Source organism: Mustela lutreola, chromosome 1 (assembly GCF_030435805.1).
Source record: "Mustela lutreola isolate mMusLut2 chromosome 1, mMusLut2.pri, whole genome shotgun sequence".
In the NCBI taxonomy this organism is placed as follows: Eukaryota; Metazoa; Chordata; class Mammalia; order Carnivora; family Mustelidae; genus Mustela; species Mustela lutreola.
The window spans coordinates 55,612,248-56,615,856 of record NC_081290.1 but is presented as its reverse complement, the minus strand read 5'-3'; the positions used below and the strand labels follow the sequence as shown (position 1 = coordinate 56,615,856).

At 40.2% G+C, this 1,003,609-nt stretch overlaps 2 protein-coding genes, 2 long non-coding RNA genes and 1 other non-coding gene across 16 annotated transcripts; 2 read left to right on the top strand and 3 right to left on the bottom strand.

The window, feature by feature from the left end:
* Positions 1-20,177: 20,177 nt before the first annotated feature.
* On the bottom strand, positions 20,178-85,659 carry TAPT1 (transmembrane anterior posterior transformation 1). The gene is made up of 14 exons (XM_059165064.1): positions 84,843-85,659; positions 65,985-66,115; positions 51,396-51,514; positions 40,559-40,721; positions 37,699-37,834; positions 36,275-36,372; positions 36,027-36,096; positions 34,750-34,830; positions 33,041-33,150; positions 30,923-30,982; positions 30,476-30,544; positions 27,598-27,674; positions 24,088-24,248; positions 20,178-22,334 (listed from the first exon to the last, which is right to left on the bottom strand). Exons 1-14 carry the CDS (start codon positions 85,642-85,644, stop codon positions 22,117-22,119), a joined length of 2,295 nt encoding a protein of 764 aa, XP_059021047.1. The 5' UTR covers positions 85,645-85,659; the 3' UTR covers positions 20,178-22,116.
* A 140,617-nt stretch (positions 85,660-226,276) lies between these two features.
* On the top strand, positions 226,277-252,179 carry LOC131819332 (uncharacterized). The gene is made up of 2 exons (XR_009349152.1): positions 226,277-226,519; positions 251,972-252,179. It is a non-coding gene; the product is annotated as an uncharacterized LOC131819332 (long non-coding RNA).
* Positions 252,180-341,027: 88,848 nt separating this feature from the next.
* On the bottom strand, positions 341,028-713,974 carry LDB2 (LIM domain binding 2). 11 transcript variants are annotated; one of them, XM_059165046.1, is made up of 9 exons: positions 713,512-713,973; positions 578,644-578,746; positions 428,311-428,483; positions 420,735-420,857; positions 417,894-417,977; positions 351,107-351,230; positions 348,031-348,182; positions 345,318-345,460; positions 342,281-342,417 (listed from the first exon to the last, which is right to left on the bottom strand). In XM_059165046.1, the coding sequence occupies exons 1-8, from the start codon at positions 713,641-713,643 to the stop codon at positions 345,356-345,358; spliced, it is 996 nt and encodes a 331-aa protein (XP_059021029.1). In that variant the 5' UTR covers positions 713,644-713,973; the 3' UTR covers positions 342,281-342,417; positions 345,318-345,355. The 11 variants fall into 11 exon arrangements, with proteins under 11 accessions (XP_059021018.1, XP_059021015.1, XP_059021011.1 ...); XM_059165042.1 differs by lacking the exon at positions 342,281-342,417 and adding an exon at positions 342,424-342,674 and having other exon boundaries at positions 713,512-713,974; XM_059165051.1 differs by lacking the exon at positions 342,281-342,417 and adding an exon at positions 342,424-342,674 and having other exon boundaries at positions 348,037-348,182; positions 713,512-713,974.
* On the top strand, positions 710,256-837,008 carry LOC131825607 (uncharacterized). Of its 2 annotated transcripts, XR_009351287.1 has the most exons (4): positions 710,261-710,576; positions 776,481-776,608; positions 778,945-779,066; positions 836,372-837,008. It is a non-coding gene; the product is annotated as an uncharacterized LOC131825607 (long non-coding RNA). The 2 variants fall into 2 exon arrangements; XR_009351286.1 differs by lacking the exons at positions 776,481-776,608; positions 778,945-779,066; positions 836,372-837,008 and adding an exon at positions 723,488-725,193 and having other exon boundaries at positions 710,256-710,576.
* Positions 837,009-841,144: 4,136 nt separating this feature from the next.
* On the bottom strand, positions 841,145-841,251 carry LOC131822847 (U6 spliceosomal RNA). The gene has a single exon (XR_009350334.1). It is a non-coding gene; the product is annotated as a U6 spliceosomal RNA (small nuclear RNA).
* Positions 841,252-1,003,609: the final 162,358 nt, after the last annotated feature.

Sequence of the window (1,003,609 nt, the reverse complement as noted above, 5' to 3'; positions counted from 1 at the left end):
AGAGGCAGAGGGAGAAGCAGGCTCCCTGCTGAGCAGGGAGCCCAATGTGGGACTTGATCCCAGGACGCTGGGATCATGACCTGAGCCGAAGGCAGCGGCTTAACCCACTGAGCCACCCAGGCGTCCCTGTTCTTAGACTAAATTCTTAATGACAATAAAATAGTGAGTATTTTGGGGCGCCTGGGTGGCTCAGTGGGTTAAGCCGCTGCCTTCTGCTCTGGTCATGATCTCGGGGTCCTGGGATTGAGTCCTGCATCGGGCTCTCTGCTCAGCGGGGAGCCTGCTTCCTCCTCTCTCTCTGCCTCTCTGCCTATTTGTGATTTCTCTCTGCCAAATAAATGAATAAAATCTTTAAAAAAAAATAGTGAGTATTTGTTGAATGCTTAGTAAAAGCCAGTGACTGAGCTGAGTGTTTCACCAATGTTTGGATTAATGAACTCTCAGAGAACCTTAAGAAGCAGGTATTTTAATTAACCTCATTTTACAGATAAAGTAACTGATGTTTGGAGATAGTAAATGACTTGCTTATGGATAAACAGCTAGTAAATCATCGAGGCAACACACATAGGTTTATCTGATTCTAGAACTTGAATAGTTAGTCATTTCTGATGCCTAAACATACCAAATTAGTTTTTGTATCTTTTAATTTTTTGATGCCTTTTGTTAAATAGCCCTCAAGAAAGTTCATGCTAACAGTCCTCACCAAAAATGCGGGAAAATGCTCATGACCTTATCCATACTGTATTAACAGTTCTTTGTAGCTAAAAATGGCCTCATATTATTGCTTCAATTTGTAATTTTTAAGTTACTTGAGAGATTGTATATTTTTATATTTATTGGCTATATGTATTTATTTGCTCAAGAATCAATTTTTCATGTGTCTTTTCTTTTTCTTTCAATGGGCCATTTATCTTTTTTCTTATTGATTTGCTTAGCAATATCCTAGCTGTCATACATTTTTCAAGTATTTTTCACACTTCATGCTTTTTTCTTGTAACTCGACAATTTCCATTATTTCCTCATTGACTTTTAGGCTTAGACTGTAAAAGTGTTCCCTTCCTAACTCCTCTAGGCACAAGTACAGAGTCAGTAGGTATGTAGACCAGAAAGCTGACATGGCCAGCCAGCCAGCGAGCCCCCTCCTGAAATGCTTTAAAATCGGCCTCTGCTCTTACTTTCTCTCTGATCAAACCCAGAGTAAATATTTCACAATCTTGGATCTCTGTCACGAAAGGTCAGAAGACATGTCAGATACAGAAGGCCAGTATCCAAAATGCAATGTGGAGCTGAAATTTGGTGTAAAATACAGCACAAATCATAGCAGTGTCCTCCTTGGACATTTGCAAATTGGTTACATTTTCTTTTATTAAGTTTTTTCACATATCATAGGAGTCACTATTTAGAAGTGTAAAGTTCAGTGGTTTTTTTATTCCAGTTCCAACATAGTACAACCCTCCCCACTATCTAATTCCAGAAATGTTTCATCACTCCAGAAAAAACTCCATATCCATTAGCAGCTACTCCCTGTTCCCCCTCAGTCCAACCCTGGCAACCAGTCATTGATTTTCTGTCTCTCTGGTTAGCCCATTCTGGACACTTCCTAGAAATGGAATCCTACATAATGTGGTCCTTGGGTCTGACTTCTTTCCCTTAGCATTGTATTTTTAAGGCTCACCATCTAAGCCATGGGCTTCATTCCTTCTGTAGCTGAATAACTTCCATTGAATGGGACTTTGCTTGTCCATTTCATGTGGATGGATGTTGGGTTGTTTCCAAATTTTGGCTATTATGAAAATGCTGCTGTGAAGATCCATGTCCAGGTTTTTAGGCAGACGTGTTTATGTTTTTCTCTTGGGTGGAAGGCCCGGAGAGTGGCCGCATCATTTGGGAGCTCTGTGTTTAATGTTTGGGGGATGTGCTAGACTGTTTCCGCCTAGCGCCCGTGCTATTTTTTCATTCCCACCAGCAATGTATGACAGGTCTGATTTTCTCCACATCTCTGCCAACACTTATTTATTTTTATTATGGCCAGCCTAGTGGGACAGACTTTTATACTGGGTAGACTCTGAGTCCATTTAAATAAGGACAAGCCTTTTGGGGTGCCTGGGTGGCTCAGTTGGCTGAGTGACTCTTGATTGCCTCAGATCTTGATCTCAGGGTTATGAGTTTAAGCCCTATGTTGGATTTTCCACACCCAACATGGAGCCCACTTCAAAAAAAAAAAAAAAAAAAAAAAGCCTTTTGAGTGGGTGGGTCTTCTAGGGAGCCCACACTCAGGTCAAAGAATGGCAAGTCTTTGCGAATGATGTTTTGGGAGAATTCCAGCTTCCTTCTGCTCCATCCAGTACTGAGAATGTGGGTTCATTTTTTAAGAGGATTGCTGAGCAGGAGCATGGAGGATGGGACCAGAGTAAGTAAAAAATCAGAAATGGTATTTTTATTGAAAATTTTCAGATTTTTTTTTTTTAATTTTTTATTTTTTATAAACATATATTTTTATCCCCAGGGGTACAGGTCTGTGAATCACCAGGTTTACACACTTCACAGCACTCACCAAATCACATACCCTCCCCAATGTCCATAATCCCACCCCCTTCTCCCAAACCCCCTCCCCCCGGCAACCCTCAGTTTGTTTTGTGAGATTAAGAGTCACTTATGGTTTGTCTCCCTCCCAATCCCATCTTGTTTCATTTATTCTTCTTCTACCCACTTAAGCCTCCATGTTGTATCACCACTTCCTCATATCAGGGAGATCATATGATAGTTGTCTTTCTCTGCTTGACTTATTTCGCTAAGCATGATACGCTCTAGTTCCATCCATGTTGTTGCAAATGGCAAGATTTCATTTCTTTTGATGGCTGCATAGTATTCCATTGTGTATATATACCACATCTTCTTGATCCATTCATCTGTTGATGGACATCTAGGTTCTTTCCATAGTTTGGCTATTGTGGACATTGCTGCTATAAACATTCGGGTGCATGTGCCCCTTTGGATCACTACATTTGTATCTTTAGGGTAAATACCCAATAGTGCAATTGCTGGGTCATAGGGCAGTTCTATTTTCAACATTTTGAGGAACCTCCATGCTGTTTTCCAGAGTGGCTGCACCAGCTTGCATTCCCACCAACAGTGTAGGAGGGTTCCCCTTTCTCCGCATCCTCGCCAGCATCTGTCATTTCCTGACTTGTTGATTTTAGCCATTCTGACTGGTGTGAGGTGATATCTCATTGTGGTTTTGATTTGTATTTCCCTGATGCCGAGTGATATGGAGCACTTTTTCATGTGTCTGTTCGCCATCTGGATTGGACCATTCCCTTACACCACACACAAAAATAGACTCAAAATGGATGAAGGACCTCAATGTACGAAAGGAATCCATCAAAATCCTTGAGGAGAACACGGGCAGCAACCTCTTCGAGCTCTGCCGCAGCAACATCTTCCTAGGAACAACGCAAAAGGCAAGGGAAGCAAGGGAAAAAATGAACTACTGGGATTTCATCAAGATCAAAAGCTTTTGCACAGCAAAGGAAACAGTTAACAAAATCAAAAGACAACTGACAGAATGGGAGAAGATATTTGCAAACGACATATCAGATAAAGGACTAGTGTCCAGAATCTATAAAGAACTTAGCAAACTCAACACCCAAAGAACAAATAATCCAATCAAGAAATGGGCAGAGGACATGAACAGACATTTCTGCAAAGAAAATTTTCAGATTTTTAAAACACCTTTTGATGGCCCCCACTGAAACTACTTTTGAGTCAAAATCATCTGTGAGCCCCAGTTAGAACCTTGGGCATAGAAAGAAGTGGTTCGTATGATTTTCAATTGTTTTAAAGCAGGAGAACCTTTTTGTCAGAGAGAGTTCCACTCCCTACCAAGGATGGGACGTAAACTATTTCACCATCCAAAGGCAGGGGCTCCTGCCCTTCAGAATAGACTTGGGCCTTAGCTGTGCTGGGTGCTCCTCTGAGAGGGGCTGAGTTGTGGCGAGACTGTGGGCTAGCCAGGAGGGGGTCCCTCTGGGAGCAATCCCCCGGGGCAGAGGTGCTGGACAGTCACAGAAGTGGAACTACTCTTTTTAAGTGGTGCTGGGAGAGGAGAACCTGGCTGGTGAGACCTGCTGGGCCGCAGACCCTCCAGCCTGATGCTCTGGGCCCTGGACTCCCCTGACCACCCTCTGCACCTCTCGACCCCCTGAGCCTCCCTTGTGCCCCAAACTCCCTGTGACCCCACCCCCCTATGCCTGGATCCCCAGCCATCTCCCTCCCTCATGCCTGAGCATCCTGCGCCACCCCTGCCTCCTACCTTGAGGGCACCAGAGCTCTGGAGAGGAGTCTAAAGAATTGTGGCCAGATCCTGGGCCTCCCTGGTTTGATCTTTTGTGTGGGTGCCTCTCACCCCTGGGAAGGTGGGAAGGGAAGTACTAGGGTGGCATGGGGCATGTGGACTCCACTCTGGCACAGAGGTGGGGACTCTCTGGGATCCCCCTGTTCTCCACATGGGTGGCCATCCCTTCCCAGGGATCCACAGGGGTGCTACTCCCATTGCTCCCCCGGGAAGGTGATGGGGTCCACTGGGTGGGGGGACTGCTGGGGCTGCAGTGGGACTTCTGTCTTCATTCCTGTAGCCCTACCACTACCATGCCTCATGCAGAAGGGCTTCCTGGAGGGCTCCCATCTGTCCCCAGGCTCTCTTCTCGTCACTTTTTCCAGCGCTCCAGCCCCACGAACAATTCTGTCCTCCTAATGGATGACATGCTTTCTTCCCCCTCCCCCACCCTGACATGTAGTCTGGCTTTGCTGGGCATCCCTGTCTCCTGGGTGGGTCCCTCTGAACCAGGTTCAGTCTCCCTGCTGGATGGAACTAGCCAACTTCCATGCTCCTGCCCTAGAAGGAAGCACCCCAGTCAAAGGTTGAGTATTGATTTTTCTTGGAAACAAGCACGTCGCATCTCCCATAAAGAAGGCATATTCACCTGTTGTGTGTCTTGGACCCCGAGACTTGAGAAACAAAGGCCTTGGCATTATTGGGGTTTTCGCTCAGGAACCTCTGACTCCTGTCTGAGCCCAGTTTCTACTGGGAGTCTCATCAGCTGACAACAGGCTTCTGGACTGGTCTTTCATGATTGGCACCCATCCTGCTGGGATTGTTTCCTGCCACTGTTCTTCATTCGGCTTCAAGGGCACGGTCTTTGGTAGCAGGAAACGGGGTTGGATTCTGTTTCCATGGCTGCTGAGTGATCTCAGGCATTCACCTGGCTTCTGTGGATCACAGGTTCGTCGATTATGAGCCCAGGAGAAGACTGGGAGGTCTTTTGCTGGGAGGGTCAAGACAGTGTGTGGCAAGTTTCCCGTCCTCTTGCGGGCATCCAGCAGGCCAGCAACAGAAATGGGTTGTATTCTGTGCCCAGCAGGCTCCCTGTGCCCAAGCAGCTGATGTCCATGCCCTCTGGAAGGGCCCACCGAAGAGTACAATGCTCAGCCCCTGAATGGCTCGCTGGCCCCGTCTGCACTAGGGACAGCACCAGCCAGCACACATGATCCTCGGGCTAGGAAGGCTACAGATGGATTGAGGCAGCCTCGTGGCTCCCAGCAGCACTGAAGGTCAGACTGCCCAGGTTTGAATCCTGCTTCTGCCCTTACTGTGTTCCTCGGCACTCGCTGCTTTTCTGTGAGTCTGCGTCTTATCTGCCAAGAGGAGAGGAGGCCGCAGGATCTAGCTCAAAAACGATCTTTGCGGCATGACTGACCTCTAGCACCTACAGGACTTCAGTAGAGTCTGGGAAGGTCAGAAACACCTGTAAACACAAATCATAGCCCCTGGGGCCCACGGGAACTGCTCACCGGAGCAGGGCATGAGCACTCTCGAGAGTTGTAAATGGCTCCTTAAACCTAGAAGCTTGTCATTTGATCAAAACAGCGGAGAGGGAAAATGGCCCTACTCCAGATGAAACCCAGGGCTCAGGAGGCTGCCTTTGCGAGTCTAGATGGAGTTCGTGGAGAGAAGATTCTAACTCCCAGTTGGGACCCTATTTCCACACCAAGATACAGCCTCGGCTTTTCAAATCAGGTCAGCAGCTTGCTAGGGGGGATTATCTGATGCCTAATTAAATAGTTGGAAGTAAAAGGACTTCTGCGAAGTGGAGGAAAGACGACAGCACTATCGGGTCATCTGTGTTAAAGTGACAGCTAATTAATGTCATTTTAATTAGGACATGACAGTGATTTAATTTGCAGGGACAGCAGGGTGCTCTCCTTAGGGGTGTGGTAGGACACCCCCAAAGCTGCAGGTCAGAGACCTGCACTTGGGTGCCTCCCGTCTCCATCACCTGCCACAGGTGTCACCCAGGGCATATTACCTAACCTTCCCAGGCCATGTTTTCCTTTGCTGAGAGATGAGTATTATTAAACCTACTTCAACCATTAAACACGGTAATTGATGAGAACACAGTCTAGAAAATATTAAGTCCATCACAGCACGATCATTTCTCTTGGGTACCAGGCCTGGGGAGCCCAGCTTTATCAGAGAAGGGAGATTTTTGTCTCTGTGTTCCTTAACCCTTTACAGACCATTGTTTTCCAACCAGGACTCAAAGTAGCGCATAGAAGCAGAGAGAAGGCAGCGTCATTCCAATAAATGCCTCAGTGAGTTTTGGGAGGCCTTTTCTTTTTTCTTTTTTTGATATAAAATCAACATTTACTTAGAATAACAAAAATTGTAACAAATTACAAATTAAAGAAAGCTGCCAAATAATACAAACATTACAAAATTCAGAAAAAGTCATAATATTTTTATTAAATAACTCCCTGTCAAGCTTCTGTATTTTTTCTATGTTTTTTTGCTTGCCTACACTTTGATAGCTTTTTTTTTTGTTTTGCACATTTTTAAAAATAAACATATAATATATTTTTATCCCCAGGGGTACAGGTTTGTGAATCACCAGGTTTACACACTTCACAGCACTCACCATAGCACATACCCTCCTCAATGTACATAACCCCATCCCCCTTCCCCCAACCCCCCTCCCCCCAGCAACCCTCAGTTTGTTTTGTGAGATTAAGAGTTACTTATGGTTTGTCTCCCTCCCAATCCCATCTTGTATCCTTTATTCTTCTCCTACCCACTTAAGCCCCCATGTTGCATCACCACTTCCTCATATCAGGGAGATCATATGATAGTTGTCTATTTCGCTAAGCATGATACCCTCTACTTCCATCCACGTCATCGCAAATGGCAAGATTTGATTTCTTTTGATGGCTGCATAGTATTCCATTGTGTATATATACCACATCTTCTTTATCCATTCATCTGTTGATGGACATCTAGGTTCTTTCCATAGTTTGGCTATTGTGGACATTGCTGCTATAAACATTCAGGAGCACGTGCCCCTTCGGATCACTATGTTTGTATCTTTAGGGTAAATACCCAGTAGTGCAATTGCTGGGTCATAGGGTAGTTCTACTTTCAATGTTTTGAGGAACCTCCATGCTGTTTTCCAGAGTGGTTGCACCAGCTTGCATTCCCACCAACAGTGTAGGAGGGTTCCCCTTTCTCCACAACCTTGCCAGCATCTGTCATTTCCTGACTTGTTAATTTTAGCCATTCTGACTGGTGTGAGATGATATCTCATTGTGGTTTTGATTTGTATTTCCCTGATGCCGAGTGATATGGAGCACTTTTTCATGTGTCTGTTGGCCATCTGGATGTCTTCTTTGCAGAAATGTCTGTTCATGTCTTCTGCCCATTTCTTGATTGGATTATTTGTTTTTTGTGTGTTGAGTTTGCTAAGTTCTTTATAGATTTTGGACACCAGCCCTTTATCTGATATGTCGTTTGCAAATATCTTCTCCCATTCTGTCAGTTGTCTTTTGGTTTTGTTAACTGTTTCCTTTGCTATGCAAAAGCTTCTGATCTTGATAAAATCCCAATAATTCATTTTTGCCCTTGCTTCCCTTGCCTTTGGCGATGTTCCTAGGAAGAAGTTGCTGCGGCTGAGGTCGAAGAGGTTGCTGCCTGTGTTCTGCTCAAGGATTTGGATGGATTCCTTTCTCACATTGAGGTCCTTCACCCATTTTGAGTCTATTTTTGTGTGTGGTATAAGGAAATGGTCCAATTTCATTTTTCTGCATGTGGCCGTCCAATTATCCCAACACCATTTGTTGAAGAGGCTGTCTTTTTTCCATTGGACATTCTTTCCTGCTTTGTGGAAGATTAGTTGACCATAGAGTTGAGGGTCTATTTCTGGGCTCTCTATTCTGTTCCATTGATCTATGGGTCTGTTTTTGTGCCAGTACCATGCTGTCTTGATGATGACAGCTTTGTAATAGAGCTTGAAGTCTGGAATTGTGATGCCACCAACTTTGGCTTTCTTTTTCAATATTCCTTTGACTATTTGAGGTCTTTTCTGGTTTCTCAGGAGACCTTTTCATACAGGCAATGCAAGGCGGTGAAAGTGATTCTTTGGGACTCTTCTTCCCACTTGACTTGTTGAATGAATGAATGAGTGAGTGAATGGAGGTTAAAGAGTTGAGATTAGCTTTCAGGAAGATTCCTTTGCAGGGATTCATTCCAAACCACTGCAGTAAAGGGAGTATCACAATAAAGCAAGTCAAATGATTTTTGTTTGTTTCCCAGTGCATATAAAAGTGATATTTATATTATGTTGTAGTCTATTAAGTGTGCAACAGCATTATGTCTAAAAAATGTGTACACCTTAATTAAAAACATTTTATTGCCAAAAAGTGCTAACCATCATCTGAGCTTTCAGTAAGTCGTAATTACATAACTATAACAAACATAATGAAGACATCTGAGGAGGGCCTAGGTGGCTCAGTTGGTCAAGCGTGTGCCTTCAGCTCAGGTCATGATCCCAGGGTCCTGGGACAAGCCCCTCATTAGGATTTCTGCTCAGCAGGAGGTCTGCTTTCTTCTCTCCTGCTTGTGTTCGCTGTCTCTCTCTCTCTCTCTCTCTGTCAAATAAATAAATAAAATCTTTAAAAAAAGAAAAGAAAACTTCTGAAATATTGTGAGGATTACCAAAATGTGACACGGACACACAAAGTGAGCAAATGTTTTGGAAAATGGTGTTGATAAGCTTGGTAGAGGCAGGGTCACCACAAACCTTTAATTTGTAAAAAAATAAAAAACACAGGGGTGCCCGGGTGATTTAGTTAGTTAAACGTCTGCCTTCCGCTCAGGTCACTGTCCCAGGGCCCTGGGATGGAGTCTGCATGGCCAGGCTCCGTGCTCAGCAGGGAGGCTGCTGCTTCTCTCTCTGCCCCTCCCCTTGTTTGTGCTCACTTTCTCTCAAATAAATAAATAAAATCTTAAAAAAAAATAAAAAAAAACCACAGTATCTATGAAACACAATAAAGCAAAGTGCAATAAAGAGAGCTATGTCTGTTCCTACTTTTGCGGGTCTGTGATAACCAGTTGGATAATCTCTGTTCTACAAGTGTAGGCCAGTCAGGAGGGTGTCACAGGACTGCGATCCCTCCTGTCCGATGTCACCTTTATGACAAAGAGGCTGGCCTGCCCATCTGACAGGAGCGGGGACGTTCACAAACGTCAGTATCAGGAGACTTGGGCATGCACAACTCCGACTGGATGGGGAAGAATCCTTGGTGAAAACGAAGATGCTTTATTTCTGAACACCAAAAAAACACGAACAGATCCCTTTTGGCAGGAGGGAAATCTGTGTCCAGTGTAGACAGCACGGGGGTCACTTCATACCCAGTTGCTGGGTTGTCAGCTTGTTGGGGCAACAGTGGTGGAGAGAAGGGCTGAGTGCTGTGTCCCAGAGGCCAGTAACATTCATCAAATGCTCTGTGCACTGCAGGCCCATCACAGATGTCTCCTGTTCTGCAGGACACAGTTGTCCCAAGCCACTTAGCGAGACCTCTAGGTGATAAGTTTAGAGAGAGCCTGGGCAGCGGGGGGAGCTTTAGTAATGATGGTACACTTGAAAAGACATTAGGAAAATGTAGTCCATTGGAGGAAAATAATGCAAACTCTTGAAATCCGAGTGTGTCTGGGGAGGAGCCCTGAGTAGGGTCAGCCTGTTGCTGAAGAAATGAATCCTAGTAGGAAAGGCTGCTAGGCATCTGAGCACTCCAGCCCATGGATAACCTCCCCCAGATTCACCTGTCAAAATCCTACCCCCAAGGTAGGGCCTATGGGAGGTGATTAGGTGATGGGGATGGAGCCTCATGAATGGGATTAGTACCTGGACTGGTCAGGGTTCTCCAGAAAGAGCCCCACAGGAGATGAACGATTACGGGTAAGAGCAGGTCTCCTGGGAGATTTGGCGTACGTGGTAATGGAGGGCTGAAAGCCCACAGTCTGCTCTCCCAGCTGGAAAGCGAGGAGAGCCGAGGCTCTAATTCAGTCTGAGGATGAGCCTGGAGGACAGAGAATCTGCTTGATTTTAAGTCTCAGAGGCACCAAGAGGTCTGGGGTATGACACAGAAGCTCTAGGACGGAGAGAACTCCCCCTTCCTTTACCTTTTTGCTGTGTGTGGCTGATGCAGGGATTTGGTGATGTCTGTCCACAAGTCTACTCAGCCTCCCGAATCGACACTAATGTCTTCCAGGAACACTCTCGCAGACACACTCAGAAGCAATGCTTTTCCAGCTGCCTAGGTCCCAGAGCCCAGTCCAGGTGCACGCGAAATGAACCATCACGGTTCCCTTAAGGGCAGAGGCCACAGCGAGGTTGCTTACTCTCCCTCTGCTCTCTACCAGGCCAGGATACCTGAACCCCATCATCTGCAAGCCAGGAAAGGGGCACTCATCAGATACCAGAGGTGCCAACACACTGACTTGGGACTTCCAGCCTCCTGAACTCCAGTCTGCACTCATTTTATTATAGTAGCCCACACTAAGATACTAAGACACTCCCTGAAGAGGTTCTTCTGGAGCCTGACCACCAAGGCCCTCCATGATAGGCCGGGCTCAGCCAGCTTTTCCAGTCGACTTCCTTCCACACATCCCTGGGCCCAGCCGACATGGTGCTGGGTGCAGGCACGCTTATCCTGCCCTTACCTTCACTCTCACCAGGGCTCTCCTGGTCTTCACCTGTCTATACCTGGCCCACCCTGTAAGGTCTGATGGTGACTGTTAGGTGTCTGCCTGATGTCTACCTCCCTTGTACTCTTTGCTAATAAAACCCTGACTCTGTTCAGGGCCAGTATATTCAGGCAGCTGATGATGATGATTCAGGTGACGTTGGGTCTAAGCCAGTGTTTTCCAATCTTTGGGACACCATCCATCATAAGATGGAATCAATTTAGTATGGTATGACTAACATTTAAAAAATATAAGTTTTCGGGGCACCTCGATGGCTCAGTGGGTTAAACCTCTGCCTTTGGCTCAGGTCATGATCCCAGGGTCCTAGGCATTGTTTGGTTAAAGTTTACTCTTCAAAATGTTGTAAAACACTGGTGTAGGGCAATCAGGAGCCTTGCAGGTCCCCATACCCCTGCCCTGTTTCTAGCTAACACCAGAAAGAAAAACTAAGGAAATGGATATGCATGTCACCAAAATGAAAAATATCTAATAAATATATTAAAAATATTTAATCACGTGCTTAAAACTAGGTACCCTTTTAAAAACACTTATAAAGTTGGCAAGGATTAGGACAGTCATCCACTCCAGGGCTGGTGAAAATATTCATACAATGTATGCCTCTGGAAGGTAATTTTGTGACAACACATCATAAGTGATTTGCAGCCTTTGCCCAAGTAATTCCAGCTCTAGGAATTTATCCTAAAGAAGTAGTCAGACAAGTGTGTAACAAAAAGGAGTTGATTAAAGGAACGATGATATGGCTATATATGGAATTCTATGCATGCATTGAAAATATTTTAAATTGTTTTATGGAAGAATTCCCACTACATGTGAAGGAAATGAAGCATGTTTCAAATCAGCTTGTGGAGTGTATTTGAAATATATTTACACGTGGAAATCTATCTCTGTGTGTCTCTTTGCAGAAACAGTTTGAAAGAACGTGCACCAAGTTAAATGGTAAAATTACAGGTATTCCTCTCTCTCCCTGTCTTTTTCTTAATAGTCTTCTGATTTTCCAGTAAAGAACGCATATTACTTGAGGATCAAAAATAAAAAAACTTCTAAAGTGAGTGGTATTTGCCATTGCTGGACCCAGGAAGGAGATCCTTTCTCCACCCTCCCTTCTTAGCAGGGGTCCCACCGTCCTGGGCACCTATGACCATATGTTTTGCAAGCACGTGCCTGGTACGTGGTGGGGAGCTCTCCCCTTTGATCCAGGCATAGATGGCCTCCAAGCGCCTGGAAAATCAGGGTTATCTGGTTTCCTGGTTGGCACATGGACATCTCAATCCCTATTGTACACACGTTGCAGGGGCGAATGGGAAGCCAAGGAAAGACCATTTGAAGTGTCAGTCGTCACAGAAGTTCTCATTGTTATGCTTTGTCATGATTCAGTAGGGAGGAAAAAAAGGTGATGTAGCAATAAGCGGAACCAGAACAACCCATTCATAATCCAAATTCTAAAAATAGAACTCAGCAACACCAATCTAGGGAGGATTAGAATCATTTGAGAGTCTGGAAAATGTAAACCAAAGGAGGTCAGAAGGAATAGAAAATCGGTTTCGCGTACTTTTGTTCGGAAACTCTTTTTTTAACATTTAAATTCAATTAATTAACATATAGTGTATTATTAGTCTCAGAGGTAGAGCTCAGTGATTCATCAGTCTTATTAAAAATTTTTTTTAGAAAAGATTTTATTTATTTATTTGGGAGAGAGAGCACAAGAGTGGGGTGACGGGTAGAGGGAGAAGCAGACTCTCCGCTGGGCAGGGACCCTGATTCAGGGTTCTATCCGGGACTCTGGGATCATAGCCTGAGCAGAAGGCAGATACTTAACCAACTGAGCCACTCGGGGCCCCAACTCATCAGTCTTAAGTAACACCCAGTGCTCATTACATCATGTGCCCTCCTTAATGCCCATCACCCAGTTACACCATCCCCCTACTCACCTCCCCTCCAGAAACTCTGTTTGTTTCCTATGATTTAGAGTCTCTTATGGTTTATCTCCCTCTCTGATTTCGTCTTGTCTTATTTTTCCTTCCCTTTCCCTATAATCCTCTCTTATGTTTCTTAAATTCCACACGTGAGTGAGATCATATGACAATTATTTCTCTCTGATCGACTTATTTAGCTTAGCATAATACTTTCTAGTTCCATTCACGTCGTTGCAAATGGCAAGTTTCAGTTTTTGATGGCTGCATAGTATTCCATTGTGTGTATATACCACATCTTCTTTATCCATTCCTCTGTCGATGGACATCTGGGCTCTTTCCACAGTCTGGCTATTGTGGACATTGCTGCTCTAAACATGCCCCTTCAGATCAGTATGTTTGTATCTTTGGGGTAAATACCCAGTAGTGCAGTTGCTGGGTTGTAGGGTAGCTCTATTTTCAAATTTTTGAGAAATCTCCATACGGTTTTCCAGAGTGGCTGCACCACTTGCATTCTTAATAGTATAAGAGGGTTCCCCTTTCTGTGCATTAAAACCAGGCAAAGACCCCACCAGAAAGGAGAATTACAGACCAATATCCCTGATGAACAGGGATGCAAAAATTCTCACCAAAATACTAGCCAATAGAATGCAACAGCACATTAAAAGGATTATTCACCACAACCAAGTGGAATTTATTCCTGGGCTGCAAGGGTGGTTTAACATCTGCAAATCAATCACTGTGATGCACTACATTAATAAAAGAAAGGACAAGAGGCATATGATCCTTTCAAAGAAGGAAAAAAAAAAGCATTTGACAAAGTACAGCATCCTTTCCTGATTATAACTCTCCATAGCATAGGGGCGCTGATGTGGCTCTGTCGTCTGTGTCTGCCTTTGGCTCAGGTCATGATCCTGGGGTCCTGGGATCAAGCCCCACACTGGGCTTCTTGCTCAGCGGGAGACCTGCTTCTCCCTCTCTCATTCCCCCTGCTTGTGTTTCCTCTCTCACTGTCTCTCTGTCAAATAAATAAATAAAATCTTAAAAAACCCCACAAAACTCTCCACATATCTCAATATCATAAGAGCCATATACGAAAAACCCACAGCAAATATTATTCTTAATGAGGGAAAACTGAGAGCTATACCCCTGAGGTCAGAAACACGACAGGGATGTCCACTATCACCACTGCTATTCAACATAGTACTAGAAGTCCTGGCTTCAGCAATCAGACAACAAAAAGAAATAAAATGCATTCGAATCGGCAAAGAAGAAGTTAAACTCTCACTTTTTGCAGGTAACATGATACTCTATGTGGAAAACCCCAAAGAAAACTCTTCGCTGTAAGAAATAAATCTTGTGTGTGTTGCTAAGAGCTGTCATGTAGGGCTGTGCTGAGGTCTGTGCTCCACGGACTGGGGAAGGGCCAACGATTCTGCCACCACGGGATCTGGTAAATCTTGGCTCTGTTCCTCTCTAGCCGGGCGACTTGAAAAAAGAGCCTGCTAGCCTTGGTTTCCACATCTGTAAAATGGGGAATTTTCAGGGACATTGTGCAAATTAAAGGAGATATGGATTAATAGGCTTTGTTTGATGGTTTACTGTAGATGTCTAATAGGTGCTGCTTTTAAAATTACTACTGTTACTATACTATTACTACCATTCTTATCATTGTCTTTCATGTCCCAGTGAGATGACAACCTATCAGGGGTGCAGGAGAAGGCAGCTTGCCCCTGGGGGAGAGTTTGGGTGCCCTGTGAGACCCCTTCCAGGCAAAACTGCCATCAGTCTGGGACCTAGGCCACCTCTTAACATGGTATGTTTGAGGGAAAATGAACAGTGCACGTACCTCCATTATATTCACAAGGGAAAGTCATGCTCTTTCCGGCTGTATTTACAATTAAAGGCGGACAGAATCTGAAAGCGCGTGGCTTTCCTTCACCTGCCAACAGCTCCTTCCCTTCCCAGGTCCAACGCAGGAGAGCTGAGCCCAGTTTCCTCCTCCTTAGCTTGAGGCCCTCCGTGCTCCCTTCTATGTCCCCTAAAGGAAATATGGTTTCTATCACAGGCCAGTGAGCCGTCCAGGCTGCCCCAGGGAGTCAGTTCTGCAGGGAAGCGTGTCTGAAGGCCGCTCATCACAGCAATACCCAAAGAGAAGCAGAATCAGACGAAGAAGGGCTTGCTCTGCTTGGCAGTGTCAGCATGGAAAAACTGAGGGGCTCGCGTCTAGGCTGAATCCTCTGTTCTGTGCCTGTATCGCCAGGGGAGGTTTAGAGGTTCCTGCAGACTTGCTGCTGCTTTGCCCTTCCCAGGGGGAAGACCAAGAGAGGTCAGTCTGAGGGGCTCCTGGCCCAGCCCTGGGATGACGCTAGGCCTGCCAGAGCCCAGGGTACTCCATTCAAAACAGCCCCCTCTCCGGTCTCCCTGATTCCATGTTGGCCATGCTGCAACCCAAATCAGAAAAAAAAGCAATATCCTAACTGCTCATCTGTTCCTTGGACCAGCACTACCCTAGCTCCTGTCCCTGGACTTGGATGACCTGGACACCAGCCTCGTGTCCTCCAACTCTGCCGAAGTCCCTCCTGTTGATAGAGTTCAGCCTGCTCACTCTCGTGGCAGCAGCTTTGAACTTGCTGCTCTCTGCCTAAAGGATGTTCCTTCTAGCTTTGACTGCAGCTGACACAGAGGGACCTTCTTGTGTGGGCCATCAGATTTCAAGACGGCATCCTGCCCCTTGCTCATTACCTTTTTTCTTTATGATCCCCGTTCTTTTCTGCAAATCCTCAGCTGTCCTCGTGTTTATTGTCTGGTTTCTTCACTGGAATATTGGAATGGAAGCTTCCAAAGGAGGGACCCTGTGTACACTGTCCACCGTGTGGCCAGCTCCTCGGAAAGCGGGGGTGCTCCGTCGAGTGAGTCTGCCACGAAGAGTTTGGAGCTCAGGGGCACCACTTAGTGGACTGTGTGTTCTCTCTTCCTCAGCTTTGGTGATTCAACTTTTGGAGTCTCCTGTGATATGTTAGTCCAGTGCTTTGTGATTTCTGCATGACTCATCTGGAAGATTCTAGTGCCAGGGGGTGGGGGCTGAACCTTGAGGGTGTAGTCAGCAGAAGAATGCCAAGCAAGGTTTGAGGAAGATCTAGAAGCCCCTGCTTCTACCCCGCTCGGTCTTATCAGACCACTTGGCCTTGATTGGGCAATAGCAGTAAAATACACATTTTCAATAAATTGGAGGTATCTGCTTAAGACCAAAATTCTGTTTTAGTCTCTTCAATCTTTACCTTGGAATGTGCAGATAGGGTTGTTCTGGGCCCCCTAATTCTGAGATCTAGATCTTAGAAAGTGATGGCTCTAGGACTGGGTTTTCAAGCTTTAACAAGCTTGTGAATCACCAGCAGAGCTGTAAAAACAGATTGTCGGGCCCCAGTCCCAGAGTTTCTGTTCGGCAGGCCTGGGTGAGGGCAGAGAATAGTCTGCATTTCTAACATGTCTGCAGGAGATAGGATGCTGCTTGTTGGGACCACAATTTGAGGACCACTTATCTAGGCTGTGAGGCCTCGGGCGAGATTTGCACAGTGCTGTATCATTTACAACTGGAGAGTCAGATGCACTCTTTTGTAGGGGAGGGGCAGAGGGAGAGAGAATCTCCAGCAGGCTCCACACCTGATGAGGGGCTCGATCTCACCACCCTGAGAGCATGACCTGAGCTGAGATCAAGAGTTGGATGCTTGACCAACTGAGCCACCCTGACACCGTGTCAGACACCCTCTTACTTGTCCCAATAATCCCAGGAAGTGGGTATCATCAAGCCTGATCTACAGATAAGCAGGTTTGCAGTGCACAAGTCCCTGCTTCCAACCCCACACAGCTAGCTGGCCCTCCCCCAGCTTCCCAGAGGGGCAAACATCTTAAGACACCCAACAACCGAAAGGTCACCAGGCCCTACATCCGGTATGTCCTGTTCCTATAGCGGGAATGGCCATGGTCGCAGGGTCTCCTGATCTGTTTCTATCTCCTCCCAAAAGCAGCAATGACCTCAGGCTACTCAGTTAGAGAAGGGGTTTAACTTTCTGCTCTGATATGAGCTACCTGTGCGACCTCAGACAAGTTACCTAATCCTTTATAGTTTACAAGTAGCCTTTTCCCTTTTTTCCCCCCATTTATCCTCTCATTTGAGCGCCAATGATCCAACTGAAGAGTGCATGTAAGTTCTCCCCATTGCCTGGAGGATCAAGCCCAAGATTCTTGGTAAGGCATTCAAAACTCTCCAGATCTAGCCCCTCCCTCCTTCTCCACTGTCCCCCACCGTGGACTGAAGCTCCTGCTGTATTCTCAGCATGATGGCTGGCACTCGACACTCTCAGGCATGTCAGGCCATGCTGTGCTTTCCTCCTTCATCCCTGCCTGGCTCGCCCTTCCTTTACCTCTTACTGCATCGCATTTTTATTCGTTTGCAGGCAGTCCAAGGGCACGTTCTCCACAATGGTTCCCATGTTTAATCATCCAATAAATATTTACTGGTCACCTGCACATGCTAGGAACCATACAAGACAGATGCTGGGAACCAGTCTGAGTTAGATGTTCTCCTGCAACCAGTACCCATGTTTTTGCAGCACGTAGCTCGCGGGACTAGAATTGCCAAGCCAGTTCAACCATCAGTCTGCCCACTGGACCTTAGAGCAGAGCAGAGCTTATTTACGTCTGTGCTTTCCAAAGTGACTGTGCAATTAATATGTGTTAAATCAAGCCCTACAAGATATTTATGCATTTTTCTTGTATTTCACTCTATCTGGTTAACCTTGATGTTATAGCGATTTCCCAGTGTTTGCATTCTTACGCAGACATATCTAAAATGAAGTAGAATATGCTTACTAAAAACAATTACAGGCAATTCACCCTTCAAGAGCTTGTACATTCTACAATTCCTGATCCAGTCTTTTTTAAAAAGTGCCCCCTGTACCCCAAGACTCCCCTCCCCCCACTGCCCTTCCTCATCTGCCAAAAAGAAAATTGCCAAGTTGAGAGCAAAACACACTGTGCAGATACTTACCCTTCTTTTTCATTAAGTATCAAACAACTTCCAATACACCTTTACTGCACCAGGCCAAAACGGCCCTTTAACTAAGCTGCCAGTATGTGTTATCTTTTCTTATTGAAATTTAGAACAAGCAAACACTGCTGAACACGAACTGAGCTGCTTCCTGTAAGCCAACTTTGCAGATCACTAAAACTCTCTTGAAATGCTAATTTTCTTAACAACTTCCTCCTCAATTGTAGACGGGTCTCAAGCAGATTCAACATGACCCAAACCATCCTCAACGTCTCAGGCACTCACGAATGCCACATATCACACTGAACCTAACACAGGAATATTTCAAGCAATCTCTTAGAACCATTTGCCTCAAACTGGTCCCAGATGACTGTATTTTTGCTGCTTTTTGGATATATTCACTCCTTTGCTTTCATTTCTCTGTGCTGTTACACTAGATCCATTGTTCACCCTTCCTGTACAATCTTCCGAGTGATGAGGAGCAAGGCATTATCTGACCAGTAGTATATGAACAAATAGGAGTTTACCATTTATGAGCAAATTTTAAGGTTCAGTTCAAGATGGCCAAGGGTGCTGGGAGTCTGACCTCTGAATGAGTGGGACACAGCCACCTTTAGCTTTCCCCTACAGAGTACGAATGAGAATCCAGAGTGTTTTCAGGAGAACGTGTTTTAGAGGTCAAACACCTCATTCCATTGTGTGAAGATCTTTAAATAGACCCTTCCAGATTCCTGAGTGTAGTGTATTAATTTAGACTATGATACAGACCTTCTGGATTCAGTAGTTTAGAAACAAGGGCGTTTTTTCCTCTCTCATGTATAGTCAAAGCTGAGTGCTCCTAGTGGACAGGGTACTCTGTCCCACAGAGGCATTCAGGGACCCAGGATCCATCCTCTTGCAGCTCTGCCATCCTAAGGACACAGAGCATGGTTGGGGCAAAGCCATACCTTCTTTGGGTTCCAGTTGGTGGGAAGGGGAGAGAAGGTGGAAGGGTGTCCATGATGGCATAGAGCCCTTTGACTTCTTTCCCTTGGTGGGAATGTCTCTAGGCCGTGAGCAACAGCAAGGACTCAGGGATGTGATCCCCAACTGCTGCACTGAAACTCTGTCTATGGAACAGAACAGATTCTGATGGACGATTGGCAGTCTTTAGTTTAAAAGAAAAAAAAAAAAAAATATATATATATATGTGTATATATACACACACACACACACACATATATATATATATATATATAATTTCTATCTTATAGAAGTCCTGTGAAACTGCTACATAATATTTTATTTTACAAAAATACAATAGGAAAAAAACCAGACTTCTATAAAATGTTAAAGAACCATACTTATTTTAGATCTGACATAAACCTAAAAGGTCTTCTGGTCATTAGGCAATGTATCTCCAGGAGATGTTGTCTTACTGACTTGTTTACTACTGGTCTTCTCCGGAAGAGCTGGAGCTGGGTTCACTGCTAATCCCAGCATCTTAGAAAAGCCTCCTGACACATATAAGGTGATTCATAAATCCCTGTTGGAAGAATAGATAAATGAAAAATATCGAAATGCAGTGATTTTAAATGACTTTGTGAACTAATACTCTCCTCGGCTGAGTTAGCAGCAGTGGCAGAAATGTTTTGGGGATCTAATTACAACACGTTTCTTCCATGTATACATATAATGAGTACAGTTTCAACAGCAGCCGAAGTACAGAAGTACAAAGTACTAAAAAATTTGGACAAGATCCTGAATGATCCTTGAGGTTTATGGTTCTGTTCCAAAGGAAAAGCTAATTAGAGTCTGACCAATGTTGTGCTTAAATTTTTTTTTTTTAAAAGCAAAGCTCTGTCTTGAACTTGACTCTCAGATGTCAAAAACACATTGTGTGACACTCAAAACACTTGTCAAATCCAAGTGTCTCCATTGGCTGAGAGATAGGAAATGGTCTTTGATCAAGTACCAGCCTTCCCCTCACCAGGACAAAAATCCAACATTTTGCCATCATTAAGACTGAGAGAAGAATTCAAATTAGACAGACTTGTCAGTTGTAAATTAGAAGTAAATTCTTATTACAGAGTGGGAAATTTACTTTAGCAAATATAACATTACTAAAATAAATTCAGTGACCTTTTTAAAAAAGATTACAAAATTGAATTTATTGAGTTTCACACAAGATGCACTTATAAAATTAGTACTGAATGCCATTTTAACAGAAGAAATGAACATCATTCCAAACTCCCAACAGATTCTGCAAAGGAAATGAAATCTTCCGAAAATGACAGCACAATAGTAACAGGATAATTCAAGCTGAATTGACAGATATACCCAAATCATATTCTTGCTCTGATCAGGGCTATATTTGGCAAAGTTTCCCCCAAACTAGTCCATAAAGGTGGACACTGTTCCTTTTGGTGGTGAAGAGGAGATGGATGCAAGAATTCTAAAATGGGACTTTGTTGAAACATACACAAAACACGAGTCTTCATTTTTAACTCAAAATACTTCCTGGTTTCACAAAAGCATTTCGGTATGATATCCTCTTTTACCCTACGTGAACATTAATCTTCCTATTTCGTTAGTTAATGCAAAACATTAAGATTCACTTCTGTATTTATACAGAAGCCAAAGAAGCCAAAACATTCAAGCGTGCTTTGTATTTCACCCAGGAAAGAGATGGAACCCCTAAAATTTACCTTCTGCATATCATATGCCTGAAGTGTCAGCACAAGAGCTGAACTTCAACATGAAAGCATCAAAGGAAATGACAGTTAACAGTAACATCTGCACATTTTGAAATGAGATGCTATAACATTTTTATGAAAATGCAGAAAGGTTTCCCAAGATAAAACTGTGGTGGGAAATGACTTGGCCCATGATGTGGGCCACAAACTAGTAATTAAGCAGAAACGGAAATCTCGATCTCAAACAAAACCAAAAAGCACCTTTTGGTTGCTGTTCCCAGCGTCCAAACACACACACCTCATTCCCCCCAACCCCAACAGCTGCGCTTGCAGCCCAAACACGCAGCCCCCAGCACAGGCACCCCCACGGATGCTCCAATCAGCAGGACTCCCGTGTTTTATTAAGTCTAAGCAAGACGCTGCCCAAACCATTTAGAGTATTCACTTTAAAGCTGTCACTTTAAAAAACTCTGTTAAAGTTGACACCTTTGGATTTTGTACACTGACAGTTCTTCAGCCCATTCAACACCAAATTCTTTTAACCAAAACAATTTATGAAGCAATTAGTTTTAAAGCGAAACCAGTTAACTATACATTAAAGTTAACACTGCTCTGCTTTTACAGTATAAAAAAGTGCCTTTTTGTAAGGGTATTTCTATTTTATCCATTGCAATGGAACAATACACAGCTCACATTTTGCTTTAAAGAGTAAACTGAAAAATTATGAAACATTTTTCTCCGTGATGCAACCTTCAGTAATGAATATTTTTTAAATAAACTGGCTTAGGGTTTTTTTCCTATAAAATGCTACTATTCATCATGAATTATTTTAGGTAGCTTTTTATTCTGATTAATTCAGATACATCTTCAAGGATTATTCTGGTGGTAAGAACATTTATCTTGACTTAAGTTTAATTACTTTTTTTTAATGCTTTGGCAGATGAAATACAGTTTGAAAACTGTTTGTGAAAATAGTACGGGACTAGAAAGGTAATGTCATGGGAAAAGCTTCACAGTTTTCCAGGTATATCCTTATACTGAAGAGGCCTTGAGGCAAAATTCGATGTTCTGGAAGCGCGGACTGACGAAGCAGAGTGATTCTGACGTTTCGCCCGTGAGGCCCGGGGGTGACTGCTCCCTGCCGAGCAGGAGGGGCTCCTCCAACCAGTCAGACTTCCAGAGTCCAGGCTGGAGGTCGCTACTTTTCTGTGGCGTGAGTGGCAGCCAAACCTCATTACTGGAAGAAAGATATTAAGATTCGCTTTCCATTAATAATTTAAGTTTTTAAATAAATATTTAAGTGCCATTTTTTGCATCTGTCCATCCTGGGAGCAGAGCATCTCCTGCCCCGGGACTCTGCATCTTGGGCACAAGAGGCCGCAGAGTTCAGTCGATTCGGTTTCCACAGATTGTGAACCTGTCTACCTCTAACAAATCTTTCTTTGAGGATCTGTGCTTTAATTCAGAGCTTTCCTGCGTTATGTCCTTCTCATCGCCATCTGGAGTGGTCAGAAACTGATCAGAACTGCTTGCCACAAGTAATGGGATGACATTTTCCTTTGGATGAACAGGCTGGCTCGTGACTGAAGCGGACAGGTTTTCTTCTGTGGAAAAACAGATCCAACTAATTAGAAAAGGATTTTTCCCCCAACTTATACACAAACTTACCAAGAGAGTGGTAATGGAAAGAAGTGTCCATCATCCATACTTTTAGGTAAAGCAAGTGATCACCAAATAGCCTGGGGCATATAAAGCAGTCATAGTTTATAATGAAACTCTGAGGCTACGCCATTTGTTTGATTAAACTTTTACAGAAAGGCTATTACGTGGATCCTATCACACAACTAACACCACTACCTGATTTTGGGAAGATGAGAACTCCCATACAACAAACTCCCTCCTACATGACCAAGTCCTAATATGACTGTAGCCCGAAAAGTCAGCACTGGCTGCTACAATCAGGACGTCAAGGTGAGGCAGACCCTAGGACATCCAACCTCTTCTGTGTAGATGCCTTAGCAGACCCTGAGCATTCTACCTACGGGAAGTCCAAAGCAGAGGTCCTTTCACCTGGACCCAATTCTTCTACCCCTTGAGATTTAGTTCAGGCATCACCACCTCCAGGAAGGGAGCCTCTCCTGGCCTGTCGATGCCTGTCAACAACCCGCTCCCCTCTGCATTATTCACTTTTGCCATCTCCCTGGTCAGTCTGTGAGGCCCTGCAGGCACGATTTCTTATCTCTGTATCTCCAGTATTGTGTCTATTACCTGGCACACAGAGGCTCCACGTACTTAAAAATAAGCCATTTAAATGAAAAGTCACAAGAACAGATATGGAACAGACAAGGAACTGCCACCAAATGACAAAAACTACATCAGTGTCCCACTTCTTCCTCCAAATCTTCCAGGCCAGCAGCCCTAGAATCACCCCTCACTCTGTTTCTCCCGTTGTGAAACCTCATCAGCAAATCCTGTGTTCTTCCAGATCTATCTGGAATCTGGCCAGCTCTCCCTGCTCACACCACTAAGCCCCATTCTGAGCCAGGCAACCTCCCGGCTGGTCTCTGTCTCTGAGCTCACTCTCCTTGAGTCTCCTTTCCACAAAGCTGGAGAGTGATCCTTTTAAAACATCAGCTGGTTCAAGTTACTCGTTCTGCAACACCTTCCTGAATGGTGTCTGGACTGTGGTCTGATCTCCAAAACACCCTATACGGACACTGAGACCCTTGTCTCAAATGCACTTCCCACCCGTGAAACAGATCCTTCCCACACAGTAAAAGTCACAGTCTGCATGGCAGTAAGGGGGCCTCTCTGACTCCTTCTCTAGTCCCTCTCCCATGGGGTGGGTCCACACCAGCCACCTGGCCTTTGTGGTCCTTCGGCATGCCCAGCACATGCTGGTTTCCACCCTGGGCCTTGGCACATGCTGCTGGTGGTCTGCCTGGGAAGGTGCCCTTTCCTTGGCCAGGGGAGCTCCAGACTCCCAGTCACGTTCCCTTTCCAGACCTGGCTTTAGTTTTCTCTACAGCATGACTGCCCCCTCACTTCCTCCCTGTCTCCCCAACAAGTCAGAATCAGTGCTGCCTGCCTTTCCAGCTGCTGTATCGCCTGGGCCTGCTGTGTAGCAGGCGCTCAAGGATCAACTCCTAGACAAAGAACAAATGTAAAAACTCAGAGCACTGCATTAGGTGTATCTGTGAGGAGATCTAAAATATAAACATTAAAAACAACTCAGCAAAGTGAAATCAATTCTTGAAAGCATTGTGAAACTGACCAAATGATGATTTACTAAGAGAATTCAGATCATTAACTCTTTGGAAAATGATTCATACAAGTGATGGAAGGAACCAAATGTACCTTGAGAGGGTTTGCATTTGTTCTGTGATTTATTAGGTGGTTTGCCTGGTGCGCTGGCTGGAGGGGGATTAAACAACTTTTCTTCCATCTTGGCCTCCTTCACATACTGGCATGATTTCCCCAACAGCACGATGCTGTTAAGTACTTTCAGGGATATCAACCTAAAACCAGAAAAAAACAAACCACAGTTGGAATTCATCTCAATCACCGTGAACGCCATCTCCTACCACTGCTAACGAGAGGACACTGGGCCAGGTGAGGAGCATGGGCCTGGAAGCCGGAGGCCAAAGTCTGGGATGGGCTAGTTTTCAGTGAGGATTCTTTACATCAAGGGAAAGTGCCTGATCAATTCCTTTGTTCTCATTACAACAAGAAATTGTACCACTCAGAAGTTTTACCTGGTACCAAGTTATTTAACATTTATTCTTTCACTGCAAAACAAATGTATTTTGTAAATGCAGATGAATAAAAAATAACTTCTAATCCCAGAGTCCAGCGTTACTCACTGTGACATTTGATATACTATGTTTTGGTCATTTTTATGATGAGTTTATACTAATCTGTACTTTTTCCACTATTTAGGAATGGGGTCTATTTTACAAGTCAGTAGGGGCTGGAGTTTGGGGCCAGGGCAGATTCTGGATGCCCAAGTGTTCGAACTCAAATCCTGACTCACTGCTTAGACCCTGTGTGGACCTGGGTGCACTTCTTGGCCACAAATCCAGAGATGATTCCAGTCAGTGCTCAGAATAGTACCTGGCATACAGCAATGTCAACCAATTTTGCTAATTTATTAAATGTTATTGTTTTACATAACAATATATTATTATGAATATTTTCCCTACCAGTTAATGTTCCTCAGGGACATTATTTTAATATAATATTTCACTGTTTGAGTTATCATATAACAAAGCCCACTAATGCCCTAAATTTCTGCATATTTGGGTTATTTCCAGTATTTTGTTTCTATTTAAAAGTTTCTAATCAGGAAAACTTAGGTTGAATCTGTATTTCCTTAAGATAACTGTGTAGATAGCTATGACAGAATTGGAATTTCTGGGGCCAAAATGTATATGACATTTTAAGGTATCTGATACAAATCTGGCAAAAAAATTCTGAAAAAGTATCCTTCAATCCTTCACGTTGGTACCTTCCTATGTATGGGGGATCTTAAATGACACCCCAGACCCCACTAACAGTATTACTGTGAATGATGAAGCGGCTGCTATCTCTATGGCTGAGGTGAGATCCTGGCAATGACAGGAAACTGCGAATCAGTGGGGGGCGAGGCTAAGGAGGGGCCTGGCAGGGAGGTCAAAGAAAGAAGCAAAGAGGTTCCTTCACTGCCCCTAGATTCTCCCCTCCAGGAGAGAAGAAAGCAAATATCCAGGGAGGACCTCACATGGATCCATGACCCTAAGGATTTTCACGTGCAAAACACTCCCCAATTTACCCTCAGACCCAACTATGCTCGGAACTCCTTTCTTATACCTTCCTTGCTTTCCTCATCCTACCTTGGGGATATCTAAAAGGATTTCAAACTTACTAAAGCCAAGCCTGAACTCTTGATTCCAACCGAACCTTCCAAAACAAGGAAGAAAACCCCACAAAACCACACCTGCCTGTATATCTCACAGGCTTCCCTATCGCAGAATGGTAATTCCGTTACCCTCATTCCCTGGGCTCCAAACCCTGCAATCACACTTGATTCCTTTGGTTCCCTTACACCTCACATCCCATCATTCACCCGCAAGTCCTGTCTGGCTCTACTTTCAGCATATGCACCAGCTGACAAAGTGTTAGCACTCCAAGTGCTACCACTGGAGTGGCTGCCATAGTCCCCTGTCCCCAGGAGACCCGTAACCGCTTCCTGACTTGGCCTGAGGTCTGCTTCTTCTCTTGCCACACTCCAGGCCATTCTCCACACAACCGCCAGAGTGGTCCTGGCCGGAAGCCAGCTGGACCTAGCCCTCTTCTGCTTGGAAGCCTCCAGGGTTTCCTCCTTCCCTCAGCCAGAACCTGAGCCCTTCTGAGGGCTGCCGAGTCCCTTCTGTAACGGTTGCTGGAAGGCAAGTATTTTAGCTATTCTCCATCTCCTTACACTACCCTATTTTTCTTCCTGATAATTACTACAAACTGTCACCTTACAGAGATTTGCTTTTCTAGTTGTTGCCTATTTTTCCACTAGAATTTCAGTGCCACAAAGGCATGGCCTTGGGACCAGTACCTGGTGCCTAGCAAGTGCTCACTGAGGCATGTTGGCCGCAGGAGGGCAGAGGCCGCTGGCCTTCCTCCTGCAGGTCGGCCATGGCAAGTCTGAGGGGAAAAAAGTGGAACCTGGAGCAGTGGGGAGACAGTCCAGCACTGTGTGCCAGAAGGCGCAACTGAAATCTGACTTGCCCACACTCAGGAGAGAGTCCTGGGATGGTGAGGTCAGAGAGTAAAGGAGGTTTCAGGGAAAAGGCAGTCTGGGAAAGATTTTGAAGGAGGGGAAGATAATTTGGGCACTACCTTGATATAAAGTATTAAGGAGAAATGAGTGGAGTAGAAAGGTCGGTGAGCCGCTGGGCCTCCGTGGACTATCAAGGGGAACAGTGATGAGGTGTGCGGGGAAGGGAGGGATGTAAATTTTCAGTCATTCAGATTAAAGCATGTCCACTTTGGTGAATTACACACACACAACTGTAACTAAAAAAAAGTTTTTCAATGTTGCATACACATGCTTTACTTCCTAGTTTAGGTCAAAAGAAAAACACAAGAATATTTTGTTAAGTAAAGATGAGAGCAATTATGGCAACAGCCCTTGATGAGCAAGGCACAAAGCCAAGAACTTTGGAGCGCTATGTGAGCATCTGCACCAGAGAAGCAGGATCTCATGGTTTTAAATGTCGAACTGAGAGAGGTGTGTGGTTCCTTGAGCTTTAGAATCTGTGAGTCAGTCCCTGTAGTATGAAGAAGGGGCAGGCTCTAGGAGAAATCAAGGCCCTGGACTTCCTGCCTCAACACAGTTTCCCAAGTGCTCAGTGTCAAACCACAGCCACCAATCAAGGGACTGATGACGTGGCTTGGGAGACAATGCAGGGACAGAGGCCTGATGGCAAGGGGGGCAACCTGACTCCTAGAACCTGAGCAAAACCTTGTTGGGGAGAGCCCCATGGATTCACTGAGTTAAAGATGTTTTTAAACACAGGAAAATGTCTGGTTGTAATGGCAGATTTTATTGTGAAAGGAAATAGGAGTGCAACTGAAATCCTAAGCAGAAAGAGCTTTAACTGATTTTGCTGAAAATTAAAATAAAATCTAAAGTGCTATTAATACTATTACCAAACAGCAGCATATTTCTTTGACTCTCACCAAGTCATGAACAAATCTGGAGGTATGTGCTGTTAAGGGAGCCCTGGGTCAGTGAGAATAGGTGGAGGGTGATTTGGTTGCAATTAACTTCCACTATATCTTGCATATATACTTTATTGTACAACCAAAACCATATTCCAGAATAGTTAATCTTACCCCAAATAGAAGAGTATGACACAGGCATAAGACAGGATTCCTTGCACTTTAATTGAGCTTGTTACAACTCTGATGAGCTAGACAGAAACAAATCAAAACAAACAAAAAATACACAAACAAAACATACAACCACAGAGTTATTAGTTAATATTTAAATAAAGACTTCTCCATGCTGATTTCAACATTTTAGTTATACTCCTGTGGACTTTGTCTAAATCCAAGCAGGTAGTCCTAGGTTTTTCAATTGTATGAACATGTGGCTGCTTATGAAAACATCTGAGGTAGACTTGTTCAGGCAAATCTAGGATTCCTGTGGTGAATGTCACATTCAGCTGCTTGCTGATTCTCTGAAGTCAAGCACTATATCTAGGTTCATGAATGACACATTTAGTTGTACCCCACAGAGATGCAAATCAGCTGATTTTTTAAAATGAAAATCACTCTGGAAAATACAAATAAATCCATCTTGCTGCATATGTGCCCATCAGAGCTAAAACCACATAGTGAGCACTTTCTTTATTCTTGCTTTGTCTTTCCTGGACTCTTTTTAGGAACTCACAGTGACTTACGGGAGAGAGAGAGAAAAGGGAGCCTTAGGAGCTTTGTATTGTTAAAAAATGAGTAATATCACAGCATTGTCCTTGGAAGTGTGTTGAATAAATCTTGTGGGTCTGTCACTGGAAAATATTTATACATTACAGGTTCGGCTCAATAATGTGTCTGCATTTCAGGGTCTACGGAGGCTGCCGCATGGAAATGGAAAGTCTGGGAAAATAATGGGCCTTATCCAGCAATGTTGCTATTATCAAGTGGAACTCCACTAGAATGTCTTAAATATCATAAGACACATTTTAAACCATATTTTACAAATGCTTTTAGTAAAAGAACAACTGGGTAGAGATCAAGGAAACTGTCACATGTTCACTACAGGTCCACTACAAGAAGACTGATATGGAAGTCCTTGTCTCTGTCACAGGCTCTAATGCAGAGAAGACCTGCTGTACAAGTATTTGTGATGGAAGTTAATGTGGCTCTAGGATTTTACTGATGAATACGAAAGGCAAGCCAACTGCTGCATTCAAGGCTTAAATGATTTCATTTTTATCTAATATGTTATTAAGTAATTTTAAGGTACATAAGTGCAAAGCTTAATTTCCATGAGACCTTAATATATCATTTCTTTTACTCTTCCTGGATATGATTTCATTGAAGGGAGAAATACTGCCACTTGTGGGCCTTAAAAAGGCCTCGGAGTATTCTTTAAGGTTTCCAGATGGCTGCCAAAGCTACGGGGTCACTTTGGAGCTCTGTGAGAAAAGTGCAACAGAAGCAGACCTGCTGGATCACTGCCTAACTGCATGATCCCCTCTGAAAATGCGGTAGGTTCTCCAAAAGCATTTCACTAATCAATTATTAGCTAAACTCAAATCTTTTGGTACATCAATTATAAAAACTCATTTAAGGAATAAAACAAAGGCCAGAGAAAAATTTAAAAAATACTAAATTAGAAAATCCATACTAATTATGAATAGAGTTTTCTGGCAAATAAATTACTACTACTTGGCAAAGCAGGGCCACATTTAAATCCAATCATTTAACCAATCCTTTAAAAATAAAAACTCAGTCAGGCAACCTAGGTTTATCCTTATAGTATATGTATCATGTTTCCAGTTGTAGGTAACAAATGTAGAAAGATTTAACATTTTATCAATTGTTTTAACAATTTTACTCTTTAAAATATTCTATTTTTCCAAAATTCTAGAAGCTCCTTTTACCAGAAAAAGAAAGCTATATTATTATATAACAAATAAGTTATTAATAGAATTGAAAACATTTAGGATGTGGTTTTCTGGAGAGTCACAATGAAATTTTCATAACATTAAATCTACTAATCTCCCAGCCTTTAAAAAAGGTCAGGCAAGCTGGGCTAAATACAGTTGGTATCACTTACAACTTCTTTATACATGTTAGTTAGCTTCCATGACACTGCATCTACATGAGAACTCTAGATGTCCTTTGGCAAAAAGACGATTGCATTTGTTTTGATGTGAGACTAGGTAGCCAATGAGGAACATAATCAAATACAGGTATGGCCAGCAAATCTTAATTAACAAACATTATTATGGCCTGATGTGGCTAGTAACTTTTTGCAAGGCTGTTCTGAGCAATTCATTTAAATATTCAAAGTTGGTGACTATTTTTTGGATTGATTTAATACATTTCAGTGCTAATATTTAATATGTATACATATTTTTTCTGAGTATAACAGGAAAAATTTTCATTGAAAAACCTCTGCAAAAATTGTAAAAAGTGACTATAATGGATAGAAACTATGTCTTCATTTGAGTATACCAAAATTTATTTAACCTATTTCATGACTTTCAAATTTCTATTATTATAAATGCCACTGTGATGCATAATCTTGCCTATAAATCATCATGTGCTTTTTATAACTATTTTCTTAGGATAAATCCCTAGAACTCCAAGTACTGCATCAAAGCATAATACTGTCAAACTGCCTTTTAGAAATGTTGGATAGACTTCTTATACTTCCGCTAACACATGCTACAGTGGTCGCACCAATGCCTACACTAGACATTTCCATTCAAAAAGAAAAATCTCTGCCAAATGAATAAGCAAAAATGAGTACTCTCATTACTAGGAAAGCCATTACATAAAATATCTGTTAAAATTACTCATCTGTTGCACAGCTCAAAATCCAAAAGAATAATACCATAACTTATAATTTCCTTCCAAGTCATTTACCTTTAGTTTTTGTATCAGGTCCGTCTGAAATAAACTTCTCAATAATCCATTTGTTAATACTTTATCATAACAGCTATCTCACTGTAGAAAAGCAAAAAAAGTATGAACTTACTAGAACAGCCAATGGGAGAGGGATGAACCCCATCCTCCGTGCCACAGAGTCACTGTAATCAGTATATGCCTGCACAGAGAAAGCAAAGAAGGATTTATGGCATCGCAAAAGTTCACTTCCACTTACCACCAGCAGATGTTCTCAATGGGTGAGGCTATGCACAAAAAGAGATCCCGACAACTATTATATAATTGAGTAAAATGTGGGAATCTAAATGTTCATTAAGAAGTTCTAAATCCAAAGTTGTATAACAGTTAATATGCTACAGAAATCACACCTTATTTAATATTAAGTACTGTCATTATTTTACTAAGTTACAAACATAGTGTCGAGAATAGAGATAAGTAGGAAGTTGCAGTTTATACAACTTTCCCTTAACCAATATTCCACGCTAAATTAAACCATTGTTCAGGTAATTTTGGACTCTGTATTCAATATAATGCTCACATTTTTCTGTCGACTGCTAACAAGGTCAAAAGCAAGGCTGGCTCTGTATTCACTGTAGACCTAAAGACAAATAAAAGTGAAATATTAAGTGATATAATGCAATGTATAATGTACAAAGACTTAATTGACTTTGTAGATGAAAACATTTAATAATTAACCAGGGAAAAAGTGCTTATGGCCAAACAGACATCTGGATAGTGCTTCTCTGTTTTCCTACAGTAAAGGTAAAACAGCCTCAGCCCCACCTGAGGCTGAGATTTTTTTTCAAAGAGGGATAAATAGTCAATGATTATGATCCTGAGAGTTTAGAATCTAGGGAAGAGTGGTTATTTAAGTAGTATAATACATATAAAATAATTTTTAAATTTTAAATGCACAGTTTAAAAAATTATTATTACGAAAATGATATATCATTCAAACAATGGGTACTAAGCAAGATGTAAAACTGAGTTCGAAGAGGTAACATTTACAAAGGCACTGGAAACTGTCATTTCACTAAAACTGCACTAAGTGCTTGAATCAAGTTTATTAATTTTGCCTTCAGATAATGAGAAAATGATCCTATGGAAAGCCAACTATTTTGTACTGAGGAAACCAAGAGAGTCAACAGTGAAATTACTTGATCAGTGCTTTACAAAAGAATACAAAATCTTATTTAAGTTTATTAAAGCATTCAGAAACTCTTAATCAAATCATATTCTAGCAATTGCAACCACATTAGATTTTAAATCTCTGCTTTTTGAAATAGTACCACAGTAAGACAAAGTACAACCCAAATAAAAACTAGGAAACTGTCCAAATGAATATTCATTTTGGGGCTGAGGTAGGAATAGGGAAGGCACTGAGAGCTTCCATGCTTTGTGTACAATGGGCCTACAGCACACATCTATTTGTGGAAACTCCACAGAACGCTGGTTGAAACATAAAGCAAATCTCCTAACTGCTTTCACCAAAAAATATAAGGCTCTTGTATTCTATAACTACACAGAAATTTATAATCACAGAAAAAGAATCAATTTTTAAATACAAAATACTTAAAAAAAATCTAGCCAGAGAGAAAAGGTTTGATAGTCTATGCTTAAAAAGAAACAAGGTGATTTTTATAAGTTTTTAAAGTACACAGACTATGATAATATTAACAATTTATCATGATTCTGAGTTAGTGACACTCTACTCCGACCTGATCTATTACCCAAATTATACTTCCACAAAACAGTATGGAACCAGGACCGTTCAGTATTTAAATAACATACTTTCTGTAGTATAACAATTTTTCAAAATTTAAAAATATAATTCTAACTTCAAAGTAGTACTCTTGTGTTAATAAATGGAATAAACCTAGCTTTATTTTACATCTTTATAATATTTTATAATATTTATATCTTTATAATATTAAGAACATTACTTAATATTAATATTGCTTTTTACATGAATATTACTTTTCATAATTACTATTTTTTGTTTTCTTTTAATTTAAATTCAAGTTAGTTAACACATACTCTTGTATTAGTTTCAGGAGCAGAATTTTGTGATTCGTCACTTACATATAACACCCATTGCTCATCCCAACAGTGCCCTCTTTAATACCCATCACTCACTTATCCCATCCTCCACCGACCTCCCCTCTAGCAACCCTCAGTTTACCTTCCTCTCGGTTTCTATCTTATTTTTCCTTCCCTTTCCCTATGTTCAACTGCTTTGTTTCTTAAATTCCACATATGGGTGAAATCATATGGTATTTGTCTTCCTCTGACTTGTCTTGCTTAGCATAACACACTCTAGTTCCATCCATTGTCACTGAAAGATTTCATTTTTTTTGATGTGTGCATGTGTGTGCGCATCTTCTTTATCCATTTATCAGTCGATGGACATTTGTGGCTCTTTCCCTAATCTGGCTATTAATGATAAAGCTGCTGTGAACATTGGGATGCATGTGCCCCTTCAAATCAGTATTTTTGTATCCTCTGGATAAATACCTAGTAGTGCAATTGCTGGGTCATACGGTAGTTCTATTTTTAACCTTTTGAGGAAACTCCACACTGTTTTCTAGGGTGGCTGTAACAATTTTCACTGAAGTCAACATTAAACACTGAATTGCTTGCTTATTAAAATACATACATCTGCGGTAATGTCATTGAATTTGGTGATAAAGGCATGTTTTACAATATCCACAGCAGTTTCTGATGCAATCACCATACAGACATCTGGAAACAACACCCAGAGGTGATCTAGAAAGGACAGGGAAAAAGAGACAATTAAATCTCTTAATATGAATAGAACATCTTAAACCATAATATCACAGGCTGCCATAGAAATCTGAAATCTCCAGAACTTAACTATAATGTTGTTAATAAATGATAAGAGACAAAACTAGCATTCAATTATCACAAGAGCTGTATTTTATCAAATTAAAGGATAATTCAATCAACAGCTCTTTATTCTGTATTTCCTCTGTGCTAAACCCTTGAGGGGCAGGACAAAGAGGTAAACGGAGCCGGCACACTGGTAGGACGGCTAATTAACCAGGCTTGTCATAAAATCCTTTAATTTGATAGCTGCCTATTGTGACAGTAAATAGCTAGTAGGGACATGTGCTGAAGTCAACTGAATAATCTCCTCCCCTCTTTATCACTATGAATTAAAGATACTGGGAAAAAACTTCTAGAAATATATTTCCAAGATCACATATCTCATTTAACATCTGCTTCTGGTTTTTCACAGGTATCTGAAAACTAGCAATGAATCAAAATAAATGAAGAAGAAGTTATTAAAAGCCTGGGATGTGCACGGCATTGAGGGTAATAAATAAAATGCAAAGTATAATCTCGGTCCTAAAGAATGAGGTTGCATAAAAATGACAGACATGAAAAAACTCTCAATTACACAAGACATGGCCATCCATTTCCCACCAACTTCACTCAGCACTGCCAGACTGTTATAATTACCTGCAGATTTCTACTATCAGCCTGGGAGTCCTATGTCTATCTTAGGACTCTGTATGTGTGCTACAGTGCCTGGCTTTATGGAAATGCCTATTATGTGATTGGATAATGAAAATTCATAGAATCTTAACAACTTCCTATCAGCCTTGATTTAAAAATGTGTAAGTAACAAAATGTACTGTCTTGTATCTTTTTTTTTTTTTTTTTTCAATTTATCCTTATTCAAAATGCTAAATAAGAGGCAGTGAATGAGTAAAAGACAAATGTTAAGAAAGAACAAAAGTTCTTCTGGCGAACCATGAAAATGAAAAAAAGCCAACTGCATTTAGATAACCCCAGGGCACCACAGTTAAGAAAAGAAACAAAGAGGCTGCAGTGCCCAGCAGCATCCACTCACCCATGGAATACACAGCTCTAGAGACACTGTGAGGTTTACAGGAAATGATGGGCCAAAGACTACTTCACATAGTGACGCATTCCACCCACCACCCCCCACCTACCACACCACGGGGAACATGCTCAATCCCTTCTACCCAAACAGATATCTCCAACACCCTAGGAGCGGGGCAGCTCAAGTTTTTGAAGTTCTCTGCAATATTCACTTTAGTCATGTAAAAGAATGATTTTTGGTTCAAGAGTAAAATTAGGGGCACCTGGGTGGCTCAGTTGGTTAAAGCCTCTGCCTTCGGCTCAGGTCATGATCCTAGGGTCCTGGGATCGAGCCCCGCATCGGGCTCTCTACTCAGCAGGGAACCTGCTTCCTCCTCTCTCTCTGCCTGCCTCTCTGCCTACTTGTGATCTCTGTCTGTCAAATAAATAAATAAAATCTTAAAAAAAAAAAAAGAGTAAAATTAGAAGGCACCGTATCTACTAACAGTTACATACCTGGATTCCAAGAAAACTGCTCCATGTTTCTTAGACATACTATTAGCAAAAGCACATAATTTGTGAATCGTTCCTTAATATCTGAAAAAAAATTAAAATATACTGTACTATATATAAATAATATAATATAGCTCACGTACAACTTATAGAACGTGACGAAAGTCTAATTATATATAAATGTCTGCAAAATAAATATACTATTTTATATATAAGATGGTGTTACATTGGTAAGGCATTTATGTCTCAATTCAGGTATGGAAATTCCAGTTTTGTATATGGTTGAACATATCAGTGTTTTTTTCTGTTTAAATAGCTGAATAGTGTTTCACAGCATGGCTATACCATTCGTTTATCTGCTTTCTTACTGAAAGACACTGGGTTATTTCCAGTTTTTGGCTGCTATGAATAAAGCTCCCGTATTTCTTGTACAAGTCTTTTGTGAAAATGTGTTCTCACTGCTAAGTTACAGAACAGGCAAACATTTAACTGTATAAGAACCTACCAGGGCAAATGCAGTATTTCCCATCAAAGTATGAGAACACCAGTCAGTTGGTACCCCTGCTAGTGTTTATCAGTGGTAGACTACGGGAGCAGCCACTCGCCACTCTGGGGGGTGGGTACTGGTATCTCATCAGGACTCTTTCACCCCCATGTCAACATGGTGAGAGATAAATTATGTCTTCATATTCTCATGAAATGTTCTTGACTTTGTGAACTTCACTGCAGGGTCTCAGGGATGCCCTTCCAGGGTTCCACAGGCTATACTTTGAAAACAAAGACATTATGCTGCTTTGATTTTTGTAACTATGATACAAAAGATAATGTTTCCAGGGACAGATTTGCTTTCACTCTTCTTAGGGTTAGTAAGGAGCCAGTAAGGCATAAATGAAAAAGGTGAGCACAGAGAGACAATCTGAGGTTTACAGTCATAACTCGGTTCTTGACATTTGTGTGGGTGACCTTGGGGAAGTCAAACTATGTTCTCTGTGTGTTAGTTTCTACATCTACGAAATGGAATATCATCTGCTATGAAGAAATTTTTGGGTTAATAACAAGCTCTGGAAGAATGGTATGGTGCTATACAACTATCACATTGAAATATTTGGAGATTATAATAACTATGATAATAAGAAAACCTGGTAAAGATGTTAAGGGAGTAAGAGAAAGCACAGCTAAGTCAAAGAAGCAGTAGCCCAGAGGAAATGTGACACAGAGATTCAAAATAAATTGCAAAATCATACTGCATAAAGCTGCATGTAGAAGCTAAGTGTACGTACCACTATTCGACATCTGAAAAAGATTGTTCTTTTCAAACTTCTTGAAAACACTTCCTTTAATTTCAACAAACTGAAATAGTAAACAAAAATATCACGTTTATCACTGTAACAGTTTAAAAAATGGACAAGATACATATAAAATTTCCTGGACAGTAAATAACATTTAAAAAATAATTTTATTCATCCACAATATTGCCATTAAAGTGCCCATATAACCTCAAAAATATAAAATAAAATCTCATACTTACATTATTAGACATCATGATGGTAAGCAGTGACTTGTTGTGCGAGTTAAAAGCCACATTGAGAGTTGTTGCTTGAACCATGATAAGAATTGCATGCAAAACTAGCAGTGAATGATGTCAAGGAAAAAGCTTGTCTGTTTTCATATTAGTATATGAAACTATACAATTTAGAAAGTGAACAATGGAAGGGATCATTATGCTTTCTAAATCCAGTCTTGCGTTAGTGTTTTATTACCTTGTTAGCTATAGTTGATACAAATCTGCCAGCTAAGATGTACAGGACCCACCTGAAACAAAAGCAGAAATGAGCCTCTGGGCATCTATTCACTTAGACTGTGAGTCCTGGAAGATGGTTATCTTGTTCTTTCTGGACTTCTGGCATTTGGCAAAAGATGTGGGAAACAGGCCCTCAAAAAAGTTTCTAATAAGTGGAATAAACTATGGTAAATACTGAAAAAAGAGACTTAGCTGATTTACATTCTAGAATAGAAAAGAACACAAAGTAGAAGTCTGGAAGCAACTGGCTTCTACAGTTCTGCAGGGCGTTGGCGTGGGGATGTAAGATGACAAGAAATGTCTGATAATTGAGATTCTTCTTTAGATGTCATTTTTGAAGATATTCACAAGTTGCAGAATTATATTCATATTGCACATAGAATAGTTTATTTAAATGAGAACACTGTTTTACTCCACATACTTAGAACAAACTTTTATGCTTATAGAAATCTTCCCACTGAGCCCCTTAACTTTCCAAGTATTAATCCAATATTTTCAGGCATGACAAATTCAGGGACAGTACACATTCCTGTGAATGAATCTGGACCCCATATGGAACTTAAGTGTAACTATGCATGTGTGTGTACAAATACACAGATGGCTACATACATGCACACAAACAGTTTATATAGTAAAGCCTTTAACTTTTCAAAAGAAAAGTTTTAAGAAGCGGTGTGGGGAGCAGAGGAGATAAAAATTCCAAAATTCCTCCCCAAACAATTTCAAATTTTACCTCTAGATGAACCACATACATTTTAAATCCTAGATTTTAACAAAACATTCATAGGCTTAAAGATAACTTCCAAACAATTTCAGTATGGGCATGAAAGTTATGTGGATCTCTATAAAGTATGTATAAATACAAACCTAGCTTCTCAAGTTCTTCCATATAATCAGTCACATTGAGACTAGAACTGTTTTCTACCAGTTAAAGGGATCAAACATACATGAGGCTTTTTAATTCACAGTAACTACTATAACCAATTTATTAAAAGAAAGCAGACATTTCACATTAATCTTCAGGACACACACACACACACACACACACACACACACGTTCACATACACCTTTAAATTTGAGAAATAGCTAGTCGAATAAAATAATGTAGAATATGTACTGACTTGAAATTTCCAGTAATTCTAAAGGATACAGACATAGAGAACAGCCATGAAAAAGTGAGGAATCACTCCGATATGGGCTCTTTTTCTTTCTTTAGGTTCTGTTGCTGTCCAATAGAGAGCATCTAATATATCTTGTCCAAATGATGAAAACAGACGATCTGCTACCTAAAGAGAAAAATTATTGGAAAAATTTTTTTCTTTTTCTGAAAAGTGTTTTTTAACATTCCACCTAAATATGTTACTCAAACTCAGATGCAACTCAAAAATACTGGAGCTCTGACTTTTTAAATCTCACTGTAAGGCAAGCCACAAAAGAGCAGGGATCTCTTTACTCTCTGACACAAAGTGAGTGCTTGAAATCTTGCATTATTTGAATTAGACTTTGTCTAATTAGCTATATATTTATAACAAGAAGAGTATTACATAGTGGCAAAAATAAAAGGGAGAAGCACATCAAAATCATAGTCTTTCTGATTTTAATTCTTTAAATTCAGATTCAGGATTCGAACTTAAGTCTTTTAAGACCCACTGTATTTGCACCTAATATTTGTAGACAGCTGTAACTCTAATTTGTTTTAGATTAATCACAGAGTATATAATATGCAGATTTACTTCCAAAAGACATTTTTAGGTATCGATCTCCATGAATAGAGTATGATGAAAAAAAGCAGCACATAAAAAAGAAAGGAGAGTATATATTATACAGGCTTTGGCTAGAATGTTACAATCACACCCAGGCCGTCGATCTCTGGCTCCCTCAGTCTCTAATCCATCACCCTGTTCTTTTGCATTATGGTATTTATCACTTCCAAATACCTCCTGGTTTACAGTCTCTTTTCCACCTGCAAAACATAAGCTCCTTAAGAACAGGCTTTGCTCACCTCTGGATCTTCAGGGCCTAAGGCAGTGCTTGGCACACAGTAAATTTCGATTCAATTCAATTCAATTAAATTGTCAAATGCAGGCATAATAGTGACCCACTGTTTAGGGGGCACCCAACACATGTCTGGTACTGTGCTAAGCCCTGCCTATACACTGCTTTACCACACACTCACAATTCCCCTAGCACTTGCATTCACAGATGAAACAGGAAGAGTTAGAGACACTCAGCAACTAGTACCCATGTCCAGGGCAGTGAGTCAGTAAGTGGAAGAAGTGGGGTTGGGTCAGAGATGGTTTATCTCCACTATGCCAAAACTACATCAACGAGTATAGTCTGCAAAGCGAATATGCATTTCAGCCATTCTGATCAGCAATTTGTGGACCCTTTTCCTTGAGGCCTATTCTCTAATAACAGTGTTGAGGCCACCCTGTAGAGGGTTTTGTAAACTAGGGGCACATGCATTACGTGTGGGGGTAGGGAGAAGCTTGCATCACCTGCAATACCTTAAAAGGAAAGGCAGTGAAGGAGACTGGTAGGCTACAGAAGGAGCGAGATGAGCCCAGGCTTTTCTGTGAGAGGATGACTACTCCGCCTTTCACACTTCACCCACACTGTCTGCATCCTATGTGGTGCATCCTACTTGGGGGGGTGGAGGGGGCAGAGCAGGAGCAAAGGCAATGAGTGTAGAATCAGGAAGCTGGGGTGTGGTTTTAAAACATGTTGGTCAATGAATTGAGGAGTAACTGGGATGGCCAGAGTTCTATGGCTTCTGTGAAGAAAGCCCTCATCTACCATAGCAATATAGCCTCAGAGCAGAAAGGCCAGCAGCCCCCTACATCCCTCCTTCTGCCCACTCATTAGGAAAAATCCTTTCCCAGCTAAATTAAAAGATAAGTAGACCTTATTTGTATCCCTAAAGAGTAATAGAGAAAAATGCATGTGAATCTCAAAAGTTTTATTATATAACCTAGAGTTACTATTTTTTTTTTTTTTAAAGATTTACTTATTTATTTATTTGACAGATAGAGATCATAAGTAGGCAGAGAGGCAGGCAGAGAGACAGGAAGGGAAAGCAGGCTCCCTGCTGAGTAGAGAGCCCGAGGCGGGGCTTGATCCCAGGACCCCGGGATCATAACCTGAGCCAAAGGCAGAGGCCCCAACCCACTGAGCCACCCAGGTGCCCCTAGAGTAACTATTTTAAGAACTGATTAAAATTCTGCCTATATAGCAAAGCATGTTTTTTTTTTTCTTTGTGTAGCTGCTTATTTTTTGCATGACAGCAGGTTCTCACATGTTGACTGCTTTAAAGTGAAATATACTGCATTAAAAATACTGGGGTACCTGGGTGGCTCAATTGGTTAAGCATCTGCCTTTGGCTCAGGTCATAATCCTAGGGTCCTGGGATTGAGCCTGCTTCTTCTACTCCTCCTCCCCACTCATGCTCTCTCTTGTTATCGCTGTCTCTCTCTCAAATAAATAAAATCATTAAAAAAAAAATACTAAGTACTTGGAGAAACTGAGAAACTTATGTTTACTCGCTCTATGTAAAAATTCCAAAGCATTTTAAATGTAAATCTATTACAGCAAATGTATATACAATCCTAACATTTTTTTCATAATTTTTAAAGTTTTAGTAAGATGTATACATGGGTTTCCAATGAATATTCCAATGAATATGCAAACAAATCACCCCACCATATGATAACTTACATTCTCAAGGGGGTACTAACTAAAAAGTCTCTAGACAGCAGGTACCTTTCTCTCCTACTTGAGGATGCATCATGCCCTGGGGACCAAGGACCAGCAGTAGGTACCATCTTGTGAGAACGAGATTGTCCAGTCTCAGCCCAGAACTACCTAATCAGAATCTGCATTAGATTTTGTCCCAATACTAGAGTCGTCGGGTGAATATTCTGTATCATTGGGTTCAAAGTCTGCACCTTGACCAAGCCTGTGTGGTTGGGAGGCTAGGCTGACTGTGCGGGTACAGGAGGGCCTTCACTCACCTCGAGCATATTGTAGATGATGTAGAGCTTGATGACTGACTGCCCCCTTATCAGGTGATACATCATGGAGTAGTCAACGTAGTGCATCATAAAATAGCAGATCACCAAAATGACACCCTTCAGAATGTCACACACCTGAGCAGGCTGAAGCAAACGTCTGTCCCTGAAATACATAAGATGTAATAAAAGCATGAGTTTTACTTTACATGCTCTTGAAATCATCTTTACTGGACATATACGAGCATACAGAGATAATAATGAGAATTCAGTCACTCTTCTAGGAACTAACAAGATATACTGACTACTCAACCACGTGAAGTTTTCTGCCCAAAAACAACAACAAAAATGTTAAACCAGAATTACTAGCAGAAGTGGGTCCTCTTAACAAGGAAACACAGAGGGCGGGCATCTGCCGACAACGTGCTTTGAAGCAATGGAGTTCCTTCTAACCTCATCTTGAAGCCCGGCAGCCCACTGGCTCAGCCCTTTCCACACACAGGTAGCACTCTGCACTTTTTATTTACTAGCGGAGCAGGTTTCTCCATGTCACTGCACGAGGAGTACCTATTTCTATGATGGCATCGGGGTCCACTGTGTGGATGTGCGGTAATTCATGGAACGCCCTGGCAGATGGCCAGTATTCTGCAACTATGAACCATGATGTCATGTGCATGTCATGCCTTGTATGTGAAAATGTACCTGTAGAATAAATTCCTATAGTCGGAGGGTATGTTCCCTCAAGAGAAGCAGTGAACTGCCCTCTGCAATGGCTGTGCCAATGTCCACATCCACTAGCAGCTCCTGGGGAAGGCTGCAGTGGACATGCTGCAATCCAGGTTGATTGGCTGCTGGCTATCTGCCAATTCCACTGTTGAAATGGCATCTAGCATAGTTTCAGTTAATTCTTCCCTTTAGGAAAGTACATTTCTCTATATATTTAAGTTATTTATATTTCCTGTGAATTCTCCCCTCCTATCTTTTTCTTGCTTGACAGGAGCTGAAACTAGTTTTTTCCTAATTACTACTAGGAGAACCACTGCTTACTTCAGGATAGGGTTCAAGGCAGTCCACCTCAAAATATGCTACTATGGCATCTTATTTTGAATTAAAATTATGTAAGAAACAGCTGGTGTAAGAAGGACACTCTGACCTCTTCTGTCCCCTTCAAAGTGGGAGCTAAATTCCCTAGGGAATGGCACCCTCCCCTGGGCAGAGAAGGCATCCTTACTACCAGAGAGAAGAAATTCAGGGCTGAGAAGGCTGTACAAACAACACTTGTCACTTCTTTATTAATTTGCTATCCCAACCCTAAACTTCTCCATCTTGTTAATTCTTCATAAATTTATTATCTCTTTGTTTTAAAGGTATAAAAGTGTCCTGCCTACTCACTTCAGTTGCCTATTTTTATGAGTTCCTGTATGTATGAAATTGTATTTTTCCCCTGTGAATCTGTTTTATGACAATCTAATTATTGGACCAGCAGAAGAAACTAGATGGGAAAAAGGAGAAGTTTCCATCCTTACACTTCAAGGTCAGAGTGTGAAGAGCAAAACCTAAATTGTGCATGGAAACATCTGACTAAGACACAGAAAAACTACAAAGAAGAGCAGAAATTTATGATTTCTTTCAGTAGATATGAAACTCCTGTGGCTGGAATGGAAAGCAGCTTGCTCTACTGCAGGCGAATTCCTCAAGACAGGAAATGCTCCATCTCCTGTTTGGGAAGCTTTTATGTAATCAATAAAAAGCCTCCAGCACTTTCTTCAGGAGTTACAGAATCTCTTCATTCTCACCATCGTGACAATGTTCTAGCAACTACCTAAGGGGGTGAGTTCATTTTCCAGCTGAATCTCAACATTCTGAGGTCTTCACATCTTCTCTATTCCCTAACCACTGTCCACATTCAGATCAAGGCTCTTCTCTTCGAGAGAGCCTTGCAGGGTTCAACAAGGATAGGTCTTCCAAACTGTTACCTGAAACACTGTTTTACAAAAACAGTGAAACGTTAGTTATAAACGAGGCTTGCAATAGCAGCTCTGTGAGCAGGTGATACAGAACCTCATTCTTGTTTTCCACAGTGCACACCACACATGGTTTTTAGTCAGACATGAAATTGATCTGTTCACAGAAAAAATACAGGATACTGCAAAAATCCTGAAAAGAGGTAAGTTCTGTGAGAACTAAGTCCACAAAGGTTTATAAGTAGATGGGAAGACACTGGGCTGATCCAGTGAGTTCATATGGGAAGACAGGTCAGAATTTGTCTATGTCAGACCCTGTGTCTTGACACCAGCAATATAAACTGATAAACCAAGTTAAATTTTTCTTAGCAGCTGAAATTTTGGGGAAAATTGCATCAAGGACAAAGTTGATCAATCTCCAGCACCATTTGCCTGTCCCCCTGACTCTTCTCCAGTGCTGTTCCTCTCTCCCAACCCAAGTGGATGCTGGGCCGTTTCTCCTCATGGAACCAGAGGGATCTTCACCTATGTCTCCCAAACACCCAGCCCAGAACACAGATCTCTGCCTAGGGTTATTCCCTCATCAAGGCAATTCTCTGCTCCCACCCTACAAAATTAAAAACAGAAGAGGTAGTACATTTGTTGAGTGGGGGGAAGCATGTTTTTCATTCAAACAATGAGAGGAGGAGGCATTCTGAACACTCTGGGCTGCTGGCCTGTGTGACTCTGTCCCGAGACAGCAGAGGGACAAGCTGACATCAGTATGGACTACAGCAGCCCACTCTTCCTCTGAAGTGCAGGTGCAGCTCTGCAAATGCCAAATACCACAAATCACCAAGAGGCGTGGGCCTTTGTAGTTAGGAACTATAGGTCACACTTTATGAATTAAAGAAAATGATAGGTACCCAAAGTAGGGCAGTATTAATTAATCTGCATTAATTACTAAGGTGACTTTGATAACTAATTAAAGAAAACTATACTTAGAGCTTTTGGTAGCAGACTGGCATCTATTTAGTTAAGTGATCTCAGCCAAAATAATTTTATTTAAGAGACAAAGGGCTTTTATATATATCATATCCAATTGTGTGTCTTCATAAACATATACAACAAAGGGTCAATGTGATAATGTGTGTCTATGAAGGAAGGGTGTATCAATTACAAGACATCGCTGCAAATTAGAGCTAACAAACATTGGAAATAGATATACCCAAATAACACAGTATGACACATTTTGAACTAAGATGATAAAAATTTAAAATCAAGCAAGCAGAAACAACTTTAATTTAGCTTTATCTTGCCTAGGATCAAACCAGGTTGTAAAACCACAATAAAGTTTTACAAACACCTTATGCTACAATTTTCAGTTACTATGTGGCAGGCACTGGTTCTAGGCACTTGGAATATACTCATTTCAGTTTTCACAATAATCCTGTGGGCAAGGTACTATATAGATCATCTCAGTTTTACAGATGAGGCAAGGTGCAATCAGGAATGTACCCACAGCTGGACAGTTATTAAATCAAGGGGTGGAGGAGCAGGGATCTGAACCTTGGCAGTCTGGCTCTAGAAGGCATGTTCATTACTACCATCTACCATTTGAGACTTTCCTTTTTTGTTTTTTTGTTTGTTTGTTTGTTTTTGTTTTTTGAGACTTTTCTTTAAAAGAACTTTTAAATAAACAACTCAGTACCCTTTCTCTTTCAGTATAATTTAATATGATATAACATCACTGTGCTGACAGCTCATTTTTATTCTTCATTTCTAAAAAGAGAAAAAAAAACAGGACCATATTTCACTGGATCCATGGCTCTCTGTGTGCTCCCTGCTCTGGCAAAAATCTCCTTTGCTAACATCCGAAGTGGTTGCTCCAGAGATGACTCTGATTTTAAGGAATATTATTCAAATAAAGAATAAAAGCAGCAGAACTCCTAAGAAACAGACTCTTGTTTTCCTATAAACGTCCCTGTAAAAAAAGGTTGCAAAAATAAAAACTATTTCCAAGATGGCACCTTAGTAGACATCTATATCTCTCGTAGCATCTGTGAGTAAGAAAAGACCTGACCTCAAAATAAATTCGCAGGATTAAAAGAACTTGAACCAGTCCCAGTATTTGTTTTCTCTGTCAGGATATTTTTAGATGACTATCTGATAAGCATTTCCAACTCCATAAGAAGCTTATTTACAGCCTTGCCAATCAACTTGGAATTGGCTGTCAAACAACAGTTTCACATTCAAGTTCTTCCTTATAAACGTCTGTTAAACGGTAGTTACTAGCAATTCATTTTGCAAATGCTGGACATCTCACATGAACACATAAATAAGTGGAATAAACTACTGGACAAAGTGAAAAACCCACTAACCTAATTCACAGGTTTGGCTGTGAGTTATGGCAAGACAAGTTAACATTAAACAAGATATTCAGCGGAACTTAAAATATTTTTTAAGTTCTCATGTTAAGCCACTCAGACAGAAACTACATTTTCTCATTTCTAAGTTTCATCTCTTAGTCATTCAAATACTTCCACTGGATATGCGCAATTGTCAATTAAAGCACTGCTCCTTTCAAAGGGCTTGGAGATTCATGGGAACAGAACAATGCAGTGGGCAAAGATGATCTACTAGGTTTCCTCCTCCTGCTCAGTGGCAGAAGGTAACATGCTAAGATTAAAGTAAAAACTGGCAGCATAGAAAAAGATCAAGAAAAAAGAAAAGGCAACATAGATGTGTAAGAAAAATGGGATAATCCCTGCCTGGTTGATTTTCAAATTGGTGTAGAAATGTGTCAAGCTATCGGCATGAGATATTTCATTATAAAATACACAGACTGAATCTTTTTTTCTTTCTCTTTTAACACTTTTAGCTATTTGTTGTATACATGAAAGAATGTAAAGTAAGAAAAAGTAAAATATTCAATATGGTTCCCATTTTAAAAAAAGAAGTCCTTTTATAATCTTGAAGTAAATTCAAATAAAGTATTGAGATTAAGATGTTTTCCTTAATTAGAAAATGGTATTTTTGGGGTGTCTGGGTGGCTCTGTTGGTTAAGCATCTGTCTTCGGATTGGGTCATGAGCCCAAGGTCCTGTGATTGAACCCTGCATCTGGCTCCCTACTCAGCGGGGAGCCTGCTTCTCCCTCTCCTCTATCTGCCCACTCCCCTTGCTTGTGCTGTCAAATGAATAAATAAAATCTTTAAAAGAAAGAAAGAAAGAAAGAAAACAGTATTTTAAATCTTAAATTTCCCCAACATATAGTAGAAAAATTACTAAGTCCTGAGGCTGAATGATTAAAGTCTTTCTTTGGGCTTTAAAATAATTTCAGACTATACTAGGAAAAAACCCAACTGGTTTAATAAAGCTATGGAGTAATGCAAAATAAAAACTGCTTACATGGAAGGAACTTATTATAAGCTCAGTTGACTGCTACAGCATTAGAGAAAAAGTACTTGCTCTCAAGGTCTAGAGCAGCAAGAGTAATTGAAGATCATTTGATTGAGTGATTTTTCTGTATTAGGTAAGATCATGGTCAAATTTTGCAAAAATGTGGACAAAGCTTTAGGACTAAGTAAGGATAGAGACCACGTTTTCCTCAGGTGTCCGTTCTCATTTAAATGGTTATGTCTGCCTACGCTGTTTTTGTTGTTTCCATTATATTATCTGTTTGCATGGATGTCAATTTGGCCAAGAGTAGAGAAGGAAAAATCAGGGTTTACTCACCACAAGGAGTCCCTGTGACACCACATTCCATTCTATAAAGGAAGTGAAAGTGCTCCTCCCTTCGGTCTGATTCACGAGAGAGAAAGAAAGAGAGAAGGTTGTAATGTTGCTACGCTACTTAGAGTGCCATGGTGAGGAAACAGGGGACAACAAAACCTGATTTATGAAGACTCTCTAATAAAACAAATATACTGCTCTCTACATATCTCCCACGCAGATCAACCCTGGTAAGAGGAAATTGCAAACATATTTGTTTCCCCAAAGAAAGCCACCAAGGGCTCTCCCTTCACGTGTTATAGGGTGATATTAAACCATTTAGGGCACAATTGAGGTTTATGTTGAAGAGAAAAATCGTGTGTGTGTGTGAAGTGAATTTTGGGTGAAAATCTTGAAGGAAGTAAGGCATACAGAGGAAGTCTAACAGGTTAAGAAACTCTCAAGCATTTGAAATTCACTATTCTTCTGAGAGATAAAAGTCTTTCTGTGGGGTAAACTCTCAGAGGAAAAAGACACTATTGCCTCTTTAACACAAATAAGTCCACAAAACCTCAAGTAAGCATTCTAAAGCCTAAAACCAAAGTACGATCAGAAAATTTGTTTGTACAGATTTTATTTGCTCTGATAGTAAAAGAAAAACATTGAATCTATTACCTAAGCCTACTCTACACTTATTACCATCTAAAATATCTGAGCAAAGTTTTCAAAAGTAACTCAGTTCTTGGCACCAGATAGCACTGTTTTCTCTACAATCTCCCTCAACTTTTAACTCACATGTTATGGAGAATTCTAAAACACAAAGTGAAGTCACAGGTTTGAGCAGAGAAGATTCATAAAAATGCCAGGTAAATAAAAAATACTTCCACAATTAGTTATTTTATTTATTCTATAAGCAAACTTGGAAAAATGAGGTCTGATACCTCTTTAACATAATACAGAGCAGTCTACTCTTCTAAACAATGAAATATTTTCATTCTTCCAAGAAACACTCGTACCTCATACAATGAATCAACTGAATCAAAATTTAATTCCGATTTCCATGTCATTGAAAATATTCAAGTTTCTTGGATATCTTTCCAAGATAATGATACTACCTTAAATGCAAAAGAGGGAAGAAACACACGGATCTGTTTTTAAACAATCTGGATATATTTTTCTATTTACTTTAGTCTCCAACAAAATAGCTGGGAGCGAAGACTTTTCAAGATTGTTAATTCATTAGTAAAAGGTTTTCAAATAAGTATTCCTGAGATTATTAAATTTTTTATGGAAGCAGTGACTCTTTGTAGGCAACACAAACACACCTACCAAGTCAAAACAATCACCCTCCCAACTTCTTAAATGAACAATATTTTAACAGGATCAAAGCTGGCCAAGTGCCAGCCAGTGGGGTAGTCACAATGAATGCTGGGTTCTCATAAGGGCCAGCAGGATTCCTCTGGCACTTAACTTTAGTGAAAGGCCGAGTTCTTGTGTACTAAGTTGTCAAAAGTGGCCAAACCCAAAAACCATGGCAAGTTTACAGGATATTTAGAAATAGGTCCAAAGAATAAATTCTAAAGCAGAAATTCTGGGAGGCTGTCAGTTTTCCAAAGCCACTCATGCATGCTGTACCAGACACAACTCTGCAAGCAGAAGAGGCAAGCACTCTACAAATATGGAAAGAAGGCTACAACTTGACACAACTATTGATGTCATAAGAAAACGGACAGTACTAGACACTGCAAGATCATGGTTTTAATGTCAGCATCTTGATTACTCTGATAAATATCCTTTGCCCCCTTTTCGAGGGGATAATTATAAAGAACTAAGAGAGTAGGAGCATAGTGACTTTCTTATAAAAAGACATATAGGAATGTAACGATAAGAAAAAAAAGAAGAAAAAAAAAACCCACAATCGACTTCTTTATTTTTCTTTTAATTTCTTTCTATCCCTTTGAAAAAATAAAAGTCAGACTGAAGGAAAGAGCACTTTTTGCTTGCTGAAAAAGATGGAACATAGCACAGCTACAGGTGAGACAAATCAACCTTTAATGGAAGTAGAGAATGTTGAAAGAAAAGGTATAAGAAGGCAGATTTTGGCTATTTCTAAATAATAATTTTGTTAAAATAAATGTATTTTTATATTCCTAAAATATTGAAAAGGTCTTAGACATAATATTAGTAATAGCTTTATTACTATAATATTTCTCATTATAGTTCAAGTTTTAAGCACTTCAAATTTGGTAGTTTTAAAAATAATGCTCAAAAAGACACCATTTTCTAAACTGCTCTCTAGGAAACTATAAATTGCAATGCACACTACTCTAAGCACAGATTACTCAGTTTTGATAAAGCATACTTAATACTAAGACAGTAAGGCAGTATTTTCACATTCTGTGTATTCTGGCCTACACTTGCACAGAATATAGAAAGTTCCTAAAGTTCTATTATGCAATTTTAACTGCATTCCACATTATATATACACATCATATATTTATCAGTGACTGCCTAAAATGTAATTGTTCAGTTGGTCCAAACTGCAGAAATAGCACGAATGGTTTTCATAGGACAAGGGAACCGTCTTACATGTGGGGTGACACACTGCCCTCTGGTGTCATTTTAGCTCTAAAACCTTGACAATAGAACACATTTTAATTTTGTTTTGAAACGCTACTCAATTTAGACTGAAAGTATTTTAAAGTAATATACAAAAGCAACCACCTCTACTTTATAGCTAAAAAAAAAAAAAAAAAAAAAAAACTTAAAATATCTAGAAAAGGTTGGCTCCAGGATCCATCGGACACTCACAACAAAGCAAATGGGAGGCGAGGCCTGAAGTGTGGCAGTTCTGTGCAGCATCCCTTTTAGTTTTCAGAACAAACACTGAAAGACTTCTCTCATGCGATTTGGGTGCCCTGCTTCTCCCCAGTGACAAGGAACACTCAAAATGACACAGTTCTAACATGTCTTGTACAATAACCAGATGGGTCTTCAAACAGAGCCTAAAAAGGAACTTCGGAAACACTGACAAATCACCGCTGTCCCTCATTCAATGAGCAGCCACTGTGTACTAACATACCCAGGGAAGGACCCACTTTAGAAGAGAGTTCTTAGGATATATTTCCCTATAATGTTTTATCTCATCATGCCAACAGCCATATGTAATACCCTCTGTCTTTGAAAGCCATTCACTTAGAGATAGGCTGGAGCACACTGTTGATCCAAGAATAACTAAAAAGTTAATTTAGCTCACAGTGCAGATGTGAACACCTCTATGTGGCATTAGTTATTTTATGTCTGGTAGCTTCACATGGCTCTATCCAAATTTCTATGTGTCCATCTAGGCTATGCAGTCCACATGAAGATTTATAGTTAGTGATGTCTTATTAGATACTTTCTCTGGTTTTCTCAAAACTAAAATAACCATAATTTTATTGAGCTCCCAGTGATAAAAGAAAAAATATATGAGATTTGGCTTTGTTAATGTTAAAAGTATCATGCTACAGATGTCTTAAAAAAAAAAAAAAAAAAAAGGTTTGCTACTAAGAATACAGCATTAAAAATTCTCCCAAAGGTATATATACTTGACTATCCTAAAGCTGATGATTATATCCCTAAAAGTCTTCCACTTGACTAACATGTAATTAATAAAATATGCCACATAATTCTCTCATTCTGGTAGGCAGGGCTACAGCATGTCAAGTATCACAAAGAACAGTGATGTGATCATGGTTGATGACCATTGTTTTACTCCACGTAATCCAGCAAAGAATTTTTCTCTTTTCATAATATGATCATCACGACCATAAATTCTTCCAATTTATATTGCAAGGATTTCTTCCCTATTGAAACTGTTTAAGGTTTACTTCTAAAGGGACTGTATGTTATTCACTGCTTAGTAAGTATTAAGTATATGCCATTTACCACTTTAAAAGAGAATCTTCTAAGACTTTAGTCATTTAAAAAACTCAACACATAATTTTGTATATTGACCATCAATATTTTACCTCAGTTTCCATGGTTAAGTCATTGATAATTACATTAATTATATTTTCATATACCAAAAAATAATCACCTACTTTATAGTTAAATGAGGTTACTTATTATTGTGCACTTCAGCATTTTAAAACTTTTTCAGAATGAAATGCGTCTAGAAAAGTGATCCATGTGAGAAATGTCATTTGGGCAACTATCCTAAGAACTGTAAAATAATATACTAGAGAATGACTCCACAGAGTGGAGACATGTTGACATGTCTGTACAAAAAAAGAAAACTGTAAAACCCAAACTTCTAACCTCAAGACCAATAAAGCATTAAGATTCATGTAAGCTTAACATTTTCATCTTCCTGTTCCTAGTTTTGATAAAAAAAAGGAAGGAAACTAATATTTGTTCTGGTCTACTGTGAATAGGCACCCTGCTGGGTATTCTTTTTACACCTCCCATCTTTGTGGTAGACTAGGCTAGGCTCTCAACATCCCCTTTTTACTGTGATGTGGAAACAGGCTTAGAGAATAGAGAAGTTAAACAGCTGCCCACACCTCACCAGCTAATCAATGTGAGGCTGGGCTATCTTAGCCTTCCCACCAGGCCAATGGTTTTCTTGAGTGTTCTGCATTCACAAATCAGAAGGAGTCTCATCGGAAGTCTTTAACTAAGGCTCCCCAGGCCACTAAGACAGTGATTCTTAAATGAGAAGAAGAGGAGCTCCTCAAGTAAGAGCTCCTTAGGAGATTCTGAACTCCCAGCCCAGAACCCAAGACGATGCCTCAGAGGTCAAGGGACTTCACGAACACAAATATACTAGGTGAGTAGCATAGTAGCTACCGGGTCCTTGGCTCTTAGTCCCCATGCCTTCCCACTCTTCTACGTGGCCGCCTGCATGATTAATATTACTGTACTGGTCAAAGCAAAGTTCTAGTTCAAAACCATTTGGAAAAAACATATGCATGGAAAAAGTACAAATATTATATAAGTACATTATATAATATTCATTAAAAAGATAAACAGCATTAGTTCATGCATTAAGGCCAAAGTATGAATGAAACTGTATAAATTACCCCTATTCTGCAAAATCTATCCAAGTGACTATTTACTTTAACAACTACAAGTAGTAAAATACTACTTTTATGAGTAGCAAAAATAATTTAAACATTTGAAATGCTCACGATCTTAAACTTACCTTAAGCCATAGCAAGGCAGAGTGAAGAGCCTGAATAGTGCCAGGAAAACTCTTAAAGGAAGCAGGGTGAACACATACAGAAATGCATCCAGGCACAGAAAGATTCCAAAAACCATGAGCTGGATTTTAAAAAAAGAGAAGAAAACAAAAAAACAAAACGTAAAATAAATATTCTCTAAATAACTGTTGATGAAGATTTCAAAAGAGGAATTTCTAAACAATGTTGGGGATTCTTTCCTCGTAACTTAGCTATGTGAATAACAAGTTAGTCAGTCACTGGACGGGGTACATGTGCCACATTTAATGAAAAGTCCTCTTCAAAGTGCAAGTTTGTAGTTCTTCTCCCAGAGCCTTTGGTTTACCACCCAGAAAAGTCAATTACTCAAGAGATAATCTGCCCTCAACCACAGCTCTGAAACACCTCATATGGACTTCCTCAAACTGTAAAGATACTGTAGAAAATCTTTCAGCTAGAACCTTTCACGACTCTCAAGGACTTTGCTGTCTCTATGTATCAGAGTGCTTCATGGACAGGAAAGACTGAGAAAGATGCTTCAAATAGTGTCTTTATGCCACAGATGTATAAAATGATTACTAATTTTAACGTAATTTCATGTGCACTTAAATTTGCTGTACTCAGAAGGCATTATTAATTGGAGGAATAGCTGCTAGCGTTTGTACCTCTTCCCCTTTTTTGTGCACTTGTCCCGTCCTTCCTATTTTCCTGTAAAATTATACCTTTGTCCCATTAAATGCAGGACTGTATTTCACAGGAGGATGGAGTCTTTTGATGGCTTGGTCAAGTTGCCACACCCATGCTACCACACTCTGCTACTGGAGGAGCAATGACTTTCTCTATGTCTGATACACAAACATGGTGAGTTCTACGTGCCCTCCCACAAAACACTCCATGTAACCTCAGGCAATGCAGTGTCCTACACAAATTTATTAAGTAGTTAAAATCCACAATGTTATGGACAGAATTATGTCCACCCAAAATTCCTATGTTGAAGTCCTAACCACCAGTACCTCAGAATGTGGACCATGTTTGGATACAGGTTCTTGAAAGAGGTAATTAAATTAAAATGAAGTCATTAGAGTGAGTCCTAACTGAATGTGATTTGTGTCCTTATTAGATGAGGAAATCTGGACACAGATAGGGACAGAGGAAAGATGATACAAAGACACAGGGAGAAGACACCTTCTATAAGCCCAAGGAAAGAGGCCTCGAAGGAAATCAACACTGTTGGCATCATGATCTGGATTCCCAGCCTCCAGAACTGTGAGAAAATTTTCTGTGGTTTAAGCTGCCTGGTCTGCAGCACTTTGTGACATGTACATGTACATGTATGGGCCAGATTTCTCAATCAGAATATAGAGAACCTAAGAGCTTTTTTTAAGAAGATTTATTTATTTATTTATTTGACCTAGAGAAATCACAAGTAGACAGAGAGGCAGGCAGAGAGAGAGAGAGAGAGGGAAGCAGGCTCCCTGCTGAGCAGAGAGCCCAACGCGGGACTCGATCCCAAGACCCTGAGATCATGACCCGAAGCGAAGGCAGTGGCTTAACCCACTGAGCTACCCAGGCGCCCTGAACCTAAGAGGTTTTTTTAAAAAACAATTTGGATTCACTACAAAGACCAACAAAAGTACCAAGTCATATGCTACAAACCACTTTAGTCTTCCCTCCAAGGCTGCTGGCCAGTCAGGCATCCTGTCTGTCACCAGCATAGCTAAAGTCCTGTATCTGATTCCTTGTTCTACATACAAAGGAGTGTTGCAGAAGACAGCATGGTCCACAGAAAGCTGGTGGCCCATATTTGTTACTCCCCTGTCACCAAGAAGCCTTTCCCTGTTTCTGGTGGACTGTTGGCTGCACTACTAAGGCAGAAACTAATAGAACCCTGCACATCCCAGAAGGTATCTCAGAGTGTATGCAATAAGGGATCACATACTGGGAAGGAGAGTAAGTGGTTTTGTCTTTCTCCTGACCTTCCCCTGGGGATGAGCACATTACTCATTCACCCAACATCTACAAAGCTGCTAAGATGGGCCAAGTAACATGCTCAGCCCAGCAGGCAAAAAGCCAGGCAGGACACCAGGATGGGGTTTCCGCACTCACTAAGCTCATTCACATTTTAGCACAGAGCCACCCACACAGAGACTGCTGCTATGACAGAACTAAGTTTTCAATGAACAGGGGAGCCCTAGAGAGAGAATGGCCAAACCAAAATGGGGAGATCTAGAAAAAGCTCCAGAGGAGACCCATAAAGACATCTGGGAAGATGAGGGCGACTGCCACATGGAGAGAGGGCAGACTGGGCAGGAGAAGGAAGAGGCTTCCAGAGGAAGAAGCAGAGCAAGAGCAGAGGAAAGAAATTATGGAAACTAAATCTCTCCCTTAAAGAAGAATAATACAGCTATCTTTCTTTGGCTTAGAATCCATATTCTCATTGTTCATGGTGCACAGTGGTAACAGAAGTCTACCGGGCCCTCCTCTTCACACACTTTAAAGTAGCCCAGCAAACTAAGTGGGCAAGCAATAATCTCACATGGGATGCTGACCGTGGATGGTGTGGAGCCATCAGTGTAATAGACTGGCACATAAAACTGGAGGGAAAGCAAGTGGCTGTGGTTTGTGGACACTGCAGCTGGGTAGAGAGAAAGCACTCGTGTAGTGAGAACACACAACACACAAGAAAAGCAACAGAAATGTCTTTCAGGGTTTGGAAATGTGGGAGCGTGGACTTGACTGAGTGCCTGCTGCTCAGAATGGTGTCCTTCCTCATAAGGCACCAGATCCTGTAAATCCGTTACAGATGAGAGTAAGAAAATCTCTAATAAAGTGAACAAGATGGATCCATAAAAACATTCATTCTTGAAAAAGGTAAAGATACCATGCCAGGTGCAGGATGAGCCGGACAGCCTGCAGGACACCGCATGTGCATCTCTCAGTTAATTCATGTGAACCCCACGCCACCCCCAAACCGCCCAAGTTTGGAGGGGCTGGACAGCAGTGGCTTCTGTGCTCCATCTTCCCAACATGGTGGAAGAGCCTGCTACTTAACCTTCCTGATAGCTCTTTGAGGCAGTTATTACTATCCCTAGTTGACACCTGAGGAAACCACAGCTCTGAAGCTGAATGCCTGCCTGCCCAAGGCTGGGGGTCAGAGTAAAGGAACTGGCTGGCGTTCAAGCCCGAGTCGGCCTGACCCCAGGCCCTGCACTCTCTCTCTAAAGCAGTTTCCCCAGAGCAAAGAGACTTACCCCTACTTTTACCAGGCATGGGGGTTAACACAATTATCTTTGTGCTAACGCTTGCTAATTTGCCTAGTGTCATAAAAAATGCAAACAGATATTTAATGAATCAAACTTATAAAAGGCAAATAAATTTCACATATTTAGATTTATTGCTAACTTTGAAAATAAGCTACTAAGAACTAAAAGCTTTGGGTGTATATTATGGGCATAATATGTACTTTCACACCTTCAGTTACTATGCATGACAAAGCATGATGAAAATATTTCAAGAAAAATCAAACACTGGAATTTATGGCTTTTGCTCCTCCAGTCTGTGCATTCTCGCAGGGTGGAAGAAGACACAATGCTGTACACCCTTCTGTGGGAAACCTTCCTAGGGCTAACACTTGTCTTTGAGTTCTTCCTCCTTTTCTTTTAAATATTGTGCAGCTCTCATGTGGCAGACTATGATAGCTGAGTAAAATGTCTGACCACTATTTTAAGAAAACCAGAGTCTTAGAAAAGAAAAAAAAAGTCAAAGTCTTGTAAAGAAGCAAACTACCCAATTAGGAGGATTCAAGCTCTAACCAGGATTCACCAAGAGAAAAACACTCTATGTTTTCAAAAAACTCAAAGCATTTATATACAGGCAAAAACCCAAAAGAAAGATTTCACCAAAGTAAGATTAACTTTTAGTCTGTGGAATACAGGTTGATTATTTTCTACTTCCCCTTTATAAAACAATGCCGGTCTCACTAAATTCTCAACCCAATGTAGGGTGGTAACTCACTGTCTGAAAAAACAGGTTCCTTCATGGGCAGCCACATGGGCAGTGAAGACAGTTCAAAATGGCTACAGGGAGCTTTGCGGAGAATTTCAGAGTAAGAGCACACTAGGAAGCTCTTTGTACAAAAATGAACGAAAAACACTGAGACACAAACTGCAGATATTCAATTTGAGAATACTTCTCTTAAAATTCATTCTCAGAGTAGGGATTTCTTAAAATTTACATGGGCAAATAATTATTTCAAAATAATCTGCTTAATTAATAAGATAGCTCTTGTGACTCTTTAGAATTAAAAAAACCTGTAATTAGAAACACCAAAAGGACAGAAATGTCAGCTGGCCTTTCTGTCTTGCAGGAGCTCTCGTCCGGAAGGACTTCGCAAGTTGTACAGGTACTGCGCAGTGCACCTGGGCACTGTGCCCACGGTCTCAGTCTATCCTCCCCTCCACTCTGAGAGGCAAGAAGCACCCTCTCACCCCTGCTCTGCAGTGAGATTCAAGAGCCTGCCTGGTTTGTGAGCAGCAGAGGCAGGGTCAGACTTCAGCCTGCAGAAGACACAACTCTGAAAATGGAAGCACTGTTTCTATTATGACACCTGTTACTCATCCTTCCAGCCTCAACCCTGCTACTGGATTTGGCCTTATACATATATATTTTTAAAGATTTTATTTATTTATTTGACAGAGTGAGAGATCACAAATAGGCAAGAGAGGGAGACAGAGGAGGGGGAAGCAGACTCCCCTCTGAGCAGAGAGCCCAATGTGGGGCTCGTTCCCAGGATCCTGAGATCATGACCTGAGCCGAAGGCAGAGGCTTAATCCACTGAGTCACCAGATGCCCCTTATACATATTTAAAAAAAAAAAAAAGAAAGAAAGAAAAGAAAAAAAAAAGATTTAACATAGGTTTAAACATCTGAACTTCAATGTTAAGAAAACTACAAAATGGCACTGATTCTATTAGGTGCTCCACGAAACATCACAGGCTAGTGAACATTTCCACAACCAACACTTCCCACATTCATTTTGGATCTAGTACTATGACTCTTCATCATTTGAAAGTGACTCACCTCAAAAGAAATAAATAAAAACACCAACCTCTCTCCCTGGAGAATGAAGCAGGGTTTCTTAACCTTTTAAAAATCTGTCCATTTTTAACAAAATACCCTGTCTTCCTTTTGAGATTTCAAAATGAATAAAATTTTATGGCTAAAGTTAAAATAGCACAATTGTGGAATATGCCTCTATGAATTACACAAACCATCTCTTGGCAATTCTGAATACCATCTCCTCCACCATGACCATCACACAGCACCCACTGGTGGGGGCTGGCTGACCTAGAGCAAAGCAGGAAGCAGTGTTTCCCTTTTTTAATCTGGTCTCACAATTTACAAAGCTCAGGTCTCCTGAAAGAGCAGAGACCACATCTGGCTCAATTCTATACTGGGGATTAAAGGTCATTAGGAAGGATATCTTCCCCCAAGAATTTATAATCTAGTAAGCTGGACAGACTGTGCAGTAAGTGCTGGTGAATGATGTGTTCCAGAGACACTGGAGAAGAAATGAAGTCTGGGCAGGGTGGGCAGGAACAGGGGTGAAACTGGGGACCGTGCACCCAGGGGAGGAGGAACAGAGTTAGCAAAGTACTCCCACAGAGGAGATAAGAGGGCACTAGATTTTGGCAGGCAGTAAGAAGGAACAGAAATTCAAACAAAGAGAAGAGCATGCTCAGGTGCAGCGTGAGCGGGAGGCTGTGTGGCCAGAATGTGATCATTACATAGAAGAGGGACAAAAACCATCTTCAGTAATTACTAAGAAACATATACCTTTATCCCGTGTTCCAGGAGTTCTTAACAAACCCACATGCAGAGATCCATTATTAGAAGAAAGGATTAACATTCTTAGGAGAATACTTTATAAATTTAAAGTTTACAAATGACTGACTTTGAAAGCAATTACTGCTTCAAGGTCATCCCTATAATAAGTTTTATTCACCTGAATTCAAAAATTCATACCCTCAAGAAGTCTGTACTCCAGGAAGAGGCAAACAATGATTACCGGGACGCAGGGGCCTTTATAACAAGCAACAATGCGTATAAGTATGTAACCGCAGAAAACAAAGTAATATGGATGAAAGCCTTCATAATAATCACAATCTACACCTGACATGTATTTTAACATAAGGAATAAATTTCTTAAGAGGCAAATAAAGAAATAAATTAAAGATTTTAATTTGTAGAAAGACTATATACATGGAAAGGTCCTTGGATTTTTCTTGCTTCTTTTACAGTCATGTCAAATACCGTTATACTGTAAGCACTTGGCCAACATTAATTTCTTGAATACTCCCACCAAACCTTGAGGCAGGGACCATGACTTGACATTTGCAAAAAGCAAACAGCGCTGCAGTGGGCTGGGCATGCCCTGAGGACCTAAGGCACATCTGCGAGTCATGCTGAGGAACAGAGGTGTGGCAGCTGCTGCCGGCCATGATCACACCACCACACCACTTCTCAGCTCAAACCTCCTTTTTTAGGGAGTGATCAGCACACTACAGCAGGCTGAGTAAGCAGCGAGACAGAGAAGAAGGATAATGGTCTGCTACAGCACAACGGAAAGAGGGAAGAAAAGAGATTTAAAACTCTTTCCAACGCTAACACAAGAGAAGTAAGTTACTGATTCAAAAAGATAAACACAAGCCCATGGTGCCAAGTTCACAAGCTATGTTTTAACTACATCAGTGAATGGGGTAGAGCCTAAAGTCTTCGGCTGGTTGTCCTAGAACCTCCGCATGGGTCCTATATGTCCAACAGGTAGCGGGGTCCCAGGCCATGAGGCCCTGGATGCCGGGCTGCTCCCCCATCACCTCCAAGTCCCACTTCTGGAGAGGGCTGCTGGTGCTGTTGTTAAACGGGCCCTGTCCTCCAAGAGAGTTAAGAAAGGCTAAGACTGTTGCAGAGTCAGGCCTCTGACTCCAAGCAGGGGGTAATAAACCTCAGAACCGGAGGAATATCAGCCTAGGCTGCCCAGATGCTAGATTCTGAGAAATGCAGATCCCCATGATTTTCTGACTTCTGAGCAGGCTTGTGGTAGGACTTTTGAGTCAGGGATTGTCACAGACAAGAGTTGCATCATAAGAAGAACTGAGGGGAATGATTCCCCAAACTCACTTCCTTGAAATTAGCAACTTAGCAGGATGCCCAAGAAATTGCTGCCATACACGTGGGTCTGGGTAAGTTCTCAATACAGTTTCACCATGAAATCCCAGGACTGTTTTTCCTGAAATAAAGGTGAAATGATGGCTGTGACTATCTTTTGTTTATACACACTCACACAGAAACAATGAAAAGCCTTTCTGTGATATTTTGAATAAATTCATTGTTTTGAAAATGACTTGTGAATTATTTTTTCCAAATACTGCCTCCCCTACCCCCGACCCTGAACCCTCAAGAAAGCAACTCTAAGTTCCTCCCCTAGGTAAGTACAATTTCCCTTTTTGTGAAGCTTCCCATTTGCTCCTGTTTCCTCTGCTCCTCACATGCAAACTCATTCAGAGTCATGGACTATCAGCTCTCTCAAGATGTCCCAGTCCAACCACATAGTCTCTGACAAAGAAAGTCAAAGCCTAGGGAAGTTCAATGCCTTGATCAGGCCACTAGCCTATCACCTGCAGAGCTGAGAAGAAAAGTTAACATTACTGAATCTTGAACCCCAATTTCCTGTATCATGGTAAACTTTGTCCATTTCAATAACAGCAATAGTCTATGTGGAAAAATAACAACAGTCTATACCCACAGCAATACTTAACACCCAACAAATTTAAAGCTTAGGAAAATTTACTAGATTTTTTAAGATTTTATTCATTTTATTTGTCAGAGAGAGAGAGAGAGCAAGCGTGTACGTGCACACAAACAGGAGGAACAGCACGCAGAAGGAGAAGCAGGTCCCTGCCAAGCAGGGAGTCCGATGTGGGACTTGATCCCAGAACCCTGGGATCATGACCTGAGCTGAAGGCAGATGCCCAACCAACTGAACCACCCAGGCGTCCCCAAATTTACTAGATTCTTAAGACAACAAAGCAGTTCCACTGAAGACTAAGAGGTTGAGTTTCATTTTTGAAAAAAAAGTATTAAATAACTATGGTAAGAACGAAATGAAAAAAATGCCAAAAAGCAGAAAATTACAAGGTAAGGAGAAGTTAAAAATATATTTTTGTTTTGGGGTGCCTGGGTAGCTCAGTGGGTTAAGGCCTCTGCCTTCGGCTTGGGTCATGATCCCAGGGCCCTCGGCTCGAGCCCCGCATCGGGCTCTCTGCTCAGCAGGGAGCCTGTTCCCCCCCCCCACGCCTACTTGTGATCTGTCTGTCAAATAAATAAAATCTTTAAAAAAATATATATATGTATATATTTTCGTTTTAGTTCTACCTTTTATGACAAGCAGTTACATAAACATATGGAAGTAATGGAAAGGAAGGAATTTTTATAAAAGTCTTCTTAATAATCACAACCTACCCCTGACATGTATCTAACACACTTTTTCCTTAAGAGGTAAAATAGATAAATCAATTTATTTTAATCCAAAGAAAGATTAGGCACATGGAAAGATCTTGAGCCTTTTTTGCTTCTCTTATTGCTAATCTATGTTGATCATCGCTATTTGAATTTTTCAGAAGCAGAGCTGTGAGGGGTGACTAACCCAATCACCATTCTCGATCTGTCATTTCCTTTATTGGAGAAGTATTACATCCACTGTCCTTAGTCTCCTAGGCAGCTGGGGATGTCTGTGGAACTCACTCTGGCCAATAAGACACACACAAAAGGAAGTGTGCAGGAGCACATCTGGGAAAGCTTCTAATTCTTTATAAAAGGGACATTCAAGTGGTGGCACTGTCTCCTCTTCTTTTGGGTGATAATGCAGAGGCATCGCCTGAGGTCGCAGCTGTCATCTTTCTATTAAAAGGCAACAAGCAAGAGGACTGAAAGCCAATTTACCAATGATGGCAAAATGGAAACATAAAAAGGATTCTGAGTCCAGACTGGCTTCATTAATCAGCTGGAACAAAAGTGATCTCCCTTCTCTAGACTTGTCAAAAAACTTTTCAAACCTGTTTAAGCCACTGTTAGGTAGTCTGTCACAGATGCAGGTAAAAGCATTCCTAAGAAATCCTCCCAAAGCTAGTTTGCACTGCTTAGTCTGACCACTCACAGTTACCTGGACTCGGCCTCTCCTCCCAGTGTACCTGTCCTTTCCTGTCCCTAACAGTTTCCCATCTCTGGATCTTCCTAGCACATCCCCAAGCCCTAAAAATGCGGGTGCAAAATCAACCTCCTTTACTTGTTACCTTGCAATGCATTACCTTCGCAAGTCTGGAGGTAAGTTCTGCACTTGTATACTGCCGAAGTGCCTGGAGTACTCAAAACTGGTACTCAAAACTGACTGAGAAAAATAAAAAATAAGTGAGTAAGTGATGTGTAGTTCTCCAAATTGGTGTTTGAGTGTATTCGGGAATTTTAAAGACTACTTTGGCAAGCATTTCCTTCCTATTTACTGCAGTTTGGGATTCACACAGATGACAAAATTAGCTCTTGACAAGGGTATTGTTCCCATGGGGTCAAAATGCAGCACAAACATCAACATGACTGCCATGTCGGGGCAGATGGCAAAAATGGGCCTTAACGAGAACAGGTATCGCATGAGGCTTGGAGGGAAATGGAATGCTAACTCATTAAAAGTGCCTGTGATGTAAATAAATATTTAAGTAGCTTGGATAAAATGGACGAGTCAAATCAGGCTAGGGGCCAGTGAGCACTTACCAGGAATTTTCTAAGAAACTGGTGATCCTGTCCTGAGTTCACAAAGTTTCTAAACTGTTGTTGTCTGACCTAATCATATGTTCCAAGTCATGTGCCTGCTGAGACCAGACTCTAGAGGGCCTGACAGAAAATGTCAGGGTGATAGGCTGTACTCTCTTTTGACCATCAGCGAATCCTTCATGAAACACACACATAGTTTACTTACTTAGTTTACTCTAAGACAGCATGGTTACAAAGACAGAGGGAAGACAAGAGTTCTCCCCCAAAATGCCTGTGGTCAACAACCCAAGAAGGCAGAGAGTCAGAAAAGCACATCCATTGCTGGGTTAGAAAAGTCAAATTTAGCAGCAAGTGAAGCAGGAAAATTACAAGTCTAACATTAGATCAAAGTGGGACATGGAGGAGCCATGGGAACCAGACCCCTCCCAGTCATCCCTTGCTGTACAGGGATGCCTCAGATGACAGCTACCCCTCTTGTGAGGAGACACCCTCTGGAATGCAACCTGGAGACAAGAAACCTTTCCAAATTTCTCTTGTTCTCCTAGGGCAGGGCATTCCCCAAATTGCTGAGGTGATGACTATAAAATATTTTAAAACATTTATAAAGGGCTCACCCCATAATTAACATACAGATGAAAAAACTAAGGCAAATGGAAAGAAGTGAACGGCTCAAGGCCTTGCAGCTAATAAATGGTGGAGTGGAGGTGCAAATCTGGGCAGAATGGCTTTAGAGTTCATGCCCTTGACCACTGCACTATCCTGTGTCTCTGTTTAGACTGCAGAGAAAGTGTAGTTCAGAATCCTCTGCTGTACAAAGAAAACAATACAGCCCCCACACAGATCACACACAGTGAGTAACAGATCCAGGAAGAGAACCCAAGGGGGATGTGGGTGCAGGCAGAAAGGGATTTGTGACGGAAAAAAAGAAATGCTCCCCAAGGTCAAAAAAACACTCCAAAATTTTATCCCTTCACATCAGAATGAGAAGTTCAAATGTGAAAAAAGTGGCAGAGGAAATACTATTATTTTCTCCAAATAACAGTATTTCCTCTAAATAATGGTATTTCCTCTGGCACTAGTAGTACTGGAAATACTATTTTGAATATATAAGCAATTTACCTGTTTTGAATGCCAAGTATATGTTTTACCACTGAGAAAATTACACAAAAATTCTGGAATTTTTTTTACATTAAAAGATACTCAGATGACCACTTTCTTGACCTGAAAGTATAAACACTAATTATGTGTTTTATAGCTTGTGCAACCTTTGTAGAAGCAAAGTGCTCTTTAATCGTCAAGTTTCTCCTCCTGAAAAGGCTACATGAAAATATCATAGCATTTACCAAAAAACAAGAAAAAAAAAAGAATACAGCATTTTACATTAAAAGTATGTTATATTCTACATCAGGGAAAGGTATTAATATATTAGGTATTATCAATCAGACAGCAAATTTACTGACATGAACATCTAGATAGCCCCCCAACTCTTATAATAAAAGCCTAGTGAAACCCTACTCACCACATAAAGGTCTGGGAGACACCAGGGGGAACTCACCCTGTTAGGAGATATTTACACCTGTAATTAAACTGAAATCGAACTCTGCTTTCCTTTACATTTCACTTACTCTGAGACAGTAAGAAGAAATCACTCTAAACTGAAAAATGCGCCACCTTTCTGTACATTTTAAGCAATAAAGCTTCTGAAGTGTTGTTCTAAGAGAATAAATTAAATTTCCCTAAACAGGCCCAAAGCAAAAGCCTCTGTAATAGGAAACAGGATTAGAAAATTATTACAATTATGCATGAGCACTGTTAATTCAACTTTTCTGACGTTATACCTCTTAAATACAAACAAATAAAACCAAAGCTTTATGACTAAAAGCTTCCTCTTGTACATGCAATGCACTCTGATAATTTTCCATTTTTTTCTTTGGAAAAAAAAAAAATCCTAATTGACAGCAACCTACCTCATTGGTTACTCATCCCATCAGTGGTCCCTTAATACAGCATTTTTTTTTTTTAAGATTTTATTAATTTATTTGACACAGAAAGAGAGATCACAAGTAGGCAGAGAGAGAGAGAGAGAGAGAGAGGCAGAAGCAGGCTCCCTGCCGAGTAGAGAGCCCGATGCGGCTCGATCCCAGGACCCTGAGATCATGACCTGGGCTGAAGGCAGAGGCTTAACCCACTAAGCCATCAAGGTGCCCCGGTTTTTTTTTTTTTTTAAAGATTTTTTTTTATTTGACAGACAGCAATCACAAGTAGGCAGAGAGGCAGGCAGAGAGAGAGGAGGAAGCAGGCTCCCCACTGAGCAGAGAACCCAGTGCGGAGCTCGATCCCAGAACCCTGGGATCATGACCTGAGCCAAAGGTAGAGGCTTCAACCCACTGAGCCACCCAGGCACCCAATACAGCATGGTTTGAAAAACAGTTTGGTTTATACTGACGTCTTATCAAGACTTGCAGGCATCTTCCCTAGAAGAGAACACTCACAATAACAAACTTGAAATGCTCACAAGTTTCTGTGAAAAATCTACTAAGGAACTGCTTAGCATGTCAGTGTGGTTGGTACAGACAAGAGAAGGATGTGTGTATTGACCCAGCCTCTGACGAGCTCACCATCATGAGGGCTGTGGCTGCTGTTCATCATTTCTGCCACATAAGGGGTAGTAAAAGGGGCCAGACACACACCTCTTGCTTTGAAAAAATCCCCTGGGTGCATCCACAGTTTGGCTGAGGACTGAAGGCAAATCTCTGTGCACTCTCCAGAGGAAAATGGGAATCCACAACTGTCCAGAGAGGTGAGAGAAAAATCTTCCCTCAAAGAGACCAGGTGGGTAAAAGCTGACTGTGGCTGGCACTGTCCTGTACAAAGATACAGGCCCCAGCCAACCTCCCTCCAATTCCTTCTGCAGTGTATCCTCACACTTCTCTACTTGGCTTATCACTGGAAAGAAAAAGTGAGCTCAGAAAATAAGTTAATGTGTTTAAGAAAGACATAAGAATTAATAATACTATTATTATTACTGGCAAGCAAAAGAAACATTACCCCCCATCCCTGGCCAAATTCTCAAATAAATTCCAACATAGAAAATTGAGGTGCTGCTGCACTGGGGGAGCAGTGGTGCTGAGAGCACTCCCACACTCCTCCCTCTCACCAACCAGGCCTTGACTCTTCATTGGAACCAGAGCCTCCCTAGAGAAGCAGCCACACAATCATAACTAAGCACCGGTAATGATCCCGACCACAGGCAACCGTTGTCTCACGGCCATGACGGCTCTCTCTCCAGTCCGTGTTTGCTCTCATCCCTCCCTCCCTTAACACAGAACGCCCTAAAACTGCAGCAGGTAACCTGCCGTCAAGAACCCATGTGAAGCAACACTTTTCAAACTGTCCCTCTATAGCTGCCTCCCTCCCCTGTACCACACAGATGGACTGTTGGAAGTAAAAGACCATGAGCCCGACCCACTGGGTCCTCACTCCTCAATGTCTCCCGCCCCTCTTGTTACCATAGAACACTCTGACTGAGCTAAACAGCAACTCCTCTGACAGCCACTCCAACAGAAAGTAAGATTTTAAGGAACTGATCAAACTATTAAAAGTTTTATGTTACTATAAAAGTACAAAACCGTGTTCTGATACTGATTTTGATACTGATAATTCAGCCAAAGCTGAATTATTTCTTAATAATATTTCTTCCTTTCTAGTGAGAAATCTTGGAATTGCTCAGATGTACCAACTTCAGCAATGCAGAGGGAAAAGAGTGGCCTCCTGCCCTATCTGACTGGTCTTGCCAGACTGAGACAACCATGGGAAGTGTGCTTAGATCCAGTGCTGCTGTGGATACGCTGTCCCTAGGATGTGAGGTTTTCTGTGGCAAAGATGCAATGAATCGTCTTTTTCTTTGAATAGACTGTCATTTGTGTTTTTAAATAGGAGGGCTTTCTGAGAAATTAAAAGCTTTAAAAGGGTTGAAATTAAATAATTTGTCATGCTGAATGGAAAATATACTGCTCCTAGTACAATAAAACTGATGAGAACTAAAGGAGTAGGTAGAGATTAATTCCTTGAAAAAACTGACCTGGCTGGCACACAAGTGGAAATATGGTAAGTTTAACAAAGAGCAAAGTTAAGAAACACTGGATCTTACTTACACTTAAAATACAAGTTTTAAAGCCTCTTCCTGGATAGGAATTCCTACTCCCAATATATTTAATTACATATGATCATATTATTTCCAATATTTTTTTTGAATTTTGTTTTAAAGATTTATTTATTTGACAGAGAGACAGGCAGAGAGAGAGAGAGAGAGAGAGAGAGAGAGAGGGAAGCAGGCTCCCTGCTGAGCAGAGAGCCAGATGTGGGACTCGATCCCAAGACCCTGAGATCATGAGCTGAGCCGAAGGTAGCGGCTTAACCCACTGAGCCACCCAGGCGCCCTTTTGAATTTTTTTTAAAAGATTTTATTTATTTGACAGAGACAGAGATCACAAGTGGGCAGAGAGGCAGGCAGAGAGAGAGAGAGGAAGCAGGCTCCCTGCTGAGCAGAGAGCCCGACGCAGGGCTCAATCCCAGGACCCTGAGATCAAGACCCGAGCCGAAGGCAGAGGCTTTAACCGATGAGCTACCCAGGCGCCCCTATTTCCAATATTTTAAAAACTCAACTCAAGCTGTTGACAATTTACTTTCATATAATTAACATGTTAACATAACTTTCAAAATAATGTCTGGTAATAGAAAAAAAAATAGTACCTTTTCCAATTCTCTTGGTATTCGCATACAAGTGTATACTCTTTCTCTTCTTTCTGTATACTTGGCCTCATTATGTTCAAGGAAGTACCCTCTTGTTAGTTCAGCACTGAGGAACCTCAACAATGAAAGCTCTACAGGAAAAGAAAATGACACAAAACAAAAAGAACAGTATTTATCAAGAAACTTACATGCTAGCTGGGGCTGTAGATAACACATATATAAAACAAAAAGAGAATAAAACAAAGCAATCTATAATTCTGTGCCGAGCACTAAACAGCTACATACAAATGATCAGCAAATGTTATTGACAAAATTGCTACTCTGTGTGGTATAAAGGGAAAATGCCACAGGAATATAAAAGGAATGATTACCATGAGCCAGAATAGTTACAAAACTGTACAAGAGCCCAGTCTTGGGTCTTATAGGTGATATAGGACCTGGACTGGTAGATATGAGAGAATAAAGATCAGGTATATATAAAATGGATAAATGTGTATGTCTGTACCCATATATATGATTCTACATATGCTAAAAGAGAGACAAGTCACCTGAACAGGCATTGCTCAGGTCCAAAAACCAACCTGGGTGAACTGTATTGATATACTTCTTTCTTCAGCCTCAGAGATCCTGCATAAGTATCTAAATAATGACAGTTCCCTAGGTGAAGGCTTACCAACAGGATAATCATCATACTAAATCATACAAAGTAGAACCTCAACAAGATCTGAAAGACTTCCCTTTCCTTGGGTTTATCCCCCTCTTTTCTCTGTTTCTCCAAAACAAATTCACCCAGAATCATCTTGTCTCAAATGAAAATAAGGCCAAAGAAGGTTAAGTACTTTCCCCTGGGCTATAACGGGGAGTCTTAGGGATAAGAAGCTGAAGCTCCAACCCCTTCGAAAATGTCACACTTCCCTGAGAGCCCATCACCTAACTGACTTTTCTGGAGCCCTGATTCCCATTACCTTCCTATTTTTACTCCCCAGGAGGCCAAGCCCTCTTCCAGAAGTCAGGATACCAAAGGTCTCAATTTGTCCTCAGCTCTGCTGGCCCTTGTAGTCCTTTTACTAAATACAGTGTTGGTGTTCCCTCCAAAAAATGACCAAGAGGGAAAGTGGACTTCATTTATGAGTACTGACTCATGGAGAGCATCTTAGGTGAGTACCAGGATTTAAAGTCTGCAGGTATGGGGAAGAGTCTAGTGTCAGAAACACCCTTGAAAAGCCCTCAGGGAGACCTGGAAGGAGACTTACTACCTCCTGGTGGGCCTAAAACAGCTTACTTCCTCCAGCACTGAACAGATGGCTAGTTCTCTGAGCATCAGGCCAAATGGTCTACTCATGTAGAGAAGTTATATTACACAAAAAAACACACACATGCGTGCATACATTTCTTTAAATTCCAGATTTGTCATCTCTCTGGAGAGTTAGTGATACCATGAGAGTTATCTAGGGATTGAAACAAACGGAGAGAAAAGCAGACTTCCACCCACTCCAGCCTCATGCTGGGCAGGCCGAATTATCAAATGCACTGAAAGCATCATGCTCTCGGTGCATTTATATGAGACTGACGTGCTACCTACTGCGCTAACGAGGCACCTTCTCGGTGCATTTATAGTTGAAGCCATGGACACCAGAGGTAAACTGTATTGTTTACATATTAACAGATATTCCGATTAGAAGGCCTCAGTATCACCAAATCCATACAGAGTACAATTTTTGATTGGGAAATTTCTAATATATTATAGTTGACTAGATCCAGAACATGATCTGCTGTATGAAGGGAAGAAAAAGAAAGCCTTCTGAGCTGCAAACAAGAAGAGCCAAACCAATGAAAGACAAAAATCATACTCTTGGGGCACCTGGGTGGCTCAGTTGGTTGTGTCTGACCTCGGGTCAGGTCATGATCTCGGGGTCCTGGGATGGAGTTCCACACAGAGCTCCCTGCTCAGCACGGAGTCCACTTGTCCCTCTTCCTCCCCCTCTGCCCATGTCCCTGCTTGTGTTCTCTCTTTCGCAAATAAAATTTTTTTAAAAAATGTGTGTATATATATATATACACACACACACACACACACTCTTACTCAGTTTAGTCTTCTAATTAGAAAGCAAAGGGTGTGTGTATGTGTGTGTGTGTGTGTGTTTAAGATTTTGTTTATTTACACAAGCCAGAGGATGAGTGCGTGAGCACAGAGGCAAAGGGAGAAGCAGACTCCCCGCTGAGCAGGGAGGCCAGTATGGGGGGGCTCCATCCCAGGACCCTGGGATCATGACCAGAGTCAAAGGCAGAAGCTTAACTGACTGAGCCACTTAGGTACCCCGGAAAGCAAAGAAGTTCTGATTAATATATATATATATATATATATATATATATATATATATATATATATATATATAAAATAAATATCAATCCTTTCATGTAAAAATTAAGAAGTAGCAGGTGCCTCTGAGGGCAGGAGAGACTTCTTACTTACATGCTCACACTACTTTTCACTGACTGACTTACACTACTTCTCACCGACACCAGCGAGCCCCAAAGGTCACTTCACCATGATTCCTGTTCCACCCTCCAGCACAGGCGCTCCTCTCTCTAACTGCCCGACTTGTCAGACCTGGGTGTCTTTGGCAGCTCCTCCACCTCCACTCGACCTGTAAGTGTTTGCTGGTTTGGTGTTCCAGTCACTGTGTCCTAACAAAGCACCAGTTACAGTGAAACCCTGGCCATCCTTGAAAGCTGTTATCTACTGGTGTGTCCTCTTCTTTTTCCTATTCTTCTTAAACAGTCTAAGGTTAAAGCCATCATCTGAACCCTGAAGTTACCATATCTGATCCCAGGAACCTGGACCCGTATTTCCAGCTGCCTCCTGGGCAACTCCACCTGGCCCCCTACCCCTACCTTGAATTGGCAAATGGAGCTCAGGATCTTCACCCACAATCTACCCCCTGCAGCCCTGAATTTAGCTTGTGCACCACCAGTGACAGAGCTCTATTTTAGAAGCTTGGGGCTACTCTCCTCTCACGAAGCCCCACTGCCTTGTCATCTGCGACATTTATTCACTTACCCCCTCTCTATATGTCACTCTAGTTTGGTCCTCCTCATCCCCCTCTAGTTCCCACCTAAGCTTCCTGACTCATGCCCTTTTTTCCAGTCTTTCCTCCCTTCAGTCCTAACCCTGCCAGGCAGCCAGAACCAACATGCTCACAGAACAGCTGCGGGCCCCCTTCAATGCTCTCTGCCACCTGCAGGCCAGGCCCTACACCTTCCTGGTGGTGACACCAGATCCCTTACAACTTGGCCCCTGGCTATGTTTTCAGTCATGCCTCACACCTGCCTCCGCTGAATCTTTAGGTCACAATTCTCTAGTTATACTACTTTATATTTCTTGTAAACAGGACAGTTGGTTGACACGGTTCAATGGCCCAAGAATTTCCTTCCAGTTTCCCTTAGGAGACCACACACAGATGCCTGCTCTGTGAAGCCATCCCAAGGTCTTCCGGACAGAAGGCAGCCTCTCCCCAACTCGGTTGGCATAGTGCCTGCCTGTTCTGGCACTTCTACCCACCACACTTTTTTGGGCCTGGTTTTGTCCTTTACTTTGCATCCTCAGGGTACAGCACGTCATATGTGTTCAACAAACGCTTGCTAAAAGACTATATGCATCAGAGAAGGAGGAAAAAGTCACAGAGAGGAGAGCGGCAGAGAGAACAAAAACAGGATCAGAAATCAGAAGTGGCAAAAGCAGAGAGAACATCAGATTCTTGAGAAAACAGCCTGCGACCGAGACTGGGAGTGAGTAGCAAACGAGTGACAAACTATGGTGCCTCAACGGACGCAGCCCCTCCCGAAGAAAAGGAGCCTCTGGGCTGTGTGCATGTCTAAGTGACGGTAAAGGGTCACGCAACAGGTATCCGAACGTCCACACTAAAAGCACGGGGTGGGGGCGTGCCAGGCTGACAGGCACAGCCAGTGAGTGCCCTGGGGTACGGTACAAGGATGCCGGTGTGATCCACAGGAAGGGCAGGGAGGACGGACACTGGGCAGCCTGCTAGTATGTCAGCTGTGTTAAGGAAATACAGAAACAGGTTTTTATAGAATTTTAAACTTAAAGCAGCAAATTAAATCAAAAGATTGAGACAGCTATACCCTGTTTATTTAGAAAATTATCCTTCACATTGGCATCTTCCCTGATGATGCAGTTGACTGAGTTTTACCATAATAAGAGTTTTGTTATGATCTATCAGAAAAGCAGGGATTAGTAATCAGAAGAATGGGGTTCTGGCATCCTCTCTATCACACATGAGTCCTGTGATCCTGCTCAAGTCATAGATCTCAGTTTCACGGGAGAGAAAACGAGGGTTTGAAGCAGTTTTAAAAAGCTGCCCAGGGTCCATGAAGGATGGCCAAGGGAGAGGATTTGTATGAAAGCACAAGACAACTGCAAAGCAGGACACAAGGTCTTAACTCCTTACTAGTAATTTCAGAGGCTCTGAGGTACTAATTCTACTTTGGGGGTTCCCTAGGGTTTACTGATGTTGCTTCTGCAATTCTGTTTTCAAAAATAAACAGTAATGTTGCAAATAAGTATAATCAACAAACTAACCTAATAACTAATTTTCTGTAAACAAGTCATATAATACAAACCTACAAAAGGTTCTTAACTATAATACAAATATAGAACGTGGTATGTGAGGATTCCACTTCTAGAAATGCAAGATTTTTAGTAATAAACACCCATTTAAATTCTGCAATGGAAAATTTAGAAGTATGCACTTAAAAAATCAAAATGATAAAGACATGTTTTTTGTGCACATGAGGCATATTCTACTGTTAGGTCTACTTTGCAGATGAAAAAACCAAGGGACAGAGAGGATAAGGAGGTTGCCAAGGTCACACAGGAAGAAAGCAGTAGAGCCATGATTCAAAATCAAGCAGTCTATCCTCAAGGCACTGGATCTGGCACTGGATTATTTTTTCAATTAAATTCAAGTTAGTTAACATACATTGTATTATTAGTCTCAGGGCCAGAATTCAGTGATTCATCAGTTGCATATAAAACCCAGTGCTCATTACATCACTTGTCCTCCTTACTGCCCCATCACCCAATTACCCATCCTCCCACCCACCTCCCCTCCAGCAACCCTGTTTGTTTCCTAGAGTTAAGAGTCTCTTATGGTTGGGGCGCCTGGGTGGCTCAGTGGGTTAAGCCGCTGCCTTCGGCTCAGGTCATGATCTCGGGGTCCTGGGATCGAGTCCCGCATCGGGCTCTCTGCTCAGCAGGAGCCTGCTTCCTCCTCTCTCTCTCTCTGCCTGCCTCTCTGCCTACTTGTGATCTCTCTCTGTCAAATAAATAAATAAAATCTTTAAAAAAAAAAAAAAAAAAAAAAGAGTCTCTTATGGTTTGCCTCTCTCTCTTGTTTTTATCTTGTTTTATTTTTTCCTTCCCTTCCCCTGTGTTCACCTGTTTGTTTCTTAAGTTCCACATATGAGTGAAATCATATGGTATTTGTCTATCTCTGATTTATTTCAATTAGCATAATACCCTCTTAGTTTCATCTACATCATGGCAAATGGCAAGATTTTGCCCTTTTTGGTGGCTGAGCAATATTCCATCTCTCTCTCTCTTTCACACACACACACACACACACACACATCTCTTTATCTATTCACCTGTCAATGGACATCTGGGCTCCTTCCATACTTTGGCTACTGTGGACACTGCTGCTATCAACACTGGGTTATACGTGGCACTAGATTATTTTGCCTATCATTGTCTCAGCTGCTTTTGTAAACAGGTCACTATGTACTTTCTAGAAAACTGGGATCACCACCCCCCATCCTCCTCTTTCTCTGTGTTTCACATATAGCACCCTGGGTTTACTTCTATGAAGTTAACATTGTTAACTGGTTGGCTCCCGTACCAGCTCGTGAGCTGTTTGAAAGCAGGCACCACAAATCCTGATCTTCACAATGTCCAGCCCTCAGTGAGGCCTGAATCTGAGAGAAGTGCCTGCATACAATTAATACCACACTGATGGGCAAGGGAATGGGTTTTTTTTTAAAGATACATTAAAGCAATATTTACAAAAGAACCAAGCTTCAGGGGACAAAGTATTTTGAAAACTTTATCTTACCTTCTCCCCACTCCTGTAAAACTGGCCCTGCTTAAAGGATTAGGATACTTCCACTTTATTCCAAGAGGCAACTTAAAAAGGTCTTGCACATAGTAGCTCATAAAATTCTCACAACAATTCTGAGAGCTAAAGAAAGCAGATAATGGCGTTCATGTTTTACAAATGAAGAAACTGAGGATCGTGGAGGTTAAGACACTTGTCCAAAGTCACTGAAAGGTCAAGATGCAAATTGGGAACAGAATCTGGATCTCTGACCTCCAAGTCCAGCGTTCTTTCTCCCCTACACCATAATTAGTATGCATCTATCCAACAATCACACAAGAGGAGATAACCTAGCCCTAATCTGACTTCAGCAGACCAGAAAGAACCCTTTGACTCAGACTAAAGGTGAAGGGGCTTATATTGCCCTGAAACCTGAGCTAGTAAGTTAGCCTTGCTGCTCTGTCGGCTGCTCCCACCTTCCCTAGCCATAGATACACTTTGTAGGATGCTACTTAATCTTCTGTTCCAAAGTATAGCTGTGGTTCACGGTTTTTGTTCTTGTTGTTTTAGACATTGTTCTCTAACATTCTACAGGTTTGTATGAACTTACTTGTCCTGTGATATTTGGGTATAGCTGCCTGGCTAATTACCTAAGAAGGATATATTGTTCTTTTACCTGTGGATGCCACCCCTCAAGCATTCTGCTAAGTCCACTTCAACTTCTTCCATACTGTGGTGGCATTTTATTCCTTCTTTGTAAAAGTGGCTCTATGTTTGTTATGCCAAACATCTGTCCTTATATTTTAAAAGCAAGCTATTTTCCAAATAAAATAATCCAAATGTTTATTTTCCAAACACTGACTTAACTTTTCAGATGTCAACCAATTTTAGCTCATTTATCTAGTTCTTACCAAGAAGAAATGTCAGCATATTTTTAAAAAATACTTATAACACAAACAAGTGCTTCTACATTAGAAGAACTAAGTTTTGCTACTTGTGAATATTTCACATAAGGAAAATAATACCAATCATACATCCAAATCAGTTCCTCTAGAGTTTTTTTTTTTTTTTAAGATTTTATTTATTTATTTGACAGACAGAGATCACAAGCAGGCAGAGGGCCGGCAGACAGAAAGGAGAAAGCAGGCTCCCCTTGGAGCAGAGAGCCCGATGTGGGGCTTGATCCCAGGACCCTGAGATCACGACCAGAGCCGAAGGCAGAGGCTTTAACCCACTGAGCCACCCAGGCGCTCCTCCTCCAGAGTATTTTTAATCAATATTCATCTTTTACTGCAGAAATGCTCTGTGTTCAGTATCTTAAATTGAGAAAAGTACAGTATAAATTGCTTCCTTCTCAACCCTAAAAGGGGATTATGTTTAATTATCTTCTGGGATAGCTTGGTTTAGAAATAAGAAGCCAGGATATAAAAGCATTAATTAAAAGTAATGAGTAACCATAAATATGTTTAAATGTTAAGTAATATGTCTAAATATATCTTTCTTAAGATAGCACTGATCAGGAAAATCCATCGGCAGATCGAAGAGAAGAACAGCAATTCTGGAAACAGAAAAACAACCACTTTCTGAAAGGTAGGACCGGCGGAGAAGTGAATCCAAAGCGACGGGAAGATAGACCCCGGGGGGAGGGGCCGGCTCCCGGCAAGCGGCGGAGCAACCGCGCACAAAATCAGGACTTTTAAAAGTCTGTTCCGCTGAGGGACATCGCTCCAGAGGCTAAACCGGGGCGAAGCCCACGCGGGGTCAGCGTGGCCTCAGGTCCCGCAGGGTCACAGAAGGATCGGGGGTGTCTGAGTGTCGCAGAGCTTGCAGGTATTGGAACGGGAAAGCCGGCTACAGAGACAGAGCCGACAGTAAGCTCGCAGCTCCGTGTTACCTTGAACCGGTCGCAGGCTCGGTGAGCTCGGAGCGCGGCCGGAGGTCAGGCAGACAGGAGTAACTGGGCGCTGTTCTCTGAGGGCGCACTGAGGAGTGGGGCCCTGGGCTCTCGGCTCCTCCGGGCCGGAGACCAGGAGGCCGCCATTTGTATTCCCGTCCTCTGGAACTCTACGGAAAGCGCTCAGGGAACAAAAGCGCCTGAAAGCAAACCCGAGCGGATTACTCACCCCGGCCCCGGGTAAGGGCGGTGTAATTCCGCCTGGGGCAAAGACACTTGAGAATCACTACAACAGGCCCCTCCCCCAGAAGATCAACAAGAAATCCAGCCGAGACCAAGTTCACCTACCAAGGAGTGCGGTTTCAATACCAAGGAGAGCAGCAGAATTCCAGAGGAGGAGAAAGCCAAGCACGGAACTCATGGCTTTTTTCCTGTGATTTTTTTTAGTCTTGCAGTTAATTTAATTTTTTCTTTTTCATTTTTTTTTTTCTCGCCTTCGGGTAAAATTTTTTTTTTAACTGTTACCTTTTTCTTTTTTAACGATTTTTTACTAGTTTATCTAATATATATATATATATATATATTTTTTACATTTTTCTTAGGTGTTTTCTTTCTTTAAAAATATTCTTTTCTTTTCTTTTCTTTTTTTTTTTCTTTTTTCTTTCTTCCTTTTTGAACCTCTTTTTATCCCCTTTCTCCCCACTCACGATTTTGGATCTCTTCTAATTTGGCTAAAGCATATTTTCCTGGGGTTGTTGCCACCCTTTTAGTATTTTACTTGCCCCTTCATTTACTCTTATCTGGACAAAATGACAAGACGTAAAAATTCACCACAAAAAAAAGAACAAGAGGCAGTACCGAAGGCTAGGGACCTAATCAATACAGACATCGGTAATATGTCAGATCTAGAGTTCAGAATGACAATTCTCAAGGTTCTAGCCGGGCTCGAAAAAGGCATGGAAGATATTAGAGAAACCCTCTCGAGAGATATAAAAGCCCTTTCTGGAGAAATAAAAGAACTAAAATCTAACCAAGTTGAAATCAAAAAAGCTATTAATGAGGTACAATCAAAAATGGAGGCTCTCACTGCTAGGATAAATGAGGCAGAAGAAAGAATTAGTGATATAGAAGACCAAATGACAGAGAATAAAGAAGCTGATCAAAAGAGGGACAAACAGCTACTGGACCACGAGGGGAGAATTCGAGAAATAAGTGACACCATAAGACGAAACAACATTAGAATAATTGGGATTCCAGAAGAAGAAGAAAGTGAGAGGGGAGCAGAAGGTATACTGGAGAGAATTATTGGGGAGAATTTCCCCAATATGGCAAAGGGAACGAGCATCAAAATTCAGGAGGTTCAGAGAACGCCCCTCAAAATCAATAAGAATAGGCCCACACCCCGTCACCTAATAGTAAAATTTACAAGTCTCAATGACAAAGAGAAAATCCTGAAAGCAGCCCGGGAAAAGAAGTCTGTAACATACAATGGTAAAAATATTAGATTGGCAGCTGACTTATCCACAGAGACCTGGCAGGCCAGAAAGAGCTGGCATGATATTTTCAGAGCACTAAACGAGAAAAACATGCAGCCAAGAATACTATATCCAGCTAGGCTATCATTGAAAATAGAAGGAGAGATTAAAAGCTTCCAGGACAAACAACAACTGAAAGAATTTGCAAATACCAAACCAGCTCTACAGGAAATATTGAAAGGGGTCCTCTAAGCAAAGAGAGAGCCTACAAGTGGTAGATCAGAAAGGAACAGAGACCATATACAGTAACAGTCACCTTACAGGCAATACAATGGCACTAAATTCATATCTCTCAATAGTTACCCTGAATGTGAATGGGCTAAATGCCCCTGTCAAAAGACACAGGGTATCAGAATGGATAAAAAAACAAAACCCATCTATATGTTGCCTCCAAGAAACACATTTTAAGCCCGAAGACACCTCCAGATTTAAAGTGAGGGGGTGGAAAAGAATTTACCATGCTAATGGACATCAGAAGAAAGCAGGAGTGGCAATCCTTATATCAGATCAATTAGATTTTAAGCCAAAGACTGTAATAAGAGATGAGGAAGGACACTATATCATACTCAAAGGGTCTGTCCAACAAGAAGATTTAACAATTTTAAATATCTATGCCCCCAACGTGGGAGCAGCCAACTATATAAACCAATTAATAACAAAATCAAAGAAACACATCAACAACAATACAATAATAGTAGGGGACTTTAACACTCCCCTCACTGAAATGGACAGGTCATCCAAGCAAAAGATCAGTAAGGAAATAAAGGCCTTAAATGACACACTGGACCAGATGGACATCACAGATATATTCAGAATATTTCATCCCAAAGCAACAGAATACACATTCTTCTCTAGTGCACATGGAACATTCTCCAGAATAGATCACATCCTCGGTCCTAAATCAGGACTCAACCGGTATCAAAAGATTGGGATCATTCCCTGCATATTTTCAGACCACAATGCTCTAAAGCTAGAACTCAACCACAAAAGGAAGTTTGGAAAGAACCCAAATACATGGAGACTAAACAGTATCCTTCTAAAGAATGAATGGGTCAACCGGGAAATTAAAGAAGAATTGAAAAAAATCATGGAAACAAATGATAATGAAAATACAACGGTTCAAAATCTGTGGGACACAACAAAGGCAGTCCTGAGAGGAAAATATATAGCGGTACAAGCCTTTCTCAAGAAACAAGAAAGGTCTCAGGTACACAACCTAACCCTACACCTAAAGGAGCTGGAGAAAGAACAAGAAAGAAACCCTAAGCCCAGCAGGAGAAGAGAAATCATAAAGATCAGAGCAGAAATCAATGAAATAGAAACCAAAAAAACAATAGAACAAATCAACGAAACTAGGAGCTGGTTCTTTGAAAGAATTAATAAAATTGATAAACCCCTGGCCCGACTTATCAAAAAGAAAAGAGAAAGGACCCAAATAAATAAAATCATGAATGAAAGAGGAGAGATCACAACTAACACCAAGGAAATACAAACTATTATAAGAACATACTATGAGCAACTCTACGGCAATAAATTTGACAATCTGGAAGAAATGGATGCATTCCTAGAAACATATAAACTACCACAACTGAACCATGAAGAAATAGAAAGCCTGAACAGACCCATAACCAATAAGGAGATTGAAACAGTCATTAAAAATCTCCAAACAAACAAAAGCCCAGGGCCAGACGGCTTCCCGGGGGAATTCTACCAAACATTTAAAGAAGAACTAATTCCTATTCTCCTGAAACTGTTCCAAAAAATAGAAATGGAAGGAAAACTTCCAAACTCATTTTATGAGGCCAGCATCACCTTGATCCCAAAACCAGACAAGGATCCCACCAAAAAAGAGAGCTATAGACCGATATCCTTGATGAACACAGATGCGAAAATACTCAACAAAATACTAGCCAATCGGATTCAACAGTACATTAAAAAGATTATTCACCACGACCAAGTGGGATTTATTCCAGGGCTGCAAGGTTGGTTCAACATCCGCAAATCAGTCAATGTGATACAACACATCAATAAAAGTAAGAACAAGAACCATATGATACTCTCAATAGATGCTGAAAAAGCATTTGACAAAGTACAACATCCCTTCCTGATCAAAACTCTTCAAAGTGTAGGGATAGAGGGCACATACCTCAATATCATCAAAGCCATCTATGAAAAACCCACCGCAAATATCATTCTCAATGGAGAAAAACTGAAAGCTTTTCCGCTAAGGTCAGGAACACGGCAGGGATGTCCATTATCACCACTGCTATTCAACATCGTACTAGAGGTCCTAGCCTCAGCAATCAGACAACAAAAGGAAATTAAAGGCATCCAAATCGGCAAAGAAGAAGTCAAATTATCACTCTTCGCAGATGATATGATACTATATGTGGAAAACCCAAAAGACTCCACTCCAAAACTGCTAGAACTTATACAGGAATTCAGTAAAGTGTCAGGATATAAAATCAATGCACAGAAATCAGTTGCATTTCTCTACACCAACAGCAAGACAGAAGAAAGAGATATTAAGGAGTCAATCCCATTTACAATTGCACCCAAAACCATAAGATACCTAGGAATAAACCTAACCAAAGAGACACAGAATCTATACTCAGAAAACTATAAAGTACTCATGAAAGAAATTGAGGAAGACACAAAGAAATGGAAAAATGTTCCATGCTCCTGGATTGGAAGAATAAATATTGTGAAAATGTCTATGCTACCTAAAGCAATCTACACATTTAATGCAATTCCTATCAAAGTACCATCCATCTTTTTCAAAGAAATGGAACAAATAATTCTAAAATTTATATGGAACCAGAAAAGACCTCGAATAGCCAAAGGGATATTGAAAAAGAAAGCCAACGTTGGTGGCATCACAATTCCGGACTTCAAGCTCTATTACAAAGCTGTCATCATCAAGACAGCATGGTACTGGCACAAAAACAGACACATAGATCAATGGAACAGAATAGAGAGCCCAGAAATAGACCCTCAACTCTATGGTCAACTAATCTTCGACAAAGCAGGAAAGAATGTCCAATGGAAAAAAGACAGCCTTTTCAATAAATGGTGCTGGGAAAATTGGACAGCCACATGCAGAAAAATGAAATTGGACCATTTCCTTACACCACACACAAAAATAGACTCAAAATGGATGAAGGACCTCAATGTACGAAAGGAATCCATCAAAATCCTTGAGGAGAACACGGGCAGCAACCTCTTCGACCTCTGCCGCAGCAACATCTTCCTAGGAACAACGCAAAAGGCAAGGGAAGCAAGGGAAAAAATGAACTACTGGGATTTCATCAAGATCAAAAGCTTTTGCACAGCAAAGGAAACAGTTAACAAAATCAAAAGACAACTGACAGAATGGGAGAAGATATTTGCAAACGACATATCAGATAAAGGACTAGTGTCCAGAATCTATAAAGAACTTAGCAAACTCAACACCCAAAGAACAAATAATCCAATCAAGAAATGGGCAGAGGACATGAACAGACATTTCTGCAAAGAAGACATCCAGATGGCCAACAGACACATGAAAAAGTGCTCCATATCACTCGGCATCAGGGAAATACAAATCAAAACCACAATGAGATATCACCTCACACCAGTCAGAATGGCTAAAATCAACAAGTCAGGAAATGACAGATGCTGGCGAGGATGCGGAGAAAGGGGAACCCTCCTACACTGTTGGTGGGAATGCAAGCTGGTGCAGCCACTCTGGAAAACAGCATGGAGGTTCCTCAAAATGTTGAAAATAGAACTGCCCTATGACCCAGCAATTGCACTATTGGGTATTTACCCTAAAGATACAAATGTCGTGATCCAAAGGGGCACATGCACCCGAATGTTTATAGCAGCAATGTCCACAATAGCCAAACTATGGAAAGAACCTAGATGTCCATCAACAGATGAATGGATCAAGAAGATGTGGTATATATACACAATGGAATACTATGCAGCCATCAAAAGAAATGAAATCTTGCCATTTGCAACAACGTGGATGGAACTAGAGCGTATCATGCTTAGCGAAATAAGTCAAGCAGAGAAAGACAACTATCATATGATCTCCCTGATATGAGGAAGTGGTGATGCAACATGGGGGCTTAAGTGGGTACGAGAAGAATAAATGAAAGAAGATGGGATTGGGAGGGAGACAAACCATAAGTGACTCTTAATCTCACAAAACAAACTGAGGGTTGCCGGGGGGAGGGGGTTGGGGAGAAGGGGGTGGGATTATGGACATTGGGGAGGGTATGTGATTTGGTGAGTGCTGTGAAGTGTGTAAACCCGGTGATTCACAGACCTGGGGATAAAAATATATGTATATAAAAAATATATGTTTATAAAAAATAAAAAATTAAAAAAAAAAAAAAAAAAAAAAAGATAGCACTGATCATTAAAAAATTGGAAAGTAATACTGGTTAACTGTTAGGAAAATATTATAAAACATGTAAATCTCCAGTCTTAAATAATGTAAAATGGTAATAAACTTTACTAACATTATGTAAAAATATGTAAGTTTGTTACACAAACACAGAGGTACATCTCTGTACAAGGCAAATTAGAAATCAATACAATAGTGATTCTATCCTCCTAAGTCAAATAATGGTAAAGGTACCACTCAAGGTTTTAACACCCTCAAAATGCTTCTAAATAGTCTCATGTAGGTAGGTATAATATTCACGGATTTATACATTTATAGATGGAAAACAGGGACACAAGGAGTAGCGACTCTTTCCAAGGTTGCAGGGTTACAGGGTTAAGGATTAAAAATGGGATCAGAATGTCAATAATCTGACAGTCACTGCTATAGCCTTTCCAAAGACCTGTTTCACCCAAGCATTCTTCAAACTGGGCAGCAAAAGAGCAGCAAGGGATGAATTTTGGAGGGTAAACTAGGATGAAGTTCAACATTTTAAAAAGCCAGAATACTGCCTGGTCAAAGACCAAAATGAATAATTCACCGCTTGTTTAATTTACACCTGCAAGTGAGAGTTTTAAGAGTAGAGTAATAGTGTGTCAAAGAATAAGTGGTTTTACCTTACCTATCTCAGGGTTGTGGTTACTCCATGTAACTTCCCAGTCAGTTTTACAGTTGTTACTTCCCACTGTAAGTGAGAAATTAATTGACTAAAGTATAATTTCAGAATAGCAGCCTTTAATCATCCATAGGATAAGTTTGGGGCCACAGGGCTAACCAGGTAACATATTCTATGGAGGATAAGGACCACTTAAATGAAAAAGTATTCTAATAAAAATAAATTAATTGTACTAAGAACTTAAAATTTCAATTACACAAAAAATAGGGTGTAGACAATATGAACAGTTAAAACCTTTGTCCCGCTCAAAGTCTTTTGTGGGAACTATAAAAAGGAGCTCAGTTGGCTTTTGGGGGTTTAGGCTTTCCTCCTGCCTCTGCTCATTTCCTCACAGAGGTAAAGCAAGGCGTCTAAAATGGGTAAAGAAAGAGAAAAGCAGCAAAAGAGATGGATAACAGGTGTAAGCTCTAGAAGTGGAGAGTCACCATTTAAACAAAAGGAAAAGCACAGGCCCCACAGCACTGGTGAAATCAGACACAATACTGTTTACCCACAACCTCACTTTAAGCTCTTTTGTTTCACAAGCAACACCTATCCCTATGCATATTCCAACACCTACATATAGGTATTGTTTTATCCTCACTGGTAGGTACGATGCTTATTTTACACCAATTCTTCTACTGTTAAGTCTTCACGGGTACTAGAGTCAACTTAGGTACTCAGATACTGAACCATTTAGTAGTGGAGTCACAACAGAGCCAAAGGAATTAGGCAAGTGGTCTAAGCAGTGGTCTAAGAGCAATTTAACAACCAAACCAAGCCAAGAACAGATTGCCTAATTCTTAGTTCAAAGTTGACCTGCTAGATGTAGATTCCTAAATGGGAACACAGTTATAGAGGAACTCTCCCCCTTAGAACTTTTACAGATAAGTAAAGTGGGGAACGAGTACAAAACTATGGTAATACATACTTGTGATCTGAGCTTACGTTAAAAAAGACAATAGAAGTTGGTAGTATTTTTTTTTAAAGATTTTATTTACTTATTTGAGAGAGAGAAAGAAAGAGTGAGAGAGAGTGCATGAGAGGGGAAAAGGTCAGAGGGAGAAGCAGACTCCCCGTGGAGCTGGTAGCCCGATGCGGGACTTGATCCTGGGACTCCGGGATCATGACCTGAGCCAAAAGCAGTTGCTTAACCAACTGAGCCACTCAGGCACCCTATTTTTTTTTTTTTAAGATTTTATGGTAGTATATTTAAAAGTAGTAACAAAAAAAGATAGAAGAGATGGATCTGTAGTTCTGTACTCTACCCAAAGTCCAAGAACACTGACCACATAAGGCAACAGTGGAATATACAACGAACGCTCTGAGGAAGAAAAGAGGTATGATGAGTGGTGTATCCAGTTCGCACTATGTTAAGGTGTAAGTACTAGTACCACAGTTTCAACCCACCGCCAGGCTACATGTAAGTCAAAGTCAGAGTTTAGAGAAGCAAGTGATTTAAAGAGTTTGAAATGAGAAACAAAACGAAAGCTTACACTTGATGTAGATACATGTACATGGTATACGTAATGGCTCATACACAAATGAATATTTATATGTATCTTCTAAACATATAAAGGGGCAAAAATAAGTATAAAACAAAAATATTAACCTCAAATACTATGTTTTGAATTATTTTACTTAGATGGGGAAGGTGTGGAGAAGCACCTGGTTTGTATATTCATTCATGGAATCCTAGGTTGTCGGGACAGGCCAACAAACATCTATAAGACCCTAAATTCCTCAGGAGAAAGGATAACAGGACTTTTGAACTAACTGATGGTTAAGTCACCAAGATGCTAAGATTATGACTTTCAAAGGGAAAAACAAAGGTTACCCTAAACTGGAGAGGAGGACTAAAGTATCAGAGGCAGCACGAGAATTTAAAAAAATGTACAGGTATGTATGGTGATGATGGTAGCCACACTTTGGTGAGCACAGCATAACCTAGAGATGTTGAATCACTCTGCTGTACACCTGAAACTAATGCAACACTGTGTGTCAACTACACACACAAAGAATTTTTTTAATGGACAATTAATACCTTAAGTATAAGCACAGAGCCTTGGAAGACATTTGATTCAGGGAGAAATGCTTCCCACATGACACTAGGTGGTGCCACTCAAAGGCCCTCCTGCCCAGGCCAGCCCCTAGGGAACAGTTTTCTAAACCCTGCTCTAGGGAGGAGGAAAAGGTTACAGAGCAGTATAAAGGGGAAATGCTAGAACAGCAAGGTGAAGCACAGCCGCTTAGCAGTTTGTGTGTTTAAGAATGGCTGAAAGAGTTCTAATCTCCAACCAATGTGGCATCAGAGTTAGAGGGTGGATACCAGCAGGGGCAAGAGCTATGTGACTAGCAGAGCAGACACACCTGGGGCCCACATGGTACAACACTGGCTGGTAACCCCAGCTGAAATATTCCTGGGATTCTTACCTAAGTCTTGATACCCAAGAGCTGCCACGGTCATCTCTCCTCACACAAGACTGATGGAATCAGGGAAACAATGAGAGCCACCCCAACAACTAAAGCTAGAAGTGTCTCCCGGATACAAACTTTCTGCAACTAGAATAAAAGTCCAACTTCCAACAGCTTAGGTAAACCACGCTCACAAACTCATGTTGATGAAGAATGCATGCATGGTGTGAAGTCTGAGGAGGTCCATGGTACCAGATACTCAGACCCATCTCGGGAAGGGCCGCGCAAGGGGTGCTGGGGTTATTCCAAAATCCTAACATTTGTGCTCATCAAAAGGCTCCTGACTATTTCATTTTCTGTGTATGCAAACAACAACCAAAAAGGCTTTTATAATATCAGCTTTCCTGAAACTCAAAAATATTTTAAAGCCATTGTAATGAAACCGGGCCACCCTTGTTTCCATTTGCATCAGAGTGTCTTTAAGGTTGAAGTCTAAGTCAGTAAACAGTCGGCTGAGAGATTTAATACTGTCTTACTTAGATCCTGCCAGTTAAGAAAGTAAATACTCTTGAAAGCAAGTATTTAACTGACAAGTAAACCAAAGAGAGTTGAGCATTTTTAAGTGGTTAACTGAAACAGACAACAAGACACAGTCCGTACTTAATTTTTCAAAGATACAGACCTCTTCAAAATCTAACCTGTATCTATTTCTGAGAATTAGCAAGTCACAGGATCTCACATGATCAACCTTCTGGTGTTTAGGTACTCCTACATTTTCAATATTCAAGTACAATCAATGATACCGTAAGCCTTAGGAGTTAACATTCATTTGCAGGAACTGAAGGAAATAACAGCTAATGGAGCCCCTACTGCCCACCAGAAGCAATTTTGGGGGAAGAAATTTAATGGAGTTATAGCTCAGCTGCCGTTTAAAACAAAATTACATAAAAATGTAAATTACATAAAAATGTATACTCAATGAAACATGTATCTCAAAATCTTTTTAAGCCTAATATACAACTACAGGACGAATACAAATGCAACTTAAATTTTAAAAAGAGGATCCCACATGTAAAAAAAATAATATTCTACCAACAGGCTTAAAATTGGTCGTTGAGAGTAGGATTCACAAAGGCATCTTTTCCTAGACAACCGTTATTAATTAATTAATTAATTAATTTTCTTTTTTTAAGAGGCTTACGTTTCCGTTTAGGAAAAGTTCACAGGTAATGTTTTGAAGTGATGTTTCTACGTGTTTCTGTTCTGGGCAAAGTACTGAACTTCACGGTCATTAGCACATTGATAGCTGCGGCTGAGGAACACATATTTGGAGGGCAAGTTAACAGGTTTCTATGGCTCAAGTTCGCTTAAAACACACAATGAAAAAGTCACCTTGGCACAAAAGTAATTAAGAAATCAGCCTTGAGCTTCTCAGTCTGGGGCTCCCTGCGACGTAGGAGGTGCTCGCCAACGACACCGGGCGTGAGCAGAGCGCGGGGGTCTTTCTGAAGGACCTTTCAAGAGCGGTCAGCCGACCCGGGACGAACTTCCCGGACCGCCGCGCGGGCCCTCGGACACACCTGGCCCGGCGTGTGCCGCGGGGACCCGGGTGCCGCGCGCCGACCCCGCCCGACGAGCTGTCAGCGGCTGCCGAGCCACGGAGGTCCAGGAGCCGCCGCGGCTCGCGCCCCCACAGCCCGGGTTGGCCCCGGAGGCAGCTGCGGCCGCGGGGCAGGGGCACGGGATCGCACGACGCTCCCCACCGCCCTCGGCGCCCTCTGCGCGGCCTAGCGCCGCCCGCCCGCTCGCCTCACCTGCGCGGCTGCGGCGCCGCTCCCGCCGCCGGTCGCTCTCATAAAAGCCCAGCGTCTCCGTGTGCTGAGGCGCCGGCGGGGGCCCGTGGCCGCCGCCGCCGCCTCCCGGCTGCTCCGCCTCACCGCGGCCGTCCCGCTCCGGGCCGTCCGCGCCGCCGCCACCGCTGCCTTCTCCCGGGGCGGCCGTATCGCCAACGCCCGCCATGTTCCGAGCACAACAAACTGTCCCCGCCGCCTCCCTCCAGCCTCCGACCCGGCCTCCGCCTCCGGCCGGCCCCCTCCCAGCCTCGCCCCGCCCCTCGCCGGAGCCCGGGCCGCTGCCGCTACCGCCGCCGCCGCCATCCGCGGCTCGCCGGCCGGCGCGCACCATTGGCGTCAGCGGCGCGTGGGAGGCCGCCGCCGCCGCCGTCGCCACGGCCGCCGCCATCTTCTTCCTGCCCTCAGCGTGGCGCGCGGTAACTTCCCGCGCCGCGGCGGGCTCTGCTGTCCGGGACACCGCGCCAGGCTCCATGCAGCCAGGCCGCGCGTCCGGGAACAGCGGCCGCCTCCGGGGCTGGGGTCGGGAGCCGGGAGGTAGCGGGCTGGGCGCGGAGGCGGACAGAGGGTCGGCAGAGGAGCCCCGGGGCGGCGGTCGCTCTATCCGCTGCCCGCCGTCTGCGAGGTGTCCGGCCGCACGCCCGGGGCCTCTTTTGCAGGCTCGGTGCCCGAAGTGCGCCGGCGCCGCCTGCCTGGTCTTGGCACCGCCCGCGCGGCAGCGAGAGCCCGGCTCCAGATCCCCGACCCCCGCGAGCCCTGGTTCCATGCGTCCGCTATTTGGGCTCCATCTCTTCTGCATATTTATGATCGCCCGTCACATTCCCTGGCCTCTGAGTTTCCGTTGACAGTTTCCAAAACACTCGGGCAAGAAGGAGCTTTGGGGATGCCGCCCTACAGGTGGGGGCGCGGAGGGGAAGTGCCTCGTGCGCTTCAGGCACCCCCGGGCGTAGTGGGCTGTTTTTCGGAATTAGGGTTGGGGTACGGCCCTTGGCCGCCCCGGTGTCCCTGCTCCATCACCTGGGCGGCCGCTTTACTGGGCGGTCCTTTGCGGCTCTCTGGGGAGTTAACTGCGCACGAAGCGCGGTGTCAAGACCACCCGCGACAGGAATGGTGCAAGTGAAGATGCTGAGTGAAGGGGCCAAGGGCCTTTGCCACCTGCTTCCCACGTGGTTGCTGCATGCTTTATTTAGGGTGACTGTGGCAGGCCGATTTGCCAACTTCAGAACCAACCTGTACCTGTTACCCTCTTGATTAGCAAAAGGGGAGTTGTAATTCTTCCTCTAACATTAAACCCTCCGAATTTCCCCTAGACCTAAACTTGACAGCCAGGTATAAACAGGTATGAATACAGCAAAATCGAGCCCTTGTTGATTCATCAGAGAACTTTGAGGGTTCTACTGTCACTAGTTGAGTACCTAAATTTGAAGAATCAGCAAATTTTTAATTTTTTATTTTTTATAAACATATATTTTTATTCCCAGGGGTACAGGTCTGTGAATCACCAGGTTTACACACTTCACAGCACTCACCAAAGCACATACCCTCCCCAATGTCCATAATCCCACCCCCTTCTCCCAAACCCCCTCCCCCCAGCAACCCTCAGTTTGTTTTGTGAGATTAAGAGTCACTTATGGTTTGTCTCCCTCCCAATCCCATCTTGTTTCATTTAGAAGAATCAGCAAATTTAACAGTAGGGCCGTTGTGGGCAGCATGCGGAAAGCAGCCACCTGGTCAGTCTGACAGCAGGGTAAGAGCCCAGATAAGGGACCAAGATGGAATAAAAGGCCCCAGAGGTGGGATCTGACCCCTCACCCGCCCTGGAAAAGGAGGAATCAATCTTTGGAACATCTTTACTTCCCTTCATAAAAGCAGTTCACAGGAACACAATTCCAAACATTTCCTGTGACCGTGGTCCCTGTAATGCTGTTGTGTTATAGTAAAAACTGAGCCTTAATCTATCAAAAACAAATGCTCTGGACAAATCTTCAGAATCATTTTGAAAATCGAAAGGTACTGAAAATTTTATGGCCTTTAAGATTCCTTATAGCTCAAATTCTGTTAGTCTCTGATTTTTTATAGTATAATACCATCTCCATTCCATTGCTTACTGATTTCAAGAAGAAAAGAGACTTTTATTGCTTGTTTATGGTCAGTTGTCATTTACTGCCTCCCTGTATTGATTGACTTATTGCCCCTGCATTTAACTCAATAGGAGCTGGAAAGGAAGGAATCTGAAATTCTGTTTCCTAAGGCAGCCAGTTGTAGGGATGGATTTTCTATATCAGGCCAAAGGAAAAACCGTCCAAAGGCTGCCTGTCTTTTTTAAGTAGTCAGCAAAGAGGAAGGGAGCCTCTGTGTACGGTCTAGGTGTGAAGGTGTCACATACTGAGGAGCAAAATGAAGATGGGAAGACTGAGGGACTTGAGGCTCTGATCAGTTGGATCTTTCTGCTGGAGCTGTATTGTTTGATCTAATACTTTGTGATTCAGCATAATTTCAAACCCATTATGAAGTCAACATTGTACAAAGCATTTTGAAAACAATATTAAAATTTTTTTCACTTAACACTATTCTTCCCTTGTATCGGTTTTGATGATTAGATAAGTCTCTCACTGTACTACAAAAATTTATTTTCTTTGGGTTAATTCAACATTCTGCAACTTAATTCAGTATTCAGGAAAGGGTGTTTTCATATGTGTATTCTAAATCTTCAAAGTACTAACTTAAAATAATCTCACATAAGAGACGGTTACACAGCACAGAAGAACCAGTTCTCCAGGGAAAGTAAATAGGAGTTGAGCTATCGTGTTTTTTTTACATCAGTTGTAAAAAGGCCTAGATTTATAATACCACCTTTAGAAAGCAATTGGAATATTTTTAAAACCTGACAACTCACCCTTAAAGAGACATCCAATTACATTCTGAATCAAGGTACAAGGGAAAAACAGAATTTGGATTTGGATAACAATGAGGTACAGTAATTTAAACCATTCAGCAAACAGCTGGTGTGCTGTTCACATGTCAGTGTCCCAGCTAATGCTCAAATAAATAACTTTACTCGTGGGAAATACTTTGAATGGAGGAAAGTGAGGAGCAAGAACAAGAAGTTAGGAAGAATCTTAACATGTAAAAGAGAAGGGAAAAATTCAATAAGCTAAGATAACTTTCTTAAGAAAGGAATTTATGTATTTGAAGTTACATTTTAGGGGCGCCTGGGTGGCTCAGTGGGTTAAAGCCTCTGCTTTCAGCTCAAGTCATGATCTCAGGGTGCTGGGATCGAGTCCCGCATCGGGCTCTCTGCTCAGCGGGGAGCCTGCTTCCTCCTCTCTCTCTCTGCCTGCCTCTCTGCCTACTTGTGATTTCTGTCTGTCAAATAAATGAATAAAATCTTAAAAAAAAATAAAGTTACATTTTAATATGTATACATAATTGATAATATAAAGTTAATTAAGAGCTTGTAAAATTGCTGCACATTTTTATTTAAGTGTGTATTCTTGTACTTTCTGGGTGTAATATCTATCATGTGGCTATTGTGTTTTAAAGATAGCCAAGCACAAAATACCATTTTTAAAAAGAATGGAAATTTGGTGAGGAGTATGCACAATTTTATTCTATTTTTTTTTTTAAGATTTTATTTATTTATTTGACAGACAGAGATCACAAGTAGGCAGAGAGGCAGGCAGAGAGAGAGAGGGAAGCAGACTTCCTGCGGAGCAGAGAGCCTGATGAGGGGCTCCATCCCAGGACCCTGAGATCATGACCCGAGCCGAAGGCAGCAGCCCAAACCACTGAGCCACCCAGGCGCCCCAATTTTATTCTATTTTTTAAAGATTTATTTACGAGATGGGAGGGGCAGAGGGAGAGGAAGGCAGAAACTCAGGCAGAGTTCCTGAGTGTGCATGTGGAAGGGGGTGTGGGGGGTGTCGGCTCAATCCCACAACCCATGAGATCATGACCTGAGCAGAGACCAAGAGTCAGAGGCTCAAGCAACTAAGCCACCCAGGTGCCCCAGTATACACAGGGTTTTTTTTTTTTTTTTTTTTAAAGATTTTATTTATTTATTTGACAAACAGAGATCACAAGTAGGCAGAGAGGAAGGCAGAGGGAAAGGAGGAAGCAGGCTCCCTGCTGAGCAGAGAGTCCTGTGTGGGGCTAGATCCCAGGACCCTGAGATCATGACCTGAGCTGAAAGCAGAGGCTTTAACCCACTGAGCCACCCAGGTCCCCCAATATGCACAGTTTAAAAAAATAAATTGCATTACTCCATATTTTAGTACTTAAAGAGAATAATTTTGATTTTGTGACTAAACAAAGTAAATTGAACCCATTGTTCACGAGCCATGGGATTCCAGCTCCAGAAAACTATCTTATGAAGTCTATAAACTGGTTCTCAGTGCCTTTTATTGGTAAATGGGGCAATACCTACCTGTTCTATAGTAAGAGAAAATCAAACAAACAAGCAATTTTCCCTTTTCTTTCTCCTTAGTGCTAACTTTGAATGTTTCCTTTCATTTAAACTTAGTAGGCTTTACTTTTCAACTATAAAGCATTTCATTTCAATAGCACATTCCATATATCCCCATGAATATGCTTGAAATTAGTTCTATATACTTTTTCTGAGTACCAAAAACATCACGTATTTTGACGACTTACAAGGATCCTGAATCAAGAGAAGGCCTATACTCTCTCTGACTCTCCAGTTAAAGAGTCTTTTGACCTAAGGTAACACAAATGACCTCTCTATACTTCATTTTCCCCACTACAGCGTACTGAACTAGAATACCTTGATGGCCTCTTCCAAAATGTTGGAATAACATCCTTGCAAACCCTTTTTCAGACTCTTGGACTCTTGGGTTAAAAATAGCTTGATATACCTATATTATGAAGATTTATAGGGAAGTATGAAACCCTTATTTACAGAATGACTTTATATTTTGGCCTAAAATCTGAATGCAGGGAATTAAAAATGCGATAATTTTACTGATAACACATCAAAGACATATAAGTCTTTCATGTACCTTCTTTATGATCCATGCATTAGTTCTGCATACATTTATGAGAACCCATAGTCTCTCACTGACCTTTCCAGTCCTCACTACAGGCCTCAGAGTAGAAACCCACAAGTTTCCCATATTGTACCCATGCATACCTCAGTCTAAGAACACTGCTTTAAGGTGGCACTTAACAGCAACCAAAATGGTATTTGAGATGATTACTGTCATAGTTAATTTTGATAGTATAGATTTAACTATTGGATAGATAACAGTTTAAATTAATTTTGTATTTCTCAGTCAAAAATGTATTTCAGTAGTACATGACTTTTTCTAAATCATAAATGTCTCGTGTCAAATTTGCAAAATGTCTTGCTGGATTTAATTCAACATTTTTTATTCAAAGAGAAAAGAAAGAGTTGTTGTTTTTGTTTTTTGTTTTTATTTTAAATCAGAACAGCTTTACAACTGATATTCTAAAGAAATAAAATGGAGTGCTGGGCCCAGAGCAAGGCTTGCAACAAATTTATGTCAGTTTATTGAATCTCTGAGTTTGAGTACTAAGATTTCCTATCTTCAGCAGTCACTTTTGGACTACTATTCATTAAGTTTTATCCTGTCTGGGATTTATTCCATGCATTTCTAAAGGATACCAATGCGGTTTGTTTCTGGAAGATGTAGCACAAATTAAATAATATACCTTTGATTCTAATGTACCTGTTAGAAGATAACTAAAACAGTCATGAGCAAAACCTTATTTCTGAAAGCATTTATGTGGCAGGAGAATACAGGACTGAAACCATTTGAAATAGACCCTCTTCAAAAGTGTTATTTTGGTAAGAGGCATGTTTTATAAAAAATATTCTGTCCTGGAGACCTAAAAGTAGATTATATTTATGTAATAAAATTGTGTGAACACAAATCCATACTATATTGGCTAATGGGATTTATTTTATTTATTCATGATCAGATAAAAGGATTAGATTTTAAATTTCTGGAAAATCCCAAAATACTGCTGAAAGGACCATAGTGATGACTTAGCAAACTTTCCATTTCATATTTTTCTCTTTGAAGAGAAAGCACATTGTTCATTTTTCATTATACCCATAAAAAAGTAGACATGCTGTGTTTAGAATTTTTTAAATCATTAGTTAGTTAATTGACAAAATCTATTTGTAGAGTGAACTTGGACTTTCCAGAAATTTTTTTGATAACTGTTAAAATCCTTCTTTATAATTCTGGCTGGCAAAGCCTTTATTTTTAGAATTCACCCAGTAAAGGTGATTTTATTTATCACTGAGTTCATGTTGGATTTTCCCTTTCAGAATTTTTATTGTCCTGTTTTCATTGTTCCCTAGTGGTGAGTTATTAATTGCTTCTTTTGGCCACTTATCAAATAGTTTTTGGTAATCAGAAGATTTTACAAAATATTTAGGATACGTTTTTACTTTTTTATAGTGTTTCTGGTTGAATTCTCATGGATCAAGATAAGGGTAAGTTTTTCTCTTTACTTGGATGTCCATTAAGTTCCTTTGGGCTGTGATCATTCATTCCTGCTCTTGCAATGTGCTTTCGTTCTGCTTATTCATCAGTGTTTCCATCCTAATATTTTGTCTACTCCTTTCTCCTTTCTGTTTCTAAGATATTTAAAAGTAAATGGACTCTCTGAGTCTCATAAACATATATATATCTTTTTTAAGGTTGATTGATGTGGGGGGTGGTGGGCAGGGAGGACAAGCAAGGAGAGAGGCAAAAGGAGAGGGAGAAGGAGACTCCCCCCCCCCCCCCCCCCGGAGCAAGTAGCCCAAGAAGGGACTCAATCTCAGAATCCTGGGATCATGACCTGAGCTGAAAGCAGATGCTTAACTGACTGAGCCATCCAGGCACCACTAAACATCTGTTTTTTTTAAATTTTATTGTTTCTTATGCAAACCTAAGTATTTCTCTCTGTTTCATCTTTGTTACCAAAATGTATTACAAATGCATAATAGATTTTCAGGTTCTCAAAATTATCCTCAAGGGTTTCTGGTTTCTAGGTTTTTGAAATGTGTTTATCTGAGTTCAGAGCCTTGGGTTTTCAGATTGCTCTTTCATATATATCTACTATAACCTTTTCAATATTCTAAGTTTATGTTTATATGCAAAATCCTTCTGTTGTTTCTGACATTTTCTAATTTAGTATCAATTTCAAATAATGAACAACTTGTACCTCTTACCTTCAATATGGTTGCTATAACTTAGGTGTACAGTTTTGTGAAGGCAAACAATAATATGGCTAATTTTTCAAAATAGCAATAAAAAGAAAACATATATTTTGGCTTTAGCAAACATTATTTTCTTGGGACAGTTCTGTCCTCCTAATTATGCTTTGTCGAGGCTGGTACTAACATTAATTCACATTCCCCTGAGCATGTGTCCACTGATGACAGATATATTCTGCAGTTAAAAATCTGACATGTATAATTCATACAGAAATATTTGATTGCTAAGAAAAGTGAGACTAATTCAGGCACTGATCATTATTTATCATTTCTTTATTTTCTTTTTTAAAGATTTTTTAATAAGATTTTGTTTATTTATTCGACAGAGAGAGAGACAGACAGACAGCGGGAACACAAGCAGGGGGAGTGGGAGAGGGAAAAGCAGTCTTCCCACCAACCAGGGCTCGATCCTAGGACCCCAGGATCATGACCAGGCAGACGCCCAACGACTGAGCCACCAAGGTGCCCCAAATCATCTCTTTATTTTCACTCTGATCTTTCATCCATATACTTAAATATGTCAACACATCGATTGTATAAAAATTCTTCTCTAGTGCTATGAACGATTTTTAAATATTCAATTTTATTGTTCATTATGCTGGAACTTATGGTCTGACATGGTTAGATATCCTTTTTCTAAACAATACGAAGTTTCATGCAATTTTATTTTATTTTATTTTTACAAGCTTTATATGCTATTTCACAGTTTCTAGTTTATCAACATGGACAATAAAATCAATCTCATATTAAGTAATTAAAGGTACAAAAATAAATTGATGTCATTGACTTTGGGAAACTTAATGTCCATTCTAAATCTTCTGCTATTTGTTTACTTCTAACATTCTAATCATGTTTTACAGAGAAAGCCTAATTGGTGTGATGCAGTCTCTTCACGGATATTTTATAGACAGTGTTCTGTTTTATGGAGAGTATAAATGGGTTCTTTCTTGAAAGCTAATAATCTTCTTTGTATTAAAAGTATATATTTTTTAAATAACGTATCAACAAGGAGTTTTCTTCTGAGTCTATAATTTTTTAAACCAAATATCCAGATAGGCAGTGTCTGTTAATCCTTCAGGGACCTATAGAAACACACAGGTGGATTCACCCATGCAAACATTTGTTTCTAGCTAACGGATGGTTTTCTCAAAATAATCTGTTTTTGCGTGTCTGCATCAAAGTAGGTAAAATTTTCGTCTGGGTCTAGACCTTAGAATTTAGTCTCAAATGATGCCAATAGACTAGCAAAAGTCTTCGGTAGAAAGACGGCAGAGTAAAATGGAGAAAGCTGTAAATTTGGAGCCCAGAGGCTGGAGTTAGGATTCTGTACTGCTGCTCAAGAGTGTGAAACCTGAGATGAGATCCAGGTCTTAGTTTCTTGATCCATACAGCAGACAGCGGGCTAGACTGTCTCAAAGTTTCCTTTCACTTCTAAGATGATGAGATTTTAGGTACTTCATTATTTTAGGCTAAAGTTGAATGTGGACTTGGCTTTAAGTTTGTAATATTTTTCTTTGGATGAATCCCAGCATCCTGTTCTAAATTGCAATGTTTACCCTAAGTCGCTTACCTTTCATCAACATACTTTCTTACTGCTTATTCAACAAATATTTGTTGATTTTTTTTTTTTTTTTTTTTTATGAGCCAGGTACCGTGCAAAGCCCTAGAGCAACGAAGATAAATGAGATGTGTTTCCCCGTCCACAAGTAACAATACTGCAGTGTGGGAAAGACCGCAGTAAACAAATGAATGAGGTGCCATAGTCATTCAAAGAAGAGACTGGGCAATCCTGCTTTGGGGGCAACCAGGAGAGCTTAGAAAGAAGTGGTATTGAATGGGTCTCGGAAGATGTGTTTGCCGAGTGAGAAATGGGGCTGAGGGAGGTAACGAAAGGGCCTCACAGACAGATGGAGGAGCATATATAGAGTGAAGCGGGAGGAGGATCCATAGTGTTTGAGTGGAACTTCCAGACGGATTCAGATTCCAGGGCTGTATCATAGGGAACAAATGGGGGAGGCAGGGCGTTGAATAGATGGAAGAATGTGCAAGAATGGTTGAAGTGGAATGAGGAATTAGGGGATGAAAAAGTTGATATCAGTACCTCTGGGCCATGTTCACAAGTTGAAGAATAACCCCCCCCAATTTTTTTTTGAGCCTCATATATAGTGAGATTTGCTTGCACTACTATTTGTAATTATTGAGTAGAACAATAAGAACGTTAGTCTGTATCTATTGGGCATGTATTATGTATTGTCTTTTTCCCAATGTCCAATTACAATATCTAGTTAAGAAGTATTATCGACATTGTTTTTTTTCTGAAAATATATCTTAAATATAACATTTGCAGAACATTTTTTTTAAAGATTTTATTTATTTATTTGAGAGAGAGAGAGAGCGCGAGCGCACATGAGCAGGGGTGGGAGGGGCAGAAAGAGAGGGAGAGAGAGAAACTCAAGCAAACTCCCCTTAAGCAGGGAGCTGTCATGGGGCTCAGTCTCATGACCCTGAGATTAGAACCTGAGCCAAAACCGAGCCCTGGATGCTTAACTGACTGAGCCACCCAGGCACCCCGCAGAACAAGCATTTGTGTGTGTGTGTGTGTGTGTGTGTGTGTGTGTGTGTGTTTTAATTTGTTTGGTTTGGCTATAAGGCAAAGAAATCTTTTTTTTTTTTTTTTTTTTTTTGACAGGGAATTACAGATATATTGTAATGATACTCAAGGTATTCTCCACCATGTACAATATCCCATTTCACCTCAAAATTCCAGATTAAGTCATTTCAGTATATTGAAGGCATAAACTGGGATGATGAGTTGGAAGCTGCTTCTCAGAAACTTTACACGGTAGGTTGTTTGAATAATTATAAATGTCAGAAAGAAAGCACTATTTATTAAATCTTATGTCTGAGTCTCATCCCTCTCCCCCCACAATTACGGGGTGGGGTAAGAACTGTGTGTCAACTTGGAATCAGACTGTGTTTTGAGCCATTTAATTTAGACACTTATTATTTTAATGTAAGCGCTTTTGCTTTGGCAGAAAGCATACAATTTTAATTAGCACTTGGAACACGGCGGAATAGGTTGGTGAGGTACAAGACATGGAGAAGTACGTTCCTAAGTACTCTGGCAGAGCCCAGGAGAGACGCAGCATCATGCTCCCACTTCTGAGAAATCATCTCACTGGCACTTAAACTTTTATATATTTAATCACTTCAGTGTTTTGAAATGTTGAAAAATTGACATTGGCAGCTTTGCCATCTATACTACACGCAAAGAGAATATTAATTTCTTAAGCTTATTCGATGCAGCAACTGATGTATAAGAAAACTGAACTCATTTTCTGCATCTGCCCAGAATTCACTTCCCAGATTTGCTAGTCAAGCTCTGACTCATCCTTTAAACCCCAGTTCTAATACCCCCTCTACTCCTCCATTTCCCCCATGGCTGTTCTCTTTTTCTTTATATACCCATAGTCCAACACTCTGTTCCAATGATTTTTTAACACATTATTCTCACCTGTTGGCTATCAATGCCATATTTGTAGGAACTGTTTCCCCATATCTGCATTTTGGTTGCAAGCAATTAAAAAGCAATTCATTGTGGAATAAAAAGAACACATACTTTAGAGTTAAATTCATGGGTTAAATCTTGACTGCTTCGTACTTGCTGTAGGAACTTAGACAAGTTATTTAACTTCTTGGAGCTTCTTTAAATAAGGGTAGCAATACCCGCTGTGCAGGATTGTTGTGCAGCTTAAATAAGATCCATTCATCAGTTTAGCAGATAGAGAGATTCTATTACATGTCAGCCACTGTACTTGGTACTAAGAATATAATAATGAATGAGACATGACCCTGCCCTGACAACTTCATAATTTAGTGGAAGAGACAGATGAGAAAACAGACAATTGCAGTTTAATTCTTGAGGGATGAACAGAAATTCATTAGCACAGGGCTTCTAGGGGTTGGGGGTGAAGGTAGCAGGATCTGGTATGGAAGGGAAGGGATATACATTGTGTTTAAGCCAGAGAAAGTCTGGCAAGTCAAGACACAGAGAGGCTGAATATAGTAGCAGCTATGGGGTTGAGGCAGGAAATTTATATACTACGAGGAGGCTTGCTAGCCAGGCACGGGGTGGAGGGAGCCTATAAAGAACATAGGATCAGATTTGCCTTTCTGAAAGACCTTCTTCCTAGGCAGCCTGTGGAGTGGTTTGAGATAGTCAAGGCAATCAGTATGACCATTAAGAGGCTGTTGCTTAGCGGTGATGATGGCCTCCACAGCAGGAATTAAGAGTGGGAATGGGGAGATAGAATACATTGAGAGATCCTTAGAAGCAAGAAAAGGCAGGATGTGGTCAGATGTGTTAGATCAAAGGCGGTAAGAGGGAGAGGAGTCAGGGAGAGGAAACAGAGGAGAGGTGTGTGGTATATGAGGAAGGAAAAGTGAGTCCAGTTTGGAAACGAGTTTTAAAGACCCATGGGGAGTATGGGACGTTTTGACTTCATCATTTGGGGCTCTTATATATTTTTGCCCCTGCTGGTATTTTATTCTTGAACATAAACATTTCTGTTAGGATGATACCAATACGGATGAATTTTGTGGCAAAGATTTATTCCAGGGTGAATTCCATTAAGGCAATTTAATTCCTTGGTTCATGTTCTAAATAGCATATTTAAACTGTTTCCAGTTGTTTCCGCTCTGATGTTTATTTTATCAACATTAATTTCATCAGGATAAAATCTTTCTTGTGTACAATTTACAAGGAAGTGTGTTGATTTTTCAACTTCTTTTTCATAATCATTGTGAAATTTGTACTGATTATAGCTTTTCCATGGTATGTTTTTCTTTTATCTCTACTGTTTTTACCATGTCAGATTGTACACATACATGTAAAACTTTTATCAATTCTTTTTAAATTTTTCATTAATTTGTGAGCAATAATTTCTACAATTTTTTTGGTTTTGCTCTTGTCAGCTATAATTTATGTTTCTTTTTATCAGGGTAAAATTTTCCTGAAGTAAATTTTGCCGTTTTTAAGTTTACCAATAATGTGTGATTCTCAAGTCAGCTTTTCATCTGTAACAAATTTTACTGTGTATCAGTTTGGCCCTTGTCAGTTTCATTTTGATCCTTAAGATTGAGTTGCCTCAAAATGACAGGATCAAAATGGCATACTTCAGCCCATCAACAGCCAAGTAGAGATGTCTGGGAAATGGGATATACCCATACAGCTTTGGTAATATGGAGAGAAATCAGGGGTCAAATATAAATTTGAGAGTTATTTTCATCTGGATGTTGAGGCCAAGGGAATAGGTAACATCTCACCAGAGGGTTGTAGAGCATGAAAGAAGAGCACTCAGGAAAATTCGGTGGAACACCAACATTTGGGAAAGAAATGGCCAGAGGGGGAGTCCGCGAAGGAGAAGTAGGAGGTAGGAAGAAGCTTGCAGGAGGCATTGTCCTGGAAGTCAAGTCAGGCAATAAGAGTAGTTGATGATGAATGCAGCAGAGGGCATGTAGGATACATACTGAAGCATATTCTTTGGATTTAGCATCAACAACATCATCACTGTCCTCAGTGATAGCCACCTCATGAGTGGAGAAATACCCAGCTAGATGTACTCACAGAGGAGTGAGAGGAGATGAAGAAGTGGAGACAATTGTCAGCCAACATTGGCTGTAGGAAGGGAAGTTTGTTTGCTTATTCATTGACCGGTTTATTTACTTCCTTTTAATAGAAAAGAGCTTCAAGCATGGTTAAGCACTGATTTTTGAAGGAAGAGGATGAACATACATGAGAATGGGAATGGGATCCCCAAAGAACATCTTAGCACCTGTCATGCCCTCTGGGGATAGGATCTGATATCCAGTGAGTCATCAGCCATGTGCCCCACAAGACGTAGCCATCATAAATCGGTCCATCCAACTGGGCTTCTACTTTGGTGTCCTAATTAATCCTGATTTCTGACTGGATTCGGAGCTCTACCATGAACTATTTTAAATACTTATTTACCACTTATAGTTCTTAGTCAGGAGGATCTTAAGTATTGTTTCTAAATCCACAATAAGATCACCTGCCCTGACTCTTGAATACTACTACTTTTGAGAATGTTCTGCTGCTGCATATGGCCCACGACATAAGAGATGTTGTGATACCCTTGCTCTACAGTTATGAGGTGGCGGTTTTTACCACATCTACTTACATCTGTAAGTAGATTAGGGCAGATAAAACAAAAAACGACGCTCTACAATGACCCCACCCATTCCCTGCTCCTTTCATTTGTCAGCACATATTATGGCAAAACTTGGGTTACCTCTCAAATAATGGAGCAGTAGCCAATGCACACACCCTCTTTCCATCTATTGAGCTCCCATCTAGCCATTCATCCACCTCTTCCCTTTGAATTTGTTGGGCACTTATTAGCACCAGGCACTATGGTAAGCAGTAAGGTTACAATATGAAAAGACAATGTCCCAGCACCTTCAGAGCTCACAATCCAGCAGGTGAGTTAGTTGTTGTTGCAATACTGTGTGAAAGGTGGGCAAGGTAAAGAACCAGTTCATCTAGGTAAGCAGGGACTGGTAGAGTGCCTTAATTAATCAATTAATTAATTATTTTTTAGAATCTATAGCAATCTTATGAGGTATTCAACATATGAAAAGTGCACTTCTTATCCCAGTGCAGTTGTTTTGCCTGCCAAGTCACACAGCTCTGAAGGTTAACTTTGTTTATGAAGGTGGTTAGGTTCCAAGTCTGTGATTACCATAAAACAAAACCGTCTCCTTATATAGCAACCAAGACCAGCTCCTTAATTTGCAGGACATTAAAGAAAGCGCATTCTCTTGGAATCTTTTTCTATTTTTAGTTAATATCCCCTTCCACCCTGTCCCCATCTTCCTGTGCTGACCCCTACTTTATTGTTTGCCTTCAGGACAAAGTGCAGGACAATTTTGTTGGCCGTTCTTGAGTAGAGTGTATTTGTCTGACCTCTGTGGAAATTAGTTCTGAGTACGTGAATTAAATAAAGGTGGACTGAGTGGTCATGGTCTGCATTCCTCCCTGACAAGTTCTCCAAGCTTCTGACTTGGCTTGCTTTGCTGTTTTCTGACCTACTGACAGGCTGCTTGCTGCCTTTGGGTCCCAGCACCGGCACTCTGGTTGTGATGGGACACTGAAGTGGGTCAGCCAGGGTCTGCGGGAGCCCTGGGAAAGCCAGAGATACCCTGCTTTTGTTTCTGTGCACCAAGCGGCTATTCCCATGGGGGTCTAAGCATGTCTAATTAGGTGGAGAAAGAATCAGAGGTACTGGGTATACATTTCATCTCCCAAACTGAAGTGTGAAGTAAACAGTACAGTAAAATGATCTGTAAGGCAATATAAGACTAGTTTACATCACATAATGGCAGAGTGTTGGAAAAAGAAAAGGGGAGGAATCCCTTACTCTGCCTACTCCCCTCACCCCCCACCCCATCGCCACCGTTCTCTTTCTCTCTGTGATGTGTGTTATAGACCTGGATCTTGTCCTGTACCAAAGAATGTGTGGGCGCTCATTTAATCTTTGTTCACTGCCCCTGAAGCTCCTTCTGCACAGTGCTTACACATAGTAGGTCACACTCTGTTTCTGTATCTTGCCTGGAGCACAGGACTCGGGCTGGGCTGCTCCTGTCCCCCCTTCCCAGAGGGTCCCAGCCATTTAACCATTCCTGGCACAAGTCTTTCTGTCCCTGCCTGGAAGGATAGCTGGATTCTTCTCATTCTCAGGACCCCAGATGTCATTTCCTTCTTCTTCTTCACCCTTTCCTAGGGTGGGGTGGGTGTGGGGTGGTGAACGTTAGCTAGACAGGCTCTTATCATCTACCCCTCCACATCTGCTCCCCAGTGAACAAACAGCTGCCTCCTGTTCCAGTGGGGGCGGGGAGTGGGGTGAGAGGGAGGAGCACACCCACACCCAGAGGGAAAAGACACCGTTCAGTGTGATAAAACAGCATCCTGCCACAGAAGCAAAACTGCTAAATAGCCTCTTCCACATATTTAGAAAAAATATTTTTAACTGAAGAAAGTAGCAGTGAATAACAAAGGTTTCAGGCAAGACTGAGGGAGAAGATTTTGCAGGTTGGGGGAGGGGTGGTTTGGGGAAGCAGTGTCTTGTCTACAGGGTTCCTCCCTTCCTGTCCTCGTGGGCCTTCCTCTTGGCCATTCTCACCCTGAGTCAAACTGTGTCTCCTTCTCTGTGCATTCTCCATCTTTTCCCTGCTGCTGTCCTTCCCTCCCATCTGACGCCCATCTTGTGGGAAAGCCAGTTAGAGGCTTGACCAGGCACTCATAGGATCCCCAACTTTGGGAGTTTATTCAGAGGGCCAAACACTGTGGTTTGATTTCTCCTGGGGGATTGCTTCTGGAAAATAGCTCCTCCTAATTTCTGTATGAAATATTTTCATTGCTTTTTTTTTTTAACATGTAATTTTATGCTTTGAATATGTATAACATTTATGTGATTCTAAAGTCAGAATTATAGTGTTATACGCAGGACACTCTCGTGTCCACCCTGCTCGCCTCAGCTGTCTACACGGAATTAATTTTGTTTCTGGTTTACTCTTCTAGCACTTCTTTTTGTAAATATAAGAATACATATATGAAAGGTGGCATATGACTTCGCAGTTTGTACCTCGCTTTTTCAAATAACAATTCATCTTTGTAGATAGGTGCATAGGAAACTTCCTCATGTCTTCAAAGCTGAATATACAGAATCATGGGAACATATCATAGTTCATAAGTCTCCTATTGATAAACATTTGGATTGTTTCTATCCTGCTGTTATAAATAATGGCACAATGAATAGTCTTCTTTATCTGTTGCTGACTTTGTTTTAATAAAAACAAATAGTGCAGGCAGAAGGGCAGGGAGAGAGGGTAAAAGGGAGAGATGAAAAGAGAGAGAGAGAGATGCTTGACAGTCAACTGACTGAGCCACCTGACTCCTTTTGGGTTTTTATGGCTGCTTCATTACATAGGAGTAGTTGATTAATTCATTGGCCATTGGTGACTGACTCACCTTTAGCCCCTCTCCCTTCCCTGGCAGTCAGGGGTGGGGAGTAGGACTGAAAGTCCCAACCCTCTAATCATATTTTTTCCCCCTCCCAACCAGCCCCCATCCTTAGACACTTTCCAAAAGACACCTAATTCATATATAAAAAGACACCTTTAATATTCTCATCACTTAGGACATTCCAACAGTTTTAAGAACTCTGTGCCAAGAACCAGGATGAAGACCACATATCTATTTTCTTTTTAATGGAATCACAATGTTGCACATCTTCCTGGAGAAGACACCTCGATAGAACAGAGGACAGTGCAAGAGTGATGATACCCAGTTGCAGAAGATGGAGAGGGTATCTTAATGTGGGAGGGAGGAAAGAGAGACTGAGAGTTTGTCACACATTTCCCAGTGGTTCACCGGATGTCTTCCAAGCTCTCTAAACAAATGTGGCATACCTTCACCCCTGAAGCTGTTGCACCTTCTCCTTGGTTCACTGACACTACAAACCATGGTTAGTTGTCCTTATCTCTTTGCCTCACCTGGACTGACCCTGAAGACATCCTTTGTTTTGTACCCCAGCTATCCCAACTACCATCACCCTAGGAGAGTCCTTCCATGTGTCCCTTCTGGAAGATTTCAGCAGAGGGGGGTGGAAAGGCCTGTGGACTCTGGAGTCAGACTCCCTGGGTTTTTTCCCTCACTCTGTACTTACTAGCTTTGACCCCCTGGCAAGTGCCTTAACCCCCTGAGCTTCCGTCTCCTCCTGCCACTTGAGATGTACAATAGCATTTGTGACCTTTAGTCATAGTGAGGATTAAGTGAAATCAAACATGGAAAATGCTTGGAACAGTGCCTAGTGTGTCACAAATACACAATAAGCCTTAGAGAAATTTCAAAAGCCTCCTAACTGGTTTCACTACCTTCTCATTTCTCTCTCTTTCCCTTTCTCTCTCAATTTCACTATTCTCCACATGCTGGGCAGATTGCTCTCTATAATACATACGAACAAGGCACTTGCCCCCAGAACACTCTTCATGATGTTTTGGACCTCCTCAAGACTCTATGTTATCTGCCCAGTGTCACCTTCTGCCATGTCTCTGCAGCATTCTGCTCACCTGGTCCTTGCATGGCCATCTAGGTCCCAATCTCTGTGTCTTGGGGGCTCTTCCCTGGGATTTCATTCTTTCTCTTTTCCTCCTTGGTAACCCATCTGCCATCCTTCCAGACACAGGTATGACGTCATATACACTGTGAAAACTTTCCCGACCTCCCCCTCCTCAGCACCAAGTCATGTTGGTTGCTTCACCTTCTGTAGTCCCATGGCAATTTGCACATCCCTCCAACTTAGCCCAGCTGCACTCCCAGTGTGAATGTGCACCCCATGCCACCTGTGCCCCATGAAGGAGAAGTCATCCCATCCTGCATACCTTGGTTTCCACAGGATTTCCACAGGATTTCATGATGGGATATCTGTTATCCTGTTAGAGAAAAAGAGACAATAGGCCAAAAATGAAGTTACTTGATATTTGCCAATGTCAGCAAATCAAGGCTTAGTACCTACCCTAACTGCAATTTCAGCTTCTCCCAGGAATGTGATCCTTAGTCAACCTGGAATTACCTGGTCAGCCTTAGTGAGGTGATCCACATGATAGACCCCTGCCCTTCCCCCAAAGGAAGCTTGCCCCAAATGGTCCAATCCATTAATGTCTTCCATTTTGGACACTTTATCGGAGCTCCTTTTGCTCCCTGCATGGGATGCCGCATGATACATGAATTGCTGAATAATGCCAATTTGATCTTCAAATTTACTCCGTTGCACTTTGTTTTTTAAAATGCCTTCCCTCATGGCATCACACATTCCTGTGTGCAGCACTTGTTCTGGTCCCTAAAAGAATTGAGGGAAAAGTTCTTTGTTTAAGAGGTGGCTCAGTTGGTTAAGTCACTGGCTTTCGCTCAGGTCATGATCCCTGAGTCCTGGGATCGAGTCCCGCATTGGGCTTCTGGCTCCACGGGGAGTCTGCTTCTCCCTCTGATCTTCTCCACTCTCATTCTCTCTCTCACTGTCTCTCTCTCTCAAATAAATAAAACTAAAATCTTTAAAAACAAAAGTGCTTACAAAAGAAAATGAAAGAAATGAGTCTGGAGAAGGGCAGATTTTCAAGAGTTGAATTATCTGGTTCCTGTGCTTTGTCTTTGCTTTAAGAGTTTTCAGAAACATTTTAAATAATCCAACTGTCAAACTCTAGTAGGTTCCTGCACCCAGGATTTGCTGTCTTTTTCCTTCAGTGTTTATTTCCTTCCCTGGGAAGCAGTGAAGAGAGGACAGGATGAAATATTATAAAACCACTAAATAGATATATTTTTATTCTGTCCTGTATAGAGAAGAGGGCAACATGTCCTGCAGTTGTCCACTCTGATGCTGCTTGTTTTAGCTGCTTGTTTTAGCACTGAATTCAAATCTAAATCACTGCTGTTCTATCTTGGGTCATCATTCTCCTTCAGGAGGAAATCTACTAAACTGAACTGTGTCAGGTTGGGTTCTCCAGAAACAGAGTCTCAGACAGGGATTGCTGGAAATGTGATATATTGAAGGAGTGCCCTCAGAAGAGGGGAGTGAGAGAAGAAAGCCCTGTGTGGAGATGGCCTTGCCAGGGACTAATTTGGGACTGATTCCCTGGGGAGATCGGAGCCTGAATTGCCCTATAGAGCTGGTCCCCTTTTGAGACAAGGATTGTGGTTTTCTAAGCCCTTGTGTCTGTGAGTCATTGCCTTCTGTCTTCTCTGAAGGAGGGATGGTAGAAGCTTAATCTCCTGGATGAAGTAGTTCCCTTTTGGTTGAGCACCAACAGCATCCATGATGCCAACAATTTTGGACAGAGGACAGCTCAGAGGATGTGCTGAGCACCAGAAATGACTTCACTGGAGTACCCTGGAGAGAGTGACACAAGGATGAGGAAAGTGTGTGTGCGTGTTGTGTCTGTCTAAGTACGCCTGTGTCAGGGGAGGGTGGCCACAGAGTTTCCCAAAGTATATGGTATTGGGGCCCAGACAGTGTTATAAGGGTATTTAAGGGATGGTGACCTCAGAAGACACAAGGGCTTAGCAGAAATGAAGCAGAAGATACTTATTTTTGATAATGTAGGGGACTATTTAAAGGCCTATATTCATATCTGGATCAAGCAGTAATTGGCTGTGGCTGCATATTATGCTTTCTACCTAACTTAATTATTTTATTTGGAATTTACACCCTGATTTTATTAAGTTTAACACATATAAATTAGGCTATTCCCAAACGGAAGAGGGGGATTACTGCAGGAAGCTCTGAATTGGGTGCTGTCTTCCCTGTGAGCTAGACAAAAATGGGGTGAGTGTTGGGCTAGAAAGTTCATATTCTTTTTTGAAAAAGAAAAAAGAGAACTACAATTTGAAGAATGACACAAAGTTTTAATAATCTCTTCCATTAATCTCAAGCTACGTGCATGGGACTTCTTGCATAACTTGAGTGGTGTACTTAACTAGAAATCTCCAAACATGACTCCTTGGCCCTTCCAGAGATTCTAGAGCTCCTTAAGTAAGTTCCTTTTAAGAACAGATGGCCCCAGAAAGCTGGAGGACTTCATATGGCCAACTTTGTATTTTTATGTATTTAAGGGTTTTTAAAAGACCATGGCTTGTTAGTTGACTGGATATTTATGGGTCCTGTAGATATTTTTATTGCCACCGGAGGGCCCAGTATTATGTTTCTAAAGTGTTCTCCTATCTGGGCATCAGTGGAAATTCCTATCTCTGCGGTCATCATTTTCTGAATGTCTGAGTAAGATCTTCCAAGAATAGCGTTATACATGGTGAAAGGGCTTGCATGGGCCAAGCTTGAACACTTTTCACTCTAAAGAGTCTTTAGTTCTTAAGAACAAGGTATTATATTTTATGTGTGCATGTATGATTGAAATCTATAGATTCAGACTATTTTAAAATAGTCTTTGACAAATCTGTAATTATTAGCTTCTCTTAGAAGTCTGGTGCAGAAGAAAGAATAAACAGTTAATTGAGAAGGTTCGTTAATTTGGGTTCCGGTTAAAGTCAGAAGGTTCTAATCTTAATGTTATGGACCCCAGGAAATGATCTTCTAGACCATTTACAATACAAGAATAGTATTATTTAAAAGTATCATCAGAGAAGTAATTTTTAAAGCAGATATAATGATGTAATATACATATGTATGCACTTATAACTACAGTGAGCTGAACTTTATATAAATCAGTTATATATGTGTGATAGGGTACCTGGTGTGGTGGAATTCTTTATTTAAAAGTGAACATTGAAAGTCAATTTGGAGCTTCATCTTTCACACAAATGTAAGAATTGAGGCATGTCTTGACTTTGGAAAATGATATTTTTAAAAAAAAATATGTTGCAAAAGACTTCTTGGTTTAAAGAGGTTTAGGAAAGAAATAGATATCTGTGCATAGGATCCTAAAAGTGTAGAAAGGAAGTCAACCACCCATTCGACCAAATGTTAAAATTAGAAAAACCTGCCACAGTGGACTGTGGTCATCCTGACTAAGCTGTGGTGACAAAAGAGAATGGAATTACCCCAAAGGGAAATGTACCACAAGAAAAGTGGGGTCTGGCAATGAAGTGAGCTCCACATGGCACCCCCAAGTCATGGGGGAGAGCTCCATCTGGCATATTAAGAAAGTGAGTTCAGAAGATTCACAGGTAAGAGCCAGCAAACCAGAGAACTTGCATGCCATGACAAAGAGTTTAAACATTCCATGTTGTGCCAAGGCCACCGAAGAGTTTTAAGCAAGACAGTGGCTTAATTTTTGCAGTAGAGAGCTCATTTCAGAGATCGATGTGGAGGCTGTATTTAAGAAAAGCAGGAGTAGAATCTGGGAGGCTGTTGACATGCATGGTTCAAAGGAAAAGAAGAGGGTCTGGATTAGCCAGTGATAAAAGGAAAAGATTCAAGTAGGAGGATGTAAATCTGTCTTGACTTGGTAATTGATTGGCTCAGGGGGAGCAGTGCTTAATTTGTTTGCTATTTGTGCTCTTTATTACTATTAGAAAAAGCGGGGATTGGAATAAATGGCCAATTATTCCCTTCCTGATCATTTGTTTCAGTTGTTGGTCTCTAAAAAGAAAATTATGAAGATGGGGCTTTGATTAGTTCCACTTACTTTCATAATGACTATGGTTATCATTTCCAGCTTATTGAATGGAGTCATTGTTTTAATTTGCACAAGTGGCCTTTGGATATGCAAAAATCCAATTACATTAAAAGCCAGGTATCAATTGATGTAAGAGAACAATTATCTAGATATGGCCATGACATTAAAGGGAACGAATGTCTGACTCGGGAGTCTGCCAACATTTCCACTGAGTTCATCTCGGCTGCCAAAGATTGATGGAAGGGAGACACAAAGAAAAGTATAGAGGGTCTTAGCCAAATGCTACCTATACAGATTAGAAGAAAGGGTATATCTTTTTTGTTGTTGTTGTTTTGTTTTTTAACAAAGTGCTTAAAATTAGATAACCAACAAGTTTTTTTTTTTTTGTTATAAAACAATAACAACAACAATAAGCTAAAACATTAAAATGATGTATATTGTAAAAACTAAAAGGTATCCTTCAACACAACCAGCCAGGACCTGGGTGGATAACTACTGTCAACAGGTAGGTGGGTATTCTTCCTAACAAGGAAGTGTTCTTAAAGAGATTCTGGAGCCAAGAGTATACAACAGGGAAAGGACTATCTCTTTAATAAATGGTGTTGGGAAAACTGGACAGCCACATGCAAAAGAATGAAATTAGGCTACTACCTTATACGACACATAAAATCTCAAAGTGGATTAAAGATGAAAATGAAGACCTGAATCCATAAAACTCTTAGAAGATCACACAGGGGGTAAGCTCTTGACCATCAGTCTTGGCGATGATTTTTTGGGTCTGACTTCAAAGACAAAGGAAACAAAGGCAAAAATAAACATCCAGCTAAAAACCTTCTGTGCAGCAAAGGAGGTCACCAACACAATGAAAAGGTAACCTACTGAATGGGAGAAAATATGTGCAAATATCATATATATGATAGAGGTCAATATCCAAAATGTATTTTTTTTAAAAAACTCATACAATTCAATAGCAAAAGCCCAAACAATTCAATTAAAAAATGGGCAGAGGATCTGAATAGGCATTTTTCCAAAGAGGACATATAGATGGCCAACAGGTACATGAAAATTTGCTCAGCATCACTCATCATCAGGGAAATACAGATTAAAAACAATGAGATGTCACCTCACACCTGTGAAAATTGTTATCAAGAAGATAAGAGATAATAAGAGCTGATAAGAACATGGAGATGGGAAACTCATGCACTGCCAGTGGGAATGTAAATTGGTGCAGCCACTTACTTATGGAAAACAGTATAGAGGTTTCTCAAAGAACTAAAAATAGAACTATCATATGATCCAACAATTCCACTTCTGAGTATTTCTTCAAAGAAAATTAAAACACTAATTTGAAAAGATATCTGCACTTCATGTTCATATTAGCATTATTTACAATAGCCAAGTTATGGAAGCAACCTAAGTGTCTGTCAATGGATGAATGGATAAAAAAAGATGTGATGCACATGCACACGTGTGTGTGACACACACACACACAGACACACACACTGGAATACTATTCAGCTATAAAAAAGATTGAAATCATGACATTTGCAACAGCATGAATGGACCTTAAGGTCTTCACCCTCAGTGAAATAAGTCAGAAGGAGAAAGACAAACACCATACAGTCTCATTTATATGTGGAATTAAACAACAACAACAAAACCCCAACCTCATAGATACAGAGAAAAGATTGGTGGTTGCCAGAGGGTGGGAGCAGGGGGTGGACAAAAAGGATGAAAATGGTCAAAGTTAAAGATTTACCATTATAAAATAAGTTCTAGGGATGAATGTACAGCATGGTGACTATAGTTAATAATGTTGTATTACATGTTTGAAAGTTGCTAAAAGAATAGGTCTTAAAAGACCCCATCCCAAGAAAAAAATTTTGATAACTATATACAGTGATGAATGTTAACTAAACTTATTATACTCATTTCACAATATACAGAAATACAGAATCATTATGTTGTACACCTGGCATTAATATAATGTTATAGGTCAATTACATTTCAATTTAAAAACATTTTAAATAAATAAAAACCAAACATTTAAATTGACAAAATTAAGGAAAACACACACAGTGATTTCAATGGGTTCAGAAAAAAATCAGTGGGTAAAATCTTTTACTAATTCTGCATTCAGAATATGTGAACAGGCAAAGCAAAATGAGATGAGAGATTCTGTTCATTTCACAGAATCTAAGACAGCAGCACATCTTTCATCAAGGTAAATCTTGACCTATTTCCTTTTCTGATAAGTGTCCTTGATGATTCAGGTCCTAGCTTACTCCAGGGCTGAATGCTAGAATAGCCGTTGGCAAGAGAAGCCATCACATTGGGACAGTTGTCAGTGAGAATAAAGGAGACATGACAGAGAGCCAGGAGAAAAGGGTCACGTGAAGGTTGAGTACAAAAGGCAGACGCCAGGCATGAAAATAGGACAGGCTTTGGAAGGGAGGCTTGGAAGTCCACTTGTTCAGCCTTCACTCTTGCGGGACTCCTTGTCACCCTCACCCCAGCTGCTGAGTTTACCCCCTGCCTTTTATTTATTCACCCAAAGGTTGCCAAGGGATCCTTTGGTCACCACGTTTGATGACCTTTCCTCCACTTTCACCCTCCTCAACCTCGCTCAGTGTTTGACACTGCCAACCACAGTGGCCTTCACAAATCATCCCCTTTCCTTGGCAACAGTGACAATGTATTCTTCCAGTTCTTAAATGTCCCTGACGTCCTCGTCTTCTAGTTCTGATGCCTCCTCTTCTAGTTCTTAAACTGTGGGCTCCCCCTACAACTCTGTTATTTTCCTGCTTTTCCTTTCTCTGTAATTTCTCTGTCATGAATCATGAATCTGCATCCGTGGCTTCAATGATCACCCTTATGAGGCACACTCTGAGATATTATAGATATAGGGAGATATAAGAATATGAATCTGGTCTTGACCTTCCTTGGAGTTCTGATCTGTTTTCTGTCACCTTCTAGACATGTGCCATTTATATCTCAAACTCGTGTCTCCAAAATGGAACTTGTCGTCTTCTCACCCCACCCCCACACCCTTAGTGTGGTTCAAAGGGTCCTTCATGGTCTGTCCCTGCTTACCTTTCCAATTCCATCTCCTGCTGCTCCCGCACAAGCCCACCCCTTCCCAGTCCTACCTACAGAACTGCCATTGCTCAGATGTCATGCTACCAAATGCCTTTATGCTGATAACTATGCTCCCTCCACCTGAAATGCCCTTTCCCTGGGCCTGAATTTTTCTCCCAAACAACCCTTCTTTAATCCTCCAAACTTCTCTCAGCTGTCACCTTCTTTAGGAAGACTTGCTTGAATTCTTGGATCCAGTGCCTCATTTCTGTCTCCCATAATCCACCCCAGAATCTGTTGCTATAGTCCTTATCCCACTACACTGTATTTCATTTTCTCCTTGCTTCTAAACAGTGAGACCTTTGAGCTCTGCACCCATAGGACTTAAAAAAGTGTTTCACAGATACTGCATACTAATTAAATAGTGGATATATAGAAGAACTAGTTTCTCTTGCCTGGCTTTTCTATTTTTGATGATGGTAAAGCCTTCTCAAATTTATGTCTCTAATGTTGACTCCTCTCCCAAAGTACAGGATCATATCTCTCCTTTGCAACATCTCCAGGTTTATCAAAGACAACAAGCTCTAAGCAAAGTTCTTGTTTCCTTTGTCTACCATTCCCCATCTCAGTAAGGACACCGCTATTTACCCAAATGCTCAGGGCACAGACCTTGGAAGCATCCTTAATTTTTTTTTTCCCACTCCACATCAAATCCAATGAAAAGTCCTCTAAGGTTTATCTTACCATAAACAGATTCTGGCTATTTTTTATCTTCTCTAACAATATTACATTAGTTCAAGTGACTATCATCTCATGCCTGGACTCCTGCAAGTTCATGCTTGCTCCTCTACAAGTTCACGCTTGCTCCTTTGTCTAAATGATTCTCGACAAAGACCAGAGGCCCTTAGCTTGGCTTACAAAATCCTTTGAAATTTGGCCTTTGGCTCTCTCTCTCTCTACTCATTTCCTACCACTCCTACCTTGTGGTCTCTGCTTTGCCTGCACAGGCCTCCTTGCTGCTTCTTGAACACCTCAAAGTAGGTGTCTGCTTTGAGGATTTTCCTGTACCATACTTTCTGCCTCAAATACTCTTCTTCCAGAACTTTGTGTGGGTCTCCTATTCACTCCTGTCTGATCTTTGCTGAGAAGTCACTTTCAGAGAAAGGACTTCTCTGATAGCATTATCTATAAAAACACCTGCCTGACCCTCTATCCTCTTAACCTGATTTTTTCCCTTTCCTCCCTGAAACTTTATGTTTCTTCAAATATCTATTGATGATTTCTTTTCCTTACTATATATGCTCCCTGAGGATAAACTATTTATTAGATTCTGTGCTACAGCTCAGCATCTGGAACAATTCCTGACATTATAGAAGAACCTCAGTAAATATTTATTGAATAAATTAATCATCGTTGTTCTTGAGGACTTCAAGTCATCTTTAACTGTCCACTTGCCTTCCTTCCTGTTTGTAGTCACCAAGGCCTTTAGAGTTTTCCTTGAACTTATTCAATTAATATTTATTGATGATGTGAAGTGTCTCTCTTAGAGTATGCCTATCATTGAGCTACTTATTTTTCACAGTTGCTGGATCACATGAGGTAATTAATGCACTAAGAACGTTGTAAACTCTAAAGCATGACACAAGCCATTTGCCTTCCAGTCGCACTGCCATGATACTAATTAATGTTACTTCCATTTCCAACCCGTACAGGAGCATCTGACTGATCTTCCTTCTTCCAAACACTCCCTAGATAATATATTCTGAACCCTCCTGCCCACTTAATCTTCTTAAAGCATTGCTATAATTATGTTCTTCTCTTACTCAAAAACTTTGACTGCTTTCCAATTCCTGACCAAATAAAAGAGAAACTCTTTGGCTTGTAATCAAGATCCTCCACAACCTGGCACCAGACGGCCTCTTCACTGTCTGCCTCCAGTCCCCAGTGAAGCTTTGGTTTTCAAGTCCCTCTAGACCACTCACTTTTCCTCGGCTTACTTGGCTTTCTTCTCTTCTCCACTCACACTCTCCTTCCATTGGAAAGGAAAGCTGCCTGCATACCTTCCCCTGAAAAATTCACTCGTTGCAGCCCCAGAGCAAAAGAACATCATGATGCTGCCCTCCTTGGGATTTTCCACTTTCAGGGTAATCTTTCTCCACTATCTGCATGTTCAAAGCATTTACCTTTTTCATTTACTTCTGAAGGGGCCATTCTTATCCTTCTTCCTACTTTACCTTAAAGGAGGAAGGAAGGAAAATGATGTAAGGAACACTTGTGGCATCTCTCTCCTCTTTTACCAGCCTGATTTGGAAGGCAGGGAGGGTCTGATCTCCATTTGTCTAAGCTTTTCTGACTGTTTGTTCCTTCCTTCAAAAACAGGCCATATGATTCCTTCCTTGGGAATCTGCCTGCCAGGAGCTCATGGCTCCTGTTGCATATGGTAGGGTTCTGAAGACAGGTTGTCATCTTGCCTTTCTGAGTTGGCAGGGGTGAGGAGAGGCTTGGAAAGCCTACATTTGCTACAGGATAAATGACATTCTCCAATCTAGCCTTTCTGAATCATAAGGCTTATGTTTTGGTCTCCGTGTATCTGACTGTACTTCTTAATGAGCTCTGAACTCTGAGGAGAAGAAGCAATTAATTATCACCCTCCCTTAAATTCAAAAATCACCCACATGACCCTTTTTAGTACAGGTATTTATGAACTCCTTTATAGTACAGATATTTATGTCTTATTCAGATTTGTTACCCAATACCATAAGCATATGGAAAGAAAGATAATATCATATACTGTTATTCTTCCTAAATCTCTTTTGACTTCAGATTCATAGGCCAGAATTTATTTGCAAGGAGGTCGTAATGAGGTAATAAATTTGATACTAAAAAAATAAAGTATAAATGATGAGAAATGGGCAGTTTGCTGTTGGAATTTTGGCTGATGATGAAAGCTAGCTGTAATGACAAATTATATTTTATGACAAATTCCTTCCACTGTAAAGAGCAACACTGGACACATTACTGGGGGACTTACTTTGAGATGAACAAAACTGACTATCAATTCCATTGACCACCTTCAACTATATAAGGAAGATGCTTAAAATGGGATTCACAGGTATAAGAGCATCATGGCATTTTCCTGCTCTTCCCAACTCTGGAGAAAGGGGGAAGGGCTTCCTCCCTGAAGCCCAGTTAGGATGGTCCTCAAAGCAAACCTCGTGAGGGGTAATGTCTGCCAGGAGGGTATTGACTTCTCGCCCCTGAGACTGGTGTCTTCTTCTTACCTAAAGAATTGTGAACATGTGAGGGTGGCCAAAGCTGCCTGAGATGGCAGATGAGATGAGGACTTAGGGTAATAGGGGGACTGGCCAGGACTTCTAGAATTTGATAGAGCAAGCAAATCCAAGTGACCCCAATGAAGGCACTCAGACTTGAGTGGTCTTAATACAATCATACTTAGAGTGGATGTGAAGGCACTTGTGGGAGAAAAATTACATTAATACTCATGGAGTGAGTATTACATTAATTACATTAATACTCATGGAGTGCTTGTCCAGGACCAGGGAGGGTACATGGATTATTTTACTCATCTTCCCAATGATTCTAAAAGTGGTACTTTCATTCCCATTTTACAGATGAGAAAATAGAGGCATGAAGAAGCTGTTTATTTGCCCAAGATCATAGGATTAGCACTGTTTATAACTGGTGTTTAAGGAGGCAAATCCTTGTATATACTTCTTTGGCTTCAACACCATGTACCTATTGGCAATACACAAATTTATTACTTTCAGCTCTGCTCTCCCCACACTCTCTTGGACTCAAGTCTTGTATATACAGCTCCTTACTTGATATCCACATCTGGGTCTTTAAAAGACAATGAAAAGCTAATATATAGGAATTGAAAGTTCTTGATATTAAACTATTCCCATTTCTGTCCTCCCTGTACTTAATCCAGATTGTCACTATCCCATACACCCAGTTCATGTAGGCCTTGAACCCACTGACTTCTTTGAATTTCTACTGCTAACTTCTTTGTTCATGGCATCTTTACCTCCTTGCTTTTATTCTTCCCTCTTTAGTCCTCTCTGCAGTAGATATAAAATTCTTTTCATCCCCCTCCATTTGTCTTACATTTCTCTGAGAATAAAAGGCAAACTCCATACCATGAAGCTTTGCAAGGTCTGCTTTCTCCTCCCCTCTCATGTCTCCCCCCATTTCTCACTGGTCGTGAGCAGTGCCAGCCTCCTTTCTGTTCCTCAGGAGCCCTAGCACTTACTTTTCTCTCTGCCTAGAATTCTCTTTCCCACCATTTTGCATGGAGACATCATCCTCATCCTTTAGATCTCTGCTCAAGGTCACCTTCTCATTGCTACTCTTAGTTTCTTCATCTCTTCCCTTGTTGCCTTTTTTTCATAGCCCTTCAAACAATTGTAAATATCTTGTATATTATTTTTTGAGTTGTTTTTTTTTTTTGGATGCATTCATTTCCACTTCCTTCCCCCAACTAGAACATAAGTTGACTGAGAAAGGGACCTTACTTACCTTCTTGTGCATCACTGTATTCCCAGAATCGAGCACATTGCCTAGTATATAAAAGGTGCTCAGCAAATATTTGTTAAATAAATGAATTAATATTTCAGTAAATGGTTGTTATATGAAAGACTAAAGAGAGAACCAGGTGTCAGATGTCATATCCTGGATATAGTGACTTTTTAACCAGAGAAGTTTGGAAAGTATACTGTGAAAAGTATGATAGTTATCATAACTAAGTGGACTACCACTTTTGGAGATACCTAAAAGGTACCCATCCTTGTTCCTATATTCAAGAAATGTTTCCTATTTTCTCATGTTTTAGGCACTAGGTTAGTGGCTGGGGATAAAATGAAATAGGCCTGTTCCAAAACTGGTGAAGCATTCCTCTCTGGACAGGAGTAAAGATAATTGGGGTGGGGGTAGGAATTGGAGCAAATATTCAGTAACCTCTCTGCTCTACAATATCTACAAGATGCCCTGTTTTTTTTTTTTTTTTTCATCTTCAATAAAATGCATAAGAAAAGCATAAAAAGAGTCTTTGAGGAATAGCAAAATTCCCATTCTTTAAAGATAAGAATTAACAATGAGAAATTGGAGCAGAGTTTCAGCTAGAGATCACGTAGCTGTTGGGATGCTAACTTTCCTCACGTGAAATGTCTAAGTTGCCAGTGTTAAGGCTAAATGTTAGAGCTTAATACACTTAGCCATCTAGAAATGATAACAGCCCTGTTACGCAATACTTCTGCCAATATCAACTTGTAAAGCGAGGGGACATTCAAGAATGGAGAGCACAGTGTGGTTGGAAAACCTTGATGAGTGCCCTTATTCTGTTCCTACCAACTCATTAGCCTTGTGGATGTTACTTAACCTTTTCAGTGCCAGTTGACTCATCTAGATATTGGGGATTTAAAAAAAGTGTATATCTCATGACATTGTTGTAGAGTAAATTAGCTAATCCATATAAAATGTTTAGCATAGTGCCTGCCATCTAGCACACAGAATAATGTTAGCTAATGTTGAAATGACTGGGGGGAAATTACAGTACCATCGACATCACAAGGTTGTCATGAGGAGTGATTAATGTTTGTCTGTGTATATGTGTGAATATCTACTATGGTGTTTGGAACAGTAAGAGTCTGTCAAGAATTGTGGATAAGCTAATGTATTGGAAAAGCTACAAAGTGTGGATTGCTGTAAAAATACTTTTGATTCTTACTTTATTATTTTTCAACAAAAATAAATTAGTTAAAATATTTGTATGAAAAAATAAAAAGGATGCTCAAAACTTTCCCTACCAACCAGGTATGATATTTAGCATATTTACTAATCAGTAGGGTCCAGGTTTGCTCAGAACCAGGTATGGCCAGAAGTCATCTGTTCCTGATGTTTCAGATCAGTCTTGAGGCAAAATTTGTCTCCTCTGAGAGTCCTGGCTCTGCCCCCTACCTTTCCCAGGACAGGCATTGAGTGTTTTGAAAATATGTATTTTACACACACATTATATATCCACACGTGGTGAGAACACAGAGTTGTTACTATCTTTGTGTTACTATTTGTTGCTAAGTCTTCTCCTTTCTAGTTTAACATCTCAACCTACAGTTACTCCTCAGCTGGCAGTCATTTTGCCACCTTTGAAGGTTTTCCTTGGAAATAGATAACAAGAACTGGTACTCTTTCATGTTACCATATATGATGGTTAATTTTATGTGTCAACCTTGCTGGGCCACAGTGCCCAGATATTTGGTCAAACATTATTCTCAATGTTTCTAGGAGGTATTTTTCTTGGAAAAGATTAACATGGAAATAGTGGACTCTGGGTAAAGCAGATTGCTTTCTTTAATGTGGGTGGCCCACATCCAATCAGTTGATGGCTTTAATAGAAAAAGATTGACCTTACCCATGCAAGAAGGGATTCTGCCAACAGATCTTCTTTGGCTTTGAGCTGTAACTCTTCCCTAGGTTTCCAGACTGTTGGCCTTCCCATCAAATTTTGGGCTCACCAAGCCTCCACCATTATATGAGTCAACTCCTTAAAATACAGCAATAGATGGATGAGTAGATAAGTAGATTTAAAGATAGATTATGATGATTAGAGAGAGACAGATAATAGAGTCAGAGATAGAGACTGAGACAGAGACAGAGATGGCCTATTGGTTCTATTTCTCCAGAAAGCTTTGGCTAACATATTTTATGAAAAGCACTTTCATATAGGCTATGCAGTAGGTGGATTATAAAAATCTTTTGTGCCAATCAACTCATACATGCTTTCCAAACTTCTTTCACCTGGAAAGGAAATAAACATTTGTGATCCCTCCTCCACTTCTCTTCATTAATTTCCAAACTCCAAACCCCACAGCAGCCACTGATTTTCCTGATATCTGGTATGTCAATACAGATCTTAAAAGAGTTACACAAAGATATGCTAAGCCTTAATTCATTAATAGCACCTATAAAAAAAATAATTAGTGACCAGGAACTTATTTATTCCCCAACTTTCTCTCTGATTTTCAAATAAGTTGCTTTGTTCAAATAATGCAGGCTTTCTAACCTACCAGTTATAAATATTATTACTAAAGTGGATTTGAGATTCAGCATCAAATCTGCCGAGAACGGTGAGGATTCTGTTGGAATAAAGATGACTAATAATGTATTATCAAGAGCAGCAACAGCTAAGGCTGATGCAATTGGCAAGTCACCCACGTATTTCCAAAAACAGACTGCCTTGTTTAGATCTGTGATGTAATACTATCACCCTCCTGATGTGGAACTCTCTGGGTCTTCTCTTTGACCCAGTTCACAGAGAGCATTACTCTCAGGCAAACAACCCTTGGTTAGGATGAGAAGTGAATAGGAGAACAGTACATGTTAGCAGTATTCTTTCTCTCCTTTCAAGTCTAGTTTATGTAGGGCTTAGTTTGGGGACAGAGCTGCTTCAGATCATGGGCACCTGTCAACCCAGATTTTAAAATAGCAAAATTGCTTTGGGCTTGCTGGAAAACACCTGTTACCTGATGAGAATCCTGCCACCCCATACCATCTCTTCCTCTTCTCTAGTCCCTACTTGGGGCTGCTCTGAGGCCTTCCCACAATAATGTTTCAGTAGAGTGGAGGTCCTCAGAGCCCTATTTTGGAGTTAGTGCTGGCCTCTCTTCTGATTGGTCAGCATCTCTAGTGAGCTTGCTTTCAGCTCCTCACAGCACCCATTGTAAGCTTTTTCTTGGAGCCACAATCCAGCCCCGTCCACCTTACCTGGCTATGCAGAGACAAAAGACCACTAACTCTGTAACACCCCCTCAAAACACCTCTAGGTTCAGACCTTTTTCTTCCCTCTTTTCTATGAATTAGTTTCCTGGATTTTTCCCTAGGCCAGTTTCCCTGCTTAGATGCCCGATCCTAAGTTTGCTACCTTCTCCAGGTCCTTGCTCATTTGGTGAAAATAAATACATGATGTTTTCTGCATTTACTATTTTATGGCAATTAGGCTTTTTGGTCCCAGGGTCTGCTCTGCTAAGTTTATGGCTGACAGGACTTTTATGTAATTCGGATGATTGATATCTATGTATTTATGAAAGCTACATTGGTATGTTCGGACTAGGGCAGCTATTAGAATGACAGAAAGAAAAACAGATGAACAAAGCTGAGAACAAAAGATTAAAATGTGAAGCATTTATAGGTGGAGAGACTGAGAATTCTTTGCTATTTGTATTGAATCTATATAGATCATAGGTATTTTATCATATATTCATATATATATTCTGTTTCTTTTTCTCTGGCCGAACCCTCACTAATATTTCTCCACCCTCTGGATTTTCAGCTCTTCCATCAACTCTGTAATTGGTTCCCTGTATTCAATTCCTTCTTATGGAAGAGTGGGTTTTCTTCCCCTGCTGAGCCCTCAGTGGTACAGCATATTTGAAAGAAAATTTTTGAAGGACATTGGTTAGAGTCTATGCTGATATTGCTTTAAAAAATTGAGGGGGGTGGAGCACCTGGGTAGCTCCGTTGGTTAAGCCTTCAATTCTGGTCATATCTCCGGGTGCTGGGCCCCAAGTCCGGCTCCCTGCTCAGTGGGGAATCTGCTTCTCGCTCTTCCTTTGCCTCTCCCTCTTCACTCGTGCTAGCTCTCTCTCTTTCAAATAAATAAATAAAACCTTTGGGCGGGGAAAAAAACTTGATGTGGGTATATAATTTATGCTTGAAGAGAGTTTTACAATTTGCAAAGTGCTAGTACAAATTATATCATGTAATAATCTCTCCCTATTTATCTGAGGGAGCTGTATATTAGAGTGCTGCCCTTCACTGAAGACAATGAGCCACAGAGAAGTTCAGTAATTTAACCCATGTCATGTATCCGGGAGGTAGAGGACTTGTAGTTTGAGCCCTGCTTCCTGACACCAAATTGGGTATGATTTCTAACACTCCTTGTGACCACAGGAATGGCTGCTGAGTGTGGGATTTGAGAACACAGACTATTTGTGTGAATGTGGGCAAGTTTTTTGCATTATCTGTGCCTCGTTTGCATACCTATAACAGAATCCATTTAATGAGTAGATTTTGGGGACTAAGGGATCATGCGTATAAAGTACTAGAAAATTAATTGATAGCAGCACCTAATAATTCCACAAAAAAGTTAGCTATTATAGCCATAGTAATAGATGTCATTTCATACCACATAAGATTTGCACTGAAAATTTGTTTGATGAATGGTCATTGTTAGCGTTGTGTGGTCAGTGGAATGGTGGCTGTCCATGATGTTGGTCACCAGTCTTGAACAAGATAAAATTTTGAAACATTTTTATCAATTTAATATTGCTCCAACATCCAACAACATAATCAGGGAGCTCATTTTATTTCAATTGTATCATTTTGATTTACAGAAGTATCAGCCTGTGGTAGACTGGGGAAAGAAATTTCCTCTACCACAGGATAGTCTGGGAAACACTGGTATAGGAAAACTCTTTCATCTTAGGGGATCCCTAAGATTTAAGCTACCAAAGTCAAGAGAAAAGGGAGAAGTAGGAGTGAAGAGCCAAGAGGAGCATGGGATGAATTTTGAAAGGGCCTCAGAGGTTTTCAATGGAGGTAGATGTCAGGAGATGCTTTAAATCCCAGGTCACAGACTAAAACCCTCTAAGCAGCCAGATGGGTAACAAAAATGCATAAATGTGTCTAAAAATAGTCCTCTTTATTTTCATTTGAAATGTGTAGGAATATTTTTCTTGTTTTTCTCCAACTATGTGGCCTTTCCTCCAATTGTTTTCTCAATTTTTAATGGAAATAATTACATAGAAATAGTTCAATTTCCTTTAAACTCTCTTCTGAAAAAGTAGGGTGTTATGCTTGATAATAAATGACAAACTGACTCTCAGCCAAGTGCACTGGACAGGATTCTGGTTTCTGCCTTGTATTACGCCATCTGGATCATCTCTGGGACTGTGATTGTGATGGGTCATCACTCTCATGATTAGGTTATGTCATATAGCACACTTGACTTTAAGGAAGGGAAAGTAACCTGGGTGGGGATGAACTAACGAGGTGAGTTCTTAAAGGGGACTGAACTGCTTTGGAGGGAGATCAGAGGCATGAGTGGGATTTAGTGTGCGATAAGTTCTCCTTTTCTGGCTTTGAAGAGGTAGGAGATCACGTGGTGAGAGGTTCAGAAAGCCAGTAAGAACTGAGAGAAACCCTGCTCAGAACAAGGAAGAAAATGTAGAGCTCAGGCCCAAAACCACAAAGAAATGATTCGGCCACATATGCTTGGAAGAGGATTCTAAGTTCCAAGTGGGAATGCAGCCTGGCTGATATATTGATGTTGGCTTTGTAAGACCCTGAGCAGAAAATGCAGTCATGCCCGGACTGGCCTTCTGACCCACAGAACTGTGAGCTAACATGTGGGTGTTGTTTTAAGCTTCTAAATTTGTGGTGATTTGTTTCATGACAATAGAAATCAAATGTAGCTAGGAAATCTAGACAGCAGAGTCAGAGGAAAGGAGAAACACTGAAGGGCTCTTGCTTGGTCCAAAAAGAGTAGCCACCATTTGATCCCAATCCCACGTTGTATGTGAAAATATGGACTCCATGTTGGCAGACTTTCTGTATGCTCCAGATAACCCAGGGATCTGGATTCTTGTAGGGAAAGGCATGAATGTGAATACAGGCAGTTCTGAAAGCGCGCGCGCACACACACACACACACACACACACACACACAGCCACACACACTGAGGCCAAGCAAAACACATGCATGCCCTGAATTTGCAGAACGACAGTTTGCTAGGTAAATTTCTCAGTGGTGTGTGAGTATGTTTCCCTAAAGTTTCGAATTTCTTTTCTAGATTGTTAATTCTTTTCTAGATTGTTAATAAAATTCAAGGTCTGACATGGGAGAGACTTTATTATAACTGGTTCTTAATATCTGTTGAACACTTTCTTGGCTGGGAAGTTGGTTTTCCTTTCCTTCGGTTTAAATGTATATGAAGAAACGATGTCTCAGAGAATCCTAAACTTCTACCCGAATTATCCTGCAGTCTCAAGAATTTGTGCTTAAAATAGAATGTGTGCATGTGTGGAGTAAAATAATGCCTCTAATATATCCATGACTCTTTAAAGTTAAGCTGAAAATCTCTTAAGTTCTTTATGTTTCAGAGTCTTTGTGAGGTTGACATTTGTTATTAAAATAGCTTTTTACTTACCTTGTACTACTATTATTTCTTATTATATGCTGCCCTCTAGTGAAAGAGCAGAACGGCTGTGCTGGGGATTTCAGATTTTGTGCTTTTTGCATCTGAATTTCGGTTAAGTATTATGATTCTCCCAAATTACAGAAAACTTCAGTCTATAAACATTGGTATAGGAAAGATTTCCTATAAATAGAGAGTCTATATAATAGACATTTTAAAGTCTTTTTTTTTTTTAACAGACAATAGGTTACTTTGTTAGATTTTTGGAGGACTAAAATAAAATTCAAAGCATGTTATATATTTTTAAAAGTCTTATAATTACACATAGCTTGCTTTGTCTTGGAAACTGTTATGTTTCATTTGTTAGAGATGTGGAAGTTCTGAAAAAAAAAGAGGACGTTTTTGGAAAAAAAAGTCTTCATTAGTTTGAGTATTTATTTGAAGAAAAGTGTTCCAGTTCCACCAGGCTCCACCCTAGAATTTTCTAATATTCATACCCTTGCCATCATTCCTGTGCTCAGTTCTGGGGATTTTTTTGTTTAATTTCTCAGCAAAGTACTTAGGATTTGAAGTTCCCAACATGAAAAGCAGGTCACCTATGCAATAAGATCATAGACTCCTAGCATTTCCCTCAGTTAGAAGAAATGACCTCAGACTTTTACAAAATGTACCTCTCTCGGGTTATAGGATAAACATACACCCAAATGGGCCATGTGGTTTCCCCTGGTCCTCCAGGCTTCTTCACAGCTGAGCTGAGCTAAGCTGAAATATCTTGATGGCCACTGAGCCTCCTAGACACTAGGATGTATTCCTTGTTCTGGAGAAGAGAGCTTGATAAGGCTGGGCTGGGATGAGAAAGAGATGCAGTGTAGTAGCAGGAGCGAGATGACGCTGGTCAGAGAGGAGACCTCAGCACTGCAGCATCTGGGATAGTCTGTGGCCTATGAAGAAGTGTGTATTAGCAGCATCTTATTCACTTAGCCTTGCGGGTCCCCATCCTCATCTCCACCCAGGGCATGTAAAACAAAGAGAGAAATGACTGAAATTATAGGGCATGCATCTGCTATCGCTCACAAGTAGGGTTGGCCTCAGCAGGGATGTTGAGCTCACAGACTGACAGCTTGCTTGAATGGGGTTGGGCCCAAACTACCCTCATTGACTCCTGAAAAGCCCTTTTCTATACAAATCAAAAACTTTTAAAGAGTAGTTAAAAGCAATTTAATATTAGCCTAATCATTACTAGTAATTATGGATAGTTAATATATGCTTAAAATAGATTAATAATTGATATTAGCCTTTTCACAGCAGTAAAATCACAGAAGGTCATCACAGACCAACAAATCAAGCAATTCACTGGGAACCTAAAATAGTTCTGAAATCATTTGCAACAACCAGCACCATTTTCAATATATTTAAACCAACATTGAAAGAATTTCAGGGCAAAATGGCAATATTCTTACTAATCATGGAAGAGTTTGACATATCTCTTTTTAGAATCTGATAAATAAGGCAGATAGATTTTTTTTTTAATATAATTTTTTATTTTTTATAAACATATATTTTTATCCCCAGGGGTACAGGTCTGTGAATCACCAGGTTTACTCACTTCACAGCACTCACCAAAACACATACCCTCCCCAATGTCCATAATCCCACCCCCTTCTCCCAAACCCCCTCCCCCCAGCAACCCTCAGTTTGTTTTGTGAGATTAAGAGTCACTTATGGTTTGTCTCCCCCCCAATCCCATCTTCTTTCATTTATTCTTCTCCTACCCACTTAAGCCCCCATGTTGCATCACCACTTCCTCATATCAGGGAGATCATATGATAGTTGTCTTTCTCTGCTTGACTTATTTCGCTAAGCATGATACGCTCTAGTTCCATCCATGTTGTCGCAAATGGCAAGATTTCATTTCTTTTGATGGCTTCATAGTATTCCATTGTGTATATATACCACATCTTCTTGATCCATTCATCTGTTGATGGACATCTAGGTTCTTTCCATAGTTTGGCTATTGTGGACATTGCTGCTATAAACATTCGAGTACACGTGCCCCTTTGGATCACTACGTTTGTATCTTTAGGGTAAATACCCAGTAGTGCAATTGCTGGGTCATAGGGCAGTTCTATTTTCAACATTTTGAGGAACCTCCATGCTGTTTTCCAGAGAGGTTGCACCAGCTTGCATTCCCACCAACAGTGTAGGAGGGTTCCCCTTTCTCCGCATCCTCGCCAGCATCTGTCATTTCCTGACTTGTTGATTTTAGCCATTCTGACTGGTGTGACGTGATATCTCATTGTGGTTTTGATTTGTATTTCCCTGATGCCGAGTGATATGGAGCACTTTTTCATGTGTCTGTTGGCCATCTGGATGTCTTCTTTGCAGAAATGTCTGTTCATGTCCTCTGCCCATTTCTTGATTGGATTATTTGTTCTTTGGGTGTTGAGTTTGCTAAGTTCTTTATAGATTCTGGACACTAGTCCTTTATCTGATATGTCATTTGCAAATATCTTCTCCCATTCTGTCAGTTGTCTTTTGATTTTGTTAACTGTTTCCTTTGCTGTGCAAAAGCTTTTGATCTTGATGAAATCCCAATAGTTCATTTTTGCCCTTGCTTCCCTTGCCGTTGGCGTTGTTCCTAGGAAGATGTGGCTGCGGCTGAGGTCGAAGAGGTTGCTGCCTGTGTTCTCCTCAAGGATTTTGATGGATTCCTTTCGCACATTGAGGTCCTTCATCCATTTTGAGTCTATTTTTGTGTGTGGTGTAAGGAAGTGGTCCAATTTCATTTTTCTGCATGTGGCTGTCCAATTTTCCCAGCACCATTTATTGAAGAGGCTGTCTTTTTTCCATTGGACATTCTTTCCTGCTTTGTCGAAGATGAGTTGACCATAGAGTTGAGAGTCTATTTCTGGGCTCTCTATTCTGTTCCATTGATCTATGGGTCTGTTTTTGTGCCAGTACCATGCTGTCTTGATGATGACAGCTTTGTAATAGAGCTTGAAGTCCGGGATTGTGATGCCACCAACGTTGGCTTTCTTTTTCAATATCCCTTTAGCTATTCGAGGTCTTTTCTGGTTCCATATAAATTTTAGAATTATTTGTTCCATTTCTTTGAAAAAGATGGATGGTACTTTGATAGGAATTGCATTAAATGTGTAGATTGCTTTAAGTAGCATAGACATTTTCACAATATTTATTCTTCCAATCCAGGAGCATGGAACATTTTTCCATTTCTTTGTGACTTCCTCAATTTCTTTCATGAGTACTTTATAGTTTTCTGAGTATAGATTCTGTGTCTCTTTGGTTAGGTTTATTCCTAGGTATCTTATGGTTTTGGGTGCAATTGTAAATGGGATTGACTCCTTAATTTCCCTTTCTTCTGTCTTGCTGTTGGTGTAGAGAAATGCAACTGATTTCTGTGCATTGATTTTCTATATCATACTCAAAGGGTCTGTCCAACAAGAAGATTTAACAATTTTAAATATCTATGCCCCCAACGTGGGAGCAGCCAACTATATAAACCAATTAATAACAAAATCAAAGAAACACATCAACAATAATACAATAATAGTAGGGGACTTTAACACTCCCCTCACTGAAATGGGCAGATCATCCAAGCAAAAGATCAGCAAGGAAATAAAGGCCTTAAACGACACACTGGACCAGATGGACATCACAGATATATTCAGAACATTTCATCCCAAAGCAACAGAATACACATTCTTCTCTAGTGCACATGGAACATTCTCCAGAATAGATCACATCCTCGGTCCTAAATCAGGACTCAACTGGTATCAAAAGATTGGGATCATTCCCTGCATATTTTCAGACCACAATGCTCTAAAGCTAGAACTCAACCACAAAAGGAAGTTTGAAAGGAACCAAAATACATGGAGACTAAACAGCATCCTTCTAAAGAATGAATGGGTCAACCGGGAAATTAAAGAAGAATTTAAAAAAATCATGGAAACAAATGATAATGAAAATCCAAGGGTTCAAAATCTGTGGGACACAACAAAGGCAGTCCTGAGAGGAAAATATATAGCGGTACAAGCCTTTCTCAAGAAACAAGAAAGGTCTCAGGTACACAATCTAACCCTACACCTAAAGGAGCTGGAGAAAGAACAAGAAAGAACCCCTAAGCCTAGCAGGAGAAGAGAAATCATAAAAATCAGAGCAGAAATCAATGAAATAGAAACCAAAAAATCAATAGAACAAATCAACAAAACTAGGAGCTGGTTCTTTGAAAGAATTAATAAAATTGATAAACCCCTGCCCCGACTTATCAAAAAGAAAAGAGAAAGGACCCAAATAAATAAAATCATGAATGAAAGAGGAGAGATCACTACTAACACCAAAGAAATACAAACTATTGTAAGAACATACTATGAGCAACTCTACGGCAATAAATTTGACAATCTGGAAGAAATGGATGCATTCCTAGAAACATATAAACTACCACAACTGAACCAGGAAGAAATAGAAAGCCTGAACAGACCCATAACCAGTAAGGAGATTGAAACAGTCATTAAAAATCTCCAAACAAACAAAAGCCCAGGGCCAGATGGCTTCCCGGGGGAATTCTACCAAACATTTAAAGGAGAACTAATTCCTATTCTCCTAAAACTGTTCCAAAAAATAGAAATGGAAGGAAAACTTCCAAACTCATTTTATGAGGCCAGCATCACCTTGATCCCCAAACCAGACAAGGATCCCACCAAAAAAGAGAGCTATAGACCAATATCCTTGATGAACACAGATGCGAAAATACTCAACAAAATACTAGCCAATAGGATTCAACAGAACATTAAAAAGATTATTCACCACGACCAAGTGGGATTTATTCCAGGGCTGCAAGGTTGGTTCAACATCCGCAAATCAGTCAATGTGATACAACACATCAATAAAAGTAAGAACAAGAAACATATGATACTCTCAATAGATGCTGAAAAAGCATTTGACAAAGTACAGCATCCCTTCCTGATCAAAACTCTTCAAAGTGTAGGGATAGAGGGCACATACCTCAATATCATCAAAGCCATCTATGAAAAACCCACCGCAAATATCATTCTCAATGGAGAAAAACTGAAAGCTTTTCCGCTAAGGTTAGGAACACGGCAGGGATGTCCATTATCACCACTGCTATTCAACATAGTACTAGAGGTCCTAGCCTCAGCAATCAGACAACAAAAGGAAATTAAAGGCATCCAAATCGGCAAAGAAGTCAAATTATCACTCTTCGCAGATGATATGATACTATATGTGGAAAACCCAAAAGACTCCACTCCAAAACTGCTAGAACTTATACAGGAATTCAGTAAAGTGTCAGGATATAAAATCAATGCACAGATAGATTTTTTTTTAAGGATTAAGGAGATTTGGAGAATACAATAAGTAGGCATTAAAAAAACCCTTATACTATCAGTTAAAGAATAAATATATACAAAGCCACAAATACCTGGTCTCAGCAAATACCTGAAACAAATACATTATAGACTTTGTTGTTCCACTAAATGCAGTCATGTTAGCAATCAATACTATAATAATCTCTATAGTTTTAAAAATGAAAAAAATAATAATTAATGATATGTACCTCAAGAACAAATTACAGTAAAATTACAAAATATTTAGGGTTGAATAACAATAAAAACGCTACAAATAAAAGATAATAGGGTTTAGTGATTGTAATATTTTAATTTATGTAATTAATACATTTATTAAACAGAGGAAGAAAGGAAAATTACAAATAAAGCTATTTAATTCAACAAGCTAGAAAAAGAGTGGCAGAATAAACCCAAAGCAAGAGAGGAGGGTAGTGCCAAAGATAAGAAGAGCTGCCCACCACTTAAGATGACTTATTGTAGAAGATGATTCCACCCCTTGTGTCCTACACAGGACTAGGTGACTGGACCACCTTTTGGGATTAGAACATGACCCGGCAAGCTTCTCTTCAACCACCACTGTTTCTCTGAATCAGACATGCATTTAAATATGCCAGTGCCTTGACTATATCTACCATTGCCACACCTGACCCAAGACATCTGAGGACACTGGGGAGTCTTTAATGCAAAACACAGTGTGTGTTGGAGCCTGGAAGGGAGACCCGTGGACTCATTTCCTACTGTAATTGCCAGCTGGGAGCTCAAATGTCTCACTCAGAATACTGAGAGTGGCATTATCTTCAAATCCAGGACTGTGTAGAGGATTAAATTTACTAAGACACCAGTGGGCTCTCAAACATCCCACGGATCTGGCTCTTGGAATGTGGTTCAAGGTAATAACGCATCAAACTCTGGCCACCTTTTGAGAGCCTAATAAGGACTCTGGACAGGGCTGGGAGTGAAAGACCAAGAGGCAGCAGCAGCAGAAGCAGGTCCTGATCGATTCCTTCTAGGAAGGGGGAAGGCAGGAATGTGTCCCAGGGCTGGGCTTCCTTGGAGGTCATCTGAAACCCTGTAAGGGGCTGAGGGCACTTATGGTCATGGATTGGAGACTTTGCTGTCAGACAAGCAAGCACCTGCAGTTTTGCCATAGGGCTTGGGTTTCCTGTGCCACTGGGACCTATGGGAGCAAAGACCCATATGACCTCCCTTCTGCAATTTTATTTTTTTGGCAAGGTTTGGGTGACCTTGAGAACAGTGGTCCCACATTGTCTTCCAACTCTGATAGTCACTTACCTTTGGTATTTTTGTAACTGAATTCCTTTCCAACTGGAAAAAGAATGCTACAACCTATGTACAGTAGGCTTCAAATAAAATTCTAAAGGAACAATTCTGGAACAAACAAATAAAACAAAACCAAAAATAAACAAAAAAAATCCCACCAAACTTGAATAATGGCAATATCATGGGGATATTTGTAGACCCAGGGGAACTACTTTGGATGCTACATAAAACCTTGTACACAGATGCCAAGAAAGTGTATTAAGTTATTATGTTTTAAATCTTATTTAAAATAGCCTACCCACATAGGCTATTTTTTCAGAAATCTTAATAATCACATTTTACCTACTTACAACACTTGCTGATATCAGGATCTGCTCTAAGACATCCACACATACAACACATTCATTCTCCTAGCAATCCTAGGAGGAATGTATTCTTGCTCTCTCCATTTCCCTTGTAAGCAACTTGCCCAATGCCATATAGCTATCCAAGTGGAGAAAGTAAGGTTCAAACCCACATGGTCTGTTTTGGGAGCTTGGTTCTGAACCAACTACTTACACTGCTTCTGATGATGTCATGTACTCACAGGATAGTTCCAAATTCAAACTGATACAAGCAATCTTTAGAAACAGCTCCAATTTAGGTGAGGACCATGAGCTTCTCTTCACCCCGCCTCCACTGAATGCCATGTAGATCTTCCATTTCTCAGGAGAAGTGTATCAGTTAGGGTTCCTTTTCAGAAAGCCACAGAAACAAATGCTGGTGATGATCATCTAGAAGGGGATTTCGTTGGAGGGATTCCAACAGACAGATATCCTGTCTACTGGGGGAAAGGGATGGGGAAGCTGCTGGCATGGCTCAAAATTCAGGCACGGGTTGCTGGGATAACAGGCTCCATTCTGTATGAGTCTTGGGAGCATAAATCTGATTTTCCAAGTTCAAGTCCTGTGTCCTCCCAGTGGCTGTACAGAAAGGGGAGTGAAAGGTTTGCTGAAGGAGGCTTTGGGTCTTCCACTGGAGAGAAAAAGTGTGGAACTTGCAGGGGAAGGGAAGGACCTCATGAGCTACCACAGCACAGAATGGGAGAGAGGTGAGCGTGAATGGGGAAGAAGAGGGAGTCAGAAGAAACTGACTTGAAAATAATCACAAGAGAACAAGTAGGTGGTAGTATAGACTTAAACTTGGTTAATGGAAGAGAGCCTGGAAGAGAGGCAAGGTTTAGGAGGATGACATAACAGGAGTTTTCTTTTTCTTTGTTCTTCCCTGTTCTTCAGGTTCTGAGCATCACCTCCTGCCCCAGGTCCATCTGGGCAACTCTGAGAGTTAAGGCTTGTCTACTTCCACGTGGATTTTCTGGCCGGAAGACTCTCAACTGCTGACCCCTCCTCTCAAATCCTAAATCTCATCTCAGTATCATTTCGTTCCCAGTGTTTTCAATCCAAAATCATTTTACATTTGATAGAGACCACAGCAAGTATCGTTTATCTTTTTTTATGTAAATGTAATTTCCGAAGCAAACCATGCCCCTTGATTATAGGCAAAATCAAACCTAATATTAGTTTGGATTTATTTTACTGTTAATATTATTTACCTTCTAAAAAGAGACTAACCCCAATTAGCATTGTGAATTGTCTGCCCTGTAATGACCAGATATCCCATTCTATTGCATTACTGAAATCATTTGCATAGTAATTATGGTTTAGCTTTATGCGTAATTGGAATTGTTTCCCTCCTGGTAATGTTGTGCAATGGTCTCTCATTAATCACATGGAAAACCTTGCCAGATGGCAGAATTAAGGAAGTACAGTCATACACTCCCACTTAAACTCGTGGTCATTGTAAGTTATAAACCAATGATTCAGTTTGCTCCATTGTCTTCCCTCTGTTTTTTAGTTTTTAAACCACTCATGCAATGGAAAAACAATTTAAATTGCAAATGTGATAAGTCCATAGAAATTTTATTTGAAAATTCGAGTGTGAATTGCCTATCTTGTTCCTCCCCTCTTCTAGATTTCTCCCTCCTCCAATAGGACAAATGAAGCTTGAAAACAAATATCATAGGCTATTAAGGCAATTGAGACATACTTATCTATTCGTGTGTGTGTGTGTGTGTGTGTGTATACTCTGTGTTAAGTAAACTAAATGTAGTATAGGAAAACCTGGACTTGCATAACAAAACAAAACAAAACAAAACTGGAGATGTAAACTTCACCTTATAAAAGGATTCTTTAAAAAAGATCTTCAAAAAATATTTTCAGGGGCACCTGGGTGGCTCAGGCATTAAGTGTCTGCCAGATGGCTCAGGTCATGATCCCAGGGTCCAGGGAGGGAGCCCCACATCAGGCTCCCTGCAGAGTGGGAAGCCTGCTTCTCCCTCTCCCCCTTCCCCTGCTTGTGTCCCCTCTCTCACTGTGTCTTTGTCAAATAAAAAAAAAAACTTAAACAAATATTTTCAAATCCTAAGTGCTCCCGTACAATTAAAATATCATTTAATTTGTAATTTAAAAAATTTTTTTTTCAGAAAGATTAAGTCAGTGAAACAATCTAAATTCATGTACACCCATATACATGTGTGTGCTCCCAGGTGCACACACACCCATATGCATATATCTCACTTAAACATTGGAGGAAGATGGTCTAATGGAAAGAACGCAGGTGTGGAACCAGGCAGAGCTGGTCCACCTGCAGTTGCGACTCCATGTAAGTCATTCTCTTTATTTGAGCTTTAGTTTCCTTATCTGTGCAATGACATTAAGGATAATCTATCAGTATTAGCTGGGATACAGCTTGACACTTGTAGCAGAGACCTCAAAGCAGAATGCAAGACAGAGGGATGTCATGCACCTCATAAACAGCTGAAGTCAGAAACTCATGCTCCCTCTATCTTGTTGTTCCTCATCTCTGAGTGGTGGAAGGAAGGAAGGAAAGATGGAAGGAAGGCAGGGAGGGAGGGAAGGTAAAAGCACCCCTAGTTTTGAACAGCCTGCCTGGAAGTTGCACAGACCACTTCTGTTTACACCCACTGGAGAGAACCTGGTGATGTAGAACCTGGTGATCAGCCTAGCTGCAAGGGAAATTGAGCATCAACAGCTTTCCTTTGTTGTTTTTGGTTTACTTTGCCCTCGTTCACTTGATGCTCATTTAAAACTAGGGATGGCTCTATTACTAAGGAATAAGGGAGAATGGATGTTGCAGGATGCTTAGGAGTCTGTCATCCCATGCCGTGTGGTAGTTTGGAGAATTCAATGAGATAACGATGCCTGATGCAGTCCATATTCAAAATAAATCCCTTTGCATACCCATATTCATCACAGCACTATTTGCAATGGCCAAGAGGTGGAAGCAGCCCTAATGTCCATCAGTGGGTGATGGGCAAACAGAACCTGGTATATATATATATAAAAGACTTATTCAGCCCTGAAAAGGAAGGATATGTTGACACATGTTACAATGCGAAGGAATGTCATGGACATTATGCTAAGTGAAGTCAGCCAGTCACAAAAAGAAAAATAGTATATGATTCTGCTTCTACGAGGTATGTGGAGTAGTCAAAATAGAGACGGAAAGTAGGATGGTGGTTGCTGAGTGCTGGAGGAAGGGGAGTGGGGAGCTGTTGCTTCATGGGGACAGAATTGTCATTTTGCAGGAGGAAAACAGTACTGTGGGTGGATGGTGGTGATGCCTGCACGTCAGTGTAAAGGTACTTAAAACCACTGAGTGGTATACTTCCCAATGGTTATGAAATAACCACTGGGCCTCATCTCAGCTTTGAATTGCACCTTAGAATTCTCAGGCCCTTGTCACTTCCATATTCAGCTCTTTGCCACAGGGGACCCATAGCAGACAATTAGCTCTCAACACAGCTCCCTCCTGCATCCCTCTTTGAGGATGCGTGGGGACTCTTGTGTCCCATTCTTACTGAAACTGAAGACATTTCCATCTTGGCTTTTCAAATTTATCCCCTTTGCTCCTCCTTGATATCGCGACTAACTAAACATTTCAGACCTTACCTGGACACCTGATCTTCTCTACTCCCGTCTTTCCTAGCTCAGATACCATCAGCTTCACTTTCCAGTTGCCTATAGCCAAGCACACTGGCGTCATCTATGACTCTTCTGTTTTTCTCCCACTTCCACATCCAGTGGGACAGAAACTTAGGCTAGCTCTGTCTTCAAATGTTTCCCAAGTTCAATGACTTCTCCCCACATTATGGCAATACTCTGTTGGAGCTACTGGTATCTTTTGCCTGGATTACCAAATAGCTGACAACACTTAGACTGCCTTAGAGTCTATTCTTCCCATAGTGGCCAGCGTCATATTTTAAAAAACCCAACTGAAGACCATTCTATATAATTTACTTAGGTATCACACTTATATCTGTCTCTCTCAACTAGAAAATAAGCCTATGAGAGGAGGGAATGTGGTTTTATTCCTGATATATTGGATCAGTGTCTGTCTGATGTGCTGAAAGGCACTCAGGGATTATTTTTTTCAGTGGTGTTTCTGGGGCATCATGGAAGGACATTTCTTCCTAGAGCCCCACATTTAAGTGTGGCAATGCACCCTGCTTTTTTACTATCTCCTCATTTCTTGGATGCACCTTCCCCTCTCCCAGCCAGAGCCCAGAGAGGAGAAATGAAGATACATCTGTCTCTTGGACAGCTATTTCCTGAATGGGACCAAAATAGGAGGTGGTGGATGTTTTATTCTCCTCCGTTCTTGTCTCTTAAGACACCATTTGTTATGTCCAATCCAGAGATGGCCGGTATTGGTCTTTTAAATTTCCTACATCTCATTCTCTTTTTTTAAAATCTAGCTCCATGGCTAGATTTAATGATGAGCAGAGTGAGTCACAAGGATTCAGGCTTATGAAATTTAGGCTGTTTAGCCTGAAATGGCAATGTTTTAAACTGGAAGAAATGTAGAAAACTCAACTTCATGCTACTACTCATTAGCTGCACTTTTGTGTCCATTTGGATGCAGAAGACGGACATTAGACAAAACGAAGTTACTTTTCCCGCACATCTGAGTCCACACATCACACCTGTGATGAACATAAATGAGCAAAACAAGCAGAATGTAAAAGAAAAGGCAGTGATGACAGTATTTGGGAACTGGAGAACTCATTCCCTCTCCACACCTAAGGCAAGAACTACTGCTCAAAAGATTCATCCAACAAGTACTAATTTTCCACAACTTGCTGGGAACAGTCTAAGGTACAGGAAAAATAACCCCACAGGATCAAGACCTGTATTGGGCTCTGTGCTCAGGGAGGAGTCTATTTGAGATTTTCTCTCTCTCCTTCTGGCCCTTCCCCTGCTCTCGCTCTCTAAAATAAATAAATAAATAAATAAATGAATGAATAAATAAATAAAACAAACCTTAAAAAAAGAAAAGCAGTCCTACTTTAGTTCTGTATTTCCTAGTTACTTAAAGAAGTCTTCAGCTACCTGGGGCTTAAACTCCTTCTAAGTGATACAGCAATTTTGTCACAGGACTTTACCAGGGAAACCTTCACCTTGATGATTTACTGGAAGAAGCAGGGGATGGATGTCATGGAGGTAAAAAGTTAGACTATCCCCAGGACACAGTTAGTAAAGAGTAAGAGAATTCTGATTCTAAATCTTCCTGTTTTCTTTGGCCCATTATTCAGTAATAATGTTGAAGATGGTATTTACGTATTGGGAAACCATTACACCAAAAGTATGGAATCTTAGCTTCCTGTCCTGGATTTCTGACAATTTGCCTGTGTGAGATCTTAGACAAATCTTGTCACCATTCAGGACCTCAGTTTCCTTACCTGCAAACTGAATGAATTGTAAGAGGAGACCTTGGATACTCTTTGTGATTTCTAGTACTTGTATTTACGCCCTTTTTTGTTGTTAGACAGTAAGGGCAGAGGTCACATCTGTCTTGTTCACCACTTTATCCCAACCACTGAACAACAGTGGAACATAGTATGTCCTCAACTAATTCTTGTGGGATGCTTCAATTCCAGGTCTATCTGCTTCAACTGTCATGTTGTCCTCAATCACTTGTCTCTAAATTCCCTTCATTCTTTGGTTTTCTTGGGACAGCTATCAAATAATAATGGAGTAAGTTCCAATAATGCTGTCAGATTGATTCTTTCTACTTTAATCTTGGATAACTGCTCTGAGCCTCAGTTTCCTTACCTTCAAAACCATTCCTACCGCAAAGAGATGTATTGCTGAGTAAATTTGATAATGAATGTGAAAATGTTTTGGTAACCCCCCAAAATTATACAAATAAGAGTTATGAGGACGGTGGCCATGGAAGTTGGAATCCGCTAAGGAGTGTGTAACAACTCACCTGCCAAATCAACTAGCCCTGAAAATGGAAAAAAAAAATTAAAAAAAAAAAGAGTTATGATTATGACAATTCTGACTATTGAAAAGTTCTTGGCGTAAACCGTGAGTTCTAGGTCAAATTTAATTTTATACCCCTTAATAACAAGCATCTTGAATTATTACTAAGAGGTAATGATGACAGCGGTCTTTCTTCCTTAAATAAAAAATGGTTACTCCTTCAGGCAAAATGTGAGCACTAAAGACCATAAATAAATTATTTCTTCTTAGTATCCTAAAATATTAATGAGGATCACTAATATGATTTTTCATTCAGAACAATTGAAAGACAGTGAAAAATTCTAGGCTGGGTCCTGGAAAATGAAAGAGAAAGAAAAATCAGTCATGTTAGAACAAGTAGAAGATTATAGAAATATGTAGAAAATTAAGCATTATAAAAGACAGTACATTGTAAAAGCCATTGGCAATAATTCAGCTCAAATAAATAAAGAACAATGATGTTAGTGATAGGTCATATCACCCTTCATATCCTGGTAACATTTCAGATATAGAAAATCTACAAAAAAAAAAAACTGAAGAGGGATTAGAATATATTATTAACAAATGAAAAGACAGAAGGAAATAATAGTGAATCTGAAAAATCTTTTATATAGGATCATGAACTTCAAAAAATACAGAGATATTACCAAATGGGAAAATCCAAGTTTTTTAACATAGGTCTAAAAATTAAGGCTGTATCACAGAAATATTTGTGTAAGACAAAGTGGATGAGAAAATGTCACGTGACATTAAGATGACTTTTACTATTGGTTGTCTTAATTGTAAGAAATAATTGATATATAAGAATCTTATATATATATGATTTTCAAAAGGAAGGGGCATCAGAGTTGAATATATCCAAATTAATGAAATAGGTTAACCTCTAAGAAGTCCATAAAATAAATTTTCTTACATTGAATATCATCTTTTAGTGTTTTCTATTATTTGAGTGGAGACTCATCTTGACTAAAGGCCAAAAATTCACCCAATAAATACTGTTATTCCAGTATTTGCTGGGAACAGTTTTAGATAAGGGATACAACTGCAAACAAGATGAATGAGACTTACTTTCCAGAAGCATCTGGCCTCATTCGAATGAGGCAATTTTGCATTCGGCCAATTTGTATTGGGTACTTAGTTTTTGCCAGGCCCTGGAATCGAAGGAAAAATGTCAGACATGGTGCTAGTCCTCTAGGCACTTATAGATTAGTGAGAACAGCAATTGCTATCAACAGCCTTTACTGTTTACCATGTGCCAGACACTATACTCAACAAATAACTTTTTATAATAATCATCACAGCACTTTGATAGTAATATTACTTGATAGATGAGGAAACCAAGACTCAGAAATAAGTAAACAACATGCCCAGGTACTATAGCTAATAAGGCGCCAACCTGCGAGTTGAACCCACATCTCATTGACTCAAATCTACCCCCCTTAACCACTCCACTGAACCATTTCCTGCTGCTGGAACTGTTTCTAGGAAACACGGAGAAGTGAGGAGAACTATCGTAGTGGATACAATTATTGGCTAAGAAGCACTTCACTAAATCCACAGGGGAAGAAGAGAGAGGAAAGTCAAGGGATGGGTCTCTGGGGGTCTAACATTTGTTGGACATCTTTTAGCTTCAAACTGATTTACATACAGTTTCTCATTTAATTCTTTCGGTATCCTTTTGAATCAGGTAATCTCCTTTGATTGATATAGACTTGATTATTTCAGGTAGAAAGGTTTTTGACTAAAAAAATTCTGAGAAACTATCAAGGGTGAATACAATGAATAGGAGTTTGTTTGCCTCACACTGGTTGGATGTTGACTCAGGAGTTCAACAATGGCAGGGTTGACATCTGAGTAATTCTTTTAGGCTTTTCTTCACAGTTGCACGATGGCTGCCACAGCGTCAACCATTATGTCTGCAACCAAGACAAGAGGAAGAAAAAAGGGATGGTACTAGATTATTATTATGTTTTTAATTGGAAGAGCAAAACATTCCCCAGAAGCCCCCTCAAACCCCAGAAGACTTCATTTACATGCCAGAACGTTGTCACATGACCACATCAAGCTGCAAAGAAAGTTAAGAGAGTGAGTATTTAGCCTTCCAACCATACTGTGGAAGACAAAAAAGGAGATAGGGGATGAAAGTAAATACTGGATTGGCCAAATAAGAGTGTCTGCCAGAGTGTACCAGGGCTGAAGTAACTTGTACAATATCATTTAGCTATTCACATGCACACCTGCTGGCTTCCAAAGTGTGTGATTTCACTAAGTCACCAGTCCTGGTCAGACTCTCCTCCCAATCCATGGGGAAATTAATAGACCAGATAAGCCCTAATACCCATTCATTCCCTGGCTGTGGAGTCACAGTGATGGAGTTGTCCATGAAGGGTCTACAAGAGCAGGTGTGGGAACTGCTTTAGACAAAGGAAGTATCCGAGGTGGGAGTGTTCACCTCTTCGAGGTGTATGCCCCTCATGCAGGTCTCTGTTATCAGCAACCAACTTTGCAATCCAAGATGATAATTGTCAGAATAGGAGAGAGAAGGAGACAATTAGGGAGAAGATAACAGCTAACACTTATTGAACACTTAGCATTAGACCTCATTTTTGTCCTATTGTCACTGTCATTATTCCATTTCCTTTTCATTTCATTTCATTTCATTTCTTTCTTTCTTTTTTTAATATAGAAAAAAAGAGACACAGAATTCCAAGGGTCAGATAGCTGGTACAGAGTGAAAATGAAATTCTAACCCACCATCCTAACTACTATGAATTGCTCAGTGTTGTCCAAATGGGGGAATGCCGGAGGTTCTGAGAGACCTTACCCATCAGGGAGAATATCTCCTCTAACCTCTCACCAGATCCTGAATCTACTTCAACTGCAGGTAAATCCTGCCATGTCTTAATAATTAGGGTTTATACTGCCTTGTAATTTCATGGTTTTATTTGATTCTTAAAGCAACGTTGGAAGTGTTTTAACAGAAGTGATATGCTGAGTGAAATTAAGTCAATGTAGCAGGATCACACAGGAAATAAGTACTGGAGGTAGAACTGAAACTCAGGCCATTAGATTGTAGGTTCAGTGCACTTTCTACTCTACCAGAGCACCCAATGAACTTAAAGATTAAATACAAATACCCACGAGAAGGTCAGAACAATACAGACACGTGTTGTTTGAAGTAAAGTGTTTGAAGTAAAGTGTTGATTGAAGTAAAAGTGATCCATGACAAAATGGGAGTGGGGGAAAGACCAGACACTGGGCCTAAGAAAGAGGAGGGTAAGAAGGTGGTAGAAGGAGGTAATACTGGAAACGCCAGAGATAGATTTTGCCAGCTTCCAACTTTTGCTAGAAAAGGTATGAATGAATGCTTGGATCAAGGATGGCATGTGTGTGTCCCACCACTTGCCCCTTACATCTGATGGCAGGCATAACTATTCAGTCTCAATCCCAGTATTTTCATCAACACGGAGCTGCGGGCAACCGCTATCATTCAAGTATTATTGTGTGAAATTATATCCAGTTGCCATCCCTACCCTGAAGGGTCAAAAAATAAAATTTGAGGGTTTCAGTCAAGAAAAGAAGATCAATGTGTTCAAGAAAAGAAGCTCAGTGAGAGAAATCTTGAATATATCCTGAGAATACTCTGGCTTTTGTACTAAAGTAGCTAAGCCTTGGTTTCCTCATCTGTAAAATGGAGATAACAGTACTCACTTCAAAGGGCTGTTGCAGGTATTAAAACTATAATCCCTACATAGCATTTGGTGTGTGTTTTTTTAATATTATTGTTACTAGTACTCTTATTATTATTACTAGCTATATTTATTATTACTAGTTATATAGTTACCGGATGGCTACTGATTCTCAGCAATATCTCTAAGTACACATATGAGGAGAAAACAGAATCTATTCTCTTATTTGGTTCCCAACATAGAAACAAATTCATCCATCCTTGCGTCCATTCGTTCATCACTCATTCATTCATTCAAGTCAGTGGGTACCTGCCATGTCACAGATACCTTGTTCGACATGGGAAATACGGTGATGAATAGACTGGTTGGAGTTCATCAGGGGAATACGACTGTGTAACAGACTGCCGGATAGGATTTTTCCTTACCCTCTGCTGTTGGTAACTAGGACCTGAGACTGAAAACAAAAAAATATGGAGCATGTCCCATTCTAAAAAGAGCTGCCAATCATTGATTTGGATCTGATGTTTCCAATCAGGGATGATGTAGGGGTGGGCAAAAACCCATTGGCCAAGCTTTATCCTTTCACCCAAGTGAAGGGCTGTTGGCTTTGCTCCGAGAAAGCCATTTGTAGGGATCAGAGGTATCTGCATGAACTGCCATGTGCCTTCCTTGCCCAAGCTTGTTGAAGTGCAGCAGACTCTCCAGGCCCCCCAGTACAGCCATCAGAGTGGAGTGGACAGTAGTAAGGAGTTCTTGGGACAGCATGCCAGGTCCTCTGAAGGATGTTAAGTTTTTTTGCTTCTATATTCCTGAAGGCAGGAGACTTGCTAGAGCGCACCATATCAGCAGGACAAGTACCTGGGAGGAAAAAAGAATGAGAGGGATACCTACTCCGGTTTCCTCAGATGATGACCCTGAGAAGAGGGACCCATAGCCCTTTAGGCTCCACGTGAGGGAAACAGATGTCAGAGAATAAGGCAGAGCAGAGGGACTCCCTGGGTGGTCAGTAAGAAGACCCTCACTCAGAAAGGGGGCTGGGAATCTCTTCCCACAGTAAGTGTGTCTCTTCTCTGCTTTCCACCAGCCTCAGGAGAGCAAGTCAAAACAAGGGAGCCAAAGGGAGCGTGTGTTTCAGCCACAGCTCTCCTTCTGCTTTAAGGGCTCTTAGATTGAGGAGAAAAGAGTGGCTCATGCCCCAAACTTCTATCCTAATCCCTTATGTCACCAATCTAGGCTGAGCTGCTTGGTGGTGAGGAGATGAGATTTTAAATTGTGTTTATGTCTGAAGTTTTAAACTACTCTGGACTTTTAATAACCAAATATATTTGGAAAGTTATGGATTCTGCCCAAGATGACCCTGAATATTTCAAAAGTGTTGAAATATTCAGTTATAAGAGTTATAAATTCTAAAGAGTATGATTTAAGCAATAATTGTAGAAAAATAAATGTTTTATCTTTTTATTTTTATATCCCACCTAGAGGATACTTCTGGTTAACTGGTATATTGAGCTGTATATTGAATTTCTGTAATACCAAGGATCACCTGTAGATGGAACTGCACACCTTTCCCAGAACCACATCCTTTTGCTTGGGAGAAAACTTGGAACAGAGGTTGCCAAATCTGTTTGCTTTTTGGGGGAATTTCCTGAGAGACTGTAAAAGTATGGATTGCTGAGTACCAGAATCTCAGAGATCCCATTTCAGGAGCTCTGCAGTGGGTCCCAGCGATAGAGATACAGTTTGTCATAGGCTATGTTTGAGAATCCCTTACATCAGAGGGCTTCTAGCTTCTAACCTTGGGGCTGCTTTTGGGAGACAGATCACTATTCTGCCTGATGAGTTTACTTTTCATTCTCCATGAGCAAAGGATTTGTTATTTATGTTTCTTCACGAGACCAAACGCTGTCCTCAAAAATCTTTTGTGCTTGATTTTAGGTTTCCATAAATTGGGACCGCTGCTTCTTTTTTGGTTAAACCATAACTTTGGTTGTTTTGGATGATAAAAGAAAGTGTAAGACCCCAGAGACTGAGAACAGCCAAGGAGTTTTATTCTTCTTTTAGTTCTTGTTAAATAAAACTTCCAAATCTGTACTGTTCCTGCTTTCTACCAGAAGGTGGTTTGCGACAGTAGAAAAGATATTTTTATGTTTCTACATGGTTAGGACTTTCTGAGTAAAGAAATGAGACTTGGGGTGCCTGGGTGGCTCAGTGGGTTAAAGCCTCTGCCTTTGGCTCGGGTCATAATCCCAGGGTCCTGGGATCGAGCCCTACATCGGGCTCTCTGCTCAGCAGGGAGCCTGCTTCCTCCTCTCTGCCTCTCTGCCTACTTGTGATCTCTGTCTGTCAAATAAATAAATAATATCTTAAAAAAAAAAAAAAAAGAAATGAGACTTGGTTTAAGGACTGGCCTGGGAAGTTTGATTGAGTAGCCAACAGACCAACAGAGCTCAGGAAGGATTTAGAAACTTGTCTTTCTCTGCGTTTATGCCTCAAAGGGGAATAAAACCTTGGTTATAAACTCCAATTGTCTAACTTACTCTGAGGAAATATTTATTTATATTTTGAAGGGTACAAACTCAGGAACTTTCCCCTTCTCTTCCCAAAGGGAATACTTAGACATTAAGGAGATTGGGTTTCTCTTCTCTCTGGAGTAGAGGGGGCAATATGTATATAAGCTCTCAGCTTCCTATTTTCAGTGCTTCTCCCCTGCTGGCGAGGGTCTCATTGTTCCACCTCAGAAGAGGGAAGTATTGGGGCGTGAGGAATGGAAACAGCTATTGCTGCAAGTCATAATGATTGTCTTGATCCAGAAAAGTCATGTTTGCATTCAGGAAAATATAAATAAATATAAATATTATATGTTTATCATATTTAAATATGTATACTTATAAATAAATATAAATATTAAAAGCTGATCAGCTGGTAATCTGAAGTGTTAGGGCTCCTGAGATGACTTATTTTACTCATTGAAGGAAACAATGAGCAGATGGGTTGCTCAGACTTATGGCTGAGCCTCTGTACACAATGGTGTAATATCTAGTGTAGGAGTGAGATGGCAGAAGAGGGACATGTTCTCACTTTTTTTTTTCTTTCTGTCTCAATCAGCAAAGAAATAAAGAGCCCACTGTGATATCAAATCACTAATCTAATCTTTTTTTTTTTTTTTTTTTTTTTGCATTTTATGTTTATTTGGCATGTAGGCATATAGGAGTGTGCTGGTAACTGTTTAACAACTAGCTCTCTGGGGAAAGGGGTGGGTGGGGAAGCCCCGGTTTATAGTGTTTGCCAGTATCTGTGGTGTAAATACTCCTACCATGGTTGATTTCAGGCTGCCAAGATGTGTCAACCAGCTTGCAAAATTCCTGAAAATTTAACAATAGGCTCTCCCAAGCTGATGGGAACCAACTGTTTCACACCACTGACATATGGTAAAAACAAACAAAATAAAATGGAACATATACATAAAAGAGCAAGTAATAAAAGAGAATTCCAGATAATATATGTGGATGGTCCCCCTTCAAGACCTGAAGTTTAATTGATACTCCTCTTCCTTGCTATCTATCCAACATGGGCTACACTCAGTGATTCTTTCATAGGAATAGCATAAGGAAAGGGAAAAATAGTGTCTTAACAGTAGAGAAACCTGGCGAACACTAGTGTAACCAGGTGGTGAAAGTTAATATCACCATGTCATGTGTTAAGTGCCATGCAAATACGTACCCCCTAATTAGATGTAATTAGAAGGATAATTCACATCTTTACTTTCCAAAATAAACCCCTCCTTTAAAAAAAAATATAATCCCTATAATCCCAGACTAATCGTGAAAAAACGTGAGACAAAGTCAAATTATGGGACATTTCTTAGGCTATCTGATGATCCTCCTCAAGACTTTCAAGGTCATGGCCATCAATGAAAGACTGAGAAACTGTCACAGACCAGAGGAGACTTGGAAGATATGACAGGTAAATGCACTGTGGTTTTCTGGATTGGATGGTGGGACAGATAAAAGATATTAATGAAAGAAATGATGAAATCAAAATTAAGTCTGGAGTTCAGTTAATAGCAATGTACCCCCGTCAACCTCTTGGTTTTGACAAATACACACTGAAAATGTAGCATGTTCACAATGAGAGAAACGGGCTGAGGGGTATACAGGAATTCTATGTACTATTTTTGTAACCTTTCTGAAAATCTTAAGTTATTGCAAAATAAAAAGCTATGCTAAGTTTTTTGGTTTGTTTGTTTTTAAAGCAACACGACGGGAGAGATGGATGAACAGGTGGAGCACAGAATTTTTAAGACAGTGAAACCATTTTGTATGAAACAGTGATGGTGGATACATGTCGTTCTATGTTCAAACCCATGGAATATAAATGACACCCAGAGTGATCCTTCATGTAAACTGTGGACTTTGGGTAGTTGAGACGTGTCAGTGTAGGTTCATCGATTGTAACAAATGCACCATCTGTGGGGGATGTTGACAATTGGAAGTAGGTGCTTTGTGTACAATGAGAGACAGGATATGTATAGAAACTACTTTCTGCTCAATTTTGCTATGAACCTAAAACTGCTCTAAGAAATCGTCTATTAAATAAAAACAACAATAGCCAAGCAAGCATGATTTCTGAACAGAAAGCATTTCTAATGGCATTATATATATTTTCCCTCACTGTAGGTATATATGATCTGAGTGGTAGATCATATATACCTACAGCGAGGGAACATATAGCTCCTTTAAGTTCTCTGAGAAACTAACAGAGATACCATGCACACTCATCTTCACACCGTGATAAGCAGACACTACTTCATGTTAAATCTGGTGAGAACAGAACTGTATAGGAGTCTGAACCCTAGTTGACAGAGGAAAACCGAGGCTTGGTGACCTGCTCAAGGTGAGTCAGTTTGTGATAAAGGCCGGGCCTTGGGAATCTTGTCTCCCACCCCAGGGATCCTGTCATTACATGCAGCTGTTCAGAGTGCATCACAACACAACAAGCTGTCAACTGAATAATGCTGAAAAGAAAAATGATTATCTCCATGGCACGTTAACAAGCATCTTTTTGTTTTCAACAATAGCAATGTTTGGGAAGCCATCATTTATCAATATTCTGACTCTTCTATAGCTGCTTAGTCTTTCTTGAGCAAAAATCTTTCAAATATACTTTAAAACTTTGTTTTTAGCTTCAATTACCTACCCACCTGCCTCTGTTGGGGTGGACTGTAAAATCTCCCTTTATTTCCCTTTCCTAATTCAGAAATGGCTGGTGAACTAAGGGTTGGCTTGCATGCTGAGGTTCTAGAAAACAATTTCAGGCAGAGGATGACTGTGTAGATATCAAATTAGCACAGACTATGTTTCCTCCACTGAATGCATCCTTTGAAATGGATGAAGCAACAGAGAAGGTGGTGGCTCTAGGAATGTGAATAAAAACTATACTAAACTCCCAGAGAGAAAATAGTGGTTAGGCCACAATATGGGGGGAAAAATGGCAGTTCACATGGACAGGATAAACCCTGCAGATGAAGGGGGTTCTTTTGTCTTTATTTTCTGCCAGTGTAGATCAGAAACCCAATAGCATAAGCCCAGCCCTGGCTAAAGACTAAAGAGAAAAGACACTTCTATGCAGTTGGGGTGGGAAGCAAATCACAGGAGAGAGCAGGCCTATCAAGGAGTACATGATTTGATTATAATATTGTAGCACTCAGGGCACAGGTTCTGACAGGTTCTTTGAAGGCCGTGATGGGTTCTGGGTGTCTCAAAATTCATATGTAGAAGTCGTAACCCTCACTACTTCCAGAATGCAACATTATTTGGAAATAGGATTATTGCAGATGTAAATAGATATGATAAGTAATACTGGAGTATAATAAGCCCCTCATCCAGCCTCCCCGGTGTCCTCATAAAAAGGGGGAATTTGGGCACAGGCGCACAAAGAGGGAGAACACCATGTGAAGATGAAGGCAGCTATTGAAGGTGGGGTACTTCTATAAGCCAAGGAATGCCAAAGATTGCCAGGAAACTACCAGAAACTAGAGGAGAGGTACAGAAGAGATTCTTCCTCGTGGGACATAGAGTCCTGTCCATGTCTTGATCTTGGATTTCTAGCTTCTGGAACCATGAGACAATAAATTTCTGTTGTTTAATCCACCCAATTCGTGGTACTTTGTTAAAGCAACCCTAGGAAACCAATACAGAGGACAGTGTTGCCTGGTGAGGGTGGCAAATAGGAGAGATTGAGAACAATGTGTGATTCCAAAGATTCAGCATTCCAAGGTCTGGTCCCCTCTCCTCATTAAACTCACCAGGAGAGCAGCTAAGACTGGACTTTAGCCTCTCCTCCTGGTACCAATTACCCAGGAAAGTTATAACAATCCACATAACAGGTCGAACAGTGTCATAAACTATTAGAACTAATAAGAGATATCAGTAATATTAGCAAAGACCATTCAAGCTTTAGTGTCCCTCTATTATCAGTAATTAAAAAAAAACTAGAAAATATAATGGAAAATAACATGATAGCAATAAATTCGTAGCACATCTAGGAATTCACTTGACAAAGAATGCATGACACTTATAGTGAGTAAAGTAGAAGACAGAGACTATACATATTAATTGGATCAACATTCTAAGGAATGATTTGGCAAGTGATATGGCAGAACTCAGCAAGATATTATGCTTTTAGTTATAAAATAAACAGAATTTTAATTAAAAAAATAAAATTCTGAATAGGATTTTTTTGCACAAATACAACCCTACAGGACATCAACGAATTTATATCAACAGTAGTGACCACCTCCATGAATGGGGGAAGTCCAAACTCATTCTTCTCTGGGTATGTGGTGTGGAAGAGAGGATATGTCCTTTGGAATTAGACCTACTCCAACTTCAGTACACTTTCTACTGCACCATGGACAACTTGCCAGTGCTGTTAAAACCACAATTGTCATGAGACTGAAACCAGCCACAGCAGATTACTCTTGCTAACTGTTGGCTCAGACTGAAAACCCATTCATAGGCCTAAACAAAATAATGCTTTAAAAAATTACTTTGATAAATATTGTTAATGCAATAATGTCTCTTGGGTAGGGGCATCTCAGTATCAACCGAGAAATGTCAAAGATTAGACTTATTAGAACAAAACACTGATTCATCTTTGTGTCTCTAGTACCTAGCTCCGTTCTTAAAATTTAGGGACTTCTTAATCATTTTTTAAATTGAAAGACAGGAAAAGCCACTTGCTTCCAAAAATCACAGGAAGACACTTTTTGGATAGAGTGACCTCAACTCTTTTCCTCTTCTGAGGGTCTTTTTATTTAAAAAACAAAACAAAACAAACAAACAAACAAACAAAAAACCCCAGCAAACATATTTGGACCCCCAACTGTGAGCCAGGAACTGGACCAAGTGAATTACATACATGACCTTACTGAATTCTTCCAAGGATTCACATGTAAGATCTATCAGATTAGTGGGTACAGATGAAGAAACAAGACTTGGAAACTTTAACTTTGCTCATAGTCATATTGCAAGGCATAGAGTAAAAAATTAAACCAAGTCTTTCAACTTCACAGATATTAAAGGAACAGCTACAAGGTAGAACCCTCCCTCTAGTAAGATAGATGCTGAAAAGATAAATAGAACATGGTGTCTTTTCTCAAGAGCTTACTCTCTACTTAGTCATTTGTAAACTGTGGAAAGTCTGAAATATTTTATGCAAAGAACTTGAAAAAAGTTCTGAGAGATAAGAAAAGGAAAAGTTTAATTCTCTTTGATTAGGAAATGGCTTCCCAAAGATGGTGGCAAATGAGCCAGGCATTAAATGGTTCTGAATTTGAATGTATCCAGAGGCATTTTTTGAGAGGCATTTAGTCAAGCTAAAGGGCAAAACATTTAGATCAGGGATACCAAAGGAGGCTGGGAATGAAGGAAGGAAGATGGAAGAGGACATGGATATCTGAGATGCATCTTCATCGATGTGATAGCTCCAAGTCTGGGACTCCATCACGTCACTGAAGGTAATGCTGCAAAGCCAATGTTCCAAATGTGGAGTCAGGAACTTTGTGAATCCCCTGAATTGGGGGGCAAAATGTATATGCGTGAGTATGTGTGTGTGTGTGTGTAACAGAAAGAGAGTGGAGAGGGAAGATGTGTGGGGAGGAATGGTGATATGAGTGCTATTTTCTGAAGAGAAAGTCCACAGTCCGTAGGTGATCATTATGGCTCATTATTTGTCTATGGATTAATAATCTACAAAAAGGTGAAGAATATTGGCACATAGAAGGAGAAGGCAAAGATAAGATCTTTGGAGTTATGTAAAGATTGTGAATTCAGTGAAGGAGGCTAGAAGGAAATTGTCAGAACCATGAACATCTGCTATTACAGAGGGCCAAGAGAAAAAAATAACTTGAAGCATGGGATGACTGGTCAACCACTCCTAGCGAGGATAAGAGATCAACAAACATATTGGTTCTCCTAGGTGTGATCATCTGTGCTTTCCTGGGTTACCAGGAAATGTTTGCTGCTTTTAATGGGTGCTTTACATGATTAGGAATAATCAAGCTAATGCAAGCACAGCTGAAAACCAAACTCTATTTAAAAATGCTCCACAAGATGGCACTATGGGCCAATAAGAATATTCACTGGGCCTCCTCAAATAAAGTCTGTTTACCTTCCTCTCCTTTTTTCTTTATCCTTTGCTAATATACTGCAGCCTGATCCCCTGCATTATTTGTCTATTAAAAATACTGGCATTTGGAAATAATATCCCTAATTTTCACGATTCCCACTTACTCTTTATGTAATCATCAGTAGACTTTGGAAAGCCTTAATTTGAATCTCAGTTCTAATACAGGAAGTTGGATCTAATCTCTAATTTACTAAAAACCCTCAGAAGGCTGTGTGCAGTCATTGCTGGCATTTATTGGTCCCTGGGGAGCCTTGAGATTGGGAAAGACAGGAGGGAAATAGGAGTAAAAGGAGAGAAAGGGCTCTCAGTTTGATCAGAAAAGCAAAGAACACAACACAAGCTTCAGCCATGATTGGCCTGGCAAGGGAGTAAAGCAGTCAGGAAATCCACGAAGCTACAATGTCGCTTTCAAGAAAAAGAATTTCATTATCTTCATGTACATAGTTGTTGGGACTTTCACTTAAAACCCATGTTTTAAAAGTTGTTATTATTGTGCAAAAAGAACAAATGGCTTGAATTAGACACCAAGAAGAAGTATTAAAATTTATCGTTTGACCATAGGAAATCATAATACGATTTTACATTGAATGGCACCACCGGTTTATGAAGTGCTAGTATACCTCCATCATCTTGTATAATTCTCAGAACCACCTAGTGGGTGGGCATGTAACTAACCCCACTTCACACATCTGGATGCTGTGACTCAGAGAGTTTCAGAGACTTGCTCAAGGATACTCAGCCACCAAGTGGGAAGGTGGCATGAAAATCTAGGTCTTTAATTTCCTTATCTGTGAAAGTGTCATTGGAATGATACTTACTGTTACAAAGATGTATTAAACATAAGACATAGTAAAGGTCTAGTCAGAAAGTCAGTATACGTTAGCTAGTTTCAATATTTAGAATTAGTTAAAATGCCTATTTCTAGTGATATATACATTAAGGATATTTGGTTGCAACAACAGCAACCAATTAACTTGCTAATAATCTGCTAAATTACCTCTCGTTAAACCATGCCCCCTCCCTCATTGTGCAAAAACAGAATTTATTGGAAGAACACAGAATAGCTGCAGAATCAGAGGAAAAGGAGATGAGCCTGGCTTTGCAAGTATGGGAGGCAGGAGATAACGGGATTGACCCACTTTGGAACCTGTGTGCACTCCATAACAAGTGGAAGCAAGGCTGACACACAGCCCTGCCAGGTGAAGGCAAGGTACCTGAAGGGGAAATTGGGGTGCTGTCATAGAAGAAGAAATAAATACCCAGCAGGGGGAAAAAAAAAGCATCTGATGTCATTGCATAGAATATTTCTATAACGAAGACCTTAAACACCACTTTATGTAGAGCTAATGCTAATTGCCTATATTTACTGAACACTTACATGCCAGGCACTATTACATTTACTTACTTGTTTAATCCTCTGATAATCCTACAAGGCAAGTGGTAGTATTAGTACCATTTTACAGGGAAGGAAACTAAGGACCAGAAACTATTTGGCCAGAGTGGCAGAGGTAAGTTTCAAACTCAGCTAGAGCTCATCACATCAGAAAACAACAGACTTGAGAGGATGGTGGTCAAAATAAAATATGTTGTTATTAGATGGAAACATGAATTGCTGGTATTTAGTATATTTAGTAGCTATTTTGTTCCTGGAAATACAGTGGTTTCCTATGACTTCGTCTTATACACGTATAGCACTTATAACAGTGCCTGGAATATAATCACTGTGCAAGGAAACTTCCCATTATTATTAGATGATCCTGCCCATCTACAGTTTTTAGCTTTAAAAACCAAAATTGAGCAGGGACAATATTATTGAAACTGGACTGGGAGTAAAAGCCCAGGAGGGCATCCTTTGACTGGTGTCACACTGAAGTTCCCCAAGAAGAGAGCTAAACATTGTGCTTATTCTTTTCTACTTAATGATCTCTGTGCATCTGTACTGTTTGCTTCTTGTCTTTCTTCTCAGATGTCAGTTTATAGCATATGCCTTGGGACTGGGATCAACACAGCAGCCCATGCAGAAGGTTGGGCGTCATCCTTTGGGGCTTGATCCGCTCTCCCTCTCCCCTCCCTCCCTCCCTTCTTGCCCTCCCAGCTCTGCTACTGAAACTACCCTGAAGAAATCTTCTGTGTGACCCAGAGCTGGAATTGTCTCTGGGAGCTGCTTCGCTGAACCTTTGAGCTGTTTATCAACAAGGAGGAGGGGCAGCTAATCATACTGTTGTGAAAAAAGTGGCAGGAGATGGCCCATGCCCAGGAGGAGTGACTGCCCCAGGCAACCCCCAGGGAGCACTCGGTTCTCAGATAAGGTGGGACAATCAATGACTCTACAATTCACTACAGATCCACACACTACCTCTGCAAGAAAAAATAATTCCTGAGCACAATTTCATGCTTCTCCTTCAAACACAAGCATCACTGCAATCTGCCTGAAGAAGCAAGGTCACGCATAAGCCAAGGGTTACTTATTTTCTGGAAGGATAAATGAGGACTTGTTTTCAGTGAAACTGATTTCCAAGAAGCATGTGTCTTCTTGACTGCTGACCCACTTCCAGATTCAATCCTGGCAGCTGCGCTTTCGAGAATTTCATCAGGGTACCTTCCTGCTGTGAGTCCATGTTGGAACTTACATGGTCTTTAAAAGGCACAAATAGCTGCGTTGCATAATGTAACCTGAAGTTCTGACAACCCCACTTATACTCAGGCTAAATTTAAAGGTCACCATTGCGGGGAAATAGTGGCAAGAGAATGAAAGTGCCTTAAACACGAATTTCACAGATGGTTTCTCATTTTGAGAGTCTTGCACTGTAAAATAGAGACCAAATTGCCAGTGGGCTTAACAAAATATACAAGCGTAGAATCCATTTCTTGGGAACAAGGTAGCTTTAGGAAAAATTGTAAAATATGTAGACACAAGTGTGAAATGGTCCGAGTTTGTCTTAGATGTCCTCTGGAAGATCATTTGTTCTTTCCCCTTACATTCATCAAGACTTGGCTAAGCCCTGTGAATTGAATGGTACACAAGACAAATATAAATCCCTGCCTTCACAGAGCTCTCAGCTTATCGGGAAAAAAACATACAGAAACATGTGACCACAATAAAGGGAGAGAAGGTTATAAAAGAAGAAATTGGGAACATTTGAGAAGCAGAGTGGGGACAAAGGTATGGACAGCATTTTCCCCAGGGAAGTGATGCTTTAGTTGGGAAATAAAGGATGAGCAGGAGAAAAGCAATTTAGAAAAGAAAGGATAAGGCAGATACAGGGAATAGCATATCTTGAAGCTCAGAGAGGAGAAAGAGCAGTGTAGCTGACACTAAAGATAATCTAGGGCAGGCTCAGCAAATTATGGCCCACAGGTCCATAGTCCAGCCTGCTGCCCATTTTTGTAAACAGAGTTTAATTGGAATGTAGCCACATTTACCTCTTTCCTTATTATTTATGGTAGCTGTTATTCTACAGTGGTTCAGCTGAGTAGTTATGACTGAGAAAGTATGGCAACCAGCTCATAGTAGGCACTTAATAGTTTCTGTTCTATTACTGCATTCTTCTCATTTTGCCAATGAGAACAATGATGTGAAATATGTTAAGGGGGAATAGAAAATTCCTATATTCCAAGGAAGGGGCTCATTGTTCTTTGGCCAGACCCAGTTTTTTTTTTTTTTTTAAAGATTTTATTTATTTATTCGACAGAAAGAGATAACAAGTAGGCAGAGAGAGAGGCAGAAAGAGTGGGGGTGGGGGAAGCGGGCTCCCTGTTGAGCAGAGAGCCCGATGCGGGGCTCGATCCCAGGACCCTGGGGTCATGACCTGAGCTGAAGGCAGAGGCTTTAACCCACTGAGCCACCCAGGTGCCCCGGCCAGGCCCAGTTTTAAACCCAAACTAATTGATCAATAACCACTTTGCATTAGCACCCACAGTGCTGAAAGTCATTAAGTCAGCAACACTGTCACACAGGCATCCATAGCAAAAGGTCAAACAATCTGTGAACACCCATCTGAAAAATCCATCGATCTCTGAATTCTAATCTTTCCAAATATCTCTATATATCTCCAGCTCTCAGCTTTACTTAGAGAGATCAGACCTTACAAGTTGTTACTTTTGGAGATGCCCAAAGTGAGAAATGTGCCTGAATTTCGAGGATTTGAATCTACACATGCACATATCTTACTGCAATTACATGCTCTCTTGTCCGCCCTACTCTCTTGTCTCTTGTATTTCTCAAGTTTGGAATGCATACCCCTGGTGTTAACTGGGATGATGGTAGGTGGTATGTAACCTTGGCATTAAATAACATCACGTCATATAGGGAGAAAGTCATTTTCTTTTCCATCTTTCATTGTTCCACATAGCAATGAAGAAAACAGGCTGTGGAGGAAGACCATTTTACTGTATTAGTTATCTTTTGCTGTGAAACAAATTAGCCCCAAACCTAGACTCTTAAAACACCATTTAAAATTTGTTATATTACATGGATCATGTGGGTCAGACACTCATGAACAGGAAAGCTAGGTGGTTCTGACCTGGGGTCTTTCATGAAGTAAAAGTCAAGGTGTCAGCCAGGGCTACAGTCACCTGAAGTATCCTCTTTCAAGATGGCACACTCACATGGCTGGCAAATTGGCGCTGGCTGCTGGCAGGAGGCATCAGTTCCTTTCCATTGGCCCTCTCAATAGGGCTGCTTGAGTGTCCTCATGATATAGAAGCAGACTTTCCCAGAACAAGTAATCTCAGAGGATAAGGTGGAGATAAAAGTATCTTTTCTGACCTAGACTTGTGTTTTAATCAGTTTGGGATGCTATAGTAGAACATCAGAAACCAGGGGGCTTATAAACAAAACTTATTTCTTACAGTTCTGGAGGACTTAAGTCCAAGGCCAGGATGTCAATAAGGTCTTTGGTAAGAGCCCTCTTCTTGTTTGCAGATGGCTATCTTCCTATTGTATCCTCACATCACAGGAAGAGAGCCAGCCAGCTCTCTGGCCAGACCAGACACACAAAGGATTGGTGTCCTTTATAAAAGACACCATTCATAAGGGGTCCACCTTTATGATTTAACTATCTCCAAAAGGTCTCACACCTTAATACCATCGTAAGATTTCAACATGAATTTTGGGGGAATACAAATGTTCAGTCCATAACATCTTGAAAATCACACATTATCATTACTTCTGTATTCTTTGGTCACACATGCTAACGTTGATACAAAAAGGGAGCCAACTCCACAAAGGTATGAATACCAAGTGGCCAGCATCACTGAGGATCACTTTGGAGGCCATTTTGGCATCTGCTATTACCACTTATTAACTGGGTAATGCTGGATAAATTATTGAACTTCACTGTGCCTCAGTTTCCTTATCTATAAAATGAGAATAATATTACCAACCTTTTTTGAGAACTAAATAGTAGATCATACCAGTAAGCCCACAGAACACACTGAGAAATGTCCACTATTAGTACTTTTATACCTCTTTAATTCAGTGCTACTTAAAAAGCCAGTCTTATCAGGAGGTAAGGAGTTAACACAAGAATGTAAATCAATGCATTGATTCCTTCGTCTAGAGAGTTAGGTTACAAAAAAAAAAGTCAGTTATAAGTTAAAAATAATTTTTAATTAATAAAAAAAAGCCAACTGAACACAATATAGCATGTAGTGATATAGTTGACTTACATTCTGGAGCAAGCTATTAACTATTTGCAGATTGAGAAAGCAATTTGCAGACCAGCAGCCAAGTCCACAAACCATACTTCGAGTAGTGCTTTTCTAACTTTTGATCATCTCTCTTTTTAACCACAAGAGTGTGAGCAACAGGGATTAATGCTGTTGAGTTCTTTTTTCTTTTCTTCTCTTTTCTCCTTAGTTTCTCAAAATATAGAAGGAGGATTGGTGAACTACAGAGGAAGGAAGGAGAGATGCAGCTAAAAGGAGTGGGTGTTGATGGGTGGGAGAGCACAGAAAACAATGGAAAGGCAGTTACCATCTGTTTAATGGCAAATGGTTGTTTTTCTCCATTTACAGATTCATTGCAGAATCTCTTTTTAAATAAATTTGTGTCTTAGCCTGGGTTCCCTAAAAACAGAGTTGGAGATGAAGACTTGCCTGTAGGCTATTCATCTGGAAAGCAATTCCAGGGAGTAGACACTGGGGAGAAGATAGGGAAGCAGATACTAGAACAAAATGTTGAATTGACCATTGCTGCAGGCTCTGGTGTTTTGTCTTACCAGGATCTTCTGAGAGCTTTTTGATATTCCTGTCTCCCTGGGATGTAAAGGGAAAAACATTTATCTACAGGCTTCTTTCCTCTATTGGTCTTAACTCTCCTTTACTCCAGGGCTGCATGCTGCATTAAGTGTTGCATGGGCTTTGGAAGGGAGTTGAGGGATGCGTCAGAAGAGCTCCAGGCTAGGCAACAGGAAGTGTGTGGTATAGCTGGAGGCCAAGTGCTCTGTGCTTATTCCTTTGCAGACCTCCTTGAAATCTACTACTTGTAATATTCACAGTAGCAGGTATAGCAAAATATAGGCCCCAGAAGGTTTCTGTGGATCATAAGAGAAGTCCAGTAGAATGCACTGAAATAATGAAGTGTGTTTTGAAAAACAAAGTAATAGTAAGTAGGGACTTTAAGTTGCAGCTTAAACATTTAAAGAGCTTAGAAGTCATCACTCTCATCCTAATAAAGAAAGACTGGATAAATTGAAAATCAATGACTTATCACAGACCCATCAGAAAATTCAGGTTGGACCTATCAGAAAAGTATAAATGTGGGGTAAATTGCCAGCTCAAAGTGAAGACAAACAGAAAGCTGCTTACCTAGAAAGAAGCTGCTAGAGCCATGCCATGGTAGGAATATCAAAATGGCAATTTTAGCAAATTACTAGATATGGGATATGGACTAGTGTGACCATGAGAAACTGCTGAGGATCATCAGTCTTAGGGGTCCCCCAAACTTTCCTGGGCTTTCTCTCTAGGAGTCCTGTCAGGTTCTCATGGGGGGATCTGACTCTGGCAACAATTGTGGAAGAAGTCCAGAGCCTTCTTCATGACAAGGGACTCCTCCCCTATGAAAAGACACTGTTAGAGCCCTGTTCCAGATGGAAGAAAGAGTTCCTTCTCCTTTCACTCTTCCTGTCCCAACAAAGGGAACAAACATACAAACTAATTTCATCAGGGAATGACAGCAGTGTCACAAGGGACAGAAGGGAGGGATTGTTAATACTCTGTTATAGATACCTACACTGCCCATGAAGTGGTAAAGTGTCCTGGGGGCTTAGGTTAGTGTTGTGTGCTAAGCGTTTATCACTAAGAGAGACTACTAAGAGAGCAAGTAATGTGATGTCATACTTTTAAGATCATGAGGTCATAGATTACTATGTGTAAAATGCAGAACTATAAAACTCCTAGAAGATAATGCAGGAGGAAATCCAGGTGACCTTGGCTTTGGTCTCCTAGATAATTGAGAAGGTGATAATTGATAAACTGATAAGTTGGGCATCATTAAAATTAAACACTTCTGCTCTTTGAAGGACCCTGTTAAGAGAACAGAAGGGCAAGTCATAAACTGGGTGAAAATCTTTGCAAAACACATACCTAATAAAGAACTGGTAATCAAACTTTATAAACAACTTTTAAAATTCAACAATAAGAAAACAACTAAATTAAAAAATCAGTAAAATCCCTGAACAGACATCTGAAAAGATGCTGACCCCCATATCTCATTAGGAAAATGCAAATCAGAATGACAATATGACACCACTACATGCCTATTAAAATGGATAAAATCCAAAACTCTGGCAGCACCAAATTCGGGTAATGACATAGTGCAACTCCCATTTTTTGCTGGTGGGAAATGGCACGTCTATTTTGGAAGATAATTTGACAATTTCTTGAAAAACTAAACATACTCACCACCTGATCCAGCAATCATTGTCCTTTGTATTTATTCAAATGAGTTGAAAACTTACATCCATACAAAAACTTGTACATGAATGTTTACAGCCACTTCATTTGTAATGCCAGAACTGGGAAGCAACTAAGATGTCCTTTGATAAGGTGAATGGTAAAACAAACTGTGATACCCATACAATGAAATATTATACGATAATGAAAAGAAAGGAGCTATCAGGTCACAAAAAGATATGGAAGAGACTTAAATGTTTATTGCTAAGTGAAAGAAACCAATCTGAAAAGGTTATGTACTAGATTAACCCAATATATTACATTCTGAAAAAGCACAAAACTATGACATCAGTAAAAGGATCAGTTGTTGTCAGAAGTTTGTGAGAGGGAGAGGACAGGATGAATAAGTGGAGCACAAAGAATATGCCCATAGTGAAACTGCTCTGTGTGATACAGTAAGGGTGGATGCATGTCACTATACATTTGTTGAAACTCACAAAAGGTACAACACAGAGTGACTCTTAATGTGAAGTATGGACTTCAGTTAATAATAATGTATCAATGTTGGCTAATCAATGCAAAAAATATACCACAGTAATGCAAGATGATGGGGGTGAGAGGAAGTCTATGGAAACTACTTTCTGTCCAATCTTCCTGTAAACCTGGAACTGTCTTAAATCAATAAAATTTTTAATTAAAAATGTTATCATATCAAATGTTCAATTAAAAGCAGAGAAGGCAAAAAGAGAGGGAAAAGAAACAGAGAACAAATGAAGGGAGTAGAAAACAGTTGCAAACAGGAAAGATACTAACCCAACAATACCAATAATCACTTTGAATGTGACTAGTCAAATATAGCCATTAAAAAATACAGATGGTATGACTGGCTATGTAGAAAATCCCAAAGAATCTACAAAATAATCCAAGAACTCTTGAAACTAATAAGCAAGTACAACAAGCTAAGTGGATATAAGGTCAATGTACAAAAGTGAAAGGCCTTTCTATATATCAACAAGGAACAACTAAAATATGAAAAGAAAATACCATTTAAAACTGCATAAAAATGTAATAGGTATAAATCTAACAAAATATCTTGCCATTTGCAACAAGCAAGACAGTATATTCCACTAAGCAAAATAAATCAGAGAAAGACAAATGCCATATGATTTCACTCATATGTGGAATTTAAGAAACAAAACAGACAAAGGAAAAAGAGAGAGACAAATCAAGAAACATACTCTTAACTATAGAGAACAAACAGATGGCTACCAGAGGGAAGGTGGGTAGGGAATGCGTTAAATAGATGATGAGAATTAAGGAGAGCACTGGCTATTGCATAGAAGTGTTGAATCACTAAATTGTATACCTGAAATTAATATTACACAGTATGTTAAGTACTAGAATTTAAATAAAAACTTGGAGGAAAAGAAAATAACAAAATATGGGGCATCTGGGTAGCTATTGAGTGTCTAATTCTTTTTTTTTTTTTTTTTTTTTTTTTTTTTTTTTTTTTTAAAGATTTTATTTATTTATTTGACAGAGAGAAATTACAAGTACACTGAGAGGCAGGCAGAGAGAGAGAGAAGGAAGCAGGCTCCCTGCTGAGCAGAGAGCCCGATGCGGAACTCGATCCCAGGACCCTGAGATCATGACCTGAGCCGAAGGCAGCGGCTTAACCCACTGAGCCACCCAGGCGCCCCTGAGTGTCTAATTCTTGATTTAGGCTCAGCATGATCTCGGGTTCATACATTTGGGCCCTGCTTGGGGCTCCATGGTGAACATGGAGCCTGCTTAAGAGTCCCTCTCTCCTTCTGTCCTTCCCCCAGTTTCCTGCTTACCCACTCTGTCTCTCTAAAATATATATATTATATGTATATATTTATGCAGGATATGTATATGGAAAAGAGTAAAAGACCGATGAAAGAAATAAAAGGAAATTATATAGGTGAAACGGTATTGTGTGCTTATAGGTTGGAAGAGATAATATTGCTCAGATGTCAATTATTCCCAGCTTGATCTATCAACTCAATGCAATTCCAATCAGAATCCAGCATGCTTTTTTGTAGATATCAACCATCTGACTCTAAAAAATTCAGACTTTGCATTTTTACATGGACAAGCAAAGATGTAAAATAGCTAGCACAATACTGAAGAACAAAACTGAGGGATTTGCATTACCAAATTCAAGATTTACATTAAAGCTAAAGTGTATGGGAAAAAGAATGGACACATTGATCAATAGAACAGAATAGGGAGCACAGAACCTCCTTAAATATAGTCAACTGATTTTTGACAAAGGAAAAAGGACAGTTTTTTCAACAAATGGTGTTGGAACAATTAGGTGTCCATACGTAACACATAAACCTAGACATAGACCTTACACCTTACCAAAAATTTACTCAAAATGGATCATAAATTTTAATGTAAAATGCAAAACTACAAAACTTCTAGAAGAAAATGTAGGAAAAGCCTCTGTGATTCTGGATTTGGCACTGAGGTTTTAGATACAACACCAAAAGCATGATTCATGATTCATGAAAGAAAAAATAGGTAAGCTGGGCTTTGTTAAATTAACAACTTTTTTTCACTGAAAAAAAGACACTTTAAAGAATATGAAAAGGCAGCCACAGTCTAGGAGGAAATACTGGCAAACATAATTTTAAAGGACTTGTATTCAAAATAGGCAAAGGAGTCTTAGAACTCAACAATAAGAAATGAGAAACTCAATTTAAAAAATTGGCAAAACATTTGAAAAGACATTATCGAAGAAGGTAGATGGAAAATAAACATATGAAAGTATGCTCAATATCTTTATGTGGTAGGCAGCATGATGACCCTCCAAATATGTACACATTCTAATCTTCACAACATGTGTATATATTACTTTTCATGGCAAAGGGACTGCACATATGTTTAAAGAACTTGAGAAGGGAGATTATCCTAATTATTCTGCTGGATCCAATCATGTGAGTCCTTAAAACTAGAAAAATGTCCTGGTGCACTCAGGAGATGCATGACAGGAGAAGGATCACAGTGATGCTCTGCTGTTGGGTTTGACAAGATAGGAAGAGGCCAGGAGCCAAGGAATTTTAGCATCTTCTAGAAGCTGTGGGAGTCAGGGGAACAGATTGTCCCCTAGAACCTCCAGAAGGAGTGTAGCCCTGCTGACACCTTGATTTTAGCTCAGAGAGACCAGCGTTGGACTTCTAACCTATTCTATTAAAATTTAACACTTTTGTGTTCTTTTATTTTTTTATTTTAAAGATTTTTATTTATTTATTTGACACAAGTAGGCAGAGAGGCAGGCAGAGAGAAAGAGGAGGAAGCAGGCTCCCTGCTGAGCAGAGAGCCTGATGCGGGACTCGATCCCAGGACCCTGAGATCATGACCTGAGCCGAAGGCAGCGGCCCAACCCACTGAGCCACCCAGGCACCCAACACTTTTGTGTTCTTAAATTCACTTGGTGTGTGGCAACTTGCTGCAGCAGTAAATAAAGATATTTTGTCATTGAAGAAATGTAAATCAAAACTACAATGAGATATTGCTGCATAGCTATCGAGAGCCAAAATTTAAAAAAAAATGGCAATGCTAATTGCTGGTTAGCATGCACACTAATAGGAACTCTTATTCTGATTAGAATGTAAAATGCTACAGCCACTTTGGAAGACAATTGAAGTTTCTTACAAGCAGTCATATCCTAGGTATTTACCCAAATGACTTGAAAATTGATATTAACAGAAAAATTATATGTCAATGTGTATAGCAGCCTTATTCATAATTGCCAAAAACTGGAAGCAAACTGGTATGTCCTAAAAGAGGTGAATGAATAAACAAACCATGGCACATCCATACAACGAAATAATGTATATTCAACAACAAAAAGGAATGTGTTATCAAGTCATATGGATACATGGATGAACCTTAAATGCAAACTTTAAGTGACAGAAGCCAGCCTGAGATGCCTAAATACTTTATGATTCCATTTATATAACATTCTGAAAAAGAGAAAACTATAGAGTCTACAGAAAAAGAGAAAAACCTAAAACAAAAACAAAACAAACAAAACAAAACAAAATGATGGCTTCAAGATTAGGGAAAGGGATGGCTGAATAGGTGAAGCACCTGTGATTTGTTTATAAATGAAACTATTCTGAATAATACTGTTATTGTACCATGTATTTGCAAAACCCATAAAACATTAAAGCATGATCATTAAAGAGTGAACATTAACCTCATAACCTCATAACATGAGGTTATTTGGGGGGCACCTGGGTGGCTCAGTTGGTTAAGCATATTACATTTGATTTTGGCTCAGGTCATAGTCTGGGGTTGTGAGATTGAGCCCTGCATCAGGCTCTGTACTGGGCATGGAACCTTTTGGAATTCTGTCTTTCAGCCTCTCTCTCTTCCTCTCTCTCTCTCCCTACCTCTCTCTCAAAAGAAAAAATCATGTAAGAGATTGGGATATGGGACATGCCAGGGTGGGATGGAGAATATTATAAAACAATCTAACTGTATTGCAAGTGTTTGAAATAACCACATTGAAGGAGGTGGAGGGAAAGGTGCTGATCATAGTACCTGGAAAAAAATGGAGTCTATAAGCCTACAGGCAGAAGAACCTGCACATAAGTGCTGTACTTTAGTTGATAAAGTTATCTCCTACAGGGGTAGTTAACGATTCTGATACTGCTAACATGTATATGGGAATCGAATAATGAAGTAAACAGGTGGTGGGTGGTGGGAGCCAGGCTTCTCATAGTTGGAGTGGCAAGATATAGACAGGCGAGGGAAAAGGCTAGAATGGTTTCTATGGTAACAAATTAGAATTGAAAACATCAGTATAAACTCACATTAAGCTTAAAATTGATACCAACGGTTATATATAGAAATGTTTGTGGATATCTGTTTATCTCAGGTTTACATACACACTTACATTTCCTTCCTCTGTCAGTTGAAAGGGACTACAAACAATACCCAATAACAATGAGCATATCTAGAACAGAGATCTTATTTCCTAATATTCTCAAAAAAGGAGCCAAGGCTCATTAGAAAAATGACTTATTCTATGAATGGGACAGGATATACATGAGATGAGACTGGAGTCTTCTACAGTGTCAGAAAGTAAGGAAGTGTTTAAAAAAATAAGACAACCTGGTGATTCACAGACCTGTACCCCTGGGGATAAAAATATATGTTTATAAAAAATAAAAAATTAAAAAAAAAAAAAAGAAGTAAAAAAATAAGACAGAGAGAGAGAGAAAAAACTCACAAAAATGGGGCCATATCAAAGGAACACAGGAGCCAGCTGAAAGAACTCCTAATGACCCAAGCTGCAATAATTTGAGCAGAAAAAGCCAATTAGTAATATTGGGTCATAAGAATAGACTATGTATCCGTGTGCCCATACTGAAATAAATGAATAAATAAATAGGACAGAATAGATAAATCTCTCATACAGAAGAATTACAAATAATTTATGTAGATGGCTACCCAGTCCTCAAATGAGTGAAAGATAACTCCCACTCCTTAAGTGTGGGCTGTGCATAGTGACTTCCTTCCAAAGGGTGTAGTACAGAAAGGGAGGAAAAAGAGTAACTTTGCCATGGATGATCCTGACACACATTCCCACCAGTTGATCAAGGTCAGTATCAGTAGTCAAAAATCATGTTGGCAGCATGTACCCTCAATATGATATGATAAGAATGATCCTTTGTCTCTTTGATCTTTCTCCTTCAAACCCATAATCCCATTTTAATCATAAAACCATCAAACGAGTCTAAATTCAGGGATATTCTACAAAATATTTGACCAGTACTCCTCACAACTGTCAAGATCATCAAAGACAAGAAAGGTCTGAAAAACTACCACGGCCATGAGGAACTTTATGGAGACAGGATGACTAACTGTAATGTGGTATTCTGGATGGGATCCTGAATGAGAAGACAAAGCATTAAATAAAAAGATTAGGAAAATCTGATTACATTTATGGCATTTGGTTAGTAATAATATACCAATATTGGTTCATTAATAGTGACAAAGATACCATACTTATATAAATGTTAATAATGGGGAAAACCAGATGTGGGAAATATGGGGACGCTCTGTACTAGCTTCACAAATGTTCTGTAGATCTAAAGCAGTCCTAAAATAAACAAATAAAAGAACAAAGTGAAAAGTAACATAGTCATGACTATATAAGAGTCATAAAATCAACACTCAAATGGCTAAAGTTTGGGACATCTTGCTTTTTATGATGCTGTTTCTTCATCCCCGCAAAGCTCTAAATATAGAGGAAAAAAGATGAAGACAAAAAGCTGGATGCAAACAGCAAACACACCTGGGAGTGTCTATGTAAAGTGGATAGAAGGGCTATAAGCATTAGATTTCATAGCTTGGGAAGTCAAGGAAGAGTATGGAAGGATATTCCAAATAAAAGGGAAAAGGCTAAACAGAGTTATGGAGTTGAAATTTTTCCTGTTTATGGCAAGGAGCTGAGCTAACCAGAAGCTTGGGAACTATCTTGGTGTTTCTCCTGTGTCACTCATTTCTGATGCTGTTGATTTGTTCCTCTATGATGTCTCTTGAATTTAAATTGTTTTCTGTACCTCTTCTAAGATTATTTTTGTTTGGTCTACTGTCCTCTCTCACCTGGCAATACTAGTTAGGTACTCATTCAAGTACTGGACCTGAAAGTGATTCAGTTCTTTGTGCCTTGATTTCCTCATCCTTTAAAATGGGGATAATAATACTTTTAACCTCATAGGGTTTTGTGAGGATTAAATTAGTTAATATAAGAAAAAAGCTTAGGATAGTGCCTGGCACATAGCACTATATAAGCGTTAGCTATTATGTTAATATTCCCTTTGTTTTCAATTTCAACCAAGAATTATTTAGAACACAAAACATTAAGACACAAAAGCAATATATATGTATATATACATATACAAATATATGTATTTACCTTGGCCTCATTTCTTTTTGATTTGATAACACCTAGGCAATTCAACTGACACCAAATCTTTTATTCTTTAGCTTTGAGTGTATTGGTGGCAGATGCTGTATGTGTTGGGGAGAGGTATATTTGAAAAATAAGATAATGGAAAGGCCTACTATCAAACCAAAGGGTAACCTTGAGTTTTTTTTTTTGCAGCCTAGTAGGGAGGGAAGGGGATCTTGCGATTACAAAATTGACACCAAAGGAGTTCTGATGCGTCAGTGGAACAAGCTCCAGTAAGGAAGGCAGATACAGCGGACAGTGGTGGTCCTGGTACTGTTTATCAGTGAGCCTGCAGAGGTGATTCTGGGCCAGAAGAGTTTAGAGATTAAAAGAGCAAACTCTGGGGAATGACAGTCAGGATTTCCTCCTCTGTCATTTGCTTGCTTTGTGACCTTGGACAAATTACTTAACCTCTGAACCCTAGTTTCCTATATGTAAAGTAGGAATGACAACAGTACCTGCTTCCTGAGGGTTGCTATGCAGTTTAAATGAGTTAATGAAGTAACTGTGGCACATAGGGTGAACTTCCTGAGGAGTCTGAGACCCTGCAGAAGTGAATGCGTTGGTCATGCCCCATTCACTTAGTATCATTTTCCAAAGCTGTTCTTATGAGGCCACATGGGCCACACTGGGATGCTGGTCATGGCCACAGAGAGAACCAGAATCAGGACTCATCAGTGAAGGAGTCCCCACTGCCATCGGTAGTTAAGCTCTTGGGCTTAATGGATCATGGCCCTTGGATTTGGATTGTTCTAGCTTCACAGTCCCAATCACCAGACAGGAGCCACCTCCCACCTCCAATATGAGTTGAAAGCTTCCTCCACTTTGTTCTTCCCACTGACTATGGTTTTGCCTACTTGGCAGTGTGGACTGAATCCTAGGCCCTGATACTCCAGCAGAGAACCTGGAGATGGCCATCAAACCACTGTGAGGCTTTTCTTTTTCCACCTAACTCTGGAACAGTAAGAATATCTGAGTGCCTTGGTCAGCTGACTCTAGATATCTGAAATAAACAGTCTGTTTTCTTGAAGCCACCATATCAGAACCTGGGTGCCTCTGCAGTCCTCAGGGGCCAGCCCTGCCAAGCATGGTCCTGTGTGTGTTTGGGAAGAATGGATGATATTAAAGGCATTTTGTTAGCAAGTTTCTCCGCTTAAGGGCCTGCATGCTCTGATTTCCTCCGAAACCCCTCGAGAAGCTCCATTTCCCGATGATTGGTGGTAAAATCCCCAGAACAGGATTGGTTGTGTGAAATTTCAAATTTTATGCAAGTTCATAGCTAGAACCCATGCACAATTACTGCTAAGAGTTGATTTTGTCACTGTGAAAGCCCCGAGGATTAAGCCTTTCAGAAGAAAGGACAAAGCCGCTTCTGAACTTTTAGCCTCCATTGGCTATTCCATGATAGAATAGTCTTCAGAGTGTCAGTGCATTTACAATGTAAACGTTTTCTTTTCAAGGTCAGGGTTTTAGAGCCCAAGGCCACTATTGAAACTGCAGGGGGCAGAGCCAGAACAATTCTGCTGGGATTCTAAAAATAAGATGCTTTATTTTCAAAATGCAGGATGTGGTTTAAAAGAGAGCCTCAACAATTTACTTTTTGGACTGCCTCTTGGATCCCTTTCTGTCAATTTGGCCTGAGAGAAAGAGGCTGGTCCCCTATAAAGAGAATACCAATTTCTGAGAATTGCGTAAGATTAACTCTTTTGGATTCTCCAAACTTCCCCTCCCTCTATGGCCCAGGTGATGAGCTGTTAGATTCAGGGTGGCTGAATCCTAAATGGGATCAGGCCTCCATCAGACACACCAGCAGGGAGGAAATTCTTCATGGAAACCAAAGCTGCAGTGACTGAGGGAGCTGGAACACTGTAGGCCTTGGGGGAGAACTTCCTCTTGTTGTTCTAGAGGCTGAAGTGTGCATAGGAGGCAGGCTGAGATTCTTGCTCCTCTTCCTTCTCTCTGTTTCTCATCCTCTGTGGAAAGGAAAGAGTGTCTTTTAGCGACATGCAAATAAGGCATTCAGTAAGAGGGCACAATAGTAGCCCCCAGGAGATTGCTTGTCTTGAAGATTCCCCCCCACCCCGCCCCCACCACACCCCTGGGGAGTGTTCTAGAAGACTCTCCTACAAGTCAGCCTTGCCTTCTCCAAATACTGATCTTTGCCTTGGTCTTCCTGGACTCAGGCAACTTGAAGCTGAGACTCTGAGGGGTGGGTTTCCTGGGGGAAGGGAGGCAGAGGAGGTTAGAGAGTCTGGGAAAAAAGTCCAGGGGTGAAGGGCACTGCCCTATGAGCACCTGAGCCCTGAGTGTGTGTGGTTGGAAAGCTGAATCCACAAAATCAGCAAGCACATGACAGTCTTCTTACCTGGTTCCTGTAATTAGGAACACTGTGTACTTTCTGCTAATGGACAGCACCAAGAGGTCCAGCTAGAATTTTGCTGGGCATAACAGCAGCCTTTCATATACCTTTATATAATATATATAATGAATTATATATATTACATATATAACTATATATAATACATATGGGTATATGGGGAGATCATTATATATATATTTCTTTTCTCCCCCCAGTATAATGTTATTCATACAATTTCTTTTGAAATCTTTTAACGGGATTGAAGTGACCCTTTTACAAACATCCTAGCCTCCTAGCCAACATTCTCTTTTCCATCATTCTTTTGGGACTTTTGAGTGACACTTTCTTTTTTCTTTTTCTTTTTTTAAAGTATCATTTAGAATTGCTTTTACGATGCTTGAGAATCCTGAGTGCCTGGGTAGGTAGCTCTCTAAATGGAAGATGGGTTAATATGCATTTGAGTGCTTTTCTCTGTTCTTTCCAACTCCATAGCTAAATCAGGTTATCTTCCTCCTTGCTAGAGTCATGTCACAGATTAGGAATATCCATGAAGTTTAGCATCAGATATGTAGGAGTGTATATAAAAAGTGTCATGGTGTAGGAAGAGCTAGCTGGACAGCCATCAAGAAGGTGACCTTTACTCATGTTGCCCAAGCTGGGTGGCCTTTTGAAAATAATTTTTCTGAATCTCTGTTTATGAATCTATATAATGGGAAGGTTAAGCTGGCTCAGTTTTTTAATATAAAAGGTCTGAAATGTCCTCTCCCTTTCTTTGATTCTTTCCATGAATCCTTTCCAGCATGGGGATTTGTCCTCATTGGCCCCTGCTCCTATATTCTTATTTCCCTGACTTTTTCCATAGCTGGCTCATTTTCACTTGGTAAAACTCCCAGCTCAAAAGTTATCTCCTCAGAGAAGCCTTCCTGGGCTAGCTGGTCTAAGCTGTCCTGTCCCCCACATTACCCTGTTTGTGTGTATGTTATATATATTTTCTGTCTCTCCCATGAAAGTTGGGATCTTGTGTGTCTCATTCACTGCTGGACCTTCTAAACTTGGAGAGTGCCTGGCATATAGCAAAAGCTCAACATCTATGTCGGTGTAAAAGAGTAATTTATACTTTTCATAGAATTAACCTCTTCTGTGCACACTTTGCTATGATCAGTTTAATGTCTTAATTGCACCAACTTTAGAGTTGTGAGTGGTGGAGAGAGTATGATGGCTTTTGTATTCTTGCCAGTTTGGCTCACAGTCTTCTGGTTGAGGCTATGTGGGAATCCATGGAATCTGGGAGGGAGGCCTGGCATGATGTGTGAGCCATATATCCAGCTGTCTTCCAGCTGCAATGAACAACAGGACAGATCGCTTCAGCAACCATCTCTGGATGAAGATGGAGGACCCAGCGACCATCTCTAGTAAAGGAAAAGTCACTGGAAGAGACTGCTATGGTTCCTTATGTGAAATGATCAGTTTAAGTGATTCAGAGTTCACCCCATTAGTGTTTGAGGGGAAAGAAGGATGCTAGCATTACCTATGTACAAGTCTCATACTAACAAATCGAGGTCAGGAAATAACTCTTTTCTTCATTTCCTCAGAGAAAGTTCTGCATTCTTCAAAACTGTACTATACATAGCAAAGTATACCAGTCAGCCAGCAAATATTTCTCACACACTAACTTGCCACGTGACTTGCTGGGATGTTGGAAAATCTCTTGTCATAACCTCCCTCAACTTAAAAGCGCCCAAGAAACCCTTTGTGGATAGATTTTAGAATGATTAAATGGGATCCCAAGCCGGGCTTTAGTACAAGTGTTGAATTTATCAAAACCATCTATCGTTCTTAAATGGTGTCACAAAGTTGTCACTTTCTACCTTTCATTTTTCAAATCAACACCCAAAGGGGTTTGTTCACCTCTTAAAAAAATTGGCTCATGAAATGTAATCCTCTAGTGGCAGCTTTTTAAGGTCACATGGTCCAAGTATTATGGCAAAAATCATAGGCACTCTTGTCTGAGATAAGAGATTAACATCTTTCTCTACGTTTTTTTTTTCTTTAATCCAAATGCGTTCTCTTTAGTAAAAGAGAAAAGCATGTGCAAATCTCAAGGAAACCTTATGAAGTTCACACTTCAGAGCAAATCATTTCTTAAAAGTAAATTTTTATTTTTTAAGGACAAAGAAGACTGTAGCATACAACTGGGTACTTGCGTATTATTAGTAGAAATTGCAGTCTTTTTTGTAGTAAGATCACGAGACCTAATGAGCAGTAACCTGGAGTTTGACAGCTTTGGCAGTGGCTTACCCAACCTCATGCCCTTTCTACAGAAGAAAAAGAGCAAAGGAAAACACCGTGCAATCTCAGAAGCACGAGACAAATTGGGAGAAACATTTCCAACTCATGTCCCAGACAAATGGTTAATTAGGAAACCGAAGAGAAAGAGCTGGTGCTTAGAAAATCTTTGCTTCATGTCTCTCCATTCCTCTGACACCACCACTGCACTCGAAGCACTCTCGATGTGTTTTTGGAGTAGTGTTGTTGGGGTCCAGAGCCAAAGGCCAAGAAAGAATTCTTGAGATATTTTTGGTGCAAAAGATGATTTTATGGAGATACAGGACAAGACTCTAGGACAGAAAGAGCTGCTGTCCCAGGAATGTGAGGAACAATGGATTGTATACTTTGGGGTTGGGGGAAGTAAACACAAAGGAAATTCCAAAAGGACTTTTGTATGCTAAGGAAGACTCACAGGATACTGGAAGCCTTGCTATTGTCAAACTAAGGCTGCTTTTGCTCTAGCAAGGCATTAACTTCAAGACCTTGGGAGATTGCTTGAGGAGCATTATACTCTGACTGTTTCCAGTATTCAAGTATTTGTCAATGAGTTGTAGGTTAGGAGGACATTTAACTTTATCTCCATTTCCTTCTGCCTTTGTTCCCCATATTACTCTGACACCAGGTGTGTCACAATTCAGCAACACTAACTGGGTGTCCTACAATTTAGCTCAAATCCGATGCAATCTACTAGGGGATAGTGTCAGATCCCACAGTGTAAAGTCTCATCCCCATGAGACCACCCTCATATCCCTATTCAGGCACTAGTCCCAAGTCCAGCTAATCACCTGTTCTTCTGACTCATTAGCTATAAATCAGAGGTTCCCATGACCTCCTTCTTGGGTTTGACTAATTTGTTAGAGGAGCTCACAGAATTCAGGACAACTGTTTATGTTTATTTAAACAGGCTATGATAAAAGATGCAGATGAGCATCCAGATGGAAGAGATGCATAAAACAAGGTAAGTGGGAAGGACACAGAGCTTCCAGGTCCTCTCCAGGAGCGCCACTCTCCATACATCTCTGCAGGTTCACCAACTTGAAAGCTTTCTGAACCTGTACTTTTGAGATTTTTATCTCATATGCATGATCCATCAATGATTCCATTTTCACCCCTTCTACCCTCACTGAAGAATCAGAGGGGAGGTTGAAAATTCTAAGCTCCTAAAAATGGTTTGGTCTTTCTGGTGACCAGCTCCCATCCAGAGGCCAACCAAGAGTTCTCTCATTTGAACAAAAGACGTTCCTTATCACCCAAGAAATTCAAAAGAATTTAGAAACTTGGCATCAGGAAGTAGAATCAAACCAAGTATTAGAACAAAGGATGCTCCTTGTGCTCTTATCCCTTATGAAATTGTAAGGGTTTTTGGAGCTCTGAGCAAGGAACTGGGAGCAGAGACCAATATATATTTGTATTCTATTATTTCACACTCGCAATCTAAAGACAAATGGGCAAAGGATGTGAACAGATAGAAAAAAAGATATAAATGGAAATATAAAACATATGAAAAATGTTGAACTTATCATAAAAAGAGAAATGCAAATTAAAACTACCTAGAAAATGTCATGATTCACCTACTAGATTGGCAAAAATCCAAAATTTGGAGCCACAGGAGAGCAAGTACTTTTATATGTACCTGGCAACAGAGCAAATTTGCACAACTCTACAAAAGACAATTTGGAAGCAGCTGTGAAATTTACAAATGCATGCATTCTTTGACCTGGCACTTCTACTTCTAGGAATTTATCCAACATTTATGCTTCTATGGGGGAGAAATGCTGTATATATAAGGTTATTCTTTGCATCATTGTTTATAATTGCAGATCAGAAACAACCTAGATGTCCATCAGAAGGGGACTGTTAAATACATTTTTATTTATCTGCACATTGAAGAAGTTCATCCGGTATGTTTATAGGAAGATTGATAAGACATATTAAGTAAAAAAAGTAAGACTCAGAAAGTATATAGGAGTCTACCATTTGTTTCAAAAAAGAATAAAAACTTATAGGTATGTGTGTATTAGTAGTAGATAAGTATTTGTTTGTATATGGGCCAAATAGGTAAAGGTAGTCAAAAGGTATAAAATAAATAAGTAATGGAAATGTAAAGTGCAGCAGGCAGCTATATTAATAATACTGTATTGCATATTTGAAAACTGCTAAGAGAGTAAATCTTTAAAATTCTTGTCACAAGAAAAAAGTGTGCACCTATTGTGGAGATGGATGTTAACCAGACAAATTGTGGTGATCTCTTTGCAATTTATATATATATATTGAGTCATGTTGTATGTCTGAAACCAACATAATGTTATATGTCAATTATATCTCAATAAAAAAAGAGAAAAAGACTACCTGCATGATTTAGGTATCTTATTCACCCATTATACAGATGAGAACACTGAAACTCAGAGAGGTGAAGCTATTTGCTCAAGGTTACACAGTGGGAGAGATATAATCTGAGTTCAGAACCATCAGATGCTAAAAGACTCCTTCTTAAATATTTATACCACATTGCAAATTGTGTCACTCCTCTGACGCTCAGTTTATTCAATGCTTTCAATTGTTAAATAAGGACATGGAACCTTCTCACTGAATTGGCACAGTTAGGTGAAGTTGTGCTGGGGAGAGCTGATCTTGGGGCTTGATGTATAGTAGGTGCTCAGTAAATGCTTCTTCCTTCCATTACTAAGATCCTAGAACCCTGAGTCTAGGCTTTCTGAGTTGGTTAAGGCCTTATCTCTGAATTCTGGCTAAGACTGTTTGGAATGTGATAGTATATTTTTGAAAAACAAACTAGATTTCTAAAAAATACAAAAAGTAATATATGGTCATAAAGGAAAAAAGCAGCCCAGGACAGTGTCAAGTAATTACCTTCTCACAGCTATAAACACTGTTGATATTTTTGTACACTTTCAGAAAGTTTGCATTTTTCTTTTATCATTTGATAAGTTGGGGACATCTTTCCAGCTCAGTACAAGTTGTTTTCATTCATTGTCATAGTTGCATAATATCTCATTATTGTAATTCAACCATTCATTTAACAAATGTTTACTCAGCCCCTGCTCTGTCCAGGATTTAATGTAGGCACAAACGAGAGAGACATGAACAGACATAGTGGTCTCTACCAGTCAGGGAGGTCACATTTTCTATTTAACAGCCCCTACTCATGAATAGTCAAGTTGTTTCTAGCCTGTTGCTCCAAAGACAATGGTGCTGTGACCCCTCTGTGAACCGGTGAACATTTATGTGAAGCATGGTTCCTGGAAGGGGTATGTTAAACTAAAAGGTTCATGTTCTTTTAGGATCTTAATAGATGGTACAACTCCCAACCTTAGCCCAATACTGCAGAAAACACCCTCAAAATTTTTATTTAATTTTTAATTTTTTATGAACATACAGTGTATATTAGCCTGAGGGGTGCAAGTCTGTGAATCTCCTGGTTTATACACTTCACAGCACTCACCATAGCACATACTCTCCCCAATGTCCATAACCCAACCACCTTCTCCCTCCCCCCCCATCAACCCTCAGTTTGTTTTGTGAAATTAAAAGTCTCTTATGTTTTGTGTTCCTCATGATCCCTTCTTGTTTCATTTTTTCCTTCCCTACCCCCAAATCCCCCACATTGCCTCTCAAGTTCTTCATATCAGAGAGATCATATGATAATTGTCTTTCTCCAATTGACTTATTTTGCTCAGCATAATACCCTCTAGTTCCATCCACACTGTTGCAAAAGGTCAGGTTTCATTTCTTTTGATGGCTGCATAGTATTCCATTGTATATATATACCACATGTTTATCCATTCATCTGTTAATGGACATCTATGCTCTTTCCATAGTTTGGCTATTGTGGACATTGCTGCTATAAACATTCCACTTGCACATACCCCTTGAGATCACTACATTTGTATCTTTAGGGTAAATACCCAGTAGTGTGATTGCTGGGTCATAGGATAGCTCTATTTTCAACTTTTTGAGGAACCTCCATGCTGTTTTCCAGAGTGGTTGCACCAGCCTGCAACAGTGTAGGTGGGTTCCCCCTTCTCTGCATCCTCACCAGCATCTGTCATTTCCTGACTTGTTAATTTTAGCCATTCTGACTGGTGTGAGGTGGTATCTCATTGTGGTTTTGATTTGTATTTCCCTGATGCCGAGTGATGTGGAACAATTTTTCATGTGTCTGTTGGCCATCTGGATATCTTCTTTGCAGAAGTGCCTCTTCATGTCTTCTGCCCATTTCTTTCTTTTTTTTTTAATTAAAAAAAAATAACAGAGAAAGAGAGGTCACAAGTAGGCAGAGCAGCAGGCAGAGAGATAGGAGGAAGCCAGCTCCCTGCTGAGCAGAGAGCCTGATGCGGGGCTCAATCCTGAGACCCTGAGATCATGACCTGAGCTGAAGGCAGAGACTTAGCTCAATGAGCCACAGAGTGCCCCTATTCTGCCAATTTCTTGATTGGATTATTTGTTCTTTGGGTGTTGAGTTTGATAAGATCTATATAGATTTTGGATACTAGCCCTTTATATGATATGTTGTTTGCAAATATCTTCTTCCATTCTGCCAGTTGTCTTTTGATTTTGTTAACTGTTTCCTTTGCTGTGCAAGAGCCTTCAATCTTGATGAAGTCCCAATAGTTCACTTTTCCCTTGCTTCCCTTGCCTTTGGCGATGTTCCTAGGAAGAAGTTGCTGTGGTTGAGGTCAAAGACGCTGTTGCCTGTGTTCTCCTAAAGGATTTTGATGGATTCCTTTCTCACATTGAGGTCCTTCATCCATTTTGAGTCTATATTTATGTGTGGTATAAGGAAATGGTCCAGTTTCATTTTTCTGCATATGGCTGTCCAATTTTCCCAATGCCATTTGTTGAAGAGACTGTCTTTTTTCCATTAGACATTCTTTCCTGCTTTGTTGAAGATTAGTTGACCATAGAGTTGAGGGTCTATTTCTGGGATCTCTATTCTGTTTCCTTGATCTATGTGTCTGTTTTTGTGCCAGTACCATACTGTCTTGATGATGACAGCTTTGTAATACAGCTTGAACACTGGAATTGTGATGCCACCAACTTTGGCTTTCTTTTTCAATATTCCTCTGGCTCTTCGAGGTATTTTCTGGTTCCATATAAACTTTAGGATTATCTGTTCCATTTCTTTGGAAAAAAAAAAAAAAAGGACGGTATTTTGGTAGGGATTGCTTTAAACATGTAGATTGCCTTAGGTAGCATAGACCTTTTCACAATACTTGTTCTTCCAATCCATGAGCGTGGAGCATTTTTCCATTTCTTTGTGTCTTTCTCAATTCCTTTCATGAGTACTTTATAGTTTTCTGAGTACAGATTCTTTGCCTCTTTGGTTAGGTTTATTCCTAGGTATCTTATGGTTTTGGGTGCAATTGTAAATGGGTTTGACTCCTTAATTTCTCTTTCTTCTGTCTTGTTGTTGGTGTATAGAAATGCAACTGATTTTTGTGCATTGATTTTATATCCTGGCACTTAACTGAATTCCTGTACCAAGTGCTAGCAGATTTGGAGTGGAGTCTTTTGGGCTTTCCACATAAAATACCATATCATCTGCAAAGAGTGATAGTTTGGCTTCTTCTTTGCCAGTTGGATGCCTTTAATTTCTTTTTGTTATCTGATTGCTGAGGCTAGGACTTCTAGTACTATATTGAATAGCAGTGGTGATAATGGACATCCCTGCCGTGTTCCTTACCTTAGCAGAAAAGCTCTCAGTTTTTCTCCATTGAGAATGATATTCGCTTTTTTTATATATGGCTTTGATGATATTGAGGTATGTACCTTCTCCTACACTTTTGAAGAGTTTTGATCAGGAAAGGATGCTCTACTTTGTCAAATGCTTTTTCAGCATCTATTGAGAGTATGATATGGTTCTTGTTCTTTCTTTTATTAGTGTATTGTATCACATTGATTGATTTGTGGATGTTGAACCAACCTTGCAGCCCTGGAATAAATCCCACTTGGTTGTGGTGAATAATCCTTTTAATGTACTGTTGGATCCTATTGGCTAGTATTTTGGTGAGAATTGTCGGATCTGTGTGCATCAAGGATATTGGTTTGTAATTCTCTTTTTTGATGCAGTCTTTGTCTGGTTTGGGATCAAGGTAATGCTGACCTCATCAAATGAGTTTGGAAGTTTTCCTTCCATTTCTATATTTTGGAACAGTTTCAGGAGAATAGGAAATAATTCTTCCTTAAATGTTTGGTAGAATTCCCCTGGGAAGCCGTCTGGCCCTGGGCTCTTGTTTTTTGGGATATTTTTAATGACTGCTTCCATTTCTTTATTGGTTATGGGTCTGTTCAGGTTTTCTATTTCTTCCTGGTTCAGTTTTGGTAGTTTATACGTCTCTAGGAATGCATCCATTTCTTCCAGATTGTCAAATTTGCGGGCGTAGAGTTGCTCATAATATTTTCTTATAATTGTTTGTATTTCTTTGGTGTTGGTTGTGATCTCTCTTCTTTCATTCATGATTTTATTTATTTGGGTCCTTTCTCTTTTATTTTTGATAAGTCTGGCCAGGGCTTTATCAATCTTATTATTTTTTCCAAAGAACCAGCTCCTAGTTTCATAGATTTGTTCTATTGTTTTTGGTTTCTATTTCATTGATTTCTGCTGTGATTTTTATTATTTCTCTTCTCCTGCTGGGTTTAGGCTTTATTTGCTCTTCTTTCTCCAGTTCCTTTAGGTGTAGGGTTAGTTGTGTATTTGAGACATTTCTTGTTTCTTGAGAAAGGCTTGTATCATTTATTTTTTTCTCTCAGGATTGCCTTTGCTGTGTTCCACAGATTTTGAACAGTTTCGTTTTCTTTATCATTTGTTTCCATGAATTTTTTCAATTCCTCTTTAATTCCCTGGTTGACCCATTCATTGTTTAGTAGAATGCTCTTTAGCCTCCATGTTCTTGGGTTCTTTCCAAATTTCCTCTCATGATTGAGTTCTAGCTTCAGAGCATTGTGGTCTGACAATATGCAGGGAATGATCCCAATCTTTTGGTACTGATTGAGACCTGATTTGTGACCCAGGATGTGATCTATTCTGGAGAATGTTCCATGTGCACTAGAGAAGAATGTGTATTCTGTTGCTTTGGGATGGAATGTTCTGAATATATCTGTGGTGTCCATCTGGTCCAGTGTGTCATTTAAGGTCTTTATTTCCTTGATCTTTTGCTTAGATGATCTGTCCATTTCAGTGTGTGGGATGTTAAAGTCCCTTACTATTATTGTATTATTGTCAATGCTTTTCTTTTATTTTGAATTGGTTTATATAGTTGGCTGCTCTCATGTTAGGCCAGAGGTATTTAAAATTGTTAGATCTTCTGGTTGGACAGACCCTTTGAGTATGATATAGTGTCCTTCCTCATCTCTTATTATAGTCTTTGGCTTAAAATCTAATTGATCTGATCTAAGGATTGCCACCCCAGCTTTCTTTTGATGTCCATTAGCATGGTAAATTGTTTTCCATCTCCTCACTTTAAATCTGGAGGTGTCTTTGGGTCTAAAATGAGTTTCTTGTAGACAGCATATTGATGGGTTTTGTTTTTTTTATCCATTCTGTTACCTTGTGTCTTTTGATTGGGGCATTTAGCCCATTTACATTCAGATTAACTATTGAAAGATAAGAATTTAGTGCCACTGTATTGCCTATAATGGGACTGTTACTGTATATTGTCTCTGTTCCTTTCTGGTTTACTACTTTTAGGCTCTCTCTTTAATTAGAGGACCCTTTTCAATATTTCCTGTAGAATTGGTTTGGTGTTTACAAATTCTTTTAGTTTTTTTTTGTCCTGGAAGCTTTTTATCTCTCCTTTTATTTTCAGTGATAGCTTAGCTGGATATAGTATTCTTGGCTGCATGTTTTTCTCATTTAGTGCTCTGAATATATCATGTCAGTTCTTTCTGGCCTGCCAGGTCTCTGTGGATAAGTATGCTGCCAATCTAATATTTTTACCATTGTATGTTACAGACTTTTTGTCCCAGGCTGCCTTCTCTTTGTCTCTAAGACTTGTAAGTTTTACTATTAGATGACGGCATGTGGAATTATTCTTATTGATTTTGAGCGGGGTTCTCTGTGCCTCGTGGATTTTGATGTTTGTTCCCTTTGCCATATTAGGGAAATTTTCTACAATAATTTGAACCAATATACCTTCTGCCCTCTTCTTTCTTCTTCTTCTGGAATTCCAATTATTCTAATACTGTTTCATCTTATGGTATCAGTTATCTCTTGAATTCTCCCCTCATGGTCCAGTAGGTGTTTGTCTCTTTCTTGCTCAGCGTCTTTATTCTCTGTAATTTGGTCTTCTATGTCACTAATTCTCTCTTCTGCCTCATTTATCCTAGTGGCAAGAGCCTCCATTTTTCATTGCACCTCATTAATAACTTTGATTTCACCTTGGTTAGATCTTAGTTCTTTTATTTCTTCAGAAAGGGCTTTTATTTCTCACCTTTAGAGAAACAGTGTTTCTCTAATATCTTCCATGTCTTTTTCAAATCCAACTATCACCTTGAGAATTATCATTCTGAACTCTACATCTGACATATTACTGATGTCTGCATTGATTAGGTCCCTAGCCTTTGGTACTGCCTCTTATTCTTTTTATTTATTTATTTTTTTTGTGGTGAGTTTTTCTGTCTTGTCATTTTATCCAGATAAGAATATATGAAAGAGAGAATAAAATATTACAGGGGTTGCAAAGACCCCAGAAAAATGTGCATTAACCAAATCAGAAGAGTTCCAAATCATGGGGAGAAGAAAGGGGGAAAAAAGAAGTCTAAAAAAATTTAAGAAAAATTAAAAATTATATATATATGTACTAGACTCGTGAATAGAACAGATCCACCCACTTGATTTGGGGTGTATTTTGGTCTCTTAGAAGAAACTACCTCCCAAAATTTTAAAGAATGAAAAACTTATATGTTCATATACAAAAATATGGGTAAACATGATGTAGGGTTGGAATATGACTGTAGAGATGAAAAATTAAAAAAAAATCTAAAAAAGGAGTTGATAAGATAAGTTGGTTGGGAAAAGAAAGAAAAAGAACGTGGAGAGAATTTGCTTAGGTTGGATACTAGAACAAAGCCCTGTGCTAGGTTTGGGTATATTTTGATCTATTAGAAGAAGTTGTATCTTAAAATTTTTTAAAGAAAAAACCCTATATGTATACAAAAAATAAAGTTAGATACAATGGAGGATAAAATATGACTATACTAATGAAGGTTCAAAAAGATTTTTTTTTAAATGAAAGGTATTGTTAAGATAAAGTAGTTAAAAAAATTTAAAGAGGAAAGAGTAAAAGTTAAAAAAATTAGAATAAGAAAAATTAAAATTTAAAAAATTTATTTAACTTTGTAAGACTAAAGAATCATGGGGAGAAAGCCATGAATTCTATGCTTTTCTTTCCCCTCCTCTGGAATTCTGCTGTTGCCTTGATCAGTGGGCTTCATCTTGGCTGGATGTTCTTGCTGATCTTCTGGGGGAGGGGCCTTTTGTAGTGATTCTCAAGTGTCTTTGTCTGAGGTGGAATTTCACTGCCCTTGCCAGGGGCTGGGCTAAGTAATCTGCGTGGGTTCACTCTCAGGAGCTTTTGTTCTCTGAACGCTTTTTGTAGAGCTCTGGAGGACAGGAATGAAAATGGTGACCTCTCAATCTCTGGCCCAGAGGAACCAAGAGCTTGGGGCCCCACTCCTCAGTGTGCCCTTGGAGAAAAGTGCTCAATCACTCCCGTCTCCTTGGTATCTGGCCCTGCTCTGAGCTCATCTGGCCTGTGACTGAGTGTTTCTGTCTCTGGCACACAGCCCTGTTTGGAGTCTCTAAACCCAGCAGATTCTGACACTCTGCTCTTCCAGGAGGGTCTCCCTGGATCTGCCACTTGTGGTGTCCCTGATCAAAGAGCAGTGGTCTGTGCCATGGATCACAGTTTAAGATAATCCTGAGGTGGGAGCTCACTTCTTGGCTCTGTCTCTGTAGCTGGCTTCCCTGCTCTAATACCTGAGAGCTCTGCTACACTCAGACTCCCCTGATCCGTCTGTGACCCCATGGGACCTGAGACCACACTGTCCCCATGAGGGCTCCACTCCCACTTAGCCTCTGGAGTGATGTTCCTCAGTGAAGTAGAATTTTAAAAGTTCTAATGTTGTGCTCCGTTGCTCTGCTGCTCACCGAGAACCAGCCCCTTCCCCTGTGGTCTTTCTGTCACTTCAGATTCACTTCTCTGCAAGTCCTATATTTGAGAAAGTGGTTGATTTTCTGTTTCTAGAATTGCTGTTCTTCTTATCTTCCATCTCCTGTTGGAGTTGTAGGTGTTTGGAATGGTTTTATAACTATCTATCTGAATTCCTGTGACCTGATGTCATCTTAGCCTGCTACTCCTCCGCCATCTTGATTCTAGAGAGTCCCATCCTCAAAAATTGTATATATATGTATGTATGTATGTATGTATTGTATATAAGCAGTTAGGTATTTGCTTGTACATGCTTGAAATATCTATGGAATGAGGTACTCACTGCATAAGCAATGAAAGAGACAGAGGAAAAATGATTCTCTTACTGTGCATAATGTGATAATGTAAAGGAAAGTAGAAGGTACCATGGAGATCCAGAGATAAGAATGACTCTTTCTAGGACCTGGTAAAAGGAAGAGTAAATTTTGATCTACAGAAGGTGATTCTTCAGATAATGAGGATGGAATAGGATACTCCAGGTAGAAAAAGTGTCCAAGGGCTTGAGAGAGGATGATGTGACATTTGGTGCTGAATAAGAATGTGGCCAGAGTTTCAGGTGAACTAGAATTGAGTGTGTCAGGAAAGACTGACTGCAAGCCAGGGATTCAAGATGGGTGAAGATGCTGGGATGGGAGGAAGATAAGTGATTGACACCAGCCTCATTGTGGGGAGCTGTTGCTTTGGGCCACCAGAAATACAACTAAAGATGCAAGAAAGAACTCTGCACAAACTACTTAGCCTCATGATGGTAATCCTTTCTGGGAAGACTGGAGGAAAACAAGCCTGGTCCCTACTCCTGCCCTGCCTGGTATACCTTCCATTGCATTGCCAGTGTCATTCATGGTGTGCAGATCAAGCTGTGTCCACCACTGACTTGAAATGCTTTGACCTGCTCCACGGATCTCAGAATCAAGTCCACATTGCTCAGTGCAGCACATAGATCTCTGTGATGTGGTCTTGTCCTCATGCTTCCCACCCCCTTCTCCCTGAACATGATTCTCCAGTTATCCTGTACCACTTGAGCTCAGCCCACCAACATAATTCTGCTCCATGCCTCTGCTTTTTCTCCTGATATGGATGTCCCATCTTCCCTTCCTTCTTGCTCATGCCTGATCAACATTTCAGGCATAGCTCTGATGTCCTCTCTTTTGGGCAGCCTTCTTTAAGGGCCCATTCTTCCCTGTCTTACCCCAGGCTGATTTCAGTGTTGTCCTCTATCTTCCTGAACTATACAACATATATATCTCTGGGAGAAGTGGGGGGAAAAATTCAAGTTTAGTGCCAGAGAGAACTTGTTCTCTATTTTATCCCTTATCCTAAATCTTGGTGACTTTATGCCAGCTAGTCAAGGAATTCTCTTCTATAACATGGGGCAAATAATCTTATTTCACATGACTGTGATGTGGCTCAAATGGGATTGTATATACAAAGCATGATTCACAATGTGTGACCCCAAACATGCTTAACCAGAACACCTCTTGTTGTGGGTATTACTACAGGTGGTCTCCGTGCTGTTGCCACTGCTGGAGCATTTTTATTTCCCCCATCAAAAGTAACTGTTTATGCACTTTGTTCTTTTGGATTTTCCCTTTGCCAAAGAGGGACTATCTTCCAAGCATCTCCTATGCTCAGTGCAAAGTGTACCTCCTTATTAGGCACCCAGAAGATAATTATTGAAATCAACTAATTAACTATAAAATGGATAAATACATAATGTATAATACCATAATATAGTCATAATAATGGTGGTGATGGCAATGTGGATTTGCACAGTTTTGTAGCCTAACAAGGCACTTTGGCATACTTTCATTAAGTTTTACTCCTTACTTCATTTCTTGTTACCAAAGAGTATCATTATTTACCAATGCTCCCACTTAAACAAAGGATGTGTTACTTGATGCATTCGTTTAAATGCTCCTAAGAAAGGTACTGTGTGCTATCTCTTTGATGAATTTGACCTATAATTTGATTATATAAGAAAACATCTCTGCAGGGGCTCCCTGAAGAAACAGGAAAGAACACGGGAGATGAGGAACAGCTGATAGTAAGGAACTCAGCCGGGTGCAGGGATGAGGTAGTGTTGTTAAAAAAAAAAAAAAAAAAAAAAGGATTTTCATCTAAAATGAAAAAAGAAGAGGAGAGAAAAAACAGCTGCCTTTATACAAGATAGTATGATTTGCTTCCATTTATGGGCATAATGGGAAAAAATAACTTGAACATTGGGGTTAAATTGGGTTGACTTGAAAAGAAATCCAGCTGGATAAAATGGCAAATCTGAACTGAAATGTAAGGTATCCTTGAAATGGCATTAGAGATGTGAGGAAAATGATTATACTTTAGGATGGGTGATTGCTCTGCAACCCAGAGGAGACGGGGGGATAAGTTCATTTCAACTTCCCTGGTATCCAGCCCATTAGAGTTCACAGAAACCCCAGTTTCACTGGTCTCACTCTACACTAGGTAAGTGGAGGGCTGAAATGGCCTTCTGGGGCAATCTTTGGTTGAGGATGTCCATGTTTCTGCACCAGTATCTCTCAGTCTTGGCGAGGCGGCTGATCAATATAAATTGAAGCTCCATCTACTTCACCTCCATGCTGTTGCTCAACTTGTCATCACCTGTCACCCAACGGTACTGCAATTTCCCATCTACTCAAGACAGAAACTTTGGTATCATCCTCTTCCTTTTCTTTCAACTTCCGTATCAAGTCCGTCAACAAGTGTGTCAGTTTACCTCCTAAATATGTCTCTGATCTGTGCTCTTCTCTCTTTCTCCACTCCCAGGCTGCTAGTCCAACTTCCAACATCTTTTACTTCTAATTGTTCTCTGTGCTTCCCTCATGCCTTTTGCATACTCCAGTTTCCTAACTGCAGCAAGAAGGAGCTCTTAAAACCAAAGTTAGACCTTCAGGGGCTTGAAAACCAAGCCTCCTTTGGTCTACCAATCCTGAATCATGTGACTTATATCTTCCACCTCAAATCCTGCTCCTATTGTTCTCCCTTTCATCTAACATCTTTAGCTCCAACCTTTACTCAGGGTTTTCACTTGGCCGTGCATTCTCCATTCATCAGTGGCCACCAGCGTCTCCAAGGTTTCCTCATGCAACCTCTCAAATCCTTAAGCCTTAAGGTCCATATGCATAATCCCAATATATCCATCCTTGATCTTCAATGTTCTGACTCCTTCATACCCCCCAAAGTTATGGTTTCCTCTGCCTGAAACACCTGTCCCTCTCCCTCTATACCCGCTTTGTTAGAAAGGTGAAGAGAGGCAAATCTAGACCACCTCAAGATCCCACTTTTCCCCCATATAGAGACTTTCTAGAAGATGGCATAGTAGATCTGCTGTCCTTTCTCCTGGAACACCCACTGCTATGGATCTAGTCCACTTCTTGTGTGGGATAATGAATGCTGGGGAGATTGTGTGCTCTGTGCTACTTTTTCAATTTCTTAGCTTCTCCCCAAGAAGCCCATTTCATATATCCACAATGCATGGCCTTATTGTGTGTGCCTGATGACTGAGTTCATCTTATTCCCATTTCTAGAATATACATGCCATGGGGGAGGGCACCCACCTAGCACATTTACCTCCATCTTATCTGTTCCTCTTTGTTTAGTCTAAAGAGTGGTGACTCTGGCAGCCAACAATCTGTGCAGAATCTTAGCCCCAAAACCTACTGGATGTGTCAATTTGAAAAAGTGATTTCAAATCTCTGTGTCTCCTTTTAAAATGAGAAAACTAGCAGAACCTCTGTCATGGGTTCTTGAGAATTAAACTAGTCGGCATTCATCAAACATGTAGGACAGTGCTAGGTACTTGGAAGGTCCCATGTCAGTTTGGATTACCCTTTTTATGGTAGATGCTCAATAAACATAGGAAAGAATGAATAGAAGAACTATGTATGTATCAGCTAAAACATCACCTCTTCCACAAGGCCATTCCTGAAATCCCAGCTAAATCAGGTTCTTCTCCATCAGGGCACATTGTCAGTTTGTCCTTTCCTCCTTAATGTCTTAGTCTCAGGGGTTTCTCTCCCTGACTAAATATAAACACTCCAAAGACCAGCCCCTCTTTACTCCATTGGTCATTTTCTCGTGTGCCCAGCACATGGTGTTGCCGAAGATTAAGTCCTTAATGAAAGAAGTGGAACACAAAGATGGAAAACCATGGAGTACATTCAAGTGACTGTGTGTTCCAGTAATGCAGAACACTGGAGGCCAGTGTTGTACCCTGGGATTATATATACAGGGACCACGTGGCTTTAGTGATCCAAGCAAAGCTGTTAAGGGAGCTTTGAGGACCCAGATGCCAAAGATGAATTGAATTGATAAATTTGAATGTCCATGTGCCTACCCTTATAATCAGAACAGAATTCCATGTGCCTGAAGTCATGGTCTTTGGAGTCAGAACTGGTTGCGAATCTTGGTTCTGCCATCTGCTGGCCAGGTGACTGAAGGCATACTTTAGCATTTTGGGGCCTCAATTTCTCAGTCTATATAATGAGGGATCATTACTGTTCATTTCATGATTGTGAGAATTAAATCGGAGAATGCATGTGATTTGCTTAGAATATATGACTTATCTTCTGTGTACATCTTGGTTTCCACTAAAAAGAAAGGAAAGGAATAAAAGAGAAAATAGTGGTGCCTGGGTGGCTCTGTTGGTTAAGTGTCTCACCCTTGATCTTGGCTAAGGTCTTAATCTTGTGGCTGTGAGTTCAAGTGCTATATTGGGCTCCATGGTGTGTGTGGAGCCTACTTGAAATTAAATTAAATTAAATTAAATTAAATTAAATTAAATTAAATTTTGTGCCAATACCATACTGTCTTGATGATGACAGCTTTGTAATACAGCTTGAACACTGGAATTGTGATGCCACTAACTTTGGCTTTCTTTTTCAATATTCCTCTGGCTCTTCGAGGTATTTTCTGGTTCCATATAAACTTTAGGATTATCTGTTCCATTTCTTTGGAAAAAAAAAAAAAAGGACGGTATTTTGGTAGGGATTGCTTTAAACATGTAGATTGCCTTAGGTAGCATAGACCTTTTCACAATACTTGTTCTTCCAATCCATGAGCGTGGAGCATTTTTCCATTTCTTTGTGTCTTTCTCAATTCCTTTCATGAGTACTTTATAGTTTTCTGAGTACAGATTCTTTGCCTCTTTGGTTAGGTTTATTCCTAGGTATCTTATGGTTTTGGGTGCAATTGTAAATGGGTTTGACTCCTTAATTTCTCTTTCTTCTGTCTTGTTGTTGGTGTATAGAAATGCAACTGATTTTTGTGCATTGATTTTATATCCTGGCACTTAACTGAATTCCTGTACCAAGTGCTAGCAGATTTGGAGTGGAGTCTTTTGGGCTTTCCACATAAAATACCATATCATCTGCAAAGAGTGATAGTTTGGCTTCTTCTTTGCCAGTTGGATGCCTTTAATTTCTTTTTGTTATCTGATTGCTGAGGCTAGGACTTCTAGTACTATATTGAATAGCAGTGGTGATAATGGACATCCCTGCCGTGTTCCTTACCTTAGCAGAAAAGCTCTCAGTTTTTCTCCATTGAGAATGATATTCGCTTTTTTTATATATGGCTTTGATGATATTGAGGTATGTACCTTCTCCTACACTTTTGAAGAGTTTTGATCAGGAAAGGATGCTCTACTTTGTCAAATGCTTTTTCAGCATCTATTGAGAGTATGATATGGTTCTTGTTCTTTCTTTTATTAGTGTATTGTATCACATTGATTGATTTGTGGATGTTGAACCAACCTTGCAGCCCTGGAATAAATCCCACTTGGTTGTGGTGAATAATCCTTTTAATGTACTGTTGGATCCTATTGGCTAGTATTTTGGTGAGAATTGTCGGATCTGTGTGCATCAAAGATATTGGTTTGTAATTCTCTTTTTTGATGCAGTCTTTGTCTGGTTTGGGATCAAGGTAATGCTGACCTCATCAAATGAGTTTGGAAGTTTTCCTTCCATTTCTATTTTTTTGGAACAGTAACCCTAATCTTAACTGGCACAAAAACAGACACATAGATCAACGGAACAGAATAGCGAGCCCAGAAATAGACCCTCAACTCTATGGTCAAGTAACCTACAACAAAGGAGGAAAGAATGGCAAAGAGACAGTCTCTTCAACAAATGGTGTTGGGAAAATTGGACAGCCACATGCAGAAAAATGAAACAGGACTATTTCTTTACACCACACACAAAAGTAGACTCAAAATGGATGAAGGACCTCAATGTAAGAAAGGAATCCATCAAAATCCTTTAGGAGAACACAGGCAACAGCGTCTTTGACCTCAACCACAGCCACTTCTTCCTAGGAACATCACCAAAGGCAAGGGAAGTGAGGGCAATAATGAACTATTGAGACTTCATTAAGATTGAAAGCTTTTGCACAGCAAAGGAAACAGTTAACAAAACCAAAAGACAACTGACAGAATGGGAGAAGATATTTGCAAATGACATATAAAGAGCTAGTATCCAAAATCTATATAGATCTTATCAAACTCAACACCCAGAGAACAAATAATCCAATCAAGAAATGGGCAAAGGACATGAACAGACATTTCTGCGAAGAAAACATCTAGATGGCCAACAGACACATGAAAAAAAGTGTTCCACATCACTTGGCATCAGGGAAATACAAATCAAAACTACAATTAGATACCGCCTCACACCAGTCAGAATGGCTAAAATTAACAAGTCAGGAAATGACAGATGCTGGTGAGGATGCGGAGATAGGGGAACCCCCCTACACTGTTGGTGGGAATGCAGGCTGGTGCAACCATTCTGGAAAACAACATGGAGGTTCCTCAAAAAGTTGAAAATAGAGCTATACTACGACCTGGCAATTGCACTACTGGGTATTTACCCTAAAGATACAAATGTAGTAATCTCAAGGAGAACATGCACCTGAATGTTTATAGTAGCAATGCCCACAATAGCCAAACTATGGAAAGAGCCTAGTCCACGAACAGATGAATGGATAAACATGTGGTATATATATACAATGGAATACTATGCAGCCATCAAAAGAAATGAAATCTTACCCTTTGCAACAGCGTGGATGGAACTAGAGGGTATTATGCTGAGTGAAATAAGTCAATCGGAGAGAGACAATTATCATATGATCTCCCTGACATGAAGAATTTGAGAGGCAATGTGGGGGATTTGGGGGTTAGGGAAGGAACAAATGAAACAAGATGTGATCAGGAGGGCGACAAACCATAAGAAAAACTTAATCTGACAAAACAAACTGAGGGTTGCCAGAGCGAGGAGAGTAGGGAAAGTGTGGTGGGGTTATGGACATTGGGGAAGGTATGTGCTATAGTGAGTGCTGTGAAGTGTGTAAACCTGGCAATTCACAGACCTGTACCCCTGGGGGCTAATAATACATTATATGTTAATATAAAAAATTAAAAATTTAAAAATTTAAATTAAATTAATAGAAAAGAGAGAAGAAAAAGAGGAGAAAACAGTATATGAGGAATAGACACAACTATTAGAAGTACAGAGGAGGAGGGGTTAAATGGCATAGCAGATTAGAGCCTATGGGGAGGGATGAGGGTATGAGGAGAGCATGTTTGCCTTATGAAAATTTGAAAACTTGGAAACACTATGAACTCCTAGAGGCTGGAGGTGCAGACTAAGACTGAAAACACTAGAATACTTAAAAGTTTGACACAGAACAGTGAGACCTTAGAGCTCCCACTTTTTCCTGCCAGGAGACAGCCCCTCTTCCCTCCTCCATGGACTAGAGGTTTTGTCTCAGGCCTTGAGGAGACTAGTCAGAGTGGAGTGGAAAAGAGATGTATCAAAAGAAATAAGAGGCATCAAATGAAAGCCTGCAGACTGACTGATGAAACATAGCAGCCTGCCCTGGTCCCTATTTCCTAACTCACTTCCAGAACATCAGCCTCCTGTCACTGCCAACACACACAGGAGATCACAGATCCTTCTTCGGACATATGGAATTACTGAAGAGAAAACTGCTACAAATCTTGACATCCTGGCCATGCAGAGGTCTCCTCAGTGAAAAACCCAGTTTGCCTACAATGCACCTCAGTGAGGCTCACCAGCACAGAGCTGCCACTCAAGTCTCTGTGGCTCATTCTTACATGTACAGCATCACTCAATACTTGAAAAATTCCAGAAAGATGCCAACATGAAAGACAGAGAAAAAAAACAGGAAAAAAGAAACTCAGAAGGAATGAAGATGAAAAAGAGAGCAAAAGCACACTTAAAAATTGTATAATTAACATCTTTAGGATAAAGACAGGGTATTAAACCCATAAAAAAGACAGGATGACTTAACAAAGGAACGATAAGAAAGGAATAATTTTAAAAATATAATAACTCTTTAATTTTAAAAATATAACAACTGAAATAAAAAAATTAAATAGAAAGTTTGGTAGAAATGTCAAGAAAGTCCTTCAAAACTGGAGCTAAAAGCAAAGAGGTGAACATTAGACTGGAAGAGATAGGAAAAAATAAGAGAACTGATTTAGGGGATCTAATATTCAGCTAATGGGAACCCTAGAAAGAGTAAAGAGAAGAAAAATTGGGAGGATGTTATCAGAGAAATAGTACAAAGAACTTTCTCAGAATAGAAAGACATTGCTTTTCAGATTGAGGGTCTCATTCCCATCCCCATCACAGTGAATGAAAAGAAACCCACAGCAAGGCATGTCCTCAAGAAATTTTAGATTACCAATGAAAATAAGAAGAATTAAGGTTTTTAGGTGCAAAAGTGAGTCAGTACAAAGATATTAGGTTCAGAATGCATTAAAGAATGCAATAGGGGTGCCTGGGTGGTGCAGCCATTAAGCGTCTGCCTTTGGTTCAGGTCATGATTGCAGGGCCCTGGGATCGAGCACCATGTCAGGCTCCCTGCTTGGTGGAAGCCTGCTTCTCCCTCTCCCACTCCCCCTGCATATGTTCTCTCTCTCGCTGTGTCTCTCTCTGTCAAACAAATAAATGAAAAAAAAAAAAAAACAATACAATAATGGCACAATATGTTGGAAGACAAAGAGAAATATCCTCAAAATTCTGAAGGACATTTTACTGTTTTCAAACAAATAATTCTTTGTTAAGTCACTTTTCAATAAAACCTGAGTATAAACCAAAGCCATTTTTAGACAGTAAAGAATTTAAAAATTTTATCTCCCATGCACCCATTCTTATGAAGCTATTAGAAGATACGTTTCAGCAGAAAAAGGTGAATAAACCAATATAACATAAGGAATCCAACAGAAAGGCAGTGGAAGGGAGCTCCAGATCATAGTCATAGAGCAGTCCTGGGGATTCATAAAGTCTATGTTCAAGTTTCCAGCCATGACACAGGGAATGGGAAACCAGGCAGAGGCCAGTACACTTGGAATCCAACAGAAAGGCAGTGGAAGGGAGCTCCAGATCATAGTCATAGAGCAGTCCTGGGGATTCATAAAGTCTATGTTCAAGTTTCCAGCCATGACACAGGGAATGGGAAACCAGGCAGAGGCCAGTACACTTGAGGAGTTGAAGAGACAGATGTGGGGGTCCTGGAAAGATGAGGCAATTAAAGGTCACAAGGTATAATACCAATGAGGAGCATGCTGCCTAGAGAACTCTAGAGAGTTACAGAGGGTCTTCTCCCTCAAATATACAGTTGAATAGCAACCAATATAAGTCTGTGTGGAAGTCGTTCAAGACCAAAGAAAAAGCCACCAAAAGTATTAGAAAGAACAGTGACCAGAGCTTGTACAGGGATAGGAATGATGCCCTTTTCCAACAGCCACAGCCGAAAAATGTAAAAATGGTCAAGGTATTCATGAATAAGAGCTTTGCAAAAATATCTATCACCCAGTCAAAAATTATCACATATGCAAAGAAATATGAAAATGTGACCCATAATTGAGAAACATCTATCAATTGAAACTAATACAGAAATAACACCTATGAGGGGCTCCTGGGTGGCTTAGTCAGTTAAGTTTCTCTTTATTTTGGCTCAGGTCATGAATCTCAGGATCCTGGGATCCAGCCCTGCATCAGGCTTCTCACTCAGTGGGGAGACTGCTTGAGGATTCTCTGTCCTTCTCCCATTGCCCCTCCCCCAGTGAGCTCTCTCTCTCTAGATCCTTAAAAGAAGAAAGAAAAAAAGAAAGAATACAGATGATAGAATTGGTAGATAAGTCATTAAAAGTTACTACATCTATATTTCATGTGTTTAAGTAGCCAAAGGAATGAGTAATACATAGAGACAGATTTTAAAAAGACCCAAAACAAAATTCTAGAGAAGAAAATTGTAATGTCTGAGATGAAAACCATAGTAGATAGGATTAATATCAGATTGGGCATTGTGCAGACCTTACTCAAAGATGATCTTGATTATGTAATAGCTATAACATATTTTTAAAATCCTGGAGGAAGCAGTTCCCCTACCTTAATTCTCATTTATAATCAACACTGGACTTTCCTATTGACAGTGCCTGTGAGTTAATTAAGAAATAATTTGGCATTGATGTTAAGAAACCTGGCACATTCTTCATCAAAATAGACTCTTCTCAGGCCATGGGGATAAATGCTGCCTGTTTAATGATACTAAGTGGTTGGCTCATTAGCTTGTCAGGAATAAATCTCCTTTTCCAAATACCTGCATGCCATGTTTTTAACCTTTTGTGCCACAGATAAGAGAGTCTAATGAGAAAGGCTCAGGGTTTGAAGCCTGGTTTTCAGTAACTTTCAGTAAATGTGTATTGAATGTGTTCTGTATTCTAGCCATAGTGTGAGGTGCTGGGGATCCACTGATGAGCAAGTCATAGCATGATGATCAAAATCTAATGGCGGGAGACACACAGGAAACTTGCTGTTACAACAACATAATGAGGCTAAGATGGGAGAGAAGAGGTGCTCATGGGAGCACGTAGGGAGGCATCTTTTCATATTTGGAAGCCAGAGAAGACTTGCTAGAAGAAGTGAGGTCTTCTCTCGGAGCAGAAAGAGGAATGGGTCTTCACACATTGAAGAACTGGAGGAAAATGGTTCTGGAGAGAAACTAGCCGCAGGCTCAGTCAAGAACAGGCAGGGCATCTTTGGGAAACTGCAAGGCACCCGGGGTGGTCAGAACTTAGAGACTGGACTTGGTGAGAGCTAAGCCAGGGTAGGTTCAGTTGAGATATTGTCCTGAAGGAAAGAGAAGGAATTGAAGGGATTTAGAATGTGATAGCACTCACTTTTTTTTTTTTTTTAAATGTTGACTTGGCATACAGTAGAATGGAATGGAAGAGAAGCATATTGCCATAATCCAGGTAAGGTGGGATGTCAAACCCAACTTGGGCAAAGGCTGCGAGCATGGGGAGAAATGTACATTTAAAAAATTATTTTAAGTAGTCCCTACACTCAGTGTGAGGCTTGAATTTATTATAATCCTGAAATCAAGAGTTGTTTCTCCTCTGACTGATCCAGCCAGATCCCCCTGGGAATGGACACTTGCAAGTGAAATTCAGGAACTGAATTCAATAGAATATGGTGTTTGCCTGCTTATAGGAGGCAGAGAGACAAGGAAGAGTCACAGGCCCTTGTTGGCTAGAACAACTGTAAACCCCATCGCTGGATCAGTCTACCTGGACTTCTCCCTGGCGTGCACACCTGGCTTCCAGTCACCACTGCCAGTGTGGACCAGTGTGTATTAAGTTCCTGATCTTTGAACTCACGTGGGTTTTCAGTGTTTTCTCATAACACGTGTACATTTCTCAGATCAACTCTCTTTCCTGTTCTCTGCTGTGCTTCACACCTCTCCGCTTTACTTCAATCTCCCATCCAATCATCACTTGTTTTCAGTTCACAGACTCACCTCCTGTTTTCTAAAAAACAATCAAGGTCAACCAAATCAATGTCTTTTTCTTCCTCACTCCTTTGTGCTCACCTGTCCTTGCAGCCTTGCCTTCAAGGATTCCCATGCTCTGTTGCAAGGATAAGCCACCCTATCTGTGCACCAGATGGCCTCCCTTTCCACCTCTTTCACCTGCTTTATGGCTCCCTCAGTTTTCTACTCCTTCTTCAGCTTCCCTTCTCTTCTGTCTCCTTCCCATCAGCACCTAAATATTCCCAAGCCTCTGCCAAATTGGAAGCCCCTCCATACCCGCCTTGAGTCTTTCTGGTTTCCGCAGCTCTCTTTTTCTATTATGGGTTCCTAAAGATCCAGCCGCACTCCCTCTCACCACTTCTGATGTCCCATTGACTCTCAGCCTTCTAAGGCCACCAGTGCTTTTCTTGGGTTAAAACCAGTGGCTATTTTCTTAGCCTTTATATTACTTTTCACACTGAAAGTGTTGGGTAGTCTCCCCTTGATGTCCCACAGGCCCTGGAACTCATGCCTGAAACAGGGCCTGTGGGACAGGTCTTTGCATATTTTGCTATCTTTGTTTGAACACCCTTGTCTCCTTTCATCAAATAACACAATCTTCTTTGTCCTTTAAGACTCAATGGAAAAAAGACAGCCTCTTCAATAAATGGTGCTGGGAAAATTGGACAGCCACATGCAGAAAAATGAAATTGGACCATTTCCTTACACCACACACAAAAATAGACTCAAAATGGATGAAGGACCTCAATGTGCGAAAGGAATCCATCAAAATCCTTGAGGAGAACACAGGCAGCAACCTCTTCGACCTCAGCCGCAGCCACATCTTCCTAGGAACAACGCCAACGGCAAGGGAAGCAAGGGCAAAAATGAACTATTGGGATTTCATCAAGATCAAAAGCTTTTGCACAGCAAAGGAAACAGTTAACAAAATCAAAAGACAACTGACAGAATGGGAGAAGATATTTGCAAACGACATATCAGATAAAGGACTAGTGTCCAGAATCTATAAAGAACTTAGCAAACTCAACACCCAAAGAACAAATAATCCAATCAAGAAATGGGCAGAAGACATGAACAGACATTTCTGCAAAGAAGACATCCAGATGGCCAACAGACACATGAAAAAGTGCTCCATATCACTCGGCATCAGGGAAATACAAATCAAAACCACAATGAGATATCACCTCACACCAGTCAGAATGGCTAAAATCAACAAGTCAGGAAATGACAGATGCTGGCGAGGATGCGGAGAAAGGGGAACCCTCTTACACTGTTGGTGGGAATGCAAGCTGGTGCAACCTCTCTGGAAAACAGCATGGAGGTTCCTCAAAATGTTGAAAATAGAACTGCCCTATGACCCAGCAATTGCACTATTGGGTATTTACCCTAAAGATACAAACGTAGTGATCCAAAGGGGCACGTGTACTCGAATGTTTATAGCAGCAATGTCCACAATAGCCAAACTATGGAAAGAACCTAGATGTCCATCAACAGATGAATGGATCAAGAAGATGTGGTATATATACACAATGGAATACTATGCAGCCATCAAAAGAAATGAAATCTTGCCATTTGCGACAACATGGATGGAACTAGAGCGTATCATGCTTAGCGAAATAAGTCAAGCAGAGAAAGACAACTATCATATGATCTCCCTGATATGAGGAAGTGGTGATGCAACATGGGGGCTTAAGTGGGTAGGAGAAGAATAAATGAAAGAAGATGGGATTGGGGGGGAGACAAACCATAAGTGACTCTTAATCTCACAAAACAAACTGAGGGTTGCCGGGGGGAGGGGGTTTGGGAGAAGGGGGTGGGATTATGGACATTGGGGAGGGTATGTGCTTTGGTGAGTGCTGTGAAGTGTGTAAACCTGGTGATTCACAGACCTGTACCCCTGGGGATAAAAATATATGTTTATAAAAAATAAAAAAATTATATTAAGAAAAAAAAAAGACTCAAGATGTGCACTCTTCTCTAGGAAACTTTTTTCAGATGAGTTTTCATATATTCTAGAACTACGCCTGTTTTAATTTTCATTCTGTACTATAAATGTCTGTGTTCATGTATCAACTTTTTGGGTTTAATTACCCCTTGTAGCCCCAGTGTTTGGACCAAGAATGGTACCCAGTAGACACTCAATAAATATTTGTTGAATATATTCAATTAGAAAGAATGGTCTTTATAACCAGCATTTGTTTTTGAAAATGCCTTTAAAAAGATGCAGCTGCATTTAGGTTTCCAATACAGGAATTTCCAACATTTCCCCACTGGTATAGTCTAGGAAGAGGGGATCACAAATTTAATTTCATCCCCGTTCTCTGGAGGTTATCCAAAGATTTCAGATCCTGTCAGATATCTTTCTCTTTGCAATTACTCATTCTAAGCTCCTCGTAAGTTCACCTTCCCTTTTCCATTTCAGGATGAGAGGTATACTGCTCCTGGTTGTCACTAGGGTTTGGTACTGCACTATTCTTTGTTGCATAGTCTATCCTTGCCCATCTATGGAAGTATTCTCTTTATTATCCTCTCCTCAACTTACTCAACCTGAGTCTGCTCTTTGCTTCTTGCCAGTATGGCCAGTGGGGATATTGAATTGGTAACCAGGTCCTCAATATTTAGACTGTATCCCAGCACTCAGTTGATGTTTATGGAATGAGTATTGAATACTCTGTGATAAAATACTACAAAAGTTGTTTACTTTGCAGTGTAATGGGGTGATCATGGAATATAATAACTGCACCTTGATCTTAGCTACTTCCCAGCTAAGACACATCACTTTATCTAAAAGGTCTTTTAATATGGGTTGTAGTAGCACTGGAATGTGAACTAGCAGACTGAGAAAAGACTTTGGAGTTGCATAGGCTTGGGTTTGTATCCTAGAGTCACCACTTAGTGGCTTGGGGACTTGGGCATCCTCAGTTTTATCAGTTGCAAATTGAAGATGATACCGATTATGTCGCTGAGTTGTTTAAGAAGATTAGATGAACTAGTGCCTCTGATGTAGCACTTGGCACTCACTGACTGCCATTTTTAGCAGAACCTGTATTTCTAGTTTGAGGCACGTGTTCCACTCTACCGTTTGGCCAACGAAACTAAAAAGAACATAAAGTAGTTCTGCAGATAGAAAGGGCTTTATGTGACCCAGCTTCTAGTGTGAACCTCCTGGCTGTTAGACTGGTGATAAGGTAAAGGAAGCTTGCAATTTGTTTTTAGCCTTTTTTTCCTCCAGACTCTGATTTGATGTTTGTGGCTTCTCCTCTTTCCTCCTGCCTTTACAGTTGTTTTTGTGACTCTAAAATTCTCATTCTCACAAAACACAGAAGAGGAGGGGAAAACATGGTTTAAGAGAGCTTGATAATTTGTTCCCTTGAACCTTCTTTCCTTCCTAACACAGGTTTCTTTCTGGAAAGATTCTTCCCAAAGTGGTGGGTGCTCTATGAAACCAATGATTTCTGGGAAGGTTCCAATAAGCTCTTACTTTCAAGGATAGAGTTTGTGGGTCTGAAGTCCTAATCCAACAAATCTCTTGATGTAGCAAACATTTCCTGTATTCTTATTTCCTTCCCAAGTATTTTGGAACTTGTGAGCTCAGATATAATGAATGGAGCCATTAGAGTGAACAATCACTCAACAGCATAAGTTATTTTAATGGGCACATCACTTGAAACTAAACTTCCACCATCTGTTCTACCCTTTAACTGCAAATGCAAAAAGAACACCATACCCAATGGCATCATAAAAAAGTTAGATATAAGTGATTTAAATGCATGTTTTGGTTCTGTATTCAGTGCAATATACGTCTGAAGGAAGGCTCATATTGGATTTATTTTTTTTATGACAAAATCAAAATTCAGAGTAGAAGATTTTCTCTGTTCTCAAAAGAATGACTTTTTAGTTGGCATGGAATATAATTCTACCATGTAATTCATTCATTCATTCAGTCAGTCAGACTTTTTTTCCCCACGAAGTATTTATGGAATGCTACCACGTGCCTGGTATTGTACTAGACACTGAGAAAACAGAAGTTAACAGTGATAACTGGCAAGACCCCTGGAAATTCCATAGGAAAATAAAACAGAGCATTTCTATAAGTAAACATTAAAAGTCATATAAAAACCCAAATATAAATTTCATTTCTGCTTCAGAATGATAATATGTTTGAGTGGATAGTTTGCAATTAACCAGGCCTTGGTTTCAAACTCTCAATTCCTCCACAGTGGTACCTCTCTGAGTCTGTTTCCTTATCTGAGATTTATTTACATATTTTATTCTATTTCCTCATCTGGAAAATGGGAAGAATAATTATCTTCCTTATGGGTATGCTGTAATCGAATGAGTTATATATGCTGGCTCATAGTTGGCACTCTATGTTGATTCTCTACTTCCTAACTTGCATTTTTAATAGATCTGGGGAAATTACTTTGCAGACATAAAATGGTCTAGGAAAGGGTCTAAGAAATACTCAGCTCTTCATTCATTGTTCCTTGTTTTATAGACAATCAAATTTAATTTACAGTGGTGTCTAAAATGTTCTGCCTACAAGTTGTCTAAAACAATTCATATACATGGACCACTTTATTAACATATTGTGTACCTTATAAAATATATGTATTAGAAATAAAGCATGAGGTGATAATGAACTGAATAATATTTGTTGTTTCATGAATTGTGATGCCTTCATATTATGCTTAAAGCCTATATCCTGGTCTCTCAGAGAACATTACGTTATTAGTAGAAGTTCATTATTAATGTGAATTTTTAATTCCACAGTGCAACAGTTTAAAAAGTGTTTTTGAAGGATTTTTGCTGATTTAATTATTTCTATTTGTGATAGGGCTAAGACTTAGTGTCAGGAGGAGAAAATTAATACCTACAATTTCCTTATTTTTCTCTTCTATAATGCTCAATTCAGTTTCTTTGCAGGGATACTTGCAGTGCTTTCTCCATTTTGTGATTATTAGGTTGATTAAAACTGGACAATAAAATGCCCAAATTCACTTAGCCAGCTGCATGTTAATATGCTGAATGAATTGACATGTGAGGAAGCTGCTGCTGTCTCTTGTACATCCTGGAACTTATCCTTGAGGTTCCCCTGTGGACATTGTGTGGCAGGCACATGAACCCTCTGACATTAGGTCCAAAGGAGGGTGAGAATGTCAGACTGTATATTAAACACCAGTAAGACGTTTTGGGATTTTTTTAAAGGTAAATAAATAAATAATTGCCCTAGTATTTTCCTATATCTGAAATGATGATCTTGCCCATTTCACTTTGAAGGCTATTAGATTCGTGGAAGAGAAAAAAAACTAGAGTCTGAGTCTACTGAGTTCTCTATAAGGGCTTTTTCCTTAAAATATATAAAGCAAATAGCAAAATTTGTATTTTTAGTTAGTATAACATGTGTTCCAAAAATTGTACATGCTATAAATGTGCACCTTGGTGCATTTTCCCTGAAGTGAACCTACATGACCAACCATGAAAGTCAGGAATTAGAATCTTCCCAGCACTCCAGTGTGCTCATGTGCTTCCTCCTTCCCCTAGATAACTCCTCTATTGATCTGGTTTTAAATTTGATATATAGAGAATCATACAATAAGAATTATTTTGAGGCTGACTTTCTTGTATTTAACATTATCTTTGTGATACTGATCTGTATTGGTGTGACAGAAATTCCTTCATTTTCTTTGGTGTGTAGTCTTTTGTTGAGTATACTACTATGTATTTATCCATTCTGAAACTGATGAATATTCAGGTTGTTTCTAATATCTATTAGGAATAATCCGCCAATGAGTATTCTTATACATTTGGTATGTATATGCCTGCATTTCTTTTGGATACATTATTAGGAGATATATGTAGCAGTGACATAGCTAGGTAGACATATGTTGAGCTCTAGTATATAGAGAGCAAATATCAGTCAATTATTATTTTAATAATGCTACACAATTAACCACATAAAAATGAGTTTTGTTTGACAGTAAGCATTTAACACTCACAAATCTGTGGGTTGGCTGTGCTGCTGATGATCTAAGTTGAACTTAATTGGACTTAGATTGAAGGTGGGCATTAGTTCAGATCTGCTTCATATGTCTGTCATCCTTTTGGACCAGTGGCTTGTCAAGGCATACTTTTAATTATGGCCAACCAAGTCTCTTTTCAAGGCTGGAAATAAGATGGTATTAACTGCTAAAGCGCATTTTGAGTCTCTGCTCACATTATGTCCACCAACATCCATTGTATAACACAAGTCACATACCCAAACCTGGGGGGATGCAGGAAATTTGCTTCATCTATCATGAGGTATTTGTTAGTGTGTGGGTATAGAATTAAATTCTATTGCACAGAAATGAAGAATTAGAGCCCATAATTCAATTGACCATCTCTTCTTTTAAAGTGTACCAACATACATGCCAGCAATGGTTTCTGAAAGTTCCCATTATTCTGTATCCTCAATATTTGGTATTTTCAGTCTTTTTAAAGGTTGTCATTCAATGTCATGGCTTAATTTATATCTCCCTAATGATTATGAGGTTGCATACCTTCTCATACGTTTATTGGCCTTTTCTGAACTGCTTCCTCAAGCACTTAACCCAATAAAAGATCAGATTGCCAGTCCTTTTCTTACTGATTCATAAGATACATTCTAAAATGAAATCTTTGTTGGTTATCTTTTTCCATTCTGTGTCTTGCCTTTTTACTCTCTTAATTGTGTCTTGCATGAACAAGCATTTTTAATTTCAATTGTAGTCAAATTTGTCAATCCTTCCCTTTATGATTAATGCCTTTTATGTCCAGCTTAAAAATCTTTGCAACTCTGAGGTCATAAAGATAGTCTCTATGTTTTCTTGTAAAAGCTTTATTGTTCTTTTCATATTTAGATCTACAATCTGGACTAGACTTTTAGGTATTTTATGAGGTAATAGTCCAGATTCACATGGATATGTTAGTGATGCAATACCATTTATTGAAGAACCATCTTTTCTCCACATTATTGCCTTATTATTCTCATGTCAAACATCTATTATGTGTTGTCCATTCCAGTACTCTCCTTCCCATTTCACTGGACTATTTGTCTGCCTTTATGTCAATACTATGCTCTCTTAATTAGTGTAGCTTCATATTATATCTTAATACCTGACACCATAAATCCTCTAGCTTTGTTCTTTAAGATTGTCTTGACTTTTCTTGACCCAATGTTTCCATTAAAAATATTTAAACCAGATTGTCAATTTTTATACCAATCCTCCTGGATATTGATTTAAATTACATGATTAACTTGTAGAGAGTTAATCATCACAGATTTTTTCAATACATGAGCGTGATATATTTCTCTATTTTTAAAGTTTTAAAATTTCTTTTCCTGAAAGATTTCTCTGTGGAGATCTTGCACCTCTCTCTTACCATTTCTGCCTGTGTCCCTTTTTCTCAATATTATTTCTAATTATTTGGTAGTTTTGATGCTAATGTAAAAACCGTATTTCAAAATTTAATTTCTTAGTAGTCTGTTGCCAATATATAGAAATAAGATTCAATTTTTATATTAAGCAATTATCCAGTAATCTTGCTAAATTTACTTATAAATTCTGATATCTCTATTATTTTAGGTTTTCTATTACACAATACTGTTATCTGTGGATAAAGACACTTTTTCTTCTTCTTTTCCAAACCCTATCTGCTTTATTTCTTTATCTTGCATCATCACTTTGAATATTCTACCTTGAAGTAGGATGTTTTCTGAAGGTTTTTTTTGTGTAGGTACCCTTAATCATGTGTAATACATTCCCTTTTAGTCCTACTTTGCTGAGTATTTTTAGTGGTGAATTTTATCAAATTTTTGCATTATTAACATGTTCATATAATTTTCTTATGCTATTCTATTAAATACAATAGATTCTATTTATTGATATTTGCTATTAAGTTGATTTTATGTTCCTGAAATAAATACAGTGTGGTCATAATGTATTATCCTTTTTATGTGTTGCTGGACTTATTTTGTTAATGTTTTGTTTGCTATTTAAAAAAATTATGTTTATGTCAGATATTGGTCTCTAATTTTTTTCTTGCAATATGTTTGTCAGGCTTTGGTATCAAAGATGTATTGGCCTTGGGATGATTTGGGAAATGTAATGTACCATTTGATGTACCATCTCTGTATTGTAGAAGAATGTATATACTATTGATATTATTTTCCTTAAGTGTTTGGAAGAACTCACCACTGAAGTTATCTTGGTCTTGAATTTCTTTATGGGAAATAATTAATTACTTTAATATCTACAGTATACACAGGGATATTTAGATTATTTTTTCTTGTATCAGTTTTGGTAAGTTGTTTTCTAATAAATCACTTGCTTAAGTTTTCACATTTATGGAAACAAATTGATCATAATATTTTAGTACTTTTGGTATCTGTAGGATCATTTATGTTTTTCACTTATATTACTTTTTTGCAACTTGGCATTTTTCTTCTTGATGTGTTTTGCAATGAGTTTACCAATTACATGAAATTTTCAAACATCAGTGTTTAGATTTATTGATTCTCTGTATTGAACATTTGTATTGTATTGCATTAATTTAAAATTTTGTTTTCATTTTTTCCTTCTTGACATGTCCTTCTTGCTATCAACTTATATCACTGACCTCCAGCCATACTTCCTACCCACTATATTTAATTGAGGTTATACATTTTACTATATGCATGGTTATAGCCACATATTGTAAGTTTTAATATCTTGCATTTTTATCATCATTTGGTTTAAATTATTTTTAATTTCCATTTTGATTTATTCTTTGACTCATGAGTTATTTGAAAGTCTAAAGCTTAAATTCAAAATGTTAGATTATTTTCCACTTAGCTTTTGTTGTTCTGTTCTTGTTTAAATTCACTCTAGTCAAATAATATATTGGAGTTTAATCATTTTGAATTTGTTGAGACTGACTTTATAGTATAGCATATGATAATTGTGGAAGATCTTATATGGGAATCCTAAAATAATATATTTTCTGCAGTTGTTGGATGAATTATTTTATGTAAGTCAGTTAAGTTTACTATTCCATATATGTTCAAATCTTCCATTTCCTTAAGGATTTTTTATGACATTTTCCATCAGTTACTGAGAAAAATATGTGACTATCTCCCACTATAATTGTAGTTTTATATATTTTTCCTTTGAAACTAGTCTCTCTTTTTTTTTTTTTTGCCTTATATATTGTAAATCTATGTTTTTTGTGCATACAAACTTAGATTATTTTTTTCCTGGTGGATTGACTCTTTTATCACTACTATGTAACCTTTTCTATACCTAGTAATATTCCATGCTTTAAAATCTGCTCTGTTTCCTGTTGCATGATACACATTTTCCATTGTTTTACTTTTACCTTTTTGTATTCTTATATTTAAACACTATCATTTGAGAGTAACACAGAATTGTATTTTTTCTTTTAATCCAGTCTGACAATCTTTGTTTTTTCATTAGAGCACTTAATTTGTTGATATTTTATGTAATTACTGATATATTTGGATTTAAATCTACTATCTCACTACTTGTGTTTTATTTGTTCTACTTTGTTCATTTTTCCTCCTTTCTTCATTTTCTTTTTTATTGCCTTTTTTTTTTAAATTTCCCTTTCCTTTATTTGCTTATAAGTTTCACTTTTTTCTAAGGATGGGCTCCCTAGAAATACAACCTGAGTTGAGGATCCTTTTTCAGGTAAAAACTTACATAAATTTTATATCTTGAGTCCTCTTTCCTCTGGCTTCCAGTAATCAATTCCTTATTTCCATCCATCTCTCTCTAGCAGTACCTTCAACATCATATTTTTACCAACAGCCTTTCATGATGGTGTAGGTATTCTCTAATATGTTATAAGTTTTATCTCTCATGATTCTTACTTCCTTCAGAATAATTAATATCAGTATTTTTGCTACCTCTTTTTGAAGCAATGCAGCCTTTTTTTTTTTTTTTAATCATGCTCCTCAAAATTTTTCTAGCACCTGTCCATTGTACAATTCTAAAACCACACATATTTTTAGATATTGTTTTAACAGTACCCTACTTTCAGGTACAAAATTGTTGCTATAACAAATTATAATAAATTTGGTGATATGAAACAATATAAATTTTTTATATTATAGTTTTGGAGGTTAGAAGTCTGAAATGAGTCTCACTGGGCCACAATCAGAGAAATTGACAGGGCTAAATTCTTTGTGAATACTCTAAGGGAGAATCTATTTTATTATTTTTTCCAGCTTCTAGTAGTGGCTCACACTCCTTGGCTCTTGGTTCCGTTCCTCCCTCTTTAAAAACAGCAGAGAGTACTCAAGTCTTTCTCAGATTGTATCACTCTAACTCTTTTGCCTCCCTCTTCTACGTTTACAGACCTGTGTGGTCGTACTAGGTCTAAATAATAAATAATCCAGGATAATCTTTTTTTTTTTTTTTTTTTTTTTTTTTTTTAGGGTCAACTGATTAACAATCTTAACTCCTTCTTGCCAGGTACTATACTATAACATTGTGGGAGTTAAGATTTTTGGGATTAAGATGTGTACAATTTTGTGGGGCCATTATTCTGCCTACCTCGTTTTTGCTACAGGTTTCTGTATTTTTTAACAAGTAGCTTCTTATTAATATTTTTCAAACAAATTAATGATTATCTTCAAAATTTCATGTGACCAAGTTTTATATTCATTCACTCATTTATTCATTCATTGTGAACATGTTTTTGAATGACAGTGTTGGTTTTGAGTACTCTGGGAAGAGGTTTCAAGATGGAAACTGTTTCTGAGAGGCAGCAGTGCATTGTGGGAAAGTCCACAGATTCTAGAACGTAACAGCCTGGACTTGAACTAGCACTTCAACAGGAACATTCTTGAGCTCTCTGATTTGGGGATAGTTTTTTCCCTGCATATCTCAGCTTCTTTATGTTAACAAAGAGCTTGAAATAGTGCCTGGCATATAGAAACAATAGATAAATGTTTGCCTTTATTATTATTTTCATTTTCACCCCTCAAGGAGCTCAAGGTTTGGCTACGGATTTAGACAAGTAAACAAAGTGCTATTATTTCCATGACGGAGGCAAATTTTGGATACAATGAGGCTTAATTAATTCTGGTTACACTATAAAGTCAGTTTTTCTGAACATAGCAAATTATTTTCTCTTCCTCCACTCTAATCTGCCCTTTTTCCTGTGTTACCTCAGCAACTACCACAACTCTCTATTCATCCGTATTAGAAATCTAAGTGCTATCCTGTTCTTTGTTGGCCCCTATCCCTCACAGCTCACTGGTGGTCCAGTCCTGCCAATACTCTCTCTTTAAATCTAACTTTCCTCTTCCCTTCTTGACATTCCTCTTGTTATATCCTCTGTTAGGCTTTCATTACCATTGGCCTCGATGATTTTAACATTAGCCTTGATGCCTTCTATCACTCTAGACACACATCCATTATTCAAGTGAGGAAAAAGAAGGAAGGGCAAAAGTCTTCTCTTTACATTGTATTGGTTGGGACTGAATCCCATGTCTACTACACCTTGACCAATCATTGGAGAAGGGAATGATTAGTTTAGGCCAGTTGTGATTTATTTCCTAGGCAGGAGAGGGGATTGACTTCTAGGAGACCAAGAGATCTCTGTGTGTTACTTGAATCAAGGTTCTGCTAGCAGAGAAGAACTGGCAAATGATGTTGGTGCTATAGACTGACTATTGTGCCTTCTTAAAATTCATATATTGAAACCTTATCTCAAATGTGATGGTATTTGGAGGTGGGACTTTTGAGAGGTGATTAGGTGATGAGAGCAGAGCCCTCATGAATGGGATTCATGCTGTCATAAAAGAGGCCCCAGAGAGCTTTCTTGCCCATTCCACAATTATGTATATAAGGACATTGCAAGAATTTGGCAGTCTTTTACCCAGAAGAACTCAACCATGCTGGGGCCCTGATCTTGGACTTTAGCCCACAACTCTGAGAAATAAATTCTGTTATTTGCAAACTACCCAGTCTATGGCACTTTGTTATAGCAGCCTGAACTGATTAAGACAATTGAATAAGGCACCTGCAACATCTGCCACAGCATACATTCTTGATCTGTCCCCAGGGATACATTTCCAAGCTAATATCCCTTCAGTCACTTTTGCACTGCCAATCCTCTTCCTCTTCCCAACCAATCTGAGCCTCAGATATAAGTAATTTTCCAAGGTGCATTGGTGCATGATGCTTCTGTGCCTTTTCTGTCTGTCTCATGGTCCTCTCCATCTTGTTACCCTAGCAAACATGTTCTCATCTTCCTGGAAGACATGTTCTTATCCTATGAGAAAACTGCAACATCAAACCCTTTTGAAGATTCTCTTAGATCTGTCTATACTTTCACTGTGCCAGGCACTGAATTGTATCTCTCCAAAATTTATATGTTGAAGCCTTAGCTACCGATACAATTTGGAAATTGGCCCTTTGGGAGGCAATTAGATTTAGATAAGGTGAGACCCTTATGTTGGGTTCAGTGTCTTTATGTGAAGAGACACCAGAGAGCGAACTTTTTTTCCTTCTGCTCACAAGCACCAAGGAAAGGACGTGTAAGGACACAGTGGAAAGGAGATTGCCTGCCAGCCAGGGAGAGTGTTGTCACCAGACACACACTCAGCGAAGACTTTGATCTTGGACTTTCAGCCTCCAGAACCATGAGAAATAAATTTTTGTAGTTTAAACCACCCAGTCTGTGGTATTTTGTTACAGCAGCCCTGGGGGAGTAACACAGTCTGTAACTTGTAAACAATTCTATCCCGGAGGTATTGTATTTGTTACTGGTCTGTTTTCCTTCCCTAGACAGGAACCTTCCTGAGGTTGGACCAATGTCCTACTGCCTTTGTATCCACAGCATAGCACTTGCTTCAAAGTTACTCTTTGACCATATTTGGCTGTCAGAAGGGAAGTTTCATAGTGGAAGGGGTGACTGAACGGGGTCCTGAAGGATGAGTGGGTCTGGCTACAGGTGCCATGAAAGAAGCATTCAAGCAAAAAGGAATAGCCTACTTCTCCTAAATGACTTTTTAAATTCTTCCTGAAGTCATCTTCTCTACCCCTGTGCCCAACTTGGGTCATCCTGCTACATTTCTGCTTTCCTTATCATGACATTTATTCCCCTCTCCTCCCATCACATTACCTACCTATCTAGTCTCAGGAAAGGGAACAACCATTCATTCTCTTAGTTACCTGTGCTAAAAACTTAATACTTATTCTTATTTGTTTTCTTTCCAAAGTTCCCTACTTTCATGCCATCAGCACGTTTTGTCAACTCTCCCTCCAAGTTATAGCCTCCTTACCTCTTTTTATATCAATTACGGTAATGCTAGTCCAAGCGAGTGGGGTTCTCACTAGCACTTCTACCCTCACCTTCCAACCGACATCTCTGCTGACACTCTCCCTCCTTCCCCCTCTCTTAGTCCATTCAGGCTGCATGACAACAATACCATAGACTGAGCGTGAAATGCCAATTGAATATTACCCCCACCTTAAAAGACCACCGGTTTATATTTTCATAGTTCTGGAGGCTGGAAAGTCTCTGATCAAGGTGCTAGCAGATTAGGTGTCTGGTGAGATCTCACTTCCTGGTTTTAGATGACCCTCTCCTCCCTGTGATCTCATAGGGTAGAGGCAGCAGGAAGCTCTCCGAGGTCTCTTGTAAGAGTGCTAACCCCATTCACGAGGCTCCATCCTCATGACCTAATCATCTCCCAGGGGCCCCATTTCCTAATATACCACATTGGGGGTCAGGGTATTGAGATATGTATTTTGAGGAGACACAAACATTCAGTCCATGGCACTCCCCATTCCAGTCTTCATTCAGCTGCCAAAGTCAAAGTTTAAAAACCTCAAACAGATCACCCCCTTCCTTTATTTAACATTTCCCATTACATTTAGAACAAAACCTTCATCTGGTTTTCGAAGCCCTATGTATTCTAGCCTCTGCTCATCTCTTTGGTCTTTCTCCTGTCCCTTCCTTCCTTGCTTGCAATTTTCTTTTTTTTTTTTTTTTAATTTTTTATTTTTTATAAACATATATTTTTATCCCCAGGGGTACAGGTCTGTGAATCACCAGGTTTACACACTTCACAGCACTCACCAAATCACATACCCTCCCCAATGTCCATAATCCCACCCCCTTCTCCCAAACCCCCTCCCCCCGGCAACCCTCAGTTTGTTTTGTGAGATTAAGAGTCACTTATGGTTTGTCTCCCTCCCAATCCCATCTTGTTTCATTTATTCTTCTACCCACTTAAGCCTCCATGTTGCATCACCACTTCCTCATATCAGGGAGATCATATGATAGTTGTCTTTCTCTGCTTGACTTATTTCGCTAAGCATGATACGCTCTAGTTCCATCCATGTTGTCGCAAATGGCAAGATTTCATTTCTTTTGATGGCTGCATAGTATTCCATTGTGTATATATACCACATCTTCTTGATCCATTCATCTGTTGATGGACATCTAGGTTCTTTCCATAGTTTGGCTATTGTGGACATTGCTGCTATAAACATTCGGGTGCATGTGTCCCTTTGGATCACTACATTTGTATCTTTAGGGTAAATACCCAATAGTGCAATTGCTGGGTCATAGGGCAGTTCTATTTTCAACATTTTGAGGAACCTCCATGCTGTTTTCCAGAGTGGCTGCACCAGCTTGCATTCCCACCAACAGTGTAGGAGGGTTCCCCTTTCTCCGCATCCTCGCCAGCATCTGTCATTTCCTGACTTGTTGATTTTAGCCATTCTGACTGGTGTGAGGTGATATCTCATTGTGGTTTTGATTTGTATTTCCCTGATGCCGAGTGATATGGAGCACTTTTTCATGTGTCTGTTCGCCATCTGGATGTCTTCTTTGCAGAAATGTCTGTTCATGTCTTCTGCCCATTTCTTGATTGGATTATTTGTTCTTTGGGTGTTGAGTTTGCTAAGCTCTTTATAGATTCTGGACACTAGTCCTTTATCTGATATGTCGTTTGCAAATATCTTCTCCCATTCTGTCAGTTGTCTTTTGATTTTGTTAACTGTTTCCTTTGCTGTGCAAAAGCTTTTGATCTTGATGAAATCCCAGTAGTTCATTTTTTCCCTTGCTTGCAATTTTCTAGGCCTCTTTTCTTTCTTGCTGTTCCCTCTGCCTGAAAAGCTCTTCCTATAGTGTCTCACAAGACAGGGTCCTTCTCAAAATTCACATCTTTTCCCATTCAGATAGTGTCATGGAGAGTGAATTGGTAAACAATGAGGTACTCACAGTGAGACTTCCTGGTTAAAATTCATCACTGATTAGCAGAGGCATATTTGGAAGTTACTGAAAGGGTTTCCCTGCCAGTTTATTTACGAAGGGATGTGATAACAAACACAGTCTATCTTAACAACTTTTAAGATGTGTTAAGTACTTAGTAGAGACTTACATATTTAAACAATATGCAAATGTTAGTTGTTACTATTGTTTTAGCTGAAACATCACTGTTTCGGAGAAACTTCTCTTGACTACTCAGTCAAAAATGTAGCCCCAAGTCACTGTCTATCATATTCATGTCTTGATTCTGTGTAAGACCCATAGTATCATCTTGTATATTTCTGCATTGCTTCTCTCTGAGATCATGAGCATCAAGGGAACAGAGGCCATGTTCCTGCTCTGTGTGCAGCATTTAGAACAGACTCCAGCATGTGGGAACTTTCAATAAATAAATGCCGAATTGTAATCTCAGACACACACACACACACACACACACACACACACACTAGCAGGCACTCTAATGCCCTTAGAATAAGATCCAGACTCCCTGCTTCATCCTACAAGGTGGATGTGACCCCCATTCCTGCCCCTCTGACCCCAATGCTATCCACCCTCATCTTCCCTCATGGGGCTCCTTCCTGTAATATTGTGATCTATAACTCTAACAACTATAACTATAACTATAACTAACTATAACAACTATATATATAGCTTTTGTCCCAATTTCTGTCCTGCGGCTCCTAAAACCCTTGGTGATGAAAGCTACAAAGACATCTTTTGTTAAGTTAACAGAGTGACTTTTGAAAAGCACCTAACGATTTGGGACTGGCTATTAGTGGAACCAACCTTATTGATTGGATAGCTGCAACTTTCAGCCCTCCTGCCCCTGACTTCCAGGAAGGGTAGAGGAGCTGGTGAGTTCAATCACTAATGGCATGATTTAATCAAACATGCCTGTGTAATGAAGCCTCTGTAAAAAATCCAAAAGTATGGAGTTAGGAGAGCTTCTGGGCTAGGGAACCAGAATACTTCCCTGAGCCCAAACTCCAAGAGGATGGAAGCTCCTTTGTATGGGATTTTGCCCTGTGTTTTTCTTTATCTGCCTATTGATTTGTATCCTTTAGCATCCTTTCAATAAACTGCTAATCTGGTCAATAAATGGGTTTCCTAAGCTCTGTAAGCTGCTCTAGCAGATTAATCAAACCCAAGGAAGGGTCATGGGAACCTCAGATTTATAGCTGATCAATCAGAAGCATGGGTGACAACCTGGACTTGTGACTGGAATCTGAAGTGGGCACAGTCTTGTGAGACTGAGCCCTTACCCTGTGGAATCTGATGCTACCTCTTGGTGGGTTAGGTCAGAACTGAGTTAGATGGTAGGACATCAGCTGCAGTCTGAGAGTTGGTGGTCTGGGGGAAATACCCACTACACGTTGTGATTGGTGTCAGAGTTACTTGCCTAGCTTGAGTTTTTTCTACATGACTCCTTGGATCACCCTGCAAACAAACGGCCTGGATTTTCCTACCCACGCTAATACCTCTCAGTTTGCAGCCAGCACATGGCTTGGGTCTATCTATAGGGACTCTGGTCCACTGTGTCACAACTTCGGCCCTAGGTCCATTTCTGTACTTTTTTTTAAAAGATTTTATTTATTTATCAGAGAGAGAGGGGGGGAGAAAGCAAGCATAGGCAGACAGAATGGCAGGCAGAGGCAGAGGGAGAAGCAGGCTCCCTGCTGAGCAAGGAGCCCGATGTGGGACTTGATCCCAGGATGCTGGGATCATGACCTGAGCCTAAGGCAGCTGCTTAACCAACTGAGCCACCCAGGCATCCCCATTTCTGTACTTTTAATTAGCTCGTGTGTCACAGAGTTCCTGTCTCCTACCCATCCCTCCCTTCCAGAATCTTCAAAAGAGTTTAGTGCTCTGCTGTTGGGTTATAAATTGAATTTCAGGGACACTGTAAATAATGTTAACATACCTCCTGGCATTCTTGTCTTTATCTTTATACACTGATTACAGCCAACAACTCACCATGGGCAGGGTGCATAATTCCAGTTCTTTAAAATTATAATTATTAGTCTATTCCTGGGCGAGACCCCCAATCTGGGAGGTAAACAACTAAATCATTGTGATTTTACATACTTACAGAGAGATAAAATGATATAACATGATAATAACTAAAAAGCTATTATGTTGGTTAATTACAATTATAAAACGATTTATTGTTTGAGGGAAATAATTAATAAATAAGTAGGAATGTAGGGAAATTATGGCAACCTACATAAATATATCTCTGAAGACACTCGTGTTTAAATACAGTCCTTTAAAAAATAGAGTTCTGACTTTGAACTCCTGTTTCAAATATGCTTGGAATTCCATGCCTGGTCCCAGATTAATAATGACGCAGGAAAATTCCTTCATATTTAACATATCATTGTGACACAGAGCTTTTTTATAAGTTGGGAAAGTGTAGGACCAAACTAGAATAGTGAAAGCATTAACCCAGTTCTTCAAGAAGAAAAAGAAAAAAAAACTGGAATAAAATAATTAAGTACCCTTTGCCTTCTAATGAACTGCATGCAACTGTATCCAATTTCCCCTCTGCTTTCCCTTTGATCTCTTTAAGCTTTCCCTTGGTCAAACCTCTTCTGTGTGAATTGCACTAATTTGTAACTCCCCGTCTTCCATCTGGGGATGCAGATTTGTGCAGGCCCTGTTCCACACTGGGCTAAATTTGCCCAGCACCTGGCTGAACATATTGGTTTCGGCATATTTACCCAAATTGTTAGTAAAACATCAGAAGCAGTCGGCTCCTGTGAATCAAATCGTGAGCAGAGTCCCTGTCACTTACACTAATACAATTTAGACTAGAAATTCACAAACAGAGGCACTGCATTCCATTCACATGATCTTCAACCCCTGGAACCCTGGATTTATTAGCTCTTAGAGCATCCACACAGAGGTAGGGAAATTAGGGAGGCGGTTCAGCTAGTTCCAGCCTCGTGTTTTATGCATATGCTGCAGATAATTTTTCGACTCTTCCTTTTTATCTTGTTTTAACTTCCCCAAACCGTGTGACTAGTGCTGTATGGGGAGCTATTGCCAATCTCATTTCCTGTGGCCTTTTCAAATCCAATCTTTTTAGCTCCCTCTGTTTGGTTGAGGGATTAGAGCTTCTTAGCCTTAAAGCCAGTTTTGGAATGCAGGTTGAGGGTCAATGGTGAAGAAACCGTTTCTCCCTCCCATTTCTATATTGAAGTATCCTTTTTGATTTACATGTCTGGAAATTGACAAAAGCCTTCTCCTTGTTGTAGCAGGAAAATGGCCCAGTTTCAGCCCAGTCCTTTTCAGCCCAGTCCTTTGCAGGAAAGATTCCTTCCTCTGTTCCTGTCTTTTGCTGTAGAATTCATTATTGTAATGCCTTATACACTTATATTTCTATCTGGTGATAATGAGCTTTTCAGCATTTATGTTTTAAGGTCACTGGCCATAGAATGAAGACCCACCCTCCCACCCCCCACACAAAGCAAGAAGATAGAAGAAGAGAGGGGAAGCATCTTGCCCTGGGACTAGCTTCTTTGTTCTGATTCTGAACACTAATTAACCCTTTAGGTCCTCCCCATCTCTCTTAAAGAAACCTGGATCTGGGAATGAACCAGATTATTCTAGCTCAGTGTCTGGGTAGTGTGTCCAAACTAAAGGTCAGGTTAGTCACTTTCTGGCCCTTTTGAGATGGTGAGAGTCACGGGATGGAAAGAAGTTACTCAGTGCTCCTGTAAGAGGAAGGAGCAGCACCTGCTATAGCAGAGAGACCTTTGCTTTTCCCTCCCCCACACAGCCAGAAAAAAACCACCCTCCCACTCTCTGTGGACCCATCAGCCTTAGGAAATCATCTCATATTTGAATACAATTTTCCAAGGAATGGACTGAAACTGCCTGTATGTTGTGGTTTCAAGTCAGACTCTGTGTATTCTATAAGTCATTGCTAGCTGGAGAGGTAAATTTTCATGGTACCCATCAGGATATTCCTCCACTTGTTCTTTACTCATTTTTAATGCATTCATTTACCGATCCTTATTCCCAAGTACCTAATGTCTTCCAGGTCTTGGGCTAGGTCTGATGATAGACCTTCACAAAGTAGTGATTGGAAAGATCAATATGAAAGCTGAAAAGAGGTTGGAGACTGTCTATTGGAATTTATAACCAGGAGACATTAGTCACCACCCTGATTGTGGTGGTCAAAGGTGCAGGGTGTGTGAAGAGTCACAGAATTCCATAAAGTAATTAGGCAACAAAATATTAAGTTGAAAGAAGTAGGGATGAGGTAGGCAGACTTCTATCTACTCAAATCAGTGATGAGTTGAAAGAGTGGTTATCTTCAGAAAGTAGGTTGCAAAGTTAGATCCCAGCCAGAAGAGTTGGTCTTGGAAACCCTTTGATATAGCAGGCAGAATCTAAAAGGGTTGCACTGTGTGCCATGGACCAAGGTACTTTTCTTCTTTTCTCCCCATCATAAGAAGCTGCTTCCTCTAGTGGAAGAAGCCCATCACTAGGACCCTTGATGACAGCAGTCACAGCCCAGCTGTTGTTGTAAGAGTTGGAGGTCAGATTGTGACTTCTCTTAGATTCCCCTGCAGCTAATATATTGGTTTGTGTCTTAGACTTAGCTAATCAGATACAAGTGTTTTAAGTTTTGAATGACAAGTGATTGATATAAAGAACAGAGACAGTGGATAATCCATTCTGGTGGTCAGTGTTGGAGCTATGACAGGAGCATCTGGCTTCTGGAGGACCAGGGGTCATTCTGCCAGTGACATTGTAAGGGTCCAGTGCCTGCAGCATTGTGGAACAATGTAGGCAATGTTGTCATCCTTGAAAGGAAATATAATCTTAGGGATTCTTCTGGAAGCACAACTTCAGAAACTAGTTTTATAACCTTCCTTCAGCTCTGAAGACAAGTATCCTTTCAGTAGATCAGGTTTTTTGTTTGTTTGTTTAAATATCCCAATGGTTTTCTGTTGTATTGATAATCTATTGCTAAAGTTTTATTTTCCTCAAAGATATATACAAGCTCATGTGAACTCATTGCAAATCTTATTTTTAATCTTTTTATTTAATTTTTAAAATTACACTTTTTGGTTTGTAAAACAACTAGAAAAAGTTGCAATACTGCACTCAACCTACTCTTGACCTAAAGTTCACTCATGGTTTACATATTTTGCTTTCTTTCTCTCTACACAAACATGCACATGTTCTTCTTTCCATTATTCTCACTATTATTATTATTAATTTGCTGAACCAGTTATAGAGATTTGACACTTTACTCCCAAATAGTTCACCATGATTCTTCTAAAAATAGTGTCATTCTATAATATAATCACAGTGTGGTTATCAAACTCAGTAAAATTTTTTAAAAAAACTTTATTTGCTTATTTTAGGGAGAAAGAAATAGAGTGTGGAGGCAAGGGACAGAGGGAGAGGGGGAGTGACAAGCAGATTCCTCACAAAGCATGGAGCCAGACTGGGGCTTGATCCTAGGACTCTGAGATCATAACCTGAGCTGAAATCAAGAGCTGGATGCTTAGCCAACTGAGCCACCCAGGCATTCCTCAAACTCAAGAACTTTAAATTTAATACAAACTACTATCCTATATATAGTCTATATTCCACTTTGATAATTATCCCTATGATACTATTTTCCTCCCTAATCCAGGATCATGCCTTATATCTAGTTGTCATATCTATTTGATCTTCTTTCTTGTCTTTTTCTGTCTCTCTATTTTTTAAAATAACATTGACATTTTAGAAGAGCACAGTCTGTTGTTTTGTAGAATGTCTCTTAATTTTGCTTTGTCCCATTGTTTTCTCATGATGTGATTCAGGTTATGCAGCCACAACTCTTACCAGTTCCTTGACTTTGCAACTGGGGTCTCCAATTTCTGATGACCTTGGCTCTGTCATTTTGGTAGCTGTAGTAGACCTAAGGTGGTATTTCTATTATGTTTGGTTGGATAAGTGACTTTGTAACTCTGGGAATGTATAAAATGTATAAAATGAATGATGGAGAAATAAACATGGTATTTAGACCTTTGTGTAAATTGTGATTATACCAGTGTGATAGAAAGTTTTGTACTTATTGTGTCATTTGGATACACTTTGTAGGATATTTGAAATATTTAAGAGAATCTGAACATTCTGGAGAATTTAGACTTGAGGTTCTAATTTAAAATGTCAAGAGTTTTTATCTAATTACATTGTTTAAAAGCTTAGGAGAATCTAAGTTACTGAATTTATTTATACATTGCTTTCAGATATACCAAAAGGTTTAGCTATCTGATCTACTCATTTTATAAGTTCTTATTTACTAAAGTTAAGAGATTTTTGGAAGATTTAGAATGATTTAGGGTCACACATCTGTCTTATAGGCTGTTTGAAGTACTTAAGAAAATAAAATATTTTTGATATATGATCATAGTTTGACATGCTTAAGGGAATTTAATTAATGATGTTTTAGATAATATGGGAGATTTAAATTTGTTAAGCTTATAACTTCTTGTGACTTTTATTTCATATGTTTGAGAAAATCTGATAAACTTAAAAACTAATGTTCACATGCTTTGGGAAAATTAATCTGTAAAATTTATCAGATAAATTAGTAGAAATAAAAAATAGGACAAAAAAGGGTTTTAAATTTTCACACCCAATTACTAAGTTTATAAGCAAATATACTGGACTTAAAAAGTGAATTTAAAGGTTAAAGGAAAGATAGATTTTAAATTTAAAAAAATTGAAGAAAATGACTATTAGTGAAAACACAAGTCATGGTATTTCTTTTTTACACGTGGACATTAAAAAAATTAACATTGGACTTTAAAAGAACAAACAAGAACAAAAAAGGTAAATTGATTAAAAAATTATCAGTTGATAGGTTTTAGACACATAGTCCCTGACCTGATTATTAAATCATAGGAGAGATAGACATATAACTAGAAAACCAGGGCATAGAACGCTAAGTGCAGTGGAAGAGGTTGGCACAGTAGTTAGAAGAGGTACGTAATCTGGTCTCAGGGAAGAGCAGGGTCAGGGAATGGTCCAGGGGAGGTGATGTCAAAGCTGAATCTGCTATGGTGAGCGAGTGTTAGCCAACAGAAGAATGGGATGACTTTTCCAACATGAGCAGCAATGTGGAGGGCTGAACATTCCGAGTTGCTGGGTTGTTGAGATGCAACAGAGGCTGTGCCTAGTAAAATGTAACAGCGACTCACATTTCAGAAGGCTCTGAGGAATTACTTCAAATTATTCATTTATTTTTTGATAGCTATTGTGGGCTAGTGCCTGTGTTTCTTCTTGAGGGTTAAAAAAAAAACAAAAAGGAAAGAAAAGGAAGATCCAGAACCCTCTCTGTATCATGATGTTAATCACATTGTACTCAAATGAGCTGGTTTATTGACAGGTCCACCTGACAAGACTGAGAACATCTTCAGGGCAGGGTTACTGACTTACATTTTTCTGTATCTCCAATACGTGGCACACAGCCTAGAACATAGGCAGTACTGGATAAAGTCTTGTTAGATAAATAAAATAAATCACTAAATAAATAAATAATAGCAAGTGAACCAAGCATGTTAATTCAGTGTGTTAAAGATTAATTTTTTTAAAAAGATTTTATTCATTAATTTGAAAGAGAGAGAGACAGAGACAGAGAAAGCACAAGCAGAGGGAGGGGCAGAGGGAGAGAGAGAAGCAGACTCCCCAGCGAGCTGGGAGCCAGACATGGGACTCAATCCCAAGACCTAGAGATCATGACCTGAGCCAAAGGCAGATGCCCAACCATCTGAGACACCCAGGTGCCCCAAGGACTAATTTTTATTCCACACATATATAGGCAAATATAGTACCTATTTTATGCGATGCATTTTGTTTTGTTTTGTTTTTTTCCTAGAAACTTTGCCATATCAATGAACAAAAATGTCAATAGTCCCTGGATTTTGGCAAGATTCCCTGGAGGCAGAGCCTGAAATGGGCGTTCTTGTTCTTGTGATTTACCTAGGAAGAGCTCAGAGGATAAGAGTAGTGAAGGAAGCATGCTAGGGAGGGGAAAAATGAAAAGCAAGGATGCGCTCTTAATTGGAAACTAGCCTTAGTTTGATTGTTTGGGGAAACTCTGAAGTACGAATAATGTAAGAGGGTTAATTCCATCTTGAGAAAAAGGAGTCTAGGCTTTTGAACCTATGTATCAATCAGTCATTTAACTGAATTGTCTCCAAGAAGGATATAGGATAAAATCTCATAAGACTGAAATTATTGTGCTTACCCATTTATAAGACATGGGACTACCAAGAGACACTCTGGAGAATTACCTCCATGACTAACTTACTTTTTCCTAGTCCCATTATATAGCAGAAGGTTTATAACCTCATGAGAATTAGGGTCTATTGCCCCTGCTGGTATAGAAACTGCTTCCTGTGACTGCTGGCTTATTTTCACAAAAATCTCCAAAATGACCAGGTAGCACTCTTCTGGGTCCCTCGGTGGAAGCACATCCCTGTCTCTGGAGACCAGAGCTTTTAAACCTGCAGAATCTGAAATTACAGAGGAAGGAAACCCAAATATCCTAAGTATATCATCCTGCTTCCATCCCTAGTTCTTGCAACCTTGTGTTCTATCTACTGGACACACTTCACTATGTAATGACCATTGGTTTAAAGCATGTACCACATCTTAAAGAATATCAACCCATCTCAAAGGGTGTTATCTTCAGTCTGGTCCCTCAGCTGTACCCTGAAAAGATTGTTCCATCACTTTATCAGGTCAACAGTGTCCAAATGGTTTGGTATATATTAGTACTAATAGATTCCACAGTCACATACCCACTACCAACTTTCAGATGTCCAGATGGTCAAGATCCTTATGGACTATGTAATGACAGGAAATGGGAACATTAATGTAGCCCTGCAGAACACTGTGAATATGTATACCATTTTATGTCCCATAAGAAGATGAACTGCTTCTGACCTTCCTTTTGTATAGGTTTGGAAAAGGAAGCATTTTCAGATCAATAGCGATATACTACTATGTATCTCAGGCCATGTCAATCTCCTCTAGTAAAGATACCATGTCTGGCACAACAGCTACAAATAAAACTATATCTGGTTAAATTTGTGATAATCCACGAGCATCTATTATGATCCATCCAGTTTTTGCGCTGATAAAGTAAATGGGATATGACAGTCTTCTAAAGATTTAAAGGTGACACAAATATCTGCCATATACTCTGGGATGAGATAAAAAAATTTTTTTTAAGATTTTATTTATTTATTTGACAGACAGAGATCACAAGTAGGCAGAGAGGCAGGCAGAGAGAGAGGAAAGCAGACTCCCTGCTGAGCAGAGAGCCTGATGCGGGGCTCCATCCCAGGACCCTGAGATCACGACCTGAGCTGAAGGCAGAGGCTTTAACCCACTGAGCCACCCAGGCGCCCTGAGATACAATTTTTGATTTACTATCTTGGAAGGAGGAGCAATTTCAAAATATTCCACTTAACCTTTCTCACCAGCATATCTCTTACTCTACAGGCCAATGTGAGAGTTTTGCCAAACTGATGAGTATGACAAGTTTGTATTTATCTTCAGAAATCAGGAAAATAGTGATTTGTGAGTCTGTGAACCCAAAGGATCTTGGACCAGGACTTCATTTATTTTTTGGCTGCTCTAGTCCCTACTCTAACAGGGCAACAAAGGCACTTTGGATTCTTGAGTATTAGTGATCATTCATGCTCTAGATCCTACAACCCTTGAACAATTTGGTTACTCTCCTTTCCCCAGGCTATAGCTGTGTATTTTTTCCTACTTTTACTGTTGCTGTTATCTGCTTATTTTGGGCAAAGGACTGGGAGACCACTACTACGTACATTTCTTGTGCTATTGCAGGTCTTCTTTCCCCCCATGATCTGGCCTTTCCTTCAGTCACTGGACTCTGGACCTGAGAATGCCTCTGGTTTGTAAACTGGGCAATCGTGACTTACCACTGGAACCATTTTCAGAAGTCTCTGGTTGTGTATTTTAATTAGTAGATTTGCTGGTTGTCCATCTGCACTGTACTGTACCTAAGAATGCCATGTTTTATGAGGTATTTCCAAGATCCCTAGAGATCATGTGCCCCTGGCCACCATTTCAATTTTGGTGTCCATCATGGTAAATAGATTAACTTTATTTCTAAAGATTATTTATTTATTTATTTATTTGTCAGAGAGAGCGAGAGAGCACGAACACAGGCAGACAGAATGGCAGGCAGAGCCAGAGGGAGAAGCAGACTTCCTGCGGAGCAAGGAGCCCGATGTGGGACTCGATCCCAGGATGCTGGGATCATGACCTGAGCCAAAGGCAGCTGCTTAAACAACTGAACCACCCAGGTGTCCCAGATTAACTTTATTTCTAATTGCTACTTCTGATTTCTGCCGGGCTGCCACCTGGCCTCTTCCATTCCAGGACCTTATCATTCTCATTTTTATTAGGGAGACCGCTTATAGCAGCATCTGCTATCATTAGTTCTGACCTTCAGAAGAAAACTACTCAGTTTTTCACTTCATGTGACTTTCTCACTTCATCTTGATAAACAGAGTGTCCTTTGAACCATTCCAAGGAACATGTCTAGTTGGTACATTTTCTGGTCTCAAAGAGTAGATATATTTTAGCATCCCCACTTCTCTGAGGCTCATTATTCCTTCCTCCATGGTTTTCTGGTACCTTTCCTTCATATAAGGTGAGTGCCCAGCAATGTGTTAAAACCATCACTTGGAGCCTCTGTCAAGATAGTAAATGATGTGTTACAGAGGAACATCCCATATGGAGGTTTCCATTAGCCAGGTTTGTATTCCTCCACCTTGGCCCAGCATACTTCAGGATTCACTCCCAGTCATATTCTCTGACCCTTACAGTATATGCTGCCTTGGTCCTATGGCTCCTTTACATAATCTCTTACTTTGCCTAGCAGAATTGTCATTTCCTCAGTCACATCTGGCTGGGAATTAGCTTTAATTACGGATCGGTGGTCAGCAGGAAAGGTGGAAAGAAATTCTGATGAGGGTAAGTACTATATTGTAAAGCACCTGCTTCATTTTAAAACTATTTTTATTATTTTTAAAACTATTTTTATTATTTTTTGTTTTAAAACTATTGCATAGTTTTCAAGCAAGGGAGATATCTATCTTTCAAAAAGGAGTAGTGGACCACTTCTGCAGGCCCAGAAAGTTCAAGAGGATTTGGGAATCAGTGTTCTTACATATACCTGTCCAGATACCTCCATCCCAAATCTCAGAGTGCTACTGTTTTTGTATCCAATGACTTTCTTATTGGATATTTGCCTAGGCTGATGATTCAGAATTATCTCATTTTTAAAATTTAGTCTTGTGCCTGACCTTAAGCAATGACTGCCTTGTAGCTATCGGAGATAAAGGTCTTTAAATATTGTCAGGAATGCCCTATGGCTTTCGCACTTTGATGTAGATCTTTAATCAATAGATCCAACCCTGTCATTTTCTCTTTGTAGTAAATCAGTGTTGCTTAGGAACAGCTACCTGATTCCACAGTTTATAATGATATTTCTTTTACATCTCTCAAGTGCCAAAGACATGTACAAGCTGGTGTATCTCTTTCCAACTCTTTAAGGTAAGAGTCTCAGCCATTGCAATACTTGAATGTACTGGGAATGGTCTATATTACACCTAATAGAGTAATGGGGTCCTCATTGCCATTCATCCTGAGAGTAATCCAGTTTGAGAATCCCATTCTTAGAGTTTCTAAGGAGGACCCCTACCTGGGTTCCAATAGCTCTGGTACCAATTATCTTAGGCTGGATTCCCTAGAAGCAGATGATTTATTAGGGAAATGCTTTTCAGAAAAGGTGAAGTAAGGAAATCAAGATAGGGCAGATAAAATGCTACACAGGCCTATATCTCAACTGACAACTAGCTTCAGTTCCATCTTATAGGGAAGCTTTGGAAAAAAATTTGTACCCCTAAGTTAGCTCTACCTCAAGGCTGTGGAACAGCTTTTTGGTACCTCATGCCAGTCAGTCATTGGCTGTGATCTGTTTCTGAGAGGAAGGACTGGCTTTGTTGGCTGAGGAAAATTATATGAAAAATGCAGCACAGACATGACAGGTAAATGTGGAGTAGATGGAGGGAAGGTGCAGTTAACAAGGGTGTTTTGTTGTTTGTTGTTTTGTTAAGGTAAATTAAATAGTAGCATGTTTGCTGTTGGGACTGGCCATGTAAAAAGTGAAAATGTAAGGATGAACGAGAGAGAATTGCTGTAGCTGAGTGCATAAATGGAAATAGGATCCAGTTTAAAAGTGAATGGGTTTATCTAACCCAGAAGTATGGCATTTCATCCACAGTAACAATAGACAGAGAAGGAGTGTTTGTGAGTTCTGTAGTCTGGTGTGTTCAGCTCTCCAGGAATGTGTCCCATGAAATTCCCAAGCTATGCATTAATCCTGAGTGGTGCTTGTCAGAATGGGAAGAAGTCTTCCTGACAGAAGCCATGTTTGGTCTGTATTCAGAGAGGAGTAAGAAACATTGTTTAGATGAAGAAGAGTTAAGAGAAGAGTATATATTTTATGGTTCTTTCATCTGAGGAATTTTTATTATTTTTCAAATTAAAGCTGCTCCTCTAGAATATGTCCCTCAAATATCCTCCTGAATCAAGGGAAACAAAAGCAATCAACATTTAGCTCTACTAGCATAGCAAGGCAAACACATACAATTGGGTGCAGAATGCTTAATTTCCTACTGGAACTTCCCACCAGAAACCACAACATTAAAAATACATAGCCCCTTTTTATGAACTGAAAAGCTTTCATCAAGCCACCTACTAAGGAACAAGAATTCTTTACAATTCTATTAATTCAAAGATTACATTTTCTTCCCCATAAACTCCCTCAAACTTTATTGATTCCTGTGTACATCATGTATTCATTGTGCATTTAAAAAATTTTATTGCACTGATTGTGTCTCTGATATAGTACCTTCCAATGTCTGCCTTGTTGAGTGTGTGCCATGTACACCATTAGCATCATGTTCTATAGTCTTGGACTCTTTGACATTTCACCTAGTCTCATATAATATGCACATACCCAAAATAATTGGGATGAAAATGTTGTTGACGATGGTGATGGTGAGGCTGAGGATTGCCATGTGTTTTCTCAGTGCCTATACTGTAGTCAGCACAAGGTAGACCTTTAATTTGTTGATTCGATGGATGGATGGAGATAGAATGCATAAATCAATGGGTCTCATGAAACTAGAGTCCTCAGATATGTTACCCATCATGTGGATATGCTCTTATAAATGGAAAAGAACTCAAAATCTGTTATATAGCTATTAGCAAAGTGGCCTTGTCTTTCTTTAGAGGGAATTATGCTGCCAAGGCCTGAGTTCACTGTTTCCTGTCAGGAGATGGACATGATGGCATGGAAAGAACATGGACTTAGAATTTGAAGACTGCGGTTAAAGGAAAAATTGGTTTCCTCCTTGCAGTGTTATCTTGGAAGAGTCACTTGCCTCTCTCAGTCTTTCTCCACATCTACAAAAGCAGAACAATAGCATACTCTATTGTACAGGATTTTGGTAGGATTACAGGAAACAGTGTGTTAGAAGGTGGTTCATGTGCCAAAAACAACAAAGAAATTTGAGCTGCTAGTATTCTCTTTGATGTGGGCAATACCGGTTGTCCTCCTTTTATGAGTTCTTAGGAGCTAAGCTTTTCAGATTTGTTGTATCTTCTTTTCTGCTGAGAACATATAAGGATAATGTGAATGCTGCTAATGCACAGGAAAATACGCAAATAATGACAGCATTTCACCTCTCTAAAACTGAATAGCTTACAAAGTGTGTTCCCACACACTGTCTCATTCAGTCCTCACAACAGGCCCAGGCAGTGTATGTTCAAGTGCCCCCGTCACTATAGTGAGCTGTGCCCCTGAGCATTACCCTCTGGAGGGAAGGGCTCCATGGAAGCAGAGTAGACCCTATAGCTGAATTTTCTGTTCAGAAAGTGGAACAGAGGGACAGTTGCCAGGGCTTGGAATTCTGCTGTCTTGCTCATTGATGACACCAACTGGGATAGTTAATTTGATGTGTCAAGTTGACCAGGCCACTGGGTGGCCAGACATTTGGTCAAACATTATTCTATGTGTGTCTGTGTAGGTGTTTCTGGATGAAATCACATTTGAATTACTAGCCTGAGTAAAGTAGATCGTCCTCCCCAATCTGGGTGGGTGTCAGCCAGTCAACCGAAGACATGAATAAAACAAAAAGTCAGAGTAAGAGTGAACTCCATTCCCCTGACTGCTTTGAGTTAGGACATTGGCTCTTCTTGAGCCTGGTGACTTTTGGACTGGAATGTACACCATTGGCTCTCCTGGTTCTCAGGCCTCCAGATTTTATGGCAATATGGAAGATTAGATGTTAAGTAAAACTCCCGTCATGGTAGCACATATAAAAGTGCTGGATAAAATATTTTATTTTATTAATAAATGTTGAATTTTAGAACAATTTTTCACATCTATAAAAAATATTGCAGATAGTACAGAAAGTTCCCATATACTGCATACCCAGTTTCTCCTGTTATTTAACATCTTACATTGGTATATAATATTTGCTACAACTAACTAATCAAATACTATTACATTATTACTAATTGAAATTCATCCTTAATTTTTTACCTAATATCTTTTTCTCTGTTCTAGGATTCCATTTAATATACCGTATTACATTATTTATGTTTTCTGAGGGCTATAATTGTTTCTCAGACTTTCTTTGTTTTTGATTACTTTGATGCTTTTGAGGATTATCTGTCAGATATTTTGTAAGATTCCCCCTCAATTATATTTGTCTGCTGTTTTTCTTGTATTTAGATTGAGGCAGTAATTTCAGAAGAAAGTTCATAAAGGTAAATGCCATTTTCATTAAATCATATCAAGAGTACATAATAACAAATGACTTTATCACAAAAACATGACTTTTTATTTGAAGTTGACCTTGATTACTTAGAAAAGGCAGTGTTTTTAGGTTTCTCCACTTCAAAGTTATTCCTTTCATCTCCTCTTTCCATACTCTACCATTTGGAAGGAAGTCACTATGCCCAGTTCACATCCTCCAAGGAGTTCTGATTCCTTTTCTTGCAGAGTGGTATTAGAAATTAAGATCTGGGTGTTAAGTGTGTTCATTGTTATTGTAGTGTTGTTACTTTTAGGTCTTCTCAGCTGACCAAACAGGGAAATGTATGAATGTATATTAATTAATGTATGCACAGGTATCTATAAATATTCCTCTATGTGACATCTCTATAGCGATTAGGCCAAGTATGAGTTCATACTGATGTGCCCAACACTAATCTACTTATCATAGGAATCATTTTAACACTTCCCTTGGTGTGTCTGTAACCTTCTACTCCAACAGTAAGAAACTATCATTTGCCACCATTTACTTAATTGTTCAACTTATAAACAATTTTGTTGTGCTTATGTATAATTTGTATTGCTTTAGTTTTATAGGTTCTACTCATTTCCACATTTCCTTATGTGTACCTTTCCTTTCATCCTTTAAGGGAGATTGTTTGTACATCTATAATACAGGTAGATTGTTTTGTCACCTTCTGCATTCCATCCTGGGATTCCTCTGAGCACTTAAGGAGTTTTTATTTGCACACATTAAGATCAACTCTTGCACAGCAAAGTTCAATAGATGTCTAGTGTAATATATTCAAAGTATCATGCTGTATTCTACCTAATAATTTTACCTCCTTAGAAAATATCTGCTTTCCCTGCTCAATTCCCTTTCATTTCCTCTGATCTTTTACTGTATCTATAATTTTGTTTTTTCTAGAGTGTCATATAAGGGGAATCATACAATATTTAGCTGTATACATTAATTTCTTTCACTTAGTAATCTCCACTTAATATTAGCCAATGTAGTTTTGACATTATCACTTTTTTTTATTGCTAAATAGTATCTTACTGTGCTAATGTACCAAAGTTTTCTTAACCATTTATCTATTGAAAGGTATCTCAATTGTTTTCAGTTTGTGGCAATAATGAAAAAGTTGCCATATATATTCCTATACATGTTTTGTGTGGACATAACATTTCAAATATGTTGGGTAAATACCTAGAAGTGCAACTTTCAGATTACATTTAGCTTTGGAAGAAACTGCCAAACTATCTTCCAAGTGGCAGTATAGTTTTGCATTTTCATGAACAATGGAAGAGTTTCTACTGATGTGAATACTCACCAAAAATTGGCATTGTCAGTTTAAATATTTTTTTTTAGCTATTCTAATAGGTTTGTGGTGGTATCTCATTGTTGTCTTACTTTGTAATTTCCTTCGAACAAATTGTCTTAGTCCATTTGGGCTGATAAAATAAAAATACCATAGACTGGGGGCTGATTTACTTCTCACAGTTCTAAAGGCTGGGAAGTCCAAGATCAAGATGCTGGCAGATTCAGTGTCTGGTTCATAGATGGCCATCTTCTCTCTGTCTTCACAAGGCAGAAGGGACGAGGGAGCTCTCTGAGGCTTCTTTTATAAGGGTCCTAATTCCATTCATGAGGGCTCTACGAATGACCTAATCACCTTCCAAACCGTCCACCTCTTAATACTGTCACATTGGAGACTAGGTTTCAACATACAGATTTGGGGTGAACACAAATATTCATTTTATAGCAATGATTTGAGCAACTTTTCATGTGCTCATTTGTCTTCTATGTATCTTCTTTGATGATCTGTCTGTTCAGATTTTTTTGTCCGTTTTTATTTAGGCTTTTAGTTTTCTTATTTTTGAGTCTTAAAATAACTTTAAATGCATGATTAACTTGCAGGAAGGAAGAAAGGAAATTTTGAAAACTCTGAAATGTCAAGAAAATATAATTCCATGGATAAGCAAACTCTGAAACCAGTGTTTTCTTTGAAACTTTCTGTCAATACCTGTTAGTTTGGAATTTGGTATTAATGTGTCATGCAGTGGGAAATGGAAGAGAAAGGCTAGAGGTTAATAAGGGGAGTTCATAAGGAAGATAAAGCCTCAGCCCAGCCCCCATCAGACAGACTCTACAGCAAATTAAAAAAAAAAAAAATCTATTCAGTCAAATCAAGAAGTAAAACAAAGCAAAGAAAAAAAAAAAAACAAAAAAACCTTGCCTTGCTGAGAAAGTAGCAAAAATATTTTTTTTCTAAGCCTCCGAATGGAAGTTTGAGGTTGGGGAGGGGAAAGAATGAGCAGGGGTAGAACAAAGTCTATGCTAAGAATCCTAATGGTAACTCAAATTCTTGTGCATATGGGCAAGAATTCACACCCTCTGAGTAGCTGCACTCACAAATCTTCAGCTGAAAAGTCATTTGATTCTTAGTCATATTTTCTATCTTTTAAAAAATATCCCTGACTGTATATTAACTGTAACTTCTTCATATTTACCTTCTAGTTCACACATCTTCACTCTGGATTGGTTGGGTCTCCATTAACCTGGTAGAGGCAAATTCCAATTGTTTTTGGATGAAAAGACTTTAAACTCAGATATCAAACAATAATCAAGAGTAAAATACCATGGAACACACACACACACACACACACACACACACAAAATATACACACACATCACCAGAAGCACAAGCAAAAGAAGCTATCATAAACAAGTCAGCAGATAGAAAAAAATGTGGAGTCAGATCCTCAAACTTGAATTTTCAGATATAAAATATAAAATAAACATATTTAAATGCTAAAATATGAGTATTAAAAATATATGAAAGTATCATTTAATACTTTCATACATATTGAAACATACAAACATAGTTGACTCATCATAATTGGAAGGAAACATATGCAATATCTAGAATACAAAAAGTAAAAGTTAATATTAAAACCCATGGAAAGATTAATGTATATTACATATGAAAAAACAGAGAATGAGTAAGCTGAAAGATCGATATGGGGAAATTACATAGAAGACAAGAAATGGAAAATATGAATGGAAATAATAGAATACAAAGGATTAGAAAGTTGAACGCAAGTCTACTGGGAGTTTCAGAAAGTTTCAGAAAGAGATGATCAAGAAAAGAAGGAGAATTTACATTTAAAAAATTATGTTTAAGGGGGCGCCTGGGTGGCTCAGTGGGTTAAGGCCTCTGCCTTCAGCTCAGGTCATGATCCCAGGGTCCTGGGATTGAGCCCCACATCGGGCTCTCTGCTCGGCGGGGAGCCTGCTTCCTCCTCTCTCTGCCTGCCTCTCTGCCTACTTGTGATCTCTGTCTGTTAAATGGGTGAAATCTCTCTAAAAAAAAAAAATAATAATGTTTAGGAATTTGTAGTACTAATAATATGTGCCATTTCTTATATCATGAGACCCCAAAACCCCAACCAAGATGCATAAAATGTAAGCTATACTTAGGTACATAATGAATTGAAACTTACTAAAGACAAAGAGATCCGAAAATCAGTAAGAGATAAAAGTTAGAAATCTGTGAAGAAACTAAAATTAGGCTGAAATTTGTTTTCTCAATAAGTACAAAGGAAGTTGGAAGACTGGTAAAAATTTCTTCAAAATGCCAAGAAAAAAATAACTTCCAAATTATGATTTGATGCAAGCTTAATTATCTTTCTAAAAAATAAGTTTGGAATGAAAACATTTTTTTTTTATTAATGGATTGAAAACATTTCAAACAAAATCTGAATGACTTAATTTCCATTAGCCTCCTCTAAAGAAATTTCTAAAGCAATGCACTTCAGACAGATGAAAAATAATCCTAAAATATCTGAAATGCAAGGCAAAAAAGTGAATAAAGATGAAGGTAAATCTGTGAACAAATCTAAACATAAACTGACTATAAAAAGGCAATATCAATAGTGTCTAATAGGGTGCCTGGGTGGCTCTGTTGGTTATGCAACTGCCTTTGGCTCAGGTCATGAGCTCAGTGTTCTGGGATCAAGTCTCACATTGGGCTTCTTGCTCAGCAGGGAGTCTGCTTCTCCCTCTGACCATCCCCTCTCATGGTCTCTCTTTCTCTCTCTCTCTCAGATAAATAAATAAAATCTTGAAAAAAGTAGTGTCTAATATATGGCAGTAGAAAACCTAAAGTAGAAAGAAAATTCTGAATATTTATATGTATAAATGAGAGGGGTATTTGAGTTAAAAGCATTGAAAAAGCATGTTGATGAAAAGGAAGATACAGATATGAAGTCTTTCTAGATTTTGATAAGCTACGTATGCATTTTAAAATTTCCATGAAAATCTCCAAAAGAAGAGAAATAAAGTATATAATTTCCAAGGTAGTAAAAGGAGAAAAAAAATGGAAGTGTGTGTGGGATGAGGGAGAAAAATTCAATTAATTCAGCAGGAGGAAAGGAGGGAAAAAACCAGTAAGAGATGATAAATAGGATAATAGGATAATAGGATAAATAAAAAGTAGCATACTCAAAGGTAGAATATCGAAAAGATTCTCATTCAGTTCAACAAAGACCAGGGTGGTCTTTGAAATTTCTCCTATTAAACCTTTTACTAGAAGCCACAGCTCATGTAGTCAGACAAGAATTGTGAGTTTAAAGATTTAAAAAGGAAGAAACAAAACTGCCATAATTCTCAAATACTACAGTTTATTAAAAAAACCTAAATGCCTACCAAGAAATACCAAAAGACTTAGTAAGAGTGTTTATTAAGGTTTATGGGTCTAAGATATAAAACTTAGGGCATTTATTTAGGTCAGAAAAAAAAAAGTTGAAAAAGTCAGAAAATGGAATTTTAAGTCTGTAGTAATAGTCTCAACCAAAAATTCCAAGTACAAAGGAATAAATTTTTGACAATGACCAGACAGCTTCACAGGTGAATTCTACCAAACTTTTAAAGAAGAGTTTATACCTATTTTTCTCAAACTTGAAGAGGAAGGAAAGTTTCTAAATTCATTCTATGAGGCCAACAGTGCCCTAATAACAAAACCAGATAAAGACACTACAAAAAAAGAGAACTGCAGTCCACTATCTCTGATAAACATAGATGCAAAAATCCTCAACAAAATATCAGTAAACCAGATCCAACAAGACATTAAAAAAATCATTCACCGTGATCAAGTGGGATTCATTTCTGGGATACAAAGTTGGTCAATATTCTCAAACCAATGAATGTGATGCATCACATCAACAAGAGAAAGGATAAAACCATATGATCATTTCCATAGATGCAGAAAAAACATTTAACAAAGTAGAGCATCCATTCATGATAAAAACCCTCAACAAGGTAGGTTTAGAGGAAAGATATCTCAACATAGTGAAGGCCATATATGAAAAATCCATAGTTAATATTGTCCTCAATGGTGAAAAACTGAGAACTTTTCCCCTAAGATCAGGAACAGACAAGGATGTCCACTCTCACTACTTATATTCTACATAGTACTGCAAGTCCTAGCCACAGAAATCCAACAAGAAAAAGAAAGTCATGGAAATTGGTAAGAAAGAAGTAAAACTTTTGCTATTTGTAGATGGTATAGTACTATATATGGAAAATCCTAAAGGTTTCACCAAAAATGTACTAAAACTGATATCAGTTTTTCACAATGTCAACAAGACATTAAAAAAATCATTCACCGTGATCAAGTGGGATTCATTTCTGGGATACAAAGTTGGTCAATATTCTCAAACCAATGAATGTGATGCATCACATCAACAAGAGAAAGGAGGTCAAAGATCTGTACTCTGAAAACTATAAAACACTGATGAAAAAAAATTGAAGATAACACAAACAAATGGAAAGATATTCCATACCCATGGACTGGGAGAACAAATATTGCCAAAATATCCATATTACTCAAAGCAATCTACAGATTTAATACAATCCCTATCAAAATACCAATTGGATTCTTCACACTACTAGAATAGTTTTAAAATTTGTATGGGACCACAAAAGATCCTGAATAGCCAAAGCAATCTTGAAAAGAAAAACAAAACTAGAGGTATAACAATCTCATATTTTAATATAATATTTACTACAAAGCTGGGGTGTCTGGGTGGCTCAGTCAGTTAAAGTGTGGGCTCAGGTCACGATTAGAGTCCTGGAATTGAGTCTGCTCATTGGGGAGTCTGCCTCTTCCTCCCCCTCTGCCTTTCCTCCCTGCTCAAGCTCTCTTTCTCTCTCTCTCTGTCTCTTTTCCTTTCTTTCAAATAAATAAATAAATAAATAAACTTAAAAAAAAAAAAAGATATACTACAAAGTTGTAGCAATCAAAACAGTATGATACTAGCACAAAAATAGACACATAGATCAATAGAACAGAACAGAGGGCATAGAAATGAACCCACAATTATATGGTCAATTAATCTTCGACAAAGGAGGCAAAAATATACAATGGGAAAAAGACAGCCTATTCAACAAATGGTGTTGGGAAAACTGGACAGCTATATGCAAAAAAAAAACCCCAAAAAACAAAAAACAAAAACAAAAAATATTCGACCTATTTCTCACACCATGCATAGAAACAAATTCAAAATGGATTAAGGACCTTAATGTGGTACCTGAAGCCATAAAAATCCTAGTGAGAGCATGCACAGTAATTTCTCTGACATTAGCCATAGCAACATTTTTCTAGATATGTCTCTTATGGCAAGAGAAACAAAAGCAAAAATAAACAATTGGGGGACCGTAGTTTTTTTGTTTTGTTTTGTTTTTGTTTTTTTGATTTTATTTATTTATCAGGGGGGGGGGGGGGAAGTGAGCACAGGCAGACAGAATGGCAGGCAGAGGCAGAGGGAGAAACAGGCTCCCTGCTGAGCAAGGAGCCCGGGACCGTAGTTTTTCATTTTCTGCACATACTGAGTAGGAGAAGATATTTGCCAATGCCATATATGATAAAGTATTGATATCCAAAGTGTAAAGAACTTATACAATTCAACACTCAAAATACAAATAATCCAATTTAAGGAAAGGAGAAGACGAGAACAGACATTTCCTCAAAGAAGGCATACAGATGGCCAACAGACATACGAGAAGATGCTCAACATCACTCATCATCAGGGAAATGCAAATCAGAATCACAACAGGATATTACTTCATACTTGTCAGAATAGCTAGAATCAGAAAGACAACAAATAAGTGTTGGCTAGAAAGTGGAGAAAAAGGAACACTTGTGCACTGTTGGTAGGAATGCCGCTCTGGAGAACAGTATAGCGCTTCTTATGAAAATTAAATTACAAAAATGGAATTACAATACAATCCAGTAATTCCACTACTGGTTATTTACCCAACGAATACCAAAACAGTAATTCAAAAATATGCATTCACCCAATGTTTACTGCAACATTATTTACAACAGCCAAACTATGGAAGCAACCTGTGTCCATAGATAGATGAATGAATAAAGAAGTAGTTGTGCATGCATGTGTGTGTGTGTGTGTGTGTAAAATATGGAATATTTAATTTATTTATTCATTGTTTTTTGTTTGTCTTTATTTTTATTAGAAAGAGAGAGACAGAGAGAGAGCACAAGTGGGAGGGGCAAAGGGAGAGAGAGAGAGAGAGACTCTTAGGCATGCTCCACACTCAGCGCAGGGCTCAGTGTGGGTTTTCATCCCACAACCCTGAGATCATGACCTGAACCAAAATCAAGAGTCGGACACTTAACCAACTGAGCCACTCATGCAGCCCTATATATAACAGAATATACCTCAGCCATAAAAAAATAATGAAATCTTACCAATTACAACACAGATGGATCTAGAGAATAAAATGCCAAGTGAAATAAGTCAGTCAGAGAAAGGCAAATACTATATGATTTCACTCTTAGGTGGACTTTAAGAAATAAAATAAATGAATAAAGAAAAAAAGAAACAAACCCAAAATTTACTATTAGCTATAGAAAACAAACTGACAGTTACCAGAGGGGAAGTGGGAGAGAGGATGGGTGAAATTGATGAAGGGGATTCAAGAGAACACTTCTAATGAGGAGACTGAGTACTGTATAGAATTGCTGAATCACCCTCTTGTACACCTGAAACTAATATAGCACAGCATCTTAATTATACTGGAATTTAAAGAAAATGACAATGACATGCACATAATTTTTGGTAACAGATTAAAATTTTAGTGAGAGACATTAGGAAGACTTAAAAAAATAGACATATGTATGAATAGAAAATATTCATGTTGTAGAGATGTTAGTTCTTCCTAAACTGATCAACAGATTCAGTGCAACTCCAAACTATATCTTAAAAAACTTTCCTGTGGAACATGATAAAAATTCTAGAATTTTCATGAGAATGCATTGGTAGGGTTCTCTGAGGAGCAGCTGCCAAGATGGAGTTAGAGGTGTAAGAGGTTTTTCAGGTGTGATGCCTGTGAAAGATAAAGGGAAGAGGGGACAGGTAAAACCTTCATACTGCGATGTTGACCTGACCTCTGTGAAAAAAAAAAGAGAGAGTAAGAAAGGAGCATGAAGCAGGAAGAACCTCAGTGGGCATTGCAGCTGTGGCATAACTGTACTAGCCCAGAGGGGAGAGTGGGTGAATCGTTGCTCGTAAAGGAGTTCTACTCTGGCCAGATCTGGTGAGTCCTTTGCTCAACTATCACCATGCTCGGTTATCATTTAATGTACACACATTCAGAAGCCTGTTTGATGACTGAGCTGACCCTTCAGATCAGTGGAGAAAGAATGGAAAATTCTATAAATGGTGCCAAGACAATTCTTTATCTCAATGGTAAGAAATGAAAATGGATACTCACTCTATCTCAGACACAAAAATCAATCCCAGATGGATTGAATACTTAATGTGAATAGCAAAACTTTAAAACTTTTAGAAGAAAATGTGGGAGAATTCCTTTATGGCCTGGAGATAGGAAGAATTTCTTAAGATTAAAAAAAAGCATATACCATAAAATGAAATGTTGATAAATTCAACCACATTAAAATTGACAACTTTGGTTCATCTAAATAAATTATAAATAGAGTAAAAATGTAATCCATAAACTAAGAGAAGTTATTTTAATATATTTTAATATATTATGGATAGAGTATTGTACAATATGCAAAAAAAAACCCCACCTTTTTTTAAAAAAAGATTTTATTTATTTATTTGACAGGCAGAGATCATAGGTAAGGAGAGGCAGGCAGAGACGGGGGGGGGCAGAAACAGGCTCCCTGCTGAGCAGAGAGGCTGATGCGGGGCTCCATCCCAGGACCCTGGGATCATGACCTGAGCTGAAGGCAGAGGCTCTAACCCACTGAGCCACCCAGGCACCACTCCCCCCAACCAAAAAACTTTTGGAAATCAACAAGTGAAAAGCTAAATGATCCTAGTGGGTAAATGAACTAATGGCATGAATGGGAATTTCACAAAAGGGGAAACGTAACATGGTCAATAAACACAAGGAACGATACTTATTTTCTTAGTAATGAAAGAAATGCTAATTAAAATATGAGATAAAATATCACAACTATTACACTGGCAAGCAAAAACCTTGACAATACCAATTGTTGGTAAGAATGTAGAGTAAAGGGAAGTTTCATAGTCTGCAGGTGGAAGTGTGCATTGTTATAATCACTTTGGAAAACAGTTTAAGACTGTCTAGTAAAGTTGGAGATGCTCATTTCTGTGACACTTAATTTTACTTCCAAGTATATATCCTGTGGCAATGGTCTTCAAACTGGGTGCGTGTATTTCCTGGGACTTAATGAAGATTTCCAGAGGGTTTGCAAACATGGGTGATTTTTTTTTTTTAAGATTTTAATTATTTATTTGACAGAGAGATGCAGTGAGAGAGTGAAAAACACAAGCAGGGGGAGTGGGAGAGAGAGAGAAGCAGACTTCCTGCCAAGCAGGGAGCCTGATGTGGGGTTTGATCCCAGGACTCTGGGATCATGACCTGAGCTGAAGGCAGACACTTAATGGCTGAACCACCCCGGTGCCCCCAAACACAGGTGATCTTAAGTGAATTAATTTTTATACCTTCAGTATCTATATATACTCTTTATGAAAATTGTTCTGACAATACGTTCTGGATAAAAACCATCTTTTCGGTTGCCTTTTCCCAACCCCTTTTTTACAATCACACTTGTCTTGTTGTCTTGAAAGGAAACCTCTCACCAACTTTCTCTTACTCTGGTGTATCTCTCTGGAATATAAAAATCTTTGGGGGTGGGGTACAACAGTGATAATGCAAGGTACTATTACCCTGTAGCCTCCATAAACCTGTGGTAGAGCTTTGTGATTTTTCTGGTCCTGTAAATTTTTCTAAGAGCAAAGTATTGTGTTAGAAATGGGATCGTATGGCTCCTACTAGGATGTTCTGAATTCAGCAGGAGTGATGACAATTTTCGTTTAATGACCTTACCTCTTGAAATCTGTGACGGCTATCCAAAATACATCAGCCTTGTGAATATCAGAGGTGGCAACACCTTATTTCATCCCAGTAACAAATTTAGAGCAAAGCAATATCTCAATCACTTATCTATCTATCTGCCCATCTGTCCATCCATTTATCAACCTTAGAGTTATATCACAAAAGTAAAATGTTTGTCAGGGCTTCATAGTAACGCATTTATTTAATTTAAGAATTAAACCAGATTTTCTCATGCAAAATAAGTCTGGCCCGGGTGATTATTTAAAACTAAAAACTAGTTTGTCTATTCAGTTTAAACTGGATATTATCCCTGGATTGATTGAATTACATTCTCACTTCTGAGATTTAGATGAAAATGTCTTAAGAGACCTTGATAAGATAAAAAACATTTTATCAAAAATATTGTATCAGCCAAATTTGATGAAAATAAACAGCATTTATTTTCCTGTTTCCAGCCACATTAGGTTAAGCAAGGTTACTCTAAGTGAAAAAATTACATTTATGATGAATAGTTATTTGATAAATCTTCCTTGAATAGATAGATGATGAAGGTTCCTGGTTGTATTTCTGAGAAACTGACCAGGTTTTTGTTGTTGTTGTTTGTTTGTTTGTTTTTTACAAGTCAGAGATTACAATTCTTTACTTTCAACCAAACTGACAAAGGGTTCAATCAAGTTGTCAGCTGATGGATCATTAAAAGTAATGTTTAAAAATGCTAGGTTACTAAACAACTTTTTGCATAAAACTTAGAAAGAATTCAAGGAATTGAGTGACTTTTCTGTAACAACATTCCTTCCATTTTGAGCTTTAATATCCATGAGAATGTTTCTGTCTTGAAACTCTCTAGAATGTCCAGAAAAGTGACAGCAATTCCAGGAATCTCTGCTAGTGGAAGCCCATTTTGTCAGCCTGATCTGGGGATTCTGGGCTAGAAGATACCTGGAGACATAGGAACCCATCTTCCCTCTTAGGTTCCCTGAAACAGGGTTGCCTTCTGTTTCCTCATCCAGCTTCATTCTCCCCTTTACATCCCCTCTCTGCTTCACTCCCACTGAAGGTAAAAGCTCATTTGAGAACAGGAATGCGTGGAACACAGTGCCAACCATTTGTGTCTTTCCATTTGAATTGGCCTCATCACCAAGTTTCACCATATTTATAGCATGACAAATATCACAGTCTGCAACTATTAAAGCCTCTATTAAAAATTTTTGCTCATTTTATTTTGTTTTTAGATATTTACTTAAAACTATTGAGGGAATATTTATCTTTTCAAAATTTTTAGCAGATAGGCAAAAATAAAAATTTGAAGAGCATTTCCCTAGGGAAATTCTTGCATATATGCCTTAAGGCTCATATGTAAGAATCTTTTTTGTTCCTAAGAGCAAAATGCTAGAATAATCAAATGCCCATTTAAAATAGGATTAAATAATGTATAATACATTCAAACAATGGAATACCATACAGCAATGAAATTTAAGAAATAAGAATTATATTCATCATTATGGTTCTCAAAGTTGAGTGAAAAAAACAAGTCACAAAAGAATATATACAGTATGATTTTTGTAATCCAAAGTCTAAACCTCAGCAAAGCTGAACATTATATTGTTTAGGGTTTACCATGGCAAAATCATAAAGAAAAGCAAGGGAATGACTACCATAAAATTTAGGATAGCAGTTTCTTATGGGGGTGGTGAGGAGGTTGAAGCAACCCATTAGTCATGTTTGGGAATTTCAGAGGCACTGATGACGTTCTATCTTCTATTTGTTAATTTCCAAAGCAGATGCTGGGTATTTTTCTTCTTATTATTATTAAAATCATAAATATGCATTATATTTTTATGTTTAAACTATTTTCTAGTATGTGTAATATTTTATAAGTATTTTTAGAAGAAAAGGTAAGGGAAATTCAGGAGTATTTTAGGATTGACACTACTGTCAAGGGATTAAAATAGAAGGCAAAATGAGCAAGAAGCAGCTGAAAACTCTTGCAGATTGTGACCTTTCATTTTCTTGTTGGGGTCTTCTCTTGCCCCATCCCTGCTCCAGGACCTTCAGGCAGCTGGGGTGTTGGAGTCAGGAGGGTAGCAACATTCTTTCTCTGTATGATTTTCTGTCCTGACACAGACCCTTTCCAGTGGCTAGAAACAAAGTCATGATTAAGAAAAGTGTCTGGCAGGAAGTGGGGAACTGAAGTGCTTATCAGAAGCCCCAATGGAAATTAAGACAGGCACAATGGTGGTTAGGTTTCAGTGGGCTTGCATGGGAAAAGACTCCCCCCAGACTTGTTGGGTTCCAAGATTATGACAAGAACAATTCCAGATGCCACCAGCCTGTGAGCCTGAGGCCCCCAACACATAGTCTGCCTTGTTTAGAACCTGCTCAGGACCTTGCTTGTCAGCATGTACCCTGGGCTTTTGAAGTAGGCAGACCCCTTCACTCACTATGTCCCCAGGACCATCTTCCTCAGTCTTGGGCCCATTCTTTTTGCTTCTAGAATTCCTCTTGTTTTTCTTTCTTAGTGGATATATGAGCTTGGAACTGTTGGCTTTTCCTACTGTGTCTACTCCTTGGACTTGAAAACTGATGTGTGAGTAAGGCATTCCGGTTTAACCTCAGCCCCACCTAAAAATAAGACTTATATAGGCTCACTCCAGCTCTTTTTCCACTTGGGGGTTCCTGCTAGGAATGCAAGGCTGGTGTCAACTTATTACAGTGTCCTGAAAGAAGTCTGCATGCGGAGTCTGAAGAGCACTGAGATAGCAAGGATTGGTAACAAATCCACAGTGTGCAGTCCTCTCCTCACGATGCCTAAAGAGTCTACTGTGAGGATAACTGAAGGCTTTGATGGAACACGAGCAAAGAACATTGACCTGAGTCATACTCAGTGAAAAGGGAACAAAAAGCTAGAATATTTTCTCCCGTATTGCCCTGATTGATGTTCATGGAATATTATTCCTTGCAATATGTCATGCAGAGAAAATACAAAACACTAAATATCTGATCCTCCACTTGGAAAGTCATAATGGCTCTGAGAAGTCTTGCAATAAAGATCATTTAATTTTGTATTTACCGAACATAAATGATCATGAAAACTCTTCCTCCCTCCCTCCCTCCTTTCCTCCCTGCATCCTTTCCTTCCTTCTTCCCTACCCCCTCCCTCTCCCTCTCTTTCCTTTCCCTCCCCCTCCCCCATTCTCCTCTTCCTTTCTTTATTTCTCCTCATGTTCTGAAGGACTGGATTTATTTAGAGTATACTTTGGGTAGTGCAACTTAATCAACATGGAGAAACCCATAATAGCAAATGAGAGGTGGGTCTCATAGCCATTGTGCACTGACCAGCAGCTGACCTTGACCTCCCAGGGTACTTGAGGAGACACAAATCAACAAGCTCTGTGACATCACTGAAAAGAGCATGTTAGAAGGTCACTCTGACAGATGTTCTACATTATTAGTTGAGTTGGATGAACTCATTATGCCTAATGAAAATGAATTTATGTCATTTTATTGACATAAATTTACCAGTAAAAATATAGATCTAAATAATAGAGTGGTCCCTTTGCAGATAGTTCTAGAATCTTTCAACATATTTCCATGATAAATTACTTAATTGGCAACTTTTGTCATTCTGGTGACATTTTGCCTACTGATCACATAACCAGTTCTTGGTTATTGATGCTTTACAATTGAATCATAAGGTAGACATTCCAAAACACTGCACGATGTGTAAATCATTTATATGTAATCTGAGAGGGTATTCATTTTTTCTATAAACATTAGGAGCATACTGAGATCATAGTTCCATGTTAAGTCAGAGAAATAGAGAACAGAACAAAACCAATTTCACTTCCTTAACAGAAATTTTGAAAAGAGTGAGCCTCCTGCATGCAAAGTGGAGCCATAGGGCCTTTTCCTATTCCTTGGGCATTTATTCGGTCAACATTATTATCTTCATTTTGCAAACGTGGAACCTGAGACTCGGAGACATTCAACTTTACCAGGATCATTTATGCTGTAAGGTTAAATCTGAGAGAAAAATACAAGATACTTGATACAGGCTGCATACTTAAGCAAGGAGGTTTTATATCACTTGAATCAGCAAACTTCACAAATAATAGTAATACCCAAATGGTGACTTGAGCTGAGCAAGGGCTGCCCAAACCTCCCTGTCAACTGATTTATGAGTCTTTGACAATCCCCACCACCTCAGCAGTGCTGTGATTTAAGGATTTTATGATTCTGGCCAAATACTCTTTGTAGCCAAATTTGGACTTTCTTTGGCAGTCAAGAGCAATGGTTTTCTATCTTTTAAAAAAGCGGCACTTAACCCTTTCTTCCACTGAAGTAGCACACAGATGCCTGATATATAACAGCTCTAGGAAGGTCCTCTGGGCCCCTTCTCATCGTCCTTCCCTTGCCCTCGGCAGTGGTGGCTCCAGCATATCAATATAAAAGGAGAGTAGAACCATTAATCTGGTTTTAAAAGGTGCCAGGGATCTGAACATAAATTATGATTAAATAGCAAAGTTTTATTAAATATAGGTTATTTAGGGTTTTATAAGGTAGAACTTATTATTACTATTATAGGTTATATATTATATAATTGTATATACTATATATTATATTACAAGTTATAGATTATTATTATAGGTCTTTATTAGATACAGGTTATCATATAATTTTATTAGATACAGGATTTTATTAGACTATGGGTTATTGTGTCTGGAGTAACGGGGTTAGCATATGGGTTGATTAAGTGTTCCTTCACCCGGGTACCCACTTGTTGCTACCTTTGTCCCCGAGTCCCTCTGTAAAACCCCCTACAGCTTAGCAGGCAGTTTGGACAGGCTTTAAAGATGTGCATCTTGTGGCCTTGGCAAAGCCTCTCCCTCTCCCTGGACACATTCTCTGCAGGCACAAGAGGTCAGCATCTTGTCCCTAGACTGTGCCTCAGGATTTTCTCAAGATTAATGAAATCAAGTCCACAAAGCCTCCTCTGTTCCTTGGAGAACAGGAAGATGGAGGGAAAAGAAGAGGAAAGATATTGTTAGATGAAATTATCAGGTCTGGCCACACTAGGGTAACATTCTTGAATCCAGCCTATCAGTTTGCTTATTTACAAAAGGGCTCAGAGGCTCCCCCTGCTTCCCTCTGCGTCAGGAAAGAATTTGAAAGTGATTGACAGTTTTGTCTTTCTCTGGTAGCTCTTAGACTCTCCTCCTACACCAAACCCAACAGAGATCTGTGGGATGGGAATATGGAGGCAGAGGAAGTGCAATCATGTGACCTACAGCTAAGCTTCCATCCTTGACACAGGCTTAGGCAGTGATCCGGCCTGAGACAGGGATTGGTGAGTTACTGTAAAGAGAAAGCCTCTTCTAAATGCTCAGACTCCCTGGCTCTCACTGCAGGCTTGAAGGATTTGACTGTGAATACTTCTGGAATCCTCCCTTCCTTGTTCTTGATTAACCTTTGAGAGGACATTCTGCATCTCTGGGAGAAGTGGCCCTTATTCTGCTCTAAGCAAGAAAAATGGGATATTGGGCATTATCCTGTAATATTGGTGGATTAATTGATTGACTAATTCATTCATTCATTCATTTATGTGTCAGGCATGTAAAGCAAGGGAGAAGGAGAGATTAAAGAGCAAATTCAATATCATGGCTCCTTACGTGGGCTTTAGAGATCTATAGACCCCCTGATTTTATAATCAAAATGCATGCCTATGCTAATATGCATTTATCCAGAGAAAGAATTCATAGCTTTCATTATATTCTCAAAACTTTAAGAGCTGCCAGCTTACGGCAAATATTTGTTGTAAAGGTTTTTGTCATAAAGGATAGGATATACGAGTCTAATCTGAGTTAGGTGGAGAGGTGGTGGGATGGGCAGGTAAAAATACTAGTCTCGGAATGGGGGGGTGGCCAAAGACAGCCAAGTGTGACAGCAGCCGCATGCGACCAGCAGTAATGATTTCTCCTGGGGTGTGTTTACCTGATGCTTGGTAATAGAAAGGTGAACACAAACATTTTGTGTGGTGAGAAGATAATGAACCTATGGAGAGAGAAGTCTGAATGGAGGATCTGTGTCTTCAAGGTTCTGAGGATTCTGCAAATATTCTAGGAAGACAAGATGAGTGTGTTTTCCCCCTCACCCTTTATCAGCAGGGGGAGTCCCAGGAATCTCTTATAAATGGGCTTCACTGCATGTGACTGCTAAAGGTGGAAAGTTTCCCAACCTGTGGATGTTGGTGGCTCCTAATTTAGCATTTATTAATTAGGTACTAATCCATTTACTGTCACCCTCACTTGAGCTCTTTGAGGACAGCAACCGTGTCTTACTCACCAGTGTGTTCCCAGTGTTCAGCCAGAACACTGCCTCGGAATCCTAGTCCCCCACCGAATTCTGCTCCCCTGCATCCACACTTTTGCATCTCCTGTCAGGAGACGGTGTCTGTTTCTTCACTCCTTGAATGTGAGCTGCCTGGATGACGTGTTTTAGCCAACAGAATGTGGCCGAAGTGACATCATATGAGTTTTTGAGTGTAGGATTTAAGAAGCGTTGTAGCTTCTGCCTCTCCCCCTCTTGGAGCCCTGAGACGCCGTGTTCAAGTTATCTTACTGGAGAGAACACATAGACAGAAACTGGAGGAAGAGAGAGCATGAAGTGAGCAAGTGTGAGAGACCCAGCCAGACTGCAGCTTTTCTGGTCACGTGAGCAGAGGATCCAGATGGGGATGTAAAATGATTTTGCATCCTATAGGCCCGGCTAGGCTGTCCCAGCCAACATGGTAGACACAGCTGTGCTAACCCTGACCTGCCAAAATTGTAGCATTGTGGTCGATTAAATGGTTGTGGATATCGAAGCCTCTAAGTTTTTAATTTTAACTCACTAAGTTTTGAAGTGATTTGTTACGTAGTAACAGATAATTGATATGGTGGTGGTCAGATGATACTCAACAAATACGTATTGATGAGTGAATGAGTGAATGAATGAATAAATAAAACAAACTGGTTTCCTCTTTGAAGAGCTGGAGTTTATCTACCAGGTACATACATACCTATCAATGGTATGTACTTGATAAACACTTATCTGAGTCTGTGGGGCTAACATAAATAATCCCATCAATTTCTAGTGCTCTTTATCTTTATATCATATCAGCACTCCCTGGTGGACGTCTGGAAAATTCCTGTTTAACAGGGCAAGGAAGTAAGCATTAGGGGCAAAGAGGGTGTGCACAGAGCTCCAGGAGGTGGGGTGCTGGGAGCGTATGGCTTCCTGGAGTGGTCAAGCCAAGTTTCAGAGGAGATGAGTTCTCAGATGAGAGGGTTTCCTTTACCACTGGGAGCAGCAGAAAGAGCTTTGCAAGCAGTGGAAACCAAATGTGCAAACACACAGAAGCTGGAGAGGTTTTGTAGAATCTTTAGAATCACAAGTAGCTTCTGGGACAATTTTATGCACCAGACCTTGCTGACTACACAAAGATTTCACATGTTTGTGAGAGGGTAGTGGGTGGGTAGCTGGATGGAGGTGATGCTGGGGGGATGAGTAGGGTCCAAGGTATGGGTAGCTTTTTTGGTCCATAGGAACAGAAACTTTCTTTAAAAACACAGGCAGCACTAAAGGATTTTAAGCAGGGGTTTGACATGATCTAACAGCTCCGGGTTTCAAGACTTAAGAAGCCCTTCCGCTACAAGTTTCTGATCCCATGTAACAGGCTCTGCTTTCTGTGTGATCCTGGCTGCCACGCAAAAAGGGCAGTCCTCGGATGCTACCCCGTTCCCTTCATCCATTCTTTTCCCTCCATGAGGGAGACCTTTGAGGGCTTTGTGTTAGGTTTGGGACAACTGCTAATTCATGAAATTGTTCTTCAGGTGTTGCTGTGGCTAACATACCCCTGGAGCTAGCATTTTCCTCCTGTGATTAGAAAACAAATATATAGCGCCTTAAATCTATAAATTCCTGCCTGCAGATAATAATGACAGAGAAAACAGTCTCAGGATAAGGCTTTGTTTTCAGAAATAATTTGGAAACATTTTTGAGTTAGCAAGTTCTGATTTTCTGCATAAATTTTCTGAGGTCTTGGAACAAAATAAGAGCAGACTCTGTGAGTGGTGTCAGTGTTGTTCTGGAATGTGTTAGACAACTCTGGCCAGAGAGTTTGGTTCTCCCCCTGATCCCTGGGATTTATGACATTCTTAATCAGGAGAAAGGAGCTGGAAGATTTCTTCCAATTCAAATGAAGGCAAAATTTATGTGCCATAGGGTGAATTGGTCATCTCCTTCTAGAAAAGGCCATTTTATTTCCAGTCTTCATTTAAGGTTGGGGCTGATTTATCCCCCTAGTTAAGTGTCACACAGTTGGTCCCAAATCAGGGTTTATGTGAGATGTTTATTAGACTGTAGCATGAGCCTGATGGTGCAGCTGCTCCCAGTAGACCCCTGTCCTGTCCCACCAAACCGTTGCCAACTGCACCAAGGTGACTCAAAGCAATGCCAGCCCTAAACCAAGGGTAAGTAATTCAACTTCTACCAAATCTCCAACAAGATTTTAAATAAGATCTCGTACTCACTCCCAGTAATATATTTTGAAAACCTTCTTTTCCCATCTTTGCTGTACAGACTTTGCTAGCCTATTCCATCTCTAAACTCTGTTTCTCTGTAAACTACCCTCCAAACTCTCTTTCAATAGGAGCACCAAAGATTCTTACTCCTTTCTTTCCTCCCTTTTCCTTTTGCAGATTGTGCACTGCTTCTCAGTATCTGGATGGATCCAAAGAGGAGCCAGGAGTGAATGTCAGGACTTTCCTCCTCCAATAGGAAGGCATCAAGATGGTCAGGAGTTCTGAGTTCTGAGGCCAGGCTTCATGAGGTCTTGCTGCTTCTGTGATTTCTTAGAACAATGTCATAAGAAGAAGCCAAGACCCCTGTGGGAGAATGAAAATGTAAGGCCCAGATGCCATTCTTGATCAGCCAGGCTACAGCCTACACACCACTGATTACAGATCATGAGCAAGTCCAGGGAAGGTCAGCCAAGTCTGGTCCAGGTCCCACAGAATTGTGAGAATCAATATATAGTTATTGCTTTAAGTCACCGGGTTTTGGATGGATTTTATTTAGGCAGCAGTATTATGGCAATAGATAGCTGATGATGGCTGTGTACTGTCTTAAATGCATCTTGATTCAGGTCAAGACCTACCTTCACTCTCAACTTACCCCAAGAGATGTTTTTGCCTACTCCAGCCTACTATGATTTTCCTCTCAGCCGACTTTCTTTACCATAGAATTAGGCATCAATCTCAGCTTTGCCTTATGATTTCCCCATTTTTCTCTTGTATAAATCTTACAGTGTTATCTCACAATGTTACGCGATGCTGCCTCCACCAAAATAAGGTCTTATTATAACATCTCACTATGTAACATCATCATGACCCATGGGGGAAAAAAGGATTTTTTAATTGTCCACATAAAATCAATAGTGTCGTTTGTTAAACCAGTGTTATCCAAGGGGAAAAGTGGACTGCCAGGTTAGATGGTACTAGTTCCTCCCCCTTCCCCTCTGGGTCTGGAAAATCTGCTCTCTCTACCAGAGGGCAAACTTCCTGAGGTAAGCGTCCTTCTTGTTCTTCTGCATCTCCTTTAAGACCTTGCAGGGCACCAGGAACATAGATGGTCATAAATGACGGCTGCTGACCTTCGGATGGGTTCCTTAAATGGGGTAAAACCTTCCTTTCTTCCCCCAGTGGATGGATATTTTGCAGTTCTTCCAGGCTTGTTCTGTCTCCCTCCTTTCTCCTAGATTACTGCCAGGGCAGATTCCTCCATCCTAACCCCTGGGAGTCTATTTCATTTCCTAATTACTTTCCCTGCTGAGAACATTCTTGTCTTGCTGTATCTAACCCAAATTTCCCTTTCTGTGGCTTCAGGCCATTGCTCCTTAGTCTAAATCCTCTGAAAGGAAGAATAATTCCCTTGATTAATTTATATTGGAATCTCAAAGCTGTTTATACATCACAATTTCTGCTTCCCAGGAGTCTCTTTTTTGCTAGATTAGAGGAATAAGATTTCCCTCTCTCTCCAGTTCTTCTCTGTACCTAAATTTTTGGTTTACAAACCTCTAAGGTCTTTATAGGTGCTGTATTTAGATATTTTTCTTTCCAGACTGTTGTAAAAATAATTGCTCTCAATTATTGACTATTTCCTTTATGTGTTAGGCAGTGGACCAAACATTTTAACACACATTATTTTATTTGACTCTTAGAATGACTGCTGTTGTTAAACCTATTTAATCCATAAAGAAACTGAAGCCCAGAGAGATTAAGTAACATCTGAAAATTCACACAGCTTGCTAGAAGCAGAGTTGGGGCTTGCATTCTGGTCTTTTCACTCAATGGCCATTTTACATGGTCTTTCTATTGATTCTTATCAGGCTACCCATATGACACCATAATCTGCTTTTCAGTTATTTTGTTTTTGTGTGTTTAAGGAAATGTGTGCTTTAGAAGAGTCATGTGATGTGGGCTGTAGTATCACTCTGAGCACGTACTGACTCTGTGGGCCTGGACTAGTTATTTTTGAATCTGTGAAATGGGAGAGTGATCATACTTATTGTGATGTTCAGAGAAGATAATGTCTATGATAAACTCTGAATCACAATACCCACCAGAACAGCTTATTTTGTTATTCCAAATCATTTGTTTTTGTTACTCTTGTTTTATTACTATCTTTCTTACTGTTATCATTAATTTTGAGAGTGAGAAATTGGAGCATTAGAAGCTTGATAAATCCGGAAGTAAAGAATGGCCCATGGATCTAGGCTGCAGCAGCTTAATTTAGACTTGGAATTTGGAATTCCATCCCTGGTCTTTACTTCTGGCACTTGGATAAGCCTTGCTCAATCACTGATGTTCTAGGTCTACCAATTTACTTCTGTGTCACCCTGTAATCCCCCCTCCTTGTCAGTAAAATGATAAATTCTATTTACAGAGGAGGTTTCACTGCCTTTCAAGATTTCCCATTTCTTAGGAGCTGTGAAGTGGTCCTCAGTGGATCTCCAAGTGAAGGACCATTTCTCAGGGCTAGTCCTTGCTTGGATGTACAGTTGTGCAGCCTCCCTTCTCCATTGGGAGACTCTCTCCGACCAGCCTTGGAGAATCAGGCTATTTGTATTATTTATTTCTTTATTTTAAGAGAGCCAGTAAGTTTCTTTAAACTACTTTAGTTCTTTCATCTTCAAGGGAGCAATAAAGTTACCTATTTTTCAGTCAGGATAATATAAATGAATAAGTATTGGACTAGTTATGAATCTTTAGCCCAAATGCTTAACCCTTCTGAGTGTGTTCTCCTTTTCAGGTTGTTGGACCAGATGAGGAGTTGGAAACTGAAATATCTGTAGTGTTTGGACAAGTATCTCCGATGATTATAGCAGGCCTAGTGTGAACTCTAGGGCTTGGTAAAGGGGAATCATGGCTTACACCCCACCAACTGGTACCATATGGAATGCATATACCTAGGGCTGCCAGGTCTGATTTCTTTGTGACATTTTTTTGTCTCTTAAGTGTGGGGGAAATTACATTTTATGGTAACTCTAACTGTAGACAAAACAAAGACCTTGGATGTTGAGCTGCCAGGCAAATGGGTTAATGTGACACTTCAGAATGTGCACATGAATTGCCTGGGGATTTGCCGACAGGCAGAATCTGATCCAGAAGGTCTAGAACCTGAGGGATGAGATTGTGGGGTGCTAGCAAGCTTGCAGGTGATCTGATGTTGCTTGTTCAGGGACCACACATAAACTTGCAAGTGGGCTAGGCGATCTCAGAGTGCTTTCCTTCATCTTAAGCAGTTGGTGGCGACGTTGGGATTCTAAACCTCATTAGCCCAATCTATACTGGACTTGTCCTTCAGATCTGTACTCTACCCATTCCTGATCTGCATCCTTCTGTTCTCCATCTCTGTGTGTCACAGTTCTATCACAATAACATTCTGAATTCCCTTTGGCCTTAAAGTAATCACAGTGTTATTTGGTGACTTTGGATGCTTGATATTTCTGGATATTGCAATGATACATCCTGATCTAAGAGCATACCAGATTTTCCCCAGGACAATTGTATAGAGTGTTAAGAGCCCATGAACAGAGCTGAGGTCACTAATTGGGAAACATGAATATCTTTTTATAGAAAATGGGGGTCACAGTTTTAAAATTAGTCTTTTGGTTTCTCCTGATAAAGCCCCCATAATATTGGTTGCTCTGGTGGTAGGGACAGATATTTATTCCTTCATCCATTTAATAAATACTTATTGTCTGTGATGTGCCAGGCAATAATCTTGGTGCTGGGGATGTAACAATGAACAAGACAAAATTATTTGCTCTAATGGAGCTACATTGCAGTGGGAGAAACAGATAAGAAACCAGTAAACAAACAAATAAATAATATAATGTCAGGTAATAATAAGTGCTATGAAGAAAAATATTATCAGGTGTAGAAGATAGAGATTGTTGGAAGAGGAGGGGGAGCTTTTTTGAAGAGAGTAATCAGCAAAGGTGTCTCTGGGGAACAACGTTTGAGCCAAAACACATATAACATAAAGGAATGAGCCATACCAAGTTCTACGGGAAGAGGATTCCATGCAGAGGGAGCAGCCAGTGCTGAGGTCCTAATGTGGGAGTAACCTAGAAGTACCCAAGAAGCAGTGTGGCTGGAGTGAAGTCGGCAAGGCTTGAAGTGGCAGGAGGTAAAGTCAGTTAAGGGAAGCAGGGCTGCTCAGAGCTGGGAGGGAGAAAAAAGACTGAGGTCACAGTACTGGTATGAGGAGAGGGCTAATCCTGGTTGATTTGAGATTTTTATGAGATTAAGAGGTGCTAAGAATCTGTCACTTATCCCAGAGCCTGTTTTTATAAACAAAGTTTTATTGGAACATGGCCACAGCCATTAATTTAAATATAGCCTCTGGCTGCTTTTGTGCTACGACAGAGCCACAGAGCCGAGTAGTTATGACAGAGACTGTATGGGATACAAAGTACCCATCCTTGCCAGTCCTTCTTTCCACCGACACCAGAGAGACCTGCCTGAAGTGCAAATCTGACTGCGATAGGCCTTTCTCACTTGTATCAGTGGTTCTCCCTTGTTCAAGGTTAAGTCCAAGGTCCTTTTCACAGTGTCCAAATCTTTCATGATCTGGCCCCAGCCTCACCTTAAGACTTTCTATACTATATTGGGAATATTGAATCTCATGCCATTTCCTTCCTTTTTTTTTTTTTTTTTCCTGGCTGTTCCTTCTATCTGAAATGCTGTCCTTCCCTAGCCCCTGCCCTCATCCATTTGGCTCTTATTTATCCCTTAAGGCTTCACTTGGATGTCTGTTCCCTGATCTCCCATGCAATGGCTGTCCCCACTGGGATCTCCTGCCACCACTCCTTGGTCTTCCTTTCATTCTCTCTGCTTGCATCCCACATTTCTGTTCATTTGTCTCTATTCATTAGAATAAGACCAACTCAAACTGGTTGAAATCATGAGGAAACATGTAGATCCTCACTACTGGGAAAGCAGGAGCTGATTGGGCTTCAGGGCTGACCTAATCTGGAGGATTCTGCTCAATTTCTCTATGATTCTTCTGTCCTCTGGGTGTTGGCTCCATCTTCAAGTTAGACACATGATGGCTATAATGGTTTCACTACATCCAATGGTTGGAGAGAGACAGCAGACTTTCCCTCTTTATCTCATTGACCTTTTTGAGATCATGCCTCTGCTTCTGAATCATTCTTCCTGATTGGGAAAGCCATGTGCTGACTGGGTCTGGCCTGGGTTCCTGCACCAATTACCCACTGGAAAGGCTCATGGGTTCCATTAGAACCACCAGGCCCAGTCTTCAAGCCAGGGATGGGGCCAGCTTTTTCTGGAGCCCATGAGTAACTGAGAAATAACAGGGGTCTGTTAAGGAGGAAGGAGCTGTAGATACTGAGTAAGATATCAACACTGTTTTGTGCTGTGCCCAAATCCACTATTAAATGGATCACCTTGAGGACAGTGATGTGTGATGTTGCTTCTTTCATCTTTATACTTCCAACACTAGACATAGTGCTATAGTTGGTGATCAGTATAAATATGTTGAAGGACTAAATTATAATGATTTTCAAATATAGTTGACTTAGAAGGAGGACAACTTTCAGAGAAAAGGCATACTTTGGCCCAAATGTGTGTCCTTCTTAGCATTTTATTCCCTACCTACACAGCCAATCTTAACCTTTGTTATTTCAGATGATTTCTGTCCTTTTAATTATAGAAATGTCATTATCAGCGATTAAAATTAAGTAGGTTGCTACTGAACAAAGGTTCAGAGGACAATGAGTGCCATTAAAAATGCAGACTGATGGACCACTAATGTACAGCATATGGAGGTATGGTTTCCACCTTTGCTGGGTGCTGTTAGTGACAGTTGTTCAAATTAAATGCTGAAGGCAGAAACTCACTGAGTTCAGATCATATCCAAATGTTCTAAAGCTGTTGAATGAATGATTCCTGGAAGCTTTAATCACTATTTGAAGTCCCTCAGGGGACAAAAACATCTAGATTTAATTAATATTACTTTCAGCACTCTGCATCATGCCCTGGGCCTGCTGAATGGTGGTGGAAATCTGTACAAATCTCTTCTAGTAAGCCACCTTCCGTATGAGCATTACAAGGGATGTGAACCTGATCAGAACTAGCCCGTTATTCTGAGGTTACTCTCAGAGTCAGAGGAAGAGCTGAAACCCAGGCATGGAAGGAAGGGCAAATCTGGGGCACCTCAGGAGATAGACAGATGGCTCTGACTCCACCATTATTTACTTTTTCTCCGTCTTGATTTTCCTTCTCTCTGCTTTTGGGCATTGTTCTTCCCATTATTTTCTATGTGAGACTCTCATCAGGGTATCCACAGCTCCTTGCTTTGCATCTTCTCAGGCTGGCCTTCAGAGAGACAAAAGCTCTCAAGAAACAGTCTGATTGGCCCAAACTTGAATGATATCCATGCAATCTGGACCCTTTAGTGGTCATAGGTGAAGGTCCAATTATTACATCAGTTTGGGTTAGTGATCTACCCTCAGACTAAGTACTGTGTCCCGTGTACTAAGTTTATGGGCCAACTTCTGCATCACCTGTGGGAGAGTCCATCTGGGTAGGTGAGCAGAAATTCTGGAGCTACTTTTTAGCTGCATGTCCCTGGACAGTTATTTAACCAGTTGTGCCAATCTGTTATATATTTGGTAATGAAGATAACATTAGAAATCTATTATCCTTGATAATAGTAATTTGGGTATTGTGATATATATACATTCATATATACATTGTATATGTACTATATACATACATTTCATACATACTAAGCACTGTGTACATGAAAACTGATCATTTTATTTTTACAACGTCAGTATTATTATTGAAGATAATGGATATGATTGGACATAAACCTAATAATACAGATATCATTAAAACTAAATATAAATGTATATAGAATAAATGAGGTGAAAAGATGTATATGCAATACAGATAAGCACTAAACACTTTCTCTAATATGTATCTTTGTATGTTTCTATATATCAATATATATCAATATATATGCATATGTGTGTGTGTGTGTGTGTATAAAATGTTCATTTCCACTTTGTCACAATGTCCACATTATTATCACCCCCACTGCTTAGAACAGTGCCTGACACATGGTATGTGTTGCATAGGTATGATGGCTTATGTGAACTGGAGCAGAGCTGGGAGGAATGAATGGTTCTCCAAAAGGAGTAGGGGCTTTGGGCTGTTGCTTGACCTTGACCCTCCTAATTGAAGTGCTGAAACTGTGGCCCAGATGGGTAACCTTTTCTCTTGGGCTCAGTTGCATGCAACTGGATCCCATCAACACTGGCCAGAGGACTCAATTCTGAGTCATCTGAAATACTTTACAAGAATATTTTAAATCCTTCTGACTCAGATCAGGCTTGGTGTGTGGGGCCACTTCTGCATAGGAAGTCAAGTGTCTTCTCTGCTCTTTACATGCTATTGCAAGTGTTGGCTCAAAAATGCAACCCTGGGTTGAAAAGCAGTTCTTCATTCTCCAGAATGATTCGCTAATACATAATGGGTAAGGCCTTCTTGTCTCCTGTCTTTAGTCTGAAGTGTCAAGTTTAAGAATATCCTTCAAATATTTTGCTTTGTGTAGTTTGTGTCAGACTTAGGAATCACTACCCTTGGGATCACTATAGTTAAATTTAAGTCATATTCACTCTTTACAAACACCATGTGCAGAATTGAAAAAACAGGTTGAATCAACGATGCACAATATTACATGATATGCTTGGTTGATAGAGGCACCTGAAAAACCCCATTTCTATTTTCCCAGAGTGAGTGGCCTTGTGAATGAGTATTCTGGCTCCAAGGACAGAGTAATCCTTAGAAATACATATGGAACTGTGGCACTCCTGAACTTGGGAAATTTTCAGTGCCTCTTACAGGTCTTAAAATAAAATTTGCAATCCTTATCAGGACCTAAAAGGCTCCTAATCACCTAGGTAGCTCAGTTGGTTGAGTGGTGGACTCTTGAATTCAGCTCAGATCATGATCTAAAGGTATTGAGATCAAGCTCAGCTTCAGGCTCTGTGCTCAGTAGAGAGTCTGCTTGGGGTTCTTTCCCTCTGTCCCTCCTGCCCCCTGTGCACTCTTTCTCTTTTTCTCTCCCTCAAATAAGTAAATAAATACATAAATAGATAAATAAATCTTTAAAAAAAATCTTTGAAAGGTTGCTAATCTGTCTAATATGTATGGTGTCTTCTAGCCACATGTCACTAATTTAATTAAAATTAAAAATTCAAGTTGAGTTTTTAATTGCACTGGCTTCCTTTTCAGTGAGTAGCCATGTCTGTGTTGGGCAGTACAGATACAAAACATTACCATTATCTTAGAAAATTATATCGGATGGCGCTGCTCTGCATGGCTTAGCTCTGACTATCTAACACCGTCACCTGCGTTCCTGCATTTCAAACTCTTTCTTATTTTGTTCAATACACCCCACTCTTTCCACTGTCACTCACACTTCTGCCCTCTCTCCCACCACCTCTCTAACTCATTGAGTCTCAGGCTAAATAAACCTTCCTGCAGAGAAACCTTCCATGACCTCACTTCTAGTCTAAACAAGGTCTCACAGTTAGCCCCTCTCTCATCAGGCTATACTTTCTGTTTGTAGTACTTAGATTTATGGAGGTATTTAGAAATTTTCATGGGTGGTATCTAACATCCCCTTTAAGCTATCGGCTCATCAGGACAGCCGTGTCTCCCTACTTTAACCCCAGTGTCCAAAGATAGTAGGTGCTTGGTAAATATTTGTTATGTGGATGCATGATAGAATGAGTTCTCTCATGTGCCATCTCCACAAAGCACATTCTTTCCAGTTCCCAGATGAGACAGAGGCCTTAATTTTTCTTCCCACGTCCATCTTTTTACTCTCCTTTCTCTGCAAGGGTCACTTTGGATTCCCTTGGGGTTTGCTGGCACCTCTCTCTGTAGCATGTCCATGTCTTGACCACACGGTTGGGATGTGCAGTTTCCCCAAAAAGAGGAAAGGTAAGATGGCAGAGTAAACTATACTTTATTGTCTACGATCTGTGACTTGTTTATTTTTCATAGTAATAATTGGCAGGATAGAATATTTTAATTTTCCTATATTTATGTAATTAATATGTCCACATTAGAAATCAATTATCCTTGATAATTACCATTGGTGCTATGGCTCATAAACTGAACACTAGTCTTGCTAACGAACTGAATGAGACATAATTTCTTGTTGTTCAAAGAGATGATCAACTCTAATCAGCAGTAAATTCAATCAAAACTTACTGACATCAATTGAAATCATATTAAAGTTTGTAAAAATAGGATAATTATGCTCATCTTGTAAGTTGCAGGTATTGTAACAACTCTGAAATGTGGGCCTATTTGAATAAATGCTTACGTCTGCTGGCTCTACACTAGCAGATGCAGAAACATATAATCTGCATAAATAAATTAGAAGTCTTTTTTTTTTTGCCCTTCATAGATCTATAGTTTTGTAGGATTCAATTAATTCAACACTTTTTTTTAATTTAACGAGCTTAGAATAGCCGGCTAAGCAGGTGCTGGTGTGTGGGGCACTGAAGCAAGATGGCCTGTGGTACAGAGTTGTCAGTATTAGTTCTTTTTAAATCTTCCTTTATTCATTAAAGAGAAATCTAATAGTGGCTAAAATAATAGATGCTGGAGCTACACTGGCTGGGTTCAGACCCCAGCTCCATATTCAGGGCTGCATCTTGGCCAAGAGTAGGGCGAATATCAGCACATGGCTCCCATCCCCTTGATTCCCTTCATGGTAGATCCCCTAGGACCATCCTTAACTGATGACTATGGAGCAGAGGCATATAAAGAGCTCATCTCTCTTGTCTTGGGTTGGCACAACTGAGATCACTTACACTCAGACTGCAAGATCAAGCCTGACACTGCTCTCTGGGGACCGTCTCATTTCTTACCTTTTGCTTGTCTTTGCTTCCTGCCCTGCCTACCCCACCTGCCCTATTCTGCTTCTCTTAAGAAATCACTTGCACATGAATCTTCCTCAAAGATTCTCTGTTGGATAGCCTGACTAAAGACAGTGAGTGTCTTCAATGTCTGTGCTTTCTTTTCCCTATCTCTTACTTAGGCATCATAAGAAGACTTTGCTTCTAGGTTGGTAGGAGTTAATTCATGCAAAGCACATAGAGCTGTGTCAGATGTTAGATAGTAGGAGCAACATGATGGTTAATGCTTTAAAATGAAAATACTGTCCTAATACACTACAGTGTTGTTTAGTGAAGAGATCTGAGGCGACAGGCTTGTGTTTAAATTTCGGCTGTGCTGTTGACTGTGTGTCCTTGAATTAGTTTTCCTTAACTTCTCTGCTTCCTCATCTTGGCACTAGAGATATTAATGTGATATGCATGTATGTATGTATGTATGTTGTGAGGATTTAAAGAGAGATCAATGGTCATACTAGCAGTTTCATGCAGAGCTCATGATAGGTGCCTCAAACCCAGCAATTCTCATTCTTACTTGTATTGTTACTAATACACAAAGTATTGTGAATGTTTGTTGTAGCAGGAATGAGCACAGAAGTTTTGCCCCAAACACTTAAAGGACAGAGATGGTGTCATATAGTGGTCAGGACTACTGCATTGGGCCAGATGATCTGGGTTCAAACCCAGTTCTACCACTTACTATGTGACTTAGGTCACACTCTCTCTCTGCTCTGCTTCCTCATCTGTCAGTTGGGTTGTTATGAGTATTAAATGGATGAATGTGTCTGAAGCAGGGCTAACTTTTCCATTAGACATTGTAGGCACATGGCTGGGGTCACTATATTAAACTTTAGGGGCCCAGGAAAAAATTTTTTTTTTATAAAGCCAGAAGGGAAAAATGAAATTTTAGGTAGAAGAAAGTGGGTTTTTTAAATTTAATTTTTATTTTTTTATAAACATATAATTTATTTTTAGCCCCAGGGTTACAGGTCTGTGAATCATCAGGTTTACACACTTCACAGCACTCACCATAGCACATACTCTCCCCAATGTCCATAACCACACCACCCTCTCCCGACCCCCCTTCCCCCAGCAACCCTCAGTTTGTTTTGTGAGATTAAAAGTCTCTGTTTTGTCTCCCTCCAGATCCCTTCTTATATCATTTATTCTTTTCCTACCCCTCCAACCCCCCCACATTTCATCTCCACTAGAAGAAAGTGCTTTTAACACATTATATTAATATACTCATCTTTACTGTCATAACATATAATTTTACATTATTATACTATTATTATTTTCATGGAAGAAGGGACCCATGAAGGCAAAATATCTGGCAGTCATGGGAAGTAAAATGAGGTCTTGGTAAGAAGTATTCAGACCAGAGAGGGGCACCATCCAGGGTAGGTTTAAGCATCCCCACCTCGAGAGGGCTATGCAGAGTTAATTCAGAGCTCCTGGGGTTGGGGAAGGTCCAATGCACCCACATATTCAGACCTCCTGCCCTCTTCCCATGAGAGCAACTCTGCTTTATAGGCAACAAGACAGAGAACTCATTCTTGATCAGATCTTCTCTTAGGAAGGACATCAGGAGAGTTCATGGGTTAGAAAGGCAGACCTCAAAGCAGGGCTGAACATAGCTGGGACTGTTTTCACCAAGACCAGGGAAGACCCTGACCATGACTCAGGAGCGTGTGTCTGCAATTGGGGGAGGTGGAACAAGAAGATGATAAGAAAAGCTCGTAAGTGGATCCAGTGAGATGGCAAATGTGTTCTGTGCGTTTCCAGCTGGGACCCACCAAAGTCTTTAGTAAAGTTACTAAATGCACAGAACTTCTCCAGCCACATCCCTGGGTAGAATCACTGTGACACATTCAGGGTTACAAGCATAACTGGTCATGGTGTGAAGAGGTGGAGCTCCGGCAGTGAAGAGAGATGACATTACAATTCTTTATTCCATGGGATACACTTGAATGCCTTGTTCTTGAAAGTGTGACCCAACAAGATTAGCAAGGACAGGGATAGAAGTACAGATCCTTGCATCCACCTCTGAAGCACTACCCTTATTTTTATGCTGTGTGGTCACTGATGTATACTGGATCTGGAATTCCAACCACTTGGGGGAAGGTGGAATAACCCTCTCTTGACAAAAGGGAGCAGGAAGGAAAAGAGGAGAAGGAAGCGGTCCCCAGATCTCCCATTTCTGGTCGAGGTCAGTGTTTCTCAGCCTTGGTTGTTCATTAAAAATCATCCGGAGACCAAGTAAGCCAGAAACTGGGGGTGGGAAAAGGGACTGGCCTGTTTTGAAAGTTACCCATGCAATTCTATTGTGTGTCCAGATCCAAAAGCTATAAATCCCAGATTTAAACTAAAGGGATGAAGGTAAAGGAGTTTCAGTGTTCACTGGAGGTTCATTACCCTGCAATGGAAAGTTGCTTACAGGGCTTTAGGATCAGATCTCCAGCTACAACAACAGGATGGTTTGCCTGAAGTATCTCTGCATACATGATGGCAACCACAGTAAGTGATGAATGGGGAGTAGGGAACTTGAGACTATGACTGTTTTTCTTTAAGTCTTTGAGGATCACTTGCTTTGTGGCCAGCTTAATGCCTCTCATCCTATAAGAGATAAAAATAGCAGGAGGATTTGGTGCCTCTGAAAAGAAGACCTCTGAGAGGCAGGTGTGCTTGATGCTTTTAGTATCTGGACAAATCTGAGGCAAAGATTTCCGGTGGGAAGATAGGGCATGACTGGTTGATGGTCAGATGAGAGCCAGACTCTGTGCATCTTATTCTTGGAACTGTTTTATCAGTAAGCTTCCTGTTTTGTGGATAAAAAGAAAAGAAAAAGATATGAAGTGGGACTTTAGGACTTATAAAACAAGGATAAATTACTGCATAACTTTAGAGGTGGACAAAATGTCATACTTCTGAATTTGTCTAAATTGAATAAACTCTGGCTCTGAGTCCTGCCTCACTAAGGTCAACTAGACGTGCAAAGCAGCCATCGGACAGGGCTTGCACTGGGGCTTTTGTACACTATAATATAGGAACAGGGGGTTAAGTGGCCCATCATCCCATGATGGTTGTGCTCTTTCTGCTGCCCAATTCAGGGTTCAGAAGCTGTTCATGCAATGTCCATTAAGGCATCTCTGCTGCCAACAACCTCAGAGACATGCTTCAACCAGATCAACATCGTGCCTCAGGGACCCTCAGTTGCTCCCAGAGTCCCCATGCTTGGTGTCTGGACTCTCTCTGGGAGCCTCTACATAAGCTCTGTCTAAGGTCCTGCTTGGGTAATATTTGAATATGGGTAATCCCTGAGGTAATATTTGAAGGTGAAACCCCAGTCTCCACCTCTAGTGAATCCTCACACTCTCTTCCCCTTGTGTGCACTCCAACTTTTTCATAATGAGTCAATTGTTTTCCCCTCGGAGAGCAAAATCCTCTGTCCAAGATGGTGGCCCCCAGCCCCAGGAAGCTCCTCTGTTGAGCACCTGAGCTGTGGTCAGTCCAAAATGTGATGTACTGTAAGTGTAAAATGTACACTGTATTTTGAAGATTTGGTACAAAAGAAATGTAAAATATATTAATAATAATTTTTATATTGATCTGATGAACTAATATTTTAGATATGTTGAGTAAGTAAACATAATTAAAATTAAAAAAAATTTACTCTTTAAATTTGTCTTGGTCAAAGATCTTATTTATTTATTTGAGAGAGAACATGTGAGAGAGAGAGAGAGAGAGAGAATGGGGTAAAGGGAGAAGACTCCCCACTGAGCAAGGAGCCTGATGCGGGACTTGATCCCAGGACTCTGGGATCATGAACTGAGCAGAAGGCAGATGCTTCACCAGCTGAGCCACCCAGGTATTCCCCTCCCCCCCTTTTTTTTTCTCCTTAAAGTGTTAGGCATTCACTAGAAAAGTGAGAATTCATGCTTGGGTCACATTACAGGTGACATTTGAACGACATGGGTTTGAACTGTGCAGGTCCACTTACATGTATAATTTTTTAAAATAAATATAGTAAGGCATTATATATAAATTTTCTGCTCCCTGTGATTTTTTTTAAAGATTTATATTTATTTATTTGAGAGAGAGAGTGAGAAATATTGCGTAAGCTGTGAGGAGCTGAGGAGGAGGGAGAGGAAGAAAGAATCTGAAGCAGATTCCATGCTGGACATAGAGCCCAACACAGGGCTCAATTTCCTTACTGGGAGATTATGACCTGAGCCAAAACCAAGAGTTTGGTGCTTAACCGACTAAGCTACCATAGTGCCCCACCCCTGTGATTTTCTGAATAACATTTTCCTTTCTCTGGCTTACTTTATTTTAAGAATACAAAATATAGTATGTATAACAAACAAACTGTGATTATCAGTAAGGCTTCTGGTCAACAGTAGACTACCAGTAGTTAAGTTTTGGGGGAGTCAATAGTTAAACATGGATTTTTTTAAATTAATTTATTATTTTTTAATTTTTTCAATTTATTTATTTTCAGAAAAACAGTATTCATTATTTTCACCACACCCAGTGTTCCATGCAATCCATGCCCTCTATAATACCCACCACCTGGTACCCCAACCTCCCAACCCCCGCAACTTCAAACCCCTCAGATTGTTTTTCAGAGTCCATAGTCTCTCGTGATTCACCTCCCCTTCCAATTTACCCCAACTCCCTTCTCCTCTCTAACACCCCTTGTCCTTCATGATATTTGTTATGCTCCACAAATAAGTGAAACCATATGATATTTTTTGACTGTGTGGGGATGGGTGCCCCAATCCCCATGTTGTTCAAGTGACAATTCTGTTTTTATTGGACAGTGCTGCTCTCTGCCCAGTTTGCCCTGCCCTCCTTAGAATAAAAAACCAGGAACTGAAGCCACTAACTCAGCTGGCCCATGGTCCTTCATGCCTCACCTTTTCCTGGGATCCTGGAACTCCTCACAAAGGGGCTTGTTCCCCTGGCCACCCATGAGGCTTGGGGAAGAAGAAGAGGGGAGGCCCTTTCATTCTTTCTATCATTTGCCTGTTAATAGGGGAACAGGATTACTAAATTTTGAACAAATGGCTTGACCTCTTTTATTTTTAATCTTCTCTCCCATTTTTCAGATGAAGAGACTGAAGCCCAGAGAAGGCAAAGACTTACCTCAAGCCACACAGTGACTTAAAAAAGAGCAGAGCATCCGGTTCCCTTGTCCACACTACAGTATCTGCTGCCTCTCCCGAAGGCAAGAGAAAGCAGCAGGAAGAGTCAGAGAGGAAAGGGAGTGCCCATGAGTAGAAGTCACCACGGACCACCACCTGTGAAGATGCTTCTGTATGACTGGTAGTATTTATGGCCAATGTGGATGATGACTCCTCCCCTCTCCAACCTTGAATTTTTCTCATTTAAATTTATACTGGCCTCCATTTTCAATTCTTATTTCTGTAGAAGCTATTTGGGTCATAGTATTATGTTTTTTTGTTTGTTTCCTCAATTATCTTAATGATTTTTGCTGAAATTTGTTTCTAATCCCTGCAGAACAAAGAAAGGTACAAACAACCAAATAAACCACAAATCACAATGATTTCCGTGCATCACCTGTCGTGTTGTCTCATGAAGGAACTCCTGGGAAGAAGGCTGAAGAACAGGTTAGCATCTGCATACATCCAGGGGAGAGTGGAATGAGGAGTACATTTCCTTTAATAAAATACAGACCAGCCTCAGGGTGAAAGGTTGTGAGAGAGCCTTTAGTTGGCCTGGAGAGAAGTTGTAAAACAACAGGATCAGGTTAAATTCCCTGCAAGCTCCCATTTCAACTTCAGTTTCTTCCCCCTTTCCCACTCCTTGGGGGATACCATTGCTTTTTTGCATGAGAAACTCTAGGAGGAGAGGGTTGTATTTCTCGGAGAAACTTTACCCTTGTTCTTATCTGAAGGCAACAACAGAGACTCTGAGGGTAGACCAGTATGTCTTTTTAGGCTGTAATAAAAATCCTTGAAAGTTCTAGCTCACATGGTTATTTTCTGAAAACTACCCCAGAACAGGAGTTGGAGGAGGAGTCCTGGGTCCCAAGACCTCATTGTTAGTGCTTGCTGAGTACACAGCCCATCACAGAATAGTCTGATTATGGAGACTGGACTCTCACTCTATCAGCCCTCTCTTAGAACTCATCTTTAAGGCACCTGAGTGGCTCATTCGGTTAAGCATCTGCCTTCTGCTCAGGTCATGGTCCCAGGGTCCTCAGATCCAGTCCTGTGTCGCATTGGACTCCTTGCTCTGCCTGCAGATCCCCCTACTTATGTGCTCTCTCTCTCTGTCCAATAAATAAATAAGATCTTAAAAAAAAGAACACATTTTTAAGGGGAACTTTAAAGGAAAAGTGGTTTAAATACATACTTGTTAGAAGACAGATGAATTATCTCATGAGGACTCAGTTATCTCGTCTTCAAAAAGGCCAAAGCATCATGGTCATTGCCTTCTTTTAGAGCACCTACTTTGTGCTAAGCCAGTGAGGTTCATTATCTTATTGAATCTTCATGGTACTTTGTGGATTGAGTATTATTATTACCATATCACAGATAAAGAATGAGCTCAAGGAGGTGATGACCTGCCTCGGGTTGCATAGCTAAAGGTGGGAGTGTAGGGTTTCAAGCAAGGTCTGCCCACCTTTGAAGACAGGTCAGGACTAGGAGTGTGACCATAAGCATGCTGAGGCCCCTTCAGTTCTAAAATTATCACTACTGACCTTAATATAATTTACAATAGCAAACATGATGAAACACATTCCACTGACATAATTTTTCCATCACGTTTCTCCATATTTTCCACATTTCTCCAAATGGGAATGTTACTGCTAAAAATAGAACCATGAAGGTCGAGAGAAGGCCAGCTCCTGAGCAGCTTTCCTGAAGGGCCCTCCTGTTGAAAGCAGACAAATGCCTAGGGAAATACTAAAGACATAAAGACCTATCACTTGTCCAACTGGTACTCATGGGACCAGTGAGCTCCACTGTGGGATCTCTTCCTCCCATACAACTCCTCCCCCAAAAATGTATCTTTCCATGTAGTAACCTGGCCTCTTTTTTCACTTAGTAATCTGATCCTTCAAGAATCAGCTCCATGTTCCTTCTTCTATAATGTCTTTTTTTGTCTCTTTCTCATTGCTTTGCCCCTCTAGGAAGACTTTATCATTCCATTGTTAAGCTTCTAGAGAATGCTTTTAATTTCTGGCCTGCCCTTACAGCCAGGACACACCCAACATAGCAATTTGCAGTTTGGGGGAAGTCCCTGCCCAAGAATTCAGAGCACATTGAGGAGATCCCCTCCTCCTGTCAAACAGGGGACCATTAACAGACATACACATTTTGCTTTCTTCCTCCATCCCCTACTTCATTCCCTCGGCTCTATAAGATAGGACATTGTATTGCTAAATGACCAATATTCTCTAAATTCAGAAAATGAGAGGCAAATTTTATATTGCTAATGAACTAAACCTCATTTATGGGATTTTGTGAGGGACATAGAGGATTGATATATGGTCAAAAGAAGAGGCCACATCTCTAGGGCAAGGAGATAATGAAGGTACGAGCAGAAAGTCAAATGGGAAATACGGGAAACCCTCCTATTTCTCCCCTGTTCCACCCTTTTGGAAAAGTCCTCATTCCTGCTGAGTTGCTGGGACTTTGTGCTGCAGGATGGAAAAAGAGCTAGAAATAAAGAAGTCTGAGACCAGCGTGGTGAATAAAGGCAAGAACAGGACTATGGAGTCTTGGACTTTGAAAGGATTTGAACAGAGAGTTGGCATTGAAGATTGTAGATATAAGTAAGATAGGGTGGGGTGTAAGGATAATGAATAGGAGAAAAAAAGGAAGAATTTTAAGAAGCATGGACTGACAATCTGATCATTGTTAAAGTCCTCTGAGAGGTGTATGATTGCCAATTCTACCTGCTTGCTTTTGCAGCTGGGACGCAGTTCCATGAGAGACTGAGACTAGGCTGATTGCTTGGGGTCATGAAATCTGCATCCACTTGCAGGAGATAAACAATGGTCATGAGCTTCTGCCCACAGAGAAAGGTGGGACAAGAAAGCATGAATTATAGAGAAGCCATGCATGGAACAAGCCGCCTGGCCCTGGGCTTTCTTTGTTAGCATGGCCTTTGTGTGTGGCTTACTGGCTTTGCTGAGACTGGATGTCAGCTGGTGGGGCCAGACTTCTCACTCGGAAGGAATGAGTATAAACTTTTGTGGGGCTCCTGCCTCCAGGGAAACAAGGAATCTGTCCTGTAGATGGGTTTGGATGTATAACATTTGCCTGGGGCTGCTTTTGGAAGTCAGGGGTGGAGAGAGCATAGTTGTCATACACACAAACTTGAGAGAAGAATTCCCAAATTGATGTGTGGAAAGGAGGAGAGAAGGAGGAAAATGGCAGAGAAGACCATGAGAGCCCCAGTAGAGGTGGTGGTGGAGTGGGCTGTGGAAGTTCCACAGTACTGAGACAACCAAAGAAGATTTAAAAAACAACCTTGTTCTAATGCTCAATTTAAAATTGCTTGTTTTTCCAACCCCTTCTCCCTCTTCCCTGGCTCCCCTCTAAACATTCAATGAAATGCACTACACACATGCACTCATAGATTGCACATAGATTGTGAGCTGTTCTGTTGTCATTGTTATCTGTTGTCTGTTGTCATCTGTTGGTGAAATTGAGGAAGAGTTTGAACGTCACCTCTGGATTAGGATGTTGTAGAACAACATCCTAATTGTTTCAGCAAAAGCAAGATCGCTTTGCTGTTGTTTCAGCAAAAGCAAGATCTCGAAGGCAGAGAAGCCATAAGAATATAATGGTCAACGTCCCTCTTTTTTTTTTAATATTGGCAGAAAGCTTTGGGATTTTTATAGGTCATAAAATAGAGTTCTAATCCTATCAAGATTTCAGGAGTCTGGGAGACAGCAGAAAGTTTTGATTACATGTTACTGGATAGTTTTTTTCCATGCTCTCTTTCTCCTCTGTGATCTCTCTCATCTTTAGCCTGTATACAAGAATCTACAAGTAAAGCTAGACGGAGGTTGAGAAAGATTTTATAAAACCCCTTTTAGGGAGTTTTGCCTGTTACGAGGATGAAGAGGTGAAGGGAGGCAGTGGATAGGAAGAACTGACTCTCTGCATTACAAATGCTTCTGAATTTTTCTATCATGTACATAATTTTGGGTAGGAAACCTCTGTACAAGATATAGCATCATATAACTTAGTATATACATGAAATGTACATATATATTTTATCTTAATTTTGCAAAAAGTTTTATCCATTGTTAGTACCATAACCAGCAAAGAAGTTGAATATTATGCTTCAGCTCGGGATTGGTCATATAAATCTTTCAACAAAACCATTTATTATTTCTCATGCCAAGAGTTATTCAGTGTCTTTTATTGCTCATATAAATTGTCTTTACCAATATCTTCCTTCACATCCAACTCTGTTAACCCCTGGGTGCCCATAGCATGTTGTTAGTCTTAGAAATGCATCGTTATCTTTATGGACATGTTAGTATTTAATCTGGTCATATATATTTCGGGCTTTCCTAGCTCTGTTTGAGTGATCTGGGTGTCTCCCAGAGCTTCCTGATAAAATACTACCTTCTCTGCTATAGTAGACTTATAGTTTACTTTTAAAATAACTCACTTGAGATTTAATAGGAGGTTTTAAAGTCACATCTGATTTAAGCTGTATAAGTTCTAGCTTTTAAGAATACTCTTGGCACATCAATCTTGGGATTTTCTGAGCTGTTGAGAGGAAGCACCAGTTTGCCATTGTGTTGTTCCTTGTTACATTTTTTTTTAAGATTTTTATTTATTATTTATTTGACAGACAGAGATCACAAGTAGGCAGAGGGGCAGGCAGAGAGAGAGGGGGAAGCAGACTCCCTGCTGAGAAGAGAGCCCGATGTAGGGCTCAATCCCAGGACTCTGAGATCATGAACCAGAGCTGAAGACAGAGGCTTTAACCCACTGAGCCACCCAGGCACTCCCCCCCCATCCTCCACCTTGTTACTTTATTAACTATCTATCAAGACAAAGCAAAGCAAAACAAAACAAAACAAAAACTCCGGGTAGCCTAATAAACTTATTGGCACATGATAAACAACTGAAGAGTGTCTGACACTGGGGACACATCTTTTTTGGGGTGACGGCAAATCTTTTATAGGTAAGTGTTGGGGTGACACTCTTAGCAGAAGGGAAAGAAAACACAAACACTTTAAGATATTAGCTTATTAGAGCCAGTGATTTTTAAAAATGGAAGAAATCACCAGATCAGTGATATTTATTTACTAAGCTGCGATGTAAAATTACAACAGATGGGGTTTCTGACATTTTCCTTGCAAATCCAATCATCCTTGAGGAAGAATGGGTGACCATTCAACTTTGCAAGAGAAATCCTGAGAAGAAGCCTTCACCGACATTCTCTTTCCCATGTTTCATAAAAGCCTGGCATGACAGTGCTGCTATTCCTACTCCTCCTGGGAGTTCCAGGCACTTGAGGTTCAGTCTTTTCTTTTCTTTTCTTTTCTTTCTTTCTTTCTTTCTTTCTTTCTTTTTCTTTTCTTTTTTTTTTTTTTTTTTTTTTGGCTCCTCTGGGCCGTCCTGCAACGTTCAGTAATAGATCTCCAAGCAGTGCATTTACATTCCTAAAGAACATCTCAGCTTGATTGGGAAATGAAGAAATCAAGTGCAACTAGCTCACTGCTCAGTCTTCTTTGCAGAGCAGCCTTTGTTTTCTGTACAGTGTTGATTTCATGTGCTCCCTTTTAAAGACATCTTTGCAGCTCACGGAGTTCTTCCTGCTGCTCTCCTTCAGGATTCCACTTTGATTCCTTCCATAGGAAGAAGTCTTGCTTTTAAAGATAGAACCCCTTCCCTGACATTCTAGGATGGTCTTGATTTAAAATACGAGGAGCAATTTGTAAGGCACATGCTCCTGAGCTTGGAGAGACCTAGATGCTCCCATGTTCTGCTGGTAGGTAAGTTCACCAATAAAACTCTTTTACCAAGGAACTGTGAAAACTTCTGAACTTAGCCATTAATTATATTTCCAAAAATATATCTTAAAAAAACAACAATCTCAAAGGTAAGAAGAACATCATGCATAAAGAGATTCACTAGTGTGTTGTTTTTAGTGTTGGTTAAAAAAAATAATAATAAGTAACAGTTTGACTACCTAACAACTGAGTGATGGTTATGTGAACATTAATGCATCTACTAATAAACATGATGGAACCACTAAAAATGATGTTTATGTACACTTCAACTTTAATGTGACAAATCAAAAATATGTATTTACATCATTTTGTCTCCAAATCTAACAAAAGTGACAGTAAAGGGTAAAAAAAAAAAAAAAAAAGGCATATAATAGTAGAATCCAAGATAATGAGATAGGAGACTAAAGCAGATGGGAGATATCAAAACATTTCTAAAAGCTGAAGAGCAGATTTACTGCTGGTAACCATGTTCTGTGGCTGGGAAAACTGAACCATAAGTGCCCACTGGGGTAAAGATAAGAAGGAAACAGATCAAGCTACAAAATCCTGGAAAGGTCAGGGACTCATGGCATCAGGTAGCATTAGGACGCAGGGAATGTGACAAGCTGTAAGCAAAAAGCTTGCTTAAAAGTTCTTATGGGAACAGTTAGAGCCTAGATCTTTTCCCCAAGTAGGCAACTATCCTGTCCCACCTGATAGAAAACTGTGGGTTCACTCTCAGGAAAGTTTAAACCAGATAAACTCTGGACTCTGACACCTGAGACACAGGTAAGAAAAGGTAAAAAGCACTATAATTAAAGAAAACAAAATAAAACAAACTGTGGATTGAGTGGGAGTCTTCATACTTAGTTGTGAAAATTTCTGTATCCTTTTCCCAGTGGTGCTAAGAAAGCTAGGAGGCAAACCTATAGCCCCTCACGGGAGGTTAGAGGGTTCTCTGGGTAAAAACTAGCAAGCCTGGGGAAAAAAAAAATCTGCAGATACTGCAGATACTGATAGTTACAGTTACAGTATCTGCACAATGGCCAGGTCCAAGTCCTGTTACTCTGTGGTGAAGTCCATTATTTGGTGAACCTTCCAACACACAGAGGTCCCAGGTAACTTTTTAATGCCTCACTCCCAAAAAAGAGTTGGATCATCTTAAATTTGCAGAAAGCATCTAATATGAAAAATAGGCTCCCAAACAAGCCATCAACAAAAAGAAACACAGAAGAAACAGAAACAATGTAACTAGAAGAAAAGTGATCTCAATAATTCATACTAATTCTTTAGGAAGGTAAGACAAGACATTATATCCATGAAAAGATTTTAAAGGTATGCTCATATGTGGAACATAAAGAATAGCATGGAGGACCATTGAGGAAAGGAGGGAAAACTGAAGGGGAAAATATCAGAGAAGTAGACAAATCATGAGAGACTTTGACTCTGGGAAGTAAACTGAAGGTTTCAGAAGGGAGAGGGGTGGAGGCATGGGGTAGTTAGGTGATGGATATTAAGGGGGGGGCATGTTTTGTGATGAGCACTGGGTATTATACAGAACTAATGAATTGTTGAATACTACAACAAAAACTAATGATGTACTATATGTTGGCTAACAACATAATAAATAAATAAATAAATAAATAAATAAATAAAAATTATAAAAAATTTTAAAAATCTTCTCACAAATAAAAAATGTGATATTAGGAAGATTAAAATTCAGTGAAATAGTTGGAAGGTAAACTTGAAGCAATCTCCGAGAACATAGAATAAAGAGACAAAGAAGTGGAAAAAGCCGAGGGAAGTTCCAGGTAGAGCAACTAGGGAAAAATGAGAGGAGGAATCCATGGAAATGAAGTAAGAAAGTCTCCCAGATTTTAAAGGACACAACACAAAGAATAAAAATAAAAAGACCTTTATCAAGACATCTTAAAATAAGATTTCAGAAGACTGGCGATAAGAAGAGAATCTTAAATCCTCCAAAGAGGAAAATGAACAAACTTACAGTGTCAGGAATCAGGATGACATCAGACTTCTCAAAAGCTGCACTAGAGGCTTGGAGACAAATGAGCATCTTTAAATTCAGAAGGTGTTACTTTCATTCCAGGGCTCAATGTCCAACAAATGCTTATTCCAATGTGATGCTAGAACAAAGATATTTTCAGCCACTTGAGATATTAAGAATTTCCCCTTTTCATACTCCCTTTCTCAGAAAAATATGATTCACAACCAAAATGGAGTAAGATTAGAAACTGGGAGGTGTGGGATTCCGGAGGGTAAATTTAAAACCTCAGAGTAAGGATGGGTGGGAAGGACAGTTCCATAGCCACCTTCAAGGACACCCAAGTGCCAGAGAAGCTGAAGCATGGAGAGGTATGGAAGACGGTTTCTGACTGAGATGTGACTGATGGATGGGTTCTCAGACGGTTTGGAAAGTTCTGTTTATCCATTTGTGATGGATAAACAGAAAATTTAGCAAATTAAATGTAAGACAATTATAAACTTTAGGGTAAATAAAATGTTTCAGAAGGGAAACCTAATAAGGTATAAATAACATGTACAAAAAGCATTCCGATAAATAATGAAAACTGAATAGATCAATTATTGCTATATAACTACACTGGAGAGATGCAGAGAGGGAACTCTGTGTGTGTGTGTGTGTGTGTGTGTGCGCGCGCGCACGTGCAGGGAGAATGTGAGCTAAATTCCTAGAAGGAAGGTATTGTCTAGAACTGTAAAATTAAGAAATAGCTGATGACAGGCGGCGCCTGGGTGGCACAGTGGGTTAAAGCCTCTGCCTTTGGCTCAGGTCATGATCCCAGGGTCCTGGGATCGAGCCCCGCATCGGGCTCTCTGCTCAGCGGGGAGCCTGCTTCCTTTCCTCTCTCTCTGCCTGCCTCTCTGCCTACTTGTGATCTCTGTCAAATAAATAAATAAATAAAAATATTTTTAAAAAAATAGTTGATGACTATTATGGGAGACTGCTGTTTGTCCTTTAGTATCAGTTTGCCATTGTGAATTTATCAAATTTGCAATTGCAAAGATCCGGAGCTCAAGGCTGGTACCGAAGTTGCAAGGTCCTGCCCAAAAATCTTGTGGCCTTAGATGATGAACATATGACAGCCTGTGGACCAAAGACCAGAAGGACCCTCTTAAATATTCTAAATAGTTTAAGGCTGGAGATTGTGGGTGGAAGCATCCAAATGATGGTTGCAATTGACTTTCTCAACACTATATATATGGAAAGTTCTGATTATATATTTAAAATGCAAAGAAGTAATAAAATATGTTATGAACATCAGTATTATGATGGAAATCACACCTACTAAAATAAGTAATTGCAATATCTAGTGGTGAGGAGTGTGATAGATGAAGCAAAGAGCACTGTGGAGGCAGGAAGGTAGAACCCAATCCAACCTTCAGAGTCAAATGCTTTATACACAAAACTATGAGCCTCAGCTTGGAAAGAACAATCTTCAAAGACTGAAGAATGTCAGTGTTACTCCATGAAGTACCACAGGGTGAAAATAGAAATAGCATCAAGAAGAGTTCACATAAATGAATAGGTGAGAGTTCTACAGATGTGTATTTTGAGAGGAGATTGAAGATGTTTAGAATACCTTTCCCTAGGATAGATTCAGAAAAGTGAGCTCTATGGGTGTCCACCTCTCTTTTAAATTAGACAGCCAAAAGGAAGCCAGGAATTCTAACAAATTAGCTCTTGTCATTGTCAAGTTGGAAATACAGTCACATGAACTTAGAGTCTTCTTCCCAATATGACCAGGCTTAAATGGGTTAGTAGCTCCATTTAGCACTTATTATATTATTTTATGTGTATACATGCTATTATACCATAAGTCTCCCTCCTGGAACTCTTTGGGGACAAGAATGATCCTACCTGGATAATTAGCTTTAGATTGCCAAATAGGGATGTGAACTGTAAGAATAGAACTTCAGTCACTCCACTCTGACATTCTCTTCTTTGTTTCATAGGCCAGACTTAAGGAGTCTAGCTATCTGGGGAATGGATGTATGTTTAAAAGAAAAAAAAAAAAAAGCTTCTGGAATGGAAGGAAAGCTGAAAGTTATCCTGTAAAGCAGATGATCTAGATCTATATTGTTCTTTTGAGTCTATTTCAATTTATTGTATCCTGACCTGTAGTAAAATCTTCTTAAAGTTTCCTGTTTAGCATCAGCTATGTTAGGGCCATCAAGAAGAGAACTGAATAAATCTCATCAAATTCCCCATTTTACCACTGATGAAAGCATAAGGTGTTCTTACAGAAGGTTTAAATGTTCATGGTCATCCACAGCTGACAAAACAGTCTTTTGTTTCCCTATTCTATTCTCTCCAAATTGTGAAAATTCCCATGGTTCAAAATAGGTAAATCTTTTACCATGAGGCTCTGGTTCCTCTGAAACTAGAATCTGAGGATATTCTTTGACTCCACTTTATTCAGTCATTACAAATTTACTCAACCAATTATTGCCATGGTTGTGCATGATTCACATCTAATATTAAATAAATAAAAGAACTAGATAATATATGTAGTTGCCTATTCTTTTTGTATGCATGATGTATACTCAATCTTGTGGCCTTGAACATGAATGAGGGAAATTTTCCTTTTAGAGTAGTATCTTATCATCAGAGAATGTCGATTTGCCCAGAACACTTCTGAAAATCATCTGCCATTAGAACAAGGCTCACAAAAGCATGGCACATGGACAATAGCCTGTTTTTTTGTAAATAAAAAAATTTTTTGGAGCACAATCACATTTATTCTTTTGCATATTGTCTATGGCTACTTTCACAAATGGCAGAGTTGAGTAGTTATGGCAGGGACAAAAATGTTTATCATCTGGCCCTGGGTGCTCTCTCATGTTGACTGATTTTAAATTGTCTCTTTCTACAGTTTTTTTTTCAATTCACTTCTGTGTGTGTGTATGTATGTATGTGCGCATATATATATATATATATATATATATATATATATATTATGAATAGAAGTTGCCAAATGTGACTGCTTAGAATTGCTTGGGGAACATTTATTTTAGACATTTCTGAGCTTGTTCCCAGAGATTGTGATTCAGTAGGTCTGAGTAGAACCTGGGAAACTTGCTTTTATATAAATGATTCTGGTGCACAAGCAGGTATGAGAAGCCCTATGAAAGCACATGGAAGTTTGAGATGGGATGAACAGGATATGAATGCTAGCTCAGTCTTACTGTGTAATCATAGACTAATTGCTTCACTGAGACTTGGATATCTCATCAGTAAAATGAAAACAACAATTCTTCCTGATAGAAATGTCTTGAGGACCCGAGAAGTTAATCGTTTAAAAATGGCTAGCACTGTACTGGCACATAGTAGACACTGGGTTAATGACCATGTTCTTCTTTCCAATAGAGAGTCCAGTGCTTTGGAAAGCCCATCGGGAAGATTTTTTCTTCACTTTGCCTTGCATGTTACATTTCTGTCTCTGTTTATGTTAATTTTGCTCTTGTCAGGCTACTTCTGGATCCATAAGTCATTCTCTATATGAATTAATGCTGGATGGTTTTTGCAAACTTATTTCAGGAATTACTCAGGGAGTTGAATGGCCCTAAATGGCTTGTTAGCCACATGGCTACCAACAATATTGATTAATTCTTCTAAAACATAATTAAGCAGAAGCTTTTCCAACATTCTCAACTTTTTAAAGAAACCTTGATGTAAGATGATAGAGCTTATAAATTCAAAAGACAAACCACTGGACAAATTGGGCAGATGTTTAATTAGAATCTCTCTTCTTAGAAAGTCTTTGCCTTGGCATTCTAAATAATGTTCAGCAAGCAGTCTCTGAGCAGCAGACACTGTTGATATTTTGCCCACATATTCTTTTGCCCCACCTGAGTTAACTGCTAGTCCCGGAAGACTTGTCAATACACTGGGAAATTCCCACCTCAAGGCAGCATTATCTCTCATCTTTTCTACCTAAAGACTTTCTCTGCACCTCCAGGGCTTGCTCCCAGTAGTTAGACAAAATCTGGGAATATGGGAACCAGTGGAAAGTAAAGACAGTGGCTAATTAGCCCAGGTCATTTGCTTTAGTAGGACAATACTGAGAAATATTCTATATAGATTCCCCAATGGGGTTGAGCCTCACTTGCCCAAAGTTCTTATCTACTGTCTAATTCATCCCTTACTCTCTTGTCTTTCTTCTATGACTCAGTTTCTCCTCTTCCTCACTTGGGTTTTATGGGCTCTTCTCCCAGATAAACTGCCCGTTTCTAAGTCCTAATCTTTGTAAGTGCTTCATATACACTTATTTATTCTACACTAAAAAATCCTGAAATAAGTACAGTTATAATCCCTATATTATTAAAGAAGTTGAAATGGAAAAAGATCAAGTAATTTGCCTAAAGTCACACAGCTTGTGAGCAGAAGGGAGAAATTTGAACTCAACCAACTTAACGGTGAAGCCTACACCTTCAACCACTACTCCATACTGATGCTCTGCCAATTCCAAAATCCAGCCCTTTTCATTGGTGGCAGAGATTCAACAATTGAATGATTGCTTGGGTTAAGGTATGGCCCTATTAAATGCAAATGTCAAAAGGTCTAATTTATCATTCTGAAGGCATTTACACCTTGTATAGAGAGATATAGCTATTGCCTCAGCTGTGTATGGCAGAGACCCAAAATGAAAGTAGCTTAGAGAAATGTGAAAGCTCAATCTTCTCTTGTATAAGTCCAGGGTGGTCAGCTAGTTCTGCTCTGAAAGTTGTCATGACCTAGACAACTTCTTTTCCAGTGCTCTGACATCTCCATGGCGCACTCATTGTTTTCATGGTCTCTGATGGTTGATCACATATCCATCTGCCAAGCATCAGCAGAGAGGAAAGACTACAGGGAAAACATATGCCTTCCATTTAAGCGCATGTCCTAAAAGATGATTTATCACTTGTGTTCACATCCACTGGCCAGATCGGAGTCATATGAAAGCTGCAAGGGAGGCTGGACATGGATGTGCTGTTGACTCTGAGATCATTTAAAAATTCAGCTCCTGTGGAAAGAGAGATTACTGTATCTTCTGCTCCTAACCTGATACCTGTGAGAATCTTCTTGATTCAAGGTCACTACCATTACCTCACTTCTGACCCATGATGTGGTTTGAGTATAAAGAGTACCTTTTACTGCTCTCATCAAAAGTCAGTGTTACTAGGGCAACAGTAAATGCCAATTGTCTCTATCTTAGGATAAGCACTCACCTTTTTTTCCCTTGCTTAATAATATACACTTGGATTTTGAAAATCTAGGTTATACTGGCTTCATGATTTTGGACTAATAGCTGAATCTCCCTAAACCAGTGATTCTCACGTGGGGTAATTTTGCACCCCAGAGGACATTTGTCAATGTCTAGAGACATTTTGGTTATCCTAACTAGGGGAAGGGATACTATTGATATCTTGTGGGTAGATGCCAGGGAGACTACTAAACATCCTACAATGCACAGGGCAGTGCTGCATTGTATAAAGAATGATCTGGTCCAAAGTGTTATTAGTACTGAGCTTGATAAGCCCCACTCTAAGCTTTAAGTTCTTTCCAAAAAACTAAGGTGATGACAAGATCTGCTTCACAGCATATATGTGAAGATTCTCTGGACTAGCACTTGTGAAATATACAACAGAATATTTGGTCCATGGTAGGTTCCAGACAACCTCTGTCCCCAGGGACCTTTAATCGCCTTGCCTGGCCTAACTTTTCTAGGCTTGTATTCTTGCAATGTTTGATTCACAGCACATATGTCTCTTGGGAAGGGAAATGTGGAAAATTAAATTTTATTGAGGAACTGGTAGATGGCAGGACTTCAACGTAAATCATTTTATGTAAACCTCTCCAAAACTGTGTGAGGTTGCTATTAGTGTCCCCAATTTCCAAATGGGCTAATGAGTCTCAGGGAGATCTGACATTCAAATGAAAGCAGAATTAATTAGTGGGTGTGCGGGGATAGAAAGTCAAATGTGTTTGACTCCAATACTTGTGCTTAGGTTTTGAACATGGCCCCTCCCAGTCCTATACGTGGGAAGTCTAGGAAGACAGAATCTGAGGAGCAAGAATGCTTTGGGGATGATCAGGAGAGATTGATGTGGGGAGAAAGACACAGATGCAGGTGGGCAAGGAGACTTCAATACAGATTCACACTTTTACCTCAGGCCAGGCCTAAAAAGGCAGCTTTTATTCCTACCTGTTTAGGTGTCTTGGTCATAATATCTCGCCCACCATATAGTGAGTAGTCTTATCATCTTTGTCTTGGTTTAATCCTAGGCATTGTGGTCTGTATTAGTTTCTTAAGGCTATCAACAAATCACCACAAACTTGGTGACTTAAAAAAAAATTTATTCTCTCACAGTTGTGGAAGCCAGGTGACAGCAGGACACCTGGAGTTGTCAGAAGCCTGGAGAGGGGAATCTGTCTTTGCCTTTTCTAGCTTCTGGTGGCTCCCTGCAATGTTTGGCTTCCCTTGGCTATGGACAGCATAACTCTGATCTGTGTCTCTGTCTTCACACAGTGTCTTCTGTGTGTCTGCTCTCCATGTCTATGATTCTCCACATGGCCTCCTCAGGAGGACACCAACCACTGGGTTACAGTTCATCACAATCCAATAGGACCTAATTAGCTTAATTATACCTGCAAAGGCCTGATTTCCAAATAAGCTCATAGTCACAGATACTAGGGTTTGGACTTAAACATATCTTTGTTGGGCATACAATTCAATACACATCAGGGTCTAAGCAATATTTTTAGTGGATAAAAGCTAAACCACATTTCCCTAAAAATAAATTAAAAGTCCTTATAATCCAGTGGCAACTTTAGATCTGCAAGATGGCTCAAAGTACACTCCCAGTATCCAATCCTTGGGAGAGAAGGCCTCTACCACCCCAGCCCAAAAATCTCCTTTTGTATTTCAATCCATGCAAAAATGTAAAAACTGCACTTTGGTGTTTGGGGAGAATATTAAAGATAACAATATAAGTAGGTTTTGGTTTTTGTTTTTGTTTTACCTCAACTTATGCTTTATTTTTTACTGACAAGAAAAAAATGCAAATACAGATTAGGGTGAGAACCCTTTAATTTTTGGAGGTGATTATCCAGTTCTGGTCTTTATATGGTACTTTCGAACAGAAAATCTTAATTATGCCAATCAAGGCCACGTCCTTTTACAATAAACTATGCATTATATTTTCCCTTCTAGACAAAAAAGAACATTTATGCAATTAAAGTAGACTGATTGAAAAAATGCGTGTCAAGCATAAGCTTGGATTTATACTTTTGGGCCCAAATGACTAGGGGACATTAAAAAAAAAAAAAAAACAAAACTGCAAAACTGAGCAAAAATGATCTTTTTTTCCAGCACATATTTTGAAGAGGAATGAGCAGTTGGCTTTCTCCTCCTCATTAGTCCACTGCAGAGATGGGGCTGCTCCCTCAGGCCCTAATCAACTTACTCAAACAGGCTGCAAAATCGATCTGACAGCCCATGAAAGGGAGTTTGGAGGCAGGGAGGAAAACACAAGGGAGAGCTGACTTCAGTATGTGGAATTCTGTATTTTCAAGGATTTGCCTAATGTCAAGGATTGTGACATTAGCAAGGCCCTCTGATCTTTGGAATACCAAAGGGTTGTGACAAGGACCCTACTGTGTGTGTGTGTGTGTGTGTGTGTGTGTGTGTGTTAGGGGGTATCTTTTGAGTCTGGGCTTTGGAAACACTTATTCTAAATGGTTGGAGAGAAAGTTTTCTTTGATGTAAGCCTGAATCACTTTGAAGTGAAGAGGGAAGGTAGTTAGCATGTTGATCATTTACTCAATGTTGGACATGTTCAGTTTTTTCTTTTAATCCCCATAATAACCCCTATGGTTGGCATTAGTGTTCCATTTTACAGATTGGGGCACAGAGGTTTGAGAGCAAGAAGGATATTCAAACCATATAACAGCCAGAAAAGCAGAGGCAGCAACCATTTGGAAGCACACTGGCAGTGGTCCTGGAGTTCCCCAGGAAAGGGTTGGGATGGCAGTGGTGGTGGGCCAATGCTCCACAGAAGCTTAAGACAGGACAACTGATAAGTATAACAGTATTTCAATGACGAGCAGAGCATACCAGGTAAATTGGCCATGTTGGAGAGGAAAGTTAACTTCCACTCAGACAAAGAATTTTCATTGTGTGACTTGGGATTTGAACTCTGCGAAGATGACACTCTTTCTATTGTGCATACTCTCATTTGCTCTCTCCATCCTTTATGTGAGGACAAACTGCAGACATGCCTGGGACGATGACCAACAAAGTCTCCTGGAGACGTCAGCGATGTCAAAGACTTTCCTCTGAATAGCTTTGTCGCATTGGTGGAGAGATTCTCCGACAACCTTGGGAATGTGGGAAATGAATCATAAGGATCGGAGACAGCATTTCAAAAGGCAAAAAGGTGTCCAACAGCAGAGTTGGATCACTGAAAACCAATATTACCCACATCTTTCATTTTCCCCTTGATTTAATGCTCCCTTTATGGGGTGGGAAATATCAAGACAGATGATACAGATGTTTTTCTGGGGGAAACATGGGTGTTCTGATGCAATACTTCGAGGAAATACCATTTATGAGTTAAGTGGCTATGCTAAGCATATTGTGAAAACTTCAGTGAAGAATTTTTTTCATTCTCACACATGTTAAGACTGAGTTGGAATTTAGCAAATTTGTAGTATTCTGTGGTTTCTTTCTTTATGGATTGATGCAGGTCACTTTAAAACCTATGCCACTTGTATACATTCTGATATATATGAAGAAACACAGTCAATGTTTTCTACTGACAACCCAGAACTACAAATAAAAAGATGTTGATGGAAATTAAAGGAGAATGCCCTCTCTTATTTGTTGAAACAGAAGAGACATGTAAAATATTTTCATTTTTATTTACGTCAAAGAAAAACCAATATTTCTCTTCAAATACAAACAGAAATTTACTCACTGGCTCTGAAAAAACAGGCCCAGAATGGACACATTTGCATCTCCAGGGATCAGCTTAGCTCTTTTATCTCTATTTAAAAACCTTTGAATTTATGCTTCCTGCTGTTCTCTTGCATTTTTAAATTGCATCTTTCTTGCTATGCTATGTTTTCTTCACTGAACTAGCACCACATCTCCCTTCTGCTTGCAGACTCAAACCTCTTCTGTGATAATCACAGAATTGTAGCATCAGAAGGCAATCTCTGAAGCATGGTCTGCACATTCTCACTGGTGAGCCAGGTTACCTAGATGATAGTCAATTACCTTTTCTTGTTTTAGCAGTGATGTATTTATTTTAATGAGTATTAAAATGTAGAATTGGACATCTAGCTGCGATTACATAGATATTATTGCCTAGGACCACGTTAAGCTTTAAAAGTGAATCTGTTTATGCTCAATTAAAATATGTTAAGAAAATAAAGGTACAAGTTGTGTGTGAATATAGAAAGAGCATAAACTGGGGCGCCTGGGTGGCTCAGTGGGTTATGCCGCTGCCTTCGGCTCCGGTTGTGGTCTCAGAGTCCTGGGATCGAACCCCGCATCGCGCTCTCTGCTCAGCAAGGGGCCTGCTTCCTCCTCTCTCTCTGCCTGCCTCTCTGCCTGCTTGTGATCTCTCTCTGTCAAATAACTAAATAAAATCTTAAAAAAAAAAAAAAAAAGAAAGAGCATAAACTATTTGTGAGACAATTCTTTCAAGGAATGAAATAGCATTCTATACCATCAGCTCTATTCTCAGCGGATAGATAGCCAGCTTCTGCCTACAAGGAAAGGAGTTAATGTCAAGATTACAGGAAATGGGGGCTGACCTCAGGTAAGCCAGTGCTTTCCGAATCTGGAAGAAGAAGTAGCAAAATTTAGAGTTAAAAAGAGAAATGTTGAATTAACTATAAATTAGCTGTAACTGTAAAACTCAATGTTCTGTTTATGAATGTAAATTGAGTGTATCTTTATCTGAACTGTGTCTCTGAGAAAAGAAAGGACTGTTTTTTTAAGGGGTGAATTTACACTAAATATTTGGTATCTTCACCATTATGTTATTTAAGACTGAATCATTTAGACCTTGGAAACTGTACAGCTGACAGATGTTTGTTTTGGCTTGACCATGGAGTCTGTCCTTAGTGTTAGAAAAATAACAGAGAGAAATATGAAATGGATTTGTTCAGGTGGATAGCTTCTGGATGCAGCATACAGCTGATGCTAGAATCTCCCTTCTCCAAAGGTCTTGCCTTTGGGAAAAAGAGTTAGATAAACAAACTCTTAAACCCATGTCAATATTACCTACTCCATCAGACCTGATGGTCTTTTCTAATCATATCTTCTCTCTCTCTTTGGTTTTTGTTCTTTCATCTCCTGTATCTCATTAGCTGGACAACTCTTTGGATGAGTACACTTGCTAATTGTTTTTATCTAAGCCACTCTATGCTCATCTCTGCACTCTGTACAAAGACCAGACCAGTGAATTGTGTGGAATAGTGATGCAGAAAAATGGAAATGGAATTGAAGAAAAGAAAAGAAGTTCAAAAGTAGTGCAAAACTCAACAGAATAGAATCATGTGGCCACAGAACTGCACAGGAAACTAATGTGCCCAGCTAATTTGTAAACATTTGTTGAGCGCTTTGCACCTAGTTATTGCTAGCTGAATGGGGAGGGAAATCCCAAATAAACTTGGTTGTTCTATATTCAAGATTTGTCTGAGTGTTGCATGTCACAGTTGAATGTGCTGATTTTTCTGGGGACAAGTTAAATTGTCTCTAAAGATACACCAAGTGATACCCTATGTTCATGTTCACCCTTGACATGCCACTACCCCTTTGGAATAGAACCATAGGTGATAACAGTTTTCATGTCTCTGCAGTTTTTGCAAAATCTAGAGTTTTGTTTGCAAAGTAATACGTGGCTGAAGGAACCAATAGAAGAGCAGATGCTCAGGTGTATGTTGTTTGAGCCGTGAGAAAGGAAGCAGATAACAAAATCCTTGGATATTAGACTTCCTGGGAAAATGGCAGAGTACAAAGATCTGAAGCTCACCTTGTCTCATGAATACAACTAGAAAACACGCCTGACAGTGTAAGTAGCCCAGAAAATGACCCAAAGACTGGCAGAACAGACTCACCACACCTAAATGTAGAAAAGAGGTCACATCAAAGAGGGTAGGAAGGACAAAGAAATGGTTGGGAACTAAGCGGACCTGTGTAGCCATCCATAGGAGGTAAAGACACCACAGATGTAGAGAAAGGAGAAACACAAACCATCCCAGACATGGAGAACCTGCATGGGGAAGATGAACTCCCATAGCATTTGGCTTTGAAAACCAGAGGGGCTGAATTTTGTGAGTTCTTATAATCAGCAGGGCTTAACACCAGGAACTTTAAAAATCAGTGGGCTCAGCTCTGGGAGAACCTGAAGGACAAGAGGAAATGGAATCCCCACCCTTAAAGAGACAGCACAATGAACAATCCTGCAAAGATACAGTATGGAAACAGCAGTTGAAAATTGCCTATGGTATATGGGAAGGAGATTTATTTACTAATCTTAGAGCATGTGCAGGGATCTTTATGAGACTTCTCCAGGACCAAAGGAGCTATTGGGCACCATTTCCCTTCCCTGCCCCCAGGCCAAGACATATAGACACCTACAGGAGCTGGCAAAGTGCCAATACTTGTTAATAGTGTGCTAAACTCCAATCTCCTGCAGACATGCCCCCTCCAACTAGGCCTGGCTCCAGGTCCCCCCTACAGCAAACCTGTTTAAATCTTGTTAACACTGTATGCCATGCCCCTTTATTCTCCTGTGGCTCTACCCCCTTCAATATAGTTGGGGCTCATCCAAAGTGATGTCATAAGCCTGGTAGTGTGCAAGCAGCCTGAGTGGTATCAACACTACTCCAAAGTGACTCCTGCCCTGAGGAGAGGGGAAGATGACCACATACACCAGCCTGACTTCAGCCTAACAGTGGTCTTGTCTGACTCCCAGCCCCATCTACCTAAGAAAGGTCTCAGGGGACAATGCAAAGAAAGTGCCCTATAGTTTGGTGCTACTGCATCATCAGCAATTGCCTGTTCTGACTCAACTGAAGCCCAAGGCAGCTCCAGACTGGTTGACTGACAACACAGGGAAACAAAGCTGACTCCCCTAACACAAAGAAACAGACACATAGAGTTAGACAAAGTGAGGAGACAGAGGATTATGTCCCAAATAAAAGAACAGGATACAGGCAGAGCAGGAAAGCTGAACAGAGAGAGAAGTAATATGTATGATAGGGAACCTAAAGTTACAGTCATAAAGCTACTCATTGGACTTGGGAACAGAGTGGAGGACCTCAGTGAAACCCTCAACAAAGAGTTAGAAAACATAAAAAAGAACTAATCAGAGATGAAGAATCCAATAACTGAAACTGCAAATACACTATAGGGAATAAATAGTATACTAGAAGTAGAAGACAGGATCAGCTTCCTGGAGGATACAGAAATAGAAAGCAATCAAGCTGAACAAAGGGAGAAAAATAATAATAAAGAAAATAGCCTTGGAGAACTCAGCAACCTCATCAGATGTAATAATATTCACATTATAGGCAATTCCAGAAGGAGAAGAAGGGCAGAAAATTTGTTTGAAGGAATAACAGCTGAGAATTTCCCAAATATGGGTAAGGAAACAAAAATCCCAGAGGTACAGAGAGCCCCCAGCAAAATCAATCCCCCAGCAAAACCAGTTGATCAAAATCAGTCTTGGTGTGGAGGTCCACACCAAGACACAGTAATTAAAATAGCAAAAAGTAGTGATAATGAAATAATTTTAAAACAGGAAGAGAAGAGGACAACTAGATACAAGGGAAACCCCATAAGACTATAAACTGATTTTTTTAGCAGAAGGGAGCATGATATATTTGCAGCTCAGAAGGAAGGGACATGATATATTCAAAGTATTGAAAGAGAAGAAAAAAAAAAAGAAAGAAAAAAATAACCCTGCAACCAAGAATACTCTATCCATCAAGGATATCATTCAGAATAGAAGAAGAGAAAATTTCCCAGACAAACAAAAGTTAAAGGAATTCATGACCACTAAACCAGTCCTATAAGAAATGTTAAAGAGGGACTTTTTGAATGGAAAGGAAAGACCATAAGCAGGAGTAAGAAAAGTAGGAAGCATAAAAACAGTAAAATTCAGAATATTTTTAAAACTCAGTCAAAAGATTCACCAAATAAAAGGATATAAAATACAGCACCGTATACTTAAAATATGGCAGGGAGAGGAATAGAAAATGGGTTCAAACTTTAGTGACCACCAACTAAATATAAACTGCCATATGTATAAGATGTTATATATAAACTTAATGCTAACCACAAATCAAAATCAATAATAGATATACAAAAAATAAAGACAAAAGGATCCAAATATACCACTAAAGAAAGCCATGAAACTAGGGACCTGGGTGGCTCAGTTGGTTGGGCTTCTGACTCTGGATTTCAGCTCAGGTCATGTCTTGGTTTCATGGGATCAAGCCTCACACTGGGCTCTGCTTTTAGCATGGAGTCTGCTTGTCCTTCCCCATCTGCTTTTTCTTCACCTCTCTATCTCTAAAATAAATGAATAAAATCTTAAAAAAAAAAAAAAAAAGAATTCCATTAAACCATGGAGAAAAGAGCAAGAGAAAAAAGGAACAGAGAAGAACTATAAAAACAACCATAAAACAAGTAACAAAATGTCAATAGGCACATAACTTTTGATAATTAGTTTGAATGTTAATGGACTAAATGCTCCAATCAAAAGCCATAGGTTGACAGAATGGATAAAAACTCAAGACTCATCTATGTGCTGCCTACAAGAGACTCTTTTCAGGCCTAAAGACATATACAGATTGAACGTAAATGAATGGAAAAGCATTTATTATGTAAATGGAAGTGAAAAGAAAGCCAGGGTAGCAATACTTATATCAGACAAAATAGACTTTAAAACAAAGACTGTAGGGCGCCTGGGTGGCTCAGTGGTTAAGCCACTGCCTTCGGCTCAGGTCATGATCTCAGGGTCCTGGGATCGAGTCCCACATCGGGCTCTCTGCTCAGCAGGGAGCCTGCTTCCTCCTCTCTCTCTCTCTCTGCCTGCCTCTCTGCCTACTTGTGATTTCTCTCTGTCAAATAAATAAATAAACTCTTAAAAAAAAAAAAAACAAAGACTGTAACAAGAGACAAAGAAGGACATAAAATATAATCATAAAGAGAAAAATCCAACAAGAAGATATAACAATTGTAAATATTTATGCACCCAGCAGGGGAACACCCAAGTACATAAAACAGCTAATAATAAACATAAAGGAAGTAATCAATAGTAATACAATAATAGGAGGGGATGTCAACACCCCAATTACATCAATGGATAGATCATCCAAAGAGAAAATCAGTGAAACAGTGGCTTTGAATGGCACCATGGATATAACAGATATATTCAGAACATTCCATCCTAAAACAGCAGAACACATATTCTTTCCAAGTGCACATAGAACATTCTCCAGAATAGACTACATATTAGGCCACAAAACAAGTCTCAAAAATTAAAAAAGACTGAAGCCATGGCATTTATCTTTTCCAACCACAATGCTATGAAAACAGAAATGAACCACAAGAAAAACTCTGAAAAGAATACAAATACACTGAGGTTAAATAACATGCTACTAAATAATGAAGGGTTAACCAAGAAATCAAAGAGGAAATCAAACAATACATAGAGAAATAAACCTAACAAAAGAGGTGAAAGATCTGTACTCTGAAAACTGATGAAAGAAATTAAAGAGAACACAAATGAAAGATATTCCATGCTCATGGATTAAAAGAACAAATATTGTTAAAGCATCTATTGTTAAAACATCTTAAAACATCTACTCCCAGAATCTATATATTTAATACAATCCCTATCAAAATACAAAAAGCATTTTTCACAGAACTAAAACAAACAATCCTGAAATTTGTATGGAACCACATGACCCCAACTAGCCCAAGCAGTCCCGAAAAAGAAAAACAAAACAAGAGGGATCACAATTCCAGACTTCAAGTTATATTACAAACCTGTAATAATCAAAACAGTATGGTACCAGCATAAAAATAGACAAGTAGATCAATGGAACAGAATAGAAAACCCAGAAATAGATACACAATTATGTGGTCAATCTTCAACAAAGGAAGAAAGGATATCCAGTGGGGGAAAAAACAGTCTCTTCATGGACATCTGGAAGCAAAAGAGTGAAACTGGACTTTTTTACACCATAGACAAAAGTAAACTGCAAATGGATTAAGGCTCTAAACGTGAGACCTAAATCTATAAAAATCCTAGAAGAGATCACAGGCAGTAATTCCTCTGACTTTGGCCAAAGCAACATCTTTCTAGATACGTCTCCTGAGGCAAGGGGAATGAAAGCAAAAATAAACTATTGGGCCTTGAGAGCTTGTTTGGAGGTTCTAGCAGGGGAGCGCAGCTACTCGTATACCCTTGACCGAAGAACGGTCCTCTCCTCTATCGGGGAAGGTCGTCCTCTTGGACCGAGCGCGCAGCTTCGGGAGGGACGCACATGGAGCGATGAGGGAGGAAGGGGACACCCGCCTAGCCAGCCAGATCAGCCGAATCAACCCTGGCGATCAATGGGGTGACAGATGTCGCAGCCAGATCGCCCTCACATCCAAAAATAAACTATTGGGATCGGAGCAAAATAAAAAGCTTTTTCACAGTAAAGGAAACAACAAACAAAACTAAAAGGCAACCTACCAAAAGGAGGTGTTTGTGAATGACATGTTTAATAAAGGGTTAGTATCCAGAGTATATAAAGAATTAATACAACCCCACACCAAAATAATCTAAATAAAAAAAGGGCAGAGGATAGGAACAGACATTTCTCCAAATAAGACATACAGATGGCCAATAGATACCTGAAAAGATGCTCAACATTACTCACCATCAGGAAAATGCAAATCAAAACCATGATGAGATATTGCATCATACTTGTCAGAGTGGCTGAAATAAAAAAGCAAAACAAAACACAAGCATTGGTTAGGATCTGGAGAAAAATGATCCCTGTGCACTTTTGGTGGGAATGCAAATTGGTGCAGCCACTATAGAACACAGTATGGAGGTTCCTCAAAAAGTTAAAAATAGGACTATCCTATAATTATTCACATTACTGGGCATTTACCTCCCAAATACAAAAACACTAATTCAAAAAGATATATGCATCCCTGTGTTTATGGCTGCATTATTTACAAAAGCCAAATTATGGAGGTAAACCAAGGATCCATCAATAAATGAATGGATAAAGAAGAAGTAGTATATATATCTATATGTATATAGTGTATATATATATATATATATATATATATATATATATATATATACACTGTGGAGTATTACTTAGCCCCCAAAAAGAATGAGATCTTGTCATTTACAATAACATGGGTGGTTCTAGAGGGTATAGTAAGGAAAATAAGGCAGAGAAAGACAGATACCATATGATTTCACTCTTACGTGGAAGTTAAGAAAGAAAACAAAGGAAAAAAAAAGACATATACCAAAAAACAGACTCTATGGAGAACAAACTGCTGATTACCAGATGGGAGATGGAGAGAATATGGATGAAATAGATAAAAAGGATTAAGAGCACACTTATTGTGGTGAACATTGGGTAAATTATAGAATTGTTGAATCACTATAATGTACACCTGAAACTGATATAACACTGTATGTTAATCATACCAGAATTTTTAAAAAAGAATCTCTATTAAAAAATCCTTATATTTTATGCCCTGAAGACTTAGGGCTGGGGACAATGTCTGGGGCCATGTTAAGCATATCCTGGAGTGGGAAAGAGTGGGTGTTGCTGTCAACAGATGAGGTTTGAATCCTGCCTATATCACATTGTATGTGTGTTACCTTAGGCAAGTTATTTAACCTTTCTAAGGTTTAGTGTTTTTCTACTGGAAAATAGATTTTAAAACATTTCGCCCAGTGCTCAATAAAATAGGAACTGATTTGACTATTATTTTAATTCTGGATCTCATTTAATCCTGCAAAAGCTTTATGAGTGCTTTATCAGTAGTCCCATTTTATGGATAAAGAAACTAAGGTAGTGGAGGCTTGGAGAGCATGAGATTGCCCTTGGCCACAAAGGGGGCAGAGCTGGTTTTTGAATGCATGTTCCCAGGACAATCACTGATTACGCTAACTCACACAGGTAACTGACTATTGGTAAATTATATTCTATAACCAGTACAAACTAGCTGGATGTGTAAATTTGAAAAGTTGTCAACAGCCATTTTCTTCCAAGATGGTGGAAAGAGAGACTCACAGATAAAATTTAAGATGTACTTCTGCCCTCTTCAGTGGTGTGCCATGCTGGATCAAAATCCAATAACTACTTGAACAGTTGTCTGGGAGCAGACAAATCACTTTTTCTCTCCAGGCTTCAATGTCCTGCCTAAAAAACAAGGAGGTTGACCTCTGAAGAACGAACCTCCTGGCTCTGACATTCGGTGGAACACAAAAGGCAGAGATGTTTCATTGGAAAGAAAAAACTCTTGTTTAGATTACTAGAAATAAGGACAGGAACAGGGAAGTGACTAGAGCTTGGCAGATAGGAAACCTGACTTGTCTTGTGGATGGGAATGAAGAGGAAGATCAGGATGTGTCAGGGACACGGGACAGATTTGTGGTTGTTGTGGACATGACAACTCTCTGGAAGCGTGAATTGTTTTTGATTAAAGAGGAGTGAAATTATTTGACTCAGAAGTGTAGACAGCATACTCTGTGTGTGTGTGTGTGTGTATGGGCAAAACTGATAAGCAGGAATGAGCCAGAAAGAGAGCCTCTGGTCTCCTTGCCACAGCTGTTAGGAAACACATGAGCCCATTTTGGTTTTAGGATTTGAAAATATAAATGGAAGTTGGATTGCGATCCGAGGGTGGGTGTAAGAACTGGTGAGAATATAGTAGACAACTTGTGTTTATGGGATCGGATAGGAGTAACTTAAGCTGTAAAAGCAAGATATGAGTCAGTCTCATTTTCTGTGATTCTTCAGTTGCCCCCAGAGGGAAGAAATAATGATTGGGCACATCCATTCCAATAAATAAATAAACACATACACATTTTGCAATGATTGCTTTTTGCCAATATTTAATATACCTCTTAAGTTGGGAAAATGGCTCACATTCTGTCACCATCTTGCCTGCCCTGCTGTCTTCCCAGATCCTCTCCTTCAGGGCTGAAGACTTCATTAGTCAACTGAGACCCAGGTCCCCACTATAGAAATATGTACTTGTTCTCTAAATGACACCCTATCCCTGATTGTGCTAAAAAGGGCCTCCAAGGCTTCAGAAGGGGACAATTTTTTTTTTGGTCTTGTTTTGTTTTGGGGGGCAGTGTTTAAATGTTGATGGGCTCACAGATATTCAAGACCCAACGGGGTACTGGGAAATGCCGGAGGGGGACTTCTACATCAGTCTACAAAGAAATAGAGTGGGAAGCAATGAAGAGAAACCCCTGAATTGCTAATGTCTTTCAACTGGAGTGTAAAAGGAGGGTTATCCGTTGTAAACCATCCAAACACGTTTCAGTAAATGTTGAGCATTTGGACTAAAACAGGATTTTGGCTTCACTTTTGCTTCCAATGGCCAGGGAGAAGGGAGCACTCTCTCATCGGGTACAGAGGAGAGAAAACCTGGCACCCTGCCTAGAATGAGGATTTTTCATTTTAGAGAAACAATTTAGGGAGGACATCCCGCGAGAAGCTGTTGATCAGTGAAATGTGCATTTGCTCAAAACGCTCTTTCCCTGCTGAGTCCCACCCCTCTCTTCCGGGTCTTCCTGGCTGGGTCCTGCTCATTTGGCTGCCCCATAGCCATGTTTCGGACAGTTTGTAGAGGATTTTACTTTGAAAGGTTTCAAAGTAATTCTGCTAATGCAGGAGCTTCTCCTATTTTATGGATCAGAAGGCATTTGAAATCTGTCCTTGAGCCACTGTTAAGAGCATCAGAAAAAAAACAGGCATTTATAAAAGCTAATTTACTGTGTATGCCGGGCCCATTCTGAGTACTTTAAAAATAATAACTTATTTAATCCTCACAACAAACAACCCTTTGAGGTATGTGTATTTATTATTTTCATTTTTACAGATGAAAAAGAGTAAGTAATTAGCCCAAGGTAACACAACTAATAAGTGGTAGAGACATTATTTCATCCTAAGCTGACTCCAGAGTCCACACTTTTAGGCACACCACTACATCACTACATGAGGAATAAGACCTACTTCCAAGGGTTGTTCTCATCAAATAGAATAATTAGTAAGTGTGAGGTATAATAACCTAAAATAGGAGAACTTTAAATATTTGAGTCGTGTTTCTGTTAATGCTGCTTCTTCTTCTTCTTCTTTTTTTTTTTTAAGATTCCATTTATGGAATGAGGGGGCAGAGTTGGTTAAGCTTCCAATGCTTGGTTTTGGCTCAGGTCGTGATCTCAGGGCCATGAGATGGAACCTTGAGTCAGGCTCCATGCTGAGCGTGGACTCATCTTCAGATTCTCTCTCCTTCTCCCACTGTCCCTCCTGCTCATGCACGCATGCTCTCTTTCGGCAAAATAATTAATTAATTAAATAAAATAATTTATTTATTTATTTTAGAGAGATAGCATGTGCATGAGACAGGGGAAGGGTATTGGGAGGAGGAGGGTGAAAGAATCTCAAGCAGATTCCTTGTTGAATGCAGAGTCTGACATGGGCCTCCATCTCATGACCCTGAGATCATGACCTGAGCCAAAACCAAGAGTTGGATGCTCAGTTGACTGAGCTACGAGGGCATCTCTCTGTTAATATTTCTGATTCAAAAATCAGAATACCAAGAACTTATATTTTTTCCTTATCTTCTGCCCTTTTTTCTTCCTTTGTTCTTCCTTCCTTCCACATTCCAGAAGGCTTCTCACTGGGATCAAGTATTCACCTTATTTTTCACCAATGAAAAATAGAAGGTAGGCAGGCTCTCTTTTCTATTTCACTTCCCCTTCCTTCACTTCTGCTCCCTGAGCTCACATTTCCAAAATAACTTTCTTATGTGTAAGCCCTTGTTTCTGACTCTGCTTGCAGAAGAACCCCAGCTAAGAATCTCTATCTTTCCTTCTCATCCTCTGTGTTCTCCCTTCTTTCCTGATTCTTCCTTTTCCTCAGAGCAATATTGATTTGTTTTATTAAATAAAGGAATGTTTTGATCTTAATGGAGTTGTCTGGTTGGAAAACCAAGTTCAAATGCAGCAGATTTAGGAGCGCCTGGATGGCTCAGTGAGTTAAGCACTTGCTTTTGGCTTAGGTCATGATTCTAGGGTCCTGGGATTGAGCCCTAAAATAGGCTCCCTCAGGGAGCCTATTTCTTCCTCTGCTGTTCCCCTTGCTTTTTTTTTCTCTCTCTCTCTGTCAAATAAATAAATAAAATCTTTTAAAAATGCAGCAGATTTGAAGTAGGTACCCCATTGCTATTGCTCACCTCTGTGCCCCTCAGCCCAACAATCTGGCATATGGCCAGTGTTCAATAAATGTTTATTTAAAAACTTTGAGAAGTGTGGTTAACCCAACATTGCCCAATCCACCCAAAACATAAAGTGCAAAGGTTGTTTTTACATTAACAATTTTTCTTGATCTTTCTTTTCACAGCAAAACACATTAATTTATGATTATTATTGTTTCACTTCACATTTGGAATTTCAATAGCTCAGGAAGATAAAAAAAAATGGAAGGGAAACACCATATGATATATCATTTTTGCAAAGCTAGAAGTTTTTTCTCCCTACCATGCCCCTCAAGTTACAATTTTGAGGATCACTGTTCCACTGATGTTTCTCTTTAAATTCTTGATCCAGACCAACAACTTAGAATGGACATTTTTCCAGGAAAGACTCTTAGCCGAGGACTAGAAGGTGGGAAGGCATAAGGAGGTACAGCTGGCGAGGCTCTGACAAGCATGTACTATAAAATGAAATCATCCCACCAGAAGATCAAAAGTGATAAATGGAAAGTAAAGGCTGGAGATGTGAACAGAAGAGCAAATGACTCACTGGCAAGACTAAAACTCTAGGATAAAGGAATAATTGTGCTTCGTGTTATAGGAGTAGTTTGTGAGTTTTATTTTAGACTAACTGATTTATCATTTGTTGAGTGCCTGCTGTGTGACAGGTACTGGGCCGTGAGCATCAGCAAGTATCATTGCCATTACTTGTAACTGAAGGCTGTAGTCCATGACCTTTATAAATGTATAGGTTTATTTTATTTCTTTATTTTTTATTTTTTATTTTTTATAAACATATATTTTTATCCCCAGGGGTACAGGTCTGTGAATCACCAGGTTTACACACTTCACAGCACTCACCAAAGCACATACCCTCCCCAATGTCCATAATCCCACCTCCTTCTCCCAAACCCCCTCCCCCCAGCAACCCTCAGTTTGTTTTGTGAGACTAAGAGTCACTTATGGTTTGTCTCCCTCCCAATCCCATCTTGTTTCATTTATTCTTCTCCTACCCACTTAAGCCCCCATGTTGCATCACCACTTCCTCATATCAGGGAGATCATATGATAGTTGTCTTTCTCCGCTTGACTTATTTCGCTAAGCATGATACGCTCTAGTTCCATCCATGTTGTCGCAAATGGCAAGATTTCATTTCTTTTGATGGCTGCATAGTATTCCATTGTGTATATATACCACATCTTCTTGATCCATTCATCTGTTTTATTTTATCTGTAACATAACTAAGCAGGGATCATAATCATAAGACATGGCCATCAACCTTTGTAGCTGCCTTTTTACGTTTGAGAACTTTCCTACATGACGGGTTCACTTCTCCCCCAGATGGAGCCAGAAATTCGCTTTCCCAACTTTCCTTGCTGGAATGTGACTTAGGCTCTGGATCACAAACAATTGCATGAGATTTCAATACAGATACAAGAGAAGAGAAGATGCAAGAGCTGAGAAGAATCTACACTGATGAAACCAGTGACAGGACCCAGCATGCAAAGGTGGCAAGGACCATAATTCTAGTGGTGCCTTCTAGAAGCAGAAATGCCATCCATGTATCTGTGCTCAGATGTGGTGCTGGTGGTGTCAACTGTGGAGCAGCCCTTTGCTATAATTTGAAAGTTCTTACTAGATCTGGAAGAGTCTTCAAGTGCTTTTCTTTGGTCCATCTAAAATTTCTTAGAGATTTCTAATTAAACCAATTAGAATAATTCCATAAGTGATTCCATGCTTTCTCTATATTTTAATTTCAAAGATGGTGGCCTAAAAAGTTTTTGAAATGTCCCCTTTCTCATGAAAGACCTGAATAATAGGGAAAAATTAAAATAGTAAATTAATGTATATTGAAGAGTGGTAAATAAATAAATAAATAGCACTAGCACTTGAAAGTAAGAGAACACTCTTCATGGACCAGAAAATGTGAAAAATCCTTAGTAGAAGGGATAAGATGTATCAGTCAGTTATTTGCTGTGTAACAACTCATCACAAAAATTTCAGTGACATTCCATAATAAACTTTCACTTCTTACTCGTGAACTTGAGCACCAGCTGGGTGGTATTGTTTCAAGTGATGGGATGTGAGTTGGCTGACACTATCTAGACTGATCTAGGCTGGGCTTAGGTTTTTCTTGGCTCCAGTCCACAGATTTGGTTTAGATGTTTTCCCCAAGTTTCTAATTTTTATAGTTTCATTAGCTGTACAGGAATATGCTTCTAAAGAAGATGGCAAAAGTTTAAGAAAGCAAGATTAACCATGACAAGTCACTACTAATATTAGGCTTTCTAGGGAAAGCCACATGGCCAAGCCTAATATCAGAGGTTCACAGTTGCATATTCATTTTGTGGAGGCTGGATGAATGGGTAGTAAATATTCTTTGAATAGGGACGTAATACAACAGGACATCATAGCTTAATGAAGATTATCACCCAACCCAGCTCACATAAGGGAGAACAGAAGATTCACTAAATATCTGAGGAAGACCCAGGTTATGAAACAGATGGCAAACCTAAAAATGATAAAACTGTGTATATATATAAGGAGAAAGTGAAAAATCAAGAATAGACAGAATAAAACTTTTAAAAGTACATTCAATATTATTTAGTGATAAAGAAGAAGAATGTAGTAATAAATCCAAAAAATGGATATGATGAGAAAAGACTAAGCAGGTAACAAACATAATTAGGTGAAATATAAAGATGAAAAAAACTGTTGGTGTAGAAAACTCAGCAGATGCACTCAACAGGATAGATAAAGCTGAATAATGCATTTGTGCATTTGAATATATTGTTTTCAAGTAGTGACTGAATGTTGGATGAATGCATAAGTGACTAAATCAAAAGGGAACCTTATTAGATCATGCAGTACAGTGTTTACTAGTCTTCAGCATGTGTCGATGTTCTAACGTGATCAGATTCATTGTTATATATATACATATGCATCTCATATCTGTTCCCAGTGCAAGGCACCATTGTTGCTGTCCTACCTGTTCCCGTCTCCCCTCTTTTACTGCAGCCCTGTCCTGATCTATTTAAAGTGTAAGTCACCCTCTTTTCTTTTCAAAACGCTTCAGTGGCTTCCCATTGCACTCAGGATGAAGTCCCCTATCTGTAACATTGTGTCCGGGACCCTGCATGTACTTGCAGCCTTATCTCAAGCACTGCCCTCATTGATCTCTTACAAGTACACTCTCTTTCTCTTAGTTCCTCCAACCAATCAGAATAGTTCTAGACTTGGGACCTTTGCACCAGCTGCTTCTTCCTACGCAGGATGCCCCCATCACTCTCCTTCTCCAACTTGCTTGGCAAGTTTCTCCTTTCGCTTGAGGAATCAGTTTAACCTCATCTTAAATATGTCAGTGTGAATATTATATCCCGACCTCCCCAGGCCAGGATAGGTCTCATTATACACTCCTATGGTGCCTGTTGTCTCTCCTTTGTGCCACTCAGTCACAGTCAAAAGTATACATCATATGCTATGCCCTGTTTCATGTCTGTGTCTTGAATGTAATTGCAAGGTATTTGAGGGCCGGAACTGTGACGTTTTGCTCACTGTTGTATTGTGAACTCATAGCCCAGTGTTGAGCATATGGGAGATGTTCAAGAAATATGAATGAATGCACATTTGAATAAATAGATATTGGTATACCCAACTGAATCATGAAAATATACCACTGGATTTTGTGTCCTTAACTTTTGTGATTGACTGAATCCTACATAATCATTAAAAGAAGAGCTGTAGGGAATTCTCTAGTATTTGGTTTACCAAGAGTAGGAAAATTAGTTTATCCATTACTCTAAGATTGGGTCTTTAGTGAACAGTTTTTGGTCATACTAATGTTGAGCTTTAGCAATGAATTAAATGACCTTGTGGCATTCCTCAGGAAATACACTCATTCTTCTCCCCGTTAATTATATCTTCAATATCCCCCTCTTCACAGTTTCTAGCAAAACCAGGGTACCTCCAGTGATGTGGTACCAGGCTTTTTTTTTTCCCTACCTAACATCCTACCCTCTTTCTTCTTGATAGAAACCCAATTTTACTCAGGCCTTTCAACTTAATAGTCAACAGCCTAATAAGGGCAGTGAGAATCCCAGTCCATGGGGAGAGTCTTGATTAGTCTCAACCAACTATGACAATTAATTACAGATATATTTTAGACAATTGAAAACTCTGGAAAAGTAGAAAACACAATGACATTTTATTGGACACAAGCACTTTAAACATTTCATTGAAATCCTTACAATCTGTTTTTCCTATGTATCAGAGAATTGTTTTAACAAATAACATTCATAATTTTATAGATTTTTACATTCTATTTACATATAAAATATCATAAACCTTTTTTCTAAATAATTACACAGATTTAGTTTATTTTCAGGGGTTGACTATTCCATTGAGAAATAGTTTTTCAATGAACACAAACGTGTTATTATTTGCATTAGTTTTCTAGGGCTGAGGTAACAAATTACCACAAACTGGGTGGCTTAAAACAACAAAAATTTATGTGCTCACAGTTCTGGAGGCTAAAAGTCTGAAATCAAGGTGTTGGTGGGGTCACGCTTTCTCTGAAGGCTTTAGGAGGGAATCTGTTCCATGGACTCTTCCTACCTTTCTGTGGCTCCCAGCAACCCTTGGCATTCTTTGGTTTGTAGATACTTTGCTCCAATACTCCATGTATCTGTGATCTTCCCTCTGAGTGTCTCTCTTTCTCTTCTTTTCTCCTACAGACACTAGTCATATCAGATTCAGGTCCACTCTTCTTCAGTGTGACCTCATCTTGATGCATCAAAGGTAACATTCACAGGTGGTGGAGGCTAGGACTTGCACATACGTTTTTGGGAGATAGAATTCAACCTATCCTACCATTCTTCTGAGGTTGAAGTAACTGTTAGAATTTTCCACTATTCTATATACCACAGCATTTAAACTTCATTCATAGAGTGTTTTCTTACACAAAATTATTGACTTAGGATAGATTCCCAAAAGTGGAATTTGTGGGTCAAGTATGCAAATGAACATTTTAAAAGTTTCACAAATTGCTTTGTTCCTTTTCTAAATTACTCATTAAATCACCATTAGTGATATATGATTTGGTCTGTCTCACCTCACTTTTGCCATTATCTGTCTTTTTTATTTTTTTTTTAAGATTTTTATTTATTTGACACAGAGAAAGAGAGAGAGAGAGCGCACAAACAGGGGGAGTGGCAGGCAGAGGGAGAAGCAGGCTCTCTGCTGAGCAGAGAGCTCTAAATGGAAATGTGGGGCTTCATCCCAGGACCCTGAGATCATGATCTGAGAAGAAGGCAGAGGCTTAACCCCCTGAGCACCCAGGTACCCCTATTTTTTTAAGACATACACAGATAAAATGGCTGATCAGCAAAAAATAGTATCCCATAATCACTTAGGTTGAACACTTTCTCATATTTTATTTATTAACTCAGCTCCCTTTTTGGTGGATTTTTCTTTCCTTTACTGATTCACCTATAGGGGTTTTCATGCTTTTCTTACCTGTTTTCACATTTGTTGAATTATTTTTCTTAGTTTGTTTGTTATCACTACATTTTTGTTTATACCTTGCAAACATTTAAATTGTTATGTAACTGTCTACAAAGGTGATTTCTAAAATGTAAGCAAGGGTGACATAAGCAAGAATCCATTAGACTGGGTGCCGCCTGGGCCCCACACCAGATGTGTCCATCTGTCTTTCCCTCTGTGAATTATTTTTAGAATAATTATTTTTAGAATAATTCACAGAATTATTAGAATAGAAAATGTTCTCCCTCCCAAACAAAGCAATGAAACTGAATTCTCTTTCATTTTTACTTATATATGTTATATTCTATAATTAGTCAGAGGTGTTTTTTGATACATGGATTGAGGTAATTATTTAAATGTATCGTGCTCCAGATTGTTAGCCTTGTTAGCCGACTGTCCCAGCCTTGTTTATTGAAAAACCTGAGCTTTCCTGGGAATTGACTTGTGATGAATTCTTTATCATATATTAGAATATGATATATAGCAGGACTGTTTTTTTCTGGGTTATTGTCCCTGATGTTATTTTTGCACCATTGTCACATTATTTAAAATTTAATAGCTTTATAAAATATAGTGTACTTCTCCTTAAAAATTTCTTAAAAATCCTGTTTACTTTTTATAGGTTAGCCTCAGAATCATTTTGTCAAAGTCAGGCTGGGATTTTTACTATAGGTGTAGCAAGCCACACAATAATTTATGAATGTAAACCTTTGCAACACTCCCCATCACCATGTGGTCTGTCTCTTTTCTTGCATTCAAGACTTCTTTTACATCTCTCCTTAAAATCTTTCTTTATATAGGTCACACAGCTTCATCAGCATTATTTATAGTATCTTATTTTTGTTGTGACTGGAAATAGGCTTTTAAAAAATTATTTTACACTTTATTTTGGTAATCTTTGTTTATCTTGGGTTTGAACTTCTAAATGTTGTTAAATTTTGATAGTTTTTACTATATTCCTTTGGTTTCTAGATAGATAAGTACCTGGCCTATAAGGAAAAAAAATTCTCTGTATAATATTTCTATTTTTCTTAAATTTCTTTTTCCTTGAGACAGAATTCCTCAAAAAATGTGAAATATAATGATAAGAAGCTTGCTTTTTTGGTTCTTGATTTTGATATTTTATCTCTGACTGCCAACTATTACAATGAAATGTATTTCCTTTTTATGCTCAGCAGCTTTGATTATTTTCATACTTGAATTTTTAAAACAGAAATTGGCCACAACTTTTATCAAGTGCCTCACACCATTTATCCAAATGATATAATTTTTTGTTGCCTTTGACATATTGTTGTAATGTATGATAGTAGTTGCTTTATTATTTGCATAACATTTTTTATGTCCTACATTATATCTTGTATAGCCCTGGTTCTGGTAGGCTTATAAGAAATACACTGAATTGCACTGAATAGTTCATTTTATTAATTATTAACAAGGGGTTTGCTTATTATTAATTACTAATAGAATAGCAGCAACCATTTATTTTTGTCACATAGACCTCAACTTAAAATAAATTTATGACCCAGAGAGTAGAAGAACATAGGGCCACTCCAAGGTGAAGATACTACTCATTTATTTATTCATCAACTTGGCACTCATGTATCCCTTTGATGCGAATTCACAAATATTTTCTGAGTGGTTCCTAGGCTGTACAGGACAACAAGTTCCGAACAGACTAACCTCTGCTACCAGAAAGAATTGAGTCTTTTTGTTATTTACTGGCTGTGTGAATTTGAGCAGGTTCCTTCCAAAACCTCAAGTTCACTCAACTGCAATATAGGATAACAAATAGGGGACACTTGTGGGGACATTAAAAATTGTATCTAGAGGAATGCTTGGGTGGCTCAGGCAGTTAAGCATCTGCCTTCAGCTCAGGTCATGATTCCAGGGTCCTGGGATCAAGCCCCGCATCAGGCTCTCTGCTCACTGGGGAGCCTGCTTCTCCCTCTCCCTCTGCCTGCCATTCCCCATGCTTGTGTATGCTCTTTCTTTCTCTCTCTGTCAAATAAATAAATAAAATCTTTTTAAAAAAATAGTATCTGTAACGCTCTTAGGGTCTGTACATGCAATCTCCGTACATGCTATTACAATGTTATGATTACATCCTGGAGACAAATGCGAGGAGGTCTGAACCCATATGGGTGACCGAGGTTATGGGTTACCTGCTGATCGCCCTGTTCTTCCCAGGGCTCCACTTCCCCGACTTGCATATTACTCAACTTGCATATTACTTAGGATCTCTGATATTCCCGTTCATGTCCCTTCCTAGTTCTCAAAATTAGCACATCCACTCCCCATTGCTCACCTCTCTTCCCCATGTCAGGTCTGCTGGATAACAACTAGACCAGTCGGAGAATAATAGGAGTGCAGCCCCATAGCCGGGTCACTTGTGTCGTGAAATCTGATGACCTATGGGTCGGGGAACTTGAGGTGAATACACTGATGGCAGTTTTCTGTTCAATGTCCTGCCAGGTCTGCATCCTGAGCCCTCATTTCCAAGGGTGCTCTCACCTGGCTTTTTTAGGGCACAGCAGCAGCCTCAGCTGCAAGGAAAATTAGAATGTTCCGATGGCTTCACTTTGCCCAGTGCTGCCCTGACGTCCTTGCTCGCAGGCTCAGTTTCAGAGGTCTTGGCCTCGCCCGCCTGTAAACAAGTGCCCTTTGCACTGCACATGCTCTGTCCGTATCACCAAGGACAGCCGGCTGTTATTTTCCTGGTGATTCGGATGATTTATTTTATTTTGCAAAAATGACTTATTGTTCCGACCTCCCCACCTTTGGAGAAGCTTAGCTAAGTTGTCTTGTCTCCTTGGCCTCTGCTCCAACCTCTTCTAATAAGTCACATCTCAGAAGGCCCGCCCTCACCCCCCTCCACCACCATGGGTAATTTAGATCTCCTGAGTTGCTGGATGGTGTCAGCCTGGGAAACAAGACGTTTGTTATGCATATTGTGTCAGCTGCAGACATAATTCACTAAACTACCCCAGACACAGGATGTCACCATGTGACACTTCAATTTACAATCTCTCAGAGGTCCTGTTGGCAAATAGTGCTCAGTGGAAGCTGGGAGGGTTTCAAAGGCTTGGGGCATGTTTTTCAGCCCCTTGGTTCCCCTCCACCTTGCCTCCTCCTTCCCCTTTCTACATGGGTTGGGCTGGGTGCCCTCAAGATTCTGAGGCCAATTAGCAGGTTAGAAACTGTCAAGGCATATTGACCTACAAAATCACAGTATTAACTGTCACCATAATTTCCCATAATATTAAGGCTTATACTGGCCCTCTCTGTGGCTTTGTTCAAAGCCTGCTGGTGAGAAGGTCATTTATATATTGTAATCAGAATTCTTGAGCAGAGCCATTTTTAATTATGGCTTAGGTAGGGGGAGTTGTGCAGTTTGGGAATGCAGGCCAGCTGGGAGTTAGCCTCTCTTTGATCACTAGGCTGAGTGATTTGCTTTGATCATGGAGACAATAGTTCATAAAAGACCCTGGTCTCTTCCTGAAATTTTCAGGTAAACAGAGGGATCATTTGAACTGAGTGTGGAATGAGCAACTCAGATCCCAGACAATAGTCTTCTTTGTACTAAATTTAGGGGCCTATTGATTAACATAGCAAAGGGCATTGGTGACTTTAGTCCCCCAGGTAAGGTACATCAAGAGACCACCAGCTCCGTCCTTTGTGGCTGGACTTCCAGGTCCTGTGTGGATCCTTCTGTGAGGTCTGCATGGTGTTCAGGCAAATCGGTGTAAAAATGAGCATTGCAGGTAGCCCTGAAGGGAAGTAACTCATTAAAAAGAAAGGTTCTTGGAAGAGTAAAAAGCTTACAGGTTTTGGAGTCAGGAGAATCCGAGATAAAAACCTTGTCTCTCCATTTCTTATGTGGTTCCTTCTGTGCGTAAACATCTTCATCTATACAAATTTGACATAAATACTTCAAAGGTTATTTTTAGGATTAATGATGTGCCTTTTGAGAAGGGAGCCCTGCAAGGGGCCAGGCATTTTGGGGAAGAAGAAAATACTGAGATGTCTTAAAGCAACACTGGAAAATCCTCCTTTTGTATCCTAAACTGTGGAGAGGAAGCTTTGTGATGTTTTCTCTGCATTCAACTGTTACCTTAATAAGATACCTGCTTTTCCCAAGCAAATTGTTTTAAAGTGATCTTTTTGAATTATGTTCTGATGGAACTTGTTTGAACAGTTAGATGCAAGAATTTCATTTGTTTAAATGAAAGTGTTTGAGTTTTGTTGGGGGGGGGCATTGTAGAGGCTACTGCCACATGTGATCAATTTTAGAAATATCAGCTGGACAGGGATTATGCAGCATTTGAAGTATTTAAATTCTGTTAGCTGTGAATCTGGAGCATGTGATTTGGTCGGGACCCTGGGCAAGATCTCCTAACACTAGTCAGCTGCCTTCTGAGCACAATGCACAGATAAGTCACAACTACCTGATAGTCATTGGGAAAAAGACATGGGTCCTGAATAAATAAACCAGTCACCATGGGCAGAAAGGCAGAGAAGCACAGTGTCCCCTCTGCCTTGAAACTTCTCAGATGGTTTGCTCGTAGGGAGTGAGCACCATCTGAAGAGCAATCCATCTCCCACACTGCCTTCCCCGGTCATCTCCTTACAGCTACCTACAGCTCTGCCTTCAGCTACTTGGATTCTGTGCCATGGTCAATGCGTCTTTCACGGGGAAGCCACAGACGTGTGGGAAAGGTGGCCATGTGGGCGTGGGGGGGATACCTAAAAATTTTTGCTGTACCAGAATCAGAGGATGCCAGAGAAATAAGATATAGGACCCAACACCTTCAAGGGTTCCAGGTCGCCACAGTATCCCATGACACTTCGGTGAGTTATATTCGAACACTGACTGCATTAGTTTGCCAGGGCTTTCATAACAAAATTCCTTAGACAGTCGGTCTTAAACAATGGAAATGTATTGGCTCACAGTTCTGGAGGCTGGAAGTTCGAGATCAAGGTGTTGGTGAGGTTGGTTTCTTCGGAGAGCTCTTTCCTTGCCTTGTAGAGAGCCTCCTTGCTGTGTCCTCACACTGTCTTTCTTCTGTGTGGCCACATGCCTGTGCACAAATTTCCTCTTCTTATGAGGACACCAGTTATATAGGATTAGGACCCATTTTGATGACTTCATTTTACCTCGATTGCCTCTTTAAAGGCCCTATCTCCCAATACAGTCACATTCTGAAGTGCTGGGGATTCAAACTTTGACCTCTGAATTGTGATTTACACTCTGGCTCATTATACCTGCCTTTTGTTAGGTGCTGGGTTAAGCAGTTGGGATGCAGTGTAGACCAGGCCCAGTTACAGCTCTTGAGATCTCTGTCTCAGCCAATTGGTGAGACTGGCTACGGAAAGTCAGAGCAGTGTTTCTACATTCTGTGTTCGCTAGATGCTAGAGACTGACTTCTCCCCTCTGGCAGTGCTGAACACACTTCTTGGTCAAACTCTGTCCATCCTTGGCTACAGAGACAAAGTTCATTCAGGCTACTTCTTCTTTTACCCCCTGACCATTTCATCTCTGTATCCTCATGAACAGGTCTCTACATCCAACCTTGAAATATTAGTGTTCCTATAGGAATATGTTGTCAATCCGCTACTTTTTTCTCCAAATATTCTTTCTTGGGACCTCAAACATTCAACTACCCTGCTACTTAAAATGTGGCCAGACCAGCAACATCAACATCACTGGAGTTTGTTAGAAATGCTGACTCTCAGGACACATCCTAGATCCATTAAATTGTTAGCTAGATTTCTAGCAAGATCCCAAGAGGATTTCCATGCCCATCAAAGAATAGAAAGCATGCTTCTATCGCCAATAGGTTACCTCTTATCTCCAGGCTCCAGAACATCTACCAATCTCCACTCACGGGGACTGCTACTTGTTGAACATCTATCTCTAGGATGTCCTATGGGCATAAGCCAACAAGCATCCCCCAAATGAACTCATTCTGTCTCCCAGTGCTCTCCCAGTGCTGCCACTCTTCCTGCATTTCTGGCTTCAGTGGATGGAGCCCATCCAGAAACTCTGAAAAGCATTTGAATTCCTCTTTGTCCTATCTCATCCACTCCATCAGGTCCTGCCGATTTTTTTTTTTTTCTTTTACAATTCTTTGTCTCCCCCCTCCCCCACCCACTTTTATTTTTTTTTTTAACAGTACCTGCCCTAGTTTGGGCTTACATCTGTACCCCCTGGATGAGTTAAAGAGACTCTCAATAGACTTATTGGCATGCAGGTTTTCTTCTTCTACTTTCAATGCCTCTTCCAGTAACCTCCCCTTAACCTCTCCTCCTCCCACCCCTGGTTGCCCGGCAACACTCACTCAGGAATCCTCTCCGGAACCCTTTCTTCACTGGGACACCACCCCTAGGGATCCTTTTCTCTGTCTCCTTAGTAACTCTGCCTCAGTGTCCTTACCTGTGAAATGGAACAAATAATGTTTTAAGGAATAAATGAATTAAGTTCATGGAGCAGCACTTGACATAGAGTTCAATAATTGCTTACTAACGGTTTAATAACTATTAGTTGTCATTTGAGTAAATCTCTTCTTCCTGATATGTGGTCTGAATATTATTGTTCCCTCTGCCTAGACTGTGGATTCTGAAAGCATGGTCAGGTGGCCACTAGTGTTGGTGCCATTAGCAATGGCATGGATCTCCAATCTGAGAAGCCCAGCCTGGACATGACCTCTTAGAAGCAGGATTGTGTCTGAGTTACCTATGAATCCTGGACTCACTTCCACTTGTGGCTCATAGCATGTGCCCTGTGAATATAGACCACGCCAGGTGACAGCTAGAAATTTTATAATTTTATGTGAGTATAGTACTAAAAAAAAAAAAAAAAAAAAAAAAAGTAGAAGCTACAAATGACTTAGGGGGCATTTCTTAAATGAGGATGCTGAGGTGGAGAGTGCTGTCAGCTTGGTCAATTTATAGTTTTGAATTTGTGCCCAGAAGCTGTTTGCAGAGAGGGTATTTTTAGAAATGTGAAAATAAATACAATTAAATTAGGGAGATGTGTCAAGTAGTTTTTTCTTATTAAGACTGTCCTCTGACCATTATAGCTTAGGTAATGACAACTCTTTGAATAACGATGCTGTATTTCCTAATTAAACAATCAAGGCTCTGTGATCATTACTTTAGTGAAGATGGGGTCAAAGGTCTAGAACCTAAAAGAAAAGAGATTTTAAATGGACAGAAATGGCAATAAAAATGGAAATACTTTCCCTTGCCTCATTCCTATGTCGTCTTAACTCTTTGTGGCCTGTGTATCTTTTTTCTCCTCATTTTTTTGCCCCTTGATGTAAAAGTCAGCCCACGGAGTGGGGAAAACACAAAGATGGGTTAGAATCAGGCGGGCCAGCCTGGATTTGAATCCTGCCTTACTAGCAGTGTAGAAGCCTGGATTTGAATCCTGCTAATAAGGCAGGTCTTTAAATAATAGGTCTTTAAATAGATCTTTAAACCTCCAGGATCTCAGTTTTTCTCTCCTTCAGAACTTAGTATCAGCTCCATAGTTTGGCTTTGGGAATTAAGTTAGATAATGTAGTATAATGAATAAACTTTTGCTTCATCATAATCAGGGTATAAGGAATGTTGCATTATTTTTTTTTTTCTAAGCCAAATCAAATCAATAAACACATACCAGAGTTGGATGAAAAAAAAAAATCCCACTTTCTAATGACCCCTTCATAGAGTTGTTATGAGTTGGGTGAATGAATGGCTCTAGGAGTTTCTCAGGCTCCCTAGGACTGCATGGTACAGAGCTCTGCCAACAGTATCCTCCTCCTATTTATGCACATACTTAGCTATGGAGCTGTTTGCCTTGACTCTCAAAGATCTGGAAATAAAGGCAAGATCTCAGGCAACCATGCAATCAAGCCAATCTGAGGTTTTTCCACTATTAGTTATGACATCTGGAATTTCCTTGAACGTACTACTGAATATAACATGTGATTGTGTGTATATATGAATTTGATTGTGTTGTCTACATGTGTGTATGTGTTAGACTATCACCCACAAGCTGCTCACCTCCTAATCAGAAGATCAGCCTCGCTCCTGAAAAGCTCTGCGGATACAAACAGAAGCCCCACACTCTGGTGGAGGTAGACACAAATGTCTGTTCTCCATATTGGATCAATCACTCAGGTTTTGTGGAGTAAACATCTGAAATAGTTTTTACTGGAGATGTTAGTGTGTTCACTAGAATGAAGCATGCCAGAAAAGGATTCTCAGTGGTGATGTGAAGGGTATGTGGATTGGCTGGAATGGTTGGGGCACCCTCCATTATGCCCTTAGGCATGATCCCCTGGGCTGTCATTTGCTGGATCTTCCTCTCTGTCCCTGTTTGTACTACCTGCTTTGCACCTCTTCTCAGGGATAAATTCTGCTTCTGACTATCTTTTCTTTCCCTGCACTCACACAGCTCCCAAGTGTTGAACTGTTACCCACATGTTCCATCAAACATACAGCTCCACTCTAACTTCCACAGCCCCGTTGCCAGACAGACAGATGTTAAGACTGCAGGTGTCCCACTGAAAACCATGGTTGGGTTCCATATGTTCTTGATGTTCTGGGAGCCAGAGACCCTGACCCTGCTTCATGGTGAGACTGCTAGCATGCTGGCCCAGACTATGGAGTTACACTGTGCACTGTCCTTTGTCTGCTTGCACACTGTTATGATTTCAGGACCCCTTGCTGACTCAGCCCCTACCTGGTGAGTGACTGTCCCTCCTTCCTCAGGGCATGGTCCTTCTGCTTTCCTCAGCCTACTACTCATACTCTCACCTGATCATACAGCCTGAATGAACTACTTTAAAAAAGTTTGTCCTAAGGTTACTTCAAAAATGTTCAACTAATAAACTAAAGGTAGATTTGAATTTACAAACTTTTAACTCACAAGCAACTCCTTATTCCCATTCATTCCTCCCGCATTTTTCTGAGTGCTTATTATTAATAGTTGCTAGCAAAGCAGACATGCTGTTCCAGCTCTCAAAAAGCTGTGAGTGTTGTTGGACACACAGGCGAGTAAGCCATCAGCACCAACATGATGTGCTAAGTACCACAGAGGGAAGTGGGAAGATGGGGAGAAGTATCAGAGCGGGTGGGGAACTCCTACAAATTATACTACTAACAAGCTGATTAGCGGTGATTTACTCAATTAGGGTTGATTCCCCAATAGGTTCTGTAAGCTGAAGTTGAATCCAGATTTTCTGCTGCTTTATATTCAGGGCTAAGTGTAGTTCTGTGTGATGGACACAGTAAGTATAAAATGACCTTTACTGTTCTGGGAATGCAGCCATGGGTAAGTTACATTTCATGGGTAAGTCTAACACAGTATTATTTTTAACCCCAAAGTTGCACGAGCAGGAAGGACTTTGAAGTGAGGCCACCTTGAGAGAATGAAACATCATTGCTAAGACCTCCTGACAACTGAAAGAAAAAAATTGAGGCAGTGCCTTCTCCCCACCAGTTTGTAGAAGCAGGAGTGGGGGGCCTGCAGAAACCCCTCTGAGCTTCAGAGAGAGAAAGACTCAGATGGCCAAGTGTCCATAGTCATGTGCTTTGGAACAGGAGGAGATCCAGGTGATTTTGTCATACTTTGTGCCTTTCAGCTGCATTGGTGTTCTGCCCTGGATGTGAAGTCAGGCAGCTGGACATCTCAGGAGAGTGAGAGTATTTTCTTTGAAGATAGATTAGTCCCTTGCTTTTCTGAGGAAGGTTGTTTAGGCTCCAAAATACCTTTCCCTAGTTTGAGTGAGTCCCATCGACAAGCGATTTATACTGATCTTTGTTCACGTACAAAAGAGTTTGATTTTTGTGGTGCCCAAGGGATATTTTGGTCTGGAAAGCATACTTTGCAGAGCTTCAGAGAGGGACCTAGGCTCTTTATGAAGTTCTCTCTTGCTACCTGGCTTGAACAGATCAGGCGAGTGGTTCCTAGTCATAGACAAACCACATGTCTTGGAATATCCGTCTTTCTGATTACTGGGTCCCGCTAACTTTGCCCTATAGTCAGGGGTGAACCTGCAAGTGATAGAAACTGGGCTGGTGGGAAGCATGTGAAACTCAGAGACCTGGGCACAATGTCAGTTCTGCCTCCAATTATCCGTATGCTTCTGCACATGTTCCTTAACCTCTCTGACCTTCTGTTTCTTTACCTATTACACACAGACGATGACAACTTTCTATGGTTTATAACAAGGGTTAAATGATAAGAAAAGGAAGGCAAGTGGTACATAACAGGTACTAGGAAAATTCTAGTTTCCTTCCCTTCTTCCCCTCCCCATTCCTCCAGTAGTCTCTTGATCTTAGTGATGCTGATGAGGGAGCAAGAGGCTGGCTGAAGACAAAACAAAAGCTGGCGCCTTGCACCCCCCTCTCCATCCGCTGCTCCTCAGTCCTATGTGTAGCATCCCTCAGGCAGCCCTGACTGCCATGAACAATAAGCAAATAGTTAACTTGCAGAGCTCACAATCCTGCTAGACAGGAGTCTCCTTTGGCTTACAAATGTCCTAAATCTCACTAACAAAGACGATTGATAGCAGGATTGTGACAACCCACCAAAAAGTCTCCGAACTATCTTAATGTTAAGGGCTGGTCTAAAGACAACATTGATCCAGCAGCAAGGGCAAGGCCTCCGGCAGGCCTGGGACATCCTGGCACCTTGTAGGCCCTCTTTAGCATATGAAAACTCCATTGAAACCTCCCTTCCCCTCACTTTCCCCCAATACCTGCCATCCCTCACAACCCAGGGCAGTATTTTTACTTTCCAGACCCTGTACTTGATGAATATAAATCTTAAAAGGAGGCTAGAGTCAGTGAGCAGCACAGTGGATAGGCAACACACTTACTCTCAGCCCTGCCTCTAACCCTACAGGCCAGAAAACAATGTCTTTGTCAGACTTGTACCTGTTCCTAAATATTATCATGTGTAACCCTCAGAGAGGCTTTCAGGATTAGCCTGGAGAAGAATTATTATCTATTTTTTTGCAGAAGACGAAACTGAGGCACACTGTGTAGGTGTGAGGAGAGAGAGTCACAGCAGATAGTGGAATTTGTAGAATCCTAATCTGCTGCTTTTTGACTCTGTTCTGGTAGCAAGCACTGCTGATTGACTGTTCAGAGTCCACACCCTCTCCTTTGTCCTTTGTAAAAGTATACAAACTTTGGTCATGTATTCATTTGTCTGTTCATGATCCCATGAGTTTAATGAGTTAGGTCTCACATCCTGACATCCCAAGACAGTGATGGGACATTTGGAAAAAGAATGCTAAGCAAAACGATGCATGTGGTGGCTCTCTGAAGTCACTACTCTGGTGTTTGGGACATCCTTCTGTGTCTAACAGCAGCACTGACTGACAGCTTAAGAGGCTGGTAGAAGACTTACATCTTAGTCTAGAGCAAAGGTTCTCAAATTTGAAAGTGCATCAGAATCACCTGGAAGGCTTGCTGAAACAAATTTCTGGGATTCCCATCCAGAGTTTCTGACTCAGTAGGCTTGGGGTGGGGCCCAGCAAACTGTGAATCTGACATGTTCCCAGGTAATGCTGATGCTGTTCATCTTGGAACCACACTTTGAGAACCACTGAATTTAGTGAGTGGTTCTTAACATTGGCTGTATGTTAGGATCACCTGGGGAGCTTAAATAATTTTAAATCCCAGACTGTACCCCAGACTAGTTTAATCTAAAACTTGTAAACTTGGCAGTTTAGAAGGCCTGAGATCAAGGTCCATGTGAGATTGAGGAGCGGGGGGATAGTGGATTACATCAGGGATTCTCCAGTATGGAAGAGGGAAGTATTGTAACATTGTGTAACTCTTCACCAGCCAACATCAAACTTATTTTTAACATAGTCCTAATATTTAACCCATTATGAAATTTCAAAAATTAAATAAATGATTTATGGATTTGTATGTCCGTCCCTAGGAGGCATGGATCATAGGGTGTAAGAAAGAGTTCATGTAGTAGGCTTGATGTCGCTCATTAGATGGGCCTGCTTTTGAGCTGATCTTTAGCTGGCATCTAAGAACTTTTCTTTTGGAGGCTTCCCTTTATTACCAATTGATAAGACTGCTTTGTATGCCTAGGGCACCGAGACCTGTGGTATAGCTTGCCTAGAATGCAAACAATGTGAATGGTAAACACCTACTATCCTTCTGGGAGTGACCAGGGTAACCAGCCTCCAAAACAAAGCCCTGGACCCTGGGGCTAAACGGTGTTTCCTTGGATAGAGACATTATGCATTTGCTGCTGCATTTCATTGCTGCAGGAAGGAGCAGTTTCTCCATGACCATTCCATTGGAAGGGGAATGTTGAAAGCCTGTGTTTGGACTCAGATAGACTCCCTCAATAATGTTTTTATCATGCTAATCCAGCTGTGCATCTTTTCATTGTAACAAAACACAGACATGAATACAACTGCTTTTGAGGTCAGTGAGTCCTTTTGGCCAAGTCACCAAATGTGTTTGCAGAACTTCCAAAAAAGATTTGTAACTTTTTTTTTTTAACATTAGAGATGAATTTTGATATGGAAACTATACTAAATAGGGAGTTTTTATATAGCCTTGTATGTTTAGAGGTAATCTACATGTGAAATAGAATGTAAACAATTATGGAATTAGAGAAAGGAGATTTGTGCAGAGTTGATATTCCTAAAACCACAACAAGAAGGACCAGGATGAAGTCTGAGCAGATGACAGGGACCAACTCCATCTGTGGGAACACTGGGTGATGGATAAGTGGCTTTATTGAACCTGTGAACTTGTCCCTCCTGCTGGTATGGCTGTAACTAGGGAAAATAAATCAAGGATTCCTGAATATTTCCCCTGTCTTTTCCTGTTTCTCACTACACCTTTATTGTGGATGATGGCAGAGCCCATTTTCTGGGACACTGGCCACCATGATAGTTGGCCACCTGGCTTTCTCTGCCAGCCTCCTGATGCAACCAAAGAGGACAAATCACTCCTACTCACTCCCTGACAAGAGGGAGTAGAACTGAAGACAAGACTACAAATAAAGAATTTGAGAGGTCAAGAATCACTGACAATACATTCTCTAAGGATCCTTAAGATCCTAAAAGTTTGAGATTAGCAGTCCCAGGCATTCTGAGTCTTGGTCTACTATCTATATGATGAGCACAATGTGTACTGGTTGCCTCCAGCAGTGGGAGGAAGATGGACAGATATTCCAAAGAATAACAGATAATCAGAGCTTAGCTAAGACACTTCCTTAACTTTTTGCAACTAGGCAAATACAGAGTCAAGTTGGCATCTTTATACTGAGTGTGTGTTGTGTGCTAGATGCCTATGGATAATATCTCATTTACTCCCCTCAGCTGTTAAAGATGTGAACACTCAGGGGAGTGAAGGACTTGCTTAGAATCACTTAGTGTCAGTCCCAAGTTTTAAATTTAGACCTTCTCTCATGTACAGTTTCTTGCAGGAATAATAGAATTGATAGCATTTTCGGAGGGCTGACTATGGGGCAGTTATCATGCATTATCTCATTTAATCCTTACAACAGTTGTTAGGGATGAATCATGGCTGCACCATCTAAATTCACCTACTCTTAAAGCAGCAGGGTCCCTGTTAAATAATCACCAAGTGTGTGGTAAGTTATTAAATCTAAATGTCAGCCCTAGGGTCCTGAACCTAGGCTAACTGCCAGTGATAGGAATTATAAATCCAATTTAGGGCAGCAATGAAGCCAAAGCTTTATAATTGGACAGTCAAGCCCTCATTGACTGAAATCAACTCTACCCCTAGTACTTTTGGCAATGATGTTTTCCATCTCCTTCCAAACTGCCAGGTCAACGATAAGGATTACATGTTTGGTAGTCACATTAGCTTAAGACTGAATCCTAGGGTAGATTCCCCCAAGATTTGAACACGTTGTTTAAACTCTGTGAGCCAGTTTCCCATTTAAACAATGAGGACATATATAATAGAACCTATCTTGTTAAATATGTAAGGTAGTCAACAACTAATCCAGCAAAGACACCAACCTATCAGTATGGACTCTCCATGGTGGTCCCCAGCTGTACTGAATAAGTAGGTGGAAGAAGTTCAGAGGGTCTCTGGAGAGAGGTCAGAGTAGGACTGCCAGTTGCACTTTTCCTCTCTATATTTCAGTTTCCCCACAACTGGACTGTGGCCATGAACTTGGAGTTGGTAGGGAGTGATTTGGAGGATGGAACAAGGAAAGAAAGTTGGAAAGTTGCTGAGAGTAGCCTTGGAGACCCACAAATTGTAAGATTTTTCTTTGAATGACTAAGAGACAGTAGCAGCTAAAACCATGGAACTAGAGGGAAGTGAGGAAAGCCCCTGGGTGGCCACACTGGGCCAGGTGGGTCAGAAGGTAGTGGGGAAACAAGGGTTGCCCTGGAGGCAGATGGTCTGGATGTGATCCTGGCTCCTTCCGTTACAAGCTGGGTAAGCTTGGAAAAATGTCCTAGCCTCTGTGTGACTCACTTCTTCATCTGTAAAATAAGCATAACAATTATATACACATTTTAATGTTGTAAGAATTAAGTGAATTAATTGGGGTTAAGTATGAGAACTAAGAACAATGTCTGGAAAAAATAAGGTTTTGAGAGAAACAAATCCTATGAATGCTCTGACTGTGGGAAGCATTCTCCCAGAAGGCAAGTTTAATAACACAACATGAATTCACACTAGGGAGGACATGTGTGGATGAAGTGAGAGAGAAGGTTTCATCAACACAGCTAGGAATGAAAACCTATCTGGTTGTGAAAAATCCTGCAGCAAGAAATCCAGTGTCACTGTATGCAGAGATTCACAACGAGGTGAAATTCTACTAGTTTGGTGAATTAGGATAAGCATGTTCCCCTAAAACTAATGATAGAAGATAATGATGCTCCAGAGTGAAATATTTTTATAGCATAGATTTAATTATAAAGTGTATCTGTCTCCGTAATAACTGTGGTTATTAAGCTGTGAAATCTGAATAAATGAAATCATTAAGACAATAGGAAAAATGTACTAGCTATTAATATTATTGTTAATATTACATTTGAACATTTTATTTCACTTGATTATACCACAAACTTTTATTATGCTCCCCATTTCATAAATGAGGATATTGAGGCTAAGAGAGGGAAGGACACAGACAAAAATCACACATATTAAAGGAGTGATTCAGGGTTAAGACTCAGATCTTTTAAACTCCAGTCTGAATCTCTATGATAAGCCCATACTTATGGAAAAAGTGATAGGTCATGTTACATGAAATAGGGATAGAAGTTCTAATAATATATATGGCAACCATTTCATGGGATCTAACCAAGTGACACAAGTGAAAAAAGAAAAAAATAGAGCCAAGGTCCAGAGTAGTTTACTACCTCTTATGTAAATGAGTGGTGGAAGAGACAGGTAGAGAGGTGTGCTTGTACCACTTGTAAGGGCTGATTGTTATTTGTCAACCAGTTGACATCCACATGGGAACTTGAAATTGACCACCGCAGAAATCTTTACACCATCGATATTAGCAAACATACGGAGAAGATAAAAATGAATACAAACTAGTTAACTGTGGTGGAAGAGAGAAGGTGGAGGGATAAGGAGTAGAAACAGATTTCCTTTGAATGGATTTTTCTATATAGTGTTAATCTTTAAATCATGTAAATACATTGCCATTCAAGAAATTCAAGAAAAAAAATCCTCTTAAATTGAAAATAAACAAAAGAACCTAACCATATGTCAAGTTGGCAACATGGCCACACAGAGAGAAAAAAAAAATATTTCATGGGGCCTTAGTACACTGTAATGCTTAAGGGAAAATATTTGAAGAAAAGAAATACAAAGAAATTTCCATAAATTTTATAGTAATTTCAGCATTGGTATTCTGAAACTATAATGTTGATTAAAAGCAAAGACTAATGGTGTTAATGCTCTTAGAAATTATCACTTTTACTGGAAGTTACAATTACAAAGTCAGATGAAATGTTAAAATTGAAATATCAATAAGAACACATGATTTTACATATATATGTATATGTATAGACACACACACACAACACAGTTATTCCTAGTTTTATATATGCAAATGGTAGCAATGGGCACCCCCTTAGCAACCAGATTATGGCTTCTAATTCGATTGTCCTCTAAAAGGAGCTGGAGATTCCTGAAAAAATGGTAAATTCCAGCTCTGGGGCTAAGATGAGATAGAAACATCTTATTGTGCCAAAAAGCAAAGAAACTTCCCAAGTTTCATCGTGCCATCTAAAAATGACCCGGGAGTCAGCTTAAAAATTGTCATAAAATGTTATGAGATTTGAACAGGAAAATAATAATTACTATAGTAGATTTAAACATTTAATCAATAAAAACCCATGAGTCTGTAATAATAGTTTAGAAAGACCTCATTTATTATCATGTGAGGCAATTTTAAAAATAACTGATTACTCTGAAAATTGGTAATTATATGGGCAGTAATAAACACTTATCTTACCTTTCCAGTAGAACCTATGTTTTGTTTTTACCAAATAGCCTTAGTTGGTGAAAGAAATCTCTATTTTGTAAGACAACACTAATTAATAAATAGAAAAAAAAGATAAAAATAACAAATCTCATTTTATAAACCCTCTGGAAATATTGATTGAAGCAAAGATTGCTGGTATTAAAACATTAGATGAATGTTCACTGGAGAACTGGACAATTGAATAGTGCCAAAGAAGTATCTCATAGGTTTCTTTCTGGATACAAATGGAAAATAACAACTGTACAACGATTTGGGTGAGATTCCATCTTACCCCTCCACCCCCCAACCAATGATAAGTGTATTAGATATGCCATAACAAAACACCACAGACTAGATGGTTTAAACAACAGAATTTTTTTTTTCCTGACCATTCTGAAGGGTAGAAGTATAAGATCAAATGTAGTAGGATTAGTTTCTTTTTTAACCTCTCCCCTTATCTTCTCCAACCTGTGTCTTCACATGACTATCCTTCTATGTCTGTATGTGTCCTAATCTCCTCCTCCACTTCTTCTTTTTAAAAAATATTTATTTGAGAGAGAGAGCACAGTAGGGGAGTGAGAGGGAGAAGCAGGCTGAGCAAGGAGCCTGATGCAAGACTCAACTTCAGCACTCTCAGATCATGATATGAGCCAAAGGCAGATGCTTAACTGATGAGCCACCTGGGAGCCCTTAATCTCCTCTTCTTATAATGATATTAGTCATATTGGATTAGGGCTCAATCTAATGACCTCATGTTAACTCAAGTACCTCTTTAAAGACTCTATACCTGAAAACAGTTATATTCTAAGAAACAGGAGGTTAGAACTTAGACTTGGGTGTGGGAAAAGGAAGGAAGATAGTCTGTAACATGTCTTCAGTCTGTAACATAGCTACTTTCTAGCTGTGTCTTCAAAAGGCAAAGATAGAGGAAAAGAAAGGGTGGGGGAGACAGGGAGGAAGGGAGAGGGAGAGAGGAAGAGAGAGAGAACTTTCAGTTGTGCCTTCTTACCTTCTTACTAGGGGACTAATCCCATCATGTGAGCCCCACTCACCAGAAAGATTCCCATCTTCAAATACCATCCTAATGGGATTAGGACTTTAGCATATGAATTTTGGGGGAGTCACAGTTTGGTCCCTGGCAATCTTTTTAAAATGTAATTGTTGTAGTAGATACATGAACCTACACATGTAATAAAATTGTACAGAACTAAATACACACATACATACACATCAGTATAAGGAAAACTGAGGAGATATGAATAAGATTGGTCATTTGTATAAGTATCTATATCTTGCTTGTGATATTGTACAACAGTTTTGCAGTATATTACCATTGAAGGAAATTGAGTAAAGGGTACATTGAACCTCTGTATTATTTCTTACAGTCTACAGTTTTCTCAAAGTGAAAAGTTTAATTAATAAAAGATAATTTACTGTTTAAACAAAAATAGTAGCAAAGTAGTGTATAATTTGTAACCTCACATAAAAGTAAAATGTCTAAAAATGATGCCAACAAGGTAGAAGGGGAAACCTAGAGGTATACCATTATAAGTTTCTTACACTATATATGAAATTGTATACTATCACTTATCACTTGAATGTAGACTGAGAAGTTAAAGATGTATACAGTCAGCTCTAAAGCAATCACTACATTAAGACAACAGAGAGGTATAGCTTATTAAAAGGGAGATACAATGGAATCATAAAAATATTTAATCCAAAAGTGAACAAAATGAAAGAGGAAAAAATGGAGCCAAGAACAGATGGGATGAATAGAAAGCAAACAGAAAGGTAACAGATTTAAACCTAGTTATGTTAAGAATCATTTTAGCACAGAACGAATAAAAAGTAAGACCCCTCAATATCCTTAGTACAATAAATATACTCTAAATATAAAGGCATAAATAAGTGAAAAACAAAAAGATATAAAAGGTTGGCACCAATGAAAAGAAGACTGGGGTATCTGTACTAACTTTAGACAAAATAGATTGTAGAGGAAAGACTATTTCCAAAGTTGATGAAGACCATTTCACAGTGGTAAAGGGGTATCTTCATCATGTGAGCATGACCGCTTAGAAGTTTTACGCACTGAAAACAGAGCATCAAAATACATAAAGCAATAACTGGCAGAACTGAAGGATCAAGACAATCCAGTTTTACAGCTGGACACTACAACAGGATGCTTTCCATAAATCACAGAACAGGGAGACAGAAGACACATAAGGATGCTGAAGATTTGAAAATGTTGAGAGATGGCAGAAGCAGGATTTAAACCCAGGAAATTCCACACCAGAGCATTTACCCCCAATCTAGCCTGTATGTGGTGGCCATGAGGACATTTCACTGTGTCACTGGGTGAAAGGGCACAATAGACCCATTCAGAATGAATTCAGAGCACTGAGTACCAGTCTTATCCAATTTTCAGAATGTTCTTTCTTTCTTAGGGAGAAGGTTTGGGGGAGATGTCATTTACACAGATGCTTGGAGACCAGGTAAGATTCCCCATCTTTCAAGTCTGTCATTCTTCCAGAACAGGAGAGGTTTCACTCCTGCAACAGGTACTGAAGATGACATGGTCCTAGGCTTGGTCAGTCTCAGGAGAAATTTCTTTCCTGGATGAAACACTCTGATATCAAAGGAGTAGCTTTGAGCAATTCACAAAGCATGTAGAGTTGGTCTTACATGTGGCTAAAGTAGCAGGTTTCCTATACCCGGCCTGCAGATTAACATTCTTGGTGGAGGCCCCTCTGGCTCTTATCATGTCTTTTGCTTAATTTCTTTGTGCTTTCAAGAATTTTCATACTTGAGCTTTAAAGTGCAGATGTCCCTTACTGGGTTGATACATTTGGTCTTATGCCTACATGGTCTAATATAATGAATACTGCGCTGGGAGTTCAAATCTCAAATACACTGCTTATTAACCAGACATTTAGCTACTCTTAATCTCAGCTTCGTCTCTTTTCAATTAGGTTCACAATAGTCATTGTGAAAACTGAATGAGATTATGTTTCCTACTCAGCACCTACTCATCTGGCCCTTCCCATTGTTCTCTGCTCCTAATGAATGAAGAAAAGCATGGAGACCCAGGACCAGGACAGAGAGGAGAAAGGAGGGGTTATAGTCCACGTGAAAGAGCCATTTTTCTTTATCTGCATGACAGTGAACTGCTCTGTATCCTGTCTTTTTGCCCTGCCCAAAGCTACCCTATGTCAATAAAATCACCTGAAATAAAATTATTTTTTATTTTTCAAGATGTTGCAAAAAAAAAAAAAAAAAAAAAAAAAAAAGCCTGTCCCAAGCAATAATATTCCAGGCTATGGCAGAATTCACACTACCTTTACTCCAAGTATTTGATCTCGGAGAGAAAATTAGCAAATGGAATTGATAATGCTGTTCATCCCTGAAAGTTGCTGAAGGGTTAATTCACTAAGTAAAGGTTTAAAAATAACACCTGAGCTATTTCAGAGCCATTTTCCTAAAGAGGCTGTTGGAGCTCCTGAAACAATGTTCTTAAAAGCTTTTCAGTCCTTTAAACCCCCAGAGATCATTTAAGGAGAAGAATAAAACTTTATGTGACGAGATGAGCACTGGAGGAGAATATGATAAGAAGTGTTTAATGACGACATCAAGTCAAGTGTTCGCCAAATGTCTCCTGAGTGCATTGACAAAAGAGAATCCACTGAAAGTCCACATTGCTAACCGAGAGAGTGGTTCCTGACCACATCAAATTCGGACAAAGTTTTGAAAGCCGCACTTATAAGTTAAACTGGTGCAAGAGAAACAATGTCTTCAGAGGAGATGTTGCTAGTCCTTTGAAGATGTGATATCATTCATTCTTCTCTATATTGCAGTGTCTTGATCTATACAATGGGAATGATAATAATATTCAACTCAAAACCTTGTCATGAAGAATAAATGCAAAAATTAAAGTGTCTTAGAAATGTTCCTGGCCTACAGTAAGCACTCAATAAATTAGCTATTCTTAGTTTTATTAATTACTTTCTTCCATCAGACCTGTAGCCCCTACCATGTGCTTGGTGTTATAAGAAGACAAAGCATATTAGTTGGGCTCATAGTTGCAAAACAATAGAATGCTGCAACTCGTTGACTCCATGGGAGGGCCGGCTATTGTCCAATACTGACAACCATAATGCCAGTTTCTTCCAGAGGACTGCTCCTGTGAATCCCCAGCACTTGCCTGCAGCTTTTAAATGTCCCTGGTCTCTCCATTTTCAGGATACCACATCTGAACTGAAATTTCTCATGAGTTCTGCTGATTGGAGGAGCCTCGCTCACATGCTTAGCTGTCCAAGCTGCAAGGGAGTCTGGTAATGTGGGTTATAAATTTTAACTTCGAGTAAGATTCCCCAAAAGCCATAACGTACATCCATTGTCTTCCAAGAGCTCATTCTAGTGATCAAATCAGAGATATAAATAAATGATTACAACATTAGGATCATGGACGTTTGTAATACTATTCAGAAAATATTCATTTTCATTCTGCTTGATGTTATATTTGGCCACGTGGCTTGTTTTTGTTTATGGAATTGTGAGTGGAGATGATGGTTTGCTATATCCAAGCAGACGTCTTAAAATTCTCGCACATATTCTCCAACTTTTATTTGTATTCCCACCCTCTACCATGAGAACTTAGCATTCCTGATTAGGGATTTTTCTTCAACCTGGGTACTTGAAGGAGAAAAACATGTGGATCAGATCCAGACTCTATTGCAACCTGGCAGAGCCACAGCACTTGACCCACTGTTCCTGAAATGCAACATGAGCAAGAAATATTTGTAGGGGTGCCTGGTGGCTCAGTCAGTTAAATATCTGCCTTCAGCTCAGGTCATGATCCTGGAAACCTGGGATCATGGGATCAACCCACATCAGGCTTCCTGCTGGGTGGGAAGCCTTCTTCTCCATCTCCTTCTGCCTGCCTCTGCTTGTGCTCTCTTTCTCTCTCAGTTAAATAAATAAGTACAATCTTAAACAAACAAACAAACAAACAAAAAGAACATGTTTGTATTTGTAAGTCTTTGCGATGGGGAGATTATTATATACTGTTGTTGCAGACAAAGCTGATTCATGATACAAGGAGGTACAGAAAGATGCAGGTCTATACCATGTGCCAGAGGAAACCCAGTGGAGGGAATAAGGGACTGGAGACCCCAGGGAAAGCGTAAAAAAGGAAATGAACTTGGTGAAACATTTTGGAAGCATTTAGGTTTTATCCAGGTAGAAAAGCACAGAGAAGTTTATTTCAGGATGAAATATCCATATACAAAGGCACAGAGGAGTGAAGTAGTCAACTATGTTCTGGGAAATTCAATGCATCATGCCAGCATTTCCCAAATCATAGTAATGCATCTCATGTTATATCTGTAAGCCACTAGTATAATTTTACTTAACATTTTTGTTCAAATCGGTTTACTTCTCTGCCTTGCCCCTTTCCTTAGTTTCATTGTAAAAAAGAAATATTTCTAAAAATCTCCAGTTTGTTATACTAGTCATTTTTTCTAAAACACAGTTAAAACAAATGTGTAAAAAGTTAAAAGAGTAGTTTTTCATGTACCATCAAAGTTATGTGCCCAGTGTTATGTTTGACATTGCTATAGTCTGCAAAATATCCCTTTGTCCCTGCTATCTACTAGCAGAACCCCATTTCATAGGAGGAGGTACTGGGCCTGACTAAAAACGTTCGCCTCCCCAGACTCCTTTGCAAACATCCCCTAGGTACCCACATGACCCAGTTCTGGCGGAAGAAATGTGAATCCACTTGGTGGTGCTTTGGGGAAGGCTATTGTTTCTCTGATGGAAAAAGACAGATTTAGCTGGCAGGTGCCTTTTGCATTTTATTACTCTATTTCACCTTCCCTTCTTTTCTGGAGCATAGGTTCAGTGCCTAAAAGGGTAGCAGCCATGGGCTGCTATGGGATAAAAGGCATTTGCTAAGCATTGCAGAGCAGGAAGCTAGTAGGAGCCTGTTGCTTTCCTTCAGCAACTGCACGATCCCCACCTCTATTTTCAGTTAAGCCATTACAGGCAAGTACCTGTTGAGTGTAGCCAAATGCAATCCCACTGATACATATGTGTTGGGAAACCCTGGGGTTGACCCATAGGATGAAGTTTGGGAGAGTAGGAGATGATGCTTCAAAGGCAGATAAGGGCCACATCCCAAAGGGCTTTGCAGAGCAGGCAAGCACTCTGCCTGCTCTGATTGGAAAGTAGGGCTTCTTGCATTTGCGGCCTTATCCTAGTTTTCATGTGATTCCTGTCTAATCATCTGGACTATATTTAGCCCTTCTTCCACTGTTATCAAACTCATCTAGGAGCCTTAATTCTACATCTTGATTGTAGGTCCAGTTACATTAACCAGGAGCTGGAAAAAATCACAACAGCTCTGGACCTCAATTTGTTTAATTGTAAAATGCTAAGGTTGTCTATATTAGTTTCCTGGGGTTGCTATAACAATGAACCACACACTGGATTCTACTAATAGTGTCTCAGAGTTGGAAGCTGGAAGTCTGACATCAAGGCATTGGCAGGGTTGGTTCCTTCTGAGAGTTGCAAGAGACAAATTATTCCAGGCTTCTTTCCTAGCTTCTGGGGGCCTCAGACATTCGTTTACTTGTAGCTGGTATTGTAGCTGGTATTGTCCCAATGTCTTCACATCACCTTCTTCTGTATGTATCTGTCTCTGTGTCCCAATTTTCCCTTTTCACAAATACACAGTTATACTGGATTGGAAGCATTCTCAACCATCTGCATCTGTACAAAACTTATTTCACCTGCAAAACTAAGTCATCTATAAAAACCTGATTTCCATATAAGATCACATTCACAAGTATTGGGGGTTAAGATCTCAACATCTTTTTGGAGGACACAATTTGACCCATCTCTTGGATTTGTTCATAGAACATGTCATACACTGGAAGGGATCGGAAAACCAGAGGCTGTGGAGGGTGAAGAATTGTAAAGCGTGCGTGCTGGTACATTGAAGGAAGAGAGCTTGACAGCCTGAAGAAGCAAAGTGATGGAAGAGAAGCCCTGGGCCATGAGTCAAGACACTCCCTAGCCAGTGTCTGGGAAAGCCATTTCCTTGCTTTCATTTCAGTTTTCATGACTGTATAATAAACAATCTCAACTGGTCCCCCTCTGCCAAGTGTCTTGATGTTGTTGGATGCTCTGGGCCAACCCTTTGAACTTTCATTGAAACATTTCTTTCCCCTAGGGCTTTCTGACATTAAGCCCTGACCTAAGCCAGGTGGGCTCTTGCTGAGTTCTAAGTAGCAAAGAGCACAATGGTGGTAATGAAAGCAACAAGCTTCTAACAGTAACAATGCCAATTGGACTCCTCTTAGAAAGGTTTAAGATATTATTTATCTAACTGATGAGAGGATTAGCTTGAGCTGAGAGGGTTTCTGTGGAGCGCAGCAGTTGATTAAGCTAGCTGCTGGGGAATTCTCTACAGTGTGAACTGTTTGTTGTGGGAAAAATCTTGAGTACATAACTGACGAAAATTCAGGACAAGCAATCCCATCTTTTATCCCTAGAAAAGGCATTGTATTTCTTGTTCAGTTCCTTTAATTGCTTTATGAAAAAGATTTTTTTTCCCCAAAGTAAAATGATTTAAATATCACCTGACTTTAAAATTGGTTAAGGAGGTTAATATCACTAGACCAACTTAAATGTCCAAAGAGGCAATCACAAGGATATTTTGCATAGTTGCAGTGGGCTACTGGAGCGAATTTTATTTCCATCTAAATTCATCTTGCCCATACTTGGAGCATGAGAGGAGGTTCTGTGAAATTAACAAAGGACCATTTCTTATTCTGTCTTTGCTTTTCTAATTAAGGATTCACTCTGCCCTTCCAGCCAGGTTCACCCTGAGTCAGCAGACTCAACTGTTTGAAAATAGAATTTGGGCTCTGGAGTTTGATATTTCATGTTGAAGTCCAGGTTCTAGCATTTACAAGTTCTGTGACTTTGGGAATTTCATCTCTAGGGCTCAACTGTTAAGTTGGGGACAATAAAATAAAATAACAAGTTTAACTTGATCTCTGGAATGGACACTCAATAAATCTTTAATTTCGGTTCTTTTCCTTTTATGGAATCTTCCTCCCAGGATTCTGCAGCACCAAACGAACCTTTGAACCTGCTGCATTTAGTCATCTGTTTGTCTGTCTGCTCTATCTGTCTATCTATCTACTTACCTAGCTACCTATCATCTGTCTCCATCCATCCATCTAACCATCTAACAATCCATCCATCCTTCCAACCTCCATCCATAATTTGACCATTCTTTCTTCCTTTTTCTACCACCCCAAACTTATTCTTCCTGTGTTCTGCTCTAGAAGCTCTCTGGACATCTGAAATTTATCAGATAAACCAATTCACTGGAATATTTGTAGACTTAAACAACAGAACATTTTAAACATAGGAAGATCTTGAGGATTTTAGTGCATATCTCTTAATTTACTTATGAAAAGATGTTGAGTAACATGGGTAATGTTTCATGGTTCAGTGTGAATATTACACTAATTTGTATAGGTTCTCTGGCCTTGAATACAGAGAATCTAAATAGATAAAAGTATTTTTCTATGCTGTCTGTATTTTACCATGAGGAAAGATAATGATGATGATAACGTTGATGATGATAATGATGTTGATGATAACAACAGGCATTCTTCTCAGCCCTTATCATACACTCTTCTTTTATATACTATACTTCTTTTTACCTCATTGTATCCCCCCACAGAACCCTTGGAGGAATATTCTGCAATTTTATATATGAGAAAACTGAGACATAGAGAGGTTAAGTGATTTGCATAAGGTAACATAGCTTTTTAGTGGAAGAACCAAAATTTGAAAATTCCAACCAAAATCCTTTGTTGGAATTCAAATGCATATTCTTAATCTCTAACTGTCTTCACCTGTCTAATCAGGCCCCAAAGTGATGATGATGATGATGATGATGATGATGATTGATGATGATGGTGTTGGTGGTAATGATACCATCAAATGTTTATTGAGCATTTACTGTGTGCCAAGCAGAGTTTTGCATATGAATTAACATATTTAACCTTCACACCAACCCAATGAGGTTAGCACTATTGTTATGCCTAGTTTTTAGATGTGACTACCAAGGCACAGACAGGAAGTTAAGGAACTTGTCCCACCACTGGCAAATGGTAAACCAAAATTCCAGCCCAGGCACTCTGGTTTTGGTGACCCCACCCCAAACCACTCCATAGGGCAGCCTATTTTGCAGAGGCCAGGTGTCTTATAGGCTGGGCTGTGAAGTAGAAAACAAGGTTGTAGGACAGTTCCCACATGAAAGCAATGTGTACACATCTGACTAATGGCTAATGTAGGCAAAGGTAAGTTGTAAACTCTAAAGCACAATCATGGTTACCACTGCCCACCCTCTGCCTCATCTATGACATGGCTGACAACAGTTTGCTGGAATGATTATTAGTCAGGAAGTATTACTGGTTGTGCCTAGGATGCAGACTCTGTCCACTGGCAACTCATAACCAGAGTAGTCTGGAACTGGGACTGCAAACCCAAATGCCCCTGGTGCCAAGGAAATGGTGTGATTGAGTGAAGGTGTTAGGTAAGAAACATAACTATTGTTTACAGACTAAACCCACAGGAATAGCTTTTACTTCAAAAAAAAAAAAAAAAAAAAAAGGCTGCTCCCATTTTTCTTAACAAACGAAGTCACTTTTTCTTTTATTTTTCCAACTCCTGAAAGAGAGAATATTGTAGATCTCACTTTCTTCATAATTATTCCAAAAGTGGAGGATAAATAACTCATTTGCTAACCAGCCTTGGAGTGGGAAGGAGATGGATCTTGGGGTAAAAGAGTGAGCTCTGGTCTTGCAGGGGGATAGTTCTTACTCAGCGATTATTGGTACAAGTACCCTATATTGGTGAGGGTCTATGAAGAAAACCAAAAACATCAATCATTTTGACATGGAGAATGATAAGGAACGGTTAAGCAGAGACTAGAAGACTGAGAAGACATAAGGAGAACCCTGAGATAATGCTGAGCTGATAAGTGCAAGAGGTAGCCGCACCGTTGGTTCTGGAGAATGAGAGGCAGAGGAAGGGGGCTACCTAGAATGGGGAACTGTGACATCCATTATGGTAACCCCCAGCTCCATTTGGCTTTTGAACACTTGAAATGTAGCTAGTCTGAGTTGTGCAATCCTCTGTGTGTAAAATACTGAATTTCAAAGACTCAGTATGTAAAAAGATGACTTGCATAGTCATCTTACTAATGATGTTTTTAATATTGATTACATGTTGAGATCATGGTTTGGATAGATTGAGATGAGTAAAATTTATTACTGAAATTAATCTCTCTGGCTTCCTTTTTTAAAATCACTTTTAAAATGGTTACTATAAAATTTCAAATTACTTCCATGACTTGTATTTGTGGCTCTCACTGTCCTTCTCTTGGACAGTGCTAATCTAGAAGTTTAGAGCAGGGGTGGCATGGAGTGGGGACCCAGGCATCTGAGAGGGAATGCTGGCTGGCTGATGTCTGAATCTCAGTGAAGGATATAACCGCACTAGTTGGGAAGTGTTGGATAAACTACAGACTGGAATGTCTGCCTTGCCTGGCCCAGGAATAGTTGCTGGGGTGTCAATCACAGGAAGAGGAAGGACGCAGGAAGGTTTGTGTTCTTTCTCCCACCTCCAGCCTTTCAGACTCTCTGTCTCTAACACCTTCTGTTGGTGGAATCTAAGAGGAAACCAGCTGGCACAAAAACAATGTTAGCGGAATCCTAGTGCCAGCATCATAGACCAGACAATGAAAGGATGGATTTGGGTATGGTTTAACAACCAGCATGCTGGGCATTGTAAGAGTTACTTATTTTTCAAGTTACTTATTTTTCTTTTTATGAGAAATTTTCCTAGTTCTAATGATGCTGACTAATTAAATATTTTCCAAAACATTATGCACCCAAACAAATTACATTTGCAGTTCATTTTGCCTGTGGACAATAATCTGGGGACTTTAGTCTAGATGTCCCGAGATCCCCTCCAGCTCTGAGTATCTATGGTTCAATGAGCATTTTAATTGAGTGTAATAAAGATAATAGAAGTTCTCTGGAGAGAGAGCATTATAGGCTGTGGTCCAGGAAGGCTTCCTGGAGTTGGGGAGGCCTGGACTAGGGACTTGAATATTCTTTCTTATAAAAAAAAAACCTTCCTATAATGTCCCTGGTCAATCATTTATAGCTTTTTCATCTGCTTGCCTCCATGAGACTGCAAATACTGGTCCCAACTTTGTTTATATTGAAAATGAGATCTACCTGGGTCACAAACTGAGTTCCTGATTAGGGCCCAAACAAGGAGGCCCACTGACAACTCCCAAAATGCCTTAGAGACAAGTGATGACTCTCAGACTGGGGTGGGGATGAGTGGGCATCTCAGAAATGCTTAGATACAGTGGATCTTCTCTGTTATGGTATTTTTGTTGTTGTTCGTATGAAAAGGTGGTGAATCTCAAAAGTAGGAATGTTTCCATTTCCAACTGTTTGTGTTTGTTTACTGATAAAGGAGGAATAATATGTAATAAATCTTTCAGAAATTAAAATGCTAATGCTAATCTTAAAAGTTTAATAAGGAAGACACTTTAAGTGTGCTTATGCAAATCTAATACAGAATGATTATTTGCATTTTAAAATTCTGAAAATTATAGCCTGGATCATAATGTTGTCCAGGCCAGCCTTTCCTCTAAGGAAAAACAATATGCATTCCATTTTTTATAAGAAAAACTAGTTGCAGGTATACGCTGATTGATTCACCTCTGTTTTGGCTCCTGAGTCTCATGGGAGACCCAGTCTCCTGGATGTCCCCTTCTTTGATCATCTTCATTGGACCCCACTGCAGGTTCCAACTTGAAGAATCCCTACAGCCCCTAAGGCTTGGAACTGGGCAGTCTTCTGTGTGTGTGTTTCAGTTTGTGCCCTGTGTCCAGGGCACAAGTTGGGGGACAAGTGTGAGTGGCCTATGGGTGTCTCCAAAACTCTGAATAGATTGAGCATCCCCAGAAAGCAAGACCTACTTGTTGGAAGCTACTTCTGAGTCTGGTTGGGCATAGATGATGGTAGCATCTATAAAGATGCTACATTCACTGGACTTTGCTCAGGAAAGTGCTTCTAAACATATCTCATGTGGATAACCTATTGAGACTTGTGATTTGCTAATGAAAGTAGGTCTATTGTACAAGCTCCAGCTGGGGACAATGCATTAACATATGAGCAAAAGGCAACTGACCCAGAAAATTGACTGTGACATGGCCAGCCACCTCCAGGGTGACTTGGGACAAACTTGAACTAACAAGGATGCTCCATGCTGAGTGGTGGCCATATCAACAGACCAATTACTATTTTTGTAGAAATAAAAATTCAAGATAAATAAGAGAAGTTACCTCATTCAAGATTTCTTTCTGAAGCAATGATGAATGGTTTCTTTGACTTTCCGTTGACTTTCGTACATGCTCCAATGCCAAAGTTGCTGGAATGCAATTATATGGTTAATTCATTCTTCACTCATGTATTTATTAAAATGTCTAGTGTAGAACAATCACTTCACCAGACACTGGGTTTGTGACCAACCACAAAACAGTCTTTACCATCATAGAATATACTCCCTACCAGTGCGGAAAGACAGTAAGAAGACAACTGACAACTGCAAGACAGAATGTACATACTGTCTTGTAGAAGCACAGAGAAGGCAACATACCTAGTCTGAAGGTATCAGGGAAATTTCTGGAGGAATTGTGGTGTAAACCCAGCACTGAACTATACACATAGCCATGTGATGGTGGGTCCTTCTATGCTATCCCAAGTTTCTTGCAATAAACCTCCATTTCTGAAGGTCACCTGTGCATGACCTTGGGTCTCTAAGGAATTTTTCCCTGGTTGGCTAATGCAAAGGTTGGAGCTTAGTGGCCTTAGCAGATAAATCCTTGATATAGAGAAACTCTGATCCAAACTTCCCACCCTGGCTCCAGCCCATGTGTTGGATGTGACTGGAAAGTGTAGTGGAGCACCATTAGGCAGTCATTGTAGAGAAGTTAGAAAAATACAGTGGGTAGCTTGGACCCTTCTCTGACCTGAATGCACAGAACTTCAGGGAAGAATTAGATCTTAGAATATGGAAAAGAAAGTGGCATGACCCCAGGAGTTTAGCAATTCTTTCTAAATTAACCCTGTTCTTTACTAGCCATGCATTTGTGTACGAGGTGAACCCCATCCTCAATTCTATTCCAATCCTGCCCTTACATGAAAACTTACTTCAAAATTCATCTCTTCTCCAGGTAGAATAAATTCTTCTTTAATCCTATATTTCCATAGTGCATGTTCATCATAGCTTTCTGTTGGGGGACAAGTGTGAGTGGCCTATGGGTGTCTCCAAAACTCTGAATAGATTGAGCATCCCCAGAAAGCAAGACCTACTTTTTTTTAAGTGCTTGCAAATCATAGGAATTCCAAAAATAATTTTTAAAATGAACTGTTGTGTTGAATTTGCTTTAAGCCACAGCCACCGTCCTCTGGACTGATAATTTGGCTTAGGAGCAGTTTTTATGCTTACTGGTGGTTGGTTAGGAAGGTATCTACAGATGAAGAGAACGTTGGAGAGAATTAGAAATTTTAACGCACACATTGCTCCCAAAACTTGGCTGTAGCTCCACATGACACCTATTACAAAGAAGCTGAGCTTTGGAGAGTTAAATTCTGTTCTGTTCTGTGACCTTATTTCCTGCTGTGATGCTGTCACAAGGACTACTTTCCTGGGTCAGTGTCTTAGGTGACTTTTACAAGAAGAGGTCAAGGGCTATTATAATGGAGTGTGGTGAAGAGTGTGCACTCAATAAATGTTAGTTCAGTTCTTACTATTATCTCACAAATCTGAAGAATCTGGAATCTCATAGGTGAACTCAAATGACAAAATATAACATGGTTTTGAGCTTTCTTCTTGTTCTTCTTCTCTATCCCTCCCCAATACCATGACCCTCTGAAATTCACTATTAGTAGTTCATTCCTTTGTAACTAACACAGTCCTATATTAAAGGGCATTCTCTCCCCTGTGGGGAGTAACCATTCAGATCCTATGAATGAAGCTCAAAGATCGTTTTTGCTGCCGTTATCAGTATAAAGGCATCAGTCTTGGAAGACATGGAAGGGGTACATTGCTTTGAAAAGGAAGTTAGGATCACAGCATTGGGAATTCAAGTTTTAGCACTAGGAATATTAAATTTCTAGAAAACCGCTTACTCTTTGGACCCTAATGTTGGAGCGGGGGCTAATGGGATATGTGTACCCCATTCCTTGTGGAAGGAGATCCACTGGCTTAGTGCTCCTGAGCTCTCTCAACTTCCCCCTCCCCGCCTGCCTGGGCAGTGGAGTGTCCTACTGGATCCATGATTTTGAGAAGGGAAACTAGATGCAACCCTCTGCCCTCTCCTTGCTTTTGTGAAGGAAACACACATTCTGTTGGCTTGGCTTCCTGTCACATGGAGAAGCAGGCCTCCTGAGGAGGTCTTCAGGTTTACAGGGCCACCTCTGACTGGCTAAGTCTCTCTGATTCACTCCAGGAAAGCTACATGCCTGCAGATATAAACCACATTTTCCATATCAGTATTTTTAATAATAAGGCTGTATTTTGATAGCCACATAACTTAACCCATATTTAACTCTAAAATGATTGAAAACTTGGTCAGGAAAGTGGCTCCTTTGGGATCCCCCTACTCTGATATATAAAAATCATCATTCATAATTCCCCCATTGCCTTAGCTGTCGGGAAACCCAGATCCCAAGTGGTTAAGTGGTCAACTTAAGTTTACTAATACACAGAAAAATGTAAATAAAATATGAAGGGATACAACTTTTCTACTTCCTTGTATAAGGAACTGGTGAAATCACTTGGCTAGTTGTGAATAAAAGTACTGTTTTTATTTGTCATGGTCCCAATTTCTCTTTATTATTGCTGAGTTTCTACTGGTTTTCACCAGTTTATCCCCCAAAGTCACCAGGGTGTCTGCTTTTCCTTATTTATTGACATGATGTGAGACTAAACCAAAATCTTGTTTTCTGTAAGTTGTTCAAAACTAAACAATTGTTCAAAACTAAAATTTCATATAAGCACTTAATGAATATAAATATAAGCACTTAATGAAAACTATTTCTGAAAAGGTATTGTCCCGGGAATGGATGCCCTGTGCCTTCAGATGGCCCTGCCAATCTCAGTCTCTGATAGTCCTCTACATCTGCCTTTCTTCCTTTCAAGTCTGGCTGGCAGTGTGTTTATATTCCACTCCTATTGGCAATAAGAGCAAACCTTTGATTGGGGTCTGATCTGAAAATGGATTCCTCCTTTGAGCAGAAACTCAGACGCTATTACATCAGCTATAAAAATGATTAAACATGTTTCCCTCTTTCCCAAGCACAGCAGCTGGAGTTTTATTGTTTAACCACTTCATGCCCATGCTAATGGGGTTTACAGCTTCACCTCCCCAAGCCTCAGATTTTTCAACCATGAGGAACCAAATATATATCCCCTAGCCTCTGAGTCCCTATTTCTCCCTTTCTTTCTTTCTGAATTAGGTATCCATGGAAACAATTGAAGATTAATACTCAAAATAGACAATCATTCATTACTTTGAAACAATACTGCAAAAATAAAGATTGTATTAGGAACAATCTGAATTCTTACAACAAATTATGAAGTCCAGTTGCAGAATGCAAGTGGAAAGGAAGAGGCCACCCCTCTAAACATTTTTTTGAGCTTCTGAATTTAAAATCATGAAGTCCAGAGACAAGCATTTATCATACAAAGGACCACCAACTTTCATAAGCACTGGATTTTGTCACTTAAATACTTCCTAAGATCAGGTTCTGCCAAACTTCAGTGTTACTGTGGTGCCATCCATATTTGTATGATAGAGGGTACCCAAGTAAAGCTTGTCATACTCTGACATGAGGCCTCTCATTAGAGCAGCTGCCAGTAGGTTCTAACCCACTTTCTTGTTTTGTGTTCTTTGTAGCACCATCACCATCTGAGATTACTTATTTATTTTCTTTTTTCCCAACTAGATTTCCTGGGAACAGTATCTGAATGATCTATCTGGATCACAAGCTACATCCTTGGCTGTTGGAGAGTAGAACACCTTGTTTTCCAATCCTACCAATATTTCACCCAGTAAAGAAATAAATAGACCATTGTTACTAGAAGAAAGGAGAATGGGTGCTAAAGACCAGAAGACAATCCATGTCAGTTACAGAGTGAGAGAGAGAGAGCACATGCAGATACAGAATGACTGCATTGAGCCATGACAGAGGGAAGTAATGGTTCATGGAAATGGTGGGAAATGCACTGGAAGTCCTCTGGCTATAAAACTGGGAGAATGAGTTGAGTCAGTTGACTGCATCTGATATCTAAGATACAGGTAGATGCCTGGTATTTTCTTTTGATTACCGGTGGGTTGACCATTTGTCATATATTTATTAATAATCATAATTTTCTAAATTACATAATATTCTACCTATTTTTCTGTTTTATCATTTTTCTCAATTAGCAAGTGATTTTTATTTTAATAGCAATGGTGACCATTCAGGTAGTAGGTTTGTTATACTTGATTCCTCTAATTAATGAGTTCCTTTTGATCTTCACGTTGCAAAGAAATATTAAATTTTTACAACTTAAAAGCAAATAATTTTTTTCACATAATTTTTGCTATTGTTTTTATACTTGGGAAGTTGGTCTCTTAGATCAGACTGATATTACATCTATATTTTCTTCTTATTTTATGCTTATTTATTTATTTTTAAGATTTTTATTTATTTATTTGACACAGAGAGAGAGAGAGAGAGAGACAGCAAGACACAAGCAGGGGGAGTGGGAGAGGGAGAAGCAGGCTTCCCACTGAGCAGGGAGCCCTGGGGATCATGAGCTGCATCGAAGGCAGATGCTTAATGACTGACCCATGCAGGTGTCCCATTTTGTGCTAATGAACTCCTCAAACTCAACACACACAAAACAGGCAATCATATCAAAAAATGGGCAGAAGATATGAACAGACACTTCTCCAATCAAGACATACAAATGGCTATCAGACACTATCATCATCACTAGCCCTCAGGGAGATTCAAATTAAAACCACATTGAGATATCACCTTACACCAGTTAGAATGGCCAAAATTAACGAGACAGGAAACAACATGTGTTGGAGGGGATGTGGAGAAAGAGGAATCCTCTTACACTGTTGGTGGGAATGCAAGTTGGTGCAGCCTCTTTGGAGAACAGTGTGGAGATTCCTCAAGAAATTAAAAATAGAACTTCCCTATGACCCTGCAATTGCACTCCTGGGTATTTACCCCCAAAGATACAGATGTTGTGAAAAGCAGGGCCATCTCTACCCTAATGTTTATAGCAGGAATGGCCATGGTCACCAAACTATGGAAAGAACCAAGATGCCCTTCAACGGACGAATGGATAAGGAAAATGTGGTCCATATACACTATGGAGTATTATGCCTCCATCAGAAAGGATGAATACCCAACTTTTGTAGCAACATGGACGGGACTCGAAGAGATTATGCTGAGTGCAATAAGTCAAGCAGAGAGAGTCAATTATCACATTTGTGGAGCATAACAAATAGCATGGAAGACATAGGGATTTAGAGAGGAGAAGGGAGTTGGGGTAAATTGGAAGGGGAGGTGAATCATGAGAGACTATGGACTCTGAAAAACAATCTGAGGGGTTTGAAGTGGCGGAAGGGTGGGAGGTTGGGGTACCAGGTGGTGAGTATTATAGAGGGCACGGATTGCATGGAGCACTGGGTGTGGTGAAAAAATAATGAATACCGTTATGCTGAAAATAAATAAATTAATAAAAAAATTTTTTTAAAAACCTTGAAAAAAAGAAAAAAAAAACAAAGATTTTTTATTCATCTATTTGAGAAAAAGAGAGCATGGGCAGGGGGAGGATCTGAGGGAAAGGGAGAAACAGACTCCCCATTGAGCTGAGAGCCGGATATGGGGTTCAATTCCACAACCCTGGGATCATGACCTGTGCTGAAGTCAGACACTTAACCAGTTGAGCCACACAGATACCCCCCCCTTTTATGCTTTTGTTTTACACATTTAGTTCCTTGTTTCATATGGAATTTATTTTTATTTCTCTTGTGAGTGCTGAATATCTACAAGTATGTCCTCCTCCCATAGTTAGCTAATTGGGTAAACATCATTTATCAAATAATTTTTATAGCCTATGGATAAGTGATGCCATTTGTGTTGTTAGTGAGATCCTTGATTATACTAGAGTTTATTTCTCAGCTCTATTTTGGTTTCACAATCTGTCAATAGTGATAAATATAGTATTTTTGAATTATTTTTGCTTTGTAATTCATTTAAACAGGCGAAAAAACTTTTCTATCAATTGCCTTTATTTTTCAAAAAACCTTTTTTAGCAATTGTGCCTGACTGTATTTCTTAAAGATAGTTAGACTGATGTTTCTCATAAAAAATAATTTCGGATTTTTGATGGAACATTTGTGTTAATTTGAGATGAACTTACATCTTTGTGGAAACATAATCGTAACAAAATTTGGTCTTTAATGAAGATTTTTGATGTCCAAAAGTGCTACATAAATATTATCTCAGTTAAATCTTAAAACAATCTTGTGGAATAGGTAGTATTTTTTTTTAAAGATTTTATTTTTTATTTATTTGAGAGAGATAGAGCCAGAGAAAGAGCACAAGAAGGGGGAACTGCAGGCAGAAGCAGAAGCAGACTCCCTGCTGAGCAGGGAGCCCAATGCAGGACTCCATCCTAGGACATCCTAGCATTATCATATGACCCAATGATTTCACTCCTAATTACATGCTTGAGAGAAAATACAACTATATCTACCTAAAAAGCTTCTACACATATGGTTATAGTGGTATTATTCTCAATAGCCCAAAGTGGAAACAACCCAAATGTTCATCAGTTAATGAATGGTTTATGAATATGTACATCCATAAAGTGGAATATTAGTAATAAGAAGGAATAAAGTACTGACATATGCTACAACATGGATGAACCTTGAAAACAGTAGGCTACATGAAATAAACCAGTCATAAAAGACCATATGTTATAGGATTCCATTTATATGAAGTGTCCAAAGGAGAAGGTCTATAGAGCTAGAGAGTGGATTAGTGGTTGCCTAGGACTAGTGATGGGGTGGTTGTGGGAAAAGGGAAGTGATTGCTAATAGGTATGGGGTTTGGAGGGAGAATGATGAAAATGTTCTAAAATTGTAGTTATAACTGCACAATTCTATAAGTGCACTGAAAAACTGAATAGTATATTTTGTTTAAAAAAAATTTTTTTTTAAAGATTTTATTTATTCATTTGACAGACCTAGATCACAAGTAGACAGAGAGGCAGGCAGAGAGAAAGGAAGGGAAGCAGGCTCTCCACTGAGCCGAGAGCCCGATGCAGGGCTCGATCCCAGGACCCTGAGATCATGACCTGAGCTGAAGGCAGAGAGGCTTAACCCACTGAGCCACCCAGGCACCCTTTGTTTAAAATTTTTTTAAAAAGATATTTTGTCTTTATTTTATTTTATTTTATTTTATTGTTATTATTATTTTAGAGAGAAAGAGAACGTATGCATGCATGCTCATGCAAGTGGAGGTGGTGTGGGGGAGTGGGGGCATGGAGGGGTGGAGGGGCAGAGGGAGAGAGAGAGAGAGAGAATGAGAATCTTAAGCAGCATCTGTGCTGGGCAGGCGGCCTGAGGTGGGGCTCTATCTCACAACGCTGAGATCATGACCTGAGCTGAAATCAAGAGTCAGATGCTTAAAAGACTGAGCCACCTAAGCACCCTGAATGGTATACTTTAAATAGATAAATTATATGTTACATGAATTACATCTCAGTAAAGCTGTTGTAAGAAATAATTCTGTATTCTTTCTGGTACACCTATTATTTCCTGTTTCATTGTGAAAGACATAACAAATATCACACATGGAAATTATACTTTCATGAATGCTAGGTCTGGTCACTTAGTGATAAACTTTTAGGTAACCTTCTAGGCTTGGATCCTGCTGGACTTCAGTGGACCTGGGATGCTATTTTGTCTAATTAGCCAAACTTTAAAAATGACTAAATTCATTTTTATTTATTTTTAAAAAATATTTTATTTATTTATTTGACAGACAGAGATCACAAAGAGGCAGAGAGGCAGGCAGAGAGAGAGAGAGGGGGGAAGCAGGCTCCCTGCTGAGCAGAGAGCCTGATGCGGGACTCGATCCCAGGACCCTGGGATCATGACGTGAGGGAAGGCAGAGTCTTAACCCACTGAGCCACCTATGTGCCCCCAAAATGACTAAATTTATTATATTCTTGTTATGTGCCTCTTTTCTTTCCAAGTATCTTTTTTTTTTTACCTGTATTACTTCATTCAATTTCTCAACAATTATCCTCATTTTAATACATAATAATATTTAAAAATATTGAATAAACACAGTGGGAAGAATACAGTGAGATTGTTAATTCTTACAAAAATCTGATGGATCCTCAAATACTGTCACTAGATGGAAATTATTAGTTTGAAATTGTATCATTCTCAAGCAACAAAGAATGGAAATTAAAAAGTTAATCTTCAACTCAGTGAATCCCAAAAGCCCAGTGAAATAAAGGTAAGAAAAACAAAATAGAAAATACTCCTAAAATACCAAAAGAAATTAATTAATTTTTATATCACTTTGAAGTGAACTTAAATCTCAGAAGAAAAATCTTAATAGTGCTTTCAAAAGCACTCTGGGGTCATGTAGTTATACCTAAATTATATAAATGATTATAGAACCCAGAAAAGACAGGATCCTTTCAAGCCCATTCTATGCAGATAGCATAATTCTGGTAGCATAATAGAGCAAAAATAGAACAAAGAAGGAAAGCGATAGCCTACTTCCTCTCTGAACACAAACGTATGCAGCATAAATGAAATAATAACAAATATAATGTAACAGCATATTAAGAGAATAATTCACCATGACCAAGTAGAGTTTAACCTAGTGGAGTCAGGAAATAAATCAACGACATATATCTCACTAATAACACAAAGGGAAAGGTAAACTTGATGATGTCCTTAGTTGACAAAATGACATTTGCTAAACCTTAACTTCTGTTAATGATTGAGTAGAAAGTATTGAAAATCTTAAAAGATTGTCTCCTTTACATATCATAGAATTGACAGCATCATATTAAATGAAGAAACACACAAGAATCCATTTCATCGAAACCAAGATTAATACAAAAATGCTTGTTATCACCATCACTATTTAACACAGTTTAAATTTTAGCCAGTGCATTAAGCAAAGTAATGAAAACAGAAGATACATCTACTGGAAAGATGGAGAGAAAATTTTCAATATTCACAGGCAAATTGATTATATACTTTAAAAAGCACAAGAGAATGGAATGAAAAACTATTAGAATTAATGAGAAAATTCAGTAAAGTTGTCCAATGAAGACATCATTGTATAAAAATCACAGCAATAACCAGAGGATAGAATGGGAAAAAATACCATAGGTTTTTATGAGTAATGGTTTCAATTTCCTTATTTCAAAATAGCATGTACATATTAATTTTATTTGTTCTCTGACCCAATTGTTATTTAGGAGAATGTCTTAAATTTTTGAATGTCTGGTTAAGAATAGTTTGTCTACATTTCTGTTAAACATTTTTATGTCACATTGTGAACAATGTATGGAACCTGTATAATGTTTGCATTGACAAAATGCTTTAAAATTTTTTTTTTTTTTCTTAGACTTATTATTTGAAAAGTTTTTGTATATATTACTTAAAATGTGGCATACTTGTTAATTCTCTAAAGATAAATACGTATCTATTAGTTGAATCTATTCTGTTTTGTGAGAGTCAAATTCCTGAGACCTAACAATCTATATTGTGATGCTATGTTGCTTGGAATATAGTGGCAATTTTCATCAATATAAAATTTAATGGAGGAGGAGTCAAGATGGCGGAGAAGTAGCAAGCTGAGACTGCTTCAGCTAGCCGGAGATCAGCTAGATAGCTTATCTAAAGATTGCAAACACCTGAAAATCCATCGGCAGATCGAAGAGAAGAAGAACAGCAATTCTGGAAACAGAAAAACAACCACTTTCTGAAAGGTAGGACCGGCGGAGAAGTGAATCCAAAGCGACGGGAAGATAGACCCCGGGGGGAGGGGCCGGCTCCCGGCAAGCGGCGGAGCAACCGCGCACAAAATCAGGACTTTTAAAAGTCTGTTCCGCGGAGGGACATCGCTCCAGGGGCTAAACCGGAGCGAAGCCCACGCGGGGTCAGCGTGGCCTCAGGTCCCGCAGGGTCACAGAAGGATCGGGGGTGTCTGAGTGTCGCAGAGCTTGCGGGTATTGGAACGGGAAAGCCGGCTACAGAGACAGAGCCGACAGTAAGCTCGCAGCTCCGTGTTACCTTGAACCGGTCGCAGGCTCGGTGAGCTCGGAGCGCGGCCGGAGGTCAGGCAGACGGGAGTAACTGGGCGCTGTTCTCTGAGGGCGCACTGAGGAGTGGGGCCCTGGGCTCTCGGCTCCTCCGGGCCGGAGACCAGGAGGCCGCCATTTGTATTCCCGTCCTCTGGAACTCTACGGAAAGCGCTCAGGGAACAAAAGCTCCTGAAAGCAAACCCGAGCGGATTACTCACCCCGGCCCCGGGTAAGGGCGGTGTAATTCCGCCTGGGGCAAAGACACTTGAAAATCACTACAACAGGCCCCTCCCCCAGAAGATCAACAAGAAATCCAGCCGAGACCAAGCTCACCTACCAAGGAGTGCGGTTTCAATACCAAGGAGAGCAGCAGAATTCCAGAGGAGGAGAAAGCCAAGCACGGAACTCATGGCTTTTTTCCTGTGATTTTTTTTAGTCTTGCAGTTAATTTAATTTTTTCTTTTTCATTTTTTTTTTTTTCTCGCCTTCGGGTAAAATTTTTTTTTTTTTTAACTGTTACCTTTTTCTTTTTCTTTTTTAACGATTTTTTACTAGTTTATCTAATATATATATATATATTTTTACATTTTTCTTAGGTGTTTTCTTTTTTAAAAAAAAAAAATTCTTTTCTTTTTTTTTTTTTTTTTTCTTTTTTCTTTCTTCCTTTTTGAACCTCTTTTTATCCCCTTTCTCCCCACTCACGATTTTGGATCTCTTCTAATTTGGCTAAAGCATATTTTCCTGGGGTTGTTGCCACCCTTTTAGTATTTTACTTGCCCCTTCATTTACTCTTATCTGGACAAAATGACAAGACGTAAAAATTCACCACAAAAAAAAGAACAAGAGGCAGTACCGAAGGCTAGGGACCTAATCAATACAGACATCGGTAATATGTCAGATCTAGAGTTCAGAATGACAATTCTCAAGGTTCTAGCCGGGCTCGAAAAAGGCATGGAAGATATTAGAGAAACCCTCTCGAGAGATATAAAAGCCCTTTCTGGAGAAATAAAAGAACTAAAATCTAACCAAGTTGAAATCAAAAAAGCTATTAATGAGGTGCAATCAAAAATGGAGGCTCTCACTGCTAGGATAAATGAGGCAGAAGAAAGAATTAGTGATATAGAAGACCAAATGACAGAGAATAAAGAAGCTGATCAAAAGAGGGACAAACAGCTACTGGACCACGAGGGGAGAATTCGAGAAATAAGTGACACCATAAGACGAAACAACATTAGAATAATTGGGATTCCAGAAGAAGAAGAAAGTGAGAGGGGAGCAGAAGGTATACTGGAGAGAATTATTGGGGAGAATTTCCCCAATATGGCAAAGGGAACAAGCATCAAAATTCAGGAGGTTCAGAGAATGCCCCTCAAAATAAATAAGAATAGGCCCACACCCCGTCACATAATAGTAAAATTTACAAGTCTCAATGACAAAGAGAAAATCCTGAAAGCAGCCCGGGAAAAGAAGTCTGTAACATACAATGGTAAAAATATTAGATTGGCAGCTGACTTATCCACAGAGACCTGGCAGGCCAGAAAGAGCTGGCATGATATTTTCAGAGCACTAAACGAGAAAAACATGCAGCCAAGAATACTATATCCAGCTAGGCTATCATTGAAAATAGAAGGAGAGATTAAAAGCTTCCAGGACAAACAACAACTGAAAGAATTTGCAAATACCAAACCAGCTCTACAGGAAATATTGAAAGGGGTCCTCTAAGCAAAGAGAGAGCCTACAAGTGGTAGATCAGAAAGGAACAGAGACCATATACAGTAACAGTCACCTTACAGGCAATACAATGGCACTAAATTCATATCTCTCAATAGTTACCCTGAATGTGAATGGGCTAAATGCCCCTGTCAAAAGACACAGGGTATCAGAATGGATAAAAAAACAAAACCCATCTATATGTTGCCTCCAAGAAACACATTTTAAGCCCGAAGACACCTCCAGATTTAAAGTGAGGGGGTGGAAAAGAATTTACCATGCTAATGGACATCAGAAGAAAGCAGGAGTGGCAATCCTTATATCAGATCAATTAGATTTTAAGCCAAAGACTGTAATAAGAGATGAGGAAGGACACTATATCATACTCAAAGGGTCTGTCCAACAAGAAGATTTAACAATTTTAAATATCTATGCCCCCAACGTGGGAGCAGCCAACTATATAAACCAATTAATAACAAAATCAAAGAAACACATAAACAACAATACAATAATAGTAGGGGACTTTAATATTCCCCTCACTGAAATGGACAGGTCATCCAAGCAAAAGATCAGCAAGGAAATAAAGGCCTTAAATGACACACTGGACCAGATGGACATCACAGATATATTCAGAATATTTCATCCCAAAGCAACAGAATACACATTCTTCTCTAGTGCACATGGTACATTCTCCAGAATAGATCACATCCTCGGTCCTAAATCAGGACTCAACCGGTATCAAAAGATTGGGATCATTCCCTGCATATTTTCAGACCACAATGCTCTAAAGCTAGAACTCAACCACAAAAGGAAGTTTGGAAAGAACCCAAATACATGGAGACTAAACAGTATCCTTCTAAAGAATGAATGGGTCAACCGGGAAATTAAAGAAGAATTGAAAAAAATCATGGAAACAAATGATAATGAAAATACAACGGTTCAAAATCTGTGGGACACAACAAAGGCAGTCCTGAGAGGAAAATATATAGCGGTACAAGCCTTTCTCAAGAAACAAGAAAGGTCTCAGGTACACAACCTAACCCTACACCTAAAGGAGCTGGAGAAGGAACAAGAAAGAAACCCTAAGCCCAGCAGGAGAAGAGAAATCATAAAGATCAGAGCAGAAATCAATGAAATAGAAACCAAAAAAACAATAGAACAAATCAACGAAACTAGGAGCTGGTTCTTTGAAAGAATTAATAAAATTGATAAACCCCTGGCCCGACTTATCAAAAAGAAAAGAGAAAGGACCCAAATAAATAAAATCATGAATGAAAGAGGAGAGATCACAACTAACACCAAGGAAATACAAACTATTATAAGAACATACTATGAGCAACTCTACGGCAATAAATTTGACAATCTGGAAGAAATGGATGCATTCCTAGAAACATATAAACTACCACAACTGAACCATGAAGAAATAGAAAGCCTGAACAGACCCATAACCAGTAAGGAGATTGAAACAGTCATTAAAAATCTCCAAACAAACAAAAGCCCAGGGCCAGACGGCTTCCCGGGGGAATTCTACCAAACATTTAAAGAAGAACTAATTCCTATTCTCCTGAAACTGTTCCAAAAAATAGAAATGGAAGGAAAACTTCCAAACTCATTTTATGAGGCCAGCATCACCTTGATCCCAAAACCAGACAAGGATCCCACCAAAAAAGAGAGCTATAGACCGATATCCTTGATGAACACAGATGCGAAAATACTCAACAAAATACTAGCCAATCGGATTCAACAGTACATTAAAAAGATTATTCACCACGACCAAGTGGGATTTATTCCAGGGCTGCAAGGTTGGTTCAACATCCGCAAATCAGTCAATGTGATACAACACATCAATAAAAGTAAGAACAAGAACCATATGATACTCTCAATAGATGCTGAAAAAGCATTTGACAAAGTACAACATCCCTTCCTGATCAAAACTCTTCAAAGTGTAGGGATAGAGGGCACATACCTCAATATCATCAAAGCCATCTATGAAAAACCCACCGCAAATATCATTCTCAATGGAGAAAAACTGAAAGCTTTTCCGCTAAGGTCAGGAACACGGCAGGGATGTCCATTATCACCACTGCTATTCAACATCGTACTAGAGGTCCTAGCCTCAGCAATCAGACAACAAAAGGAAATTAAAGGCATCCAAATCGGCAAAGAAGAAGTCAAATTATCACTCTTCGCAGATGATATGATACTATATGTGGAAAACCCAAAAGACTCCACTCCAAAACTGCTAGAACTTATACAGGAATTCAGTAAAGTGTCAGGATATAAAATCAATGCACAGAAATCAGTTGCATTTCTCTACACCAACAGCAAGACAGAAGAAAGAGATATTAAGGAGTCAATCCCATTTACAATTGCATCCAAAACCATAAGATACCTAGGAATAAACCTAACCAAAGAGACACAGAATCTATACTCAGAAAACTATAAAGTACTCATGAAAGAAATTGAGGAAGACACAAAGAAATGGAAAAATGTTCCATGCTCCTGGATTGGAAGAATAAATATTGTGAAAATGTCTATGCTACCTAAAGCAATCTACACATTTAATGCAATTCCTATCAAAGTACCATCCATCTTTTTCAAAGAAATGGAACAAATAATTCTAAAATTTATATGGAACCAGAAAAGACCTCGAATAGCCAAAGGGATATTGAAAAAGAAAGCCAACGTTGGTGGCATCACAATTCCGGACTTCAAGCTCTATTACAAAGCTGTCATCATCAAGACAGCATGGTACTGGCACAAAAACAGACACATAGATCAATGGAACAGAATAGAGAGCCCAGAAATAGACCCTCAACTCTATGGTCAACTAATCTTCGACAAAGCAGGAAAGAATGTCCAATGGAAAAAAGACAGCCTTTTCAATAAATGGTGCTGGGAAAATTGGACAGCCACATGCAGAAAAATGAAATTGGACCATTTCCTTACACCACACACAAAAATAGACTCAAAATGGATGAAGGACCTCAATGTACGAAAGGAATCCATCAAAATCCTTGAGGAGAACACGGGCAGCAACCTCTTCGACCTCTGCCGCAGCAACATCTTCCTAGGAACAACGCAAAAGGCAAGGGAAGCAAGGGAAAAAATGAACTACTGGGATTTCATCAAGATCAAAAGCTTTTGCACAGCAAAGGAAACAGTTAACAAAATCAAAAGACAACTGACAGAATGGGAGAAGATATTTGCAAACGACATATCAGATAAAGGACTAGTGTCCAGAATCTATAAAGAACTTAGCAAACTCAACACCCAAAGAACAAATAATCCAATCAAGAAATGGGCAGAAGACATGAACAGACATTTCTGCAAAGAAGACATCCAGATGGCCAACAGACACATGAAAAAGTGCTCCATATCACTTGGCATCAGGGAAATACAAATCAAAACCACAATGAGATATCACCTCACACCAGTCAGAATGGCTAAAATCAACAAGTCAGGAAATGACAGATGCTGGCGAGGATGCGGAGAAAGGGGAACCCTCCTACACTGTTGGTGGGAATGCAAGCTGGTGCAGCCACTCTGGAAAACAGCATGGAGGTTCCTCAAAATGTTGAAAATAGAACTGCCCTATGACCCAGCAATTGCACTATTGGGTATTTACCCTAAAGATACAAATGTAGTGATCCAAAGGGACACATGCACCCGAATGTTTATAGCAGCAATGTCCACAATAGCCAAACTATGGAAAGAACCTAGATGTCCATCAACAGATGAATGGATCAAGAAGATGTGGTATATATACACAATGGAATACTATGCAGCCATCAAAAGAAATGAAATCTTGCCATTTGCAACAACATGGATGGAACTAGAGCGTATCATGCTTAGCGAAATAAGTCAAGCAGAGAAAGACAACTATCATATGATCTCCCTGATATGAGGAAGTGGTGATGCAACATGGAGGCTTAAGTGGGTAGAAGAATAAATGAAACAAGATGGGATTGGGAGGGAGACAAACCATAAGTGACTCTTAATCTCACAAAACAAACTGAGGGTTGCCGGGGGGAGGGGGTTGGGGAGAAGGGGGTGGGATTATGGACATTGGGGAGGGTATGTGATTTGGTGAGTGCTGTGAAGTGTGTAAACCTGGTGATTCACAGACCTGGGGATAAAAATATATGTATATAAAAAATATATGTTTATAAAAAATAAAAAAAAAAAAAAAAAAAAAAATTTAATAACTTTAGACAAATTTTAGCTTGTCTAAAATTAATATATATTTTTTAAAGATTCATTTATTTATTTGAGAGAGAGAGAGAGTACATATGAGTGATGGGAGGAGCAGAGGGTGAGGAAGAGAAGAAGAATTCCTGCTGAGTGTGAAGCCTGATTTGGGGTTCAGTCCCAGGACCCCAAGATCATGACCTGAGCTGAAATCAAGAGTTGGCCACTTATTCAACTGAGCCACCCAGGGGCCCCTAAAATTAAGACTTTTACGTTTTTAAAAAAATTTTTTTTTTATTTTTAAGTAATCTCTACACCCAACATGGGGCTCCAACCTACAACCTCGAGATCAAGAGTCACACATTCCACCAGCTGAGCCAAACAGGCACCCCTAAAATTAAGACTTTAAATCTTGATTTTTTTTGTTTAGGTATAACTGATAAATAATTTCCCATTCCTTTAATTGTCATTGCAGGACACTTTTGTTTCATGCATCTTTTCTTAATTGCTAAGTATCGATTCTTTCTGTCTCAGTCTCTCTTTTGTGGTTTGCCTTTTAACAGGGGAGCTTAAATAAGTTAAGCTTATTATCATAGCTCTTACATTGACCTTATTTGTACTGTCTTCTTGTATTTTCTAACTTTTATATGTTCTTGAAATCTACTTTGTCTTTTACTGTAGAAATATGAACTCAAACAATTCATAATGTTAATTGATTTCTTATTATGTGCAACATGTTTTGCTTATCATACCACATTTAATTCACAACACAATATTTTGAGTAGGAACGATTAAATGTATTTGTTTTATTTTATTTTTTAATTTTTAAAAAATATTTTATTTTTATTTATTTGAGAAAGATAGAGTGAGAGATCATGAGTAGGGAGGAGGGGCAGAAGGAGAAGCAGACTCCCCACAGGGAGTCTGATTTGGGGCTCCGTGCCAGGACCATGGAATCATGACCTGAGCCGAAGGCAGATACTTAACCCACTGAGTCACCCAGGAGTGCCAAAACATATTTGTTTGTTTGTTTTTTTAAAGATTTTATTTATTTACTTGACAGACAGAGATCACAGGTAGGCAGAGAGGTATGCAGAGTGAGGAAGGGAAACAGGTTCCCTGAGCACAGAGCCAGCCCAATGTGGGATTCAGTCCCACGACCCTGAGATCATGACCTGAGCCAAAGGCAGAGGCTCTCTTTCCTGAGCCACCCAGGTTGTTTTACAGAGAAGGCAAATGAGAGGGGATCAGAGAAGTTGATTAATTTCTCCCAGGCCACACAGCCAATATGCATCAAGGTCAGCATATGGACCCAGATCTAATTCTCTCTGGAGTTCAGATGCTTCACAGTTCAATATTGTCCAGCAAATAGGTTTATTTAAACCCCAACCCCCCAAAAAAGAAGCTTTCTTGTTGGTATTTAGAGAAGAGAGGTCATTTTTGAATTCCTATTTTAATAATTTTGGTTTTTTTCAGTGCTTTTGTTTTTTTATGTTTCAGTCTCTAATTCATCTGAAAATTTTATATATGGACTATGGTAAGGATATATGATAATCATTTTGAAATGTATAGCCAATTAGTTAAGTGTTAATTAATCCCATCCTTTTCTTATAGGCATAAAATACCCTAAATTGAGATATGTATGTTGGTACATTTCTGAACTCTCTCCTGGCTCATCCACTTCTTGGCCCTGTTACACCATTTTCATTTCACTTTGGTGTGCCTTGGGGTCAGGTTCCCCTCATTATTCTTCATTTTCAAAAATGTTTTGGGCCTCAGCTTCCATATATGGTTTTGATGGCTATAACATCAATTGTCCTCTGTTTCAAAGACAGTGGCTAGAAGCCATGTTAACCTGGGGATCACTTTAAATCAGAAGTTACCCATGGACATGTGGAGATGGAGAGGAGAGGTGAGTTAGGGGAAATTGGAGGGGGAGAGGAACCATGAGACTGTGGACTCTGAAAAACAAGCTGAGCGTTTTGGAGGGGTGGGGGTGGGAGGTTGGGTGAGCCTGGTGGTGGGTATTAAGGAGGGTATGTATTGCATGGAGCACTGGGTGTGGTGCATAGACAATGAATTCTGGAACACTGAAAAGAAATAAAAAAAAATAAAAATTTAAAAAAGAAGAAGTTATCCATGAACCTATTTCCTAGGAATATGAAGCAGTAGTTTTTCTGGTTCTTTAAAATGGAGCCAACTTTGTGCACAACTTTAGAAGGAAGGAGGAAATTAAGGATGTTGGTGATCTCAGTGGCTAGGAAGATTAAATTTGCTAACGAAGACAATTTCCTCTCTTTTAAAAAACACAGTGTCCTGCCACTAAAAATTACAGCCTATGTGGGGAAGAGGGGTATCTGGGTGGCTCAGCTAGTTGAGTACCCAACTCTTGATCTCAGCTTAGGTCTTGATCTCAGGGTCATGAGTTCAAGCCCCGTGTTGGGCTCCACACTGGGCATGGAGCCTACCTAAAAAAAAAATAATAATAAAAATAAAGAAAAAATACAGCCTGGGGATTATGCCACTTAATTATCTGAGTTCTGCAGTGAGGGGTAAGCAATATTCTGAAAGTTGTGGGTGGTGGTGGAAGGGTAGATCTAGTGGTTGAGCTAGGGAAGAACCCACCCTAGAGATTCTTCCTCTCACCCCAGACAACAACTTTCCTTTCTAATTAGTTGTAAGGAGTCTCCCAAGGTGCATTTGGCAAATGCAAACCCCAAACCCAGTTGCAGAGGTAACTGGACTGAGTGCTTAGGAGCCATAAATGGAGCTACCTGCTCTCTTTCCTTGAGCAAAACCACAGGCCAGTCATCAACACAGGTTGGATTCATCTCCACTGCAATGGAAAAGCAGGTTTTCATTATACCATATGGGATAATCCTTGGCTGTCCATGGTAGGTTCCTGATGCTATTTGTCTGAATATATTCTCATTGGCCAAATGCAATAGTGCACAGTGGCTTTTTCAATCATTAACGTGACTGAGCCAGTGGAGTTCTTCTGTTGCTGAGTGACAGTGGGAGAATCCATGTGTGTACCTGGCTTACACAACCAAGACTCTGGCTCCTTAGGAATTTTTCTGGGTTTCATGATCTCTGATGTTTGATTGTTTCTCTGTCAACTTTCCATATGTACTTGTCTTGGTCTTATTTAGAATAAAAGTTTAAAGCAATTAATTTAGCAGAGAAAGCACAGGCTGTGAGGCAGTCACTCTGAGATTGGATCTCACCTCTGTTGCTTATTAGCTGAAGGTCCTTGGACATTTTTCTTAATGTTTCTTTGCTCCAGTTTATCTACCAGAAAATGACAACATTAATGCCCCACCTCCTTTCCAAAAAGGGTCTGAGGCTTACAATCCCTGAGTGCAGAAGTGCATGGAAGGCAGGAGATGCTCTGCAAATAGTGGCTGTTGATTATTGATTCATGTGTTTTGCTTCAAGCATGAGCAGGTTTGCCTGGATGTGAGGAATTTCCCATGATGAGAGACATTTAGTGTTAATACTGGGACAGTTTTAGGAAAGTACAGTCAGTTACCCTGTTGTAGGGAAACCATCTTGAGAAATCCAGAGGCCTCTGACTTTGAAATGCTTGAGATTTAAGGTGGAGAAGGCAAGCACAGGGAATCCAAGGCCTCCTTTACGTGGTTGGCTTTGCCAATATTCACACCATTCTTCTCCCAGAGTGAGTTTCTCAGCTTTCCCAGCACAACAAATTTGCCAATGTTGGTCAGTACATAGAGGAAGCAAAACGTGCCTGATCCCTTAGACAGTGCCCAGGCTTTCCACAATTCACTCTTCCTACAAAATGTTAAGTTTTCACTTTTGTGACAAAGGACCTCAGCTAAGCTTCAGAAGTTAAAGCTGGTTCACACTCATTTGAGAATTTTTGCAGATTTGTCTGAAAGTATTAACACCTTCATGACAGAGGAATCTGAAAACCCCAGAAGAGTGAATATTACTTTTAACAAATTAAGAATTAAAAGAAAGAGAATGGCTTACTATTGGAGAGTGGCTTAAGATACATCATGCCAGCTCTGGAACAGACCCAAAGAAGAAGTTCCGTCAAAACCGGGTTTGCTTAACTCGGGAATAAATATTTCCCAGAAATTATTTGAAAGTCTTTGGGAAATAAGAAACATTTTCTTTGTCCAGGATGGTGAAGTTCTGGAAGGAATAGGAAGGGAGAAAAAGATAGGGTTAGTTGGGGCCAGAGACATTGCTTTACCAGTTCCCTTAATTTATAGTTTTAATAGCCGTTCATCACCTTTTCCAGCTCACTAGCTTCAAGTGCTGGAAATAACTTTATGTAAGCACCAACAGTACCAATGTATTAGGTTTTGTTCAAAACCCAAACTCCTCAATATTCCCAATGATTAGAGACATTGTCTCGACAGTAGTGATGGACAAAAGATGAAATCAGAGAGCAAATTGAGAGAGGCAACCAGACACTCAGATGTGGGTGCTTGTATCCATGTATTGTCCCTTCTTGCTTTGCCATGAAGTCATTCCTGCCAACACTTAGTCACAGCATTTGCTGCTTGCCCAGGTATTTCCAGCAAAAGAACAGGGTTTGAAGTCATGTGCTGGTTCAAATTTGACCTTGTTATTTTCGATCTGTGTGACCTTGGGCAAGTTATTCAACCTCTCTGAGCTTCATATATAAAACACTCACACACCTCAGCTGTAGTGAAGACTAAATGAGATGCAAAGCACGATACAGTAGAGCACAATGAATGTAAATTAAATACCTTAAACTCCCAGAGGTTTTATTCTCTGCGCTTCATTGACACTCTGAATGTATTCAGCCTTATATTCTTGGACAGAATTTTATGTACTTATCTTTTATCCCAAGTGAATTTTAACCACCTTGAGGGTGGGACCAGGTATAGGAGTCCCATGTAATGCTCAGCATGGTGCTGGGCACATGGCAAATACCTAATAAGTGAATTTTGATTTAACAAACTATCAACCTTGGACCAGCTTGTTAATGATTATGAAATTCTAATGGGATGTAAAAAAGGGAGTTGACCAGCCATAAATAAATGGCTTAATACATTACAGTATATTCCATTAGTGGATCATTATATGGAAATTAAAACCATGTTTTTAAAGAATAGTTAACAGAGGTGGCTCATGAGACAATATTATATGAAAAGGGCAGGACACGTAATTGTCTGTTCTGTATCTTACCAACACTGCAATGTATATGAGCCAAGAAGAAAAAAACTGGAAAGATATGTATCAGAATATTAGCAATACTTACATTGGGGTAGTGGAATTACTTTATTTTCTTCTTGTTTCTGTTTGTTCAAATGATCCACAATAAACATGTATTACTTATTCAGAAACAAACAAACAAACAAACAAACTAGTAATTTTTTTTTTTAATGGACAAAGGAGGGGTACCCCATTATAAAATGAATTTCCCAAGGATGCTGCCAATCCCGATTTGGGGACATTGAAATTCTTGCCCACTCCAGCCCCTCCCATGTAGCATCAGTGTGGGTTGTGTTATTCTATTGCATTAAATCCTCACCTCAAGGTTAAGAAGAAATAGAGAAAAAAATTTCCTCCAGGGCCTGGGTCACATATTTTTAAATCCCTTGTTAGATGCCCTTGAGATTTCAAGGTCATAAATGGAGGTCTCCCTACTTCATTTCATTACCAGGTAAATGGCAATTCTTGATCTCTGACATACTCTTTGACAAACCCTGAAAATACATAGCTAATGGTAGAAAGGTGGATACCAGGACACCTCTCCCAGGCCAGAGAACACCTCCAAACCCCTGAACTGCAGACTGTGTACCTGACAGTAACTCTGATAAAGTGGTTTAGAGTCAAGGGGACAATGTTGTCACTTGTGAGTTCTGCACCCTTGGATAAACTGTTTAACTGCTCCCAGTACCATCAGCAAAATGGGGGATGATAACCTTGCCTTGCCCAGAAGGAAATTGCAAGGATTCAATGCAAACATGCTTGCCACATTCCCAACCTAACCCCACAGAGGATAATCACTACTGTGAATCCTATTAAGCCAATGTGGTTTGCTGAAAGGAGCACTGGCTTTGGCCCTGCAAGCTCCCTTCACCACTTACTAGCTGCATGATAAAAGCGGTCAACTAACCTGCTTGAACATTAGTCTTCACATCTGTAATGTGGGGCCCATCATGCTAATCTCCAAATGTGGTTTTAAGGAGTAGAGACCATGGGGGGCACCTGGGTGGCTCAGCAGGTTAAGCCTCTGCCTTCAGCTCGGGTCATGATCTCAGGGTCCTGGGATCAAGCCCCGCATCGGGCTCTCTGCTAGGCGGGGAACCTGCTTCTCCCTCTCTCTCTGCCTGCCTCTCTGCCTACTTGTGATCTCCCTCTCTCTCTCTTTCTCTGTCAAATAAATTTTAAAAATCATAAAGAAAAAAAAAAGGAGTAGAGACCATGGGTGTAATAGCTACCATAGCTGTAAAAGACAGACAGGTGAAGTGAATTAGTGATATGGGTTGAGTGTGACAAGCTGAAGAAACGTCAAGTAGGGTAGCTGTGACTCAGCAGCAGCCAACTGTCACCATCCAGGAATACAAAAATGTGAATTGTTATTCAATCTAATGTGTTAGGAGAAGCATGAAATTTTAATTTGAAAATTAGTTTTTAAACCTTGGCAAGTAATTAGAATTTTTTCAGGCAATGTGTAGGTCAGGCAATGTGTAGTAGATTGGATTGCCACTTGTTTATTCACACCCTTGGCCATGAAACTTTGCAGGAGGCAGAATAGATCTCCCCACCCCACTGATGTTTGGCTTGTCCTTGGGACTTGCTTTGGTGGGTGGATACAGGGTAAACAGATGTGTATGGGTGATTTGGCTTATCTTTTCACTTTTTCCAGAATCCACCAAGAGAGAAACAAGCTCCTGGAACTCACTGTCCCAGAATGAGACCTGAGGGGTTGACCTGATGCAGAGTTACCCCAGGTAACTGATAGCCCCATGAGTGAGAAAAACAAGATGTTTGCTGTTATAAAGTGCTAAGTTATGGATATTATTGCAAAGCAAAACCTAACTCATGCACCACTCTTGAATTCCCAGTTTGAGATCACCCAGGTTAAGAACCTTTTAAATGACTGATATGTGGTGTGTACTTAATAATGGTTGCCCTTAGAATTATTCAGGGGATGACAAATCTCTTGGGATTCCTATAATAGAAGTTAGGCTTAGGCCAATGCCTTATGCAATGTTTGTTTTGTGCTGATTTGACCCCTAAGAAACTTGAACCCACCTATCTCTATTACATTCTTATATATACCTGCAGGGATAACTGTCACCCTATAATGTGCCTTAGAATTACAGACTGTAAAACTGAACAGGATAATACATGGTAAACAGTGTTTTCATGATTTCTTGCTTGGGCGTCTTTAACTCTATCTGTTCCATCAACATGTATGATAGAACTAGGTATTAAGAATTCAGTTGGAGGGGCTTCTGGGTGGCTCAATCGTTAATCGTTTGGCTTCGGCTCAGTTCATGATTCTGAGGTCCTGGGATTGAACACCCTATGGGCCTCTCTGTTCAGTGGGGAACTTGCTTCTTCCTCTCCCACTCCCCCTGCTTGTGTTCTCTCTTTCACTGTGTCTCTCTCTGTCAAATAAATAAATAAATACAATCTTTCAAAAAAAAAAATTGAGATGGAAATGAATAAGCTGCTCAGACCTGGGAAAGTCTAGGGGGACAGTGAGGTATATTTAGCAGCATCAACAAAACCTTTTAAGGAAAGTGCTAAGATAGAAGTAAGAGCCAAGTGTCTCTTAAATCTCAGAGGGATCAGTAGATCCTGACAGCGGGGGAGGCAGCTCTGCAAACATGAGAATCAAGCTGGGCTTTTAAAGATGAAGAACTTTGGTTATTGTAAGAACGTGTGGGATGACATTCTAAGAAGGAAAACCATATGCAAAGTCACGTGTGACATTAGCAATTGGTGTATTCAGAAAATTGGGAGAAGCCTAGGTAGATGGCGAATCAGTTGCAAGTGGGGAGGGGTTAAAAGCACAACAGCAAGGTAAATGAGGATCAGGACATGAACTGCATGGGGTGTTGTAGATGTTAGTTTCCAAAGATGGCTGCCATCAGTTCCTTCCCTTTTCATATGCACACACCTTTTACCCATCAAAGAGTAGAGGCTATGCCTCTAGGCCTTGAATTGGGGCTTCTTTAATGTATAGCACAGGGAAGAAGTGACCTTGTGTTAGTTCCACCCCCTGGCAATTTATGTTTCTCCTCTCTTGGGATACTGGCTCTTGGAATATTCCTTTTCAGAACCCAACCATCATTCTGTGAGAACTCTGGAGAGGTTCCACAAAGGCACTCCAGTTAACAGAACTGGCTAAGCTCCTACCTCATAGCCAGCAATGTGAGGGCACCATCTTGCATGTCCAGCCTGGTCAAGGCTCTGATGACTCCAGCCCCAGCCAGTGAATGGGCCGCTAATTGCAGACCACCCAGCAGAGACCAGTGAGCTCTCAAGAAGGGTAACTGATGATAATAAACCGTCCTCTTGAGGTGGGTTGATTTGTTCTGCAGCAGTAAATAACTGGAACAGGTGTCAAATAATTTGTCCTAAACATCAATTGTAATGACTACATACTAGTGACTTAAAAGACTTGATAAAATGGTGAAGTGGTGGGGGATAAACTGGAAATTCTGTCAGCAGAACTCTAATGGGTACATAATAAAGTAGCAGTTCCCTCTATGTCCTTTGGCTCTTTTGCTATTGTACTGCACATTTCCTCAAAATGCTAATATTCTAGAGAAGCGATGTGATGTTCTAGAAAGGGTGCAGTCTTTGTGGTCAAGGGAGCTCCAGATTCGAATCCCAACTATGTCACCCACGAGTTATGAGATGAAACAAGTTACTTAACGGGGTAGACTGTGCCCTACACGGATGTCCTTTCTGAGAATGGCACACCCATGCGAGGACACTAGGACTGTTGCCCTCTATTTGGCCGTTTTCTCTACAGAACTGTCCTGAGCTGATGGGGCCCATCTTGTTCCAAAGGTTACAGTCTCCTATGCCCTGGGGATGGCTTCAGCCAATGACTGACTGGTACAGGTACACAAAAGTCTGACAGCTTAGGTCAGGAAGGGACAGTTCTGTAGTGAGGTCTGTGTTCTGAGCCCTCTCTTCATGGATCAGGTCCCCAAAATAGAATAGACACCAGGAGTCCATAGCTTTTGTAGACTCTTTCCCCTTCCCTATCCTGTTCCCCCAGTCCCAACTATCTTAAAGATTCCCTTTCTTTTACCTGAAGAACACTCCTTCAGTAATCTTGTGCCCCCAAATCCGGATCTCAGGCTCTGCTTCTGGGAATCCCAACCAAAGACACATAACCTCCCTCAGCTTCTCATTTTCAAATTCCCCTTTCCAGAATTTGCCAAGATGATAAATTAAAATTACCTGGCACTTAAAACACGTCCAACACACACTAACAGATTTTTTCTCTCATCTTCCTCACTGGTGGAAAACAAAGCGGAAACAGACGAGAAACTTTCCTTAAACAAAACAAGTCCTCAAGTGAATTTTCGAGTCTCATACAGCAACTTTTGGGCAAGCGAGCATTGATATTTATTTATTAATTAAAGATTTTATTTATTTATTTGACAGAGAGTAGGCAGAGGCAGACAGAGAGAGTGGGGGAAGCAGGCTCCCCGCTGAGCAGAGAGCCCAATGTGGGGCTCAATCCCAGGACCCTGAGATCATGACCTGAGCCGAAGGCAGAGGTTTTAACCCACTGAGCCACCCAGGCACCCCTAAGCACTGATTTTTAAAAATGAAGATATTAATGCCAGCTTTCTGAAGAAGCTGTAAAGATGAGCTGAAATAATCTCCATGAACCTTAAGTAGGGTTGGTGCAGCATAAACTCTCAGTGCCTGGAAACTACTGCTCTTACAATTGCCAAGCTCCAGAAACATAAACTAGATCTTCCTTGTTCAGACGCTCCCACATCTGCCCAAGTGAACTGCAGTGAGCCGGGAAAGGAATCAAACTTAACCAAGGGTAGCACGACTTTCACAAGTCCACTCCACATACAGGCTGGGTGCCAACTCCAAGCTCCAGAGTTCTCATAATTGTGGGCAGATTTCGCCGCTGTGCTCACAAACAGCCAGACCCACCTGCATTGGTTGTTAACACAGTTTATTATTGGCACACTTATCAGTAAAGCATACATAAAATACAGCTGTTTTATAACACACGGAGCCACTGTGTCTTTACATGTGTGGAAGAACATATTAATATGCAAATGGAAAAATTAGTTCTCTTATAAAGTTTCACATAAATACACTGGAATTGCCCCAAAAGAAAAATCCCCGTAAAAGAACCAAGGGAGGGCTTTACAAAATATTATACAAGAAATATACTATGAAAAGAATCAACAGTCAACTCAGATACAATAAAAAACACAAAAGTTTCAGATTCATTAAACTGCCCACAAAATTAATGGATTACATGGCTTGAAAAGATTTGGATCAACAGCAATTTTACAAATGTATCAGTTCTCAATGGGCCAGGTACGTGTCTTTCTTTACATAAAAATCCATCTCTGTGTCTTCGATGACAAAAAGACATTTCTTGTTTCAGTACTTGGACTCGATTAAACGAACTCGGGTTGGAGAACAAATTGACATTAGCTCAGCCATAAATTACGCTGCTAGGCCCTCTTAGCTGTTACCCAATGAAAGAAAAGGTGAAGAAAATAATACAAATAATAAGGATACACAAATTACTGTCCAAAAGCTGATTTTTTTTCTTTTCTTTTTTTACTGAAACAAGAAACTCTCAGATGCAAGTCAAAAAGCAGAAAATATTTTACAATATTAAAAAGTCATCTGTAGTTAGGGTCGGCATATAATGAGACCCTGAGCACTGAGGGCGTATTGACAATATGGCCTTCGTTGGGTTGGGACCGGCTTGGGGGAGGGGGCATAATTAACAAACATGTGGTTTAACACTGAGCCAGGAGAAGCGGGAGCATTCACTCTGGTTTTCATTACTATCAGTGCCAGTATCTGCGTTACCTGCGAAGGCCTCCAGGGAAGGGTCATGGAAGTTTATTGGAATAATCCTCTCAATTCAAAAAAGAAAAAAAGAAAGAAACTCAAACCCAGATCATTGTGGTTTAGAAATAGCATTTGCGTGGAAAAGTTTTTTTTTTTTTTTTTTTTAAATTTTTAATTTTTTTTTTTTTAATTTCTCCTCCTTCCTCTCCTGTAAGCAAGGATCTGCAAGCGTGGGTGTACCCCACGGCTACTGACAGTGGGTGCAGGTGCGGGTCAGTCTCACTGGGGAGCCTGGGGCGGGGCGTTTTCTGATTTGGTCTCTTGAGCGGCGGGGGGTTTACTGCTCCACGGGCTGCTGTTCCCCAGGGCGGGGGGGCTGTTGAAGTCTTCCTCGTCGTCCACGCCGTTGGCCGCGTCATATTGCGTGTTTTCTAATCTAGTGATTAGCCTTTCGTCCTCGTCCCCAAACTCACCTCCCATCAGAGTTGGCTCTCCTACCACCATCACATCCTGTGAACAGCAGCTGACATTATTACAGGGAAACCTTGGGACAGAGAAGCTCAGCTTAAAATACTAGCGGGAGGAGCTGGGGGATCTAGGACAGACACACTCGTGTACTGAGCCCCAGGGTCAAGTCTCAAAGTCGGGGGCGAGACGCATATTTGATTTCTACAGGAAATAAACATTGCCTCCTGACGTGGAACAACCACGCGAGTTTATGTCCTTAGTGCGCAGCCTGACACCGGAGAACGAGCAATGCTAGCAATCTGCAGAAATAAAAAAATGGATTTTTCAAAATTAAAAAAATCCACGCTTTTAACTTGCTGACATTGGGGACTTGAGAGAGGGCTGTGGAACCTTTTGCTGGGTGCTTTCCAATACCTCCAAAAATCCGCCACTTTTTATTTAGGGCCTCTGAATGCCTTTGGAAACTAGCAGCCAATGTGGGGAGGATACGGTTCTATGGTATTCACGCAACTCATTCCAAATGGCATTCTCTCTGTCCCAAGGACGGTATACATTTTAATTGAAGACAGAATCTCTCTTTTTTTCTATTCAGCCAGGCCCTTTTATGCAGCCAATATCCTTGACATTCTGCTACTTAATTATGGTAATTAATTTAGGTAAAGTTTTCGATAAAAACAATGTTCACACTGATTTGACAATTTGCATAGCTAATTAAGTCATTAGCAAAAACCTGCTGATTGCCAACAAGCCCTGAATTTACCATCTGTTATTTCATGGTGCCTGTCACCTATCCCCACACAGACAACCCTGCCACCAATCTGGGCAGTAAAGAGAACCAGTCTGTCCAGCTGGTGCCATAAAAGGAAGATGAAGAGCACTAATTATAATTACATTGATGAAGCTGGTAGTCATCAGAAATGGAAGCGTGCAAGAAGAATCCATCTAATCACTCCTTTAAGTACAAATTGTCCTTCCATGCAAGCAAGGAAGCCACCCACTGTAGCCTCCTGGAGCATCATGGTGGCCACTGCTGGAGAGGCACAGGGCTGGGGACAAGGATGCACACACAGGGTACAGCTCCGGCCTCTTCGTTCAAAGGGGAGCTATATGGGGTTGATGGGTGACCTGGGCATGGGACAGGACACCTGTCATGTGATACTGCTGGGCAGGCTATGGGCACTAGTCTACTCAAAAGTGCGGTGACTCCCGGGGAGTGCCCAGTGCAGTCATCTGCCTCGGCCAGAAAAAGCAAGGCTGAACCAGATGCTTTTGGACATGGAAGGGTGTGTTTCCTGACAGGGAGGCTAATTGGATGAAATGCCTTGGCAACTGGGCTAAAACGTCTTCACTAGGGGCAAGAGAAGCTTTTCTGGGACAGTGTGGTAGAATACTGCCTATGGTCAGGAGAAGGTCCAGTGGGCCCTCCAGAATTCTAGAAGGTGCCAACTGAAAGGAAGCCTTAATGGCTGCCTGATTGATTTCAGAATAGAAAACCTTATTTGAGTGATCGATTGACTCCCCGAGAATTATGGGGGAGATCATCAATGGATTTCCAAACTGTGTTTTCTGACTAGTCACTCCTGTAATTTGACAAACATGATTTTAAAGAGCTATGTCCCAGGTGAAGTAAATGCCTCAAATACGAATTGGGTAAACTCAGCAATACAGGTGCTGGCGGGGAAATCAGCAGTGTGCTTCAAAGAACATACTGATTATGCAGCGAAGAGCCAGACGTGACACCGACATGGACTCGAGATGAGAACAACATAGAGACTCTGACTGGCAAGAATACGGACAGGACTGCAGATGGAATGGGCTCTCCAGAGAGGAGGGGGCGTTATCGGGTTAGCCGCACCACCCGCTAGGGGTGTTTTGGACAAAAAAGTGCTGCTTGGTTACAGGCAATCAGGAGACAGTGCTTATGATCAGGAATAAAGGTGGGGGAAAGAACAGGGCAAGACTGAGGAGAGGATGATGTGGATTAATCTCGTTTCATGACTTACGTGCAACAAGCACACTTTGGAAGGGTTGGAAAACACATGCGGGAGGTGTCACAGGACAGGAGAAGGGCATGGGGACCAACCATGTGCATCTGCATTAGTATTGTGAGTCCAAGGTCATCAAGAGAGGCTGGGACAGTGTGGGGAGGTAAGCATAATTTGGAAACAGAGGAGAAAAATCAGAAGGCAGCTTAAGCGTGACATTAGGCAAAGGTCCTCAACGCTCCAGGTGCCTTCATTGCATCAGAAAAATAATGGTCATTCATGAAAAATACTATGAAAATAGTGATTTGAATCATTCCAAATGGGTCTGATATCAGCTCATGTTGGTTGGAACAGCTGGAAGAGATGCCCAGGTATAAATCCTTGTCAGCATCCTGAATTTCAGAGAGATGCTACATTTGCCTTCCTGATTATAAAAGAAAATCCTCAGCCAGATACATGATCCTATGTGTACACGTGTGAATGATTGATAGACGACAAGCTATGAAAGAGATGTGTGCTAAGAGCTTCTTAGGCACATAGATTCTTGAGGCCGCTTATCCAAGTACGCACAGGGCTCTGCCTGGCTCTACGGAACCTGCAGACTAGAGGAGTGGTTCTCTGCTCAGGTGATCTCGATTTGTTAGCCTCACACAAAATGAATGGAGACATAGTGCACGTTGTGGGCTGCCTCTCACTAGTGGATGTTGGCTCCATCTTCCCCACCCCCACATCTTTAAAAATTCCCCCAACATTCAACATGGGTAGTGAGAGGTGCATTTCCATTGTCTGCTATCTCGTGTGTCCCACAGGAGGCAGGGCTGGTGTGTCTGAGAGTAACCCGGATGCCCTCGGCTCCCCATGAGGCAGACCTCTGCTCCTCGCTGGAGGCCTGGAGGTGCCACCAGCTCTTGCCCATGTCACATCTTCTCACTAATCCCCCGTGCAAGGACCACCAACCTCTGAGGAGGACTGGAAGTGACTCCTTTCAGGGCCCCTCAATGCTTCTCCTTAAATTGGCCAGAAGGGGTCACTGCTGTTGAATGACACAGGTCTCCATCCCTCCCAGAGTTGAGGCTGCAGTTCGGGATCGCTCCTAGCCCCTGCTCATGGAGTGAGAAGCAGAATCCAAGGATTAAACCCTAGTCCTCACCAGACACACACTTTGCTGCCGCGGCAGCGAGGCAGAACACAGTTGTGGTCACAGTGGCACACAAAATCTGGTCATGCCTGTGAACGAGACAGCCAGGGCTGCAGACTGCGTTCCATTTTAACAGTAAAATCGTGTTGGTAGTTCAGTACACAGGGTTAAGAGATGTGGTCACTACAAGCCAGACGATGCTTATCATTTAATGTCCATTCAACTGGAGTGCACACAGAAATGTGTACATTTTTCCTGTTGTCTTTCCCTGCCCCTCTGGGCCCTCTGTAAGTTTTACTCTGTTAAAACCTCTTTTCATTGCATGGGTGTGGGATTGGTGCTGAAATTCTGCTCTCACTTTCTAATGGTGCCTTGTTCTCACCAAGTCCAGAGGGTCTCAATTCACTAAGAACCCTCTCGACACAGGTATCCTCCACTAAAATGCAGTTGGTGGATTGGTGGAAAGGAGCATCAGGGAGTAGAACAAATTATGTGCCCTTTAAAATAAAATTGAAATGTTTCCAACGAGGCCAGGTATATCAAAATGCATGACACTCACGCCACTCTTCTACACCTGAGACAGACATCACTAACGGACAGCCTGCCAAACCCAGTCTGGGCCTTAGATCGCTACTCAGTGCCGGACCCTGTTAGCTGACATCTGGAGACTGAGTGGGCAGGAGAAGGGAAATTTCTTGGCCATCCCTCGAGGAGACGCTGAGCTCTTCTAAGGCAGGGCCTGGGTTTTTGTTGTTGTTTATTTGTTTATTCTTGGTATAGTGAGGGGCACATAGTAAGAGCTCAGGAAACATTTGTTGAACTGAGCTGAATTCTTGCAGCCATTGTGCCTTTAAGTAGCAATGTCACCATTCCAGAATCCTCTGGAATGCACTCTCATTTGCTAGGGGAAACTAACAAATGTTAGTTTTTAAAACTCTAGGAGTAGATGAATAATGGGCTACTTTTGAGCACTTCTGGGTTGATTTATTTATACCAGGCCATTTTCTCTATACATTTTCCAATTTATCCAAGAGTGGGCCTAACTTATTGGTACCTTAATAAAAAGACTCTGTTTTACTTCTTTGATTTTTTTTTTTCCTAACTCTTTAGCCCACTTCAGAAAACAGAGGTGAGTCTGGCATTATTTAAAGACTATAACTCCTAGCAGTGTTAAAATTAAAATGGCACCTTCCCCACAGGCTGGCCACTCTCTCCATGACCCTTTCTTTCTAGTGCAGTGAGGACAAAATCCATACCCTCTTTCTTGGAAGACAGGAGAAGAGTCCCTGCGGCCCCGGGGATTCTCAGGTACTGATGGCATTGGTTTTAGCCAAAGAAAACGGACTGATGGAAAGTGGGTGAAAGTGGGTCAGGGACAGACTTGAAAGACACATTTAGAAGTAAGTGGAGAATCCCCATGAAAGAAGAGTCCACTCTCACATGGGGAGAGATGTGAGGATGAGAGATCAAGGTGGAGGGGTGGGGGAGGTAAGAAGAGGCAAGAGGTCAAATTGCATGGGTTGAGGGAAGTAACAAGAAATAGAGCACATTTCCCAAGACACGGTATCTAGAGGATATCCATGGAGCACCACGAAAGTGTCGGGGCTCAAAGGACAGTCAGACGCCTGGTGACAGGGCGGTGTGGCTAGGGAATCAGAGAAGGAGCACCCACAAGTAATCGTGGAGGGGACAAGGGACAAGAAATGCTTAGAGGAGCGTGAAAATTTAAAAGCGATAAATGATCTGACACTGGGCTGAGGGATTTGGAGTCAGGAAGGAATTGGGCAGACAGGACAGGACTTGAAAATAAAAGTAACAGGAGATGAAGAAAGATGAAGAAAGGGCCCACACGGTATACACTCTTTGGGGACACCCGTCAGCTGTCAGCCTTGGAGTTCAAAGAAGCCTCCTTCTCAGTGGCCCATTTCCTTTGTCAAGACCCAGAAATGAAAGGCAGGGTCAAGAGGTCAGGAGAGCTGAGACCAAACCAGGGGCCGACCCTCCCCCTGAGCTCATGAAATGGGTAAAGTGGCATCCACTGAGCTGCATTTTGAGTGGCCGGGAGTTAATTACCTGAGTCTTAAAATACGAAGGGACACCCATGTCGGGAAGGCCCAATCCAATTACAATATGGAGCCTGAACGCCGGGAGCTAGTTTCCAGTGGAGCACGGGGTCTCCGGTGATGGCGCCGAGAGCCCCTTCTATGCCACCAGGCATTGCTGCTAAGTGATATTTTAATTAAACCTTAAGTGACATATCTCCTGTCTGTGACTCTGACGGCTTTTTAATTCAGGTCCCTGCGCAGCACAGACTCTTAATATTCCTTTCTAATTCCCAGGTTGCAAAGGAAGGTTTCCATGGCAGAGCTCCTCCCTCCCCTCCTTGCCCTCCCCTGCCCCGGCCTTGCCCTCCCCCCGCCCCCAACCTGCCCAGAACGCTTTTGGCAGCTCAAGGAGGCTTTCACGTGGTCCCCTGCAGGTGGAAGACAGGCAAAGGCAGGATTTCAGGCCTAAAAGGAAAGCGAGACTTACAGGTACCTGACTGGACAGACTCAGGTTGGCGGCTGGTGTCTTCTTCTTGCTGCCTGTACTGTTGGCGTTGTTGCCGGCACTGCTGTTGGAAGTGCTGCTGGTGGAGTTTTTCCTTTTTCTCCGTTTGGTTGTCGGCTGCCTTGTGGGTTCTGCTGCACAATGGAAAATGGACGGAGGATCAGTTCCAGGGCGACGGTCAGAATACTGTCCCTCCAAGGAGGCTGTGCTTGTGAATTGAAAAGAGTAGACTCTAAATTGTTTCCATTTCTTTTAACTTTACACAGAGTAAAGGAAGGAAGCCGTTGCTTTATTTTTAGCACAACATGCGTGCAACTCTCTTCTTTGGTATCTAGATGGAATGATTTGTGTTTTATCATGTTTTGCGAACGTTATATGGGTGTCTGGAATCTATTTTACATTTTAAGGGTCAGCCGCAAATACCACTTTTATAGTTGAGTTAAAAGTCTTGTTACCATTTCAAAATTGGGGAACACATTTTTCTCTGGACTGTCATTTCTTTAGAGCAAAAGGAGGGCCCTGGTCCCCCTCGGGGGGTGGGAGGGGGCCTCTGAGGTGTGAGAGAAAAGATGAAACCAAAATAAGGTGGTAAACCTGGGTAGTAGCTTTGTCTCCGGGTAAGTGCCCAGTACCATAACACCTGGAGATAAAGTATAAAGAAGAAGCACGAGTTCTGTCAGCCGTGAATGTAAAATGTAGGGTCCCAAGCTCAGTATGGTTCTCAAGTTGCATGGTTTGGACTCCGATGTTTAAAGAATGCTACTAATTTCAATGTTCCTGGGGGGAAAATGTCTTAGTGTGCCACAGCCAGCATGTTCATGATGGGGAGCTAAATATTTTCAAGAAAGATTTAGAAATAGAGGACAGGTCTATGTCCTCTTCTTGGAAGCATAGGGACCTGTGGTGATGGGTGGTCAGATGAATATTATTTATTTATACATTATGTAGTCAGTTTTACCAAATGTTTTCATGTTCTTCATGGTTTCTATGGCCTGTCTTATATTCATAGTAATTCTATTAATTAGATTCTATTCTAATATGTGCTTTGTAAATGAGAAATGTTCAGAAACTTTTTCCAGGAAGTTACTCAGTTGGAAATGGAATGTAAGAGCATCCTTTTTGCTAACCCTAGACTTGACCCAACTCTGATGGCGAGAAGGTGAGGCAAGGCCATACCAGAACCAAGTGAGAGGACCTTGTGGCATTTTCTTAAAACACCTATGCTGCTTCTGATGGGCAGTGGGCAGGATCTCCTTTAAGGATCATGTCAAAGACCATCTAGTCCACCAAATTATCCCTGACTTTTGAGGAAGAAAGGGATTATGTTCTCATTTACATACCATATTTTTTTCCTTCATGAATATTTTGTCTCTTATGTTTAAAGATTTTCATCAAAGGGCCTAACATGTCTGTCCACAGAGAGTTATGGGTGCTTGTCCTGAAGGTTGGGGAAATAGGAATAGAATTGTTCTAGCTCATGGTGCCAGAGTTGAGCGACACGTTCAAAGTCCATCAAATACTCAGTTCCCCTGATAAACATCTTCTTCCTTTACCTCAAGAATTAAAGTCGGCTACTTTTTTTTTTTTTTTTTTTGAAATCTGTACTTCTTTTGTGAAATTTTGGGGAAATATACCTAAATTGTGTACTCTGGATTACTCCCATTGGCAGCAAGTAGCTGAAGTCATAGAGTCGTGACCTCTGGAGATATAAACACCTCTTGTGACACAGACCTCCTTCACTGATCAGCTATGAGATCATCTTTGGCAAATTACTGCTTAAATCCCAGGCCCTGTATATTTGAAATGGAAGTAATATTCAATATCTCATAAAGTTATTGTCAGGATTCAGAAAGAGAACATAAGGTCTGGGAGGGCTGGGATTTCTGACTGTTTCATTCAGTGCTGTACCCCTGTAACTGGAACAATGCCTGGCACCTCTTAGGCGCTTAATCAATGATTATTGAATGAATGATTGAGTTAATAAATGATGTATAAATTATATATGCATATGTTGGAAAATATGGGTTCTCAAAGCATTCATTCAGTGAGATATTTTTTCCCATGAAGCCTTATTGATATTGAAAGAGAACATAATCTAAGCACATTCAAATAGATTTGAAAAATAATGTTCCAAATTTCTAAAATTCCCCTAAGACAGGGATGCAACTATTCTATGTAGAATGATGCTCGTTTTTTCTCAGATTTCTAAATATGTACTTTGTTAAATCTACTATATTCGTTTCATATAAAATGCCTGGCCCATGACCAGTGGAAGGTGACCATTCTATTTTGTGATTCAGAAAGCTATGTGCTTCATGTTAATAATTACTCTTTATAAAAATAATTTTTAGTGAACGGATACGTTTTGCTTTTATGATCAATGAGGCTCGACACAAGCCTGGGAGTGAAAATGTATTAGATAGAACGACAATTAATGATGACTGGAAGCAGTAATCTCAGAGCCTCAGCAGGAGACTGCAGTATCTAAACTGCATTCTAAGGAAGTGAGGAAAATGGAATCTTTTATGTATTCTCTTCATGATCAGAGCACCCTTTGATATTAGATCTATCTTTAAAAAGGGAGCAAATTTATTTATTTTTTTCATTCTTTCATTCTTTCCTTTTCCTTCCCATCCATCCTCCCTCTCTCTATCCCTTCTTTCCCATCATGTCTATGATTCCTATTTAAAAAAAAACAAAAAACAAAAAACAAAAAAAACAAAATAACAATGGACCATGAGAAGACATCAGTCTTGTCCAGTGGAATAGCCACCAGTCTGGGAGACAGGAAACCTTGCTTCTGATTTTGTCTTTGCCAATGATCTTGAACATTAAATAAATCAATTGATTTTTCGGGGTTTCGGGTCCTAAGTGAGATTGTAGATAATTCCTAAGGGTGCTCATACTTCACAAATTCCACGCCCCCAGGCCCAAACATCCATAAGAAACTACTCATCCTGGCAAATTTATGATTCCTTCCTTCCTTTTCACATCACTTCATCCCCCCAAAAGGCCTTGGAAAATGCCTTTAGAGCAAGAGTGAAGAATGAGGTCATACCTGGGGGCGCCACCATCCGCTGCCACTTCTGAAACAAGCAGGTCTTTAGGCAGTCTCGTGGACTGAGGTTGTAAGTTTTATGTCTCGACATCAGTTCCTGCATTGGCTCCAGAATTACACACAACTGCAAAAAGTTCAAAGACATCAGTCTTTCACTATTTGATAACATTATTTGCAATAAATAATGTTAACAGCTGGAAACAATTAGAAAGCTCAAAGGTACTTTTCTTTTTTCCCCTGGTTTTTATTTTCTCTGTGCAAGTTTGGAGGAAAAGAAATATTACCAACACTTGATAATGCCCACCTAATTTACTGTTATTTATAATACCATGTTATAGCCAAATGTGATTTACACACACACACACACACACACACACATATCGAGAGACACATTCTGTACAAACTGTTGGGTGGATACATGTAGCTCTATTCTGAATTCAAATGATTCTCTCTGGTTAAAGAAAAAAGCTCTCTTCCATGGTGCACAGCATGCTCTGATTTCTACTCTGGTTTCTGCTGTTGTTCCTGTTTGTATAACCACACACTGTGAGTTACAATGCTAGTTTATGTAGATTATGTGGCAGTGAAAGCCATCTTTTAAACTGTGGAGAACAAAGTGGCAACTACAAGTACTTTTTTGATCCTAATTCTTATCAAGGCCCACGATGAACACTATTCCATTTTTATTCATGTACTCATTTATATTTTACACATAATGATAATGTCAGTAACATATGCCAACATTAGTTCAGAGTAGGAGCTTTCTCTGTGGCTCTGTACACGATTGCTTCCTTCCCTCCTTTGGTTAGATTTTTCAGATTTACTTTGGTCCAAGACATCTGATGACAAAGATTAATGAATGTAACAAGAAGGTAAATCCATTTAGGATTGCCTTGAACTTTTCTGAATTCCTTCTCAGTTGGAAGGTCATCAGGATACTGCTGTATTGAGAATGCTGTATCTAAGAAGACAAAGACCACAACACAGCCGTACACATATTGGCAAAGCACTCTTCCATGTGGAAAAATAGCATTTCATTATAAAAGGCAGATGTGCCTTCATCGCCCCCCCCCCTTTTTTAACACCACTCCTTTTCCTTCTGTTATTATTCAGCAGACATGCTGCTTTTTATCCACTGGTCCACTGGGTTCCCTCTACTTGGAATTCTTCCCTCCCCTCTTCTTGGCTAATGCCCACTCATCCTTGAAGATAAGGTTACTTCTTCTGTTATACCTTCGTCTCCAGGTTGTGTACCTCTCTCCCTGTGCAGGCTGAACTCGGTGACTCTTTATGGTTCTCCCATAGCACCCAGCCTTTTCTGCTCTGTGAACTTACTCATCCATGCTTTGGAACCCTCTGCTTCTAAGTCTCCTTTCTACTTGACCTTGAAATCTTTGAATGCCCAGACTGTGCATTTTTTTCTCTGTTGTCCTAGGTTTGGTTCAATTGAATGGATGCATTTAAGGTGTCCTTGTAAAGACTGGAAGATCTTTCTTTCAACAGAACCAAATTTGTTGATTTTTAAAAATGCAGACTTCCAGGGGCACCTGGGTGGCTCAGTGGGTTAAGCCTCTGCCTTCGGCTCAGGTCATGATCTCAGGGTCCTGGGATCGAGACCCACATTGGCCTCTCTGCTCGGCAAGGAGCCTGCTTCCTCCCCTCTCTGCCTACTTGTAATCTCTCTGTTAAAAAAATAAAATCTTTAAAAAAAAAATGTAGACTTCCAGACTCCTCCCCTTCTGTTTCACTGGGTCTGGAACTAGGGTCCTGAATCTGCCTTTTGGAGAAGCATGCTCCAGTCTAATTCTGATACATACTACTACAGTTTGAGGTCTGCTACCCTACATATTCTGGGCTTTACATATAAACAGAAAGACATGCAAATTCCCCATTGTTTCCAGTTGGAATTCCACTTTTTTGTCACTTAACCCCACTTTTTGATGTTCATCCCTCCTTCTCAAGCCTAAGCATGATAATCAAGATTACCTTCATCTAGAAAAATGTCTCTGCTCTTTTTACCTATTGATGATCTAAACTTGGCCCAAACCACTAACTCCATTGACAAGACAGCTGTAATCTCTTTCCCACTGCAGTTTCTCAGGAAGAAGAGAGCAAGAATTCGAAACCTGAATGACACAAGTACAGCGTGAGCCAGAGAGACAAAGCCGCTCAACCCTAGTTAGTCGGGCTGTCAGGCATGAGGTCTGGATTAGTTCTGGGGCATCTTCGGTCTTGTCAATCCTCCTGCTTACTTTGGAGTCCTTTCTGAAACTTAAAATGCTGGTAAGGAGGACCCTATGAAAGCGAGGGAAGTCCTGTGCAATTAACTCCACATTTCCACTCTGTGAAGACTCAATGTGTATATTCCTCCATTAAGAATTCCTCACTGTGCAAGCTAGAGAGAGCCTCAAGTCTGCCCCAGCCATTAATGCTCACCACTCCAAACACAGTAAAGGATTTTACCGTCATCCCTACAAACAGAGATAAGAGTGGACTATCCATCCAAGGAGAAACACTGCTAGATTCAGACAGGGTCAGAAGATGTTTGGAACTATTACTAAGCTAGGTTAGTAAGAAAAGGTTTCAGGGAAATTTTAAGGAACGGAAAATGTTCTTCTTTTTTTTTTTTTTTAAATTAAAATAACTAAGGTTTTCAACCATTTCCTTTGGCCCATTCCCCATTTTTGAGACATGGGCTTACTGTGGATGTAAAATGCATGGATGGAGCAGAACAAGCACGGACTTAGATGCCAAGAGGTTTAGGTGTGGATTTTAATTCTGTCACTAGGTGTGCAACCTTGGCCAAGCCCCTTAAGAGTGCTGGGTTTCAGTTTCACCTGTAAGACAATACCCATCTTGTGTATTGTTGTGAGAGTTTGAGATGATAGATCCGACACATCAGAGTTCAAGAAACAGTAGCTATGATGATTCTGTATTAGCAGGAACATGACAGATTGTGAAACAAATGACATTTCTGTTCCTTTAAATTAACAAGCATTTATGGGGCTTCTTCCTAAGTGTCAGGCACTCTGCTTTGACACTGGGGACATAAGGAAGAGGATAACATCACCTCTGTCCTTAGTGAGTATACAGTTCCCCTCGGAATGGTTTAAGCATATTAAGAAAACCACTCTGGTGTACATATCAAGCTTCTTTGGGAATCACAGGTTTATGAAGCAAGGATTTCCATGATATGACAAGTTAGATGGCCAAAGTGACCCCTGCGGTTCCAGAAGGGCAGTGGGCACGGAACATATGAGCAGACGGGACGGCTGCATTTATCGTGAGAACCTGTGAGCTCATTATCTACTTCTTTCTTGCAGAGGGTGTTTTCCTCTCTGGGTTTTGGGCAGAATTTCTTCAGGTGCAAATCCTCAGGATTTATCCCTTCCCCTTTAATGTAAAAATATCTTCCCATCGCTGTAACCCACCCCAAAGGAGTTCCTATCTCTGAATACTAATTAGGAATCCCCAAAGCCATTTTTCTTCCAGAGGAGGGTTCCCAGGCTGGAAAGGCAGCCTTCTCCTGGATTCATGTGTTCAAACGAGCCTGCTGTGGAGTGCTGGGCTGCATGCTGTAGGTGGCAGAACTAACTCAGACAAGAGCCTGCCTTCTCAGGCAGAGAGCCAGTGCATTTTTGGCAACAGTGAAGGCCTGGGGCGTTCTGAAATGAGATCAGGAAGACGGTTGGGGGAGTGGGTTCCCGCAGTCACTCGCCAGTTCCTTCTGGAGCCAGGATTCCTGCTGTCCCTGGGGTCTTGGTCCCCCCTGAGAATCTGGGGAAGGCTCTGTAGCCTCTTTTTTAAAGTTTGTACAAAATATCTGGAAGTTTATGAATCCTCTTATATCCCCGTCCATTGACTCTAAGCAAAGTGTTCCCTGTTTGTAATAAGTATAAACCAGGCTACATGCCTTTTCCTCCACGCTACACACACACACACACACACACACACACACACACACACACAGCGACATGACCACATCAGTCAAATGCATATCAGTGGAACTAAGCATAATAACACAGAGTCTTTTGATTTAAAGGAACAATTGTGTCTGCAGAGTTGAGCCTGCTACAAAGTTCTCAGTGGACCTGTCCCTTTGCCTGACAAGGACTGCCACAGCATTTCTACAGCATCTGCAGCAGTCTGCACTCAGGGCTGCCATTTAGTTCGGATTCCTCCTGCAGTGGTGTTGAGGAGTACCAGGAGTAATTCTAGAGCACTGTGGAAGGGGCAGGTGTCAGCAAAGCCCGAGATCTCATTTTGAGTATGAAGCTCCTAAATGTGTGGTCCCTGTCGGGTCCATCTAGGATCTCAAAGAAAGCTCTTGCCCATCCCAGCAAAACTGCAAGCACATCTTTCTGCAGATTTAGTAAGGATTTTAAGCGAAGCTGATGCTGCTATGCTTCTGAGTTCATTTTCTGGGATTTGGGCCCCCGCACTGACCCTTTGGTATGGAATCAAAACCTGGAACTACAACAGCAACTTGCTGAGTGAGTACAAGGATAGTTGGATGAAAGATGGATGGATAAACGGATGGGTGGGTGGATGGATGGATGAGTGGGTGGATAGGTGGTGGATGGTTGGGTAGATGGATGGATGAGTGGTGGATAATAAACAGATTGGCCAGACTTATAGCCAGGAGTCATTTGCTAATAGTAGACAAATAAAGCCTTGTCTTGGAGGCTTAGAGGTGATGTATTTGTCCATGTGAGAAATAACCAATTGACTCTCCTGTAGAAAAGGCTTTGCACAAATGCACATGCATGTGCCCAGTTACTATTTGTCTAGGCCGGACAGGAAGATCTCAGCTCATCCTGGGACCTTTTATAGAAACAAAGGGTCCAGCAAATGTACAGTATTGTGTTTTGCTTTGTTTTCATCTGACAGTTCTCCTGGAGAAATTTAATTCTCCTTAGCTATATATTCACACTTACTCTTCTTGCCCAACTTCTTGCCCAAACCCACTTCCAGAAATAGGGGATGCTTGTCAGAGTTGGCTCTGGCCTATGAAAAAGCTGATGCCCTGAGGTTGACATTTGGCTAACTCCCAAACCTAAGTCCTGTCTACTGACAACACTTTGATTCAGTCTTTTCTGGATGATGGATGGCATCCTCTGGGCTTGAGTCACCTACTCTTTGCATATAGGCTTGCCTGAGGTTAGTGTTTCAATATGAGCTCAGACTTCTGTTCACGTTGTTCTTCTTTCCTAGAAGACCTCCCCTCTTTCCCAGTCCTTCTAACTAGAGGCTGGCAAGCTGTGGCCTGTGGGCTGAATAGGGCCATGCTCACATAATGTTGGTAGCTGCTTTTGTGATATGATACCAGAGTTGAATAGTTGTGACAGAGTTCCTAGAGCCCACAGACCCGAAAATATTTACTATCTGGCCTTTCACAGAAAGGTTGCTGACCTCCGTACTAAACCGGTGCTGTTCAGTGTAGGTGGTCTGCAAACTATCTGTTGTGTTTCTGTGACAGGAGAAGCCGCTTGAGGCAGAGTGTAATTCAGTTCACTGCTTCCTTCACTGAGAAAGTCTTATGTCAGGAAAAAAAAAAAAAAAAGTTGGATGAAGTAAACAATGTGTTCAACAGTATAGTTGATTTACATTCCAGAGCAAGCTTCCTCATTTTGTCATGGACCACTAAGAGTTTACAGTCTCGCACTGGCCTATAAACCACAGTTGAATCCCACCAATAAGACCACTGATGGCTTCCAAGGTCCAGTTCAAAGCCCAGTCTGTCTCTGACCATGCCCACCCACAAGGGACCCCTGCTTCTACTGCACTAATCCCTAATCTAGGTACAGCCCAGTGTTTATATTTGCATTGGGAATATTCCTTTCTTGTGGATTTGTTTCATCTTATCTATAGCAAACCATATTATCATTTTTCTCTTCTTTCTATTTAACACCGTATTAGGCATACTCAAATATTTGCTGGGTCGTAACTTCATAATTGCCATGGAATATTTAACCTATGCCTGTCCCTAGAGTAGGTACCTGACATATACTATATCATTAACTCTCACCAGGTCCTGGCTCACTTTTACAGGTGAGGAAACTCAAGCTCACAGCCATTAAATCACCTAGAGCTGAGAGTAAAGAATGTAATTCTTATCATGTAGCCAGGGTTTTATAACCATTTAAAGGGCAAAGAAGAACTGCATAGTGAAGTCTGCCTGGTTCCAACCCTGTGTTCTCAACAACTAACTGCTTTGTTGTCTACCTCTCTAAGTCAGAGGGGCTTAAATTACTGCTAAGATACCAAGTTTAAAGGCTCTCATTGTCTTTGTATTGTTCCCTGTACACAGTATTGACCTCTACATAGAGATATAGGTCATACATGAGTGGTGTGGGCTTCGGAATCAGATTCATACAGATTCAAAATCCCAAGTCTGCCATTTACAAATGGTGTGTTCTTGGCCAGAAATTGCAGCCTCTCTGAATCTCCTCATCTGTAAAATGGGGATAAAGATACTAATCTCTAATAGTTTGAAAGAACATATGGAATACTTAATGCAATGCGTGGAGCAAGGTCAGTGCTCAAAGGGTGGAAATTAGTATTATGATAAATACTAGTTTCATCAGTGGCTCTCTACTGAGCCAAGAGATCATTGTGTGATGTGATTGGTTAGCTACTGGGGAGTAAATCATTTGGCCTCCTTGAGACTTAGGGGGTCACTAGACATAATACACCAAGGGATGGTAATTAGGCCAACAGTTACACTGCATTTTAGTGGCTAATGTCTCTAATAAAAATCAGTTTTTAGAATTCAGTGATAAATACAAAATGTTCAAATCCACAAACTAGAGTTCTTTCTTTCCCTGCCCCCCTCCAGTAACCTATTCCTCTGGCTGATTCTGAATTAAAAAGATATCAGAGTGTTGGGGGTGATTAAGAAACAAGCTCTTATCTAAGGTGGAGGAGTATCTCCTAATTAAGAAACACCTCACAGAAAGAGATCTTACATTAAAACAATAGAGAGATCCACAGAATCTAAAAGAAAAACAAAACAAAGCAAAGCAAAATAAGCAGATAATCACACCTAGAAAGAGATAAGAATGAATAACAGGTATCACAGGAGTAAAACCCACTCTGCCTCAGAGGATGAAAAACAAGAGAGAAGGAAATGCTTTCCCTTAGAAGAGATGCAATTCTAAAACATCAGATTATGATTTCGGTTTATTTCCTGATAGGATTAAAGGTAGATTGGTTGTCAAATTCAAAACACCCTCTTTTTTATCTGAAGATTCAACCAGGGGAGCCTCTGCCTTTTCTCAATTGTTTTGCAAATTGATTACTGGGGAAAGTTATCTCATCCACCCCCAGAGACAGACAGCCCTCTTCTGCTTTGGGAGAGGAAGGTGGTGGTGCTGAGGAGCTGGCTTTGCCATGTGGCAGCTGCCACTTCAAGAACCATCCTTTTGCTGGACTGAGCCGGCCATGCATGCACATTTCAATATCTATGCCTTGATCTCAGTTTTGAGGCTCCCAGAAAGGACTCTTTGTGACCACTGGTTGCTTTTCTGACTACCCCTATGAGAGAAGGGCTGGGGCTGTTGCCCTGAGCCATGGAGGCTCCATCAGACTAGCCAGGCTCAATATTTCTGCTGTAGCTATCTGATGGCCAATGAACAGTCAGTTCAAAGCCTTGGAAGTACATTCTCTTTCCTTCTGACCCTATGGACCTCATTTTTCCACCACATCCTTTGGTATGGGCATCCCTTTCCATAGTGCCCTGGTTATTTGTCTATTCGCTCTTAGACCCAATCGTTACTCCCAGCTCTGTATCACAGAGGACAGACCCCTGCACACTATTTGCCAACTATTTTGCCAACCTGTTTTGGATGAGGTTTGGCCAGTTGGAGGCACCAGGGGAGATTGGAGGGAAGTGGGTTGAGTTCGTTTCCCAGGGCTGCCATTACAGAGTACCACAAACTCAGTTCTGGAGGCTAACAATCTGGAATCAAGGTGTTGGCAGGGCCACACTCCCTCCAAAGGCTAGAATCCTTCCTTGCCTCTCCCAGCTTGTGTTGGCTCTGAAAATCCTTGGTGTTCCTTGGCTTGTAACTAAGTCACTCCCATCTCTATCTTCACATGGCCTTCTCTTCTATGTCTCTGTGTCTTCTCTTCTTCTAAGGACCCTGGTCACTAGATTTCCAAATAAATTCACACCATGATGTTCCAGATGAACATGAATATTTGAGAGGTACTCTTCAGTCTAGTACATGGGTAAAAAAATAAGTGAGGTTATTTTTTGTCCCCTCTGGGTCAGATGGCCTATCCAACAGCTGTCACCATAGGTCTACTATGGCCCCCGTTTCTACCAGGTGACCTGACAGTAATGCCTCCTGCCTTTATACCCTGGAATGGCGGTTGCTAATCTTAGTGTTGCCTCTTCCTCTAGTTGCTTCCTAGGCTCAACATCTTTGTACATAATCTGCCATATTAACTTTCCTCTACTATATTACCTGGTGGGGGTTTTGTTCCTCTGAATAGACTTCCATATACATTATGGTTTATAAGAAATTAGGCAATATATAGAAGATGAAGGACTTTGGGTACAAGGAGGCATCATGGGTAGTGGGATTAGCATGCAAATTTGGCTTGGGTTAAAATCCCAGCTACTTAATAACTGAGTGACCTTGGGTGAATTACTCAACCTCTTGGTGTATTAGTTTCCCCATCAGGAAAGTCAGGACAACCATAGGAGTTAACTAATCGGGTTGTTAGGAGAAAATCCACTTAAAGTGTATACCTAGGTCTTAGCTTATGCATGTCTCTTATGGTGAGGGTATAACCAAGTTGGTGTGGTGGGGGGCAGGGGCTTCATGGAAGACATTTTGAAACTTGTCAAGATCTACTTTTGAAACTGTATAGATCTTCCCTGCCCTATATATGTGTGTGTATATACATACACAACCTAAAAATTAGATTTTGATAATACAACAAACATCTAAAATGTTTAGTCAATATGTTTTTCCTATAAATAATTTGTCGTTGTTTCAGATACCCAATCCCTGTGTTCTACCAGCATCTCTAAGCTCTATGACAACATAACTAGAATGTTTCCAAAGGAAAGAGAAAACATCTGCCTGGAAATACTCCACAATGGTTAGCAAACATCTAAGGAGCGTTTTCACCTGGAGGGCTATGAGTAAATTTTAAAAATTCTTTTTTAAAATTTAAATTCAATTAATCAACATATAGTATATTATTAGTTTCGAGGTAGTGTTCAGTTGTATATAACACCCAGTGTTCCTTACAGCATGTGCTCTCCTGAACGCCCATAACCTAGTTACTCCATCCCCTCTACCCGCTCCCTGCCAGCAACCCTCAGTTTGCTTCTTATGTTTAAGAGTGTGTTATGGATTATCTCCCTCTCTGATTTCATCTTGTTTTATTTTTGCCTCCTTTCCCCCATGTTCCTCTGTTTTGTTTCCTAAATTCCACATATGATTGAAATCATATGATAATTGCCTTTCTCGGATTGATTTATTTCATCTAGCATAATATCCTCTAGTTCCATCCACATCATTGCAAATCGCAATATTTCTTTTTTCTTTTTTCTTTTTTTTTGATGGCTGAGTAGTATCCCATTGTATATAAAGACCACATCTTCTTTATCTATTCATCTGTCAATGGACTTCTGGGCTCTTTCCACAGTTTGGCTATTGTGGACATTGCTACTCTAAACACTGGGGTGCAGGTGCCCCTTCAGATCACTACATTTGTATCTTTGGTGAAATAGCTAGTAATGAAATTGCTGTGTCATAGGGTAGCTCTATTTGTAATTTTTTGAGGAACCTCCATACTATTTTCCAGAGTGCCTGTACTAGCTTGCATTCCCACTAACAGTGTAAGACGGTTCCCGTTTCTCTGCATCCTTGACAACATCTGTTGTTTCCCGATTTGTTAATTTTAGCCATTCTGACTGGTGTGAGGTGGTACCTCATTGTTGTTTTGATTTGTATTTCCCAATTTTTAAAATTGTTATTGACCAAATGGTGTGCTTTCAGATGGGTCAGACAGTGACAGTAAGGACCAGTTGCTCAGGGTTACTAAATAGTCGCTGGAAGACACTGTCTCTTTATTGTATTAGGGTTCTCCAGAGAAATAGAACCAACAGGAAGTATTTTAAGGGATTGGCTCACATGATTGCAGGGGACAGCAAGTCTGAAATCCAGTTTCCATGGGCTGGAAACTCAGGTAGGAGTTAATGCTTCAGTCTTGAGGCAGATTTCCGTCTTCTCCAGAGAACCTCAGTTTTGCTCTTAAAATCTCTAACTACTTTGGGACGCCTGGGTGGCTTAGTTGGTTAAGCAGCTGCCTTCCGCTCAGGTCATGATCCCAGCATCCTGGGATCAAGTCCCACGTCGGGCTCCTTGCTTGGCAGGGAGCCTGCTTCTCCCTCTGCCTCTGCCTGCTATTCTGTCTGCCTGTGCTCTCTCTCCACCCACCCCCACTCTGATAAATAAATAAAATCTTAAAAAAAAAAAAATCTCTAACTACTTGAATGAAGCTCACGGAATAGAAATCTGTTTTCTTCAAGTACAACGGGTTATAGATGACAAACAAACCTACATAATACCTCCATTGCAAAACCTAGATTGGCATTTGATTAAATAGCTGGCGTTCTGGTTGCTATGAACTGAATTGTGGTTCCTCAAATTCACATGTTAAAACCTAACCCCCAATATGACTGTATTTGGAGAGAGGGCCTTTAGGAGGCAATTAAGGTTAACTGAAACGATAATCTGATGGCCTGGTAGCCTTGTAAGAGGAGGAAGAGACACCAGAGAGCTCTTTCTCCATGTGTGTCCACTCAGGAAAGGCTAAGTGAGTGCATAGCAAGAATGCAAGCCAGGAAGAGAGCTCTCACTGGAGGTCCTATCAGACCATGATCTTGGACTTGGTAGCCTCCAGATTTATGAGAAAACAGCTTTCTGTTGTTAAAGCCACCCAGTGTTTGGTATTTTGTTCAGGCAGCCTGAGCAAACGGAGACAAAGCCTAGTTAACTAATGACACATAACACTGCCAGTCTTCCACCAGACTGTGAAGAACTAGAAGGCCGGATTTTGTCCTATTGTTTTATTATTATTATTTGTTATTTTACCCAGCACCCAGCAATGGATCTAATGTTTGTGGAATGAATGAATGCTTGGCTACATGACTATGACAGAATGGACAACAAAAACAAATGGGTAATTAGACATCAGAAAGTAAGTTAGTTATTGCTTCATTCATGTTGTGACTGCAGTTACTTGGGTACCAGGGATGCAGTGGTGAGCATTGCAAGCCCAGACTCCCTTCCTTGAAACCTCTTTCCAGAAGGGAGGCAGGAGAAAAACAAAATTCCCAAATGGGCTGGCAACTATAAAGGAGAAGGACAAGGGCTGTCAGGAAAGGTTACCAGGAAGAACTGATATTTAAAAGCTAAGACTAAAAAGATGACTTAGAAGTCAGCCAGGTGAAAGAAGAGGCATCTAGGACAAAGGCTGGGTGGACATCTGTGGCAGAGGGAATACAGACATGAATGCAAGAGAGAACACGCTGTTGGAGACTGCCCATTATGGACTCAGCGAGCCAGCTACAGTGGCAAGGCAGGCAGTGGTCACATCAGTCAGGGCCTCAGTTTCTGGCCCAAAGCAGAGCTCAGAGGCAAGACTGATGTAGGCAAAAGCATTCTGTGAATGATGTAGCCCCCGTCAGCGCCATCAGCATGGACATTGATCTGCAATACGGTAAATATCACATTGTTACTTCTTCCTTCCACATTTCCTAAGCATGAGAAAAGCATCATCAGTATTTTGATGCATTTGGCTAAATAAAAGCACCAAATATCCCCAAAGGCAAATATTGGCAGCTTCGAGTCTCCAGAGACCGCCCCCAAGCTAAGTGCTGTTCATCACAGCACTGGGGGTGTTTGCTCTAGCCCATGTTGTTCCTCACTGGAAATAGGTAGCGTTTCTGGCATGTTGGTTATTTCTCCCAAGGAACTAAGAGACTGTGTACTTGCAGTGAGGTAACATTTAAACACTAACATTTATAAGTGGGGCCTGATAATCTTAATACTGCGAATAAGGGAATTTGGATATGGTCCTTGGGAGCTGTCAGTGACAGTTTCCAAGGAACATGGTTATCTTGTTCATGCGAGTTATAATCCCTCCTGAACCTTAACTACATGGTTATGCCTGCCTCCTGCCCTCGTGTAAATACCCACAAGACTGTTAAAGACAGCATTGTGCTCTGGGGTTTGGGCCAGCATTCCCACGGGCGCTATTTGGGAGGATTTCTGGGCTATGGTCAGTGTGGGGATATGGACTTCTTTCTCTTGGCCCCGAGCACCCAGTGCATGGTGTTTGGAATGCTTGCCTGCCTGCCTGCTTTCTTGGGAGCTTCTGCCAGGCAACAGCCCTCCAGCTCCACTCTGACACAAAGGAAGGAGCAATTTCTCAGTAATGTAGCGCTCAGCTGCTCAATTGCTCCCGCCGGCCGCGATCATTGTGCGCCCGTGGAGCCTTGTATCAGCAGCCATTTCTCCTCCCAGGGACAGAAGTGAGATTGGTGAAAAGCAGGATTCGTGTTGACAATGGCAACACAGTATGAAAATGGAGTTGGCAGAGATTGGGATTCATTCATTCATTTAGTTATTCATTCAACACATGCTAATTGACCTTTTATTCTATGCCCCCATGTGTGTTCTAGGTGCTGGGGATGTGGTTAACAGGAATAAAGAAAATCACTGCTCTTATGCAACTACATTCCAGTGAAGGAGACAGATAAATAAGCATGAGATCTATGTTAGTGATAAGCAAGCAGGGAAAGGAGGTAGGATGTGTTGAAGTTGGGAGGGTTGAGAATCTGGATACTCTGGTTAAAATCACTCCACAGAGGGGCCTGTGCCTTAATCCTTTGAGTCTGGGAATGTGTCAGGCTACATGGCAAAGGGAGTTAAAGTTGCTGATGAGCTCACTTAGAGAAGGAAAGATTAGTCTGGATTACTGAGGTGGATCCAATATAATCACAAGAACGTCTAAGAGTGAAGAGGTTATCCGGGAGTCAGAAAGATGGCAGTTGCAGAAAGCCCGATATGACCTTGCTCACTTTGGGGATGGAAGGGGGTCATGAGCCAATAATGTGGGTGGACATGGTAAGGAAACAGATTCTGCCCCAGAGCCTCCAGAAAGAAACACAGCCTTGCTAGCACCTTGAGTTTAATGTTGTGAGATCCATGCCAAGACTTCTACTAGTCTACTGTCAGATAATGAATCTGTGGTAATTTGTCTCAGCAGCAATAGAAAAGGACGATAATCACCCAGAAGGTGACATCTGAGTAATGGTCACATGATGAGCTTATATTTGGCAAATAATAATATAAGATGCCTAGTTACATCTGAATGTCAGACAATAAAAATAATTTATTATAATAATTAATAATAGTAGTAATTTATTCATTATTTGTCTGACATTTAAGTTCAACTGGGAGTCCTGTATTTAATCTGGCAATCATAATCTCAGAGGAAGCCAAGAAGTGAGATATTTGGGTAAAAACATTTCAGGCAGAAGGAACAGCATTCTGAGCAGAGGGAATAGCTAGGGCAAAGGCCTGGGAACTTTGAGAAACATCTAGGAGTATGGTGGCCATGGAGAGAATGAGACAGGGGAGAAGATGAGTTTGGAGAGGCTGTGAAGTACTGGATCATGAAGATCATCAGGAAGATAGTGGCCTTTGGCCTGAGGGAGAAAAGAAGACATTGGAGAGTTGGGTTAGGAGAGTGGCAACATTTGGGGTCTCCTGAGAATGGAGAGATACTGACTGTAAGCAACTTGAGGACAAGGTCTAATTTATTTTATTATTTTTTAAAATGTTTTAATTTTTTTTAACATATCATATATTTTTAGCCCCAGGGGTACAGGTCTGTGAATCGCCAGGTTTACACTTCACAGCACTCACCAAGGTCTAATTTATTTTTGCCTTGCCCTGGAGCTAGCACAGAGGTGGGTATTCAAGTACACATGTGCTGGGAGGGCAGCAGGCTTTTTAATTGGTACAACTCAGTGCTGTGCCACCCAACATGGAACTAGGAAGGTCTAGGATGTGCATGGTAGGAGAAGGGAATATTTAAGAGGAAAGAAGTGGTTCATGAAGAGAAGTCTGATGTTTGTAAGGAAATCAGTAAGGATGGAGAAAGAACAGATGTGTGGGGATCTCCTTAAGGTGAAGACATTATGCACAATGCTTTATTCTACTCTGGAATCAAGTGTTAGGAAACTCAGGGAACAGAGGGTCTTGTCTACCACCTACTGCAGTTAGTTCAGAGCAACAGAGTCTAAACTAAGACCTGAGGAAGCCGTGTTTCAACTCTTCAGACACATGAAGATTTCCTTGAAAAAGTTGCAAGAGGGAAGAAAACTGTGATTATAAAACTTTTTTTAGCAGCTGGCTAATGAATCACTCACTACCTCTAATAATGATTAGTGCTCACTTGGTGTTCTCTAGGCACTGGGCAGTGGGCTTAATGGCTCCCATGGGCTTTCTCACTTCATCTTCCAGCACATTAACTACACAGACATACAGATGAGGAAAGGGAGACCAAAGAGGGTAGGTAACTGGCCCAAAGTCCCAGAGCTTTCAGGAACTCCTTAGCTTTGACTTCTTTGCACTTAGACCCCAAACTAAGTAGATACTCCCTCTCTTAACTTTTATTCCCATGCTTATGAACACATCTCCAACATCCTGCATTATAATGAGCTGCTTCTCTAACAAGAATGGGATCCCTGTGGCCAGGGGAGTTGGCCACCTTTTCATCATCAGAAGTCGACACTTAGTAGGTGAGTATAAAAACAAATTAATTCTGAATGAATGGATGAGTGACTGAGTGAGTGAATGAATGAATGAATGAATGCGGGAAATATCCTCTAAATCTCAATGCAGACACTTCAGGGTAGAAAGACTGATGAGATGTGGCTACAGATAGAGCAGGGCACTTGTTCTTTTCTCCTCAGCAGGGCTGTTAGATACTGTTAGGCTCATAGGTCCCATCCTTTTTAACTTTGTCTATGGGGTTCCATGAAAACTTGAGTACGCATCGCCTCTAATGTCACTGTCCTTGTTTTCCTACAGAGAGTATTAAAAGTCTCAATACGGATCACAGACCGTAGGTCCTCTTTTTATTTTTCTTTCATCTATCTTTAGTTATGCACATTGGAAGCTCTCCTTCCTTATCTTTCTTCATGTCTAATTGTTTTCCTTTCACTTCTGTGCTTTGAGAACATCCCTGGATCCTGGACCCTTGACAGATGATCTGTATAGGATGATTGGAAATCTGTTTCTGTTCTTGTCATTAAATTGATCCAGCATGCGGGAACATTCGCTTCCATTCTTTCTTTGCGTGTGTGCATGTGCGCATGTGTATTTCAGAGAGTTTTATGGTAGACATCTGCCTGACCTTGCCCTCTTTGGTGCTGAATCCTTAGATAAGAGAAAGAATGGGTTCCTCAGGCCCTCTGAGAACAGTGCGGAGCTGGGGTAAGCATCTTTGTGGGAGCTGGCAGGACCAATTAGCAGAACTAACATGGGAGCGTTCCAGCAAGAAATAAGAAAACATAACTAAGTTCACTCTAGGCTACTGCATTTGGATGGAGTCACAGATTCTCAAATTATTTATAAAACAGCACAAGCCTCCTAAAATTGTGGACTTTTGAAAGCTGGAAATCTCTTGGACATTTTCATAGTTATAGAGACCAAAGCTCAGAGGGTTCAAGAGGTTCTGCCTGATCCCACCTGTTGAGTTGGGGTCAGCCTGGGAACTGTGGTCTTTTCTCTTCTTGCTTAGGGTCTATCTTTTCCACCACACTGTGACATTTGGTAAGGTGTTCCCCTTAACAAATAAGACAGTTTCTTCCCTTTGAGTCTGGTTTCAGCCCTCTTAGCTAGTGCTTAGAAAATTTTTGCAACCTGAAATTCTCCCACGGCATCCAGGACTTTCTGTTTTGCTCTGCTGTTATGTGTGGGCAAATCTCGGTTTGGCCACCAGGAGAAATAAGTTCCCTCACAGTACCTTGCAAGTGGGGTCCATCTCCATATCCCTCATGGTCTGAGGCAGAGCCTAATGCCCTTAGTCCTGAAAAGGTGCTAATTTCAGTTTAAAAGCACATATTCACTTAGCATGAACATAGACAGAATGGGGGGGGGTCACCATATTCCTCCATTCTTCTGGAATTTTTTGCATGGTAAAAGCTTCTTTTGAAAGCCTAGAGAAGCTTCCCAGCATGACAAATTCCCATTTGCCCCACAGAAACACTTATGTTCTTGCTTGACTTTTACTCATCTGAGCCAGTACCAAAAAATCCTAAAAAGGTCATGTACTATTTTGGGGGTCTGGCACACAACTAGTCACTCTGTCACCCCATTTAAACTTCACAATAAATCTATGACTTAGGTATTTCTATCTTCATTTTGCAGATGAGTTGTCTGAGGCTTGGAGAGATTTAAGTGACCCACCATTCATAACTGATCTCATCTTAACTTCACAGCAAGGGGGTTAGGACCGATTATCCCCATTTCTAAGAGGCTACGACCAGAGTTTTAGAGAAGCTAAGTGCTTTGTCCCAGACCCACAACTAGAAGTTAAGGGAGCCAGATTTGAGCATAACTCCTTTTAATCCTAGAGCTACAAATGTGCTCAACACATAGCAGGTGCTCATTAAACATCAATTAAAGAGATGAATTATTCCGAAGCTCACCCTCTCTCCACTACCCTCAACTATTGCAAAGTTGTTAACCTCTTCCTTTGGCACATGGTTTTGAAACCAAGGCTCATTAAAAAGCATTCTGCCAAGTCCTCATTTCTGGGGCCAGCTCTGAGCCGCCCAGTTCCTCCGTTACCTCTCTGGAACCCTTTGCTCCCAGCGATATCTTTCGGAAGCAGCCTAGGAAATGACAATTTCCCAGTCTACCGTCTTTCTTCACTATCTCGTGTGAAGCTTTAGAATGACATTTCCTTCCTCTTAATTTCTCCAAAAGGCAAACAACACATTATTCAGGAGTTCTGCGTCAAATCCGAACACCTGATACGTCTGATATGCAAACTGTTCACTTTTTCTGTTTGTGCAGCAATGAGACCTTATCGCTCTTGCTGCTCTTCCTTGTGATTTGAAATGCATCCCCTATCACTCTTCACCTGTGTCCTTGGCAGCTCCCTGAGGTTCATGTGGCTTCTCAAAGGCTATTTGTCTTGTTCGAGTTCTTCTGGGTGCAAAATAAATCACGGATTTAGAGAAATCATCGCTGTGCCATCCATGCTTGAGCACTGGCATGGCTAACAGACAGATATTTAAGCCAGGGATGTGGTTGGGGAAAACCTTACGGTTGGAATCATTTTTATCTAGGAATTTTCTGTCCAAAAGCACTCAAAAAGGATGTCTTTGCATAAGGCATCATATGAAGAAATGTACCGATCAATCATTTTTCCATGGCTACTTTGCAGTCCAAACTGATGAAGGAAAACAGAATAGGATCTGATAGGAGTGCAACACAGTTTTCATTTAGGGAAAAAAAAAGTTCTAATAAAAGGCTGTTCTGGGGTTTCATTCTAGCTTGGCATGATCATTTTAAGCACTAAAAATAAAGAGATTATGCATAGCTAGAGTTCTGGGGGAAAAAATCTGCTTCTCTCTTTATCCTTCTCTCTCTACTTTTTGTTTTTCTTTTTTTAATTTTCAGGATACCCCAAAAGAAGGCTTTAGGAGAATAAAAAATTATGGATTTTAAGCATCACAATATTTTTTCTAGGTATACACATATGTACACACACTGTTCCACGTTTCTCCACCATGGCTAAAACAGAAATGTGGTATCTTTCACAGAACTGATGCTATTTTTAGACTAAATATTAGGAAGTCTGCAGCATTAATAAGTGGACAAGAAGCACAGAACCATAGTACATGGTAATATGCCAATGCAAAAGCTAGCTTGGCCTTTAGCCAATGAACTGTGATTAGATGTTGCAGCTATGAAAGTAAAAACATGGCTTACAAAGGAATGATTAATAAGCTGACAAACTTTCAGGCATTTATTTCCTATTCTTTAGTTCCAGCTACATTAATACTAGCATATTTTCAACTTTATTAGTAAAGTCTTGCAGCCTGGTATTCTTTGGTGTATACATGTAGGTCTTCTTAAATCAGCTGCAAGTTGCCTAGACATGTGAATATTTTATAAACATTGCTTTTCTTTTTCCCCTGTCACCTTATACCCCAGGTCTGCTTGTTGGATCCCAGGTCCATGATACCTTGCACTGAACAATAACTGTTATGTTTCCCCAAATACAATGCTGGAGGAAATATTCTCTGACAGACGGACAGACCACATCTGGGTCATCCATGGGCCAGTTAGTGTGACTTTCTGGCTGATGTTTGTTGTTGGAGAGTTCTGCCCCTCCTGGTGGGAAACCACTCCTCCATGTGTGAGTTTGACAGTCCTTGGATGTCAACCACTTCCTAGAGGGGGAACCAGTCAGTAAACTCCAATCCCATCTCTAGGATAAACTCTTGATCATAGTCATCTAGGAAGATGTAATAAAAAGTGAGAAATGATGGGATGAAATCAGGGTGACTAGCTTGTTTAGTGTGCCTGGGAGTGGTCCAGATTTTAAAACTGGAAATCCCACTTTCCAGGAAAGCTCTGAGTCCCATTCAAATGGGACATTTGGTTACTTAGATCAAATGTTCACCAACTTGACCCTGTGAGAAGCCAAGAAGGGACTTGGGCCTTAGAGTCAGACACAAGTTCAAATCCTTTTTGGGGCCTCGCAACTGTGTTACCCTAGTGAGGCTTCCGTGTTCCCAAGCCTCAGCATTCCCAAAATGGGGTAACAATGCCTAGTCTTAGATTATTACAAGGTTTGCATAAGATAAGGTATTTGAGCTCTGGAGCACAGTGACCTCTCTCCTGACCATCCACATATCATTTCTGAGTTATAAAACCATTCATGTCTATGAAAAGGCAAATAGGATCAGCTAACCCTCAAATCTGAGGAAAGAAGGCAAAATTATGTGTGTGAAAGTATCTGCTCACTCAAGAAACAGTAAACTTTGGAACCCAGGTCAGTGGGCTCCAAAGTAGTTTGAAATGGACTCTCAAGAGTTAGTACTAAGAAAATGACAGCAAAGGACAGAGCCAAATCATATCCTCTATGGCGTTCTCCCCCTTTTGACTCTGAACTTGGTTTTATTCTTATCCATAAAGCTGAAACTTTTCCCAGGAGAGCAAGACTCTCACAGAGAAGGCCGGCCCCCTTCACCATCTCCCTGACACCACTGTCTGAGGGACGTCACCCTGGCTGGACAGATGGGTGCTTATATAAAAGATCTTGACCTCCAATAAAATTCTATTTTGGGGTTACATAAAAACAACAATTACTGGGAAGTCAAAATTTTTAATTAAATGTATTCAAAGGGAGTACAGATTAATGCCTCTAAGCAAGAGAGTATTTAATGCTTACGGGCCAGCTCATGCCTGCTAAAGCAAAAATCTCACTGCCAGTAAAGCTTTTAAGTATTGATATTTCCTGCATTAATAATACTCTAAACCACATTCATAACAATATAATTAGCAACACAATTCATATCACACAGCACACGAGGACTCTGCATTATTAATTACGCCAACAGAGCCTTTGTGCTGAGCACCAATGCTCTAATTTTAGCTTTCAAGGTAAATGATCCTAAACTTGGGGGTTGAGGAGCCTTGTAGAGAGTGATGCCCCAGCACGGTCCATGTCTCTCTGGTGACCCCTAAATAATGATGAACGCGCTGTCCACAATGCCTTTGGGGATGACATCCGTTTTAAAGTCTAAGCTTGAGTGAATTTGGCTGCACTCCCAAATTTTCTATGTGGCAAAATAAGATTAATGTCCTAGCCATGCTTATTCTACTTTAGGCTCTATCTTAAAGCCCACTGGACATGATGACACTTTTATGCGGATGAGACAAAGTATCTCAGTTAGGGTTTTAGAAACCGAGTCTCACCCCCCTGGGGGGTTGCCCCACAACTTTTGTTTCCCCTCCTTGAACACTCCAGCCTGGCTTTGCAGGAATTCTCACCTGTAGTCCTGGGAAGCACTGGGGTCAGGGAAGTTTTATTATCGATGGTTTTGATAAAGGCCTATGCTAATAATCCTAACTAAGGAAATGAAATGTGGAAACACATAGTTGTGCTAATTTATATTCTTCAAGCAGCTTAAAAGGGAATCCTTTTTCATGTATCTTCTTCAATGCAATGAATTACCATATAAAAAAATAACTTTGCCAATTTGATAGATGACAAATGTTATCAAATTGGTGTTTCCATTTTCCAATGTGAATTTTGAAGAGCAGAGCTCAGTGGAGATCCCAACAAGAAGGAGGGTATTAGACCCAGACTGCCTGAGGACAGCCTCAGATGAAGCTTCTAGATGAGTCCCCCTTATCACCCACCTATTCCCACACTGCCTCTCCCAGAAAGACCTTCCTCAGCCTCGAGTTTACTTGAGGACCCTCAGCTCAGGAAAGCCATTGCATGTGCTTCTCCACCAGAATCTAGCATCTCATTGTTTTCTTATTCTTTACATTAAATCTAAATAAATGCTGTAAGAAAGAAAGTGTTTTTCAAGGATCTACTAGACATTAGGATAGCTTCTGGAGAGAGCCAAATAAATAGCCCCTGTTCTTTAATCCAGGGGAGCTTACAACCTAATGAGGAGGAAGGGCAAATAAAGACTAAATTATAATACGGTATGGAAAACAAAAACATAAATAAGATCCAGGTAGAAGTCATAAAGGGCTTATTCTGTCTCACCCAACCTGAGTTACAAAGAATTAGTGTGTTCAGAAGATGGCAATGGTCCTCACTAAAACGTTGTGATCCAGGCCACAGTAAAGAGGATCACCTTGGCTGAGGTCTTACCAACTAGGTGAAACCCCAGTGAGTCCTGGCCAACAGTGCTTTGGTCCCTCCTATCCCTCAGGACTGGCTTGGCAGGGATCCCTTGGCTCAGAGAAGAGAATTGTTCTCTTTTCTGGGTGAGGGTCAGAAAGAAGTCCCCAAAGAGGGAGATCCACTGAAAGAGGTTTCCAGTGTGAAAAGGAATTTGCCAGGCAGAAAGGAGGGACAATCATGTACAGATGTACAGAAGGACATAGGGCTGTAGTATCTTTGGGGGTGTATGGCATTGTTTGGGGAAAGATCAGTAGGAAATGAAGACTTTCAAGACTGGGCGATATACAGTATTATAGGGGGAAAACAAGGACTATGGAAATACCAAGGAGGGACACTCAACTCCACAGCTGGATGGAGAGACAATGTCAACAAACACTTCCTGGGAGAAAACACTATCAGAGCTGGGACCATAAGTTTAGATGCTGATTCTAGTAAAAGTAGAATAATAACAGTTTCTGTACTTAGTCTATGGTTCCAGCAAGGAAGTGCAGAGCTGGCATACTTAGTCATCAGAGGTCCTACTGTATTATACTTCTCATATCTGAGCCTTGAGAAAGATCCTTGGAACACAATCTTGGGAATAGGCATTGAAGCACCATTGCAAAGGCAGATGGAGCAAAAACAACATGGAAACCCAATCCCTGAAGACTAAGGTTACAAAGCAGGGATCATGTCTGCTTTGTTTTCTGCATCTGTAACAGAACCTGTCACACAGAATATGGACACTCAAAACATAGTTGTTGCATGAATGAATGGCAGAATAGAAAGAGAAATATATTATCAATATTTCCTGTAATATGTTTTGTAGATGTTAAAAAGTGTTAGGTGAAGCAATTTTTTAAAATCCCAGGTTGAAGAAATTTGGGGAAATAAACGGAGTGAATTAAAATTAAGCAAGTTTTTCTTCACTGCAGGACTTGGCAGAGCCTTCAGCTGAGTTCCCAAGGGAAGGATACAGGATTTCTGAAACTTAATACTTACTGGGTTGGACAATTTTTTTGTAAATAAATATTGCCATTTTTGTAGATAAATAATAGTCAGATAGTGGTAATTTTATATGATTCAACCTAACACTTTGCTACCGTGCTATTTGATCAGGGATTTCTGTTTTGGAGAACAGTTCATAAAATGGGAATATAATATTTTATCAAACCGGAACATAATGCCCTTTGAGGAAGAAACGCACATCATATTTTCCTTGTATACCACTCCCACTTCCAGACTAATAGTTGTTTAATAAAAAATTTTTAGGGGCGCCTGGGCAGCTCAGTGGGTTAAAGCCTCTGCCTTCCACTCGAATCATGATCCCAGTGTCCTGGGATCGAGCCCCATGTGGGGCTCTCTGCTCAACAGGGAGCCTGCTTCCCTTCCTCTCTCTCTGTCTGCCTACTTGTGATCTCTGTCAAATCAATAAATAAAATCTTTAAAAAACATTTTTTTTTAAAAGTTAGTCAAAATATGGTGGACTTTTAAAAAAATTTACAATCTGAATATATTTGATGTAGAAGATACATTGAACTACAAGAGCCCATTATATTTATTCAAGTGTATAACATACAGTGTTATATAAGTTTCAGATGTACAATATAATGAATGATTCAACAATTCTATACATTAGTTAGTGCTCATCACATGATAAGTAAACTCTTAATCCTCTTCACTTATTTCACCCATTCCCCCTACCCATTTCTCTAACAACCACCACTTTGTTTTCTGTATTTAAGACTTGGGTTTTTTCCATCTCTTTTCTTTCTTTCTTTCTTTTTTTAATTAACACATAATGTATTATTTGCTTCAGGGGTACAGGTCTGTGAATCATCAGTCTTACACAATTCACAGCACTTGTGGTGGACTTTCCTACAGGACAAGAAGACCTACCTACGGATACCTGAAATGTTTCTAGGCCATCCCTAATATACATAAGGATATACTATGCAAAACAGAGAAGTAGGTCTGCCGTAGGCTCTCAGTCAATGGACCAGTCTCAAGTATTTGCAATGAGGGCCACTGCCATTTTATCAGCACACCTCACCCCATTCTGGAGTCCAGAACCAAATAACACACTTACATATATGATAAAATGAAAAATATTTATGACAACTCAGATGTTGGACGTAGTGCCAGTCTCAGCTCTCCCCAGAATGACACATGGCTTTCATTTGTGACAGATTAAAAGAAGGCAAGGATTTCCCTAGCCATAGTGATTGCAACAAACTCTTCCATGCATTTTAGGTGTGGGGTGCCTGGTTAGTAGGCCACTACAACTGAGCAAGGGGAGGACAGAAGTGACTTCTGTTCCCAAAACAGAAAATCATTTTGATGACCAAAGGAGAGCCAAAGACTTTGACAGAGAGGAAAGATCCTCCTCATAATGTGTTGGGATATATAAGACATGGGTGGGATTTAGGGTCAGGCAGACTGAGTGAGGACCCTGGCCACCTCTTTCCATCACTGTTATGGCTTGTCTTCTCATGTTGCTTTAATAGAAACCTTGGCACCATTACTAATGTCTGGGTTCTTGAACATGGCAGAGACCACACAGTCTCTCCCTCTATTCTTTCTATTCTATTCTATTCTATTCTATTCTATTCTATTTGATTCAATTTGATTCTTCATTCATTCATTCATGCATGCATGCAACAACTATGTTTTGAGTGTCCACATTCTGTGTGACAGGTTCTATTCCAGATGCAGAAAAAAAAGCAGATGTGATCCCTGGTTTCAAGCCTGGGTGTTATACAGTATTATGGGGGAAGAACAAGGGCTATGGAAAATACCAAGAAGGGACACTCAATCCCACAGTTGGGTGGAAGAGTAGTGTCAACAAACACTTCCTGGGAGAAACATTATTTGAGCTGGAACCACAAGTTTAGAAATTGATTCTAGTAAAAGTGAAATAGTAAGAGTTTAGTCTATGGTCCTGGCTAGGAAGTGCAGAGCTGAGAGCTGAACTCGGCAAACTGAGTCATCAGAGGTCCTACTGCATTATACTGCTCATCTCTGAGCCTTGAGAAAGATCCTTGGAACATGAGCTTGGGAACAGTCAGTGAAGCACCATTTGCAAATGCAGATGGAGTGAATCAGCGTGGAAATCCAATCCCAGGCCACAAAGTGTTGCATATTAGCCACTCAGCCTGGCTGGTTCTGTCCCCAACTACTACCTCTTCCTCCTGTACAGGACATAAGACATGTGACAAATATGGAATATACTCATGTATTTTGTTTGTGTAGGAGCAGAAATAACAAGAACCACTCTTTCTTCCCAGCTAGATGAAACCACCATGATAGAAGTATATGAAGAGACATATCTTTCATGCTTCAGGGTGGAAGGCTGATAGCTGCAGCTTCTCAAATTTTGTGTGACTCACCCCAGCCATGCCACCTTCCTAGGCCATCAATGGGCTGTGGGCTGAAGCCTGCTAGCTGCTAGGTCAAATGTCCAGGGCCCTCGGCCACTGTCTAGAGAAGTTTGTGCCTCTTCAGTTTGCTTTTGCCTCAGGTGACACAAAAAACCTGATACCTGGGTTAGGTTTTATGAGGTGTGATGAACAGGCACTATGTTAACTCAAATTGGCCTGTGTTGAGGACATTGGTTCCCACTTAACAGGAAGTCATCCTGCGGTGGAGAGAACCCTGGTTCTGCAATCCTCGGGAATCACGTGACTTGGATGGCTCAGGTGAGGTAGAATGGCTAGAGAAAGAGGTGGCAAGACTGCAGCAAACCTTCAGAAGGTCTGAGGCAGGGAGGAAGGCCTAGAAAGATGAGCACGGGTTAGAAGCCATACATGTCAGGTGACTAATCTTCTCCCCCTTTTATGGACTGTGCAACCTGAGGTCAGTTATTCAGTCTCTCTTTGCTCAAAGTAAAGCACTGTTCTCAGAGCTGCTCTGAAAATTAAGCTATATGATGTACATAAAGCCCCATGCCCTGTACTATACTGGTACACAGAAGGTGCTCTGTCATCAATCATGATATGACTCACTTGAGTTTATCCCCCCTGAAATTATATTTATATATTGTTTTTTCAGGTGTGTGTGTTTATTTTTTAAGTTGATATTTGTTTCACCGTCATATGCATGTGTGTGGCTCTGTCTGTGTTTTGTTTTGGTAAGAGGGGCTTTCTTTTCCTTTAGAATCTTCCTTACTCCTGTGGAGTGATTGTTTTAAGAACTCAGGTGCTTAGAAACATCAACTCTTTTCCGCCCTGAGTAACAAAGCAGGAAAACTATGGGAGAATTTAACAGGCAAATTTGGTGCAGTTTTCACTAAGTAACAGTGAGTTTCCCTTGACCCTCCTTTTAGAAGGAAATATGCAGACTTCCTTGGTTTCTTCCTTCTGCATGAAGATGTAGGCATTGAGATCTTGCTACCCAGAAAAGGATAATTCAGGACAAAACAATGTATATGTGAAACATATTCCAAGCAAAAACACTTTTAAAATCCACAACAGCCTGGTAAGTCTCTCATTCTTTCCTTCTTCACTGAGAAGACCTTAGTTTCTGAATGAGAGCACAGTAAGGTGCTGGAAACTTGGCATGTGTCTTAGGTCAACACTTGCCTCTCTCCTATGGTTTTATGTGGGCACGGATCATAACAGTTTACAAAGAGCTTTATGAAGGATGGCTTATTGTTCCTAATGTCCTCCTAAAAATCCTGAGAGAAGGGTCAACGAGGGGCTCCCTTCATCCTTTTACAGGCCCTCGGAGCAATGCAGACATTATGTGCAATACCCCTAGACCCTTAGCTGGTCAGTGCTGGAGTGGGGCTAGCATCTGAGTTTTCTGCTCTCTGTCCCTGGCTGCTACTGGTTTCTGAAAGCACCTCCATTCCACTTGGTTGCCTAGAGTATAGGACAAGGCAGTCACTTATTACTTACAGAAGTCACCTCCAAGGGCAAGAACGGGAGCTAAACTGTCAAGGGTGGGAGCTTATTTGATTTATATCATGTTACTTTGTATCTTTAAACATCAGGGCCTGTGACAAGAGACTTGGGCACAGGTGACCTGGCACCTTAGTGACCAAAGAGCTGGGTTGTGAAAGTGGATCTGAGAGTGACTACTCACAGAGGTGATGCTCATGTTCCCTCCTGCCTTTGTGCATTATACTCAAAACTCACACTTGTTTGGCTTGTGTCCTGGGACTCCTTCCCTCCCCTCTTAATGCAGCAAAAGAAGAAAGTGTAATCACTTTCTGATGGGCCTGAACCAAACTGCTAACAACAAACCCTGTTTTGCTTTCTCCCCGCATCAAGGAGGCTTTAAGAATAAAGACTGACTTTGTGAGCTGGGCTGCAGAGCGTTGCGTATAACCTGTGAAATGAAAAATCCCTGCTCTGTGCCCAGAGCCTTCCAATCCCACTGCACAGCCTGTTTTCCTTTTATATCTGCTGGAAGGAAACCAGAAAAATTCAACGAGAAAAAAAAGTATCACAATAGTAAAGATTCAGCAGGAGACGAGAAGTGCTCTCCTGAGGCTTCATTCAACACATCCTTTCTCCTCCCACCATCTTGATCGGGTTCATCTGTTCTAATATTTGTTTCACCCATTTGTTGAGCATCTTCTACATCCACATACAGAGTCAAAAGAGGAGTTTTAGAGTCAGTTAGCTCCCACTGGCTGTGTGACTTTGAACAAAAACCTCCCCAGATCCTTAGTTTCTTCATCTGTTACATACTACTTCTCGCTACTGAGTCAATTAATCACTCATTCATTCTTTCATTTGCCAAATATTTACGGAACACATACTATATGCCAGGCACCTACAATGTGCCAGGCATTATTATTAAGCACTCTGCATGTATGTTTTATGTAATCATCATGACAACTCTGAGGTAGTCCCTTTTGTTCTCCTCATGTTACAGATGGGGAAACTGAGGCAAAGACAGGTGGACTTACCCATCTGGGGTCACACATCCTGTAAGTGGCTGAGTTGGTAAGAGAATTAGTCTCAGGCCTGAGCCTGCTTTCCTGAATAAAGCACAAAACTCAGTCCCTGATCTGAAGACATTCCCCGCCCAGTAGGGGAGACAGGCATGGAAATGATTAAGTGACTAGTAGGCAAAGTTTCACATCAGACATGGCAGAGGGAGGGACCTTAAGCTGTCTTAGGGTTGGGGGGGGGCAAGGAAAGCTTTATAGATTAAGGGATTGTGAGCTAAACCTTGAGGGACATATGGATATTTTCTGGATGAAGGAAGAGAGGGGAGGAGAAGGAAGGCATTCCAAGCAGAGGGTGATGGGTATACAAGATCAGGCATGTTGGGAAATTGCTAGGGGTACAGAAGGGTTGAAATACAGGATACTTAGAAGGAAAAGAAGAGAAACAAAGCTGGAAAGATAAGCAGGGTCTTTAATTCTCTCTGGTCACATACACAGACCGCAGCAGTCTCTGCCCTCCTCCACTAGGGTAACCATGGTGATGATAGTGGCGATGCTGATAATAGATTAGATTTGCACAACACCTAGCAGTTTATAAAACACAATCACCTACATTATAGTGTATCATTTGATCCTGTGAAGAAGTCAAGACAAGGAGTATTTTTATCCCCATATTACACAAAAATAGTTTAACTTCCAATAGCTTACATGAATTTGTGCCAAATTTACTCCACTACTCCAAAAGCCATGGTCAAATAAAGGGTTTTTGTTTTTGTTTTTGATTCATTTGGAGTCCAGGAGTTCACTGCTATCTCTCTTAACCAGTTAGGAAACAAACAAACAAAACAACTCATCAGATTCATTAAAGGCTCACCATTTTTGTGGTAGAGTTCGTGCTCACCAAATATCCATGTGCTCCCCTGTATCCCCCAGCCTTGCCTGTAGTCTAGTTGAAGTCAGATGACTACTGGTGACCAATGGACTGGGAGGGGAAGTGAGGTGTCACAACAGGCTAAAGTAGCTCATTGCTTTTTCCTAATTGCTTTTCCCCTGACACAGCAACTTTGAGCAGCATGTCTTAAGGTAGAAGAGGGTAGCCAACTCAAGCTGGACTTTCAGAGTAAGAAACAAATAGAGACTATGGACTCTGAATAACAATCTGAAGGTTTTGAAGGGGCGGGGGGTGGGAGGTTGGGTGAGCCTGGTGGTGGGTATTGTAGAGGGCATGTATTGCATGGAGCACTGGGTGTGGTGCATAAACAATGAATTCTGTTACACTGAAAAGAAATTTAAAAATAATTTTAAAAAATAAAAAGTAAAAAAAAAAAAAAGGAAACAAATCTTTATTGGATTAAGCTAACTGCAATTTGGGGTCTTATCTTTACTACAGCATCCCCCTATCCTATCCTGACTACTATGGTTTTCAAAATGTTGGCATTTATGCCTTACCTTCTCTCAGTCTTTATCTCAAGTTGACAAATGCCTTCTAGAGGATAGTGAGAAATAGAAATATTCCAGGAAATGCTGTAGAAAACATGGTACTGCTAATCTTGTACTCCTGAAGAACAGCTGAGATCACTTCTATTTCTTGCTCAAAAGTCCTCAAAGATACTTCACTGTTTCAGCAGATAACTTCTGAATTACTGAGCTTGGCACACAAGACACTTAGTGAATCTACCAATTTTTGTTTGTTTGTTTGTTTGTTTTTAGCAGGAGAGAGAGTGCTTGTGAGCAGTGGGGAGAGGTAGAAGGAGAGGGAGAGAGAGAATCCCAAGCAGATTTCACACTCAGCACAGAGCCTGATATAAGGTTTAATCTTACAACCCCGAGACTGTGACATGAGCTGAAATCAAGAGTCCACGATGAGCCACCCCAGTGCCCCAATCTACATTTTATATTTTATTTTCTACCAGCATTTCCTCCCTAGTGTACATTTTTTTCCTTTGCTTCATTGGACTGCTTATGTTCCCTGCCTATGTCCTTCAAGAATTATTTACAGATAGTCTCCTCTTCCACTGATTATAAATTCCATGAGAGCAAAGCTGTAACAATCAAAAAGAAATTACTCCCAGGAAAAGCCTGGCACACATCAAAAAAAAAATGCGCATGAATCAAAAAAAATGGAATGAATTCCATTGAAAAAAGGAACTAATAGACAATAAAAAGAAATAAAAGGCATCCAAATTGGCAAAGAAGAAGCCAAACTTTCACTCTTCACAAGTGACAGGATACTCTATGTACCAAACCCAAAAGACTCCACCAAAAAAATCACTAGAACTGATAGAGGAATTCAGCAAAGTCACAGGATATAAAATCAATGCACAGAAGTCAATTCTATTTCTTTCTATACACTAACAATGAAGCAAAAGGAAGAGAAATCAAGGAATCAATTCCATTTATAATTGCACTAAAAGCCACAAGATACCTAGGAATAAACCTTTCCAAAGAGGTAAAGGATCTCTACTCTGAAAACTATAGAAGACTTATGAAAGAAACTGAGAAAGACACAAAGAAATGGAAAAACATTCCATGCTCATGGATTGAAGGACAATTTTGTTAAAATGTCTATACTACCCAAAGCAATTTACACATTCAGTGCAATCTCTATAAAAAATGCCACTAAAATTCCTCACAGAACTGGAACAAACAATCCTAAAATGTGTATGGAACAAGAAAAGACCCTGAATAGCCGAAGTAATATTGAAAAAGAAAACCAAAGCTGGAGACATCACAATTCCAGACTTCAAGCTGTATTACAAAGCTGTAATCATCAAGATAGTATGGTACTGGCACAAGAACAGACACATGGATCAGTGGAATAGAGAATACAGAAATGTACCCTCAACTCTATGGTCAACTAATCTTAGAACAGTAAGGAATGTCCAATGGAAAAAAGACGTCTCATAAACAAATGGTATTGGGAAAACTAGACAGCTACATGCAGGAGAATGCAACTGGATGACTTTCTATACATAATGATAAACTTGAAACAGATGAAAGATCTAAATATGAGATAGGAATCCATCAAAATCCTAGAGGAGAGCACAGGTCACATCTTTGACCTCAGCCACGGTAATTCTAGCTAAACATCCAAAGGCAAGGAAAACAGAAGCAAAAATGAACTGATGGGACTTCAACAGCATAAAAAGCTTTTGCAAAGCATGAAACAGTCAACAAAGCTAACAGAAAACCTATGGAATGGGAGAAGATATTTGCAAATGTTTTATCAGATAAAGGGCTAGTATCTAAAATCTATGAAGAACTTATCAAACTCAACACTCGAAAACCAAAAAGACCAGTCAAGAAATGAGCAGAAAACATTAACAGACATTTATCCAATGAAGAAATGCTCATGAAAAAATGCTCAACATCACTCAGCATCAGGGAAATAGAAATCAAAACCACAATGAGATATCACTGCATACCAGTCAGAATGGCTAAAATGAACAACTCAGGAAACAACAGATACTGGCAAGGATGTGGAGAAAGGAGAACCCTTTTTTACACTGTTGGTGGGAATGCAAACAGGGGCAGCCACTCTGGAGAACAGTATGGTAGTTCCTCAAAAAGTTAAATAGAGAGCTACCTTATGACCCAGCAATTGTAGTACTAGGTATCTGTCCAAAGAATACAAACATAGTGAGTTGAAGGGGCATCTGAAACCAATATTTATAGTAGCAATGTTCACAATAGCCAAAATATGGAAAAAGCCTAGATGTCCATTGACAGATGAATGGATAAAGAAGATGTGCAGATGTGTGTGTGTGTGCGCGTGCACACACACAGAGGAATATTACTCAGCCATCAAAAAGAATAAAACCTTGCCATTTGGAATGATATGGATGGAACTAGAGGGTATTATGCTAAGCAATATAGAGAAAGACAAATACAACATGAGTTCACTAATATGTGAAATTTAAGAAACAACACAGATGAACATAGGGGAAGGAAAGGAAAATTAAAATAAGATGAAAACAGAGAGGGGGGCAATAGAATAAGATGAAAAGAGAGAGGGGGACAAACCGTAAAAGACTTTGAGCTACAGGAAATAAGGTTTCTGGAGAGAAGGTAGGTAGGGGATGGAGTAACTGGGTGATGGACATTAAGGAGGGCACTTGAAATGAGCACTGGGTGTTGTATGCAACTGAAGAATCACAAAATTCTACCTTTGAAAGACTCTGAATAGCCAAATATGTTAACTAAATTGAATTTAAAGAAAAAAGGAACTATAAAAAAGAACCATTTAGCTTGGGACACATACAGATACCCAAGGCTGTTTAGTGAATTTTAGTAATGACAACATTTAATGTCAGATGATTCTCTGACTAGGTTTTTCAATCTTGGACAACTTTTATATCTTTACCTCATATTAAGAAAATTTAAAAAACTGTACAGAGAATTACCTTGTCTTTGCTCAACCAGAATTCTGTGCTTTACCTGAGAGGTTGGGTAAGTTACAGAACAATAAATAGTGATGTCTACTGATTCTGTAGCATAAGATTAAAATAATGACTATCTGTTGAACATTAAAAATTGTGCTCACTGCACAAGAGAACCTGAATATTTACACAATTAGGTGTGGGTTGAAGAGCTAGTGAAATCCAAATATCACCGTGGTTGGAGTTCCTAAATTTCTTCTTCCTTTTCTATGAGAGAGGGATGGATGACAGTCAAGTGTGTGTCACCTGCCCAGGGTGTCCCAAGTAAGGGCTGGGCAGTAGTCCAGAAAATCGGTCATATTTACAACCCCCTAGCACATCAGCCATCACTTCATCCTGCAGTTACACAAGAAAACTTAACAGAATCCAATGAAGGAAGAATACTACAAGAATGACCTTAAATCTCTCTTGAATCTCTCTTTATATAAAATATAAATGATGCTCCAAATTTGGTAATTTGGCTACCACACGTGGCACTACTAACAATGGACTGTGATACACTGGAGCTGGAAACTGTTATTCTAGGGAATGTGTGAGGTCCTTCTATTTAAAGCTTGTGTTTTTTTTTTTTTCTTCCTAAAGGAATGAAGATTCACCTAATTAGGTTTGCTATGGATGTTTCTTTTCCAAACTGCATTAGGCCTCAGTCTTTTCTACTTCCTGGAGTACTTTCTGGCCAGAACCGTAGCAGACTGCTGTTTCCCAAGTGCACTGATGTGCACCTAACAGCAAATCTGTAAATATCCCTCATCTGTGATGTTATCAGGAGAGGGCAGGAGAACACAAGGAAGATCAGTGTCCTAGAAGGCAATCTTATTTACTCATTCACTAAGCGAATGATGAAGAACACCCACCATGTGTCAGGCAGAGGTACACACCACTGAGCAAGACAGAGAGAGAAGGCATCTGCCCAGACAAAGCTCATAATCTCAAGGGGGTGGGGGGGAGGGTAGAAGAGATAGAAAAGTTAGGAAATAAACAAGACATTATGAATGTGGATAAATGCCATGAATCTGATAAACGGAGTTATGTCATAGGAAACAGGTAGTGAAGGGGATGGCAAGGTTGGTGAAGGTCTTTCTGAGATGACATTTGAAAAGGGCCCAGCCATGTCATGATCTGGGAGAAGAGTCTTCCAAATAGGATGGGGGACTGCAATAGACTGGGGAAGTGGGGAGGAGACAGAGGCCAGCTGATGATAATTCTTATAAACCATATAAACATATTTAGACCTTTCTATAAGTACAAAGGGAAGCCATTGGAGGGTTCTTTTTGGATATTATTATTAAGGGGATAAATCTCTATTCTAGATTCTTTTCATCCTATTCATTAGTCTACCCTTCTTACTGCACCTTGGGCAGTTTTTGAGGGAGATTTTTTTATTCCTCTTCTCTCTCAATTATTCCCTCTCTTTTTATTTCCCAATATTGACTTAGCACCCGGTCTATATTAGATACGGTGCTCAACTCTGGAGATACAGCAAACAGTGCATAAAAACTAATTTCCTACTTTCATGGGTCTTATAATCTAGTATAGAGATAAACAATTAAAAAATATACACAGTGGATTAGGAAATGTTAAGCTTTATGGAGGAAAATTGGAAGATCACAAGGGAAGATAGTGCCATACATGTGTGTAGGTGCATGCTGGCTGTTTTTGACTGTAGATCATGAGAGACTTCTTTGATTAGGTAAATGGAGAAAAGATTGGAAAGGAAAAAACCCTATAAACACCCAGGGGAAAAAATAGTCAAGGAAGTGGGGGCTGTACGTTCAAAAGCAAAGCAGGCACCGTTGAGGAAGAGTGGATGGCTGGAAGGATGGAGGAAGAAAGTGTCAGGGAAGGCTTGCTGGGGTAGCTTGGAGTCCAGACCATGTAGGTCTTCATGGGCTCAGGTAAGGACTTTGACTCTGAGATGGGAAAATGTTGAACAATTTTGAACAGAGGTACTGCAGCATTATTTAATTTAAGCTTAAAATGGTAAAATCTGGCTGCTAGGTAGAAAACAGTTCGAGTGGAACTAGGGAGGATAGCTGGATTGGTTTGGCCATGGAGATGTGTTGAGTCATCCAACTCAACACATAGTTTGAAGACGAACTAACAGGATTCCTTACTAGGATGACTGGCGGCTGGGAAATAAAGGGGAATTGAGGAAATGCCCCCCGTATTGGATAAGGATATACAGAAAAGGCAAGTTAGGTAAAGGGTGGGGGAATCAGGTTGATTAGGAACGAGGGGAATTTGACACATCTGTTAGGCTTCCAAGGGAAGATGCTGGGTCACCAGTCGGATTTATGGAGCTGGGCTTTAAAAGAGAAGTGAGGAAGAAAATATAAATTAAGGAATTGTCAGCTTAGAAAGTGGATAAGGTCTCCTAGGAATGGGGGTAGAAGAGAGCCAAGGGGAATCTATGCATTGAGTCTTGGGGCAAGGGATTGAGACAAGGTAGCCAGTGTGGAAGGAAGAAAACCAAGAGAATATAAATCAAGAGGAAAAAGGTTTGGAGAAGCATTGTGAACTATATCAAGGGAAAGAATAACTGGATTTTAAAAAAAATTCCTTCCTTCCTTCCTTCCTTCCTTCCTTCCTTCCTTCCATCCTCCCTCCTCCCCCCTCCCTTTTTTCCATGCTTCCCTTCCCCTCCCCTCTCTCCTTCTTTTCATCCCTCCCTCTCTTCTTTCTTCCTCCCTCCTTTCCTTCCTTCTTCCCTCCCCTTCTTTCTTCCTTCTTTCTCGCCTCCCTCCCTCCCACCCTTTTTCTCTCTCTCCTCGCATTAGTCTGAGATCCCGTAGGCTAGATATTCTCTTGTCCTCATCATAAAACCGTGAACTACAGTTTTCCTCCTGATCCCCCCCCCCCGCCCAGTGTGTGCAAAGACATCGCAGATAAAGATATCTAAGTACAAAAGAGATAAAATCATATCTAAGTACAAAATGCATCCCTTGCACTCTGTTATATTAAAAGCGCTGCTGGTACTTTCCTTCCAACTTTTACCCGTGGAGAATTGAAAAGGCACTCCAAGTGAAGGTTCAGAATCATCAAAATGTGTACACAATCAGCATAAATGTCTCATTCTAGATGAATCCACTTCAATTATATATTTAATTCAGCTGAGAGGTCCCCAAAGAAGGGTTATTCTGTATTCACCAGCAAAAGTATTTCTGATACCCTCATGGGGACAATGATTTGCCAAAAATTCATGCAACCTTTTTTATATTAATGCAGAAAAAACTTGAAGGTTATTAAGTCCATGCTTCTGACAGCCCCTGCAGTTACAAATAAAGCAGCTAATGAGAAGAAAAACTACCCCTACCACCGTATTCCCAAATCCCCAGCCATCTTTACGCAAGAATGCTGTGACAAATGATACTTTTCACCTTTCTACCATGCCCCTTCTCCGATTATAGATTTAGATGGATAACATGACCACAAGAGTTAGGCCCCGAAGCAGATGATTGCCTGTGGCACCCGCCGTATGCAATTCGGGTGAAATTTCCAAGAGCCAAATGAAATAATTGCAACAGGGTAAGTCTAACTCTGCAAGTGAATTTATAAAAATTAAAAGGTCTGAGAGGTAACGCTCCTGGACCCATTTGTCACATTTTTGCTCATTAAGATTTAATTGAAATGAACTCCGGTAACTGTAAGAAAAGTTACATTCTTATTTTAGACTAGCAGATAAAAGAAGGTAATTTTTTAAGCCTTCAAACTTGGGATCAGCTCCATGCATTGCCACTGCACAAATCGACACTTGTGCAATCATACTAGAGAAATTTCATATATAAGAAATATCACTTAATGCTATCAAAAATGGAGCCGAATTTTGACATCTCAGGAGCCTGGGTATCTATTTCTGAAGGCACAATTAAAACAGCTTCTGAACAAACTCTAAAATGCGAATTGGCCCCCTACCACGTAAAACCAATTTAGAGGAAATGGAAAGTCAAAATATTGTCATCTAAAATAATTACCTTATATAGACAGAGTCATTCATTTATCTGCACTTCAATATATTTTATGAGAGAGTATTAACGTAAAGCACACTCTTATGTATGCATAAGAGACGGAGTGTAAGAACATGAGAGTGTCCTCACTGGGGTTTTTCTAAGGCTGCTAATGTGGATAATGCCAGTTAACAGCTTGCAAATGGTGTGACGGCATTGGCTACCAGAAATTCCAGCTCCAGGCTCTTCCCTCTCCCAACAGCACTGCCAAGCTAAGACACAAAACAAAACCCAGACCAACCAACAAAACTGTTATTGCCAAAAACCTCCTCTCTATTAAACCCCTGTGTATGTTCTACACTTCTTGGGGTATATGACCTTGGTCATGTTTTTTTATATATAATACACTCTCCTTCGGTTTCTAGGTCTCTTCAGGTCCTGATGAGGGCTTCTTTCTGGTCTCCTATCAGCATTCTCCACTTGTTCCTTCCCTCAGGACTGATCCTTCCCCACTATTCTGCTCAAGGTCTGCTTGCCTCTTTGCTCAAGACCTCCTTGAAATGAGCTCATCCACGGTACTGAGTTCAGTAATGTCCATCAAGGAAATCTACCTAAGTGTATGCAAATCACTTGAAAATAGATCTTTGCAGATGAAATGAAGGATCCTGAGATGATATCACACTGGATTTAGAGCGCATCTTAAATCTAAAGAAAAATGAGAAAAGAAGGGGTTACAGAGACACACAAGGGGAAGGTGGCCATATAAAGATGGAGGCACAGGATGGGGATATGCAGTCACAGGTAAAGGAATGCCTGAGACCACCAGAAGTTGGAAGAGACAGGAAGGATTATTCCCCAGAAACTTGAGAGGGAACGTGGCCCTGCTGACTCTTTGATTACATACTTTTGGCTTCTATAACATTGAGAGAATAAATTTCAGTTGATTTATGCCTTTAAATGTGCCATAATTTTTTGAAGCTCTAGTCCAGAGCTCTCACATGAATTTCTGACCCTCTGAACTCCTTGACACCTGTCTGTCTGGATGTCTTAAAAACATCTCCCTCTCAAGACATATCTCCAGCCTAAGGACCCTGCCTTTATTCTTTGATTCTTGATTCTGCTGCTCTCGCTAGACACTCAAGACTTATATCATTATTCAAGGACTCTCTATACAACCAAACTGCACCCCAAAGACAGAAGCAGGAGAAAGACAGAGGTGCTAAGAGCACAGACTCTGGAGCCCGAGTTGGCTCAGACACTTGCTAACTGTTTCTTCTGGGGCAAGTTGTTTTCTTACCTGTCTCCTCACTTGTAACACAGAATAATAATACTTAGCCCAAGGAACATTATGAAAATGGAAATAACTGCTATTTGCAAAATGCTTAGAATACTGCCCAGCCCATGGGAAGAACTATTTGTTTATTTTTAAAGAAGTAAACATTTTATAAACATCTGGAAATTTCTTGGTTCTTGACCCAAACTCAAGGTCAGCAAATACTCATCCTCATCCAAGGAAGAAGGCACAAGCACTGACCACATGGGTCTAAAGAGTATCTCTGTGCCCATCTGTGTCGGGTGCCAGAATCCTGATTACATAGTTTACTCTGTGAATCTGATGCAGCCCCCTTTGCTCCAGGGGGCTCCAAGGCTTCTAACCCCCATTCTGTCTTCCTCCTCTGAATGATCCCCGCCCATTCTTTCCTGTGCCCCCACCTTCGTCCCTGAGTTGGACTCCACTTAGATATCGTCTCTTCTGGACACTGTCCACTGACCCTATGGACTGAAGTGGAATGATCCATTTATTCATCTGTCTCTTTTATTTGACTGTCAGCTCTATGGAAGCAGGGTTTTATTCTTATCTGTACCTCCAACGCTTGGAACCCTGCCTGCATATAGTAGAGACATAGGCAATCTTTGTGAGGGGAACAATCATTTGTTTAGCAGCTTCTGCATCCCTCCAGGTGGTGAATGTCAGTGTAGACCTGAAAAAGGGATCTTGGCTACCAAATTATAGCCCTAAAATCCTCTGCTTTAACAATTAGCTGAAAGCCTTTAGGGAAATGTAATAGTTACTCACTGCTTAGATTCCTACAAAGCACAACACCCTATAGTCTCCTGACTGATTATATGCAGAATGCACTTCACAAAGAGCACAGCTAAGTGTGCCAGTAGCAAAGAAGAGATACTGTGGAGATTAATAGCAAGGAATAGGATTTCTAGAGGATTAAGGGCATAGAGCAAGACCCCAGAAACTTGTGCCTGGAAGGAAATGAAGGAAATAGAAGCTCGACATCTTATGTGAGTAGGAGGTATTGTTAGTATCGAGACCTTTACAGGTCTTGAAACCCAATTTATTCAGCTGTGACCTAGAACTGATGATGAAATTTGATGCCCACCATTCTCCTATTCAGAGCTTTTTCTAGATATCATGGAGCCAATCAGAAAACAACTTCTAAGAGCATCTTGCAATCTGAGTGTCTTTTCAAAGTTTTCTCTAGTTTCATCTAGTTGCCCAGGCTACAGCCTTTAGGGGCGCTCAGTGCTCTCGTTTTGATAATAAATTGATGGTGGAAGCAAAGCAAGGGTCTCCCAGAGGAGAGAACGTGTATCAGGTGTCTACTCTTAACAAGGAGGCCTCCACTCCTTTCAGCGATTTGCTGAGGAAGGAATAGGAAACCAAGAAGGGTTACCTCTTTTCCTCCTCAAGTCCACATGCCGTTTATCAGGGAACACTGTTGGCTTCACAGCAGATCCAGAGGGCCATCGCTACGGCCATAACTCAGCTCCAAATCCTGCCCGACATCTTCAGTCTGGATTTCTGCGACAACCTCCTGACCCATCTCCCTATTTCCACCCTTGTCCAATTCTCATCTGTTCTCGCTCAGTTGTCAGTCTTCCTGCTGAAACTAAGTCAGACCATGGCGCTCCTATGCTGACATCCCACAGTGTCACCCAGTCAAACCACAGTTACCTCTGCAGCCTGCAGGACCTTCTATGACCTGCCTCTGGAAAGGATTAAAAAAGCTACTTGCTTGTGGCCTCAGTGCCATTAAGCTCAGATCTGAAGGAGGAATATGGCAGACTCCTGCTGACACAGCAGTTCTCCCTAAGATAGTCACAAAGTATTTTGCTGACAGGCAGCAAAAAAGTAATGACTCTGGCAGAGGGGCTGAAGCCAACTGAAAATTCAAATGATATGTGTGAGTCAAATCAGATATCTGGGTGAACTATATTGTGTGAGGCATGCTCTTTCGTTCTTTTCAGAGCTAACCCAATCTGTGCCCATAGGACTTTGGTACCAATGGAGACTCTGGGATTTCTTAACCAATGTTCTGTTTTTGGGCATGCACTGGCATTAGAGATGAAGATTCAGGTTCAATTACTTCCTTTACCATTTATTCACCCACATGTGTTGTGGTAAACTCCCTAGGCCTCACTCTCCTCATCTGTCAGATGGGATAAAAATACTTACTTTAGAGGATTATATTCAACCCTATTTATCTTAAATCCTGCTGAGATGCCATTTTCTGCAGGAAGTCTCCTTAGGCCTGTAACAGAATCAATCTCCACCTTCGGTAATTTCCTTCTCTACTCATAAGAAATTATCAAAGTGTTTATCCTCCCTTTGTATTTGTTTTGAACTTCTGCCCTGTCCTCAAGACCATGAGTTCTTGGGTAGCAAGGAGTTGTCTTATTTGTCTTTGTATTCTCAAACTGGTAACGTTTGTTGAATGAATAAGTGAATGAGCTCTCGGGACTAACTGAAAGTATATTTCTTGAATGAAAGTTAGTTATGATTTTTGTATTTCCAAGAGATGTTTTTCCTTTATACTGGTAAATTATATCAGTGTACTGGAAAAAAAGGATCTACGGCGAGAGAAGGAAAACAATGAGAAACTATTTTATACGAGTAAGATTGGTGAAAATCCCAATGTCAACTCTTGACAGGATGGGAGTGATGGAACCTCCCACACACTCTTGGTGGGAGTATAAATTGGCACAACCCACAATGGAAAATAAAGCTTCAGATGCTCATGTCATTTTCCCAACAATTCTACTCCTGGAGATACGCTCTTGAGCAACTGTGCACACATAAACAAGAATATTTATACAAGCTCTTCATGGTGGCACAGTTTATAAGAGCAATAAAACTGGAAACTACAAAAGCTCATCCACAGCAAAACAGACATAAATTGTGGCATATTCCAATCACACAACTCTTTACAGTATTCAAAATCAATAAATGAGAATTATGTTGATTTGCATAAATAAATCTCAAAATCATACCACTGAGAAAAAAATTGCAAAAAAAGTATACTATGCTGTACACCATTAATATTAAGTTTAAAAACAGAAAATAAAGCCATATATAAATTCCTGGTTATGTAGATATGTGATAATGTACAAAATCATGCAAGAAATAGTTACCAACAAATTTTGGGGGTTGGGAAGAGTGAAATGGAGTTTAGGAAGAATTTTTCAGTTTCAAGTAATTAATTACTTTCAAAGCACCTGCAAGACAGCCTTTACATTTATTTAGGAAATAAACTTCACTGAACAAGTCCCAAAAGGGTCCAGCTCCATGAAAAAAGTCTTCTGTATATATTTGTTATTTCCTTTCCACTAGTTATTTTTTTCCTTCTATTTTTGTAATGGAAACATTTTGGAGGGCATAGTACATTTGAATTTCTTGAAGTTATTGAAAAATACATTTTTAAACAGTCATTTTCTGTCCCTCCCTGCTTTATAAGTCTCATGTATATAATACATTTGTTCATTCATTTATTCATTTACCTGTCCAATAGGTATTTGCTGAAGCAACACTATTTATATAGTCTTCCAGTCCTTCCAATATCCTGGGAGTAGACTGTTGAAAAAGAGATCTTCCATTTTATTCAGGCTTTGTCCTTACTAGCTCATATTATAGTTCTTGTATATGTTTTAGTTCCTTGAAGGCAGCAATGGAGAACTTCTCAGTGTTGTGCCCAATACAGAGTGGATGCTCAGTAAACATAAATACGAATTGAACATATTAACTGATGGTGCTGACCTATGAGTTAAAAAAAAATCCCAAATTCCCAAGAGAATTATAATTGAGGACAATTATAATTTTATTAATAAAAGTGTTTTTTTTCCTTTAAAAGTACCTAACAAATTAAAAATAACCAGGACTTTCCCCTTTCTCAGCATTCAACAATTTCAACTACTTAGGATTCTGCCCTCTTTCTTCTTTGCTCCCGAGCATAGCTATAAAACAAAGTATATCTATCGGACTGAAAGCAGCTTCAGAGACAGTTCTGAAACAATGTTTATGGTTCTTCCCTCTTTGCCCCATCCCTGCTCACCCCAATATCACTATTTCCCCCACTCCTGAGATGACAGTTCCTGAGACACAAAGTTCCTAGTAGCTAACTGCTTTAATACCCAAACCAAGTGAAGACAGAGACCAATCACTCTCAATGGTCTCTGTATCACAGCTCAACAACCATTTGTTCAAATATCTTATTTTGATACTCTCTGCACTTGGCTGAAAATGAACAAACTGAAAAAGTACAAAAAATAAACAGTTACGAGGATGGTGTTTCTATAGACAGGTGATGTCCCTCTGACTGAGCAGGGACCTCTCTAACTTCGCAGCATCAGTTATAAGACAGACTCAGCCAGGCAGGGTCCAGGAGGTGGAGGAAACCAACTCTACCGAGGCCTGAAATGGGGTCAACACCCAGAATATCAGTCACTCTCACATGTTTAGCATAAACAAACCCCACTCCAAATCTCATGCATTCTGGAGAACCATGTCAAAGCAGGAAATAACCCTTTCAGGCATTAGGTAAGCAAAAAGCGATTTTTCTTTGGCAGGTTTAACATTCCTGGTAAACTGAATACAGAGTATTTTTATGCTTGCCATTTTACAGGTGAGGAAACTGAGGCACAGAGAAGTGTTTTTATTTTTGGATCTTGATTGGGACCTAGACTGAATGGACAGCAGAGGTCCAGATGAGGCTGATACTCCTGAAACTGAGAGCCTAAGCAAAGTCTTTTTCCTATTGATTGCGTTAGGCTTAAATTCTTTTTTGAAAAGTGTCCTGCTCTGCCCCAGCCTCAGCTGCACTTCACAATAAAGAACTGGCATTAATAAAGGACATCTGCTGTGTCAGGTTTCTGTTCTAGGCCCTTCATGTGACTTAGTTCGTTTAGTTTTCATGACAAACAAGTCCTGCTACTATCCCATTTTATACCTGAACTGAGGTCTGAGAAATTAAGTGATTTACTTAAGGTCACCCCACTAGTAAATTGGCTGAGCAGGGTTTTCCTTTTGTTTGTTTGTTTGTTTTTATTTATTTGAGAGAGATGGAAAGAGGCAGAAGAAGAGAGAGAGAGAATCTCAAGTAGTCTCTATGCTAAGAGCAAAGCCCCACATGGGGCTTGATCTCACCACCCTGAGATCGTGCCCTGAGCCAAAATCAAGGGTCCAACTCAACTGACTGAGCCACTCAGGCACCCCTGACTAGGAATCCTTAGCCATACCCTAAGGCATTTAACCACTGCTGTCTGGATTGACACCACCATCAGAAAATGGGAGTTAGTCCCCTGCGTCTCTCGCTCTCTCATCAACCCCAATTAGATGCGAGTATCATAGTTGTAATTCAGCGGCATGAATGTCTTTGAAACCCACCCTCTCCTTTCTGTTCCCATTGGGTGCCTCCTTCAAGACCTCACTCTTCTTTATTATGGAACCCTCCCAACTCCCTCGTGGCTTCTAATCTCTGACAAGCAGCTGGGGAATGTCTCTCTAAACCACTAACTCTCAAGCTTGGTTACATGTTGGAATCATTTGGGAAGCTATACAATGTCTGGGTGCACTCACAGAGGTTCTGATTCAGTTTGTCTGGGACATATCTGAGCATCAGGAGTTTAAACAGCACCCCCACTCTGCCCTCAAGTGATTATGATATTCAGTGGAGCTAGAAATACTGATCTGAACTCACAAATACAAGTTTATAAATGGTCCTTCACCTATTAAAAGACCTCAGTGACTATGGGATTATCCAAATTCCTTAGCATGCCAGATGGGCTGTTTTGTTAATGCCCCAAGATGAATTTCTTTTTTTTTTTTTTAATTTACTTATTTATTTTAGGAGGAGAGGGGCAGAGGGAGAGGTGAGGAGAGAGAGAATTTCAAGCAGACTCCCCACTGAGCATGGATCCAGAGTGTGGCTTGATCTTACAACTCTGAGATCATGACCTGAGCTGAAATCAAGAGTTGGATGCTTAACTGATTGAGCCATCCAGGTGCCCACTGCCCCACAGGCTGAATTTTTAAATGCATCTTTTAAGTCTTTTGAACCCAATCCCTCTGCCTGTGTACATGTGTTCATATGTATATACACACAAACAGATTGCTGACTTCTTGCTGTGTCCTCTCATGGCAGAAGGGATGAGAGAGCTTTCTGGAATATTCCTCTTTCATAAGAGCACTAATCCTGTTCATGAGGGCTCCAGCCTCCTGATTTAAACACTTCCCAAGGCCCCACCTTTGAACGTTAGGATTTTAATATATAAATTTGGGGGGATACATACATTCAGACCATAGCTTCAGGCTTTGCATATTCTGTTTCTTTGCCTGGAATAGCCATTCTCTCCTTTCTTGACTGCCAAGCTCCTATTCATGTTCAAAAACCCATTTTTACTTCCCTCTACCAAAAGCTTTCTCTGATCTCCAACAGAGTGGTTTTCCCTTCTGAGCTCACAGAACAGTTAATATGTGGCTTTACTACAACACCCCTGATGCATAAGCAATTGCCTAAGTTATAGTCCTTTTTTTTTTTTTTTTTTTTTTCCTGTCAGGTTTTGAACATAACTTACAGGCTTTGTATTGTCTGCCACCAACCATTCCCACCACGCTCCAATCTAATCTCACATCACTTTCCAATTTACTCCACTCCCAGCCATTGTCCCTCTTTCTCTTCCTGCCAGGGAGCCTTTGTCAGGGTTGACCTCTGACTCCATAATGCCCCTCCCCTGCTCCCTCCAGTACAAACCAACTTGTCCTTAACTCAGTTCAAGTGTCACACCCTCAGGGAAGTCTTCCAAGAGATCTCTTCTGGACTAGAGATGAGTTTCCTTTGTGATATTCACTCAGAAAATCATGTTCCAAGATGGGATTTATTTAGAAATTATACATACATTTGTTTGTGATTATTTGGTAGAGGCCACTTCACTCAGTCATAACCATATGAGAGCAGGAATGTAACTGTTCTTGCTCATCTTTATATTTTCAGGACCTAGCAGCATGCCTGGCACCTAGTAGGCATCCTATAAACATCTGTTACAGGACAGAATGAATGCCAGGCACATAGTATATTTTTTGTTATTATTGCTATGCTTGATGAGAGCAAGCAACACATCTTCGTTTTTATAATCCTCAGGTTTTAGAATATAGGGGTACTCAATAAGAGATTATTTTGTGTATTATCAAACCTAATGACCATTACTACCACTTAATCTAATAATCAGTGTTTAAGTATATTAGAAGTGTTTTTTTTTTTCCCCATAAACCACAGACAGTAAAAACTGTGTATTTGCATAGTCATTGCCACAGCTAGATATTGCCTAAAGCCACTGGGAAATTAGTAAGGAGATAATGGTTTTCAGAGGGGTGAAAGACCTCTAATAAGAGAAAACCGAAGTGAACATATGTAGTTAAAAGTTGAATCAACATGTAAATATAATTACAGAAAACATGGTTATAACTATCTTTATTTAAATGAGGCAGTCCCTTTACCAATTTATAGTTAAATTTAATAAAGTCAGTCTACCAAACATTTTTTTAGAAAACAGAAATAACATAGGGACATTACTTAGACTCATAGGTGGGGGAAGGCAGATTCTAGAGTTTTCTGGAAAGCTCTACGTCCAGAAAACCCAACTTAACATTTGTTAAATAAATTTTTAAAAAGTAAGTCCGTGTGTTAATATTATCATATCCAGAGATTATTCCAGAGAGTCATATTAAAACTATGGAACACTCCCTTCCATAAATAATTTGTGGGATTTTCATAAGTGGGCAAATCTCCCTCAGGATTCCAGGCATTGGATTCTACATGTGCTTCTGAATGGTAGAACTTCTTTGTATTAAAAAATTGTATGTCATGTTCAAGAGGCTCTTTGGGTACATGAACCAAATTATAAGGCACCGTGTTATTAAAAAAACATTTAAAACATCCACTCAGAGATTCTAAAACAGCATAAAAAAAGACTAGAAGGCAGTCACATCACTTTAGCTCTAACCTTGAACACCAAATATCTCCTTAAGAGAAAAATCCAGAGCTTCCAAAGTCCCCAAGTCAGAGCTGCTCTTTTGGGGAATTTCCAGATTGTCCCTCTTAAAATCTGCAGAAGCCCTGAAAAGGAATATCAGTGGATAGCAAAACAGAACAAGTTCCCAACTGATGGGATTGTTCAGAAATAGCACTTTCGCAATGCTACATCTGGGCCCGGGCTCTCCTCTCCTTCCTTCCGGGGCTTCATCCTTCAAAATGAGCCTCAAAGTTTTAATTACCAGCTATTCAGAAGACTCACACCTTATACTCAACAATCTTTTTTGACAATTCTAGATGTCTCAAATGCCTTCAAAGACAACATATCAAAACAACACACACACACACACACACACACACACACACACACACAGAAATCAACTCAGTGTCTCCCTACAGTCGACTACCCTGTGCCCACGCTACACAAAATCATATCTATTAAACATCCTATCTCTGTTCAGTGATGGAAACCAGCATCAATAAGCTTATTTGATAAGCTAAAAATGAGGAGACAAAGTTGACCACTCCATCTCTGTCACTCTCCTAATTTAATCTAATCACCACAATGTACTAACTCTCCTTTCCTAAAATCTTTCAAAGGCACCCACTTCTCTGAATGAGCTTTCTTTCAACAATTTCCCATTGCTTTAGGGTAAACTTTAAAGATTATATGGGCCTAGTTGATATTCCCAGGTTCAGGTTGAACAATACTCCCCATATTGCTGTTTTTAGTCCAACACTAGCCTTCTTTGGGCTCCTTAAATGTAAAAAATCCCCCATCCATGCAGGGCCTATATTCATTCTGGAAGGGTTTATCCTCCACCTCCCTTCAATCTCTGACCTCCACGACTTTTACTTTCTCTTCTATGATGATATGTGCTTCTTTCCTTCCTGGAAATCATTGTGATTATAATTTTACATTTCTAAGCTTTGCTCATTTAATACACATAACTCCCGCATGTTAAACTATATTGACAGTAAAAAATAGTAATATTCCAACTAAAAAAGTGGGCAAAGGATCTGAAAGACATTTATACAAAAGAAGATACACAACTAGCCAACAGGTCCAAGAAAAAGATGGTCAGCATCACTAATAATTAGGGAAACGCAGATGAAAACCACAATAACACATTATCTCACATTCTGTTAGAATGGTTAGGATCAAGAAGACAAGAGATACATGCTGGTGAGGATGTGGAGAAAAGAGAACTTCTGAGCCCCTGTTGGTGGGAATGCAAATTAGTGCAGCCATAATGGGAAACAGTATGGAGGTTCCTCAAGAAGTTAAAAATAGAACTACCCTATGATCCAGCAATCCCACTTTTGGGAATATATCTAAAGAAAATGAAAACACTATGTTGAAGAGATATCTGTATCACAATGCTCATAGCAGCATTATTGACAATAATCAAGACATGGAACCAACCTAAAGCATCCATTGACAGATGAATGGATACATATATAGTGAAATATTCTTCAGCTGTAAACAAAAAAGAAAACAAACAACAAACAACAAAACAAAACAAAAACCATGAGGAATTCAAGCTATTTGAAGCGAAATGGATAGATCTGGACAACATTATGCTACGTGAAATAAGCCAGACAAAGACAAATATTGTTATGTCATTTGTATGTGGAATATAAAAAAAATAATAATAAGAAGAAGAAATTCATAAAAAAAGAAATCAGGTTTATGATTACCAGAGGTGTAGAGTAAGGAGACAGGAAACTGGAGGAAGGTGATCAAAAGGTATAACCTTCCAGTTATAAGATGCATAAGTACTAGGGATGTAATGTACAACATGATGACCCTAGTTAACACTCCTGTATGATGTATTTGAAAGCTGTCAAGAAGGTAACTCCTAAGAGTCCTCATCATAAGGGAAAAATATTTAGGTATATATATATTTATATATTTTTCTTTTTATATATGTTGTGTCTATATGAGGTGATGGTGGTTCACTAGACTCATTGTGGCAATCATTTCACCTTATGTATAAGTCAAGTCATAATGCTGTATACCTTAAACTTACACAGTGCTGTATGTCACTTATTTCTCAGTAAAGCTAGGAAAGAAGCTATAGTGAATAGCTTCTTCTATATAGCTTCTTCTTCTATAGTGGTCAATTAGACCAATTACCTAGAATGAAGAAAACTTTTCTGGAAGCCCCTTTCCAAACAAAACAAAACAAAACAAAACAACCCAGAAACAGATGGTTTCACAGGTAAATTAAGTAAATTAGGCTGAGGTAGTTTCATAAGGGAATTCTACAAAACATTTAAAGGCAAATAACTTCAATGTGATTCACATAATTCTGGAAAAATTTGAAACACAAAAAGGAACATTTCCAAAGTATTCATGAGGCCAGGATCCTAACAAGAGTCAACACTGGCAAAGACACTATAAAAAAGGGAATTTTAGCTAAATTTTTCCTTTGATTGCTGATGCAGAAATTATAAGTAAATATTAGCAAATGGAATCTGTGGCTCAGTAGGGTTTGTTTTAGGAATGAAATGATGACTTGCTGTCAAGAAATCTATCAAGATGGAATTTTGTATAGTATTTATATACAAGGCAATCTCCAGGGCCCAGTCTCAGCTTTGTCACTTACAGGTTGTCTGATCTTCTTCAAGTTATTTGACCTCTATGAATTTGAGTTTTCTTAACTTCAGAATGAAAATAAGAAAAGTAATGAGCTCCAGATTGGGCAAGGGTTAAATGGGTTGATACATGTAAGAACTTATACGGTCTTGGATATCAATTGTACCAAATAAAGATTATCTTTTTTTTTCATTATGTTATGTTAGTCACCATACAATACATCATTAGTTTTTGATGTAGTGTTCCATGATTTATTGTCTTAAAAATAACCTTAACCATAATAATAAAAAGAAAAAATAATACCACCTCCTTGGACACAAGAAATGCATGGGATAAAATTCAGTATCCATTTTTTAACTTAAATAGCTCTTAATAAAATAAGAATAGATAGATATTACCTTAACATGAGAAATATATCTATCTCAAATTATAAGCCATCATCCTGCTTAATGAAAAAATCCAGAAGCATTCCCATTAAAGTCAGACACAAGATAAGGATGTTAATTATCTCACTATTATTTAACACTTTTCTGATGGTACTAGCCAATGTAATTAGAAATAAAATATAAAAGTTGGAAAAGACTTGGTAAAAGTGTCATTATTTGCAAATGATACAACTTAGCTAGAACACCCAAGAGGATAAACCAAAAGAACTGTAAAAAATATTAAGAAGATTCTGTAAGGTCCTTGGGAATAAATTTAAAACACAGAAATCAATAACTTTCATAAATAAAAACAAAAACTATAACATGGCAGAGAATATACATTTATGATTCTAAACAAGAAATACATTATTAGGTCCAAAGTTACCAAGAAATGAAAACTATATACATATATTATATATACACACATACACACACACATATACACATCTGTATCTGTAACCATACATGCACACGCACAAACATATGCACTTACAACCCAGACAGACAGAAAAAGAAGAACCTCAAAATATTACCAAAGAACACAAGAAAGACTTCAATCCTGGAAAGGTTACCCAGGATTTTGGCTAGAAAGAACCAACATCATAATGATAGCAATTTCCCCGAACATCAATTTGCAAATGTAAAAGAATTTCAATGGAATACCAATAAACTTATTTTAAAATTAGATAATCTAATGTCCATCAACAGATGAATGGATCAAGAAGATGTGGTATATATACACAATGGAATACTATGCAGCCATCAAAAGAAATGAAATCTTGCCATTTGCAACAACATGGATGGAACTAGAGCGTATCATGCTTAGCGAAATAAGTCAAGCAGAGAAAGACAACTATCATATGATCTCCCTGATATGAGGAAGTGGTGATGCAACATGGAGGCTTAAGTGGGTAGAAGATTAAATGAAACAAGATGGGACTGGGAGGGAGACAAACCATAAGTGACTCTTAATCTCACAAAACAAACTGAGGGTTGCCGGGGGGAGGGGGTTGGGGAGAAGGGGGTGGGATTATGGACATTGGGGAGGGTATGTGATTTGGTGAGTGCTGTGAAGTGTGTAAACCTGGTGATTCACAGACCTGGGGATAAAAATATATGTATATAAAAAATATATGTTTATAAAAAATAAAAAAAAAAAAATAATAAAAAAAAAAAAATAAAAAAATAAAAAAAAATAAAAAAATAAAATTAGATAATCTAATTCTAAAGTTTAGATGGAAAAATAAAGACTTAAGAGTCCTATGAAGAAGTATAATGATGTGATGCCAATTCTACTAAATACTAAACTATGTTATAAAGCAATAGCAATTTCTTTTAAAGTGTCGTATTGGATAAAGAATATAAAGACAAATTAACAGAACAGGAGTTGGAGTCCAGAAACAAACTCTAATACCTATGGCAATGTAAAATATGTCAGAGTAGTATTTCAAATCAGTGAAAACAATACATATTAATCAACAAATTCTGAACAATTGGACAATTAAGTAGGTTCCCCACACTTTGTGCTGCCCAAATACCATGTGGATCAATTATTTGAATATTAAAAAATCCCCCCCAAATTTTAGAAGTTGCATTAGAAAATAAAGAGAAATGTATTTGTATTATTATAGCTCAAAGAGGGTTAACACTAAATATAAAACACAAAACAGAAGACATAGAGGACAATTGCCTCATTTAACACACACACAACAAAACCAAAAGCATTCAATGAACAAAGCAGCCTTACACAATATTTTAAAAAATAAAAATAAAAACATGCCATGCAATTTCAATTACATCACAACAAAGTATGAACTTCTTTAAAATATAAAGTCCTGCATATCTGTAAGAAAAGAATAGCAACCCAATAGAAAATGGATAGATTATGAGCAAATAATTCACAAGAAAGGAAATAGAAATGGCTCTTAAGTATATGAGGAGATAATAAATCCCTCCTGTAATAAGAAAAATACATATTATAATGAAAATGAGGTATCATTTTTCACCTATAATGCTGGAAAATAGGAGAAAATTTGATAGTGTCTAGTTGTTGAAAAGTGTGGAAATAGCCGTTTTATATGTTGCCGGTGAGGCTGAAACCTGGTACAATCTCTAAGTTGACCAGCTTGACAATATCCACCAAAATTACAATGTACATGGTTTTTGACTTGGCAATTTTATTTCCAGAAATTTCTCCTAAAAAATTCAAGTTTTTAGTAGCTCCTGTGAAAAACCACATGTAAAAAGATATCTTCACATCATTGTTAATAGCAGAAAAAGATTGGACTAAAGTGTCTGTCAATAAAGTACTTAGTAAAATAAAATATAATCTAGATCTAGAGTGATAGACCTCCTTGGGATATATCTCTGCTGCTTTTATAAAGAATGCCACTTTGAACTGTATGTATCTTGTATTACCATTTGTGTGAGTGTGTGCATGTATGGGGGCTAAAAGCAATACATGTTTGCATTTGTATAGAATGTCCCAGAAATAAAGACCAGGAACCTGGCAATGTTGTGTACTTCTAGGGAAGGAAACTGAGAGGTTGGGGGAGGTGTGAAATCACACAGTTTTTGAGTTTTGCACTAGTATGAGTACACTGTCTATTCAAAATATAAATAAGTTTTAAAATGAGATTATCAAAGTTGGTTAAGTCACTTGCAGCGCCTGGTACAAAGTCATGAGGCAATGAACGGCTGTTGTGTTTACAATTATGTGCTGAGTAGGAAGTGGATGATGATGGTGGAAAGTGAAAAAATCATAGAGCCAAATTATTGGTTCCCTTTGATATGGAGTCTTGTTTTGTAAATATTGGGATGACCTATACAAAATAGCTAATAGTTGACAGTATTTGATCTGCAAAAAATAGCAATTTTGTATTACTCAACCCCAAATTATTTTCTTCTGTCTAAACTAGAATCCTCTAGTAACTGGGATGGTGGCTATTTGTTCAATTATTTCTGGCCACCTAAACCCACACAGCTTCTAGATTTGGAAAGAGAAAGTTAAGAGAATGTGCTGAATGATGAGGATCCTGAACTTAATGAATTAATTTGGTTCCTGAGTTAGGATAGCAGGAGTTTGGACACTGAGGCTTTGGTTAGTGAGTGAGGGGGAGTATCTGTTTTCACCGATAAGAGATAAGATAAGGAGAATCTTACAGCTTACAGAGCATTTTTAAAAAGTGGCCTTGGGGTGCCTGGGTGGCTCAGTGGGTTAAGCCTCTGCCTTTAGCTCAGGTCATCAACCCAGGGTCCTGGGATAGAGCCCCACTTTGGGTTCTCTGCTCAGCAGGGAGCCTGCTTCCCCCTCTCTCTTTCTGCCTGTCTCTCTGCCTACTTGTGATCTCTGTCTGTCAAATAAATAAATAAAATCTTTTAAAAAAAAATAAAGTGGTCTCATGTGTTCTCTAGCTAGGGGAGGTAAGTGTTAGCCCACCCTTCACCCAATTTTACAGAAAAGGAATGGTTTCTGCTTTTAACAGCAAACCAGAACAGATGTAACACATTTGGTGTCGAGGAAATTGACAAAGGACTAGACCCACTGCCTAGGCAGGGCCGCTTTCAATATTCGGACTATATTTCCTGTTCTAAAGCAAGCTCTGGTCCCTCCTGCCTTCTATCTGTTAGTGAGATACCCAACGTCCTAAAGCTCAGAAGTTGAATGTAAATGGTAGGGTTACTATCAACTCACATATGTTTGTATATTCTGTTAATCAACATCATGAAAGCTTTCAATTTTCAATTTTTAAGCTTCCCACTCATGGTGAAACTGCTAAAAATATGATAGATGGCCACAAATTTCTTCGTTGGTAAAGCACTGACAGAATCAAAAGGGGATGCTGGGAAAGAAAGAAGAGAAATGACTTCATTGATTGGTTCCTAAAGCTACAGATATTTTTTCTAAGAAATCCACACTGTGAGGTTTCTGGAGTTAAGTTCTACTCTTAGGACAAAAATTTCCATGATGATTCTTGGCACTCTTGACCTAAAAAGCAGTAACTCCCCTACCTTATTTCACAAAGCTTGGGAAATAGGCAAAAAGAGAAGAGGGAGAAATTAGTGGGCTTCTTGGAGAGACTTCTGGTCTTAGGTTATGACTGGCCTATAAAAGATTTCAAGGATGGGGTGCCTGGGTGGCTCAGTCAATTAAGCATCTGCCTTCAGCCTAGGTCATGATCCCAGAATCCTGGGATCAAGGCCCACATTGGGCTTCCTGCTCCTCAGGGAGCCTGTTTCATCATCTCCCTCTGCCTGCCACTTCCCCCTGCTTGTGCTCTCTCTCTCTGTCAAATAAACAAATAAATTCTTTGAAAAAAAGATTTTAAGAATATCAGAGGCAATGTATGTGAGATTCTGATGAGCCCAGACTATTTAGTTTCAATAAAGAAATTGATAACTAGAGATCGGAGCAGACCCAGACATAAAGTAAGTGCTCAATGAACATTTGTAAATTGAATGGATGTGAGTGGGTCCTGCAAACAGAGTACAAGACAAAAAGAAAACGAGAAACCATCCTACACTAAAAGGCAGACAGACTTAGGTGAGCCTATCATTTTCATTTTCATCACTTCCAGTATGGGATTTATTAATATTTTACTTGTGGAATTTGCTAATGTTTTGTATTCCTTCTTTTTAAAATGTTTATGTAGAAGTCCTTAGAAGTCATACTTATATCCTTTGTCTTACAGAGTAGGCACACTTAATCAAATAACATGAATGACCCTCACCTAACTTCACAGACAAGGTTGTTTATGAATTGCAAAGAAGAACATCAAATACTTAGAGGAAAGCCCTACAGGTGTTCAGTCTGTGAGGTCAAGGATAGCTAACAGCCTTTCCATAAGCGTTCTCAAGTATTCCAAGGCTACGCTTGGGTCTGGGATTTTATAAATGGTTTCCTCTTTAAAAACCTTCAATTTGTCAAGGAGTGCATCTGGAGCTGAGTCGACTTAAAATTACTGACTTTTCAGTCACAGAATATCAGGTCCTATTGCAGACATCAAGGAAGAGAGACAAGGTTCCTGCTTTCAAAATATATCCCAGTGGCCTGAATGAAAGGTCAGAAGGATAAACAGCAGAGCAACAGAAAGGCAAACTGATGACTATGCAAGATAATTCACCAAGGAAGATGCTACAGGAAAAAATCAGACAGATAATGAAGTGTGGTAGAAGGTAGCTGGGGGTATCCAGGCCACTTGAGATGAGCTGGCCAGGAAGGAACTCATGGAAAAGATGATGTGCCCTGAGGCCTGAATAATGGTGAGGCAGCCAAGCAAAAATCTGGCCAGAGTATCTCAGGCAGTGAGAATGATGATGATGATGATGATAGAGCAGATATTTAAGCACTTAACTATGTGCCAGCCTTTATTTTAAGCCCTTTACTAGTACAATTTTATTTAATTCCCTCAACAGTCATTGAGGGACTACTGACAAGGAAATTGAGGCACTGAATGAGTAGACCATTGCCCATCTCTAGAGCTAGAGAAATATCTGATACAGAAGAATAGAGGCTCTGCCACAGGGAGAAACTTGGTATGTATGCTGGAAAAGCAAAACAGCCTGGGGAACTGGACACTGCTACAGAATGGAGGTGGGGGCAGAAAGGGGATTGGGATCATATTCCATAAGGCCTTCTGGACAACCTAAGGATTCTAGATTTTCACTGGATGGTTTTAAGCAGATGATTAAGATCCACCTCAGAGGAATGACATAACTTGATCTATGTCTTTAAAATAATGTTCAGGTACTGGGGATAGTAGTCCAGGTGTTGGAGGAGTAAAAACCTAGTTGATGGGTAAGAGCTTTGAGGTCTGGGATGTGGAAGAAGTCTGAGAGAAACACGGATATAAGACAATCATGAGATGAGTTCAGTCCTGGCATTGACCCCATTATGTGAAAGTGTCCTGAGTTCTCTATCCATTGCATCTGTTGACAATTGCTTGTTGACAATTTGGCAGAATAGTTTGGTCATCTTAGTGGAAATGACTGACCTCATCCAGCTCTTCAACCCAGCTCTCGTTAGGAGGTGACATTTCTGCAGCATGACAGAGTTGTGAGGGCATGAGGCCAACATGGGATCCAGTCCCAGTCTGGCAATTTACCCACTGAATGATGTTAGATGAGCCCCATAACCTTTCTGAGTCTCAGTTTCTAATTCTGTAAAATGAGGTCATTAACACCTGCATTCTGTTGTGAGGATTCAATAAAACCAAGTCTGTGTATTGTCCATAGTAGGTACTCAACAACATCAGGTCAATGCCCTCCCTTCTCCTTTGGGTGGAATATGGGATACATTGAAAATTTTACTTGTTTTCTCTTAATTATGGTATGCATTTATAGCTACTCCCAAGCTCATTATGTAGAGCAACACCAGAGACTGACCTCAACTCTTTCGCTCCCTTTCATGTACTTATTACCCACCTCTGTGTTTCTTGAACTCTGCTAGGGACAGATGATGAGGTCAAACAATCTAATAACTGTCACCATATTTAAGTAATTTGAGTTTTCTGTGTGCAGTAAGATGGTGCCTGTGCCAAGGTGAAGAGCAGCCCAAGACCAGACAGAAAGCTTCTGGGCCTTATTTCTAAGGAGTAAGACCTCCCAGGCCCTCTTCATATTTCAGGTTACTTCCCTACCTATGCTCTGAAATTCAAACCATTCTTCCCTTGGCCCCTTCCCTGCATTTTCCTGACACATTTTTTTTTTTTTAACCCATTCTATACAATTAGGAAGACTATTTCCCAGGAGAATTAACTCTGGGTTCCATCTTGCACTTAACTGCAATCCCTCAGCTTTTCTTTCCCTGGACTGCCAATTTCCCATTTGACCATCCTCTTGATTTTCGGTGTCTTGTTAAACAAAAATTTCTTTCTCTTGCTCTGTGTCTGAGACTGCAAAATTACTTTCTTTAATCCAAGCCCTATTTGTACTTTTAAGACCAAAAATTTAAAAACATTCATGGCTCTGAAATTGTTTTCAGTTAGGATTGCTCTGCTAAAATACTGTTGTTTGTGTGTTGCATTTGTGTGTGTGTGTGTGTGTGTGTGTGTGTGTGTGTATTCTTTTAATGTCTGATAGCCATTTCCTCTGGCTTGACTTTAGAAATCACTATTTTCTAGGCATTTGGATGTCTTTATGTTATGGTTACTTCATTTCCTTAAGAGTTAACTATTTTAATTCCCTTATCATACAGTCATATGTACTACTTTTCTATCTCCAAATGCAATTAAAAGTGCCCTTCGGGTGTTCCAAGTTTTAATCATTCTGTGTGTGAAGCATTCCCATGGCTCAGAAACGCATTCTGTGCCTCCTCTCTGATGGAGCCTTTCTCTTAGGAGGAGGAGGATTAGGAGGACTGGAAGAGACAGGATGAGGTGTGACAGCTTTGTTTCAGATGACATTGATTCAGATGCCAAATTCCTCACTTTTGAAAGCATTGGCTCTCCTGCCTGAGCCAGGGCCAAGAAACCAGTTCTCTCTAGCAGTGGCCACGGACAGGGGTCCAGGAGGACAAGCCAGACCTGAGCCCAGGAAAGCACTGATGCCCCAAACTGGCTTTGTGACCTGAGGCATTGATTGATTTTTATCTGTAAAATGGGAATAATCATACCTATCTCATTGTTTTTTGAGAACATAAAGAAATTCCTCAAAGCTAATGGTATTATGATGCTAATTGTTATTTGGGATGGTCCTGGGAAAAACTGGAGCTCATATTTGAATAGGTTTATGTCACAGTGCTCTGTATGCATGTACTCACCAAACTGTGACATGTGCTTCTCCAGCCCTTGATTAGTGACCACCTGCCATGCAAGTTTGATAACACCTGAGCCTCTCTGTGTCCTAATCAGAGGGATGAGTCTGTGTACTTGGATGTCCTGGCAATGTCAGATTGTTATAGTATTTTAAAAGTTCTTCCTCTCATTTTCTGTACTTAATCATGGAGGGGGAACACTTTACAAACCTGCCCTGAGCACGGAACTCATCTTGAAGAGCACACTTTAGGCTATGAGCCTTTTCAGAGTCTAAAATGTGCAATCACTGTGGGAGGTCCAGAAGGAAGATAAGCTGGTATGGTTCCAACACCCTCCTTACCCCAAACTTCAGTGTTTAAAAAGGGCTTCTGCCAGTCTGTCTTAGTGCATGAATGGTGAATGGTCTGCCCTGATCCCAGCCTGTTCTGGCCACCAATAACTATGTGGTTCATCTCAATTGCTGAGCAGGGATTCCCGTTCCATCCTTGGGCTTGGCTTGGCATTTGGGGGGAAATAGGACTGGACTGTCATCCCTTCTTACGTCATAAGACCAAGTAAAATAATGCAGCTGACGGTCAAAGTCTTATAAAAATAAAAAAACAAAAAAACCCTTGGCAGACATACCTTAGAGCCCAGCAATTACACTACTAGGTATTTACCCCAAAGATACAGATGTAGTGAAAAGAAGGGGCATATACACACCAGTGTTCATAGCAGCAATGTCCACAGTCAAACTGTGGAAAGAGCTGAGATGTCCTTCAACAGATAAATGGATAAAGATGTCGTCCATATATACAATGGAATATTACTCAGCCATCAGAAAGGATGAATGCCCACAATTTGCATTGACATGGATGAAACTGGAAGAGATTACGCTAAGTGAAATAAGTTAAGCAGAGAAAGACTATTATCATATGGTTCCATTCATATGTGGAACATCAGGAATAGCATGGAGGACCACAGGGGAAGGGAGGGAAAATGGAATGGGGAGAAAACAGAGATGGAGTCAAACCAAGGGAGACTCTGGACTACAGGAACAAAACTGAGGGTTACAGAAGGGAGAGGGGTGGGGAGATGGGTAATTGGGTGATGGGAATTAAGCAGGACATGTGTTGTGATGAGCACTGAGTGTTATATACAACTAATGAGTTGTTAAGCACTACATAAAAAACTAATGATGTACTGTATGCTGGCTAACTGAACATAAAAAAAGAAAAAAAAAAGATCCTTGGTAGGATTCCAAATGTTGACTCCACCATATTCATTCACTCTTCTAGAGGTCACTACATGTCATTCTGTTGGGGCTCGTTTTCCAAAGCCAAGCACCCAATTCTTCCAGGCTTTGGACTCTACTCCTTTGCTACCAGTAGAGGTTACATGCAGAGACCAATGTTCTTACAGTACAGTAATAACAACGAAAGTCTTCCTTCACGTGGGAAATTAGAGGTATGGGGTCAAAAACATTACTGTGAACCCCAGCTGCCTTCACACCCAGTTGATGATAACTGCTCATTTGAAGGGTTGGACTTATTTAACAACATCAACCAGAAGGTTATTGAAAATGCCCACCCTTGTAATCACCCTTATACTGGGAAGAGGGTGCCCATAATATAGCAGGTGTCTCAGACTCCCTCTTGCCTCCTTCCTTGGCAGGTATTAATCAATTGCTTCTCTGTTTTCTGATCTATCACATGGCTTCAGGATATCGGCGTAGAATTCAGGCCATGACCAACACTCAGGAGATGATAAATGGGATGAGCCTCCCTTGGCTTTCTGACATTGTAATTTAGAGTTAAATGTGCTTTTCACATGTATTATCATTTCAACCCTCACCTCCGATGATTCATGATGTACATAATCAGAAAACTGGGACTTCAAAGAATTAAGGCAGCTGGTGAATATCATACAAGGAGCAAGAGGTGAAAGTGAAAGCTGAACTCTGACCCACTGACCTCAGAGAGCAAAAGGAGCAAAAGTACCCACTGGTACTTACTATGCTTCTTCTAAGAGCTAGGCTTTTATAAACCATAACTTGTCTAATCTTATAATTCGTGCCATCCTGTGAGACATTCTTTCTGATTTCCAGATAAGGAAGTGGAGTTCAGAGAACTGGAACAACTTGTTCAAGGCCTTTATAGATAGTAAGGGGATGAGAATTTGAACCCACATTTCTCTGAATCCAAAGCACATTTATTTTTCTCAGCACACGGACTCCACAGTCCAACCTCTGCTTGTAGAAAGCACCACCCAGAGCAGGACATGGCAAAGGTGTTTGGAGGAATGGTATTAATGACAGTGGCAACTTGAACATGATTTCAGTGCTCGACATTTAGAGAAATGATTAAATAAACACTATGCTAGCACCACACTGGAATATTTGCCACTGTTATAAACGGATAATATGATGACTATGTAGAAACATGCAGAAGTGTTTACCAAATAACATTAAGAAATCATATGTATACTGATTACATTTATGCAGAAATTATGCATATGAATGGATAAACAGTAAGAGCAAACACAAAGAAAATACCTTTTGGCTGGGATATAGGATAATAAGATGTTTTAAAGTCACATTAAGCATAATGCAGCAAAAAAAAAGTTTATGGATCTCAACATCAAGAAAATCTGGCCAAAGAAAATAGACAAAAATAATCACCCATGAGGGAATCTGTCTCTGAGATTTGAAAGAACACATTTCCAAAATAACGAAAAGGGCATAATGGCATTTAGAGTAAAAATTAAATACTGATTCTGAGCAAGTGGAAGTAGTGCTATTAGAATAAAAATTTCACAGCAGGAACTATGAGAATTTCAGGGGGAATTTTGCACACTAGAGAGATCTGGAGGCCACATGCCATGTTTTCCTTTCATTTCCTCAATGTATCCAAATTTTCTACTCTTTCCTTGTGAGGTTCTAGGTTGTGATGTTGAAAATCAATCACACACATTTCCCCCCCTAGATACTATTGGGCAAGTGAATTCACCTGAATTCTATTGTATTTTGGGGGGCACTGGAGAGGTGAGGGTGTCACTTAAAATCTAGTTTCCGAGATGCCTGGGTGGCTCAGTGGGTTAAAGCCTCTGCCTTCGGCTCGGGTCATGATCCTGGGGTTCTGGGATGGAGCCCCGCGTCGGGCTCTCTGCTCGGCAGGGAGCCTGCTTCCCTTCCTCTCTCTCTGCCTGCCTCTCTGCCTACTTGTGATCTCTGTCTATCAAATAAAATAAAATAAAATAAAATAAAATAAAATCTAGTTTCCATTTACCAAACTCCCCTCTAGCAACCGTCCATTCTGGAGACATTGACTGGGTGCTGACTGCAATCTAGAGCTTGTGAGGCTCTAGAAGCACAAGGCAATCAATCAGTCTTCAGGTTGCTGTGCATCTGTTGGAGGAGACAGGTGAGTGGAGTGATAGTTCTTACACAGGACCTACCAAGACCTAAGCAAGAGACCATGCACAGAGAGCTTTAGGAGTAGGGGAGAGGAGCAGCTGCCCTGGTAGAGAGGCAGAGAGTCTCAGGGGAGGTGAGGGACAACTGAGTCCTGAAGGATGAGAAGGAGGTGATCTGGTAATCTTGGATGGGAAGAGGAGGGTAAGAACAGTGTCCCAGAGAGTGAGTAAAATAAAGTCCTATGGTACCGATGCATGGAGGCAATAGACACACAGAATAGACACACAGACACACCAGAGCTGCCAGTGGTTTGTGGGATGACATGTGAGATGGGGAAGGAATGTGGGGTGAGGCTGGGAAGCAGCATGGGCTTAAGGGTGGAGGGCCTTGAGTGCCAAGGTCAGACAACCTGGTGAAGCAGACCAATCTGCTAGTGCATTGGTAACTGCAAACAGGCCAATTTAAGTCATATGCTGAGAACAAGGAGGAAGGGTATCCTCAAGGATATTGGGAGAGGAGGGAATTCTGGGATGCCCAGGTCCCCAGCTGAGGGGCCAGCATGAACTATAAATAGACCTACTTGTTCCAGTATCTTTAGCTCCTTGGGAAAAGGGTTATACCTTATCCATTCTTGTCAACACCCCACCCCCATCCCCTTTTGTGCCTGGTACATAATAGATGTCACCAAAATATCTCTTGGTTTAGACGACTGACTTAAAACTTAAAAACAAAACCAAAGGACCTTAAACACTCAAGGAGGGAGACAACTATAAAAATCAATGTCTCCCTGCAGCGTGTTAAGCATGCAAGGACCATTCCCTCTATTGTTGATAGGAGATAAATGAAAACAGCTCTTTTCACTCCTGGCATCCTGGAATTTTGCATGCTGCAGGTTTTTTTTAAATACTTAAAGCATGGGGCACGTGGGTTAAGTGTCTGCCTTCAACTCAGGTCATGATCCCAGGTTCTTGTGACGGAGTCCCAAATCCTCCTTCTTTTTCTTTCTCTACTCCTCCCCCTGCTTGTGATCCCTCTCTCTCAAATAAATAAAATCTTAAAAAAAAAAAAAAAAAAAAAAAGAAAGAAAAGAAAAGGAGTGCAACTCTTGATTTTCAGATCATGATCTCAGGGTCATGAGATCAAGCCCGGCTTCAGGCTCCACACTCAGTATGGAGTCTGCTTGACATTCTCTCTTTCCTTCTGCCCCTCCCCCTGCCTGGGTGTATGCGCTCTCTCTTCCTCTCTCTCAAATAAATAAATAAATCTTAAAGCAAATTAAAAAATAAAAATAAATGCTTTAGGACATGGTTTCTGCCTACCCCCATTCTTTTTGTGGAATAGGAAATGAAATCAACATCAATTATTTCTCTTTCAATTTGAAAATTGAATTCGTTACAGCTATTTAAAAATAGAAAACAGTTACTGCATACAGTAAACATTCCCATGCAAGAAGTGCTTATAAGAAATTTGAAATGATGGCAATTTCCAACCCTGAGTGAGAAAGGGCTTTCATTCTGATGAAATACAAGGCAAGAATTAGGAAGAAGGACCAGGCTACTGGGTGTGTTGTCCCCAGGGGCTCTTCTCAGAAGCTCTGAGTGCAGGGGGCTCCAATGAATGACTCGACTTCCCGTGATCCTCAAAAAAGCACTTGACAAATGAGAGTTGGGACCTCCATCTCACTAGAATCCAGAGGAGGGTATAATATCCCATTTTCCAGATAGGGGAAACTGAAGCTCAGAGTGGTCAAGTAACTTATCCAGGATCACACAGCTAGCAAGTGGCTGAGTTCAAATACATAATCCTGTCTTTTTGGCCCCCAAACCCAAGTGTCAGCGTGAGGTATTTCCCTGACTATGCTGTGTTCTTACTGAAATAAGAAGACTCACTCTAGAACCGTGCCACTCAGCTCAGCTTTACATTTTGGGCCATAACACCCACTCTGTGTGGATACCTAGTGCAAACTTAAAACTTACATTCCAACCATGGACACTGCCTAGAGTTCCCCAAACTCACCAGCTTTCTCCATCCCTCTCTGTTACCATCTGTGGTGGACCCTCCAACTAGTCTACCTGGGACTATCTACTTGTCATTCAGAATCAATGCATCTCCTCATTGAAGGCTTTGAGATCCCATATCTTCCCTCTAACAACCTCTCCCCTTTTTGTGCTTGGACTCAGGCTGTGAGATCAAATCCCTACTCTACCACTTACTAGCTCTGTGACTTTAAAAAGCTACTTCTCTGGGTCTTAGTTTCCTCCCCTGAAAAATAGGACTAAAAAGAGTCTCTGGAACCCTCTTACACTGTTGGTGGGAATGCAAGTTGGTACAGCCACTTTGGCAAACAGTGTGGAGATTCCTTAAGAAATTACAGAGTTACCCCAAGACCCTGCAATTACACTACTTGGTATTTACCCCAAAGATACAGATGTAGTGAAAAGAAGGGCCATCTGTACCCCAATGTTCATAGCAGCAATGGCCACAGTCACCAAATTGTGGAAAGAACCCAGATGCCCTTCAACGGATGAATGGATAAAGAAGATATGGTCCATATACACTATGGAGTATTATACCTCCATCAGAAAGGATGAATACCCGACTTTTGTATCAACATGGATGGGACTGGAAGAGATTATGCTGAGCAAAATGAGCCAAACAGAGAGTCAATTATATGGTTTCACTTGCTCGTGGGGCATAAGGAATAACATGGAGGACGTGGGGAGATGGAGAGGAGAAGTAAGTTGGGGAAAATTGGAGGGGGAGACTAACCATGAGACTGTGGACTCTGAGAAACAAACTTTGGGTTTTGAAGGGGAGGGTGGTGGGAGGTTGGGTGAGCCTGGTGGTGGGTATTATGGAGGGCATGTACTGCATGGAGCACTGGGTGTGGTGCATAAACAATGAATTCTGGAGCACTGAAAAGAAATTTAAAAAACAATTTATAACTTAAAAAAAAAGAGTCTCTGGTTCATAAAGTTGTAAGCATCACACACACACACACAAAAAAAAGCCTTCCTGCCAAGTACCTAGCAACAGTACCTGGTACCTAGTAAGTGCTCAATGAATGTTAGTGACTACATTGATCACTGTACCCGGGACAGATTTCTCAACAGGCACAAATTTGGTTTTCTTTGGTACCTGATGTACAGTGATGTCCTTGAAAGTTGTGGAGACCTGGCACAAAGAAGGTGTCTAAAGATGCTTGCGGAGTGAACAATGACTAGTGAACAATGAACAGTGGATCAAGGTTGCACAACCAGGTTTCATTGACTTAGATGCCCTGATACTATCAAGCCGCACCCTGCCTTCCTGTGGTGGCTGGACCGGATCTCTTTCTAAAATGCCAGGGCACAACAGGACTTGCTGCTTTCCAGAAAACATACCAAAGCATGTGTTTCCAAATTTCTAGCTCCTTGTCCCCATTCCTAGGTCTCTAGTTTCCTCCCTAGAATGACTGATTGAAGGGTGCCATCACCCTATCCTGGGAAACAACCTTCCTCCCTAGGAGTCGGTGGACATGTTTTGTGAAATGTTTCACCTATTTCCGGGAGTGCCTGATAGCCACAAAGCAATGCCCCTCCCCCTGCAGGCCTGTCCCCACCCCAGCCTGGACAACTACCACACGGACACTCAACCAGCCAGCCCTGGTCTGCCAGAGGTCCATGAGGCAGGAAGTGGGACCACATCTCATCAGAGCCCATCCCTGCTCAGCGACTGCCAGCTGCTGCTTCACTGGGACCGGAGAGCCAGCTGCCGCCACACCTCTCAGCACAGAGCACCTCCAGCCTTATTATGCTGGGAGGAGACAGGAGGCAATGGCAGGCAATTTGACAACTCAAATCAAATGACAGCATCTGTTTTGTTGTCACTTCCAAAGCATCAGGTCACCAGAGTCCCTTCCAAGGTGCTGCCAGGCGAACGTCCAAGTATGGAGCCATCACCGGCATTCGCAAGCTCAAAAGGCATCCATCGTGTTTCACTTGCTCCTTCCTTGAGCGAGGAGCCACCCCCGTGAGCTCCACAGAGCCCCTGACTGCAGACCTCCATGAGAAGGATCTGGAATTTCATGGTAGTGGGAGAACTTGTTTGGGCGAAGCTAGATGACTGAAATTGCTTACTTTCTGTACTGCTTAACTTTGTTACATGAAAGACACAGCATATTGAAATTTCAGATGTCTGGAGCATTTAAAATCTCTAGCCCTCCTTTCCAAAGCAGGATGCATTGATTTAAAGAAAACTCTTCTGCTATTTAGAAGGCCTTGGATTAATATTTGTCAACACAGGTGTCTGACCTTTTTTCTGATCTGAATGTAGTTTTGAAGCTCCTAGTTAACTAAACAATACCTCAAATAACCCCCTGAGGCTGGAGGCAAAGGCCTGGCTCCTCAGAAGGATGGGAGAGTTCCAGGTTTTTGTTTTGTTTTGTTTAAGATTTTATGTATTTATTTGAGAGAGAGGTAGAATGAGAGAGAGAGAACATAAGGGGAGGAGGGTCAGAGGGAGAAGCAGGCTCCTGGCTAAGCAGGGAGCCTGATGCAGGACTCAATTCCAGGACTCAAAGATCATGATCTGAGCCAAAGGCAGTCACCTAACCAACTCAGCCACCCAGGCACCCAGCTCCAGATTTTAAAGCAGTTTTATAAATGAATGCACTGGGCGATTGCTCAGCTGTCTTATGAATATCGATTGGTAAGAGCACTAAGGAAATCTTTGATCCCAGTCTAATCCAAAAAAACTTTGTTTTTCATTCTTAGTAACCACTACCCAGGCCAGGTCTCATCATGGAAATGTCCATATGGTTTTGGGAACTGAGTGTGAGGCTCTGTTCAGCCTTGACTTGCCACATGGCTCATAACTACCCATAGTTATTTCTAGGAGGGGGGGCCTTCTTTCCGGAGACCAGGGGACCCTCCTGGCCTCACACAGAGCCCTGTAGGTCCTTCCTTGTCACCACACCTCACTGGAACTGTGGCGCTGGCCTCCCCCTGCCCTGGAAAGGGTCACATCTTCTCCACGATGAAGGTCCCACACCTGGCACAAGGCCAGGAAGACAGAGTGGGTTCCATGAAAGAGTCCTGATGAATAAGTGATGGAGGGAGTGAAGAAAGGAAGGAATGGAGCCAGGAAGGGCAAGCAGCTGCTGAGCCAAGATACATAAGCAGAGGAAGTAAAAGTGTGTTGAGTGGACCCAAAGGAAGAGAAGAGAGCGAGATGCCATGTTGCTCTCCATGGTTCCAGTATGAACAACAATGATGGACACATAGTGGGTGCTCAATCAATCATGCCAGTGAACACTAACTGGGTGCTTTCTGTCTGCAGACATTGTGCTAAGCTGTCTACATGGATTGTCCCACTCAATCTGCACATGAAACCCTACAAGGAGCTGTCATTAGTTTGGCAAAGTGGATTAAGTCCCCAGTGAGAGATGATACAGACTCCCCTGTCAAGGCAGGAGAGACACAGTCCAATTTCTGTCAATATCATTGTTCTCCCTTCCTCCTAGAAAGGCAGGAGAGATCTTCATGAAGCTCATGGATTCTAGAGCCACACTGCCCGAGTTCAAGTCCCAGCCCAGCTGTTCCGTGGTAGAAGGCTGAGTGACTGAGTTTACTTACTTGCACTCTCTATGCCCGGTTCTCTCACACAATTGGTGCTAGTGCACAGGGACCATTGTGAAGACTAGTGAAGTCAGGACATGCATAAGAGCTACGTTTAAGCGGTAGCCTTTGAAACACGATTCCATATTGCACAAACCCACACGCGTCTTCCTCCTGTTGCTGTTGGGAGAGGGGGTTGGTGCCAATCCTTGCCTCTTCCCTCTCTTTGCAAGTATGATCTTCTCAGTTTTTGTGGGTTAAAAGCAGAAAATTTTAGAATGTGGGAGCCAGGTGGGCCTTGTTGACCCCAAGGTAAAAGTCAACATTTAACTGATGATGATAAGAAGAAGAGCTAGGGAAAGGGGAGGAAAAAAGTTTAGCATTTATTGATCTGTGTTAAATGCAGCTAAAAGATATAATAGTGAATCTGTCTAGATTTCACCAGAGGGTGAGTGACCAAGTCTAGGATAGAATCCAAAGTTCCAGATTCCAATGTGGGGTCAGCTGAGGACACACAGTATGAAACATCTTTATCTGTCTGAAGAGAGGCATCTTCAGATGGTTTAAAAGAACCACTCACGGTCTCTAACAAGATGAAATGCCTAGCAGTGGAGGGCAGCCTTCTGAATTTCTGTGGCTAGAGCATGCCACAGACCTCCACTTTCCCAGGCCTTGCTACCCACTCCCACTACACCAGTGGTGCCATGGGAGCCCCTCTAAAGGTAGAACCTGGGAGTATGAAAGAACCTAGCTCTAACAACCCTTTCTGTCTACCCACCCTCCTGGGCAGTCTCTGTTTTCCCTCTGAGTGGGAACCATAGGACCATTACTAGAAAGCAACCTGGTTCAGGGCTGCCAAAATGGGGGTGGTGATGGGGCAAAGTAGAGGGTGGCAGGAGCAAAGCTGACTCCAGCTCTTGCTGTGCCTGTATTTGGACCTAGGGCATCTAGGCTGGATAGAAAATAGCTTTTTTCCCTCTACCCAGGAGATGGATACTACCATGCTCATATTTAATCTTTTCAGAAGCTCCTGGCCTGGTAGCCCAGCCAGCCAGCTGTTCCAAGACCTGGTTCATAAGTTACTTTCCCTCCCACCTCTCTTGGCTTCTCGCTCCACGTTCCAGCATCATTTACCTGCTTGGAATTCCATCTCATAATCCAGGCCCCTTCTTTTCCCTCTAATGTGAATGTCTTTCCTGACCCCTTCCTGGCTTTACTTTTATTCATTCTTTCACACTCAAGTTAGGCATAATGTCTTCCATAAAGCTTCTCTGATGCATTCTTCTGAGAGGTCTCCATTTTGTACTCCCATAATTCCACTTGAAAATTTCAACCAGGATTATTTACCATTTTGTTTATAATGTTCTCTCTATGGGTCTGGCCATCGTAGGAGACCCATCTATGGGTCTGGCCATCATTTCTTGATGGCAGATATGATGACTTTTGTCTTTGAATCTTCATTCTCTAGCATAGGACCTGGCACATTGCCATGAGTGTGTTACTTGGAAGACTTTGTTCAAATTATTCTTAATTCACTAAAGAGAAAGTCCGGCCAAAGTACTTCAGCATTTAGACATACAAAAAATGATTGGTTACAGAGGGTTAGGAACACAAAGCAAAATTCACAGACTGACACAGCGCTTAGGGATCAAGAAACAAGAGCATAAACCCCATGATGGGTAGGGGGCTGGAGAAGTGGCAGCACAATGACAAAGAGGGAGCTTTGGAGAGGCAAAGGAATGTGGAGCGCACCCACTGACTTCTTGTACAGTCTGGAGGACAATGCTTGCTTTATGAAGGAAACCATATCCTCTACCTGCAACACGATGACTGCAATTCTACACCACAAACCGGAGTGACAAGTGTTTCTGTTTTAGACAAATACAGAAGCCATAGTTACTATGTAGGCAGATAATTTTGCCTAACTCTTAATTTTTAAAGATCAAAACTGACTTTATATCCAACCCAGAAAATCTGTTCCATGTTACACAGAGAGTCCCTTAGAAGACTTAGAAATATCTGTGTTCCACCATTGAGCTGAACTTCAGGGGGTGCTCTCTGGAGGGCACACTGAGTCTACTCAGGGACACTCCCTGGGTGGAGACACAGAAGCAGTGAACACCATTGTACATCAGAAACTTGAGACAACCAAGAGGGGCAGAGTGCCAAAACATTATATGAGCAGACACCGCTGGCCTTTGAATAATTAACTCCAAGAGTCATACAAACAGAGAGAAGAAATTCAACTTTGAAGAAGTCTAGGTTTGCTGCTTTGTTAATTAAACCCCGTCCTCCATTGAAAATACACACAAAACACACACACACGCTCGTGTAAGACACATGTATTGTGCTCTATTACCTCATTTTAACTTCTTGGTTCAAGATACATATACACCTCTAAAGCACTTTTCAAATTCACCAAGAAATGTAATCATCCCGTTGGTCTTACCCTGAGGTAGTTGAGGGTGAAATTTGTTAGTCCCATCCTAGTGATGTTTTTGGACAGCTGATCCAGGACCTGAGGATCTTGTGCCTAAACAAGAAAAAACCATATATTTTATCTTTGTAAGATGGTGCCAAGAAAGTCTCAAACTGGACTACAGTTGCTAAAAAATGCAATCTCAACATTGTCAGTTTGTCTCAGAGGGGAGGTTGCTGGAGATAATTTAATTTACATTTTGAAGACACTTGCATATAATGGCTCAAGGACATTTTTGGATCAATGATGCAAGATCTGTTGCCAGGTAGAACCAAAATGAATCAGGCATGCTTTTAGTCCTTGGGAGAAACAACCTTACTTCCTCTGTGAGAGGCCCCCGTGTCTTCAGAAGGAGGGTCATTAAGCTCTGTCAGGACACTGCCAAGTCTCTGGCACTCAGCAGAGAAGGCAGGGTCCATCTCTGGATTTCGTAGAGCCAGGCTTTAGGACTGGCCTTTGTTTTCAGTTGTGATAGTGTTGTGTTTGACAGCTTGGAGTCTAAGACTATATCTGAAAACTTTACCACTTGTATGAAATTTATATGAATTCTAAATTTCTTCCCCATTAAGCTGTGTCTGAAATAGATGGTCTCAACAATTTTCATCCTATAGTACTGTAAGGGTAAGCAACACCTTTCCCAAAATATCTGCCACATTTAAAAGAGGGGTGTAATGTTCCATGGGTAATCCTAAATGTTCCATGGGCTACCCCAAATGTTCTGGTAGGCTACAAAAAAAAATGAAATTTCTTTCTGGGTTTCATTGTGAGATGAGTCTCTTGGTTGACACTCTTCCTTTCTATTTGTCTTTCCTTCTTCACTGGCAGACACAAACTGGAGCTAAACAGAGAGAGACTCAATAAATATCCTTTTGTCTTCATGCCTGTAGTCATGAGACTACAAGTTCCTCTAACACTTTAATTCATTCTTTCCTGTACTTAGTTTTTCTCATAGCCATGTAACCAGTTGGCTTTGTGCATTTCAACAAAAACCCAAAGTCAGAGAAAAGAGTTGGAGGTTGTGACTTCTCACTTCAGTTTCTGAGAAGGGAGTTCTCTGTGGACATAGAGCCAATATTTATGGAAGCCTTTCCATGTGCCAGAAAGAGCTGGTTCTATAGATAGTCATCAGGTAGTTGTCACAAACATCATACGCATCAGATTTGCAGACAGAAGACAGGATATAATAATAAATGAAAGGAAGGACATTACTGCTGCCAAAGCTGCTAAAAGCCAGTCACCGCTACTTGAAGAGGACCTACTATGTGCCAGACACTGTTTTACGTTCTTTATATGCATTAACTCTTAATCTTCAAACCAGTCCTCTGAGGCAGACTCTATTACTATACCCATTTTATAGATGAAGAACTGGAAGCACAGAGATGCCATGTCACTTACACAAGGTCACAGGAACAGGAATACACACGTATGTGACCTCATTCTAGGATCCAGGCTCCCGACCACCACCTTCTGCTGCCTTTGGTCTCTTTTGGGAACACTAAGAGTGGATACTTTGGGCTTCTTCAATGGGATTAGAGGATGTGTACTGGGCTTTCAAAGTGGAGAAATAGGCAGAAAGATTGGAGCAGGGGAGTAGGGTGCCACAGCAGGAAGCACAAGGTCAATGGGAAGGGGGAGAGATTGGGTTTAACCAATTGGGAAGAGAGCGTAGAGGACAAAACCTGGGGAGACAGAGTGGAATTGGATAGTCTGGAGACAGATGGCTCATCAGCCTGGGTTTTGGAGTCTGTACCAGCTGAGTTGAAATCTTGATTTGCCACTTTCATGCTGAGAAACATGGAGCAATATATCAAGCCCAAGTCTTGGTTTTCTCACTTCTAAAGCAGGGATAATGATTCTGCACCTCTCTGGGTTACTGGGAGGGTTAAATAGAATGTGTACATATGCTTAGCACAAGACCTGGCATAGCAAACACCTAGTAAATACTAGCTACTCTTATTGTATTCTCATTTGATTGTACAGGGTCTTAAAAATCAGGCTCATTAAGTCTGATTTTGCTCCAAAGCCTTTGCACAGAAACTGCTGCATCATGCATTATGGAAGAGCGATTTATTTAAGTCAATGCCTTTGACGCCTTCTTCAGGGACTGCACTCAGCTAGTTCTTACCAAGTCTTACCTCTAAAACATATATCCAGATTGGCATCAGATTTGGCCATGCACCTAGTTGGTGCTCAATAAATGTGATGTGATTTGTGGTCAACTGAAACAGAGCGAAACCCAGACTGTTCGCTTCATCCCAAAACTATGGTTAGAAATGCTGTAGACACAGATCTGAGCTACCTGAGCCCCACTTCTTGTCAGATAGTTCGAATCAAAACTGGAAACTTGTTTTCCTTACCTTACTTCTTGTTTTATTTCCTTCCCCAGTTATACATAAAAGGTTTAATAGCCCAGGCAGAGCAATACTTGATAATGATTCAGTGGAATTTAAGAGAAGTACAAACTGTTTATTGAGGTAACCTCAGTTTGGAGTTTAAAATAATAAAATATATATATATATATATATATATATATTTTATATGATAAAATATATATATATATAATTATATATAAATATATATATATATATATATATAAAATCTCACACTGCACCAAACTCAGAAACAAAGAGGGGGAAGGGGGCCTGTAGAATAAAATAGTTGAGGGGAAAACTCAAACTGAGAGTTCATTACCCAACATGTGAAGACTGTTAGTGTTCTTTCAGAGAGAGAGAACTGTAGTTTTCCTCCTTAAGTAAATGGGGTGGGGAGGGGGGGAAAGAAAGAGAGTAAAATAGTGCTGAAATTACTTACATGCATGGCTAGAATGCTCCTTGGGACTAACTCTCTGTATTGTCTAATGGTAAAGTGCCATGTTTTTATTCTCATGAGATCATCAAAGGTGAACTCCAAGATCAGTCTGCCTTCTGTACACACCTAGAAGCGACAAACAACACACTCATTTGCTGTGCACTTGGTCAATGCCACACTTTTGTAACTCACACATCAGCTGCTCAGCGTGGTCTCCCTGACTGTCCTCAGACAGCGCTGGATCTTGGCAAGGATGTGACACCAGTGCTTTATGCATGACATACTGAGACAAGTGTGAGCTCCTGGATCTATGGGTTCAAAAGACAAGACAGCTGCTTACTCACTATGAGCTACTAGTAACTTGACTGGCTGCTGCCAAAACTCCATGAGCCTCTGTTTCCTCATTTGCAAATATGGGAACAAAAAAAAAAAAAAAAAAAAAATATTCTAACAAAATAATGCTATATTATTGCAGCATTATGTCAAAAATTCCTGACACACAGTGTGTCCTCACAAAAATCATACTCTCCAGCCTCCTTATCTCTGTTTCATCATCCTTCTTTTTTTTTTTTTTTTACTCTAATATAATTTTTATTTTTTATAAACATATATTTTTATCCCCAGGGGTACAGGTCTGTGAATCACCAGGTTTACACACTTCACAGCACTCACCAAAACACATACCCTCCCCAATGTCCATAATACCACCCCTTTCTCCCAAACCCCCTCCCCCCAGCAACCCTCAGTTTGTCTTGTGAGATCAAGAGTCACTTATGGTTTGTCTCCCTTCTTTTATCAGCGCTTGAAATCCTGTTCTAATCGTGGTAGACCTACTCTGGGAGAAAGTACCTAATAAAATAATTCATGCTTAAGTAGGACTTACTACAAGGTTATCCAAACAGAGGAAGTTTTCATTTTCAGGGACAAATTCTGGGGGGACAATGTGTTACCCAAGGCAGCTGGGATCAGTTATTGGCATGTAAGAAATAAAGGCATGCTATCAGCAGTGACAAATTTTGCTTGCATAAAAGGCCAAGCTTTGGGGGAAGGGGTGATATCTTTCTAGGATAAATATGTATTATTAAAGAAACATAGAATTTATGAGGCTCTCTTCCTCGACGGGGTGATCATTTTTTTCTTCTTTTGATATTCAGATCATTTTTAGCATGTAGTTCCTATTTAATTTACCTATCTTATTTCACCATTAATGACTTTGAAATCAGAGAAAATGTTAGGCAATTGGACACTACAGATCCTATTTCAACTAAAAAATAGGAAGTAGTGGGAGCATATTGATCCAATTTAAATAGTTACAACCCATCATTCATTTCATGTTTGTTTTGGAGTAGACAGAGGCTTTGACATCAGAAAGTACTAGATGCACACCCTAACTCTACTTTTTACTTATTTTGGAACTTTGAGAAAACCAAGTAAATTCCCTAAGTTCCCATTTCCTCATCTGTAAGATGAGGATAGTGTTAACCTTCTGCAGGATTGCTGGGTAAATATATGAATGATATTGTATGTGTAGATTGCCTGGTATTATACATGGCATGTAGTAGGATGGTAGCAAATAATAGCTCTAAAGATAAAAGGATTGCAACCCAAAAATGCAGAACCCTGCCACTAGTAGTCATCATAATGTGCTCTCTGAGACCCAGGGATCCAAGGAGGTGTCTCAGGGGCTCTGCTGGGAAGAATTTGGCCTCTATATAGACCATGTGATCTCCACCCATTTTCTCGATTCGACCAGAGCAGCTTCAGTTTCATCCTTTCAAAGTATTGGACTTCTGATCAAGTTTTTTGGAGAAATATTTCCTAGTTTCCTATGCTAAAAGCAAATATACACAATTTTGGAAATCAATGCACTACACAAGTTTTAAAAATCATAAATAACAATTAACTCACTAGGAGGGTATGCTCATTTCTAAAACTATAGTCCATGAAGATAATTAACAATTTATTTCAACCTTTTTGAGATATTAATAATCACTTCTTTCTTTGGGAATTTAATACAGAAGGCCACCATTTATTGAGTTCCAACTATGTCCTAGGAAGTGGGCTGTGTGCTTTCTGTTTATTCTAATTTAAGGTAATATTTTCTTTATTATTTTTTAAATGATTTTTTTTAATTAAAAAAATTTTTTTTTAGAGAGAAGGAAATGTGTGAGTAGAAGAGGGGGACGGGCAGAGAAGGAGTTGAGAGAATTTTAAGCAGGTTCCATGCACAGCATGGAACCCAGTGGGGGGACTCAATTGCAAGACCTTGAGATTATGACTTGAGCCAAAATCAAGAGCCTGATGCTTAACTGAATGAGCCACCCAGGTGCTCCAGTAATATTTTCTTTGAACAAGCCAAATACCAGTATAAGGAGTGTTAGTAAGGGCACCATGTGCAAGGGCACTACTTAAGAAAGATGTTATTGATGTCCACCATTTTCTTTTTTTCAAAGGTCTCAGAAGCACTGTAGGATAATTATTGAAAATTGGGTGAAGACCTCCAGCTCAGACTCCACTAGCAGAATCCATGGGTAATTTTAGGCATTTAGACACCTTGTCCTAAACCTCTTCAATTGAGTGGTCTTCAGAGCTTCCTTCCTGGCATCTTAGCCATGAGTGTTGTGCACCTGGAAATGGGGGAAGACTTTCTAGAACAAACCACTTCTCTAGAACACCCTTAGCATTGGAATTAATTCACCAAGGTTTTCAAAGGGGTTGCATGGAGATTAAGCTACACAATTCTCTCCAGGGAGTTAGTATGACAGAAGCCACCTGCAGAGAAACTTTCACAAAAGGGAGGTAACTGCAGTCATCCAGTGACAGTTGAAATGTTTTGACAGTAGAGGACAAGGATATTTGGATGCTATAATCCTTTTTCTTTTTTTTTAAAGAAGGGGGATTATTAGATGTTTAAATAAATATTAGCCCAGTTAAATGTCATGCTTTTATCTTATCTAATCTATTTGTTTTGTGTTTATGAACCACAAACCCAAGACAGATGGAGGTTCTACTGGAATAGAATTCCATAAGAGGGCACATAGATGGAGTCCTTCTGACGAGGTACTCAACTGGAGGATCTGTAAAGTCAGGTTAAATTGTATTCTCTGTTTACTGTGACAGAGCAAACCAGTTGAGGACACTTCGTGCCTTCGAACTGTCATGGGGCCTACAAAAGGGAAAACTGCAACAAGCCTTGGGCTCCTCCTTTGTAAGCCCAAACCAAGAAATCAGACTTATCCAGAGCATATCACATGCAAGAGAGGAATCCTTAAAATTGAATCTGAGTTGACTGTGAAAATTAAATGACTTCCTTGAATGGAAGACCAGAGGAAAATTTGGTCACTCTTGTGCTCCCTCAAGGTAGTTTTTTTTACCCATGGCCTTCTCCCAAGCCCTATTCAGCCTCCCTGCTTCCAGCCCTCATCATGGAAGTTAAAGGAAACTAAAGGCCTTGTGATTTATTCAACATGCAAAAATCAGCAAATGGAATAGAGGCGCCTAAGGGGGGGGGGGATATGAATATATATATATATATATATATATGTATATACATATATATATATATATATATATATATATTTCTTGTCTGGAAATTGTAAAAAAAAAGACATGGTTTATAAAGGAGAATTAATTTTTTTTTTCAGAGAAATTCTGTGCATTCCTCTTAATCAATACAATTAATGTAGCTTTTATCTAAAGTTGGCCCTTTTTTTTAAAACTGCCTTTCACTTGGAATCCAAAATCAAAAGGGTCCCCAATTAAGAAAACATTTTCTGTTGTGCTGAATTCATGTTACCGTACTGTGAGCTCTGACATTTTGTTTCTGTGGTAACCAAAATCAGCTGATTAGTTGGCATGGCAACAGAAAAGATGTAATCCCAGCAGACACACTCTAATCAATGCCCCCAGCACAGATGGTCTCCGGAGGATCAACAAGAAAGAGGCTGGCAGGCATTCAGCGGATCACGTGCTAGCTTGAGACTAGGCCAGGAACAAGAGAACTAAAAAAGAACATTTCTCAAACTAACCGGTAGCTTTTTAACCCTTTTCTTTCTCTGACTAATTGTAAAGCAATGCTGACCATGCTGTTGTAGAATACAAATGATTTTCATAGACCTGTTATGAAAGAAAATGTGCTTTTTAGGTAGAAGTGTTTACTTAGTTTTCTTGGTGTTTATGCATGAAATACTGCTTTCAAATTAACAACTGCATAAAGCTCATTGTATTTTCTGTGGAAATACTGCATATGTAAATGCATATGTATACATATAAGAAAGCAATATGGTCATTGATATTATACTAATTCAATGGGAGCTGGGATAAGGGTAGAAATGGATAAATCCTGGACTATAATGTTGCAGACAGGCTAAGAAAGGAATGATGTCAACGACCTGAATGAGCATTCATATAGGGAAAATGGCTGAGGCATTTCAGGGTACTTTCCTACAGTCATAAATAATTGTGTAATAAATTAATTGAGACCAGAGAAAACACAAAGCCATGTTTACAGAGTGATAAGAGTGTTTGGTAATGGCTGTAACTATGACATTAGTTTGTAAAATCTAAAAGTAGCCCTATGTGTACCCCAGGGAGGCTCCTCTCAGCATCTGTCAGTATTCACACCCTCAAATGTAATTCAAGGGTCTTGGATTCTGAAAACCTTGGTGATTGCTCTTCAGATTATTAAACCTTGTTTTCAATTTGATTCAAAATTGAATACAGAAAAGAAAGGCTTCATAATGTGTGTTTTAAAACTCTAATTACATATTTATCCATAATCTATAGTGTTCCTAGGATCAGGAAATTGCAAAATGTGCACTATACTCCTGAGGAATATTAAATATTACCGTTGATTAGGACTGCGGCTGATATTTGATTCATCAGTTGACCAAATTTTCATAAAAGCAACTCAGAACCACTGGGTCAAATGCTATTTGGGGAATTAGAGTGTATTGATAGTCTAAATTAGAACAATGTGATGTGCCTGTACATAATGTGCTAAAATAATTCCATGTACAGTGGGGCTCCCCTTTAAAAATAAAGCAGCAGCTTCCAGACTACATTTTTCTTTGTGCTACTGAAAGGTCATTAGCTCACTGTTTTATACTAAATACTCACATTATTTTATTACACGAAGGTGGGTTATTTTTAATTAATATAAGAACAAAAGAAAAATTGGAAGGATTCTTCGGGTACTTATCATAATCATGGGGGGGGAAGTGAAAAGAAAAAAATGAATGCTTTAGAACTTTCTAAAAATAAATGTGCATAATTAGCATCTGGACTAAGTCCACATAGCTAAGCTGCATTTCCGAGAAAGTGATATTTTTCATCACACTATGGAAATATTCATTACAAGAGTTGGGAGATGTACTGCCATGGAGTAGAGGGAGAGTTGCCCTAAATAACTGAAGTTTGGGGTGAAAGATCTGAGTTCAGGAGGAGGTTGTTCTGGTCTTCCCCATGGCCATCTGAGAGGGAAGCATTCCTGGGTGAGGAAAAACTGCAACCAAGGGAAACCTTAGCTTCTTGATTTGAGTGAAAAAAGGCACTTCATCAGAAGAATGGGATTTTTTAAAAAAATTTAAAACCCATCCTGAATATATATCATTTTATCTTCAGAGCAGTTGACTATGCTCATTTACAAAAAAGTTGTGGCCTGAAATGAAAGAAATTGAAAAAATATAAAGGACTATCTTTTATTATACATTTTACATGTATATAAAATGTTACACATGTTATTTTAAAATTAGTTATTATTATATAATTTATTATAAAATATTGTATTAGTGTGTTTATATAAAATATTTTATGCTTTATAAAAGGGATGCTGCAAAAATGCATTTTTATTTTCAATGGCTCTAGGCTTTGGAAGTAGCTTCTTCATTATAGCCATTTTATTTAATTCTCATGGATTTCTTTTTTCCCGTAAAGCATAAGAAATTGGCATGTTTTTCTTGATTACCTAAACATAATGCTAAGCCTAGACAAAAGCAAAACAAACAAATAAAAACCGAATAATGAGCTAGCAGAGAAATCCTTTCTCTGGGTCTCTAACTTCCTAACTTTTGAAATAGGTGGTGTTATCCAACTGAGATACAAGATTATTCAAATATTTTACATCTCCAAAATGAAGTGAGACATGCGCAGATTAAACCATCATCCAGGTGATCATTCCTTTCCATGTAACAAAACTCTCTTCCCAGCATGAATATCTACATACAATGGGAATGAATATTCTTTGTGCCTAATTGGCAACCTTCCTTTCCATTCAACTGTATATAAAATATTTTATATAAACACACTAATACAATATTTTATAATAAATTATATAATAAAAGGAAGAAAGAGAAAAACCCAACTTCTGCCCCACATTTAAAATGTCTATTGATAAAATTAAGATACCATGAAATCAATGACACTTGATGATTTGTTTTTGCATTTTTTCACCATTTCCTTTGCCTTTTTTTTTTTTTTTAATATATCCTCTTGAGCAACCAGGAAGATGAAGCTGCACCAACAAGATCAATGGATACTTTAAATGATAAACATTTTATTTTTATATGTGTGCATACAAAACTGTGCATAAGTAACAAACATATCTTCAGTCTTGTAATTTGGGCTTTTGCAATTAACCCTGATAATTCAAGTTCTCAACTATAAAGAGAGGATTGTCATGTGTGTTTTCAACTAAAAGAGATAGCTGCTGTCATTAATATTTCAGATTAGTTTCACACTGAGTCTTCATCACAATGCACTAACTAGTGTTCATTCAAGTAAACTTCTGTTTGTCAGATTCTCTGGCTACATATTTGTTCTTACTAATTTTGCTACTTGGGAGAGGACATAAAGGAATTTTCTGTAGTGTTCCAGACAGGTCTTTGCCTGGAAGGAGTATTCCTCCATGTTGATTGTCTGTGGATGGGAAGGGTCATAGGTGTAGAAAGTATAGAAGACATTTTCTTTCACTTCACATCCTTCAAATTGTGCCTCAAATATCATGTTACCCAGTCCTCCACCCAACACCCTCCCCTGTGTTTCTCATTTTCTCACAACCAACTTCTGACTCTACTGTGCTCACTTGCTGACTGACCAACCACAGAACTTCTCAGAATTTGGGGAAACAAATTTTAAACTCTGAATTCCCTAGTTACATATTTTTATGTTTTCATGCTCCTTAAAGATTGCAATTAGTTGAGTTGTAGTTAGTTGCCTTTTTTCCTGTTATTAACGTTTGAACTTAGCTTTAAAAAAGTATTTAATTTTAAGAGAAACAAAACACAAATACTGACCACACAACAATGGGAGAATGTTCTTTTAGATGTAGAAGATTATTTGTTTAGCAACCTGTGTCTCTTAATTTTGCGGGTCTATCATATTTGCACTGCATCACATGCACACATCTTAGAACAATGTTCACCAAGCATCTAGCCATGTCACAAACAAAAGAGATTATCTCATAGCACTGACAGTGTCTGAGATGTAAGAAATCAGCTCAAAGTTCCAGGAGAAAAGCATAATTATTGTCCTTCAGTATACCCACAGAAGCACAAGCCATGTTGCTGAGTATGTCCTGTACCTTGGTAAACATGGGCTTCCCATGCTGGGTGACCATAGCACACTGGTCGCAGTCCACTGTGATGGATGAGTTGTGGTATGACTCTTTCGAGTGTTTGAGGATGTAATACAGGTCGGTCACCCCTCCTTCAAACACAGTGCTAAAGTAACGAGGGATAAGGGTCCTGCCAATAGCTGGGAAAGAAACACAGAGAAGTAAACCATTAACAAAAGAATCCAGTGGTCCCACTCAACCCACACCATTGCCAGACATCTAACTGGATACAAATCATTTCAAGAAACCAATCATACAAGGAGGTAAATTTCTTTCTTTTGTAAACAGCCATGACCCTTCTCAGTTGCAGTTAGTGAAATAAAATCCCCAACTGTTCAGTAAAAATTTGTACATTTGTCTCTACAGATTTTGAATTAATTGAAAGTTAATAATGTAAAGGTTGGTACTTTAAAACTAACAGGAACAACAACCACAGCATCAAAAATAACAGGAACAAAAGCAATGACCATTTTGAATCTCCTAAGTATCCTCTAAATGAAGATATTTTTTAAAAAAATAAAACATCCAATCGAATCGGATTTTGCAGTGAATTGTTTATAAGCCAATCATCCAATCATGTATTATTAGTAATAGTAGTCATAATGTAAATTTTGATAATGTAATGCTTTGCAGTGTATTAAGTATTTTGGGATTCTTTCACTGAATCTTCAGAACAACTTCAAGGTAGTGGGGAACTGGAAACCAAAAGGATTATTATGTCAAAAAAAGGTCATTAGGACTGTATCAAAGTCACATGACTTATAATAAGTAGATAATTAAAGTCTCTACCTCCAAATCTGCAAACATTTACTCTTTTCAACACTGTCTCCAACTGCTTTAATGATTGAGAATCCGCATATACAAAAAGGTTCATATCTGCGTAAATACTGATTATTCTATTTGCTTCTGGAGCTGGATATCTTTCTAGAACAAAAGACCAATTTTAAGATAACTTGATACCTTCTACTTGGTCTAAATTGGTCTCTTTGATTCCATGTGTCTGCCCTGCCCCATTTTAGTTTGCATTGGTAAGTAGCTGGGTCTCTCTGATATATGATGCTTAGAAACACCTAACAAGCCCTTGCTTTAGCAGAGATTTTAAATCCTCTTAAACTGAAAATCCCAACTCATAATATCAGGAATTTTGCCTATGTGCAGATTTTGAGGCAAAGTACTAAAGCACTCTCAAGCGATGCAAGGTTTTTAACAAATCTCTTACATTCACTATATAATGCCTCCTGAAAGACAAAAATAATATTTAAGATAAATAAATTACCAAAGAGAGCTTTAGTAGGAAAGATTATACAATCTTCACTTGAATGTTTTAAAATGTTTAATTTCATTTTAAAAGAATCAATGTTAATCCATTCCATATGGATCTATATCTCTTTTGTACATGGATTTGGGGGGAAAAAAAAACTATAAAAAGAATATCCTGCCAAACTGTTTTCTGAAGTAATCTCTAAAGAATCCTGCTGTGGATGACTGGTCTCTGAATAATTTATATAGTTGTTATTGCTTTGTATTTATTGCAGTAAAATCAATCAACAAGTGTGTATTAAATATTCCAGGATTTTTGGCAATTCCATTCTAAATAATCCTCACACATACATTTTCCAAACACTGCTTAATCCTCAACAGCGCATTTTCATTTGCTAAATATGAAATTCAAACAAGAGTGATTTGAGTCCACCATGTCTTTAAACATACACACAGCTGAAATTATAAGGAAAACTTTGTTAATGTGAAAAACCTTATTGTACTTTGCTAAACAGATAAAATTAATTTAATGCATTTCAAATAGTCTAACCTAAAACTAATTTCCATAAAACAGCTCTAGTAATTTGACATTTGGGGATCTGTACTGTGGAGAATAAATACAAACCATAAAAATGTAGATGAAAATATTTCACTACAATATCCAAGGAATTGTCACATTAAAAAGGTTACTGCAAATAAACACCACTGGATTAGCCACATTATAGCTTATTCATCATGAATCCTGCACCATTTCAATTCCTTTGTAGTAATACCTACTATATATTATCATCATTTTCATTCACAGAATAAAAAAAAATTGAATAGGGATAAAGGTTGCAACTTCTTAACTTTAAACCTCAATTTTTAATTACCTCTCGAACTCCAGAAAATGTACAAACTATATAGTAAATATACTTAGAGGGAAATGTAGCTTTGCTTTATTTAGTATTTTCTAACATTCTTGAAACTGATTGTTAGGGATTCCTGAGGTTTGTGTTCAGCCCCTTTTCTTTATGGGAACAATATATTTCCCCCATGGTCTTGCGTGGAGCATCATTCACAAAACTCCATTATCCACTGTGGTAGACTGCTACCGGTGGTCCCAATGAACCAGGACAATTGCATTCACACCTTTGTGGATGTAGTCTCCTCTCCTCAAATCTGGACTGGGCTCTTGATCCATTTTAATCAATAGAATGGGACACAAGTGACCTTGTGTCAGTTTTGGGCTAAATCTTAAAAAGGCTTAGTGGGGCGCCTGGGTGGCTCAGTCATTGAGCATCTTCCTTAGGCTTAGGTCATGATCCCAGGGTCCTGGGATTGAGCCCTGCATCTGGCTTCCTGCTCTGCAGGAAGCCTGCTTCTCCCTCTCCCACTCCCCCTCTTTGTGCTCTCTCTCTCTCGCTGTGTCTCTATCAAATAAACAAATAAAATCTTAAAAAAAACAAAAAACAAAACAAAACAAAAAACAGCATAGAGAAGCTTCTACTTTGCACCCGGGTGAGAAGTCAGTGACTATGTACGAAGTTCAACTACTCTAAGACTGCTATACTGTGAGAAGCCCAACCAACTGAGGCAGTCACATGAAGACTTGAGTCTTCGGGCTGACAACCCCAGTGAGCTACCAGCAAACAGCCAGCGCCAACCTGCATGAGTGAGGTCATCTTGGAAGGGAATCCTTAAACTCCAATTAGCTGCCTCAGGCTGGTATCACGTGAAGTGGATATAAGCTGTTCCCTATAGTTTTGCCCAAATTGTAGAACAACGAGTAAATAAATTAAATGTTTGTTATTTTAGCTTATAAGTTTTAAATGTAACAATGGAAAATCACAGCACCTCTCAACCTCCTAAGCTATAAAGATGGGCAAATTAGAAACCTCTCCTGAAAGACAAAGAGGGCAGTCTTGCCATTAAAAATATATATTATAGAAACACAGGAACTTGCATAGAAAGGAAAGCAGATTAGAGAGACAGAAAGTCTTTGTGGACTGTTTTGGTACCTCTTAGGACTGAAACCCAGTTCCATCCCTTGGAGGTCCTGCTTCTGTGAGACATGTACCTCCTGCTTCTTTTGCTTAAGTGAGTTTGTGTTAGCTTTCTGTCATTTGTAAACAGATGAACCCTGTTTAATGCTGTCCCACTGCACTGGAGCATGGATGGGGTAACAAACGCTAATGTAAAAGAAAAAGGAAGTGATGAGAAAAAATTAACTATAAGAGATAGCTGAGTCTTTTTGTGCAACATCCTGTGTCAGTAGCTGTATTCATCTTCTATACCTGCTGTAACAAATTACTACAAACTTAATGGCTTAAACTCTCTTTATTGATTATCTCATAGTTCCTGACAATCTGACGTGGGTCTTGCTGAGCTAAAATCAAGGTGTCAGTAGGGCTGTGTTCTTTTCTAAAGGCTCTAGAGGAGAACATGTTTTCTTGTTTTTTTTTTTTTTTTTTTCAAAGATCTAGGAGCTGGCTGCGTTCCTTGGCTATGTCACTTTCCTACATCATCCACCTGCAATAGTGGTTGGAGTTTTCCATGTCTGCCTCCCCCTTCCACTTTTTAGGACCCTTGTGATTGCATTGGACCCACCCAAATAATCCGGATAATCTACCATCCCAAGTTAACATATTCCCAGTTGCCAAGGATTAGTACTGGATGTCTTTGGGCACCATTATTCCACAGAGTTTTTGTTCTACAAGGGAGTATATACAAAATATAACACACACATGACAAGCAGTATATAGATAATGTGCAGTGAAAGGGACAAATAACCAGAAGAAAAAACATCACTTGTGCTTGAGGAAATCACTCTATAACTCATTCATTGATTTCTTCTATAAACATTCACTGAGTTCAGACTAGGCGTAAAGCTCCTTGGTAGGTGCCAGAACCAGAAAAATAGATTTTTGTCCCTGTGTTTCACTTACTTCTAACAAGAGAGTTAGCAAATATGTAAGTATCTATAATACAATGTAATAATAGTTTAAAAAAAACCAAATTTGTGATTTTTGAACTCTTTGCCAGTTTCTTCTGAATTCCGATTTCAATGTACATCTTTAGTATTTTTGAAGCACTGAGAAGATTAAAATGTCCTTTTAATTTAGTAAATCATGCAGCCGCACTGCACAGCCTAATAGACATGACTTTAAATCAGTGAATGCTTCAGAGTTAGATATGGTGGTCCCATAACTCATCAGGCACAACAATTCTGAATCTATTCAAATTTTATAGTCATATTCATATGCTACACTTACACTTTACATTTATACTTTAATTCTTGGAATTAAAAATAATTTAAATATTGATATACCTAAATCGACATTGTACTCCCATGGAAAGGATTACATCTTCAAGTATTCTTGTATAGAGATTAAGACTACAGTAGATTATAAAAGAAATTCAATTTTTCTTACACATTTAGGTCAAAGTTCCAAAAGTTGGGAAGAAGAAATATGGTGAGCATGATACTACAAGAAGATTTTCTATGAGTGAAATATAGGAAGGTTTGATACAACATATATAATTTAACTATACTCTTACAAAAGACAAGAAAATGACAGATTAAATTATTCAGGAGCCTGAAATGTGTATAAAGAAAGTCTAAATAATACTCTACATTGTAGGTAAACATTTAGAGATAGCTAAAAATTTACTCATAGCTAATTTAGATATTAAGCTCTAAATTCCAGTTCCTTGAGAGGTTTTTATTGTTGTTCTGTTTTGTTCCCAAACTTTGACCCCATTCTCCAGAAGTTTTTGCTATTGGAGTTGATAGGCTGCTGCTTCTGGGGAGCAGTCTCTAACACATCTTTTCTCATAAGTGATACTGTGGATGTTAGGATATCTACAGGATACTTGAAGATATTAGCTAATTTCCCCCCATTTAGAAACCAAATGGTACAAACTGAGAACTCTTAACCATTGAGAAGTTATAAACTACTGTGCATCTGTTGTTTTGAGCGTTTCATCTCTATTAATCATCATGATACACTTTTTTTAAACTCTTAAGAATGTATATAGGTAGTGCACATGAAAGAGGTTATCAGTAGAAATAATCATATGGGAAAATGTTCAAACCAGAAATCAAAGGACCAAATAAAATAATAATGAAAAGATTAAAACAAAAACCTGATGAGGTTATGGTGAAACATACATACTTGAACACTTATAGGCAAATCAACATAGCAATTACTTCTCATCTTGAGACTCTCTAATTCTTTGATAGTTTGTTAGGTGTAAATACCTTTGCCAAACTGCAGTTCTAATGTGCAGATATTAAGTGCTCTGAAGTTCTCCAAGTCCTGTGAGAAAATACTGTCTAATGTTAAGACTTTCTGATTTGGGGAGATCATTTACTATTCTAAATGCCTGTAATTTTTATCTTTCAAAGACAATTCACTTAAAAAAAAAAGGAAAAGGGTTGAGGACAGTAATTAAAATGTGGAATAAGAGGATGTATTAGTATTTGTGTCACTTATGCTTGACAATTACTTAACTAATGATTTTTTTCCTCTTTGGAAAGAGAAAACCATACAACCACACATTTGTGTTTTTAATTAGGCAAAGTTTAACTATAATAAAATCATCAATTACTATAGTTTTTAAAACTTTTTTTGTAAATGTGATAAGGACAAATTGCTTATCTGAATCTACGTAGTTTCATATAGTTGTTCTAAGGCTGCAGTACCTCAGAAATCCATATGGAAATACAACTGAGATAAATAATAAACACAGAGATTCATTAAAAATAAACTTACGTGTATTCAGAAATCAGTGAATACATTATGCTAACATGTAAATGGAGATGCTCCTAGTAATGAATTAAACAATACTGGTGATTTCATTTATAGTAAAGAACCATTATAAATAGCCAAAACAAAGGAAATAAATCAGCTTGAAATTAAATAGGAGTGATAGAGGTTCAAAGCAAATTCCTTTGTTTTGAAGGGAAAGCAAGTCAAACTTTACTTTCATAAGTTGACATTTGAAATCTTTTATTAACATATCTTTTAATGCCAACACCTTTTACTTCTTTTCTCAACCAAAGCAATTTGATTTAAATATCTTCTTTCTGATTACCTCTCTTACTATTTCAAAGATTCATTCATGTAATAGATGCTTACTAAGTACCAACTATGGGCCAGACATTGTTCTAGGGGCTGGACACTAACAGCAGGTAAGTGAAGCAGCAGAAAAGACTTGGTGTGAGGGAGGGCAAGCTGGTTTAGATGAGCTGGACTGGAAGGCTGTAGTGAGGACATGTTAATGGAGATGGCTCTCTGATTCCATAGGGCCATGTGAAGATCAGGGAACAAAATGGTCCAGGCTTGGGCAGCAGCACAAGAGCAAAAGCCCTAGGACAGGAATGAGTTTGGGTTAAATAAGCTTGGTGTGTCATAGCATCAGAAAGAAGGCAGTGTGGCAGGTGCACAGTCAGGAGAATGAGATAACAGATGAGCTCAGAAAAAAAGAGGCAGGACCAGATCATGTGGAACTTTCTAGGCCATGGCAAATGGCTTGCAATTTATTCTTAGTGCAATGAGATCTCACTAGAAAGTTTTAGCCAAGGATAAGATCTGATGAACATATTCTGTTTTCTTTTTAAAATATATTTTATTTATTTATTTGAGAAGAGAGAGAGAGTGCACAAGCAGAAGCAGGGGAAGGAACAGAGGGAAATGGACAAGCAGACTCCGCTGCTGAGCTAGGAGACTCTCGCAGGTCTCAATCCCAGGACACTGAGATCATGACATGAGCCAAAGTCAGACGCTTAACCCACTGAGCCATGCAGACTCCCTATATTCTGTTTTTCTTAAATGTATTATTCACCTGCCAACAAAATCCCAAAACTCCATAAAAAATATGTGATCTTCTTAGAAATCTAAATGGTGTTTTTTTTTTTCCTCCCATTTTCTACCTACCAAACATTTTAATAACTGGACTAACACTTTAGTGGACCACCTTGTGTAGATGTTAGAGATATAATGATGACCATGGTAGACCCCATCTTGCTCTTAAGGAGCATCTGATCAAATTGTAGAAACTTACAGGTAAGCCTCATTTCATCTCATTTAATTAAGCAACTATTTCAGCATATTCAGGTAATATTGGGTTCTGATTCTGTCAGCCATACCACAGGGTATTTCTCTCAGATTTGTGATTTTCATTGTGGGCAGAACCCTTTTATTCCTTTATCCAAAGCATAGGGCAGGATCTGTGGTCCAGCCAAGGAGTCAACTTCCTTTGGGCCATGCTCTAGTTACTAATGCCCTACGGGTACAAGGTCAATAATGTGATAGAGTTAAGATCTAAACTAAAGGATGAATAGACATCAATCAGGCAAAGGGGGCCAAGGGAATAGCATGCACTAAGGAGCATCACACATTTACTATGATTTAGACCACTGCCTGGACGAGATATTATATATTTGTACCTAGACAGTCTTGTCTGGATGAGCTCCTTTACATAGACTTGTCTCACTTTTCCCAAGACAGTACACTATTCTTTTAGTTATCCAAACTTCAGCATGCAGTTTACATCTGATAGATTTTTTCTGTCCTCTGTATATTTTTATTTCAACACTTTCATAACAATATTATCTTCTTCAAGACCAACCTTATGAAAATTTTGTCAAATTCTCCCTTCTCCCTGACTCCAAGGTTGGAAAGAGGTTAATTTAAATTCAATTTGATTTACTAAGAAAAAGTTGGCATCTTTAAAATACCCAGTCTTCCCACAAAGGAACATGAAATGTTTATCCATTTAAGTCTATAACTCTACTAGAAAATAATTCTATAGTTTGGTATATACAAATAGCTAACATTTCTTGTTAAGATAATTCTTAAATATTTTAGTTATACTGAATGGATCATGCAACCTTTTCATTATATTTCTATTTGCAACACACACACTTATTAGAATGGTCTTATTAATTTTAATAGTTTTTTGGAAGAATTTTGCAAGTTTTCTAGGTGAAGAAATCTCTCATTCCCAAATATGGATAGTTTTGTTCCTTTCTTTTTTTCCCCAATAGATTTATATCATTACTTTCTAATCTTTTTTTTTTAAGATTTTATTTATTTTTTTGACAGAGAGAGAGAGATCACAAGTAAGCAGAGAGGCAGGCAGAGAGAGAGGGAAACAGGCTCCCTGTCGAGCAAAGAACCTGATGCGGGGCTCGATCCCGGGACCCTGAGATCATGACCTCAGCCGAAGGCAGAGGCTTCAACCACTGAGCCACCCAGGTGCCCCTACTTTCTAATTTTAATGCAATGGTTAGAAGAGAATTTCTAAGAAGTATTAAATAGTGAATGAAGTAGTAGATTTTCTTTTTTTTTTTTCTCCTGAATTTTTTAGGAAACACCTCTAGGATTAGTGGAAGTACTATACACTGATTTGAAATCAGATCACATTACTTATAATGGAAAAAAAATCAAATTATTCTTCCAATCTTTGTTTTTATGATTTTCTTCTTTTTTATACTGATGGATGTTTAATTTGATCAAATGCTTTCTCAGCTACTACTGAATTGGTGGTCTAATTTCCCTCAGAAAGCTATCTATTAATATATTTTCAGTTATTGAATGATGTTTTTACTCAGTATAAAGCTTGCTCTCTTGTGCACACATATCCACATATATTTTTGTATTAACTTTTGCATAAATTCAACTTATGGATTCACTCATTCCTTTAACAAATATCCATGCAAATGGTGCTTTCTATAAGGCATTATCTTGTAGCTATAAAATTGGAATGTTAGAGCCATGAAGACCTCAAGTGTAGTCCGGTGATTCCCAGTAGCATTTTTTAATTCCAATGGGCTTCTGAATATTTTAAAATGTACCCTTAGATAGTTCCATATTTCAAAAATACCATTAAAACAAAGACTATGCCTTGCATGTTTCTCTGATTTGAGTAGGAATGAACTCAACTCATGGTGATACTGATTAGCTCCTGATTAGTGATTATGAATAGCACTTAATGTATGTGGAAAAAATATAATACAAAATACTAACAATTATTTAATAAAGGTAATTAGGTTATCCATAATTATATTCCATACCCTCATTTTACTGCAGAGGAATGTGATAGGGAGAGAGGTAAAGCCACATAGCTACATGATCCAGGGTGGGGTAAAGTAGAATGCTTATTGTAATCAACCAACACTGGTTTTATTTTTATGCCTGAGTTTAATTTTTATTAATTTTCAAATTACATAAGTGATACACATGCAAAAATTAGCACATCACTGTTGCAGAAACTCACTGTTTACTAGATCTGCTACGTTTGTCAAGGCATAGAGCCAGTCTTCGCTTTCTAAACTCCCTTTCTGTTGGGCGATGCCTAGTAATCAATGTCCAATGGATATTTTCATTGTTATATTCTTTTCAACCAAGTAGACATCGAGAGGGAAAATTTAACGTCCAGACATAACAAGTAAAATCATTCTGTGTGTAATTGGCACACTCTTCCCCACCTCTGACGATCAGATGCTGCAGACTCAGCAAGGGATCCATGCAACCTCCTGGATAGACAAGCCAGAAGATGAGAGGAGCTATGGGTCCCTGAATTGCTACCAGAAAGACAGCTGCTTCATATTGGGAAGACCCATCTGGGTTTTTCTATTGCGTTAAGCCACTGAAATTTCAAGATTTATTTGACTAAGTTGCTAGGGTTAACTAATACAATTGCTAATAAGTCCAAAGTTTCCGTGAGCAGCCTGTACCCATCAATGTCAGTGCCTTCACTCCTTCCTAGGTTACCTTTGTTATTAGTATGTTACGTAGCCTTCTAGATTTTTAAATCATACACTTATCTCTATATATATGTTCCCATAGAAAAGACATCATTTTTTGTGAGTGCTTTTTGTCATGTTTTACATAGAAGCTATCATAATAAATGCATCCATAAGGAACTTTTTGTTTCTCATTCAGTGATATATATTTTTGAGCTCTAACGTTAATTCATTGATTTTAAACACTGCATCGTATTCCAGAGTACAACTCTTTCCCAGGTTATTTAGACATTCGCTTGGTGAGAGACACAGGGATTATTTTTTCAACCCTTTTTAAAAGGGTAGATGATGGAAAGGGAAAAAGATATACATACATATTTGTGTGTATATATAATCACATACAGATATACATATATACATACATATATTCATATATGTTCATATTTCATTTAATCAGCTACCAGCAATCACCCTTCTAAGTGCTGTGACCAGTTGACCCTGATAGTAATACATGTTTTACTCACAACTTCACCAGCACTGAATATTGTGAAGTTTTACTTTTTTTTTTTGCCATTCAGGTTACAAAGCATGTCCCTTACAAATGGACAGCGGCAGTCCTCAAGTCCTCAAAGCTTTATCCACACGTCGATGGTAAAATTAAGTAGTTTATCCAGTTCGTGTGGTTATTATTCTGGATGAATCATCCACATCTGATGTTTTCAGATGGCTTGCAGTTGTTTTTGTTTGTTTGTTTGTTTTAAATTTTTCACTCCAAACCCATTCATTTAGCTAAAGGAAAAAATTGGCTCCAGGAAAGAAAAGTGAGAAAGATTCCATTCTTTGATTTTTTTAAAGGTGCCAAACGTCAACAATTCTTATGAAATTATTTCAACATGATTTATTGGGCTTTCTCAAACTTAAACCCACAGGGACACCACAAGTCATTCCATTTTTGTGTTTTAATATCAGCACAATTCAGTGAAGTTAGAGAAATGTTGCCGGAGAAATAGACAAATGTGTGTGATTCCAAACTTAATAGAAAGCAGAGCTTGGCAACCTTTAGCAACAAATGCCAAGAGATGATTTCTTCCCTGTAGAGAGAAGCGGACTTGGGTAGAATGGGGCCTTCCCCCTGGGCTGGATATTGCACAAGATGTTCTCTCTAAGGTGTTAAGTGGTCACCAAAATAGAAGCTAATAAAATATAACCTTTTAGAGTGGATTTGTGAAGTCAAGGGAAAGGTTTGCAGAATTAAAATAACAAATTGGCTGTCTTCACCACCTTTCTTTTATTCCACTTCAATCCCACCTACTTCCACAATGTTTCCTGCATTGGGCTTCTCAAAACCTTTGCCCCTGAAGCATCCTGTGCCTCACAGGTCCTAGATTCCCCTTTTCTGCTTCATCCTATGTCCTAGGCCTCCTCCTGCCTCGTCTCCAGCACCGTGTCTTCTGGCTGAGCAAGCAATTACAAACTTGGATGCCACAGTGAAACTTCTGGATTTATCTACTGGCTGTGCTGTGTTATTCACTGGGTGACCTTGGACAAATGATTTATGCTCTTTTACATCCTAGTTTCTTCATGTGTCAAACGGGAATAGACAAGTCACTAGTTCAGTGAGCTGCTAAAAGTACTCATAACACAATCGTGTGTGTTCTGGGTTGAGCACAGAGTCCGACTCTGCTAAGCACGACTAAGTCATCACCCCACACCACTTTTCTCAGCATAGTCCATGAGAGTTACCCCGCTGCACTGGAATCCTCAATGCATTGTCTTTCCTCCAGTGACTGCAGTTCCCTGAAGGCAGGGAACACTCCCTGATCATTTCAGTACCACAGCACATTCATGATGTAAATAGCTACTTAAGAGATGTTTGGCACATGGATGAATGTGGACTTGGCATGTCTATTGAGACAGTCTGCCAAACTCAATCTGGTTCTGTGCACATGAGGGTTTCTAACGCAGAGGCAAAGCCACTTTCAAAGTTTAGGGCCAGAGAATCAAAATCACAAGAAGGAGAAAATAAGGTTTTAGGGCCCCGTATCTGGAGTGTTCACATCTGAATGCTCAAATCCTGATAATTAAAGAGTAGAGACTAATCATTTTGAAAGATTTGTTTTGGGATTAAGGTTAATTTTGTGTTTTGCAGGTGAAAAAAAAAAAAGCGTCCTATCTGAGGAGACTAGTTAGTTTGAAGGGGCTTCTCCCTTATTTTGTGTGTAGAATTCATAAACATTTGAAGTTAATAAAAAAAAAATAGATGCTTTTCTAAAAAAAAGAGAGAGAAGGGAAGGAAGGGAGGAAGGAAGAGAGAGAGAGAAAGGAAGAAAAGAAAGGAAGGAAGGAGGAGAGAAAGAAAGGAAGGAAGGAAGGAAGGAAGGAAGGAAGGAAGGAAGGAAGGAAGAGAAAGGAGAAAGGGAGAGAGAGAGACTGACTCCATAGGCACACCAAGTCAGCATTCCAGGGGCACTTTACAGGGAAGTAAAAATCCTTGGAAATGAGAAGTAGTAAAAGAGGGTCAGCTTCACATTCCACAGAAGTCCACCAGGGGCTGTGCTTCTGACCCTCAGATTGTGTCTACAAGAAAAGGAACAACCATTCTGACAGTGAATTAAATGTTCCATAGTCTTTCTGGCAGCAGGACTTAACAGCCAAAACGCACCCACCCAAGTTTGATAAAACTGCATGGGCGCCAGCTGTTGGAGTTTCACATGCTGTGTGCAGATTTTCAGAAAAGTGTAGGACTCAAGCAAGAGAAGGAAGCCCCTGGGCATTCTGTGGGTTCTGGAATGGGTCTGGTTTGCCCAAGACTTGGCACCAGCCTAGTTCTCAGTGCTTACCCACACTGGTCACATTCCTCGTGGGTCAAACAACATCAAGAACTCCCATCCGAATCCACCACTGTGTGACAGTCCCTTCCCTGAAACTCCCTTTATCTCCTTTCAATGAGAGGGCTGTGGCTCCATTACCTAAGATGAAATGATACTTATGTCCTCTGTCTGCACTCCATTGCCTTTGGGAGGAAAGGTGACCCTCTTTCCAGGAGATAAGTAGCACCGTATTATCTACTGGACCATGTGCCCCAGAGGCGGGATCCCTGCATCTGCACAGGCATGGCTCTGGCTTCTCTCTGGCTCTCTACTTTCTCTTCTGTCACTATTAAGAACTGATAAAAAGGTCCAGGCATCCTTCTGGCTTTGCTCTTCCCAGATCTTACCAGGCCTGACCTCCTCCCAGGAGAGGACCAGGGGTCAAGAGCGTAGAGCTGGAGCCACTCCCACCTAGACCTGAATCTGAGCTCTGACCCATAGCCACTGTGGGACTTTGGGCAAATAGCTTAATTACTCTGGTCTCAGGTTTCTCTTTCGTCAAATGAGGATGAAAACTGTCAGACTCAGGGAGGTCATACAGAGCACCTAGAGTCATCCACAAAATGCTCTCACCTCTGGCTAAGCTCCATCCCAATACCCTAATTAATTTTTCTTCATAATAATCACCATTACTCATGTGATGTTATTTTGGTATGTTACCTGCTCCTTCGCAAGAATTTAAGCTCAAAGAAGTAGGCTTGCTTACTCCTGGCTATATTCTCGGAACCAAGAGTGATGTGAAGGATGTAGTAGGCACTTAGCAAATAGTTATTGGCAGACTGGGCTTTGCATGGGTGCACATTAAGCAATGGATAGTAGTTATTTTATCCTCATTATTATTATTAACTTGCCATAAGAATCAAATATCATGGAACATACCTTTGTATTGAGTGCATGCTCAATACATAGTGAATAAAATCTAGAAAGAGAAGAAGATAGCATGGGAGACAGAAGACCAATAGAAGGAAGGAGAGAAGGGCAGGCCTGATCCCAAACAGAGGTGCAGGGAGAAGAGCCAACTTCATGTACGGGGAGTTATTGAGGGGAAAATGGTGGGCAGTGTTGGGAAGGGAGGAGATGGGTCAGGGCTACAGGATTCCTTGGCCAAGCTCCTATGCATGAGTGCAGCTGCTGGGTCAGGGGACAAGGCCACCAGAAATCATTCAGTGAGCAACTTGCTTCCACATTGGAGCTGTGTGGTGGGTGCTCTTGGGATTTGGAGGCATCTCCTACGTCAGAGATGGTGCCTTTGCTATTTCCCACGGCTGGGAAATCAGGAATACAGACCTTTCTGCCTGCTTAAGTCAAAGACTTCCCTGTAAATGAGGTGACTCTGCTCTCTTCCACTTCCTTACTCACTAGGTGGTTAGAGAGGAATCAACCTGGAGTAGTGCAAGAAACACAGGCTTTGGAATCAGAAAAACAGGGCCGAATCCCACTTCTGCTGTTACAGGGAGTCATGGTTTAGTTAATGGGAATGGATCCACTTGTCCTTTTTATCAATAACCTCCCGCCCCCATATAACTATGCATGTATTATGTACCCAGGTGGCTGGCCACATGCTAGTTCCATGGGGATAATAATCATTTCTTTCTAGATGACCTTGAGGATACACTGACCTTGAGAAAAAGTACACTGAGTGTCAGTCAAACTCCTAGGACACAGTTCTGCTCAATAGATGACCAGCTGGGGATGCACAGTTAAGGTATTGCATGCACCAAGTATCAATAACTGCTTACTGAGGTGGAGAACAAAGATTAAAATACAGACACCACATCAAGGGTCATGGAAATCTTGTCTACACTCCACCATCTATACACCAGAAACCAAGATGATTCTAAACATTTTCAAAAAGGAATTTGCAAGATGGCGGCTAGAAGATGTACAGATGTTAGCACATGGTCCACATACCATGCTGTCTTCCTTTCCAGCAAAGCCAGGACTAATTCCACTTACTAGTCCAAGATTCCAAACATTAAAAACAGCAGGGCAGGTTGACCTCGGTACATTGCACCTGCCTTTCTCTTACTGTCTTCTCAAACCTTTGGAATTTGTATGGATTCTTTTTGTTTGCATTTGGATGACTGCTAGTACATACCTGGGCACTTTAACATCTCTTCAAAATGTTTCTCCCTCCATTTCGCTCTCCCGTCCCTCTTTTTCCTTGCCCCCAGGGCCTTTGTTATCAGAATTTCACCCCCTCCTCAGAGGGAACATTTTAGCAGCATAGGTTTATGGCTACCGTAAAGAAGAAAGTTTGAAAGGCAAAGCCGGAGACGTGATCCCCAGCTTTATAACAAACTCCTGTCAAAACATAACAAACCACGGCCAGACATGAGCCGCAGTGACAGAATGCAAGACCATAAAGATGATGGAGATCAGACGGGACAGGCACTTTATAGAAACAAACACCTTCCTTGCAAACAGATAGAGCGAGCCTAGCACTGAAAACCCTTCCTGAGGGGGGGAAAAAAATGGTCGGAAGAAATAAGGACAAAAACATAAAATTCAAATGACAACCCAGCCCAAGGAGATAAACCCAAGGCAGACAAAGAATCCAATTTTACTAAATCAAGCCGACATCGCCTCCTGACTTTAATTGACCTCAGTAAGCTGGATCCTGAACAAACATAAAATTAAGAAGTGTGTAGCATCCAGTGGAGAAATGGGCCATCAGTTTGGAGGTGTTTGAAATTTCACTTTCTCAGGACACCCTTGGTTCTGTATAGGAAATGTGAAATCATCCATTTCACTGGTAGTAGCCAGAGTGACTGGCAGGAGGTCAGAGATTCCATTTCCTAAGAGTACCACATGGATGATTCCAGATCTGAGTTCTGGATCCTGCAAAATATCCAAACAACTATTCAGGTTTCTATGTTGTTGTCATTATTGGGAAAAAGTAAGCACAGGAAGAGGAAATGGGACTAACGTATATAGCTTATCAAGATGCCAAGGAAAACTTTGTGTTCTACTACACTGGAAGCATGACAGATAAAGGAAGCCTCACACTGGTCTCTATTTTCTGGAGCCCCTTACTTACTAAGGGTCATACGTTTTGAAAACTCTCCCATGATCTCTTTGGCTTTCTTTTGGCGGACGTTCTTTCTGATTCTTCTTCCTTCCTTTCTTTCTTTCTGGATAACTTCTACCCTTATTCAACTCCCAACTTGGGAAGTACTTCTTCTCAGGAGCCTTCTCTGATCTCCACAGGCCATGCTGGTTAGGTATATCTCCTGCAAATTCCATGGACAACTTACATTCTCTGTTATAGGATTTATCACATTACAGTTGTTCTCAACAGACTACACCTGGGAGCATGTGGGGCTAAAGTTCCCCAGGTCTTATTCCCAAAAGCATCCTCTTTGGTAGGACTGGGATTAGGCCGAGGTCTGGAAGTTGTAACAAGTACCCCAGGTGCTTTAAATGTCAGTGACTCCCAGACCATATTCAGAGACACTCTGCCTGAATTGAATTATCTCTTTGTACTCTTAGCATGTTGGTTCCATGAGAAGAGATGCTATATGTACCCATAGGACTTATGAGAGCACCCAGCACCAATATATACCCCCATATACATGTATGTTTGTGTATGGGTGTGCATATATGTTTAAGTATATACATACATGTACACACTCATACAGTTCAATGAATGTGACATGATGTTGTGTTTGTATATTCTAGTTTGTTCTGTTCAACAGGTTTGAAAATGACCATGGCATAAAGTACTGGAGTGCAGTCTCTCATCAGCTCTGGTTATCATGGACTCACCGATAATGGGTTACCAAGAGAATGGATAGGGCAAAAACTCCCACTTACTGTTATTAACAACTAGGTAACATGCTAGTCACCTCGATGCTGCCAGAAACTCTGTCAGCTTTACCCAGCCAATTACTCCAAAATGTAGACTCTGACCAAGCAAGCTCGGTACCGAGTGGGAGCCTCCACTTGTGGCACTTCCTCCAAGAGGAATTTAATTTAATTTCCAACAACCAAGACCGCAGTGGGCCCGAGTGGCTAGATAATTGTTGGAAACAGACCTGAAAGGTGAAGTCTCTTTTCTAACATCCCCAAACTGTTCTATTTCTGAGACTACCCACACTCCACTTAACATGTTAAAATACAATTGAGTGCTGAGCTTTACCCAAGGTTCATTATAGTGGGGACTTTGCATGATGAATTTGTTGGAGATGAGGGATTTGCAGTAATCCAAGAAGGTAATTCCCAGAGCCACCAGGCCATTGTGAACATGTATGAATTGATAACCAGGGTGATCATTCGTGCAATTTCAGACTGTGGAGATATGAACAATATCTTGCTAGTGGATAATATCAGTTGTCAAGCATATGTTTTATAACCCCCAGAACTCCCTCTTGTTTTTGCAAGCCGCTGGTGGATATCTTTGATTTTTTTTTCCTGGCTGCATAGAACTTTGAGAAGATTTTATTCTTTTTTTTCCTCCTCCTTTTGCCAGAGAAGTTAATCACAGAGAAAATTTAAAAAAAAAAAAAAAAAAAAATCAAGATAGGAGATAAAAATATTATGAATAAGCATTTCATCAGCACTTTAAATACCACTGAAGTGATTTTAAATGCACGTTTGAATATCTATAGCCAATGTGGGGAGGATCTTTTCTACATCAGATGCACCACTTTCTCTTCCTGAAGAATTGTCGGGGTTGGGATGTAATTGTCTGCTCCCTCTCTCCAGCTTATAGTTGTCTAAAAGTTTCATAAGGCAAGGGATCACATCTTTCTCAATCACCTCCACAGCTCAAATGTCCAAAGCAGTGCCACATGATTAATATATCCATTCATCACATTGTGTCTCCAACAGTTGGAAGACAGGGCTGGTCAGGTAGACTGGGATTAGGAGCCAAACCAGGCAGGTATGATCCAGGAGAAGGGATGAGCCCAGAGGCAGAAGGTACAGGCAAGAGAAATCAGACAAGAAGGAAGGAAGTTCTGAACTATAAGAATTAGAAGACTCAGGCCATTTAGAAGAGGCTAAAATAAAATATGAAGAACATAAGCAGGGAGTAGATAAAAAGTGTGTTCCATGGACAGCCACATGCAGAAAAATGAAATTGGACCATTTCCTCACACCACACACGAAAATAGACTCAAAATGGATGAAGGACCCTAATGTGAGAAAGGAATCCATCAAAATCCTTGAAGAGAACACAGGCAGCAACCTCTGACCTCAGCCACAGCAACTTCTTCTAGGGACATCGCCAAAGGCAAGGGAAGCAAGGGCAAAAATGAACGATTGGGACTTCATCAAGATCGAAAGCTTTTGCACAGCAAAGGAAACAGTTAACAAAACCAAAAGACAACTGACAGAATGGGAGAAGATATTTGCAAACGACATATCAGATAAAGGGCTAATATCCAAAATCTATAAAAAGCTTAGCAAACTCAACACCCCAAAACAAATAATCCAATCAAGAAATGGGCAGAGGACATGAACAGACACTTCTGCAAAGAAGACACTTCTGCAAAGAAGACATCCAGATGGCCAACAGACACATGAAAAAGTGCTTCACATCACTTGGCATCAGGGAAATGCAAATCAAAACCACAATGAGATACCACCTCACACCAGTCAGAATGGCTAAAATTAACAAGTCAGGAAATGATAGATGCTGGCAAGGATGCAGAGTAAGGGGAACCCTCCTACACTGTTGGTGGGAATGCAAGCTGGTGCAACCACTCTGGAAAACAGCATGGAGGTTCCTCAAAAAGTTGAAAATAGAGCTACCCTATGACCCAGCAATTACACTACTGGGTATTTACCCTAAAGATACAAACGTAGTGATCCGAAGGGGCACGTGCACCCAAATGTTTATAGCAGCAATGTCCACAATAGCCAAACTATGGAAAGAACCTAGATTCCATCAACAGATGAATGAATAAAGAAGATCTGGTATATATATATATATATATATATATATATATATATATATATATATACAATGGAATACTCTGTAGCCATCAAAAGAAATGAAATCTTGCCATTTGCGACAATGTGGATGGAACTAGAGGGTATTATCCTTAGCGAAATAAGTCAATCAGAGAAAGACAACTATCATATGATCTCCCTGGTATGAGGAAGTGGAGATGCACCGTTGGGGGTTTGGGAGATAGGAAAAGAATAAATGAAACAAGATGGAATTGAAGGGAGACAAACCATAAGAGACTCTTACTGTCACAAAACAAACTGAGGGTTGCTGGGGGGAGGGGGATTGGGAGAAGGGGGGTGGGGTTATGGACATTGGGGAGGGTATGTGATATGGTGAGTGCTGTGAAGTGTGTAGACCTGGCGATTCACAGACCTGTACCCCTGGGGCTAATTATATGTTTATAAAAGAAATTAAAAATTTATTAAAAAAAAAAAAGAAGTGTGTTCCAGGGGCACCTGGGTGGCTCAGTGGGTTAAAGCCTCTGCCTTCGGCTCAGGTCATGATCCCAGAGTCCTGGGATCCAGCCCTGTATCCGGCTCTCTGCTCAGCAGGGAGCCTGCTTCCCCCTTTCTCTCTGTCTCTCTGCCTACTTATGATCTCTGTCTGTCAAATACATAAATAAAATGTTTTTAAAAAGAAGAAGAAGAAGAAGAAGTGTGTTCCAAATAAACAGAGAACTGGTGTTGCCAGGGAATATTTTTTCCAGACTCTTGAGGGTTCTCCCTCATGGAGGAATCCCAATAAGGCAATGCTCCTCACCTCTCTCTCCCTCTTCATTCACTCTGCCTTGCGGAAGCAGGGTGGTGAGAAATCTTATAGTAGTTTCAAGTTCTAAAGGAGAAATCGGCCATGTATAGCCCAGCCCATCCTTTTCCTTTTCTTATGTGTATAAGCCCTACAAGGAATGCGTGTTCTGCTCAGATTCTCCAAGGGCAGACCCTGTCCTAAACGGTGAGCAGGCAACACTAATGACTGGGTAGGTGGGTCTACATGTTCACAGACTTAATATTAGAAAAGCCATAGATAGCTATAGATATAAGCCATGTTCTCCAATAACTGTTTGTACCAGAATTATGGATGGTATCCTTTAGATATGCCATCTCTTTTGTCTTATTTCCCAATTGGTTCAGACCTTAAATGTTTAAAAAAAAAAAGTCACTTATTGTAATCTCAAATCACTGACAAACATTTGGAAAGTAGTAAACAAATTCCAACCCAATTCAATTTCACAAATTCTTTTCACTCACCTCATATGTGTTCAGCACAGTGCTGCATTTAGAGAGATTACAGCAGTCCAGAGACAAAATTTCAGGCCAGGGTACCTCTATTATGTTCTAGAGTCAAGACAGAAGAGTAGGTCTCTGATGTCATGATAAATGATTTAGCGACAAATGACACTGTCTGGTGTCCAGGTTCAGATACAAACTCCTTAGTGGACCTGGGATTTCTGCAGCCCCAAATGCATCTTGTAACATGAGCTCCTTGAGAGCAAAAACTCATGTCTGAGTCTTAGTCTTGGTTCCAGTCCGTACAACAAGTCTTGGCCAAGAGCATCATCATGGGGCGATTGGCTAGCTGAATGGACAGAGAAGTCCTGCTGGATATCGGAAGATGTGTGTTGAGAAGAAAATAAAATCACCTCCACTTCAAACGATAATAGAATTTCGCTTCCAAATAAATTATGTAAATTTAGGAAGGTATTTTCAAAATTAATATATTGGGATTTTTTCCCAGATTAAGAACCATATTTCAACAGTACAAGTGTAGGTGCTTTGAAGTAAAGACAGACGGTGTCCGCTAGGCAGGTGGATAATGAATCTATCTAAAGAGCTCCTGCCTCTTCTTACTATGGGTCTTTTCTTTTGGTCATACAGCCAGGAAATAATCGGTGGAATAGTGAAACTAGCTTTTTGACAGGGAAGGCTACTTTGATTTTCTAGATGAATGGGCCAGGACCAGTTGGAGAACCAACAGTGAATGCTTATTTAGACTCAGAGAAACCACAGATTGGATTATACATTTCAAGGGGGAACAAATAAAGATAAAAACAAAAAGTACAAATGTCTGGCACACAGGAGGCATTCAATGAGTATTGGTTGAATGACATACATGAAATAGCCATATGTTTAAAAAGGAAAGCCAGGATGGGTACAAATCACACATCACTGACATGAGGCAGTGCTTCAAGTTACGCCGATGGCTTTTGTATGATTCTTCCTCTGCACCAGAGCCTCTGGGTCTCCAGGAGGCCTTGGGGATTAAAGATAAAATATCAAAAAGAACAATAGCTATTGGCTAACTTCATATGGCAGTTTTGAATGAAAGCTTTAGAGTTCATCTTTTACTCTGCAGACACAAATTATTAAGGGGTTTGAGCAAGGCAGGAGCGGATCTGGATTTAAATATGTCTCAGCTTCCAATTTCTATGACTTTTTTTTTTTTTTTTTTTTTTTGGTAACAGCCCAGTATGACTTAGTTTTCTCTGTTAATATTTGTATAAAATTACTGAGGAGCTAAGAGGGAATTTTATGGATCTGGGTTGGGGTGAAAGCATGTGTTAATGGGGAAAACATGCAAATGTCTATGTGCAGAAAGTCATTTGTGTAATTTCAGTGAAAACCTCTACTAAAACAATGTCATAAAAAAGCTTTGTCCTAATGTCTGGCATTCTTTCTAATGGCCTAATGCTGATGAACTTATCACTCTATCGAAGCCTCATTTTATCATGTTTATTTTTCTGTAAATACGTCTAGATACTTCTAAACAACTGCTCCATTCCAAAGCCAAATCCATGATGAGGATGTCAGTTGCAAGAGGGAAGGCCTTTGTCTTTTTGATAGTTCCTCAATCTCCAGCACCCAGCCAGCATCCTGGATACAGCAGCCTTCAAGAACTATGTGTTGAATAAATAAATAAATGGTGATTGCTATGAATTTAGTAAAATTACACTCACTGAGAATAACTGGATGAAAGTAAGGAGGAAGAGAGGTCCTGCAAAATAACCAGAAAGGACAAAATGTTCTGCAGAGAAATGCTATTTTATTGCTTTCAAACGTGTTCTTTACAATCAATGACTGTCAAGTGCTACCAATTTAAGTGATACTGGGGAGACACTTGAATAAACCAATATGGCCACACTTATAATGATCATACGGCATACATGCCTCGAAGCAACTTAAAGTACTTGAAATATATACATAGATGTAGTTTAAAGAGTTTCACACCCACACCCCCAACCCCTATCTCCTCTGCTATCTCCAAACTTACTATTATTCATTCATAAAGCAAACTGGTTTTGGCCCCATGGAGAAAAGAATTTCCTAAGCCAAATTGTCATGATTTTGAATTTCAGGTGTCCAAATATAAGAGATTTTATTATGACTGGTAATACGATAGTAGTAATGGCCTCTCACTGCTGTTACAATGAACTCTGCCTATTTCAGAAGGTACCAGTACAACCACTATAACTACTACTGACAATGATGCTAACAGCTAGCTACATGTAAGTTCTTATCATGTATCAGTCATTAAATTAAGTTTTTCACCTGTACTATATCCTACAATATTCTCAATAACTTGAGAGAGTATTACTGTTATCCAAATTTTATAGATGCAGACACTGAGGCTCAGATGGGTCAAGGTCACACATCTAGAACACCTGACTCCAAAACCAATCGATCAATCAGTCAATCAATAATCTATCTTTTGCTCTCTCCTTATATGGTGCAGGACAATTATGAGTCTCTGGCAGTCTTCTTTAACTTTGTGTATGGTAGAATCCCCACTACACAGTATGGTGTCAGCCATGCTGTAGACGAACAATGAAAGGTGAACAACACTAGATTGATGTATTATGTGAATAAAATCCACAAAAATGCAATTGGTTATTTAAAAAATAAAGAAATAATTTCTTTCACTGGAGAACATTTCAAAGAGAATAGAATAGTGTCTGTTTGGGATGTGTTAAATTTACAGGGACCTTAAAGATCATCGAGTCTAACCTTCAGCCAAAAGTACCCAGCCAAGGTCAATGTCTCTGAAACCTCTTGAATATGCTTTGCAAGCATCTTTCTTGCTTTGGTTGGTCCCTGCTTACCTCTTCCACCATACTGCTTGCTATTTGACTGTTTCTCTTCACTCTTCTCTGTTTGTGTCCCTACTGCTCACTGCTTATCACAGATAGACGCACACTCTTGGATCTAACCGCCCAGAACTTTTGACAGCTTCTTGAACCTCATAGATTTACTTTACTCCACATCTTAATTCATGAGGTTCCACCTGCTTGGAACACCACTACCTTCCTCTGGTTAACTTATCCTTTAAGAACCACCTCCAGGAAATTTGGGGCAAATGTCTCTTAGCAGTGTTTCTGCCAATCTTTTTGCTATCCAGCAACAGAGCATCTCTTATGCTGGACTGAACTGTGTATTTGATCCCCATGAGGCTCTAAACTTTCTAAAGGTAGGACGACAACCCTCTGTTTTACTGCTGTAGCCCCACACTACCAGGCACTGAGTAGACTGGATGTCTATCTGGTGGATGAATAAGGTACACCCAGAGGCAAGGATTTCTGATGCCCACTAGGTTCTCATCCATGAATATAACAACTTCTCAATTGGAAAAAAGACAAAAGCAATAAAGTTTTTGTTCAGTACAGTTTTCTGAATACTGTGGGTTGTTTTCATATGGGAGCCACCCTGAAAACTCACAAACTGTTCACTACAGTTCCAAAGTCTGCTAGTTTTTGTGGCTTATTTCAGCAAAGAGAAGCACTTCTGGATCCAGGCATACTCTTTCCCCTGTGGTAACATCCTTTATTGTGACAGATGCCGCAAAGCCTCTTCAGAAGGCAAATCCCTCTTGCTTCCCACAACGTTTACATGCACCCCTAATTCTCTGCTGCCTTATTTGTACAAATGAGGGAGATGAAGCTTAAAGGTAAGTGACCTGTCCTAAGTCACAAAGCAGCCAGAATATCTTGTGTTCTATTATCCCCATCCACTATCCCAAACCACTTCATTCTGGTTGGAATACATATCAGTTCCCAGACTTCCTAGAGCAGATGAAATTGGACCTTCGTTACCAATCTAAACGGTAGGTTTCATTTGCTGCCTCTTATTCTTTCTCTCACTGCTTGGCAGTAGAGCAAGCCTAGAGATTATCATACTCACTCTAAGTGTAGTGCCCTGGGAGACGTGTTGTCAGGAAGCCTCAGGTATGAAATTGGTCATGAGTGAGCAGCATATGTTGACAACTTTGAAAAGACCCAATTCCTAAATCCTATTGACTCTACACCACAATCCCTCTTGAAAACTAACCAGGTCCTTAGAAAAGTCAGGTAAGTACAACTTGTATCCTTTCCCAGTGGTCAGTGCTCTGGCCAAATCTTCACCTTATTGCAAACCACCACAAACGTGTTTTCATTGACTAGCTATGTGAGCTTGTGCAAGTGGCTTATCTTCATTGTGTCTCATTTTGTCATCTATAAAATGGAATGACAACAGTCCCTACTTCAAATGGCTGTTGTGAATTTTTAGACAAGATAGCTTATGTAATGTCCTCCTTAGAGTCACTCTCAGGGAAGCTCAGCTAACCTTGTCTTTAACACACATGAGAATGAGGAGAAAACTTCTGCTCTCTTCTCCGAAGGGATGCTAACACCTGAATGGAAATGCTGCAGTGAACAAATGCCTTCGGATGCCATAAGGGAGGCCTGGGCTGTAGAGAGGATTCTCTTTGTCTTTTTTTCTTTAAGATCTTTCTCCCTTTCTTTCTTTTAGAGGCTGAGAAAGAAAGAGAGCGGGTAGAGAGAGAGGGACAAGCAGACTCCATGCTGAGCACAGAGCCTAATGAGGGGCTCAATGCCACGATCCTGTCATTACAACCTGAGCTGAAATCAAGAGTCAGGCACTTAACCAACTGCACCACCCAGGTGACCCTAGACAGGATTTTCCAAGCACTGTATGAGGCTGAGCACAGAGGCCTGCATCATAGCCATATTAAATGTTGCTGCTGGTTCTATTTAAAGAAATCCCTCTAAGGAAGCTATATAAAAAAATCACCCACTCTTCAACCTCTTCCCTGTTGGCTGTGTATGCATGCGTAGTCAGAACTTCTTGGCAGTGAGACACAATCCATGAGTCACACAGTGACTAAAGAATTATTCACTTCGGTGTCATGCCTGCCGCATCATAATTCCACTTTGCACTCCCTACTTTATGTGCTGGAAGCTTCTGGAAAGTAACTCATTATCGAGAGTACTAGAAACATATGTGATGCTTATTGCTGTCATCCATACTGCTGAGGCAGTGTGCTTCTATTCTCCTCCAGCTTGGTAGAAAATGAGTAGTGAATGTTGAAAGCATTAGATTCATCCCCTCAGTCTACCTTTCCATACAAACGACTACTCCTCTAGGTGCTCATGAGAACCTCCACCTCCAGCAGGAAGGAAAGAAAAACTAACATTTATTATCATCATCATCATCGTGATTATTTTTGACTGCCATTTGTTAAGTGTCAGATACTTTACAATGACTGTCTCAAATTTGTAGGTGGATAAATCAAGGCTTAGAACAATTAGATTATTTGGCCAAGTTCACACACTGCGAAGTGATAGAGAAGTGGGATTCCTAGTGTTATAGGCAGCTTCTAAGATGGCTCCCAAATATCTTTGCTTTCTATCATTCTTCCTTTGTGTAATCCCTTACCCTTGGGTATGGGATAGATTTAATGACTTGCTTCTAACAATGACATAGAATGTTGTAGAGGTGATGGGTTATCACTCTCGGGATTTGGTCACAAAAAGACCATGTCTTCCAACATGGTTGCCCTGTCTTACTTGCATACCCTGAGGGACACCAGTTACCATGCTGTGAGGCGGTACTACGGAATGAATATTTCTGGTTTGCAGACACCAAGGACCTAAATCTGCTAACAGTCTCAGGAGTGGGCAAACAGTTGGGTCTTGAGATGAATGCAATCCCAGCTGACATCCTGATTACAGCCTTGTGAGAGACACTGACCCAGAGGCACCCAGCAGAGATATACCAGATTCCTAAACCACAGAAACTGTGGGATAATAAATGTTTGTTTTTTATAACTGTCACATTTTGGGGTAACTTGTTACATAACGCTATTTTACTAATACATCGACTCCATTTGGTTGTCTATAGCCTGGTGTTAGGCTCTTTCTACATGTCACAATAACCTTGGGATACTCGCCTTTACTTTATAATGCTACAAGTCAATGATCTGGGGACCTCACTCTCAATAATGATGCACAATGGGATATAATGCAGCAAGACTTGGGGCTGGGAAGTTGAGAAGAGCAAAAATAAGTTGGTTACAAAATTCCAAAGATTGACCTTTCCACTCTCCACCATTGCTGAGCTCTGGGGGGAAGGTCAAGAATTGAGAAATGATGAGTCTACAAAGTACTGGAGCCCAGGAGTCTCCATTTCATTGCTCTTAGTGTGGCGTATGGGATGTGCTATGTGATCTGGCCAATACAACCTGACTAATAATAACAAGCATCCTATATTCCCATAGGCCTCAGTGCTTTACCTACACAGCACCTTCCACCAGGACTGCTATCATCTCCCACTAACCTTTTTTCCTTCCTTCCCACATCCATAATCTTTGTGGTGAACTCCTACATAAACTTCAAAACCCAGTTCAAAGACCATTTTCTTCAGTAAGTCCTTACTGACATCTGGTGATCTGTCCCCATCCCAGAATCCCAGGTTGGGTTAGAAGAGCCATCTATGGCCCCCATAAAAGCAAATATTTCTTCTAATGTAATATGCGTCACACTATTATAATTTCCTGTATGTATGTCTTTCTTCCCTATTAACTGAAGGCCTAGCAGAGCCTATGGCATGCATGTCTGTATCCCAAATGCACGCTGGAGGGGGTAAAAAATATTTTTGAAATGAATAAATAAATGTGAGGGGAGACCATGGAAGACAAAGAACCCCATGCAGGAAGACTGAATCCTTTGCCCCTAAGATGTAGCCACACAAAGAGGCTCTATGCCCTGGCCCTTTCAGTGAGTTAATACACATTCCACTGAGGGGTGGGAGAACCTGCCTGGCCTGACCACCCAGCCACTCAGGCAGGGAGGGTCAAGAAGCTCAAGTGAAATGAACTAGCCATTTACGAGTTGATCTGCTCCCTCCAATAGTGTGTACACCACTAAGGAAACACATCCTGATCTGCACACAGGTAATAAAACCCCAAGAAGACGAGAAAGGTTCCTGAAAGGGCCAGAAAGTCCCTGAGCTTTGGGTTAAAGCTTGGGATAGGAAAGGAAAAGCAGGCTCCGTTTCCATTGTTTTGGGTTTAATGAAATTGGATGATGTTTCTTGCCAGCACCTCTTCCCCTGGCTTCTAAACCCTCATAAACTCTGTGAATCAGAAACATACGGGTTGTATGCCTCTGACTCAACTCATCAAAATGTTGTTTTTAAGGATTATGTGAGTTCCAGAGAGCCCTTGAAAAATGGCATTCCTTTATCTCATGCCTCTAAAGGTCCAAATAGTTCCCCAGACATGGGAGGTGCCATATGACTTAGAATCCCTCCAGAATTTCACCATACCTTTGGCTCCTGCAGGAGCCCTGGCCCAAAGTACTTGACTCTACCCAAACTGATAGCCAGTGAGTTTGCCTCAGATCAGTTTGCCATTCTCTGTCTTCTTAATGATTTTAGAACAAAATAAATAAATAAATAAATAAATAAAATTCTTGGGAAGGGCTTTCTCAAATTTCTTGATAAAATCCTACTCATCCTTTAATAAGCCTAATCTTTTTTACCACCCCCCCACCACCATTAGCGAAAACTTGTTTTAAATATGGTTAGCCATGTCTTCATCCTTTATTTATTTAAAAGATTTTGTTTATTTGACAGACGGAATCACAAGCGGGCAGAGAGGCGGTAGAGAGAGAGGGGGAAGCAGGCTCCCCGCTGCGTGGAGAGCCTGATGTGGGGCTTGATCCCAGGACCCTGAGATCATGACTTGAGCCAAAGGCAGAGGCTTTAAACCACTGAGCCACCCACGTGCCCCCCTTTTAAACAGTTATCACTTATAGGGAAATTAGGGATGGATTTCAGCTCCTGGATTCAATACAAACGATTGGGAATTAGGGCCTGAGTGCTTTGTTAGGAAAGATTCTGGAGCTAGTACATGGATGCCTTGTATTAGCATCAATTAAAAGAGAATCAAGATTGATTTCTAACTTCTGCTGTGTTTGGACACAGGTGGGAGGAGTGATGGGATGCATGCTATGTGTTTGCTGTCCATGGATTGTGCTAGAAGGCAGTTAGGCCCTTACTTTAGGGGCTATTGAAAGGTATATGGGGAAGTTTATATCTATACGAAGCCATCATGTCATTTATGCTTTTGAATTCTTGTGTTGGGGGGAAGGAAGCGGAAGAAATCAACTCTATGTCTTCTTTTTTATGCCATCACTTGACTCTTGCATTGTATTGCCATTGGTAGCAATCTCTCTCTCTTTTATTTGCTGTTTCTAATCTCCCCCATTAATTAGAGAACCGGGTAACCAAGACTTCTGAAAATGTGTACAAAGAATAAATACAGTTTCAAATCAGGGCTCACAGACGCCAGTATGAATGAAATATAAGAGCTTTGATGCATGGGATCTATCATTTGGGGTGGGGAGTGGTCTTTGGTCATTTTCTTAATTTTAGTTTCTCAGATATGTTCCATACAAGCAGAGGCTCTGAGAATGGTCCTTAAAGACTGGAAGAAGCATGATCGTATAGGTGGTTAGCCATCTAGAACTTTCGCAGGGTTAAGGATTATTTTATATATGGGCAGATGCAACATAAAATACCATCACAAATTACTAAAGCCACGGCAGAATTACATGGAGGGTCAAATTTTGAAAGTCATGGTCATCCCCATTTCACAGATGAGAATACTGAGGCCCAGGGAGCTAAAGCTGGCAGCTTAGGGGCATGTCCAAGGCCAAGCCAAGATCCTAGTTTGCCTGTGTCCATGGGGAATGTCACACCAATGTAGAAAAAGCTATATCCTTCTATGCTGCCTCAGCCTGCCTACACTTGTTCCTCTTCTCCTAAAGTCATCAGACCATAGAAATTGGGACCCCGGGGTGCCCAGAGATCACACTTCATAGCCCCAAGGCTGAAGGCAGCAGACCTTGATATTGGTCTGCAGGAGTCTACAGTAATGTTGTGTTTCTGATAGGGCTCTGATTATTTAGGAAGTAAGCTGATCCCCAGACAGTAAGATTCTATAATTTACCTGAAGATCCTTCCTGCTGTATGACAACTTCTATTTATGTACTTTGTTTTCATCTCTGCATCTTTATTCTTTGAGGTTAATAAGAAGAATCATTTTATTACAGTAAATCCGCTTACATTTGGACAAGGGAATGCGGGGGGGGGAGGGGAGAAGGGAGGCAGTCTGAGTTGGTGAGAAAGCTAAACCATATAATGATTTTACAGTGATGACATGTTTTTTAAATTTATAATTTATCTGCCAGCTAAAACAAGGAGAACAAAAAGCTCCAAAGCAGCTTGGTGTATTAGAGCTCATATACGTCAAAGCAGTTCAAACACGATTTGCACAAAGGAGAGCTTAGAAGCCATTTAGAAGGAAAAGCAATATAATTGCCCTAAGACTTTCGGAAGCACTATCTGTGCAGCATTCAAGTTTACTCTTCAATTTGCACTCCATGATAACAAAGAATTTCCAGATAGGAGTCCGGTTGGATCTGCTTTAATTGAAATCGGAAACTCCCATCTGATCGCAAGCAATTTAGGTGCTAAGAGTCCTCAAAACTGTTTTGCCGTAGGAAAAACAGAAGCTCATACTGTCTTGTTGTAGTAAATCATTGGCTTTGGAAACACGTTCCTCAGCCCAGCCCAGCCCAGCCCAGGTAAAATATTCAGAGTCTACATTTGTGGAGGCTAAATGGATGAGGTTTTAGTCACAAAACCTGGGTTGTTTTTCTCAACCTCACATAAAGAATCCCAATTCTTTGTGAGAAAGGTTTGAATGCTCTAAGGAAATCTTTTCTGGAGCTGAGTTTTGGTGGTGGTGATGGTGTTTGTCTGCTTCCCCTTTCCTTATAGAGAGAGTGGCTTTTCAAAGAGGGCTGGTACTCACCTAAGCAAGCGTGTGGGTGCTTAAACATGAATATGCTTTATTCATGAATTCCACAAATATTTCTGGAGTCTCTACTCTGTGGCAAGTGTGGCTCTGGCTACATGATCAAGGGAAGGTCCTCATCTGTCCTGGTGGAGTTTACAATCTACTCAACAATGAGCAGACGACTGCACACATGAATGTATAGTAACAAACTGTGATAGAAAGAAGCCTGGATGCTCAGAGAGAGTATAATGGGTGGGGGTGCTTAGTTAAAACAGGGGCATTAGCATAGTCTGTGGAAGGACGTCTGGGAATAAGACAGTGGGGACACGGGCATAAGAATGAATTATTCTTTAGTGTCTTGGAGTTAGTAGCCAACGCAGATGTTGACATAAAAATTGAACTAGCCAGGCCCTCTGTCAAAGGAGAGCCAGCTGAGCCCGTTGGGGTTAGTAGCCAAGGCAGATGTTGACATAAAAACTGAACTAGCCAGGTCCTCTGTCAAAAGTCAAATTGGAATATAGAGGAATAATTATATTCCTCTATATAATATATATATATATATATATATATATAAAATATCCTCTTTATATAATATAATTCCACTATATATAATTATCTTATATACAATAAGATAAACACAGAGCCAGCTGAGCCTGTTGGGCTCTAGAGCCAGTGCCAGGTTCAAATCCTGACTCTGCTACTTACTGGCTACATACCTTGGGCAAGTGAGTTCACCAATCCCTGCTTCCTTTCGTCTTTTTAAAATGGAATGTTTGCAGCATTCACCTCATTGAATTACAGGGTTCTAAGGATTCCATAATTAATATGCATGAAATGTTTAAAATAGTCCCGTGTGTGTATGTGTGTGTGTGTGTGTGTGCGCGCGTGCGCAGCTTGCAACTATATATGAAGTTTGTAACCTCCAGGGAAGGAGTAGTTACATATCTAGCCCTAACCTCACTGAGGGAAAGGGCTTTATGACCCAAGCATCATGAGAGAGCAAAGGAGGGAACAATGGCTTCTGCTAGAAAATGTATTTTATAAAGGCTCAGCATTGCAGAAAGAAACACATTAGACCAAGCTGAGGGCTATGTTCTTTGATTTAACATCTTTCACTTTCATTTGCTTCATCTGTGTAATGGGTGTGACAACTGCTGGATTGCTGTAGCCAAAGGACCCTACCACAAGAGAGTTTTCTGTGCAGCAGCACGAGGGGGCCTGGAGGAAGTGCTTCACAACTATTTGCTGAATGAACACACAGAGTGAGAGGACAGCTCAAGAAGTCACGTTGCCCAGGTCAGTAAGATACAGCTCAGGCTTGCTCAGAGCGTAGGGAATCCCCCAAAAGGGAGGAAAGAATATTGTAAACAAAACTTAAAGAATTTTCAAAATGAAAAGGAAACGGGCACAACTTAAGTGCTATCCAATGTGTCCATCTTTTCCTCTATATTCCAGTTGACTTTTGCTGTGCCTATTCTGCCGATCCTTTCCACACTGTACTTACAGAAAGTTGGCATCTTCTTTCATTTATTCACTCATTGGGCAAACATTTATCCAATGAATTACTTATAACTGCCAGGCAGTTTCTAGGGCATAAAGGTAGGCACCTTACATCCCTTGCATGTAAGTTTATCATCTGGTGCCCAACAGAAATAGGGAAAGGTTGTTACAATAAGATAAACACAGTGCTCTGTGATAGAAGTGAGCACAGGATCTTATGGGAGCAGAAGACCATCTTCCATTTGGAATTTGCGAAATAATGTTTAAATGCTTTATTCCCTCGCGATGCAAAAGACAACAGTAAACTCAGGCTCAGATTCTTCAACTTTGAATAAAGTTTCAGAGAAGAGTTTGAGAGCTTTGAAAAAAACGGATAACGTTTGCAGAAGGAGGAAAACAAACTAAATAAGAATTATAATCCTCACTTGGTTTCACATTTCTCCTCCTGAATAATTACATGTAGAATTAATTCTAGACAAAGTGTTTCTAACATTGTCTGGGGGAAAAAAAAAAACCTCACAAATTTCTGTTGCCATGTGAAATAATTTAAAGGTTAAAAAGCTAATTGTGCTAAATTGGGTCTGTAGAAATTTGGCATGGGCATGACTTGGCTTCAGAGAGAGCCATAAAACAAAACCCAAAGATAGGTATAACACTCTAAACACATACCTGGCAAAAACAAATCTTTTAACGAGAAAAGGATAGCAATTACGATGAACGCAAGTAAGTACAGAAGAAGCTGGAACCAAAGAATTTTTTTTCAAATGTTGAATGTAGCTCCCACTTCACTTAAATTTATTCCTTCAACAAATATGTAACCAGAGACCTAGCCGTGCAAGGAACGAGCAGGAGACAGAGACGCAGGGGAGCAGATGGGACTCTGCCTTCAAGGCACTCACAGTCATGCAAAACAGCCAGGGAAGACAAAGATGACAAACCTCATCCATTACCCATCTACTTCCAAAGGATTTCAGAGTAGTCTCACTTTGTCAGGGTGGTTACTCCCCCAATTTTCATCCGTCCAACTACCCATCCATCACCCATTCATCCATTATTTGTTAAGTAACTACTATGTACCACCCTGTTAATTATATTTTGTAGCATCCCAGACTTCTTTTTCTTTTTCTTGTCTTTTCTTTCTTTTTTCTTTTCTTTTCTTCTCTCTCTCTCTCTCTCTCTTTTTTTTTTTTTTTTTTTTAAAGAGCTGGAGAGACGGGGGAGGGGAGGGGCAGAGGAAGAGAAAGAATCTTAAGCAGGCTCCACACCCAGTGTGGAGCCCCATGTGGGGCTTGATCTCACAACCCTGAGATCATGACCTGAGCTGAAATCAAGAGCTGAACATTTAACCAACTGAGTCACCCAGGCACCCTGCAGACTTATCTTTTCTAGTACTCCTCTTAAGTCGAATGTACTACCTATGAGTCTTATTACCCCTTTATTCTGTAAGGAATACAAGGTACTTTGTGGGTCTGCAAATAATGATGTAGAATAAACAAATAGGGGAACTAATAGACTAGTAGAGCAAGAGAGGGGTAAATGGAGAACAGTAATATAGCCTGGGAAGTAAAGTAACAGAAACTCTCTAAATAGTTGATGGATTATACAAGTTTAATGAAATATAAGACCATCTAAGTGTGTTGGGCAGTTAGAGACGCTTCAGAGATGGTCCTGACTTTCAGGAGAAGAAATACATCACTAGGACACTATTAGAGATGTATACTCATGCCCTCCTACCTTTGTTTCCAAGATCTATGAGATAAAGGAAACTAATAGTAACAGTTAATACTTTTGACCATTTATTACTGCCAACTAGGTATTATTAAAACCACTTGCTACTTGTAAACTAATTTATTCCTCACAACAGAGTCTGTGCCCTGAGTATTACTATTATCCCCAATCTACATATAAGAACACTGACTGACAGAGAGCTGTGGTCACCTGGCCCAGATCTTACAGTTGGTAATTGACAGACACAGGATTCAAACCCAGATTGTCTCTCTCCAAATTTTTCTCTGGAAAGGACAAAATCTATTCTGAAGGACTTCTAACAAACTTTTTATTTAATTTCTTGTATCTAACATAGGATTCATATTTGGAACTGGTCCTTATTAGGAAATAATGTCTTTTTTAGTTCAAATTCAACCATGATTTCTCAATGACACTTCTCACTTACACTGAGCCCATTTTCACTTGAGGCTCAGAATTCTTGTCTTTGTGATGCAGTGAAGCAAAATGATGTTTCACTCTTCTCCTGGCAGATTTGGCAAGGCTTTAATTCTCAACATCAAGCAGTAACAGAGTGTGTGCACATGTGCCTGTGTGTACATGAGTGTGCACTCGTCTTGAATTTGGGTTTGTCTCAGGGAATTGGAGGTGGAGAAGGGGGCAATGATATTTCTCTGATGCATGAACAGCATTTTAAGGGAAAGAAACAGGAAGGGCATTGCAAAAGAAGCATACTTCATTTTGGGAGATGACATACTTCATTTTGGGAAATAGGAAGTTGGTATCTGAGGAGTATCTACAGTGGCTTACCTTTTAGTTTCAATGAAAGGAGCAGAAAATGAGCCTATACAGAAGACATAGTATTCAATAAGAAAGGAAGAAAATATAAGGTTTATAGTGTGACAGCCCAGGGTCATGGGGTAACTGTGTTGGGAAAGTAGGTGGTTTAAACCAAAAGGACATGCACAATCACGTAGAAAAGTCAGAGAAGTGGGGACAGGGAATAGGGCAGGCCTTAATATGAAATTATATTAACAAAGAAAAATAAATAACAACAAAAACGAAAACACCCTACAATTACTCAGAGTGATCAAAGAAGTAAAAGAGAATGACTTTGTGTAATGAAATTTCAGAACCAGTAGCCAAAGAAAAAAATAGGCATTCTGGCATGGAGTAGAGAGTTGAAACCCAGCATGACTTCCAAACCTGGTCTCATCTCCCGGAAATCATTGCCTTAGAACAGAGAATCTCTTAGAGGGGAAATCAAAGCAGTTTCAGATAGCATAGGAGAGGGCAAAGGGGTCATGCCTACAATATCAGGCCAACTTGGAGGCTGAACTTCCTACTGTGATTATTATGACAATGTACTACATAGTAATTATAGGAATATGCTACAGGAAAATAATGCTTTAAAAAAGAAAAGGAAAAAAGAACACAGAAGATAAAAGCATAGTTACCCACTTCTAAGGAAAAAAAAAAAAAAAAACAGGAAATGTCCCATAAAAGTTTCATGTTATAGAACAACTTGACAAGAGCATAAATTCAACAAATCAAAAACTTAAGAGACAGGATGAAAAAAATACTAGAAGGAGATAAATTAAAAAGTAAAAAGTAAATCTAATAAAATACACTAAGGAATAAAATAGTATCAATGCTAAACTAATAATAATCCATTAAGAGTTATTTTTCATGATCTCAGATTCAAGGTCTATTTCCTCCTCACTGCCAATGACTCTCTTTCAGGTGGCCATGACCAATCATGAAAGTTGAGAGCTGGTTCTTATAAGGAAACCCAAGGATCTTTATTCCATATTGTCACAATGTGTTCAATTATTGCCCCACCTAGACCGTGTTTTCCTGAAATCTTTCTATTCATTACATCCCCATGATTGAGTGCAAACACTTAGAGAGTTAGTGAGTAGATGTTGAATAAACAGACAGGTAATTAGTATCAAGACTAATGCCTTGCTTTCATGAAGGCTTACGATGGACTAAAAGGTAAAAACAGGGGCGGGGGATGCAGGTGAGAGAACTTTCTCTTATTTTTCCTGGGGAATGAAAAAAAAAAAAAATGTCCTCCTACCTGAATCGGAGAGTTGTTTAAGATGCCGGATCATCCCTTTGGTGCCAGGGGAGTCACTTCAATGGGAGTACATTTTGTATCATGGACATCATAGATTTGTGTATTCATTACAATTGTTCCGGTAGATGGCAGTAGGCTGTCTTGGTCTACACAATCAGTGTATTGTAACAACTTTCTAACAGATGGGGATAAAAGTATCTTGAGGGAGAGGCACTTTTTCCTAATTCCTATGGAGACTCCATATGTGCTAATTACAACAATGCCCAGGCATAGATTCAGACAAAACTATGTTCAAACTCTCATTCCACTGGTTACTTAGCTTTATGATCTTGGAAAAGTAACATTACTGCTTCGAGATTCAGATTCCTGATTTATAAAACAGGTTGACAAATTTCCTTCTCATAGAGGTATCAAGAAGTTGTTAAAATAGCGCAAGAAAAATATTTATCATGGCTAATTGTCACAAAATAAGACCTAAATGTTACTTGATATCATTATTATTACTATTAGCATTATTCTTATATTAGCATTATTGTGAAATGGTGCTAAAACCTTGATGCCTTTGCATTTTCTTTAATCAAAATCATCATGAAGCTCGTGGCTGAAAATATAGTAATTATTTCAAGCTAATAAGACATTTTATATTTTGAGCATTTTAAAATATTTTGCATTTGTGTATGGACATTTTTAAATAACTTCTACATTTTGGTCTTTGGTGGAGAGTAATTAGTGATCTCAAAAAAAAAGCAGTCTAGTAATTCAATGCATCTCACAAATAAAGTATAAAGAATACACTTATTGTATTATAGTGCATTGCTTCATTTACTGACTTTTTCTTACAGAAAAATAATGTTTTAGTGCAATGGCAAAAACAGCACTTTCACTTCTTCTTCCTGTTTCTTTGGTGTCTCTTAAACAACAAACAACTTCTCCAACTGTTGCTTTTTGAGTAATTGTTGTTTGTCAATGTTTTGTCAACTTGTCAATTGCTCGCACACAGTTTATGAACACTCTCGTAGCACAGCTGTCTACGGTCTGATGAAGAAGCCCATCCCTTTGGAATGCCATCGAATATGACAGCTCCGCTTGAGTAAGTACTGTTTACATCTAAGAAGAGAGAGAAGGAGTTCACGGGAGATTTGTTGCCGCCATTTTGGCAAAACCTGATTTTGACAGAATTTCCTTGAATACGGAATGCCTACCAATGTAGAGACAGAAATGAATGGTGTCTGGGCTTCAATAGTTCATTCCAAGCTCTAGGTGTTTCCTTAAGGAACGGCTGATCTAATTCCATTAGCTCCTACCTCCAGCAAGATAACCCATTTTTCACTAAAATCTCATCATTAGCTATTTCACACAAGCCAGTTTCTATCTTAGACTTTCTGATAAGACTCCTCTCTTTCATAACTTCACCTTTTCAATCCCAATAATTGTCTCATGTTAACTCTCTCTTTTCTGTTCGCCTTTCATATCAGATATGCAGGTCAATTAACTTTCTGTACATCCTTGCTTTTTACTTCTTCCTTTCCCGCCATCACTCTGTTACCATTCTATCTACCTTCTGGTAATTTCATTGGTTCCCAGTTGCCCAATGATGTAAAGACCCAAGAACAAGTACTTAATTTGGAAAAAGAAAAATCCTTACTAATGTTGAAATAAAACAACTTCCTGCTCCATATGTCACCTGTGTTCTATTTAAGCTCTGGCAAAAGGGGAGAAACAGGGACAACTGAAGTCTGTTGATTAAGTACAAAATCTTGTAGGCAGTAGGTTAAATTCCAACAATTCAGACTGCAGCAATTCAAAACCTAAGTGAATTCACATGGCAGTTCAGGCTTTTTCTTCTTTTTCTTTTTCTTTTTGTTTTTTATAATAACGGTGATGAAAAAAGAAAAGATCCGTAAGGCAGATTCAAAGTATAAGCCAGATTGTAGGAGGAATGTTTTACCTACTTAAAAATAAACAACAAAAAAAGCTAGGATAAATGAATAAAAATAATTTTTAAAAGAAGACTCTGGTTAAGAGAGGAAGATTCAGAACCAACAGAAGCAGGACTTTTTCTTTCCAGAAACATCTGGGGGCTGTGGAGTCAGAAAACCCCAAGCTTAAATCTCTGACCTGGCATTTCATAGCGGAGACTTTGGCCTTGATCTTCCTAAGTCTGTGGCCTTGTTTGTATAATGGGATGATAACAGCATCTACTTCAAGGGTTGTCTTGAAAATAAGTACAATGTAAGTAATGATTAGGAGAGCCTCCCGGGGTGGCTTACTGAGGACCAAGTTGCCTCAGGAAGAGGGTATCATCCACTCTGGATCCAGGGTTTGTTTCAGCAATTTTTAGTGATTCAACAGACAAAATAAGATGTCCCTTAAGGCTCTTTTTACCCCCAAATTTCATTGTACTATGAAGTAACCAAGCATTTAGGAGTCCTTGAGCATTAAAATGGAGCATGTAAAATCAATGGGCTAATTACAAACACCCTCATCTTTTCACGAAAGCCTATGTCCAAAGAATGGCATCTAAGTTACTATAACTTTCTCACATTTTAAATTTTTTAAATATGCTATAATTTAATTTTTAAATTTTATTTTATTTTTTCAGTGTTCCAAGATTCATTGTTTATGCACCACATCCAGTGTTCCATGTAATACGTGCCTATAATTTAAAAATCTCTCCTCCTTCTCTATTTCCCTGCTTACCATTTTGATTTAGAAAAACTCAGTTTTATATGGTAAATTGCATACTGACTGTGGATCACTCTTCATCCTCAGATCATTCTTCCCAACATTTTACTTCATCCTTATAAGAGGATTATATAAACACACACTTTGCTATGTGACACAGCAGAACTTTCTAGAAAAAAATAGGGAGAGCAAACTTCCCTATATCATTGACTTTTGGGCTTAGCTGTGTGACTTGTTTTGGTCAAGGGAGTCTTAGTGGCTTGATATGGCCTCCTATGTCTCTGTCTTCTGTCATAATAAAAATATGAACTGAGTGGCCATTAGCCCCTGAATGAATTTGACCTACAGGCTACAGCCAAACTCTATCAATCCTAGCAGAAGCCATCAGAGTTACAGCTGACTTGTAGACCTAAGAGCAAGAAATAAATATTTGTCATTGTATGCCCTGAGATTTTGGATTGTCATGCAGCACCATGACAATAATGGCTCACCCATTCCCTGGACTATCAAGTGAAAAAAAAGACTGAATTTGAACTATATCTCCTTCCTCTGCTTCTCTTCTCCAGTTCACATGATCACAAAAAATAGAAGAGATATCAGGCATTAAGAAAAAAAAGGGAGGGGTGGGTAAATGGTGCAATCACTTCAGAAAAGTATTTCAAATGGCTAAAAATAGAATCACCATAGGGGAGCCTGGGTGGCTCAGTCGGTTCAAGCGGCCAACTCTTGATTTCAGCTCAGGCCATGATGTCAGGGTTGTGAAATTGAGCCCCACATTGGGCTCCAGCCAGTGTGTAGCCTGCTTACGATTCTCTCTCCTCTCTCTCCCTCTGCCCCTCCCCTTCCTTCTACTCCCACTTGCACACATGCTCTCGCTCTCTTAAAAAAAAAAAAAAAATAGAATCACCATGTAATTCAATATACCACTACTATCATCTATACAAAAGAAATGGAAACATAGGTCTACACACAAACTTGTACATGGTTATTCATAACAGTGTTACTCATAATAGTCAAAAGTGGAAACGACCCAAATATCCATCAATTGGGGAGTAGATCAGTAAAATGAGGCATATCCACATAATAGAATAATATTTGGTCATTAAAAGGAATGTAGCATGGACACATAGTACAACATAGGCAAACCTTGAAGACATCATGCTCAGTGAAAGAAGTCAGTTATAAAAGCCCACATATAGTGTAATTCCATGTATGAAATATTCAGAATTGACAGAGAAATAGAGACCGAAGTAGATGAGTGGTCATCAGGACCTGGGGGAAGGAAGTGAGGGAAGTGACTGTTAATGGGAATGGGCTTTCTTTTGGTGAAAAAATATTATTCTAAAAATAGATTGTGGTTATGGTGGTATAAATCAAGTAATAAAATAAAAACCAAAGAATGGTGTACTTGAAATAAGTGAATTGTAATATATGTGAGTTATATGTCAATACAGGTGATATATAAGAAAAACTGACAAACCAGAAGAAAAGAGAAAAATCGCTCCTGAATAGTGCACAGTAAGAGATGCACCACCCCTGGGACTTGATCTCCTTTTTGCCCAGCAATGGGTCCCGGGCTCCATCTGTCTCTGTATCTCCCCTGCTCAGGGTCCCCAGGATAGAGTCCATAATCCTAGAAAGGCAAGCAAGCTTCCCCCCTCAGACTCTGTGCTTCAACAGGACAACCCAGTCATTCCATTCCAATTGTCCCAGGATCTTTGCTCATGCCAAACCTTCTTTCGGATACCCACCTGAGTGAATTCTGATTCAGAAACATTGTGCTCAGACCCTCTCTGTGAGTTCTTGTTGGTTCTTAGACCCACCCTGAGAAAGGGGGAATGCAGTCAATGTTTAGTATATTTGCAGCCGGAGTCAGTACCTCTACAGGCTTACTCAGATTTCTCCTATCCTAACCCTACCCTCTCAACATATTTCTATTGTATTATTTCTCTCACAATATCCTCTTATTGCTCACTAGTCTATTTTATTTAGTCAAAGATAAATTCCTTAAGTCGCTTTACTTTTTGTTTAGTGCCTGATTTAATAAATGTAACTTTATTATTTAAAGTTTTCTCTTATGGAAGTATAATTGACATATAATATTACACAGTTTCAAGTGTATGCCATGGCGATTCAACAACTATATACATTGCAAAATGCTTACCACAATAAGTGTGGTCACCATCTGCCACCACATAAATCATTACAATATTATTGACTCTATTCCCTATGCTGTACTCTTCATCCCCGTGACTTATTTATTTCCAGTTACAGGGAAGTAACTGTCTCTTGTATCCTTAGCCCTTATATAGCATCATAGCACATAGCAAGCAAGCATTCAATATACGTCTGGAATTAAAGCAGCTGATCTCAGCTGCGGACACACAGTAACTTTAAAAGGGATTGTTCTTGTCTTATACCTGAAGGAGTGGAAAGACAGAGAGCATGAGGTAACTTGCCGGAGCCCCAGAGCTACTGAGTGTTACAACCGGGACTGGAACTCAGAGCGGCAACCTTAGATTCCAGTTCTTTCCATCCCTCATCAACAATGAAGACATTTCAGCTAGATCTGATGAGAATTCCACAGTACAGGCAAGTGCCTTTCAGCTATTCAAACCACAGACTTTTCTGGGAGGAAAAACATAGTCTAAGGTATGTGCTCTTAGCAAGCAGGCACTGTTTGTTCATCCATCTTTGTCCCTCCCTGTCTCCTCTTTCTCAGTTCCCCAGTCGGATGAACCTTCTTGCCAACTCGTACCAGGAAAATCTTTACAACCTATTGCATGCTCATCCTTTGCAGTGATTAATGGCCCCAGCTCCCTTTCACATGTCCGCAGGTCAAGTGAGAGAGCTGCTCTGGAGTCTGGTAAACACCATTCAATTCTTTCCACCTTGACAGTAAAGCTTATAAGCTGATTTGCAGAATCTTAGGAATAAAGTATATATACCATACAAGCCCAATATTTTAATGCAAAAAGACTGTATCATACTTAATCGCTTTCAACTTAACTCCTTTTTTTCTTCTTTAAAACTTCTCTATTTTTTTAAACTGAAAACTCTCAATCACTCTAGTTGTTTTTTTTTGAACCCAGCCATGGCTGGAGCAATTTCATTTATATTTATAGCTAAATTCCAACTGCATATACTCCGCACATGATTAATTCACAGATGAAGGGCTCTGAAGTTTGAATGCTCCGAGTAAGTACAAAGCAGGGCAGAGTTTAGAAATGGTAGCTGAAGCCAATAATTTGAATTTATTAAAAAAAAATTAGAAATCACAGACAGTCTCTGGTTTAAAAATTTATGATCCCTTAGAAAACTACTTTTTTATGTAGAAAAGGAAAATATTAATCCCATGTTAACTAGGTGGTGGCAAGAAGCCAAATCGCAGCTTCAAACTTCATTTCTTTATATCTTCGCTTGGCAAATCCCTAGTAGGATGTTACCCAGAACCCTCTAACCAATATTTGGCCTCCAGGATAAGCTGAAGTAAGACTTGCAGGTCTAGCTAGGTTTATCTTGGGAATGAAATACTTCCATTCCTCATGATGAAGTATAAGTTTATCCAAAACGTTCCCTATAAAATATATGACCAAAATATATGACCAAAATATATGACCAAAATATATGACCAAAATATATGATCAAAGTCTAATTGCTCCAATGTGTTATAAACTTTTCACTTTCCTTAGATTTCTGAACACACAGGCAGATTGGCACAGGTTTAAAAAGAAAGAAGAAAAGTTGAACAGATTTCTCTTATTCAAAGAACTGCAAAACCATAACATATCTTCTACATTGGGGTAGAGTAAGTTAGTCTAAAGGGTGTTTTCCTTTATACTTCCTTCATTATGTGCGCATTCAGACCTACCAGGAACCATGAGAGTGGCTGTAGATCCAGACTGCCTGGATCCCAGATCTACCACTCACCAGCTCTTAACCTCTATGCCTCTGTTTCCTCACCTATAAAATGGGCTGCCGACAATTGTGCCTACTGCACAAGTATAGACAAAGCGCTTCAGATATAGAAGCATATAGAAAGCAGGAAATCAATATTAACATTATCATCATTATTATTATTATCAGAACTTAGAGACTAGCACAAATTACTGAAAATTAAACTAATAATGAAAGGCATGCTATCAATTACCTCAGAAGTGTGGGCTGTTTGGAACAATATGTTAAGGAATTTATAAAGCTGGTGACTGCCACAGAGAAAACAATCTGTTTTAAAGAATATTCATCTTTTCCATTTACCCCGTAAATGCAGTGGTGGGTAGTGGTACTGGTGGGGAATTTCTCTCAATTCTGCCCCCAAGTGTGGCCCATGTCTTGGATCTTTTCCACATTGCTCATTAGCACAGAAGAAAGCACACTCCCCTTGAAAGAAAGCTTTTCTGCTATTCGGTCAAGCAAAGGAGTGGTTAGAAGCACAGTCCATGCAATTGACATGCCTAGTTTCCAATCCTGGTACCACCACTTCCAAGCTGTGTTACCCTGGGCAAGTTCATTGACCTCTCTGTGCCAGATGTCTTCATCTGTAAAATGGAGATAATGACAGAACTTGAGAGCTCTGTAAGGGCTCAGTGAGTTAATACATGCAAAGTACTTGGAACTGGGCCAGTAACACAGTAAATTCTAAATAGCACATTTGCTACTATTACGATACACATTCTCCATGTCCTGTCAGTTTGCTTATTGTAATTTTTTCATCAGTCCAGCAAATTATTTCATTCCTTGAGGGTTCACTGGTTGCATTGAGGTTCATGTTGTGTGTTGAGATTACAAAGAATCTAAATTCAGGACAATTTCTCTAAGATAGATGTCCAAAGGGAGAACCATTGTCCCATTTCTTCCCTGTAGTCATCTATACACTTTAAAAACAACAGGCATTGGAACACAACTTACACCATTTAATACTTGAAAGAGATTTGTGTCTGTGTTTTAAAATACCAGCCCCGCAATATGTAGCAACAGTTGGTATCTTCAATTGGACTGTGACATCTCTTCAAGTGAACTCATTGAAAGGCACTCCCAAGATTATCAGAGCCATCTCAAATGTGGCTCCTCCTGATATTTTTCATTGCTGTGCTCCCACAGCATTGTCATGTAAATGCTTGCTCTCCTTTCTTCTAGAAAAGATGACAACAATTTCCTCTCAAGTTCCATACCGAAGTGTAAAAGCCCTTCTAGAATAATAGTGTCCCCATTCCCAGCATGTCTGGGTTATCCCATTCACAAGCAATTAAGTTTTTGCCAACCTTTCTCTCGCGTTCTTCCTGTGTGCCTTCATCCCCAGAGTGTCATACGTTCATTTTGTCACTACAGCAGAAATAAAATCAACTTTTGCCTGGAGACTCTGAAAGGACTTTTCTCTCAAAACTATGTAAATAGTTTTGAGGAAGATCTGCATTTTGTCCTCAGTTCTACTTCAAGAATCTGTCATTTATTCATGAGTGTGTCCAGGCACTTGTCTGATGGTGATCATATAAGGTGAGGGTCAGATGTGACGGCAACTAAGTAAGACAGGACTCATGAGGACTTTTTTGCTACTCCACCGTTGGGCTAATCAAGTATGTATTTTAAGTACAATTCTTTGCTTTTACTTAAGTCATTAGTGGCCATGAATAAATTAAAATACTTTAGACTTTCCATAATTATTTTCACATGCCCCTCCAGAAGGCAAATTCCAGCCAGTATTCCCCCTGAGAACAGTGGTCTGGGGAGGAGCTCTCTGTTTTAGAGTTCGCTCATGAGCCCCAGGCTGAGCAGCTTTACTCCCTCAGCTGACTCTCTTGGAGCGTGGGGTTGTTTTCCAATTGCCTTTTCAAAAAATGTCTAGACCTATAATATAATATGAAAGCTGAAGATATTTACCCCAAGGAATGGGATTTAGAATAAGGATGCGGTCTTCCCTTGGCTTTGCCATAACCGGATCTGACCGTGGCCTTGTGTTTTCTTTCTCTTTGCCAAGGGATCCAGATTATTCCCCCAATGGACTCAGTCACTCAATCCTGACCAAAGAATATCAGCAAAACACATGGTTTTATTTTGCTAGAGATGGTACGCCAGAGTCAAAAAGATGTCATTAGGACACTTGCTCCCGAGAAACCTCCTCATTAGCCATAAAATCCAAAGACTGCTACCAAGGCTGTATTTTCTTTTTTCAAGTAAAAAGAGTAATTTATTTTGCATGTTAGCAACACATACCCAAAGCACCTGAAATTAATGAACCTTAAAGAAATAAAATATCTTCTTCAGAATTTTAAAAGCCACTTAAACAGATTGGTTTATTCCAGTACCAAGAACTAGAATGTCAAGTGTGAGTCCAAAGAGGATGCTTTGTTGCTGAATAGGAAACCCTGAACAATTCTGAACACAGGAGATGCCCACCCTGACATGTTTTTTAATTGCCTTGGTCCTGATGGAGAGTTCTACCCCACCTTGGAGGCTGAGGGTGGAGCCAGTCTACAGAGGCACAGATCTGGAAGGAGACGCTGAGATGTTGGACACCTCAGGAGTGTCAACCGTTGCCTGTCTGTGGACGCAGGGAAACAAGAGACTGCTTTAATGAAGCCATATCCACACTACAGCAGGTGTGAAGCAGCAAGTATCAGGAACTCCCACATTTCAAGGGAAGGGGGCTACTTCAGTGGCACTGGATTATATTCAATCGTTCACGCAGCTCCCCCGAGGACACGGTTTTTATTTTTAGAGGAGCCTCCATTTGCTGACTGTCGTGAAGGGAACACTCAGGAGGAGCTATTAGCAGTCACTTGTTTCAGTAAACACTGAATGTAACATATGCCTCTCAAGTAATGTGTATCCAAACATACAATTTACAAATAATTAACATCATGTTAATTAGTCACATTAATTTATGCCACTTTGTGGAATTATTTCCTCAGAGTGTTTAGGAACGCTGCCAGGAGCTTGAGCCAAACAGTGTGAAAATGTGCTTGAAGTTGACTGTTGTGAGTGTCTGGGAAACACAGCCTGAGAGAGTTGTTGCCGGGGTCCCTCATGGAGGGAACGCGCCCCACCTCCCGGCGGCCCCACCCCACATGCCAGGTGCATAGGGCCTTTCCTGTCTCACACTGTGTTTAGAGGTCTGCTGATCGCAGCTGGGTACCCTCTGTCCCTGCCACCAAACATATACTGCCAGGTACACATAGGTGGGGTGGGGCAGGAGAACCGTGATGAATCTTACATGCAGTGAAACGGTGGGGGCAACTGGTGGTTAGTGATAAAAATAGACTAGAATAGGGTTGGATAGAATAGAATAGAATAGAATAGAATAGAACTAAAGTAAACTAAAACTAAAAGTATTTCCTGTCAATAAAGCTCCTTGAAGGTCAAAAGGCAAAAGTAAAGTGTTAAGTTACCAAGTCAAGAGGGATCTGCAAAAGTGCTCCTCTGTCTCTGAAGTCTTGGCCCCTCCCCAATACTGAACCCGCCCTCTTCTCTAAGTGCTTAACAGCGGGACAACAGGATGGCTAACTCCAGCTGAGCCACTGAGGAATACAAAGAAAGATACTTAGAAAAAAAAACAGATTTAGCAGACTTTGCAAACACAGTTCAAGTTCTGTAAGAAGAACAATACCAAACAACACAATTAAGTCAAAGTAAAAGTGCCCACGAAGTGCTTGGGCTCATTTCAGTGGCTGAGTCTTTTTGGGAGAAAGACAGCTCCATCACATAGCTGGCAGGCCATGATTTGGGAGTCTGGGATATAGGCCATGATCACTCCTTCTCATGTCTAGTCTCTGTCAGCAAGTCATTTAACTGGGGTAACTAGGTTGATAAAAAGAGATGAAATTCAGAGTCCTTTTCTGAACTTTGTGATATAAATTCTGGAAAGCCCCAGACAAGCCATGCAATCCCTTCCCCACTCTGTTTTGGGTGAATTTTTCCAAATTAATTATAGGTAGGAAGACTAAAAAGCTATCATCAACTTATACTCTCAAATATTAGTGCAAAGAACTTGCCTGAAATTTAAGCAGACAAGCATTATAGTATGAAGACGCTGACCAACATAAGGAAATTGTGGGAAATACAAGGAGCAGAAAGCTATGAATCTCCCCTGAGTCTCTGTATACTAGTGAAAACAAGATTAGAATTGGTTATCACCATGATTCCTTCCCTCCAAATCCCTATCTCATCTATTTATTTGCAGAATAGGTCACTGTAAGCTGCTCTACTCCAGCCAAATCACACAAAATTTAGATTAAGCCAAGGGACAAAAAGATGAAGCATATAAAGGGGCAATGGGGAGACACTGTGAGATATCTACACTCAGCATCATCCCTGTCCTCATGGAGTTTAATAACACAGCAAGAGAGGCAGGTGTGTGCATGACAAAACAATATGAAATGCGATCGAAATGCCAATAAAGTATCATATAAATGTCAAAAAAAGAGACTTGAAATGTTATTGCAGGACCCAAAGGAAGCCATGATCCATTCAAAAAGTTTGGGAAACTTAGCCCAGAGAAAATTCCTTTCTTGATATCTGTTCCTAGCTATCTAAAGAGGAAAAATTCTGAGCTTTATTTCCATGTGGATACACAGATACATATAAGGAGAGGGTATTTCTTTTCCCCCATAAGAAACCTTTGACTCATTGAAATGAGAATCACATTTAGCCTATAACTTCCCCAAAAGTCGTGGTTAATAACAATATATTTTAAGTGTTGCTTTTTAAATTTTATTTAGGACCTATTTGATTCATTTTAACTTTGATTCAATTTGGTTCTCTTTAATATTTATCCAATAATGTTTCAGAATCCCAAAGATGTGAATACATGAAAGCTCTTCCCCAATGTCCAGGAAACCATTGAGAATATAAAAGCAGCAAAAAAATCATCCTAGGGTTTAAGGACGTTCTGAAACTTCAAAGAGATTCGAATGAAATCTGCACCTATTTTGCCCAATCTGAAATTGCACTCGGCAGGAGAAGCACTTCTCCCCATGCAGAAATGTGAAAATGCATTTGAAAAAATAGATCCATATTTTAATTAAAAGGGGCCATTCTGAGCCCAGCATGTGCAAGCGTAGCATTAATATTTGTGACACTAGCCATGGGGGACAGGGGGGCAAAGAGGGTCTTGCAACAGCAGCGGGAAGTCAAAGTTGATCCTTCTTGAAATCCAGAGTCTCACAGACATTAAGGGGTCTGTTCTTGCTTCAAAGTACTACCCAAAGACAAGGCACATTGATGGCAGGTCTGGAGACCCATTAGGGGGGCTATGGCAGTATCAAAGTTGAAGTGGGCTAGTGCTTCTGGAGAAGAAAATGCTTGGGATATAGGTAAGTGCAGGGCGGTATGTGTGAGACACCCAGCAGTGACTCCACCTATCACACAAACACATGATTAAGTGTCAGTCCCCAGTTACACAAATTTTAAAAAGAGTACAATTTGCTCCACAGACTTGAGAAACATCACTGTCTACTGTACACCAATGGCATTTATTGGCTTTGTTTGTTTGATGGAGAATGACGATGGCTGAATAGCCCCATATTTGGTGTTTAACAAAAACGCACATATTCAGCAAACTTGTGACAGCCACTCCTTAAAGCCATAATATAGACTCTGGCCATGATGGTTGGTAGCCAGTCCTGGCATGCTCAGTGTTGCTGGGTTTATGGACATGTATATTTAAAATGTAACAGCTTCAAAAAAAATCACGTTCCTATCAAGTTCATGTGCATGAGTCAATTTTTTGATGTCGGACAGATCATTTCTCTCTTTTAAAGAAAGTATTCATTGTTCTGGAAGGAAAACGTCCTTTAGAAATGTAATCTGGTTCCTAAGAGCTTGGTTTCATACTGCCTTGACTTGTGTGTTAACTGAATGCCATAAGTCCACCCTAGTTTTTCAGTTTTGAGTACCACAGGATGGAAAGAGCAGGGTGTTAGCAAGACAGTACGGCAGTTAGAACCTCTTCTTTGCTCTGGGAGGCACAAGGCAGGAGAGGTGAGGGCAAGGTCACCCAGCTCTGAAACCCACTGGAACGCCACTATCCAATATGGCAGCCATCAGCTACAGGTGGTCGGTGAGCAGACTGAGGAACTGAATTTCAGTTGAGTTAATTTTAATTGATGTGAAGTTAAATTTTAAATGGAAGCAGTGTGAAGTACTTTTCCATCAAACATGCTTATGATGTTGCCAAGGATTATATTTCTGCTTGACTATTGCATCACCTAAGATGATAGTATCGTTTTGTAGTGAGAGGGTCAGGTACGAGTGTTGTTTCTGCTACTAGACGTAAACACCAGACAACGTGTGTTAATCCCTCTCAGTGGACTGATTCTGCTGGAATGATTTTTATCTTTGCACCACATTAACATTATAGTGTGTTTATTTAAGTATTTTATGCAGGCAGCACAAGTTACAGAGATACTTCCATAGCTCACAATCTGGAATCAAGTAAATTTAAGTAAATTTTCTGGTGAAAACAAGGAAGTATAGATAGATTTTGAAATGTAAAAAGATATCACTTGTGCAAAATAGAGAGGCAGACAACACATCAGTTCTTCAACCAGAAAAAAAAAAACACACACACACACACACACACAAGAAAAAAAATGGTTAGACAAGGAGTATCACAACTTTCAGGAAGCATGTCAATCGCAATTTACTGCAGCAGAACAAAACAAAGTTGTTTGATGCATAAAAGAAATGTAAAGGTAATAAAATGAACACTACAAATAGATATTTGTTTGGTAAACATATAGTAAATTGGAAGGTTTTTTCCTCGACTTTCAAACCCAAATGTTGCTATTTGCGGGTTCCTCAAATGTAGTTAGTAGAAAAGTTAGTTGTACATGTGGCTAGCATTATACATCCATTAGATAGTATTATGGTGTCAGTAGATGATGCTTAAACTTCAAAATCTGTCCCAAGCCTGCTTCCACGCTACCCTCACCCTATGGACATTGCCCACCACCCCTCGCTTGCTCTAAGCAACCACCTCTCTGGGCTCCTGGCTTCACTTTTCCCTCCCATTAACTCATGGTGTAAATAGCAGCCAACAGGATCTTCTAAAGATTGAAATCAGATCTCTTATTTCTGCTATATTTATAAAACATGGAAAGCCTGCATCAAGGCCTATGGGCCCCATATAAACCAGCCACTGTTGCCATTTCTAATCACTGTTCTCCACACACCCCCAACCACCCTGGCCTTCCTTCTAGTTCTTGGAAAGTCTGCACTTTGTTCACATCTCAGGGCCTTTGGACTCTGTGCCCTGTGTCTGAAAGACTCCTTCCCCAGCTCTGTCCATATTTGATGATTAAATACATAAATGGATGTGGGGAAGGGGGAGGGTCACTTGGATTCGACGTTGGAATTTCATCCATCCATTCAGTGTTTTTCCATTCATCCATTTATTTTAGCGAACGAACATTACTTAGCCTCCTATTGCCAGGCACTAGGCTAGGAGTTGAGAAACCAGATGTTTAAAAAAAAAAAACCCTTTATAGGAAATAAGAGAGAAAATGGTTTCTATTTGTGTTTTCCATCCTTCCAGGTTTTAGGAAGATGGAACTTATCTACAGGGAAGTCACTGCAATAATTTTATGCTATCAGCCGATGGAAAAAAAACAAAGACAAAAAAAAAAAAAAAATCATTGCATCCCTAGAAAATATTCACTTCAACAGTTTCTATCACAATTTGCCCCCTTTCCATGGTTAAAAAATACCTGAAAGGGGTGCCTGGCTGGGTCAGTTAGAGCATGTACTCTTGATCTTGGAGTCATGAGTTTGAATCCCCTGCTGGGTGTAGGGATGACTTAAAAAATAAAATAAAGTAAAATAAAAAAAAATAAAAATAAAAAAAAAACAAAAGCGAGGCCTGGACTGGATGATGTCCTAAGCAGAACATAAAAAGTTAATGATGTTACGAGTCTCCACCCGGGTTGGAAACAGAAAACAGAAACTCCAATCCAGAAGAGGTCAGCAGAGCAGGTTGCTCTTGGGCACGGGCCATATCTTATTAAGTTTTGCATCCTCGGTGCCAGATCTGCAGGAGGAATTCAATAAATTCCTGCTAGATTGAAATCATCACTTACAATAAGCCCTTAATAAGACTGAATTCCTTACAGGCAAGGTCTAGGGCAGTAGGTGTCTGCATCCACGTGGCCTCCCCTCAACCGGAGTCTCCCTCATTGTTGATATGCATTGTGGCTAACACCTTAAGTCCCAAGCTTATCAGGCATATACATAAATGTGTGAAGCAGGTCAGATTGTGTGCGGCATCAGAGAGGGATGGAGACTGGGGGTCTGGGAGGGGGGCAGATGTGCCCCATCTACAGGGGCCCTGTGTTGTCAGATCTTTGGATTTTTTATTTAAAATCCAACAATTTAGATTCTCACTTGAAATCTCCAATTTTTAAACATTGGCAATTCACTCAGAGTGTTTGAAAGTCCTTTGCAGATAAACACATATGCAGGCCACTTTTGACCCACAGTCACAGCGAGACCTTGGTGTTAAGAAAAGTGAACTGATAGAAACACGTTTGAAGCATCAATCATGTAGTAGGCACTGTACTATCCATTCCACTTATATTCCGCATCTCCTTGTATTCTCCAACCTTCCAGGGTAGTGTGCCTCATTAGCTCCATTTCTTGGAGAGAACAATAGAACATAGAAGGGATAAGTGGTTCACCCAAGGTTACAACCAGGAAGCTGGTGTGGCAGGGTCTGAAAGTGAAAGCCTTTGATCTTCCCAATGTATTGGGCTGCCTTCTAATTACAGATGTAAGACCAGTTCTTAAACAGAGAGAGAGAGAGAGAAAAAAAAAAAAAAAAGCCAATAGGTCTCTTACTAACAGGTCTACCAAATGGGCCTGAATTTTAGGATGGGGTCACCTTTGAAGCAACAATTCTGTCCAAAGACAGAATGTCCAGGCTCTGCTTTACTTTCTGCAACGGTGTAGAAACAAGGCCTGCTTTTAAATATGCAAGCTGCATGTATGAAGAAGGTCTGAGATACCCTTGGCAGTTTGATCTTTCTGTCTTTGGCTTACAAAAGGCTCATTTTGCAGACATGTGTTTTTGCTTAGAAATGCACAGAGGTGGATAAATCACTGGATCAGCGGCCCCAGAGCCAGCTCCATTAACTTTCTTGGCATGATCTCACCACTTAAGTCAACATGACTTAAGAGTTTATATAACATTTTATTAGGCTTTAATTCCATACTTTTCCTGAATTTCAATGTTCATCTGTCGGGTACAAAATAAATGTTACCCATGACTTAAGGACCAAAGTTTGTTAACTTTAATTTATTTTTAATTAATTTATTTGGCTAATTCAAGTTTCAAGTAGGAAGGAGAGAGTTATGAATACTTACAAAGGAAAAAATCATATATATATATATAGTATATGTTTTATATATATAATCATATAACAAACTCCAATGTAATCAGCCTTCTGAGAAAGATAAGTGGAAATAAGTTCAAAGTTCAATACAAAAAAGAAAATAGAATCATTTAACTGTGATTATGAGTCATGTGACCCTGGTGATTATTTCTGACTTCGTCTCCCAACTCCTGACTTCTTTTTCTGTAACCCTTTCCAGCCTTACAGTACCTATGTAGCTCAGTGTTCTAATTAGAAATAAATAAATAAATAAAGTAAGTAAGTAATATGATCAGAACTCAGTTCATTGAAAAGTCATAGTTTGGACAAAATCACTGGATTTCAACAAGGGACAATTTTGCTTCCCAAGGGACAATTAGTGATGTCTGGAGACATTTCTGGTTGTCATGACTTGGGGGAGTCATATTGGCATTGGGTGGGTAGATACAGTCTATAATACATAAAGTATGATGTGAGAAATGCCCTGAAGAGATTACACAATCATCTTTCATCTCAGCAGGAAAAGAAGGTGCATATTTCTCTAGTTCTCTGAAGCAAAGATCTTATTTTTCAGTTGTATATTGGTAATGCCTCCCACAGATGTAGAGAAGGTGCAAAATTTGAGAAGGCTGTACCCCAGACCCAATTGTGCACGTAGTCTCAGATAAGGACTTTAACGCATTGGCACTCAACTTCCTTGCTTATAAATGAAGCTGAAGATGATGATGAAACCTGCTCATCTGATCTCACAGGATACCGAAAGACTGGAGAGATAATGCCTATCAGGTATTATCAGACATCAACACCACTGTCATCATCACCAACATTATCCAGGAGACTTAAAGATGTCCATATGGAAGTAGCATAGTTTCCATTTTCATTAATTCATGTTTTTCCACTCATTTATTCAGCAAACATTTCCTATGCATCTGCTACAGAGCAGGTATCCTGCTAGGGTCTGGGGTTATATATATGAGTGAGATATCAAAACCTTATCCCCTTACTGCATCAATTCCTATTATCTGTCTTGTTATAATTGCTGGATAGAACAAGAGAAACAAATATGGGTATAGAGGATACAGACAAGTCCTGGGTTTCTTATTTCAGAGTCCCCTTCCTAACCAGTGATCCTCAAAGAAGGACCCAAGTGAGATTACAAATGGCTGGAGACATAAATCATCTGGAGTTTGGGCAGTCAGATCCGTCACAGGTTTACCCCATTCCAGAAGCACTAGGACAATCAGTGTCCTACATAGGAATGTAGGAGAATATGTTCACAAGCAAGCAGGCCTCCCAGGGATTCAAATTTAATTCCCTTGAGGATTTGTAAATAAACTTCTGATTTTAAAGCCAAATTACATCCTGTCCTTTCCAAACTTCCTTCCAGTGCTCAGGAAGAGCTGCTCCCGTCTACTTCCCCGCACTCACAGTCCCCCCATCACAAAGCTTTACACACCATTCCTCGCTTCACGCGTAGCGTGTTGTGCGCATGCGTATTTGCATATTTACCATATAGGTCTCCACCGCTACACAATGACATCAAGGAACAAAAGAAAAAGACTGAACAGTCCTGGACAAACAGTCTCTTATATGTCAGGTACCATCACCACAGCAATGGTTTTCAACTCGGAAATACAACAGAACTTCAGGGGAAGTTTTCTAGGAATACGGAAGCTGCCTGGCACAGCGGTCAAGAAATGGACAGAATGGGGTCAAGCACCAGCTTCCACTTACTAGATCCATACGTTAACCTCTCCAGGTGGCAGTTCCCTCCTCTTTGATGAGGAAGATAAACTTACCTACCTCATAGGGTTCTTCTGGGATTATACAGGGTAATGTATGCAAAATAGAACAGTGCCTCCACCTATTAAATGTTTGCTGTAGTTGCTGCTGATCTTATCGTCACCGTCGTCGTCCTCCTCATCATCACAAAGGCCTTTGGCACAAGCCCAAATGCATCCCATCAGTTTCAAGGAATTAGGACCCAGATCTCAGTGTTTTAAAGTGCTCCCCCAAGGTTGAAAACCACTGACGTAGCATGCAGTAGGCACGCCATTGTGATTGGGGAATGAAATGATCGATGAAGTGATCAATTGAATGAAATGAAGACCACATACCACAGAAGTCCTACAGAGCAGAGAGTGAATCCGGAAAGAATGGAGCCAGGGGGATCTCTTGCCAGTATGAAGCCAGGCTCTGTAGGACATTGGCCAAAGAGTTCGTGGAATCATCTTCTCTGGGAACTTTAATTAATGGGGCAGGTAACGTTAATTCTTGGAAGGTTTCCACACAGATTCTAGCCTGGACCCTAAGGAACCCTTGATGAACTCTTGGTCCCCTTCCAGCTTTGCAATTATTTATTTCTCCTTTCTATAAGACACAGGTAGAAGGGGAGTAGAAAACTCTGGATCAATTCTATGCAAACTCTCTCTGCAAATATCTTTCTGTTTACATTTTGCCCTCCAGTGGTTTGGTTGTCAACCCACTCAAGCCATTTGTCACAACTATGCCCAATACACTTTGAACAATGGCCATTCACCACATCCCACCTAGTCCTGGGAATTAGCATCTTATTAGTCTCTGCCCCAAACACAGGAGATGCTCAGTAATCATTTGTTGAAAGACACAAATAACCCCAATGGAGCTTGTCCTGATGGCAGGTCAACAATAAGTATTGGATGGAGACTTCTGGAGTCTCTTCCTGCCTATTCCTGCTTTTAGTAAGTCCCACCATCTCTGACACAAAGTCTTGCATAAATTAATATGTGATGAAAATATGTCACCTGATCATAACAAATAGCAAGGAGCATTTTAAAATAATACTTTATCTTACAGAGTTTTATTTTTCATAAATAAGAGGATGATCTGGAACATTATAATAATAAACAGAAAAGAGGGTCCCCTCCCTCTATTAACTTGCTGGACCCTAGAAGAGAAAGTAAACTACTCCAAGCATTTGCTTCCTGGAGTCAAAGAATAAAAAAATAAAAAAATAAATAAAGGTTTTCTTCCAGGGAGCTAAAAGTGCTTCTTTTTGTATACTTTCTTTGGTTCTCACGATTTCCCTTAAAAACATGTCTGACTCTCCTCGCTGAGCCATAGCGGTGCTAAAAGGTTTGCTCTGAAGTGAATTACAAGTCAAAATGAAAGAAGGAAGCATTACAGAACTTTGATGGTATGCTGATAAGCGGTTAACAACTGGCTCTCTGGAAACAAAAAAAGCTCCAGGTTTGTAGGGCTCGCCAATTTCTGTGGTGTAAATACTCCCACCACAGAAGCTTTCAAGCTCTGCGCTGGACATCACTGAGAACAGAGTTGGGAAGAGTGGCTGCTGTGCACTGATGACAGCTGGCCCCAGGATGCTGCTGCCCGACTTCCCAGCCCAGCATTCCTCCCACAGACGTCAGGGGGTGGTGACTCCCTCCACCTCTGTGCTACCTCCACGGCATGGACAAATAGAGGTTTTGAAGCTGTTATATTTCAAAGCACAGCGCATGTTTCCATGAAGCCCTTTGAAGGCAAGATGGCAGCACTTTGCTTTTCTGGTGTTCAGCATCACGTGGTTAGTCAGTACAAACAGCTGCTTCTGAGGATCATTCACACATATTTGCAATTCAAGATCCTTTTGAATGAAACTTGTCATGCCAGAAAAAAGTCTTCATTATCATGCTTACTTGGATATTTTCGGATAGACGATCTAAACTTCTGAAACTGTCAGGTTGATAAGAGCCGATTCTCAGGCACCTCCGGGGAGCAAAATCTTTCCTTAAGAACAACACATTTTCCCCGAGTGACAGCTACCACCACGGAAAGGCATTCAGAGCAATGGCCCTTGTATTAACACAGACCGATGTGAACAAGTCACAGTTTCCTCCAGCACTCTTGGCACACAGGTAGGGGTTGGAGGGGCAAAGCACTGTTAAGTGGTGATGAAAGTGGGAGAGAAAATAGGATGGAGAAGATGAGGAACATAAAGTTGGGGCAGGATGGCAAGGGTACTGGGATGTTTGAAGGTGTTAGGAACACAGATATGGAGAGCTGGATGGAACCAAGACCTCCATTGTTGGACAGCAACGCAGAAAAAGCATTTTTGAGTTTATTTCTTCTGTTACCAATGAGGGCTGTTTTTTATTTTAAAAATCAAGAAAGACCACCCAGTACTTTGTCACTTTCATAGATGTGATTTTTAAAAATCCCGGCTATTTAAGTGTCCATTCCTTACATTCTTATTCTTAATGAATGCAGAACAGACACACACTTGTACTTTTGCATGATTCCAGAAACTTCTGACTAGCCTCTCCACAGAGACTCCCCATGTACTATGCTGTGTCCTCCTCCTTTTCAGTAGATGAAAGTTAGAACAGTGGGAATGCCTTCATGAAAAGAATAATCTATGCAGCCAGAGGAGGGGCTTCCTTTTCCCCATTGCAACAAAGCCACTAAAGCAAGAATCCGAGAGCAATGCCCGTGAGAGCTGGCAGGACGTAGCTATGTGCAGACAGACACAGAGACTAGAACCACCAGATGAAAAGGACCATGAGTGAAGGCATAGCAAACTGACGAAGAGATTTCTTTGCTGAGGACCACTGTCTTTATATGAGCCCTCACCCTTTCTCCAGGGTGGGGTTGGCCACCTTTCAACCCTGAGCCTCCAAAAGACGCTTCAGGGATGCACAGAGATTTGTGAAGTACATTTCTGGCAGTTGGAAGTCACAGAGCACTGGAGGCTGACTCTCACCTGAGAAGGTTAGAGAGAGTCAGGGATGGGAGCGTAAGCCCTGAGGAGGGACTACTGGGAGGCCAGCCAAGAGACCTGCTGGGCTGAGTGGTGCCCACATCCAAGAGGCTGTGGGGGCAAGTGTCATGTGCATGCTTCCGATGAGTCAGAAGTGCAAAGAGAATGAGTGCAGGTCCAGTAAAGATGTTCTGCAGACATTGGCTGAACGTCAGTTCTCAGAGTCTGTGGCATCATCCTGAGTCAAGGGGATTGCCAGAGAGAGAGGGGACCAATGGGGAACACACAAGAACCTCCAAAGCCCCCATGAGGGAACAAATCTACTTTCATCATTAGCTAGGCCTAGGCAGGGTCTCCTCTTTAAACATTTGCCAGACCCAGATAACACAAAGCCACTTAGCCAAGCAAACTATCTCAGCATGCCCACCTCACCAACCTCAAACCCTGAAAAAGAGCAAAACAGTAGATGTATGCCGGGGGAAGGAAAGAGGTGACCAGAAAAGAGTAGAAAGCAACACACTGCTTCCCTTCCACACATGCCTTCCAGTTTGAATCAGGTCTGCAGAGGAGAGAAGAGCTAACTCAAGTTCAAGCTTTGTCTGTTACTTAATATTAGATATTCTAGTTACTAAATTGAGACCACATCTGAATCTCACAGTGGCAGAATCCAACTTGAGAATGAGCAGAAAAGATGTGGCTAGCACTCTCCAGGGACACGGGAGAAAAACCCCATGTTATGGGTAGAATAGTAGCCCCCCTCAAAAGACATCTACCTGGTACCTGGAAATGTGACCTTATATGGGGGGAAGGGTGTTTCAGTTGGAATCAAGTTAAGGATCTTGATTTGAGATCATCCGGGATTTGGGTGGGCCCCAAATCAAATGACAAAAAAGAAGGGAAAGAAGAGGCAAGAACAGAAAATACACACAGGACATGGGGAAGAAGGCCACGCAGACACAGAGGCAGACTTTGGAGGGATGTGTCTCCAAACCAGGGGATGCCAAGCGCTCTGGCAGCCACCAGAAGCTCAGGCAGAGGCATGGGACAGGCTGTCCCCCAGATAGCTCCCAGCCCTGCAGACACCTTGATTCCAGACTTTTGGCCTCCAGAATTATGAAAGAGTAACTTTCTGTAGTGTGAAGCAAGTAGGTTCGTGGCAATTTGGGATAGCAGCCACAGGAGCAGATACGACCCAATATGAATGGGAAGAGATGCTGGGAACACAAAACAAGGTCATGTTCTGTCATCACCCACAGGACAAGCGTGGGTCGTAGACAAACCATGGGGTTTTAATTTTCCCTGCTCTGGTTCACGCAGGGCAGTAACTGACATGAAGCCTCACCAAGCCCGCCTGTTGTTCCCAGATGCTGCTTAAGGCAGAATCAGGGTGCAAAGTGGCAGCACCAAGAAGGAAGACGTGTCGGTGCCTGGAGCCGTCCTCCAGTTTGTAAGCCCATAGAGGGTCGAAGGTCAGAGAGTCATGCCTCTCCCCCAGACCCTCCTCCTTCTACTTTGGAAGGCAAACAGGTGGACATAGCACACCAAATCAGGGCAGACAAAGGCAGCCTCTTGCTGCCAGCCCGCGCTACTGCTCAGTTGGTTCTCTGGGTCTTGCTTCATGTTCAAAGACAATTGAGGTTCCACAGGTTTGCACCGTGGCAATGTCTCCTGAAGCTTGGGTTTTGTGCTATCTGTGGCTTCACTCCAGTTACCTACTGTTAGGTGACAGTTTTATGGAGAGACAGGCTGTTAGAGAGAAAATCCACCATATTTTGCAAAATCTAAAAAATGGAAAGACTCGGGGGGTTTTAAACAGCAACAAATTGGACATCTGCCAGTCTGAAAACAGCGCTGTAATCTCTCCCCCTTGACTCAATTTTGACAGAACAGGCGGCAGTTTGTTTCCTGACAGAGCCTCATTGTGTTTTAAAAAATGGGGGAAAAGGCAAAGAAAAAGACCTTATTCTGTCCACATTGGTGGCCTAGGGACTTGCCTTTTGAGAGGAGTTGAGGGTGGGCCTATGCAGAAGGTGGTCTGCCCCCTGAGCCCTGTGTCCGTCTGTTGAATTAAGATCACCATTGTGGGGTGAGAATATCAAAGATCACCCCCATCCCATTTCAATTTTGTTCGTAGGGGAGTAAAGTGAAGCACAGAGTGACTTGCAGAATGACACACAGAGACAGGGGGAGGACCTGTGTCACAACCCAGAGCTCTTCCGTTTCTAGGCCTGGCCCTGCTGAGTGTTTTCAAGGTGACCTTGGGCAGTGGCCTACAGAGCTAAGAAGAGGCATTCACGTGGCACCATAGGGTCTCCCAACTGGCTGACCAATGTGGGAGGGCAAGGACCTTAGCATTTCTTGAGCACCTGCAGGGGACAAGGCCTGGGCTCCCTGCTTCACACTGTCCTCCCGACAAGCCTTCAGGTAACAAGCATGTTAGCCTTCCGGTTTTCAGGGCTCAGGGCACTGGAGTCAAGAGGAGGAATGATATTTCCCTGTCAAACTGAGCTCTCCATTCTCCATTGTGTGCTCCTTCTGCTACATCTGCCCCTGCAGAGTCAAAGAAGACAGGACTCAAAGGATAGACAGGGGCTTCGGAACCAGGCAGAACTGGGTTTCAGACTAGACCTGACCTCAGCAACTCACAGAGCCTTGTTTTCCCTCTTCTGTATGGCTAACTCATGGATGGCAAATGGGTTTCCTCTTGGGGAACAAGTGTCTAGAGGGAGGGACTGAGAAGGATTCAGAGGCCAAGGGAGGCCTGGAGGAAAAGACTGCTGGGATCAATTAGCAGAGCCTGCCTGGCTGCAGCGGAGGGAGTGGAAGGGCCCGTCCCGCACACAGCTATCCCTGACTGGCCTTGGACTTTCCTTCCTATGGGTACTTGGATGTTGCAAGAACCCGCTGCAGGTCACTGCTTATCTTTAACCAGCCACCTCCCTCTCACCGTGGACCTCTGCTGACCTTCTGTACCATCCGGTCTCTTAAAGGACAATAGTCCCAAACACTGGTAGAGGAAAAGAGTAATTCAGTTCTTACTGAGGCTCATCTATTCAGATATTCAGGAAGATAAATGTAGAAGTTGCCACAGTGCCCACGAGGCGTCATCTTTTCTCCCTTTGCTTTTCTAAAAGTGCCGGAGATAGGGCACCTGGGTGGTTTCGTTGGTAAGCATCTACCTTCACTCAAGTCATGATCCCAAAGTCCTGGGATGAAGACCCACGTTGGGCTCGCTGCTTAGTGGGGAGTGTGCTTCTCCCTCTCCTCCCCACTCATGCTCTGTCTCTCTCGGTGTCTCTGTCTCTCCTTAATAAATAAATAAAATCTTTAAAAAACAAAAATAAAATAAAAAGTGCTGAGATTTGAGGATATTGGAACCTTATCATTCCCTGACTTCTTGCCCTTCTTTATTTACCTCTGTTTCTCACCTTTTCACCCACCCTTCAAGGTTTTTGCGCTTTGTGAAACATTTTGAGGCCATCAAAACATTACTCCTTCCTATTCCTTGCATCTGAGTCTGTCATATGCTACCATACGATACGTCTTGTGTTTGTGGTTATTTCAGGCTTCCTCCATATGGGTTTATGTAAATGGTGGAGCAGAAGGATCTTTGTACTCAGAAAGATTTGGGCATGAATCTTGCCCTTTTTTTTATTTATGAGCTCGGCAACAGAGGATGTGTCTCGTAGCCTCTGTGAGTTTGTTCTCCTCACCTGTAAATGCAGTAATAATGTATGCCACACTGGGTTCTGCCAATGATTAAGCAAAATTACGATGCAACAACCTTTTGCTCGTCACCTAGCACAGAGTAGGTGCTTAAAAATGGTATGTGGTAACAATGTATCTGCATCAGGGGGTGGTTCCATAACACTTTGAAAATTGCAAAAACAACACAAAAACATGGTAATAAAAATCATTTCAGGGCCAGATTCACGTGTGACGTCAGCAGAAGAGGAAAATGGTCAAGGCAAAGAAGATTTGACTCATTACAGTATCCACTAAAGTACTCCTGAGTAGCCTGTGGAGAATCATTTTTTTAAAAAATATTTTTATTTACTTATTTGACAGACAGAGAGATCACAAGCAGGCAGAGAGGCAGGCAGAGAGGGGGGGGTGGGGAAGCAGGCTCCCTGCTGAGCAGAGAGCCCAATACGGTACTCGATCCCAGGACCCTGGGATCATGACTTGAACTGAAGGCAGCGGCTTAACCCCCTGAGCCACCCAGGCGCCCCTGTGGAGAATCATTTTTGCTGGGATGGAAAGGCACAGAAAACCTGGATCCTGGTTCTGGGATGCAGGGATGAAACTGGCTCTGCTGGAAACCTTATGGCTGGGATGGGTCTGAGCAGATGGCCCTGGACAACCCACTCAATTTGTAAGAAAGGACACACTGAGATTCAGAATGCTGACCCGTCAATGTTGTGCCATGATCGTCGTGAAAGCCAGCACTGAGACCAAGATCTCAGCCTGGCTCTGTCTTTCTTGGTCCCAGACCTGCTTCTGAGCACCTTCTTGCCACCCGTGGTTCTCTGGGGTCCATGAGACCCAAGCCATGTATCCATTGTCTACTATTTTCCGGCTTCTCTCTGATCACCATTGCAAGGATATAATCAGACATTGCCCCTTGTGAGCCTGGATCCTTAAAAACAAACCAATCAACCGCTATGCAAAAGGTTTTATGATATATTTGTGTGTTCCCTTCCAAATTCAGGTGTTGAAATCTTAACCCCCAATGTAATGGTATTAGGAGGTGGGGGCCTTTGGGAGGTGGTTCGTCACGAGAGTGGAGCCCTCATGAATGAGATTCGTGCCTTCAGAAGGGGATGAGGAGACCACAGGGCCCCTTCAGCCATGTGAGGACACAGGGAGAAGGCAGCTCTCTGTAACCAAGAAGCGGCTCACGCCAGACACCAGATCTGCCACCACCTTGATCTCAGACTTCCAGCCTCCAGAACTGTGAGAGATAAATTTCTGTTGTTTATGAGCCATCCAGTCTCTGCTAGTTTGTTACAGCAGCCTGGACTAAGGCTCTATGAAGAAAGAAATGGTAGATAACAGAAAAGAATTTTAAAAATACTCTTATGTGCGAAGAGCTTCAAACGGACCCTGACACACACCAAGTTACCAATGTAATGTTAGTAATAATCATAATAACCACAATCATAGAAATCCTTCTCTTCCTCATCACTGCCCCCTCCCCATCACCACCACACCCCTCCAACACTGCCACCCTCCTCATCACTGCCTCCTGTCCCAGACCAGGATATCATGTATAACACTATTTTTCAAGCCTAAGTCAGGATCCATTAGTGTTCATGAAATCAAATTATGGAGTCAAGGCCAGAAAGTTGAAAAATGAAATGGAATAGAACAAGTATGACAGAGTAGAATAGAAAGCCATCAAGATACATTTCACATAATAAAAGGATAGTTTTGTGAATTTTTTTTTTTCATATACATGTATGCATTCATGTACTGGATCACATTTAACTATGTTTATGACTGAGTCATAGTCAACATGGCTTGAAAAACAATGTTGGGCAAAGTCTGGTGCCAGAAAGACCCAAACCCTGGAAGGACACATTGTTGCCTCAGACAGTGTCTGTTCCCTCCTGCCTGAGGGGCTTGTCCTGAGGCAACTCCTTTCATCCTCTGGCCTGACCTCTGGCCTCAGGAACAACACACCACCAAGCAAATCATTCTTTCCCACGACAGATTTCGGGCCCTTCCAATTCTTTTCTCTCAAGCTTGGCACCTTCCCTTCTTTTATATTCCCTTCCTCTGATGGCATTTCTGGACCCCATTTCCCTGTTCAGGTGCTACCAGGACCACTATTGTGTTTTAATGTACCTTCTGCATCTTTTTGCAAAGTACTTTCACAAATAAGAAGCATAAATACTCTATGATCTCTAAACCTTGCTACCTGCCAGACACTGTACTAATTGCTTAACGTATTCTATTAGCTGCATCCTTTAATGCCAATGACAGAAAGACAAATCAACACAGCTTAAGCAAAGAAAATATTAGCTCCCTGAAATTTCAAGGGATCCAGGTGCCGTTAGATGAAGAGAAAATCATTACAACTCTGCTTCCTTCATTCTATGTCGCCTTGGCTTGGCTTTGTGCTGACCTCCTTCACAGGCTGGTTTTGCATGTGGTACCCTACATCCTTGCTCCTCTTGCAGAGAAGGAGAAGGGCTTCTCTTTCCCAAGAGCAACAGCTGAAGTCCCAGTTATGGTTCTCACTGACCTGGCTTGAGTCACTACCAGAAAATGAGGCCAATTCCATGGATCATTCATATGCTGAAACTGGGCTTAGGTGGTGCTCAGAAGAAAATCGAGAAGAAGAAAGTTGTTGCCAGAAATGGGGGCATGAATGTGGAGCAAATGAAAGCAAGAGCCACCTACCAGGGTCCTCACAATTCTGTAAGCAAGATGTTATTCTTAGCTGTGAAAATGAAGGCCAGGATGGTTATGTAATTTGACTAAGATCTCACGCCAAGAGGTAAAAGAACCAGGACTCTAGCCCAGAATTCCCAATTTTTGTTCTTCGCCCTCTACCATGCTTCTTTGACCTCACTGACCTCCCATTTCCAGGCTCACTGGGCCGATGGACCTACAGGTTCCTTCATCCCCACTCCGAATCCCAAATGTGTAGGCAAAGCTGTGGCTGCCTTTGGGCCCCAGGGCTGGTTCATCCCATCCTTTCAGTCAGCGAAAATCTGGACCCTGGTATTTAATCAAGTTCCTCCTGTCTAGAGCTCTGTTGATTATCTTCTGAAGGTAAATGGAGGAGTCTACATTAACCCTCCTATAATTAAAAAAATATTTTCATAAATACTAATAAATATAGTGATATATTTGATCTTTATACAGATCTACAGAGGAAGGTTGATATTCTCTATTTTATGGGAGACGTATGTGTGATTCAGAAAGATTAAGTGACTTGAGTGATTTGTCAAAGCTAGACAGGCCTAATTAATGGGAGACCTAATTAATGACAGAGTCAAAATTCCAATCTAGCTATTCACATAATTTCTAACATTTAATACCTGCTGTTGTCCTAGCCCATTGGGAGCTTTATGATCTCCATTTTCCTCACCCACATTTCACCTAGCCCTCTTTCTTAGGTTTTTGCCATTAGTATTGTAATAATTCTGCCTTCTGTATCTTGACCTAAATCTGAGGTCAGCAAACTGTGGTCAGAGGTCTAGCTCACTGGACTGGCCCATTGCCTGTTCTTATAAATAAAGTTTTATTGGAAGATAGCCATGCACATTCATTTAAGTATCTTTTATGATTACTTTTATGTATATTGCTAGAGCTGAGCAGTTGTGAGAGAGACCCAGTGGTCCACAAAGCCTAAAATACTTACAATCTGGACCTTTACAGAAAAGTTTTTCTTTTCTTTCTTTCTTTCTTACTTACTTTCTTTCTTTTTTTAAGATTTTGCTTATTTATTTGAGAGAGAGCGAGCAAGGGAGAGAGAGAGAGCACAAGCCGGAGGAGGGGCAGAAGGAGAGAGAGAAGCAGACTTCCTGCTGAGCAGGGATCCTGGCAAGGGGCTCAATCCCAGGACCCCAGGATCATGACCTGAGCCAAGGACAGACACTTAACTGACTGAGCCACCCAGGTGCGCTCAGAAAAGCTTTTCTAATCAAAGTCATTGATGAAGAAGCTGAACTGTACCTAGCCAATGATCTGCTGCTGCTGCCCTGCACCAGAAACCTTTACCAGGGGCTAGTGATTAGCACTCTGTACATTCTATGCCTGTGCAGAGAGGGAACAAGGACAGTTTCCAGACAGGAGCCAGTAGAAGCAAAATGGCAACCCCAGTTAAAGCAACCTTGTTAATCCATTCATTCGATAGTGTGTTTTCCACTAACATAAGTCAAATGGCCTTGAACAGCATTTCCAAATGTCTACTCCCTTCTTTCTTCTTGGAAGACATTTCTTTCCCTATTTCTGCAAATCTCTTGTTTTAGAGGCTGACTGCCATGTGTGTCACACGACAAATATTAAGTCCCCAGCGCCGGGCTCTTTGCTGGGCACTATCCAAGGCAGTTCTCGAGGGTGAAGCCACAGCACAGTGGCCTCACAGTGATCTGTGAAGTGTCCACAATTAAATTCCTAATCACAATAGCCAAGTACTGAGTTCGGGACTAAGAGACTATTAAAAAAAAAAAAAAAAGCCAATTCAAATGCAAAGTAAAATGTAACCTAGCACATAGAAACAGTTAAAGACTGCAGAGCAAGAATTAAATCTGCCTGAGTTTAAATCCCAACCCCACCACTTTCTACTTGCATGGCTTTGGGCAAATTACTTATCTATAAGCCACCATAGCCCCATCTGTAAAATGGGAATAATAATAGTACTTCTCCAAAAAAAGTTTCTGCGGGGATTAAATTAGTCAGATTGGATGTCCTCTCCCTCTAAGAGAATACTGGGCACATTGTAAGGGCTGTACGTTGATTTTGCTCTTGTCACTTGCTGAGCATTTATCACATGCAGCTGTATGCTAAGAGCTCTGTATGGATGGTCTTGAAGCTATAACCCTGCCTCTGTCACCTGATTTATAATACACGTCCCCTGGAGAAAGGAGGAATCAGTTACAGCTGGTGTGTGGGGAACTGCGCGGTACCCACAGCCTGTGTTATCTATACCACATTCAGAAATAGATCTTTAACCGGATGATATCATTACTCAAATGCTTGGAAAATTTATTTTTAAAATACCACATACACAGAAACAAGAGCTTAGAGCTTAAACCAAAATTTCTTAACTTCCTCTTAAAAATTTTGGAGGAGGGCTTATTAAAAATCACAGATCTATCCCTGAGAGGACATCAGCTACGTGAACATCACCTGTCAAGTATTTCTTGCATGAAAAATTCTTGCAAATCGCTATTCTGAGGTGCTTAGAAATACATTCCCTTTCACCCCACCATGAGTTCCTTCATCTGTAAAGGGGTTCCCAGGCTCGTTGCGAGAAAGAAATGAGATTCTCCAGGTAAAACCTGTTTCATGCCACCCCTGGCTACTGATGCACCAGCTGCTGTCACCGCCGGAAACCTCCGTCCACCTGCCCCTGTCCCACCAGTTCTGGGCTCCCTCAGCAGCCCAAGCCTAAGCACATTCCCGTCCTAGGGTTCAGCCAATCCCCCCAGAAAAGGAAATAAACCTACAGTTAGTACTCTGGGCTTACAGTGTGCAAACAGGTGAGCAGTCCATGCCAACACCCTGTCTGCGAGCTCCGAAGGCCAGAATCCCAGACTCTTGGGTGGCAGAGGCCTGGTGGATGCATCTTGGGAGTCCAACCTCTCCCCCACAGCAGGCTGCGTCCATGCCACTGAAAACCATGTGGGAGTTCAGGGCATGGAGCAAAGCGCAAAGATGCTACCACGTGCCTTAAATCATCTGTATAGAGCTCCTCCAACAGTTCCTCCACAGTAATGGGGTGATTGGGACTATAATCCAATGCATACTCCAAGTTCAAGAAATCATAGCTGCTTTCTGCACAGGATGAAACTGGGCTGCAGTTGCCTTGCCCTTATTTTAATGATTGACCATTTTCTTAGCTTGAACAGGAAAAAGTTCTGCCTGGGGTCCCTGGATGCAGTTTGCAGAGTCACCTCCCAGCTACCTGGCCAGGGGCATGGAAAAGACCAAGAACTCCTGTGACACATACAACCTGCCTGATAGCAACCACCGCGACCATTTACGAAATGCTCACTGGGTGCCTCGAAGATGTTTCTTCATTAGTCAGAGATATCCACCCTAAGGAAGGTACCATTATTATCCCTGTTTTTACAGTTAAGAAAACCAAAGCCCAGAGATGTTAACCAACTAGCTTGGGGTCACACGGCTCACAAGTACCAGAAATCTATGAGAAGACAATTCAGTTTGGTTCAGACTCTACACACCTAACCGCTAACTAACATCAATGGCCTCCAGGACTAAGATGTGTCCAAGAAGACCTTCTCTTGTGGCCAAGTCAGAAGAGGAGGAGAAGGGGAATGAGGAAGGAGAAGAAAGCTCAGTGAGCGGGGAGAGGGGGGAGCTCTGCTGGAAATCTGGGGGTGTTTCCTGAGCCCTAGTCTCATTCCCAGAGTGGCAAGAGTTAAAGAAATGGAAACGTGCCCTTGTTTACTTGTGTTCTAGTTTCTTTTTTCAACTATACTACTGGGAAGGACTACAAGACTTTCCCACTCATTAAAAACAGAAAATCTGTTTATGCAGCAGCTACAGCACAAAGGCAGATAGATATATTACAGGCAAAGAGGTGCCAAGCTATGGGCAGGATAGCATCAATGCAGAAGGGCTTGGCGTCAGCCTGTCAGCAGACCTGAGGATCTCTAATTAAACATTCAGCTTCTCCCAGGGTCAGAAAAATGGGAAACAATGGCAATTCTCATGCCCCACAGTTACAGAGAGGCAGTGTTCCTTCAAGGAAAGAAAAGAACTACTGCCTCCCTCCTATTTCCCTTCCCCCCGCCCCCCCCCTTTCCCTCCCTCTCTCCCTCTCTCCCTTCCTTCCTTCCTTCTTCCCTTCCCTAACTCATCACGGAAGACTCTGGTTTGTGACCAAGGGGACTGGGACTCTGAAGGAGAGAGGTAATTACCACTCTTTTCCCTTTCAGCATAAAAGGCCTGAATCTGCCTCACAGGAAATACTTTCACTTAAAATCTATAAATACCAAGTTTTTATTTGATGAGATCTGCGGACACCACCAGTCCATCTTCTCACCTTTAAGAGTTTCTCGATCCCGGGAGCATCAGCAGGTGCATATTCCACTAAGAGATGGTGTTGAAAACATGTGTGGATACTGAGTGAGTGTTGAGTGAATAAATGAATACTAGAGACAGGAGCACTCTTACATTCAGGTTATTCCTGCTGCCCTAGCATTGGATCTTGGAGCTGGGACTGTGCATCACTTTTGAAATAAATCCCAACGGGAAAAGTTCTCCCAATATGCGCTCTTGCCACACATGCCCTCTATTTAAGGATAAATTTTAGCAAGCTCTGAACATTGTTCCATTGGCTTTTTGGAACCATCGGATTCTTGCAGAGGCTTTGGGTTTCCTTACACTGCTGAGTATGCTCTTTCTCTTCTCTGTTAGTATAAAAAGTAAGTCCTGGGGTGAGTGACTTACTATAAATGACATCCGGCAATGCCTGCACATTTTGGTTGCCACAGGTGCCGGGGGGTCAAAGGCATCCAGTCAGGGGAAGCCAGGCTGCTGCTGAACATCCTACAATGCATAGGACAGTCCCTCCCACCCCCCCTGCAACATAAAATCACCCAACCCAGAATGCTGTGGTGCTGAGGTCAGGAAACTGGATTACCCTGACAAGAGGGTCTCCTGGAAGAAGAGGTGAGCTGTGGATATCATGAGAAGAACATCTCTCCCTCCTGCGCATTTCTTCCTCACTTTCACAGTGCCCATAAAATTCATGGGATATCTGTGCCCAGAGCACAGAGAGAGTCTCTAGGGAAATTAGAGCAAAGATCAATAATAATAATAACAGTAACGACTCACATTTGTATATTGCTTTACTGTTTACCAAGGACTCTCTCAACATTAACTCAACTGGAGCTACACTGGGGAAGGAAGTTGGAAAGATTTCCCTAAGAATATTTCCCATTTTATGCGTTTCCAGAATTAACGATTTAAAACAAATTAGAAATAGATTAAACGAAGTACCTTTGGTCAAACAGAAAAGCAATTACATGATAGGAAATTGTAATAATCCATCACAGGCATCTGCTTTCTGAATCCCAATGTTGGCTGCAGTTTCCACCAGCATCTGCCCCTGGATGCACAGCTACAGAGAGACTATCCTTCCTTCCTCTTTGAGACACGCAGGTAAGAGCAGTCACTGTGGACTAGGTGATAGGAGAGGAGACCTAACTTTTTCCTGTGGTGATTCAGGAGCCCCTATCTTCTGCTGAGTACCTACATATCAGGCTGGACTGGGCTTGGGGTGGGTACTTACATGCTTTCATTTCATTCCCGAGCATCACATTTTTGCAAGGTAAGAAGTGGTTCCTCACACATATTTGGTAGATAAACTGAGAAGTTCGACAACTGCTCAGAGCACCTGGATTTGAACCTGTGTCTACCCCCCACCCCTCCCACACACAGCACATTCATCATCTTGCACATCACTGGGGAACGACAAATACTTGGAACCTGGTCCACACAGAAGGTACTGGATCAGGATCTGTTGCTATTGCCATTTTTCCAGGGAAAATTAAAGAAGAAAGGAAAACCTCAGCTATTGACAGTACACACACACACACAGACACACACACTCCTTCTCCCTTCTTTGGTGAACTCTTCAGTCAATGGTAAAGGAGTTGCATATGGCTTCTATTCTTACTCAGCACTATGATACCAAAATATCTGATTTATTAAGCACCACCCTGAAAATGAATTTCTCATTCACTCTCATGTTTACATATATGGAAACTCAACAAACAATGGGACATTCCAGTTACTCATTTGTGTCTTTAATTCTAAATGTTATCACTGCCCTTCCTCTATAACTTGGCTATACTTACTTTTTAAGCTTTTATTTTGAAATAATTATACATGCAGTTACAAGAAATAACTCAGGCACATCTGAAATACCCTTCACCCAGTTCTCCCCAATGGTATCCTCCGGCATAACTCCACTACCCTGTGACAACCAGACGATGATGGCTGGCATTGACGCCTAGTTCCACCTTATTCGGATCTCACCAATTTTACATGTCGTGTGTTTGCATGTTTAGTTTCATGCAATTTGTTTCATGGCGTGAAAAATACTCTGTAACTTCAATACAAATCAATAGCACAAAATAATGATGAGGCACATTTCCATTGTAGAGAGAATAGTTCAGTTGGTTCATTGAAGGCATTCTCTGTGCCAGGCACTTTTATAAGAAAAAACACTAGACATGGGGTAACCTGGCTGGCTCAGTCAGTGAAGCGTCTGACTCACGATTTGGGCTCAGGTCATAATCTCATTGGTCAAGGATCAAGCTCCGTGTCAGGCTCCATGTTAAGCAGGGAATCTGCTTGAGATTCTCTCCCCAAGCCCCTGTCGCCCTTCCCCCCACTCCATGCTCTCTCCATTTCTCTCTCTCTAAAATAAATAAATAAATCTTTTTAAAAGATACTAGACATGAAGAGAAAGAAAACATGGACCTTGTAGTCTCCTGGGAGAGGCAGGAACATAGATAATCACGGGACCCGGTCAATGATAAATGAAACAAGGTTTTCAATAGTTGCAAAAATAATCAAGATGAATAAATTATATATTTTGGTGCTTATTATATTGGCCTTGATCCCAAAGTTACTTAGCTCCTTAACACTATACATGTCTTAATATATTGCAAGCGTTCATGCAACATATGTTTAACATTTAAAATTATTAGCTCTAATGATCTATCAATATGGTGTCTGTGTATCTTTTCCCATTGCAACAATTCAATTCAATATGTTGAAACATAAAAATAAATCAACTCCAGATTTGATTTATTCATGCATAGACTTCCCCATTTCTTTATCATAAGATTATTTAGAATTCCATAAAATACATATATCTGTCTGTGCTTCATTAAACAAAGATGGTTGTCCGATGAGGAGGGGGTATTTGGCATACTGACAAGTGCTCTTTAAGCTTTTATAAATAATGATAAGAAGAACAGAACAGTATTTCATACTCACATAAAAGCCTCTTTTGGGAGAAGCGAGAGGAAAAGTGTTTTATAACTGAGTAACATAATGTCTGCATACCTGACACACTCACTTTCCCATCATGCGGTGTATATCTGTGTGCTTATCAGGGTGTGTGTTTGTACATTAAATCACCTCACCTACCACTGAATCAAAATGCATTTTTTTCTTTGTTACTAAAGCTTGTCCACTTTCTCCTGGAATCTGTTCCCAATTCAGCATTCAAGAGCCATGGGAAATCCTGGTAGATATTGATACAAGGAGATAAGACAGGACTGTAAAACATTTACCTCTTTTCTACTCTGTCCCCATTACTGTAAGAGTAGACAACTAATCCAGCCGTGTTTTAACTAGAAGGGATCTGAAGTACGCGAAGGCATAGCCTTTAGGATAGGGTCACAGCACACCTTGGTGACCTTGCTGAGATTAGAGCTTGTGTTCCTACATTTCTGCCTTATACAAGGCACAGTAGCAGGTGCTGGAGGAGGAGTGACTTTAAAGAGGAAAGATCTGTCAACCAGGAAACATTATCACCACCTATGGCATATCCAGCACAGTGTTAGGTTCCAAAGATACAAATAGCTCTAAGACACTATCTCTACCTTGGAGAAGTATATAGTGTAAACAGGAAGCCAGAAATTAGAAACATTTCACTGGTGATAGAAGACAGATGACATAATATTTGATTTTAAAAAAGCATGTGGTCTAAACTATGAGCTGTAACAATACCAAAAAGAAAGGAGTAAGGGGTAAAGTGTGTACCTCGAGTTGGGCCGCTGGGTGGGGTGGGGGAGGGGGTGTGGCGGGTGTGGGACAAGTGCCAGAAGAGGCCAGAACAAAGATCCTGCCTTTCAGAATTTGAATCAGGTGAACTGAAATTTGTTTTGTGACCCCTCTCTTATTAAAAGTGAGTTTGAGAAAAGACTTCAACCCCTCTGAGACTCAGTTTCATCTTTAAGTAGGGATAGGATAGTACCTACATGATAGGGCTGTGGTATGGTTTATGTGTGCTAAAACCTGTGAGGCACTTAAACTAGTCAGTAAGTTCTGGAGGAAGACAGCCATAGGAGTGGGAGAGAGAGAAGAACAGGATGGAGCAGAAGGATGAAATGTTTTCAAGGGTGACCTGAAGTCAGGCAAAAGAATTGAGCTTCTTTCTCAAGTTGCAAAGGGTCTTCTGAGCTAACCTAACTAAATCAAAAAAAATAAGCATATGTGCATAAAATAGGTCAACAAATTAAAAATTATTCACAGTCCGCAAAACAGACTGGAGAAAAGCACTGAAGTATATGGGTAAGGATTGCAGGTTGATGCGGAGAGGGATGGCTGAATGGGATGAGAACGATGACTAAGGCTGCAAGATGCTCACTGAGGAGAGAACAAGGTTGCAATCAACATCCCCCAAATTCGAAGCTTCAACTCAGCAGCATGGCTATGCTAGTCCCTCTTAGACAAGACCCCTCCTCAGGAAAGTTCTGATAGCTTACTAATCTGAGGTTTTGCTTGATTCCATATACCTCCAAAACATGTTTTGCTTTTAGACCAAATATCTTGTTCCATATAATTAGGATGCTCATATAGTTTATTCTCCAAAATGGGAGGATTTGTTCTGACAAATACTAAACTAAATAAGATGTCAGGAAAACGGGGATAAATTAGAACTCTCCAGCCAAACTGAAACATGTGCTTGAATCACATACAAACCACAAAAATAATATTAAATTCCTATTTTACAGTCAATCCTAGAAACACTAGGAAATGGCTGGACATATTTCACCATGTTTGGTGGGTGTATTTGGAACTGTCTGAATTAGAATATGGATCTCTATAAAGTTTACATTGAGGAATCTGGAAAATACCTCGAGGACGTAGGCAGATATTCCCACCAGCATCTGAAATGATTATGAGTGGTTCTGGCAACTTCCATGTGGGAGACATAAGCCATTTTATTAGGACCAGCAGTGGATAAAGAAAGCAAGCAGTGTTTTCAGAGCTCAGCCTCAGATCAGAGGTCCCCAGGCAGGATGGCCAAGTCAGCCAAACAATGGCACCCGGACACTCTGTGAGGGACTTCTTGGTTCTGTAGCTCTATGAGGTACCTTAAGGATGAACTATTGTGACATTTATCTTCTCCATAGCAACACAGCAAAGGTCAACTCAAGAGTTAACATTTGTTGAGCACTTCTTTTGTGCAGGCTTGCTGGTAATTTTTTTTCTTTTTTAATAACTGTACTAAAGTGTAATTGATATACAACAAACTGAACACATTTTTGGTCTGGGAGCATTCTTATTTTCATTTTGCCACAAGGTATTGGATCTACATGTGCCACAAACATATAGTGTGCAAAGTATAATGTTGGGTACTGGTGGGGTTTCAGGGATCTGGGGGGGCACCATACTCTGGGCTTCAGGTTTCTAAGTGGAGGGGACTTCATTATAGCAATGTCCTGGGCCTCTCTTGGGACCCTTCCTCACTCTCTCTCAGATAATGTGGAATGAACTATTTGGTAAATTCTGGAAGTAACTGAGAAAATCCAGCATGGTCTCATCCTATCCCTTCTATGGGATAGACCTACAGAAGGGATCCTTTCTCATCTCCTCTGTGCCATATGCTTTCCAGGGCAGGGTCTGGAAGGGAGATAGATGCAAGGATTAGGGATTGTTAGCAATGTCCACGCATGGTGAATAAGTGTGTCTTCTCTGGGGTCCCAGATAGGAAAGCCCACTTGATTCAGGGGCCGGAAGCCCCATTTTCTAATGCAGCCTTTGTCTTTATAAAGGCAAAATTTTTTTTTTATTTCCATCTGTTTGTGTTTTGTTTTATTTTAAACAATTAAAGGAAGATAGGTCCTATTTACTAGGCTTTCCCAAAGCTCAGCAGTAGGAAATACAAGAAATATAAAGCATAATCTTTGATCTTATTGCCAGGTTGTGGAGGCAAAATACATACACACATACATACATACATATGTACATAAACACACACATACATATATATATACACATATACATATATACACACATATACATACAAACATATACGCATAAAACACACACGCACACACACACACACAATTTAAGAAAGTTGACAAGATCTTAAATACAAAAGCACATCTTCCCAATGCCTTGAAATAACGTAAATGGTACTAAGGTGATTGTTTTAAGCTTAAATTTTCATTCATATGATCAAGAACTGAAAAGCAATGCAAAAATAGAAGAATTTTAGTGGAATGACCATGGATAAATGGTGCTTCTAGTTATCAACGTTATGAAATCGGGTAGTAAAGAAAAGGAATAACCAAGGGTGAGAGGAGGAAGGGAAGGAAGGAAAAAAAAAAAAAAAAAGAACAAGGGGAACTTCTTGAGGCTGGAAAGCAATAATAACAATCACAATAATGATGGGTGCTAATGTCTGCCAAGCATCCACTGCCTGGGCCAGGCACTAGGCTTCCACTGTCATAAACACCTTTCATCCTCACAGCAGTGTTACAAGGAAGACACTATTATTTTTCATGTCCCTTTCAAAGAACATGTGGCAAACAGAAGTCAGGGGAACCTGTTAGCAGTCACATGACGAGTAAGGGGCAGGACAGGATGTGGACATCCATGGGCTGCCTTCAGGCCATGCGCTCCTAACCTTTATGCTCTACAGCCACTGCTGATGGGTCACTGAGAGGAAGTGGGGAGGAAGTGGGTGGAGAAGGGGCAGAGAGTGTTCCAGAAGGAGAAGCTGATGTGAATTAAGGGTCAGAGGAGGGCAACGAAAGGACCTCCCACAGGATGCCTGCCAGCCAGCCTGATTGCAGTAGAGGTCTGTGCAGGGAAAGAGGACACAGAACATCCCTTTTCTGCTTGGAATATTTTTCTTTCTTGTTCCTTCCCCTCCATCAAAGCTAATTTCGACTTTCAGCTTCCTCTAGACTCTGACACGGAGGCTGAGAAATGCCATCTGCTCCTATCTTATCTTTCTTTTGCCAATTGCATTTAAAGACCACCTCTGGAAAAGGATACCTGTACTTGTCTTCTTAAAACGTACTATGTAAGCAATTAAAACAATCACCATTTACAGGTACCTTAAAATACACAGGGAACTGCCGTAAGGACTTACCCCATTTACTGCTTGGGATGATCATCCAGGAAGACACTGTCTCTAGTTTAGGGATAGGAAATGGAGGCTCAAGAAGGCTAAGTAGCATGCACAAGGACACAGAGGGAATAAGTATAGAAGCAGGGGGTTGAGTCTTGTCCTGTCCTGCCCCAAAGGAATGCCCCTACCCATTGTTGCATACTTACACTTTCCCTATTTTTCCAGTAAGTGGCAGAGGGTATAAATGGAGGGAGGGCAAATGCAAATGAAAATAAAACAAAAACAAAAACAAAAAGCAAAGATTCATACAATCCAGTATATATCCACCCTCCTAGCTTGCTATTTAGAATCCATAGTCCCAAGTGCTTATACAACCAACAAAAGGCAGAAACGGGGTGCCTGGGTGGCTCAGTGGGTTAAGCCTCTGCCTTCGGCTCTGGTCATGATCCCAGGGTCCTGGGATCAAGCCCCATATGGGCTCTCTGCTCGGCGGGGAGCCTGCTTCCTCCTCTCTCCTGCCTGCCTCTCTGCCTACTTGTGATCTCTGTCAAATAAATAAATAAAATATTTTTTTTAAAAAAGGGCAGAAACATCCACACACAATTGACATATTGTAAACTTGGGAATTTACCATTCACGTGAAAAGTTACAAGAAAATAGAATGGTGGTAGGCAGAATCCTGGCCCCTGGTTATTCAATACAATACCAATCTCAGTGCCCCTGCAAAGGGATTTTGCAGACATCTCTGAAGTCCCAAATCAACTGTCCTACGATGTGATTATCCAAGGGGTTTCATTCAATCACATGAGCTCTTTGAAAGCAGATAATTTTCTCTGGCTAGTCATAGAAGAGGAAGTCAGAAAGATTCAAAGTGGGAGAGGGACTTGAGATGCAGGAAAGGATGACATGGAGGGTATGCAGAACCCCCAGAAGCTGAGAGCTGTCCTTGGCCAACAGCAGGCTAGAAAATGGCCATCTTAGTCCTACAGCCACAGAAATTGAATTCTTCTAACAGTTTGAATGAATTTGGAGCTCAACCCATTTGATACCTTGATTTGGGCCTTATAAGAGAATAACCTGAGCCCATTTGAACCTCTGACTTCCAAAACCTAGATTATTAATGAGTGTGATATTACAGCATTAAGGTTGTTGTAATTTGTTAAACAGCAATAAAACGAATGTAAGAACTTCACTGTGATACTGTGAATTATTGAAATGCACTCTATTTCTCATTTTAATAAAATGCATGCATCCCAGTTCTGCAAACTTGAGAGCTGGGGAAATCTTTTCTACTTTCAGTGGCATTAAGTTTAACCATCCGGAGACATAGGAGATGAGAGCCTATTTATAAACGAAGATTTACAGTAAAATGCAGAATTATTTTCCAGTGAGTATGTACCTTTTTTATAAAAAAAAAAAAGTTTTTATGTCATTTCGAACATTGCTCATCAACATGTTTATTTTATATAGACGGAGAGAAGACAATTGGCTAAGATCTGTGACAGGATCTGAGTCTTAAATAAGAAAGAGTGTGTGTTCCTGCATTGTTATGCTTTTAATCTGCCAGAAAAGAAGCAAAGCCTGAGAAACAAGTCAAAAGGTAATCAGATTATAGAAAAACATCCCAGTTTAGGTTCTGCCAGCCTGAAAAGCTGGTTATTTGATCTTTCTGTGGAGGAGAGTAAGTGCTGGAGAAATAAGTATCATAATGCCCAAAAAAGAAGAAGGAAAGGACCAGGCTCCGCCAGTGGGCTTCCCCTTCATTTGCTCACTGACCATTGAGAATCGTCCTAAGATGGCTAAGAGGACAATCAATGTTATTTTGTAAAGCACTTAGAATAATGAAGTATCTGTAGGCACCCAGGGAATGTCATTCTTGTCCTTCTGGACTACCCATCATAGAAGCGCTGCTTCTCTGCTCCTATTGTTTCTTTCCTGTGACACCAGTTCAATTAATTTAAGACCCTCGGCACACTCAGCCACACCCCTCCCTTCCTCCTTCAAGAAGTCAGCTCTTCCTCCAGAGGCTAACTCAGATCCATAGGAGCAGGTTTACTGAAGATCAGCTTCACCGGCATTCGGTTCGGGGATTCAGAGCAAGGAGCTGTCATACCAAGTCCTCCAATCTGGCTTCTCAACAGTAAAGATGATATTTCTGCCTAATTTTTAATGCCCTGTTTTATTTTTCTTCATGTTCAGAACCAAAATGGGAAATGCGGTACTAGTTATGGGAGTTTCTATTCTGAGTTCCCAACATTTCCAAGAAACTATAACTCATCTCTGTTTTATTTTAAAATATATGATCGGGCTACCAAAAACAGAGTCTCTGGTTCTAGGACATGTTACTTAGTGGATGTCCCTTCTTATTTACAAATCTCTCTGATAAATTATATGAAGCAGTTTTTCCACCTGAGAACTTACCCAAACTAGGAGTATTTTATCCCAGAGATAAAATGAGAAGTAAACTTAAATAAATGCATATGGGATCTAGAAGATAATAATATGGCACCCTATATAATCCATTGAAAAATGAGCAGATAACATTTATCTTCAAATATATTTCTGTTTTGGAAAATCCCACTTGGAGATAACTGTACAGCTGGAAGATGTCACATAGGCCTACTTCCTGCCTAATACTAATATTATGTTTTCCCCATCCCCAGAGCTAACATAATTTCAAGTATAAACTAACATAGATTTAAAATGGTACTATGGTAATATTAAAAAAGAAGAAGAAGAAGAAGAAGAAGAAGAAGAAGAAGAAGAAGAAGAAGAAGAAGAAGAAGAAGAAGAAGAAGAAGAAGGAGAAGAAGAAGGAGAAGAACCCAAACTAAATTTAATTTTGGGTGGGCGGAATTACGACGCCTGAGATCTAGAGCCTGTGTTGCCACAGATTAGCACTGGGACCTTTATTATATTGCTAGATGTTATTTACAAACTTCAGTTAACTATCTGGGAAGAAATGGGCAGGACTGTGATTTCCAAAGTTCCTTCCAGCTCTAAAATCGTGTCCTTCCTTAGAGCCAATTAACCAAAAACCTAGGAGTAGAATTGATCAGAAAGGTGGAGAAGTGTCTGTCTAGAAAGGGGTTAGCTTCAGTGGTGAGTACCACTGTCACTGGAAATTGTTCACACTAGCGGGGTGCCATGATAGAAATAACCAAAATTATGGATTAGAGTATTAGTTAATGTTAGCTGCTGTGGCAGATAAAACGCCCAAATCTCAATGGTTTAGTGCAACAGAAATTTATTTCTGGTTCTGACTCTCTGATGGGAAGGTTCTGCAACAACTTGAGAACCCCAACCTGTTCTGTCTCATGGCCCCCTCCCCCTAATGGTTTCTAATCCTTCAATTCCATCCTGTATGGAAACACAGAGTAAAGAAGGCACTCCTTCATAACCACTCAACTAAATAGCAACACACACCACCTCTGTCACATTCTATGGGCAGTAATCAGTCATAAGAACTTGCCTTGATATAAGGTCAAGAAAGAGGATATGGAATTCTGGTTCCTGCCTGGGCATCCACTTAGCAGCAGTAATTTACCTCTATGGAAAATGGCGGCCGGTCTTTAGAGAGCAAGAGCCATATTTTCCTCAGTTAATGTGATGTGCTCCTCACAGATATGAATTTCCTATTTTCTACAGCAACTTCCACATTAGCAACAAATTCCTGTTTTATCTGGTTTTAATTATGTGACACAGGGTGCCAAGTAAAACAACACTATTCATGACTAAAATCAAGCTAAACTCAGCTGAAATCTAGTGTGTGTTTTGCTCTGTGTGTCTTTTTGTTTTTAATGTATGTAAGCAGAAATACATGCCAGATGACTGTGAGAAGAAACGTGACAGCAGCCCCACTGTAATAAGAATGAACACATGAAGAATGGCTGGATTCAGGTAGAATTCAACTCATCAAGAATATTCCACAAAATATGTATATATTCCTTGATTGCTCATTCATCATATTTTGGCTTATTGAGCTGCTGACAGAGTTATATTTCTTGTTTCATGGAGGAAAAATACTTTAAGAAAGTGTCATGCTATTATCTGGATAGCTGAGCCTTGTTTTAAATTTGCTCTCGAAGGCAAAGAAAAGCGTAGATTAAAAATGCAGGTTTGTGCCGAGTAGAAACATTTGGACCTTTGGATCTGGGATTTGATAACACCTCCACCACACATTATCATTTACCAGTGAAAATAGCTTATTAAAAATATAAATTTAGACCCTTAAGCAAACAAGTATCAACTACAGCATGGGTGGGGAAATTTTCTGTAAAGGGAAAACAATAGATTTTTTAGGTTTTATGGGCCATGCATTCTCTGTCCCAACTACTTAACTTTGTCTTTGTAGCAGGAAAGCAGAAAGCATCCATAGTTGATATGTAAATAAATGGGCATGGCTGTGTTCCAATAAAACTTTATTTATAAAAACAGGCAACCAACTGGATCTGACCCATATGTTATAGTTTACTGATCCCTAGAGAAAGGATGAGGAAAAACCCTAAATGGAAAACTTCCTTGGCCTTGGATGGGAGAGGCCCTCAGTTTTCCACCTCTGTTTGGGGAACTTCCTTTATAAAATAAATAACATTTCCATTATCAATAGATGATAAAAGGGAAGGGTATTTACCAGCTCCTAATGAACAGAGTTTGAGACCCAGAAGACCAAGTTCTAATTCTAGTTCTGTCAGGATGGAGGATGTGATGTTACTTCCTCATTTAATTTCAGTAGGTCTTTGTTTCTGCTTCCCTAAAATCAGAGAGTTAGGCGAGATTACCTCAAATATCTTTTAGGTCTCTCAAGTTCGTTTAGACTGGAAAGGTAACTGTGCAGGAAGATTTCAGATTTGGGCTAGCAGCTTGTTACACGTGTAACCACGGGTGAGCTACTTAAATCCTCTAAGCCTCCATTTCCTTGACTGTTCAATGGATTCTGTACTTCCCACCTGACAGGATTAAATGGAATAATGTATATGAGAATAAGTAGCAGGGAGCCAGAAGCAGATTGGATGTTCTATTGTGAGTCCAATCCACATGTGGTTTCCATGACTAATTTAAAAAACCTTCACTCCAACTACCCTAATAACACAGTCAAAGCTGCCCCTCCCCCTTAAAACTGGGCACATCCTCTAGCAAGTGATCTTCAAAAACCAAGTAAAAGTAAGTAAAAAAATATATAAATGTGGCAGATGTAGTCACAAGGTCTCAAGAAATCGGTTCCCACAGCAAAGGAAGCTTCAAGCAGAGAGTGGCTGTGAATGGGGATTCGCCCAAGACCCTTCAGTAGATGCTCATAGAACTATGGTTCAAATCTTCCCTTTCCTATGACTGTCCCTTTATCACAGACTGAGCCCAACATCCACATCCTATGAGAGGGCTGCAGAATGCACAATTAGGATAAAGTTTGTTGCCGCCATTGTGCCAATCACCACGCCAGCATTTTAGGACATTTCTTCTCACTATCCTTTACAACCTTGCCCTTCCCATTTTCACTGATGAGACGAGGCTCCTTACATCCCCTTGCTCAAAGACAAAACATGCAAGAGGACCATTTGATCCCACAGATTGTGCTCTTTTTTGGGGGGGGGGGGCATAAAAAATCTCAAGAGAAGATGAGACTCTGGGCAGAGCTGGTAACAAACTGAGGCACAGAATCTTCTCCATGAACCTCCCCAAACTTCCCCATGAACCTGCAAATGAGAGATTGTCCCCTGCCAAACTCTAGGACTCTCAGAAGGTGGATACGTAAGGGGATGATCAGAATCCAAGTCAGGAGTAGTACCAACTTGTTCTCGATATTGGGAGGGCACCTTGCGCATCGTGGATGAACTCCGTGTGTCTTTGAATGAATGAGTCCGTGAAGGACTGGCCTCTCTTCATGTTGCCAATACCGCACGGTCCATGGATAAAAAGGACTATTGTTCTGATTTTTTGTTTTTATTTTTAATGTATGTCCTTGCTCTTGCTGCAAATCACATTCTTGTCTTTATTCCTCCAGCGTTTACTCTTTCAAAACCTGGCCTGTTTTCCTCGGCCTCCTACTTTCCTCCCTTTGCTTCTGTTTTTCATCCTCTTTCATCTGTATCCCAAATGCCTCCAGAAACCTTGAGGACAAATGATCTTCTTCTTTTTCACCAGCAGAATATGGGGTGAGAGGGTAGGATTTCTTGTTTTTACATACATTTAGATTATATAACTTTCCTCTGTAAACTTAAAGAAAAAGAAGCATTAACTTGAGATCATTAATGTGATGCCAAGTACTTCATGTCAAGCATCCTACTCTCAATCCTGGAAATAATAACAAGAGGACAATTTAAGAAACACATAAACTAAGTTTGGATTTTGTTAGAAACCAAAAAATGCCAGGCCATACTGGGAGATGTACCTACCCATACCAACTAATGTTCATTCAAGGAATCATGTCCCTCCTAGAGTTTCCTCTGTGCAGGGTGCTTTGCTAGACCAGGATCAAAAAGGACTGCAGGGAGAACGTTAAAATGTGAGAATATCTGATTTTAACAACTGTCTCATGAGTCTTCAGGATGGAGAAGTTAGCATGTTTGGGAACTGGAATTAGCCTTGCTCATCATAATCAAAAATGTGGGGAGTAACTGGCTGAGAAGGAGTCCTTGCTCAATTAAATACACATTACCTATATAAATGCTGAGAAATAGTTTAAAACTTGTTCAACAACTATTAAGTGTCAGGCATCAGGCTAGATTTTTTTATCTTAAATTTTAGCTTCAGAACCATTTTATGAGTCAGAATTTTTTTTTTTTTTTTTTAAAGAGCCAGAAAGACTTAAGTGAATTATTCTATGTTACAAAATGGGGAAATACCTGATGGGGATTTGAACTTAAGTCTGCTGGACCCTGAAGCCCTTACTGTTTTGGCATCCACTCTGCACACATGAGTGACCTCTATCCAGCTGGAAGGGAGGGTTTAACCACAGATGGATGCAGGAACTTGGTAAGCTGACGAAGGAAAGGACCATTTTTTGAATAAAGCGGGTATTATTTTGGAGACCCCCAAACCCACCAAATTCAGGCAGGTGCTCCTGCAGCCTCCCACCAGGGGAACAACAGAGAAGGCAGGTCCCAGGCACTGAGCAGCTGCCCGCGTCTCTGGCAGCCCTGCCGCCCTCATGGAAGGAATCATGGAGCCGCAGGGACTTGCCTAACTGCTGCAAGGACTGGCACACTCCCCGATGTGACTGAGTGTTAGCAGGACAGCTCCCAGGTAGTGTTTACCATGGACCGGTCCAGCGGAGTTCAGTTAAGCATTTTGCATAGAAGATTCCATTTCACCTGCATAACCCTTGGAGGAGGTACTACTATTCTTACTTATTGAATTATTTATTGTTAATAACTGAGAAATGTGTTGCTTCAGAGTTTGCTTTTCCAGAGCCCACAGTTTGGTTGGGAGCAGAGCTAGAATTCAAGCCCAGCTTTGCCTCATACTAAAATCTGTGCTCTTAATCTTGAATCTTTCACACATGAAATGATTGTACATATTGAAACCTGGTAACTGTGTGCAATTCACACATCAGCCCAGATGCTCACCAGTGATATGTGTGATGCTAGTGAGCAGATCTGCTGTGGGATATGAGCTGGAATAGGAGGCAGAATGCAACCCACGGAGGACAGAAGAGCTAGCAGGCAAAGATAGTATATTCAGAGCCAGAAAAACAGCATAGCAATTTGTAAGAAAGGATTGGTAAATAATGTACACACCATATTTGTGGAATATTATTGTATACTATGTTATTAATATATGTGGCTTTCTCTGTATCCTCTACAAACACACGCATGCGTGCACACGTATGCATGCACGCGCACGCGCGCGTGCACACACACACACACACTACAGAGAATAGGTATAGTTTTTCTCTACTCATCTTTTTCATGTCTATAAAGTTTGAAGGCAAAAGAGTCCATTCAGTTATTGACAAGGTGATGTGCATGGCCTGGGACAGAGCATCTGACAGGTTCAGGCACATTTCCTCTGGCAAAGAAAAGCAAGCATGAACATGACACTAGCCTGTTTGATGGGGTACGTACGATTCCAAGTCCATTATGGAGAGCCTATTCCAAATGGCACAGGCCACCCACTCTCGTCTCTGTGGGCTGGAATCTGGATTAATCTGCTAAGTGGGTATTTCTTTTGGAAAGAGAAGGAAAGACAAGAAGAGGAAAGCAGCATGAGGAGATGACATCTTTGTAGCTCCTGAAGAAGTTATGAGGAAGGGAGAAACCTCCTATTTAGGTCCAAAGAGGAAATCAAGAACATTCTAGTCCCTTCTGAGCAAGGATGGGAAGAGACTTCTTTATCATTTGCAGGGAGGATGGGAAGGTACTGTAACACTGTGCAGCTAAAGGGACCCCACTTGTACTTAAGGGACACTTAAGTGTTTAAAGCTGCTTAAATGCCAAAGACTGACAGAGGCCACAGCAGCTGCTATCACTGCCCACCCACTGGACAGAGACAAAATTATAGGTTCTTGCTTTCCCTTTTATTCCATTTTCTTAAAAAAGCACAGAATGGCATTTTGCTCTATAATTACTGCTCCAGCATTAGATTATAATATGGGATCTGATAATAATTTTTTTAAAACATTATAACGTTTGCTTTGCTTCTCTCAGTATCTTGAGTGACTGGTCCAGGAGACCTAGTTTGGGGCTGTTTCAATTCAGCTGTGTTTAAAACAGAGAATGGGTTGAATTTCAATAAGGTATTCACACAATGTAAAGTTCTCTACGACAAATCTGCAGGCTCAATGTCAAGAACAAAACAGTATCCAAAGCCTAAATTCAGAACCTCTGCCTTTCTAATCTATTCTTGTCCCCCAGCAGTTCTTGTTCTCTCTTAAGTCATGTGTCCCCGTCTTGATATGTTCTTTTCAATATAGTTTTTGAAAATAAGAAATCATATGCCAGTTTCATAGTTTGGGATTCTGCATTGGGTAGGGTGCAGTCAAATGAACAAAACCACCTTAGGTATTTCAGGCAGAGGAAATATAAGGTAGGGAACTATTTTCATAGATGGTAGAGGAGCTGAGACCACAAACTGGGGATACTGAGCAAAGTAGAAATTGTCCACAGCAGGAAGTTGCTCTGAACCTTGGAGTCAGAGGGGAAAGACAAGGCTCAGGATCTAAAACCACTTGGTAGGAGCTGGAACCCAACAAGAGCTGGGACATGAGAGAAGGGCTCCCATGTGAGCTGGATCAGAGGAGATGCAGCTTCTGCTGGAGACAACACTCAAAACAGAGGGCAGAAGATAGGCTAGCTTCTGCTCTTCTCTTCCCAGTTTCCTGCCAGCACCTATCCATCACTAGGCTTGCCTGGTACCCAGAAGGCAAAGAAAAAGGGGAAAATTTCAACTGATTCCTTCATGTCTGATTCACAAACTACATCCTCTATGAACCCTCCCCTTTGGATCCTTCCATCCTTGTACATAAACTTTCTCATGATGCCACAATGTCCACCCATGATAGCTGTGAGCTCCCCAAAAGGAAGCACTACAGTGGAGTCTTTGTGATATTCCCAGGCCTTAGGCATAACAAATACAAGCCTGATAGACCTGAGTTCAAATCCCAACTCTCCTACTTACAAGATTTCTGACTCTTGTTACATTACTAAATCTGTCTCTGTTTTTGCATCTATTAGAGGGGGTGAATAAAATCATCCACTTAGGGCCAGTATGAGGATTAAATAACATAGCACCTAGCGCCAAAAATGAGGAAATTCTTACCATCATGCAGTCTTCCCAGATTGCAAGTCAATTATGATATACTTGGAGAGCTTATATTTTCTGTTGATTCATCTCCCTAAATCACCCACTTTATACTATACAACCTAATGGAGGTGACTATATCTGGTTACAAAGTTCTAAGAATAGTTGAAGCTGTAAATGCAAAAATCTATTTACAGAGCTCTACTTTCCTTAATGCCATCTCTAATGAGAAAATTGTAGTAGAAGGCAGCTTCAAAAGGAGGTTGCAGGAAGGGTCCACCCAAATTGGGTGAAACCTGTCTGTATATTTAGTCAACTTCAGCTAGCCAATCAGATATACAGAAATGGTTAAGCCACTCTCCATTGGCCCCAGTGTTCCTTAAAAAGAAAACAAGGGAAACAAAAGCAAAAATAAACTCTTGGTACTAGAACAAAATGAAAGGTTTCAGCATAATGAAGGAAACTATCAACAAAATAAAAAGACATCCTATTGAATGGGAAAAAATATTTGCAAATGATCTATCTGATAAGGGACTAATATCTAAAATATTAAAGAACTTATTTGACTCAGCACCAAAAAAAAAAAAAAAAAAAAAAAGGACCCAATTAAGGAATGGGCAGAGGACCTGAATAGGCATTGTTCCAAAGAAGACATATGGATGGTCAGGAGACACATGAAAAGAAGCTCAACATCACTAATCATCAGAGCAATGCAAATCAAAATCAATAAGATATCACCTTACATCTGTAAAAATGGCTAGAACCAAAAAGACAAGAAACAAGTACTGGCGAGGATGTGGAGAAAAAGGAACCTTCATGCACTGCGGTGGGAATGTAAATTGGTACAGCTACTGTGGGAAACAGTGTGGAGGTCCCTCCAAAAAATACAAATAGAAATACCATATGATCTAGTAATTCGCCTACTGGGTGTTTACCCCACGTAAATAAAAACACTAATTTGAAAATACTGCACCCATATGTTTACTGTAGCATTATTTACAATTGATTGGAAGGAACCTAGGTATCACCGATGGGTGTATAAAGAAGATGAGGCATATATATTACACACACATATAAAATATGACTCAACTATTAAAAAGAGTGATATCTTGCCACACACAATAACACGGATGGACCTAGAGGATAATATGCTAAGTAAAATAAGTCAGACAGTCAGACAAAAACAAATACTGTATGTTTTATATGTGGAATCTAAACAACAACAACAACAAAATGAACAAATAAACAACAGCAAAACAAAAAAACAAACAAACAAAAATACCCAGCATAAATACTGGGAACAAACTGGTAGGTTGCCAGAGGGGAGGGGGATGGAGAGATGTGCAAAATGGGGGAAGGGGAATGGCAGATACAGGCTCCACTTATGGAATGAATAAGTCAGGGGATGAAAGGCAAGCATAGGGAATAAATGGAAGAGGAGGGGCAGACAGAGAGAGAGAGAGAGATACCCTGTCCTCACTAACTCATGAAAGAGTTTATCACAAGGTTATGTGATATAAACAATGCCACACCAGGTACCGCCATGATTTTCTAATCAAATACCAATGCATATTTAAATAGAAGTCTGTGGTTTTTTATACCTGCTATGATCATCCTGGGAGCTGGGACAGGTCTTCCTAAACCAATAGACAGGCTTCAGGCTCGGGGGAAAGAGGACAAACAGAAATGTAAATTCTACCAGCTCACCTTAGTTAGAACCTTCAACTTGAGATTTGAAACATGAGAGACTTATGAAGGAAAGAGACAAAATTATGCTCTAGTAACTGAAGTTCATACTGATGTACACTTCCTAAAGTTTAAAATAATGGGATTATAGAGATATTTTAAGTATAGTTTAAAATCATTCTGTAGCTGATCAGTAATTTTGAGTCAGATGGACAGTTTCTCCTGGGTTTCAAAAAAACCATCTCAGTTTTCCTGTCCCACCTCTTAACAATAAGCACCCCTACCACCATTTACTATCATCTGTTGTAGCCCAGGCAAAATATGTTCCTTAACTATTTCTTTGTTTTCTCGCATAACTGCAAAGCATATATCATTATCCAAACGTACGAGATGAAGGAACTATGATAGATTAGGTTAAGTAGGTCCCCCAGGGTCAAGCAGTTTCCAGGTTGTAGGAGTGTGGTTCCAATCCAGGTACCCTTGCCTTAAGGCTCTGTGGTGTTTCCTCTTTTAGCTGGACCACGGTAGCTAGGTCTCTTATGTGAGACAGTATTACTCATCCATTTGTGTAGTCATTCATTCAACAAATGTTAACAAAGGCTCACCATGTGCATGAAAGTGTCTAGGTGCTAAACCCACAAGAATAAACATGGCACAGAGCAGCTTTGGAAACAGAAATTTTTCACAGTAACTATAAAGCCCTGTGCCCTGAAGGAAAACAGGTCATTCTGTAAATAAGAACTGTATGTGCTATCATAGGCATTTATATGATGCTACCCATTAAGCAGATGAGACTTGTTAACCACAAGACAGAAAGAACGAGATGGAATCAGAAGTATAAGAACCAACATCATTGTTTCTTGCATGTACAAACCGTGCAATATCCAATTTCAAGGTAAGAACTCTCGCTAGCACATCTGAAGGTCAATCTCAACATGGCTAGTCAGCTTTGGTGGCTTTTGTTTTAAGCCTTCTTTGGGGGAATAGAGGTAGTTCAACATCTCTTAAACTCTGATTCTACCATTTTCTCATTCTAAAGTGAAAGGAAAGAGGCACCTGGGTGGCTCAGTTGGTTAAGCAGCTGACTTTTGATTTTGGCTCAAGTCATGATCTCAGGGTCCTGGGATCAAGCCCTGAAACTCACTCTGCACTCAGCGTGGAGTCTGCTTGAGATTCTCTCTCTCCCTCATGCATTACTGGTGGGAACACTAGATGGTATAGCCACTGTGGAAAACACTATGGAGGTTCCTTAAAAAATTAAAAATAGAACCATATAATCCAGTAATTCTGTTACTGGGTAATTTACCCAATGAAACAAAAACACGAATTTGAAAAAATATATGCACGCCTATGGCTTTTTGTTTTTGTGGGTGGTTTTTTTTTTTTTTTTTTTTTTTGCAGGATTATTTACAATAACCAAGTTACAATAGCAACCCAAGTGTCCATCAGTAGATGAATGGATAAAAAAGAAATGTGTATATATAATGGAATATTACTAAGCCATAAAAAAGAATGAAATCTTGCCCTTTGCAACAACTGGGACGGACTTAGAGGACATAAAGTTAAGTGAAATAAGTCAGAGAAAGAAAACCGCAATATGATTTCACTCACAGGAAGAATATAAGAAACAAAACAAACCAAAAAAAGGAAAATTAAAACAACAACAACAACAAAAAACCAGGCTCTTATTTAACACAGAACCAAACTGGTGGCTGCCGGGGGGAAGTGGGTGAGGGGATGGGTGAATTACTTGAAGGGAATTAAGAGTACACTTATCGTGATGGGTACTGAGTAATGTATAGAATTGTTGAATCACTATAGTGTACATCTAAAATTAATATGACACTGTGTTAATTATACTTCAATAAAAAATAAGACAAATGCATAAACAAACAAAATAAAAATTAATGATCTTTCGAACAGCTGCTTCCTGTCCTGAACATCATTTACATCCTTTCTCTGCCTGCTCATTACCATCACTGTTTGTGGGTTACATGGAGTTGAGTTCCTGACCTTTTCTCTTTGATATTCCAGCGACTTTTTTGTGGCACTGGTGACATCCTAAGATTCGCAGTATTAAAGTATCTTAAATATAACGTGAACGTAGCACCACTTATTTCATCTCAAGAAGGCAAAAACATGTACACGGAGAGAGAAAGAGATCATGTCGGAAAAGAAGCATCGTGCAAGAATCAGAACATGAAAATATATACATGTAGAGAAACGTGTGGTTATACATCCTAATCTGAAAAGTAAAAGTTAAATGTAAATACACTGGCCCATGCCTGGAGGATATAAAGCAGAAAACAATCGTCCATTAATTGCTAAGACCTTTAAAATAAGCATTGTTGAGGTTTTCTTATCAAGTCTCTTACTAATATACAAACAAGCAAACAAAAAGTCCGGTACAATCTTGTCACTAGAAATACATCAAGCCTCAAATTCTATAGCAGCAGCAAAGGGGTTACTTTCAACCTAGCCTTGGGATGTGGAGATATACCGCTACTGGTGTCCCAAGCATGGAATATTTATAACAGTCATACAACTTTAATTTTTTCTTCTTTGCTGTGGAAAGAAAGAATACTTCCCTCTCTCTTTTTTTCTTTTTTGTTAAAGCTCAATACTGCAGGGGGAAGAAGAAAAAAAAAAAAAAAGACCTCCTCAGTCTGGAATTTTCCACTGCTCCCCCCTCCCCATCAGTCTAGTTAGGCGAATGTAGCAGGGGATAGAGAGCCGGGAACAAGTGCACAGACAAGGATTTGTCAGTGAGCTTCAGAAACGTTTCATGGTCCCCATGGCTGATTTCACCTTTGTAAAGTTGGCGATTATGCCCGATTCACTTTTGCATTCTTTATGGATACACATAGTGGCCCATATGTACACATGCCAAGCGTGTGGCTGACGTCTGCTATAGAAACCCGAGGCAATTTGTTCCTCACTGAGAGTGTTTGCATTAATTCCTGTCTGTCTTTGGGTAGAAATTAGTATGAAAGTACTTATTCCCCAAATTTCCTTTTCCCCCACCTCCAAGCCCCATTTATTTTTAGAGTGAGAATTGGGTGATTACCTGGACCAGGCCCCCTGTAATTCTCATAAAAAGCAAACAAATAAAATGAGATTCAGGGATGTTGGCTGGGCTTTGTGGAGGATGTTGGCAGCTAGGATGTCATGTCATGAGACATGCATGGAGGGAGTCCCAGAGAAAGAGCATCAAAGACCTGTATACTTATGAATCATGATTTCGTAGGAGCCTCATCAATTCTGGTACCTAAGAATCTTTAGAAAGAAGAGCCAGCCAGCCTAGAATCTTTTGGCAGTGTTGTTCCTTTGTAATATGGGGTACCCAGTCCCTAGAGCAATGGTTCTTTTTGTGGACTCCATCCCTTTTTGAGACCCTGATGAAAATCCATAAATACTGTCCCTAGAAAAATGCACAGAAAATTTGTAAATGTTTTCAGGGCACTGACAGGTCTCTGAAAGTCCCCCTTGGGGTTCCATGGACCTCAAGTTAGGAATCTATGCTACAGGAATTTATGAAATAATCAAAACTTACTATTCACCCAATTTATAAAATAATAATAATAATAATAATAATAATAATAGGATTTGGGGAAGGAGAAGACAAAAAGGAAGGGTAAGTACAAAGATTACTGTACTCAAGAGCTTCTATCCTTCCATCAAAACTGGTACCAAAAAGACATGAACTTCTTGCATTGATAAAACGTCAGAATTATCATCATAACTGTGGTGTGGTTAACTAATGATTAGAGGCTGGCCTTGTCCTAACCACATTAGCCTTCGATCAACATGATGACTCTAGCAGGTCGGTACTTTGTCCACATGCAACAGGTGAGTAAGCTCTGGCACAAAGAGAAGAAAGCCATGGATCGGGGCCATACAGTACTAGAGACTCTGTGATGAATACGATGTCACTGGTATCATGGAGAGATTTGTTATCATGGCAGAGCCTGCAAAACCCACCCCACTGGAAATTGAAATCCAGGTGAGCCTGGCCAAGATTTGGGAGAACTGGGGGGTCAGGAGGAGGTAAATGCCTTGTAGGATGCGGTACACAAGCCAACGTGACAGATCTTCCCCAGATGTGGATAGCTTGGATGCCTGGTTGAGTGTTTTGCTTTTTTCATAGAAACACTCCTCATTAAAATAAACACGAACTACTTCTCTTTCATGCAGTATTTTCTCAGTCATATGTTCTACCACCAGCTGTGATGGTTCAATGTTCTCAAAACAGAGGGGAAAGAAGTGTGGAGAGAAGGGGGCGGAGGAGGCAGAGGAAACCTCTTCTGAGTTTCTTCTCAAAATCAGAGGAAAGTGTTAACGCGCAAGTAAATATGGCAACGTGTTTGTGAAATGCTGTCTCACGAGCAACTAACAGGGTCAGGAATCCATTAAAATCGTTCCACTAAGTTATCCCAAGTGTGCAGACCAAATCCTAGCTGAAGAAGCTTCCTCACTGGGTGGGCCTTCAGCTCGGCTCTGCAGCTTTGGGGCTGAAGAAAATAAAACCAGCCCCAGATTGCACTGACAGTCCCAGGAGCGGCCCATCAGAGCTTCCGCTCAGCCTCAGTGGTATGATGTGACCAGCAGAGAAAGGCAACAAGTTTGAATGATTCATTGTCGTGCAAATACTGAAATGGGTGTAAAGCTACACCCATAAATTTTCATCCCAGTTTAATTCCTACAGAAGTAGGGCAAAGGCTAGTATGTCAGGTCATCTGCTGTACCTTGCCCTGGTTAATATCAGCAGGGGAACATGTGTCTTAGCAGAAAGAAAAAATATATATATACGATGAGAATGGCGGCATTCAGACTCCACAGGGACATGTACACACCAGGGCACACTGGTTCTTAGCCTCAGCTTTGCCCCTGTCCCTCCCTATCTCTCTGCAGTGATCAGGATTTGTCATAGAACTAGACACATCAGCAAAGCCTTGAGGAGAATGGAAAGCCCAATAAAACATTGCAAAAAGAGGGACCCTGGATGGCTCAGGCATTAAGCATATGCCTTCGGCTCAGGTTATGATCCCAGGGTCCTGGGACTGAGCCCTACATTGGGCTCCCTGTTGATCGGGAGGCCTGCTTCTCCCTTTCCCACTCCCCCTGCTTATGTTCCCTTTCTCTCTGTGTCTCTCTCTCTGTCAAATAAATAAATAAAATCTTTTTTTTTTTTAATTTGCAAAAAGAAATTCTATCCCCCAAATGCAATGCTTTAAAATATATCGAAATAGTTTTTAGCGTGAGCACCATAATCTAATCAGAATGGATTGAACCAGGGAGTGGCAAACATTTTCTATTAGTAGATATTTTAGCCTATGAGGGCCAAAAGGTCTTTGGGAGATCACCGAGTCTGCCCTCGCAGAGGGAATGGCAGCCACAGGCAATATGTATGTGACTGTACGTGGGTGTATGCCGGTAAAACTATTTACAGACACTGAAACTTGAAGTTCACATAACTTTCCTGTGTCATGAAACATTCTTCTTTTGACTGATCCACAAGCATCAAAATCGTAAAAGCCATTCTTAGCTTGCAAGCCAGACCCAGAGACTGGGCCTGCTTGGAGCAGTCATTTGCCAAACTGTGGGTTAAATCAATGACACCACAGTATCAGAACAATGGGATCCCTGAAGAACTCACAGGCAGTTCGGGGGTGACTCTGGGGCACCAAAGGCCCTGGAACAAAAACGAAGAAAAGGACAGTGGGACTTGCCTCAGAGCAGAGAGATGTCTCAGGTATTTATTCATGGCTGAGGGGTGAGGATTTCCCATTTGGAATAGAGATTGTTTTTGGCTCCGAGGGGTAAGGAAACATTTTTTTACACCACCATCCTGGCTCCTAGCAGGGCAATGAGCGGCTCCGATGATGATGATGGTGGGATGCTGCAGAGCCTAAGAGCAGGCTTTTATCCTTGTCCTCATAGCCGTGGCGGCTCACACGCTGCCGGCAGCAGATGTTTTAGTGACAAATTAATGATTACTCTGACAAAATTAAACCAAATAATCAAAGTTGTCACTTCCATTTAAGAAACTTTTCTTGGAGTTAATAGCTAGAAAAAATAAAAGTCACCCCCAAGAATCAGAATGGGTTGTGTCTCCACAGCCTGATTTGGACGCTTGAGGACCCAGGGTTATAATTCTGGGCTGAGAAAGAGCTGAATAATGGGAATGCATCAAAGACAAGTGAACTCACCACAAGGGCAACGGACCCCATTTCTCTCTGTTGTAAACTGGCCATGGAAAAAGTTACATAACCTGTTTCTGCACATCAAGGTGTCAGTTCGTACTTCTGTGACTGTGAGAAGGTTTTTTGTTTTTTTGTTTTGTTTTGAAGATAGGATATCAAGCCCATTCCAGAATGGGTCTAAGTGACTGTTGCCACTGTTCTGCCAACAGGGGGGTTCCCCCAGTCCCAGGCATCTGTATCCAACTGTCTCATAGAGCTTTAGGGGAGACAGATTCTTGGGGTCCATCCAGATTCCTGATTCAGTAGGTCTGGTGTGATGCCAGGAGATATGTATTTGAGAAAAATGATAATAATAAAAAGTCACCCAGGTCGTTCTAATATCAGTCCAGTTTGGACCTCACTTCTCCAGTTAACAGACTACATAAGCTAGTTGGGGAGGGGAAGGAATATGGAAATAGTAGCTTAGAATCTCCATGGACATCACAGTGGCCAAGAACAGAACGAGCTTCAAGGACTGCCAAGTGCTCTATTTCCGTCTTTAGTAACGCTGAATTATAAGTTCTTCAAAAATCTTGTCTTTGCTAAATCCACCACACCATGTGTCTGCCCCAGTAGAACTATACCCTTCCAAAATGTATTCATTTATTCACCATTTTCCCCCAAATATATCACTTTCAATTCAACAACCAAAAAGCATTTGTTGAGCATGAACTGTATGCACGACTGACAGCTACCTGTGGCCTTCGCTTGTGACCTCAGGTGTTATTCTCCACGTCTATAATCTCAATGCTGTCAAGCAAAAGTTCCTAATTACATCGCCAAGATGCTTCACACATCAAGGCTAGGGACACACAGTTCCTCTGCCTAGTTCCTCTGCCTAGATTGATTATGTGCTCCTCTGCTTGCAAGTAACTAACCCCTACCTTCCTTCCAAGTCACCTAAACAACTGCACCCTCTGAGAAGCTCTCCCTGCCCTCCTGGTCTCTCCCCTGGACCACTGCGATTGCTGCCAACTGCTCTCCACCACCCCTCCTGCCTTCTTCAGGGCATTCTGCACCCAGCAGCTGGAAGAACTTTTGAAAAATATGAATCAGATCAAGTCACTCCCCTGCATAAAACCCTTCTATGACTTCCTATTAAATTGAAGGATAAAACCACCTTCCTGCCTTGGCCTCTGAGGTCTCTTGGAGTCTGGCCTCTGTACCCGCACCTCAAACCTCAGCTGTCTCCTTTGCTTTGCCTCCTGCACCCTCTCCAGTCACCCTGCTCTCCTCATATCTGCCACCTGTGCTCCTGCCTTAGGGACTTGGTGCTTCCCTCCCCTCTGCCTGAAGTTTTACTCTGCAATCCCAACAAGAGTTGGCTCTTTTCATTCTCTGACCCCATGTGCCTCCAAGGGGGGACTTCCTCAATAGGGTGGTGGGCAAGAGAGGCAAAGTTCCCACTCTTTTCAATCTGACATTTTAGAGGGAGAGGACAGACAGAAAACAAGAAATAAATAAGACCGGCTTAGGCAGTAGTAAGTAACGTAAAGGAAATTAAAACAAGATGATGTGAAGGGCGCCTGGGTGGCTCAGTGGGTTAAAGCCTCTGCCTTCGGCTCAGGTCACGATCCCAGAGTCCTGGGATCGAGCCCCACGTCGGGCTCTCTGCTCAGCAGGGAGCCTGCTTCTCTCTCTCTCTCTCTCTCTCTGCCTGCCTCTCTGTCTACTTGTGATCTCTGTCTGTCAAATAAATAAATAAAATCTTTAAAAAAAAAACAAAAAACAAGATGATGTGATAGAAATGTGTTCACCATCACGGTGCCAGCCACTACAGACGTACTCCGAACACTGTAGCCATCAAGTAAGCATTCACCACGAAATGAATTCCCCTTTATGTCTGTACATTCTCTCTTTATATTTAAACAAAATGGATCATAATTTATGCACGTCCTATGCTCCACTTTTCTTTGTTAATAATATATCTTGGAGAGTTTTGCACATAATCATATGCAGACCTACCCTGTTATTTATTGTTTTCCTCCAATTGAGTTGCACAAATAGTTTATTTTTATTTATCCAGTTTCCTGGTGACAGACTGTTTTCAGTTTTGTTTTTTCTTTTTTTTTGGTAATTCTAAACAACACTTCATCGAACATTCTTGAATATGTATCTTCACACACTAGGCACTACATTAGTGAAGAAAATTGCTGGGATAAAATTATTGGTTCAAAAGAATTTGAGTAATATGATTTTGGTAAATGTGGCCAAATTGTCCTCAAAAATGATGGCACCATTTGAATTCCCATACACCCCCCATGGATGATAAGACTGTTTCCATAAACCTCACAGGTGCCCTGGTTATCAGACTTCTAGTTTGTGGATCTGATAATCTCTCCTTGTTCTATTTGATTTGCATTTCTTTAATTATGAATGAGGTTGAGCATCTTTTCATATGTTTATTGGCCATTTGCATTCCTTTCTGAACTGCCTTTTTCATATCCTTTGCCCTTTATTTTGTTGGGTTGTTCATCTTTTTTCTTTATTCTTTTCTGTGGGTTCTTTGTCAATTAAGGAAATTTGTTTTATGATTCATATTGCAAATATTTCTTCTTGTTTGTCATCTTTTTTCTTTTTATTTCTTTATTCTTTATTTATTTATTATAGCATTTTTATTGAGCCTACGGAGAAGTTTTTAATTTGTATAAATGCAAACATATTTTCTTTTATGGTTCCTAGGCAGTGATTTATTTTTCATGTAATAAGTGTCTCATCAGAAACAAAGTAATTGTCTTAATCCATCTGGCCTGCTATAACAAAATACCACTGACTGGGTGGCTTGAAAACAGAAATGTATTTTCTCATAGTTCTGGAGGATGGGAAGTCCAAGATCAAGGTGTGGGCAGATTCAGTGTCTAGTGACAGCTTGCTTCCCAGTTCATAGACATCTTCTTGTGTCCTCACATGGTGGAACAGCGAGGGGGCTCTCTCCCATCTCTTTTATAAAAGCTCTACTCTCTTTCATAAGGACACCACCCTCATGACCTAATCACTTCCTGTAAGTTCCACCTCCTAATACCATCATTACATCGGGGAAAAGTTTTCAACATGAGAATTTGCGGGAAACATCCAGACAATGGAACAACTGAACACAAGTCAATTGAAACAGTTGAACACAGACATTCAGTCTATAACAATTATATAGAAGAAAGAATTCCAGAGTCTTAAGAATAAAAGAATTCTTAAAACAATCAACAACAATCTCTTCCCTGAGATCTCTGATGCAAGATTAGCCAGCTTCTCCTTCAGCTTCCTCAGGAACTGAGTTTACCATTATAAGAGACAACCCTTTATACTGTTTTACAACTCTTTATTCATTTGTTCAAATAGGAAATAGAGGAACTGTGATAATACAAGAAGGCGGCATACACAGAAGTGTATCTTAAGAGGCTACACATTTTTTACTCTTAATGTGACCTAGTTCCTCCTAATACAAAGCCAAAACCCGCCTCCTAGTGTTTTCTCATGACTTTGTAATAAAGCGAGCATACTTGAAATAAAAGATTCTACCAATCTTTTCGATCCTTGCTGCAAAAATCAAACCAACACCGCATGATAAGGATCATCAGTAACTAATTGCGTAGTAAATCCTGGCACAGATTTCACTCTCTGGTGATATTATCAAGTAATAAGTATTTCTTTCTAGTTCATGTGAATAGGATGTACTTCTGTGAGTTTGCCTGTAAAATAAGTTCTGTATATCAATACCATTTCCACTGACTTTTATTATGTAATTTGGTATATGATGGTCTTGTATCAACATCCATTATGCAAATAGAGATATGTTCCCATGGAGAATACATGAGATGAAGAGGTATATAGAATACCTAGAAAAATAAAGAAACTGCACTAAGAATTGTGAGACAAATAAGGCAATAACTCCAACCTTCAAAAATAAAAACAAGAGAGAAAAGGAACAGGGGGAAAAAAAGGCCAGAGATAGATTTATAGCTTAAAATGATCATTACTCCAAAGAACATCATCAGCCTTTCATTACTCACTTCTCTTCTCTCTAGGAGAGAATAGACAGGAGCTCCTGAAAGGCTAGGGTTCCCATGATGCACTCTGTTCCCAAGGTGGCTGCCACTGCATTCCCTTAGAATACACGGATGGTAGGGTTGTCAGAGTTAGCAAATAAAAATACAAAACACCCAGTTAAATTTGAATTTCAGATAAACGGTGAATAATCTGCAGTGTAAATATGTCTCAAATACTCTATATTCTCTCTGGCAAACATAATGTATGACCAACTTCTTGTTTTCCCCCTTGGAAATTCCAAACTCCATAAACATGACGCTGAGGTAACCCAGAACATACAAGCTCTTTAAAATATGTGTAAAATAAATTTGGTTATCATGTAAGAAGACATCTTTGTCCTGAGAACTTCCAAACATCTTAGAAAAAAAAAAAACAAAAAAACAACCTAACCACATCTTTCACTTACACGTAAACACATTCTGACCTCAGAAACAATTACCACTTGCCTTCCCACTGGAAACTTCCAATGGGCTAAAATAAATAAATGAATAAAATAAAATCTCCCAATTTGTCCTATTTCAAGTGATGTTTCATATTCAATCACATCATACCTGCAAATAAAGATCTTGAATTGGAGTGATAGAAATTATGGCAGCAGAAGCTTAACTGTATGGTGAGAAGCCCATGGAATCCTCTTAGCAATGTCTCCTTGTAAATATACAAAGTGGAAGACTTGAGATGAAAACAATATCTCATCAGATTGTAACTAAAAGCAATCACTTTTGACATTTCCTGGACCAGTCTGAATACAAAAGCCGTTTAGGTAATGACTTCATAAAGAAAGTTAAAGCCCCTTCCTGAATAGATATGAATATGTGTCCTCATCCTCTAAAAGAAATAAAGGGACAAATGAGTGAGCAAATCACAGCCTGTATCGAAGAATTCCAATATAAATACCTCTCATTTTGCCTTAAGTGTGTTTTATATATATAAACTCATTTGATCCTCAGAATTCACTGCTGAGAAGCCTAAATCACAGAAGAATTAAATAATGACCTAAGGTTACACTGCTAAGAAGTATCCAAGATGGAATTCAAACCAACACAGGGAACATGATGTTTCTTTTCTATGATGACACTTGCTCTTCAGATTATCTGACAGGCAAAAGGCAAAATGAAATGTTCTCACACTCCATGAAGAGCAAATCCAGTGGCCTCTCCAGAGGGTCTTTTTAATTCTACCAGAATACTTACCAGGCAGCCTCAGTCTCCACAACAAAGACCTAAAGACTCACTAGATATCCTTTTAGCTGATAAGCATGGTGTTAGTCTACAAACCAGCCTTACCACTCATTCCATTCCAAGCAGAGAAGCCAAGTGGTAGCAAAAGAGCAGAATAGATTGAATGTGACCTGCCTGGAAGTCATGTGACTTTGGACAGGTCATGGACTTGAACATTGTAATGGTTCCTCACCAGGATGGAAACTGATAAAATGATAATGGCGGTCACCCTAGAGGAAGTTCCTACTACTTGTCAGGCACAAGGCCAGGCATTTAGCATGACCAGCAGAGAGAACACTATAATTTTAACCCTTATGTTACATTCTACATATATTCTATATTCTATATATACTCTACACAGGCCAACTACTACTATTACCCTTACTATTTATGTCCTTCCTATCTCAGCACATGGTCTCTGTCTTATAAAAGAAATAATTCACACCTCAAAAGGTCTGTAATTCCTGAAATTCTAGAAATCTGGAAGTGAGAGAAGAAGAAAAAAAAAATGAGACAAAGACCAAAATTCCTTTAGGAGGAAAGAAATCCTTATGAATTTTCTGCTGGGAAAAGATCAAAAAGAGAAAAGATCTGAAATACCCAATCCTTTGAGTTTCAAATATTTTATTCCCATTTGCTTTGCGACATTGAAGTGTCAACACTATGCATGAACTCGGTGAGTTCTCTCCTTGGCTATCAATATATTTCTTAAGGGGGAGCCATGAAATGAAAAACCCAAACTACATGCCTTGCATGCTCCCTTTCCCTTCACCCCTTCATCTGACAGGCACACCACCCGAACATAGACTGTTGTAAAAGCAACAAAGTTTCCACAGCCACCCCCCCCCCATTTCTTCAATGTCTTCTCCCTTCCAGGATAGTTTCAAAGGGCAGGAAGCATGAAATAAGGGTGAAAGAAGCTGCTCTTGGTTTTCAGGCTTTGTTAAGCTTTAGTTTCTATGCCCAAGTGCCTCTCCCCTGGACACCCTGCAATATGGGTTCATGTCATTCTCTTTTTACTTACTTCATTCAGGAGGAGATGGAATTGATAACCGTTGGAGGTCCAGGAGCCTTCCCAGCATGGTGATCAGTGAGTAGGCCCAGTTCTCAGCAGTGTTTACACAGACACATGCCCACGGAGGAACAACAGCAACATGGCTGGAGCTTCATTCCTTACCATGATGTATGGGGCTGCAGATCAGTGTCCTTGATGACCTTTCACACACTGAATTGCTCCTAGCCCTTGAATACCTGATGTGCAATTCTTTTCTTCATCCATGTCTCTTATAAATAATTCTTCCATATGGAAAACTTCTTTCCCTTCCTGTACACCTCTAATTATCCAAAATGGCTAAGTGTAAATGTGGCATTCTCTAGGAAGCCACTCCTGATCACCAATCAGGAGTTGTCTTTTGCATGTATTTCTATATCCCAAGTGTCAATCATCCTACATTGTCAACATCTTCCATGTGCTAAGGCCACCTTTAAGCAAGGCAGAAAATATGTGTTGGACAAGTCAATACGGGGGAAAAAAATAGCAACAAAAGTAGGGCAATTTCAGGTAGGAATAAGGTCTATAATAGCTATCACAAGATGATGTGGTAAGAGTAAGAAGAGGCAACTCCACAAAATTGGAAAACCAGATATGGATTTTCTAAAGAAGGAACTAATATGTTGGCAGTGTCGTGAGGGCTGAGAAACAACCACTCATTGAAGGAACTGGGGCAGAATGTTCTAGCTAGAAGAAACTATGCAAAGATGTTAAGGCAGAAATGAGTTTGGTGTGTGGGAGAGACAAAAGAGTTCCTTGGGGAGAATACTAATGGTATATTGGTATGTCAGTAAAATCACTGTCATGGTCAAGTTTGCATTCACTCACCATCCGATAGGCAGAAAGTGACTGGACATAAATAAAGCTTTAGAATAAGATAATCATCTCTACCACTTACTGGCTATGTGGCCTTGGACAAGTTATTTAACCACTCTGATCATCAGTTTCATGACAGCAGCACATGACAGTTCTTTCTTTTTTCTTTTCTTTCTTTTTTTTTTTTTTAAGATTTTACTTATTTGACAGAGAGAGAGAGAGAGAGAAAGAACATACACACAAGCAGGGGGAGCAGCAGGCAGAGGGAGAAGTAGGAAGGAAGCCCAATACGGGGCTTGATTCCAGGACTCTGAGATCAAGACCCTAGCAGAAGGAAGGTGCTTAACAAACTGAGCCACCCAGGCACCCCAACACATGACAGTTCGTAAAATCAGACCTTAGAGTTAATGAGACAACTGCTATTTTGATAATTGAGTGGCAAAATATTTAACTTTTCTGAGGTTCATGTTTCTTATATGCAAAGTATGTCACATATATAAGCCTGGCATTCAGGATATGGTCAATACATTGTGCACATTATCATTGTTGTTTTGAGTCATGGAAGGAATACCACCATCAACTCATGGGTCTTTTTAAAATTAGATGTAATTTATGTACAGTGCCTGAACTTTAGTAAGAATTTACTGTGTTAGTATAGTATATGTTTCCTGTTTTGTATCTGCTCTGCAATCATTCCCCATCTCCCAGCACCATGAGTTCCTTTGGGAAAGACTTCTTCCAATGGGATATATTTAATGGGACTCTTAATTGGGTGCCCTGCCCCTATTTCCCCAGCCAGTGACCGCAGAAGACAAGCAGATACTTTGTCCTTGGAATCTGACTTTAGAGCAGTCAATCAGACTAAAAAAGGGTGTCATTTATTTGCTGTGACAATGGCACCCGGCTCTTCATGTAAAAGACCATTGTTGTGATTTCTGTTTCCTCTAGTCTCTTGTAAGAACTATTCTCCTTTCCCTATGAACTACAGGAGTTCCCCATAGCCTTTCAATACATTCTCTTTTGCTTACAATAACCAAGGTTATATTATCTTGCTTACGACCCAAATCTGTAATCAATCTATATAGCTATATTCTTGTTCTTGTTATTATTATCATTATTCCTATTAGGAAAAAAAGTTTAATTCAACATTATTAGTATTTATTATATTTTCTATGGGGGGGGCGGGGAGTTTTGACCTGCCCACAAATTTCTTGCCTAAATTGGGAGTAGATAATAAAATCAAAAGCAAGCGACATAAACCTTTACTCACTTTTATGTTTATGCCCACACCTGCTCTTTACATGTATCTATTCTGTATGGTTTGTAATTAAAGACCAAATCCTGGCTAAAGTTCGATGCAAAAAAAAAAAAAATTAAAAATCATAGATTAGGCTGATGGTTTAATGTCTCTTCTCAAGGTCAGTGACGTGGACCCATAAAGGAAATCTCTGATCAAATATTAGTAGTGAATTTTGCTAGCTGGACCAGGCTCTCTGTAGGGAGGACAAGAGAACATAGAAGCAAGTCTCCCCACAGGTGGAAGCCACAGACAGCTGTCAAAAATGACTCTAATAATAAACACGAAGGGAGAGAAGTGGAAAATAAAAGATGAACAAGTAGCATTCCAGAGGACCTAGAGGAGTCCTGTGTGTTTTCTGTAGATCTGTGACTCTGTGAGTCTATGATTTTATTAATTTTTATTGATTTGTGTGAGTGTGTGTCTGTGTGAATGAGGATCATTGGTTTAGGAGGAAATTTTACCTATGTACACGATAAACTTTAACTTACTCAAGTTCCTTACCTCTATAATAGGTTTAACATGACTCTTCTTATGAGTTGCAAAATAATTATGTACGCTCCTTTCATCATTTATAAGTGCCATCATGTATAATTTATAGTGACTGTAAAGAGTAAAAGCAGTCCTGTGCCTGTCCTGCCTCACCCAGTGTAACAATCCTACTGAAACACTTCTCATGCCCTCCTTTATTAGAATCCACGGTCCCTCTGGCTTTTGACTTTTTGGTTCCTCCAGTAAGGATGAGTTGATATATTTTCCCACCCCTGGAGGGTGGGTTTGACCATGTGACCAGCTTTGGCCAATGGAAAATGGGCGAAAGAGATAACGTGCCTGTTCTGTGCCAAAATCTTGGAAGGTAGATCTTCCATTTACCCTCAGGCAATTTGCTGTGAGGTCGTGACCCAAAGCTGCCCCAAGGAGAATGAAAGCAATAAACCCAACTAGTGGTCTGGCGCCCAGCCCAGTTGACCTATAGCCGACACAGAGCTGTCCCAGCCTTCCTAGACCATGAAGCTAAAAAAAAAAAAAATTGAAAATAAAAATAAATTTTAAAATAAATAAATAAAATAAATAAATAAATAATAAAATGCTTGCTGTTTTAAGCCACTCCACTTTGGTGTTAGACAGCAAGGTTGGAATAATAGCTGGGCAATATATTAGCCTTCATCACACATTATATCATCCGTTGAGTGATTTTAAACTCTGAAAAGTCAGGGAGGGTCAAGAACTATCTGGTTCATTGTTGCTTCCTTCACTCTTTAGGATGGTTCATAGCACATAATATTTCATAGCCTGTGGGTCTACTGCATGCGTCCCCTAGATTGATCAATCCAACGCCCTCTAATAAGCTGTGAATTTAAGAGAAATAAGCAATCCTATTTTATTTTTTAAAAGATTTTATTTTATTCATTTTAGAGGGAGAGAGAGAGAGAGAGAGAACAAGCAGAGGGGTAGAGGGAGATGGAGAAGCAGACTCCCCACTGAGCAGGGAGCCCCATGCAGGACTGGATTCCAGGACCTGGAGATCATGACCTGAGCCAAACGCAGATAGACGCTTAACCAACTGAGTCACATGGGCACCCAGCAATCCTACTTTAAGAATGATATCCACAAAATAAATAAAAGATTATCTTTCACTTTTCCCAATAACTGTATAATATTTTTTTTTTAAGTGAGCAAAATGAACAAGGCAAATCTTGTGGACAATAGCTCAGATGTCACTTCAAAAATGTTGGAGAAAATACTGTTACTTTGAATGGTGGTGGCTCTAGCAATGCTGGGAAAAAAATTCTGAAATTATGTATTCCTATATTCACTGAACAAGCCTTTGACAAAGAACCTACTTTGTATGAAACTGTCTTTGAGCTTTGGAGAGTAAGCTGATGTTGCTGGCCTTAAGTCATTTATGCTATAGTGGGAGACACAATTTCACAGACCTTTGAAGCTTAGTGCATCGTTTGGATAGATGGAAAGTGGGCTCTTCCTATGGAAGCATAAAAGAAATATCCAACTCAGACCTGGAAGAAATCAGGATCAAACCTCTCTGAGCAGGTGATAGCTGGCTACATTTTTAAAAACTGATTATTTAGCTAATTAATTAATTTATAAAGATTTTATTTAATTTTTAGAGAGAGAGAAAGTGCTTGCATACAGGGGGAAGAGCAAAGAGGGAGAGAGAAGGAGCAGGAAAGAATCTCAAGCAGACTTCAGAATGAATGGGGAGCCCAACCAGGGGCTTAATCTCATGACCCTGAGATCATGACCCAAGCTGAAAATCAAGAGTCAGATGCTTAACCAATTGAGTCACCCAGGTACCACTAACTGGCTGGCTGCATTTTAAATGATGAGAAGGAGATAGCTGAGCAAATAATAAAATTGATTAAAATAATATAGCATCTACAGCAACTTTCCTCAGAAGCAACATGCCTGATAAGCTAGCAAGGATCTCCAATTAGAAAGTGGTTTATGATTGCCAAGTTCAGTGTTTTTTTACTGACCACAGTTACTTCTCATATCCTCCCATCCTCTAGGAAAATGATCCTTTTCTATTTTGGCAAGTAATCCAAAATAAGGCAAAGTTTGTGCCACTTTTAGACAAATTATTCACAATTTCAACTTACTTGACTTCCATAATAAAATTAATCATAATCCTATTGTACTTCATATGATGGATAGAAGATGCATGTGAAGTCTAGAAACTAACTCAATAAATCTGATCATTTGTGAATTATTTCACAACTCAAAAGACAATGTTTTGGGTCATTTTATGTCACTGAAAATTTCACCTTACCCCTTGTGACATAACTCAACCGCTATCTTTTATTATATACATTTCGGCAAATAACTGAGTTTAACAATGAAACACAATTTTAATTTTGTGCTCTAACCTTTTAGAGGAAGAAAAAAATCCTATAATTAAAATATTATACAAAATGACCAAATGGACGTGGGGGTAATGTAAAATAAATCCCGCAATTTAATGAGATTTTTAATCATCACTAGTTAAGACAATTGGTTGGGCCTGTTATTTTCAGTATCAAGCTAAAATCATTTCACGTGATAATTTCGAGGGTTAATTGTTGCAGTTTATTCAATGCAATCTTCTCCACCGGCTTTATTTTTATCTGCCAGTACACCAATACACCATGATTAGCATAAATTAAACTAAATGAATTCTGTGGGTTACTAAATTATTTTACACTGGTCTTTTTTTCTTTTCTCTCCAAACATTTAAAGGTTAGAGATGGGTGAATGGTTTGATGGCAAATTCCAACATCCAGCTGCTCAGCCTCAACTAAAAAAAAAAAAAAAAGAAAGAAAGAAAGAAAAAGAAAGCTTAAAAACTGGGTGATTGATTTTCAGAAATCTCGGGTAGAAAAATACATCGTGAAAAATGTCATCATGCAAGATGTTGTATCATTATACACTGACCTTTTACAGAGGTCCACATGACTCACGGCTGGGAAGCAAGGAACTCGACATGCAAACTTAGATAATGCAGAATGAGAAAGGTTCCAGCATGTTCCTCAAATGAGCGATTTCCAGTGTTCAAACTGACATGGGATGACCTTGGATTGCTCCAGTAACATTTGTGCTTAATAAAGTGAGTTTTATCTAATTTAAAGACTTCGTTCTTTTAACCTTGCCTTATTGGTGGTAACTCATCTTTCACCGAGAAGCTCACCATAGGGCCCTTTGACTTACACCCAACTTTAGAAAGAATATCTCTTACGGAACAGTCAGCCCACTCCAGGACCCACTTCCCACCTACCTTATCACCTTCCAGGAACACACCCATCCAGGACACCTCCTCCTCCTCCCCACCTATATGGTTCTATGCACGCTTCTCCTTCCTACCCACAGATACTCTTTTTTCCTCACTGCCTCACTCTTGTGAAAACCTACCTGTCCTCTACCACCTACCAGTTTTCTCCCCTACAGATGTGGCCCCAGAGAATCTCCTTCCTCAGTCAGCATCATTTATTGTGCACCTATTATGTGCCAGACTCTAGACCTGTTGGTGCTAGGGATGCATTCTTGGACAAAGCACAATGGCCATTGCTTCACAGAGCTCAGAGTCAAAAGAAAAGTTGGTAGTTACAATAAAGGCATAGACATTTTATGTTCAGGAGAGTGCAGAGACCTATATGAACAGGAAAATGTCTCTTCTCACTTTTCAAGTTTCCTATGTTCTCTCTGGAAGCTACCTCTCCTTGCCACACCTGTTTTTTTCTCCCTATCAGCAGGTGGGAAGCCCAACACCTTGGCTTTCATTGGAAGGGAAAAGTTGACAAGAATAATATACTCCTCCTGCCCTGGAGCCTCCAACACTTCAAGGTAAGAGCTAACTAATTCCTTCTTGACTCGCAGGTGAGGGTTTGGGTTCAATGACAGCTCTTCCTTGCATGACATGCTCCGTATTTAGATCCACTGAGAAAAGCTCTGTATGATAGGTAAGCTATCTATTCTGCCCATCACCAAGTTATCACTTATTTGCCCAGGTCCCTGTTCGTAACAGGGACCCAATATTTCTTGAATAAGTTAAATGAATAAATAAAATAAAGTCATTAAATTAATGAATTAAGAATCATGATTTAGTCAAATATGGTGGATGATGTTTGAGAAGAAAAGTATGACCACACAAAATTATTCTGCAATATATTATAACATAAAGAAGTTCAAAACTATCATAAGTCTACTTCAAGGCCCAATGGGAAACCCAATCTATCATTTGTATGACAAATGCTCATGACAAAGTGGCCTCAGGTCTCAAACACCTAAGACTGTCAGTTACGTGAGCACAAGGGGTCTACCTTATCCAACACTGCGCCCTTATTACTTATCACACAGCTTTAGCATAAGAAGGTGCTCAACTAACATTTATTGGCTGTATTAAATGAATGAACTAAAATAAACTGTTGCTTCACGTGACATTTTTATGTTCGGGATTTCAGCACAAGATTTCATCTAATGGCCTGCAGAGGTGTTTTGTTTGATCTTCATATTGTTTTTTTTTTTTTAATTTTAAATTTTTTACCATAAAAAATTTTAATATAAGAACATCTGACATTTAAAAATTTTTACTTTCACATTTCTTTGAAATACCAAAGGATCTAGAAATAGTGTAAGTGGAAATAATGGCAATGGAGAATTTTTCTGGAACTTTGTGGGACTCTCTAGTTCAGATAGCTCATCAACTCTATACTTCATAATAGTCCCAACCCTGCCAGCCTCATGCATCCATACACTCCTGTAGATATCTGTCCTTGTGACCCTGACCGAAATAAGCATATTAAGGAGTAAGCAAGAGAGATCATTTGAAATTAGAAGCCCCAGGGCTCTCTTAAATTCTTAATAATTTGTAGTTTAAGACCTTTGCTTATTTTTGTTTTGTTTTGTTTTGTTTTTCACAAAGAATTTAAAATACAGAGTGATGGGATGGAAAGAAAAGCAGCTTTAAGACATATCTCTGCCTTTATAAATAAAACTAGAAATACTCCCAAACTAGCCAAGCAAGCTGAAAAGAGCAGGGTGAGATCAGCAAACTTGTTCTCCACAAGTTAGCTGGTGTTTGAGGAGGAAAAAGGATAACTGTGAAAACACACAGTCTAGAAAATGCTAGAAGAATGCCTTGTTTGACAGTGAGATCAGCTGCCACCTTTAAAGAGTGGAGTGGTTACATCCCGAGTCTGGCATCTGACAGTCAAATTATTCTTCCTTGGGTTACCCTCATCAGTAACATAATGAAGCAAAATTATGAGAGTCTGTGGAGGATCCAGACTTCCTGAGAAATCTAGAGTCATTTACGTGTGGGTAAAACCCTAGAAGGTGACACGAAAGACAAATAGTAGCTATTGAAATGGGATAAAATAGATTCTCCAAGTGGAAAGCAACCTTAGAAAGCCATCTCATGAATAGCTGACAGGAAGGTTTTCCTGAGGGCCTTATTTAAGGAAATAAGAAAAAAAAAAAAAAAGTCTCCAAGGATATGCATTTGATTTGCATTGGGACATAAAACTCAGCAATTTATCCTTAAGCAGTATTCAGACTGAGTTTTATCGTTATGCCAAGAGCTGTTTTTGTTTAATTTTTTCACTCTTCTTGTTTCTAGTCCATTGTTTATTGGCTCAGAACCATCTCAGAATAGTATGTTGAGTCAACAGGGAAAGATGCAAAGCTGAGGGTGGGGAGTGATGGGCTCCAGAAAGGGCCAAGAGACAACTGGCTCTTCCCTTACTGCCTAAGGCTGGGAAACAATTCCATTGCAATCAGCAATGGAGCCATACTCCATGGATCTTGAGGTATCCTTGGCTAAATAGACTGTTTCTGAAAAGCTCTAAAAGATACATTTCAAAACATACATTTAACCATTTGTTCATTCAACAACGTTTTTGAGAATCAGGCATCATAAGGACCAATGCTGAAGCTCTTACAGTCTAGGGGGAGGAATGCACATGTAAACACATAATTATAATGTAATATGGTAGAGAATACGGTAAAAGTATTTCTAGGGCACCTTAAAGTACATGGTAACAGGGGAAGATTTGGTCAGAGAAAAACTTCTGGTAGGAGTTAAGTAGCTTAAAAAAAAAAAAGTGTATGATTGTGTCCAGGAAGTGACTACAGTATTCATGGTTTGTTCACCTTATATAATGAACATCTACCATGCGCCAGGCACTGTTCTTGGCTCCATGCCAGTGTGCTGGACTCTGGCACTTAAAGATGCTAAAGTATATGGTACCATTAGGAAACCTGAATAGTCCAGCTATAATTGGAATGAAGTATGAGTAAGGTAGAAAGAGAGGAGGAAGAGGTAGGCAGGGTCACATTGCCAAGGTAAGGTTTAGACTTTTCATTAAAACTAGAGCAAATGAGGGGTGCCTGGGTGGCTCAGTGGGTTAAGCCTCTGACTTCGGCTCAGGTCATGATCGCAGGGTCCTGGGATGGAGCCCTGCATCGGGCTCTCTGCTCAGCGGGGAGCCTGCTTCCTTCTCTCTCTCTCTGCCTGCCTCCCTGCCTACTTGTGATCTCTGTCTGTCAAATAAATAAAACCTTAAAAAAAAAGAAAAAAAGAAAAAAGAAAACTAGAGCAAATGAAAGTCTTTACTCATAGATGACAAGTCAGATCTAGGTTTTAAAAAGATCTCTGTCAATGCTGTGTATACAAAGGCAAAGAGTAGAATCAAGAAAGTTAGGAGGGTGGTCTAAACAAGTGAATAACACATAAAGGCAAGACTTCAAAATTATTACAAAGAAGGGCCCCTAGGTGGCTCAGTTGGTTAAGCATCCAACTCTTGGTTTCCACTGGGTCATGGCTTCAGGGTCATGAGATTAAGTCCCACATCGCGCCCCGCACTCAACACGGAGTGCGGAGTCTAATTCAGATTCTCTCTTTCTCTCTCCCTCTGCCCCTAGCCCCACTCGCACTCTCTCTCTCCCTTCTCATAAATAAATTGATAAATAAATTTAAAAAATGCTTAAAAAATTATTACAAAGCTACTGTAATAGAGACAGTATGCTTCCAACATAAGAATAAGCATATAGATAACTGGGATAGAATAAAAGCACAGAAATAAATCTTTACATTTGCAGTCAATAGATTTAAACAAAGATGTCATGATAATAGGAAAAGAAAGTCTTTTCAACAAATGTGCTGAGGTAACTGGATACATGCACACAAAATAATTAACTTGAGCCCCTGTCATCAAACATAATAATGAACAAGTCAGATCTCTGTCTGGGGTAGGCAAAAATTTCTCAGGAACACCAATGTACAGACCAGAAAAAAAGGAAAAATCAATATGCACTGATGGCAGTTAAGTCAGTTAAGTGTTTGACTCTTGATTTTGACTTACATCATGATCTTATGGTCGTAAGATCAAGCCCCGTGCCCAGTTCTGTGCTGAGTATGAAGCTGAGTATGAAGTTAAGATTCTCTGTCTCTCTACTCCTCCCCCACTACTCGTGCGTTCTCTGTCTCTCTCCCTCTAAAAAATAAATGAATAAGAAAAAAAAAAATCGATGAATTTGCACTCATCAGAATTAAAAATTACTGTGCTTCAAAAGATGTCAAAGAAATGATACCTTGGTGGCTCAGTCAGTAAAACATCTGTCTTTGGCTCAGATCATAATTCCAGGGTCCTGGGATCGAGTCCCACATTGGGGTTCTTGCTCAGTAGAAGCCGGCTTCTCCTTCTGCCCACTGCTCCCCCTGTTTGTGCTCTCTATACCTCTCTCTCTTCTCTAACAAATAAATAAATAAATAAATCTTCAAAGGAAAAAAAAAGTGAAATGAAAACCCACAGACAGGGTGAAAATATTTTAAAATAATATATACAATAAAGGACTTATACTCAGAATACATTAATAACTCTTATAATAACTCATAAGATAAAAAAATTTTAAATTAAAAATAAATAAATAAATAAAAGATGAACAGCCCAATTTGAAAATGGGCAGAGTGAGTGTACATATCTCCAAGGATTTGTGAGTAGCTGAAAAGCACATGAAGAAATGGTCAACGTCATCAGTCACTAGGGAAATACAAATCTAAACCACAGTGAGATGCCTCTTTATACCCACTAGGACAGTTAAAATCAAAAAAAGAATCCCCAGTGTTGAAGTGGATGTGGAGAGATTGCAACCCCCACACACTGCTGGTGGAAATGTAAAATGGTACCGCTGCTTTGGAAAACAGTTTGGCAGTTGCTCAAAACATTAAATATAATAACACCATGTGACCCAGAAATTCTACTCTTAGGTATCTATTCAAGAAAAATAAAAACAGATTTCTACACAAAGACTTATACACAAAAGTTCATAGCAGGATTATTTATAATAGCCCAAAAGTGGAAATGACTCAAACCTCCATAACTGGTAATGAATAAACAAATGGCCACATATCCATGCCGCAGACGACTATTTGGCAACCCACAGGAAGGAAGCACTGATACATGCAACAACCTGGCTGAACCCCAAAATATTATGCTAAGTGAAAGGAGCCAGACACAGAAGACCACATATTGTATGATCCCATTTATAGAAATGTTCAGAAAAAAGAAAAAAAACACAAAAAGGAAGAAAGGAGACTAGGGTTAGCAGTAGGAATAAGGAGTGGATAAATGGGCACCAGAGGTCTTAGTTTAGGTGATCAAAATGTTCTAAAACCGGATTGTGGTGCTGTCTTTATAGTTCTGTAAATATAATTTAAAAATTATTGAGTTGTATACACTTAAGATGGGTGAATTTTATGAAATGAATAAAAAACAGTGAAGCTATTGAAAAATTAAAAAAAAAAAAACTAGAAGGAGTGGAAGGAAGTCATGTGAACTTCAAAGAAAATACCATCAGCAGAACTTGGGAACTGAAAGGATATAAGGGTGCATGGCAAAAGAATGCCACAAATCAAAGCAAGGACAACACCATTGGTTAATCTTCACTGAACAACCACTATACTTGACACTGTTACTCATCTCATATGAATTACTATAAACTTATCATAGAAACCTTATTAGGACTTAGCGACCACTATTATCCATGTTTTACATATGAACAAACTCAGCTGAGGCACAGAAAGGTTAAAAAATTTTCTGAAGGTCACACAGAAAAGTGGTCACCAAGTGAAGCCATTTGTGGAGTAAATAGGACAAGAGGAGGGAAGAATTTCATAGGCTGTCCTGGCAATAGTTCCATAGTTCTCTGTTTCCCAACATTCACACAGCCCCTCTCGATGCACCCAGGTGGAAGAACATTCATATCCCTTCTTTTCCAGCTGTAGACTCTGATTAGAGCAAGTTGATTGGGCTTTTGCCATCACCTCTGTAAGAATGTCCATTGACAGATTGGTTATTTTTGCCCAAGACCATCAGGAGTGTCAAATGATCTTGGGATAATAACCCAAGAAAGAAATTAAAAGTAGTTAGCCATGGAAAAGTCATGGGGTGGAAATCCACTTCCTCCAGGAACCAGAAAGCCACTTGATATGTTTTGTGCTAAGAAGTTTGTCTTGAGAAACTGTTTTTGGTTTTTGTTTGTTTGTTTGTTTTTTCATCATTATTCAAACCAGGGTACTCTACTGTTTGGAGGAGGATATGGGAAAGTAATAAATACATGCTTAAAAATAAGCTCAAGAAATGAACAGGTGTGCACTACATCCCTGACCTCCTCAGGTAGTTGTGAGACAGCCTGCTCAACCAAGACTCTGCTACTCTGACCAGGCACACTTCCAGGGAGAGCAGCATGGCGGAGGCAGCATGCAGAAGACACCAGCTGGCCACCCGGAGGCCTCCCAGTGCTGTGCCAGCTGTGTGAGCTCAGGCGGACCCCACTGCCTGTCTGGGTGGAGCATGAGAAAGCTGGAGGAGATGGCTTCCAAGGTCTCTTCTGGCATAAATGTTCTTCTCTTCTATTTAAGCCTGTGAAACAGCCAGGCCCTACATCTGACACATTCTAATTAGAATAGTATATTAGTTCCCTAATCCATGGTAACATATTACCATAAAATGGGGGGCTTAAAACAACTGAAAAGCAATCACTCACCATTGTAGAGGCCAAACGTTCAGACTCAACCATTTTGGCAGCTAAGTTCCTTCTGGAGACTCTGAAGAAGAATGTGCTCCATGCCTTTCTCCTGCTTCTAAAGGCTGCTGAAACCCTTGGTGTCCCGCCTTCTACACACATCATTCTGACCAGTTCCTCTGTCTGCATCTGCCTTCCCTATGGTGTTCCTCTCTGGATCTCAAATCTCCACCTTTCATCTCAAGATGATGTCATCCCAAGATCTCTAACTACATCTGCAAGACCCTACTTCCAAATAAGGCCACATACACAGGTACTGGGGATGAAGTCTAGGGGATTTCTCTTGAAATGTGGGGAACACTATCAACCTGCTAACAAACAGCTAACATTAATGAGATTTAATATGTACCTGATATGTTTTCAGGTGCTTTGGGTGAACTGTCATGTTGGATCTGTGCCACAACCTTACGTGGTAAAAACTTGTATGCACTTTATAAATGAGGAGACCAAGAGGTTGAGTGACTAACCCGTGCTACTCAGCTACAAAGCCAGGCCTGAAGAATGCCTCTCAAGGACACTCACACAAGGGTTCCTGCTGCCTCCCATGCAGGCAGAAACACAGAGAGCCAGCTTCCTGCAGATTAGAGGTGCTTTCAGATGCTTTCATTCATTAACAAACAACACAGTGGGTGCTCAGTAAGTATTTACTGAACAGATAAATGCCTGCTGTGCCCCAGGCTCTATACTAGACCCCTGGGTACAGACATCAACAAGGTCCTAATAGGCCCTGGTCAAAACTCAGAAATGGTTCTTCTCTGGCTAGGCATAATGTGGGGTGGATTACAACTAGCAATACGACAAACATTCCCAGAGTCAGAGAGGAGATACCAGAGAGAATAACCCTCTCTATCCATTTTTGGCTGTATTAATAAAATGATATCAAAACGTAAACATCATGTGACTATGACATATGGATTTTTCACATGGGTGTCAGCCATCTGTGAAGTTTCTCCCTCTTTATCTCATTCTTTCTCATATTAGGAGAATCATCTCAACTTTATTCTTCTGTGAGCTGGGGGCAATCGTTGTTTCAACTTACAAGCAAGGATCTGTTGCCAGGAACATGGATGCATGAGAATGGGGTGAAGGTAGTTGTAACCTTTTTATAACCTTCTATAGGCAGCCTGAGTGGCAGGCATGGTATCCAATCACAGCTCCCTTAGCTTGTTGAAGGCGGAGTTAATGGCTGGGTCCCTCTTCCTTAGTAGTAACATTTGAAAGGTAGCAGAATATCCTAACCCCAAACAACCACTTACACATAAGGATTATTTTTGAACTAAAAACAATTGAGAAAAAGCAGATGTAAAAAAATTTTCTTTCCATTCCCCCTATTTATCTAAAAAAAGAAGTTAATAGATTGTTAGATTAGTGTGGAGAAAATGAAAGCTTGACCATAGCCAATAATTTTAGATTCTTCACTTTTTGCCAAAGTTCATGGCAAAATAATAACAGTAAGAATGGTGATGATGAGGTCTAGGTTCATTTCTCTCTCTCTCTCTCTCTCTCTCTCTCTCTCTCTCCCAGTTACCATTCTACAAGTACTAGTAGTAGGTGAATAGCAGATGATTCAGCAGAAGGAACAATAGCTCCGGATTTTTTACAAGCCAGAAGAAACAGGCCTGGTTAATTGGGTGTTAGCTGGAGAAGACTGGATTGTTATTCTAAATACAAAGCATATCCTCCCCGCCCCACCCCCACCCCAAGCACATTAGGTACATTCTGGAGAAGTCCTGGGTAATGCAAATAACTGCATATGGAGTCATTATTCATTGACTTACTTACACTGGCAGGGAAGTTTTCCCAGAGGAATAAAAATGATCCCAAACTATGACTAAAACTCATTCCTTAAGAATCTTAATAATCATATCACAAAGCCTTCCGTATTTTTCAATTCATGAACATTTAGCTACCCCACAGCCCTGCAAGTGAACAGTGTAATGCGTAGGATCATCTTACATTCATTTACAGCTACTTTTCTATTATAGCCAAATCTCTTATTTGCTAAATACCCCCCTTGTATGGACTGGTTATGTTGCTTGGTATTTTGCCCAAACTGTCAAGTCAGTGACTCCCCATGTGCACTTGTCCTCTTTAAGTATTCCTGAAAGTGGCAATGGGTAACGCCAAGGTTCAAGGCTCCTAAAACACAGCATTTTCACCAAATATGGCTGCCACGATTAACTAAACTATCAACTGTCTTCACTTTAGGCAGGAATTTTGGAAACTCAGTGTGATAATAGTTTTTATTTCCTGCAATCAGAAGCTCTATCTTTCATTGAAAGCAACAATGGGAAAACAAGTTCAACGTTATGTAGTAAATACCATTCAGTAGACAAAAATCTTTCAAATTGTGGAACCCAATGAGGATTACTGTAAGATACCAATGTAAGTTTAAAATTGCAAATTAATATGATACCAGTGTGAGTTTAAAAATGCAAAGAAATAAGAAGCATTGTTCCCTCTGGGGGCAAGGACAATAAAGATGAGTTTTATTGGTGGGGGAAGGATATTGATAGTGGTGCATTTTCATCTACCTACTGGAAAATAATGTATTTAGCTTCTTCTGGGTGCTGGGCACTGTACCAGTGACCAGGGAAATGAAGAATAAGAGGGAACTAGGACATGGGTCCTACCCTCAAGGAATTGCCAATCTAGAAGAGAAAGAGTTTTAATATTTAAATAAATAAGTATATAAATGTGTATGCATATATTCTTCAATCCATTGAATAAGCTGAATCTAATGCAATGAAAGAAGAAAATGAAAATAGTTTGAAAGAATTTTCAAGATAAGATTGAGTTTATTAATTTTTAGTGGCTGTAGACCAAATGTTATTCTGACAACTTTTACTCCGCTGCTATCTTTAGTCAGAAGACAAACAGGCAAAATATTCGAGGCAGCCAATCTGTATATGTGTAGTCATTGACCTATTAGCTGCTCTATCATTTCTCAAAATATATCCTGCAGATTATCAGTCCCTAAGAAAACAAAGCAGAAAGTGGGAATCACTGAATACTTCTGCTCCATCTTAGAGATCCATGACAAATTTTCACATTTTAAAAACTAGTTGAGGCATTGCATTAAGGAACCTCATTTAATTTATGAAAACTGGTCTTTCTCAAACCTTGTTCATCATGGATGGAATTTGGGGGTAGCATCTATTGACATTCCATAGAACTAATGTTCCCCAGAACATTCTCTTAAAAGTGCTATGTCATAGATAACAAACATACATCTATTCCTCTTAAGAGAATGCTTGTAGACTACTTGTACCCTTGACCCCAATGACACATTTCAGAGATAAAACTGCTAGCCCCCACTGCACACATTTCCAGAACCAAACATTTATATATTGAAGCAAATTGTGCAAATTGAAACTCAAAATAAGTAGATATGTAAGAAAGAATAATCTATAATGTGAAAGGTTAAGACTAAATGCAAAAGAAAAAAGGCTTTACACAGAGCAGCCAATCTGTTGTTAAATAACCTTTATGAACTATTTGGTTTTCCTTATTTCTTTCTTCTTGACATAAACATGATCACTTTTTGGCCTCACGTTGTAGATTACTCCTTCAGAGAAGGCTTAAATAATTCAGGAAAAGACATGGTCAGCCAAAGGTAGTCATGTTCTTTGCTTTTAAAGAAAGTACCTACAGAAAGCTATGGGGAGTTCATTAGCTTGACAGAATATATTCATAAGATCAATGAAGTAAGTCAAATAATGTTATTTCCATTATGTTGGTTCTATAGAGAATGAGTATCCTGTTAGCCCTTTGTTCTTTGACAAGGACTTCAAAAATCTCTTAAAAACAGACTTCCATTCTCAAATGCAAGATGAACAAGTCCTAGAGATCTACTGTATAGCACAGAGCCCACAGTTAACAATACTGTATTGTATACTTAAAAGTTTGCTAACAAGGCAAATCTTATGTCAACTGTGTTACCTAATAATAATAATAACAATAATAAATATAGACTTAAGAAGGTAACTTTTGGAGGCAAGGATATGTTTATGGCATAGGTGGTGATGGCTTCATGAGTACATTCTTACCTCCAAACTTGTCAAATTGTACATATTATGCACAGCTTCCTCTACGTCAATCATACCTAAATAAAGCCGTTTTTAAAAATAAATAGATTGATGCAAAAAAATAAAATAAAATAAACACAAAAAGTTACTCCATCATCTATCCCATTGATTCTTTTGAAAATGATAGGGTCCTAGAACCCCATTCTTCTTTGCTCCTGGGCCATGGAGGTTTTACCTAAGTTTTCTTTAATAAAATTATCATATTTACAGTTATAATTATTAATGTTACTAAGAGTAATGTTAACTGTAGCTCTTACATGAGGTAATATAGGTGATATGTCTGTAATAGCAGCTGCCCAGAGTAAATGCTGTCTAACTGTTGCCCATTACTATTATTTGCCAGTAATTTGAAATTTAATCTCTTCCTCAATCCTCAGCAACACTATTAGGTAGATATTATTGTTTTTCTCATCTTATAGATGAGGAGACTGAAGTTCAGTGACACTATAAAAACTTGAAGCAAAAAAACAAACAGTTAAGGATTATGGGAATAATTTCAAGCATAATCAAAAGCCAACTTAAAAACCTAGTTTTTTTTTTCTTTTTAAAATTTATTCATCTATTTTGGGGGGAGAAAGAGAGGGGGGGGGCACATGCAATAGGAAGAGGGAGAGGGAGACCCAGAGGGAGAGGGAGAGAGAAATCTCCATCAGACTGCCCACCAAGTGTGGAGCCTAGCTTGAGGCTCTCTATCCCATGTTCCTGAGATCATGACCTGAGCCCAAATCAAAAGTCAGACACTCAGCTGACTGAGCCACCCATTCAGCTTCTTGTAATTCACACCGAACTCTATTATTATCCTCCTTTCACACATGAGAAAAATTAATCACAGAGGGGTTCAATAGCTCACTCTAGTCATTTAGTCAGTGGTGGAGCCTGGTGGGATAGTCAGTTTTCTTCCTGTAATTCAAATACCAATTCAGGAGCACTTGGGAAGGTATCTTGTAGATGTGAGTGAAGTCCATAATCAGTTGACTTTAAGGGAAGGAAATTATTCTAGATAGGTGGATGGGTCTGATTCTATTAGTTGAGAGACCTTAAGAGCAGAGCTGATGTTCCCCTGAGGAAAAGGAAATTCACCTATGGACTCCAGTATCCGTGCATACCTTGGCGTTCCATCCTGCCATTCCCAGTGGGTCTGCCCTGTTATTTTTGGATTTGCTTGCCAGCTTCCACAATCACATAAGACATCACTTGCAATGCATTTCTTAATATGTATCTGCTAACTGTTGTTTCTCTGGTTGAAACCCTGACTGAGATACCTAGATTCGAACCCAAATCTCTGTGTTCAGAGACAAAGTTTAGCTTTCAACAACTGATGTCATGGTACCCATCAAAACTCAATTCTTTGGTCAAATGGATCTTGGCTTTATCAGGCCCCCACTGACTTCATTAAGCAGCTTTGAGTATATACACCATAAATAAGCAATGCAAATGTTCTTTTATTTATGTAACACTACCTTATTGCATTATTTCTAAGACAGTAACTGTATTTTAATAATAATTAACATTTACTAAGGAATTACCATGTTCCAGCCAAGGACCAAGACCTTTTAATTCATTATCTTGTTTAATGGGTGTTAGCTTCAACGAAGAATTTCCTGAACATAAGAGCAATCCAAAGATTGGCTGGGCTGTTCTAGGAGATGGAAAACTCTCCATCTATCAAGATATGCAAGCCCACATTCAAGTCACTAGACAGGGAAGTTAAGGAGAGAATTCAGCATTGGATGGTAGCTAAAGATGGCAAACCCCAAATTCCCTTATTCCAAAACTCTATCCCCTGACAATTTAAATATGTTGTCCACATCATTTCACTTTTAAACCACTAATAAAACTGTCCTCAAGTGTCTGAGTACTGTATCCTTGGCCTTTTTTTGCAAAATTATAAATAAATCAATGAACCTTTTCTTTTGTGGTCTCCCACAAGAGAAACTACAAAGGTCTATAAACAGACACTCAAAAATTCACGTTAAATCAGAGTGAATTTTCCACTATCCACATGGTAGCTGAAGCAAATGGACAAATAATCCAAAGCAGCAGTTCGGTGCTGAAAATTTTTACATTCACCCTTTAAATTCTGTATCCCACTTGCTCCATGATCAAAAGGCGACATGCCTCAAAAACTATGTGCTTTCTTGGTAGACTTCTAGTTCCTCCTATTTTTAATTCTGTAGATTAAATTTATTAGACGTTTTAATTAAATTATTAAGAAGAATGAGCACCAATCCTTTTTAAAAATTCCTCTAGATTCTCTAAAGTTCAAACCATTCAACTGAAAATTTGAGACAGATAAGGGCAAAATGATTGCACACAAATGTTTCCATATTACAAGCCTTAGCAAACCTAAATTGTGAAGCTACTTTGTCATAGATGAAAAGTCCTTTGTGTATGGACGGCTCTTCGTCTTACCTTCCCAGGAAACTCTGCTTTTTCTCTTTCGATAGGGTTGGGATGCAAACCAATCGGTTTCTAGATGGTCTAAGTCAAAAGACTAGAAAATACCAGTACAGTGAGCTTTGCAGGTGGTTTCAGAGAATTTTAGGGTGTTAAAGATAAAGTATGAATCAACCGAATTCATCTTCTAAACCATGAACCACAGCAAAGTGAGAAAAAGCTTCAACTTCATTTCTGTTTTGTTTAAATAAAGATTTAAAACACCATAAAGTATCCCAAGGCAAAATAAAACACCACGTTCAAGAGAGACCTCTGGACCAGAAAGTAGAAGATTTGGGGTCCAGATACAAAATACAGATCTGCCAATAATCACCTAGAAGATGAAAGCAGATTACTTAACCTCCGAGCCTCTGTTTGCTTATCACAGCAACAGCTACTCCACATTGAAAGCTTTCTTACTATGTCATAGCTACTTTTCTATGAGCACTTTTGCATTTCAACTCACAGAATCCTCCCAATGACTTATAAACTAGGTTCCATTAGAAACTGCATTTTACAGATGGCAAAAGAGAGGCACAGAGAATGACTTGCCAATAGCACTGCTGGATAATGGGATCAACTAAGATTCCAACCCACACTCAAACGTCATGCTTCATTGCCTCTCAGCTAAAAACAGAATTGAATTAGATGTTCTCACAGGATCCCTGAGCTCTTGTGTTCCATGATTCTATTATGCAGCAAAAATATCTATTAAACAGAAAATTTTAAAATTTTAAACTCTTTGAGGAATTAGTCAACCTTTATGATGCAGATCAAATGTCACCTCCTCTTTACCCAGGTATATATGCCAGTATATCCTAAGAGAGATGAGTAGTGCCTTCAGTCCTGGCTTTGGCACCCAATATACCACATGGTACTACTGTTAGCTTCTCTTCTGGCCAACAGCATGACTTGCTCATCTTTGTGTGACCCCAGAAACTGTAACATAATAGGGGCTCAATAAATATTCCATTTATTTTTTAAAGATTTTATTTATTTATTTGACAAAGAGAGAGATCACAAGTAGGCAGAGAGGCAGGCAGAGAGAGAGAGAGAGGAGGAAGCAGGCTTCTCACTGAGCAGAGAGCCCAATACAGGACTCGATCCCAGGACCCTGAGATCATACCTGAGCTGAAGGCAGAGGCTGAACCCACTGAGCCACCCAAGCATCCCTCCATTTATTTTTAAGTATTTATTTAATAACATAAAAGTTGCACAGGTATTAAGAAACCAATTGTTTCTTGCAAGGAAAATTTTAAGAATAAGTTTTTGTAACTGACCTCCATCCCCTGACACCCATGAAGTCACCTCATCTGATGTCCTGAAACCGTCTTCTTGGCCTTATCCTTGCTTGGGCCCTTAAATTTTCTTTTCTCTTGCCTGAAAGGCTCTCCACTTGGATCCTCAAGATCCTTTTATATAGATGTTAAAATGCTAGTGAGTCGGAGTCCTCATGCCCTGCTCCCTCCCCTCTTATTGTCCATGGCATTTTCTACCACCTAAAATGGGACAAATATATCTTCATATAGCCTGCTTTTCCTCCATTCAAATAAAGTTGGAAGCTTTCATCCGTCCATCTATTTGCTAGATCCTCAATGCCCAGAATGGTGTGTAGCACGTTGTAGCCCTTTAAAGATTACATAGATAAATGAATGAATGAGTAAAATATTTCTCATCATACAAACATTGAAAATGTTCCATAAGAAGCTTGTTGTGATCACAGTGAATTTAAATATGAAATATTAAGATAATAACACAAAGTGTATCTCTGGTCAGTTTCCTGGCCTGCAGCTTATTATGAATGTAAATGTTCTTAACAAATATTAAGAAAACTGATAGGATCTGAAGTTCATTCCTTTGTTGTGATGTTTGGGTACAGATGTTCCAACATTAAGAGGCAAGACGAGCAATATGGGTGCATGGGAAGCAGTTCCCCTGGGTTGAGGGGAGGGTTGACTCCCCTCAACCCAGGGGAACTGCTAGCAACTAGATGGTTGTGTTGTTGAAAATCTGCCTACTTGTGATCTCTCTCTGTCAAATAAATAAATAAAATCTTTAAAAAAAAAAAAAAGAGAAAGAAAGAAAAAGAAAATCTGCATCATTCCTCCAGGTCACAAATCCTGTCTCAATCACCTGAGCCTTCAGTGATGGGGCTTGGCAGGCAGAAGGGGCACTTTGCATGCTTACTGAGTGAATAAAGCCACCACTAAACCCAGAGGCTTCCCTCTGGCCCTATTTCAAGTTCCTCATGCTTGGGGTGCACCCTCAGTTGGGTCATAGCAAAGTTGGAAAGCTAAGTCACTTTCTCTGGGAGACTTCCCTCCAGGAATCACATTTATAATCTGTACCTTCTAAGTCAGATTGATGCTTTTTTCAAAAAAAAAAAAAAAAAAAGATTTTATTTATTTATTTGTGGAGCACAAGTGGAAACATGAGTGGTGGGGGAGGTGGGGAGAGACAGATGGAGGACAATCAGGACTGCCCCCCCGCTGAGCAGGGAGCTGATTCAGGATCCCAGGATCATGACCTGAGCTGCCAAAGGCAGGCACTTAAGCTATTGAACCACCCAGGAGCTCTGCAGGATCAATACTTTTTAAATACTCCCGTCCCAATATTTAACAAACCAAAATTATGATGAGGAGGGACTGTGTACAAATCTGAGTTCATTCCCTTCCCAAAATTGTCACTTGAGACTCAAAAATGTTACAGAAATGAATAACTAATGATTGCATAGACAAGCTTCCCTAAGAGGTGGGTGAGCACTTAGGAGGGACTTAACCTAGCCCATGTACGTGCTGTCCTTGTCATTTAGTTCACTTGTAGGTATTGGGATTTTTGAGAGACATAGGAAAGGCAGCCCAGAGATACAAAATGATTTGCAGACGGTGGCACCACATGTCATTGGTAGAAGCAGGAGAAGTTTGAGGTCTGTTTACTCTGCTTCAGAAATCAGAAGCTGATTTTAATAAGGACTTGTCCTGTTCTCTCTTTTTGCAACTGCTCATCCCCATAGAGGAGAAGCAGAACAGCTCCTAGTTTCCTGCTACTCATTCACTGGCATGGACTCCAGTTATTAGTAATGGTAAGCCACTAGTACCTAAAATGTCTAAATGTTTATAGCTCTAGATGGAAGAAATAGATACATAGATGATAGATAGATAAGATAGATAGATTCTATATAATATCTACAGAAAAAGAGAGAGGAAAACTATACAAATGGACAGTGGCTATATCATATACAAGAATAGAACCTTGACCTACAACCTGTAGCAATCTTCCCAGGCTTATCTACAATAAGCCACCCGGGAAGCCAGCCTTCTTTAAGTCAGACAGGAAACCAGATTCTGTCTCTAGTGATAATCTGGAAGGCAAAACAGTAACTTCTCTAATTATCAGTCTAAATTGGCCAGGTCTTGGTTAATAAATAACCAAGCTTCTCTAGATTTTGTTTCCACTTTCAACTTAGGACCAATTAGAGAAGTCAAATATGCACTCCTAACCAATTACATGGGATACCCCATTTCTAGTTAGCCCACCTCCGGCTTCCCCGTGACCACAGCCTCCAATCATGGCATACCTGAAGCCTTCCTGTTTTCCATGTAAAGCTTTCCCATTCCTCTGCCTGCCTGTGAGTCTCTGCCAAAACCAAACTGATGGTGGTTCACTTCCTTCCTGTAGCAGGCTTAAAATAAACAGCCTTTGCTTTTCTCATGTGGTTGGTGTGGTTTATTTATATATATGTATAATTAGTATATGTATTAGTAATATGTAATTAGTCAAGTATCTCTCTGCATACACATACAAATATAAATTCTATATGCATAATATATAATATATAATGACATATATAATATATAATTTATATCTCACATAAGCAATGAATTATTGTTTACTTAATATTTTTCTTTACCTGTATTCTTATAAAGTCTTTAAATTCTATCTTAAAATGAATTTTCACATTGTCGTCTTAAACAGGACAATAGTAATTTTCTAATATGCACCAAAAACAATGCCTATTAAATTAAATCTCTTGCTTCAGTTACTGCCTACTCTTCACATATTACCAGCATTTAGTGTGTGCAACTTAGGCAAATCCTGAGCATAAGAATAGCAACCTTGTGTTTGAACTCAACTCCACTTCTCACCTGCTGTGTGGCCTCAGACGAGTGACGCAACATCTCTGAGTCTTGGGTCGTCACCTGACAGATACCCGTGATAATTCCAAAATTCAAAAAGATTATGGTGAAGATGAAATTCAATGGTATTTATGAATGCACCAGGCATGGGCAGGTGTTCAAGAAATATACTCAGTATTTTAGCAAATGCAAAATAACTGAGAACAAGAAGGAAGAGAAAAAAGTGCAGCCTGAAGAATAAAGTTGCTTGAGTTTGTTCAACTCTAGATGAACATCTGCAGTCTACCATGGGTCAGCTGCACATGATGCAGGAAATGTCCATCCACATTAAGTAAAGTGCTGACAATGAAAAGGTATTGAAACCACCTTAGGTGAATCATAGTATTCCCCACAAGGAAGGCTTTCAGGGGAGAGAGGACCAGCCTATGGTCCTTTACAACCATTCATTACCAGTAACGTGTGTTCAATGGCCACTTAGAGTGTCTTTGAACGCTGCTCAGAACTGAATCAAAGAAAGAAAAAAAAATGCAGCAGATGACAACATAGTCTGGAATCTATCTTTGCCCATTTTCCAGAAAAAAATATTTCTCTCTCAAAAGCCTTAAGTGGCCACTAACAGTGAGAAATCTGCAGCATGGAATTACATATGTACATTATAGGTGTCTGTATATAATTATTTTTTAATGTTTGTGCTAATGTGGGTCAGGCGGTTTTAGAAAAATGGCATAATTAAGGTGTTTACTGGCAAGTTAATAATTATTATTAACTTATTATTAACTATAGTTAATAATTATCATTATCACTGTTAATAAACAATTACAAAGATTAATACATGAATTTAAATAATGGGCAAAGGGGCTCCTTTATCTCTTGGGGTAACTTGGAGGCAGAACCAGGAAGTAAGGTAGATGCTCCCACGGGCACAGATTGTTGATTCATGCTGACTCAATTATCAAATATTGATACAATATCAGGAGGACGCAAAATGACAGACCACCAGAAGATGGAACAACAAGGCTGTGTTACCAGCAGATGCCCCCAGGAGAGGAGCAGGAGGCATTCTATTCTGCAGAAAGGACAAACCAGACTGGCAATGTCCAAACTTGATGTGCAAGACGAAGGGCAGCCTCTATCGAAGGAGCTTGAGTCTAGACGGCGTGGACACCCACCTCTCCCCCAACCAGGAGGAACAGGGCCTGGCAAAAGCATCTGAGATGTGGCTCAGAAACTCTTTGTCCAAGGCTCGCCTTGCCTGATTTTTCTCCTCTATTCTATGTTGTTTCTCAAACATGAGAGAGAATATCTTGCTTTTGAGAGATACCTCCCAGCCACTCACAAAATTGGTCTTTTGCCTTTTTCGATAAGCCTGTCTATTGTCTCGTATCTCCCTCAAACTAACTTTTATCCAGTTCTTCCTGTGCTAACACCAAACATACTAATTTCCAAAGTGCAGTGAAGTCTTCTTCTCTCATTTCTTTTTCCTTCGAAAGTGGAGGCAGATCAAATAATAAATAATGATAAAGTGGAGGCACATCCTACTTAGCTAAATGGACATATAATAGAATGTTAACGTGTAGAAAGAACCTTGGTTGTTATCTGGCCCAGGTTTTACAGATAAATAAATGGGAGGTCAGGAAGCTTTACTGTCTAAACATTCTCAAGCCATCTGATCAGCCCACCGTTGACAGGCTATAACCGTCTTCCTCCATCCTGTGGGAGAGTTGAGAAACGATTTTCCCTGGGCCACTGAGTGCTCTGTGGATTTCTGAAAGTTGTATTTGTTGTTAATTCAGGGAATAAGGAAATGGGATGGGGAGGAAGTAAAAGAAAAGAAGCATGGATAAAACGGGGAAAGAAGGAATAATCGACAGAATCGGTTTCAGTGGAAAAGTAGAGGAAAAACTTGGGGGCTGAGACAGGACAAATGTTTTACAGAAGAAGACATATCAGAGGCGGAACCTTCCCTCAAGAGGCTTAAAGAAGTCAGCTTTTCCAGAAATTTTGCTTTTTAGTATATGACAGGAGAGAAAGCGTGAAAATCAAACAAGAGCAGACAGTATTATTAAGGATCAGGCCAAACATTAATATTAACCTGAAAAATGTCTAAGAGCTCAAAAAGTAGCAAGGGAAAAAAGGAAAAACTATAATTTCATTTTGCTTATATGAATATGTTAATGACAGGCAATGATACATGTATATAATTATCAGGTCTTACTATACAGACTCTAACTACATTCACTATATGATTAACAGTCGATGATATAGTTACAATGTGAGCCTCATTATCACATAGCAGAATAACTAACATGATATGTCCATCTTTCATATGGATGTGATCTTTTTTTAAAATTTTATTTATTTATTTGCCAGAGAGAGAGAGAGAGCGCACAAGCAGGGGAAACAGCAGGCAGAGGGAGAAGCAGGCTCCCCACCGAGCAAGGAACCCAGTGTGGGCTTGATCCCAGGACCCTAGGATCATGACCTGAGCTGAAGGCAGACTGTGATCTCTAGCAGGCTCAGCATGAAAACATCCCAGAATGTCAGTCTCCCTGGATTACCACCAGAATGGCCTTCTTTTGAGGGCAAGGGTCATACCCTGTGCATCTCTGTATCCCTCAACAGGTACACCCAAGGTTTTGGGCAAGATGAGAGCACAATAAACATTTGCTAAAGGACTCAGTGGGAGAAAGTAAGGATCTCACTAACAAAAGAGGGGGAGCAGAAGCTAAAAAGAGATGCTGCAGAACTGTTTGCCCCAGGAACCTGCATATGGATAAAGTAATAAATGCCTGTCAAGAAATCAAAGCCACATTTAAGAACCAAACGAGCTCCCTTTATGATTGGAAGGACTTGGGTCTGGATCTATGGTCCACTAATGCATGAAAGATGGTCCATGTTATTATCAGACCCATCCTGAAACTATGGATGATAAACCCCAGAATTACACAGAAAAGGCAAGAGTCTTTGCCTCACTAAAAAATTTAAGAGCCTCCTTTTTCTTATCGTATTTCTGATTATTTCAGATTTCAAAGCAAACCTCATCCTTCATGTGAAAAACACAAGCCCTCCAGCCCTTTCTGCTCATGCTGCAAATTATGCTTCTCATATTAAAAGAGGCTTTATAAATTCAGCCTTTATTTACCCCATTATTTATCAGAAGGCCACACTGTTTAAGGATAACACGTATTGGCTTACAGAGGATCGGCCAAAGTCCCAGAGCTGTCTTACATGAAATTCCGTCCAAAATTCAAGTTTAAAACTAACCGTTTTCTCTTTGAATGGCAACTGAAAGAAAAAATACAACACACACCAGCTTAGCCAGGCAGCAGGAGGAGGAGGAGGGGAATTAGCAAATCTCTGAAAAATAAAGCTGCATAATCTGCTATATTTCAGCCTGCCTTTATCCTCCAAATCCCCCATCTTTGTTTAAGCTACAAACGGACTCTATAAAAATCAGCTCGCTGGCCTCCCCTATTATACACCTCCCTGCACAAATCAAATGAAGCCTTGCCTGAAAAGCTGATAAAAAAAAATAAAAAAAAAAAAAAAGACACCACCACCCGACACATGAGCAAGCCGATGTATTTAAAAAGTGGTTATCATTTCTAATTCCTTCCTTTCTCTCTGGAGATGAGAACATCCTTCAGAGGGGCACGCAAAACTCTGGCACAGAGCACACGTCACCCCTGCATTTGTTTCGAATGGGGATTTTCTAAAATCGCCACCACACCAAATGTTTCATCATTAGCATCGATTTTTAGCACCTTGGGAGGGAAGGGAACAGTTGCGGTGTAACTGTTTAACATCAGGGCAGAACCGGGATCTCATCCTGGCATTTGTTCTAAAGATTCGGTTTTTCCTGGAGAAAAGCCTTCTGAACGCTGACAACGGCCCTGGTGTGCCCCTTCCAGGTACTTAGGTCTGTCCTGTCTCGTTTTGCTTGCGTTTTTATTTGTAATGAACTCTCAGTTCTGGCCAGCAACGTCAGAAACACATGGCTTTCTCGTTGTGGCTCTCTTCCAGATCACTGGCTAGTGGGGGATCCTGAAAGGCTCAGCATCCACATGTGTCCTAGCACCACTTTACAGGTCCCCAGCCCAAACCTCAGTGCCCCTTGGCCCTGCCCCACGGCACTAGAAATCTTCGCTTCACTGTCAAGATCACAGGTACAAGTACATATGTCTACTCTTTGACTGATGCGGACCGCACCTGTGACACTGGGAATTCCACAAGGAACGTTACCCACTTCCACAAGGAATGTTACCCATTTTTTAATCTTCCATGCCTGCCCCAGAGAGCAAGGCATGAGAAAATCAATAACTGCACCACTTAGCACATTATAGATTTTTTGTGATAATGATATCAGTTAATATTTACAGAGTCTGTGCTAGAAACCAAGCATTTCACACCCACCTTCTCACGTGTCCTCCCCCGAACTCTACCATCTTCTTATTTTTTAGATGAGAAATGGAAGCTTAGAGAGGCTAAGTCACTTGCCCAGATTTTAAATCATAGGATAGAATCAGGGTTTAAATTCACTTCAGAGCACAAGGATCTGACCCAGTAGATTCATCTCCTCTCGTAGCTACTACCTACACTGGGCCAAGAAATGATCGGGATAAGACTGTCATGTCTCATTCATCACTGTAATTCCCAGTACCAGGTACTAAGCTCCTTGTTCTGACACATTCCTAGGACATGAAACTACCCTGTTCTGCTAAGTATTACTTCTGTTATCCCCACTGACTATCAGGAGCACGGCCACCCAGACGGCTAGCGAGTTCTCCAAGGCCGTATGGAACGTGAGAAGCAGAGTTTAGTTTAGACTCCTGTTTGTTGAACAGAAAGTTTTCTCGGTGCTTCCACAGAGGAATTGGAATTAGAGGAAAAATAAAAACTTGGGGAGAAAACAAATAAGGGAATTACTCTTGGCCACCAAAAGTCATCAAATAGAAATATGGGAAAGGATATACATAGGAGAAGGAAGAGGAGGTCAAAGAAAACAGTATGCTGGGCTCAAAGCCGGGACTCAAGGAGGCATTTGTTGCACTAGAGTGGAATGAAATGAAATGAAAAGACAAAACCAGCTTTGCACTTGGCACAAGGCTATCCCAATTTCTGGCATATAGTTTTACTCATTGTCATGGACTGAATTCATATAGCTCTAACCAGGGCCTCATCATTATCAATGTGATGATATTTGGAGATGGGGTTTCAGGGAAGTAATTAGGATTAGAAGAGATTGTGAGGATGGAGACATAGAGGAATCAGTGCCCTTATAAGAAGAGGCACCAGACAGTTTGTTGGCCCCTCCCCTCCAACTGTGTACATACAAAGAAGAGGTCATGTGAGCATAGAGCAAGATGGTAGCCACCTATGCGCTAGGAGAAAAGCTCTCACCAGGAAGCAAACTAGCCAGACCCTTGATCTTGGACAGTCTAGCTTCCAGAACTGTGAGAAAATCCATTTCTGTTGTTTAAGGAACCAGTCTGTAAGTATTTTATTATGGTGGCCCGAGCTGAGTAATAATGTATTCATACTTTCCTAAAATGTCTTTGGGTCCCTCTTCAGCATGCTTCAGTTTCTAAATCCCTTGGTCTGACCTAGACTGTCTTCAGCTAGCAACATTCCTCGAAAATTTTTTCTGCCCATCTGGTCCGCCTGCTTCTATCTTAAAGCAGTTACTTTAGGAAAGCAAACCAGTACAAATCCAAACCTATCTGAGGCAAATCCAACTTCTTTTTCAAAATGCACCCAGTTGGCCTTTCAAGCTGTGGGTGAGATTCTAAGAATGTCCCAACAGGAATTCAGAGGCCTTGCCTTGACAAGCGGATCTGTTCCTCCAAAGCAATTTTGTGTAAACAATTTAGCCTATCAATCTCAAGTTGCTCAGATTCCAATCTGTCTTATTATGGATTTGAACCTGCTGCACAGAGAAAAAAAAGTCTCCCTCCCTAAAGAACTGTTATTTGAAACACCCAGCTTTATGATTTTCACCCCCCAGCTCTGCCTTTTCAAAGGAGCTTGGGACTTGGTTGGAGCTTTCTTTTATAAATGAAATACAATTATTACTTATGCATTTCACCACATCCTAAAATGCCAAAGGACAATACTATGGCACTCACAATAACAATACCTTCCTTTTTATCCCCTGCAGAGCTTCAAACGTTACTTCATTAGTGTGGATTTGATCACAACGCTCTTTGCCACCATAGCGTGTATTCTGGAGCCGAAGGAAGCTGCAAATGCTGGATAATGTATGATTATTAACCTACATCAAGCAAATCACAGTGGCTCAGTATACTGTTTTTCCTCCCAATTCAGTCCCTCATTAATAACTTTAATTATTATGCATGGATAGAATAGGATTTATATAGTTCAGAAGCCTGAAATGGCCACGGCAAATGCATTACCATCTCCAGCTATAGTTCTATACAAAAGTCAAATCGGAAAATGTGAGAAATTGCCTAATACAGAAAGTTGTATTTTGATAGAGAAAGCCAAGATGGTTTCTCATCTCTTTGGACGAATCCACACATCTGAAGTCTCAGCTGTTAAGGGACAAGGATGAGGGGTGGGGGTGTGCAGTGGAAAGCAGGAGGCATTCTTCCCTGAAAGGGGCTTTGGCAATAAAGCAAAACCAGTGTAAGTTAAAAATGAGCACTCTGCTCTTTCAAAACCAGATTATGCAAATCCATCCGATGTCCACCTAGCTACTGTTTTCCTGCACTGGCTGACTTTATAAGGCTGGGGAGAAAGGCATGGGGGTGTTCACAATCCTCGAGGCTAGAGGCTGAGGTTCCAGGAATCACAGTGGGGGAAACCACACTTGACTAAAACTGGACACACGTTTTTTTAAATTTATTTATTTGTTTTGTTTTGGTTTTAAGATTTTATTTATTTACTTACTTATTCATTAATTTATTTTGATTTATTTGACATGGTACACAAACTACCTTAGTCATCAAGGCAATAATTAATTTCATTCTGATGTTGCCTAATTATCATGTTTACTTTTCACATTATCATCACTTATTGTCTTATTTTTTAAAAATATTATTAGTGGAAACAGATAAATAAAAATCTAAGTCAGGGAAGCTATCTGGGAGAGATAAAGCTACAGTAGACAAGGCATTTTTTTTTAGGGATGCACCCTGGCACAGCGAAAGAGAGGAGGGTTTGGATTTGGGAGGAAAAAACCCCCTAACAATCTGAGTTCAATTTTTTTTTTTTTAAAGATTTTATTTATTTATTTGACAGAGAGAAATCACAAGTAGACGGAGAGGCAGGCAGAGCGAGAGAGAGGGAAGCAGGCTCCTGCTGAGCAGAGAGCCCGATGCGGGACCGATCCCAGGACTCTGAGATCATGACCTGAGCCGAAGGCAGCGGCTTAACCCACTGAGCCACCCAGGCGCCCCTGAGTTCAATTTTTGACACAAAATTTCTCTTAACAGGCCCTCTAAGACCTGTTAGATCTTCCCCTTCTTCCCACTATGTCGGTGTCAGGGGACACTCATCTGATAAATGAAAATAATAATAATCACCTTTTTAGAGTCCTTCAGCAGATTAGATAGAAGAGATGGATTGTGTGATATTCCTAGTCTAGTTTGGGACTCATAGTCGTTCTCCTTAAGTGGCTATAATACTCACGACGATGGCAAAAAAAAAAAAATGGCTCATTGTGTCTTAACCTTTGCAGCAAGATATTTGAAAGTTCACACACTGAGGCAATTCATCTAACAGCTACGTATTTAATTCTGTTGTTTATGTGAATGAGAGAATGAACGAATGAATGAAAATTTAAGAAATAGGCCAACATGACTGATCACTAAAAATTTCAGAAGTTGAAGCTCTGCTCCCTAGAACAGTACATGGTGTTCAAAATTTGTGGTAGGGGACGAAATGGAGCTTTATCAAAGAGGATTCCCAAACACACATTGCTGCACCATTGCCTGCCATTACCTGGCCTTCCACCCTCACTTCCAGCTACCCGGAAATGTTCATCAGCCCACGGCGCTCTCCGGACCCACCCCTTTCCCTCTCTGCCATCACAGGTACCCCTCCTCTCCTGCCTTCCCTCTGGCTATTGCCCACATCCAAGAAACCCTGACTTTTCCGCCATTTCTCACCAAACCCGAGGAAGATCCGGTTCCTGTCTTCTAAGGACTCAGGTTGTAATGCAAAAATGCTATAACTTGGGTATCCCCCCCCAAAAGAAGATGTAAACAGCCAACATTCCTCAAATTTGGGGGTTGATTACTATCTAGGTGGGACATCAAACTGTGAGTGCCTGCTCCTATCAAGGCACCTTGTATTTTGTGTTCTATCTCATCTTCCTCTCTTGCACCACTCTGCCCAAGGTCCCCTGACATTGATGTGGTAGAGAGATGGGGAGAGGGAGATCTAAAGGGTCCTGGAGGGCCAGTAAAAAGAAGCGCTATCATCCATGGAGCTGGTCCTGGAGACAGGTGTAGGCATCATGCCATAGCCTCCGAGTAGCCCGTATATGTCCAACAACAACAGCCATGGCAGATGGAGGCCTGCCCCAGCCTCCTGCTTCTTGTCCACAGCTCCCTCTTCCCTCCCACTCTCTGGGACCCTGAACCTCAGCTCTAGGCAACCATGGCCACTCTATCTACCTGCTCCCTCTGGCTCTCAGTCAAAAGCATTTCACAGACTCCAACTCCCTTGCCTCGTTCACCAACATGCACTCTTCTCTACCCTTCCAGCCCTCTCAGGGGACTACCAAAAAAAAAAAAGGGCAATAAAGTAAAAACCTTTCCAAACAGAAAAATTAATCTTCACCACACAGCTCTCCTGAGTTTGTCCCCTCAAGAAGCAAGAGTGAAATCTTCACGTTATCTATTTGTGTAAATTTTTTTTTAAAGATTTATTTATTTATTTGACAGAGAGAAATCACAAGTAGATGGAGAGGCAGGCAGAGAGAGAGGAAGAAGCAGGCTCCCCGCCGAGCAGAGAGCCCGATACGGGACTCGATCCCAGGACCCTGGGATCACGACCTGAGCCAAAGGCAGCGGCTTTAACCCACTGAGCCACCCAGGCGTCCCTATTTGTGTAAATTTTTAAAGGCTCTTCCCACCCTCAACTTTGACTCGATTCTTTTATCCAATACTTAATCTATTATTTCTGCAGCCCTTTCAATGGCATAAATATAGCACAGGGCAGAAGAAGATATTAATACCTTCATTAGAAAACAATAGAGAAATATATTTACCTAAGTAGAGGGGAACCTGGGAACCACAGAATCTTCTTGAATGCATAATATCAAACTGTACAGCTTTGAAAATATATTTCTGTCATATATTCGGACCTTCAGATTCTGAAGTGTTGACAGTTTGTTCTTCAATTTATTAAGGAAACAAACAAAACTCTATAACTTGCCTCCTTTTGTTTTTAGGAACTAACATTAAATGTGGTAGAAATTCATATCAGTAAAGATCTCTACACAAAAACATTTACTATCAAATATTTAAATTTAAATAATTGTCAAATGTTTCTCTGGCATCTTAATTTTTATTTAATCTCCCATAAAATTATGTTAACCAATGTATACTTAGTTTTAAATATAAATATTGGCAATATGGATATCTTTATGTATATAAATACAGTGAGTAGGAATAGAAATTTAAAATATATTTCCTGTAATAATAATTAGTACTGTTGGGTATACAGGAAAATGTATATATTTTCCTTATCTACTTTGGACGTGAGTTCAAATTGATATAAACTTTAAGGAACAAAATTTGGCCATTCCTATTAAAAGTCTTTAAATACAAAAATTCTTTTTGAAGATTTTATTTATTTATTCGAGAGAGAAAGAATAAGAGAGAGCATGAGAAGTGGGAGGGTCAGAGGGAGAAGCAGATTCCCTGCCGAACAGGGAGCTTGATGTGGGACTCGATCCCGGGACCCCAGGATCATGACCTGAGCCGAAGTCAGTGGCTTAACCAACTGAGCCACCCAGGCATCCCTAAATACAAAAATATTTTTTAAATTTATACTTTTATCCAGTAGTTTTTGTTTTGTGAGTTTATTCTAAAGAAAAGAATAGATTTGTTCACAAAGATTTAATGAGGGGATGTTCATTCAGACACAATGAACAGCAGCACAGAAAAAATTAAACTAAATATTCAAAACAGAAGATCAGCTAACTATGTAAAGTTTGTTGATAAAATAGAATAGTACACAGGCACTTAAAGGGATATTGTAAAAGAAAATTGTATGACAAAAGATGCTGATTATATATTGAGTGAGGATAAGAGCAGCTTAGAGAATGCATACGGATGGTCCTAGTTTTCTAAAACAAAACAAAACAATAAAAAATTTGAATATGGGAAGAAAAGATCACAGCTATATAAGCCAAATACTAAGTGATTTGTCTCTGAGCTACGGATAATTCTATTTTCTTTTTTTTTTCTTTCTTTTTTCTTCTTTTTCCTCTTCTGTATTTTTAAATTGTCCTCAAAGAGCATATATCACTGATTTTTTTAAACAAATTTATATTTCTCTAGGAAGAGACTTTAGAATAGGATTTATGTCTTCGGGGCATTCAATGACACTTATAGACAACTGGTTCCTCGAGTCATTTCAATGAGTTTTATTTAATGCCAAATTACATCCAGCTTAGGTTAACAGTTAAGTTTAGTAGTTACAGTGATGGGTAAGGAGTCAAAATATAGGACTTAGGGCTCCATATAGAATATCCAAAGAGTGGTATAAGCATCTGGTGCGGTCAGTTGTTTGGGATGGATCTGTAAATGCGACAATGTAACAAATTCTGGAACCTACCAGCTGTGTCATCGTACACCACCGATCCTCACCAAAGTCCCCACTACCAAAACTTTTGTCATTGTGACACCGAAATAATGACAATATGGTTATATTTGTTTGTTTAATGATAAAGCATGCAGAGAGTTGTGAACAATTTAAATTATTTTTCCGCAAACTTCTTTGCCCAAAACTCGAAGTGATCACCTGGCTTCGATGACTTTTGGAGTTTATTTCTACAATACATAAAATTAATTTCTATTTAGCTACACAAAAAAAATCCAGATTTACTACGTCAAATGGAAAGACATGCTTTTACTTTCACACTGTCTATGAAGGCTTTTAAGGCTACCAGAGGTGTCCTCAGCGGGACGTGAAAATCTGGTTCATATGTATTAAGTACAAGGAGACAGAGAACATTTGGCAAATTATTGAACAAATGTTAGGAGTGTTAAGTGTAGAATGAATGAATATGCGAATAGATGAAATAACATTTGCAGTCCCATATTGAATAAATTCTTATCATGGATTGTTTACCCGTAGTTTATGCAAATCTTCCCAACTCACACTGGCTGATATTTCTAGTAATTTGGGGTCCTTTGATGTAGAGGACAGCTAGAAATTCTGAGCCCAATTATTCCAAGTTGGAAAATCTCCATCATTTTAAATATCTGTTCAAAAATCTTTGTGATAAAAGAAGAAATAAAAAGTTAATTTAAAAAAACTGAAGAAAGGGAGAAAGATTGAAAGAAAGAGACTGTCTTCCAATTCCCCTAAGTGGAATTTTCAGCTGGGTTTTTCTTTAACTAAACCAATCTAGGAACCCTCGAAATCATCTTCCTTCAGAATCTTGAATCTTGACCCACCCCCATCAGTTTCTGAAATTCATTTCGATGATTTAAAGATTTTAAAATTTTCTTTTGCACGTAATTTTTTTGGAGGAGTATGCAGTGAGTACAATGAAGAAGAGGGAAAAAGGGGTAAGTTGTTATGGCTTTATTTTATTTTATTTGTATTATTTTTAGTTGTTACAGTTTTACACTACCCGAAAGCAACTTCTCTTTTAATGAAGTAGATTGCATTTTATACCGGAACTCAAATGTCTGTACTTTTAAAAACTATAAATAAAATGCATTGTCAAGCATGTGTTTACTTGTTGGATGATAGGAGGGAGGTTCCTCAAATATGAAATAAAGCAATCACGCAATAACGTGGTTCAGTTTATATATAAATGGAACAATATAAAATTTAAAACTTAGAATTCGAGATTGGAAAGAGTCACCACAGATTTTATTGCAAGACCTCAAGGACTATTTCTTGGTTTCGTCGTATGAGCACTCAACTATGATATCTCCATTTGAAAGAAATCCGGCTTTGTTTTTGATTCCTAAGAGACCGCTTCCATCATTTCTTTCCTGCAGATGCCTAACTGTTTAAATTCTTCTTTCATGTGGTTGCGTTTGCTTGTGTTCCCAGCTGACACTGCCCTAAACAGGCCACTCGTGAGCCTTGGAGGTCTGTAGGTGTCTATCAGGAGGCATTCTCTGGCAACAGTTGCTTAGCTACATTGCAGATCTTTTGTTCTTTGCCCATGGATCGATCCCACCAGGCCTCCAATAGTGTGAACTGTTCTTTTGATTGTCCCTCCACATCCTTTGCCCTGCCTGCTGCTAAAATCAGCATGCCAGGTACTAACTCACGAACTTTCTGTGTCGTTCTGATTTTTGTCTCATGCTAATGTGATACCTGTCTAATATAATTCATGGACTTCTGGGGCATACCCACTCCTTGGGCTTCTCTTTGTCGTTGGATAACTGTGCTCAAGATGACTTTTCATCAATGTGTATGAAAACGTATTTTTCTTCTACACTAAGTGACACAATTATTCTGCCTATCTAGATTCCTTACTCTGCCCTACAGGCATATTTTCATTCATAGTTTGACAGACTTTTCAATTCTAATGACTACTTGGCCTATTTCCTTTATGTAATCCATGAAATCTTAGGCATACTTAAAAAATTTTTATCTCCCATATCATAAATGTAACTTTCAGAAATGAGACCAAAATGCAGAGCTCAACTCAGAAATATATGACCAGGAAAGACTTCTCCCAATCAAAAATGCTACTTATGGACCTAAATCAAGCATTTATAAAAACTGCACAAATTTTCTCAAGTAATCAGGATCAAACACATAATTTGATAATTGATAGTAGTTATAGTCAAATTTTACAAATTCTTAGTTCTGATTCAGATACACAGTGTTACAGGACTTTTGTCACCTCCAGGGATGGCGAGCCCTGCCTCTCATTCCGAGGCAGACCATTTTCATGTCGGACCACTGGTTTTTTGAAAGATCTTCCTTTTAAAGCATGACAGCCTATCAGCATGTTACTTTCATCACTCCCAACTAGTTCTGGTTTATTCATTGAACAAATACTATTCAGTGCCCACTGTAGTGTCAGGTGAAGTATTAGGTATTGGAGAGCAGAGATGAAAAGACTATAATCACTGTCTGAAGACATGTGTGATGAGATCCCACGTGAGCCTCACGTAAATAGATAACCGTGAACGACGGGAGCTCCGCCATGACAGATGAATGCACTCCATAGCGCAAGCACAGAGAGCAGAGACCATCAGTCCTCCAGGGAGAGCTAAGGAGAGAGGTTGGAGGTAAAGAGTGAAAACTGGCTCATTCTATCCTCAGTCTAAAACTTCTTCGCCTTGTCTGCCTGATGGATGCATAGCAACCCTTGTGTTTACTTTAATTTGTCTCTTCTCCTAGGTACATTTACTTTCCTAGATTTTGTTCACCCTTTATCACTTCCTCAGAGAGGTTTAGCTTGACCTGCCTTCTACTGCCCCCTCTGGAGAGACTGGTTCAAGCCCCCACTTGCTCCCATGGTATCCTGTATACTCTGCATGTACCACTTATCACCACTGAAATTAACGACTAATGAATGTATCTCCATTTTGTTAACTGTCTATCCCTTGAGACTCTAAAGTCTAAATCATCTAAAATTATCTAGATTCTAAAGTCCCGCTTATAAACCTTGTGAAAGAAAGCAGGTACCATGGCTGTCTCACTGACCGCATCTTCAGAGGAAGAGCAGATTGAAGGACACAGAGGAACACATTTGTTAAGCAAACACACGAACGGTTAAGTGCACTGTTTCCTACACAATGCGAAGGTTTGGTGTCCTTTTACCTACAACAAGCTCTGGCTGGCGTAATGTGTAGTTAACAGAATTGAACTTATGTTCACAGGTTTGTCCATCCTGCTTCTAGATCCATGGGAGGAGAGGCCGCCAGAAAATGGCATTTTATAATCATAGATGGCTAAGGATTTGGAATTCTCTGTCAGAAAGGGTGGAGGAGAAACAACTGTCCCAAGGCCCTGAAGGGCAGTAACTACAGAGAGAGGATTCGGAACTCCACGTGGTCAGGCCCACTCCTCCCTTATTGACTAGTGAATACATTAAAAAGTAAAGGACATGGGGCGCCTGGGTGGCTCAGTGGGTTGGGCCGCTGCCTTCGGCTCAGGTCATGATCTCAGGGTCCTGGGATTGAGTCCCGCATTGGGCTCTCTGCTCGGCGGGGAGCCTGCTTCCTCTTCTCTCTCTCTCTGCCTGCCTCTCTGCCTACTTGTGATCTCTCTCTCTGTCAAATAAATAAACAAAATCTTAAATAAATAAATAAATAAATAAATAAAGAGTAAAGGACAGGAGGGCCTGGGTGGCTCAGTGGATTAAAGCCTCTGCCTTCGGCTCAGATCATGATCCCAGGGTCCTGGGATCGAGCCCCACATCAGGCTCTCCACTCAGCGGGGAGTCTGCTTCCTCCTCTCTCTCTCTCTGCCTGCCTCTCTGCCTACTTGTGATCTCTGTCTGTCAAATAAATAAACAAAATCTTAAAAAAAAAAAAAGTAAAGGACACTCATGGAATTTGACAGTCCACATCCTATTTTTTATCTGTCTCATGTGCTCAAAACCCAACAGTCTTTTGAAAACCATGGAGAAGCTCCTTAAAGTCAAACCAAATCATTGATCATTTCCCCCCAAATACTTTCTTTGCCTCCCTTGGGATGGGCTTCTTTCACTCTGTTCCTTCCTCATTGACCCCTCACCTTTATCTCTGCCCACCCAAATGCTACACATTGTCTCTGCCATGCCTACCAACCCTTGCCCCTCTGCCAACAGGAAATAATTTCTCTTCTTGGGCTTCACTGGGCACTTTCCACTTGTTTGATGACGCTCGTCAGGAGGTCTTATATCGTAACTATGTACTTGTCTCATGTGCGTGGTAGGTAGATGCTAGGACGATCCCCAAGATACCACTCCCCAGTGTACACACCCTACATAATCCCCTCTGCTTGAGTGTGAGAAAGACATGTGACTGGGGTGAGGTACCACTTCATAACATGTTATATTAAATGGCAGAAGGACTGTGCAAATGTAAAGTCTCTAAGCAGATGAATTTTGTGTTCATCAAAAGGGAGAATGATGTCACTATGGGCCTTACCTGATTGGGTAAGCCCTTAAAGTCAGAGAGATTTGAAGAATTCTCTTGGCCTTGCAAGCATAAGGTGCCATGTTGTGCAAGGGACCACATGCCAAAAAAGAGTGGGAGGCTTCTAGGAGCTGAAAACATTCTCTAGTTAACAGCAAACAAGAAGGTAGGAACTTCCATCCTACCACTGCAATAAACTGAATTTTGTCAGCAACCCTGAGACTTAGATGGGACCATTGTCCCAAGTGACACCTTGAGTTCAGTGCTGTGAGACTCCGCACAGAGAATCCAGTTAACTAGTGCCTGGACTCCTAACCCACAGAAATTGTGAAATAATAAATGTATGTTGATCTAAGTGCCACATTTGTGGCAATTTGATATGCTGCAATAGAAAACTAGAACACTCATCAGGTAGGTTGCCTCCAATATTCTGTACATAATTACACTCAATGAATTTGTTGAGCCTTCCTATTATACTTGAATCCAAGAGATTCCAAAGACGATTCAAAGAACAAAATTATATATGTCCCCAGAAACCATGTGACTAACCAGCTGGATTCCCTTGCACAAGTCAAAGCCAAGTCAGCTTCTTGGTATGTTATCTATAATAGTCATTATAATAATTACTTCCTGTTGATAAACTTCCATGTACTGGGGACTGTATATATATTATTTGCAAATACCATTATATCACTGCCAGAGAGGTATTATGTTCATTTTACAGATGAAAACAGTGAGGTTCATAGGAAAGGTCAGAGACCTTAGATATAACAATCAAGGTCACGTGGTTATTGCAGGACAACATTAATATTTGAAGCTTCTCTGTCTGCAACCTGGGTTATTTCTCTTTAAAGTGAGGGGTTATTTTGTTACTATAAAGTCCTCTTTAATCAGATCATCCTGGAAGCACAGCCTGAGTGTGCAGTTCGCATAGCACAAGGCAAAGAGAGGGCCCTTCTCCCTCGCACCTCAGAAGTGAGTCACATCTGAGTTCTGGCGCTGTAAACGTGTGCAGTCGGAGACAATGACAGAGACCCAGAGCCCAGGCAGGGAGATTGCATGGGTTTAAGAACTCATTTATTTAGAACAGTGGAAAAGGAAGTCAAGCGTGAACTTCTGAGCTTCAAAGATATTCTCAAGGCCCATTTGGGAATAAGCATAAATCTTCAAATTTATCCAAAGTTTAGCAAATTCACAATGACAAATGTAACAGTTCCTCTAAATGGAAGTTCATCTCTTGGCAGTTTTGAAGGCTTGGAGAAAATGCCAGCAACAAGGACTTGGAAGGAAATAAATCTTTAGATTCCCTGAAAACATAGATAGTTATTATGGAAGACATATGGAGGACCCCATACTGCGTTGAAAAAGAAAATTTATAAATGTCAGCTTCGTAGCGGCGATGTTGGAAGGATTTAAGCAATCTACACTTAACTATGATGAGAAAAATATGCTGGGGGAACGCTTTTGCCATGAAGAACTAATTATTCTTAACCTGTGCTGTTTCTGGGAGGAACCGATGAGAGAGAGACAGAAGGCTCCAGAATCCAGAACAAGGAATTAGAATTTCTTTTCACCCAACAGATAACATTTAAACATCTTCTACTGTTTAAAAAAAAAGTTGCTGAGAAGCAGGATGGTAAGGACCACAATATGGGTGTCTAAGGCAGGAGAGCTGAGAGTTCTGAGTCTGGAGAGGCCTCATTTCTTCATCTCTACAGTATAAACAGTTAATACAACACCTGCTTCCAGGCGCATAGTGAGGCTGGAGGGAGACACTGCCATCCAGTCTTGCTTACCCAATATTAACCACAGACTTCCTCTCTGTCCCTTACAGCAGCAGGCATGGAGGCTACAGAGAAGAGTAAAACATTGTCCTCTCCCTCTATGAGCTTACAGATGGTTCTGATTTATGAGAGAATTTTATAAACTGCAAAGCATTATCAGAATGCTTGTCATTTTAACTCATTATCCAATCCAGGAGATTACTGCTGGACACATTTGAAAAACATCAACACAAGAATCCACTAAGTATTTAACTTTTCTCTTTTGTTTAATGATATCATAGCAAGAATTACTTATTTGAGAATAAAAATTGGAATCTGTATCTTTTTCAACAAAACCACGGCTAACATTGGAAAGTTTTTGTTTTTATTAATATTACTATTTCCTTTCCAAAAAGAAAGAAGTAATAAATAAAATTGCAATTCAAAACCAGGGAAAGTAGGGAGAGAAAAGGTATCATGAGCACTCCTTGTTTTCCTGGGGAGGGGTCATCTTCCCTTCTCTTCCTGAAGGTTCTGAATGGAGATGGTGCCAATTAAACCATGCCCTGGTTGGGAGCAAAGCCCAGAGCTAAGAATGGGAAGAACAGAGGAAATGCCAACTGTCAAGAGATACAAAGGGATCTCAGGAAAGATACGACAAACATCTAATGAGAAATACACAACTTTTTAGAACTTCCGTAACTAATGTCGATGAGGCAATATTGAAGACGAGCCTGGATTTAATAAATCTTAAAATTTCCACAGCTGGGCCTGCTTGCACAGGGCTGGTGGACCATTTTCTTAAATAAGGCATGGCGCTGGTCTGACACTAGTTTAACAAGGTAATTATCGAGTGAAAAATAGCCGCCGCACTGCTGTGAACCTGAATAATAACTCTCATAATTACTGATTTGGGGGCCCATCTTTTTTAAATAAAAAAAATAGATCTCTAAGTACTAAAGCATTTTATAGGAAATACATGTGGGTACAGTGTCTAGAAGTATGGAGCACTATTAAGGATATAATTAGCAGTTTATTTACATAATCCATCAAACACCATTTATCATTTCTGTCATGGTTCTATTGAAGAGAAGCAAATAAGCACAGGGACTTGAAGGTACTTTACGTAGGGAAGCTTGGAAAAGTTGATTGTGACCAAATTTTGTAAGGCCTAAAAGTTGGACATTCCTAAATACCTCAACTGAAAAGTGAAGCAACATAGCTGACTTTATCAAATGCTTGTATGCTTTCATAAACAGGACACGACACACATTTCCAGAGGAAATTTTACGTGGACAAAAGTAACTTTCAGGTAACTAACTTCCATTTTTGAACAATTTTCACACTTGTCTTAATTCTGAAACACAGACACAAATGGTCATTCTTTCACTGAGAACTACCTGAAATGGTTGATTTTTCCTGGAATGTGAGAGCAGCACAGAGGTATCTTGTGCATCTGTGAAGAAACACCCTCCTGCATATTTCTGACTAGGCTTGCCTCCTAATTCTAATCTGGAAGAACTCTTCTGGTTTTTCTTTGCCCTCAATGTAAACTAACCCATCCTAGCATAGCAAATAATGTATTTTTCAAAGTAAAACACCAACAATAAAATTGTAAATAAGATTATTTAAAGGTAGGATGAAGTCAGACATCGGTACTTCCAGAAAAGTTTGTAAACATAGTATAAAGCTAGGGGCGCCTGGGTGGCACAGTGGGTTAAAGTCTCTGCCTTTGGCTCAGGTCATGATCCCAGGGTCCTGGGATCGAGCTCCCTCCTCTCAGCAGGGAGCCTGCGTCCTCCTCTCTCTGCCTGCCTCTCTGCCTATTTGTGATCTCTGTCTGTCAAATAAATAAATAAAATCTTTTAAAAACTAGTATAAAGTTCTATTTGCTCTAGATAAAATGGAGAACTTGTCTCATAAAAAGGGAGTAGTTTTATTAACATGTTCCCAAGTCCCCTTTCTTACTCTTTCTACAGATCTTCAAAATGATTCTGAACCTCAATTATTGTCAGTTTGAAGTCTTCCTGCGTTATCGAAAAGCCAAAGACACATGTTGCACCATGGAAGTTCTCATCCAAGAGGAGATTAAAGACAGCACCAATTAGGAAAGCACAAACTTCACAAAAATAAATAACTACATCATGATTCTCTTGGACTGATAATAAAAGCAAAATACATGAAAGCACCAAATTCTACAAGCTCCTGAATTCAAATACTCTAACATGACTAACTTGATTAAACAATAAATATTCAAACACACCACAATGGGTGATTTCATCATGGAGACTTTCTTAATGAAATTCACCTGAACATCACTTAATACAGTTGGTAGATAATGCCAATTTAACCCGACCGCAACAAATGCTTTATTTTACTTCACTTGCATAAACAAGGTGCATCTACAACATGAAAACACAACACAAAATTTAAGATTAAGCTATACATTGACTTGTGGGGACGATGCCCCAGATAAGCTCACCCCACTAAACAAGATCACAGATCAGAATTACAAAAGGAAATGCTGCACGCATCTCAGCTTAGCACTGGTTTTCCAAATGTTTTATGTTTAAAAGTCATACCAATATTGCATTTTGAATAGAGTCTAAAAATATAGTGGTAACCATTATTAAGAACAAGTTCATAAACAAAAGCAGAAGGCATCTATTTAAAAAGATCTGGTAAAGGCCTGCAAATAGTAAAGTCCTAGAAACAATAGTTCACCAGATCTTTATCACCTCCAAGACTCGAGATTTTGCTCATTCGTTTTCTTATTGCCAAGGCAGAGAAAGCGGACACATGGAAAGTCCTTGAGAAATGTTAAATAGAAAATAGGCATTTCAACTGAAATTAAATACATTAAGATTCATTCAGGAAGATTCATGTACCTAGTTAACTATTGTTGAGGACTACTTATTCTATGAAATTTGCTGGCACAATTGGACTTAATAGATTGGCAGATTAACCAAGTGGTGCAATTACTATCCCATGGGCCAAAGCACTAAAGGAAAAAAAAAAATCACTCTTGGTATTGTGGGTTTGGTAGATGAGATCTTAATTTGGTGTTTAAAATGTGAGTCTCAAATCTTTGTTCTGTTTGTGGTTAAATTTCCAAATTGCTCTGTGACATTTCTGTTACTTCCTAATACAAAATGAGTTGCTACAACTTGAGATTGTGATGGTGGAAACTTCTTAAAACAGGGGGGAAAGCATAGGTGCAATGATGTGTCTGTGGTCTAAATAATCAAACCGCTTGAGTAATATTTATACTATTGACCAGCACTACGTCATTCATTCAGTCCACAAAAATTTCTGAAAGCCTTATATTTCCAAGGTGTTGTGGCAAGACGTTTTCTGTCATGGCTGTAGAAAATAAAGAGTCTCAGAAGATTAGAAAGAAGTCTTTGCCAGCCTGAGTCTTTTGTCTCTAAAGTATATTTGGTCATTCCCTTCTCAATGCCTCATGGTACTTTGCCAGCCCGACTCTTCCAGTGTTGATGTCATTGCATTAAATTGTGTTGTTTGTATGTCTCTCCCTTGTTTAACTGTAAGCTCCTTTAAGGCAGGCAATCAGGCAGTCACCACACCCATGTGTGTATGCTGAGCACCTGCACAAATGCTGGTGTAGGCAACTGTGGAATGCTTGCAATGGGGACTTTGGATTTAAATTCAGGGAGTCTTCAGCCTGCACTCCCACGCTCTGTTGAGTTGTTTCATTCTATATAGGTGGGGCTGGTGAGTATAGCTGCTGAACACAGAGGTAAGACCACTGTGAATAACAGGGCCAGGTAAATCTTTTAGAAGTTATTTTCATATGATGGGTCATGCTTACATCCCACTGCATCTACTCTGGAATAAACAAGATTTCATATCTGAGAATGGACTGGGTTCTTTCAAATAGGGCTCCCAGATTTAAGAAAGAAAAACACAGGATTTTAGATAAATGACAAATAATTTTAGAGCATAAATATGTCCCAAGCATTGCATTTGTATACTTACATTTTATCTAGCAACCCTATCTTAAAAGGATGAGTAAATTGGAAGTAAAGAGGATTGAGTGAGACATTTCTCAATAATTTTTTGTTGGGCAGAACATTTATTTTCTTCATCCCTCAGATAATAAATACCACCAGCACCACCTGCCATTGTGATAATGAAAAAAAAAAAAAAAAAAAGCCACATTTGTCCTGTTACTCACTATGGTGTATTACCATCTTGGTTTGAGAACCATAGGAAAGACATAGGGATAGGAATGCATTCTATGAAGCCAAGAGTCAAGAAATGCATGTGCCAGGATCCCATGGATACCATAGTCACACAGTCTCAAAAACAACTATATAATGTCCATTTCCTGACTAATACCCCATTCAGGACTCCCAAATAAATTCTTATGGGCAATCAGAGAGGCCTGACATGCTCAAATCTGTGTATCTGACAATGAATTTTAACCCCTGAGAAAAGATCCAACAATCATCCCAGATTTCTTAACAGTTTGACATATAAAGGGAAAATTAAAAGTCACCATCCTAAAGACCAATTATAAATATGATAATAATTATATATTTAACTTGTATGGCACTTTAAATTTATTCAAAGCACTTTTCTGTCCATTATCTCGTGTGACCATTAGTGTGGTATTTATTAGTGATGAGAGAATGGAATGTCTGCTCAATCTATTGCTACAGCCAATTTGCAACTTTTGATATCATCCATTTGAAACCACAAATGGGAAGACATTCAGTCTCCTTTTTCCCTTTCAGAAGTCTGTCAGTTGTGAGCTTTCTCTTAAGTCTTTTTTTATAGCTAGCCCTAGATTTTGTATTAATGTCACATGAATATTTTCTTTTTGAGCTACTTAGTTGATTATGTTAACTTAAGGTAAGAGTCTTAAATAGAACGAAATCAAAAGTAAATGAAAAAATTTGTGATGAACTGCCTTCCTTTCAAAAACTGTCTGCTTCTTTATGACAATGTCTGGCAAATAGCAGAAACTTGTTGAGTTCTGAATGAATGAATCAAGGAATGAATACAGGTGCAAATGAACTTCTAATGAAAGTCTGCTTTCGTCCTAACTTAATTTACTCCAAATCTTGCCAGCCTAATGAAGACTGCCATTTAAAAGGGTCACACAAGAAAATCACAACTTCAGAGGCTAGAGCCACCCAGAAACCATTTAATGCCACTCCATGCAAAGGAAATCTTCCCCTCCCCCCAGAATCATCTGAGACAAAGACATCTATGTCAGGATGCAACAAAGATGCCACAATCATCTGGTAATTAACAATCATGCCCTACTCTGAGTAGGTGCATTCTTTCCTCTAAGATACACTTCCTAATGCAAAGTCCATTTCCTTTCATCTGGTCATCAGTAAACAAAATATGGAGCATATAAGTGCCTAGCACAGTGGCTGGCACTCAATAAGTGTTTAACAGCTCCTTGTTCCCTGAGCAAAATAGAGAGTGGAAACCTCACCCTTTTTTGAACAGGACATCATTATAATAGTTTGGGACTTGTTCATTTATTTTTTTAAGAGAAATTTTATTTACTTATTGTACAGAGAGAGAGAGATCCCAAGCAGGCAGACCAGCAGGCAGAGAGGGGGAAGCAGGCTCCCCGCTGAGCAGAGAGCCCTATGCAGGGCTTGGTCCCAGGACCCTGAGATCATGACCTGAGCCGAAGGCAGCAGCTTAACCCACTGAGCCACCCAGGCACCCCGGGACTCGTTTAAATTGCCATCTTCATCTTTAAATTCTTAAGGTTCCTATATAGAAAGAAGACGGGTCTGATTTGTCCAAATCCTGAGTTCTCCCTGCTATGTGCCAACTGACTGGATGAGTAGTAGGAATTATCCTCTATTTTAATTCCATGTATTTATTCATGCAATAAGTATTTTCCATGGGCAGCACTCGGCAAAGGTTACATGTTATTTAATCTTATTTAATCTTCACACGTACCCTCTGATGTTGGCATTATTATTATCTTAATGCTTCATATGAGGAAATTGAGGTTAAGACAGTTTAAGCAACATGCCTCATGTCCTTCGCATGCCTACCTCACACAGCCGTACTGGAACAAAAGCTCCAAATGAATCTGCATGGATCCAAAGACCATAATTTTGATCTTTACCTTCATCATTTTTTAAACAACTGAGGAGTTCTCAGAGAAACAAAGTTGCTTTACAGAGGAAGATCTCAAGGGCCAGCTGGCACTTGTCTCTTGAGAAAGCATAGGGTCTTTTGGCACCAGCAACACTAACCTGGGCCTCTTCATATCTGGGTGAATTCTATAGAGGCCTTGTTCATAGAAAAGAACCGCATGGATTGGAGCCCTGTAAACCCCTTCTCCCCATGTGCTGCAGTGCACCTTTCTGCATGTAACTTTTTTAAACGGCCACATTTGTGCCAAGCAGTTACTATATGCCGTGTCAAAACACCTATGCATATATTCAAGGAGTGATTTTCCCAGAAATACATTTTTAATCATGCAATATGATATTAGAGAAAGAGAAAGTTAGGGAGGGGGAGAAATGCTTTCAGAATTCCTATATAGCAAGCACTATAAAAACACAGCTGGATGACATGAGCCAATAAAAAGCAGGAGAAAAATAGTAACCAGAGATAGTGAAGCTACTTGAGGCTCATAGAATTTCTCTACCTTAGGGGGACACATCCAAATACACAACACATAAAAACACATATTACAAGACAAAATTGAAGAACTTCGTCAATATCGCAATGCTCTCAGAGCTTTCAGGAAAAAAGGGATGTGAGGAAGCAAATGTTAAGGAGAAACAGCAAGTATAGGAATGGCTCTACTGAGGGGCCGATGGGCAGTGCTTCACAGTATCAGATGGGACCAGATGACTGAGGACAACAGAAGAAAATAAGGGCATGGGGTGGGGGGTGATATGTCCTAAGACAATTTTCTTTTTTTGTTGTTGAGTGAAATGTCCCCCCAGCCCCCAGCAATTACAGAGAAAAAAACATCAGTCTTGGACTAATGTGACTGTGTAAATGTGTAGTCTCGCGAGAACTCTTTAGTCCAGACAGAATATGGAAGTCAAGATGAAATAAGTATATGATCAAAAACTACTGGATCCACCAACCCAAAATTACAAACAACAGTTACAGGATTCATGACAGATGGCTCAGTTGGTTAACTGTCCAACTCTTGATTTCAGCTCAGGTCATGATCTCAGGGCCATGAGATCAAGCCTCTCATCCAGCTCCATGCTCATCAGGGAGTCTGCTGGAGATTGCCCCCCCACCCCGCCCCGCTCCTCCTCCTGCTCATGCTCACTCTCACTCTCTCTAAAAAAAATAAATTAAAAAGAAAAAAAATTTCTAATGGATGAATGATAATTTTTTCTGAATTGTCCTAGATCTCAATCTGGAGTCAGAAATGCACACAGTAGAATTCAATCAAACAGTGTCTATTTAAGGAGCATTTTCAAAGTGCTGGAAACTCTGCTGAACCTTATAAACATCATCTCAACAAGCCCTCCCTTTTTGGGTGAGGTCACTGATCCTCACCAAGTACACAAGTAGTAAAAGACAAACCCAGGTTGGAGCTCAGGTCTCAGACCCCAAGCCCCTGACTGAAGCCTTTTCCCTGAAAAGCAGGCCAATGGGCAGCGCCCTGAAACAAGATGGCTTTCTAGCAGTTATATTATTTTTTAACCTTAATTTCCAAGGCAATGCCAACCTAGACATAGTTTAGTGTTTGGAGTCTTCAGTCTCTCAAAGTACAAAGCCTCACACATTCTCAATCACCTTCTGCTGTCTCTTCTCCTGCTGAACATAACCTATGCACCAGAAACAACAGGGAGTTTCTGAGGAAAGCCTGTGAGAACACAAGTCTCTTCTGTGCTGGATTTCACTAGAAACCGCCCAAGAGAGGGTGTGTGTGACTCCCAGCCAAAGAGCGAGTCTTTGCAGCAAGTTCTGCACATGGAGCCCACTTGAAAAACTTCTCCACGACACAGAAGCTACGAGAATGCATTGTTACCAATAGTAATCATCAGTGCTGCCTACCGCATGCTTCAAATGGTCTGAGGCTCTCTGACTGTTCTATCTCACTTAATTTTCACACAAGCCAGTGACGGTATTATGACATCTTGCGGAGGAGGAAATGGAAGTTCTGTTTATGAATCAAAGCACAAATTAACATTCAAACATGTTTGCTACATGGTGCAACCCCGGGTCCTACCCAACATCATGGGATTCAGGAGAACTTTCTCCTTGCATCTCTCCCAGCAAAGAGAGATCTCCTGAATGAACCACATCTTTCCTACAGATGAAGAACATGGCCAGTGTGAACCTGGACACAGCCTGGGTCTCCTGGGGGGTTACCTGTACCATCTCCCAAAGAAAGCGTGTTTGTGATGGTCACAGAAAGAGAGAGTGATATAGGACACCATTCCTTTACATGCTCAAAAAGGAGCAGAGAACTAGAAGTACTTGCTTGAGGCTCACAATGAGCAATCAACTTAAAAATGATCACTTTTGTACAAGATAGGAAAGGCAACAGCAGATCATGCTGGACTTAGCCTTATAAAGTAAACATACCCAGGGCATGAGAATGTCATCCCTCTGCTCCTCTTTGCCTTCTATGTCAAGGAAGCCTTGGTAATTATTTGTGGCTTCTGTTCCTGGAAATGTGTGAATTGACAAATCCATATCTTCCCCTTTAGCTATGGGGTGATAGAGACATGAGATGGGGTAGGGAAAGGAGGGTGTCCTGGCTTTGACTTTGGAGTCAGCCAACCTGAAACCCAATGACTCACTGCTGGACTCACTGGACCAAGTTCCAAGTTTTCAGAAAGGATGCTTTTCAGCTCCAACTGTCTTTAACTACTGATCTGCTGACAAAGAGGGAATGACCTGTCTCAGGTCTCTTCCCCACTTGAGATTCCATGCATGCAGGGAGAAAACTACCTCTTCAAACTGCCCACTTCTCTAGCTGCTAAAGAAACACCTTCCTGATGCTTGCACCAGGTAGGGACGCACAGCTCAATTTCATGGCCTGCTAACCTTGTCTACCTGTCACCATGCAACACCAACCTCACCCCCTGTCTTCCAGGAAGACATCAGCAGTCTCCATCTGTTCCCGTCATATTCCACCTGGGGAGGGAGTTACCCTCCCGCCAGTCAGGAGGGGAAAGGGCTTGGGGACTGGACTGATGATCAATATGGAGGAGTTTTCTGAAAGAGAAGCTGTATGCTGCCTCCGAAAGCATAATTATTTCCTGAATTATTATATTGCTGGTTCCCCCTTCTAGCTTAAAGTAGATCAGACCTTATCCTAGAGCTTCTCTGAAAACACCAGCAGAGCACTATAGATTATGTTCTTCCCACTTTAGAAAGTCTCATGATTTAGGTCAAGGAATTGTTTTGCCAACATTCTGTTTGGGGTTATAAACTTTTCTCCAAATGTCCATTATTCATTCAATCATCCATTCAACAAATATTTATTGAGCACCTATTGTGTACAACTTCCTGTATGAATCCGAGAATTCAGCAATAAATAATAGAAAGCTCGTGTTCACACGGAGATGACATTCTAATAGGATGGTGACAGACACCAAGTAAATAAGCCAACACATATTATAGGATTTACTGTAGCTTAGAGATAAGATATCTTAGAGCCAGACAGACCCTGTAAACACATAGAGATGGGGAGAGAAAAGGAAGGAAAAAAATTTTTTTTCTAGAAGAGACTAAATAAACTCCATCTGACATATTTCTTGGTACCTAAGATAAATGTAATTTGGGGAAATTCTTCGCATAGAGAAATGGAATAGCCATGTCTTGTTTTCCTTTCGCAGAAATCCAGGGCTGTCAACTCCCCAGGAAGTCTCGAGGAAGAGCTGTAGCCTGCTGCCCAACACTGGCAGGTGTTTTCACAGCCTGGCACCCACTGCCTGGACTGCGAACGGGTTAAGGTGTCAGCACCAGAGCTGGGAGCACTGCATAAACAGTGCGTCAGGCGTTCTAAGCATGCTTCCTCTTCCCTGTCTCCCCGTCCTGTGCTGTCAATCACCTGTCACTTGCCCACACATCAGCAGCATTGTGCACATCACCAGGCTGTCAGCAAAGCAGCTGATGAGACTCGGCTCCAAACTGTCAATCATCTTTGCTTCTCTTCTCTGCTCGAGAAATATTTTGGCTCACAGAAACAAAGAAACCTGGACAACAATGGCTTATAGTCAGGCGTTTACTCTTGTGCATGGGTATAAGTAAGATCTTAAATCGGTGCTGATCGTGCTTTACCCTCAAATGGTGCTGGGGTTGGGGGCTGGGCAGAAGGAAGACTGAAACCTTGTTGCGTTAGTATGATGTACTTTAAAACTGTAATTCTAGTTCCCTGAGCAGATCCTGATGGATTCACAAAGCAAACACAAAAACAAAAAACAAGCAAACCTCCCAAAACAAAAAAACAAAACGAAATTAAACAAAGAAACCCACAAGAACATAAAACAATGATAACTGGAAGTTATCTGAGCTTGTGCCTCTCCAGAAAATAAGAAGGCTCAGAGGATGGATGACTGCGTGGTTCGAAATTATTCACCATTGATCAGGCAGGCTTTTGGAGAGAGAGTAATTGTTGGATTGCGGAGTTCATTTATCTCCCGGGACTTCTGAAACAGCGGCTTCTGCACCCGACTCTCCTATTCTCCAGGGCACGAGGCTGCTCAGGGGCACCCACACGCAGGAAAGCAAGTTCACTCTGTAGGACCCCCGTGAGCTAGGCTTGCCAGTGATTATGACGAGTGTCCTTACGTTGAATGCAAAGACATTCTAAACCAACCCACTGTCTGGCAGACCAGCAGCCCCTCTCGCCCAAAATACTTACCAGAAACATCCCGCACCCTTCAAAGCCCACAACAAAGACATCTAAAGAGATGTTCCTGGCAATGAGTTCCAATTGAGCAGCAAGTTCAAGTTGTCCTGATCTCCCCAGTTTGCCACTTGGGCAAAATCACCATGCATGTATTAGCATAATTAATCAGCTCATCATACGATAGATCCAAATACTACTAGGTTGTCCAAAGTCCTCTAAAGTTTAAAAAAAGGAAAAAACCTCTAGTGCCTTTGAAACATATTTAGCAACAATCAGACTTTTAATCATGTTTCTCATGAGCCTTATTATCTATCATTGCCCAATGCTCTGGATTGGCAGGTTCAGACACACGGTGGTTGGTTCCATCATCATCTCTGTGTTTGTGACATTTGGGATGTTTTACCCTCTGACAGATCCTTTCATACGTGCAAACTGATTTCTGAAAACACATCTCTTTCTGATCTAACCGGACATTAATTGGTTTTGTGCTGATGTTTCTATGTCTCTTGGTCTTATAGCACAACTAGCAAATCTGATCTCTGACAAGTTGGCTGAACCTAATCAGGACAAATCCGCTGCTACCCAGGTTGCCACAGGCAGTAATTTGAGGGTCTTTACAGAGTTATCCCTCGCTGGAAAGACAAGGGACTATAATTCTGTCAACACTAATCCAAAACTGTATGTTCAAGGCAGGAGTGGTCTCTCTCCCCGACCCCCAAGAAAAGATAGCACTTGTCAGATAAATACCTGAGATAATTGATAAGAAGAAATTAAGAGGCTGTGGCTGATGCAGTGACTATGAGAATTTCTTTCTTTCTTTCTTTCTTTCTTTCTTTCTTTCTTTAAGGAACCTTCAGAAGTGTAACATTGGGTGTAAAGTGTCAGCTGTCAGGGATAAAGCAGGGTCACAGGGAAGAAGTGGATGGAAACCCCGCCATCCAGCTCCCACTTATCATTGGGTGACTTGGTTCATATTTGCCTCACTCGCTAAACAGACAGGTGCCTAAACATTCTCAGCCTCAAAGGAAAACTCTCTCAGCCGACTCAGGCTGCCACCCGGTGACAAAGCCCTGATGGGAAGCAAGAACCTCCTCAGGATGGGAGGTGTTACTGTCAGACTGTCAGCCCTGTGCTATTCTCCGAAGACCCCTGTGGTTTTCTTACAGGCACAAAAAGAAGAAATATGAGAAAAATAAACTTCTTTCTTACTGTATCGCTTTGGTCCATCTTCCAAACAAAATGAAAGGGTTAATGTGGCGTCGTCTTCAAAAAACTCGGTGGCAAACGCGTCCCACCAGAGGTTGTCGCTATCCTGCAAAGAGACAGATCATTTATTTAACAGGCAAGAACAGAAACTACCTCAAAAGAGGAAAAGGAAAGCAAAAAAGAAAGACAAACCCAGCCACCACTTGCCTGTTACTCAGCATATGTGTGTGGGTGTTCTAGAAGGCGGGTGGGCGAGCGTGTGGTCACTCCTCAAATTAATTGCCTCAAATGGGGACCGAATTCCAATTCAACAAATGAGTGAAAGCGAACTGAATGAAAATTAATTCTCCAGGACATATTTGGGGAGATTTAATAAATGTACTTTGGAACACAATGTGACATTTCTTAACAAAAAGGGTTTACATTTCATGTAAAATGCACTTAACTTCTTTTTGGGCACTCTTTCTCTCCGCTCTTTTCAGAATTTGATTTTACAAACAGAAACCACCATATCACAACCGGTTAAGGAGAGTACATTTTTAAAAGATAATCAGTTCAAAAAGGGGGTGTGTGTGACTTGTAGCCCCACCCTATGCAAACGTCCTATAAGATACAGATATTGCCGCAGACAGAAGATACATAACTGTCCAGGGTTGTACAAACACCCATCACATGCATATGGATTGTTCTCGAGGATTGTTTTAAGATTATAGGCAATCTTGTTGCCTTGTTATTAACATGATCATTAAAAATAGAGCAGTTCAGCAGAATGCAAACTATCCATGTGAACTCTGTTTGTCATGGATTGAGTGTCTCCTGTTCATCCAGAAAACGCTTTGAAACTGTCCCGGTTTAAAGCAGTTAAAATCACTGTTAATCATTTGGGGGGGACAGGGGCTCCTATCAGAGTGAATCAGGAGGGTTACGCCAAGCATCATATTCTAAAAGGGGGCATCACAGCTGCCCTTGTGCTTTGCATTTTGCCCCATGTACCCCCAAATTCTTAAGCACAGTCTTTTCCCCTTTTCCCAGAGAATCGCTGATCAGTGCCAAACTTTAAGAGGAGATGTCCTGCAGCTGCCTGTCAGAGGAGGGAGGGGCAGCTTCCCACTCAGCGGCCCCCACTGCCGTGGCCTGGGTGGAGAAACTGCAAGCCTCTCTTCTTCCCATTAAGTTGTTCTGCTTATGAGGACATTAAGTTGTTGTCATTGGCAGGCGTCAGGAATGAGCCTTCAGTCCTGGAAAGAATAATTAAAGGGCCACCAAAGATTGATGCTGTCTGTTCTGGTTTTCAAAAAAGCAACAGCTCAGGCAAATGAATTTTTTCATCTTTTTTTTTTTTTTTTTCCTGGCTTCCTCCCAATCACGACACCAAGAACCAATACTTTTCTTGGTAAAATCGAGTAAATATAAAAGCACCCAGGGGTGATTCATGGCTCCACATACAAACTATCTCTCATCCCCCACCCCAAAACAAATATTTATTGAGCACTTATTACATGCAGGCCCTCAGAGCACACAGCTGGTTGAGTGATAGGTCCCTACCCTCAAAGGGCTCAAGCCCAGGAGCAGGAGACACCCAGGTGAAGACTAATAGTCTCCCTCCAGACCAGAGATCACAGCATGAAATCTGGGTGTCATGGAAGCTGTCAGAGTTTCTAGAAACTCTGGGCTTGGTTGGAAGTGGAAGAAGCAGCTGGGGAAAGAAACCCCATTTGAGAGCCTGGGTACACTGGTTTATTTTATTTCAAATTGCTACACAGATGGAAAAAGAATAATAGTTAACATTTATTGGGTGCTTACCACATGCCAAGCATTATTCTAAGTGTTTTATGTGTATTTTCCTCCTTACTCCTTACTACCTCCCCCTTTTTTGTTTGTTTGTTGTTGGTTTTGGGTGGGGTTTATTTATTTTTTTGGGGGGGTTTTTTGTCCGTTCTCTCCTGTATAATTTAATTTTTTTGTGAACAGAGGCTCTGTTTTGCTCTAAATGGTGCCGAGCCTATGGTACAACTCAATAGAAGTTGCTCAGCGAATGAATGAATGAATGAATGAAGTCACTCCCGTTATGTACTACCCCTCCTTTACAACCTCAGAAACCAAAGCACAGGTGGTAAATGGAACTTGCCAAGTACAGTCAGCCAATAAATAGTGGAGCTGGGATTTCGACTCAAGCCCCTCTGACCTCTGAGCCCCACCCTCTGCCTGACTCATTTCTCTGGCAGTCTTTGCCAAGGTGGTGGTTAGGACTTAGAAAGAAGGGGAAGGAGAATGAAAAGGGAATATTTTGTCTCAGATTGGTCTCTTTGTCCAGCTCCTTGCTTCCAGCTGCCAGGGACGGTCAGTGTCCCGCCTCGCACGGCAAAGTACCCCATGCGGAATGATGTCAGTGGCGGAACTCACGCCTATTGGCAGCCCTCAGACCCGGGCTTCATCCCAGCTCTTCCCAGCGGTGAGCACGGACAACTTAGTTTACTTTCCTGAGCCTGTTTCCTTACTTGCAAGTTGAGAAAAATAATAACACAAGAGGAATAATTTTCTTGTGGAGTACATGTGACAACAATAACCATAATAACAATTATCTTGCAGACTTGATGTGAGGAGTGAATAAATTAGTGGGTCTAAAGTGCCCAGCAGAATGCCCAGAGCACAGTGAAAATGAATAAAATGCCCTTTTCCTGCCTCTACCTACCATCTTTAGCATCGTTTTTAAAGGAGGAGGTCTTGCATGTTCTAAAGAACCATATCAAAAATGCCCTTTATAAAAAGCCTGTTGATAAACCAAGCACGTTTCTTCTCATTCCAACTACACGTAATGCATTTACCTGGCAATGACACCTGCCCACAACAGTTAGAACAGGGGTATATCGAATCTCTTTTGCCCTAGTGATTTCTCAAAGGCCTGTGACTAAATCAGATCCTGCACCTGTATCTGCCTGTCATCTGACTCTGGGTTTCTGGCATTCCTGCTAGGAAATGGAGCAGTGAAAGGCAAAATCCCATGGAGAACCCAGGCTGATCCGAAGGCGCTGGGAGCAAAGGAAGGACTCGGACTGAAGTAAGGGTAAAAAGTGTCAGGGAGGAGCCACACAGGGTTCACAGCACCTAGACACTCAAGGGTTGGCGGGAGCTGAGAAAGGCACAAGAAGGAGACATGCCCTTCCATTCAACCAACTGCAATGGAACATAAGATGAGTCAGCATCTCAGGAAATGTCAGAACAGGTGTGGAGGGGGAAGGTTACATCAGGTGACTATATGCACAAAAGAATCCCTTGGCTTTGCTTAGAAGAACATTTCAAAACTAAAAATGAAAAATGTAATTATGTGAGACAGAATAGTTTTCATTTTTAGTTTTGAAATGTTCTTCTAAGATATATATATATATAAATATATATAAATATATAAATATATTTTAATATTATATTATATATTTTATATAATATAAAATATTATATTAAAATAACATAAAATTATAATAATATAAAATATATTATATATAATATTATATATTTATATAATATATAAAATATATTTAATATTAAATATATATTTATATATATAATATATTATATATATTTTATATATATATTTTTGGAGTTAGCTGATGAATGAATGAATGAATGAATGGAATTCTTTAGCGTACCATCACAGACCCAACTTAAGAAACTCACTCTAAGGGGTGCCTAGGTGGCTCAGAGGGTTAAGCCTCTGCTTGCGGCGCAGGTCATGATCTCAGGGTCCTGGGATCGAGCTCTGCATCGGGCTCTCTGCTCAGTGAGAGTCTGCCTCCTCCTCTCTCTCTCTTTGCCTGCCTCTCTGCCTACTTGTGATCTCTGTCTATCAAATAAATAAATAAAATCTTTTAAAAAAAAACTCACTCTACAAAGTTTTCCAGACACCTTGATTGTTGCAATCCTACTTTGTCTCTTGGCTGATATTTCTCAAATGGCACACCAATTTTTTGATGCATTTTAAAATTATAATTATCAACTATCCCCAGACACTCCTATGTAAAGCTTTTGAATTAGTCTTTAGTTAGGAGAGGATAGGTGTTTATGTAGGAAAAGGAATAAAAGGAGTAACGCTTTGACAAAAAATTGCTGTGAAGTATGGGTCAGTCTTATGTTGACTGTGTGTGAAGGAAGCAGATGATGGAAAAAACACATGCGTCAGGGGCCCTGGGTTAACAGTCGTACCCAGAACTCACTATTTTCTAAGGGCTTTGCATGAGTTGTACCCTCTTACATTCACAACTATCCAAGTTGCTACTAAGGGGTAGAGCAAGCAGCCTTATGGAGAATTGATATCTTTAACCTCCATGTCACAGTGACTTCAACATGTGAATCCTGCCTCTTATTAGCTGGAGGACCTCAGTGAAGTCACCTGACTTCTTTGCATCTATTTGCTCATGTATCAAGTGGGAGTAATAATTTCCGTGCACTCTGAGGACGTAAAAGTAACTGCCTAGCACATAGTAGCTGTAAAATAAATGGCAGTTATTACTCATTATTGTTTCATTTAACTCTTAAAATAGTTACAAATAAAGAATCCAAATTTCAGAAACTTCAAACTTCTCAGTAAAGATCGGACAGCTAGAAAGTGGTGGTAAATCTGAAGTTCACTTACAAGTCTGTCTAACTCTAGTCCAACTTTTAAAGTTGATTTTATTTTTCAGCAAAACTATGAGCGAGGACACGGTTCTATTACCTGCCCCCACACCCACACAGCCTCCCACATTATCAATACCCCCTTGTTACAACTGATGGACCTACTAGTCCATGATTTCCTTCAAATAATTCTATTTAAAAAGTGATTTTTCACCTTAGGTTGAAGGTGATGGTAGTTCACAAGTGTAGAAGAAGTGGCCAGAAATGCCTAGAGAAAATTCTGCCAGAGCAGATCTCTGATTCGGGCATTTTCAGATTTTGTTCCCTTTCCCCCAGCTTCGTGTGCTTGCTCTGAAAATCCACTTCCTTTTTATACACGTCTTGCCTCCATTTTGCTGCCTACTTGAGTTCCTGAGATCAGTTAGGCAATTTGATAGGAGACATTTGCATAATGATGAGGCTAGGTGTTCAGGCTGGCTGAAATGCACCTACAAAGGCTTCTGTGGAACCAAAGAAGAAACCTGTGGCAGAGGTCAGACAGTCCTGGGTGGTAGAAGCTCAGTTCTGAGCTCACAGCCACCTCATGAGCTGTGGGGCAACAGTAACAGTTCAGCCCCTCCATTGTTCAGCTTTAGTCATCTCAAATGATATGAGCCTTGCAAAGGCTACAGGTGCTCTGCTTGGCCACATGGAAGAAGAGCAAGGGGCCAACGGAATTTAAAAAAAAGGGGGGGGGGGACCAGTGAACATTCGGCAGTTGTACCCACAGGCTAGGCTCCCCCACCTCTTGACTGTAAACCTTGCGCCTCCATCTTTGGAGAAATGGAAGAACCACAAAATTCCCAGTTTTCCTTCCAAAGCAGGCAACATAGTCAAGGTTAGCAAGCCAACCAACCAGTAAGAGGCTGCATGAGTAAAGTTGCCAAGTTGTTTTGCAGCAAGGACTCCAAAGAGAAGCTCACCAAGTCTGAAGTTTGAGTGGGGATGAGGCTCAATCCCCTCAAATCAAACTGACTTGGAGATTAGCCAAGGAGTGCCTTGAGAGTGACAAGTAGGTCAAGATCAACATTTTGGGACTTCCACGTCAGGGTTATGGTGAATGACCTCCAAAAAGAACCAAAGACCTGAGGTCTGATTCCTAGATGTGTGGGATGGGTGTGCAAGTCTCTTACTAGCAGTTATAATAGGCGTGACATTTGGAATATATGCTGTAAAACATTCCCTCCAGGAAAAGCCATTCTTACCACACTGAAAAGGGCCCAGCATCGTCAGTTTTCTTGTGTAGCCAAGGGACCTTGGGCAACTTATCTCTCTGAACTAAGGGTTCCTGGTTAACCCTCAGCTGCCTGCCTCTCTTTGCATATGTTGCTATTTGGCCTTCAATGCATAGTACACCCCAAGTTACAGGTTTTGCTCTCCTCTTCCACTGTCATCTGTGCTAGGAAACCTTGAAAACTCTACCCCCATTAGCACGTGAATCAAATGATAATTGAATCACTGCCTTATAATCCTCCAGTAAACTAGGAGATACTTAAAGGAGGGACAAGGCATCAGGCTTGGCTCCACCCTCAACAGAGCTCCCAGCTATGGATTACCCAATAAAGGAGTAGAAACATGGAATGAGCCAATGGAGAGTCTATACCCATATACCTCCTCAAGTGTTGTGGAAGCCTTGAGAGTCTGCACTCAAAGGCCGGGGAACCAGGATGGTGTTCAAGCTAAGCCCTCTCTCTGTTTCACTTTCCATAAGCAGATGCACCACCCGTGCACGTGAGAAGTTCACATGGAGACAAGAATTTTCAAAATGATCTCACATCCATGTTGCTATGCACCACCTTTTGGGTAATTTTCTTGTCCTTTTCAGCAAAATGTTGGTTAAATGAATATATTTCACTGACTGTAACTTAAGGAAGTGAGGTTTTACTTTATTAATCTTTTAAAATAGAGAGTAGAAGATAATGTGAAGACCCATGGGCCCATTATCTAGCATTAACAATTATAAAAATTCTTATTTTTCTTTTTTAAATGAATTAAAAATTATAAATAAATATAAATGCCCTGGATCCCATATCCTGCTCTGTTTTTTTCCTCCCCTCCCCTCCCCCAGGCTCCCATCAACAACTGTCTTGTGGAATTCATTTGGCTCTTCCTACCCCATCTTTTATATTTATACACACATAGGATGCCATTCATATGTGGTCTTATTTTATGTTTTTAATATTTTATTTAAACGCTTTCATACGGGGTGCCTGGGTGGCTGGGTGGGTTAAAAAACCTCTGCCTTCGGCTCAGGTCATGGTCTCAGGGTCCGGGGATCAAGCCCCACATCAGGCTCTCTGCTCAGTGGGGAGTCTGCTTCCTCCTCTCTCCCTGCCTGCCTCTCTGACTACTTGTAATCTCTGTCTTTCAAATAAATAAATAAAATCTTTTTTAAAAAAGTGCTTTCATACATTAAGTTCCTTTCTTTAAACTTGCCTTTTTTTTTTTTTTCATTCAACGTTGCTTTTTGGAGACCTATGTATTTTATATATTAGGACTTCTTCCCTTATATAAGCTACATAATAGTGCACTGAATGAATGTAATATATTTTACTTAAGCATTTTGATACTAATTATCTCTAGACAGTTTGTAATTTTTTGCTATTACAACAATGCTGTGATAAGTATCTTTATAATGTCGCTTTGTGTATATGTGTAAGAAGTTCTCTGGAGCATATATCTAACTTGGCTGTACACAGGAAGAGAGTATGTACTTGTCTATATTTTGGCTCTCACACTGAGAGGTCTCTGTGCTTCCAAACTGAAGCCTTCTGGTCTGACTGATGCATGGGTAAAGAAGAAACAAGGTGCATTTCTAAGGAATGTCTTTCCAAGTGGGATCTAATAAGAGGATCAACATAATTACAAAACAGAGTCCAATCTGCCAGGAGAAGGATGAGCATCTAAAAGTCCAAAGAAGATGCAGTAATGGAATAATAATAAACTACTAAATTAAAAAATGAAATTAAACAATTTGCCTATTATTCTCTTAAGGTAGAGTGTATCTCAGGGGTTTCATTAAACAAAAGGAGGATTATTTCTTGATGCTGACACAAGAACGAAAGCATAGGCTCTTCATGGTCCTTCCAAATAACTCGTGAAACAGAATCAGCACGGGAGGAGGTGGGGATCCGGCTCTGTACACCCTGCCTGCCACAAGGCTCCTGATCGAACCATGCCTTTTCCAAGGAGACAGGTCCTCCCAATGCTTCCTGTCATTTGGTATCTGAGCAGTACACATTTAGTGTTGAGTGAATATTAATAAGTAAAAAGTGGATTATTTTCCCAAAGTTGGAAAGTAACAATAGCAGAGAGCAGCCTCCAGGTAAATAAAGATGAAATTAACTCAGCCTAAACACAGGCAGGGGGAGTGGTGTCGATAATTCTCGTATATTTTAATTAGGCAAAAATGCCACAGAAGCTTCTCCACTCCAAACAAGCTCCTGTATGCCTTTCTGTGATTAAAATCCTTGGTCCTTTTGTCCCATCTCACAGGTGAGTCCAAATACCACTGGCAGCGAAATCATATATCAGGACGAGAGAGGCATTGGGGTCAAATAGCAGAAGAGAGGCTTAATTACATTTAAAAATCCACAAAAGCATTTTCCTTCCATCCCAGATTCTCTCCTGTTCCCATCTCCGTCCCTTTCCACCAAAAACTGGATCCTGGGGCTAGGGCTGCCCCCCGGCATCTGTAACTTAAGCACTGACAGGTTATGTGGGATTTTTGCCAGAGTAATTATTTTTCAATTCAACAATAATGAGAAATTACCATGGCAACCACTTGTCACGTGGCACACATACACCCCCTCTAAAGAATGAAACCATACATAAAGCATCTATTTCTTGAAAAATGTGTTTTTTTATTAAAATAAACTTAAACAGGTCAAAGTGGAGAGGGTGTATGAAGGGGTCTGGAAACAGGAAGATGAGAAGAGCACTGACTTTTCTAGTATCTCGTGGTTCTAGAAAATAACATCTTATGACCCTTCCTCCTAGTACACACACACGGACAGCACTCTATTAATTTGTATCTTACCAGTTCGGTCACTCCCATTTTGTACTTGTCAGCTCACCTCTCTCAGAAGACACTGAAGAAAGAATGAGCGCACTCAAGGACAGAGGCAGAAGCACACTTGGGTCATCCCTTGCTTTCCCGAAATTTCTTTGCCCGTCACGCTCCTGTATTGAGACAGGAGACATTAAAGAACCCCAACCTCGTGCCTTTCTTTTCATGGAGGCCCCCTCCCATTAAGGGAGAGCAGGTCACTTACATTCTCTAACTGCAATAGTCCTTTCACTTCTTGAATCCCTAGCCACTTTTTCTTCGAACCATGTATCAAACGACTTTTATTCCGAATTAGCCACATTTAATCATCGCAGTCAACAGTTACAGAGCACTGACTATGTACAAGTCACCATTCTGAACAGGTTGAGTAACATAAACCCTTGAAATTTCACAGACAGCCTATGGGATAAATCCTTCCAAAAACCCCATGTTACAGATGTGAAGACTGAGGCACAGAGAAGTTCAGTATATGCTCAGATCACAGAGCTACCAGGTTGCAGAGAGTGCAAACACAGGGACCCTGGCTCTTAAGCTGAGGCTCTTATAACCACTCTATTATATTATGATGTCCCTTCATCCAAAACAATGTTCTTCAAGATCTTTACTATCTTCTTACTTGTTTCAACATCCAGTAGTGCTAAGTGCACTGTTTGGGGCTCTCTCTTGAACAGAGATCCCAAAGCAAGGTTGTCCACATCTGTGCAGTTCTACATGAAGACAGAGGAATAAAAATGATACAGTAATTATGGGAGCATGTGTTGGACACAAGGAGAGCATTTGAAATCCTCTTTTTATCAAGGGATTTTTTTTTTATTATTATTATTCTCATGTCCCCGGGATTCTACATTTTTCTTTCTCCTTGTCATCTACGATTTTGTTCATTCTTGGCTAAATTGCATCTTATTTAACAAGAAACATCAGCTGTAATTTTAACAGAAATTTTAAAACACCATGTTATCAAATAGTAAATTATCTGTCCCAATAGTCCATCTCCGGGTTCAACTCACAATTCAAGGCTTCCCTTCAGAAAGTGCTCACAATATTTCACTCTTTAGGACACGTGGGTGCTGTCTTGAGAAGGAAGTGTATTAAAACAGAAAGACAAGACTTGGCATCTGGCAGATAGGGCTCTTGAGCAAAAGGTACGTCAGTGCCTTTTCTCCCAAGCACCAAGGGAAATTCCCCTGCATTTCAATCTTCATCCTTGTCCTACCAAATCATTAACTGATTGTGAACATCCAAAGAGAAATGTTATTTATGATAATCTAGAAATAATGACTAAAATGTACACATATTTTACATACCCAAAGCTGAGCTTTTTGCTGCTGGACTTATCATAACTATGATGAAAGACTCATTTTCTTTTCATTCCTGTAAGCTTTATGAGGGTAAAATCTATATCCATATCTTGTACCTTTTGCAGACAGAGCACAAAATACCTGGCCAAGATGCAACAAATTAGTACTTGATTTTTTGAGTATTTAAATTATATAACTTAACAAAATAAATATGTCTTTTATGAAAACCAAGCATATTTTCAAAACTCTGAAGAAAAACAATAGTTGTCTTCTCTTGATGGTTGAACACTTCCACTGTCTTCTCCATTCACGTGTCTGGCACACAGGGGTATTAAATATTTAATATGTGAATCAAGGAAAATGCTAAGAGTTTTGCAATGAATTATTTCCTAGTCTTCACAGCATCCTGATCAAATTGGTACAATTTAAATGAGGAAACTGATGCCTCAGGTGGTCACAGATCAAGTAAGAGGTTACACTGGAATTTGATTCCTAATCATTTTGATTCCTGGACATTTCATTCTAACCACAGAACTTCACTGCCTATTCTTATCTGCATTATTCTGGAGAGAAAGAGGACTAACGTTTTCTTCATAATTAAATTTTCTGTTTTCTACTCCAACATGGAGTCATGCATGCACTCTCTAACATATGAAAAATAACATATTGGGGACCCCGTGAAAATCACTTTGAAAATGACACAGCAAGGCCTCACTCTAGAAGCAGGGGTCTCAGGGCACCTGGGTGGCTCAGTAGGTTAAGCATCTGCCTTCAGCTCAGGTCATGATCCCAGGGTCCTGGGATTGACCTCCACCTTGCCTCAGGCTCCCTGCTCAGCAGGAAGTCTGCTGCTTTCTTTGTCTCTCTCCCCCCACCACCCCTGCTTGTGCTCTCTCAAATAAATAAATAAAGTCTTGAAAAAAAAAATAGCAGGGGTCTCATTGGTGGCCCCTCTGTGGTGGTAAGCCCCATAGCTCCTATTACATTACAGCACCCAGGTTCCAGGGGTCCTGAGACACAGCATAATGTGATGAAGCAGCAACTTCTATGTCTTAAGAAAAGCTCATCAGAAAATCACGTACAAATTTTCTGTTCCAACATAAACACAGCAGGCAGGAAAACATTTCTGGAAATACTTGCAAGATGCAAAAGCTTGTTTCTGTGACCTGCCCAACTGCATAAGAATCAAATGAAAGAGTAACTCGTGGAGTCACCACTAAAAACTGGAAGAGACTGGGCCAAGATTGAGGCATCAGGGAGCCACTGGAAAAGAAAATTCAAGTTTTTCCTTCTTCTACTTGGGAAAAAAAGAAAAGATTTTTGTTCACAAAGATAAATAGAAGAAAATGAACATACTCAGAAGCTAGGTTTATCTTGACCATGGTTGAAGGTTTCCATTCTTTTCTCCATTTTCACACCTGTTTACCAGAGGATTTAGATTCTCCGTAATTTACCAGTGACTCCCACGCCTGTACCACGGCTCTCAGTATCTCCCTAGGACTCCAGAACTGTGGCGCCAGCTGCCTAACCAGTTGCCCCACTGGGGAACCAAAGAGACATTGCAGATGCAACATGATGGAAGCCAGCCCCAGCCCCATTTCCACCCCCCACCAGGCTTCTTCTCTCCAGTCTTTTCCTTCTCAACAATGTAATGCAAGTTTCTCAGTCTCCTAGACCCACCTTTTAGGATACATTCTTGATTCCTCTCTTTTCCTAAGCCCACGCTTCTATTCTGTCAGCAACTCCCATGAATCTACTTTCAAAATTCAATGGAACCCATGCACGCTCCTCTCTCTCTGCCACCACCGCTCATCTGGGCCTCCTGTAACTCCAGCCTGGACAAGAGTAATTGCTTCTTTGTCCTTCTCTACACCAGAACTCTGACTTCCCTGAAGCCTAGGCTCCAAAAGAAGCCTGTGTGACCTTGAAACAATGCCACTGGTTGCACCACTCCTGGTTAGAGCCCTCCCATGGCTCCTCATTGTTGCTTTCACCATGGAGCACACTAAGTCTGCACATAGTCTTCCTTTCTGGATTCAATTCACTTCTGAATTGTGGATCCAGGCCCTTACCACAGGGACCTTGCTTCTACGCTGGGGCCACACTCCCGCTCTGCCATAGGTCCCTTTGCATTAACTATTCCTTAACCAAGTGGATGACTTTGCTCTACTTGGCCTGGCTTTTTCTTCCTTGTCATTCAGATCTCAGATTCCTGGTCATTTTTTAAAGATTTTATTTATTTATTTGACTGAGAGATGGAGAGAGAGAGTACAAGTAGGCAAAGCAGCAGGCAGAGGGAGAGGGAAAAGCAAGCTCCCCACTGAGTAGGGAGTCCAATAGGTTCTTGGTCCTAGGACCCTGGGATCATGACCCAAGCCTACGGCAGCCATTTAACCAACTGAGCCACCCAGGCACCCCTATTCCTGGTCATTTTTGAGCCTGCAATCTACAGGATCCAGCTCACTCTCACATCAGTCAATGTTTTTCCTCCAGGAAGCACTTATCACTAGATTTTTAAAATTTGTTGGGGTGCCTGGGTGTCTCAGTCATTAAGTGTCTGCCTTTGGCTCAGGGTTATGATCCCAGCCTCCTGGGATCGAGCCCTGCATCGGGATCCCTGCTCAGTGGAAAGCCTGCTTCTCCTTCTCCCACTCCCCCTGCTTATATTCCTTCTCCTGCTGTGTCTCTCTCTGTCAAACAATAAATAAAATCTTAAAAAAAAAAAATGAAATCTGTTTATTGTCTTCCTACTTCCTAGAAAATGCAAGTCGTTGGGTGCATAGGATCCTGTTGCCCGCTTTCCCACAGAACCAGGCACATATTGGGGGCTTCATAAACAACAGAATAAATGAATATACCAAAAATGTGCTAAACAAACAAGAAAAGAGAAAAGATAAATCTATTGAGGAGACCACATTAATTGCTTCCACAGGGCCGCCATTCTCAGACTCAGACTTGTCATAGCCCAGTTGACTGCAACTACATAATAGAGTACCAGGAACTTACCAGAATCTTTATGCACTTTAATTTTTTAAATAAATATATGCCATGAATTAAAAGCATTAAAAATATTTATGCCCTTTGACTCAGTAATTCTATTTCTGGGAATCCATCCAAAGGACATAATCCAAAAATATGTAAATGCTTTATACACAAAAATATTCACCATAGGAGCATTCATAACAGCATAAAAACTAAAACAATGTGCCGCCCTGCGAGAGAGGAATGATTCAAGAAACCATGAGAAGTCCATGAGAAGGAAAAGGAGGAATCTTTAAAAATAATGCACGTCCATGGTTTATAATGACACAGAGGCATTCTTATGTTCTGATGTAAAAGGAAGAAAGCAAATGGAACAGAGAGCAGGACAGCATGGCGGAAGCAGAGTGTAGAGTCGAAATGGCCATTCTAGAGATTTGGGGGAGGATGGACTATTTGATAAGCAGGATTGAAACAACTGGCTTTTTACATGGAAAAAATAAATAAGTTTGATTCTACATCACATAACCAAACGCAAGTTCCAGATGGATTAAACATGTCCATGAAGAAAAAATTTTCAAGCCATTAGAAGGTAGGAGAATATTGCGTATGATCTCAGCACAAGGGAAACTTTTGTCAACAGCACACCACAAGAACAAATAATATGAGAAACAAGCCATCCATTTGAATATATCAAGATATAAACATACCATACGACAAAAGACACTGTAAACAATGCTACAGCCTAGGTGACAGGCTGGGAGAGAGTTAGTAACTAGAATGTATAATGAACTGTAAAAATCAGAAATCATGTTGGATCACTGCATCACACACCTGAAACTAATATTACACCATATGTTAACTAACTGCATTAAAATAAAAACTTTTTTGAAAAATCAGAAATCAATCAAATATAAAAGTACAAAGGATGAAAAACTATCATTCCCAGAAAATGGTCAATAAAGCTATGAAAGGATCTTCTATTTCACTTGTTATCGAGAAAAGGTAAGTTAAAATAGCCACTGCACACACATATCATTGTGGAAATATCAAAAAAGTGAACACACATAGTAGGTTCCTCTCCACATGGTGCTGGAGAGGTGGGGACATGGGAAACTTGTGGATGGTGGTCACTTCTCACTTCTCTTGGGTCCACAAGACCTGGATCCACAAGCCCCAGGGCACAGGAGGCAGATTCCAGCCTGCTTACCCACTCAATACCCACCCTACTCGAGGATACTGAAACCTGACAAACTCTACCCTTTACCCTGTATCTGCAATATCCTCCTTACCCCACATTCCCCTACTCTGTCCCAATCACCTGTATTCATCCAATAGGACTCCCACCCAAGTCTTGCCTCCAGCTGGAAGACCCACAAGGCCTTCCACCTACTAAAAAGTCTCCATTTTATAGACAGAGATACATTATTTTTTTTTAATTTTTCAACTCATACAAACTTCATGCTGACTACTCCTCTAGTACTATATTTTTATTTTATTTTACATGATGCCTAGTTATTATATTTTTCACGTCTTAGCAATTCAGCTCCAGACTCCGTGGGCAGATACATTATCTCCTTTGGGTGGCTCTTTGTATTTCCATTGTTTACCTGGCACACATTTATTGTACGTTTAATTATGAACTGAGCACTGTGCATTATCTACTTCAAGCATTTGAACATTTCCAGGCAAGCTACTGTTATTATCCTCATTTTACAGGTGGAAAAACCAAAGCTCAGAAAGCAGCTTCATCTTCCCAATCACATATCTGAAAAGTGCTGGAGACAAGTGTTCAAATCCATGTCATCAGATTCTAGAATCTGTCCCTTTTAACTGATGGGAGAGAGACAGAAAGGATTGTGGGAAAATATCAATAAGTAGAGGTCATATGTAAGACTTGTGCATGAATGTTCATGGCTTTATTATCCTCAACAGGCAAGAAATGGAAACAATCCAAATTTCCATAAACTGATGAACAAATAAATAAACCAAATGTGGTATCTTCATGTGATGGAGTACTATTTGCAAAGAAAGGAGTGAAATTTTGATAAATGCTTTAACAGATACCTGGAAAACATTATGCAAAGTGAAAGAAGGCAGAAACAAAATGCTGTATATTGTATGATCCCATATATTGTATGTATTATATGATGCCCTGTATCGCATGATTCTGGATATCAAAATATATAATGTATACACAAATAAATTTATATGTATGTATGACTCCATAAAATATATGTAGTATCCAGAATGCTGACTGCACCACTTAGTAGCTGCGTAATCTCGGGCAAATTACTTAAGCTCTCCATGTCTGTTTCACCCCGTGTAGAGCTATCTCACTTCTCATTGTGAGGATTAAACTAGATAATGCATGGACCAGTGACTGGAACAGAGTAAACATCCACTAGAGAGCACTATTGTTAAGTGGTGGGAAAAGTCCCAAGGCCAAGGCTGCCGTGAATATTAAATAGGATTTATCAGTAATGCCGCTATGGTCCGACCTGCATACTTTGCAACCAGACAGCCCGGGTCTGGACACCAAGGCCAGCCCTTTTTTTGCTCTGTGAGTCTGGGCAAGGGACTCAGTCTCTGTTGCTTTCTCTGTGAAGATAGGAACAATAATGGTAACTAATCGTAGAGCTGCTACAAGGTTTAAATGAACTAAAAGAACTTAGCACGGTGACTGGCACACAATTAGCACTGGTTAGCTTTTGTCCATCATTATAGTTCTGGCCATCAATGTTAGCTGGCATAAAAGATACCCAAGATAAAGTTCCCTGTTCTCAGAAAATGAATAATCCAATTAGCTAGTTGGTTCAGTGGATTACAAATAAGACACCCCCCTCAGTGTATCTCTCTCATAAGACTGAAAACTCCATGAGGGTGGGATCACTGTTTTATTTTTCACTGTGTCCCTCGTGCCTTACATAATGCCTGCCTGGGAAGAGTGAGAGTACCCATCTATGAAAGTGAGTTTTCTCGCAGCCTGATGGGAGCAAAGTCTCTATTTTGCACGCCAACCTCAAATCCACAGTTGCATGTGGTTGGGGCTAATTTGCATCTCAGTATCTCAGAAAGCTCTGCTTTTAGCTATCCGATTTTCTTCCTTGTCAACTAGAGATCACAACTTGCAAGGCAAAGAGAGCTTTAGAAAACTGGTCTCTCTGCCAGCTCCCAAATTTTGTCCGGCAGCATTTTCACTTTCCCCCATCCATCTCCATGGGAGGCAAGAAACTGGGTTCTAATTCTAATCCTGACACTTTGCTGGGTGACTTCAAGCAAATACAAATCAAATAATCTGGCAAAATATGCCTACACTATGTGCTTACACCTCAGTTTCTCTATTTGTCAAATAGAAGGATGATTCTAAGGGTACTTTCAAAGGCATCCTTCCAGAACACTGCTTTCTTCAGGGATGTATTGTTCACTGAAAGCACCTGCCCACCGTCGCACTCTTGCCTTTAGGAAAAACATTTTTGGCGGATCTTGATCTGGGCTAAAATGGGGCAGCATCACTACTAAAGGAGGCAAAAGGGAAGATTTCTCATGCTGGCACCTTCCAGGATTCAAAAATAGTCTCCATATGGATGGCAAATGGATTTCAACCCAAGTAGCCTTTCTAATGTATTGATGGTGGTTACCTAGGATGCTGAATTCATTCATACCTCCAACAAATATGCACAGAGCACCTACTGTGTGCTAGACGATGTTCTAAGCATTAATGATAAAGCAGTGACCAAAAGGGACACAAATTTCTGTTCTCACAAAGCTTAAATACCAGTGGATGACAAGCAATAAAATAATAAGTAAATGAAATATATCATTTATTAGAGAGAGGCAGGCTCACAGGAGAAAGCAATAGAGTAGAAAATGAGAACAAGAATGGGGTGCGTATGCGTGGCTCAGATGGTTAAGCATCTGCTTTCAGCTCGGGTCATAATCCCAGGCTCCTGGGATCGAGCCCCATGTTGGGCTCCCTGCTCAGTCTGCTTTTCCTTCTCCCTCAGCCATTCTCCTACTCATTCGCTTTCTCTCTCTCTCTCTCTCTCTCTCTCTCTCTCTCTATATATATATATATATATAATAAATAAATAATATGAATAAAGTATAAAATAAAAATAAAGAATAAAATTTTGGAGTGCCCGGGTGGCTCAGTGGATTAAGCCTCTGCCTTCTGCTCAGGTCATGACCTCAGGGTCCTGGGATCGAGTCCCACATCGGGCTCTCTGCTTGGCAGGGAGTCTGCTTCCTCCTCTCTCTCTCTGCCTGCCTCTCTGCCTACTTGTGATCTCTCTCTGTCAAATAAATAAATAAAATCTTTAAAAATAAATAAATAAATAAAATAAAGAATAAATTTTAGATAGCGTGACCAAGGATCGCCTTGAGGGGAATGTCATTTTGGAGCAAGATTTCTCAACTTCATCATTACTGACATTGGGGGCAGATGGTTCTGTGTTGTGGGGGCTGTCCTGTGCAATACAAGATGTATAGTGTGGCAGCATATGTGGCCTCTACTCACCGGATGCCAAGAGTACCTCCCTCAGTTCTAACAGACACTGCCCAATGGCCTTCAGGTTGAACATCACTGATTTAGAGTAAAAACCTGAAAAGAGGGGCTCCTGAGTGACTCAGTCAGGTAAGCATCTGCCTTTGACTCAAATCATGATCTCAGGATCCTGGGATCCAGTCCTGCATCAGGCTTTCTATTCAGCGGGGCAGTCTGCTGTTTCTTCTTCTGCCCATCCCTCCTGCTCGTGATCAAATAAATAGATAAATAAAATCTTAAAAAACAAAACATAACACCTGAAGAGAGAGCCACAAAGAGATCCGTAAGGATCCTGGGCAGGCATTGGAGGCAGAGAGGTAACAAAGCTGGCCTTAGTCCCCACCTATGGACAACTTACATCAGACAAAAATCTTCTCAAGTATCATTGCCCTCAAGATGGGGCAACCATCTTGTATTTAAGGCATTGAAAAGAGGGCATCTGAGCCAAATATTGGGATCCTGGAGACAGAGGCCCAACATGAGCATGGCGAGGGCATGGGGTAACTCACTACAAGCAATGAGACCTCACCTACAGTTTGAAGCAGGAAAGTGTCATGATCAATTCTGTGTTCTCGGATCCAGGGACTTCCCAGGACATGGCCTAGTAACCTCCATTCCTGACTAGCTGTATGACCTTGGGTGAATTCCTTTGCCACACAGGGCCTCAGTGTTCTCCCCTATAAGCCTGGGGATGGGGAAAACAATAGAATCTCCTTCATGGGTTTCTGGTGAAGGTCAACTATGTGCAAAGCACTCGGGCCTTGTGACGGGAACACAGAGCACACGCCAGAAACTCTTAGTCTTAATGAATATCATTCTTAAACAAATGTTAGCTATTTTTTCCTTCCCTTTCTTTTGGAAGCGTACCATTGCCCCAGTGGTATTTATCGCTAGGTGAGCTTTCATCTCTACCCTCCTTCTCCTTGCCCTACCTCCTGCCCCTCAACCCTGCCCCAGGCCAGCACATGCCTCTGCTCCCAGGGCCCCGCTTTCCTCCTCCTACTGCACCACCTGCCTGCCAGCTCCTCTGCACTCCTGGTCTATATGTTTGTTTTATCAGTATTGGAAACAAAGGCTTCTACTTGAGGACTAACGTCAAAGAGGCCTCCTTCTTGCTTCAATACATTAAGACCTTCAATGTGTACGCAGATTCTCTGTCCTGTCTTGGGAATGTCTTTTAAAACAATCAGCTGTCATCTCTGAGGGTCAGGAAACCAAACCTTACCCACTGAACACCCACCAAAGACATTGTACTATGTCCTTATCAGCCAGGGAATACTGACCTGATTCCCCTACAGGTACAGCCTTTCTTCCCAGCGTATGGCCCAGAGAATTTCTACTAGACAACATATGCTGGAACTTCTCTTCCCGCCCCTCCCAATGCCTTCCCCTCACCACCTTTATTATAGCAGCACTTCCATCCTGCCTAACTGGGAATGCCTGCTTCTGGCTCAGAGCCTGGCACTCAGCAGTGCCCCCCTCTACCCCATCAACATTCGTGGAGGGGCCGAGGCACACTCAGTTATGTCACATACCACATCTTGGTTCATCTTTACACCATGCTAGTAAAACCTACAGCACAGATAACCAGGGCTCAGGCAAACATCAAAGTCATAAACCACATGGGAATCTTGGACCTTCCAGTGGCGAAATCTCTATAGTTTAAAAGGAAGTGCTGTTTGCCAAAACTTTAAAATAACATTTCCGATTCAAAATGTGCAACATGCATTTATATACAAAAACATCACTTACACGTTCCTAGACTTAGAGTTATCACGATAATGTGGTGAGAGTAACAAACTAAATAACTAACAATTATTGAATATTTTCCTCAGGCCAGGTAGTGTGTTGAGCCCTTTACAGAACTGTCTCATTAAATTCTTGCAATATTCCTAGGAGGTAGATATGCCCATGTCCAATTTACAGATGAAGAAAATAAGATTCAGAGAAGTTAAATAATCCCACCAAGGCCACTTAACTAGTGAATAACAAAGGCAAAATTCAAATCTAGGCAGTTGTGATGGTTAATTTTAGGTATTGATTTGTCTGGGCCACAAGGTAGCCAGATATTTGGTTCAACATCATTCCAGATATGTCTGTTGGCAGATCAGGTGAAGCAGATTGCCCTCCTTCGTGTGGGTGGGTCCCGCCTAATCAGTTGAAGACATAAACGGAACCAAAAACCTAAGAGAAGACTCCACCTGCCTGACTCGTTGTACTGGGACATTGGTCTTCTTCTGTTCTCAGGCTGGAACTTACACCTTTGGCTGTCCTGCTTCTCAGGCCTTTGGACTCAGACTATAGCTACATAATCAGCTGTCCTGAGTGTCCAGCTTTTCACCTTAACCTGGAGCTCTTCGGACTTGTCAGCCTCCATAACTACATGAACCAATTCCTTGTAATAAATCTCCTTATATGTACGTGTATATCCAATCAGTTTTGTATTTCTGCAGAGCCCTGACTAATATGATGGTAGACACCTAAGCTCTAGATGTTATCATTCTCTGGATTAAGTCACAATAGAATTCCTTTTACTCCAGGTAGGGAGGAAGCATGAATTATCAATACTATGCAGCAAGGAACTCACTAAAGCACTTTATTAAATGTAATTTGTTTTGTTCCAACATCTCAGAAGCAGCTTTTCCCCCCCATGCTCCCTTTTATTCCAGGAAAATGTATTACAGATAGAAACAGAGAGATGGCTCTGGACTTCTAGGGGCTTGGTTGGCACTATATCTCTGGTACACTTTGCATGGATGGCCTTGGACAAGTCATTTCACCTCTCCAAGTAGGTAAAATGTGGATTACTCACACCTATGTGCCCTAGGATGCCATGAGGCTTAAATGAGATCAGATATTATTTTTAATTTTATTCTTCCCCAAACCACAAAAACATTAGCAAGCAAGAGAAACCAGTGGCTTCAGGAGTAGTGCCCCATGCAAAGTAGATGAGAATTCTATTTAATCTGATTCTTGTCCAGTCATCTTAACTGAAGGCTAAAAATGATTCTGTAGTAATAAAGGGAATTATAATGCACAATTGTAGAAGCTTGGAGAGCAATTCCAGCACAGAAGCAAGCGATTATACATTGCAACAAATTAAAAACTCAAAAAAAGGGGGGAGGGGGAGGAAACCAAAGACCACTCAAATCCCTTAAGAAACGCTATTTAATAAAGCAAACTCTATTTTCCATAGAATTCCAATCAAGGAGAATGTTGGCTCCTTGGAAGCAATTAGAGACATCTATGATTTAATGAAAATGCAAAAGCCAAGGACAAACAACTGTGTAGCAAGAGGCCACTTCTCATATCCCCGCCACCAAACCACGGCACACAGAAGAGCTGAAAAGCTTGTACCAGAGACAAACAGCTAATATCAGCTAACATGAAAGGCATAATCCCTCCAAAAGTCAGGTCTGCCTTGCCTTTTGCCAGAACACAAAGGAAATGGAGCTTTAAACAAAGCCAAGTTCAGGCATAAATACCACAGCAAGTGAGGATGGCTTCCAAGGCTGGCCATTCGAACCTGTGATCTCATGAGGAGAAAATGTCAGGTCTGGCTTCTCCTCTCTTTGGCCTTGGTCAAACCCTAGACCCATTCCTTCTGCAGGATTGGGTCATCCTTGGGACTCCCCTTTGTCAGCCATAAACTTCAAATGCAATTTTGACTTTTAAAAATCAAATATAATTTTTGTTTTAAGCAACTTTCCTTCATTGCAGTAACATGTAAGTCACTCTCCTATCACTGAAACTCTTTGGGGTTCAGAGGAAGAACAAGGAGACAAATGTGTCTCCTGACATGATCCCCTGTCCCTCAACCCCCACACCTTGCTCACCAGCTTTCTATCTGCTCTCCAAATACCATGTGGTAACTTCTATTTCCACGTATCAGCATTTCGCCATTTCCTCTGCCTGTAAGTCTTGTCCTCTATGCCTCTGAAGAACTGAATCCTCATTATTTAGGTCTCAGCTCAAATGTTGCCTCCTAGAGAGAGGCCTTTCCTAGCACCATCTCAAGAAACTCAGTTGACTCTTACCATGTTTGATCTTCTCCTGAGCACTTACCAACTTCCCAAACTAGCTGCACTATTAATACATCGGTGTGTTTGTTTGCAGGTTCAACCTGCCCCCTTCCTAGATAATGAGCCCTGGAAAAACAGAAACATGGACCTTCTATTTGTTTATCATTGTGTCCCTCACACAATTCTGGCACTGAACAGGGATTTAATACCATCAGTCGAATGGGTACATAAAACGGTGGGTGGCTTGGAGTTCGAGTCTTTGGAAAGACTGCTTTATATTATTTGTTGGTTAGTTCAATATTGTTGAGTGTTGAGTTTGTTCCAGGAGCTGGGGCTAGAGTGAAGGATTAAACCTGGGTCTCTGCCCACAAGGAATTTGGAGTAGAGGAGAAAGAGAAGGAAGCAGCCCATCACAGTAGCTTGTAAAGTGAAGAACAGGTTGGGGCACATAGCAGGGGTAAGCACTTGACATTTCTTAATGCTTCCTGGCCAGAGGAATGTCATCCCTGAGGTCCTCACTGGTAAGTAGGTAGGTCTATTAGTTTCCTATAGCTGCTAGGACAAATTGCCACACATTTGGTGGCTTAAAACCACAGAAACTTCTTTCACAGATTTGGCATCTGGATATCTGGAATCAAGGTGTCAGCAAAGCTGATTGCTTCTGAGGACTGGGAAGAAGAATCTTCTGTGCTTCTCTTCTAGCTTCTGGTGGTTGCTGGCATTCCTTGCCATCCCCTGACTTGTAGCTCTTTTACTTCAGTCTCTGCCACCATCTTCACGTGTGCTTCTACCTGTGTGTCTGTCTCTATGTCTCTGTTTTCATCCAAGGGCGCCAGACAATGGATATGAGCCCATCCTAATCTAGGAGGACCTTATCTTAACTAACTATATCTGCAGAGACCCTATTTCCGAATAAGGTGACTCACTCAGAGGTTCCAGCACCTGTGGTGACCGAAGTGGGTGGGGGGTGAAGACAACACTATTCAACCCAGCACAGTTGACTACACCTTAGTCTTTGATTCTGGAAAACATATTTACTTTCATGAGCACCAGATGTCTGATGGATTTAGTATGACAGAATTTTACTCTCTGCTGAACACATGGATATGCCAAAGTGTGAGGAGTGACCCACATACTTCTCTCCCTGATCTAGTCGATGTACCAGAGGGGAAGAGGAACAAACTAGGTCAGTGGCTGCCAGCTCTACTTACTGCCATGCTTTCTCTCCTCCAGCCTCTCCAGCTGAGGGTTCAGTCTTACACACCTTAGCTTTATTCTCGAACTCAGCAGACTACTCAGTTCAACCAAGGCAGCCATACAAGCCCAGTGAAGTCCTCTCTCAGAGATACTCATTCTAAAGCAGTCAGGGGAGCTAAAGAAACTGCCACAAATTGTAACTACTTCTGTGTGGCCCCTGAAATCCTGGCCATGCCCCTGCTGCCTATTCTTGCTTTTAATCTTGGTTCCTGGTCTTTTGCTCTCATATTCCTCCTAGCCCATTCTTTCAGGGCTTCCTTACAAGGCACAGTTGCAGTTCCTTTCAGTGATGGGAACAGAGGTTCACAGAATTCATATTAAGGGCCAGTCATTGAGACAGCCAACTGGATCCCTCAGTGGAGAGGGTCTCAGTCACCTCTAAGCAACCCAACCCCAGAGATTTCCAGGAAGATTCACAAAGGGGGCCTCAGTGAAGAGATAACAGAAGTAGAAATCAAACAGCCCAGAGTCCAAATATGAGCTCTAATCTTTATTAGACATTTCATTGTAGGTTAGTTGCTTAACCTTCATAGTGGCCATTGACTCATTTATGCCAATTCCTACCACATAGGATTAAAATATGCATAAATTTAAAAAAAAGAAGTCATTTGGTACAGTTCAAGACATGTGGAATATGTTCAATAAATGTTTTGGAATTGCACTAAAAAAATTGGAATGTCTAATATAGAGCTAATAAATCTGTTAAGGGGGAGGAAAAATATACCAGATTGAGGTCTGGAAAAAAATGTATATTTCATTATATATAAATACATTTTGTTCTTTCACGGCTTGTGCCTTTTTGTTCTTCAGGCAACCTAAATATCTACTCCTCAGGGAGGGCTTATCAAAAAACTTTACCAAAAAAATGGTATCTCTTCTCATTTTACTCTCAGCTCATTTTCCTCATATCACTTATACAATTAATGATTTTGTTCATTTGTTTTATTTGTTCATGTGTTTAATGTCTACACTTTTTGCTGCATGAGAGTACTAAGTTCATCTTGCTCTAATCCCAGTGCATGGCATAGAGCAACATACTCAATAAAACTTGTCAAAAGAAAGAATGAGGAGGGGCACCTGGGTGGCTCAGTTGGTTAAGTGTCTTCAGCTCAGGTCATGATCTCAGGGTCCTGTTTCCCCCTCTTTCTCTGCCTACTTGTGATCTCTCTCTCTCCCTCTCTGTCAAATAAATAAATAAAATCTTAAAAAAAAAAAAAAAGATACGCTCTAGTTCCATCCATGTTGTTGCAAATGGCAAGATTTCATTTCTTTTGATGGCTGCATAGTATTCCATTGCTCAGTTGGTTAAGTGTCTTCAGCTCAGGTCATGATCTCAGGGTCCTGTTTCCCCCTCTTTCTCTGCCTACTTGTGATCTCTCTCTCTCCCTCTCTGTCAAATAAATAAATAAAATCTTAAAAAAAAAAAAAAAGATACGCTCTAGTTCCATCCATGTTGTTGCAAATGGCAAGATTTCATTTCTTTTGATGGCTGCATAGTATATCATGCTTAGCGAAATAAGTCAAGCAGAGAAAGACAACTATCATATGATCTCCCTGATATGAGGAAGTGGTGATGCAACATGGAGGCTTAAGTGGGTAGAAGAATAAATGAAACAAGATGGGATTGGGAGGGAGACAAACCATAAGTGACTCTTAATCTCACAAAACAAACTGAGGGTTGCCGGGGGGAGGGGGTTGGGGAGAAGGGGGTGGGATTATGGACATTGGGGAGGGTATGTGATTTGGTGAGTGCTGTGAAGTGTGTAAACCTGGTGATTCACAGACCTGGGGATAAAAATATATGTATATAAAAAATATATGTTTATAAAAAATAAAAAATAAAAAAAAAAAAAAAAAAAAAAAAAAAAAAAAAAAAAAAAAAAAAAAAGAAAGAATTAATGAGGAAATCAATAAGTCCTATCACAGCAAATAGAGAAGTTGCCATATTTTTATTATTTAACTCTTTTGTTAAAAAAAAAAAAAGGAAGAGCATTGTGCATTTTGAAGAAGAAAATGAAAGAAGTCAAAGTAATTTCTGCTAGTGGGATTATCAAAGAAAATGAAGGATGTCAGGTACTAGAATATAATCTAAAATAAGCATCCAACAGATGCCTAAAATTCTTGGACATTCCAGGCCATTGGGTTTTCAGTCAAATGAACTGAAGGGAAGACATCAAGGGGGCAAGAGGAACATTAGCTTGCCCTATTTCCTCATTTCCCTTGGCTACTGACATTAGGACTGTTCACTACCTGTGGGCCCTAAGTATTAGTCTCGTTAAAAATGAAACGAAACGAAACAAAACAAAAACGGCCTTCAAACACTTGAGGACGCAGCCATGTTTCCCATGGTCCTTCCTCTTCTTTGAGCCAATCATCCTCGGTCTTTCAACTTTCTCCTGTAACTGAGTTTTCATATTCTCTCATCATCCAAGATGGCACCACTAAAGTGAAACAGACATTTAACTTGCCACCCAGTCTCCTTCCTATGTAGATAACAGTGTGAGGAAGAAAAGACAGGCACATAAACCCAGGCCATCCATGCTTAGCAAGCGCATTTAGATTTCCATAAAGCCATAAAAGGTTTCAGATGACACATTTGCTTCAAAAACGACAGATTCTTAAATGAGAGCGATTTCAAGAAGATCAGACATCCTGTGGTGCACTTAGGGAGGGAGAGCAAATTGCACAGCCATTGCTCATCTGAGTAGCAGTGAGAAGTCCTGCCAGCAGCAGCACAAGTTCAAATCCCTGGGCCACCTATGCCAAGTTCTGCAAAGAGATTCCCCTCTAGCTCACTGCCCCCCACAGCTAGATCGCCACGCTAACTCATTCTTCCCGTTGCGTTTCCCTGAAAAGGGGAACATAAGAAAGATAGAAAATGAGCTTTGTGAAAACCATGCATTTGTCCTGAAATTTCCCTCCTCTGAGTTATAGGTAGACAATGAGATTGAGATGAAAGAGCACTGACCTGGGAGTCAGGTTCTTTAGGTCTAATTTTAGAACTGGAAGGACCCTTAGAAATGAGCTAATTCAGGTCTCTCATTTTGTATTAGAGGACACTAAAACTTAGGCTACCTTCATTATGTATTTATCTGTGTGATCTTGAGCAACTTGCTAAAATTTGCTAGTCTCAATTTTCTAATCTGTAAAATGGAGATGATAATGTTGCCCTCCCTTAAGTAGTTGTGATAATTAAATTATATGTGACAATGCATGCAATATGTCTGGTAGGGGAAAAAAAACACTCTATAATAGGTAGCTCTTATTATTTTTCATTCGGCAAATAGTTATTGGTCTTCAGCTATGTGTCAAACACTGCTCCAAGTAATGAGGACACAGCTAGAAATGAGACAAACACTGGCCTTATCCTGCTGAAGGGATAGGTGAGGACAGACATTAAAACACAAATTCATAGACACATTACAGCCTGCTAAGTGTTGGTGCTTAAGATCATACACCTAGCTGCCGGCATTCCTGAAACTAGAATTCAGGTCAATCGGTTTAGAGAATCTTAATTTCACAAGTGATCCTGTCACCCATCCTGCCTTCCTCATCCATACATACTGAGGGAGCTCTGTGAGCTATAATGACAGGTGTTAGGAGAAATCCCCTCTTCTCCTATTTGATGGGCCAGCTATGGACTTAGTTCTGAAAGCTCTCCCTCTAAATGAGATATGGACCATTTGGAACAAATTCTGTGGACCAGGATAGAAAAACAATAGTTCATAAGGAACTCTTTGGAGATGAAAGGTTGAGTTGGGAAGAGCTATGGTTCCAGAACCAAACACACCTTGTTTTAACCCAAATTTGACTATCCTCATTACAAGCTATGTGACCTTTAACCAGTGACTGAAACCTGCTAAGCCTCAGTTTCCTCATCTGTAGATTGGGGCTGGTAGTTCCCAATGCACAAATTTCAATAATTGCCAGCTATAGTTAGGAGGGAGAGAGGAGGGTAAAAATACAGAGGCTCAACACAAATCAGATCCCTTCTCAATGCAAATCCCCCCAGTAGCTTTCCAGTCGATGCAGAGGGCAAAGCACTGTGTAGGGCCCATGGGCCCTCACAATCACTTCTCTCTCTTCATTTCCCTCTACTCCTTCTCTCACACTCTCTACTCCAGCCATACCTCATTATGCCTGCACACACCAAGTACAAGGCACTGTGGTGCCTTTGAACTTGCCACCTCCTGTAGGAGGCAGGATATCATAATGATTAAGAATATGGGCTCAGGGTGAGATCCCTGGGTTTGAATCCCAGCTCAGCTACTTACTTAATGTATGGTTTTGGCAAGTTACTTAACCTCTGTGTTTTAATCTCCCCATCTGCGAAATGAAAATAATACCACTACTCCCTATCACATAGAACTTAAGCTCTCTATAGGGGCAAAAGGGAAATAAGAACTAATGCAACTTTTGAAGAGCTTCTAGCTGCTGGAAGGTCCAGCCAATATATGGTACCCAACACTTTGCACACCTTATATCTAATCCTCACTACAATTCTAAGGTAAAACATCACTTGTCTCATTTTACAGGTAAGGAAACTGAGGCCAAGAACAATTAAAGCACATCCAGGACTCAGAACCAGGCCTGGATGGCTCCACAGGCCTTTGTACTCTTCACCTACCGTGAATCTATTCACTCTTTCCCAATGCAGCATCAGGCTCCAGTCACTAGAATAGGAGATCTCCAGGGCACACATTTGTACATTGTCCCTGAGTTTCATGAAGGGGCCCTACATCTTACTTGTCCAAGAAGCACAAGTGAGCTAGAAAAGTCCCATGCTTTCCTGTCCTGCAAAGGCGCTATGGGCAGACCCCCACCAGGGGAAGGCAGCTTGACCCCTCCAGGACCCATAGTGCCTCACAGCCATCTCATAAACGAGTGGGTAGAATCCTGAAAGCACTTCTTTGGTGACTTAAATCCCCCCAAACTTCATACAGCCCCCAACCTCACTTGCAATGAGTGAGTATCTGTGAAGAGCTTGGCGCATCCCTGATAGTGTTAAATCTTGTTTTTCTTTTCCTCCTCGGGCCAAGGGTCTATCACCTCCCTTCCCTCTGATCCAGGCAGAACATGAGAAAGCCCTGCCTGTGTGGACGTGTGCAACATCACAGACATATGGAGCATTCACCTGGGAAGCCAGGTTGCTAGAAATACAAGACACTGGGGCCTGGGCTTACAGGTAATCTCCATGTGGGAGGTGTTTTGTGACCCATACTGGTAACCAGGTGGAAGGACGGAAGAAGGTATGGATATGCTCAGGGGCAGAGCAGAAACCTCTGAACAAACCCACATCCTAATTCCACTTGAAACATGGCCATGTACAAACAGTCTTGTTTCTCTGCCGGGGGATGGAAAAAAATCAATAGACTAAATCCACTACAATATCAAAGAGGCCAGGGTGGGAATAAATACTTCTTCATCATAACCCAATCACAGGGTGCCCGTGGCCCTCACTTTAATGGGTATAAAATCGAATTATTTCCTAAAAAATCATCTTCTGGAGCCTTGTCTTGGAAAACCTTAAATGAGGATTACTAGCAGGCAGGGAGATATTCTTAAGTTCTTTTTTCCTGGACGAGTGTTCATGGCAATGATGATTCAAGTTCTGCCTTTTACCAGCCATGTGACATTAGGTTTTCTCAATATCACTAATGTTACAGTACCTCCACTACAGGACTAATTAACAATGATGATGATGATGATGATAGTGATAACAGTCACTGCTCCCTGCACACTTTTCACATGCACTACTGCTAAATACTTGACATGCTTTGTGCCATTTAAACCCATCAACAACATTGTGAGGCAAGTACTCCATTGTCCCATTCTACAGATGAAGACACTGAGACTTAGACGGACAGGAAACTCATTCCCAAAGACGTGCTCTTAGAGCCATTGCTGTATCCCTCTAATTTGCTCCACTCTGGATTTCAGTTTTTGGACCTGCAAAATTGCAGGTTATACACCAGGTGAAGTGATCTCGAAAGGAGCATGTGACACCAGAATTCCAGACTTCCAGACCCGTACCCAGTCTTCAAAGGGAGACAGAAAGCACCATCTCTTTCCAAGGTCTCAGAGACTTGTCCCAAGCCTGCAGGTCTAGGTCAACAACCTCAGCTCATTTCCTTCTTCCCTTCATGAAGAATGGCTTAGAACCCAGAAATGGTTTCAGAGGCAGAGGTGGCCAAAGTTTGGCAACCCAGAATGCTGGGCTTTTCCCGAAGCCCACATCGAATCTTTCCCTCCACTGCTCAGAATCTTGGATGAAATTTCCTACCTAGAAAACAAAGTTCAAATTCCTCAGTACAGCGGTGGAGGCTCCCTGGGGTCCAATCTCAACTTGCGATACTAACTCATCAATCTCTTTCCTTCCAACTTCTGCCCACAACTCTATCCCCAGACTGTTCCAGACCCCATGAGCTCCTGGCCCTCTTTATTCTCCCTAAAGTAATGACACAAAATATCCATTTAGCAGGCACTAACACATCTATCTGTTTGAAGGTCTGGCTCCCCAGGCATAGCCTGCCACAACCCTTCACACGGCCACCCACCCTTCAATATACTCCACTCCCCCTAAAGTTTCTGAAGTTCTGCAATAAGTGGCTACTCTGGTCTGGATGCCTGTGTCCCCCCCAAAATTTCTCTAAGGAAATCTAATGCCCACTTTGCTGGTAGTAGGAGGTGAGGCCTTTGCTCAGGTCATGTGGGTGGAGCCCCCAGGAATGGGATTAGTGCCCTTCAAAAAGAGACCCCAGAGTGCTCCCTAGCATCTTTCCTTCCCTCTGCCATGTAGGGTCATGACAAGAAGGCAGTCTGCACCTGGGGGTTGGGGGAAGGTCCTCACTGAAACCCAGCCATGCTGATGCCCTGATGTTGGACTCCAGGTTCCAGAACTTGAGAAATAAATTTCTGGGGCTTTTCAGTATATGGCATTTTGTTATAAAAGTCCTAGGAAACTAAAACAAGGGGTGTTTCTTTATGTGTGAGAAAGAGGCATTTTTCAATTATGAGTAATGGCACAGGAAGAGGCTTAATGACAGTGAAGAAAGAAGAGCCATAGAAAGTTAAATATATACATGCAGGTGTATATTTAATGTCCCAGTTTTGTAAGTAAGTATTTATTTTGTAAAATCCTGTAAGAAATTCTCTGGCTGGTTAAGTTAAAGGTGACACAGAGAAAATGTCAGTTAGCCTGATAACCAGGCTCCATCCTGGCGTCCCGAAGACCCCAGGCCACAATTACCCCAATGCTCAGAAAGAGCAGAGTCTGAAGAGAGCACAAATCAATTCCACCATTTTCCCAATTGCCTCCAGGGGTCTGGTTCCCAGGCAGGCAAGGCCACAGCAGAAGAGGGCAGGGGCTTGGTGGTGAGGACGGCATATCACCAGAATACACAGTTGCAAGTGCCCGTTTTGGTTCCACAAACACGCCAAAATGCAATGCGCAACATTGTCTACTGGGGCTTTGATAGCAGGGCAGCCCCGGCATCGGGTGAGAGCAGAGAAAACAATGTTCTAGAATGTTCCTGTGATAATAAGCTCTAGCCAAGCAGGGCAAGTGGTTCCTGAGAAATGTGTGTTGAATAAATAGGGCAGCGTAGAGAACATATTTGCCAGCTGGCATGCAGGCCCACACTTGGTTACAGGCTTGCTGCCCCCACACACACACACACACAGACACTAGATGAGGGAATGACTGACCTAGCTCCACTGTCGTTTCTCAAGAAATCCACCTTTCAGGGTCTGTTTCCTGGAATCACATTAGGTATTTTTCTTATCCAGAAAGGTTAAAAACTCTATGACCTCAAACAAGCTTCATTTTTCTCCTCAAGTTTTGAAAGCAAAACTCAAGGGACTTTCCCCAAAATGAATTATGCAGAAGATATGATAAGATGAGATTCCACCTGCTGCTAAGGGACTCGCCTTAGAAAAATATAATCAGATATTCATTTCCTGATATTAACAACCACTAAAAGGGAGCTCTGATTTCTGGAACAAATACCTTAAGAAGAAAGTTTAAACATACACATTTTAATTGAATTTCTTCTCAGCCAGAATGTAATTGACAGAATCCTCCATCCATCATGATCTATGGGCTTCTGTAACTCCTAAGTTGGTCGATCTACCAGTATGACTTTTCGAGGTTCTTAATCCTCTTATCAACCACTCAAGTTTCCAGGGAGACTCATTAGCAGAGCTGGCAAATGCTGAAGTCGGCATCATTACCAACCACAAAAGTTTGGAGCATCTGCTCTCCTCTATGTTTATTTGTTTATTATCTGTCTTACCCCAACTAGAATGTGAGCATGATGCAGCAGACATTTTTATCTGTCATACTCACTACCACCTGGCACTCGGCGGTACTTGATACATATTTGCTGACTATTGAAGGGGATGAGGCTATGACACCCCCAAAATATGCCACATTGGCATGAGGATAATTTCAAACTGAAGGCAATTGTGAAGAAGCAGATACAAGAAAGCTCTCTGCCCTCCCCCATATGACTAAAAGTAAGACATAAATTTGTAAAGGTGACTCCTTTCACCAGGAAGGACAGAAGCCAATCACCAGAGACAACTCTAGACCTGTCTTAAGGCCAGAGACAGCACCAGAGGAATCTACCTAATAAACTTTGCTACCTAGCACTTATCTTCCCATTAGTTCCCCCATTTATTTACCTACCCTGCAATTGTCACCCCTAGAAATATAAAGTCCTTTTCCTTTGTCTTGTCACTTCTCAACAAATGTATTATTCTTTTATTAAGATTCTATATAAGCCCAAGTTCTAGCCACCTCTTTGAGCTACTCATCACTGACTGCTCCCATAAGGATGCACAATGCAAATGCTAATAAACTTCTGCTTGTTTTTCTCTTGTAAATCTGTCTTTCATTGGTCTATTTTGCAGTGCCCCACTCAAAATATCTAAGATTCTAAGGGGAAAAAGATTATTTTCCTCCCCTATACTATAAAATTTCTTATGTACTGAGAAACTGGAGCCTGGGGACTGCGCACAGATCCTACCATACATGAATTTTAGTTTCTCTGACTGGGTGGTGACAGTCATGCAGACAGAAACACACATTCAAACAGAAATCATGGCCACATATTTGAAGGGCCAAATGGTCAGCATAGACATTAAGGTTTAAGAAAGGGGGTTAAAAAAAAAAAAAAAAAAACACTGTAAAGACAGTAAGTTCTCTTGTTGCATTTTCTCACGCCTCTCAGTGTTGACATAAGACTTAGAACAACTGGGAACTCCTCAAATGGCGGAGTCTTCCTGTCCTTAGAAAATACTACACATGCCTCACCAAAAACCAGACAGGCCTGCCTCTCCTTACCATACTGAATTGAATCCCAAGTCCTGCAGGCTCTACTCTCCAATCATTTACAAAGGCACCCCTGCCACTGGCAGAGTGACAACCCAGCATGCCTTTCTCCCTCAGCCATCTTACTTCAGAAGCAGAGTTGCCTCATGAGCCCTGAAAGGGAGGGGGTTCCTTCGTTGATATTTAAATAAGGTAAGTCACAAAATGGAAATGAAAATATTTCCTCTGATATACGCTGATTTTTTTAAAGGCTGCTATGGAGAGGGGAAGACATACCAGGTGCTGAAGAGGCATTTATTCATTTCCTCCCTCTTTTATTCAGTAAATGTGTGGTGACCAGCTATGATATGTCAGGGATTACACTAAGGGTGGGGACAGAGAGCGAACTGGGACACAACCCTACCTCAAAAAGCATACGGCCAACTGAGAGAATACACAGTAATAAAAAGGTAATAAAAATACAGGGTGGCAAGACTTATTGTAGGTAAAACCCATGGTGCCAGAACAGTAAAATAGAGGTAGACCTCCCTTCAAACCTTGGGTTGTGACATCTAGAAGGTGTGTGGCAACGGCAAGTCACCTTTTACTGTCCTGCCTTGATCTTGTACTCAAAAAGTAAGATCATTTTGGGGTACCTGGATAGCTCCGTTGGTTAAACATCTGACTTCAGCATAGGTCACAATCTCGGGTTCCTAGGATCAAGCCCCAGATCTGCTCCATGCTCAGTAGGGAGTCTGCTTTTCCCTTTCACTCTCCCCCTGCCCTGCCCCCTGTTCCCATGCTCTCTCTCATATAAATAAACAAAATCTTTTTTGAAAAAAAAGTGGGAACATTTTCCTGCCTTATAAGACTACTGTAAGGATTCAGTGCACTTCCATATATAAAGGGCTTAACAAAGTGCATGACCCATAGCAGGCAAGCACTCACTACACTGTAAATATTGTTACTAGAAATAGGCATGTAAGGGCCTGACTTTGGATTTGCTTCCCACGACTTAGGTGTGAGTGAAAGCTCAGGACGTGGGATACATGGATCTCATTACTCTCTTTCTGCCTGGCTGTAGAAATACTTCCCTCCTCCTGCGTCTGATGGGAACTCCCCATGTAGTATTGAACTTTGAGCACTGGGGTGGGATTTAGGCATCAAGACCCAGACAGATGTGTGATATCTGGCTGTAGGAAAGTCCTGAGCACTTCCTCACTTGCCCTCACCTATATATGGTGAGAGTAACCAGGTTGCAGCCCACCATTCTATTAGCACAAAGCTGTGACCTCCATGGGGAGAGAAGCCCAGGGCTGGCTGGAGAAGGACTTCGGGGGTGGGGGGAATGATGGGAAGGTGGGAGAGGCTGTTCTGCATTATCCATACCACATTTCTCCACCTCCAGCAGCCCAGATAAACAAAAAATCAAAGTCAAGAAATTGCTTGCTATGTCATTCTTCAAACACAGAGCCTTCCTGTCTCCAGAAGATCCACAGGGTGGGGTCCATCAAGGTGTCACACCAGAAACCAAGAGAAACCAAGAGGCATTTTAGATTCTAGACCAGTCTTCCAAAAATTGTAGGCGCTCAAAACACCCCATCCCCAACAGAGTTGCCCAGGACCAATCTGCTCTCTGCTATAATTCTAACACCCAGCGCAGTGCCTGGCAAAGAGCAGAATCTAGAGAAGAGTTAGTAGATGAACAAATAAACAAACAAAATGGATGGATGGATGGATGGTGGATGGATGGATGGATGGATGGACGAATGAATGAACAAACTGAGGAACAAATGAATAAAGGAAAGAAACAGCTTGGGTTTAGGCAACGCCTTCTTTCAAATGACACCAGTGGCGAATCCTTAAGAAGGGGCAAATGTGTAGGGTGGATGCTGTCTTGACGCTACTGGCAGCAAAGGGGTACCACTGTGCAATTAACTCTTTCCGATCCAGACTAGCGGGGAAGGGGCAGCTGGCTGCAGCACAGCACAGCCATTACGTGAACAGTAGGGGGTCCACAAAACTGCCAGACCAGATTTCATTTTGGAATGAACTCTATGATTTTTTTTTTTCTGCTGTTCCAGCAGCAGCAACAGCAGATTTACTCTCCTAATTATGTTTGGCTTTGGTTAAATTAGTTTGCATTCCCTGAGCACACACGGGGTGGGGGAGGGGGGAGCAAGCAGGGGAAGGAGGAGGCCAGAGAAGATACCAAGGGGTGGAGAGAATCTTCTCAGAGGATGATGCACTGCAGAAGGGTCAGTCAGGCCCCGGGCAGATGCTGGAGAACTACTGCCCCGTGGTCCATGGATTCTCAAAGGAATGGAGAAAGTGTTCTGCCTTCACCGCTATTCATTCATTCATTCACGCTACAAATATTTATTGAGTGCCCAAGACGAGTCATATGTCGAACTAGGAGGTGTGGGAAACTGCAATGAAACAGGCAAATAAAGGCTTTCTGACCTCATGAACCTATATTCTAGAAGGGAAGTGAGACAAAAAACAAGCGAACAGCTACGCAAAACTTTCAGATGCCATGAGATCCGTGTAACAGAATAAAGCAATAGGGACTGCCTGGGGTTAGTCCATTACGTTGTTTCTGTGGATAGTCTTCACCAGCAATAATAAAAGTAACACTACTGTATGTCCCTGTATTCAAGGCTTACCCCATTCCACACACTCACCAAATGTTTCATTTAACCTTCACGACAACTCTGAGACCGGTAGTCATCTTTGTTGTACAGATGAGGAAACAGAGAGCTTTAGAGTTACCTGCTCGAGGACACGCAGCAGGTGACCTCAAATGCAGTGCTGCTCCTATGCCTTTGGAAGTTCTGCTATCAACAACAGTCAGCAGTGACGAAAGCCCACACCGACTACCAGACACACCGTCCTGGCAGCTTGTCCTCAGCATCAGCATGGCTGTCAGATGCATTTTACAAACTGGGACCTGCCAAGCCTGATGAGCTGAACCAGCATGATACATCCATGAAGGGGTCCAGGTAGGACTGAGACTCACATCTTATGGTCCCTCAGTCCTGTTGCATCCCCAGAGCATACTACAGAGCAGTCTGATGAAACTAATATACCTTACCTGGACAACCAGGAGGAAACATTCTGAACTTAGAAAGTTCTGGAGTCACCGTCCACGGACCCCATGCCAGGACTACCATTTCCTCTGAGCTGTCTAGCTGCTGTTCCAGGTAACCAGCCCAGAGATAAGCTTAACACGCTTGCAAAGTTACTTTGAGGAATAAACCAGAAACAAAAATGTCCAGAATCGAAAGCCATAGGGCAACTGTAATAGGGCCTCTTGTTAAACTGTGTTATCCTCAAAAAAGACACAAACAGGTTAGCCACGACTTCGTCCTGTGTGGGGATGAGACCTGTCTATACCTTTCCACCAAGCATTCCTTAGCATCCTTTCTGATCAGTGACCCTCTCTGTTCTGGCTCCCACTGCCAGGCTCTGGAAATCTATTTACATAACTAGCTATCTTTACCAACTGCTGAGTTAGCTTCCCGTGGATAGCCCAGCAAACATCTCACACCACCTCAACAGTTAAGGCCACTTTAGAATTTCCATGATAAAACCTGTTCTTTATTCTTTAATACTGTATCTGTTTTTCACGTTTGTCATGAACTCAAACCTGAAAGGGGATTGTCAAGTCAGATTTTTTTTTTTAAACAAAATACCATTACAACTACAAGCAGCTGCTTTTGATTTATAAACACTGTAATCTTCCCCAGGCCTTGGATTTTTTTTTTTAACAACATCCAGATCAGAACCAATTTAATTTTGAAAGATAGCTAATCAAGCAATTTGTTGTAGCACCTCTCTCGTTCTCACTGTTGCAAAGGGGGTTGGGAGGTACATATGGATAAACTAACATTTTATTGAAGATTATAAATGGACCCTTCAGGTATCATGAAGTGCTTACCTATAATCTCCAGAAACACAATAACTTCTATACATTCATTTCATCGCCAGCTTGAGCATTTCAGTGACTCACATGCAATGATACACAGGCAGTTAAGGCTTGAAGCTCCACACATTTTTTTATATGCAATAATTCTTTTTAAACTTACTTATTTTTTAGAGACTTAGACGGATGGATTCCCAATTTTGGAGGAGTCGAACAATCTCATTCTTCATTTTGCAATTTTCTATACAGTAGTCCCCCTCATCCACAGGGATACATTGCAACACCCCCAGGGGATGCCTGAAACCACAGATTGTCACGAACCCTGTATATACTCTTATTTTTTCCTATGCAGACATACCTATGGCACAGTTTGACTTATAAATTCAGTACAGTAAGAGATTCACAACAATTACCAATAATAAAATAGAACAATTATAACAATAATCTGTAACAAGAGTTATATGAACGTGATCTCTCTTTCTCTCTCAAAATACCTTACTGTACTGAACTCACCCTTCTCCTTAGGATTACACGAAATAAGAGAGAGCATACGTGATAAGAGGAAGTGAGGCAAATAACATAGGCATTGTGACGCAGGGTTAAGCTACTACTAACTTTCTGATGACACTTTGGAAGAAGGGTCATCTGCCTCCAGGCCACCATCACTGCAGGGGAGTGAAACGACAGAGAGAAACCATAGATGGGGGAGGGGAGGGCTACTGAACTCCTAACACTCTAACATATACGCACTTAATGAGAAACCAAATGGGCATGGATTTGAGGGTTTCACATACTTTGAGATCATTATAGTCACTCCAATGTTTTCATTCACTACACTTTCATTAAGCATTACTACATGACAGAATACAGACTACCCTTGGAATTCATGTTCCAATGAAGACAGCAGGGCAACCCATTGACTTGTACTTAGCAAATACTTGCGTCTTTAAAGTGTGCCAGCCTCTGTTGTAAGCGCCTTATCAATATTGAAACCTCATAACAACCCTGTGAGATAGGAACTGATTTGCCCCCTTGATTTCTTATTCTTTAAATCTGATCTGCCTGGAGTCCTAACCATGAGATCATCTCCCTCTCTACGTGTAGGAAAGAAACAGTCATCGTATCACACAGGGTAACTTTTTCAGATCTCTTTCACATTCTAAAGCAGATGAAAGCGTCATCGAGGGGATAACTGTTTCTGGTGTGGTTAGTCCTCTTCCCCACAACCAATAAACTAATTACTCTTTCTGAGAAACATCTCATTTCGTTTAGAAAGATGCATCATGATTATGGGGAAAGTACCAAGCCCAAAGACATTGCCCTGCCCATCGGGGCCAATAAATGTAAAGACCTGGCATTCCTCCCAGGTGTCCATGTCCCTGTCCCCTTCCCTTTACTCTGGCCATCTCTAAAATTAAATAGCTCCCTTTGCTCAATGAGTTGCAGGCAGGAATTAGGAAAGCTCCTGCAGGAAAGCTTTCACAGGAGGAAGGAGAGAACCCATGTGATGATACATTATATTAAGGTGCTATGCAAGTGTTTTCCTCATATAATGGTAGAAATAAACATGGGTTTGGGGATTCAAATCCCAGCTCTGCTCCATGTTTGCTGTGTGACTTTGAGGAGTAGTTTAACTTCTCTGAGCTGTAGCCTCGTCTCCAGGAAACCTACTTCAATGATCTTTAAGAAAATTAGGTAAAATTAAATTATGAGACACAAATGGGCACAATGGTCCATTGTGGTCACTTCATAAATGTTGGGTCCCTCCTCATTTCCTCTTCCTCCCATGTATATTAATCTATTTTATTTTTCCTGGGCAACCTGCTACCAAATAAGTAAATGTTTAAGAAGAAAAAAAAAAAAAAAGACCCTCCTCACCCCATTGTCCTCGGAAGGAAATACTCCTATTTTATAGATTTGCCAGGGTGGGCTGAATCCCACCCAGGACCCCAATCCTATCCTGTTTTGCTGCCTCTAAAAAAAAGCTAACATTTATTTTCTCATATATATGCAAAGTAGGAAAAAATAGTCCCACGTGCAGGAGGGAAAATTTCAGTTTGGGAGGTGCTGATTCTGTCACCCTGGGGAACAAGGCAGATAATTCCCAGCTTTCCTCACACCCAAAAGGAAAGAGAGTGGACCCTAAAGCAACTGATGCCCTTGGTTGAAAGTACTGTAACAGGATTATCGGTAATATAAATCGAGGTTGAAAACGGCTGTTCTCTTTGTACAGCTCAAGCATTTAATTTTCCAAATCAGGAAACTTCATTTCTAAATGTGCTCAATAGAAACTATAGGCTTCCTTCCGCTGACAAAAGAAAAGCAGCTGAAAGTTGGCATACGTGTTGCCGTTAATTTAAGCTTTTGTGCCCCTTTTCCTGGTCCTTATGGTTTAGGAGATTACATGCAGCTCTTGCCCCAAGGGAGGGAACATTATCAAAACACCCTCTAACCAGGGCAGGATGGGTCTGGTAACCTTGGAGCCTTAATTCTGAATTTCTCTGGCTTCCGTGGGCTTACATCCAATCCTCAATGTTCCTTGAGGTGCTGCTTTGTGCTTAATTATACTTAAAGGTTCAGTAGGTGGGATTTCATTTGAAGCCCAAGACTTCGAGCCATCGGCTCCTGGGGTTGTCATTTCAAGCTTCTCATTTCTAATCACTTGGGTCTTTACCCGAGATGTGTTTTTACTCAAGCTAAAGGGACGTTTTCTTGTAAGCAGCCATTTATACACACAAAAAGCAAAGTGTTTTGTTCATGAAAAAAAAAGAAACATCTGAATAGATCTAAATCCTTCCTGTAAACAATTCACACATTATTATGAAGGGATTTGTAATGACTCCATTTGAAACCTCTGTTTGCAGCTTATGTCATTCTGTTGGGGCAGCATATACAACATGCTTCTGGAAGGGATCAGAACCACGGTGTGGTGAGAACCACCACGCGGACTGGAGGTTCAGAGGGGCTGGAGTTAAGTAGAGTAGGCACGACTGGATGGATGTCAAAGCCAAATGAGGTCTTCAAACACTACACACAGTCATTAGAGCAATTAAAGCTCTTTTCTCAGCTTTTCAGTAAAATCTTAGATTTAGCAGCTAAAGGCCATGAAACCACATTGCCTCTCTCAGTAAATAGTACCATATCCAAAATCCAGGAGAAGGGCCTTGGCAAAGGATGAAGCAGTCCTCTGTCTGGACAGAAATGGCCCTTTGGAATTCATTAAAGATCTGGGATCCTACAGCAAACTCAAAAAGACCTGGCCTCCAGAGGCTAGGTGGTGGGGGCTGATACCTAGGGTAGAGATGGGATGGTTTGGCTATAAACCCCCGGAATGCCAGGCTGTGGTCCGTATGTCCTTAAAGCACCTAGGTTGACAGGAGGTGGGGGCAGGAGGTGCCCAGGCTAAGAGTAAAGGTCTGGTAATCTCAGGATGACCATCTGAAGATGGCCATAGCTCCTCCTAAGCAGTCACTTCATCTTCAGTTGGCCCAACAGAGATCTATGAAAGGTGCACTTCTCATCTTCTCACACCCTCCTTAATGCCTCTCTAGGTGCCCCAGCCTCTTTGCTTTCAAATAAGACCAAAGTCTGGAGTTCTGAAGTGGACATCCTGGGCTGGAGCCCTGACTTTGTGCCTGGGATGTGCGATCTTGGGTGTGCTACTTCTCCGTTCCTCTAATGCTTCATTGATCAAATGTAAATAACTGGAGTAATCCCCTAGCTGAGTCGATATCATCAATAATGAATTAATACATGAATGTAAAATGCATATTCAGTCTTCAAAAATGTTAGCTATTATTAGTTTGACCCTCAGGAATCGTCAACCTTCTTGACATAAATGACCATTTCATATAGTTCAGCCACTTATTAAAGTTCTCAGGTTTACTGAAGCCTCATTTTTTTTTTCTTCTCTTGATTTACCTCAAACATCACCAGCTCCTGGAAGCCTCCCATGAGGCACAGTCTAGGCTCCTTCCCCCATACACACATGTGTTCACTTACTCAACAGCAGAGTATTAAGCACCACGGCCAAGAACGAGGAACTGAGAATTAACAGTGGGCAAGGTCAATATGGTCTTTCCCTCAAAGAGGTTAAATACAAAGAAGACAGTCAACCAAGTACTGACCACCAATGGAATAAGTGCCTTTCTAGGCAAGTGGAGGGCACCATGAAAAAATGCACTTGACAAAAGAGACCTGATGGAGTGCATGGGTTGAGAGCAGGGAAATCTTGGGACAAGTAATCTTTACCCAAGACCTGAAGAGTTAGTTGAGATTGGTCAGATGAAGGGGAGAAGAAAGATTGTTCCAGAAACATCTAGACCTTTCTGTGAGGGTCCAGAAGTGAGAAAGGGAGAGCCTGGGGAAGAGAAAGGTGTTGGTTGTGACTGTTTTGAGACACAGTCTGCCCTGAGAGGGCAGGAAAAGGAACCAGGAACCACAAGTAGTAGAGCCCCAAGTACAAAACAACTTGTAAGTCACTTGGAAACGTCTGGACAAAATTTAAGGGGGCAGTTACTCGCAGGGCCATGCAAGTTTGTACCTGAGCACAAGGACCTATAATATTTGCCCCGTAGTTATCTAGTTAGTCTCTTTCTAGTGCTGTCCCTTTTGGGGTTTATTGTGAGGCCAATAGGAGACCCTTGAAGGGGTTTCAAAAGGAAAAAAAGACACCTTCCCAGCAGTATTTTAGCTCACTTTAACTCAGCCTGGCTGATGAACTGGAGGGAAGCAGCAGGGGAGGGACAGAAAGCTGGGGTAGTCACTCAGGCAGCAGGGACCCCTTGCAGGGGTACACAGAACACATGGCTTTCTCTCTAGCATATTACTCATGATGTAGACTTCTAATTGTTCCTTTATTTGTTTATGTTCCACTAGACTGATTCCCTTGAGAATAGGGACCTGACAGTCTATCCTACCAGCCTGACCTCCTGCACCAGCACTGTGCCTACTACAGAACGGTACACTGTCAATAAACAGTAACTAGTATTATTATGACTGTGGTTAGTTAATACTTCCTGCTGAAACCCAGATACACAAATGCTCCCCCTCTGGTGTCACAAGGTAAACTGATTCCTTGGAATACTCATCTTTTGAGAAATGGTAAGCAAGGTTTCAGCCATTTTGTGGGAGGCCTATATTCAAAGTTTGAAAAACGTTTTCTTAAAAACGTGAAACAGGGTTAGTATATACGCATGTATGTCTAAACTCTCTCCACTGAGAGAGCCTAGAATCAACAGCACCCCTGTAGTAACACGCACACCGGGCACCCAGATCCTCCAATAATGAGGAACCAAGGCTCCTTGGGGAAAAAAAAAAAAAGGCTAATTCTAGAGAAAAAAAAAAAAAAAAGGCTAATTCCAGAGCTGGGACAGTAAATATGAAAGATAAGCGTGGAGTACCTTGTAGCGTCAGAAAGTAAGTAAGTGTATGCATATGCGTGTGTGTGCATGTGCACACACACACACACACACACTCTGATGGGGATATGGGACCCAGGAGCCAATCGGAAGAGCTTCTAATGGCCACTGGTGGGACAATCTGAATAAAAAGATAAATAACATAGTGTTGGATTATAACCTGAAGTATAAGACAAATATCCATGAATCCATACTGATATAAATGCATGGTTAAATAAATAAAAAGAAGAGAAGAGACAAATCTCTCATGAAGAAGAATTTCAAATAATTTCCATAGATACTCCCTTGGCAAGGATGTGGAGCGTAACCCCCTTGAGCATGGGCTATGCCAAGCAACTTTTTTCCAAAGAGTATGACATGGAAAGAGGGAAAAACAAGAGGAATTTCATGATGGAGAAACCAGACAAATACAACTTCAGATAGGTGATCAAGCTTAACAGCCACCCTAATAAGTCACTGATAATACACACCTTTAAGATGATGTAATGAGAATGTCACCAGACATCTGTGGTCTTCCTCCCAAAAACAAATACCCCTATCTAGCCATGAGAAAGAAAAAAAACAAACAAACTCAAACTGAGAGGCATTCTGCCAGACACCTGCCCGGGATTCCTCAAAACTGTCAAGGTTATCAAATATAAGAAAAGGCTGAGACTTGTCCCAGCCAAGAGGAGCCTAAGGAAACATGATGACTAAATGTAATGCAGGATCTTGGATGGGAGCCTGGGAACATTACATAAAAACTGAATAAATCTGAGTAGAGTATGGACTTTAGCTAATAATAATGCATTAATATTGGTTCATTAGCTGTGACAAATGTATCACACCAGCATAAGATCTTAACAACTAGAAAAATGGGCATAGTGTATGTGGGAACTCTCGGGACTATCTTTGCAACTTTTATGTATATCTAAGAGTATTCTAAAATTTTTATGTATATTTTTAAAAATTAAATAGTGCCTTTACTATCTGACTTCTCAGATATTTTAATATGCTGAAATACATCATGAATCTTCCCAAATTAATGTGACTAAGGGACTGAATAGCTGTTAAATTCTCTTGAGCCCACCTAGTATTCTCTAGGAGGGTTGGGAATAGTAATAATAGTAATACTGATAACTAACATTTTTAGAAAGATTTGAATATCGTGGTTAACAATGTAGTCCCATGAGCCAGACTGCCTGTTCACATATTAGCATCAGTATTTAAAAGCTGCACAATCTTGGGCAAATTGATTTAATTGTGCCTCAGTTTCCTTAGCTGTAAAATGCGATTAATAATGCTACGTGTCTCACAAGATTACTGTGAGAATTCAGTGTGTTTATTTGGATGAATGTGTGGTCAGTACATAGTAAATTACTCAGCATAACGCCCTCATTGTGACTTCTTGAAGGCTATCCATACGTTTTTTCCCTACATAGCAAATATTACCATATAAGGTAGTAACAAGCTACAATTTTATAGAGAGAGAAAGAAATTAAATAACTTGCCCCAGGCCCCACAGTTACAGAACTATGGGGTCCTACCTATCTGGGAGGAAGCCCAAGGCCAAGTTACAAGACTCAGGATCTTGGAAAGGAGTAATAGGACCCTGAGTACCAAGACCCCAGGATAGGGAGGAAGTTCCAAGGGATAAGGGAAAGAAACTCAAAACATGAGCACACAACATCAGAACTAATCCTGGTCTACTCTGCAATTTCATAAACATCATCCTGGTTATTAATTGCCATCTCCTAAGTCTTGGTAGGGAGACCACCACTGTTAATGCCATAAATACCCCCAATCTTTCTCTCCCCACATCTCCTAAGGACCAGTGCCTAGGGGACCCTTCTTTACCCGGCATCCTCTGTAAGGACAGAATTTGCCCTTGAATGTCTAGTTCCCCCCTGAAATATGGGAGGATTCTTACATACTTTTCTGTCTCTGCCTCTGGCCTGGAAAACTGGACTCTGTAATCTGCAGTCACTTGAAATTAAGTGAGAAGAAATTCTACCGTGCTTACTCAACATAAGACTGGGATTTTCATCTGTCAGCCGACTACACAATTAGGGGGAAGCAAAAAAGAAAATTCAAAGCTATCCCATAGGAATGATTAAATCCTATAAAAGTCTGGAAGAATCGGAAACGGATCCGTGTAACACACAGTGTTCTGTGAATCCCCACTCAGTATGGTACCTGAAGCCCATGCTGGCCTCTAGCAGACACATGGCAACCTAAGGTCCTAGGTTGAGCTGGGTGCTTACTAGGGATGGAGCTTTTCTCGAAGGCCAGCAAGGAGCTACCCCGGTAACATAACAAGCATGCACACTTTCCTCTCCCGTGACAAGCAAATACCTGTCAGAGCCCATCACCTGTAAACATTGAGTGGGAGGAAGAAAATGGAAAATTCTCTCCACTGGCTGCTTCTCCTCCCTTTCTTACAACTCTCTTCTCCTTCTTTCCAGGAACTTAGGTTCCTGTCAACCTATAACCCATTCTCCAGCTTTATTTTGAACTTGATCTCCCCCCACATCTACCAAGGTTCTATAATTAAACAAAATAAAATACCAATCAAAACAAAAACAAGAGGGGCGACTGGGTGGCTCAGTGGGTTAAGCTGCTGCCTTCGGCTTGGGTCATGATCTCAGGGTCCTGGGATCGAGTCCCGCATCGGGCTCTCTTCTCAGCAGGGGGCCTGCTTCCCTTCCTCTCTCTCTGCCTGCCTCTCTGCCTACTTGTGATCTCTGTCTGTCAAATAAATAATTAAAATCTTTAAAAAAAACAAAAACAAGAATTTGAATAATGGCATATCTAACTTCCCGAGTCTTCTTAAATCCAACTTCTTCTCTTCCAGATTCTTAATTCTATAGAATACACCATTGGCTTAATCTTTGGCATATAAGTAGAGTTGTTAGATAAGACACAGGTTGCTTAGTTAAATATAAATTCCAGACAAACTGAGAATACTTGTTTTTTAGTGTAGTATATCCCATCCACTATTGGAGATATACTAAAAAAGTGTTTGGTGTTTATCTGAAATTCAATTTAACTGGGCATCCTGTATTTTTACTTGTGAAATCCGGCCACCCCATATATAATAGAAATTGTTTTTTTTTCAATAGATTACTTTGTTCAAATAGTATCACACAGAGATGCCCAGAACATGAACAAATTAAGACTAAAAAGACTGAGATCCAGGAGGAGGAAGTGCCTGGATTCTGCTGGGTCCAAACGAGAGTGACAGAGCTCAGAAATGACTACAGCTTCTGGAATGCAAGATGTAAGTTTCTTTACTGTGGGTGAAAATTGTAAAAAACTGAAATGGGTACCAAAGGTTCAGAGTTTCCTGCCCATCTGGGTTATCTCCACCGTACATTGTCTTCGGGTTATCCTACAACTCTGTAAATTGTAGAAAACTGATAATAACGTAAGTGGTTTCTGTCAGTCGATGTGTATCAGTTGCATGAGATTGATCACTGCGCTGGGGTCGGACTGAGTTCTGCATCTGTTTATATACTCACTTCAGGGTTCCTTATTGCATATAAACATGCGCCTCTCTAAATTCTCCTTTGAATTAGTTGTAAGTCAGACCCATTCCCTCATCAATTAATGAGTTAAATGAATCTTTGACGTGGGTTTGTAAGACACATTCTTTCACCTCTTATAAGAAAAATTCTCTTTGGGCAGTTTGTCATTCTTCTCTGCAAGAAAGTCTAAATGAAGATCGTACCTAAGCGCCTGCAGGGGTGTTACAGAGTCACAAAATGAAAAGAAACACACTGGATGGAGGGGAATGGAAGAGAACACATTTCTGATAGAAATCTGATCACCGCAACTCCCCCAGGGAAAAGCTCCCCGCCCACCTTCGCAGCCACAACCCCAAGGACCAAGTCAGAGCTCTCCTCCTCCGGGACGGTGCTCCTTGTCCCCCTGGACCTTTGCACCTTGCAGACACCTCTCACCACCTCTTCCTGGGGTTCCCTTTGGCTCCTCTTCTGCTCTCAGTCTGACTTAGATGGACGCCCATCCCGGGAGCCCCCCCAGTTTCACAAGCCATAGCACTTTTCTTATTGCATTGCAATTACTGTTTAATTGTCTGTAGCCTGCATTAGACTGCTCTCTGGGAGGGCAGGGACCAAAACTTGCTTTCATCTGTTTACTTGTGCATCCCCAACTCCAAGCAGAGGGTGTTGGCTCACAGTGAGACTCAAAACACACAAGTGTGGAATGAATCAATGGAACTGGAAGCATAATAGGATCCTTTACACACAGGAGAGAGGGAAGCTAAGGGAAGAAGCAGCAAGGAAGGAATACCAGCAGACACGTAGCAGCTGCGTTTTCTTAGAAAAACACTGGGGGACAAGTTACTAAGCTACCTGCAACGCTCGGACACTGACTCACCCTCACTCAATGATTTCCTCCCATCTAACTGCACAGAAATAATTGTTATATTATTCAAGAGAACAGCAGAGCCATTTTCATCACTCTTTATATTAAATTAAATTATAATACTGGGCAAGGCCACCTAAAAGCTCACACTGTTTTATAGCTTTTCTTAAAGAACAGAAGCTTGCAATTTAAAAAGAAGGGGGAAAAAAAGAATATTTTTTGAGCCCCACCTAATCACAATTTGGAAAAAAGTCAATCCATTTAGAAAAGGTGCTTCCAGGAAAAAGAGAGACTCCCAAAGCCATCTCTCCCTTTAATTACCAAGTAAAAGCTCCCATAGAATTCCTGGATCCTAGAACTCCTCACAATTCCCCTAAGGCAACCTGATTTCCAGCCCTCTCTTTCCAAAGAGCTCGCTCTGGAGGCTGTGGTTTCCATTTGTAAGAGCCCGTCCCTTTATTACCCCACACAGGTGAATTAGCTAGATGGTGTTTACTGCGGAGTTGAGCCTCGGTTGAGCATGAAGGGTGGCTCTTCCCTACCACTCACCTGCTCCCCTTGCCAACCACACCATCTCCACTGCGGACACAAGCAGATTCCTCCTTAGGAAAGGAAGGAAGCCCTTGATCTGAGACCAAGGGCTGCTGACTCCAATCTACCTACACTTACTTCTCTTCAGACGAGGCCCAGCCAGCCCCAAAGGGACAGCATCCTCTTCTGAATGTCTACTCTTCCTTTGCCCATCAACAGCCATTATTCTCTGTCCCTCCTTTAAATGAATACAGGCTGCTGGCAATAAATTAATAACTAAAATAAAATTTTTTTTTAATTCCCAGAAAAATATGCAAAGGCCAGTCTGGAGTCAGGATGTGGGTTTGATCCTTCCGTAGGGAGGACTTGGGATTATGTACCAAGAGGCAGGCGGGTGGGTGCCCAGGGTGGAGCTGGCGGGGGGAGGTGGGGGTGGGGGAATGGCAACCAAAGCATCTTGCTGGATAGCTGCCTCCGTTGCCCCCATTTCAGGAAACAAGTTAGGTCCGGCTGCAGAGGCACACTCAGGTATGAAAGAACTCTAGAGAAGAACAAGAGCTAAAATGTACTGAGGGCTTCCCGTGAGCCAAGCACTGGTGCTGAGCCTATTACATGCATCCTCTCATCTACTCCTTCCCGGGTTTATGTGGCAGGAAGCATTTCCGTTCTCATCTGAGAAATGAAGAAAATGGCTCTTGAAGATGGTATAAAATGTCCCCAAGGTCTTCTAACATGGTGGTGGCAGCAACAGAATTAAAACAAATCAAAAGATAGGGTCCAAACTCATAAGAATTAGGATGTATTTGTTTGGAAATTAGGTGCTCGGGTTTTTATTCCTGCTATCTCATTTATCTCTTGATGATACTCTGAAGCATTTGATTTCTTTACAAAGCATAAGAAATGTAGGGAACTGGTCCCAGACCACACAGCTAGGAAATGAAGGAGCAGCTTTGGGGAGAGATCTGCCTGTAGCCAGCTGTCAGTGAAACTGCGGTAGGCATGGGGCAAAGAGGCATGAGATATTTACTCCCAAGTTCATGCAAGAAGCTCAAGTGCTAGACTTAGCTCCTGGCCACCAGAAGCACTCATCCCAGGCCAAGGTTTTAAGAGAGAAATCCTCTGAGCTAGAAAAACCTGAAATAGAACCTATCATTGGATGCTTCCTTAAGATTTGAGCTGAGGCATAGAACATTCTAGGGGCAGCCATCGGGACCAGAGGTCCTCTTTGCCACTGGCTCTGAGAACAGATACATTTCACATCTCATGGCTTATAGGAGAAACGTCACAGGACTGGTGTCCTAGGGAAACAGAAGCAGGTATATCCCACCATAAGGACCCTCCCTGTTGGACTTCCTGAGGAATAGTGTGAGTCCTTCATGCATTGGGCAAATATCACTTAGCTTCAATTCAGAAATCACTGACCCCAATTTGTTGGCCCCATCCACTACGTACACACCCTCCTATCCCCTGTACAGATTAAATCTCCCAAGCTTGTATCAAGGCATTGACTCAACTTACTGAATTCATCCATTTCTTGGGAACCAGATAGAAAACTATTACTGCTCTTAAAAGCACAGGAGAATGCTGACTTCCCAAGAAATGAGGACTGTTATAAATACTTTGTGGGAGTGTTTGGAAATGAGAGGAGAGCAAGTATTAATTTTTACCACTGAAGAAAAACGGTTCAGAGTTCAAATTGTAAAGGAGGGTTTTTTGACCATGGGGCGAAGTTTGTTTTTATTTTAAAATTAAATCAGAGCACATTAGGCAGGCGAACCCACCAAAGTGCTAACAACTGATCAGGAAGAAAATGGATCTATCTCAGCTTCTCATATCATCAACAATTTTTCAACCATGTCATCATGAGAAATAGGGCAAAAATGAAGTAATAACTGAGCTAAAGTAAGGAAATCTGGGTTATAACACTATGCCTTTTTTGTTGCTGTTGGTTCACCTCACTGCATCTTGATTTCCTCATCTGTAAAATGGAAATAATCATACTTATTTCAGGTTGGCTCATGTTCCAAACAAGATGAGGAGAACAATGAATTTAGCATGGTGCGAAGCGCAAAGTAATTGCTTAAGCGATGCAGAATTGTTGGTAACAAAGTATTCCGTTCTTTTAATCTTTCTTATTAAGTGATATGGGACTGAAATAGTTTCCACATCGGCCAAGTGTGAGGAATAAAAAATCTAAAGTCTTTTACCTTTAAAAATTTGTTGAGGTTACCAACAAAATCCATCAGATTCCTTAAGAGAGTGAATTGGTTTCATCACTTGACTGAATAACCCTTAGAATATAGTTATTAATTGCACTTTGGAAAAAGTTTGTATGGTTTTTTTTTTTTGACCCATGTAGATGTATTAATTGAGAAGATAGATGGACACACATTTTTCCATTTTATATGTAATATATATGCACACTTACATAATATACATATAGATGTGTATGTATAGACACATGTAGATACACATCTGTACATACACATATGGGCATGTGCACACACACGCGTGTGCACGCACACACACACATAGAATGAGTGAGTGAAACCAAGAGGAAAAGACAGAGATAAATTGACATTTGTAAGGGCCTCTCTCCAGGGGTGACCAGGGTGCAAAATGACAAGTAAAAAACAACTAACTCTTTTATGTTGCCCTTTGCACCTTATCATTGATAGAGTTTTTGAGACTTATTAGGACCGACATAAGCAATTTTATTGTGCTTGATTTTTATGCAAATACAAGCAGAGCTCAGTCTTCAGTGAAAGGGTGTCCACCCAAAAATTCAAAAGCACAGGTTCAAATGACAACACCTGTCTTGTGGGTAATATACAGGTATGGTCTGTCATGTGGAGCAGAGGGAGGCAGTGGGAATCACTGAGGAATGTGGCACACGAGCATCCCACTGGAAGAAGGGGAACCTGTCCTGAGCCCAGGCAATGCCTTGTCATGTGGGGGAGAGCCAGGTATCGACTGAGCTTTCTTGTTTGATTTTGTTTTGTTTGCTTGCTTGTTTCTTGTTTATTTGATTTTTTCTTATTCTTTCTTCAGTGCTTAGTGGTATACAAGTGGATGGATTAGTCTGCCGGGACTAACATAACAAAGTACCGTGGGCTGGGTAGCTTAACAGAAATCACAGTTCTGGGGGCTGAAAGTCTCTGAGCAGGATGCCAGCATCAACCAGTTCTGGTGAGAACTCTCTTCTTGACTTGAAGAAAGCCACTTTCTCACTGCGTCCCCACACAGCAAAGGGCAAGCTCTGCTATGTCTTCTTATAAGAACACTAATCCTACGCATGAAGGCACCCCCCTCATTGTCTCACCGAACTCTAATCACCTCCCAAAACACCATTTCTAAACACCTACACAACTGGAAGTTGGAGCTTCAACTTAACGAACTGGGGCTGGGGGCGGGGGAGGGACACAAATATTTAGTCCGTAACATTTCATTCAAATATTCAAAAGCCAACAAAACTCACTCTATATGAGGAAGTGTTCATTGACTTTGAGTCATTGGTTGGTCGACCAGATAGATCCTACCCACTATGACTGAAAATGTTTTATCACTTTAAAATCACCACACACACACACACACACACACACACACCACACACCACACACACACACACATGTGCACACACTTGCTTTAGAAATTCTGTCAAATGTTTATGTAGGGGTCCACCCTGTTCTGGGGAGGGAGACACAGAAAATTATGTACAGAGTCATGACCAGCTCCCTTGATTGAAGAGAAGAGAAAAACCAGGGTACAGCAGGAGGTGAGATGAGCCTGTTGGGTGTGCGGGAGGTCTTGAAGTCTGTGATCAATTTCATTCACGCTGATTCAAGAGGCAACTGGGAGCCACTGCCTACTTCTCAGGAGGGAAAATGCTATGATAGCAATTATGGCAATGAAAGATGATTCCTCTGACTGTATGTAGAATCAACTCAAGTAGGAAAAGCCTACAGAAAGAAAAGGCAGGTGGAGCCTATCACCAGACAGTATTCTTAGGACTGCGCTATGGGGACCAATTATTCTGTGGATTCGTCGGCACTGATTTCCGGCGTGGGAATTTTCCTCCCTCTCCTCACCCACCCTCTCTTCTCTGCCTGACTGCAGGTTTCACGTCAACCACACAGCCATCGGTGAAGTGTCACAACCCCTGTGAAGCTTTCGAGATGGTTAGGAGAGTTATCATGACATCTCCCAAACACTTGCTCTGGGACCAGTTGTATAGAGAGATTCCTCCCGTGATCTTCCCTGTGGCCTGAGGGAGGCAGAATTATCACTTACATTTGCCAAGATAAGAAACTGAGTTGTAGAAAAGTAACTTTTCTAGCATCTCCCAAGTATCGATCAACTTCACCATGACTTGAACCCAAATCCCTCTCGTTTTAGTTCCTGAGCAGGCAGTTAATACCCTACTGCTTTGACTCCTATTTCCTTAGCGCAGATTAGTCTCTCTTCTCTCTGGCTCAAGAAGATCACTGTATACATCTGTTACAGTATGTACTGCATATTTTATCATTAATTACCTCATTCTACATCTCTCTCTTCCCTGGATACTATGATCTCGATGGGGGCAAAGACCAGGACTTCTTCATCTCTGTGTCCTCATATGCCTGGCTCAGTGCCTGGCTTGTGGTGAGAACCAAGTACACGGAAGTTGAGTGAATAAATAATGCCCATCAGGCCGATCTGATTCTTGCACCGAGAAGGACAACTGGACACTGGTAATCTGTGAAGCTGGATGTAGATGCACCCCGGTGGTTAAGGGAGGTCACTGTGGCAGAAGACCTGCCTTATGGGTGATTTGGTCTCCACAGATCTGCAAACCTTTCCTGCAAAAGTTCACCAGGACTCAGGAAAGAAGACTGATCAATATTAAACCTGAATTCTGAATCCTCAAGGCCATGGAACACCTTCAGTAACTGCACACAGATTTTGTAATTTATAGCTGATTTTTTTTAAGGATTTTATTTATTTATTTGACAGACAGAGATCACAAGTAGGCAGAGAGGCAGGCAGGGCGGGGGTGGGGGAAGCAGGCTCTCTGCTGAGCAGAGAGCCCGATGTGGGACTCGATCCCGGGACCCCGAGATCATGACCTGAGCCGAAGGCAGCGGCTTAACCACTGAGCCACCCAGGTGCCCCTTTATAGCTGATTTTTGTTGAGAGGAGGTGTAATGTGGAGGTTAAGAACACAAGCTTTGCAGACAAACTGCCTGGGTAGGGCTGCCAGCTCCTTCTCTCCCCAGTTACATCACTAAAGGTAGGCTACATGACTTCTCCTTTGTCTCCACTTTCTCATCTATAAAATCATGCTAATAATTACCCTATAGCATTGCTTTGAAGATTGAATGAGTTAATGTATGAAAAAGACTTAACAAAAGGCTATATAGGTGTTAGCTATTATTAGATTTTTTCTATTTCAAGTCTCCTGGGCAGAAAGAGCCATGGATGGGAAGTTAAGAAAACGGTTTGTTGTCCTGGATCAGCTCCACACTGGAACCACGCAGACAAGTCCTTCTTCATAGGGCGGTGGCCCTCTTTTAAGTTCTCACCCCTGAAATATAAACCCAAGATATATGTGTCATCTCATCATCCCATCTGTAGAATGGGTTCTAAATTCCTGTCTTGTTTACTTGGCAAGGTTAACACTAAATGTGATCATGCTTTGAAAAATGTAAACAGTTATGGTGCTATTATTATTATATTCACAAGTAGAACATTTTCAAGAGCCATATGGTCTTAATTAATCATAGCTAATAACTGGAGTCATCCTTCGAAGCGGGAGTAATGCTGGATGCTAAAAATAGCCCATACGCAAGGCTGGGATACAATGAAAACTCTCTGAGTATGTCAGAAACAGAATTGTCTTCTGCAGGGATGGGAAGCATGCGTTCCCTCTTTCTTGCTTGGCTTTACACGACCCCTTTCTTCTTATTTTCTTACTATTCCAGCCTTGCCTGGCATAAATTTCCCCGAGGAATAGCTGCTACTGAGGAATCACGGAAGATTATTGGCTGCTTATAGCTAATGAGCTCTTTCATTTGCTACACTGCAGAAAACCCACCAGATCTTTCATTCTGACTCTCATGGACAAGTGAGCTGTAGAGGCATCAAACCCTCCCCCACACTCGTGTCCTCTTGAAATATTGTAGTTAGAGAGACTAACTAAATGGCTAGAATATAAGTCACAGCTTCCTCTTCTGCCTCATCCAATCTTGATTTGTCTGTGTCCTTCAGATATCCATTTATCTCTCAGCCCCAGCAAATAGGAAATTGCCAAAGAGTTCAAAACTTGGCATTAAGTAAATAAATAAAGACTGCATAGGAAGCCTCTGCTGCTGATGGGGAATTTTCCTCCAGGATTTAAATATTTACGTTTACCTACTAAAGGGGAAGGTAGGCTTTCTCGAAAGCATTTTTTTTTTTCTTTTCCAAATCCCGTATGTCAAGGAGTTTCCATGCTAAACAAAAAGAAAAGTATTAGAGAACAGATAACTTCTAAATATTTAATGTAGTTTGTATAGTCATTTAAAGAGAAAAATGAAGAAGGAGGAAGGGGAAGAAGAGCAAGAGTAAGGAGGGAGAAAGAGAGGGAGAGAACTCAAAAATCCTAAAGGTATCGGACATCTCTTTCTTCAAATATGCCTCTCTGGAAAACTCTGGGATCTTTAATTACAGCAAAACACTAGCAGAAACTTCTTTTTGTCTTTGGATCTCAAATGCAACTCTGGATAGCGCTCCCCAAGAGAGTGATAGATATAATTTTATTAGTTTCAGCAAGACCCAGACATAGCTCTTGAGCAAAGACTTTCATAAGCAGCAGAGAGAAGGCAGGTAGTGAGAAAGTCCTGAGAGGAACAGACGTGCAGGCAGATTTTATTAAGGTCCAGCGGAACCTAGGAGCCTAAAAGTTTGGTGCAGTTGCCTCTTGGAGGTCATATTCTAAAAACAGAAAGAGAACGTAAGATGATTATGAACTCTCAGTGTCCCCTAAAACTGCTTAACTATTGCTGATAACAGGACTTTCAAAGGAGAGATGTGAGACACAGTTTTGATGTAACGACTTTTATGCCAAAAGCAGAGGTCCATGAAAGCCCAAAGAAATAAATGTTCTCTAGCATTTAGGGAGTTTTGCTATGGAAATTAGTAACAGAGAGAGAGAGAGAGAAGAAAGAAGAAAGAAAGAGGGGGGGAGGGAAGGAGGGAGCGAGGATGAGAAGAAGAAAATGGAATGGAAGAAGAGAATGGAAGGAAAAAAGAAACCCCTATAAATTCTGCTACCTTAGGGCAGAGGGATTGTCTTCCACATTTGCTAGCAAACTTCATGAAGTACGGAAGCAATGTATTTTCCCGGCCTATCGGAGGGACTTCCAACAGCAGTGTGGGGCAGGTCCTAGTAAACAATGATGCCTAGCTCTCAACAGAAAATTTGCAAAGTGGGATTGTCACTCCACCTTTGCAAAGTGGGATTGTCACTGGGAGGTGGCTGCCCGTCTGGGACTCATTGACAAATCCGTTTTTGCATCTTGTGGTCCTATTTTAAGTTCAGGATTTTAAAAAGTGGGTGTCTTTCTCTTTCTCTTTTTCTCTTTAACTACTTCCTCAGACTGGAAGTCTCAAGTCACTGCCATACTACAGGACAGCAGAGCCCCAGATGGAAGGAGTGTGGGTCCCTGAATTATTATGTCGAGGAAAATCACTCACTGTCCAGAAAGGAACCATATATTACATGGCCGACATTGACATTTTAAGGTTGGTTTGTTACAGCAGCTATCCTTATCCTAACGAATACACTATTTTTATCTATGAACTTGATTTGTGGGTATTTTTGCTTAGTGTGAAGGTTTAAGTCAGCTCATATAATAAAACCTGTAAAACAAACCTGTTCAGCAAACAGACACTTAGTGCCAATGTTAAAGTCTGTCGAAGAATAAGGATGAAGAATTGCTGATAAGTTCTCAAGCTTTCTTTGAGATAGAGAAGGGCCGAACAGTGGGCTGGCACAAGCAGAAATTACTATGCACTGAGACCCTTAAGTATCCACTTCTCTTTTGAAGGTGGCTGCCCATCGCCACTATCCAAGAGTGGGTCTCTCTCCTTTGTAGGGATTTACAAAGAATGTTCCAGCAAAGGACTTTAGTCAAGGTCAGTGCCTCCAGGCAGAGTGACTACAAGCCTTGCACCTAGACCATGTCAGTGTTCCTGCTTTGGGAAATGATCTTAAGCCTCCAGCTGGCCTGTTAAAAAAAAAAAAAAAGAACTACATGGGAATCGCTGATAAACTGGTATTGATTTTCACAGATCACCCTTGTCAAAAGGATTTATCGATGTGTCAATGCGTGTTGTCGAGAGGATCATAGCAGGATGGCTTTGAAGGATTTATAAGAAATCTACAGGCTTTAATACACTTGGCGGTAAATAACTAACAAGTACTGCACATATCGATTCTTGTCATGTGGTCAATGCAATCTTTAGCTCACTAATTGTCAGTATTGACAAACAGTTCATGATCTAAATGAGCAGCTGGACATCCGTTCCAAGCAGAACATTTCCAAATGGCATTTTCCTTGCTGTTCTCAGCCTAATGTTGGAGCAGCCTTGCAGGTAATCGGCTGTAGGCAGAGGGAAACGTGTGGTAATTAATTCTTCCTTGCTGTCAAATGTCACTCTAAGTAGAGAGAGGGGAGGCAGGGGGAACCCGGTCAGAGTGCACGAGGCTGGAACCTAGTTCCATGACACATGCACAACAATAACCATCCAGGCCCATCGCAAATCCCTCTTCCCAGAAAAAACCTTCCAAAAATCACACCATATGTGATTTGTTCTACTTCAAACCCTATACAATTCCTGGCAACAAATCTCACATTATCTATATGGAACCTTATTCGTTTATGTATATTGAACTTATCTTTTGTATTATGACTAAATCTTGTTTTTTTCAATGACATACAGCTCTTGAAATTTAGGAGGAAGATACAGGATCTCCGTGTGGATCTCAGTGAGAAGATGATGAAGGCTATTAATGGTTTCCCTGGAAAGATTATAGTTGAATTTTAAAAAGGTTTTCAGGGGTTTCACAGAAGGTCTATGGGGTCCATGAACCTCCAAAGGAAATATAATCAAACCCAGGATCAGATTCCAGTTCCATTACATCCCAGATGTCTGACCTCCACTAAGTCTCTTATCTGACAGTCTACCCATCCTTAATACAAGAATAATCAGTTCTGACAGAGGTATCGTGCGAGGATAGACTGAAGTAGACTAGTCCAATGGATGTGCTTTGTACATAGTATTTACTCCCAATAAATTATTGGTATAATTGAAGGTTGTTGTTGGTTTTTTTTGTTGTTGTTTGTTTTGTTTTGTTTTGTTTTTTATTTATTTATTTGAAAGAGAAAGAGCACATGTTGGGGGAAAGGGGTAGAAGGTGAGGGAGAGAGAGAGAGTCAAGCAGACTTCCCGATGAGTGCCAAGCCCAACATGGGGCTCAGTCTCACAACCCTATGACCATGACCTGAGCCTAAATCAAGAGTCAGACCCTTAACCAACTGAGCCACCCAGGGGCCCCTCATTGAAGATTTCTGAGTTTATTTCTTCCTTCATGTCATAGACATTTATTGAGCACTCATCAGGAACTAGATATGGACCTAACTGCTATATCCCATGGCTGATCCATCCAGATCCAGCAACCCCTTGCTGACCAGAGCTGCTCAAATAATGTTTTTTAATAGGTTGATTGGGGCCCTTATCACTGGATAGAACAGCTGTTAAATCATCCTACGGATTATTTTAATCAAGCATTCAAACATTGCAATTGACTAAACTTTTTAATACTATGTTATAAGCATCCATTTTGTACTCATTAAACTTGAAATAAATCTTTTATCATTTATCATAACATATTTTCTATGATGATCCTCCAATTTTTTATTTCTATGGAATGATATACTTTTTTTAAAGATTTTATTCCTTCATTTGACAGAGAGAGACAGGAGAGCACACAAGCATGGGGAAGGACAGGCAGAGAGAGAGGGAAAGGCAGGCTCCCCACCAAGCAGAAAGCCTGATGTGGGGCTGGATCCTGGGACCCTGGGATCATGACCTGAGCTGTAGGCAGACACTTAACTGACTGAGCCACCCAGGCACCCTTCTATGGAATGATATATATTTAAATTCAGTTTTCCATCCCTAAAGGTACACTTGCTACCCCTTAAACAAATAAATTTAATTTAACAGAATAACCATTCCATTTACATTATAAGGCAGACATATCAAATTCTATGTAGGTCTGCTATAAAATATTTTGTTCTCCATGGGGGAAGAGTGCTAAAAAATGTAATTAGCAAGGGCAGGTAGAAAGAGTGAAGCCAGTATATGTATACTTGATATTTGAAAGTACTTTTCTGAACTTAGAAGACTGGCCATACACACACAAAGAATACCATTTTGTTTTAGTCAACAAAATTATCAGAGCTCATTCATAGGCTTATGGAAATCTTTCCAATTATTTTTATCAATTAGTTTTCTTTTAAGCTCCTGGTCACATGCCATCATGCCTTCGTCCTTATTTTGCTGATGGGGACACTGGTATTTTCACAAATAATCTGAAACTCTGTCACCTAGATGAACTCTTCTGTCCCATCTTTTATAATTTCTCGCCGTATGTTCTGATAATTGAGGTTTAGCACATTGACATTAGGAAGGCATAGAGCTCCTGTGTGTCTGGAGACAATGACGGACACTCCATTGTCAGAGATGCAGCTTCTTAAGGACGTGATATCCTGTCTGATCTTACAAATGTCTCCTATGTCCAATTATCACCAGCCATTTGGGTGAGTGACAAGATATCAAGGGGAAATTCTTTCCAGATCAATTTTGCTCTCTCTCTCTCCCTCCCTTTCCTCTGAACACGGAAGGGTTCCTTATTAGGATCTAAGAAGCTTGACATTAACTTTGTGGTTGCAGTCAGAGTTTTAATATGACACTGTTTGGTTCCCCCAAATCCAAATCTGATCTCCCTACAAGGGGAATTACAAATCATCTTTGACCCAGGGTTTAATCTCTTAACAGTCCTACACCTCTGACCCTCAAGGGAAAAGCAAAAGCAAAAATGACAAATACTTAAGACTGAAATCAACAACATATATTTATAAAATTATGGAGAAAGATTTAAGAATGAGTAACATTCTGAAAAAAAATTGATCATGAGCTAGGATTGGGGAGATTAATTAAAGAGAACAAAGCATAAAAATACTGTGGTATTTCATATTTCATTATTATAAAAATGCACAACAATAATTGCATTCACCAGAGGCTTTCTTCCTAGAAACACTAAATATTATGCCTACATTTCCTCATTAATCTTCTTCGTTAATCTGGCAAGATGGTTAAGAAGAAAAAATTAACGTTCAAATTTTACCAACGGGCTATAGAGTGTAGATGATGATATTGATGGCAGATACGGCCGCCTCTTCTGCATGTCTCAGTTTACTACTTCTAGGATAAGAATATTCGTAGAATTTTATGCAAAGGGTTATTGTGAGGATTACATGAGTAAAAACACCGAACAGGCCTAGATGAGATCCCAACACATAGTAAAGTCTCAGTAAATGGGGGAGGATATTATTACTATTAGAATGTAGGATATGCAAACAAGAGAAAATCACCTCCACATTTCCTCTGGAGCCTCAACAGGCAAGATGGGAATAAAGCTCTCAATTCCATTCTGCAACCACCCACTCAACCGTGGCACTACAGAATGCACCAAAAACCCATAAAAAGAGTATTCTGCATTGAAACAGCACTTCTCATTTACAAGGCAATTCTAGATATGTTCTCTTCTATGACCCTTGCAAACATCCTGCAAGGTTGTTTTTGTTTTGTTTTTTTTAAAAGATTTATTTATTTATTTGATAGAGATCACAAGTAGGCAGAGAGGCAGACAGAGAGAGAGGAGGAAGCAGGCTCCCCGCTGAGCAGAGAGCCCAATGCGGGGCTCGATCCCAGGACCCTGGGATCATGACCTGAGCCGAAAGCAGAGGCTTTAACCCACTGAGCCACCGAGGCGCCCCATCCTGCAAGGTTTTTAGAGAAGCCAAGATTATTACATTTAATAAGTGAGAAAAAAAGAACCAGAGATGATAAATGACACACCCAAGGTCACCAGCCAGTTAGAAGCCAAGACAAATTCAAAACCAATTTCATTACCATGGAGTTACCTGCAATGAGTATCTCCAGAATTTTTTTTTTTTTTTCCCCTCCACGACACATACTGATGTACTGATCTTCCTAATAGAACTTTGACTTCCTTCTGGAAAGTCAACTCAGCAGGTGTAGGCCTGGTTTGATGGTAAACCGCGTCACCTACAGAAGCTGAGAGACTCCTCCATGCTACTCTTCCAGGTCTTTTCTCTTCCCGCCTCAGTGCAGCCAGTGTCAGTAGGTGAGCCTAGATTGGAATGGTAGGGTGCTCTCTCCTCTAACTCTGAATTTTACATACCCAGAAAAAAAGCTGGAAGAAAGAGTGGGTTCAGTCCGGTGGTTGCAACCTGATGAGAGCATGACATCATTTCCACTGCTAACGTCCGATGGAGTCTATGGATCCAGGTCTCCCAAGGCTGATTCCTCCACCTCCCTGACGATGCTTTCAGCAACCCCTGCAATCCTACAATAAATTATCTCCTCACTAAAGCTAACAAGAGTGGCATCCTGTTTTCCGCAACTTGAGAGCTGGAGCGGATACAACGATGCCATCCCTTTCTTTCACTCCTCCATGCCATCAACAGACACACAGAGAATTTATTAATTTATCAAAAAATTTATCAGCTGCCATGCTAGGAATTATGGTCTGGAATATAATCAGGATTAAAAAAAATGCAAGCATCTAAGTGACTTAAATCAAAACATAATAATAAACTATGATGACATGCCACAGTCAGGAATACAAAGTGATGGGCATCAGAAAACAGGCAAATCGGAGTTAACTAGAGAGATAACAAAGGCTTCCTGCAAGGAAGAGCTTCACCTGCGTCCTGAAAAATGAGTAGGATTTGTAACACATTCAAACATGCAGAATCTAATACTGGGAAGAAAAAAATATTGGTGCTCCATTCAGAAGCAAATTTATTTTCCTTCTAAGAAGCAATGACTGATTTATGGAAAAGAAGAAGATTTGGGGAAATACAATTCTATATATTTGGATCATTAAAATGTATTATTTAGCATTTGTTCACATCAAGCCTGAAAATTATCACACAGCAGAACAGAAACTTTAATAAACATTTGTAATTGCAAGTCCAAAGCAAAGTATTGTGTTTTTCATTGCAGTCATCACTAGGATGAGTGTAAGATCCTGCTGGGTTTAGAACCAGATTTTCCAACTAAAATCTATAATTATACTATATTGGTCAACACTGTAACAACACCAAATACTTCAGATTCAAAAATCACCTCTAAATTATCCCTGACATGAGTGACATTTTTGGAAGCAAAGAAGCATAGAAGAGCCTCCTCTAATTGTTTTTCCCATGTTCAAAAGGGTTTCTGCTATCCAAAAATTACCAAGTACCTCTGAATTTTTTTTGAAGTTAAAGAGAAAAAATCAAAAAGGCTTTATGGTATTTATTGAAATCTATCATCCCTTCCAGCAAATCTCTATTTTCCCAAAGCTTGTTTTGTAAGATCCCCTTACTACAGGGCTTCTGTACAGGCTATAGTTTCTGTCTAAAATGCCCTTCCCTAGGGGTGCCTGGATAGCTCACTCAGTTAGGTTGTGTCAGTTGATGTTAAGTTAGTTATTTGATGCCAGCTCAGGTCATGATCTCAGGATTGTGGGATTGAACCCCCTATTAGGTTCTGTGCACAGCAGGGAGTCTGCTTGAGATTCTCTCTCTCCATCTCCCTCTGCCCCTCCCCCCTGCTCTCTTTCTCTCAAATAGATAAATAGCAGAAGAATAAAACTGGACCATTTTCTTGCACCATACACAAAAATAAACTCAAAATGGATGAAAGGCCTAAATGTGAGACAGGAATCCATCAAAACCCCTAGAGGACATCACAGGCAGCAACCTCTGTGACCTCGGACACAGCGACTTCTTGCTAGACATGTCTATCAAGGCAACAGAAACAAGGACATAAATGAACTATTGGGACTTTATCCAGATAAAAAGCTTTGCACAGCAAAGGAAACAGTTGACAAAACCAAAAGACATCTGACAGAATGGGAGAAGATATTGCAAATGTCTCATCAGATAAAAGGGCTAGAATCCAAAATCTTATCAAACTTAACATCCAAAGAACAAATAATCCAGTCAAATAATGGTCAGAAGACATGAACAGACATTTCTCCAAAGGACATATACAGATGGCCAACAGGCACATGAAAAAATGTTCAACATCACTCAGCATCAGGGAAATATAAATCAGAACCACAATGAGCTACCACCTCGCACCAGTCAAAATGGCTAAAACTAACAAGTCAGGAAATGATAAATTTTGGTGAGATTGTGGAGAAAGGGGTAGGAATGTAAACTGGTACAGCCACTCTGGAAACCAGTATGGAGGTTTCTCAAAAACTTAAAGATAGAGCTACCCTATGACCCAGGAACTGTACTATTTTAGGGTATTTACCCTGAAGATACAAATGTAAAGATTCAAAGGGTCACCTGTATCCCAATGTTTATAGCAGCAGTGTCCATAATAACCAAACTATGGAAAGAGCCCAGATGTCCACTGACAGATGAATGGATAAAGATATGGTGTACATATATAATAGAATACTACTCAACCATCAAAAAAAAATGAAATCTTGCCATTTGCAATGTATGGATGGAATTAGAGAGCATTATGCTAGGTAAAATTCAATCAGAGAAAGGCTGATTATCATGTGATTTCACTCATAGGTGGGATTTAAGAAACAAAATAGAGGAGGATAGGGGAAGGGATGAAATAAACCAGATGAAATCAGAGAGGGAGACAAACCGTAAGAGACTTAATCATAGGAAAGAAACCAGTATTGCTAGAGGGGAAGGAAGTGGGGGCGTGGGGTAACCACGCCACAGGTATTAAGGAAGGCAGTGATATAATTAGCACAGGTTTACATGAAATTGATGAGTCACTGAACTCTACCTCTGCAGGTAATGATGCACTACATGCTAATTAACTGAATTTAAATAACAATAAATAATTAATTAAAAGAAGTATTTTTTTAATTGAAAAAGTAAACTGCCCTTCCTTACCCCTTCTCTCCGGAACTCTGTAACCCAGCCTTCAAGACTCACCTCAAGCATCATCTTTTTCAAGAAGAACCCCTTGAGAAGCCCCTCACTCTTAGATCCCAGTTGCCTCTCTCATGGCTCACTTTGCCTTTCCTTTGTAGGTGGAAAGTTATGATTATGTATTGGCATAATGATTTGATTAACGATTCTCCCCTGCTTTTTGGAAAAGCAGCGACTACAAGTTGTTATTCCCTTGTGTCAGCCTTAACGGGTGGAATGAATCAACGAACAGAGAGTTCTCATATATCTGCCTTAAAATCCTACCCCTTCCAAAGACGATGCAAATGCCCTATATGTGGATATCCATGAAATCTGTTTTCCCTTATTCAGTGTATTTCTCCCAAGCTCAAAAATGTCTTTGTCGAGGATCACTTTTCTCCAATTATATCTCAATTTGTAACTCTGATGACAGCTTATTAACTCATCCTGTTTTCTCTTTTTTGTCCTTCACAGAAAGAAGGACACAGCCAAATCTGATTCTCAAACATACAAACTCGCATAGGGTTCTATTTTCCTTTCTCATTATGTATGCACTCTCAACTTCTGATTTCCATCTCTAATTTTTACAGATTTTGTTTCCATATCTGCTGTTGTACACACCATCCCAGGGAGATACACTGACTCCGTCCTCTGTAGGACATCTGCACCCTGGATGTACATGTAATCTTGCGCCCTTCGCCCTGTATTATTTGTATCGGCTGCAGTCTGCATTGCCTACAGGACTGCGAGCCCCTTACAAGGAGGGACACGCTGTATTTTCCTAGGAATTCCCATTTTTTAACACAGTTCTTGGCGTGTGACACACCTTTGGTAAATGCTTGTTCGACTGAAATGCTTCAAATCATTTTTTGGGAAGGACTGCTCTATTGACAGATCCAATTCAAAATCTTGAACTTGACTGCATTTAATCTTACTGTTTCATTTTCTTTCCAGCTCACCTTCCTACTCCCTCCGGATATAGAGATGTAATCCCTGTTTTCTCCTGTCTTCTACATGATTTGATGTCGCAAATATGATTAATGTGCTACTCAACCTCTTGCTCACATCACTAATAACAACGTTAAAGAACACTGGATCTGTTACGAGATGCCGCTCCAGCAAATGGCATGTCTCTCTGCCCCTTGTTTACAATTCTTAATCTCTTTTAGGTTCCACGGGGATATTCATTTCTATGACCAATTTGAATTAATTTTGCAAGTCAGATTTCAAGAGAGCCGAAGAGCCGGAACAGAAGCCTGTTCACCATCCGAAAGCGGTACCAGGGGATCCCGAGCTGTAATCTAAGTCGACATTCAAAGCAAACGTGTATTTTCCTGCTCTAGAATAATCACACCGATTTGCATAGCCCTTTCTGTGTCTAGGGCCCTGTTCTAAGAATTTTATATATTCTGGTATTAACCAGAGTAACCCTATGAGGTAGAGACTGCTATTATCCCCATTTCACAGATGGGGAAACTAAAGCACAAAGAGGTTCAGTAACTAGCTCCAGGATTCTGGAGAGGTGGTCTTGCTGTAGGATTTGGGCCAAGCTAAGCTGGGTTTTAGAAAACTTGAACTTCTTTGTAACCACGTAAGTGTTCTGGTTATCCACGGTGGCATTTAAAAAATACTTTAGAACACGATGTTTAAAACAACAGCTATTTGGTTGTATCATAATTTTGTGGGTCAGTGGTTTAGCGAGATGAGTCTCTACCTAGGATCAAAAGGGTTCAAACGGGGTGGTATTCCGCTGGAGGCCAGGGTAATCTGGAGGGTCCCTGAGACTTCACTACCTGCCTGGCACCTTGATGGAGATGGCCAAAAGTTGGTCCCTGCTGAGTCCTCTCCTTCTCTATGGAGTCATGGGGACTCTCCACACAGTCCCTTAACAGGGCAGTCACACTCCCCGAGGACGACACAGCGCTCTGAGGCACCAAGGTGAAAACTGTTGGTCCACTTCCTGACCAGGTCCAGAATTGGCACGGCATCACCTCCATAGTGGATCCCTGCTAATCCAGCAGCCCCAGCCTCACCTCAGTTCAAGAAGAGGGGAAACAGACCCCGGCTCACTGTAGCAGAACCGTAGCTCGCTCAGGCTCTCACACCAAGCCTTGGATTTTTAGGCAGTTGAACCAAAATACAAATATTGTGTATTTTATTTCCTACTTTCCGCTCTTTCTTTTTAAAATTAACGTGACTTCTTAGGAAGTTAAGGTGGAAAAGCAGAAGCCAGGAATTCTATCAGGCACTTTTATCAAAGTTGTTTCAATAAGCACCTAGCTGAGCTATGTCGAGGCTCATTATGGTGAGAGCTTAAGTCCCTGCATAAAAAATGAGCACAGCAAGACTCAGAGAGGTTAAGGAACGTGCCCACTGGGGACTTGGACTTAAACCCAAGAAATAGGTTGTATTTTTCTTTTTAATTGAACTGTAGCTGCTGCTTATGATTTTATAGGAACATAGATTGGAGTGAAAAAGAAGACACGGTGTGTGTCTTAGGGACACACACACAGCTTAGTGACAGGGTTACTTGAATTTGGTATGAAGCAATGTCACTTCCCTGACCAGACCTTGTCTTCCCAATTTGTAAAGTAAATAACTTGAGCCAGATTAGTGTTTTCCAAACTAACGCGTCTTGAAATCAACGTATAAAAAGCAAAACCAACATTTTTTTAAAGTGAAGTAGTATAAAATAAAAAACAGAACACATCTCCTGTAGAGAGGGGGAGACCTGTGACTCTAGTTTCAGCTGGGGTTGCCTGTGTGTGTGTATGTGTGTGTGTGTGTGTGTGTGTGTGTACTGGATCATACCAAAAAAATGTATTTCTCACTATAGATAAGAGAAGAGTTTGAAAGCCACTGGGTTAAGTGACCTTTTATGATTCCTTCTCAGATCAAAAAGCTATGGTTCTGCGAACAGTCGTGATTTCAACCATAATTTTACATAAAACCACTGACTATATCTAATTGGCCCTGAGTAAGACGCTGCATAAAACGACTGTTCGTTAGAATATACTTGACAGGGGCGCCTGGGTGGCTCAGTGGGTTAAAGCCTCTGCCTTCGGCTCAGGTCATGATCCCAGGGTCCTGGGATCGAGCCCCGCATCGGGCTCTCTGCTCCTCGAGGTTCCTTCTTTCCCCACTCTCTCTGCCTGCCTCTCTGCCTACTTGTGATCTCTGTCTGTCAAATAAATAAATAAGATCTTAAAAAAAAAAAAAGAATATACTTGACATATTTATCACCTCGTGTATTATTATTCAAACAACAACAACAAAAAAAAACCTTCTCTACTTTAGGTCAAATTTTGTTTAAAAAAAAAAAAAAGAATAAAAGAAAAAGCTTTCCCTGTGCCCAATCTTCCTGCCCTCAGGGCAAAACAAAAACAAAAACAAAAAACAACCACAACAACAAAAAAAAAACCCACAAAAACAAACAAACAAACAAACAAACAAAAAATCTCTGCCAGGAAATATTCCCAAGTCCTAACTCACACATTCTGTACTCATTTCAAGCAGTATTTTTTAAAATGAAATTTTGCTAATTCTAGAAATCAAACCTCAAGAGAATCTCTTAAAACACAAGTGTGAGCAATAACATATTGATACTAAATTAATTCAGAGGCTACAATCTACAGAATTAAAGAACTGATTCAGGGATACAAGTATCGAATTTAGGGAGTAGGTTACGCGAAGGAACCTTTAGTTTCATTTTATATTGATATCCCATGATTCAATAGTTCTAGAAATGTTGACAGGCACATATCCTGAAGTATTAAGAGTCAACATGAATTGTGGATGACCTTGTTTCTCTGATCCGCTGAACTCCGTTGACCAGAATATGGGGTCTGGTCATCTTTTTTCTCTCAAATATAAAATAATGCAGACTCTTCCCTGTATATTTGGCCAACAAGCAAGATAAATGTTTTATTCTAAATGCAAAGACACTTTATTTTGGAAAATATTGATTTCCTAAACTTCTAGAAATTGGCACTCAGTAAACAGTACCTGAGGAGTAAAATCGAAATGGTCTTTGGGGAAAATAGATAATACTAATTGCTCAGAAAAACTTAGAAATAACATCACAAATACCTTTTTTTTTCCCTGATCTTAATTTTCACATAATAAAATATTTATGGGCACTTCATTATCTTTAAGGCGCTTTTGCATTCATTTATTCAGAAGTATTTATTGGGTACCAAGTGTGTGGCAGGCACTGCCCTTGGCAATGATGAACCAGAGGAGGTCCCCTGGAGTACAGCACAGCAGAGGAGAATACGAGATCATTGCAAATTGCAGTAAGTGTTATGAAAGAGGAAAAACAGCTCGTGATGATCAGTGATGACTTCAGATGTGCAGGTCAAGGGAACTTTTAAGGAAATGACATTTCAGCTGAAATCTGAAAGGCAGGAAGGAGGGAGCTCCATGCAAACATGAGGGCAGAGTTTTCCTGGCAGTGAACTTGCTGGAGCAAAGACCCTCCAGAGGAAACAGGCCTGGATCTGAGCAAGGGAAGGCAGAGAATAAAGAATCTCACACACCCAACGTGTTCTTTCCATGTGAATATGCTGCATTTAAAAAGCTTGTTCTTAAACCTTCTAACCCCAATCCCTGGCATTTCATATTTTGAGGAAAACATGAGAGAAGCTTGAGAAAAAATACGGTAAAATTTTTGTGCACGGTACACATTCAAAATAATCTGATAATTTTTAACTCTCATTTTTAAAGTTACTTTAGGACAAAAATCAGACTGATAATGTTGGATTGCATACGAATCTTTTCTTCTTTCCCTGGAGCCTAATTTCTCCAAAAGCCAACTTTCCATTAGCATGGTCTTGTCACATTCTAAATATTTACAGCTTTTTTTACTTCTTAATCGCCATTTGATAATTTAAAAATGGGTTGACTATCACCAAAAGCTTTACAGCTGTAAAAGGAAAAAAAAAGTACTATTTTTGTGAATATGCAAAACTGGAGTGGATTTCCCCCCAAATGTTTCACCCATGTGGCACCATCCCCCTCCTGCATCAGTCACTACTCCCCCGCGTTCTGAGGACTGGAAGCAACGGGAGAGCCATGAGTCGGAAGGCACGTACAGAGCCAACCTGGGACTTTGAGCACAGGGCTTCGATATCCGGAGCACAGGACTTCTATATCCCAAGCACTGGCTTTGTTTTTGTTTTTCAGAAAGGCTGAAAATAGACCACAGCCTTTCAAGCCCCTGCCCTTTGACATGGAATATTTGAAAGAATTCTACCCTTGGTACCTGAAAATGGAAGCCATTCCGATGTGTTTTTGAAAAAAAATAAAGAAATAACTTACCAGTAAAAATCACTGGGCAAATTGTTCAAGTTCTCTGAGGCTCCCTTCCTACGGTGACACTTGTGCCTCCGTTATCAAATAATAGAATGTTAGAGCAGGTAGGGAAGAATCCTACAACTCATCTCTGTCCTGAGGCTTTGGACAGGATGTTTGCTCTCCCTGGAATATTCTGGCTCACTCTTTTCACCTGACATCCCTTTAAAGAACTTTCAGCTGAAGGGGCTTTGGTCCCCAAAGAGACCTAGATTCCAACCTCAGCTCTTACTTACGATGTTGGGGCTCATTTTGTAAAATGGGCATGAAAGATGACTTATTTGGATTGTAAAAAAGGAAATGTTAAATGGGATCATCTATGTATAATTGTCATGGACAGCTGAGCTGCTGTCTATGCCTAGGATGGGCCCTGTGAATGACAATTATGTTTGCAGTAGATGCTCTTTAATCAGGAATCAGAAGGCCTGGTAGTTAGGAGGTTAACAGAGCATTGGTTAAAGTAGATGCAGTGTGGCCTTCTGGCCATGAGCTTTGGGTAACAACCAGTATGTTCTAAAGAGGGAAGAAATGTCAGCTAACTTGGGGAGCACGGTAGGTGGGGGTCGTCTTAAGATCTTCCTCTATATTGTTTTCAGGTCTCAGTTTAATATTTTCTCTCAGGATCTTCCCATACCCTCTAGGTAATCTTAGTACTTGAGGTCTGTCTCCCACCCTAACAACTAGTATTTATTGAGCACATATTATAAACCAGGTACGCATTTCAACAATAGCCCAGTAAGTATTGGTTTTTCTTTCAAGAACACAAAGCTAGTAATGTCACTGTGGCTATGACACCAGACCCAGCTTAGCTCCAGACTTTGTGTAGGTAATGCTGTGCTGTCCTAGTCGCCTATCATACCCACCTCTGTCAGAGTCTTTGGCACACCTGGTCTATGCCCACTCCATCTGTCTTCCTGGGCAGCAGAGCTCCACCAGTGAGCTCTCATTTTCACAATCAGAGAGTGACATCAGGAGGGGTTTAGTGACCTGCCCAATGGACAATGCCAATCTCAGAATGCGGGTCTCCTCACTCCACAGCCATTTTCTCTTCACCTCGTCAAGCTCCGGCTTGTGTTGGTTTCCTCACTCAACATCTCCCTATTTATTTGACAGCATCTAGTCTCTGAAGCCACACCCCAGTCCCATCCCCAGCTGGGTCTTCGACTCTGTTTCCCTGAACCTGATTTCCGTCTATGATACAACAAGAGCTTTAAGTACGTTAAAAAAAATAAATAAATAAAAAATAAAATAAAAAAAAATAGTGTTAATACTAAAAGCTCCCAGAAAGAAAACATGGAATCCTAGCCCCCGGCAAGCTGCGATCTGTACCAGCAATGATGCCGGTGTCCACAGCACCAGGCTTCCTAAGGACCTTACCGGCTGAGGTCCCGCAAAGCTAGACCTTTGAACTAAAAAAGAAAAGCAAATAAATAAATAACTAGCTCTGCTGATTAGCAAGGTACTGCAGCTGCTGGCAAAGCCTCCCACATCTAACTTACCTCGCATCATCATCCCTGATGTTTGTTTCCTCTTCCAACCGAGATGAAGAGAGAACTGGATTGTGCTTCTAGTGTACAATCTTACCTAATTACGCCAGCTGATCACTTAAAAGTAATGTTTGCACACAGATCGGGAAGATGCTTACAAGAACCAGCTGGTTGATAAAGGCTATAAGTGAGGATTTGATTCCTTTTCAAAGAAGTGTTAAATGTTTTCGTCTATTTTTAAACACGGCATCACAACGCCAGTGACTGTGAAGGTGTGCTGTTCCACGGTGTGGGCAAACGGGAGTGAAGGAACGCCCCCGGGGTAACCCATGTATCACCATCATTCACCACCTAGGACACTGTTGGAAGGAGGACTGGCTGCTGCCTTTTGATTTTAGACACAAATGAAAGATTAATGAGAATTACTGGGGGAGAAAGAGAGAGAGTGTGTGTGTGCATGTGTCTGTGTATGTGTACGTGCGTGTGCGTGTGTGTGTGTATACACACATGCGCATGCACCCTCGTGAGCAGGTGTTTTTACAAATCACAAGGGTACCAGATAATCACCACTAGCTTCTGGACATATAAAACTAGAGTTGGAATACTGGCCACACCACACGCCATCCATATGTCATGGCCAAGTGACTTCATTTTTTGGCTGTGATGAGTCTATATGCTGAGAATGGTCTTAATTAATCCACATAACAGTATCTTATTTAATCCATGTAACACCTTTATGTGGGAGGTTATCAAAATCATTTTTTTTTTACTTGAGAAAAATTAAAACTCTGTCCAAGAGGCAAAGTGGAATTTGAAGCTAAACCTGTGTGATCTCAACTTTGTCTGAACCCCAAAATCCATGTACTTAACCCTTAACTCCTCTATTTGACTCTCCTTGTTTTCTCACAGAGCAAAGCTTTGGGTGTCTTTAAAGAATCCACCCAGTTTCTAAAGCATTTACCCACAGCATGAGTGTTCATCCATGCCTTTTTTTTTTTTTAAGATTTTATTTATTTGACAGACAGAAATCACAAGTAGGCAGAGAGGAGGGCAGAGAGAGAAAGAGAGGGGAAAGCAGGCTCCCCGCCGAGCAGAAAGCCCTATTCGGGGCTTGATCCCAGGACTCTGAGACCATGACCTGAGCTGAAGGCAGAGGCTCAACCCACTGAGCCACCCAGGTGGCCCTCATCTAAGCTTTTTAAAATGAAGAAGGAGGGCTGCCAAGGTGGCTCAGTGGTTAAACATCTGCCTTAGGCTCAGATCATGATCCCAGGGTCCTGGGATCAAAACCCTGCATGGGGTCCCTGTCCCGAAGGAAGCCTGCTTCTCCCTCTCCCACTCGCCCTATTTGTGTTTCCTCTCTCACTGTCTCTCTCTGTCAAATAAATAAATAAAATCTTTTAAAAAATAAAATAAAATAAATAAAATGAACAGGGATTTCCTTAGCAGATATTGCCAAGTGCCAGCCATGTTCCAGTACAAGCCTGAGTACCTGGGGATAGGAAAGCGAATAAGACAGTGGGCCTCTCAGTCTACTTAAGGGCCATACAAGAGAGGCATAAAGGAATGTAAGCAGTAAGCTACCGAGTAATACACGCTAATAGCACCTAAATGATACCCGGCATGTGGCAGGTGCTGAGCAAATACAAGTGGGATACAGAGAAGTATTTGCAGCACAGTGGGAACTGAGATACTAAGTCTAGTAAGTTCAGAAAAGGCAGGCTTCCTGGAGGAGGTTGCTATAGACACAGCCCTTGTAAAAATGAATAGTTCACCAGGCATATAATGTGGGAAGGACACTCCAGGCAGAGGAAAGAGATCTGCTTCATGGTATAATGAGATTTAAAGACTTGGAATAAGCAGCTCCGATTATTTTTCTGAAATATGAATCTTGAATGTGGCACCATTCATCGAATAAAGAGAGAAACCAAAAAACAAGTAATAGTGCAAATGATAACTCTGAGACAGGGGCTAGGGTTTTCTAGGTAAGTGATCCAAAGCATGAGGAGCACTTTCCCAAGTTTCTACACCCCAAGACAAGCATGGTATTTTGAACATCTATGGGCTACATCTAATCATGATCCTTGTGGGTCTTTGACATGATATCCAAAACAAGACCAATGCAAAACATTGAGGGTAATGCAATGGTATATAATTCAAGACCTTGGAAGATAAAGAAGAAAAATGTTCTCTCCTAAAGTTAATGAGGCTGGCTCACAATCTGGCTCTAATTCTGTTCATATAGTCAAATGGAGGGTACCACAACTCAGCATGTCTTCCTACGGCTTTCCTTCCTATCTATACCCATGGCAAACATCACTCTTTGATCTATTGCTCTTATCTGGAATCTAAATTCTTAAGGGCAGGGACTTAATCTATTTCTTTACTGATATTTCCAGTTCCTAGAACACTGAGCACATTGTAGGTGCTCAATAAATATTTATGGCATGAATGAATTGATCACTACTCCTGTTTTGTTTGTTTCTTTGTTTGTTTTTAATACTGAGCCCAGGGCTACAGAACTTCCAGGAGCTAAACCAATCAATAGGAGGGACCTTGTCAGATGAAATTGATTGGCTTTTCTAGTGAATTAGAAAACACCCTGGACCCAGCTTGACAATTTGGGGCAAAGGATTTCAGTCTCCAAGATTTGGTTTTCTCACATCTGCATCATAGAGTCATTATAAGAATTAGAATAAGAATTAAAAGAGTCATTATCATCTTATATCATCATATAAGATGATATATGAGATGTGATATATGACCAAATTCTTTCCCAAAGAGGTTAATAAATAGCAATTTTATTTTCATTTTCTCTAGAAAGTCTTAATAAAATTAAAGAACTCCAAACTTGTTTTACTTATAAATCACTCTTAAAGCAATTTTTGTATACAGTTGTATCACAACACACACACATATATTCATTATATATTATCATATATAATCATTCTGCAGATACAAATAAACAATATGAGTCAGACTGGTTTAGCTCTACTGTTTGATCTCGTCTACTTATGGATTATAGATTAGATAGAGAAATATGTCAACAGAAGACAAAAGAAATTAGAAAGAAAGAAAGATGATAGATCCAGATAGACAAAAGACAAAAACAATATACAGATCATAATTGGGGCAGATTGATTTTAAATCACACACTGAACACAAAATGAAAGTCATCAGAGCACATTTAGTCCCAATGGTGCAATATCTATAACCTTCCAGGCTTTATTTCAGTGTAAATTAAAGCAAGAGGACAAAAATGTAACTCAGTTTCGGTGATCCTAGCCGTTTAAAACAAAGAAGTAAATATTACATTTACAGGATGCTGATCTACATTTCCTACTTCCACAAATTTGTAAATACTGAAACTTCTACCCCAGAATATGAATATTCACCAGCAAATGGATGGATTAAATTGTTATGCAAAAGACATTGTCTCTCTGGTGCATTGCAATTCCCTTTGCCTCACTCTGGTGAGCAAGGCTCCTCCCGCAGATGGTTTTGTAAGATAGACAGAGTTCTTCAGCAGCATTTCCAACAACTGCTAATGCTGAGTTCTAATGTATGCCGTAAAAAGGGAAAATCCTCTTTCTAAGCCCATATATAATTTATTAGCTTATTCATTTGACTGCAAACGCTTGAGAAAAATCTGCTTTTTTTCCCAACAAGCTTAAACATTTTGGGAAAGTCCAAGGACATAAAGAAAATTTTAAAAAGAAGAAGAGAAAGAAAGAAAAGCAAGTACAGAAAGAAAGAATAAGAATGAAAAAAACAAAGGAAGGAAGGAAAGGAGAAAAAAGTGTATGCTAAATGTAAATGGAAAGAGCCAGGGGAGGCTTCTGGACTAACATTTGATCTTCAATATCTTGGCGGGTAATTCGAGATTGATTAAATACTGAACGAGGCTTGATTGGTGTAGAGGTTCAATCATAATCATGATTCGGAGACGGAACCTAAGAGAGAGGAAGATTCCCCGTGAGAACCTCGAATCTGAAGAAAGCGAAAACCAGTTTCACAGAAAAGGCATTTAGAGAATTCTCCTGTGCTATTTATCTTCTCACCCTGCCATACTTAGAGGAGGAGCGCCCATAAGGTAAAAATAGCGCCCCTTCATGTTTCCACCAGGAAGCGTGAATCCGGATAGAGAGTTGTGCTTGGTGGCTGTCTCCCCATGGCATCCCGACCCCCTCCCAGGAAAGGAGGCTGTTTCCCGGTGGGCAGATTTACAGCTTGGACGCAGGCTGATATTTTCAAAGAATTTGTAGTTATGAAAAATGAAAGATGTATGAACATGTATCTAAAAGACACCATTCGGGGCGCCTGGGTGGCTCAATGGGTTAAGCCTCTACCTTCGGCTCAGGTCATGATCCCAGGGCCCTGGGATAGAGTCCCGCATTAGGGCTCTCTGCTCAGCAGGGAGCCTGCTTCTCCTCATCTCTCTCTCTGTCTGTCTCTCTGCCTATTTGTGATCTCTCTCTCTGTCAAATAAATAAATAAAATCTTTTAAAAAAAATAAAAAAATAAAGACACCATTCATTATTTGCTCTTAAACATATTCAGAATTTTCCTACCCTACTTAGGAAGGGGGAAAAAAAAACACATAGGATGAGAACAAGCATAACAGGTTAAGAAAAGTCTATGATTCTGACATGCTTGGCAATAGGCTTGCAAGGCTTTCGATTTAGTTCCTAAGATTTGCTAAGCAGATTAGTGTTCAAGAGTCCTTATTTTGAAAATGGAAAAAAAAAGTAATCTGGAATGTGAATAGATCATAAAAATTCTCTTGTCTGCATACAGTTCAATATTCAGATTTTGCCCGAACTGCAAAATCAACATTATCTTGTTTTTCCTATTCCAAAATTTTGCACAGATGTCTGCACTTTAATAACTGGAGGGGTGAGAGTGGGGGAGGAATCCTAGGAGGAATCACACAGATTCATGGAAAAGCCCCAGGGTTATCAGCATCTGGGATGTCACCCTGTGCATGTGACACACCAGATCTCAAGGCTCTTTGGTGATTTTCCAGCCTCCCATCTCCTAACTGACACAAGCTCCTCCCACCAGGCAGGCAGGCACCGCTGGTTTCCCCCTCTTTTTGACTCTTGGTTGTTGCTACTTCTGGTCCCCTCCTGGAATTTTTCTCTTGTCCCACCCCCACTTTGGACAAACTATTTCCTTTCCTTCCAGCCCAGAGCTCATGCCCTCCCCTTTCCCAGTGTGTTTCTCTCTGCTCTTCAATTCCTCCCTTCTAGGAGCCCCACCCCAGCTCTTATAAACACTCCTTATGGTGTGTTTGTAGGAAGCCATCACCTTAGGACAGAATAATACCCAAATTTCTAATCAGATATTCAAGGTACACCTCCACTTGGTAGAGGTGTATACTTGGTGTATGTTAGCCCTTCCTTTCATGCCTTCCCTTTCTCAAGCACATGGACTCACTATTTCTTCTCTGCCCCTGAACTTTCCTGCCTTGAGAATTTTGTGCGTATTATTCCCCTCATCTTCAATACACTTCCCTCCACCTTCAGTGTGTCTCTCTGGACCTCTCTGGATAGGAAGGGTCTCTCCTTCCAATCCTTAATCTGTAAACTCGCTCTTGGGTGTGCAGTTGTGTACTTACATTCAAGGTACAGAATCTACAGCATAATTTCATTGGAGCTAGATTATGAGACACATGAGGCCAGAATCCCTAGAAGGTTTTTCTTGCATCTCTCCCAGAGTTTAGGCAGACTGTGATAGATATAAAGATAGCATAATGATAGAAGGAGCAAGCCTAGAAACCTCCATTTTAGAACAGGACCACATACATTTTTTTTTTTTTTTAAGTTTCATCTGAAGAAATAGGGAAGGAATAGAAAAGACACAACTTCAGAAATCAAAGGGAATGGGAAAGGTACAGTGTGTAAGGTATTTCAACCAATTTTTTGGAGGCTGAGAATTGAATGCAGAAGTAGAAGAATCTTTATTAAAAGTGGAGACACCTAGACTATGGCAGTCTACAGGAATAGATTCCATAAGAAGTAAGCCAGTTTATCCTACAGAACCCTAGAAAGGCTCAGAACATGGATGCCTGTCTGATGAAGGTATGTGAAGCATGGGATTGGGAAGAGGGGTTCCATTTACAGAGGATTTACATGCTTACATAGTTCCCTGGTTCCAACTTCCACCTACCTACATAAAACTCCTAAATGCTTCGTCACAAGAACAGGTGTCTCACAACCTAAGTAGAACATTGGAAAATTCTTCTTTGCAGACATGTAAAGGATCCAGAAAAATAACTTGAGAAGCTCATATAGGTCCCTCTAGTGAAAACACCAGCTAGCCACCCAATCCCCAGTGGGGCAAAAAAGTTTACTCATGCCCCCAGGGCTTATAATTAGCTTTCTGACAGTGTGTGTTTAATACAAAAGGATGAGCAAGGATCCCAGGTTTAAGCAAAGTTTCCAACATAAGACAGAGAAATGGAAACAAATAAAAGAGGGGAATAAACCCAAAGGAAAGAGACAATGCAGGAAGCAGAAGAAAACTTTTTTTTTTTTAAGCACCATTTGAATTTAAAACCATGTGTCAATATGCTGCTTTGATAAAATGTCAATATAAAGATAGAGTACATTTTGGGGTCTATAACAAATTTGGGTTTTGAAATATGATTCCCACACTTAAAATCTATGTGTGATATTAAAAAGAAATCGAATCTCTCTGCCCTGTGTTTTTGCATCTATAAAATTACTGTGGTAATATACTAACTCATAGGGTTGTTTTGAGGATTAAAAGGAGCATTGCAACATAGTGTGTATATTCTATGCTAAATAAATGATAGGCATCTTGGGAAGTTTTGAATACCAGTAGTTCTTGCCCTGTTTTGGAGCAACAGACCCCTCAGAGAACTTGATTACGTCTCTGTGTCCTCTCACTAGAAAAGCAAATACACATATGTACACAGACAAGAGTTTACACATAAGTTCAAAGGAATCTCAGACTCTCTGAAGCCCTAACAAGAACTCCCCAGGTTAAATAGCTGATCTAAACAAAGAAGTCCTTAAGGGCAAGGATGTTCCTTTTCATTTCCTTTAAATCAACTGCAATGTTCAGCGAAAGAGGCAACTCAGTGAACAGGGTAGGAATTGTATCTTATTTTGCCTGTGCCAAATAGAGACCACTCGGCACAAATAACAGAAGAGTTTATTGGCCAGAGGAAATCCAACCTTAACTCCCAATGCCTATCATTCCACTTGGCCATGAAAGAAGATGCTGATCCAATGAGCTTGTGCTAACCTCATGCCTGATGATACCTATAATTTTCTATAGCTCCAGGGTTTAGAGTAGGGACTCCTAATGAGTACCTGCAGAGGGCAGAGATAGAACCTGAAAAGACATTGTTTTCTCCTACAGAAAGACTCGTGGCTCTCCTGGAAATGCTGAGCAGCCTTTTCTTAGAAAGGACTGACTGCCTCCGTGGAATCTATTACTGAGCAACCAAGCACTCATTAAGAATTTATGAAATGGGGTTGAATAAAAAGATACAGAACTTGTAGTTGGATTGACCTGGTTTGGGATGCTGGTTCCATTATTTCTAAACTGCATGACCTTGGGCAACTAACTCAGCCTCTCTGAACTTGTTCTTCTATCTGAAGCTCAAAGAGCATGAGGAAAGACTATACTTTCCTTAGGAGTATAGGAATTACAGTGAGAGAGCTGGTGCAGCTGGGGTAGAGTGAGGGGGAGTGAAAGAGAGAGAAACTCAGAGAGCCAGGTCATCTGGATCTCAAAGGGGAGCACAATGATTTTATATTTTCTTCTGAGGAATATAAGAAGTCATTGGAGGGTACTGAAGAGAATAGAGACATTACATTTCAAAAGCTTACTTTGGCTTTTGTGTGGAAAAGACTGTGGGCACAAAAGCAGAAGTTCCATTAGTGGCCACTACAATAATCCTGGAACCAAAGATGGTGGCCTAGACAAGGGCAGCGAGGATGACTGTGCTTATGATAAGAAGAGTCTGACTCAGGATATCTAACACTTAGGATAGCTTACATGCTCTAAAATGAAAGAAATAACAGAAGAATCCAAGTAGCTGAGGACAATTTCATAAAAGAATGTGGCTTCCACTATAAAGAATATGACAGAGGAAAGATGCTAGTTGTTCCCTTCTTTCTCAATAATTGGACACCCTAGATTTTAGCTGAGCACAATGGCCCAGAGGAAAAAAAAATTGGTCTATATATTCCAGTCTCCCCAGCAACGAAGTGAGACCATGTGATCATGTTCTAGCCAATGAGATATCAGTTAAAGTAGTGTATGTATCTACCAGGAAATGCCATTAAGGGAAGGGAGTGCTACTTTCCCATCTTTCTTCTTTTCTACATGCTAATAATACAGGCTTGACCAGAACTGGAACAGCCATCTCAGACTTAAGTGCAAGCACTCAAGAAAGAAGACTTTGTCCTCACTGATCTTGATGCATCCTCACTAGTCCTGGATCGCCAACATCATGTGAATGATAACTCAGCTTAAAACTGTTAGAAACACTCTGAATTGGGATATCATGTCACTCAAAAATGGAGCCAAATCCTAACTGAATCAAAGAACAATAGTTTCTAAGATATAAGATTCCTTAAAGAAAATGTTTTAGTTATTTGCCAAGCCAATGGACACTAACTCTACTTCTACAGTAGAACTTCAAAACTCATAGTGAAACAAAATTACACACCCTAATTCTTGGAACTTGATTAAAATAGAGATCAATTGCTGATTTTGAATTTTTGAGCATTTTGACCGTCTACCTATAATATTCTGAGAAAAGCTATTGCCCATATTAGGATCATCAGACTCACAGGAACTCTCTAGGTGCTACCATTACTGTTCACAAATGGAGACATAAATAACATTGGAGTTGAATGGGGAGGAAATTTTGAGAACCTTTCATAGTCCAGGAAACCAAATTGCAGGGCCATCTGAACAATTTGAATAAAAAATTAAAAAAAAAAAAAACTGTAAATTGAGGGACTCAGGAAAACTTAGTAGGTACCCAGCACCTACCACACAATTCCGCAACTTAATCTGAATGTTCTTAGTTGACTCCTAAGGAAAGTGAAACAGTGATAAAATCAGATAAACCTCCAACTGAGGCTTAAAAATAATTATTGCATGAGTGAGTATACTTTGCAAGATATCATAAACCTAAGTATTTGGCCTATAATGTATTTTAGAAAAAAGTGAATAAAATCTCTAACTTTCACAACCAGAATTTCCAGATTCAGGGAAAAAAAAGGAAGAAAAAGGAGAGAAGGAAGGAAGGAGGGAAGGAGGGAGGGAGGGAGGAAAAAAAAGCATAAATCAGATCTGGCATGACTGAGCCATCACACCTCCCTGACATAGTTTAACTAAAGTGGAGTAAGGGCTCTTTTCTTTACACTTGGCATAAGTCCTGCCATTTGGGACAGAATTCCATCAGCTCACTATTGTTTTAACCCCTGTATGCATGTGACCCCTATAGGCATTAGCTTTAGGAGGTAAGATCCATGAAGTATGGGAAGAATTGCTCTTGTCCACAACCTATTTTTAGTATCTACACAGTGACTGCCGCATAGAATTATTGATTAAAAGAACAAATGAATATGCTGTGCCTACATTTCAGAAGAGGAAGTTGAAATTCAGAGAGGCTAAGTAACCCACCCAAAATCCCAGAGCTGGTAGACAGAATTCAAACACTAGACCTCTTGACTTCAATTGCTTGTTGCCTGTTTCACAAAGACAATAAAGGAAAACTAATTTCAGATACCTCCTATATTATAGAATATGGGTGCTGTTTTTTTTTTTTAATTGAAGCCATATTTAAGTACCAGGAGATGTTTAGATCTCAAGTTTACAATTTGAATTTTGAAAAATGTATATGCCTATGTAACCACCATGCTTATCAAAATGGGAACATTTCTGTTGCCCTAAAAAATCTTCTTGGGCTCCTTGCCAGTCAATCCTACCACCACCCCTAGAAATAGCCAAAGTTCTGGTCATTTCCCTGTTCATACAGATGGAATTATCACTAGATGTTTTTTTCTGGCTTCTTTCCTATAACAGTATTTTGAGATTCTTCCCTATCATTGCATATATCAGTTCTTGATTCCTTTTTATTGTTGAGTAGTGTTTCATGGTATGGACAAACCTAAATTACTCGTCCATTTTCCTGCTATGGTCTCTGGCCATGATTTTTAAATGGGGCTACCAATACTTGTGTACAAGCATTTCTGGTGACATAAGTTTTCATTTCTTTTGGGTAAATAGCTAAGAATGAAATCACTGGGTCACAGGGTTAGATGTTAGGTTCACTTTATGAGGCACTGCCAAAGGGTTTTCCAAGGTGGTTGTACCATTTTATACTCCTAACACCAATATCTGAGCAGTCTAATTACTCTCTATCTCCATCAGTGTGTGATGTTTTCAGTCTCTGTGATTTCAGCCATTTTGTACATGTGGTGTTTTTCTTTAAGGTGACTCAAAAAATAAACCAAATTTTCAGAGGTAAGATTTTCCTCCCAGCTTCACTAGATAGCTGACTTCCTCGATTTCACACTTATGTTAGTTGCACACAGCAGTGTGTTGGTAAACATTTAAAAAGGGGAACTTCAAGAGTGGTGGGCTGGACAGTCTTGGCTTATAGTGTTTGCTGATTTCTGTGGTGTAAATATACCCACTGAGGACAATTTTAAGCTACCAACACTAAACACAGAATTGGGAAGATATGTGCACCCTGGGCTCTTGTGAGCCTGCTACAACACATTACTGTCTAGTACTTCACAGTGAGATTCAATTAATAGAAAAGTATCTGCATTTTCCAATGATAATGACTATGAATAAACATGCCATGGTGTGAACCAAGGTCACAAACAAAGAAGAGAGAGGAGGTTTTCCATTCCACTACTGGCTATAGTCACAACACTGGAAGAAATTCAAATTACTGAACTTAAGGGACTCCAATTTAAACCTCATGTGCACTGATTGGAAAGTTTGGCTGGGAACCTGGATAATGAAGAACCCACTGGACTCTGAGGATGGCTGAGTCTGAAATCACATGCACACTGTAGTTTCTATCAGGTGCCACAGAAGTCCCCAGGTCCATTTTCCAGCTTTGCAAATTTATCTCCTCTACCTGGTGGACATCAAAGCTGCTCAAATTTGGGCTTTATCTTGCCTACCCATTGGTATTTTCTGTTGATGCCTGCTATATTTTGGCCTCTCTCATGGCTCAGACAGAAGCCAAGTCCTCTTTCTATGAGACTTCTTCCTTTTCCAGCTTGGGCTGGAATCAATCATGCCTCCCATTTGTTGAATTCCATTGAGGTACCATCATTATGCTCAGAATTTTACATACATGGCATCATTTAATGTTTAGAGTAGTATTCCCATTTTAAAGATGAGATCACTAAGGCTCATAAAATTTAAATCATCACACACTAAAAGTAGCTCTTAACTTGGCTCCTTTAATAACCAAACTGAGATTTTGAACATAATTCTTACAACCAAAGCCCAAAAGCTTCCTATTTTATAGGCAGGCCCAATTAAAAGCCCTAGAACTCACTGAAGACCTTCCTAAATTACTAGCCCTAAGGCAGATCAATCTTTTGCACACACAGAGCTGCTAGACCACATTACCTATCTGATACAATCTCATGCCTCATCTTCATATCCCACATCATGCCACTCCAGGCCTGTGTCGATCCTGGTTTATGGAATTATTCAGTTCATTGCCAAAATCCTGACCATTTCCTACTTGTATGGCCTTAAACAACGTAAATAACCTCAGAAATTTGGAATGATAATACCTACCTTGAAGAACTATCCAATAGATTTTTCATTGCCAAAATCCTGGCCATTTCCTACTTGTATGGCCTTAAACAATGTAACTAACCTCAGAAATTTGGAATGATAATACCTACCTTGAAGAACTATCCAATAGATTTAAGCCTGTGTGAAGCTTCAAGTCCCATACTGGGCACGTGGAAGGTGCTAAATAAGTGGGATACTCACTATTATTATTTAGGTCAGAGCCTATAGTTTACTGTTACAGTAATGGCCCCCAATAAATGATACCTCCTACACCCATGCCTTGGCATCATCTCTCCGACATTGACTCTGGGTTTGGCTTTGGTCCACAGAACATTAGTAAATGGGATGAAATTAGAGACTTGAAAGTCACTTGCACACTGGGATTGCTTTCTTGGAATGCTCCCTCCCCATGAAAAAGTCTGGGCTAGTGTGCTAGAGACACGTAACCTAGCCCAATACCCAACACCAACTGCCAGACATGTACATGGGGCTATCTTCAACCTTCCAGCCCCAGAAGAGCTGCCGATGACTGCAATCACATGCGAGATTCCAAGGTAGACCCACAGAAGACCACCCAGGCCAGTGCAGTCAAAGTTGCTAATGCACAGGATTTTAAATGAAAAAAAAAAAAAAAAAAAAGCCAGCTGTCTCAAGCCACTAAACATGGGAGCAGTGTATTGGACAGAAATGTGTCCTTCATATTTGAACTTTCCAGCACATAGCACTCTAGCTCATACATGAAAGGCATCTGATGCACATTCAATGAGTATTATGAAGGAGAAACTTGTGCAAATAACTGAGATCTCTCAAGGCAAAAGCTAGGCTTTGTGCTTCCATGGCATCTCACATAGCTCAAACCAGAAAAGGTGCAAAATCAGGCTTTCCTCAGTAATAGAAGTTTGACTCCATTTGCATTTAAAGAAAATCAAAGCCTTGTTTATATGAACGATTAAGATTTTTCAGCATCTTCTTGAGCAATGACCTCTCTCACAACCGGGACTTTTTCTGACATAGTTGTGTATGAGCCAGACTTTTCATTGAAAGGCACATTCCAGCCCTGAAGGTGGAAGAAGCTGACCTTCTCCCTAATTAGGGGAAATTAGAAAGGGAGATCAGTGAGCAACAGATGCAGAGAATCACACCAACCTGCCTTTCCTTCTTCCAGGCCCCCTACTGCAAATCCCTTGGCATATGACCACGAGGGCACTTTTCACCATAGCTGTATTGACATTTCTGTGGCTCCACATCTGGAAAAGCAACTTTTAAAGTTGATTTCACAAGCACACTTGTGGCTCCCTTTTGGCCTTTAACAACACAAGATACATGACTGTGAAACCTACAGCTAAGAGCTTTTGCGCCAAGATTGAGGAAGTGCTTTTGGGATGTGAGCATACTTCTTCTTGGTGAGTATTTATTTACAAAAGGACACCCGGGGTGGACTGTCACCCTTCAGAGAACACACTAGGGATAGCACGTTGCTGCAGAGCTCCGAACACACACTGAGGTCACAAATTCTTGCCCAGCCATTTCTCTGCCTGGCAAAGCAGGCAACTTCCAGTGTGAGGCGAGGACATTAACCTATCTTCTGTTAATGCTAATAAATGATTCAGCCTTCTGTGCAAAAGCAAAGGCATAGTTCTGGGCATCTTGGAAGAGCTTACTCTAAATGTCTAATGGGCCTAGAGCCAAATCAGTGACTCTGCCTCAGAACCTTCCAATTGTCTTCGTTTGTTAAGCCTCCTTCCCTGGGACCGAGGAGGAGTTGCAACTGTGTTCTTTTTTCAGGAGAAAAGAGCAGCTTCCCCAGATGTCGGGAAAGCAGGACTGCAAATAACAGCAATGGGAGAGGAAGGGAGGAGAGAGCAGAACTAACCATCTTCTGAACTTCTTGTGTTTCAGGTATTCAATATACATGCTTACGTTTAGGTCTAACCATCACCTAGCTTGGAGGGAGTTATTTTCATTTTACATTAGAGGACACTGAGGTTAAGTAATCTTCCCAAATTGATTAATATGTCACAATTTAAGTTATTTGCCCACGTTAAGGAATTTGCCATGATTCATTGGGGTGGATGTGGGTGGCTAATTAATGGTCGAACAGATATTTAAAACTAATCCAGTCTGTGTTCTTTATAAGAAATTTTAAACTGAAAAAAAAAAAAAACATTTTTATGAGCTGCCTATGTGCCAGGCACTATGCCATGAACTTCATGTCTGTTTTCTTATTTAAACTATGATGAAATTATTGCTCTTGATTTGGAGATGAGGAAATGTCTCTGCCTGAAGCTGGCCCTTTGTGAACAGGCCCATTAATAGTACACACACACACACACAAACACACACACACACACACACACACACATGCACGTGTTTTGGGAGCCTTTTGAAAGAGGCCAACATTTTCATGGAGCTCACTAAGTCTTTGGGTTGAAACTTCTAAAAGACCTCTAAAGAGACTAAATCCTTGTGTGCTAGTAATAAATACCTTCTGTTTCTATAGCCTTCTTTAGTTTATAAACCACTTGCAGAATCATCATCTTGTTTTGTCCTTGCAACAACCCTATCCAGAATGAAATGTAACCACTGTACAGATGAGGAGCTAAGTATATAAGAAGTTGAGGAACTTATTCCAAATCCATCAGCCAATAGGCAAAGTCAGGCACTGAGCCCAGTGGGTCCTCAACACCAGTGGTAAACTTGACAGAGACATGACTTCCAGTGACAATGTAACCTAAGTTTAGACATTACTATTATCACAGCTACGTAAACTATATATACACATCTCCCATTATCTCTGAATGAACCAGATTACAAATAGATGCGAAAATGCATGCCAGTATTTTCTATCTCATCTTGCCCAGCCCCTAAACATTTATCTGGGAAAGCTTTAAGAGAAGATAGCTCACAGAGGGTCAACACTGGGGAGAGAAAAGAGGGAACGAGGGAAAGCCATGTCTACCATGGGGCTTTAGCAGCACATCAACAATGCGAAGGCTTTTGGGGATTGTGTGAGTGATAGAACAGTTCTGTGGTTAGACCAGGACCCCTGACCCTGGATGACATATTTGGCATCTCTCAGTCTCAGACCAAGACACCTGACTCACAAAGACAATCAAATGTATAACAGAGGTTGGCACAGTATGAGTAATAAGCACAGACTTCTCAAAAAACAAGAGCCCTTGATATGACAAAGCAGTCATCCATCATCTTGTCTAAGAATGGACAAAGAGATCTCCTTCTCTTCAACATGAAGCAAATGGGGTGATGCCCCATTCGCAGCTCATAGCTCCTTGGTTCCAACCCAAGAAGACCCTTCGAGGAAGCAACTGCTGCCAGTAACAGCCTCGCTTAAGAGTATCCAAGGGAGTTTGCTTGGTTACTGCAGTGTCCCCCCCGTTTCTGCATGCACACCCAAACCCAGGTTCCACGAGATAGACTGCATCTCATGCAAACTCATAACCTGTGAAATTGTGTTTTGATTGGGTATACCACATATGCCTAGCCTTATCTACCCAAGTCCCGAAGGAAAATTATAGAATACCATTTTTTTCCCTTAGCCCCCGTAGAAAAAGATTCAGTTATTACATTTTTTAAAATTCAGGGCAGGCATAACCATAGCTAGCCTTGACATTTCTGAACAGAGCTGAATTTCCAGGGAAAGCATAGCTAACACAACCAGTATACCAAGGTCTATTTCAGAACATAGAAAATGTGAGTGGATTCACAATATTCCAGAAAAATCAATATTTTCCCTTAAATATCTGAAGCAGATGAACCAAATATTTAAATTAGATGATGACATGATTCATTCAAATTCTCCCACCTGGTGAAACAACTTTTTCAATGGCATTATACATCATGTGTGCCCCTACTTAACAGGTGTTTGATAATCCTTTAGAAGATGTTGCATGTGAATAAGATTCTAATTCTCACATAGTTACCTTTGAATGAGAACATTACTTCCCATCTCGAAAGCAAACAACACACAGAAAAATACCAGACTGTGCTGTATGGTATGTATTCAAACCCAGATTTAACAGGGCCTTTTCCCCCACCTTTACCCTTCTTTAAGACAGGATGGAGTGTGTGAAAAATGGTTTGTTAACTCGGAAGCCCTACACAAATATCAGTTGTTGTGCTAGAAAATAAACTTTACATTTATCTGAGAATCAAACAACTACGAAAACTCCAAAGTTGGGAGGAAACCAGGAGGTCACAAAGTCCAACCTCCCGTTTTCAAGTGGGTCCCTACAAATGAAAACCAGATGACATTTTCAACAGACCACTTTCAAATTAAATGTCAACTGCATACGATGCAGCCTAAAACATCATAAACTCTTAGAACACAAAGCTCTTCCCCATTTTTTCCAGGAGGCCATCAAGGCCCACGTGGAATTCATATATTCATTCTAGAAGTCTATAAAGGCGTATTGCTGGGTACCTCTTGGGGAACTCATCTATTTTCACGGCTTTGGTGAGCACATTTTAAGGTTATAATCCTTCCACATGCTTTCAAGAGTCACCTTTGTAATTCTACCCACATATTATATTGATTCATAGTCAACAGATATAAAGCATAATAAAGCAACCTAAGCCTGGAATCCCAATTGCTGGTTGGGAATTTAAAACTTTGGCTGCCAAATACCTCCAAAGTGCAGATGATAGTGGTTTCCTGACCTTGAAGGAGCTCATTCAATGAAAGAGAAAAGTCAAGAAAATCATACAACAGGTGGAGCAGAATGTCAGAGAGAGAAAGGGAAAAAGAGCAAAGAGATGCTCACCCATTAGCAGAAACTAATTTTCAAAACAGACTTTAATCAGTATAATTCTTCATTAATTTAAAAAAAAATCACGTTCTGTTATTAAAATGTATAAACCAGCTAACTTACATTTGTATACTTTAACAAAAACATGCTTAATTTTTTTAGTATACACATTTATTAAGACACTCAAAAATATTTTGAATACACACCACGACTGACATTTGAATGGAAATTTAAAATTTACCAAAGACACCCATAAACATCATCATGTGTGGTATTTTCCATCGCCTTTACCTAGTGGATATTAGTAAGATCTCCATCTTACCAACAAGACTTAACAGCTTGAGCTCTGGGGATCATGGGTTGGATTTGAATTTTTAAAGCTCAACCAATTTATCTCTTTGAAGGAGCAACTGCACATAGTTGAAAGGTCAGTTTGGGGGACTAGAGATTCCAGCTGGAGCTCAAGCTCTAACCCTGTCAGGGCCCAGTTCCTCACCTGTAACATCAGGCTATGATAAAAATTAAATTAGCGTTGTATGTAAAGCTCGTGAAGCCTTGTAGAGTTAGTTTAATGGAAAGGAATACTGTTATCATTATACTAAAGAGTGAAAAAGAGAAGTTCACCATAATCTCATCACACAACCATATTTTTTTTTTGCTACATCTTTTCCTTTCCTCATTGTTAGCATAATTGTCATCATCCAGTATATACAAATCTGTGCTCTGTTGTGTTTACTTAATATAGCATAAACACTTTTCTCACAAACACTGTGTTTAATATCTACATTCAGAAAATTTATTATAAGTAATCATCTCCTTAGTTTTTAAACAGTGAGGTTGCTTCCAATTTCAGTGTTAAAAATAATGCTGCAATAAACATCTTCGTGAATATAGCATTCTCCACATACAAGATAATTTTCCAAGAATGCATTTTTCATATGTATGGTTCTTAAGAGCCATGTCTTTCTTCTTTATTATTAAGTTCCTGAGACTAGTAGAAAGTCTGGTTCAAGAAATATTTGGTGAATAAATGAATGAGTGAATGAATGAATCACTTCAACAGATTCTTATGTTAATTATTGGATGAAAATGTTTATCTTGAACATTAAAATGTAAATGTCAAGTGGTAAAAAATACAGGATACTCTTATTCTATACATTATTGAAGTTATCAAATGACATAAGAATGGGAACACATTATTTGTTAATATTTTATTTCTTTGAAAACCAAGGTTTGCTTTTCCTCTTAGAAGCAATTAATGATGGGTCAGCAAGCAGGTGCAGAGATTAGAATTAAATCCCTCAGTCCTCTCCCTTTTTTGGGTGCCTCATTTCAAATTCCTTGGCCAATGATATCCTTTGACTAAAAAGACATCCTTTCAATCAAGCTTTATTTACATTTCTGCAGTTCTACATCTGGAACAGGGACCTTTAAACTTTATTTCACAAGAACTCTTTGGCTCCCTCAAGGCCCTTTAAATAATAAAGATATTAAAGATTTGTCTTTTATTTTTCTTGAATTTTTTTCCTAATTCTGCTCTTTATGATGTAATTGGAATATGTCCTTGAGGCACAGAAGTTTTTAATTTTTAAAGAATCAAATAATTGACTCTTTGTGTACAAGAAAATATGTCCCATGCTTTTTCTCACCTTGAATCTTTTTCTCAAAGACTTCTGAAAAGAGTGGTTCAAAGTGCTACTTCCCTGCTCTCGTTGCCCAGCTTCTTCACATTAGCACATTCTTCAGAGCCCCTGAAAATATCTCTCTTCCCTGACCTCCACCGCCTAATGTTTTCTTCCACCTACATTTGTTTGATTTCAGGCTTGATATTGTAGTAAACGTTCAAAGCAAATGGAATGTGGTCTGCGGTTAAAAGGTACGAGAGGGAAAACTATATCATGTCCTGTTTCTGCTAATGGTAGGTCAGGAGTAAACATCCATAAGCAGATGCCATGAAATCCACCACCCACAGGGAGGAGAGTTCACTCTGGCTCTTTGAGAGTCAATACAGAAGACATGTTGGACGAATGTTTCAGCCCAGCCCCAGATTAGAGGCCACTGCCTCAGATTTGGGGTTTAAATATCATTGTGCTAAAACTGAGGATGGGATTCTATCAGGTCGTTGGTCTTTGTTCTTTCCCCAAGAGAAGTGAGGTCCAGGGTATAAGCGGATTCCCTACTCCCAAGTTGATGTTGACGTTGTACAGAGTAGGCCCGGTAACCACAACCACAATGTACCAGAGGCCTCTGAGGTCCCCTTTCAGCTCTGTCATGTGAAGATTCCATGGTCATACCTGTTTGTTTTGAGCATGAGAGTGTGTTAGCTCTCCCTCTCAGTAACAGCTTTTCTATCAAAGGAACCCAGACAAGTGTAGGGCTCACTCCACTCTCTTGCCTTCTGTTGGCAGGACCAAGGACCAGGCACATGTCAGGTGCTCAATAAATGTTTGTTATGTTTGCTAATATTAGTTATAATTATTTACAAAATACAAAGTCACCTATTATCCCACATGCACTGCTTCATCCAGCAACAAATTCCTTGATCACAGAAGTTGTAGGTAATAATAATCATACTGATAACAACAGCATAACAACTTATGGAATTCCTATCTTATATACACTATATCACTCAGTCTTCAATTTTCAGGCTGGGCAGGTATTACTAATCCTGGTTTATGGGCTCTTTTATGAGGAAACCGAGTGCCAGAGAAGTCTGTTTGCCCAAGAAGAAATGAGCTAGTTAGCAGCAAGGCTGGGTTTCCAGGACAAGTCTTTCTGATCTCAACTCTCATACTTTGTCTACATTCCGCACTGTCTCTAAGACCTTGGCCCGTTCCTGACATTTTTCGTATTACCTAATACACTGGGTTTGCCACGCAGTGGTTAGTTAACAGATCAGAAGCCTCACCTGTAACATGGAAGCTTGCAACATGGTTGACGTGGATTTAATCATTTCAAACAACGACCAGCCCAGTACTTGTAGATTTTATAAATAGAAAGCAAAATAAGTTCTTTCTTGGGCGGTTGATAAGCAAAAGATCAAACTCTCAACAGAACTAGTTGCATTTTAACTTATTGGAAATGGGGCTAAAGATTCTATCTATACATTTTTTTTTTTATGGCCTACATGCATAGAAATCAGACTTTTGAAGGATGTATTGTTACCTTCTGTGGTAGTTTGAGAGAATATTTCCAGAGCTATAAAAGCCCTGAATATGCAAATTTTGGAAACACTTCTATGTTAAAAATACCGTAAAGCAACCACGTGTAAGCATTGCTCAGAGCAGGTAGAAGGCAATGCCACATTTGCAGTTTGTAGGTTCCCCAGAGCTCTTTATTAATTCTATCATGTCATTTACATGAAAATGGGCCCTCCTTTGTATTAAGATGCTAAAGCCACATCACATGGACAATGCAAATGAGTCAGCAAAGAGAGCTTTGTCATAAAAATATATAATTTATTTCAGCAGTTTCTGTGGATTTTTGATATCAAAGTCTTTTTATGACACTGACAGTCATCAAGCGGATGTTTGTCAAAGTACATTTCCCAGATGTCTAAATAAAACAGTTTTTGCTTTGATGAGTTTTATACTGAGAGCTGAAGAAAGACTGTGCTCTATTTGAATTTCTCTACTTTTGGAGTATGTGTCATATCTTTCTCTTTTCAATTCACCTCTCACCCCACATTTGAAAAGTTAATGTTCAAGTTAGTTGGACTCCAGTTCATGAAAATCTCCTATAAATGTTTTTATAACAAGCAAGGGAACAATAATGTAGAGGGCAGAAAAGTGTCTTTAAAATAACAGAGATTCAACCAATAAATTGGGAAAAGCAAGAATAATTCAGAAACAAAATTTAATGACTTATAAACATATAGAAAAATATTTATCCTTAATAGTAAACCACAGAATACAAATGAGAATAGCAACACCAAACAGGTTTTGTCTATCACATCACCATGTGTTTCTTGCAGTGATACTCAGCAAAGGCCAGAGTAGGGTCACATGACCACACTAAGGCACAGCCATACTAATAAGAGGAACAATTGTATAACTTTTGTGGAAACTTACTGGTGATACTTGGTATGAAGAGTCTCAGAAATGTCCACACTCTCTGAATTTGTGGCCACCTTAAGGTTGGTACCCAAATTGGGAAAAAAAATCCTTATAATCAAAGCTGTTTACCAAAATAACATTAAAATAGCAACAATCATTAAAACTCCAGCAATAAATTATTTTACTGACTGAAAAAAGATACTAGAAGTATTATAAGAAATATTCTTTGAGAAACTCCTTAAAAATAATATTTTTAAATGTTTGTTACAATGCAAACAAGAAAAGCAAAATATAAATGAATGGTAGAAACTCCATCTCTCCTGAAAAAAAGTAAAATAAGGAGCACCTAGGTGGCTCAGTCAGTTAAGCATCTGCCTTTCTCAGGTCATGATCCCCGGGTCCGGGTATGGGGGCTTGTGTTGGGTTCCCTGTTCAGCAGGGAGTCTGCTTCTCCCTCTTTCCCTACCCCCACTTGTGCACATGCTCTTTGTCTCCTTATCTCTCTCTCAAATAAATAAATAAAATCTTATTAAAAAAAAAAGTAAAAGAAAAAAATACTGCCCACATAAAATAAAGTAAAAGCCAAATACTAATTATCAAGGTCTTTGAGTGCTGAGGTGTTGGATGGTATTTATTTTTTCCATCTATCTACTTGTCTCTATTCTTATATTCTACCATAAGCATATATTATACAATGAAGCTAAGTGCAAAGCGAATTATAAAAGGCAGAAAACAGAAAACAAAACAAAACAAAATTGCACGAAGACCCTTGATGACAAGTCATCACTAAACATTTCTTACTGCCCCCTCGTCCTCATGCAGCTCCTGGGGCTGTGGAGTCACCAGGCGGCAGCTGCAGCCATCAGACCCCAGACTGGTTTGAGAAAGAAAAGGGGATGTCGCTCCCCATGGCCTCATTTCCTAGGACTGTGAGCTGCCTGATAATCTCATCACTGCCACCAGCAAAAGTTCTCCTGGGCACTGGCCTAGGAGTGCGTAGCAATAGGGTGCTCCCATCACGGGTCACCCCACCCCATGAGGGGAACTCAGTGATAATGCCTTGAAGGGTAAAGAATGTTCCTAAAAATTTCTTCCAAGAAAGTGGCCAAAGACAGCGTACCCACCAGCTGACCACAGGTCACAGCCTTATTCACCACAGTGCAAATGGCCATGACCAGAGTCCAGTAAATACTCACCCAGCAAATGAAGAGAAACCACCCTCCCCACTACCACCACCACCACCGTGCAACAACAGAGACCTGGTGAGATGAACCAAGGTGGTGATGACACTGCTGGGAGCATCTTCCAACCAACCACCAGGCAGAACAAGGAGCATTCTCCCCTTTAATCCTTCACAAGGAAAAGAACAAAAACACACACTTCTCTCTCTATTCAAAACCGGGGCTACATAACATGGTTCCATGCGGATTACACAGTCAGTAAGTCATACACACGATGATTTAATTAATGGCATTTTTACCCAAACTTATCTGAAATTTTAATGTGTTAAAACAATGTCAAGAATCTCAGTATTCAACTATTTAACACAACTTTCTACAGGAGACAGCAGATGTGTTCCATGTGTTTTCAGAGAAGCAAGAATGTTCACATGGATGGAAGCTGCAAGAAGGCAAAGCCCAGATTAGTATGTGGAAGAGTTTTTCACCTTTACAGACAGCCAACAAAGCAGCGGGCAGCCTGACACTCCTCAGCTTGCACAGGAATTTAGCAGTGGCTGCAGGGCTGTGTGCTAAGATTTAAGAGCAATTGTTTCCTTCCTGAACTTTCTCCAGCTTCCATCAGACTAATCCCCATTTTGGTAAATGGCACCAATACCCATATATTCACTGCAGACGAATATTTGAATCTTCTCTTTCCTTTACCACCTACATGCAGTCCACCAGCAAAATACAACGCAAATTCATCCACGTCTCCCCAACCTCACCACCTCCACCCTCCTCCACTCCATGATCTTGTCTCCAGTGCAGCTCTGGAGAAGCCCCCCACGGTCTGCACTCTTTCCCTATTTCCTGAAATTCAGTCTGCCTAGCTGCCAGAATGATGTATCAACAGCAAATCAGATCATACCATTACCCTACTTGTCCCTTCCAAAGGCTTCCAAAGTACTACAACAATCCCAAATGGAAATTCTTTCTCCTGCTCTACAAGGACCACTAAATTCCAGTCCCCAACTGTCTCTCAAATCAAATTTCAGGCTGTTTGCTTCAGCCACACTGATTTGCTCTCTCTCCTTTTCTTTCTGTGCTTGCCATTGGCTTGCGCTTAGAATGTTTTCTCCCACGATGTTGATGGGGCTGGCTTATTCTTGCACAGAAGTCTTTGTCTCAATATCAGCATCTCAGGGGACCTCTCTAACTACCTATCTAAAGTAGCCCCAAAGGTTCTTCCCCACCCCTTCTCTTATTTCTTCCTATTACTTAGGTCACTACCTGTTATTTTCTTATTTTTTTAATTGATTTAGATCAAAGCAAGCTCCATGAGAGAGGGACTATGTCAATCTCGTTCATTGCTTCATTCAAAAATTGCTTTTATGCCTAGCATGAAGCAGTTGTTTAATAAATACCAATGGAATGCGTGTTAGATATACTGTATCATGACCAAATTCCACACAGGGAGAACACAAAGACACTATCTAAGGAGCCGAGTGACTCATTGGGGAGCGTTCCTAGAGAGTTGTGTAACTTCCTTCAAATCCTTCTGACCTGATTCATGTATTAACACATTGGGAGCCATTTAACAATACAGTGAGTAATGGAGTCTCAAGGGACACTTCATGACATGACTATTTCCCCGTTATCAAAAACTAGCACATTCGCTGAAGCATAGCCATTAAAAGCAACTATCAAGACCACATGAGCTCTTGTTCATATTATCTCTCCTGTCACTCTCTGACCATCTTCACCAATGGGGGGAGATCCTGTCCCCTATGGGAGAGTCAGCACCTTGAAGGCAGCTTTACATCCGGTCTGTTACATGTGATCCCTCCTGGTGCACAAACTAGTCCTCGTGGGATGCACTTCCACACTGGAGACTGGCTTTTACAAAGTGCGAAAACTGTGCCTTAAACAGTGTTCTCAAGAAAAATGAAGTTCACTCAGCCTAAAAACTCCAAAAAATATTAATGAACCTTGCATCCATTCATCCAGGTATTTCAACAGGTGCTATCCTACACAGGTCCTTTGGAGGGCGTTAAGGTTTGAATGTAGGAGAACACAAAGGCAGCACTAGAAAGAGTGAGGGCCTTTGGAGCTCCTGCATAGGGTGAGGGTAAGAGGCCCTGTCTGTGAGTCTGTTATTGAAGCTGCCAGTGAGTAGTTTCCTGCACATAGAGACACCTAGCCAGAGGCCACATGGGGTAATGAAAGGATCATAAGCTTTGGAGTCCAATAGGCCTATCCAAATCACAGCTCTACCATCTACTGGCTGTGCTCCATAGCCAAGCTAGCTATTTTAGCTGAAGCTCAATTTCTCCTGCATGCGGAAGTATTGTGGTAGTATATATGTCATAGAAAAATCCAGAAATTAAGTAAACTTATGTATGGAAAAGCTTCTAAAAGTCTTGGCATCTAGTAGATGCTTAATTTAAATGAGCTTATTTCCTCCCTTTCCTTAGCACAGAGGAGGATGCTGTTTTCACTGCAGAAATTTTGCAGGACTTAAGGATGTCAGATTTCCCACACTGGAGAAATTTGATCAGTCTAAGAATCAAAAAGGAAAGGAAACAAAACCCTCACTCAGCATCACAGCTTCCCTCACATTACTACCCCAAGAGCTAGTTCCTAGAATGATAATCCCTTTTAACAATGTCCTCCTGGGCTCAGCAGGGCTGAGGAGATGTCATACCAAATTTCTGGAGTGGAAGGAAGGTGGATAATGGAGCTATTAAATGAAGTAAGGGACATAGGAAAAGAACAAGATGGTGAGTTCAGTTTGGGAATTGGTGAACTTATGTCTTTCATCATCGAAATGAACATTTTCAGGAAGTGCTTGGATATACAGGTCTGAAACTCTGTCAAGAGTACAGGTCTATAGGTAGATACTTGGGTGTGATGGATGGTACAGGTGACAGTCAAAACCGTAAGTGTGTGTGTGTGTGTGTGTGTGTGTGTGTGTGTGTGTGTGTTGAGGAGGGAAAGATATCACCCAGAAAGTTTGTATCAAGAGGGGGAACTTGTTAAGAAGAGGAAATGCCCTCCTTTATTGGGGGGGGGGTAAGGTTTGAAGCAGTTGGGATGCTGCTGAATGCTTAATGCTCTTGGGATTGAAGGGGGGTTGATTTTTAACACTGCTAATTTCTTTGTGTCAATACTCCACCATAGCCAATTTCCAGCTACCAATATGACATCAACAAGTTCAGAGAGTTTCTGAAAAATTAACAATAGGTTTTCACAAGCATCTAGTAGCCAGACCCAGTATACCACAGATGGCAGGAAGGAAAATCTGAACAGTAAAATAGTCAAGGAAGTAGAAGAAAAAACTTGAAAAAGGGTTTCATGAAAACTAAAAGTATTGAGTTTCTCAGTAGAGACTATGGCAATCACAATAGAAAAGCTCAGTAAGTAAACACAAAACATATCTTTCGGTTTGCCAACATGGAGGTGAGTGATGCCTCTGAGAGATTCAGCAGCGGGAGGGGAGGGGAAGTCAAGCTGCAGTGGCTTCACAGGGAACAGATGGGAAAGAAGTGGAGACAAGCATGGACAATCCTTTCAAAACACTGGCTTAGAAAGGTCAGGAGAGAAATAAAGCAATGGCCACAATGGGATGCAGGCTCAAGGTATAGTCTGACAATAACTGAGAGGCATGAGCCACTAAATAAAGAAGAGTTTAGCAACCACAACATGGCTGAGGACAATGGCCACCATGTCAACAGGACAAGAAACAGGTCAGGTGGTCAGGAACGCCACCCTCTGCTAGAGAAAGGGAAAAAAAAAAAAAAAAACTTCTGAGAAACGTTCCTCCACCTGCTCTGTTATTACCATCTGGAACAGGAAAGAGATAGGGATGGCACTGCTTGATTTCTAAGGCCAAAGACAGTTGGGAACAATCCTGATTCTGTCATATTCGAGCTTTGTGATCTCAGGCAGGACTCATTTCCTAAGCTGGAAATCAGATACAGTAACAACTTCACTTCACAGGGTTTTCATGAAGATGTGATGACCTAAAACATGTGAAGGACATATCAGGGTGACTGGCATAGAGCAGACCCTAAGTACACTTTAGTTTCTCTGCTCCACCCCTTACCAAGAGCACTGAGACCTTTAAACAAAAATGGCAAAGGTATCCTGTGTACTACCCATGACTGGGGAGGAAGGAAATGCTCCTTCTGCTGGGTAAGTCATGCAGCTCCCGGAGATGAGGGGATAAACAGGATGAAACGTTCCTCCCCTCCTCACACCCATCTGTTGCACAATGAAGTGGTAAATTTTTATAGGCATGGGCTGAGCTTGGTACTGCCACATGGAGGGAAATCCTTCCATAAAGCACTTGGAGAGTCATCTGGACAAAAGATGTTACATGAATATCAAGGATCATTACCGATCCCATGTTCTATAAGGTATGAATTGTGGGAAGATAGGAAGTATGCACAACTTCAGAACATCATATCTAGGAAATTAACTTGCTCCAGCTTTTCCTAATTTGACATTAGTTATTTTTAGGGTTTTATGATCACATTTCTTATATGAACTCACTACAAGAGTAACATTTGTTTTAAATCTCTAAATGGTTCCTTTGGGGCTGAAAACTTCGCTTTATTTATTTTCTTATGGTAAAGATAAAGTTAGGTGGTTACAGAAGTGTAAAAGCCAGTCACTAATATTTAAATCCAGCAAACTGATCCAAATATTTTAAGCAACAGTGGTTACTGTACCAGGGATTTCATATAAATATTGAATTAGGCTTATTTATATTAGTTGGTCAAAATTTGGAAAAGGGAGAAAGGTCACTTTAAGTTTAGTGAAAACTGTGGCTCACATCTCCATAACAGAATCCGTAGGCATCACTTCTCAGTAGGGTGCAAATGATAAAAAGCCCTTCAGTTTCCAAAAACCACTTTTATTTTTTCAAGCATGTATGCACTCTACTTTTTCCTACTGCACAGGGGAATCCTACTCCTTATGTGATATTATGCTAGAAAGGTTAAGAAGTCATGTTTCCATAATTTTAAAAGTTATTAATTTTAATTAATAAATTCACAAATATAGTCTCCTTATAAAAATATTAAAATATCAAATAAATCAAAAGTCACAATCAATATAACTCTCCCCTGTGGGTCCTCTCACTTCATCTAAAATAATTATTACTGGGATGCCCAGGTGGCTCTGTTAGTTGACTGACTCTTCAGCCCAGGTCTTGATCTCAAGGTTGTGAGATCAAGCTCCAGGAAAAAAAAGAAAAAGACAAAAAAGAATTACCATCATTTTGTGTTATAATTTGGATGTTTATCTTTCAAGATACTCTTTATTTTCCTAGGCATTTATAAACATTACCTATACATATATATTTTACATACATAATATTTATGTGCACTTATGTGTATGTTATTTATGTAGCTATTATACAATTATATATATACACACTTATATAAAAAACTTCTGTATGAGGGAAAGGAATTTATAAGTTAATACACTCTACATTTTCTAAAACTTGCCATTTTTTTTTACACTAAATATTTTTTAGACCTTCCTAGGTTAGTGTATTCTATATTATCCCACATAATATAATATTTCACTCTTTATGGACACACATAATTATTTAGGCTTTTGGTCCTACTGGTGAAGAAATATCTGCAATACATGTACCAAAGTCCTCTAGTCTCAATATACACATCATTTCTGAAAATCAGTAAAAAAAAACCAAACAACCAAATAAAAAAATTGACAAAAGATATGGATAGCCAGGTTCCAGAGGAAAACACAGAGAAAAACATACTCAACCTCAGTATTGTCTAGGGCAGCAGTCTTAAATGGTCCTCAAAATCATTTCAGGGAAAACATGAGATGAAAACTATTTTTATCATAATTTTATGTTATTTGCTCTTTTCTCTGTGTTAACATTTGTACTGAGAGCGCACAGCAGTGGAGGAAAAAAAACAAACTTGGGGAGCCTTAGAACAAATCACGGCACTGGTCCAACTATATGGGAGTGATTCTATCCTTTACCACCATGCATTTGGAGTTAAAAACAAAATTTGATGAAGCAGTAAAAATTATAAGTTGCATTCTATCTCTACCATTGAGTATTTGCCTTTTTATTATTGTGTGTAACAAAATGAGAAAAGCATGAATGCTATCTCCAGGAAAAGCATTTGTGTGATTGTTGTACGCTCCATCAGTGGCTTACTTCCTTCAATACCATTTTAGTTGAAAGAACAACTGACAAACTATAGTTATTCAGATGTATATTTGGCAGACATTTTCTCAGAAATGAACAAAGTGAGCTGATCACTTCAAGGAAAACAACTGACGGTATTTGTTGCCAAAGATAAACTTTGAGCTTTCGAGCAAAAATTAAATTATGGTAGACCTATATCTGCCACTCTAAGCTTGACAGCTTCCCAATGCTTAGACTTTTCTGATGAGACTGGTGGTAATATTAACACATGTGATGATTTTTTTTTTTTTTTTTGGTCTTGCATAATGAAAAATGTCAGATTTGGAAGACTGGCAAAATTCAATGAACAAATATTTTCCAAATAACCTACACATGGTATTTCAAATTCATGAGTGGGTGAAAGATCCATTCAAAATGCAAGATAGACTAATGAATTTTAATATTACAAAGCATGCAAAGCTCAATGATATGGTTTCACATTCCACAATCAAGCTCATCTTCAAGAAACTATCACTTGTATAGTTTTAGTAGAGGAACAAAGAAGATTTCAAAAGCCTATTAGAATATTCCTTCCTTTTCCAACCACAAGTCTATACAAGGCCAATTTTCTACAGACTTTCTTCAACCAAAACAACATATCAGCAGATTGTATGCAGGAGCTGATATGAGACTCCATCTATCTTTTATAAAGCAAACATTACATTTGCAAATGTGCAAAACAAGGCCAGTCTTCTCACTTAGCTTCTAATTTATTTGCAAAAATATAATTTTTTAATTAAAAAAATGTCATTTATGTTAACATGTAATAGGTTTGGTACTGCTATTTTTAAATGAGTAGCAACTTTTTTTTTTAATTTCTCAGATTTAATTTCTAATATGGTGACTCTTGATAGCTATTACCCACAGAAGCAAAAGCTCTTAGGAGTGCTCAAAATTTTTAAGAGTGACAGGGGGTCCTGAGACCCAACTCTTTGAGAACTTCTGGCCAAGTAAATGCAAATTAAATTTAGATATTGTGTTTAACCCATCAGCTTGGCTAAAATTTTCAAAATTAATAATACCAAGTGCTGGTAAGAGTACATATACTCTGATCGCTTAAGGGATTATAAGTTGCTACAGTCATTTTGTAGGACAATTAGGCTGTATCATGGGGCTGGCAAACTTTTGTTATGAAGACTAAAAGAAAAAGCTTTATTTATATTTAAAGCTGACTTATATAAGATACCATTTGTAATAAACAACAAAAATAAGAAACAGGTGATGGGTGTTAAGTGCACTTGTGATAAGCACTGAGTGTTGAATATTAGTGTTGAATCACTAAATTGTACACCTCAAACTAATATTACACTGCATGTTAAGTAACTGGAACTTAAATAAAAACTAAAAAATAAAATGCGTACACTCTATGTTCAGTTGTTCTGCTCTTGAACACCTACCCTAAAGAGATGTTCACACCTATATAGTATCTAATATGTGCTGGGCAATGTTCTCATCACTTTACATGTATTAACCCATTTAATTCTCATGAGAGTCCTATGAGGTAAATACTGAAGTTTCTCCACTTTATAGATGAAAAAACTGAGGCCCAGAACAGTTAAGTAACTCATCTAAAGCCTTATAGTTAATACACAGATGTTGGTGAAGCATTACTTTATATAGCAAAATCTAGGAACCACCTAAATATTTAGAGACTTTAAACATTAAGTTTGTTCTGCTTCGTGTATTTTCTCATACAGATCTCTTTAAATTAAATGGTTTCCTGCCTTCATGTCTTTGCCTATTAAAATTTGCCGAGTTTACACTGGAAGTGTCACATTCTCCTTAAAGTTTGGTTGACAATGCCGGCCGGTAATGATCCCCGCTCTTCTTAATCCCCAGAGAACATTATCTCCTGAGTGTATGGAGTTTAATATTGCCTAGATCTGTCTTCTACCCCCTGACAAACCAGAAATTCTTTAAGAATTGAAAATAAGTGGGGGTACCTGGGTGATTCAGTGGGTTAAAGCCTCTGCCTTCGGCCCAGGTCATGATCCCATGGTCCTGGGATGGAGCCCTGCATCAGGCTCTCTGCTCCCCCCACCCCGCCACCTACTTGTGATCTCTGTCAAATAAATAAAATCTTTTTTTTTAAATATTAAAAATTTAAAAATAAGAATTGAGAATAAGTAGATTTTAAGCTCCCTTTTTATTTATTAGTCTGTCACCATCTCTAACCCCTCTACCACTAGCTCCTCCAACCAAGTCATCACCTTACTTGGCTGAACTGAAAAAATCTCCAGATCAATGGTCCCACTACCATCTTGCCTTCCTGCAAACTGTTCCCTCCACAGGATCCAGGGGAAGCTTTATACAGAGTTCAATTCAGACCCCCCCCTCCAAAAAAACTCTGAAGCTTCTATTGGCTTCCCATTGGATAAAATTATAAATCTTCACCATGGCCTTCAAAGCTTGACTTCATTCAACTTGACCTCATTTGTTACAGCTGTCCTGGCTCAGGCTGCTCTGGGCACCAAGGGGGTGGGTGCCCAGTCCTTCCCTGTGAGGGACTGACACTACTGCTATAGAACCTTTGCACAGGCTATTCCCTCTGCCCAGATGCTTTTCCCTGAGATGCTGGCAAGACTCATTCTTCCACTTCATGAAGGTCTTTGCTAAAAGGTGCCCTCATCTGGGAGGCTGTCCCTGATCATTCTATCTAAATGAGCAGACCATCACCATCCAGCGCCTTCATTCTCTCTTCCCTTCCTCGGCTAATTCTAATCACTGAGCTGAATCCAGTATATGGTATCTTTATATGTGCATTTGCTCACATCTCTCCTCTCAACCCAACCGAAAATAGCTCCCAGGGCACAACCTCTCCATCTACTGATGGAATGAGCCTCAGGCTCCTTCCTTCTCAGTTGGAGAGAATACTCACCCACACAGGATTTTGGCTAATCATGATTGTTTCTTCATTAAAGGATAGCAAGTAAGGCCAGGCATTACTTGTAATGTATAAACATAGCAAGTAATGCCAGGCTGCTACACACCTTCTCCGCCTGATCTCCCAGAATCTCCACAACGACCCCAATAAGAGTGTCACGATCATGATCTCCCACTCTACAGGGGAGGAAACTGAGGCTCAGAAGGGGAAGTCACAGCCCACTGGAAGTCATGGAGGGCACAGTCAACAGCCCAGAGTTGCCTCCTGAGTTAACTGGAGTAAAGTACGAGCAAGCACCCTGGAAGCACGGAGCTCTCTCTAAAGGGAAGGCACTGCAAAGGGAAGGCACTGCTATTTCCACGAACGCTCCCCCGGGGCTCTGCGCAGGTTGTGGCAAAGGCCCCCCCGAGCCGGATGTGCGCCTGCGTTGACGATCTGAGTGAGCAGCACCGCGTCACCATGCGCAGGCGGGCCGGGCAGGTGGAAAGGGGCCTTTTCCTCACCAGGGACTTTCTTAAACAGAGTTTGGAAAAGGTGTTTGCTAAGACCGTTTTCTGATCAGATAACAATTTGACACGAATTCTTCTATTTTCAGCTGGCACCGAACCCGGTCCCGGCGTTATCACCCGCAGGTTATCTGTGTCTCCTGGAAGGAACTCCGGGTAAGGTACAGGAAAAAGGTGGGGGTATTGTTGGGGCTTCCTGCTGGCCGGCTCACTGGCCTATTGTTGCATTTATTTTTTTACACTATCACATCACAATTATTTTGGCAACATCCTTTTTCCACCCTGGACCCAATGCAATATTTATTGAACTCTGCAAACTGCGTCAGTACACAGTGCTTTCCGTATTGTTTTGCCCATGTTCTTTGGGGCATTTTTTAAAATTTATTAGAATACTGTGTTTATTGCCACGTGATCAGCCAAACCTCCAAGCTCGAAATCAAATATTTCGAGCTTGGAGCCACTAGAACCTGGCTTATCCTCTACATTATAATAATAATAACAGCATAGCATTTCTTGAGATTACGATGGGCCAGGCCATTTCATTAAAATACTGCTTCCTCCATGACTGTTTAATATATTTCCCATTTTACAGATGACAAAAGTGAGTTAAGAAGAGGGGTTCAGTTGCACTCTCAGTAAGTCACAGGTGTGTGGTCTGGTCTTTGGAAGCCCTCCTGCAGACTCTGCTCTAGAGATGAGAGGAATGACTCGTCCTTGATACATCTTGCCACTTCAATTTGTGATCAACTGAGTTCCCTGAGTAAGGGCTCTGTGGAGCAAGGATCCCATTTCCGTTGTCAAAACTGGTAGCATCCCTGCATGATTCATCTAGGTGCCCATTAATAGGAGCCTGCTAACTGCATTTTGAAAGCCGTAAGCAATATGGCAATACTGAAGCTGCCACAATGCCTCATTCCTATTTTCCCTCTCCTAATTATTTCTATTTGATTACAAGGATGACCCTTCACAACGGAATCAACATGGTGAGAAAACATTCTTTTTTCAGTAGGTCATGTCACTTTTTTTCCCCCCAACACTGTCACTTTGGATTCTTTAACTGTAGTGGGACCTGGGTCACAGACTCAGAGACTACAGAGAAGGTGTAGAGGTGGGAGTGGGCATCTCTGTTTCATTCAAAATAGGAACCTGAGGCCCAAAGGGGAGGTTGTCTTTGTCTAGGCCACACAGTCTAGAAGAGTTACTCAAAAAAAAAAAAAAAAAAAAAGCACGAGAGGGAGAGAAAGAGTAGCGTTTGTGGGAAACCTCTTATGTGATGACATATTTCATAACGAAATAATAATGATAGCAATAATAAAAAATAATATCTGATATATATTGAGCTTTTATAATTTGTCAGGCATGATGCAAAATGCTTTACAAAATTTTTTTAAAAAATAATCTTCTCCAACTTTGAGACAAGTATTATTATTATTCCTGTTTGACAGAGGATGAAACCTCTCAGAGAGGTAACCTGGTCATAGAGGTAGGATGCAAAGCCCCAGCCCTCTCTGACCAGATGGCCCTTGTTTTACTACGAAAATGCACATAGAATGTCACTCTCCAATGCCTTTACCTAGCTGAAACGGATCTTCCTAACTATGGATTTGTGCTGAGACAAACACTGAGAAAGATAGGTGGGTTTCAGTAGCCTGGAAAGTAATATTATCTGCCGGCCCCACAGGCACGTTCCTTTACCTATACTTACCTGTAACATTAGATACTGATGGGAGTTTAAAAAAAAAAAAAAATGTGTTATAAAAGCACTTCCAGACCAATTCAAAGCCTTAATCACTTAGGTATAGGGATACCCTGCCACAAAGAAAACAAAGTAGTGCTCTTGTATAAACAGATGTGTAACCCTCTCAGTTCAATAAGTAGCATGGAGACCCAAAGGTGTCTATTTAATTAATCCACCTCTTCTCAAAAAAAAGAAGAGCCTGCCCAGTCATCTATGAATATAGGATGCCAACAGGGTGCAAGTGGTCTGTTTTTAAATATCCGTGCCTATATAAATAGGGCCCAAATGTTGCCACCCATCAGCTGCGTGACTCCAGACAACTCACACATCTCTAATCCCCATTTTGTCCGTCTGTAAAAGTACAGGTGGAATGAACAAAATTAGTGGTCTTTCCCATCCACGGAGCCCAAGGAGCTCTGTGGCTCCTTGACAAAGTGTTCTAAGATGATCTCATTCAAATAGCACTTGTTTCATGACCAACCTATTCAATGAGAGACTCAATAATGCTGAAGCAATGTTGGCAGTGGTCCACATCTGTGGACTAAGTCACAGTTGGTGAATTTATTTCATATTTAGCAATATACTAATCTCAGCAACACTGTGGTTCTTTACCACATGGATCCATATCTACCCAGTGAAAAACTGAAGACCCCAGAGGTGTAACTATGGCTCCCCCCCAAAAAAATCAATCAATCAATCCATCAATCAATCAGTCTAAAATAATTTGCCAAAAAGGAAGGCATTACTCCTGAAACAAAGATTCTGGAGCTTAAAGATAATTGGCATGGCGGGGGGGTGGGAGGTTGGGGTACCAGGTGGTGGGTATTATAGAGGGCACGGATTGCATGGAGCACTGGGTGTGGTGAAAAAATAATGAATACTGTTATGCTGAAAATAAATAAATCAATTTAATAAAAAAAAAAAAAGTAATTGGCATATTAACTAAAACTACTCCTCCCAAGTAGTTTACTTCATTAGGTATGAAGAACTTCCCCCCATGCTTGAAAATAAGTCTATAAGGAACATATTTATTAAAAATAATCATTGGAGAGTTCAGACCAATTTTTTGTCTGAGCACTGGAGTCTTTCTAGTATCTTCTTATATCTATAGATAAGGAAACGCAAGAACAGACTCATTAAGCTGATGAAAAGAGGTTAAAAAAAAGATTGTGGGGATTGTGCCGTTCAGTCCTAATCCAGCCAGTTTTGCTCAAGTCACAGTAGCTCAAGGTTCTCAACCATGGTACCACTGATATTTTGGGCTGGGTAATTCTTGGCTGTAGAAGAATATCTTGTACCTTGTCTAATAGTTAGCAGCATCCCTGACATCTGCCCATTAGATGTCAGTAGCTCTCCCCTCTCTGGTTTTGATAAGCAAAACTATCTCCAGATACTGAAAAGCATTGTGGGGGGGGGCAAAATCCCCCCAGGGGAAAGCCAGTGCTACCGAAGTTCAAAGAAGGACAAGATGTATAATAAGTCTCCAGCTCCCCTAGGCTGAGGTGTGACTCAAGTATCCTCGTTCCTTCCCAGTGACTCCATTCGCTTCCAACTTTATCATCAATTCCAGCCCTCTTTCTAATCGTAGCAATATCATGCTGAACCCCTGCTTTAAAAAAAAAAAAAAAAGACTTTATTTATGTATTTGTCAGAGAGAGAGAGCACAAGCAAGGGGAGAAACAGGCTTCCTGCTGAGCAAGGAGCCAGATGCAGGACTCAATCCGAGGACCCTGGGATCATGACCTGAACTGAACTGAAGGCAGATGCTTAACCGACTGAGCCACCCAAGTGTCCCTGAACCCTTGCTTTAAAACTAGCAAGCTTTTCCCTCACTGACTACAAAATCTCAGCAGACAGCCTTGTGTGACCTCCAGTCATGATTTTAGACCCTGCCCTGATACTTCCACTACACAGCAACTGCACACATTCCCCAGACACACTCTGCATGGCTACTCCTTCTTTGCACATACTGTTCCCTCTGCCCACAATGCTGTTCCTGTCCTCCCAGAAAGATGCTGAGTGGTTCATCCTCCTGAACCCATGCACCTTCTGTGAACATTCCACAGGTGCTCAAGAGCTATTAGAATTGAACTGATTGGAATTGACTTCTTTACAGTTGCCCCAGCCCCCAACCTCAGTCAAAGCTACCCAACCAGCACAGACCTCAGTTACCCCATCTGTAAGATGGGCACTATGATGCCTTCCTCACAAGGTTTTTATGAGAAATAAAGAACATTAAGTTGCTGCCACATAATACGTTTTCAACAAAAAGTTCTTTTATCCTGCTGCTCTTACCAATCCATGAAAATTGTTTTACAAGAATGGGCTCACTTTCTTGGCTACAAGATCTTCACGCATTTGGAATACAGAAATAGAACTAAAAGTCTCCAAGTCTCCCTCTTTTGAATCCTGAGTAATATTCCGCTTTTTCCATTTTTGGTTTTTGGATTTTTCCCCTAAATATTCGGAGACAAGAATACAAGTTTGATACCAGTGTAACTATAGAAACAGTCCTATCTGTGGGAATCAAAAAGCCCTCCAGCTCTGGCCCTGGGTGAGTTCTCTCTAAACAGTGCTATCTGCAACCCACACTGTTTGCAACCGTCAGTAGTTTTCAAAAGGCTTCCAGTTTCCCACGGGAATATAAGGAAATTGGAATTATTAAACCAAACGATAAGAGAAACAGGAACAATGCCACAGCCCTCCGCCCCTGAAGTCCAGCGAATTTGAAGTTCTTTGTGTGACGCTTCTAAGGATGCCAAGCCCTGCAGAGATTGGTCACCAGGAAAAGGAAGAGGATACTGAGGGTCACAGCTACTTGAGGAAAGGAATCATCCATCACCAACACTTCCCGGGCAGTCTGCACATTTCCAGTCACAGAGGGCACCAGATCCGGCTGGCCAAGGACAGAGGAAAAAAACAACCTTGGCTTTGCTTTATTAGTTAAGTGAACAGACTCCTTAAGAGTATTGATGTATTGACTAATGATTCTGACATCCAGCGTGCTGAGAGCGTACATGTTTAAAGGGCAAGAGTTACAAATCAACAAGTTATTAATTTAATTCCTCTTTGAAAAGATGCCAAAGGTAGAGAAAGCAGAACAGGAGGAGCATTTATTATGTTGACTTCAATACAACTTCACCCCTACCTTCTTAGCTTGTGAATTTTAAGCATGAGAGTGTTGAAAGCATAGACTGGGGAAGCTTCTTCAAATGCGGGTTCCTGGGCTCACACTCAGCTCTTCTGCCTCAGTAGATCTTGGTTTGGGCCCAGGAAAGTGCGTTCTTACCAGTCACCTCCCACACCAATTAACTGTGATGTGGGCAGGCAGCAACCCACTTTGAGAAACACAGCACCAGAGCCCATAACTGTTCTCTCTTACTGGACAGCTGTTCCCAGAATACATCTTTCCATCTTGCATGGAGCTGGGGTAGTGGCCCGAGCTCTGTCCAGTGTGGGGAGAACCAATCTGGACCACTTCTCAGCCTGGCTGGAAGACCTCCTGCACCATCCACACACCATCTGTGGTTGTTGGCAGGTTGGATGTAGAGGACCCCAGGGGAGCTCTGAGCAGAGGAGGCAGCATAGGTACTGCCGGAAGAGGTCGCCAAATGAGGAAGTAGAGCAGGGTCCCATCCGTCCTTCCCCAGGCCCACGCTGGACTGGGGCGAGGGGTGGTGGAGGGCAAGAAATAACAACCTTATTTTATTAAGCCACAGAGATCCTGCAGTTTTTCTTAACATGGTTCATCAAGCCTGACAAATACACATTACTTTTCTTCTACAATTTTATTAGATCTTCATTCTAAAGATCCAAGGTAAATGTTTTAAGGGCAAAACTGGTAAACACAGGAAAATCCGACCTGATTCGTCACATCAAAATCCAGTCCTCCCCTCAGATATGAGAATGCAACTGCCTTAAAATTGAATAGGTCTCTTGGACTTTCTTTGTACATCACAGTTTACACCTTAGATCTCTACCGACCTTGGCGCCAAACTAATACAGTAAGTGTTAGACTTCAGGGAAATGCAAAGACTAAAGACTGGGGTAGGTAGTTATCCCCAGGGAAATATCGGCTCCTCTGGGGCACCAGGAATACAAAGGAATCAGCCACAAAGCTAGGAACTAGGGAGCCATAGCCATCCTCTAGGAAGGAGCCCGTGTGTATGCTTCATTTGGCCATCCTGAGGCCCCTTTGGGCTCCACAAACAGGTATTCAGAATCTTTTGCCCTCAGCCCCATGGCAGGAGGCCTCTGCCTTCTTAACTGTATGACTATGTCTGATGTTTCAAGGCTCAGGACTCTCCATAACCCCACTGGAGATTCATATGGGGAGTCTTCACAAGCCAGCCCCAGTGATAGTGAGGATACTGTATGGCGGCCCCCAAAAGTGGGACCATTTTCCATCTGGTAAATGTGCTCACCTGTGAAGCCAACCCTTCAGGTGGAGGAGGAAACATCTCCAGCTCCTCCCTTTCTCCTTAAACAAGTCAGCCTCACCTCAGCAGAGCGGCTAAGTTAGAATACACTATTCAGGACTCCACCACCTGGCTGTCTCTGGTCACTGCCAGGTCACCCCCAAACTGGGAAGGATCCAGTTTGACTTTGGAAAAGAGAAGAGAAGAAGGGTCATTCATCCCAGAGAGCTCAGGGACAGAATCCTCCACCCACACTTCCAGCCACCATGGTCTTCTGACTACCCCATGGACATTCCAAACTCATTCCCACCTTCAAGGCTTACTTCTCTTTCTGCCTAGAATGTTCTTCCCCCGGACCTTCACGGGGTTCATGCCTCTGCCTCCTTGCAGGTGGCCTCTCCTTCACTGTTCCCTCAGGGAGACTTCCTTTCATCACCATTTCTAGGTCTCTTGCTTCCACCCCAGTCACTCTCTAACGCCTTGTCTCATTTTATTTTCCTTCGAAAGCTTTATCGCCACATGTAAGTATAATAATTGTTGTTCTAGCCTAACAGGATATCTACAGAGGACTGGATGATAAGACCTGGAGAAAAGGAAGGTGATTGTGCGGAGTTGTTGTGTTTCGTTTTTTTTTTTTCTTCTAAATGCTGTGTAAAAACAACCAATACCCAAAAAAGGCCTCAATATGGAAAGTACACATGATACAAGGCTAATGAAAAATGTGGGTTACAAAGCAACACTCTCACTTTCAACTACACTATTCATGTCCACTCTGTGTCCGCAGCCCCAACCTCCTGGCTTTCCTTTAACCTGTCAAACCTGCTGCTGCCTGAGGGCCTTTGCACATACCTCTTCCTCTGCCTGGAATGCTCTTTCCTCAAATACCCACATGTCTCACTCTGCAATGTGTGGGTGCCAGCTCAAATCTGGTCCCCTATTGTCAAATTTTCAGAAATTTTGTGAAATAGTTGTTAATTTATAGTTAAATGTTACCATATTAAAAACAAAGGTAGAATGCCTGGGTGTCTCAGTGGGTTAAGCCTCTGCCTTCAGCTCAGGTCATGATCTGGGGATCCTGGAACGGAGCCCTACGTATAGCTCCCTGCTCAGAGGAGAGTCTGCCCCTCCTTCTCCTTCTGTCACTCCCCCTCTACTCATGCTCACTCTCTCTCTTTCTCAGATAAATAAATAAAATCTTTTTTAAAAATTAAAGAAAACCAAAGGTAATAAATGCTCAGTGCTTCCTAATTACTTTGCTGCAACTCACTGTTACCTGTGCCCTTGAGATTACTTATACGTATTGTATCAATGTGGTGAGACTACAGCTCCATGTTCAAGACTTGGTGTGGGTAGCTTAAAACTGGCCATAGTGGACATATTTCCACCACAGAAACTGGCACATCTGACAAACAAGGGCTTGCTTTTTTTTTTTTTTTTTACTAGACTTACAAAAAGAATGGATAAAAATGCTAGTAATGTATGTAGATTAAGCATAAAAGTGTGTTGTGCTGATACCCCTTACATTGTGACTAGCACATCATCTCAGGACATGTTCTTCCAGTATTGAAAACTCTTGTCCTATTCAGAAGAGCAATAACTCATGACACTGATGAATGGGTGAAATTCAGATAGTCATCTCTGTTGATTCACTTTTTCTTATTCATTAAGGTAAAAGAAAATATCAGCCAACATTCATATCAGAATTACTCTTGTCAGGTGCGCCTGGGTGGTTCAGTGGGTTAAGCCGCTGCTGCCTTTGTCTCAGGTCATGATCTCAGGGTCCTGGGATGGAGTCCCGCATTGGGCTCTCTGCTCAGCAAAGAGCCTGCTTCCCTCTCTCTCTCTGCCTGCCTCTCTGCCTACTTGTGATCTCTGTTAAATAAATAAATAAAATCTTTAAAAAAAAAAAACTACTCTTGTCAATTAAAATTTTAATTTGGCTGTGATTACAAAGAGTTCAGAGAAAATCAACAAACGAGTTTTAGGAATTAACTGGCCATATAAAATTCATAATAAAGAATATTCTGTATTTTATTATTATATGTAAACTGTGAACTTTATGTCTTTCTATCAGTAAAGTTCATTAAAAAAAAAAAACACCAATGTATGTATAACATGTTTGTTTTTTAGAGAATCCATACAACTGCAGTCTCTTGCATTTTATCTGGCTCTCTCCTTAACAACATCGGCTCGAAGAAGTCTTCTCAAACCATATTAGTGGGGTCCATCATGGCTTTCTATCCCGATTCCACTTTACTTTCCTTCATAGTATTTTATCACTACTTAATGCTGTGTAATATATGTATCTGTTTACCGGTTTGTTATCTGGTTCCTCCGCTGAATTGTAAGTTCTAAAATGGCAAAAAATGAAATAAAAATAAAAATAATTTGGTTTGGTTACTACTTATTTTCCCCCTGTGCTGCGAATAGATGCCTGGTACTTAGAAGACATCTTAATAAATACTTTTGAAAAAATGAATGAGTACAACTGGCCTTCTCAGATTCTCAGGTAAATTCATGGCATTGTTTGTTATAAGTCAATGTTGGCAGGAGTCTAGAACCCTCTCACAGTGTTACACTCAAGAGGAACATCTGCAAGTAACCTAGAAATCAGTACGAGAAGGGAAGAAAAAATAAAGAAAAAGAAAAGATCTTACAGCTTCTGGTCAGTGTTGTGTAACTAACCTCTGACTATTACATAACTTTTAAGATTGTTTAGTAAAAGATGACCAGATCTATAAGTAAGCTGTTTATAACAAAGCAGGGAAGCCACCACACTTGAACCAAGACCAGCCACATCCACTGCAGGATGGCTTTCCTGCTTCTCAGGCCATATTCTAAGATCCCACTGACAATCCAATGGCCAGGAAAAGCAATCAGGCAAGAGAAATGCTATTGTCCAATAAGGCATCAGACAGTCAAGAGACCAGACATCAAGAATGTTGTGAAGTAAGATGGCATGTGCGCCCACACAGTGTCTCCATGGTCCTGGACTTGCTAAGCCTCCACAAACAGTGAGCCTAACAATGAGAGGACCTAGAGTCATGAGCTAATTAGTTCCCAATATTGGGAAACAGGAGAGCGATCTCACAGGAGAGAATGAGCTGGTTCCCTACAAGCTCAGAAAAGGACCTGTGATTGAAAGCAATGAAAAAAATGACTTGAGTTAATTTCTTATATTCTTTCTAACAATTGGAACTTTCACACAATAGGAAATATTGTCTGTTCACCTGAAGATTTTCTGACAAAACGTCCTCTTTGTCTCTATGCTTTCTACGCTTTTAACCTTATGCCTTAGAAAAAAGAAATAAATAAGTAAACAAAAAAATAAATTACTTGAATTATAAAAAAGGTTTTCTGGAACAAATAACATCTTAAGATTTTATATTTTTAGCCGGTTCTTAGTTTTAAAACTATGTCCTAAGAAAACAGCAGTGGTGGCAGATAGCTTTTTTCCTGATTTTCCTGATTATAATATACAAACTATAACATTCATGTGTTTTTATTCTTAGTGAATATACCAAGTTTTAAGGTCATCGCCACAAACCTTTTCAGCACATTTTCCTTGTGCCCACTGCAGGAACTCCTGTTCCCACCCCATGTCCACTCACATAATTACACAATATGTGTTTGGGGTCTTTTGTGACAGACTTTTTTATTTAGCACGATATTTTTGAGGTTCATTCATGCTGTAACGTGTATTCGACTTCATTCCTTTTAATGGCTTAAGAGTATTCCAGTGAGAGAAATCTGGGTGGCTCAGTTGGTTAAGCATCTGCCTAAAGCTCAGGTCATGACCCCAGGGTTCTGGGATCAAAGCCCACATCAGGGTCCTTGCTCAGTGGGGAGCCTGCTTCTCCCTCTGCCTGCCCTCTGCTCCTCCTGCCTGTGCTATTTTTCTCTCTGACAAATAAATAAAATCTTTGAAAAAGAGGTATTCCACTGAATGGATATACCACATTTTGTTTATTCACTCAGCAGTCAACAAATATATGGATCGTTTCTGCTTTTTAACTGTTACAAACAATAAATAGCATCCTTTTGAAATATCTTCAACTCTCCACATAAATTAGACAGAGTTGTACAATACCAAGAACCCATGGAAAACACCTATAACAAAATTGGAAGAAGACAAATAGGTATTTATCATATGTACTATTGTACTACATAGAATGCAAAGTATGCAGATCTTAAAGTCCAGTCTTATACCATATTAGTGAAAAAAAAATGTTTAGGATATATTTTCAGGTTAGAAAATAGGCTATAGGGACGCCTGGGTGGCTCAGTTGGTTAAGCCGCTGCCTTCAGCTCAGGTCATGATCCCAGCGTCCTGGGATCGAGTCCCACATCGGGCTCCTTGCTCCGCAGGGAGCCTGCTTCTCCCTCTGACTCTGCCTTCCACTCTGTCTGCCTGTGCTCGCTCTCGCTCGCTCTCTCTCTGACAAATAAATAAATAAAATCTTTAAAAATAAAAAAAAATTTAAAAAAAAAAAAGAAAGTAGGCTATAAAATAAGTTCAGTAAAACCATTTATATCTGTATATGACTTCATTAATTCTAAGGATGCACATATTTTCCAATATCAATGGCTCTGGGCTCTATTTTCAGTGCTTGTTTCCCAATAAGAGTTCAAGTTACCATCTCCATCAAGCCCTTGTTGTCATTGTACATGTGCAGATATTAAAAACAGAAGTATCAGAATTTGCAGAACAGGTGTAAATGACTTAGAAGAAAATGCAAAACAAAAATGGATCCCTCCTTAACCTCTCAGAATTGATGTTTCAAAGTAAGAGTCGGGGAGATTGTGCATCCAACGTGATTAGCTACATTCCTGAAACCTGAATTCAAAAGTAGGCAAGCTCTGAAAATAAGTAAATTAATTTAAAAAAAAAAAAAGTAGGCAAGCTCTACATAATGCAAAGCATGCTCAGAGTCCAGCCCTAATTTTTTTTAATGTGTTATTTTGAAGAGTGCTGCCTCATCAACATGTTTGATGGCACAGAGATTATTCTACATGGGAAGTCATGGATAGCTATGAGTCAAAGAACAATTCTGAAAAGTTAGACCCTGAATATGAAGCGTCTTTGAAACTCCAAGCCTATTTATATTCCTGTTTCTGTATGCACAAGGCTGGTGAAAGATTTTAAAAAAACAAACAAAAAAAAAAGGCCAAAGGCTCAAAGAGTTTTTCAAAAAATCTTAAATTCTATGTAATAGGAAAAGGTGAGATGAATCCCCAAACACAAGCAGGTGGGACAGATCACCAGCTCCAAGACATTCATGTTATCAGAGTCTGGACAGGAAGGAGCAGGACTCTATGGCTCATTTGATGGAACAGAAAATAAGTGAACCAAAAATAGCCAACAGGTATTCGCTGGAAAGTGAGGCAGGCCAATTTGAAAATAGCAGCTGAAACTGGGAGGAAAAACACCAGAGAGTTAATATCAAAAGCTATTCACTGATACTACACAAGGAGCGGTTGTGGCTAGGACAGGACTTCCAGGCTGCTGCAAAATTCTGATCTTGGTCATAGCCAGATAAGCTCATCCTAACTCCTTAAGCTATACGAAATTAACTGATTGATTTAAAAATAAATTTTTGGAAATTACCATGGTTACTTGATGAAAAGCAGATTCTGTGTCCTACTCCAGATCTACAGTATCAGAGAGCTTGAGAGTGGTGCCAAGAAATACTTAAGACATGTCAAGTTTATGCGGGCGGGGGGGGGGATTTATGATTGATTCTACTTAAAATTATTTTTAAAAATCAACCGCCTTTTAGAGTGAATCATAAGTTTAGTCAGTACCAACATTTCTTCCAATTTTATAAAAGGAAATTTTGTCCAATAAAAAAGTGTCTATCTAGAGCCATCTCCCGATCCAGACTCACAGAGAGGGAGGCCTAACTGTTTCTGGGCGATGACTCAGAGCGTTCAACCAGAAGGGCCAGGAAGGCCTGCAGAGTGGAGAGACATCCTGTTACGTAAGCCATGGCCAAGGACAGGCCCTCCCCAGGGAAGACCGTCACAGCTAGTCTAACTTTGGGGGGTGGAAGGAGGTTGCTTGCTTGTGACGCAGCACACACACTAGTAAGGCCATCGTCCATATAGGGAACTTTAGAATCTAGAAAGTACCCCCGTATCCTCCTCCTCCTCCCATTCTGAATTTGAGATACTGAGAACCTTTGGTAGTGGGTAAAGGATGCATTATAGGAGGAAAATGAGTTCAGTGAGGGAGGCTAGATGCATAGAAATGGAGGTCTGGGACCCTGACCCAACTTTTGCCCCCAGTTCTGCCATCGTCCTATTGGGCTTTTCTACAGCCAACTCCAAGCCACAAGTTCATCCTGCATTGCATGTTTTGGTTTAGATAAATTGACTAGGAAGACAGAAATTTTTAAGTACCCTATGTGCAACCATTTCTTAAACATTTAGTATTCTGGGTCTATTTCTTCCTCTGAAACAACTACCGAGTTGATTGATAATTTATGCAAGGATGATGTTCTGCTGCATTTAAATCTAGGGGTAAGCACCTCTGCCCTAATGCCGCCTCTAATTTTCCCAGCCTCGCTTTCCTTGAAGGAGTCAATGCTTGATAGATACAAAAGAGTAAGAGCAGCTAAAGCCTGAAGTAGAAAAGATAAAGAGCTGCTAAGGTCATTCGAATGTATCCATATGCACCTGTTCTATATAGCATTTTTCTCTACTAATAGACGATCAAATGTAAATCCTAACGTACACTCCATTTTACATGCAATATGGGTTAGTTACTGTTGCTATGGAAACCTTCACTTTTGCATTTACTGATTTTAATTCTGTGACATTTGCTGACTTTAGTACAATGTAAAGTTTATAAATATAACATAAAGGTTTGTAGAGAGTTTTTTTAAAGTATTCAATTTGCATAGAGAATTCCATCACAAATCTCTAGGTACATTAGGGAGAAGGCATTAAACTGATGCCAACTAACAGTAATAAGCAAACAACAGGCTCTTTCCAGAAATAACTATTTCCATTGATCCTCAAAAATCTCCTTCCACTAACCAAACGCCCCAACCATTGTATAAGCCCTCCAACCGCTGATTCAGTGATAATTTCCCAGTGTACATTTGGAAAGTAATTTTATTTATTCAAAATTTATTCAATTTATTTATTCAAACTTGTTACCTCATTTTAGCTTTAACATTCATCTGGTGAGAGGGACAACCAGACAGGGTTTGAGGAAAGAAATGACCTCATTTTAGGGACAACAGTGGACCCTTGAAAAACACAGGTTTGCACACCTCAGAGCTTCTTATGCATGGATTATTTTCAATAAATACAGTACAGTACTGCAAATGTATTTTCTCTTCCTTATGATCTTCTTAATAACATTTTCTTTTCTCTAGCTTACTTCATTTTAAGAATACTGCATGGAGCGCCTGGGTGACTTAGTCGGTTAAGCATCCAACTCTTGATTTTGGCTCAAGTAAGGATCTCAGGGTTCTGAGATTGAGCCCCCTGTGAGGTTCCATGATGGGTGTGGAGCCTGTTTGAGATTCTCTCTCTCCCTCTCCCACTTTCTCCTCCTTACCCCATGCACGCTCGCTCACACTCTCTCTTTCTCGCTCTCAAAAAAGAAAACTGTGCATAATACATATACCACACAAAATACATTAATCAACTGTTTATGTTATTCATAAGGCTTCCAGTCAACAGCAGGCAATGAGCAGTTAAGTTTTGGGGGAGTCAAAATTTACACATGGATTTTCAATTGCACGGGGCTCAGCGCCCCTAACCTCCATCTGGTTGAAGAGTCACCTATACTTCCAATCCAGGGTAAACAATCCTTTGACTTTCAACTGGATCTTCAAGGGGCTCATTGAACATACCATCCTCTTCTCCTTCTTATTCCTAGTCGGAGTCATCCTCGCATCCTAGCACAATTTTATGTGGAATAAATGCATACTCTCTAAGTGTCCCTACATTTTTCTAATTCCTTAATTATTGTCACTTAACAGACGTAGAAACTGAGACCCGGAATCATTACGCAAAGATATCAAAAGTCATCTAGCAACTGACTGGGAAAATAAATGCATTGATAAGATCTGTCGAACTTACATGCATTCATGATGCTCACCCAACACTTCTGAGGCATTCCCACAGGGATGGGTGAAAATCTACCTCTCTGTTACAGAGCCACAGAGAAATGAATGATTTTGTTAGTCTCCCCAGGGAAAGCCTGGATTCAGATAGTCACACACATACATATTTAAATATAAAAGAGAGCAGGTACAAGAAGCATTTTAAGTGGTTCCATCAAAGTCTGTGCATGCAATAAAAGGAACAAATTTAACCAATATTTATTGAGTTTCTATATTGTGTCAGACACTGCTTGGCAATCTTAGGGTAGTGAAGTGTCTATAGTTGTTCCTGAAGAAGGAAAGGGGATGAAAGAAAACTGTAATGCCATACTTAAGGCTTATAACGGAAAGGAAGACAGGCCAACAAAATGGCAAATGGGTTTAAGAGAATCACAAGAGCTTTTCAAAGATAAGAGGCACTTGAAAGAAAACAGGACCACTAATCACCAGGAAGAAATAGGGAAATAATGAGACTCAAAAATGGGAAAGAGAATGAACTCAATCAATCTTTACTTTTAAAAAAATGCAAAGAATGTTGAACAAACTGGTAAGTAATGAAGATATTGTGAATGTAGAAAGTAATCAAAAGTAAGATGGGCATGGAGGTTGGGAAGTGCACCACGCAGGGGAGGTAGATAAGGTTACAAAGGAGCGTGGCAGAGGTGATGAACACAAATAATGCTGGTACAGCTATTTCAAGTGGATTCTGAGAAGCCGGTAGAGTAGAAAGCATTAAACCATACACCAAGGTGGGGCTTGAGGACACAGGTGCATGCTGTTGACAAGAATGGATAGAGATGAAACCTGAGAAGAGTTCCTATTCTTACCCCAGCTTAGGCACCTCTTCTACTAAACACCATCCATAGCAAATCCATCACACCAAGCACTGTCCCATCCATGCTCTTCTGTTCCCTCTCCAGGTGACCCAGTGCACTATCACCTGCTTCTGGGAAAACTATAATATCTTTCTCTAACTTGTCTTCTTGCATCTGCTATTAAATCCTTCCAAAACATTCTCCGCTCAGCAGCCTGAGTAATGTTTCCAAAATGCCTTTCCAATGTTGTACCCTTTTTGAAATCCCCACCAAAAAAGTACACTTCCCATTGCTCTAAGCATGATTTTTTTTTTTTTAAAGCCAAAATCCTGGGGCACCTGGGTGGCTCAGTGGATTAAAGTCTCTGCCTTCGGCTCAGGTCATGATCCCAGGGTCCTGGGATCGAGCGCCGCATCGGGCTCCCTGCTCAGCAGGGAACCTGCTTCCTCCTTTCTCTGCCTGCCTCTCTGCCTGCTTGTGATCTCTGTCTGTCAAATTTAAAAAAAAAAAAAAAAAAAAGCCAAAATCCTGCACATGGTCTAATCACAGTCGAACATGATATATCTTTAGCTTCAGATTACATCTTACATCTCCTCCTTGCACTTCGCACTCCAGACAGCCTGGCCCTTGGCTACCACAGGACCTTAGCACTTGCTGTTCCTCATTTAAAATGTCAACTTGGTGCTCTAAATTCCATTTTTCTAATGAAATTTCATTTGTTCTTTAAATCTCAGCTAAAACTTCATTTTCTTAAAGACAACTTTCCTGACTACTACTCCTACCAGCATAGATCAGGTTTCTTTATGGTATGCTCTACAGAAACATGCTTGATTTCTTTAGTGCATTTATCCCACTGTGTTATATGGTACACATTTTATCTATTATAGCTGTATATTAATTAGTATGATTATTTGCTCCCTAACTTGGTTATAAATGTCCTACAAGAAAGGTCCGTGCCTGTTTTTATGTACCACTGTTTGCTAAACACTCAGCCACTACTCAACATACATACACTGGATGAGAGAAGGAATGAGATTCCAATGGATCTGCTCAATACGTCATGGTTCCCATTTTTGCAAAGTCAAGTCTAAAATCCTCAGCAAAGCTTTCAAGGTCCTCTAATACCACACTGTCTTACAGCTGAGAAGACAGAAACAGCAGAGAAAAGTGTGATGGTTAATTCTACATGTTAACTTGACCAGGTACTGGAATGCCAGATTATCTGATAAACATGATTTCTGGGTATGCCTGTGAGGTGTTTCCAGAAAAGACTGGCATTTCAGTTAGTAAACTGAGTAAAGCAGATGCTTTTCCCAGTATGAGTGCATATCATCCAATTGGTTGAGAGCCTGAATAGAACAAAAAGGCAGAAAGCTCAGATAAACTGCTGACTCATTGAGCTAGAATACGGATCATCTTCTGCCCTCGGTGCTCCTGGTTCTCAGGCCTTCAGACCCCAGCTGGAATCTATGGTATTGGCCCTCCAGTCCTCACGCCTTCAAACCACACCACCAGCTTTTCTGAATCCCCAGTTTGCAGAGGACAGATCTTGGGAGTTCTCAACCTCCATAATCACATGAACCAATGCCTTCCAATAATAAATGTCTTCCTAGATAGAAACATCAGAAGCAAATTCAACAAGTCCGTGAAGCCACATTCACACTGCATGCTGTGGACATGGAGCCCAAGCATGCGATGGATGAGACCAGTACCTCTTTCAGACATACAACTCCCTTCACACCTGCAGAGACTTCCCCAAGCAGAGGTCAGCTAAACTTGGCCTATTCCTCCCCCACACCTGTTTGCTTGGTGCATCCTAAGTGTTTGGTCCTTCCTGCTAGAATTCCCTTCTTCTTCCTCCAACAGATCCAAATCCTGTAATTCCTTACAGAACCAATTCAATGCCAACCTTCTCCATGACACATAGCCCAAACACTTTACTGTAGTTATGGCATTATAAGGCCAGAAGACAATTTAACACTTCTTTAAAATTCTTCATGTGCCCCATCAATATTTAGTGAATATCAGTCAGATTCCAGGTCCTGTATTAGATTCTGGATGATTCAGTTAAATAAAAACAGACCTTCTTATACAGTTGTGCAGTTTCCACACTGCAAAAAGACAACTGGCCAAGAGAATAGAAAGACGAGGCTGAAATCCAAAACATTTCACAAAGTCCTTCAGGGCTAGTGTCCAGGAAAACCAGATAAATTTTCCCTTTGTACAGAAGGGCCATAGGCTCACCTATGAGGGAGCACCTTTTAGTGCTAGAGGGAGCACCTTTTACTAATTCACATAAACATGTCCTACAAGCTGCTGTGCCTAGAAAGACAGACATGCTTATGCTGTGGGGAGCTTGTAGTTACTTGTGTTTAAAATTCTGAGCCTGCGACTTCTCTCATATTCTTCCTTCTGTCTAGAGCATTTCTTCTGCACTTGGCCCTGCGTTCTTTATTGTTGATACAAAGATGAGTCTGGTGTGGTCCCTGACCTCAAGAAGGCCACTGTGATGTGATATTCACAGTGACGGGACACTCACAGTGGATTCTCAGTGTACACATACTGGCTCCCACTTAGGAATGGAAGACAAAATCGTCAACCAGTGAAAAATACTCCTCCTGTTGTGACCAAGGGCCTATGTAACTTCTCTGGGCCTCAGTTTCTTCATCTATAAAGTGGGGCACTGTCTGAGAGTCAATAGAATTGAAGAGTGAAGATTAACTCTGGTCCTGGATGCAGCCACGTTCAAGCCACAGTGGGATTCCTGCTCGCTGCGATACCCTGTGCTAATTACTAAACCTCTTACAGCCTCTGCACCCTCATTGGAAGAATGGTGGTAATAACACTCCCTAGTACTACTATTATGATTACCTAATAATACTACCAATACTACCATTGGTGTGCAGCTTAGTTGAGACAATGATATCTCATAGCACTTAGTTATGAGACTGGCGTGCAGCAAAAACTTAATAAGTGTTCACTACGATTTTCATATGGTCCTGCTTTTGAATTCTGAGACCCTGCTTCATTCTCATTAAGTCTCGCCTTCAGTTTTAGATTCCTAAACATTCAAGGCTCTGCATGATCTGTTTCTTCCTCAGTTTTTCTCAGTATTGTCTAGCTAGATACCATAGTTGGAGGAAGGGGATTTTTTTTTTTTTTTAAGATTCACTAAGTAACAACCTAGAAGTTCCATAAAAATTACTATAATCCACACTTTTGTAAGGAGGACATTTTCTACCCTACACATTGAACAATTTCTCGGCTAAGGAAAAACAAAAGGATTGTTTTTGCTGTATCTTGGCTGGTAAGTAGGCTTAGAGAGGTTGCCTTTTTTCTTTCTCTCCCTGATCTGAGGTTTCGATTATAATAGGGTAAGGGCCTCCCTGCAACCATCACATTAATGCTGCAGCCATCACTTCAATGTTGCATGACTTTATCTCTCTGGGTTTGGATATTTTAGCAGCTTAATACCTCTAAAGACCATCAGATATGCAGCATCGCGTCAAAAAGGTAGGCGTGCCGTAGGTTTACCACATATCATAAGCAACTTAGAGTATGAATGTGCACACGTATGCGTGCATGTGTATGTGTGCACATTTGCATGTGTGTGTGTGTGTGCGCGCACACGCACGTGACAATACTCATTTCTGCTGGGAAGACCTCCATCCTCACTGCTCTCAACAGCCCAGTCTTGCCCATCAGGACCCTGGACCGCTTTCACCGTAAGTAGATGTTTAGTTGGCTGTCTTCCCCACTAGGCTATGAGCATCCTGAGGGCAAGGCTTGCTTGTCATCCTCCTTCATCAAAAACATAATTAAAAAAAAACTCAGTAAGTTATTGAGGGATGATGCAATCTCACCATAGACACTCCAGGGTGCCACAGTAAATGCTACTTCTTTAGGGGTTTTGAAATCAAAGCCGTCATAAAAATAACAGCATTCTTTTGTCTCTCCTTTTTCCCCTGCCTCCATTTAAAAAAAAAAAAATCACAGGAAATATAGAATTAGGACTGGAGACTCCTTCCTACCCATTCTCTCCCATCCCCCCCCTGCTCCCATTATACCAGGAGTATCTGGTATCCATCCCTTCAAGGAGGTCTCTGGAGACCTGGTAATACTGTATATACGGTTAGGCTCCTTGGAAATACGATGGAGTAAATTAAGGCAGAGATTTCAGCTTCTAACTATAAATGTCTTGACATATTTTCCTTACAGACAAACGCCTGGAAATATAATAAACTGTATTTTAATGTTTATTTGTCTCAAATACAGCATTTTTTTCAATAGACAAATGCAAAGTTTTGAGTCCAGAAAAAAACAGGTTTAAATCACCATCCCAGCAAGCAGTTTTTAAAATAGTACACACAAGTGATCATTTCAAAGCAGTTTAATGCACTTAGCCAACAGGCATTAACAGTCTTTTCAGAATAACCTAACACCTTAAGCTTATTTTCTAGTCTTGGTTCAGATGAATTTTAACCTTTCTTAAAAAAAAAAAAAAAAAAAAACTGACAGTACAGAGCACCCACTGATCTCTGTAATTTTAGTACATCCTGCATTTGCATTTTAAGGTTCGTCTATGGTGACCGGAAAAAACAATCCTGGACCTTCTTTCATGTGCAGGTTTCAAGACAATGGCACACAGAGCATTTGGAGAAGTGTGGTTCTCCAGCTCCAGCAAGTTCCTGTGGAAAAGCAAGAGGCTGTGACTCAGCAAGTTCCCCTCACCAAGGAGGGTGGGAGAAAAGGAACGGGAGGCTTGACACAGAGTCAATAACACACTATTTACCTTGATTTTATTTTTAATGGGGTAAATTAAAAAACAGATGCAAATAGTCCATGTGATCAGAGACTCTGGGGCCAACAAGAGAACTTTGCCGTACACATCTCATCTACGCCAGAGCTGTCGGGGGAGGGTAGAGGCTCAGGAAGAAGAAAAGATTTATCCAGGGCCAGAGGCTCAAGCTTAGCATGGAAAGTGGTTTTGAGAAGAGCACAAGAAACCTACCCCTAAATTGAACCAACTGTGAGGGCCTGTGACGTCACACGAAGCACCCCATAGGGAAAGAAGGAGTCGCTACCGAATACCACCCTAGCCTTGGCTAATTTACCTCCATGGTCCCATTCAGTGTTCAAGATGCACCTGATGGTTTTGGCTACTCTCGGTCTGCCCCCTTGGAAACTGAGTCTCAGAGACTCACCTTACATGTCCTGGATAGGGTAGGATTTCAACTCTCTCCCCACTCTGCTTTTTCACTCGACTCACTATATCACTATGGGGTCCTTGTGCCCGGCTGGCTACCATGTAAGGAGGTTTTTCACAGAAGGCATAGCCCATCACTTCCAGTTTCCCAGTCCTGGCAAAGGCAGGAGGAAATTCAGGGCTGGAGACCCTGGGGGCCCATCCTTTAAAAATGACTGCAGAAAGTTTCATGAACTATCTCGTGGACCTCACGGGTGAACAAATAAAGTGTCCCTGGGCAAGTTACATAACCCTGGCTTATGGTAATTTTGCATCTTAAAAAAAAAAAGAAGCCATGAAAATCCATCCTTTGCTTCAGACACACTAAGCTAAAAATAGCTCAGTCAGCCAGTAACTGTGTGTAATTTTTCCTTTGTACATCTCCCCATTCACTGATTCCTTTCTCTCAACAGACAAATATGCTCCAAGACAGACTGCTAGTCCCCCCTCCACAAAGTGACCAGAGTGATCTTGCCCAAAAGCAGATCCAATTATTTCATACACACACACACACACACACACACACACACACACACACACCTCCCAGGCAAAAATCTACCTTTATCAGTTCCCTTTGTTCAATACAGTGGAAGCTAAATGTTGATTTAAACCCTACCATGTATGAGAAGCTCATCTAAGCCCTTAAAGGCCTTATCTCATTTCATTCTCCCAAAACAATCCTGTGAGGAGAGGACTACCGTTGTATCACTTTCCAAATGAGGAAACCAAGGCACAGAGAAATGAAACAGTCATGTCAGGGCCCTGTTTGTACTGACCATGTTAAGTCCATTTGGATAGTCTCTGAAAGGTGAAGACCAAAGCTCCTGGCTTGGATTACCAAAGCCTCCACCGTCTGTCCCCCACTTCCTCTCCAGGCTTATCTCCTACCATTTTCACCAACCCCACCTGACACATATATATGAATACTGAACATACTTCCAGACCCTCAGCCTTAGCCATGACAAAATCGTCACCCTTCCTCAAACAGAGTATCACCTTTCAAAGCTCAGTTTCTTTGCATGTGCCATTCCTTCCACCAAAAACCTCCTTCCCACCATCCTTCTTGGATTGGCAAATCCCCCCTCATCCCTGAAGACCCTCCTTCCTACAAGTCCTTACTATGTTCTCACTAAGTTCCTTCACCACAAGGATGCCACCCTCTTCATCTCTAGACCAGTAAGCCCGCATAAGACAGACGCTCAAATCCACTAAACAGAGAAGCCATGATAATAATGGGTAACCCTTACAGGGGATAGGCACTATGCTAACCACTTTATAAGAATGATCCCACTCAGTCCTCAGAAAAACCCAAAGCCATAGTTTCTATCCTCATTCCTGCAGTACCCAGGAGGGCAACTGAGACACGGAGGGGTAAATTAATTCACTCAAGCTTGTAGAAACAGTAAGAAAAATACGTCTGCATGACTCCAGAAGTTAGTCACTTAATGTTAGTGCTGCGGTAGGGGACGATATTGCATACCACAATACTGTAATAGAAGCATATATGTATGAAGCTTATCTATAAAATGCATATTAAAATGCGTATTAAAACAGTGATAACTCAGAATCTGGTTACAAAATGGCTACCTCTGTGAAAGGTACCTTTAAAAAAAAGACCACTATTGGCCACAGAGAATGTAAATTGTCACGAAGGATACAAACATATATAAGATAGTACCTGACCCCAAGGATCTCTTCGATCCAGTGGAGAAAATAAGATAACATTGCATACAACTCATGACATAGCTCATGTTTGAGATTTCACTTTTCTCCTTGAATCGAATATATGTCCCTCAAACAGCGTCATAAATTAACTTGCTATATCCCAACCTACTGGTTCTAGATCAACAGTAACTCTTAACATTAATTCAAGCTCCTTCTTTCCAGTATAAATTGTGCAAAATCTTTTGATTTATGGACCTTGCACAAGGTTGCATGCCAACTGTCTCTTGACTCAGAAATAATACAAGAGAAAGAAAAACAGGGGGGATAAAAGATCTCTCCTCAAATGGGAGGGGAAATCCTAAAAAGGAGACAGAGATCCCTGGGTAAATGCTTCTGCCTGGTATTAAATGCTAATGGTAATCATCGTAACAGTCACCATACCTAAATCCTTAGCACCAGCATCCCATCTTACCGGGAGCCAAGCTTGGTTATTAAAAATACTAATTCTTTGGGTTTCAATCATGGTACAAAGGAGCCAGATAATTTTTTAAATATTTATATCATGTTAATTTTTAAAACATAAGCATAAGTGTAAAGAATTCAGGCAACTCAAAATATATTTTTAAGAGGCTTAAGAGCACAGTGAAACAGTCATAATTTTAGTCAAGAGTTAGATTCAAAAGGGAGCTCAATATGCTCCTAGGCATGATTGATGTATATGCTTGTGTGTATTACATGTATCTATTAATACATTAACAGCAATTTTTTGCATAGCAGAATTAGAGAAAATTTGTATTGACCTCTTTGCATATTGTTGTATTTTATAAATACCCTATGTTGATAATGTACCATGTTTTTAAAATCATGAAAATTAAACAGATTTTAAAGCACTCGCAATTTAATTTTAAATAAAATTGGCAAAGAAAACCATCACACATTCTGAAACAGGGTAGGTTAGTGATGTGTTTTTCAACATCGGTGGCATGATGCTAAAGGCTGATACAATTTTAGGGCAATCAGAAAACTGGAAAAGGAGAAAGCGGTTCAAAACGTAGACTTTTTTGCAGGATCGAAGTACAAATTCGTGGTTGGTAAGTGTTTAATTTGGCCAGTCCCCGGTTATTACCAGGCAACTAGTGTTATGATCTACAAGACCTGAGACCATTTAGCAGCACTTCAGAGTCCAAAGAAGCCCCGCCTATGTCTGGTTTCCACAATTCCAAAATCAGGAGCATGGGCTAAATGATCTTCCGTGTCTACTGCAGCTCTGAAATTCTAGGAGTCAACTAATTTGAGAGTGGTAGGCTCTCCATCAAATGTTCTCCAACAAAACCTTTCAAAGGCAGGAGATTCGCACTAACTACTTAATTTCAATTCAAGCAAGAAACTGCAGGGTAATCGTGGCTAAAATTATAACATGTAAGAGGACTTTGTGTGTGCATGTGTACTGTCCAACAGTCAACCTTGTTTATTCGTTTAGATTTTGCCTGTCTACACAATTTTCAGTCTCAAGACAAACTTCCTGAGTCCTAAGAAATGACCCATATCAGAAAGCAAAATTTAACAAGCACGACCTTCTCCAAAAAAGAAATCATATATATAATATATATATATTTTTATATATATAAATATATATATCTATATATATATATCTTTTTCTCCAAAAAAGAAATCATATATATATAGATATATATGTATATCCATATATACATACATATCCATATATGGATATACATATATATCTATATATATATGATTTCTCTTTGGAGAAAAAGATATATAGATATATATTTATATATATAAAATTTTTAAAACATAATTTAATTTTTAAAACATAAGCATAAGTGTAAAGAATTATGTATGTATGTATACATATGTATCCATAGGTATATGGATATACATATATATATATATGATTTCTTTTTTGGAGAAAAAGATATATAGATATATATATTTATATATATATATGCAAACAACTTACTGTTTGAGCGATGCAAGATACTTGACTAGAAGGATAGATAAAAAATTATTTGTGTGCCAGGGCACCTGGGTGGCTCAGTGGGTTAAAGCCTCCGCCTTAGGCTCAGGTCATGATCCCAGGGTCCTGGGATGGACAGGCTCTCTGCTCAGTAGGGAGCCTGCTTCCCTTCCTCTCTCTGCCTACTTGTGATCTCCGTCTGTCAAATAAATACATAAAAATCTTTAAAAAAAAATTATTTGTGTGGCACTCTCAATAAAAATTGCAGGTGACCTGGTCAAGGGGACAAAGTATAAGAAGGTAGGTATAACTGAAAGAATTCAATAATGAAAAATCAAGGGAAGCTCTACCTTGAGACTAGTGGGACAGATCAGCACTTTAAAAGGTGCAGGTGCATCTCTAAGGAAAGCAGGAGGGGGCAGCTTTCCTACCCATCTCCCTGCTCCCTCTGGCCAGAAAGACACCACCTGGTGCCATTCAGCACACCACTGCTTTCACCCGCGTGCATTTTCACTGTGTTAGGGAGTAAGCCACAAGGTGTCACAGTGGATCAATTGGCAAGGCTCTTATCAGTCCAGACACGCAGGTGGTGCTTCAGGCTTCCGACCAGTGCTGACACAGCTCCCCTGGAGAAGTCTGTACAGAGCTGCATTTTGAGAGGTGCGCCTCTTTAGAAGAAATGGCCAGTCCAGGACAGCAGGTGCGGGCTCCTCAGCCCTCTCTGGGGCCCCCATTTAGGTGGCCCTGCAAAGGCACTGCTGAGACAAGGGAACATTCTAATATTCTATTGTATCCACTGAGTTCTTAGCAGAAGCGAGCCCGGAACACAGCTTTCTCCCAATGGAATGGAGCACGTGTCCTACACATGGGTCAATTCCTAATCCTTAACTATAGGTAAGTCTCAGAGATCATTATACCCTGGATTGGGGTGGGGGGGCGAGGGTAAGATCATGGCCACAGAAGGCATATGATTATTATGTCAGTGCTATTATGTAACAGTGAGAGACCCTGATGGCGTTACCTTATCATGGCGTTACCAAATCCATGAGTCTTAAAACATCATTGTAAATTTGGTTAATAAAATTGCATCATGCTAGTACAGCCGTGTAAAAAATATTTGCAGATACTTGCAGGAAACCAAACCATCTTATATTACTTACGTGACTTAATTTGCTGCTGGGATAGAGAATAGGGACTGCAAATCATCATCACTATCATCTTAGTTCCATTCCTTGAGCAATTACTATACACAGAAATCCCCACCCCCTTATCGTGGGAGATGCATTCCAAGACTCCCAGTGGATTCCTGAAATCATGGAGAGTACCACACCCTGTATGTACTGTTTGCTCCTAGGATACACACCTATGATAAGTTGAAATCTATAAACTGGGTATAGTAAGAGATTCACAACAATTACTAACAATTAAATAATTATAACAATCTGCTGTGATAAAAGTTATGTGGATATGGTCTCCCTCTCTCAAAATATCAGGTTGTACTACTGTCACCCTCTTCCAGTGAAGATGTGAGATAACAAAACGGCTATGTGAGGAGGCAAGATGAGGTGAATGGTGTAGGCATCGCGAAACAGCATTAGCCTACTACCGACCTTCCGACAATATAGGAGAAGCGGGGTCCTCTGCTCCAGGGCCTCATTTGACTGCAGGGAACTGAAGCCGAGCAAAGCAAAACTCTGGATACGTGGAGGAGGGGGTCCTACTGCACCAGGCATTTTACATCCAACAGCCAGTCACCTCCCGAGCAAGATAAGGAAAAAAACACTCAGAAACTCAGAACACCTCGGTGGCTCAGTTGGTTAAGCAACTGCCTTTGGTTCAGGTCATGATCCTGGAGTCCTGGGATGGAGTTCCACATTGGGCTTTCTGCTCAGTGGGGTGTCTACTTCTCCTTCTGACCCTCCCCCCTTCTCATGGGCTCTCTCTCTCTCTCTCTGTCATTCTCTCTCTCTCAAATAAATAAAATATTTTTAAAAAGAGAGAGAGAGAGAAAACAAACACTCAGAAAAGTTAAGAAACTTCCCTAAGATCACACAGCAAGCAAGAGGCAAGCCCAGATTTGGATCCAGATCTTACTTGCTGTAAGTCCTACTTCCATTTAGATCTTTATATTCCAGGCACATCACTCTTTTCCCTCCAGAGGAGAAAAGCACTGGTGGAAACACTGTGCGCACATACACAAACACATTCTGACTGGGGAGAGCACCTCTCTCTCTCCGTCTGCCTCTGTCTGTCTCTCCCTCACACATATACACACACTACAGTCGGCAAACACCAGTTATTATAAACCACAAGATCATACACTAATAGAACTTTCCATATTTTCTGTTGTGCAAATCACTTCAAATAAGCTAATTAATGGCCCTGAAAGCCCTTTCCCAAAGTGCAAAGTGCTCTAGGAAATGTAAGGTACGCTCGTGATTCATCTCATAATTCATGGCTGTGGGCCCCTAGGTAGATCCAAAGAGAGAGAAGTGGTAGATATATCAAATGAGAAAAAAACACTAGGATAAGTGTAAATATTTTTAATCAGAAGTCAGGAGACTCCCAGCAGATTCACACCACCCAGAAGGCAAAATTCTCAGGTCAACGCTTTCTTCTCAGAAGAAATTCCCTTTCTAGGCTTCTTTTCTCTGCAGGTCTGGCTGAGCATTCTATCAATGAACACTCACCGGGCTATTAGGATCACAGATTCTTTTCCAGCTGTAACTGTCAGTAAGATTCAAGGTAAATTTCAGTGTCAATGTGTATAGTACTGATACAGTGGAATTTCCTTTATTTAACTGGTATATTTTGCATATCAACCATGTGCCCAGGAACACTAGGGGGACAACTACGAACAAGACTAAGAAGGCCTCTGCCTTCACACAGCTCATATTCTATGGAGGACAAGCAGATGCTCCAGAAATAAACTAGAAGCAAGAAAATATCAGCTTGCTATAATTTCTATGAAGAGAATTATCAGGACATGTGATCAAAAGAGAGGTCATTTTAATGGAGGTGATCCAGGAAAACTTCTCTGTGAGGAGGACATTCAGGCTGATCAGGAGAGGACCTACAAAGTGCTGGGACCATGTCTTTCATTGTCACTATCTTCTTTGAGGCATTTAATTGATTACCTGCAAATAAAGCCAATACTGTGCCAAATTCTAAGTCCAATTAGATCTGCAAATACTTCTGTGGGTTATTATAGAGGACTCTGTATATCCATCCTACCACTGAGGGCAAAGGCATTGAGACTTGAAAGAGCTTGGAGAGATAACAGATCCAAAGATGCCCCTTGTGACTGGAATCTGATGGACACGTGGTAGGAGATAAGACTGGACATCTGGAAGGAGCAGATCAATCCATTCTTATATCTAGAGCAAGGAGCTTATTCTAGGTGTAACAGAAAGCTCAAGAGTGATGTGATTGGATTTATGCTGCAAAAATATCACTTTGGCTGCCTTGGGGGAGTAGATTTAAAGGTGGTGAGAAGGAGCAGGGAGCACAATTAGCAAGCCATCTTAATCCTGAAAAGAGAGGATGGGATTGCGACATCACCAGAACAGAGTAGATCCCTCTTCTTCAGAGAGGTCTGTCAAATCTCTAACACCGGGCCTTCTGTTTTCAGTTGGAAGACTAAAATTTCAAACTAGGTGAGTCAAAAGTGGTGGTAAAGAGAGGGCAAATCAGGGCTTCCAAAGGGGAGTGGGGGCCTTTACTGCACACCTGCTTTGGTGTGGGGGGGGGGGGATCACTCAATGGGGGAGTGAGAAGCTGCAACCCCAGGGATGCGCAGGTATGGACTTGGTCTACACATCTCTGAGCTTTACTTTTCTTGTATCCGTTACAGGACAACCAGAATGCATGTGTCTCAGGCTTGGGGTAGATCAAATAAGGAAACCATCTTCTGTCCAATAATGGGCAGGCATTTACGGTAAAGACAAGGGCCTCAATGGGAGCTGAAGTAGACTGCAAGGGTAGGGAGGGAACATCAACCCCCAACAAAGAAAGGCCGAGACACAAGGTGTGGAGATTGCCTCTTAGAAGGTGAGTGGGAAGCCCCTGTGTGTCTTTATTTTCCCTAAGATTCCTCACTGAGTACCTGCAAAGGAAGCCAACACCACTCCAAATTCTAATCCTAATTTAATCTCCTAATCTCATTATTTCTGACAATCAAAACACCATCTTCCCCAGAGCATACCTGAGAAGAGTCAAGCACTGGATGGACACCTAAATATTTTTAAGTAAAAAAATTAAACTTTTAGATGATTATGCATAATAATTCTCTTCAGAGAAGACCACTTCAATGAATACTGAAGACACTCGTTCTTCAATAGAGAGTGTCATTGTGGTTCTTTTCTCTCAGTAACCAGGGTATATTGTCCATCTCTGGCACCATCCGCTGGAATTGCACATGGTCTCTTTTGAAACCAGTCAGGAGTCTAAGAGACAAATAGTTAAATCAAGTTAGGTAGAGTTAGGTAGATGAGGTCATGTTTCCAGCCACTGCCAAAGTCAACCTGTCCTAGGGACAAAAAATGAATTTGTTCACCAAATAAATTTCTACAGGTGAAACTAGAATCCTAGCTAGTATTTCCTATCTCAAGAGAGGTGCTACAGCAGAGAGGTTAACAGCACAACCTCTAAAATTCAACTAACATCTGTGTGATCTTGGACAATTTACTTAACCCTTTGTTTCCTCAGGAAAAACACAGTTAGTTGTACCTATCTCCTGAGGTGATTGTGAGGATTACATGCGCTGACCTACAACAGGCACTCAACACCACACTCAGCACATAGTGAGCACCCTGTAGATGGTAGCTATTTCCACCCTGACCATCTTTCTTAAGGGCATATCCCCTTTAGCACGTGGACACACCCACAATCTACCCCTTATTAATCTAGCATGGGCCCTCACTGTAAGTTTGTATGTATTCCTTCATCACCAAATTGTAAGCTTCTAGGGGACAGAAAGTGTTTTAATCGTCTCTATATTTCCAGACTCTGGGATTATCATTGTTGAAATATGGCAACTCTTGAAGAAATCACTAAATTTTGTTTTAAGTATTAATAGTTCCCTGTGTCCAGATGCATACTCCTACAATTTAAGCTTTTTTTAAAAAAGCTAGGCTTGAACTGATGAAAGAAAGAAAGAAACAAAGAAAGAAAGAAAGAAAGAAAGAGAGAGGGAGAGAGAGAGAGAGAGAGAGCGGGAGGAAGGAAGAGATAGGGAGGAAGAGAGGGAGAGAGAAAGGGAGAAAGAGAGAGAGAGAACAATATCTTTGTCAGAAAATGACAAAGGTCTATGTAATATCTACGTCGTCAGTTGAACATTCCTTAAAGCTGTTTTCTGACACTTCAAAAAAGAGATTGTTTTCTGAGATCAATTGTATTTTGAGACCCACCAACCAAACCCAAATAAGTTTATGAATCTTGTTTTTGACAATGGATAAAGTTGGATGTTTAGAGTTGTTTGTTTTATGTTTTGTTTGCTTGTTCAGAAAGGAGGTGCTCTGTGTTCCTCATGAAAAATGAGTTACTGTGGACAAATGTAATAAAAGGAGATTTATAGCCCTGTTCTCCATACAATTTAAATTAATTTCTTTCTGAAACCCAAACAAAAAGCTAAATGCATAACAAATGCATACGGGTTTTAAATCCTATATCATAATTTACACACCAAAAAGGAAGAAATTTAAATGTGCATTGATTTTTAGACTGATAAGAATCAGTGTTGACTGTGAGTTGAGAGATTTTTTTTTTCTTCTTGGCCTCCTCCTAATAGTTAGTTTGCAGCAATTTTTAATTAAAAACAGTTCCCATAGTAAGAACATGGGGGAAAAAAGACGTCAGGAAAATAAAATCGGTACGAGAGTCCTGCAATTTGTTTTCTGAGGTCATGTAGAGATTTTGAAAAATAAGAGAGTTTGGAAGTTCTCATTTTTAGAACTGCACTTTTGGTTTCATTTAACATTTTCAAAACAGCTTTCCTTACCACTACCAACGCCCCCTCCCCCCACTCCTCACAACCCCCTTCGGAAAAACTTGGAAAGTTCTCTGTTTAAACACTGAAAATCATTCATAAGACGCAGAGTAACAGCAGCATTTTTCTTTCTAAATTTCTAGGGAAAAAAAAATCCAAGTTATCACAAAACATTTCTGATGTTTTTCCACCTATCCAAAATACCTAATCTCATTTTAACTAGACTCCGTCTGAACATCATGGATACTAAGCTACCCCATGAATAAACATGATGTTACAACGTGAAACCCGGTGACTGAAGTATATAAAAATGTAACTGAAAGAGAAGAATGAGAGCCCCCCACCCCCTCCCACGCCCTCCCCAGGGAGCTGCAGAGTTGAGCAAGGAGGGGTGCAGGCAGCAGATTTAAATTTCAAGGTCTTCAAACATTTTTCGCGTTCATATTAAATCCTGTAAAACCAAAAACTGTAATTCTAATAAAAACCTTGTGTGTGTGGCTTCCAATTGTAATCACAGTTTTCTCTTTTGGAGTGGGATGTGTAATGTTGATAAAAGAAGAAAAAAACCCTCGAAACAGAAGAAATACATAATGGAACCCACACTTTCCTGGAGTTTGTGGTGTTTTATTAAAATTAGAGTATTGCCAACAGGAAAAATACATATATACTTAAAAACAGCTCTGTTGCAATGGAGACATGTTGGGTCATTTGAGGAAAAAGAAAGGTACAGAAAAGTTAAGCTACAAGAATGAAGATTTTTGTAACTTGATAAACTTTCTTAAATCCTATAGTAATGCAACAGTGAAATCCTCTCACTAAAAATGAAGGTCACTATGATGTGTCCCATATTTTAACTATTTTTTTCATTTCACAGACCTCAGGAAATGAAAAAAAAATACTATGTACTGTTAACTAATTACTGAAGCTTTTTAAAGAGCAAATTCTGATATCCGTAGACCACGTTTTCATAGGCTATCTGCATTCTGCGTGATATGCTAAACTCTCTAACTGTGCAGTTGTGTGCTTCCCAGATACATTTGGGACAGCAAGACCATTCAAATACAAATATTTTGGAAGATGTCGGGTAAATCATGGTAGCATACACAACGGAAAATGCCACCCCCTTCCTCCTGCCTGGGAATTACAGTGACCAATAGTGACGCAAACCTCAGAGTTTCTCTTAATTTCATTTAAAAGGTTGAGGGGGGAGGACACCCACACATTTCTTTATGGAATTCCACTGAGATTCTATGTTGCAAATAAATTGTATTTCCCAGAACAGCCAATAGCATTTAAAACATATTTTTTGTTGTTTCTGTTCGCTTTGTTATACAATTCATGTTCCTTTAAAAAGGTCCTGTAATCTCTAAGACACTTGCTTTCCTTTGCCACAGAGATTTGGTACACAAATCACCTCACGGATAAATTAATGGTGGAGAAGGTGGGGATGAGCACTTTTAGGAGAACAGGACGCTGATGCCCAAAGCAGCTTCGGGGCACATCAGGGCCCTAGAGGCACTGGGATTGTGTTAATTCCAGCTACATAGTTCTCGAACTCTCTCTCCTCTTCCATCTACGGGTTCACTGATTGGCAAGTTAACAATTGTTTACTGAGTACCTACTTTGTCCCAGAACTGAGAGCTCCAAGCGTTACTTTAAACAAGACTGGCAAAGTCTCTTCTTCAGCTTTTTCTCCACTTTGACTTCACTGTTTCAGTACTACTTGTGAGTTCAAATTGAACACCATTAAGCACAGAAGTGATGTCTGTGCTCCTCGTGCTGGTTCATAATACTTTCTCGTACGAAAGAAAACCAAACCCAGGACGTTTGCAGCATCTGAAATTTTTAAGACTCTTAGGAGTCTCGTGAGGTAATTTTCAGATGAGGAACCATGATCTATGCCAAATAGTTTCAGGAAGTGACAGAAACAAGAAAGGAACAAGATTAACTCCCAATCCAATGCTCTTTAAATTCTTACCACCCAGCTTCTGAAGGACTTTGATTTAGGTGGAAGAAATGCAGCAATCGCAGGAGAACATCCCTGGGATCATCTATAGGAGAATAGGTAAGCCCCACGGTTCTTGACCAGGTTCTTTCCTTTCCATAAATAAGGAGGTTTCTAGGAAATTTCTATGAACTTGACTACAATTTATTCATCAACACCGATCTACAACAATTTCTTTCTAGCCAAGTCTATGTTCAAATAGAAACGGGGACTTCCCAGTATTACCCAAATTGTGCATGCGCGCGTGTGTGTGTGTGTGTGTGTGTGTGTGTGTGTGTGTGTTATTAGGAATCAATGAAATAATACAATGTAGTACAGGATCAGGAACCAGAAGACAGGAGAAAGAAGTGAGTGTCTCTTCCCCAAATGACTGAACACCTTGGTTAAGTTGCAAAAGTCACTCAACAATCTATTTGGTTTCGTGTGTGAATAACCTCTTAACTCTTTCCTGACTATTATTATATTTTGTTTCAACCATCTCTAAAACTCAGAACAACTTTATCGTCAATAACCATCATGGAAGGCACAATATAACTTCTTCATAAGAAGTTTTTTGTCTAAATATTTTATTTTCCAACTACAGACTATGATCAAAATTTAATATTCAATATTAATATTTAAATATCATAAGAGAAATTATTTTATTCTCTCCTCTGTTTCACAAGAAATGAAAACAAATTTATGGCCTTTGGGTTCATGACATCATTTACTGCTTGGCAAAGAGAAAAGAAGTGTCAGGGCAATTATTTGGATAATTGTAAAAAAGATCTAATTAAAGAGGGGGAAAGGTTCGGGGTTGGCTCTAGAACATACCAGAAAACACTTCACCGTGATTTTTTTGTCACGGTCAGAGAGGTTTTAAAAAATCTTTAAGATTTGTCAGAGCAAGCTTTTCTCTCTAGTTTCTTGAGCTAGGAAGCTGTTTGGGTTTTTTTCTTTTCTTTTTTTTTTTTCCTACTCAGAGAAAAATCTTGAAAAGTAATACCCCATAATCCAAAAGGTAGGAGTTCCTGAGTTCAGCTCTCACAAAAGATAATGTGGCTTTTTTAAGGAAACATACTAGGAATAGGGGACTTTTCAAAGGTTTTCTCTCAAATGGGAAACAAATGTGGGACCTTTCTGCATCTGCAGATTTTCGTGAGGGCCAGGACAGGGAAGTGCCCACATCATCTCTCTCTGAACAGGCCAAGTGATAATTTAGGAGCACAGGGGGAACACAGATAGGAGGGAAATCTGCCTGTTCTCCTGACCAAAGAGGATGGCAGAAAAACCTCATTCCACAACTTCCCAGAAACTTTCTAAAACGTAAGCTGGACGCGGGTTATTTTTAAATCCTGTTGCTGTTCAAGAACTGAGCCCTAATGGCCCTTGTTCTCTTGTTTTCAACCAAGTATATTTTTAAGACCTTCTTTAACCCCAGATTTGTATTGCAATGACTGTGTGTCGAAACTACAAGACATTTTCTATCCCCTGAATTCTGATAAGCAGGCTATGACAACCAACAGTTTCTGCAAGAATTGAAGAATCCCACAGATAGTTTCAAAAAACTGAATGAAATATACAAACTGTAACATACACAACAACAACACACAAGAGTATCATTTACTGCCAACAGGTCACCATCCTAAGCAAAACAGGGTTTACACTTCTGTAAAAGCTACTGGCTTCTGGGGGAGCAACAGGATCATCGATTATATTTAACTTCTATGATGTATTAACATATAAAGAAAATAGCAGTCCTAAAGGCACAACCCAGTTTAAAAAATAATAATAATAATAATCAACCCTTGTCCAGCAGTTAGCCAATCAGAAAGCAGGTCACATCTTGTTAGCTGTATTAAATACATTAGGCATCATGAATTCTCCATGGCTCTGTTGACAATTTAAGCAAGTGTGTTTTATTTTATCATACAACACTAATTGAGTCTTTTCCAGAGCTGAGAGTCAGTCTGCAATCTAAAATTCCAACAAAGCTATTCCCTTAAAGCTCTTTGCCATCAGCCCTCTGGGTATTTGCACTCTGGCAGAGAAGACGGGAGTCCCAGCGATTCCTACTTCCTAAAGTGACTTTGGTGCACCTATAACAAACTCCTTCTCAGAACACTTCAACACAAAGCCCCAACTTGCAAGCAAATGAACAGCCCAGCAGCAGGACCCGCCAGCCTAGCTAGCACAGAGAAAAAGTCAACTGGCATTAAATATTTAAATTGCAGGAGGCAGTCTGGAGTTTTGCATTTACAAAGTTCTGAAAGTCCTGTTCTCTGCTCCCAGAGTTACTGGCCGAGAAGGCAGAGGCTCGTTCCCTCTTTCAGGCACAAGATTACAAATATGCAAAACTCGAACTGACTTGAATGCAGAGCCAGCTCCCGGTGGAAGGTAGAGCTCCTTGGGAGACACTCCCATCAGCGATAAGAGAAAGTCGAGAACCCCCTTGCCCCAAGCAACTGGTTTCTGAATTTAATATGGAAATACACAAACAATGTGTCCCTCCAGGGCTAGTTCTGAAAAGTGTAGGGGGTTACCCTTCTGCCCCCTCCACCTCGATTTTGATGACTTTGAAAAGCAAATGCAGGTCAAAGCAGACTTCCTTGGGGGGGATTTGTTAAAAATTTATTTTGCCAGATGCAAATGATTCCTCAAATCCCTGGGAATTATATCTCACGAAACACCAACGGGACCGACTCAGAGCCTGCAAGCCCCAGAGTTCGGGAAGAACAGCCTATCTGGAGACCAGGCAGGCGAATCAAGTGCTGGGTTGTCTATTTCAAGATTCCGGCAGAAACTGTCCCCAGCTCCAAGAGTTGCTGTGCCTGGAAACCCAGCGTTCAAACTAGTGGATTCATCCTGGCGCTCATTTCCACGTACGTGGTAGTATCTAGTGGGACACTTCCCACAGAATTCAGCCAGCAACCCAGGAAAAGCCCATGCCCAGTTTAAAAAAAAAAAAAAAAAAAAAAAAAAGACGCAAACACACACCCAAGGTTGAAGTACTTACCTCTGTGCGAGACTGCAGTCTCTTGTTCATCTCATAGATTCGGTACTCTGGCTGTACCATGTATGGTGTATGTCTCCTATAAAATGGGCCGAAAGGAGAAGAATAGAAGGGGTCATGTGGTGTGCTGGACATCTTGCCTGCTTGTCGAAAATCAAGCTAAACAGAGTATCAGTAACGTCCATGCAGAGCACATGGGCTGTGTTCCTCACAGTACAAAGTAGACGCACGCACACGCTCACACACACACACACACAGAGGCAGGCAGGCAGGCAGGCTGAACACACTGGCTGGGAACTGCTGTTGGAGCCCTCTATAGCGGGAGAGGGAGCGAGAGAGAGAGGAGGGAGGAAGGGAGGGAGGGAGCTCGGGAAAGGAGGGAGAGGGAGAGAGCAGGAGCTTCAGAGAGGAAGGGAGGTTGGGAGGGAGGGAAGGAGGGAGGGAGGGAGAGAATGAGAGAGAGAGAGAATGAGAGAGAGAGAGAGAGAGAGAGAGAGAAGCTGGATAGCTTTAGGCACCACTGCTTGTTTTTAAAGAAGCAGTTTGTGGAGAGGTCATTTCCTGTCCACACTGTAGACTAGTTCAAAAATATAATTCTCCTCACAGTCTGACAGAAGTCTAAGGTTTGGTTTTAATTTTTTTTCTCCAGCCAGGACCCTTCACAGCCTGATTTCTAAGCTTGTTAGCATCTAGGTGGTTTAACCCCTGACAGACACACTGTTGTAGTGGATCAGAAATGTGATTACTACCAAATACAGAAACACTGCACGGGGTCCCTGGTATTAGAGCTGGTGATTCACTCGCATGCCAAGGTTTCCCTCTGCACTCATCTCCGCTATATAGTTTTGGTTTTCCTTGCTGGTATTCCAAAGGCTTGTTACAGCCTTTGCATTTCACCCACTCCTCACCCCCTGCACCCCCACAATCAATCCTGTTCCCAGCCCCCCTCCTTATTCTCCCAAGGCTTCACTCAAGCAGGTTTAAGGGGGCCTGGGTTCAGATTACAGAGGGTTTTCAGGTAAAAACAATCATTCAGAATGTGGAATCCCTAAGATCTATCCATGGAGCAAGGGTTGTTTTTTGGGTTGTTTTGTTTGTTTGTTTGTTTTGTTTGTTTTTCCCCTTCTTGAAAAGAAAAAAAAAAAATACAAACAAAAAAAAAACCCAAAAAACAAAAAACCTACTCCCAAAGCCACCCTCCAAATAAGATAGGAAAAGCAAGAAGGAAAAAACTCCTCCAAAAAATGACCATGGAAAATTTGGTTGAGTAGGAAATTACAGATAATTGAATGGCTCATCCCCAAATAATACGTCCAACTCTGATGCAGGCAAGGTCTTTATTTTCCAAGATTGGTCAAGAACATAAATCTTTTCGCAACTGAGGTATATGATAACTGGAAGAAAATCTGCACAGCTCAGGGAAGGGTAAGGCTCTCTACGGAGAATTAAATGATCTATATGACAATCAAATTCCACTGGAACCAATGATAACCAGACATATACCCTTAAACAAAGCCCAGACACAAAAAATGTAAATGTATTGAGCTAATACCTAGTGAGGTCTGTGGTATTAAGAAAAGAAAGCAGAGACCACCAAAAAGGGTGATGTATGCAAGACCTGAATGTAAATGCATGCAAATGAGACATTTCTTCTTTTTAATAAGCAGATTAATTAACTTTCTGCCCCAATCATGGCTTGGGGTATCTCCAAGTCACTAGCCAACGGGGGATAAGGTATTGCTAATTCTGTAATTTACACTCTTAAGAATACCCCCAAATTGTTGTCTTGCTCAGTCCCTTTCCGTGATTGTCTGAAATGTTTGCAGAGTCCACCCCAAACTTCCAGTGCAACCCAACACAGTAATGTCCCTTGCCAGGATGAGATTAGGGGAGGCCTTACACTAAGGTTGCTTGGAACTTGTTTGAGAAGACCCCAGGGCAGGCCAGCATGCTTGGTTTCAGGTTTCATTACAAATCCAAAAGCTGGACTAAATTTGCTGCAAGGTTTGTCAAAACACACAACCTTCTAAAGACAGGATTTCAAACAAATTTGGATTGATTTATGTTTTGGAATGATGGCCACTGCAAAATCTAACAGCTTCTTGCGTGTACATCCTAAACTAAAGAATTTCCAAGAGTTTAGTGCCTGCCTGAGTTTGTGTTTACGTGGCTGGTTTCGGAAGAAGAAGCAAAGTCACACCTCACAGGCACGTACAGCCCTATATTGATCAAAAAAAGGGAAAAACTTGAAAATCCATTTAGGGAACTCCTTTCTAATAAGGTTAAATTTTACTCTCATTAATTCTTGCAGACAATTCCAAGTTATAATTGGAACTACTACTTCCTGTTAATATCTAAAGACTCCAAATTCAGAAGTATCTGAAAGTTTATCATGCTTGAGCCACATAGGTTTTCATCTCTACTACTTCAGGAGTCTCCAAACTGGTCTCCCCGTTCAGATCCACCATCTTATACTTCGTCTTTATTATAATCAGAATGTTGATTGCAGAAAAGAAAAGCTGATCTTGCCCCACATTTTCCCTTCAGTGTTTCCCTGCCCCAGGAAGACAATGTCCATGCTCCTTGGCATGACAGACAGAGCTCCTTAAGACCTATGCTCATGCGGGCCCTCCCTGTCTCTCTGTCTCTATCACACATATACATACACACACTTCATTTATTTGTTTGTTACACTTGGTCTTCCTAAAGTTACAATCTTGTTTCATGCATGCACACCTTCACACTTTCATCCTTTGTCTCCCTGCAAACTCTTACTCATCTTTCTGCCCAGTTAAATTGTCTCCTCTCCTATGAATATTTTCATTATTCCTTCATTAATGCATTTATTCCAGTTAGTGTATCCACAGCAGAAGGGGGCACGGACCATAGCACTGACCAGAACACTTTGCAACCCCTGGTTCCGCCACTTCTCTGCCCTGTAAACTTGAGCCAGTGACTTCATCTCTCTGTGATCCTGTCACCCCATTTTTAAACTGGAGACAGAGAAAGTGACAATACATAAGATCATTGCAAAGGATTAGATGAAATAAGGCACTACAATGTATTAGAATCCACATGTATAAATTCTCAAAAAATATTATTCTTATTAGGTACCTATTACATGCTTAAGCACTAGGGAACATTAGGAGGTCAAGGCAGATAGCAGGTATGCCTCCTGCCTTCCTTTCCCTTGTAGTCCACTCAGGGTAAGAGGAGAGACAGTGTAGGAGAACAAAAAGACTTCGGGAACATGATTTCGAACTGTAGTGTGTGCTGTGAAGGAAATACAATAGTTCCCCCTTATCCAAAGCCCCCCAGGGGATGCTTAAAACCGCCATTTGTACCCAAGGGTATGTATACTATGTTTTTTCCTCTACGCATATCTCTGATAGAGTTTAATTCAACAGTTAGGCACAGTAAAAGATGAACAACAATAACTAATAATAAAATAGAACAATTATAACACTATGCTGTAATAGAAGTTATGTGACTATAGTCTCTCTCTCTCTCAGAATCTTACTGTACTGTATTCTTACTTACTTACTTACTTACTGTACTGCATCACCCCTCTTATCATGATGTGGGATGATAGAACGCCTGCGTGTTGAGAGGAAAGGAGGTGAATGACATAGGTATTGTGACGTAGTGCTGGCCTGCCACGGACGTTCTGATCATTTCATCAGGAGGAGCATCTGCTCACAGCTCACAGCTGACCGCTAGTCATTGAAGCTGCAGAAAGCAAAACCATGAAGAAGGGGGGTGGCAGGGACTGCTGTAAATAAAAGCAAGAGATGGAAAATGATGTCCCCATTTGGGTCAACACTGTGTCTTCTGTATTCTTCCACAGGAGAATTTACATGTAAATGTATTAATTGCTATCATTTATTAAGTCCTTACTTATGTGGGAGGCTCTGGGCTGAGTGGTTTACACAAATATTCTTTACTGATCTTGCAATAAAGTTATGAGATCGATTCAATCACACTCTCCATTTTACAGATATGGAGACTGGGGCTTCAAGAGGTTATGAACCTTCTTCAAGGTTATAAAACTAGTAAGTGATAGGGACAAGACTCTTCTGCATTTCGCTGCTGGAAGCCCAGGTCCATCTTCAGCATAGGGCATCTCTGCTCTTTGACCCAAGTGGCTGGTGTGGTCCTGAGTCCACAGTAGGTACTCAAACCATACACACCTAACTAAATGGAAGAAAAGACAAAAGGATGTAATGTCTTCCATTACCTAGATTTTATTCTTTGTCCTGCTCAATTTCAGCATCTGTTGTCCCCCTCCCCCACTTCTATCCATTCTCCCTGAAGCCTTGTCAAGCTACTCCTACTTTTCTGTCCCAAATTTTCCAGAACATATTCCCAAAATTGCCCAGTTAAGTCTTTAATGCTTTGCACAATTAGGTCACCTGGCTGGTTTTACCAGTTCCCTGTTTCTGGAGGGACCCGCTAAGACTCACTTCACTCTGGCCCAGGGCTGAGCATGATAAGTGAGAGAAATGATGTACTCATTTTAAGGCTGCAAATCAACTCCTTTGGGAAACCATAGGGAAATCCAATAAGCAGCGTTTGTCTACCATAGAAGAATGAACAAAACTAACCCCTGGTGTGACACTTGTACCACCCTCAAAGACTGAGCCATGAGTTCACATATAATTTTGCATGTTGAGATTGAATAAGCTCTAAAAGTCCTCACACAGACGTTCAAAGTGACTGAAAAGCTGGCCTACATCCACATTAGGTCTAAACCACAGAGTGTTTTGTTTTCCTTTAATTTGAAATACTTGCCAACAGTGTACAAAAATAAAGAAGTTCCTCTAAAATCCAGATTATCATCTTGTCTTGAAAAATCATAAGGTCTGGCAAACCTTGGTCCCATCCCCACCTGAATGGTGGCATGTGGGGGCAGGGGGCTGATGGCTAGTGCTTAGGTCCCCACCACGAGATGGCCCTCTCTAGCCAATGTCCTTAACTACCATTTACCTGCCTGACCCCTTTAGGGAATCTATGCAATTGCACAATCTCCAATTCCTCTACCAGCTCTGCTTGCTTCAGAAAGCTAGTTTTCTTACCACTCTTCTGTTTCCCTCCTGGACTTCCTTCCTCATCCATTTCTGTGACCCCTGTCTTCTTCTTTCTGCCCCTTCATTCCATAAGCATTCAGCAAACATACCCCTGCAGACTACAGCTGAGATGTGACCGGGAGATAAAAATAAACAAAGATATAGAAGGTGTGGTCTAATTTCAGGTGACTACCAGATACACGGACATGTGTTTCCTTCATGCACAGCGAGTACACATTCATCCCTTACACTGTATGAAGCACCATGCCAGGTACTGAGCAGAAAACTCCAGGAACAAAACAAAAATAAACGCAGAACAAATCCCCAGCCCCAGGGTCTTTACAATAGAGAAGGAGTCTTAAAGAATCTTTTAGAGGATGAACTTGGGATTCTCACAGACTTGGTTTGAATCTTGAATTTTGCATATCGCTGTGTGACCTTCGGCTCTTAACATCTCTGTGTCTCAGTTTTCTATTTTGCGTGAAATGAGGCTGATAGCCATCCTCTGGTTCTTCTGAGAATTAAGTAAGTTAATACATCTCAATTGACTCGAAGAGTGTTTGGCATTTAATAAGTGTTCACAATACTGTTATTATCCGAAGAGGTGACAGGGATTCCCCCATCTCAGAAATAAATGTAGAGTGACACTGTGAAGTCTAACAGACAGGCTGGCATAGGGATTAGGGAATTAACAGTAGAGGTATGGAAGAAAATTAAAAAAAAAACCTAAGGCATACTATGGCAGACATCTTCAAACTTATAAATGAAATGCTAATGTACAAAGAGCCTCTAAGGAAGGAGGCATTCATTGAAACAGGTAAAATCAAGGAAGGCTTCACAGAGGCATTGGCACTTGTGCTTGACCTCAACAGATTTGTCATAGAGATAGACATGAAAGTCTGAGAAAGATCATGCCAAGCTGAGAGGACGCTATGGAAATGAACATGTTTGATGTCAAGCAAAGTCAAGAAACTTGGTGAAAGTAGAGACAGTAAATAAGCTGTTGGAGTCCAATTCTCAAATACCATTTTAAGGAAAGTGAAATTTATTGCATGGGCACCAGGGAGTCAGAAAATGACAAGATAAGTGCTTTGTTTGAGCAAGATGACTTTCAGACATGAGGAGGACAGATTGGACTCAGACTCAAGGACTGAACTCTGCTTTGGGAAGTTGATTTCACTCAATGGCATCCCTAGTGTACCTTTGCTCAGAAACTTCTCTCTGGAACATCTGAAACAGAAGACCCAGAACAGAGACTGAAAAACTTGTTGCTCATGGCTTTCACCTAGAATGAAAATGACTGAAGACTTTGTGGGATTCCTAAAGGCCATCTTCTCCGCGGTACCAGAGGCCATTGCTCAGGCATTTCAGACTTACAAACAGAGTCAGTCTGTGGTTGAGGAGGACATTGCTGACTGTGCCAAAGAGCTTGAAAATCTGTTTCTACCCTGCAGTTTTGAAGACGTATTGGGTTTCCCTTCTTGTGGTGTTCACTGTCATTCTCTAATGTCCTTCTGACGAAACCAAATCTAATAAGTAATTGTAATGACTAAGGAAGCCCGAAGCCACTGAAAACAACTCATTTCTCAAGTATCAACAGTAAAACCCAACCCACAGCATGGACCACCCAATATTTATGTCATTACTCCTGAAGTATTTGCTGAGGGCCCACTGTGTGCTGGACCCTCCTTCCTCAGACTGTGTACGAGCTGGCCCTCTCCTCGCCGTCCGGCCACATCCACACCTCTGTTTCTTCCCATGACTCTCCTTCTGCTTCATTCCCAGTACACACCAAGCTCATTCCTCTAGATTCTAGAAACCCTCCTCTCTTTGTCCCGGGCATGAATATCTCTCCTTAGCTCTCAGACTCAGCTCAAGATACTACTACCTTTTTGGAATGGTCATCCAAAATCAAATGACCTAACAGCTGATCCCGGTTCCTCACTTTCTATCACTGAAGTTTGTTGGTTTGGTCTCTGCCCCTGATCACTATTTGTAACCGTGTCTGCATTTGTTATTTGCTTGTTATGTTGCCTGTGCTCACTACAAGTTTGTGAATTCTATGAGTGCAAATGATGTGTTGGTTTTATCCACCTGTTTATTCTCACAATGTAACATGCTGCTTGGCACTGTGGGTGCTCAGTATGTTTTAGTAAACTAAATGGATGAAAACTTATCAGAATGAATCCCAGGAGAGCTGCCCTAGTCTTTTTCATCCCCTAATTCCAGGCCAGCCCCTCCATTTAGTAAGGATGTATACAATTCTTATTCATTCATTTATTCATTTATTCATTCAGAAAGCATGCATTGGGTATTTACTACAAGTCAGGTAACGTGGTAAGTACTCGGCAAAAAAAAAAAAAAAAAAAAAAAAGGAAATATTTATACCTTACCTTCAGAGACCCCTTTCCCAGGATCCTGTCACCTATCAGGCCCTTTGTTGTCATGAATTGTTCAGTATCCAAAAGATCTCAGAGCTGCTATTGAGATGCGCAACCTACAGGAGACCATGTGGTCAAGCATCAAAGACATTGCCCTCAGGATCCAGTGTTGTTTCTTTCCCATTGGATGAACTGGATTCCACACAATCACTGTATGACTGAAGTTAGCTTTCATTTCTTTATTGGTAAAATGGAGGTAATAGTATTAATTTCATAGGGCCATTATGGGACTCAAGGAAGAACACTTAGTAACAATAACTAATCCCTTATATAGCTGTTATGAAATGTCAGGCATTGTTCTAAGCACTTTATAAATATTAATTCATTTAATCCTTATAGCAATCCTGTAAGATAAAGATGAATCTGTTCCTATTTTATAGATGAGGAAGAGAGGGGGTGAGTAAATTGCCCACAGTTACTCAGCTGGTAATTGATGGCGTGGGCTCTGAACCTAGGCAGTATGACGTCCCCCTGTTGATTCTGTCAACCAATTTGGTCCACAGCCCTTGTCCAGATCCACGCTAGGTTGTGAGCTTCTTAAAAAGAGAAGAACTAGTATATGGCGTGGCCTCATGGATATACAACACATATTGTCATGAAGAAACAAAAGTATAAATGAGACAATACAGTGTATCATTTGGAACTCTTTTTGTTTACAAGTAAAAAAGTATCATAAGCAAAGAAGAAAAAAAAAGTGAATTTTTTTGCTTATGTCATTGAAAAAGTTAGAAGTATCTGAGTTCAGTTACAATAGGATCCAGGGGCCCAAAGTAAGCCCTATAAGCTTTCCTCACTCACAGACAGGCTTTGTCCATATGTGACCACAGACAGGGCTGAGCTTTGATCCGTCCAAATTAGCCCAGCCAGAACAGAAGTTTCCTCTATAAGAGATTCAATAAAAATGCAGGGTTGGGCACCTGAGTGGCTCAGTCAGTTAAGCATCTGCCTTTGGCTCAGGTCACAATCCCAGGGCTCTGGGATGGAGTCCCACATTGCACTCCTTGCTTAGCGGTGAGGGTGCTTCTCTATCTTACTCTCTCTTTCTCTCTGGCTCTCCCTCTCTCTCAAATAAATAAAAATATTTTTTAGAAAATGCCAGTGTTGACTCTCATTGCCTGGTTTAGACATAAATATCCACATCTAAATCAATCGTTGTGGCCAAGAAAGTGGTCAGTCCTGTCACATGTTCTCCTTTCCAGCCTGAGCCAGAGTTCATCCTTCTAAATCTAGGCGCCTGGGCACCTGGGTGGCTCAGTGGGTTAAGCCTCTGCCTTTGGCTCAGGTTATGATCTCAGGATCCTGGGATTGAGTCCCACATTGGGCTCTTTGCTCAGCAGGAGGCCTGCTTCTCCCCCATCTCTCTCTGTCTCTCTGCTTACTTGTGACCTCTTTCTGTCAGATAAATAAATAAAATCTTTAAAAAAATTAAATCTAGGTGCCTGACCAAATGATAGGGTCCTAAGCAGAAGGAAGGTGTAGTGGGTTGAACTGTGTCCACCCAAAATATACGTTCAAGTTCTAATCCTTCATACCTGTGAATATGACCTTATTTGTAAATGAGGTCTTCATGGGTGTTGTGAAGTTAAAATGAGAACTTATTGGATTAGGCTGGACCTAAATCCAATGACTGGAGACACGGAGGCACAGAAAGGGAAGATAGCCATGTGAAGAGGGAGCAAAAACTGGTTTGATGCCCTGATAAGCAAAGGAGCACCAAGGACTGCCAGAAACCACCAGAAGCTACGAGGCAAGGAAGGATTCTTTGCCAAAGCCTTCAGAGGGAACATGGTCCTGCCTCTAGGATTCTGAAAGAATGCATTGCTGATGATTTAAGCCACCCAGTATGTGGTATAGTGGCCCTGGAAGTTTAATAGACAGGAAATGGGTCTGGTACGCAAAGCCTTTGATATCCAAGCGCAAAGATGCCTGCTTACCTCATGAGCTGGAAGGGAATGCAAGGAGAGATCCTGTATGTTCTCTCTTCCTGTACTAATAAGACTAATAACAATAATAATAATAATAGCATCGTTTACTGATTGCCTGTTAATTGCCATGCAAATGCAGACTTCAGTGCTTTACATAAAATTATATCTTTCACAATGTCCCTGCTGAGTTAGATATCTTTCCCTCTCTGCATGAAGAAGCTACCTTACACAGAATATGGTCCTCCTTCTCAAATTATGGGTAAGATGGCTGAAGGCTGGTTCTATATCTCACTAATCTTTATGTGGCATCCTTTCCCCAAATCATACACGCAAGTGCACCTGTATTACACCACCAAACACACGGTGTTTGCAAGAAACGAAATGGGCGGCCAATATTTCACAAAGGAATAAATGGCAACCTATGCCAGCTCAATCTCTAACCGTTGCAGATTTTTTTCTATCAGACTGAAAACTGTGATCTGTGATATCCCCTTTTTCTCCTGCTCTGTTTTATCCCACCGTACTGCTCCTGCTGCCTGCCTCCCAGCCCAACCTGCCAGAACTAGCCTCCCTCAGCCATTGCAGGCCCCTGCCTCCTGCCTCCCTCTCCTTCCCTTGGAGCTTCACGGAGCTTCCCTGTGCAGACTGACTGCAGACCTCAGGACTCCAGCAGACATGCCGAAAGCTGGAGGAAAGACGGTGTGGCTGCAAAAAGTCTCCTAAGCCTGCCAAGGATGATCTTCGATGGTACAACTTGGACCTGGACAATCATTTGTGAACAAAGGAGGCCAGACGCCTGAGCCTGCTCGGAATTGACTTCTGTGTCCCTCTATTATTGAAACTGACATCGGATGTGCGTGCGTGTGTTTCTTTCATAAAAGCCCTATCCTAGTCCAAGATCAAACAATTGATTTTGGAAAATAACTGCACATAATGGTACATTTTCTAGAACTGACCAGGTTCCCCCTGTCATTTGCCATCAGCTTTGAAGTATTTAATAGCTAAGGTAACTTGAAGAAACTCCCATGTTCCTGAAAACTGCTCTTAGTGTCCCTACTATTTGCTGGGGACTTATCATTTACCCACTGCTTTATCAGTCCACTTTTTACTTTTATCTACTTATTTCCCAAGTGGATTGTCATTACCTCGTTCTCTGCACATCGTTTTTAAGATCTGAGGAGGATTTCCTTACGTGAATAGACCTTAACTGATCTGAATGTCCCCTAGAGTTCATATTTGAATTATTTCCAATTTTTCTCTAATACAACAATTCTTGAATGAGTATATCATCTTTTCCCCCAGCTTCACTGAGGTATAATTGACCAATAAAAGTATCTACTTAAGGTGTAGATTTGTATCTACTTAAAGTATCTACTTTAAGGTGTATGATTTGATATATATACACACTGTGAAGTATTTCCCACAATCAAGCTAAGGAACACATCCATCACCTCCCAGGGTTACTCTTTGTGGGTGGTGATCCATATCTTTTTGTGCATCTACATTTATCACAACAAAAAAACCAAAAGTAAAGTCACCTAAAGGCAAAGGGTATGTGCCAAGTAAAGCTTTGGTTGTACATGTTGCCAAAAGGCTCTATAAATGAGTTGAATGGACCAGGTCCACATACAATTTTGACGTAGTTCTTCTGTTGGGAAGCATGATTCACCCTCATGAAAGAAGTTTTACCTAATACTTCATGATATGAAGGAAAAGGTGAAATGCGACTGATTTTCTCCATGCATACACTCGAAGAGGACCCAGCAGCTCACCTCTGGGAGCATATGTGCAGGGCCCCAGCTGTGATGCCTCCACTAGGAGCTGGTGCAAGGGCAACTGTTGTGTGGTGTGTAGTTTGGAGGTTGATAGATCCCTGGCTATTTACTGCTTTTTAACAGTTATAGAAAAACAATGACTTGATAGACATCTTTCAGGTCTGGATGAAAATGTCACTTTCTTAAGGGGTCTTCCCCAACTCCCCAGTCTACATTTCAACTTTTTCTTTGACTCATTAACTAGCCCAAAATGTCCTGAGTCATCTGAAGAGAAACTAGCTCCCACGTGGTCTCTTGTACTTAGCACATCGTGACATGCTAAGTCTGGATACATCTATGGATATGTACCAATCATTTCAAAACATATGTTGTGAGACATTTTATCAGTTACAACCTAATTTCAAAATGGGTCAATATTTTATATACACAATGTCCTGTATGCTCAGTTCAGTTGAATAAACATTTGGTGGCATCGTGATATATCATGTACTAGGCAAGAGTTGGGAATGTGATGATTAATTTCATGTATCAACCTGATTGGCTAAGAGGATATTCAGACATTTGGTCAGACATTATTCTGGTTGTGTCTGTGAAGGTGTTTCTAGATGCCATTAACACTTGAATTGGTAGATTGAGTAGAACAGATCGCCCTCTCCAGTGACCCTCCCCAGTGTAGATGGGCCTCATCCAATCAGTTGAAGGTTTAAAAAGAAAAAACCTGATGCTCCCACAAGTAAAGAAGAATTTTTCCTGCCTATGAATTAAAACTGAATTGGCTCTTCTTAGGTCTCAAGACAGGATTCAGACTGGACCTGAAACAATGGCTTTCTGTGTCTCCAGTTTGCTGACTGACCCGTAGATCTTGGGATCTGTCAGCCTTACAATCACGTGAGGCCTATTCCTTATAATAAGTCCCTTATAGAGTTAGAGACAGAGATGGAAATAAACATCCGATGGGTTCTGTTTCTCTGGAGAATGCGACTAAGACAGATTTTGAAACTGAGAGTGGTTCTAGAGGAACAGTTTTGAGGATACATTCCTGAAGTGTGGTTTCTGGAATAGGCTCTCTAATCCAATCAGATTTAAAGACGCTAATGACTCTACTTAGGGTAGTAAAGATTGCTGACAGTCAAAGGCATAATCTTAGAGACATACACAATATGTCAATATGTCAATATGACGGTCAAAGGCATAATCAATAGAGACACACACAATATCACCAATGGGTATTCCCAATAACCCACTTAAAGGAAACAACAATCTGAGTGACTGTGTATATGACACTATTAAACACTTCCATCAAACTAACAAATATAATGGGATTGACCGGTTGTTCCTAATGTCCCTGAACAAAGTGGGGAACGAAAGGGAGAAACTCTGGGATTCAAATTCTCAGCTCCAGCACTGAATAAATGACCTGAAATCTTCTGTGTGTTCATAGCATGTCTATTATTAAAGTAGGGAAACTGGGAAGGAATGGAATCCTGAAAGTTGAAATGGGGATATGTGTGAGAACTCCGGTGAGGCGGGGACAATGAGCCCCTGAATTCTGAATGAGTCTTCTTTATTAGTGAAGTAGGTCTTCGTACTCCAGAGGTGAGCTGCTTCTCCACTGTCTGAGGGGATGAACCCTTGTCATCTGAGGAAACAGCAATGACCTCCCCTGAGACAGTTGTTATGCAAGCCAATACTGATTCTCCCCCAGAACTAACCCCTACTCACTACCCGTCTTTGTTTCTAAACCTGTAACTAGACTCGAGTCCCAGAAGGCCCTTAAAGGTGAGGTACGAAGTGTGACCTATGGGGACATGCACTCAACTGCGGAAGAACTGCTTGAGTTTTCCAACTTATACTGGGAGAAATCTGGGAACATGTTAGGAATAGATATTTAAGGGTATGGGATAGTGGTGGAAGGAACAGAAAGTTGGGTCAGAACAAACTGAGCTCACTAAGAAGAGACTCTGCATTTAATGCTGCAGCTTAAGGAGTTAGAAAAGACTTTAACTGTTTGGTTTCTTGGCTGAGACATGGAGCAAAAGGGAATCCACAGTGAGGGAGGTGGAGATGCTGGGCCAGCTTGTTCATTGTAGATGGAGGGATTTGAAGGCTTACAGAGAGACTGGGAGTGGACTTGCCATTTAAGACCTACTCCCCAACACTTCAGGGGACAGGGGTCCATATGACACCTTTCACAATGATGAAGTAAACCTATGAGTGGAACATCAGTGACCTTGCAGAGCTCTGTGACCACTACTCTCCCTAGTTCTGACCTCACAGTGGGTGAGGCCAGTCACTAAATCGAGAAACCTAAATTCAGTGGGGAACAACTGGATCCCAGGATGACACGGGCCAAACAGAGGCTCTCAGTTACCAAAGAGAAGGTGGATGTGGTTACCATAATGAAAAGCAGCGTCAAATCAGGAGCTGGTCACATATGACTATGTGAGTTATAGTTTGACTCACAGAGAGCTACAGCATTGACTAGTTGACCATGGTATTCCTGAAAGTGAAATAAATGGTAAGTCTACTAAATTCTTTCTGGATCTGTATAAGCAGACAAGTTCTAGGTTAAGTGAAGAAGAGTATAACTTGAAACTTAAAAACAGAAAGTCATGGCTCCTCAATCAATTCTCAGACTTGAGCCACTTTACAGACCCAAAATACCTTAAGTGAGAGGGAGGTTGGGTCCCTTTGAAGAAGCATCGTGATACACTGCCAAAAATTATACTGTTTATTTTTCTCTCAGCTTTCTTCTAAATATGGACTTCTATCTATAACGTGCATTGGGGAAAAGAAAATAATTAGACCTTTAGAGGACTACTGGACCTCAGCTCTGAACTGACACTGATTCTAGGAAACCCAAAACGTCACTGTGGCTCACCACTCAGAGCACCACTGGTCCATTATACTGATAACACTGGTCCATTATACTGATAACACTATGTTGATTGGTCCTAGTGAATAAGAAGTCACACTGACTCTAGACTTACTGGTTAAAACATTTTCACATGGGATGCCTGGGTGGCTCAGTCAGTTGTCTGTCTTCAGCTCAGGTCATGATCCCAGGATCCTGGGATCGAGTCCAGCATCAGGTTCCATGCTCAGTGAGGATCCTGCTTCTCCCTCTGCCTGCTGCTCCCCTGCTTGTGCTCTCTCTCTCTCTCTGACAAATAAGTAAATTTTAAAAATCTATTTTAAAAAAAGTAAATAAACACTTTCATGTAAGACAGGAAATAAATCCAACAAAAATTCAAAGACCTATCACAGTGAGATTTCTAGGGATTCAGTGGTATAGGACTTTTAGAGATAAATTGTTACATCTGCTACAAACACCCTAGTGGGGTGTTTGGATTTTGGAGGCAACCTATTCTTTATTAAGGTGTGTGGCTCAAAAAGTTGATAGTTTGGACTAGGTCCCAGAACAAAGAGCGCTCTCCACAGGTCCAGGCTGCCAGGCAAGCTGCTCTGTCACTTGGGGCATGTAATCCGGCAGATCCAGTGGAGCTCCGAGAGGCAGTGGCAGACAGGAATGCAGTATGGAGCCTTTGATGGGTTCTTAGTGGTGAGTCATCACACAGGACTTAGGATGTTCCAGCAACGCCTTGCCATCTTCTGGGAATAACTACTCTCCTTTTGCAAAACAGCTCTTGAGCTGCTATAGGACCTTAGTAGAAACTAAATGATTAACCAGGGGCTACCAAGTTTTCCACTGTGACCTGAGCTACCTATCATCAACTGGGTGTTACTTGACCCACCACGCCATAAAACTGGGCATGCACAGCAGCACTCCATCATCAGGTGGAAGCATGAAAGTTGTGTAACATTCGAACCCAAGAGAGTGGAATGTGCAAAGTCATAGAAGAATAGATCAGCAATATGTGACTAGAAACTCCAAATTCTAGGCGCACCTAGATGGCTCAGTTGTTAACAACTGCTCAGGTGATGACCCCAGTATCTGGGGATCAGGTCCTCCATCAGGCTTCCTGCTCAGGAGGGAGCCTACTTCTCCCTCTCCAACTCCCCATGCTTATGTCCCCTCTCTTGCTGTGTCTTTCTTTGTCAAATAAATAAATAAAATCTTTGAGGGGGAAAAAAAAAGAAAGAAAGAAAGAGAGAAACTCCAAGTCCAGAAGAATTATCCAAGCGTAGCCACATCAAAGACTATCCACCTACACTTTCTGGTATGAAATAACAGAAAGGGTATGAAAATGATATTGTTTTAAGTTAAGAAAAAAAATTTAGGTTGCTTTAAGGATGATAGATGATTCAGTTTGATGATCCAGGCCATGAACAGATGCTTGCCATGGTTGGAAGCAGGCACTAAGTATTGAGAGGGACACAAAATACATGCCCTCAAAGTGCTTCCCAAATAATGTGTGTACCTAGGATACGATTCTCAGTGAGGAATGCTGAGTGGTCAGGATAAAAGCTGAGGACATTGGGAGTGCACAGTCATTCATTCCAATCTCTGGGAACTAGGAAGTCTTCCCACAACAGTGAACATGACTCCATGGGTCATTTCTTCTTGGGATCACTATACCACACTCTTTTATTGACTCGTTTCTTCTGAAATACTAACGCCCTTTCCCTGAGAAAGCTACACAAGAACAAGTCAAGAGTTGCAAAGACGAATTAAGTGAGAGATCACTGTAAGCAGTAAAATAGAAAAATCCCCCAGATATACCATATATTTTATATATCATATTTAAATAAAACTGAAGGAGCAATCTATTTGCTAAGTTGTAAAGTGGTTTTCCATTTATAATTATAGTAATAATCATTATAGAAAGTTTTAAAAATTAAAAGACAATTAAGAGGAAATTCTGTCACCCAGGAAAACAATCACTAACATTTTGGCATATTTCTTCCTAGTTTATGCATACATAAACTATTTTGAAATAAGATTGTGATAAGACTATATTTAATATTTTGTATCTTTTTAACATTATATATATGTATATAAAACCTTTTTTTCTTATCATTAATCTTAAAAACATAATTTTAAATAACTGCATGATATTTTAGTTTGTGGGGATACCACAACTAATATAAACATTTTCCTCTTGTTGGATTTTTAGGAAATTTCCCATTTTTCACTCTTTTGAAAAGTACCATGATGAATATTCATCTGAAGTTTCTAGCACTATTTCTTAATACCTCCTTTAGAGATACCTTAGGCTAGGTTTTCTGAAAGGCAGACACAAGACAGGATTAGAAATGCAAGAGAGTGCAAGAAATTAAAAATAGAGCCTCCCTATGATCCTGCAATTGCACTACTGGGTATTTACCCCAAAGATACAGATGTAGTGAAAAGAAGGGCCATCTGTACCCTAATGTTCATAGCAGCAATGGCCACGGTTGCCAAACTGTGGAAAGAACCAAGATGCCCTTCAACAGACGAATGGATAAAGAAGATATGGTCCGGGACGCCTGAGTGGCTCCGTGGGTTAAAGCCTTTGCCATCAGCTCAGGTCGTGATCCCAGGGTCCTGGGATCAAGCCCCACATGGAGCCCTGCATCAGCTCTCTGCTAAGCAGGGAGCCTGCTTCCCTTCTTCTCTCTCTGCCTGCCTCTCTGCCTACTTGTGATCTCTGTCAAATAAATAAATAAAATCTTTTTTAAAAAATTTAAAAAAAAAGAAGATATGGTCCATATATACAATGGAATATTATGCCTCCATCAGAAAGGATGAATACCCAACTTTTGTATTAACATGGATGGGACTGGAAGAGATGCTGAGTGAAATAAGTCAAGCAGAGAGAGTCAATTATCATACTGTTTCACTTACTCATGGAGCATAAGGGGTAACATGGAGGACATTAGGAGAAGGAAAGGAAAAGTGAATTGAGAGAAATCGGAGGGGGTAGATGAACCATGAGAGAGGGGACTCTGAGAAATAAACTAGGGGTTTTGGAGGGGAGGGGAGTGGGGGGTTGGGTGAGCCTGGTGGTGGGTATTAAGGAGGGCACGTATTGCATGGAGCACTGGGTGTGGTGCATAAACAATGAATCTTGGAACACTGGAAAAATAAAATAAAATAAAATTTTAAAAAAGAAAGAAATGGAAGAGATTTATTAGGGGAAGTGCCTGAGGGAAATGGGAAGGGAGCTGGGGCAGCTGGCAGAGTTGTGCGTTCCTGATGCAGATCTAACCCCAGGAAAGAGAAGGGAAGGGAAGAAAGATGGGTCGAAGAGTCTTAAGCAGACTTGCAGTTCTAAGAAAATGTCAGAAGTTTAATGGGGAGTTACCCATCAGAAGAGTCCTGCATTTTCTTGCAGGAGTCCTGCCTACGTATCCCTGCTGAGTCCAGCCATTGGCGGCATCAGCCCAGGGTACGAGTGGTCTCAGCTGGGCGGCAATGGTGGATTTCAGAGAGCAGCAGCTGGGATGTCTGTCAATTATGCTCCTGGCATTAGGAGACCCGAGAGACTCACTTTTGTGACTACCATGGGAGAGATTCCCATGAATGGGATTCTAAGTTCTAAAGGCAGAACCAATTTTAAGGCTTTTGAAAAATACTCGAAAGTCTTTCCTATTTGATAAATATTCTGACAATTATGAGTACGATTATTTTTTTCTATTTAAAAAAAATCCAGTATTTCTCAGGGACTCCCCTTTTCATGGCTGGGTTCTTGATAGTCCTATGCAAATTTTTGCAGTCCTCTTCTGATCACGCTCTCCACTCATAAGCACCTCATTTCATAATCTATTCTATACCCTACTGTCTGAATAATTTTACTAAAGCTGGATTCTGACCTACCACTTCTCTGTTAATCTTCTAAGGGTCAAAGAAACAAACTCACTATGGAATTTCCACAATATAGTATAGCCAGATTCTCTCCAAATACTGCTAATTATTGAATGCATTTGTTTCCTAGGGATGCATACTATATGTGCATGCATATATATATAAAAATATATAAAAATTATATTTATAGTACATAGACACACACACACACACACACACACACACACACACACAGTTCTGGAGGCTAGAAATCCAAAAGTAAGGCATAGACAAAGTTGGCTTTGGAGCAGTGGTCTGAAGGAGAATCTGTCTTCCTCTCTCTCCTAGTTTCTGTAGCCCCAGGCATTGTTTGGCTTATAAATACACCTTTCCAATCTTTGTCTTCAAACAGTGTTCTCCTCTTTTGTCTGTTTTTGTGTGGCTGTCTTCTTACGAAGGCACCAGTCTCAATGGATTAGGGACTCTCCCTACTCCAGTATAACGTCATTTTAATTTAGCTAATTATATCTGCAAGACAATATTTTCAAGGTCACATTCTAAGGTACTAGGGGTTAGGACTTCACCTTGTCTTTCTCAGGGGGGCACACAATTCAACCTCTATAATATTAGGATCTTCTAGAAAGTTTCCCCAGTGAGCAGTAAGAAGGATTATCACATAGGTTTTAAGTGAACCTCAATGTATTCCATTGAATGGGTTTTTATTTCATTTTAAGATTGCGTCCTCTTTATCTTTTCAGTATTGAGATGTTCTTTATTTTAGTAAACGATAGCAACAGTAAATAATACAGGATTTTTTTTAAGATTTTATTTATTTATTTGACAGGCAGAGATCACAAGTAGGCAGACAGGCAGGCAGAGAGAGATGGGGAAGCAGGTTCCCTGCTGAGCAGAGAGCCCGGTGCGGGACTCGATCCCAGGATCCTGAGACCATGACCTGAGCAGAAGGCAGAGGCTTTAACCCACTGAGCCGCCCAGGCGCCCCTAATACAGAATTTTTAAAGGAAAAACTGAAAAGTTAGCAACTTTTGGAAACATTTTTGAGATTTTACTTATTCAAAAAAAAAAAAAGAAAGAAAGAAAGAAAGAAAAAAAAGAAAAAGAAAAAGAAAAAACAAAGGGGCTCCAAAATCTTTTGCTTATACATCCTAACTAGGAAAAAGAATTGGATGAGTGACTACAAAAAAAGTCTTTTAATTTTTTTATTTTTTATTTGTTTCTAAATGCTAACTATTCCTAGCATAGGAGTTTTAAAAGATTAAATAAAAATGAAACAAATAACACTATGAATGATAATTTGGGAGAAATCTTACTAAAGTTATTATAGATAAATGCTTTTGATAACAATATGTTTTGGTGGGGCACCTGGGTGGCTCAGTGGGTTTGACCTCTGCCTTGGGCTCAGATCACGGTCTCAGGGTCCTGGGATCAAGTCGGGCTCTCTGCTCAGTGGGGAGCCTGATTGATCTACTCTCTCTGCCTGTCTTTCTGCCTATTTGTGATCTCTCTCTCTGTCAAATAAATAAAATCTTCAGAAAAAAAATACGTTTTGGTGAATCATAGTTTAACACAGGGATATAGTATTTAAAAACTAGGTTTTAAGTACAATTTACTTATATACTTGATTATCATAGTTGTCAAGACTAAAAAATTTCCTTGGAAAAGCTCATACATGCACTATGTACTCAAGAAGAAGTTTATGGTTATTGATAATGGACATTAAAATTCATATTTTAAATAGCTTTCTTGATAACATCAAATTGGAATTAGGCAGATTAGTTTTATTATTTTTAAAACTTATATATGTATCTTGATTAATAGACCCAACAAAAGCAATGGCGAAAATCCAATTAAATATTAATAAACCTAACTTCCTCTCTTATATTTTGATAAAATTAGAAAATCACCATTAGGCAAATACCACAACAATTACTGTTGCAGGAAGGGGCTAGTGCTGCATGCTAATCTTAATGGGCAAAGGTAGGATAAGAATATAATATATGCATAGTTTCAAAGTCTCTCCCATCATAAACCTTTTAAATTTTTTTATTTATTTATTTTTTAATTTTTTTAATTTTTTATTTTTTATAAACATATAATATATTTTTATCCCCAGGGGCACAGGTCTGTGAATCGCCCGGTTTACACACTTCACAGCACTCACCAAAGCACATACCCTCCCCAATGTCCATAACCCCACCCCCTTCTCCCAACCCCCTCCCCCCAGCAACCCTCAGTTTGTTTTGTGAGATTAAGAGTTACTTATGGTTTGTCTCCCTCCCAACCCCATCTTGTTTCATTTATTCTTCTCCTACCTCCTTAAGCCCCCATGTTGCATCACCACTTCCTCATATCGGGGAGATCATATGATAATTGTCTTTCTCCACTTGACTTATTTCACTAAGCATGATACCCTCTAGTTCCATCCATGTCATCGCAAATGGCAAGATTTCGTTTCTTTTGATGGCTGCATAGTATTCCATTGTGTATATATACCACATCTTCTTTATCCATTCATCTGTTGATGGACATCTAGGTTCTTTCCATAGTTTGGCTATTGTGGACATTGTTGCTATAAACATTCGGGTGCACGTGCCCCTTCGGATCACTACGTTTGTATCTTTAGGGTAAATACACAGTAGTGCTATTGCTGGGTCATAGGGTAGTTCTATTTTCAACATTTTGAGGAACCTCCAAGTTGTTTTCCAGAGAGCCATCATAAAATTTTTAATTGCTGGGGAAAAAATTAATAACTCAGGTGTCTTGGTAGTTCAGTTGGTTAAGCTTCTGCCTTTGGCTCAGGTAATGATCTCAGGGTCCTGAGATCAAGCCCCATGTCAGGCTCTCCACTCAGCGGGGAGTCTGCTTCTCCTTCTTACTCTCCTTCTGTGCTTCCCCCTACTCCCCTCTCTCAAATAAATAAATAAGTCTTCAAAAAAATTAATAACTCTACAGTGGACCTGGCAGATGCCATCTCAACCAGGCGATCAAAGTTAGCATTACCAGTAATAAGACATGTTGGCATCAAGTATATACAATATACTTATATGTACTGAATATAATGTGCTGGAAAGAGCACCTCACTTCTGTGAAGTTCTTACCAAAAACTTATGACCTCGGTCAAATCACAAGAAAATATCAGACAAACCCAGACAGAGGGGCATTCTACAAAATAAGTGACAGGTAGCCGTCAGAGATGGAAAACAAAGACCGAGAAATTCTTATAGCTTGGACAAGACCAAATAAATATGGCAATTAAATCAACGTAGAATTCTAAATTGGATCCAGGACCAGAAAGAGGATGTTAGTAGAAAAATCAAAATTTTAAATTCAGTCTTTGGATTAGTTGATAGTACTGTATCAGTATTCGTTTCCTAGCTTTGATCATTGTAATATGATTATGTAAGATACGGTAGTAAATGAAACTAGATGAGACACATAGAAGACCTTTCTGAACTATCTTTGCAACTTTTCTGTAACTGTAAATTTTTTTTCTAAATAAAAATAATTATATATACTAGTAGAATTTGTAATATGATTTTCCCATGCCTGGTGAGTCCTTTTGCCCAGTCCATGTTAGAGACCTTGCTCTGTAGAGTCCTCAAATTGTACCTTCCGCTCCAAACTCTGCTTCCTCTTCCTCTATTTTTGCTTAAGCTGTTCTCATCAACAGAAAATCACTCTGCATTTATCTGAGGCCCTACTATGTGTTCATGCAAGCAACATCTGTGGTTGTTGAATTCAGCACTATCATTACCAACATACGTCTCATTCTAGGTTGGCCAAACATCCTTCTAAAATGCTCTCTCAGGGGCGCCTGGGTGGCTCAGTGGGTTAAGCCTCTGCCTTCGGCTCAGGTCATGATCTCAGGGTCCTGGAATTGAGTCCCGCTTCGGGTTCTCTGCTCAGCAGGGAGCCTGCTTCCCTCTCTCTCTCTCTCTGCCTGCCTCTCCATCTACTTGTGATTTCTCTCTGTCAAATAAATAAATAAAATCTAAAAATAAATAAATAAATATAAATAAATAAATAAATAAAATGCTCTCTCAGATGTGTGATGATTCCAAATTGATCTGGCCAAAACCCAAATTAGGAAGACAGGTACTATAGACTTTTGTTCCTTTTATAGTTGAAGAAACAAATTCTAAGATTTTAAATATGTCTGCTGCAGACTAAAGGAACATTTGCTCTTTCCCTTCTCTTTAGCCACATCCCTAAATTTAGTACTTACAAGAACATCTTCCTTTGATGAATTCATTATGTCCCCCAAGCTGAAGAGTCTACCTGAGCTTTCGGTGCTGACGTCTGCAGGGTAGACGGGGTTGAATGCGTTCTCACCCAAGGACATGCTCTACAAGTAGGTTGTTGTGATCATTAATTTCATGTGTCCGTTTGACTGGGCCATGGAATACTCAGATATTTGGTCAAACATTATTCTGGGTGTTTCTGCAAGGATGTGTTTGGGTGAGAATATCATTAAGTTGGTGAACTTTGAGTAAAGCAGATTGTCTTCCACTAGGTGGGTGGGTCTCAGCCAATCAGTTGAAGGCCTTCCTTTAGGTGGGTGGTCTCAGCCAATCAGTTGAAGGCCTAAATAGAACAAAACTCTGACCTCTCCCAAGTAAGAGAAAATTCTCCAACAGTTTTCCTTCAGAATTCATCTGAAACATCAGTTCTTCTTGCCTGACAGAGCTGTAAATATATTAGTCAGTGTTCTCTGGAAAAGCAGAATCAATGGGATCTATATCTATATCTACATCTATACATCTCTTATTGATTGTTTCTGAAAACTATCAGAAACTAATACAGTTGTTCTTTGGTGTTTTTGATGTAAGTGCGTTCTCTTATCACTTCTCTTGTTCCCCAAAGTCATCTAGGGGAGAAGTCAAAAGGCAGCATAGTTGGGGTATTTTCCAGTCTGATTATAGCTATCGTACAGTATTGATTAACTTTGACGCTTCTTTTTGAAAATGCAAAATGCCTTTCAGCATGCAAGGAAGTGCCTGGAATATTGATGAAAGTACTTTAAATACAAACTCCTCTTGGTCTATCAGAAATATATAGACCCTCTACACACTGACCACTAGCAATGTTTAATAAAAGTATACTCATGTCTTTGTTTTATTTAAGAAGAAAACTTGTGGTCTTCATTGACTTGTGCTGTTCCAGGATGTATATGTGTTACCACCTGTCTCTCAGTTACTGAGTAACTTTAATTTTGCCTTTGGAGTATTTATTATAACTATATATTTCCTAAGACAAGTTAGAATTTCAATATCCCTTTTAGTCACCACGTAAATGGCAACAGTGTTGTCTTAGAATTCTACAGTGTGTCAGCTTCAGCAGTCAATGTAGTCAGTGACCCAGATCTTAGATCATGTTCCCTTGTGAGGAATATGTTCTTCTGAGCCTAAAATGTTGAAGATGGTTCTCTTTTGCCATTAAAATCTTCGTATCAGTTCCTTCATTTCACCTTCTGCTATGTTAAAATCTGAGACATAATCCTAATTATTTTGCTATATGTTAATTTTGATGCCTGAGTTTCAGTAGTTGTCAACTACTAGAACCTAATTTGATTACACATTTTTCTTTCCACTGCATTTCCTGTAAGAAAATTGGGTCCATCCATTTTTGCTATTTATAAGATTCTGCTTAAGGTAATGGTGAAATTGGATGATGACCCAAGATCCAGGGTGTGGTGGAGTTTTGGAAGATGGTGGTTGTGGTAGTGGCCTGAAGGTTCATGCTTTGGAAGGTGGTGACTCAAGGGGAAGGGGATGGTGGTCTTACAGGGTGGTGTCAGTGTATATAGTTAATAAACAAGAAGCGACCCACCCATTCCCATATCTGGAATATGATTGCCTATTTAGAATTAAATAATGAAAACATAATCCAAAAGATTGGTTGAGCATATATCAGGAAAAACTGTCAGTCAAAAAGGGGTATTGGCGAAAGCCACCATTTTGCAGTGTTTGCCATGGGCTAGCACTGTGTCGCGCATTGTGTGTGTTCTCATTTAGTCCTATGACAATCTTAGGAAGTGAGCACTGTTACTCCATCATTCCCTTTTAGAGATGAGGGATGTAAGTCTCAGATTGGTTGTCACTCGCCCAAGATCACAGAGTTAGTGGGAGACTGAGCCACGGTGAAAATTCACTTATGTTATTCCGACACCCACTCTCTGAAGCACCATGCTGAGTGGCACCTGCGACCAAGAGAGCCACTAAGACAAACGTTGGTTGTGCCCATTCGAGAACTGCCAGGAGAGAAGCACCTCCCCCTGCAAAGCCCCATCCCACCACCAAATTCACTGGGACCTGGCAACTATCTCAAGTGAATATCAGAGCTGGATGCCATTAAGCATTTTTATCTCTTTTACTTATGCTCTGTTCACTAAGCGTGTGGCTGGGAAAGGTTTGACTTCCAGTTATGTTTTATTAGAGGAAAGATGGACCAGGACATAACTGCCTGGGGGTGGGGGGGTGGGGGTTGGGGTGGGTTCTTGCTGTAATCTGGTATAAGGCTATCCTGGCTTATAGATGCCAGAATTTCTAGAGATGACAAAGTAGTTCAGCCTCTATCATTCCATTGCCTTGGAGCTCTGATAAAACATCAAACTCCCAAACTTGCTGCACTAGGGCCATACCTCCTGGAAAAGTCACCAGAGTCCCTGCCACTTTGTGAGGTTTGCATGACCACCCAGGAACCAGCCAGCTGGTCAATCCAGAGGATGCCTCTTTCTTTAGTTGCTACTGAAAATAATCTTAGAAATGTATCTATAAAAATCTATTTAACACCCAGCTTATTATTATTTTTTTTAATTAGACAAAGCTCCTGTGCTCTTCCCTTAATTATACAGACTCTGTTCTCCTCCTGGACATTTCCTTCTCTTTAAGCAGGTAATGTCCTAACTGAAGGTGAGTTCCCTGTGGGAGGATGTGAACTGGGGAGTTTGAGGGATGACTGCCCCATCTCCCCCCTGTCTCCCTCTAGTGGCAGCTTCTGGGATGGCAGGTACACAGATTTAAATTATAAATCACAATATCCTTGTAAATCAATACCTGTGTAAATCACAGGTGCTCTTGTTTAAAATCTTCCAGTGTCTCCCCATCACTTAGAATAAACCCTTCTTTTTTTTTTTCTTTTTAAAACCAAGCTCTACAAGGCCAAGCAGCACCTGGAAGCTGCTTACCTCAACTGCCTTCTCCTTCTTCCTCAGAATACTACCACCTTCATTCTAACTTCAAATATTCCCAAATATTCCCTTTCCAGAGTTTTCTTCTCCCACATTCTTTACACCTAGCTTCTACTCATCACTCAGGTGTCTGCTTAAATACCACCTCTTCAGAGAAATCTCCCCTGACTGCCTCAGCTAAGGAAACCCTCTTTATTCATCGCATTTGCCCTGTTTTATTAGTTCTTCAGGGCACTCATCACTACATTACATTTTCGTGTTCATCTTCCTATTAAGTTGTTTCTTTTGCAATTTAAATGACAGCTCTATGCCAGGACACTGCTTGTATTGTTTAGTTCTGCATTCCAAGTGCTTGAAGTCCTGTGGAACAATGGATAGAGAGGGGCTCCGTGTGCTTTTATTAATGAATCGATCCTGCCATTCTCCCACCCAACATCCATGGCAGATAGAATTAATCAATCGTGGTGCTCTTTCCACTGCATGTTCCACCCCTGAGAAGACAATTTGCTAGAGATCCTGACTTGACCCTCTATGCAAAAAGAGAACAGAAAAAAAAAAAAAAATTATGGACAGAGTAAAGAGCTATATGTAAAGAAACTTAAAGATGATATTTAAAGGGGAATATTTTTATAATATTGCACTGGGAGAAAAAAAAATCTCAATGGAAAAGCTATTTTAAAGTTAAGTACAGGGCCAAGAGATAATAGAGAAAGGATTGACACTCTGGCAATAAAAACGTGAAATGTTTCTATGACACAGTAGATCAAGGTAAAAGATGATGGAAACATTCCAGGGAAATATTTGCAAAGCAAATGACTAAGGATTAAGAACCTTAACTGTTTTTAATTGTACAAATTAATAAGAAAGAGAAAAGAGTGACATGGAAACGAACGTGAGATATCCACAACTGATGGTCTGGTGCCGATGGTGAAAGGGTATCAAAGGAAGCAAGATGGAGCACTCCAAAATGGCCACTTGGGCCTGGGGAGTAATTTGAGCTGAAGGCAGTCAGGACCTAGCCAACTCAAGAACGACTTCTAACTCTCCCTTAACTACCTCAAAGAATTTAAGATAGAGGGTCTGGAGGAGAAAGAGAGATACTACCAGAGATAACTTTTATCTGAAAGACTGACCTATAGGACCAGACAAATAATTCAATCTTCTTATCTTCCTCCTCCCCTTGGAGGCCCCCACGCCCATCCCGTTCCTTAGCTCAGGATGGCATATAAGCTTCAGTTGCCTGACTGCGTTGGAATCTTATGTTTGCATGGGTCTCCCGTACATACAAAATTAAATTTGTGGATTTTTTTTCCCTGTTAACCTATCTTTTATCAGTCTAATATTAGACCAGCTGAAGAACCTAGAAGAGAGAATGAAAAAATTTGCCCCTAAAGTGGAAAGATATTCACCCACATTTATAATCAGGAAAATGAAACTCAACATAAAGGGTTTTTTGCCCCCTATTGCATTAATGAAACAAAAAAGACCCAAAGCGGTCATGGATGTTATTGTGGGGAAGATTGTAAAGGTGTACTGCCCTTTGTGGAGTAACTTGTCCATACAAAATGTATACCACATATAAACAAAAATTTCACACTTAAGTGTTTACAATAGTTGACATTTCTTTGAATATGAGTGAGATGAAGTATTTTTCATGTTAATTGCTTATCTCCATATTTTCTTATTCTGAACTTGCCACTGTATGACCGCTGCCTGCTTCGTACTACCATTAGATTGTTATCTGAATAAGATTTGGCAACACAGAGAAGCACAAGGAGGGCACTAAAATTTGCTTGATCACAGAAGGACTATTGAACTCCTTTATCATTTCACTTTCAATAATGAAGTCAGTTGCACTGAAACAGGAATATAATCACAATTGTATCTTACCAGTGGCCCCATCCCCAGGAACTTGCATCCCTCATAACTTGCTAAAAGGATGTAGTGATTGCATTTACATTAAAAAAAAAAAAGTAATTCTTCATGCATTCTTTAATTCAATTAGCAAACATTTATTGACCACCTACATCTGCCAGGTACTGCTTTAGCCATCTGTCCTCAACCCTTTTGCTCTTACTTATAAAATATGTACAACCCTTTAAGAAACAATGGCAGAGGAATCAAGCCCAGCCATCAATGCCCACAAAAAAGATGCCCAAGTTTGCATATGGTCACATCTGAGCCAGAGGGAAAATTCTGTGATTAAAATTTAAAAGGTAGAATCTCGAAAACTTAAAAGTTCTCCAGACATTATTAAGTCAAAAAAAGTTAAGAAAATGTTATGTGTATAATGTTCCTACTTTTGTTAAAAAAGATATATATATATATATATATATATATATATATATATATATATAATGAATTTGTACAGGAAAAGTTCTGGAAGGACCTATTCAAAATTTATTTTCTTAAATGATGGGATTTCAGGTCTTCACTTCCTTTTCCTCCTTTTTCTTCCTAAATTCGGTTACTAGTATATACTACCCAATAATCTCAGAAATGCAGAGGTTCCTTATGTAGTAGTTAAAAGTGGGCTCTCCAACCAAATGTCCAGCTCCCTTTCCAATTTTTTATCATTCACTTCCTAAACTTACGAATTAGAGAGTTTTTAAAAGCTACTTAATAACCCCAACCCTTATTTTTTCACCTGAAAATAATGTAAATAACTAACAACTACCCCGACAGGTTTGTGGTTTGAATTAACGAATACCAAGCTCTTAGCAGAGCTTCACTTAGTAAATATTCTCAATGTTAGTTGGGTTTTTTAAGAAGATTTTATTTATTCATTAGACAGAGAGAGACACAGCGAGAGAGGGAACACAAGCAGGGAGAGTGGGAGAGGGAGAAGCAGGCTCCCTGCGGAACTGGGAGCCCGATGCCGGTCTTGATCCCAGAACACTGGGATCATGATCCTAATGATGGCTAGATGCCTAAGGACATAGCCACCCAGGTGTCCCTCAATGTTAACTCATTTATTTTTTCTTCTTTTTTCCTTATATGGTGAATGTTAATCAATTAAACATTAGAGAGTCTATAAAAGCCATAACTATACACCCAGGATTTTTCAGAATAATCCCAGTTTCAAATATTTCATCCTATTGCCAGACTATGTGCACTGATCTTATTTTCAGATTCATGATTTTCATCAGGCTCATGTTCCTTTGTCCATCTTATCATAGTATCTAATAGTTTTAAGCACTTACTGTGTGCCATCCAATCTTCTGAAATGGGAAAAAATAGCTCTGAGAGGCTGACCCATAGCTGTCTGCAGCTTCAACTCTCATTCATAGCCAAAGCCTCTTACAACAGTTAACTAGAGATGTTATCTGCTTTCCTTAATGGCTAGGCAAACTTAGTTAATTGGAATGGTAAAAGTGTTTCTTAATGAATATATATTTTTCAACCACAGTTATATTAAGGATTAAATATTTAAAAAAGGAAAAATCCTAAATGCATTTTATAAAGTAAATATACAAATACTTAAAAATGGTAAAATTACTTCCCCCCCCCCCCCGAAAAGGATAGACTAATCACACTAAAAATTTTCAGTTAAATATGAACAAATAGGGGTGCCTGGGTCCTTAGTGAGGTGGAATGTCCAACTCTTGATTTCAGCTCAGGTCATGATCTCAGGGTCATGAGATTGAACCCAGCATCAGGCTCCACACCGGGCATGGAGCCTGCGTAAGAGTGTCTCTCTCTCCCTCTGCCTTGGTCCCTCATCCTCCCACTTGCACTCTCTCCCTTTCTCTCTCTCTCTCTCTCTCTCACACACACACAAAGAGAGAGAGAGAGAGCAAATAGCCCACTAAAAAATATACATTAAAACCATGTGTTCAGATATTCAAGCTTCCTAAGTGTCCACTGACAGGTAAATGGGTAAAGGAGATATGGTATATATACACAATAGAATATTGCTCAATCATAAAAAAAAAAGAAGAAGAAGAAAGAAAGCTGACTATCCACAGCAATATGGATGGACCTAAAAGGTAATACGTTAAGTGACATAAATTAAGAAGAAAAAGACAAATATATGAATTCACCTATATGTGAAATCTAAAAAAATGAAAGAAAGAAAAGAAAAGAGAAGAAGAAAGAGTCATAAATATCGAAAACAAACTGGTGGTTTGAAGAAAGGAGGATTGGGAGATGAGTAAAATAGAAGGGGATTGAGAGGTACCAACTTTCAGTTATAAAATAAATAAGTCATGGGGGAAGAAAAGTACCACATAGGAAATATAGTCAATAACATTAAATAACTTTGGTGACAGAGGGTAAGTACACTTACCATGGTGAGCCCTGAGTAAGGTATATAATTGTCAGATCTCAATATGATACACCTGAAACTGATATAACATTATTTATCAGCTATACTTCAATTAAACACAAACAGGTGTTAATTTTTTTTTTTTTGCAGAATATAGAAGCATTTCAACATTAGATGTTGTATTTATACAATTCTTCAAATTAATAGACCTAAAGAGAAAAATTAGACGATTATTTCAGAGATGCAGAAAAGGCATCTAACAAAATCTATTTATGAATTTTACACAGTTAAAATAAAAATAAAATGATAAAATAAGAATTGATGGATATTTCCTTGACATATAAAAAATTAGGTATATAACCTTAACACCAAAGCCACTAATATTAGTAATAAGAAGAGTGATGTCTATCATTTCCATATACAGATGCTCATGGAATCCATTACTATGTAACATTTGCAATGACTAATACATAGCAGTGGATTTTACACTTCTTATTCCTGATCTTAGTGAAAAAGTCTCTGGCTCTGTTGCTAAGATTGTATATGTCATTTTTATATTTATTAATGTAACAAAATAGAAAATTCATGTAATATATTAACTACTATAACATAATTTTCTATACTCCATATATATTCGTATGTTAAAGAAAATTCCTGCAAGACCCAAAAGTGGATTTATTTTTTTTTTAATATTTTATTTATTTATTTGACAGACAGAGATCACAAGTAGGCAGAGAGGCAAGCAGAGAGAGACGGGGAGAGGGGTGCAGGGGGAGAAGCAGGCTCCCCGCTGAGCAGAGAGCCTGATGCAGGGCTCGATCCCAGGACCCTGAGACCACGTCCTGAGCCAAAGGCAGAAGCTCAACCCACTGAGACACACAGATGCCCCCAAAAGTAGATTTAAACAAAAGAATGTCATCCATGTTCCTCTACAGAGATACCAGTTTTTCCTCAGTTAACTTTAAATATAATACAACCCCAATAAGAATCACAAGTGATGCTTTTTTCTCAAGCTAAACATGCAGATTACAAAATTCATTTGAAAGTTTAAACAAACAAGAATAGCCAGAAAAACCCTGGAAGAAAAGAGGTAGGAGAGAGTCTAGCCTTCTCAGGGATGAAAACATCTTACCAAGTTTTTTAAGTCTAACATGCAGTAGTGGTGCCTGAAAAGACAGGCAAACCAATGAAACTGAAGAGCGAACAAAGAAATAGACACAATTAGAGAGGCACCTGGATGGCTCAGTTAAGTGATGACTCTTTTTTTTTTTTTAAAGATTTTATTTATTTATTTGAGAGAGAGATAGTGAGAGAGAACACGAGCGAGGAGGTCAGAGGGAGAAGCAGACTCCCCATGGGGAGTCTGGGCTGGGAGCCGGATGTGGGACTCAAACCTGGGACTCCAGGATCATGACCTGAGCTGAAGGCAGTCGTAGAACCAACTGAGCCACGCAGGCACTCAAGTGATGACTCTTGATTCTGGCTTCAGTCATGATCTCAGGGTTCTGAGATCAAGCCTTGCATCAGGCTCCATCCTGCTTAAGATGATCTCTCCTCCTCTCCATCTGCCCTTCATTTCCCCACCACGAAAAAAATAAAGACATAGACACAATTACAACAGTAAATTTAGTATATGATAAACGTATCTTCTCAAATCAATGTAGACTAGATCAACTTTTTGATAGGGATAACTGGGTAGTAATATGAAAAAGATAAAAAGGTATCTATTTCTTACACTGCACACCAGGAGAAATTCCAAATGGATGAGATTTAAGTGCAAAGACATTAAAACACAAGTACTAGAAAAAAATGAGTAAATTTATACTAGAACTTAGTGTCAGAAAATGTTTTCTTATTATTCAAAATCCAAAAGAACTATAAAAAAAAAAATAAACTGTGTATATAAAAAAAGAAACTTTTGCATAGGAAAAGATACCATAAACAAAAAGGATAAAAGCCCAACTGGCAAAAAACTTAGCTCCTTATATAACAATAAGTTGTGTCAGTAAATATCCCTACCACATATAAAACTTCAAACATTTTTTTAAATAACTATAATTTTATAGAAAGCAGACTAGAGAATAAACAAATGGTTCACACACACACACAAACTTCAATGACTTAATCATATGAATAGTTGCTCAATTTCAGTCATAATAAAGGTAATCCAATTCAGATTGAGATGTCATTCCTTATCTATTAGGTAGCAAATTCAGATTTATTAGTTTGACAAAAATCATCTGGACAAGGCTTTTTTAGGCAAGGAGGCACCTTTAATACATTGTTTATGAAGTAAAAAATGGTACAATTTTTATAGAAGGGAATTTGGAAATATCTGACAAAATTATATGCGCATTTAAGCTTTGACTCAACAATCCCACTTCTAGGAATACATCCCACAGATACGCTGGCAAAGTACAGAAAGAAAGGAAGGAAGACAAGACTATAATTCCAAGGTTATTAATTTCAGTATTAATTATAATAGCAAAAACATGGAAATGACCCAAATGCCCATCAAAAGAGGATTGGTGAATAAATTCTGATACAGTCACACAGTGCAGTAACATGAAGTTTGTAGATGAATAAGGAATAGATCTGTCTATAGATTATTATAGGTTGATACACAGGATATGATATATGAAAAAAGCAAGGTAAGAAAAATGTAAATAGTGGGCTTTTTTTTAAAGATTCGTTTGAGAGAGAGGAAGAGACAGAGAGCATGGCAGGGGGAGGCAGAGGGAGAAGGAGAGAGAGACAATCAAGTAGACTCCCTGCCAAGTGTGGATAGTGATACAGGGCTTGATCTCATGATCTGGAGATCATGACCTGAGACAAAATCAATAGTCTGGGTGCGTAACCAATTGAGCCAACAGATGCCCCGATAGTGTGCTATTTTTAAGTAAAGGGAGTATGGGTAGAAGTTCATACCAGCTCATATTAATAAAAGCAAATGATTAAAGTGTAGGGGAGAAAAAAACTTAGCTCCTTATATAACAATAAGTTGTGTCAGTAAATATCCCTACCCATCTTGGCTCTTTTCACTGGTCTATGAATTAAATTGACATAAAACAGATTAACAAAAGAAAAACAAACGTAATTACATATATGCAGGAGCCCCATAAGAATATGAGACACTCGGGTAATCAGGCAATTGAAGCTTATATGCCATTCTGTGCTAAAGAGAAGGAATTAGGGGTCTGAGACTTCAAAGGAGAGAAAAACAGTTTATAGGAAATTAGGAAGAGCAGATATTTGATAAACAAATGTTTGTTAGTCCATGCAGAGGCAATAGGACACAGAGAAGAATTTGCTCTCTAGGCTTTGCTGAGCTTACCCCTGCCTTACCACACCTAAACCATGACCTTTAGAGTTCTCTCTAGTGATGGTTTTCTCCTGGACCAGCCTCTCTATCTAAATTCCTTTAGGTAGTTAAGGAGGAGGTTAAAACACCTTCCTAAGTCTTTTGGACCTTGACTGACTTCAGTTCAAAGTAACTGACACACCAAACAGCACATTTTGGGGAGACTCATTCTGATCCCTTTCAGAAGATAAACCATAAAATCAAAAGAAAATGAGTACATATGGGGGATTGGTATGATAGGTTTAACTCTCAAATCATGCAAATTATTTATCTAATGTAAAACAAAATTTAATTTTAAATTAGCAATTACTAATAATAGAAAGTGTTTTTAAAAAAAAAGAAAAGAAAAGGAAAAAAAAAAAGAAACAACAGGCCCACAATGGGGTCACTTACCCCTATGACAACAAACCAGGACTTAATTGCAAGAATGTGACCTCTACCCTGTCAGGTCTGGAATTTCCTGATTAGCATTAGCAAGGTGAACAGCATGATAGACTCCGGCCCTTCCCCCAAAGGAAGGGACCTTTGCCTGAAACAATTTTTTTTTCTTTTATTAGTAACTTCCTCATCCCAACATATTTCTGCCTATAAAAGTCTTTCATTCTGTGTAGCTCCTCAGCCCTTTACTGCTTGCTAGATGGGATGCTGCCTGATTCACAAATTGCTGGACAAAGCCAATTAGCTCAGTAGATTTACTCAGAATTTTCATTTTTTTGTAAAAGTAAGATGAAACAGGTGAACTTCACTGACTGTCCAGTTTGTGTCAAATTCGCAAGAGAAAAAGAAATTCAAGCAATTATGAAGAACAGAGAGTTGATTTTTTTTATGCCTAGTGGGATATTACCTTAAGGACAAAAAGAACTGCCCCTCACTCCAAACATATGTATGCTTTTTAAAGTAATCATGTTGTTTATGACAATATTATTGGAGATTGTGGTATTTGTATTGAGAAACAATGCAGTTGGGTAATTATGTCAAATGTCAATTTTATTACAGTAAAGGATGGACTGTAATAAATCACCCTTTTTCTTCACTATAAACACATGCAGGTAAAAGAAAGGAAGACAGAAACAACCTATAAATTAAAATAAACTTAAAACATCTATGGAACAATCACAGTAGATACACCTGGTCGAATTCTGATTCAGATAAATAAAGGTTTTTTAAAAGATGGCATTTATGAGACAATGGGAAATTTGAATAAGGCTGTAGACTTGCTATTGCTAGCTTATGGCCATTTTGTTTATGTATAGTAATGAAATGAGGTTATGTTTTAAAGAGAGTTCTGGGGCCCTTGGGTGGTTCAGTCTGCCTTCAGCTTAGGTCATGATCCCAGGGCCCCAGCATTAAGCCCCACATCAGACTTCCGCTCAACAGAGAGCCTACTTCTCCCTCTGCTGCTCCCCGTTTGTTCTCTCTCTTTCTCCCTGTCAAAGAAATGAATAAAATCTTTAAAAAAAGAAAAACGTTTATAAAAATTAAAAAATAAAAAGTTCTTACCTTTTTAACACACACATGGATGTATTTATGGCTGAAATGATATGATAATGAGGATTAAGTCATAATAATAACAGAGGGAAAATGGGTGGAAGGCCGGAAGAAATAAATTGGCCATTAGTTGATCATCATTGAAACTGAGGGAAAAGCACATGTGGATTTATTATATTATTCATTCCTTTTTTGCATATATGTGATATTTTCCAAAATAAAATAATAAAAAAATTATCAACATCTTAAAAATAAAAATTGCTAACCCTTGTTAGATTTATAAGGGAAGTATAAATTTACAAGATGAAACTAACATCCTAAGGAAGAACTAAGTTTTGTGAATCGGTAACATTAATAAATTGAATACTAGCTGTTTAAGGCAAGAGACAACTTCTGAATAGTGTTTTCCATGTACAAAACCCAATCTGAGGGGCACTAAAACCCAAACGTAACAAGGCATGGGTTGGAGGAAAACAGCCTAGACTCAAATTCCTTCTCACCTCCAAGGTCAGTTATAAAATAAAAACTACTTAGACCAGTATCTGGCACTTAAGTACCACTCAGGAAATTTCAGCAATCATGATTATCATCAGCCTGGCCAGGGGAAAGAGAATGGGCCTAGTTCAAATCTTCCTTCCTTTTACAAACTAGTGACAAGTTATTTGGTTTCACATAAGAAACAGCATCTTCTGTGTGCCATCCCCAAAAAAGTAGGTCACGGATGTTGAGGTGGTAAAAATCCACAGCCTAGAGTAAATCTCTGTTTCTTCAGTTCTAAAATGGTCATCCTAATAATGGAAGACTGTAATGTGTCCCTATGATTTTGCAAATGAAGTAAAACTGGTTCCAGTGATCTAAATAGAAAAATCAGCTCCCCTCAGAAGAAATGTATGTTCACAACACCCCAACTAGATGAACATACAGCCTAAAAGAATGGAGCTATTTTGTGACTTTGTTTACCTGCTGACTGCTGGTGTGGGTTTGTTCTCTGAAAGGACCTACGCACTGCCCTCTGTTCAGTAAACTTCTGGTCTTTTCTACTTCTCCAGGAAGGATTGCATTAATTCATAAATTGCAATTTGGATTTATAAATCAGGCTCTACATCTATCACAGTAAGGTTAAATTCTGATCCCCAGAAACCCAGTACCCATCACCTCTCACTCATGCACTCAACAAGTCATTTCTAAGCCTACTTGGTGCCAGGCTCTGAGCTAGGAATTGGGACAATCCCTAAAAAGACAGACACGAAGGACCTTGTGTTTTTTGCTTGCTTGTTTGTTTGTTTGTTTTTGTTGTTGTTGTTTTTAAGATTTTATTTATCTATTTGACAGACAGAGACACAAGTAGGCAGAGAAGTAGGCAGAGAGGCAGGCAGAGAGAGAGAGGGGGAAGCAGGCTCCCTGCTGAGCAGACAGCCCAATTTGGGGGGGGGACCTCAATCCCAGGATGCTGAGATCAAGACCTGAGCTGAAGGCAGAGGCTTTAACCCACTGAGCCAACCAGGCGCCCCAAAAAGGACCTTATGTTTTAACCAGAAAAGAAAGACTGTAAACAATACACCTTAAATGAATAAATTATATGTTAGATGGTGAAATATGCATGGAAAAAATGAAAGAGTAGAGAAGCATAGAAGAAGTGTTTAGTAACATAACATTTGCGGCTTGATATATATATATATATATATATATATATATATATATATATATATATATTTGACTTTTACTAGCCTCTGTAAATAGTTGTCTGTGAATAACTCCGGATATTTCACACCCACTTAGTTTACTGGTAAGAGTTTATGGAAAAACACCCTTTAGAGTTCATAATACTAACATATGGTGTCCCCAGTCTCTCAGGGGAAAAAAAAAAAAAAAACACACCTCTTGCTTCAGTAGAGTCCAGCAGAAGCCACACTCCCACATCGTAATTGGTAAATGTTTCCTCCCTGAGTGTCCTAAACTCCTGGTAGATTTCAACTTAGGCTGTTTGTGTGTGTGTGTGTGTTTTAATCATTTACTTTCCTACAGAGCACAGGCTCTTTGTTGCCTACTAGAAATTCCAAGCAAATTCTGAATGTACAGCCAGAGCTCTCCATAAAGGGTACCAGGACTGAGGATGCCAGAGGGCTCCAAGAGAAGAATTTAGGGCCTCCCGTCGTAGCTAGGTGCTGCTGAACACTCACTTTGCTAGCTGCTCTGGTCTCTAGGCCAACGCCGGCCAACACCATGCTGCAAATTTGATTCTTCCTCCTGACTTTTGCTATCTGGGATCTCTTTATTGCCATAGCAGTCATACCTCTGTAATCATGTGTGATCTGTAAAAGGGATTCTGATTCAAAAGTAGAGAGGTCTCCTCCTAACTCCTACTTGGCTGCTGAGAAGTTCCGTGCCTGTCTTAGCATTGGCCCACCTCCTCCTTGCCTGCCCATCTAGCTTGATTTTTTTTCCTTTCTTGTGTTGGCGTCCTTGTTTGTGGAGATCAGAATATGACATCCCAAAATATGCCACTTTGGCATTAGACTTATTTTGAGCTGAAGGCAATCAAGGAAGAGCAAACACAGGAGGAGCTCTCTGCCTCTCTCTTTCTACCTAAACGCAGGGCATAAAATTCCCTTTTGAGAAGAAAATTTACATTTGTATAGGTGTCCTCCTCTGGGAGATAGCTTTTACCGTCTGAGAGGACTTTAATCTGCATAACCAACTTTACTAATCAACTCTTATTCACCTTACTTTCTCAGTCCCCTTCCCATACCTTAGTTCCCTCCCTGAAGCGCCAGTCCATGCTGTCCTGTACTCTCCTCAATGTCTTATTACTCTTTGTTAAGATGATGCCTTATTACTCTTTGTTAAGGTGGTATATTAGCCCCCGGGTCTAACCACTTCTTTGGGGCTTTTACTTCTATTCTGTGAAGCCTCCATATGCCTGTAAAATTAACCTTTTCTCCTGTTAATCTGTCTTTTCTTGGTTTAATTCCTAGACCCCAGCTACTGAACACAAGACAGTAGAGGAAAAGTTCTTGTTTGGGAGAGGGCAGGGTTGTTTCCACCCCTTCTCCTACATTTCCAAACTCAGTTGCATTAAAATCACCTGGAAATTTTTTTTTTGAAAAGTGGTACCTAAGTCTCACCTTGATGGAATTGTGTACGAACAAGAGCTGGGAGACACTATTCTGTAATGGTCTTACATCTATCTGGTCTCTGGACTCCATATGCAGCTAAGAAGAATGAATCAGGGACCCCAGCTTTGCAGTGAGGTGAGATTTGGTTGTCCTCTCTCTGCTCTAGCACTTCCAAGCAGTGTTTTTTGTTGTTGTTGTTTTGTTTTTCCTTTGAATCACTCTTACAGTCTTCCAGAACTAGGGACCTGCCCTTGATTCCTTTGAGCATGCATGTGCTACAGTTACTCCTCCAAACATTCATATGCAAAAAGGGCCTGAGGAAGTCAGCCATGGCTGGACATCAGGCAGCTGGGACTGATGCATCCCTCAGCTGTCCAGGAAAAGGAAGACACTTCTCCACATTCTTTCTTTTAACCAGCAAAATCTACATTTTCCTCCAGAACCAGTTCACTTCTCACTTTCTCTACAGCCTTGATGCTATTTCAGAATTTATATCCACACCCAATCCTCCATGGCCTTTATACAATTATATTGATTGGTTTACATGCCAGAGGGGATCAGAATTTGCCACCTCCAAATACGCCTCTTTGGCATAAGGATTATTTTAAGCTAAGTTTGTTTTTAAGAAATTACAGACACAGCGGAAGCTCTGATAACCAGATAGAAGTCACCTTTTGTAAGAGACATGTATGCGTAATAAGAAAATCTCCATCCATAGGGCATCTCCCTCACTGCACCAGGAAGAGGGATGGCCGAATCTCTGAAACTCTTACCAATGCAGATTTCAAGGGCCTAAACCTTCAGTACAATGATACTCTGTTTACTGTGCTCTCTGGTAACCTTCTATAAGTGGTGTCCCAATCCTCAACACAATGTGTTTGCTTTTGTAGAAGATGATTTTTACCATGATGGCCCCAGGCCGTTTCAGACACTTACTGCTTTTCCTGCATATCTCCCATGTAAATAGGAGATAAACATGTTATGGAACCTGTTTGTTTTTCTTCTGCTAATCTGTCTTTTTATTGCAGGAGTGTCTCAGCTAAGAACCTGGAAGGGTAGAGGGGAAATTCTTTTTCTTCTCCCACAATACCTTTCTCACCCAAGAGGCTATAAGATCTTTAATGGCAAGACTATGACATACGGTATTTACTGTTGCAATTTCCAGAACTAAAAAGCATAGTAGACCCTAAAAAATAAAAATTAAAAAATAAAAATAAAATGCTTTCCAAAAACATGACACCACTTATAAAGCATCTTTGCTTTAAAAATATTGCATATAGGGACGCCTGGGTGGCTCAGTGGGTTAAGCTGCTGCCTTCGGCTCAGGTCATGATCCCAGCGTTTTGGGATGGAGTCCCACATCGGGCTCCTTGCTCGGCGGGGAGCCTGCTTCTCCCTCTGCCTCTGCCTGCCATTCTGTCTGCCTGTGCTCGCTCTCTCCCCTCTCTCTCTGACAAATAAATAAAATCTTTAAAAAAAAAATATTGCATATAAACCTGAGTCTTTTAGCTCAATCTTCTTGTTTAAAGAAACGACAGAGATCAAGAGAAAGTAACATGATACTATCAAGAAAAAAACATAATGTGGATTCTTTGGACAGCTGACTTGTTTTCTTTAGTAAATCAATGACATGGAAAAGAAGGGAGATGAGAGAGGTACTCTTCTAGAAGAAAGAAGACTCAAAAATACAACCAGATGCAATGTGCAAACCTATTATAAGAGGTTTTGGGGTGGTTAGGGAACTCTGAGTAGGGAGAGAGAATTACATGATACTAAATTATTAGTGTTCAGTAAGTAGGAAAACAGTATTTTAATTGTGTGTAAAATGTTATGTAAGGGTAAAATAATGTGATGTAAAGGATTCTTTTTAAAATACTAGAGCAAAATAAATAAATAGAACAATTGATAAATATACAAATAAGACATAGTTGGGGTACACAGTACAATAAATATATGTTTGGTCTTTGTCTCCTGTTTCTGGAGAAGTGCTCCTAAAATTTTTGGAAACTCTAGAATGATAGGATTGTTCTTCACAAAAGGAAACCCTTTCAACCCCACCTGAATTTATGTTAGTGAGGTGATTCATGGTGGTGTCCCTAGATGGCTTCAGAATGGGGACTGGTCACCAGAGAAATCAACCATATGATGAAAGGGTTAGAACGTTCAGCCCACTCCCAACTTTGGGAAGGGAAAAAGGGCTGGAAATTGAGTTCCATCACCAATGGTTAACCATTGGATTGAGTCTGTGACTTGCAGGGTCTGTACTTACTCCAGGTAGATAGTATCAGAATTGAATTGAAGTCACTCAGTCGGCATTGTAGAATTGAAGAATTGATTGTTGTTGAAAAATGACACAGAGTAATTGAGGCAAACTGTTGATAATTGTTGAATCTGTGGGATGAGTAGGTGATAATTCATTATACTATCTTTCTACTATTGTGCATTTCAAACTTTCCTAACAAAAACATTACAAATTTAAAAGAACACTCTTTCCAAATTAATTTGCCCATTCTAATAGAGTATTTGCAAAATGTAGACATACTAACAAGATGTAAAGGTATCTCATAGTGATTTTAATTTGCATCTCCTTGATGGACTAAAGGTGTTGAATTTCTTCATATGTGTTTTTTTGGCATTTGTGTATCTTCTTTTGTGAAACATTATTCCAATTAACTTTCCCTGAGAGAATGAAAACATGTGTCCTCGAAAGGATCTGTGTAAGAAAGTTCATTGCAGCTTTATTCATAATAGCAAAAAAGAAAGGAAAAGAAAAGAAACAACTCAAAAGTCCACCAACAGGAAAACAAAGAAATGGTAACATATGATACTATGGAATATTACTCAGCATTAAAAAGAACAAACTACTGTTATATGCATCAACATAAATGAATCCTGAAAACACTGTGTTCAGTTTTAAAAGCCTTACACAAAAGAATACATATTGTATGATTTTGTTAAGAATTCTAAGATCGGGCAAAATTGATCTGTAGGTATAAAAATGAGAACAATGGTTGTCAGGGGAAGATGAATGGAAAAGGGTAGGAGGGAACTTTCTGGGGTGACAGAATTGTTCTATTATTTTGAGTAGGCTATTGGTTACCCAGGTGTATACATTTGTCAAAACCCATCAAATTCTATACTTCATATCTGTATATTTTACCCCATATAATTATACTCCAATTTAAAGAAAGAGAGAGGAGAAATACCTAACACAAAGGAATGTGCTGTTAGCGGTGGCATTTCAGACATTAGCAAGGGAGGTATTTTAAGGTCCAAGAACACACCTACCTGGTCTTTCTGCCAGGGGTGAACCTGTGTGACTCAGGACTCTTTTTGATCATCCTGAGAAACCTGAATGCATCTTTGTTTGGCATCAAGGCAGGGCAGTCAGCTATCCTTGCGGTCTGAACGTCTCTTGCTACGGTAGCAATCCAGAATTCTTCATGTGACACCATGGAAACGGCGCTAGCTTTCTCTACAGGCCACACAAGTGACCCTGTCTCTGACATCCTCCTTGGATGAAACAGCAGAAATACTATTAGCAATAAGTGAGCTGTTTTTGCCTGGAAGGAACACTGTGGATAGGCATATCTTACTTCCCAATTCTAAGAGCTTATCCCATGAAGTTCAGTGTTCTCGGTTCACACAACTTACCTAGAGGACTTCTCTGGGCGAAAGCTCAGTCATAAGAAGGGCTAAGTGAAAAGTGAAATTGTTTCTCAGATTTTGAGAAGGCTATGTATTCTGGTGCTTATGAACTCAAAATATACTATATTAGTAGTATTTGTCTAAATCACAGGAAATGATTAGTAAAATATATTCATCCCCCTCTCCCCCGCAAGGACACTAGAGGCTACTGCCACAAAGTGTCATAGGTCAGAGAGCTTCAACAATAGAAATTAATTTCCTTGCAATTCTGGAGGCTGAAAGACTGAAATCAAGGTATCAGCAGGTTTCATTTCCTTTAAGGACTTTCTTTTTGGTTTGTTGATGGCTGTCTTCCTCTGTATTTTCACGTGGTCACCCCTCTTCATGTCTCTGAGTCCTAATCTCTTTTTATAAAGAAGGCAGTCATATCAGATTAAACCCTCACCCCACCATATGATCTCTTTTTACCTTGATTATCTCTTTAAAAACCTTATTTCCAAATACAGTCACATTATGAATTTGGAGGGACACAATTCAGCTTATAAAACCAGGTGAAGGAGCTATCATCCTCATTTTGCTCATAAGAAAAATGAGCCTCAAGAAATTAAGGGATTAGGTCAGAGCTGTTCAGCTGGTAACAGGTAAGAGTGGGTGTGATGGCTCTTGGGGTCTCTCCATTTTAATGTAGCCTGGCTGACTTCCAACTGCTAGCATCTGGTCCTCATTCATGGGGGGCTGGCTCTTCTCTGAACCTTGGAAAGTCTGTCTCTCAGAAAGAAGTGCCTGAAATTAACAACCCCTGGGAACAGCCTCAACGGATTACTGATGGGAATAGGAGTATAAATACCTCAGCTCCTTCCTTACCCTTAGGTATAAAACCTCTGAGAAGAGCATCTGTGTTTCAGCGTATCCTCAGTGAGATCAAACTTTTATTGCCTGTCATTCAACTGGCTTGATAATATACCCTTTGTTGGTCTTCCTGTGTCTATGTCATATTCCCCAGCTAGCATTCCCTTCACTTGCCAAATAAACTCCTTGACTTTGAGTCATGTGTCAGAGTCTGGTTCTAAGGAACTCAAACCAAGACAATGAGATTCAAACTTAAAGCTTTTGATTATACAATCCACCACACTATAAATTGTAGGCCCAGCTGTGAAATTGTGGTATTGGGCCATGTTTTTTGACCTATAAAAATGGCAATACCATACAGTTCAACTGATAGTAGTAGAAATACATGCCTATGTGTATACATGTAAATAACCACATGAAAATGCATACACAGAAGAAATACATATATGTACATGTAATATAAACATAGCACGCTTTTTATAATGCAAAGAGACAACCCACATGACCTTTTTAAAACAAAACTCTTTATGTCTCTCCTCTTCATTAAATTTTTTGGTCATTATAACACTGCCGTGGTCAAATCCCAGTTTCATAGAACAATATTGATATCCCATTATTTTCTGGCTTCAGCCTTTTCCCCTGTGCTTGTTCTCTGCCCTCTTTGTTCTGTTCTGATAGTACTGAACTGCTTAGAATTAACAACAAAAGAAAAAGAAAACACTATAGTATCTCCCAAGTCTTTTTGCCCTGGGAAAACATTCTACCACCACAACAACTCAACAGCCAGAAGCTTTTCCAGATTGAATGAGCCCAGCCCTCCCAGGACCACCTCTTTACCTTGGATATGAATCCCTGATTGTATTAATCACACTGAACTACAGTATTTTCTATTTGCCTATCTTCCTGTCTGACTGTGAGCTCCTGAAGCCAGTGTCTGGTTGTGATACTGTCTGTCCGTCAGGTGCCTGTCATAGTGCCGGGGGCAAAGGAGGTACTCTCTTAATGATACTGAGTGAAGATTAAGCCAGACCTTGCACTTTGTTATCTAGGCTTCAGGAAAGCATTGTGTAGAAGGTATATGGACAATATCTGTTTCTTTATACACAAACAACAAAAATAAAGATATATGATCTTCTGATAACGTGGTCCAAAACAGATTTGAATATTTTGACCCAAAGTATCCTGGGAAAATGGAGCTCAGTGTGAAGTGTCAACTCCAACTGCCTGGGTCCAGGGACTGTCTAGTGGTATGACCGTAGGCAGGTTTCTTTAACCCTCTTGTGCCTGAGTTGCTCCATCTGCAAATGGGCATGAGAAAGCAACCCCCCTCAGAGAGCTGTTGTGAAGATGTTTCAGTCCTGGCAACAAATACAGGCTATTCTAGGATCACTATAATGCTAACAATTCCGTGGCACTTCCCCTGAGAGTTCATGCAAACACCAAGGCTCTGTTTGCACAGCCCTACCTCAGACAGTGATGCATTAGTTAGTAGAGTGAGCATTCATATATCTGTGCTTTGACCAGGAAAACAGCAGTGATGAAGACAGACCGAGGACTTCTCTTCATGGACTTTCTTGTCTAGTGAAGAGAAACAAACTGGCGACTCTAATATCATGTGAAAGAACAGTGAGTCAGTGAGGAGTCTTCTGGAAGCTCATAGAGAAGACAACTGCCCTCAATTAAGGGAGTGGGTGTGTCTTGCAAGCCCAGGACAGAAAGCGAGCTAAGTCAGAGGGGCAGGGAACCAAGAAGCTAGGTCAGAAAGTGTGGAGGCTTTATCTTAACAGAACTGAATTTTAACCAGAAAAGGAACATGGTCTCCATGCATTCTAGTGGGATCCCTCAGGTACCATGTGCAGAATGGAACTTGCCTGGGAAGCCCAGAGGCAGGGTGGGAGCAGGCAGATCTGTAGGAAGCGCTTCTAGCCAGCCATCCAGGGAGGAGCTCATGGGAGCCTGATTCAGGAAAATGATCCTGGCATGCGTATTAGTTTCCTAGGGCTGCCATAACACAGCATCACATGTTTTGTGGCTTAAAACAGCAGAAATAGATTCTCTCACAGTTCTAGAGGCTAGATGTATGAAATCAAGCAACTGTCAGAGTCATTCTGTCTCTCTGAAGCCTCTCAGGGAGGCTGTTCCTTACTGCTGCCTGGCTTCTGGTGGTTGGCTGTAACGTTTGGTGTTCTTTGGCATGTAAATTCCAACCTCTGCCTCTGTGGTTCCATGGCATTCTCCCAGTGCATCTTTTTTTCTGTCCACAAACTTCTCTCTTTTTTAGAAGAACACCAATCATTGCCTTAAGGCCCACCCTAATCCAGGATGACCTCATCTTAACTGATTGCATCTGCAAAGACCCTATTTCTAAAAAAGACACGGAGGTTTAGGGCCTGAACACATGTTTTTAAGGGAGACATGTTTCAATCGATAAGTGAATGGAATCAAGGAAACAATTTGGAAGATATTAATAGGTAACTGATTATTGGGGATGGCAAGGGGTACAAAGGAACTAAAGATACTCTTCAGAATGCTCACTTGGGTAAATAGTCTGTGAATAGTGGATTCTTGGTGAACAACGGTGCAACTTATTTATAAAGGAAACAGGGAGAAGAGCAAATTTCAAGGGACAGAAGATATGTCCAGTTTAGATATGCTGCTGGAGATACTACTTCAAAACTCTTGAGAACCATCTGTCTCAGTAAATTTGAGAACTAGGGAAGACAGGATTTCTTGGATGGTAGGGCATCAGCAGAAATCATTAAGAAGCAAAATTTGAGATGATATGGAAGGGAAATGTTTCAGTAGATTTGAAAGAACATGAAATTGGGAATCATATGCTTTGTATACTGAATGCTTAGCAATTATACAGGAAAGAATCTCATATATGTCTAGGACCACCAACTTTCTAGATTAATATAAGGACTCATCTTAATATTTGGGTAATACTTCAGTTTATAGGATATTACTATATATATTATACAATACTATATGTAATATATATACTATACTTTAGTATAGTTTAGTAACATAAACTAAAGTATAGTATATATATATATATTACATATAGTATATAGTATATAATATTGAGCAGTTCTGCAATATATATAGGATATATTATTATATATAATAGTATATATTATACTATACTATATTATATATAGTATATACTGTGTGTGTGTGTGAGATAAGTATATATATTTCTGTGTATGTACACAGAAAGATATTTCCCCATTTTCCTCAACTCAAAAGATCACCCTTCTTAGAAAGTAGAAGTCTGTGAGAATATATGGACTTAGATCCTCTATCTCTAGCATTGTCTGATATTATTTTTCTTTTCTTTTTTTTTAATATTTTATTTGTTTATTTGACAGAGAGAGAGACAAAGTGAGAGAGGGAACACAAGCAGAGGGAGTTGGAGAGAGAGAAGCAGGCTTCCAGTCAAGCAGGGAGCCCAGTGTGGGCCCTGATCCCAGGACCCTGGGATCATGACCTGAGCTGAAGGCAGGGGCTTAATGACTGAGCCACCCAGGTGCCCTAATATTATTTTCCAGAAGAAGGAAATAATATATCTTTGAAAGCAATTCGATGTCCTTAGATTATAAAGTGCTGTATGAAAGCAGGAAAATGATTGCAAAAGAGCACTAAACAAATTTATGAACTTAAAAATAGAATTCCAAATATTGCTTTTAAAATGTTCACCAAATGAAAATGAAATAAAATAACATATTTATCTCCAAATATTTAAAGGGGAAGGGGTATCCTTGCATTTACAATGCTTAAATGTTATAACAACAAACTGAACTTTTGGAAATTAATAATCCAATTTTTGTCTTCTGGATTAGCTATATTTAATTTACTACTTCAAGGAATTGACTCCATGTAGGTAAATAAATAGTACAATTTTTATTTTTTAGATTTTTCTCAGGTTTTAAACTTTTTATTTGCATATTCTAAAAATATGTATTTTGATAATCAGCATCCTTTGAACAAGAAAAATGACTACAGATTAATCTGCATTTAAATATCACCTTTTTAGAGAAGAGGGGGTGATGGTGGGAATTCTGAGATGAAGTTAAATGGATTTACTTATTGCAGGACTTCTCAGGGCCTTTGATGTGCAAAAGTAAAAACTGAATCTCTAAGACGAGGTATGGCATGAATATTTGCTAAACTTATGTGAACATAAATCTTTTTATCACATAAGACCCTAAAGACAAGCACATCATAAAATACACTTTGGGAAAAAAATTATTTTTGTATCAGAATGGGTGAACATTTGCCTAATTTTGAGAATCAGTAGACCAGAGATTCCTGATTTTCCTCCAATAATTAATTCAATATTTAACTTTAATTTGAGCCACATGTTTTTTAAAAATGTGACTTAAATCTCAGCTCCTATAATATGAACTGTAGTCAACCAGTAAGGGCATGCATAACATGTTGGGTACTGTCTTGAAAGAATACATGTCAGCAAATATGTCTGTAAAGGAATGTGTCCTTTCTGACACTGAAGACTTAAGCTCATCCATCCTTCTAAAGTCTACATTTGAGAACTGCAATTCTTCTTTCTTCTTACAGAATTGATTTAAACTCTCTTTTTAATTCACTTTCACCTGGCAGAGATCTGAGAGTTTGTCAGATCGATGTCCTCAATGGAAAAAGGAAGTGTGAGACCAGAGAGGGAAATAACTGATCCAAAATTATACAGTAGTTCAAGATGGAGGTAAGCTCCAACTCAAGACCAGTCAATCCCCTTATTTTTGCTACACCAGCAAAGGGCCTTCCCTTTGCTCATTGCTGAACCCTCAGTGAGTTGCTCAAGTCCTTGAGCTATAAAGTCCTCATACGTAGAACAGTAGCCTGACTGATTCTTCACCAGATGCAAAGAACTGCTTTCAATCCCACCCTCCAACACTTCTATCCATGGCAAGTGGCTACAATGGAGATAAGAGTGGGATTTAAATCCTATTCCTGCCACTACTTCAGTAGTGAGAATGGGGACAAGTTTCTTAAACCCTGGGCCTCAGTTTACTCATCTCCAGTTGTCAATACCAGTGACAACTACTACCATCATAATAAGGCTTTAAGGTGGTGCTTAATAAATATTGTTAAAACTAAACATTCATCAGATAATTTAAGAGGTTAAATTAGGTTTAGCCTCATGCCCAATGACACACAGGCAGCATTGGCCAATACATGGTGTGTAGCCTACTTCTCTCTCTTCAGTACAACACTTCCCTGGGACAAGAGAGTGTATAGAACATTCAGGAAACCCTAGGAAGGGGGGAAACAGACTGAAAACAAAATACAATTTAACATCTTAAATACAAAATACAAATTAACAAGCTGTCCCATTACATGCATATCACACATTGTTTCAATTACTAGCTGTATATGTATCTCATTTTTAAGCCCTTGGAGAACAGGGAATATGTTTTGTTCCTTTTTGTAGCATCCAAGCGCATTACACAAAGCAGTTCCTGAATCAGAGCATCCCGTTTGCTAAGCGCCTATTGCCTAGAGACTAGAAGGAATACGTAGTGGAATGCGTGAGTTCTCTGGCATTCCCACTCCCGTGGCTCTGCTCATTTTTCTTTTACAGTCTCTTCTGAACTAGAGCGCCCCTCTATAGGGCAGTCTTGTTTTTCAAACCACCAGCACTGAATCAAGACTTGCCACCAAACAAACCAGCCCAACATTTGCTTGGACAAAGAATTATCTACAGCATCATAGAAGTCCACATCTAAAGGAAGTACATCACACATTTAACAAAAAAGCAAGATTGTGACTATATCTCAAGGCCCAGTGAGTAGCAGCGCTTTGAGATACAAAGAGAAGAAAAAACTACTCACACACGGCAGACCATTACGCCCGAAACCAGAAAACGAGAGTGATCCGTTAGTGTGGGATGTGACACACCAGAAGGACCTGCTGTCAATGAAACATCCGCCTTCAGATCAGACGTGTGGTGTCTGGAGAAGGCTGCCAACCCCTGCCATCTGAATTTCATCACTGACACCTGGGCGCTGCTTTCTCTGCTTTATAGTTTATGACAAAGTCTCCAATAAAAAGCCTCTGGGACTTGGGCTCCGAAGACACATGTCTGTAATTTCTCTTGTCATATTCCAGGAAGTGAAGATAAGGCATGGTCACTGTCAGTCAAAGTGAAGCAGGGCAGTCCTATAGAGAGAAGCTTCGAGGACAGACGTGGGTGTTTACAGATGCTAGCAGCAAGGAGCACAAGTTCTCTCTTCACAGAATCTTGTCTAGTTAATTTCTTTCCGCTGGGATCGTTTACCTGCAGCATGTGTGCACCTGGTCTGCACCAGACCGCCCTGCATTTGTTTTACACAACCTTGGTTAATGTTCTGGTTGTTCTATGTCTGTAGTTAAGACCCGGCAAGTTCCACACTTAACTGCCAAGCCTTTCCCAAAGCTGCCTGAAGGACTGCCCTGGGTAATCTCTGAATCAGCTTGTAGTTGTGGGATTTTGGACTTTGGAGTCGGGAGAACTTGAATTCAAAGTGTAGGTCTAGCCCTGCTCACGTATTCCCAGATAAAACAGGGAACTTCCCCTAGCATCCCTTTCTGGACCTGTGGGGGACAATAATCATGTCCAGACAAAATAATTTGTGATCTAATGGAATGATTGGAAATAAGCCAAAGGTCTCACAAATTAAGGTCCCATAAATTATGTACATCCATACCTTGGGGGAGCTCTTCCCCGTTTCTGATGTTTCCTTTGATGTGGAGGAAAGTCCACTAACACAGTCATCTCTATCTCCATTGCCCATTTCAGTCTTCCATAGGAAGGGGGGGGTGACTTTTATACTTGGTGAGTTTGGAAGAGTAAACTGGGCGTGCTTAGCATAGTTCCTCTCTCCAATCTCTTGGGAATGAGAGGCCCACAGGGGTCCTTTGTAGGAGCAGGACCTGCCTGCCCAGCACTGCCTGGGGCTGGTAGGAGAGGATAAAGCTGTAATGTTCTGTATTAGGAAAGCAATCTTCAGCTACTCACTGCTGTGTCTAATATCAGCTTCATCAAAGATGAAGGTAATACTTATATCTCAAATAGTTCAGAACTCAGGTAGCAAGGATGGTGGCTATTTTGCAGGTATTCTCAAAGTTCTAATATAATAGCATGAAATATCATGCTAAATGTTTAAAATAATTTAATCGATCCATATTTATTGACAGAATGATAGAATGATGCTCATCATATATTGTTAAGAAAGAAGATTATGAAATAGAATATATGCTATGATTCTGGTTTTGTTTCAAAAACCTATATTTACTTATATGTAACATTTAACGGTAGAAAAAAAGTCTGAAATGGCAGCATGAATGCTTAATAGCAGTTATCTTGAGGTGGTAGATTTATGGGTTTTAAAATATTCTTTTAGATTATATGCATTTTGAGTCTACAACCAAAAGTATATCCCCCATTTTATTGAAGAAAATTCCAAAGTTATTCATTTGCTAAAAAAACCAAAGTCATTTTTGAAATTGTCAAAATCACAAATGCCTCGCGATTACCTTTTCATGAGTTCATTGCTTGGTTTGTTAGCTCAAGTCAGAAGTAATTATATATTTGGTTGGGGACCATCTGGTGTCACTGGCTTTAAATGGGCAACTTTCCACAGGCTGTAAATCCCTCTGAGTTTCAGAATAGTAAGGAGGGAAAAAAGCTACTTCAAATTTGAATAATGCTATATGCTCAGAATGTTTCAAATAAAAGGAAAGGAACTGGGTGATTAATAAACAGATCATGTGGGATATAGAATTGTCCAGGTAGAAAGAACCATAGGGTTGTTCTAGCCCACTGGAGAAGGAACCGTGGCATGGTGTTTCTGTCGGCTCTCCCCACGGCAGACAGTGGTACTCAATAATGGCCTTTTCTTTCTCTGCCAGTGTGTTTCTGTGCTGCGTCTTTCACTCCAAGAAGCCACTACACATCATCAGCTTTGGCAGGACAAATGACACCATTGGCCCATCTGTCCTCTATCTGAGCCATTTATTTCACAGATCAGGATATTGAGTATTATTTCCTTTTGAAGAAACACACAGCTAACACCAGAACCTGACCCCTAATCTTCAGCTTACTCAATGAGAACATTTTTTTTAAAGCTTATTTTATTTTATTTATTTAAGTGATCTCTACATCCCATGTTAGGATTGAACTCAGAACCTTGAGATCAAGAGTTTCACACTCCTCCGACTGAGCCAGTCAGGCATCCCTCCAATGAGAACACTCTTAATGAGCCTTTCACATGAACAAATCACTGTCCTAGGATTTGCAGAGATGCTTTGATGAGTAGGATATTCACTTGCCCTCAAAAGGTTTGCTGTCTCCTTGGAAAGACTCTGATGCATGCAGCAAGTAATGAAATCCTATAATGCGGTCGGGTGAGGAGGGCAGGGAAATGACACACCATGAAAGAACAAGGGAAAGGAGGGTATTTGTGGCAGAAAATATTGGGAAATCCAGGGCTCAATTCAACCCACTACACTCTGAAAAACAATATGTTACAAAAATGGGCCTAGTTTTATAAACTCAATGAATGCTAACTGAATAAATTTGTATATGAATATTAAAAAGGATATAAGAGGTATAAGGACAGCTAACTAGATAGATATAGAGAGATATAGATTTCAAGTAAATATCCCAAGTAAAAACATTCCAATAAGTGCGTATATCTATGAAAAAAGAATAATTACCTAAGCGTGACTATTTCCAAATGTACTCTTTAGTATGCTATCCTTCATTAATTTTGTTGTTTACTAGTTCTCACTAGGCAATAGGTTAATGAGTTAAAGGAGAATACGAAAAATTAAGACAATCTATCCACTAACTTATTTTTTATCTTTTATGAATGAGAAAAGACTATATGCACCTACTCCTGGAGGTGTAGTAACTCAACATTTACTTGAATTACTTACTGGTTCTTAAAATATTATTTTGAATATTCTTATTACCATAGAATTTTTAGGAATGTGCCATTATAAAGTGTTAATGCCTTAGAAGTATTGAAAATATAATATTAATAAGGTTTGATGACTAAAGAAAAAGTGTGAGAAAATATTTGTAAAAATAGATGAACTAAAAACAGTAAGAAAAATCTAATATGTAAAGAGCTTCTATAGATCAATAAGAAAAGAGATTCAGTTTCTTAAAAAATGCAAATCCTAAGTGAATAAATAAAAAAGGCCATGTTCCTAAAAAGAGTGTTATATATTCAAAAGATTGAATATTACCTAATATTGATGAAGGGGCATGGAAACACAGTTTCAAAAACACAGTTTCACATACCAAATACCTTAGTATTTTCAAATACCAAAGAGGGAGATTTGACAATATGAATCCAAATTTCAATGTGCATACTCTTTGATCCAGTAATTTCACTTCTCAGAAATTATCCAAAAGAGTCAATAAAGACAGTGTGAAAAGATGCCTGGTAGTAATAACGAAAATAGTAATGAAACAACAGGGGCCGTCTGGTGGCTCAGTAGGTTAAGCGTCTGTCTTTGGCTCAGGTCATGATTCCATGGGTTCTGGGATTGAGTCCCACATTGGCTCCCTGCTCAGCAAGGAGTCTGCTTCTCCCTCACCCTTTACCCCTATTTGTGCTCTCTTGCTCTCTCTCTCTCAAATAAATAAAACATTAAAAAAAAATGAAACAGTAGTAATTACTAGCTATTGATAGAGCTATCTACCAGTGATAAGCATTTTATACTCATTAACTGCTTTAGTTCCAAAAAAAGAGAAAAAATACTTAGAGGGAGATACTTCTATTATCCCCATTTTACAGTTGAGAAAACTGTTTTTTTAGAGAAGTTAAACAATTTAACAAATTTCCTTGGGAACTGTGAAAGCAAAGCGATTGTACTATTGTTTATAATAGTAGACACTTGGGTGCATCTTAGCAGATCAGGTGGTTCATGTAATAAACCAGGGTACATGTACACAGTGGGGTGCCTCTGTTGACAAGTATGAAGCACATATATATATATATATATATATATATAGAGAGAGAGAGAGAGAGAGAGAGAGAGATGAACAGATAACCATGATTATGAAGTCTATTTAATGAAATATGTATTATTTTCATCTTAATAAGAAACATGTGTTATTGTAGGGGCTCTCCCGAACAAAGGACTCATCTTCTTCCCTGAGGCTGATATCAATTGTGATACATGACAAAATAGCAATGAAACTAGGACCATGAATGATATTATCATTACTAATGAAGTTCATATAAGAGATTCCAGCCTCCCTCAACCCCAACCCCCAAACTTGGGACACAGCCTTTAGGGCTAAGTTTATTTCAGGGGCCAGGCTGATATAAAGATGACTCTTTCTCTTGTCATACTTGCCCATCAGATTAAGTCCCTTCTCAGCTAGAATAGAGAGGTGGTGGAAGTCAGAGGGAGATCAAGGTGATACAGGGAAGTCAGATCAGGGGAGGAAAAGTCTCCCCCCAACGAATGCTTCTTTATGATTAGAAGTAGGGCCAAATAAGGGTCCCCGGAGAGACCCAAGTCTTAATCCCTGGGACTATGGCAATATCATTTTACATGACAAAGGGACTTTGCAGATATGATTAAGTTGAGGCTCTGGAGATGGAGAGATTATTCTGGATTTTCTGGATGGATCCTAAATGTCATCACAAGTGTCCTTATAAGAGGGAGGCAGAGGCAGATTTGACTACAGAAAAGGCAAAGATCATGTGACAATGGAAGAAAGCAGGAGAGATAGTGAAAGGTGATGACACCTGCTGCTGGCTTTGAAGATGGATGGAGAGGCCAGGAGCCAAGGAAAGCAGAAGGCCCTGGAATCTGGGGAAGGGCAAGGAAACCGATCCTCCCCTCAGAACCTTCAGAAGGAAACAGCCCAGCCAACATCTTGACTTTTACCTGATAAAATGGATTTGAGACTTCTGACTTCCAGAAGTATAAGACAAAAAATCTGTGTTGTTTTGAGCCATGACGTTTGTGTTCTGCTGTTACAGCAAGAACGGAAAACCAACACATGATCCTGAAAAATGCAGTAACTATGTCTGAGATTTACAGGAAGTCTTTAGAAGGCTCTGTTAACTATAGCTTAGTAGAAACACACATCCTTTCTCTTCCTTGCAATTATGCACTGTGCTGTGGAAGAAAAGATATATTTGGAAGAGGATAGTTAGTCCAGTATTTTGAAAACCAATTAAAATAATTTAGACTCAATATAGTAGGTTATTTACTCACTAATAAATCAATGTGTCCATTCAAAAAAACAAGAAAAGAAAAGAACAGAAAAATACAATGTGATAAACTCTACTTAAATCGGGGATCTATCTCTGCCTCAAATGCTGGGAGATTTTACCTCTCTAGCAGAGTGGATAACGAGAAAAGTGTATCAGCCGATTGTCCAGATAGTGAAGCTTCCTTTTAAAGTGCCAAAAGTTCAACATCTTATCATTTGCCAGAAGTTTTTCTTGGAAAATCATATATTCCCAGTTTTCTTCAACAAAACACCCTGAACAGATTTAAGCCTTCTCCTTCTCCTTCTCCATCTACCTCTTCTTCTTCCTCCTCCTCCTTCCTCTTCCTCTTCTTCTTCTTCTTTTGGTATCTAAAGGTCATAAGTAACTATGTAAGGTAACATCCATGTATTTAAATGTGGTTAATGTACCGAGGTATAATATAGACTGTATCAATTTCTACCCCAACTCCCAGACATCTCTGGTGTCTGAACTCTTTGGCCGGATTACTATAACTGCTCTCTTTCCTTGCTCTCTAGATGACTAGGACACCTCTATTGCAGCTGCTTCTGTGTCTTCTTGAAGCAAGCTCTAGCCTTTCTTAATTGCAGCTTCTGATATACAATTAGGAAATCGGAAAACTAACTTGTAACAACAGTTTCTGAAATAAATAAGCTCAGCTTTCTAAGAGGCTTTCTAGGAGGTGAGTAAAGTGCATACACGCTTCTTTATGAGTTTGAGGCTTATATGAGTTAGGGACAGCCTATGCAAAGGCCCTGTGGCCTGATTTCCAATACCTGAAGCTATCTGTTTTTCTGTCAGGTTATGAGTTCTCTGATGCAAAAGCTATATCTTAACAATAAACCTTAAATAGTAATTATTTATTCTGCACCTTCAATTATGTATCTACCTATGTGCCAGGCACTGTATAAAATACTTTACAAATCTCATTTAATACACACACGACATAGTTACTCCAGTCCTCATTTGACAAAAATGGAAACTGAGATAAAAAAACGGGGTGACTTGTCCAGGACTGATAAATAAATGACCTGTTCTGGGAACTAGGCCACCCTGTAATGCCTGCCAATTATACAGCTGCCAGCACGTAGTACGTGCTCAGTAAACGGTGCTGAGGAATTGAACATGCTTCACCACACTGCCTTGCTCCAAAGAGCGCAAGGCCTGTAGAGCGCCTTCGCTAGAGCGCATGGCACATAACATCCGACTCCAGTGTTTGCGAAATGAAAAGCTTGAATTGCGCCTGTCACTGCGTGCATCGCCCTCAAACGGTGCAATAAAAGGGCAGCGCATTCACCACGAATTCCCAGGAACAGAAACCGCTAACAAATGTATCTTGTTAGTCTGCTGTCAGGAGCAAGATTTTTATCAGGAATGTTGTATTTCTGAAGACACCGGAATAATTTCCTCCTAATAAATTTCCATCTTATTCCGAGAAGCTGAGATTCTGCCAGGAGCTCAGAGCCTCCTGGGGGTAGGGCTCAGGCAGCTTTGTAGTGCTGGATTAGATGTGTGTGCACGTTTCCAAAAGGCAGGCATGAACCCAGCTCCTGGAAGCACACTGGGGCATTTAAAACAACAGCGCAGGCGCACACGGGGCGTGGGGCTGGGTTCCTAGCTCGGATTTGAAAGGACCTGAAATTTGGCCTTAATGGGAGGAAGTAGGTTTGTGTGTGCATTCATTCTTTCAGAGGGTAAAGGAGATATTTTCCTATATCCATTTCAGATTTGATTCACGGAAGTTTGAGACACTGTTAAGGTGCCTGGTCCGGGTTTTCCTATTTTCCATTTGGGGGTTTTTCTCATAAATTATCCATTTGCACCATCACCCACTCCAAATATATCAAGAAAACACCCTTAAGGAGGGAATTTCTGAAGGCCCTAGTGGATTAATTTCTGCAAAGGGGATAAAACAGGTTTGATTCTTTAAATGTGGATGGCGTTTATTCAAATAGGTAAATAAGTTCAGCCTCTCCCTTCTTTCCTCTGTTTCCAGCTCCTCCCCAATTCTTTAATAAACCAAAGTTGAGTCTTGGATTCCTTTTGCTCTTTTTACTGATGCCAAACTATATTTAAACCCCAAATTCTTTTCTCTCCTCCCCTGGGATCACCAAGCAAGCTCCTCTGAACAACGACGGCAATGAAGAGAAATGGTGTGGAATTTTTTTTTTCTTCTTTCAAAAATACCATTCCAGCTTGCAGGCTAATTCCATTTGTGATTTAGAGGGCATTGCACCTTCCCCCCAGAACTTCCCTGGGGAAAAGGATGAATGGCCATCCTAGTGTTGCATAAAAATTAGTATCAGGCCACAAATTATTGGACCCTATTAGGGTTTTCTTTTAAGTAAATTAAGGTTATATATCACAGTCTTCCAAGAGGCTTGGGTGCTTTGAATCCTCCCAGCTAAAAGAACATTTAAGATTTCCTGAAACCTAATCGTAAATATGATTAGAAGACAGGGCTGGTTGTTACAAACGTGGCTTCTCTTTTGTGACAACCTCATTTTAAAATAATAATAGATATAAGATGATGGATCTTACAGCAGAAGGATTTTCAGCAAAGAAAAGGGATTTCATATGATTAGCAAATCATATATCATGAGCTCACCATGAATTTGCTAATCCATCAGGTCACCAAGAAATTTTAAGAGAATATGTGTGAGTGTGTGTGTATGTGTGTGTACATGCAAGTGTGCGTGCATACGTATGGGTGTGTATATGTGTGCATGTGCACCGGTATGTGTGCATGGGTTTGTGTTGGGTGTGTATATGTGTGCATGTTCACGGGTATGTGTGCATGGGTTTGTGTTGGGTATGTATATGTGTGCATGTGCACGGGTATGTGTGCATGGGTTTGTGTGTACGTGCGTGGGTGTGTGCGCACATGCATAGCTGTGCAGTGTTTGTGTGTGCGTGTGCATGGGTGGGTGGGTGTGTGCACATGCACGGGTGTGTATGGATGTGTATATATGGGCACACACATAGGGGTGTGTGTGTGTGTGTGTGTGTGTGTGTTTATGTTTGCCTGGGTGTTTCAAGCCACACAAGGGCAGTTAATATTTCCTCCAGCCAGACATATCTGTGTTAATGTGCCATGTCTACTTCTTTAGTAATCAAGCTTAAGCCAAATTTTATTGTCTTTTTACATCTTTCAAGTAGCAAGTTGATATTAAACTTCAGTGTTCATGCACTAATGAGGAAATCTATATATTGCCTAGCATGTGACCATGCTTTTCAGATTTCATTTAATTTCATAAAAAGTCTCACCAAGGGCACCTGGGTGGCTCAGTCAGTTAAGCGTCTGCCTTGGGCTCAGGTCATGATTCCTGAAGCCCTGGGGTACAGCCCTGCATGGAGCTCCCTGCTCAGTGGGGAGCCTGCTTCTCCTTCTCCCTCTGCCTGCTGCTCCCTCTGCTTACGCTGTCTTACTCTGTGTGTGTCAAATAAATAAATAAAATCTTAAAAAAAAAAAAAGCCTACGCATATTTAGGCAGGAAGACTGTTTTCTCAGGGCAGGTTTCTGCCTTATGGATGTCCTCAGACCCTCCATAATGACTCCCTTCTAGAATCATAGTCCATATTCCCTTGCATCCCCAGCCATGCCCCTCTCTATTCTTCTGTTGAGACAGTCATGAGGTACATGACCTTCCGCTTACAGTTCAAGCTTCAGTTATAGAAGGAAGATTGTTCTCACAGCTTCTCGCCCCAGCAATGATTATTCTAAAAGAAGAGAGAGGGTGAGTATAACCAGCCTGCTCTCTCGTGGTCTTCACTCCTTCCTACCACCTCATGGTTCCAAAAGCTCATCCCTCACACGCTGCTCCCCAGGCTTCTAGGATGATGTCAGGGAAAGAGCCCAGGGCTGGGAGTAAAGAGGTCCGGATCCCCCTTCCAGTTCTGTCACCAGCAGGCAGAGCTAAACCCATTGCTCTATGCTTCACCCTCCAAGTGAGTCAGCTAACTTCATCCTTAGGTTGCCGTAGGAAGTAGGCACAAGTATGACCCCATTTCAGTTCATGAAGCTGAAGCTCAGAGCAGGAAAGTGATTTGTCCAGGGGAGTAGCTGGCATGGAACCCAGGCATCGGAACCCAACATTGCTGACAATGGGCTACGCACAGTCCCTGGGTTTTTGGTAAATGAGAGGGTTGCCCATTCAGCCTCACTTCTACATTTCCTTCCAGCTCTAACATGCCGCGATCTTCTCTGTGCCTCAGTCTGCATGTTGCATTATAAAGAAGACAAAGATCCGGTCACCGCAGCTCCAGGCTTAGGTTCTGAGTGGGGTTCTCAAGCACAAGAAGTTGACACAAAGCCTAAACAAAATGTAAGACTTTTTTTTTTTTTTAAACCCCATCCCAAAAGATTAGCAGTGGGATTACAGATGTTTCTGTTCTTCATTTCTGCCTGCTGAAAATAGATACCACATGTGTACAATGTTGCCTTCCCTAAGCATCCTCTGTTACAGAATTGTACATAGTATTTATTCATTTTGCTGAAAAAGACCATTAAACACTTAGAAAAATAAAAATTTGGAAAGATACATTGCAAGTTGTTGACAATATCTTTGGGTGGTCAGGAACTTAAAACCCTTTTTCTTGTTTTTGGATCTGATTTTTCCACGAATTTATATGGCTTCTGTAAAAGGAATAAAGAACAATAAGCCCAAAACAAAACAAAATAGAAAACCCACTCATTGGCCCCTCTCCTCCCTGCCCCCCACCACGGTACCCACACAGACTCTGAAATCACTATGATTCCAAACTAAGGAAGGAAACAGGGTGAGGCATGGTAGGGGGCAGGGGTGCAGAGGGGAGAGAGTTCTCTGACACGGAATCTAAATCGCACAGATTCCCATGTGCTTCATTGAGGCGCGTTATGGTGGGGAGAAGTCTCAGAAAGACTTTCCTCCAGATTTCTCCAGAGGATTTTCTTTTCCAAGACAGCCAATGGCTTGAAAATGAGATTACAAAAACTGTACCCTCTTTTAACTACACCTTATAGCTTCCCAATCCCTCCTTTGGAATTCTGAAATCCAAAATACCCCAAAATGGAAAGTTTTCTTCAAAATTAATTTATGCTACAAAACCTAACAGTTAATTGATGATCTTTATCTCATTTGTTGTGTTTACTGATATATTTTCCTGCAGGAATAATAAGGCTAGAATACCAAGGGCCTCCCATCGTTTCTCCTGGGAGGATCATGGAGCATATCCAATGTATACACACTGAGTTACCTTTCTAAAACTTCAATAATTCTGAATTCCAAAGCAAACAATTTGATCCTAGTATCTTGGCTGAGGGCTGAGCGACCAGTATCTAGCATTCAGTGCTATTTAAAACTTACAAGGGGCTGTAGCTCTACTGTGTGTGTACAGCTCCCTCTCACAATTTTCCTGCTAAGGTTACCCTTCATGACACACGCACATCATATAGGATTTGTCGAAGGAGCACAGGGTATGGTCTTGGGAGGATGAGACTAGGAAGAAAATGTCTGTGAACAAAGTAAAATGTTAAGACAAGTGAAAAATAATTACCAAAGGAATAAACCCCTTTTATCCATCTCTGCCCAGAAAATAGTCCTGTATTTCAAATTAGAACTGCCCTTGGCTTGTTCTTACTTTATTTTTTAAGGTTTTACTTATTTATTGAGGGGGGGAGGAGCATGCATGGGCGCGAGGTACGGGTGGAGAGGGAGAGAGAGAGAGAGAGAGAGAGAATCCTCAAGCAGACTCACTGCTCACCACAGAGTCTGACTTGGGGTGCCATCCCAGGACCCTGAAATCATGAGCTGAGTGGAAAACAAGAGTCTGATGTTTAACCAACTGAGCCACCTAGGCACCCCTACATGTCCTTATTTTAAATATGATATTCTCTTATTGGTAATATTGCACATAGTTAGCATACACATATAGAAGGACAGAGTTGGGCATATTTTTACAGATGGGCACTTCAACCTTCATAAACACTCCAAGTGATTACATTCACTAGGATGCCAAGCAGTGTATCAAGAAGAGAAATCACTTTAGGCATCCTAACTTGGGTAAATGAGTCTCTTCCATCAAATATTTATTTTTTCACCTCACAACACAAATAATGTGGAAGAAGAAAGATGCTCTGGAGGTGGTATCAGTACAGATCAGGCTGCTCAAGGAGAAGTAGGCATTCAGTATACAGTTGAAACCTTTCAGGAAACTGAGCTACAAAATTCATGGGTATTTCCTCCTATCAGATCACAAACCCATCAAAATCTTTTTTAGCCTCAGGCACAGATCCAATCTCTTGTTCACCTTGATGAACTTTCTGTGGATCAAGACAGATTTTGTTTGTTTGTTTTTTGTTTTGTTTCAGTAAGCAAAGACCCAGATTAAGTTAACTAAAATGAGCTGAGGGAACTGTTGTGGACTGAATATTTGTGTCTCTCCAAGATTGGTCCTTTGAAGTCCTAATCTCCATTGTGATGCCATTTGGAGGCAGGTCCTCTGGGGGTAGATAGGTTGAGATGAGGTCATGTGAGTGGGGCTCCCATGATGCAATGAATGTCCTCATGAACAAGGAAGAGAGACCCCAAATCTCTTTCCATCCTGTGAGGATGATCAGTCTGCAAGAAAGCAGCCTTCTGGGGTGCCTGGGTGGCTCAGTTGTTAGGTGTCTGCCTTCAGTCGGGTCATGATCTCAGGGTACTTGGATCAAGCCCCGCATCTGGCTCCCTGCTCGGCGGGATGCCTGCTTCTGCCTCTCACATTCCCCCTTCTTGTGTTCCCTCTCTCACTGTGTGTCTCTCTACCAAATAATAAATAAAATCTTAAAAAAAAAAAAAAAAAAGGCAGCCTTCTGCAAGAAAGTTGTCACCAGGAACCAAATCATGCAGGACCTTGATCTTGGACTTTTCAGTCTTCAGAACTGTTAGAAAGAAATGTCTGTTGTCTGAGCCACCCAATCTGTGGCCTTTTGTTATAGCTGCCCAAACTGACAGAGAGGGGGACCATACCTTCCAAAAAGGATTCACACATTGACCTTTCACAGAGCAATATATGATGATATGGTTTCTTGAGAGTTAATTGTTTTGGTTTTTTCCTTCAATACTGAAAACCAAGTTCTGCAAAGATAAAAACTGGGAAAAAAAAAAAAAGAAAGCAAGGAAGGAAGGAAAAGAAAGAAAGAAAGAAAGAAAGAAGAAAGAAAGAAAGAAAGAAAGAAAGAAAGAAAGAAAGAAAGAAAGAAAGAAAGAAAGAAAATTACTTGTTAGCTCCACAGCTGAGCTTCAAGGTTTGTTGGTTTGACTCAGGATCCCTAAGCACCAGAGTTTGGCTGCAATGAAGAGTCTCGGTGCACAGCTCGGGTACAATAGTGCTGGAGCAGAATTTGGGGTAATCAAGGGCTGAGAGAAGGCAACTGAGATATCTTAGGAGAAAGATGATCTAAGCAGAGCGGTCTACAGCGGGGGCATGGAGGTCAGGAGGGCCCGGGATTCCTCCTGGCACTGAGACGGGAACGCTGTGGGTCCTGGAGTGGGTTTCTTCCACCCTCTGTGCAGTTTTCCCATATTTGAAACGAAAGCATTCAGACTTGCCTGTTGACATGAGGATGAAATAGGATCATGTACGTAACAAGTTGAGCAATGTGCGAGGCATGTGAGAACTCAGTACATTGTACTTTTTATGATCTCCCAATATACCATTCTTACCTCTCCCCAACCATGCACACCTCCTGCCTTGCACTTTTAAGATTAAAGAAATGACAAACCACAGTTTCAGACTTACATTTGTGGGTAAGCAGAGCTCTCCTTGCACAGTTCTCGCAGAAAGCCTCACAATTAAAAACTAAAATAAAACTTTCCCTCTTCAGATTTTTATTTTAACCAGCCCACAAAATTTTTTTATCCATCTTTGCCTTTCAGATCCCCTGCAGCTGATGGCAGGGAAGTCAGACAAGCAGCCTTTAGATGTCTCAGATTCTTGAATTTTCTGCTACTGATTAAAATTCTGTCTCACCCATAGCCTGATCCCACAGGCCCCTGACTGCAAAGACTGCAGAGCAGAGCCTGCTCCCATTTTATTCATTTATTCATCAAACATTTATTGAGCGTCTTCTATATGTCAGGCACTGTGCTAGGCTCTGGACCAGCTCCATGATCCGTGGCTAGGATAACATATCTATTCTCAGAGAGCTCACAGCCAGGAGGGGAGTCAGATATATATATATATACATACACACACACACACACACACACACACACACACAAGACATACAGAAACACACACACACATATACATACACACAAATATATACATACATACATATATACACACACATCATATATATTTAAATATATATATATTATATAATATATAATATATATAATATTTAAGAAGTTTTATCAGGAAGCAGAGACAAGGTCTTATAGTCCCTCCAGAGGGTGCAAGAGGGGCAGTAAGAAAGCAAGCCGCAGGAGGTGCCTGGGTGGCTCAGTGGGTTAAGCCTCTGCTTTCGGCTCAGGTCATGATCTCAGGGTCCTGGGATTGAGCCCCCGCATCGGGCTGTCTGCTTGGCAGGGAGCCCATTTCCCTCTCTCCCTCTCTGCCTGCCTCTCTGCCTACTTGGCTATCTGTCTGTCAAATAAATAAATAAAATCTTTAAAAAAAAAAAAAAAGAAAAGAAAAGAAAGCAAGCCACAGGACTGACCTTACTGATCACAGGGCTCAGAGGTATAAGACTTGTCTTGTCGAAGGCCTCTCCTCTCAGTCAAGGAGACTTCCAAGAAGGCAACCCTCCTTCTCTCTCCCTTATGATCATTCATTATTATTAGTAGTCACCTCTCCCCACTTTCGTCATTCACTGCCATGTCTCTAACACCTTGGGACAGTTGTCTGGTACATAGCAGATGCTTGTTATTGGTCTGAACAGCATCCCCTGAAAAATTGGTCTATTGAAATCCAAACCTCCAATATCTCAGAAGGTGACTCTGGAGATAATCTCTAAAGAGTTAATTAGGGAAAACTAAGCTCATTAGGCTCAGCCCTAAAATAATCTGACTGGTCCTTATAGGAAGAGGTTAGGACACAGACACGTGCCCACGGAAGGCCACGTGAAAACACAGGGGGTAGCCAGCTTCCTATGAACTATGGAGAGAGACCTCAGAAGGAAGCATGCCTGCTGACACCTTGATCTTAAACTTCTAGCCTCCGAAATAGTGAGAAAATACATGTCTCTTGATTCAACCAAGTAGTCTGGGGCATTTTTGTAATGGCAGCTCTAGCAAAGTAATACAACGCTCAAAATATATTTGCTGAATATATCAACGAAATATGTTTGCATTTTAACTAAGATATGTCTAGATAGATGATGGACGATAGGCGAGAGATACATCCATAGATACACAGATGCATAGGAAGACAGAGCGGAGTGGACGCACATGGATATGTACCCTCCCGCTGCCGTCCAACGGTGGAGTGCTGACAGGCTGCCATCTTCCTGAGTGACACAGGAAGGGCTCAACAAATCTGTAGGGTCAGACTGGAGGTTTTGCTTCTTTTTATTAATTTCTATTTTTATTTTACCTGAAGATTTTATTTATTTATTTATTTTAGAGAGAGAACGTGAGGAGGGGGTAGGGGCAAACGGAGAGGGAGAGAGAACATCTTCGGCAGGCTCCCTGCTGAGCGTGGACCCTTGCCCTCTCAGGCTCAGGACCCTTAAGATCATGACCCCAAACCGAAACCAAGAGTTCGATTCTCCACCCACTGAGCTGCCCAGGGATCCCTGTTTTGCTTCTTTTTTAAAAAAACCACATTGGGAAAGGTTTTGTTTCATTTTGACCTTGTGATGTAATTGCAGGTGACAAAAAAGGAGAGTAGGACAAGATGGATGCCAGCGGTCACTTGTCCCCTCTCCCGTGCCACCCATTGGTTTGGGAGCTTTCCCACAACCATGTGGTTTACTTCTCACCAGGATCTGGGAGGCAGGTATGAATATTCACATTTACAGATGGCAAAACTGTAGCTCAGAAAGTGCTCTGTTGGATGTCCTAGGTCGCGTCCACGGTTACGATGTCTAAAAACTGGTGTGTGTACAGCATTTTTCTCTCGCTGATGCTTTTATGTCTACCTCATTGGCTCTTCTCATCCATTCTGTGATTTGGAAAACCTAAGTGACTCATCCAGTGTAAAGTATGCTTGCTTAATTTATTAAAAAAAATTTTTTTGCGCTAAAAAATAGAAACCAAGTACGGAAGCATGCAGCTCATGAGGCATGTTGGTAAAGCGGCTAGAGTACGGGTATGTTAAATGTAAATGAAATGAATGGAACAAACGAGAGTGTTTCTGGATGGAAGAACCCAGTCATAAGGTGCGCTGTGCCAGCGGTATGCTGGTGATTCACGCCCCGTCTCCCCCCCCCCCCCCCCCGGCCACACCCCGGTGCGCACACACTTGTTCCAATTCCTAATATCCACTGTGGTTTCATTCTGGCTGTGGGTGTGCTCTGCCCAAGAAATATGGATAAAACCTGTAGGGCTCAACAGATGATAGGCCAGCCAGCCATGCTCGCTCCCTTCCCCGAGTCTCTCCAATAGAGCAAGGGACACCCCTCTGCCACGCCCCTCTCTCAACCCCAGTTCTAACCCTCCACATCGCACTAACAGTGGGGAAGACTTGTGAAGGGGCGGGGATGGGTGGGGAAAGAAATATATAGGAAAACGGGCTAACCCAGAATCTAGCCTACTTGCACCCTATCCTAAGCGTGCTAACCTGTACCTTCTATTTTCTATTGCATTTTGCACTTTCTAACATTGATCAAATAAATGGATTCAAGTATCTTACTTTGATCTATGAGCCTTCTTGTTTTGTGACAGGCGGGAAAGCCTACCTTGTGTTGTACTTGAGACCACCACAGTGATTTCCTACACAACACTTACGACGTGTCTATCTACCTCCAGATTCCTTTTCCTCACCACCCTAGGCTCTTTCCCTGTGAATGCCTACTAGAAAAGTCTATCTTCCTGAAAGTGGAGTATTCCTCCCACACCAAGAAAAAATAACATGGTGGAACTTTTGGTTCTATACAAAGTCTGATTTTGGATCTTCATTTACATCAAAGCTCTATAAACTTGAATCAGTATTTAAGTCACAAGTGTAGAGCAAACCTTTTGAAAGTGGTCAGCATGATGTGGGTCCTTGCTTCTTCCTTGCAGCTCCTGAGCTGTGCATTTCGATATGCCACCCCACCTGAAACCTGGAAATGTTTTTCTGAGCTCTGGCTTTCCTGCCCAGAGGTCGGAGGGGAGCAAATGGATACCCGCTAATTCCACTATTACACTGACCTTGTGTGTCGTGCTGCTGTAATTCTCCCAGTAGCCCAATGTGGTAGGCACTTGAACTACCTTCACTTTACAAAAAGGAGAACTGAGTGATGGGGAGGTTACATGGCTCGCCCAAGGTCACATGGCAGGATAAGGGTGGAACTGGGATTTGAACCCAGGCCCTTGGGCTCTTAAGCACAACATCAGTGTAGATCTGGTGGCACACTGCTCTCCCCAGCCCTCCCTGGGATCGCCTCTCCCTGCAAGGTGGATGAACAGGAGCCAGCTGAAAGGTGTGACAGAGGGCAGAAGTTTTTCCAAATGAGCAAACAAACAAATGGACGAGGGAGCAGCAGGCTGGGTATCACCAAATCCAGAGGAGAGTAGCTACTTTTGCTGGGGCGAGTGTGAGACCTCCACAGAGAGGTGACAACAGGGTATGGTCTCCCAGTAAAGCCAGGGGAAGGAAGAAGGAATTCTGCCCCCACAGGACAGTAGATTCTGCTGCTACCAAGCACCCCGGAAAATGTTAGCTGTGGCCATCACTACTCTTAGTTGTTAAAAACGTCCTCAAGTACCTCAAGTTGGCCCTGCACTCCCCCTACATTAATTTTCCATCTATCTACCACTTCCCAAGTTCTCCCTCCATTTGCGAATGCAAAGGCATTTTTTCCTTTGTTTTCTTCTGCTCATCCACGCCCCCAGGGTTTCTTCCCCAAGAGGTTAATCAAAGGATTTTCCTCAATGTATCAAGTCTCCCCTAAAACAAATGCTAATGCCAGCTACTAATAATGCTTTGTCCACCCTGCTCCATAAATTCTCGCAACTGCTATTGTTGGTGAGGTTTTTTTTTTTTTTTTAATACTGCTATTGTTTTTGTAGGAACATATCTGCTTTGTTACATAACGTTTGGCTTCAGCTTTAACTCTCAGAAGAAAGATAAAACCTCTTAATCTTGAGGCTCTGATTTGAATCACTCCCTCCTTTTCTGGAAATGCAGAGAGAAGCCAGAGCTCTTGCCGAATCTGGAAGCCCAGCCAGCACTTCCGGGAGAAGCCAAATTACAGCCTGCCACGCGTGGTGTCCTGGGAAAGAAGAAGTGGGGAGAGGCGGCCTCGCCAAAGGTCAGAATATAAGAATAAGAGCTGCTGTCAGGGAAAATTTCAGCTAAATGTTTGCATTTTAAAAGAGGCTTTCAAGAGAACATTTCCTCCCACAAAACACAGGACCACGGTTGTGGTATCTTCAGGGGAGGTCTTTACTAGAAAGGGTTAGCTGAGAGTCCAAAGAACACCACCAAGCCCCTTAGACTCAGTCCCATTCCTTACAATGGAGCACTATCCAGATTTGAGAAGACAAGGGGACTATCTATGGCAGACAAGGAAATGTCCATTTGTACCACACGACGTGAAAATTTCAGACAAGGAAGGTTTTGTGTTTTTTTTTCCTTAATTTTTTAGTATTTTAGTCTAATTTTTCTTCTATGTTTATGGAATCATAGACACACTTTTTTTTTTTTTTTTTTTTTTTTTTTTAAGAGTCAGAAAGAACCTTTCAAATGTAAACGAATCCTTGTATTTTGGAAAAGGAGATCAGTCCAGAGAGGTAAAATGACTTATCCGGGGCCACACAGCCAGGAAGGGTCAGGGCCAGGATCATGGTGCACCCTGACTTGGTAGAAGTTTCTCAGGGACTGGAAATCACCAGACCCAGATTTCTAGGAGTACCTCCCTCTCCTAGTGGGATCCTTATAAATGTTCCTTCCCTCCAGATTATAAGATTCTCTTTCCTTTGATACCCACACCAACTTGAGAGCAAATTCTCATCTTTGGTTACAGGAGAGATTGAGGCTCAAAGAGTTCAGGAGAGCCTTACCAGATCTCAGGGAGGGTGAGTGAAGATTCCAGATGTCAAATGTAGAAAAACTCATCCCAAACCCCAGGCCACCACATTATGTGATCTGAGCCCAGGAATACCTCTATTTCTGCATTATCCCCCATCCAGTCATGCCCTGAGATCTGATAGTCCTGCTATCCCCTTTTGGATGCTTTCTTCTAGCTGGTTCAGGTCTTTGTCTACTGGAAGTTGCAGGGCCCTGAGAGCGAGCACCCCTTATACCTCAGGCTCTGGGTGCAGCCCTCTCCACGCCCCAGCCCTGCCTTGTTGACACAGCTTGTTGCCTTTAAACCCATTCTCTAGTCTATGGAGAAGGTGTTTTTCAGCCCACAGTACCCTAATAATTTTAATATTTCCATTTAAAGGTGAATGTTTCTAGCTTATCTTGAGAAGGCTCTTCATGCCTCAGTCTTTTTTTCTCAGTAAAATTTGTTTTCTCAGTAATAACACAGAATAAAGGAAACTGTGCTTGACCAGTGCATGTCATTGTCAGTAGAATGACAACAGATGCTGGTGTGGCCTTCAGCTGGAGCGAAGATGTGCCTGGAAGGAGCAGGAGTGCTCCACAGTCCTCACCCCTCCCTTCTGCATCCCTCCTTGGAGCCCTGTCCCACCTTCAGGATGTCTGAGTTTGTGCCTCCAGATAGAGTCCCCAACTATCCCCACCCTCTATTCTCCCCACTTCCTGTCTCCGATTTTTAGGCAACACTGAACAGCTTGCATTTCCTCCATATGATTTCTCAGCCTGAATCTGAGTTTTGTTTATTCATAACGCATGGCATCTGTACTTTGCCTGCTGACCCCACCGAATGATACTGGCTGACTCCAGGCAGGGACATGAGAAGGCAACCCAGGGCCGAGTGTTGGGCAAAACTTATTCCTCAATCAAAAATTGAAAAGAAAAGAATGATTAAAACCATCACCCTTATAATGCTCAGCAGCATTTAATAATAATTGAGATTCCTGTACTTATTTTTTTTGCAGGGATTCTTATTTGAAACATGTAAAAGAATTAATATGAGGACCTATCGCATTTGGAAGAACTATATAATTCTATTTTTTATACCAGTTATTTGACACTTTTTAATGCAATCTTAACAAAGTCATTGTAATGCTAAGTTTAGTACGATAGTGTTTATATATACACATGCATTTAAACTATGCATGTGTAGGCATGCTATAAAAATAGTTAATAAATTCCTTAGTGAATGACAAAAAGAAAAGAAATGCATAGGTCAGTGCCTGTCTTGTTTGCTGGTTGTATAGGACAAGTGCCCAGAGCCACTGGAAAAGAGGACAGGAAGCCTCTGTCACAAGAATGGCCCATCTTTACCAGGATCCCAGGAACCCTCATCACCAGCTCATGTTGCATTTCCTGTCCCTCGCACTCCCATGGGCCTAAAGGGGCCTTTCCTTAGGTGTCCCTGGAAAACACAACAGCATCACTGCTCTCTTGGGTTTCAGTTTTCCCCTGTGTCCAGTAGACAGGGTTTCCCTAACAAGGATCACAAGATAAGACCTCATCCTAAGAGATAAATGAGGAAGGGGGGCAGGAGGGAGTGGGCACCATATTTTATCTTACCAAATATCAAACACCTGTCTCCCACAGTCTGCTCTTAACCTCTTTCTGTAATTCCATTCAGCTTTTTTGATCATTATCTTCATAGGGGTCTACCCATCACTTACCAAAATGCAGTGAGCAGGGTGATCATGTTTCTAAAGATAAAAATGACATATCTATTCTTCTCTCCCTCCTAAAGTTGATACTTGTCCATTATGGTACCTCTAAGTCTTTTTGCCTCCTTAAAGTGGCTCACGGCTCCAATTTTGTCTGTAAAAGTTGGGGAGACAGAGAGTTAAATCATCAACTAGAGAATTTGATCACTGCAGACCTAGACTCCTGGTAGTCCAGTGCAAATGAAAACAGCAAGCTTCTTTTTGCCTTAATTACCTGTGTAATTACCTTAGCCCAAAGAGACAGGTGCAGAATCTCAAAAAAGGTGTTTTGTTTTTTGTTTTTTTTCTCTTAATCCTTCAGTGGCATAGTCAGCAACGTTTATTAGGTGCCAACTGTATGAAGCAACTTTGCATTAAATGTTGAAAGGGAAACATACTCAAGAGACTTATTATAGATGTTGCTAATGAACCTTTAAATAACCCAGCTACAGAAACAAGATCTTTGGAATACCTGAGGGGTACCCGGCAGTGGTATACCAGCAGAAAGGGTTCAAAGACATACAATTTGTGGACCTAAGGAATGTATAGTCTAGTATGTAAGATTAAGCAAGCCAAGAAAAAAAAAAAAAGGGTGGGAGGTACAGTACTTCTGTGATACTGGTCTACTTATGGAAAGGAGAACATAATTTTTTTTTTTTTTTAAACAATGTCACCGTCTGCTGATCTCACTTGCTGCTTCTGAGCAGGAAGTCATCCCATGGTAGTGTTTTAGGGACTCAGAGTCAGAGAATTCCCTTCCAAGTCTTCTCTAATACAGACAACAATGTATTGATTCACACGGAGAATGATGTCCACTGGGCCACAGTGCCCTCTTTGGCATAGCCAATACCTTCCAATTCCTGCAGGCCAACCTGCTCAGGGAGCCATACCCCAATTACAAAATGCTAGGTGAGCACAGATTAGAACAGAATGAGTTTGTCAAACTATTAGAGTGTTTATCTGATTGGTTCCAAAGAAGACACTGTACCATCATCTTCTCATCAAGTTCTGAAGACAAAAATGTGGGCTGCTATGAGAAGAATCTTCTCTGGTGTTCTGTGGGACCCTTTCGTGCTTCATCGTGGATCTTCTCAATTGCCTACCTGTTCATTCAAGTTGCAGACGTGGCTTATGGCTCTCATTCTTTCTCCTTAAAAAGACTTTGGATATCTCTGTCATGATTTTTTTAAGCTATTAATTTTGTATTTGAGCTCTCAGAGGGCAATTTTATTTCCTCTCTTTTCAAATTTATGAGGCATCACATCATAGATTGTAAATTTGACAAAAATAAGGAATCAGAAAAATACTTGTTAAGTATGAAAAGGTGTTATTGGATCTGGAACTTCAACATGGTGATTAGAATGAGTAGAGCTAGGATGGAAGCACATTCTATTAGAATGGGGAAATGTAAAAAAAAAAAAAAAAGGATATGAACTTGAAAAATTTCTGCCATCTCTGGATTGTTTCTTGAGCAAATTTGGATACTTCTGGGTGGATTGTTCATATTGACTTTTTGGAGGGTGGGTTTAGGGACTGAAATGCCCTTTTCCAGTTGTTTAATTCCTTTTCATTTTTCTTTTTAATTTAAATGCTAGTTAATTAACTAGTGCAAACTACAGTGCAATACTAGTTTCTGGAGTAGAATTCAGTGATTCATCACTTTCATAACACCCAGTGCTCATCACAACAAGTTCCCTCCTTAATGCCCATTACCCACCTAGATCCTCCCCCACCCACCTGATTCCATCAACCCTCAGTTTGTTCTCTATTGTTAAAACTCTCTTATGTCTTGTTTCCCCTCTCTCCTTTTTTCTTTCCACCTTCCCGTATGTTCATTTGTTTTGTTTCTTAAATTCCTTATATTAGTGAAATCATACGATATTTGTCTTTCTGACTGACTTATTTTGCTTAGCATAATAGCTCTAGCTCCATCTATATCATTCATTGAAAATGGCAAGATTTCAATTTTTTGGTGGCTGAGTAATATTCATTGTGTAGATACATATATACATATATGTGTGTGTATTTATATATATATGCTATATCTTCTTTATCCATTCATTATTCAATGGACATTTGGACTCTCTCCAATAACTGACTACTGTTAATAATGCTTCTATAAACATCAGGGCACATGTACCCTTTTGAATTTATATTTTTGTATCCTTTGGGTAAATACCAAGTCGTGCAGTTGCTGGACCATAGGATAATTCTATTTTTAATAGCTTGAAGAACCTCCATACTGTTTCCCAGAGTGGCTGCACCAGTTTGCATTCCCACCAACTGTGCAAGAGTGTTCCCCTTTCTCCACATTCTCACCAACTCCTGCTGTTTCTTGTGTTCTTAATTTTCAGCTAATTCTTATTCTTCTTTTAATATTTCAATATCCAAGATGAAATGGTGGGAAGGGCAATGGGAAGAGAAACAATGGTAGAAAGGAAAGAAAGAAGGAAGAAAGATTGCATCTGTCATCCAAATCCTGGATTCAAATTCTGGCTCTGCCACATAGCACCTATGTCACTTAGACAAATGTTTTTCTTACCTTTTCAAACCACAAGTTTCTCTTTCAGGAGAATACTACCTACTTTCCAGTATATTAACAAGATATTGACCATGAGAACATATATACAACAGCATAAAATGAGAAATAACTAATAAAATACGTCCTATCAGATTTAAAAAACCCAGCTAAAATTTAACCACCAGTGTAAAAGCTTACCTGACTTTCCAGCTGCAGGTGATTTTCCACCTGCATACTCCCATTCCATGAGTCATGCACCACTATTACAACACTTACCATGTCCTACTATTCTTTCATAGGTCCCTGTCCCTTACCATTTTAGAAATTCCTCAGTAGCAGGCACCAATCCATGTTCACTCCTGAACCCCCAGACCTGAGGTGGTCTCTTACACAAAGGAAGTCTTTACAAATACTTACCAAATGAATAAATGAATGTCATCAAAATCTCCAGACCTAACAAACTCAGAAAATAAAGGTGTCATTATTAATTCTGTTATGAAAAATTTCTCCCACGCTGTTAAACCCTTTTACTTTCCAAAGCACCAGCATATATGGCATTTTGGATTTCAATTTCCAAAATACATTTGCAATTAACCTCACCAAGGCGGGTCTTTGTGGGCTCTTGATGATGTAAAATTACCCAACAAGAGTCTTATGCATATAGGAACTACTATATCTATTAGTTTCTTCATGTTTTTCTTTTACTAAAAGGAAGAGTGAAGCCCTAACTCCTAATTGATGTCAAAAAACCATTTCTTCTCCATGGTTTTGGTCTTTTATTGCTTTCTGTCATCAATTATAATTTTACAAGAGAAATTATTTCATTTTCCATGTGTTCGTGAAGATTTTAAGAGTTGTAAGCTGGCTTCTCTTATGTGTGCACATAAGGAAAAAAAAAAGTGAGGCGATCTGGGGAAAGAGAGTAAGTGAAAAAAAAGGGTGAAAAGGGTCCCTAAAAAGAATTTGGAGCTTAAACTGGCTTGCTCTAAATTTTTCATACTGAAGGCCAGAGCAGAGTCAGGGTTTAAAATTAATGTGTAGTTTGTTGAGAGCCTTTTCTTTGTTTTAGCTTGAAAAAGAATATGATGAAGCAAGTTCAGTGGATTTTTCCATTAATAGTATTAAGTGAAATGTTAATTTAATAAAATGCACAGATTTTAAGTGCAGTTTGATGAGTTTTACAAATGTATATACCCATGCAAATACCATCCTAATCCAGATATAGGGCATTTTCATTTCCTTAGAATTTTCTTTCCTGCTCCTTTTTGGGTCCTTTCTCACACACTGCTCCAAATCCATGCATCTTAATACTTGGAGCTCCTTGGATTATATTTTAGTACCAGATAAAAGCTACAGAACCTCGTCACACTGGGACAGGCAAGTTGGCCATGTGTGTGGATGCTAGATGAAGGACCCCAAGCAAATTTTATTAATTCTTTTATTTATTCAAATTATTAAAATCAGATTATTGAGATTATTAAAATTATTAAAATCTTTACTGAGTTCTGACTGGGGGCTTGAGGTAGGTGTTAAGCAGACAGTGGTAAAGAAAAATGGCATTGTTCTTCCCTCTTTGATTTACAGCAAGGAGAAAGGCAATCAACAAGAAAGCAAGCCAACAAAGACAGAATTTCAGACTGTAATAAATGCAATGAAGTAAACTATTAGTCTGGGTGTAGTGACAAAGAACAGCACAAAGAAGCTATTTTATAGATTCAGGGAAGGCCTCTCTGAGGAGTTGACCATTTAGTGGAGACCTGGGCATGAAAAAAGCTAGCCATGCCAAAAAGTAGAGAAGATCTTTTCAGCAGAGACAACCATTTGCTGCTGCCCTGTCTCAACTGTCCTTCCCTTACCCTCTACCCACTTAAATTGTCTTTAAATACAGAATGGTAATTCTACCCATTCACAAAGCAGTCCAAATATTAAAGGAAGATTCACATTTTCACATGATGCTACTTTTAATTCTTACTAGAGTAATTTTACTGATTTTCTATTGGTTGTCACTCCCAAATCTAGTAGTTTAAACAATAATAATGATTTTGTTACCTATCATTATTTTTGTAGTCAGAAATTTAGGAAGGATTTGGCTGAGTGGATCTGGCCCAGGGTTTCTCTTGGGAGTTGTAGTTAGGCTTGGGTGGATCTGGAAAAGCAGGAAATGGGTAAGGATTCTCTTTCTTAATTTGGCCTCAGGGATATTCCACATAGTATCTTTGGAAGAACTACTTTGAGCTTCCTTACAGCATGGCAGCGTCAGGGCAGTTGGACTGCTTCCATAGTAATTGAAAGATTCAGGAATGAATATTCCAATGAGAAGGACAGAAGCCAAATTGTTTTTTATGATGTAGTCTTAGAAGTCAGAGTGTTATTTTCACCATGTTTTTTCATCAACCCATCAAAATATTTTAATTAGATATATAAGCTTGATGAGAGAGTAATAAGTTTCTAGCAGAGCATATGGGATAAGAATATTATTGCAATTATTTTTGGAAAATATAACCAACCATGGGGCAGAGCAGGAAAGATAGAGAAGAGAGGAGAGGAGGAATTTCAAGGAGTGTGGGGATGGAGGATAGCTCATGAGGTCAGGTAAAATGTGGACACATTCAGAAGATTCAAAAAGAGAAAGAGAATATAATTTTGGATATGTTTAGTCATAAAAAAAAAAAGGATGAAACAGAAAAACTCTGACTCCATTAAATTGAGCAGTGGGAATTATTTTCTTCTATCACATCAAGTTCAAAGGCAGATTAGGGATCAAGGGTGGTTGATTCAACAGTGGTTTAACAATACCATCTAGAACCCAAATTCTTTCTGTAAATCAGCTCTTCCACCTTCAACATGTCAGATTTCCTACAAGATGGCTCCCTCTATGGCCTCAAGGTGGCTGTCACTGATCCAGGCTTATATATAATGCATGATAGGTATACATATGCATATATAGAGACCACATTTATTCTTCCCAAGATCTCTTATGTGTGACAAAATGTCACAGAGACTTTCCATGATTTCTCAATGATCAGCTCTGGTTCACATGCCTACACCTTAGTCAATTACTAGTAGAGGGAATGAATGGATTGTTATAATTGACTTAGGATGTTCTGAATCATATGGGACATGTTTAGAGGCAGGAAGAGATGTATTGATGGTAAGTAAGTGATAGGTCAATGAACTTGGGGTCTTGATAAATAAAATAATTGCTAAATTGAGAGTATGAAAGTATGTTGGAAAGACAGGATAGTTAGAAACAAATGCTTGAGATCAAGGCTGTGACAAGGTATAGTGTGTGACTATGACAGTGGAAGGGTAAGATGGTAGAACATCAAAGATCATGGAGTCAGAAGTTAGAAAAACCAAAAGACCAAGAAAAACATGATCCATGTTTTTCTGACCATGTTTTTCTGTCCCATTTCTGACTCAAAATGGGACAGAAATAATGGTAGAAAAAAATGGTGAAAAAGCAATTAAATGCTTTTCTATGAGATTAATAACTTTCATATGTCATATGTGAACACTTATATGGCCTATACCAGTACAAACTTATAAGAAAATATTGATGGAGTCAGAACTTCACCAGCCTCCAGATGATTCCCTTGATGCCAGTCTTCTACTCTATAGCAAGAATAATCTATGTAAATAGTATGTTTCTTCACCTTAGTATTTTATTTAAGGTCTTCTAACTCTTCCCAATGCCCTCAGGATAAAATACAAACTCTTTAACATGACTTACAAGGCTCCTTAATTTATGGTCCCTGCCATTAATTCCGGTGATTTTTCCAAACTCTTAATCATACATTCTAATCAGAAAATTATTTTTTTTAAATATTTTTACTTATTCATTTGACAGAGAGATCACAAGCAGGCAGAGAGAAAGGGGGAAGCAGGCTCCCCGCTGAGCAAGGACCCAGATGCGGGGCTCAATCCCAGGACCCTGAGATCATGACCTGAGCCAAAGACATAGGCTTTAACCCACTGAGCCGCCCAGGCACCCCAGAAAAATATTTTTTAACATGCATTCCTAATGTATATCTGTTTATATACTACTGTATTAACATAGTATTTTATTATAAAAGATATACTAAAATAAAAATAAAATGAAATAAGAGAGGTTATTTGAGTAGCTACAGTATAGAAAGGCAAAAGAGACAGTTTTAGAAATCCACAGTTACAGTTAGAGACCCTAGCACCTATCTCTCAATAACTGATAGAGCAACTAGACCAAAAAAAAAAAAAAAATCAGCAAAGATATAGAAGAACTAAGTAAAACTAGCAAACAATAAGATCTAAGCAACATTTATAGGACAATAACAAAGAATACTCATTTCATTCAAGTAAATGAGAATACTCATTTCATTCAAGTGCCCAAAGAACATATACCAAGATAGAGCCTATTCAAGGAATAAAAGAAATCTCAATAAAGTTAAAAAAAACAAAACTGAAATCAAAGTACATCCTCCAACCACAGTGTAATCAAACTAGAAATCAGTAACAGGAAGAAAAGAAGAAAATCTCCAAACATTTGGAAACTAAATAACACACTTGTAAATAACCTATGGGTCAATCTAAGTCTGAATGGAAATTATAAAAATATATTAAATGAAACAAAAATAAAAATACAACTTAACAAAATTTGTGAGACACAGGTGAAGCAGTGTTGAAAAGGAAATTTTTAGCACTGAATGTAGGGATTAGAAAAGGTAAAATTTTTAAAATCAATAATCTCAGCTCACACTTCAAGAAATTAGAAAGAGAAGAGCAAAATAAATCCAAAGCAAGCAGAAGGAAAGAAATAATAAAGATAAAGCAGAAATCATTGAAATTAAAAACAGAAAAACAATTTAAAAAATCAATAAAATAAATAGTTCTCTGAAAAGATCAATAAAATCAACAAAACTCCAGCAAAACTGACAAAGAGAAAGAAAGAAGACACAAATTACCGATATCAGAAATAAAACAGGAGATATTACACTCTTTGTGCATCAAGAGGAACATTGCAACCACTCTACACATATACATTTGTGGCAGATAAAATGGACCAATCCCATGAAAGATCTGAATTACCATAACTCACCCAGTATGAAATAGTTAATGTGAATATTCCTGTAACTATTAACAGAATTGAATTTTTAATTTAAAGACCACCAAGAAAAAAATCTCCAAACTCTGGTGGTTTTAACATAGAATTCTTCCAAATGTTTAAAGAAGAATGAAAACCAATCCTACACAATTTCTTTTCAGGTATAGAAGAGGAAGAAATTATTCCCAATTATTTTATAATGCTAGTATTACCAAAACCAGACAAAAACAGTACAACAAAAGAAAGAAAAGAGAAGACAAGAAAACCTCAGCTCAATATTCCTCATGAATACAGGCACAAAAATTCTTTCTTTTTTTCTTTTTTTAAAGATTTCATTTATTTATTTGACAGAGAGAGAGATAACAAGTGGGCAGGGAGTCAGGCAGAGAGAGAAGAGGAAGCAGGCTCTCTGTACAGCAGAGAGCCTGATGCGGGGCTCAATCCCAGGACCCTGGGATCATGACCTGAGCCAAAGGCAGAGGCCCTAACCGAGTGAGCCACCCAGAGGTCCCAGGCACAAAAATTCTTAACGAAATTTTAACAAATAGAATTCAACAACATATAAAAAGAATTATTATACACCAAGATCAAACTGTTTTATTTTCCAGTGATATAAATCTGACTCAGTATTTTTAAATCAATCAATATACTTGACCATATTAACTGCTAAAGAAGAAAAATCACAAGGTCTTACCAATTGATAAAGAAAAAAATAAGACAAGGTTCAACACCTATTTAATATAATATACTCAGAAAACTAAGATATAGGAGAATTTCCTCAACTTGATAAAGAACATCTTTAAAAAAAAAAAACTATTAACATTACACTTAAAGGTGAAAGACTAAATACTTTTCCCTTAGGATTAGGGTTAGAGCAAGGATGTCCGTTCTCACTACTGTTATTCAACATGTCGGAAGTTAGCCAGTCCCACAAGAAAAAATAATGAAATAAAAGTCTTATAGGTTATAACGAAAGAGACGATACTGTTGATATTTGAAAATGACATGATTTTATATATAAAAAAACCCAAGGAATCTATATTAAAAAAATTCCTAGAATCAGCCAGGTCATAAGATAAAAAATAAGCATATAAAAACTAATTGTATATCTATATGCCAGCAATGAACGTGTGGACACAAAAAATAAAAAATACAATGCATTTATATCAGGTAAAATAATGCAGAAATGCTTAAATGTAAATCTAATGAAGTATGGGTAGGATTTGTATAATGGAAGCTACACAGCTGATTAAAAAAATCAAAGAAGAATTACATAATTGAAGAGACATACCATGTTTATGGATTAGAAGATTCAACATAGGATATTAATTCCTCCCAAACCCATGTATAGTTTTGACACGATTCTTACAAAATGTAAGCAAGATATTTTGTTAATGTAGATACATATTCTGAAATATGCATAGAAAACCGAAGAAACTGGAGTAAGTAAAACAATTTTGGAAAATGGGAATAAAGTAGGAGGAATCAGTTTACCTGATTGCAAGATGTACTATATAGATAGAGTAATCAAGACTGTGTGACAAGAATGAATGTGAGGATAGACATAACAGAATTAGGAAACCTAAATATAAACCCATATAAATAAGTTCAACTGATTTTGGTCCCCCACAAAAAAACTAAATCATTAGAAGTGAAGCAGCCTTTTCAATAAATGGTGCTAGAGCAGTTGGATGTGAAATTTACCTTTGAACTTTCTTAGACCTTATACAAAAATTAATTCAAAATTGATTATGGAATAAAATGTTAGAAAAAAATGGAGAAAATCTTTGGAATCTGATGCTAGAAAAGTGCTCTTTAAAAAAAAAAAAAAAGAAAGTTATTTATTGATTTGAGAGAGAGAGAGCCAATGAGCATTGAGGGGGAGGAAAAGAGAGAAAGGGAGAATCAGACTCCACACTGAGCAAGAAGCCCAATGCAGGGTTCAATCCTAGGACACTGAGATTGTGACCTGAGCTGATGGCAGACATTTAACCAACTGAGCCACCAAGACACCCCTAGAAAAGAGTTATTAGGTTTAACACTAAAAGCACAATTCATAAGAGGAAAAAATTGATTAACTGGACTTCATCAAAATTAAAAATTTTTCTTCTGTGAAAGACCCTGTTTAGAGAATGAAAAGACCAACAATACATGGGAGAAAATATCTGCAAACCATATGTTTAAACAGGGACTAACATTTAGAACATGTAAAGAACTCTCAAAAATTGTTCAACATCATTAGCTATCAGGGAAATTCAAATCAAAACCACACTGAGATACTACCTTACACCAGTTAGAATGTCAAGAATTGACAAGTCAAGAAACAACAAATGTTGGAGAGGTTGTGGAGAAAGGGGAACCCTTTTACACCTGTTGATGGGAATGCAAGTTGGTAGAGCCATCTTGGAAAAAAGTGTGGAGATTCCTCAAAAAGTTAAAAATAGAGCTACCCTATGACCCAACAATTGCACTACTGGGTATTTTCCTTAGATACAGAAGTAGTGAAAAGAAGGGCCACATGTACCCCAAAGTTCATAGCAGCAATGGCCACAGTTGTTAAACTGTGGAAGAAGTCAAGATGTCCTTCAACAGACAAATGGATAAAGAAGATGTGGTCCATATATACAATAGAATATTACTCAGCCATCAGAAAGGATGAATACCCAACATTTGCATCAGCATGGGTGGAACTGGAGGAGATTATGCTAAGCTAAATACATCAACCGAAGACAATTATCACATGATTTCACTTATTTGTGGAACATAAGGAATAGCATGGAGGACATTGGGAAAGGGAATGGGAAAATGAAAGAGGGGAAATCGGAGGTGGAGATGAACCATAAGAGACTATGGACTCCGAGAAACAAACTGAGGGTTTTAGAAGGGAGGAGGATGGAAGGATAGGGGGTTGGGTTAGCCCAGTGATGGGTATTAAGGAGGGCATGTATTATATGGAGCACTTGGTGTTATCCGCGAACAATGAATCATAGAACCCTACATTAAAAACTAATGATGTGCTGTATGGTGACTACCATAACATAATAAAAAAGAAAAAGAACTCCCAAACCTCAACAGTAAAGGAGCATACAATCTGATTGTAAAATGGGCAAAATACATGAAGAAACATTCACTAAGGAAAATATACAGATGACAAATAAGCACATAAATAGGACAATGTAAGTTACAAGTGTAATGAGATATTGCAAGTTAAAATTTAAAAATAGTGACAACACCATGTGTGGGGAGGATGCAGAGAAAGAGGATTACTGATATATTCCTGGTGGGAATGTAAATCTATATAGTTACTCATGAGAATGACCAGTTTCTTAAAAAGTTAATATTAAGCATGTAGCTACCAAATAACATAGCAACTGCATTCCTCAACCTTTGTCTCAGAAAAAAAAGATTTATGTTTATCCAAAAACCTGTACACAAATGTTTATAGCAGTTTTATTTGTAATACCCCCAAATTGAGAATAACCCAAATACCTTCAATTGGTGAGTGTTTAAACATAGCATGATACACTCTTATGATAAAATACTACTCAGCAAAAAAAAAAGAGCACAATCTATTGATACATAGAATTATGATCAACGAAGAAAGTCAATTCCAAAAGTTTATATAACTTACATTTTCATTTATATAAAATTCTTGAAATGACTAAATTATATAATAATAAAAGATAAATGGTCATCAGAGGTTAAGGAGAGAGTAGGTTGGGAGGTAAGTGCATATGGCTATAAAAGTAAAACATGAGGAATCTTTGTGGTGATGGAAGTAATTTGTATATTGACTGTATCAATGTCAAAATCCTAATCGTGATATTGTACTAGTTTTACCAGACTCTTTCATTGTGAGAAACTAGTCAGAGTGTACACAGGATCTTTCTGTATTATTTTTTACAATTGCATTCCAGTCTACAGTTATCTCAAAATAAAATTTAATATCAAAATTGCCAGACTTCAATTTATAAGTCTGAAAACCAAATGAACCCCAAACAAGATAAATATAAGAATACCATGCAGGCACATCACAGTCAGCTGTTTGAAAACAAGAGATTAAGAATTGAATCTTAAAACAAACCTGGGGTTGTTGGGGAAAACATTAAAAACTTATTACCACAATATGAATTACAACTAACTTCTCACCAGAATAAAAAATGTTTGAAGACAATAGAATGATATCGCTTATGTGTTGAAAGAAAAAAATTCTAGGGTGCTTGGGTAGCTCAGTGGGTTAAAGCCTCTGTCTTTGGCTCAGGCCATGATCCCAGGGTCCTGGGATCAACCCCCACATTGGGCGGGGAGCCTGCTTCCTCCTCTCTCTCTCTTCCTGTCTCTTTGCCTACTTGTGATCTCTGTCTGACAAATAAATAAATAAAATCTTTAAAAAAAAAGAAAAAGAAAAAATTCTGTCAATACAGAATTCCATATCTAGCAAATACATCTTTTAAAAAAGATTTTATTTATTTATTTGAGAGAGAGAACATGAGAGGGGGGGGAAGGTCAGAAGGAGAATCAGATTCCCTGCTGAGCAGGGAGCCCAGTGCAGGACTCAGTCCTGGGACTCCAGGATCAAAACCTGAGCTGAAGGCAGTTGCCTGACCAACTGAGCTACACAGATGCCCTGCAAATGTCTTTTAAAAAGCAAAGCAAATTCTGCTTTCTAGTAAGAGTTGTGTGGTAAGTAGAATTCTAAGATGCAACCATAACCTCTGGCCCCTTATGTTACACCCTGCAGAATCCCCTACCTTTGAGTATTGGCTGAGGGAGACCTGTAACTTGCTTTTAATCAATAAGCATGGCAAAAGTGATGGGCTGTCATCCCTGGAACTAGGTATACATACATATATATATGCATACACATCAGATTCACACACACACACACACACACATTTTCTTAGTATGCATGAGAAAGATGAGAGAAACTCCTCTTGCTGGCCTCAAAAACACAAAACACCATGTTGTGACCTGCTTATGGAGAGTTCCATATGGCAGGAAACTGCCACTGGCCTCTAGAAAATGGAGACCTCAAGAAATGCAAGTCTACCAGCAACTGTATGAGCTTAGAAGAGGACCCTGAGTTCCAAAAGGACTGTAGACGAACCAAAATCACAAATGTGACTTTGTGAGACCCTGAGCAAAGGGCACATTTAAGCCATACCCAGGCTCATGACACACAGAAACTGTAAGATAATAAATCTGTGTTGTTTAACCTGCTAAATTGTGGTAATTTGTTACACAGCAATGGATAGGTAATGCAAGTGAAAAAACTTGATGGAAACTAAATAATGATTTAAGTCTTCTCTCTCATATAAGAATTTCAGATAACAGTGATAAAACCTAGGCAAAATAGTCTTAAAAATCAACATAAAGCAACTTAAATATTTTCAAAACACTGAGATCTACAAGGTATGTTCTCTGACCACAATAATATTTAATTAGAAATTAATACCAGTAAAACATTGAGAAAATCTCCCTTATACTTGGAAGCCAGACAAGTTATTTCTAAATGATCCACGAGTCAAAGAATAAATAAAAAGTGAAATTAGAAAATATTTTTATATGAATGAGGTTAAGAATATAACGTATACAAAGTTATGGGAGACAATTTAAAATGAAATCATAGGGGCACCTGGGTGGCTCAGTGGGTTAAGCCGCTGCCTTCGGCTCAGGTCATGATCTCAGGGTCCTGGGATCGAGTCCCGCATCCGGCTCTCTGCTCAGCAGGGAGCCTGCTTCCTCCTCTCTCTCTGCCTGCCTCTCTGCCTACTTGTGATCTCTGTCAAATAAATAAATAAAATCTTTAAAAAAAAAAAAAAAAAAAAAAAAAAAAAAAAAAAAAACTATTTAAAATGAAATCATATTGGAAATCTTATATAAGGAAGAGAAAAATTAATTATCTAGTTTCCAATCTCAAAAAGCTAGAAAAGAGGATAAAATTAAATCCTAATAAAGTAGAATGGAAAGATCATAGTAGAAATCAATAAAACAGAAAACAAACAAGGAATAGAGAACACAAAAAAATTTAACAAAAATAAAAAATTTGTTTCTTAAAAAGGATTTATAAAACTGATAAACTCCTAGGGACACTGATCCATGACAAGGAAAAAATATAAATAACCAATCTGTTATGAAAGAGAAGCTGTCACTAAAAACTCTATATACATGAAAAAGATCATAAAAGAACACTTGAATAGAATCATGCCACTAAATGCAGCAACATGGATGAAATAGATGAATATATTAAAATGTAACTTACCAAAACTTACAAAAGATGAACTATAAAATCTGAATAGATTCATATTTCTTAAATTGAATTTGTTATGAAAAACCATTTCACACAGAAATGTCTAGGGGTAGGGATACCTGGATGGTTCAGTCATTTAAGGATCTGCCTTCAGCTCAGGTCATGATCCCAGGATCCCAGGATTGAGTCCTGCATGGGGCTCTTTGCTCATAACAGAGCCTGCTTCTCCCTCTGCTGGCTGCTCCCCCTATTCAGGCTCTCTCTCTCTCTCTCTCTCTCTCTCTCTGGCAAATAAATAAATAAATCTTAAAAAAAAGAAGGAAAGAAATATCTAGGAGTGGGTGAATTCTATCAAACAAAATAAAGTACTATTCTTTAAAGACTGAATAGCAATTCCACCCAAAAAAAAGAGGATGGGGCACTTACCTACTTATTTTATGATAATAAATTATTTTGATACCAAAACCCAACAAAGACTACAAGAAAACAATATATATATATATCTACATCCCTCATGAGTTTAGATGCAAACATGCTTAGAAAATATAATACAGCAGTACATTAAAAGGATAATACATTATGACTAAATGGGATATAAGCAAGTTTGGTTTAACATTTAAAAATCAATCAAAGTAATTCACCATATTTACAGAATAAAGAGCAGTTATATGGTCAACTCAATAAATGCATAAAATTCTACTTTCATTCATAATAATAACTCTTAGAAATTTACAGTCAGAAGGAAAATTATTCAATCTGAAAAAAGACAACTATGTAAAATTTAAAGCTAAAGTCATACTTGAAAGTGAAATATTAAACCATCTTCTCATCATTTCAAGGGCAAAGTAAGGTTACCTGCTGTTCTGTTCAGCATTGTACTAGAGGCCCTAGCCAATTCAATAAGGCAAGAAAAAGAAATAAAATGCCAAAAAATTAGAAATTCAAAAGTAAAACTTCTCTGTTTGCAACTTATAATTGATTATAAGGAACAATTCTCTGTCTCAAAAAACCTGTAAATTTAGGTCTTACAATTCAACAAGCAAGGCCAACATTGAATCACTAATTTTTCCTATGTATAATCAGCAAACAATTGGAAAAAACTTTTTTTTTTTTAATTCCAGTCATAATAGTGTCAAAATACATAAGACACTTAGGAAAAAAATTAATCAAAAATAGATAAGAACTCTCTTCTCAAAACTTTTAAGTCTACAGAAAGAAAATTCAGAAAACCTGAATAAATAGGAAGATATGACCTGTTTATAGCTGAAAACACTTACTATGGTTAAGCTGTCAATTCTCCCCAATAATTAAACACAATCCAAATTATAATGCTAGCAGGTTTTTTAAAATATAAATTTGCAAGATGTATCTAAAGTGTATATGGAAATACAATAATCTAGAATAAGCAAGTCAATCTTCAAGAACACTTATACTAAGTAATTTAAGATCTACTGTAATGCTAAAGTCTTCAAAAGAGTGACATTTGCATAAGGAGAAACAAATCAATTAATGGAAAAAAATGTAGTTCAAAAATAGATCTTTTCATATGGTTAATTGATTTTTGTCAAAGGCACAAAGCAATTCAGTGGAGAAAGTAAAGTCCACTCAAAAAATGCACTGAAACTAAAAATATCCATATGGGGGGAAAAAATGATTGTATTCTTACCTCATACTACCCACAAAATTAATTTGAGGTGAATCATAGACCTAATCATAAAAGCCAGAAATGTAAGTCTTCTAAAGTAAAAGAATGAGAGAGAGAATCTTTGCAACCTTTTGATAAGCAAGGATTCCTGGAGAGGATACAGAAATTATGAACTATCAAAAAGAAAAAAAAATAGATCATACTTCAGCAAAATTAAAATCATTGATTAATCAGAAGATATCCATAAGAAAACAGTCAAGACACAGATAGGGAAAAAATACTACTGGTATACATATATCTGGTAAGTTCTTTCAGAAAATTCAAACTCAATAATGAAAAAACAGATTAAAAAAAATGGGTTGAAAGCATGAACACTTCACTAAAAAAGAGATATAGGAATAACAAATAAGCATGTGAAAAATTGCTCCACTGATATTGGGAAGCACATAAATGAAAATGAAAATTATAATGAGATATCACCACAAAAATATGACTAAAATTAGATAAAAGGAACATGAAACATTGGCAAGGATGAAGAGCCACTGAAAACACTTATACGTTCTTGGTGTGTCAATGCAGAATGCTACCACTACTTACAAAGTTAAAAATTCACCTATCCATTGATTCAGCCATTTCTCTCCTGGGTGCTTATATAAGAGAAATAAAATCAAATGTCCACTAAATTAGTTTACAGATGTTCATAAATGTTCAAACAATTGCTAGAAATTTGAAACAACCCAAATGTCCATCAATAGGAGAATGAATTTTAAATTTATGATTAATTTATACAGTGAAATATAATTTAATAATAAAAAGGAACAAACTAGTGATAGAAATAACACAGGTGAACTTTGTAGACATTAAACTGAGCAAAAAAACTACAAACACACACACAGATATACCAAATGACCAAAGTACAAGAATGCAAAATTAACCCATGGTGGCAGAGCTTAGGAAATGGTTGAATTGTTCAGGGGGGTGGAATTTATTCAAAGAGGGGACATAAATGTCCAGGTTAATCAAAATATCCCAAGTTTGTTTGAGGTGGTTATTGTATAGTTGTACAAAATTATTCAAAACTAACTGAACCAAATACTTAACATCTGTAGAGTTTATTGTTCATAAATAATATCTCAATAAAAAAGAAGCTAAGAAAAGATTAAAATTTCAGTGAGCAATATTTTATATCTTCTTCAACATGATATTTCATACCACTGGTTTGCTAAGAGCTTAATCTGCTCAGAATTATTAACAATAATTAATAAAAATTTATTTCTCAAATTGCCTTGACAAGGCAACTTTACCTTCCCCCACCCAGACCTTCTTGTCTAATCTGATCATATTGTCATTGTTTTTAGAAACAGATGAAATATGAGCTCTACCATCTTGGTCTTCTATTATGATTGCTTGAACAGCACTATCTGCAATACAAGTTGTTTTCTTTACCGGGAATGTGTCCAAGTGGCTTGTTTGTTTTGTGAAGGTTAGTTTAGTTATAAGTAGTCTGGCCAGTGTTTTTGATTAAGTCTCATTAGCATCAGACAATTAGAGACTTCTGCTTATTTCACATGGGAATTTACTAAGGACCTTAGTACTAATCAGTGCATTAAAAATGAGTAAAGCTGGGATGCCTGGGTGGCTCAGTTGGTTAAGCAGTGGCCTTCGGCTCAGGTCATGATCCAGCGTCCTGGGATCGAGTCTCACTTCAGGCTCCTTGCTCAGCAGGGAGCCTGCTTCTCCCTCTGTCTCTGCCTGCCATTCTGTCTGCCTGTGCTCACTCCCCCCCCCCCCCCCGATAAATAAATAAAATCTTTAAAAAAAAGATGAGTAAAGCTTATTTTATTCTTATAAGGACTAAACATAAATGGGCGATCTACCTATACCCAGTGGGCCATCGATGTGCCCATTACGTTATCCTGTTCTATCTTCTCATTCCCCTGTTTTTTTTTTAATTACTACTTATCATTTAGGTCTCAGATCTCACTTCTCTGGCAGGTTTCTCTGACTCTTCAGGTCTGAGTTAGGTGCTTCAGGGCCTTTGCACAAGGAAACAGGTTATTATAATTGGGGATGAGGTTAGGTATCAACATACTAATTTAGACAATAGGGTTAAACACACTCCTTAAAATCTTCCTTTATTGTTTATTTTTAAAAAGTTGATATCACTAAATATGTTTTAGTATAAGCATAGGAGATTTGTAAGCCAAACAACCAAATAACCTCATGCTCCCATGGCACTGAATTTCTGGTGGGGCAGGCAGACAATTAAAAGACAAATGACATGGTGATAAGTATACAGGAAAAAAATAGAGCAAGACAGGATAAGAAATATAAGGTAGGGGGGCTGTTGACGATAACACCTGGTGGTCAAGGAAGGCCTCGCTCAGAATATGAGCTGGAGCCAAGACCAGAAGTAGCCATGTGAATATCTGCAAGAAGATTGTTCCAAGAAGAGAGATCACCCTTGCTGAATGAGAAAGGGCCAGTGTTTTTGATTAAGTCTAATCTGGGGAGATTGGGGAGAAGCGGAGAGAAAAGGGGACAGGTTCAAGATTATGTTCAGAGTTCGAGTTCATAGATCTTTCAGCAGATGGATTGTGTGTGAGGGAGAGCAGGAGGAAGAAGAGGAGTAAAAAGTGAAGCTCAGGTTTGTGCTTTCAGCTCCTCAAGGAATACCTGGAGTTGCTTGGAAGAACAGGGAAGAGGGGGGTGGAGTGGCACACAGAGTCAAGAGTTCACATTGGATCTGATAAATATGCATATGCACTGCTAGGTATGTAGTGGTGACCATCATAACTCTGAGGACATTCAGAGATCATAATTTACTTGCTGCAATAGATTGTCTATGCCACCCCACAGTGTGACGTTGTGACACTGACCTTTAAGGTGGGGGAGGGCTATTTCTCCACCACCTTGAAGGTAACCTTAGATATGTGACTTGCTTTGACCAAGCTGGGTATTAGAAAAGTTGATGCAAGCAGAGGTGTGGACGGTAGGTTTGCCAATACCATGTTCATCTCCATGGAGTCAAGCTATGGCTAGTCCACCAGAAGATGAGAGACACATGGCCAAATTGCCCCATCTCCCCAGCTGACCTCACTCCAAACACCAGACATGTGAGCAGTTACCTTAGACCATTCATAGACCATATCAGAGTCAGCTCAGACCAGAAGGTGAGAAATTCAAAAAATTATGTTTGGATCACTAAATCACTTCAGCAAAACCTAATTGATAGATTTGCCTCAGATCCAGAGATGGTGAATGGCCAAATCAGGATTTGTGGCTTTCTTCTCCTAAATTCACTATTTCTCCATTATTCCAAGACACATCCCTTCTAATATTAGCTCACAGAATCATAATCAGAAACATTCTGGAGCCATGTCCTCCAGGCTGCTATCTTAAAGCAAATGGTATTAAAATCTACTCCAATTGTTAATGTGCAACCTCTCATTCTTTCTCTCTCTCTCGTTGCTGAGACAATGTTGCTGTAAAAGCAACCAACAGAAATCCAATTCAATCTCTAGGGAAATTTATAGCAAAAAAATCTTGCTATGCCAGTGCTTTTTCCATGACAATATGAAGCATATGGGATCTCAGAAGAAGCATCTATCACAATATGTTGCAATGCAGTGCAGGAATTGGCATTTTCTCCAATTCCTCAAAGCACAGCTAAGAGCAAAATAAATGTAAAAGTATGAGGTTCAGGCTACTGCTGACATGCTGTCCCTTTCAAAGCATTCTACTGACTTAAGGAAAAGAAACCCAAAAGTGCAAAAAAACAAAAAACAAACAAACAAACAAACAAAACCCCACAACCCAAGACTGCACTATTAGTCCCAGAAGTCTCTCAGCTGAATCCCAAATCCAGAGCACACTCAAAACTGTAAATAGTGTCAAGAGAAGGAATCATCGGAACCCCAACAAAATTCAGGGGCTGAAGGACAGCATTTTAGGGCCACAGATAGGATGGGAAGGAAAGTATACACCGCCCAGCCTGGCTTTAGAAGTGAGGAGTCCTGAGCCATAGCGCCTGTTTTCTTACTATGATACTGAATGACTTTGGACAAGTCCCATAATAACCCATTAAGTCGTCATTAAATATGAGCAGGTTAGCAGAGAACTTGTTGTTCAGAGCTAGGGGTGAGCAGAGAGCAGTGCCCTGAGGGAAGGGGGCAAGACTAGTAAGTTTTGACATGATGGAGTAAGTGATATGGGAGGCTCTCCTGGGCCACTGGGAACAGAAGCAACCAGGACATCCATAGTCAGCCAGAGGACAGAGGCAGCATGTTGGTGCTTGGCATCGGAATGCTGAAGGGAAGGAGAAGGGCTCTGGGCGTGGAGGGGACCTCTCTGCAGGTTGTGCCATGTCACGCATTAGATTCCCATTCAGTGCTCTAGGGCTTGCTTCACTTGTGAGGACACTGAGCCACGATATGGTATGCGGCTCCTTCCAATCCCATAGCCACGGTGATTCTGATCCCATAGTGAGTACTGGAGCTTAGATCTAAATGTAGGCCTGTCTCTGAACCCCATGTTTTTATTATCCTAGCCTTCTTAGAATACGACTTAAAAGTAGTGCCTATAAATATATCCTGAAATATTGTGGAAAGGATAACATGGCACTCTCTGGCAGAAAGAAAAAAAAAAAGGTAGTTAATTATAAAACACAATTTTCAGGGATGAAATGGTTTCTTTTTCTTCTTGCCCCCTTCCACTGAGTCTCACGCAGCTTCTCTCTTCCCTCCTACTCCTGGTATCAAGAATGAACGAGACTAAAGCAGGAGTGCTGGGCAGGGAAGGGCCCAGAATGTTAGATCTTTGCTCATGGGTCTCCATTATCAACATCTCAGTGGCTAATACAGTGAGCGTGGCGCCTTCCTGCTTCCCAGTAACCTACAACAGGAGAGGGAATGCCCAGAAGTGGCTCTGGGGTTGGACATAATTTTAAAGGGAAGCCTGCTCCCAGCTTTTAAATCACTTAATCAAAGTTGTATTCCTAACCTTTTAATTAATATTTGACACTAGACGAAATGGTTTAATTCCACTTATGTGTGTGTGTGTTTTGCATACCTGAAATTACATGAAAATCAACAGAAACATTTCTCGCAGTGAAAAGGCTATAAATCCAGGAGCTTTCCCAGCCAAAAATACTTTTTCAATTTGTAGCCCCCAGGTGGGACACACATACAGGACAACCAATAGCATAACAACAGTTTGATGGTGACTGGAGGCCAATAAGGATATAAAGCAGCCCCATTATGTGTTGGGATTGAGGTGGATGCTGGGAAGATAGGAGGCACAGGATGGAGTGCTGCCAGGAGTTTCTGGGAAAGAAAAGGATACAAAGAGGGTAAGGCTAGATGAGAATCCTAGGAAAAGCTTTATTAGAGAATTAGGAGAATTGCAGCTTTGCCATTTACCAGACCTATGACTTAAGGCAGTTTAACTTCCCAGGGTCTCAGCTTCTCTCTCCTGAAATGCTGAAAACGGGTTTTCACCTGCCAGGGGAATCAGAACCACAAGTGAGATGCTATTTCCCAAACTCTTCAGAAAGATTCTCTGGAGAAGCTTGTCCAAAGACAGCCCTTTCCTGGAACTTCTTACACCAAGACTGTGCCTACAACAGGCTTTCCCGTGGCAAGGAAACCAAGGACAGGGCTCAACCCCTCCCACCCCTACCCTGCCAAACACACACACCAACAAACATCCACCATGGTCCCTGTATATCCAGAAATATTCTTACTTATTCTTATTTTTAACTCTTCACTTTGACTTATAAAGAAGTTGGAAAAAGAAAGTACAGTGAGTTGACTTATAGGCTGCCTCAGTTACCCCAAATATTAACATTTTACATAACTATAACACAGTGACCAGAATCAGGAATCAACATCAATCTGATATAATTCACAAATTGACAAACCTTATTTTTTTTACTTTTTATTTTTTTAAAGATTTTATTTATTTATTTGACAGACAAAGATCACAAGTAGGCAGAGAGGCAGGCAGAGAGAGAGGAGAAAGCTGGCTCCCTGGCAAGCAGAGAGCCTGATGTGGGGCTCGATCCCAGGACCCTGGGACCATGACCTGAGCTGAAGGCAGAGGCTTTAACCCACTGAGCCACACAGGCACCCTATTTTTTTTTTAAGGTTTTATTTATTTATTTGACAGACAGAGATCACAAGTAGGCAGAGAGGCAGGCGGGGTGTGGAGTGGGGGAAGCAGGCTCCCTGATGAGCGGAGAGCCTGATGTGGGGCTCAATTCTAGGACCCTGAGATCATGACCTGAGCCAAAGGCAGAGGCTTAACCCACTGAGCTACCCAGGTGCCCCTTGACAGACCTTATTTAAATTTTACCAATCGCCCCTCTAATATTCATTTTCCTATCTGCGATCTAACCCAGGTAAATTCAAATAAATTAAATATGGTGTGCTTGCCAGGAAAATGCCTCATCCCGACAAGTGTCCGACAGTCCTTCTAAACAGATGCCTCATCCTCATTTTACATCGATGCTCTAGAGATGCTGTTATACCCCACGTGATCCTTATAATCAAGACATAGAAGTAAACATTGAGATAGCGATTTTGATGCTCTTGGCATATGTTAGTAGGATAAGTAGAAACTCAGTCAAAACAAAAAAATTCACATTTGTACATAAGAAATCAGGAGTGATGAAAAGCAGAGAGAAGATTTGTAGCTTGAGACATTCTGACTCTTGCCCTTGCTTTTCCCTTGAGCAATGTCGTCCTGAGCCGTAACTATTAGGCACGACCCTGCCTATCAGTCAAGGTCCATTAAATGAGATGATGCATGGAAAGAATCTCGCTCAATGAACACACGGAGGGGGCTCAATGAATATTGTTCGTAATGTGTGTTACTCTTTCCAAAGCCACTCAAAAATTCTTTCCAGCCATGAAGTATGATAGTTCCAATTTCGAACCCCATTTCTGTTCTTTGAATCTCTCAGATGGCTTTGAATACATCGTAATTCATATTGTACTGATCTATGTGTTTCTTTATCTTACTGCCCCTACTAGATTGTAAATTCTGATCCTTTTACCCCTTGTGGAGGCTTCCTGGGCTTCATGCAGATCATACTGCCAGGAGCTGGCCTCCCAAACGTTCGGGGGCACCCAGCCAGCAGGCCCTCTGATTTAATTTATCACCAACACGCCAGGCTTTAACTTGTTATAAGCATCTCTGTATAAAGTTGCCTTTGTGCTCAACAGGGGGCAGGCACCTGTTCGAAACTAGTCTCATGAGAGACAAGTTCTCCCTTCTTCAGGAGGAAAAAAGAAATGCCCCTATTCAGGCAGCCTACTTATGGAGAATGAGGACTTTGCTGCAACATCTGTATTTTGGGTACTGTAAGTTGCCTTTAGGAAAAAAAGAGACAAAGAAAGTTTAAGGAGGTTGATAATACTTCCTACCACTTTGGTTCTTCAGATCTTCAAAGCACTTTACACAAATCAACTAATGAACACTTCATCACACAGCACGCAGTCTCCCCTGGGAACTGGAAGGCTTGAGACTTCAATCCTACAGCCAGAGACTTGAAAGGGGCTGGGCAATTTGCAGTTAACAATTGCATTTATGACTGCACTTTCTAAAAGAGAGACAGTCAAATCTCACGCCTTCCACTAAGCTAGTGTTGGCTGGATGTTTGTTGACTGACTGACTGAATCAAGATGATGGCAGATCATTAAATGAGGCACTTCCTCTGCCTTCCCACTGCCTCAAGTCTAATCAGTAGGGCACAGGCTGAGTTCAAGCTAGAAAATTCTTTCCAGTGTTGCATTAGGTCATTTTAGATAAAACATTTAGGGCCATGAGTCCCTTATAAAAATCAATGGAGGTTCTGTGCCTTGTCCCTAGGAAAATACTAAGTGCACACAGACCACTGCAAAAGTTTGCATGACTTTCCAGAGCCCCCTCTGAAACCCAGGTTCAAACTCTGCTTTGGGTTTTGTCTGGAGGCAGCCAGCTTAGAAAGGATCAGCTATGTGTAGGTTTGGGAGGCACAATTTATTCTGCCAAGAATACTTTGGTTTAGCTGGTTTGAAAGCAAAATTTAGAAGCTCAGTTTCAGATTAGACATCAAGAATATTCTAAAATGTTATATGAATATGTTTCTTTTCAAAATCATTCATGAAATAGTGTGCATTGTGGTTGCAGTGACCTTAGGGACTTGTTTTTCTTCTTCTTAGGCTCATTTAATGGCATATTCTTATCTTTGGGAAAACAGGAAATATACTCCCTGTCTTCTTAGTGAGTGGATGTGTAGTGAGGAGGCAAGACTTTTCTGAAAACTTCACAGCAGCTCCGACAGCAACATGAAATAAATCCTCCACAAGTACCCCCAGCAGAGCTAAACAAATCACGATGGGGCACCCTGTCGTCCCTAACACCTAATTCCCAGCCTTATTGAAAGTCTGGAAGGAATAGAGTTCCGAGGCATCTGGACAGAAAAGAGCTTCCCTTTCCAGGAAAAAGTGAGCATTTCCAGGAGGCCGGGAGAGGAGGGAAAAGATCAAAGGCGAGTTTGAAGCCGCTTGGGAGTGGCCCTCCAGAAACAATCACTTGCATTTCAATGATTAGCCTTGAAATGCAGAAATCTAGGATTCCTTCTGGAAAAAAAAAAAAAAAAAAAAACTAAACAAAAAAACCTGGGGTATTGACAACAGCACAAATCTCAAAGACGCTTCTGGGCAGGGTTTGTTTATAGGAACTGGGAGCACAGCATCACTGACACCTGCAAGGTTATGAGTCCTCACTTCCTGGTGATGTTATGAGGGAGAGGAAGGAATTGGCAAGTTGGGGACTGAGAGAGGATTCTAAGAATTAAAACCGAGGATAAAAGAGGTTCCCCACACTTCTCACCAATTGATGAGCAAATGTGCACCTCTACGGGACCAGGTGTCCAAAAGTGGCTGAGAGGCCCAGCTGTTTCAGATATAACAGAAACTTATGAGTTTGCGTCCATGGTCCTTAGCTAAATTACTCAGATAAGAAATTCCAGAATCTCTTGTCAAGCATCCTGGATCCTTTCCCCTAACCCATCACTTTCTTGCCTGGCTGAAAGATACCTGAATTCAAATGCTCTATCCAGCTATACCTGCTCTTTGTATAACTGAAAGGATCAAGCAGCAAGAATGTCCTGCTCACATGTCTCCCCCGCTCAGCCTTGGGGACCGTCCTTCTCTGAAGCACAGTGAGGCTATAAGGAAAGGGTGCCGCTCAGTTAAGTTCTTGCCCCATCCTGAACTTGAGAGTTGTGGGGTGGGATTTGCAATTGAATCCTGGCTGTGAAATCTCCTTGATTTTGAGATGTAGGCACCTTCCTTAAACTCTTTGATACCGAGTTATTTCATTTATAAAATGGGCTACAATGCTCATTTTGTAAATCTATGATGAGAATTAAATGAGATATTTAAGTATATGTAAAAATATGCTGCCTTATTCCATAAATGATTTGCAGTGGTACAACACTCCTACCCCATTACCACACCACACACACACACACACACACACACACACACACACATTAAACTACAAAGAAGAAGAAGAAGAGAAAGAATTAAAATGAAGAATACTAGAGATTTAGTAAAAGATTCTTTTCATCAAAAATTATATACAATGATTTTTAAACTTGAGGTTTTGGAATATATTTATATTTTAGAAGTAATTCTTTTTTTTTTTTTTTAATACTTCAGAGCAAATGTGCAGAGGTTGAAGAAAGCAAAAGATATGAGTTTTCCCATTTATTTTTCAATTTCAATTACTTCCTGTCCTAGAACATGCAAGTTGAATATAATCTCTCTGGTTCTACCACAGGAAGGTGATGCTCAGGTCAAGGTGCCAGAGAGGGGCAGGGAGGGGCTGGTTGATGTCAACCTTAACCTCATTAATATCAGATTTCTTGCATTTGAGTGGTGCTTTGTAAACCCCTGTTTTCAAAACTAGAATTTTTATGTCCCTTCTATGCATGAGGAAAATATGCTTGGAAGAAAAAAAAAAAAAAGGCTTTCCCCAAAGTCAACAGCTAGCTAGTGAAGTTACCAGCACTCTGTCCCAGGTCCTTGGCTCAGAGCCTACACAGTTCTATGAAACTTTTGAATCTCTATTTTACAAATTCTCTGTACGTTGCAAAGTTTTCTTCCCTACTCCTCACTCAGCTGTGGTTCCATTTGTGGTCCTGTTTCTTATAAATCATATTTTTATTTTACCCAAGAATCAAGATATTAACCTCCTCGGGTGATTCTACCCAGCAACAACCTGCTGTGGAGTTGAGGGGAAACATTCTCACCTACCTTCTGGCAGGATAGCTCTCCTCTACACAGATGGATGGTGGTTGGTGCCCCTTGGGAAGGTTATTTCTAATGATTTCTCCAAGCATATGTATTGCATGCATTAAACAAAATTCTCAAATTCTGCTATTATAACATAAATGAAAATCTGAAAGCAACCCTAATGCTTTCTTTTTTGGGGGAAGAAGTTTGAAAATGCCATGATCAAATCACAGATACTATTCATTTTCCTCTTCTTCTATTTTTGCTATCATGGCTAGATGACGCTGATCACCAGGCCCTGTACTAGGTGCTTACTTGCATTATCTCATTAAGCTGCACAATAGCCTATGAGATAACAATGCTTATCGTTCCCACTTTCCAGTGAAGAAATGAGGGTTGAAGGAGGTGAAGTCACTCCAAGTTGTGGGCATAGCAAGTGATAAAGGTAGGATTCAAATCTAGCTAATTCTCAGTCCAAAGCCTGCACTCTATCCCACTGCTCCTTACTGCTATCTCTGCTCTATGAAAAGATACTACCTGTGATTCTAGAATTGTTAACAATATATTGCCTTTCATAATACAGGATTCTGGTTATAGTGGAGGAAATGAATAACACAGAGAACCTTACCACTTTAGCCCATTATTTGGAAAAACAACCAACCAAATACACACACCCCACCAAATGTATGTATTACATGTCAGATATTAAGGATGTTAAAAATGATTAAGATCTAGTTTTTAGAATTCTTAATGGGGAACAAGAAAATTATAACTTTATTTAAGAGTGTACAAAACCAAAATTCAACTGAATAAATCTGAAGATCTAATTGACTTTATTCAGTGGTTCATAAATTGAGCAGTATCCCCTCTAACCTCTAAAAAGGAGCTCTGAGGAGGTGCACAACATGGAAGGTTGTTGGAAAGGAAAGAGGCAGAAAAGGACATTTCTAACAAAGAGTAGATTGTTTCAGGCAAGGCACCTTTCTTGGGGGAAGAAGGGCCTCTATCCTGCAGATCACCTCACCAGTGTTGATTAGGACATTTCAGATTGACTGGTTAAAAGGTCATGTTCCTGAGAGAGGTTGAAACTGCAATTAAGTCTTGGTTTGTGGTCCTGGGGACAAGTACCTCCATTTTGGGCCTTTTTTCCTTCTTTTTTTTAATCATCCCCCCCCCTCCTTTTGATCAGACTCTCAGCCTGAGAGATGTGATAAAAAAAATTTAAGGCATTTGCACCACTCAGCCACCATTCTATAGTTCCTATGGCTTTTACTGATCCTATGTGTGATATTCACAGGTCATGACTTCAGGTTCACAATTTTTTTCATTGCTCATTTTCTTCACTCCTTTTCTGGCATTCCAGTTTTAGGGAGATCATCTGCCTGGTGGTTAGTGGCTGCAAACAGGCATTCAGAGCTTTTGAGAAAATAAAGCACACCAGGGAGATTACTATGACTACTATAAGCAGGATAATTCCCCATGCCTGGAGTGCACCTCAGACCCATGGTCCCCAAGATCCAAACCAATCAAAATCAACTAAGTCAGAGAAACACTCTGTTGAGAGAATCACCTTTTTAAGCCAAGTGGTTTGCTCAGTAATCTTACATAATTGAGTTTTAACTTCCCCAGGAGCATTAATCCAGGTGTAGCAGGTGGTATTTGGCCATAACACAGACACGTTTTTTTGCTCAGCTAAAAGGTAATCAAGGGCTATCCTGTTATCAAGAACAACTTTGGCCAGAGAGTCTAGATGTTTTTCTTGGAATGCTAGTGACCTAGCAGCACAATCTGCAATATTTTTCAAGAGTTAGGAGAGGTTCCTGATCATATTCTCATTTGCATTTGCTTCTAACCAGGGAAGTGGGGATCTACCAAAGGAAGTTAATTTTGAATCATGAATGTCTCCCAATAGGTCCTTTCTAACTCAACAATGTAAATACAGGGGGGTTTACCAATGAGGTATCTCAATCTGTCTGTGAACAGTTAGAGGTACAATCAGATAACCTAAGAGGCATTGCCCAGTTATGTGCCAGCCATCTAGGCATACATGGGCACCAGGAGAATGCAACCACCACAGTCAAAGATAAGTCATATCTGGGAGCAAATCATTTCCACTAAGGTGGTACTGTTAATGGTAGGGATTATTACATTTACCTGTTGCAACCAAGGATCAATTAGGTTTTCGCCAAGGTTGAAATAAAAAATTGTTCTAAATTCTAGAGATTACCCCTCTGCTGCCATCAATTGCCTGAGAGATACAGATGATGATGCTATCTTTCCAGACCAAAGCCAGAGTACAGGAAAGAAAGAGAAAAAAAGTTTTCATGCTTGGTTAAAATATGAAGTCTTGATCCAACCTCTTGGTCAACTTGATTTGGAGGTCTCCAGTGTCTGTACAAAACCAGATGTCAGGTGGAGCTTTCTTCAGCTCTAAGATGTGTTACTCAAGACTCAAATTCCTGATGTTTAGTGAGGAGTAGTCGGTATAGTGTCTTCAAGGATATCGAGGGGCAGTCTTTGTTCTTAGTGATTCCAAATCAGAGGTTGGGAGAAAATTGGAACCATGAATTTGGAGAGTCGTAGACAGATACCTAAGGAGACTAGAAAGACTCAGGATATAGTCTGATTTATAGCAATATGTACAAAACTTCAAAGATAACAATATTAAAATCTAATATAGACAAAAGTGCAAACATAATTTTTCTCTACTTGGTCACTTCCATTTTTTTACCAAAGATAATCACAGTAAAACTAATTTGTTTGCATTAAACTTAGCTTCACTCATGTAAGTAAAGAAAGAATAGTGATTGACCATGTAAGCTATTTTTAAGACTGCTATGCTGAAATCTTTTACAAGGAATCTCAGATTGAACTTGTAAGAGTCTCTGGGACCAGGAAGCCAAGGCAAAAACTTGCCATCAGATCCTACCTGATAAAACTGTCAGGAACCCTGTAAGCAAGATAACAGGCCAATTTTTCTGAGGGGCTTTATTGGCTTCATAAAGTCAACCTTAGTTCTCAAAAGCTGTCTGGTCATATATAAATATATGTACTTCTCTCCCAAGTATAGCATTCTATTCAAAGCTTTGGTAATATAGCCAATGTTTAGAATAGATTCTTATTTTACTTATATATATATATATGACTAACTATATTGCCATGGAAAGAATACTCAAGAGTTTCCAAATTCTGAAGGAATCAGATAGGAAGAGTAAACCAATATTTCATCTTTGTTTACAATGTATACTTTATATATTGCTGTAAGCCATAGATGGCTTAAGAGAAAAGGTTTCCTTAAATCTAGAAAAACAAAACATTAAAAAAATCAGAAATGTTTTAGATAAAAGTCATCAAAATTACAATCATCCTCCTAAATTTATTCATTCCTATATTATTAATTCTTGTTCTGCTTGAATCCATTTATTTTTACTATTAGTTCTGGAAATTCTAATCCAGTTCCATTTTATGATCTCAAAGTAATCAAAAATCTGTGTTTACCAGAGTCCCTTCCATGAATTTCCTTGAAGATGAAGCACTTTTGCAGAAACACTTTTGCAAAAACATCTGAGTAAAACAATAACTCCTAGTAAATAACAAGACTTAAATGCCCATTATTACATGTCTGATGAGAATTCATTACACCGAAACTGACAAGGAAATTTCATTATTTCTGAAACAGGTAACATTTTAAGATATAACTAGAATTATGATGGTAACATTATACCAGGACATATCAGACTTTAGGAATTTAATACAATTTCTAGAATACTTATACCATATACCTATACAAATACAACACAAAGAAGGTTAGTACTTCTTATTTGACAAGTGCCCCTCATGTAATTTAAGATATCAAATAAGTCTTAGTTTAATATCTCTCTTTACAAAAAGAGAGGAAAAAAAACTTTTAAGGTTTCCAAGGACCTTCTAAAAATTCTTAAAGTTTGTTCAAGTGAAAAAGACTTTATTTGGAATTTTATTTGGGGAAGTTTTATTAAAAATATCAAGAGGTTTTAGGGGTGCCTGTGTAGTTGATTAAGAGTTTGCCTTCAGCTCAGGTCATGATCTCAGGTTCTAGGATCAAGTTCTGCATTAGGCTCCTTGCTCAGCGGGGAGCCCACTTCTCCCTCTACCTGTTGCCCCCCCTGCTTGTGAGTGCTCTCTTTCTCAAATAAATATGGAAAATAATACTTAAACAAAATATATCAAGAGGTTTTAGAAACACTGTTCAAGCAGGGTCACAGGTCACAGTGAAGCAATGCTTTCTTATCTACTTAACTATAGTGACAATTAAAGACTTTGCAGGCAAATATAAAAAGTTAATAGTTGTAAAAATAAGAAAGGAAAAACTTCACTTTTTTAACAGAGAAGACTCTGCTTTCTTAAATAATCAAATGACTTAATAAAGATAACGCAGGAAATTGTTTTGGCAAGACACAAAATCTTCGTTTTCTAGGAAGATTACTAAAAAGGTAAGGAAAAAGGTTTTTTTAAAATTATTTATTTATCTTTTTAAAGATTTTATTTATTTGAAAATAAATTAAGAGAGTGAGCACAAGCAAGGAAAGCAGCAGGCAGAAATTTTAATCACGAGATGGGTATTGTGGAGAAGACACATAAGGGTTTATTATTATCATCATTATTATTATTCACTTAAGTTTCAAATGTTCCCTTTTTTGTTTTTCTTCTGATAAGAATTACCTACCTAAAACTGGTATTTTAAAGAGCTGGCCTAGATAAGAATTCCCAGAGAAGACTGGATAAAACATTTACAACTCAAAGGCACAGGAAAAGAATGTAGGCTCTTCCTCAAGTACTTTTGTTCCCTTAAGGTCAGAATTTTTCAATACTTACAAGCCTGTGAGAAAAATGGGCAAGTTTAGGACATATCCATCCATCTATGTTGGAATGTTCGGGGTTTTTTTTCCCCCTCTTGGTACATTTAGCCGAGGGAAGAGGAGCTAAAAATATTCCTATCAGGGTCTGAATATCAACTTCTAATTTGACCAAATTTCTGTTCATAGAGTTGTTAAGTCCTTTCAAGTATCTTATAAGGTTTCATCCAGGACAACAGTAATATTTCTGGCAATATTAAACAATCCCATAGACCCAAGGGGTGTTCTTCAAGGAGGATGCAAAAGATATTGCTTTCACGAGATCTAAGCACTCCCAAAGATGAGGAAAAGAACCAACAACCTGTATGTCTCAAGTAGGTAGAAAGCCAAGGCAAGTTCTTTGGACAAAATGAGATAAGGAAGAAAACAATAGCTATCCCTGGAAAAGAAAGGTTCAATAACTGTCTGGATTTGGACAGGAAGGGACACACGAAATTTTATTTTTTTCTCTTGATTGGGCATTATAGGCTGAGATTCAGGAGAGCTCATTCTGGTAAGAATTCTTACATTTTGCTGGCTTCTGCCAGTTTTCCCAGGACCCCCTCTGTAGGCTCTGGTGTCTGCCAGAAGGTGGCAAGATGTTTTCACTAACTTTAAGTTTTGAGTGAGAAAACCTGAAGGGACCCCATGGCTGGGGTAGAGGGACACAACTGCTTATTTCTCTTTTTTTCTGCCTCTTTTCTTGCTAGGATCTGCACCCCTTTTATATGCCTCAGTAACAATGATGTATATCCTCCTCATAAAGTTGAAGGAGTTAATCATTTCTTGTACTCTCTCAGCACAATAGATAATGTCTATAGAGTGACTAGGTGGGGTCCTCATGCACATTTCCTAAGACCAGTTACCCTGGTCTTGACCCCAAGACCCCAAGACCCCTGGCTCTAGGACATAAGTGACTTATGGAGGACACCTGAGCACTGTCTTTGTTTTGACCAGGTCCTGGATACCTGAGAAGACACATACACCAAACCACCAGCCTCAGTAAAAACCCCATAGTCCAAGCAAAGATGAGACTATTTCCTTTCCTTTCTGAGTCTCCCAGACACCCCATCTGCCATACTCTGTCACACTATTCGATAAAAAATTCTACTCTCACTTCTTTCAGCTCACATTTGATTTCTCCTGCGAGAAGCCAAGGACCTTCTTGGCTGGTCCTGCGGGTCCCTCTCTGGGTCCTTGGACCCAGCCTGCATCAGTTTCCCTTGGTTAGTTAAGGGAATACTGTAGCAAATTTCCAGAAAATTCCTCAGAGCCTCATCAACTTTGAGAGGTGCCCAGGCAGAGGCCCTTTTCTAAAGGTAAATAAGGGGGTATATTAACTTGGCAGACTTTTGTTTATGGTCATGTAGTCTTTTCAAAGTGGAAAACAATTCAGACATAGGATTAGTAGAATACATATTGCCATAAAGGAGGATGGAGGGAGCAGTAGGAGTGTTGTCATTCTTACAGTCTTTTGTTTTGGGTACCTTTAACAGTGTTAATTTTTCACAAACCTTTTACAATAAGATTTTCAATGAAGCTGTTTTGGAATTTTGAAACCTTATGGGGGCATCTTCCCCCAAAATAGGTATCCCATTCTATTTGTTTGACCAAAGACTCTTTGCTTTCAAGTACACTTCTTAAATTATCTTGTGCAATTGAAATGTTTCTCATAATGGCCATTGTAATTCTAGGTTGCTTTTGGTGAGATTTCACCAGCTTCGTAGATATCTATAGCTTCTGGGACCATAGTTCTTAGATATAAAATAGACAATTGTGCTTCACTTTTTAGAAATTAGAGATCCCATATTTTTAGCTAGCCTTTTGGGTTTCTTGATCCAGATTAATACCTCAGAGATGCGCCACAGGGTTAGGGATAGTGTGGTGTTTTATAGTGTACTTCACTGTACAGAAATGTTCTTGAGGTTGATGAATAACCTGGTGTCAGTCAACCTGCTTTGTGACCAAATTATCCTAACACAGGTGTCTTTGAGTTAGGTGGTGAGTGCTCTAACACCTTTTAAATGCTCAATCTGTGCCCACCAGTTTGGCAGCTGCTTTTGAGATTCCCATTAGTAATGGGAATTTCTACACGTAGTGAGATAAACAAACATGTGCACCTTAATATATCAGCAGCAACCAATGACCTAAAAACAGGGGAAAGGACTAAACCAGCAGACCCCAAAGAACAGGGATTTACAAACTGATTCTAAACAAACAAAGAACTGCAGCTGCCACTAGCAGTTCCCATTGGGGAGTCTGTGGAAGCATTCTAAGGACTGGGGTTTAGATGTTACTACAGGCTGGCCAATAAAAGGCTCTGTGTATACCTCCAACAATTCCCACGGTGGAACCCAGTAAGTCTCAACATCTGCAGTCAGCAAGGTGGAGACCCAGGAGAGCCAATGGTATAGTTCCAGTCCTAGAGTAAAGGCCGGAAAACCAGGAAAGCCAATAGTGTAGATTGCATATCAAGTCTAAGTCTGAACACAAGACAAGACTGCAGATAACCCGGCTCAAAAACCTATAGAGAAAGTGAGTTCTACTTTTTCAGCTTTTTTGCTCTATTCAAGCCTTAAAAGGATTAAATGAGACCCATCCATAGTATGTACGTCTGAACTCCTTTCCTCAGTCTACAGATTCAAATGCTAATCTACATTAAATACCCTCACAGACACACCTAGAATAATGTTTAACTAAATATCAGGGGGCGTCCTGTGGTCTAATCAACACAAAATTAATCATCACAATGTCCCAATTTTATTCCCAGAAAGCATGGTCAATAATGCTAAAAAATGTGTCTAATATATCTTAAAGGCAGAAACTTCTAAAACTATACCATACCATATAAGCATGTTAGTATTTGATTGAGCAGAAAGGTGGTGAACGTTGTAGAAAACACAGCCCTTGGGGCCATGCACCATGAGGCTCAGGTCCTGGGTACTTGTCACCCCCCTGGCCTTAGGGAAATGTCCTACTGTTTTAGAACCTCTGTTTTCATATCTATAAAATAGGGATGATCAAGGGTAATATTCAAAATATCTAACAACTGCTGAGTACACATATCCACCCATTAAAAGAGAAGTCAGCCTTCTAGCGATGTGCCAGTATGTGCCACTTGCATATCCACCTTGGAGACTACAGCACCCACTTCATGGGAGACATGTGAGAGTTAATAGGTACAGAATCGGCCCATGGCAATGGTACACATTGGCAAAACAGGTCAACAGCTAATATTTTGTCTCCTCATACCTTTGGAAAAAATGCTATCTTTGCTTTCCAATCAGGTAGAGAAGATTTCCCCCCACCCTTTCATCTTTGTTGAAGTTGCAGAGCAGGCCCTGAAGGATTATTTTTGGTCCACACAGTCACAGTGAAATTGGGGCAGGAGCCATACTGGCCACAGAGATCTTAGTTTTACAGAAGCAGTAAACAGAATTGCTTCTGAGCATTTTGGCAGGATTTTAGTCCAATTAAAAATGCATACTCCCTTATATGTGAGAGACTGATATGCGTGTCTTTGTCCTTCTGTGCCCCTTCCTGACAGCAAGGGCTAGAAAGTTAGGCATTTCCCAGACTCCCTTGCAGATAAGGTTTCAAATGTAAACTAGATTCTGTCAATCAGAAGTATCCTATGAGACGTGGATGGCAAAAATGAGGCAGACACTTGGCTACTACTGTATGTATCTATGGTCATCACTGTTGTGGGTGTCAAAAGTCAGGGCATCATTTACTGGTGCAGGTCAGTTCTGAAGTCGTGGCAGCAGCGGTTTCCTGATCCCTACTGAGTGCTGATCTTGACACCTCTTGCTGTGTCTCCACAGTGGCATGGTCCTTGTAGCTGACATCTGTGCAGTAACTTCTCAATCAGGCTGCTGCTCCTTTGGCAGATCAGCCCAACAGTATAATTTCAAGAATCATTCCTGAAAGTTCCAACTGTAGTTCTTATCTCCTGGGGTAGATTTGTTGTTCTGAAACTAAATATAGGCAGGTTATATTCTTGATCTCATCTTCTGGGAATTTAGTCATAGATGTACCTGTAAACCATGTGTGTACAAAAATGCACACAGAGCATTCACCAAAGAATTGCTTCAAATCAAGGAAATAACTTACATGCCCATTGACAAGGATTGACTCAATAAGTTTTGTTGTATCCACACAATTCAATTTTATACTTTTATTCCTTTTAGAGAGAAAGCAAGAGAGACCAGTAGGGGGACGGACCAGAAGAAGATGATCTTAAGCTGACTTTTCACTGAGTGCAGAGCCCAACCTAGAGCATGACCTGAGCCAAAATCAATAGTAGGATTCTTAACCATCCAGGTGCCCCACCAATTTATTTTGTAAGGAAATAGAGCTAGCTATGTGATTACAAAAAGAAGTGTGTAACAAAATATTAAGTAATGTTGTTAAATATTTTAATTTTTGTTTGGATATCCACACCTACCATTCACAGCCCATACTCTTGGGAAACGATAACTCTACCTCTGGCTCTTAGGTGGGTTCTTGGCTCAGGTCTAACTAATTCATGTAGCTGTGTCCTTTTCTAGGGGGATTGGTTCTGATAGGAGCATGTGACCCAACTCTTGTCAATGAGGTCTGAAAATAGTTCACTTGAGCCTCCAGGGAAAAACAATAATAAAATTAAAGCTTTCTGGCTCTTCTGAGAGAACTTCAGGAAATAACTTCTCTCTTTGCCTAGATATGGACATATCAGTATGTAGCCCTGGGGATGTTAGCAAGTCATATTTCAGCCAAGATGGGAAGCCAGCCTTAGCAATCACACTATGAGTGGCAGAACAGAAAGAGAAAAACCAGACCTCTGATAACATAATTAAACCACTGAGTCAAATCAACCTTGAACCAAGCTTTTTCTGAACTTCCAGTTATACCAGTCAAGAAGTCCTATTTATTACTCAAACAGTATGAGTTTGATTTTTAGTTACTTGCAGTGAAACGTGTTCTATAAATTAAGTCGGGAGGGGGGGCGGGAAGCAAGGAGCAAAGCAAAAAAAAGTGTAGAATGTATTACTCATTTGTGTTAAAAAACAAAAATTTTAAAAATTCATATATACAAATGTGCTTGACTATGCATAGAAAATTTTTGGAAGGAGATACACAACTGTTCACTGATTATTTCTGAGGAGTAAGTTTGGGAGCTCTGCAGCAAGAGGGAGACTTTTCATTATTATTATTATTGTTATTATTATTATTATTTTGCATTTGAATTTGTTTAATCAATTGCATATATTGGTTTAATAATTCTTTTGAAATATAATCATTAATTCTACTCACAAAGAAGTATCTCCACAAAGGAATTATGATCTGTTTAATGACTGCACAGGCAAAAGAAAGGGAAGAGGAGGGAAGGGAAGAAGCCCTTCTCTGGGTCACATAGTCACCAACGGGACTGGGGGCAGAAAGTGTTTTCAGATCGTCCCTCCCTCTTCTTCAAGTGTCATTGAAGAAAAGGCAGCTGGCTTTAGGCTTATGATGTAGTGGATGCTGAAGACTGTCTGAGGTTTGGTTAATCTCCTGCAGTTAAACTGTCTCTAAAAAATCTGGGTGCTGTTAAAGGAAGAGACATGTTCTTGAGTTGCCCTGGCTTTATACAGTGGAAGAACCTTGGCATTCTGTGTCTGTGGAGAAGCCACCGGAAAATCAGGAACCATTTGTTACTTACATCAGCCTCTTCAGTGGCAACAACTTCTGAGCTGACAACAATAGCAAAAGCTCTTATAATGTTCTTCCTCACATCAAACGCCATTAGTCATCACAAGAAAACTTGCCTGACTTCGTTATCCTTCCCTGTCCCAGAGTTTGTTGCTCCCTGGGCCTTGAGGGCCACTGCAGGCTGGGTTTCCAAGAAGTTCATAACGTTCAGGAAGGAGAACCTTTGCAGAAGGCAGAGAGAAGCTTGGGCTGTGAGTCTGTTTCTCCACATTCTAAGGAAAATGCTTTTCTTCTATTCTCCTACTCATACCACCTCACTCTGGTCACCGAATGTGTGTGGTTTCTACACCAAGCCAATCTTTGACATCATCTAGGGGTTCTACAATGTGACTCAATTTCTGATACTATCTACCTGTTAAGGTTAAGGGCTCAGTCCTATAAGACTGCCCCTTCGACCCTGTTCCGAAGCCAACTTCAAGTCCAGGTGGACACCTGGGCTTCTGGCCTACCAGCTATAAGTCAGAGGTTCCTCCAAACCCCTCCTCAGTTTTGATAATTTGCTAGAACTGTTGACAAACTCAGGAAAACAGTTTATTTACTAGATTCTGGTTCATTATAAGAATGAACATTATAAGAATGAACTCAGGAACAGACAGATGGAATTGATGTATTGGGGCTAGGTATGTGGGAAGGGGCTCAGAGCTTCCACGCCCTCTCTTGGGGCACCACCCTCACAGCACCTCTGAGAGTTCACCAATCTGCAAGTTCTCTAAACCCTGTCATTTAGGGCTTTTATGGAGGCTTCATGACATAGGCACAATTGGTTAAGTCATGGACCATTGGTGATTAATTCAACCTCTGGTCCCTCTTCCCTCCCTGGAGGTTGGGGGATGGGACTGAAAGTTCCAGCTCTTTACTAGCCAGTCTTGTTCCCCTGGCAACCAGCACCTTCCCCATGGCTATCCAGGAGACCCCAGCCACCAGGCATCTAATTAGCATACCAAAGGACATGATCTCTACAGAGATTCCAAGGGTTTTAGGTGCTGTGTGCTAGGATAGACGGGGTGGGGGGAGGGGACAGAGATTCAGTCTAATGGGGCCTCAGCCAACCCAACAGGAACTCTGAAGCTGTGATAGCCCTTCACAGAGTTGTTCCAAATTGGAGTAAGGGGCCAGGCCTTTGTCTCCACTTTAGTTAGTGAAACTGCACCCCAAGGAAGGGGATCTCCCTGGGGATAGCTGAGAGCTATGGCAACGTTCTGGAAGCTGAGGGCATAAATTTGAGGCATAAACAAATCCTGGAGACTTGTCACCACAGCTCCCACAACACCCTCAAGTTTCCCAGATCTCCCTGCTCTCCTCCACACCCGCTCCCTTAAACACCTTCCAAGTAGGGTCGTCAGTGTCCTACTGATTTCAGTATCCTGCCCTGAACTCTTACCTACAGTTTTTGTCACTATTGCTCAGTAAAAAACCATGTGAGTTCACCTCTGCTCTAAGCACTTCACATTCATTATCTCATGTGATAGTCCAGACAACCTCTGAGGTCAGAACTATCCTGCCCCCATTTAACAGGTGAGGAATCTCAGTGTGGATTAGGTTAAATAACTTAGCCAGGGTTACACTGCTAATAACAACATGTTCCCAGATACCAGCAACACTATCTATGGCCAGTGGAAGGCCAAGCTCAAAGGGGAAAAAAGTCTCAACAGGACAGTGTGAGGAGGGGCAGCGGAAGGAGAGAGGAACAGATCAAAATGGCAGCTCTGGGCCTGTGGGGACCCAGGTTGCGTCTATGTAGGCCCATTAGCCCCTCCGCAGACCACCCTAAATCACACAGGTTCCAATGGAAAGACACAACCCTTGGTCATAACTTCCTCCTAAATCTTTCAAATACAGAATTTCTGGTCACCATTGTCCTGACTCACCCCTGCCCCCTTCATGGCACTGAAAGTCCCGTTACATAGAGGGAAAACTCAACCCAAAGGTACCAAAACGCTGGCTGTAAATAGCCCGGGTCTTAGGCCAGCTCCTGCAGGTTTACACTATTTCACTGTGTCTTGACAACCCTCCCTGCTCTGCTTAAGGGGCCATTAAAAAAATTACAACTGTTATTACTATTTTTTTTTTTAATTAGATGAGTCTATTTGTAAAGCTAGAACATGCAGAATAGACACTCCCCCACCCTAATGCTCTCGTAGTCATTGAGTTGAGGGGACTAAAGCTGTGGTGCCCATGATTTCTAGTCACTGCACTTATTTTTAAAAGGAAGAAAAGAAAAAAGAAGCCTAACGCTATTATGGTGGCTAATTAAATTTCCTCTTTGCCATTACAACGCATTTATTTTTGAGGATCATTACTTTTCGTGTAGCTTCTTTCAGGAGGTTGGTTTAAGGTTTTAAGTTAGGGAAACCGCAAGGCAAGACTTAAAGCCAAAGGCCATGCTTCCACCAATGGCAATATGTCCGCTGCTTAGGGGCACTCCAGGAAGAGAACATGATTATGGAGCTGCCATTTTTTCCGAAGTACAGGAACCACAAAGGGAGGGGGACAGCTACTCCCTTTACAGGAGATCCAGTGAGTTGATAGATAGGGGTGTGCTTGCATATAGCCTTTAGCTAATGCTCAAAACTCAGGGTGTTCATTTCCTACTTAATATTCATTTATTCACAAAAAGACAAGAGTTGCCCTGCGGGTGCCAGATACTCTGATGTGTATGCAGAGGGGAGATGGTAGGGAGTAGGCAAAGCTCAGAGGTGGCTCTGGGAGGAAGGCAGCACAGAAACTGAACTCCATGGTTTGGGGCACTGGACACGGCTCTCCCGGTGCAGTGCGAGCAGGCACATCTCTTTCCAGGTCTGCCTTCGATGTCCTTTTGTTTGTAGTTTGAAATTGGCCGTTGTGGACTCCTGACACCAATGATGGGGCAAACACCTTGATCCCACCCTTTTGGAGAGCCAGTGGACCTAAACCACACCAGTCAGATTTCATTTTTCAGATGAGAAACTCAGGCAGAGAGAGGAAGGGTACCTTTTCCTTGGTTTTCTTCAGGGCCAGCACACTGTTTGGCACACCAAAGGTACTCCACAAATGTTTATTAATGCACTAAAATGTTTCTCTGCCTCCCCAGGTTGTAAGTAAACTGTCTGAAAGTGTAAAACACAATGCAATTATACTAAATGAAAATAGAGTCGCAGGTACCAAATCTGAGAAAACATTTAGTATCACAGAGAAAAGAACTTGCTAACATATTTCACTATAGCAAGTGGTGAGCACCCTTTTTTTTTTTTTTAAGATTTATTTATTTATTGTTTTAAAGAGACAGAAAGAGCACAGGAGAGGGGGCAGGGAGGGGAAGAAAGAGAGAGAGAAAATCTCAAGCAGACTCCCCGCTGAGTGCAGAGCCTACCTGGGGCTCCATCTCAGAACCCTGAGATCATGACCTAAGCCAAAACCAAGAGTGGGATGTTCCACTGACTGTGCCACCCAAGCCCCCTGAGCACCCTTTTCCTTATTCAAGTTAGATATTTGAACAGGATCCTTTTTAGATCTCCAAAGTTGTGGCTCAAAGCTGCAAAGCGATTTTGGACTAAGTTTCCCCATTTTGAATAGTAAAAGATTTCATTCACTGCACAGAGTTTTCAGGCCCTGAATGAAACATTAATCCAAAGTGAAACTGATGTTCTGTACAGCCAAATATTTAGGTAAAGGCCAAGCCCAATTTCAACAGATGATACCTGCAAGTTAAAAAAACAACCTGCTGACATTTGGAAATGTGTCTTAGCCACAGTGAATAATAACGAAGTATGTTTTCCATTAGAAAAAGATAGAAATTGGATATGAGGCTCAAATGATAAGAGGTACCCCCCCCCCATTAAATAGCTCATTTTTAGCCTTACCTTTCTCAAAATACCCTGAAAAAAAACCTGTTAGTGATACAGAGAAATAATACAATGCTAGCTGCTCACCAGTACTGTCCTGCCAGTGTCCTGCTGGTATCACACAACAAACAAAACCCTATTCTGAACCGTCCCCCTATAACTTACATTCTGCCCTCCGCCACCCAGCCCCCCACATCCTCCCGCTCTCCACTGCGGCAATGATGTGAATGCGCAAAAAGTCAAGACTGGGTTAAGAGGGAACCAAAAAGAATGTTTTAGATGAAATCAGATGTGACCCCTGGAATCAGGAGCATTTGCTGAGCATGGTTTTAATTACGGGGGCTCAGGCAGTTTCCAGATACCACTCTGCTGCAGCCTCGTGTACCTCTAAAAATGTGCACGGCCCGCCAGCCTGCCAGCAGGAAGGGTTTATGGCCTCGCACTCCATTAAAAAAATAAATAAATCAGAAACCCCCGAGGCAGTCGCATGTTCAGAAGCAATGAAATTGCAACCTGTTTACTTCTTCGACATTTAAATTCCCAGCCCAGGCACAGCCTCACCAGCTAAGACTAAACCTTATTGTGAAGGAATTAAAATTCTTTTGCTCTGATGCAGTCCGGCTTTGAGCATATGGCCTGTAGCTGAAGCCCTAGGGCTCATCTTGCGTTTTTCGGAGATCTCATAAAATTGCTGAACGCTAATGGAGGGAAAGAGTTTTGCATCTTAAAAACGTGTGGGGACTTCATTACCAACTCAGGCTCTTTAAACAGGGCAGCCAGTTGTCCAAGACCAAGGCCATTTCGAGATGCAAAGGAAATGAAGTCCATAAATGTGAAAGAATGGATCTAATATCACAGGGCGGGGGAGGGGAGAGTTTCTATGGTCCTGGACAAAAAGATCTGAGAGAGCTGAGGACTGAAAGCAAAAGAATAGTCACTAGTCAAAGCTACTAGCTTTGAGAGAGAAGAGTGCCATTCATCAAAATTTTCCTCTTCAAATAGTTGAAGGGTTCATGTGAGTTAATTTTATGTGTCAACTTGGTTAGGTGATGGTATCCCATTATTAAAAAAACACCAGCCTACATGTTGCTGTGAGGTAACCTTAAAATGATTAACATTTTATTTTTTAAGATTTATTTATTTGAGAGACACAGAGAGAGACAGGGTGGGGAGGGGCAGAGGGAGAGGAGGAAGAATCTCAAACAGAATCTGCACTGAGCATGGAGGACCCAGAGATCACAACCTGAGCTGAAGCCAAGAGTTGGATGCTTACCCAACTGTACTACCCAGGTGCCCCTAGATGTGATTAACATTTAAGACAGTCGACTTTGAGTAAATCGCATTATGCTTTATAATGGGATGGGCCTTGCCCAATCAGTTGAAGGCCTTAGAGGAAAGAGCAAGATCCTCTGAGGAAAAAGGAATTCTGCCTGCAGAAGGCCTCCAAACTCCAGGTCACACAACATCAACTCTTCCCCGGGTCTCCGGTCTATGGCCTGCCCCGCAGAATTCAGACTTTCCGGCCTCCACAATTACACAGGCCAGTTCCATAAAGTGAACCTCTCTCTCTAGAAATATACCCTGATGTATAATGCATCCTGTTGGTTCCGTTTCTCTGGAGAACCTGGGCTAATATAGTCAGTATGTGAAAAACAAATGAACCAACAAAGAGAACTCATGTTTAATGGTGCACTGAGCCTTTTTTTTTATTTTCTACCTGTCTCTGTAATCCTAGAGACAATCATGTAAAATAAAGCAATTGTTCCATTTTCCTGTTGAGAAAACTGAGGTTTTGATCTTTCCCAGAATCACAAAGGATGTAAGTGGTGGATGTCACATTCACTCATGTCTGCCTGTCTCTTATGCCATGTTCCTTCCAGGACATGTCCTGCCTCCCTACAAGGTTTATTCTGTGTTAGTCCAGAAAGCAGAGCAAGGCCCTCCACACAGACAAGCTTGTCTCAGACAGAGTACCATCTGTAGAGAGAAATCAAGGTCAGAGAGAGAAAGTTCTAATGGCATCTGAGCCCTTGGCTTTGGTCCTTTACTTTTTTCTTCTTTTTAAATTTTATTTATTTGAGAGAGAGAGCCAGAGTAAGGGGCAGAGGGAGAGGAGCAGGGAGCCGAGCCGGGAACCCACACAGGCTCCATCCCAGGACCCCAGGACCATGAGCTGAGCTGAGGGTAGACACTTAACCAACTGAGCCATCCAGGTGTCCATCTTTGGTCCTTTCTGAGACCAATATGACCCTGTCCTCCACTGCCAGGTACATGTTTTATTTTGTTTTTTTACCCTTTTTATTGAATATGGTTGACGCAAAATGAAATGAACATATTTAAAGTGTGCAGTTTGATAAGTTTTAATATATATACATCAATATCACATCAATATCACAATCAAGATAATAAATATATCCTCATTCTCAAAAGCTTCCTCATGTACTTCTATAACACTTTTCACCTTTCCCATGTCTACTCCCTTGTGCCAGCCACCACTGATCTGCTTTCAGTTACTATAAATTAATTTGCATTTTCTGGAATCTTATACATAAATGGAATCATACAGTACATACTCTTTAGGGGGGAAGAAGGGTCTGGCTCTTTTCATACAGCTAATTATGAGATTTATCATGTTGTTCTAATGAAGGATATTCATAAGAAAGGCCAGCAGGAACAAATGTACCCCCACACCCCAAGAGGAAACCACACCAAAAAGGATTTTACACCACCCTGGAAGGAGCCCTCCACCCTTTCCCACATGATAGGAGGAGGACAAAAACCTGATGGGGTGACAGGCACATGGAGAGTTAATCAGATTAAAAAAGCCCACCGACAAGCCCATAAAAACCCCTAGACTTAGAAACCCCATGACAACCCTCTTGGGTCCCCTCCCTCTTTGAGAGCTTTGTATTATCGCTCAATAAACTTCATTTTACTATCATTCAATAACCTTTGCTTGCTGCCCACCATTCTTCATCCAATCTACCTCTTCATTCTTTGAAGCAGCATGACAAAAACCGTCAGCAACAGAAATCTTGCAACAGTTCTATATAACAATAATTCACTAATTTTTTATTCCTGAGTATTATTCCATTATATGAATATACTACAGTCGTTTTTTTTTTATTTATCTGCTGATGGAAATCAGGTGGTTTCCAGTCTGTGGCTGCTCTGAGGATTCATGTACACATTATTATGTGGACATCTGCAGGGGTCAGCAGACTCTGGCTTATTTTGTACTTCCCACAAACACAGGTGCATTCATGCATTTATTTATTTGTTTATTGTCTATAAGTTATTTTTGCATTACAATAGCAGAGTATGTAGCATCTTGGCTAGCAGAGCCTAAAATATTTACTGTACATTTTCCAAACACCTGTTCTTGCATACATTTACAGAGTGACTGAACAAAAAGTACGTTTTCAGCTTTTCATGGAAATGGCAAAGCTGTTTTCCAAAGTGGTTGTACCATTTCACATTTCCACCAGCAGGGTGTGAGCGTTCTAGTTGCTCTGTATCCTTGCCAAAACTTAATATGCTCATTGTCTTTAATGTTGGCCATTCTAATAGATGTGCAGCCATTTCTCATTGTGATTTTTAGTTTGCATTTCTCTGATGACAATGGTATTGAACCTCTTTTTTAATGGGCATATTTTTTGTTTCTGTATCTTTTTTTTTTTTGGTGAAGTCTGTGTTTCAAATATTTTTGCTATTTCAGAGAGGGAGGAACTGTTTTCTTATTATCGAATTTCAAGAGTTCATTATATTTTCTGGGATACAGTTATGTATCAGATATGTGACTTGCTATTATTTCTTTCCAGTCTGTGTCTTGTCTTTTCATTATCTTAACAGGAACTTTCACAGAGCTCAAGTTTTTAATATTGATGAAAGCACATTTATAATTTTCACTTTATGTATCATTCTTTAGGTATTATGTTTTAAGAAATCTTTGCCTTCTCCAAGATCATAAGAATTTCTTCTGTGAATTTTATAGTTTGGAGTTTTACTCAAAACTATTTGAGAACTATTAAGAAATGTTCAAAATTAATTAAAAAAAAATTTTTTACATAGGCTATCCAATTATCCCAGAATCATTTATTTAAAAACTATCCTGGGGAGCCTGGGTGCCTCACTGGTTAAGCATCTGCCTTCAGTTCAGATTATGATCCCAGGGTCCTGGGATTGAGCCTCATATTGGACTCCTTGCTTGATGGGGAGCCTGCTTCTCTCTCTCTCTCCCTACTGCTCCCTCTGCTTATGCTCTCTGTCAAATAAATAAATAAAAATCTTTATATAAAACAAAACAAAACAACCGTCCTTTCTCCACTGAACTGTCTTTGCACTTTGTTGAAAATTAATTGCCCCATATGTGCAGGTCAGTTTCTGGATTCCTACTCTGCCTCATTAATCTATTTGTCTATCTTGAAGCCAGTACCATGCTGCCTTTATTACCATGGATTTATAAGTCTTGAACTTGAGTACTTAAAGTCCTCCAATTTTTTGTCAGAATTCTTTTCACCTATTCCATGTCTTTTCCATCTCCATTTGAATTTTAGAGTCAATTTATCAATTTCTACCAAAAAAATCATGGTGGGTTTTTTTCAGCTGGGATTTTGATTGGAATTATTGACTCTATAGATGAATTTGGGAAAAAAATGACATCTTTATAACGCAGAGTCCTCTGATCCATGACACGATATAGCTTTCAAGTTTTGGATTAGGTGTTCTTTCCTTTCTCTCAGGTTTGTAATTTTCAGTATACAGCTCTTGCCTCCAGTGGCTGGTGGGGAACAAATGCTCCTCTTACATAATAATGCAAGAAAACAAAATAAATAACATCCTCTCATTATGTAAAATATGGATATTTTACTCATCATTTTGCATTAAATTTTGTACTTTAAAAGATCACATTATAATACTGCTTATCTTGATTTCTGAGTTTTGGGTGCCCCCTTAGATTTTGGGATTGAGGTGAGTGCTTCTTGTAGCTCACCTTAATCCCAGCTGTGTCTGAGTGTTTCATATTTATTAAGGCTTTTTTTTTTAAGTTTTATTTTTAAATAATCTCTACACCCAAACATGGGGCTCAAACTCACCCTCCTGAAAAGGAGAGTCATATGCTCTACTGAAGAAGTCAGTCAGGTGACTTGCTAAATTTTTCTCCCAATTTCAATTTCCAGTTGTTCATTGCTTATAATATAGAAACACAATTAGTTTTTGTATACTGATCTTATATCCAGTAACTTGTTAAACTATCTTTTTGGATCAGGTATATTTTCTGTAGATTTCTTTGTATTTTCTACATGTTGGAGTTGGTCATTATCTGGAAGACACTGGGTAAAATTGGGATTATTTCCCCCTAAAATCTTTGTAGAATTCACTAATGAAGCCATCTGGGCTTGGTGTTTTCTTTGTGGGAAGGCTTTTTTAACTACAAATTCAATTTCATTAACGAATCCGAAGCTATTCTAGTTGTCTACTTTTCCTCCAGTGAGCTTTGGTAGTTTATATCTTTCAAGGAATTTGTCCACTTCATCTAAGCTATTGGATGAGTTGGCATAATGCTATCATCATTTTCCCTTATTACCACTTTAATATCTGGAGAATGTATTGCTATGTTAAGTTTGTATTCCTAATAGTGGTAGTTGGTCATTTGTTTTTCTCTTTTTTTTTTTTCTGATCAGTCACTCCTCCTCTAGGGAAAAGAGAGAAAGAAAGAAAGAAAGAAAGAAAGAAAGAAAGAAAGAAAGAAAGAAAGAAAGAAAGAAAGAAAAGCTTTTTTTAAAAGGTTTATTTATTTACTTGAGAAAGAACACATAAGCAGGGGGAGGAATGGAGGAGAGGGATAAGCAGACTCTGCACTGAGTGTGGAACCTGACATGGGTTCCATGGCATTAGTCCCACAAACCTAATATCACAACATGAGCTGAAATCAAGAGTCAGTCGCTGAACCCACTGAGCCACCCAGGCACCCCAATCAAAAACATTTTGAAAACAAATTGTTTTTCTGTTTTCTATTTCATTGATTTTCACTCCAATCTTTACTATTTTCTTTTTCTTTTTTAGTAATTTTTTTCATTGTTCCAAGATTCATTGTTTATGCACCACACCCAGTCAGTACTCCATACAATACATGCCCTCCATAATACCCACCACCAGGTTCATCCAACCCCCAACCCCCACCCTACTATTTTCTTTCTTTTTACTTTGAGTTCATTTGCTCCTGTTAGTTTAGTTAAGGTGTTAGGTTTCAGACTGTCTTCTCTTCTAATCTAGGTATTCAGTGCTGCACATTTTCATTTCAGTACTGCTTTAGCTGCATCCCACAGACTTTAGCATGTGTTTTTCTTTTCATTCAGTTCAAAATGCTATCTTATTTGCCTTTTGATTTCTTCTCTGACCCTTGAGTGTTCTACTTAGCATCCAGTTACTTAGGGATTTTCAGATCTCTTTTGATCACTGATTTCCAATCTAAAGTAGATATAATATTTTATGTGAATTTAATCCAAATTATTGAGACTTTTTTTATGGCCCAGAAAATCATCCATTTTGGTAAATAGTGCATGTACACTTAAAAAGAATGTTAATTTCACCATTATTGGGTAGAGTATTTTATAAAGGCCAATTAGGTAAAGCTGGCTATGAGTCATGCAAGTCATCTCTGTCTGGCTTACTTTCTGTCTGGTTGTCCTATCAATTAGCAAGAGTGAAGGGCTGAAATCTTCTTTATTTGCAGATTTCTTTCATTCATCTTTCGGTTCTAACAGTTCCCACCTCATGTATTGAAAGCACTGTTGTTATGCACAAGATACTTCATTACATTCATAACTTTAAGAAGTCAAGTAACACATCTTGTAGCCCCAACTTGCACCCTCACAAGTTGTTGACAGTCTTGAGGACTTGCCCTGTTCCTCCATGACTGGAATTAATAATGCATCTTCCAAACTAAATTGTTTCAGAAAAGAATTACCCTAACACAGTATTTTAAAGCAGCGTGTTTTTCTCTCCTTGTGGTCCTTGAAATCCCATTGGAGAAGCAAGACCATGACACTACAGCAAACAACGCAAGGCCATTTATTATTAATAGCTGATGGGGCTCAGAAATATTCTGCAAGATTCCCAAGGGCCTGGAGTTTAACTAGCACTGGGGCTTATTTGTGTGCTTTCATCCTTTTGTTCTTCCTCTCTCCCCTCTTTTCTCTCTCCCCCTTCCTCCTTCTACCCTTCATTCACATTTACTCTGTACCTAATCAGAGTCCATTCCTTTGTCAAGACTGGATTTAGGCAAGATCCCTGACCTCAGAGTGTATATAAAGAGAAGCTGACTTGGAAGAAGTGGGACTTGAGTTGAGCCTTGAAAGACAATAGCTGAAGGACATATTCTGTAGAATGAAGAATGGAGTTGGCACATCCATTATAAAATGAATTCTGTGCTTCTCTGTAAAACTTGAAATTTTCATGTCTTCTAGGGGACCCTGTTGATCAAAAAATAAATATGTTTGTTTGTTTTGTCTACCCTATTAAAATCACATATACTTAATAAATATGGGGTGGGAAGAAAAGACTAAATGACAGAGAAATAACCATTCCTAATTGTTACCTGTTTCTAACCATTTTAGATATTTTGGCATGTTTCTAAGTTGTTTCTGTGTACTAAAAATAATCATTATATTTTATATCCTGATCTTTTTTTTTACATTCTCTCTAGGATCTTCTATTTTATTGTAATTTTAGTCAAGATATTTTTTTAAAGATTTTATTCATTTATTTGACAGAGGGAGAAAGATCGCAAGCAGGCAGAACAGCAGGCAGAGAGAGCGGGGGAAGCAGGCTCCCTGCTGAGCATAGGCCCCCTTGATGCAGGGCTCCATCCCAGGACCCTGAGATCATGACCTGAGCCAAAGGCAGAGGCTTTAACCCACTGAGCCACCCAGGTTCCCCTCAAGGTAATTTTAAACATGGTCTAATCTAGTGGTTAAACAACAGTTTAAAATTTCCCCATTGTTTTATATCTAGATCATTTCCAGTTTTCCCTTTGCAAAAATATTCTGCCAATACATTTTCATAAACTCTGTATTTATTATTTTAATGTCTTATTAAGTGAAGGAATTTTTAGAGATTATCAAGTCCAACCATCTTGTCTCAAAGACAAGACACTGAGCTATGGGCAATTAACTGAGTTTTTTGTTGTTGTTTTGTTTTGTTTTCCTCTGAGCTATGCTTCTCAAACTTTAACATGTATGGGGATCACCTGGGGATCTTATTAAAATACAGATCAGGATTCAGTAAGTCTGGGATGGAACCCAATATTCTGCATTTCTGACAAGCTCCCAGGTGACATAAATGATGCACAAAATAAGATTCACACATCAGGTGAAGAATGTGAAACCAAATGTATCTGTCTGCAGAGCCCAAGTGTGAAAAACTACCCTATGCTGCCTCGCTTACCTTGGACAGACTATGGTGGCTAACTAGGACCGATGTGTAGAAGATTTCAAATGTAATTGAAGCTTAATTTAATTATGTTAGTTTAAGGATATCCTTTCTACCAGCCATTGAAGAAATGTACACTCTGGCTAAATACCCAATTGGTAGAGAGGTTTAATGGAAATTCAATGGTGGAGGGAACCATCTATCATCCAGTGACCTTGAAGGTCCTCCCAACCCCAAAGTTGAAGTTTTATTATATATGTTAATATTAAGTACTTTGAATATTTATTTGAAAAGCTAGCTCCCCAGCCATTTAAAATTCAAGAAGTCATTTTCTGATAGAAGTTGCATTGCCAGGCAGGGGGAAAAAAAAAAAAAAAAAACAGAAGAAATTAAGGACTTTCTCTCTTTTCTCTTTTTTTTTTTTTTTTTTTTTTTAACCAGACTGGTTGGGAGTTAGAGACTCAAAAGACGGCCAGAGTTGTCACATGAAAGAAAACTCTTCTCTCCCTCCTCTTTCTCTTTCCTTCTCCCTCTCTCCCTCTACTCTTTTGGAAAAGTAAAACCTCACATTTGAGAAATTTTCAGAAATATAATTTGCATTTGAAGAAAATGTCAGAATTATTTAACACAAGATGAGAAGCAAAAGTGAAAATGTAAATGATTGGGGTCTCTTTACAAAAGGAAGATAGTGTCGCTTCTTAGTACAGACACATTTCTCTTTACAAGGTTTTCAAATGATAATGTTCTTCTTGAAACATGTTAAATGTCTGAGTTGTAAATTTCAAATTGTCACTGCATGATGAGCTCCTGCATGAGAGGAAGAAGGACCGCTTGTTTTTTATGCAAGCTTCACTAAAAATCCTGAAAAATTCCCATTCAAGTTGTTGATTTTACTTAAGCTTTCCAAAAACTGGAGCCCCTGCTTGATGACACTCAGGTACACAGATGAGAAAGACCCTGTTTCAGAGATCCATCCTGGTTAGCCAACGACTATGACCTTCCAGTGTTCTGGATTCCTTTTCCCAGGGACCTGTCCAACTTCTCTCCATGGGTTGGATACCTGCTGCTCATTATCCAACTTCCTTGTCAAACCAGGTGCTCCACCTGATCCTGAATGCATTCATTTCATTTTACCCTCCCCTCCTCAAAACCACAAATCAGATTCTCCAACACCTGATCTCTAACCTTACATCATGTCCATCATGTCCCATTGATTTCCCCGTTCCTAATTATTCAAGAATTTAATTCCAACTGTCTCCATTCAAGTCCTTGCACTCAGCCTTTCGATGCAACCTCCGCACTGATGCCAGACTATTAATTTCAAAGGGCAATTATTCTTCTTCCTATGTGTGAAGTCCCACTTGGGCCTGAAATCTGTGACTGACTGTAGCTCAAAATTCACACTTCCTCACCTGTCATTCAAAGCCTTCTATAAACTGCCTCCAATTTTCCCACTCAGCCTCATCCCAATCTAAGCTACAGTCTAGCCACACAAAGAACACACCTCCTGAAAGATATATTTAGGAAGTTGAGTTTGCATAGTGCTTATAAGGCTTGGAGTTCAAGCCTCAGCTCCACTTTCTCCAAGCTGCATGGGACCTTGAGGTTAACTCTGAGTGAGGCTCTCATTTTTCAAAAGATACTAACAGTGCCTATCTCCTATAATCAGTGCAAGGATTCAGTTTAACTCTTAGAGCAGAACTTCCAGTTTCTTCTCAGGCATGTAGTGTTAGAACAAGCATTGCTCCTGATCTTACAACAGAAGCAGGACAAAGTGCAGCCTCATGAATCTTCTGTAGTCTAAGACCTGAGGTCCCAGGGCAATGGACTAGCCCACATTCATAAGACACAGTCACCAGCAAAGGGGGACAAGACCTGAGCACTTGCTTGTCCCCAGAGCAGATGCTCACCTGGGACAGATGCAGCAGGACACCAGGAGGAAGCATTCAGCTGGAACAGCTCCTGAATGGAGGCTGCTGAGAGAGCACAGAGCCCTTAGGGCCACAGATACAAGACAGTATATGCACATTTGCAGGCTTTTTCTCCATGAATGGTACTTGGTGAAAATCATGACTTGGGCCTGGGACTGGGGGAACAGCAGCCCCTGGAGAATGGACATAACATACCAACAAGAGTGTTCGCACAAATAATGGTGTCGTTTATTGGGTAGTCTGATCTATCTTGCATTCATACAGGGTTTTATTCTTTACATTACTATTACGTATTTGAAGACAGGAATACCTAGCTTATTTTTTTTTAATAGATAGGGAAAACAGAAATCAAATAATTAGGTCTCTTTCCCAAGGGCACACAGCATGTTTCTTCAGAAGTAGTCCGAAAATCATGGTCAAGAGCTTTTTGTAGGAGTCTACTTTCTAAGTTGGTAGGAAACATCTACTCAAATATGAGATGTTAAAGGTCTTATCACACATGGGTTCATTTTGTATGGCATACTGCTATCCTGCTAGAATAAAGTAGAGGTTAATAACCCCATTTTAGAGATGAGAGAATTGAGGCTCAGAGAAATTAAGGCTTGCTTTAGATCAAAGGGCAGCACTGTTAAGGTGAAGCTGGAAAGAAAGAGCTGGGGGAGGAGAGGAGAGATGGTTCTTGAAGATTTTACACAAGGAGCAGTTTGAAACTGTAGATGTATTTTAAGAATGTGCAGATACAATCTGATGTAGTTTCAGGTTACCTTAATAGTATTCTTTCACATTTAGCCACTTAACATCCACTCCTTCTTCTTTGTCTTTGAGGAAGCTACCTCTTCCCTATTTGTAGCCTGGAAGATTCTATGGAGGAAGATGTGCCAGGATCCATGTCCTGGCCCTTGGTCGGCTCACTGCGGGCCACATGTCCTGAGTCGACCCAGTCAGGGCCAAGGCCAACAAGACCCCATTCTCAAGGTTTTACTTGACTGCCATTTTTTCGGACTCTCCCTTTCTCTGGTATAGATGTTGATTTGACACCACACAGAGCAGAAAATTACCCATCTTTAGAAGGAGTCAAGTCCAGAAATGAGTCTCAGCAATGTTTGTTTGTTTTTTTTTAAGATTTTATTTATTTATTTGACAGAGAGAGATCACAAGTAGACAGAGAGGCAGGCAGAGAGAGAGGAGGAAGCAGGCTCCCTGCTGAGCAGAGAGCCCGATGCGGGACTCAATCCCAGGACCCCGAAATCATGACCTGAGCCGAAGGCAGCGGCTTAACCCACTGAGCCACCCAGGCGCCCTCAGCAATGTTTTTGAGCTAAAATCAAGCCTTAAAGTCAAACCTAGGGGCGCCTGGGTGGCTCAGTGGGTTAAAGCCTCTGCCTTCAGCTCAGGTCATGGTCCCAGGGTCTTGGATCAAGCCCCGCATCCAGCTCTCTGCTCAGGGGGGAGCCTGCTTCCTCCTCTCTCTCTGCCTGCCTCTCTGCCTATTTGTGATCTCTCTGTCCAATAAATAAATAAATACATCTTTAAAAAAATAATAATAATGACAAAAAATTGGTAAGAGTGTGAGAAATAGGCTCTTTCTTACACAATTTACATAAATATAAATTGACACACATACATATGAACCATACCTAGCACTCAACAATTTCACTTTAAAAATGTCATCTGGGACACCTGTGTGGTACAGTTGCTTAAGAGTCTGACTCTTTTTTTTTTTTTTTTTAAGATTTTATTTATTTATTTGTAAGAAAGAGACAGCCCAAGGGTGGGGTGAAGGGCAGAGGGAGAAGCAGACTCCCCACTGAGCAGGGAGCCTGATGTGGGACTCAATCCCAGGACTTCAGAATCATGACCTGAGCCAAAGGCAGAGACTTAACTGACTGACCCACCCAGGCGCCCCAAGTGTCTGACTCTTAATTTTGGCTCAGGTTGTGATCTCCCATGAGATGGAAGTCCTGCATCAGGGTCCACGCTTGGTATGGAGTCCGTTTTTCCCTTTCTCTCTGCTCCTTACCCCACTCACGTGCATGCTCTCTCTCATATATAAATAAAACCTTTAAAAAATGTTATCTTACATAAATTATCAAGAATATGTGAGGCAAGTTAGTTGGAAAGAGACAAATTGAAGATGTTATGACAAATAATGATATAACTATACAACACAAACTAAGCAGAGTTTAAAATAATATTGTAGAATATTAACATGTTAAAATGTTCATATCAGTGAGTAAAATACACACTATAAATTATAAGTACAATATAATTTTATTTTTGCTTATAAAATTGTGGGTTTATATGCATATGGAAGAACAGGGAGGCTATACTCTAATACATTACCAGTGATGAGAATATCAGTAAATTTTTAACATTCTTCTTTTCTGATATTTCCCTTTAAAAAACATGTTTAATTATTATGAGCTACAAAAATAACATTTAAACAAAGCTCTTTAATGAAAGGTAACTTAGAAATTACATTACAGAAAAATTAGAAAAACAAAAAGAATGACCCCATTAATAAACCTAACACTGCAATACAATCATTCTCATTCTCAAGGAACTGGGTATTTTTCTTTGCAGGATTTTTCTAGCCATAGTTTTTCCTTTGTATTATAGCTATTAAAGTATATGTACCATTTTGCATCCTGTTTTTAATCACTTAATATTTTGTGGGTGTTTTGTGTTTTACCAGATTATTACTAGATATTTCCCCCAAAGCTCATAATGGTTTTGTACCATCCTATTGATTTACTGTACTTTATTTAACCATTCCCATATTGTTGGACATTTAGGCTAATTTTCCAAAAACAAATTCTGCATTGCTATGTATTTGGGATGGTTTCCTTAGGAGAAATTCCCAGAAGAGAATCCATGTCATCATCTAAGGAAGGACTCTTCCAAAAGCATGTGTAAGGGACAGCTAATCACAAGAAAGCCATCACCTGGGCTCCTGATTGCCTCTCACCAGAATTACCCCTTACTATGAGATCCTTGGGAGTAGCACCTTCTGCCCAAGCTCCCATCTTTAAAGTGCAATTGAAACAGAGAGCTTCCAAAACCCAGGAGGAGCTGGGACCAGGCCAGCTAGAGAAAAGCTAAGAAATAAGAGCAGGATAAAAATCTTTCCAGTTACTTCTAAGTGCAACTTAAGGCTTAGCAGTCATCAGTTGAATCAATATCTGACCTAGAACCTGAGTGACTGAGGAGTTGAGTCATTCCCTCATGTCCACGACCAAAAAGTGGAAACTGCAATGGACAGGGAGGGTCCTTCCCTGGAGAAGTAGGGCCTGTAATGCAGGGAGGCCGGCCTTGTGTCAGAAGGTCTCAGTTCCACCAGCCAGATATGTGACTGTGAGAAGATCTTCCCAACAAAATGGGGCTAATAATATTTGTCTGCCTGGAAGGCTAAGAGCCTTCAATGAGAAAAGGATATGAAAACCCTTTGTAAACTCCAGAGTGCTGTGTCTCTGTGAAGAATTAAGACTGTCTATGCTTGAAAAGACTAAGAAAATGACAGCAAGCTTGCTCACCACACGTAGTGTCTGATGGGTGTTTCTTCACTGATTCCACATTTTCTGAGCACCTGCTATGTGCAAGGTCCTGTTTTAAATTCTTGGGATACAGCAGTGAACCGGAGAGAGAAGACCTTTCATGGAACTTTACATCCTAGTTGGTGGACACGCACAGCACAGTAAACAAATAAGTAAACAAGAGAAAATAAAGTGGGTAACAAGAAAAAAATAAAGTGGGATGCTAGGACAGAGAGTACAGGAGTAAGGGATATTGATTTTTTCCTGTACTGTGAACACAGAGTCTCCAGAAGGTGACTTTTGTGAGGTCTGAAAGTTTCAAAGGAGCAAGCCACCTGAACACAGAGGACAAAGTACCCCAGGCAGAAGGAACAGCAAGGGCAGGATGAAGGAACAAACTTGGAAGGTGCTATAAACTGACTATTTGTGCCTCACCTCCCACTGATATGTTGAAAACCTAACCCCCAAGGTGATGGCATTAGGAGGGAGGGCCTTTGGGAAGATGGAGACTCCTGAATGGTATTTGTGCTTTTATAAGAAGAGATGTCATTAAGTAGACTTACTGTGATGATCAGTTTGCAACACACACATATATTGAATCACTGCGTTGTATGCCTAAAACTAAGAAAAGAATCACTGTGCATTGATAATTGATGGAGGTTAAGGGGTAATATGGCAGTTTACCTACACCATTCTCTCTACTTTGGTAGATGTTTGAAATTATCCAAAGAGAAGAGACACCAGAGCTTCCTCTCTCTGCGATGTGGGGACTCAGTGAGAACGGCTTTCATCTACAAGACAAGATCTTCCTCACCAGTGCCCAACCATGCTGGTACCTTGATCTTAGACTTCCAAGCCTCCAGAATGAGGGAAAATACAATTTCCATTATTTAGGCCATCCATCCCAGTGTTTTGTTATGAATGAGAGACTGAGACATTACAAGTCCATAGGTCTGCACAGGTTGGTTTAAAACAAGTCTCAATGTTCTTTGGTCAGCGAAATGTCTTCAGCCAATGTAGTCTTAACAGGCTAATAATGCCCCCTTGGAATAATAAATTGGTTCCTGGTGGGAGTACAGAAAACCTGACATTTTCTATTTAGGAAGCACAAATATATATGCAATACATACAAAAATGTACAGTGTATCTGTGTCCAAATACCTCAAAAAGATCCTTAAGATTCAATAGTGAAAAATAGGTTGAGCAATATGGAGTCAGAGCTGGTCAAAGCCCACCATGGGGTCATTCAAAGGGAGTGAAAAGCTTTCCTTTTGCAGTAGGAATGTGGGAGCCCCAATCTCCCCATGCTAGCCTGCCACTATCACCTACCATAAACCTCCAAGAGAAAGGCAGTCTTAGAGAGAAGGAGGCCCATTCCCAGCTGAGAGTTTGGTGATCCCAGATCCCACTAGAAACTGCCTCCCAAAATGTGCTTCAGTAAGACAGATCTTACTTTCCCTCTCCCATCAATGAATTTCATAATTAAGGAATCCAAGTCTGGTATGGCAGCTCCACAGTGACCTTGGGCACTGGTTCCTTCCTCATGATCTAAAAATGGTTGCTCAAGCTCAGTCAACATGTTCCAAGTCCAGGCAGCTGTAGGGAGGAGGATCAGCAGGCACCTCCCAAGAATTGGTATATATTACTTCTACTTACATTGCCAGAACTCATTCATATTACACCCCGTCCCTCCTTCCTGCTACATGGAAGGTTGTAAATAAAATCCTTAGCGTAGCAATGAGCCCAGCTCACAGTTGGCAATCTCTTATTATAAAAAAAAAAGAAAGGAAGAAAAAGAAAAAAAAAAAAAGGAGGAGGAGAGAACAGATGCCAGGAGACCACCAAGAGTCTCTGCCACAGTATGCAAATCCCATGTGGACCCTCTCTTCCTGGTGAATGAAAATTCCTTAAACAGGCTTTCATGAGTTTCTGTCTCTGGGGCCTCCCTCTGGCACCTACTGGATTTTCTAAGGTGGCAATAAAACAGTGAGATGTGAAGGGCATGTTTTCAATACAATAACAGGCTCCAGGCACCATTACTTCAAACACTGGAGCAAGAAAGAAAGAAGAAGAGGAGAGAGTGGGAGAAGAGAGGCACCCTTCCCTATTCAGGTTTATTTATATTCTCCTGTTAACACTCTATCTCCCAGTAATGTGATTTGATTAACATTCTAGAACATGACTCATCTTCCACGCTATATTTTTTCTTGCCGGGAGATAGGGGAAGAGGAAGAAGAAGTCAGACTTTCCTTTATAAGGTAAAGGAAGGGTGTAGGAAGTCTAGGGTATAGGAAGCAGGAGGGTATAGAGTACAGGTATAGGGTATAGGAAGCAGAAGGGTATAGGTATAGGGTATAGGAAGCAGAAGGAAGATGAGGAAAGAAGAAGTCATGAAATACAATCATGCATGGAGGGATGTCTCTAAGGAAAAAGTCTGTAGGGCAAGTCTGGAAACATAAGGTACTGGAGGCCCTCATAGAGGAGCAGATTCCTATAACTTGTACACAGCATGCTTCATGCTGTAATCAAGGTGTGAGTGATATACTGATGGTGGGGTATGGGGAGAAAGGAGAGAGGTTCCATAGAAGCCAGCCATGATGATGGAGATGCCAGAAATGGGAAAGAGGCATTTAAGGCAGAGCAGAAGCCTAAAGGGATGAGGTGGGAAGCATGTCCGGGGGTGGGGGGGACACTGGGTAGTGTGTCTAAAGTGAAGCTTACATGAGAAGGTGGTAGAGGTAGTCAGCAGAGGAAGAAAATATGTTGGAGAATGGACTTAGCTCAGGGAAGTAGTAGCAGACACAATTCAGTTACTCGGCTCCAAATGTCCTTTGTGAAGCTAACAGATTTTGGCCAATAAGTATCAAAGAGCCCCAACATAGAGGTAATGGATAAGCCCTGAGCCTGGGGGTCCTTAAGACTAAACCCCTCTGATCCAAAGAGCTACAGTCACAGGGTAGCCAGATGCCTTTCTGCAGAACCCACTCCAAAACATTGCTGAAACCCCAGCAGATTGAAGATTGTCCCCTAAAATTCATGTCCATCTGGAACTTGAGAATGGGAGCTTATTTGGAAATAGGGTCTCTGCAGATGTAATTAGCTCACTTAACATGGGTTAGGGTGGACCCTAAATCTATCCTGTTGTCTTTATAAGAGGAAAAGATACAAAGAGATACACAGGGAAGAAGGCCATGTGATGAATGCAGAGACTGGAAAGTCAGGGAGAAGCTAGGACCACCAGCCACCAGCAGAAGCTAGAAAAGGTGAAGAAGGACCTTCTCCCAGAGCCCTCACAGGGAGCAGGCAGAAGATTTCAGTCTTCCTGCCTCCACAACTGTGAGAACACATTTCTGCTGTTTAAGCCACCCCATATGCGGTACTATGTCATGGTGGTCCAGCCCTGTGAGGCACAGAATCAGCAAAGGAGAGAGGCCTCCACAGAATGGTGGGCCCTCCATGCAGGGACAGGGCTAAGGGGGAAGTAACCTTACAGACCAAAGAGGGAGAAGGCGGAGAAGAGGAATAGAGGCAAACTTGCAAGTGGTGGGACACCTCTCCAACCAAGACCACTGGGGAAATTGTTCCAGTCACTGAGAAACAAAAGGAAGCGCGTCCCACGCGCACTTCCGTTGCTATGGCAAATCCATCCTCCCCCAAACACTACTACTCTCAACTGTAAATACTTCCATAAGTGTAGAGCACATAAAAAGCAGGAATGCCCCTAGTCATTCTTATTTACCACTCCTGTTTTAGAAACAAAATTAATTTGTACAACGTATCAGAGTGAATATGCCCTGAAGTCGGGAAAGCCGGTGAGCCAGAAAGCCGATGTTAGACAGTACACTCTATGGCTGGCTCTGGCGGCTGAGACAAAGCAGGGCAAAACGGACCCATGGGCTCAGGGATTTGTGATTCCAGCTCTTGTGGTTTGGATTCAGGTACATCTGTCTCTATCTTAGGACCCTCATCTGCAGAATGAGTGGGTTGAATTACCTCGCTAACCTCCTTTCTGGCGCAGGGGCTGGGTCCAAATGGCCCATAGCTGAGCTGCGTCCTGTGGCAGTCAGCCTGAGGAGGAGCACCCGGAGCTCTGCTTCCCTCTCAACCGTACAGGAGGAGGAAGGGCACACAAAGGAAAAAAAAAAAAAAAGTAAAAGGATTTTACAGCATCATTCTAAAAGCTGCTCATAGGGGTCCAAATACCTGCTTCTACTTTTATCTATGACCATTTACAAAATACTATTTGTAATAGTGGTGGCTAGTGTTTATAAACACTTATTCTGAGTCAGGCCCTCTCCTAAGCACTTTTGATGTTTTATTTTATTTTAAAGACTTTATTTATTTGACAGACAGAGATCACAAGTAGGAAGAGAGGCAGGCAGAGAGAGAGGGAAGCAGGCTTCCCACAGAACAGGGAGTCCGATGCGGGGCTCGATCCCAGGACCCTGAGATCATGACCTGAGCCAAAGGCAGAGGCTTAACCCACTGAGCCACCCAGGCGCCCCCACTTTTGATATTTTAAATATCACTCTTCACTTCGTATCTATCAGGCAGGTACCATGATCTCCCCCATTTTATTTTATAGGAGAGGACACTGTGGGACAACAGGGGTCCATGGTGGGTCCCAAATGCTGCTGGCTATCATACCCTGTGGTTTTTAAAAAATGATGTCAGGAAAGGGCTGTTCATTTAATATCGAGATGATTAACCAGGGCCCAGAGAGAAGGACCACTGCTCTGCCAGACTTCCCAGGGAGAACCCCTCCATCTCTTGGCTTACCTCTTTCCCCACCCAGCCATCCTGGCTAAAAGAGCCATCTTGCAAGGCCCTCAAGAGCCAGTCAGTTGAAAATTCAAACCCAGGATGTCCAACTGCCTGTCACTCAGCATTACACAACTTGTGTGTAAATGTGATACAACTGCCCCTTCCTGCTCCCACATGGTCAATATTGTCTCACTCCTGGAACCAGGGTCATTTCACTGAGCCGCAGGAACTCCTGGGACTCCAGTCCCATGGCCATGTCACTCTAGATAGCCAAGAGGGGCTCTAGGAGCTGTGGTCAGTCCCCACACTCCCCATGTGTGCAGGAGGGACTGACCCAGGAGGCTGATATAATTGACCCAATATCTCAAAACCTCTCTTTTGGCAGAACCAGAGCGAGATCCAAGGCAGCCAGATGAGGCACAACCGGGATCCCTGCCATGGTCTCTGGCACCATGTGGCTTCTTCCACGTGGTGTCTCTTTGACTTCCCAGCTCCAGAAAGCCTCTTCCTCAGAATTTGGTCAAAGACCTATGGCAGAGAAAGTTTGTCTCATGTGCCCTCCCCTCTTTCCTCTCCAACCCAGGGAACTGATCCCATATCTCTGCTGCTCTATAATCACTCTGCTCTGTCCATCTGGACACCCTGGCAGTCCCCAGCCATGCTTCTCATGTTGAAAATGGTCCCTGATGCTTTATTTATTTATTTATTTATTAAGACTTAAAAATATGGAACGCTTCACGAATTTGAGTGTCATCCTTGCGCAGGGGCCATGCTAATCTTCTCTGTATTGTTCCAATTTTAGTATATGTGCTGCTGAAGTGAGCACTCCCTGATGCATTTAAATCATGCATACCCACCCCTAATTTGTCTGATTAATGCATCCATTCAAACCCTCCTTGAGAACCAACTGTGTTCAGAGAGTCAAGATTTTGCACTTTTCAAAGAAGAGTTCAGACCACCCCTTGCTCCTGAGGGTTGCTGTGTAATCCCAGATTTCTGCCAAAAGGATACTTTGGGGGGATTCTGTTAAAATAAATAGCTCCCTGGATCCCTTGTGGGAGAGTGGACTCTAGTTCTGAGGTAGAAACTAGTGTCAATACATTCCCAGGTGACAAGATGTGATAGCTGTTTGGGTCCTACTGCTCTGGACCCATTGTACTATTGGGGTTCAAGTGATCTTTTTGGGCAATTGACTATCCAAGGTCACACCCAGGCCTTTTGACAACTTGCTCTTGTCCAGGGAAAGTGCTTTTCTCTTTAGCAGGCTTAGAACCGTCTCCCTCCCCTTCATTCCTGGTATTATTTTAGGAGAACAATGAGTCAACAGTGACTCATGCTTTCTTTCCAGCCCACCTCCTCATTCCTGAACTAACTGGGGCTCTTTTCATCTCTTTGACCTACTTAAAAAATAATAATAATAAAAATAAAATAAATTAATTTAATTAAAAAATATATATATATATGAGAAAAATAAGAAAAATAAGAGAGGTAGAACAGAGGATTCCTTACTGATGCTTCTGTTCCTCAAGTTTACATACACACAGCAAAGTGCTTGTCCTAACTCATATTTCTACTTTAGGTCCCTCCCTATAAAACTCAGCCCTTTATCAAAGCTTAATACATTTCAATCCACAAGTATCCTTCAACAAACTGGTGGGAATCTTCACCGGGGAGGGTTATATTTATGCCCCACAGTAACTTTGATGTGATGGAAAGGACCTCTTTATTCCAGGATTACATATTTCCAACATCTTTTATCATCAGAGCTTTCTAGGAAGAACAGGATTGCTCCTTCACGATGGCGGACGCCCATCCTTGATCGGAAGGAGACACTTCAGCTTGTTTCTGCATTCTCTGCCTCTCTTTCACCTGCATCCCTGCCCTTCATTTCTAATCCAGAGCTGCTGTGGCTTTGCTTCCAGGCTTTTGGTTATTTTGGTGAACATTTAAGATCCAAATAGACAAGGCTGAAAGTTCAGCGGTGTGCTAGCTGTAATTCATCATCACACATTCAGAAGGAAGATGCCCAAGACCAGGAGATTCCGCCACATGCTTCCAGAGCACATTCTGCATTTCCCTCTCACCAGAACACACATTTTCACATACCCAACGCTGCCTCAGATTCAGAGCATTGTTCTTTCTCTTTGAGGAAGACAGGTCCTTGTCTATCTTCCAGTCAGCCCCCTCTGCCCTGGCTCTGTTGACCCTACCAGTAATCCTGTCCTGAGCCTGTCCTTATAAAGGTCCCCAGCTTCTCCCAGAAGCCTGTTCCCCTTCCTTGCTCCTTGCATCCTCTTAAGATTTCTTCCAAAGTCCTCCTTTTTAACCATGCATGCTATGCTTATTTCTAAGCACAAAAGAACTGGGATAATTTATTATGCCCCTCTTTTTAATATTCCCCAAGGTACAAAGCAGGCCACATTCAGCACCTAAATTCAATAAATACTGAATTAGAAGGAATGTACTTAAGCATTTTAAAAATGTTTGAAAGCGTAAAAAAAAAAGGCAAGGGATTATGTTCTCTTAATCTTTGCTACAATTATCATCACTTTACAGAAAATGCCTTAACAGTGACAATGCAGAACCTTTATATATAAATTTCCAAAGTTAGTTCTCATCCAAACAGTAGTTGGGAAAATGTTCTGCAGTCAAAAGATCTGAATTTGGGTTTACCTTTACCTTATTGAATTTGAACACAAGGCATAATCTCTCTGAATCAAATCAGGATGATAACAGTAATAATAATAATAATAAGTCAAGCTTATTAAAGATTCTAAAAAGTATACCCTTGTGGCAAAGTGCCCAGCAAGCCAACATGCTCCTCAAAGACTCTACTCTCTGCGAAATCACCTGGTAGAGAAGGCCACTTTCACCTTGTGGTCCTATTGTACATAATCTCCTTTCCTTCTTCCCTCCGCAGGCAGTACTGAAATGACCTCACCTAACCTCTAGGTTCCTTGTTGATTTCTGCAGGGTCTGAGCTAGCACATGCAGATGTTCGTTGATTACTTATTGAATGAAAGGATGAACTTGCAACAAATGTGGTCATTAGGATCGTGTTTACATCTCTATTTTCAGTTAAAATTCCTCATTTCAGTTTGGGTCTACTTCCCTAATTGTGTCCTAAATACTTATCAAAATGGAAAATGTACTTAATTTGTAAGGGTTCTCAAAAGTACATTTCCGCACATCTGCTTAGACTTTTGCCCTTAACCACAACCAATGAAAATGCATAAATATATGTGTATATATGGAAGGATTATTCTGGGGAACACGGGTGGGGAACTGAGTCAGGTTAAGAAATAATGATCCCTTGTTACTGACCTAAGAGAGAGCAGATAGCTAATCAATTCACCAAAAAGTTATCCATTGTTGAAAATTAACCCGAAACGTGATCTCTAGCTGTAACATCTGTGTGGTAAGACGGCGTGTGAGGTTTTGCTTTTTAAAACATCACTGCTTCTCTGCACCCCCCACCCTCTCTTCCAAGAAGTCCCTTGATTCATACACAGGTCCAGCTCCTCTCACTCATGGAGATTTAGGAATTGAGGCCCGCCTCCAAGCCATAAAACCAGCCTGTCACTGGGGCGAAATAACTCACATGGGGTTGGGGGACAGGGGAGAAATTCATCCAGAAGAACCTAGATGAGAAACGTCACTGGGACACCACCCGGCCCATCATTTGCAAAGTCTTCACCTTCCACCAGGCGCCTGATTGGAAATCAGGATGCGAAGATGCTCAGTTGCTTGGCTCCTTCCAGCTCTGTGGAGCCAAAAGCTTCACTCACAGCAACTCATGCCAGTTGCCTGCTGACCTTTTATGGGTTGCAACCCGCGTGCCTGACTAACTGATTTGTTCCAGCTGCAGCTATATTTTCTACCTTCCTTGTTACTTAATTGATCCTGGCTGTGCCTGGTCCCGCAAAGAAGCCCTCTTGGACCTTGGAACATATGCTGTATATCCTGTATGGACTCCTGTGTCCTGACAAGGAACATAAAAATCAGAGATGGCAGGAGACAAGGGGAGGGAGAAGTCAAATGCAGCAGTATGAATGCAAATCATTTGGCTAGCCTCATTGGGTCTTTGCACCACTGTCCTCTGCACCCTGGACCAACTGATCCTCTTCCTACAGACAGCACATCTCTGGAGACTCAGATTTTCTCCTCAAACTTTGAAAACAGTAACCACCTCCAGACCTTTAAAGACAAAGGAAAAAACCAGAACAACAAATGGTTTGTTCTTTTCACCATATGCATTAAGTTCCTACTTGGAACTTAAGGATTTGGCATAGTGCTAACCTCTGGGGAAACAGAAGTGAATTAGAGAGAGTCCTTGCTCTGCTGTAGTTCACATTCATGTGGGGGACAAAGATGCGAGAACAAATAACCAGAGTATTGTGGCACACGCCTTCACCTAGATCAGAAGTGGTCCAGGTACAGTAAGGGACCCCTGAGTATTCCCAGGACCTTTCCAGAGAGCCTGTGAGGTCCAAACACTTTATTTTTTTTTTATAAATTAATTTATTTATTTTCAGAAAAACAGTATTCATTATTTTTTCACCACACCTAGGGCTCCATGCAATCCGTGCCCTCCATAATACCCACCACCCGGTACCCCAACCTCCCGCCCCCCCGCCACTTCAAACCCCTCAGATTGTTTTTCAGAGTCCATAGTCTCTCATGGTTCACCTCCCCTTCCAATTTCTCCCAACTCCATTCTCCTCTCTAACACCCCCTGTCCTCCATGATATTTGTTATGCTCCACAAATAAGTGAGACCATATGATAATTGACTCTCTCTGCTTGACTTATTTCACTCAGCATAATCTCTTCCAGTCCCGTCCATGTTGCTACAAAAGTTGGGTATTCGTCCTTTCTGATGGAGGCATAATACTCCATAGTGTATATGGAGCACATCTTCCTTATCCATTCGTCTGTTGAAGGATAGTTTGGCAACCGTGGCCATTGCTGCTATAAACATTGGGGTACAGATGGCCCTTCTTTTCACAACATCTGTATCTTTGGGGTAAATACCCAGGAGTGCAATTGCAGGGTCATAGGGAAGTTCTATTTTTAATTTCTTGAGGAATCGCCACACTGTTCTCCAAAGAGGCTGCACCAACTTGCATTCCCAACAACAGTGTAAGAGGGTTCCCCTTTCTCCACATCCTCTCCAACACATGTTGTTTCCTGTTTTGTTAATTTTTGGCCATTCTAACTGGTGTAAGGTGATATCTCAATGTGGTTTTCATTTGAATCTCCCTGAGGGCTAGTGATGATGAACATTTTTTCATGTGCCTGATAGCCATTTGTATGTCTTGATTGGAGAAGTGTCTGTTCATATCTTCTACCCATTTTTTGATATGTTTGCCTGTTTCGTGTGTGTTGAGTTTGAGGAGTTCATTATAGATCCTGGATATCAACCTTTTGTCTGTACTGTCATTTGCAAATATCTTCTCCCATTCCATGGGTTGCCTCTTTGTTTTTTTGGCTGTTTTCTTTGCTGTGCAGAAGCTTTTGATTTTGATGAAGTCCCAAAAGTTTATTTTTGCTTTTGTTTCCTTTGCCTTTGGAGATATATCTTGAAAGAAGTTGCTGTGGCTGATATCGAAGAGATTAGTGCCTATGTTCTCCTCTAGGATTCTGATGGATTCCTGTCTCACGTTGAGGTCTTTTATCCATTTTGAGCTTATCTTTGTGTACGGTGTAAGAGAATGGTCGAGTTTCATTCTTCTACTTATAGCTGTCCAGTTTTCCCAGCACCATTTATTGAAGAGACTGTCTTTTTTCCACTGTATATTTTTTCCTGTTTTGTCGAAGATTACTTGACCATAGAGTTGAGGGTCCATATCTGGGCTCTCTACTCTGTTCCACTGGTCTATGTGTCTGTTTTTATGCCAGTACCATGCTGTCTTGGTGATCACAGCTTTGTAATAAAGCTTGAAATCAGGTAACATGATACCCCCAGCTTTATTTTTGTTTTTCAACATTTCCTTAGCGATTCGGGGTCTCTTCTGATTCCATACAAATTTTTGGATTATTTGCTCCAGCTCTTTGAAGAATACCGGTGGAATTTTGATCCGAATAGCATTAAAAGTATAGATTGCCCTAGGCAGTATAGACATTTTAACAATGTTTATTCTTCCGATCCAAGAGCATGGAATGGTCTTCCATCTTTTTGTGTCTTCTTCAATTTCTTTCATGAGTGTTCTGTAGTTCCTTGAGTACAGATCCTTTACCTCTTTGGTTAGGTTTATTCCCAGGTATCTTATGGTTCTTGGTGCTATAGTAAATGGAATCGATTCTCTAATTCTTATAAAAATACTAACACATTTTTGTTGTTTTTTTCCTTCATTCTCTCAGAGGTGTACAATGGGGTTTTCAAAAAACGGCATGACACATAAAGTCACAGCAGATCGCAGACAGGACAATCCAACTGTCTTCTATTCAGCCAGACATTAAAGAGATTTGCAAAATTTAAAATAATGTCACTCCCCTCATATTGTTTTGTTCTGGAAAATATAGCTACTATTCATAAAAATGTTTAACTATGTCATTGTGTAATTGGTTTACTGTGATTTTTAAATTAATTAATACACTTGTAAACAAAATCTCAGGATCAATTTCTCATATTGTAAATATTGATAGATAGAGCACATGCACACAGAAGCTCTTTGAGACCTCATTCACTGTTTTCTTTTAAGGTTTATTTATTTATTTTAGAAAGAAAGAGAGCGCATGCACACGTGGTGCGGGAGGCAGAGGAAGAGAGAGAGAATCCCAAACAGATTTTCCCGTAAGCATGGAGCCCAGTGTGGGATTTGATCACAAGACCCCAAAATCATGACTTGAGCCAAAACCCACTGAGCCACCCAGGAGCCCCAGGACATCATTAATTTTAAAATAATATATGAATGTGGAGAAGTTGCAAAGATATTATGTATTCTTTGCCCAGCTTCTCCCAATGACAATATCTTAAAATACAGTGCATTGTCAAAAACCGGAAAACTGACATTGGTTCAGTACTCTTAGATCTTATATGTACTTCATCACTTTTTGTATGTAGTGTGTGTGTGTGTGTGTGTGTGTGTGTGTGTGTGTGTAAATTTCTATGAAATCTTATCCCACATACAGATTCACCTAATTATAACTTTTACCAGCATACAGTACAGAACTGTTCCATCTCTACAAAGAAACTTCATGTTCCTCCTTTATAGTCACACTTGCCTCCCAACCAAGATTCCCCGCAATGGCTAATCTGTTCTTGATCACTATAATTTTGTTACCTCAAGAACATTGTATAAGTGGGCACACACAGCATATAACCCTTTGAGACTGGCTTGTGTGCCATAATGCTTTTGACATCCATCACAGCAATTGGGTGTATCAGTAGTTCATTCATTTTTTTTTTTTTTGCTAAGTATTATTCCATTGAAAATATGCACCAGCTTATTTATTTACTCACCCATTGGAGGACATTTGCACTGTTTGAAGAGTTTGGCTTTTGTGAATAAAGCTACAAATAAAGAACCCTTGTGAACAGGTATTTTTATGTACATGAATTTTTATTTCTCTAGGCTAAAAGCTCAGAATGATGTTTGCTGGCCTGTAGGGGAATATGTTTGGCTATATAAGAATCATTCCATGTTTCTAGTACTTCTCCCACCAGCAGCAGATGAGAGATCCAGTTGCTTCACAATCTCACCAGTACTTTTTATTGTTAGTATTTTTTATTTTGGTCATTCTGGTGAGGGTGTAGTGGTATCTCATTTATAGCTTTAGTTTGATTTTCTCTGACACTTACTAATGTGGGACATATTTATGTACTTACCCATATGTCTTCTTTGTTTGATCAGGTGTGTAGTCAAGTCTTTTGCCCTTGTTCTTATTGAGTTGTTTGTTTCCTTACTGCTGTGTTCAGAGAATTCTTTATATATTCTGGATGCAAGTCCTTTGTCAGATATATGGTTTGCAAATATTGTCTCCCAGTCTGGATTTGTTTTTTATCCTCTTAATAGACCTTTTGCAGAGCAAAACTTTTAAATTTTAATGAAGTCCAATGTGTTGATTTTTTCCTTTATGGATTGTGCCTTTGGAACCAATTCTAAGAACTCTTTGCCTAGCCCTAGGTCAGGAAGGTTCTTTCATAAATAATTTTTAAGGATGTGAAGTGTCCGTAGACCAAAAAGTGTGAGAAGTATAAGCCTAAATATATGTGCTATACTTTCAGAGTGTACAGAAAGACTCTTTTTAAACAGTACTAGTTATAATCATACTTAATTTTGCTCCTCACTTTTTAAACTACCCAGAAAACAAGTCTATTTTGTTTTGAGAGTTGGAAGAATACAAAGCATTTTGGAGTTCCTCATTTTAGAGAAATAGCTGGAGAAGTTCAGTGACTTTCCCAAGGTTACACAATTAATAAGGAGCTGATACAGGATTCTAAACAAGGCAGTGGGTCTCAATGGATATGCTTATCTCTCTTTGTACTATTTCCTGTAATTCCCATTTCCCATCAACATATCCGGTTCTTTAACATTGTCATTCAATACTCACCTCTCTTTTGACACCCATAAATATCCTCCATTTACATGTAATGTATATATATAGAAAAATAGAGCACTGTTCTCTCTTAGACCCGGATTTCTTCTTTTCTTAATTCATCTCTTTAGCATTTAATGAGTATCTGTCCTGTGCCCATTGCTGTAAAATGCTCTGGGAATAAAAAGATGAAACACAATGCCTACTCTCAAGGAGTTTCTGTCCAGAGAGATAAAAAACAGCAGTGACATGGTGCAGTATGCATACAGATGGCTTGCCAGGACTCTCAGTGAAATTTGTTGAGCGCTACAGTTGCAAAGCCCCATCCATTTCCAAACTTCTTTTGCACTGGAGGCATGTGTATTATAATTTTTGTTATGGTAAATAAGGTCACTGGATGAAGACCTGAAAATGAATTGTTGCAGGGTCTAGAGGAGGGTGCAGCATGACCCTAAAGATGAGAAGATGGTGAAGGCTCAAAGGAGGTAAGATTTAGGATAGGTTTTTAGAGGATGAGTTGACATTCACAGAGAGAGAAAGGAGTGTTTGGGGGAGAGGTGCACACATGCTCAAAGACATTATGCCAAGAAATAGTGAAAAAAAAAAAGGAAATAATAACTGAGATTTAAAGAGTGATTTATACTCCTGTCACAAAATGATGGCTGATTAGTGACAGGGGAAAGTAAATGGTACAGGGTAAAGCATCAGGGGATGCAGAGGACAGAGAGAAAGTGTCGTGGGGAAGGTCAAGTTGGAACCAAACAACAAATATCTGCAAAGGCAAAAGATGTTTGAGGCTTTTATTTTTAATCTATTGGGATGGAATTTGTGAAATTCAAGGATGGAAAAAGTTGTCCTAGGGATATTTTTAACTTGGGGAACAAGCTTCTTCTACCTCTTGGAAAATGGAAGACCACTAAAGTATTTTTCAGGTGTACCATGACATCACATGCATGAAAACCCTTGAGAGAAAAACTTGAGAATCCCACATGGTCTCAGTATCCCCAGGAAGGTGGTTCAGGATCATGCTTCCTATCATAACACAAGAGGATTTAGAACATCAATGCTCCTGATGAATTCATCATGGGCCACCTCTGGCAGGTATGGATCAGAGCTCTGTGGCTCTCCTTTCCTATGGTCCTAACACAGAGAAAGGAAACAGGAGATTTAAGTGCAAAAAAACTGTGGCTTGAAAGACCTGTATTTCATGTAAGCACATCAGTAAATGGCTTTTTTGTTGTTGTTATTTTTGGCAGCAAAAATCATAAGAACAAAGATTACTAAGGTATATTTGGGTAAAATTAATTTTAATTTTGGTGATTTTTCTTTTTTCCCCCCACATTGTCACCACTTTTTAAGTTCCCACTTTGCAGTGTTAGGGACTCCCAAGTAGAGGCACAAAAAGCACCCTTAAAATATTTTTAAATTGAATAGATCGGTGAAAGTTTTAATTTCTCTTGCAAAAATATTTCACAGGAAGATAATTTTCACTGAAAGGCAGGTAAGAGAATATAGGCACAGGAAGGAAATGAACCAGTTTTATTTTTTCTTTTTTAACTAAGATTTCTTTAAAGAAGGACCAGAACTGAAGCTTATAATTTGGTTGCCAGTAGGGTTGAAACTTGCTTCATTTCAGATTGGGATCCAGATGACCCTCTGTGTTCTTTATGTCTAGAAAATCTGACTCTACCCAAAGATTCTAGGCAGAAAGTTATGTGTTTGTTTATTCATCAAAACCTTCTAACTGGCTTCTCTTCCTCTCTTTCTTGAGTGAAGAGGGACCCATCAAGTGAAAGGCTGGTCAACATGATTAATTTAGTTTCAACAGGTATTTATTAAGCCTCTGTTGTATACTAGTCACTGTGATGAACATTGGGATGCAGACACATAAGAGTTCTCGTTCCCGCCCAGAGAATGCCTCAGTTATAGTGGGAGGTGGGAGTGCCATATGCTGTGGGAATGTGAGAAAGGACATTTGGTCCCAGCTGGAGATGTCAGGGAAGATGTCCTGAAGGAAAGGATAACCTGAGCTGAGACAAGAGGGACCAGACAAGACACCTGGGTTCTGGGAGGGGACACATGCAGGGAGAAAGTTGCCTCATTTAGAGAGAGCAAGAGATGGCATGGGGTGTCTTGGAAGCCACAAGTAGTTCCCAAAACCTAGAGTAGAAAGTTTCCTGCTAATCAAGGACAGAACATCCTGAGATAATTATTGGCGAAGTGTGGAGAGTCTTACCGCCCGGGGAAGCACCAGTGAATCAAATAGGGTCCTGGCAAGAACAGACCAATGAAACCACTCATACCACAGGGTCAAGGGACCAACAAAGGGCATTGAAGTACACAAGCACTAGCAAGCAGGCAAAGCCAATACCACTCTCGGGCCTGGGGTTCAAGGGAAGTAGTGAGATCTGAGACTATGAAGATAGTCACCCACCGCTGGATTTGTATAGGGGGGCCCAGGCATGCCTAGGTCTCTAGCACTGCAGCACAGAAAAAGTGGGCAGCCCGGGCCTCCACCCACCTCCCTGCAGCTTCCTATCTCTACCCAGAACCTCCCACTGGCCAAAGCCAATCAGAAGCCCTGGGAGGTAGGGGTCAGCCCTTGGGACACAGAACATCCCCACTGCCATGTTCTGACTTTCATGAAGGTATGAACAATGTCAGTTAAAAATTTTTAAAGGGACAAATACCACTGAAACAGGGTGTTTAGATAAATGTTACCAACACAGATAAATTCCATTATAATAAGCTTCAGGTAACAACTGAATGGTTTCCTTTATTTTGTTAAAAGCATACACATGCATTGCTAAAAACCACCTTCTTAGTGTTTCAGACCTAGATCTCTTCTTTGTATAAGCCCCAGGATATTTATTTGATTCAATGACTGGTTTATGGGAATTTAGCTGAGTTTGGGGGTTTTTTTTGTTTTGTTTTTTGTTTGTTTGTTTGTTTTTTGTTTTGTTTTCCTGATTTATGTTTAGGTGAGGGAAGTTAGGGGAAATAGTGTTGATGGAAGAACAGAAGATGAAGAGGGGAACATTTGCTCAATGCTTACTATGTGCTTGTAATCACAATCTACACAACCATCCTCTGGTTTTCTCATACACTGTAGAGAGATCAGAAGCTCCTTATATCACTAATGGGGCCAGGATTCAAACCTGGGTTTTTCCAACACCAAAGCCCATCTTCTCACAAATCCAGTGTCTCCACATGAACATGTCATGTGGCCTGATAAGCCAAAGGTCTCTGCTGAAAAATGGGGAAAATATCTTTTCTATCTTCTGTCCCTTCCCTTCCCTTTCTTCCTTTTCTTCCCTTCTCTTCCCTTCCTTTCTTTCCCCTTCCCTCTTTCCTTCCTTACCTTTTCCCTCCTTCCTTCCTTTGTCTTTCTTTCTTTCTTTTTCTTTCTCCCTCTCTCTTTTTCTTTCTCTCTCTTTCTTTCTCTTTCTTTCTTCCTTTCTCTTTCTTTTTCCTTCCTTCCTTCCTTCCAGTCTACCTTCCTTCCTTCCTTTTCCTAAATTCCATGAATCATAGGCAAAATCTTTTTTATCTTCCATCCCTGATGTTTTCTTTAGAAAATGAGTCCTATATGATAAACATTATAACCTTTAGTTTTTGAATAATTATTAAGTGGGTCAACACTGCAAAAAATACCTTTCTAAGTGGACAATCTATGTGAAGAGCAACTACAACAGGATAACAAAACCTGCTTGTATAGGCTCCTAAGGAAGAGATGAGCTTTGCTATATAGAATTCCTTCTTCTTAGGGATTATACCCGTTAAACATGACCTAAAAAAAAATGCAAGAAGGAGGTATGTGTGTTCTATTTTACCTGTTCTGGTTCAGGGGCTATTTGAGTTTTAAACTTCTGGGAAATTTTATCTTCTCTGGATTCATGTTTTGCCTGCAATCCAGTTATTCCTCAAATGCTTCACCTGAAAAATCATCAACAGGACTATTGTGGTATCAGGAAAAATCCCTGACTCAACAATTCACACATGCTGAGAAAACCCGGTTTTAAAGCAATCAACTTAGTGTTAAACAAATCAGAAAGTGAAGACCAGATGTTTCCACAGCCCTTCCCCACTTACTCCTTCATTAAAGATGGCACTTTAAGACCATCTGAATTTCCAGGTATCCCATGAAGTATTATCTACTACATGGACTCCTACAGAGCATTTCTCCTTAAAGCTTAGAATTGAAAGAACAGACCCAAATCAAAGGCCCAGGACAGTGCCCAGCACATCAGAGGACAGCCAACAAATGTGAATCCTTACCACTCCTCCCAGATAAAGAGCCACCTCTAAGAGTTTTGAGTGTCTTCTGCCCAACTGAATTTTAAGCCTCCCTATGCTTTTTTTTTCCCCATCTGCTGCACTCATTCACTAAGGCATTAAATGGTCACTGTGGACTACCTAGGCTGTCCCTTCTCCACACTCAACTCCTAGAATGTCTGGGTTACTATCCCCAACAGACTGGTATCTCTCAGTACAGCCGCATTCTCTGTAATATGTATCAGATATAATTTTGATACACTCTAAGTCAGGTAATTTGAAATCACGGATTGGACAAAATTGAGAAGTCATTGATGGTGCACACTGGCAGAGCTAGGTCTGACTCTGACAGGGCGACCATAAAATCCTTTTGGATCAGTGCTCCATCAACTGTATGATGAGGTACAAAGCTTCCATGTAACCTGTAGGGTTTTGATATGCTATTCCCTCGGGTCATAAAACCTCCTTCCAACATCTTTCATACCCAAGTCTCATTTCTTTTTTTCTTTTTCTTCTGGAAAAGTTTGAACATATACAACACTAAAAAGAATACCATCATGGACTCCCATCTGCTCATTGACCAATTTCAATACTATGATTTCATGCTCAATGTTGTTTGCTCTGAGGACCCGGGAGTGGGTCTAAATGGAAAACAAACCACACCTGAAGTTGGGACTTTACTCAAAGGACAACAGGGAGCCCTTGTTGGGTTTTAAACAAGAAAATGGCATGGTTTTCAGCCAAGCTTGCTCTGGTCTTAGGAAATGGATCGGGAAGCGGCAAGACTGAACTCTGGGATACAAGGGAGGAAAGTGTTGGGGGAAAGTAGCTGGAAACATAAAATATAGTGGAGGAGGCAGCCCCTCCACAAATAGATGGGATGAGCTTGGTCACGGTGTGGAGACACACTTTGCACCAGCCAGATACCAGTGGGGAGGTTCCCACCCTGGGAATCTGAGAAGGCTTCTTGAAGAATGGTATGGTCTGAGTTTGTTCCTGAAGCACAGTTAAGACAAGCAGCTATAATTGTATTCCAGTGCAAAGAGAGTTTACCCAGCAAAGAACATTGTTTATGGTGCATTGATAATTAAACCTGACCCTCCATTGCCATGCTCCAGTGACCTTCAGTAAGAAAGACCCAGCATATGTGTGTTGTTAGTTTAATGAACAGCATTTCCACCACCGCCCCCCAGACAAATTTCCAGCAAGTCTATATGGTGCTTTAAGAGTCATTACCGTGGGCGCTCACACTTCCAGCATAAAACTTCAAATGAATGTTTCTCCCAACCACTTTGCTTTCTCATTGAGGCTGTTCAAATGTCAGTGGTTTTAGCACTGAGCTTAACCTTTACGCATTTTCACCAGAGTTTCAGAAACACAGCCTGTGCTGGATTTCCCTTACGGCGGTGGGTGGGAATGTTTTATACACACAGTTATAAGCCAAGAATTCTGGCAGCGCCATCAAACTGCCTTCGAGACATCATACATGTTTGAGTGCTTGCAATAAGGCAATGGTTCTCCATCACACGCAAATGCCAAGCACATAATAGTCATTTGTTTATTTACTCATTCAACAAAATATTTACCAAAGGCCTATTATAGAATACTCTCAGGGCGATGGGAATACGAGACTGAACAAAATGAGGCTCCTGTCTTCATGGGGCTTATGTTCTCATGGAAGAGACAGCTCATTAAACAAATAATGGATCAGGAGGCCATAAGAGCTGCATGCAAAAAAATAAGTAACCATGGTGAAAAAGCTAGAGAGCTCTGGAATGAATGGAAGCTGTATTCCAGTGGATTCCAATGAATGGGGACACTATTTTATGCGAGTGACTAGAAAAAAGTCTCTGGCATCTCTTCTACTTCAGAAATATAGTACTATAAGATAATTTGACCTAAATGTGAGTGGTATACAGCTGATATTCATTATTTGTGGGTTCTGTATTTGCAAATTTGCTTTCTCACTAGAATTTATTTGTAAGTTCAAAATCAATACTTGTGGCACTTTCACAGTTGTCTGCAGATATGTGAAGAGTGGCAAAAATTTTGAGTCAGTCACATGCACCTTCCCGGCTGAGGTCCAACAAGGTAATCCTCTGCCTTCTTTTTTCAGCTCTCATATTATAAATAAATACCTTTTTCCAGTTCTACTTAGTGCCATGGTTTTCAGATTTTTGTGCTTTTTGTTGATGATTTGTTGTTTTAAATTGCCCCAAAGCATAGTGTTGAAATGCAGTCTAGTTTTCCTAAGTTCAAGAAGGCAGTGATGTGCCTAATGGAGAAAATATGTGTATTAGATAAGCTTCATTCATTTACTGTTGGCTGAGTTCATGTTAAAGGATAAACAGTATACATTAGATAAGGTGCCTTTAAACAAAAATGCACATAAAACAAAGTTATGTATTGATCAGTTGACAAAACAGTTGTAACTGGCAGCTCACAGGAAACTACTCCTATATTTCCTCTAGAAGCAATAATTCGGTATTCACTAATTCAGTGTTCATGGTAACTTTATAGAACGTAACTGCAGCCAAGGATGAAACCTGACTGCATCTCTCCCCTTCTTTTCTTTCCACAACCACATACTGAGTCACCTTGTTATTATTGGGAAACCATGGGCTTTAGAGTTAAACAGATCTGGATTTTAATCCCAGGTCTGCCACTCGTGATATGGGACAACATCATTAATCTCACTGGCCCTCAATTTTATGATCTGTAAAACAGAAATAACACTTACAGGGTTGTAAGTAGGACTGTTGTAAAGATTAAATGAAATAACAAATGAACAATTATTTAGCACTAATTAAATTAAAGTCGCTTTAAAAATATTATCTAGATTTTTCCATGTTGGGTATGTCTTGCTAGTGGAAATGTTAAAATGGAAAATAATCACTTGAATCTATTTTTAAAAACTGAACCCGTTTTTTTTTTTTTTTTTTTTTTTTTAAAGATTTTATTTATTTATTCGACAGAGAGAGATCACAGGTAGATAGAGAGGCAGGCAGAGAGAGAGGAGGAAGCAGGCTCCCTGCTGAGCAGAAAGCCCGATGCGGGACTCGATCCCAGGACCCCGAGATCATGGCCTGAGCCGAAGGCAGCGGCCCAACCCACTGAGCCACCCAGGCGCCCCAGAACCCGTTTTTTTAATTGAAAAATAAGGCATACATATGCTAAAAACTCAAATGATACAGAAGGGCATGCACGAACAGTGAGCCTCTATCTTACTCCTTTTCTCCCACTTCTTCTTCCCAGAGGTAATCATTGTTAAACTTTGTATATATTTCTAGAAGATTCATATGCAAACACAGCTATTATGTACATAAACACTTCAGGGGGAAAAGACTTTATTTAAAAATTAGGTATCCTGGTGCGCCTGGGTGGCTCAGTGGGTTAAAGCCTCTGCCACGGCTCAGGTCATGATCGCAGGGTCTTGGGATTGAGTCCCGTGTCAGGCTCTCTGCTCAGCAGGGAGCCTGTTTCCTCCTCTCTCTCTCTCTGCCTGCCTCTCTGCCTACTTGTGATCTCTGTCAAATTAATAAAATATATTTTTTTAAAGTGTTAAAAAATAAATAAAATAAATAAAAATAAAAATTAGGTATCCTTGGAGTGCCTGGGTGGCTCAGTCGTTAACTGTCTGCCTGTGGGCCTGGTCCTGATCCCAGAGTCCTGGGATTGAGTCCCGTGTCAGGCTCCCTGCTCTGTGGGAAGCCTGCTTCTCCCTCTCCCACTCCTTCTGCTTGTGTTCCCTCTCTTGCTGTGTCTCTCTCTGTCAAATAAATAAATAAAATCTTTAAAAAAATAAAAATCAGGCATCCTTATAACTCTTTATATTTTAAAAGCAATGGTTATGGGGCACCTGGGTGGCTCAGTCAGTTAAGCGTCTGACTCTTGACTTTGGCTCAGATCATGATCTTGAGGTCATGACATTGAGCCTCACGTTGAGCTCCATGCTGAGTGCAGAGTCAGCTTGGGGTTCTTTCCCACCCTCTCCTTAACCCTCCCCCCTCCTCCATAGATCGTTACATAGATAGATAATAAAAGCAATGGTTTTAACAACTCTGGGATTTTACACAATGATTTGCCCTATATTGTTCTCAACAAAGGAATTGTCCCCTCAATGCAAATACCCTGTTAGAAGGAGTTAAAGAGTGAGTTACTTCATTGGCAAGGGTATTCATCGGTTCTGTCTCCTTGTACCCATCACCCCTCATCCCTGCCACTGTGGCTCCATACCTCAATCCACACAGTTGATTTCCTCTCTACTTGCAGCCACTACCCCATTCTTCACTGTTAGGATTACTTCCAGAAATTAGTTGGCAATATGTGTCAAGGAACAATTTAAGATTCATCTAAAACAACCAGTATACTCTCTCTCCCATTTGCTAAAGACCGGTTTCAAAGTGGCAATATGATCCAGTTCACCAGTACAACATAAAGAGGATTTTCTCCCTCTCCTTTCTGGGGGAGATTTTCATGTGGAAGTTGATGCAGCCATCTTGCAGGTCTCCAAAAAGAGGCACAGCCAACCTCCTGGGGTTGGCCAACTGCAAAGATGAAAAGAACAGACTCTGGTGACATGGTTAAGCTGCTAAACTATTCTTAGTGTGCCCCATCTCTGGGCATGGTAGGCAACTGCCCTTGCTCTTTTAACCTTTTTTTTTTTAAGAGGGAGAATGCATGTGCATAAGGGGGGAGTTGAGACGGGGCAGGAGCAGAGGGAGAGGGAGAGAGAGAATCCAAGCAGATTCCACGCCCAGCACAGAGCCTGATGCAGGGTTCAAACTCTCAAACCTGAGATCATGACCTGAGCTAAAATCGAGAGTCAAATGTGTAACAACTGAGCCACCCAGGTGCCCCACTTTTAACCATTTTTTGTTTAATATCCTGTTATTTGAAGCCAAAAGCATCCTAAGAAACAATGCTCCGAGACTCATTCCAAGATCTTTTATTCCAACATCCCCCTTGGATGAGATTCTACACCTGGATGTTCTGCATTTCCACAGCCTCCAGCACCATGTTATTCCTCTTCCTCTGGCTCTAGTTTCATAGTACTCCTGAAATCCCCCATCTTCACCAGCCCAGATGCCAGCTTCCTTCCTGAGGGAGCCACCAGGTATCTCAGAAGAACCACAGAGTGTAGATCAGTTGAATAATCACAATCCATTGTTCAAGTCATATAATGATGAACTGATTCAACATTCATTCACTTGTCATATGTTCATCAAGGATTTATTAGGCATCCACTTCTTAAGTACCAAGAACTGTGCTTGATACAGAAATATAATGATAAATAAAAATGTTCTCTGCCAGGGTGCCTCGGTGGCTCAGTGGGTTAAAGCCTCTGCCTTCGGCTCAGGTCATGATCTCAGGATCCTGGGATCAAACCCCGCATTGGACTCTCTGCTCAGCAGGGAGCCTGCTTCCTCCTCTCTCTCTCTGCCTACTTGTGATCTCTGTCAAATAAATAAATAAAAATCTTAAAAAGAAATGTTCTTGCCCTCAGTGAGTTCATAGTCTATTGTATGATCAAATAATCATACAAATAAATACGTAACTGCCAACTATGAAAAGAAGTATGGAGAAAAGCATGGAGGAGCTCAGGAACAAATGGTCAGGAAGATGAAGGAGACTGTCAAGAGGAGGACTTCTCCATTCAGGCTTAAAAATTCAGTGGGTGGGAAGGGGGTTGAACTTGAATAGGCAAATATTACAGCTTTATTTTCACTATCCTTTAACTGAAACTTAATATTTCCTTCAAATTATAAATGTGGCCAACAAATATGTTATTATCAGTACTTATAGAGATCTTGAAATAGTGTATACTTATCACTACTTTGAAATTATTATAGTTATTATACCTGCCTGATATTTAATGAATAAATAAAGAAGTATATATATTGTGACACAATAATTTTAAAAATATATTTTGATAATTTATTTCAATAAAATTGTACTCTTGTGTATTTTGGGATCTAAAAACATTATTCTGAGAAGAGGATACATGGACATCATCAGACTAACAAAGGGATCATTGATTCAAAAATGTTAAGGATTCTTTTTTTTTCTTTCTTTTCAAGTGATGTAACTAGGTAAATTACTAAAAAGAAAAAATGGGATCATCATCTCCTTCCCCTACCATTACCCCCAAGTCTTCACTATGTTTCTAAAGCCCCATGTAAGAGTCACCCCAGAGGAGTTGGGACCCAAGGGAAGAACTGATAGAAACAGAAGTAACTCACTCCAGCAGAGGGAGAGATGCCCTAGTATTAGGAAATGGTTAGGATTTAGTGGTTCCTGCCAATAAAAGTTAGTAACACCCTTTGGCAGGTAATCAGCTGGACAATGTGATAGGGGCTGGCATCATGCATGAAAGGTCCTAGCCTTGGCACTGGCTCTAATACAAATCATGGCATAGAGGAGTGGACCTTTTGAACTTGGAAAATAAACACTACAGCTGTGACCTTGATGTCTTGAAGACTAGAGACCTTGGACACTACCTAACCCTTGTCCACCAAGACATTTGAAAAACAATAGACATGGAATTTCTTGTCTTCCCAGTGAGCTTAAGAATTCTTATTTTTTAAGGTAAATAATGTGCCATTTCTTATACCAAATATTGTAGTTGAAAATATCCTCTTTACTGAGAGCTGAGGATGAATACAAGTTAATTGAGTAAGGTTTTTAGGGTCAGAGCTGTTCTTGGCAGAAAATAGCATATGCAAAGTCCCAGCAATGAGAAAGAGCATGCCATTAGAGGAAAGAAAGGTCAGTGACCCTCAGGATAAGACAGAGGAGGAAAGTGGAAGCCTGTGACTATAGAACCTTCTTTACTACCAGTCATGTTAAGGAATGTGGCCTTTCTCACAATGACCCTGGAGTAAGTATTGAGGCTTCAAGTATATGTTTAGGGTGGGTGAATGGAAAAGAAAGGCACGAAATAATTCAAATTGCATTTTACATAAATCTCTTGGGCTGCAATGCGGAGAAAGTGTTAAAGGATAAGAATAGATAAGCAGAGGCTTTTCAGCCTGTTGCTAAGTTGCTCTATAAGAGGTGGTAGTAACGTGAATTAGAGAGGAGGCAATGGAATGAAGGGGAGCGAGGAGATTCAAGAAAGAGGGGATGAACCTGACTATTTGGGGATGGATCAGATCTCCAGGATGAGAGATGTCAGAGTGCCTGCTTCATAAGCATGATGGTGTGGCAGTCCCTGCGGCAGTAGCATTGCCTGAGAAAAGGGCCTCTAGGAGAGGATCAAATTTCAGGCAGGAAGAGGAGAGGAGAGAAATCAGGATTCTGGTTATGAAAATACGGAAAATGAGGTGATTTTGAGAGATAGCAACTGATGCTGAATAAGCAATTAGATGTATGGGTGCAAGAGAGGAATATCCATTAGCTGTACAGATTCACGCAAAGATCTTTAAATTTTCAGATTTCAAGCTACTCCATATCACTTTTAGCCCTTAAACATAGTGATGATGCTAAAGATTATGGTTGATAGTAATGAGGATGGTGATGGTGATGACGGTGGTGGTGATGATGGTGGTGATGGTGATGACGGTGGTGGTGATGATGGTGGTGATGGTGATGAGGATGGTGATGATGGTGGTGATGGTGATGGTGATGATGATGGTGATGAGGATGATGATGATGGTGGTGATGGTGATGAGGATGGTGATGAGGATGGTGGTGATGATGGTGGTGATGGTGATGGTGATGAGGATGGTGGTGATGATGGTGGTGATGGTGATGGTGATGATGATGGAGATGAGGATGATGATGATGGTGGTGATGGTGATGAGGATGGTGATGAGGATGATGATGATGGTGGTGATGGTGATGGTGATGAAGATGGTGATGATGATGGTGATGGTGATGATGGTGCTGGTGGTGGTGATGGTGATGGTGATGATGGTAATGAGGATGGTGATGATGGTGGTGATGGTGATGGTGATGAGGATGGTGATGAGGATGATGATGGTGGTAGTGATGGAGACAGTGACAGTGATGATGGCAGTAGTGATGGTGATGAATAATGCTCATTGACAATTACTTTGTTCCAAGCACTTTTGTACACTATTTTACTCAATTACTTTAACAACACTGTATGTTTTATTACTATCCCTTTTTATGGTTGAGAAACTGAAGCCCAAGCCAGTTGGCAGCAGAGACACAATCCACACCCAGACAATTTGTTCTCTAAAATAGAGTTGCTGTGAAGATTAAATTTTAAAAGTACAATAATAGACATTTATGAACCGCTTATTATATGCCAGACACTGTTTTAAGGCCTTTGTGTGCTTTGACTCTTTTAATCCTCACAACATTATGAGGTAAATACCATTATTATTATTATTATAGTTTAAGAGATAAGAAAAGGAAGGTGCAGTGGGCTTAAATAATTTGTAGCTGAGTAAGTCAAAACTAAGACTGGGAACCCAGGAATGTTGGTTTCAGAGTCCAGGCTGTTGACCAGTATGCCATACTATTCAGATTCATAAAGTGTTTAAGGCAGTTCCTACTACATGGCAAATATTCAATGCCATGCCGGGAAGTTAAAACAAATTTGTCTCAGGATGCTTTGCAGAAGATGAGGAACTAAGCCCACATTCGCATTAAAGAAAAATGGAAGGGCACCTGTCACACAGTAGATGCTCATTGAATATATGTTAAGTGAATAAATAAATGAGTTAACTCCCAGAAAGAGTAGTAAATTCACAAAATGTAAGACCAGTTCTGCCACTGTCTCTTGGATATGTCACTTTTCTCCTTAAGTCTCTGTTCACTCATTTGTAAAGTGTGTTGATTGAACTATTCAAACTACCACACATGTTACATGCTGTCATTTCCTACTCCTGTCCCCTGATGAACATTGCTAAACCATCTTAGTACTGTTTTCCACTGTGCCCAAATCTACCTGCAACACTGTACTTTCAGAAGTGACCAGAAGTGACCAGGGACACCCCTCAAGATTCAACCTGTTAGCAGACTCTGAACTCCATGACACCTAGGGACCCTTTCAGCTACAACCTTCCATCACTCTCAGGTGGGGAAAAAAAAAAAAAAAGAGTCTTGCTTTCTTAAGATCTTCTTCTTAATTAATCTGCCGCTTTCGAATGTCTTCATTCCACTCCACATCTACACTCTTGGCTTGATGGGCCTGCATTCTCCTCAGGCCATGAGGGGAGAATATGAACCACATGCTGAAAGTACTGCAATTTGTTCACGCATCTGACTGGCGATGTTAAAACTGCCGTGGCGACTGGAGGCCACGTGCTGCTGTCAGCAACATCCTTCAGGAGAGGACTTCCCACGTTTCCTAGACATTCCCAGAACTCTCATAAGTAATCGCTCTATTTATTTGTTTGTTTGTTTACTGCAAGCATTCTGCTCTTCCGAAATTTGTTTCCTGTCAGCCTGTTCACAGCTGCTGTCTACTAGCACCAAGCAAACCAAATGGAAAGGGCTATTGCTGACACCATCCACTTCCCACCACAATCCCAGAAAAATGGGACTTTATGATCCTCCCGGGATTATCTAACCCCTTCTTGCTTCCTTCTGCCTTCTCTCTGCAGCTGTGCTCTGAGACTTTAGGAAGCACTTTGACCGGACACACATTTTAAACAGATTTGGAGCTATTTCTCACCATCTGCTTTTAAGTACTGGAACCAACAACAGTGTCTTTGAGTATCATTTTATATTTCTCCCACTGCCCTCTCAACACTGAATCAGCCCTATCACCAACCCTAGTTTGGACTAGGGGACAACACTATTTATAGTATGATTCTATACATGTAGACACCAAACATACCAAATGGACATAGCTGGATGCCTGCCATCAGCCAGCCCCCAACACACTGTGTGGATTGGCCATCAGGTGGGGTCTCTGTCTAAGGCTGACCTGGAAGTCTGAGATCCCACTGGGCTGCCTACTCACTATGTATGACCATAAGCAAGGCTCTTTACTGCTCTGAGCCCCAGTTTCTTTATCTTTTAAATGCTTCCAGTAGAGCCATTTTCTTCCAACTATGTTGTAAGAGCCATAATGCTCTGGAGACAGGAAGTGACTGGCAAAAAGAAAGAGCAAGAGTACAGAATTATAGGGTCCCCTATCTCACATGTAGGTAGGGAAAGTAGGCTGGGAAAGCACTGCAGCAAACAAGTTCCCAAAATCTAACTCTTCCTGTAGCTTTATTAGGTTGTGAGTGGGGATGGGGCACTTCCTGCTCCCAACCAGCAGATAAATGCTAAGACTGGGTCTTTCCAAATGAGCCCAGGAAGATGGCTTACAAACAGGGAGTGATTCAGTGAGGCCCCTGCAGCTCCTGCTTCATGGCCCTCCCACAGGCCATTTCATACCTTGACAGTTCGCTTCTTCATAGCCAGGAGGAAAATCCCTCGCTCCTGTTGCTAAAATGGAATCTTACATAATGCAGCGTGTGGGAGTGAAATCTTATCACCTTTGCCATATTCCACTGGCTAGAAGATTTTACTGTACTCAAAAAGAAGTGATTATAGAAAGGCATGACTCACTGGGTATCAACTTGGATTCTTACCTACTAGGACAGCCCAGGGTCACGCCAGTGCAGTGAACCTGAGGGCATCACCTAACTTCGGAGGTCTGATCTAATCCTACCTTTGCATAGCACATTTACCAACAAGACTGTTTATTAACCAGTTAATAAATCTGCAAATATTTATTAAAAATAAAACACATACATGGAGTATGAGAATCTTGAAAATTACAATAGTCATTATACCAGGGACAAATGTGATGAGTTTTGTAATTTATAAAGAACTTTAACTTGCCCTCTTACTCCATTCTTTCAGCAACAGACAGGGGAAATGCCATTATCTCTGTACTTCACGTGAGGACACTGGAGCTTGGGCAATTTGGATGACATAGTCAAGATCACACCGCTAGTAAACAGCATGATCAAGATGGAGCCAATCATCCCAGGCTCTGATCTCTAGGAGTGTGGGTCTAGGTAGGGAAGTATAATAAATATGTATTTCCATGAAAAGAATATGTACTTAGAGCCATAGGATCTCTTGTAGTCTTAAAGGAGATTTTAAAAAGGTTGGGGCAAGATAGGTGCCTCCTCTACTGCTATCTGGTTCCCTTGCAGCTTCCAAAGTAGGTGGCTTTGATCTCTCTGAGCCTCAGTTTCTACCTCTGCAAAAGTGGAGGTTAAAAATACCTACCCTGCAGACTTATTGAATAGAAAGAAAAAAAAATGAGATCTTATCTGCAAAGTGCCTAGATCAGCATATTCAATAAAGAGGGGCTATTATTATGAAGTGAATTGATCTATTAGTTGGTGAGATACAGGGATTCCCCCCAAAGTCCCAGACATACTTTCCACATATTCTCCATGCCTCTTCCTCCATCATATGTCCCCAGTCTTCTTTTAGTTTATCTTCAGTTAAAAGATAATTGATATTTTTAAAAAGTGCTTCTTTTACCACCTGGTCATTGGTGATAAAAAGAAAATAAATTGACAGGTAGCTTAGTAGAGAAGAAGTTCTTAGACTAGAGCAGCGGGACTCAAGTGGGAGACAGTGCTTGGAGACATTTTTAGTTGGCATCAATGGGGGATGTTATGGCATCTAATGGGTTGAGACCCAGGAAGCTTCTGAACATCTTACCGTGCACAGGACAGCAGCCCCCTGCCCCCCACACTCCTCCCCCCACCGCCATACATAGCAAGGAATTATGCAGCCCAAAATGTCAACAGTCCTGGTGTTGAGAAACCCTAGACAGTGAGGAGGACAGCCGAGTCCTGGTCTTAGCTCTGCCTTGAGTAAGCTCTCCAATAAATAGACACTTGACTTGTCCATAAAATGAAAATTTTGGCTTAGATCTGCCTGTCACAAAAGTGAAAAAAAAAGTTATAGCAAAATCATTACAAAATTAAATATTCTCTTTGTAATTCCATCCTTTTTACTGATCTTAGAGTCTGCTTCATTGGAGAGAAGTGATATATACCCCTTCTTCCATGAGTGATTGTGAGTGTTAACTGTACATTAAAAAAAAAAAAAAATCTTAAAATAAACTGAAAGTTCTAGGTCAGTCCTGCAAACTTATAAATTTTGTGAATGAAATCCAAAATTTGAGGAACATCAGCCCACATGATCTCAAAGACCTGTTTCAGCTTTAACAAACTATGATTCTGTCAGAAAAAAACTAGAAGAAATTACTAGAGAGACTCTGCTCCCTGAAGTGTTAATGCTTTTCTGAAAAACACATCGTATTAACCAAGGTTTATTGAGTAAACCAGAAGTTACTTTATGTATTCCAGGGATGGGAATTAGGGCAGTGCACAGCTGTTGAGAGAGCTGGAAGAAGCTGTGATGGAGAAGTTCAAGGAAGCCAGTACTGAAGTCCTCAGCCTTTGACACTGAGGCAGGTTGTCCCCAAGGATTTGTCAGAAAGTCTCCATGAACTATACCCCAATGCACAATCTACTACAACTGCCTCCAGGAAATCATGACTTCTGCTCTGCAACATTCCAGATCTTTTGTGGGTGCTTCTCACAGGCGAGTTGGTGGAAGGGGCTTTATTGATATATAGTCTCCAGTTTTCCTCTGTGATATGGTGGAGACCTTAGAAAGGATGTCAGGCTGACCAAAATTTAGCACACACATTGAACAGAACCAAGATACCCACCTATGCTTCCACCCACATCCTTCTGGTCCATCCCCACACAGATGCTGGGGGTAAACTGAACCAGGATTTGAACAGCTCACCTCTGTTGCAGTGTAGAGGAATTTTATTTTATTTTTTTAAAAAGAGGCTACAGTGAGTTAAACAAATCAACACTGTTTACAAAAATGTCCGACTTTTAAAATAATTCCTGACCTGATTTGCAAAGATTGTTGGGATGTTTTTTGGAGTTTTCAATTCCCCATTAGCATTTTGTAAGCCAACAAGTCTCTGTGATTCAGATCCTGTGACGATCACATTAAGCTATAGAACATTGTTCTGCTGATGCAGTAATTGCCTGACATGGCTACCTGGTTCCAACTCGTGCTTACTATGCAAATCTGCTCCAAAGAATGTGTTTGACGATCACTTTTCTGTCCACAAAAACTGCCCCTTCGCAGAAAATGTATTCCAAAAATGACTTGCTATTTTTTGCCTTTTAAACCAAAGTTTGCAAGTCCAATGGTAGCTGAGAGCAACAACATATGCTTATAATTATGATTACCATCAGGGAATTCAACCTTACTGAGGGAAGCAAGGGGAAAGAGGCCCGTGGAGGGGGAGCACAAAAGCTCTCTGAAAAACAACAGAGGAAACAAGCCCAATCAGGTTGGCTATTCCTGGGTAATGGGAGAAACTTGATTGTGGAAAGCAGTGCTGGTTTCCCTCCAGACTCTAGAAGAAATGTTGCGTGGGCAGAAACAAGAAATGCTGACAAACAAAATCAAGCTTTAGGGATCTGCTCTCCATGGCGGGCCAAAGGAGCTCTTCACAAAAGGCCAGCTCTGTCCCAGGCAGCTCTCCCAGTGTGGACCTTTAAACCACGCTGCCATGTGCACCAGTAGCCCATGTGCACCATGTGTGACCAATCCACTGCTCTGACCCCAAGGAGGGTGACAGGACCTCTTGCTTCTCTCTGCTGTTTTCCTGTTACATTTCTGGTTTCCAAGCTTGGGTTTGTAATCAGAGAAGCAAGTCTGAATCCCAGCTCTGACGCTGAATGATCTGGATAGGGGATATAGCTTTTTTGACCATTAGCCTTTCAAATGGGGAAGATAATGCCTACCTCAAAAGCTATCATAAGAATGAAATAAAATAGACAATATAAGGGATGTCTGCGGCCCACTGGTCACTCCGTAAATGGTGCCCACTGATGTTCCTTTGTTTGATTGGTTTTTAAGCTTCTTGGCTCTGGCTGCTATTTATCACTCCATGCTTTTTTACTTATTAATTAATTTACTCAACAAGTATGTGTTGAGTACCTACTATGTGCCAGGCACACTGGACCTATGACGTTATGCAGGACAAATATGGTCCATATTCACTATCTAGTGGGGGAAACAGATGAATTAGTAGAACATTGCAATAAATTGGATTGGTACAGCAGAGTCCTAGAGAAATTCTCAAGAGAGAAGTTTTACCCAGGTTTGGGGGCCATGGAAGTTTTCCTGGAGGAGTTGACTTCTGAGATATACTTGAATCAAGCATTAGCTCAAGCTAGATACAGAATAGTGTGTGGAAAAGCAGAGAAGAAAGGAAACATAGAACTTTAGACCCCAGTAAGTGCAAAGACCCACAGTGAAAGACAGCAAGGTGTACTCCTTAACTGAACCAAGTTTTGTGTTTCGAGGCCTCGAAAAGGACTGTGGCCATCCCAAGGGTCACATGGCCAGCTAATAGGTGAGTGGGCTTAGGTGTTCTTACCCTTTCCTAAATCTGTGTGCCTATCATGCCCTTTGGCTTTTGGGGTACCTCCCATCTCCCTCCCCAACCCACACCTCATTCTCTGGCATTTTTATCATGAATCTGACAGTAGATAGAGGAACTATGGAATCCATCATCTTCTAAATGTGTCCAAAGTTCCAAAATGATTTCCAAGCATTACCACAGACCCCTGCCCACTCTCCATGCTATGAGACGCAGCAGGGGCTAACGCCTTTGCAATCAGACAAACTGAAGTTGAAACCATACCCACAGAGAACCAACGTTAAATTGCCTAACTTCTATGAAGTTCCCTCATATGTATGAGACGGTAAACTTACCTTATAATGTTGTCAAGAAGACTGAACTAACAACAACAAACTCTGTAATGTCCAACACACAGTAAGGACTAAGTTAAAGTTAACCTCCTTGTTCTTGGTTCAACAACAGGTGAACCAAAGTAAATCCCTTAAACACACAACGTCACACTCAGTGTCAGCTTTAAGTTCACTTTTCTATCAACTTCCTTAATTTTTTTCTTTCCAACTCTCCATAATATCCAGTGTAGCTGTTCCATTTAGCCTTTTGGTTTAGGACAGCATTTGCTCAGTTCACCCTGAGAAAGCATGAAAAGGGTATATGCATATATGCATATGTAGAGACAAAAAATTAGGTATCTTGACTGGTTAACCAGGCATCATGAGAAGGCAGCAGGCCTCATGGACAAAGAAGAGGATGTGGAAAATGAATGGCTTTTCAAAATTCTAATATGTCTTGGATCCATCATGTTTAACCAACATAGTTCACTGGTCACCCTGTAGATCTCATGATCTTATCCATTATTAAGATATAGTTTTCACTCCTAAGTTCTTCTCTCTGGGTATCTTTTGACTCTGTACTACCAGTTAGTCAGTTGTCTCTGTTTCATGTTCTTGATTTGGGCACTGAAAGTTTTGCATCCCAGGAAACCCTTCAGTGGGTTTTTAAATGGAAAGTCCTATATCCTGGAACAACACTTCAGTCCCTGGTAAATGAGAACATTTGGTCCCAGCAGGGCAATTTCTGTGAAAGAAATGTGGCTGAGGCATAACCTCTTACACAGTACTGATCAAGTAGCCTAGAAAATCTTCTTGACGTTGAAGAGCGAATCTGTCTTAAGGACCATTCCATTGATATGAGGGATTCAACTGATTTCTATTAAAACAATGTTTTAAAGAAACATTCTGGGGATGCCTGGATGGCTCAGCCAGTTGGGCGTCTAATGCTTGATTTTGGCTCAGATCATAATCCTAGGGTTGTGGGACTGAATCCCACACTGGGCTCCATGCTCAGCAGGGAGTCCGCTTAGGATTCTCTCCCTCTCCCTCTGTCCCTCTTCCCACTCATTTTTTCTCTGTAAAATAAATAAATAAATCTTAGAAATAAAATAAAACAAACATTTTGGAATCAAAAATCTCTCAGATCTGGCAACCTGGAGGCTTTAAGTATTTAATTTTTATTCCTTTTCTGCTTTCTAAGCTCATAACCAAAATACTACCACTTGGTCCCATATCAAATATGGTACTTTTGCTCAAAAGGAAATATGTCAATAAATTTAATAAAGACTTCAGATTTATAGAATAAGGGACCCACAAGTATAACCAAGTTTCCCCAGACTGTGAGAAGAGGTATATGTGCTGACTGGCCATTATTCTATCAATCACTCCTTAAATCAACATTGAAATCATACATGCCAAAAATGTATTAGGCAGTTACCACATACTAAACTACCCAAAGTCAGCCATGCTGTGAGGGTGGACACAGTCCTCCAGACTGCCAAGTCTGCCTAAGACTTCAAATGCCAGCTGCAAGTTTGAGGGCTTCCCAGAACTATTTTCAAGTTTTATTATTCTAACCCAGTCAAAACTGGTAGACTCACAGTTATAGTCTATTATAGGGAAAACATACCTTAAGATCTTATGAGAAAAGAGACACATAGGGCAAAGTCTGGGAGGGTTCTGGAATAAAGTTTTCTTTATCCTCTGGATACAGTCTCCTCCAGCAGTGATGTGTGACAATACATACTGATTATTAACCCAGGACCTCACCCAAGCTTTTGTGTCCAGAGCTTTTATTGGAGATGCATTTCTTGGGCATGATTAATCACTCATGGATTACTCATGTGTTGAACTGTTTTTAGCCACCCCTTACTATGGATGTGGGGCTGAAATCAGGTGGCTTAAGGGGCTTAGCATGAATTACCTAATTAATACAATAAATGATCACTGAGAAAATTAGAGTTTACCTCCACAGGAGCCAGGGACAAAGACCAGACCTTTCTTCTGGCAATGTCCAAATCTTTGCTACACACAACTCTGTGATGTGCACTTTGTATTCATCATCTCATTTAATCCTCATAAGTCTGTGAGTAATTATTATTCCCATTATTTAATGAGGAAACAGGTTTAGAGTAATTGGTCCACTAGTGGGTTATAGCAGAACTGGGATGGTCCTATGGCCTGTGCTTTCAGTCACTGTAGAGTGCAGCTACCAGATGTCCAAGATTTGTGTTAAATTCTGGAGATACCAAGATGAATAAGGCAGAGTCCATGTAACTATTTGGGGCATGGCAAGAAAGAGATGACCTAAGTATACTTATTAGCTATGTAGACTTTAACGAAGGGACCATTTTCAAAAGTATAAGCAGCACCATGTGATCATAGAGTACTCTGGTTCTAGCAACAATGGGGAGGTGTTACCTCCCCCAGAGAGAGAAGTCAGTGATCACTGGATCCTAGAAACTGTAGGTATAACTCCTAACAGGAGCTGTGACCTCTAATAGAATGTACAAACAACCAATGAGCAACCTGGTTAGGAGAAGTGGGAGAGAAATACCCCAATATCACTCTCCTCCTTCTGTCAGATTCTCCACCATTGTCTCCCCTTGGCTGGAACCACCTGGCCAGCTGAGTCAAGAGACCTTACAGATGAAACACATACACAGTCCTGGACAGAGATCCAGGTGGAAATGTGTGGACAGTAGATCTGCAGGTACAAATGGAAAATATTCTGCACCCTTCCACTCCCCACATATCCTTAGTATCATACAGAGAAATATGTAGATATATAATTGCAACCGAGGGGATGAATATAATCATAAACAGAGAGAAGTGTAGTGGAGGAGGTAAGAAATCATCAACTAGGAGAAACACTTGCATCTTTTTCTTGAAAGATGAGTAGATTATTATTTGGGCAAGAGAAGGATGGATATGCATGAAGCAATTTTTGGTTTCCTTTCTTGGGGGCAGGGGGTTGGGGCAAGCAAAGACATTCAGGTCAGAAACAGTATAGAAAATTGTATGTAGTTCATCAGGCTTAGTGTAGACTCTCCAGGGGGGAAACAGTTAGTGATGAGGTTGTGAAGTTAGACTAGAGCCATACCATGGAGAGACCTTCAGGTTTCTGATTAAAAAATGAGAATTTTGTTTCCCCTAAGACAATGAGGAGACATTTAATAGTTTTATGATAAGATTTAAATTTAAGAAAGCTCCCTTTAACAGTTTGAGAAAGGAATAGAGAAATATGGTTCAGTGGTCAAAGATCTGTTAAGTTTATTAACCTATTGTAGTGGTTTAGGTGAGAAGTAAGGAAGGTATAGCGCAGGGAAACTGTCTGGTGGGACCCCTTGGATGCAGAAGAAAAAAGTATAAAGTGCATGCAGATTACTGGCCTGAAGTGGAGCCAGGAACACACAGGAGGCTGATGGCACAATGAAAAGGAAGATCACTGCTAACAGTTTGTGGTGATCAACAATACTTAGGTATTAGGCATTTGAAAGGGCAAACATTTTTCCCGCAACATCACACATCTCTTAAAGAGAGACTCTTATTAAATGGGTGTTGTATCTGGCGTCTGAACTCTAAATGGCCACAGATTTCTAAAATTGTAAGACAAGCAGAAAAAGGGAAAAGTGATTAGATGATGAGCCAATAAATAAAGAGGAAGAGTTAACTGCAGTAGACAAGCTTTTAAGTTGTGTGGAAAACCTTTGTATTTCCACGACTGAGCTCTTGAGTAGTTACAACTTAAAGATGAAAAACTATCTTTAGTGGTCTGATAAGCATTATAAAGAAGGAAACATCCAAATCGACCCAATTTTGGCTTTATTTTTTATCTAACATTCAATATATACAAGGCATCATATATTATATCATATATCCTATCATATCATCTTATCTCTTTTGATCATCATAAAAACTTTATTACCCTTATTACTAATCCTATTAATATTATTATTATCTTTGTAGTATAAAAGGATTCTGTTTCCATTTCTATACCTATCCAGGTATGGATAGGTATATCCATATATTTATATTGTTGATATCCAGGCCAGGTGGCCACGAACAGTGATGCAGTTTACACACTACCCAAATATGCCTGTCTCAGGAAATGAATCAAGGCCAAAATCCCCCACCATACTGTGAGATCTGGCTTAGGCTGACATTCACTTAAAGAAAGAAACACATTTTGCTTTGCACCCACCCAGGAAAGCTGTCTTTTTCCTAATTTACACAAAAGCTGGAAGCTGACCCAAATTCAAGTCCCATTAAGACATGAGTGCTGGCCAGGATTCTGTCCAGGTGACTATGATCTACATAACCTGTCTAACCCTTTCTTTTCAGTCAGGACCCTCCATTCTAAAGTTTTAGGGGTGGGATCTAGTCTCCTGACTCCTGGTTGAACTTCTGCTCTGAATTGATCATCCCAAATCACAAACCTACCCAGGTTCATATTGTCTCCATTACCTTCTCAGAGCATTTATGCCACATTAGGAGATTCCATCATGTCTTCACTGCAGGGTCTGCTAAGAAATGTGTAACATACACTTGAAGTCATCCCCTGGGTCAAGGAGACCAGATATGGGTAAAAGAATGGAACTTTCTACCAGAAACCAATAACCTGAGGTCATTTGGAGGGTGGGGGAGTAGGGTGCCAGACATGTAAATCCACCAGCTATAGCCTTACTTTGCTCCTTATTCCTGAGTTTGGAAACCCAAAGCAGAGCCTTTCTGGACTCCTGTATCCAGAAAAGTAAGAGCCAGAGCCTAATTCTTCATAGAACCTGAAGAACCTTCCTCACAAATCTACCACCACCTCCCACCTCAGCCTCAAACCATACTTCTGTAATCCCACCCAAGAGATAGAAACCCTTCCTAGCTAATCCCAAATATCAGGAAATGTGTCCCTGATAAAAGAGACTTACTCACTGGTGTTGGTTCTAGATATCTTTTCTCAGAAAAATAAGTAATACCAAGATATTAATCTTAGTTGCATTTAAAAAAAGAAAGAAAGAGGGGTACATGGGTGCCTCAGTGGGTTAACTTCTGCCTTCAGCTCAGGTCATGATCTTAGGGTACTGGGATTGAGCCCCACATCAGGCTCTCTGCTCAATGGGGAGCCTGCTTCCTCCTCTCTCTCTGCCTGCCTCTCTGCCTACTTGTGATCTCTATCTGTCAAATGAATAAATAAAATTTTTTTTAAAATGGAGAGAAAGAAAAAGGAATACAATCCCAATGACACGGGCTGGGGTCAGATAAAAGGGAGTTCAATGCTAGAGTAGTCAGTCACTTCCTAGCTGTGTGTACTCGAACCACATCTGGTGGATTTCACATCTCTGAAACTGTCTCAGTTCCAAAATATGTAACACTGAAGGTACCAGTGATTGCTAACAGGGTTGTTGTGAAGTTAAAAATGGGATCCCCTAAAAGAGTGCCTTCTGTAGTTGTTGACAAATAACAGCACTTAATAGGGCACTTGGAAGGAATCAGATGCACTGTCTCTGCCAGTATCCAGAAAGGGCTTTCTCCCAGGTAGCAGGACAGGTGACACTAGAGAGAACCCATTGGTGGCTTTCTACCCTAATCTCTCCCATCTGACACTAAGCCACAAGGATGAACATTTATTATTGCATATGAAAAGTACCACTTGGCCATTCATATCAACATAAAGAACCTCTTGAGCTCTAAATTCCTTATGTGGACCAAATTACCCATCCATTCAGAGTGGAGAAGAGCCCCATTGGCCTTGGAAAGAGGTGCACTAGAATTCAAGTCTGGCTATTCCTCAGACAGGCTCAAGCAGGCATGTGACCTTGAGCCAATCAGGTCCCCTCTTTGAGCCTCAGTTTCTCCTCTTTAAAATGGGGCTGATAATCACAAATTTTCAGAGCAAACAAATTTTTCCAGAAACAAGAGATTCTTGATATGGGATGCCGCATATAGTAGGGGCTCAGTACATGGGAATTCTCTGCCCTCCCCCCAAAGAGACCAGATTAACACACAGTGAGATGACACCAACTGTACCCTTCACAGTTATTTCTAATCCTTTACTCTCCAGTATGTTCTGGGAATATGATTTGTTGATATTTGGACAAGTTAACAACATGGTTTTGTTTTATGAGCTGCCAGTACTAAACGCTGTCTCTATGCACTTTCATCGTGTTTTTATTTGAGCTTCTACATAAACTTCTCTTCTGTGTTGATTTGACCTTTTCAAACCCTGGTTCTCTGAGCGTCGGAGACAAGATGAGGATATGTAGAGTGACAAAGCTGAAGTCACGCCTTTGTAGGCTGAGAGGAAAGTGAATCCAGGCAAATGGCTCCTATGCCAGAAAAGCCTTTAAAATATTAAATGAGGAGTTAGTGACAGGCATAACTATCCTCTTGTGGCAAACCTCCAAATCTTAACTTAGTAAAGTTGGTTTTGGCTATAACAAACCAGCTGTCACAAGCAGTGGGAGACCATTAATTATATATGAGAACACTGACAAATTAATGCCGAATGGCTAGAAAAAATTAGGAGTTTTTATTTGTTTAGTTCACCCTCTTCCCACTTTTATAAGAGCCCCATAGGAAAATGACATTGAATTAAGTTTGTAAAGGTGTGGAGGTTAAATAAAATGAACAGTCACAAATGCATAAATGTAATCTCATGATTAAAAGCTGGATGACAATCCTAATAGGCAACTTTTGTGATGGAGCGCCTACCCTGGCATTTTACCCTGCTGTCCTGGGAGACCACCCTTAATGGGCCAGGCAGGCTTATCATAAGGCCCCTTCTGTACTTTAATAACCAAGGAACTTTGGATCTGTTCCAAAATATAGCACCTTATTCTGAGTATCTGCACTATAATGATAATAGTTACCATTTATTGAGCACTTATGAAGTGACAGGCATTTGCAAAACCTTAGACTATCTTACTAATTAAAGTATGATGTTAATAAGACATAGGAATAAAATAATACACTAAATCAGGACAACCTATGACCTAGATTTGAAGGACACAGGGGAGGAGAGGATTTGGGGTATTTCGGTCTTGTGTCCAGTGCCCAAAATGGTCAGTTGAATTTGGACCAACTCTGGGTAATGCAAAGCCCCTTGAACTCTCAATTAGCAATACAGGAGCATAGTTCCTGCTGCTTCGCTCCCAACTTATTACTAGGGATGAGAGCCGGCTGATGTGGGTGGACTGGAAAATAGGCTGGTTAGAGTTCGATTGGATAATAATAATGTGGACCCCATGATAGACCACCTGTAACAATGGTCCCCTTTCTTGTATCTCAATGTACCCATTCCCTTTGCCATGTGACTTTACTGGAGAAGTCACTGGAGAAGTGAGGTCTATTTCTCCACACACTTAATATGGTTGGCTTTGTGATTTACAAAGGCCAACAGAAAGCAAAAGTGACCATACTATAGTTCTGAACTTGACTTTAAAAGGCTTTGGCCCTTTCTGCTTGTTCTTGTACTTATGAACTTCAATGAGAATAGGCCTGGCTTAGCTCCCTAGAGGAGAAGGCACACCAGGCAAAGCAGATGCCTCTATCATCCCAGATGAGGCTGTCAAGGTTTAAGCAACAGCCAACCAACGATCAGACTTGCAGTGGGCCCAGCCCACATTAGCAGAGCCATCTAGATGACCTGCAATTGTTGGCAGACACATGAGCACACCCAGCCAAGATCAGCACACCCCAGGCCAGGTCAGCGGAACCTCGAAGACTCACAAACCAAATACATACTTGTTGTTATTTGACACAGAGGATTTGTGGTTGTTCATCATGTAATATTATTGTACCCATGGATAGAATTACATAGAGCCTTAAAGAAGCTACTGCTTCACTCTACATTTCTAAGCACAAATTCATGTATGGTACCACCATTTGTAGTTCGTGTTATAGAGTTCATGGCAGAGAGTCAAGAGAAGGAACATTAATGCTCATCCAGACTGCTTATTCAGTCTTAAGTAGAAATTCTAGTACATTCAATTTCATTCAAGTGGCAAAGATTTCTTCTCACCAAACTTAAGGTCTTCTGTGTCCTCTCCTCAGGTAGGCCTGACCCTGGGCTTCTAGCAACCTCCTTGCAGAGTCCAGCTTAAGCAAGAATCCTGCTAAGTCAGTTAGGAGAAAATCTCCACCCTCAATATCTGATGAGATTTCCTCACCCTCCCAACTTATCCCTCATGTCTGATCACCATAGCCTACCTATAGCAAGAATCCTCTTGAGCTGATTTAGCAAGAATCTTCTTATCCCTGACATTTCCTTTTAGTAATTTTCCATCCATTGTTCCCCCAGACCTCCACCCTACTCTTTGGCTATAAATACCCTCCCTCCTTTCCTTACTGTATTTGAAGTTGAACCCAACATCTCCCTTACTGCAAAGCCCCCACTGAAGTAGTACCTATACTCATCACGATAATCCTGCATAAAGTCTGCCTTGCTGTAACAAGTGTCAGAATAATTGTTTCTTTAACACAAGGCACATATATACAATATCCATTATATATAGGACAAATTTCTAAGCACAATTTTAATATTTGGAGGAGTCATTCTCAATCCTCAATACACTGGGGAGATAGAGCAGAGCTGGGCTGTGGAGCTCCCCTCCTTCCTCTACACTGAGATGCTGTGGCCATGTTCCCCTCATCACTTCTGGAAAAAGCCTCTGTTGGTAATGATCAAAAATTGTATCATTTAGGTGTGTTGGGTGGGAAAAATTGAGAACCATCAACCTAAATTAAGTCAGAGCTAAGTTTCTATTGTCAAACATAACCATTATTGTTGGAAATGGAGGACTCCTGTGTTTTACTATAGCCTGGACTGCCAGTCAGTAAGGGAAAGAATGACAATGCTCACAAGTAATCGTGACTTGCAAGTCTTTTTTAGCAACAGACTCCCTCGATCAATGTTTTCACACCATGAAAATTCCCAGATAGACACAGTCTTCCCTGAGCCAACAGATGATTATTCATTCCAAAGAAACTATAAGCGAGTTTCTCAATAATGAATTTGTTTTTGATTCCTTAATACAAACATAGCATCAAATGTTCATTTATTAAATGCCATGCTTGAAACCAAGCCTCGTGATAAGATTCTTAACCGAAGTGAGGATTAACAGGTGGCTAGGTGTGGATCCTGGGTCTGTAAAACCATGTGAATAATTAGCAAGTAGAAAAAGTGGCTAAAATACTCACTCCCTAAAATTTCTAGCCTGCATTGCTAAAATCTACAAAATCCCGTTAACTGTTAGGAAGTCTTAGTAATAGGCAAAATATTCCCTGCAATGGTTAATTTTCTGCCTCTACATGGCCTGCCTACAGTACTCCAAAATTTAATGAAAGACTGATATAGCCATCTGCCATGAAGGTACTTTGTAGATATGGTTATTACTTATAATTAGTTAAACTTAAATAAAAGAGATACCTTTGATAATGTGGGTAGGTCTAATCCAATCAATTGAAGGCCATAAGAACAAACACTAAGGTTTTCCAAAGAAGAAGAAATTCTGCCTCAAGACTACAGCATCAGCTTCTGCCTATGTTTCTAGCCTACCAGCCTGTCCTATAAATTTTCAGCTTACTAGCCCCAACAATCATGTGATCCAGTCCAGTTCTTGAAAATAAATCCATATATATACAGCCATTGAATATATCATATATATATATATATATACACACACACATATACATGTAGATACATATGTAATATATAGATACATATGCAATGTATGTATGTGTATTTATATGTAATACATATTACCTGTATGTATCTGTAGCCTTGAACTATTTGCTACCATTTTGTACCCAATATCCGAACTTGCTTCTGATACATTTTTACGATTTTCCAATTTGGATTTGAAGCTGAATTCTGTATTCTTTGCTATGATTTTTGCAGGAGGCACTATTAGCTTTCTGCCCAGATCTGCTTGGATTCTTTGAACTTTACTGTATGTCCTTCCCCGAGATTTTGTGTGATTTTACTTCTGAGATCCACATCTGTGACTTTCTCTGGAGGTCTTCCTATGAGCCTCTTTCTCCACAAGCTCTGAGGCCCTCTCTACAGCCTTTAGCCCACAGCTGGCTGGTGTGGGAATATGAGAGCCCAGCTCCCTCCCCTTAAGTTTGGGCAAAGTCTGAAAAATAATTTATACTCCAGAGGTCCCCCTATAGGATCAGACTGAGGCTGGGGCTTTGTCTGAAACAGCGTCCTTGCGTGATTTCATGCCGTTTCCTGTCCTGCTTCCCCACTGCCTTCCCAGTATCTCCTCCGAATGCTTCTGTATCTCAGCACTTGCTTCTGGCAAACTGCAGCCTAGGACGTCTTTTATGTGTTCTTTTGTCTGTGATCCAGATTCTTATCCTAGTTCTATTAGCTTGGGAGAGCCTGAAGAGATAACCTGCCTCTAATTCAGCAGGCACTCCTATTAGGAGTGAAATTGTTAGAGCATTCCCGCCCCCTGAGTATGATCCAGATAGATCTGAGAAAATACTAAATACAGAATGCAAAAGCAAAGGTAGAATTTTAGCATGACACATTCATAGCATTTCAGAGTTGGAAGAAACCTAAAAGTATTTCATCCAAATTTCTGCCTATTCATGAATTCTTTCTTCAATATCTCTAGAAAGTGGCCCCTCATATTCTAGATGAATGTTCTCTTCTTTTTAAAGCACAGTGCTCCATTGTTGAGCAGCCTGTTAGAAAGGTTAATCTTGTACTGAGTCCATCTATCCTGCTTCAAACTCTACCCATTTAAAACAAGAAGTCTTTGCTGTTTATGAGAACTACACTGTAGGAGAAAGAAGCCTGAGCCCATCACAACACAATTCCTTAACATAAAATTTCAGAATTTTTCTTTTATACCTGAGTTTAATCCGAGAGCTCTCCTGCATTGTCCTGTTTTCCGCAGGGGAGAGGGGTCTCGAGTCCCATAGATAGAAAAGGTAAGACGTTTCAGTGTTCAGCAAGGAAGAGATGTGAGACCTTGTTAGCAAACTTCAAAGAGGCCCCTGGAAGGGTGCTGAGAGCATATTTCAGGAGGTCACAATCCCCATCGAATAAAGCACTTAGGATCTATAAAAGGCTAGAGAATATTTGTGCAGCTGAGTAAGATCCTCAAGATTCGTGTAGCCACCGTGCTTATCCAGAGGAGGTGACCATGGAGGATCTCTTTACTAGTTGAAGATTTAACTTCTAGAAAATGTGACATGAACCTATTGTTTCTATGGGGGGGGGGGGGCTCGTTTCCAGGTGAATACACAGGGTGCATCTAACACCTGCTTCCTACAGCCCAGTCTGCAAACATCTGAGTCCTGGCCTCGGCAGTTCTCTGCCTGACTAGTCTTTGGGTGCTTCAGTCATTCTTTGAAGGACACAGTGGGGCTCGGGTTCTCAGGCCAGCCTCCCATTTCTCATCTCTTTCTCTCTGTATCCCCTTCCTATTCCTTTCTGGGCCCTGGTCTCTCCTCATCTCTGCATCTGGCTTTTGATCAACGTCTCTTCCTTGTGAAGGGCCAAAACTGGAGTGTAAATAACTATTCAATTCCATGTCCTTAATCTGGCCCAAAGGGCAAACGTGATTTGCCCTGCAACATTCTGCCCCAGGTCCCTCTTTGGACTAAAGGTTTTCCCCATTCCAGCTCCGCTGGTCTCCTTACTGCTCATCAGACAGCTTGGCAAGGCATGCTTCAGGGCTTTTGGTTTGCATATTCCTCTGCCTGGAAAGACCTCCCCTCTCAGATTTTCTTGGCTCCCTTACCTCCGGAGGCTTTTGCTGATATACTGCCTTACTAGACAGACCTTCTCTGACCGTGCTGTGGATATCCTATGTCCCAGCTTTGCTCTGTTTCATCTATGGTGCTTTTGACCTCATTATATGTGTATAAAGTATATATGCTTCTTTGTTTACTATCTTTTTCCCCCTGATAGGATGTAATCGCCAGGAGAACAAAGGATTGTGTCCGTTTTGTTTGTGGCTGCCCCCTGACAACTTGAACTGTGTCTAGCATAGTGAGTAACTACTCAATAAATATCTGTTTAATGACAAAGTAAATCAACATGTGACCAACGTTCATATCTTAGGTTATTTCTTTTTTGTAATATCTTTTTGCAAATGCTTCATAAGAGTATCTCTGCATCTCTGCCCCCAGTCATATAGTTTTCCTTCCCAAAAGCAAGCAATGACTTTTTTTAATGTACTATGCCAAGGATAATTTTTGTATATATAGGAAAATATATATGACTATATTCTTTTTTATAGTTTTACTCAAATGGTGATGTACTATCCATACTATTTTGCCAACTGAACAATAGAGCATGGAATTTTTCCATATCAGTATAAGAGAAAAGACTTCACTAAAAAAATTTGCTTCCACCTTCATTTAAAAAAATATTTACATCCCATTGAAAAGATATATCATAGTTGGTTTAAGCCATTCCTTACTGATGGACAGGTAGGTTGTTTCTCTCTACACCCATTATTTTAATCATTTTCAAGTACTGATTGGGACCATATACAAGTGAAGACAGTGAAACATTTTTGGTCTACCTACATAGCAGTTTTACTTGGTTTAACCTAATTTTCATTAAAAGAATAAATTTCTAAAAGTGGAATTTCTGGATTAAAGGAGATGGGCATTTGTAAATTGAATTGATATTGCCAAATTGTCCTCCAAGGAGGCTGTGCCAAGTACATTCTCAGTGTGTGAGTTTCTATTTCCCATACACCCTGCCAGCAAAGAATTTTATTAGATGTTCTTAACTTCATCAATTTGATAAGTAGAAAACGGTACCTCCATTGTGATTTTAATTTGCATGTATTTTATTATTAGGCTGAACATTTTTTTTTACACATATAAGAACCAGTTGTACTTCTGATTTTGTGAAAATCAGAATCTATTGAAATTCTCTGCCTATTTTTCTTTTAGATTTTTGTCTTTTTCTTACTGATTTGTAGAAGCTTTCTATACAAGAGAGAATCTCTATATTTGTAATGTGAGTTGCAAATATTTGCTCCTACTTTGTGGTTTGTTTTTTGGCTTTAAGTTTTTTTTTTTTTCCTTTGCAGAATTCTATTTTTACATTTATGTGGTTAAATTTATAAGTTTTTCATGTCAGTTTTTTGTTATGGTAAGAAATAATTTCCTCTCTCCAAGACTATTTTAAAAGAATTTTTCCCTATTTTCTTCCAGTATTTTATGGCTTCAATTTGTACTGAATTTTTTAAAAATATGGAGCTTATTTCTTTGTGTGAGGTGACGTTGGGAGCCAGCTCACTTTTTTTTTTTTTTTTTTCAGATGGCTTCCCAATTTTCCCAACTCCATTTTGAACAATTTACTTTATTCCTTTTTCACATTTTAAGTTCTCATTCATATTTGGGTTTATATTCTGGGGTTCCTAATAGAGTTCACTAATCTGTGTATTCATGTAACAATGCCACACTGTTTTAAATACTGTAGATATATAATATGTCCTAATACCTGGAAAACCTAGATTCCCCTTGTTACCCTCCCAGCATTTTCTTGACTTTATTTGCTTGTTTAATTTCTATATTTATTTTATGCTCAATTTATCTAGAAACTTCCCCAAGTCCTATTGAGCCTGAATTTAATGAGAATTATTCTGTCTTCATTAAGCATTATGTTGATCTTGAGGGTAAGACATTTTTACCCTCATGTACATCATGTAAAGAAATATTTATGTACTCATTTTTTAAGTTTTTGTTATGATGAGCTACTATATTTTATCCAATATCTTTTTTGTATCTTTAGAGATAACCATATAATTTTCTTCTTTTGATGCATTTCTGTGATGAATTTCATGGGGGGGTCCCCAACCTTCCAACATCCTGGAATTCAGTCTCACTAATTCAGTCCACTGCATTACTCTTTTAATGTGCTTCTGGGTTCTGTTCTTTGTTGTCTTCGTTGGCTTGGGCTGCTATAACAAAATACCAAAGACTGGGTGACTTACAGAGCAGACACTTACTTCTTACAGTTCTGGAGGCTGGAAAGTCCAATATCAATATGGCAGCTGATTCAGTTCCTGGGTAGGGCCCTCTTTCTGCAGATAGTTGCCCTTTGTCAGAGTCATTCCTCGGTAGAGAAAGAGAGAGAGCTGTCTGGCATCTCTTATACAGACACTGATCTTTTATGAGGGTCCCACCCTCATGACCTCATCTAAACCTGATTTCCTCCCAAAGGCCCCATCTCCAAATACCCCTGCACAGGGGACAAAAGCTTCCACCTATGGATTTTTGGGAGATGCAATTCAATCCATGGTGGTTAACATACGTAAATTAGCCTGGTCTGCTATTTACTTTTTCTCCTCTTTTCTGTAGGGTTTAGGCTTGGGTATTTTGCTAACCTCATAAGAAGAGAACTTCAAACACTGCTTTATACTTATCTGTTCTGGAACTGTGTAAGTTGCACTAGATTAACCTCTTCCTTATAGGTTTGGTGGAATTGCTTTGTGAAATCATCTGGGGTGGTTGCTTTTGGGGGATGTAAGCCTTTGATTATACTTACAGGTTTAACGTATGCTAATGAAACTTAAGTCCCAGGACCCCTTGCGTGGGAGCCTAACAAGGCCCTGGAAGGGACCTAGCAACGTGTTCACTTGGTCATATCTTTTTTTGTGAAATCTGCAAAGAAATTTGTACTCCCAAGTAGTAAGGCCACTGTCTCTTCCCATGCTAATTTCTATGTACTTCTTCTGTCTTTTTTTAGCTGATGTTAGAGTGGCTGTGAACAAGAGAAACATGGTAGCCTTGGAGATGTACCACCCAAGCCCCCTTCAAGAAAGGACTTGCATCTCAACTGTGGGGAATGTAGTTAGGAGATATTTTCTAACCATAAGCTCCCTTGGGGTCTACTTTAGATGTAAGGAAACACCCTGTCTGAAGTCACACCGTTCCCAGGGCAGCCTTCTCCTCCAGTGACTTGGTGAGGAGAGATATGAAGGCCCAGGCACTTCATCCCAGTGCCTGAATATACTCTGACAAGTGCTGTTATTTCTAGGGCTCTCTTATCACAAGCTCTGCACTGGTCTGCTTTCTCTCCTTCCTTAGTCTTGATCCTTAATGAGTATCTTGTACTCCAAACTGCTTCCAAACTTCTGCTTCTAGATAATCTAACCTACAATAGGAAAGTCAAATTCAGCATGTATTTAGTTTGGTTTTAATGGGATATAAAACACACACATGCATGTGCGCGCGCACACACACACACAGACACACATACACGCAGTGGTGCTCAGTCATTTCCATGTATTATTCTGCTATTGTTTGCTACTGTGGTATATAGGAATGTCTTCCAGAGTACTCCTGCTTCCCACTACACTCACATACTGGCATCAGGACATGAAAGTGCAGCAGAGGCTATACTGAGATATGAACTTGTCCTGTGGTACCCAATTCTAGATGTATCTGGTATTAAGGAGAGACAAAGATTGAAGTGTATGTAACCAGAAGCTAAGCTGTGGAAAAGTCTTCCAGTTGCCATGCGTATAACTATCACATCAATACCTGGTCAAGATGGAAGATTTCTCCTGGGAGGATAATACCAATAACACAGCATATACATTTATAAAAGTACTACACTTCAAAAAAAAATAGAACTGTGCAAAATAGAACGTACTAGAATTCCCATGCGAAGAGCACAAAATGGGACCAGTACCCAAAACAACAAGAACACTGGTGTGTGAAGTCGTATTTTGCTTTAGGTTTTGGTTCCGGTGTGCCTAGACTTTGACCTACACCTAAACAATGTTGGGAGTTCCAGACAAATGGCATGCCAAATTACCACCCAAAACTAAAATATCTTGAATAAACAAGTATTCAGGGGCAAAACCACACACATGTATCAATATGTCGATGCATGTACCTTATGAGTAATTTGATAACAGAATTACACAGCTCAATACAACATAACAGCAATTTTAAAATGAATTTTAATTGCTCTAGGTAATGAGTAGCATCACTTCAAATAGTATTTAAGATTAAACACTGCACAGGAAAACTTAAAATACAAAAAAACACATATCTCATACATGAAAGAAATACTGGTTTCCCCAAATTTTCCAACAACCCTAAAATGTTTTTTATATAATCAGGAATGAGATGTAAAGCAGAAAGCGACAATAAGGAAAATCAAATTGTGATTAATATTGCCAGGGGAAAGACCAGATTGCCTTTTGCCTTTCTGTAAAAACAATGTTTAAAAATCATTGTCCTATAAAGAGGTCACAAAGTATGTAACCTAGAACTGTAGAAAAAAAATGCATCATAGATGAATTAATTAAAATTTTGTATTATTTACCTGAGGGATTTTTTTTTTTTAAAGATTTCATTTCCTTATTTGACAGAGAGAGAGGGAACACAAGCAGGGGGAGTGGGAGAAGAAGTGGGCCTCCTGCCAAGCAGGGAACTGAATGTAGGGCTGGATCCCAGGACCCTGGGATCATGACCTGAGCCAAAGGCAGATGCTCAATGACTGAGCCACCTAGGTGTCCTACCTGAGTTTTATAATATTTGCATTCTGGTTTAGTATTTGTTTCTTTTCCTTTTTTTTTTCTTTTTTCATTCCAAATACACATTTAGTTTGCTAATTTTATTCTTTCAGAACTTATATCTTTTTTATAAAGGGAGTGACAAAATTGTTTTAGCATTGAGACTCTAAAGGCCAGAGACCATGCCTGCTACTATGATTTTTGTGTATGTAAGCACGCATATCTGCATCTCATGTGATTTGGTCTTTTCAAATTTCTGCTTCTTCTCAGGTCACTTTTAGTGATCCCTGTTTTCCTAGATGATAATTCATTACATTCATTATATTCTCCTTTTCCAGTATATTTGTATATTGTTAAAAAAAAGTAGTGTCATAATTCTTTCAACTTTTCTGTTCAAAATTATTTATTTCTCTTGGTTTAATTTGTTTTTTTATTTGTGTTTTCCCTGATTGGGTGATCCAATGGAGTTGATCTACTTATTCCCTCTCCCCCCAAACAACTTCTGCTTTTGTTTATTAATTCAATAACCGTTGTTTTTTTTTTTTAAGATTTTATTTATTTATTTGACAGACAGAGATCACAAGTAGGTAGAGAGGCAGGCAGAGAGAGAGGAAGGGAAGCAGGCTCCCTGCTGAGCAGAGAGGCAGATGCAGGGGTTCCATCCCAGGACGCTGGGATCATGACATGAGCCAAAGGCAGATGCTCAATGACTGAGCCACCCAGATACCCCAACTGTTTTCTTTTTTAAAAAAAGATTTTATTTACTTATTTGAGGGAAAGAGAGAGAGAGCATGAGTGGGGGGAGGGGCAGAGGGAGAGGGAAAAGCAGGTTCCCCACTGAACAGGGAACCTTGAGATCACGACCTGAGCATAAGGAAGATGCTTAGCTGAGCCACCCACATGCCCATCAATGATTATTTTCAATTAATTACTCTTACTTTTATTTACTCTTTTTTCCCTGGTATGCTTTTTCTCATTCTTTTATTTTCAGCTATTCTTTGTTTTAAATGTTTCTCTTTTCTTGGCATATAATGAGGTTTTGCTCTGTAATCCAATTGTATTTTTTAAATTACGGTATTTGGCCCATTTACAATTACTGTAATATCAGATATGTTTTGTCTTAATGTTGGCCTCATAGTATGTTTTCTGTTTGTAAGGATTCTCTTTACATTTTAAAATTGTTTCACCACATAGTCTGTATTGTATTTCTTTGGATCATTTGGAAGGCTTACATATTTCTTTTAGATAATTTCTTTATAATCACAACACCATAACACATTTAAGCCTGTCTTTCTTTAGACAGAGCCATTTGAAATTTTAGAGCAGTGACAAAATTAATGCATGTCCACATTGCCCTTTAGCCCTTCCTCCAATTTTAGTCGATTATATGATTTTCTATGAATTATCATCTTCAAAAGACATGCTTTAAATATTTATTTTAGAGAGAGAGAGAAAGAGGGAGAGGGAAGGAACATGTGAATGGAGGAAGGGCAGAGGGAGTGAGAGAGAATCTTTTTTTTTTTTTTTAGATTTTATTTATTTATCAGAGAAAGAGCACGCACGTATGCGTGCGGGCGCACAAGCAGGCAGAGGCAGAGAGAGAAGCAGGCTCCCTGCCGAGCAAGGAGCCCGATGTAGGACTCAATCTCACGACCCCAGGATCATGACCCAAGCCGAACGGCTTAATCAACTGAGCCGCCCAGTCGTCCCGCGAGAGAGACTCTTAAGCAGACTCCACACCCAGTGTAGAACCCGCCCAGTGTATAACCTGACGCAGGGCTTGATCTTAAATCCCTGAGATCATGACCTGAGTCAAAATCAAGAGATTGGACACTTAATCAACTGAGTCTCCCAGGCACTCCTAAATGGCTTCTTTTTAGCTTGGTCACAAAGGATAAAGACATAAGCATACTTACACTTCTTTTTTTAATTTTGAATTTTACACTTTCTTCTATACTTACACTTTATTTTCTTTCACCCTTCTCTTCCGGTTATTATAATTTGCAATAGCTTCTACTTCGTTCATATCAATTACATTTATATTTTATTTTTGTAGATAAATTTCTCATCTTTGTTTCATCTTTATTCTACTTCTAAGTGTAAAACTATCAGTTTCTTTTTGTGGATTTCTTTGGTATGGATTAACCTCTCTTTGTTGGCTTAAAATCTACTCTAGTAGTTTCTTCAAGAAGGGTCCATAGGAACACTTTTGAAAGTGTTTTTCTGATTTTTTTTTTTTATCTGAGCTAAGTATAAAATTAATGGATCTTATTTTGTTCCCTTGAATTTTGATACTGTAGTCCGGTTTTTTTGTTTTGTTTTATTTTGTTTTGTTTTTTGTTATACACAGAAAATGTGTTTGGGGCATTGGAATTCCCAGAGTTTCAGAAATTAAAGCTGCCAAATTGTCCCTATCTCTAGGGACCAGATGTGAGCTTTGGACACTTTCCTACTGATATTCCATAATTTGGGTCCAAGCCAAAAGTACCACTTTCTAATAGTATCAAGTGATTTGACTTAACAAATTTATATACTCAATAACAGTTTGGTATTTTTTTTAATTGTTTATTTCTTAACAGTATTTCCTAATCAAAATATCTAATACCTGATTTATATTTATTCATTGCTAAATAAATGAATGAACAACTCTTGTTCATCTGCTTTGGTGATAAACCTCATCAAATCTATTTCAGTAAGGACTGTCCTATTTTTCAAGGCCTTCACTTTCTGTATTAAAGTTTATAATTCATCATTCCCCAACATAACCTCTCTGACCCAAGCAGCTATAAGTCTTTACTAATATAGTCTGCATTCTCTCCCCAACCCATTCCCAACTTGCTCCATGAAACCAGACACTCCAGATTTAGTCTGGTAGCATTGCCTTTCCCCTGACTCCACTTAGCCTGCAACCAAAAAGACCTGTGTGTACAACTGCATGCTTTATTAAGGTAGAGCCTGGCAGGAGTCTTGCATTCTTTTCCCCTGATGTGTCTGTATTTTGACATCTGTGTGTTACTCTTTAGGGCTTCTCCAACTGGCTCATTGGCTTTCATTTTCCTCCACATTTCATTTGGTTTCTTTGAATAGCTAAACTGCTGCTTTCCTTTCTTCCTTGGAAGAGGGCAGCTGATTTGTTTCATAATGAAATGCATTTTCTTTTGTAAAAGTGATTAATTTCTCAACTACATGTAGGAAATAGAAAAACAGATATCCCTGGCAGGTACTACTGAGTGGCCATATTTCCTAAGTCCCATTCTGCCTTAAGAAAAAAACACAAATATTTAAATTGGAGAAAGATGATCTGGGATTGATCCTGGCTTCATGACTTGCTCATTATGCTTCCCTGGGAATGTGGACCTTCTGAGACCTGATTACCTCATTGGAACTAATGATTCCTGCCCGTGTGCTTCACAAGGTTATCACGGGACCTAGTGAATTAATGATGGTAAGAGCCATTATAAAACACTGATGGATTATAAAACAATAATTCTTACCATATAGGAAAATTCAAATCCAATTTGTAACTCCTACCTGGTCTTTTCCTTTCATCAATAGTTATTATTTTTTAAATATACAATATAATTACTGTCCTTCCAGCAACAAAATCAATGAAGGTTACTATTTAAATTTTTTAATGAATGATGAACTTAGTTTACTACAATTTTTGCTAAACTAGTTTCCGACACACCCTCTCCCAGGGCCATGAAGTGTAATTTAAGAGCTGTGATCAGCCTCATGAATTTCCATATTACATTTCTAAGTAGTGGGAAAGAAACTATAACCCTACTGCTATCCATTTTCTTCTTCAAGTATGTATTTAGAAATGAGCTTCCTCACCATGGCCTGGATTAAGTTCTACTCAGCGTTATGGCCAGTGAGGCCTAAGAAGTGGGTATGCTTTACTTGATGCTGGTTTCCATCATAAAGCCCAATATTGAACTCTGGTTTCTCTGATTTAGTAATGGTAATTCTAATTAATGATGTTATTTTTAAAGTCTTTCTGGAGCTATACATTTTAAGAAATTAAAGCAATTTACAAGTTTTAGATTTGAAATGAATGGCTCACCTCCCCACTACATAAAACTTTAGATGTCATTTCCCTTTGTGAATGTTAGAATCACCTTATTTTTGGTAAAGAACACATTCTTTTTCTTTTTTTCAGGTAAGATTTTAAAATTGTCTAAAATTTCAATAATTTCTGTATTGGTTTGTAAAAAGTAAATCTGCATTTTATAATATTAAAATACAAAAACATAGAAAATTTAATACTATCTATAATCTTATTTTTTGTAATAAATACTAAAAATTTTGTATATGTTTTTCCAAATAAACACACATACGAAAAACACTGTTATCTATTTATTTTATTTATTTATTTTTTGGGCGCCTGGGTGGCTCAGTGGTTAAGCCGCTACCTTCGGCTCAGGTCATGATCTCAGGGTCCTGGGATCGAGTCCCGCATCGGGCTCTCTGCTCAGCAGGGAGCCTGCTTCCTCCTCTCTATCTCTCTCTGCCTGCCTCTCTGCCTACTTGTGATTTCTCTCTGTCAAATAAATAAATAAAATCTTAAAAAAAAAATAAATATTTATTTTTTGCAAATACTTTTTTTTTTAAAGGTTTTATTTATTTGAGACGGAGAGAGCAGGGGGAGGAGAAAAGGGAGAGGGTCTCAAGCATACTTCACACTGAATGCAGAGCCCTACTAGGGGTTCCGTCTCACTACCTTCAGATCATGAGCAGAGCCAAAATCCAGAGTCCGTGCTTAACTGACTAAGCCACCCACGCGTTCTGCAAGCACATTTTTATTTAAATTACTTTTTAAAAGATTTTATTTAATTTATTTAGAGAGGGAGAGAGCATGTGAGCAGAGGGAAATGGAGAAAGAGAATCCTAAGCAGACTCTCCCCTAAGTGTGGGATTGTTGAATCACGGTATTACACACCTGAAACTATAATATAACACTGTAGGTTAACTACACTGGAATTAAATTTTTTAAAAAATCTAAATAAAACAACTATATCATAAGAAATTAAAAGTATGACTGGAAATGAAATAGAAGCAGAAATACAACTGGCTAAAAATAATACAAAAGAAACTCAACCTCTGTAGTAATTGGGAAAATGAAAATCAATATAAAAATATCATTTTACACCAAGCTGATGACAAATGATGAATTTTTTGGACAAATTTGTAATAGACCAAAAAATGTGAAGTTTGAACAATGCCAAATTCTGGAGATATGGATAAAGTGAACACTTACACATAGGTATTAAGAATAAAAATTGCTATAACAAGTTTACAAAGTAATTTGGCATTCTCTGTTAAACATTTGCGTATCCCATCAACCAGCAATTTCCCTTCTTGACATATACCAAGAGAAACTATTTCACATGCGTACCATGGGATGTGTACAAGAATCTTTTTAGGAATACTACTCAAAATAGCAAACAAATTGGAAATGGTCCAAATGTTCATTGCCAAGAAAATGGAAAGGCTGTGCTATCATCACAGAATACACTTTCACACAGCAGTGAAAATTAATGAACTACATCAATATATTCTTTAAGTGCCCAAGTATTAAACTATACTTGGGAGGCATGAAGCAAGGTGGGCAAAAGGAAGCTGAACCAATAACCTAGAAAAGGATGGTCCTGGGATGCAAACAGAGAATTATAATCAATCTATTCTCATGCGCAGTGGGAACACATTTTCAAAGAGAAATTACCTTACCATACTTTTTGATGAGGAAAGAAAATTTAACTTCGCTTCACAGGTGGCAATTCAAGATTATTTACTGAATCTATAATCCAGTCATCCCCTGCTCCTTGTTCTGGATTTTTATGCCTTAAATCTACTTGCACACAGGTGCCTATAATTTCCCCTAAGTAGTTTCTCCCACTAAATATCTACTTTCTTCTCTTACCTCTTTCTCTGTCAAAGTTCTTCTTATCCTCAAAGGCACATGTTCATTAGAACTTATCCAATCAAAGTCTACCTTTCTTAGAACAGGCATATACATGCAATAGAATAAGAGACGCAGAGTATTACTAGAAAGACACAGGAATCAAATAAACAAACATGAGACTTGACTGACACACTTGCACACAGTTTTACTCAAAATTTTAGTCCATCCTTCCTCATTTCTGACTTCTTTTGCATTTTCACAAAACAATTGCTATTAAACATTCTTTTTAAAAAATCTGTCTGAAAAAAATGTGTCTGAGCTATGTCTTTTAAGCTCACCAATATTTTCCAAATTGAAAGTACCTAGAAGACAAGGACTGTTCTTACAACAGATGCTATAGGTGCCTCATCAGATCCCATGGGGTCCCTTTTACAGATTGGATTTGCCCATCCCCTGGCTGCTGCTAGCACTGCTGTGCACAGCTCACACCAACAGTCTTCTCTGGAGGGTTGCCCTGGGACAATTGTAACTGCTCTGGCGTGTGTTTCTCCCCCGGAGCAGCCAGTAGCTGACTGACTGATGCACGGGTACAAAATCCCCTTGCTTTAAAGCTGGACAAGTTCTGTGGTACAAATTATACTTCTGAGCTCCCCCCAGGACAAGACTGAGGCTGGACTTGACCTTGTTTGGCATCTTCTTCTCTCTTCTTCTTTCCTCGCTTCCTTATAGCGGTCTTCTGAGAGCACACCCTCAATAAATCACTTACACATGAATTCTCTCCAGCTCTGATTCTAGGAAACCTGACCTAACACAGTTATTGACAAAAATTTGTCTCATCTAAACTGTTGAGCACAATGATCGGAACATAATAGAAACTGATACCATTTCATTGAAATTAATTGTGTTAAAGTTTGCTGGGATGATACTGCTATCTGTGCAGGAGAAAGAATTTACTCTTCCTCATGTAGATATATATTCAAGGACACTTGACTGTTAAAGACAGAACCCATTCCAGAATAGCTTATGCACAAAAGAGCATCAGTCCACAAACCAAAAACAAGAGTAGCTGAAGGCAACTTGAGTTAGTCACAGTTTCAGGCACAGTGGAATCCAGGGGCTCGGGTGGTGTCCTATTTCCATTTATTCCTCTTCTTTGCTGGTTTCTGTTTCCCTTTGCATATTGGTCTTGTTTTCTTCTTTTGTAGGTGGTTTTCTTCATTGTGCGGAGAAAGGTGGTTATAGACAGCTTCAAAGTACTCTTCCAAAGTAATCCTCACTTCTTATGAGCCCCCTGGAACAGACATCCTTTCTTGGAGTAGCCATATATAAAATTCCTCAAAAATATTGTGACTAAATGCCCATCTCTAAATGAATTACCACCACATATGGAAAGTGATGTAAGAGAACTCAGGAATGCACTTATTTCTGTGGCCCAGGGCCCAGGTCAGGATGGTCTCTTCTGGAATATGCAGAATCGAATCCTCTTAAGAGGATTTGTGTCTGCTTGAAGAAAGAAGCATGAAGTACTCGATATAGGAGAACAGTATCTTTCTGTCACTATACTCTAGAAGCCTGATTGTTGGTAAATCCATTCCAGATGCTTCTTTTATGTTGCCTGCCGCTATTACCACACTTGGATCCTATTACAGGGTTTTTTACTCCAAGCGTCTTGCTTCAGGAGCTGTTCACTTTGGAGGGCTTCCTCGAAACTTCCGAAGTCTCCCCCAGTTCCTATTCTTTGCTTCTCCTCTCCAGGGCATACTCTGATCCACTATTCAGCCCCCACGCTTGACTAGATAACTTGAGGAGGGCTGGAACACCTATCACTGGGTTCCAGTAGCTGGTCCCAGGTTCTAGGACAGTTCCTGGCAAGTGATTGCTCCTGCCTGCTGGGGCTTCTACAAGACTTGTCCCCAGAATGGTATGACTGGTTTGTATGACTCTTACATTCTGATTGGACAATAAACAAATACATAAAGATCTCTTCTCTATCTATTAGTCTAAATATTTATATCAATATGTCACCATACTTCAATGATCCCAATTTTAAACAAATTGTTTATATAAATGGAGGTCCCACAAGAAAAAAATTATTCTCCCAGGGTCCTGCATGCTGCTAGGTCAGAAGCCCTAGCTGCCATACTCTTTGAATCCTTTTAAGGAAAATTTTCTCAACCACATTTCTTGCTAAGGGATGCAAATTTTTAAAAGTATTTTTGGTCTTTTCTTTCATATAAAGAGCCATATTTAGTACCAAACAACCACTCCTGAGCCATAATTATTTGACCAGAAATGGTTGCTTGACCATAGGGTGATGATTTGGATATTTTGGTAGAAAAACACGGCAGCAAATTCTGTATCACCCTCCCATAAAGGGGAGAGGCTCACAGCTTCTCTCTCTCATTGTTTAACCAAAAGAATATGGTGAAAGTGGTAAGGTACCTAGGCCTTACAAGGTCTTCTCATCTTTTGTAATACTCATTGTGATGCTGCAGAGAAGTCTAAGGAGCCATGCGAAGATACCGGCGTAGAAGAAAAAGAGGCCCTGTCTGGCAGCCTCAACTGAGCTCACAAGTAACAACCAACCCCAAATTTCTAGGTATGTGGGTGAAGCATCTTGGAAGTGGATCTTCCAGCCCCATCTGAGACAACTCTGCTGATGCCACATGAAGCAGGAATGAGCCAAACCCACTGAGCTCAGCACAAATTGCAGATCTGTTATGCGGCAATAGAACTCCCACTCTCCCAGTCTCTACTTCTCAGACATTAAAATGTGGGTTGGCACAAAAACTCTTTAGAGACAGGGAGCTCTTGGTCCCATCAAATTCTTGATGTTAGAGACTAAAATTGGGAAAGATAGAGAAATAAGTGTCAGTAACAAAAAAGTTAGAAGTCCATGAGGTTGGGAAAGAGACCATGATGGGGAGAAGCGAAAAGGCAGGGCGAGTCATGAAGGAACTGATGGAGTCCAGTTCAATCCCACTCCACCAGCCCTGTGTTGTCACATATATGTTTATATTAATCTTCCCCTACTTAGGCAAGGCATGGGTTGAACTGGTAGTCAGCACATCAGAACTCAACTAAAATAACCTTGAGCACCACCAAGTTAGAAAGGAAAACAACTTGCCATTTCATTCATTAGTGGTTTATGAATATTTTTGTAATTAGCAAAAAATGTTTGAAATTTTTAAAATCAAGACAAAGAAACGGAGACTTTGATAGGCATATTAGTTTTTTATTGCTCTGTGATATATTTACCACAAACTCTGTGGCTTAAACACCACTAGTGTGTTATCTCACAGTTTCAGTGGGTCAAGAGTTGGGCATGGGTCACCTGGGTTGTCTGTGTAGGGTCTCACAAGGTGTTGGTAAGGTTGTATTTTTATCCAAGACTCAGGTCCCATTCAAACTCATTGATTGTGGGATGAATTCAATCCCTTGTGACTGCATAAATGAGATCACTATTTCTTCCTAGCGGTCACCTGAAGACTGCTGCCTCATCCTTGTCACATGGCCGGTGAATAAGCCCTCTCCACAACAACATGGCAGTCAACATCTTGCAAACAAGGAGAAGAATCTCTCACACTCCAAATCTTTTCATTCAGGAATGAACAGTCTTTTTTAAGGCCTAACCTAATTAAGTCACACATACCCAGAACAATCTCCTTTTTGATTAACTCAATGTCAACCCATTTGGGACCTTAAATACATTTACAGAATCCTTTTACCCCTGTGATAAACCTAATCACTGGAATGCATACTCAAGGGGAGAACAACATGCACCAGGAGTGTGGAAATCTTGAGGGCCATCTTAGAGTTCTTCCAATCACAGTAGGATAATCAGATATAATACAGGACATCAAGTTAAATTTGAATGTCAGATAAACAACAAATAGTTTTTAATATGGTTTTTCTTCAACCTTGGTTTTCTTCAACCTTGGTCTTCAGAATATTTCAGTGTCTAAAACAGGGTCATAAGATCAAATGTTCACAGGGGCCAGACAGGTGATATGAGTAGAACAGACCAGGTAGGAACTCTGGTAGACTGCTCATGCCCCAGGTAAGGGGACTATGACTCTACAACTCCACCTGGCTGTTGAAGGGAAGGGACAAGCCACGTAGCCAGAACTTTTGACTTGTTTTTCAAGAGATAGTGCTTTTACTTGAATTTCCACTTAAATTTTCCCACTGACAACAGTCATCCAAAAAAAAAAAAAAAATTCACAAGCTATACAAAATATTCTTATGGATGATATATCAGCCCTTGGTAGCCAGTTTGTGACCCATAATCTGGTGGTCTGTAACCACCAAAAGTGGAAACTCAAAAACCTTCATCCTCCTGGCATGCAGGGAGGGCTTTCCCTGGTCCTGCTCATGGCACTCTTTCATCTGAAGCTCACAGTATTTATGTCCCTTTATGTCCCTACTTCATTTAGCCACTGAGCTTTATCTCTAAAACAAAATTGATTTGCCACATCAGAACACTGATTTACAAGTCCTACAAGACAGCCATAATGTCAACAAATCAAGAGCCAAATTTACAAATCCTCCAAAATGCACAATAAATGCCAAATAAAAACTTTCAATTTACCAATCTTTATTTGTAGGAAGCATAAATCAGAGATGAGCATGGAATGGTACTGGCATTCTTATGATGAAAATTTGAAATTCTGATTCTCTTTTAGTTTACATTTCCTTTCAAGTTTGATCTTCTCTTCATAAGTGGACTTCTGATTTTAATCACCACAGAAATAATAGCCTTAGTTGCTGCTTATGAAAAGAGCTCAGCTGATGAAGGCTGAGGTTAGGTATAGCCCATATTTTTAAAATTTGGAGACTCAGTAGGATCTGTTGGGTTTCATTTCTGGTCAGGTTTTCAGACACTGAAAGGACAGCCTAGGGGTGCCTGGGAGGCTCAGTGGGTTGAAGCCTCTGCCTTCTGCTCAGGTCATGATCTCAGGGTCCTGGGATCAAGCTCCGCATCAAGCCCCACATCTGCTCTCTGCTAAGCAGGGAGCCTGCTTCCCTTCCTCTCTCTCTGCCTGCCTCTCCGCCTACTTGTGATCTCTGTATGTCAAATAAATAAATAAAATATGAAAGAAAGAAAGGAAGAAAGAAAGAAAGAAAGAAAGAAAGAAAGAAAGAAAGAAAGAAAGAAAAAGAAAGGAAGGACAGCCTAGGTACAAGCCTTTACTAGTTGGGCAGGACCCTGAACATCCCAACCCAGAGCCCTCAGCCTTGCTTGGTTTGTTTTCTTGTGGCATTTAATACCTCTTATGGGGCTTGACTTTAAGATGCATTTTCTTTGGAGACCATTCCCAATCTTTGGCTAGAAGCTGTTAAGGACCTAACTTTTGCTCAGGGTAAGGTGAAAACATAAGAGGTGACAGGTGCTCTGGGGCAATTTACAGCTCTGGGTTAGTGACAGGAGATGAGTGTGTGCTTATTTCTAGGATTCCCCTCAACATCAAGGAGCTTCTTCCCCAGCTCTCTCACTATCCTTAAAAATGGCTAATGTGCCAGAATGTTGGCAACTGCCAGAACCTTGGGGCAGCCCGTGATATCAGTGCATATTATTAAAGGGAAGTAAAGTGGCAGATAGAAGTGAGAAGCTCCAAATAGGTACCTTTCATGTCAGGTACCTCCCAGTTAAAACTACGTAATCTCATGGCAAAAGGAAGACAAAGATCATCTAGCTTGCCTTTTCTGCTTGCTTTGGTACCTCAGGTCCTTCTCTTCTTCTATTGTTACCATCAACTATGTGGTAAAGAGACTGAGGCTGAGAGAAATAAATGGGTAATAGAAGCAGCAAGGTTCTTGGGGTGAAGGAGGGGCCAGAAAGAGAAGGAAAAGAAACAGCAGGCAAAAAGGAGGTGTGTTTAGAACAGTGAGTCCCAAACTTACCAGGATAAAGATCCTTCATTTTTATAAGGAGTGGGAGGAAACCTTTCTATGCTGAAAGGAAAAAAGATTCTTGGGGGCACCTGGGTGTTTCAGTTGGTTAGGTATCTGACTCTTGATTTTGGCTCAGGTCCCTATCTCAGGGTTGTGAGATCAAGCCCCGTGTCAGGCTCTAACTGGGCATGCAATCTGCTTAAGATTTTCTCTCTCCCTCTGCCCCTAACTCTTCCCCTTCTTAAAACAACTTCTGTTCATTACAAACATGTAGACAAATTAAAGAGAAGGCCATAAAATACACCCATAATTTGTCCCACTCAAAGATAATAGCTGCATGAACCTCTTATTAAAGGGACCATATATACTAAAGATATATAATATCATATACAATATTTTCATGTCATACTCCCTCATAGATAACAAAAGTTATTTTGTTACTATTTATTGATTGTGAAAATTCAGTGACAGCTACTGTAAATTTAGCATTACCGTGATTGAAATGTCTCAGTGGCATGTATAAATGACTCATTCAGACTATAGATGTTTTGTGTCTTCTTACCTCGCAGGATCTCTTCTTCACCTACACACCCATACACAGTTGGTTACTCCAATCACAATCACAATAGACTACATGGATGTGGTAGTTTATTAAAAATATTTACCATGCATCTACTATTTTTAAGGTACTGTGCCCAAGGACTGGGTATGTACTTGTGAAACAAAGAAAAGAAAAAAAAATAGATTTCTTAGAGAATACTGTTTCACGTGTGATTTTTACTAAAACCTAAATATAAAAATTTTCAAATGATTCTCTTTTTAAATAAGGAATTAGAGTAGATTCAACTTTATTACTGTTGTAATATCACTCTCACTGCCACTTAAAAATTTTTATCTTGGGTGAGTGAGAATGGGATAGAGTTACAATTAGAACTTAGGAAACTGTGAATAACAATCTTGTGTTTTTCCAATGTAGCATATTGTATATTTGAACACTTTCTATCATAACTTACTGTTATAACTGACCAGAAAAAAGGGCAAGAAGCACCGCTTTGTAGAATTCATGTAGTAGGTGGTTCTGTGGCAGGCATAGTACCCATGAAATATGCTGTGGATCTTCTACAAATACCTGCCATTGCAGGTCTTGAAAGTAAAATGATCCCCATTGCTACTGGAAAGGAGGAATAGAATAAATGTGATTGAATGTGATCATAGCAAGGAGAGCAAACTTTCGCTGAGGGACTGAGAGGCTCCATGCACTGGGCACTGGGATACAGATAGAAATCAAATTGCCCCATACTTGGTGGGAGCTTGTGGATGGGGAGAGGCAGAAAGTCAGTGAACCAATCCAACATGTAGACTGTTAGATTAGACCCAACGTACATCCAGCTCACAGTTAGAGTAACCATTCAAAGCAATAATAATAATAATCCCTCACAGTTTCAGCATGGGAGTAAGTATTATAAGGTTAGAATGGTTGGTCCAGGAGAAGGAAGCTGGAAGGATGGTCATTCCAAGCAGACGAACAGCATGTGCAAAGCCACATGTGAATTTGCAAAGAGTTCAGGGACTCTGGAGAACCAGCTGGAGAGGATCAGTGCCAGAAAGATAAACTGGGACCAGATTAAGAAACGGATACCACTTTTTGTTTGGAATTAATCCTAAGGGCTAATGTTCCCAAGGAAGAGTATACACACCTTTACTGGTACACCAGGTCTATTTATTTATTTATTTATTTATTTATTTATTTATTTGACACAAAGGGGTGGGGGAGAGCAAGCACAGACAGGGGAGCAATAGGCAGGGGAGAAGCAGGATCCCCGCTGAACAAGGAGCCTGATGCGGGACTCAATCCCAGGACCTCGGGGTCATGACCTGAGTTGAAGGCAACCACTTAACTGACTGAGCCATGAAGGAACCCCAGACCAGGTCAATTTAGGAAAATTTTTCAAATCATTGTTTAGTTATTTTAATTTCCCTTCATGTTTAATAATAATAATAATAATAATAAAAAACCCTAGCGTATGGAAATTGAAATTTAGTGAAGATTATTGCTTAGTACAGGGGTAAGTGTTAAAACAGAGTACGTGAACTTAAACAAATTATTAAGGACAACATTATGGAAATGATGCAGAAATACAGCAAAAAAAAAAAAAAAAAAATCACAGAGTTGGGAGGCAAATGAGGAAAACCTACGGTAGAATACTGTCATAGAGTCTGAGGTGGGAGCCCCGGAAGTGATGTGAGGCAGGTTTCAGGACAGTGTTTTTGGGCTGTGTTCTACTTGTCAGAAGAAGGCTCACACAGCAGCATGTAGGACGAGCCTAGGCAAAAGGCAGATATCGGGGGGGAGGGGGGATCCTGGATTGGAGAACCAATAGTGGTCCAAGAAAGAGATTGTGATGATTGACACGAGGCAGTGACAGGCAGTGTTGATAGAGATGAGGGACACACTCCAATATGCCTCCCTTGCTTCCTGTCAAAACAGAGCACAGCTTGGCTAACAGGCAGGAAATGAGAAGGAGAAGATGGCTTTTTCCAGATAATTATCATTTATGCATCCCTTCCCGCTTATTGGCATTAGGATCATAATGTCACATGATGGTGATGTTTTCTCCTGGTGCCCGGAAGCTGGGATTCTAAGTGCTCATAAATATCTTTGGGGATGGACGAACCAGAGAGTATGAAAATGGACTTTCTGAGTTCATCATGACAGCATTTGGCTGAACTGCCAGTCACTTAGGAGTGGCCACACAAAAAGAAATGCCACTTTGAAGTTCATTAGTTGCCATCAAATATAAAAGAGGAGGCAATCTCTACCAGGTGGATTGATCATTCCTTTCTGATGGTCTGAATAACTCAAGATTTAATAGTTCCAGCAAACACAGGCAATGGTGTGGAAGGGAGAAAAGGGATGTGGTAAGCACCATTTCAGTTTTTCCTGCTTGGTATCCATCTTCATTTTTTTTTCCTATCAGCATCCAAAAAGCCACTCTTCTCATTAATCCTTGGTTATGGCTGGATCTAACCTCATCCCGTACAAGTCTCATTGTGGGCCGATTAGAGTGTTCTACCCCCATGATCAGAATGATCTGTTCATAGTCACACAGTGCAAGTCCAGTCAAGGAGACTCAGCCCCAGCATGTTTCTGGAACTAGTAGATAGATATGATTTTTCACAGCCACATAACCCCAAAGTGCCAGAGGGCCATCATGGGGAGGAGAGGGACTCCATCCAGAGAGAGATGGACCTGCAGGAGACCAGGTGCTTTTTGTCTTGATGTTGTTGTGTGGTCCTTTGGATAGTTTCTCTCCCTGGACCTTACAGTTTTGTGAGAACATGTCCCTACCAGCTCCCTCCCTATTTTTGCCTCCTCAGGGCAATTTCAGTGGAATCTCTGATACCTGCAACCAAAATTCATTATGCAGCCTCTCTGTTTTTGATGCCCTGGAAAGCCCAGGTCAGTAAATGCAGCTGGGTGGGATGGGGGAACAGCCGTGGAAGGGAGGCAAGCGTTGTGGGGAAAAGATAAGAAGGTATGAGCTCACACTTTATTTCAATTCTGCAAGGATTTATTGAGGGCTTGCTTCATGAAAAGTAGTGTGTTGACTAAGATCGGGCAGAGGAGTCGAGTTCTAAAGACTAAAGAAAATGGTCTGTGTCCTTAAAATGATAAGACTCTAGAAACCATTCAGGACAGAACAAGGTGATGTGAGCTCTGGCCTTTGCTCCACCAAAGCCCACTCCAAAGCTAACTTCTCTCAAGACAGGGTGCCATCTCCCATCCCAATGGGAAAATTGACACCAGCAGCTGAAAACTCCTGCAATGTCCTTGTCTGGACAATACCAGCCCTGTAAGCATGTGTGAGGAACAAAACTACCACCTAAAAGGCCATGCAGATTGAATCATGATCTGGAAAGAGCTTCCCCACTGCCTTTCCTCCCCTCTATTGTGTTTGTCCCTCCAGCGACTGCATTTTACTTCGATGCAAAAAATTGAGCATTGCCTGAAGACTTTGGAAGGAGAGGTGAAAGGTAGGAGAGAGGGAAGGAGGAAGGAAAGAAGGCAGGCAGGCAGAAATATTGGCTGCCTCTTGGAGTTTGTTGACATGGAAACATGATCTATTTCCCTCTGAACAAAGATTCCAGTACAGTTGCAATACTATTGTGTATTAATCCAACGAAAATAACTGGGTAGGGATCACAAAGAACTACCCAAGAAATAAAAGCTGAAAGGGAATCTAGATAAAAAGTTGGAGAGAAATTCCCTGGAAATTCAAAGAGAAATATCCAGTTTGGAAGGTGAAATCACAAATCTGGGAAACCCTGCTGCTGTTTTTCTCTCTGCATGCTTAGCCAGCAGAAATCAGGTCGTTTGCAGGTCCTGTCTGCCCTTCTGTCCTGGAATAAGAGATGTGCAGCCACTTGTTATCTGATGCGCTAAGAAATCTTCCCCCTCTCACCTCCTAAATGGAACCATTGGGTCTATAAGCAGCAAGAATTTGGTATGCAAAACACCAACAGCCTGGATCCCTCTGGATTTTAATAGCTGTGTGCCTCCTTCGTCCTGCTTTGGAAAACCTTTTCTCTAGCCTCCTTTGCCTGGCTGCCGAATTCCTAGCGTGGCCTTTCAAGTTGAAGGACACACATTTATGGCTTTCCCTCTGAAACTGAAATCCAGGGTACGTAAAGCATAGGGGGAAATGAGGAGTCCTTAAGTCAGCAAGCAGGCCAGTTTGTGGGAAATAGTCAGACATGTCTGTGAAAAACAAAAGCCAGAAAATAAAATAACAATGCTTGCAATACTCATTAAGATTATAACTACCATAGGAACCCAGCCCAAGCAGTCCCACATTTGTAGCTAGAAATGGGGATGTGTGTCCATGTGAGTTTTGATGGACAGAATTATGCAGTTGTCACCTCGAATTTTTTTTTAAAAGTAGAAACATATATATTGTAAGTTAGTAGGAAACTCAGATTCACACCCGCCTTTATAAAGACTCGTCAGCAAACTTGCTATGCAAGCCCAGATAAAGGCATCAGGTCACTACAGACTGGCAAGCCCTGGGAATGGAGCACACTGTCCATAAGAGACGTGTCAAAGGACAGTTACAAAGTCTGCAGAGACTGGGAGGTGGCATCATTCAGGAGGGAGACAAAAGCGTGGGGTGGAAAAGCACAGGGACTATTTGGGAAATGGTGGTTAATCCAGGGACCGCACTAGGAGTCTGAGATCCGAAGAATGGCAAAGAAACCCAAAGCGGTAGTGTGGGGCCAGGTAATACTATTTAAGGAAATCTGAATATTACTGATAGGCAGTGGGGTGCCACAGATGATCTTAGAACAGAGTGTGCTATAATCAGATCTATGCCTTTTGAAAAGTCACTTTTGAGACAATCAGCATGAAATGCAAAGCAAGCATGTCAGGAAATTAACTTTTTAAGATGATCTGTTCTCAGATTTTATGGGAAATTGGCTATTCTAGGTATGGCAGATGCGCCAAGGCACCTTCAGAGAGAGGAATCCCTTTCTCCCATTTTCCCAGCTGTTGTCACTGCACTGCCCCGGGAGAGGGGAGAGATCTTCTGTTGCACACCTTCAGAAGCAACTACAGACATGGCCTGTGGTCCACCCAGTCTCCTTGCCTGGGGAGAGCTGTCAGCTCAACAAACTAGAGCCCAGATAGCCATTTCTGAAGAAATCATAGCTTCCTCCCTATTACAGCCTAGACAAGAGAGCTGGTCAATCGATAATTGCATGAAAAATTTTAATTAAAGGCAAAAAGAAAAACCAGCTACTGTTTGGTGCTTGTAGCAAAACAACATGACACAGAATTGCTTAGGAACAAATTTTGGTTCTTGCAACTTCCCTCACTCTCAGACTCAGGACCCTGGTTGTCTTAGTCTATTCAGGCTATAACAAAAAACACCGTAGACTGTGTGGCTTCCACAACAAACATTTATTTCTCACAGTTCTGGAAACTGGGAAGTCCAAAATCAAGGCACTTGTAGATTCATGTCTGGTGAAGGCTCCCTTCATGGTTCATAGATGGCTGTCTTCTCTGTGTCCCCACATGGCAGAAGGGGCAAGGAGCTCTCTGAGGTCTCTTTTACAAGGGTATCAACCCCATTCATGAGAACTCCACTCACACGACCTAATCACTTCCCAAAGGCCTCATCTCCAAATGCCATCACATTGCGGGCTAAGTTTCAACATTTGAATGGGGGTAGGACACAAATACTCAGTCTATAGCTCTGGTCCAGTCTTAACCTTCTAGTTCCTTGATCTCCTCACAATGATCAACTCCATCTTACCTCACTGAAGGCACCACCATCATGGGCTCACTTTAGTTCCCAAACCCGATGCTTCTGTCTCATCCCCTCTCTAGTTGATGTTCCCTGCCTCATTTCAGAAGCTCCCTCACCCTCATCCACTCTCAGTTAACCCTTGTCTACCCTTCACTACCTCATCTATCTTTGACTGTCATCCCTCCTTTACCCCCACTAGCCTTGTCTTCTCTCCACTAACCCCATCTAATTTCATCTATCCCCTTGACTAATCTTACCTCCTCTTGCAATTCATTAATATTTCTTGCCACTTTTATATCTGCCACAAAATAGTCACAACAGCAATAATGATGCTCACCCTCTCTGACAATGACATATGCTCTGCTAAAGAAGTACCTTTGGAATGAACAATTGATATAGGACTCATGATCCTTTATGTTTACTAGCAACATAGAGCTTCAAAGTCATTTTACATCATTGTTATTGTAAATAACATCATTGTAATCCTCCAAAGAATGTGAGATTTTTCCCAGATGAATTTCATGGCTTGTGAAGGTGCAAAAATAAGGAACATATTACTATTTCTGTTCACAATAATAAATACTATTTAGTGTCACACCGAAGGGTTCAGTCATGTGGGAGGTACTTCATATCATCCTCTCTAGTTCCATACAGAAGACATCTTACACGTGAAGAATCTTAAAGTCAGAGAGACCCAGTGACCTACCCGAAGCCACCCAGCCAGCAAATGGAAGCCAGACCTTCTAACTCTGAGTTTTTCTTTGTACCAAAAATAAACTCGTTCATGCTCTGTTGTCATGTGCATGTCTTCTTTGTGGACATTTGCATTTTAAAAGAAGAAAGTTCATGTGCAAGATAAAAGAAATGTTTTCTACTGGAAGAACTGTCTGAAAATTGTACCAGCATGATTAAAGTTTCCATGGTCCCTCAAGTTATAATTTGTACTTCTAAAGTCATACCTGTTTCTAACACCAAAAAAAGAAAATAGGTCAGATACTGAAGTTATCTTCCTTCTACTATATTCCCTTCTGCTTTATGCTTCTGTCTACTGCAGAACATATTTAGCTCCCTTGTGTTGAAGCACAAGAAATGTGAGCTACTCTGTTATGCAAATCACAGGAGGAAAGAGTGAGCAGGAAAAAAGGCAGAATCTGCTGTGGTGGAAGTTCTGGAATCACTGGACTCTAAGGTAAACAGAAGGATTAAGCAGTGACCTAGTTTGATCTCAGAAGCAAATGGAAGACTCTTAATGTGTTCTGAAGAAAAACTGGGAAGGAAAAGAGAACTGGTATTGATTGAAAGAATGGTACAATGGTTAGGGCACGTTTCTGACCCCAGACTGCCACATCCAATTCCCAGCCCACTTCCTTACTGTGTGACCATCCCTACTATGTCTTGGTTTCCTCCTGTATAAAAAGGGAATGATTATAAAAATAGTACCTACCTCAAATGGGAAAGAAGGAGTCAAGTTATTGTTGTGTGCAGTGTGTATGGAATAGGGCTGATCCACAGACTAAGGGCAACATGAGTAACAGAGATCCATTCATTGGTGGACTCCATTCTTGGGCCACTTCTTGGGTGGGTGAATTAAGCTGCTTTGACTGTTAAGGTGCAGAGCTTCATTTCGGTTCCAGCAAGAAAGAGGAGTTTCCCATCAAATGGACAGGAAATGAAGAAGAAGGTGGGATGGGTTGTTCAGCCAGATCACATGGAGATGGCAATACTGTTCAGCACTTGGGAAGGACTATCCTGGGCCATGTGGCAGCAGACATGACTGAATGCATATTCCACTGATCCCAGTTTTGCATTCCACTGTTGGGACAATGATTTGATTCCCTCTATAGTTTGGTGCCTTCAATCACCAAAGGGATTTTGAAAGAGGATTTTGGTTCAGTGGGTCAAAATGAGTCTGGACAGTTAAAGAACTTACTTAGCCAGTGACCATGCAGGCTCTTGCCAACTCATTAATCAGCTGCCAGTGAAGCAAGTGCCCATCCTGATCAATATACCGAGGTCTGGAAGGGGAGGTCCCAGAGTCAGCTTTCCTAAGTAGGGACCAGGGTGAGGCTGGTATGTAGAATATGACAGACGACTATCCAATACAAACAATTATTTCATTTTACCTTAGCCCTGTGAAGTATTGTTAAGTCCCTTGTTTCAAAACACATCCCTTATAGGTATGGTTTTTCCAAGGAGAACGGTTGGTCATAGACTCTGATGCTCAGGTCCATGGCCAGACATCCTGTTGACCTTAGAGCATCACAATTCTCTAAGGGCCTCTAATTCTGGTGTGTTTTCATTTCACTAATCCTTAAGCACACCAAGGAATAGAAATTCTGCAGAAATGTTTATGCTATTTTGATTTTTACTATGTGTTCTTGATTTTATTATCAACTTTCCCAACAAAAGATAAATACTTGTTCACTTAAGAAAGGAAGACAGGGTTCAGGAAAAAAGGAAGGAATGGAAAAACATTTTACATCTGAGGTTCCCCAAATTAATTGCACTTCTAAATCTCCTGTGAATCCTGTTTATAAAACCACTTTATTTAGGCATGATTTACATTTGCTAAAATTCGCTCATTTTAAGTGTACAATTCAATAATTTTTTGTGAATTTATACAGTTGTGCACCTACGACCACAATCCAGTTGTGACATTTCTGTCACCCCAACATATTCCCTCATGCCTGGGAACTTTTGATTTTTATTTTAAATCCCTTTATTCTCAAGTTACAGGGGAAAAAACTCCATTTACAGTATGATGTATATCTTCCATACTTCTATCAATGTATTTCTGCATTAACATATATAAGTAAATAACAGCCACTCATGTCAGATTTTTTCTTTCAAATGAATGGGATCATAGCATGCTTCTCTGCTCCCATGACCTGCCTTTTTCAGTTAAAATGGGTTTCAGAGATCTTTCCATGTCAGTTCACTTCTCTCATTGCCTTGTAATGTCTCCCTAGTATTCCAGAGTCTAAATACAGCACTGTTCATTTGGCCACCAATCCCCCTCTTGATGCAAATATAAGTTGTTTCTAATTTTTTTTCTTTTTATCTTGAAGTGTCAAGAGCATCTATATGCTACATCTATGTGCATCTGTGCATAATTCCTGGAGGACAGACTCCTAGAGATACAACTTCAAGTGGGATTTTTTTAAAGCCAGTCATCCTAATACCCTCTTTTTCCTTTCTAACTCAGCTTGCCAAGACATTTGACTAATTGGGTCTGGGTGGCCCCCAGGAATCTGTATTTTTAGCCAGGCACCTGCCATGGGGATTCGGATAGAGCCAGCTTGGCACCACCTACAGACTGTCACTGCGGCATCATTATTTTGAGGTAAACATCAGTGGCTTTGTAGTCGGAGAAATGTAAGTTCAGATCTCAGCTCTGTCGCTGCATGTGGTATAACGCTGGACACATTCATTCTACCTGGCCACTCATTCATTCGTTCTGCATTTAGTAAGCAAGCATTGAACACCACTTATGTACCAAGCATAATTCTTAGTCAGACACACAAACAAATGCATAAATACAAATAAGTGCCATGGATTCTATAAAGGGAGAGGCTAATCCATTGTATCTTTAGAGGAGGAACACTTGGGGTGAGCCCTGAAATAAGGGAAGGTTCTTGCCAAGTGACCAAAGCCAGTCCAGGCAGAGGAAATGTCATGAGCAAAGGTTTGGAGTTGTCGTGTGTCAGGATTTTGTATGATGCCAGGTAGGGGATGAAGCAAACAAGGAGGCTGGAGAGGAAGACAGGATTATGGCTGTATGAGAGTCCTCTTGAGGGGCTCAGCAGGTTTTCGGTAGCAGACTCATCTTTTAGCCCAACCTTCCGAGCAGGGTGTAGAAGGAGAAGACCCTTCTTGATCAGGAAGGCCCAGGTCATACAACTTCACTTCTTCTAGAATCGGTTCTCTTTCTGAAACTCAAGACTTACCAGTTGGAGTGGATCTTCCTTGTCACCACCCAGGCCAATCCGCACCAAACAACAGGATGAGAACACTTTTGAAAGTTGGATAGGGGTATTTGACTACTGCTGAATTCCCCAACGGTTAGGCTGGTTGTTATTAGCCCTTCTTTAATCCCACCAAGCCTAGTATTTGATGTTCTTTCAGCAACTGAGCTGTGACAACTACAAATCCCGGGTTGGAAGCCAGGTGGGATGGTTAATTTTATGCGTCAACTTGGCTGGGCCATGGTACCCAGATATTGCCCAAACATTCTGGATGTTTCTGTGAGGGTGTTTTTGAATGAGATTAACATTTAAATTAATGGGTTATGTGTAACATGGATTGCCTTCTCTAATATGGGTAGGTCTCTAATATGGGTGGGCCTGACGGCTTGAATAGAAAACATAAAGACTGACTTTCCCCGTGTAAGAGGAAAATCCACCAACAGACAGCCTTCAGACTTGCACTATAACAGCAGCTCTTTCCTGGGTCTCTAGCTCCAAGGTCACCCTACAGATTTTACACTTTGCTAGCCTCCCTAATGGCATGGACCAGTGTTTTGAAAGAAATGCTCCACCTTTGTGTGTATGTGTGTGTGTGTGTTAGTGTGTGTGAGTGTGTGTGCACATGCACGCATGCTCCCACAAGTCCTCAGCGGCTCTGGGGCTAGAAGCAGCCTCAAGACACAATGGGAATGCCCCTCATCACAGGGAGAACATCCAGAGCAAGGATTTTCCTTTCATGCTCCAGGGAACCCTCAGGTTGTCCTGGCAGCTACTTTAGAGAAGTAATAGAGGGAAGCTGCCGATCAGATTCCAGCCAAGCCTAAGCATTCCAGCGTTGTAGGTGATGGATAAATACTGTAGGGACATAATCTGTGTCTGCAAATAAATGTCTCCTTACAACAGTTTATAGATGTTTTTCTGAATTCTTCCTTCTCACTGTCTTGCTCCAACACCTGATAGAGGCCTTTCTCTGTACAGAATGCTGCTTTGCCTGTTTTGTTTTCTGTATGTTTTCTTTTTTGTTTTATTTCTTTCTTCAGTTATTTATAAAGTCACTCAAATCTCAGAAGATTGGGTCCACAGATTTCCTGATTGAAATTTTTTCATGTTTTCCCCTAAACCAAAAGTAACACTGACACTTGCTTTTTAATCACACTTCACAGCTTGTGAGACAATGCTAGGTTTAATTGACCTCTGAGCATCAGTTATGAAATCTGTAAATTGGGAACAGTGCTGTAATCATAGCACTATACATAGGAATACATACATTATTATAAAAATTAAGTGAGACTATGCATGTGAAGTGCTTACCAGAGTCCTTGGCATTACATATTAGACCTTGACCTACGGTATCTCATATGATTATTGTAATGCACCTCTGAAGTAGGAAGAATGAGATCAATTCACCCTGTTTCATAAATGAGGAAGACGAAGCTCAGAGGTAAAGAACTTTACTCAGAGTCACATGGCTAAGGAGTAGGAAAGCCAGAACTTGAATAGATATTCTAACTTCCATGCTCTTAGGACTACACGCACTCAGCTTATAAGGCTCGCCATTGACACTGAGAAAGTACACATATAAAAGTCTCTGTAGATCAATGAATAAATATTGTGTATGCAGCAGTTTCTAGATCATTCCAGATGAATAATAAGTGTCAAATGATTTGAGTAAAGGGAGGATTCAAGTATTCAAGAAAGGGAAAACCTCAATCAACAGTTCTGGGTCTCACTAAATTTCTCTGTAAAATCACGTGCAGATCAGCAACTCCTCAATGCCCTAACAATTCGGAAGTTCCTATGTGGTTCCCTCCAGCAGTCAGGATCGCTCAGAAAGCATGGATCTGCAGACTTTGCTTTTATGAAATTCTTAGTTGGTTTCCTTCTGTCCCTGACTCTAGCGCCTTACCATGAGTCCTTTCTCCATCCTTCCTCTTCATTTCCTTTAGAATCAATTATCTTAAAAAAAAAAAAAAATCAATTATCTGTCTGAAACTCCAGTCTTATAACAATATTTACCTGCTCATCAACAAACTAAGCCTCCTCTCAGTACTCCTGAGCTGAAGTCCAATTCCAAGTTATCAGGCCATACACTATTCTTCATCTGTTCAATCAAAAACCCTTACTGAGCAACCCCCCCCCCCCCGCCCCCACCATGTGCTGGACAAAGCTCTATGCACTGGTAGGGAAATCAATGTCACCTCCCTCATGGGTTCCAGTAGGGAGGATGGACACAAGCAATTAAGTGTAAATATTTTCATTTAGTATTTCATAGTCCAGTCTTATGCTAAGTATTTTCATAGTCCAGTCTTATGCTAACTTTCTTTCCTATGGCTTCTACCCTATTTGCACTTTACCTGGACCCCATTTCTCCACATTTCCATGTACATCATGGTTTTTTCCTACCTTTGTGCCTATACCCTTATTTATTCCTCGGTCTGGAATGGCTGTGACTCACCTCTCCTTCACAAAAGATCTATATCTTTTAAAGCACAGTCCATATCCTCTTGTATTTGAAATGTACTTCTTGATTTAATGGAGTTATGTCCTTCTATATGTCCCATTACATTTTAAATTTCTGTTATGGTCATATTTTTATTTGTCCTTTTTTTTTTTTTTTAGTAGAGAGTGACTAGAAAGGAAGTGCTACAGGGTGATTACAAAAAATACTCCATTTTTTCCCCTGCCCTTCCTCCCCACCTCCTGCCCCATCCATATTTTTCAAGATAGCGTAGTAGTGCCCCCTCCCCTCAAGAGATAAGGGTCTATTTCTTGCACTCTAAATCAGGACTAGCCTTGTACTTGCTTTGGTCGGTAGAATGTAGCTAAAGAAATGGGATCCTTGCTCGCATCTGCTCTCTGGGGGCCTTGCATCTGCCATGACAATGAGCGTGGGCCTCCTAGCTGACAGACCAGAGACCTCAGGGACCAGAGTCCTGTCAGCCTAGCAGTCCCAGCCAAGGCCCAGGGCAGAATCAGCAGAATCAGCCACATCACTCTGCTAATCCATGAAGTCATGAGCAGAACTAGACTTACTTGTTTACCCATTTTTTGAGCAGGTTTGTTTACTATGTACCAGACACAATGCCAGAGATATACGCTTAAAGACTTATACAACATGATGTATTTTCTGCCCTATAAATCAACGTCAATGAGACAGCTTGAACGTCTGTAATGCTAGAACTTTCCGAACTGCTCCATATAGCCAATTCGTACATTCAACCTCTCAGTGCGTTAAGAAGTTCTTCTTTTTGTCCAGCCGCAATCTCTCTAGCTTTTATCTGAGTTCCTGTCTTCTAACTCAGCTGCCCGTGAACCTGGGGAATAAAGCGCAACATCCTTCTCATAAAAACCCTTCATAAGCTTAAATTCAGTCATTAAGTCAAGGAAACAGTTAAGCTACTTTACATGTGCTGAAGATTTTATTTTGGGATATCTCTGTGGGAAGGGATGTTTGGGATTAATTGAGCTTTCTGGATATCTGCACATGAGCACCAGAGTTTTATATATAGAACAAGAACACCTGATCGCAGCACCTGCGAAGTGAAATTACTCATTTAACCTCCCGAACCCCAATCAGAGAGAAAGGAGTGTTGAGGCTCCGGTGGAGGGCCCTGTGGCTGGGAGATCAGGTCCCTGAGTTAGGGTATAGGAAAGGATCTTCAAAGAGTCTGTCTTGCTACTTCTCCTTCCCGGCAGCCCTCCTCTTCCTCCTTGTAGTCCCTCATGTTCTGCTTAAGACTCATGCCCAGGCCAGGTAACCAGACACTCCCTAATGCCCAGACCCCTGCTCCAATTGCTCTTGCCATTACCTTCTGCAGAATTTTAAGAAGATGGTTTTCCAGAATTTTTTAAACACTAGAAAGGAAAATCTATCTTTTTTACTTTTTCTGCCATCATGGAGTTTAGAATATCATCACCCCCGCAGAGGTCTAATAAATATTCCCTCTCCTCTTCCCGCAATTTTAAAAATACAATTAATTCTATTCGGGTCCCTGTTGTAAACTTGCATTACCACCAAGGTCTTCCCTGACCAGCCTCTGTAAATGTCCACGCGTGCTCCCTCATTCCTGACCCTCTCTTGCTCATTTGTTCTTCACACTCTTTAGCATGAAGTGATTTGTATCTTTTTGTATATTTTTTAAAATCTGTTTTCCACAAAGGAGCTAGGAATTTGTTCGGTTGGGTTTTTTTGCGGGGGAGGGGGTTGCCCAAATTATTTCATTTTTTACTAAAGTGTAACTTACATACAATAAAATTTATCCTTTTAAGTACAGAAGTGTACGAGTTTTAACAAATATATAGTCATGAAACCACTACCACAATCAAAATAAAAAACAGTTCCATTACCCCCGCCCCTGCAGAAAAATCCCTGTGCCCTTTTATAGCCAGCCCCTCCTCCTGTCCCAGTCCCTGGCAACCACTGATCTGTTTTCTCCATCTCTAGTTTTACCTTCCCCAGAATACATAAAAATGTAATCACATAGTCTGTAGCCTTTATGGCGCCTTTCACTTAACATAATACATATGAGATTCATTCATGTTGGTGCATGTATAAGTAATTTGTTCCTTTTTTAATGCTAAGAAGTATGACATTGAGTGGATTATACCACAGTCTGTTTATTCATTCATCAGTTTAAGGACATTTGGGTTGTTTTCAGTTTTTGGCTCTGACAAATAAAGCTGTTATGAACACTTGCGTATATATTGTTTTGTAAACATAAGCTTTCATTTTTCTTAGGTAAATACCCAGGAGTGGGGCTGCTAAATCACATATTAAATGTAAGTTTAATCATAGAAGAAACTGTGAAATTGTCATCCAGAACGCTGGACTATTTTGCTCTCTCCACGGCAGTGAATGAGAGTTCCAGTTGTTCCACATTCTTGCCCGCACTTGGTAATATCAGTTGCCAATTGTCAGTGTTTGCTTTGTTTGCTATTTCAATAGGCAAGTGGTTGTATCTTGTTGTGGTTCTAATTTCCTTTTCCCTAATGAGCACTTATGCTAAGCACCTTTTAATGAGCATATTTGCCATCCATTTATGTTCTTCGGTGAGATGCCTGTTTAAATTCTTGCCCATTTTTTATCAGTGTATTTATTTCCTTATTATTATGAGTTTTAAGAGTTCTTTGTATATTCTGAACACAGTCTTTGATCAGATATATGATTTACAAATACTTTCTCCTAGTCTGTGGTTTGTCTTATATCCTCTTAATGGGAACTGTCAAAGAGCAGAAATTCTTAATTTCAATAAAGTCCAATTTATTCATTTTTTAATTGGTTGCTTTGATATTTTATCTAATAAATCTTTGCCTAACCTAAGGTTCCCAAGATTTTCTACCATATTTTCTTTTAAAAGTTTATAGATTAAGAATTTAATTTTAAAAATATGATCTATTTGGGGTACAAGTTATGGATTGGGGTCCATTGTATGGATGTCCAATTGTTCCAGCACCAATTGTAAACGGGAATTTATTTCTATTTATTGTAGTATCCTACTGCTTAGAATTGTGTCTGGCATATAGCAGGCATCCTATAAATATTCAACAAATAAATGAATCTAATTTTATTTTTAATATATACATAACTCTTTAATTGATCTTGAATGGATTTTGGTTGCTGTGAGAACTATGAGTTTAAATGGATTTATTTGCCAAATAATTTTTGTTATGCCAGCATTGTGTATTAATTTAGATCAAATATTCTTCCTCGAAACAAATTATTTCATCTAATTCTTTCATTCACTATATATTTCAGTCACTAAACCTTGAACAAGGCACTGAGTTAGACACTAAGACAGGGATTCTTTTGTCAGTTTGGTGAAGTCTGTAGACTCCTTTCTTAGAATAATGTATTTAAATGCATAAAACAAAAATATAGGATTACAGAGGAAACCAATTATATTGAAATACAGTTTTCAAAATACTTTTAAAAACTGTGACACAGTAATATATGTGTTTCTTTATTTAAACATCATAACACAATCTAGCAGCAAGTTTAATAGCTACCACAGTTTCAGAGCAGTGATGAGCCCAAGATATTTTGAGATGCCTGCAATAACCTATAATGTGATATAAAAACATCTGGGATTTCTACCAGTGGCAAAGAGATAGGTACTATGATTCTATCATGGCTGTTGCCTACATTCATGATTGAAGGACATGCTGAATTTCTGTTAGCGGTTAGTGAAAATAAAGATGCATTTCTGTTTCTATTTAAATTCTCAGTCCCATGAATTTCTTAAGAACTCTGAGCTGGAGAGATACACAGATGAATAAAATGCGGTCCCTTCCCCCAAAGAAATTATTCCAGGGAGAAGCAGAAGATATGTGAACAAGAGCTTCTATGTTGCACCAAACTGCATTGAACTGGGCGAGAGAATATGGCAAAGGTTTACAGAGATGGAAATAATCCAAGTCAGCTCTAGAGAGACATATTGAGCCCTATGGCCCTGTGAGGATGAACAACTGAGTCTGTGTGGTAGAGAGTAAAGGGAAAGGAGGTAAAAGGAAAAGGTCACAACTTCATCTTTAAGAGACAGTATAATCTTTCCCTCCACCTCTGCCACTAAATGATTAGAGGTAGCTCATTTGTAAAAGCTTGGCCATTGCCGCAGATGAAAACATTGGAAAAGAAGGTACTATTGTCTGGTGTCGGAAGTGGACATGCCCAATAAGATTTTTTCCAGGCCACTGCAAAGTCTTTTCTTCCTACAGGATGAAATGAATCCCTGGAGTTGTGGGCAGAAACCTGCTCCCCTGTGCCATTCATGGGACTTAATTTGGCTATTGAGGAAGGCCACATCATGTCATGGGAAAAAAAGGACTTTGCATCAGACACCTGAGCCTGAGATGGTCATTTACCTGTAGGTTTGTGTAGGTGATGTCATCTGAGTCTTTGCTAAGAAGGATGATTTTTATGCCACTGCATTAATTTCCATGGAGAGGTTTGGGGTAAGGATAGTACTGAGTGAAAATGTCAGCATTTGAGAAAATCCACCAAAGGGAGACTGACAGCCCATCACTGGCATCCTCAATAGGAAACCTAGTCAGGTGTAGTTCTGTTCTTTTGCAGCTCCTTCTTCCTCTTTGGAGTAAGAGATAAACCTGCCTGTACGTATACATTCTCCTTCCTCAATGTGGTAAGCTATCTGGAGTAGACCCTGACCCTGGCATTGGGGGAATGAAGGGAGGAAGTCTGCAGTTGTTTATTTGCTCTGCCTGGTGTGTATGTGTGCGTGTGAGTGAGCATCAGTCAAAGTGCATTTGGGGGACAAAAATCACACCACTTATTTGAAAAGAGGGAATTTAATATAAAGAATTGTTTAACTGGATATAAAGTTGTTACCTAGGAAACTGAAAAGATAAAAGAAAACCCAAAGAGTCACAGAGATAGTAACTGCCAGAAGCAGCTACCACCCATAGAGCTGGGGGAATAGGAGGAAGAGACCGTGGTTAGGAAACAAAGCTCAGAGGAGCACCCATGGAGCCAGATGTCCAGGGAGGGGAACCACTGGTATAGAGGGCACAGGAAGGCAGAAGGAGTGTAATGAGGCTGGTTCTGTTGAAAAAGCAGCAGACCAGTTTCAGCTGCTGCTTTAAGGAAGGACCCACCTCCATGGAGATGTACCCCCCAACAGAAAAAGGAAGATGGGCAGCCCATAGACAGATGCCTCCTTTTCCTTCTAGCCTCTTACACCCTCTCTCTCTCTCTAGTGCCCCCTATTGGCAGATCCTAACAAGGAGCTGCTGACAAAACAGAAATGCCCCAGCCCCAGTGCCAGCATTATAGAGCTGAGCATTGAAGGGCACATTTCAAGCTAAGATACAACAGGGTAATAACTGGCACAAGGGGCGTGCATGTTGAGTGTGCGTCTGTCCCTGTGTGGTGTGTGACATAAGCAGAGGGAGGTTGGACGGTCACCTCTGCTTCCAGTCTGGTTCTACCATTGTTAGGACATTTGATTCTTAGGTGACTTTTGTGTTTATTTCTCAATCGGTTGGAAACTCTAAAGGAAGAATAATCAGATTCGTTACTCCCATCACAAACCCCAAGATATTCCTTACCTGAAAATTGTTGTGAGACTAAAACTAAAAAACATAAGTAAGACACTTACTATAATTACTCGTACATAGTAAGAAATCAACAAATGCAAATCCTCTTTTTCTTCTCATCTCTCCTCTCTGTAAAACTGATATACTGGATACACAGGGAAAGTTCCACAAACAAAATAATGAGTTGCGTTAATAAAAATTAAGCAATTGATAGAGAACTAATGTTTACAAAAGGTTTTCACATTTATTGCATTTAATCCTCATAACCATCCTGCAGACAGATTACTTATTCCCATATTAGAGACAAGAAATCCACACTTCAGAGAAGTGGATAAACATGGCCAAGGTAAGACTAAGCTGGACTGCATACTTAACTCTATTATCAGTGCTTCTGAAGTGTGGTCCTTTTCTTGACTCAGAAACATACCCAGCATTTGTTAAAATACATATCTCTGAATCTCATCCTAAATCTATAGATTCAAAATTTGGGGGATTACCCAGAACTTTATATTTTTTCCAGTCTCCCCAGATAATTGTGATGCACAATGAAGTGTAAGACTCTTTGTCCTATACCATATGTGTCTCTATGTGTTAATAAAAATGTATCCTGGCAAAGGCCTTTTTGCTGATTCCCTGATGGTTAAGATTCTACTCCTGATGTGATTCTTTGTGATTCCTATGTCTTTGTAGATCAGTAATTCCCAGAGTGTGGTCCTGGAACAGCAGTATCAGGGTCCCACAGAAACATGTTTAGAGTGCAAATTCTTGAACCATAACAGTATGGGGAGAATCCAAGGTATGGGGGAGCCTTCCAGGTGATAGTGGAGCATGCTGAAATTTGGGAGCTACACTTACAAGTGAGTGTTTTAATTTGCTGGTCTCTAAATTCCTTGACCTACTTTCTTTGGAAGTTCAGTCTTCCCACCCAAATGCCTCACACCACTGGTTATAACCTCCTGGAGCACATCCCTACCAAAACTGCCCCCTCTCCGCAATCACCATGTCTCTATCCCATTTTCCAACCACCACATTCTAACTTTCCAGATTCTTCTTTCCAACCCAAAATACTCTTCAACCCTCTGGGAGCCTCCAATCCACGGATCCTATTTTCTTTCTAGTCTCCTTCACCTTCACACAGTGGCTCTCCAAGCTAGATACCAGGCTCCATGTCTAGATTCTTCACCTTGCATATTCCCTCAATTCCCTTACCTATTCTCTTTTTATTGCCTTAAGCCTGGCAAACCCTAGTGCTGGTTATGTCCAAAGCCCTGCCTACTCTCAGCTGGCCCCTGCATAGTCAAATATGCCCAGACAAAAATATAACTATGTTGACAGCTCTCCTATTGCATTCACAGCCCTAAACCTCAAGCAGAGCTGCAAATGCAGTCTGCAAATTCCCAGCTCTGCTGACTGTGATGGGGCATGGGCAGGGAAGTAGGGGGCAGGAGGGCAGCATGCCTTAAGGGAATATTGGGCCAAAACGAAAGTAAAGGCACTGACCAGCAGCATGATGGAATCTCAGCTCAGCAACCACTACTTCAAGAAAATACTTAATTTCTCTGAAACTCAGTTTTTCATCTATGAAAAAGAAGGAGAGTATCTTGTTTAAGGGTTGTGAGGTTTGATGAAGGAATGCACACACGAGCCCTAGTGTAGGAATCAGCACATGGTGGGGGCTCAAGAACCAGTACCTACAATCATAATTAGAAACTCAACATAGAAGCCAGGAATTACAGAGCTGTCAATGCTTTTAACATTTCCATGCTTTTCTGCTGAGGAGAAAGAAAAGCAGAGAATCAGGTAGTGCCTAATTCCTCACACCCCTCTTTCTACCTCACTCCAGTTTATAGAACCAGCCCTAAACTTTGTCAGCAAAGATTTAAGAAACTTTATCCAGGGGTCTAGGACCCTGATACCTCACTGTAATGGGAGGTCCCAGCCCTACCAGATTCATCTCATGAGATGACATAGACATGATTTTTCTGAGATTACACAGCTTGACTTTATGAAAGTACATTACTCTTTGCACATATTGGCCACTAGCATGAAAGAGGGTGGAAGTTTGGGCAAACTAACCAAGTGATATCAGCTGAATAGGTATTATGTGAGGTTTCCAATCTTGTCGTATTTGTGTTTCATAAAAGAAGCCAAGCCATGAGCTGGTACAGCAATAATACTCAGTGCTGATGTGTGTTAGGATCACCTAGAAAACTTTTCTAAAATAGCCACATCTGACTCCATCGTAAATCAACTGAAATAAAATATTTGGGAGGCAGGGTTCACACATTGCTATTTTTCAAAGTTTCCCAGATGATTTTAATGTGCAGCCGGAATGAGAGCCATGCAGTAGACCAGTTGTCTTAAAGTGTGGGTTCCTGACAAGTAACATCAGTATTTCCTGGGAATATTAGACATGCAAATTGCCAAGCTCCACCCCCAACCTATTGAGAGTGAGGCTCAGCAGTTGGTGCTTCAACAAGCCTTCCAGATGATTCTGAAACACACTCAAGTTTGAGACCCCTTAGGTGCAGCCAGTCATATGATGAGAGAAAAAGAGAAAGTGAGAGAGAGAGAGAGACAGAGAGAAAGTAAAGCGGTATCCAGAGACCTAAACTCCTGTGTCCCCTCAAAACACCATACTCTGCCACTTCATTGGGCTTTTATGTGCTTCTGTTCCTTACACTATTCACCTAGAAAAGTTGAGGCATTTGTAGAGATGCAGCTACCTACTTTCTGGAGATGGAAATCAAGGAAAATCCTCTGTGCCCCAGTGCCACATTAGGTGGATCCCATTACTGCCTTTTTACATACCTCCCATTGTCTCCCATTGATCCTGCTTTATCTAACCGTCTACTTATGGGTCTTTTTTAGGCCACTAGACCCGGACACTCTCAAGAGCAGAAGATAATGCTTTCAACATCTTTGGTGCTCTGGCACCCAGTAAGGACCTGGCAATAAAACAAAAGTGGGTAAAAAACTGAATGTGAATGAGGAAATAAATGAAGTATGAGTAAAGTCCACCAAATATAAACCCTGTGTTGTAACCATAATTGTTTATTGACCACTTATTCCGTGAAGGACACTTCAATTCTGACAACCTTACATATATGACCTATTCAAACTTTCCAATGACACTGAAGTATTATCGTCCCCTTCTTCAAAGGAAAAGAAGACTCAGACAAATAATCAAAAGCCATATATGGTCAGTAAGTGACAGAGCTGGGGGTTTCAAGTCAAGGGTCTCTATAGCCCTAAAACTACTGCTATGGTATTAGGAGAATCAGATTCTAATCCTGGCTAAGCAATCACTCTCTTAGTGACCTTGGACTGAAGGTTCTTTCTCTAGGGGTCTCAGTTTTGCCATTTGCTAAATGAATTTGTCTGATTAAACCCAAGGCCTTAACCATAGTCTGCAAATTCCTGAAAACTATGGAATTACTCTAAGAAACCAATAAATCCATCTGTATACCAAACAAGCATTGTCTGGGAACTTGCACCTTTTTTTTTTTTTTTTTTTTAATGTCTATAGAGAATGTTGTGAATCATTCACTCCTCAACAAACATTTACTGAGCACCTAATGCAGCTCATGCACTCTGCTGAGTCTGTGCTCGGTGCACAGAGGAGAGCAGCCCAGTCACCAGCCCTTTCTTCAATGACTTACTGTGAAAAGCAAGGGATAAATGTGAACACATAAGTAAATGTATAAATAAACCCCCCTACAAGTGCTGTGAAGAAAGCTATCTCTGAGTAAGACTAAGGTATGAGGAGGCTGTTTCGTTAGATCAGTGGTCAGGGAAGGGTTCTCTGAAGTAGTGATGATTTTTTTTTAAGATCTGATTTATTTATTTGACAGAGAGAGAGAGAGAATGCACAAGCAGGGGGAGCAGCAGAAAAAGAGAGAGAAGCAGGCTCTCCACTGAGCAGGGAGTCCAACATGGGGTTCAATACAAGGACCCTGGGATCATGACTTGAGCCAAAGGCAGCCACTTAACTGACTGAGCCATCAAGGTGCCCCTGAGGCAGTGATTAAACCAAGACCTGAGAGAAGAAAAGGAGCCAGCCTGCTGCGTGGGAGAAATGTTCCTAGCAGGGAAAGCAAGTTTAAAAAAAAAAAACCTCTAGGCTCTTGAATTTCAACATGTTTATTCCCAAACACTAAAAATAAAATTACTATTATTTGAGAGCCAGGGATAATTTTTTAAGATTAAAAGAAAATCCCATACATATGTTTTCAAGGTACATAATTCTAGTTCCTGTAGTAAATAAGCCCCATCTCAGTGGCTTACCACTGAGTTCATTTACTCTTGACCTCTATCACAGTCCATCATGAGTGGACTGGGCCTCTGCTCTAAGCAGTGATTTGGGGACCCCTTCCAGCATGGACCTCCCTAGTATTCCAGGGCACATCCAGTCACAACTGCCTCATCCTGAAAGTGATACATACTTCTACCACTCATCTTCAGTTGGCAGATACCTGGCCCCACTCAGAAACAAATATATGTTTATAAAAAATAAAAAATTAAAAAATAAATAAATAAATAAATAAATTAGACATTTAGTTTTAAAATATTATGGCACACACATTCCATAGACTATGTAATTGTTCAAAAGATTCATCTATATATACTATCATGGAAAGATGTTTGAAATACCGCGTTAGGTGAAAAAATGGAAACAAGAAATAGAGTGTATATATAGTCCAATTTGTTTTATGGTCAAATATATGCAAATATATATGTATATATGTAAATGCATAAAAACATGTTCTAGAACCACACCCACCAACTTTTAACGGAGGTTCCTTTTGGTAAAGAAATAGAATGGGGATGGGTGATGTCAAAATAAGAAATGCAGACACCAGAAGGGAACTTGGTTCTTTTTGCTCTCTGTAAATCTGTACTTATAGGGTTGTTTTGTTTGTTTTTAATATGAGCATGTATTGTTTTGGGAATGCAAGGGGAGAGAAAGAGAACAACCCAGTGCTGTGAACAGTGTGGGGAAATTGTCATTGGCACGTCCCACTGGAGGAAATATAAATTGGCACAAATCTCCTAGAGGGAAATCTGGAAATACATGTATCAAAAGCCTTAAAAACATTCATAACCCTCTAGGAATTTAATCTGAGGAAATACTATGCATACACACACAAGTTTATCCCCAAGGAATAAGGAATAGTTTTAAAAGATTACATAGCACATCTATTCTGTAGACTACTATGTAACTGTCCAAAAGAATTATCTGCACACACTATGATGATAAGGCTCTTGAAATACATTGTTGAGGGCAAAAAGGAAAGCAAGCAATAGAGCATATTGTTAGTAATGGCAGAACATTGGAAATAACTGCAATATCCTATAATAACTTATCAGTGAACTCGCATACTACTTGGATATTTAAAGTAATGCTATTATAGAATTTCTGGTGATGTTTGGTTCCCATTAGTTGAGTACGGCTTTAAATTAATATCTAATTTTTGCTTAAATATAGCTGTATAAAATATACATGTAAGGTACATTTAATGTATCTGATGGAATATGTGTGTGTGTGTGTGTGTGCATATACACTATGCTTTATATGGCATGAACAAATCCATGTCAAAAAGACTGGACAGACAGAGACCAAATATAAAGACTGGTTACTCATGGGTAATAGACTTGGTAACAGCCACTTCACCTAAAACTAATTTTCCTAAAGACTAGTTGTTTTTTTTTTTTAAATATCTACAAGTAGTTTGCTCAAATTATGCCTCTTTTGAATGCTTATTATTTATAAACATTGAATTTTGATCAATCCCAATTAAATATAAAAAAATAAGTCAGAATCGCTCTTAAGTTAAAAGTGCCTTTTGTTAAAAATGCTGAAATGCTAAAAAGATGGGAGGACAAAGAGTAAGATCCAAAAAGGAGCAACAGATATTGAATTTTAGACAAATATATGAATTGGCAAATGGCTCCCAGACAAACTTATTTCAGCCATACCAGAGTTAGGCAAAAGGATCTATTTTTTTCCTTGTCTTTTTTTTTTTTCTGACTCTATTTTTATTTCTCTTTTTGTTTCTTTCATTTCCTTCTTTCTTCCTTCTTTTCTTCTTGTTTATCTATATCTTCTAATTTTTCTTCAAATGATTTTAATAATAAAGTAAAAAAAGAGAAAGTTATTTTTTAAATAATAAAAAGAGACTCTCATACCCATTGAAGATGGGCAAATCTGAACTCTTAAGATCCATTCCAACTCCGATCTTTATAAACGGTATGAGAATGCCCATCTAGTACCCACTGTGTGCTAACGTTGGGCCCAGTGTCATCCCAGCTCATTGCCATGAGCCTAGAACGAACACGACAGAATGGCAAAGCCACTGCCCCATTGCTGCCTAAGTCCGAGATTGGTGGCAGGCCCTGGGGAGTGCTGAGTCTGCCCAGAGCATCCATTTGGTTGACAGCATGCTAACTTCTACGGCTTCTACCAGGAATCTGGGAGTCATTATACACCCCTCATTAGCATTGAAAAACCATCTGGTGGTCATTAGAAAGCAAACATTACATATAATACATTAGGCCCTAGAAACAATTTAATTAACATCAAGGTCTAGTCAAAATCCTCCAAATAAGGGGGAGTTCCCAGATAAGGGGTAACATTGCTTTTCCCTTTATCCCTTGAACAGATGAGGTGTTATGTCAAGCTACAGTCCTGCCAGCTCCAGACAATGCCTCCCGCAGATTCAGTCAGCTCAATTCAGAGGTCATTGGCCAAAGGTTCATTCATTTAGGATTCCATGAGGAGGAATTACTTAAACTTTTGGTAGTTCTGTTTGTGAGTAGAACTACACCATTTCCCAGTTCCCTGAAAATGCCACAATGGGGACACACAATGGCTTTTTACTCTGGGATTCAGTGTGTTGCAGTTGAAAGAGCTCTAAATTAGGCATCGGTAAACTGTACCCAGCTGGCTGCAGCTAATTCTCTGCGTGATCTTAGGTGGGTTGCTTGACTTCTCTGAGCCTTTCTCCTCTGCCAAACAGAGTCTCATGGGAGCTCTCAGGATTCTGCCTTACACAAATCATCAAGCCAATATTAATGGGCCACTTTGGAATTACAGAGTCAAAATAGCTCCATTTTCCTTGCACTCAGAGCAGCATCTTGGTGTGCGTATGAAGACTAGTCTTGGGAAAACAGTTTGCACCCCTGGTTTTCAATGACACAGTTCAGGGGCATTTCCCAGCATCCATTTTTCCTGAGGATTCCAATAGAGTTAACTCACTCCGTCTCAGACCTGCATACTCCCTCTATGCTCCAGACACTGTTCATGCTTGCCAGTGATCTCTTTTAGGGCTAACAGAGTCCCCATGTCTAACTGACCTTTGGGTTCCTTCCTGGATCCACACCAAGGCCTTCAGCTCACTGGATTCATACTGATCCTTACTGGTCCTCAGGCATGAATCCTGGGCTCATCTTGAAGAATTTTACTCTCTTCTCTACCTATCTAACTTTGTGAGCGCCTACTTCGTGCTGGGTACCCTCCCAGTATAGGGATTACAGAGGCTCAGGGCATGAGTCTTTTCCTTGGGGGATTCACAGGTTAGCGAGGGAAACAATAAACAGAAAATCACAATCCCTTGTGACAGTTGCTGAGGAAGTGAAAGCGAAGGGTGCTTCTGTCCCTCACCACTCAAAGTGGGGTCCTGGCAGCAGCAGAACCAGCAGCAGCAGCATCACCTGGAACCAGTTAGAAATGCATAGTCCCAGGCCCCATCAAACCTTCTGAATCAGAGTCTGCATTTTAACAGGATCCCAGGTGACTCACGTCCACATTCAAGTTCCAGGGACACTGCGACAGAAGACATACTGCTTTATCTGAAATTAAGGGGTTTCCTGGGACATGGGCAGCCTCAGAAATACCAGGTATAACCTCACCCCTAGAGGTCTAGCTTAGCAATGACAATACCTCAGTGGCTCCGTGGGAGTTGGGTGAGAGGTACCAAATGATATAAACCTTCCACTGACACCTCAGTGAAGGTACCATATTTTTAGAATTAACTTGTATATTGGAAGCTCCATTAAATGCTCATGTATACACACCCCAAAGTATTAAGTTCCTGAAAAATACATAGCTTAAAAACTTTTGGTACCATGAGAAAAGTAAGGCTTTAGAGTCAGGAAATTAGGTTTAAATCCTGGATCTTTAGTCTACTGGTTGTGTGACCATGCGCAAGTCACATAAAATGCTCTGAGTTTTAGTTTCCTCCTCTGTAATGTGGGTTAATGTCAGAGGTCCCAAGACCACCATCAGGTTTTATGATTCGCTAGAAGGATTCACAGAGCACAGAAAATATTTTACACTCATGGTTATGGTTTATTACTATAAAAAGGATACAGATTAAAATCACCAAAGGAACAACGTACTCAGGGTAGAGTCCAGGAGAGACAAATGCAAAGTTCCTGTTGTCCTTTCCCAGTGGATTAATATATTTAGCACTTAGATCTCTTAACAATGGTGTGTGACAACACGTATGTATTGCCAACCAGAGAAGCTTACCCAAGCCTAGGTATCCAGAGTTTTTATTGGGCGTCAGTCATGTATACTCAAGTTGGCCATAGAGGGTTTATGTGACTGACCTTAACAACTTAGGCTTCAGGCCCCCAGATGTTGAACTGATATAGGATAGGCCCCAGGAGAATAAAGAGAGGTATTCACGGTAAATCACACTAGCATATGCTATGTAAACTATCTGCTATGGGCCAAGACACAGGTATACAAAGATACTTTTACTAGGCAGGATATTCCAAGGAGTCAGAGTGTGTCTCCCAGGGGACAGTAAAGGGGACAGTTAAGACAGTCCTTTCTTTGTCATGTGAAGAGTTTGAACACCCTGCGTCTGCTGAGCTAACCCCTCACTACACATGGGGATAATAACCTTTACCTTACAAGAGACAGCTATTTGTAGTCTGACACATAACAGGCAATGAATATAAGGAAGTTGTTATATCCCAAGAATAAAAAATATCTGTACCGAGGCCTTTCCTATATGATTCCATTGCTTCATTCTCCATTTCTCCTTTCCTTGGCCCATTCAGCTCTTTCCCATCAGTAAATTCTCTGTTTAAAGACCCACCTCCAAAAAGCCTTCCCCATCGACTAATCCCAGGATCTCCTTTCTCAATCATTCTGGCAGACATTTGCAAACAATCTCTCATGGTTACTTTATTTTAAGGAAATATAATTTTTCTATAAAAATAATATATACTCGTTGTGATCAGCAATACAGAAAATAACCCCCAAATTAAAGTATTGCCTCAAATTATCTCACCTAAAACTAATCGTCAATATTTTAAGTGAATATTATTCCACATGTTTTTCTATATATAGATAGATGTAAAATTGATAGATGTTTCTTTAAAAATAAGATCATGTTATAAGCACTATTTTTCATTAAAAGTGCTTAATTTTATTTCAATTTACCAAAACAAAGAAATTAAAATGAAATGGAAGGAACTGTTCTTGAAATGAATCTTTGCTATAATAGAAATTTTAAAATACTCTGATGTTAAGAAATAAAATTATGAAGATCACAATTAGAGGCATTAGTTTTTATCTACAATTAGTTTTTAATCTACGCATTTCAATTTTAGGCAGCATTGATTGACTCCATTAGCACCCTCACGCTTCCTCCCACTCTCTCCCCCACAACCTCCTGATTTTTGCTAGTTGGAGCATCATTTTTACACTGTGAAGGTTTGTAGTATTTGCATTCTGCTTTGTAAGAATAATCCCCACCATTATTTAGTATCAGGTCTATATAAATTGACTCAATGCTCACTTTTACCACATCCTCCATTCCTGAGTTCAACACTTTGATTCATCTCTTAAGTGACTTGATTTCATTTTCAAGTAATTTTTTTTTCCAGTAAAGGCTCAGGGGTGCAATATTTCCTGAGTTATGTGAGTTATTTAAGAATATCTGCCTGTTGCCCTGTTCTTGAACAACATCTTGGTTATATCTAATATTCCTGAATCACATTTTCCTCCAGAAAATGTAGACATTGGTCTATTACCTTCAACTACAGAATAATGCTGTGGTCAGCCCTCTGTCTCCTTTCTCTGTGACTTACGTATTCTTCCTGGATGTCTGAAAAGCTAATTTTTTATCCTTGAACTCCAGCGACTGACCCAGGATGTATCTCTGCATTGCATGCTCTTTCTGCTTAGGTGCTCTGCATTGAATTTTCCTGAAGCAGATCTAGTACTCTTAATCTGTAGAATCATGGATGTCTTATTTAACTATATCTCTGAATAATTTTTCTGTTCTATTTGTTTTGTGCTCCACCTCAAGGACTTCAACTATGCACTTAAAACCACACATTTATATTGTTAAGCAGAACTCTCCTTGGTTAACTGACTCTTCCAGAATTAGACATCCAACTGTCTCCTTGGATTTCTTGAGTTAAGAGTCAAATTTAATACATCCAAATCCAAACTCTTGTTCTCACTGTAAATCTGCTTCTACCACAGCCTTCCCAATCCCATAAAGGTGAACTTGAGCTTTCCAGTGGTCTAGGCCAAAAATCTTCAAGCTGTCCGTGACTGCTTTCTTGCTTCCATACCCCCTACCTTATTTTTCTGCAAATCCTATTAAGTTTTCCTTTAAAATATCCAGAATCTGATCATTTCTTACCTACCTTCCCTTTTACCTTGGGCTGATCCACCATGGTCTCTTGTTTCATTCTGTAGTAGCCTTTGAAGTGGCCTCCCTGCTTCTCCAACACACTCCACAACAATTAGTTTCCAACAAATTAGCCAGAATGGGCCTGACCCTCCTCTGCTCAAACCAGTCTGTGGAATACATGCCCAAATCCCCACAGTGGCCCATACGGTGATGCAAATATGGCTCCTGCCACTTCTCTGGCCTCATTCCTGGTACCCTCCCTATTGATGTCTCCATTCTAGTTACCATCAGTCCCCCATCAGCCAGGCCTCCACCAGCCCCTTCGCTGCTCCCCAGACATAACAGACGTGTTCCCACCCCAAGGCTTTTACATTTGTGTATGCTTGCCCTGGGGTTCTGGACTGACTCCCTCTCTTTATTCCGTCCCACCTCCAGGGTTACCCTGTCCAAGAGGCCTTCTCTGACCATCCTGTATAAAGTAGCAACACCTCCACCCTCTTACCTTGCTTTATATTTTCTCTTAGCACATGTCATCATCTGACATATTGACTTGTTTGCAGTCTTTAAACCCATTGAAGGCACAGACTGTCCACACATATGTGCTTCATAATATTTATTAAGCAAATGTGAGGGCACCTGGGTGGCTCAGTCATTGGGCATCTGCCTTCAGCTTAGGTCATGATCCCAGCATCCTGGGATAGAGCCCCACGTCGGACTCCCTGCTAGGCAGGAAGCCTGCTTCTCCCTCTCCTTCTACCCCTGCTTGTATTTCCTCTCTTACTGTCTCTCTGTGTCAAATAAATTTTTTAAATCTTAAAAAAAACACAAAAATGTGAAGGAATGTTGGATTTTTCTTTTTCTGTCCTCCCTCTCTATTAGGGTCTGATTACTTTCCGTGCTCTTTTTAATCTGTCTTCACTGGGTTATTTTCAGGTCTTTTCACATTTTCAGTAATTGAATTTTTAACCATGTCTGTTCCCCTTCTTACTTTTCTAATTTTATTTTTTTAGTTCTATAATGAAAGTATTTTATTTGACTATTTTTCTTCCTTAAGATTGCAATGTCCCTTTTCATCATGTTCTATTGCTTTATCATCTCATGTCTGAACACTTGTTTTTATTTATTCACACTCACATTAGGTCCTCAATAACTAGAAACACTGGTGGGAATTGCCGTCTGTTTTTTGGATTATGTTTTCTTCTAGATTGGGTTCTCTGTGTTTTGAATTCATTTTTCTTTCTCTTCATTTTTTTTCTGAAGTTGCCATACTTTAAATATTTTTTGGTCTTGCTCTTGCTGACTAAGTCTGAACAGAACTTCTCCTTGCCCTTTTTACTAGTCATATTTAAGGCCAGTTAATTTTCTTCCTCAAACGAATTCTTTGAGAATACCTACTGAGTTCCTTTTGGTGCATCTTCTCGGGAGTCAAAGGTGTTGCATGGTGATGGGCAGAGAAAAAGAGAACAGGTTAGAGAAGGAAGGTGCTCTCAGCAGAGAGACTTCTATTAACTTAGCACTGTCAAAACTTCCAGGAACTGCTCTCACTTTTGAGATTGTGTTAAGAGCCCTTTTCTGATGTTGATTTATGGGAGGGTAGGAAATAGTAAGCTATTCAACGGAGGAAGGGGCATACCTTTGGCTTCCTGCCTTTAATTCAGCAGGGAGCCCTGGAGTCTCCTTCATCAGAGGCCATTGCTCTTCCTCTTCTGACTCCTTTACTTCCTGTGTCTCACCAGCCCCACCCTTTAAGCTGTTTCCATGGATTCCCAGACAGGAGAGGGAAAGGGTAAGATTAAGTTCGCCCCAGATTTGGATGCTCCATATAAGAACTCCATATAAGAACCATATATGCTCCATATAAGAACTCATTCTGTTACTTGCTAGGAACTGCCTTAACAAAATACCACAGCCTGGGGAGCTTAAACAACAAATATTCATTTTTTTCACCGTTCTGGAGGCTGGGAGTCCAAGAGCAAGGTGCCAGCTGAGTTGGTGTCTTGTGAGACCTCTCTTCTTGACCTACAAAAGGCTACCTTCCTGCTGTGTCTTCACTAGGCCTTCTCTCTTTGCGGGAGTATCCCTGGTTCCTCTCCCTGTTTTTATAAGGACACCAGTCAGATTGGATTAGGACCCCACCCTACTGGCTTCCTTTTAACAGAATCTACTGTTTAAAGATCTTGTTTCCAAATAAAGCCGTATTCTGAGGTGGTGGGGTTTGGACATCAACATATGTATTTGTGGAGAAGGCCATAACTCAGCTCAGAACATTTCTTAAGATTTAGCTAATTTCCTGATGACAGCTCTTGGGGTGAGATCCCAGTTAGGAACTCCTTATGGTGCTCCCTCTACATGGCTGCTCTCCTGAGCTTCTCTTTCTTTCCTAGGCTCTTGTCATTTGTCTGTGGTTTAACTGTTTGAACTACTTTAACTGTTCACTTTGTTAGAAACTCATGGTGTGTGCAAAGGGTGATTGGGAATCATGAGTTCTGATTCAACAGAGATTCATTGTCTGTTCCAACTCTGTACTGAGCACCTACCAAGGACCAGACACTGCGTAGTTATACTAAGTTCTGGAACATAGCATGAAGAAGGCCAGCACAGCCTGACTCCTACCACCTGAGTTTTCTGCCCTGCCATCTTCTCTCTTCAACCTCACCATGACCTACTGGGGGAAATTTCCACATCTTCCTCTTATTTACCTTCATACTTGGCCCATTCTTTGTCTGAAGTTGTGCTTGTTCAGTCAACATTATTTAGAAAAAGAAATGCATGTAAAAACTTTAAATGGTATTGTCACAATGCTATTTGTTCTTAGTCCCAAAGAAAGAAATAAAAAACCTGCCCAATTTTTTTTCTGATTTCAAAGGAGGGGTGAAGAAAAGACTCACATCTGGCCAAGTTTTAGCTCTGAACACTTTGCATAATTAGTTAGAAACCCTTTGTTAGAGGGCCAGATGGCTGCTGCACCCCAAAAGGAAATTAAATATGTAGGCAGTGGCAGTTGAAGGGAGGAATTAGAAATTCCTTTCTAAAGAGAAAGGACTTCATCTGGAGCTGCCCTGTAGGTGTGGTTAATAGCGGCCATTGGTTTCCTAGCAACCAAGCCCTTTCCCTTTCAGAAGTATTTCTGCACTGGGCCTTCAAATGTTCTCCGTAGGCATGGGAGGATGCATTCAGCACCCATAATGCCTTTCGGAAGAACTGGAAAAACTGGAGCCCTATCAGCCCAGTTTATCTAGTGCCACTGATGCCCCCTCCTATGGGACCAGCCCCAACACATTTTGTCATGCGGTCCTGGCCTGGAAAGGCTACAAGAGTCCAAGATTCGGAACCCTGGAAGTACTCCCTGCACAGTTTCTAAAGCAAATCCAGATTGTTTTCCACAACTCTGCTTCAGGACATATTTTTTCCTTTTGTGGATTACACCTTAGCCTCATCCCTACAACTGTTCAACCCCTCCTTTGTCCCTTAAGATTTACTTCACATGAAGTCTATTCTGGGACCTTCCCTAACTCTCTTTCTGTCCCTAAATCTGCTTCATATGCTCCCCCTCTCTATAAGTTCTTATCAGACTCTAGGTTTACATCTGTTTTAGCACTAAAGAAAATATCCTCTAATTGTTGATTTCTTCATATGTGCTTCCAACCAGATGAGAATTCTTCAAGGACAAGGAGCAGTGTTTAGCTTTTCCCCATATTTTACACACCCAGTGCAAGGTCTAGAATTGTGCAGTGAATGAATGATTACATAGTGAAGCAGGTAGTGTGACCGACCTGACACCTGCCTCAACTTACCAATATCCATTTCCAGCTCCTTTCTAGACTAGAATTTTGCTTTTATAAGATGCCAGCATAGCAGCATGCAAAGTATATATACAGTGGTTAAAAGTTGTAGGCATGTACACACAAAACTTCATTCGACCTTCCCTGGGTCTGTGGTCTAGAAGAGATGCATCGTCAGGAAAATAATAAAAAATTCTAGACTCTGAGATTGTTCAAGAAATTTAAGATAACATCTGAAATAATTTCTTATGTCATACATGATCACAGAGGTGTGTTTGAATGCCTTCCTTATCCGGAGGATAGGACTCATTGAGGAAACTCATTCCATTACAGAACATGCCTAATTAGAGTCTGATCCAAATAATTTACATCTTTATTATAAAATTCAGTTCATTCATGTGCATTCCTTGCAGCTTCTTGCAGTTAAGAGCTATCTCCTTACTCATTAGCTAAAATCTGTTCGATATGTCTTCCTTATATTGGTTTGGACTGTGTTCTCTATAGCAACCAGGGCAAAGAGCCTCCTTTCTTCTATATTACTCTTCACAGAGCGGAAGACCATGGCCTTCCCTGGCCTTTTGTTCTCTATGCGGTACTCTTTGGGCCCCTTCAACTGTTCTTCACAAGATGGAGTTTTCATTATCCTGGTCACCAATCTTTGTATGTATTATCAGATAGATCCTATCAAATCAACAAGAATGTACCGGAGGCCAACCATCAAGACTGTAAAGGTGTGAGATTTTACACTCTTTGCAAGTAAACATGCTAAACTGCCACAGTTTCATGGATGCAGGCAAAAGACATGAGAGGTCTGAGGGGTCAAACACAGGGACAGCAATAGCAGCAGCCAAAGTACCAGCATTTTAGTATGCCAGTTCCCCAAACCTCAGTTCCCATGGAGAGATATGAAGGGAGCCAGATAACACCTCAAATCACAGTGGGTGGCATTTTAGATTAGGAAACCCCATCTTTCATAAAGATGTGTAAGCAAACCTGCCTCACTTTGCTTCAAAGGGAGGGATTATCTTTATTTTCCGTGGCCCCTTGCTATATAAATTCACTCAGAAAGATAGTTCAGAACAAAAAACTGTCAATGCTTTTTCTTGTAATATGTGCAGAAATGAGAGAGCTCCCTAAAAACCTATCTTCCAACACCCACTTTAGCCATTAACACTCAGGAGCTAAGTAAGTTCTGTGGCTATAAGTGAACCATACAAGAGACAAGTTGCAAACAGCTCTGATCTCTGGAAACAACACAATGAGCACCTTCTTTAGATAGGTAGGGCAGAAGGATCTCCACCTCAGAAAAGCCATGGCCTTGAATTATGGAGGCAGCAGCCAGTGGACACACATCCATTCATTCATTATTTATGAGCACTTCCCTTCCTCCATTTAAGTGTGTATTTAGTGAAACAAGGGTCAGAACCCATGGAATCCCCTTAGGAGTAAATTCTGGATCCCGTGTGGTTAGTGGCATTTTTATTTATTGCTTTAATTATATCTATTGTAACCAGCACACAAAATCAAGCAAAGGGTATGTGTCCATGAAAAATGGATTTATTATGGAAATTGCTAGTGATTTTTTGTGAACATAACAGTATTGAGCCAGTTTAATCCTAAGAACAGTTATGAATTTATGACATGTTTTGCCAGAATTTCCAGGTCTGTTCAGTCAGTTTACATGTCTCTGAGCTTGAGAAGAGCTTGGGTTTTATTCATTTATTTATTCAACAGTTTTGAACAGTATTAGGCACCGTTAGAAGTTCTGAAGATAAAGCAATGAAAGATACAAAGCTCCTGCCAACCCTCGTGGTGCTTACATACTAGTGAGAAAGGTGGAAAACAAATAGGTAACTATGTACATGTATAGTACCAGTCAGCAGTAAGTGCAATGGAAAAAAAGAAGCAGAACAAGAGGATAGAGAGCTAGGGAGAAGGGGGTAAATGATTAAGGTGAGGCCTTGCTAAAAGATTATTTGAGTAAGTATGGAGTGCTTCCCCTCAATCTGAAGGAAGAATATTCTAGCCAGTAGGACTAGCAAGTGCAATGAGCTTGGCTTACTTGAGGAAAAACCAAGGTCAAAGGAGCTAGAGTCGAAGGAGCAAAATACAGAGTGGCTGAAGATGGAGATTTGCCTTTCTTTGGAATAATATACTTTATACAACAGGGGAAATCTGAGCTCTTTCTCCGTGTTAGGAGGAGAGACTTTTTTCCTTTGTCACTTATTCATCTTTATGAAGAAACTTGAAACAGGAAAAACTATCACACTATAGCTTGAGATAGTTTCATAAAACACTATGGTATCTTCATGCTTAGGGCTTTCTTTGATTTCCCATTAATTACCATGTAAATACAAACACATTGGCATCTCATGCAAATCTATTTGGCCAATTCTCTACCCTCACCTTCCATGCAACACCACCCTTACACAATTATAGGATCAAACCTTACAGAAGTTTTATGATGAGCCACACTGCAGGTTTGTCCTCCTGATGATTCCGCTTCCTGGAGTGTCTTGCCTTCTCTTCTCCTCATTATCTCCCATACTTCACTCAAGACTGGGCTTGGATGTCACAGCTCTCAGAAAATCCTCCTAAATACCAGATCTGATCAGGGATCTCTCTTCTCTTTCTGCTTCTGTCTTACATCTTTCTATTCTCAACTGTAATCACTTACTTATCGTTTATCACATTTGATGTTGAGTTCCCCGAGAGGAGGAAATCTTAGATTTCATCTCTTTATTTCCAATTCTTGACAGAGTATGCTCCTCATGATAGGTGCCCCATAATATATTTGGCAGAATAGGTAAATGAATAAATGCATGAATATATTACATTTGAAGACTTTCTCTATTATCAGGAAGCATTTAAATATATTCTTCTGGACTGCAAAGCAGCTGTTCTAAGCATACTGAACACATTTACTTTTAGACTGCTCAGAATATAATTTAGTAAATCGTTTTAAATCTATAATGCATTAACCAACCACATTTCAAAAAGTTCACATTGCTACTTTTCTCTAAAAATCTCAGTGTCATTGGAAATCAAGTTTGTGGCTTCCTTTTTCTCCCAAGAATTAAACCCCCCATTGTTATCCCAGGAATGATTGTGTATTTCATAGGCTGAGAAACCCACATAAGAGGGGTGAGCAGACCCTGAAATTCCTAGAGAAATAGAACCCTTTCTTAAGTAGTTTTGTTTTGGGGTTACTTTACAGAGAACTTAAATCTTTGATGTCTCACTTATATACAGGACTTTAAAAATTTTTTTAAAGCTGAACTCATAGTAACAGAGAGTAGAACAGGGGTCACCAGAGACTGGGACATGATAGAAAAAGGAAGGTGTTTTTTTTTTTTTTTTTTTTTTTTAAAGTAGAATGGCAGTTGCCAGAAGTTGGGAGGAAGAGGTTATTGTTTAATAGGTACAAAGGAAAAAAGAGTTCTGGAGATAGATGGTAGTGAAGGTTGAACAATAATATGAATGTACTTAATACCACTGAACTGTACACTTAATATGGTTAGGACAGGACATTTTATGTTATGTCTATTCTATCACCAAAATATAGGGGGGAAATGAAATTTGAAGTTCTTGGCCAGTATAGTTCACAGTAGAGAGTGTTAAATGGTTAAATGCAATGCATCTGAGTTACTGTTGCTCAAACAATGTGTAATGCTTGTTCTAAATTTGGTCAACTCAGAAGCAGACCCTGAGACAAGGGCTTGAGTGAGATGTTTATTCAGAATGTGCTGGGAATCCCAGTAGGGGATCAGGAGAAATAATACATGGAAGAGAAGGAGGTCCACAGATACTATGCTATTAAGCCAGCTTCCCTGGTTGGTTACTGGAAATTCATCCCCGAGGAAACTCTGGGAAATAATGCAAAACGTGCTCCTCACAAATATCCTGTTCAAGAACCGAGGGAGCAGGGGTGTTTATACAACCACACTCAGGAGTCGCTGACTGAGGGTTACTTGGGGTTGTTAATTTCTGAACGCTTTAGCTTGCTTTTCACTCTGACAATTGAACCCAGGAGGAGAGATATGGTTCCAGGGACAGAGTTGCAGATACTGGGCAGGTGGATAGAGGGAGAAGGCATATAGGTAGGGCTATGACAGCATCTACTATGTAATATTGTTCAGGAAGTGGCTTTCCTGGCTCTGAGAAATATGAGAATTCATTCTAAGCTCACCTCTCAAAGACCTCTCTTACCCAACAAGCCCCACATGACAGTAAACTCAGGTGGGACCCAGCACTCAAGCTATTGAAAAGGCTACAACACAAGCAAACGAACAAAAGCCTTCCCCAGAGGTAGAAAAAGAAAATGCAGCCACCCAGAATTTTACAGAGCTTGTCAAAGGCAAGCAAAATTTCAATAAAAATAAATTGATGAAGACTTTGCTTAAAGTGAACAGTGATTAATCACAGAAGTAATGGCTGAGAATGAGATCAGTGGGACAAGATGGTATGAGGCACACACCTGCAGATCAGCTGGAGGAGAGGGAGAAACAGAGAAAGGAGTCTAGGCCAAGCCTGGATAACAAATGTTTTTTCTTGTCTGACTGGGTCAGGGCTACCCCTAGCTCTTTATGGAGGAGCACTTGCCCATTGATATTAGAACATCACCCTCCTCATGGCTATTGTCAGTACTTCTTTCAAATCACCTACATTTGGTTTTCTTTCCATAATAAAGGACCAGTCTTGCTCAACTAATTATTTTATTGTCTTTATCAAATTCTGAAGTTAGGAACATATCCAGTTATTGCTATGTTCCTATGTAGAGCCTGGGAGGACCCTACATGATTTTGCTAGGTCAAGAGCCTAGCACCCAATAGGGGTAAACCATGAAAGCACCCCATGTGCAAGTACACACACACATACATAGATTTCTCCTGGGTATGCTGGCTGCACATCACAAAATGTCTTCTGAACAGCAGGAATTTTAATTAAATCAGGAGCAATCTAATTTGGCCTAAATTGGCTTGCAACGCAAGGTGTTAAGAGGAACAGAAATTGTTCTGCAATATGGATGTTTGTGAAAAGGACGGGCTCAACCTATTGACAGCTGTAATGAAAAGTGATGTTAAAAATATGAAGCCTTACTGAGAAAGGTAGAAAGACTGAAAATGCTAATCTGTGATATTCTGATTAAACAAAGAAATTATGACAAACATTTACTCATGAAACTGATTATATCAGAAGGGACAACAAATACTGAAGGCTGGTCACTGATAAACCTGGAAGGAGGTATTGGAGGAAGATGGAGAAAGACAAGTGTAAACCACTATTGTATAACTGGAAAGGGAGATGGACACATATCCCGGTTTGGACAGAGAGAGTGATAAGTATCATCCTCCTTTTTTCTTTCAAGCCGTAGAATTTACTAGACTCAGAAGGAATGAAAGGATGGCCACGCAGAACTACAAAGGCCTAGCAAAAGGTTCAGAGTGTGAGAAATCTACGGACGCCAACAACAGAGCTGCAATTGTGCACCGTGGGATCTAGACCAGGCAAGAAAGCAAGCCAAGGAGTGGAAAGAGGGCGGGGATGGGCCATGTAGAAAAGGAAAAAGTGGGAGTATTGTGGTGTTGACGTGGTGAAGAATCAGGAACACTGAAAAGAAGGGAGTAAGCTGGATGGAGGGGGATTTAGGTCACTCTGGGATACAGAAGTTTACATTCTTACCAGTGTAGGATTCAGGCAATAACCTTGGGTGTAGGTGGTTGGAGGGGAGTAAAGGTCCTGGGGTGTCACAGAGAAAAAGAAGCTTCAGAGATCTGGTTATTGGGTGGTGCGTCTACATGGATGTTGCCCCCGACAATGGAAGGAATTAGGGTGGAAAGGAAAATAGCTTTGCAATTGCCAAAACCTTCGGTGAAGAAGGGAAGAGGTCAGAAGTTAAGCAAATAAAGGCAATGAGAAGTAGTAAAAAGTGGTATGGATGAATGTAATTAGCCTCAAAGGAAGAGGCTTTTATTTCCATGCGGATTAAAGAGCAATGGTCTGGAAGCAGCTAGGAGAACTTCCCCCAAGCCTCTGTCCCCAAGAGACTGTGAAGTGTGGGAGAAAACTCAGGCTCCAGCCAAAGGAGAAATGGGTGCCCTCTCAGGTCCAGCTGCTTTCTGGGTGAAATGGTGTCCTCAGTGTGGCTGCATAGCTGCAGCTCCCCCAGATATTAGAGATACACGACCAGATGGCAAAAAATAATAGGTTCCACAACCAGATACATCTGAGCTCTACTGCATGATATATCCTCTTCTAGGAGAATCATGTTAGAAAATGAAAAAAATTCAGGAAATTCTGTCGAGTGGTAATGTGGCTTATCCGAATGTTTTTAAAATTTATTTGACTACGGAATCATTGCCTTGGGGGGGTGGGGGTGTTTAGTCACACCTCAGCAATGAAGCGTCTTATGGCAAGTGAGGAGAAGTGAGGAGGAAGAAAGAGGCTTCAGTGAAAAAGTAAAGAGGTTGAATAAATAGAGGTATAGTGTGGGATCCCAAATCAGCCTTCCTGGTTTTGGATCCCAGCCGAGCACTTCCCAGCTCTCCAACACTAGGTAAGGACTTGCTTTCTATGCCTCAGCTTATTTGTCTGTAGAAGAATAATGTGGGGGTGGAAGAAAAGGAGCCCCACAGCACAGGGTGGTGGTGACAACTACATAAACCCAGAAATGCTTAGAAAAATGCCTGCTGCAGGACAAGTGTCCCCCAAAGACCAGCTATTCTTCCCACAGAGCTGATGTGCAATGGAAGGAGAGTTCCAAATGAGAACACTTTCCAAACAGGGGATGTTGGATGAGGACAGTCTTCCTGGCTCCGAACGATGACGCTAGAAGAGGTAAATCTCAGATGAACCTGAACTGGTGGAAAAGTGGATCCCAGGGGCTCGTCCCCAGAAACTTTATTAAGTATCTAACCTGCCTGCATGGTTTAGGGTTGCAGTTTGACCATTTCCCACCCACTGCTGTGTGGACTACAGGAAACAGAAGAAAGCCTTCTAGCACGTTTGTTGTTTACAGTTCCTCTAGAGTGAATTTCATTCATTTCCTCTGGCCACTTATATATCATGGTCTTCAATAGTTGATTATCCAAATGCAAATGCAGGTACTCCTCCCCAAGCTCCCTCTCTATATCTTCCCCTTTGCTGGACTCAGAGGAAAATCAGGAGCTACTTCCTTGCAAATCACTTATGCCTGTGACCTTCTCATTAAGAATATTAAGAGGCATAATCAATTCACTTTTTAATAAGGATAATGGGCAAGAAATACAGAGGCCTTTCCGATCAGAGAATGTTTCTCGAGGCCTTACAACTATTTTCTTCCCTTTTCACTCAATATCTTTTCAAATTACTAACCCATGACTTCAGTACTCTCTTTTTAGCTGACAGTTCTGAAACAGGAATATTGTACCGTGTCCACGTCTCTGAAATCTAATAAGTTAGAACACGCTTTTCCTCTCTGGGAGAGTGGAGGAAAACAAGTAGAGGAGAATGCTCTAGGCCACCATCAAGGAGCCCTGCCCTGTAGGAGATGACAGGGATATTAGCTTATTATTCAGGGCCCAGCCCAAGGAAGAATGGTGAACCAGATGGGACTGGAAAAGCCAATTTAGATTTTGAAAAGATTCCCTGCTGTCACCTTACACCCTTACACCCATGCAAGACTTGACTCTTTACAGAATTCTGTCATCTTCCTAGTGATTGCTTATAACTACCCCTATTATAGGCAACTTCATGGCATTTCTATATATGTGGGGCCACCACCTCTTGGGCTGCTTAACCTCTAGTGTGAAGCAAACAAACAATGCATTAGGATACTTAGGGGAGTGCTGGGAGAAAGAGGAGCAGCCTTCCTAGGCCTGCAAAGTTAGGGAAGACTTCTCCAAGAATGTCTGTCTAAATGAAAATTTAAATCTGAGCAAGAGTCAGCCAAGTGAAGATGGGCTTTTCCAGGCCAAGGAAAGAATATGTGCGAACGCTGCGAGGCGGGCAGACCACGGTTCTGGAAGTACTGACAATGTTCAGGATGACTGGAGGGCAGGATATGATGAGGGAGCAGGAGGCTGGCTGAGGACAAAGCAAGAGCTGGCGCCTTGCACCCCCCCCCTCCATCCGCTCCCCTCCATAGGTGTAGCATTCCTCAGGCACCCCTGACTGCCATAAAATGATAAATAGTTAACTTACTAAGATCACAATTCTACAAGACAGGAGTCTCCCTTGGTTTGCAAATATCCTTGAGATTTACAAACAAAGAAGTTACCTTATCAATAGCCCAAATTCCAAAGACACAGAACTCAGTTTCTCAAGCCTAATGTCACCCTCCCCTCCATAAAAACCGAAGGAGGCGGAGGTAGAAGGAAAAGCAAATAAAGTTAAATTTCTTCTAAACCTAAATCTCATTAACAAGGATGTTTGATGGCAGGAATGTAACATTCCACCAGGAGACTCTCAATTGTCTTTACTTAATAGTAACTAAGCCTTCAATATCCTGATAGTATTCTTTGCCCCAATAACCCTTTGTCCTCACCTACCCAACTCCTGCGTATATAACCAACCACCCCTCACAACCCGGGGCAGCCGCATCTCCGCCTGCCCACGGGCCCTGTCCCCGTGCTTTAATAAACCACCATTTTGCACCAATGACGTCTTAAGAATTCTTTCTTTAGTCGTCGGCTCCGAACCTCCTCACCCCACCGAACCTGACTTAGGTTCTGGGACTTCATCAGATAGATGGAACTGAGGAAGGACGAGGGGCCGAGAATAAAGAAGATTCTGTTTTTTTTATAAACATATAATATATTTTTATCCCCAGGGGTACAGGTCTGTGAATCGCCAGGTTTACACACTTCATAGCACTCACCAAAGAACATAACCTCCCCAATGTCCATAATCCCACCCCCTTCTCCCAACCCCCCTCCCCCCAGCAACCCTCATAAATGACTCTTAATCTTACAAGAATATTCTTTCTTAGAAGCATAGCCCACACACATCCACCCAAAACAAAAGGCAAACTAAGGGGAGGTATGTTACTTATTCTCTCCTGCCCAGCTCTTTAGCTCACAGAGGTTGCTTGGGGACACACATGCTAAAATAGGGAACTAAGTCCCTAGCACTTTTTCCTTAGATGAGTCTACACTTAAGAAGGTAAACTTCTAACCTCTAAACCCCAAGGGAAAATATAATTTGATGAAGACTTTGGGACACAATGTAAGGTCACTCCCACATCTTCCAGAATTGGGTGATAATGGCTGGAACGTGATTCATAAGGAAACTGCTTAGGGATTAGGAAAGTGATAACAGCAACCAGCTTTCATGGGGCATGTGTTTGGTGGCAGCACTTCCTTCAAGGTGTTTGACTCATATTAGCTCATTTGTACCTTCTTGATGGTTCTATAAGCAAATGCTAGTGCCAATATGTTTTAAGAGTAGTGTTGTTGGGGTCCAGAGTCAGCTGCCAAGAAAGAATACTTTAGAAACCTTTGATACAAAAAATGTGATTTTTATTAAAGTATGGGGACAGGGCCCGTGGGCAAAAAGAGCTACTGCCCCGGATTGTGAGGAGCAACTGATTATATACTTTGGGGGTGGGGAAAATAAAGATACAGAAAGTTCCAAAAGGATTTTCATATGCTAAAGAAGACTCACAGGATGCCTGAGGCCTTGCTATTGTCAGGCTAAGGTTGTTTTTCCCTTTCGCAAGGCATTAACGTTAAGACAGTTGGGAGCTTCCTGGAGGATTGTCACTCTCTGCCTGCCTCAAGTATTTGTCAATGGGCTGCAGGTTATAAAGACATTTAATTTTATCTACATTTCCTTCTGCTTTGTTGCCCACATTTTTGCCATTTCTATTTTACAGAAACGGAAACAAAGCTTTTGGAGTGAATAAGCAACTTTCTTATCCCTTCCCTTCTTTTAACTGTGAATGGCTGAGACTCAATTTGTACCCAAACTCACCTGAATCCAAAGGCCATTCTCTTAAATACTTTGTAGAATAAAAATTGAGGGGAGCAAAGGACATGCATCTGAAGAGTGTCACAGTGGCTGTCTTGCTCAAAGCAGTTCTTTGGTTAAGGGTCTTAGAGATGGGAAGCAGTCCTTTGGTGGCTAAGAGTGATTTGGAAGATCCAGTGTTGAATAGACAACAAAGGCGGTGGTCAGCACTCATCAATGGCCTGAACTAGGAGCCAGATCAAAGAGGACATAAAGCAAGACTCAGGTCCAGTCTGGAAGTGAGTTAGAAGCAGTGTTCATAGTAAATTAGTCAGGATAGACTGGTTTTAGTACGGTAGCAATCCCAAAATCCCTGTGGCTTAGCAAACAAAGCTGCATTTCTCACTTTAACAAATTCAGCTACTGGCCCGGTATCTCTTCAGGGCAACCATTCCCCATTGGGTGACCTCAAACTCCAGATTGCTGGAAATGTCACCATTCTGTGCAGCCTCCGTGGGTAATTCAGTAGGGAAGAAGAAGTCTGGGTGATGACATATGGTCCTTTTAGGGCCCCCCCTCCAGAAGTCATATCTTGCACTTCCATCTACACAAAAGTAAGCACGTGGCCTCTATTGCAAGAGCTGAGGTATGCAGTACTCTGTGCACTGGGAATGGGAAAACAATTGGACATTGATGGACACACGGATACACTTACCATAGGTGCCTCGAGAGAGCTCTCAATAACATGCCTCACCATATAATTTACTAGAAATCCACAATTACCCCTCACTGAAAACTGCCTCACAACATCCACTGGGGAGGTATTACCTGATACAGTTGTATTCATTATACTGTCCCAAGACTGTCACTTACTGGACATGGGATCCTAAGTCCCCTGAGACAAGAGACATCGTTCTGATAGTTTGTCCCAGAATTGGAACACAGATTTTAGGTGTCTCTGTTTGCATCTTTAAAGTAAATTCTCTGCACTTAAGTGAGCTTAAGTGTATTGCTGGCACTTCATGGCCCCCATACGGATAAATGTAAATAGTTGGCTCAGACTGATAGACTGGCAGGCATAGACATCGCTGGGGTAAATTAAATAGGGAGGGTCTGATTATTTTATTTACTTTTTTTTAAATTTAAATGTAGTTGACATATATTATTATATTAGTTTTAGGTGTGTAACACAGTGATTTGCCACTTACACGGGTTACAAAATGCCCACCACAATAAGTGTAGTTATCATCTGTCACTAAATAGAGTTATTATAGTATTGCCCAATATTGTTGACTGTATTTCCTATGCCATACTTTACATTCCTGTGACTTACTTATTTTATAACTGGAATTTTGTAACTTTTAATCCTCTTCACTTATTTTGCCCATCCCTTTGGCAACTACCAGTTTGCTCTCTGTATTTATGAGTCTATTCTGTTTTATTCTATTTATTCAGTTGTTGCTTTTTTTGCTTTTATTTTTTTTAGATTCCACATATAAGTAAAATCATATGGTATTTGTCTTTCTCTGACTTACTTCACTTAGCATAATTTCCTCTAGGTCCACCCATGTTGTGACAAATGTTGAGATTTTATTCCTTTTAAATCCTAACTTTGGGTCCCCCACAAAATGGGTACCCCTAAAATGGGTCCATGATTAGAGGAACGAGACTGATACAAAGCGAAGGTCAAGCAAAGCTTTATTTTGCGCCAAGCATCAAAAATCAGACAGACCGTCAAACAGACCGGTTGGGCTTGCCCCTTACAGAGGACGACCCCTCCTTGCTTTCCAGACTAACTTTTATAGAGCAAAGACCATGTGGTTGGGTCTGGCCACACACAGGTAGCCAATGAGATTGTAACACACACAGGAAATTCCACAGTGATGCTAGGTGACCAATTGAATTACAATTTACCCTAGTAGACATTTGAACCAACCTATCACCTAGTTCAGAATTGGCGCCCAAAAGGTGCCCAAAGGGCGGGGCCCATACTCCTTGGTAGCTAGGAGACAGTATGCGCCCCCACTGATTGAATATACCTCCACCTGGCCTGACCCACCTTTGTATTTGGACTTTGTTACCTGGGACTGGTTTCCCAGACTTGTTTTTAAGTAAGCTCCTCTGGGGTGGGGGGAGTCAATATAAGTTTTACAACAAAATGGCAGTTTAACCGGGGTGGGGGTGCTCTGGCTGAATAGGCCCTTACACTAAGTAATGTTCCATTACATATATATATATGTGTGTGTGTGTGTATATATATATATATGTATATATATATATCAAAGAATTAACGATATATATATTACATATTACATTATCATATTACATTATTTTATATTATACAATATTACATTATTATATATAATATATACATATATATATATATATATATATAATCTCACATCTTATAGTTATCCATTCATCTATAGACTGACATTTGGGGTTCTTCTGTATCTTGACTATTATAAATAATACTGCAGTAGACATAGGGATACAGATAGCTTTACAAGTTAGTGTTTTCATTTCATCCCTTATAGTGAAATCGTTAATTCTTCGCTAAGCAAAATGGGGTTGGGTGCTGGTAATCAAAATGCATGAAGTTCTTTTTTCCTTCTTTTTTTTTTTCTTTAAAAATACTTGTGGCTGAGAATAAAAAAAGTTTATATCTTAAATCTTTTTAGTGACAATTGCTCACTTGCCATCAGAATACACTTAACTTCACCTGTCCTTTCACCATGTCTTCTCGAGAGGAGTAATACCGTCATCATCACCATTCAATCACACCAGCTGAGAACCGTCTCATTGGAATGCCACCAAATTAAAAACAATCCTCTCAAACAAAAGTTTAACAATTTCTTCTGCTTAAGGACCTGAGAAAAGTAATACAAAAAGAGATAGGGATAATAAAAAATGGCACAGGGTAAAATTTAAAGAACTTTACTTTCTTAAAAGACTCATAAAGTTTGGGCTTCAAAGAGTTATAGACATATTATGTCCATTTATAGAGGAAAATGTGTAACAAGTTTCTTTGTTACTGTTTTTTTATGTTCTATTTGATTTCTTTTTCTTTCTTTCTTTTTTTTTTTAATAAACATATAATGTATTATTAGCCCCAGGGGTACAGGTCTGTGAATCTCCAGGTTTACACACTTCACAGCACACACCCCCTGCAATGTCCATAACCCCACCACTCTCTCCCAACCCCCCTCTATTTGATTTCTTATAATAACATTTACTCATTTTAGAAATATTAGAAAATAAAGGAAGGAAAAAAGAAGAAAATTGAAATCAACCATGATGCTTTCACTCTGAGACATTCTCTGTTGATTCTACATATGCATATCTGTATCATCTATATATACACACACAGACACACACAAACAAACAATGTTTATAAATTGTATTGTCATTTTATACTCTTAACAATGTATCTTTGTGGTAAGCAATACTACTATTTATCCATATCCAGTTCTCCCCTACTTTCATGTTCATAAAGTGACTTACTTCCTTATCCTCTGAGGTTAGATATAACCATTGACTTTGGCAATTAAGATGTGAGCTGAAGTGACCTATGCCCCTTTGGGGTAGAAGTATTTAATTTCCCATAGAGACTGGCTGACCAACTCTTCTCCTGCCACGACATGAAGTTGCTATAAGATGGAAATAGCTTGAAATCCCAAGTCAACACATGGAGGAGAGCTTGAGAGTCACCAGCTCTATGGGATCTTTGTGTAAAACACTGAAAACTTTGGGACTATTATAGCAGCATAATGCAGTTTATCCTGATCAATGTAGTCTTTAGCATTGTTTGGACATTAAACATTCTAAAAAACCATTAAAAGACTGAATTACAGGGGTCACCAGATGACTCAGTGGGTTAAGCCTCTGCCTTCAGCTCAGGTCATGATCTCAGGGTCCTAGGATGTAACCCCATATCAGGCTCTCTGCTCAGCAGGGAGCCTGTTTCCCCCTCTCTCTCTGCCTGCTGCTCTACCTACTTGTGATCTCTCTTTCTTTGTCAAATAAATAAAATCTTAAGAAAAAACAAGATAAATAAATAAAATAAATAAAATCTTTTAAAAAAGATTGAATTATATTTCATCATAATTTATTCAGTCTCTTATTGTTGAATATTTAAAGTACTTCTAATTTATAAGCAATAATATAAAGAACATATCATCAGTTAAATTTTTGCTCATATCCATGGTTATTTCCTGGTGCAATCGTAGAAGGAAAAGTCGGTTCAAAAGTTAGAAATGATATATAAAACCTAAGTTTTTTTTAAACATTAATAAATTAAACTTAAGAAAATATATACATATATATATATATATAACATGTAATCATCCTACAAAAGGATTGTTGACAGAATCATCAATGCCTAGAGAATAGATGATTTTTCTCTTTAATGTAAGTATTCTATTGTATCTTTGAAAGGTGAAAATGGCACACTATGGTTTTAGTTTGGGTTTTTTTTTTTTTTTAAGATTTATTTATTTATTTGAGAGATAGAGAAAGAGAGTTGGCAGAAGGGCAGAGAGAATCTTGAAGCAGACTCCTTGCTGAGTATGGAGCCCTACATGGGGCTCATCTCGCCACCCATGAGATCAGGAGCTGAGCAGAAACCAAGAGTTGAACGCTCAATCCACTGAGTCATCCAGGTGCCCCAACGGCCCATGGTTTTTAATTTCATTTCTATGAGTTAAGTGTTTTTTCATAATCATCTAGGTCATTTGTATTTCCTCTTTTTGTCTTTTCATAATTTTCTGATTTCTTAAGATCCCTCCATTTGCTAAGTATATAATTATTGATAATATTAAAACAATGATACATTCATTAAAATTTAACCTTTGTCATATGCACTGTGCATTGTTTTTCCAGCTACTAATTTGGTTGGGAACGTTCCACAGCTATTTATATTTTTTAATGTATAGATGTGTTGAGAGTTTTGTTTCTCAGGTTATCAAATCTATTAATATTGTCCTTTATGGTTTTTGCCTCAAACAACATGTCATAACTATCTGCTTTATCCCCCACATAGAAATATATATTTTTCTAGTACTTTGTGATTTTGTTTTTACACTTAAATCTTTGATCCATATGGTATATAAGTTGTATATGGCATAAATTTCAGATCTATTTTTTCCCCCAGATGGCTGGTTTTCCTAACAATGCTTACTGAATAATTCCTCCTTTCCCTACAAATTTTAAATGCCATGTGTATCCATATACCGAGTTCTCAAAAATACTTGAGGCTGGACCTGTATTCCCATCCTACTGACCAATCTGTCTACATCCAAATCTGTACCAGGGTGCCTTTTTTTTCCCAGAATTTTCGAGTTTCCTTTAATGTGTATTTTATATTAGAATGGAAACTCATAGTTTAGAACTGATTTTAGCATTTTCTCCAGGCTGCTTTAATTATTGTATCTTTATACTCTTCAATATCTCATATCATATATTGCTATTACGTTTTGGCGTTTTCTTGCCTATTTTTAAATTTTTATTTTTTAAGATGAACTTTTAAAAATTCTAACGTGACTTTCGTCTTTTCCAAGAACTTTGAGTTTTAATATCTGTTTCCTTTACTAATTCACTCAACAAATACTTATCCGTCACTTACTATGAGCCAGGAATCATTCTAGGGATTGGAGAAACAACAGAGGATGAACAGAATTGGGAAACTTAGACTCAAATGACAGAAGAGAAAAACAGTGAACAAGATAAATAAATACAGCTGAGCTTGTTAAATAATAAGAGATAAATAGAAAAAACGAAGAGAAGGGGATGTGAAATATCATTGTTGGTGGTTTTCAATCAGGTTCTCCTTGAAACAGATGCCAAGGGAATCGGATGGGTAAGAGATTCATCAAGAAAGAAGCCTGTGAAGGATAAGGATCAGAATAAGGCAGAAGCACCTTCAGACACGAATAGAAGTGTGACATTGACAAAAAGAGAAAGGAGAAATAGAGGTGGATAAAAAGGACCTCAAGAGAGACTGCTGTCCAGCTTTGAGAAAGTTTCAGCTGGGCTGATGGAGAGCCTCGGTGTAGGTGGTGTGAGACAAAGAACTTGTCTGCAGAAATAGTCTTGCTGTATAATAGTAGCCCACCATGCTCACTCATTGGTTGAGAGCAGCCGGGGCGTGGCCTTTTTGCGTGAATTGTATTCGAGCCAAAGGTGTGGCAGATGCATGCATTAGGTTTTAAAAGAGTTGAGAAAGAGGTGTCTGTCCACCCTGGACCCTCTGTAGTCACCACAATGGGGAAAGTGGTAACAATTTTAATGGGCCGGTTTTTCTTTTTAAAGATTTTATTTATTTATTTATTTAAGAAAGAGCATGAGCATGGGGGATAAGGGCGGAGGAAGAAGCAGGTTCCCTGTTGAGCAGGGATCCCAAGGAGGGGATTGATACTAGGATCTTGGGATCATGACGTGAGCCACCCTCTGCCCCTGCTGGGCGGGTCTTAAAGTTTAATGCATACATGTCGTACATTTTTTATTGATCCATAACTATCCTATAATTTTGGTTGAGATTATGGATGAGATGGGGTTCTTTTTCAAGTCATTTGAAAATTAATTATTGCCAATCTGTAGGAAACCTCAATTTTGGCTAGTTTATAACCTCCCGACCAACCAAAATCTTAATTTAGTTCTTAGGCTGAAGGGTGCCTGGGTGGCTCAGCTGGTTAAGCAGCTGCCCTCAGCTGGGCTCATGATCTCAGGGTCCAGGGATGGAGCCCGCATCCTGCTCCCAGCTCAGAGGGGAAGCCTGCTTCTCCCCTGCTCTCTGCTGCTTCCCTGCTTGTGCTCTCTTGCTCACTCACTCTCTTTCAAATAAATAAGACCTTAAAAAAATTTAGTTCTTAAGTTGAAGTTCTATATTGTTAAGAACAGCATCATAGGGGTGGTGGGTCAGTGGGTTGGGGCCTCTGCCTTCTACTCGGGTCATGGTCCCGTGGTCCTGGGATAGAGCCCCACATAGGGCTCTCTGCAGCATGGGGAGCCTGCTTCCTCTTCTCTCTTTCTGCCTGTGTCTCTGCCTATTTGTGATCTCTGTCTGTCAAATAAATAAATAAATAAATCTTTAATAAAACAAAAAACATCATCATAAATGGTCTTGACTCTGCAGAAAATTATGCTTCATTTCTTTTCTTTATCTTATTACCAAATCAAGGTTGAAATATAGTGGTGATAGTGGATACATTCACGTTCAGGAAAATCCCCCCCCTTAAGTTTTACAATTAAGAATTATGCTGGATGCAACTATCATATATCTCCCTGATATGAGGAAGTGGTGATGCAACATGGGGGCTTAAGGGGGTAGGAGAAGAATAAATGAAACAAGATGGGATTGGGAGTGAGACAAACCATAAGTGACTCTTAATCTCACAAAAGAAACTGATGGTTGCTGGGGGGAGGGGCAGTTGGGAGAAGGGGGGTGGGGTTATGGACATTGGGGAGGGTATGTGTTTTTGTGAGCACTGTGAAGTGTGTAAACCTGGCGATTCACAGACCTGTACCCCTGGGGATAAAAATATATTATATGTTTAAAAAAATAAAAAAAAGTTAAAAAAAAAAGAATTATGCTGGATGTTCTATGCCAAGACATGTGAAAAAAAAAAAAAAACCTAGATCAATTTTCCTAAGAAAACTTAAATTACCAAAATTAACTTTGGGAAATTGATCTAAGAATATAGTCTTCACTTGTCATTCCATAGAACTGTAAATAATGTATACTTATACACTTTCTTCCCCTTCCTATCTGAGATCATATCTTTCGTCATTCTTTGTGTTTGTGGTTGTGTTTTTGCTAATTCTTTTTTTTCACCAGACATTGAGAAGACATCTCACCAGACATCTTTTTTTTCCAAAGAACCAGTTCTTGAAGTATCTATCATTTCTGCATTTTTCTTTCTTAATTTATTAATTTCTGCTTTTATCTTCAGCATTTCTTGATTTGTTCTTTGTTTACTTTTATTTTCACAAGCTTTTAAGAGAAAAAAAGTGAGATATGTTTGCGCCTTTTAGAGTTAACACCAATCTAACTGCATCTCTAATCATAATATTAATAATCACATATTACAGGCAGCATGGAGTCATGACCAAGGATATAGACTCTGGTCTGGTGCCAGCTACCTGGATTCATATCCCAATCCTACCTCTGCCAGCTGTGTGCATGGACAAGCAGTTTCCACACCAGTAAGATGAGGATTATTATAATAAAACTTACCTCATAGGGTTACTGTGAAGATTTTTTGAGTTAATATTTTGTAAAGCTTTTCGAACAGGGCTTGGCTCACAGTAACTGCTATGTCATACAGGAATAAATTACATTTATGCAATACTTTTCTCTTTTACAAAGCATTTTCACATTAATTTTCTCCATCAGAGAAAACAACCCCATGAGGCAAACAAGTCTCATCCCTCCTTTGTATTTGACAAAACTGTAACTCCAACAAATCAACTTCCATGACATCACCAGTTAGTGAATGGAAGAGCCAGATCTTATGATCCCATAAGTGAGTGGAAAGCTCAAATGGCCTCTTTTGTTTGGGGAGTTTGGGTGGACACAGGGAAGTCCATGTTTTAGGCACTGGCAATAGTTGCAGATTTTGAGCCTTTCATATGGATGGTAAATTACCCAAGACTGGAACCGGTAGTCAAGCGTCAGCTGTCAAGAAGAGTTTTGGGTTCTAGGCCTCCGGACAAGTGTGGCCAGCAGCAGCAGCAGAAGCCAAATGAGGCCTGATCTAGGAGCAGGAGATGTGTTTAGTCCTGGTCCTGCCTGGTCCTACTCCATGAGCATGAGCAAGGTACTTTGTCATGTTTTGTATCAATTTTCTTGAATATTAAGTAGGGAAAATAAAATCTGTCCAGCTTGTATCATAATGTCACTGTAGGGTTCAAAATACGCAGATGGGAGTGAAACATTTTGAAAGCATATTAAATTTTCTGCATATGCAAGATTCTGTGCATGTTAGAGGTATCTACTCTGCTACTTTCTTTCCTCACATACTGGGGAGTGAAAAGCAGATGTGGAAGCAGTTTCCAGACAATATGCTTGCCCCCAAATCTTAAGCCCAGAAAACTTCTTCCAACTCTTACTCACACCAAGAGCATCATTATCTTTGCACTGGATGAAAAGGTATCTACCATATTTCCAAACAGAAATCTAATTTCCAAGTGGCTTTTCTTGGACTGTGAACTATAGGTAACAGAACACAACAGAATTTTCCACAAGCACTGTTTTCCATAGCACGCCCAAAGCCAGGCAGGAAAGAGAAGGAACAACAACAAAAAAATTCTCTTGGCATTTAGCTCATCCTTACGTTCTAAGAGTGTGGGCCACCTGGAGAAAATAATCATATTAGGAGGGAAGGAGACAGATCCAATTCTGGGTTATATCACCAGAACAGTTTCTATGACCATACATTTCTCCAGATTTTGGGAATCATCCACTGAAATCTTTTGTCATTTAATTCATTGTATTTCGGTTTCTTTCTTTCTTTCTTTTTCCCCAAAAAGAACTGAATCTATTAAATGTGTAGTCTTTTCTTGATGAATAGCTACTTTTGATTTTCCTAAAATTTACAGGATGGGAATTGGAAGGAGTTGTGCAAATCACTACAAGATGGGCAGGTGAGTGTGGGAGGCTGCTAGTTTTCTGTTCCAAATAGAATCCCATTAAAGCTCAACAAGGGGATGTGAGCAGCTAGATTTTAGAGTTCTCCTTCTCTCTGCAAATGAGAGAGTTGTTTTTTGAGAGCTGAGAGGCTTTATTCGTCATGAATTTCATTCCTCCCTTACTCTGTGTGTGTGTGTGTGTGTGTATGTGTGTGTGTGTGTGTACGTGTGTATGGGGAGAGCAGGGGATGAGGAAGGAAGAGAAAAGGACAGAGAGAAACAAAGAAATCAACGTCCAATATATGTGCAGGAAGTACCCAGGCCAGACTCACCATTTGAGGGGAGGGCAACAACTTTGTATAGTCACCGCTGGATGCCAGTGATGCTCCATTCAAGCCAGGAAGGACCCCCCCCCCCGCCCCCGCCTTGCAAAAGCATTGTCTCCTGAAAGCTTTTGTGAACTTAGGCTGCTCTTATCCAAATTTAGCTTATGTCCCTAATGGGGAAGATGATTGTTAGGTCTAGCTGTTCTGTCTTTGTCAGACCACACAGGAGCAGTGAAAGGTTGAAGGCCAGCAAGGGGCAGAAAGGAGCTAGTAATCTTGGTGTTGCTAGGTATCCAACACCTGTTCGTGGCAACACCACACACACACACACACACACACACACTCACAAACGTGCACACACACACACACAATCTCCTTCAAACCACTCTCTCCAAGAGAGTCAGACATTTGTATGTTTTGTTCACTATTCTATCCCCAATGCCTTGCACATAGCAAGTGCCCAATAAATATTTGTGAAATGAAAGAATGAATCTTAACAGCTCAAATGGGAGTGGAATAACTGTCCATCTTGTTCTAAGACAAGGAAGTTAAGGTTCAGAGATGTTAAGGAGTAGACAAGCTAGGATTCAAAGTCAGATGTGTCTTGACTCCACAGCTGTTGTCTTTTAGGACACAATGCCATTCTCGCATAACAAACTGGAATGTCTGCAGAGGAAAGGATGGACAGGGATCTAGAAATCACATTCTGTGAATCACTGAGGAGCTGAAGCATTTATTTGAGAGAAGGAACATCTCAAGCTAACAAGCTCTGGAGAACCCCTTGCTTTTTCTGGGCTTCTGTTCATTACCAGTGTGATGAAGGGGTTAGACTAGACCAGAGTGTAAGTAATCGACACATGTGGCACCATACTCTGCTTCAGCTCCTATAGCAGACATTAATCATTGATCACAGGATTCTTTCCCAGTGAACTTGGATGCAACTTCATAAATATTCTCAACAGCACTCTATGCAACCCTACCCACTGATTAAAGTTGGCATGCATGAGAAAGGCTCTTTGACTTCTCTTGACTAGATAATCTCTGATGTCCCTCAAATTTATTTCTATCCATCAATTCATCACTGTTTCTATCTTGCTATGTATTAGCAAGTATTGCTAATATATACCATTGCTCATGGTATTGAGATACCATGAGCAATGAAAGCTCCCAATCTTCTCTGAAAGCTGTAGCATAAAAACCAGGTAGCCTCAAGGCTCTGGGTTTATCTTATATAGTACTCTACTGAAACTACTTTCCAGATAGGGAAAAAAAATATATTTTAACTACAAAACATCTAAATATTGTTAATTTTAAAGTCCCTTTTTCAAGACAAAAACAACACCCATTACAAAGACTGTATTCCAAGAGCAAGCTAAATGAAAGTAAAAACTTGGGACAGATTTTAAAGTAATGGCTTCATGGATTGGCTTGTAGTCGACATTTTCTTGAGTTACACATATAGTGAAGATTGCCATGAAATAAGATGACACATTGAAAATAACATTATCTGAGCAGTATCGCATCTGGACTTTAGCCAAGCTCAAGACATATAAAATAAAGTTGTTTTTTATGATAGCCTCACACCTGGGTATCTGGCTTTTAATGGTTTAAGAAGAGCAATAGTAAGGATTTCATATTGATTTTTTCAATAACTTTTTAATAACACAAATAACCTTCAGAACCTCATAAGGTATTCCACCAATACCATAAAAGCATAAAACTTAAATGCAGTGTTTAGAAATTCTAACATTTGTGGTTCTACCAGGGTCATTGGTTGTAAACAACAGACGTCAACTCTAATTGATGTAAATAGAAGGGAATTATAAGAGGGTATTGAGACCTTCAAGGAATGGATCTGAAGGCTGGAGAACTAGGCTCCAGCTCCAGAAAATAAAAAGTACTGTGTCTGGGTGGCTCAGGTGTTAAGCATCTGCCTTTGGCTCAGGTCATGGTCCCAGTGTCCTGGGATCCAGCCCCACATCAGGCTCCTTGCTCCACAGGAAGCCTGCTTTTATCTCTCCCACTCCCCCTGCTTGTGTTCCTTCTCTTGCCATCATTCTCTCTGTCAAATAAATAAATAAAATATTTTTTTTAAAAAAAGAAGAAGGAGGAGGAGGAGGAGAAGGAGAAGGAAGAGAAGGAGACAGAAGGAAATAAATATAAAAGTACAGCCAGGATCCTGCCCCATCACCACAGGCGACGTGCACCCACCTCCCACCACAAGGCTGGACTCAGTTGCCCTGGGCACTCACCACTGCACCAAACACTCCTGATTTCAGCATAGCTGCTGTGAATAACGTTTAACCATCCCTGTCTCTTGTTATTTCCTCATGAATGAAAGTCTTAGGCAGAAGCTTCAGCTTAGTGACACTCACATTTTGTTTGGTCCAGTATCCAGCCATTAATGGGGGAGGGGAGAGACAGAAAATACCTGCCTCCTCTTAGGCTTCTGCTCAACTGAGAAAGAGTTCAGGAGGCAGGCAACGAAGATGACTAGCTCATGACACCTTTAAAATAAAATGCCTAAATAATTAAAATTGGATTTCAGTGAAATACACCAATAACAACTAACTATAATTTTTTGAGTGGTTACTTTCTTTCAGAAACACACTGGGTACTAGATATAATCCCCTTCATGTCATCTAATTCCTCATAACACCCCTAATGAGACGCATATTATTTTCTCCACATCAGGGGCTCAGAAAAGTAATTCATCCAGGATCACACAACTAGTAAACACCAGAGGCCAAATTCAAAGGAATACCTTTCTGAAGCTAACCTACTGGTTCTAACCACTAAACTGTTCTGACTTTCCACAAACATTGCCATGGTGGCCTGATCAGGACTAGCCTTTACCAGGTGTATGATAAATGTTTGTTTTGGCACTTCCTTTTGGCAGACATTCATTCAGTGAGTACTTACTACGTAGAAGCCACCATCATAAGCATCATAAAGCAGACACAAGAGTGAGTAAAACATATGTCAATTTCTAACTACAATATGGAGGATTATGAGATACCTGCACGAGACAAATACAAGATAAGTCACACCCTGCAAATCTCTTGAGGACAAGGATTGTGTCTTTCCCGCTTGTAGGATATCCTCAGTGCTTCAGAGTGCTTGGCCCGTAGTGGGCTCTCAGTAAATATTTAATGAAGGGATAAAAGTAACTAATATTTATTAAGCACTTACCATGAGCCAAGCACTCTGTCAAGCCCTCAAGAGATAACTACTGTTATTATCCCCATGTGAGCACGGTGGCTGAGAGGTACTTTGCATAGGATCACATGCAAGTAGGGAGACTAGTTAGTGTACAAACACAGGTAGCCTGTACTTAAGGGTGCTTACATTCTTAAGGGGTAAGTGTTTCATTGGTTGACTTTGCTCCAACAAGTATGCTGCCTACAGGTCTTCACATTTGCACAGCACAACATCCACAGGAAGAGAGGGCATCCTTTTCAGTAGCCTTGTCTTAAGAGAGAGGAAACATCTTTCCTCAAATTCCCTGGCAGACTCCCCTCTCTGCATCTAACTGGTTAGAATTGGTCATATGTCAATTCCTAAACTGATCCCTATAGCCAAAGTAAAGGGTGAGTTGATAGACTTTGGCCAAAGTGGCCAGTCAAGTTAGATCTAGGGAAGTGACAATGGGGAGTGGAGGAACCTACTCTTTTTTTTTTTTTTTTAAGATTTTATTTATTTATTTGAGAGAGAGTGAGCATGAGGAGGGGAGTGTTAGAGGGAGCAGGCTGTCACTAGGCTCTCACCAGGCTCTCACTAGGGTCTCACTAGGCTCTCACCAGGCTCCTCACTAAGCATGGAGCCCAATGTGGGACTAGATCCCAGATCATGATCTGAGTTGAAGGCAGACACTTAACCAGCTGAGCCACCCAGGCACTCTGAAGGACCCTACCATAATATGAATATGGAGGTAGGTTCAACTTCCCCTGGAATAAGTAGTTCTTGGGAGATGGGTACATACCTGAAAGTAAATTAAGGTAGTCTCAGGAAGGGGTAACGGACCAATGTTCTGTAGACAACTGTGTCCACTATAACTCCTCCACTTTAAAACTCCACAACTGCTCCCTGCAAATATCAGAACAATGTCCAAAAATGACAAGGCATACAACTTCCTTCATTCACCATTTGCTTTCAGCCTATCTTTCTAGGCTCCCCTTCATCCCCAGCATATTCCATAGCTTTTCCTTCTAGAACTATGCACTTCTTTAAAAGTATAGCTCTGCTCATCCCCTTGCCTTTGCTTATGCCACCAGGTGCTTGGAAGGCTTTCAACACTCAGTAAAAATGGTGGCTCTGACAAGAACCCCTCTCTCTGCATTACCGCCTACCCCACTCCCATCAGTGAGATGTTGCCAGAGATGTGATTCCCAAGTACGTCCATAGCGGGGAGCTGTGAGACTGCGCAGGTCGACCTTCATCTCCTCTCTTCACCCAGGGGCCAGGCTCAGAGCCTGGAAAGTAGACAGCTTGAGTCAAGATGAGGAGTGAACGAATCCACGTGAAATACTCTCTCAGCGTCCAAGCTTTTTCTTCTTAACGCTTATCACAATCAAAATTATTTATTCATTGATGTAATCATTTGTCTGGTGTCTATTTCCCTATAAAAATGTAAGCTCTGTGGGGGCCAGGACCATGTCTGTTGTTCACCTTGGCACCTATCACAGAGTCTGAGACATTGCAAGGGTTTTATAAATATCTGTTGGATAAGTATAACATCCAGGGTTTAAAGCTGCCTGGAAACTGCACACACTAGTTTTTGGTGGGTTGTTTTTATTTCCCCCATCATATCTATTTCCTTCATCAAGGAAATAATATTGCTCATAGAAACAGAGAAGAAATCTAGGCTTTATTCCAGACATCTTTTCACAGCTTTGGTTGCTGGAAAGAGGCAAAAAACCCAAGTCACGTGATTTTTGCATTTAGAATATTAATTTTCCCTAGGTCATGCAGAAACAGCGATACTTTCTTTAATGAAATGCTTTTGTACTAATTTCTATTTGTATGCAAAAGACGTCATGGGTTTAACACATGGATAGAATCTCCCCCACCGGCACACCCATATCTGCATAGCAGAAGAGGAAAGGTTTCTGATTTATTACACATAAACAAAATGAATAAGATAACATTTTATTAGTTAGAAACCATTATAAAAACAGCAATAAAATGAGGCAGCACAAGTGGAAGACGCCCTTATCAATAAATCCTCGGAAGTTTAGGACCCTGGTGCATGTTGTAATAATAAAAGAAGATAATTAAAAGGATCGAACTGCAGAATTGTATCATTTTATCAAGAAGCAGCCCTTATAACAACAGGAAACATCAGGGCAGTGATGGTCCGTGAATCTCTAACCTTTGTGAAAAAGAGAGATGTTTAAAATTCAAGTTGTTTTAGCTAATGTGAGAAGTATCCATTTCTAGGTTGTGTAATACCGAAACATGCAAATCCAGGCAAGAAATGGCTCTCTTTTAAAATTAGGATGTTTAAGTCTTGTTTCTGATGAGGAACAGTAAATGGCTTTATTAAATTAACCATGTCCATCCTATCAATTATGGTTGATATTATAACCAAGAGATGTAGGTAAGAAAGACAGTTTGGATACTTTTTCTACAAGAGACTCGGTTTTTCTTCCCTTGACTAAGAATCTTCATTTCATCCCAGAAAATCCTTATGACACATTGCAAATACTTTTTATATAAAAGCATCACAGGGAAACACAGAGACTTCAGAGGTTTTTCATTTCCCAGAGAGCCACAGTCAGTTTTTAGAAAGTAAATTGTGTCCTCTACCCTTTCCCTCCCTTCAGGTCAGTGCTTCCCCTCCCCCACCCTGGTCAGTTTAATATGAGTCACTGCCTGGGCTTTGTTCTATGGAATAACATTTTCTCCTGGGAGTCGGTTCATGCAAAACACTCCCCGCTGAGAGAGTGGAAATTTACCCATAAGACATTCTTCCAGCAGCAAGACCCTGGAGGAAACCTGATCAGAATGTTTAAAGACTTGACTAGCTCCTTCTCCTTAACTCCCCCCAAACGTTTCAGAGAAAAAAAAGCACAATAAACCACTTATTTAAGGTTTATAATACCTGGTGACAACAGACACAATGAGATATGGTCTAATTTAGAAATAAAACTGAAAATGAGTAGATTATTTCCGATATTTCTTCTGCTACTCTGTCTTTCACGACGATTTCTGTTCTCTTCTTCTTTCTCATTTTGGTTTATAGCCACTCTGCAGTCGTCCGATTGATCAATGCATCAACTTTTTAAAAAACAACTGCCAGATACTCAATAAGTTACGTTAAGCCAAGTAGCTATTATTCTGCAACATTTTTATAAACTCAGATGCATTTTCTGTAGTACAAGTGACATCAATTTACTACTAAAATAATACATGCATCCATAAATGGTGTAAATCACAAGTGTTAAAAAACAAAGATAACAGGTCCAAAATGGAGTCACTCATGCTAAGCCCCATGTAACCAAACTGAAAGATAACTTAATTACAGTTTTAGCCTCCCCCAGAAATGGAATCTTAAACCTGTCAATCAGGAAGTGCCTAATCGGCATAGTTGGGTAATCTGCCTGATAGACCCCACAACCCCCTAAAGGAATAGTGACCTTGCCATAATCGATCTACTTTTTTCTCTAGTACAACTTCCTTGTTCCTACTCCCTTCTGCCTATAAAAGTCTTTCATTCTGTATATCTCTCTGGAGCTCCTTTCTATCTGCGAGATTGGTCTGGCCCAATTCATGAATCATGGAATAAAGCCAATAAAATCTTTAAAATTTATTCAGTTGAATATTGTTTTGTCTTGTTTCATTTTAAAGATTTTATTTATTTATTTGACAGAGAGAGATCACAAGTAGGCAGAAAGGCAGGCAGAGAGAGAGAGAGGGAGAAGCAGGCTCCCCGCTGAGCAGAGAGCCCTATGCGGGGCTCGATCCCAGGACCCTGTGATCATGAGCTGAGCTGAAGGCAGAGGCTTAATCCTCTGAGCCACCCAGATGTCCCTGAATTTTGTTTTTAAACACCAGAAAGCTTGGTTGTAATTTCTTTACAAAAAATCTTGAAGCAGGCTTTGTAATATGCAACATACAATATAATATAATGCAATTAATAATGTAATGTAGTATCTATTGCTTATATATATGTATACATGTTCATATATACATTTTTTTGGAAAGAGTAAAGATAATGACCATGGAAGACATGAAAAGTAGACCAGCCCAAGAACTTTGCTTCTCCCTCACCAATATGCCAAATTATTATGCTGAAAGTGGGAAGGAATATAACATTTCACCCAAGGCAGCTCCCATCTTAGGGAGGGTGTAGGGAGAACCGGAAAAAACTGGTTGATGAATTGTCACCTTCTTGAGGCCAAGGGGCAAACAGAGGCTTGATGGTCCCTGGGTAGACATTTTGTCATCTTTTCTCTTTATTGAGGACATTGTTATCTAGGTTTTCAAAAGTGTATTTAGAATGCACTTTACTAAATAGTATGTAGAGTTGCACAATGTATGCCTGTGTAAGAACCCTGTTAAAAATTTCAAAGTTTGCAAACTGGAAGAATAAGTGAGTGGCTCATTTAATTTATTTTAATCAGTTATATCAGGGAAATGCAATTCTATTGAAGGGAAACCTTTGCAGAAGCAGAGAGCAATTATGTTTTGCGCATAGAGTACTCTTTTTAAAAAAGACCATGTGTGCAGCATTAAAAAAAGCTTAGTAATGTCAATCATCTTGATTTCAAATTCCTTCAGTGCAGTCCTTAAACAGTGCAGAAATTATAGAAAGCAGGAGCTATTTCTCTCAAGATTCTGTGCAGCTGTTTTCTGCAATTCTTGAATATTCTTGGTAAAAATGTGTTTCTGAATGTACCTGCTTGTAAAAGTGAAAATCATTGCAGTGATTCTCTTCACCTTGTTTTAAATAGATAAGTTCATACTGTATCTTAAAGAGAATAATTCACTACAGGCCCCTTGAGTGAACTGAACTTTCACTAATTTTAAGTAATGGGATTCCCCTTAAAAATTAACATCACATTATGCAAAAGAGTGGCTCAAATAGGGATGCCTATGTGGCTCAGTCAGTTGAGAAACTAACTCTTGGTTTGACCCATTGTTTCGGCTCAGGTCATGATCTCATGAGTCATGGGATTGAACCCGTGTCAGGTTCTATGTTCAGTGGGGAGTCTGCTTGAGAATTTTTCCCTCTCCCTCCCCCCACCTCCACTACATGTGCTCTCTCTCAAATAAATACATTTATTTTTTAAGTTTAGAAAAAGATGGCAATGGTACAAAATGACAGCCTATGTTAATGGAGTTTGTTAAATTAATCGAAATATTCATGGGAGGCAGGTAAGCAAATTTTTCCGTGAGTACCACACTTCCAAAGAGACATTCAGTGCCATCCTGAGAGAGAGAAGAGATCTCTGCTTTCATGGATTTGAGCAGCTTTAAAATAAAGTAAGGGTATTTCACAAGTAAAAACAATCATGTTTCCTTTCCACCTAATGCAAGTAAATCAACTTTGAGCTCAGTATTGAGTTGAAATCTCTTAAGATACAGTGACTTATAACCTGTCCAGATATGATTAACAAAGACCTTCGATTAAAAATGGGAATATAGATGGTTTGTGACAGGTAAATCCCTCAAGTTCAGTGTACAACTTTCTATTGTTTCATACATTCTTAGATTCAGGTCATTTTCTGGTCTGTAACATGGGAACTTGTGTAGATTTCATTATTATTAGAAAGTCAACCACCAGGCAGAAACTTTGAACAAATACTTCGAGTCTCCTGGAAGAAATGAATAACTGAAGTACAGTGTCAGTTTCACAACACTGGCAGCCCCTAGCTTAGAAACGGGCTGCACTCCAAAAGTTCACTGGGAAGCCGGTGGTTTAGCATTCAGAGTACATTTTCCTATAGATCAGTTTCATCTATTGTGGCTGATTTCCTAAGTTAGCAAAAAGTCTGATTTAAGTCATAATGAACCAGGGGGAGGTATTAATACTAAAATAGCATTATTTTAAATATATTGTCTGACCACTTATGATACTGTAATTGGAGAGAAATAAATTTTAATTTTTAAACCAGATTAGTGAGTTGATATCCCCATCATGCTCCCCTAAAGCAGTGAAAAATTACTAAGCATCAGGAAGGTACAACAAATCCACCTGGATAGGAAGAATTCGTTAACTCTTAGCAATTCTATAATTGTAGGACAGGAAGTTTTTTTCCTGTTATTTTTTCCTATTTATCTTGAGTCAGATAATTAAATGAGTATATATCTTACTACTCATTAACTGTGTGACCTTGGGCAATTTATTTACTCTCTCTGTGCCTCAGAAGGTTTTTGTGAAAATGGATGAGACTATTTTTCTTTGGTACACGTCTGCATTTTGCCTCACCCAGTTTGTACTCCTCTCCTTCAAGTTATATGTGTGTTTTTCACTGGAAAATTCCCTCCCCACCCCATTCTCATCCAGATGGTGTGAATGGGGCTCTGTCCCCATCTTTAGAGTGGAGTACATGACCCAGGTCTGCCAATCAGAGCTGGCCTCAGGGATTACTTCAGGGTGACTACTTCAAAAGTGGGCCACCCATGTGAGCAGGTCCAGTAAGAATGAATCTCAGGGCCGTGCATTTGAGCCCCACATTGTGAGTCAAGATTACTAAAAACATAAATAAATAAACTTAAAAAAAAAAAAAGGATGAATCTCAGAATGTTTTTCCTGGAAACTCTGGGACAGAAATACTTTGTTTTCTCTGCTGGGTTTAAATCGATATGCCTTGGGAACACTTGGCAGTCATCTTCATTTATCTCAGTGGTTCTCACTGAAGGAGAAAGAAGGAGAAGTTGTTTTCTTCCTACCCTGCCCCCTGCACATGGGACATTTGGCAATATCTGGGAACGTTTTTGGTTGTTACAATTCTGGGTGTGTTTGTGTGTGTGTGTGGGGGGGGGGGTGGTTACTAGTCTCATCTAGTGGATAAAAGCCAAAAATTCCACTAAACATCCTACAATGCACAGGATGGAGGATGGCTTCCCACAATGAAGAATATTCTGTTCCAAAATGTCAGTGTGCTGAGGCTGAAAACCCCTGCTCTAACTACATGGTTACATGACAACATCAAAGAAGCAGAGTTGAGAAATGAAGAAAAACTGACTCTTGATGATGCTCTTTGAATTCTGGATCCATTCACAATTTACATAACTTTCTGTCATTTACACTCTAAAAAAATCTTAATTGATAAAACTGATAAGTATGGAATATAGTATGTGACATATAGTAGGCACCCCATAAGCGTCATAACTTTCATTAAAGTTATCATTCACATGAGAACAAGGATCAGGGGAATCCAGAATAACAAACATGTTTATGTCAAATGTTCATGGATCAGATGCTATCTACATAAGGATTACGTATTTCAATCCGTATGGCACGTACCTATGCCCTCCACTGTATTCACAATGCATTCCACATTTCTGATTTGTACTCAGAAAAAAACCTATAGATCCATAGATAACGCCGCTTTGTCCAAGATTTGCCATTTTCTCTCATTTAGATCTCATGTTACCCAGAAGCCCATGCATCTGTTAGGAATACTATAAAATTAAAAGAAAAGAAAAAGGTATAAGGTTTCTACAAAAGTCACTAAGTCTTTTAAAAGTGACTACCAGTCTGTCCATGTAAGCCAAGATGACAATTTTAAAATTGTTTCATTAAATAAATAAATAAATAAATAAAAATTGTTTCATGAAATAACATTTAGGAGGAAAAAAACTCATGTATATTCCATATTTTTCTTTTCGGTTCTTGTGCTTTTGGAATGTATCATAGACGTGGACTGGGTTGTTCTGTATCTTAAACTTGTTGACAAAAAAGGTTGCAAATCTTTTTGTTTTTGATGTTGCTCTTCAAAGGTTGTGGAAATGTATAGATGTATGTGTATGTATATGTATGTACATATGTATATATATATGCCATTTGACTGACTCAAAGTACTTATCACATTTCTTGATTTCACAATCCTATAGTTTCAAGGGCATACATTTCACAGTATTTTCACTTTCTTAACAGTTTGTGCATTTTCATTCCTCCGTAAGATATGAATATATTATACTAAGAGATATTATATAAATGAGACCATTATTCAAAATGAGAATCTTCTCTACTAACAGCATCACTATTTGTAGCATATAAGACTAAATAAATGTCTCCCATGAGTGACTAAATGCAAAATAAAAAGTAACCACTCAACTTTAATAGTTTAAAAAATGCTATTAAACATAATGGCTTCTTGACATTCAAAGCAGCACTATGTTTTAAGTGATCTTCATTTTTTAAGAAGTACTTTATTTTCATTTTAAATATTGATGGCAAATCAAGTTCTCCAGTGTGAAGAACCGAAGGAGAATGCTTTCCTAAGAAAATATATTTCCATGGACTTTGGAGTTCCAAAGTGCTATTTTTTTTTTAATTTTGTTTCTGTTTGGTTTTGTTTTTGTGTTCTCCTGAGGCTATGTAATAACATCACATAAATGAAGAACCTGAAAAACTGATGGAGCGATCTTATTTCTTAAGATTTTCTTCAATTCCCTCTGGTAGGTACTTTTGACCAGATCGTTGCCTTTCTCACTTTAACCTGAAGGGGGGGCTCTGACCTCTATTGAGAACACACAAAGAAAATGGCCCCATGGGACCACCCCCATAGCGTGAAAGTCAAATGCAGGAGGTGACACACAGCTGGCTGAAGAGGGATATAGTCTTCAAAGGAAGTAGTGACCTCTTTCCTTTCTTATCCCCCTGCAGAAAAGTAACACTAGAATCTAGCTGGAAAGGAAAGGAAAGCAGACATGCCTAAACCTGATTTTAGCCTAGAATTTTGTGATGGGCACCTTTGAGGTTTGACTCTTAATCACTGGACTCTTGATTTTTGGTTCAGGTGATGACTCAGGGTAGTGAGATGAGCCTCAGGTCAGACTCTGTGCTCAGTGGGGCGTCTGCTTGAGAGTCTCTCTCTCTCCCCCTCCCCAAAATAAATAAATCTTTTTTTTAAAAAAAGGGAAATGATATATGTGAAGTGTATGTCCTTGGTTAACATTCAATGAATAACAACAACTGTTATTGTTTAAGTATCCTTCATTTGCTCTGACACATTAAGAAAGAAATGATTTAAGCAATCAAAAAGTGGCAAATTGAAAGAACTGAGAAAAAGACTGAATGTAGACTTGGAAAATCTGGAATGCTTCCTCTATTTATTTTGGTCTTGAGCAAGTCACTTTATCTCTTGAATCCAGCTTCCTCTTCTGTAAAACAAGATTAATCATGTGCCCCTAGATAGCACTCTGTCAATTCTAAAGTGCTATTCAAATGTCCATTGCTAATATCATTATTACAGAAGACAAAGTGGTTCAAGGACACACTAATAACACAGGCTTACAAAGTTATGACATGTCTATGGACAGATGAGAAGCAGTAGCTAAGGATTTGCCACACTGGCATTCTGGAACCAGAGAGAGAGAGAGAGAGAGTAATTTTTTTTTTTTTTTAAGCCTCTTGACAATTGGGGAGCAAAGAAAGCAGAATTAGATTTGCAACCATTTGTAGTCCTTCCAGAGTGGTGGTCACCTCACCAAGCTGAGGTAGAGGAAATTAAACTTCCTTGCTTTATACTGTATTCACAATGACATCCTTAGATGCAGCCATGCATCTTTGATTTCAAAAGAAGCTTCTCTGCTTCTGAAGCATTTTATGTCCATACACAGATTTTAAAAAGTTACGTAGCAGAAGACAAGAGAGAAAAACTTCAAAAGCAGAGAAAGCTCTTTCAAACCACCCCAGTGGGATGTGGAATGAAGGAAAGCAAGTGCCAATGTATACACTGAGCGTATCAAAGTTCACCCCTGAGGTACTTAGGAACTTGTCCTATTCAGAGTCGTCAATATTGTCACAAAGTTCTCATGGATCTACAAATCACTATTCACAGGCCAACCCCACCAGCTTTGACAAGTATGGACATTCCTTAGCAAACAAGAGTAAGACTCTGGGTACTTTTCAGGGTGTGAATGACAAGCTGGGAGGAGTTGGTAGTCCACTGGAGGGGCAGTTGAGGGCCATTAAGCCTAGCCAGTTATTAATCTCCAGGAAATGCCCAGAGCCAAGGTCATTATTGCTATTATAAACTAAAAATGAAAAGAAAGAGAAGGCACGTAATTCTTTTTTATGGGTGATACAGTTTCAAATGGCACATATTGAGCATTTCTAGAGATTTAATTAAGCAATCAGATTGCTTGAGTGGTCTCAATATTCAGTGTCTTTTATAGAGTTCTTTAATGACTATGCATAGAATTATTCTGGATACTTTATGGACCATAGCAAGTGAGGTTTTACGTCTTCCCAGGAATACAGTGAACCTTTCCACCATTCCTCTAGCTTAAACAAAGGTGTTGTTGTTGGTGATTGTGTTTTAGGGTGGGGATGGGGGGAGCAAGGAAGGGGGAAAACTTAGGTTTGTGTCTGGAAGAGTGTAGCCAAAAGATCTGAATGATATATTACTTAAATCAAAAAACATTTGACTTTGCTCTTCATGATTCATTCCAGTGACATGTGGTACCAATGTCTAGTAAAAAATGAGAAGCAGTACATTTAATACTGTTTTCATTCATTCATTTTCTAGGTCATTGGGATATAAACAGTATTTTTAGGATGAAGGATATAGCAATGAACAGAATCTATGAGACCTACACCTACATATAAAGCAGCATAAGACAGTGATTAAGGGGACTGACTTAGGAGCCAACCATCTGGATTTAAATCTTCATGTATTCATTTGCCAGCTGTGAGATGTTGGGCAAATCACTTAACCTCTCTGTTCCTCAGTCCTCTCAGCTTTAAAATGGTTTTAAAATAGTCCCTTCTTCTTTGGCTCTTTTAAAGATTAAGTGGATAGATATACATGAAAGCACTTAGAATAATGTATAGCATGTAGTAGAAACTATATAAGTCTTAGCTCTCACTGTCAGTATTACATTCTCGTGTACAGAAATCAGATAATATGCAAGGGAACACATCAATGAACAAGGTGTTTGTAAATAGTAATAAGTGGTATCTAAAAATAAATAAAACAGTGTGGTGTGGGAATGAATTTATTGGGAAATTCTTCTCTAAGAAGTGACATTTGTGGTAACCCTGAATTACCAACGGACCTTTTCTGATTGCACTTCACTTTATTGTGCCCCACAGATACTGAGTCTTTTTATAAATTCAAAGTTTGTGGCAATTCTGAATCAAACAAGTCTATCAGTGGGGTTTTTCCAATAGCATTTTCTCACTTTGTGTCTCTGGGTTACATCTTGATAATTCTCATAGTATTTCAAACTTTTTCATTATTGTTATATGCGTTATGGTGGTCTGTCATCAGTGAACTTTGATGTTGTCATTATTTGGGGGCACCACAAGCAGCACCCATATAAGATGACAAACTTAATTAAGAAATGTTGTGTATGTTCTGACTGCCTCACCAGCTGGATGTCTCTCCATCTCTCTCCCTCCCCTTAGACTTCCCTATTCCCTGAGACACAACAATATTGAAATTAGGACAGTTAATAACCCTACAATGACCTGTAAGTGTTCAAGTGAAAAGAGGAGTCACACATCTCTCACTTTAAGTCAAAAGCTAGAAATGATTAAGCTTAGTAAAGAGGTCATGTCAAAAGGCAAGACAGCCCCAAAGCTTGTCCTCTTGGGCCAGTTAGCCAAGTTGTGAATGCAAAGGAAAAGTTCTTGAAGGAAATTAAAAGTAGTGAACATACAAACAATAAGAAAACAAAACATCCCTATTGCTGATATGGAGGAAGTTTTGGTGGCCTGGGTAGAAGATCGAAGCGGCCATAACATACTTTTAAGCCAGTGCCTAATTCAGAACAAGGCCCTAACTCACTTCAGTTCTATGAAGGCCAGAAGAGGTAAGGAAGCTACAGAGGAAAAGTTTTAAGCTAGCAGAGGTTTGCTCATGAGGTTGGAAGAAAGAAGCCATCTTCATAACATCAAAGTGCTAGGTGAAGTAGCCTGTGCTGATACAGAAGCTACAGCAGTTCTCCAGAAGATCTAGTCAAGATAACTCATGAAGGTGGCTACACTAAAAAACAGCTTTTCAGTGTCCATGAAACAGCCTTCTGTTGGAAAAAGATGCCACCTCAAACTTCCATAGCTAGAGAGAAGTCAATGCCTGGTTTCAAAGTGTCACAGGGCAGGCTGACTCTCTCGTTAGAGGCTAATACAGCTGGTGACTTAAAGTTGAAGTCAATGCTCATTTACTATTCTTAAAAATGTAGGGCCCTTAAGAATTATGTTAAATCTACTCTGCCTGTGCTGTATAAGTGGAACAGCAAAGCCTGAGGTGATAGTACCTCTGTTTACAACATGGTTTACTGACTATTTTAAGCCCATTGTTGAGATCTACTGCTCAAGAAAAAAAGATTCCAAAAAAAAAAAAAAAAAAAAAGATTCCTTTCAAAATACAACTGTCTGTTGACAATGCACATGGTCACCCAAGAGCTCTGGTGGAGATGGACAACAGGATTAATATTGTTTGCATGCCTGCTAACACAACATCCATTCCATAGTCCACAGACTGAGGAGTAATTTCAACTTTCAAGTCTTATTAATGAAGAAATACATTTTGTAAGGCTATAGCTGCCTTGAATAGTGATTCTTCTGGCAGATCTGGGCAAAGGAAATTATCAACCTTAGAAAGAATTCTCCATTTGAGATCCCATTAAGAACATTTGGCATTCATGGGAAAAGGTCAAAATATCAATATGAACATGAATTTGGAAGTTGATTCTAGCCCTGATGAATGACTTTGAGAGATTTAAGTCTTCAATGGAAGAAGCAACTGCACATGTGGTAGAAATAACAAGAGAACTAGAATTAGATGTGGAGTCTAAAAATGTGACTGCATTGCTGTGATCAAATGATAAAATTTTAATGAATGAAAAGTTGTTTCTTATGGATGAGCAAAGAAAGTAGATTCTTGAGTTGGAAACTACTGCTGGGGAACATGCTGGGAAGATCGTTGAAATGACAACAAAGAATGTGAATACCACATAAACCTAGTTGATAAAACAATGACAGGGTTTAGGAGGATTGACTCTAATTTTGAAAGAAGTTCTCCTGTGGGTAAAATGCTATCAAACAGCATCACATGCTACAGAGAAATCGTTCATGAAAAGAAGAGTCCACTGATGTAGCAAACTTCATTGTTGTCTTAATCTAAGAAATTGCCACAGCCAAATTGCAGTATTCACATTATTGTGGTCGTCTAGAAATGAACTCACAGTATCACTAAGGTATGCCTGTATTAGCATCTCTCATCTAAAAACTGGAGGAGAATTATGCACAACAGAGGAAACACCAAACACAAAAGGTCATGAAATGGGATAAGTTTGGTGTGCTTATGATGTAAGACCAGGGTGCCTGGAATGTGGTACGAAAGTAGAGAGTAGCCAAAATGAAGTTGAAGAAGTGTCAGAGAACAATCCACACAAGGCTGTGTAGATCAAACTAAGCAGAGAAATATAGCAACATACAAATTATCAACTGCCATTTCTATAATCCCTTTCTGAATTTGTCTGGCCATATATATATATATATATATATATATATATATATATATAACCATCTGACTGGCAAAATTTAGATAGAAACATTCTTAACTCATAAGGGGTTTGGATTTTTATCTTAAATACCAATGAAAACCATTGCAATAGGTGGAGGGAGTAGGTGCCTGATAGTCAAGTTGTGTGTATGTTTGAAAACCAACTCTAGAGGCTACGGGGGATATAAACTGAGTGTGGGGTGGAGTGGAAAAAGAGGGAGAGAAAAGTATTAGAGAAGAGTATTAGAAGAGTATTAGTCTGTGTCGCCCAACCTGGTGGATTGGGTGATACTGGCCAATTCAATCCATATGGCCTCAATTAATTTAACTGGCATTTACAGAGTGTCCACCATGTGCGAAGTCCCATGTTGGGTGGGAGAAATTAATAAAAAGTTACTAAAATAGGCCCTTTCACTAAAAGAGCCTATATTCAGTGGGAAAACTGACAATAAAAGGAAAAAATAGTTTTGTAAGTCCTGGCAATGTGTTCTCTACAAGACTGTCATTGGCATATAGAAAAAAGATAAACATATTGACAGGTCCATATAATTATAAAGTGCTCTAGCCTTCTGAGCAATCAAAGGGAGAAATCACATCACAAACAAACACTTCTGTGTAGGGCACCTCCTGTGTGAAGCACTTAGCTCAGTGTCCTGCATGGGCAGATGCTCAGCCCACATTTGTTAGTGGTAAAAGAATTAACACTCTTTCTTCTTTGCTTCCACAGAATTTTGCTTGAATCTCTCTTATCCCATCCTGCCTGGTAATAAAATGAGTTGTCTTCACGTGTCTAGTAGAGTGTGGGATTGTGGAACAAGTGCTGTGCAGAATTACCCTTTTACAGCAGCTTGCGGCAAAACTGACATTGAGAAATTCTTCTTTCATTACTAAAGCAGAAGCAGGTGCTGGTGCCTTATTCCCACAGGAGGAAGCTGTGAGAGAACCATGGTCTGCCCTGATTACTGCACCCTTCCGTGGAACCATTTCCCTGTGCCTGAGAACACCTGCCATATGGGTCCAAGGTCTCAGAAGGGGACTAGAGCTTGGGATTGCTGTTGACCAAACTCCATTCGTGGGAAGGCAAGGGGAAAGGAGGATGAGCTATGTTGCCATGATCACTGGGCATCTTTTGCCAGATCATAGCAGTCATTGTTTTATATGAGAAGTTTCAGGTTTTTGCTTTATGGTGAGGATACAGTAGATTCCAGAGACAACATGACACAGTATTAGAAGTCAAAGGATGCTCTTAGTTCTAGCTATGCCCTTAAATGACCTTGCGAAAGTCACTTCCCCTCCCTGGGCCTTGGTCTAAATCAGAGGTTTCCAATCTGTCCTGGGGCTTGAGAGTCCTCACTGCCTATCACCGACACAAGCAGAGTCTCTCTGATGGAAGTGCCGGGGCCACAAACCCTCCCCCTCTCAGACTACCTCCTCACTCCCAAAACAATGGGGGTTTCAAGGAAAGGAGTTTGGGTCCCCAGAATCACAGTATTCCCAGTACACTGCGACACATCAGTGACAAGTGTTTGAGAGGCTACACACAATTTGCAAAGTGCTTTCATACATTCCCTTTCATGTCATCTAGCATCCAGTCATTTTAAGTAAGAGACCAAAAGTGAGGAATGGTTACATCTCCAACTTTTATTGTCACGAAGTGTGGGCAGTCCAGAAGTTCTACAGCCAAAGGTTCTGAAAGAGCGAGATGGTGATCCTTAAGCCAGCCTAGGTGCCAGGAGTTCATAATGGTTAAACAACCAGCTTATTTGTTCTTGTTTATCACTAATATAAGAAGAAATGCTGTTTTTTAACATTGTCATGCAAATTAGCTCAGAGATCAATATGCCTCAATAAATATAGTAGTAACAGCTAAGACACACAGTCTAGAAAAAGTTAACTCTAGGACACCACGTTTTTCATATTTTAAGATAATTTCCTTTTATCATATAATACATGTTCATGATAAAAAGAGCAAAGATAAAAATGAGCAAAAAAATTACAAATAATTGCCCCAAATGGAGATAATTACTATTCACATGTGAATGTATACCACCCTGTCTTTTTGCAACATAGAAATGCTTTAACAAAAATTGGATTATAGTAGACACACACTCTTTAATCTGCTTTTTTCATCGAACAATGATCATTATTCCAGGTCAAGGAGTACATTTCAACAATACCATTTTTTTAATAGGAATATGGTTTTCCTTCATACCAATAGGCATTATGCATTCGAATCATCACCCTTTATTAGAAATACTGGGTTTTTTCAATCACAAAGCTCATGGTTCTGGCTAAATCTTTGCCTGATTTAAGGAAATACTGAATCAAAGGGTATGTACACGTCTTTAAAACTTTTGATGCATGAAGCCCAAAATGTGCCAAACTCATCTTCACCATCTGTGATACATCAAATTGACTAACCAAGGGGTGCCCAGATCAAACATTATTTCTGGGTGTGTCTATGAGGGCGTTTCCAGATGAGATAACCATTCGAATCAGTGACTCAGTAAAGTACATCACCTTCCCTAATGTGAGTGGGCATCATCCAATCCACTGGGGGCCTGAACAGAACAAAACATGAAGGAAGGAGAAGTTTGCCACATTTTTCCTGCCTCATTACTTGAACTGGGATATACCATTACATCATCTTCCACCCTTGGATGAGATTTACACCATCAGCTCCCCTGATGATTATGTGGTGTGTGTGTGTGTGTGTGTGTGTGTGTGTGTGTGTGTCCTACTGGTCTATTTCTCTGGACATCCCTAAATAATATCCCTTACTATGTGAAAGTGTATATTTATCTCCAGCCCCTTACCTAGATAATATCACTCTCTATATTTTTTAGACTCTATTTTAATGTATTGGGAAGGAAATTTTTTTCTGCTTTGCAGTCTTGCAAATCCCACAGTGGGGCTACTTGGTCCTCCTGTCTTTTCTCTAGGTTTTATCTTCCTGTCCTAGCCTGTAGTAATATAAGGAGCCCTTGGTCAGTGGCTCAGGAATTTGGCAGCAAATCAAGCTGTGTTGCTAATCTTACTTAACTTCCTACGTCTTTCTGTTACTGAGCCACAAGCATAAGCTTTCATAATGGACCCAAGTTCCACTAAGGTCTTCTTTAGCTTATTCCTTGGTAATTAATTTTCTGTTTTCAGGACTATGTAGGTTGAATAGTGGTCCCCCAAAAGGTGTGTTCACACTGAACTTGTGAATGTGACTCTTATTTGAGAAAAGGTTCTTTGCAAGGTCATTAAGGATTTTGGTCTTGCAGGCCATGAGATCAACCTGGATTAAGATAGGCCCTAAGTCCAGTAATGAGTGTCCTTGTAAAAGAAGAGAGGGGGAGCAAGCAGAAGAGAGGAACAGGCAGAGAAGAAGGCCACCTAAGGTCAGAGGCAGACACTGACATTACGCAGCTACAAGCCAAAGAATGCCTGGAGTGGCCAGTAGCTGGAAGAGGAGAGGAAAGGTCCACTTAAGACAGTCAATTCTGTTGTTCTACACCACTAGATTTCTGGCAATTCGTTACAACAACCATATGAAACTATATAGAACCTTACTAAGAAGTCCCATTCAGGGCCTTGTCTCAGTCACTGAAAAAACATTCTGTATAGCCAAGTGCCCCAGGAGCTGGTCGTCCGTCTACTTAGATCCCATGCCATTCATCAGACAAACTTTTATTGAGCACCTACAAAATAGCAGGCCTTTTTGTAGATGCTGCATGACAGCAGAAGTAAAGACATAGTCCTTGCCTTTGAGAGGCCAGTTAAGTGAATACCTGCTCTGCTGTCTGCAGAGCTGTTGTGGGCACAGGCAACAGGTCAGAGCTGTACCATCAAGTGCCTCCCTGACCATGTTAAAAGCTTGTGATTTTATGTAGGAGATGAAAGAACTCTTAAAAAGTTTTAGGTAACTATTACCACAACTCCTGGGCTCCTGGAATTCCCTCATACCTATTCTAGAGCCAGCCTAGCATCTGCCTAGGGCCTGCTGTGGCTCTCCCTGGTTCTCCATCAGCTTGCCTTGGCTCTCTCTATGACCCATACTTAAGTTCCTTCCATTTCCCATTCTCTAGGTTTCCACGGTCATGGTCATTGGCCCAGAGTAAACAGCTAGTCATAGCTCCTGACCTCATCTAATCTCTCAGCTGGGCCCAGGTATGCTAATAAATTACTTTGTTCATTCATTCAAGAATTATCTACTCAGCACCTACTATTTGCCAGGTCCTGGTTGTACAAAAATGTATCAAATACAGTCTTTGTCCTTAAGAGACTTACCATCTGTATTAGTCTGCTTGGGCCACCATAACAAAATATCACAGATGAGTGGCTTAAACAAGAGAAATCTATTTTCTCACAGTCCTGGTGACTAGAAATCCAAGACTAAGGTGTCAGCATGACTGGTGTCTGGCAAGGCTTTTCTTCTTGGGTTATAGATGACCACCTTCTTGTTGTATCCTCACATGGCCTTTCCCCAGTGTGTGCATGCCCCTGCTATCTCTTCCTCTTATAAGGACACCAGTCCTGCAGTATTGAGGCTCCCTTATGACCTACTTTTACTTTAATTATCCCCTTAAAGGCCCTTTTTCCAAATACAGTCACACTGAGAATTAGAATTTCAACATATGAATTTTGAGGAAGACACAATTCTATCCACAGCACCATCTACGTGGAAAATTCAAATATGTATGGGCATTTGTCATATGGTGAAACAAATACCAGAAAGGTATTGTGTATTTCTGGAATGGAGCTTCTAATCTGTCCGGGTGAATCTTAAAAGAAGAGAGGAGCTTATTAAGATGGAGGACACAAAGCAGGAAAACCCAGACAGAGAACACAATCTGTAAAGCAGAAACATGAAACAGCACAGCCTATGGGGTGGATGGCTAAGATACAGAGAGATGGGTTGGTGGAACATGGAGGTGAGGCTCAGACAGGATGGTCATAACATGCGGTCACCTTCCTCCCTCCTCTGCCCTCTGTCACAGTCTTGTTTCCATGTGATTTTCATTGGACCCTCCCTCCTCACTCAACTCGAAGTATTACTGCCTTTGGTCTCAGTCCTGAAAACACTTAAAATAACAGCCTCTTAGTCTCTCTATAGCATTCTGTAGTTTACAAAACACCTTTACCACATCATTTGGTCCTATAAAACTGTCCAAAGGAAGAAATCAAATATTATTTTATTGATATATATAATGCAACAAAGATTCAAATAATAACAATAATAACAACAATAATAATAACTATCTTGCCCAAGGTCAGGGTGCCATGTTGGAGTTAGTTTAAGGCTAGAGCCCAGGCCATCTATATGTTGGTCTAGTTTCTCTCTTTTACACTACCTGCATTTTTCTCTGCTGTTTGCCTGGTGTGTCATATTTCTCCAATAATGCATCTACATTTTGACAGAGCTTTCTGGAAATAATGTGTTAACCAGTAGAAAAAAAAAAAATTCAAAGTGGGAATGTTGGGCCTGGCAAGATCTTTTTTGGCTAGGCAGCCCTGTCAGAGCCCATTGAATCACACATCTGCCTCACAAAGGGCCAACCCAGAGCAAAGCCCATGGGTATATTTTGCCGAAAGGAGCGAATTAAACCACTTCCAAGTCAGGAAATGCCAAGCTAGGCTTTTCTGTGGTGTTAACTTACTGGCTCAAAGAAGACCAAATAGTAATTTACCTACAGCTTAGCCTGTTACCCAGAATCCTTCACTGGATCTTTGTCAATGTTGCCAAGGCAACAACAACTCTCACCACTTTGGTAATTTTAGTTTCAATCACAAACTTCATATTGACTTGGCTGAATGTCTGATGCAGCAAAACTTTAACTCACTGAAATGCATGAGGAATCAATTCTTTTAGTCTCCAACAAATCTGACACTTTAATCCTTAAAAATTTTGTTCACTTTGGATGGAAATTTCTCTAAAATTCTTTTCTTGTAGCTACATTTTCTTCACATAATCAATGAAGCATAATTTAGTTGAAGCATTCGTAGATGACTTGGGCACCAGAGTGGCCTTTCCAAAACACAAATCTGAACTCTTCAGGTTTAGGAAAGTGCCTGCACTCTTCTTCACCCTAATCTACCTTACTGATCTCATATTCTGTTTCTCTCCATATTCCCGTACTCCAGGACCATGGAAGTCATCATGGAGCACACCATGTTCTTTCTTCTCACTGATTATTTATACACAGGATGGCCCTTTGAAGCCCATCTTCTCTTCTTCTACTTAGAATATTTTTCTCCACCTTAACTATGGAGCTAGTGAACCACCTCCTATATGAAACTGACCCCAAATTTCTCAAAACCTCTTCACATAATCCTAGAGTATTTGCTGCTCACCCTCTTATTACAGGTATTTATGTATCTGTGTATTTATGTCCCTCAATTCATCTTTGCCCTCTAAAGCCTACTTAGCATAGCCTTGACCTAACCTATGTGCTAAATACATAGTTAACATTATTATCAAATAAAGAAGTACTAAGCTCTTATTCATAAATACCACTTACTCAGTGTTTACTATGTGCCAGAAATGTAATGGAGACTTCCTCACTTAATTTTTGTAACAACCCAATAAGTCTAGAGTCAAAAATCAAACCAGCTCTCCTGTCTCCGAAAACTAGGTTTTTCTTCTCTGCGACATGGCACAGCACATGCTGGACAAATTGACACACTACAGTAAGAGCTGAGTGCTTGCTAATAAGTGAGAGAGCGATTTGCGGCCTTGATGCCATGCTGCACTTGGAGAGCAACGGGCAGGGTGGGCTGCAGGAAAGCAGGACCAAGTTTGAGTAGGTTAGGATGGTTTGGGCAGGAATCAGAGGTCAGAAAGGCAATATACAAGTTAAAAAACAGGGTGCTATAGCTGGAAAAGACAAGTCTTTAAAATCTAGAATCTAGAGTAGGAGTCACATACTCAATTGTTTAAAGGGCCAGCAAAGCATCACTGGATTAAAGCAAGTGAGACCACTTCCACCCAGAAAACTTTTTTGTTTCTATTGAATCTCATGGTCCTCTGGATCTGACTTCAGTTTGACTGCTTTTGTTAGCAATATATGTATAAGCAGTATTTTACATTCATCTTACCTCCACTAGCATGTGTGATGAAAAATGATAGTTGGTGCTAGACCTCCATGCAGAGGCCATTACAAGTCAGGACCGGTGGAATCATTGACAAGCTGGATTCCAGAAGGCAGGTGGAGTCTAGTATTTCTAGGTAACATAATTTTTAAGAGAAGCTGGAAAGTTGTATTATTAATTATTTTTAAGTCAGGGGCTTATGCAAAAACATTTACAGGATTATGTGGGGTCCAGCTAAATCTCAAATTTTATTCAGCTTAAACATCATCTAGAGAGCTGGTTAAAACATGGGTTCTAGGGTGCCACTCAAGAGTTTCCATTCTGTGGGTCTCAGTAGAATCTGAAAATGAACACTGCTTACAAGTCCTAGGTAAATTGATGCTGTCAGCCCAGGGACATGCATGGAATTGTACTGGTTGGACACCAGCAGTACCAGCTCCAGTGTTCCAGACATCTTTTTGGCTTCTCTGGTTTAAAGGTTTAGAGGAAAGAACAGCAAATAGGAAACATCAAAACAACCCCTGGTCCTGTGGCAGAAACTGTCATCTTAAATACCCTTTAGAACTTCTCTTGAAGACTGTGCTACAAAATAAGACAAGAGTTAGATATCAGACGTCCAGAAAAGTTTTACACCCTGGCCTGAGACTAGGACAAATTCAAGAGGCCAAAAGATGGCCATAAAATTTGTTAGAAATCAGAGGGCCACAAACGGAATTAAGAAATGAGACAGAAGAGGAGAAATCTCAAAGCCTGACATAATGTGGTTTAGAGAAGTCAAGTCCAAGGGTAACTCACTAACAATCTTCAAGCACAAGATAGAATTTGGGAGAAGATGATGAACAGCTGTTCTCTGTTTCCACAGAGGCTTGCCTAATAATAACCTGAGCTTCTAGAACAGCAAGAGGGTTTGGAGTAGAAAAAGAACTCCCTCACCGGACAGCTGTAGAGGATAGGCATCTATTGCCATGGGGCCCTGCTCGATTCTTACTGTTCAGATCTTTAAAACTAGGTAAATGAAAGACTATTAGCATATATATAGATATAAATATATGTTCTTTTTTTTCCCCTTTTTCTTTTCTTAAGTCAATTCCATACCCAGAGTGGAGCGCAACGCGGGGCTCAAACTCACAAACCTGAGATCAAGAGCCAAGCTGAAATCAAGAGTCAAATGCTTAACTAACTGAGCCATCCAGGTGCCCTCCCTCTTAGCACATTGGGAGGCCCATTCCTTGTCCATGTTTGTCAAGATACGGGACTCAGGCCACTGCTGGCAGAGATGTTTGGGTGCTGCATAGACAGAGAATTAAGTGACTTGGAATTGCAAAGGGGAAGAGGTACTCCCTTTTCAATTTTCTTTCATTACTTGGTCATGTCAAGGAGAAAGTCTCCCTGACGTGTTATCTTTTACAACTCTCTAACACTGGCCAATCTCCCTTTTTTGGCAGAAAGAGAGAGCATTAAGCAGGCAACAACATGTATAAGGATTGGCTGTCATTGTTTTGTTTCATGGTGTTTATTTTTTGGTTGATTCCGGTTTTCTATTTTAAGGTACTGATAGAAGGTTTCCTTTGAAATAAATAAATTTAGTAAGGCAAAGTCCGCTGAATTATAAAGAAATACCAAGCAAATGATACTGATGAATGATGGCCATTGCCAAAATTGCACAGATGGTACATAGAAAATGATGTTTTGGAAACACTGATCAAGTCTAAGTATCTTCTTTATGAATGAGAAAACTGAAGCTCAGAAAATTAAAGGTCATTCTCAGTTTCATGCAGAATTTACAGATGAGCTGGAACTTGAGACTGGCTTGCTTAGGGTAGAGGACTAGGAGACTAGAGATTACATGGTGCATCTGGAGCTTCTCTGTCCAGCATGGTGACTGGTGCTCCCAGCTTACGACCCATGGATGAAATGGGCCAATTTCACCCCAGCGTGGTGGCCATACCTCTTTGTGACTTGACAAGTGAGAGCTTCTCTGCCACCCTCTATAAAGTGAGCACCTAATTCAGTATATTACTTGAGTGCAAAATGAAGTACTATACATAAACATAAGTCATGAAGCTCTACAAGGTCTCAAAATGTAAAGTACAGATAATAGAAACCCATAACTTACTGTTACTTCTCATGCTCCCCTAATAGTAATATTTTGGTAGCTGAAAAGCAATATGAATTTCCTCATTGGCTTCATCCTATTTTGGATAAAACATAGCTTGTAAACATTTTATTTTTTCCTGAATTGATCTTCATCCATACAGGATTGTTTGGCAGTGATCTAAATGACAAAACATTTCTCCAGAGCTCTAGGTTTATCTCCTTCAAGCATATCAAGGCTTTACTTCATTAACAAGGCAAGCACCTCTCACAATTAGCACACTCAAACACCAACTTCAGCAAAAATGACCTTTGCTTATGTTGTTTGGAGTCAAGTGGGTGTTTCTGAGCACTTAAGAACAGATGACGTTCTTTGGGAGAGGCACATTCTCCTTGAAATTGGGCTCAAACCATTTTATCAGTTATTAATCCATCTTTCAGATATGATAAAGGATAAACTTCAATGAGGCCTTATCCAAGAAATCATAGACTCCTAATGAATATGGCCAAATTAACAAGTTTTTGCTATAGATATCTTCAGTGAGATTTGGCCAATGTAAATGCAGTATTTTTAAAAATTGAGGTTATTAGCAAACCCTCAAGCTTAATCTAATAAAGAACCAAAGGGGGGAAAAATGCATTTGCAATCAGCCTGCCAGAGACATTACAGAAATGAATGATTTCTAACCTCTGATAACTCAAACTTGTAACATTCATGTATTACACAAATAGATCATTCAGAAAGGTAAAGGTTACTTCCAGAAATAATAGTTGTATAAAGGTGTTCCACTCCCCAGTAAATTAAAGACGCAGCCTTTTTCCTACTTTCCACCCTGAACAGAACACTGGAAGAACCTATTAATAGCTTCGTTAGTTTCAAGGAGGCGGCTTACATGGAATTTGGATCTTAATGTACAGAAATAGATACTCATCTACTCTCCCAGCAATGCAACAACCTTAATGGAATAATCTTTTCAAAATGAAAACTCTGCCCTAATGAAAGTCCCCTTTTTCACTGAAATAAGAAACTGAAGCAACAAAGGCAAGGCCCTCCATTTACATGAATGATCTCACAGCCTCACCAGAAATGTATATTTAAGCCTGGGGATTATTTGTTGGAAATTTTAATGTTAAACGACCTGCAGAATACATTTAGCTGTAGATGGTAGAAACCAATAGACATTAAAAAAAAAAAGTCTTTCTGAAAATGGAACTTATAAATATTTATTTTAAAGGATCAACAGGGTAAGTTTTCTGTTGCCTAAGCAAGTTTAATACCACCATGTAAAGTAGCTGATGTTAAAGAGAATCTGTATATTTAAACCTGTAATATATGAGGATTGTTAGCTGAATTTTAGAATAGCAGATTTTGTTTTCATGTCCCAGGAACCAATTTTATAGTACACTAAGTTGCCCTTGGGAACTGTGTGTTCATGTGTGTGTGTGTGTGTGTGTGTGTGTGTGTGTGAGAGAGAGAGAGAGAGAGATGAGGGCACAGATCTCATCAGGTATCTGAAGGGCATCTTAAGAAAGAGTGATGGGATTTGTTCCTTGCAGAACAAAATTACAGTGTGAATCCTGCCTCTTGGAATTTTGTAATATGCAGCCTTGCAACTAAATTTGGTGACCCTGGCTCAAGAAAGGGACAGAGATTATGTTTTGATGCTTCTAGAGATGGAAATTGACCATCCTTGTATGTATCTATGCCTCTTTCCAACGAGAATTTGCAGATTTTCCCAAGAGGAAGGGTCTATTTCCTCAATCTCAGAATCTGAGCTGACCTCCCTACTTCCTTTCACTGTGGAATGTCTCACGATGATATTATGCCAGTTCAAAACCTATGACCCAAGGGCCCTTGCACACTACCCCTCTTGTTCCTAGAACCTTGTCACTATGACATGAATAAGCTCAAATAGCCTGCTGGAAGATGAAGGCCACAGGGAATACAGAGAAGGCATTCCAGCAGAGGACATCCTGGAGCAGACAGAGCCCATCTGATCATCTAGCTGACCATACCATAGACAGCTATGTGAGTCAGCCCAGCCAAAATCAGGCTATTTGGCAGAACGAACTCACTCACTGATGTGGAGCAATAACTAATGGTGTTGTTTTAAACCAGTAAGATTTGGGGTGATTGTTTATGCAACGAATTCCATTACTCACACAATGAATTCTAAGCTATAACAAGTACTGCTGTTTCACAACAAGCAGATGGATAAATTTGAGGCGTAAAACTTTAGCAAAGACAGGTGTATGTCTGAAAGGAGAAGTGTGACCCTGACTAAGTAGAGATGCTTTCTTTCAAAGACGACTTGGCCTGGGCATGGTAGCTGGGCCAGTGAGATACAGCAGCAACCTATGTGAAGGAGACTTAGCTCCAGTGTGGTCTCGCAGCATGAGCAGAACTGGGAAGGACCTGTGTTAATTGCACAGCAGTGAGAGGTAACTACAGAGAAGAGGTACAAAGGCTAGGCTTTTCTTGCTTCAGAATCAAAGCAGGATGGACAATCCCTATAGGATGTCCAATCTCCCAACATTCTTAGGAATGAGGGGGCCCAACTTCCCAAGGGACCCGACTAGTCTTCTTGTCAATCGATGGATGGGATTAAAGCAAATATTTAAGTAATTTGTATTAATAAGAATGCTAACACACCATACATTGTAGAGCAGTTCTTATCTGCTACATCAGAATAAGGGAACTTTGTGTGTCTCGTTTAAGATTCTTGATCTTGAATCTGTTTTGAGGGTTATTAATATGGTTACTCTGCCTCTCTTTTGTTAGCATTGGCCTGATAGGAATTTGTTACCCTTGGTTTTTTTTTTGTTGTTTTTTTTTTTAAAGATTTTATTTATTTATTTGACAGAGAGAGATCACAAGTAGGCAGAGAGGCAGAGAGAGAGAGAGAGGAGGAAGCAGGCTCCCTGCTGAGCAGAGAGCCTGATGTGGGACTGGATCCCAGGACCCTGAGATCATGACCTGAGCCGAAGGCAGCGGCTTAACACACTGAGCCACCCAGGTGCCCTGTTACCCTTGTTTTAAAAAGCATGTAAGGTGACTTGTATTTAAAAATATGTGATGGGGCGCCTGGGTGGCTCAGTCTTTAAGCATCTGCCTTCGGCTGGGGTCATGATCCCAGAGTCCTGGGATGGATCCCCGCATCGGGTTGTCCCACTCTCACTGCCCCTGCCTGTGCTCCCTTTCTCGCTGTCTCTCTCTGTCAAATAAAGAAATGAAATCTTGAAACAAACAAGCATGTGATAACCAGGTGCTGAAGCCAGATTTTCCTCATCTAGGGTGCGGTCTGAATGTCAACCCTAAAGGTACGATGCAGTGTTAATGTGCTTCCAGGGTTGAGTACTGCTGAGCTAGGGTTCTCCTGTTTCCTACCCAGTGGGCAGAATCTTAAGCAGAGATTTATGTCTCCTCTGCACCACCATTTCCCCCAGGTTTTGTTGAAAACACCTGGAATTTTATTTCTTTCAGATTGTTTTTCTTTTCTTTCTTTCTTACTTTCTTTCTTTCTTTTTTTTTTTTTTTGAACATTATGCTTCTTATGTTCTGGGAATCTTTTCCACTTAATTTCAGCCTCATTAATAACAATTATTTAGGCATAATTATGAGCTCAGCTGGTTCCTCTGCTTATCAGTGTGTCTTATAGTCAGCCTTTCTTCTGTGGGGTTTATGTGCCAATCAAGATGCTTTCACCCTCAAGGAAGAGATCCCCCTCCCCACCAACGGCCGCACATACACACACAAGCAGTTGTTTGCAGAGTGGGGACATTTTGTATCTTAAAACTAGAAGCCTGAACATAGACCCTTCCAGGGTTGGCTAATTTGACAGCTCTACTGTGTCATCAAGCTGCCAGATGTCTCCCCATCTTTCTGTTCTGCCAGGCACAGCATATCAATGAGGCCATTTATGGTTTTAAAATGGCAATACCATTTCCCAGTGTCACTTTTATATCTCTTTCAGGAAGCTTGTAACCCCTTTTCCTCCTCTTTGGCACTCCCAAATTTCACTGTGTCTGTGGCAGGTCATAGGTGATTTTCTCAAAGGAAATTCTTTCTATCCCAAATCCCTGTCTCTCCCTGGCTCAGGGAAACTTGGCTCAGTGAGTACCTTGTTCTGCTTCCCTGTTCTCTCCTATTGTATCACTCTTGGCTGGCTGGCTCCCTTCCTTCAGTGTCTTAACTTCAATCTTAAATTTTTTATATCACTGTCCTTTTCCATTCATTCTGGAAGAATTCTTTCACTCTGTCTTTCATGATCTTCAGGCATGTATGTGATCATTTTATTATTAGGCCTATCTAAGGAGTCTTTTATTTCAGCAATCCTATTTTGAAATTCTAAAAACTACTTCAAATTCAGTCCTCTTCCACTTACAGCCTCTGTGACCTTGGGCAAGTTATTTAACCTCTCTGTGCGTTGGTTTTCTTTCTATAAGATAGACCTCATAATAGTACCTAGTCCGTAGGATTTTTAGGGGATTAAATAAGGTCGGGCATGAAAAAGGCAGCACATGGAAAAGGCTTAAAATGAAATGCTCAATAATTATTAGCTTCTAGAGAATCTTTTTTTATTTTTTATATGTGAAATGCTCTCAATTCTCTTTGAAAATACTGATTAGAATGTTCAAAATTGCATATGCCTTTTCTCCATTAACTCTATTTCCTTGGAATTTTCCCTCTTTTCTTTTCAGATTTGTTTGCTATTTTATTTGTGGTGGGTTTGTTTTTTTTTTTTTTTTTTTTTTTTCAAATATTTGGCGATATTTTTTTTTCAAATATTTAAACAGAGAGTTTAAATTTCTGTTTAAACTTAGAAAGAGGATATACAATGATTAATATTAGTAGCAAACACAGCAACACTATGACTTTCATGGACCACCTCCTCTGTAAAAAAAAAAAAAATTTAAATTATAGTTCATTACTGCATTGCTCTAAAATAAACATAATCCAGGCTGGGTTATACTCAGTTTTTAAATTCTGGTTTGAAAAAGTAATTAGAACATTTTCTTGGGCTTCTAACAATGTCATGGGCCCAGGCACTAGGCCTATTGTGCCTAATGGAGAACTTGGCGCTGGTAGTGGCGGAAGTTGTTCTCAGCACAGGTGACAGTGGATTGTAATTGCAGGGGTTCCCTAGAAAAGAGGCTGAAGCATGAGGAGTATGTCTGCCTCTGGAGTGTGGAGGCTCTGGCCACCTGGCAGCAGGCAGACCCTATCTGGGGCACAATCCTTCGTTTCTCTCTATCTCTAAGGTACAAAGTAAGAAAAACAGGCAAATCAACCATTTTATCAGGAGTGGTTCTCAGATTTATGCTGAGGGCAAATCCTCAAGCTAACCACTCTGAAATGAAAGTGCTGGAGAGGCTCAGCTATGGGGCAGGCTGTTCATTAGTAACCCCACAAGCCCGTTCACTCAAGGCCACTTCCCACTTCCAGCCATTACCAGATACTGTAGATTTTCTAGGGTTCTTTTAGGGACCTCGACTTTTTCAGAGGTCTACATTTTATAACCTGTATTGTGCCACCCATTACTTCACAACTGCTTCACCATAGATTGATCCTTTTTCTGTATATCTCCCAGAAATTCCTCAGGGCTGCTGACCTGCTGAACTCATTGCTCTTGGCTTTCCAGTACTCTGCTGAAATTCTTCCTATCTTTACATTTCTTCTGTTATTTGAAAAAGACCAGAATAGATGGAGAAAAGCCCAAGTGGGCTTCATAATCATTTTAAGCTGCTGTGTAAAATATTAAATATTATGTTTGTTTTAGATAATACTTTAAGGATGAAGAAAGAAACATGATAGTAACTCATATAGCCACCTGTCGCCAAGTTTTGTGTCCCCAAGTCTTCTGGCTTATAAAGTTCATCTTCTACCAAGATGTATTATTTTAATTATTTGAAATCTGAACGGGAGGTTCCTTTCAGGAACATAATTTCATTACATAATCAACTTGAGTTTCCTAGCCCCTCAGAATTTTAACCTATGTGGCATCTCACTTCTTACTGATGCTCATTTCTCTTCACTGCATGATGCCCAGTGATTACTATAGCTTTAAAAGAAGTCTTAAAATCAAGTACACTGACTTCAACAACTTTGTTTTTCCTTTTAAAATTGTTTTGACAATTATAGGTCATTTGCCTTTTCATGTAAATTTTAAAACCAGTTTGTATATATATAATAAAAAAGCCTGCTTAGGTTTTGATTGAGATTGCATTCAATTTACAGATTACTTGGGGAGAATTAATATCTTTTTTAAGTCTTCTAATTCTAAGCACTATATATATGCCCTTTTATTTAGTTAGTTTTTGTTTCTTTTATTGGTATTTTGTAGTTTTTAACTTACAGATTCTGTACATGTTTTGTTAGGTGTATTGCTAAGTATTTCATTTTTATTGTCTTTTAAATTTTTATTTCTCTAGGTTTATTTTAGTGTGTAGAAATGAATTTGATTTTTGTGTTGATCTTGCATCTTGCAAACTTGCTGAACTCACTTATTAGTCTAAAGAGTGTTTATGCTTTGGGATTTTTGACATAGGCAATGATGTCATTTATAAATATGAATCATCCTGCTTCCTCCTTCCTAGTTTATATATTTATATGCTTTTTTCTTGCCTTATTGCACTGGTTATAATTTTCAGTCTGGTATTGAATACAAGAGCCTGTTCCTCATTTTAGGGAGAAACCATGCAGTCTTTTGCCACTAATAATGTTATTAGTAGTTTTTCTGTAGATGGTCATTGTCAGGAAGTTGTTATTATTGAGGAATATTAAATTATTGAATTATTGAGGAATCTCTCTTTGTTGAGAGATTTTATTTTGAGTGGATGCTAAATTTTGTCAAATGATTTTTCTGTATCAATTGATGTGGTTTTGTTTTTCTTCTATAGAAGGTTAATTGGTAGACTACTGCATTTGTCAGAGTTCCCGGAGAAGGAGAAATAGAATAAGGAATTGGCTCATGGGATTATAGAAGCTGGCAAATCCCTAATCTGAGAGCCAATGCCCCAGTTTGAGTCTGAAGGCCCCAGTCTGCTGTAGAATCAAGAAAACCTGATGTTCCAGATCAAAGACTATCAGGCAGAATTTCCTCTTATTCAGGGGAAGTTTAACCTTTTGTTTTCTCAGGCCTTCAAATAATTGGATGAGGCTGACTCATGGAATGGTTGGTAACCTCCTTACTTATTCTACTGATTCAAAGGTTAATCTTATCCAAAAACATCTTCAAAGAAATATCTAGAATAATGTTTGACCAAATATCTGTGCACACTCTGGCTCAATCAAATTGACACATGAAATTAACCATCACAGCTACAGTGATTGATTTTTGAATACTGAAACAGCTTTACATTCTCAGTGGAATCTATTGGTCATGGATGCCACTGTCCAATATTTTTATTGAAGGTTTTTGTGATAGGTTCATGAGGGATATTGATCTGTAGTTTTCTTTTTTTTTTTTTTTTTTTTGGTCTGGTTTAAAATTAGGGTAATGGTGGCCTTGTAAAATGAGTTCGAAATTATTCCCTCATCTCTTGTTTTCTGGAAGAGATTATGTAAAATTGGTGTTATTTATTCTGTAAATGTTTGGTGGGACTTGCCAACAAAACTATAACATGCCTGGATATTTCATTTCAGAAGATGTTTAACTATGAATTCAATTTCTGTGATAGTAACAAGGCTATTCAGATTAGTTATTTCAATGAGGATGAATTTCAGTAGTTTGTGGTTTTCAAAGAATTGATCCATTTTACTTAAATTATCAAATGTATCTGTATAGAGTTGTTTGCAGTTGTAATGTCAACAGAATCTATAATGATATCCTATCTTTCATGTCTAATATTGGTAATTTATATCTTTCTTACCCCTCCTCCTCTCCCTTTCTCTGTCAGGCTTGCTAGAGAGATCTCAACTTTGTTGAGTCAGTTCTGGCCTAATCAATTGTTCTCTATGTTTTTTCTGCTTTCTTTTTTCTGTTTTCATCTTTTGGATTTCAATGATTTCTGCTCTTATCTTTACAATTTCCTCCCTTCTACTTGGTTTGTATTAATTTTGCTCCTCTTTTTCTAGTTTCTTAAGGTGGAAACTTGGACTATTGACATAAGACTTTTTAACATAAACATTGAATGCTGTAAAGTTTTGTACTTAGCACTGCTTCTCTGCAGCCCAGAAATTTTTGTATGTTGGGTTTTCATTTCACACAGCTCAATATATTTTATAATTTCCTTTAAAACTTCCTCTTTGATCTATGGTGTTTGGATATTTTCCCATTACCTTTCGGTTATTCATTTCTATTTTAATTACATCAAAGTCCAAGAATGTACGATGTATGATTTAAATTCTTTTACCTCTTATGGTCTATCTTGAGGAATATTCCTTGTGCAATTGGAAAGAAGGGTATATGCTGTTCTTTTTAGGTGAAGTATTTTATAAATATCATTAGATCCAGTTGGTTTCAGATAGTGTTCAGTCCTACACACTTGAGAATTTTTCTCTGTACTTATTTTATCAATTGCAGACAAAGGAGTTTTTAAGTCTCTAATTATAATTACTGAAGTATCTATTTCTCCTTTCAGTTCTGTTGTTCTGCATATTGTAAAGCTCTATTGTTTAGTCATATATTTTTAAGATTTTTATATCTTCTTGGAAGATTGACACTATTATCAATATATAGTCCTTCTTTATCCCTGGTAATTTTCTGTGCTCTGAAGTCTACTTTGTCTGATATAAATATAGCCACTCCAGTTTTCTTTTGATGAGTATTTTCCATGGTATATATATTTCCATCTTTATACTCTTAGCATACCTATATAACTATACTAAAGTGAGTTTCTTGTAGAACTCATACAGTTAAATACTGCTTTTGAATCCATTCTGACAATCTCTGTATTTTAATTGGAATGTTTAGACCATTTATAATTAATACAAGTATTTATATGTTTGGATTTAATCTTTCCATTTTATCATCTGTTTTCTGTTTCCTCAATTTTTCTTTTTCTCTCTTTCCCACTTCCTATCTGCTTTTAGATTATATAAACACTTCTTAATACTCCATTATCTAATGTGTTTTCAAATAGTTTTTTGTATATTTTTAATGATTTCTCTAGGGATTACAATACTTAACTTTGAACAGTTTACTTAAAATCAATATTTTATCATTTCATGTGGAATGTAGGAACTTCATTACCATATAAGTCCTTTCACCCACTCCTTTTTAGAATACTGTTGACTTATATTTGTATGTCCTTCCATTGAATATCCCATGGGGCAGTATTATAATTTTTGCTTTAAACCAAAAAGCACTTCAAATAACCCAATAGGAGAAGGATAGTCTATAATATTTATCTGGGTATTTCCCATTTCTGTTCTCTTTCCTTTATTCCTGATGTTCCAGATTTCCTTTTCCTATCATTTGCTATCCTTCTGTCTATAGAAATTCCCTCTAGCAATTCTTTTAGAGCAGGACTACTGAGAATTAGTTCTCTTAGGTATCCTTTATCCAAACATGTCTTTATTTCATCTTAATTGCTGAAGGACATTTTCACTGAATATAGAACTTCTTTTTTACTTTATCATTTAAAAATATTGTGTCTCTTCCTTCTAAACCCCATGATTTTCAGTGAGAAATCTGATGTCAATTCAATCATTGTTCATTTCTAGGTAATGCATCAATTTTCTCCAATTGCTTTCATTTTTTTTTTCTGTCTTTAGTTTTCATCAATTTTATTATAATGCACCCAGGCATAGATTTCTTTGGGTTTATCTTTTTCAGGGTTTACTACACTTTTAAAATATATAGATTTGTTCTTTTGTCAATTTTGGAACACTTTTCGTCATATTGCTTCAAATATTTTATCAGCACTGCACTTCCTTTTCTTGAACTCTAAAACCAAAAATGTTAGACTTTTTGGTATTGTCTGCCTATACTGTTCAGACTGGATGATTTCTATTGATCTATCTTCCAGATCATTTACTTTCTCTGCTGTCATATTCATTCTGCTATGAGTCCCTCCAGTTAATTTTTTGTTGTGTTTTTGTACTTCTCATTTCTAAATTTTCATTTGTTCTTCTTTTTACCTTACACTTTTCTCTGAGACTTCTATCCTTCAATTCATTCTAGCAGTGTTTGCATTCATTCTTTTTTTAAATTATTTTTTCAGTGTTCCAGAATTCATTGTTTATGCACCACACCCAGTGCTCCATGCAATACCTACCCTCCATAATACCCACCACCAGGCTCACCATACCCCCACTTCAAAACCCTCAGTTTGTTTCTCAGAGTCCATAGTCTCTCGTGGTTCTTCCCCCCCTCCAATTTCCCCCAACTCACTTTTCCTCTCCATCTCCCCATTCATTCTTTTTTTGTTGTTGTTAAAATTTTTATTTATTTATTTATTTGACAGACAGAGGTCACAAGCAGGCAAAGAGGCAGGCATAGAGGGAGAGGGGAGGAAGCAGGCTTGCCACTGAGCAGAAAACCCAGTGCAAGGCTTGATCCCAGGACCCTGAGACCACGACCCAAGCCGAAGGCAGAGGCTTTAACCCATTGAGCCACCCAGGCGCCCCATCCCCATGCATTCTTGAAACACTTTTACAATAGCTGCATTAAAGTTTTGTTAGATAATTCCATCATCTGTATCACCACAATGTAAGGGTCTTTTCATTGTTCTTCCCTATGAAAATTATGATTATGATGTTTTTTTTTGTATCCTGAGGAATTTCAGATTGGGTAGATACTGAGAAGTGGAATACACATTAAAACACAATTTGAAAACAAATATTTTTCTTTCAAAATTAATATATACTCATTATAAAAGAAATATTTTTAAAAACTAATAAACAAAGAGGAAAAGATCACCTATCACCTAACTAGAGGTGATGATTTTTCTCTGTTTACATATAACCTCTGTCTCTCTCAGAATGCTTCTGAAGTTTAATTTTCATGTAATTTGATTTTCTAAGGTCAAATTTACCTTTACTTCCTCAAATACAGATTTTAATTCTCTGATTGCAATAATAGCTTCCTTTTAATCATCCTTTTCCTCACTCAGATCCCTCCTCACTTCATTTTGTTGCCTTTGCATCTTATCCTTTGACTTTTGAATTTAAACTGTCATTTTATTTCTTATTCTATTAGCTTTCATATTAGTTTTTCTTCTCACATAGAGGCCATGTTCTTCTGACATTGTTGAGGTTTCAAAAAAAAAAAAAAATTCCTAAAATGTTCTTTTGGACCCAGTGGTAAGTCATTTTCCAACAACTGTGTTTCCTCTGAGTTTTGAGTGCTATTTAGTTTACAGTGCTTTTCTTGGGCCCTGTGTTGTTTTCACTTTAAACTTTTTCTCAACTCAAAATATAATGGGTTTTCTGGAATTGGTGCTTTTGCATTTTCTGATGGAGCACAGTTAACAGTATATAGCTTCTAATCTATTTCCAGCATCTATTAGACCTTCATAAACATAGATATATAGATTAATTATTAGACTTGGGAGCTGACAGCTATACCAGTTAAGGTGCTTTGGTTGCAAATAATACAAAGCCTAACTTAAATTAACTTAAACACTAATTGGAAATTTCAAAGATGGGACCGGTTTCAGATGTAATAGAATTACAGCTCTGCCCTTCTCTACAGCACTTCCCACCCCATTGTATCCACTTTATTTTCAGCTGAATTTTGTTTCTGGCTTTGGAAGTTTTATAATTTTCACTATACCAAAAATCTCTGAGCTTTTTTTTCCCTCAAAACTATAAAACTAAAGTCCCAGGCTGCATTTGTTTTGGATCAACTTAAGTTATATACTAATGCCCAAGGCTACTTAAGGCCTGTCATGAGAATCTCCCAGATTTCATCCTTTACATGGTGTTAAGTGGACTCTGTAACCCACCAAATCTACATACATCATAAGAAATATCCCTAAAGAGGAAGAGAGGCTGGACATTGAATATCACCTCCCTTCTTTCCCACAATGCTCACTACAGGGAAGTTATTCACACCTGAACCTCCAATACTCTGAGCCAATGAAATACATGTTCTTCCACCCACTGCTCCCACGTTCAGCATCTTATTGGGGGAAAATAATCTCTAAGAATGCAATAGTGGCTTATAATTCACGAGGCAGGTAGAGACCTCTAAGTTTCATGGCATATATCATGGATATGACTCTAATTGTTTTCCTCAATCCAACTCAGTCAGTCTTATAGCTAGTAAAAAATTCGTCCCAGATTCTAACAAAAAAATACCCATTAGGGTCCATTTCAATTTTGTTCTGAACTTTTCAGAAGCCGAGTTAAGTACTAGTCATTTCAACAATAGATATTTAAATTTCACAAAATGTTGTTTTATATCCAGCTATTTTATTTATCTGTATAGTTAGTTATTCCACAAGTAATTTGAGAAACACATTCAATAATATAATTTTAAAATATCTATCATGAATATGAATCAGCTCCTGGATAGATAAAAGTACAGGTTAAAAAAAAGAAGAAGAAGAAGAAGACTATGAAATACAAATCAAAAAGAATGACCAGATCAGTTACCTTTACTATTGTTGGTGGTAATTTGATTTCCTCTAATTTAGCCTCAAATTTTACTCTGAGCTTCCCAACAGCCAAAGGAAAAACAGCAACATAGTCAGTTACATCATTCTCAAATGTCAAAGTACACTAGTCCTTTAAAAGAAGTAAATCTCTTCATGGCACTAAATGTTAAATGAGCATATAGGGAGTTCTGAGCACTGTAGTAAAATGTCTTCTTTGTACACATTTCTATAGGAAATACAATTGTAAGATCCTTGTAATTGTTTTTTATGGCGTATTTTATACACACTGAAATAACTGAAAAACCATAATTAAAAGAAATTTAGTGGAGACTCTGTGAGGGACCAAATAAAATGTTGCAAGTATGTGGCAGTCTTACAATTCAATTTGATCCTAAGACAAAGTTTTAAGTATCTTGATAAATGCTTAGACTATAAATCCTTCAAATAATCTGTTTATTTCCTCACTCATGCTTTTGATAGTGTTTCATAGTCTTTCATTCAATTCTTTGAACAACCTGAGATAATGTTCTTATTCCCACTAAATTACATTTGAGGAAGTAGAAGCTCAGAGGAGTGAAATGCTTTGTTGAAGGTCAGCCAGTGCATGACTTGGGAGGAACTCAAACACAGGTGTTCTGATTTCAGATTAACAAAATGCATTTGTTAAGTACCTGTTGTGTACCAGGCAGTGCTCTTGGGGCTGCGGATAGATAGTTGAATAAAATGTAATCCCTGTTCTCAGAGAGCTGGTGGGAAAAACAGATAAAGATGTAATTTTCTATAACTTAGCCAACACTCTGTGCTTTCACTATACTGATGCAATACCAATAGTTGTGGAGTAGATAGTTTGGGAATATAAGATTATTGGATAAGAATAAACATTTCTGATGTCTCTTCCAGATCATGTCCTATATTATATGACAGAATTTTACATAAAAATGCTGCAAGTATTGAGAAAAACACAGATAAAAAAGACTGGAGAAACAATCACTTCATGGAGTTGCTGAGCCTCTCTTGGAAAAATCAGAAGGAAGAGGGAAAGATACTCTTTTTATTCCCAGGATTATAATAACTATTCTTGGCCATAGTGTGGAACAGCATTTGATGACAAAATGTGGTTTTGATGAAGAAAGATTTCAAAAGCTGGTGGGAATATCTTGACCCGAATATTTTGAATACATGTTGGTGCTGGTGGTAATTTTACATAAAACGACAAACTCATGGGTGCCCTACCCTGGAAAGGGTTCAGTGGAGACTGAATGACTGTCTTCAAGAAAATCCAGGAAGTCTGACCTAGCATCACTTGTTTTTATTCAAGATTTATAAATAACAAAATCATTTTTCAAATCAAACTTCACATGAAAATGCATATAGGTACACCTTGAAGATATTGCAGGTTTGGTTTCAGACCACCACAATAAAACAAGTCAAATGAATTTTTTGGTTTCCCAATGCATATAAAAGTTATGTTTACATTATACAGTAGTTTATTAGCGTGCAACAGCATTATGTCTAAAAAACCAATGTACATGCCTTAATTTAAAAATATTTTATTGTTAAAAATGCTAACTGTCATTTAAGCTTTCAGCGACTCATAATATTTTTGCTAGTAGAGGGTCTTACCTTAATGTTAATGGCTGCTGACAGATCAGGATGGTGGCTGCTGGAGGTTGGGGGGTGTTGTTGCAACTTCTTAAAATAAGACAACAATGAAGTTCGCCACACCAATGGACTCTTCCTTTCATGAAATATTTTTTCTGTAGCTTGGGATGCTATTTGATAGCATTTTACCTATAGTAGAACCTCTTTCAAAATTGGAGTCAATCCTCCCAAACCCGGTCATTGCATTATTAACTAAGTTTATGTGATAGTCCACATTTTGTGTTATCATTTCAACAATTTTCCTAGCATCTTCACCACGAATAGATTCCATGTCAAGAAATACCTCCTTTGCTCAACCATAAGAAGCAACTTCTCATCTATTAAATATCTCATCCATTATAACAATTCAAATATAATAATAATGGAAGAGTTTGAAATACTGAGGGAATTACAAAAATGTGACACAGACACATGGAGTGAGCAAACAATTTTGGGAAAAAATGGCACCAGTAGACTTGTTTGATGCAGGGTTGCCATAAAACTTTAATTTGTTTAAAAAAAAAATGCAGTATCTGCAAAGCACAATAAAGCAAAGCACAATGAAATGCAATATGCCTGAATATAAAACAGATCAAAGTGGAACTGTGCTTGACTAAATCCAGGGTGGGGTACAGGAGGCCCACCCACACTGTTTCTAGGACCTGCTCACTCACTATTCCTCCAGGTGATCACTGGAGCATGATCTGAAAACTGGTCCTGTTAATTAAAAGGGTCACTGCTCCTAGGACTCTGCAAAATAAGAGACACTGGTTATTTTGTCTCAGATGGCTACTGAAGAGCATGTCGTTAGCAGCCTTTCGGGAAGTACTAATAATCTACATTTTTTTGTTCTTTTCTAGTTGGTCACCTTAGTGGTCTAAGTGCAGACAGAGCAGACAGACTCCGAGAGCTAGGATTAAAAAGAAAATAAAAAACAGCTCACAGTAATGACCCCTCCCAAGAAAAGACCCACCAATCTTCCAGCTACAGTAGCAGCAATCCCAAACCCACTACAACATCTAATTGAAATATTGATTCTTCGGTTAGGTATCTAACTTAAAATTCCAGAGCAGAGAGCTCCCCACCACACAGATACACCCTTTGCAAAATCACATCACAGAACACATAGTGTTTCCTTAACATTAAGCTTCCCCGGGCTTTCATTTCAATTAGTCATAAAAAAAGATCAAGAAGGAAAGTATTGTCGGAAAGATTCCAGCCAGTGTTTTATTGCCTGAAACAGTTCTCAGGTTTAACCATTTCATATCAGAAAGAGAATTCTGCAGAAAGAGCAGTGATTTCTCCTTACAGAGAGGAAGCTATGGATAAAGCAAAGAATACAAAATCTACTTTCTTCTAACTGTCTTATTCAACATGTTTTCATTAAAAAATCTCATTTATGGCATTAAAATTTTTTCTGAACAAGCATGCAATATATGCCAAAAAATTATTGCAAATCCAACTTTTGCTATCCTTGTATTTCCATTTAGGTTCTAAGAGCAACAAAATCCCTTGACATTATTATCTCCCCCGAATACTAATTATGTCACTACAACTGTGTGTCTGCTAATCTTCCAGAAATAATGTGAGAATTACAGGGATGCAACAGGAATAGAATGAAATTAGAAATATATTTCATGAATTTGTCAAAACTACCAGCTTTCTAAGAGTGCTAAAGTGCACATTCAAAAAAACTCTTTCATAAAAGGACAAAATCCCACAATGAAGATAAATGATGACTCTTAATACTACATTCGGAGCACAGAATACTAGCTAGAGCAAGGCCAGCATGTTGTGGGTTCTTTTATTCTTACAAGAAACTTAGTACCTAGGATTTTCATCTCAGAGCATCAGCTTCAACTCCAGATAAAGACCTGTTTTTAATCATGCTTAATGGGCCTACTTCCCAGGAGAATAACAACGAAGGTGAAACCTCTCCAGCAGAGAGGAGAATATACTTGCTCTGGGGATGGAGATGTAATCCTCCCCTCTAAAGGAAGGAAAATGTTTATTATAGCTCACTGTCTGCCACCTCTTCAGTCTCAAATAGTTCTTGAATGTAGGAATGACAATATCATCACACTCTACTCATTTGGGCTAAAAACAAGAGAATAAGTTGTTATGCCTAAAGGCAACTTTGCCATAAGTTTCTTCAGCCTTATTTTGCAGATGTACAAACCAAGGCCCCAAAAGTGATAGGTTTATGAAAGGTACATTCAAAGTCACATAGGGCATAGGTATCTGTATTTATTTCCCAAATTTCTGGTCAAGGCTCTTTCCTCTACTGCAGATGGCAAAATCCTACACTGTCTTCAATATCAAGTGTTAGGAATGTCTCAGGGCATCTCCCTCCCCCACCCTAGGCCACTGCAGGGTCCAGACACACATCACCTCTTTCTGAACACCAGCTGCAGGCTCTGTTGGTCACAGGGATTCCAGTGTAGCCCATGCAGATGTCTCTACACTACTCTTATCTTTTTCAGACATGTGCAAAAGGCCTTCTTCTCTATCCCATCAGTGACACCCACTTGAACTCTTTGATGCACAGCACCACTGAACTGCCTAGAAGTGAGGATATGCTTGTGCATACACACATACACACACACACACTCAGGCATGCACACATGTACACACATCCCATGCTGGTTCACCCATATGTGACCTTAGTTTTGTGGTCTGCCTTGGTTGAATTCTCCCTCCCATGCGTCTGACTGTCCCCATTCTATGCCATTTTTACCTCTCACTTCTCCCCTTCCTTCCACACTCTACACCCAGACTTGGGTTAGGAACGCTTACTCTTATATCTCATGCTTTCAGGTATCTATTATCTCTGCACTAAACTCAGACACATTACCTAAAACCCTTACATGGGTTTCCTAGATTCAGCTGGATCTGGTTTCTCTCCATCATTTAACCAATGCACATGCAGGCACCATGTGAAAATGATGTCTATTAAGTTATAAATGTTAACACAAATAGACGACAGGCAGTTAGGACTGTTTAAGACAAGCTTTGTGCACTTCTAGGCATCAGTTACTGTATCTCCTTTTTAACTTAGTGAATTATTTGGAATACAGTATACCTGTGCTCTTTCTGATCTTCTCATAGGAAAACAAAATTTGACATAATTCTGCTTCTATCTTTTAAAACCTTATGTTAGTTATAGAAAACTATGTGTTTTTCCTTAAGGAGTTAGTTCTATCACTGGACTCACAAAATGTTGTATCTGAGAAGAATGAAATTCTTAATTGTGTTTGTAATGAAATATATGAATAAGTAAATAGAACACATTAATATTGTATTAATAGCTACGAGTGTCTTCTAGAACAGTGTGGGCTATGCCAAGTGCAGCTGGTTGTATTATAAGTATCTTTTTATATGTCTGTTTCCTACACTTGATTCCAGGCTAATTGTCTGATTCAGATTGTGTGGCCAGAGCCCAGCATAGTATCTGGCACATGATAAAAACTCAATAGTTTTGGAATTAAACATTTATGTAGCTCTAAGCTCTCTGTGAAACCTTGGCTAAGTGTATATTTCCCCATGAACTACTTTTCCTTATATTCCTTACTAAAAACCAGTCTACACTTAAATTCAGTACACAACATATTGCGAAAAAAGTTTGTCCCCTACAATTTTATCTCATTGCCTACATCTGCCCTCTAATACCAAAAGAGAATAACCCTGATCTCTCTTCCAGATTTTTGAAGACTATGATTACTCCACTGTATCTGTATGTCTCCGGGCTAATAATTCCCTGTTTTTCAATCAGTTTCAGACACTATCATTAGAGCTTAACTCTTGTAAATACACTCTGCAGGTGGTCAATCTCCCACTTAAGTTGTGCCCCCCAGGACTGCACACAGCATTGCCTGGAATGTCTGGCCAGACCACAGTTCAGCAAGGTCATCACCTCCTTTGATTTTGATGACATACCTCTTTAATGAGGTCCAAGTGTATCAGCATTTTAAATAGCAACTAAACCATAATCATGATACCTCCATAGCCTTTCCCAATATCCTATCTGAAGAAGAGACATTCCTCCCACTATTAAAATAATTCCCTTCCCCTCACACTTTTAACCCTATCTCATTCTGCCTTCCCAAGGATTTTACACCATCACCTAGAAGCCCTCTTACTTTCTGTGCAGACTCTTCCTGCCTGAAGTCCCTTCCCAGTAGCTTTAAACATTCTTGGTCTCTCATCACACACACACACACACACACACACACACACACACACACACAATCTTCAATCTTCAAAATTGTGTTTCCACCCTCACACTTCTCCCAAGTTCCTTTACCAAGATCACATATGACTTTCATTTTACTAAATCCAAAGGACAATACTAGCCTTCCATTTTTAATTCTTTGCTTCATTTTGACTGTTGACTCCTTGACAACTCTTTCTTAAAATATTTTATTTCCCTAGCCTCCATGATGTTGGTCTTTCTGTTTTTGTTTTTGTTTTTTTCTATTTACCTTTGTGGCTCCTGTTTCTCAGCTCATTTTCTAAATGTCTGTGTCCCCTAAGCCTTACCTTCAGCCTCTTCTCTAATCACCTCTCCCTAGAAAAGGGCATCATTTTCCAATATTTTAACCTTCATATAAAATTTGATGTCTCCCAAATTCTATCTCCATACCAGATCTATCTTCTAAACTACGGACAAAAAAAAAAAAAAAAAAAAAAAAAAAAAAGTATGCCATCTACTCATGATTTGTGCAGGGACATTTCTTGAGTCCCTCCAACTCAAAATCAGTGAACTCAACTCAACTGTCTCCACTCTTGTCTCCTCCTCTTGTCCTTCATTCTGTAAAAGCCAGCATCAGCCACCTAGTGCTCCCCAAAAGGCTTACAGGTCAGATGGGATATAGACAAATATAACTTGGTGAACCGGCCCAAGTCAGGTACAACAAGGCAATGGTTTTATTTTTGCTCCATCACTGAAATCAACCACTGCTGCTTAGACCTCCCTCCTTTGCCCTTCCTCAGAGCACATTCTGAGCATGCTAAGCATCTTTTAGACCATTGTCAATTACAAGAGCAATCACACTGAGCTCTCAGTGACTCAATTTTAAGTTCAGTCTTTTTTAAATCACAACTTCATTTTTCTCACCCAATTTAAATCTTCTCCCCCACTCTCCACCTCTTCTCCCTAGCTGGCTGAACTTCAGCCATGGTCCATGGGCTGACTGGGGATCTATGTCAAGGCAGGGGAGACAGTATGGTCCTCTCTCTCTCTCTACTTGTCTCTCACTCTGTGGCTTCTGTGTTTCACCCCCTTCATCTGGGAGATGTGTGCTTAAGTCAGAGTGTCTATGGACTGTTAACAAAACTCAATGGGCCTCAGTTTCCTCACAGAAAGTTAGACCTAAGGGCCCCTTCCATATCTAATATTGCAAGATTCTCAGATTTCCTTTCTCTGAAAAAAATACTGATTCATTAGTCCACAGGCCCTTGATAATTCTGGAATTCCAAGATGTCTTGTTTATCTCCAAGCTCATAAGAGAACCAGCGATCCATTAGGCATGTTTTTAAGTAAGACCAAAACATGAAGAGGCCAGGGTGCCAGCTCTGGATTTCCAAATAGTAACATCAGTGAACTATCTGGTTAAGATCCTCACCTCTTACACCATTGCCGCGACTACTGCAGCATTTTTCATGCCATGTCACAAATGGATCACATATATTTCTCTGATCACGATCATACTTCAGGAAGGTAGGTTTGTAGCTTTACAATGTCCTTGGCAGTAACTGTTTCATTTACCCCTGAAAAGGTGACCCACGGTCTCATTGAATTTTTTTTTTTTAATTGCTTGACTGTCCTATAATAGTTTGACTGTTTGGAAACCACGTTTAAAAAAAAAGAGAGAGAGAGAGAAAGAAAGAGAGAGAGAGAGAGAGAAACCACTCTTAATCTCATAATATATTTATGCTCTAGGATTTCAAATATGAGAATGATGTCATTGATCAAGCTTTTGTCAGTAGTAGTACAGTTTCAAATAAGTCTCTTGATAACTAAATGTTTTCTCTAATACCTAAAAGCTCAATCTTCTGTGTGAAAACATACTTCATTCAAGGTAACAGCAATCACAAATTGTAAATTTTTGTCTGCATGTGTGTGAGAAAGACTTATTCTAAAGTAATTTTATCAGAATTTCAAAGGGCAAATATTGGTCCCCCTCCTCCACCCCTCTTAATGAAATCAAGGCTCCCAGTGGTATCATTTTCAAGTCTTTTATCTATTTCTCCTGGTATCTAATTCAATATTTCTAAATAACATCCTTATAGCACCCATTCTTTTTTTTTTTAATTTTTTAAAAATTTTTTATTTCTTTTCAGTGTAACAGTATTCATTGTTTTTGCACCACTCCCAGTGCTCCATGCAATCCGTGCCCTCCCTAATATTCACCACCTGGTGCCCCCAACCTCCCACCCCCCGCCCCTTCAAAACCCTCAGGTTCTTTTTCAGAGTCCATAGTCTCTCATGGTTCACCTCCCCTTCCAATTTCCCTCAACTCCCTTCTCCTCTCCATCTCCCCTTGTCCTCCATGATATTTGTTATGCTCCACAAATAAGTGAAACCATAAGATAATTGACTCTCTTTGCTTGACTTATTTCACTCAGCATAATCTCTTCCAGTCCTGTCCATGTTGATACAAAAGTTGGGTATTCTTCCTTTCTGATGGAGGTATAATACTCCATAGTGTATATGGACCACATCTTTCTTATCCATTCAACTGTTGAAGGGCATTTTGGTTCTTTCCACAGTTTGGCGACCATGGCCATTGCTGCTATAAACATTAGGGTACAGATGGCCCTTCCTTTCACTACATCTGTATCTTTGGGGTAAATACCCAGGAGTGCAATTACAGGGTCATAGGGAAGCTCTATTTTTAATTTCTTGAGGAATCTCCACACTGTTCTCCAAAGTGGCTGCACCAACTTGCATTCCCAGCAACAGTGTAAGAGGGTTCCCCTTTCTCCACATCCTCTCCAACACATGTTGTTTCCTGTCTTGCTAATTTGGGCAGTTCTAACTGGTATAAGGTGGTATCTCGATGTGGCTTTAATTTGAATCTCCCTGATGGCTAGTGATGATGAACATTTTTTCATGTGTCTGATAGCCATTTGTATGTCTTCATTGGAGAAGTGTCTGTTCATATCTTCTGCCCATTTTTTTAATATGATTGTTTTGTGTGTGTTGAGTTTCAGGAGTTCTTTATAGATCCTGGATATCAACCTTTTGTCTGTACTGTCATTTGCAAATATCTTCTCCCATTCTGTGGGTTGCCTCTTTCTTTTGTTGACTGTTTCCTTTGCTGTGCAGAAGCTTTTGATCTTGATGAAGTCCCAAAAGTTCATTTTCACTTGTTTCCTTTGATTTTGGAGACATATCTTGAAAGAAGTTGCTGTGCCTGATATCGAAGAGGTTACTGCCTATGTTCTCCTCTAGGATTCTGATGGATTCCTGTCTCACATTGAGGTCTTTTATCCATTTCGAGTTTATCTTTGTGTACCGTGTAAGAGAATGGTCGAGTTTCATTCTTCTACATATAGCTGCCTAGTTTTCCCAGTACCATTTATTGAAGAGACTGTCTTTTTTCCACTGTATTTTTTTTCTTTTTTGTCGAAGATTATTTGACCATAGAGTTGAGAGTCCATATCTGGGCTCTCTACTCTGTTCCACTGGTCTATGTTATAGCACCCATTCTTGGTGTTAAACTTCAGACATTATCTTTTGGTTTCTGAGTTAGGATATAGGTTTGGATACTGTGACAGAAACTAAGATGGCAGTTTCTTAAAATAGAAGCTTACTTTTCTCTTATAAATGGTAGAGCATTGAGCTAGAAAAGTCCTTATTCACCTGATCCAAGACAGCCTGTCACCATGACCACGTTTCATCCAATGGGACCAGGGAGGAAGGAGTGGGAAGAACATGATCCTTCCCCTTACGGGCACAACCTAGAAAATGTACATATCAATCCCATTTATATCCCACCATCCAGAATTTGATGTCATGGCTCACACAAAGGACGCTGGAAACTCTGGGCTTTAGGCAGCCATACTATCAGCTTAAATTTTCTTCCTATGGGAGAAAAGAACATATATTAATAGGCAACTATCAGTTTCTCCCATGATTTCCCATTTTGTAAGAAAGGTATTTTACCCTTGTAAATAATACACACACATCAACACTTGTGTTCCATCCTCATCCTCCTAATATAACTGTTCTATTATGATTTTGGTTAAATCAATGCCTGCTGAAATCAATGCTTGTGAAATATTATTTACAACTGAATCATATAATAACTTCCTCTCTTGCACATCAGAAAATGAGTATCTTAGCAATATCGCTACTTGTATTGGTTAACTATTTCCTCACTATGACTCAGTTGTCTTAAAGATAATCGTGAATTCCATGGATCTGCAAGCTCAACCCATTTTATTGCTGTTCATAATAGAAAAAACTGGGAAAATACCATTCAACAAAGGAATAGATGAACAACTGTGATATTCTTAATCAACTGAAAACTATAAAGCACTGAACAGGAATGGAATGCAGTTACATACAACAACAATGTGTTTTCTTGGAAATAATAGGGTTGAATTTTTTTTTCATAAAACAAGTCTCAGAAAAAAGTTCTCAGAAAAAATGTGTTTAAGAAATTTACTTATTTTAAAAGTTTTCTACTGTTACTGCAACTACAGATTTTTTTTTTTTAAAGACAGTTACATAATAAACACAAAATTCAAAATAGTGGTTCCCTCTGTAGATGGAATGAAGGGGAATAAAATAAAGAAGAAGCACTGATTTATGGATAATGCTTAAATCAAATGTTTGGTGTTAGGGTTGTGGTCTCCATTATATTATTCTGTTTTATAGCCTACATATGTTATAGGTATCAAATAGTTTAAATAAATCACACAAAGACAAAAGCAAGATAGAAATAAAATAACAGATAATAATAGCAAGTAAGATTGGAGGCAGGTTACCAGAATTAAGGTATTTCTAGGATCCTTGTAATGTTCAGGACAAGTTTGATTCATTTTGGACCCTATGCTAGATAAACATGTTAAAATACTATGGGTAACAATTAAGAATAGAAGAAACAAGGTGAAGGACTTCCAAACCAGAAGTCAGGAAAGAGTAAAAATAAATAAATCAATAAATAATAAAAATAACAGAAGATAAAAAATACCAAGTAAGGGGCACCAGAGTGGCTCAGTGGGCTAAAGCTTCTGCCTTTGGCTCAGGTCATGATCCCAGGGTCCTGGGATCGAGTCCCGTATTGGGCTCTCTGCCCAGCAGGGAGCCTGCTTCCTTTCCTCTCTCTGCCTGCCTCTCTGTCTACTTGTAATCTCTGTCTGTCAAATAAACAAATAAATCTAAAAAAAAAAAAAAAAAAAGAAGAAGAAGAAAGAAAAAAAAGGAGGTAAAGAAGAAAAAAGGCATTTTGGGGCGCCTGGGCGGCTCAGTGGGTTAAGCCTCTGCCTTCAGCTCAGGTCATGGTCTCAGGGTCCTGGGATGGAGCCCTGTATCAGGCTCTCTGCTCAGCAGGGAGCCTGCAAACCCCTCCCCCTCTGCCTACTTGTGATCTCTCTCTTTATCTCTCTGTCAAATAAATAAATAAATAATCTTTAAAAAAAAAAGAGAGAGAGAACTATACCACAATGATGTTTTAGTTTACCTCAAAAAACATAGTAACTATAAACAACTATGACCTAATAATATGGCCTCAAAATATACCAACAGAAAACAATCTATGATACAGGCCGAATCTGCCTCCATCTAATCTCCAGAAAAATATACTTTCAATCCTAGACGTATATAGCTGAGCTCCCCTGCACCCTCTCCAGCTTCACGCACCACAGGTCCCCTTGCAAGTGCGGGTTACAGGTTCCCATACATCTAGCTTCCAGAGGATTGGCCAATGGGAATGCATTTCTCTCTTTCTCTACCAAACATCATTTCCATGACAACAGCAGCATCTGCACCCTGGTCCAAATCCCACTTGCTGATCCTGCCCATGGTTCCAGTCATCTAACCTCTCTTTGCTCCTGCTATTGCCAGTCTCTAAATTTTTCCTCACTGTCTTTTCTTTGGCATTTCAGCTCTTCCACCACAAGGGTAACCAAATATATGCATACAGTTTCTCTTGTTTCAATACTCAGTGGTTCCTGTTTTCATAGTTGGCCTTGTTATTAGTATTCTGTTGTATCCACAGCAAATTGCCACAAGTTTAGTGGCTTAAAACAACACAGATTTATTATCTCATGGTTGTATGGGTCTGAAGTTTAGTGGGCTTGGCTGGTTTCTCTGCTCTGAGACTCACACGGCTGAAATCCAGGTGTCAGTAGGGCTGTATTCCTTTCTCTTTTTTTCTAGCTTTATTGAAATAAAATTAACATATAACACTTTGTATGTTTAAAATGTATATGGTGATAATCTGATATATGTATATATTGTGAAAATGATTACCACAAAAATATGGTAAAACCCACCACTTCACATAATTAGTTTTTCTGTAGTGAGAAATGTATGACTTCCTCTCCCAGCAACTTTCAAGTATACAGTACAGTATTATTAATAATAAGCAACAAGATGTATATTAGATGCCCAGAACTTACTCATCTTATAACTGGAAGTTTGTGCCCTTTGACCAACATCTTTCCATTTTCCTTTCCCATCCACTTCCAATCCCAGTGCCTGGCAAAACACCACTCTACTCACTGTTTCTATGAATTTAGCTTTTTAAAAAAAGATTCCACATATAAGTGAGATCATGTAGTAATTATCTTTCTCTGTCTGACTTATTTCATTAGCAAAATGCCCTCAACGTCCATACAAGTTGTTATGCAATATCTCATTGTGTGTGTGTGTGTGTGTGTGTGTGTGTCATTTTCTTTATCCCTTCACTTGTTGATGGATACGTTCGTTGTTTCCATGTATTGGCTATTGCAAATAATGCTGAAATAAGCATTGGCAAATAAATATCTCTTTGAGGTAATGATTTCATTTCTTTCAAATACATACCTAGAAGTGGAATTGCTGGGTCATACAGTAGCTTTATTTTTAGTTTCTTGAGGAATTTCCGTACTGTTTTCCACAGTAGTTATACCAATATACCAATATACATTCCCACCAACAGTGCATAAGGGCCCCCTTTTCTCCACATCTTTGAGAACACTTGCTATCTCCCGCCTCTTTTATAATACCTATTCTAGCAGGTATGAGGAGATATTTTATTATGGCTTTGATTTGCATTTCCCTAATAATTAGTAATGTTGAGCATCTTTGCTTGTACCTGTTAGTCACTTGTAGATCTTCTTTGGGAAAATATCTATTCAGGTCTTCTGCCCATAAATTGGATTGTTTGTTTTATTTCAGGTTTTTGGTTTTTGACATTCAGTTAGCCTAACTTAGATCTCCAGTCTTATGTTGAACAGGAATGGTGAGAGTGAGCACTCACTCTTGTCTTATTCCTGGTTTTAAAGGAAAAGTTTTCAGCTTTCCACTATTGAGAATGATGATAGCTGTGGGTTGTTCATATAATGGCTTTATTATGTTAAGGTATGTTACTTTTATATCCAATTTGTTGAGAGCTTGTACCATAAAATGGTGTTGAATTTTGTCAAATGCTTTATCTGCATCTATTGAAAAGATCTTAGGATTTTTATCCTTCATCCTCTTAATGTGTGTATCACATCAATTGATTTTCATACATTGAACCATCCCTGCATATGATACAAGGGATAAATCCCACTGTCATGGTGTATGGTCCTTTTAATGAATTCTTGAATTCAGTTTGCTGGTATTGTGCTGAGGATTTTTGCATCTGTATTCATCAGAAGTATTGGCCTGCTGTTTTCTTTTCTTGTAGTGTCCTTATCTGACTTTGGAACTAGAGTGAGCTGGCCTTGTAAAATGGATTTGGAAGTGTTTCTTCCTTTTCAATTTTTTTTTTTTAAAGATTTTATTTATTTATTTGTCAGAGAGAGAGCGAGAGCAAGCATAGGCAGACAGAGTGGCAGGCAGAGTCAGAGGGAGAAGCAGGCTCCCCGCAGAGCAAGGAGCCAGATGTGGGACTCGATCCCAGGACGCTGGGATCATGACCTGAGCCGAAGGCAGCTGCTTAACCAACTGAGCCACCCAGGCGTCCCTCCTTTTCAATTTTTTGTGGAAGAATTTGAGAAGGGTTGTCATTAATTCTTCTTTAAATGGTTGGTGGAATTCACCAGTGAAACCATCTGGCCCTGGGCTTTTCTTTGCTGGAAGGGTTTCAATTACTGTTTTAACCTCCTCTAGAAGCACGGATGGCCATGTCTCCTGCCAGTTGCCTTCAGTGGATCGGACTGGTCCCTGACCATTGCAGGAGGGGCTAGATTTGAGTTTCAGGTCTTTTCAGGGCCTTCAAGGGCACAGATCAGTGCCAGCAGGCCTGCCCATGGACTACAGCTATAAGGAAGATGGAGTCAAGTATAGGGCTCCTTCAGGATCTCTGCAGGGTTCCTGCCTGTGCCAGGAAGACTATTTATGAACTGTGATTGGGATGTATGGGGGCTGAGGTATAGGGCCCTTTCAGAATCTATAGCCTGACTAACTTTAGAAGGCTCACCTCCAGGGGTTCCTGGGCTGCGACCAAGAGGTGCTGGAACTGGTTTATGGGTCACTTCAGAGTCCACAGCTAGGATGGAGGTACATACGTCTATTACCCAGCACATGGGTAGGCATGACTCCTCCCTTTGTAAATGGTGCTGGCAACAGAACCAAAAGCAATAGGACTGCAGCCAAGTCCCTAGGGGTATGGAGCTATTTCTGGGTCTGTAACCGATATCACAGTCAGTGAGTTAGCCACCTGGGTGCAGGCCTGCCTTCCCAAAGTGGCTCTGCTCAGTCTTAGACTACACCAGCATTTCATAAACTCTTACCTGCATCCCAACATTCCCACAAAGGCATTTTTATCCATAAATGGAGGCCAAATAACTCTTGTTATGGGAGAGATACTTATAAGGGATGTTTTATTTGGTCATCCTGCTGACCTGCATTCCTTTTCAGAGACAAAGGGGGAATCCATATCTGATGACATTCAGGTTCTTGGCAGAATTTCATTTTGTGCACTTGTGCAACTGAGTTTTCCATTTCCTCGCTGGCTGTCATCCAGGGGCTGCTCTGAACTTCTAGAGCCTTCCTGCATTCCTTGGCTCATGGCCCCTCTTTCATCTTTAAAGCTAGTAACTCTGGGTGTGGTCCTGGTCCTCGTCAAGTTGTATCTTTTCTATCTCTTCTACCTCCTCATGTTTGGCCAGTTCTCTCTCACTGACTGTTTTGCCTTGTTCTTCAGATTGTAAAGGCCCATGTGACTATATTTGGGCCACCTGAATAATCCAGAACAATCTCTTGATTTTAGGGTCAGCTGATTGGCAACCTTCATTGCAGCTACAAAGTTCCTTTTGCTATGTGTCACGGTTCCCATCTAGGTAAGTCTAGTGTGACTCCTAAGGGGTGATTCCTGACATGACCTGGTACAAAAGGGAAAGTTACTCTGAAGGAATGGGCTCAGGCCTTGCACTGTTCCCCCAGCCCTCTAGAAGCCCCAGGGTGGTATTCAAGGCCCTCCAAAAATTCAGCACACAGGTTACCCTGACTGGATAGGATTACATGACTCTTTCTTTCTCTCCCCTGCACTTTACAGGTAGGAAGTAAAGGCTCAGAAAAAACAAGTCATTGCTCAAGGTCACAAACTCAGTTCATGGCCGTGCAATGGAAATATCCGATAGTCATTCATTCACTTATCCACTCAGTAATTTCTGCTAAGCCCTATCCAGATAAGTGGACCAGGGAAACACATATGAAATAAACCTTGTCCAACTACCTCTTAGAGAGTTTTGTTTGTTTTGCTAGAATACAAATGCAGTAAACGTGTTTACATGCTTGATCCTAGTTCAGTAAAATTTCACACACATTTTTACATAGAAGTTTGATTTTCTCTAAGAACATCTGCTTCAGCTCAAAAGCAGCTGTCAGGGTGATAGGACCTGATTCAAACCCAAGCTGTGTGTCCTTAGGGAATTCCCTTAGTAAGAGTATTTACCTGAGAGAACTGTTGTGAGCAGGGTTGAGTTGTACCTGCAAGCCACTGGGAACTAGCCTGTAACACATGCGTAGTAAGTGATAGCTGTAATCAGTGTCATTATCATTCAACCTCCTTCATCCTTAGTTTTACTGGTTATTAAGTGGGCACAATAATAAGCATCTCTGGGGGTGATTAAATGAGGATGTATAAATATAATGCATGTGGCACACAGTTTGTACAAACTCATGTCCCCTCTTCCCTCCCTAAGAGCCTCACTAATGAACTGATTAATTTTGTCGCTTACACCTTCAGCAAAACACTTCAGGGAGGGTCTGTGATGACAAGGAGATGCAGCAGGGGCCAGGATTTCGGATTTTTTCTTGGATCTGAAACTACACTCTTCTGTGACTTTAGGCAAGGCAGTTGGCCTTTATGATTCTCCGTTTCCTCATCTATGAAGAACAGAACTCTCGAAAGTAGTCTTCATCTCCTAATTTTGTTTTAAATTAACCAGAGAGTTAAGCCAATCTCAGGAATCTTCCAAAATGCACTAGGCTTGCAAATC

Excerpts from the sequence above, each read along its gene's own strand:
- TAPT1 (XM_059165064.1), bottom strand. The coding sequence starts at position 85,644 with ATGGAACCAGGGCTCGCGGGGGTCGGGGATCTGGAGCCGGGCTCTCGC. Across the intron at positions 40,722-51,395 it reads CTGCCTTGCTATGGCTTAAG|GGACAGACGTTTGCTTCAGC; the intron begins GTAAGTTTAAGA and ends TATGTATTTCAG. Across the intron at positions 34,831-36,026 it reads TTTTCAGATGTCGAATAGTG|ATATTAAGGAACGATTCACA; the intron begins GTACGTACACTT and ends ATTTTTTTTCAG.
- LDB2 (XM_059165026.1), bottom strand. The coding sequence starts at position 713,643 with ATGTCCAGCACACCACATGACCCCTTCTATTCTTCTCCTTTCGGCCCA. Across the intron at positions 417,978-420,734 it reads GGAGCATTCTAGCCATGCAT|GCACAAGATCCTCAGGTCCT; the intron begins GTAAGTAATTTC and ends TTTCTTGTTTAG. Across the intron at positions 351,231-417,893 it reads TCACCCTCAACTACCTCAGG|TTGTGTGTAATTCTGGAGCC; the intron begins GTAAGACCAACG and ends AACTTTTTGCAG.